The sequence below is a fragment of the Canis lupus genome, chromosome 5 (genome assembly GCF_003254725.2).
Source record: "Canis lupus dingo isolate Sandy chromosome 5, ASM325472v2, whole genome shotgun sequence".
In the NCBI taxonomy this organism is placed as follows: Eukaryota; Metazoa; Chordata; class Mammalia; order Carnivora; family Canidae; genus Canis; species Canis lupus.
Window position 1 is genome coordinate 60,670,967 of NC_064247.1, and position 1,153,433 is coordinate 61,824,399.

Below are 1,153,433 nucleotides of genomic sequence, written 5' to 3' on the forward strand. Positions count from 1 at the left end.
ACGTGATCCCCTTCCCAGTCGTAATACTGCTTGGATCTTGGATGTCCCTTAACCAGCAGAGGGCAGACCTGTGGTCCCAATTGACAGAAGTGGGCAAAGAAAATTGTTCTTGAAGGTTTGGAGCACAAGGGGAAAGGCTTAGGGAAATAAATGGTAGCTGCATCCCTTGCTTGTCCAGAGGTGGGGCCATTTTCATATTTTTGTGGGCGATGTATTTAATTGTCCTGTTATTTTAAAAAAATGCATAACCTCCGTCCATAACGATAACGATAAAGTTGAAAGACCACCCTAACTTTATTTTCCTCTTCCTGACTTACCACTCTTCCCTGAGCTTGGTCTGAATTACAGTGTCATAAGAGTAAGAACTGTCTCCGCTGGGAAATGCCCCTAAGAAGGAGAGGGTTTTCCTCTGCATTCTCCTCTCTGGTAGGTTCTCAGGGGCTCAGCGGGGCCATGTGCTCAGGCCCCAGCCCACGGCCTCCAGCAGGACGCTGAGCCCAGAAGGAGATGGATGCGTTACAAGAGGACAGGCGCACGGGTCCTTATTTTATGAAAAAGGAAATTACCCGCAGAACCCGCAGCCAAAATTCTATCTGGGCTGAAACTCTGATGAATTTACCAAAATCTTCATTTTTACACGCTCACCTGCATGAAAACTGCAGGAAGGGTAAACAAAAACTTCTCCAAGTTTGTGCAGTTTCCCAGAGAAGCAGGCTTTCACCCGCTGCCTGGCCCCTCTTCCAGCTCCTCATGTAACCAGCCCCGGCCTGGCGGAGCCATATTAATCATGATAAGCTGTTCATGCAGAGGCTTTTCCTTTCCTGTCCGTGTTACCACCCGCATTTCTGTTGAGTCGAGTGTTTTCAAAATCTCTTCTGGATCCAAGTGGTGGAACGTGGTATTAGGAGCATTTCCTTCCCCTTCAAACTCTGCTCCTCACTCCCAGATGTGTCTGATTATGTTCAAGGTTGTTGCTAAGCCTAATACAATGGTCGTTTGGGAAAAAATCCAAAGAATGTCACAGACTTGGTTTGTTTGATGAAGGAAGAGGAAGGCCCCCACTCTGAGCACTGAGTTTCCTCCAGAAACAGCCCACGTCTTGGATTCAGGTGCTTCACGTGATTTTAGAGTAATTAGTTCCTGGCAAACAATACGAAAGGACAAAAGTTTCAAGGTGTGGGATCACCATGGCAACGACTCAGATTCCCTGCCTTGCCCGGGTCTCACAAAGATAGCAACTGGTCATGGCATTCCTCTGAAATTGGCCAAAGCCTCAAGACCTGCAGGGATGCCTATTCAGGGCCAAGAATGTGAATTTTTGCATCCCCCAGGGCAAAATGTCCTGTCATGAGGGTGTGGTGGGTAGATTAGTGACCCCCAGGAAGGTATGTCCAAGTCCTAATTCCTGGATCCTGTGAAGGTGACCTTACCCAGAAAAAGGGTCTTTTGTAGATGTAATTAAGGATCTCATGATGAGATTATCTTGGATTTAGGGCCCACCCTAAATTTAAATTTAAATTTAAATCCAAATTTAGGGTGGGCCCTAAATCCAAAGTCAGGTGTTCTTACATGAAAATGCAGAGGAAGATTTGAGGCATGGACACACAGGGGAGAGGGTCCTTGCAAAGCCAGAGCCAGAGGTTGGAGCAATGTGTCTGTAAACCAAGGGATGCCAGTGGCCACGAGAGGCTGGAAAAGGGGTCCTCCGCAAGAGTCATCAGAGGGAGCACGGCTCTGCTAAGAACCAGGTTTGAGATTTCTGGCCTCCAGAACTGTGAGAGAATAGATTTTGGGTTCTTATGGTCCTCCACTTTGTGATACTTTGTTACTATGGCTAATATCGTGGACGACATCTGCTCCTCCCAATCCCATGCTTTTCTGTGTTTGAGTTATAGGGCCAAGAGCCCTTTACTGTTGACTGAAGAGCACACTTTTTGCATAAGAAAAAAGTAAAGCAGATTTTGGGTGGAACATGCAGCCAGCCATGTCATCAGAACCAACTCTGGGTCAGTGGGCTGTGATGGGGGGTTACCAGTGCTCCTCCTGGGCACCCCGAGAGTGCCACTGTCCCTAAAAAAACACTCTAGGTCCGGTTCCTTGTCTTTTCCTGTCCTTCCCTCTGCCACAAGCTCACTTGAAAGCTCATTTCAGTGCTGCTACTCCTTTCTCAACTCTGGTCAGCATCCCCGTTTTGTGGCATCATGAATGGTTTCCATGGAAATGAAAGGTTGAGATAGAATGGTGCCAATGTGCATCTGAACTTCAGAATTCTGCTATTGTTTCTGCCAGCCATGGGGTTTCACTCATTCTGAAGATGTCCCCGGGGATTTCGGAATGTGTGTTCCTAACTTCCTGATTTTATGCCATATTCCAGCCCACCTGGCTGATGAAACATGTCGTGACATGGGAGCACTTCAGATCTTCACATACCTTGCTCTTGAGGATCTCGGCTATTGTTGCACGTGTATGTAAATGTTAACAAGAAAGGTAAGATTTGCTGTAAATAACCAGTTGATCCCCACAGGGTAGGCTGCAAGTGAGGTGGAAATCCTAGCAGGAGACATCACGGCCAAATCATTACCCATCAAAACTCATCTCCGGAGTAGTGCATCAGAACCAACAAACAGAAGGGGATGGCGACCCAGGGCTATGTGCTAGTGCTCATGACCCTGAGGACAGGTGCTGTGAGAACACCTGCTTCCTGCCAGTACTGGAGGCACAGCTTCCATCGTGCACAGACTTCTCCAAGGGTAAGTCACAAGGAGAAGCAGACCGTAACCAGTCCTCTAACTGGCTCATGGTAACTGATGTGCATCTGGTGGAGGAGCCCCGGTATGGATTCTGAATCACTGGAGCTCCTCACCCTTGCTTTAAAGGAGACATTACCTGTAAAGTAACTTACTTCAGAGTAGGTGGGGTGACCATATTATCACTCAAACTGGAATGCTTTTCAGAATGAAAGGAGTTGCTATTTTTTGAGTAGGCTCCATGCCCAGTGTGGAGCCCAACGCAGGGCTTGAACTCAGGACCCTGAGATCCAAACCTGAGCTGAGATCAAGAGTCAGTTGCTTAACTGACTGAACCACCCAGGTGCCCTTGAAAAAGGCTGCTATTAATTATTTCAGGCTAACAAGCACAATCTCGACTGTCCCTGGAAAAGAGGGACATTTGGTTGCTTTACCTTTAGGTCAACCTGTACCCTGCTCCATTAAGATCTCAGTGTTGAAGTGCCCTATGATTCAGTGCTTGGACCTCTTTTTTTTTTTTTTTTTTTTGACTCTTACATATTCCCTACAGCAGCACACTGTCCAGTGGAATTATCTGCAGGGCTAGAAATGCTCTCTATCTGTGCTGTCCATAACAAACAATAACCACTAGTCAAATGTAGCCTTTGAATACTTGAAATGTAGCTCGTGTAACTAAGGAGATAAAACCTAAATTTTATTTAATTTTTTAAAAAGATTTTATTTATTTATTTGAGGGAGAGAGAGAGTGAGAGAGAGCGAGTACAAGCAGGGGGAGGAGCAGAGGAAGAAGGAGAAGCAGACCCTCTGCTGAGCAGGGAGCCCGACATGGGGCTTCATCCCAGGACTTTGGGATCATGACCTGAGCCGAAGGCAGATCCTTAACTGACTGAGCCACCCAGGTACCCCTAAATTTTATTTAATTTTAATTAATATAAATTTAAATGGCCACAGATGGCTAGGGGCTACTATATTGGACAGTGCAGACCTAGATGATTTCAGCCAGTCGCCCTAAGGTTCTGACTCCCAAATTTGTCCAAGTGCCCCAACCTCTCCACTAATATCCAGATCCATGTATCCAAGTTGATGTATTTCCTTGTCTGTCTAATTAGGCATTTCAAACTTAATGTAGACAAAACTAACCTTTCTGATCACATTATGATACCACTTTGAACCCATTAGTATGAGTATTAAAAAACAAACAGAAAGTAGCAGGTGTTGGCAAGGATGTGGAGAAATTGGAATCCCGCGCACCTGCTGTAGGAATGTAAAATGGTGCAGCTGCTGTGGAAAATGATAGGACAGTTCTTCAAAAACTTAAACAAGATTACCATATAACTGAAAGATTCTACTCCCAGGTGTTTATCCCAAAGAACTGGAAGTGGGGACTCAGACAGACATTTGGACACCCATGTTCTTAGCAGTGTCATTCGCGATGGTTGAGAGGTGGCAGCAGCCCAAGTGTCCATCAACAGGTGACTGGGTAAACAAGAAGTGGTCCATGCATATGTGGAATATTATTCAGCATTAAAAAAGGTAGATTTTGACATGCTACCATGTGGATCAACCTTGAAATTCCTCTGTTATGCTAAGTGGAATAAGCCAGTCACAAAAGAACAAATATTGTGAGATTCACTTATGTGAGGTTCCTAGAGTAGTCACGCCCTAGAGACAGAGTAGGACGGTGATTGCCAGGAGCTGGGGGGCAGCACGTGTTCAAGGAGCATGAGCTGGGGAAGATGTTAAAGTTCTGGAGATAGATGGCGGTGATGGTGGCACCACAACAACTGGATTAAGTGCCACAGGGCTGCAGAGTTAAAGATGGTCAAAATAATAAATTCTGTAATGTAAAAAACCCAAATTTCCCGACATTTCCTTCAAGCTTGCTCCTTCTGCAGACTTCTCATTTCAGTTAATACCAACTCGACTTTTCCATTTGTTGAAGCCAAAGACCTCTTCTTTCCCTTGCAGCCCACATTTGGCACAGGCATACATCTTCTCAGCCCTGCCTTCAGGTACATGCGTTCAGAACCTCACCGCATGTCACATCACCCAACACACTAAGCCACGGATCACCCCTTCCCACACACACCCACTGACTTCTCATGTCACCAGAGCGATGGCACGTCTCTGTTCTGACCCGAAGGCCCTGTGTTATCTGTCCTGCTGCAGCCAGGTCTCCTCCTATTCCTCAGACACCCCAAGAATGTCCCTGCCTGCAGTTCTCTCTGCTTGCTGCCCTCCTTGCCCCAAATCTGCTTGGCCTGACTCCCAGTCCCCAACTCCTTAGGTGTGCACCCCCTGTCTCAGTGGGCCCTTCTCAGGTCACTCTGTCAAAACTTTCAGCATACCTCCTCCTCCTCTCACCTTTCCCCTCCCCCCCATCTTTTTTGCTCAGTTTTGTCTTTTTCTCATTCACATTCATCAATAGCTAACATATGTTTTATTCATCTTGTTTACTTTCAGCCTCCCCACTAAAATGTATGATGTTTAAGTCAGGGGTTTTAAAATCTCTTTCATTCTCTGCTTTCCCTACCAGGGCCAGCTCAGCACCCAACATGTAAATGGCACTCAATAAATATTTGTTAAATTAATGAAGGAATGCAGACAGTGAGATGATTGCTCAGGACTTATCTGTCTCTTTTAGGAACTCTTTGTTGATGGACATGAGCCACCCTAATTTCTTCAGCATTCAGTTGACTTGAAGCATCTTTATAAGCTTGGTTTACTTTTTATCTACGTCCATGGTCTCAGGATGGGTTGCCCCCTCAGGGGACATTTGTCAAGAGACATTTTTATTTAATTTATTTTAAATATATATACATATATTTTAAGTAGGCTCCATGCCCAGCATGGAGCCCAGTGCGGGGCTTGAACTCACAACCCTGAGATCATGACCTGGCCTGAGACCAAGAGTCAGATGCTTAACTGACTGAGCAACCCAGACACCCCTGTCATGGGACAGTTTTGGTTGTCACAAGGGGCAGGAGGGGTATATCCCTGTACTTCTAGTTGGTAGAGGCCAGGGATTGTGCTGAACATCCTGCAATATGCAAGACAGTTTCCCACAACAAAGATTTATTCCACCACTATGTCACTTGTGTCAAAGTCAAGAACCCCTAGTTCAACCATACGAGGTATTGTCTAGGCTGTGTGAAATAAGAGGTGAATTCCTTGAGGGCTATTTTAGGCTGAATTGTGTCCTCCAAAAAAGATATATTGAAGTCCAGTCCTCAGTACTCCAAATGTGACTTTGTTTGGAAATAGGGTCTTTAGAGAGGTCATCAAGTGAGATGAGGTCGTTAAGGTGGGTCCTAATCCAATATGACTGGTGTCCTTATAAAAAAAGTAAATCTGGATGTAGACATGCACACAGGGAAGAGCATGTGAAGATGGAGAGAGGGTGGCTGTGCCACTGGAGTCATGTAGCTCCAAGCTCAGGGACACCAGGGCTTCTGTCCACCACTGAAGTTGGAAGCTTCCAGGAAGGATCCTTTCCCCTAGGGTCCTAGGTAGAGCTCAGGCCTGCTGACACCTTGGGCTCCAGACTGCAAGAGAGTACATTTCTCTTGTTTTAAAACATCTAGTGTTTGGCACTTTGTTACGCAACCCCAGGAAACTAATACAAGGACAGAGCCAGTGCTAAATCCAAACTTGATACTAATGAGGTTTATACCCAGTGACAATTAAATTAGTGTCTGGGAAAAATGGGAGATTTCACCAGGATGGTGGTTAGAGTCTCATATGGAAGGAGAGACAAGGAAATTTAGTCTTTTGAGTATTATGAAACTTATGACCTAGAGTTGGCCAAGAGCACTTGGATAATAGATGTTCAAAGCCAACAGTAGCCAAAGCCTTTCATGGGAAATTACCCCAGCACAAAGTGCTCTTTGCTAATATTAACTTTGGTTCTATTTCAGATCAATGGAGGCAAAAAACCAGGAGATCCCATAAATCCTGTCAAGCCTGTCATAGCTGCCAAATTATGCCCTGATAAAGCTTTTGGTGGCTAACGATATGGCCCTTCACCCAGCGTGGATGCAACTGGGAGGGGGCTTTCTGGAGATGATCTGACCTGAGGTGGAGACACTTGTCATGGAGTGTTACCTGAAGGCTCTTTGGCTCTAATGAAGGGTGAAGCTTTGAACATGATTACTTCTAAACAAATAATAATTAGAAAATAAACAAAGATCTGGATTTAAAGTCTACTTATTGTCCCAGGACCAAGATTAACAGTGAATGGCAAGTTTTTGTGAGAGATAATGTCTTTTCACATATAGAAGATCCTATTGATTTCCTGTTGGTATTATTCAGAAAATGTGCAGTGTGTGTATCTATGGAGCAGAGACAATCTTCCATCACTTGCTTTATGGGAGGAGAATGGTTATTGTATCTCTTCCCATAAAATATAATCTCTTTTCCTCTTCCAAAAATCTACCTGTTCCTCTGGGAATTTCCAGTTGTAATCTGGGGGAGTGAATTGATTTTTTTTCTTTTCTTTTGCATGTGCCAGTATTTTTATATTTGGCTTCTTTACATTTTCTCATTGTTCTCTGGAGTCTGGCTTTTCTAGATTGTTATTTGAGCCCTTCTAAAAATTCCTTTAAAATCAGTGCCATTGAAACACACACATGGGGGATCCCTGGGTGGCTCAGTGGTTTAGCGCCTGCCTTTGGCCCAGGGCGTGATCCTGGAGTCCTGGGATCAAGCCCCGCAGTCTCCATGACGGGAGCCTGCTTATTCCTCTGCCTGTGTCACTGCCTCTCTCTCTCTCTCTCTCTCTATGTCTATCATAAATAAATAAATCTTTAAAAAAATATATAAAAAAAAAAGAAACACACACATGATGGTGGATGTCAGGCTCCCTGTGACTTGAGTGCCCCTCCCTTATACTCCACGGGGAGCTAGTGTGAGTGCCTAGGAGCGCTTTGGAGGCAATGAGAGGTTCCTTAGTGTGTTGTAACAGGATAAAAATGCAAAAAAAAAAAAAAAAAAAAAAAAAAAAACCCAAAACAAAATAAAACAAATCACCAAATCACCAAAGGAAGGAAATGTTCTTTCTGAGGATTGGGGTTCTCAGCATTACCTCTGGGCATTTCTTCAGGATCAATGAAGATACAAGGGCAAAGTCCTTCATATTTAAATATTGTGCTCTGAGCAGCAGCTTCCTAAGCTAATGAATTTGGCTAAGAAGAGCCCAGCAATGCAGTCCTGTCCAGGTCTTACAAGTGGAGGTCTGCAAACTGTAGCTCCAAGATGGAAAGCCTGTCCTGTGGCTCTGTCTTCACCTCTTCATTAACACAGAACCTCCCTCAATTCTCCTAGCTCAAACCTACCCACCCTTCCTGGTGCAATCAGTCCACAGCCCCCCACCACACTTTCTGCCCTCCACTCTGGTTTTTCTCTCTTCTCCAAACCCCTGTGGTACTCTGATTGCATCATCCTAGCCAGCATTGGATTCCAACTACCTCCCATTCTCTTCTTGTATGTGTGCTGTTCTACAGCAGTGCCATGGGCCCGCGCTTCATACTTCACTCCCACTTTTTCTCCCTCCACTTCTGTGCTATGCCTGGAGCCAGCCAGTTTATTCTGCACTATTGCTAGATGATTTTTCTAAAGCCCCCCTAAAGTGTATATTTATATATATTATATGTATTATATATATTATATATATTTATATATAATATATTTATGTTTATATATATATATAAATAAATGTGTGTGTTACATTATAAATCTAAATGTTATGGGCTGGGCAGCCCCGATGGCCCAGTGGTTTGGTGCCACCTTCAGCCTGGGGTGTGATCCTGGAGACCCGGGATCAAGTCCCACGTCGGGCTCCCTGAATGGAGCCTGCTTCTCCCTCGGCCTGTGTCTCTGCCTCTCTCTTTCTCTGTCTGTCATGAATAAATAAATAAAATCTTCAAAAAAAAATGTTATGGGCTGAAATGTGTCGCCCAAAATTCATACATTGAACTCTTAACCCCCAGTTCAGCATGTGACTGCATCTGGAGACAAGGTCTGTAAAGAGGTGATTAAGTCAAAATGAGGTCATTAGGGTGGGCCCTGATCCAACATGACTAGTGTCCTCACAAGAAGAGGAGACGAGACACTCACAGATGTATAGAGGGACGACCATGTGAAGACACAGGGAGAAGGTGGCCATCCAGAAGCCAAGGAGAAAGGCCTCAGAAGAAATCAACCTGCCAACACTTTACTCTCAGCCTTCCAGCTTCCAGAACTGTGAGGATATAAATTCCTGTGGTGTAAGGCCCCCAGTCTCTGGCACTTGGTTACGGGAGCCTTAGGGAACTGATCTGATCAGCTAGACACAGAGCCTAGTGACACAGGACAAAGGCCAAATTTCTTAGCTTGGTCTTTAAGACCCTTTATGTCCTTGTCTCATCCTGATCTTCTCTTTCCTTCCTATCGTATGGTATCCCTCAGGGTACCCTATCTGTGTGACTCCCAGGCTCCTCCTACCCCAGATTATCTTCCATCCCTTGCTGCTTTTCCCCAATGCCTTCTCTTTCCAGACAGCTATCTTCTTTCTGCAAATGCAGACCCAAACCAAGGCCAACCCAAGCCCAAATCCTCCTAAAGCTTCAGCCATAGGCCATTAACTAGGAAAGAATCATAGAGGCTTATTGTGGATAATGCAGTGGTTTTCGAACTGTGCTCCATAGTACCCCCTCTAGGGCTACTGTGTGATTGATGTGGGGTTCAGCTACAGAAAAGGGGTAGCCCCTCCTAGCCATTCACCAAGCAGACAGCTGCCGGACTTCTTTCTGTGTGATTTGTTTGCCTTTCCATATGTTATTTAAAAAAGGGGTTCCTTGGGCTGAAAGTGGTGCTGGAAAGCGCCACCGAAAATCCTGTCCTGGATGGAATGACCACAAAGCATCCGAAAAGTCTTATGAAGCTAATGGTCCTTCTCAGGAAACACTTAGGCAAACAAAGCCCGTAACACTTTTTTCTAGATTTCCTAGAACTGTACTCATTGCAAGGGATAAACTCAATTATCAAAACTCATTCATTGACTCCGAAAATGTAACTTCCATATACTACTGCCCATTCCAAATCATCAGATAGGCAGCTGTTGCGCTGTTAATGTAATCATGACTTGCTTGGTTATTAATTTATTTTCTAAGTATGAAAGGATGGCTTTAGATTCCCTGATACAGATGTGGACATTTGCCAGGCCACATCTGGCTGGGGGTTTGTTGAACAGTGACTCCATGAAGAAATCAATTCTTGTCCCCTTTGGGTGACCTTAGGGCTGTCTTCTCAGGCTCGCTTTTCTCTATTGTCATCTAAAAATTAAATTTCAGTCTTTATGATTTATACAGTGCTATTTCTTTCAGATTTTAACAGCACATTTTGTATGTTAGCGAGGTCTCAATGAGGCGAGGAGAGAGAAAATCTGTAATTATGTCCCTGAAAGAATTAAGCGAATGTCCCTCTCCAAAGTTTGGAGTAAATTTCTTTGGACCTTTTTGTTGCAGAGTTCTGGCCAGAGGATTTCCCACCTGTAGGACTCAACGCTTTCTTAAATCAGCCTTTCAATATCAAATATCCACCTGTAGGGATCTCTGGGTGGCTCAGCGGTTTAGTGCCTGCCTTTGGCCCAGGGCGTGATCCTGGAGTCCTGGGTCAAGTCCCGCATCGGGCTCCCTGCATGGAGCCTGTTTCTCCCTCTGCCTCTCTCTCTCTCTCTCTGTGTCTCTCATGAATGAATGAATAAAATCTTTAAAAGAAAAAAAAGTATCCACCTGTGAATGTACAGTGCGGGTACTGAATGCCCATGGGATAGATAAGTGGATAAAGAAAGTGTGGTTAAATCTTTCCTTAGAGGGGCGCCTGGGTGGCTCAGTGGTTGAGCATCTGCCTTTGGCTCAGGTCATGATCCTGGGGTCCTGGGATGGAGTCCCGCATCGGGCTCCCCGCAGGGAGCCTGCTTCTCCTTCTGCCTGTGTCTCTGCCTCTCTCTCTGTGTGTCTCATTAATAAACAAATAAATAGGGATCCCTGGGTGGCGCAGCAATTTGGCGCCTGCCTTTGGCCCAGGACACGATCCTGGAGACCCGGGATCGAATCCCACGTCGGGCTCCCGGTGCATGGAGCCTGCTTCTCCCTCTGCCTGTGTCTCTGCCTCTCTCTCTCTCTCTGTGACTATCATAAATAAAAAAAACAAAAAACAAAAAACAAATAAATAATCTAAAAAAAAAATCTTCCCTTAGAAATATGCAAGTTTGGGGCACCTGGGTAGCTCAGTCGGTTAAGCATCTGACTTTAGCTTGGGTCATGATCCCAGGTCCTGGGATCGAGACTCCCATTGGGCTCTCTGCTCCTTTGGGAGTCTGCTTCTCCTTCTCCCTCTGCCTGCTGCTCCCCCTGCTTGTGCTCTCTATATCAAATAAATAAAATCTTAAAAATAAATTAAAAAAATAAAAATCTTAAAAAAAAAAGAAATATGCAAGTTCTTCATTTCCTGTGGCCTTCCCAACCTACCAACACACGCCCAGCTCTTCAGTCTCAGATCCCTGGGTATTTTCAGAGAGAAAGGCAAGTCCCTTGGAATCAAGGTGAGGTTATTTGTTCTGACGCAGATGGATGTGCTGTTGAGATGTGAACCCTCTTCCTTCTCCCTCCTCTGCTTTTTCTCATAAAATTCCATAACTAGATTCATAAGTCAGTATCATCCATCTGATTACTCTGTTTCATCAGAGATTCCTATGTCATAGATTTCCGATGTTTCTGATCAGTTACCATGGATATGGTTTTTGGTTATCAGAGTTCTCAGTAACTACAAGCTGTACTTTGTGGGTTTTACCCACTGTAAGGACTAATCTGTGCAAAGCTCTCAGGATAAATCTTGGTTATTTGTTTGTTTTTCATTCTTTCTCATGGAGCTGGAAGGATTACAGATCCAGGGGAAACAGTGGGGAGGGGAACTGAAGAATTTGGCCATATGCTTGTTTATTATCCAACATTTGTATCTCATCCTTGCTTAGAGCACACATTCTAAATGTGGTAGAAGCTTTGGGGGACATTTCCCTCAGAGATGGCAGAGTTTGGGGACCTTTTAATCATTTCCTTCCTTTCCCTGTCATGCTCATCACACCACAGCATAACTACTTGTTTACCTGTCTGCCTCCTCCCCTCCCCCAAGGCTACACAGTGAGGTCTTGGAGAGCGTCCCCCCATCCCCCCCTGTCCCACGTTCATTGCAGCATCCCCAAAGCCTGGCAGAGTGGCTCTCCTTCGAGTTCTGAGTTCTGAATTCTGAAGGCTCTTTTCTTGTATGTTTCTCCTCTTAGCTGAAAAGTGCAGTTACATACATCTAAGATCCCTTGTTTGAGACAAGGCTCCCTTCGTTGTGAGAAAAACCCACTGGGAGAACAGGGAAGAATAGCAAAGAGCACCCGTGAAGCTCGTGAAGCTCGCAGACTTAGAGTTCCCCCTGGATGCAGGGCTGCCCTCAGGCTCTAAGGAGCAGGTGTTTGTGGGTTTCACTCTGCCCTTCTTTCGGGAGGCTACTCAGCACCTCGGTTTCCTGACCTCCTGCTTCTCGCCTCTCACTCAACATCTCTGCTCTGTGGCTTCTGCTGATGTCCGTTCCCGCTCATGATTTCAGTTACACGAGACCCACAGTGGCCTCTCTGACTTCTTTTTATGTTGTAATGTTTAAACTTCCAATTTAAACATTAACTGGCCCCCCTTCTCTCGAGCTCCTGTAGTTTCTTCCTTCAAATGCCCAGAGCAACAATCTGGTCCAACCCATCTTTCTATAGGGCAACATGTAGCCAATGGATGGTTGGTCGTCAGGTGTGGGTACCCTTGTCCCCAACAAATATGGCTAGAGGTCAGTGTCATATGCTAGAAAACGTGGCTGCTCATGACAGCTTTCACCAAGCATATGGGCAGGCACTGGTGCGTCGTGTGAGTTTGTCTCTACAATACCCATCGTGGTGCAACAGCAATGTGGTTCAGGGGTGAACCTCAGCAGGGTGGTGAAGGGGCTGCTGAAATCAGTAAAGGTAATTTTACTTCCCCCATTCCTGCTAGTTCTTGGTCTAAGAATCCAAGGTTGGGTCAGCGAACAGCACTGTGGTGAACAGTTGGTAGAGGTCAGATATACAATCCTTCTTGCTTCCACCCTGAGGATGATGTCATTGCCCATGAGGGCAGAACCCAGAGCAAGGTGGGGAAACTGAGCCAGAGCCAGCAGATTAGACAGGTCCCAAAGCCCAAGCTTTCTCTTGGCTTTTAGTCATGTGATCCAATACATTTCCTTGTCGTCGAAGCCAATTTGCTTTGGGTGTTTGTACTTTGCAGCTGAAAGCACCGGTGGAGGGATGAGGGGTAGGAGGTGGAGGGGAAGTTGGAGGAGTCTTGGGGTATTGGAGATAATGGGTAGTACATATGCCTCAAATGGCTAATTCTGAATCTCAGCAGAAGCAGGGCCACTTTCACAGACGGCTGACCTGGGCAATCACACAGGGTCCTGTGCTTGGCTTAATGCTCTGCCGTTGCTGTCGTGAAATTCCTAAAAGTTTTAAAATACGGTTCTGCATTTTCATCTTGCACCAGCCTCAGAAATTATATAGCCAGTCTCAGGCAGGTGATACAATATATGTAAAAGGAGTTGTAAACTGTAAAGCACTATACAAAACATTATTTTTATTATTTACAAGCCTCCTATCTTGCCTCCCAGGGCCCAAAGCTCCTGTGTGGACCTCCTATGTGCCTTCCTGCCAGGAAACCTGTTCACACAATCCAACTGTTTGTGGCCAGACCCCCAATAACCTGCATAGACAATAGATGGATGGGCTCAGACTCTTTGGGCTTCCATGGGAATATGGAGAGAGAGGTGGAGAATCATAGCAGATAGAAATTTCTTTTCCATTTCTAGGAGTTTGGGGGATCATATGGCCAAAGTTAAACTAATTGTTTAACTCCTAAGCAAGCAAGCAAGCAAAGCAAACACACACACACACACACACACACACACACACACACACACTACGAGTTTTGCTGGGCCACATTAAATCCACTGCCCGTGTGCAATCTTCCTCTGCCTTCCAGTGACTTATGTTGGACCCAAGGGCCAAACCGTCCTACCTTTATCCTTTGGTGTGTGCACACGTGTGTGCACTCACGTCTCTCAGATAAAAGGAATGGCTGCCTGGCTCAGCCTGTCCTTTCATCCTGCTGATGTTGTTACTGAGTATTACTTTGGAGATAATTAATGTGTCCCATTTTAGTGCAAAAATATACCTTGTCTCAGGTCACATGACAAATGTAACCATAAAAAGTTTAAAATGCTATTATTTAAAATTTATTTTCTCATAAAAAATGGTTCCTGAAATGATCATAATTTGAATAACTTACTCTATAGTTATGATCCATTATGCCCTGGCCCAGGTCCAGGATTGGTAATCTGGGAGCTGCGTGAGATCCTAGGTGGAGTTAGGGCTGTAGCCACGGTGTGGATCAGCAAGTTCTTCCTATGAGGTTCAGTTCTGTGTCTGCTCCATTTTCCATCAGCCTGAAACTCAGGCTGCACATTATCCATTTTACAATCCTTCCTCCCTGCCCCTAAAATGGCATTTCTTTGTGAAATTACTAGAAAGTGGACTTTAATCCTTAGATAAAGGGAAATTTGTGATGCCAGCTATCATCATCAGGACCAATGTCCCATTTGTGCTTCATCAGTGATTCTAAAGTCTTTGCTTTTTGGGGATCCCCCTCCCCCAAGCCTGTCTGACCTCTAGACATCGTAAGTACTTGGAAACAGGGTGTCTGTGGTCATGATTTAGTAATATCTGGGGCTTGAACCCCTGTGTCACATACCCTGACTTACCCATTTGGGTCCGTGTGTACCCTCTCTGCAGTGACACACTTCCCCTAGTGGTTAGTGGGTGCCACTAACCCCCACACCCACGGGGTTCCTGCGCATTGCCTATACTGAGTAAAATTCTCACATGTGGCAGATACAAAATCATGGGCCATTGGCTCCAGTGCCAGTTGCACAGACAAGCTCAGGATTTAGAAAGCCTTCACCTTCCAAACCAGGAGCTCATCACACCCGAATAGCCCACTGCTATTAGTTTTACTCCCAACCCCACCCCACCCCAAAACGAGTTTGCTGCCTGTGCCTGGTGGGCTTTTGTTTCATGCTTGGTCCCTGGGCCAGCAGCATCAGTGTACCTGGGCACTTGTTAGAAATCAGGGCCTCTGGTCCTACTCAGACCTGTTGAATCAGAAACTACATTTTAGGAATGCCTGGGTGGCTCAGCGGTTGAGCGTCTGCCTTTGGCTCAGGGCATGGTCCCAGGGATCGAGTCCTGCATCAGGTTCCCTGAATGGAGCCTGCTTCTCCCTCTGCCTATGTCTCCGCCTCTCTCTCTGTGTCTCTCATGAATAAATAAATAAAATATTTAAAAATAAAAAACAAACAAAAAAACACTACATTTTATTTTAAGAGTTTATTTATTTATTCATGAGAGACACAGAGAGAGAGGCGGAGACATAGGCAGAGGGAGAAGCAGGCTCCTGGCAGAGAGCCTAATGAGGGACTTGATCCCAGGACCCCGGGATCACGACCTGAGCCCAAGGGAGATGCTCAACCACTGAGCCACCAGGTGCCCCAGAAACCACAGTTTAACCAGCTCCCCTGGCGAACACCTGCACATCAAAGTTTGAGAAGCATGGGTCTGGAGGGCCAGACCCTGTTTGGGCTCCCTCCTCACACCTCTGTCTCCTTCTCTCCCACCCACTCTGCAGGTGTCTGGGGCCTGACTCTAGCAGTTTGGAGGAAGCATCAGGGAAATGTCTATGTTGCTCTTTCTCTCCTAGCTTCTGGGAGCTGGCAAGCAGAAAAGGCACTGCCTGGTAGCACTCAGCGAGCCCTGCCACTGGGTGGGAGTGAGGACTCTGGCCGGCACGCCTGGGGGCTCTTACCAGTCCTCTGTGCCTCCTCTCTCCTGGGCAGTGGTTCTGGACAGCTGGCCGGGGCTGCGCCGGATGCCTGGTCCCTCCTCCTGTGCCCCAGCCGCTCAAGAGTGGAGGAGAAGGTGTGAAATGATTTTGACCTTGGCGTCTAGTCTGATCCCTCTCACTCTGAAAGTGCTTCTGCATGTTGGCCTGGTACGTTCTGAGCGCTGTGGAGTTTTGGCAGAGTGTCCGATAAGTATTTGTAGTTCCTTCCTCCTTAATGTTTGCCAGAAAACCACAGTCATTACTCATGAGCAGAGGGCAAATTTCTTCCTCCCAGTCTCCAGGAGAGTTTGGGTCTGCCCTCAGATGCCCACAGAGGGTCCCCTGCCCTGGCTTCCAAGCCTCCTCTGGAATCAGCACGAAGATAAGCACCTAGCCTAAAGCACAACACTGTGTTACTATTATTATTATTATTATTATTATTATTTATTCATTTTTTATATTATTTTTTTAATAGGATGAGCCCTAACTTTAAAAAAATGTATTTTTTAAAATTGTAGTCAGTATATATCACATAAAATTACCATTTTATTTAAGTGTATACAGTTTGTTAGCATTAAGTCCATTCAGTGTTGTGCACTCATCGCCACCACCTGTCTCTCCAGAATTTTCTCATCTTCCCAAATTGAATCTCTGTCCCTGTGAAACACTCACCTCCCATCTCCGCCACCCAGCCCCTAAGCCCCTACCTTTCTTCCTTCTGTCTTTGTGAGTCTAACTCCCCTAGGGACCTCATGCAGGAGTGGAGTGGAGTCATGCAGGATTTATCTTCTTGTAATGGGCACATTTCAGTGAGCATAATATTTTCAAGGTTCATCCATATCTAGCATCCTAAGCCTTTAAATAAATCACTCATCTAATAATAGTAATGTTAAGCTAAAGCACAACTACATTTTTTTGTTGTTGTTGTTCTTGTTTTAAGCAAGTAGTTTCTGACCGGCCCTACCATATGTTTGCTGACACAGGGCAGCTCTGCTTTCAAAAAAGGGATAGCAAGTGAGGAGGGAACCAAGCATAGACCACCCCTCGGCTTCTTCGTGGGAATGGTCTGGGGAAAGCTGGCTTGGCCCCATCAAAGTCTCCAGGATTAGGGTTTAGATCTCTCCACAAATATCAGGACGCCAATTACCTCTGCCAAGGGGAAAGTGCCTGCATCCTCAGCATCTTCATTTCTGGTTCCCTGTGTGGATCTTATTTTTAATGGCAGTACCTTCCAGACCACAAGGGACAAGGCTCCCTCAGAAAAATCTCACCATTGGTGGAGAGATAATGGCCCTAAGGATCTAGTTCAGTAAACACAGGATTCTTTTGTGATGCACTTTCCAAATGAAGCGCACACTTTGGGATTAATTAAACTCTTTTCTAGCTGCCTGCCAGTGTAACCTTTCTTTTATGCTTCTTAGGGGGGCACACGATGTAAAAAGTCAAATCTATTATGTTCATGACTTGGAGGGGAAGATCTGGGACAAAATTACCTTACATGCTGTTGTTGTTTTTTTTTTTTTTTTTTCCTTCTGAATGTTGGATCAAATGGAGAGCTCTCTGAGCTGTGTGCTAGCTAAACAACAGATCTGACCCAGAAGAAGAGTGGTTTACAATTAAAGTCATACAGACCACTAGTGACAGTGCAAACCCCAATTTCTTGGCACATCCGGTGGGCTGTTCAAGAGGCATGCAAAAGTTGGGTACTGACTGCTTAAACCATGGCCATGCTCTCGTTCCAATCTTGCTGTGATTTTGATGCATGACATTTAATTAATTTTACAGTTAATTCTTTACTGCTTTTTTTTTTTGACAGTGTCACTCTCTGGTATCTCAGCTGGTTGGGAAGAGTCTCTGTTGGTCATTACCCTTGTTGGAGCCCAGACAGGGTCATCTGGCCACAGCGGGAGGCAGCAGTGAGGAGCAGCGGCAGGCATACAGCCGAGACAAGATTTCAGCACTGAGAACAGTTTCCTGGAAGAAGCTTGGTCTAGAAGCTCCATCTCTGTATCCCATAAGTACCTTTGAAAGCTTCCCTTTCTTTGGCCTCAACCTCCAGGAGCTTTGAAAAAAAAATGCTTGCATTTTTAATTTATTTTCCCCATTATGTCAAAATAACACACACATGCACACACATGTAGCAACAAATGAGTAGAACAGAAATAATGTTGAAAAGCAGCTCTTGTCCCTAACATCCCCCAGCCCTCTCCTCAAAATGACTTCACCTGTTCCTTGTTTTAATTCTTCCGGAGCTTCCCCATGCTGCTCTAGGATTACGCCTCTATTGTTAGATTTATCAATTTTGGGCACTTATCTTTTGACTCCTAACTAGAAAGATAGGAGTCATTCACCCTATAGCTCACCCACCCCCAACCTTTCCCCTTTGCCCTCTTCTGACTTCTATGGTTATAACTGCTTTCTTAAGCTAGCATGCCCATACTGAAAAATTCACTCTGTTCAAGTGTACAATTCCGTGTTTTTTTTTTTTTTTAAGATTTTATTTATTTATTCATGAGAGACACACAGAGAGAGAAAGGCAGAGAGAGGGATCCCTGGGTGGCGCAGCGGTTTAGCGCCTGCCTTTAGCCCTCCTTGATCCTGTAGTCCTGGGATCGAGTCCCACGTCGGGCTCCCGGTGCATGGAGCCTGCTTCTCTCTCTGCCTGTGTCTCTGCCTCTCTCTCTCTCTCTCTCTCTCTCTCTGTGACTATCATTAAAAAAAAAAAAAAAAAAAAAAAGGCAGAGAGAGAAGCAGTCTCCACGCAGGAAGCCCCATGCGGGACTCGATCCCGGGACTCCAGAATCATGCCCTGGGCTGAAGGCAGGTGCTGCAGAGCCATCCAGGCATCCCCAATTCAGTAGTTTCTTCAGCATGTTCACAGTTGCGCAACCATGTCTAAAGCCCGCACATTATGCATTTTGGCCCCCACTAAGAAACTCCATCTCCATCAACAGTCAGCCCCTTACTCTTCTCTCCTCCCAGCCCCTGGCAGCTACTCATTTTCCACATGCTCACCAACCCAAGATTTGTCTTTTTTCTCATGGTCATCCTAGTGGATATGAAGTGGTTTATGACTATGGTTTTGACTTGTATTTTCACTAATTACTAGTGATTTTGAGCATTTTTTTTTTCATGAGTTTACTGGCCATTCATAGATCTTCATTGGAGAAATGTCTCTGCAGGTCTTTTGTCTTTATAATTGGATTGCTTGTTTATTGTTGGGGTGTCAGAATTCCTTGTGTATTCTGAGTAATAGATCTTTATCAGATATATGATTTGCAAATATTTTTTTTCCCATTTTATGGGTTGTCTTTTAACTTTCTTGATGGTGTCCTTTTAATCACAAATATTTTAGAATTGACCAAGACCAATGCACCTATTTTTCCTTTTGCTGTTCATGCTTTCAGTGTTATATCTAAGAAATCATTGCCTAATCCAAGGTCATGAAGATATACTTCAATGGTTTCTTCTAAGATTTTTATAGTCTTAGCTCTCACATTTAGACCTCTGGGGGATTATGTTGAATCTGTGGGCCAGTTTAGGGAGTTGCCATCTTAATGATATTAAATCTTCCAGTCCATAAGCATGGATTCCACTTATTTAAGTCTTCCTTAATTTCTTTTAATAATGTTTTGTAGCTTTAATTTTTGATGCAGTTGTAAGTAGAACTGTTTTCTTAATTTCATTTTCAAATTGTTGTTAGTGTACAAAAATATAATTGATTCTTATATATTGATTTTGTATCCTGCAGCCTTGCAGGATATCCTGATCTTGTTTATTGGTTCTAATAGTGTGTGTATGTGTGTATTTCTTAGGATTTCCTATATATAAGAGCATATCATTTGTCATTTGTGAATAGTTCTACTTCTAAATAGTTTTCCTGATCTAGATTTTTTTTTTTTTTTTGAAGAATTGCCCTGGCTAGAACTTCCAGTTCAATGTTGAACAGAAGTGGTGAGAATAGCCATCCTTGTCTTACTCCTAATCATAGAGGGTAAGTGTTCAGTCTTTCACCATGAAGTATGCTGTTAATTGTGGGCTTTCCATGGATGCCTTCACCAGCTTGAGGAATTTCTCTTCTTCTTCTTCTCCTTCTCCTTCTCCTTCTCCTTCTCCTTCTCCTTCTCCTTTCTTCTTCTTCTTCTTCTTCTTCTTCTTCTTCTTCTTCTTCTTCTTCTTCTTCTCTTTTCTCCTTCTTTTTTTAGGACGTTCCCTTCTATTCTTAGTTTGTTAAGTGCTATTAAGAGAAGGAGTGTTGGATTTGGTCAAATGCTTCTTCTGTGTCTATTGAGGTGATTATGTAGTTTTTTCCTTTATTCTATTAATATAGTTGATTTTCACATGTTAAACCAACATAGCATTTCTGGGAGAAATCCCACTTCATCATATAATCCTTTTCATACATTGCTGGATTTTATTTGCTAATATTTTGTTGAGGATTTTTACATCTATCTTCAGCAAGGATATTGGTATTTGATTTTTTGGACTATGTGTTTATCCAGTTTTGGTATTAGGGGATGCTTGTCTCATAGAATGAGTTGAGAAATATCTCCTCTTGCTTTATTTTTGGGAAGACTTTGGGAAGGATTGGTATTAATTCTTGTTTAAACATTTGGTGGAACTCACCAGTGAAGCCATCTAGGCCTGGGCTTTTGTGTGGGAGGGTGAGTTGGTGTATGTGGGGGGCTCTATCCCAGGACCTGGGGATTATGACCCAAGCAGAAGGCAGATGCCCAACCGAGTCACCCAGGCACTCCCGTAGATTTAAAATATGATGTAAATATCAGGAGCACCTGGGTGGCTCAGTCAGTTAAGCATCTGTCTTCTGCTTGGGTCATGATCTCAGGATCCTGAGATTGAGCCCCGTGTCCGACTCTCAGCTAGTGATAAGCCTGCTTCTCCCTCTCCCCCTAACTGCTGCTCTACCTACTTGTGCTCTCTCTGTCACATAAATAAGTAAAAAATCTTTAAATATATGCTTATTAAATCTTCTAAAAGTCATTTTCCTAACTTTAAATAATAGGCTTATGTCTTGATTTCTTGTACATCAATCATCCACAATTTTACTTGATCCTTCACTTTGTCAGACAAGGATATTTATACCCATCCTTTCCTCCCTCCTTCCTTGTTATATCCATTAGCTGCACTTTCACAACAACAGGGTAATATTTGCATTCTAACAACACAACCAAATCTTGGGGGCTGTATCTACAGTTTGAATTGAAAAGCTAAAAAACGAGTGGCTTTACATTATGATGACATCCTCAGGAGTGTTTGATACCAAGAGTGAACTGTGTGCCATTTTTCCAAATATTAAAAAAAATTAGAATTATTATATTCCATCAACTGCTTAAAATTATGACACATTTTGTTTGCTTCTTTTTTGACGATCATTTCTTATATTCTTCCTATTGTTTTGCCTCCAAGGTCTAATGGCCTTTCTTTCTTTCTTTCTTTGTATGTGACTTGCCTTAATCCTATTCTTGAGTCCTTTTCAAGCTCTCAATTACACCATTTATTTTCACCTTCTGGAACTCCCTGCTTTCCTGCTCTAAACTGGATGGTTGCTTGCGAGATCCCCAGCAGCTTTTGTTTTTTTATTTTATTATTTTTTATTTTCCCAGCAGCTTTTGAAAGCAGTTTTCTGCTCCACCTCTAACCACTTGGACTTCCTGCTCTTTGCCAGTAATTTCAGCTGCTTCCAATCTCTGGCTCGTCCCTCGTTCCTAGCTAAACCCTTTCTGAGTAATTTCTTCTTCTGATTTTTCCTCCTGTCACCAAGGAACTTTGCTTTCACTCAATTTTCCCATCTGTAAGAGGAAAAGTCTAGATTTTTCTAGAATATAACTTCAGCAGAATTTAGAAGAAGGAAATGAGTTCATATTGAAAATCTGCCTCAGAATGCCCAGGAGAAAGAGGTGTGACACAAAATCAAGGAATTGATTTCATTGTTAATTTCTTGTGACTTTTCCCTGCTTTTGACTAATTATCCATCCTGCAGGGTAGATTAATTTTTGAATTTAATATCATTGTATAGTGTTCAATCAGAAAAAGGGATAATCAAGGTTAAAATTATTATACAATTAAGTCATAGGTTTCCTGTCCTCCTAAACTGGAAATATTAAGAATTTGCTTCTTTAACATTAAAATTAAGCCAAATATTGATAAGGCTATCAGCAAGTTTTTGAGGAAGATAATTTAATGCATAATCCTTGCTGAGTACTTATTAAACATAAGACAGCCTACTTTAGTGGGCAGAATTTGTATTTGAATCAGGTGCTTCACTGGAAATTTTTTGGCTAACTTCAACACATTTTTTAAAAGGAAAAACAAATTGAATGTGCAAATCTTCTTTGCAAGAAGACAGAAAAATCATTTTATTATGAGCAGTAAATCAAGAATTCAAGCTTTTACACCTATGAGCGTTAGGGATAGGCTGAGTAGATGCTCAGATTGCGACAGAACTCACTGTATCTCACTTCATATTATAAAGCAAAAGGCAGTGATTCAAGTTTTTAAAATTTGCATGAAAAATTCAGGCCAGAAATAAGTTAGGGTAAATTGAAAAACATCAAAATCATATAAAAATTAAGATATTTGTCATCACTTGACTTTTAAGATTGTTAAGAAGTATTTCTGCCTTCATCAACACAAACCTTTGGGCAAATGTTAGATCAGACATGCAAGTAATATGAGAAAAATTGCCAACTCATTAAATGTTTTACTTGTCTGCCAATTCCTCATGTGATAAGTAAGGAAGAAAACCTTATCTTTCCCCACCTTCCCAGCCAAAATAGTTAAAAGTTCTAGGCAGGTGGGCCAGTAGCTGTTTGTGCAGCAGACTTAAACAGATGCCATCCCAAAGATAATGCATATCACTTAGAACTTGGAATTGACACATCATAGGTTCCCCCCTTAATTTATAGTGCAATAAAAGCGGTCATAAATGTAGGTGCACTCCACCCTTGCAAAGAGTTACCATTTTTATGATTTTGACAAGTTCACACTCCTGGTTTTACCCTCACACTGTCCTAGGTTCAAGTATTTAATATTTAACAATCTGTATTCTATAAATAATAGATGTGCCTGTCTTCACAACTGAATATCAGCAGCAGATTTTATTGTTGACAAGAGTGATAATGTTCTTTCACCTTCTTAACTTTTTATGTTACTGTTAATTTTCCCTTTGTGGCAGAGTCAAGGGAGGGGTCTGGGTCATTCTGGAGGAAAATAAGCAGTTATAATCCAATTGGAACTGAGCACCAGGAGAAGCTTGGGTAAATCTATGACCGTTTCAGTGGTTTGAGGTCACAGACTCATGCATGGAACTCATGGAACCAGAAAGCGCCCAAGCCGTCATCTACCTATCATAGGGAGGCAACCCAGAGCTTCATGTAACATATACTGGGCTCAAGCCTATTAGGTGCAAAGGAGATGCTGCAGGACAATTGTTAGTGAAGGAATTTGGTCAAGGTCTTATGGCTAGATTGGGAGAGTGGATGAGATTCAATTTAGTTCAATAAATGGTTGAAAACCATTGAGAAACAAAGTCCTAGCTCCTTAAATGTTTAGATCATATGATTTCCCCTGCTGAAAATCCTACAAATAGACTTCTGCTACATTTATAATAAAATCTGAGCTCTTTATCAGGATCCCAACAAGTATCCTTGAGTTCGAGCTCCTTTCTTCCCTGTCTGGTGTAAATATCAGCTTCTCAGACCAAGCTCATTCTATCCTCAGGGCCATAGTACAGGCTATTCCTTGTGCCTGGTATGCATTGCCTCCAGAAGATAACAGCTCCAGCAAGAACAGCACCTCCACCTGCTATCCCACACGCCCAGTGAGGCATTCCCTGTCCTATTTCCCTGTGTCATTGACTTCAGACCACCTATCACATTGTACACTGTAACTGTTTCTCTTTTTTTTGTCCATCTTCTGCTCTGTAAGGGCAGGGCATTCGAACCATATCATCAAGGCCTGAGCTGGTATAGAAACACAAATATTTGTGGGGTCAATGAATGAATCCAGAGAGGGACAAGCATTCTGAAGGCAATCACAATGTTATGGGATGGTTATGCCATCCAGCCTTCAAGGCTCGTCTTGGGCAACCCTCTCCTGTAAAGCTGCCCTGGTGTCTTCCCATGGAGGCAATCTCTCCTTTGTTCTCCCCAGCACTCAATGTGACATTTCTTGGAGTACTCATAATGTAACTGCTTGGCTACTTTGGTAGTTAATTTTAAGTGTCAACCTGACTGGGCCAGGGGATGCCCCAATTAAACATTATTTCTGGTTGTGTCTGTGGGAGTATTTCCCAGTGACAAGAAGATTTGAATGGGCAGACTCAGTAACATGGATTCACTTCCCAGTGTAGATGGGTGTCATCATCTACAGAAGCTTGGAATGGAATCAAAGGCAGAGGGAGGAGGAATTTGCCCCTTTTTGCTTCTATCTGCCTGCTTCAGTTGGGACATCTTAGCTCATCTTTTCTGTTACTTGCACTGGGACTTAACCCATAGATCCCTGGTTCTCAGGGCTTTGGACTCAGCCTGAATTATACCACTGGCTTTCCTGGGTCACCAGCTTGTGGATGGCAGATTATGGGACTTCTTCATTTTCACAATCACATGAGCCAATTTTAAATTTTATGAGCCCATAATAAATTTTTTTCTCTCTCCCCTTTTCTCTCTCTCTCTCTCTCTCTCTCCTCTCTCTCTCCCCTCCTGGTTCTGTTTCTCTGGACAACCCTAATACAGGTATCCTTCAATTTCCCTCTCTAGAGGGCAGCTTGGAGCTCCTTCCCTAATTCTAATGGCCCACAAAATCTTTGGAGTTTCTGGGAGGTCAGTGAATGAACAAAAAACAGCTGAATGAATGGAGTTTAGTGTTTGGAATTTGTGAAAAACATCTCTTCTCACGAATCATGAGTATATCATTGGTGGCTCTAGTTTGAGCTACCCTTTACTCAAAGGTTACTACATATGAGCCTGTGCTGCCTCTTTGTTTTCTGAGCCCAGAAGGCAGCCAGGCTGGTTCCATTCAGCATGGTGGGCTAAACAGGCTTTGTAAACACCAATAGAAAGTAATATTGAAAAAACAAGTAAAATGTGTTTGAAAGGCTCCATCTGAGTCTCCAGGGATTGCTCCCTAAATTCCTATAACCTCCAATGGGGGTTCTACAGTTTGGAATGAAAATGACTAGCTGGCCAGAGATCTGTAAAAAATTGAGAGCAAATAGCAACCTTTGTGCCTCCCATTTCTATAAAACACCTTGCATTTAAAAAAAAAAAAAGACTCTTTTTTTTTTAAAGATTTATTTATTTATTTATGATAGACAGAGACAGAAAGAGAGGCAGAGATACAGGAGGGAGAAGCAGGCTCCATGCCGGGAGCCTGACGCGGAACTCGATCCCGGGACTCCAGGATCGCGCCCTGGGCCAAAGGCAGGCGCCAAACCGCTGAGCCACCCAGGGATCCCCTAAGACTTGGTTTTTAAGTAATCTCTATACCCAACATGGGGCTCAATATTGCAACCCCAAGGTCAAGAGTTGCACGGTCTACCACCTGAGCTAGCTAGGTGCCCCTGAAATATCTTGCATTTTCAAAATAACTTTAAAAAAATATTTTATTTATTTATTCATGAGAGACACACAGAGAGAGGCAGAGACGTAGGCAGAGGGAGAAGCAGGTTCCCTGCAGGGAACCTGATGTAGGACTCAATTCCAGGACCCCAGGATCATGACCTGAGCTGAAAGCAGATGCTCAACCATTGAACCACCCAGGCATCCCTTTCAAAAGAGCTTTTACAGGTATTCTCTGACACTCACAGCTCATGGGATGCCGCAGTAGTTATCATGCACTTCTTTGGAGTAGGAAACCAAAGATCACAGAAGCTGCATGGCTTGCTGAATGCCCAGTGCCCTTGTGTCATTTTGGCTGAGACAGGCCATTGGTCCAGCCCCTTTCACAGATGTTCCCAAATTACAAAGAAGTACTGGGAACAGTGAGGGAAGCTGAGAACTTCTCTTCATACACAATGCTGATGGTCAAAGAAGAGTTTGGAAGCAAACTCCCTCAAATTTTCTCTCCATTTCCTATCTTGCACATTTACTGCTAACTATGTGATTCAAAGCATTGTGCTTGGTATTGGCTCCAGCCTGTCTTGTCCAATAATCCTCTGTAGTGTTTCATTTGTGTCTTTGGGGAGGCCTGGGTGCAAACTGAGGAGGTGCTTGCTGCCAGGTTATGCAGTGCAGGGGCGGGGCCACCTCTCTTGCCTCCTCCTCATACCGGGTCTGGCATTGGGACCCATACAACTCGCTGCTGGAGGCATGCTGGAGGGGCAGTGTCGTGTTCAGCTGAGCATCACCATTTTAGGCTCCAGGCAGCTCATTGCTCCTCGGCATGGGCACATGCTCCTTTTTATTTATGCTTGAACCACCCTTCCTCATCTTGTGTCCAGATGTAGCCTCAGCTTGCCCCTGGATGAGGGAGAGCTCCAACAGAGGCTTTCCCTCCTTCTTCCCAGAGCCTGTCATAACTCGGGACTATTTTTACTCAGAGAAAGTAGCCTCTGAGGAATGGCATGGGAAATGAGAGAATTTTCTCCTTGCCTTTGACACAGACTCTCTGTGTACACTGGGGCAGGCAGACTGTCTCTCCCATGCAGGGTTTCCGGCTCTGGAAGGTGGGAAATAGTCTGGTGACTTGTCTCATCAGGCCAATAAGAAAATATTATATGCCAAATCAATGCTGACTCAGCACCGACTGCTCATATGAAATTCTTGGCATAGCTGTTTTCCTTCAAAACCTGAGAACGTATTGGTGAATGGCAAGAATGGATGGTGGCCCATCCAATGGTTAGATGGATGGGCCACCAGACTGTGGGGCTGTAAGGAGGGTTAGGTAACTCCTTGTGGTTTTGAGTCCATGTTTGGTAAGCTTGGCAGTGAGTGTCTCATTGAGCGGACAGCTGGATTGCTGTAAGGATTCAAACTTTTATCACACCAAAGAGAAAAGACTGAATTTTTATGCATTTCAGACTGTAAGGTAGGCTAGCTTAGTAGGGTTTCCCCTATGTCCTGTTTAGAAAGAGTGATACATGAGTTGATGCTAGCCAAAAGAACAGTTGGTTTTATCCTGATCACACAAACATTGAAAAAGTGAGCCTCATATTTGACTAGTGTTTAAAAAATAACATCATTTCACATTTTTACCACTGTTTTCCTCTGCAGAGAAACTCTGTAACTGGCACAAGGGAAAAAAGGTCTCAATATTGCTATTCTTACCTTGAGAAATTGTATGCGTCATCCGGTTGTGTTAGGCTTGCCAGAGCAATTGGACATGTATGTGTGTAAGTGGTTGAGTGCCCACTGCAAAATATCTGGATGTGGTCCTCGCTGCTTACACGTGTTCATCTTAAATAAGCAAAGACAATCTACAAATAAACTCCAGAGAGGGAACTTAGAAGATAAAGGCATAAAGAAATGTCTCTTTGCATTCCAATTTCCCATGGTCTATCCCTTCTGAAGGTAGGAATTGGGGTAGGGGGTAGGTGCTGATCATCAGGACAGTGCTTTGCAAGGGTCCATGCTCACCAGAATCACCTGGGGGATTTGTTAAGACACAGAGCACTGGGCTCCTCTTCTCTAGGATTTTTGACTCAGTGGATCTGGAATAACACCCAGGATCTGCGTTTCTCACAATTTCCCAGAAAATGCTGAATGTGGCTAACCCAGGGACCCCACCTTGTGTACCACTGATCCAGAGGTGTGTCCCCCAGAAAAGGGTGTGTGCATTACTCACTTAGGGACACCCCTACTTCTGACACATCTGACTTCTCAATATTCTGAAGGTAGACAGGTATTTACTGTCTACATTAAAAAAGAAAAACTGAAATCAAGCCTTTACTCTCCTGATGCATAAGCCACATCGACATTGACTCTGAAAATCAAGAAATGATAGGGTTCTGGTTGCATTCTGGTTCTCTAAAAAAAGGGACAGGCTGCACAATTATTAACATTTTATTCTTAATTATAAACATTTTACTCTTAAATTATTAACATTGGTAACAGGTTCCTTTTCCACCTACCAGTGGCAGAATAGGCAGAAAGTAAACTCTGGATTATGAGCTTTTTGACATAGTAGAGAAACTCCACATTTACATCTCCTGGGTGGAGCCGTTAGGATGGTGCTGGGAAGGAGCTAGCTCCCCCAGGGAGCTACACATCCTCCCCAACACTTGGTATTCTTCTTTGTTTTTTGGTTTTTAAAAGATTTTATTTATTTATTTGTTTGAGAGAGAGAGAGAGAGAGAGAGAGAGCACTCCCGCACAAGCAGGAGGTGTGGCAGAGGGAGAGGGAGGCAGCAGGCCCCTGGCTGTGCAGGGAGCCCTATATGGGGCTGGATCCCAGGACCTCAGGATCATGGCCTGAGCCCAAGGCAGACGCTTGACCAATGGAGCCACCCAGGCGCCCCTGGTTTGTTTTTTTTTATTTTGGTAATAGTCATCCTGGTGGATGTGAAATTGTTCTAATTTGACTTTTCTGTGGTATTTGACTCTATAAACACTCCTCAAAATTCACTTCCTTCATTTCCTCTACACTTTTTGGGTTTTCTTTTCTGCGTCTCTGGTTATTGTTTTTCTCAGTCTCCAATCCAATCAACCTCATTAATGTTAGCATTGCCCAGGGCTGCATCTAAAGTCTCTCATTCCGTATATTCACATACTTCATATATTTGTTACTCTATATACTTATGTACTCCATATACTCTATGTAACTTGTAGAGTCCATATAACTCATATACCACAAATAACTCATATAGTCCATGTACTCGTATACTCTATATAATCCGTATACTCCATACAACTCATATACTCTATATAAGTCATATAGCTCATATACCTATATACTCCATATAACTCATATAGTCCATGTAATTCATATACTTCATATAAGTCTTATAGCCCATCTACTCATATACTCCATATAACACATATAGTCCATATAACTCATATACTTTATGTAGTGCATACAACTATCATTTGAATAATGATAATAAAATAATTTTATTTTTTTTGTTTTGTTTTCTTTTTTCTTTTTTTTTAAATTTATGATAGCCACAGAGAGAGAGAGAGGCAGAGACTCAGGCAGAGGGAGAAGCAGGCCCCATGCACCGGGAGCCCAACGTGGGATTCGATCCCGGGTCTCCAGGATCGCACCCTGGGCCAAAGGCAGGCGCCAAACCGCTGCGCCACCCAGGGATCCCATAAAATAATTTTAAAATCAGGACTGCGGCTTTTAAAAACAATGCATTTTAAAAACAGGTACTCCATGTGTTTTAAAAAATGAGGTAGGGGCATCGAGTGGGTTAGTCAGTTAGGCACTTAACTCTTGGTTTTGGCTCAGGTCATGATCTCATGGGTTGTGGGATCAAGTTCCACATCAGGCTCTGCACTTAGTGAGGAGTCTGTTTGAGGATTCTCTCCCTCTGCCCCTCCCCCGACTCGTGTGTCTATGCGTGTGCGTGCTCTCTCTCTCTCACACACATAAATAAATAAATCTTTAAAAATTAGGCAATACAGAAAGGTTTTGGTGTGAGGTCTCCTTCCCATCCTTGCCTCCCAGCTCCCCAGGTCTTTATCTTTGAGGTAACCTCCTGTTACGAATTTCCTTGTATTACTCCCAAGTATGCTTGGCATTCACAAGCATTTATAAATACCCACACACCCCCTGCTTTTTTTAAACAAATGGTAACACCTTGTTCTGCACCTGAATTTTTTCACTCTGTAATATATCTTGGCAATTGTTCCATATCAGTACCTGGAGAGCAGCCTCATACATCTTCATGGCATAACCAACATTGCTTCAACTTCCCACCCAAGTATCTGGGATGGCAGAAACACATAGGCTGCAGCAAGGACACATTTTATTTGAAATCTTCAGTTTTATTTGCATTTCATGCCAATTTTTTGTTCTGCTTCCTAATGCATCTGTGCTTATTTTAATATAACAATGATATTTTAAAACAGATTTTCTAAAGGATGGACGTTGTTTATGCGGAGACTTATACACCTCGTTAGGCACAAGTACCTGGTTTGGACATGTAAATACGACATCATGAGATCATCACAGTGATATTGTGAAGCAGGCAGGACAGGGATGAGTAAGCCCCTTCTGAAGGTGAGGTGGCCCTCAGCAATGTCAAGTGATCTGCTCCAGGCAACAATTTGTGGGGGCACCTGATAATATGTCACACTGCCTCTCAGGATACAGAGGAAAGATAGAAACCCGAGATCTATTTTTTTTTCTTGACAATGGTTTATTGAAAATGACACAAAAAGCATAGGCAACAGAAATGAAAATCAACAAGGAGGACTATATCCTGCTATAAAAGCTTCTGCATAGCAATGGAAATCATGAACAAAATGAAAAGACAAACTACCAAATGGGGGATAATATTTTCAGATCATGTACCAGGTAAGTGGTTAATATTTAACATATATAATGAACTCCTACAACAGCATACTAAAAAGGAAAGAAACTATCTGATTTTAAATAAACCAGTATGTCTCCAAAGGTAAGGGAAACAAAAGCAAAAATTAATTATTGGGACTTCATCAAGATAGAAAGCTTCTAGACTGCAAAAGAAACAGTCAACAAAACTCAAAGGAAACCTCAGGAATGAAAAAGATATTTGCAAATTTCTTATGGATAAAGGGCTAGTATCCAAATCCATACAGAAGTTATTAAACTCAACACCCCCCCCCCCCAAAAAAAAGAATCCTGTCAAGAAATGGAAAGAACATGGATTCTTGTCTCACATTTAGATCTTTCATCCATTTTGAGTTTATCTTTGTGTCTGGTGTTAGACAATGGTCTAGTTTCATTTTTCTGCACGTGGCTATCCAGTTTTCCCAGCACCATTTATTGAAGAGACTGTCCTTTTTCCAGTGGATAGTCCTTCCTGCTTTGTTGAATATTAGTTGACCACAGAGTTGAGGGCCCATTTCTAGGTTCTCTATTCTTTTCCATTGATCTATGCGTCTGAAACCTGAGATCTAAAAAACAAAGTGCAACAGGGTTTACATGGAAGGGATACTTCCATAACATGTTTTGCCGAGTATGGAATGAAAGATCTGGAAAATGTAGCCCTAGCTAACATGGCAGAAAATGAGACCAGTGCTCTTTTTTAAAAAAATAAATAAATATAAAAATAAATATTATTCATGAGAGACACAAAGAGAGAGGCAGAGACATAGGCAGATGTCTCCCTCTGGGGAGCCTGATGTGGGACTCGATCCTAGGACCCTGTGATCATGACCTGAGCTAAAGGCAGATGCTCAATCACTGAGCCACCCAAGTGCCCTCACTGTGCTTTTGTTTTAAGAAGCACCAAAGTACTGAGCGCTAGTCTGAGAATAGTCTGGACCAGTTATGGACTGAATTGTGTGCCCCTCAAATTTGTTTGTTGAAGCCCTAACCCCTGGTACCTCAGAGTGTGACTGTATTTGGAGATAGGGCCTTGAAAGAGGTGGTTAGGTTAAAATGAGGTTATTAGGGTGGGTCCCAATCGAATATGACTGGTGTCCTTCTAAGAAGAGGAAATTTGGACTCGCAGAGACACCAAGAATGCTGGTGTGCAGAGAAAGAACCACATGAGGACACAGGGAGAAAGAAGATGGCCATCTCCAACCCAAAGAGAGAGGCCTTAGGAGAAACCAAACCTGCCGACACTGTGCTCTATGACTTCCAGCCTCCAGAACTGTGAGGAAATAAATTTCTGTTGCTTCTGTCCACTCTCCATGACCCCTCCCCCACCCCCCACCCCCACCAAGTCTGTGGCACTTGTTTAGGGCTGCCTAAGCAGATTAGCACAGTATCTGCCCAAGGGCTGTCTTTAATTCCTCTGTATGTGAATTTCCTACCCCTCAAACAATGTGATTCCTTTGGGTAAGGGTGGGCTGAGCATTCATTCATTCGGTATTTACTGCACATGTCCCTGGCCTGGGCCAGTCTGGGCATGAGGCACACAGCAGTGGCTGTGGCCAAGCCCCTGTTACTCTGAGGCTACTATCTCCTCTCCCATCTCCAAAATGATCCTTGCTCCAGCTTCCTCCCTAGATGAGCTACTGCAAACATCTTCCAGGGAAAAAGGGGAAAGAGGTGACATAAAAAGTAAATTTAATGACCCAGATCATGATTTATAGATGGATCCAAATGTTTGTTTGTTTGCTTGTTCTTGCTTTTACACAGAGGCTTCTCTCGTAGATTGCCTTGCTGAACATGGGCGTGCAAGACAAAGTAGCTGAGGTGGATTATAGTTATGCCTCGTCTCATTATGAAAGTGGTTCAAGCACCCAGCTCAGCCAATTTGGAGGCTGGCGGCTCTGACAACGCTCAGAGCTATTAATTTCCTTGTGTGTGTTTGTGTGTCTCCAGAAACCACCCAGATTCAGAGAAGAGCTAGGATGCTCCCGGCACTGGTAATGATCGTCTCCCCTCTTAGTGGGGAAAAGCGATTAGCCACCATGGGGTCAGCCTGTCTTAGGAACGGCAGCCCCACCGGCTTCCCAGGCCCCTCGTGCTATGGAGTGCCAGAAAGAGCTAGCGTCACTATGAAGCCCGGCCGTGACTCATCTGCCTCCCCAACTTCTCTCTCAAAATGTGCTCTCTGGACTTTCTCAGGCAAGCCTGAGTGGCTCATTGCAGACACCCATCATTAACGTGCCTTTCACGCTTCTTAATTCCCTCCAGAGCTTTAACAATCATCGCAAACACGAGCAGGGTATTCTTCCCAGAGAAAGACATTCATCATGACTCTCCCCAACCTCCGTCTCAAAGCGCAGGAATTACTTCAATTGCCAATGGGAAGAGGGAGCCAACAGGTATTTTTAAAGAGGCTCTATCCACTGGAGGATCGAAAAGAAAATATCCCCTTTGAGCATTTAGTCACACACATCAAAGGAAACAACACTTTCAATCTTCATTTGCATCGTACAGGCATTAGATGTGGTCCAGTTACACTGAGCTCCGCTTGAAAAGGCAGAAGTGCCAGTACTTTTCAAGCCTTGACGGAGACAGAGAGAAAATGCAGCCAGGCAAATAATATATCACCCTGCCAAGGCATTTTCCATTTTTAAAAGGACAGAACAATTTTACATTATTTCTGGAGCCTCTTTGCAGCAAATATCCCTTGACATTTATTTTAGCACCCTGGCTGGCCAGCCTAAAAGCCCTGGCTGCTCCCAGCCTGCTGCTCCTGTGTGCCGGCGACCACGTTCTGCCTTTTGGTCTTGAAGCTCCAGACGTGAGAAGGGCAAGTGGCCAAGGCTTTTGAACACAGGCCGGAGGAGGTTGGTTCTGCAGAAGGGGCCGATGAAGAAGACATCACCCTGGTGGAAGGGATAACATAGCATTTCAAGTCACTTGAAGATGGAGAACCATCATTCACGGCTCAGAGCTACCAGGATGAAAACGCAAGGCAGGCTTGGGGTTTTTCAGAGATAAAACAATGAAGTGTGCGTGCTTGCACTTGATGGGGAGGCCTCTTGGGGAAGCGGAAACGGCCACCGGTTCTAGAATAATTAGCACCAAATGACTTCTAGTTAGGGTGACAAATGAACAAGTTTTCCAGATCTGGAGACTCAGGATCGGGCTATTAGGTAAAAATTTCCAAACTGTTCTTTCTAAGGTGGTCTGTGGTTCATTCCTTGCCAAGTGTGAGGTCTTTTGTCAGAGGGCGAACTGTGGTTTTATTGTTACAAGTCCTCAGCCCCGGCTGGCCTGAAAAATCTCAGGGTGCTGAATGATTAATTCCAACCTGCCCTAGAAAACGTTAGTCAGCTGGCAAAAGGAAATAGCCCAACACAGAGGCAAAAAGAGCAAATTGACTTTATCTGTGAGTGATTATGTTTGACAAGATGAGAAAAAAAAGAAATCTTTTGTCACAGAAGAAAATTGTACTTTGAGAAATCTTTGCCCAAGTCTTAAGACTTTGCTTTACACAGTTTGAATTAAAATGGAAATAATCCCAGTCCCCCTCCCACCGCCCCCGCTTCTCTCCCAAATAAAGAGCAGAGAAACAAAACTTCATTTTTATATGTTTACTATAGCAGAGTTTTAGAAATCAGATCAGGAATTCCAGGTCTACTCCAGAGTAGCATTTCCATTAACTAGCAAATTCTCTTTCAAGAAACCTATTTTTGAATTGCTGTTTACTACTAAAAGTTTAATTTTTCCTTTAAGTATTTGTCACACATGCAGTCAAATTCCTTGTGGGTGGGATAGCAGGGCAGATGGGACTCCTCTCCAATAAGAAAGGAGAGCCAATTTTCACTCTGAAAGGGCGAAAAGATCAGGACTGTTAGAATCATTCTTCCGATTTAACATTTATCTTGTATCCACAGCATCACAGTCTGCTTAGGACTGGAAAGAAGGCGTCGCAGGCAGGAAAACAAACTGTTTTGACTCAATCTATGACTCAAATTTTACTGCTTACATTTTTTTCTTTCACTAATTAAAAACAAAATTAACCTTCTCCTGAAAATCCCGAACTCTTATATTTACACAATCTTCTTTCCGGTATCCACAAGACCGACTCTCTTATCTCCTTCAAGTCTTTGCCCAAATGTCGAGTTCTTTCCTTTTAAAAATTATTTAATTAAGTGATCTCTATACCCAACATGGTGCTCAAACCCGCAACTCGGAGATGAAGAGTTTAATGTTCTTCCAACTGAGCCAGCCAGGCACCCCTCCCCCCAATATCAATTTCTTAATGACGTCTTCGCTGTTTCCATTTATCAGCGCCATGCTATAACCCACTGAGCTAACTGGCCTTCAACTTGGCCATTTCTATTTGAAACTGTATCTCCCCAACACTGGTGTTTCTGATCACCTTTGACCACTTTTTATTTTTCCCGTAACACTATGGACTTCCCATATATTATAGATTTTCTTTATTATGTTTATTGCCTTCACTAGAAGGTGAGCATCAAAAGAGCAGAAATCTGTGTTTTTTCATTCAGTGATGTATTTTCATTGCATGGAGTAGTGCCTGTCACTTAGTAGGATGCTCAATAAATGTGGAATCACAGTATCAGAAAAGAAATTGTCCAGGATTTGGAAATGAGCAAGATTGCCCATTCAGCAAAGTGTTGGGCATTGCCTAAGGGACCCTCTGGGGAGGATGTCATTCTATCAGAGTGAACACCTTTAAGTGCATATCTGTGGACTGGGTAGAAGCAGAAAGCTGAGAGGAATGCAGATCATTCTTGCCCATAGATGTGACTGAGTTCTGCCCTCTGGAAAAGAGGATCCCAAACATGTCACTTTATTGCCCTGTAAGATATAAACCACTATTGCATCTTCTAGCTAACATTCTTGCTTGCCTTATAAATGTATCTCTCTTCTTCAAATTCTTCCAGCTGGTGTCAATATATTACTGGTTACTTCATAATCTAAAGAGCTAAAGACAATTCTCGACACATACTCACTTTATATTTGTGTGAGAGTCATGATTTTTATAAGCTTTTTGAAAATTATGAGCAAGTAAAAGAGTGAATTATACTCCCTGCCCCAGGAAACCTTAGCTAGTCCCATGGTTTTAGATGCTGTTGAAGGCTGATTGCTCTCTGATTTGTATCTGTGGCCACAACCTCTCTGTGCCCCACATGAATATATCCTGTTGCATTCTTGATGTCTCCACTTGGCTATCTAACAGGCAATTCAGAATTAAATGGGATTATGGATGCCTCTCCTAAACTTGCTTCTCCCCAGTCTTTAAGTGGCAACACTGACCAACTCAGTTGCTGAGGCCAATATCCTAGGAGTCAAACTTTGGCCCAAATAGCTTCTTTCTTTTATACTTCACATCAACCCTTCAGTAAAAGCTGAGCAATATCTCTTCCTTCAATATGTGTTCTAAATCCACCTCTCAAAAAAAAAAAAAAAAATCCACCTCTCTAAGTCCTCCATCTTGGTCTATGATCTGCCTCCCATTTTTGTAAATAAGGTTTATTTGGAACATAGGCATGGCTATTTGTTTGCACATTGTCCATGGTTGTTTTTGCACTACCATGGCAGTTCTGACAGTTGTTTTTAATTTTTAATTTTTTTTTAATTTTTAAAGATTTTTATTTATGAGAGGGGGGAGAAAGAGAGAGAGAGAGAGACATAGGCAGAGGGAGCTTTCTGCAGGAGCCTGATGTGGGACTCCATTCCGGACCCTGGGATCATGCCCTGAGTCAAAGGCAGATGCTCAACTGCTAAGCCACTCAGGTGTCCCCAGTTCCCCAGTTCTGACAGTTGAGTAGTTGTGATAGATCACAGGGTTTACGAAGCTTAAATATTTACTATCTTGTCCTTTACTGAAAAAAAAAATTACTAACCCTTGTACTGAATAATGGCCTCCAAAGATATCAGGTCATAATTCCTGGAACCTGTAAATGTTACCTTATTTGGAAAAAGGGTCTTTGTCAATGTGATTAAGTTAAAGGTCTTGACATGGATGAGACAGTCTTAGATTATGTGGATGGTCTCTAAATGCTATCATAAATGTTCTTATAAGAGAGAGGCAGAGGGAGATTCTCTCTCTGTCCCTCAGCCTGTCTCTCTCCCTGCCTCTCCCCGCCCCCCCAAAAAAACCAAACAAACAGACATACACACACACACACAGGAGAACAACATGAAGATGGAGCAGAGAGAGTTTTGAAGTTGCTGGCCTTGGAGATTGGAGAGATGTGGCCACCCGCCAATGCCGGCAGCCACTAGAAGCTGGAAGAGGCAAGGAATGGATTTTCCCTAGAGCCTCCAGAGGGAGCACAGCCCTGCCAACACCTTAATTTTGGCCGAATGAAATGGATTTTGGACTTTTAGCCTGCAGAATTGTAAGAGAATAAATTTCTGTTGTTTTAAATCACTAAGGTGATTTGTTACAGCAGCCACAGGAACCTAATACGCTTTGTTTGAGCCACCATCAAATCCTACTGCCATCATCTCCTGGTGAGCCTTTGGGCCTCCTCTCTTACCCTTTTGCAGTCTATTCTCCACTTCATGTCACAATGATTTTTTAAAAACACCACTGAGATATACACCCAGCTCAATACTGTCCATTGACTTTCTAGGACCCTTGGAATAAAATCCAAAGATTTCACCATGGATTCAAAATCCTATGGGATCTGGCCTTAGATTCCTCTTTGGATTCATGTCCCGTACTCTTCCCAAATGGCCTCATTGCAGTTCCTCCAACACACCAAGTATGCATTTGCCTCAGGGCTTTTGCACCTTCTGTTTCTTCTGCCTAGAATGTTCCTCTACCCTATCCATAACTACATGGGTCACTCTCACTTCCTTCAGGCTTCAGAGACCCCTTGCTACCTAAAATATCACCAACTCCCTACCTTCTTGTCCTACTTAATTTTTCTTCAAGCACTTATTCTCTAATCTTTGATCACATATTTCTTTCTTTTAAGATTTTATTTATTTATTCTTGAGAGATGGAGAGAGAGAGAGAGAGAGAGAGACAGGCAGAGACACAGGCAGAGGGAGAAGCAGGCTCCATGCAGGCAGCTCAATGCGGGACTCTATCCCGGGTCTCCAGGATAACGCCCTGGGCTGAAGGCGGCGCTAAACCGCTGAGCCACTGGGGCTGCCCCGATCACATATTTCGTTATCATCTGTCTTTCCTACTTCCATGCCAGTTCCACAAAAGTGGGCATTTTGTCTGTTTTGTTCACTGCTATATCATCAGCACCAAGAGCCAGTACCTGGTACATTGTAAGCACCCGATAAATATTTGTTGGGTGAATGCACATGGTAAAAAAAGATTTAAACCATATCAAATGAAGAGTATGCCTTATTTCTACTTTACACTTTACCCTCAAAAGAAAACTATAGGTAGGTTGCTTGTTGTGTTTCCAGAAACATTTTCTGTATATGCTTGAATATCTATATGTGCAATAGATGTTAGATCTGTGTATGTATGAGAGTAGTATATCATGCCTGGTGCCTTACTTTTTTCCAGTTTAATGGTTAAGCTGGAGAAGCTTCCATAGCAGCGCATGGTGATATACCCCCATCTTTTTAATGGCTGTGTAATATCCCACAGCTTAATACTTAAAGAAAAATAAATTGCTCACTTCATTTGACACATGGAGAATTTAATGACAGTTACATGCTCTGGATCCACACTGTGTTTATGGGCTCTGGCAGACAGGAGCAGGCTGATTTTTCTCGGGTGCTCCTAGGTACCCATCAGAGATGATATGTACTGATGTGTACATCAGCAACTTTTTCCTTCAGGTATTTTGACACGTCATTTTACTTTCAACAACTAAATAAAGGTTCCTTGTAAGACTGAGAGTCAAAATAAATGACACCGGAAAGGGTTGAGGCAAATAAAAAAGCAAATAAAACAAAACTTAGGAGCCCTCCAGATACTCTCTCCAACCTTCAATGGTAACCAGGCAGTGATGAGCAACTACCATATCCATTTGCCTCTGGGAACCACCCAAACAGACAATGAATGTGCAAGGGTGGGTTTGCAGGGCAGATGCTAAGTGCTTTCGCCCCTCCCTCCAATCAGACTGCTGCCTAAGTCCTTGCTCTACAGAGACCCACTAACATCTCTCTGGGTCCCAGGAAGCGGACATAGTGTCCTGGTCTCCTAAATCTTTTAGTTCCAGAAGTCACGAAGCTCTTTGCATAGTGCCCTTCTGAACCAGCAAAACCCATCTCTTTAACCTTTTCCCCTCTTTAAAAAAAAGAAGCCATTTCTTTGATCCTGGGTTCAAATTCAATAAAAAATGATTAGTCTGTAATACCAGAAGGCTCAAGAGGGAGGGAAAAGGCTTTAGTTTTAATTAATTAATTTATTTAAGATTTTATTTTTAAGTAATCTTTACATCCAATGTGGGGCTTGAACCTACAACCCCAGGATCACAAGTCACATACTCTATGGAGCCAGCCAGGCACCCCAAGACTTTTGTTTTAAAGGGATAGTCCAGAAAAAACTGGATTGACTTTTTAAGTAAGGCATGAAGATGAGATATGTCTTATCATAGGCATTTAGCTGTAACTCCAAGGAGGGTCCATGAAGAGCAGGTGCATTCAGGTCTGTTTTATGTAATGGCTGGGTGATATGGAAAGGTTTTACGATTAAAACTGTTGTTTAAACAACATCTCTTGAAGTCCCTATCACAAGGATCATGTTTTGCTTTGGGTTCTAATACTAAAAGGAAAACGAATCCACCAGAAGTGGTGTGGATTGGTCCTCAGACATCCCATCCCCTCTGACTCAGTGAAGGAAATATGGAGCACCTTAATTTTGAAAATGTTCAAAATTTCAACAGATTCCTGGTCCACAAAGCAGGACTTTTATGTTCAAATTACATTTCAAATGAGCTGAAATTCAGCCCTACTAGGCCCAAAGATCTCATTTTGTGTGGACTATCTGATAAGTCTGTACTCTTGCTTACTGGAAGTAACCCCTAGAGATGACAATGGCTGACATACTGTGTATGGAGGCAGGTGGGGTGCGCAACGGAAGAAAGATGGAGGTTTGCAAGATTGGGAAAAATGGGATACTTATCTAACAAAGCTCACAAGTTTTCATTATGTTTTATAAAGGCAAGGAGATTTAGGATTGCCTGTTTTATTTCGTACAACTGCATGAAAATCTACAGTGATTGTGAAATAAAAAAAAATTAAAGAAAAAGCAAGGGGAGAAACCTTTTGGAAGTGGAACTTTTGGACAGTGGTTTTATTTTTTTAAGAGTTTTTTTTTTTTGAAGATTTTATTCATTTATTCACAAGAAACACAGAGAGAATGGCAGAAACATAGGCAGAGGGAGAAGCAGGCTCCCCGTAGAGAACCCAATTTGGGACTCGATCCCAGGACCCTGGGATCATGACCTGAGCCAAAGGCAAACACGCTCAACCACTGAGCCATCCAGGTGCCCCCGGATAGTATCTTCTAACAATGCAATTTTTAACAAGGTATAGGCAGAGCAATTCATTTCTTTCTTGTCCTGTGTCAGGAAAGAGTGAGTAGGAGTCTCTAAGCCCCTGAAGTGGGTTCAGTGCATGCTTTTCTGCCAACTCAGGAACCTGAAGTCCAGTAACTTCCAGTTTAAGGAAGCAAGTCCTAGCACTCTTATTATCCTCATCACTTGTGATAATAAACAATCACTTTAATCACTTCAGAACACTGACCAAGAAAGAGTACTCCTTTACAATTATTTTTGAGGTGAAAAAGTAACAATCTAATATTCCTATTATTTACCTACCTTCATCTGTTCCCTGATGGTAGCATTCTTTCCTTGAAGAACATTGGTGCCAAAAGGGGCAAGGATTCAGACAGTGGAGGGTCCAGTATATTTTCTGACTCCTCCCCTTACAAAATGGGCTTATTTAGCTGGTTTCTAAGTGAGCAGTTCCCATACTGTAAATGCCCACCTCTTGGAAACCTCCTAAGCAAAGACAAACACTAGTTGTTATGGACTGAATATTTCTGTCCTCTCCCTGCCCCCACCCCCCAAATTTACCCCCCACCTGATGGTATTAGGAGGTGGGGCCACGGGGAGATGACCACTGGATGAAGTTGTGAAGATGGGGCCCTGTGATGGGATTAGTGCCCTTTTAGGAGTCATGAGAGGACTTGCTTCCCCCCTCTGCTTTCCACAGTGGAAGGAGGCCCCATGATCTTAGACTTCTAAACTGTGGGAAATAAATTTCTGTTGTTATAAGCCACTCAGTTTTTGGTACCTATAGCAGCTTGAACTGACCAAGACACCAGCATGGCAACCAGCACCCCACCCCTAGCATCTCATCCTTTGGGTTAGTAGTTCTCAAACCCAGGATCCCTCTACACTCTTAAGAATTATTAAGGACTCCAAAGAACTTTTATTTGTGGTATGTTTATTAAAAAAATGAAAAAAAATGATTTATTGATTTATTTTAGAGGGAGAGGGAGAGAGATTCTGAAGCCGACTCAGCACTGAGCACGGATCCCCCTGTGATGTTTGATTTCATGACCCTGATACTATGACCTAGGCTGAAACCAGGAGTTGGACCTTTGACTGACTTTGTCTCCCAGGCACCCTGTGATGTTCATTTTTAGCTTAGGTATATACAGAAATTTAAGAAATATTTATGAGATCACTTAAAAATAATAAACCAGGGATGCCTGGGTGGCTCAGAAGTTGAACGTCTGCCTTCCACTCAGGTCATGATCCCTAGGTCCTGAGATCAAGTCCCGCATGGGGCTCCCCGCAGGGAGCCTGCTTCTCCTTCAGCTTATGTCTCTGCATCTGTGTCTCTCATAAATAAATAAATAAAATCTTAAAAAAATAATAAACTATTACATATTAACATATGTATTTCTTTTTACTAAAAGCTAAATTTTCCAGGGGATCCCTGGGTGGCTCAGTGGTTTATGCCTGCCTTCAGCCCAGGGCATGATCCTGAAGTCCCGGGATCAAGTCCCACGTCAGGCTCCCTGCATGGAGCCTGCTTCTCCTCTGCCTGTGTCTCTGCCTCTCTCTCTCTCCCTCTCTCTCTGTCTCTCATGAAAAAATAAATAAAATCTTACAATAAATAAATAAAAAAAACCACAACTAAATTTTCCAAAACAAAAAAGTTAATGATGAGGGCAGCATTGTTTTACAGTTCTGCAGGTCTCTTTAATCCCTCACTTAATAGAAGACAGCTGGATTCTCCTATCTGCTTCTGCTCTACTTTGATGTCGTACATTATATGGCCTCTGGAAATCCCTACTGTACACCCATGAGAGACTGATACAGTATTATTAGGAAGACGATTTTGACCTTATAGATCCGCAGGGGTCTTAAGGATCCCCCACCTCCCCAGGTATGCAGGCTGCACTTTGAGTACTGCCATTTCTGTTGGGAGTCTAAGGAGCTTCCCATAGGTGCTTTCCACTGTGAGAGTCCTGCTTCTTTTGAAGTTCTGGTGATATTCATGACTTCTGTGTCCCCACTGCACCTTAACCTGCGACTTGCTGTGGTTGATGCTTGTCAACCCCTGCTAGGCTGTGAGCCTGGTGGGGGAGACACTCAACTTTATTCACCTTTATATCCTTAGGACTTAACACAGTGTCTGGCCTCCCCTGGGCATCGGATAAAAATAACCTTTTAATTTAAATGTATGTTTTTTTAAAATTAAAGATTATATTTATTTAGTTGTGAGAGAGAGAGAGAGAGAGAGAGAGAGAGAGAGAGGCAGAGACACAGGCCAAGGGAGAAGCAGCTCCCTGCAGGGAGTCCGATGTGGGCCTCCATCCCAGGACCCCTGGGATCACCACCTGAGCCAAAGGCACACACTCAACCACTAAGCCATCCAGGTGCCCCTTAAATGCATGTTTTAATCATAACAGTTGTATAGTTATGACCATATTATAAAATAGAGACTAAGAAAAAAACACTCCCCATCACCCAAATGTTATTTCTTGGTTGTGTTTTGTATCAGTCTTTTTTACAAAAGCAGTTTTTTTAGAACTAGAACCACATCATATATAATAAACTAGCATCATAATTTTGAATAATTTATTCCCCCTCACCTAGAATGGGTAAGATTTTCTCTCTGTTGTTCTTCCTAAATACCCAACATTAGCCTGTTTAGGCTCCCAAATCGTTGTTGTCATAAATACAGCGATCTTGTGAAGAATACCTTCACACATACGGCTTTTTTGGCATTTTGTGTTATTTCCTTAGAATAGATTCCCAGAAGTAAGATTACGGGGTCAAAAGATGTAGACGTTTTTTATGGCTTTTAATACATACAGTAAAATTGCTTTTCAAAAGGGTTATACTAATTTTCAATGCCACCAGCACTTTCAGGAATGTTTCCCTACTCAAATTGTCAACATAAGTCCTATTAAGAATGCTGATCGATAAACTACTGTACCTTAGTTGTCAAAATTTTGCATTTTTTTTTGAGGCTCATAGATTTAAAGTTTGCTGAAGAAGGAGAGTCTAAGACAAAACATTCTCTTGGGACATCTTTATTTATGGAAAATTATCTTTTTGTAAAAAAGATTTTATTTATTTATTCACGAGAGACAGAGAGGCAGAGACAGAGGCTGAGGGAGAAGCAGGCTCCCTGCGGGGAGCCCGATGGGGGACTCATCCTAGGACCCCGGGATCACAACCTGAGCCGAAGGCAGATGCTCAACCACTGAGCCACCCAGGTGCCCCTATTTCTGAAAAACATAAGAAATTTTTACTTGTGAACACTAGAAAAGGACGCCTGTTTTAAGACTGGCACAGAATTCACTCTGCCAGTCAAATCTTCTCGCCAAGATTCTCCAACAGAGACCTTTCGCGGATTCTGCTAGGCGTCCTCAACAGTCGCAAAGGGGGAAAGTCCAATGTTCCCACCGTAAACGAGACAGGACCCACAGAGAGGGGTTGGAGCTCCGGTGCTCCTTCAACTAACTTTCCTTCCTCCGGCCCCCGCGCCCGCCCTAACTTGGAGGTTTCTACCCTCTCCTTTGTTTGGGCTGCACCTGCCCACGTGCACCAGGGCTGACTTTCTCCGCAGGGTGCAGGGGGCACCTCCCCGCCGCCGGGCCGCGCCTCCCGGCTGCTCCGCGCTCGGCTGTTCGGGGGGCACTTGGGCTTTCCGAGCGGCCGCGGCCGTGCGCCCGCCCCCCGCGGGAGGCTCGGGAACCCGTTTCCAGGCTGGCACCGCCAAGCCGCGCGGCGCGGGCACCGGGGGACGCGCCAGGAGCGCGGCGACCGTGCGCCCAGGACGGAGGGGAACTTGGCCGGCCTCGTCTTCCGGGCCGGCGCGCCGCGGCTCAGCGCTCCTCCAACGTTGCCTCCGGCGGCCTCATCCCGGGACAAGCACTTATGAGTCATCGGCTCTGTGGGTCACATGGCCAACGTGACCAAAATAAAGTTTCAGTATTTTAAGCCGCTAGAAAAGGGGACAACGGAGCACACCGGAGGCGGGCTGCGGAGGGCGGGCGCCGGCGGGGCCGGGCGGGCCGGGCACCCGCGTGAGGGGCCGCGGCGGCGCGGGCGGCCCGGGGAGCGCGGAGCAGGGCGCCGGGCGCCGGGGCCGGGCGGGGGCGGGGGCGGGGGCGGGGGCGCGGGGGAGGGGATGGGGCGGGGCCTGCAAGACGCGCCCCTCCCCCCACGGCCGGCAGCGACGCCCGGACTCCCGGGCCGGCGGGCTCTGAGCGCGGCGCCCGGCCGACCTCCGCCGCGGGGCCCCGGGCCGCGCTGCCGCCGGGCCGCTGCAGGCCGCGGGATTCCGGAGATCCCGCCGCGTCCTCCGCCGCCGCCGGGACCCCACGCGCCGGCAGCGGCTTCCCCGGGAACGTCCTTCAGCCCCGGGAGCACGCGGGAAAAGCCCCAGCGCGCCAATGAGCGAGCGCCTTCCTCCTGACGGTCACGCTCGGGGGCGGGGCTTCCCTTCGCCGCTCCCGAGTTCCGGGAACCCCCTTTGATTGGTCTGGACGGCCTGGGAAACACTGCAGTGACGCCCAATCAAAGAGCCACGTCTCGGCCTCGAGGAAATATTCCGTGTCGGCCCGGTCCTGACTGGGCAGTTCTTCCCGGCTCCGGCCACTGGGAAGCTTTGTTTAGGTCCGGAAGGCGGGCTTTCCTGGGAGTGGGTGGGGCGGGGGCGTTGATTCTTCACCAATCCTTTCATTCCGTTGGGTGGTGACCAGCCAATGGGCCTGGCGGATAGGACGCTCCTCCCGGAGAGTAGTGAGACCCCTGGTGCGTGGCGATTGGTGGCGGGCAGAATGAGTGGCAGGCGTGCGGCCCAACGGGCGCAGTGCGTGGGCCGCGGGGCGGGGCCAGGGCGGGTGCGCGGCGGCGGCGGGGTGGCTGGGCCGGCGGCGGCGGCGGTACGAGGCGCGCGCTCGGGGTCCCGGTCGCGAGGAGGAGGAGGATGTGGCGCGCGGAGGGGAAATGGCTGCCGAAAACAAGCCGGAAGGTAAGAGCCGGCGCGTGAGGGGCCGGGGGCAGCGTGGCGGGCGGCGGGACCCGGCCCCGCCGGACATCCCGGGCATCGGCGGCGCCGGGCGGGAGCGCGGGGGCGCGGCGGCGGCGGCGGCGGCGGCGGCGGCGGCGGCGGGCGGGCGGGCGCCCCGGCCGGGGAGGGGGCGGCGAGTGGGGGGGCGGAGCGCGGCCGGGTCCTGAGGTGACTCGCCGGGCGGCGGAGCGCGGCGCCGCACACCCCCACCCGGGGGCGGGCTGGGGCCGGAGGGGCGGGGGGCCGGCGGGCGGGGGCCGGGCCCAGCGAGGAGGAGGAGCCGGCGGAGGGAGGGCCGGCGCCTCCCCCACCCGGACCGGGCATCCCCGCCGCTCCTGGGCCCGCGACGCGGCCCCCGCCCCCCGCGCCGGGCCCGGTGGGGGCCGCGGGGCGGAAAGTTTATCCGCCTCGGGCCCCCTCCGGCCCCGCGCCCCGCTGCCCCGGGCCGGTCCCGGTCGGGGACACGGTCTGCGCTCAGCCCCGCCGCCGGGGGCTCTCGGGCGGCAGGGCCAGGCGGACTCCGTCCAGCATCACCCTGGAGCCCCGTGGGCGCCTCCCAGAGCCGGCGGGGGGCCCCGTGCTTCTCCCCGCCAGGGGGACCCCCTCCTGCTGAGCGTCCCCGGGCAGAAGGGCCTCGTGTGACCCCTCCCCCTTCCCTTCCTGGGAAGGGGGCCTGCGCAGCATCCCCGCCCCTGGCAGTCGTTCCCATCCTACTCCTGCCCTTGCACCCCTCGCAGCTAGGAGGGTGGGGTCTCCGTTTCTATGGCAAGTGAGGATCTCCATACTCCCTTGCCCTTTACCTTCTGTGACCCTGATCCTTCTTTGGCAGAGGGGTCTGTCTCAGCCTGCCTCTCATCTTCCGTGGAATCTTTTGGGGCCTTTGCACACCATCTATTGACCCTTCTGCCAGGACAAGGGGACTCGGGCTCCCCACGTTCTTCTTCCCTCACCCAGAGGGTAGTGGGGGCCTGTGCAGCCCTGAAGTCATTTCTAAATAGGAAGGCAGATACTTCTTACAGATTATGCATACTCTGTGCTCACTTTCCTGGGTTAGGGTGAGCTCATTTCCTGAATACCCTTTGACTTGGCCTCTTTTTCTTAGGGGAGAAACTGGACATTACGGTGCTCCTTTCCCCATTTGTCCATCTCCCCCAACGTGTTCTCTGTCTTCAGGAGTTTCTTGTCTGGGTGAGGGTGGGGGCCTGGATCAGATGTAGGGCAGGGCTTCCATGGTGCCTAGTACTTGAGTGAGAGGGGGCCACGGTGATTACTCCTCTGTGTCTCAGGAAAACAAGGGTCTGTTTTTGCTTCCATTTCACTCTGGTCTCTGAGGTAGGGGCAGCATTCACCAGTTGACACTACCCTACCAGGAATGTGGTCACGTGTCCTTCTTTTTTGGTGTTCCCATTACTATCTTCTGTGCAGTGAGAACCTGACTTTGTATATCCTACATACAAGAGTTTTTGAACCTTCCCTGGAAATAAACTTCCCATTTCTTTTTTAAGAGAACCCATATCCTCCTTATGGCTTCTGTTTCCCAGTCAGCCATATTTAGTGAGCCTGTTACCTTGACTTTTCCTGATTTTCTTAAATTGTATTCATGTTGGCTGGGTAAGAAGAAGCCATATGCCTTTCCATCTAGAAAAGGGAGTGTAGACACTCATGTCGCCCACGTGCCATTCGGGAAGGGGTTGCTAGCGTGCTTCTTGTTGTACTAGAACCTTCCTTTGGCCTCGTGTTGTCTCTCATGGGATCTTAACTTTTTTGTTGTTGTTTTTTGATCTTTTAGCTTTCAGGTGAAGGGGAAATTTGGATGCTTCCTATTTTTTTTTTTTTTTTTTCTGCTTTGGTTCTCTTTTGGCAAAAGACAAAATGCCATGCATTTGTTTATGGATATACACATGTAGGTTTGCATTCCCAGATAAAGTCACACTTGTCACGTGTACAGCTTAAGTTGGAAGGGTTAGATGGCTAGCTTTGTGTTCTGCATGTTTGTGGGGACCTCAATGTGAACGTATATGGATATATATTGCTGTTGTCAGTAACTCTTCAGGCTTAGAAGAATCAGAAAACTCATTGATAAATGGCCAATTCTTACCATTCTTTCATTTGTCATTTGTACTGTACTGAATAAGCAGAATGACATCCTGAATGCTCACCAAGCCCCCGAATACATGAAGTGTAGAGTCCTGCCAACGCATACCAAAACTTAGGCATTCTGAATTTAGGGGCAGTAGTCTCTGCTTGATTCTTCCTAGGTGAAAAGTTCTCCTCTTGATCTCTTTGCTGCTGGGTAGGGGAAAGAGTTTCATGTATTTGGGGCATCGATAGGAGGGGGTGAGAATATATGTTTCTGTGACAGAACTAGGAATGAACAGCTGTATATATGTCGCTGTTTTATTTTGGCCATTTAAATAATCAAGAGAGGTTTGCACATTAGGAAAAGGTACCTTTGGGAAGGCCTGTGACAGTTCATCAAAGGGTGGGAGGGACTGTTGTCCAGGTTGGTCCTGAGTATCACAAGTCTACAGATTGGCTCTGGGGCACGGCCATGATGGAGCGGCCTCTGGGGCCCTGCTCCGTTCGCTCACGGAGCTTGGAATGGCTGCTGTCACTCAACAGTGAAGTCTTACTTTTTGACAGGCTTTGTGTGGAGACCCATCCTCCCCAACGAGCTCTGTCAGACTCTGAGTGTTTGGACCGTTAAGCATTTTTTGAGTAAGAGTTTCCAGCTGGAGTAGTAAGTAAGGAGGCAAGGTGATCTGGAGGATTGGTCAGCATTAGGCTTTGACTTCAAGAGTTTGCCCTTCAGGTAATATGGAGCTATCCAGTGGGCATAAAACCCACTGCTCCAGAGGATCACTTTTAACCTCAATTTCCTTTTTTTTCCTCAAAGTTTTTATACTATTGTCATTCTGTCTGTATATCTATACTCAGCTTGATGGAATTGTGTATTTTTAGGGTGTGATATTAATGACCTTTGGAAAATGATGGTTGAGTATCTGCTGTAGATGTTGGGGTGTTCCCAGGAGAATGAGTGTTCCCATCTCACTTCCAGTGGTGGATCCTTTCCTGTCTTTTTGCCTGCCATCGACTGCCTTTCCAGGTTTCTTCTGCTAATTGGGGTGCTTTCTCTGTACAGTGGGGCAGTGGAAGGAAAACGGTTAAGGGTTAGAGGAACACACTTGAGCTTAGTGTGTAAAGGTAGGCTCTTTGGGGGATCCCTGGGTGGCGCAGCGGTTTAGCGCCTGCCTTTGGCCCAGGGCGCGATCCTGGAGACCCGGGATCGAATCCCACGTCAGGCTCCCGGTGCATGGAGCCTGCTTCTCCCTCTGCCTGTGTCTCTGCCTCTCTCTCTCTCCCTCTGTGACTATCATAAATAAATAAAAATTAAAAAAAAAATAAGGTAGGCTCTTTGAGTTTAATGTGGTTGTACTTTCTGTGGCACCCGCCCCACAGATGATGGGAATCAGCTTTTCCCTGTTAGTCTTCCAGTGCACAGTGTTCTCTCGCAGTCTTGCTAGATGGGTTCTCTTAAGGACTTTTCTTTTTTACATCTTTTCTGTTAGAACATCACTCTCTCCTCCCCCTCAGCCCTTACCTCCAGCTTTTTGGACAAGGTTGGGTGACTCATGGGACATCTCTTCCCTTGTCTTGTTGAAGACTTGACTTATCCTGCTGTTAAATGTTGGGTTTCTCTATCTCATCATTTAGTGAATTCAGAATGTTGACATGTACATAGCAGCCTCTACTCAAGGTCAGGTTGGTTTGGATTTTCCTTTCTGTAAGAGTAGGATTGCACTTGCTTGTTCTTTGAGCCATATTTATATATCCTGCTTACCCATGTTTTTCCATTTCTTTAGCGTTTAGGCTTTCCCTAAAGTAGCCTATGCTTTAGTGTCAAGTGGCGTTATTTTAGTTCTCTGTTTATGTGTTTATGCTAGCCCATGTGCCTGGCCGGATTTATTTATTATTTATTTATTTATTTATATGTTATTTTCTTTTTCCTGGTGGGGTTTTAATATTTTTTTCAGTGATTTTATTTTATTTATTTATTTATTTATTTATTTATTTATTTATTTATTTATTTTTTCAGTGATTTTAAAGTAGCCCATCTTAAGGTTTAACTTTTCTTTTTTTAACCACTCCTTCATTGCTCTGGGCCATTTTTCATTTCCCATTTTCTAAGGTTTAGGGAAATACCTCCCTGTGTGCAGTTGTACTTCTTTGCGATTTCTTTATGGAAAAAGCAATGGAAGGTGATTCTCGTGTTCTCTTTCTTTCCCCTGATAGTTGTGTCCGTTGCCTTCTTTGCAGGACCTTTGAATTTGTCCTTTTGGAGAGAAGCTGTTTTTGCATCCATATCCTGTCACTGAGCGCATTCATTCTGGAGACATTCACTGAGCTTCTGTTATGTGCAGGGATCTGTGGTGGTTATGGGACTGTGTCTGAGACCTCTTAGCATGAATGACATTTCAGTGTATCTTGTGTTTGTCTTTTTATATATTCTTTTAAGGAATTCTTTTCGGAATTGTGATTGTTTGGAATGTAATCTTGCAAAAAAGATACTCTAATGGTGTACTATCTCAGTGAACTCTTACTCATTCCCTGCAGGATTGGGGGTGTTGGAGAGGGTGGAAGGCAGCGTGAGAGGCACTTAACAGCTTTCCCTCAGACTATGTGTAGAAAAAAGTAAGGTCAATCTTCTTTTTAAATGGCTAGGCTTAACTTTTAAGTCGCTTGCATACATGGTTGGTTGGAATGCTTGTTTAACATTTGAACAGCAGCATACCAGGTATTGTATAGAACATACTAGGTATTGTGTAGAACATAAAATCAAACGCATCCTTTATAGAAGGAAAGGGTAGAAAAATAATTTCCTTTTAGGATTAACTGGTATATTTCATATCCTTAGATAGTAAGAACTGAATGAGATGCTGTAACATTTTTTGCTGCCAGGATGTGTTATATCTAAATTTAATGCCTAATTGTGGTGACCATTCTTTGGCTAGATATCTAATATAAATTATCACTGTGTTTGTTTATTATGTGACTTCTAATACTTTATACTTTTTTAATAGGCTTTTGTGTCCTATCTTTTTTTGGGGTAAATAGCCTCATTATTTTTGGATGTAGGTTTGGTATGCTGAATGATGGTAATAATAATAAAGAATTAATCTGGAATGTATTTTTTTCATTCTATATTAAATCAGATTTCCCCTCCACAATGTCTGTAGAAACCAGTTGTGCTAGTATTTCACTCTTAAGTCTTATTTAGGGTTGTTATAGTCTGTGATTCGGCAGTGTCCTTTATTCACGTGAATATATGACAAGATTTTTTGTGGGGACAGGTGATATGTGTTTTCATTAAAACAGGTGATTTTCTAAATGTTCTGTATCTTCTAGAATCACTTATTCTGCCCTTTTTGATGTTCTAGATGGCCTAAGTCCTACCTCTCTTCTTTCCCATATGAAGAAGTTTCCTTATTGCCTTTGTCATTATAAAAAAGTATGTGTAGGTCTACTGTTTTCAAAGTCTTTCTGTCTCTGGGAAAGTGGGGTGCCTACCATTCCTTTTGTCCTGTAGTAGTAAGAGGCAGTGTCACCTCTGTCCCCCTAAGGATAGAGGGATGAAATGGGGTTTAAGCCACAAGGCCAGGGGTGATAGTATTTGTAAGTGGATAGCATCTCAGGGTGAAACACTGTGTCCTTCTGGCATCTGAGATGCCTCTTGTAGGATTTTGAAAATTTGATTTTGCTGCGTTTAGCCAGCTTCGTTCTGTCTCTTTGGCTTTATAATAGTAAATTTCTTTGGGCAGAGCCAGCAAGTATACTACTTCATTTGGGACCTTCATTCACAAATATGTGGGGGTCTTCTAATAATGTTACTGTCATACTAGTTATAGTCTTTGGTGTATTTGAGGGTGAGAGTAGGAAGTGTTCTTGTACTCTACTTCTTTGTCCACATAATATAAGTAGGGTTGCGTAGTCATTCACTTTCTTTTCCAGGTTATAGTGTGTAATCTGTCTGCTTCTTATTTTTTTTTTCTTTTTCTTTAATTTTGCAAACCTGATCAGGTTCAGGATATAGGTTGACCAGACATTATCCAATCCCTGTATTTTGTGCCATCCTTGGATGTAGTGCCCATCAGTCCTGTCATTAAGATGTGTTGCTGTTCTGTCAAATGTGATGGTCTTCCATCCCATGATATTTGTCATGTGTTGGTAAGGATAGTGTTTCTCTTGTATATATTGATAATAGCAGTTCCTGATTTTTTATATGGTGGGACAAAGGTGTTTTTTTACCCATCAGTATGCTGGCTGTGTATTTCTAAGGTTGTATTGCATCTTTCTGCTTTGAGCGCCATTGCTTGTAGAAGGTCATGGGCCTCCTTGTGTAAAGATTGGTAATGCTTCCTGAGCATTTTTTAGCTCATTACCCTGGACTAAAAAAGAAATATTATGTACCCCACTGCAAAGAAAGGCCAAGTGTCAGCCATATTACTTCCCTTTCCACCTTTTTTTTTTTTTTTTTTAAAGAGGGTTGTTTATTTCTTTTCAACTGATGGATGTGTCATAAGATGGAATGGCCAGAGGTATTTTTTTTTCAGAGATATTTTTTAAATAGTTCTTTTGCATTCACCCCATATTTTGCTCATTCTTAATAGAGTTGCATGTTCTCATATACAAGTCCTTTACTCACTTGGAAAAGTGCAGTCACATTTTATTTACTTTTTTTTCAGATTTAGCCAGGCCTTTCAAGTCATGTACCATATTCCTGCCTGCGACTACCCAGAAAGTGGCTTCGGGGGAGATGGGCTGGTCTGGGGCTGTGTTCCTCAGTTGGTGCTCTGCAGTGTGGTCTTATGGTTACCAGTGTACAAAATGACATGGTTTCAAAGAAACCTATGGATTTGAGTTCTTAATGGTTTTAAACGTGTTATTGCTTGGAGACTAGTTAAGTGGCATTACTCTCACCACTAATTTTACTTCTAGTGTCACCTGAAATATCTCTACCTACCTTCTCAAAAAAAAAAAAAAAAAATCCCCAAACAAAAATCATGATAAAATCCCAAAAAAGGCAAACTGAAGGCCAGCTCTGACTGCCCCTGCCCCTACTGTACGGTTGAGCCACTAGCTTTGGGGAGGACCTGTGAAAGCCTTTGGAACACATAGCATTCAGTCATTTAGCAGAAGATCACACATTGTGTCTTTTATTTTTCCTTATCCGTTGCCACAAGGTAAGCTTGTGTATTTAGTTACTTAAAAATACTTTCAATGTGGATTGTTTTTCTTCCTTTATTTTCACCTAACCATTGGAAAGAAAACTGGGGTTTACTTTTCATGATAGTAGTAAGTTATTGTGTTCCTACTTTTGTGTTCAACATCTGTGAGCAAATGGGGAGCTAACTCCAGTGACGGCAGTGGGACTAGTCCGGACTCAGACTTGTTCTCCGTAGCCGATATGTTATTGTGGAGATGATTTATATTTTAAGCCAAGTCTAGTGTCTGTAACACATGATAAACCAGATGTTTAAGTTTATTTAATCTTTTTTACAGTATGCATTTAACAGGATATATCTATGTGTTTTATTAGAATGATCTGCAGATACAACTGGAGGTACTCCTGCAACTAAAAACAAAGAGAGAAAAAGAAAACCTTTCTTTCTAGTTTTGAAAAACAGGTGTTATCGTTTTTTTTTTTTTTTTTCCCTTTCATCGGGGTGACTTAGATTGCCAGAAAGCATTTCTGAAAGTATAGTAATACAATCAAGAGTTAATCTTTTTGAGACTTAGATTTGATTTTTAATCCTTGTCTGAAAAGTTACTTTTGAGGATGTATGTGCCCCATTGGTTTTCTGGGACACTTGGATATCTAACCATTTGGATAAAAAGAAGTTGGTATAAAGTGTGAAATTATCAAATAGAAAAATGATGCACTAGTGAAGAAATTACCTATTTATCATTGAAGATAATCTACAGTAATGATTGGAAGTGTAAATTCAGATATTCTAAGGAAAAATGGAATGTTGCGGTGGGTACCATGTTGAAATTGGCACACAGAGCTATTATTTGAACAACACTCCCCAACATGGAGATGCTTAGAAGATAAAGAAGCTAATGGGATTGATTATTTTAAAATGTTAAGTCTTTTTTTCTCTTTTTAAAAAAGTAATTGGAATAAAATAACCCTTCTTGGTGAAGAAAATGTAAACTTTAATGGAAGTTCAGAATGATATATTTAAAAAGTGAACATAAAAGATAAGGATTTTTTTATTGCAAATCCACAAGGGGGTAGTGATGTTCTATCAAAGATATTTGTGGTGGAAATGTGAGATGGTCTCTTTTAACATTTTAGATTTACAGATAAAGCTGGTATGTTTGCATTTTAACTTAATAAGATCTTCTTTTAAAATGTTTATTGGCAAAATTGTTTATTGCTTAAATTAAAAAAAAAAATCCCATTTTGGGTGAATGGCTATTTTAAGCCATATGAATGGTAAAGAGAGGATGTCCTTGTAGTGTTGTGCTTTGGAGAGGTTACCAAGGACCTGGGGGTCGCTTATTTTCTAAGAATGTAATAATCTTAAATTTCCTGGGAAGCGTTAGGCATCTAGGAATCAGTGACTTAAGTGTCCTTAGTAAAAGGATTTTAGGAAATTGTGTCTAAACTTTACAGAAGTTTGTATTACTGGTTGTATTTTCAGCCCTGCCAAGAGATGAAAAATGTGAACAGTCCACTCCACTAGCCGCTTTTAATAGTTCTAAGTAAATCAAATTTTTATAATCTTTTTTTATTAGTTTATATTATATCATTAGATAAAAGCGTTTTTTTTTTTTTTTTTTTTCCCCTAGCACAAAAAAAATTCTAGTAGCTTGCCTGAGATTATGGAGTCCCACCCCATTATATTCAGAATTGCTCAAAATTAGGTGTGGTATGGCAATACCAGGTAATTTTCTGAGAAGAACTAAAACTATATTATGCCTTCTTTTCTTTGAATGTGATGGCACGTGGTAGGAGGAAGATTTAAGGTTGGGGATAGGACTGTATTGTACTTATTTAGAGACATGCTAACCATATCTTTACGAAATATTACTTTTAACAAGACTGTGAAGCAGTTGCATAGTTTGGAAGTTATGCTTGTTTGTGGCATACACATTGAGCATTTTTCAATTTTGGTCTAGGGAAAAAGATTAATACAGCTCTTTTTTTCTTTCTCTGTTTTTCACCGTCCTTGTCCTGAGCAAGGGCTTTTTTTCTTTTATCGCCTTTCCTAAATGCCTGGTGATTTAACATCCCAAAAGGTACACTGTTTTTTCACAGACTCCCCTGAGCTCTGCTGAGAGCTGAACTATGACGTCAGCATTTTCATTCATGAATTTGCTCTTCTAACTCTCTCTTCTCGTTTTGTATTCCTGAACTGACTTCTGGCACATGCACAAATCAGTTTACCATTAGTCAGCCCATAAATCAGCGATAAAAGGTAAAACAAAGATAAGATACTGGGGTTGTTTTGATAGAGCTATAGTTGCTCATGCTGATTTGCATCAGTGTAGTTTGGACAGGGTTTTTCACGAAACAGATTGAAACCTAAAACCAGTCAGTTTAATTACCTCATGATTTTGTGGATTGAGCCCTGTTGTGAGCATATTGACACTATATTTTTGTTCTCTCATGAAGTTCAGAGTGCTCTGCTGCAGTTCCTTTGTTCTAAAGTAGCATTTTGGTTATAATTTGGCCAAATTGGAGGATCTACTTTATTTCAGAGAGGTGAGGCCTGGGCCTTAAATTATGTTCTACTCAAACTGCTTTTGGAATGCATTTGGAATTTTGGGGGGCAGGGGAGGGCACTGTGTTGGTCATGAAGTATTTTCAGTAACTCTGTTGCTTGAGACAGATTATGAGCAGCCTGTAGTTGTTACTCTGTAACTGGCATGCTAGCACCTAGTGTCTGAATATGTCCCCTCTCTACCCCCCTGGGGGCGCAGCACACTCCAGGGTATTCCCTGTGGCTGTGGACTCCCATTTCTCCTGCAGGGAGGTCACTGCAGGGAGGTCACTGCTTGTAATTTAGTACTGCGTGAGAGCAGTTCTTGAAGAAATCTTATTTGCAGTTTTCCTCTGCAGGGCCAAGTTTGAGGCTGAGCCTCTGGCGTGTGGCATCTTTCAAGCTTCCTGTAGTTGATGAATGGTGAGCTTTCAAAAAGTTCATTTTCTCCGCTTTCTTGGGGGTTTGTTGACTTTCTAGATATTTAATTGCCAAGAAACATTTAGAAATAAAGTGTGTTATATTTAGAAATCATTTTAGCTCAGTTACAATTTATGGCTAGAGTAGCTGATGCGAACTGCAGCCATTTTGATTGATACCCAGTGTTGCTCCTGAGATGACTTTTTAAACCTCATGGCAACTCAGAAATACTGTCTACTCCCATCCTGAATGAAACGAGAGCTTTGTTTCTTTAGGTTGCACTGAGTTGTCTGACGGGTAACAGAGATGTGTGGTCTGTCATTTAGTCTTGTCCTTTGTCCTTATGTGCTCTAAGAAAAGAAATAAGGGCAAGTAGATGTGAATAAGCGTTTGAAGATGACTTAAATTTTTATAATTTTTCCTAAGAACTAAGATGTTTTAAAATGATTTAAATATAATTTCTACGAAGGAATCTAATTGCAAATACTATGGAAGAAAGGAATATTTAATGGTAGAGGGTCTCTGCAAACATTCTCTAATTTTTAATGCTGTATTCTACTGCAGTATTTATGAAAAGTTACGGGCTTTGATTCTAAATTTCAGAACATGGGGAACACTTGCTTTGGTGTCCGTGTTGGCACAGTTTTGTCATGCCCCAAACCATATAGTGTTAGACGAGTCCTCTGGTCATGAAGGCTTAGGTATCTGTTGTGGCTTTTAATGCAAGACCACTGTGGCTTCCACCTCTTGCTCTTCTCTTTCATAGCCAGGAACCTGGCAAGTAGGACCAAGGACCCCAGCTTGTGGTATATTTTCTACTGTTCTTGCTGCCACTTATGTAGACCACGTACTAGAAGCCTCTTCATTTGGCCTCCACAACCTTCTCTTCTTACCAGATTCTACTTCATCACTCTTGGTTCTGGCACAACTTCTCATCCTGCTTTCCCTAGACTTGAGATCTTGTGTACTGAGTTAGTTGGCAATAATTTTGAGATGATTCATGTGTTGAGTAAAGGGTTGTCTTAGTGATGACCCATAGAGTTCTTTTCCTGTCCTGATTTAGGATGACAGTGAAGTTGGATGTATGGAATTTGCTTTATGGCTAATTTGCTGGAATGCAGCTGTTTTAGTCTGTGTAACTTTCTTCTTTTTGAGGTACTTGCTCTCGATCAAGAATTAATATTTTCAGCTCAAGCTGTGTAGGAGGAATTTGGAGGAATTTGAACTGTAGTCTCTGAAGTGCCTTCTTCCTGGTGTACATAGAAGGCTTAATTTTTTAGGTCTAACACCTGTCACTAATGTTTACTTTAAAAAATGTAAAAAATTATTAAATTTTTAAAGTTGTTAAAGATACATTGCATGGTACAGAAATGTTCATTCTGCTTGGCTGTTCCATTACCATTAGCCCATTAATCAGCTCTTTATTCTAATGTGGATGAGAGTTCACAGTTTTGGAGAAATAGACTTACATATCATATGATTACGGATGAAGAGGTGTCTGCTAACCTCAGGCTTTTTTTGTGTAGGGTAGTCAGTCTTATTTATATTCATTTGATTGTATTTTCTGGGGTTGGTTGATAAAACTTTTATGAAATGAATAGATTCCTGGTAATTCAGTAAACAAGACTCTTCCTATTAAGAAACTCGTAGAGGGGCACCTGGGTGGCTAAGGCGGTTGATCAGCTCAGGTCATGATCTTGGGGTCATGAGATCGAGCCCTCTTCAGGCTCTGCCCTCAGTATGGAGCCTGGTTGTCCTTCTTCCTCTGCTTCTCCCTGCTGCTTTTGCTCTTTCTCTCAGATAAATAAATAAAATCTTAAACCCGAAAACTTGGGGACTTTTGGTGAGTCCACTAAAATGGATTACATAGGATCTTCTCTTGGGCCTACTCCAGATGCTACAAGCCTGGCATTTGGAAAGGCCTTCAACATAATTTGTGTTTCAATATATTTTTTTTTTTTTTCCCATAAGTTAAAGGTACTGAGGGGCAAGTTAAAGTTCCTGGTGTTCTTGTCATCATTCTCTGCTGCATCTTTCCTGTCTCTGCCGTGAGGAAATGTGCCGGTTGGATCATTTGCCTTGACAGAGCTTCTAATGGTGGTTTTTTCCCTTTTTAATTTTATTGATAGAGGCCATTGTGCTTAAAAAGAAAGCTGTAACAAGCAGAAGGCGGTGAGTGGCCACTCAACATTTTTGAAGTACTTGTTTCTCTTCCTAGGGGTCCTCCAGAAATTGATCATAGATGACTTGACCAAATTCGAGGCCTAGAGATTGATTCCAGGCATCCCAGGAGGCAAGGAGTATCAGTCTTCCTCCACTGAATCTGATTATCCTATATGTGACCCATTGCTGCCTGTCCGGGTGTCTTCTGATGCAAATCTGGCGGTAACAGCAACCTTTCTAACTGGCTGATATCCTTGACAGCTGTTATCTGTCCTCTCCAGGGATGTTTAGTCTCGAGCCTCTGTGGCCATGTCTAGAGCAACTGAGGATGGATTTAACTGCTGTGGTGCTGCTCTGAGCGGTTGTGGATGTTCCTGGTTACCTTCTCCACCAGCCTGCCTCAGCCCCACTTCCATGAGCTTCCTTGCCTTTATTGTTGGTGAAGGACCATAAACAGAAATCATTTGTTTAGTAAGAAAGAATGGAAAAGTCATGATTTTCAGAATGCTTTTAAAAATTAACAATGGTGAGTGGCGATCGTATGCAACAATGTGCATGTACATAATGCCACTAAATGGTATACTCAGAGAAGGTTAATTGGTAAACTTTATGTTATGTATATTTTAGCACACACACACACACACACACACACTCACACACACTCTCCAGATGGGTAAGACCTAATGAGAAAAGTAACTATAAGGTCCTAACAGTAAATATTTGACAGTATTTTCATTACCCCAAGGTGAGATGTTGTGCCTTGAATAATGTCTCAGAATCTCTCACACACAGAGACACACAATAAATGATGGTAATCAGGCCCCAAGAAAGTGAATGTTAGAACACTTGGTTTCAGGGAGGGTAACAGGTCCTGTTTCAGTTAGAGCAGTTTATTTTTATTTTATTTTTTTATTTTTATTTTTAGTTAGAGCAGTTTTGATGACAAGGAACACAAACCATTCCAGTTAGGTTCAGTGAGGGTATAAGAAGAGCTAGAAGCACTCTCAGCCTCCTAGGACAGAAACTGAAGTGCAGCTAGACCGTCCAGGAACTGTGCCTGGAGACTCTGAGGTAGTAGGCTTTTCCTCTGGAGACCCCTTGGGCTGAGCTGGGGTCTCTTGGGACGCCACAGCTCATGGCTCTTCTCTTCTCTGTGTTTCTTCTTGAGGATGAGATTTGTATACTTCCATGTAGTTTCTTTGCTCCACCATAGCCTGTCACAGCCCCAGGCATGGCTCCTACATGTCCTCACTCTGGTCCCACTGCTTGTCATCGTCAGGCTCCAGTCTCGTATGCTTGTATTTAGAATACTCAAGACAGAGAATTGCACTGACTCCTCTCAGCCAGTTGCTTTGTTTCCATAGGCCAGGTGTTTGTCCTGGTCTAGTCGACTGTGAAGGAGGGTTGGTTAGGGTCCATGGGCTTGCTGACCGCTTAGAGGAGGCACAGGGGATTGTGTGAGAAGTGTTCTGTAGCATGGGGTCCTTGCATCTCAAACTCTGTCTCCTGTTAGTCTAAGAAGTAAGGATATTGACTCCAAAATGGACTTTTTTATGTTCGCTTGCTATCGGGAGTCAACTTTTTGCAGAGAAAATGTTCATTGTAGCTACAGGTAGGAGGCCAAGCGTCCTCAGCCAGCCAGCCCAGGTTTGTGTGGAATAAGTCAGCAGCGAATGTGGTGACTGTTCCAGGGCTTGTGCTTTGAACGTTGGTGAAGCAGGGAGGATGCACTGGAACGAGATGGTCTGTGCAGTCTTTGCCCTGTGTAGTTCTCAGGTAGAATAAGGCAGTTTGGGGATGTCAGTGTCATCTGAGGTTTTCCACAAGTCAGACACTTGGGTGGGCTTCCTCCCCGTTCTCTTTGCTGTGGACCACTAAACTCGACAGGTTAGAAACACGCATCCTTGGTAAGAAAGGGAGACACTACCTCAGAAGAAGTGGTGTCAGGGAAAGAAAACAGCTTCTGTTATAGTGTGTGTGGCCACCTGGATGCACACTTGTTTGGCTTTTCCTTGCTCTATCCATCAGGCCTCTGGTTTTTCTTGATTTCTCATGGTGGCAGGTAGAAGGCTGTAAAGTGCCAGTAGTCTGTGCCATTGAGCACTCTGCAGATGCTGCTGCTTAGGGATTGATGTTTCATAGTGATGACCCTCAGGTACCTTGAGAAGAGCAATACTTGTTATGTTCTACTTAACAAGAGAGTAATGTATATAATGATTGATTGATTGATTTTTTAAGTAGGCTCCATGGCCTGCGTGGAGCCTGATGCAGGGCTCAATTTTACAACCCTAAGGTCAAGACCTGAGCTGAGATCAAGAGTCAGACTCTTAACTGACTGAGCCACCCAAGTGCCCCAGAGTAAATAATGTTTTATTTATTTTTAAAAATTTTTATTTGTTTTTATTTTTTTTAAGATTTATTTATTCAGGAGAGACAGGGAGAGAGGCAGAGACATAGGCAGAGTGAGAAACAGCCTCTGTGTGGGGAGCCTGATTCAGAACTTGATTCCAGAATCCCGGGATCACGGATTCCAGAATCCCGGGATCACGCCCAGAGCTGAAGGCAGAAGCTCAACCACTGAGCCACCCATGTGCCCCTGTATTTAATGTTTTAAAGAAACATAACCATCAAAGTAGTTTATAGTAGTTAAAGGGATTTGATTTCTTTTTAAATAACAGCTTTATTGAGATATAATTCATATACCATAAAATTCAAAATTCACCCTTTAAAATATACAATTTAGTGGTTTTTATTATATTTACACAGTTGTGCAACTATCACCGCTATCTAATTCTAGAATATCTTCACCACTCCACAAAGAAACCTTTGCCTGTTAGTAGCCACTCTCCATTCCTCCCTCTTACCATCTCTAGGCCATCATTAATCTATTCTGTCTTTACAGATGTGCCTTTTTTGGACATTTTGTATAAACGAAATCCTACAGTGTGTGGCCTTTTATGACTGGCTTCTTTCCCAAAGCATAGTGATTTCGGGGTTTGCGTTGTAGTACATGAGAACTTCATTCCTGGGTCGCCTGGGTGGCTCAATTGGTTGTGTCTGCCTTTAGCTCATGTTGTGTGATCATAAGGGTCCTGGGATGGAGTTCTGTATTGGCTTCCCTACTCCGTGGGGGGCCTGCTTCTCCCTCTCCCTCTGCCTTCCACTCTCCCTGCTTGTGCTCTCTGTCAAATACATTAAAAAATCTTAAAAAAAAAAAAGAACTTCATTCCTCTTAATTCCTTTTATGGGGAATAATACGATACTGTATAGATATGCTGCATTTTATTTATTCATCGGTTGGTGGGCATTTGAGTTATTTCTACTTTTTGACTACTCTGAGTAGTAATTGCACTATGAACATTTGTGTACAAGTTTTTGTGTGGACATATGTTTTCAGTTTCCTTGGGTATATACCTGAGATTGGAATTGGCTGGGTCATGAAGTAACTCTGTGTTTAACTTTTTCAGGAACTTCCAGACTGTTTTCCAAAGTGGCTGCACCATATTACATTCCCGCCAGCAATGTTTGAAGGTTCCAATTTCTTCACATTGTTGCTAACACTTGTTATTATCTGTCTTTTTGATTATAGCCATTCTTGTGGATGTGAAATTGTATCTTACTGTGGTTTTGATTTGCATTTCTGTAGTGACTAATGATGTGAAGTATCTTTTCATGTGCTCAATGGCCACTCATTTGTCTGCTTCAGATATGTGTCTGTTCAAGTCCTCTGTCCATTTATGAATTGTTTGTTGTTTGGCTGTTGGGTTGTAGCTGTTCTTTGTATCAGTCCCTTACCAGATGTAGAATGTACAGATACATATTTTTTCCCATTCTGTGGATTGTTTTCTTCACTTTTATGATGGTGTCCTTTGAAGCACTAAAGTTTTAAGTTTCAAGTTCAGTTGATCTGGTTTTTCTTTTGTTTCTTTGGCGTCATAAGTAAAACTATTGTCTAACCCAAGGTCATGATGATTTGTACTTGTGTTTTCTTGTAAGAGATTTATAGTTTATCATTTACATTTAGGTCTCTGATTCACCTTAATTTTTGTAATTTTGTGAGGTAGGTAGGCTTCCACTTTGATTCTTTTGCATGTGGATATATGGTAGTCCCAGCCCTATTTGTTGAAAAGACCATACTTTCCCCATTGAATTTTCTTGGGGTTCTTGTCAAAAACCATATGTGGCATTTAATTTGGGAGTCTCAATTCTGATCCATTGATGTGTATGTCTGTCCTTATGCCGGTGCCACACTGTCTCGATTCTTGGTTAAGTTACGCTTAAGTTTGTAGCTACATTTTGAAATTGGGGAGTGTCTGTCCTCCAACCCCGTTCTTCTGTTTTGAGATTGTTTTGACTATTCTGGATCTCTTGAATTTCCATATGAATATTAGGATTGGCTTGTCAGTTTCTACAAAAAAGGTACTTTTGATATCAATAGGGATTATGTTAAATCTGTGGATCAACTTGGGGAGTTTAAATCCTTTTTATGAATCCAGATCTGGTGTTTGCTTTGGGAACTACTGGTAACTCAAGCCAAGCATCTTAACTTAAAAAGAATATTGTTTTAATTTATTAATATAGTAGGCTGCCTTGGTTGAAACACTGCAGTTCACTGTTAGGCTGGAATTGGACTTTTCAGGCTTCAGTAGAGCGACTAACTATTCATATAGTCTATAGTTGGGCTTGTATGTGTGTTCTTTTGTTATGAAAGTTTACTGATACCTTACCTGTTTTGAAAAAGAAGTGGTATTTTAGTTAACACTCATTATGATTAATAGAGAATTAACAGATTCCACATATGAGTATTTAGTTATCCAAGAGTGAGAGCATGTTACCATAAGATTGTGACATTAAAATTTATTTCATTGTTATTGTCAGGTGTGTCAGAGGAGAGTTTAGGGTGTTGCTGGCTCGTGGGGGCCATGTAACCGTCAGTTGTGTTACTATTCCTGAGTCAGTTCATTTACTTGACAAGTAATAACAAAGTGCCAGGCACAGAGAAGGACAGACACAGCCCCTGTCCTCACGGACCTGACTGGGAAACTGACAGTAAAGGTGCCCTTTGCCACGAAGAGGTCTGTGCTGTGAAGGCCAGTATATTCTAAAGGGATTTGACTGACCCGAGGGACTGGGGGATGCTTCTTGAGCTGAGCTCTGAAGGAAAATGGGAACTAATTGAAGGAAGAATGAGGAAAATAAGTTTCCACTGATCAAATAAGTCGGTTACTGAGATGTGTTGGGGATGCACTGGTTATGTTCTGGCTTTTTATAGCTTTTGAGAAAGAGTATGTGAAGACTTGACTCAGGTCATCACTCTGCCCCTTAAGTGCCCTGTGTCTTTGCACAAGTAACTTAACCTTTCTGAACTTATTTACTTAATGTTTTTTAATCTTATGGGGCAGTGCATAACCATTTTTATTTAGAGATAATATATGAAAACTTAAATTTAGGCTTTTGATCGTATTTATAGAATCTAAAACTAATTTTTGTTTTTTGGTCTTTTCCATGGTTGGTTACTTAGGAATGCAGTACTGGTAAAATGAATATCTTCCTGAACATTTTTCCTAATCTTTAGATTTGGGATTCACTTCAGTTCATACATACTCCAGAAGCCTCCAGTCTGCAGAGAAGCAGAGATGGATGTGACTGATTCAAGGCAGGTCATAAAGAATGCTGTCTTCAGGCATGGGGCAGGGGGTGGGGGTGGGGGAACCAGGAAGACTTCTGGAAGGAGGTAGAATTTGACCTGGCATCACTGACAGGCAGACATGGTAGTTGGAGGAGGAATTCCAGGCAGAGGGAATGGAACAAAGGCACAGAGCCAGGAGAGTAAGGGGGTGGATGGAATTCTGGGGTGTGTGGGTAGATGAGCCTGGAAAAGTAGGTGTGGGGCAGGTTGTAGGACTTGGAAAGTCAGACTATGGAGTCTGGATTTTATTTTGTCTGCTTTGGAAAAGGCTTTTAGAGGTGAGTGGCCCCCCCCCCCCCCCCCCCCCCGTCCTCCCTTAGCAGAAGAGTGAAATTGACTGGATAAAGTCCATTTTCCTTTAAGGTGCTAAGAAGGGCCTCCTGCTTACCTCTCCAGCTTCCTCTCCACCACTCTCCAGCCATATGAAATTTTTGTAGATTCTGAGTGGCGGGGGCACCATGTTTTCTCTTGGTTTTAGCCTTGTATATTGCCACTGCTTTGACTTCTCCAGAACACAAACACACATATCCATACATGTGTTCTGCTCTGTCAACTCTCCTCATCCACTGGGTTTCAGCTTAAGTGAGATTTGTCCAAGAAGCCTTTTTGACCTTCCCTCTCTTTTCAGATTGAATTGTGTGCCCTTCCCGTGTACATCCACAGCATTCTGTGGTTTTCTCCGTTCAAGCACATTGAAGTTTGTATGGGAGTTGCTTATTTCTCTTTCTCCCTTCATTAGTTATACGGAGACTTAAGTACGTGGCACCGAGAATGGGCTTAGTAAATGTCTGTTGGTTGAGTGAGTGAAGGAATGAAGAGGAAGGGCTGGTGTTGGGAGAGAGTAGCTTCTGACAAGAGTGTAGCACTCTTTTGGGTTGCTGAAAGGAGTGAGTGTGACTGAGTTGTTTGTGTGTGAGAGACACAGTTTTTTTGGCCTTGAAGGGTGAGAATAGTTGAAAGTGACTCCCAGCTTTTGAGCCTCCACAGCTGAGGTTAGGGAACGTCATAAACCGAGATAGGCAGTCCAGGAGGATGTGTTTTGGGGGATTGGATACAAATGAATTGGCACTATTTAGATGTAAGTACCTATACAATATATACAATATGATGTGTCAAATGTGGGTCAAAGATTAGGGAGTCATTCCTGTCACTGTGTTTTTTGTCTTCATTGAACTCTCAGAGGGCAAGGGGGCCCTGGTGATGGAGCCCATAGAGAGTAGCCTTCTTGGCACCGTGCAGGTGGGTAGCACCTGGAAGGGCAAGTTGAGATGCCAGCGCAGCCTCTGGTAGAGTATATAAGCTTCATGAAAGTAGAGATTTGTTTTGTCTTGCTTATTGTTATACCTCTCTGCCCAGAGTAATGCCATCTGGTTGAAAGAATGAATGAATCAGTTCAAAAGAATTGGAAGACATAGTAGTGAGTGAAATCGTCATGGGAGAAGAAGGAACGTGAGAGCAGAAATGTGTCACCAGAGGGGAGAGGACGAGTGGCCATTGAGACAGAATGGTCAGAGGTAATAGAATGAGAGCATAAATGCAGAAGGTTGCAAGGAGGTTATCAGTTGTAATGTTGCAGAGAGTTTGGAGAGAAAGAAAACTGAGGAAAAGGTATTGATTTTGTCAGTTTGGTAGTGAGTTGAAAGAATGAAAAAGAGGTGGTGGGAGGGCAGATAATCCCTTCAAAGGTTGTGGTGGTAAATGTGGAGTGCTAGTGAAAACGATAGTGACATGACAGGTGAAGTCTAAGCTGAGAAGAGAGGTCCCTGGGACCCGGTGGACCGTGGGTGTACACATTATCTGTTGCTACTATAACAATTGCCACGTACTTAGTGGTGTAGAACAGGACACCCTTATTATCTAATCCAGTGAGTCAGGAGTTCAGTTAGGGCTCTGCTAGATTTGCTGCTTCAGGGCTTCACAAACCTGCAGCCAAGGTGTTTGGCCAGGGCTATGGTTTCATTTGAAGGCTCAACTGAGGGAGAATATTTGGAATTCCAAGTTTACACAGCTTGAAGGATTCACTTCTCTGTGGGTGATTAGACTGAGGGCCTCCATTCCTGGCTACATGGGCCTCTCCAGCACGGCAGCTTACCTCTCAGAGCCAGCAAGGGAGAGAGTCTGCTAGCAAGACAGAAAGCACAGTATATCACCTGATCACAGACGTGATAGCTTGTCACCTGTGCCAGGACCGGTGGGGCAGGACCAGGCATTAGGTCCAGTGCACTCAAGGGGTAGGGTTGGTTACACAACGATGTGTGTTAAATGTTAATAACATCAAATGATGGGGTCATGGAGGGTCCACATAGAGTTTGTCCAACACAGTAGGAAGGGATGGTGGCACTAGAAGGCATAGGACTGTTCTTCAGAAAGAGACCCTGTAGGGTACAGATGGCAGAATGGAAAATTTTAGAGAGGGAAGTTTGGAGTGAAGTTCCAAGTGAGGGTTCAACTACAGTTGTTGGCAACATTGCTCTGGAAACCTTCCCTGGCCTCTCTCTTCATCCCTTAACACGGTGGGTGCGTGTTCCTTCCTTTTAAACAGATGAAGAGGCTGTATTATAATTGCCATTGGTAACCCCTTCTGCCTTGCTAAAATTAAATAATTAACCAGCAAATTCTTGGTCAGCAGATGTATCTGCCTTGCTTGCCTTAGGATCTTAGGACCAAATGAGGTAATTCCTATGGAAGTATTTTATTGAATGTAAAGTGGCATGCAAACAAAAGTATTAAACTGTGCGTTCTCTCCTGAGCCCCATGTTTAGTAGGATATGTGGATTTTAATGTACATTTTACTTGTTAACATGGGTTCATTTTGTTATGTTCTACCTAAGTTATTGAACTGGGCTTTATTTAATACTGTGCTATTTTTAAAGCCTTTTGAGTAGTGTTTGCTTTTATGATAAATGACCCCAAACTGCTGTACCTTTCAAGCCCTTGTATCCAGTTTTTATTGTTAGTGAAAGATCTGTCCTTGCTGTCTCTTGTCACTCTTTTGCTTCTACTGATCTGTTAATTTCCAGCTATCCTTTCCCCTTCTCATTTGTTGTTTCTGATCTTCTCTGGGGTTGGCAACCTGATAATTAAGCTTATTAGAACTGTGGGTAATTTAATAATAATCAAGCTAGGAATATGGATCAGAGAGCTCTTCTCACAGTAAGGTGTGGGAGCTTCGGTGAGTGGACTTTGTAAAAATCTCTTTTGGCCTCAGAATGTGTCTTAGCTTCCTTCCTAGCTCTGGCTGTGTGCAGATTAGGTGAGGTGCCCACATAGCTTGAGTTCCATTCAGGGGGAGTGTGGCTGCCTTTTTCTTGGTGTTCGTCTCATTGGTCTGTTATGAGAAAGGGTGTCATTCTCTCCTTTAGTTTTGATGAGGTTTAGTTTTTGGGCAGTAGCAAGTGCTGATAGGTCATGGACCAAAAAAAAAAAGTGTTTGAGGAGCATGGAAGGTCTTTCCAGCAGATGAACATCTAGGAGTATGTAGTACTGTGGTGCGTTCCCTCGTTAGTCTTTCCTTGCAGACGCTGAACTCCAGTTAAGGTGCTGGATATTCTTGGATATCCTTCAGTGTCTACATTTGCTTTAGCTTTTCTGACAGAGTGCCTCGTGTACTTCCTCTGCCCAAACTTCTGCACCGTTTCCTTGTAGAGAAGCATTATTGCATCATTAGGGAGAGAGAGAGCCTTTGTTCTTGTGGAGACAGACTGGAGTGTGTGGGAAGACCCGCTCCTGATTCTTGCTCTGCTCTTCTCTAGCCGGTGGCCTTGGCAAGTGTCTGTGCCCATGCTGTGGTGACTCCTTTTCTAGCATGGGCATCATGTCTGCTCTGCTGCCTGCTGGGGCCAAAATAGGATTTTACATATGAAAATGCTTGGTACTCATGCGTAATATCAGATAGAAGGCCTAATTTATTGGGCTGATTTTGTTGATATTTTATAGTGCTCTATCTTTGAGGAGTTAAAAAAGTTCTTATTATTAGTGTTGGTAATGATAAGTGCTGCTAAAACAGTGTAATTTTAAATTTTATATCTTTTTTTTTTCTGAACATGTTCTAGAATCTGTATAAATGTGGACATTTAATAAGTGCTCTTTGATTATTTTCAGAATATTGAGTGTACTGGCTTCCTAGCCAAATTAAATTTATGAAAATTCTAATGATACAATGATTCATATCTAGAAAGAATAATTTTTTTTTCATTCTGAAATCACTTTAAATACGCTTTACATGAATCTCTGGTAATAGCGAATCAATTAATGTGATTTCTCAGGTCATAAATCAGGCTTTATATATTGTTGTATTAGTTCCTGTATAAGCCTCGTAGGACTTCAGCTGTTTTGTGGTTTGTTTTCTCTAGTTGTTTGCTTTTGAACTCAATTCTAGGTGTTGAACTCCATTTGAGAGCCTAAAATGGCTTGTGCCCCAATTACCTGAGAGTTGACGGCTTCACTTTTTTTATTGAGCCAGCCCTGGTGGTAGGGAGTCTGCCACCTATCAGACGGTTTTCCTTTTAACTTAAGTACATACTTTAATTGTGTCTCTGTCCCACAGGAATGTTCTAAGGGTTATTACAGTAGCACCTGTAGTGTATTTTAAACTTCTTGAAAAGAGGTAATATGTGTGCACAAAATATTTTTGTACTGTACCACCTAATTTTTTTCTCCACTAAGCTTTTGTGGTTCAGAAAGAGGATGAAGTTACTTGAGTTTAGGCGGTACAGTCTCAGAGATCATTACCCTGATTTTATGGAGTGTCTCCTGAGCAGGGCCTTTGCCAGACCTCATGTTCCTTCTTGTTTGGCAGGCCTGTGCTCTCGCCAGAAAAGTGTTGGCTCTCTGGGTGTCTGTGAGCACTGCTGAGGCTTTTCACCCCTTATTTCCTCTTAGTAGGTCTGAAGTAGTTTTTGTCTTTGCTGCTTGCCTCTTAGGGGACCAGAGGAGGGGTGGCAATTCAGGGCAGCAGTAGGGGAAGGAGAACGGGTCTTAAGACCGCTGATGGCTGCAGTAAATCCCACCATCGCCACCACAAGACGTGGGGCCACTCTTTTTCCTTTCCACAGTTTCTGGGAAGGTCATTCATCTGGGAATTCAACCATCATTTGAGCTTCCTTTGTGTGCCAGACATTAAGTATTAAGTACTGGAGATACCGGGACCAAAAGCCAGACATCCCTTTAAGGATGCCCTTGAGATAGTCTTATTTTAAGAATGTTAGAAAAATATTTATCAGAGAAGAAAAACTAGTAAATTGGTTTTAGCTGCTGAATAGCCTTAGGGATTAAAGGTGGGCTTTTTGGTTAACAGAAGACATTTCTGAAAGGAGTGATTGTTCTGTAATTAAAAACAAAACAAAACAAAACAAAACAAAACACAAATGGCATTGTGCAAGAGACTGCTAGCTGATCAAGAAATCCATCTCCTCTTCTGGGCATGTAGCCAGACCACATTTCCCAGCCTGTCTTGCAGTTAGGCGTGGCTTTGTGGCCAAATGCTAGCCAATGGAATGAGAGCAGGGAAGTGTGCCACTTCCAGGCCTGGCCCCGTAGAACCCTCCAGGCATGGTTCCCCCAGCCCTTGCCCTTTGTGCTGGCTGAGGCAGAAGAGCCTAGTGACCAAGGAGGTTACCTGCCGCAAGATGGAAGGAGCACGGGTGCCAGAGCTGCTGCTTGGAGGGGAGCCCTCTACTGATCAAGAACACCTGTTTTGGACTTTACACCAGCAAGAAGTAAATATTTATAGTATTTGAGCCATGATACAGTTGCTCTGAGTAGCATCCCTAACTGGTCTAGGCATAATGCCTAGAACGCTGGGCAACACTGGTGAGTTTAGTCACGGTGCTAGGAATTTCGGACTCAGCTTTAATTTTGATTATTTAGATGTCATGTTATATGGGATGACCAGTGAATTTCAAGAATCAGTTTAAGTCAGGATAAAATATGTGACAAAAGTTTTTTAATGTATTATTTCTAATTGATACAAGTCGCTTATTGGCATTCAGTGTAGGCTCTCTCCATCTTTGATTTGATGAGCTGTGTGGGGCCTCAGTTGACTTTAAAGGGACTCTATGGAGACTTAAACATTCTGAGTCCTTATTTCAAAGAACTGTAAATACAGTTTTCATCATGCAACTTCTCTGTTCAAAAGCCTGAAACCACATCTCATTATATAGCATTTTGTTTCATTTATTTCAGCGTCCCAGAACTGTGTGTCATATCCTGACCTAGGTTCTCTGAAGAGAGTCCACGCCTCCAGAGAATTTGTGCTTGGTACACAGATAGTTAACTGAGTTTCTCTACTGCTACTATCTCTTCCTTTTTGCTATTAGTAAATTATGTATTGTTCCTTCATGACATTTTTTTAGTATTGTCTGCAACTTGGTAGAGTACTTTGTGAAGGCAGGGAATATATTTTATAGAGCTTCTGTATTTCTCCCCTCTTGGATACTTCCAGAGACACTGGACACTGAGTAACCATCCTTGTAGTTTCTTTTAATTATCTTGCTTGGATTTTCTGGTATAGTTTTGTGTCATAATTTGTGTTAACAGACAAATGTGCTTTTTTATAGTCTGTTAGGAATTCATAGAATTATGGAGAGATGTTATGACTGGAAGGATATTTTTAAGTGAATTCCTGATCTTTTAGGCTGTCTAGTTCCTGATACTCAAGATATGGCCCTGAATCCTGGCATGGGCATCACCTGGGGGGGCCTCTTAGAGGGGCCACACTGAGACCTGTGAATCCAAACCTGCATTTTAACCCCTCAAGGGACCCATGTGCATGTTTAAGTTGGGGCTGCTCTGTTGAAGGTCAACCCCCCATTTTACTGTTGAGGAAACTGGTTTAAAGTAGGGGGTTGCCCAGAGTCACACAGCTGTTTATTTTAGTGGTCCTCATCTTTGGATATATCTTGGGATCACTTGAGAACCTTTCAAAATACTGATACCTAGGTCCCAGCCCCACTCATTCTGACTTACCTGGTCAGGATTGCAGCCTGGGCATCAGCATTCAGAAAATATCCTTGGACAACGGACATGCAGTCAAACTGAGAGCCACTCATCTGGTTGATGAGAGAAGCCAGCTTTCTTGATGCTTCAGTCAAAGAGGCATTTTATTCCGCTCGTGGGTATACGTTCAGATATGGTGTGTCTTCCTTACCTGATTTCTGCACCACCCATTGTATATCCATAGCATTTGCCCTGCTTACCACCTGCTTCCCCCACTGGCAGGTACCCCACGAGAGTAGGACCTTTGTCTGTCTTGTTCACTGCTAGGTCCCAGCTCCTAGGGTAGCATCTGGCACATGTCAGATGCTCCTTTAATATTTGTAGAACAACTAGGAGTTATGACGATACAGAGGAAAATGCAGGCTGCTCAGATGGCACCGGTAAGGCGATTGATCATTGGAAGGCTCTCAAAGGATGATCAAGCTGAAGAGTTAGCCCTGGGGGGCCGGGCGGGGAGGGCAGCCTGGAGATGTGCAGCTGAGGGTGGACTTGGCCCCAGACCTGTCTGTCCTGGCACTTGCACTTAGAGTGTTGTCCTGGGGACAGAGAGGCCAGCTGTTTGCTAAGCAGTTAGTAGGACTGGGATGGAGGCTCCGTCTGCAGACCCTCAATCTGGTGCTCCTCCCTCCCAGAGCCACCTCTGGGTTGGTGTTGTGAACAGGTTTAGGAATTGATCTTGAGGCCTTTCCAGAATGAAAGGCCTATCCCAGAGTCTGGCCTGTGGGTCTTCAGTATGGGGTAGCCATTTCTCATGGAAGTTTTCTTGTGTTTTAGATTCTTTCCCTTGAGAATCGGGTGTTTTTGAGGCTGGAATGACTTGATTTCACTCTCAGTTTATGTGAGTGAGTTTCTTTTCTGGTTAACTATTAAGACTTTATTATGTCAGTGTTGAAGAGAAGTCATAGTCCATTGTTCGTGATATTTGTTACTTTTTCTTTTTTTAGTATTTAATTCTTCTGATTTGTGATTTGGTATGTTTTACTGCTTATTTACCTATTGTTGAACTTTGAAGTTAAGTGTAAAAGTCCTTTTTATGAAGCCATTCATTAGTGTGTCCCACTGTATGCTAGTCATTTTTAAATCTTTTGACGTTAAGATTTGTTAAGATGTCTTGTTAAGTGGTAAACTTATACTATCTTTTTTGGGTAATAGGAAGCCAGAAAATGTTAAGCCTTGAATGTAGCACATTCTTTTTAACATCATAAAATTTCAAGTTTCAATTCTGAAATGATGTTAAGATGAGATGTTGCATTCTGTGGTTAGAAGGCTGTTGCCGGCGGCTCTTGCAGATGTTACTCGAAGTCAGACTGTTGTTGGCTTTACATCAGCCACTCTTTATAATGTCCTGTAATTCTATGCTCACAGTTGGAGAAGAGATGAATGTTGATTTTTCCAAAGGATACATGGATACTGAGCATAGTCCATAGTTTATAGGGAGAATTCTTAGGCTCTGATGTTACCACAGGTTGTTTAATCAGTAGGCACCACTATTGATTAAATAAAACAGGAAGTGGGACGCCTGGGTGGCTCAGCAGTTAAGCGCCTGCCTTTGGCTCAGGGCGAGGTCCTGGAGTCCCAGGATCCAGTCCCACATCAGGCTCCCTGCATGGAACCTGCTTCTCCCTCTGCCTGTGTCTCTCCCTCTCTCTCTGTGTCTCTCATGAATAAATAAATAAAATCTTTAAAAAAAAATTAAAACAACAACAAAACAAAACAGGAAGAGACAGTAATAGCCCTGGAACAAGAATTTTCCAGAAACAGTAAATAATTAGGGAACTAATGGTTTATCCTGGTAGCTAGCAGTCACATTGTGGACAAAGACCTAATCTATGGTGAAACACTTGATCATGGATATAAGGAGAGGAAAATGAAAAGTTCATAGGTCAAGTTTAGTCTGATTTCAACACTCTTTGGCACAAAAAAAATCCACGGAATCCTCAGTTCTTAAAAAATGTTAACACTGTTAAGGATTATGCTTCCCAAGCACAGAAACAGTAGCACTTCATAGTTGTGTTGTAGTTTTGAATTTAAAGCACTTTGTATACATCATCCCATGGAATTCTCCCAACACCCTGTGAGATAGGAGAGAGAGGGCACCATCACTACCTTTTTTGATGAGATCATACAGAGAGGGTAGTTTACTTTTTCAAGGGTTAGCTAGTAAGTGAGAGAACTGAGCTTTTCATATTTTAAATATAAAATGTTAAGGGTGGTTGTTGAATTTATAAACTATCCTTGGTTTCCTAAGTATATAAATACGTGGTTTATAATGCAGGATGAATAATCTAAAATTTTTTTTTAATACTGCAACTGAAGAAGGATATTTTTAGGACCGAAATAATGGACTGACAAGACTCACAGAAATTGTTTTCCTTTTTTTAAAGTTACTGTTGTGTAGTGTTTTTTTTTTTTTTTTTTTTTTTTTTTTACATGAAAACTATAATTTTATTTACATGAAGCAGCCTGAGAACAGAGACCTGGTCTTCCAACTTCTTCCTGACTTTACTGCACCTGTTGTACTGTTAGTTGGCACTCATTAGATCCTTTGGAACAAGTTGGGGGTTGGGCTCACTGTTGAGAAATGGTTAGCAATGCTGTTGAATCCTGACTGATCTACAAAATGATGTGGCATTGGTTCTCCTTAGCAAACATTTCCTGTATGTACAGCACATATGGTCCCTATTGAAAAAATGATACACATAATATGTGTTTACCAGCATGTGTCTTTTTTTTTTTTTTTTTTTTTTTACACACATAATATTTTGAAACCCCTCTTATGTCTCCAGAAAAATTGCAGGTGTAGTGCGAAGAGCTCTTTCCCCCCTGAACTGTGTGAGACCGAGTTGCTGGTATGTTTCATTATCCTCACATACTTGCTTACCTATTTCCTGCAAACCAGAGATGAGAACATTCTCTGTAACCACCATACGGTGATCAAAATCAGGAAATTAACACTGAGACATTTCTACCCTCTGATCCTCAGATGCTCCTGCAGCTGTGCCGGGTGACGCCGCGGTGACCTTTGTAGAGAAAGGTCCAGTCAGGACCCTGGGTCACACTGTCTTGTCTCTTCAGACTCCTTTAATACAGAACAGTTCTCAGTCCTTTTTGACTCTCATGACCTTGACACTCTTGAAGATTACAGGCCAGTCATTTTGTGGAATGTTCCTCAATTTGGATTTGTCTGATGTTTCTTCATGATTAGATTCAGGTTTTGCATCTTTGGCAGGAATATCACAGAAGAGCCAGTATATATCTTTTTCAAAGATTAGTTTTACATTTTATTTTCTGTTTCCTTAGAGCGTTTCCCAAAGTGTATTCTGCGGAACTAGCACCTACTGTGTTCTCAACACCGTGCCACCTCTAGAAGGTAGGATTCGAAAAGCTTTTGACTTACAGGAAGGGGTGGGCTTGGCAGTGAGAGTAATTCCATCATCGTAGTGCAGTGGAAATAGCCTGTGACCAGGCCTTAGGGGATCTGGGTTCTGCCTTTAACTTGCTGTGTGATCTTAGATGAGTTACTTAATCCTTCGGCGGGGTAGCAAAATACTACTCCCTTGTCAAGTTTTTGTGAGGGTTCAAAAAGGCAAAGTGTTTAATCACATGGGAAATTCAAAGCACTCTGCAAATTAGTTAGATACTAATACAATAATTCTATAATTCTAGTATCCAATTCCTGGGACTTTGAGTAGGAGCCATGTGGTATTGTGGGAAAAACCACAGGTCATGTTTGAATCCCATTTGAGTCACTAGCTGCGGCTCCTGGGCAAGTTAATCCGAATCTCAGGTTCTTCATCTGTAAAGTGGGGGTAATTATGCCCTGATGGGTAATTGTGAAAATTAAATGAGAGAACGCAATGTAAAATCTCTTTCTGGATGCCTGATGTAGAGTCCCCACAAATGTTTACTTCATAGTAAATAGTAGAAAATAAGTTTACTTGATCACGTGCTGCTCAAATTGAAATTGAATGGAATGAAGCAGGAGAGGATACCCCTAAATCCAAATTGAAGCAATTGATTGCATACCTTCTGTGTTCCCACTTTATCTGCCTCTATTCACATATTTTAAAATTGAAAATGTAAATGAAACTAAATAGTGAGAAGCTTATTGAACCTGAGTTAGGAGTTGACTTAAAGCCGGACTAGAGATTTGGTGGTATGATTGACAGGGAGAGGATAAACGTGGGCCACCTAAAAAGACAGGGTGAGATTTGACGATCACAGACTCTAAGGAGAGGAAAAGGCTTGTTAAGTAGCAGAACTAGTTATGTTTCCTATGGAAAAAAAAAAAAAAACTATTATATTTTAGTTTTTTTCAACTTTAAAAAAGTCTTTTAGATAATTACAATTGAGTAATTCATTTTGGAGAATTTCTTTTAGAGAGATAGCATACTGATGCTTGGCACATAATTAAGCACATTGTTGCTTAATTAATATTTATTTTGGATGCCTAGTGATTTGAAGGTCTTAGGTTACTGATGGCGGTATTTGCTGCTGTGAGTGCTGTGCTGACTTGAATATAACAATATGTGCTTATGTTTTCCTGAATCAGTTCCTATCCTACTAATTAAATCTAAGCACATAATAATTAGAGCTGAACAGAAAAATTGTAGAGCTTCCTTTTAATTTTACCACTCCAAGTTGTTGATCAAATATATTCCTAATAAGATTTGGCAATTGGATACACTGTTATACCAACTTATTTTAAACAGTTTGGTCTAGAGGTTGAGAGATTAATCATAATCGACTTGATTGAATAACAGTGTTCATAATTATTCACGGAGCCCCCAATTTTTTAAAGATTTATTTATTTATTTATTCGAGAGAGACATACACACATAGAGAGGCAGAGACATAGGCAGAGGGAGAGGAGCCTGTTGCAGGACTCGATCTCGGATCCCAGGATTACCCCCTGAGCTGAAGGCAGATACTCATCTGCTGAGCCACCCAGGTCTCCCATTTCACAGAACCAAAATTATTTAATTTTTTAAATTATAAATCAAAATAAAATGGATGTTATCAATTCCAGGTTACAGTTAATATAGTTATAATTTTCCTTATAGGAGTCAGTAGTGTGTTCCAAGGAGAGGGTTTGAACACATTTTTTTGGATTTAAATAAAGGATTTGGTCATGTGAGTTTTCGGAAATAACACATGAAAACAAGAATTTTACTTTTTGCCTAATTAACTAAGCAAATGAGCATTTTTTGCACGTTTTAGAGAGCTTCTGTTAAATTGTACTATGTTTCTAAAATTATTGTTTGGAAAATATTTGAAGGTTGTCTGGAAAGGATGGTACATTCTCTAGAATTATAGCTGTCAGCCAAGCACATCATCTGTCAATTTCAAGAGCTTCACTAGTTATTTTTATTGTGAAGTAGGTTAGAAAACTATTTTGCAAAGTCATATATCATACACGCATATTTTGCCAGATAATGAAATGTTTTACTGTCTTTGGTTGACACTTCCATGTTGTAGTGTCAGAGTTTAACTATTTGGATTAAATGCTGAGATACAGTTGAAACCAGTAGTACATACTTTACTTTCAGTGGCAACTCAAGATACTGTTAATAGTGTTAGTACTGAGACGAACATTTAAAAACTGGCACATGAATTTATCTAATTATTATATCATTTATAGTTATTCTAAAAACAATGAAAAAGCAGCTTTTAATAAAAAAACAGAGTTTTGTAGAGTATGGCCATGTGAGCAGTTCTTTTCCAGTGTGAAGGTAGAGTTGTTTTCCCATCACAACTGTAACTGGAAAAACTGAAATTTGAAAATACAAGTTGTGAGATTCTGCCTGTTTGAGTTCCTAATATTCTTTCTCTGGTATTAAAATCGCCATCTTCATAATGCACAGTGGGAAAACTTACCCATTGTTATGTTTCTAAAAAACATCCAATTTATATTCAGCATGAACCTAAAATTCTAGATATAGCACAGTTTAAAAACTGATTAAGGGGAACCCATTGGCCTGTCATACTCCTCTTCCTTTTGAACCCATGGCTGCACATCCCCATAAAGTACTATATTTGGAATCTTGATTGAGACAGTGCTTACACAGCCATTCTCCTTTCCCTCTTTAAAAGCCTTTGGACCGATTCACCACTGCCTGATTTGGTATCAGAATAGAAGACAGAGCCTTTTCGGTGGCAGTTAGTTGTGCTGTTGAGTACCTTTCTTTATCTCCACGTGCATGCACATGTGGGCGCGTGCACACATGTATGTACATGTACATATATGTACACACAGGCAGGAGTACACATGTCTATCCATGTGTACGTGTGTATACACATATGTAGGAGTATACACACACAACTATGTTTTATAGCCACAGGACACCTGGGTCTCTCAAGGAGGCTTAAAAGAACAGATAATTAATATCAGGTTGTGATCATAAACATAAAAATAGAAGCTGGGGTTTAATCATCTATTCATTATTGTTCAAAATCACACTTTAAATAATAATTTTCTCAGAGCTATGACTAGTCATACATAGTTCATAGTAAGCCTATTGATTGAGCACCTAGTGTAATACTGTTTTCATAAAAGGCATCCTGTAAATGGTAAAAGGCATCCTGTAAATGGTGACTATTTGAATTGAGTATACATTTTAGAATTTCACCTCTACTTTCAGAATTGTACACATCATGGGAGATTTAAAAAAAAAAGAGAAGAGAATAAAACCTCTTTAGGGGAAGAGAGAAGGGAGGTAAAGTCTCATGTGATTTGGTATTCTGCGCTTTAAAGTTTTATGGCCCATGGTGCCTCCCTTGGGAGGATGAAGTGCAGGGAGCATGCATAAGCACATAACATTACACTGGTTTTATAGAGGGTAATTAATACAGAACTTTCTATGAACACTCTCTTAGTTGAACACTTTGTTTTTTGGTTTCACAGCAAGATTTTTAAAAAGTTTAATTTTAGTTTGCTGTTAAAAATTTTAGATTCTTAAAAACAGTTTTTAAGTTTTTATACTGCTTACAGAAATAGAGGATTGGGCATTATAATTCAATTGGTTGTGTAGTTCATGGACCAAAAAAGATTTAGTACACTAAAATTCTCTTAAGTTCCTCCCTTTAAAATATTTCCACATGATGTAGTAAATTTTTTAGGCTTTATTTCTGTGCCCAATATTTTTCTGTTAAGATCTTTTCCTTGAGAAGAAATGTGTTAATCAGATGAAGCATGTTTGGAGAGGATTTTGTTGTGATTGTAGAAAATTTTTTATTATTTTATGTTTTCACATGTTCAAAAAATAGGCTCTGCTAAACAAAATTACAGTAAATGACTAGAAAGATATATTGTTGTATTTCAGTTTTAATATTATTAACTAATTCCTGTATGCCTCTATAAGGTTCTTTAATTGTAAGGCATTTAAATTTATTGAATGGCAGTAAATTTCATAGGGATTTATGCCTGGAGGAGAATTGGTGATTACTTAATTCTCCTTGATTTAGAAAACTGAGAATATTAAGTAACTTACCCAAGGTCACACAATTATAAAGTAGCAGAACTGGGTCAGAATCTTGGATTCTTGATTTGGAGTTCAGTGTTTTGATTATACCTTTTTATATCAGAATAAGTTATTTTAACTATGATTTTCTGGAGCAAATTCAGTCTTTAGTATTTTCTTGCTCCTAGTATCTGGTTATGCATTGCACTCTTTGGATATTGGGGCTTCCTTTTAGCATTTAAAAAAAAAACAAACAAACTTGGACTGGGTAATTCAAAACGTGGACCTAAATGTGCCAAAACTGGCAAGAGATTTTGAGCCAGGCAAAGAGACTTTGTTACGGGAATGAAACAAGAAACAATCTATGAATGAATGAAATAATACATAAAGGAAATGAATGATCTCTTCTACAAGGTGTCTGGGAAACATTATATCAGGGAGACATGCCATCTTGTCTGAAAGTAATGAACTTTTCTTCATTAATTTAGAAGAGTTACATTTTGATGAAAGACATTAATGAAATAGATATGTATATATGTAAATCAAGTTAATTAAAATGATATGTTTTTAGATGTAGGCTAGAAGGACCAGCCTCTCTATTTACCTAGGTAGCTAACTGCAGGTTTAAATTCTTTGTATTTCTAAGATTTGTAATTTGCTTTTGAAGGGTAAGTCTCATTTGTATTCTTGGGGATGTAGTAGTATTAGTTTATGAATAAAATAGTCATTTTATTATAATTCCTCTTCCCTAAAAACCTTTTTCAACTGGTTAATAGAAGATTTCTGGGTTTTGTGAGGTTAAATCCTGTTGCAATTTGGATGTACTTCATGGAAACCTGGTGGGAGAACCTTGAAAAGTAATGTTCTGTTTATGGGCAGCTGCTGGGATATTCCCTGTTCACTCGCTTGTCATGGAGCAAAAGCTCGATCTTACTTTAGAGCCTCTTGACCAGATTCTTGCTGCCACCTGTCTGATCAGTGTGTAAATGAGCTCTGTTGACCAAGAGGAATGGCCCTCTTGGTCTCACCGTGACCAGACTAAGCTGCCGTTTCTGACCTTGCCAGTATACTTAAAAGGAGATTTTCCTCTATTATTTTCTCTGAATCTATTGTTTTCTTCTTTATAGATGATCATGGGAACAGCAATAGTAGTCATGTAAAAATCTTTTTACCGAAAAAGCTGCTTGAATGTCTGCCGAAATGTTCAAGTTTACCCAAAGAGAGGCACCGTTGGAACACTAATGAGGTAGATAAATTTCTATTTTTAGGGGTATAATTATTTTAAGGGCAAAGTTGTGAGGTCATTTAGCACAGTACACTACTTTTTATTAGTTTTAAAATCAAAATATTGCACTAGGGGATTGTAAATGAGAAGAATATTTAATCTGGGTTTAACAGAAACCAACGTTTCTTGAACTATCTCTAATCTGCTTGGCCGGTGTTGGAAAATATAAAATGTGCACGCTGACTTACTAAGATAGCATGAGTTACTATACTTGTATTCTCTTGCATTTTAGCGTCTTGCATTTGGTGGTTAACTCTGCCTGCATCTCAGATAAACGCTAGTTCTTATGTTGTCATGAATTAATAAAGAGACAGCCCCAGTGTTCCACAGAACATGCAGCGTCTTGACAGTGTGAAGTTTCTGTAGAGTTGGTGAGGGTAGGCTTCTTATTAGCAAAACAGCTTTCAGTCTTCTGTGATGATAAGAAATTGCATGGAGAATTGATGGGTTTACCTTAATGATAGGAGTTTTTTAAATTAAGAATGGAGGCTGTATGGTAGATTGTATATTTGGCATCCAATTAGAAGATTGGTAAAGTAGAATGAATGAAAGTATCTTCTTGGATGATGTTTCTTGTTTTTGGTAAATCTTAGTCTGGGAGTCTTAATATTAAGGTGGTTTGCTTTGTCATCTTTTTAATTTTGAATTCTGAATATTTCCATTTAGGGTAATGCTCATTTAGTGTGGTGATGAGAACTCGGTATGCTCCATCAATCTGGGACTTAATATTCCTTGACTTCAATTGATTGTGATTACTGGTTTTCCAGAGTTGGTGTAAGGCAGTTTGTGTTGCTGTTTAAATATAACGCCCTGCTCTAAATCGGGCCCTCAGTTTTGTTGAAAGACACAAGGAGGCAATAGTGCTGCCTGCTTATTACCCTTATCTTTCTAAGGTGATTTTGTTTTAACTTCTTGACCTAGAGTGCTTTTATTTTGAGTTTTAAGAGGTTATATGGGTGAAAGTCTCTCTACTTTAATCCTAGTTTACAGATTTAAATCCTCCTTAGACCCTCATAGCTTTGATATGTTGTCTCAACTGATTTCATATTTCTTTTTAAGGTATGTATATTTTGGTTATTTGCATAAATTATATTGCCCCCTTAGACAGAATATTGTTATGTTGATGAACATTAGCTAGTGTAGAGGCCTGTTGTTCTAATCAGTCATTGATTATTTTAAACATGAAAACAAAGTAAATATGCTGAAAATTAGTTTTAATCATAGACCATTGCTCTATCAGCAAAATAATATGATTTGGGAGCCATTTGGTAGGTCATAACTAGGTCATGAATTACTTAAAAACTCAGTATGTTTCTTAGCATTCTCTGAAATATGGATCTGCTACTTTACTATTATACAGTAGTTCCAGTTTATTTATAAATGAAACAAAACACGTGATTGGTATATATTTTTTTCAATATTATGTTTTCTGTGAAGTTGGCAGTTTATATTTACTTATGACTTGAAATTATATTTGAAACCAGCAAGTGCTTAATTAAAATTTGTGGTCTTTAGGATCTTCTGAGGCTGGAGTCACAGTATCTGAAGCTCAGTTGGTAGACTGTTCAGATCCTTGCACGGGACTTCACCTTTCACGTATTTACCTCTGGTTTTGACATGTTCCACTTATAGTTCAGGTACATTATAAAACACCTAATAAAGAATTTTTCTAGAGGATGAGATTAAAAGGGAAATACGGAGCTGTTTTGTACTTCTAGGACCCTGGGCTGCAGAATTCCTCGGAGATCACTGGTTTAGGTTGCAGTGTTAATGAAAGTCCCTGTCCAGGGAGGAGACTGCAGCCCCCTCTGTCTGGTGAAACATGAAACTGGGGGCTCTGAGACACATGGATTGTTGTGTGCTAGCTGCCACTGCTGCTGGAAACGTCAGTGAACAAAGTATGTTCCTGTGGGTGGTGGGAGGCAGGAGGGGTGGCTCGGCCAGCAGGGGCCAAGGCTCACACCCTTTTCCATGTGACCCGTTCTCTCAGTAATTTGTCAGCTGCACACTGACAAAAACTCTTAGGAGAGAACTGAATTTAAAAGTTGGCCCATATTTCATTTCAATGTAGAGGACATGGGCTTGCTCTCTTGTTTATTTTTGGCTTTAAGAAAAAATAGGGGAATCTTGGTGACAGCTGAAGACTTAGGAGTCCTTAATTCTTTAGAGTATTATGCAGTGATGGTAACCTGTCTTTTTTTTTTTTTTTTTTTTAAACTGGCTTGGATAACAGGAGGAACCAAACAATCAGTGCTTCTGTTGAAGCAGTTCCTCCTTTGATCTAGTGGGTATTGGCATTTCCCCACATTTCCCTGCACACAGACATAAGCCTGAAGGAAGCGAACTTCTGCGGACTCGTCTCACTGGGGCCCTTGGTCCCACTCATGGCAGCGTCATGCTTAGGCAGAATGCCCATGAGGTCTCTTGAATTGCTCAGAAGACTTAAGTGTAGCCATACTGCCATTAGTAAGGGCCTGTCTCCTGCTGGGGTTGGAATAGATTGCTGTGTTTTGGTGGAAGACCAAAATGTAGTCGTTGGCTTGTATTTAGGAGCAGTGTTGTACAAAAACTGCTTTAGATCCCCCTTCCCTGGAACAAGGTGCTCTCCCTGGGAGGGGTGTGAGGTGGGGGAGAGCAACAGAGAGCACATCTGAGTCCCATTTTCCGTGTCACTCTGTAGCATATGTCCACAGAGCAGACTGGTGGCTGGAGTTGCCTCTGTGAGGTGTCTCTGTCTCCCATGCTCACTCTCTGCTGGATGTGTTCAGCTTAGTTCTGGAATATCTATCATGTGACTCCTCCATACTTTTGAGAACTTCCTTTACTGAGACCTGTAGTGTAATATTTGTGATTATTTGAGAAAACCTAGCTTTTTTACAGTGTATTCCTTAAGAGGTGGAGAGTGAGATTGTGCCCATTCAGGTCTTGCCATTTATCGAGCCCCTGTTCCTTGCTAGTGGCTGGGTACTGTGTATAATTACTTCTGAGCCTTTTGATAACGTTACAAGATATGCAGTATTATTTCCTTTTAGTGATGAGGGTGTAGTGGTAAAAAGTAGTTAACTAATTTGGTCAAGATAGCACTCTTGTTAGGGCCTGTCTCTAAGCTTAATTTCTTGTACGTTGTTTACTAATTCTTAGGAACGTTCATTCTGTTGTAACATTGTCTTGGCTTTTAATCAAAGACCCGTAACTCTTTTTTTAAAAATTTTTTTTAAAGATTATTTATTTATTTATTTATTCATAGAGGCACACAGAGAGAGAGGCAGTGGGACTTGATCCAGGGTCTCCAGGATCACACCATAGGCTGCAGGCGGCGCTAAACCGCTGGGCCACCGGGGCTGCCCAGACCCGTAACTCTTAACCACATTAGTGTACTCGGCAAATCCAATCTGTCATTTAATTTTGGATTAAAAAGAGTTAACACAGGGGATCCCTGGGTGGCTCAGCGGTTTGGCGCCTGCCCCTTTGGCCCAGGGCACGATCCTGGAGACCCCGGATCAAATCCCACGTCGGGCTCCCGGTGCATGGAGCCTGCTTCTCCCTCTGCCTATGTCTCTGCCTCTCTCTCTCTGTGTCTATCATGAATAAATAAATAAAATCTTAAAAAAAAAATAAAAAGAGTTAACACAGGATTGGTATTGTGGGTTCATATGCAAATATTTGGTGAAGCTGAAAGTCACTAAAAAGGAAGACTACCGGGAGATAAGGAGGTCTTAGGGCCCAGCTAAGGAACCTTTCTTAATGCATTGGGATAGGTAAAATCTCCTGCCCTTCTTTTTTTTTTTTAAATTTTTATTTATTTATGATAGAGAGAGAGAAAGAGGCAGAGACACAGGCAGAGGGAGAAGCAGGCTCTGTGCACCGGGAGCCCGATGTGGGACTCGATCCCGGGTCTCCAGGATCAGTGCCCTGGGCCAAAGGCAGGCGCCAAACCGCTGCGCCACCCAGAGATCCCCTCTCCTGCCCTTCTTAAATGTTATTTGCAAGTGCAAAATAAATGTATTGTCTAGAAACAAATCCATTTGGATTATGCTTTCTCAGCCACACAAAGCCTTCACCCGTGTTCTTGCAGGTGATAAAGTTGGGTGATGATGATGGTGGCAGTAATTATGGCAGCCAGCATTGACTGAGGATGTACTGTGTGTGAGACACTGGTGGGTCCTTGATGTGAATAATCACATTTACTCCTTAAATTCATCTTATGAGGCAGATGTGATTTTCCTTATGGTATCAATGAGGAGATCTGAGCCACAGAGATGTTAAATAATATGGTAGCCCAAGAGTGGTGGACTTTGGACTCTAACCTTGTAGCCTGATTTCGGAGCCCATTCTCTCTCCAGTTCTGTCCTGAAGAATACTTTCAAATAGACTTTCTCAAGATCTTGTAGCTGTTTAGTGACTTCTCATCCTTTTGTTTTATAGAATTTTTTTGCTTATTTATTTATTTAGATCTTCAGGTATTATACATAAACAATGTATTTTTTTTTAACTTAATGTATTTTTACATGAATTTTTTTTTTTTTTTAAAGTAGCACCTATTTCGGGGTGCCTTGGTGGCTCAGTTAAGTGTTTGACTCTTGATCTCAGCTCAGGTCTTCATCTCAGGGTTGCGAATTCAATCCCCCGCATTGGGCCCCACTACTGGGTGTGGAGCCTACTTACAAAAAGGAAGAAAAAAGCACTCATTTCTTAGGGAAGTAGTTTTGATTCTTTTTTTTTTTTTTAATTTTTATTTATTTATGATAGTCACACACAGAGAGAGAGAGAGAGAGGCAGAGAGATAGGCAGGGGGAGAAGCAGGCTCCATGCACCGGGAGCCCGACGTGAGATTCGATCCCGGGTCTCCAGGATCGCGCCCTGGGCCAAAGGCAGGCGCTAAACCGCTGCGCCACCCAGGGATCCCGTAGTTTTGATTCTTTTTTTTTTTTTTTTTTTCCCCGTAGTTTTGATTCTTAATGAATATTAATATGTAGGCTCTGGATGATGAAAAAAATATTAAAAGTAGAAATTTTGAACCTGTGCATTACTTGAGGGTTGGGCTTGATTTTTATATCCAGTGTAGGGGAGAAACAATGTATTAAACAGAGCAAAAAAAAAAAAAAAATAAAAAAAAAAATAAACAGAGCAAAATTGTTAAAGAACCAGCTCTTATTCCATAATCAGTTTGGCATTCACATCTTTATTAGGTGAACTATTATAAGGTTTCTGCATTTTAAGTTAATATTTTTAAGGCCCAGAGCCAGAAATAATTATGCTAATGCAACTTTCTGATTGCACAAATGACTATTCATAATTACACATATTAGTACTCCATGTATGTTGTCCAGACTGAAATTCTTTTGTTTAGTCATTAATTAGCTGTTTGACTTAAAATACAACTACTGCATTCCCCCAGTTGCTGGATCTGGATTTTAGATGGCATTCTTCCATAGCTGAACTAATACACCAACAAACCTTTTGTAATGAAAATATTCTCCTTAAATGTTCAAATCACTTTTGTGTGCTACTGTTTTTGCACTATTAATGCTCTTTGTTTTTGTTTTTCCTCTAATACAAAGTTTCTCTAGAGTAAATAAACAAAATAGAATTCTAGTTTGTACTGATCTTTAAAAAAGTTGCATCAGACGTTTTCGATTGATAGCTTTAGAGATTTTCATATTAAATGCATCTTTTTTAATGGTAAAAATGTCTGTGTAGAGCACATGTAGCTATCCACTGGTACATTCTAAGTCATGCCAAAGAACCCGGAGGAAAAAACCCTAAGTGTAATGCTTTTTATAGGGAAAGAATTACCTTTTTAAATCTTAAGTACTTTTTTTTCCCTTAATTTTTTTATATTCAGGTAAGAAAAATAGACTTTAAGACTGTGAGATTTATGAAATTAATATTTCAGTTGTTTTAATAAGAAGCCACCTTCTCAAAATTTTAGTCATTTTTTGTGTGTGTATGTGTGTAGGCATATATTCTTTAGTGTTTTTTGTGTTTTTAATTTTTCTCTTGGTAAACCTTAGAGTCATAGTTTTAAGGGCTGTAATTTTTTCAGTGATTGGTTTTTCTAGTATATTTAATAAGTTATCTTTTTGAAATACAGACCAACATTTTGAAGGGGATCATTTAGCACTCTTCAGACTTCCATTATGCAATCTAAACAGAAAAACATTAGCATTATGAAGTGAGTGAGGTATTTGGTCTTGATGACTCAGAAGGCTAGTTAACCCTGAGGTTGGCCTTTGTTCTCTGTAGCTTTTGGCAGTGCTAACAGTTTGGTCTCAAGTTATTCTCTGAGTCCAGGTGGGGCTCTCCTGTTTAATTGCAAATAGGAAAGTGCAGATATGAATAGTACCACAGAGAGTCAAGTTTTAAGAGGAATGCCATTTGATTTTTGAATATGATCTATGGTACCAAATTTCAAATTAAATGTGATCATTTTGTAGCAGTTGGGTTAACTGTAATTCCTCTGTTTAACTTAGTAGTATGAGGTCAGGTGAATGGATATTAAATCCAAATGAGCATACACCTGTCTATCAGACAGCCTGTGGTATCAGTTTAGCATTGGTGGTAGCAGAGGCAGATTGGATGTATTGAAATGCTGGGGGTAGATGTAGTTCCCCACCTGTTGGGGGGAGACAGGTGAGGAGAGGTCGAGACAGGCAGGTTTAGCTCTGAGAAATGGCAGGAGAAGCAGATCTTACTTGCAGAGAGTAGAGTAATGTTTTAACATTTGAATAAGATGTTAAGGAAAATTTTCCTTAAAGGAAGAAAATTCCTGTGGACCTGCCTCAGTTTTGACCCCGGTGATTCTTATTATGTGGTATTATTTCAGAATATAGCACTTAGAAGAATACTTGGCCCATAGTCAGTGTTCAGTAAATATTTGTTGCAAGAATGAAATGTGTAAAAATACAAAAAAAAAAAAAAAGTCCTCAGTATAAATTTCTGAGCTTTTGGAGTTCTTGTTCAGTTATAAAACTCACACACACATATATATGTTACATAAAAACGACTAGAAAACAAATAAAATTTATATTAACAGCATTAGTTCAATGTGATGGATGATGTTTTGCCAAAACCAACTTGTCTCTTGCAACACGAATATGATAGTGACTGTACTCAGGCAGGATCCTTAGAATTTGGCATGTGGCAGTGATCCCACCCCTCTCCCCATTGAACTATTTAGAAACTGATTTTGGCTCAGCAGGCATTTTTCTAAGTCCATTGTTAGGCCTTGGAACAAATATATGATTTAGTCTGAAGTTCACTTCTGAATTTTCTCATTAGCCTGAGAACAACTTAAATGGCTACCCAGGTGTTGTAATCACAGATCACAGACTTGAGCAGTGGATCTGTGTGTTAAAAGAATTGGTTATGGGTTTTATTTTTTCAGGTTATAAATTAAGATGTAAAATGAAAACTTCCATAGTGAACTCAAGGACCACTGATCTCCTGGAAGGGATACACAACTGGCAATCAGGAACTGGTTCTATCTAGTTGTGGCTCTGCCACCAGTCAACTGAGTGCCAGGTGAGCCACAGTCTGGGCCTCTTTGGAGTTTTGGGTGATCGTGCTAAGTGACCCTTAGAGATAGAATGATTGTGCCAAGTGACTCTATGCCGTGAGCCGCGTTCTCCAGTTTTGGAGGCCAAATCTCTGTTGCTTTTGCACTGTTGTTTGCAGTCGGACACTCAGGGCAGGCTTGGGGCCAATTGGTGTATGTGTTTATTTATTTATTTTTTGCCGTTAATCATCCTTTATTTTTAAAGTGTATGATTCAGTGGTTTTTTAGCATAGTCTACACATAGTTGTGCAGCCATCACTACCATGTAATTCTGGAACACTTTTATCACCCCAACAGCTCAGGTTTTCCATCTCTCTGGGCTTGGTTAATAATGTCTTATTATATAGGAAGCCCTTTTAAAGTACAGATGGCGATAGTGGTAGGTGCAGGCTTATTCTAATTTTTGTGACCTTATTTTGAAGAGGTGGCATGAAGGATCATCTCCACCTCCCCCTTTCTTTTTCGTTTCCTTTTTGCCTAAATACCTGAAAATAGCAGAACCCCAAAGCTGAATGTCATAGTGTACCTACTTACCTATGTACTTGCCTGCCCACCTTCCGGTCTTTTTAATACTACCTTCCAAATGTTTCTAATGATAAAAAAGTCTGTTATCTTGGTGATGATGAAGTTCTGTTGAAGATTTTAAGAGAAGTTCCTAAAATATAATCTTAAGTTTTCCAGTGTTAATGCTTTTTAGAAAGCTGGAAAAAAATGAAGAAGAACAAACAAAAGAATCCTTTCTAGATGTCTGAGAAACTACAGATGGGCTGGGGTGGATGTGATGAAGATAAATTTGTGTTTGGGAGAGTGTTTTCTCTGTAAGGGAGAATATTATGGGCAGGACGTATGGATTTCATGAGGCTTTCTCGTATGCTTCCATGCTTGTGTGTTCTCTGGTCTGGTCAAGGGTGTAGAGTTGAAATCAATGTAGAGCCGAAAGAACCTGTTGTTTACATTTGCTGGGGCTCTGGGGAATTGGACAAGATTGAGCAGATGTGTGCGTGTGTACATATACATGTGCATGCAACCAGGTGGGGCAGCTGTAGTAGAACCGGGGTGGAATTCTAAGGCAAGCTTCATTTTGCCTTGAGTTCATTTTTCTGTGATTCCAAAGGAGTTTATGGGAAAAAAGAGAAGGTTCCATGTCTGAGAAAACAGGAAGCTGAAAAGTAGCTTGACCTGGGCTAGAAAGTAGAGTCCTTTGTGCCAGAAGTCAGAGGGAGCGTGTGGCTGAGGGATTGGCCTCCACAGGTGCTGCAATAAGAGCACTTGGGTGTAGGCCACACATTCTACTTTTTGTTTACCTTTTTTTGTTTTTTATTAAGGTTTAATTTTTTTTAGAGCAACTTCAGGTTCTTAGCAAATTGAGAGGAAGGTACAGAGAGTTCCTTTACAACCCCTGCCTCCAAACTTGCATAGCCTCCCCAACTATCAATGCTCCCCCCCCCCCCCCAGAGTGGTACCTCTGTTACAATTGAGGACCTACATTGACACATTATCATCACCCAGAGTCCCTAATTTATATTATGATTCACTCTTGGTGTTAAGATGTCTTTTCATGGCTTGCTAGCTCATCTCTTTTTAGTGATGACTAATACTTTACTGTCTAGATGGACCATGGTGTTTGTCTGTTCATCTACTGAAGGACTTTTGGTAGCTTCCAAGTTTTGGCAATATTAAATAAAGCTGATATAAACATCTGTGTGCAGGAATTTTGTGTGGAGATGTTTTCACCTCTTTAAAATACCAAGGAATGTGATTGCTGGATCATATGGTAAGAGTAGGATTAGTTTTATAAGAAACTATTAAACTGTTCTTTAAGAGTGTCTGTACTGTTGGTACTCCTGCCAGCAACAGTGAGAGTCCCTATTCCTCCACATGCTCCCAGCATTTGGTAATGTTGGTGTTCTAGGTTTTGGCTTGTTCTAATAGGTATGTAGTGGTATTTCATTGTTTTAATTTTCCTGAAGACACATATATGGAGCATCTTTTCATATGCTCGTTTGCCATCTGTATCTCTTTGGTCTGTTAAAGTCTTTGGCCTATTTAATTAGGTTGTTTTCTTATTGTTGAGTGTGAAGAGTTCTTTGTGTACTTTGGACAACAGTCTTTTATGAGATGTGCTTTTGCAAGTATTTTCTCCCAGTCATTCTCTTGACTTTTTTTTTTCATAGGATAGAGGTTTTTAATTTTTATTAAGTCAGTTACTTCTTTCATGGATCCTGCCTTTGCTGTAGTAATGCTACACAGGTTAGCTAGATTTTCTCCTGTGTTATCTTCCAGGGGTTTTATAGTTTTGCATTTTATGTTTAGGTCCGCATCCAATTTTACTTGATTTTTTTGTGAAGATATAGTTCTAGATTCTTTTTTTTCTTTTTTGATCTGTGGATGTGCAGTTCTTCCAACACCATTTGTTGGAAAGACTGTCTTTGCTCCATTGTATTGCCTTTGCTCCTCTGTCAAAGATGAGTTGACTGTATTTATGTGGGTCTATTTCTGGGCTTTTTCTTCTGTTCCATTGATTTATTTGTCTGTTTCGATAGTACCATACTGTCTTCATTATTGTAGCTTTATAGTAAGTCTTGAAGTTTGGTAGTGTCATTCCTCTGACTTTGTTCTTGTCATTCAGTATTGACTCGGCTCTTCTGGGTTTTTTGCCTTTCTGTGTAAACTTTAGAATCATTTTGTTATTTGTGCTACCCACAAAATAACTTGCTGAGATTTAGGTTGGGATTACATTGGATCTATAGATTAAGTTGATAAGAACTGACGTCTTGAGAATAAGTCTCCTTGTCTGTGAACATGGAGTATCTCTCCATTTATTTACATAATTCTTTGATTTCATTCACAGAGTTTTGTAGTTTGTCTCATAAAGATCATGGATCATGTACATATTGTTAGATTTATGCCTAGTTATTTCTTTCTTTTCTTTTCTTTTCTTTTCTTTTCTTTTCTTTTCTTTTCTTTTCTTTTCTTTTCGCTAATACTGTGTTTTACAATTCAAGTTCCACTTGTTCATTACTGGTATATAGGAAGGTGATAGACTTTTCTACAACTGCTTTTTAGCTCTAGGATTTTTCAGAAGGCCTAACATTTGCAGTGCAAACATCTGCTCTGTTTACTGATGCATCCAAAGCACTTAAAAACATTGCTTGGTATGTAGTGGGTCTTCAGTGACCAAAAGCCTTTTGAAAAAAGAGGGACCATCAGTCTGTATATAACTCATGCCTAAAAGTAGTTCCCTTTTAAAGAAAGGGTGGAGAGCATTTCAGGGAAGGGGGAAAGTCCCAACACAGAAGGTCAAGGACAAGGTGGGAAAGGCCACACCTTCTCCGTTTTCTGGGTGTAGGGGACAGAGCCTATTCAGAGAAGCTGGCCAAGAAGAAGGCTATCCTGTTGGAAGCTGAGTTCTTATTTAGAAAGAGCTGCAAAAACCACTTTCTTCAGAAAGAGGAGAGAAAACACTTAAGTATATTTACCTTTTTAAAAAGTTAAAGATTGGAGAGAAAGAGGGACAATGCCATTTGCTTCCCGTTTCTGAGAAAGGATACATTAAAATAGCTTGAAATTAAGCAGAATCTATAAAATTGAGGTCAGAGTAGAGTCATTTCCTATTTTTCCTGTCTTTAAACCATGTAGTGACAGACACCCCTTTCCCGGCATCAGAAGACAGTTGTTAATGTGCATGCTAGGGTTATATTTTATTTTTGTATTGTTGAACATTTAAGCTTCCTAACTCTAATTGTTTTATTTAAGAATCAGTTTTGTTAGATGCTTTCTTCAATCATTATTAATCAAAATTTTTATGTATTTTCCACTAATTTTTAACAGTCCATTCCTCAAGCAATTCAGAGAGCCTGCTGTGGGGTGATTATGTATTTCTTATTTTATAAATGAGGATGGTGAGATGTAAGTGTTTTAGAATTAGCATGTAACATCATCTAATATACTGTATAATTCACTTTGTTTAATGTGTATTGTCTGGCTGCCCCTGTTGGACTGTGAGGTCTGGGTGGACTGGGGTCTTCATCTGCTCTTTTTACTGATAGATCTGAAGAGTTTGCTTGTTTGTTTATTTATTTATTTATTTTTAGATTTTATTTATTTATTCATGAGGGACACAGAGAGAGAGAGAGGCAGAGACACAGGCAGAGAGAGAAGCAGGCTCCATGCAGGGAGCCCGATGTGGGACTTGATCCGGGTCTCCAGGATCAGGCCCTGGGCCAAAGGCAGGTGCTCAACCGCTGAGCCAGCCAGGCATCCCAGATCTGAAGAGTTTAAAACAGTACCTGGCACATAGTGGGTGTTTAGTGACCAATGGATGCGGTTTAGGTTTGCTACTCAAGTGTGCTGCTAATACTTTGTCTCTGAATTCTACAGTCTAGGTTAGTAAAAATCATTAGTAGTGACAAACAGATCCATGGGAGGTACCCCTGAAAAAGTTGTGATGTGGAGAAGAGCAGAGTGTGTGCTCCCCATGAGCACTCGGGTTCCCAAATCCATGAAAACAAGGGTTGAGGCAGGAACTCAGTTCTTACCTCAAACTCAGCAGTCAGATAAGTAAGTCACCCCTGTCCAGGGCAGGAACAGGAAGGAGTGTGAATCAGGAAGCCAAGACTCTCGTTGTGGAGGAGCTCTTGCCATGTGGGAAATGAAACCAGGGAGAGGGAGGACCCTCCCATCGCCACTCCCTTGCCCCTAATTCACACAGTTCGGCATAGGTAGAAAGGTGGCCAAATCACCCCAAAGTCTGCCATGAGAAAGAAACAGTTGACTTTTTGATAGATACCTCTTCAGATGTTTTTCTGTGGTGATGTGTCTGTATATTTTATTAACTCAGAATAGGTTTATTCTGTATGTAGTTTTGTAATCTGTTTTTTTCTTAATATGTTGTATATATCCTAGGGCTTTTTTGACAGTGATCCATAGCATCATGTTTATTGACTGCACATTAGTATTCCATTGTATTTCCTGCTATCAGTTATGCTTACCAGTATTTTTGAGGGCCTAGTATGTGCCAGGTACTGGTTGAGGATAATGAGGATACTAGATAGAAAGTTCCTGTTCTTTTTTTTTTTTTAAATTTTTATTTATTTATGATAGTCACACAGAGAGAGAGAGAGAGAGAGAGGCAGAGACACAGGCCGAGGGAGAAGCAGGCTCCATGCACCGGGAGCCCGACGTGGGATTCGATCCCGGGTCTCCAGGATCGCGCCCTGGGCCAAAGGCAGGCGCCAAACCGCTGCGCCACCCAGGGATCCCGAAAGTTCCTGTTCTCATGGAGTTTATAGTTTAGAAGGAAAGACAAGAATTTCAGAGAGTGCTAAGAAGAAAATAGAACAGGACACTGAGGTGTGAGTCCTTTTGTTGGATGGTTTGACTTTCTTAGGAAGTGAGCTGAGATCTGAATGATGAAAGAGGGATAGCTGCTTGAGGATCTAGGGGAAGAACACTTGAGGCAGAAGGAATAGCAAGTACAAAGGCCCTGAGGTAGGAACGTATTTGGTTTGAGGAACAATAAAAGACATTTTTTTTGCTGGAGCAGAGTGGACATCTGGAAGGTGAGATAGGTAAGGTAGGCAGGGGCTAGCTCTCAAAGTGTCTGGGAGTCATCAAGACTTGCAATTTTATTTTAAGAGTAACAGTAAGTCATTGAAGGATAAGCTCTCAGGAAGTGAGTGACATAATATGGATTTTTTTTATTTTCAAAGTCTTTTTCTGGCCACACCGTGGCCAAAAGGGGAAGCAGAGAGACCAGCAAGGAGGCTGTTGTAATAACTGGCAATCTTCGTAAGAGTGAGGGTGAAAAGTGGGATATGCTTTGGAGTTGGAGGTGTTAGGACTCGTGGGACTGGACATAGGCGGTAGAAAGAAGTTAAGAAGGATTCCTAATTTGTGGCCTTAGCCACAACCTTGGTGCTGGTGCTTATAAAAGACCAAAAAGACTGAGGGAAGGGAGGGTGGGGCTGGATCAAGAGTGCTCTTTTGGGATGTATTGATTTTACCATGTCTGTTAGACACTGAAGTGGCAGCATCGAGTAGGCAGCTGTCTGGGAGTCTGAGAGAGGTCCTGTCTGGAGATCTAAATTGGAGAGCCATTAGAATAGATGAGATCACCCTGGGGGCAAAAGATATTTAAGAGAAGGGATGAGATAAGCCCTGAGTGGAGCAGGAGGAGGCAGCAGAGCGAGGAGTAGTGGTAAACCACACAAGTGTGAGATGGAAGCCCAGAGAAAAAAGTGTTTCAAGGAGGAGGGTGTATCAGTTTTCTTTTTGCTGCTGTAACAAATTACCACAAACTTGGCATCTTAAAACAGCACAGATTTATTGTCTTAGAGTTTGGTAGGTCAGATATCTGACACGGGTCTCACTGGGCTAAAATCATGGTGTGGGCAGGGCTGTGCTCTGTTCTGGAGGTGCTAGAGAAGAATCTGTTTCCTTCCTTGCCTGTTCTACCTTCTAGAGCAATCAACATAGCTCTGTCTTCAGAGCCATCATCAGACCATAGCGTCTCTGACCCCTCTCCCATTGCCACACCCCTTTCTCTGTTTCTGACCTCTCTTTGTATCCTGCTTCCAGTTTTAGGGCTCTTATGATTACATTGGTTCCATTGGATAACTCAGGTCAATCTATTTTAAACTCAGCTGATTAGCAGCCTTAATTCTTAACTCCACCTGCAACTTTGCCATGTAATACAACCTATTTCCAGGTTCTGGGGATTAGGATGTGGCTATCTTTGGGTGGGGGCATTAATTGTCCTATCACAGAGGGGGTAATCAGAGGTTACTGAGAAGTGGAGGAAAACGAGGATGAGGTCACCATTAGATTTGGGCACCTAGAGGCTCTTAGTAACCCAGGTGGGTGGTTTCAGTGGCATGGTGGGCGCAGAGGCCCCTGTTGGAGTAGGGGGAAGGGCAGATGGGTGAGGGTGTAGGGGCTGCAAGTGTTAGTGATTTTTTTTTAATGTATTTTTTTTATTGGATTCGATTTGCCTGCAGTTGTTAGTGATTCTTGATGGGAGATTTCCTGTGAAGGAAAAGGAATTATGGCTCAGTGTGCAAGAGAAGCACAGAGCACGGGTCTAAGAAGGTGCAGAGATTCAGGGAAAACTTCTGAGGAAGAGTCTGAGTCTGGTGTCAGGTGGAGTGGGTTACCTGAGCCAAGAACCTGGAGCAAGACCAACAGTTGGCTTATAGCGTTGGAGACACCTGAAAAAAGAATTAATATGGTTATTTACAATAAAGTAGAACATAACCCATGTCTCATCTGCATGCCCCTGGGTCAGTGGACAGAATGTTTGTCAGCAGCTCCTACAAGGTCCTCACCCCACCACCCTGTCAGAGGCTGTTGTCATTCCTTCCGTGGTTGGCCAGATCTCTGAAGTCTGAGTAGAATACCTGCCTTTTATTCTTCGTGGACCCACTATGGTTTGACCACAGCTCTGTGCCATAGGGGGAAAGTGAGTCTTGCATGCAGCACAGAGCTTAGTCCTTTCCTGCCTTGGTTTTTTTCTTTCACTTCATTGTGTTTTAATAACATTCAGATGCAGTAGTATTTACTGAGCAGTAGGCTCTGGGCAAAATAAGCCTGAACCACCATATCCCTGCCCTGTTGGGCTTGCATTCTAGAGGACCCATCTTATGACTAATAGGTGTGTCCAGAGCTGTCATCTCCAGGAGACAAGGCACCGAGTTTATGTGGGCTGCTCTTATGGGGCTCTTGGATGCTTTAACCAGCTGGTGGACCTTCTCTTCACCTCATCACTTGGCCACCTTCAGCAGCAGGCCAGCGTTTCCTGCTGCTGGCAGAGCTCCTGCTCCTTACCTGCAGCTATCCACAGCTACTCACAGCCCCCCTCACTTCCCTAGAGGATGACCCAGTGCTCCTCACACCCTTCTTGGAGAGCCCTTCCCTGAACCTCCATCCAGAGGTATACTCTCTTCCCTTTTTTTCTCATCCAGCTTAAATTCCAGAGTCCAGAGTATGTAATCACTTTCACACATGCCCTTAACTTTCCTGCCCTTCTCTCCTGCTGTCACACCCAACTGGACAAATCCTGTTCCCAGTGAATCCTCCCTGTCTGCTGGCTTCTGTGTGCCTGCACCCAAGCAGCTCAATGTTGCTGGAGAAAAATGAGGTAAAAAAATCAGGCTTCTGTTTCTGTCAGTTCTTGGTCACCAAATGAGCACTTAGAACCACCCACAGTTTTCTAGGATTCTCCACCCACTAATCCTGTTTTGACTTCATGACCACTTCATACTTTCTGAGTGTTTCTCACCAGACCACCCCCTTTACTGTCACCACCACTGTTGTCTCTTAGCTGTGGAACTTCTTTACTCCACCACCACTTCCCACCAACTGAGTCTTCCTAACTACTGTTGAAGGCCAGTCTGGTCACAAGAGTGCTGGGTGCCAGCCCCTCCCCCTCTCAAGGACTTTAGTCCAGCAGTCATCCTACATTCTCCTGCATCTTCGGTTCCTCCGTTTCTACCAGATTGTCCAGGTTAACATCCACAAAAACAGCGTCCCTTTCCATCAATAACCCCATTTTAAAATCCTCAACATGAAAATTTCTTAAGAAAACAATCCACTTATTTCCTCTGTGTTCTCACTTTCCAGTTACTCTTTAATTCATATATACAGGGATGCCTGGGTGGCTCAGTGGTTAAGTGTCTGCCTTCCGACCCAGGGTGTGATCCTGGAGTCCCAGGATCGAGTCCCACATCGGGCTCCCTGCTTGGAGCCTGCTTCTTCCTCTGTGTCTCTGCCTCTCTCTCTCTCTCTCTCTGTGTCTCTCATAATAAATAAATACAATCTTAAAAAAAAAATTCGTACCTACACCCTCTACCCCTGCCGTAGTGAAACTGCCCATTTTTTTCCAACATCGTATATTTTGCCAAACCCAGCAGACACCCTGTAGCCTTTTGACAGCCCTTCCTTCTCCAGACCTTTCTCTGTGGTTGTGATTGGGCATCTTCTGGGCGCTCCTTCCTCTAGGGCCGCCGCCTCTCTGTTCCCCTAAGCCCATCTTCTCATCCAGTCTTTTTAGGGTCAGGTTCCCCCAGGCTCTGCCCTGCAGTGTCTCTGTTCACATCATGCAGTATCTTGAGTGACACCACTCCTACACAGCTCGGGATACATCTGTATGTCCCCAGTTACAGGCCCTGACTTTTCCACAGATGCTTATGGACACCTCAGGCAGCTCATCCTCAACTGAACTCTGGATCTTTCCCTAACTCTGCTGACTGTACAGTAGTCCCTACTCTCCCTCTTTCCCACCCCCAGATCGAATGCGGCACCAGATCGTACCAGGTCTTTCCCTGCCACCTGCCCAGGGCTTTCTTGGGCTTTTTTGCTGTGGAATGAAGAAGCCTGTGAATACCTTCTTGGAATTATTTCTTAGAGCAAACTATTTATGGGATTACAAAGGAAACCAATTGCATTGAAATGGTTATCAAAATCTTAATAAAACACAGATCTGAAACATGATATGACAACATGTATACTCCTTAAATGTTCTTAAATAACAAGATCTAGTGGTGGGTCTGTAACTACCATAAATTTGAAGAAATAATAAACAGAAATGATACTTCCAGTCACAAGATTGGTAATTGGGATGAAAAACATCCGAGATGTACAAGTCACAGGTACAAGCTGTGTTGTTGAGGTTTGTTGCTTATATTCATAGTTAAACAAAATACTGCATTTCAGTTGGAGTTTAGTGAAATAAGGATATATTCTTTTCTCATCCAAGTTCATAAACCCGGTTCTGTCTTTGCTGTGACCCTTGCACTGTCCCAGTGCCACCATCACCACTGTTCCCCTGGACACCCACAGGAACCTCCCATGACCCACCCTTGCCCCTCCCTTGCCTCTGCTCTAGACCTCCTCTAGTTCATTCCCCCACAGCAGTCAGAGTTACCTTCCTAAAATAGCGAAATGCGAATCAAATCATGTTTTTCCCCAGCTTTACACTCTTCAAGTGCTTTCCACTCTTTCGTGGATAGAAATTTAAACAGATGGCTGACACTCCCTGCTCAGCCTGGCTACCCTCCCTCTCCAGTTTCATCTTAGGCCCTCTTCCCTACATTGGTAGAGCATCAGCCATGTATGTGCTTTCAGCTCTGCAGTTGTGCCTTACTCTTCCCATCATAGGACCATGGACCATGCTATTTCTGCCTTTGTTGCATACTGTAATATATTGCTGCATGACCATATTACCACACACTGAGTTCCTTTACACACTCTATGTTTCCTGTCTCACAGTTTTTGTGAGTCCAACATCTAGTCATAGCCTAGCTGGACCCTCTGCTCTAAGGTCTCCTGAGGCTACATTTAGGGTATCGGCCAGGATTCTCATCTGAGGGCTTGATTGTGGAAGGATCTTCTTCCTAGCTAATGGGGTTGTTGGCAGCATTCAGTTTCTGGTGAGCTGTTGGACTATGGGCCTCAGTCTTTTTTGCTGGTTATTAACTAATGATAGCTGTCAGCTCCTCATTACTTGTGCCTTCAAAGCCAGCAAGGGAGAGTCCTAATGCTGCAGTCTTAAAGTGATATAATCACATATGCAATCACCTGCATCCCATCACATGTCTGTGTTCTCGTTTAGAAGCAACTCAGGTCCACCTGTGGGTCCTCTTGCCCACACTTAAGGGGAAGTGATTTATATTAGAGGCCAAGATGGTGGGAGCTGTCTTAAAGCTGGTTAGCTCCCTCCCACCTTACCCTCCACCCCCAGGCATCTACACTTGGATCCTTAAAAGAGGAAACAATTTCCACATGCCTCTCCAGAGGGCCTCACAGACAGAGTGTGCTGTGGTCACTGTGTGCCAAGCCACACATGACCTACAGGAGTGGAGTCTCTTAACAAATTTGCAGTCTCAGAGATGCCTGTGAGGAGTTATCCAAGTGGTAGATGGAAACAGGAGAAAGAAAATCACTTTGTCAGGTTCCTTCTCACTCCTCTTCTGCTTGTTGGCCAGTCATTTACTAAGTCTCCACTCTGTGCCGAGTGTGGAGGTTGTACCGGCCTTAGGTACAGGAGGAGTACGCCAGGAGCATGCAGTTTGCAGCCTGTGTTTCTCAGTTGAATGCTAGTACTTTTGAACTGGAAGGTCTGCCAGTTTTCAAACTTAAAAGATGTCTTTAGGCAGCTGAACCATTTGTTTTTAAGTATAAACTTATGGGGAACCTAAATCTATAAAACAGACAAAAAGTAAGAGATGCTCTAGTTGAAGCTGGGGAGCAGAGCTATACTCTGCCTGCTTGGCCTTCTGGGTTCCTCCAGTGGCGTCTGCCACAGTGAGGCCTGGGCTTCTGGGGTATCAGAAGCAAGGTTAGTGCATGACAGGCCTGAATGGTGGCTGAGGAGACTGAGGCCTAGAGGCGTGGAGACCAAGTTAGTACAAACCAGACCCATTCATTGTCTGGACCAGTGACTGTGATGTGGGGCTGGTGCTGACCCCTTAAAGGGTATTTAGAAATAAATGGGAACACTCTTGGGTGTCATGGTGAGTGTCTGTGTGGGTCTTCTCTGGTTCTGTACAAAATGGTAAAAATGTCTTCATGGAGAAGCTTAGAGAAATCAGTCCCTGCTCTTGCTCCCAGTGCTCTTTCTTTATGTTAGTGGTTATCAGCTTTGGCTGAATGTTAGAATCATCTGGAAAGCTTTTTAAATATACCAGGGCCTGGGTTTTCTCCCCCACCCCTTAAATTGAGGTCTCTGGGGTGAGCCCCAGGCTTCAGATTTTTAAAAGCTCCCTGGGAGATTCTAAGTGCAACCAGGATTGAGAATCACCACCCTCAACTCTACTGTTGACTGCTTTCAGAAGAAGCCATCATTGTAATTAAGCAGACTGTGGTTAAAAGTAAGCAAAAGGAAATCTGAAGGGGAACATTTGTAATAGTCAAGTGGGCTTTATGAAATGTACAATTACATTATCAGAACACAGATCGCTGGAACCAGCTGACACTTCCGAATTTGGACTAAGATTCAAGCTGTGAATAACATTCAGAGTCTGGTGTCTGTTTGGGCAGAGGTTATTTTTTTCTGTTTTTCATGTTGCCTTCTTTATCCCTTTTTATTTTCTGAATATTTTAGCCTAATTCACTGAAGCACCTGTTCCTAACAAATTATTCTTTCTTTTTTTTCTCCTGTAGCCCATCTCCATCACTTAGCTACTGTTCTCTGTCCATACTCTAAGGCTCTTCAGTATTTGTTCCATTTCCTGTCTAATCCCAAGACACTGTGACAGTGAGCATTCCTGGTAAAGTGTCCATTCAGTTTGGAAAGACCCCATATTTTACAAGATGATCAGTTTCTTTTTTTTTTTTTTTTTTTTTTTTTTTTTTTAGATGATCAGTTTCTGAGAAACTTCAGTTATTAGAAAACTGATGTTGTTGACCTACTGAGGGAAGGATCTGCTGGAAAAAAAGACCAAAAGGTTATGTGAGGAGTTCTCAGAGTAGCTGTTGGCTACCCATGGTCTCTCATAATTGTTCCATTGAGAGCTGTCTTATTGAGAGTAATCATAGCCATCCTCATTGTACATTTACAAATTTCCTTCACTGCACTACTCCTGACAGTGACATAAGCTCACGATGACAACAGATTTAGTATGGTTTTAAAAATACTTCACAAATGTGTAATGAAGATTAATCTCACTTTGCTTTCACCAAAATAGTTGTTTTCCTTTAAACCCACTGATTAATTTTCAGTTTTTTTACTATTTGATTTTTTTTTGAATTATTTATCTGTACCATTAAATTCTCTGCTTGTGCTTCTCTGTGAACTGATGCTGGTGTTAATGGTTTAGCCCTGTATCTTTTCTCTCTTTCATGAGTTTGCATTGGAAACACAATTTAGTATTCAGTCAGGCTGACTTCATTGGTTCTTGACTTCTTTAATTTTTGAAATGTGGGCTGGAAATGTTATGTGTATGTGAGTAAATGTTACACGTTTGTTACATGTATGTATGCATATTCTGTGCATGTGGGTAATGTTGTATATATATGGGTGTGTCCTATGTATTATGGACAAATGTTATATGTACATGCATGTTCCATGCATGTAGGTAAATGTTTTATGTACATCATCTTCTATTTGTGTGGATATTATATGTATCTGTATGTGTTCTGTGTATGTAGGTAAATGTTATTTATGTGTATATACTATATGTAGATAAATATTATATGTGTGATGTACACTGTGTGTGTTCTCTGTATGTGGGTGGGGATTAGGTGTAGTTTGAAGAGCACTCTTAGGAATTGTTCAGTATGGGCAGCCCCGGTGGCCCAGCGGTTTAGTGCCGCCTTCGGCCCGGAGCAGAATCCTGGAGACCCAGGATCGGATCCCACATCGGGCTCCCTGCATGGAGCCTGCTTCTCTCTCTGCCTCTCTCTCCCTCTCCCTCTCTCTCTCTATGCCTCTTATGAATAAATAAAATAAAGTCTTAAAAAAAAAAGTTGTTTAGTGTACAGTGCTAAGGTTATAAGAACCTGTTGGATCTGGCAGCCTCCTCTTCTGTTCAGTGCACCTCCCACACTGTTGGCCTCCAGGATAATCCTACTTACTTTAAAAACATTATTTAACTTATTACATTTTATTTATTTTTGTTTATTTAATTTATTATTTTTAGAGAGAGAGAAAGTATGCATGCAACAGGGAGGGACAGAGGAGACAGGAGAGAGAGAGAATCTTAAACAGCAATGCCCAGCACAGAGCCTTATGTGGGGCTTGATCTCAGGATCCTGAGATCATGACCTGAGCCAAAATCAAGAGTTGGATATTTAATCAACTGAGCCACCCAGGTGCCTTGCTTTTTCAGATGGTTTGGAGGATTCCATGAGTTAACAGATACAATCCTTAATATAAAACATTACAAAACATTAGTTCATTTGCCCATATTTATATTAAATAAATGCTTAAGTAAAACACATAAGCACTAACTTTGTGTAAAATAAAAGGCTGTTATGTTGGATTACACTGGAAGAACTTCTGTTTATCAAGAGGCACCATTAAGTGAATGAAAAGACAGATCAGAGAGTAGGATTGGCCAGCAGAGGTCTATAATCAGGTGGTTTTGAGAAGTCCTGTAAGTCACTAAGGCAAACCCAATAGAAAATGGGCCAGAGACTTGAACAGGCATTTCACAGATGGTCAGTATATATAAGTCCTCATCAGTCATCAGGGAATGTAAACTAAAACCACAGCACCATGCCGTTAACACACCCAAGTGACTTAAAAGGACAGCCGTCAGATGCTGGCAGGGAACCAAGCAGTGGGAGCTCATACACTGCTCAAGGGCGTCCACGTTAGTGCTGGACAACTAGAATTACCTATCAGAGTAGAAGACCTACACACCACAGCATTTCCACTGCTCATGTATATTCCCAACAGAAACATGTGCATATGTATACCAAAGATATGTATAAGAACATTCTCGGGAGTGTGATTCAAATTCTTCAAAACCAGAAATAGCCCAGATGCTTACCAACAACAGAATGGAAAAATTAATTGTGTTTTATTCATATAATGTAAAATTGTGCAGCAATGAAAATGAATGAACTTATGCTATATTCAGGAAACGAATAACTCACAAACATACTGTGGTGTGAAAGAAACCAGACTCACAAATTTATGTGTTGTGTGGTTCTGGATACAAGTTCAAAACAGGTCAGAAGCAGGAAAATTAACCACAGGTTGGATGTCAAGAGTAGGTACCTTTGGAGTGTAGGGGAGGGTCTGTTAGCAGGGCTTCTGGGATGCCTGTCATGTTCTAGTTTTTGATTGTGGGTATGATACCTGTATGTGGACACATACAAATATACTTGTGATTTGTGCTTTTTTCTGTTTGTAAATAATATTTCAATAGAAAGCTTGTTAAAATGGTATATAGTGTAAAATAGATTATTGATGAGAAATGGGTAAAATAGAGCTACATGTAATGACATGGAAGAGTCTTGAAATGCAGTATTTGATTCTGTTTTTGTAAAGTTTAAAAGAGCTCAATGCTCAGCTATCATCAGGAAAAACATAGCTAGTGGGTATCAGGGCGGCAGAACCACTATGAGTGTTATGGAATAAGGGTTTTATTTATTATAAGAATAGCCTATGCAACTGCGAGAGAAGCTGGGCAATGGATGCTGGGAAAGTCCAGCTTCACCAAACTGATTGAGGTAGAAACGGCTATAGCGATGTTTGCACAACCTTGTGAATATCCTAAGATAATCTTTATTGTATGTAAATGATATCTCTGTAAAGCTGATATTTAAACAAAGAGTATCATAGGTTGAGAACTCTAAAGAGAGGCAAGGAAATAATGAGTTCAAAAATCAGGATATTGGTTACCTTCCAAAGGTGGTATGTTAGAAGCTCTATGGGAGGGGCCCCCACAGTGTTTGCCCTGTGGCTGCACAGTCTTCTGTAGATGGCATGAGGCAGCCTACACACACAGTAGCTGTGAATTCACAGCCTCATGTGGTAGGTGGTGTGTCAGTAACTTTATCAAGTTACGGGGGCACAGTGTGCTCTAGTCTGAGATTTCTAGCTTTTTAATGATTAAAAGATGTTAACATGGGTGTTTTCAGTGTTCCATCTTGGGATCTGGAAGTTTCAGGGTAGTAGTTGCTGCTTTTCTGTCTGTGTCTGTGTTTACTGTGAGGCAGCAGGGGCTGTGACCAGGACTTGTGGGTAATGAGGTCTCCAAGAGCTCCTGACACATTTGTGAGTAGTTTTGAAAATAGGTTAATAGGCTATTTCTATCACTTTTTACAGTATATATTTGATTTTAAAATTTCAACTAAGATTTCTATATACTTAAGATTTCTTTATAAGATTCATTAAAGCAGTCATAACAAATCTGTTTTGATAATCTGAGAAATCAAAACATTTTCATCATTTAAAACTTAGTGGAAAATGCCCTTATCCACTCTTCATTTACATGGAGCCACTTTTTATTTGAATGTTTGCTGTGGCTCTTTTTATCCTCTTTGTAATGAGGAAGCAGTTGTCCAAATGAAGAAAGTTATGCAGCTTTCCTGCCTGGGGCGGTACTTGTACCGTAGTTAGGAAATGGGTGCGAAGGTTTTTACAGAAGTTCAAAAACAGAATATCTTGTACGTTTTGTGTGCAAAGGCTAGAAAAATTTTTGCTGTCGTTGTGGAGACTTTTAGCTTTCTGTTCTTTTGGTATAGAACATAAGTAGCAAGGTACTTGAATGAGACAGTTTAACTCCTTAACAGGAGCCTCCAAACCATCATTTCTATATGGGTTAAATTTATAATATAGAGCTTCATTACAGTTACTTCTAGTACCTCTGGACTATTTGCAAAAGTCCAGAGATTCATTTGTTACATAATGAGATTCGTAGGGTTTTATTTTGAGTCAAATGTCACTCTGGTTTTCCAGTAAGAAATACATTTTGGGGCACCTGGTTGGTTCAGGCGGGGGAGCATGCAACTCTTGATCTCAGGGTAGGAGTTCAAGCCCCATGTTGGATATAGAGATTACTCTAAAAAATATTTTAAAAAGAGATGCATTTTTTAAAAAAGGTTTTATTTATTTGAGAGAGAAAGGGAGAGAGCATGAGTTGGGGAGAGGGGTGGAGGAGAGTGAGCAGGTAGCCAGACGTGGGTCTCAATCCCAGGACGCTGAGATCATGACTTGAGTTGAAGTCAGACACTTAAAAGACTAAGCCACCCAGGTGCCCAAGGAACACATTTTTGATAATTTGTAAAGCCAGTTAATTAAGCATTTTGTTTGTTAATATGTTTATCCAGTAATCATTTTGAGCACCTACTGTGGACCCTAAGCCCTGTGCTAAAGCCTAGCCATTCAGAAGGAAGAAAGAGGTGATCACAGTCATGTCAGAAGACATACATAAAAAAGTAATTACAATATGGTACAATAAAGGATATAATGAAATTATGAAGTGTGTATGTACAAGATAAATTTGAGACATATAAATGGTGGCTGTTGTATAAGAAATGACACTCAAGCTGTATTTTGAAGATGATTAGGAATTCGTTAGGCAAAGAGAATCAGCAAGAAAACTTTCCAGGAAGAAGAAACTACTTGTGTTAAGGAGTGGAAGAAGGAATTACTTCCTTGGGTAATCAAGAATGCCTGGCTTAAAGTTTAAGAAGACAGGTGGATAAATTAAACTTAGGTAGCAGCCAGCTCACAGAAAGCTTTATATGCCACACTGGTTTTATATTTTTATCTCATAAGTAATAGGGATCAACTGAAAGATTTTAATCAGAAAAAGTAAAATGATCATATTTTCATTTTATACAGTCATTCTGTGGGCAATTTAGAGAATGGTTTGGAGGGAAGCTGGAAATCTGGGGAGGAATCTATAACAGATAATTAGAACCTGTTTCTAGGCAATGGCAGTAGAGAAGGATCTGACCTGCGTGAGAGCTTAGAATCTTCAGGATTTACCATGGCCTCCCTCTAAGATGTAATGGTGAAGGAGAAGAGAAATACTGAGACTCTGGCTTGAATAATGATGATACTATAGGTAATAATAGAATATAGAAAGAAGAGCAAGTTTCAAGACCTTGAATTTAAGATTTATATAGTTGAGTTTAAAACACCTGTGGAATACTTAGGGATTCTAGAAGGCAATTGGATATAGATCTAGGTCTCAGGAGAGAGCTTGAGGAAACTGATCTTACAGGTGGTATTTTCCAACGAGAGAAGGGAGAATGAGAAAAGAGGGAGGTTAGAGAAAAGGACTGTTTTCCCCATCCTCTCTGGAAAGTAAGAGAGGATGAGGAGAATAGGAAGGAAATTGAGCTTATTATGAGAGAGACTCAGAAGGAATAGTTGGAGAGGAAGAAAACTGGGGGGATCACAGAAACCAAGCGAGAACAGAGTAGTAAGGAGAATGGGCAAGAGGGATCAGCAGTGCCAATTGCAAAGAGAAATTCTATAAATATTAAGAAAATATTTTTCAATTTTTTGTGTGATTAAGGTATAATTTAGAGGAGAAAATGAAGGGTTACTTGTTTAAAAGGATTTGGGACAATTGGCTTACCAATTGAAAAAAATATAAGGTAGGTCTATATGTCATACTTTATATAAAATAAATCCAAAAATTAAATATAAAAAGGAGAAATAATAAAAATACTAGAAGAAAATATGGGCTTATATTTATAAAGTGATCAGTTTTCTAATGGCACCAAAATTAGATAGGAAAGGCTATAATTTGAACTGCATATAAATTCACCATTTCTATGTACTAAATATACTATAAAATTGAAATGTAAATGGCAAACTGGGAGAAATATTTGTCACATTTTTGACAATGGTTTAATATCCTTAATATATAGAAGATCTATTAATAAAATGAGTAACTGGAGATTTCTGGCTAAGCAGTTACTCATTAAAATGGATTTATCTCTACTTCCTTCCAAAATTTTGATAAAATGATAGAAGAGAATTACAAGAGTTCTATATCTACAAAGATAGAAAATATGGGAGTGGGGAAAATTTTTGTTAATGGTTGACTAAGTGGTTGGACCCTCTTTCTTGCAAGTAGAAAAGCTGGACATAATTTAAACCAAAATTTATGTTGACAGTAATGGGGAGCTAGAAGATGGTGAAGATTTGTAGGGCCAAAATCTGTGGGAGGAGGGAAGGTCATAGATATGAGATCAGATTTGAATCTGCTTCTGTCCTACAGGAATCTGCTAATTTAAGAAGAGGCAGGCAAGCAAGAAGCTGGAAAGCTGAATAGAGATCTTGATGGATTCAAGGGATTGGAGGGTGGAGGGACAAAAATTATACTTTGTTATAGATCAAGGAAGAGGGACCCTGGAAAACTTCTTAGGCTTTGAGCAGAAGCCTCAAAGGCCTGTATCCTAGCAATAGTAGTCTCTCAGAAGTGCTTAAGTCCAACTTTAGATCCTCTCATTTTTTATTGGATCAAGGTGATCTTGACAGAAATAAATGTAAATCCTTTCTGGAAGAAGATAACATTACCCAGAGCCTCAAATGATATCAGCATTTACTTACAATGATTGTATGTATGTATATGATATGTACAGTGATTCTCATCACTCATTCAACAGATGAGAATTTAAGACAGTTTGACTGAAACCAAGAAAAACAACAGACTGTGGAAGTGGATAGATTCACAGGGATCCAGAGAATGAAGTTTTAGAAAATGTGATATGTATAAAGAAATAAAAGACAAGATTAAGAATTAGGGAACTGGAACTTTTGAAAAAGAAAAGGAACCAAATGTAAATTCTAGATTGAAGGATTATAACTGAATTGAAATTAAGATCTTAATCCAGGGTCTTAACAGTAGATAATAGTAGCAATAATTAGAAAATATTCAGAATGATGAGAAATGTGGAGAAAAATATATGGGAAATACATAAAAGAATGTATGTATGATGTGAGATTCATTGTTTAATGAGTGTGTAAGCAAAATCCTAGTAGGAGAGGAAGGAGGAATGGTGCAGAAACAGTATTTGGAGAGATAATGACTTAGAATTGCCTATGACAGACAAAAGCATCCAATCACAGATTCAAGCAATACTATAGACCCTAAGCTAGATACATAAATTCAAATAAAGTCTCACTGAACATAACGATTGCTTAAAACCAAACATAACAAGAAAATCTTTAAAGTAGCCAGAGAAAAATTATGTATTACATTCAAAAGAGCAATAGGGGTGCCTGGGTGGCTCAGTCATTTAAGCATCTGACTCTTGATTGAGGCTCAGGTCATGATCTCAGGGTCATAAAATCAAGCCTCACATTGGGCTCCACATTGGGCATAGAGCCTGCTTAAGATTCTTTCTTCCTCTTCCTCTGGACCCCCTTCCTGCTGCCCTGTCCACCTTGTCCCAGCTTTTATTTGTGTGCGCGCTCTCTTTTTTTTTAAAGGGATGGTATCACCTAGGTGGCTTAATTGGTTAAGCGTCTGCCTTTGGCTCAGGTCAGATTCCAGGGTTCTGGTATTGAGCCCCACCCACATCAGGCTCCCTGCTCAGCAGGAAGTCTGTTCCTCCCCTTTCCTGTGCCCCTTCCCTTGCTCATGCTTTCTCTTTCTCTGTCTCTCTCTCAAATAAATAAATACATAAAATCTTAAAAAAGTAGAGCAGTATGACTGACCGCTAATTTTTCAACAAGAAGCAGAAGTCCAAAGACAATTGGATGATATTTTTAAAATGTAAACAAGGAATTAAACTGACAGTCTAGAATTCTATACCCAGCAAAAAACCTTTCAAAAATAAAGACAAAATACCACCTTTTTAGATCAACAAAAAATGGAAAGAAGTAATCTCACCAGACCTGCACTGAAGGGAGTAATATTAGAGATTCTTTTTTAGGCAGAAGGGAAATAATCCTGCACCTTTAAGGTACAGGAAAAGTGAAGAACAAAGCAAGGGTGAATGCAAATGAAGAATATTGATGTATAGGAAAACAATAGTGTCTTGTATGGATTAAAATATACATAAGAATTAAATGTATATTAAAATAGCATTTAAGGTCTGGGGACGTAAACAGAGTTAGCATCCTGTGGTCTTTGCATTGTCCAGGAATTGGTAAAAATAGTAATATACTTAAGACTGATAAATCAGGTTGCATGTTGTAATCTCTAGATATTCATTAAAAGAATAGTAAAAGAATATATACCTACAAACTAATAAAAAGGAAATACAGAGAAGAAGGACTTGTCATCAAGTAAAATTTGGTTAATCCAAAAGGAGGCAGGAAGACAGAAGAAGGAACAGAGAACATTTGGGAAAAGTAGGAAGCAAGCAGATGATAGATTTTAACCATGATATTAGTATTTATATGAAATAAAAATGGACTACATTTTTTCATTTAAAATACAAAGATTAAAAAAAAATAAAATAAAATACAAAGATTGACAGATTAGTTTATAAAACAAAGTGAATTATAACTTCATGCTGCTTACAAGGATGTGGATAAGTATAAAGTGAAATGGTAGAAGAGGATATATCATTCAAACACTAACCAAAAGGAAACTTACGTTCCTATATTAATAGAACAGAACTTAGGGCAGAGAAGCATTACCAGGAATAAAGAGAGACATTCATAATGATAAAAATAGTCAACTCAACAGTTCTATATCTGTATGTACCTAAAAACATAGTCTCAAAATACACAAGTCAAAAATTGACAAAACTAATAAACAATAGACAAATCCACAATCATAGTGGGAAATTTTAATATACTTCATTAACTAATAAAAATCAGAATATAAAAGATGTCAGTTACACAATTAACAAACTCGAGATCTTACTGCGTTTACCAGTTGGACAGAGAACTAGTAAACTGAAATAAACATAAGAATGAAATATAGGGGACACCTGGGTGGCTCAGCAGTTGAGCATCTACCTTTGGCCATGGTGTGATCCTGGGGTGCCGGGATCGAGTCCCACATTGGGCTCCTTGCATGGAGCCTGCTTCTCCCTCTGCCTGTGTCTCTGCACCTCTCTCTGTCTCTCATGAGTAAATAAATAAATAATTTAAAAAGATTAAAAAATGAAATACAGAATAAAATGAAATATGAAATAGAGCACTGTATCCAGTATCTATAGACTGAATGTTTTTTTCATATGAACATGGAACGTTTATCAAAATTGCTGATCTCCAAAGTAATTCTTGACAAATTTCAAAAGGTTGAAATCAGACTTAGAAAGATAGGCTTAACTATTTGAAAAACCACTGTAAATCACTAAGCTGGTAAGGTAAAACAAAAAAGTAATATGATGTCAATAGATACAAAAATTACCATTTAAAATGGATTATGGATAATAATCCCATAACACATTATGACTAAATAGTAACAGTCCTTAATTTGATAGATTACTTAGGAAAGTCCTTTAGCAAACATCGTATTTAATGGTGAAATGCTGAAAAACTTCCTTCTGAGACAGGGGAAGAAATAAGTTGTTTTCACGGTTACCATTTCTCATCATTATTTTACTAGAAGTTCTACTTAGTTTAACAAGATGAGAAAAACAAAAAGTACAAGAATCAGAAAGTATAGAATAAAACCGATTTTGTAGATGACCTGATTGTGTATGAAGAAAATAAAAAATTTTCCTTATAAGATAATCATGATTAATAACAAGATTGCAAGATGTAAGATAACGTAGGATGCAATTGCAATTTTATATGCCAACAACTAACAGAAAATGTAATAAATATCATTTACAATAACATAATCAGATTTTTCAGAATTAATCTAAAGAAATATAAGGCATTTATACAGAAGATGATAAATGTTATTGAAAAACTTAAAGATCTAAATAGATATACCATGTTCATGGATTAGAAGACTCAATATTGTAAGACATTGATTCTTCTCAAATATAATGTCAGTGAAAATGCCAGCATAGTCTTTTCTTTTCTGTGGAACTTGACAAACTTATTAAAGTGTACAAGGAAATGTAAACAGCAAGCAATAGCCAGAATAATTTCGAAGAACAACAAACTGAGCAGGCTTACTGTATTGGATAGCAAGACTTATCAAGCTGTAGTAATGAAGAATGCTATTTAGATAAGTAGACCAATGACCATACTAGTTCAGACACAGACCCACTCTGATTTGGACACTTGATTTATTGCACAAGAGGCACTGCTGAATAGTAGAGAAAGGACAGTCCTTTCAATGAATGGTGTTTGGTTAATTAGATACTCATGTGGGAAATAAGTCACTCCTTACCTTACAAACATAGAATTAATTCCAAATCTGTACCAGGCTAGATCTAATCAGGAAAGAGGAGCCAAACAGTAAATTGAAAGAAAAAATTTAGTATGAAGAATTGTAACTGTAACAGGGAATTGAAGTAATGAGAGATTAGCCAATAAGAAATAACTCTAAATAAGATAAGAGTAGCAGTTATGCAGAGTAGCTGCTACCTCTAGGGTTAAGAGAGAGCCAGCCCCCAAGGACAAGGTCCCCTACCCCCAGGACTGAGACCTTGTGGCTTACGGCAAGGCTGAAACATGGTTGTTGGTGTCGTGCTGGTGGAGCTTGGTAGAGCTTGATGGAAACCTACCTTCTGGAACTTGACAGAAGTTGCTCCTTAGTGCATTATAGGAAAGCTTTTTGTGGGGGAACTTACTAGAGATACCCTGCTCTCAAACTCACCAAGGTGGTGATTCTGGGGGAAGCTGCTGGCTGCCAGGCAATGCTGGCCTCTTGTGTGCTAGTCTCTGGAGACCAGAGAAGCTGCTGCACTCACTACAGGAGCTCGGTGGGTGCTAGGTGAGCTGCAGGAGATAGATGCTAGAGAAGCGACGTGTGGAAGGAGCTGGACGCTTAAATGAAAGCATTCAGAAGGCTTTATAGATCAAGATGCCAAGATGGTGCCAGTGGTTTTTTTTTTTTTTTAACTTAGCAGATAAGATTATGTCTCCCCTTGTTTGTATTCATTCAGCATTTATTTAATACATGTTGTTAAACACTGTGCCAGACAGAAATTTGTTTGTTACAGATACTTGAGTGAACAAAATAGACACTGAACTTACTTTTGCAGAGTTTATAGTCTAGTTGGATAACCAGCCATTCTGTCAGTGAAGCTCCTTCATCAGGCACTGCTCTAGTCCCTGGGGATAGATATATATAGATCTATATCTGTATCGGTGATCAGGACACCCTTTGCCTTCTACTTACAGCCTGTAAGTAGATAGTCATAAGAATGGGGATGTATTTACAGAGTTGAAAGGGTAATGAAGGAGAAACACAGGCTGCTATAAGAGGGGAGGGTCTAGGGTCTAATTTAGATTGGAAGTCAGGGAAAGGCTTTCTTAAAAGCGATATTTTCATGACGAAGAGACAGGATGAGAAGGAGTTAGCTTGATGAGATTAGTGATCAGAGAGGAGGTTCTAGACAGGGAAGAGGAGCTTTGGCACATCTGAAGCAGAAGTGGGAGAAGCAGCAGGGTGTGGCTGGGGCTAGGATGAGATAGAGCATGGCAGGAGAATTGCAAGCTACAGCAGTTCTCAACTTGAAAGAAGCTTGGCTATAAAGTGGAAGGCTGGGATGCGGTATAAAGTAGGCAGCATTGTGTTTCGTTTTATAGGTGGGGAATGCAAGTGACTTCTCTTGGTAGGGAAAGACCATAGAGAGGAGAAGGCAGTTACTAGCCCAACAAATATTTGAGTGGCTTATTATGCTAGGCAGTATTCTACACTGTTGGAATATATAAAACAAAAAAAGAACTCTGTCTTCAAGGAGCTTACATTTCAAAGGAGGAGACTGAATATAAACAAAATAAGGTGCTAAATGTATTGTAAAAGGAAAAAAAACCAGAACCTGTTAACAGGAAGATACAAGAGCTGAGGTAGGGCAGGCAGTGGGATGTAGTTTTTTAAGTGATGAGATGGATTTGATGTCACTAGAATGCGAGATAACCAGGGCAGAGGTTTTTTTTTGTTTTATTCAGTGCTGTATCCCAGAGGCTGGAGAGGTGCCTGGCACACAGTACATGCTCAGTAAATGTTGTATGAATGATGCAGGTTCCCAGGGATGGGAAGTAATGAGTTGTGGGAAAACTCAGTTCACCTGTGTCTCCCTGATGCTCACACCACTACCATACTCAGAGCATTTCTGACACCAGATGTGTGTGTGGGCGTTTCCCCACCAAGCTGTTCTCTCCAGGACCAGCTAGGTGTCCTACAGTTTAATTCAGTTCTGACACTGTGTACCTGGCGATTACATCAAATATCACAGGTAGAGTTCTGTCTCACAAGACGGCCCCCACCCCACTTCAGATGCCAATGGCAAGTCCAGGTTCTTACCTCTGCTTCTGATGAGGTATAAATCTGAGGTTCCTACAGCCCCCTCCTCCGGTTCGTTTAATTGGCTAGAGCGGCTCACAAAACTCGGGAAAACACTTAGGTTTACTAGTTTATTAAAGGATATGAAAAAGGATACAGGTGAACAGCCAGATTGGAGATACATAGGGCAAGAGTTAGGAGGTCCCGAGTATAAGAGTCTGTGTCCTTGAGGGGGTGGGGTATAGCACCTTTCCTGTACAGATGTGTTTGCCATTCCACATGCTCTCTGAACCCCATATTGTTGGGGTTTTATGGAGGCTTCCTCATGATTGGTTGTTAAGTGGGTTGGGGCTGAAAGACCCAAGCTTCTAATCATAGCTTGTTTTTTCTGGTGACTAGCCACTTTTCAGGAGCCCAATGAAGTTGCCTCATGAGAACAAAAGGTGCCCTTATTATTTAGGGATACATAAGGTTTAGGAGCCCTGTGTCAGGGTTAGGGTGGAATACCAAATATTGAAAGAAAGATAATCTTATCACTTAGGAAAATTGTGAAGGTTTTGGGAGCTTTGTGCCATGCATGGGGCCAGAGACTAATGTATCTATTATCTCCACCTGAGGGACCAAAACAAGATTAGTCTTGGATGAAGATCTGTTCTAGGGAGGGTTTGCATATTGTAGGGATACTATTACTGGTATCCCCAATTCAGATTATGGTAATCACCCCTTAACTGTGGTTCGCTTTTTGTAGTATCACTTAACACACAGTCACCTGCGGTCTGGAAGAAGATGATCCTCCTCCTGACATATTGTCAGAAGTGTCAGAAGGTCAGAAACACTGTCACAGTGCCTGTGTCATTGACCTCACTTTATGTCCTCATGTAGGCATTTTATCATTTCACATCATCGCAAGAAGAGGGGTGAATGCAGAACAATGAGATGTTTTGAGAGAAAGGCCAAATTTACATTACTTTTATTACATTTTATTGTTATAATTGTTCTATTCTTAAATTATTGTTAATCTCCTAATTTATAAATTTAGCTTTATCACAGGTATGTATGTATAGGAAGAAACACACCATATATAGAGTTTGGTACTAGCTGTGGTTTCAGGCATCCACTGGGGGTCGTGGAACCTATTCCTTGCAGATGATGGGGGACTATTGTAAATTATATTTGCTTTTAAAGGACTTAACTGTTCAATTATATTTTGAATTCTTGGTTTCATGGCATTAGTTTTGTCCACTGTATGTTTCTCAATTTTATTAATTATAATTTACAGATCTACTTATCCTCTGGGGTATTACGCAATTGAAAGGTGACTGCTTCTAGTAATTTTAAAATCAAATTGGTATTATATATTGATTTATATATTGAAATTCTTTTACCACCTGTCTTGCTGTATTATACTGCCTTAAGATGGTGGTGCTGGTGAGGGGGATGTGCATATGTGGGGTGGTTGCTTTATACCAATTAAACCGTTTAGTTAGAGTTCAACAGTTTAGCAGTAGTTATATATTGAGTTTAAAGTTATACTCCTTGCAGTTATTCTTCTGATCCATTAATTGGACTGACCCTTCAGTGAGTTTTCATGTAGCCTTTGCTGAGTTGAGCCTCATGATGATCTTTTTGTTTGCTTGAAATCATACAGACAGAACATAATTCCTTCTAATTTAGGTGTGCATGAAGATTGCCCTTTATTTGTCAAGTCTTATGCTTTCTGTTTGAGGATTCCAGTGCCATATGTAACATCATAGCTCAAGAATATAGAACTTCTGACTAATAAGTACAGGGCATTCATTTGTTGAAAAGAATTTAATACAGATGTTTTAAGACCAGTCATAGCTGGAAGCTGGCTTATATATGATGGATTTCATCTGTGAATGAGGAATGGGGAGCGCACTAAATTGCCTACATCCTTTTTGCCATAGGTAGTCTACCCCTCCCATAGAAATCACTTTATTATATTTCCGTCATAAAAGTATACAGACAAGGTGTGTAGTTTTTAAAGCTCCCAACTCTTGATTTCAGCTCAGGTCATGCTCTCAGGGTCATGAGATTGAGCCCTGCAGGCTCTGTGCTCAGCGTGGAGCCTGCTAAAATTCTCTTTCCCCGTCTCCCTCTCCCCCTCCTTCTGCTAGCACTCTCTGGAAATAAATAAAATATTTTTAAAAGTATACAGATATATCTATTTTATTATTAAAAATGGTCATCAGAAGCATGCTAACAAAGGAATGTAGAGATTAAAAATTCAACAAAAATTGAAACCTTTTGTTAAAATAGAACACTGTAGGAGATAACCATTGTCAAAAATTTGATTAATATCTTTCCCTGAGCTTTAAAAATGCATATGTAAATCATGTGTGCATGAGTATGTATATATGCATGTTTACATCTATATGTATGTAAACATATATAGACACTCATAAGGAATCATGCATGCCTCTCACCTGACCATTCTTTTCCCAGTGCCGCCATCTACTGTGGTCACTTCCCACACCAATGCCTGGGTGTGGCTATGCATAATTGCAGAGCAGGGAAGTTCTGTACAAATTTTAAATTAATCCCTTATGGATTGTCCCAGCATTTTGCTCATGTAATCAGCAAATTAATATTAATTGATGCACTTAACATTCTTGTTCCCATATTGTTGCACACTTCTCCAGTTATTTCCATACAAGAGAGGCCTACTGGTCCAAGTTGCTCATCTGAGAATGGAAACATTTGTCATGTGCCTTTTAGAAAGGTTGTGCCAATTTGTATCCTCAGTAGCTGAGAGTATCCATTTCCCCAAACCCTAACCAACACTAGGTTTTTAAAATCTTCTCTCAGGTGAAAAATGGTATCTCTGTTAATTTGCATTTCTTTGCATATTCCTATGATTTGGCATGTTTTGGCCACGTGGGTTACTTTTCTGACTTGTCTTGATCATTCTTCTGTCCTTTTTTTTTAAGTAGATTCTGCATCTTTGTGTTTCTGATTTCTGTGTGTTTTTCTGTAAACAATTGTGATTATAATTTTCCCTGGCTAGTCACCTATATTTCATTTTTAATTTTCTTAACTCGTTATACATCCTGTGGCTGTCCTGTGAGTCATGCACTGAGACTTTGAATCTTTCTGGCCTGGTTAGCATGCCTGGGACAGGCTCCCTTATTCGGGATTCTCCCTAGATTTTCTTATCTGTTCCATATTTTTATTCTGAAATGTTTAATACAGATTAACAGTTTTTATAGATGGGAGGGTGAGATTGAGCTCTAATTTCATCCCCTCCATACATGCTAATTATTGAATCACTCATCCCCCCCAATACATGCTAATTATTGAATCATTGATTCTTTCACACTGATTTAAAGTATTGCCTGATTACCTTGTGCTAAAATTCTACAAACACATGGTTCTTTTACCTGATACGCTCTCTTCTTTTATCTCTTTAGTGTGTCTTCATCAGTCCCACATTTTGTGTTCTTTCCTTACACACTCATCCAATTTTTATCAGTCTAAGGTATCATGAAAATTATTCTCCTAGTCTTAAAGATCTTTCAAAAAACGGAGTGTGACTTCATTGGCTTCTCTGAGCTGACACCATTTTCTGTAAGCTGAGGTCACAATTCTTTTTTTCTTTTGGCAGCAGGTGTTGTGGGTTGATGAAGAAAATGAATTAAAGTAACTTTTCTTTGCCACTGAAAATAGAATTAAAATAATCTCTATGCTTTGTTTCTCTGGCTGTTGCTTTCTACCTTTCCTCCCATCTTGGCACACATCAAATATAGAAGTATTTCCAGGGTGTGCTGGGTTAGTGGGTGAGTTCTCTTGAGGTCAGAGCCCGCTGGGCAAGGATCTGGGTGTCGTAGGCTCCTTGCAGAACTTGAGGGGCTCAGCATTTGTAACCTGCGTGTGATGTGCTGTGTGTCATTAGGGAATAGCTGACCTAGGTTAAGGTAGTCTAGCTTTAAGTAGTTTTCACTGTAAGTCATCATAGCTTCATATGGATTTAACATTCTCAGAACCAGCCTTCTTTTTATTTTAATTTGTGGTAAATATGACATCAATTTTGTCATCTTAGCCATTTTTAAGTATAAAGTTCTTTGACATTAAGTACATTCACATCATTGTATAACTGTCACCACCATCCATCTCTTGAATTCTTTTCCTCTTGCAAAACTGAAACTCTGTTCCCATTAAACACTAACTCCTCTTCTCTCCTGCCTGCCGGTCCCTGGCAGCCTCTGTTCTTCTCACTGTTCCTGTGAATTTTGCTGCTCTAAGTTCCTCATATAAGTGGAATCATGCATTATTTGTCCTTTTGTGACTGACTTTTTTCACTTAGTATAATGTTCTCAAGGTTCATCCATGTTGTAGCATGCATCCAAATGTCCTTCCTTTTTATAGGCTGAATGAGGTTCCATTATGTATACACCACACTTTGTCCATCTGTGCATTGATAGACACCTGCCTTGCTTCCACCTTTGGGTGTTGGGACTCATGTTGCTGTGAACATGGGTGTACAAACCTGAGAGCCAGACTTCTTAGAAGGGTTGTATCCCTCCTCCCATTTTTTTGCCTCTTACTCAGATATTCCAGTCTGAATGTAGCTTCCAGTATTCTGCTGAAACTTATTTCTTAGGTCATCAGTAACCTCAGAGTTGTTTAATGTAAGGAGCATTTTTCAGGACTTGATTTGGTTTCTCAGATATAGTCAAGTAAATTGACCACGCCTTTCACCTTGGTTCTGGGATGGTGTATGCCTGTGGTTTTTCTCCCTACTGCTGGTTGTTCTTTTTGATCTATCCCCAGCATCTAAAGGTGGAATTTCCTTAGGGCTTGAAACTAGACCGTCTTTCCTGTGTGACTGTTAAATGTGGATATTTCTGGGAATCTGAGGGCCTATGCTTCTTGATTTCCATTCTTTCTCGCAATGACCACCTCCTCCCCCTGCCCAATTCCACAGTCTCAGCCCATCCAGGGCTCCTCAGTTTTTCTGAACTCAGCGCTCTCAGCTGAGCTCCACACCAGAGCTGCCTACCTGATATCTCTGCTGGAGGGTCTGAAATAGAACTGATTGTCTTCCTCTCTGTCTCTCTTGTCTCAATAAAGGACACCTCCCAGGTGCTCAAGTCAGGCTTGGGGGTCAGTCTAAAATAAACTTCTATAATCAGAATAGGTTTAGATTTACAGAAGAGTTGCAGGAATATTTCAGAGTTTCTGTGTACTCCCCACCCAGTTTCCCCTATTAACATTAAGTTGGTACACTAGTCTCAACCAGTCAACCAATACTGATGGATTATTATAAACTAAACCCCACCCATTATTCAGATTACCTTGGTTTTCCCCTAAAGTCCTTTTCTGTTCCAGGACCCCACCCAGGATGCCACATTACATTTAGTCATCAGGTCTACTTAGGCCCCTCTGGACTGTGACAGCTTCTCAGACTTGCCTTGTTTTTGTCAACCTTGACAGATCAGGTATTTTGTATGATGTCCTTCTGTTTTTCTCATCACTAGGCCAGGGTTATGGGTTTTGGGAAGGAAGACCCCAGGGGTATGCTGCCATCCTCATCACATCATACAAAGGTGCCTGCTGTGAACATGACTGCTCACCGATGACCTTCACCTTGATCACCTGACTGAGGCGGTGGTGGGAATCAGGTTTTTCCACTGTAAAGTTACTCTTTTCCCCTTGGAGTCCATTTTGACTCTTCCTTCTTTTACTCTGCATTGGCTCCAAACCTGCTAGTTCTTTTTGCAAGTAAACTTCCTTTCTGTCCAGATCACTTTTTACAGCGACCACTGCTGTCTAACCACAATTAACCTGTGCCCAGATTGCTTTGAGGGATCTCGTGGCTGCTGTCCCTGCTTGTACTCTGGTCCCCTCCCAAGCAGTCTTCACCTAGGTTCCAGAGTGGTCTTTCACAAATGTGCTTGGGTTGCAGTACCCCTTTTCTCAGTCCTTTGATTGATTTCCCCTTGTACTTAAGATACTGTCCTGACTTGGTCCATGAGGCCTGTGTGATCGTATGTCTGTCACTGTCCAGCCTTTGCCCTAGCCCCAAGCCCTTCCTCCTCCCTGAGTCCCTCTACTCTCAGGTGTGTCCTGCCACATTGCCTTTTACTTGTCACTGCTTGCTCTGCTTAGAAGATGGTCACCACCCACCTTGTGGTCCTTCAGATTGCACCTGTATGGTATTTCCTTAGGGAAAAATTTAAGCCCCCTTGTGAGCCAAGGGGTTCTCCAGGCATGGGTTTCCACAGGGTCTTGCATTCCTCTTTCATTCTGTGCTCAGGGCCCTGTGTGGGAATCCTCACTCCCTGGCTCAGGCCTCTTGCCCTTCACTGTGTGCCCCGGGGATCTCTTGTACTGAGCCTGCCCCAGAGTTTCATGCTCAATAAATATTTATTGAATAAAATAATTTGTCCTTTATTTAAAATAGTGGGTAGAATTGCAGAATGGAAACCAGTTTATCTTCCTTGTTTTAAGCATGCAAATACGAAAAGACTTATTTGCATATTTGCACACTTAATTCTGCCATTCCACTGCTTTAAATCCTACCTATCCTAGGATAGTAGGATAGTAGTGTGTCCTCGTAAATGAATTGTGTGTGGTCCTCTGAAGGGTATAGCAGTGGATCGAGAAGTGTGTATTCACCTCAAGGACCTACCTACTCATTCATTGCCTCATCATCCAAACTTGTTGGGAGCCGCAGTGCACAGAGCCTGTGTGACACTTTTGGGGCCTATGGGACACTTAAAAAAAAAAAATTATTTATTCATGAGAGAGAGAGAGACAGACAGACAGACACAGACACAGGCAGAGGCAGAAGCAGGCTCCATGCAGGGAGCCCGATGTGGGACTCGATACCAGGACTCCAGGATCACACCCTGGGCTGAAGGCAGGCGCTAAACTGCCGAGCCACCCAGGGATCCCCTGTGGGACACCTTCTGTTCCCTCTAGCACTAAGTCAGAGAGTAGCGGGCAAATCTGGACAGAGGTAGTTTGAATTCCAGCTCTGCCATTTTTGAGATTTATGTCTTGAACTTAACCTTTGCCCATCTGCAAAAATAGGGATAACATTATCTCTCTCTCTTGTAAGTCTTGGAAAGAATGAGATAAGAAAAAGAATATAAGATGATCAGTATCATAATCATTACAGTTACACGGCTAATGTTGATTGCTTTTTAGGTCCTAAGCATTATGCCAAGGAGTTGATATTACTTACTGTCATAAATTCTCACAGCAGCCCTATGAAGTAGGGCTGTCATTATCTTCATGTTGTAAATGAAGAGAGTGAGACTCAGATAAAAAATTAAATAATTTGTCCAAGGTCATGGAAGTAGTAAGCGGTAGAACAGTTACTGGAAGCCAGAACCTCATGACCTGATTTCAGAGCCCAGGAAGGACTCCCTGTGTCTTGTGAAGCCACTGACCTTCCAGTGCAGCTTCATTCTTTTGGGTTTTAAAGACTTTTTAGGGATCAATTGGCATTTAAAAAATGTGAATAGTATTGGGAGGGAGGACTGCCTGAAGCTTCTATCAGCTGGAATTTGTTCCTTAACTTTATACTTTGGCTGCTTTGACATCTGTGACCCCATGCCAGCAGGAGGCAGGGTGTGTGTGGGGAGATGGGAAGGTGGGGTTAGACCTACCTGGGCACTTTTTTTTTTTTTTTTTTTTTTACAGTGAGGATTGTGACTCTTGTGGTTAGACTCACCTAGTGGTTTTACCAAAACTACAGTCTTTAATTCCTCTTTTGATATACTAAATTGTAATCTTTTAGTGACAGGACTTGGGAAACAATTTGTATAAATGACTTGATTTAAATAGGGGGTTCTTTCTTATTCAGCTTGAAGTTTGAGAATCAGTGAATAGAGGAGATGGGAAAGGTAGGAGTCTTAAAGATCCTTACTATCGTGCAGAAAGCCACAGAACAGTTAAAGTATGGGCATGCACACTTAGCTTAGAAACAAGTAATGTACAAGTAAAACATACAGTGGAGGAATCTGTTTCCCTTTTGTTTTATTTCTTACAAATTTATATTTGGGGGAATTTGGCACATATTGTATTATTATTTTTCCCTTGTGGGATAGTACCAGAAAGAAATGGGTCTTGGCTACGACAAGTTGACATAATACACATTTCAAATCTGATGGAAAAATGTGAGACTATTTCATGAATTTACATAACATTTGCAAAGCTAGGAGTATGTGTGAAACTGATTTTTGTAGTCTCAGAGAAACTACGTCAGAGTGCCCTGATTTTCAATTTAGAAAATGTGGTTCCAGTGTTGGGGTTCAGTGGCTCAGCAACAGCGTCTGTCCCGCACTTCCCCATGGCTCTGTACTTTCTCTGTGTGGGGACCACAGCGTGGTGGCCGCATGGCTCAAACGGTGCAGGCGAGGGCAAGACCTCTGTCTTGCATCCCTCTTCATTCTGAAGTGGCTTTGTTGAAGTATAATTGGCATATAATAAACGGTACATAGACACTCTGTGTGGCCGGCCCCATTCCACAATAACGAGCGTGTCCATCACTCTGAAAAGTTCCTGGGAGCTCTTCCCTGTCCCTTCCTTCCATTCTCTTCATCCTTTTGTGAAATCTTTGAAGCTGTTAGGAAAAGAAAAAATGGTATTGGTGAGGATAAAATCATAGGTAGAAAGGCCTATGATTTAACCTGTATTTTTTAGCTTTTTTCTTTCTGAGGACTAGTGGAAGTAATGCGATGATTGTAGGTGTAGGTTGCTCTGTCATTGATAGAAAGTTTTGAAAAATAGACAAATATCTTAGAACAGACTGTCTTTGAGAAACTTGGCAGAGTTTTATTTCTAGAGAGGTTGAAGAAATGGTAGAGATGGTGACTGTTGTCGGAAGGGCACAGAGGACCAAATGCTTTTATTTACTTAGTTCTTCAATAGATGGTATTCCTAACAAATTCTATCATGAAAGTATAATAGGAATATAATACCCACTTAACTGAAGGATATACTTAGCTCAAGTGTGTTTTATTCTAGTCTGTTTTATTGAATGACATGGTGGTGATTTATTTATATTTATAGGTAAAAATTTTTTTTTTGCCTCACACTGTAATAAACTTTTGTCTGGACATTTCTCTTTTTTCATCTCTGAATATACTTGCTGAGATTAGTTTCTGTTGAGCATCATATCGTTGAGTAACTAGACATTTTGTAAAGAAGTAGGAAGATAGATAGGATTCTACTGTAATGTTTGTTTCTGGCTGTCTCCTAGCTTTTTGATTCTCTGAATTTTCTCAGTTTATTTTTCATTTCTTTTTGGTTCTCCCACGTATTTTGTTTTGTAAGTAATATGCTTGAGGTAAAAATGGCAGCATTTGTGTCATGATTTAACCTCGTTAGAAATGATGTGTCTGTTTAGTTGAGAAATGAACCAATTCTCTGTGCTTATAAATGCTGGCAGGTCCTTGACAAAAAACAAAAACAAAAACAAATTAACCTAGAATACAAAGTGGGTGTGTTGGAAAACATGTCCTTCTAAAAAGTGGTCCAGATGTTGAGAGCTTAATAAGGGTGAGGATTTCCCTGGAAGAATGTTCTTCACTGTAACTCTGATGACCTGATGGTTTTATGACAGTGAAGCTTGGTTGTGTATTTCTGTGATGGTCTGCACTATGGCAGCATAGTTCTCCAGTTTAGATGGAGGATAGCATGCATGTTAGTCATGCCCCTAAAGTTTTGGGGGGTTATTAGAATTTTTTGATCATTTTTTTGTTGAATTCAGTCACTAGTCATTATTTTGGAAGAGGATTGTCTTGCAGTAGATGAACCTTCTGTATCCCTTGATGTAAAAATGGCATTTATACCAGTGAGGGATTTGTTTTTGGTTGAGGAAGCCCCCCTAGTCTTTACATGCATTGGTATGTATAAATTCAGTCCATTCTTAGTCAACCAGTGCTTGGCCTGGGGGAGAGATGGGGGGCTCCTGGAGGAGACTTGAAGATGGTCATTTGGCTTCTGAGCCACTCTGTCTGGGGCCCAGGAAGAGAGCTAGGAAAATCTTTTGTATACATCAAGTTTCAGCTTGGGCCAGTCCTTTGGAAATAATAAAAAAGCTATGCAGCCCTCATAGCTTCTAGAATTCAGAGCCAACCTGTCGCTTCAACAAATTTCAGGTTAAGTAGACAACTACCAGATTGTTTCTGTGGGAAAATGTATGTATGTTGCAAATGTCTGCCCCAGTGAAGGGGCTCTGGGTGACAATGTGTGGTTGTTGAAGTTGAATTCAGGTGTTCCCCAGGTGAGCCATGTCCTTGAGCCCTCTTTAGGCATTAAATTATATTTTAGGACCCCTGAATATTAGGTATGTACTATTTCCTGGTGGCCTTTAACACTTTTCCTCCACCCCAGTTAGCAAAATTATTTGTAGATTTTCTTGAATCATGTAAAGTGTTCTTTATTGGTACAGATTTATTCAGAGTCACCTGTTTGTCAGAACTTGAAAGTATTTAGTTGGAGAGTTTATTCTGTTTGTGTGTGTTTATTACTTAGATTGTAGTCATTTCCATGGAATTATCAATGGGAATTTGGTTGGTTGTAGTGAGAGCAGTTCCTTACTACTTGGGCTTCTATGATGTTGGAATGGTTTGGAGTCTCTGCAACTTTCGGCAGGGTTTAAACTGGTACAGCATTTGGGCTAGCATATTTTTGTGAGTTGGTGAATTTTAGAAGGGATTTGGAAGACTTTCGAAAAGCCTCTATAAGTACTCATTGTTTTAAGAATAAATTATTTAATAAGTACATGTATTTTGGTAATGAAGGGATCCACGTAGATCCTTGATCTGAGTTGATATGGTTTTTCTTACTTTAATAGGAAATCTTTTAGTAAAACCACCTAACGTTATACTGCTGGCTCCTTACCTCCTACTGCAAACCACCTGGAGTGCTGTGGGCATGAGCACTGCAAGAAGAACATGCACCTTTTTTTGATGGGCTATCGATTCCTGTAGTGTTCCCAATTGCTTGCATGCCTCCCAGCCACAAATACATATGTGACAGGCTTTACGTGAGATGAGCATTCCAGAGAAATGAAATGCTAGTTTACTTTTCAGTAGCTATGGAACTTAAAAAAAGAAATCACGTTTTCAGAATCGTGGCCTTAAGGCACTAACATACTTGTATCTAGTGCATGAAGCTCTGTAAGTTATTTTTAACAAAACCTAATCGGGAGAACAGAAATCTGATTTTATAGAGTTTGTTTATTTATTGATTGCTCTAAGCCATCAGAAAGAATATGCGGTTCCTTCTAATAAAATCCTTTTGGGCAGTTGTCTATATTTTAATATATAAGTATTTTTGGAATTTGATTTTAACAAGGTAAACTCTGATGTTGGGTACTGTGGGATGGAACGCAGATAGGGTCCTGGAAGAAGGATGATACTTAAACCAGGTCCTTTTCTGCTCCCCTTGGTGCCAGCTATGTTCCCATTTACCCTCTCACCCTTGAGCCATCATTTGTGCTGCTGGTTAGAGCCTGCTGTCCAGTAAGTGCTGTGGACTGTGGATCCTGAAATGAGGGAATTCAGCCTGCTTCAGTTTGGTTTTAGAGAGCAGACTAAAGATTACTGTATCATGATCCTGTTCACTTCCTTTAGTAGTAAAAGGAATATGGAAATTATTTGCTGTGACTGTTAATTGTCATGCTTGTTGTTGCAAAGTTAAGTGTGGTTTGTTGTGATGTAGATGGTAGCTTTGTGTTGCCAAACAAAACCTTAGTTCTTTTGGTCCTTTTTAAAGCAAACTATTCTAATTTGTTAATGAGGAAGAGGAGTAAATAATAACAAGAAATTGAAGCCTAACGTGTCAGATACTTTTCATTGTCAGATATTCCTCTTGTCAAGCTTCTCTTAATTTGGTGTAATTCCAGTAGAACTAGCAAGTTATTTTGCTTCAAATGTCTTTTTTTCCCTGTGCAGTGAGAGTTGAATGTGAAACTAGATCTTAATAGATAGAGTTACACAGTTTATTTTATCATGTATCACTTTATTGCTGTCTTCTAGAACATTGTTATACTAAATGTTCCAATAATGGAAATTTTATGCAGCTACTTCAAATGAAACAAATTTGCAAAACCTCAATTTTGGAACTCATTCCTTGAGGAGAAGAAAAAAACTCACCACAGTATGACCAAATTAGATTTCTGATATATTGGCAACTTATCAAACACTGTCATTTCCAGAAACCAGGGTATGGGGTCCAGTGGAAATGTCAGTACTTCTCAGTCACTTAGAATTTGGAGATATTTTGGGTTTCAATATGATTGTGTGGTTAAATTTTTACAAAAATTTTGTTGGTAACAGGTAATTGAAATTTGGTTTTGTGCCTAAATAAAAATGCCTCTACACAGAATCAGGAATGACTTGTGTTCAATTACAGGGGAGTCTTCTTTTCAAGAACTTGATTTTAAATTCTCGGAGATATTAGTTTTACTTACTAGAGCTCCTTTGTTTTGCAGAGATCATGATGCAGCCGTCCTTTTGGATTTCTTTTTAATAATGTGTGACCCTTCACCTTTGATCCCCTGACCTGCATTACCTTGGTAACCATTTCATTTTTTAATTTAATTTCATTTTTTAATTTTGGTGTACAAGCTGTAACATTTCATCTCTCAAAGTGTAACACGCTGATTTCCTCAAATAGAAATACCCCTTTGAGCGATAAATTTGCAAAATGCTGTCTCCATTTTCTGTATTAAAATTCATTTCAGTTTTTAAAATAAAGTGTAATCTGTGTTTTCATCCTTTTAAAATTTAAGTTTAGTGAGTGCATTTCCCCATACAGTAGATCTCCTTTTCTATTCATGTTTTGTAATAGCTAGACTAATTTGCTGATCACACATAACTCACATGCACAACAGCCAGCCACCACCACCTCCTTCCACACACACCCCCTCCCCATCAGCACACACCCCTTCCTATACAGATTACCTCCTCTTTCTTTCAGAAATAGTGGCAATTTGAGCTTAGCAGTCTTAGCTGCCACATACTACAACCTCAGATTACATTTTATATTCTCACGTATTATTAGACAGAAAGTTGAGCCTCTAATTCCATGTATGGACTAGAAGATAAGAAAATTATCTTTTTCTCAGAATGTACATTTTTCCTCCTTTAATATTTATTTCTTTATTTGAGGCATAACTTAAAAAAAAGCAACATTTTTAACACGGTCAGAAATGTGCTTTTGTCTCTGCTGAAGCCTGGGTAGTCAGCTGCATTGGTCTGTATACCTGATTGCTTTATGACATATACTGTTTTGTGACTGTTGTTCAGACATTTTTAACTGTATTCTGCTTTTCAGAAAATTCTTTTTCAAAATCAAAACAAACCAAAGTCTAAAAACAAAAATCAAACTTGAATTGAACCGCTCAGATATTCCTAAGAAATCATGTTCCTTAAAAGAAAATCATGTGAAATTTCTTAGTGTGGCCTGCTGAAGTGCAGATTATTTTTTAAGTGTCTCATTATTTTATTCTCTAACATTTAATGCTGATGCTTTAATTGCACACAGCTGAAGCTGCTAAATGAGCACTGAAATGGATTTAAGTCCTCTCTGAGCTTTGTTGATACCTATAAAAGTTTATGTCATTCATTAGAACCACAAATTAAAATTAGGTGTAGTGAGCTGTTCGTTGGAGATTGGAACTCTCATGAACACTTCTTCAGGCGTACTAGCTTGTTTTTGTCTGTTATATTTACATACCTGGAAAACTGTCTTTGACCTTGGCTATCTTTTCACAGAATCTCAAAATACCAAGAGCTGAGAAATACAAATCCTATTACAAAGACAGAAAGTATATGGAATGAATGTCTCAATAGCTGTGAGCAACTTATTTGTTGCCTTGCATTTAAGGTGTTGTGTGTGTGTGTGTGTGTTTTTTTAATGAGAATGTTTTCAGAGTTGTGTAGGAATGTTTTTCAGATTCCACCCATTATTTGTTCCTCTGATGTGTTATCCTTCCTCCATTGAAGGAGTAGTGTACAGCTTGAGTTTATTGCACAGGATGTGCTCTGCTCCTCTTGCTGAAACAGCCTGTAGCCACCTAATCCCTGAGGGGAGTGGGCTCGTGGTCCCCAGAGAGTCACAAGCTCCCTGTTGACAGAATCAGGGCCTCTTGACATCTTGCCTGTAGGCTCCCATGTGTCCTAGAGATAGTCAGCTACATTATTCCTAAATCCAGTAGGAGCTGAAGAGACAAATAGATGCACAAGAGAAATGTTTTTATTGTGATGTTTTATTTGCAATTAGGTCAGTTAGGTTTTCTTTAAAGTTTTTTGCTTAGCAAATTTTAAAATAACTTAATTTTTCTAAGAGAGCTAGCATTCGGACATACTTATTACTTACTTTTCAATAAGCATTGCTTATTCGGTTAGTATTTAGGGATTCTAGTAAGTTGTAAGCCACCTGGATATAGTTTTTGTACGCATGATTCAGAGAAAACTAATCTGGGAGTCAGAAAAACCTGCTTTTGACTAGCAGGGTATCTGGATGTGCCATTTATATCTTTTGAGGAAGTTCTACAAAACTAAAGAACTGGAATAGAAAGACTTCAGAGGACTTCCATGTTGATGTTATTAAAAACAGTGAAATCAGTTGTTCAGTTTAACAGTAAAGGAGTCTGTAAAACATCTCATGGATCTTCAGTTTTATCCCACGTGAAATGTAGATATTGTTATGTCTCCTTGCTTTTTGGGGTTGTTGGCAGGATAAATGAGACACAGTATGCTGGACACACTGGGAACCCAGAAGGAGGGTACTTTTGAAATTAAACTTTGTCCTGTGGCTTTGCTGTTGGCAGCTGTGACTGTCATGCTGAGAGGTGGTTGTAGTGAAGTCTGTGGTGAATGGCCAGGTTGCCTGGGGTCAAGTGTCACCTCCCACCTTGGCCCCTTGCAAGTGGTTTGACCTCTCTGTGCCTCAGTTTCCTTCCTCTTTAAAATGGAGCTGATAAGAACAGCCCCCTGCACAGAGGGTCATGGTGCATCTTTAGGGGTAGGTGTCTGCAAAGTACTTAGAGCAAGGGGTGGCATGCGGGGAGGCAGTGTCTGTGGCACGCTGGGAGAGACCCAGGCAGGGTGGAGTTTCAGTGACACAGAATTCTGAGGGAGACACAAATGTCACAGGACATGAAGCTTCAGAGAGCTTCCCTGTTAGTCTCCTGATGTTGTCTGGGAGAGCCAGGTGTGCTTGTGGGAAGAGGGTCTGGGATGCTCAGTTATTGGGCACCTCTGAACATATTCAGGTTCAGGTGTGTAAAGGCAAATCTGGGCTTCTAACCTTTTAGGAAGAAAAGGTAGATGAGTAAGAGCACTTAACCCATTCATGTTAGTGGTTTTTGACTGTGGAGATGCAAGAAAAGAAATCCATGGGAGAGGCATGTCTTTCACAGTTTTGGCTCCCAAGGAGGCAGAAAACTGAATGAGGTTTCTGTGCTTCCTCCAAAGTTGAAGAAGGGGAAGGAAGTCACCACTGCAGAGGGCAGGTCACGTATTTTTCCAGGTGCTTTCCATACATTGTAATTATCTAAATTTATCTATGAGGTGTGAGTAGTGTGTCCACCCTATTTTGCACCTGAAAACACTGATTGATCAGGTGGTTAAATCAGCCCTCATAGGGCAATACTCCTAGAAAATAATGGGACTGAGACTTAAATGTAGGTACTGTCCTTCTGGCACCTGTCCCCTTATTTTTACCGGCAAATGTGGCTATACTCCTGACAGAAAATAAATTTGCCATTTGGTTGCAGGAGACTCAGCCATGTGCATTACTGTCTCTTAGCTCTTCGTAACCCCAACTTAGTAAAGCCTCAGTGACCTGCCACCACCATTGCCAGGAAGGCTCCAGCATACATGTGACGCTTACAGGGGCTCCCTAACAGGGCTTTCTCCCTCTTGGCTGCACATCCAGGATCACTTGTACAGGTTTAAAGTATGGAGCCCTGGCCGTGTCCCAGGGTCTGATCTGGCCATTCTAGCAGAATCGGTAGATTCAGAAATACAAGAAATTTATGTTATGAACAGAAAAAAAAAGTTAAATAATTGGACCTCTGCTTCTAGAACATGGGCCAGTGCTATTCTATAGTTAGCTACATTGTGAGTTAAATGGGCCTTTGCGGGCCAATTTAGTAATTCAGCCACCTGTAATCAGCACCCCTTCTGTGGGAAAAGTCCCAGCTGTCCACTCCGTAGAACATAGTCTTCTAAAAAGTGGGCATCTGACCCTCTCCACAACTGGATTTGAAGTTAGTCACAGAGCTGAATACAGTTAGGGGGCTCCAATGCCACCTTCTATCACTTCTCTTTTCTTCTTCCATCTAGTTTGCTTTATTTTTCCCTCCTTTCCTCTAGCTCCCAACTCATCCTGCTCCTGTCCTTCCTCTTTTTCTTCGTCTCTGTCCTGGGGCAGATCCCTCTGGATGTGTCTGTCCTTGGACCTTAAAGCACTTGGAAGCCTCCAGGGGGCCTAACATGAAATAGGTGTTCACATCAACATTTCTTAATTTGCCTTCCTATCGATCTTTTAGAAGTGTTAGTCTGAACATTGTCAGCTTTTGTTGGCGATTCACTGAGTAGGACAGAGTGTGGGGCAGTAGGATGGACTTGATCGTTCTTGAGGCCCTTGGTATCAAGCTTTCCGTGTGTTTGCTGCATGGTGTTTAGAGCTAGACTATGAGGCTGTGTGGGTTGGACTTCTCACTTTGCTCCTGAGAAGGGAAGGCCCTTCCTCGGCGTCCCCCGCCCCCTCACACACACACTTAGTGAGGGTAGCAGAACAGGAACTGTGACACCTGAGGCTGTGTGCCACTCTTCTTATGCCTTGAGATACGGTGGCTGAGCAGCTGGCCCTCCTGTGTCTGTGCCCCTCACGTGAACAGACTCAGCGGGGCCTAGTGCTTTGGGGGCCACCCTGGAGCCTCCTCCCGGCCCCCATCTGGCCACTGTGGGAGCCCTCTGATGGAGGTTCGCCTTTCTTTGGGCATCTCTGGCTCTGGGAAACGCGCTCCGAGGATGAGAAGCTGTTCTGGCCATTCCTCATTGGCACTCAGCTCTTGCCAGAGAGGGAGTTGGAGGAGGAGAGGCGGCAGCCATGTGGCTGCATGGTCAGGAGAGCACGGGAAACCTTTCTTGTTTGTTCTTGTTGGTGCTTCTTGTTTCCCTGGGAAACTGTGGCCGTGGTTACCGTGGACTGTATGACATGCTCCCAAATCCTAGGATTTAGACCAGACTTTCCACTTTGTGCACACGTCTTCACCTAGGTTTGCAGATACACTGCCTGATGACAAATAGCACATGTGCCTACCTCAGAACTTTGGTTATTCTGGTTTGATTGTCCAGTCCCCCCCACCCCCCATGCTGGTCCTTTTGAGTATTTTTACCCCTCTTTGCCCTTCATTTTTCCAAGGAGAAACCTGAGTGTTTTACTTCTCATATGTACAGTGGCAGGAGCACTGATAGGGAGGGTTGAAACCCTGGGCTGGGCTGTTGCCTTGACTTGGTTTTGCCGGCTCCTGTACAAGTTACAGCGTCTGGCACAGGAGCTTGCACATAGTAGACGCTCAGCAAACACTCACTCTTTCCATTCTCATTAGCACAGGTAATTAAGAACAGGAGCTGATAGATTGCACGTATCTGTGCAGAGATATATCTGTAATTAAAGTTTTAATTAAAGAAACACCAGACCAGGCAGATGGTTCTTATGCCTGCATCCTGTAAACCAAACAGCCATGGCTTTTTGGTCTTGCAAACAAGCAAAGCGGAGACTGGCATCTCTCAGGGATGGCACCAGAGGGGAGGGGTACTCGTATTAACTAGCCTAATCTAATTTTGTTAGTACTCTATGTGATGCCACATCCAGGGATAATCACTGTAGTTTGAAATGGAAACACGATACATCAAAGTTATATCCCAACCAAAGCTTTGAAACTTCAGTCAAGGGCATTACCACAGCCCAGCTGGTATATCACAAGGCATGTGGTTTTGTGCTAGATCACAAAAGCTGACAAAGTGTTATTTAGGATCATCAGCTAAATACAGTTTTAAATTAGAGTGCTATCATCCCAATTTTTTCGAGTTTTTGCCACCATATAGCAGTGTAGTATTGAGATAGGGGATATGTGTCTGCCTTGCTTGTATAGGTCCTCTGTGCTGCTTATGTCACAGTGACCTTAATGACCAACCAAGTACAGAATTCAAAAAAAAAAAAAAAACATAACAACCACAGGGGATAACAAAAAGATACCTATCTCAGGTCTTACCCCTTAGAAGAACCTCCACCCAAGGAGCTCCATGAACGTGTTTAGGTCATGCCACTGTTAGCAGGAGGCCAAGGCAGTGCAGAGAAGAGGCTATGGAAGGTCCACGCCAGTTCACCTGGACCTCTTGAGATGCATCCACTCCTTAGCCTCCAGTTTCTTACCCTTCCTTGTAATCGTTTGCTCATCTTTGCTCATGACTTTCTGCAATTACTGCACTGCCGGTGGGTAGATCTATAGCTCAGTTACATGCCAGTTGATGTAGCTATGTTTTTACCACCTATGTCTCACTCATTTGTTTTCTGTTTGTTAGAACCAGCATTGAAGATGTTCATTTTCTATTTCACAGTGAAACATCTTAGTTTAGAGGGTTAAGAGAGTAGTTTCTGCTTTGCTTAATTGTAGGAGACCTTATCCCTGTTTCTTTTATTTTTATTTTATTTTATTTTATTTTTATTCTATTTTATTTTATTTTATTTTATTGTTATTATTTTTTTGTAATACGCCACAATTTTTAGTGCGACATGGCCTTATCCCTGTTTCTTTTAAAGGAAACAGGGCTCTCAACAGAAAAAGCCTGTGTCACACCGGGATGTATATAGGTGTCTTCACATTAAAGACCGTGTCTCTCTCTCTCACACACACACATACACACACACACACACAAGACCGTGTCACAAAGTTGTAGAACCCAGAAGTACTTTAACTCCTCATAATACTGTCGGTAAATCAGAACTCCATCATCTTAGCAGACATGCCAAATCTACAAACTTGTGATGCTCTGTGAGTGACACATCCATGTGATGAGGAGACAGAAATGTTTTCACCGTCTTTTTGCTTGGGGAAGACTTCTGTTATTTGGGGAGATCCTCTTTGGTTTTAGAAGAAGCCAGTTAAATAAATGCAAGCTAATTTGAATAAGTGGTCTTGGATGTGTGTGTCCAGGAAATACTGTCAGACCTTAGAGACAAAGTGCTCCTAAGTAGTGAGTCGCCATTTTATGTGCAGAATTTGAACTTGACCAGCTACGAAGTCTGTTTCTTCTCTCGTTTGGTTGGAGACCTTAGCATGTAACCCTCCTGTGTGTAGCACAGTGTTCGGTTGTAGGAGGTTTCCTAGGAGGTGATGTGTTGCTGCTCAGAGGATGACAGAAGCTCCTCCTTTCAGGGTAGCAAATGTTTCTCCACAGGGAGAAGGAAGCATCAGCAAAGAAACCCACCTGGAATAGGAGGTTTTTAATTTCTTATTCTGTGGTGGGCATGAAGAGAGCTTTTGCTCTCCCCAGTACCTGGGTGTTGATGGGGTTGGGAGTGGTGGTGGTGGAGTGTTGTCCACCCTCAAATGACTTAAATCCAAGCACTTATTCATTGATTGAGTACTTAGTTGAATGCCTAGTAGCAGGCGCTGTCCTAGTTACTGGAAATAAAGCAGTAAACAGAAGAAGGCCATTCTCCTCAAAGAGCTTGTTTTCTGAGTGGGGGAGGAGGAGTCACAACCAATAAACAGAAACTAAGTAACAGTAATTGAAGGATTCTGTGTGCCAGTAGTGTTTATTAACTAGGTACTCCTCAGAGCACTGAGGAGGTAGGTGTTCTTCTCCTTGTTTTGTAGGCAAGGAAACCGGGGTACAGAGAGATAGAAATAAGTGCTCAGTGTCAGATAGCAGGACGCGGTGCTGCTGGTCTTCCAACCCTGTTGACCTGCCATCAGGTTTCATGCTCTTCACACTATGTGATTTTCTCTTTTAAGCAACCGCCTAATCTGTTTATTTCTACACCAACACAGAAATGCTGATGATACTAGGTGTGATGAAGATCAGTGAAAGCAAAGTGAACCCTTGAGAGGGTTCCTGGATGTTAGCCTGGGGGTGTGCAGGTGTGTGCTATGTTAGAGAGCTTGACTTGGGCAGGTGTCTGGTAAAGTGATTTGAAGGAAGTGACACAGTGATCCAGGTGGTATCTGGAGTAAGAGTATTCCAAGCAGAGGGAAAACAGAAGGAACGGTCCCCAGATGGATGTGGGTTTGGCAGTACTGGAGGAGAAGTGAAGAGAACAGCAAGGAGGCCAGTGTGATTGCTCTGAGTGGGTGTGGTGAGAAGAGTAGGATGAGGTAGCCAGGGGCCGTGTCTCACAGGGCTTGATGGGGCACAGTAAAGTCTTCTGATTTTAGCGAATGAGAAAGGAAGCCATATGAGAATTGTTGAGCAGGAAGATAGCATGATTTAAGGGATCATTCTGAATGCAGTGCAGAGTATAGTTTAGGGCAGGGGTCGGCAAGCCCATCAGGTGAAGGCTGGATCCAGCCAGGTACCTGTTTTCGTGCAGCCTGCAAACTAAGATGCTTTTTACATTTTTAAATGGTTGAAAAAAATTAGATGAGTAATAATTTGTACATGGAAATTATACGTAATTCAAATTTCAGTGTCCATTTAAGTTCAAGTTTTATTGGAATAGGGCCACACTCATTCATTTGCATATTGTTGGAGTCTGCTTTTGAGCTGCAACAGCCAAGTTGAGTGGTTGCGACAGAGACCATCTGGCCCACAGAGCCTAAAATATTTACTATCGGGCCCTTTAAGAAAAAGTTTGCTGACCCTAGTTTAGGGCCATAGGGCTGGAAGTAAGGAGACCAGTGAGGAGACCATCGTGAGGTCTGATGGTGGCCTGAACCAGGGTGGTGAGAAGTGGTCAGATACTGGATGTGTTTTTGAGGGAGAGCGGACAGGTTGTGTGCAAATATGAGGAGTTGGGTTGCCAATGAAGTCCAGGAAATACTTGGAACAAGTTGCCAATGTTTTTGCACTGAGCAGCTGGGGGAATGCAGCTTCTCTTTGCTGAGATTGGGAAGCCCGTGGGAGCTGCAGGTTGGGGAGAAAGGGTGAGGAGAAAGCAAGAGTTGTGTTTTGGACGTGTTAACTCTAACATGCCAAGTGGAGGTGTTGACTAGACAGTCACATATATGAGTTGTAATCTAGAGGAGAGGCCTAGGCTCGAGCCAGACTTCTCAGTATTTTGGCATATAGAAGGTTCTTACAGCTGTGGGATGCATGGGATCTGAATGGGGTATGGATAGGGAGAGGTGTTCAAACACGGAGCACTGGGGTGTGAAGAGGAAGGAGAAGGAAGCAAATAAGAATGGTAGGGAACCACCAGAAGAAGGAAAACCAAGAGGGTGAGGTCTGGAAGAATGTGTTTCAAAGCAGAGAGAATGATCCTCTGTGTCAAATGCTGCTAACGGTCGGCTAAGATGCAGACAGAATTGACCATGTACCTGGCAGCATGGAGGTCAGTAGTGACTTTGATATGAGCTGGATGAGTGAAGTGGTGAGGACAAAAGCCCTGTCCCGGCTGGTTCAAGCAAAAATGGGAGGACAGGAAGCAGAGCTGGTGCATTCAAAGAGTTCTGCTTTCTGCTGCCCAAATGCATGCTGTGAGGGGGCAGAGTAGGGTTTAACCGGGGATTGGGATTTTGCTGGGGGAAGGGGCAAAGGAGCTGAGCTGTAATGATGGACTGATACTTTAAGCCAGACAGATAGCAAAAAGGGAAGCATGAGGGAGATGAGGGCAGCAAGAGGCCATGGCATCAGAGTTTTTCAAGGAATAGGATCAGGAATGGTTGGAGTGGAGGGGCAGAGTACCTGGGTGGCTTAGTTAGTTAAGCATCTGATTCAACTCTTGATTTCAGCTCAGATCATGGATCTCAGGGTATAGAATCGAGCCCCGAGTTTGTGCTCTGCTCTGGGCGTGGAGCCTGCTTTGGTATTCTCTCTCTTCTCTCCTCCTGACCACCCACTTCTCTCTTTAAAAAAAAAAAAAAAAAAAAAAAAAATGGTTGGAATAGAGATAGTCAAAGACAGGGATGCTTGAATTTGATTGTGATGGAGTGCAGTTATGGTTAACATCAAGGCCGAGGGCATTGCTGTCCAATAGAAATACAATGTGAGTCACATGTGTAATTTTGACTGTTTTAAAAGCCATGTTTTAAAAAAGTGAAAAATAAATGGAATTAAATTTAATGATACATTAAGCTCAATATCTAAAATATGTGAACATGTAATTAATATAAAAATTTTTGAGATATTTTACATTTATTTTGTACTAAGTCTTTGAAATCCAAAACGGATTTTATACTTTGAGCATCTCTTAATTCAGACCAGGCACAATTTCAGGTGCTCAGTATCCACATGTGGCTCATGGCTACCATCTTGGACAGGTTGAAGATTATCGTGGAAGTATGGTTCAAGTAAGGTTATTAGAGAGGAGTGGGTCAAGGAACAGGCCAGTGTTTAGGAAGGATTGTCTGCATGGATTTGAAAGCACGTATGACCCCTTTTGAGAGTAACAGGGTTGGAGAGGCAGAAGGGGGATGCTGTGGCTGTTGGTATGATTGATGTTTCAGTGCTCACTGCTCTAACCTTCTACCCACCAAAGAGCATTTCCTAACTCTAACCCTGTCCTACTTCTCAGAGCATCTGTGAGGTTCTGAGGGATTGCTCTAGCCTCATTTTAAATCCAGGTGGTACCTCCTTGGAATGATGGGTTTGGGACAAGACTTCTGAGTCACAGTGAAGTGTCAGAACACAAGGCCATAATTTTGACAAGATCTTCCAAAAATGGCAGCTTTTCACTTGGGTTTTTATTTTCATCCAGAAGGCTTTTCATTGCCTCACTAATGAAAATGTTAACTCCATGTGGGCAACTCATTATAGCCATTTCCTCCACCACCACCCCTGCACCAGGAAAAAAATAACCCTTTAGATTTTTATCTTTATTTAGTCCTATCTTTAATTTTGGTCTTTGTTTTGGCATAATCCTCAGATACCTCAAATGTTAGTTATGTTTCACCCTGAAATGTGCTTGAATCCCTACAGAAGTTGGCGTTTAGTAGCTTCGAGGTAGTCCCATGTGATGCAAACGGCTGCCTACAAAACCTGCCTGTCCTCATCTGATGCTTTTGAAAGGGCAGGCATGGTCATGGTCAGCCTTTTACCGCGTAGAGGATTTTTATATAAATATATGGTACACATGCACACCTGGGTGTATATACCTGGGTGTATAGTAAGTTACATAGATAAATACACTTAGTATTTGGCTTTGATCCACAATATGTCTTTAAAGATTAATAAAAGTTGATGATGGGGCCGGAAGCTGTTTTTTTAGCCTTGTAGGCCAGGAAAATTCAAGTGTTTAGAAAGGGTAAATGGGAATGCTGCAGCTGCTCACGTGCTCTTGCTCCTTTCTATACAGCTAATGAGCTCCGGGGAAACAGGTGCATGGATACCTCAATTCTGTACCTTTATCAAGTTTAAATTATTTTAGCTTCTCTCTAGTTTGGTTAGGTTAACCAGTAAGTAAGTAAGACAAAATAAAATGAATAAAATAAAATAAAATAAAATAAATAAAATAATAAAATATAAATAAATAAAATATAAATAAAGTAAAATAAAATAAAATATAAATAAAATAAAATAAAATAAATCTTACCAGCCTTGATATTTAGGAAGAGTCTGTTTTGAGCCATGTATTTGTGAACTTTATATTCTTGGATGACTTCTGTTTTGAAGGAGTAATTGCTTGTTCATTTTGTATGAACTAATGGTGCGAGAATGTGGGGTCTAGGTAATTTGTTTTGTTAGCATCCAGACTTCAGTAATAACCATGAGTGTCACCGAGTCCACCTGGTTGCTAAGTGTGCATCGTCTATAAGTGTAATGTCTTTCTTCTGGCACCATTGTACTCATGCGAAAGAAAACTCAGTAAACACAATTTAGTAATAAGGAAAGCTTACTCATTACATAAGTTTTCTTAAACTCTCTTTATTCTAATTAAAATGTTTCCATCTAATAGGGAAGTGGATGAATACCAAGAAGTGGAAATTAAGCGAGAAGTTAAAAGAACATTGATGGCTTTATTGCAGTTGGTTTTGAGCTTTTTCTCTCTACTAAATGGTGTTTTGCTTATAAAGTCACTCCTTCACACATAAATCTTTATGACGAGTGGACTGGAACTTATTCCAACAAAAGAAGAGTGGGTTTATGATGCTACTTGTAAATGATAACACATGTTATGTAAGAGAACCAAAGCATTAGCTTTTTAAAAGCATTTTTGGAATGATTAACTTAATTTGGTCCACACACAAGTCTAGTTTTCTTGAAAGTGAAGGTCAGTGTGTCTAGGAGACTAGGAAAGTAAGCGCTTTGACACTTGTTCATTATTTTTTATTTAGATCTGGGTCACTAGCATGCTCTTCTTATAATTCTCGCCTCAAAAAAAAAAAAAAAAATCCAAAGCATAACATTTGAACTTGTACTTTTGTTCCTTCAGAAATTTACTGCTGACACTGAAACTTGATCCAGCGTGGCCTTCATAACCCTAACCAAAGTGGATGCTTGTTCTGTAGGGGGCAAGCCCTCGGCTGCCCTTGTCCTAGAACTCATGTGTACACCAGCTCTCTGGATGCTTCTCTGTGTTGTCATCTCAATTGGCGTTTATTAATAAAGCATTTATTAACTCAAAACACCCATCTGTGCATGTAGCTGGGGCTATTCATTTACAGATACAACCTGCCCCACCTGCCCCACCTGCCCCACCACTCCCCCTGTCCTCCTCTGCTCCCACCCTTCCTGGTTTTGTGCCTGGCAGACAGGCTCTTTCTATAGGCCAACCCGGATGTCACTTCTCTGTGCACCCTTTTTGCACAGCCTGTCCTGTTGGCTCACTTTTAATGGGCACTGCTTTCCATGTCCCTGGCCACAGCATATTGTATTTTGTCTCTTTATTGGTTTTATTAGTCCCCTAAACTTTGAGCTCCTTGGAGCAGGTGCTAGACCTCACCAACTTCTCTTTCCCTAGAGCCCAGCCCAGCGTTGTGCATGGCTGTGAGTAAATGAATGTGTATGGATGAACCAGGAAGGAATGGTGGGGTAATGTACCAATATTACCAGTGTAACCAAATGTTACCACTGTTACCAAAGGTAACCAATGTTACCTTTTCAAGCCAAAAAGGTAAACCTAATATTTCAGGGGAAGAGAATGAATACCATTTTCATTTATGTAGTCTTATAATTTGGGTGGCAGAAAGCAAATATTCAGAGAACAAGTCAGAAGCTGCTGTCTGATTCCACAGAGAGTCACATTTTATATTTAAAAAAAATGTAATTTACATTTAATTGCCTAGAAATCTTCAGTTTGTTGTTCTGGTGTCTTAATTAACTAATTATTTAATTGACTAACAACTAGGGGAATAGATCATAAATGTGAGGACTCTCCTTGTAAGAAGCCCACAGCTCTTTTCTTTCCATGACCTGTCCTTTTTAGTACCATCCTTGAGGCTTATGAAACTGACTTGCCTCTGCATTGGATACATGCTTGAATATGATGGTTCTTTCATAAGTACCTGGCTCCATGGGAATTCACTAGTCATGCTTCTGTTCAGTCAATTTGAGGTTTGGTTAGAAATCATTCCCATAGTAGAAAAGCAAATTAGCATTACACATTCCCCCCACCCCACCCCTTCAACCCCCCTCGCAGAGGTTTTCCCAGCTTCTCAAAGACTCATTAGCACGAGTGTTCAGTGTTTTACCCAAAATCACTGACTTTAAAATGGCTCTTCCCCTCCAGTAGCACCCAAGCAAGGGGAGGTAAGTGAGACAGATCAGAATGAGCAGACCTTCTGCTGCTTTCCTCAGCACTAGTGTGCATTTGGTGGTTTAAGGGCCACTGTGGAAAGTCAACCTGTAGCTTATTAGGATCTTACATAATTAAGGAAATGTTATTCCTACTCCTCATTCAATATTCCTTTGGAATACTGCATTCCTCTGACCTGTGAAGCTGCTTGGAAGTACCGAGTGGCAGTGCTGGGGATTTAGTGTGAGCTGTCCACCTTCTCATTCCTGTGCTTCACCTAATGGTGTCTAGCAGGGGAGCCTCTCAAAGCATTGTGTTGTGTTGCATCAATATGTACTTAGACACGCTAATCTGAATTAGAGAGCTGATTGTACATAATGACTCCTTGGGGATGCTGTGGTAGAAAAAAGAAAACAAAAACTTAAGTCATTTACTGAATATGCATAGTCAGTAAAAAATCCTTCTAAAATTAGTATTAATTGAATCTGAACCTTGATCATCTTTGAACCTTTAATTTTTAATTCAACCCCTTTAAAAACTCTTGTGGCCTCTTAAAGATACATCCTACAACTAATAAAAGTTACATTGTAATGATTGTAAAAAGGCTGATTGTAAAACACCCAATTTTGAGTTACTGTAGGGAAGTGATTTATATGTACATACGCACACACACAGACATACATGTGTTCTATACAAACCGTAGTTTGTCTTTATTCAGACGTCTCCTTCTCTCTCTGCCTCTGGAAATGGGGCACATTTTCTTCAGTTAAAAACAGAAATAGAAGCGATGGTCTTGACCCATTTTACACTTATTTATTTCAGGCTTTCACCACACACTTGTTCATGGGTGCAGCAAGAAGAGGGACCCACAGAGCTGGAGCGGTGAGGGCTGGCCCTTTGGACTGAGCACTGGAGGAACTTGTAAGGGGATCTTGACATCCTGCAGCCCCACATCTGGCTCTGAGATAATTCCATTAGTGAAGTGATCACACTTAAAACCCCAAATTAATGTGAGCTGAATGTCACTGAAAATGAAGTCATTTAAAGTGGCCTACTCTTGCTTTACTCACAGTTCTTATGTGGGAGATCCACAGTGTGACCTGGCTGTGGAAGAGCAAGTCTGTCCAATGCTACCTGGTCACAGAGGTCTCAGTGATCATCCTCGGGCCCCTTGGTGAGCCTCTCTTTTCATAAAGTTCTTGTCTCCAGAGCAGTGATAGAATTATGTGCTGGTTGCTGTCTTGTCTCCTACAAGAATGGAAGCCCCACAAGGGCAGGGCCTCTGTCCTGTTCATCTCATATCTTCAGTGTGTAGGGCAGGGCCTGGCGCAGTGTGGAGTCTGAATAAATGCTGTCGAGTGAATAAATGGGTCAACTGGAATGGCATCCTTTTTGAATGTTTGCTTTTAATTTACCTTTTACATATAACTTTTTAAAATGATAAAACAGTGAAATGAGGGTAAATGTAAAAATTTTGTGATTGAAGCAAGTGGCACAAGGTGTTTATGAGTTACCAGAGCAAATTGGAACTTTAGAATATTGGATTACGTGTTTACTCTCCGTCCTGGCATCCATGCCTCCTGATGATAAAGCATAGGAAATAGATGTAGGAGAGACAGGAGTCCTGTGTCTGGAATACAGGCATACCTCAGAGATCTTGGAGTTTTCATCCCAGGCCTCTGCAATAAAGCAAGTATCACAATAAAATGAGTCAAATGAGTGTTTTTGTTTCCAGTGCATATGAAAGTTAGGTTTATACTATACTGTGCTCTATTAAATATGTAATAGCATTATGTCTTAAAAAATGTACAGAACCTTAATTTAAAAACATTGCTGAAAAATGCTAACAATCATCTGAGCTTTCAGTGAGTTGTGACCTTTTCGTTGGTGGTGGGTCTTGCCTTGATGTAGTGGTTGCAAGATGCTCAGGGTGGTGGGTATTGTAGGCCAGAGTGGCCATGGCAATTTCTTACAAGACAACAATGAAATTTGCTGTATAGATCGACTCTTCTTTCATAGATGCTTTTTCTCTAGCCTGTGATGCTGTTTGATAGCATTTCCCCCATAATAGATCTTTTTTCAAAATTGGAGTCAGTCCCCTCAAACCCTGCCACTGCTTTGTCACATAAGTTTATGGAATATTCTAAATCTTTTGTTGTCATTTCAACAGTCTTCACCGGGAACAGATTCCACCTCAAGATGCTTGTCCATAAGAAACAACTCATCATCTGTTCAAGTTTTATCATAAGGTTTCAGCAATTCGGTCCCATCTTCAGGCTCCACTTCTAATTCTAGTTCTCTGGCTATTTTTACCACATCTACAGTGACTTCCTCCCCTGAAGTCCTGACCCCTTCGAAGTCATCCATATGGGTGGGAATCCATTTATTCCAAATTCCTGTTTGTGTTGATATTTTGACCTCTTTCCATGAATCATGAATGTTTTTAATGGCATCTAGATAGTTCTTTCCAGAGGTTTTCAGTTTACTTTGCCCAGATCCATCAGAGGAATTCATATCTATGGTAGCTATTGCCCTATGAAGTATATTTCTTAAATAATAAGACTTGAAAGTCAGAATTACTCCTTGATCCATGGGCTGCAGGATGTATGTTATATTAGTATGCATGGAAACAACATTCTTCGCCTTGTACATCTCCATCAGAGCTCTTGGGTGACCACGTGCATTGTCAATGAACAGTACTATTTTGGAAGGGATCTTTTTTTCCTGAGCAGTAGGTCTCAACAGTGGGCTTAAGACATTCAGCAAACCATGTTGTAAACAGATGTGCTGTCATCCAGGCTTTGTTGTTCCATTTATAGAGCACAGCAGAGTAAATTCAGCATAGTTCTTTAGCATAATTCTAGAATTTGCACAATGGTATATGAGCATTGGCGTCAACATACCAGCTTGCATCAGCCCCTAACAAGAGAGTCAGCCTGTCCTTTGGAGCTTCAAAGCCAGGCACAGACTTCTCCTCTCTAGCTGTGGGAACCCTAGATAACATCTTCCAACAGAAGGTGTTTTGTCTGCATTGAAAATCTATTGTTTCATGTTGCTGCCTTCATGAATCCTCTTAGCTAGATCTTCTGGAGAACTTGCTGCAGCTCCTCTATCAGCAGTTGTTGCTTCACCTTGTGCTCTCATGTTATGGACATGGCTTTCCTTAAACCTCCTGAACTTACCTCTCCTGGCTTTAGACCTTTTTAATGCAGCTTTGTTCCCTCTCTCAGCCTTCAAGAATTGAAGAATTAGAGCCTTGCTCTGGATTACACTTTGGTTTAAGGGAATGTTGTGGCTGTTTGATCTTCTATCTAGACCACTACAACTTTTCCCATATCTGTACTAAGGGTGTTTTGCTTTCTTCTTCATATATTCACTGGAGTAGTACTTTTCATTTCTTTCAAGAACTCTTCCTTTGCTTATACAACTTGGCTGCTTGGCGTGAGAGGCCTAAGCTTTCTGCCTGTCTCGGTTTTCAACATGCCTTCCTCAACTGAGCTTAATTATTTCTAGCTTTTGACTTAAAATGAGAGACATGGACTCTGCCTTTCACTTGAACACTTAGCAGCCATCGTAGAGTTATTAACTGGCCTAATTTCAATATTGTTGTGTCTCAGTGATATAACGAGGCCCAGGCCTGAGGAGGAGGAGTGATGGGGGAACAGCCGTCAGTAGACCAGTAGGACACACTCAACATTTGCCAGTAAAGTTTGCCATCTTCTGTGGATATGGTTTGTGGTGTCCCAAAATGATGACGGTAGCAACATCAAAGATTACTGATCACAGGTCACCAAAAAATATTATAATAATGAAAAAATTTAAAATACTGTGAGAATTACAAAAAATGTGACCTAGATCCAAAGTGAGCAAATGTTGGAAAAATAGTGCTCATAGACATTCTTGACACAGGGTTGCCACAAGCACTCAACTAAAAACTCAATACCTATAAAGCACAGTAAAGCAAGTACAATAAAACAAGCTCTCCTTTATTTTAATATCAAGATATCTAGTGAGGGGTGCCTGGGTAGCTCAGTGGGTTACGTGTCTGTCTTCACTCAGGTCATGATTCCAGGGTCCTGGGATTGAGCCCCATGTCGGGCTCCCTGCTCAGTGGAGAGCCTGCTTCTCTCTCTCCCTTTGCTGCTCTCCCTGCTTGTGTGCGCTCACTTTCTCTCTCTCTCTTTCAAATAAATAAATAAAATCTTAAAGGACGTTTAGTGAAAGTCTAGAAAGAAGCATTGAAAAATAAAAATAGTAGACATTTTAAACTTTTCTTCATATTTAATAATTTAAAATAATAGATTTTGGCATCAAGTAAACAAAATAAACCAAAATATTTCCTAGATCAAGGGGCAGTAACAAAGACATGGGGGGCGCTTGGAGGCAGTTCTTTAGATGTACTAACATAAGTACTTGTCTTCCAGAATACCTATGCATTGCAGCCGCTCCCCTCTTTATTCCTAGTGTGCTGGCATAGGCCACAACACCCACACATTCTTAAGAACCTTTGAGGAGGATTTGCTTGTTTTTAATACAAAGGTCAAAAACCAGGGAAACTGTATCCTGTGACGTAGGCTGTTCTCTCAAGGTGAGTTTATTTGGGGCACCAACTTGTGTCAGGCTGGTTACAGAACTGGAGCTTCTCAGGTATAGCTGCCTGCCTTCATCAGATTCTGTTCATTTCGTCGTGAACTTCAGTTACTTACTGCACACTGAAAGAATCACCTAAAACCAGGAAAACCAAAGGCCTACTTGAGCTTGAATTTTATGTCACGTAGAGAGGTACCCAACATTTCTGATCAAGTCAGTAAGTACGTTTCACTTCCTTTTAAATAAAGTGTGAAAAGCAAAGAGCAGATTTTTATGTACCACAAAGCAAAACAAAACCTTTCGGGGCATAATGCATTTTTCATTAAACTTACCGCTGAACTATTTTGATTATGTAATCTTATCCTCCCGTGAAAGTATAAGAAGTGTGAATTTTCTGGGGTGAAGAAATAATTGCAGAAGGTGGTTAATGAGGCAGAACTCACAAATCTGCATTTATAGTTTTGTGGGCAAATAAATCATCAGTGGAGGATACAGATGTAAAGAAAAATTCTTGATTGCATTCAAGAAATGCAAGGTTGAACTTTTCACTAAAATAGAATTTTACAGCCTCTCCGAGGGATGTTGTGAGTATTAAATAAGTGTAATGTGCTCAGAATAGCAACCCAGGGCGTAGTGAGCACTAGGAAATGTGTGCTCTTTATCTCTTACAAGGATTTTAGCACAAAAGACTAAATCATGTTTTAATCATGCATAATAAACCGAACTGTAATTCAATATGGTGAATGTCCACTTTAACTCAGTCAAGAGTGGCTTTTAAAGCCAGGGAGATACTGAAACGTTTTTCTTTGGGCTCTTATGTGTGACATGTGTAAGATCCTGGGACAGGTTATCCAGATGACAGCCCAGAGCCCAGATATGCAGGAGCAAATGTGTAACTCTTAGTTGTCTTTGGAAATCCATTAAACCTGAAGATTTGGTTGACTTTTTTTTTTTTTTTAGCACACCCCTTCGTTCTATGTGTGTACTTCTAAGTTTTATGGAATAATTCCATAAAACTTAGAGATTTATGACCAGCAGATGCTTAAAGCTGCTATCAAAATTACATACCTAGCACTTCATTGATTTGAAATCTTGTTTTCATTCAACATTCTTGCAGTTTAAAACGGGACAGAAGTTTTTAAGAGTGATTACATGAGTTAGTGCCCTCTGGTGGCACGTAGAGGGCATCAGGCAGAGAGGGACTGACCCATGAACTTCAGATACCCTGAGGAGGAGGAACCATCTTGCAATTGGTTCTTCTCTCAGAGCTTTTCTTTTTGGTGGGTTTTGAAAAGGCCAATGGTGGTTGACTTAATGCCCATCCATAATTTATTTTTCGTGTGTTGGGTGCTCATCAGTGCCCTCGCCCATTAAGCCGTGGCCCTGGAGTTGACTAGTAACAGCCTTATAGGAAGACTTGTTCAGCGGCGTAGGCTATGATGAAATTCCGGGTGAGGGGATTTTCAGGTGAACTTAGTGTAGGAAGGTATTCCAATGTTAAGGTTTTCCAAAAGGGACCAGGATCTCCATTTTTAGATGCATCTCTTAATTTGTCTTTTGAAGAGGGGACCCTGTCACTTCCTGGATGATGGCCTTTGGGTGATTCACTGGTGCCGCTTGAGACAAACCTACCTGCTGGATTGGAAGTAGGTGGGCATTCGTTCATTTAGATCTTTCCTGGAGGACAGCCCTGCCTTTCATGCCTGGGTCCTTTGGCCAGATTCACTTATTAGTCTTTGGGCTTTGGGGTCAGGTAGACCAGGAACAGCATCCCACCCCCACCTCTGAAAAGCTGTGGGACCCTCAGACAGTCGTTCTGCCTTTTATGAGTTTCTTAGCTGTAAGATCGGTCTGCTGCTGCTTCAAACCTACATCAGAAGATAGTTATGTGGTGGAAATTCGAGTTCCTATGTGAGAAGGCCGTAAACTGTGCAGATTGCTGTTACGTATGTGTTACTTTCCTTCTCTTCCCCAAAGCAAGCTCCTCCCTCCTTTTTAATTTAAAAGATTATTTAAAAAATGAACTTTTAATCTTGGAATAATTTTATATTTACAGCCAAGTTGCAAAAGTGGTGCAGAGTTTGCATATATTCCCTTTACCTAGTTTCTCCCACAGGCCTCACTTTGATACTGTTGAGGTTTCCTGATAACTTTTCATTTATAATCCCTGTGAACTTCAATCACATTTGGCTTAAAAGGCCCATTTAGCAGTTGGCTAAGGCTGAAATGTTTGCCTGAATACCTATATTCTGCTGAAGATATGATATTTGCTTCCAGATAGTCCTTCTGTTTTTACCTTGGTCCATGTGTGACCACTTGACAATAGAGTTTTCTTTGATTTGCCACGATCTTAACACCTAAATACTTTACCTGATTATGCAGTTAATGAGCTGTGCACCCACAGAGGAGACGAGGCAGGCAGTTGGTGTCAGCATGTCACCGAGGCACATCAGCACCCTCTGCCGTGTCTCACACTGTCACAGTTTTAAGTCAGAATAGAAGCATGTGCATATTCTGAAAAACCCCTGAAGTCCCAAAAACATTTCTTATATTTGGAAATACAAAAAGAACTGATGCAGCTTCCTAATCAAAAGCCCACCAGCTGGTTTTAATATATAGTCTGTAATTAGTATATAAAAAACAGTAGCAGCTCACATTGTATAAACTTTTACAGTCTAAGAAAATGATTTCACAGACAACATGTCATTTGGTTTCTTAACCCTGAGAGATAGGTGGGGAGAGCTTTGTCACCCCCTTTTCATGCACCTGAATGAAGTGAGAGAGGCCAGGGGGTCACTGGTGGAGGCCAAGTTCATTAGAACCACTCTACACATGACCAAACATCTCTTGCCCAGGCCTCCCCCAGCACTCCTCTAAGAATGTGACCTTTAAAATGGTGTTTTTCAAAAAAAATAAAAAATAAAAAAAATAAATAAAATGGTGTTTTTCCTCTTCCATGTTGGCTGAATTCCATCCCAGGGATCATATTTGTGCTTCTAATATGCACAGTTTTCTTTGGATACCTAATTGACGATTTATATATTTTGTTCAACCTAGATCTTTCCTGAACATTATCAGAACAGCATTATTAGGCTTGATTTAACAGAATCTCACCATCCTGGGCCTTCAGGGGGGAAGTCACAGTCTTTGCTGACCCTGAGCATCTGTAGGCCCTGGTGTACCTGCAGCCTGCTCCGAGTGGCAGCCTGTGATCTTCAGGCTGGGTATTGTGCTGGTGAGAACCTGGGCATTGGAGATACATGGGATGATTTTTTTTTTTTTTTTTTTTTTTACAAGAACCACAGAGATATTTGAGGAAACGATGTAGTTTGAAAAAGTGATAAATGGACCAGGTTCTTGAAAAGCTAGCAGAACATCTTATTTACTTACACATATAGATATAATCAGAAAACAGAAGTGAGTCTCCTCAAAAATTTTTTTGCAAATATGGCAGGTGTAGATGCTTTTATATAAATTATATTATCTGTTTCTGTGGTATAAAATTTAATTTTGTTCTCATTTGTTTATTTTTGGTTAGGTCTCCATTTCTAACAGCATCTCATTTAACTTTTCTGAAACCATGAGTTCAGAGGAACCCATGTGCTGGTGGCTGTAGTGGCACTTACTCCCAGATGGTTAAGTCTCACTGACCACTTTGGGGAGTTGAGTGGATGGTTTTTCTTTTGTTTTGTTTTGGTTTTAATCAGTAACATAGGCCAATCTACAAAGCCAAAGTCAAGTGTAAGAATTAAGATACATTTTAATCTTTTCAAATTTTAAGAGTTTCATTAAAAGGACCATCTTTTTTTTTTTTTTTTTTTAATGCAGACAAAGCCTCCAAGTGCTTGTCTGGTTCCAGCCTGGCACCTCAGAGTCCTGGAGCAGCATCCAGGGTAAATCCCTGGTGGTTTTCCTCATGGCCTCTAGTGGGGGTGGGTGTGCTGCTCCCTTACAACAGTCCCATGGGTCACATGGGAAAATCTGTGCTCTTGTTTTGATTATCCCCTTCATGTTAGTGCCTTTTAGGAAGTTGTAAAACAGATGAGGCTGTCTGGCTGGTCAGAGAGGTTGGGTAACCACTGATCTGAGATCGTCCCTGCCAGTGTTGGCAGAATTCAGAATGAAGTTTTAGCTTCACGGGCACATTGTGGGGGAGTTGCGTGTGATGATAGGCGGTGGTCCCATCCGGGGCAGTTCCGTGGGACGGACCCCGGGAACATGAGACTGGAGGCTGCTGGGCTTCTACCGGCTGGCAGATGTGGCTGTGAGTCACCCATAATAGTTACTGCCTCCCTCTCAGAGCGGTTGGGGAACCTGAATGGCCAGTCTGAGAAGGGATCGTTAGTGTTCACTTGGAGTTTTCTGACATTGACTGGAAGAAAGTCAATGGACTTTGTTGGAGAAGAGTAAGACTTTAGCTGTATAATTTACAGTAATGACCCAAAACCTCATGTCTGCTCCCCACAAACCATCCATTTATCCAAATATTTACACAAATTATAAATTTCTTTCAGCCATGGGGCCCTTTTTTTCTTTTTTTTTTCCTTTCTGTTTTCTTTCCCCACCAGATAGATTCACACTGAAAAATAAGACAGACTCCCAGTATTTGCATGTTGAAAATTAAGATCCGTGCCCAGAGGCACCTTGTGGCAGGCACTGTAAGCACAGAACTGGGGCACTTGTTTATTTGAAGGCTGAGTGTGACATATGATGGAACCTATCTTTTTAATACCCACCCATCTGTCCTGGACTGAAGCAGGCATTTGGAGTAGCTTTTGCATTTTTAAGTTCAGTTTTGAGAACCACTCATTCACCGTGAATGCAAAGTTGCTGGAACTTTGTTTCAGAGATGATGCCACCCTCTACTTCTGTGAACCTAATAAAAATAGCATAGAATAAAATTTAATTATGCTATGCTGAATATTTCATGTGGAATTAAGGGGCAAGAATTAACTTTACAAAGCATTAAGTTTGGAAAGAATAAAGGCTTTGTAGTTTCTTTGGAAGATACTATAATTAAAAGATTTGCTCAAATGTATTTGTCCCATTTTAAAGAGTTTAAAGAAATCCATCCCTCCCTTCCTAAATTGATTGCTCCTCAAACATCAGCCCCGCTTGGCAGTAAATACGGTGAAGCCACTGCTGCTCTGCTGATCTGACGGCTTCTTTCTGTTAAGTGTAAAATAGGTTTTTAATCTTCTGATTTAGATGTTTAATAGAAAGTAAATATTTGACTTGCTTTGGTTTCTGCTGAACCTGTATTTAAATCCACACAAACAGTTTGAATAAAGTGAAAACATCACTGGACTAGCTATTTTAAACATTTCAGAATGTGAGAATGCCAAATGGGGTTCCCTTTTAAAACTAGAAATGGCTGCTTGCATTTACATAATTACTGCTAACTAGCACAACATTTTACATGGTGACAAATGCAGGGTAGGGAAAGTATCTGTTTAAAAAAGCTTGGTAAAAGGAAGCTGAGAAGCTCTGTGAGCAGCTGCTTCAAGTGGAGGGTCTCTTTGCAAAGCCAGGGGAAGGAAGCCTTTCCATAGGGACAATGATGTCACCAGAGGAGGCAGGTAGTTCAGGCAGCTGCTTGGAGTTGCTTGTAAGCTGTCCCTCAGGCTGAGCTTGCAAACTTTTTGTTCACAAGTATTAGTTCCTAAATCTGCTTTTTGGTGTTGGAGTGGGTACAGCATTCTCTGTCTATGGTTAAATGGTGTCTGATGAGGTCAAAGTTCAATTTTGGTGAAAAGAGCCTGGGAGGATATTTGTGAAAATGAAGACGAGTGTCACCAGATTGAGCAGGACTTAGGCCAGAAGCTCAGATGTGGCCTTGATTCTGCCCTTTGTCTCCTGCCAAACATGGAACCCACCTGTGGGTCCCTTTGTTCTCAGCTATGTCCCCCTGTGTGCATCTCTGCTGGCACCTCCAGAGTCCAGGCTGCCTTCATTTTCTTTGTTTGGATGTCCGTCCCCTCTTCCTGTCTCGCTCCCTGTGCAGGGGCCAGAGTGACCAGAGTGAGGTCAGTAGCTTGCTTAAAAACCCTACAGCGACTTTCCACCCATTTGGAGTAGAGTTGGCCCATGTGACCTGGTCCCTGCTATAGCTCTCAGGCCCGACCATTTGCTCTTCCTCTGGGCTCATTGACCCTTCCCACAGCTGGAACACTCCTGGTGTGCTGCTCTTTTGCCATTTCCTCTACATGGAGTGGTGTCCCCTCCTATCCTGTGTTTGTGTGCTGGCTGCTTCATGCCACTCAGGTCTTACTTCAAATGTTGTCTCCTCAGGGAGCCCTTCCCAGGCAACTCATGCTAGCACAGTCTTCCGTCACTCTATCATGTGGCATTTTTGAGTATAATTCATTATTGTCTGAGATTGTCTTTTGTGTTCCTTTCCCTTCTACTCTTCCCCCATCCCCTTAGAATGTGAGCTCTTTTAGGCATGAGCTTTGTCCATCTCAGCTGTCTTCTCAGCAGATACAAGGGCCTGCAAGTGTACAGATTGCCACTGATTAAAATAATGCAGGACAGGAGCCCTGGACAGCACTAGTGTCTGAGGAGGGAGCTGACCTGGTGTAACTGGGCACCTAAAAGGATAGTCATGAAGTCCTCGTGGTCCCCAGATGGTTTTTGGAACCATTTGGGAAACACCACTAAACCTTGCCTTTTGGCATTGAAAGCTGACATGTGGGGATTCTAAGAATGGCTGTGGACATGGGCTCAACTACGGGCTAAACCATGTGGATCATAGTTGAGCCCATGTCCTGAGAAGGTCCGGGACCTTGCTCTCAGGGCTCCCCAGGTGAGATGAAAAGTCAATATTCCCCCTACTCTTGGCTCAGTGGGAGCTCAGCAGTGGGGGTCTCGCCTCCTCGCTGGGGCAGTGGCTGTGCCTGACTTTGCCGGAACTGAATTTGAACTCACCCACACCTAGCTTGAGAGCTAGACCTCATTTTCTGTGATTGCACCTGTGGCATATTTCTTAAGAGCATGACAGGTACACTTTCTATGTTCCACATTCCTTCTGGGGTTAGGGGACAGATCTCCTAAGATACCAGCATTTGCAGAAGTCTAAAATTTGGTGAGTAGCTTTTAGCTTCCCTGTTTCTCCACTTGGCTACATCACAGACTTTTAGGAGGAAAATGTGGTGAGGCTACTGATAGCTGGAACATTGATGAGGATGTTTGGAAGTACTTAAACCAAACCTTTCATGTTCAACTTTCTTAGGGTAGAAAAGAATCACATTTCCAACTCTTGGCCATCTCAAATATGATATGCCGCTGCAGGTTGTCTGTCAAAGCATTTACTTTGGCCTCACATATGTTAGCTGGGGACTGGGTTGTAGAACTCAGGAGACCTCAGCAAAAGTTCCCCTGTGCAACCTTCCATTCTTGCTGCTGTCTTTTTCAGGACGTTGTTATGGTGTTGGGTTGTTTTAGTAAAAACACTAACTTCTCAGTTATTTTATAGTGAAATAGGCCTTCTTAGAACTGAGACCTAGGGACAGAGCCCATGAGCTGGAGTGTTTGCATTGCTTTTGACTGAACATCAGCTCATGAGGCTGGATTTAAGAGAATCTCCCCTTCTCATGTGTGACTGGAGCCTAGTGCCACCCACGGCACAGTGCCTTGACTGCCTGGTCCCTCACTTGCCTGGCTAGAGAGCAGGCTCAAGCTGGGGGGAGCAGACAGGTTGTTAAGAAAGGGCCTGGCCTGCCAGAGACTGAGATGTGTCAAGTGGGGGTGGCTGGATAGGGCTGGAAAACAGGTTTCGATGAGCTTACAGAGGGTCTTGTATGTAAGAAGTGGGCAACCGCAACAGGCATTTCCCCTGGTAACGGAGCTGGTGAACTGGGGTGTGTGTGGGGCCAGTTGGGGGCAGGGAGAAGAGTAGGAGGATGAACCAGTCATTGTGGTTTCCTAGTTACTGGAAACTCCATACACCTGTTTTTGCTGGGAGCTGAGAAGCCGTCTACGGCATACCCCTGAGGTGTATCTCTTTTCTGATTTGGTCCTTTTGGTTGGTTGCTTTTGAGGTTAAGGTGCCGGCTTCGTCAACTGGATATTCTAAACAGACTCATACGTACCTACCTGGCTGGTAAGTATTTGAAGAGCAATGACTTTCCTGCTTGGATGATTGGAAATTAGTTTGTGCAGTACACTTGACAGTGTGGTTGCCACACAGTATACATGGCAGTTATTATTTAATAGTTTGAGTATGACCCAGAGTATAATGGTCCAGCCTGAAGAAGTGAGCCCTCTGGAAGGGCATTCTGATCGTGTCTTATTGGCATTGCGTGTGAGCAAGGGAAAAAGCGCCTACTTACTATTGTTCCCATCTCCTTTCCCAGTCTTAAAAAAGCCAAAATGATTTCCTGCCCGCAAATTGCTTGGTTTTCTTTTTCTGGTCTTTCCTTTCATGGCCAAGATATTTGCAGAGATTTCTGGCTAACCACCCATCCGTAACTTTCCTCTTCATTGCAGATGCTGTGGTTGGTGGTATCATCCAAACAACATCCAACAACTTCCAAAGTTGTTGCCTTAGGAGATCTGAGATTCCAGTGGTTCAGCCACTGAAGTGGTTTTACATTCCTTGTCTTGATAACTGTGTTAATCTTTCAGGTTGATTGAGAAAATATTTGTTAAATTTCAGTGTGTCCTGACTTAGATTAGAGAAAACTAATACTGTGTATATTTTAGGATCCATCTTTTGCCCATTCCTCAACCTGTACTGATGATGAGGCTTAAAGATTCTGTCCTTTAGGATGATGGTGAGAGAATGTGCTATCAATCGGGAGCGGTTCTCTTGGGTGCCATTGGCTTGTGAGTTGGCCCCTCAGGATGGTAGATACGATTTCCAGGGAAGAGTTCAGGGAAGATGCTGGAAAGGGGTTTTCCTGACTCTTTTCTCAAGTGGAATCTCCTTTTTGCTTCAGCTGGCCAAGCTTAGCTGGCTCAGCCTGCCTGATTCCTAGAAGGACTTCCCACCCTCTCATCATAGCAAACCTCCAAACAGGTACCTGGTTGATGTGGATCCCGTGGTTTGCTTTGTTTGAACTATTATCTTTTTAATGGAGAAGTGGATGATCTAGACCAAGCACCAAGGTTCTCCTGCCTTTCATGTTCTTCATGTGCCTGGATGCCCACAGCTTGCTCTTGTGTGGATCTGTAGGGCAGACCAGGTAGTCCTGTAGGGTCCATGAAGTTATCTGTACTTGAGGGCTTCTCCAGAGTGGGGGACGGTTTGCTGCCCCTGACGGTGCTGCTGTCACCATGGAAGTGTGCCCAGCTTGCTTAGCCATCTGAGATGCACCATGGATGATAAATAATAATCATGGCAGTGTGATTGCTGAAAGGCAAGCTCCAGCCAGTGTGTGCTGGGTAGTGTTTTCCTGATGGATGGAGCCTATTCTGGGAAGCAGCTTATTGTCTCACGTGAACAGGCTTTCTAAAATAAATGACTGCTTTCTTAATATTTTGAATCATTTTCTTCAGCACATGTTTTGTAGCCGTGGTTTGAAAGCTTGCCAAATATATGCCTTCGCACAACTCCCTGTAGGGCTGGATATACAACCAGACCAAACAGTGTGATTTAAGGTTGAACATAATTGGGAACTCAGCAATCACTTGCCTTGCATTTGATAGAATGGCAGCAGAGTGCTCTAGAGTTATTTCTCCGTTAAAAAATTATATATATAATTCGCACACACAAACGCACACTCCTATATGGTTTTACTGCCTCATAATAAAGAAGTCGTGTCTGAAACCACTGGCCAGAAACACTAGTGTGAAAATTATTGACTTTTGTGATGGAGGCAGTAATGAGCTTCAAACAGATCCTAGCAGTTGATACCACAGATGTGACTTAGGACCTTAGTCAAGTTGTATCAGGTTACAGGATGGAGAAAAATCAGATGGTGGCGGAAATACATTTTAGACCCAAACCCCCATCAAGATTTTCATCAGGTGATGTGTTCCCTGTTTCTGTGCACTTCAGTAATTGAGCCATAAACTTCGTGAACTTGGTGCTGCCTCCCAGGTAAACAAGGGGCTTTGGTGTTTACATTTCAAGTGCTGCCGTGTGTTTGGGATTGTTGGACTATCGGTCTCCTGTAATTGAGACCTTCTCATGTGCCTCTTGTGTGGTGGGAAAAATGCTATTGACAGCCCCACTTCCTGGAGCTCCTTAAGAGGTGGAATTGAGAGCTCTTTGAAAAGTCACAGCTAGAATCCGAGTTTGTTTACCAGGCTGAGGGAGATCACACCAGCGGGTGTTTATGGTGACTCTCTGGATGACAGAGAGTGGAGGCACGCGAATATGTCTGCCTCACTCCCTGGTGCACTGGCTCCTTCAGGCTCATCGCCAGCTACAGCACTGTGCTGGAGGAGGGGTGTGGGGAGGGAAACCATGCCTGGCATAGCTACCGCAGTTCCCCAATGATGGCATCCCATCGCCACACAATGACATGGCCTACCACCACCCCTTGTAAGAGAAAAATAAAACGGAGTGGAAATGTTGCTATCTTAAAGTGAAATTTTTCCAGGGTGCCCCCTCCCCCACCCCCCCCACCCCCGCCATGAAAGTTTGGATACTTTTCTAGTCATTGAAAAGCTATCTTTTGGAGTTTCAGTCAAATTAACCCAGCTTCAGAATTTAACCTTTATTTGCAAACAACATGATTATGAAAAACCCTAAAGAATATGTATCTATATATTCCACCTCTAAGAATATGTGAATTCAACAAGATACAAGATACAAAGTCAATTGTATTTGTGTATATTAGCAAAAGCTGAAATTAGAAAATCAGTATTATTGGCAATAGCTTTAGAAACATCCAATACAAAATCTCAGAATGTTTATACGACTTCTGCCCTGAAGACTGGAACATGTTCCTGAGAGAGATGGGAGAGACCTCACATAAACGGAGGGCTAGGCTGTGGATTGAAAGACTCAATATTGCTAAGATGTCTGTCTGTTTTCCCTAAATTGATTTAGGAATTCAGCGCCATCCTAGTTAAAATTTAAACAAGCTGATTGTAGTTTAGATGGAAATGCAAAGGACCTGAGAAAACCAAGTCAGTTTTAAAAAAGAACAAAACTAGAAGGTTTCATTGCCTGATTTTCAAGACTTCCTATAAGGCTACAATAGTCAATCTAGTGTGGTATTGCTAAAGGATAGACATGTAGATTGGTGGCGCAGAATAAAGAGGCCAGAAATAGACCCACACATACATGGGCAGTTGATTTTTGACTATGGTGCTAGGCAGTTCAGTGGAGAAAGGATGGTCTTTTAGACAAATGGTAATGGAACAATTGGACATCCTATGCAAATGACAGGAACCTCGACCCATACCCTGTACTATATACACAAATTAACTCAAAATGGATCATAGATCTAAGTTTAGAGTCTAAAACTTTTATAAAACTCCTAGAAGAAGACACAGGATAAAGTTTTTGTAACCTTGGAATAAGAGATTTCTTAGATACCAAAAAACACAATCCATAAGAGAAAAAAATGGATTTTGTACTTCATCCAAAGTAGAAATTCTGTTCTTCCAAAGACAGTGATAAGATAATGAAACTACAGGCCACAGACTGGGAGGAAACATTTGCACAGCATATGTGTAATAAAGAACTGGCATCCAGAATGTATGAACTTTTAAAACTCAGTAACGTGAGTTATTAAAATGGCCAACTTAAAAATGGGTAAGAGATTTGAATAGATGTGTTAAGATATACAGATGGCAGCTGACTACATGAAAGACATTTGGGGTCCTTGGTTATCAGAGAAATGAAGTAGAAACCACGGTGATATACTAGCTAATGTATATCATTATGTATGTATTCTATAGTCTATAGAATGTCTTCAAAACAAAACAGAAGGCTTGGTAATACCAGCTCTCATACCTTGCTGGTGGGCATGCAGAATTATACAGCCATTTGGGAAGAAATTTTGAGTTTTCTATAAACCCGCACCTTAAAAATTCTTAAATCTGTACTTAAAATATGGCCCTGCAGTGTGACTTGTAGGTATTAATGTGAAAGAATAAGAGGCTGTGTTCATACAAAAACTTGTGTGTGGGCTGTGGCTTTATTCATGATTTCCCAAAGCAGAAAACCCAGTGTCATTCCACTGTCGAATGACCCTCTCAGATCAGTAGAATACTACTCAGCAAGGAAAAGAAGCAAACTGATACAACATGGATGACTCTCACATGCATTATGCTTAGTGGAAAGAAACCAGACTCAAAGGCAACATATGGCCTGATTCCATTTCTGTGACATTCTGGAAGAGGTGAAGCTGCATGGAAAAAGATCAGTGGTTGCTGGCGTTGAAGGTGGAGGTGAGTTGACTACAGAAGAGCACAAGGGAACTTTATCTTGGTTATGGTTGTGATTGTACAACTATACATGTTTGTCAGAATATATAGACCTGGATATGTTGAACAGGTACTTCACACAAGAAAGTATATGAATGGGCAATTAACATGTGGAAAGGTCCTCAGTATCTTCCCTCACAAGGGAGGTATGAATTAAGACTGTTGGGTGCCATGTTATACGTTGCTGGTGGGTGCATCACATGACACAGCTTCTTTGGACACTTGTTTGGTGGTTTGTATGAAATTGAACATCTAGATTATAATCCAGCAATTCTACTCTTCTCGTTTACCTTAGAGAAATGAAAATATGGTAGTCCTCCGTTACTCAATGTTTGCTTTCTTCAGTTTCCGTTACTGGTAGCAGTTGATCCTCCCCCTCTGATGGAGCGCCAGGGGGTCAGTAGTAGCCAGTGCTGTGTTACCTGCTCACATCATTCACCTCCTTCATCTCATCACACAGGCATTTTATCATCTCACATCATCCCAGGAAGAAGGGTGAGTACAGTACAATGAGAGAGATACACACACAGTCATCTAACTTTTGTTACAGTATGTTGTTATAATTGTTCTATTTTATTAGTTATTGCTGTTAATCTGTTACTGTGCCTGATTTATAAATTAAACTTCATTACAGGTATGTATGTATAGGGAAAAACATGGCATATGTGTAGGGCCCAGTGCTATCCATGGTTTCAAGCATCCACTGGGGGTCTTGGAAGGAATTTCCTGTGGATAAGGGCATGCTCCTATATTTGTTCACAAAAGGACCTGCACAAGAATGTTTCTATAAGGCCCCAAACTGGAAACAGCCCAAATATCCATCTTCTGAAAAATGGATGAACAAATTGTTACCGCAGTGGAATTCTGCTGAGCAGAAAAGAATGAACTACTAATACAACCATATGGATGGATCTCGAAAACAAAAGACGTACATACTCTATGAAACCCATCTATGGTGATGGAAAATGGTTCTTGAGGACAGAGGGTAGAGTAAGTAACTTGAAAGAGAGCAAGGAAACTTAGGGTGATACAAGTGCACTAAATCCCATTTCAGGTTGTGATTGTGTGGGCATGTGTAATTGTTAAAACAAACACATTCAGATCCGTACATTCGACTGTATGTTCATTATGCCTTAATAAAATGATCTTAACTCAGTTTTATAGACATTTTATTGAATCCTTTTTTAAAAAAACATTTATTCTGTTCGGTCGTCATTACATGCATTTTGCATAAACCCAGGTTTCTTTGTGGTACCTGTTGACATGGTGCAGTGACCAATGGGCAGGAGGAAAGGCTTAGCTTCTGATTCCATGGTTTGACATGGCCCAGAGCTTCAGAATGTCAAAGGGCAGGTAAGTAGCCCTGTGTTTCTTGGCTCTGTGTCCTATAGGATCTGCTTGTGTTTACTGGCTCACCATGTATAGGAGCTCAGTGCCGTGGAGAACTTGAAGACTCCCATGCACCTTATGCATGGGGGCAACCCCTTCTGGAAGCTGATATGGCTGGCATTCAGCCCTGTGGACCGAGCTGGCTGGGTGAGGCAGGTGATTGGAAAAGATCCTCTTGCTCCAGCTCACTGTAAACATCAGGGCTCTGGCTTTGGTCTCTCTTTTCTTGCTATACTCTCTGTAGGTAGTGTCGTCCAAGGGCGTGGTTTCTACCATCACCAGTGTGTTGACAATTCCCAAATGATCTGCAGTTCATGCTCTTCTTCTGAGTCAAAGCTATCTAGGTATCCCCTCTGTATTGCTCTGTCCTCTCTGCTCAGAAATGTGCTATTATTCTCATTTTGTGTGAAGTTGTCCTCAAACTGTTCCTGCAGCTGCGTCATCTCTGCATTTCCTTTCCATCTTCTCCTCAGCAAAGACATTGGACATTGACATCTCTGTCCCTTACAATGGAACCTTCTATTAGGATTCACTGAGTGTTACTCAATCCTGTGGCCTGGTTTCAGCCCTCCTCCTTCCTAGCTTCTGTATAACCTTTGTTAATGTTGGCTTTCCTCTTTTATCTTGGGGGTAAAGAAAATCTTTCTCTCCCTTGGCTGTGGGTCACAATTCTCTCTCCTGCTTTGCTGCCTAGACCCTGCCTTTCTCCTGGCCATCTTTTGAGATTGTAGTGCCTCACATTTGTGTCCCTGGCTGTCTTCCTATGAGAGAACCCTGGCCTGTGTCCTGTTATCTGATGGCTTAAGTTTCTATTCCTACACCCATAGCACCACATCTGGATCTTTAGGCCCTACCCCTCGCCCGAATTTCACATCTTTATTTTGTGTTGCATACTGAACGCTTTAAACTTGCTGCGTTCCAAGCCAGACTTACTGTTTCCCCTCCAGCTGATCCTTTGTCTGTTTCAGAGTGTCCCCTGAGACCGCTGCCCCAGGCTTACAGCTCTGGCACCTTTCTTGATGCCCTTTGGTGCTCCCTGGAGTCTGAATGGCTGTCCACAGGTTCTGCCTGTCTTCTCCATAGACACTACCCAATGTGGGCCCTCACGAGCCTAGATTATTCCTGGGTCTCCCTACTTTGTTCTTCCTTTTCCTATAACCTGCTTCTGCCTTCATCTAAAGGCAGTTACCCCTATTCTGCAGGTTATAGCCTCATCTCCTTAGGATGACCATGAAACCCTCTTTGTAGCACCTGTCCCCTCTGTACCTGGGTGATGGGAACACCTGTGTCAGTTATCCCTCCTCTCTGTATTGTCCTCATCCCCCGGCAGGATGGCTTGTTCCCTGTTCTGAGTTTGTGAGGGCACTTCACATGTTTCCTTCTTAATAATTTGTGAATGTGTCCCTATGCATTGGGGATCATACCCGGATCACTTGTGTTCCAGACCAGACAGCCCCTCCATCCCTGCCCCGTGCCGGTGTTCCCACACACTGTCTCTGCTCCTCCAGATTCCAGATGCCCCAGGGGAAGCCGAGCTGAATGTCGACGCTCTGGCCAAACGAGCCAGCTTGGAACTGTGAGCGGAAATCGCCCACAATTTCTTCAAAGAAGCCAGGAGGGACCACTCTGTGATCTGGAAGCTGTCCAGTGTTGGTGCCAAGAAGAGGGGTTTCCTCTTTCATGTCCTGTCCAAATGGTTCTAGTGGTCTTACTTTCTCAGGGTTCACCTGCTCCTGGGTAGGGGTGGACAGAAGGGTGGGGAAAAAACCCCACCTAGGGGCTTTCTGCAGGTTGTGAAGGTGTGGGATACTAGCAGAGGACTGTCCTAACGGTGGACTATCTGCCGTGCCTAGTACATGCGTTGTGTTGGCCTACTGATGCTGATTCCAGATGGAAAGGGCTCATGTCAGGCCTGCTCCCTCCTCCTCACTCCTGTCAGGGCTGCGGGTGGGCAGCGATCCTGCTCCTAACCTAAAATACAGTGGCCTGTGGACCCAGAGGAGAGGCTTTGTTCTGGACCGGTGCTACCCCACTGACACAGAAAACAAGGGTGGTGACAGGTGCCACAGGCGGGGTGATAGGCATGGTGGGGACCGTGGCCATGGGGACAGCAGAGTTGGGCATTTTTAATTGATGCCTTTAATAATTACTGTTTAAGCAACAGAAGGCAAAGTGAGATTGTTTCAAAGGCAAATCAGAACAGCACGAGTTTGGAAGTTGGCTCAGAAATCCGTGCCTCCCATCCCTGCTCTGTGGCTGTTATTTGAATATATTTTTTAATTTTCCTCCCCCTCATTTTTGAGCGCAGCCGTCTTTTCCCTAGAGGGAGTGGAAGAGGAAGGTGCTATATGAAATATTCTCTTACAGTTATTATTTGCCCAGGGCCAGTGCAAGTTTCTCCGGCAAATCAAAATCCTCATTTTAGCGAAGTTTGCAACCCTGCTGCCTGCGCAGCTGTGGGCACCTGAGGAGAAGCAGTAGTGATCTGCCCGAGAGGCGGCTGCAGGTGCCATCTGTGCCACCGACACAGCCTTGCTGTGCTCAGCAGGGCCCTCTGGGTCCGAAGAGGAAATGGAGATCCATCTTCAAGATAGACATCAATTTCAGGCCTCAATATTTAAATATTTGTGATTTGTCTGTCCTAATTGCTTTTCAGTTTGTTTGCTTTTTCAAAATCCGGTGTGTGGTTTCCACTGTGTCCTTGAGTTGGTGAGATGGGAAGAGTTATAGGATGTCCTGGAGCCTGGGCAGCATCATCAACAATCGCTGTTTGCTGAGTCGCCAGACATCTGGGCTCTGGGACAGATAAAGGGACACGGGCCCTGACCTCTAGGAACTCTCGCCGTAAGGAGACGTGACAGACTGGCTTGCAGCCTCAGCCGCTATCCTCCCTGATGCCCCCCTCGCACCTTCCCGCATCCCCGTGTTTCTAAAAGGGGTGGGGAGATTTTAAAGGGCAGGAGTAAGTCTGGGCAGCTCAGTTGAGGAGCTCCTCCTGAGCAAGGTGTGCCGCAGATGCAGGTGCAGACAGCTGAGGGCTCCTGCTAACAGCTGCTCTGGGCCTGTGTAGGCCCAGGCACCTCTTGGGACTTGTGCCTCCTGCTCTCTGGTGAGCTTGCGCTGTTCCCTGAGTTGATGCTCCCTTCCTGGTGAGACACTGAAGGCTCTGTGCGTCCAGCAGCAGGTACCAGGCCAGCCCAGCAGAGGAGTAGGATTGGCTGTCCCAGGGGCCAGAGCCACCCTTGGCCTGGGCAGAGGGAGCTGGGAGTGCCCTTCCTTCACCCCAGGATGCCCTCGGGCACTTGTGAGAGGCTGTGGCCCTGGCTTCTCAGGGGTGAGCAGCCAGCCCTTCTACTCGGATTGTATCACATGTGTGGTAAAATTCAGAGACACCTGTGATCTCTAGGCCTCAGGTGGTCTGGCTCATAGACCCTCTGTGCCCCACGCCTAGGTACTTACTGTTCCTTCTCCCCAGAACCCCAGGCATTTCTCTCCAACTTTCTCCCCTAGCTGTGCTCAGACGCACCCTTTGGGTGACTTCTGTCACCACCCCCTCTATCATGCACCCTCAGCCCTTTGCCTGGCTTCTTGCGAGGTGCTCCAGCCTTCAGCCATGCAGCATCTCCTTGTCCATGTATCCTCTGTTTGCCTTGTGGCAGGACGAAGGGACATTTGCTGTTAGCTGTCACTGTGGGCACTGTGGCCCCCGGCCTCCCGGGTCTGGTGCCAAGTGAGCGCGTGTGCCTGCCAAAGATGCCCCGCTGCCCTGGGCAACATTCAGGCCAATGACCAGGCCTCTGTCTCGCACTCCCCAGCGAGGCCTTCTACCCACAGCTTCCCTGTTTTCTGGCACAGGAGATGTCGTTCACTGCTCACTGAAGATGCTAAGCTAGAATATTCAAGAAGCATAATTGAAGTAAAAGTTTAGTGTGCTTTTCCATAGAAAAGGTTTTTGTGTGAGCAGTTTGGCAGCTTGCTCACCTCCTGATCCTCCTCCATAAATCTGAGTCTCTTGGGACCGTGGTCCTGTCCCATTCTCCACATTTGGCCCAGAGTTGATAGTTGTGAACTACAGTCCTCATTTATTTTATTTTGTTGGGTGGAGAATCGGAAGGTGGATACAACATTTTAAAAAATACTCTTTGATTCAACTTTGCCAAAATCCTGTTCATGAGGTAGCGGGGGTTGGAATCATAAGCCCAAACTACACCGCTGGCTGGGATGGTGTACGAGATGCCCTTTGCTTTGCCCTACCTGCCCTGCTCAGTGGGACCATCCTCACCTGGCTCCTGAGTGTGCAACTTTTCACAGGAGTTGTTACTGACAGGTAAGTGTGCAACGGTAACTTAGCCAGGTTCTGACATTTTCAGAATCACACATGAGCATTGAGAAATCATTGCTGGAACTGCTTGATCAATTTAAATTTAATTAAAAGGCATTGACTCCAAGAATAACATGGTAAAGTACAATAATAACCACAAGCATCCTGGTCACTTTATATCCTAATCCTTATTTCATTTTTCCAACAGAGGCAGGTAGGATTAAGCAGGCCGACTTGCCACATTCTTTTTTATTTTTTTTTTATTTTTTATTTTTATTTATTTATTTTTGCCACATTCTTTTTTAATCTTCAGGAAAACAAAGATTTCCTTGCCTGAAAAGAAAACTCAATTTATTTGTCTGCTTTGGTCATCTGAAATATTATATGCAGGCTGGAGAATCCTTGAGACCTTTAATAATTTAGAGGAAAGGGCACACGAAGTAAAGTCACCTAATATTCTATATTTGGATAGAGTATTCTGAATTAATTCAAAAATACACGTGAAAGGTCAGTATTGCCTCCCCGTTCCAGCTGCATTTGGAAACAAACTATGGCTGTTCTTTCTAAGCAAAATCATAGTTGGTTTCATTCTTGGGCACTCCCTAAAATGACACACAAAGAAATGCTGCTGACCCCTCGGGGCAGTTTGGGAGCAGGCATCATCTAGAAGTTCATAGCCAGGAAAAGCCCATCTCAGGGCTACTGGGTCTTGAGGCCTCTCCAACAGGAGTGTAGTTCTCAAGTGAATGGGGTCTCCACCCTGAGGTGGGCCCTAGAGCAGACCCTTGGGCCATTAGACATGTCTGAGGGGTGAAGCTCTACCTGGCAGAGGTGGACACATGTGGGAGAGGGAGCGAGTATGTGGGGTGTAGAAGGCTCTAGTCTAAGAAGCTGGTGAGGCTGGGGTCCTGACAGTTTACTATGTGGGTCTCAGTAGAGTGGGCAGAGTTGTCCACCAGAGGCAGCCCTGTACCAGATAAGGCCTGGGTACACTCACCTGCCCTCTCCGGCTTATCTCTGACCAGGTAAACTTAATCCAGGTACACAAGAAGACTTGTGAAAACCACCCCTGAGTGAACTTTCTATGCTCAGCTCTGTGAGAGGTTGGCGTTAACCTAATGCTGAGGAGGATTTCCTGCACCTTCCTCAGCTGCTGGCCTGGAGGGCTGCCCAGCCTATGCGAAGCTCTGCTGCAGCCAACCTTGACCAGTCCTCAGATCTGGCCTTTCTCACAATGTACCATCATGGACTCTGTAGCTGTCCCATGTTGGGTTTTGTTTTTATCTGTGGATTGAGGAGGTCCTGGGGTCCAGCCCAAAGCCCTTGCTGTGGTTGTGCTAAGGCAGCATCACCTGTAAGGAAAGCCCGGGTGGCTGCACAGTGACTGAAGGGGCACTTTGTCTTCCTTCTTCTGGGTCATAATTAAGCTCACAACCCAGATGATTCCAAAGCTACCATGGAATTTTCCAGTAGGTGACCTCTGGGTAGGAAAGAAGAGATGCAGTCTAAAAACTCCAATATGGCAACTTCTTTCCTCCTTTTTCCTCTGGCTATCTTCTAGCTTCCAGCTTCTGCACACATAGTCACCCAGGTGGCCCAGAACCTGTATCTCTTTTGAGCCAGACTGGCACACCCCATTGCAGGGTTAATCCTTTCTACAGAAATGTTTCTGCAACATTTGAAGTTTGCAAGAAAAAGCTAGCTTTTTATTTATTTAATTATTATTATTTAAATAATAATAATGCTGGTCTTGTTTTTTTGAAGGGAAAATGCTAATACGAGTTGATGTGTGTTTGTTGAAACAGCTCTCTGCACACCTGTGTTCCTTTGAAATGTCACAATTTGGGAAGGTCCTCACAGTCCCATCCTGTGCCTTCTCTGTTTACAGAGGCAGCAAACAGGGTCAGGAACCCATGCTGAGTATAGAATGAGGGAATCCTTCAAGGATGGAGTTGTGTTCTTCTGTCAACTGATAGGTCTCTGTGTGAGAAGCTGTGGTTGATGAATCCGAGGTGTTTTGGGCCTGGCCCCTAGGCTGCCAGTCTGCCCTGCATCCTGTAGCTTGGAAGGTTCTGCTGGGAGCACTTTGTAATTGTCCAACAGTGAGGAAATCGAAGTGGCGGGCGAGGCATGGACCTGAAGGGATCTTTGTGTCCCCATTGCTGTCCTCTAGGATGTCATCCTAAATTGCTGTGCATCTGCTAATGAGGAGGCAAGGCATTACCTTCCGTTTGGAGCAGCTGCATTAATTACATCCTCTCAGACATCCCCTGTGCCTACCACTCCTGGCCAGCTTCCTTTGCTTTAAATTAATAGACCAAATTAGAGGGAATTGGGGAGGGTGTCCCTGGAGGCTAGATGCCCTCTGCTCCTGGGATGTGGATGATGACTTTTGCTCAGGACCAGGACCTGTGGGCTGGCTCTGTGAGGCGAGCCTGGGATGTAGTGCAGGAGTCTGGGAGGCCACTTCTCTGAAGGTGGCCCATTTGAGCTGGAGAGGACACTGCCTGTTGTCATTTCCTTTGACTTTTTGTGCCAATCCTCCTATCGACAGTTATTGTCCATCCAGAGAATGAGACATTAGTGACAAGTCTAGAAGCCAGAAACAAAGCCCCAGCACGGTGTCTTCACACGTATCTCCAAATACCCTGGAAGGTTGGCCAGGCCCCTCCCTGTGCCATTCCCCCACCCCCAGGAGCGAGGAAGAGGCAGCTGAGTCTGGCCTGAGCGGCTGAAGGCAATTCACTTCCCTTAGCGCTTTCATCTGAAAAGTGGGAACAATGGTACTGCCTGCCGGTTCTGTCCTGAAGTTAAATCCACAACTTTATTATGTCTCTCTGCTTCCTTGTTTGAGGTCTGCATGCTCCCTGCCCTGAGCCAAGCTTCAAGCTCATCCCTGGCACACACTGGGAGCCTGGTACATATTTGTTGAGCAAATGAATGTGACAACAATTTGCACAATGATAGCTAAGGACACCCAACCCTCATCTTCCTAAATCCCTGCTCCCTCCCACCCCTTCCCTTCCCTCCACTGTTCATGGCCCAGATTTTAGAATGCCCTGGTGGATGGGGGGGCTGTACTGTGCCAGACATGAAGGGGTGAGCAGTATGAACCTGGCATAAGAAGCGTAAGAAAGGTTTTGCCTCCTTCCACTTGATAGCTTGGGTCTCAATCCCGGAGGAGCAGGTTTTGTAGGAGGCACCCAGGAAGTCTTGCACTTTTGAGTTCATTGTCTCAGGTAGCCAGAGCCCTGAAGGTCAAATCCTTTCTGACTGGCTGCCTCGGGCTGCTTAGCAGGCCAGTGGGGTCCCCTGTTTTTTTCTGAATGAGATGTTATTCCCAAGAAGTCACCAAGTGAGAAAATGTGTGTTGTCTTGCTAATGGGACACTAATGAAATATTAAAGTCTGTCTCTCTTCCAGTCTGTCTCCTGGGGGCCACTCTATCCTCTTGACTTTAGTCGTCTTTACATAAAGAGCCCCAGGGAATTAACATTTCTTAGTACTCTTCAAGATAACCTTGTTATTTCTGCTGCCATAGAAGTTCATACTATGTGTTTGGTGGCTGGCTGGCTGGACTGAGGCTCTCTCCCTCTGTGGGGCAGAGGTGTGTGTGGCGTACCTGGGGAGGGTTACTTTGGTTGGTTCTACCAGCAACTTATCCCCCAGGCTGGCACATTTCCCAACTTCCATATGCCCCACCTCTGCCTCCTTTTCAACGGAAGACTTGACCCCAGTTCACAGGGGTTATGCTGTCATAGCTGCTCTGACTCAGGTAGGCCCACTGTTAGTCATCATGCACATGTCAGAGTCCTCCCAACCCCACAGTTGGGCAGCTAGGGAGGTGTTTCTGTTCCCACTTCACAGGGAAGAAGCTTGGGTTTGGTGAGGGTATGTGGCCTGTCCAAAGTTGCAGCTCTGCTAAATCACAGAGGCAGGGTGTGAACCCAGCCCATGTGCCATGCATTCCCGTGCCTGGGCTTAGAGCTGCCATGACGTGTTGCCTTCCCCAGCACCTCCTGTTCCCAGCTGTAGACCTGGCCTCCCAGGGCCACCATCCATGAGCTGTGACTTGGAGTGAGTCACACTCTCTTTGCTTTGGTTGCCCTCCATCAAAGAACCATGCACAGTCCTTCCTCTTACGTGTGAACACTCCAGAGGACAAAGGTCACTGAGGAAAGGGTTGGACTTTAGGGACTAATTTTCTCCCACTGTACTCCAGGCCTGTGCCTGTATCTCTGCTCCGGCTGCCACTGTTTGGAGTGGCTGTGCCGCTCCTCCAGCTGCACTGGAATGCCCTCCTCACAAGAGCACCATCAGAGCAAGAAAGGGAGGCCTTCTGCTTAACCCCCAGGAGCTCTTGGCCAGGCCCTGACCCCTGCCTGGGGCACCTGGCTTCCCCCCACCTCTTCCAACCTCAGCTTCCTCTGCCCTGGACCCCAAATGGGCTTTTTCCTGGAAGCTTCCAACAATGGATTATTTCTTTGCACTGGGTTTTGTGCTCTTCTCTTCCTGAATGTTTTCAGGTTGCTTCATGGCTGAGCATTTCTGTGCTGTGCCAGATTGTGCACTCAGGGCACAGAGGAGAGAAAAGTAGGGAGAGGAGGGTTCATTCCTAGGGGGCTAACAAAGGAGGTGGATGGAACTGGGCTCTGAAGATGGAGGAGGATGTTTGCGATTGAGGATTGGGGGCCTCCCTAGTGGGGGAGAATGTGGGCTCGGGAGCACTGATGGGTGTGGGGGCACACAGAAGGTCCATTTTGTCTGCAGCACAGGGTTTGTCAGCATTCTGAGAGCGGGCAGAGAGGCTGCACTGGGGCGAGGGGCTCTGCTCGCTTGGTCTACTGCCTTTGAGGTTCTAAGTGTCATCACAAGTGATTATTTTGGAGGGGTTTGGTCTGATGCCTGTCTCCCCCAGTTGAAAATAGGTTGCAAAAGGGCAGGCCCATGTCTGAGCTTTTCACTGTGTGCCTCTGGTGTTAGGACATTGCCGGATGTATACACAGGTATTATATAAGCTCTCGGATGAATGGGGACGCACACCAGTTAAGGTGAAGTGAAGTCACACACACAGCTACAGAACACCCCCGCTAGTGACCACTCGTGGCCATTTATCATAGCTTCTGACTAGTGGGTAGGCTGTCTGGGGACTGTCTGCCCCTTCTCAGGTCTGGTCCCAGGCAGACCCTGGGTGAGTGGTGGGTGGTAGGTGTGGATGGTTGGGTCACGGACCTCTCTCTCTCCCTCGGATGCAGCCAGCCTAGACCTGGCTTAAAATGTGAGGGCTTTTAGCTCAGCAGGTCAGGCGAAATGGGGAGCCCATGTTGTTGGCCAGGGCGGTGTCAACAGCCACAAAGTCTGGGGCACGGCTCTGCTCTCTCCCCTCCCCAGGAACACATTCTTGTCTCCACCTCACCAGCTTTTTATCTTAATTTACGAGCCTGCTGGAGTACCAATGAAGACATACTGTACTGCCTGAAAAAAACACAGCGGAATTCTAATTCTGTACGATTCAAAAGCATGCCTTTGGCTGGCGCTGCTGCAGAAATAAGAAAAGCAGGAGATGTATCCCCGCTCCAGCTTCCTGGGCTTGTTGGGGGCTCTGTCCTGGCGGCCTCTTATTGGCCCTGGGCTTAATGAAGCCTTCTGATTTAGTTTTCAATTCATTATTTTTTGAAAAAAGAAAAGCTGCTTTAATGGAAGCTTTTAAAATCCCAGAGCTTTGGATTTCTCTACTTTGTCAGGCAAAAGTGGATTCATTTAAGTAGTTTTATAAAAAAAAAAATGCATATATTTATGAAGATTTCAAAAATTAGATGTTTTACTCCTTCCACTCCGGGAACCTAAAAGCCAAACTTGGAAAATAATTTTTGTAGTGAGGTATGTGCATTCACTCAGCCAAGAAATGCAGCAATTTTATGAGATCTCTGAATTTCTGCATTTCATATTTTCTCTGTCCTGTTCTCTTGGAGACTTGGGCTTGAACTCCTTCCCTGCCCAGGCTCCTGAGTGGGGCTCTAGTTTGAGAAGTTTCACAGGAAGAGGAAGAAGGGCACGCAGTGGGAAGTTTTGGTAGAGCCGAGTAAACATTACTTTTCAAGATGGGAAAGACCAGTGCAGTCTACAAGGAAAGGGAGGGGTCAAAGAGGTGGTCTAAAAGGAGGAGCTTGCTGGAGGAAGGTCTCTGGGGTGGAGGCAGAGCCAGGGTGGCAGGACGAGGTGCACATGCAGGTCGACAGATGAATCGGGGGAGGAAGCGGCTGGCCTCTGGCCTCCAGCTCCTGCAGCTGTGGCCCTGTGAAATGGGCCAGAGCTACGGGTTTGGGAAGAAGCATGAAGTCAGTGATGTTCATGATTGCTAAGAAAGGGAGCAAACAGCCCTGCTGTTGACCAACCTGGGGCCTGGAAGCAGGGCTGGCCCCAGTGACTCTTCCCAGGCCCTCTGCCCTACAACCAAGAGTCTGATCCCACCATCAGGCCGTTGTTTCTAGACTCTGGTACAGGACTGATACCCTGTCTGTGGGTCCCATGCACTGGGCATGGGCAACAGAGCCCCAGAGTCTCCAGGGTACGCCCTGTGAACGCCTTCCTGCCCCAGGTCCAGATGCCTTGGAGAGGTCAGGAGGGGAGTTGGGGTGTGCAGTGTCTATGTTCTTCCTCTGTGCTTCTCCCTGCCCCCTGGGGGGGGGGCGGGGAGGGAATCCTCCCGGCTGGACTGTATCCGGTTCCCCCGCTGTCAGCGCAGAGCCTGGGCCTTTCCCAGGCCTCACAGAGTAGAGAGCCCATATATTTTCCAAGAAAGGACGCTGAGAGAGATGGCCAAATTGAGTTAGGAGTGCCAGGAATTCAGACCCGTGAGCAGAGCGAGCAGAGCGCTGAGTTCCTGTAAGGCCGGCTCCGCCCCTGAATTACAGCTGCTTCAGAGGTCTGTCTGCAGGGAAGCCGGGCAGCTCTCCTCGTGGCTTTGACAACAGCTTGATTTACAGGCCTGCATATTGGCTGTACACTTCACATCAATTCTCTCTGCTTCTTTAAACTTTTAAGCCTTTGCCTTATGAATGAGGCCACTGGTTTTCTGGGTTCCCTGTGCTTTTATGAGTTTTCTTCCTTTCTTCTTTCCTAATATCTCCATAAGCCTGTTCTGAACACCTACTCTGTGGAGAGACCATGGCAGGCTCCCCAGGGGTCCAGAGATGAACTTGGCACGGTTCTGGGCTTCAAGGAGTTTGCATTCTTGGGAGGAATGGGAAGAAGCTGGGTGTGCAGATCAGTTCTTCACCCAGTGCAGCTGCTGGGCAGCTGTGTGACAGACTGTTACTCAGTGCCAACGCAGTGGGAGGTGCTAGGGCCGCTGTGATGACCAAGGCCCAAGTGGGCCCTGAGCTCACCTTATGGGGAAGGGAGAGGTGTGCCAAGAAGTAGGAGGACAGAATCACAGGCTCCTCGCAGAGCCCTAGCAGAGACTGTTTTGGAGGGGTGGGTCAAGGAAGTTTCTCTGAGCAAGTGCAGTTAAAGCTGACACCTGGAGAATGAGTTAGCCGGCTGAAGAGGGCTGGGGAGAGAGAAGATTGCTGTAGGCAGGGAGAGCTGCCCTGCAAAATGTGGTGTCCAGAGAGTATGGCGTGTCCAAAAACTGCAGGAAGTCCAGAAAGTGTGTAGCCTGGGGAGCCAGGGAGAGGTGTGCCCAGGATGGGGCTGGAGCTGTCTGCAGGTGCCAGGTGGTGCAGAGCTCAGTCAGCTGTAGTGGAGCATTTCTATCACGCGCCTTGGAAGACTCTGGAGGGCTCTGGAGAGGGGTGGCTGCCGAGAGTTGTGTTGCTCGGAGGGGAAAGCCAGAACAGACACACAGAGAGCTGCTTAGAGACTGTAAACTTGCTATTATTAGTCTAAGTGACACTTGGGCCAAACTGGGGCAGTGGAACTGGAGTGACAGGGCCAGAGGTCATTCAGGAAAGGAATCTGTAGGAGTTGGTCATCAATCGTAGATGGAGAGTGAGGCCAGAGAGGAGTCCATTGTAGCCCCAGGGCTTCTCTGTTGACCTGCTGAGCCAGAAGAGACCTTATTTTGCCAGAGGACCCAGCGGTGTATGGAAGGCTGCAGTCGGGACCCCAGAGACACCCATGTGTAGTAGGATCCAGGAACATGAATCTCAGAACTGTGATAGGTCTGGAAAACGCAGGTTTGGGAACCATCAGCAGATGAATCCCTGGAGGTAGATGGAAACTCAAGGGAGAAGTGGTTTGAGAAGGAAGAGAGCCTTGGAGAGCCCCAGAAAGCATAGCATTTAAGGGAGGGACAGAGGCAGGACCACAAAGCAGGATCAGGGACATTTGTATGTCCTCTCTGGTATGGAACAATGGCAGTTCCTAGTGGGTGGAGCTCATGAGGGGCTAGGAAGGACAGTCCAGGTTGCTGGACCAGCATGCAAAGCAGAGAGGGAGGGAGGCCCCCAATGCCTGAGGCCTTGGGCCTTGCTCGCTCTCCTGGCTCTAACTTTCCTGCTGTGGCACCCAGTGGTCAAGGCCTTCCTGGCTCTTGTTTGCAAAGTTATGCAGTTATTCTCAGCACCCCTGACGCTGAAGAGCAAAAACTTGTTCCAGAAGAAGAAAGCTTCCACCCAATCCCAAGCTGCTACTGGAGAGTACTGAAGAAGAATAATATTTTTTTAATCTAGAAGAACTTTACATTTATGCTTGACTGAAGCACAGACCACATTTATCCTGAGAGCCAATGGGAATCCGGGATTTGGGTAATCTATGCAAAGGCCCCTTAGCTGCCCTGCATCCATCATCCCAAGTGACAGAATTTACATCATTAATCATTGGCGGTAATAGAAAAGTCATTGGAATAGAATGTTGTCACAGGATAAATGTCTCCCAATTGCATATAAATGTCTGGGCTTTACTGTACTGTTTGTGCTCGAGAAATACTGTGGCTTCAAACGGTGTTTATCAGGCATCGGGAAACCATCAACACTAGCTGGTCCTGCCTGCGGCCTCTCTGGAGGAGGCCCAGGGGCATCCAAGAGTTTGGGGATCCCTGCTGTGTTGACCTAGGTGGTCTCTCTGAGCTCCCTACCTTTTCCTCTGCGGCTGCAGAGGGGACAAGGCCAAGCCCCTGGCCTGCCTTTGCTGGCAGCTGTGGTGGCCTCCCCACAGAGGGGTGGCAGCTCCAGGGCAAACCAGAAACCAGAGGGCAAAACATTGCAGGCTGCTTCACCATTTTAGAAATGAAGTCCACAGCGTTTTTTGGCTGGCTGTCTTTCTGTTCCGTGACCTGAAAACACTCTGTTTTTGGAAAGTGCAGATCTGCTGACACCTTTTTCTGGAGGTTTGTTGTGTTTCTCTCTGTGGCTAGCTGCCCTGCCTTGGATGGCCAGATGCTGCTGGAGGAGGTACTCAGCTCAGAAGCCAGGCGCTTTGTGCCGTGGTTTGGAGGAACTGTTTTTGTTTGAGCCTCCAGCTCTCCACCCACTCGGTGGCCCTGGAGCCTGGGAGGGCCCAATGGGGAGGAGTGAGCCCCAAGAGCAGGGCAGGCAGGCCAGAGGCCACTGCCTTCGGTGGAATGGTTTGCAGGAGCTTGTTAAGGACTCATCACATGACCGACGAGCTGTGTTAGAGCAGAGCCAGGTGTCTGAGCTGATAAGGCAGGGTAGGGCTTTGTAGAGTCTATCTGGTGGGAGAAGAAGTAGCTCCGTCTTTTCTGTAGGAATTTCATAAATCACGGCCTATCAGATGTGGAAGTGATCTGAGGCCATCTAACCAGGTGGCTTCCCTGATGTTGGATGTCACAGGCTGGTCATGTTTTTAAAAACTTTTTAATTTGACCGAGGCTATTAAAAGCCAGTCACCAGCTACTATATCCTCATTCATAAAAGGAAGAATATTTTAACACCAACAATGTAAAAGGGACGTAATTACAAGATAAATATTTTTTCTTCAAATGGAATAAATTTAGCTTAAGGAAGAATTTGATCCACTTTACCTGTTTCTCTTTCTTTCTCCCTTCCTTCCTTCCTTCCTTCCTTCCTTCCTTCCTTCCTTCCTTCCTTCCTTCCTTCCTTCCTTCCTTCCTTTCTTTCTTTCTTTCTTTCTTTCTTTTCTTTCTTTCTCTTTCTTTTTTAAAAGCTGACAAAAGTCTGTTCCTGGTCCCCAATTCCTTCATTTCAGAGGAACAAAAGGAGGGAAGAAGCCTGGCTAGGGCCCCACAGCCAGAGAGGTCTGTGTACTGGTGTAGCTATTTCTGGTTTCATGACAAATCACCACAGACTTAGCAAATTCATTCCTTGTTATTGCTGCTCCTGGTTCTGCAGCCTAGCCAGGCCTCCTGGTTCTGCAGCCTAGCCAGACGTGTCCAGGTGGCTGTCCCTTGGGGTCTAGTGCCATTCCTGTGTTTGGGAAGATGCAAACTGCTAGACCAGCAGGGGCTACTTGGGTTTCACATGCACCCCCCACCCCAGGAGTCTCCATGGCAGCTTCTGGACAGCCAGACTGCATGTGGGCCCCAGAGTTGTGTGTCCTGAGAGAACCAGGTGGACCATGGAAGCACACAGTGTCCCTTCCATGTGCCATTATTCAAGGAGAGGGGACTTAGACTCAACTTTCTGATGGGAGGAATCCAAGGGGTTTGTAGACATGTTTTTTTTTTTAATTTTTATTTATTTATGATAGTCACAGAGAGAGAGAGAGAGAGAGGCAGAGACACAGGCAGAGGGAGAAGCAGGCTCCATGCACCGGGAACCCGACGTGGGATTCGATCCCAGTTCTCCAGGATCACGCCCCGGGTCAAAGGCAGGCGCCAAACCGCTGCGCCACCCAGGGATCCCTGTAGACATGTTTTAAAAGCATTGCATGGCTCCCAAGCTCCCTGGAAAACCAGATTTTAATCTGGGGCACTGAGATCTGAATCCCCCTCCCCTCCTTGTTTCAGGAACAAGTCAGGTGGAGGATAAAGTAGGTGGCTCTCTGGTGATGCACAGCGGGCTTTGCCAGGTCTCCCTGCTTGCACTTCTCTGGAGTAATAAATTTCATAGGTAAGGTAGATTCCATCAACTAAGTATCAATTAAGCTCTTTTATGATCATAGCCAAGATGATGAATTGAAGTCAGTCTAGAGAAATAGCCAGTAAAAGAACAGAGACTTCAGGAGTCTGGTGTGAACTCACAGAATGCCAAGCACTCACTTACTCTTTCTGAGACGGCAGCCTTTAGCTCTGCTTGAGCACCTGCTACATGCAAGGCATTGGGCTGGTATGTGGGGGTCTGGTGGTGTGCAGAGGTGGGACAGGTACAAACCTGTGCTCCTCAAGGTCCATGGTCAGATTGGAGTGTCCCTGTGTGGCCCCATCAGGACCAGAGTGCAGGACGGACTCTGCTTGGGTTGGGCTAGTGGGCTAGGGTGCTAGTGGCTTTTGGTTCTCAGAGGTGCTCTAGAGATTCCTCTCTTTCGGGAGATTTAAGGTAAGGGTCCGTGGAAGGTGAGGAGGAATAACGGACCATCTCCACCAGCCACTGGCCCAGTCCCCAGCATGGTGCTGGCAGCTCTCGCTGGTCTCTTGTCACAAGGCCTGGATATTCAAGGTCTGATGTGTGAAATGGGCTGGGAAATACGTTGCAACCAGCCTGGGAGGTGTCTCGTGTGCAGGAAGTGGCTGACTACACAGAGCTCTTCATGGCGATGAGCTGGCCAGCCGGGGTGTATTTAGGGTCAGCTGGGGTGGGTCGAAGAGTGGGTGTACATGTCAGTTTTTGGCTTCCTGGTGACTGGAAACCAGGTGCCTCCCCTTGGGTCTGACCCAGCTACATTCTCTCCTCTTCTGGCCTCCCAGCTTCTTATTCCCAGCAGCAAAGCCTCCTCAAGGGTCCCTCACCTCCTCCCCACTGGCTGTGTCTGCCCCTTGTGCCTCCCTCCTTGTGTGGCAGACACTCTGGAGACTTCTATGCTCTGAAATGTCAGAGGGAAATTTCTGGTTCCCTCAGGTGACAAGCCCCATCCCTAGAGGACCCTTCAGAGCTGGCCTCTTCTCTATGTGTCCTGCAGTTCCTTGGAAAAATCAAGTGGGAGGCTTTGGATTTCTGCCCTATCTACAACCCCTCTGAGAAGAGTTCTAGGGTAGTTGGTCCTCTACCAGGTCCATGTGAAGCACAACCACATCTCAGGGTCCTCAGGAAGCCGGCCAAACACCCACAAGGGGCTCTGCCAGAGGTGCCCACTCCTGGAAAGTGATCAAACACCTGTGATGTGCCAGGCACACCTCTTGGTTCTAGGGACAGAGTAGTGGACAGACACTCTTACCTTCCCCACGGGATTGCCCAGAAAGTCACATTCTTTCTCCTAGTCAGCCAGACCTGCTGGGTTTGGTGGATAATTGTTTTATACCACAGCTGCTGCCAAAAGGAGGAGGAGAGAAAGAGTTCCCTAGATATAAAATTAATAAAAAACAAGGACTCCCTCCATGGTCATCGGACAGACTGGTCTGCAGTGTCCCAAATAGAGGAGAGGCCCACCCATAATCAGTAACAGAGGTGCTTCAAACACAAGCTATGTCAAGCCTGGCCACACAGACACGAATCCATTCATCTGATCAGTGTTTATGTATCATGTGCCAGGCCCCGTTCCGGGGATTGGGTGTAAATAGTGGGCCCAGAGGGAGCTTCCCTTCTCACTGGGAAGATAGCAGTAGAAACATATGAAATGCTGGAGAAAGATCCAGCTGCTTGGGCTGGGGAGGGGGGGCTGTCGGGGAAAGTCTGGCCAATCTAGATGACATTGGGGCAGTGAGCAGTGGCCTGCAGGGCCTGGAGTCAGGCTTGCCCCCTTCCAGAACTGGGAGAGGGGGCTCCATAGGAGCTACCCCCTACCCTCCCCATCACCCTGGCCCTCTCAAGTGTGGGAAGGTAGCTGGGGGCTGCCCCTCCCTAGCCTGGCTTCTTCCTCCTTCAGCGCCTGGGTGTCAACTCTGTTTTTCTGATCTGGGTGCCTGTGAGGAGGGGATATATATTTAGACTCTTCTGTACTTTCCGTGGTAACAGTCGCTTTATTCCTGGTGAAGAATGAGGAAAATGGGTCAGCTGTATTTACTAAGAAGCGTGTTCCAGCTTCTTTTCCGAGGCTATTTATAAACTTTAAAAAATGTGAGCGAAGTTTTTACATCTTACTGGAAGCCAGAGTGCCTATGAATACCCTTTCTATTACTATACCAGGGAATCTAGCACTTTGGAATTGAAACGATTCGAGTAGGGCAGATAAAAATCTTGCAAATAGTGATTTTGATGAACTCTGGCAGCCAAAGTTTGTCTCTTGGTCTGATTTCTCTGGACATTTTCTTCATGCAACAGTCTAGCTTTGATGGGAAGGAGGGGTGCTGCACTACAGCCACACACGTCAGCCCCAGGCCATGCTGGGCCCTGGTTGGCTGTGGGATGAAGGGCAGGTGGGCTTCCGGAGCCTGGGGACTTGGGGAAGCTATTCTGGAACTTGCTCTTTGCCTTCCTCCATGGAACCGGGCCATGGGACTGCTCAGTCTTGCTGGCTCACCCCTGGCTCACTTCCTCCCACATCTCTCACCCCTGATGCCTTGTCTGCTGTGTCATGGGGTCACACGGTCACTCACTTACATGAGAACATGTAGCTTTTTTCTAAGTGGCCTGAGCTTGCTGGTGAGAGAGAGGAGGGCTAGGGTCCCAGATTTTGGCTCCACTCCGGTGAGTTTGATTTCCGTGGCTCGTTACTCTGTCTCTACCTGGCTATGTTGCACCCATGTTCAGTCTTTTTTCTTTTCTTTTCTTTTCTTTTCTTTTCTTTTCTTTTCTTTTCTTTTCTTTTCTTTTCTTTTCTTTTCTTTCTTTTCTTTTCTTTTCTTTTCTTCTTTTTTTTCTTTTCTTTTTTCCTTTTCTTTCTTTTCTTTTCTTTTCTTTTCTTTTCTTTTCTTTTCTTTTCTTTTCTTTTCTTTTCTTTTCTTTTTTGTTCAGTCTGAGTGCCTCTCAGAGACTCCCTCTGTGCCCTGGGGACAGGGAGGGATGTGTCCTTGGGACCTGGTGGTAGCTGAGGGCCAAGGTCCCTTCTGCAGAGAGCCGCCTTGTTGAAGGTCTGGGAGTACTGACCCCATCTGGACTTTGGGGGAGTAACCCTCAGAGGTGGAGCCTGGTTCCATCTTCATCTTCTCCCAAGAGGCCTTTCCATCTTGACCATCAGAGACCTCAGTATTTCTGTGTCCTCTCAACCAGGCATTAAGCTGCCCTCCACCTATCTGTCCCCCTGGGGACTGTGTGTGGGGTAGGAGGCAGGCTGTGGATGCTGCTCCCCTCACCAGGTGAATAGCTGTGGGGCCCTTCCTTCCCCTCCGTGGCCCCTACCTCCTGCTGGTGTCATGTTAACAAAAGTCATGGTAATATAATAGTGATGATACTCACCACTTACTGATCACTCACTCACTGTGCCAAGCAGTGGTCTATACTTTCACACCAAGTCAGTCACTTAGGATGGCACCTGACATGTTTGCTCTCAGTGAATACTCATTACTGTCCATCCACCTTCCTGTGTTGGGAGGGTCTTTGGGCCAAGAACCCCTCCTCCCCTACCTGCCCCAGAGCAGAAGTTCCCAAACTATTTTGATTCTTGACCTCCCAAGTGCCTCGGTGTGTCCCTAAGCCACAAGAAATACCTCACAGTTCTGTTCATTACGTAGTTAGATTTAAATACCTTAATAAATATTTGTGTCCTAACAATAGCAGTTTAAAAATACTCATAATTTTTTACTTTATTCTTAAGTAACCAAATTATTTACTGATGGGATATGCGTGCCTGTCCGTCTGGACAGCTTTTCAAATCTTAGAATCAGATTGGGTGTCACCCATCCTCATTCCATACTGATTTTTGCAAGGCACTTGATTATCTCAGCAAGCACTGAAAACCCAGCTCCACAATGACATCACCTACTCAGAAGGGATTGTAGGGTGACCTGATGGTCAAACTATACTAGTGGTTCAGGCAGTGTCTGACAGATCCTTAGTATCACTCAATACCTGAAGGTTTTCTGCTGGCTCCTAGGAGTTTACTGAAGCTCCTCAGGGTGCCTTGGTGCAGAGTTTGGAAAGCATGCTCCCAGAGCCTGTGACAGTTTCTTCATTTCCCCGGAAGCTGATCCTCAGTCCTCAGGCTCTTAGAGTCTTATAAACCTGTCTGGGGGTGGGGCAGGAGAGAGGACGAGGATCTCATGTCCCATTTTCTTCCTCTGTCTCCTCCTCTCCCTCATCTCTCATCCCTCGGGACAGGCAGGGGTGGACTCCGCACTCTCACTCCCTCTGCGTCCCATTCACCTGCCGGGAGCATCAGCCATGGAGTGGGGATGGGGATGGAAGGGCATCCTTTCCACATTCATGGAAGAACTTGGTGATCTGAATCCTCCAGGAGATGAATTAAGAAAACCTTCCCTCTCAACAAAATGCTTTCCAATCCATGGCCATGCTGCTGACACTAACAAAAATTCCACTTGCCATTCAGAGCTGAGAATACCCTTTTCCATGGTGGTGAGTACATGGTCTCAGCTGAAAGTCTTGAAATCCATGGCTTCCGTGGGCAGGGAGCTCCCCAAACCACTGGACTTATAAGATAGGGAGTCTGAAAAGGTTTTTAAGATGTGGTGCCCACTGTGTAAATGAGAGGAACCAGATATTCTGTCCTTTCTTGTTCTACAGGTGCCTGTGTCTTAGGTATAGACCAAATATAAACCCAGGTGGGCAGGGCCATGTCTTATTAAACAGGTGCTTCATCCCAAGGCCTTTGCTGCTTCTGTTCTAGCTCTCACAGACTTTCTTTTTACCTTTGCTCCATCTGAGCCCTCCCCAGGGAAGAGTTCATTATCTCTGTCTGCCCTCGGAAGATGCCTCTGGCTGCCTGGTTCCCAGACAGGCCCATACATGCAGTTCCAACTGCCTGCCTCTGCAGTGTCTCTTCCTCACTGGCCCTCTGTCCTTCTAAGATCTCCCCTCAGGACCTTTGCACTTGCCACTCTCCCTCCCACCCCCGCCACTTGGGACCCTCTGTCTTCAGCCATTCCCATGACTGACCTTAGCTCATTTTCCAGGCCTCATTTCACCTGTCACTTCTCAAAGAGGTTGTCTATGAGGACCCTGTCTCAAGAAAACCCCCAGCCCCACGGTTTACTCCTCACAGCCTTTTGAACACAAGCTTCATCCAGGCAGAGGTCATGTCAGCACCTGTATCTGTGCCGTTCACTGCTGTTTTCTCTGTACCTGGCCCCAGGGCTGGCCCATCGTGGGCACCCAGCAGACGCATCCTGCTGAGTGTATGTTTTCACAGAGTTTTTTTTTCAATGAGAGGGACTTATAGGGTCACCAACTTTTAGTTTTGCCAAGGAATACAGAAAATGTCTAGCAACCATGTATCATTAACATTTCACAAAAGAAAGTTGGAAAGATACAATCTCAGAATAAAGGACCATTCTTTAACTGGAATCCGTTTAACTTTATTGAAAATGTACTGTATTACCCCTCTTGTCTCATGTGAAACCCTCACAAAAGGGGTGGCTGGCCAGCAGAATCAGTGAAACATCTGACTCTTGGTTTTGGCTCAGGTCATAATCTCAGGATGATTAGATCGAGACCTGAGTTGGGCTCCACACTCACTGAAGAGTCTGCTTGTCCCTCTCCCTCTACCCTTCTCCTGACTCGTACGTGCACGTGCTCTCTCTCTCTCTCAAATAAATAAATTAATTAAAAAAAGAAAACTCTCACAAAAAATGTAAGTCCATCAGTGAACACTTGGGGGACACCACTTTCACCCTCCAGGGAACTTAGTGTCTTCCCCAACGCCATCCTTGTATAGCTCTTGTGATGTGTGTGTCCTTCACTAAGTTGTAAACTCCTCCTGGGAGAAACCACTTTTAGATTTAAGTTGCCTTTGCACTCGCTTCAAATGCCCTAATCCCTCCCTGGAGACTTCCAAATCCTGCCCAGATGTACTCTGTGGAAGCTCTGCAGGACAGGCCTCGCCTTCCCTTTCTCCTGGTGACCTGCAACCTTGTCATCATTTGTCTGCACGCCTGTCTCCTCTTGGAGATAAGCTGTCAGGACCAGATCCAGGTCTCCCTCCCTTGTGTACATGGTGGCCCAGTGGGCCGCATTCTTCACTGTGCACTTGTGCTGCTTTAATCTGTGGAAGGATGGACTGTCGACTGACAATGTCCATGTACAAGTGTGTAGCAAGGACCAATCTTGGGCCACAATTCAGGGATCTTTGACACAGCTCTCTCTCTCTCTCTCTCTCTCTTTCGATAACTGAATTTAATTTCTATTTCAATCCTTCATTCCACCAGGCCACAGGAACATAATCTCATTTAGTTCTGGGGTTTCTAAGTCAATTTAAAGCTTCTCTTAATCCATTACTGGGCCTATTGGTGCGTGAGGAGGGCATGGAGGTGAGGGGTCTGGTCCTTAGTGACTGCCACTTCTTCACATTCCATACAAGTCACCACTGTGCCCCTCTAACCCCATGTGAGGCCTTTTTAGGGCCAGGTCCTTTTCAGCTGCTTTTGCACCCCTCTTGGGTGGGTGAGGAGCCCTTTGGCTGCTGTGTCTCTAGGAGGGTGAATGCTATCAGCTCCTCTTGAGGAACGAGGCCCCTGCTGGGAGCACAGGCCCCTGTGGGATTTCTCACATCACCCATCACCAGGGCGGGGAGGAGGTGGGATCCGTGTTCTGCATATCAAGCCCCCAGTCTCCCTCCAGCTTGGCTGTGGGCAGGAAGAAGCCCCCAGTGGTGGGGCATCCTCTGCACCTCTTCTGCATACATCCAGGTCTTAGCTTCTGAAACTCATAAGTCATGGCTTTGATTCTTGGGTTGTCTGTCCCACATAGCAGCCCTTCTCCCAGGGGAAAACACCTTTGATTGAGTCAGAATTACAGGCTATGAGAAATGGGGGTGAAGAGAAACTGTAGACCCACCTCCCACATGTTAATCTGCTGCAGGTAAATGTTCTGATCTGGCCTCTTGTTGGGGGGCTTCTAGGGCATCTGAGGAAGGGGAGAGGGTGTAGGCTCAGCACCCATGGGAGCTTGCCTTTAAATTGTGCCAGGTGAATACCATGTTCCAGCTCATTTGTTCATTTGTGTATTTGTATGTACTTTCAGTTTTAGAAGTAATACAGGAGCACTGAGGAAAAGTAAGGAAATACAGAAAAGCAGAGTCTGTCATTTATCTCAGCCCCTGGAGACCTCTTCATATCTTGGTGTAAGTCTCTACAGATAGTTGAGTGATGAAAATAGAGATAATTATAGCACGAGATGTGGCTCACACTGAGTGCTTACAATGTGCCAGGCATCCTTCTAAGAATCTAAGATGATGTTATTTTGTTAAATCATAACAACTCTGTGAGGTGAAGGATACTATTATCCTTCTGTTACAGGCCAAGAAACTGAGGCTCAGAGCATTTATGTAATTTGCCAAAGTGCAGTCAGCTGGGAGTCCGGCTGTGTACTCACCCCATACACCTGCAGGTGGGGGTGCATAGTTAGGGCCAAGATAGAGAACAGTGTTCTTGTCCTAATTTCTTTCAGGAGAGTAACCATATCTTTCTCTGTGTCCTCAGGGCTTGGAACATCCATTTACTGACTGAATGAACGAGCTGGGGCGTTTCAAATTCTAACGCGAGCTTTCTCACCACTAGTCACAGGCAAATCACCGTTCCTTCTGTTGACGTGTTTTCTTTTCTCTCCTGGGGCTCATGGCACCTGCACATTCCTGTGAGCCTCCTTGCACAACCTGCGGGGCACTGCTTACATTCTAGCCTCTGTCTAAAAGCAGCTTCACTGAGGCATGATTGACATACGAGTCACGGTGCAGGTCGAATATGTACAACCTGGTGGGTTTTGGTGCCACCATCGCTAACTCGAGAGAGTGAACAGGTCTGGCTCCAGCTCTGGAAGTGTCCTGGAGCTCCTCTGTAATCCCTTGCTCCAGGCCTGCCCTGCCTCCCTGCCCCCAGTTAACCGCTGTTCTGCTCTCTGTTCACTATAGTTAGTTTGCATTTTCTGGAGTTTTATATAATTGGAAGCGTACAGTCTGTACTCTTTTTTTGGTCTGCCTTCTCTCACTCTGCACGATTATCTTGTGACTCATCCATGTTGTGTGTATCAGTTCACTTCTTTTTATTGCTGAGTAGTGTTCCACGAGGTGGGTAGGAGACAATTTGTTCACTTGTTGGTGGACATTTGGGTGGTTTACAGTTTTTGATTATTACAAGCAAAGCTGCAAGGAACATTTGTGTACAGGTCTTTGTAAGGACATATACTTTCTTTTCTCTTGAGTAAATACCTAAGAGTGGAATGGCCAGATCATATGAAAACTGCTAACCTGCTTTTCAGAGTGGTGGCATCATTGTAGCTTCCTGCCGGCAGGGTCTGAGGGTTCCCCGTCCTTCTTATCCTCCCCAGCGCTTTGTGTGATTATTCATTTTAATTTTAGCCTTCTACCAGGTATGTGGTCACATCTGGTTATGGTTTTAATTTGCATTTCACTTATGACTAACAATGTTCATGTACTTATTGGCCACTCCTGTATTTTCCTGGTGAAATGTCTATTCAAATCTTTTGTCCATGTAAAAAAAAATTGAGTTATACGTGTTCTTCTTCTTGAGTTTTGAGAGTTCTTTATGTATGTAGTTCTTTAGCAGACAAATGTTTTACAGAGATTTCTTCCAGTCTGGGGCTTCTCTGTTCATTCTGTTTGCAGTATCTTCTGAGGAACTGAAGTTAATTTTGATGAAGTACTATTTATTGATATTTTTGCTTTTCAAGATGTGCTTTTGGTATCATGTCTCTGCCTTACCCAGAGTCATAAATATTTTCTCTTATGTTTTTTTTTTCTCAAAAGTATTACAGCTTTCAAACTTAGGTATGCAGCCCATTTTGAGTTAATTTTTGTATATGGTGTAAGGTAAGGGATGAAGCCCACTTTAGTTTTTTTTTTGTTGCATGTAGATGGCTATTCTGGCACTGTTTGTTAAAACGCCTCCCCCTTTCTTCACTGAATTGCCATTTGCTGCTTTGTAAAAATCATTTGTCTGTATATACACACAGGTCTATTTCTGGACTCTGTTCTATTTTGTTGATCTGGTCATGTATCTCTATGCCAGTGCCACAGTCTCTTGACTACTATAGCTTTATAATAAGTCTTAGAAAAAAAACAAACAAACAAGTCTTGAAACCTTTTGAATCAAAGTAGAATTAGCTCTCCAACTGCATTCTTCTCTTTCAGGTCGTTTTGGATACTCTAGGTCCTTTGCATTCCCATATGGATTTTAGAATTGGCTCACCAGTTTCTGAAACAAAGGCCTGCTGGGATTGTTATGAGGATCGAGCCTCAGATTGTATTCTCTGTGGGTTCTCTATTCTGGAGTTGTCACCTGGCAGTGCCCCACACTGGGCAGCTGTGTGGTCAAGTGAGTGGCTGGATAGGCAGGCACTTGTAGTCAGTAGAAGGAGAGGATGTTACTCTTTATAATCAGAGACACTGTGCATTGACCTTAGGGGGTCAGGATTTGATTTTTTTTTTTTTTTGGCCGAGCCCAGGTCCCTGCTGAGGAATGCAGAGCTGACAAATTCAAACATGCTTGTGGAAGTTTCCATTGCTCGTAGTCCTAGATCAAGGCTTGGCAAGGAAACTGCCAGTCCTTTTGGGAAAGTACAAGTGGATCTCCTTTTCTTTAATCTGACCCTGTCATCTGCCTTAAGTGTTAGCACTTGAGGTTCTATAGGTATGAATGCATGTTGACCTTGTGTGGAGCCTCAGGTAACTCTGGTAGTGGGCTAGGCAGGGCTTTCCTTTCCAGAATGTTCCTTTGAGAAGGAAAGAGAAGAAGACTTATGAACTGTGGCCCTGCCTGGGCTGGTCATGTGTCACTGTGTGCTCCTGCCTGTTAGTATGTGCCGTGGAGTTCCTCACTTCCTCCCGGGGCTGGTTTGTGACTGGCAGGGGCTGTCTGAGGCCCCATAGCAGGTGCCTTGGCTTCCCCCACACCTGCTTTCCAGTGAAGGCATTTTGCAGAGGATGTGTTGTTGGAGAGGAAGGAAAGCTCCTGAAGAAGCTCTGATGTGCCATTTCAGTGGGCTTTTCTGAGGACTGTTCACTAGAGCCTGCCCCTGGAGAGAAGGAGCTGTGAAACTGTCAAAATAAAAAGTCAAGCAAACTCCTTAGGCCAGTCGAAAGCACTTAACTCCCAATGACAGGCAGCAAAGGCAACAGCTTTCCCTGCAATGGGTTACAGGGGGTGGCGGTGAGGGGAAAGCTGTTGGGGAATTTCAAGAATGGGAGAAAAGTTTTAAAATACGGGAATATACCTAGTCAATAATACGTTAAATTTGGGATTCATAAAAAGAAATAGTGGTGAAAATCTCCCCAAATAAGTTTTTATTCTAGAATTTGATGACAAATCTCCTGGAGCACTGGTTATCCCGTAGGTGTGGTACTCTGAAATACAACCCGAGGCATATATATTGTCAAATAATAAAGTATTATGAAACCAATCAGCTGTGAGCTCCCCACTTGGCAGTTTGGAAGTAAAACCCTTTCTCCTTTACAAGGCCAAGTGACTCTTAATTTCTCCCGGGAGATTTCACGTTCAAATGTGTTCACTGCCAGCTGACAAAAGAGGCGAGTCCAGATTTATTACCCTGGCACCTGCAGCAAAAAAATGACGGATGATGAAAATATATTTAATTATCATTCCATGCCACATCTCTGCCTGCTCCAGTCGCAGGGCTGCAGCTGTTGGCACACACTTTATTTTAAAGTCAATGTGCTTATCTAGAGCGAAGGCTGCTCTCTCTGAGTAAATTGACTTGTGGGAGGAAGGGAATGGCGATCTCCTGTAGACCCAGCTGAACAAATGCAGATTTGTATTCCGTGTGCCTGCTTTAATTGTCTAATCCGCCCCACATCATATTAGCTTTGGGATTTGGCTTTTGTAAAGAAAACATTTGCAAGAAGTAAACTTTTCCATGGCCTTTCCGAGCCGAAATGAATTATTTTCCTTCCTGGATTGTAAAGTGCCACCTGACGGCGGATGCTCCTGTTTCTGCTCTAGGCGCAGAGATCACTGTTGGTTGCATCTCAGAGAGGAGGAGCCCTAGAGAGCTAGGGAGCCCCTCCCTGGTCCTTCTCTGTCACCACATGGGGATCCCACAGACCTGAGAGGCCCGGCTGGAGGGCTGGTGGGCATGGGATGGAAGCCCCTGTGTTCTTGCGGCCTGTGGCCAGGAGAGGTCTAGTCGCTTGGGGTGATGAGCCTGAGCCTAGAGGGTGACCCCACAGCACTGCCGTCTTGCTTGTCTTGTATTGAAACCTTCTGAAAAGCAAAACCCTGGACAGAGCCGCAGCACTCTGACTTGGTAGAGAGCATTGGATTTCGTGGAGTGAAGGCCATAGAAAGTCTACCTTGGCCGTTGGGAGTCTGTGCCATTAGCCCGTGCCTAAGATGATGCAGTTTTCAACAAAAATAGCCCAGATAATAGTATCTAATGTGGCAATTTTCCTGCTCTATCTCTTCTTATCAGTAGAAGCCACTCAATATTTTGTATATAGTGGGATTTAGTACAAAGTGATGGAATTTCCACTGAAAGTAAAACACAATAACTGGCTTAGCAGTTGGGATAGAAGGAGAGATGATGCTGAGTGTTTCTGAAGGTGCCTGGTGGTGCCGGTGGCCGGAGGCAGATGCTTGTGGATGGGGCAGGAGGGGATGAGGTTTCTGTGAATGTGAGCTGGCACAGGGAGGGGCTCATTTCCTCTGACCTTCTCTTTGATGAATAAGGATGCAAGATTGCATCTGCTGAGCCTGCAGGACCTGAGGCTTGGGGGAGAAAGGAGATCTCTGGCTTATGGCTTGGGGCGGTGAGCAGAGTGCTCCTGCAAGATTCTGCCTGTAAACCAGCGAGAGGAGTCCATCCTCAGCACCCCTGCCATGGCCCCCATGATGGCATGGCCACATTCATCATCACAGCACCACGTGTCATGCACCAGGCCCTTGGCTAAGTCTTACATTCATCCTCTCTTTAAATCCCACGGGGCAGATACTATTATGCCTAGTTTACAGATGAGGAAACTGAAGCTCAGAGAAGTGGTGGAGCTGGGACCTGAAACCAGGCCCTGGAGCTCAATCATACCTTTTCAGTTAGGAAATTTAAATACATATATGACAAACATAAAATGTATAATGGATATATTTAATTTTGTAGGGTAAAGGAAGGGATGAGAAAGCCAACTCTGTTCTTGTCAAGAAAACAGTTTGAGGACGTCAGCAGTCTCGAGTTTGAAGACTAACACCTAAGGATTCCTTTTTCTGAGTAGTTGACTCTCTCAGCTCTGGGAACCAGGGTTCCTGAGACGAGCCAGAGCTGTGTGGGGACCCAGAGGTGGTGCTGTGGGGCCTGGGTCTGTAGGACCAGGGCAGAGTCACAGCTGGCAGTGGGATGGCTCAGGGGAGCTGCGGCCTCTGCTCCATCCTGGCAGCACGGGGGCCTCTGCCGCTGGAGTGTTGGGGTGGGGTCCTTGGAGACCTTGCTGGTGGGCCTTGGGCTCAACCACGGTGTCCTCCCAAGTCTCCTAAGTGATCACTCGCAGCCCCTCACAAGCAGTGCAGCCCTGATCTTTATATTTCTGGTCATTCGTGCCCTCCTCTGGCACCTAGTGGCCCACAGGGGCTCAAGGTTTGATGCTTGACTGTAGTAGTGCAGGCTGGCAGAGTGTGTGTCTTCATATCCATGGCTGAGCTGCGTAGACACACGACAGGGTGCGGCTACCTGCTGTACCCTCCTCTGCTGCCACAGCTCTGCACTCAGAGCAGGAACCCGGGGCTTACCCTGGCTCTCCACGAGCACAGGGCCCACCTGCTCCGAGTCTCTTGGCGAATAGCTTTCAGCAAATAGTTGTTGTGTGTCTCCTGCATGCCAGGGAGCTATGGTGGCTGTCCAACATGTTCCGCGCATGTCATTACCAGACCCTGGGGCCATCAGAACTTGAGGTTACTGTCATAGGAGCAGGTGTCTCCCATGTGCGTCGTATCAAAGGTCGAGGAGACGAGACACATCGTGACTAGCTTATCAGGGTAACCATGGGCAAAGAAATTAATACCGATTTTATTTCTGAGTGAGGCTCATGACTCTCCTTTCCACATTAATTTTTATTAAGCATTTTATGTATTATTCCAAAACCACAGAGTATGCAGAGACAGTTTAGAACACATTATGGGTTGTGCGTTTTGTAATTATCATATGGCCTTAGTCCAGAACGTAGAAGAGAAAATAAACACGATTGTTTTCCAATGGAAGGGAATCACCATGGTGATGTGTGGAGGGGTGTCAGAGCTGACATCCCCGCTCACAGGCTGGGCTCAGGACCTGGCACCGCCCCCTGCATGGAATCCGGAGCTAGCCCCCCTCCTGGGGCAGTGCCTGGCCCCTTTCAGCCCCAGTCCTGGAGGCGAGTCCTAACTGCCTGGCCTTCTGCTGTCCAGGACCCTCTGATTCTCTGTCGCTGGACATACCATAACGGGGCCTTCCCCTCAGGGAAGCCTTTCTTCCCTGCTCCAGACCGAGGTAACCCTGGGCACTCTTGATCACATCACAAGGTTTTCTTTTCAAACCTTGGCCCTCGCTTACTCTCTGAGGGTTTTTCTTAGTACTTGTCTCCTCACTCCCACTTGAGCTCCAGGAGATCAGGGAGTTCATCTGCTCATTCCGGTGTCTTTGGCAGCCAGAATGGTGCATAGCATGTAGCAGGTGTGCAACAAATATTTATTTGATGGATGGATGGATGAAGAAATGTCTGCTCCCCTAAACTGTGAGCTCCTCTAGGGCAAGGAATGGCCCTGCCTTGGCCACTTGGCTAGTGCCAAGCATCCTGGTACATTCACTTATGTTTGTGTGGGACCTTTGACAGTCTAGCCAGAGGGGGGATGGAGGCCTGCTTGGGGCTGGTGCTGGGCTAGGGGCTGCAAATCACTCAGTATAAAGAAGGGAGGGGCTTTCTGGGCAACCAAGGGTCCAAAATGAGTAACAATCCAAGGTCTCCAGAGGCAGTGGAAATCAGGGGTTTGATGGTGTGCTGTGGATCATGGCAGGGAGGACAGAGAAGGGCACAGCAGATCTACTCTGCAAGTGTCACTATGGGCTTTGTTTCCTTGTCAGTCACTGTCCTCAGCCCTGCCTGCCCATGGTGTCTGTGGGGCATCCTGACAAGTGGGCGTGGTTTGTTTTATTCTCCTGTGGCAGGGTCCACAGGGCCAGTAAGTGCAGGGCAGGAGAGTTCCAGAACCTTCTCTTGCCTCCATCTGCCACTGCTTCTCTGAGTACATCCTCCCAGGGGGTGTCTCACAGCTCAATGGGGTCTCCCAGCAGCTCCTCCCAAGCCAGCTTCAGTTATTCATTGGCAGTGCCCAGTGTATATGAAGCCACAGGACACCTTTGGGAGGCTATGGTGTCCCCACAAGAAAGAGGCCTAGCAGCCCCCAGGCCCTCTCGGAGTACATAGCCCTCAGGCCCTCTGGGAGTACATGTGTGCCCAGCTTTCCAGTAGCTCTTTCCTGACCCCAGTCCCTCCAGGACCAGATGCTGGTGTCCATTCCATATGGGGAAGCCATGACCTGGAGAGTGCAGGGATCGGTGTCCTCATGTGGTTCCCCCAGAAGCTGACCCTGAGGCCCAGATATGGTGCCTTTTGGAAGGTGGGGGGGTGTCAGTCAGCAGTTAGCACCATGGGCTCAGAGATGTGGGAGCACAGCGCAGAGGGGGATGACAAAGCAGGGCATCGATGCACTAGCTCCTGTCTCTCATGGGCTGAGAGTCACTCCTATGGTGTTAGTGGCCCAGTGCCTCTGGGCAGCCCTACAGGCCCACAGAGCTCAGGTTGAAAGCAGTGATCAGATGCTCAGAGAGATCTGTGGGTGATCCCTGGATGGTGTGAGCAGCATGGGGGGAATCACACCTCTCTGTAACCTTGCCCAGCCAGGCAGTGCCTAGACCAGAAGCCAGGTGTGGCCACTCCAGGTGTGGCCAGGGCCCTTTCCCAAGACTCCAGGAGAGGTGGGAGGCATGTGTTGTGATTAATTCCTACCACCAAAGAGCCTGAAAAAGCGGGATGCCTGTGAATGAGGGAGGACAGAAGCCGGCCTCCCTGGCCCCAGAGTGTGGGTAGGGCTGTGCTGCCCTCCTGAGGGGCCTCATCCACATGGTTCAGTGTGTGACTCAATGGCTGACAAAAGCCTCCCTCTATGCCCTGATTCTCTGTTCACCTGTTTTGTTTTGACGAAACTCATTTTACAAATGGTCTTCTGCATATTACAGTGCTGTTTGCAGTGCTTACACCCTGTTTCAAAATTGGCCCACACAATCCACCCTGTTCAGAATTTTTAATCAGTTTTGGCAAGTTGCCCCAGCAATTTAAATAAAAAGTATATAAATGAATTTAGTATTTTAATATTACAGTGACATTAGCCTTATATATGTACTTAGCAATTTCATGCGGTATTGCAATTTTGTAAAATATTCCTCTTCATTTGGCTGGTGGATAAACGGCAGCATTGAAACCACGGGCTCTTCGTGGAACCAGCAGAGAAGGGAGTGAGTAACCCAATGGCCACCCTTCTTCACCAGTATGCTCACCTTGTGTGGGGCTGCCCTGGGCAGGGTCTGTGTGTGCTGGGACATGGACTTCAGCTGGGTGGTCTCGAGCACACCCTGACCCAGAGTCATGCCCATGGGCCAGACCACACCAGAGATGCTGCCAGGACACACCTGGGCAGCCTGCTTTGTGCTGGCCGGGTCTGGGATGGTACCTCGCGGTGGGCTGAGAATGTTAATGCAGGGGTACCCAGGCCTCCCATCTTCTGGTCATTTCTGTGGAGGCCCTCAGTGTGCTGGGCAATGTGCTGATCACTCTGCAGGTATTACTCCTTATCAAGGTCACAGTGACTAGCCCATAGCCGTGCAGTGGTTCGTCCTCATGTCATGTGACCCACCAGATTATTGGACACAGCTAATTTCCCTCCTCCTCCCTGGAACAGTCTGCCTGGCTAGCAGGTTTCCTCTCACTGTGGTGGCGGCTGCTTCTCAGTCTCCTCTGGAGGCCTCAGGGCTCAGCTTTGGTTTCCTTCTTTCCTGTGGACTCCCTCTGGGCTGCTATACTCTGAGATGTTGCTGCTCCCGAGTTGGAGAGGGAAGAGGCTAGGGGGCATCAGACACCGGTGACACCTACTTCCGGAGGGCAGGGCAATGGGACCTGTCCTGTGCCAGAAACACGTGTGGACACCACTAATGGCCTTTAGCTCCTGACTCATTTCCCACTTTTGCCTCCCTTCGGACTCCTCTCCACTCAGCAGCCAGACTGATTTTTTCTTTCTTTCTTTTTTTAATTTAAAAGCACTCTGGTAAAATACGTGTAATGTAAAAATTACCATTTTAAGTGTACAGTTCGGTGGCATTAAGCGTGTTCACATTGCTGTGCAACCATCCCACCATCTATCTTCAGAACATTTTCGTCTTGCAGAACTAAAGCTGTGCACCCATTAAACACGAAGTTCCTTTCCCCTCTCCCAGCCCCTGGCGCCCACTGTACTACTTTCTGTCTCTGAGTTTGATTGCTCTCTCCATTCATCATATAAGTAGAATCATATACATAGAATTTGTCTTTTTTGTGACTGGCTTATATCACTGAGCATAATCGTATCCTCAGTGTTCATCCATATCATAGCAGATATCAGCATTTCTTTCCTTTTGAAGCCGAAATACATTCCATTTATGGAGCTACCACATTTTGTTTATCCATTGATGGACACTGGTGGAATAATGCTCTGTGAGCATGGTATACAGATACAGAGCAATTCTTTTTAAACAAATCAGACCATGACAGTCCTCTGCTTACTTGTGGCCTTCCAGTTCTTGCTGAGAAGCCCACGCCCATATGATGGCGCATGAGGACCTGTCCAGCCTGTCTCTTTTCTTGTTCTCAACCCCAGGCTGCTCTGCAGCCACACTGAGCTCTCCTTTCTTCCCCAGAAGAAAGGAGGGCTCACTCCTGCCCTGTGGCCCAGGCACGGGCTGTCCCTCTGTGCCCTCTGCCTGGGACACTCTTTCCTGAGAGCCTTTTGGCTTCCTCTATCATCTCCTTCAAGTCTCTGTTCCAATGATACACCCGCCCTGATCACTTGTTACGTCATATACCCCTCCTCTGTCCTTCATATCCTCCTGGCCTGCATAAAAATAGCACTTATCACCATCTACCATACTATGTAATTTACCTTTTTATTATGTTTCTTATCTTCCTCCTACTGTCAGAGGGCAGAAATCCTTTCTGTTTTGCGCATTGAAGTTTCCTGAGCACTTAGAGCAGAGCTTGGTACATCATAGGTACTCAATAACTACTTGTTGAATGAATACATAATTTTTCTTCTTCTTTTTTTTTTTTTGGTAACAGCTTTATTGTGATATAATTCATATGGCACATGACTCACCCATTGAAGTACATAGTTCTGTAGTTTCTTACCATATTCCCAGAGTTATATAGCCATCAGCATGAGTATTTGGAGACTTTCATTACCCTCCAAAGAAACCCTTTAGCTGTCACTCCCCAACCCCCCAGCCCTATGTTCTATCTGTGTTCTATTCTAACATTTTATATAAATGGAGTCATATACCATATGGACTTCTGTGACTTGCTTCTTTTCTCTTAGTGTAATGTTTTCAAGGTTCATCCATGTTGTGGCATGTATTAGTGCTTCCTTCTTTTCTATTTCTGGATAATATTCCATTGCATGGATAGATCCTATTTTATCTAGACATCAGTTGATGGATGTTTGGGTTGTCTCCACTTTTTGACTATTATGAATAATGCTGCTGTAACCATTCATACAAGTCATTTTTTGTGTGGACATATGTTTTCATTTCTCTTGGATATATAGCTGGGAGTGGAATTGCTGGGTCATGTGGTAACTCTGTGTTTAACCTTTTGGGAAACTTCCAGATTGTTTTACAAAGTGGCTGCACTATTTTACATTCCTGCCAGCTGTATATGAGAATTCCAATTTCTCCACATCCTTACCAGTGTTATCTTTCTTTTTGATTATAGCCATCCTATGGGGTTATAGGTGGTATCTCACTGTGGGTTTTTTATTTTAGATTTTATTTATTTATTCGTGAGAGGCACACACACACACAGAGGCACAGGCAGTGGAAGAAGCAGGCTCCATGCAGGGAGCCCGGTGTGGGACTCGATCCCGGGACTCCAGGATCATGCCCTGAGCTAAAGGCAGATGCTCAACTGCTGAGCCACCCAGGGATCCCTTCACTGTGGTTTTTTATTTGAATTTCCCTGATGACCAATGATTTTGAAAATCTTCCATTTGCGTATTTGTAGAGCATACATTTGATTATCTTTTTTTTTTTTTTTTGGAGAAATGTCTATTGAGATGTTCTGCCCATTTTTGAACTAACTTATCTGTCCTTTATTACATTCAGGTGTTTGATCCATTTTGAGTTATTTTTGTATATGGTGTGAGGTAGGAGTCCAACTTCATTCTTTTGTGGCTATCCATTTGTCTGAGTATTATTTGTTGAAAAGACTATTGTTTCCTCTTTGAATGATCTTGGCACCCTTGTTGAAAGTCAACTGACCATAAATGAGAGGGTTTGTTTCTGCACTCTTTGTTCTATTCCATTGATCTATATATCTATCTTTATGCCAGTACCACACTGCCTCACTTACTATAGCTTTGTAGTAAATTTCCAAATTGGAAAGCATGAGACTTCCAACTTCATTCTTTTTCAAGATCGTCTTGGCTATTCTAGATCCTTTGTATTTCCATATGAATTTTAGAATCAGCTTGTCAATTTCTGCAAAGAAGCCAGTTGGAATTTTGATACAGATTGTGTTGAATTTGTAGATTAGTTTGGGAGAATAGTGTCACCTTAACACTGTTAAGTCTTCTGATCCATAAGCATAGATGTCTTTCTGTTTATTTAAATCTTCTTTAGTTTCTTTCAACAATGTTTTATAGTTTTCAGAGTATAAGTTTTGTGCTACTTTTGTTGAATTTATTCCTAAGTATTTTATCCTTTCTGATACTATTATAAATGGAATTTTTAAAAATTCCATTTTTGGACTTGGTCATTATGAGTGTATAGAAACAAATTAATTCTTGTATACTGATGTTGTATCCTGCAACTTGACAACGTTGTTTATTAGTTCTAATAGCTTTTTTTTCCCTCCCCTGTTTGTGGATTCCTTAGGATTTTCTATATTTAAGATCATCTCATCCTCAGATAGAGATACTTTTACTTCTTACTTTCTAATCTGGATGCCTTTTATTTTCTTGCCTAACTTCTCTGGCTAGAATCTCAAGTACAAAGTTGAATGGAAGGAATAAATGAATTTTATTTTACTTTATTTTACAAAAATGTTTTATTTATTTATTTGAGAGAGAGAAAGCAAGCAAGCTTGGGGGGAGAAGCAGAGGGAGAGAGGCAAGCAGACTCTGTTTTGAGCTCAGAGCTTGATGTAGAGTTCAGTCTCATGACTCTCAGATCATGACCCTGAGATCATGACCAGGCCAAAATCAAGAGTCAGACACTCAACTGACTAAGCCATCCAGGCGCCTCAGGACTAAATGAATTTTAATTAATGCTCACATCATTGGACTATAATATTTAGAAAGTTTATTACCATTTCACAGATAGGCAAACTGAGGCTATAGAGAGATGAAGTAAATTGAGGTTATGCATCTGGCAAGTGATAGAGCTGTGGTCCCAGGCCAGAACTGCTACCTACAGTTTACTTGTTAGAGTCCTTTCTCCTCTCATTGTACTATCTCTATATATGGTGGGCACTTGGAGACAGACCAAAGCCAACTGGGTTGGTGACATTCAGAGGATTTAATAGCAAGCTCTGCAGATCTGACAAGCAGGACTGAGCTTCTCTCTGTGTACTGGGTACCCCATATAGGTGCCTGTATAGGCAAGTCAGCAAAATGGAAGCTGCTATAACATTTGTACATTCTACTGAAGTCTTCCTCTTCCAGTATCTCACTTCATCCTCCCTGGTCTTAGTGTCCCCGTTGTACGAATAAGGAGCTGGTACTCACAGAGCTCGGGTGGCTTGCCTGGCCTCTTGGAAATGTTAGTGTGGGACGGATGGGGTGGGATGTCATGTGGAGTGAATATCTTCTATATGCCAGATGCTATGCTGAACACTTCACATACAATATCCTATTTAATCCTCACTCAGTCTCACTATCCCTTTGCTATTGCTCTGAACACTGATGGTTACTGGGGTTAAGAGAGTGGCTCTGTGCATGCAGCTCGTAAATAGCAGGATATCCCCTCAAACCCAGGGGCTTGACCCTAGAAATTGTACCTGCTGTCCCTGCACCAGTAGACCCGAGATGATTAAGGAAATTCATTAAAGGGAAACAAACATGGAAAAAGCACGATCCCCAGAAGGCCAGCCTTGCCAGGTTTTGTTGCTCCTGGAGATGTGGCGTCTTGCTGTGGGACTCACCCTTGCCCCTGGCCCCTTTGGTTTAGCTGCTGTTGAGAGAGTGGATAATCTTGCAGGAAAAGCAGAGACCTGTTCATACAAACTCCTGCCTTTTCTGAGAGAAGTCTGACTAATCCAGTCTCTGTGACTAATCCACTCCCTGACTATCTTTAGAACTGATGATTAACTGAGATGGGTTAAATCATTCCCATTTCAGCCCCACACCTGGATGTCTGTACCCTGGGGGAGGTGGGCAAGGGTGTTTTGGGGGTCTGTGAACCCACTGGGACCTCTGTGTTTCCAGCAGGCAGGGCTGGGACCAGGTCCCATGTGGCGCTGAGGCCTCTTCTGTAGACATCACAGGTAATCCCATTTGGATGCTCAGGGTAGTGCCTGATGCCACGGGGGCAGGTATATGCAGGGTGGTCCCCTTTGTACAGACCTCGTGGAAGGTGCTGTGGGTGAGAATTCTGGGATAAGGAGGTTGCTTCATTGTGGCTTTCCTTTCCTATTTTATTTCAAGGGCCAACATTTTGCTCCCAGATTACAAAACTCCCTGAAGGCAGGGACAGATTTGCCAAAGCCAATGGCTGCTGTAGTGTGGTGAGGTGCTGCTGGCCAGGAAGCCCACCCAGCCAGCCTGCACCTCAGACCCTGCTATTGGGGTAAGTAGAGCCTGGATGTTGAGTCAGACCCTTGGCTCTCTGTATGACCTTTAGCATATGATTGTTTCTCATCCTCCATTTTCTCATTTTAGAGCTCACTTAGTCTGAGCTCATTTTTCCAAAGGAGGCACTGAATTTTGGAATTATCCCTAAGGCCATGCAAGAAGAAAGTGACAGAGGGAAGGGCAGTGATACGTGGTGATTGCCAGCAGTGTACCATGCATCTCCTCTGGTTCTCATAACCAGCTGCATAGGTGCTGGTGCTCTCCTGCCCCACTCAGTAGCTGAGACCGACAGCAAAAACGTGGCTGAGCTGGACTGGAATCTATGTGTGCCTGACTCCAAGCCCTGTGTTGGTCCCCCAAAGCCCAAAACTGGATGTGTCCTTGGACCTTTCTGCCAGCTGGCTCTCAGCTCAGCCACCAGCCATTGCCTCTTGGATGCTGAGCAGGGGCCTCTTCTGCCCCAGGGCAGGGCTAGTATTGGCTGCGAGAGCCTGGGAAGGAGGCAGTGAGCAAGGAGTGACCTTCTGCTCCTAAACTGCCTCCCATACTCTCCCTTTGCATGTAAGCCTACTTTGCTAAGGGAAGCCTGGGACCCGTGGAGGTTGTCAGCTCCTTTGACATCTTGGCAGCCTCCTATCTTGATGGGGTGTTTCATATTATATATTTAAATTTTAGATGGTGAGGTATTCCCTTGGATTCCAAGGCTGAGAGCTTTGGGACTTTGGTGAGAAAGGAACCCAGTGCCTTCTGAGCCAGGTTTCCTCCAAACTGCATATCAAGATATACTGTGGGAATACTGGTCTCCAAGTCTCAGTGACTTGGAATGGCAGTGGGTGATTTGCCACTCCTGTCTCAGGATCACTGCAGCTGGACAAGGGCTGGGCTCACTGGGTCCACTCAGGGACCTGCTGCTGGAGCAGCCCCCCTTTCAAGCATGTTGGTCACCCTGCAAGAGGGGAAGCCAGAGCCGTGGGTCTTAACCTGGGTATTAAATGTTCCAGCCAGAAGTGATGTACTACCTCAAAGCTCACAGACTGAACTCATCGCCTGGCCCATCCCCTCAACCAGGGCGGGTCAGAGGGGCAGGTCCTGCCACATGCTGTAAGGGGGTCCCAGAAGTCATCACAGTAGAGGAGGAGAAGTAGGATGAGAGCTCTTCTAGGTGGGGGAGGGGTTTCCTGCCATGGCGCTGTCCAGCAAGCAGGGGTGTCCAGTGGTGTCCCTGAGGCCTGTGTTAACCTCCTTCAGGGAGGGTCTGGACTTTGTCGTGGAGCAGAAGGATCAGACTAGAGAACCATCTTCACCTGGTTTTTCCTTATGGCTGTCGGCTGGGAGTTGCAGACATCATTTCTGTAGCTGATTTGGGGTCAGGAATCCTGATGGAGCCCAAGGACAAGGTCAGGGAGGAAGGAAATGTGCTTGTTCCCACTTTTCTGTGTGGTCAAGCAGTGGACGTTCTTGGGAGACACAGTGAAAACAGGAGTGTGACAGCTGCCTGCAGGGCTGGGACCTGGATCAGAGGGGCCTCATCTGCCAATCAGTCCATCCATCCATTATTGAATGCTAGCTTTGCTCATCTTACTGTGTGCCTTTAAGTAAGTCACTTAACCTCTCTGAGCCTTGGCTTTCTCATCTCTCTCTCTCTCTCTCTCTTTTTAAAGATTTTATTCATGAGAAACAGAGAGAGAGAGAAAGAGGCAGAGAAGCAGGCTCCATGCAGGGAGCCCAACGTGGGACTTGATCCCGGGTCTCCAGGATCACGCCCTGGGCTGGAGGTGGTGCTAAACCACTGAGCCACCTGGGCTGCCCGGCTTTCTCATCTCTAAACTTTGGGATCTATCCCCCAAAGTGGCAGGGGGATACCTTGTATCAGTGTTGTGAGGATTGTAGTTGTGAGGATTCAGTGGGATATACATGAAAATCCCTGGTAGGGGCCTGGCACACACACGACACAGTGGATTCCAGTTGAAGGAACAAATCAGTTTTCTGGTCTGTGAAATAGGCACCCTAAGAGGCACCTACCTTTACCTCATGGGACAGTTAGAAAGGCCAAAAGGGACAATTTGTGCAAAGCCCAGGGCTGATGTAAGCACTTGGGGGACCTTAGTGTCCTCCTGGCCTTTAGGGTCTGGGGGCTTTGTAGGGGACTGTTCTCCTTCCTCCTTTCCAGAGCCTTCCTTGGGCCTTCCCAGGCTTGCCCTATCCTGTGGCTGGGGTGGAGATCGCCCTATCCTGGGAAGGGCCTCCTCCCCTGCTGTCAGCCTGAGAGAGTCCAGGGTCCCTGTGATGGGGAAGGGCTGTTTTATTACCTTCGTCTGGGCTGGCTTCCCCCTACCCCTGCCCCTATAGCACCTTGTTGTTCCCTTGAACCACCTGCCTAGCCTCTGTCCAGTGGATCCCCACTGCTGTGTGCACCCTCTGGTGCTTGCCATCTGTGGGGACAACTGTATAGAAAAGGAAAACGTAACATCAGGCTGTTTAGGCATTTCTGGCACCAAATGGGATAAAAGGCTGCATTTTCTTTGGGGAGGAATATTATTTAAATATTTAATTTATTTTACCATAATTGATCTCCATTATAAAAATAATCATTGTAGGGAACTTAGGAAATACAGAAAAGAATTTGGAGGGAAAAGGAGGGTCACCCTGAGAGTTCACCTCCCAGAAGTCGCTACTGTTTCCTTCCAGCCCCCTGCTGTCTAGACATGTGTTTGTTTTGTTTCATAAAGCTGGGATCATATTTTTGGTAGCTTACTTGTTCACTTAACAACATATTGTGAGCTTTTCCCCTCCCTAGTCATTAAATATTCTTTGCAAACATGATTTTTAACGTTTGCCTGAGAGCCCTTCGTGCAGCTCTCCATCGTTTCTCTCTATGTTGTTGTTCTAGCTTCGAGGAATGCAACATAAATTCCCTTTGTGGACCTTGGTCCCATCTGAGGGGGAGAAAGTTTCTAGAGAGAGAATTCTCCCTTTGTCATACCTGTCGCAGGCCCTGATGAGCTGTGCAGACCAGAGGGATGCCAGAGGGCTGGGGTCCAAGCTGGGGGCTTGGCCACAGCAGACTTGGCAGTCGAGTCCTGTTACTGGGTCCTCAGTCCCTGGTCCTGCTCTGGCCCTGCCCTCAGGCAAGCCGCTCTTAGCCTTGAGGGGTTGTGGGCACTGTTGCTATCATGCCTGAGGCTGTGGCTTTGCACACCCCCAGACCTGAGAACCAGACCCCACCCAGAGATGCAGCCTTGCTGTGTCTTAGGGCTGACCACCCCATGATAGACAAGCTTAGGACCTAAGCATGCTGGCCAGTGCCCACAGGGAGCCAGTTTGCTCCAGAATTTCCCATCTCCCTGACCTTGGAATCCACTTTTCTTACCTCCTTGTCACCTCCTTATGCCCAGAGTCTGCTTTGATTGAGGAACTCTCTAATACAAGATGGAAAAAACCCAAGGGTATGAAAGTCACTGCACTTTATAGCCTTTTAAGGGCCTTTTAAAAACAATGTTCATTCAATTTTTTTCCTTTTTTATGAGCTTTTTGGTACACACAGTGCATAATCCCACATAAAATGGCTGAGCATTATACCGGCATAAAAACCCAGCACCAATGTGAAAGTCCGGGAAGGTATGGGCTAGCTTCTGGGGGAGAAGCTGTAGTCCTCCAGTTCTGAGGAGGGTCTGGATTTCAGGGCCAAGGTGTGCACTCACTGACCTGAGGGCAGCACTTGAATGGTTCAGTCCTGGGGGTGGGAGGCTCAGGCCCCTTCCTGGGATTGATGCTGACACGGCTTGAACCCTGACCTCCAGAATCAGCCACATACGCTGTTTTGTACTTGTCCATTTTCTGGAAAGTTGGCTTTGCTTTTGTCAGCTGGCTAGGGAGAGTCAGTCCCATGTTGCACCTTTTTAGATGTCAATATGATGACTGACCTGTGCACAGGCTGGTGAGGGGTGATGGCTGTCTGCAGAAGTGCTGGGTGCTGTGTGCAGATACTGGCACCAGCTTGGTCCCAGGTCCCAGAGGGTTGGGTGTTGGAGGGCATTTGCTTGGTACCCAGTGCAGGGTTGGAGGCACCTCCCAGTCATGTCCAAGGTATGGTGTGAGTGAGGGTAATTTGTCCTCAGACCCTCGACTCCTCTGTGTATTCTCATAAACCCCAGCTCTGTCCTACCAGTCTTACAAGTCCCAGTATTTTGTTATCCAAAGTGCATCTCCCAGGTCACTTCTCGAACCCTCAAACAAGTATTTTGCAGTAGGTATTTTGTGGTGTCCTAAGGTCTGAGTTTTGCTTTGCAGAATGGGAGTGAGAGTTCCTGTTTATAGCATGGTCACTCTGTGCCAGGCTTGAGTCTGGTACAGAGTAACCCAGCGGTGGGTACTCTGCCAATGAGACCATGAGAAACAGAGACGTCGTGTCCCTTGTCCAGTGCCACACAGGAGAGAGGCCCTGAGCTCAGCAGCCCAGGTCCAAGGCCAAGCCTCTAAGGAACATGAGCCTGTTTAAAAGTTTAGTGAGGTCTCCAGGCAGCTGGGAGTTGGAACAGTACCAGCGGGTACCTCTTTCTGAGCACATGGGGTTGGGACTCTGCCACCGCTTTCCCCCTCTATCTGCCTGGGGCGGGCAGTTCCTTGGCCTGAGCAGGCTGCTGTACTCTGGCCCTGCCCCTTCTCAGTCTGTGCCTGCTTTCCTGGTCACTCTTTTGATGCCTCTTCACTTCATGATTCTCCTCTGTTAGAAGGGCTTCATGTTTATTGATTGTTGTCTCCAGACCTTCAATTTTTCTCTGCAGCTCCGGCAATCTGGAAACGAGTCTTCCAGCCTTGTTAGCCCCCGGATTCTGCAGAGCATCCGACCTTTCCCTAATCAGCTCCCACTAATCATGGTCAGTGGCTCTGAGCAAGCTGGGGTGGGGGTGGGGTGGGGTGAATAGTGCTGGGGCTGCAGGGAGAAGGCCCAGGGGACCTCCCCAAAGAATAGATGACACCAGGCGCTGCACCTGCTGCCTATCTTCCCACCTCTTCTGTCACCTCCATGCCTCCTCTGACCTGGGGGTCAAAGACACGTGTCCCTTAACATGCTAGGGGGCTGCCCTGGTTCAGAGTCAGACATGGGGTTGGGGAGAGAAGCTGCTGCTTGTTGGCAACCCCAGGCCAGGTCCAGATGGCATGTGGGATGGAGCCAGGGCTTTGGGGTTCATTAGATCTGGGTGGAGGCTTGGCCTTGTGGCTGCAGATGAGGTAGTTAGCTTCTCTATACACTGGGGAGAATCAGAGCATGGGGAGCTGCTGCTGCTGTGGGAGTGGCCCTCAGGATTACATTATTGTTGCTGTGGTTGTGCGCTGGGAACTGGTTTCTCCAAGGACCCTGCCTGGATTACATCTGTCTCTAACCTTTGTACTACATCTGGGTTGTGGTTTACTGAGCCCTTCCATGCTCTGGTTGGGGCCCGAGGCTCCCCATTTTGCTGCCTGTGAGGAGGAAGCAGTTTGGATTGGGTGGGACTTGGCTGCTGGGGTGGTGAGATCTAACTTTTGTCCTCCCCATGGCCAGTGGGAGAAGACTCAAAGCCCTCCAAGAGATTTGCTCCATTGGGTCTTTCTGTGCCAATAAATAATCCTGCAGGCAACAGCTAAGAGGGAAGCTGTGCATCAGGGGAAGTAAGGTTCAGCGCTGCTTCTATGGTCGCCTCATTTTCTGCCTGAGAAGGTGCTGCAGCAGGCTCTCATTTGGAGACCCACAGCTCATGTGGCTTGAGCATCCATTGTTACACCGAGGCACACCACCTGGAGCTCCCTGCCCCTCAAGTCCAGAACCATCCTGGGTCCTGTCAAGTTCTGCCTCTGGCAGCCCCGTCAGTGCCCCAGGCCCAGGTAGGAATTGGGGAAGCAGGCGGAACCCCACTCCTCGTGTCCGCCAGGGGCTCACTCGGGGGCACACTGCAGTCAAGCTGAGGGCCTGCTGGGTGAGCTGGTCTTCCCGGGGAGCGGGGCAGGGTCCCATGTGTCGTCCCTCCCTCTGCCTTGCTAGGTCCACAGTGTTTTAGCGCTCCCTTTGGCTGGCCCTCCTCGCGCTCCTGTTTACCATTTGCTGTTAACAGCAGTAATTACAGTACAGTTGTGAGATGAAAACATGACTAAATTATGACACTGCTTGTGTAACAATCTCTTAAAACTGACTCAGAAGGCAACAGCTGCACAATCAGGCCATAAATCCTCCTAAATGAACTTGTCGGTGGCAACGGTACCTGTGTGGCAGTGCTGTGCGTGAGATAACTAGGCTTTAATGGGCTTGGAGAGGGAGCACCAAGGATGGCCTCGTAAAGAAGGAAACTTTGTTCTTTGTCATGAACCACTTGTTCTCTTATAAAAACAAAGGGCCCTGTGTTGGCCCATTAACTCCCTCTGTCATGAGGGAGTGGTGGCAGAGCATCCATCTGACAAGCTGACATCAGGAATCCTGTCCTGCCCAAGGTGTGGCCTTCTCTGAGTCCGGGGTGGAGGCAGTGCACCAGGGACCAGAGGGGATGTGGTCCATACTAAGGAGGGCTGGTGAGTGTGGCCTTGGTGGGGCCCAGGGGGGCTTCTGCTGGCCTCCTGGGTTGGCCAGTGCCATATGCCACTCTTTTTTTTTTTTTTTTTTTAAGATTTATTTACTTCTTTGAGAGGGTGGTGGGGGATGTGGGAAGGACAGAAGCAGAGGGAGAGAGAATCTTAAGCAGATGCCATGCTGACTGGGGAGCCTAATGCGGGGCTCCATCTCACGACCCTGAGTTCATGACCCGAGCTGAAATCAAGAGTCAGACACTTAATGGACTATGCCCCCAGGCACCCCATGGTCTGCCACTCTTAAGCTGAACACTTGGAAAGTGGGAATCCGAGGCAGGACATGGGTCTGGGAGCTGTAAAACCACAAGGTTCAGTGGGGACGATGGAGGCTGGCTTCCAACTTGCTTGTTAGAAGAAAACCTTGTGTACCACAAGTCTCAGGAGGACGAAGACTGGTAGGTAGGTTGTTAAGTGTGTTTTTGGTCCTTTACATGCTGTCCCTTCTCCCCCGCACCCCTGCTGTGGGCAGCCTAATGGGGTGACACCTTAAGCTCCAGCAGACCAGCTCTCAGTACCATGCTCATTGCCTATTGCCGCTGCCGAAACAGATGATCACAGACTTATGGCTCAAAACAACATGGATGTATTGTTTTACACTCTGAAGTCAGAAGTCTGAAATTGGTCTCAGTGAGCTAAAATCAAGGTGGGGCAGGGCGGCTTCTAGGGGCCCACCAGCTTCCTGGCCTGGGGATCCTTCCTCCATGATCAAGGCCAGCAGTGGCAGGCGGAGTCCTTCCTAAGGCACAGCTCTGACCCACTCTTCTGCCTTCTTTCTCATTCATTCTTAAGGACTCTGGATTATCCTGAGCACACCCAGATAATCTTTCCATATCAGGATCAACTCTTTAGCAACCTTCCTGGCACCTGCAATCCTACTTGCCCTTTGCCACGTGACATAGCACATTCACAGGTTCTGAGGATTAGGACCTGGGCATCTTTAGGCAGGTGATATTTGATCACCCAGAAACAGGTGGAGAGCAGGGCTGTGTGCCGGCTTGGCCTTTGTAACCTCTCAGCGAGACATAGGCAGGGCTTGGACATGAGGGAGGATCATTGAGCTGGTCCTACAGGAAGTGAGAAAGAGGAAGAAGCATAGTTGGGTCAACAGCATGGCCTGTCCATGCAGGGGACAGGCCTACAGTACTGATGGACTTGTGGTTTCCAGGAGGAAATGGACATGTGTGAAAAAAACCCAGAAGGAGATGTGCCCCACAGCATCACCGACTGCTGGAATCTTCCTGAATGAAAATCACAAGTGGATGGGGTGGGGGCAGTCAGCAGCACCCTTTCCATCCTAGACCACCTTCCTGGAGAAGGTGCAAATCAGAAACTGGCCTTAAAAGATGAAGTTCATGGTTAACAATTTCCTTCCTTCCTTCCTTCCTTCCTTCCTTCCTTTCCTTTCCCTTCCCTTCCCTTCCCTTCCCTTCCCTTCCCTTCCCTTCCCTTCCCTTCCCTTCCCTTCCCTTCCCTTCCCTTCCCTTCCCTTCCCTTCCCTTCCCCTTTCTTTCTTTCTTTCTTTCTTTCTTTCTTTCTTTCTTTCTTTCTTTCTTTCTTTCTTTCTTTCTTTCTTTCTTTCTTCTTTCAAGATTCTATTTATTTATTCATGAGAGACACACAGAGAGAGGCAGAGACAAAGAGAAGCAGACTCCCTGCGGGGAGCCCTATGCGGGACTAGATCCCAGGACCCTGGGATCTCTAGCCAAAGGCAGATGCTCAACCACTGAGCCACCCACGTGCCCCCAGAGTTAACAATTTTCAAAATAAATGAATGACACACAAACCCCAGACATGGCACAGACCCACTGGCAGGGGCTCCATAACTTTCTCCATTCTGGGACCGCAAAGCCTTTCACCCATAGCCCAGCCTGACAGGCTGCCTCCACCCTCTCCCACTGCAGCCTGGATAAAGGAAGCAGTTGGACTCCCTCTCGGACAGCTTTCGTGATGATTTGCAGGCATCTCCCTGGACCTGTCCGCACAACAGATTTCTGGAGCGTGTCCTCAGGGACCTCCAGCTCCAGGCCTATTACTGAAGTCCGTCACCCAGAAAATCTGTTGACGGAACCGTTCTCTCTGAACTGAAAGCAAATTGGGAAATTTGAATGTGATGCAATAAGCCTGCAATAAAACAGAGCCTCCGAGAAGCGCACGAAGCGCATCTCCTCCCAGCCCCAGTCCACCGTGCCTCTGCAGCTTCCTGAGCTTGTCATCCTCGAGGGTGGCCACATACAGTATTTATTTTTTTTAATTAAGCTGTGTTGCTGTGTGGCTCACCCTCCACAGATGCTTTATAAAGCCCAGCCTTATAAGTTGCTGGAAGTTTTTATTTTTTTTAAGCGGATAGTAAAATTAAGCAGTTATTAGTATTCACGAAAAATGCTCGTGGCAGGCTTTGCACACGTAATGAGAAGCCACCTGCAGTTCAAAGCAGTACTTGATAATGCTGTAATTAGATTTGAGATGCAAAAAAGCTCATTAAAATTAAATAACATATTTGTCACTGTTTTAAGAGGTACAGATTGCCTAGAACCATGCTGGTCTCTTGACCTTGAGTATTTTGGTAGAGTCCTTGCTGCCAACAATTGGGAAATAACATCAGCAGTTCTACAGAGAGTCCTGAAAACATGTTCATCCTCGGTTCAGTTTGTGTCGAAAAAATTATATAGATATCCAGGGGAAATTACAGATTTGTACACAGTTTGTTCTGGGAGAAAAGGGTGACCAGAATCCTCTTCAAACAGGCAGTTCAAATAATGCCAGGGAGAGATGAACATGTGGACATGGGGAGGCTGGGGCTGGTCGTTGGGGGTGGGGGGTGGCGCATGGTGACCGGGTCTTCAGGAAGTGGTGTGGGAGCATCCAGCACCACTGCTTACCTGTCCAGCCCTGACCTGCATGAAGCCACTTGCTCAGAGCAGGCCCAGGGCTCTGAGAAACCAGACTGTCAGCAGTACCAGTGAGATGTGGCCCAGACTTCCAGGAGGTTACAATCTGGCTTGGGAGACAAGGCACAGGAAAGTTAGATTCCAGGAAAGAGAATATAGTTAATTAAAGAAGCCAATGTTTACTGAGAGTGTCTCGCACACCAGGTATGAATGAAGCACATGGTGTGTTTTTACCTTAGTAACCTTCTCCATTGTGCCCACTGTTGCGAATTTTGTTCTGAAAACTTCACATCTGTGAATCATTTCATCCCCATGGCAACCCTATTACTCCATTGTACAGATGTGGCAACCGAGGCTTGAGAAATTAAATAGCCTGCCCAAGGTCACGGGATAATTTGTGGCAGAGCTGGGTTTAAGCTCTGCCCTTGACCGGTCCTCTGTATTCCTTGTCTCTTGAAATCTGTAAAGCATTCTACAAAAGTAGGAAGTAATTTAGAGCAATCATGATGATTTTCATTCTTGGGGGAAGAAAATGCAAGTTGCATTCAAGAGGTGGAGACAGGGTGGGGGAGTCCACCTGGAGCAGAGAGCTCTTACCTGGAGGTGAGCTGGATGGTGGGAAAAGACAGCAGTTTGTACACAGACGCCTGGCCAGGCCTCCTGGGAGAGTGTGGGCTCTCACAGCCTGGGGGGGCCGAGGCCCCATCTGTCCTTGTCCTGGGGGCAGGGAGCCTGTGGGAAGTCAGTCTACAGCCCGACTGCCCCTCCCGCGGTGGCTGGATTGATTTCTGAGGCTGACTCTCTTGGCACTGGGTCCAGATTTAGTTCTGTGGAGAGCTCGTCTTTCAAAGTCCAGCTCAAATGTCACCTCCTCTGCAAAGACTCCCCCAACCCCCGAGGCAAAATTAATCACCCCTCCTCTGTGTTCCCACAGCTCTCTGTTGATACCTTCAGAATAGTCTTATCACATAGGACTGGATTTATGTGTTTACAAGTCTCCCTCTCCAGCTGACAGAGACTTCTCGAGGGCAGGTCCCCTGCCACTCTGTGTCCTTGCACCTGGGGCAGCAGTGTGCATGCAGTGGGTGCTCAATAAATGAGTAAATGACAGACTGTCAGGTGATTGAATTTGATTTAATTCAACAGATAGTGACAGAGCCCTTCTGACATGCAGGTCCTGCCCTGAGCCCTTTACATAGATGAATTTACTTACTCTTCATGACAGCCACAGGAGATCCACTCTATTATCTCCACCTTACAGGTGAGGAAACAGGCCCAGAGAGGTTTTATAACTTCTTCATATCATGTAGCTGGCAAGCGGTAGAGCTGGGCTCTTGAATCCCAGGTTGTCTGGGGTGGACACAGCTGCTTAAAGCAGTCTTACCAATAAGTCCATTCTGATTGTGAGCAATGAGTCTTACTATAGAATCTCTGGAATTAATTCTTATTTCACTTTTTTTTTTCTTTTTTCTTAACTTGTCTGAGTTTAATTTCTTTTTTTTTTTAATTTTTATTTATTTATGATAGTCACAGAGAGAGAGAGAGACGCAGAGACACAGGCAGAGGGAGAAGCAGGCTCCATGCACCGGGAGCCCGACGTGGGATTCGATCCCGGGTCTCCAGGATCGCGCCCTGGGCCAAAGGCAGGCGCCAAACCGCTGCGCCACCCAGGGATCCCCTTGTCTGAGTTTAGGAAGGTTTGGAAAAATGTTTGGGCTGCGATGCAGTTAAGACTCCTTTGTTGTAAGCCACAGAAACCAACTGTAGCTAAATTAAGCCGAAGTGGATTCTCCTGTAGCTTGCAGAGTGGACTCACTGGCTGGACAAGCTCTGGGGATCCAGGACCTATGAAGGATGAGCCGAAGGGCAGACCTGTTGGGATGTGCTCCCTCATCTTCAGTCTTCCTGTCACCCACCCCCACAGGCCATCACCATACTGACTGTATGGTAAAGAAGGGGAAAACCCAAACAAAACTAGGGGTCTGCTAAGACTGTCTGTGGGAGTTGCTGGGTGGGCGAGAAGGTTTCTGGAGCTTGCCAGAAGCTGCCTGTCTGTTGCTTTGAGTTCCTGCTCCTCAGGTGCCTTTAGTGGGCCCGTGGCCACAGGGGTGGGGTGGGGGTCATGGGGGCTGCAGAGCATGAGGGCCCAAGGCTCACAGTCATATTTCCTTGAGACACATTTCTGGAGTTGGGGGTGGGGTTGGTCGGATGATTCTTCCTGAAAGGAATATTCACTGACAGTGACCTTTCTCAGGTTTTTAACATTTTGAGGGGATTGATTGAATTGATCCAAGCCCATTCATTGTGGGGCTGGATCCAAGGGACACAAACAACACAGGCCAGCCCAGGTTGGAGGTTTGGAAACAGGCATAAACAGGGGTCAGGGCTGTCTCTTTTCACCAGGGATGGCATCAGGCCCTAGATCAGGAGAAGCGGGGTCTGTCTAGGTGTCCTGGGAGAGCAGGGTGACAGAGGGGGCCTTTCTCAGGGTTATTGAAGGTTGTCGCCCTGGCCCCAGGCAAGGTGGGGGCTCCCTTCTGCACCGGTGGGAGGGCAGGTGGCTGTGCCCCACTCCCTGCAGCCCGTGCAGTCTTCCAGGCCAGGAATCATCTTGTCTGGTTTTGTCAGATCTAAGTCCTCAGCCTCAGTCGCCCTCTCCATTGTCCCATTAATGCACCTTCTCCAGACCTGCCTGGGCGCTGGGCGGTTTCTCTGCAGAGTCTGCTGTGCGGACTGGCCATGCCTCTCCCAGGCGCTTTTTGTATTCATTACACAGTCTGCTCTGTGTGGGGCGCAGGGGCAACAGGGCATAGGGTCTTTACTCAGTTACCACCGTCCTCCGCACTGTATGCCTGGCAGCCCCTCTCCAGACCCACTTGTGAGGCCGCCTCGCTCCGCTGGGTCAAGGTCAGCTCGCCCTGGCTGCTGGTGGCCTGGACGCGCACGTCGCCGAGGCCGAGCGCCCCAGCCCCGGGAGCCCGCACCTGGGGCGCCTGGCCCCGCCCTCCCTCTTTGCCCCGCCCCCTCCCCTCCCTTGCCGGGCCCCGCCCCCCTGGCCCCACCACGCCCGCAGGAGGCCCGGTGATTTATGTGGCCTTCTGAGCCGTGACCTATAAACCCTTTTCTTCAGAGGGTGCCTGTTCTTGGATTAAATGCCTCCGAAAGGAGCCTCTGCCTCACAAGTGTCATGTAGAATGTTTCCGCTGACGGAGAACATGACCTTTAAAACCCCCGGTAAAGGAATCAGAGCTGCCGGGAGAAGAACGGGGCAGGGGGGTGGTGCGCTGAACTGGGCTCCACCTGCCCTCGGGGGTCACGATCCCCCTGACCGGATTGGGGTGGTGAGGACCCCAGGCGGGTGTAGGGGCCCGGGGCGCTGGTGGGCCCTTTTGGGGGACGGGAAATAGCGACTTGTACCCTGACGGTGACCAGTGGGGGGGATGGAGTGAGTGAGTGGAAAGGTTCCCCCCTCCACTGCCCCCCGCGGTCGGGGCCTCAGATGCTTTAGTGGGGAGAGAAGGTCATGGTGAGGATGGCGGGCTGCTCGTGAAGGCGGGCGGCCTGCTTTATTCCTGAGGTTATCCCAGCTTGGCCGGAGCCCGCCCTGAGTAGGGACGCCGCATCCTGGCTGCTCCGTGTTCCTTCTGCACTCACAGAGCCTCAGAGAACCACTGGACCCACATTTCGTCTGAGACTTCAGGTCTTTGTTGCATGGGCAGAAAGTGTGGTGGTGGTGACTGCTTCCTCCCATGTTGGGGTAGGTGTCCTCTTGGCAGTGACCACTCAGTGGGTCCACCAGGCATTTTACGCAAAGGAGGCTACATTTCCCACTTTTCTGCTCCCCTAGGCAAAGGGTCATAAATAGAAAGGTGACTGATTCACTCACTCAGTGAGTGAATCTACCTTTTTTCTTAATTCTTTACTTACATTCAATTTGGGTAACACATACTGTATTATTAGTTACCGAAGTTGAATTTAGTGACTCATCAGTTGCATATCACACCCAATGCTTGTCCCATACATGCCCTCTTTCGTGCCCATCCCCCAGTTACCCCATCCCCCACCCCTCCAGTGACCCTCAGTTTGTTTGCCTAGAGTTCAGCATCTCTTACGGTTTTTGTAAGAAACCTTTGCAGACACTGGCTCACTTTGGTTCCTGTACAGTGGAGGGACGGGTGGCTGGATTCTTCTCTCCAAGGGGCCTCTTGCTGGAAGCAGCCAGTGTGTCTTGCTTGTGGGATGCCACCAGGAATTCTCTGGAAGGAGGATTAGAAGGTTTCTGCAGAGATGAGTCTGTTGTAGGCCTGTGGGCCTTTGTGGCCAAAAGCAGGGGATTGTCTTCCATCATGTCATCTTCTATAGAAGCTCAGGGAGGGGAGGCCAGGTCAGCTGGGGAAAGAGTTGTCTCCTTTGGAGGTTCAAGCCCTCTTCCAAGGATCTCAAAATGGCAGGTGGAGATTTGTGTTCTCATATGGAAAGAGAGGGGCTTGGTTGTGAGATCTGCCCAGTCCTTTCTGACCTGGGTGCATGGTGGTGGGCTGGAAGAGGAGCAGCTTCACCACCGAGGCACAGAGAGGTGGGGTCTAGCTGGGAGGGCCTGGCTGTGCTCTTTGTTGTGGGATGAATGTGAGGTATCCTGCTTTGGGAAAAGTGGCATGGTGTGTGTGTATGTGTGTGTGTGTGTGTGTGTGTTTGTGTCTGTGTGCATGCTTGCGTGTGTGTTCGAGTGCCCTTTTGCACAGGCCCATGTGTACTTTGTGTATGTGTGTTTATATGTCCTCACATGGGTGTGTGTCTGTGTGCATGTGTGTGCCACATGTGTGTGCATGCATGCATGTGTGTAGCACAAAGCCACGTCTAATCCGGCGAACAGAGGTGTTCTTTTGTTATAAATAAGGCTGATTTTTATATTCCCACTTGAGCAGGGAGTGCAACCAGCAGACCAAAGGTAATGCATTTCAGGCGCCCGTTGGGGAAGGTAAATGTGGTTTATAAGCCCCGTTAGCTCTGATGGGGGCTGGGCAGTGGTGGCAGCTGAAGCAAGGCATGCTCCAGATGGAGGGAGGGGACAGGTTGGTGATTGTGTGCCCTGTTTCTCTAAAAGAAAAAAAATGACGTGCCGCCTGTTAGCTAATCAACAGTGAGGAGAAAGTCCTGACAACAAGTAAAGAAAACTTAGCTGGCAATAAAATAAGGGACTTTTTATGGTGGTTTTTATGGGAACATTTTCACTTTGGGAGTTATTAGAGTTAGTGCCGGTTGTGACAAAAGCCGCATTTGCATATCGCCCGTGATGGAGGCTGGATGGAGCCTGAATGCGGCATTAACTGCATATCAGAGATCCTTTCAGAAGCCAAACAGGATGACATTTATTGCAAGCTCGATGCCGCGTGTCTGGCATTAGTTACTGCTTGTTGTGTCCTGTGGAATGTAGATTTTCAGTCTTGGGATCTTTCTGAGACTTGGCACAGCAGCTTCCTGTGTCGATAGCAAGCTAGAACTTTTGGCATGGTGGTGGTGGGGGGTGCCCCAGGTGGGGAATGGGGTGGCCCCCAAAGGGATTTGCAGGATCACGCTTTGCCTGGGTGACTGTTGGGGCTGACCTTGGGGAGACTGCCATTCTGGGATTCAGGCTCCATTGTAGGAGACACAGGAATTTCTCCCAAACTTAAAAAAAAAAAATGAGATGGAATTCACATACCATATACTTCACTCATTTAAAATACATGATTCAATGGTTTTTAGTGTATTTACAAAATTGTGTAACCATCACCACAGTTAAATGTAGATTTGCATTACCCCCAAAGAAGCCCCTGATTCCTTAGCTGTCACCCCAACCCCCTTACGCCTTCCAGCCCTAAAGGACCACTGACCCACCTTCTGTCTCTGTGGATTTGCCTACTCTGGACATTTCGTATCTGTAGAATCATTCACGTGTGTCTGGCTTCTCTCACTCGGCATCCTGTTTTCATGGTTCACCTACATTGTTGTATGTTTCGGTGCGCCCTCCTACTTGTGGCCGAGTGATAGCCCACTATATGGATGGAGCACGTTTTGTTGGTTTTCATCAGTTGATGTCCCCCCTGTATAAAATCTCTTTCCTTTTTCGTTTTAAAAGATATGTGAAAAAATCCTGGTTGGGCCCGTTAGAACAAACTTGAGTTTTCCTGATGAAAAGTGGAGTTCTGGATGCAGCAGAGGTTGTGAGGAGACACTGGGTCCTTTTGAAAAGAGAGAGCTGATTTTTTTTTTTAAAGATTCATTCACTCATTCATTCATTCATGAGAGACACACAGAGAGAGACAGAGACATAGGCAGAGGGAGAAGCAGGCTCCCTGTGGGGAGCCTGATGTGGGATTCAATCCCAGGACCCTGGGATCACGACCTGAGCTGAAGGCAGACGCTCAACCCCTGAGTCACCCTTGTGCCCCGAGAGAGTTGATTCTTTGCAGTTTGGCCTGGTGAGGGGCTCACTCAGCAGGAGGTCAGTGACCTCTGATCAAGGGTTGATGTTGGGGTCCTGGGGGCACTTTGCTGCTCTTATTTCTGTATCAAAAAGGAGCCTTGGCCTCTCTGAGGAATTTCTGGGGGACACCAGTATGGAGAGAGCTCTGGAGCAGCCTGGATTAGGGGCAGGGAATGATTTCGTGTTCTTGCCTTGGCCCCACCTCCCCATAAACTCTAGTCACGCTGTACAAGGTAACCACCAATTTGAAGGTCTGGTCTGAGTCTGCTGAAGAGGGGCAGCGGTTATGCATTTCAGAGATGGTCTGTCTTCTGCTGATGGTAGAGGGTGATTCCAGGGGAGGCACGGTGGGCTTCTGCCTGGCACAGATTTAGAGAGGGTCTTAGGGCAGGGTGTAAAGACAGAATGTCCTATATTTTCCTCTCCCAGAAAATCAGTAGGATTCCTCAGTGACTCAGCTCTGAGTCTTAATTATGCTGCTATGTAAATATTTCTGAGGTCTCTTGGTTTTCTCAGTTGGCATTATATCACCGTTAATAACTAGAGGGCACATTATAAATATGCAAACTCATAATAATGCATTAACTCGAAGAACATCGACGAATTACCAAACAGCCTGAGGCATTGGGCAGCTTGTTCCCTTTGCTGCCGAGACCACCCCTATCTCCTGAATCTTGGAATCTAAGAATTCCCTTGGCTCACCCTGCCCCAGATCCTACCCTCAGGAGCAGTCCATTGCCCCATTTGTGTGCCGGGCAAACTGCTCTCATTGTGGTTCTGGACGTGCTCTCCTGGATCTCAGACTCTCTGGAGCGTGTCCTGGCTTACCTCCTGTTCCTGTCTGTGCTGGGACAAGATCAGCTGAGGGTTTGCCCTTGGCCTTCTCCTACCCTTGGTTAAATTAGAAAAACTGTAGCCACTACCTTAGTTCCTGTCCTGGCTCCCCACTCGTGAATGTGGCCTTGGGAAGTCATATCAACTTCTTTGTCTGAAATTTATTAATTGGACAGGTATTTACTGTGTACCTATTGCATGCCAGATGATGTGCTGGGCAGTGCCTATGGTACTTGCCATCTTGCAGCTGATAGTGTGCTGGGGTAGACAGACAAGCAAGTAGACAGTGATAGGAAAACCATCAATGCGTGTTTTAGAAGCATGGGCATATAATCTAGTCCTGATGGGTCAGTGAAAAGTCTCAGACAAGGTGCTATCTAAGTTTAGACCTGAGGATGAGTTGGAGACACTCTGGCAAGGGGAGGTGGCTGGGTAGAGAGTGGAGGTGGGAGCGGGGCACAGGGAAAAGCATGGGAGGCAGAGGCAGAATGCACAGTGGCTTCGAGGAGAGAATGCAGGGTATGAGTGTGGCCACAGGATGGAGTCCGTCAGGGAGAGATGAGGTGGGCTGCAGAGATAAGCCAAGGTAAGTCTTCAAGGGCCTCAACCATCCAGCCAAGTGGGGGATATATAAAGAAATTGAGTTTTATCTTGAATGAGAGAGGAGCCACTGTGGAGGGCCCCTGTCTTGCCTTAGAGAGCTCCTGGCTGCCTGTCGGCGAATGGATCAAAGAGGGTAAGAGTGGTAGCTGAGATACACGGCGGTGGGGGTGGGGGAGGGGTCCTTGCTTGACCACCCTGAGTATTTGCAGCAACGGCTAAGATAGTGGCTTCATCCACTGCCAAGTGCACTGTCCCACTAACCTGCGCCCTGGTAAATTAGGCAGCTTATGAACAGGATGCAAGTTACGGGCCTGAGTTTGGAGTCTGGGCAGGAAGGAGGTGGTGTCTGTGGTTTGTGGAGGCAGCAGCCACATGCATGTGACCTGAGTGGAGCTGGACTGGTGTCAGGATGCTGCAGAGGCGAGGTGGCCCGACAGGGGGAGTGTCGGGCCTGGCAGCCAGAGTTCTGGACTCCTGTTACTGTGCTGCCACTTCCCCGTAACCTGGCTGGGCTGGGCTCCTCACCTGGAAATAAGGATGATCACACCTGATTTGCTGCTGTGCTGAAGAGAACTGAAGTAGCACCCACCTGAGATGAGCTTTTGAAGGCAGCCTGTGGACAGATGAGCTTGCTCTAGCTCTGTGCACTTTTCCTGCCTCAGCACCCGTGTCTATAATATGGTGACTTTCCATTTGAGTTTCTTGGGGGCTGAACACAAGAAAGTGCATGCATGCTCTTGGTCTTTCTGTTTATAAGGCAGAAGTTGGATGGCTGTTTACTGGCCTTAAAAACCAGTTTAGCCTCACAGTTTCGGCTTCATCTGCATTTCTCCGCATTAGATGTGGACCATAGTTAGATCTATTTTAAACTTTCTATTTTGAAATCATTATAAAATTACAGGAAGTCGCCAAGATGGCACAGAGAGGCCCTGCTTACCTTTCGCGCAGCTCCCCTGGTGGCTGCATCTCAGCCCGCTGTAGTGCCAGGTCACAACCAAGAACCCAGCATTAATACAACGTGCGTATTTTTCTGGCCACTTAATGTCACATGTATAGATTCATGGGACCTCCCCCATTGTCAAGATCTAGCACACGCCCCCCCACTACAAAGGTCTCCCATGCCCTTTCTCTGTCCTTACCCTCCCTTGTCATTATCTCGGACTCCAGGAAACCACTGGTTTGTGCTCCATCTCTGCAAGATTATTTTATATTATGAATGTATCTGTTTGTATTATAATAATATATAATAATATTCCAGGAATTTAAGAACATGTAAAGAAAAGTCTTCCTGCTATTTGGCCATGCCCAGACAGCTACAACCATCGTTTCAGTGTATGTCCTCTTTGTCTTCTTTTACATATATGCAAATATTTAACATATATATAATGTATATATTTAATGTATATATTTATATATTTAGTGTATTTTAATCCTGATGCATGTGGGGTTCCATACCCTGCTTTTCCACCTGATATACCACACACATCCTCCATGCATATTGGACAGAGTGAGGCACAAGCAGCATTCATGGAGTGGGACTGGGTGAGACTGGGTGGCGCAGGGTGGGGACCAGGCATCACGGAGAGGCCAGGGTGCCTTCTGCAGCCCTGTCTGCTGTCTCTGTGAGGGCCTGGAAGCCCCTTGGCTCTTCAGTGAGGCCTGGCTGCCCATCACCCAGCGGCTGGCTTGCTGGTCCCAGGACTGTCACCGAGCATGAAGCAGAGGTGGAGAAAACCTTGAAAGTAATTAATAGAGCAAGAGCACATGAAGTTCCTGAAGAAGGAAAGCACATCATGGGTCTCCTGTCTTTCCTCATCCTCCTCACTTTGTGAGTAATTCCACGTGGGTGTCTGGGAGTGGGAGTATTTATAGCAACACCTCTTGTGCTGGAGTGTTGAAATTTCATCTTTACGGTACTGTGCTTATAAAAAGGTAATCACATAGCAGAATGTGCAATTGTATCCGCGTCTTTCTGCTGCAACTTTAATTAGGATTACAAGTAAATAGAAAATAGAAAATTTGAAATTGTAATATCCCAAAGAGTTTGTAAGCACACCGGTGGTGGATAGGTGGGGCTTCTTCCCCTTCCACCCTTATGGACGAATTTTACAGTTTGTCTCTTAAGCTGCACAGCGGCAAAAGCACCTTCTGGGTAGATTTGTAGCTGATGAAGAGATCCACAGGCAAGCCTTTTATTAAATCGTGTTGAATAAGTTTTTAAATCTTCGTTGCATTAGAGCTGATCTGGTGCACGATAATGGTGTCTATGGCCAGGATAAAAACACCCATGACCATTCTCTATCATTATCAGGTAAGTGACAGGCATAGATTTCCTGCTGTCTGAAGAAGAGAGAAAAGAAAGGAGAGGACAGGGCCATGTTGGAGAAGTAGGCAGGTTAGTCCGCGCCAGCTCCAGGTTCTCCCAGTGGCACCATCCCTGCCACCCAGGTGTGACTCAGGCTACTCTGCCATTGGTGTTGGCTCGCCACCTGCTGTCCCCTCAGCTTCATGCTGGAGCTGCTGGTTGCTGTTTTGAGGGGACACCTTTGTGTGTCCTGGACAGGCCGCGAGCAGGGGGTGGGTCATCCTGGTGAGGTGAGCAGGAGGGCAGGGCTCTGCAGACAGCTCAGATGCTGCATTGTGCCTGGCATTATTGGGGGAAAGACGGGGGTGCACACTGGGGACTCCAAAGGGAACAATTGGTGGGATGTCTTCTGTGTGTTCTCTGGACCCTCCAGTAGAGAGCGTCTACATGGAGAAGTTTTGATGAGGCAGGGTCATATGCAGAGAAGGAGGTGATTGTTCCATGGCTCTGGAGGGGAGAGACTTTGGTTTCTAGAATGTCTAAAGAGTGTAAGCTTCTGTAGGTTGCAGGAAGGACTAGTAAGCAACCTAAAAGTAAATCCCATGTGTACTATTAGTAACACACCTGGGTATCTGTCTTTAATAAGGATAAAAAAGCCTCGTTTGAGACATTTATTCATGCCCTTGAGTAAATTAATATTGATTTGATGTTTGACAAGAGTTTGAATTTTTATTTTTCCTGCATTTGGAGCACTGGTCTGTGGTTAGTAAGCAATTTCTTGCACCAGCATCTACAATGAGCCATTATTCATTCCATCCAATTCCACTGAGGGCCCGCTATATGCCAGACTGCTCTTTTTGGAATTAGGGTGGTGAACCAGGTGGGCTCTGCCTTCACTGAGCTTATGTTCTAAGGAAAATGCTGTCTAGGGGAAGAGGGAAGTCTTACCCAGTTGTCTTAGGGGCTGGTGATTGGCCAGGGAAATCCTGATGAAAGGATCTGCCTTAGTCTATCTGGGCTTCTATGACAAAGTACCATTGACTGAATGACTTATAACCAAAAGAAGTTTGTTTCTCACTGTCCTCAAGGCTGGGAAGTCACTCTCTGGGATCGCCTTAAAAGTGCACTAATCCTGTTCAGAAGAGCACTGCCCTTATGACCTAATCACTCCCAATGCCCCACTTCCTAATAATAATCGCACTGGGGATCAGGATTTCAACATGTGAATTTTGGGGGGACACAAACATTTAGTCTATATCAGGTGCTGAAATTAGAGAGAAGTCAGGGCGAGTGTAGGCTTCATCTCTGTAGCCACAGACAGCCACAACCTAATTTGTTCTGGACATTGGACATGTTTCTTAACCTGTTTGGTCTCCTCCCTTGCCAGACCACAGCTAACTTACAGGGCTGTTGTGGCCTCAGACATTCCGCCAAGTCTAGACTGTGGCACTGCTCATGAGCGTTAGCTGTTCCTGTGGCCGTTGGAGTGGATAAGGATCCCCTTTATCTTACTTGTACTGTGGCTGGTGGGGAACCTAAGCTGGAGCTGGTGCCTGCTCCATCTAGGACATCTGGCTGGGGAGGGACCTTTCCCATCTCCAAATCTCAGAGCCAAAATGAACTCTGTCTGGTCTTGCTTGGGAGTCCCAAATCCAACTTGAAGCTGTGGTCGATTTTTGTGGAGTTCTCATTATTTAAAATTTGGCCTGGAATGGCATCCTGGTCTCAAGAAAGATGGAAGCTGGAGCTAATCGGGCCCCCTGGCACAGCGCACAGAGTAGCTCAGGACCCTACAGCTTGGTTTGGGCTGTTCTGACAGGGAGCTCATTTGTAATATATATTGTTCTTGATGCCAGGAGCTACAAGCATCTCACGTGGGGAGCCAGGAGAAGGAGGAGTGAGGTGGCAGGAGGGGAACACAGGAGCTGAGAATCTAATTTTTCATATAGTAACAAAACAATACAGTTGTGTATTCCCCTAATACCCCTTCAGTTTCTTGGGGTCTGGAGTGGCATCTATTTTTAAAAACATTTGGACCAATAATTCTGCTTTATGCAGACCAACTGGAGGGTCTCTGGCTTGGAGATTTAATGTAAAATAAACCCTAAATGGGGTGGTACACAGCATGGTGGCCAGCCATTGTAGGTAAGCAGTTTTTCTTAAACAAGCTGAGAGAATGATGGAAATGGTCGCTGTATTGGGTTTTGTCCCAGAGTGAAAGCTTTCTGTGAGCTGAGGAGTTGTTTGGTGGCTGGGGAGATGAAAGGGGAAGCTTGTCTGATGTCCTCCTGTCTGTTCTGGACTCAATGCCAGGGTACATCTTGCTGGGGCTCTGGAGGGCAGGAGGCTCCCAAGACAGAGGCTCTGAAGATGCTGGACTCCTTTCAGGAGGCTGGATGTCTTGGAGAATCCTCTAGGCATCAGGACTATGGTTTCTTGCACTTTGGAACTGGTCACAGAAGGCTGAAGTTTGAAAAAGAGTGCTATGTTTTGCAGATTTGCTTGAAGCAGGACTGGGGATGATCTCTGAGCCACATAAAATTGGAATATTTTTCTTTGTCAATCTCTCATGAGTTTAGAGCCTCACTGTTTGCCATCCATAACCTCTGTGTTTTTGGAGAAGTTTCTCTCACTGAGATCCATAGCCATCTTCCTAACCCCTGGCAACTGAAATGATGTGTCCCTGGGACCCCTCCCTGCAGATCTCCCAGGCATAGGCTGTGTCTTCAGGTGCATCTTAACCTTCTAAGATTTCAGTGTCATTAATCAGTAAATAATCATTGGGCGCCTTACCTTTTATTCCAATAGCGCTATAAGAGTAGCAAGGCTCTTGCTCATTCATTGATAATAGGATATCCACTCTCTTCTGTTCTCAACCTTTTTTTCTTGAACATTCTATTAGAATTTGGTCCCAAATTTGGAGTTCTCTGGGTTCTGGAACAACCTTCTAGCTCTCTCCCACTTCAGGGGTCAGCTTAGGATCCAGGGGTATTCCTTCAGGGCAGCCAATTTCTTCCAGCCCGGAAACATAAGAGAATTATTTACTTCCCTGCAGGAGTAAGTGATAATTTAAAAAAATCATCCATTCAGTCAACAAATATTAGGTATGTGTTGGAATAAATAAAAGGTCTACCATCTTCCTGGGAGAAGAGAAAAATACCTTTCTTTCATTTCTGATGAGTGTACAAGATATAGGTTAATTTTACAACAGATTATCCCACTGATATTAAATTCTCAAGAAATCACTCTGCTGCACACAGCTCTTCTTGTGAAGGAGGTGCCATCACTGTTTTCTAGGGAACACTATGAGACCAAGGTGAAGAGTCACACAGTCGATGGAGCCAGAAGCATTTCTGGGTCTTCCAAAGCCAACTCCAGCACTCACTCCACCTACCACATACTGTGTGACCTCTGGAGAAGTGAAGAACATTGTCCCTGCTCTTGGGGGGCGGGGGGCTTGGGGTCTTCTCAAGAGGAAGAAGAGTAAAACCTGAAAAGTTTAGTAAAAAAATTAAGGAGCAAGAGAGCGGTAAGGTTTGCATTACTATACTGTAATCATCCTTTTGCTTGCTTTGCTGTTTGCTATTACTTTTCTTTGTTTTTTTCATTAGGCTGTGGGTGCCTTGGAAGCAGGAACAGTATCTTGTTTGCCCCCAAATGTCCGTTAGTGCATGGATACCATTTGTTGGATGCATACCTGAATGAATGAATGCTATAGGAATTTGAGGAGCTGGACTTTGAAGGGTGGGTATTCTTTGGTTTAGGCTGGTGGTGCACTATGGTGGGTTAAGAGGGAGGGATTCCTGATTGGAGCATAAAGCCAGCTTTATTGATATGCAATTCATATATGGTACAGTTCGCCCATTAGGGGGTACAACTCAGTGGCTTTTAAAGTATTTGCAGAGTTGTAAAGCATCACTACAGTCAACTTTAGAACATTTTCATCCTCCAAGTAGTAATCTATACATTTTACCTGTTATCCCAAAGCCCCCATTTTCTCACAGTTCCTGGCAATTCTGGACATTTCACAGAAGTAGAATTCTACAGTATGTGGCCTTCTGTGCCTACCTTCTTCCACTTAGCACAATGTTTCCAAGGCTGGTCCGTGTTGTAGCACACGTCAGGGCTTCCTTCCTCTGTTGCTGAATGATATTCCCTGACATGGATATAGATTGGATCATCTGGAATACAACTCATGTTAGGCACCAGGAAGCCTAAACTGAAGCTGTTGGAGCAGGAGTTTGACCTAATCAAATGGAAGTTTTGAGAAGCTCAGTCTGACAACAGGGTCAGACGAAACAGAGGTGTCTGGAGGCAGAGATAAGCAAGGAGGCTTTCTTGGGTTTCTTTGTAGGAGGCAAGGACAGTCATAACCAGGGAACAGAAAGAGAAGCATGAACAGGCAAGGTTCTGGGGACCTTGTCTATGCATGTGAGGGACTGAGGAGGGACTGAGAGGGAGATCTACATTTTTGGCCTGAGATGCTGGAGCCTAGGGCATGAATTGTCTGGTGACTGATGACAAAGGGAGAGGTGAGTCTCCACTTGTGCCCACCCTTTGGAGTGATGGCAGGGTACAGAGTTCAGTTGGCTGGAGGGCTCTGGAGGGAGGACCTGATAGACAAAGTCTCCTCTTTTAAGGAAATTGCCTTTGAGAGGGCAGATCTGCCTGAAAATCAGGCCTTCAGGTAGCACATCTGTGAATCAGGAGAGACACTCTCCCTGAATGATGGATGAGCCATACACAGGCAGAGAGGACAGAAGGGAATATTCCAGATACAAGCCAGGCCAATAACAGGAGCAGGGCCACTGGATGGGAGAGAATCATGTGAGTCTGGCCCTAGGTTGGCACCAGCAACTTGCAGAGAACACTGGGGAACAAGCCAGCCAGGCAAGTATCAACACAGCATTTAAATATAGCATATTCTATGCTCCAAAGCACCGGGGTAAGCTTTTTATGTTACTCTTTACAACAATCTACAGGGCAGATTTTATTCTCATTACTACTTTATTAAGATTTAGAGAAGTTAAGAGCTTATCCTCAATCACATATCTAAGAAAGTTTTCATTTGGGTGTAAGCAGAAGGAAGTACAGCATGTTTTAGACTGGATAGACTCTACCACTACTCACTTCTAGCAGTGAGCTTTCAGTTCAACAGTCGCTGATTGTGGGCTGAGCACTTGACTCCAAAGGTGTCAAGTAGGACACACCCCTGATCCTAGTAGCCTCCCTGACATGCTGAGGACACACACACACACACACACACACACACACACACAACCTGCTTGTGTGTCTCCACTGTTTCGCCTTTCTGGAGATGCTTGTTGAACTGGCGCATTAAATGTACAAGCAGGAGTTGGCCTGGAATACTTGTTCCCTCTTCCACTGGGTGGGGTTGGTGTCTGAAATCACGGAGGAGGCCTAGGACCTCGTGGTCTGGTGCAACTGGAGGAGGGTGTATGGAAGGCAGTTTGGGAACAAGCAGATAGGCTGAGCTAAGAGGTTGATGGACGGATGAAGGAGCAGGGCAGCATCTGTCTCCACTGAGGAGGTTCCTGGAAACCACCCTGCCTCCTCTACCATGCCCCAAGCCCAGAAGAGCTGTGCTTCACTGGTAACCTCTTCCCACCTGCTCTGCGCTCTGGGCCACCACCCTAGCTCCCCATGTGCTTTGCAAGGGCAGGGCCATTCAATTCTGCATGGAGACGTTAAATGGGTTTCCAGCAGCTCCAGTGGAAGAGATCCTTTTAAACTGCAGGTCCTGGGGAGGAGGCTCAGAAGAGGAGCCATCATTGAGTTCCTGCATTTTGCAGCCTTCTGGAACGGGAGCAGCTTTTAGAATTTCAAGCCACAATTTGTATTCAAATGAAGGTCATTTGAAAGGTGTAACATAGTAAACAGCCATTATTTCATTTTGATGGTGGCACTAAAATTATAGTGTTGGTTGAATTATTTTAGTGTAGGACCATTACCATCTCCCTAAAACACTTAGAGGGGTTCTTAGAATGCTGCTCCAATCCTAAAATTAGAAGAAAATTAAAAATCACAAAGCTGTGATGGTGGTGGTGGTATAATTTGGGAGAGAGGGCCCCTAAGGTGTGGGGCACTTTCTCTGTCCTGCACACACCCACTGTGCTTTCCTTGCACAGCACAGCTGTGGGAAGGGTCCACTAAGTGCATGTGAAGAAGGGGGTGTTGTAGAGCTTTGAATTGTGAGATGTAAAGGAACAACCCCGCCCTCCACCTGTCCTGCATTCAAGTCCTTAAAAATCCCACCACTGGGGCTTCACTACCTTGGGCGTTTCTTCCAGAGGAGCAACCTTGGTGGGAACCCCTTCCACTGTCCCTTTGCTGGGAGCATTCGCTGGAGAAGAGGGATCCCTTGGCTCACCTGCAGTGGTGCTTTGGGCTTACCCAGGAGGGACCTGCAAGTTCAGGGTGGGATCCAGGGCAGGCGCTCTCTTCCCTGGTGGGCAGTTGCCTTTCAGCCCCCCATTAGGTAGGCTGAAGAGATGGGTCCCATTTAGGAACCTGTTAAATTGCAGTGGCACCAGGAATCAAGAGTGTGTAGAAAGGCAGACCCAGGAGAGGGTTTGGATCTTCCGACTTCATTCTGGATTCTGCACATCCAGAAACTGTGGCCCCAGAGGGATGTGACTCCCCTAAGATCAGATTGCAAGTTGGTAACAGAAACAAGACTTAGCCTGGAATCTTGGGCTTCCTTTACTGTCACTGGCTGTGCATTTCAAATATCCGTTCCCCTCCCTGAAAACCTCCAAGTCAGTTGTTTGCAGGAATCAGAATCCTTTGGGTTTCAGATGAGTAATACAGTGCATAGGCTGGCCCAACCTCAATGGCTTTGGAACAACATCTTCTAAGTAAAACCATCAATATTTCTGCAGCAAAACACATAAATATTCACCCTAAGTGGGGGGTAAACAGGACTAGAAACTGTATCAGTTCAAACTAAGTTTTGCTACATGGTACCAAATTTAAGAAAAAAACTTTGGATTTCCTGTCTTTTGGATTTGAGAATTTCTAAGAGAGGACATGACTGAGTCTGGTAGCAACACATGCTCCTTGAGGGGAAGTTGAAAGGTTCAGAAACGTACCCATTAGAAGGAGGGGGCCATTGCTCCCAATTTTGGTGATTTCTAGACTTAAAAAAGTTTATTTTATGAATATAGAATTGATAAATAACATTACATTAGCTTCAGGTGTACAATGTAATGGTTCGATACTTGCATGTATTGCAAAATGATCACCACAGTAAGTCTGGTTAACATCTGTCACTATACAGAATTGCAAAGGTTTTTTTCTTGTGATGAGGACTTTTAAGATCTCTTAGCAACTTTCAAATATGCACTATAGTAACGTTCACTAGAGTCTCCATGCTGTACCTGATATTACCTGATGACATAGATTTCATTGCTGGAAGTTTGTGCCCTGCGAACCCCTTCACTCGTTTTGCCTACCCCTTACCCCAGACCTGGGGCAGCCACCAGTCTGCTCTTTGTGTCCATGAGCTTGGTTGGGTGGTTGGTTGGTTGGTTGGTTGGTTGGTTTTTTTAGATTCCACACAGAACCAATGTCTAGACTTTTGCCCATGTATTTTTTATATAGCTGGCTTCTTCCTCTGTACAATTTTGTACTTTACTTTTTTCACTTTTTATTACATAACAAACACTTTTGTATGTTTCTGAACACTGAAGCCTTTTCCATGGTTACACGGCTGTGAGGAGCCCGCATCTCACACCTCAGCCTGGAGCTTTTCTCCCTACAACACATGCTGCTTCTCCACCAGTCAGACTGGAGCATCAACAGGCAGCCCCCCCCCCCCCCCCCCCCCCCCCCCCGCCCAGCATCTGGGACCATTGGCATTGGGATGGCCCCCGATGAGGCCTCCAGGAGCTGTGTGCGGTGGGTCTGGGAGGCAGTCTTCTGGGCAGAACTCTGGGGCTGTTTCCAGGTTGTTTCCTCTTCCATGTGGGCCATCCGCAGTGGAGAAGCCTATCAACCTGGAAAATGAAAGCAGGTCCTGGAAAGGTGGCTCTGCATTTGTCTGCACTTGAGGGCAGAAGGAGAGGCAGAGTAGGTGTGTGCATCAGGCCCCTCACATGGTTGGGTGGCACTGCCCTTGAAGGTGAGTATTTCTTGCCTTATTTCACACTTGAGGGCCCCTTCTTTGTTCTCTCAGTGTCCGAAACTCCCATAACCCAATGTCTTTCCTTGGAGTTGCCATCAGCATCACCTTGTCACCGACTCCCCATCCCTAGGGAGGTGGCAGAGGAGTGGCTCCAGGCTCTTGCTCCTTGAGGGTACCTCTGGCCACCCATCTTCACCCACAGAGGTCCTCCTTTAGCTCTCTGGGTAGTGGGTCTGGTGAGTGTGCTGGCCCTGGGAGAGCCTGGGGTGGGGAGAAGCAAGGGTGGCCTGTGTCTCAGTTGTGCTCTGTCTCCCTCTCCTACACAGATTTGCCTGCCTGACTCAGGGCTTGGTGGGAAGCAGGCCATTGGAGATGACTAGTCCTCCTTTCAGGCTTCTTGTCACCCTCCCATGAGATGGGGGCATGGGGATAGAGGTGGGGATTTTGGACTACATGACCTTGAAGTCTTTTCTGGGTGGAGAAGCCTCTGAGCTTCCCTGTTTATGCTTTCCTAGATGGTTCTTGGGGTTTGGGAACACCCACTAGGGCTTCCAGAAGGTCCTGGGTGTGGGTCCTGTTTACTATCTTTCTCCCATGTCACTGTCCCCTGAGGCAGATCGTGCAAGTGTGAATTCCAGGAAGAAGCCCAGAGTGTGTGTGGGGAAAACTGCATTCCTGGAAACTCTTCCTATTTATGCTGTGTCTTTCGAAAAATAATTGTTCTCAGAAAGGACTAGGTTTTAGGGCCTGTATAACCCCTCAGCCTTGTCCCACACTTCCCTCTACTGCATTCCAGCTGCTATACTGGCTGCCTTTCAGATCCAGGGCCTCAGGCACCCACTCTCTGTTCTCCCCACCTCATCTGCTAACTCTTGCTAAGTCTCAGCTTAAATCTCAACCCTCCAAACCTACCAGGCACCTCTGTCACCATGTGTCATCACCTACATACTTTTCCGTGGTAATATTTATCACAACTTGTCTTTATGTATTTATTTTAGTGTTTTATTTTATTTCACATTTATCTTCTCTACAACACTTCATGGAGGTAGGTTCCATAGCTTATTTGTTCACTGCTATAGCCCAGTGCATGGCATATGGTGGGCATTCAGTACATAGATCTATTGGATGGATGGATGAATGGGTGGATGGGTGAGTGGAAGCCTGGATGGATGAGTGGGTAGATGGATAGATGGATGGTGAATGGATGGATGGTTGGATGGTGGATGGTTGGGTGGATGGATGGGTAGATGGGTTAATGGTTGAGTGGAGGGATGGGTGGATGGATAGGTGGTTGGATGGATGCATGGATGGTTAGGAATATGAACTACTTTTGGGGCATTCCATGAAGTCACAAGTACAGAAATGAGTTAAGCCAGCTTGAGAGAAAAGGGAACTTATTGTGAGGCTGTAAGAATGTTTCACAGGGAGAAGCAAGCTCAGGTAGGAACTAGAACAGGGAATGGAAAGGCCATCCAGACTCTCTCTCCAACTTGTGCCTCTCTGCACATTGCATTGTTCTTTCTTGGAGACTGACTTGGTTTTATCCTCAGTCCATGTGAGAGGACACTGGTACTCTCAGTCCTGAGTTTACATGTGATCAGGTCAGCCACGCGAAGAGGTGACTGGCAGGCCCTTGAATCCAATCCCAGATTCCTGGGGAAGAAAGTCTGGAGCCATTTACTCCTGGGGGGACCAGAGTCACACATCTGGACTGTGGGAGCACACCCTTGTGATGTGCGTGTGGGTCACTTCTCAGAGAAAGGGACCGTTGTACGTCGCACCAGTTTTGCTGAGCCTACCCTGGATTGTTTGCAGTTTTGTCCAGCATTCTTACCTCCCATTTGATGACTGCCTAGTGCTCTCTCTGTTAGATCCCAGGCCTAGAAGCCTGCACTGTTTGTAAGGCTGTCCCCTCAGCTACAAGCACGGGAAACCTGCCCATTTGGAGCTATGAGTGCAGAGCAGTGAGGCTCACCTGCAGAGGTGAGATCAGGCCTGCCAGGCCTGCCTGGTTTTGGGGAGATGATGGTAGCTCTAACTGTCATGGCCCCCCAGTAAAAGTTTCATGGGTTTTCCCAAGTGAAATCTGTCGGACTATATCAGACACTCACCGTAAAACAAGAAGGAGCCAGTACCTGGGCTCTTCAGAGGAGCCCCGCTCTTCTCCCCCATCTAGTTCTGCAATAGGCAATGTGCTGCCATTTCAGACTAGAAATTTTCTCCATGAAAAGAAGGAAACCTCTTTATGCACTTTTGTGATGCAGAGTCTAATTTAGGTTTCAATAAGGGAAAGGACCATTATATCACCCTACTTCAGTGCTTCTTGTCATTACGTTATATTTTTAAAAATACTTTCATCGGGGGCCCTATATACACTTACAATCTCTCTGCATTTATTTTCCTTTAAGAACACATATAATAAAACTCAAAGTTAATAGCATGAAAATAATTTCTACAATAACAGTTGTAGCAAATCTTAGAATTGCCAGGGTGAAGGTGGCTAGACAGAGCAAGGCAATTACGTCTATTATTAGCAGTGCACGCGAAGGATTGATGTACAGTGGGCTGCGTGTAAGCAGAAGCCTTCAGACGTGAACTACATTTTAATAGTGAAATTCTCATAGATTATAACTCCCTTCATTAACATTTTCACACATCGCTGACTAACAAATGAGGAGAGAGGCCTTCTGCACGCTCAGATTTATCATGCTCCGGATGCTCTCTGCACCTCTGTGTATGGGCAGGAGCTTCATCTTCTAACCTCTGACTGTGTGAGGATTAACTCTTCCTGGGCTGACCTCTTTCCTTCAGGGATGGGAGAACATTCTGGAAACATAGGCTTTGCACTTTCAGACTTTTAAGAGGTTGGGTCTTGGTCCAGCCCTGGTGGGACTTCCTCTGCATCCCCCTGGCAGCACCTGCAGGTGGCTGTCTGAGGGTGGAGGGTCTGAGGGGAGCAGGGCTTTGCTGCCACAGATCACCTCTTCATAAACAAGCCCTACTCAGGTGCTTGAGTCACTCAGTGGGGTGCGGTGTGCTTTCAGCATCCGCGGATGGCCGATGGGAAGTCTAGATCTCCCTTAGTGAGAGGAGAAAGTTGACCTTCTGTCCCCAGCTGAGGCAAAGGATGCAGCCCAAGATATGACAGAGGGAATCCCAGGAGGGCTCACTGGGCAGAGTAGATCCCAGAGAAAGGGAACTGGACCCCTTGGTCAGGGTCAGGGTGGACCAATAGCCTTGTCCTGGGAGAGGCTGACTGTTTACAGAGGACTTGGACACCACCATGCCTGCCCTGGGGTGTGTTTAAGATCTAAGGAGAGAGAATATGGAGGAAGGTACAGTGCTCCTAGGCCGCTCACCAACAATTCTCCCTGGAAGCATACAAACCAGAGTGAGTGCTGGGGCATGCCAGGAAAGGCTGTCCATGTCACCCCATGAATCCCCAAGAGTCTGTAGAGACAGGGGCCCCAGGAAGGTGGTTCCTGGTACGTTGTTGGTTCCTGGCACCAAGGGGGTTGGAAGAATGCCAAGGATGAGAATGAATCCAGAGAGAATGGTTCCGGCCATCAGAGTGGTGGGGGTGAGTTTTCAGCCCATCTTCCCATTGAAGTACCCCCTGCTGCTTTCTTTTGGGAAGCAAGCCCTTTGGTGTCTGTGGTGCCAATCTTTGTAAACTGGCTCTCCGGCAGATTTTGCAGTTTGATTGGGCCTGTAATGGCATCTGAGACTCCTGGGGTCAGGTGGCTCCAGTGTTCTTTTGTGTGTCTCCTGGGCTGAGTATTTTGATAAACTTTTCAAAGATGATCTGACCCAGATGTTCTTGACCCCGTCCACATATTGTCATCACCTCGGGGAACCTTAGAAAACTACTGGTTTCCAGAGCTCATCCTCAGAGACTTTGTTTTAAATGATCAGGGGAGGGGCCCAGGCTCCCTCAGTGATTCTAATGTGCCACCCAGATTGAGGACCCAGAGACCATTCAGGCAGGTAACCTGGTCTTCAGGTGACTTAGCTGGAAGAACATGGGTCTTATTGGGACAAACAACTCAGCTGTGGACAAAAGGCCATCTGTCTATAAAACCTCTCACCCTTCCTTCCTCTCTTTTGATAACTACAGATATTCACTGCTGTTGATACATTGCTGGGTGCACAGGACCAGACCCTCTAGGTCATCATGAGAAAGGGGTACCTTGCCCTTAGAGCCAGGAGTCAGGTTCCCCTCTTCCCTGTCACTCCTTCCTTCCCTCTTCCGTGTTCAGCCTGTGCCACGTGGTCTCCACCTTAGCCCCGTGGTCCCTGGCTGAGCATCATCTGCAGAGAGAGCTGGCTTCTGTAAGCTTTCATCTCCCCCTGTAACTCTTTGGGGCTCAGCCGGCTCCGTTGGACTCCAGCACTGCACCATCAGCAGGGGCTACTCTACCTCCCATTCCTCCTCCCTGGGAACATTATCCCTTAACTAAAATCAATAGACCCAGGACATACTTGGAATCTAGAAGCTAATCACTCACGAGCTCCATTTTCCTGTCAGGGCTCCCCTAGCGGCGGTCTTGGGCTGTGCAGGTTTGGGGAGGTGGGAGTGAGGTCTGGGCAGAGGCTCTGAGACCCCTCCGGCAGAGGGGCCGGGGTGCTCTGCAAGCTGGTGCTGAGCCTCCTGTGTTGAACGGGGCTCCATCCTGCATCCTGGCACCCCATCAAGTGTTAAGGAGCACAGGAGCCAAACCTAATGAAAACCCAGCCTCATTTTGCATAATCAGGCACTACTGAAATGATCCTTTCAGTGCTGCATGTTGCAAATTAACAATCTGACTTATATACAATAAAAACCCGAGTATTGTACCATGCGATACTTCTTAGGTGGTAGATACACAGATGGAAATTCATTTAATGAACTACAAGTCCCCGAATGGATCCTAAACTTCTTGTAATTACCCTGGAAAAAACCCCAGTAGAAACTGAAAAAAAGCTTTTTGTATTCCTCCACTCCTGCTTCATGGCAGCCAGCGTTCTCCATCTTTAAGACGGTTTTGTAGGAAATGAGTATCTTGATATGAAGAGTTCTCCGGGGCCTGGCCAACAGTACAGTTGGGCCACACGCAAGTTAGCCGACTCCCTCCTCCCACCCAGACTCAGAAAATAGCATGATTTTTAAAGACTCTGGAGCTGAGCACAGTTTGACTTAAATGGTCTTATGAAGAGTTTAACCCACAACCCTGGTGTCAGCCGGTGAATAATCTGGCTGGCTGCCCGAGGGACTGGGGAGACCTGGTCTTTGAAGCACTTAGCCCAGAGGCTCTGCCCATCTAGCCAGGTGACTCAAACCCTGTCCTGCTAGTTTCCTTGAAAGATGTTATCTCAGTGTGGGAGGCCATCAGGAGTGTTCCAGTAGGGCCAGGAGGGTGAGTGAGGGATGCAGCAAGGACCACCGCTCCAGGGAGCCACCTCCCACCTCCTGTAGTCAGGGGCCCTGGGGGTCGCTTCCATGGCAGGGGGCTAGGAGCGGATGTGGCATCCCCTAGGAGTGCCACACTCGATGAGTATCAGAACCTGTTCCATATTTATTATGGGCAACAATTTGACTAACGGAGAATTTAGATTAATAACATTCAGGCCGGAGAAGTAATTTCCTTTGAGAAAGCGATTTACATGCACTCTGCCAGAAAGAGCCGTCACTGCTCTCTTGTCGTGTCAGCTCAAATAATGAAGTTGAAAATAACACGGGAGGTTAATAGGTCCAGCTTATCTCCTTAGAACTGAAAAGCAAGATTTACAGTGTGGAGGCTGTTTTGCATATTTCCACTGGGAATTGAAAGGTTTTCTCCCCAAACAAGATTTATGAGAACCCGTGGTTCAAGGTATCTGCACTGTTATTGCTCCTAAGTGAGGCAGTAAACCTCTTCATTTCGGTGGGTGCCCTCCGGCTTTAGAAGGAGCATCACGCTGGCCCGGCCTGTGTAGCCACTCTGGTGCTGCTGCAGCTTTACTCCGAGAGCACAACCATCTGCTTTTGACTCTGGACAGCCACGTCATTTATTTGCTAAGAGGTTTAAGCATTTAAAAATGTATTTTGTCATCATTTGGTGGCTGGTCCTGGTCTTGGGGAACATGGGGGAACAGAGCTGCATGGGGGGTAGGAGAGTAGAGTCAGAGCAGCCCTGGGGGCTCCTGAACTCCAGGTGGAAAGTGAATGAGGGGAGGGCCGGCCAGCTCTCTGTGGGCTCCCCAAACAGCTTTCCTGGGAGTCTTACCTGGCCACTGAAGTAATACCTCATTGGCCACCCCTCTGCAGGAAGCCCTGGGAGGGGTCATCCTTTTCTCCTCACTTTCCTGCCCTTGGTGCAATTAGGCCGAACTGTGTAGGAAGAAGAGGAGAGTGGATATTGGTCGACCACCAACAGTGTTTAGCACAAACGCTTAGTGCATTTGTTCTTCCATCTTTCTTGTTTGCTGTTAAATGCATTCTAACGATAAAATTCCCCTTAAATACTGCCTATGCTGTATCTCACAATTGTTTTGCTTCCCCCCACGATGCCATGTTATGAAAAATTTCAAGCGAAAAGAAAAGTTGAAGCAATCGTAGCTAACATCCACATATCTGCCACTAGGACGTTTTGCTATATTTGCTTGATCACATATTCAATTCTTCAGTCCATCTTAGTTTTTGGTGATTTTTGTAGCAAATTGCAGGTAACAGTATGTTACCCCTGAATATTGCAGAATGCATATTGTGAACTATTTATTTACTTTTTAAGGGAAAATTTATATATAGTGAAATGCACAATTTTAGGAGTACCATGTGCTAAATTTTGAACAAATGAGTATACCCACGTAATACAAATTCCTATTAAGGTATAGACATTTTAGTCAGTTCAGAACATTCCTTTTTGCCTTTGCTTATTCAATGCCCTGCTCCCATCAGCCACCACTGTTGGAATTTTTTTCATCATAGGTTCTTTCTGCCGGTTCTAGAACTTCACGTAAATGAATTCATATAATATATACTCTTTTGGGTAGTGAGTCCTTCACTCGGCATGTTTTGAAATTCCTCTGTTGTTGAAAGTATTGGTGTTTTTTTTTTCCTTTCTATTGATGAGTAGTATTCTATTGTATGAATGTACCAGAGTTTGTTTATCCATTTGTTAATGGACATCTGGTGTGTTTCCAGTTTTTGGCTGTTATGAATAAAATTCCTGTGAATATTTTGTACAAGTCTTTTTTGGGGATGTGTGTTTTTATATCTCTGGAATAAATGCCTAGGAGAGAATTGTTGGGTGCTATTTTTGTCTCTTAAGAGAAACAGACAGATTTTTTTCCTAAAGTGATCACGCCATTTCATATTTCTGCCAACAATGTCTGATGATTCCAGTTGCTTCACATACTCACCAACATTTAATGTTGTCAGTCTTTTTAATTTTAGCCATTCTAGTGGGCGTGTAGTAGATTTTCCTGTGGTCTTAATTTGCATTTCCCTGATGACTAATGGTATTTTTTTCATATGCTTATTGATCATTCATGTATCTTCCTTGATGAAATGTCTGTTCTAGTCTTTTTCCCATTAAAAAATTTGGATTTCCTTTTTATTATTGGCTAGTAGAAGTACTTTGTATAGTCTGGATACAAGTCCTTTCCCAACTATGTGTTTTAAAAATATTTTCTCCTAGGGCATGGCCTGCTGATTCATTTTTATAATGGCATCTTTTTGCAAGCAGAAGTTTTAAATTTTGCTGAAGTTTAATTCATCACTTTTTCCCCTTCTCTGTTTATTACTTTTCCTGTCCTCTCTAAGAAGCTTCTGCTTACCACCTTGTTGTGAAGATATTCTCCTGTTTCCTTCTGGAAGCTGTATAGTTTTAGCTTTTAAATGTAAGTCTGCTTTTCATCTTAAATTAATTTTTGTGTATGGCGTAAGGCCGGAGACAATACTTATTAATTTCCACATTGATGTCCTGTTGTGCCAGCACCATTGTTTTTTTTTTTAATTTATTTTTTATTGGTGTTCAATTTACTAACATACAGAATAACCCCCAGTGCCCGTCACCCATTCACTCCCACCCCCTGCCCTCCTCCCCTTCTACCACCCCTAGTTCATTTCCCAGAGTTAGCAGTCTTTACGTTCTGTCTCCCTTTCTGATATTTCCCACACATTTCTTCTCCCTTCCCTTATATTCCCTTTCACTATTATTTATATTTATATCCAGCACCATTGTTGAAAAGACTTTTCTTATTGGATTGCTTTGGTAAGTTGCCTAAAATTAATCGACCATATAAGAATGGGTCTAATCTGTCTCTCCTATGTTAGCACTTCACTATCTTGATTGCTGTTGATTTTTAAAAAATTCTTTTTTTTTATTAGTTTCAGAGGTGGAATTTAATGATTGGTCAGTTGCATATAACACACAGTACTCGTTACATCAAGTACTGTCCTTAATGTCCATCACCCAATTATCCCTTCCCCCCCAACCTCCCCTCCAGCAACCCTCAGTCTGTTTCCTAGAATTCAGTGCCCCCTATAGTTTGCCTCACTCTCAATTTTCATCTTATTTTATTTTTCCTACCCCTACCCTATGTTCATCTGTTTTTTTTCTTAAATTCCACGTATGAGTAATCATATGGTATTTGTGTTTCTCTGACTGACTTATTTTGCCTAGTGTAATGCCCTCTAGTTCTATCCATGTTGTTGCAAATGCCAAGATTTCATTCTTTTTGATGACTAATATTCCATTATATCTATAGATCTATATATACATACCTCTATATATACATGTCTCTATCATCTATCTATCTATCTATCTATCTATCTATCTATCTATCTATCTAATACATATTCTTTATCCATTCACCTATCATGGACATCTGAGCTCTTTCCATAGTTTGGCTATTGTGGACATTGCTACTATAAACATTGGGGTGCATGCGCCCTTTTGAATTACTATGTTTCTATCCTTTGGATAAATACCTGGTAGTGCAATTGTTGGGGCATAGGGTAGCTCTGTTTTTAACTTTTTGAGGAAACTCCATACTGTCTTCTTGAGTGACTGTACCAGTTTGCATTTCCACCAACAGTGCAGGAGGGTTCCCCTTTCTCTGCATCTTTGTCAACATTTGTTTCCTGAGTTGTTAATTTTAGCCATTTTGACCCATGTAAGGTGATATCTCACTGTGGTTTTGATTTGCATTTCCCTAATGCCTAGTGATGTTGAGCATTTTTTCATGTGTCTCTTGGCCATTTGTATGTCTTCTTTGGAGAAATGTCTGTTAATGTCTTCTGCTCATTTCTTGACTGGAATTTTTTGTTTTTTTTAGGGTGTTGAATTTAATAAGTTCTTTATAGATTTTGAATACTAGCCTTTATCTGATAAGACTTTTGCAAATATCTTCTCCCATTCCATAGGTTGCCTTTTAGTTTTGTTGGCTATTTCCTTTGTTGTGCAAAAGCTTTATATCTTGATGAAGTCCCAATAGTTCATTTTTGCTTTTGTTTCTCTTGCCTTTGGAGACATGTCTAGCAAGAAGTTGTTGCAGCAGAGGTCAAAGAAGTTGCTGCCTGTGTTCTCCTCTAGGATTTTGATGGATTCCTGTCTCATTTTTAGGTCTTTCATCCATTTTGAGTTTATTTTTGTATTATGGTGTAAAAAAGTGGCCCAGTTTCATTTTGCATGTGGCTATCCAATTTTCCCAAAACCATTTGTTGAAGAGATCATCTTTTTTCCATTGGATACTCTTTCCTGCTTTGTCAAAGATTAGTTGGCCAGAGAGTTGAGGGTCCATTTCTGGGTTCTGTATTCTGTTTCATTGATCTCTGTGTCTGTTTTGGTGCCAGTCCTTCAACTGCATTCTTTTTCGAAATAGCTTTGACTCTTCTGCTTTCTTTGCATTCTCCATTTAAATTGTAGAATCAGCTTGTCAATCTCTACAAAAAAAAAATCCTTCAGGTATTTTAAGTGGAACAGTGTTAAAGATATAGATCAATTTGAAGACAATTGCCATCTTTAAAATATTGAATCTTCCAATCCACAAATATGGAATATCTCTTCAGCTAGTTCTTTTTAAATTTTCCCTCTGTAATATTTTATAGCTTTTAGTGTAGAGGTTTTACACATCATTTATTAAATTTATTCCTAGGTATTTTATGGTTTTTGGACACTATTGTTAAAAATCTTGAATTAAGAGATTTATCAGTTTCTTTCTTTCTGTAAGGTTCTGCTTCTTGTTTTTTAAGCCTTATTATTGAGCATATTCATATTTATGATTGTAATGGACTCCCAGATTAATTATCTCACTTAGCATTATGGAATGTTTCTATTTTTGGTAACACTCTTTATCTCAAAGACTACTTTATAATACTCACTTCAGCTCTCTTATGCTGATGGTTTACATGATTTACATTTCTTTTTTTCACATGTTACTTTCTTTGACTTTATATTTAAAGTATGCTTCTTGTAGAGAGCATATACAACTATCTTGGTTTTTAATTCATTCTGACGATCTGTGCTTTTAAATTGGTGTATTTAGTCTATTTACATTTAATGTAATTGTGGATATGGTTGGTCTACCATGTTGATATTTTATTTTTATTTTTTCATTTTTTGGGGTTAATTAAATATTTTAAAAGAATATCATTTTAATTTCTCTATTGGCTTTTAAGCTTTTCTTTTGCATGTTTGCATTTTTTTGGTGGTTGCACTAGGGAATATAATATATATTCTGAACTTTTTATAGTCTACTTACAGTTAGTATTTGTAGCACTTCATGTAAGTTATAAGAATCTTGTAATTATGTAGTTTAATGTACTTCCACTTCTTCATGCTATACTTGTTTTATGCATTATGTCTATGTATGCTGTAAGCCCCTATAATGTATTTTTTCTTTTTTGCTTTAAGCAGTCATATGTAACTTAGGAAAATAAGAGAACAAAATACCTTTATAGTCATACACATTTCTGAGGATCTTCATTCCTTTCTGAAATGAGAGTTTCCATTTGTATCACTTCCCTTCAGCCTGAAGAATTTCATTTAACTTTTTTTTTCATAGGGAATACTTTCTGGTGGTGAATTTTCTTATATTTTATTTTTCTCAATATGCATTTATTTGCCTTCATTATTTGTGGATCTTTTCATTGTGTATACAATTCTTGGCTGACAGTTTTTCTTTTTAGCATATTAAAGTTGATGTTCTCCTCTCTTCCGATCTATTGCTTTTGATAAGAAGTTATTCAGCATTTATTTATTTACCTCCTTTATGTAATACGTTGTTTGTATCTGGCTGCCTTCAGGATTTTTTCTTAATCTTTGGTGTTATTCACTTTGACCATGATGTGCCTAGATATTTTTGACTATGTTTTGTTTATTTTCTTTAGGGTTTATTGAACTTCTTGAATCTGAAAATCTACATTTTCCAACATATTTGGGAAAATGTCTATTATTTCTTCAAATATTTTTTCCTGCCCTATTCTTATTCTCTTCTTTTGGGACTCCAATTATATGTATACTTGACCTTGCATTATTTCCCACCAAATACTGATGCTTGTTCACTTTTTGAAAACGTTTTTGTTTTTCAGATAGAACAGGATTTATCAATCCCAGTATGATTGACATTTTGGGCCAGATCATTATTTGTGGGAAGGGTTTCCTGTGCATTGTAGGACATTTAGCTGCATCCCTTGTCTTGATCACTAGATGCTGGTAGCATAGCCTCCCATTTGTGATGACCAAAAATATCTTCACACATTTCTAAATGTTCCTGCGGGGGCAAAAATCACCTCCAGTTGAGAATTAGTGAGATAAACCAATAGAAATTATCCAGTTTTCAGGTTCACTAACTCTTTCGTCTGTTCTCTTCAATTCAGTGAATACATTTTCGTATTTTATTTTTCAGTTATAGAAATTTCATTTGGCCCTTTTTTGGATAGTTTTTGCCTTTCTCCTGAGGTGACCCATTTGTTTATTCATTACAAATGTATTTTCTTTCCTCACTTGAGTACATCTATAAATAGCTCCTTTAAACTTTTTGTCTTCTAATTTCAACAGCATCTTAAAATATAGGTCTTACTCTTATTCAGGTATGGTGAGACTAATAGATTGGAGAATGACTGCTATTGAAAATATAATTTGTCACTTATAGTTCTCAAGGGAAAGGGACACAGCATGCTATAGTGGGTGAAACAGGGAAGAACAAGGCTGTTTAGGAGGCAGAGGGAATGAAGGAAAAATGTGGACAAGAGCCTTTGTTGGGGTTTTTGTTTTTGTTTTTTGTTTTTTGTTGTTGGGGTTTTTGAAAGAAGAACAAGGCAAGGCATGGTAATCAGGGATAGGATTGGCTAATTTGGATAATTTCAGTGGGCTCTGCGGTGTAGGGGCTGTTCCTAGTTATCTGGTAGCTGGTGCTGGGGCTTGGGGATCGTGGTCTGTATGGAAGATGCTTGTGAAAGCCCAACAAAAGGGGCAATTGAGGTATGGGCTTCAGGTTGGTTGGCTTGCATATGAAAGATATGCTCCTTGTTAAACTTGTTGTCTCTGTCTAGGAGTGAGCTAGCCCTAGGAGGGGTAGTTTCTTTCAGTGTTACAAGGCCCCAAGATGTTCAAACATCAGAATAAAATGATTTGCTTAATACAAACTTCTGTGTCATCTGAGAGTTAGTCCCCACTGATTGCCTTTCTCTTGAATCTGGATCCCATTTTCCTGCTTGTATTTTTTTGGTAATTTGGGATTATATTCTGGATCTTGTGGATGATATGTTTCAGGGATTGCAGATTCTGTCATGTTTTTCTAAATAACATTGAGCTTTTGTTTTAGTACACTTTGCCAAATTCAAACTCTAAACTATCTCTCTCACAGTGGGCAGCAGCAGAAATCTCTGCCCAGGTCTTTTTTAATTTTTCTATTTTTTTTCAAATTTTTAAAATAAATTTATTTTTTATTGATGTTCAATTTGCCAACATATAGAATAACACCCAATGCTCATCCCGTCAAGTGCCCACCTCAGTGCCCATCACCCAGTCATCCCCTCCCCCCCACCTCCCCTTCCACCACCCCTAGTTCGTTTCTCAGAGTTAGGAGTCTTCATGTTCTGTCTCCTTTTCTGATATTTCCCACTTATTTTTTCTCCTTTCCCCTTTATTCCCTTTCACTATTTTTTATATTCCCCAAATGAATGAGACCATATAATGTTTGTCTTTCTCTGATTGACTTATTTCACTCAGCATAATACCCTCCAGTTCCATCCATGTCGAAGCAAATGGTGGGTTTTGTCGTTTCTAATGGCTGAGTAATATTCCATTGTATACATAAACTACATCTTCTTTATCCATTCATCTTTCGATGGACACCGAGGCTTCTTCCACAGTTTGGCTATTGTGGACATTGCTGCTATAAACATCGGGGTGCAGGTGTCCTGGCGTTTCATTGCATCTGTATCTTTGGGGTAAATCCCCAGCAGTTCTGCCTAGGTCTTATAGCATTAGCAGGCTGCTAAGAGTCAGCTCCATGCACATGTAATTCCAGGATCAGCCAGAGATTTGGGCAGAATTTATACACCAAATTTGGAACTCTTGCTTTGTAGTGCTCTCCTTTTGATTTCCTCCCTCATTTTTTAGCTACTGTAGTCTCCCTGTGCTCTGTCCTCTGATTCTACAACCAATAAGTCTGCAAGTTTCTTGAATAATAGCTGCTTCATGACATTGACAAGGGTTTGTTTCACGCAAAAAGCTTTAAAAACAAAGACACTGAGAAACTTACCCAATGCCATCATCTTCTTCCAGGTGCCCAAATTTCTCCACTTTCTACCTGCTTTTGGTCTCTCTCTGGTGTCTTTAGATTAAAAAAAAATATATATATATATATAATTTTAGAGATTTTATATATTTATTCATGAGAGACATAAAGAGAGAGGGGCAGAGACACAGGCAGAGGGAGAAGCAGGCTCCATGCAGGAAGCCTGATGTAGGACTCGATCCTGGGACTCCTTCTTCACACCTTGAGCCAAAGGCAGACGCTCAACCACTGAGCCACCCAGGCATCCCCCCCAAATATGTATTTTAAATGTAGAGGGTTGATCCAATATGAGCTACTCCTCCATTATTGGAAGCAGGATTTCTTGTATCCCATGGAATTTGACATATTATGGTTTTACTTGGTGTTCCAAGTATTTTAAATTTCCTCTATGATTTTACCTTTAACAAGGATCAATAGAAAGTTTTTTAGTCCCCAGGTATTTGGATTTGCCATCAGTCCTTTTGTTAATATTTTAAAGTTGTATTATGTTACAATCTCAAATGTAGTTTGTATGATATTGATGCTTTGGCCTTTACTGAATCTTCCTTTATGGCCTAGTGCATGTTTAATTTTTGTGAATGATCTATGTGTGCTCAATAAGGACGTGTATTCTCTGTTGGGTGAGTTCTCCATATATTTATTAGTTCAACATTAATAAGCCTCTTTTTCTTTGTATTTTCCTTTTTTGTGTATCTGAGCCATCAATTTCTGAGAGGGGTGTGTTAAAGCCTCCAACCAAATCTCTCAATTTATTTATTTCCTTTTGTAGCTCTGGCAGTTGTTATTCTACATTTTTTTTTAGGCCGTATTCTTAGGTATGTATCTTTTCATGATCATTATATCTTCTTGAGTTATTGTTCCTTTCAGAAGCAGCTACTATTCCTTTATCTCTCTTATCTATCCTTTGGTACTCTGCAGTGTAAGGTATTTACATCTCTCTTTAATTGTGGGAGATTCTTGGTTACTAGTTCTTCATTAGTTTCTCCCTCCATTTATGTCTCTGTCCTTCTGGGGTTCCTAGAATATGGGTGTTGGCAGGTCTACTTCTGTTTGCCATATTTCCTTTCACTTATTTATTTAAAAAATATTTCCCAGCATTTTATCCTTTCTTGGTGCTTTCCAGAAAAGTTTCCTGATGTGATCTTCCATCTCAAAAAACTATTCTTTAGCTAGTTGTTGAATGTTTTATTTTAGGACAAGAATATGATAAGCTTGAAACTCTGACCACTTTCATCCCCTCATTTGACCCAGAGGGAGGTGTATGCTCTTGGCCCTGCCCCCACTTCTCCTGTGCATCATTTGTGCCCTTGCCACCACTATCTGCCCCTTATCAACAGTTGCCACAAGGAGCCCCAACTTCCAGGGCCCCTTCCCAGTGACACCAGTCCTCACCAGTTTGTTCAGAATCCACTCCCATTCTCTTCACCTATCACTGCTTACTATACACTGCATTTCATTTCTTTATCTTATTTATTTTCTGTCTCTTCTGGCAGAATGTAGCATCTTTTGTTTTGTTTTGTGTTCTCATATTTCTCCAGCACCCAGTGCAGTGTCTGGCATATAGTGGATGTTCAATAAGTATTTGCTACATGAACCAATGATTACACTGTATTCTTTATTTCAATTATTATTATTATTATTATTATTATTATTATTTTGTAAGAGCTACCTTTTATTGGATATCTTCTTTGTTCAGAAATAGTGCTTGGGTCTTTACATTCATGGTATTATTTAAATATTCACTTATTCATTTTTTCCTGTATGTTTTTATTGTGGTAAAATGTATAAAATTTGTTATTTTAACCTTTTTTAAGTGGACAGTTCATTGTCATTAAATACATTCAGATTACTGTGCAACCATCTCCACTATCCATCTCCAGACTTTTTTCATCTCCCGGGCAGAAACTCTGTCCCCATTAAATAAAAGTTTTATGTGTTTCATATCCAGTGTTTCCAGTTGAGTCTTCTTTTCTTTTCTTATATTTTATTTAAGTTCAATTTGTCAACATATAGTATAACACCCAGTGCTCATCTCATCACATGCCCTCCTTAATGCCCATCCAGTTGGGTCTTATTTATGACTACCTGTTCCTACCTTATATTCCCAATTATCTTCCCTTATCTCCTTGAGGATATTTATTTGCTTGGTTTGGATTTTTGTTGTGTTTTTTCAACTAATTCTGCTTTATGGACAGATATAGGGTGTCTACTGTCTTTTTCCTAGGGTGGCTGCTCTCCTGAGAGGTCTCATTATTTTTCTCTCAGAGCCACAGTTGCCTTTGGTAATAAGCACCTGGCAGAAAGATCTTGCCCAGGCCCATATTGGGCTTTTTCTGAGGAGTTTTGGAGAATGGTCAGGGGCAGGGGTGCCCTACAAGGTAGAGAACTTAGATGTTAATCTGGGCCTTACCATTCCCTGATTTTAGATCCTCTGCCTGCACCCTGGCCAGTCTGTTTTCTGAGAGCTGCTAGCCTTTGCTGCAAATCCCTTGCCTATGAGGCAGAGTGCTCGGGGGCCACCCTGAGATCCATTCCTATTGTCACCGACTTCTCACCTTTGCCAGGCCCTGTCACCACGGCAGTACTGGGTGAGGGACTGGTGCTTTTGCTCTTTGGCTATTCATCCTCTAATGATAGGGTAGGAAATGACCATCCAGTGCAAGATAGAGTAGAGCCATGGGCCACTGGAAAGCTTCCTTGCACCTGCTCACTATGGAGCAGGTACCTCTCCCACTGCCCAGTCCTGCCAATCCCTGCATGGGACTCTATATCTTTCTATTCCTGAGAACTTCTAAGTTTCTGCTTCTTGTTCAGGGGCATCTTCAAAGCATGGAGAGCCTGCACCCTATGTCAACTCACCTCTTGTGAAGTCTGAAGTGCTCTGAAGGTCACTTGACAGAGAGGTTGACTTCAAATGGCTGTGCTTTGGGGGGCAGTTGCAGAGAAGGAACAGTGATGATTTTGGAGCTTATCTTGTGGGGTGGGACCCAGAGCAGGCCAGGCCTAGTCCTGCTAGAAAGCATTGGGGTGGGCAGGTGCCTATGGCCATTTCCCTGGGGCCTCTGCCCATTGGGACCTGAGGTTCTGGGTTATGTGGCTTCTCTTGGCTATGACCTTGGGTGTCTGACCTGTCACTACATGAGTTTACTTTCAAATTCATTGCTTCTCTTTCCCACTTTTACCTGTTAACCTCCCCTATTCCTGTTCTCTCATTTGCCTAGTGGGCTGCCAAAGACTCCTAGTTCTTTGCTCCGTTATAAAGTGGTGGGGCTTGTTTCAGAAGAGTGTGTGGGAATCACAGACATGTTTTTATAGAATTCCAGTGTCTTTGGGCAGGGAGGGACCTTGGAGGTAACAGATCTCATTGATTTCAGATGATCTTATCTTTGACTCACTAATGACCCATATAAGGGACCCAGATCCCATTCCCATAGGAAAGTTCCCACACTTTCTTTTAGCTGCACACCTATTTAGTTATTTGTTGTTAATTTCTTTAAGTTTTAAGGATCTGAATATTGGAGGAATAGGGTTGGCAAAAAATTTGCCTGGAAGTTCTTATTTCTCTTGAAAGCCCCATGTCTCAGTTGGCATTGCCTAAAACCCTGTAATCACAGATGCCCAACCCCATGAGAATGAAATTTTGTCTTTTGCTCACTGCTGTCTTTTCCAGCTCCTGGGTCAGTGCTCTCAGTGTGTATTTGCTGAGTGAATAAATGATGTAGTTAGTAACCCTACGTGGACCCTTTCTCTTAACTGCCAGCTAAGTTTGAACACTTTCAAAGCTGGAGAGCTATCCATTGGCACAGTGACCTGTCTGCCATTTCTGAGTGGTATGAGTAGTTAGGAAGTTCTGATGTCTGTTGAGATTAGATTATTCCCCCTCAATATACATTATTCCTACTTTTGTCCTCTAGAAGCATAGAGAGTACCTTGCATTCATTCATCTTGTCCATGACGGCCCCTCTGCTGTTGAAGACCGGCATGGTGGTCTCCCTGAGATGCCTCTAGCAAGCATATGTTCCCCATTCTTTCCATCTTCTTCATAAGGCGTAATGTTGATACTCTTCTCCATCTTAATTATCCTCCACTGAGTGAGATCTTGTTTTCAGTCTGCTTGTAAATGTGGTCACCAATCCTTGCCAACCCAGCACCAAACCACAAGCATGGCTGCAGATCAGAGCAGAGAGTAATGGCACTGCTACCTTCCTTTCCTTGACATTTCCTTGCACGAATGCAGCCAAATTAATACCTTTCAAGTTTGCTCAGCTAAAACCCCTTTCCAGTGGATTCTCTCCCTGGTCCTGGACTCTAGCTGGAAGAGGCTTTGAACCTAGGTGCAGGCTCAACCCCTCAGCATGGTAGGGTATAGAAAGGAACTGGGCTGGGACTCAGGAGACCTGCCCACACTATGGACTTGTGATCCAATGGTGATGATCCAATGAAACAGCCCAGTGTGAAAGTGCTTCAAAAGCCATAAAGATGTCTAAGGCCCCCTGTTAATGTGGTATACCTGCCTTACTCTATTGAAAATCCATTGAGGTCTGTTTGAATTGTGCTCAGCCCACAAGAATATCAGCATCCTTCTCAAAGCTATTATTCATGGGATGTCATAAGGCCTTTCTAAGACTTTATTGAACCCGTTGATAGAAGTGTCCCATGTGATAGGGCTGAGGACAAAGCCCATTGGACGCTATTGGAGGCTTCCCCCTGGGGTGACTGACATCTATTATTCTAGACTCTGCAAGTTTGGTTATTCAATCAGTGATGAATCTGCCACCAGCACTACTGTCTAGCCTGTATGGCTTCATTTTTAAGGATAACATGAAGGCCTTTGCTTGTGGCCTTGCTGAAGCTCAGGGACACTGAGGCATGTAGAGCTCCAGTCCTGTTACCAAGGGACACGTGATGGTATGCCATGACTCTCATGGTCCTGGACTGGCTCCCACTCTTCCTAGCTGCTTTCCAGGTGCTTCCCTAACCGATAGTCCCCAGCGTTTCATCATAGAGCATAGAGCACACAAATCACAGTGACTTCTGGAAGACACATAGTAAAGACCATGGTAAATTGCCTGTGATCTGCCTAACTCCATGCTTCTCAATCTCAGCACTGTTGATATTTGGGGCTGGAGAATTCTTTGCTGTGAGGGAGCTATCCTGCACATTGTAGGATGTTTAGCAGCACCCCTGGCCTCTACCCACTAGATGACTCACCTTCAGCTGCGGTGATCACAGAAAATATTTCTAGACATTGCCAAATGTCCCTTGGGTTGGCAGGGCCGGTCGTGGGGTGGGGGTTGGTGCTCCCGTTAAAAACCACTGGTCTAACTAAAGGAGAGAGGGGTAGAAATATTGAAAACGGTGATACCTACTACCACCACATTTTCTGAACTTGGCTTCAGAATACATTTCCTGTTCTAATTGCATTTTGCAAAGATTAGTATTAAAATGAGTTCACATGCTTTGATTTTGCTCTGTCAGCATAGAGTAATATGGCCCAGAAGTGTGTTTAGTGCCAGGGTGAGAGCGGGGGTAGAGCAAAACCAAGTTGAGGTTAATATCTGGGGCCTAGGGGAACCTGGGTGGCTCAGTGGTTGAGGGTCTGCCTTTGGCTCAGGTCACGATCCTGGGGTCCTGGGATCAAATCTCACATCAGGGTCCCTATGGGGAGCCTGCTTCTCCCTCTGCCTATGTCTCTACCTCTCTCTCTGTCTCTCATGAATAAATAAATAAAATCTTTAAAAAAATATCTGGGACCTAGAGAACCGGGGGCGGTGGGTGGTCCATGACAGACAAGTGGAATTAGCCTTGAGTCTTGGGGAAGATGTTGACAGACTCTCAGATCTTGTCTGTGCATAGCAGAGGAGCTTCGGGGCTTCATTATTGTGGTTGGGGGCAGCAAAACCAAATCGAGGGACATGTTCTAAGTTTCTTTGATTATAAGTAATCACTCAAGCAGATAGGTTGGCAGTGAGGGGAAGCCACATAGATACTTTGTTCAGAAGTTATTGTTTCCATTAGAAAGAGTAATAATCTTCATACACCAGTGAGAGCAAACCCATGTCACCACAGGTTGAGGAGGAAAATAATGGAGAACCTCCAGCTTTACAAAAGTATCTCGTTTATGCCCTGGGAGGTAATAGCAGTTGAGAGAGGTGAGGCATAAGCCTGTCATTGCCTGTCCAACAAGAGATTATTCATCATTATTATTTTTATTTTGAAAATTAACTCCCCAAAGGGGCCAGGCTGTGTTATGCCTCTCCAAGGGATACTCCCACTTTACAATATAAGCTATTTTGAGATGATCTGAGCACAAGAATGCATCCAGTTACAGAAAATAATTTCCCTAGCTTTTCCTGAAATAAAAAATAGCTCAACATGCTTAGGAAATGGGAATTATGGTGGACACTACATTATTTTCTAGATGGATCACCTTATAAACTAAAGTCCCGTCATCCAGTTAATGGTGAAAAATTGTCTATTTGAAGAGAGAATAATTGCCAAGGAGCAGAGAGGCCGAGTCTGTTGTTTTCTTCAAAAACAGGGTCTGGCATCAATTGTATTTGGACTTCCATGCGAGGCAGCTGGGAGAGCTCGGATGGGGAAGGGGAGGCAGCTATGCTGCATGGACTTCTAGAATCAGACCTGGGGGCTTGGCCAATCAGCTAGACAGAGCTCATGGGGTCCCATCCTAGTGTTAGAATGTGCTCATCATCTCATGGAGGCTTCAGGAATGTATTTGTTTGTTTTAAAAAATTTTAAGTCTTTCTATTGTGATGTTAAGCATATATGCAAAAAAAGTGTCCCAAACAAAACTGCAGATCGGTGAAAATGTGAAAACCATCCATTTCAAGAACATGCCAGTACCTCAGAAGCCCATTCACCTCATCACCCCATCCTCAAAGACAACCACTGTCCTGACTTCTAACACTATAATTTAGTGTTGCCAATTTTTTCAATTTTTTGAGTTTGAGAAGTTTAAACCTACGTAGAAATTGCAAGAAGAATATCATGAGCTCCTGTCTAACCTTTACTTACATGGACCGACTGTAACCATTTTGCCACGTCTACTTTTTTTTACCTTGAGAAATTGTTAGATGTAAACCTCGGAGGCAGGCTTTTAGGTCATATTCAGGCCGGTTTATATTCAGGCCAGTTTTCCAGACTTCTCTATTACAGATACTCTATTTGCCAAAACCTGACCAATGCTAAATGTCCATTTGAAGGCTCCTGGAAAAATGAAGGGGGTTGGGCTCTTTGGAGCCTCTAAGGGTCCAGGATTAGTTATCTGGGAAAAATGACCAATCACCCATCAATGAGTTAATTCATTAAATTCTTTCTATCTTTCCCTCCCCTTTTCTCTTTCTTCTCCCTCTGAACAAATATTTTCTTTTCTTGGGATGCCTGGGTGGCTCAGCAGTTGAGCACCTGCCTTCGGCCCAGGACATGATCCTGGAGTCCCAGGATCGAATCCTGCATCGGGCTCCCTGCGAAGAGCATGCTTCTCTCTCTGCCTATGTCTCTGCCTCTCTCTCTCTCTCTGTGTGTGTCTCTCATGAATAAATAAATAAAATCTTTAAGAAAAGAAAAAATATTTTTAAAGATTTTATTTATTTATTTTAAAGAGAGAGAGAGAGGGAGGAAGGGAGAGAGAGAGAGAGCAAGCATGAGCAGGGGGAGGGGCAGAGGAGAAGCAGACTCCCCACTGACCAGGGAGCCTGACATGGGGCTTGATCCCAGAACCCTAAGATCACGACCTGAGCCAAAGGCAGACGCTTAACTGACTGAGCCACCCAAGCAGCCCTGAGCAAATATTTTCTGAACACAGTAAGGATCTGTGCCAGGTGCTGGGATACACGGATTGGCAAGGTGGGTCTCTGATCTTTGCCTTCATGGATCATATCTGCTGGGTGTGAGGGAAAGCCTGATCAATGTACAGATAATGACAAAGAGTGGTATATAGGATGTACAGGGTAGAGGAGGAGGGGACTAACTCAGCCTAGGAGGGGCAGGGCAGGGACCTCAGAACGAAAGGAGGAGACCCTGATGTGGACTGAATTGTGCTCCCCCCCCCCCAATTCACATGTCGAAGCCCTAATTGCCAGTGTATTAGGAGGTGGGCCTTTGGGACGTGACTAGGGTTAAGTGGGATGCTGAGGGTAGATCGCCCCTAATGGGGACTTCTAGGAAGGGTAAGGGGCTGGAGTTTATTCTTTCACCACATGAGGACACAGCAAGAAGGCAGTCATCTTCAAGTCAGGAGGAGAGCTTCACCAGACCCTGAAACCTGCTGAACCTTGTGCTTGAACTTTCCAATCTCTAGAAATGTGAGGCAATTAACTTCTGTTGTTTAAGACACTGTCTGTGGTATTTTGTTATAGCAGCCTGAGCAGTCTAAGCCTGATAGCATCATGCAGGAAAGAAAGAGGAAAAGATGTTTCCAGTGAGAGCTACCATGAGTCCTATGTGTACAGAGTCCTATAAACCCACCTAGGTGGGTTAAGCATGCAAATGCACAAGATCATTCACAGAATTTATGCATCCAGAACTCTGGGTCTGGAGGGGCCCTCCTTGTGAGTAGCAGGTCTAAGAGCTGTCCTAGTAGGAGATGGTTGAGGACAGACAAAGGCAGGGGGTGTGATGGAGGAAATGCTCAGAGAGGCCAGGAAGACCGAGAGGAAGAGCGGCAGGTTGGCTGGCAGCATTGGGAAGGATGGGGAGTGGGGGCCATGCCAATGCCACTTTCTGGGCTTAGCTAGACTTGGAGGAGCACTGGGACTTGCTTCTTAGACCAGGCCACAGTATTTGGGCTTGGAAACTCCCTAGATTTCTGTCCAGTCTTGCCTTGGGCAATGGGATGTCTTCTGATCCTCCTAACTCTGTTCTTAAAACCCTGGATGGTGGGGCACCTGGCCTTTGGCTTGGATCGTGATCCTGGGGTCCTGGGATCAAGTGCCACATCTTCCCATGAGGAGCCTGCTTCTCCCTCTGCCTGTGTCTCTGCCTCTCTCTCTGTGTCTCTCATGAATAAATAAATAAATAAATAAATAAAATCTTTAAAAAGAAAACAAACAACCCTGTATGGTAGGGTCTGGTGAGCCAAGAGATTTTTAAGAACAGAGCTTGCTTTTTCTGGTTATAGACTAACATATACTTATTACAGAAAATTCCAAAAGTTACAGAAAAGTAGAAAGGAGAAAGAAAAGATATGATGGTATTTTACCAGAGTGTAGTATCAGTTTTAGAGATTCTATTGAATGGAAGGTGGTAGGCTTTATTACTTTTATTGTTTATCTGATGGACAAAACAACAAAACCCTTTACTTCTTTCAGAATTACCCTGAGGCCCAGGCACAGAAAATTAGTTTAGTGATTATAAGGAAAATGATATAGGAGCTCACCTATTCCTAAAGGCAAGCTTAGGAATGAAGTTGGGGGGGATGAGATGGTGGTGACCTCCTCTGAAGCACTGAACTGGATGAGGCATCCCCTAGGCTGCCACCTGTGCTGGGTACTTGCTGTGAGTGAGCTCCTGTCACCTGTCACAGGACCATCTGCACCTGACATATCTGAGCTTACCTTCACCACTGAGGGCACGATTCTGTCCCCACCTGAGTTACAAGACTTGTCTTTCCTTCATCTCCCATGCGCACATTCTAGGATTTCTCCTTTAACCTCTTTATGAAATCAAACACTGGAAACACTGTATAATTTTCAGGTTTTTTTTTCCTGGTTGGAGGACTTATTTATTTACAGTTGGTCCCCAACTTCCAGTAGCTTGACTTCTGATGATTTGGCTTGACGATGGTGCAAAAGTGGTATGCATTCATTAGAAACTGTACTTCGAAGTTTGAATTTTTAAATTCTTTTTTAAAATGTTTTATTTACTTTTTAAAATTTCAAGTAGGCTCCGTGCCTAACGCATGGCTTGAACTCATGACCCTGAGATTAAGAGTCACATGCTCTACTGACTGAGACAGCCAGATGCCCTTTTTCCTTTTTTATTTTTATTTGTAATTTTTTTTTTTTTAAGTTTGCATTTTGACCTCTCCCTGGGCTAGTGATATGCCTCATCATCCCCCTTGTCATGCTTCTGGGTGGTGGCAGCGAGCTACAGTGATCATAGGGGTGAGGGACCCATACACTGGCAGCAACTACTTGTCACTTTTGGCACAGTATTCAGTAAGTTACGTGGGATAGTCAACACTGTTATAAAAATAGGCTGCATGTTAGGTGATTTTGCCCAATTGTAGGCTGATACGTTTGGAGCATGTTCAAGGGAGGTGAGGCTAAGCCCTGACGTTCAGTAGGTTAGGTGTATTAAATGCATTTTCAACTCACAGTATTTTCAACGTATGATGGGTTTATTAGGCTGTAACCCTGTTGTAAGTCAAGGAAGATCTGTACTTTGGTTTATACCCCATTTACTTCCAGGAAGGATTTGTGATGGCTTATAATAAAATTCACTTTTCCAACCAGGCTGCCAGATAGAAGTAAAAAATTAAAAAAAACCTGTATTCATAACATTATTATAATAGGCTTCACATTTAGCTATAAGTGCCTGGTAGTCAGGGGCAGGAGGGAAAGCTGCTACTGGGGTGCCTGATTATTTGTTCGGAAGGAAAAGACCAACTCTGAGACAAGGGCCACTTTGTCACTAAATCCTTCAAGGGGGGGCACTTGGGTAGATTAGTCAGTTAAACATCTGCCTTTGGCCAAGGTCATGATCTCAGGGTCCTGGAATTGAGTCCCACATTGGGCTCCCTGTTCAGCAGGGAGCCTGCTTCTCCCTCTCCCTCTGCTGCTTCCCCACTTGTGTTCTCTTTCCTTCTCAAATAAATAAATAAATAAATAAATACTTAAAAAAAAAATCCTTCAAGGAGCTGATCACATAGGTTCTTACTTGAGGGATGTGAATCAGGAGAGAGGCCCATTGCTGTCCCAGTGGGTTAGAGCACATGTGCTTAGAGCTCAGGCTTAGACATGTGAACACTTCCAGACTTAATCTAATCCAAGGCCTAACAGAAGAGGACTCAAGAGATGAGGGTCCAAGATAGGGACCCCTGCTGAGGATGCCACTCCCCTGAGTGGCCATGGCGAGTGCTAGGACCTGCTGGCTGAGCTGACTCAGCTTCCCGTCTAGTTGGGGAGATAGAACATCACTCCTGGGTCCTTCCTTTGCCTTGAGTCCCCCCCAAGGGCATTCCCACTTCCCATTGGAAGTAGTTTAAATTGCTTAGGACTCCTTTCATGGTCCTAAAGATGGGGTCTCAGTTTATTATCCTGTGTTGAGCTCCCACTCACCACCTCCGGCCCCACCCCTCCCCCCTCCTTTATCCCACTGGCTGCTTCATGCAATCCTCCTGCTCTGGGTGCTCTGCGTGTTCCTGGGTGCAACCTCTTCACCAAGGCATCTTGGGGCTCCCAGCATTCTGCCTCTGACAGCACTGCTCCCATCCCACCTGCCTACCTGCAGTGCTCTGAGATCATCTGCTCACCGTCTTCGAAGGGAGGCAGACCAGGGGCTCATTCCATTTGCTACCAACCCCCAAGGCCTTTGCACATAAGTACTTAGTGATTGTTAACTGATTTAGGAGCAGCAGAAGGCAGGCCTGTGGTGAGCCCCCTCCCCCAATTCAGGAGCAGGACAGGAGAGACTTCTAAGGGAAGACCCGCAGCAGACTGCCTTCATCTGGGGGGTGGGATTTGGAATGGTGGCGGTCGGTGGGGGGTTGACCTTGTGGTCAGTGCTGTCTCGGGTACTCTGTGGGGGTAGAGGGATGCCAGCCTCGTAAAGAATCTTAATTCCTGCCTAGGGCCTCCAATTTACTCCAGGATATTCTCCTAGAACCCCACCTGGGGATATGCATGTGGGGTGAACAATGCAGAGGAACCGAGTGTGCAGAAGGAGAGGAGGCAAGAACTCTGGGCAGTGACCATCGGTGGCAGTGTAAGTGGCCCTGATGGTGACAGGAGTGTCACGGGGGCAGAGGCAGATGCAGCACCTCACACACAGCATATGCCGCATCAAGGGTGTGTGTGGCTTGTTGGTTTCTTGACTTCATCGACGTGAGCAGGAGCCCAGGTGGGACAATCTGGACAGGGCAACTGTGAGTTCCACTCTGTGTGGGGCAGGAGACCCACTCATCTCAGCCGGAAGCTTCCTGGATAAGGGAGGAGCTGGGTCTGGGTATCTGGTAAGTCAGGGGGGCTGGGCCTCCAAAACCCTCCACAGAGGACCCTGCCCAGGACTGGAGGAGCACATTCTCACCCCATAATCAGGGCCAGATTGGTAAAACTCTAACAAATTCCTGGCTTCATCTCAATTGTTTGAATTTGGGACCCGTCGCGAGCATCTCTAAAGGAATTGGATTGCTAATAAATGCAAACTGTAAAATATTCATTTAAGATGATTATTTCATATTATGAGGTAGAATTAACTTTCTGCTCTCTTACAGTAGAATCCATAACTATCTGAGCTATTTAGTGAGTAAAATATTTAACCTGATATGTTTGCTTTAAGTGACCTAAGGATAAATGTTATGGTTTAGTGCTGGAGAAAAAAAACCCCAGGGAAATAGATGCTTCAGGCCTCCTGCCAGCCTTTCTGGGTGAGGAGCCCCTGGGAGGCTCTGGCACTTTCTGTTCCTCCTGTGGGTCAGTGGGGAGCCTGGGGCATGGCTCCTTCACGTGCCTTCTCCCCAGTGGTGGCCGTTCACGGTGGCAGAGAAGCCAGGAAGCTGGAGGGTTGCTTTGGGCTGCATGACCTTGCTTGAGGTCACGTTCCTGACCAAGTCTCAGCCTCCCCAGCGTGGCCGTGGTGATCCCCAGATACAGACTTGAAAGGGAAGACCCACAGCTCTGCCTCTGTCTAGGCAGTGGGATGGCCCCTGGGGTTTGGACGCACAGCCCTATGTGTAGGGCCTAGAGTTAGCAGTGACCTCTGCCCTTGGCCCTTAGTAGAGCTCGGGGCTGGGGAGGGCGTATCTGTTTGCTTCTCAGTGCACAGCAGGCTGGTACCTTGACTTCTGGGGCTCATTCAACCTCAGCACCGGGGCTGGAAGGCATCTGCTCTGGCTCTGAGGGGCTGGGATTAGGATGGCTGCCTTTCCTTGCCCCCTTCCCTCCCGTAAGAGCAGGCAGGAAACCCGGGATCCAAGTCCTCGTGGGGGCTGTTTGATTCCAAGACCAGGGTCAGCCCAGTGGCCTGAGAAGAACCCCTGCCTGCCCTTCTCTGTGCTTCAGCATCCCTGGCTGAGGGGCTCACCGAGTGCTTTCCCCACCTCTGCATTTCACTTTCTATGCCGTCTGTGTTGGCCAGGCTGCCAGGCACATTTTACTGCTGGGCACCTGTGCCATGGTGGCCCCTGGAGATGATTACCTGCAGCCTCAGAAAGGGGCAAGCTTCAGGCTGTGATTGCCACTCTGGAACTCGCAGCCCTGGGGAGCTGGGGGGTGAGCCTGTCAGCTGCACCTGTCCTCCATGCCACACAGAGCCAGGACCCCATGAGCTCATGAGCTTGCCTCAAGGCCAAGACACAGGCCCCCAATCAGCTGATTGGTGCCGAGCCTCCGAACCACCTCTGACTGATGAGGCCATGGGTTTGGGTCTGCTTTTCACCTAGGGCAGCAGGTTCAAGTGCTGGGTGAGATCTGAGACTTCTGCTCTCTCTGGGTTTGTCCCCAGGGCAGATGTCCTCAGGTATAACTGTGAGCCATTGGTTTGCGGGACATTGCCCCTGGGAGGACATGATGACCTCAGAAGCTACCAGGGAGCGGGAGAACTGGGGCCTGTGTCTGGCTGCCTGGCCTGTGCTTCTTATATTGTATCCAGAGCTCAGGCCTGTCAGGTCTTGTTTGCACGTTGCCTGAGCTCCGCTCTGCTTGGCAACCATGATGAGCCCTGGGCTCAGGCACCACCTCCTCTGGGAGCCTCCTCTGGACACCCCCAGGTTGGATCAGCCTTGAGGGTGCCAAGAAACCTTTTCTGAAAACAGCCTGCCTGTCTCCCAATTTTGTTAGCTTAGCTCTTAACAGCAAATGGACTTTGGAGTGGGAAAGACCCAAGTTCAAATCTTGGCTCTCCTGCTTGCTGTTACTTGTTTCACTGTCTCTAAAATGGAAAATATACGGGGCCCAAGAGTCCACAAGACAGTGCGTAGAAGGCTCGTAAAGGTAGGACCTGGAGCTATTGCTATGTGCTTCCTGGCCCCACACCCACCGGCCTTCCCTTCAGCACATTTGCGAGCAGTCAGATTTGCTGCTAATGGTTTCTTGTACTCCGCCTCCTGATCACCTTCTCTTCCACTTCAGCCAAACCCTCTGGGTGGAGCCAGCAGTGGACAGAGTTCTGGGTGGCACTTGTGACCTGGTCAGTGGCTGGGCTTGGTTGTCACCTGGACATCCAGGTCCAGGTATTGTCTGGTTCTGACTGTTGGGGCAAAAATTTTAGCCTCAAACATCCCAACAGCTGTCCATCCAGACACTGCTGTCATGCGTGGGAGCTCCTTCTCATTTTCTGTCTTGGCCTCATCACTTCAGAAGGAAGCCAGCACAGACTTGTGGCTGGTTGCACCGACAGTGTGGTCTGCTCACGATGGTATGTTCCACTCTGGATTGGTTCATTTGCTGTGAACTCTTCAGCTCCCCCGTTTAGAATAAGCTCCTGGTGCTCCCCTCATGGCCTGCAGGCCCCGGGCCCAGCTTCCCAGCACTCTCTGACCCTTCCCTGTTGCTCTCTGCTCTGCAGGATGTTGGGCCTTCTTCCCTCAATACTGTGCATGCGCTGGGTCCCTTCCCATCACTCAGGTTGCCTCCTCAGGGGGCCACCTGGTCACTGTCTTTAGAGAAGCCCCTCCCCCAGCACAGAGTGTGTCTACTTCCTTCACGACATTTAGTGCAGTTTGAAGCTTTTTATTATTTATCTGTTCCTTCCCTGTCTGGTCTGCTTCCCCATTCCAGAGAGCTGGAATGTCAGTTCTCTGCGGTCCTGTCCTGTGGAGGCTGGCATCTGGAAACACCCATGGACATTGTCCGTGACCCTGTCCTCTCCTGGAGCTACACTCCTCCGAGCGTCCTGGACAGCAGACCCCTGATGCCTGAGGGCCCGTTCCCCTCCTCGTCCTTGTTTCCTGCTCACTAGCTCTTGTCCCCAGTGTCACCAGTCACTTCCAACTTGGCCCCGTTCTCACCTGATTGCACTCCCTTTGGTGAACCTACAGCCCTGCTAAAGTCACGCTCTTGCCTTCTTGCCTGCAACCATGTCATTGGAAAGGGAGCCACCAGCGTGCTAGCTCCACAGTTCTGTGTTGCTGCCCCATGGCCCCTGTGGTACCCTGTCTGTCCTCTCATTCTCCAAGGCTCCCATCTCCCCCTCAACCCCCTAACATTCCTCCTGCCCTCTCTTGCTAAGCAGAGATCGCAGCGGAAAACTTCCTGACGCTCCTCCTGCCAAAGCTGCCGGCTCGTGCACCTGTGCCCGTGAACGACCTTCTCTGTGGCTACCCGGGGGCCCTGGCTCTGTCCTCTGCTGCTGCTCTTGATCCTGCTCCCCTGCCTTCCCAAGCATTGATTTCTTTCCCTTTCCTGGATCTTCCCATCAGCATACAAACATGCCACAATTTCTCCCATCTTAAAAATATCCCTCTCAATGTGGAGAAATTGGAACCCTTGTGCGCTGTTGGTGGGAATGTAAAATGGTGCAGCTGCTATGGAAAACAGTATGACTGTTCCTCGGAAAATTAAAAATAGAACTACCATATGATCCCTCAGTTCCACTCCTGGGTCTGTACCCAAAAGAACTGAATGCACCGTCTTGAAGAGCAATGTGTACACCCATGTTCACAGCAGCCGTGTTCACAATCACCCCAATCACCTGGGAAACAACCCAAGTGTCCTTGGACTGATGGATGGGGAAGCCAAATGTGGCCCATCCACACAGGGAAATATTATTCCGCCTTAAAAAGGAAGGAATTCCCAACACATGCCACAACATGGGTGAACCTCGAGGATATTATGCTAAGTGAGGCAAACCAGTCCCCAAAAGACAAAAACTGCGTGATTTCACCTATATGAGAGGAGCTAGAATCTAAGGCAGAAAGTAAAAGGGAGGGTGCTTGGGGCTGGAGAGAGGGGACAATGGGGGCATTAGTATTTCATGGGGATGGAATTTCCACTGGGGAGGATGAGAAAGTTCTGGAGACGGGTGGTGGGGACAGCTGCACAGCAGTGTGAATGTCCCTAATGTCACTCAAAGGGTTAAGACGGTAAGTGGTATGTTACATGTATTCTACTACAATAGAAGATCTGGCAAGTAATATACAGAAATTTGGGAAGTTTGGAAAGGTGTGAAGGAGGACATGAGAACCACCTCTCTGCTGACCTCACTGCCCTCCAGCTGCCCGCCAGGAGCATTGCTGGTACTGCCGTGCCTGCTGATGCCCCGCCAGCCCTCAGCATCTGGACTGTCAATCCGGCATGCCACCTACCATCAGCCTCTACCTCCTGCCGCCATCTCAGTGCCAGGTTCCCTCCCGACCCCATGGTGGCCTTGCCTGCCTTGCCTGGCATCCGTCTTGCCTGGGCTCCTTCTCTTTCAGTTTCCTTTGCCGACTCTGCTCATCCCGTCACACACACCCCCCCCCCGCCCCCGCCCCAGCTCTGAATTCTGTAGTGTCCCAGCTCTGTCCTTGGATTCCCTGTTTGCCACTCACAGCCAGCTGCGTGCTTCTAAATATAACCTCCACCTAGGAGTCTGTGGCCTGGGCTTCCCTCCTGAACCCCACACTCTCCCGTCCAGCCGCCCCTCTGATGCCTCCACAGGTTGACAGCCCAGACCTAGCTAGCTGCTCTTCCTTCTTCCCAAGCCTGAGCTTCTGACTCTCCTGCCATCTTCATCAACCCAGCATCTTAGGCCAAGAGCCTGGGGATGATCTTTGAGCTGCTCCACTTCTGTCTCCACATATCCTGTCCATCAACACACCCTGTTGGCTCTACCTTCAGAACATCTGGCATCTCACACCCTTGAAGGGCCCACGTCCCCAGTTCCCCCGGGTTGTTGCAGTCTCCGCACCTGCTCTCCAGCCTCTGCCCTGGCCTTTACCCTCTCCTCATGCCTGTGGCCAGGGCGGTTGGGCTGAGATGAAGGCCACTGTGTGCTCAGAACCTCCAGTGGCTCCCATAGCACCAGGAGTAAGAGGACATGCCCTTCCACTGACCCTCCTGCTGCCTCCCTGGGCTTGCGTCGCGGCTGCCCCCGCCTCCCCTCTGCTCCTGAGGGGCTGCAGGGCTTGCTTTTCCTGCAAGGCGGGCACCGCCCCCCCGCCCCCAGCCTCACCGTTTGCACCTGCTGACCTTTCTTTTTCAGCTTCTGGAAATGCTCTTCCTCTCCTCTTGCATTGCCAGCTTCTTTTAGTTGCTTCACTGGAGATGCTGTTTCATTATCTGCAGAATGAGGAAATACAGCCCCATTCCTTGAGATAGTACGTGCAAAACTCATAGGATGGGACCTGACTTGGAATAGATGCTCTTGCCATATGGGCTGCTCGTGATTCTTCCTCCCCAAGTATCACCTCTCCAGTGAGCCCTCAGTGACAGCTTCAGCCCCTCCCCGTCCATGATACACTTTCCTCCCCAGCACTGTTACTGAGAAGCCACAGGTGACATGTGTTTACTTACTACCCCTGCTTACTTTCTGCCTTCACATTGGACTGGAAGTCCCATGGGCACAGTGGTACTCGTCTCTTTTCCCACTGGTGTGTCCCTAGCACCTAGAACGCTGGCTCCCACAGACCAGGTGCTTGATAAATATTTGAATGAGTTTGCTGAGTTGAAGAATGGAAGAGCTTCTTCTCCCCCATCTGGCACAGTGGGCATCTGAGCAAAGGCATGGAAGGAAGGTAAAACAGTGTGTTTCAGGACCCAGCAGACATCCTGGTGGTTCCTGGGGAGGCCAGTCTTGAGGCAAGACTGGAAACACAGTGTTGAATCAAGTTGTCTTTTTAAAAAAAAATGTGGTAAAATATACGTAACATTAAATCTACTATTTACCCATTGTTAAGTATACAGTTCAGTGGCACTAAGTACATTCACCACCATCCTTCTGAAGAACTTCCTGACTCCAAACAGAAACTATCCCCATCGAACACTACTTGCTGGCCCCCCACCTCCCAGCCCTAATAACCACTATTCAACTTTCTGTGTCTGAATTTGTCTATTCTAGGCACCTTGTGTAGGTGGAATCAGATAATCCTTGTCTGTATTTGTCTGGCCCAATTCACTGGGCATCATGTCTTCATATTGTAGCATATGTCAGAATGCCCTTCCTTTCTAAGGCTGAATAATTTTTCATGGTGTATATAGACTACATTTTGTTTATCTGTCCATGGACCATTGGGGTTTTTCCACCTTTTGGCTATTGTGAGTAATGCTGCTCTGAACGTTGTTGTTCTGTAAATACCTATTCGAGTCCCTGCTTTTGGTCCTTTTGGGTTTATACCGAGAAGTGGGATTGCTGGGTCATACTGTAATTCTGTTTAATTTTTCAAGGCAGAATTATATTCTTTTTCAGAGTGGCCATGCCACTTTATATTCCTTCTGACAGTGCACTGGGGTTCCCAGTGACTCCACATCCTCACTGACACTTGTTCTTTTCTGGTTTTTGCTTTGTTTGTTTTGGTCATATCTACCCTAATGCCTGTGAAGTGGGATCTCATTGTGGCTTTGATTTGCATTGCCCTCAGTGATGTTGAGCATCTTTTCATGAGCTTGTTGGCCATCTGTACATCTTCATTGTGGAAACGACTATTCAAGTCCTTGGCCCATTTGTGAATTGAGTTGTTTGTTTTGTTGTTGTTGAGTTGGGTGAAGTTTTGAGTGAGCCTGGTTTGCCTGTGAGGCTTAAGGAGTCGTGTTTTCTCCTGGAGAGCATGGGAAGATCGGGAAGGTTTCTGAGCATGCAAGGGAATGGCAGGCTCCGATCTGTGTTCTAGAATGCTTACCTGGATGGTAACATGCAGACTTGAGGCAGAGATGGTGTTGAGTGGGCAGGAGGTCCCTGGCTGAGGATGTGGCTGTGATGAAGGGAGCACCCCACCCAGGACCAGGACCACTATCTGATCATGTCCCAGATAGCGTCACCAGCCTGGGTGTGGCATGGAGGAGAGGGCCAAGGGGAGGGCTTCCTGAAGCCCCCATGGTCTTCCCCATGATAAAATGATCCCGGAGGCTTCCTGACCATAGTAGCGGGATACCTGCCCTTCAGTAGCCACCAGGACTACAGAGTTCCAGTGCTTCACCTCACTCATGCACAACGACCCTACAAGGTAGGCCTGGCTCTCCTCACCTCAGTGTGGAGGTGAGCCGTGTGGCCCAGAGGTGTTCTACACCTGGCTGCAGGTAACAGAGGTTCTCAGGATGGAATCAGGAGTTGGACTTGGATCTACCTGACTGGCCGCCACCTCAGTGTGGCCAGGGCCCTTCACAGATTGTTGGTTCTTGTATGTTCTTGGTGGTAAGGGCGAGGATGGCTTTGTAGTTCTCAGCTTCCAGGAGCTAGCAGAACTTTCCCTCACATCTCACCTATACTCTTCCAGGCCCAGACCACCTCATAACACTGTCTTCCTCCTCGAGACTCTGCTTATTTAAAGCCCAAACCACAAACAGTCAGCTGAAAGCGACCTCCAAAGTCAAGCACAAGGAGGCCTGGCAGTGCAGCTGCCGCCAGAGTCGAGGCCGCGACCTTGGAACACAGAAACCCGGCGCATTTGCTCATCCTAAAAATACAACTCCTAAAATAGACCCACCCGCGTGGGAGCGGGGAGCCTGCCCATCATGCAGGTTCTATGGGGCCGCCCTGCCGAGGGGACAGGGCCTCTCGGGCAGCTGTGCCCTAAGAGGGCACTTGCGGCTGGCACCCTCGGCCCTGTCTGCATGGGGAAGGGGAGGCGCAGGCTCGGCTCCCGGGGGGGCCCGTCCAGCCTGTGTTCTTGAAACCCCACCTGCAAGCAGTCCTGTGACCTGCTCCTGGTCTGCGCACAGGGAAATCTGAATTGAAGCGGAGCCTGGGGCCTTGGAAAAGCTGCAAACAACAGTTTGTGTTTTGGGTGTGAAGCTATAAATAGCCCAGGAGGCCTGAGGGGGTTGGAGATTGAGTCAACTGTGAAGGAGCTGGAGATAGGCTCCTTTTCTCGGGGATCCCAACGCCCTCTAGAAATGTGAGCTCATCTTGGCTCCCTGTGCCAGCTCGCCCTGTCACACGCTGCAGCGACCAGTCACATGCTGCAGCGCAGGAACGAGTGGCTGCAGGGGCTAAAGCCCAGCCCAGCTGCAGGTAGAGCTATCCCAGCTGCCGTTTGGCTGCAGCAAGACAGGGTGTGAGCTCCATCCCTTGTCTCCAGCCTCCGATTACTTCTTGTCACTCAACATTTGACTCAGTTCCCAAAAGGAACTGTCTTCTGTTTGGCACCATTTCCGGATCCTCAGAATAGATGAGACGAGGCCAGGTCAGGTGTGCTGGACATTTCACGTTCTACATGATTCCCATGATCTGGGGGAGCTGAGGCCTTCCAGGGTCCTGTCTGGGGTCATAATTTGGCACTTGTGGACAGTCTGAAGGCCCTGCTGTGCCCAGGGGTGAGTGTCAGCGAGTTCAGGAATACCTGATAATCACTTACATAACTAGTCTCTGTGTGTCTCCTTCTGGATAAAGAGGATGGAGCTTTTTCTAAGATTCTTGAGGGCTCCCTGACCCCACAACCACACGCTAAGTGATCTGTAAATTTTCTTGCACTGGTGATCACCTCTGATTCTATTATCCCAAGTCCCTCTCGGCACAGATGCCAGGAATTTGAAAGTTTCCATTCCTAGTGTCATGCTGGGTTTTGCTAGATGGATGGGTATCTTGGAATGTTCAAGATTTCTAGTCTTCAGAGAGGCTCTTAGCTCCTGTACTCATGAGCTGTGTTCTCCTCATGGCACAATAACTATTTCTTTGGACGGAGTGAGGCAGTTAAACGCGATGCGCTGATAACTGGGTTTCCCACCGCATCTCGCAGGTCCCCTCCGGCTGCATTCATCACCGCCCCCCCCACCCGACAGAGCCACCCCCTTCCAGCACGTTCCCACCTCAGCACCTTGGCTTGTTCTCTGCTTGAAATCTTCCCCTGCTCCCTGGGTCCCCATCCTGGCAGCGGTCAGGGTCTGATGAGATGTCTTCCTGTGGGGTTGCTGCCTGGTAACACCTGCACATGGTGTTACTTTTTTTCAATTTAAAACATTGTATTTTTTAAATGATCAGATTGTAAACTTGTTTTTTTGTGGGGAGGGGAGTGCATTTCTATGAACTTTAGCTCACATAACCAGCGCTAACTCAGGGTAGATCAGCTCCATCACCCAAAGTACTCCCTGGTGCTGCCCCGGGGCCCCTTCCTGCCCTTGCCTGACCCCTGGTCACTGAGCCGCTCTCCCACACCGTGGTATGGTCTTGAGAATGTCATCTTGAAGTTGGCTTCTTCACTCCACCTAATGTCTCTGACATTCACCCAACCTGTGCGAATCAGGAGCTGCTTCCTTCCAGTTGCTGGTGTGAAATCCATACCCACAGCACTTTATTTGCGCCCCGTCTTGGTGAGCTTTACCTTCTATTGTGCGTGTCCTATGTCCTGTGTCCTGAGCAGGATAGCGGGGCCAGTGCCTGGTTAATTTTTATAACCTCCTGAGTGCTATGCCAAGAGTAGGCATTCGGCCGTCAATGGATGGAGTGAGTCCACTGTAGTGAGTGACACGAGAGCGACATGAATTCTATAGAACTATTTGCTCTGCCTTCAATCTCTGCTAAGCATAACGTTTGGTTTCCTGAATTAAAAGCAAATCAGTGTAACCTATCCCAGGGATTCCTACTACCTGTTCACCTGCTTCTTGTCTCTTCTTGGTGTGCATGCATCCCCTTCTGTGTCATGGCCAGAGAGCATTCTTCCCCTTCCTCTGCCCCATGGCCAATAGCTTTTAGTGGCTTGCAGGTAGAGAGGAAACACTGCATTCCCGGAAGGTCCTGAACAGGCCCGAGGCTTGGCAGTTTGCTGTCTGACCCTGTCTGGGGAACAGGTGCAGCAAAAGTGAGGGGGGTTCAGCCTGGAAGTGGAGAGGCTGTGTTGTTTGACTCTGCTGGCCCCAGCTCTGTGACTTTACTGAAGTTGTCTCCCCTCTCTGGTCTTTAGTTTTTTTACTCTGAACACGTCTGTTCAACAATGAAGCTGAGACAGATGTTGCAAGCTCCGAGACAATCTGGTTTTCTGACCAGATGACCTCAGTGCACCCATTCGTGCAGACGTCCCCACACTAGCAAGGGGGTTTTCTAAGGCAATGGCTTTCACTAATTGTAAAGTATAAATTCCTTGCATCTTAGTGCATATGCTCACTTAGCAAGTATGTATTAGGGCCCGCTGTGTGTCACTTTGACCTTGAGAGTTTTAATGTTTGCAAGATTGGGAAATACTGTCTAAAGTCTTTGTGTGTTTTTTTTTTTTTTTTTAATAAAAAGGGGACATGAAAAGAGCAGGTCTGTGTTATCAGGGCCCTGTCTAACTTCTCTGGGTCATTCGTTTTTCTTCTGCCTCCTTTTCTGGGACTACCAGATTCAGGTTGGTGTCCTACAAATGAGTCTCCTGCAGACTGGATGTCCAAGCGCCCCAGAAACGTGGACTAGCATGGTTGGCGCCCAGGCCCACCCCTACCTGCCCTCTGTGCACCATTCACTCTGCCCCCAACAGAAGAGCAGAGGGAGGAGTTGCTTTTCTCCAAAAGGGGTCCAGTGCAGAACTGAATGCAACTAGGTCCTTCCTGGTCTGGGCGTGCTCCTTGACGTTGGAGGCAGTGTTGGGACTACCCGCCGTGGAGGATTCCTATGACAGCATCTTTGCTCTGCCCTCCATGATTCCCGAGGCTTCAGCACTCACCACTTTCTGGTCCTCCTGGGCTCTCAGGGGTCAAGGGCCTTGTCAGCTCACACAGGTGGTGGGTGGAGCTGGGGGTTTGGACCTATCCCTTCACTCCTACATCAGAAAGCCGCTCCATTGAGCACATATTTTTATAATCTCAAATGAGGCTAACATGAAAAGAGTCATAGAGGTTAATAGATAAGACTCAGCTGAAGGCAACAAGGAGGACCTGCCTTTGGTTAAGGTGCTTGTGGCCTGGCGGATATGGGCATTCCTTGTGTCCCCAGTGGTCTTTCTGAGAGGGGATAGCATTTTACTATTATCTTTATCCTGGAGAGAACAGGTAGGGACAGATTAATTTAGGATTCTATTCTCTCCATCTGGAAACTCCATGGAAATTCTACAAACACTCTCTATCCTTCTAACCCTCCCTCTCCCACCCAAATTTGTGCCGCCAATTATACGTTGCTAGCAAAAGGAAACTCTCTGTGGAAAATGTTGGTTTAATAGGTATCTTTTTGATAGCTAATTATATGTTCCCAATAACAAATAGTAGAATCTGCCTCCCTTCCAGCCATGGAGCTATGGTCATCACAGAGCATGTGTACATGAGGGAGGCTTGGTTTCCAGTCATTGGGGTCAAAACCATTTTTGGAGTCATTTCTTGGTTTTAATGCCCATCCTTTCTCTGCCCAGCTATTATATCTTCTATCCTCTTCTGGCATCATTTTGCCCTGAGAGAAGCCAGTTGTCTGTCTTGACTGGGTGTCCTGGCTCTGTTATCTGTGCTTAGCATCAGAGAAGCAGAAGAGAGGGACCCAGAAGAGAGGGCACTGGGGATGGGTAAGACTGTCCCTCATGGCATCAGAGTGTCTACTCGGCTCTGGCTCTGTGGGCTGCCATCCTGGCATGAGTGCTCTGGTGGGCAGAGCAGATGCTGCACACCTCCAGTGTCCTTGGCAGTGAGGTGGATCTGGGCCAGGAGTGGGGTAGAGGCACAGCTCCCATAATGCTCAGAACTGACATTTCTTGTGGCTTCAGTGTAGTCCTGCTCTGGAATCTATGGACCAGTTAAGTACTCAGGAGTTGGTTTGCTTCAAGACAGAGATGGGCCGGGCAAACCTCCTGAAGGGTCTACCTGGTCCAAGCCTTTGCTGTCAACTTGGATGGTTTCTCTAAAGCCAGTTGGCAACATTTGGGAATGGCCCCCTCTGAGCAACAGCCTAGCTTGTTGGCTAGCAAGACAGTCCAAAGTTTGGGCTGGGGATGGAATTAGGCTTTATGTATGAATTCAGCAAGGTACCCTGTGTGTGTGGAGATGCATGGGTCAGGGGGTGAGGAGGACAAAGCCCCAAACTGAGGACTTTGTGGAGGAAGTATGGGGGCAAGGGGGACAAAGCCCCAAATTGAGGAGTGAAGCCTCTCTTGGCAGAACTCTGGATCTGCACCAGACACACTCTGAGCTTCCCAGAGGGGACATTGTCGCACTGTCAGAGATGCTGTGGGACCATCAGAGTATAAGAAGTCAGCAACATAAATAAATGGTAGATGGTAAGCTGGCACCGGCTTATTCTGCTACCATGTAAACTCAGTAGAAATTTCCATCAAGATAGAATAAGGATGCAGAACACTGTAGGCTCTTTGCCTTTGACCCTGAACCAAGCTATATCCTGGAGAAACCGATTCTGATTCTGTGTCCACACGCCTGCAACCAGCTCCCCACTCTGCCCACTCTGTTTCCCTGGGCCTTCCCTAACTCCACCGTTTTGCAATAGTCTTGAGAATCAATGGCTGCTTTTCCTCTCTTTCCAAAGCATGGGGCTTGTGATTCCAGAAACAGTTTAGGCCCAAACCCCAGAGTGGTAGGCGTTGATGGTTTCTCATTTAGGGGACTCTTTGGAGGTTGATATGACTGGCTGCCAGCTTTTCCAGGAGAGCCAGGATGGCAATATTAGTTGCAGAATGATGCTCTGTCTCTTAAGGAGGCAGTCTGTTCTGAGTTCTGAAAGAATGTGAGTTGGAGCCAATTAGGGCTGGGAATATATTCCAAAATGTATACAGGCAATAAATAAATAGATGAAGAAAGAATTTTTTATCACCCAAGATCCAAGGCTTAGGAGTTAGGACCCTCTGAAGGCAGTGGGATATGTGCTCTGCATCTGTCACAGTGTTGGGGGCTGCAGACTGTGGCCTTGACCTTGAGGTGTGACATGAGGCAGCATGATGACAAGGGTCAGACAGTACCACAGACAGGTGGGGATGGCCCAAGCAGTGGGCAGCAGCCGGAGTGTCCTGCCCTGTCGAGGCCTCAGCTTGGAGCTTGCTCTCGAAGGCTGTCACATAGAGCTGGGTGGGTCTCCTCTTTTGTGCTTAGGGAAACTGTCCCCTATCAGTGCACCAGCCTCTTGGATCCCAGGCTCAGGCCACAGGAGTTGCATTCTACAGAGGCATGGGCTGCCCAGGCCTGGTCACTGCCTACTCTTAACCCTTCTCTGCACTTGGGTCTCAGAAGGAAGCCCACAGACCGCCCAGATACCAGCCGTCTTGTCTGACGCAGACCAGACGGTGTCGGCAATCAGGCCCTTGCCAGGTGGAATCACTCCGTGTTTACAGGGTTAGTTTCCGAACATGGCCGTGATGAATTGTGCTGTAGCAGGGCCTTGACAGTGAAAAATGGGGCCATGCAATGGGGCGCGACGGTGCGGGGTCCCTGCTGAGCTGTAGCCCTGCACCTGAGCAGGGCATCCTAGGCCCTTGGGTGACAGTGGGTACCTCCTCCGGCTCCCAGAGGGGAAGTGGACAGATGTGCATGTCTGTCCTCAGCTTCTCTCTTCTCTCTCTGTTCCTTGCATGCGTATGCTTTTTCTCTGTCTCTCCGGCCATAACGTGGCCATCAAACACCTGTTCTGCTTTCTTGCCTTCCCAGTGTTTCTCTCCCTCTTTTTCTTTCTGTCCCTCTTTCTCCTCCTTTTGTATTAGATTTTTCGTTGTGATCAAACCCGGCCTGTGGGACAGAGTGAGCAGGGGCAGGAGCGAGATTTGGGGATGGCGGATTTGTTCACTGTCTTGATTTGGTGATGGTTTCATGGGTGTAGACATGTGTCAGAACTCATCAGATGCACACCTTAAGTCTGTGTGTCAGTTCTACTTCAATAAAGATGATTTTGAAAATCTCACTCATTTCGAGTGGGAGAGCAATAAGGATATGTTTCCGAATATTTGACTTTTAGAAAAGACTGTATTCTGTTTCCCTGTAAACTAGAGGGAGGCTAAGACCCAGCCTAGGGCAATTTATTTCTGAGGTCTGAGTGCTCTAACATCATTATTAACAGCATCAACAACTCCTGTGTTGGGCAGACAGTTCAGTCTACCTCACGAGCCTATGAAATAGCTCTTGTGCTCAGAGCCTCAGGAAAAGTGTGAAGTGATACACCTGAGGCCACACAGGTCAATTGCAAAGTCCTGCATCACACTCGGGACTCCAGAGTGTGATCTCTCTTCCACCACCAGTCATTGGCTGGGACAAAAGGGCCACTTGGAACAATTGTCAAAGGATGTTGGAAAGTGCCTGCCCCCTACTCATGAGATTTGGCTCGAGGTTGAAGAGAAGATGGTCTGCTTCTCTTGCCCACCTCATTTCCTCTTTCTGCCATGTCCTCGCTTCCGGCAGTGTGCCTTCCGTGCTGTTGGGTAGGCTCTGTATTATCTCTTCTGTCCAGACATTGGCTGGCTGGCTGTGGAGAGAGGTCGATGGGGATCACTCAGTATGTCACTGATGAACATTGGGTGGGGCTGGTGTTGTGTGTCTGGTTATGTAGCCAGGGTACACGGGGAGTGGGCTTTCTACCTTGATTTGGCCTCCTTAATCAGTCCAGGGTGATATACAACAGTCTCTCTTTAAAGAAGTCAGGTTTGGTCAGACCTTGGTTTCCGAGATTCTGGAACATCCAGGCAAAACTGCCTTGGCAGCCTCTGAAATCCTAGATATATAAGTAGGCCCCAAATGCTGGGTGGCATTTTTCTGCCATCATCTTTTCTCTCTCTGATTGGTTGGTATTTGTGGGCCCCATGTCTGAGGTTCTTGAAGGAGGGCAAGCTAATGTCTATGGTTTAGTGTTATCTTGGTGAATATTAGGCAGGAATCTAACCCTTTGGGGTGGGGTGGTGCAGATGAGCCTGCCATCAAGACAGACTGTGCCCCAGTGGGACTCATACCTCTAACTCTATTTTCAGAGAAAGCTTGGGTTAGATACAATTGCAGTGAAACATAACCTAATTTCAAGGAGAATTGGGGAGGTTTGTGGGTGTCAGAAATGAGGAGGAGATGTGAACCTGATGCTGAGTGGCTCTACTTGGGTTTTCCCAGGTCCCAGGGGAGGTGGAGCTAGATCTCCTGCACGAAACTGGGAGCAAGAAGGGGCCATCCTTTCTGTCAGGAAAAACTCGAAGGATCCTGTGCATCATCCCAGGGGCATGGTATGTCCCACCTCCAAGCTGTAGCTGTAAAAGAGTTTCCTACAAGCTAGAGGGAGACCACGCAAGTCAACAATGTGTGTAGACAGGAGGCTGGATCGTGTGCTGTCCACACAACGCAGAAACCCTGAGCTGAGAACCTACCATAACATTTGGTCCAGACCTAGTTCGACCCTTGAGTTTAGTCAAGTGTTAATGTAAAACTGCCCTGTGAGGATTAGTCCTCAGCAGAGGGCACAGGTGGGACTCCCAAGGAAAGAAAACTGGGGAACTCCCAATGTGGTTAAGCTCTTAGACAAGAGTTATAAGGCAGACAAGAATATCTCCTGCCACAAGAGATAACCCACAGATGCCATGAAAGGAGGGCTCATGTGCCAGGAACTATAGATAACAGAACAATATGAGAAATATATTAGACCAAATATGTTTAAAATGTTTGAAGAGATGAAATAAGAAATAAAAGCCATGAGACTTGAACAGGACATAATGGGACAGTTTTTTAAAAAATACTTTATTATTTATTCATGAGAAACACAGAGGAAGAGAGAGAGAGAGGCAGAGACACAGGCGGAGGGAGAAGCAGGCTCTAAGCAGGGAGCCTGACGTGGGACTCGATCCCGGGTCTCCAGGATCATGCCCTGGGCTGAAGGCTGTGCTAAACCACTGAGCCACCCGGGCTGCCTGACAGTTTTTGTTTGTTTGTTTTAAGGATCAAATTAGTCGCTCTAGAAATAAAAATATCTAGTATGTGAGACTAAAAAAAAAAAAAAAAGCCCCCTCCCTAACCAACTCCTAACAGGTGGGGCAAACAAAAGTCAAAAGCATATACACATGGCTAAAGAAAGAGTTAGCAAAGCATCCTGTCCTATCCCGAGGAGGTCATCCAGACGCTGGCTCAGAAAGCACAGATGGCAGCCGTGGGCGAGGAGGTCCAGCGTGTATCTAATGGGGTCTCAGAAGGAGAGGACAGAATGAGAGGCAGGCGTACCTGGGAGAAATATCGCCGAAGGAATAAAGAAAGACAAAAACCCTCCTACTGAAAATGAACATGGGGTCCCGAGCGGAATAAATAAAAGCATAGATCCATGTGTGGATAGGTTGTGGTGGGAAGAGTGAACACCAGGGATTAAGGAGGTATCTTAAAACCCCCAGGAAAACAGTCACAAGAAGACCTCACTGATTTGGGTAAATATAAAATGGGGAAAATGCAGAATAGGGGCTGCTTTCTATATTTTAATATGTCTTGCTAGGGAAATTATAGGAGAAAATGAGCTTTAGCCAGTCTGCCCTAGCAATGGAATGCTGGATTTAAAAGCAGAAGGGTCCTTGTGTGTCTGCCCCTAGTGCTCCGTGAAGTATGGTTGGTCTGACGGTCGCTAGCGCAGTGTCTGCTCCATGAATACCTTTTGGGGATAAACCTTCAAATATGGGCTGTGGGCCTGGGATCCCCTTGACAGGTGCTGCTGAGAACAGAAATGTGATATTTCCAGGGTGCTTACCTCCTATTAATAAAGGAAAAAAAGCAAACTAAATTAATCTTGGGAAGTAAAGTGCCATATGAATCAGCTTTCTTCACTCTGAAAATAACTTGCAAAGAATTTATAGATCCCCTAAGTTCTGCTGATTTTTTATATTGTTTACTTTCCTCTCCAAAATATCAAATAATTCACAGGTGGTAGGTATGGTGGCTATATGGATAATTTGCAATGAGAAATGGACAGCAAGAGAAATTTCCTTCTAGGGGGTCAGTGCTAGGGTGACTCCCTAAGACTAATGGTGCTGGATTAATAACCCGGGTCTGCTTCAATATTCATAGCCTGTTCCCTCTGAAGGCTGGGATATTTCCCACTTTTATGTCCTACACAAAACTGTAAAGCAAAGATGGTTTCATTGCAGCTATGTGCGTAATGAGATGCGCAAGAGCCGCTCCTGGCCATTAATCAGCGTTTGGGGGAGGCTTCTGGAAGCCTGACCTATTGCCGCGGTAGCTGATCTGAATGCAATGACTTTCCCCTGTGGGAGTAGATGCTGCAGGACCCGAGAGCTGGCTCTGGAGGCCCAGGGGGTCCTGGCCATGCTGTTGTGCTGCAATGAAGAAGGGACATTCAAACCTTTGGCATGTATAGACGGATAGCTGGGGTCTCCTAAAGGAAAGAACTGCAGCGTGTTGGAGGGAACTGTAGGATGTAGAGTTTACAGTGTAGTTACCTGTTTCTGGGGTAATCTCCTCAGTCCCTTTGGCCTCAGTAGGGTGAGGGTGGTCGAGGAGGGTGGGCATAGCTGCATTTGTTGGGAATTTGAGCGAGTCTCTGTGCCAGGCTCTGGGCTAGGTCTGGGGAAACATCTAAATAATAAAGACAAGACCTCTGCCTTCCAGGTGCTCCACAGGGAGTAGGAAAAGCAGACACCCAAACAGATGATTTCAGTGACCCAGATTGGTGAAGTGGTAGCGATCTGATTGAGGCACAGATGACCACTGCTTACCTACTGTGGAAGCGGAGGTGGAAGAGGGGGCTGGCTCTGGGAAGGCTTCCCGGACAAGTAGTATCTGAGCCAAATCTAGGAGTCAGTAAGATTTGAGCAAGGGCAGGTGAGCAGGGACCACATGGGCAAAGGCCCAGAGGGGGGACATGCTGTTACAGCAAGGGACCACAAGGATGGGGTTGGTGGTGGCATATTTGTGCTACTCTTAAGTTCGTATTTAGGCAGGCATGTGTGGCTCAGCCCATGTGTGATGCAGGTGGGTGGATTTTGGAGGGCAAGAGGCTGGATGGAGAAAGGATAGCAGTTCGAGGTTTCCTGCTGCTTAGCTGCTCCTCTTGCCAGAATTCACATATAAGCAAAGGCCACAAATGAGTTTTAAAAGGTCTTAGGGACCTTCACGGGTGGTTTTGAATAACAGGGGAGGGGGACATTTCTCCAGCCTTTGGCTCAGGAATTAAAGCTTGTAGGGGGATGGAGAGCTGTCTGTCCACCTTCTTTGGCACAGACTTTCCCTGGCCACCTCAATAGGTCTTATCCTTGTGCTGATGGCCTTCTCCGAGAGGGGTCAGAGCTGGGTTTGGGAGGGGATCCTTGGTCTTGGTCTTTGAACATGGTTGGTGAAGGTTGGTGCTTCAGGAAGTTTCCAGTTTCTAGTGCTTAGAGAAGGGAGTGGGGAAGAAACAGCTGAAGGGTCGATGCTGAAGCATTTTCCTTCCCAGCTCTGGGGGATAAAGTAAAAACCAAACCAACCCCCCAACCTTTCCTGTTTGTATTTGGGGACACACACATGTGTGCGCATGCCCACACACATGCACACACATATATCACTTACTAACTGCTGGGATTCATGATCACATCATGAATATCTGCATTAAGAGGCTTCTTTGAGGATCAATAGCAATACACATGCTGCATTTAAAAACCAACAATTAAGGTTGAAGCCAGAGGCCACCACCCCTGGGAGGCCTACTGGCCCTGGGGGAGGGACCAATGGAGGCTTCCTCATACATTTCAGTGACCTGGGGATCAAGATAGGCCACGTTAGATTTTTGTGTATGTTCAATAAATCTTTCTGTTCGGTGGGGCCCGTATTTTCAATGTACTCAATTGGCCTGGTGTTTTTGGTGGCAGATGTGGTGATGCTGTGACTTTTTATTTATTCCCTTCGGTAGTAAGGCCTACATGTGCATTTACTGTCAACCAGAAATACTCCTTAGCATTTTTCTTCCTGACATTTATCTGGGTCCAAGTTTGTGGCAGAAATGAAGCTGGAGAGGAAAAGTATGTAATGTGGAGCAGTGAGCAGTGACATGGCTGTCAGGCATTGCGTTGTCTTACTTCTGGAGCACTGATATTAGTGCCGGGGAGCCTTGGGTGGTAGGGCTGGGGGTCAGGGAGGGACCTACACAGCCTAAACCAGTAGGAACTGCCAACCACCCTGAGCCCCTTGGTTTTTGCAACCTAAGAGTCTGTTTTAGACACAGGAGGGCTTCTGGTTGCTTCTCTGAAACTTTAGTTTGATTTCTCATACTTTTTCCTTCTTGTTCCTATCCAGGAATCTGAATTCTACTCTGCAGTTTGTCCTTACTCCCAGAATTTTTCTGGTCCTCCTAACCCTTGGCTACCATGCCCAACTCTGGACTGCCTACAGCACTTTTCCATGGGTATCCCTGCAGGGCTTTGAGAGGCACTCTGGTATTGGCATTCCTGTTTTGTGTTCCCACCTGTCTTCCCGCTTTGGGGTCCATGTCTCCTTGCCCTTTTGTCTACCTAGGGCATCATGTGGCAACTTTTGTGTGCTCAGTAAGTGTTTGGGATGTTGGAGATGAATAAACCTGCACTCTTGTTCTTTCTGACCTGGGCCTCAAACTATTCTGAAGTTAGGATTTTTATTTTTATTATTTATTTATTTTTAAAAAGATTTTATTTATTTATTCATGAGAGACAGACAGAGAGAGAGAGAGAGAGAGAGAGAGGCAGAGACACAGGCAGAGGGAGAAGCAGGCTCCATGCAGGGAGCCTGATGTGGGACTCTATCGATCCTCGGTCTTGAGGATCACACCCTGAGCTGAAGGCGGGGCTAAACCACTGGGCCACACAGGCTGCCCCAAGTTAGGATTTTTAATAACTTTAAAGAACCCTCAGACAAATTAAAGACTGAATGCCTAGTTTTCAATTTTCCCCCTTATTTCTTAGGTCCAGGTGAGAACGTACACACCACCCATCTTTCCCCAAGACTTAAAGAAAGGTCTCTGTCCTAAGATCTGGGGACCAAACACTAACCTGAAGCCAGAGAGCTTCTGAAGCCTCAAGACCTGGACCAAACAACACTCTGGAGCTTGACTTATCCTTCCATAAAATGGGAAGATTTATCCCTATCCTTATCCACACTATAGGAATATACGATATGCATAAATTAAGCCCGATAGAATTTTTTATGTAAAAAAATCAATGAGGACTATAACAAATGTCAGTGCAATTGGAGCTCTAAGCACTATAGATTACAGAATTGTTTGTTACCATGATGGTTCATTCATTCACTCATTCAGCAAATATTTATTTGTTGTCTGCCATGATGTCCGAGGTACTCCTATAGATCTTGAGATATAGGAGGATGGACTGAAATCTGCTGAGCTCATGGAGTTACAGTCTAATGGAGTAGAAAGAGACAATATATGAATGCTACTGCACAGTGATGGCATGGCACAGTTTTGGAGCAATTTGAAGGTGGGTGGTGTTATTGGTTTGGAATCAGTTCTGGATCAAAACCTGACCCCTTCAACGTCTAGGGCAACTAATTTAACCTCTCTGGACCTCAGTTCCTTTGTCCATCATATGTGAATGGTATTCATTTTCCACAGCAGTTGTTGCAAAACAAGGATTTCAGTTTGAGAAAATGACTGGCACATAGTAGGGCTTAGTACATGGAAGCCTTTGTTGCTACTCTGATCATCATTACAGTTACTATAAAATCAAGGGCTCCAGTTGTTTCTATGTAGAACAGTCTGTTGTTTAGCTTAGAATCTCCCAGTGATTTTGCAAACATCTAGAAACATCTTTTTTTGTATAGCCTTACAACCGAGCAGTCAACTTCTCTAGAGCAATGGCTCTTGAACTTTTTAGTTTTAGGAACTCTTCACATTCTTAAAAAGTTATTGAGGACTCCAAAGATCTTTTGCTTCTGGATGATAGCTATAATATTTACTGCATTAGAAAATAAAACAAAGGGTTCCTGGGTGGCTTGGTCAGTTAAGCATCTCCCTTCAGCTTGGGTCATGATCTGGAAGTCCTGGGATTGAGTCCTGCATTGGGCTCCCTGCTCAGTGGGGAGTCTATTTTCCTTCTCCCTCTGTTCCTCCCTCCTGCTCTTGCTTTCTCTCTCTCCCTGCTCCAAATAAATAAATAAATAAATAAATAATCTTTTAAAAAAAGAAAAAACAGAAATTATTAAAATCTATATTATTCATTAAAACATAACAGTAATAGGAGCACCTGGGTGGCTCAGTCAGTTCAGGATCTGTCTTCAGCTCAGGTCATGGTCCCAGGATCCCAGCTTAGTGGGGAGTCTGCTTCTCCCTCTGCCCCTTCCCTATCCCCCTCCCCCTGTTTGTGCTCTCTCTCGCTCACTCTCAAATAAAGAAAAATCTTTAAAAAACCCGTAACAGTAGTAAAACTTATTTCAGGTTCATATAAATGCATATTATTTAAAGAAAAGTAACTATATTTTCCAACACCAAACAAAATTTAGTGAGAAGAGTAACATTGTTTTACATTTTTGCACATTTCTTCAATGTCTAGCTTCATAGAAGAACATTGAAATCATATGTCTGCTTCTGCTTTCAATACATTACAATATTTGAAATATATGAAGAAATTTGGTCTCATATAGACATGTAATATAAAAAAGGAAGAAGGATTATAATTGTCTTCTTTGATACTATTCAAAACCTGACAAGTTTTTAGAAGTTAACTGCAATGTGGAATCTGAAAGTCTATCGATGAATGGTTTTTGTATTTTGTTACATTGGCCTATAGTTTTCTTTTTCTTTTGTTGTTGTTGTTTTTTTTTTTTTTTTTTTTTTTTTTTTTTTTTTTTTTGAGGAAGGCTGTCTTTTAATATAGATTTTTGAAAAGATCTACCCAGGCATGGTTTTCTAAAATCACGTTGGTCATTTTGAAAATATTGGTTCATTGAGCTGTGCAGATCTCCCCCAAATTGACATATTTCATTGTATAGTCCAAAAAAACTCATCTTTGTTAATAGCATTACTATGGATGTCATTAGAAAAGTCTTCAAGTTTTGCAAGCTATCAGGTTCATAGTGGTGAATGTAAGTTTTCCCTGATTCTAGTTTTTACTTGAAAATTCCAATTTTGTCATTGCCTGCAAGTATGGTCAATTGAAAAGAATCTGTCAAATTCCTATTTGTTGTTAATTTCTAACTTTATTCCATTGTGGCCAGAGAACATACTTGTATGACTTGAATTCTTTAAATTCTTTTAAATTTATTGAAGTTTATTACATGGCCCAGAATATACACTTGAGAGGAATGTGTATTCTATTGTTGTTAGTTTAAATGTTCTATAACTGTCATTTGGATCAGGTTGGCTGATAGTGTTGTTCAGGTCTTCTAAATACTATGTTTCTGTCTATTTGTTTCACCAATTAAGGGAGACATGGAAATCTCTAACTAGAATTGTCTATTTCTCCTTGTATTTCTAGTAGTTTTTGCTTCACATATGTTGAATATTTTTTATTTGGTGTCTAAACATACATACATATGTTTATTTATGGCTATTGGATGTTTTGATTTTATTTACTTAGAAAGCTTCTATTTGAGTACAGTTGACACACAGTGTTAGAAGATATTTGCAAATGATCTACTCAATCAGGGATTAATATCCAAAATATATGAAGAATTATACAATGTAACACCAGCACACACCCCCCTCCTGCAAACAATTTGATTTAAAAATAGGCTGAGGACCTGAATAGACATTTTCCCAAAGAAGACGTACAAATGGTCAACAAACACATGAAAAGGGGCCTAAACATTTATGACTGTGATGTCCTTTTGATTAAAAATGGACCTTTCTACCCTGGTAGTATTTTTTTGTTCTGAAATCTGCTTTGCATGATATTAATATTGCTACTCCAGATTTCTTTTGATTAGTGCTGGCACCGTATAGCGCCTTACATTTGTTTACTTTCAGTCTATTTTTTGTCTCTATATGCATCTTGTAGACAGCACATAGTTGAATCTTGCTTTTAAATTCAATCTTATAATCTCTTTTATTGGAAGTTTTAGCTTATTTATATTTAATGTGAATATCAGTATGGTTGGGTTTCCGTTTGATTTCTGTTTTTCCCCCATCTGCTCTGTTTCCCTTTTCTCCTTTCTACCTTCTTTTGGATTGACAGAGTTTTTTTTTTTTAATTATTCCATTTTGTCTGCTTTGTTCACTTTTTAGCTATAACTCTTTGTTATTTCAGTGATTGCTTTAGAGTTTCTAGTATACATCTTTAACTCATCATAGTGCACTTTCAAGTGATATTGAACCACAGCATGTATAGTGTAAGAAGCTTATGACAGTATAGTTCCATTTCTCCCTTCTATCCTTTTCCTATATTTCTCATACATTTTACTTTACATATGTTATAAACCCCATAATTCATCATCATCATCATCATCATCATCATCATCATTATTGCTTTAGTTATTATCTTTTAAAGAGATTTAAATAATACAATTAAGTATTATTAAATCTATATATTTCAATATATTTAACTTTGAGAGAGAGAGCGAGTGAGCAGGGGGAAGGGCAAAGGGAGAGGATCCTCCCTGCTGAGCATGGAGCCTGACACAGGGCTTGATCCCAGGACCCTGAGATCATGACCTGAGCTGAAGCCAAGAGTTAGATGATTAACTGACTGAGCCACCTAGGGTCCCCAATAGTCTTTATATTTGCTGACATATTGACCATTTCTGGTGCTCTTCATTTCCTTCTGTGGACCCAGTTTTCCATACAGTATCATTTTTCCTTCTGCCTGGATGACTTCCCTTAACATTTCATGTTGTGTATGTCTGCTGGTCATGGATTCTTTCAGCTTTTGTAGCTCTGAAAAAAGTCTTTGTTTTTGAAAGATAGTGTTATTGGGGGAAGAATTCTAGGTTAACAGTTTCTCCTTTTAGAACTTTATAGAAGATGCTCTGCATCTTCTGCCTTGCTTCTCTTCTTTCTTTTTTTTTTTTATGCATTGCTAATTTTATTTTATTTTATTTTTTTTAATAAAATAATTTTTATTGGTGTTCAATTTACCAACATACAGAATAACACCCAGTGCTCATCCCATCAAGTGTCCCCCTCAGTGCCCGTCACCCACTCACCCCCACCCCCCCGCCCTCCTCCCCTTCCACCACCCCTTGTTTGTTTCCCAGAGTTAGGAGTCTTTATGTTCTGTCTCCCTTTCTGATATTTCCCACACATTTCTTCTTTCTTTTTTTAAAGATTTTATTTATTTATTTGAGAGAGAGAGAAAGAGAGAATGAGTGGGAGGAGAAGCAGAGGGAGATAAGCAGACTCCCCATTGAGCAGGGAGCCCGAAGTGGGTCTTGATCCCAGGACCCTGAGCTGAAGGCAGATGCTTAACTGACTGAGCCACCCAGAAGCCCTATTCCTTATCTTGTTTTTGGTGAGAGATCTGCAGGTCTCCATATCATTGTATCTCTGTACACAGTGTCCTGTTTCTTTTTTTTTTTTTAATTTTTATTTATTTATAATAGTCACACAGAGAGAGAGAGAGAGAGAGAGAGAGAGAGAGAGAGAGATAGGCAGAGACACAGGCAGAGGGAGAAGCAGGCTCCATGCACCGGGAGCCCGACGTGGGATTCGATCCCGGGTCTTCAGGATCACGCCCTGGGCCAAAGGCAGGCGCCAAACCGCTGCGCCACCCAGGGATCCCCAAAGTGTCCTGTTTCTGTGACTGCTTTTACAATTTTCTTTTTGTCACTAGTTTTAAGCATTATGTGCACATGATTATTATGTGCCTTGTGTGTTTGTTTGTTTATTTATTTAGTGCTTGGGTTCATCAAACTTCCTGGATTTGTGGATTTATAATTTCTATCACATTTTGGTATTTTTTGGCCATATTTTTTCAAAATTTCTTCTGTTCTTTCTCCTTTGGGAATTTTATGTGTATTAGACTGCTTGAAGTTGTCACTGATGCTCTGTTTATTTTTTTCCCCCTTCTTTCTCTATCTTTCATTTTGGATAGTTTTTATTGCCATGTCGTTAATTCACTAATATTTTCTTTGGATATGTCCGATTTTCTGTGAATCCTATCCAGTGGGTTTTTTATCTTATATTGCATATTTGGTTTTCATTGCAGTTTTCTTTATTAGAAATTTTGCTAGGGTCTGTTTAAAATTTCCATGTCTCTTCTTTTTTATTTATTTCCTTGAGAGAGAGAGGGAGATAGTAAGAGAGAGCATGAGTGGGGGCAGAGGGAGAAGCACTGCTCCCCACTGAGCAGGGAGCCTGACATTAGACTTAATCTCAGGACCTCAGGATCATGACCTGAGCTGAAGGCAGACACTTAACTGACTGACCTGGGTGCCCCTCCATGTCTCTTAATGTGTTCAATCTTACCTGCTAATATTCTTATTGTATAATTTTTGGTTTGGCTGTGGTTGATTTTTATTTTCATTATGAGTAATATTTTCTTGCCTCTTTATATGCTTGGAAAATTTCTGTTTGCCCCCAGACATACAAATTTCACCTTGTTGGTAGTGTATACATTTTCATTTCTATAAATATTCTTGAGCTTTGCCCTGGAGCTTTGTTAGGTGATCCACAACAGCCTTGAATCTAGGGCTAATTTTCCCCTATGACTAAGGTAAAATTCTACTAAATACTCTACCCTGTGTCCTAGATATTATGAAGTTTTTCACTCTGGTAGGTGGGAATAGGCCATATTCTAGGCCCAAGAGTGGATGATGGTGATTGTTCTTGATAATTCTTTTGGATGATTCATTATATGACCTCAGATAGTTTCCTCACATACATGCACTGTACTTCTCTGAATACTTGAGGGGGGAACGCTCTGTGTAGCTCTGGAGTTCTCTGTGTGGCTTTCTCTGGTACTCTGCCCTATGAGCTCTTCCTGCTTTGGCCTCCTTGGATTCCTAGTCTTTCTCCCCAACTCAGGGAGATTGCTGTGCTCTGCCTGTGTCCCCTTCCTGTGTTATGGCCTACAGACTTTGTCTTGTAAGCAGATAGGTCTCACTTTGTTTATTTCCCATTTCTCTGGGATCACTGTCTTTCATTGCCCAATGTCTAATGTCTAGAAAATCAGTGTCTCCTATATGTTGTCCAGCTTTTTAGTTGTTCTGAGCCAGAGAATACATCAAGCCCATGTTACTCCATCTTGGCCAGAAGAAGTCTTGCCAAATACCCAACTCTGAATTACCATAATTTGTCAGTCATCCTTTCAAGTAAAAATGATGCTCCATGGAACAAGTAGCTAGTTTAGCTTGCAACAATCACACACATGCTTTTCTCCAAGACAACCATCTTATACACTTCAGCTGGCAGCAGAAGTGCTTTAGGCATACTTTCACTGTGTCACACAGAATACTGAAAAGACATGTAACCAAAGATTGACATTTAATAAAACCAATAATTTTTGGAAGAAGACCAAACATTCACTAATAATAGATAAAGAAGGGATGCCTGGAGGGCAGCCTGGGTGGCTCAGTGGTTTAGCGACGCCTGCCACCAAGGGCGTGATCCTGGAGTCCCGGGATCGAGTCCCATGGCGGGCGCCCTGCCTGAAGCCTGCTTCTCCCTCTGCCTGTGTCTCTCCCTCTCCCTCTCTGTCTCTCATGAATAAATAAATAAAATCTTAAAAAAACCCAACAACATTATAAAAAAAAAAAGAAGGGATGCCTGGGTGGCTCAGTGGTTGAGCATCTGCTTTCGGCTCAGAGTGTGATCCTGGGATCTGGGATCGCGTCTGCCTTGGGCTCTCTGAGAGAAGCCTGCTTCTCCCTCTGCCTATGTCTCTGCCTCTCTCTGTGTCTCTCATGAATAAATAAATCAATCTTTAAAAAACTAATAAAGAAGATGTGGGATACATACACACAATATGGAATATTACTTAGCCATAAAAAAGAACAAGATCCTGTCATGTGCAACATGGATGGAGCTAGAGGGTATTATGCTACATGAAAGACAAATATCATATGTATACCATATTCCACTGATATGTAGAATTTAAGAAACAAAGCAACTGAATGAACAAAGGAAAAAAATACAAAAGACCAGACTCTTAAATACAGAGAACAAACTAGTGGTTTCCAGAGGGGAGGAGGTTTGGGGGGCAGGTGACATAGATAAAGGGGATTAAGAGAGGTACAAACTTCTAGTTACAAAATTAGTAAGTCAGAGAGATGAAAAGTACAGCATAGGGAATATAGTGAATAAGATGATAATAACATTATTTGGTGACAGGTGGTGACTATACTTACCGTGGTGAGCACTGAGTAATGTATAGAATTGTTGAATTATTATATTGTACACCTGAAACTAGTATAACACTCTATGTTAATTATACTTCAATAAAAAAGAAACCCATCATTTTTACTGTTTCATTAAGGAATTCTTAAGTCAAGCTAGAGTGTGTTTCAGGAAGTTCATGGTGTTGGGGAATGTGACTGCTAGTAGTTTGTGGCTACTCCCTTAATTTGTACTAGGGCTCCAACAGTTTTACCTACCATTGCTTTTGCTCTAGCAGTGCAAAATAAACACAAAGAAAAAGGCAAATAACTTCTTAGTATTTTAGACAAATAGTTTTGACCTCACAGTTTCCTAAAAGGGTTTTGGGGATGTCCCAAGGGTCCACACACAGACCATACTTTGTGAACTGCTGTCACCACAGACACTCTCATACAGAGATATATGTACAAGAGTGTTTTTTTGTAGCATTGTTTACACTAATACAAATTTGAAAATAGTTACGTGGTCATCAGTGTAATGGAAAAGTGAATTGTAGTATATTTATATAATGAATAATACATGAACCAACTAAAGCTGTATGTATCTATATATATAAAGATCAAAACAGCTGGGTAGAAAAAAGGCACATTGCAGAAAGAGATGTACTGTATGATACCATTTATATAAGCTTAAAATGTCAAAAACTATGTATTCATGGATATCTACATATTTAGTGAATAAAAACTAAATGGCATAGAGAAGCTACCTCTTGGAGGGAGGAGAATGAGATCGGGTAGGTGACAGGAACTCTAGTTATATCTATAATTCTAGTTTTCATTTCCAAAAGATAAATCTGAGGAAATCCAGCAGAATAGGAAAACTTGACAATGTGGTTGGTGGGCAGGTAGGTTCTTATAATATTCTTAGTTTTGATAAAGCTTGAAACTCTTCATATTCATCATCATCAACCTCGGCGTTGAGAAATATACAAAAAGATAAGATGCGTCAACACATGGTAGGTTCCCAATTCTATGGCAACAAGGCTCGGTGAGCACTAGCTGATGAGCTCACCATGGGATTATCTTGGTGCCAGCAGCTGTCATTTACCACGAGACCACAGAACTTGACCAAGCTTCATATTCAACTTCACAATCACCTATGAAATGGGATTATCGTCCTAATTCTACAGCTGAGACCACTCACATTCTGCAATATGTAACTCGCCCAAGGTAATGCAGCTAGACTGTTGTGAAATCACAGTTGGAATCCAGGTCTTTTGGGTTCCAGGTCTGTGCTTTGCCCCCTCTACTAATGTGTGAGATGACTGGCTTTCATATGAAGTTTTCTATTTCTCTTTTAGCTCTTCTTCCACATCCCCCCCTTTTTGTAGTTTGTTATGTTTCTACTAAGTGAGCCAGCTGGATCAATTACATTGTGTTTGTTGCTATAGCAACAATAATGCAGCAGTATTATTAGGTATTATTATTGTTTGGTTGTGTTGTGAGATCTAGCCAGGCTGATGCCCTGCTATTTGCAGAGGGCTCTTTCCAGTGGCTGCAGCTTTCTTGTCTTTGAAGCTAATTGCATCGAGGCTGCGCTTTGTTCAGTGAAGCCTTGAAGTTTGGGGCTGGTACTATAGCCTGCTATAGGAAGACTTCTTGATCAATTTTGCAGTGGGATCATTTATAGTGTTTTAGGTGATAAAACAAAAGAACTTTTTGAGGTTGTTGGTAATAATATCCCACTGACTCATCAAGCATTGTCTAGAGATTAATTTGAGTTAATTGAGTAGATGATGGAAAGAGATGATCTACATACTCGTGTAGTTTTACCCACTTGCAGCTGTCTGATAAAGAAGAATGGAGGCAGTATCCTTGAGATTACATTAATGCATCTAGGAAGATGGGCTGAGGATTTATAGAATTTAAAAATAGAAGTTTGAGAGTTTTGTAGGTATGTTTACCTGCCAGCATTCCTGCAGAAGCCGGAGAGGGTATATGCTATAGAGACGGGGTTACATCAGCTGTACAGAATCCTGCATGGAGGTGGGCTATTACACCTTCCCCTGTGCCACTGCTCTAATTAACAAGGCATTCATTTCCTTTAAAAAAATTATTTATTTATGCGTGAGAGACACACACAGAGAGAGAGAGAGGCAGAGACACAGGCAGAGGGAGAAGTAGGCTCCATGCAGGGAGCCTGACGTGGGACTCGATCCTGGGACTCCAGGATCACCTGTGGGCCAAAGGCAGTGCTAAACCGCTGAGTCACCCAGGGATCCCCAACAAGGCATTCATTTCCTTCTGACCCCACTGTGCCGCTTTCTCTGCATGTTGGGGTCTTCGCATCTGTCTTCATGGCATCTGGAAGTATGGACAGTATTTTCTTTAAGTTTTAGATAAATTTGAGAACAACACAGTCTGGAGAAGCTGTGACTTTTAAACACTGTGGGTGGGAATATATATTAATTCTATCTTTTTGATTTTAATTTATAAGCATGATGGTTAAAAATAACCAGTTCTGGAGTCGACTGCCACTTTCTGGATGTATATCCTTGGGCAAGTCATCTAGTCTCTCTGTGCCTCAGTTTCCTCAACTATGAAATGAGGTTACAAAGTACTTAATTAAGTCGTTGTAAGTACAAGATATAATACATGAAAAGTACTTACCACAGTGTCTGCACAGAGTAAACCTGCAGTAGGTGTTAGCTGCTATTACATAGCAGAAGTTAAGCTGTATATTCTCTTTGAGTCAATAACTTCACATTTAGGGATTTATCCTATAAAAAAGTTGTCATAAGTATTCAAAGACATTTTTAGGTGGATAGTCACTGTGGCATTGGCACTGTGAAGTAACCTAAATGTCCATCCAATGAGGGATTGGTTAACCATGAAATGAAATCTAGTGTAGCTGTTAAAAAGGGTAAAGAGCAGGGCGCCTGGGTGGCTTGATTGGGTGGGTGTCTGACTCTTGGTTTTGGCTCAGGTCATGATCTTGGGATCATGATCTCAGGGTCATGAGATCCAGCCCCATTTCAGGCTCTGCTGGGGATTCTCTCTACCTCCCCCTCCCCCTCTTCCCCTCCCCTGGCTGGAGAGTGTGTGCATACACTCTCCCTCCCTTTCTCTCTCAAATAAATAAAAAAATATTTTTAAAAAAGAATAGAGAGATTTGAATGTATTAACACGTTAAGAGATTGGTGCCATATTATTAATTTTTTTTTGCTATTTCAGGTTGCAAATTTTAAACATAAAATACAGCTGAAAGAATTTTGCAGTGAGACCCATATACTTACAAACTAGTTTCCACCATTAACCTTTTATTTTACTTGCTTTGTCGCATATCCATTCCTCTAGCCAGCTAGCCAGTAGCTTAATATTTTAATTCATTTCAGAGAAAGTTGCAGACATCAGTACACTTCCCCCCAAATACTTCAGCATGCATAAATTGATTAGAGTCCATAACTTGTTTACAGTTCTTTTGTAAAATTAGTTTTACAATAATACGGATATTATATGAACCCATTTATGTCATAAGCGAAGATGTTTATATATGAGGGTCTACATGGACCATAGCAAACCAGTTGGTATCTGTTATGGTACCAGTATGGTAATCTGTTAGGAGTGGTGTTACTGAGCAGTGCACTTTGACTTACAAAATTTGAATTATACCATTTAATATAGTGCTGGAGCATGGCATTGTGGTTCTTCCTCCTTCTCCTTCTTCTTCCCCTGCTCGTCCTCCACCTCCATCATCACCATCACCATCAACAGCAGAGCAGCAGCAAACATAGTTATAGAACCTCTATTGTAAAGGTACAACACACTCAGGCAACCCCTGCATTTCATGTGGCAAAAAGGACAAAAATGGGACACTTTTCTAATCGGAGACGCTTGTTTTGTCCTTAATGAAGTCTGGGGTCCTTTCTGATACCTTTGTATGAGATCTCTGAATTAAAAGTACTAGCACTCCTGTAAACATCTGCACCATCACATAAGAGCCCTATTTTAACGAAATATTGAAAAACAAATGGGAATTTGAGGAAGACATGTGGGTATGTGGGTGATTTATCTCGAGGGGCGTTTTATTCTGTGAAATGCATGAAGCTAATTGGCATGTGTCACCTTGGCTAATGGGACTCGCTTTAAAGTCTGAAACCAAAGTTCTAAAAGGCAGAAAGATGAGGCTCTTAGCTTTGTTGCAATTAGGTATCCAAGTGCTTAAACCCACTTGATAATTTTCTCTTCATTTCTGTGGGCTGTGGAGTGTGGGAGGAAAAATGGGTAACCATAGGGGAGTGGGGGGTGTGAATGTAGACCTATATATAATTTACTTTCCTGGAAAGATATATAGTCAAGTCATTTCAATTGCTTTTTTCCTGGGGGCGTGTATCCTACAGATCCTGCTTGGAGTTGGGTGGCGTCCATTAGAAGTGGCAAAAACATTTTTTTATGGAGGAATTCAGGAATTTTTAGAGCTTTGCAGTGCATATTTTTCAATATGTTAAGTGCTATCAGAAGGTTTGGATACTTCAATCTTCTTTAAATAAATGGATTTTACAATTGCAAAGTGGTGACTTATTCTTTTTTGGGTTGCAACTCACAATAGCTCCACCTTTTAAGTGAAATTTTAGACACGGTGGGTTCCAAAATGCTAACTGTGAATTTTTGGGCTTTTAGCATTTTGGAATAGAGTTTAAAGTTTCAGGAGCAGCCAGCATATTTCAATTTAATCTACTGCTGCTGTGTTGTCTCTTGTTGATAGCATAATGGCAGGGCCACAGAGATGTTTTCACGATGTAAATAATTTGTGTATTATAAGTTGTCTAAACACGGCATGTGTGTGATAGGCTGCAATAAAATTGCCTGGATATGGTTTTACATGACGGACTGTAATAGTTGCTTCAGAGTCATTAGAGCCCAGTATGTAAATAATCCATATTTAAAATTGTCTTAAATGTGCTTAGACAATGGATGTGAATACCTCCTCCAGATTCATTAATTCCATCATGAATTCACAGTTCACAGCTCCTGAGGCATCAGCCTGGTTGGTCTCATGCTGGCCATCAGCAGCAGGTCGGTTTGCCCAACTCCTAGATGTGTCTGTGAATCAGGATTGGCGTCCATCATGTTAGGGTCAGGAACACAGCCAGGTAGAGTGCAGATTACAATCTCGACCAATGACTTTCTGCCTCTCCCTTCCATCTCTGTTTTTGTTTCTTTTTGGTTTTTTAAAATAAAGAGAGGAAAAAAAAATAAAGAGAGGGACAAGTGGGAGCAGGGACATGGAGGGCCCTCACGTGGCACCCCAGTGAATGGAGAAGAAGAGAGGCCAGCAGAGGCTGAAGTATCGTTCCTTAAAAGTTGCCCCTGAGCCAGCACAGGCAATGGCATCTTGGATCCTCTGCTCGTTTCACACACATGGCCCCAGCTGGATTGGGAGCTAGTGCTCTGATCACAGGTTGGCCTGTCTGCTTTCTTCTCCTTCCTTTTTGGACGAGTAGAGACCGAGACCGGCTGGTTAGCCTTGTGAAGGCCTGGGGCGTGGGGGCTGTGGGTTCTCGAGCATCTATTGTTTGGGAGGGCTGGTTAAGCTCTCTCTTTGAAACACACACACAACATAACATAAATCAGAGCCAGAATCTTTTAACATTTACAGTTTTAAATGAAATTCCTGTTGAGAGTCTCTTAAGCTAGATTTATATCTGATTTTGCATTGAACTGTGTCGTTATGTGGGGCTGAGAAACTCTTACGAAATTAAGCATAATGCGAAAACATGCTGAAAAGACAGTTCTGTAGAAATGTGAAACATTATTATGTTATAGAATATTGGAGTGAAGAAATATGCATAAAGGCACGATTACCATGGATATTTTCCTTTTAATGATCCTTGTACGATCCTTGGCAGAAAGGTTTGCTGACGTCTTCTTGCAGATAAAGGAAAATTGAGACAATATTGATATTCTACATCCATTTTGAGTTCCAGAGAATACCAGGATAGCAAACCAGTCTGTTTTCTTGTTCCGAATGGAGGCCCAGCCTGTCGGAGCTGATGCTTGCAGGGACCTTGGGAGAATCTGTCATTTGTGTTTGGGGATTTGGTGGAAGCCTACACACCATAGATGGACCAAGAGGTTGAAATAACAAGTGGAAAAATGCACTTCTGGATGTGCTGAGCTGGAAGCTTCTAGAGGCTACTAGGTTGGATGACTCTGAAGTTGTTGGGTCCTTTCCTCTTAGAGTTTTTAGGATGGCAAAGCATCTGCCAGGGATGATTTGGGGGTGGTTGATAGAGATTCCTAGCTTAGGCTAAGCTTTATTGCTTTCAGCCAGGGACAGGGCTATCTTCCATGTACCCATCATGCTCTACCTCCCAGGGTACCTTTCTCACATAACACTCCTCCTGCTTCATTTCATCCCTTACCTGGGCTACCCTGGCCTCTCGTCAGAAGCCCCTTCCCCTTCTTGTTCCTGGCAGACCCTCTTTTGGCTGGGGATTGTGTTTCTGGTTGGGAACAGGAGTAGCTGTTTCCCCTCCTTCTGGACTCAGCCCCCAGGTCTCTATCTGCTGGCAGGAGGTCCAGGGTGGCAAGAGCAGAAACTGGCTGGCAGCACTGAGATCACAAGCCTTCTAGAAACCCTCCCTCCCCACTGAGCTCCTAGCAGGTCCCCTGGCAGGGATTGAAACTTTTCCAAAAAAAGTTGTGCCCTCTAAGCCTGGCCTTGAGATGCCACTTACTGTGGGGGTGGGGAGCTGAGGCTGAGATGTGCCCCAGGCTGGAGCTCAGAGGCCTCTCGCATTTGCTCTGGGTTACATCCAGAGTCCACTGACAGCCAGCCCATGACTTAAATGGGGCTGGCGGCAGTTCTCCTCTCTCACTCCCCTTTCTTCTGCTTTTCTTGGAAGCTCAAAAAGAACCTCAAGGCGTTTGTTACTTAGAATTGCTTGAAATTAAGCAATTTAATTCTAATTTGGGCCTGCAATGCCTGGTTCTTGGCCACCAGAGGTCACTGTAATAAGGTGGAAAGCAGGTGTTTCAGAGAGTCTTAAGTTGGTAGTTGGCTTGAAAAATTACAATGAAATCAAACAAAATCCCCCCCAGTTTTCTAGCTGGTCTGGGTGTGCTGCAATGTGCTCTGGGGTGTGGACCTGCAGCCCTGACTTCTCCTCACTCGATCTACCCTGATGCAAAGCCTGGCAGAAACGGCAAGTGGCTGCTTGGGGAAGGGTGGATTCCCAGGGCCATTGGCCTCTGGCTGGCGTTCTGTCATGGGCATCAGGGGCCCCACACTCGGCGGGAGGGCTCTCCTTCTGTCCCACCCCACACACACCCTGAGCTGCATTTTCAGAGTCCATTTCTTGCAGCCATCTTGGAGTTAGGCTCTCTCAGGAACGCTTGTGTGTGCATATGCCTGTGTGCGTGCATGCGTGTGTGTGCATGTGTGCATTTCCCCCTTCGTAACATGGAGTCAGTAACACTACTGTCCATTGAGAGCTGTTTGGTGTTAAAAAGAGAAGATACAGAGAGCTCAGTGCTTGGCTCATGGCAAGTGCTTGATAAATGTCAGCCGTTGATAACATTCTTCTGGGGAGGACCATCAGTGGAAGCATCTACACTCCAAAGAGTGGCCTGAACTCTTTTTCAGGGGCTCATGGTGTCCCCCTCCTGCCGTCTTTGGCCATCCTCTCTGTATGTTGATGCTGTCAGTTGAAAGCAAGAAACACCTGCCTTTGTTGGCAGCAACATCTGAATGTGTGTTCCAGGGACAGTGTTTGCATCTTTGGTGGGTGGCTGGCAGGAGAACCTTAGAGCTTTAGGTGGGAGGGTAGGTGGCCTGCATTAAGCAAATACTTCGGTCCTCAGGCTGGAGGCTTTGTGAGGTTTCTCATGCAATCATTTCTTTTCCAGTTCCAAATGCCTGAATTGCCTGAACACAGTGAAATTAGAGATGCATGCGGATCTCTGCAAGTAGCCAGGCAGCATGAGGAGAGGGTGGTTTTGGATGCAGGTGCTCACATTCCTCACTGGGAACATTTGGAGGATATATGGGTCTTGGGGAAGGTGAATGCATTACCTGGGTCCTCTGGAGGGCTGTTTGGGCTGCCAGTGGAGGAGGTCAGGAGCAGTGATCTACAGGACATGCTGTTGCCAGCCGCCTTCAGCAGTAATTTCCCCTGGATGTCTCTGCGGAGGTGCCACACACACATGCACACACACACGGAAAATGACTAGGGCTGCAGAACAGGCAAGCTGGCAATATCAATGGTGGGGCTGCAAATCTGGGCCTGTGAACCCAAGTCCACAGACTGGCCACAGGGTCTGGCCCTGCCTGGCTGGGAGAGCCAGGAGACCTGGGAGACCCAGAGAGACCAAGAGTGCTGTCGGGGGTCTGCAGTTTGCAGGATGAGTGTTGGGGGCTTCAGCTGGTCCAAAGGGATCTAAAGCTGGAAAGGCACAGGCAGGACTGGCACCTGCCGAGGGGCCTCCGTGGCACAGATGTTGTGGCGGGCTCCAAAAGAGGAGAGCACTCTCTGACCTTGAAGGCATGTCCTCCAGAGCCCGAATGAGCTAGAGGCAGGAAGCTCTTGGCCCTCCCGTGGCTCCTCAGGTGACTTTCCAAAGCACCTGCTTCTTGCTTGCTCTGGAGAGGACACTTGTCCCCGGGTATTGTCTTCCTGCATCCCTCCTGGTGCGTCTTCCCTGCCATTGTTCCTTGTCTCCTCTCTCCCTCTCCTTCCTCCTTCCTGTCCCCTTCTTTCCTCTTCCTGTGCGCCAGCTGTACCTCCTATCCCCATGTCATCCCACCATTTGGGCTTGAGAACAAAAGCCCCAATCCTACAGATGAGGGTTTCTACACAGGTTCTGCAGTTCTCTGGAAGCAGCCCTTTTTTTTCAACCCAGTGAATAAATCTCTTCAGTCATTGCTAACTTCTGCATGAAGAGACCTTGCAAAGTAGAGCTTATCCCCCCAAACTCTGCACAGATGAATCTATCCTGTTTTTAACTCTGTGCCAGATGCCAAGCAAATGTTTTATATGCTTATCTCTTTAATCCTCCTAAAACCCCAAGAAGCCAGTACTAATGCTATCCCCATTTTTTAGATGCAAAACAGAAGTTCAGAGCATTTAAAAGATAACTTGTCTGAGGTCACCCAGCTGGAAGGTGGCAGAACACGGAAGCCTGTGCTCACCACCCCCTCTCACATGTTACCTCCAGGGACAGTGGCCAGCCTCTCCTAGGAAGGCCCCCAGCTATCACCAGCCATACCTGCCTGTCTAACTCCTGTCTGCCGTAGTTGGAAGCATCCTTCCTGTTCATTCTGCCCTCTGCTAAATCAGAAAAACCCTGGTTTCCATCTTGCATGAAATCCCCTTCATGTATGTCTGTCTAATCATTAAATTGCCCCCCAGGTCAGGCTGGAACTGTTTAAACTTTTAAATATATCTACATTTGGAAGATTATTTTTTATTCCATTAGAACCATTACATGCTTACCGTAGATACCCTTGAGGGAAGAGGGTTTCTGGAGGGCAGACTGGAATGTGACCAATATTACTGAGTCCTGGTTCTTTCCATTCAAGATATGAAATTGAATGCTTTTAGAGTGCACTGTGTCCATGGAGCCTGAATAAAGCAATGTGAGTGGATTTCAGGAGTCTCCTCTTTGAAGATGTCCTCCAAGATCTGCTCTTGGATTGTGTGACTGATAAGGGCTTGGGGTGACCGCAGCCCTACCTGATACTAGTAATCCTTCTCCCTTAGAAAATGTGCATTCAGAGGCTTCAAATGTGCCCTGAGACTTTTCCGTATGAGAGACAAATGTCCTCAGGTCATTTGGCAGCAATATGGCACTTAAACAAGAATAAAATAAAAGACAAGATTAAATTAATGGCTTAGATGCTTCTATTCCTTCTTAAACTGCCTTTCCAGGTGTCCAGAGCCCAGCTTCTCTGAAAGGCCTGGGTTCTTCCCATGGGGTGCCTTGATAGGGAGGAGACCCCTTTGCGAGCATCTCTGGCCTCTGACCTCTCTTGGCAGAAGTACACAGAAAGCCCAATTTCAGATCTGCTTCTGCATATAAATAGCAGCATTACTTTTAAATTGAAAATTTCATTTTTCCTGCCTGGTATGTAAGCAAATAATTGAGACCTAATTTACTTTATTTAATAAGCCAGCAGCCAGTGTGGGAAAGCCCACACTGGTAAGAACCTGGAAGCATTGTTTACAACCTCCCAGATTTCTCTGGTTGGGTTGTTAGGTCTGAGCATGCCCTGGAGCAACAGGAGGCCAGGACAGCAGGTCCTCCCCACCCCCATCCCCTAAGTCCCCTGATAACTCCTACATGGCCTCCTAGGTGTGTGAAGTATCTGCTTGCAAGGTTACTGACTGCCATCTAGGAGCTTTCCATGAGTGGATCCCATCATGGGTCTCTAGTGGAGCTCCCAGTGCTCATGGGGGAAGGGCCACAGTGTCCTGGGGCTGCACGGGCTTTGCTCACATGTCCCTGGCATGGAGCTGATGTGCTCATTCTGCAGAAACTTTTGAGTGCCCAACACTACTGGTCAGATGGAGAAGGCACCACATTTCTCTTGAAGAACTCATAGTCAAATGGGAGATATGGTGGGAGACAGGAGAGAAAGAATGTGGGATGGGGCAGGACTGTGTGTTTTGGACTCACATAGGACTAGTTTTTGAATACTGCTCTTTTCACTTGATAGACGTGTGACCTCAGTAAATATATTTAGTTTCTTTGGGCCTTGGTTTCTTCATCTGTAAACAAATGCACATAGCAATGCTTTCCCCCCAGGCTTGACATATGAATGAGCTATAAAAGCAAATGCATAAGTGTCATGGGATACTGCCCATCACAGCTACTGGCCTGGTGAGGGCTGCCCATCAGTGTCTGCATTTCTGCTTGGGGGACCCATGGTAGGACTGTGCTTCCCTCTTCTATTTGAAGTCATCTGTGGACCGGCTTTGGCTGGTGACTTGTGTCTCTTCTGGGCAGAAGCTTTAAGTGCTGGTATGTGGTTTGCTATGTGCCCTTCCCCCAAATTGGCAACACAGATGCTCACCAGCCTGGGTTCCTGAGAGACCATGAGGCACAGAGCCTCCTCCCCAACAGCATGCACTGGACCTGTGATATGAATAAGAAACAAATCACTGAAATTCTAAGATTGATTGTTACAATGGCAGAACTTGGCACATCCTGACTAAATGTTTGAGAGGATCCATTTGCTCCTTTCCATGAGAAGGTAAAGGGTAAATTCAAGCCCCCTCTTCCATCAGGACCCAGAATTTTCCAGGTACACAGGGGAATAGGGAACTATGGGTGGAGACACTGGTGCACCGGTGCCTGCAGGACGGCACCCCTGGCTCTCGAGATTAGATTTCTATCTCCTCTGTGTGCCCCTCCTCCTCTTGCCTCCACTCCTCTGTCTCATTCTCTCCACTCCATCCCCATCTCCTCGCCTCCAGGGTCCTACTCTTCTCTTGCCAGGTGTGCTGAGGCTTGGTGATCCTGGTGCTTGTGGCATGACCGGCCTGTGTCCCCAGTGAGGTTGTCCATCTCAGGACTCCACAGCATCATCCCTCCTGCACCCAAGGCTTCCCCCTGCCCCCCTCTCCCTCAGAGGTTACCAGGGTTAGAGAGCGAGGGAGGCTCCCCACTGTCCATGTGGGGACAGCTGTGAAGTGCCAGCAAGCTGGGCAGAAGGGATGTTTGAAGGGCATCTATGCACGTTTGATGCCGCCCTAGGTCCTGAGCTCTTGTGACCTGGTAGATGCTGTATAAACCCCTGAATGTGTGTTACCCAGGTGATTTTTGCTAGTTTTCAGTGAAAAAGAAGAGATTTATGGCTTCAACCACTCTACATATTTTCTGGTTAGCCAGTGGGTGAATTCTAGGTGAAGTGGCCCAGAATTCCCTGCTGCTGGGAAGGGAAGGCTGCTGGTCACAGCTTTACAGTTCGTCCAGGGCCTGGGACACAGAGCTTGGTGGGAGGGAGGGTGGAGTCTTCCCGGCCTAGTGGGGATAAAGACTTTGGCTGGATGGCACTCAGAGCTGTGCTTTATTAGGAAAATAATACAATCACTGTGGGAACAGAGCTTATTAATTATTATGACAAGGAGAAATTTTGGAGTGTGGGGAAAGAAAGAGAGAGAGAGTCACTCTGAGGTAAAATAACACTGCACTTGGAAGGTCCAGGTAATTACGATTGAGGCAAGCGCTAACCAGATAGTCACAGTGGGAGTCGTCTGAAAAACAAAATACAATTAAAAGTTTAATATTTGATGGAATCAGTAAACTAAGAGTTGCCAGAATGAGTCTTCTCGGGGGGAGGGAGAGTCTGCTGTGTGCTTTGGTGTGGCTGGGCAGCTGGGGCGTGGGTAGCCCTGCTCCCGCAGCCCTGGCCTGAAGGGACTCTCTCCATGCCACGGGTGAATTTGTGTCCCCTTTGAGCTCTACAAGGAATGCAGCGGTCCCCCCACATGTGCCCACTTCTGATCATCCCTCAGCAAGCTCTGGCCTTCCTTGTGCCCTCTCAGCTGCTCTGGAGTCAGGAGTCAGCAGGCTCACTTGTCGCTGGGACGATGGCTTGCATTACACACGGATATACAGCCTGCAGGTGTGTGCAGGGCGGTGCTGGAACCGGCCTCTCTGTCTTCCTAGGGTGGTTGGCCAGTTGAAGCTGAGCACTGTGATAAGGTCTTCCCCAAGTGCATTCGAAATTGTTCATAGGACTTTCGAGACTTTAAGATGATCCATCAACCTGTGTTGCAAATCTCCTCCAGCTTTAGGAATTAGCTTGAAATTAAAGTTACAGAGAGGCCAAATCTCCCTAGACCTAAGCTGACTCAGGAACATGCAACGCGTAGTTTCATTTCAACCCGCAGCTCCCTGATATCGTGCATGAGGAATCTGTCATCAAATGTCAGTTGGTTAACTTGACACCGAAATCGGTCGTTCTCTGGGCTGCAAGCACAGCACATTTCAAGTATGGGGTCACATGCTCACTGAGTGTTGTTTTGAGTCCTGGCCTCAGCTGAAGATCCAGATGGGGTCTATGTGAGGAGTCCACGGGAAGGTAGTCTGGTCAGAACGGCCGGCATGACATGAGCTTGGAGCAGAGAAGATTCATTAGGAAGACCCGGAGGGGAAGCAGAGCAGATGGCCACTGGTGCTCTGCTGGGCCCCCCTCAGTGCCTCTACAATTCTGGGGGATGCAGTGACTCGCAGCACACTCATGGTTATGTGCCATCCTTATGTTTTGTCCCTCATTTTCAAAGAAACAATTTTAAAAAAAGATTTTATTAATTTTTTTTTTTTGTGAGAGACACAGAGAGAGGCAGAGACATAGACAGAGGGAGAAGCAGGCTCCCTGTGGGGAGCCTAATGCAGGACTCGATCCCAGGACCCTGGGATCATGACCTGAGCCAAAGGCAGACACTTAATCACTGAGCCACCCTGGCATCCGTCAAAGAAACAATTAACACTCAATAAGATGCGACGATTTTCAAAGTCTTTACTTACCTCATGAATGTTTAAGCACTTAGTGTGTGCTAGGCACTGTCCTGGATGCTGGGATACAGCAGTTAAAACGGTCTCAGACCTTTGCGTTCATGGAGTTTATTTTTGAGCCGGAGAAGCAGTTCAGGCAGTCAACAGGATGAGTAGGTGAACTTGGTGATGTCTCACAGGGTGACCTGTGCCCTGAAAGGAGGGGAAGGGAAGGGAGAGGGGGGTGCAGGGCATGGGAGGAGGGCAGTACGAACTAGGGTGGGCAGGAAGTCTACCTTCCTGTTTGGGTGAAGCCCTAGGAATGGAGGGAGTGAGCCACATGGACATCTGGGGACTGAGAGAGTAGCAAGTGCAGTGTCCCTGAGGGGATTGTGCCTGGCAGCTTCTAAAGGGCAATGGGGATTGTGAGGCTGGAGCTGGGAGATCCAGACGAGATGGGCCTCAGGCCACTGAGAGGGGCTGGGGGCCGCAGTTCCCCACCAGAACCCTGCCTCCATGGCCGTGGAGGAACAGCCTTGGATGGGAGCCTCCGTGTCTGGTATGGCTGGGGAGATGGGGCAGGAGGAGTCTGTAAATCATGAGTCACCCGGACCCTGAGATGCTCCAGGGGCAGCACTAGGGCCAGACCGCTGAATCTAAGCCCTTGTGGATGGCTGGGTCCACATTCCTGCTACTCTTTGCTCCTTTGGATCCTGATGGGGTGGGGGGCTTGGACATCAGCCCTCTCTCAAATAGGCCTTGGCTGTACTGAGCACCATCAGGGGGTGTGGGGGGTGGATAGAGGAGGGGGAAAACTTCAGACTTCTGCAAATGCCAGCCATGGGCTATGACACGGCCACCCAGACTATGGAATGTGTCCTTGCAAGCATGTCCCCCTGACTCTTGGCACCCAGGAAGACGAGTTCAACTTGGGGCCATGGTTCTGTATATGAGGACCTTGGTGACAGAGCAAATTTGGGGAGGAGCTGTGGGCAGGGTGGGTGGAGGAGAGGGTGTGACGGAGATGAGGGGGTACACCCAAAGAAACCCTTGCTCCTTGAGTTTCTGGTTCTGTGGGGTGAGATGAGATGAGAGGCAGGGGCTCCCCCAAGGACAAAGAGAAAGAGAAATCGTGGCATGTTTCTGAGAGCCAGATGCAAGAGCAGCTGGAGAACCAGTTGCACATAGCACAGTTTTGGAAGTGAATCCCAGCAGAGTTTGTCTTCAGCTTGAGGGCATAATAGCCATGCTGACCATTTTGGGAGGGGTGATTTGGGTTGTATGTGCTCGCAGCCTGGCCCCCCAGTCAGCCCTCTCTGTTTTGGTCTTGGCTGGCGAGGTGCTGTGGGGAGGTGCCTGGAGACACCCAGAATCAGGTCAGCATCCAGGTGTGTTGATAAAAGGTTTTGATGGGAAGTGATACCACTCCTCCTCCACCGGGTCTGAAAGTTCTCTCTGGTTGCTTATGGGCTGAAGATCTCAGAACTTGGAAAGGTGACTCTGAATTCATTCCGAATGCTTTGGGCAGATGGGGGAAGGCCACGTGCTCTGGGTGACAGTGATGCTGCAGGCTTGTAGGTGGCCTGGTGACCCTCCCGCACCAGAGAGAAGGGAGATTACCCACTGTCACTGCAGCTCCTGTCCCAGGTGACACTTACCAAACTGGTCCTTCTACTAAGTCCTGTGTCTGTGGGGCTCATGGTGCAGCTGGGGTTTGGCCCGTCCATGTCTGGGGGCTCCAAGCCATGGGCTCACTTGAGGCACCCAGCCTGGTGGGGGAGGTTCAAAGTGTTGGTGATGAGCTTGGGAACTCAGCTGCTGTTTGCTCTTTAGTGAAATGTCCTTTCTGAGGAAAAATATCCCTGTTTGCTGGGACAGACTCAGAACATTCCTGAAACAGAGGCTGCTCCCTTTGGGTCCATATTCATTTTAAGTAAGTGGCTCCTCTGAGCTCCCAAATTGTCTTCTATTCCCAGACTCTGATCCCCATACAGCTCCATGCACCCCCTTTTCTGACCCCATTGTCCCCAAGTCCTGGAGCTTTCTGCTGTGCAAGGCCTCTACATCCCTCCCCCACCCCCAGTGCTGGCTCCCCCTCCTCCCTCTGGCTCTCACCCTGGTCCTGCAGCAGATACGCCTTTGGTCCTTGGAGCTTTTTCCAGATCAGTGTCCCTCCCCCAGTTAGTCCTTATTGGTCCTGCTCCCCAGCACTCTGCAGTCACATGTAGGGTCACTCTGCCCCCACTGGGCAGTGCCAAGCCTCTCCTATTCCACCAGGTTTTCACATTCTCTGCCCACGATGATGTGATGGTATCCACTATCCCAGGTCCCTGACCTCCTCCCCACCACGGCTCCTCCTCCACCTTTCTCCCTGACTCACTTCCTTTGCTGGAATCTAGTACCCTCCAACCTCTGCCATCATGATCTCAGGTTCCAGATGCCCTTCCAAACCCTCCCGTCCTCCTTGCTCTTTCCTCTGGGTGCTTCCAACACCCTCCTCCCCCCCTCTGCCATGACAGCTGTCCCAGAGCCAGGGATCCTGGTCATCCCTGTCATGGTGTCATGGTCTCCCTCATGCTCCTCCTAACTCAGCTCAGATGCCACTCGATTATCATGTGTCCCCATCTGGTCCCTGGGCCTGTCGCATCATCAGACATACTTGCTGGAGCCCCCGGCCTCCCTACACTTAGTCCCCTCCTGCCCTGTGCCTGCCCCATCCCCTGCCTTTGGGGAACCTCAGGGCCTTCGGTTCATTACCTGCGGTGCCCCCTCCCCCATTCTCTCCTGCCCTCTCCTCTCCTCTCCTCTCCTCTCCTCTCCTCTCCTCTCCTCTCCTCTCCTCTCCTCTCCTCTCCTCTCCTCTCCTCTCTTCTCCTCTCCAGCAGCCTCCCTCCCTCCTGCCTGCCCTCTCACCCAGGAGAGGACAGGAGACATTCAGAAGGCCAGCCGGCCTCTTGGCTGCTTCACCCCCCACCTCTGTGCTCTGCTGGCTGGGTTGGCTTGGGGCAGGAGGTGGGCACAGGGCAGGAGGGGACTAGGGATGGGGAGGCCCAGGGTGCCAGCAAACACGTCTGATGACGTGACAGGCCCAGGGATCAGACAGGGACACACGGAGTGACTCCTGGGGCAGGTGGAAGCACAGGCTGGTCATGCTCTTCTCTGAAGACACGTCCCCTTGTAAACTTGATCCTGTTGTGCTGCCCTCTTCTTTCCTCTCTCCTGCACTGGCTGTGCCTTCTCCCACCTTTCTTTCTCTTGCCACCTCCTTTCCTGGGTCTTTCCCATCAGCATCCACATACGCTCCTGTCATTAACAAACACCCTCTAGACTCGTTTCCGCCTGCAAGTCTGACTCCGTTTGTGTGTTGTTCCCTTTACGTCAAACCCACTTGAAGGATGAGTTCTCTACTCACTGCCTCTGATTTTACCGCCACCTCAGGTTCCGACACAAAAGTAAATTGCAGCAGCCTCCCCTCTGCTCCTCTGTAGTGTGTCCCCCTGCTTCACCCCTGCTTTCCTCTAGTACATTCTTGACACAGCTGCACGATAGATCTCTTTAGAACATGCCTCCCTCCTCACAGCCCTCGCATGGGGCCCCCTCTCATTTGAGCTAGACTAGGGTCTTTACTGTGACCAGCAAAGCCCAATGGGACCTTCCCACCCACGTCCCTTAGAGCTCACTCCTCACCTCTTCCCTTGCTCAGCCCAAAGATATAGGCCCCTTCACTGTTTCTGAATCCAGGGCCTTTGCACAGGCTCTTCTTGGCTCAAATGTTCTCTCCCCGAAGTATCAGTGTGGCTCCCTCTCACTCCTGCTGTAAGCTTGCAGTGAGAACAGTGGGACTTCTGTCTGTTTTGCTGTGTCCCTAGCACCTAAACAGAGTCTGACAAGTGGTTGGTGCTCTGTGCACATTTGTGGAACAAAGGAATGAACACTGTTGGCAGAGGCACTGAGTTCTGATGAGACGGCTCTCTTAGCAATGCAGCCTCTGGCGTGATCCCTTCCTGTGGGCCCTGCAGGCCTCTGAACTAATTGGCCTTGGGGATGTCTTCCCCACTGGCCATGTGTTCCCATCCCCTTTGCTGCAGTGAGTGCTTGGGGGAGGGGGTCCATGTGCTCATGGTCTCATCACAAGCCGTCTGCCCTCCTCACCTCTGAGTGGGTCATGGCTGGTGCACAGCTATGTCCTTTCCCACTGTTCTCACTGCAAGCTTACACAGGGACCCGAGGGCTCTCCTGCGGATTCATGGACAGTTCCCGGATGAGCCCCATCCATCCCTGGGGGGAAGGATGGGAAGAGAGACCGCTGTCCAGCATCCCTTGGTTCCCACAACAAAGAGCATGCCCTCCCTGCATTTGTCTGAGTTTGAGGTCTGATGGCAAGACCGATGGGTGAGCCAGGGGCCAGAGAACTTCACCTACTTACTCATCTTCTACTTCTTGCTTTCCCTTTCCTTTCCCCAGGAAAGGCCACTTTGTCAGAGGCCACTTACAGGGCCCGGGGGCATGTTCTCTCCGCCTGAAGATGAGCTGAGCTGGACCTGCCATGGAGGCGGAGGGCAGAGGAGTCGTGGTGCTACCATTTCTTTCAGGCCTCTTGGGGAGCTCACCCTAGGAGCAGGCCCAGCCCCTGCATAGGCCATGTAGGCCAATGTGACAGTGTTGTGCAGATAGCTTGCAGGGCACCATCCTAACCAGGAGCTAAGCACAGCAGCTCACAGTGTGGCCTTTGGGTCAGGCTGACCTAAACTCGAGTTACTCTGCTGCCACTTCAGTGTCCGCACCTGCAGAATGGAGTAGTGGTAGCACCTAGCTCACTGGGTGCTGTGAGATTGAATGAGAATGCACGACTAGTGCAAACATAGGAAGTATTCACCGGTAACTCTTCTTATTTTAGGCAAAGCCCTAGAATTGAGAATCAGAGACTTCCCCTTACAGTAGTGTTAAGAAATCTGCGTGCAGCACCACAGAGCAAGGATGGTCCTTCTCTGCCTCTCGGTGGCTCCAGTGGGACACAGTGTCCCTGAGCACCCCCTTCCTTGGCTGTGAAATGAGGCACACATGAGAGAACATTTGAGAAGGGGCTCTGAACTCAAATACACAATGTACATGTCAGGAACTGTTGGCATCTGTTACTACCTCCCCATGCAGCAAATATTCATTATGCCCTAGTTTCTGGGTGCCATGGGAGGTGGCCAACTGCCCTGGGTGGCTCCATCTTTATCCAGAGGCTGTGGTGGCTTCATGGCAGAAGGCCCCAAAACCCCCCTCAGCAGAACCTAGGCCACTTGCTTAGTCTGTTCCACCCAGGGCTTCACCTGTCGGGGCCAGTGCAGGCACGCAAGGGCTGTGTTCTTTGCTGAGAGTCCCAGCTGGAGGGATGTTGGGGCTGACTCAAACAACCCCAGTAGAGAATAACTTCTGGTCCGAAGGGCCTTTCTGGGGGGCCTTCCAAATTAGGTCCTGTCCCTTGCTCCTCACTTGGCACACGGAATACCATTGCTCTCCCCCCACCCCCCCGAAGTTTCTGTACTTCCCACTAGGCTCTGCACAATCCCACTCCTGAAAGGCTTTGGTAAGGGTTGGAGGTGAGTGCAACATGCAAGGACACAGAGCTGGTTCCCAGGGCCCAGGGGCCTTCAGGATGCGTATCTTTAGGGTTACTCCTTACCTGGAACCAGCCAGGGAATGGCATGCCACAGACATGCATGGTTTGTGCCGTGTCACTGTAGTGCTTTTGAATATCTACCTTTGTGGCTTCAATCTTTTATTTTATTTTATTTTATTTTATTTTATTTTATTTTATTTTATTTTATTTTATTTTATTTTATTTTATTTTATTTTCAATCCTTTATTTTTAACTTCTAAAGTAACTGAGCCTGCAATTAGGACTTACCACCACCAGGTGGGGAGGGTGAGCGTGGTCTCACCTGTTTGCTGGGGCTGTATGTGATTACCCAAAAGGCGTTTTGCAATCATGACTTTCCTGGCAATTTTTACTTTTTAAAATAAAAGAAAAAGTACTCTGTTAAAACAGACAGACACAGACACACACACCCCCCCCCCAAATAGTGCAGAACACCAGATGTAAGTGCTCCTGGGTGGGTGGACCTAGCCCATGTTTACTGAACACCTTTTTTTTTTTTTTTTTTAAGATTTTATTTATTTATTTACTCATGAGACACACACACACACACACACAGAGTCAGAGACACAGGCAAAGGGAGAAGCAGGCTCCATGCAGGGAGCCCGATGTGGGACTCCATCCCAGGACTCCAGAATCACACCCTGGGCCAAAATGAGGCACTTAACTGCTGAGCCACCCAGATGTCCCTACAGAACACCTTTTATACCCAGGTCCTATGGTTGGTGCTGAGGACATAGCAATGGATATGATGGAGTGTTCCTGCTGATGGAGGGGCACAGAATCTGGGGAGGGCGAGGCAGATCTCTGAGGAACACTTGCCAGGCACTGAGAAGGCAGTGTGAGTAAGGGAATGGCTCAGGAGAGGGGCCTGCCATGCCACGAGAGGACTGGGAAACCCGAGCCCTGTGATACTTTAGGGAGTGGACACAGGCAGGTGTGTAGCTTTCACTCCTAAAGCCATGGAGACCAGGAGGTGTGTCAGGGCCGGCATCCCAGGCTCATGTGTTGCTCCATACTGTTCACAGCTTCTCTGGGCCTCACTCTCTCCTGCTCACCCTCATGGCTTGGGGCTGGCACCCCTCTGGGTGGATGGAGACCCCCGCATGGGATGGAAGTAAAGAGATGTAGCCTCCAGCTCTGTGCTCTTTCCCACCAAGCCTGAGACAGGGTCCAGCTCTGGGCTCCCCATGCTCTTCTGTCTCTTCGCAGTTCAAGGCTCTTTTGGAAGTTTGCCTGCTGGGCGATGAAGGTAATCTCCATTTCTGCCCTTGAGTTTCTCAGTTGGGAAATGGAGACATGGGCACGGGGCTCCCTGCCCCAGTTGCCTAGCATCCTGCAAGGCGTGTAAACCTACTCATGCACTGGCTGCTTTAGCAGGAGTGGTCCTGGGGATTGATCTTTGAAAGAGCTTATATCTCTGCCAGAACAAAGTATATAAAAAGGCCAACTTTACAGGTATTTAAACATAGATTTAAAGTGGATTTTACGATACCTCTTTGCAGCGGGCTCGGCAAATCTCAGGTTGGCAGGATGGCTCTTGCTGCATTCAGGCCATACTCTGCTCAGGCTATGGCTCCCCTCCTTCCAGACAAGGGGCCAAGATTCCAGGGGCCTCCTTAGGTGCTTGGGAGGGTGTCCAGCTGCCGCTGGACTAATCTGACCCATGAGGGTGATGTCCCATCCAGGTCAAGTGCAGAGCCGTGGTTTTGTTTACATTTGCATGAGGCCTTTCTGGAAACCATTTTGGCAGTTGGTTCTGATAACATGCCGATTTCGATAGAGATGAGGGTTTAGTGGAGTGGGCACTGCCAGCCTGGTGTAGTTGTGGTTTGTCATGGATCCTGCATCATGGCCTCTACTCTGGCCATAAAGCCTTCCTCTCTGAGCTGGAACAAACCCAATGACTTCTCAGCCTGGACTAGGAGGAAGATTTCCTGTAGGGGGATATTTCTTTCCTGAACCCAGATCCCGGAAGACCAGCCAGGGAAGGCCCTTTGGTCTGGGCAGAATTGGGAAGAGCAGAGGGCTGTTTTCTACTCCAGAGGCAGAGAGGGGACACTTTCAGCAAGATCAGGTTTTCTCAGAGATGGCCCCCCATTGTGGAGGTTGGTATCCCAAGGTGTGGGAGTCCATGAGCTTGGCTTTATTCCCCAGGGGACCGCCTTGGCAGGAGAGTGTCCCCACCCTCCTTCCCCTCACACCAGATGGAAATAGCCCTGCAGACATCCAGCTTTGCCTGCCTGAGGCTCTTCCTTGGACTCCCCAGTGTCATGATACCTCTGTAGTGGCCAGGACAAGGTACCCCCTACCCCAATCTGAAGCTTCCTGCCCTCTTCCCTGGGGCACTGGGAGAGAGAGTTTCTGACCTTGCTGATTTATTTTATACTCAGCCTGTGTTCCTTGGCCAGGGGTAGCTTGGGTTTTCTCATTTCTGTTCCAGGCCTGATCTTTTGTGGGGAAAAGTGGAGGAAGACATCCAGGAACCCCATTGATGGGCCACTGGTCTGCCTGGAACCCTTGCTTCTGGGCTGGCAGAAGCTGAAGGTCATTGCTATGGAGATGCTACTGCCCAGAAGGCTAGGATGGGCATTCACATAGTCCCTCCACTCAGACTGATGCCCAGTAGATGTTTGTGGGATGAAAGAATAGGTGGAAGATGAGTGAGAGGTGATGGGTGGCCCTGTGAGTGTCAGAGTCCTATTGGGGGTGGGACTCCCCTGAAGCTGGGCTCTCCTTTTCAGAGATAACGTCTGGATGGATAGAGTCACCCAAGTTCTAGGGTCTGAACACAGAGACCATGGCTTATGAAAATCCCTTCTTTTCCTTAAACTAGCATAATTTAGATGTCATCTGGCCCCATGGAAGGCTAAAAAATACTTCTGATAAATCAGTTTCCAATGGCTGAAGGGAGCATAGAGAATGGTGGGTGCGTGCACACACGCCCACCCCACCTCTTTCTTTCCTATTGTGTGCTCCAGGCCATGTCTGTAGGCTCTGGAAGCTGTGTTCTTCTAGACTCAGGGTGTGAATTCATGGGCCGGGGAGTTACATACTTGGGTCCTCCCTGGCCTCCCTGGGCATTCAGCATCGCCACTCTATTCCTGAACTCTCCTTTGCATCTGCCCCTCGGTCTCCCCAGGATGTCCCACCACCATCCTCTCCATCTCAGGGTGCCCTCCCTCCCCACCCCACCCCTGCATAGTTCTCTCTAGACTGACTGAGGAGGAGCTCCAGTGAACTCCTTGCTTCTCTACTTACCCCAAGGACTCTAGTCTGGGTCAGTTCAAGATGTCAAGTGGATGGCAGGGTGGATGGGGTGATGCTGACAAACCTGGCAAAGTTAGAAGAATTTAAGAAATCTCTTAGTATGGTTACCATGCTGGTCTGATTATGTTCACTCTTCCTCAAATGGCACCCCATTTTTTTTTACTCTCAAGGGAACTTCTTCCCAGTCCTGATGCCTAAAGCAATCAGAGTGGATTCATGTGTGTTGAGGAGGATTGAAAATAGCATATAATGAGTGGGCTTTATTGAGCTTTCCGTTGTTCTGGGCACTTATGCTTAGTGCTTTAAAAATATAATTGGATCTAAATCTCCCCCAAACACTAAGAAGCAGATGCTGTTATTACCCCTCTTTTAGGTAGGAGTGGTCTAAGGCCCAGGTAGCAGAAAAAGTAAGTGGAAGAAGCAGGACTCCAATCTAAATCCCTAGCCCTTAGCTGTACACCTGCCCCCAGACTGGGCCCCAGGCTGCTGGCATGGTTGGTGTGCCTTCTCCCTGACAGCCTGTGGTGCCCATGCATCTTAGGTGGACACTTGTGAGCAGGGAACCTTATGGTGGGTGTATTCCCTTCCTAAGAGGCTGTGTTAGTCTTCTTGGGTGGCCAGAACAAAGTACTACAGACTGTGTGTGTGGCTTAAATCACAGACATTTATTTTCTGATAGATCTGGAGCCTGGAAACCTGAGATCTGGCATTGGCAGGTTTGGTTTTCTCCCTAGGCCTCTCTCCTTGGCTCGCAGACAGCTGCCCCTTGCTGTGTCCTCACACCATCTTTCCTCCATGTGTGCATCCCTGGTGTGTCTCCCTTCTTGTAAGGACACCAGTCCTGTTGGATTACAGCCAACCTTTAGGACCTCATTTTACCTTAATCACCTCCTTAAAGGCCCCATCTCCAGATGCAGTCACAGGCTGAGGTGCTGGGGGTTAGGAATTCAATGTGTGAATTTGGCAGGGGGACACCATTCATTCCATTACAGGGGCCTTCTGCTCCACGTTGGTGGCTTCTTTTTGAGGTGGCCACTCCTCTACCTATGGTGTACATGGCTTCCGGCCGCCAGGGGAAACCAGTGAGCTGCAGGTCATAGGTACACTGGAAGATGTTATGGCCACGAGCCCTCGCACCCCTGGATTTTATGTGCCATCCAAAGCAGCATACATTTTCTCCAGACTGTGGAAAGTTTTGTGGCCTCTTGTATAATACAAGACAAGCCTTCTGCATCGAAATTGTTCGAGAATTGGGTTCCAATTTCCCAGGAGCACGTAAAGTGTTGCCAGAAAAGCAGAATTGTTGGAGATTTATGTCGGTTTTTCTGACACAAGGAAGATTTCCTTTTGTTTCTTGGAACTGACTGGAGTGTGCTTGCCAGAAGAGCGGCCTCAGAAGGAGCAGATCATTTTCCCTTGTTCTTCCTTCTTCTTTTTTTATTCCCTCTCAATTTATTTTCAGGTCAGAGCTTCATGAGGTCGCTGAAGCTGTGAAATCTGACAGACTCGCCATCTGAGCAAACAGACTGTCCAGGAACAGGTTTTATTTGGCTCACCAAGGCGATGTGACAGTCTGGGAAAATCCCCAGTCTTTCCATTTTGTCTTTGCCTGAAAGAGTTTGGTTCAGTTCAACAAATATTAATTGAGTAACTCCTTTGTGCCAGGTATGATGTCAGGTGCCAAGGCTCTGAAATTGGGTAAAATCCAGTCGTGTCCTGAGCAGGGCAGACATGTAAACATACACGTATTCTCAAGGTGAGTCCCACACAGCCCGGGATATATATTCAGCTGGGCTGCCAGCTGCCTGCGCTCACAGGCTATTAACCTATTGAAACAATTTCATAACTATTGATAAAGATGGTGCCACCCCAAGCTCCCTGAGTGCTCCTTCTGCTCTAGCTTGTGTCCATTCTGGGTAGTGATGTCTATAAAACCATTTATTCTATGGGATGTTACCCCTGTGAAGGGCACATAGATACAAGGGGGCTGGGGTGAGTGTTAGGTACCAGGAAAGGCCTTTTGGAGGAAGTGATGGCTAGGCCAGATTTTTAATAGAGTTGAGCAGACAGACTGGAGAGGGCAGGAGGAAGGCTATTCTAAGTAGGGGACATAGGCTGTGCCAAGGCTCTGAGGCAGTCAGTGTCATGGTGGGCTTGGTGAGGTGGTGACAGAGCAGGGAGGAGGCAGAGGCAGAAGCACTGCGCTGGTAGTGGGGATGGAGTGGGCGCAGCACCAGACGGTGGTAGCTGGGTGGAGGGTAGGGCTGGCAGAGGGAGCTGGGAAAAAGAGCCCGAGCCAGATAACCAGGGATTTGAATGTCATGCAGCAGTGCCAGGGGTCATGAGGATGAATGAATAAAGGGTTTATTGTGATGATTTATATGGTCCAATTACATTTTTAAAGTGTACATATTTTAATATCCCACCTTGTTCCAGAAAGGATTTCGGTTCTATACACATGGCTGATGCTCAATGAATGGCTGTGTATTAGATTATATATTTAAGGTAAATTATAAGGAAACATAATACAGTTAAATGTTTTTGATGCAAAAAGTGATGAAAGGAAGAGAAGATGAGACAGGGTTAAATGGTGGAGTGCGCGACACAGAACTGTCTATCAGATGCCCTCATAAGTTCTTAGCACCCAGTGAGTGACAGGGGAGACACCATCCTTGAGAGTCAAGTGAGGCTGTGCGGGAAGGCCCAACGAAGTCCTCGTGAGGAGTCTTCTTGCCCAGTGGCAGTGCTGCCACCGTGGGGCTCATGCTCAGGCCTGAAGAGCAGGCTCTGGGAGCCCCAGCACCTGTGCTATGAGGGTGGCAGGTGTGCGAGTCTCCCATAGCTGCTGTAACCAGTCCCACAAACCCAGCAGCCTAAAGTGACAAACATTCATTCTCTCACAGTTTCAGAGGCCAGGTGTCTAAAAGCAAGGTGCCAGCAGGGCCAGCAGACACAAACCTGCCTCATCTTCACTTCCGGTGGAGGTGAGTGATGCTTGGCGTTCCTGGGCCTGCAGCTGCATCCCTCTGGTCTCTGCTTCCATGGCCTCCTCCCTGGTGCATCCGTCTGCACATGGCCGGGCACGTGAGACAGCTGTGCCCTCTGTAGGGCCCACCCTACCCCAGTACCACCTCACCTTAGCGTGATCACCTCCACAAAGATTCTATTTCCAAATAAGCTCACATTCCCGGGTACCAAGTTAGGACTCAAGCATATCTGTTTGGGGACGTGATTCAGACCTCAAGAGCAAGCTGGATCCAGTCTCAAAGTGCTGGTGGAAAGTCACGGGGGTATCTGTACCACAAGGCCTTCAAGCATGTGCTGAGGCACAGCCTCCAGGGGCGGTTGTCTGAAGCATTTCACTAACTAGTTTGACCACAAGCACCTTTCTACCTCCTCCCCCTGCTTCCCCATCCTTTTTGCTTTATTTTGGGAGAACATCTGTGGAGAGAACGTTCTGTGGCGCATGCCGTAGGAAAGGCTGGGTTAGCTGCATTGCAGACAGGAGGCAGGGACAGACAGAAGCTTCCCCTTCTTGCAGTGAAAGACTCCTTCTGAAGAAATACCATTGCATGACCCCTTCCTCCCTTTTTGTGGTTTTAAACATGTTTTGGATCTGAAATACGTCCTGGCTCTAATTTGCATTTGGATTTAGATTTAAAGTAGTAGACATTTTCTTCTCATAAAAAACAGCAGGTTGTAGATGCAAAACGGGAGCCAGTGTGACAGTCATACCCTTTGGGTTCCTGTCCCCGTGGGGCATCCTGCTTGCGGGGGAGCAAACATAATGGTGAAAGAGCCAGAGACATTTTCTGCTCTTGCAGTTTACATGCTAGTGAGGGAGCAAGGAAAGTAAATCAGTGCACTAGTCAGCTTGGCTGCTGTAACAAAATACTGTGGGACAGGCAGCTTCAACAAGTCAGTGATTTTCCCACAGTCCTGGGTGCCAGGAAGCCTAAGAGCAAGCTGCTGGCCACTTTGGGTTTTGGTGAGAGCCTGCCTCCTGGCCTTCAGATGGCCACCCTCCCACTGTGTCCTGGCATGGTGGGGAGAGCTCTCTCTGTCTCTCTGTGTCTCTGTTTCTGTCTCTGTCTCTCTCTTCCTTTTATCAAACCACTAATCCCATCATGAGGGAGGTGCCTCACATGGGGAATGAGGACTTCAAGAGGAATTTGATGGGGACGTGGTTCAGCCCAAAGCCATCAGGTAATAGATAGTCATGACCACATCCTTGGTAAGAAGTGCTGTGGAAGGGAGTGGTGGTCTGCGGGGGATGCTCCGGGGGCTAGTCCCTGAGGAGCTGGGATGGGAAGGGAGGGAGGAAGGTGGCCTAGGAAGTGCTAGGAAAGGTATGCATCAGGTGGCAAGAACTGAAGTTACAAAGGGCCTTGGATGGGAAGGGGCTTGTTGTGGTCCAGGGCCAAGGAAGGCCCACTGGCTGCTGAAACCCTGAGGTGGTGGTAAGTGAGGGAGGGCATGGTGGGAGGGGGCGGGGGGGCAGTAGAAGAAAGCCCTGAGATGTGGCAGGGTGTGGTCAGGCACCATTGTCCCTGTTAAGCAGGTGTTGAGCAGGTGTCCAGGTGAGACCGGAGGGGCCTGGCAGTGGTGGTGAGGAGCAGTGCACAGCTCTGAGGTGCCCTTAGACTTAGAACCAAAGAATTTGTGGGTTTTCAACTTCAGTAACCAGGTGATGAGCAGTGCAGTATATCGAGGAGGAGAAACAGGTTTAAGGAGGCAAAACAAGACTATTTACAACATGTTAAATGTGAGATGTTTATTATATGTCCAAGGAGGCAGCTGGGCACAGGAATCAGGAGCTCAGACAAGTAAGTTTCTTTGCCAATGACTAGACTAGGTGCTGTTGCAAGCCATGAGCCAGGCTAAGATGCCTCAGGAGAGTGCAGGTGTGGGAGTGAGGAGGGCAGGCAGGATCCTGCAGGGTTCAAAGTCCTGGGTTAGGGGAAGGGAGGAGGTGGTGATAGCGGTGGTGAGAGGGAGGGTGGGGCAGGCAGGGGGTGTGTGGTCAGTTCTGTGCAAGGCCGCTGGGAAGCTGACGTGGGAAAGAGGCCAGACTGGATTTGGTGGTCTGAAGGTAGACCGGCTGTGGAGAAGTTTAGCAAAAACGGAGGAGACAGGAGCGATAGGAGTGGAATGAATCAACAGAGAGGGCCAGAGAGAGGACGGGGAGAAGAATTTTGGCTAATGGATGACACAGAAGAGAGAAAGCTTGAGAAGGTGAGAGAAGATGAGATGCAGAGCAACACTTGAGGGACCTGACCTGCCTGGGGTGGGGTGCTTCTCTGTGGCCACAGGAGGGAAGACAGTAGGGTTGGAGGGATTCAGAAGAGAGAGCTGGACTGGTGGTGGAAGCTCAAATCTGAATGTAGTAAAGACCAACCAGGGAGATACTTTTTCTTCCAACCTGGAGAAGGATTTTTCTCCTTTCAAGGAGCAGGTGGCCTCAGGTGTGTGTATCAATGTCCACCGCCCTTCTACACTGGGAAGTGTAGCAGTACTTAGATTGAGTAAGAGGAAGTAGAGAAGAACATGGCACTTGTTTGACTCTGTCAAGGGCGTCTGAGTTGGCTGGAGTGGTTCAGCATCACCCATCTTGGCCAAAGAAATGAGGCCTGTCATGCCTATGACAGGACAGACTGACTTCTGTGGGAGAAGCCGAGGCCACCGACCTTGACTTCATGCTGGTTGGTGTCCTAACTGCTGGCTTCCTGTCCAGCCTCTGTTTCTAGGCCCCACTCTTGCCTGGGGTCATCTCTCTCTCTGGCCTTTTGCCACACCCCAAACATGTCCTCCTTCCCTGTTGGCTCCTCTTCTCCTGGGGGTGACAGCCTCACCAGTGTTGTCCTTGGCTCCACCTGCACTGTTTGGTTTTAGGTGGGCTTCTCCACCTGGGCATACTAAGCATGAAAGGTACATCTGTCTGTGTACATACACTGATTATTGAGAAGCAGGGCATGTCATTGAAAATAGTTGGAACAGATTTTTCTCGTCTTGGAACAACACTAGTTAAAGAAGAAGCAAACTAGGGACACCTCGGTGCATCAGTGGTTGAGTGTCTACCTTGGGCTTAGTTGTGATCCTGGGGTCCTGGGATCAAGTCCCACATCGGGGGATCCCTGGGTGGCGCAGCGGTTTGGCGCCTGCCTTTGGCCCAGGGCGCGATCCTGGAGACCCGGGATCGAATCCCACATCAGGCTCCCGGTGCATGGAGCCTGCTTCTCCCTCTGCCTGTGTCTCTGCCTCTCTCTCTCTCTCTCTCTCTCTGTGACTATCATAAATAAATAAAAAAAAAAATTAAAAAAAAAATCTTAGAAAGTCCCACATCGGGCTCCTCGCAGGGACCCTGCTTCTCCCTCTGCCTATGTCTTTGCCTCTCTCTGTGTCTCTCATGAATAAATAAATAAAATCTTACAAAAAAAGAGCAAACGAGCTAAAGATCCATTTGACTACTTGAATAAAAAGGTTGCATCCTTTTGAAAGTCTTGATGCTAACGATATCTGTGCCATGTGATAGCCGCCTTCCTCCCTTAGCCTGGTAATATCTCAGGGGGAGCATCTGGGGCTCATTTCATCTGATTAATAGGTGAAATTGAGAGAAAGAAAGTTTTGCTTCCTTGCTGGACAAAATTGTCATCTGGGAGGTGCCCTGGGTTCATAGTTTAGGAGAACGCATTTGTGTCCTTTACCTCTGTGATCCTATTTGCTGTCCTGATTCCCTGAGACCTGACTGGGGTTTGAATATTCTATATTCTATTTCTAGACAGTCCCTCGATTACTTTTAGCATTCATTCATTCATCAAACATTTGAGTGCCCACTGAATACGGGGCACTGTGCTACTCACAGGGGGTATAGAGAGAACAAAACAGACATGCGCCCTGCTTCTAAGTGTGTATATTTTGGTAGCTTAATGCCAAAGGTCAATTTCTCCAGGCGGGGCAGCTTTTTGATTGTTTGCTCAACAGCAGTCCCCGTCTTCTTTCTTGCTAACAGGTGTCAATGGCCAGATTTTTGGGGAGAGGCCAGGTCTCTTTCTAGCCATGGAGAGTCAAATTGGATCAATCTAACCCATCACGACTAGTGGTTGGTTTAGGGGCAGGCTGTCACTGACTCAGTGCCAGTGGGATGTGCAGGAGAGCTGGGAGAAATTTCCTAGCTCTTTCAAGGGGGTGTGAGAGTTCACTCTTCTGGGCTTTGAGAACCTGATGACTTCAGGGAGCTGTTGTGACCTCCCAGCTGCCACTCAAGTGCTGCCATGTGGGTGCAGCCCGAGGTCAGTGCGTCCGAGCTGAAAGAACAAACACAGGTTCCCGATGATGTCAGTGACATCACCCGTCCCTCCAAACCCCCTGGGACATGAGATAATGCATTTTCCTTCTTGGGTCAGGTTTAGGTTCAATTTTCTGTAATCTCACAGCCAGACATATTCTTGTTGATATAGACGCTTCTCTCTTCAATCCACACACTGTCAACACCAGCCTCCTTTCAACCCTTTCCCATGTTCCTTGTCCTGCACTCAGTTTCATGCAAAAGTGCTTCCTTTTCTAACTTGCCAGTGCTTCAGGAAATCTTTGCTTCTGTCTTGCATCCCCTCTCTCCTGCACAGCGCCTGGGTCGCCTGGTGTTCTGCCTATAGTAAGATATCAGTAAGCACTTACTGAGTTAAATGTGAGTTTTAAGGATAGGACTTTAAATTTAGTGACTACTCACGGGGTTCTGAGAAATTATTGAAAGCCAATCAGTGGCCTGAGGGGAGTTCGGGCTGATCCGGGCAGATACTACTGGACCAGGCTGGTAGTGCCAGGGATGAAAGTGTCTTGAAGGAGGTGCCAAGGAAAATCCATCATATGGCCTAAGCTCTGTTTTTTTTTTTTTTATTGAAAAATCCATTTATAAATAATCTGCACAGATAAAGTAAAATGTACTTTATTGGGATTCAGAAAAATTCATGGCTACAGAACATGGGCCCCATGTAGCTCTCTAGATCCTGATTAGCTGCTGGCAGCTCCCCATCACAGAGGACCCTCTGGCCCTTTCAGAGACTGCCCTGAGACAGACAGAGTTCCTTTCTTATTTCTTAGCATGCTGAACATGAACATTTTCTTCCTCTTCTTTTTACATATTGGCATTTAATTGATATGGGCTGTTTCAGCTGAGTGGAGTTATTGCCCTGTTTTCATGGAGAGGGCGAATGGACCCTCTGCATTGTCCCTCATCATTCTCCTGCTGGAGAGCCCCTGGGGCAGCGGGAGTGGCAGCGGGCCTCACTCCTGCACAGCCATAAGGCAGGAAAGGCAGGTTTCAGACACCCACTGCCCTTGCCCTCATGGGCCTGCTAGGCCCCCAGTGTCCTATGGGGGTTGTCTTCCCATTTCACATAACATCTTTCTTCCCTGATTGTTCCCTTAACCCAAAGAGAACTGGCGAAGGCTGTCTACATTAGCCATGAAGGAGCAGTCATCAATTATTGAGCACCTGCCTTGTTCCATGCACTGTGCAGAGCGCTTTCCTGCTTCATCTCAGGAGACCCTTGGAGGACAGAAAGGAGACTCTGATGTTAAGTGGCTTGCCCAGGGTCACCTAGTTTGGAAGTGGTAGAACCAAGATTAGAATCTGCAATTTCTCTTTTAGAAGTTCACTCCTTTCCACGAGGATCACAGTGATCATATTTTCCAAACCAAAAATTGGATGCGGACTGCCTGGCACAGAGTGAGGAGGCAATAAATAGTTGTTGAAGGTGCAAACAAATGAACCGGATCATGGGCCAGCCAGCAGGATAGATCTTGAGTCAGTGGCTGAGGGGAGCAGCCAAGGAGAGCCTGGCCCACAGCATCATCGCTGTGTGGCTGCAGACTTTGAGAGGTGTGGGGCAGCCAAGGACTTGCACACAGCTGCCTGACCAGGTGCATTTGCCAGGCCAGCCAGGTCTGGAGTTGAGTGAGACTCTAGACGTACTCTAGGCCCAGCTTGGGAAAATATTACACAGTACAAAATAAAATTAAACAGTATTAACCACAGGCCCAAATTGCACCTATATTTTAAAAAGCATTGTGCAGCTGAGACTTATAAAGCCTAGCACCAGCATGAGGCCGTCTTGTTTAATGAGAACCTCTGCCACTTCCTGCTCACTTCCTTGGCCTCCCCCAGCCTGCTCATTCATCCTTTTCTGATGCTCTTGCTCCTTGGGGTCGAAGTGAGGCTCCTGGGTAATATGTACCCTTTGTTCTCTGGAGGAAGAGGGCTCTGCTGCAGGCAGGGCCTGGAAATGCCTGGATTGGCCAACTCCCGGATGTGACAGCTTCGGGGGTCACAGGCACCCCTTCTTCCTGTGTCAGTGGAAAGGAAGATAGCTTAATCAGTGCAGCTCACTTGGGGGCATCTCAAGGAGGCTCCATGGGCTCTCCTGACATCATGGCCATGGAGCCAGGAAGGTTCCAGAAAGGAAATGTATATGTTGCACTAGACTTTCTAGACTTACAAGAAAAGCATAGATATTAAATAGCCACTTATGGCCTTTTCTTTTTAATTTTTCTTTTTTCTTTTTCCTTTTATTACCCCACAGGTGCCCAGAGGGTTCCCACCTTGCCCCGCCCCACACTCCTGGCCTTATTTCAGGTTCCTCATTAGTTCATGTTGGAGCCTGAAGTAAATAATTTTCATTCAGTAATGTGTTTTCCCTTACTTGAAAAGTGGGTGGATTCTGGTGCTAGTGGTCACTGCTGACTCCCTATGACTCTAGAGTGAGCTTCTGGGGTCACATTTCCCTTTCTGCATGCTAATGCTCCTTGGGCTTTGCACAACAAATGCCTTTTGAGAAGCTGGCTTTATCTCTGATATGCAGGTCATGTCATGCCCAGTGAGCCCTAGTGGTGATAACAAAAGGGGCATTTAGCTCAGACCCAGCCCAGGACCAGGACCACTGTCTCCATACATTGGCTCCAGCACATCACTGGGCAATGCCCTTTTCTGTTGGTGGCAGGGAGGGGACAGGCAGACATATCCTCCCCAGTTGCCTCCACCCTCCATCCTTCTATCTCATCAAACTGTCAGTACCTGCCATTTTCCCCAAGCATAGAAATCATCTGTGTGTCTGTGTATGTACGTGTGAATTCTAGAAAAATCACTCAGGCATGCTAAAGACTTGGTAAGTAACTTGCTTTGGTAGAAGGGACTGGGGAGCAGATGTGCTTTCTTTGGCTCTGAGCACCCAGGCAGGATATTCTTCAGAAGGGGAGGACTGCCTGTGTGTATGTTTCTGGGCAAGAGAAAGTTCAGAGAGGGACAGTCTGAGCTCCAAGCTGCCATTGCTGGCAGAAGTGGCTTCTGCTTCTGCACAGAGGTACCTGTGTTGGCTGAGTATAAGAGGGGAGGGCACGTGAGTCAGAGCCCACAGGCCCACGGCTTGTGCGGGAGTATGGTGCCTCCTCCTTCTCTTCCCCTCTTTGAGCAAGGTCACAAATGACAAATGAACAGGAGATGGTGAAGGTGGATTGGGTAGGATCTGGACGTGTTTCTCCTGACCTTGATGGGGCCATGTCCCTCCTATTTGTAATCTTGGGCTAGAACAACTGACAAATGGCCTGATAGGAAACAAAAGCAAACAATAGACTCACTTGAAAGATACAGTGAATAGAATTTAATTGAATTTCTTTTTTTTGTACAGACATTGATTTGACCCTGTAAAATGTAGAGAGTAAATCATTAGGAGAATTAGTATACATTAAAATGTGGTTTATTATCATGGAACTTTTATTGTGCTTGTAGTTGTGTTTTTAATTATTATTTTAATGACTTTATTTCAAATCGTGATAAATCTATTTTATTTAAAAAAATAAATGGACTATAGTTTTACAAGGTGATATGTAGTATAGAGCTGTTGATGAGTATTGCTCCTCCATTAATGAGAATGAACAGATTACAAAGACTGAATATGGACCGATTTACACACTTAAAAAAAGTCAATTAATATCTAACCGTTAAACACAAATGCTGTAGATTAGTCTCACTATCTTATCTATTCTCTGGACTCCTATTGGATCATGCAGAGATTAACTTTTTAAACCAAATAAGTGAAAGAAGCTAAAAATAGAAATGCCTAGGACCAATTAAAGCAAAGGATTTGGGCATAATGTGGTGCAAATACCCTATGCCATGCTGCCTGGGGTCGTCAGGAAATGAGCAGAGAAGATGAAGGTGACTGTCAATCCAGTCTTTGAGGGATGAAGTAGGGGATAGTGGCTTTGTTGGTAGGATCAGGGTTTTGGACTATTTCTCTGATAGTAAAGGTAGATTTGTGTTGGCCTATCTGCCTTGTGTCTTCTGAGCTTTCTTGAGGTCAAGGGTAAATCCTTGTTACATGCTTGCTGGGGTTTTGTGTGCAGTATGGTCTGCATGGAGATCAGCTCCTGGACCACTCTCTCAATACTGAACTCATCCAAGCTGTGTTACATGATGCATGTTATTAGCATCATGATCATATGTCCTAAATTTCCTGGTACAAACCTTGTATTTTAAATATTTGGTTCTATTAGCCACATTGGGCCTCATACCGACTTCTTACCTGGCTGCATACTGGTTGGATATTTCTGATTTTGTAAGGTTGTCAGGCAACATGTCTTGGCAACCAGAGGCAGGAGAATGTAGATAGGATGTGTGTGGGATCTGGAGACACAAGGTCTAGGTCTGAAACCTGCCACCAGAATTTATTAGCCAGATGGCCTTGAACAGGCTTATTTGTTTGTTTGCTTGTTCATTCAATAAATATTTATTGAATCTGGGTCAAACAGTATTCTAGGGACTGTGATCAAAATGGAGAAAATGTCAGTATTTTAGTGGGGACTGTGGTAAGAACAGAGAGGGACAATTAAAAAAAACAGTATAGCAATATGCATAGTATATTGCAGAATATGAGGTGGTAATATATACCATAGGAAAAAGTCATGTGGGTGAGAAGGACAAGGAGTACATAGGGGAATGTTACTATTTTATACAGTGATTAGGGAGGGCCTTACTAATAAGGGAACCTTTGGTTTGAGATCCAGAAGTGAGAAAATGAGCCAAGTGGAATTCTGAGAGAAGAGTCTCTTCTAAGTTTAGAGACATGCAAATGCAAAGGCCCTGGGGCAAGAGCATCCTGTTCTGTCCACTGAGTAGCAAGGGAGCAGCGTGGCTGTAGCAGAGTGGTAGGAAATAGATCATAGAGGGAGTGGGGCCAGATCATACAGGGCTAGTAGACTGCTGTTGAGGACCTTGGCTTTGACTTTGAGTGAGGTAGGAGTCATCTTAAAGGAAGATATGGCATAAGCCAGGAGACCAGCGCAATCCTCTGGGTGAGAGGTGCTGGCAGCTGGAACCAAGAGGGCAGCAAAGAAGGTGGGAAAAATGTTGGGTTTTGAACATATTTTGAAGGTAGAATGAACAGGATTTGCTCATGAATCTCTAAACAGAAGAGACAAGGATGGCTCTCAGGTGTTTTGCTTGAGCCACTGGAAGGGTGGAGGTGTCATTTGCTGAGATAGGGAAACTATAGGGAGAGGATGTTTTGTGTGTGTGTGGGTGGAGAGGTGCATTCAAGGGCTCACATGTGAGGCATATGGATTTTAAGATGCCTAGCAGGTACGCAGGTGGGTATTTAATAGGTAGTTGGATATTTGAGTTTGGAGTTCAGGGTACAAGTCCAGCCTGAAAGTAGAAATTTTGGGGTAATCAGTGTAGAGATGATGTTTGGAGCTGTGAGTTTCCATGAGGTGACAGGGGTTGGGGGGAGATGGAGAAGAGGTCCAAGGACTGAACTTTGGGGCATTCCAGTGTTTAGAGGGCAGGATGAGGAGAAATGAGTGAAAAATATTGAGAAGAGCAGTCAGAGAAGTAGAAGTTAGACCAAGAGAGAGAGATGGAAGTCTGAGAGCCTGAGTGAAGACAGTGTTTCTACAAGCAAGGACAAGCAAGGTAAAGGCTCAGAATTAGTACTGGCTTTGGCAATGTGGAAGCCATTGGTGACTGTGACGAGCACCGTCTTGATGGAATGGTGGGAGTAAAAATGTGACAGGAATGAGCCTAAGAAAGTATGAGAGGAGAGGATTTGAAGGCAGCCAATATGGACACTCTTGAAGGGAGTTTGCCCTGAAGGAGAGCATAGGATAGAACGGTAATGTTACTTAAAAAAATTTTTTTTAAGTTTTTAATTTAAATTCAATTTAATTAACATACAGTGTATTTTTAGTTTCAGAGGTAGAATTTAGTGATTTATTAGTTGCATATAACACCCAGTGCTCATTCCATCAAGTGTTTTTAATGCCCGTGACCCAGTTACCTCATCCCCCCAACTCACATCCTCTCCAGCAACCCTGTTTGTTTCCTTGAGTTAAGAGTCTCTTATGGTTTGCCTCCCTCTCTTTTCCCATCTTATTTTATTTTTCCCTCCCACTATGTTCATCTGTTTTGTTTCTTAAATTCTACATATGAGTGAAATCATATGATATTTGTCTTTCTCTGACTGGCTTATTTCACTTAACTTAATACACTCTAGCTCCATGCATGTCATTGCAAATGGCAAGATTTTATTCTTTTTGATGGCCAAGTAATATTCCATTTTGTCTATCATCCATCTCCCCCACCCTCATATCTTCTTTATCCATTCATCTGTTGGTGGACATCTGGGCTCTTTCCATAGTTCAGCTATTGTGCTTTTTAAATTCTCAGCTTCCTTCTCTGTGAAAAGGGGCAATGATAATGCCTGTATCGTAGAGCTGTTGGGAAAGATTAAATGAGATGCTGTTCCACTCCCAGTGCTTGGCACATAGTAGGGATCCTGCATGTTTGCCAGTACTGTTACCTGACTTCCATGGCTGAGGTGTGGGCAGGAGGATCTGAGCTGGTGTGTCTGTGTCCAGGGTTGTTTCAGGTAATCTCTGATAGTCTGCCCTCCTGAGGCTGGAAGTAAATCAAAAGTTTAGGTAAATTCCCCATTTTCAGCAGTTGTGAAGTGGCACAGAAAGATCAGAAAGTCAGAAATACCATAGTCCTGCTAGGTGGTTGGCTTATCTGCATGACTATGCAAATGAGGTGTGTTGCCGTACCCACTCCTATATTCTGTTTTATTGCCTGCTTTGCAGAATGTCACATTTCAAGATGAAAGCTATTTGGACTTTGAGCTAGAGTCTCTGAAGTATTTTCTTTTTGATTATAAAAACACGTACTAATTGTAGAAAAAAACCTGAAAAGTTGAAGGAAATGTACAAAAGAGAAATTTATCTAAGGTCTCACACCCAAATCCAACTGCGGTTAACATTTCAGTAGATTTTTTCCAATATTTTTATGGACTCTTTTAAAATATAATTGAGATTGATATACTGCTTACATGTGTAAAACGTATTTGAAACTATATAGCTTTGTTTCTGAGTTTTTGTCCCCAATATTGTATATTAGGCATTAAATTCTCATGCATGTTTTTAATGGCTGGGTAATATGAAATCTTTGAGTTTGCCACCTAAACCTATATCAAAGTAAAGTGATAATAATAATAATTAACCCTGGAGGAGGGTGGGGGGATGGGTAACTGGGTGGTGGACACTAAGGAGGGCACTTGATGGAATGAGCGCTGTGTGTTATATGTTGGCAAATGAATTTAAATAAGATCTTAAAAAATACATAAGGAATTTATAAATAAAAAAGTTAACCCTTATATAGCATTTATTGAATTTCAGGCTTTGTTTGAAGTACTTGGTATAAGTTAAGTCTTTTAATCCTCATCATCACCTTCTGACACAGGTATAGTCATTATTCCTAGTTTACAAGTAAAGCCTTTAAGGCTGAGTTAAAGTCCTTCATTGAATGTGAGGACCAAAGAATGAGAGAACTGATAATATAACAGCCAGTGTTCCCTGGGTTTGCCAGGCAACTACTTTCTTTTTGAAATGCCTGTAGTTTTAGGAGTAGATGTGGGAGGCATGCCTCCTACTTCAACTTTGCAGGGTAAAATCCCAGCAATTTAGGTAACGCATATAAAAACATCAAAAGTCTCTCCTCATCCCTTCTCTTACAATCTCTTAGTAGTTGTGGTCTTCTATTTATTTGTTTCTCTTGATTTTCATTCTGTGTTCTCTTCTACCACTGCTTCTTAGTTACAACTTCCATTAGAATTCCTGGGGAGAGGAGTCTTCCTATTCAAGTATGGAAAGAAACAACTGTACCCTAGAGCAGTTATTTCCCAACATCTGTCCTTGACATCTAGAAATACATTTCATGTTCTGACTCAGAACATACACATATATATTTACCTGTGATGAACTATCTGAACAGAAGTTTCAAGGGACAATGCTACCTGTGGTGTACTCTGATATGTTTCATTCCATTCCACTCTACTTTATGCCACCTTATGCCACCTCATGCCACCCAACCCCACCCCACCCCACCCCATTCCATTCTGTTCCATTCCAAAGAAATATCAGTTCCCACCCTAGATTGACTTAAGGATTCACTAATGGGTTAATGGGTTATGGCATGCAGTAAGAAATTGCTGTTTTGAGCCCGGGTGGCTCAGCGGTTTAGTGCCGCCTTCAGCCCAGGGCCTGATCCTGGAGACCTGGGATCAAGTCCCATATTGGACTCCCTGCATGGAGCCTGCTTCTCCCTCTGTCTGTGTCTCTGCTTCTCTCTCTGTGTCTCTCATGAATAAATAAATAAAATCTTTGAAAAAAAGAAAAAGAAAAGAAATTGCTGCCCTGGAACCACAAGTTTGATTCAGAACCAAGGATAGCATCCCCATACACCCTCTCCCCTGGCATTGCATGTTGGTTTCTTATTTTGACTCTACCAGCTTGTGTTCACTTGGCTGTTCCTGGATTTCCCATGGCCCACTTTGGATCTTAGTGGTCTTAGAGTCTCCACCACTTTCTAGTTTAGGTACCTAGTCTTCCAAGACCAAAAGCTGTTTAGAGAGAGGGCCTAGGCCTTCTTCATGGTTTCTATCCCCCATAATGACCAACCCAGATTTCCAAGGAATTAATGGACCTCAAGTGAAGCTAAGAATATTATATCAAGGCTACTCCCTTGGAGGTGCAGCTGGCTGCAGATCCACTGGGAATGACTTCGTAGACTATTATGACATTGGACAGGGAAGGTCTCCCTTTACTGGAATCCTTTTCTTTTTTACGTGACCAGAGAAAAGGCCAGTTCAGTCCTCATCCTATTGATATTGCCATATTGTGACCCTTTGTGAAGCAAGCTCCCTTTTAATAAAAGTTTTGACATTAAGTGCATCATAACATCACAACCTTCTCAGGAAGATAGATTTGATTGACTGTGTTTTCTGCCCTGCAGCCTATACTGCTCTTCAAATGACACAGTATGATGCTTGTGGGCTCCTTATCACTCATCTTACTCCTTGATATTATCAAGAAACAAGAGAAGAGGAAGATCTCTTTTTTCCTTTTAAAGTAATCTGAGATTCTGAGGGTAGGGCCCAGCTTGTCAAAGAGACTGTACAGACTATCAGTGAGCAGGTTTTGGATGCATCTCCCATTTGTAGTTTTAATTAAGGCCTGAGATGGACCTACATTTGTGTCTTTGGGGGTAGGGTATCTGCATGATTGATCAGTATTATCTTCAGGTTGGAGGCGGGTCCTGTACTGCTCTTCCCAAGGGATTCCTGTTGAAACAGCATAGTAGTGGGCCTTTTGAGTTGTGTGTCAGCTAGGAAGGCTGTGTTCATGCATATGTTAAGGCCTTCTGAGACCAAACTCAACTGCTCTTCAAAGCAGAGTAGAACAATTACCTCTAGAAAATTCATGAATTCTTCTCCTGTTTACTCTTCAGTTCCAAAAGCTCAAAGCTGGGGGTACTTGCTTGCCATGTGGGATTCATGATCACAGGTGTTAGCAAATGGAGGTGGTGACTAAGCTTAACTTCTTTTATGAAGGCAGGTTATGAAATCCAAACACTATTGAAATCCAAACACCTTTCATCTATTAATGGCCACCAGTGGCCTATAATCAAGTCACACTCTGTTAGCTACACAATTAACTTGTTTGTTTGAAGTGTGAATTAAAGATTTGAGGCATTTGCTAATTAATCTTACTTGCTCCCTACTTTAGCTAAAATCCTGTATTTTCCAAATTCAGGCGGTTCTGGAATTTAAGGACAGATATTTGTTGACTCAATTTCCTTCCTACATGAAATGAGCTTGTTTTGCTTTTGCACAGATGGAGAAAAGTAGGCTCTCAAGCCTTTCTTCCCCACTGGACTCTTCCTTAATTTCATTCTCAGCTCTGTAACTTATGGCAAGTACCTCCTCCTTGCTGCAGTTCTAATGGCTCTCTCAGCTTGAGTGTTGTACCCCTCCTATGAGAGCAGAGGCGAGTGCTGGTGTCTCCCCCTTTGCCTGCCTCCTTTGATTCTTTCTTTGTTTGTGGCTCTCTTCTGGAACGAGTTTCCTTTGTAGATAATGGGATTCCATTATGGGGTGTTAGGGCTGCTCTGGAACTGTCGGCTGTGAGGGAAGATAGGAGGTTTGATCAATGGTTTCTGCTTGTATCTTGGATGTGTTAATTTTAAGATGGCTTGCTTCTGTTTTTATTAGTTTCATTGGATTTGGGGTAGGGGAGGGGTTAGGATGAGTCTTAGTGTTTGTTCTGCAAGGAAATTTAGTTGTTCAGAGTTAAGTTGCTCTGCTTTGCTGGGAGGCAGGAAGGGCCAAGAGCAAGTCAAAATGCCCACCTTTACTCTGTCCTTATAGAGTTTTGCTCTCAGAACCATCATCTGTTACCTTCAAGTCCTTTTCTGACCTCTTTGAATGATTTAAGACCCATTTCCAAAGGATTCTATTGGTTAATGCTAGAGCAGAGGTAGAGATTTTAGCATTGTAGGTAGGGTTATCTATTGATGGCAAGAGAACACACACACACACAGACACACACACACACACACACACACAGAAATAAATTCCTGATTTTCATAGCTAGGGATTCAGAATTTATTTTACAGGGAGGTAGGTACACAAAGACCAGCAGATGCAGGATATTTTTACATGGCTTGTCCCCTGTCCCTAGTTCTTAATGGGAGTTGGCAGTGTGTGGCTGTCAGTGACACTTTCTCTACAGATAGAATCCTGCCAAGGTTGAAAAAGAAGCCAAATTCTTGCAACACTGCTTCTGTTTTATATTCAGGTTTATATCACTATTCTGGAAGGACTTATAACAACAATCTGTGCTCTTTTAGGCTCTTCTGATTCTTGAACTGAATCTGTCAGATCAGCAAGTCTACATCTTCATCCAAGGGTAGAAGTGAAGGGTGGGTGTTGTTAAGACAGAATCAGTATTCAGTTGTCCCTGGACATTATCTCTTCCTCCCACTTTTTGATACTGGAGAAAGCTTGGATCCCCATAGACTTCAGGGTAACCTCTCTCTAAGGCAGCAATGGTACCCTTGAAATTTTAACCCAGGCCATGTCCTTTATTCACCAGATTGCTGACTTCTCAAAAAAAAATAAAACAAAAATCTAAAAATCTAAAAATTCATGGTAAAGACTTTTGCTGCTGTCTGGTGGAGTAACTGGGACCAGATTTTTCCTCTCGCTATAAACAGTATAAAATTGGACAAAATACGTGGAATATTTTCAGATGTTATGCAATAGTCAGGGTAGGACTTTGGTTCCCCAGAGGATATTGTGAGTCCAAAACCACTTGGTATTTCAGCTTGGAGGCGTTTCAAATGTGGTTTCAAGGAGGTTACCCCAAGCAGAGTACAGTCATCTTGCTGAGTTGAAGAGACAGATATCAGAATTGGAGGAGATTGAGACGCCAGGTATCAGAAGACAGAATGTCAGAGAATAGAAAGCCTCGTGGAGAAGGTGCTCCAGAATTCTACATGGGTCCTCTGGAAATAGCTATTGGATATTGAACTGTTGAAATTTGCCAAGGCTGGGCTAAAACACCTCGGCTGTAAGGTGAAAAATTCCCAGAACTCATGTAGGACTGGGACGTGTTCAAATTCTGAGCAGCCAGATTGGATGAATGGGATATATAATACAGAAGGAAAAAAAATAATAGTTGAGCTAAAACATTTCTTGAATAAGAGGTATGTAAACCCACCTTTACAAAGATTAAGAATAAGTCTTAAGAGGATCAAGTTGATCTACAAGTAATTCAAATGCCTGCCAGAGCAAAGCCTACCACTCTTTATTTAAAGATATAATGGTTGACAGTTTTCCAAATTTGATGAAAATTATAAACCTAGTGATCCAAGAAGCTCAATACACCCCAAGCAAGATAAATATAAAGAAAACCACAGCAAGGCATACCATAATCAAATTGCTTCAAATCAGTTATAAAGAGGAAATCTTAAAGTCAACCAGAGGCTGGGCTGGGGAGAGGGCGGGAAGACACAACACAAGAGACAAAGATAAGAATTTATGCAGATTTCACATTAGAAACCATGCAAACCAGAAGACAGTGGAGTAAAATCTCTTATGTCCTAAAGAGAAAAAACCTGTCAGCCTAGAATTCCATATTCAGTGAAATTATCCTTAAAAAAAAAAGAAAGTAAAGTAAAGATGTTTTCCCATAGACAGACAGACAGACAACACACACATTGACACACACACATCAGAGAATTCATTGCTTGGAGACCTGTGCTGTAAGAAATGTTAAAGGAATTTAATGTGAAGGATAACACCAGATGAAAACTTGGAGCTACACAAAACAGTGAGGAGTGCTAAAAATGGTAAATGTAAGATATTTTACTTCGATTACTTAGGTAAACCTAAGATATTTTCCTTCAGTTTTGATTTCTTTAAAAGATAATCAGTGGTTCAGATCCCTGCTTTGAAGGGTCTAGAACATAATTGAGAAGTAAAGTATATGACAACAGATAATATCAGGAATGAGAGAAGGGGCAAAGTGGAAGTATAGTGTTTAGTCTGCAGTATGCAGGAGTGGTCTAGTATAATTTGAAGGTAGATTCTGCTAAGTTAAAGATGCATAATGTAAATCCTAGAGCAACTACAACTAAAACAGAAGCAAACCTAATAAGCCGAGTGGAGATAAATGGAATACTAAAAATTAAAAAAAAAATCAGTTAATCCAACAGAAGGCCAAGAAAAAAAAGGAACAAAAGAAAATGGAACAAAGAACAAATGAACAAATAGAAAACAAATAGTATGATGGTAAATTTCAACTCAACCACATTGATAATTACACTAAATACAGTCTAAACATTCCCAAAAGAAAGCAGAGAACTTGGAGTAGATGAAGATTTCTTAAATTAAGCTTTTGAGAAAAGAAAAAAATAAATAAATTGAACTTGAGCAAAATTAAAAACTTCTCCTTGGGGCGCCTGGGTGGCTCAGTTGGCTGAGCATAAGACTCTTGATTTTTTGTTCCCATGTTGGGCTCCGTGCTAGGCGTGGAGCCTGCTTAAGATTCTCTCTCTCCCTTTCCCTGTGCCTGCCCCCTTGCCATCTCTCTCTCAAAAGAAAAAACAAGCAACAACAAAGCTTCTGCTTTTTGATTGTATCATTAAGTAAATGAAAAAGTAGGCCAGAGATGGGAAGAAAACACACATAATGTGTAAATGTTATGAGGGACTCATGTCCAAAATACAAAATAAACTATTACAATTCAACAAAAAGGACAAACAACCCCATTAAAAACTGGACACAAATTAAAACAGTCTTTACAAAAGAAAATATGTAAATGGTCAATAAGCACATGAAAAAATGTTATGTCATTATTTATTAGGGAAAAGCAAATTGAAACTGCAATGAGATGGTTACACACCTACTACAAGGGCTGTAATTGAGAAGCTTGATAGTGCCAAGTGTTGACAAAGACATGGAGCAACTTTAATTCATATACATTCCTGATGGAAATATAAAACAGTGAAAACACTTTGGAAAAGTGGTTTGGCAGTTTCATATAAAGTTAAACACATACTTACCCTATGACCAAGTGATTCCATGTACTAGGTTTCTACCAAAGAGAAATGAAAACACATTCCCACACAAAGACTTGTGAATGAATGTTAATTCCTTATGAACTTTTATTCATAACAGCTTACAAGTGGGACAACACAAATGTCAATCAACATTTGAATGAATAGACAAATGATGACAAATCTTTAAAATGGAATAATACTTTGCAATAAAAGGGAATGGATTACTACACAAAAACATGGATTAATCTCTGAAACAGTGAAAGAATGAAAGAAGTCAGATACAAAAAGAATACATTGTATGGCTTCATTTATATAAAATTCTAGAGTAGGCAAAACTGATCTGCAATGACAGAAAGCAGATCAATGGCTGCTTAAGGCTGGAGGTATGACAGAGATGGATGGAAAAGGAGTATGAAGGGACTTTTCATGGTGTTGGAAACAGTTTATGTCCTAAATGTGGTGATAGATACATAATATACTTGTTAACATTCATGGAACTGTGTGTTTAAAATGAATTGAAACAGTCTGGTCATAACTTGGGGAGAGGACCCAAATAGACTTTTTCAAAGAAAACACACCCATGGCCAACAGTCACATGAAAAGAGGTTCAACATCACCAGTCATGAGGGAAATGCAAATCAAAACTGCAATAAGATGTTATCTCACACCGGTCAGAATGGCAAGTATCAAAAAGAAGAGAAATAACAAATGTTGGGTAAGGATGTGGAGAGAAGAGAACACTCCTGCATTGTTGGTGAGAATGAAAATTCATGCAGCCACTGTGGAAAGTGGTGTGGAGGTTCCTTAAAAGGTTAAAAATAGAAGTAACCTATGATCCAGCCATACCACTTCTGGGTATTTACTTGAGGAAGATGAAAAGAGTGATTAAAAAAAGATATGTGCACCCCAATGTTTATTGCAGCACTATTTATATTAGTCAAAATATGGAAACAATCTAAGTGTCCATCAATAGATGAATGAAGAAGAAGTGATATATATACACAATTGAATATTACTCAGCCTAAAAAGAATGAAATATTACCATTTACAACAATATGGATAGACCCAGAGATTACTATGCTAAGTGAAATAAGTCAGGCATAGAGAGACAAATACCATGTGATTACACTTATATGTGAAATCTAAAAAACAAACCCAATGAACAAACAAAAAATCAGAAACATATTCAAATACAGAGAACACACTGATGGCTGCCAGAGGGGAGAGGTGTGGGGAGGATGGACAAAATAGTGAAGGGGATGAAGAAGTACAGACTTCCAGTTATGAAATAAATAAGTCACAAGGATGAAATGTACAGTATAGGGAATATAGTCAATAATACTTGTAATAACTTTACAGATGATAGGTAGTAACTATACTTATTATGGTGAGCATTGTAAACTCACCATATACTAATATATCCTAATATATCACCATATACTAATATAACATTGTATTCATTTTTTAAAAAAGTGCATTGGGGTGCCTGGGTGGTTCAGTTAGCTGAGCATCTGACTCATGATTTTGGCTCAGGTCCTGATCTCAGGGTTGTGAGATTGAGCCCTGTGTCCAAGCTTTGCACTCCTTGGGGCGTCTGCTTGAGATTCCCTCTGCCTTTCCTCCCCCACTCATGTATACACACACTCTCTCTCTTAAATAAATAAATAAATAAATAAATAAATAAATAAATAAATAAATAAAATCTTTAAAAAAAGAATAAAGTACATTGCCATAGAAAAACATCAGAAGGAGTTTCCAGCAAAATGAATGAATGAATGAATGAATGAATAAAGGAGTTTCATTTTTTGTATGTAAATTATACCTCAACAGAACTGATTAAAAACGTTTTAGCCCAACAATCATGTGCCTAGAATCTGCATATATTACCCTATGTAGTAATACAGTGTGTTATCCCAGAGCTCAGGTGAGGAAATGTCAAGTCACTTGACCCAAATTACGAAGGCAGAGGGAGATGGAGTGACATTTTTCTATTCTACAAGAAATGCTTTTTATTTCCCCAAAAAAGGCAGATTAGATCTTCTCACAAATTAAGGGTACACATCATTCCAATACCTTTCAAACAACCTACGGTGTAACTGATTATCTGGGAAACTTGCTGTAGAGTCCTCACTGGGGTAACTTGGATACTCCCCCCAATGCATGCTTCTCCTTGAGGTGTCTTTTCATTATCCTATTCTTTTTAGTATGTTTTCTAGGATGACACAGCAGTGAGTTCACGAGTATCCTCAGAACTGTGGATGATTCTTAACAGTCAGGGTCCAGTCAGGACACAGAAACCATATTGGTTATTTGAACAGAGAAAATTTAGTAAAAGAATTGTTAACTAAAAAAGGGTAGTTGACTACCAATAGGGGTAAAAAGAATCCTGAGGTTTCTAGAAGTACCAGATACTTCTGGAAGAGCAGCTACTACCTGTAGGTTGAGGAAGAGTAGACCATAATTGATCTAAAGACAAGAACAATTCTGTGAACCCCATGGGATGAAATTTAGACCTCTTCAGAGCACCTGTCCAATTCAGGAACATGCTGGCTGCCAAAGGGTATGGGCTGCAGTCGGTCTGTAGAGGTAACCTGTTGTTGCTTGAGCGTATTGGGAGGACCAGAACCACAGCCTACCAGGGAGCGTGCTGTGGGATGTCATGTGTGTGGCCACTGGGCTCCCACTCTGAATAATAATGATGGTCTTAATAATAGTGATAGAGGGATGCCTGGGTGGCTCAGCAGTTGAGCGTCTGTCCTTGGCTCAGGGTGTGATCCCAGAGTTTCGGGGTTGGGTCTCATATCGGGCTCCCTGCATGGAGCCTGCTTCTCCCTCTGCGTATGTCTCTGCCTCTCTCTTTCTGTGTCTCACATGAATAAATAAATAAAATCTAAAAACAATATCACTATGATAGAGGGCGGAAACTGGAAAGAGATGTCTCCTTGCCACTATCATCTTGTAGGGTGACTTCATTGCTCCCTATTGTGAAGTGGTTGGTCCAGGAGAAATGTTTACAGGGCCCATTGTCAGTGTCACAAAACAGTACAAATAAGGGTGAAATTGGAGCTAAAAGATACTCATTGACAACTGGCATAATATTGAAATAGAAGGTGGGGAAATCTTAGGTCCAGATTAATTAGCAAATATTGTATTAAGGCAATGACTGCTCTGGCTAATGTATCTCCTTTTTTTTTTTAAGATTTATTTATTTGAGAAGAATAAGAATAAGAAGGGAGAGAGAGATGGGAGAGAAAGAGGGAAAGGGAGAATCTCAAGTAGATTCATCACTGAGCATGGAGTCTGACACAGGGCCCAGTCCCACAACCCTGAGATCATGACCTGAGCTGAAATCAAGGGTTGAGCACTCAACTGAGCCACCCAGATGCCCCTAGCATATCTCTCTTCAAAAACCTATTGCTCTAAATCCATTTTCTTTCTGAATAGCCTATATGGTTTATGTCTTAAAATACACTTTGTTTTCAATGCTAGAAACATCAGCCACAAAGTCATGTGCCTACAAGGTTCAAGCAGGTGTTGTGAGTAAAGAAAGCCAGCCAGGTGGATGGGCATGAGCTTTCTGAAAGCTCATGCTCATCCAAAAGGGCAGCTGCTCTGCTCTTCAGCTCCAACCAGTGGATATACTCTGCAGGAACATGGGCCCAGAATTACCAGATATTATTTTTCAAGAGAAGCTGGAATCTCTGAAATGTTGGCAAATATGCCGAATGGGAACAAATACTGTGTAGACCAAATCAGCACATCTCTGGGTACATTCAGCACCCTGGGCTTCTTTGCTTTGGAGAGGCCCTCATTGCCTCATTTGCTCAGGCCAATTGGCTTTTAAGCATCTTTACTTCACGTTTGAAAAAATTCAACTTTGCTCCACTTTCTCACATTGTAGTTCAAGATCCCATTCTCACCTTTCTGGGCCGTAGTCCCCTCCCCACCATCACACGATCAGAGTGCTATTTCTAAAGCACAGCTCTTCTTGTATCTCCCCTCCACATGAAAGCTCTCAATGATTCCCCTGGTTCTTGTGGGTAAAACTCCATTCACTGGTCATTTTAATTCTTCCCCAGTCTGTTATCTTCCTAACCTTCCAGTTTTGGGTTGTGTCATTCCCCAGGCCCTGCAGATTCTACCTATACTTCCTATTGCTCAAAGTTCCCCAAACACATTTGCTTCTCCCACCTTCTGCTTTTGCACTCACAGTTTCCTTTCTCTAATGTTTTTACCATTTGTCAGCCTGGCAACTCCTACTCATTCTTCAAGACCCAGTTTAAATGTTAGCTCCTTGGTGAGACCTTCACTTCTCTTCTCAGCATGGACACATGATCCGTGCTGCTAGTTTGGCATCAACAACTGTTGTGGGGTTGATACAATAGCCCTGGATCCTGCAGCCCTGTCTTTCTTCCCAGCTGTATTTCCCAGGACCATTACTCATATGCCTGTATCATTAGGGCCTTGCATAGGGCCTGGTATAGAGTAGGTGCTCAGTAATTCATCACATGATCGAACCAATGAACGGATAATGAAATGAATGAAAGACTGGATATATTGCTTCTTCACCAAATCTTTCTCTGAATGTTTTTATGAGGGTTCATTGTTTCTGCTGGGATTGACACTTTAATGGTCATGACGATGCTTTACCGTATCTAAGTAAGATAGCCAACTGGACCAGGCTTTATTGTGGAAGCTCAGGCTGTCAGGAATTTATCCTGGATTGCTACTTTACCATTTTGTAGAAAGTCCTACAGATGCCCTTGGAACCCTGAGATCTTAATCACCAACAATCTCATAAATTATCAGCATAGAACTATGCTACCATTATTATAAATAAAAAATATAAACCATTATTCTAAATTCTAGCTGTTTACAAGAGCTGGTCATTTTGAAGGCATGATTTGGGGTGATGTTTTTGACCTCTGAGTGGGGACCCAGAACATCCTGTAAAGGATGTTGGCTTGGCCAGCTGGGTGTTTGGGAAGTATGTCAGTGGATGGGGACAGGAATGTATAGAGAAGGGACATTGTGCTATTGGACCTAGGGTTGGAATATTTATCATGGAGGAGGAGACCCATTAGCTTTATGTATGGGGTGCCCTGCAGGTGAGAGATGCCCCTGGGAGAGGGTTATGGAATGGTTATTTATTTAAATTAAGGCCAATTATTTTTTGTAAAGTGCAGTGAGCGGTGGGTTCTGGGAAAATGTGCTTCCACTATAAACATGTTGGTTAGAAGTCATTAATATGACATTCACACATCCCTAATAAAGTACATAACACAGAGATCTGGCACCATTGAAATACCCAGAGGACATTAAGTATGAGTCTTAAAACCAAGAGTATTGGAAACAAGATATTTTTACTTCTCGTTTGGGAGTAATATAATTGCATTTCGTGGCTCCAACAGATGCTGGGGCCAGCTGCTAGGAGAGTCCTGGCTTCCCCTCCCCCCAGCCCCCAGCTTTGGTCCCTTACAGATAAAACCCTTATGCAGAACTCTCATAAAAAATAAACTTTAAAAATTATCCCTTGGTTGAAGATTCATTTTTCTAGTGTGCAAAAATATCTGAGATTGTGTAGACTACAGATATTTTTATTACTTGGACTCAGGAGTATAAAAACAAAACATATCTCTACATAATAGTTTTTTTGTTTTTGTCTATTTAATGTGTCCCAATAAGCTCTAAAGACCCCCTTGAGACTGACCCCACTTTTTCCCTGACATTGAACGCATGCCTTGAAGACAGATCGAAGGTGGACCGTCCCAGGGAGATCTGGGTGGGATTCCCTTCCTTTTTCTGAGGGCTGTTCCAGGCAAAACTGTTGAAGGGGAAGCAGTTTCTCTGGACTGGATGATTCTAGTGGAGTGTCCAAAGTGGGAGACTCCTTCTGGAGACAGAATAGAAGTGACAGCGAGCTTGCGCTGAGAGATGGGGGTGAATTCAGCCTGTCTGAGAATCCTGGATCCTCTCCCAAGCAGATGCAGCTTCCCCATGCATCAGAGGTAGGACTATGGCTCCTCACCCCTGAGGGGGACCAGTGGGGCATGAGCCCTGCTTCTGGGGAAGTTTTTGCTGTGGCTACTTCTGCATTCACATGAGGTTCCCCGTCAGCCCTGTGAATGCAGGCATACTGTTTTTTTTGCGGGTTTCTCTGATGTCTGTATCTAGGGCTGCATGTCCAGTGTGGCAACTGCACATGGCCATTAAGCACTTGCAGTATGATAGTTCCAAACTGAGATGGGCTGTGGTGGAAAGTACACACTGGAGTTTGAGAACTTAGTACAAAAAAGAATGCAAAATAGCTCACGACTGCTTTCTTTAAATTAGCAAAATCATAATAATGATTTTAATGAGTTAATAATAAGCCCAGCCTTACCTGGTAATTACTGGGTTAAAATATAAAATATATTGACAGAATATATCATTAAAATTAATTTCTTGTGTTTGTTTTTACTTTTTTGAAGACATAGCTTCCAGAAATTTAAAAATCAAACCTGTGGCCCTCTTGCATTTGTGGCTCACATTCTGTTTCTACTGGACAGGGCTGCTCTGGTACTGATGGGCTGGCTGGGTGCTGCTTTTGGTTGTGGAGTGCTGAGCAGACATTTCTGTAGCACCTCTGCACACAGGGCACGGATCCTTGATAGCAACCACGCCCTTGTCTGTTTACCTACACAACCCCCAACCTGCAGCAGGAGTAGGCTCAGACGTGGGCTCTTTCTGTTTGTGTCCTTTACAAAGGAACTGGGAGTTCTTTCATTCTACATTGCTAGGTCTGCTGTTATGTCTAGGTACAGAATTGTTTGGGACTCTACAGTGTTGAAACTCAGAGGCTCAGGCCCTCCCCAGATGCTGCAAAACTAGGAAGGGAGAACAGCAGGCACAGAAATGCTAGCAACAGAGGGTACTGTGTTCTGAGAGGCCAGGAATGGTGCAACCATTATTGAGGTTATGGGAAGTGGAGTTCACTGGAGTGAGGCAGCAGAGAAGATTCCCTGGGGGAGGAGGGTTATGAACAGGGCCAGGCAGGTGACATGGGCAGAATCAGCGCTTACGGGCTGAGGTGGGAAGGGGCAAAAAGAGCCAGTCTCAGGGCAGCCCTTGTGGATGACCTCAGTCTGCTTGTCACCAAAAGGGGCTTTGCAGTCCTCCATTAGCCCTCATCAGCCGGAGGGCAAACCAGCCCAGCCTTACTTGGCAATTAGGCAATGATGCTTTTGGATGATGGAGATTCACGACAATGCAGCGTTTAACAAGACAATGATGCCAAGCGTGGAGCCATGCTTCCCCTTGGTTCCTCTGCCTCTATCCTCCTGGATGGGGCTGGGTCAGTACTTTGTGGAGGGGCCCATCCACCTCCCTGGTCTGCAGGGGCTGAACCTGGTGCCAAGCAGATACAGAGGCCTGTGGGACTCACCACAGTTTATTCGCAGAGCCCCTGCCACACACAGATACCATAATTTGGCGGCAGTTTTTCTATTTGAACGTCCAAAGGACAAAGTGAACATTTAAAATCTGCAAGCTGGACAGTCTTTGCTTTGGAGCCTGCAGTGAATTCCTTCATCTTGACAGTCGGGTCATTCTTCTCAGCATTGCTGCAGTATTTAGGGTCCAAGAGGAAAGATACTAAGAGAGCTGGGGAGCTGGAGGAGGCCTGTGGGCATGGGTATAGCCCATTGGGTTCAGGTCCAACTTTGTGGGAAGGAGGGCTGGCATCCCAGTGCCACACCTAGCTGGATGTCTATACTCTTTACTTGTTCTTTTTTTATTACCACCAGTGGCATTTAGTACATTCACAATTTTGGGTAATCTTCACCACAATTTCGTTCTGGACAATTTTATCCCCTTAAAAGGAAAATGCATATCCATCAGCAGTCACTCCCCATTGCCCCCTTCTCCTAGCCCCTGGAAACCACCAGTCTACCTTCCATCTCTATGGATTTGCCTGTTCTGGACATTTCATATCAATGGAATCCTACAATATGTGTTCTTATTTTCTGGCTTCTTTTACTTGGCATGTTTTCAAGGTTCATCCATGTATCAGAACTTTATTCCTTTTTATGGTTGAACAGCCTTCTGCAGTGTGGATATATAGCACATTTTGTGTATCCATTTATATTGTGATGAGCATTGGGGTGCTTCCATCTTTTGGTGACTGTGAATAATGCTGCTGTGAACATTTGTGTACATGATTTTGCTTGAGTTCCTGTTTTCACTTCTTTGGGGGCAAGCTCCCTTTTTGTTTGAGCATTCCATGAATTTCCTGGGCCAGACTTGACTTTGAGAGCCAACAAGATCATGCAGGCACTGTGAGTCAGGAGCCCTGGTTCCCAGCTTGGGGCAGCCACAAATGCTGACCTTGGGAAAGTCTCTTTCCTCCTCTGTGCCTTAGTTTCCTGCTCTATAAAAAATGAGGTCGACCAGATCTCTTTCCATTTGCCTTCCTTGGAGCCCTGGGTTAGTGGAGCTTTGAGGAAAGAGGGAAAGGCCAGACAGTTGGGCTGAAGATCTTTTTTTTTTTTTTTCCCTTCTTTAGCTTGACTGTCTCTCTTTTTGTTTGTTGCTTTTCTTTGCATTGTAAGATATTTTAAGTAAATGATTTCTGAATACAAGGGATTTTCCCTGTCAGTGAAGTGTAGATGGTCTCATGAATCATACAAGGACTTCTGGGTGAAAATGAACATGATCCTGCTGGGAGGAGAGAATCCTACTGATGGATGCTCGGCCTGGCTTCTTCCCTTGGTTCCCTGAGGGTGGCGGGGGAATGAAGTGCCTCCGGGTCAGTGGGGAGCAGGAAGCTCTTAAACTGTGTTGGAGAAAGCATGACTCTCCATGTGCTAGTTTCTTTTCCTCCTTCTGAGCACATCATAAATTCAGAACAGTAGTGGAAAGTGTAGACTCTAGAATCTTTCCACACTTGTTCTGGTTCAGGTTGCACAGAGATTAGCCATATGACCTTGGGCAAGCCACCTAACTGTTGTGTGTTTCAATTTTCCCACTCATAAAACAGGCATGGTTCCTGCTTCATGATTTGTTATGAAGATTAAGTGAGATTATCCCTTATAAAGTCCTAGAGTGGTAGGCCCTAGGCATCATTCTATTAACGTTAACCATTGTGATGATAGCGATGATGACACAAATGATGAAATCTCTCTTCCCTCACAGAACTATCCCCTTTCCTGGCCCAGCTGACTCTTCTTACTCTGAATTTTTACGGTCCTTACTTTGGTCTACACTATTTAACATCTAGTATTCTCTGGTTCTTTGGCATGTGCATATCCATTTTCCCAATATGCTCCTTAGCTTTGGGAGGGTGGGTCTGGCCCATGGTCTGCCCATCTGATGATGAGGTGGACCAAGACCTGCATCAGGGAAATGGGCTGCATGGACTGGGTAGCATGAGTTTGGGAGTAGATAGGTGACTCAGACATGCCAAGTCTAGCTGGAAGCCAGGCAGCCAACTTGAGCACCACAGAGGCAATTACATGGGTCTGGGCACTCAGTTTCCTTTGCTCAGAAAGGCTGCTCTTAAGTGGGATGAATGCCCCACCAAAGGGCATCGTGTGGGAGGTATTGTTACCTTGGAGGTAATAGTGCTCAGTGGTCAGTGCTCAAAGGTTAGATCATAAATCATTGTGACTTCTTGTGGCTTTGTTTGCTCATACAATAGCTCACTAGGCCTGAGATGACCTGCTGGGTGTGGCTACAGACTTGACTTGGACTAGTGACTCTGTAATGGTGCTTATGCTGCTCCATCGTGTTAACTTGTCTCTATTGCCTACTTGACCATGAGTCCTTTAAGAGCAGTGGTCTTGTTCACTGACTGGCACAAAATAGGTACTCAAAAAATATTTTTAGAGTAAATAGTGAAGGCAATAAGTGGTCCAGGGGGTTTATTTATTTGAAAGGCAGTAGTGGCAGGGGTACCTGCTGGGTTGGGGTAAGCACTGGCCGAGGGATGTTCATGAAGGTCTTCTTTGGGTGTTTGGGTCTTCAGAATGCTGTGATTAATCTGGAGGTGGCTGGGATGTACTGTGCCCCCATCATTCTGGGCCAGGAGGGGTCACTTAGCTTGTGGCATAATCCAAGGTAAGGATATGGATCCAAGGGGTTCTAGTTGGCACAGCCTATTTTCTGGATGCCAAGACTTCTGAAATTCAGGTAGATGGGTTGATATACATAAGTGGCTCAATTTATCCACTCACTGACTCCAGCCACAGCCTGCTGTCAGTGTTTTGTGAAGCCAAATGGGCATCAATAGATACATGGAAGAATCAACTCCAACTAACTCTGAACAGCCACTGTGATGTTACCATTCATTGTGAGCATAGAGGGTAGAAAGGGATGGAAGGTGGGGATAGATGGAGTTAAGTCCAGCAGTGGTGGCAGCTTCTGAGCTGCACCAGTTTGGTCCCTGCTATGTCATCAGGGGCCTCCAGACAGGCAGCTCATATCACGTGGACCTCAAAATGAGAATAGTGGTAGCTGTGGTTGTGGGCATTGCTATGTGCCAGTCATTGTCCTAAGAATTGTTGCTCCCTGTAAGTGCCCCATGAGGTGGTGTTATCTCAGTTTCATAGAAAACCGAGGTTTCTACACAGTAAGCAATGTGCTTAAGATCAGACAGCTAACAAGTGGCAGAGCCAGCACCCAAAGCCAAGTCTGTTTGCTTCTGAAGCATGTGCTCTTAACTGTGATACTACATTACCTTGCTACAGTGGCTTGGAGTTAATTAAAGCACTGGTAATGGTTTATTTAGGAACTGCTGCATTTTGCTGCTTTTAAGCTATACCTCACCTAAAAATAAACCTATACAAAGACACAACACACTCAGGACACATGCACACAGACACACAGACTCACTTCTACCTGCATATTTGTTTCTCTCACCCCAACTCTTTCTCCTTCCCTCCCATCTACCCACCCGTCCATCCATCTGCCTAACAAACGCCTGTCAGGATGCTGTTAGGTCCTGGGGATATATCAGTGATGACATATTCCTTGCCTTCGAGGAGCTCATGATCCAGTGGGGGGATGCTACCAAGTAAACAAGCAATTAGGTTGCAAAGTGATAAATCATACACAATGGAGGATGGTGCGGTGCCATGGGAGCACACAGCATGGGCAGGTGACCCCCCCCACCACTGTGGATAGTTAGGGAGGGCCAGCTGAGGTGTGTGTCTATGGCAAGACCTCAGGGAAGGTGTTTTCTAAGGAGAAGAAATAGAATATGGAACATAACAGCTTCAGAAATGAGAGAGAATAGTGTGCTGGTCGATCTGCTTCTTTAGCTGCACTTGGTGACAGGAATCTCTGCAATGAGGGAGCTCTATTTTGGCCACAAGTTTCTGCTTGCCAGGTTCTTTGTGAAAGATCTGGGCTTCCAGAATGAGGCAGCATGGGCTCTGGGTCACCAGTCACTGGCTGCCTGGTGGTAGTGGCTGATTATAGGAGATCCTGATCTCTACTTGAGTCTGTGGCCTTCAGACTGCATGGTGTGGATGGCATTTTCTACTTTCACCTGCTCTGCTAACCTGATTTTGGGAAGCGTCTCTTCTTTTTCTTCAAGGGCAGGTTTAGTGCCTCTGGTCAAAGGTGTCACCTCCCGTTATGTCCAGGCCCAGAGGAGGCTCACTGCAGAGGAAGGCTTTGAGCCTCTAGGCAGATGGGCTGCTGCATCACCATGAAGCCCTCTGGAAACCCCCGCTGCAGAGAGAATTGAGACAGAGGCCCCCTCTCTGCATGTTTTGATGGTCAAGGGCAGCAGCTTTATGTTGTATCATCACCAAGATCAAGGGAAATGTGTACGAGTCCAACCTTAATTTAAGTCCCAATCCGTGCCAATTTCATGTTAGCAGATCCGTTTGGAGCTGGAGGTAATGGGCCATATCATGCCCCAGAGCTGGAGCAATGACTTATGTTGATGTCGCCCACTGGCTTTTTATGGAAATTATTAATAAATCAGTAATTCTATCTGCAGTGATGTTGTTGTGTTTATAAATATTTAATTTACCTTCAGGTGCCCACATTTCCTCCATCTTTGCCTTAAACTCTGCTGACATTGCTCTTGTTTCTGAAGCACCGCTCAATAGATTAAGTTATCAGTAGAGGGAAAGGTTAACTTCTCTCTCTCTCTCTCTCTCTCTCTCTCTCTCTCTCTCTCGCTCTGGAGTATGGCTTTATCTTTTCTTTTTAATCTTTGCATGATTTGGCTCGGGGGGGTGGGAGTCAAGCCGAGGGAATGTGACGTCTCTTGTGAAAATGATGAAAGATGAGTCCAGCTTCAGAAGCAGACAGACAAAACTTTTCCAATGACAACCTTGCACAGGTGCAGACCTGTTGTTGGCATCTGTTTGTCCCTCCTTCAAATTAATGACATTTAGTATCTGAAATTGTGTCTGGTGTTTTCTTCCCACAGAGAAATATCTTTGTCCTTGCCACTGACTCATCTTTTGAAATCCAGCGCTTTGATGATGATTGTATGGCAGGCTGAATGGAAAGAGCTTAACAAAATCAAAATAGAGGCACCATCCAAGTCCGGTGCTTTCTGGCAGAGATGGGGGTCCAGCCTCACCAGGGAGGCAGCAGCTGGGAAGCAACAAGAAGTTTCTTGCGTCTCAGGAGCTGATGTGAGCTAATTGTTATTATTATTTTTTTATTCTTCTGTTTCAGGAAATTGCAGCTTATTTAATAACATTTGAGAAACACGAGGAATGGCTAACCACATCCCCTAAGACAAGGTAATGTCCCAGATCTTGCAGTTCTTCAACTATGTACGGTAAATGGATTGATTTTCATTGATTACCTGGTTTGGCTGATCAGTTCGTGGGCAAGTTGCACATACCGTGTTGCATATGATAGCGTGCGACACTGAGGTCTCATTAATTGACCCAAGACAGTGGCAGTGAACACAATCAGACAGCTTCAAAACAGCATGGAGGCTGTCACACGAAGTTGAAGCTTTTAAACTTGATGGCTTAATGCTGGGTCTCCCAGCCAGCTACTTTGAAAGCCTTGGCGGGTGGGTACATCAGGGGAACTTTATTTTGGGAAAGTACCCCCCTGCACTTTCTAGTGTTTTCTAGAAACTCAGTCTTTAAATGAGAAACTACCTTCACTGTCCACCTTTGTCTCAACATGTTTTACAAACTCAAAGTTGGGTCATTCCTGGTTGTGGTGAGAAGATCTCCCAAATCAGAAGCAGGGACTAAAATTGCAGTTTATTATGCAGCAAATGTGCTGAACCAACAGACTGCCACAGACAGGGTACTTCCCACACTACTTGGGGACAGGGAATGGGTGATGATGACTCGGCCGCGCAAATCATACTGCTGTGTGAAGAGCAGTGAAGCTGGGGCTTGGGGTTTGTTTAAAAGGCAGCTTCTTCTTTCTTCCCCTGCTCTCAGCTTTATTTTTGGTGTGTTATACTTTAGAGCTTCGGAGATACGTGGCCACCAATTGCTACCACGTATCCATTAGTGGTGACAGGTCAGGCATTCGTCAGTGTGATGGGTGTTGGCCAGAGTGCAGCTCACACGGTGGCTGGGCTGTGGGGGTGACTTCAGAGGCAGAAAGCTCAGTCTGTCTCTGGGGGAAGAAGCACCAAATTCTCCAGGTACATTACCTGAGACCAGGGAAAGGGGCGGGGGTGTGTCCTCTGCCCCCTTGCCCAGTTCCTTGACCTCTGTCCTTTCTGAGCCACGGAGGAAAGAGGGTCTTATCCTCTAGAATGCTTGCTCATTCTAGAAGGTACTTTAAATTATTACTTTATTAAACTTAAGTTTTTATTGGTTGGCATCATTTAGACAAGGACAAAAGTGTCCATTTTGGAGGATGTTGGAGGATATTGAGGAGAAAGGTTGATTCTGAGATTCACATCTCCATAGGTGGGGCTAGAGGTTGGCTCTGATTTTTTTTTTTTTTTTTTTTTTGATCTTCCAGCCTGAATGCCTCTGCAGGATGTTCTCATTCCTCAGCCTTCTGGGGCCATGATTTCCTTTGCTAGAAAATCAAATGGTTTGCATTAGTTAGCTTTTGCTGCGATCATGCTATCTAAGAAACAATCTCCAAACTTAGTGACTGTGGAACAGCAGACTTCTTTTCCCCCTGCTCATGGGTCTGCGGGTTGGCTATGGCTTTGGTAGAGTTTAGGACTGCTCCATGTATCTTTTTGTTCTAGGACCTGGGCTGAAGAAGCACCCACAGTCTGGGACAGATGGTCATGGAGCATGGCAGAGGCTTATAAGCCTAAGGCAATCCATGTAGGCACGATGAGAATCCCTGCTGCATGTGGCATCCTGTCACCCTTGCTCCCAAGTCCATTAGCCAAAGCCATTCCTGTGGCCAAGCCCAATAAAAGCAGGTGCAGGAACGACATTCTTCCATGGTGCATGGGTAGGGGTGGAGTGGATGAGGAAATGGTGATGCAATCTACTGTTTGGTGAGCACAGCCGTATTCCTGACTATGGGAAAGCCTGGCATACTCATCTCTTTCTTCTGGGGGCATCTTCTTTCAGGGCAGACATCCCCAGACCTGAGCAGGCACCAGAATCAGCTGGAGGCCTTGCTAAAATACACATGCCGGGGCCCCACCCCCAGAGTTTCTGATTTAGTACTCCTGGTGTGGGGCCTGGGCACCTGTTATTTCTGACAGGTTCCCTGGGGATGGGATGCAGCCAGCCTGGGGCCCCACTCTGAGAACCACTGCCCTGGTTTCTGTGCCGGGGAAGGAAGTCTGTCCAATTTCTTTCTCTGCACTATTCCCTGACTCTACAAAGTGCCCTCATCTTGAGCAGCCTGTGGCTTCTGTGTGCGCCCTTCACTCCTCAGCGAAACACTCCTTGAATCTAAGTGGAAGGAAAGAGCTTCTCTTTAGCCAGAGAGTGAGATTCTCTGGAACGCGTCCCGGGCCAGACATCTGATTTCAGATACGCAGACACGTGCTGTGCTTCAGAACAGCCTCTGACTGCAGATCAGTAGAACATTTCAAGCGGGGATTTTGCCTCGTGTTTCAGCCTTCAGAGTTTGGGTTTCAGTTGAGAAGTGAATGTCACTCACGGTCATGCCTGACTCACTTGACTTTTTGGAGTATAAATAGAGCCAGGAGACTTCCCATCCCGAGGCACAAGGGGCATGCGTGCAGCAGAGAGGGAATGTGGGAATCAGATATTGACAAAGCTGGGTTTGAGGCCTGGCCCTGTCACTCAATCACTTTGTGACTTTTAGAAAGTCATTTTAGTTCCTCATTAAAAGCTCCCCTGTTTTTCCTCACGTATGGAATGGAGTTGATGCTCCTGTCCTCACTGGGCCATTATGAGGGTCGAGTGAGACAGTGTTTGTGAACTTGCTTTGCATGCCATGAGGCTCAGTGTCGATGCCAGCGGATATTCCTGATCCTCTTGTCTGCGAGGAGTGGTCCCCGGGCCTGCTGCAGGCTGCAACTTCAGGAGACATCTGCCAGAATTTCTTCAGGCTTTGGAAAGATGAATTTCTTTCCTGAAGGCAGAGGGTGAAGACAGAACGTTTCCTATTAGTATTATAATATCCACTTCGTGTTTACACTTGAAAGCTTCTCATCCCAGGAGGAGGAAAAGTTGCTGTGGTTGTTCAAGGACCTTCCTAAATTAGTTGTTGAGTTGAGTTTGGATTCCCCACCCCCCTTCCCATCTCTAGTATTGAAATTAATTGGTGCAGTTAACTGCTGAGTTCATACAAACCGGCCTCCTGGTACTAAGGAATTAATGACACCAATACTCTGCTGAATGAGAAGGCAATGCAACTTCTGTGTGCCACCGCCACTGCCACTGCTAATTTCATTTTAGAAAATTAATAAAAATGAATTGCACCACTGACATTTATAGAGTTTCCTAATAAAATGATACATTGTTTGTGTGGAGGAATCCCTATTAAATTAATTGTTGTAATCGGTTCACATATAGATGTTGGTATAGAAGCTGCTCAGGGACCCACTCCTTGTCTCGGTGGCTTGCTGATGGCTGGGGGTTATAAATATAGCCCTTGCTCAGATACTGCCCTAATTACAGAGAAGGTCCCGGGAGCCCCACTCACCTGTTTCATAATGAGGTGTGCTACAAGGAGGCTCCCAGGGTTGGGGGCCTCGGGGGCGGCGGCGGCACCATGGCAGGGTTGAGTGTTGAATGTTTAAACAGCCCATATTATATTATCAGCAACTGGGACCTTCTGGAAATGGCAGTTTGAAAAATCACCCTTCAGGACGTCTTTATTTGGCACTTGCTGTGTGCTCAGCAATATAATAATACCATTTGGAGGCCCCAGGGGAACTACACACACACACACAACACATCCCACCCCACCAGGTGAATTCGGAGTCTTGGAATTAAGAGCCTATTCCCTCAGTCTAGAATGTTCTTCAGGCTCCTCCTTCTGGCCTTGATTTGGTGTCACTTTCTCCGTGAGGTCTTCCCTGAGCACACTATTTAAAACCACACCCCTCCCATTCAGCCAGACCTCCTTTCCTTTTTTCTTGTTTTATGTTTCTCTGGAGCACTTATTGCCATATGACACACAATGTATTTCACCTATTTATTTGTCTAATTCACTTATTCATGATCTGACCTCCTCTCCCCCACAGTGACAATATCACGAGGCATTGGTGTGTTCCTGGGGTGTCCCCAGTACCTGGAACAGCACTGAACATGTGGTGGGCACTCAGTGCACGTTTGTGGCACGAACAAGAGTGAGGCAGAAGACGAGTGTGAGTGTGTGAAGGAAGAGAGCTGGGTTTGCTCCATTCTATTTTTGTCTGTGTGTCTCCCAAGGATCAGCTAATTGACCTAGTCCTGTGCTTTTAAATCCTTTCAACAGTTCTGCCAGGTGGCAAGATGCAGAGAGGGTACACAATCTGTCCAAGACTGCACAGCAAATGTTGGAGCTGGAGCTGGAGCCTAGGGTTATCTTATTGCAAAGCTTGTAATCTTACCTTTTAGGCTGTACCGCTGTGTGGGTGTGGGGTTCAAAGGTGGCCCAATAAATAGTTTTGATATTCCTTCCCACCTCCCACCTCCAAAATTTCTGAGCCACACTGGAGAGTCAGGCACCAGGCAGAGCGTCCTTGTGTTGGTGAGCGTGGCTCAGGTGTGTCTGTCAGGTATGTTCCTGAGTTGGATGCAGCCTCCCAGGCATGGACAGTGCGGGAAACTGCACACTCCCCTGCAGTGCAGAATGTAGAGTGGAGCAGGGCATGGGGTGGGGGTGGGGGAAAGGCTGCAAAATTTAGCAATCGCAATAATTTATTGCTCCTCCCTTGGGAACCATGCAACCTTCCCTGGAAGCCGGGGACAAGCAAAGCTTAAGATGAAATTGGAAGCACTTCTGTCCCAGGAATCCTGTGTACACTAGTTAGAAGAGGCTGGAAGATGCTATTAATTATCTAATTAATTAATTAGATTTATATAGATAGCACCTAACACTGAAGCACTAAAGGTCTAGTAATAGAATTTTCCTATAATGAGCACTAAATGCTTCGTGGTCAATAAACAGTAAACCAGCCAAAGATAGGGAGGGAGTCTGGAAGGAAAGGAAAAGAAAAGTGAGACCTAAGTTTTGAAAAGACCCAAGTGACTCCCAGACACATCCCACTGTCCCTCTCTTATCTCTCTAGACCCCACCTGTGCATTGCTTGTTGTGCTCCCGGTGATGGCCAGGTGGGAGGGTGGACACTGAGTCCTCTGTCCTCTGCTCTTGCTTACCAGTCCCCTACCCAGGACTATTGTCCCTTGGATGGAGTTAGCCAGTGCTTCTGCCAGTGTTTCAGACTGGAGTTCGCAACCTGATTCCCCCAGGTAGGCCTGTACCACCAATGTCACGCTTGGATTAGGGAACCATTCCCGCTGTGCTTCCCTCTCTGGGATGGACTCCCCTCCCTGCATGAGCTGTCCTACAATGCTCCTTTGTGACATCATTGTTCCCCTCCAATGCCTCAGAGATTTCCTATGTGATAAGTCCCACTCTAGCTTCAAGTTCAAGGTCATTCTCCTGCCTCAGCCCAAGGTCATTCTCCTGCCTTAACCCATATTCTTCAGTGTTTCCCTTTGACTCCTACCTCAGAACACCTACTACAGTTAGGGGGCTGCTTCCTGCTCTCCAAACACATCTTCCGTGTCCCCTCCTTTTGCCTTCAGATCTCGAATGCTCCATGCCCAACCCAATCTGCCTGTCCTTTGAATCTCACTTCTTTCTGGGAGCCCCTGCAAACACATCAACCTGTAGTGAGCCCTCTTCCCTGTCAGCTTCTGCAGCCCACATTCTCTGTATCGTCAACTGTTTGACAGTCTCGCTGTCATCAGTATGTAAGTCTTGCCTTCCCAGTGAGATGGTGAGCCCCCTGCCCTTGGGTCATGCTGTCTTTTTTGTCTCTGAATGGCTAGTGTACAGGGAGCTTTGATGGGGCACAGGGTGGTGTGCAGACTCAGGGCAGAGCAGCAGGTGTGCACCAGCATGGGCTGGTAGAGTGGGACCAGTGTGTGGGCACAGGGCTCCACCTAGAGAGCCAACCCAATCAGGCCCCAGGCTGGTCCCCATGCAGTTGGTGCTGCTAGGGCCACAGCCCTCTGCAAGGGGTGCATGGGGGTCATAACCTGCTGGCCCCTTGAAGGGCCTCTGATCCTTGGGACAGCCCTGATTGCTGGGGAGGCTGCTTGAGAGACCAGAATAGAATTTCGAAGATCATGTGGAGCTCCTATTTGGGTGATTAAAGAATTCTCAGAAGGAAACAGGAATGAGGTTCTGACACATGCGGCGGCATGGCTGAAGCTAGACTAGAGGACACTCGCTCACTGGAGTGCGCCCATTACAAGAAGACAAATCCTGTGTGACTCCAGTCTGTGAAGTCCCTAGAAGAGTTGGACTCACAGAGAGACAGAGGAAAGAAAGGTGGGGGCTGGGAGACTGGGGGACGGGATGGGGAGTGAGTGTTTCATGCAGAGAATTTCAGTTTGGGAAGATGAGAAAGTTCTGGGAATGGATGGTGGTCATGGGTGCACCACATTGTGGATGGACTTAATGCCACTAAAATGCACACTTGAAAGTGGTAAAAATGGTAAATTTTATGTTACTTGTATTTGACAACGATTAAAAAAAGATTCCCATAGTGGCTTCTTTCTGTGTCTAGTTGGGCAGAGTGGGTGGTCAGAGATTGGCCCTGCGTGTGCAAGTGTGTGTGGGTGTGTGTACATGTGTGCATGCACGTGTAGGGAGGGGGTTCTGTTGGGGGATGGAGTTAGAGAGGGCAGCCCTTATATCTACATCATTTCAAGGACTCTGTTCTTTGCGGCTGCAAAGAAAAAATAAACTGGGTCAGCAGTCATTTCAATGTGGCGACCTTTGCGTTACGCTGAATTGGGGACCTGCTATCAAATTAACATAACGATGTGTCATGTTACATCCATTTCAGTATTTGCCTAATATATTGAGCGAATCCTCGACGAAGTGCAAACTACCATCATTAACCAAAGAGCAAGTGCAGTGCAAGGAGGTTCGTAGGCTCGGTGTCTGCTGCCTGAGGACTCATGAGCAGCCCGATCCGCTGGGACCTTCCCGGAAGGCATCTGCCTCAGGGTCCTGAGTTTTGAGACCTTTCCCCATGAGGCAGGGAATTAGCTGTGACCTGGATCCTGATAAAGTGTCTGGTGTCTCGACAGTGGTGGGGAAATCCCTAGCCTCCATATCGAAGTGGGTCTGTCCCAGATTCCAGTTCATTATCAGGAATCACAGACTGCAGAGGAGACAAAGCAGGGGCAGCCGGCAGAGGCCACCTCTCCAGGATGCCCTGTGTGTGGGGACAGGGGCTGCCCAGGTCCCGGTGTCCCTGGATCTCCTGGGAGGTTTCCCCTGCTGTCCTCTCTGCAAGTGGGCAGCGGGTAATGGGTCCTCCTCTGGGCTTAGCAGCTTGTTGAAATGGCACCAGCAGCCAGGCCAGCTTTCATTACCTCCCTCCTCAGTTCCAGGAGCCAGGACAGCCAGTCTAGCAAGCCGCCTTCCTGGAGGGAGCTGAGACAGGGAGTGGACCTTTGTGTCTCCGGTCTCCCTGGACTAGACAGTTGCCAGCTCCTGGTTGCCGCTTCTGCTTCCTTTCAGTAGTTTTATTTTTATCAAAAATATCCATGCACATAGTTTAATAAGTCAAACAGTCCTAAAGGGCTTGTAAGAAGGAGCAGCAGATCTCTGCCCCATAGCTCAATCCTACATCCCAGGAGTGACCACTTGTAATTCTCTCAGTTCTGAGATTTACCTCCAGACTTTTCCATGTGTTATTCTGCTATTTCTTGCTGTGTCAAGTTTATTATTATTTTTTTTTTTGCTGTGTCAAGTTTAGATGGTTGTCATTGGACTTCCTCGGAAGCTAACTGAGGATTTAGTTATCTCGCTCTGCCATGCTGTGTTTTCCTTACCTGGGGGAAGGGCTTTGGTTGTGGGATTCTGAGATTCAGCAGCCTGGTTCTCCGGGGTACTGCCAGTGGTCTGGGAACCAGGCAGGGAAGGGGTGTGGAATTTCACCATCAATTAATGAATTCCCCCCCAGTTTATATCTGTGTTTCCTGCCTCTCCTCTGCACAGTCAAGAGTCTTACAGGGATTCTTTCTCCAGAGAATAAGTTTGTCTCCAATAGTGGTGGTTGCTTGGCTGCTCGGGGTAGATGTAAGGCCCTGGGAGGGTCTGACTGTTCCCTGCACAGACTTGCAAACTCTCCCTGTCACCCACCTCATTTCAAACTTCTGCCTTCTCTGGCACCTAATTCTTGCAATTTGCCAGTCTTTTCAGGCTCTGCAGGAAAGTGGGCTTGTTGGTCCCGATGTTCCCTGTGGGGCACGTGGCTTTGGGCTGCTTCTACTCTGCTAGGATGTCTTGACATCTGTCCCACTCCCATTTCTGCTGCTGTTGCCCTATCCTTATGGGTCTGCACCTATTTTCCTTCGTCCACGGCTGGCCCTGCACATTGGCTGGCCCCTTTTCTGCTGTTCACGCTCACACTCACGCTCATGCTCCATCTTACTTGCTGTTTCACTCTCTTGCTATTTTTTCTCTTTATCTCTTTTTCAGGAAGAAAAGCCTCACAATGCACAACCCACTCAGGGCCCTGGAAATCCCATTGCCAAGATGTGCACACCCCTGTGTGCAAGGATGCAGCCCCACAGGCATACTGACCCCCCCACCCCCGCCCACCGCATTTGCCTCCTCACCTTCTTCAATGGACCACCCTTGGTTTAGAGCCTTTCCTGGTGTCAGCACAAGGGGTGTGGCTGGCCTCTCCCTGGGCAGAATTTTGGGGGCTTGGGGGGCTACTGAGGGGCCATCTGGTATGCCTTGCATGTCACCTGACCATGTGCCTTAATGCTTTCTCTCGCTATGTGGCTACAAATGTGTCTTCCTGGGGTTGTAGGAGGCAAGGTGCTCTCATCAGGGCCCCTGTGGTGCAAAGTTGAGGTGCTGGGGCACCTGTGGGGACAGCTTTCTCAGGCGCTCCTGCTGGTGTCTGTGCAGGATGACCTGGCAGCGACGACTGTTTCTGAGAACGAGATATGTTGTTCTTATTGGCATTGTGCTTACACATACCGATGGCATTTACGGTCCTAATCAGTGCCCACGCCCTGAGATCTGGCTTTGTTTCTGCTCATGCCAGTTCATTCTTAATGTCTTCATTCCCCCCCTGGATTTGGAAAATTAGGATTATCTAGTATTTCTGTAATGGGCCCAGGCTGGTGTCTGTGGTATTTCCTGCAGATCAGTTCTGATCTAATAAATTGTTGCTGGCTGCAGGTAAAGGGAGCTGCCCGTGTGCCTGGCGGCAATGTTAGGTGGGAAGGTATGTTCTCGGGAGAGACCATTCTTTGCAATTCATGGTCTTCTGTGTAATGAGTAATTCCCAAATTAGCTTGATATTCTGGCCTAGAGGTTCTCCTACTGTTCTCAGTCTGGTTAGGAGCTATTACTGTCTTTGCTGTTCTGAGATTCCCCACAGTTCTTTATTATGGGGCTTTAAAAAAATTGAAAATAACCAAAAACAAAGGAAGAAAACCTTTCCTGGTTCTCCAGCATATTCCACTTTCCATGTGAGCTTTTACTTTGTGTGGTGTGTTTATATGCATGCACACAAACACACACACATGATACATGCATACACACCTGTAGACACACAGGTGCACCTGCATGCATGTATAATATGCTGACACACATGGACATACATGTCCATAGATAGGTATAGACACATACATGTGCTGACACACATGTTTACACATGCATACCTACAGATACACACATACACTTATGCACATATACACATGTATGTGACATACACAAGTACACAACACCCACCCACACAGGGGTACACATGCACACACACACACACTGTCCTTCTGTCACTGTTCTCTTTTGTAAGAGCAATATTTCTGGGAAAAATTTCCTTCTTTTCATTCAAGAATTTAATAAGATGGGATGAAATAAAATTTCTCCTAAAAGAAAAAATAAATTCTTCCATAGTGGCTGCACTGACCTCACTGGGTAGAAAATTTACTGTTGGTTGAGGTACTTCATTTGAGGGGACTCTGGGAACAGAGGGGCCTCAGGCCCCAGGAGGGGGCGATGTAGAGGGTCGTGACTGAGCCAAGGGTGATGGCCTCACCAAGGTGGCTTCTGGGCTGGCTGCTCTGTGATTTCCATCACTGCTCCAACGAGGTCTCTAGGAATTTGGGAGCAGGCATTTGTGGGGATTCTTGAGGCACAGGCTTTTTTTGCTTATGGAGGAACCGGATTCACTTGCCTCTGCAGGTGTGCCCAGGCTGTGGTGTCAGGGAAGCAACCACTGCCAGGTTTAGGGGGAAAGCTATGGAGAAAGGCAGTGAAATCAGGGAAAGAAAGATTTAGGAGGAGAAAAGAGATGAGGCATGTGTGTTTCTGTCCAGGAGCACAGCCTGCACTGTGAAACGTGCCATTTCCATGCATCTTCCCACACATGCACACCTGTGGCTTCACTGCCTATAGTGTCATGGGCTCCCAGTCATGAATCCCATTTACCAACTTTGGGGGATGCCGTGCCCCACTCCCGATCTGGGGCTTGAAGGGGCTCTGTTGGGGGAAGACCATGTGTTACATGTAAGCCCTTTTACTCTTGAACCACACAGTACCACATTGTCACCTTATGTCATTGTTGCTCTGCTTCCATTCATTTGTTTATTCAGTGAGTACTTTTTGATTGCTCCCCACGTGCCAGGTGCCGTGCTGGGCTTTGGGGAGGTGGCAGTGAATCAGAGAACTTAAAATAATGGCAGTTTGGAGGAGTGCTACAAGGGACAAGTGCAGTGAGAGGCTGCCCCTTCCCAGCGGGGGTGGAGGGAGTGATGGGTGGGTTGCCTTCCTGGAAGGCTCAATATCAGGCAGAGACCTGACAGATGAGTAGGTGAGTGTGCGAGTGTGCATGTGAGTGCCCATGTGTGGGTGTGTGCATATGTATATGTGGGTGTCCCTGTGCATGTGTGCATGAGTATGTGTGCAGGGGGTGTTAGGGGAGTATGAGACTGGATAGAAAGTCATTGCGCTGGAGGTAGTAAGGATGGGGAGAACGGTGAGCTGAGTGGTGGTGTTGGAGGGGCAGTTGAGGCTGAGGTTGGAGAGGGCTGTGTAGACCAGGCAAGGATTTGGAGCTAGTGCTGGACCCATTGGGGACACTGAGGGGAGGGTTTTGAGCAGGTGGAAAGTGAACCAGAAGGACAAGAAGAGAAGTGTGGAGAAACCCAGAGCTCTCACTTGCCTCTGCAGGTATACCTGTTAGTGATGGAAAGACTGTCTATGTGAACGTGCAACATCCTGTTACTTGTTGTCCTCTCAGAAGACATGGTATGATCTAGCCTTGTGAGTTTAGAGAGTCAGAAGAACTCTTGGCTTCCCTGGGTGAACTGGGGGCTCAGTGGCTCAGAGCCTAGAGCTTTGATTCCCCTAGAATATCTATTGCTCCACCTCGGCTGCTGTCACCTCCACCTGTCCCTTGGTCCCCTCGTATTCTGTGCTCCTCCTTGGCTTCCTCTCTCCTCTTCAAATAGGGGTCCTGCCTGAGGCTCCATGGGAGGCAGGGCTCCCCAGGGGCTCTGCTGGGCATGATAGCTTCACGGCATGGGCCCATCTACGTGTTAGAAAAATATTAATGACAATGTGATAGTGATGGATGACAGGAGGAACACACAGGAGAAATATTCTCTTGAAATGATTGCCAAACTTGGAGTTCTTTTTTGGCTGTTGTACAGAATTCCAAGCTGAGAAGGAAATTTATCCCTTTACTTTATGAGTAAGTGGTTTGGTTCTGCTTCCTGTAGAAAACTTCCAACCTTAACTCCTATGTCCCATTAGCTTATGTCTGGAGTCATCCAGGGCTCCACTGTCTTTCTAGTGCCAGAGGGACCACAAGGATACATCAGAGTTTTGCAGTTTGTTAATTTTGTATTAAATAATTAATAGTAAAGTTAATTGATGAATTATTCAATTTTCAGGTAAAATGGGATGATAAATATTCATAACTTATTTTATTAAGGGAATTTCCATTTCATATGCCATTAAATCTAGATTAACAAAGGCTGATTTCAAATGAAGATTGAAAACAATTGTGCTTTGGAATTAATTTACTAAGTTAAGGTCATTGCTTAGTGAGTTTACCCCTTGCCAGAAAGTTAGGGCTTCATCACCTGGATAAGTGTCTGAATTCACAGAAGGAACATTGCCATTAGTTTAGGAACATTCCACAAGTCCGCTGAGGATTCCCCCTGCAGTGTTCCCAGTTTCCGCTGGGCTTGGAGAGGAGCACAGTGACATGGGGGTGCGCAGAGGGCAGGTCTGGAGTCCCTTATAGCCAGCATCTGGTTGTTGCTTTGAGCTATTTGTTGTTTGTTCAGGAACTACATCATAATATTAGCCCAAATCAAATGTGATGAGGGTGTACATTCTGATAAGAGATTGGTATATGCAGGGACACCCAGGTGGCTCAATGGTTGAGCATCTGCCTTTGGTTCAGGACACGATCCTGGGGTCCTGGGATGGAGTCCTGCATCGGCTTCCCCGCAGGGAGCCTGCTTCTCCCTCTGCCTGTGTCTCTGCCTCTCTCTCCGTGTCTCTCATAAATGAATAAATAAAATCTTAAAAAAAAAAAAAGAATGGTATATGCAGGGGCACCCGGGTGGTTCAGTGGTTGAGGTCTACCTTTGGCTCAGGTCGTGATCCCGGGATCCTGGGATCAAGTCCCACATTGGGCTCCCTTGTGGGGAGTCTGTTTCTCCCTCTGCCTATGTCTCTGCTCCCCTCTCTGTGTCTCTCATGAATGAATAAATAAAATCTTAAAAAAAAAAAAAAAAGAATGGTATATGCACACATCTCAAAGTCCATTTTAAAATACCTGGTTTTTCCCATGGAGTTCCAGGAGATATGTGCTGTGACTTCCTGTCCAGCAATGCTCTCAGCCAAGGATTAACTATGGCTTCAGTTTTTATTTGTGTTTTCTAGTTATCTGATTTCTTTGAGGTCTGGTTTATGTTAATTCGTGAAACTGCTGGAGCCCTGACCCACAGACCAGCACTGAAGCTTCATCAGTACCTCATAGGCTGTTGATAACTTGCAAAGCTGCTTTAAATTTGGGATCTCAAGCCTCAGAACAGCCCTGCAAAGTGGAGAGTGCCTGTTGGCAGGGAGAGAGGGGGACAGAGAAAGACAGAGATAAAGGGTAAGGGGTGGGTGTGGTGGGGAGAGAACAGGAGTCCTTCCCTCTCCTGCCTAGCCACTTCCCTCTGCTCAAGGCCTAGGCCACTGAGTCTTAGTGATTGTGTTACTCGCCCAAGGTCACTCAGCTTAATTAGGCACAGACGTGGAGACCATAGCCCAGGTCCTTCTGACTCATATTGGAGTACTTTGTTTCAACTTCAGCATCTTAGTGCTTTAAAATAATTTTTTAACCACCCCGAGTAGTGGGGCACTGGGGAGTATTTATAACCCAATGGAGCAGTTTTCTCTGCATCACCAAGTGTTCATTATAATTTTCTAGCAAAACTTGTTTGCTCTAGAGAAGTTGATCCTACAGTAAGCCTTCATTTCAGAGGAGAGCATTTGATGTTACATCTCATGAACCTGCTCTCCTGAAATTATTCCTAATTGGCTTGGAAAGTAGCTTCCAACAGGCAGATGGCTTAATATCTTGACTTTCTGGTTGTGACTCAGGGAGGCTCCAGGGTTCTTTCTGGTTTGGGATAGTGGTCTTGTTAACTTGGAGGGTTAGATCCTATCACTAACATGCAGATTGAAGTGCTGCCTCAGGGGAGATGGTGTGGAAACCAGCAGGGACAGCCTGTCTCATCAGGGATGTTGGATGGCAGGTGGGGCGAGGACAGGGGTTGTTGAAATGCAATTCTATAATCTCCAGCATTCGTCAACACGCCTTTATTGAGTGCCCGCTGTGTGCATAGGTTTGTACTAGGCAATGTGCGGTTACAAAGGCGGTAGGAAACATGGCCCCTAATCCAATTGGAGAGACAAGTCATGCATATCTGAGATAACTGGAGAGTAATTCCCAGACAGCACACACAGGAGAGCCTGGTGTACGTGTGTACACATGCACGCATGCGCTCGCACACACACGGAGCTGTAGGAAGAATGCAAAATGGGGCCAAGATCAATTGGATTCAATTGATTTCATTGGGAAAAACAGCACAGCAACATTTGTAAGGGTGAATTTCAATCAGAAAATCATGAACTTTGGCTGGGGGGAGGGGATGGTGCGCCCTGATGGGGGACAGGAGGGCGACACTTGGACTTTTCTTGTCCTAAAACCATGGATACAGCAGATTAATTGGTGGCTTTGGCATAAGTGATTAGAAGGCTCTAGAGGCCTTGGAATGCACTAGGATGGAATGAAAGCCCAGAAAGAATAGCTTAGTGGAGGGGAGGGCTGCCACTGGGATGTCTTCATTTGTGTTCAGTCTGTGGGGAGCCTGGCAGAGGCTGAGTAAGGAGACAAAGCTGCTCACGATGCTGAAGAGCTGCCCAGGAGGACACGACTACAGCCCCCTTTTATCGAGTGTCTAGGAAGGTGCAGGGAGGTTAGAAGGCCTTCCCCAGCTGGGATTCATACTCATCTGTCCAATTCTGAAGCCTCTGTAGGTCCTCTGCCCTTGCACACCTCATAGGACCATGAGTGGAACCATTTACAAGGTCACCCTCGTGGGCAGCTGGGATCATGCTGACTTCTTCCTATACTTGAGAGCAGTGCTTATCCACTGGGGACAGTTTTGGCATCTCCCCAAGACTTTTGACAATACCTGAGGACATAAACATATTACATATTGGTGGTCGCAATGGGAAGAGACATGCTACTGACATCTCCTGCTAGAGGCTGCTGACACTGCTAAACCTCCTACAGTGTCCTACAGTGCATGGGCAGCTTGTCACCTCAAAGAATTATCTAACCCTATATGTTGGTAGCTGAGGTGGAGAAACCCTGATGTCAGTGAAGGGAATTCCATGCCGAAGTGCATGGTGGTCATGAGCCAGACTGGATTTGAATCCTAGGTTTGCCACTTATTGGCCGTTAACTACCTCCCTGTGCCTTTGTTTCCTCATCTGAATAATGGGAATAACAACATGCCTGCTGTTGTGAGGAGTAAATGAATGAATGCTGAGCTCCTAGGACACAGCTTTGTTGTATTCACTATGATTATCTCGCCAGGAATCCGTTCGGAAGAGCAGTCCCATATGGCCCTGGGCTCTGTACACACACACACAGACCAATTGTTTTTTGCTTCTGTTTTTGTGGTTGCATGGAATGATGGCCTGAAGACTCATGTCATTCTCAACTACCAAAAACGATCTTTGGGATAAACAAGTTTCTGAGAGGAGAGAGTATTATTGGAATTCATGTCAAAACATTCAGCAGAGAAGGGCCTTTTAGGTGGGAGGTGATTGCCGGAAGAGTCAGAGTTATACAGGAGGTGAGACTCAAAGCCCAAACTCACTGATTATCCATGCAAAAGATATTTATTGATCACTAAGTTATCTATTGCTGTGTAACAAAGGTATTATGCTGAGTGAAGTAAGACAGTCGGAGAAGGACAAACATTATATGTTCTCATTCATTTGGGGAATATAAATAATAGTGAAAGGGAATAGAAGGGAAGGGAGAAGAAATGTGTGGGAAATATCAGAAAGAGAGACAGAACGTAAAGACTGCTAACTCTGGGAAACGAACTAGGGGTGGTAGAAGGAGAGGAGGGCGGGGGGTGGGAGTGAATGGGTGACGGGCACTGGGGGTTATTCTGTATGTTGGTAAATTGAACACCAATAAAAAATAAGTTAAAAAAATTACCTCAAAATTAGGTGGCTTAAAATAATAAATATTTACCATTTCTGTGTGTCAGGAATGTGGGACAGCTTAGCTAGATCCCTCTGCCTCTGAGTGTCTCACACGGTGGCAGCCAGGGTGTCACTTGGGGCCCCAGACTCATCTGAAGACTTGAGTGAGGCAGGATCCTCTTCCAAGCTCATGCATGTGGTTGTTGGAGGATTCAGGTTTTCATCAACTTTGGGCCAGTGGCTCAGTTTCTCACCAGCCATTAGCCAAGGTCACCCTGGTTTCTTGCTACATGGGCCTCTCCAAAATGGCCGCTTGCTTCATTGGTCAGAGCAGGTTAGCAAGATAGTATAGGAAGGTGAGCAAGACCAAAGCCAGAGTCTCTTTAGAATCAGATCTCATAAATGACATCCTATCACTTTTGTTGAACTCTGTTTCTTAGAAGTGAGCCACTAGGTCCATTTTACAGCCAGGGAGGGCATCACACAAGGGCATGAATTGCAGGAGGCAAGGATCACCAGGGACTAAATGAGATGCTCCCCACCATAATCATGTATCACATGGAGACTGGGAAGAAAGGCATAGTGTGACTGGGGAGCTAATCATGGCATTCACACTCACTTTCTGAGTGACCTTGGGCAAAGTGCTTTTGCCTCTCTGTTACTCAGTTTCCTTCTCCTTAAAATGGTTGAATTGGATTTGGACATAGCATATATGTGTGATCCATCAATGCCCAAGGCAGGCATCACTAATCATGACTCCATTTTCTTGAGAGCTGGATTCAGCCTCAGAAGCCTTCTTAACACAGCTCTCGTTTCAGAGGGCCATTACTAGTTGTGTTGACATCCATTTGCCTTTGCTGAGTGATCTGTAAATAGACATTCTGTGGTAGGTCACTGCAGACCATCAATCAAGATGTTGCAGTATTTTATTTTAAAAAGATTTTATTTATGTATTTGACAGAGAGAAAGCACATGTAGGGGGAGCTGCAGGCAGGGGGAGAGGGAAAAGCAGATTTTCTGCTGGGCAGGGAGCCCAATGTGGGACTCGATCTCAGGACCCTGAGATCATGACCTGAGCTGTGAGCCGAAGGCAGATGCTCACCTGACTGAGACACTCAGGAGCCCCTGTTGCAGTATTTTAAATAGGGTAGACAGTCTGTCCTCCTGTCATTGAGAAAGCTGACTGCTTAGTGTTTGGGGACATTGGGTGGCCCCTCTATTGTCCAGTCCCCCCTTCTCATACAACACCTGGATTCCAGGTTAGAGGATGCAGGGGGCACACCAGCTGAGGGGTGTGGGTTCTGAAACTCAGCATGGGGTTGGCATGACCTGGCCTTTTCAATGGTGTGGTAGGCTTCTCTCTGGTTCCTCGTGGAGGCAGATCTGACCTCAGTGACTCTCCTGCCTATGGCAGCATGGAAAGGGAGCATAGGTCATTCTGGAAATGAGCTCAAGGTGGCCCGAGGTGTTTCTGCATTCAATTTATCTGACTTTCAAGTGATTCATTCTATTCCTTCCTGGAACATGCTCCTGGGCTCCAGGTGTTGGCTTAATTTGCTTCTGAGATCTTGCTACCACCCAGTCATTGCTTCCGGTAGCTGCTGGGGCATTCTGTTAACAAGGAGCAGAGCACATTTTCTGGGCCATGTAACCCTTTATCCCAACCCATTAGAATTTCCAGGCCCTCCCCACCCCTTATTTTAAAGTTTCTTTTCCTGAAGGGCTGGAATGTTCAGAGGCAGTTTAATAGACATCGATTTGCAATGATTTTTAGGCACTGTGCTTCAGGAGAGCTGAGAGGCCAATAATTAATCCTTTCAACAGCTCATCCCTTTTGTTTTAAAATGACCTAATAGCTGCATTGCTTGAGCAGGCCAGGCCAGCCTGACCCAGTTCAGCTCCTTGCCTTCTGCTTCATTCAAATAAGCCCGCTATGAATTATTCAGCCCTGCTGCAGGGGCATGTGGGTCCTCTTGTTGTAATATTTAATCGGCAACCTGGAGGCCAGTGCTGTTTTTACCGACAGCTGCTGCTCACTTGGGGGCAGATGAATGGGTGTTCTTAGAAGGGTTGGATTCCTGCCTTTTCGAGGAGGTTGGTTTGCCCTCTGATCTCAGAGGGACGGTGCTGATCCTTGGGCCTCTCCGTGTTCCCTTTGGGGTGGTCTCCTTCCTGTGACAGCAGGAAGTGATTCTGGGCCCCTCCCAACTTAGGGACTCTTAGGTGAGTGCTGTCCCCATGTACATCCCTTCTGTAGTAATGTCCTTTCGCCTCCAGAACACATCGCCATTAACTCGTGGCTTAAAACAACACATTAATCATCTTATAGTTCTGTAGGTCAGATGTGCAACACGGTCTCACTGGGCTTCTGGGGGCCCAAGAGGGGAGTCGGTTTCCTTGCCTCTCCACCACACATCTCTGCTCACTGCCCATTTCTCCATCTCAAGAGCCAGCCTTGCGGCAGGGCTCTATCTCTGTCCCTGGTGGCCTCTTTGCCTCCCTCTTCCACTTTGAAGGACCCTGGTGATCACGTAGGGTCTACCCAGATAATCCAGGCTATTTTCCTCGTGTCATGGTCAGTGAGCCAGGAACTTTAATTCCATCTACAGCCTAACTCCCCCTTGCCACATAGCCCCATGCAGTCACAGGTTCCACGGATGAGGACATGGATGTCTATGAGGAGCTTCGTTCTGCCTCCCTCAGCTACATTGCTCTGGCTCCCTTGTTCCTGGCTTTCTGGAAATTTATATCAAGAAGAAACCCCCAAGAGATTCCCTAAGCAGACAGGCTAGTGTGATTTTAAGAGCATGGGCTTTGGAGACAGAGCTGGGCCATTTTAATTTTGCCACCTGTGTGCTAGAGAATGATGTTGGACGCGTGACAGCTAATGACCAGTGGACAGGATGCTTCATCTCTCTGAGCTCAGGTGTCTGTTGAGGGGTTTGTATCTTGTTAGTACACAACCTGGACGCTGCGTGAGGGTGTCTGTTGGGCTCAGAGCTGGTGCGTTTGTGGTGGGCCTACCTCACAGAGCTGCAGGTTGCTGCTTCCCTTCCTCTGTCTGTCTTTCATTAAGACCTCCTCTCACATTGAGGATATGGAGCCATGTGTCCCTTCGAACGCGGACAGATTGGCCTTTTTCTTTGTTTCTCTCCAGATATCTGTCAATAATCTTAACAGTGTCCATCTTTGGGGTTGTGCTCTTGCTGCCCTCAGGGGGTTTGGCTGGGCCATCTGCTGTCCCCTGAGGTGACCGGCTGGGGTACACATTATGGTCCCTGCTTTGCACAGGGTTGCATGGTGAATGAGGGCCAGAACTGATCACTAACACAAATATTCTGGTCAAGACTGAGTGTCCTTTCTTCCTGTTCCAGCACCTTCTCTCCTCAGATGCCCAGAGGACGTTGGCTGCTCTTGATAAGCTCTCCCCCTCCCCATTTCCCTCTCTCTTCATGGCAGCACATTCTGGGGACCAACAGTGTCCTGTTCACTCATGTCCTTGAGCAGTAAGGGGCGGAGGCACACTGCGGAGCCGCACTGTCCCCTGAGCCACATTCCTTGGGGAGTGCCAATTCTCTGGGTGCTAAGCCACTGCTCTCTTGGAAAGGTGGGGATGTGGTGTTTAACCCCAGGGTCCACTTGTTTACTCCATTCACTCTCGGGGACTCGCCTTCTTCTTTTTATTTTTAAAGATTTATTTATTTATTCATGAGAGACACAGACTGAGAGAGAGAAGCAGAGACACAGGCAAAGGGAGAAGCAGGCTCCTTGCAGGGAGTCCGATGCGGGACTTGATCCCGGATCCTGGGATCACGACCTGAGCTGAAGGCAGATGCTCAACCACTGAGCCACACAGGCGACCCGGGGGACTCACCTCCTTGCACGGGGTGGTGGGGCTCCAGGTATTTCCATGGCCGCCCAGTGAGGCTTGGTTCGCTGTCCTCGCCCTTCTGCCTCTGCCCATCAGTGGAACCTCATGAGCCCCTTTCCGGGTGCACTGGCCCCATCTCTCCTGCTTTTTCCACTGTATTCCCAGCTCACCCCAGGAAGGTGTAGCATCAGCAAGAGAAGCAGCAACTTTCTGAAATGCAGTGTGTGCAAATAAATTATTCAGTGAAACTCAGTCTAACTTTATTAAAGCCAGAACCATCCTTCTCTGTCAGAAGCCACAGATGGGGGCAGGTTCTGCAGGAGGCCCCGGGACACGATGGCTTCTGGAGTGGGGGGATTGTGCTGGTTGTATGCTGAGCCCCAGTGCATGGGCTCTGGCTGGGGTTCCCGTGTGTGCCTGGACCCCGTACTCAAATGTGTCCCATAGCCCCTTTAACTAGATGGGGCTGCCTGGGAGAGAGAGGAGCCAGACATCATTCCCTCTGGAAGAGCAGTCTTGACCTGACTCCCTGGGTCTGGAGAAGAAGCTTTGGTGCAGTAATGTCTTCACAGCATCAGAAGGATGGAGAGAGGAAGGAGGGTTGTAGCCAGACCTCCGACACAGAGACCAGGGCTGTGCATGTGTGCCTATGGTGTTTCACATCATAATAAAGTTACAGCGTCTGTGGCATTTTAAATGCTTTCCAGATTAATTTATATTCTAACATGGTAATGAGGAAGCAGCTTTTGTCCAAGAGGTGAGATATGCAAAAATAACCTTTAAGTTTCTCATAATTAACCTTTAATGATATTCTCTCGCTTTAGCAATATATTTTATGCTTCAAAAATATAACAGACAGAAAGAAATGAGTGCTTCTTGCATCCAAATGCCTGGCCAAAGTGAAGTCACAGTGATGTAGGAGTTTCCACCTCTCAGTACTTTTACTCAGACTATCTGGAAGGTGCCATAACCACAGGAGACCTTTGCCTTATGGCTGCAGGGGCTTTTCTTTTGCTCAGTCCGTGGATCACTGTTTCTGGTTCTTCAAGGCTCGTTCTTGCTGCTCACAGCCTCTTTCACCATGGCTGTAACCAACTAACGTACCTCATGCAGGGAGATTTCCTCTGTCCTCATTCTCCTTGACCTTTGCAGTATTTGACCCCATGGACTGGTGGACTGTCTGTCAAAGTCCTCTCTAGTTAATTCTATGGAGCACCTAACACATGACAAGTGCTATGAATTGGGCTCTTCTCAATCCTCAGATCTCAACCTGTATACATACCCAGACCACAGAGGCATAGGGGCAGGTGAGTGTGGTGATGATGGTGAACGGGGTGTGGGAGGGGAGAGCCCAAGAGGGTTAGTGGTCAGGGAAGTCTTCTCTGCTCTGTCCTGCTTGCCTTCTATATCTGCCAAGGCTCTAGAGAGACACAGAACCAATAGGGTGTGTGTGTGTGTGTGTGTGTGTGTGTGTGTGTGTGTGTGTGTAGATTTATTATAAGGAGTTGGCTTATATGACCATGGAGGCTGACAGGTTCCAAGACCTGTAGTGGGCAAGCTGGAGACCTAGGCAAGCAGACTAGCAGGCCCAAGACCCAGGAAGAACCAGTGTTTCAGTTCCAGACTGAAGACGGAAAAAAGACCAATGTCCCAAGTCAAGGCAGTCAGGCAGGAGCAGTTTACTCCTACTTGCTGGAGGGTCAGCCCTTTTGTTCTATTCAGGCCTTCAACAGATCGGATGAGGCCCATCCACATTAGGAAGAGCACCGCACTTTACTCAGTCTACCATTTCAAATGTTGGTCTCATCCAAACACATCCTCACGGACTCACTCAGAATAATGTTTGACCACTGTTGGGGAATGCTGTGGCCCAAGCAAGTTGGCACGTAAAGTTAAATGTCATAGATCCTGTTTTCAGCTTCCTTTCTTGGTCACATTTGCTGGCTCTTCTCTTTGTATTTTGCTCGTTGGCTTCTGCTCCCAGGTCTTCAACCATCCTTTCTGGCAGGTGACTTCCAGTGCTTGACCCCTGACCCAGCTGGGTGGAGTCATTAATCAGTTAATTTTTAAAAATTACTTAAAGATAGATGTTGACGTACTAATCTTTTGATTTGGGGCCAAGGTGTGTGATTCTCCCTGGCCTGCTAGTTCCAGATGAGTTCCATCTTCGTTCACATATCACCTTGTAATGCTTTGCCTACCATTTCCAGTTTATATTTCTTCAAAATGGAGGGGAGACTTAAGGACACTTGTGAATCAATCTGGGTACAGAATCCTTCCAGAGTTTCCCAGCCACCCCACTGACATTTTATAGTTGAATCAGTCCCCTCTAACTTGGCAGATTCTTCATGCAACTTACTTCCATTGAATCTTCCTAAGTTGACTTACTTTTCACAGAAACAACCATCTTTTTATTCTCACATCTCGTTATTCTGTACATTATTTATTTACATAATTACAATCAAGAATACAGCTGGCACAAACAGGCTTGGAAATAAACATAACTGACTCTTGGTACACATATAAAATTACCTGATGAATCAAGAAATGCACAGCATCCTAGAGCATAATTACTACCTGTGGTAAATGTGCTGATAGATGTTCCTTAATGGGGGTGGTGGTGTTGCTAACCTGTGACTTCTGCAGATTTCCATTGCTGTAAATACTCCCATCATGCTGATTTCAATGTACAGGTGGTTTCACAGCCCACCCAGCTCAAAGTCCCCTGAAAAACTAACAACTGGCTCTCCTTAGTGGGCAATGATTCTGGCACACACTGCCCACCACCCTTCAGTCTTGGGCAGGCAGTGGGCTTCAGGCATGGGTCAGTTTTACTGTATTAAAAAATCAGCCTATCTCAGCCCTCATCATCTTCACTCAGCAACAAGCTTCTCCTCACATTTATAACGCCTGACTGCCCCCTTATGCATGGTGGGTGGCTCTTCAGACACTTTGTGCTGCTGTTGGGCTTTCCATCACCCCCTACTGGGCCTGCCTTCATCACATGGAGCTTTGAGCTTTCCTGGCTCTTTACTCCTCCTACAAAACTTCTCTGTTCTGCGTCCCAGCCCCTGAGGGTCCTATTAGGCAGTTGGCTGATTAATTTAACAGCATTTTCAGCCAAGGTGTTGGCTTAAAAAAGCTTTGTGTACTTCCTGCCTGGACGGTGGGCTGACTCACATAAGTGAGTCAGGCCCCAGGGCATCTCTCAAATCTTCCGATGCCAGTGGGTGTCTCCACTGATGGATACAGCCATCTCTGCTTGGAACTCATTTTCAGAATCTTTCCACCATTCTTCCTGTCCTGGGGGTACTAGGTCCTCCTAGTTCAGGAGTAGGATGGGTCAGAATTAGATTTCAAAATCTTGGCATCCCACTTAGGGCTTTGATGCTTTTTGGAATCAGAAATGTTTATACCAGTGTTTTCATACATTGTTTAAAATTTTTCATTGTGGAAAAATGTGTGTTGCAGTGCGTTAGATAAATGGCACTTTATTCACTTTTGCAAATGTGCAATAAACATCAGAAGTGGGGGATGTGGTTTGGAGGTACCAGAACCATCTGTGTGTCAGGGATGGAGGCAGGAGACCTTGACCGAAGAGCTTACGTTAGGAGGAACTTGCTATTCAGGCTCATTGAATACAGACCCATTCGTATAACAAGCTGTATTTGTTAGAAGATGAGCTGACTTCAGAAGCTGATTTTTATGCTGAAGAGCAGAGAGTGCCACGTGTAATGAACAGGGTTTATCTTTATGTGGAATGAGAAATAATTTGCTAAGCCAGTAACTTCTGTATTTCCCAGATACCTGTGCAGTTCACACATAGCCTAGGGTCTGGAGTGCAAGAAATTACCGTACTTCACAGAGTTCTTAAAGGACCCCTGATGTCAGTTCAAATTTTGGAAATTAAAGGGTTAAGTGCTTTCTGTTTTCTCTGAAGACCAGCTACTACTTGATCTATTTTCATTAAAATGATTCCTTTGGTGTAGTGTCCCCCCCAGAATCAGCTAAGAGCTTCTCAAACCCCATCTTTAGTTCTGGCTGTTTTCTGGGTCCTCAAGCTGGGCCCCAGATGGAGTCCAGTGTGGAAGGTATTGGAAGAGCCACTTAGAAGCAAACACATAAGAACCCACAGCGCTAAATATGAGAGACAAACCACCAGAGCCCTAACCTTCTCACTATTGCTCTCCTTTCCAGACCTACATAATCCTTGGAAAAGCATGGCAATTAACGGAGGCACCATTATTTTTTATTTATGTCCTGTCAAATTAGGGTCCTGGAGAGTTAACACAGTGAACCCCTGAGCCCAAGACAGAGGAGAACATGCTTGTTATTGGCAAGAAATGCTGCTGTCATTACATCACCCTGAGATCTGCTTTCTGGGCTAATCGGTGGCTAGAGTAGACAATGGTTTCTGTAGCAGGAGGAAGGGGACTCTGGAGAGGCCCCTTTATACCAATGCAGACACTGCGAGGGTCCACCCTTGGAGAGTGAGGGCACCGATATCACACAGAACGGTAATGGAAGATAAAGCTGCCATTTACTGAGTACTGGCTGCCTTTCTTACCCAGGGTTCCAGGAGAGGTTTTAAGCCGTGCAGAAAATGATATGTATGGCTTTTACTCAATTCTTTCAAGGATAGTACTAGCTAGTACCATTCTGATGCATTGGGAGGAGGTTAATTCTTTACTGTCCATGGATGCCTGTGGGCACCAGGGCTTGCTCCTTCAGGGAACCATCGTTGAAAACAGCTGATGTAAAGAAGGCTAAACTCTTTGGGTTCTTTGTCTCATCTTTACAGCCACTCGTTGAGATAGGTGTGATGTCATTACCATTTTACAGATGAACAAACCAAGTCTTGAAGATGCTGAGTAATGTTATTATCTGAGATTGCAGATAGTAAATGGCAGGACGAGGACCAGAACCCAGATCCGTATGACTTTGTGTTAGTTATCTGTTGCTGCATAACAAATGACCACACACGTAGTAGCTTAACAGGGCACACATCAGTTTCTGTGGGTCAGGAGTCCAGGCTCCGCTTAGCTGAGTCTCTTACTGGGCCACAGCTCTGTGTCCCCTGGGACTGCAGTCTCACATGGCGGGTCAGCTGGGGCCTGGTCTACTTCCAAGCTTGTCCAGTTGTTTGACACCAATTCCTCACAGGCTCCTGGGCAGAAACCCTCAGTTCCCTGATGCTGGACCCCTCTGACATGGCTGCTTACTTCATCAAAGCATGAAAGTCAGGAAGGAAATAGAGTCTGCTAGCAAGACAGGGTTATAACCTTATGTAAGTTAACTGTAGAAGGGATGTCCTATCACCTTTGCTGTGTTCTGTGGGTTAGAAGTGAAGCACCTCTTCTCCTCACACTTAAGCGGAGGGGATCACACGAGGGTGTGAACACCATGAGGAAGGGGTGATTGAGGACATTGGAGAATCTGTCCACCACAGAGACCAAAATCCAGCTCAGGCCTTGCAGTCCCCTTTGTGGAATGGAGAAGACCTGATTGGTGATAGTTTGGAGATGCCCCACATGGGCCCAGAGATTTAATTGAACTGTCTGCTCTCAGGTGATAAAATTTCCATTGTTTTCTATCAGGAACAGAATTAAAATCTCAGAGCCACACTTTTGATTAATGTATGAGATGCAATATTACATGTTTCATAAAATTATCTTTCAAAGAAAGTGAATCTGTTTCCAGGAGAGATGTCAAGGGCATGGGTTGTTTTGTAGACACTCTCCTGTTTTTGGCAGCTAAGAAAAGCCAGTGGTGTCAAGCATCCAGACGGCTCCTAAGGTCATGGTGTCCACAATTTAAGGGAAAAAAATCTCCCAGGAGAAGAGCCCATCACAGCGTCTGGAGAATTGAGTTCAATGGGAGGCAAAGATCTGTGTGCATTTCTGTGCCACTAAGTCACTCTGGCTTTGTTCCCAAGGCTGGCCCAGGACTGGGTTTAAATGTGAAGAGCAGGTTGAGTGATGTGTGTGAAGAGACTCTCTGGGGAGCCAGTAGGACATCCTGGCAGATACTGTAGAGAGACATAAAAAATAGGCAATGACTTCCAACACAAAGTAGGTGAATAAGGTGGACTAAATAAAGCTCCAACATTGTCAGGAATTTTATGTTTCCATTACTGGAATGTTCTGGTTATCAGAGATCAACCATATTCCCTCCAGAAACAGTCAGTGTTGAATGAATTAGAAAACTCTTAGGGTCATGGGCATAGTTCCTGGGTGAAAATGTACATGAGAACCATGATAATCGACCGTTAATTCACTTTTCTGTGAGATTCATGGACACTGGTGGTTATGTCCTTATAGCTGGGTGATTCCTGAATCTCCCAAAGTGTCCTGCTGGGTCTTGCAGGGGCTGCTAGAAAGAAAAATGGGGCACAATCCTGCTCTTGCACTCTGCTGGCTGGGGTGGGGTTCCCAGCTGAAACAAGTGGGCCCAGCATGTTCGTTTTGGAAGCCCTTCTCAGCTAGACTCCCTGTATTTGGTTGTTGGCACTCAGGCTAGGTGAAGGATCCACGGTGGAGGGAAGGGCATGGTGAAGTGGATACCAGGGCACTTTTCGGGAGTTGCTTTGTGCTCCTGAGTCTTGGGGGGTTTGATGGCTCCATATAGGGAGACACTGCATTTGTCCTTTGATTCCTTGTCTGATGTAGCCTTCTCCTTAGGGACAAGGCTGGTTCTCTGGTTTGTCAGTCTCTTACCTGGCTCCTCAGGATTGCTCCAGGGGAAGGACCCCTGGGGATGCTGGCTGGCAGAGAAGGAAGCTCTAGGAGGCCATTTCAGGAAAGGCTATGGAGATTGTTCTAGGTTCCAGAGTGACCCAGGGGATGTGGAGGGGAGGGGCTTTCTCTTTCTTCCTCTCCACCCAGCTCTCCTAATGGAGACCCCACTCCCTTCCCATGAGGGGTGCAGAAAATTCTCACTAATTTCTGTCCAAGACAGATCTCAAGAAGATGCCTGAAGAGAACGGCTGGTAGAAGATTTGGATTTTTTCCCTCAGGGGCTTTTGTTTGAGAATGGCTTAGAGCCTGATGATGAAAATGAGACCAAGATTGCTCCGAATTCAGCGCCACCACCCTCCCTGTGCTGAAGCCAGAGCTGGGCACCATCCCTGAGTTCCCTCTATCATGCGTGCTGGTGCCCTCGTCCCAGCTGGTCTCTCTTTGACCCTCACCCCGCAGCCACTGTCCCCACAGAAGCCGGGGAGATTCTGTAAAACTGCAAGTCTGACCCTATTACTTTTCTGTCAAGACCCCTTGTGGCTGCCAGCAGTTCCCAGGATGGAACCCAAGACCCTGGATGTGGCCAGTGAGCCCTGGCAGCCCAGCCCCAGACTGTCCCCTCAGCACCATTTACTCGTTAGAGGTTGTGTTAGTTTCCTAGGGCAGCCATAACAAAGCATGGGGACCAAGTGGCTTAAATAATAGAAATTTATTATCTCACAGTTCCAGAGGCCAGAATTCTGGCTCCTTCTGAGGCTGTGAGGGAAAATCCATCCCATGCCTCTTTCCTAGCTTCTCGTACCCTCAGGCACTCCTTGGCTTGCAGATGGCTGTCTTCACCCTATGTGTTCACTTAGTCCTCCCTCTGAGTGTATCTGTGTCCAGATTCCCCCTTCTTATAAGGACACTGGTCATCCTGGGTTAGGATCCACCTTAGTGATGTCATCTTAACATTATCATCTGCAAAGACTTAGTTTCCAAATAAAATCATAGTCACAGGCACTGGGGAGTTAGGAGTTCAACATCTTTTGGAGACACAGTTTAGCTCAGAACAGATGCCACGTGTGCTATGTGCCCTCTGCTCTCTCCACACCTGCTCCCTCTCTGTTCCTTGGCTGTACCAAGCTCTTCCCTGCTGCTTGCCTTCACCCAGGAACATGTGCCATCCCCTTTGCTTTGGATAAGCCCTGGGTACCTGACCTGGGTAGGATCTTTGCCCAGCTGATCCCTGATCACCTCTTGGGTTCCTTCCTCACAGGTGCCTTCTATGGACTCCCGCCTTGCTGGGAGGGCCCTGACATCACTCCCATAGTATCTGGAATCCTCTTCTATGACTCACTTACCTGGCCTGCCTCCCCTATGGGGATGACTTCCCCATAAGGAAAGAGACTGTGTCCAGCCTATTCACTTTGTCCCTTTGGTGGTACAGTGGGAACCCTGGCCTTGCAGTGGGAGAAGTCTGTGATGTTGTGTCCCAGTCCAAGGGCAGCCAAGGGAGTGGCTGTGGGATTTGCTGGGAAGGTATCTCATGAAGTCAGCCTAAGACGGTGAACTCAGGTGTGAGTCATGAGGACATGCCCAGGCCCAGCCACCCCTGTGGTTTCTCATCTGCAGAGGTGTGTCAGTCAGAGGTGTGAGGCGGGCTCTGGGGCATAGACTTCCTCACTGCACAGTTATTGTCTGTTTCCAGTTGGAGACACCTTGCTGGACACATGCAGGATACACTGTTATTCTTTGCATTACTTAGCTGGGCCCCAGTGGGTGACTCCATTGAGCAGGAGAGCCCAGAGCACTGTGTCTGGAGTTTGCAAGTGGCAACATGCTGCTTTGATTCAGGGTCCTGTGTCTCTTTCTGTGTTCTTCTTCCTCCTTTTGGAATGAATCCATTCCGTCTGAGACCTTCATTGTCTGCTGTATCCTTCCTTCCAGCCACAAGGACAAAGTAATGCTTCCTCTTGTTGAAGCAAGTTCCCCACCTAGAACATTCTGTTCATCCTTCTGGGCTCAGATCAAATGCCCCTTCTCTTTTCATATCTGCAGTGCCATTCAGTTGCTCTTTCTTTGTGAGGCAGTTTTATGTGGTATGTAGATGGTACCTGAGCAACCGTAACTCACTCAATAGACGTTTATTCTCGACCTGCCCCTTGCTTGACTATAAACTCCTTGAAGTTGGGGATGATGTGCTTGTTATTCAGTGCTTTATGTTGCACATGGGGGCTACCCAATAGATTCATTGGCCCAATTTTCTGGCTTTGCCATCACTGAGTGTTAAACAGATTCCCTGAAGTTTAGGGTCCTGGGCCTCATTCTAGACCTCTCAACATGGTGAATCATGGTGCTGATGGTGAAAGAGGACCTAGTAGATATGTACAGAATGAATGAAGTTGCTGTCAGAGATTTAATGTCTGCCTTCCCAGGTTTTGTACAATTTAGCAGGGAACTCTTAAGAGAACAAAGACCCTCGGGCTCTAAAGAAGTGACTTTCTATTGGTGGAAGCCCAGAGAGGTGGGGATTAAGACCTGAAAGGAGAGGAGTAGCAGGTGCTTGTGTGGCAGGTTTTCGTGGTGTCCTTAAATTTACTCAGAGTGATGTCTGCACCCTGTCCTCTCGTCTGTGAGCCCTCAGGGAGCTCTGAGCCTGGGTTTCCTTATCAGACTGAATATCTGATTTCAGAGTAGAAAGTCTCCATTTTCTCCATTCTTTATCATAAGCCATACCTGCTCTCCTGAGAAGAGTCCCCAGGAAACAATAAGATTTTAATGATCCTCTGCTTCTATACCATCTTAAGATGGAGGAATGTACCTGTCAAGAAGGTTGAGCCAGATATGGGAGTCAACCTCTGACTACCTACAGGGGCTGCTCTGACTACCTGGGTCACTCTCCTCTAAGTCAGCTTCAGGGACATAAAGAGATCTGCTGGGTCTCAGGGAGCTAACCGTCTATCCATCTGTCCATCCATCCATCTGTTTTTCCATCTGATGCTGATTGAGTCCCTCCTGTGTTCCAGATGCTCAGAGTGGTTAGGATCCGTCCTTATCCTTATAACTTTTCTGTGGCAGAAAAGTTCAGAGTGATTGAAAGCTAGATAGATACTGTATTCAAGGTCAGCATAGAGTACCATGGTGGCATATATGGTGGCCACTTGCCCATCCTACATGCCTTCCTGGAGTCAGTGGCATCTAAGCTGAGATCCCAAGGAGGAGCAGGGAATTGGCCAGGCCAATGGGAGGGTGAGGAACATTTTAGGTGGGAAGCTGTATTGAAAAGTATAGAGGCTAGAGAGCCAGTGTGGAATGACTGAGGGACATGGGGTTCAGTAGGACCAAAACATAAGGATGGAGGTGAGGGTTGAGGGAACAGGCCCTGGAGGCCCTCATATGTCACTCAAGCTAAGGAATTTCAGCTTTGGCCAAAGCCAGGTCACATGGCAGAGGCTTCAGGCAGCGCTTTCTCTCTACCTTCCCTCTCAAAGCCTGGCCAGTCCATAGACACTGGACAAATGCCTTCCTGTCTTGAGGCAACTCAGCCTAAGGTTTCCCCCCAACTCCTCCAGACCCCCCCCAGTATGATCTGCCACTGGCCTCCGTTCAGGCAGGTAATGATATGGAATGGTGTCTAATTCTGAACTCCGCAAACTTAAAAGATTAAATAATGGATTTTGTGATCTGCTGAGCTCTTTCCTGGATAGAATGATAAGATGTCAATTGGAAAAATTTAAATATTGATGAGTTTTAACTTTGTATTGATTGGGCAGTGACATATTTTGAATAATGATTCACATTAAAAATACAAGGATTCATATTGATCATGTAGTATCTGGCCATATTAAAATAATTGAGTAATCCTTAGAACTTGGTATGCCTTAAAAAGTTTGTTTCTTTTAATAGCTGAAGACCCAACCAATGCATACCTTGCAACAAATATTTATCATTTCTATCTCTTCCTTCTGTTGCCTTATAGGATTGCTATTTTTTGAGGCACTGGCAGTCTGGGGTCTTGGACAGCCCAGTGTATAGGAGCCACTACATGTGGGAACCCCAGGGGAATTCCCAGACTGTTCAGCTTTTCCTGGGTGTTTGTAGCCTGGGAGTGAAGGAAAGGCCAGAGGGAGTTTGGAGGTGGTTTTGTTTTTTATTTTTAAACAGCTTGAAACTGTTCCCTTGGGATCTGAGATGGGTCTTCAACCGCTGTGCCCAGGGGCTTTGCTCATATTCCTTGAACTCACCTTTGCCCTTCTTGTTGAGACTTTGGCCATGGTGTCTTAACTTTTCCAGCCTTTTTGTCTTACTCTATTTGCTTGTGGCTGCTGATCTCTCCCTAGAACTCTCACAGAGGCTCAAGAATCAAACATTTAGAAGTGCCTGAGTGGCTCAGTCAGTTAAGCATCTGCGTTTGGCTCAGGTCATGATCCCAGGGTCCTGGGGTGGAGACGTAGGTCAGGTCGGATTCCCTGCTCAGCAGGGAGCCTGCTTCTCCCTCTCCCACTGCTCCTGTGCCCCCCTTTCAAATAAATAAATAAAATATTTTAAAAAAAGAATAAGCTTTTAACAGATGAAAACTACCACATGCTGGTATTGATTATGTGCCAGCCACTCTGCTAGACTCTTCATGTTCATTATTTCTTCATTCATTCATTCATTCATTCATTCAATGCATATTTATTAAACTTGAATTCTGTGCCAAGCATGCACCACGCCTGCCCTTATGGAACTTATGGCCCAGAAGGGGATACGGACATTGAATCAATGATTTACACATGACTCAGTTAAGTCCAGGTGTGACAGTGGCACAAGGGAAACCAGCATGAAGACTTAAGCCTAGTGTGGGGTAGTGTGCAAAAAAAAGCTAGCCTAGTGGGCCCATCAGCTATCCTCAGAAAGGCCTGCTTGCAGTGTTGGTCCTTGGCTGGTGTCTGGGAACTGGACTGGACACAGTTCTCTACTTTGTTATAAAACTTACCTTAAATGGTAAGAATGGCTCACTGTGCCTGAACTGTTTGTATAAATAGTGTAGTTTATGCTGAGCACCTGGTTTCCTTCTTGGAGTCTGGAATTTTGATATGTGTTAAGCAGAGGATGCCTATGGGACCAGCCCCCAATAAAGCCTGGGTGCTGAGACTCTGATGAGCTTCCCTGATCCCTGACAGATGATACTTTGATGTGTTGTCACAACCTATTGCTGGAGTAATTAAGTGTGTCCTAAGTGTGGAATTAAGTGTGGGACTCCACTGGGAGGGCACCCTTGGAAGCTTGCACCTGGTGTCCCCCAGACTTCACCCCCATGCACCTTTCCCTTTGCTGATTTTTCTCTGCATCCTTTTGCTGTAATGAAGCTTAGTTATGAATATGACCATATGTTGGGTCCTGTGAGTCCTTCTAGTCAATCACCAAAACTGGAGTGGTCTTAGAATCCCCTAACACAGGACATAAGGGATGGCCTCTTGAAGTGACATTCAGCTAAGACCTTGAGGAATAGTAGGGGTGAGACAATGTATGGGAAAGCACCATAGGCAAACCCAGGAGCTTGTGCAAAGACCCTGAGGTAGGAACTGAAACAGTTTAGTGTGGATACAGATGTTCCCTGGAGGGTGCCATGTGACATAGGCCCAGAGATGGAGGTATAAACTCCTAGATTATGGTGGGCCTTTTAGCCACATTATGGAATTTGGATTTTACCTTATTTCTGATTCTACAGCAGACCTACAAAATAGAAAAGATTAGTCCCATTTTTAAAGATGGAGAAAATAAGATCATTTGCCTGGCCTCCCACAGCCAGTATGTGACAGAGCTTGCCATTAATTTATTATGTCTGTCTGGCTTCTAGCAATCCTGGGTTCTCTCTGGCAGATCCATGGTACAGACAAGGGCTTGAGCCTTCCTGAGAAAGGTAACTGAGAACAGTTAAGCCAGATTGCTGTTTTCACTCCTTCCCTCTGGGTCTACTGTCTCTCCAGGCCTAACAGCTTTGGAAGAGTACTGTGTATAGTCGCCTTTGGGTTGGAGAAGAGTTTTGTGACCAAGGGTTCTGTCCCTGATGTGATAGGGTGACTGTTCTGGAACCCCAACTGTGTGAGGCTTTTGCTTCACGCGATGTTCTTAATACTTTTGTGCCTCAGTTTCTGTACCTGCAAAATGGAGATAATAGTAGTGCTTAATCAGTAGGCTTGTTCATTTAGTTTTATTGAAGTGTAATAGACAATAAATTATACATGTTTCAAGTGCACAACTGGATAAGTTTTGTCATATGTACATACCATGAAACCATTACCACAGTCAAGATAATGAGCACATTCATCACTCAAAAGTTTTCCTTGTGTCCTTTTATAACCCATCTTTCCTATCTCCAGACAAACATTTATATTTTCTGTTACTATAGATTAGTTTACATTTTAAAGAATTTTATATAAATTATGTCATACAGCATAGCATGTACTCTTTTACATCTGACTTCTTATACTCAACATAATAATTATTTTGACATTTATCTACATTGTTGCATATATCAACGTGCATGTATCCTCGTCACCATATTGCATACCTGAAACTAATAGAATGTTATATGTTAACTATACTGGAATTAAAATAAAAACTTAATAAAAAATTATTGAGTAGTATCCCATTTTATGCACATATCACAGTATTTTTTCCTATCTGTTCACCTATTGTGCAGCTTTTTTTCTCACTTTTGGCTCTTACACGTAAGTTTGCTATGAACATTTACATACAGGTCTTTGTGTGGACATATATTTTTGTTGCTTTGGGGTAAATGAATACATAGAAGTAGAGCAGTTGAATGGTATGGTAGGCATGTGTTTAATATCATAAGAAACCACCAAACTGTTTTCCAAAGTGATTACATTCCCACCAGCAGTGTGTGAGTTCCACTTTGTTCCACATCCTTGCCACCCCTTGGGATGGTCAGCTTTTTACTTAAAACGTGTTTTAACTAATCTGCTGGCTGTGTAGTTTTATCCCTAATGACTAAGGATGTTGATCATCTCACCACGTGCCTATTTGTCATCCAGCCGTCCTCTCTGATGAAGTGTATATTCAAATGCTTTGCCCATTTAAATTAGAATGTTCCTATTACTGAGTTACAGAAGTTCTTTACATATTGTAGATAACAAATTATTTGTTGGATATATGTTTCACAAATATTTTCTCTCAGCCTGTGACTTGCCTTTTTATTTTCATAACAGGATCATTTGGAGATACAAAGTTTTTAATTTTGATGAAGTCAAATTTGTTGATTGTTTCTTTTATGGCCCTTGTTTTTGTATTTAAGAAATCATATGTAAGAAACCTTTGTCAAATCCAAGGTCATTAAGATTTTCCTCTATGTTTTCTTCTAGTAGTTTTATAGTTACATCTTATATTTAGGTCTATCATCTTTTCTGGTTACATTTGTATGTGGTGTGATTGAGGATGAGGGTTCTCTTCTTTTCTTTCCCCTCTGTCGCCCCCTGATTGTTTCAACACTGCTTGTTGAAATGATCATCCTTTGCTGAAAATCAATTAACCATGTATGTGTGGGTCTTTTCCTAAACCTTCTGTCCCATTTTTCTATGTCTGTATTTGCGCTGATGCCATACTTTATTAATACAGCTTTACAAGGTATATTCAAATCAGGTGGCATGAATAATCCAGTTTTGTTCATTTTCTGAATTATTCTGGCTTTTCTATGTAATTTTTATTTCCATATACATTTTAGAATAAGTTTGTCAGTTTCTACAAAAAGCCTGCTATGATTTTGGTTACAATTGCATTGAACGTGTAGTTATATTTTGAGAGAATTGGCATCTTAATAATGCCACATTTTCCTTTCCATGAATATGATACATCTTTATGTTTTATTTAATTCCTTTTCACAGTGTTTTATAGTTTTCACTGTCCACGTTTTGCATGTATTTTGGTTATATTTATCCCAGTATTTAATATTTTTTTGATGCTATTATAAGTGGAATTTAAAAACTTTTTGACTTTCTGTTGTTGGTGCTAGTATGAGGAGATTTCTGCACTTTGCCCTTGTATCCTGAAAACTTACTAGACTCATATTTTAGTTCTGTTCATTCTATTATTAGTTAATTCCATAGGATTTTCTCTGTAAACAGCCATTTTCTTCAGTGAATAAAACCAGTTTTATTTTTTTCCAAATCCATATACCCTTAATTCTTTCCTTTACTTTATTTCAATGGCTAGAAAATAAATGGTGGAGTAGAAATCCCTGCCTCATTCTCGATATTAGTAGGGAAAAGATTCAGTCTTTTATCATTAAGGGTATTAACTACAGGTTTTATATAGATGCCTTCTATCAGGTTGAGGATGTTCCCTTCTATTTTAGTTGGCTGAGAGCATTTTGGGGGAGTAGATTGACTTCTAATTTTGTTCTCCTTGCTTCTCATTTTCATTCTCAGACCACTGTCATCCCATCTTCCCTGCAAACTCTCCTTCAGTGCTTTCACAGCCCCACCATCCAGTATCTTTCCTTCTTACAATGATTACAGATTCCCTTGAGTTGCTCTTTCTCATTCCTTGAAGATTTTGAAGCACCTGGTTCACTGTCTCTTTACAACACCACACGCGTCATATGTCTTGGTGATTTTAATATCCATGTAGCTATCCTTTCAAAACCCAGGAGTATTAGCCATGGTAAGTAATGCCCTGTGCTGTTACAAACAAACCTCAACATCTCAAAGGCTTAATTTAACAAAAGATTCTTTCTTGCTTATGCCACAACCAGACACCCCCCTGGTATTCACCTGTTAAATCCAACTGTGTACCTTCTGAAGGCTTGCATCTAAGCAGCCCAGTGTGGCTGGAGAAGAATACAGACTGAAGCTAAGTGCGTTCATTTTATATCTACAATCCCTCCCCCAAGGCCTTTGTGCTACCCGGAGACACTATACAGAATTCTGTTCATACCTGTGCCAAACTATGTCAGCTTCTCCTCTCTCAAAGAGCACCTCTGCTAGGGCTTCAGTCTTTCTTCTGACTTCACTGGAGAGCAGAATAAATCAGAAGAGAGTCTCAGCATGTGGCCCATCAGTGCGTCTACCTGTGTCCATGCCCAGCCTTCCCTCGCACTCCTGCGGACAGCCTGTCTTTGCTCCTACTCGTGTGGTGGATCCCATTCCTTCTTACTTACTCAAGGGCATTGTTTCTGCACTTGTTCCCTCTCTGTCATTCACCCTGAGATTTTTCCTCTCCTTCAGTTTGTTCCTATCACCATAACCAGTCTATAACATCTCTCTCTCTTTTTTTTAAAGTGCCTCCTTGCAGCTTCTGCCCCATCTCTCCGCTTTCCCATGCAGCAAAACAGCTTGCATTGTTTGTCTCATTCATTCTTTCCAGTTCCTCTCCTCTGCTGCTCTTATTTTTTTTACTTATTTATTTATTTATTTAGAGTAGAGAGGGACAGAGGGTGAGAGGGAGAGAGAGAGAGAGAGAGAGAGAGAGAGAGAGGAGCCTGCACGGGGCTGGATCTTACGACCCTGAGATCATGGCCTGAGCTGAAATTAAGAGTCAGACTGATATACTTAGGCACCTGTGCTCTTTTATACTCAACCAGGCTTTTGTCTACTCTCCTCCAGAATCTCTTGTTAAGGACACCACAACCAGTGGCCCACTCTTTGTCCTCACCTTACTGGCCTCTAAATAGCACCTAACATACCGGTTCACCTCCTTCCACCAGAAACCACTCTCTCCAGGTGCTCCTTTGGCTCTGTTTCTGTCTCCCTTGAGCAACTCTGTATCTCCCCAACCTGTGAGGGCTGGAGTGCCCCAGTGTTCAATTACCATATTCTTTTCTTCTCTACCCAAGCACTCCCTGGTGACTGCCTCCAGGCCCTCAGCTTTACATGCCATCCATGTGCTGATGACCTAAATTTATCATTCCAGCCCTGACCCGATTTGGGTTCCTAAATGTCACCTCCTAAAATGCTCACACCCTGCTACTTCCCATCTCAGGAAATGGTGACTCCAGTGTGCCCTAATGCTGGCAAAGTCATCCTGGACCCTTTATCTTTCTCTTCCCTCATCTGACCCATCAGCGATCCTATTGGCTCTAGATCCAGAACCACGGACATCTTCAGAACCTTCACTCCTTTCCTGGGATGCCTGGGTGGCTCAGTCAGTTAAATGTCTGACTCTTGATTTCTACTCAGGTTGTGATCTCAGGGTCATGGAATTGAGCAGTCTCAATTGGTCTCTGTGCTCAGTGGAGAGTCTGCTTGAGATCCACTCTTCCTTTCTCTCTGTCCCTCCCCCTGGTCGCACACTTGCTTTCTCTCTATCAAATAGATTAAAACCACCACCACCACCACCACCACCACCACCACCACAACCCTCACTCCTTTCCCTGTAATCTACACCACCCTCATCTTTATCCTGCACTATCACTGGAGCTCTCTTTTAGGATTTCCTTTTAACACATTCTCTCATGTCACCCCCAAAACTCAGAAGCCCCCAGCACCTCCTGTGCTACTCAAGGATTACAAAGTCCTGTTGGACCTGGCTTTTCCTACCTTTGTGACCTCATCTTCTGCCTGTCCATTCTACCCCAGCCTCACTGCTTAACTACTCCTTGCATGCTCCTGTCTCTGGGCTTCTACACATTGTTTCCTCTGCTTGAGGTACTTTCTCCCCAGATGTCCTCATAGCAACCTCCCTCATGTCCTCCAGGTGTCTCCATAAGAATCACCTTCTCAGGGAAGTTTTCCTTGAGCACCCTACATATGATAGCACCCTCATCCCTTCTTTCTCTTTTTTTTTTATTTTTTATTGGTGTTCAATTTACTAACATACAGAATAACCCCCAGTGCCCGTCACCCATTCACTCCCACCCCCCGCCCTCCTCCCCTTCCAACACCCCTAGTTCGTTTCCCAGAGTTAGCAGTCTTTACGTTCTGTCTCCCTTTCTGATATTTCCCACACATTTCTTCCCCCTTCCCTTATATTCTCTTTCACTATTATTTATATTCCCCAAATGAATGAGAACATATAATGTTTGTCCTTCTCCGACTGGCTTACTTCACTCAGCATAATACCCTCCAGTTCCAACCACGTTGAAGCAAATGGTGGGTATTTGTCATTTCTAATAGCTGAGTAATATTCCATTGTATACATAAACCACATCTTCTTTATCCATTCATCTTTCGTTGGACATCGAGGCTCCTTCCACAGTTTGGCTATCGTGGCCATTGCTGCTATAAACATCGGGGTGCAGGTATCCCGGCGTTTCACTGCATCTGTATCTTTGGGGTAAATCCCCAGCAGTGCAATTGCTGGGTCGTAGGGCAGGTATATTTTTAACTGTTTGAGGAACCTCCACACAGTTTTCCAGAGTGGCTACACCAGTTCACATTCCCACCAACAGTGTAAGAGGGTTCCCTTTTCTCCACATCCTCTCCAACATTTGTTGTTTCCTGCCTTGTTAATTTTCCCCATTCTCACTGGTGTGAGGTGGTATCTCATTGTGGTTTTGATTTGTATTTCCCTGATGGCAAGTGATGCAGAGCATTTTCTCATGTGCATGTTGGCCATGTCTATGTCTTCCTCTGTGAGATTTCTGTTCATGTCTTTTGCCCATTTCATGATTGGATTGTTTGTTTCTTTGGTGTTGAGTTTAATAAGTTCTCATTCTCCTTCCTGTCCTACTGCCTTGGCTCTGAATTTGTTACATTGCCTCTGGCCCCTTGGAGCATACACGTAGCAGGCATGTTGACTCACTGCTCTATTACTTGGTGCCTAGAGAAGGGCCCAGTTTGCCACAGGGACTCCTTAAATCTTTCTAGAATGAATACATTTCAGCCCATGTCCTCGATTAATAAACAAAAATTCCATGTCTTCCTTTAATATTAATTTAAATTTCGGAAATTAAATATGATGACTGAAAGGGAATAAAATCACTTAAAATTTGAATTGCATTTTATCATTAATAACTATTATAAAAAATTTATGCTAATTTTAAAGATTCAAACTGTACAAAAATGCATAATAAAAAGTGAAAGATGACCCCTTCTACGTTTTCTCCCATTTCTATTTCTTCCCATCACACTGTCCCCAGCTGTTCACCTCCGTTGACAGTTTTGTGTATGTCATTTCTCTGAATAGATAATACACACACACACACACACACACACACGAACTTCTTAAAATGTTATCTTATTCTGTACTATATAGTTCTTTTTTTTCACCTAAATACATACCAAAGATATTTTTTATGCTAATGACTCTAGATTTTCTGTGACTGTCTGACACCTAGAGATCTATTTTGCCCCCTCCCTCTCTCCAGAGGTATGCCCTGCTGGTTCAGATCACTGTTCAAAAGCCCCTCCCTGGAAAGCCTGAATTCTCTGAATTGAGTGTCACATTTTCCATGTCACAACCTTCCTGGCACTTTTCCCCATCTGTCTTCTGCTGCCTCCTTCCTGCCTGCAGTGTGGCTCCTTGCTTCTCTGATGCATTAGATTACAAACTTCTGGGGGACCAGGCAGAAGGTGTGTCTTCTGTAGTTCTGTGTCTGCCATCATTGTGGGTTCAGTGGATGCTTTTGGATGGATGAATGGTTGGGTAAGTGAAAAATGAAAAAAGTAGCTTCTCTTCCATTTTTTTCCTAACTAAAAGACACCTCAAAATGCTTCATAACACAGATCTTGCAGGTTTGCTGGCTGGGACATGAGCTAATTCTTCCCTTGGTCCACCAGGGGAAATTGCTGCCTTGCTCAGTCATGGTGTTGCATTGGCATTTTAAAAAACAAATAAACAGCACTAGCAATAATAACAGTAAAAATTGCTGTTACCACTTAATTGAGTGCTTACTCTGTATGAACACTGCACTTAAATGCTTTATATACATTGTCTTCTTTAATTTTCAACAGTCTCTGTGAATTTGATACTGTTATTATATCTGTTTTGTAGAACAGGGTCAGAAGTAACTTACTCAAGAATGTGCTAGTGACAGAGGCAGGATTCAAACCAGGGCTATCTGATTCACTTTTCTTACCGAGAACCAGGTTTGCAAGGAATTGTTTGCTTCTGTTGGAGCTGGTTGTGTTTTTAATTGCAGAAAGCAACCAACTTATGATTAATAGATTAATATGGCAACTTTTTTTTTCCTGTGAAAGTAGTTCTTTAACTTGCACATAAGACTAGTAGTGAAAAGACTCTCCAGAAAAACTAACGCTACCTCTGCCTCCCGCCCCACTCCCCAAAAAAATTCCTTGCATGGCTTCACCAGTGTCAACCTCAGCTCCCTGACTACTTGATTTCTTTGGCTACTTTTCTGCTTTAGCAAAGAGAAGACATGCTCAGGAGTTAGACCCAGGAGAATAAGCATTTAGGTCCTGAGTGTTTTGTTATATAAGCAGGACACACTTTGGACAGCACCATCAACTAACTGTTTGTCAAACTCTGGGTTCTACAAAACTGAGTTTAAAAGGAAAAAAAAAAAAGCTATCTGCGGAGATTTTGTTAAAGTTCCACTTGGTTAGCATGCTTGCAATGCACACTGTAACAAAGCTTTAATATAATTAAATTTTAAATTCCATGTAGAATCTAGTGGGTAGGCAGATGTACCGGTATGTTAAACTTTATGTCGCTTGAAAATGGTTTTCAAGTACATCAGAGGGAGACCATCCAGCTGTAAAATTATCTGCTTTATGATGCCGCATCGCAGCTCTGATCTGTTTCTTTTAATTAAAAATGTACCTTAAAGTTGAACCATCCCCACTCTCTGCTACCTTTTCGCCTTTTTCTTAAAATTCACTGACAGAAGATGAGGTAGCATGACTGTTCCATGAACCTTTGGGGATGTTTATGCAGGAAATCACTTTTCAATTAAATATTAATTTTTGTGGCTCTTGAGCTGGGCTCAGGCCCTCTCCAGACCAAAGGGCAGCTTTCAGGTATCTGCTGTTGTCCAGGCTGTGGGACCTTTGGCTGACCAAGCCTTCCAACCTCTTGTAGCAGTTCCAGGAACAGAGAGAGTAACAGAACTTCCCGGAGGTAAGGAGCTCTTCCTGAGCTGGCCAAGGTGTGAACAGGCTTAGAAGATGTCTGCCCTCAGTGGCATGCCAGGGTCCCTCCTAGGACCCTTTTCTCATGTTTACCCCTCAAAAGCCTTCCTTGTGACTTTCTGATGTCTGATTTTTTTTTCTGTGAAAAGTTATCTCTTTAATTGCAGAGGTGTTTAATTTCAGAGATGTTAATTACATAGATGTTTCATTCTCTGGTTACTCATCAGCCATTGACCCCTTGATATGGCTGAAGCTCCCAGATCCTTCCCAGAACACCATAAGGACAGTGGATATCAGTACCTGGGTAATGGCCTTTGCAGAGAGAAAAGGACACAGAAGGGCAGGCTGGGTGCTGGAATCCTCCCCAAGCCTGGTTCTGGTGGTAGCTAATTAACAGCTGTAAATACACTCAGTGTTACTTTTTTAAATGAGATCAATCTTATAGCACATCTATGATGGAGCCTGGTATATAGCTAGTCTTGAATAAATATTGGCTATCATTGAGATTATGAATATTTTATTCTTCTAATTATAATCAGATCCTGGTAGGCCCTCTTTAGGATCCTTCTGGAGTCTGCCAACAGGCAGAATGACAGGAAATAAGCCATGCCTTACATGGCCTAGGAGGTCTGTCAGCCATCAGACAAGGCTTCGAATTGAAGGATCATCTTGTTTAATGCCCCAGGCTTTCAGGACAGAGAACAGGGGCTTCTGGAAGAGAAGGTGCTCACTTAGATGCACAGCCAGCTGAGCCAGAGTTGGTTTCCCTGACCCCTCCCCCCATTCTTTCTGATACCTTGGCCACGCCTCCTCCCAGCTTGCTTTCCACTGGGAAGGGTTGAGGCTAAGTGGTAGGATTTGGCTGTTTCTTATAGCTCTCTGTTACTTTGTTGCAATGTCCATCCAGGTGCCCCTGCTGTCCTCAAGAGCCCTATTGACTGCTGCCACCATCTCAGGCTCTAGGCAGAGTGACTGACCATAGAGTATTTCCCTGGATTGTAAAGAACCTTCTAGTTTTCAGTGGCCTCTCTGCTTCCTCATACCTCTACTAGGCATCCAGTACCATCTACACCCCATTGCAGGACATGTGGTTCCTTCCCTCGTGCTGGCATGTAGTTGTGATGATGCTCTCGGAAAGCAGCAGTCCGGGCCCTGCAGCCCTCTAGATACCAGGAGTTTGTGGGAGATTTGCTAAGAAGGGATTGGACACGGGAGAAAGGGATTCTGCTCCAAGCTCACTCTGGAATGACTTGCTCTGAGGGTGCAGGAAAAGCCAGGATCCCCCTTCCTCCTGGACTTGCAGTTTACTGGCCTGGGAAACAACCCCTACACATAAGAATCTGGTGGTGGAGGGTGTGGTGCATCATCCACAACCCAGGCCAAACTGTGTTGCATATGGTTCTAGATACTGCCAGGCTTCCTGAAAGAGTGGGACCTGAGGTTGGGGAAGAGGAGGCCAGTGAGGCCCATATGGAGGGGTGGGGGGCTTGGGCATCATGCTGACTTAGAGTTGTGGGCCAGCCTCATGCAGCGTGCTATGTTTGGTGCTAGGGTGGCCACTGCTGCAGGAGAGATGTTACACAGGTCAGCTGATGTTGGTGACAGGCTCATGTCTCCCTTGAGCTAGAACCATAGCACAGTCAGGATGGAATGTTGTGACCAGGCTACTTGGTGGCTTTCTTCATGCTTGCTGCTATCTCCATTGAGGTGCTGTGTGGCTGCCCTTGTTGGGAGGTAGATGACGATAGGGTACAGTGACAGGAAGAGGGCCAGGCCCAGTATGGCCTACAGCTCTGTGATCATGGGCAGGTGACATCCCCTCCTTGGGGCTCAGGTTCCTTCCATAAAAAATAAAGGGTTCAGGGGTGCCTGGGTAGCTCAGTCAGTTAAGCATCTGCCTTCAGCTCAGGTCATGATCTCAGGGTCCTGGGATCGAGTCCCGTGTCGGGCTCCCTGCTCAGGGGGGAGCCTGCTTCTCTCTCTCTGCCTCTCCCCACTGCTCATGCTCATGCACATGCTCTCTCTCTCTCTCTCACATAAATAAATAAATAAATAAATAAATAAATAAATAAATAAATAAAAAAAATCTTAGAAAAAAATGGATGCATCACTTGCCATCAGGGAAATACAAATCAAAACCACAATGAGATACCACCTCACACCTGTGAGAATGGGGCAAATTAACAAGGCAGGAAACAACAAATGTTGGAGAGGATGCGGTGAAAAGGGAACCCTCTTACACTGTTGGTGGGAATGTGAACTGGTGCAGCCACTCTGGAGAAACTGTGTGGAGGTTCCTCAAACAGTTAAAAATATACCTGCCCTACGACCCAGCAATTGCACTGTTGGGGATTTACCCCAAAGATACAAATGCAATGAAACGCCAGGACACCTGCACCCCGATGTTTCTAGCAGCAATGGCCACGATAGCCAAACTGTGGAAGGAGCCTCGGTGTCCAACGAAAGATGAATGGATAAAGAAGATGTGGTTTATGTATACAATGGAATATTACTCAGCTATTAGAAATGACAAATACCCACCATTTGCTTCAACGTGGATGGAACTGGAGGTATTATGCTGAGTGAAGTAAGTCAGTCGGAGAAGGACAAACATTATATGTTCTCATTCATTTGGGGAATATAAATAATAGTGAAAGGGAATATAAGGGAAGGGAGAAGAAATGTGTGGGAAATATCAGAAAGGGAGACAGAGCGTAAAGACTGCTAACTCTGGGAAACGAACTAGGGGTGGTAGAAGGGGAGGAGGGCGGGGGGTGGGAGTGAATGGGTGACGGGCACTGGGGGTTATTCTGTATGTTAGTAAATTGAACACCAATAAAAAATAAATTAAAAAAAAAAAGAAAAAAATGGATGCAGCCAGCTATTTTCAAGGTGCTCTCAGGCCCCACATGTGAGTTCTGATTTGGTGTTTTCATTTCTGCTCTGGTCTTGGTTTTCCCAGTCTAAGATCCATGTTAGAGGATTGAGTATAGATCCCTCTCCCTCAAGGTGGCCTGGAAGGAAGATGGGCCACTGATCTGACAATGTGCTGGACCCTCCAGGGGCTTTGAAGAGGAAGGTCAGGCCAGAGCAGGTAGGGAACTCAGGGTTTCCATGCTCTGAGGGTCCACATCCCCCTGATGGGAGGGGGTGTCAGTAGCAAGGTGAGATGGGCTGCCACCCGATGTGTTCCAGGGAGTGATGCTGGCGAGAGCCAAGCCCTTGCTCTGCTGGGCAAAAGATGTTGGTCTCCCTTCTAATCACTATCACATATTTTGCATATCAATCTCATCCTCAAGTGTTAGTCTCCATGAGAAGCAAAAACCTTCTTTGAAATATTCCACAGTCAGTGTTGTGCACAGCCACTTCAGATGTGTGAAGCCAGAATTAATTATGCTCTGCTCACCTCATCCAACTCCTGAATGTCAACAGTTGGCTTTCTCCAACTGTTTCTCTGGACGGAGCTGGCTTTTTTGGTCTGATTATTTTGGGTGGTGTGGGATTTCCTACTGGCTTCTTGGGGGACCCTTTCCTGCTACCACCTGTCAGCTCTTTTCTATGGCAACAGCCCACGTCTACAGGCAACAGTGAGATTCTTTTCCCAGAGAAAGCAAGATGCCTGGGGTATCAGTTCACCCAGTGTTCTCACCCTCTCCTGAGGAGTCCTTACAGAGCAAGTACTGCACTTGCCTGAAGAGGGGCGACCTCAGCCATAAGGCAAACACCCCCTTTCTTAAAAATAGGACAAAAATGTGTTTTTGGTCAACTTGAAGTAGTGACTTTGAGGGATTTAGATAGAGTAACTCAGATGTCAACTTATGCTACTTCTGCCGATTTAGTTGTGTGAACATGTAGAAAGTCATATGTATATAAACTATTTGTAGAAATGTGACTTTTCCATTCTTGCATTTTGTGAAATAGTTTTTATTAAAATTCTTCATGTGCATGTTGCCTAATCTCCCTGAATGTGAGCCTTCCCGTATACACAGTCGAGATGGTACATATTTCTATTGTCAAAGGTACACTACTTTTTGAATCTAGAAATAATGCTACACTGGAAATTTTATACCGTATGTCTGAGTCAGCTCAAGGGCCATCACAGAGTTCCATGGAATGGGCAGTACAAACCACAGACATTTATTTCCTCATGGTTCTGGAGGCTGGAAGTCTAGGATCAGGGTCCTGGCAGGGTTGGGTGCTGATGAGGACTCTCCCTGCCTTACAGATAGAGCCTTCTTGCTGTGTCCTTGGGAGAGAGATCTTATAAGGCCACACAGGCCTATTGGATTAGGACCTCACCCGTATGATCTCACTTAACCTTAATCTCTCCTAAAAGCCCTACCTCCAAGCACAGTCACATTGGAGGCTTGGGGACTTCACGATATGAATTTAGGGATAACACAATTTAGTCCACAGAACTAGGCCATGAGGCCCAACATATAGAATATTAGGCAGGATTCTTAAATTTGCCTTGTAGGTGTATGCTGCAGTCTCTGTGTTGCAAGGCAACTTGCAACAAGAGCTCTTTACAAGGCATTAAAGTTTGTAATTGTGAAGTCATACTATTCTGAATAATTACTAAAACTGTGTCAGATTTATTTGCCTCTTTTTACTAGTTTCATCTGGTGACCTCTGTAAGCATCCCAAACTAGTATCGATTGAGGCCTTAGCTACTGTGTCTTCTCCAAATAGTACAATTTTATTCAAAGTATAGCAATTGAGAATGTTCCTGGTACTTTGAAAAACTGTAAGTTGTCAGCTAGAAGTTGGTCATTTTTTGCCTCACAGCAAACCATGATGTGACCTTCCTTATAGGTCCCATTTTGCAAAGGCAGAGCAAGATGAAGGATGGCTGGGTAATGGGTCAGAGCTGCATGGCTAGACTTGAAGCTGGATGGATTCTCTTCCTCCCAGAGTTGTGCCCCTATTGCTGTATCACTGGGCCTCGGGGAGCAAATGATGGGAGGAAGAGGGGGTCAATGACACCAACACCAACACCTTCCAGGGGATGAGTCTCAAAGAGAGCCCTTTGTCAGGACCCTCTGGCTGCATCACATAAAAATCCATATGAGCCACAAGAGGCAGGGATGCCTCCCCTCCACTGGGGCCAGCCCTGGGCTGGGGCAGGGAGAAGACCTTTCTGCTGCTCCTCCATGGCTTATGTGGGGATCCGGGTCCCACTCTATCTTGCTTTAAGTAAGGGTTTTAGTGGCTGCCAGCTTTTTCATCTACTGTATTTATGGAAACCACTAAAGACTTCAAAAAAGGGTTTAATTTAATGTGAGTTTCTATCTTTGAAGAAATTTTGTTTAATAGCGCAGGGAAAACTGAGCTTTCAATACAGAAGGAACAGATCTGCCTGGTAACCCTGAGAGGCAGCGGGGCTGGAGAAGAGAGAGGCCAGGGAAGCCAACGAGCATGGAGGGAGGGCAATGGGCACAGGGCAGGGCCCAAGCAAAGACCTTCCAGGGAAGGCAGGGTTGTAGGATAGCACCTGCTGCTCAGTGTCCAATGACCCTGGGGTGGTGGCGGGAGCTAGACCTGGGCCATCAGGAGGGGGCCGTGTTAATCATGAGTCTGTGAGCCCTCTGGAGGCTGAGGGATTGGAGTCCCCTGGACACCCACAAGCCCTACATCTGCCCACAGCCAGCCATATGATGTTGGCTTTTTGGCTGGGTGTGTGTGATATTTCTGATTGAGTAGAAGAGGCTGTCTTTAAGGGAACTAGAGTGTGGTGGGGTGCTTGTGGTGTAGAGGAAAGCTTTTGATTAGCACAGTCCTGGGTTCAAATCCCCTTCTGCTGTTTGTGAGCTGTATGCCCTAATCTTCCTGAATGTCGGCCTTCTGTTTACACAGCAGAGACAGTAGTACCTTCTAGATCGGTGTGTACAGGACTTGTTGCTTCCATTTATCGAGTGCTTACTATGTGCATGGCGTTATGCCATGTGCTTTAATTGGGTCTTCTTTTTTTTTTTTCTCTTTCTAAAGACTTTTTACTTATTTATTGAGAGAGAGCACTAACAGGGGGAGGGGCAGAGGGAGAAAAAGACTGCCTGCTGAGCAGGGAGTCCAACATGGGACTCAATCCTAGGACCTTGGGATCATGACCTGAGCCAAAGGCAGCTGCTTAACTGACTGAGCTACCAGCCACCCCTGGGTCATCTTCTTTAAATTAGATGTTTCTGAAGGCCCAGCTGAGTATCTCTCTCTGGGGGATGCTCGATAAGGGCAGCTCTTCCTTCTCCACCTTCAGAACTCATGGGCCTCAGATCCTGCCTGCGGAGTCCTGTGCTGAAGAGTTCTGCAGGCCCCCCACAGCCCAGAGTCTGCTCGTGAGCCTGCCTCCCTTGTGGCTATGTGGATTTCCCAGGGCCTTGGAATATTAGATGTTAATTTTCACAGATACTGAAGGGGAAAGGCACATGTGAGAAAGAAGTGGAGAGATAAGAACATGTAGGAAGGTTATCTTTCAATTAAGAAAGGCAGTAATTCTTTCCGCCAGGAGTCTTGTCCAGGAAGATCTGTTTCATTGGTTTGGTAGAAGCGTGCTGCATGAATGCTGCCTGGCAGGATGCTCAGCCTGCATGGCCTTCCTTATCTTCCACACTGGAAACCCACAGCATCCTGAAGCCTCCTAGACTGAGCTCAAAGCAGGGCCTTGGGGGCCTCCCACTGGGTTTGGAGACCTGTCTTACCTCGTGGGGATGGGTCCCCCCTGGGACTGCTGGGTGGAGGGATAGCTTGGAGTGTCAGATGGTGGGAGAAAGGTGAGCATGGGGACCTCTGGCAAGGACACAGAGGGCTTCTTTTGTTCCAAATGTCAGTCCTGCTTCTCTTCCTTCCTTTATAAAAATTAAGACTCTACTTTTTTAAGAGCAGTTTTAGGTTCACATTATATGTGAGGGGAAGGTACAGAGAGTTTCCATATTCCACCCCTTTCCCACTCTGCACAGCCTCCCCCATTGCCAACATCCATCCCCACCAGAGTAGGACATTCGTTACAGCAGATGAACCTGTGTTGACATGCCATCAACGCCAGAGTCCACAGTTTACACTAAGGTCACCCTTGGTTTTGGACATTCTGTGGGTTCTGACAAATGTATAATGACAGGTATCCATCATATAGTGTCATGCAGAGTATTTGCACTGCCCTGAAGTTCCTCTGTGCTTGATCGGTTCATCCCTCTCCTCCACCCCCAAACTCAGGAAACTACTGATCCTTTCACTACCTCCGTAGTTTTGCTTTTTCCAGAATGTCACATAGTTGGAATCATACAGTATTTGGCTTTTTCAGATTGGCTCCTTTCACTTAGTAATATGCACTTAAGATTCTTCTATGTCTTTTTATGGCTTGATAGCCCATTTCTTCTTGGCCCTGAAGAATAGTCCATTGTCTGAATGGATCAGAGTTTATCCTTTTACCTACTGAAGGACATCTTGGTAGCTTCCAAGTTTGGGTAATTATGAATAAAGCTGCTATAAATATCCATGTGCAAGTTTTTATGTGGACATATGTTTTCAACTCCTCTTGAGTAAATGTCAAAGGATGTGGTTGCTGGATTGTATGGTAAGAGCATATTTAATTCTGTAAGAAACCATCAAGTCTTCCAGAGTGGCTGCACCATGTTGCATTCCCACCAGCCATGAGTGAGCATCCCTGTTGCTCTACATCCTCCTAGCATTGGGTGTTGCCAGTGTTCTGGATTTTGGCTGTTCTAGTAGGTGTGTAGTGATATCTCATTGTTGTTTTAATTTGCATTTCCCTGATGACATATGATGTGAAGCATCTTCTCATATGCTTACTTGCCATCTATGTTTCTTCTTTGATGAGGTACGTTTCCTGCCTTGTCCACTCATCCCCTGTAGGCCTGGCATCTGCATTCACTACCAGACATTTTTACCTATCAGAGGGTGGAATGGGTCCAATCCCAGCTTTGCCACCTTCTGAGTGTGCTGTCAGGATTCTCCAGTCTCGGTTTGGAGTGTAGCCAGACTGCCTGTTCAGTCCTGGAACATCCAGAAGTCCAGTGTGTCATCTGCTCACCAGATTCTAGTTCCTCCCTCTGTTATCTAGGGTTGCAGGGGCTTTTGAATGTGGTGGTCACAAGGCAGTCCCTGCATAGCACAGACCTGTAAGCATGGGCAGTACTTCTCTCTTGCCTAGCCCACTGTCAGATGTCTCGTTACTTGCTTTTCTCTGCCCAGCTTGACTGTGGGTCCCCAAGGTTAGAGCTTGGCTTGCTGTTTCCAGGCCCCAGTGTTTGCTCAGGGCCCAGCACAGAGAAGGCACAGAAATGTTTGTTGTCTTGTTCACAGATGTCAGAGGACACATACCCTGTCGGGTACATCTCTGAGGAATAGGATGGAGGGAAGTGGCCTGTGCTCTCGAGCACTTCTTCTGGTGACCTGGTACCTCCACATGATGCCCTCCCTGCCAGCTGCCTAGAGATTCAGAAGGGGGCTGTGAGGCAGGGGCTCCTCTGGGGACCTGTGGTGGAGCAAGGGGAGGCATGAGTCCCTTCTTGCTGTTTTCCAGCCAAGCCACAGCTGTGTTGAGAGGGTCAGCTTTCTCTACTGGAAACTGGGAGTCCCAATTCTGTTCTGGGTTTGGAAGGGGTAATCCCTCCTGGAGGGGAATGTGCTTGTGTCTGAGCACACTGGTCTTTGTTTCTGAGCAGCAGAAGGGCTCCCTGGCAGAGCAAACAGTAGCCAACAAGCTGGAACCAAGAAAGGTCTGATCCTGAAAACAGGCTCCCAGGGCAACCTGCTCAGGGTTGCAAGGCCTGGGGGCTCCCACCAAAGGAACTCTGCTCACTCTCTACTCCTCAATTGTGAGCAAATGTGGCAGGAGAAATGCTTTCTGTCTACAGCCCCCTAGTTGTAGAAATACCATCTGTAGCCCAGTGATCATTTGGTCACTTTACCTCTGTGTGATCTGAGGCCAATTGCTTAACCTCTCTGAGCCCGGGATAATAGGAGCTCTCTCCTAGGGTTGTTTGGAGATCAAATGAGTTAACGCCCATGAGGGTAGAGTGTCAGCAACATGGATTATTTCTTGTTTGGGCTTGAATGCCAGGCTAGATGTCCTAGCTGGCCTCAGACACACTGAACAGGAGATAAGTAGGGGGTGCTTAGTCCTCAAGGGATGGCTGTTTTTGAGCTTTGGGGGAAGGGACATGTCCAGCCTAATTCCCAGAATAACTTGTGCCTGGGCAGGCGGCCAGCAGGTCAGAGCTAGGCCAGGGGTGCTGACAGTGCCCGTGTAAGAGGAGGTGGGAAGGTGGAGAGTAATAGCCACAGCCTTCATGGCAGTAAAAAATCTTGACAACAGTTCATGGAATAATGGTAGTCCTTCATTCCTTTGCTCTTCTCCAGGGCTTGTGGTGCCAGGTGAGCTTTCATATTGTTCATTTCATTGTTGGGAGAGGGATAGCCTAGGATTCAACAGGGAAACAGAGATTTGAGACATTCATTTGAACAAGGAAATGGTGGCATTAGACTCCGGCAGCCAGACTGTTCCTACCCAGCAGTGCAGCAGCCTCTCCAAAGAAGTGCCCCTTTGATGCTCTCAGAGGGACCGCTAACTCTGAGCGCTGTCCAAGGTTCCCGAGGAGTAAGGCAAGTGCAGGAAGAGCACCAGGGCCTCCTCAGTCAGACCCGGTAGCCACCTACCCGCCTCCTCCGCAGCTGACTGCAGTCTTGCCTGGGAGGTCCTGGCTGGCTTCAGAGGTCAGCCCAGACAGGTGGACACAGTGCCCATTGGGACTGGGCAGGAACAGAGATGCTTGTCCACCTGGAGAATGGCAAAGGGAAAGTCAGTCATGCAGCCACAGGGCATAATGAAGAACATCCCTGCTTCCTCCATCATAGGGGACTACATCCTGTCAAGGAGAGAAATGTGGTTCCTTGAAGGTACAAAAGTCTGTACACCTCAGTCTCTTGACCTTGATGCCATGGACAGCTGGGGTGAATAAGTCTTTGCTGTGGGGGCACTACTGGATGTGTAGCAGCAGACTTGGTCCCTGCCCACTAGTTGCCAGTAGCACCCACCTTCACTCCCAGCTGTGACCACCAAAAATGTCCCAGACATTGTCCACTCTCCCTTGGGGGAGCAGAAGCATTGTTCTACACAGTGGAAGATATGGATTCTTAGCACTTTGGGGACCGAAGTGCATTTGCAAAAGGGTAGGACATGAAGCCCAGGTGCTGGGTAGGGGTCATTCCATCTGACTGCTCCCAAGAAGATGGCCTGGCTCTTGGTCGGATGCACAAGTGGGGAGTTTGTTTCCCTTCAGATATCGTCACTGCTGGCTGGTGCTGCAGACAGGCTTAGGACTGTTTCGTTTCACTCGTGCAAAGCAAGCAGGCATTGTGTGCTGTTCGTATATTGATTGACTCATCAAATGATCTGCCTCAGCTGCCTGCATTTGTTTATAGGGTGAAAATTAATGCCACAGATGTTTACTGTATAATAGGATTTGAAATCTGTTGTGGGGAGCAACCGTTGAAACCATTGGGCCAAGAATGAGAAAAACACTTCTGCAGAAAGGAGGATCTGGTTCACTAAGTAACACACGGTGCTTGCTGTCAGATGCTAACGAGAAACACGGGCCTCTTCTCTCCCTTCTGGCCAGTGCTGGCTGGCACGTCTGTCTCCTTGGCTTTCCTCTGCACTGTGCTTTGATGTGGATGTGACACCTTCTAACGTGTTTCCATTATTGAAAGTGCTTCTCCTGCAAGGTAGCACCCAGCCTAATGATTCATCACTAGCACCAACACAGGCCTGGGGCCACCTGTCCTCTTTCCATTCATCTCTTTTCAGGGGGCCTCAGGCAGCTCTCACTGCCCAGCAGGGCTGTCTGGACCTTGCATGTGTGTGGAATCCCCCTGGTGACACCCCTCTTAGCTCTGGCCATTGTTTGGAGCCATTGTTTGGAGTCTGATGTTACTGTCCTCTGAGATATAAGCTCCTCTTTCTTGCCAGAGCATCTAAGCCACCAAACAGAGTCATGGTTGCCACTGATTCCTGGCCATGTTCATGGATCAGGGCAGATGGGGACCCCAGTGCTTTCTTACTGGAATTGTCCCGCTTCTTCCTTGGCTTTTGCGGGAGTTTCCCAGCCAGGAACGTCGTAGGTTGCTGGTGCCATGCTGGTGACTACCGGGGGACCCTGGAGGGAACCTCCTTTCTGGAAAGGCTTCTTCACTTGGGCTCAGGAGCACACACACTGCACTTGTATTTTCCCTTATGCTTTACTCTTCAACTGGCTCTGATTGGATTCACCACAGATTAACATTTTCCATTATACGTTATAATGTGTTTTTTTAAAACCAAATCTCCCTTCACAGATTGCTGTCTTTATAATATAGGAATTATTTCTCAGTCACTTTAAAAGTCCTGCTTCATTAGCTTGGTGACTGTTTGGTAATTTGCAAAGTCACTTTCACAAGTTTTAATACTGCCCGGTTGAGAATCACAGTCATAAATGTATTAGATCTTAATAGTGTTATGATTCTGTCTGAAGTGAAAAAAATTAGAATCAGTAATTAGCTCTGACCTCCACACAAACCTACGCTGTGCAGGAGATGATGTCAATTATGCCATCAAAGCAGCCAGAATCTTCTGGTGAGGCCTTGGAGCCCTTAGTCTGGGCTCTTTGGTAAGATCAGCAGTGACAAAACCTTGCATTTCCCCTTCCTTCTTGTTGTGGCTCAGAGCACTTCCCTCCAGGTAAAGTATTTTGTGTCTAGACTCAGCCTCCAGGGAAGTATGCAGGGTAGGCGTGGTTTCTACCCATTGGCAGACAGACATGTTGAAGCCCCCAAATTCAGGCTCCCAACTCCAGCTTTCATTTTTGACAGGTGATGTTACCCACCAGGAGGATGGGTCTAGAGGCTTCTGTTTGGATTTTTGTGTTTGGTGTTGACACTTTTCTCATCTTCCTGGGCCAAGGCCATATCAGAGTGGTGCTGAGAGAGGGGCAAGTTGACAAGGACAGAGATGTGGGTCCCTGCTCTGAGTGTCCTGAGCTCCCGGCAGAGAAGGGGTGGAATGCCTGGGCTGGTCTTCTCTCTGCTCAGTGATGGGTGTCACCTCTGCCTATCCGGAGGTGTCTCTGGTCCCTGCTGACCGCAAAGCCTGATACCAGCTCCCACTCCAGAGACAGGGTGGGTGGGTGGGTTGGGAGGAACTGGAGCCTCATGCTGCTTTGTCATGTTTCGTTTGCCCTGATTAATTTCTGTGCAAGCCGGAGGGAGTGGTGCTCACCCCCAGCCTCTCACAGATGTTGCAGGCCAAGGTTTTCTGGCCAAATCGATTTTGACATTTTGATAAGAACCCATTCGCCGTGTTCTGTATTTTGAATCTTTGACTCTAAGCTGTTCTGAAAACCAGCTGTGAACCTAAATCTTGTTTGTAAAATCTGCATACTGCATCAGCAGCAGAAACTGCAAGAACCTCGAGGTCATTTCATAGACACTTGAAGCGAGTTAGGCGGGATGGGTGTTATTGAATCGTGGTAGTTTATCAGACTTCTGCCACGGGAGGCACCTGTGAGAGATGCATAATGAATGTCTCGAACCCGCTTCTGTCTCTTGCAGTGTTTGGAATGTAAAAAAAAAAAAAAAAGGTAGAGCTTTAATGGAAATATTTTGTATTCATGAAAAAGACAGAGTCCCTGCTCTTTGGAAACTTGGTTGCAAAGTGAAACTGGACATCGTATCAGAAGCTGGAGACCTTTGTTGCTTGTAGAAGGGGAAAAAAATGAAAAGATTGAAAGCATTTTAGGCCACTATTTGAAAGGCACACACCTTCCATCTGGCTTGAGGTTTCCATTCACAAGTGTTATTTTAGGGGGAGATCCAAGAAGGAGTGATTGGCTGCCACCCCTCCCCCCCATCAGTGGCAGGCTCTGTCTCTCACTCCATTGTAGGTGACCCTCTGAAGAAATCATGAGAACCAAAGAGATAAACAGTGTCCAAGGAGAAAGTCTTGGACCAGGAGGGAGGGGAAGGCGCTGGAGATGGTGAGAGACCAGTGCTCCCATCTTCCCGCTCTTGTGAGGGACATTTCACATGAGGTCTTTTGTGGGTGGAAGGGACTGGAGCCATCTAGCCTCCAACCCCAGCTGACTTCCTGCACAAGGGCACTATTGCTTCTTGGTCCTGAGCTCCATGACCCTCTTCCTTTTCTCTTGGCTTGGGGTTCGTTTGTGTGAGAGGAGAGGAATGCTGTGTCTGGGGTGCATATCATGAATGACAGTGTATGTGCCCCAACAAGGCTGGAGTTAAGTGAAGCACCGAAAAAGTCTGTTTTGTGATGTGGAACAGAGACCAAAGGAACCAGGAGCCACTGGGCCTGAGCTCCTGTCCGGTCCTGCCACTGGCTTCCTGTGTGGTTCTTAGCATAGCAGATCCCTCCTGGGGCCAACAGGGGTCCCAGCTGTACCTGGACATGTTGGGCTAGAAGATTACCAAGGCACTGGAAATCGCAAATGCCTGTGAGTGAGCCCTTGCTTCCTAGCTACACAGACTTGCTTCATCTTTATGCACAGTGAGGTTGGGATTGTTGGAGGGAGGGGGTACTTAATACCCCTCATAGGAGAGAGCAGTGAAAATGCAGGGAGTAGGGCATCCACTCACTTACAAAGTTTAGGGGAACCCTTTACTGGAGTCTGAAGATGCATGGCCTAAACCCAGGAGTAACCCCTTACACGAGATTCTTGTTTGTGACTGTTGGTGGTTCCATGCCTGGCATTGCCAACTCCAGACCATGTGTCTACCAGGTCCAGTTTCCATTTGTTTCTGCATTCATTCAGTTCCAGAGGGTGTTAAGCATCTCTTGTAGGTCTATCTCTGTGCCAAGAAAGAGATGCAAAGATAAATAAGAGATTGTCTCTGTCTTCAAAGAGCTCACAGTCTAGTGGAAGAGGCAGACATTAACTGGCTAGTTATAAGGTAATGCAGGGAGGAAGAAATACGTATGTGGGAGTGGAGAGAAGGGTGCCTAGCCAGCTTGTGAGGGCCACAGAGGGCTTCCCAATAAGGAGATAACATCTGAGCTGAATTCCCTTCAGCATAATCTCCTTTTGACCCACACTGAGCATTTGGCTGAACCACAGATATCACAGGGCACTAGCCTTGTTTGCAAGAGGCTGAACCAGACCCCATAGTGAATACAAAATAGCATAAGCTGTTCTTCACAAGTTGCCTACAGCTTTATGGAGCCCGCTTGGGCTTGCTCATCCCAAGACCAAGAAGATTTCAAAGTATCTGCACTAAGCATAACTGGTACCCTTTGGATGGTTTTATGGCCAGTGTTTAATTTCATGGCAAGCAGAACATTCACGATTTTCAGATTCCTTGGACCAAGTAATATTTTCAACACTTTAAAGACAGTACTACCTTTATTGTGTGCATTATTCTTTCTTGAGGAGACCATGACCACCACTCACTAGTTTTTCTTACTATTGCCATTGGCTTATGAACCAGCAAGAACTCTAAGAGAGGCTTTTAAAGCAAAAAATTCTTGGGACATCTGGCTGGCTCAGTCAGTAGAATATGCAACTCTTGATCTCAGGGTTGTGAGTTCAAGCCCCAAGTCGGGTGTGGAGATTCCTTAAAAATAAATAAAATAAAATAAAATAAAATAAAATAAAATAAAATAAAATAAAATAATAAAAAGAAGTAGGGTGCTGGTGCTCAGTCAATTGAGCATCTACCTTCAGCTCAGATCATGATCCCAGTGGGGAGACGGCTTCTCCCTCTTCCTCTGCTGCTCCTCATGCTTGTGTTCTCTCTCTCTCAAATAAATAAATAAAATCTTAAAAATAAAAAATAAATAAAGCAGCAATTCTCAATCATCTCATTTGTTTCTGAGAAAATCATGAGCCAGAAAAAATTCTTATGCAGAAAAGAAGTATTTGATAAAAATTAACACAAACCAATGATTAAAAACTTCTATCAAGTTGGGGATAGAAGGTCTCCTTGTCAGTGAGATGAAAGGCAAGTATAACTATCAAAAATTTATAGTATAGGGAATGCAAATTAAAACCACAGGTATATAACACACCCAGCCAACTGGTTAATATTTTTAAAAAACTGAGATTACCAAAAGTGGGGAAGTTTGAGGAATAATAGGAAGTGTCATACATTCTTGGTGGGGATACAAAGTAGAATAACCACTTTAGAAAAATATTGGGTATATTCTTATTAACTAAACTAAATATATATCTACCCTATGACACAGCAATTCCTCTCTTAGGTATTTCCCAAGAGAAATGAAAATATATGTTCACAGAAACACTTGTATAAGAATGTGCTTGGCAGTTTTATTTATAATAACTAATAATAGGAAGCAACTCAGGTACTCAGGTATTTACCAACAGGTGAATGGATGGAGCGAGGTCTATTCATGCAGTGAAATAATACCCGGCAATAAACAGGAACAAGTTACTGATATATGTCACAGCAAGGATGAATCTCAGAAGCATCATGCTGAGTGAAGGAAGCCAGACACAAAAGAGTGCATATTTATGTGTTCTTTACATGAAGCTGTAGATTGGGCAAAACTAATCTATGGTGAAAAAATTTCACAGTAGTGGTTGCCTCTATTGTGAGTGATTGTGTCTGTAGTTTTACTGGGAAGGGACATGAGAGAACTTTCTGGGTTATAACAATGTCCTATATCTTGACAGTTATTTGGGTTACAAAGTTATATGCATTTGTCAAAATTCATCCCATGATGCATTGGAGAACCACACATTTATTTTGTTCTGTAAATATTACCTAACCCCCCCCCAAACAAAAAATAGCTGCAAACAAATATTGAGTTCTAGTTACCTGCAAAAGTGTAGTAATGTCTGTAATTTACTTTGAAATGCATCAGAAAATAAAAGGAATCAATGTATGCACAGAAGGATGGCCAGCTGGATAGTTATAAGATAGAGCAAATATAGCAAAAATGTTCATTGTAGGATCTAGGTGATGAGAATGAGTGTTTTCTCTGTGAAATTCTTTCAGCTTTTCTGCATGATAGTTTTCATAATCAAATGGCAGAGGGAAACTAAGCAATATATCTTTCATGGATTCATACATATCTGATCAAAACAGATAAAAAATGAAGGGAATTTTAAGCACAAACCAGAATAGTGTTTGTCTTTCTGGTTGGGCTTTTGAGAATGGGCTCAAAGAAATGCCCACTATGGTTTTGGGTGGAATGTTCTAGTCTCTAAGTAGGGGGTGAGGTGGGGCTGAGTTAATGGGTCTTTTACTTAAGCTTTGTAATTTACATATATCCTTTTATGTATTAAGGATTATATAACAAGATTTTTTAAAAATCTGTAGGGCTCTGAAAAATTTTTTTAAGGAAATAATGAGATCTTAGAGTCAGGAGAGTTCAGTTTTAAATTGGCTTTAAATAGCTTGGGTCCAAGAGGGAATTCAGGGGAAGGGTTGTTTTATCACTAAATAGCAGGAATCCTACATGGGGTAAAAGATGGTATTTCCATAATTTTGGAAAGTGTCTCTTCAAATTTTGACTTTATTTGGTTACAGAAATTCAACGTGATGAATATATTCAGTATGCCCCTATCTATTTTTTAAAAAGATTTTATTTATTTATTTGAGAGAGCACAAGCAGGGTGAGCTGCAGAGGGAGTGGCAGAGGGAGAGGGAGGAGCAGGCTCCTGTTGAGCAGGGAGCCTGGCATGGGGCTCGATACCAGAACCCTGGGATCATGACCTGAGCTGAAGGCAGACACTTACCCCACTGATCCACCCAGGTACCCCCAGTATGCTTATATTTAAATGTTAGTAGAAAAACATAAGAGCTGGTACAGCTGGGAGTCCAACTCTGGTGACCTCAAATTCAATGACCTTTCCTCCTCACTTTCAGCAAATGATCTCACTTCCTACTTCTCCAACCAAAACGGAAGACATGAATTAATATTTTTGTATCCTTTGGATAAATACCTAGTAGTACAGTTGCTGGATTGTAGGGTAGTTAGTTCTATTTTTAACTTTTTGAGGAATCTCCACTGTTTTCCACAGTGGCTGTACCAGTTTGCATTTCTACCAACTGTACAAGAGGGCTCCCCTTTCTCCATATCTTGCCAACACCTGTTGTTTCTTGTATTGTTGATTTTAGTCATTCTGACAGGTGTGAGGTGATATCTCATTATAGTTTTGATTTGTATTTCCCTGATAATCAGTGATGTTGAGCATCTTTTCAAGTATCTGTTGGCCATCTGGATGTCTTCTTTGGAAAAATGTCTATTCAGGTTCTCTGCCCATTTTTAATTGGATTATTTGGGTTTTTTTTTTTTTGAGTGCTGAGTTTTATAAATTCTTTATATATTTTGGATATTAACCCTTTAACAGATATGTCATTTGCAAATATCTTCTCCCATTCTGTAGGCTGCCTTTTAGTTTTGTTGATTATTTCCTTTGTTGTTCTATGGAAGTGTTGTATCACTATATTGTATACCTGAAACTAATATTATACTGTTAACTAAGTGGAATTTAAATCAAAACTTTTTACAAGGAAAAAAAGCAAAACAGAAGAAATGAAACCAGAGTATCCTAGCCATGCCCCACAGCTACCAGCTTCCCAGCTGTGTCTCACTTGGACAGCTGGGAAGGTGGTCCATTCATGCTCCATCTCTCTGAGCTCTACACCCAACCATTGGCTCCCTCCATCTTCTGGATAAATATGGGGATAGCCTTGTCTTTCTGTGCCTACTTCACATGAAAAGATCAGCATACCTAGAGTGCTCAGAATAGTGCCTGGCATATTGCACAAATTGAGTAAACATGAGCTGTTAGCTTTTATTCTTAATGACTTAACTCTGCCCATTATGCCTCCTTTCTGTATCTCACTATAAAATTTAATATAATTTCACCCTCCACTAGTGCCCTTCACCCAAGTGTCTTGAAGTGATCCCCCACTGGCTGTGTCTATCCTATAATCCCTGAAAGTGCTCCCACCAATGACCTCCTGGTTTCTCAGTCCTCATTTCTCTGGATGCCTCTCTGAACCACGTTTATTTATTCATATAGATGTCCTCTGGCATTCCTTCTAACTCCTGCTGCCTTCTCTTTTATCTTTGTGAGCTCCTATCTCTATGCTTTATCCCTTAGGGGCTGGTGACCCTCAAGACCTGGCCAGATTTCATCTGCATCTATGGCTTTGGTTCCTCTGGTGACAGCCAAGTCCCCATTCCCAGTCCACAGCTTTCCTAGCTGTCAGAACACTGGTTGGTCCATGGTACTATGGACACCTCCACCTGGACGCCCCGTGCTCATTCCCCAACCCTGGAATGTGCATACATTCCAGTTCTGTTGTGGGTTACAGTGCCATCCTTGAGTTCTTGTCTCTCAGCTCCCATATTCATCAGTCACCACTCATGTCAACTTCTGCCGATATCTGTCCTTGCTGTACCTATCCTAGTTCTGGCACCCACCATCTCCTTCCTGGACATGCAAAAGCCTTACTCTTCTCCCTGTTGTCTTTCTTGTCCTCCTTTAATCTGTTCTTTCTACTGAGACCACAATAACTTCCCAAACCTCAATTTTGGTGACATCAGTCTCTACATAGAACTTTATAGGACCTCCCAGCTGCTCTTTCACAAGATGTACATTATGGAGCCTAGTCCAGCCCCAGGCTGCTGTGTGGCCCCTTCTTCTACCACCCCTTCCATCCCTCAGGTCCTCAGTGTCCAATCACAGCAGGTCCAACTCTTGCCTGGCAGGCTTTTCCATCTTGTACTCTCTTCCTGGGACACTCCTTCTCCCCTTGTTCACTTGGATGATTCCTCCCCATCCTCTAGCACTCAGCTTAGCTGCCACTTCCCCTAGGAAGCCTCCTCTGATCTCTTTCCTCATTCATGCAACACTACTCATTGAGTGCTTGCTTACTCCATCCAGGCACGGAGCTGGAGTGCTGAGGAAGAGAGGCAAGGCTCTTACCCTCACAGAGCTGATATCTATGGGGGGGGGGGTGCACAATAAGTGAATAAATGATTCATCTGGTAGGTTCCAATATTGTTAATAGCACTTAAGAAAGTAAAACAAGATAACACAGTACCAAGTCAGAAACATCAAATAATCTACTCCTGGTGACATTTGAGCTTTTACCTGAAAGTGCTGAAGAAACCAGCCATGCAAAGATCAGGGGGAAAGACAGCCCAGGAAGAAGAAACAAGTCAAAAGGCCCCGAGGTGGGGCTTCTTGATATGTTTGAGGAATAGGAAGAAGACCAAGGTTTCTGGGGCACAGCGAGCCCCAAGGAGAGCAGTAGGATATCAGGCCTCCATGGCTCACTGGGGGAAGACTCATCACTTGTAGGTCACAGTAAAGAGTTTGGATTTTATTTTTAGTGCGGTTGAAGCCATTGGAGGGTTTTAACCAAGGTGTGATACAGTCTGACTACAGTTTTTAAAAAATATAACAACTTTATTGAGACAATTCACTTACAATATAATTCACCCCTTTAAAGTGTACAATTCAATGATTTTTAGTGTCTTCATAGAGCTGTACAACTTATCACAACAGTCAATTTCATAATCAGGATAAATGTTCATTACTCTAAAAAGAAACCCTTGTACCCATGAGCCTTCACTCCCCATTTCCCCCCAACCCCTCCAGCCCAAGACAATCATGAATATACTTTCTCTATATATAGATTTACCTGTTCTGCACATTTCATATAAATAAAATGATACAATATGTGGTCTCTTGTGACTGGCCTCTTTCACTTAGCATAATGTTCTCAAGGTTGCTAATACTGTAGCAGGTGTCAGTACTTCATTCTTTTTTTTTGGCCAAAAGTATTCCACTATGTGGATGGACCACATTGTGCTGGTCCATTATCAGCTGATGGACATCTGGGTTGCTTCTACTTTTTAGCTTCTGTGAATGTTTGTGTACAAGTTTTTCTGTGGACACACATTTTCAGTCCTCTTAGACATGTAAGTAGGGATGAAATTGCTGGGTCACATGGCAACTCTACATTCAATCTTTTGAGGAACTGTTGGACTGTTTTCTAAAGCAGCTGCACCCTTTTATTTCCACACGAGATTTAGTTTGAAAGGTTTAAAAGTTTCAGTTCTCTCCTGCCATGGAGACTGGGTTAAGGGGGAAAGAGTAGCAGCAGGAAGACCTATTGGGAGACCACTATAGGACCTCTGGGGAGATGAACTGATCCTCTACACTGGGATTTTGCCCTGGAGATGGAGGCAAGGTCAGGGTGCATCTTGGAGGCTTTGCTGACAGAGTTTCTGGGGTGGCATGTACTGTGAAGGAAGGAAGAGTCAGGATGGCTTTCTAAGGTCAGAGAGTGGGTGGTTGTGCCACCTGGTGAGGTAGTGGGGACTGGGAGGTAACTAGGTGCTCTCCTGAGCATAAATTAAGTTTCAGATGCCTACCGCCTATTCTGAGAAGAGACTGGGAGAAGGTGGTGGATACTCGAGTACACAGGTCAGGGCTGGAGAGACACATTTGGTACTACAGCTTAGAGATAACAGTTATAGTCTGAAGATGTTGGTTAACCTGCAGAGGGAGTTAAGGCAGAGAAGTTGGTCTTGGAATGAGTGACGGGGTACTCCAGCACTTAGGGGTTAAGCAGGGAAGACTCCACTGCAGAAGTCTGAAGATGACTTCTAGTGAGGGAGGAGGAAGCTCAGGAGACCATGGGAGGTTTCATGGAAACAGAGAGGAGGGACATGTTTTAAGAAGGATGGTGTCAGGGGATCCCTGGGTGGTTCAGCGGTTTAGCACCTGCCTTCGGCCCAGGGCGTGATCTTGGAGTCCCAGGATTGAGTCCCACATCAGGCTCCCTGCATGGACCCTGCTTCTCCCTCTGCCTGTGTCTCTGCCTCTCTCTCTCTCTCCCTGTGTCTCTCATGAATAAATAAATAAAATCTTAAAAAAAAAAAGAATAGTGTCGCATGCTTCTGGAAGTCTTAGTTGTTTGGAGGCTGAGAAATGACCATTACATGTGGCCACATACATGTGATTTTTGTGGTGTGGAGAGCACGCCGAAGTGATGGGAGTAAAGGAGAGAAAGGGCAGTGAGTCATAACCGTGAAACTTTTTAGTCAGTTTTGACTAGACTGATGATTCAGAAGGGAGAGGATGATCAGGGAAGTCTGAGAGTATGAGGGACCAGACCCAAGCCCAGGGGGACAATGGCCCCTGGTAGGAGCACTGGGCAGGAAGGAATGCGGGGAAGGCAGGTGGTGCTTAGGTGGGACAGCAGGATGTGGAGTGAACGTGGGATTAGTTCATGACCCAGCACTCCTGTTTTCTCAGAGAAATATAAAAATCAATCAAGGGGTGGTGGAAGGGGAGGTGGGCGGGGGTGGGGGTGGGGGTGACTGGGTGATGGGCACTGAGGTGGGCACTTGACGGATGAGCACTGGGTGTTATTCTGTATGTTGGCAAATTGAACACCAATAAAAAATAAATTTATTATTAAAAAACCTAAACTGGGATGCCTGGGTGGCTCAGTGGTTGAGCATCTGCCTTTGGCCCAGGGCGTGATCCTGGAGACCCGGGATCAAGTCCCACATCAGGCTCCCTGCGTGGAGCCTGCTTCTCCCTCTGCCTGTTTCTCTGCTTCTCTCTGTGTGTCTCTCATGAATAAATAAATAAAATCTTTAAAAAAAATAAAAATAAAAAACCTAAACCGTATTATGATGACAGAGACCAGATTGGAGAGGAAAAGAATGATCTGGGGGTAGTAGAGCAGAGTGTGGGGGATGGCCCATAGATTTGTAATGGTAGAGATAAGAAGGAAAGGACAGGCAGTATGATGTAGTGGTATCAGCTCTCAAGGAACTGTGGTTTTGAAGGAGGAAACAGGAAAAATATTTTGGAGCTGGTAACAGTGAATGAGGAGGGCACCAGCTTCAGCTTTAGGTTCTGTGGTACTTGGGGTATGAAAGAGGGCCATTGATGAGGACTCAGAAAGCATCCTTGAGGAACAGCAGACATCATCTGGGCTTGACCTGAAAGCAGATTGGCACCTTTGGTATAACTTTGCCCTCTTTAGACTGTGCATTCTATTTTTCAGGCTTTATTATTCATGTCTGTTTCTCTGATTTCTAGCACAGGGCTTAGTGCCTAGTCAGTGCTCAGCAGTGTTTGTGGACTGAGTAAGAGAAAGAGTCTCCCCCATCATGCCTGCTAGTGTGGGCATAGTGACCAGCTAAGGGCCTAAGAGAAGGGCCTGTGACATTGGAGGCTTGCCTGTCCCTATCTCTTGAGTTCTTCCACATTCTGACCCTTATGGTTGAACCATGTCTTCCCTACATTCTATCTCAGATTTTTTTTTTTTTTTTTTTGGCAAATAACAAGGCATAAGATATTGACTTAGAACTACAAGAATCCCACAGGCCCCAGCTGGCCTCATTACTAGCTATTTGGAAGTTGAGGCAGACAGATTGGATTGGGTTGTTGAAGGAGTTTGCCAGTTTGTGGTGGGAATTGAGTTGGATTTATTGTCATTTTTGCCAGCGGTGCTTTGCCAAATATTTATTTCATCTGAGGATTCTAGAGAAGTGCTAGGGGTTTGATGGGCAGGCGGCTGGCTGCCAGCATGGCCTGTGTTTGAGCTGGCATCCCTCACTCTGCCTGGTGCTTTATTAATTCCAAGGCTTTGGAGCCAGCAACACGTAGCAGCCGGAGTCCCAGGTCCCGTGCCCAGGGCTGGCCCTGTCCTGCCATGTGCTGAGATGGGCTTGAGGTCAGACCCCACAGGAAGTGCTGAACTCATCCTATTTGCACCTTTGGAAGCCAGCGAGAAATGAGCATGGACAGATTGCTTGAAAATTAAGATGATTTTGTTGCTAGTGTTTGCACCATTTCAGCCAGTAAGGTTTACTTCACCTTTATAAAGAATAATCAATTGAGCTAAGAGAAGCTTTATCTAATTGTGTCTGAGTGTATCTAGGGCAAAGTGTCCACCAATATCTGTGATTATTGGAATGCCCAGTGAAATGAGGCAGACAGGTATTTCTGCCCTCTTTGATATTTCAATAGTAAAAATATCATTAATGGTATTGTCCTTTTCAGGAGCATCCTACATTAAAATTGTCCCTCTGTCTCTTTTGGAACTATCACTTTATGAAAAAATTGTTTGCAGAGCTGCTTAAATACAAGACAGTTGAAAAACATTAAAAGCATGACTAATAAAATAGATGTCACTGGCTGAAAAAATAAAAGATCTACTTTTAAAAAAGGAAAGGAAATTTTGTCAAGTCAATTAAAATTGGTTAAGATAGCTAAATTACCCTAGGAGGGACAAAAGTTGTTAACATATAAACTAATGGTTAGAAATCTTTATTCAAAATGGATTATTAACTGCTTTTCATAATAGGGCACCTACAGACAAATACAGAGAAGTAATACAATTACGCCTGTTCATGCACCACACAACTTTATCAAATCACAACCTTTGCCCCATTTCATCTGATATTTTTGAGAAGATGTAAAGCATAACATCCACATCCACATCATAATCCTACTTACCTCCCTCCTGCCTCAGGCTCACTATGTTTTATTCTCATGCACATTTTTCATTCCAATGCATTTTTTATACTTTTATCACATATTTACATACTCCTTAATAATACATAGCATTGTTTTGTAGATTTTAAAACTTTATATAAATGAGACCATCTGATATCTTCTTACAAACACTGTTTAAAGTTTATCCTTACTGATATACATATATATCATTATATTATGTATATATTTCTCACACATATACAATATGTCATCCTAGTTCACTTATTTTAGCTGCTGTATAGAGTTTCATTGCATTGGCATGTGTGTGCTAGTATTTCTCTAAAGCGTATGTGTGTGTTTATTTATTCTTATATTCCTAAGAGTGGGACTCCTTGTTGGTGGAGTATATACATCCTCAGCTTCACCAGATACTGTCAAATTTCTCTCCAAAGTGATGACACTGACTTATGCTCCCAACTACCAGTATGTGAGTTCCTATTTTTCCACATTCTCATTAGACTGTAAAAGTTTTGCCAACTTGTAGCCTGTGAAATACCCCATTATGTCTGAATTTCTATTTCCTTGTTACCAGTGAGGCTGGCCTTCTTCACATGTGTTATCTACTATTTGCTTTTCTTCTGTGAATTTCTCATTCATTTCCTTTGCCCATTTGTTTCCTACTGAATTGTCTTTTAGTTACTGATTGATTTGTCAGTATTCTTTATATTTTCTAGATACTGATCCTTCACCAGCGCTATGTATTACGAATATCTTCTCCATTTTGAGGCTTTTAAGAAAAGTATTCTCAATGATGTCTTTTGTTGGATAGAAATTCTTGATTTTGACTTCAATTTTATCAATCTTACTTTTTATTATTTGTGCTTTTTGTTCTTATTTAATCAATCTTTCCCTATCCCAAACCGTAAATATTATCTTCTAAAAGTTTTGTGCTTTTGGCTTTCATGTTTCAGTTTTAATACAACTGGAATTCATTTTGCATAGGAAAATTCTTATTTTTTTCCATGTTGGAAACCAGTTGTCCCCATACCATTTACTGAGCAGTTCACACTTTCCCAGGGTCTGCCCTGGGAAAGTCACATGAGGTCCCACATGTGACTTTTTTTTTGTATCCTGAGAAAGTAGTCCTGAGTGGGTAGGTGTAATTCTAGACTCTGAGTTCCATTTCAGTGGTCGGTTTGTTACTTCTGCCCTGGTACTTATTGTCTGGATTGTTGAAGTTTACTATAACTTTACAGTAAGTCTTGATGAGCAGAAGATCAAGTTCTCCCTACCTGCTGTGTTCTGTGTGTCTTGCCTCTTCTTAGTCTTTGCTTTTCCATGAGCATTATGGAAGATAATCTTGTCAAGATCATCACATTCCTGTGGATATTTTGATGGGAATTACAGTGAATCTATTTATCAGTCTGGTAAGAACTGATCTTTTCACTATGCTAAGACATTTATTTATTTATTTATTTATTTATTTATTTATTTATTCTCTTTTCAAGTTTTTATTTGAATTCCAGTTAGTTAACATATATGGTAAAATTGGTTTCAGGTATAGAATTTAGTAATTCATCACTTACATATAATACCCAGTGCTCATCATAACAGGTGTCCTCCTTATGGGTGATGGGTATTAAGGAGTCTTATATCTTTGAACACAGTATACCTTTCCACATATGTAGGTCTTCAATGTATTTCTATAAAGTTTTTATTTTATGCATCAATTTATTCTTAAGAACTGTATATTTTTAATTGCAATTATAAATGGTATCTTTTGGGAAGCCCGGGTGCATCAGCGGTTTAGTGCTGCCTTCAGCCCAGGGCATGATCCTGGAGTCCTGGGATCGAGTCCCGTGTCAGGCTCCCTGCATGGAGCCTGCTTCTCCCTCTGCCTGTGTCTCTGCCTCTCTCTCTCTCTCCCTGTGTCTCTCATGAATAAATAAATAAAATCTTAAAAAAATAAATGGTATCTTTTAAATTATATTTTCTGTTTGTTGTTGTTGTATAGAAAAATAATCTTTGTGGTATGTTTGTCTTATATCCAGCCACTCTGGTAAAATCTTTTCCTAACTTAATACCTTGTCTGTAGATTCTTTTGGATTCTATGTAACATCATCTGAATATTGAGTGTTCTTTCTTATTTTCCAAAACTTACAGCTTTTTTTTTCTTGTTCTTGTATTACTGTGTGAATTAGGATTTCTAATATAGTGTGGAATAGAAATGGTAATAGTAGAAACTCCTGCTTCATGTCTGATACTAAAGGAAATTCTGCTAAGATTTCATGGCCAATAGTGGTATTTGCTGTAGTTTACCTTTTATTTTATTTCATTTATTTTCCTATTAAGTTTTTAATTTCAATTTCAGTATAGCTAACATTCAGTGTTATATATTAGTTTCAGATGTACAATATAGTGATTTAACAATTCTATACATTACTCAGTGCTCATCATGAAAGTGCACCCTTTAATCTCCTTCACCTATTTCACCCATCTCCCCATCACCCACCTTCTGGTAACCATCAGTTTGTTCTCCATAGTTAAGAGTCTGATTCTTGGTTTGCCTTTCTCTCCCTTTTTTCCCCGTTATTCATTTGTTTTGTTTGCAAAATTCCACATATGAGTGAAATCATATGGTATTTGTATTCCTTTGACTGACTTATTTCTCTTAACATCATACCCACTAGCTCCACTCACGTTATTGCAAATGCCCATTGTATATATATACACACACACCACATCTTCTTTATCCATTCATCTATTGATGGACAGTTGTGCTGCTTCCATAATTTGGCTTTTGTAAATAATGCTGTAACACTATTAGATCAAGAGTTTTCTTCTATTCCTAGTTTTCTAAGAGTTTTGATCACAAATGTATATTAAAAGTTTTTGGCTGCTTTTAATGCAGCTATTAACAATTGTATAATTCTTCCTACAATCTGTTAATATGATGAGTTATATTTATTTACCTTATAATGCTAAGCTAACTCTGTAAGCCTAGAATAATTCCATCCTGTTCATGATGTATTATCATTTTTACACATTGCTGGATTTGGCTTTTTAAGATTTCATTTAGAAGTTTTGCATTTATGTCATGAGTGATATTGGCCTCTACATTTCTTTTTTTATGATGTCCTTGTCAGGCTGAGTGTCAAGATTGTGTTAGTTTGAGGCTATGGAATAATTACTCTTTGGAAAAATTTGTGTAAGATTGAAATTATTTGTTACCTGAATATGGGACAATTTAAATGCTACAACCATCTGGGCCTGTCTTTTTCTCTATTGCCTCAATTTTTTTGTGTGTTTACAAGAATACTCATGTTTATATCTTCTTGAGGCAGTTTTGATATTTTTTTTGTCTTGTGGTTTGTCCATTTCATTTAAGTTTCCAATTTATTGTCAGTAGAGTGCCATATATCTTCTCAATAACGTTTCAATCTTTAAAGTTCTGCTCTTTCTTCTGATCTCATTGTTCTTTTCCACCAGGATATTGTCAATGAGATTGTTCATTTCAAAGAACCAACTTTTTCCTTTGCTGTTCATATCTATTTCATATATGTGTTTTACTTTATTAATTTTTCTTTTATGTTTATTTCCTACATTCTACATTTTTAAAATGTATTCTACTTTCCTGTTTCTAATGCGTTAGTTTGGAAGCTTGGCATTAATTTTTAGCCTTTCCTCTCTTCTATATGAGCATTCTATATGAGCATGAGAAATATATACATTTCTGTCTAAATATGTTTTAGCTATGTTTCACATATTTATTATTACAATGTAATGTTTTATTTATCACTCAGTTCTAAATATTTTAAAACTTTTATTATGTTTTACTTTTTGAGTTGTTTGAAACTGATTTCTTAATTTCCAAACATACAGGGATATTTCTATCATTTTTTTTTGTTACTGATTTCTAATTGAATTTTTGGTTTCTAGTATAATTAATTATTATTTGGAGAACATGATTTTTTAAAATAATAAATTCATTTTTTATTGGTGTTCAATTTGCCAACATACAGAATAACACCCAATGCTCATCCCGTCAAGTGCCCCACTCAGTGCCTGTCACCCATTCACCCCCAACCCCTGCCCTCCTCCCCTTCCACCACCCCTAGTTCGTTTCCCAGAGTTAGGAGTCTTTATGTTCTGTCTCCTTTTCTGATATTGCTAGTCCTTTTGAAAATTTTCAGACCCAGTATTGGTTCCATTGGATATGGAACATGGAATATGTATTTTCTATTCAATGGATGTAATGTTCTAAATATGTTTTTGGGTCAAGCTTGTTAATTGTTCAAATTTTCTCTGTCCTTAGGATTTTAGTTTTTATTTGATCTACAAATAACTGAGAAAGTGGTGCTAAAAAACTCATATTTATAATGGTGGATTTGTCAGTTTCTCCTTGTCTTTCTGTCAAAGCTTTCCTTTATTGACTACTTCACTTCTTGATAAATTTGTTTTCAACCCGTTCTCCTGGAACTAGAGGAAAATACAGCTTGTTCCTCATTCCATTTGTCCAGTGACCAGTTCAAGGAGGGTTGGAATCAAATCTATCATTTTCAGCAGCACTGAGCTGCTGTGAATACGTTCAGTTGTGGTAATTTAGAAACATGGTCACATGCATTCATGACTCTGTGCCTGTGCTTGTGTTGTTCCCTCTGCCTAGAATGTCTTTAACCACCTTTTTTCTCCACCCTTTGGTCAAGGGTGAACTTTTTATCTTCCAAGCTGTGCTCAACTCTGATTGTTTCCACTCGTGTGTCCTCTGCTATCCCCTGTGCTGGACACAGGGCTGACAGTGAATAAGTGGTCAACAGGTATTGATTGGACTGAAATAATTTCTGCCCTTAGAAACTACTTCCTATGAGTTATTCCATCCTCTCCCAGTCAGATCCATCCCTTTAACATTTTTTTTATTGAAGTAAAATTCATATAACATAAAATTAACCATTTTAAATACAATTCACTATGATTTAGTGGTATTTATCACATTCACAATGTGTGGAACCATGTCTGTCTAGTTCTTTTTTTAAAAAAAGATTTTATTTATTTATTCTTGAGAGACAGAGAGAAAGGCAGAGACATAGGCAGAGGGAGAAGCAGGCTTCCTACAGGGAGCCCAATGTGAAACTCAGTCCCAGGACCCTGGGATCATGACCCGAGCCAAAAGCAGACACTCAATCACTGAGCCATCTAGGTATCCACATATCTGTCTAGTTCTAAAACATTTTCATCACACCAAAGTAAAACCCCAAGCTCATTAACCAGTCACTTCCATTCTGTCTTTCCCCAGCCCCTGGAGACACTCATCTGATCTCTGTCTCCATGGATTTGCCTACTTCAGACATTTCACATAAATGGAATCACAGAGTGTGTGACTTTGGTTTGGTTTCTTACACTCATTGTACCATGTGTCAGAATGCCGCTCCTTTTTGTGGCTGACTACTACTCCATTGTATGGATGTGCCACCTTTTTTTAATCTATCTATCCTCTGATGGGTATTTGGGTTGGTATTTTTTCCTTTCCTCTCACTCTGCCTCCTCACCCAATATTTTGTTTTTCACTGTCACAGGAGAGGTTCAGGTTGAAGCCAATGGATGTGGAACCCTTCTCCATTGTATCTTAATTCGGAAGAGCTTTTGTGGAGGGCGAGGGTATGGGGAACATCAGCCAGTAGTATATCAGGTCTGTAGATGGAGGATGCCACTGGACTCTAAATTATCACAGAGTTTAGCACGGGAGGCCAGAGTATTGGGCAAGTTAATCAGCACACGAGAGCCTGGATTTCTGTGCATGCACCTCTGGTAAGGGGGAACTAGCCTTGGGATTTCTCCTCCTTGGTCTTTGAACAACTGTCTCACCAGGCTGCTGCATCTTTGTCAGCCAGGTGGCTTCATTCTCTCCAGGCCTCCCCTGAGGACGTGGTGGGACACTTGTACTAGGCAACAGGAAGGACATTTGCTTCCTGGGACAGTGCCTGTGAGTGGCTGGCATCCTTGGGGCCCTGGGCAGTGAGGTATGAGGACAGTGATGCAATTATATCAGCTTCTTACATCTTGGGTCTTTGCAGACTCTCCGCTGTAATCCCCTAGGTTGGGAACAGCCAAGTGTTTAATGATCTTCTTCTGCACCAGCAATTTCAGGCTCTGTGAGCTAAAATTAGATTCCTTCCCCAGTGCCTAGGGGAGGACAGGCCAGCTCTATCCATCTATCCTGTGCCAAAGTGTGGTTGGTGACAGCCTGTGTAGGTGTGGGCTCAGGGGTGAGGCTCAGAATCCCCAGCTTCAGGACACTGCTCCTTCATTCCCCTCAGCTTGTGCTGTCTGTACAGGTGGCAGAAACAGCACTTTGCTGCCCTGTGTCCTCCTGAGGGCCTGTGTCTGAATCCCAGTCCCTCCCGTTCCCAGCCCTGTGACCCTAGGCACATTTGCCAAAACTGAGAATTGAAATCCCTACATCATGGATTTGTACAGGCTGAATAAGATAGAAGTTGCCTGGCAATAGGTTCTCAATAAATGTCAGGCCGGTCTTATGTCTTCATGCTGGTGCAGGGCAGCAGAGAATATGTTTTAAAATGTATCTGTTTCTAGATTTCTTTATGTGATCCTTTGGTTGGAGGGAAGGGGTAGGGAGGACCTAAGAGTAGATTTCCCTTCCTGCAAAACCCAGCAGGACCCAGAGGGACTCAGCCTTACCATGGGTCACCGTGGTCACTGAAGCTCCCTTACCCCTACTCTCCAGGGTGCATCTGGGAGCTCTGCTTTGTCCCTGGGTCCCTTTCCTTGTCATTGGGACTGTGAAACCTTCTAGTCGGTTGACATGAGAGTTACTCTGCTTTTTTCCTGGCTCCTCATCTCCTGCTCCTGAGGGAGAATGGCCCATCAAGGAGCCATGGGAAGAAAGCTCTCCAGGCCCTCTATCCCCTGAAGGAGCTTCTCTATGTTGAGTAGAGAAAACAGTAGTATTCTTCTGCAGAACTAACTGGATTAGAAACTTAGTAAAAACAGCCCCAGCTGCAACCACTATACAAAATCACTGTCAACAAGCAAAATTTATGCCTTAAAAATAAAAAGAAACTCAGGTACATTAGTCAGTGTGGAGAAGTGTTCACAAGAAAGGTTTGTTCTCCAAGTAAACAGCTACAATGGAATTGTAATCAAATTTCTTAATGATTTCCATAAATCTTGGGTACATAAAAATACACAAGGCCCTTTTTCAAAAAGTCAGTGTTTACTAGTGCCTTGGGTGAGAGAAGAGGTAACTCAGAGAGCTCTGTTTGTGACTCTAGAAGTTTCCAGAGGAGAAGCCAGGAGACGGGGCCAAGGGCACACTTCTTCCTTCCAGACCGGGAGTGTGAGGGGCATCTGGCCTGAGGCTCGGGCCACCGCTTCTGAGGGGATATTGAGAACTGCATTTAGGGGAAATGAGGAGCAGACCCCTGGACCCCATTTCTGATGATTCCAGCTGCTCCTGTGGGGGCCAAACAGGAGGAAGCTGGTTTTCTGTGGCTCTGTCAGCGGAGTGTCTCCCTGCATGTGGGGAACCCTGAGGATTTGGAGTCCTGGGACCAGGGCAGGAGTGGTTGGGAATGCGGAGCCCAGGAGGGGCAGATGCACCCACCTGGTGTTCTCTGGCAGCAGACTGTGGTGCTGGGGATGCCTCTCCTTGCCGGAGTGGAGTGGTGGGCAGGAACTAGGGGGAAGCATGAAGTGGGAAAGCAAGTGGCTGGTGGCCTGCGGCTCTCTTTAGGCATCCAGCTTGTCTCTCTCCAGGATTAGCATGTGGTGCTTTTCTAATTCTTTTTGAGAATAACTTAGAAAACTAGAAAGAGTTTCAAATATTGTAATTCTGCAATGATTTAGAAAATTAGAAATTTAGGAAATGATTCCATGAATGATGTTGATGCTTCCTGGTGTGCATGCATGTGTGTGCATGTATGCATAAAAGAGAGGCAGGAGAGAGGGGGAAAGAGGCAGATACTCTGCCCTGGGTGACAAAGCACCTGCCTAGATGTTGGCACCTTTCATGTGTCCAGGTGTTGCCTCTTGTCCCTATGGACACCCTGGAAAGACCAATAGGGTCATTGACATCTGGCTGTGATGCTGGTGACAGTTTTAGTGCCACAGATTATGTGATGGGGACATTAGATGCATGTCAGTAAAATAATGGAGATATTTTTGTCAGTGTATAAATGCTCCATACTGGAATCACTATTCCTCAGTTTTCTGTTCTCCCCCCCACTGCTTGGCTCCTCAAGAAAGCCAGATAGAGTGTCTTGTTTGAACAGTTGGCTACACATGTGTGTGATAACCCAATTCCATTAAAATGTTCATACATTCAGCAGAAAGGCAGCAAGCCAAATGGTCTATGTGTCGTATTAAGCCATAATCAGAATTAAAATGTGGAATCCCAGCCTTTCTAAAATGTGCTTTCCTTTAGAAGACTGAATGAGTAGGGTGCACAGAGGGCAGTGGCTGGGCTGCTGGGGTGGGGCCAGCTGGATCGATGCACATGAGTGCTCACAGTCTGGGTGCAAGGCATGGTACACTGGGGGGGCTGCCCACCCTTCTTTGCATCAGAGCCCTGCTGCCAGGCTGTAGGACCCAGCCTGGAAGGTACCCCCTCCTCAGTTCAGACCTATAAGGAGGCACTACTGCCTGGTCCAGGTAGAGGCTGAAGTCAGACATCTAGGATCCAGGTCTGGGATGTGTGCATATGTGTGTGCATGCCTCTGAATTTTCATCCACTGCCCTGAGTCTTCCCTCACTGGCTCCTGCTGTCCCTTGAGGCTTGATGATCTGTCACTCTGGGTTCCTATAGGCCTTTGCTTTCTGACCTCTCATTGTCCTGCATTTAGTGACATTTGCTTGCTTGAGTTGTATTCATCTTGGTATTTGGGGAGCCCTGTCACATGTAAGTGCTTAATAAATGCTAGTTGCTGGATATGTATGTATGAGGCACCATGTCAAGGGTATGGCCATTTTAAAGATGAAAAAACTGAGACTTTACCAAGGTAAAGTGAGTTTATCGAGCTCACGCTGCTATGTGGAAGAACTGATAGGTATCCTTGCCACTAAATCCATGGATCTCCGCAGGCTGGACGGTAGCACCCAAATGTTGCTAGTGTTGCAAAGGGCACGGGTAGGTCGAGGGGTGGTCCTGGACCTGCCTCAGCATCACTCAGTGGCTCCTCTTCTCTCTGGTGAGGCTTCTTTTGCAAAAGCAACTCCACTGTTGAACCCAAATCTCAAAGCCATGTATTGTGATGTATTGTGCAACTGGCCATGTCCTGAGTTGGACTCTGAGTCAAACCACCCATTGCTGGAATGGCACCTTGGTGCAAAGCCCTGTTCTTGACTAGGGTCTCCCACTGCACTCTTCTGGCAGTAGCCAGCTGAGAGGGGCAAACAAGGTCTCCTTGGCCATCACATTCTGGACTGGCAAGCTCTGTTCAATGCTGTTATGGTTTCAGAAAATGTAGTGGCAGGGAGACTTCTTTCTTACCGACAAACACTATGACTTCTAAAAATATTATTTTCCATCTCATTGATTTTGTCAGTCCTTACCCGCACTTTGCGATCAGTTTCTCTGCACCTTTCCTTATGGAATTAATGATCTATAGGCAAACACTGGGATGGATTAAGAAGGCCACTCCCTGGGGGGGCTGCAGTCCCTCTGGGGGCCACCAGGTGGTGGGTGTGCACACCCTCCTTTGTTCTTCCCTCAGAGTCCCCCTCTCTGGACACAGTCTGGGGTGGGAATGGACATCTCTAGCTTTGTGAAAATGATGAAATCTTGTTATAATGTGGTCAGCTACCCCGTGCTGCATTTTGTAAGATGAGATTTTTGCAGCAAGAATTCTCTTTCTTTAAAAACATTTTAATTCCAGTACAGTTAACAGGCAGTGTTACAGTAGTTTCTGGTGTACAGTGTAGTGATTCAACAACTCCAGACTTCACCCAGTGCTCATCATGAGTGTACTCCTAATCCCCATCACCTATCTCACTCCTTCCCCCACCTATCTCCCCTCTAGTGAGCATCTGTGTGTTCTCTGTAGTTAAGAGTCTGTTTCTTGGAGTTAGATGTACCTGGCACCGTGGTCACTGCCAGAGCAGGGGGACAGGTGTGAGGGCAAAACCAAAGGGAAAAAATCCCAAACTCAGGGCATCTGGAATTCTGTGGTAACAGAAGATGATCCTGGGATCACCCAGGGTATCTTGGAAAAAATGAAAGCCCTGGGGCGGAGGCTTGCTAACTCCTGCCCCTTGCTTAGAGTCTAGGTGAGGGGCCTCTTCTGAGGGACTGGTGCTTTTGTGCTCTGGATGAGCTAAGGTGGCTTCAGGAAATGGGATGCGTGTTTCAGAGTGCCTGAGAAACCCTGCACAGTCATGAAGAGGGTGTTCTCTGGCCTCAGGGTCAGGGCGGATTCAGGCTAGAGTCCAAGTGCCCTTTGAACCCCACCAGGAGCTGTGGGCTCCTGTCCCAGCTGCTTCTGACTTGGTAGCTCACTTGCATTTTTTCCTCATTGGCCTGGGTCATGGATAGGGATGTACTGATCATGCGGCCACCTGTCCAGAACCCCTCTCTGGGTGTCTGGATCCTGGTATATCATATTTAATAGAAAGCTTTGGGTGAATGGATGGACTGGGCAGTGGCACAGTGTAGTGATAAAAGGGTGAATTGTAGCAATGGTCAGGCCACCTCAAGTCTCCCTTGAGGTAACTCACCTTGAGGTCTCCTGAACCCTCACCTTTCAGGTGAAAGATCATAAAAATCCCCACCTGAAATTGAAAACGGGAAATCAATAGAGACAATCAAAGAAATAAAAAATTGGTTCTTTGAAAAGATCAATAGAATTGATAAACCTGAGCTAGGCTAAGAAAGAAAGAAAGAAGACACAAATTACTAATACCAGAAGAGAAAGAGGGGACATGACTGCTGACTCCATGGAATTAAAAGGATAATAAAGGAATATTATGAACAACTTTATGACCACAAATTCGATAATCTAGATGAAATGAACCAAATCCTTGAATGACACAATCTGATAAAACTCACACAAGAAGAAATCTGCACTCTGACTAGGCCTATAGCTATTAAAGAAATTGAATAAAAAATTAATAACTTTCCCAAACAGAAAACACCAGGCCCATATGGGCCCATTGGTGAATTCTATCAAACATTTAAAGAAGAAATTATACCAATTCGTTACAGTCTTTGTCAAAAGATAGAAAAGAGGTAATCACTTCCTAACCCATTATTATAAAAATATTCACCTTCATGTTGCTGGGGATTGAGTGAGATATGCATGTCACATATTGAGTGTGACGCTGATGGCTATGGAGGACATAGTAAAACTTTTTAAAACAAGCTTTGTTCTTTAGACCAATTTTAGATTTACTGAAAAATTGTGGGGCTCATTCAGAGTCCCCACATACTCCATTTCCCTGTTGTTAACATCCTACATTAGAATGGTGAGTTCATTACAATTGATGAACTCCTACTGATGATACATTACTATTAGCTAAAGTTCATACTTTATTCAGATTTCCTTAGTAAAAAAACTAGAAAAATATCCTTTCCTGTTCTAAGATCCCATCCAGGACACCACATTGCATTTAGTTGTCATGTCTCCTTAGCTGTGACAGTTTCTCAGATGCTCCTTGATTTTGATGACCTTGACTGTTTTGAGGACTAGTCAGGTATTTTGTTGAATGTCCCTCAATTGAGATTTGTCAGATATTTTTCTCATGGTTAGACTGGGTGACAGGTTCTGGGAGGGACGGCGAGGTACAGTGCCCTCTCCGTCATGTCATATCAAGGGCGCCTGCTGTCAACATGACTCACCACTGTTGATGTAGCCTTGGTCACCTGGCTGAGGTGGTTTTTGCCAGGTGTCTGTGCTGCAACTTCCTTTATGTCCCCCTCCATACTGTTCTCTCAGGGGGAAGTCACTATGCAGCCTGCACTTATGGTCCTGGCTCCCTTTCCTCTGAAGGACTGGGGCTCTGCTCCTTCAGGGAGGAGTATCTACATAAATTATTTGGAATTCTTCTGCACAGGAGATTGGTCTCTTCCTATTTATTTTTTTTTCTTCCTATTTATTTACTTATCCATCCACTCAGTCATTTATCTATATCCATATGAACCTACAGATTTCTGTTTTGTGCTTTGGATATTTAGTATGTAGTGCTACTGTATTTTGTTGCTCAAATTGCTCCATCTTTGGGCCATCTTCCAGTTGTCTCCTGTGTCCACACTGACATATTTCCATTACTGAGTATTTTTCCTAGTACTTCTTTGTTTTCTGGCAGGCTCTAGCTCCTCTTGCATATTTGCTGCCCCTGCCCTAGAATCAGTCATTTTTCCATGAAGCCCTGGTTCCTTTCATTGGAAAATGGTATTAGAAACCATTTTTCTGGTTTCTGGTCACTCAGTTAGCTTCTGCCATTGCAATGACTGTAAGATCATCACAGCCCCTCTGGGTGGACTATTGCATCATGTGTAACTGATTTGAGTGGTTTCCACTCTTTCCAAGACTTTTTTTTAAAGGAAGTTCACATTAATAGATGAATCCAGGTAGGCTAACTGTGGTAGCTACCCTCAAATCTCCAGGGCTAAAAAAAATGTGTAATAAAAAACGTATTTTTTTTTTCTGGACTCCAGAGGCTGACACATTTTTCTATAAAGGGCCAGGTAGTAGATACATTCAGCTTTGTGGGTGATAAGTTCTCTGTCTTTGTAGTGTGGAAGTGGCCATTGAAATACATCAACAAATGCTATGTTCCAATAAAACATGATTTACAAAACAGGTAGTGGGCAGGATCTGGCTTGCAGGCTAGAGTGTACTGACCTCTGTCCTAGTCCAGTGCAATTGTTGGGGTGGGGGCCGCACCATGCAGTCATTTAGGGGCCTAGACTCCTTCCACCTCATGATGTCATTAAGCTCAAGGCTAAGCTCTACCTCACTGCTGGAGGGCAAAGGAAGATAGACAATCTACATGGGAGACGTTATGACGGATCTGGCCTGGAAGTGGCATGCATCATTTATGGCACCTTCTATTGGACAGAGGTCAGTCACATGAGTCCACCACTGCAGAGGGCTGGGAAATACTGTTTTGTAGTGTGCCCAGGAGGGAGAGGAGAAAAATACAGTGGTGAGCACCTGCACAGTGGAGTATCTGGGACAGGCAAGGCAATAGGCTAGGCACTATCCACACACTAAGGCCCCTCTCTCACATACTGAAGCTCTTCCACACAGGCCCCTCCCACACACTGAGGCCCCTCCCACACAAGGGTCCTCCCACATGCCACAGCTCCTCCCCCACACTGAGGCTCCTCCCCCCACACTGAGTCTCCTCCCACCCACTGAGGCCCTTCCCACATGTCGAAGCTCTCTTTCATACAGAGGCCCCTTCCCTACACCGAGGATCCTCTTATACATTGAAGCCCCTCCCACACAGGAAGGCCCCTCTCATATACTGAAGCTCTTCCGCACAGAGGCCTCTCCCACATACCGCAGCTCCTCCCCCAAACTGAGGCTCCTGCTGCATTGACTCACTTGTCTTCCTGTGAAGCCCCACCTGACAACAGGCTTGAATACCTCAAAAAAACAAGAGTCTATTCTCTCTCCAGTGGCTTTGCTCCTCTCTCTGTGTCCAGGCCTGCAGAACTGGTACAGAGTGTGAGTGGACAGGAAAGATCCAACTCTCACTCTTGCCCCTGGGTAGGCTGTGTCTTTGCCGATATATTTTTAAAGGTTCTTTTAAAAGTTATCCTGTTTGTGTCTCTGCCCTGATTTATATTCTAGTGACTATTAATTGCCTACCAAATGAAAGTTCAACTTTTGTAATTAGGCTGGCAAATTCTGCATAACATTTTTGACTGTGTGTTGGGGCAAGGAGGGTGCATGTGTTAATGGCATTGAACTAAGCCACACCTCCTCCCCTAGCCTGCTGATTAACCCCAGGTTCACTTGGGGCTGTCTGGTACTCTGCTAATCAATGAAGTAGCTGGCTCTCTTTGCATTTACATCTTGACTTGACTCTTAGCCAAGGGCTGCTAGCTTTGGTTCCAAAATGCTTTCTGTGCTCAAAGAGGGTGCCTCTCTGCTATGCCACTTCTGTAAAGGGAGCTGGCTACCTGAGTGGGCAGGGAGGGTGTTCCCTAAAGAGGCAAAAGGGAAAGGGTCCTATAGAGTAGCCAAGGTGCAGAGAGCTCCCTACAATTGTTTTGGAGCATGCAGGATGAAGCTCTCGTCAGTTTCTTCACAAGAAATCTTGCCATAATTCAGCTAAATAGATCATGGTGCTGTGTCAAGAATCATAACCTCAGAGATGTCCTTAATTTGTATTGTATTAATCTTTTAAAAACACAACTGGACTGGAAGCATCCATTTTCAGCAGCAGTAGGTTGCTTGGCTCTGACTGTGGAAGTGCTCTCCAGCATACTGGCAGAGTGGACAGGTGTGAATAGCCTAGGAGCCAAGAGTTCTTTCTAGAACAAATAAGGAAAGCTTAAAGAATGGTGCCCTAAGTGAGGAACATTTGTGCTGTAGCCCCAGGGTATCTTCATGACCAAGGCAAGGCATTTCTACATCCCTCTGTGACTACTGCTCCCAGCTACATGGAAGAATAAGTGGTGGTATGGATATTGCCTTGTGCATAGCTGATGCTTAATTCATGCATCTGGAAAAAAGGGGGGTTAATAATCATTCAAAATAGTTATATAACAGTTCCATAACAGTTCCATAACTGACACCTATGCACTAAGTAACACAGAAATCACCTTTATAAAGTAGAAATTACAAAGAAACAAGAAGACTTAGATAGAAACATGCTAATAATGGGAGATTTTAACATAACCACACTCAGCACAATATAATCAAGTGGATAAAAATGTAACAACATAATTAATGAAGCAGATAATTAATATGCATATACAAGTTAATGCCATCATAATATAGGCTATGCTTTCTTCTTAAGTGCATGTGGAACATTTGCAAAAATGCATCATATATTAGGTTACAAAGAAAACTTCAGTCATTCTATAAAGTAGAAATATTACCATACTCTGATCAGGATGCACTAAAACTGAACATTAACAAAACCAAAACCAAAAAGACACTTTGATCTAGAAGTTTTAAAAAGCTCTATTTAACAACTCTTGGATGAAAGAGGAAAAACAAATAAATTGAAAATGAAAAAGAAATGATAGTGAACACACTATCTAGCAGAATTTATGGGACACATTTAGATCAGAAAAATTTATATCCGCAAACACTTTTAGCATTAAAAAGTAAATGAAATGAACTAAATTCTCAACTCAAAAAAGAACCACAAAGTAAACTAAAAGAAAGTACAAGAAAGAAAATAAGGCCTAGAACAGAGGAATAATAGATGTAATTAATAACTCAAAAATCTAGCTTGAAACATTCACAAAATGCTAACAATAAAAAATTGAGGAAAGCACAAATATATAAAATAAGAAATGACAAGGAGGGCATACCATTAAGATAGAAGAAATTAAACACATTATGAGACTATTTTGCAGACCTCTATAAAATATATATCAAAACCTGGATAAAGGGGATCCCTGGGTGGCGCAGCGGTTTGGCGCCTGCCTTTGGCCCAGGGCACGATCCTGGAGACCCGGGATCGAATCCCACATCGGGTTCCCGGTGCATGGAGCCTGCTTCTCCCTCTGCCTGTGTCTCTGCTTCTCTCTCTCTCTGACTGTGTGCCTATCAAGAATAAATAAAAATTTAAAAAAAAAAAAAAAAAAAAAAAAAAAAAAAAAAAAACCTGGATAAAATACAGTACCAAAATTGGCTCCATTCATTATAAGAAGCTTAAATAAACTGATTTCTAGAAAAATCTAGAAAAAATCACTCAGGAAGTACTCCACCAAAAAAGCACCAGGCCTACATGGTTTCACAGGGGAAGCCTATCAAGCTTTCAAGAGTGGATATTCTCCATTCTTTATGAATTGTTTCTGAGTATTGAAAATGAAGGAATACATTATAGTTCTTTTTTGAAAGCAAGTATAACATTGATACCCAAATTTTTAAAAAGCAAGCACAAAAAAATGAAATTATAGAACATTACTTATGAATATTGAAGCAAAGGTGCTAAACTGAGCCCAATATGACATTGAGAAATCAATGCACCATGACAAAATAATTTTTTTAGGAATGCAAGGTTGGTTCAACATGAGAAATCCATTAATATAATACACTTAAGAGGGAAAAAATTGTAGGGTTACTTGCATAGATCCTGAAAAACCTTTTATAGAATTCAACACCCATGACTTATATATCAGTTAAGAAAATAAGAATAGATAGATACTTCTGAATATTATAAAATACTTTAGATGCCTGAATTCTGTAGTTGGCATCTTATTTGATGGAGAAACACTGGAGACTTTTCCACAAAGATAATTTTCAAGGGAAGGATACCCATTATCTCCACAATTATCTCACAATTGTACTGGAGGTATTAGAAATTAGTGGCCTGAGTATTAGAAAAAAAGAGTCAAAACTCCCTTTACTTGCACATCATATGATAATATGCTGAGAAAGTCCTAGAAAGTCAATGATAAAAGCAAATCAAACAATAAAATCACTCCAGTAGCAGGCTAAAAAATTAACATACAGAAATCAATAGCTTTATTATACATAAATAATAATGAGATAGAGGACATGATAGCAACAGAGAAGATAAAATACTTAGAAATCAATCTAGCAAGAAATGGGCAAAACCTATATTAGGAAGACTTTAAAACACTTTTGAAAGACACAAAAATAGTTTGAACAAATAGAAAGGCATCCTTTGAACTTGGATGACATGACTTAACATCATTAAAAAAATGCCAGTTTTTCCAAAGTTAATTTATGACTTGACTCAATCCCAGTGAAAACGAACAATAAGCTTTTTTATGGAGTTAAGACAGTTGATACTCTAGTTCATATGAAAAAGCAAACATGCAATAACCATGAAAATCTTGAGAAATAAAAGCTTTTCAGGGGGAATAGCTCTACTAGACATTAAAATGAACTCTAAAGCCTCTATAATTAAACTAGTATGGTATTGTGGCATGAACAGACAAGAGAGGGGTGAAATTGAATGCAAAGCCCAGAAGTAGAGCCAATGGCATATAGAAATTTAGTATTGATAAAGGTGGCATCTCACATTATGGGAGCAGATTAACTTTTCAGTGCATTTTGCTGGGACTACTGGCTAGTCCTTTGGAAAAAGAGAAAATTAGATGTATTTCTTACACTGTACACAAGAATAAACTCCAAATGGAATCTGAGACCTAAATATAAAAAATGAAATCATAAAAGTGCTGCAGGAAAACCTGATTGAATTTTCCTATGACATGGGCCTAGGGAAAGGTTTTCTGACTATGACTCAAACTCTAGATTTAGTAAAAGAAAGGATTGGATACATTTGATTATGTAAAACAGAACACTTTTGACAGGGCAAAAACCAAAACCAAACCACCATAAGCATAGTCAAAATGTAAATGACAAAGTGGGAGCAAATATTTGCAACATATATCAGATGTGAAGGGTTAATATCTTTTTTTAAGGTTTTGTTTATTTGAGAGAGAGAGAGAGAGAGAGAGAGAGAGCATACAGGCAGGAGCAGAAGGGGAGGGAGAGGGAGAAACAGACTCCCCTCTAAGTAGGGATTCCAGGATCCCAAAATCATGACTGGAGCCCAAGGCAGGCGCTTAATCAACTGAGCCACCCAGGTGCCCTAAGGATTAATATATTGCATATATAAAGAACTATTAAAACTAGGGGAGAGGAGAATCCGATAGAGAAATGGGCAGAAGATATAAAAACATAACTCCTAGATACAGGAAACTGACTGGTAGTTAGTTGGCAGAGGTGGGACATGGGGGGGTGGGAGAAATGGGCAAACTTTTTTTTTGTTGTTATTGTTGTTTTGGTTTAAATAGAATTTTAAAAAATGAGAAGATAATTTGCATAAAAGAAATTCAGGTGGTCTTTAAACATATGACAGGATGTTCAACTTCACTTATAAGCAGAGAAATGCAAATTGAGTGGACTCTGAGATACCATTTTTCACCCATCATGTTGGCTCAACAAGACATCTGTTGCCAAAGCTGTGGGGAAATAGGCTCTCACATACATTGCTGTGGGAATGCAGATGGGCAAAACACTGTCAAAGGGAAATTTGGCAATATTTATCACAACTACCTTTGCATTTGCATTTTGACCTAGACATTGTACTTCTAAGAGTTAACCCTCAAGATATATCTCAAAGGTATGAAAATACTCATGCATAAGATTATTCACTCCAGAATTATTTGTAATTGCAAGATATTGGTAGCAATCTAATGTCCAAACATGTTGGAGTGGTTGAATAATCATTGATATGCACATACAATGGAGACTATGCACTTGTCAAAAGGAAGAAGGAGGTCTCCGTGAATGAGCATGGGGGACTCTTCCAGGATATAGTGGTAAGAGACAAAAGCAAAGCATGGAAGAGTGTCTTCATGGGGATGGGCGGGGGGTGAAAGCAGGAATTGAATGCAGATGAACACAGGGTACTTCTGGGGGGTGATAGAGTGTTATAAAACTGGATGGTGGTGATAGTTGCACACTATATACTTTAATTTATATTCAAGATTGAGCAAATATGTAATTTTATTGGGAGTAAGGGGAGCCAGTTTTCTCCAAATCAGTGAAGGAAGTTACTCACATAGAGAGGTGGATGGGAATTGGAGGTGTCTGCATGAACATGCACACACATACATAGAGCTAGGTAAAGATGTAGATGGAAGTATCGATGTAGCTCTGTCTGCTGACAGAGCCTAAAGGCAGTGACAGCTCAATAGCAAATCCAACCCCCCAGGTCTGATTATCTAAATAACTTCTCCACAAAAAGACACCAGAAATCTTTAGAGATTTGGTTAATTCCAGGGCTGGGGCAAAGATAGTAAAAGATGGACTGGAAAGTAAGGAAGTGCTCAAAGAATGATGGAGATGCGGTAAAAGGACATAAGAACTAGACTCCTGGGGGTCAAATCTGGGTTAGTTGAGCAAATTATCATCAAATTCATATAAATAAATAAGTGGAGAAGAAAGAAAGGTGTTTCTTTTTTTGCAAATTGACAATGTAGAAGGGATTTATGAAGTCCCAACATAAAATTCTTATTAATTTCAAAGGAAATTAGGAAATTTCTAATTTTGGAAAATTAGGAAAATTCTGATTTTGCAGTGGAGAAATGTGGTAGACCCTACCTGAATCAAGTGGCCAAAGTTAACATCACTAATAATGGGATAGTAGCCACCCTGTGCCTCTGGATATGATGCACTAAGGGAGGACACAGAATCATTTCTGTGGTCTGCCTGCCAAAAATGTACATCCTGAATCTTTTGAGGAAACAGCAGACACACCCCAATTGAGGCACTTTTGCAAAATAATTGTACAGTACTCCAAAATGTCAAGGTCATGAAAGAAAAAATCCAGAGGAACTATCCAGATTAAAGAAGCCTAACAGATAAAAGTAGTTGTTAGTGTGATGCTGGACTGGATCCTAAACCAGATGAGGTTTTGTTCTTTTCCTTTGCTCTATAGTACATTATAGGACAATTGGTGACAGTGGAAGGTCTGTAGATGAGATAATGGTTTTGTGTCAATGTTAATGTTCTGATTTTTAGGAAATAACACAATAAAGTATTTGGAAGTAAAGGGGCACCATGGCCTTATCTTACTCTCCTATACTTCAGAAATTGTGTGTGTGTGTGTGTGCGTGTGTGCGTGTGTGTGTACGTGCCTGTCTAGAAAGAGAGGGAGAGGAAAGTGAATGAGGTATATGTTAACATTTAGGGTATGTGGGTAAAGGCTATACAACAATGTCCTATTTTTGCAAATTTTCTGTTAAGTCTTAAAATGTTTCAAAATAAACACCTATAAAAATGTGTTGGTAGTTAGTGATGGAGAATTAAATGAGATAATAAGTATAGGTGCTTACTGCTGGGCCTTAAACATAGAATCACCAAGGAAATGTTAGCTCTTACTATATGACGGCAACACTGCTCAGAGGCTGACCTGTGGGACTTCCTTAGTTGTTGGCAGATGGTGGATGGCAGCCTCACTTATGACTCTGCTCTGATACCCACCCAGTGTGTGACTGCAGGTTGGTTGTGCCTACCTAAGCCATCATTTTTGGGGATCTATCTTCTAGTTAGATCTACTTTAGAATGAGGTTAAGTCATTTATTATTTAATTTATTAACTATAAACATCAATTATTAAAAATGAGGTAGTAGGCACTATTCCTTGCAAGAAGCCAGTTAGAGGGAAAGAAGTATGTAAAACAACACAGTGGAGAAACACACACAACTTGGTACATATTTTTTGGTGGCTATATTGAGAATTTCCCTGTTGGATGTAATTTGGGATTATTCCTAGTGGGTGTATTCAGCGTCTCCTTAGTGGGTGTACTCAGGAGTCTTCCTGCTGGGTGTTTTCAGAGTCTCCCTGGTGTGTATACTCAGAAGTCTCCCTGGTGGATATATTTAGAGACTCCTTGGTGAGTGTATTGAAGGTTCCCTTGTTGGGTATATTCAGAGTCACCCTAGTAGATGTATTTAGAGTCTCCCTGGTGGGTGTATTCAGGAGTCTTCCTGGTGGGTGTACTTGGGAGTCTCCTTGCTGGGTGTTTTCAGAGTCTTTCTGGTGTGTATACTCAGAAGTCTCCCTGGTGGATATATTTAGAGACTTCTTGGTGGATATATTAAAAGTCTCCCTGATGTTGTATTCAGAGTCACCCTGGTGGATATATTTAGAGTTTCTCTGGTGGGTATATTCAGGAGTCTCTCTGGTGAGTGTGTTTAGGAGTCTCCCTGGTGGGTATATTGAGAGTGTCCCTGGTGGGTGTATTCAGGAATCTCCCTGGTGGGTGTATTGAGAGTCTCTCTGGTGGTTGTATTTAGGAGTCTCCCTGGTGGGGGTATTGAGAGTCCTCCTGGTGGTTGTATTCAGGAGTCTCCCTGGTCGGTGTTTTGAGAGTGTCCCTGGTGAGTGTATTCAGGAGTCACCCTGGTGGGTATATTGAGTGTCTCTCTGGTGGGTATATTCAGGAGTCTCCTTGGTGGGTATATTCAGGAGCCTCCCTGGTGGGTGTATTCAGAGTCACCCTGGTGGGTGTATTGAGAGTCTCTCTGGTGAGTGTATTCAGGAGTCTCCCTTGTGGATGTTGAGAGTCTCTCTGGTGAGTGTTTTCAGGAGTCTCCCTGGTGGGTGTTTTGAGAGTGTCCCTGGTGGGTGTATTCAGGAGTTTTCCTGGGTATTTTGAAAGTGTCCCTGGTGTTTGTATTCAGGAGTCTCCGTGGTGGGTATATTGAGTGTCTCTCTGGTGGGTATATTCAGGAGTCTCCTTGCTGGGTGTTTTGAGAGTCTCCCTGGTGAGGGTATTCAGGAGTCTCCCTGGTGGGTGTTTTGAGAGTGTCCCTGGTGGGTGTATTCAGGAATCTCTCTGGTGGGTGTATTGAGACTCTCTCTGGTGGGTGTATTCAGGAGTCTCTCTGGGCAGTTAATTTTAGTGAGTCTGGGAGGAGGAATGGAATGCTCTCCTGGGAGAGAGGAATGTAAGACAGGTGGTGAAGCTCTGCTTGGGACAGTTTGGGAGATGCTGGAGCCCAGGGTGGAGGAATGCACAATGTGAGGAAAGCTGAAGACATTGGAGCTGACACTGGAAATGACTCTGGGTTTGCAGGTGAGGAATGTGGTCTTAGGTGGGGGACCCAAATCCAGGAACCCTGACTAGTCCCAGCCTCTGGAGAAGTTCATGTTGGTCTATGGAGAAATGCAAGAAATTACGGTAATATGGTACCTGAACAATCATGTTGGGAAGTGTTGCCAACTTCCTTTTCTTGGGAAGGACAATCTTTTATGTCCAAGCTCATTTTTTTTAACATCAAATATGCCTTCTTTTATGAATAATATTGAAAGCAGATGGCAAGTTTTTTTAGTGTCCTTATTTGGCAAAAGAAAAAGTTGTCAGTCCTATATTTGTCTCTTCATTACATTTTTAAAAACTGGATCATAAAATTGAAACATCTGGGAACCTGGGCATCTATATTTCCTAAACAGAGTTTCATGGCACTTTCCAGTTTAAAAAAGAATGTATTATTAATAATAAAATTATTAATGTATTAACATCAATGTATTAACATTAATAAAATTATTAATAAAAATTGATTTATTGTTATTATAAGATATTTTAAACATACAGAAAATTATAGAGAATAAGAGGAATATTGGTTTACCTGCCCTCTGGATTTCAGAGAAGCCCACACTCCTCTGTAGTGGCAGTGTTTTTGCCATTTCTATTGTCACTGATGGTTTGTTTACCTACCCCTCCTCCTGCAACCCATTAGTGTGACATACTCAAAGGCAGGGACTAGATATTATCCAGGCACATGCCATTCAATGCAGTTCTTTTCACAGAGTTCTTTGGGAGCCACTTTTTTTGAAGCAACCATTTACCTCTTTTTAAAAAATGTGGTAAAATCTATGTAACATGACATTGCCATCTTAACCATTTTCAGGTGGACCTGAATTTAGTGGCATCAAATATATTCACATTACTGTGCAACCATCACCAACATTCATCTACAGAGCTTTCCATCTTCTTCAAATTAAACTCTCTCCCCATTAAATACTACTGGGTCATTCACCCTCCCCAGACTCTAGCACTCACCCTTCTACTTTTTTGTCTCTGTGAATTTGGCTACTCTGTGTGCCTAATAAATGGGAGCATTTGTCATTGTGTGTCTGCCTTATTTCACTTAACATAATGTCCTCAAAGTTTGTCCATGTTGTAGCATGTGCCAGAATTTTCTTCCTTTTTAAAGCTAATATTCCATTGTATGTACGCATCATATTTTGTTTACTCATTCTCCTGTCTACGGAAATCTGGGTTATCCTTACTTTTTGGCTCTTGTGAATAATGCTGCTATGAACATGGATGCTCAAAAAATTTTTCAAGTGCCTGCTTTTAGTTTTTTTGGGATATAGGCTTAGAAGTAGAATTCCCGGATCATATGATAATTCTGCGTTTAATTTTCTGAGGAACCACCATACTGTTTTCCACAACAGATGCACTGTTTTACATTCCCACCAACAGTGCCCAAGGGTTCCATTTTTTCCACTTATTATTTTCCTCTTTTTTTTTTTATTTTCCTCTTTTAATGATGATAGCCAATGTCATGGGTGTAAAGTAGTATCAAACCATTACACATAAAGCTTTATATTTTTATTACCAAGTAATATGCGAAGCAGACGTCCACCCTTTGTCCCTGACTCCTTGTCCTTTCTTTGGCCCCTACCACCCCTCACTGTGCTTGCATTGTGCTCAAGTCTATACATGAAAGGGACTCTGCTCATGGCATGGTTTTTAATTTTTTTTAAAGATTTTATTTATTTATCCATGAGAGACAGAGAGAGAGAGGCAGAGACACAGGCAGAGGGAGAATCAGGCTCCAGGTAGGGAGCATGGCATGGTTTTTAATAAAGAAGTGCAGAGAAACCCTAAATGCCCATTAGTAAAGGAAAGGTTAGATAATGTACACCACATACAGATCATGAACATCTATGCAGCAGTGAAAAAGAATGAGTTATGTCTGAAAGTCTAAAGTGGAATGAGGTCTATGATACATTGTTAAGTGAAGCAACCAAGCCAGAGAATAACCTGAGAAATGACATGTGTGCATAACTATGTGGAAGTGTATCTGATTGCGTATAATGTATGTAAGATGCATTATATGGCATGTAAGTGATTCTTATATACCTATCCATAACATAAATGACAGAGAATGTAAATATATGTATGTGTGTATGTGTGTGTGTGATACATATATCTTTTATAAACATGCACATGGAAAGTTCTGGGGAAGTATGCATGAGGTTGTGGACCATGATTACTTCTGGGATGAGACTGAAGTTGCTAGGGGAAGGGAGTTTCAGATTTTACTTGTCATACTTCCAATTGTTTGACTTTCTTTTTCTTTCTTTCTTTCTTTCTTTCTTTCTTTCTTTCTTTCTTTCTTTCTTTCTTTCTTTTCTTTCTTTCTTTCTTTCTCTTTCCTTTCTTTCTGTCTTTTTCCTTCCTTCCTTATTTTTTTTTGCAAGAATTTATCACTTCTGTAATTTAAAAATAGAAAGAAAGAAAAAAACCCAAATACAGTGAGCCTGATGTGCCAGTCACGAAGCACAAGCTGTCAGTCATGGTGCTGCATATATTTAGGACCTAAATATCACACACAGCGATTCTGCACTGACATCCCATCAGTGATGGTCAGTATTATTCATGTGCTTACTGAGCCAGGTTCTGTTCAGTGCATTTAAATGCACTCACTCATTTATCCTCCCTGGCCACATGTTGAAGGTTGTCCATATTTTCCAGATGTACAAAGAAGCTCAGAGAGGTGAAGTCACTCACCTAAAGTCACATAGCTAGTGAGTGGCACATAATTCTTTAATGATGAGACAACTGTCTTCTAGACAGGTGCACAGGCGATTTTTAAAAATCTAGATTTGAACTTCTGATTTGTCTTTGAAAGTAATGAGATACCATACATATATTCTTCTTGTAAGATTCAAGAACCATTTGGGTCTGACTTTTTATTATTTTATTTTATTTTGCTCTGGCTTCATTAGAACAGAACTCTGTTCTCTTTTTTAAGATTTTATTTATTTGAAAGATTGCACAAGCAGGGGGAGGGGCAGAGGGAAAGGGAGAAACAGACTCCCCATTGAGCAGAGAGCCCAGTGCTGGGCTCGACCCCAGGACCCTGGAATCACGACCTGAGCCAAAGGCAGATGCTTAACCAACTGATCCACCCAGGTGCCCTCACAGCTCTCTGTTCTTAAGAGCCCTTAGTCATGAGAAGAGTGTCAGGAGCTCATCAGCAGCCTCCATCAGAAATGAAAGGTTCTGTGTTTCTTTTAAGGAAAAAGAATTTTGAGGCAGGACAACTCACAGCTTTGTTCTGAACCCTAATTGTGAGTGGATAGTTGATAGATTATCTTAAAGTTAACAATGAAGTCTCTAATTCTGGATAGAAATATTTCATTGGTACCTCTGCCTGAGCACCATGTATAAATTTTTCCTAATAGCCTAAGTGGTAGGTGTAGCATCCCACCATGTACTATGTTATCAATAATTGTGCGTTTTTGAGAAGCATTATTTTGTTATTTTGCAAGTCATCCCTTCCTTTGAAGGAGGATTTCTTGGATGGTGCCAGACCTTCTGCACCTAAATGAGCAGCTTCCACAACAAAGATTTCCAAGTGCATCATTTTGTTAAACTCTTAAAACTGTTAAATTAATAAAATCAGCTTAACAGAACCCTGATTAGTTTAAAATTGCTTTAAATTTGGTCATTAAGTTTCAGGGAACATGTAATTTTCTCCACATCTGGTACAGCTGCAGGCATGAGGGATGAGGACAGAAGTGGGATAACAAATGCAAAGGATGGCGGGGAAACACTTTGTCATTGACGGTTTCTGCACCACTAGTTTGCACCCCCCAGATATCAGCTTCCTGGTGAAACATTCACCTCTGCTTAATGTCTCCAGGAATGTTCTCTTCCTGTGGTGAGAAGGACGGTATGGAACAGTTGGGCATCAAGGAAGCTGGGCTTCCTTCCTGAGAACCCTGGGAACCTCCTGTGTCACCTTGGACACGTGTTCCTGCTTCTCTGTGCATTGACATCTCCATCTGTGAAGTGGGCTAATGCCCATAATGTCCTGTCCCTTCAACATGTTTCAAGGGCTGGTGGGGGGATAGTGCCATCTTTCATCAGGAGCTATTAGAAAGCTCTGAGACTCGTTATTTGGATAATCACATGTCAAAATGCATTTACTGTCTTCTATTTTACTACCCTCCTGGCTCTTCTGCTCTTCTGATCTGTGTTCAGGATCAGACATGCAGATACAAACAGATGGTGGACTAGTGTTAGCAGCTAGCCCCTTGGTCAGCAGCTTTGTCCACCTTGGGGCTAAGCTTTAACAAGCCCAGGAAGCTCACTTTGTGCTGTGTGGGTGTCTTCCCTGGCCAAGGACTTTGGCATTTGGCCTTCAGCTAAGATGGCATCACTATTCACCATTAGTAGCTGCAACTTTCAGAAGTTGAGAACATGTGAGTACTTTGGGGCAAATCCCAATGCGAGAAGGGGCTGAAACCAGACAGTCTGACGGTGGAAATACAGTCATTGTGGGAAAGAGGGCCTGGGGTTGCATTATTTGGGAATTCTTAAGTTAGATCTAGAACCCAAGGCCATAGGCAGCTTGGGTGGAAGGTCAGTGCTTATGGCTGATGCTAACCACTCAGGCAGGGGGCCCTCCCAGAGCAGTGGTAACTCTAGTAAAGACCAGGTCTTGAGTGCCTGCCCCCTGCCAGGTGTGGTGCTGGGAGCTCTCTAAGCATTATGGCCTCTTAACAACCTTCCAGCTGAGGCACATGACTGCTGCCTACAAAGGAAGAAGCAAGGCTTAGTGGGGTTACATGATATGCCAAAAGCTACACCTTGAATCTCTGGCAGGGCTAGGATCTGAACCCAGAAGTGGAGAGTTGAAGCAGATTCCCCAGCGGGAGCAGGAGCTGAGAATGTGAGGGTGGGTGATCTATATTGGGCAAGCATGTAAGCAAGGTCCTGAATCATACTCTAAGAGCTCCACGCTGAGTCACTCGTTGATTTTGTTATGTGGGGGAGGGCTTGAGTTCAGGTGGCACCAGGGCAGGGCTCCCTACGAAGCCGGAGATCCCCACAGGCACCAGAACTTCTGGAGGAGTCCAGCATCTTCTGCTAGTCCTTTAAAAATAGTTGTTTGCTCTCTCAAGAATGTGTCATTTTTTAAGTCACATGTCATCCATGAAAGCCAAGCGCCTTCTGGAATTTATGGTACTTAAGTAGGTTACTGCAGCCCAGTTGCATCTGTTTCTCGAAAACTGTTGACGTTTCTGATGATAGTAGATAAGTTTCATGGAACGCCAGCTGCCGCAGAAGGGGATGGTCTGGTAGAAGGGACATGGATGGGGACGTGAAGGACACAGACCCTGGAGACATGAATCTCACCCATGGGAGCCCACCTGAGGGATAGTGGGACAGAGCTTGGTCCAAGTGCAGAGAGCCAGGGTAGTGGCTCTTCTGAATGCTGCACCACATGGTGGAATGCAAGCATTTCAAAGCCCAGAATTCTGTAAGCATGCAGTGGGGGAAAAATGTGAGATTTGGAAAATTATTTTCTCTGGCTACCTCTTCAGATATATTTTATAGAAGAGACTCCTGACTTGGAGTTGTCACCAGCTGTCAGATCTCCATTAGTGATTTCCACAATCTCTGATGCGGACTTGACAGGGTCCTTGCAGACAACAACAGAACAAATGGTAACCTGTATTTTACTGAAAATCTTTCATGCCCTTAGCACCAAATCTCATCGATAGATACAGGGATACACATGAACGGAAGCATTATGTACATATACATATGCATATTGTGACCAAAATGTAGGGGATGGGTATTAAATACAGACCTATACCTAATAATAGGAAGTATTTTTAGCTCCTGAAATGTGGTTTTTAGAAGTATGACATGAAATAGAATAAAAAATATTTTTACTAAATTCCCTCCATCTGCAATCACCTTTTGTCCTCAAGAGCTGGTGGAAACACAGCTGCTTTTCTGGAAAGTCAGTTTTAAAGAACAGCCCTGTCTTCCAAACACATGGCAAAGTTTTCTAGCTGATGTTTTTTGATACTTTCTACTATTCTTGGAGTTCACTAGCTTTGAGTGCAGTTGAAAAAGATCTAGATGGAGGATATATTTGGACAGGTATTGAATATAATAAACCATACTTAAATATTTATATATGGAATTATTTTTTTTATGGTGCTGTTCTTTAAATCATTAAATAAGACCCTATCATTTCTCCAAAAGATATATGAGCACTGTCTTTCAGCATATAGATCATTTTTGCCTTCGAATGATATCTCAACTTAAAAGTGATTTCTACAGATGATCTTTTACATACATTTGTTATTGTAGTGAGCATTGTATCCTGCTGTGTTACAGCGATGCTTGGAGGATTTCTTCTGAAAATAGCTCTTTATTTGTGGAAAACCAAAAAAGAGGTGAGGGCAAGGAGGACTCACTGTATTTCATCTGCCCAGAGCCTGGGGAGGAGGGTGGGGAGGAGGGTGGAGCAGCCCAACCTCCATCCTCCCTGAGCTCTTGTGAAGCGTCCCTGGGCTGTGAGGAAGGTCTGGCTTTTCTCCCTTGTCAAGAGTCTTAGAATCCTGGGATTTTTATTTTCCACTTATGCCTCCAAGGCCTCCCTCCCTCCCCCACTCCTTCTTTGTCAATTTTAAGAGCTCTCTTTCTATTCCTAGTAGTTACCTAAATAACAACCATTTGTTTTTAAGATTGATTCTGATAAAGAGTGCATTAGGCATCTCAAGGGCTGCAATGTGGCAAAGTGTCAGGCTTTTCAGAATAGAAAGATGCCTACTGGCCAGACAGAATGTTCCTGGTTTTATGGTGAACATGCACACACATGTGCACACACACACACACACACACACACACCAGAAATGGTCAAGGATTGCCGTGTCTAGCACAGGTGAGGGAAGGGTCAGGTAGCATGATCACAATCAGCACTGTCCACCTTCTGAGCATACATGATGGGCTTCCCCTTCCTCTGGGCTTTTGTTTTTTTTTTTTTTTATTTTTTTTTTTTTTTATTTTTTTTTTTTTGGGCTTTTGATGGTTGGGGTAATCACGCCACTTTCTTTGGCCAGTGAAATGTGAGCAGAAATGATATGTATCACTTCAAGGCACAGATTTGAAGATGTAGGGACGAGCTTCCACCAGCTTATTTCTCTGAGTGAGGACTGCATACACTGTGTGCCGCCAAGGCCCTCACTGAGCCAGAATGGCTGTGTGGTGTGAGCACAAAATAAACCTTCATTGTTATCGCAGCAGAGTCTAACCTCCCTGACTAGCACAGGTGGGAGTAAAGCATACAGTCCCCACAAGGAATGCTCCCATTGCACATAGTGTGCTTACACTCATCTGTACCCTGTGCCTCTTCTAGAGGTAACTCTGATCCCATGAGGAAGCTGGCTTATTAACATGCTGAAATGTAGCCAACCATTGTCCACAAATGGAAGGTGAAGGAGAAGATGATTGTGTGTATGTGTGTGTAGAAAAACGTCAGTTTCTTTAGAGACACATCTGCCACTCTGTGGAGCTTTCCCAGGGGCGGGGTGGTGGTGGTGGTAAAGGATGTGTCTGTCCGAGGGGAGAGGATGTGCTGGTCCTCAGCACTGCTGGAGGAAAGCACTCTGACCAGGCTTCAGTGCACTAGCAGATTTTGGAGTGATTTATATGAAAACAGTTTAAAGCATTTACTAGCTGTAAGAACTAATTTCCAATAAATCAGACAGGATTCCCTTTGGAACCAGAAATAAATGAGGGCAAAAGAAATTGCCAAGGGTTGTTGAGCAATAAAGAGATGGGTTCTAGATATCTTGAAATGATATTTAAATGGACAAAGTTGATTTAACTGTCTTTTTTCATGTCTAGGAGTAAGATTTAAGTCTATAGCATGTCATTATAACCAGGAATTATTCACCAGGAGACTTTCAGCATTTCATGCACATTCCACTGAATGGCAATTTTAATATTCCAGTTTCAGTCCTAAATTGTAATGAAAAGGCATTAATTGCTTGGTTCCCTGCAAAGTCCATTAAAAAAAAAAGTGTTTCTAGAAAAAGTTCAAATTTGGTCCACGAGGCAGACTTTCATTATCAAATTTTAGTCATTTTTTCTAATTAAAAAATTTAAATGAATATATATTTTATTATCTTCAAGTCCACAAGTACCTATTATTCACATACTGGTAGTCTGGCACTGTGCCATAAGCCTTGGAAAATACAGAAAAAATCGAATATGTATGTGGTTCTTGAACTTCCCAGAAGTATGAAATTCATGGGATGATTAACTCGTGAAACCATCTGAGAACCTGGGAGCCGCTCATGGACGCTTACCAAAATGTAGGGACACAAGGTTCACTGGAACTAGTGGGCACTGGCAGAAGCTCAGAAAGAAGCTGAGATGTAGAGTCCAGAAGCACTTGCTAGCCTTGGCCAAGGCAAGGAGGGGTCCATGTTCCAGGATGGGGCATAGCTGTGGTCAGAACTGGACACAGGAAGGAATTTTGGGGGTTCCCAAAGACAGGTAGAGCTCTCCAGTGGTGTGGGCTGGATTCTGGAGATGTCTGATTCCACCAGATGTGGGCATTTATCACGCCAAGATTTAGCATAATTTCCTGAGAAACTGTGGGCTCCCAGCTCCTTGGGACCTGACAGGTGGCTGGTCTTTTTAGGAACTAGAGCATAGAATGTCCTTGGGAGAGAGGAAGATAGGAAAGGACAAAGGATGTTTGTGATATCTGTCCCTCTGTACTAGGCCCTGTGTGTGCTTTTTTCTTTAATCTCCTTGACTTCTCTCAACAACCAGAGTATTTTTTACTCCATTTTCATAGATGAGAAGACAGACTTCCAGAGGTTGGAAATCTTGCTCAAGGTCACTTAGCCAGAAGACTGCGGAGAGGCCTTTGACTCCTGGCCATGCCCCTTTTAAGGGTACAGAAAGTGCTCCAAAGAATAGCAGGCCAAGGCCTAGCTTCTCAGTAAGTTCTAGAATATCGAGCTGGCCCCTAAATTCAAGAATCCAGGCTCTTTTCTTGCATGAAAGGTAGATGTGTTCAAGCTTGTGAACCTCCCCCTCCCCCTAGTGGCCTCTGCTCAGCACATTTAGCTGGGCTGGGACTCTCAGGTACTGACCTGTGTTTGGGGGCCCTGAGAAGACTACCTCCTGATAGTTTGTATCCTAGATACTCTGCCCCTGCACCCACAGTCCTGACTCTAACTCTCATGGGAAGCAACACCATAAGAGGAAAATGTGGAGTCCATTTGCAAAGTCAGGTGCTGACCTAGCATGTACCCCCATTACCCCTCAGCTGTGGTGGCTGCAAACCCTTGAGAAGTCTTCAGAAACCTGTTAGTTTGCTCTGAAGGCTCCAGCGCTCCCCACATCACCCTGAGCAAATCCATAGCCAACCAGGCCCCCAACAACCCAGTGATCTCAATGTCATTCATGCTGGCTGCTGCTTCTGGGATCCACCAAGAGACAGAAGTGCCCTTTGCACTGCTGTTGCCATGGTCTGGCAGTATCTTTTCCCCCATACCCATAGAGTTCCTCATTCCTTCATCATTGCTCCAAGGTCCTCCAGGAAGGAAAGAAGCTCCAATCAGTTTTTTTCCCCTCCTCTCTTTGAGAGCTTAGAAGATTGCATGGCTTGTGGTAGGTGCCCTCTCCATCTTGTTGACAGACTCTGCCCTTGACATGATGGCAGGTGGAGACCTGTCCCCAGCCCTGCTGTGGGGCTTGGGTTCCAGCCAGCACTCTCTCCTCTGCCTGTGCTGGCCTTCCTGCTTGGACAGGTCTCCTACAGCTTGTCAGGGACATCAGTGGTGGTCAGCGGGGCACTCCAGGTCCAGAGGGCCATTAGTAACTCAGGCAGATGCCACTGCCTTTTCTACCACAGTCCAGACACAGTGTGGTGTTCCATTTCAGGGAGGAGAATGCCCTGCTGGCTCAGCTTCTGCAGGCAGCAGTGGGAACCCCATACTGCTTCCCAGATCTGGGTGGCCCCTGCCAGGCTCCTCCCTGAGGCCAGGAAACCATCTGCCCCTGCAGCTCCAAACACCCCCATTCCTGGCACAGAGCCTTCCCCTCTCTTGTCCTGTGCAAAAGTATCCAGCTACTTACTGTCTGGTAAGACTTCGTCTTTTCCGTTAAGGCGAACAAAGTGTATGTGAGACTCTCTATCCCTGGTCTCTTCCTCCAGGGACTCTATCCCCTGTGTGCAGTGAGAATTTCTCAGTGCTATTGAAATACATCTGAGGGCAAGAGGGAACTGGCTGCTCTATTAAGTCCTGCATTGCCGGAGGAAAGGAGTGCTGGATAGATGAAGGGAGAGGAGTGTTTTGTTTTGTTTTTAATAGAAAAATTAGTATTCAATATTTAGATATACAAAAATATAAGTGATAATAAATGCATAGTCCCATACCAGCATTAGCTTGAGAAGCAAAACACAGCTAGTCTATACTCGGTTCCATCTTCCCTAGAGCCGACCACTGTTGTGAATGCTTCTGTATTTTTGCTAGATATGTATGTGTTCTGAATGAGTAATTTCCTTTCACATTTTTAAACTTTATATAAATCATTGCATGTACTGCAAACACTTTTTAAATTAATTGATTTTATTTGAAACTATTTCCAAATTTGAAAAGTTGCAAAAAATAGTACAAATGTCACTTGTGTATCATTTTCCAGATTCCACAGTTGTTAATATTTTAGTACATATGCATAATCATTCCCTCTCTGTGTACACATGCACACACACATATTTACACACAGATATGAAATTGTGTACATACGTAACAGTTTTCTTCGGAAACACTTGAGATAAGTTGGAGATGCTCCTTTACCTCTAAATGCCTCAGGGCAAGTTTCCTAAGACCAAAGGTATCCTTTACAGAAGCATGGTACAAGTATCAAAATCAGGAAATTAGCCTTGTTACTATACTATCATCTAACCCTGGGACCCTATAGAAATTTCAACGGTTGTCTCACTAATGCTCTTTATGGCAGATGCAAAAATGAGTTTTGGGTTTTGGTCTGGAACTCGATGCAGGAGCAACAGGCTGCACCTAGTTGTCCGATCTCTCCTGTCTGTTCTCACCGGCAGCCATTCCTCAGTCTGTTTTCTTTGGTTCTTGAGTGTGGCACGTTTTCAGAGGCTAGGCCGCCACCCCTTCAGTTCTGCTTTGTCTGATGTTTCCTTCTGGGTAGATTAGGATACAGGGTTTTTGTCCAAAATACAGCAGAAGTGATGTGATGGCCTGTTCCGGGCGTCCTCCAGGAGCCATGGGATGCCCGTCTCACTGCCAGTGATGTTGTCTGATCACGTGGTTTAGGTGGATTCTCCAATGTCAAGTGGCTGTTTTCCTTTTTGTAATGAATAAGTGTCTCATGAGGTGACAGTTGGGGATTGTGTGAATATCTAATTTCTCATCAAATTAAAAAAATTCTTAAATGTTTAAAAAAATAATAGATAACAGCTGTTTAAAAACAGCTTTATTATGGTGTAACTCACATACTATGCAATTCACCCATTTAAAGGATACAGTTCGATGGCTTTCAGTAGAGTTATAGGTATGTGCCACCCTCAATGTTAAGCATATTTATTGCCTCAAAAAATTCCCGTATCATTTAGCTATCAGTTCACTGTCTCCCCTCTCCCCACTTCCTAGTCCTTGGCCCCATGAAGCCCATGAATCCACTTTCACTGTCTATACACTTCTCTCTTCTGGACTCTCATGTGAATGAAATCACATAATACATGGACTTTTGTGTCTGGCTTCTTTCACTTAGTATAATATTTCCAGTGTTTGTTCAAGTTGTAGCCTGTGTCAGTTCTTCATTCCTTTTAATGGCCAAATAGTATTCCCCAGAACATTTTGTTTATCCATTTGTCTATTGATGGACATTTGGGTTGTTTCTACCTTTTGGTTATCATGAATAATGATGCTACAACCATTTGTGTACAATTTTTTGTGTAGCTATATTGTTCATTTCTCTTGGGTGTATACCTACTAGTGAAATGTCTGGGTCTTACGATAACTCCAATTTTTTGAGAAACTACCAGAAACAGCCCATTTTCCAAAGTGGCAGCACCATTTTACTTTCCATCTGCAGTGTATGAGGGTTGTAGTTTCTGTGTCAACACTTGCTAACATCTGACTTTTTGATTCTAGACATCATAGTGGATGAGAAGCGGCATCTCATTATGATTTTGATGTGTATATTCCTGATGACTAATGAAGTGTATATTTGAATATCTTACATTAACATATTTTCCATGGAGAAATATTTATTCCGATCCTTTAACTATTTTCAAAAATTGGGCTCCTTGTCTTTTTATTATTAAGTTGTAAGAGTTCTTTTTATATCCTAGATACAAGTCTCTTACCAGATATGTGGTTTGCAAATATTGTTTTTCCTTCTTTCATTCTGTGGGTTGTCTCTTCACTTTTTGGTGGTGTTCTTTGAAACACAAAAGTTTTTAATTTTGACAAAGTCAGTTTGCCTATTTTTTTCTTTTGTTCCTTATGCTTTTGGTGTCATATCTAAAAATGCTTTGCTGAATTCTAGGTTATGAAGATTTACTTCTGTGTTTTCTTCTAAAAGTTTTATGGTTTTAGCTCTTACATTTAGTTCTTTGATTCATCCATTTTGAGTTAATTTTTCTGTGTGTGTGGTATGAGGTAAGGGTCCAATGTCATTCTTTTGCATGTAGCTATCCAGTTGTCCCAGCACCATTTGTTGAAAAGACTATTCTTTCCTGATTGGATGGTCTTGGCATATTTTTTGAAAATCAACTGACCATAGATGTTTGAGTTTATTTCTAACTCTCAATTCTATTCTGTTGATCTGTATGTCTGTCCTTGTACCAGTACCACACTGCCTTGATACTATTGCTTTGTAGCAAAGTATGAATTTGGGAGGTGTGAATCCTGCTACTTCATTCTTTTTAAAAGATTGTTTTGGTTTTTCTGTGTCTCTTGAAATTCCATTAAGAATTGTAGAGTCAGGTTGTCAGTATCTACAAAGAATTCTGTTAGACATTGTGTTGCATCTGTAGAGCAGTTTGGGAGTATTGCTATCTTAACATTAAGTCTTCCAACCCATGAACATTGATGATTTTCCATTTATTTAGGTCTGTTTCTCTTAACAGTGTTTTGTAGTTTTCACAGTGTAGTTTCGTACTCCTCTAATTAAAATTATTCCAGGTATTTTATTCTTTTTCATACTATTGGGAGTGGAATTGCTTTTTAAATTTTATTTTAAAATTATTCATTGCCAATTGTATCTGTATACAGATACAATTGATTTCTGTTTATTGACCTTGTATCCTGCAACTTTGTTGGACTTGTTCATTAGTTCTAATAGGTTTTTGTTTTAGCGGATTCTGTAAGATTTTCTATAGACAAGATCATCTCAACTGTGAATAGAGATATTTTTATTTCTTCCTTTCCAACCTGGATGTCTCTTGTTTCTGTTTCTTGCCTAGCTACCCTGGCTAGAACTTCAGTACAAATGTTGAATGGAAGTGTTGAGAAGTGACATCCTTATTTGTTCATGATTTTAGGGAAAAAAATCCAGTCTTTCATCATTAATTATGATGCTAACTGTGGATTTTTTTTGTATATGTCATTTATCAGGTGAAGGAAATTACCTTCTAGTTTATTGAGTGTTTTTTTTTTTTTAATCATGAAAGAGTGTTGGATTTCAACAAAGGTTTGTTCTGTGTCTATTGAGGTGATCATGTGACTTTTGGTTTTTAGCCTATTTATATGATGTATTACTTAGTTGCTTTTCAGATGCCAAATGAACCTTAATTCCTGCTATAAATCTCACTTGGTTATGATGTATAATTCTTTTTATACAGTACTTCTTACTTATCCATGGTGAATTCATCCCAAGACCCCAGAGATGCCTGAAACCATGGATAGTGTTGAATCCTATATATATATATTATGTTTTTTCATACACATATACCTATTTTGAGTTTAATTTATAAATTAGGCATAGTAAAAGATTAACAACAATAATTAATAGTAGAATAGAACAATTATAATAATATACTGTACTATAAGTTGTAAGAATATGGTCTTTCCCTCTCAAAATATTTTACTGTACTGTATTCATCCTTCTGGTGATGATCTGAGATGATAAAATGCCTATGTGTTGAGATGAAGATAATGCGAGGTGAATAATATAGGCATTATAATGTAGTTTTGGCTGCTATTGACCTTCTGACAACATGTTACAAGGCAGAACATCTGCTTCCATACTGTGGTTGTCCATGGGTAACCAAAACCATGGAAAGCAAACCTGCAGATAAGGGTGGAGGACTTCTGTTATGTTGCTGGATTCAATTTACTAATATGTTGCTGAAGATTTTTGCATGCTCATTCCTAAAAGTTGTTGGTGAGTAGTAGTTGCTTTTCTTGTTATGTCTTGGTCTGGTTTTGGTATCAGGGTAATACTGGTTTTATAAAGTGAATTGAAAATTGTTTTCCTCTTACAGTTTTTGGAAGAGTTTGTAAAGAATTGTAAAGGATTAATTATTCTTTAAGTGTTTAGTAGAATTCAGTGGCAAAGTCATCTCAGCCTGGGATTTTCTTTGTGGGTGATTGTTTGATTACTAATGCAATCTCTTTACTTGTGACAGGTATGTTCAGATCACCCATTTCTTCTTGCATCTGCTTTAGTAGTTTCTATTTTTCTAGAAATTTTCTCATTTCAATCTAAGTTTTCTAATTTGTTGGTTTACAATTGCTTATAGTATTCCTTCAAAATCCTTCTTATTTCTTTAGGGTCATTGTAATGTTCCCCTATTTCATTTCTGGTTCTAGTAATCTGAATCTTCTCTCTTTCATTCTTGGTCAGTGTAGTTAAAGATTTGTCAATTTGTAACTTTTTTTTTCAAAGGGCCTGCCTTTTGTTTTATTGATTTTCTCTATATTTTTCTGTTCTCTATGTCATTAATTTCCACTGTAATGTTTATTATTTCTTTTCTTCTTGTTTTAGGGTTACTTTACTTTTTTTCCAGTCTTAAAGTGGAAGGTTAGGTTATTGACTTGAGATTTTTTTCTTTTATATATTTCCCTCTTAGCACTACTCTTGCTGCCTCTCATGTGTAGGCATCTTGTGTTTCCAATTTCATTTATTTCAATGTATTTTCTGATTTCCCATTAAATTATTTAACCAATTTGTTATTTAGAAGTGCTGTGTAATTTACACAAAGTTATGAGTTTACCCCAATTTTTTGGATTTTGACTTCTAAATTCATTTCATTATGATTAGAAAGCATACTTTGTATTATTTCTATCCTTTTATATTTACTGAGGTTTGTTTTATGACCTAGCATATGGTCTATATTAGAGAATGTGTCATGTCCTCTTGAGTAGAATGTATATTCTGTGGTAAGGTGGAGTATTCTAAAAATATCTGTTTAGTTGGCTTATAGTGTTATTCAGGTCTTCCATTTCCTTGTTGATATTCTCTCTATTTGTTCTATCCATTATTGGAAGTAGGATATGGAAGTCTTCAAATACTAAAGTAGGATTGTCTACTTCTACCTTCATCCGTCAGTCTTTCTTTATGTATTTTCGTGCTCTGTTATTAGGTACATCTGTGTTTATAATTGTTATCTTTCCTGATACATTTACCTTTATAATTATAAAATGTTCCTCTTTATCTTTAGTAAAATTCTTTGTTTAAAGTCTATTTTGTCTGATATTAGTATAATCCAACTTTCTTGTGGTTGTTCGCATGATATATTTTTGCCCATCATTTTATTTTCAATCTATTTGTATATTTGAATCTCAAGTGTGTCTCATATACAAAATTTTTGTATTTTATGTAGTCATATTTATCAATATTTTACTGCATCTGTGTTTTTGAATCATAGTAATAAAATCTCTCCCTACACTCATGCTGTGAAGGAGTTCACCCACATTTTCTTCTAGACTTTTATGGTTTCATTTTTATATTTACATCTTTGATCCATTTGGAAGTTTTTCTGTGTTTGATGTGAGGTGTGGATATAATTTTATCTTTTTCCAAATTGTTAGCCAGTCCCTACAACATTTATGAAAAATTATTTCTTTGCCTCAGCGATTTTAGAGGCCACATTTATCATATACAAAATTTCCAAATATAGCTGCATCTATATCTGAACTTCCTTGTCTACTCCACTTCTGTGTCTATTTATACACCAGTGCTACACTGTTTTAATTATGGAGGCATTGTAGTATTTTTAATGTCTTATAGAGCTTATTTCCCCTTGAGGCTTTTCTTTCTCAATGTTTTCCTGGCTATTCTTGAAAGTTTATTTTTTCATGTGAACTTTAGTATCAATTTGTCTAGCTCCATAAAGTATCATTAAACTTATAAATTAACTTAGGGAGAACTGATGTCTTTATGATATTAATTGTCCCATCCAAGAACAACTTATATCTTCCTTTTGTTCAAGAAGGCTTTTGTGTTTTGTGTTAGTTTTAAAAAGTTTCCTTATAGCTGTTTTGTGTATCTCTTGCTAAGTTTATTCCTACATATTGTATATTGTTGCCATTATGAATAAGATTTTCTCTCTGATATTGATTTCTGAATGCCACATTTATATTCTGCTATTTTATTGAATCCTTTTTTTTTAATTTGAATTATAAATGCGGTGGGTTTTTTTTTCCAGCATATTTTCTTGAGGTTCATCTGTGTGGATGCCTGGAGCTCAGCTTATTTATTTTCACTGCTGTATTCTATTCCATTGTGTGAATATACCACAATATATTTATTTATCTAGTCATATGGGAATAGACATTTAGATTATTTCCTATTTGTCAAAATTGCTAAGTGGTTTTCTAAAGTTGTTTTATCACTTCTCATCTCTCATTCTCATCTGTAGTGTATGAGTCCATTGCTTTATGGTTTTGCTAGAATTAGCCATTGTCAAACCTTAAATTTGGCCTATCTGATGGGCAGCCAATGGTGGAGTAATATGGTTTTGTTTTTTTTTTTAAAGACATATTTATTTATTTGAGAGAGAGAGAGCATGCAAGTCAGGGGAGGACCAAAAAGAGAGGGAGAGAAAGGCAGAGAAACAGACTCCATCTTGCATGTGGAGCCTGAATTGGGGCTTGATCTCAGGATCCTGAGATCATGACCTGAACTGAAACTAAGAGCCAGAGGCATAACTGGCTGAGCCATCCAGGCACCCCTAGAGTAATATGGATTTTAATGACTATTCTTAAGCTCTTGCTTCTAAACTCTGCCCCAAATGCCAAATGATCCCCCCAGCAAGGACAGAGTCTCTGTGGGTTGCAGCTTTAGTATCTCCTTCCTCTCAGCACTCTTGTCTCACTCAGAAGCATTTGGCTTCTGATAGGAATTGGGAACTATGATGACTCTTTCATACCTTTGAGAGAAAGGTACTTCTATAAAAAAAGTTAAATGTACAGTTCATTCGATGAGGACAGCTCAGCCTCAGATCAGGCATCCTAGGGAATTTCTTTGCTGAGTTAATTGTATTTATTAGTGCTATATGATTATCAACAATCATCATTTACTGAATAACAGCTTGAATCTGGCACTTTGCTAGGCTCTGTACAGGGTTTAGTGATGAATTAGGCCCAGTTCCTACTTCAAAGGGCCTTATAACCTAATTGGAAGAGAAGACATGTTTACCTTAGAAGATACCACTAGATAACACCAATGATACCCCATGAGGATCATGTGCCAGTTTGCTGATACAGATACAAAAAGTCTACAAAAAACGAATGTAAAAAGAAAAGGGCATATTTCTTTCTTCATATCATATTACAAATTCAGTGGGAAAAGCTGTCATTGTATTTCTTCTTCTTGCATTAAATAGACTAAATTCATCCTAGTAAAAATGCATACAACATCTAAAATATCTCCCCTGTCTTTCCAACCCATACAATCATTGACAACTTAAATTTTACCTTTGAGTCTGGGTTCACCTAGTGGAACTTCCATGTGAGTTCCATCTAATTCTAAGTGGGCATGTTTCAAGATCCTATGTCATGAGACCTAGCGGCTGGTCTAGTTATGACCTAGCACCAGATGCCTTGCCCTTGTTTCTCATGACCAGATCACTGGTTCTGTGATTTTCCTCATGTAGTTTATGCTGGACTCCTGGTACCTCCAAGATTAGAACTCTCAATCTCTTCAGCCTTTCTGAGAATGCTGCTGTTCCCTTCCTCTTGGTGTTTAAGCCCTGCTACCTCTCCTGGCTTCTCAATTCTGAGTGCCCAAATACCCAGGTTCAGGTATTTCCTTAATTAGCAATTCCCTCATTCTGCAACCAGCCAAAACTGGGTGTATGACTAAGATTTGGTCACACCATATGGGTAAGAAGTTTCCATGCCCAATAAAGTGCCACCTCATCCAATTTACATAAGGGTGACTTGTCCCTTTAGAGTTGGGTGCCTCTTTCACATCGCCTGGTACTGTTGTGGCTAACAGCACACCCTCGAGGCAGCTGGGCAGTATTGCAGATGTAGACAGTTTATGCCAACCAGTGCTCCAGGGGGAAGCCCGTTGGTTTGTACAGACATCTTGTCCATAGCCTTACTAGGTTCACTTGCTAGTCTATTAAGCAAACTGGCCCAGTTCATGCTAGTTGGCTTATTCTTTGGTTTCACTTAGTCATTCATTAATTTGTTAAACACATATTGTGTACTTCACTGAAAGTTCTATAATTATCCTGTCAGTTGAAATACTCACATGTAAAAAAGCCTCTATCTTCCCTTACTTCACAGAGCAGTGGGTGTCTCTGAGCATCCAAGAGCTTGTGGGATTGTTGTCAGAACTTTTCCTGTTTGTCTAGATGTGCTAGGTAATGTGAAGGGTGCATAGGTCAGAGTCATGATTGGTGAAACCCTGTGGTTCTATTGAGGGTGCAAATACAGCCAGCCCACATGGAACAATGAGTTTCTGTGTCCTAGAGTGGCCAATGCTGGGCAGAACTGCTGTGGTTGGGCTGTGGTTGACCTGCTGCCCTGGACAGGGCCATGGAGTTACCATAGCCTAACTCTGATATGGCCATGACACAGAAATAGCCTTCATCCATGAATCAAGCCTCTCATCCTTCTCCTGTGTGACTGCTGTTCAAGCACTCTTATTTTTTTTTGTTGAAGCTGTAGGGTAATTACCCTTGTCCTTAATAATTGCATTAGTTTCCTTGATGAGCAGAGATGCTCTAGAGTCTGTGCTGTTAAAAAGAGGTTAGGATTAAGGTTTTCAACCTGCTGCTGGTGTGAGAAGGATATCTCCATGCCAATTACTGTCTCCTTGATAGGATTAGTCACTGTGTTAATTGCTACTCAGAAAAAAACGCCAAGTTTGTTGTTTTAGACTTTGGCTTTTAAAATATTGCAGATGTCATCTTAAATGCAAATTGTATTTGGTATTAGAGATAACTGTTGATCTATTAACACTTTGGGGTTGATTTGTATCTAGGGCTGTGTGAGATAGAGGAGTCTTGCCCTTGGATTATTAATTGCATCTTTGATGGTGGTTCCAGAAACTGGAAGGGGGAGGCAGCTGTTAAGCTCGTTCCTTGGCACTCTCTCTGAGAGAACTCAGGGCTCTGTCAGCAATAGTCTGTTGAATTGGCCAGAGTAACGTATGAAACAGCCTCACTCTTCAATCTAAGAGCATTGCCTATCTACTCTGCAGGTCACCCTGGTTGATTGGCTTCTGGTTTGTACCTTCAATGTTGTGTCTCTTCAGGCTTTAGAGATTTCTGAATTGGTGGCACCTCTCCATTTTCGACCAGGAGAGACTAGTCAGAACTAGGGAATAACTTAAGTTATATAGCATCTTATTTTTAGTTTACATTTCAAAAACTTTTAATTTTGAAGTAATCTCAAAATTTCAGAATAATTGTAGGAATAGTACAAAGAAATCTGTGCCTTTCACTCAGATTCCTCAATTGTTAACATTTTATCATTTTTGCTTTAACATTCTCTATGTGTGTGCATGTGCATTTTTTTCTGAACTGCTTGAAAGTAAGTTTCAGACATGATGTCTCATTACTCCCTGAACACTTTAATGCATATTTTCTAAGAACCAGGACATTCTCTTGCATGACTCAGTACAATGATTAAAATGGGGAAAACAGCATTGATACAATTTGATTATCTAATCTAGACTTTATTCTTATAACCAGTTATATCCCAGTAGTGTCCTTTATAGCAAATTATAACCATCATCATCATCGTTGTCACCATGATCATCACCATCCTTATCATCACCATCATCATCTGTTCTAAGTTCCCATGTAAAATTTCACATTTATTTCCGTGTCTTTAATCTCCATCAATCTGGAACAGTTCCTCAGTCTTTGTCTTTCATGACTTTGACAGTTTTTGAAGAATACAGGCCAGTTAGTTATTTTGAACAATGTCCTTCAACTTGGGTTTGTCTGATATTTCTTTGTAACTAGATTCAGGACATGCATTTTTGGCAGGAAGATGAGAGATGTGATGCTGGGTCCTTCTCGGTGCATCCTATTAAAAGGCACATGGTACCAACTATCTCATTACTGGAGTTGTTAACTTTGATCATTGGTTAAGATGGTATGTGCTGTATTTCTCCAGTGTGAAGTTATTGTTTTTTTCTTTTGTAATTAATTAGTATTTTGTGAGGAGATAGTTTATGTATATGTAAATATATTGTTCTTCATTAAACTTTTACCCACTTGTTTTAGCATCCACTGATAATTCTTCTCTGAATCAATTATTATTATAATGTTTGCCAGATGGTGTTTTTTCTAAATTTATTTATTGTTTAGTACTTTCTACTGTATTGAAGAGCTTCTGCTTTCTTACATTTATTTATTTACTCATTTATTTATTTATACCCATATGTACTCATGTATTCCCATTTTAGACAATGAATTACATTGACTAAATTATATTAAGTAAGTTCCATTCAGTGGGTAATATACTTGTCCAATGGTTTATAAATTAGTTACTTTGATGGTTAAATTGTCACAGATTTGGCCACTGGGAGCCCCTCCAATTTAGCTGCTATGTCCTTTTGACAAATTCCCATATTTTTCACATTTTACTATGAAAAGTTTCAGATACACAGAAAGTTAAGAGATTTTTTTGGTGAACACCCATACACTTATTACCTACTTTTTTTTAAAAGATTTATTTATTTATTTATTCAGAGAGAGAGAGAGGAGAGAGAGAGAGAGGCAGAGACACAGGCAGAGGGAGAAGCAGGCTCCTTGCAGGTAGCCCGATGTGGGACTCGATTACGGGTCTCCAGGATCATACCTCAGGCTGCAGGCAGCGCTAAACCGCTGTGCCACGGGGGCTGCCCTATTACCTACATTTTTAAATTACATTTTACCATGCTTGTTTTATTACACATCTGACCATCTATCCATCCAGCAATCCATATTATTTTTAAATTGCCTTTCAAAGTAAGTTGTAGACATCACTACTCTTCATTCTTGAACATCTTGGCAGACAGGATATTGTCTGGAGGTCAAAATTTGTTTACAGTTCTTTTATTAAGTAAAATTTACATATAAGGCAATGTAAAAATATTAAGCGGACCATTTGATGAATTTTGAGCAATATAGGCACCAAACTTAAACCCCTATCAAGATGTAGAACACTGCCATCACTCTCAAGGAAGTTATTTCATGTCTCTTTCCAATCATTTCTTGTGCCTATCTTCCTCAGGAGCTATCACTATTCCAGCAACATATATTAGGTTGTATTCTAGAATTTTATGTAAATGGAGCATGTGTGGTATATATTCTCTTGTGTGAGGGCAATTCTCATCATAATGATTTTCAGATTTATTCATGCTGTTGATTACTTCATTCATTCATTCATTCATTCATCCCTCATTTCTTTTTTTTAGCACTTCCTTACTTTCTGGCACAATAAAATGTTCCAAGCTTGCCTTGTACCTTCCTTGCATAAGCCCTGGGATTAGCTTTCTTCAAGGAGCCCTGGCTCTTTTTAGCAGAGAATAGTTTCTGAATTCCAGGTGTATTCATTGGTATGTTATATTTTTATTCATACTGGTATCCCATTGCTTCTAGGTGCTCTCTTCCTTAATAGAAAAAGCTAAGAAACATGTGAGAATATACATTTATAAATACATAAACACATATATGTCTACATCTATTTCTATCATATGTCTTTATACATGTCAGTGTATGTATGTAAAACCATGAGTTCACAGTGATACAAATTCCAATCCATCACCACTGGGTTCATTCTAGTCTTTCATCTTTTCATAAATGGAACTTCCTTCTCCAATGTGGAGACATTTTTCTGAATATATTTATTCATTTTATAAATACTAAAATATATATAAAGTGGTTAAATAATTAACCTGTACCATGGAAGAAAACAAATCTTCAAGGAACTAGAGTTCAATTTGTATATAGCATTTTTTGTTTTTAGTTTGCGTGCATATGGTTGAAATACTGTGTGCAAAAGTTACTTGGATTAATCTCCCTCTCCTTACTTCCATTTATTCTGGGTTATATAATTTTGGGTTCATGTTTCATTTGTGTTCAATTTTAGGGGTCCTCTCCATTCTTTTGATTTTTTTTTTTTTTTAGTATGTAAAACACTAACTCGTTACAAAAGGTAAGACTATGCAAAAAAGCTAAACCCAGAGATATATCACTGCCTCCATCCCTCTGGTCAGGTAGGTAACTAGTCTTTTTTCTCTTTATCTGTCCTATATTTCTTTTGCTAAAACAAGCAAGTAAACATGTATATTTTCTTATTTTCTCCTTTTTTCTTACACAAAAGAGAGATACTGCTTTGCACATTACTTTTTAAAAATTTAGCCTTTTATTTTGAGCTAATCATTGATTCACATAAAATTGTGAGAAATAATAGAGAGATCTATATCTGTGTACCCTTTAAACGGTTTCTCCAACAGTAACATCTTCAAGGCTATAGTTACCTATTACAACAAGGCTGTTGACACTGATGTAGTCAAGACACAGCACATTTCCTGGGATGCCTGGGTGGCTCAGTGGTTGAGCATCTGCCTTCTGCTCAGGGTGTGATCCTGGAGTCCCGGGATCGAGTCCCACATCGGGCTCCCTGCATGGAGCCTGCTTCCCTTCTGCCTTTGTCTCTGCCTTTCTCTCTCTCTGTGTCTCATGAATAAATAGAATCTTAAAAAAAAAAAAAAAAGACAGCACATTTCTATCACCACAGGGTAGGTATCCTGTCTGTTGCCCAATTTGGTCACATCCAATTCCTTCTCCCTCCTGACCCTCTTTATTCCTTTGTAACCACTGATCTGTTTCTTCATCTCTATAATATTATTTCAATGGAATGAATGGGATCACACAGTAAGTAAACTTCTGGAATTGACTATTTTCTCAGCATAATTCTCTGGAGATCCTGTAGTCGTTGTATAGTAGTCTTTGCTTCCTCTTGATTGCTGAATGGTGTTCTGTAGTGTGGCTGGATCATTTCTGTGTAGACACTTAACCATCAAAGGACACCTGCCTGTTTTCAGGTTTTTGGCTATTACATGTAAAGTTGAGACAAATATTCGTGTACAGATTTTTGTGTGACTGTAAGTTTTTGTTCCTCTGGGCTAAAGGCCTAGGAGTCCAGTTTCTGGGTGGCATGGTAGTTATGTTTTTAGCTTTTAAAGAATCTGCCAAAATATTTTTCAGAGTAGGCGAACTTAGCATTCCCAACAGTAGTGGACAAGTGATCCCATTTCTCTATATCCTGTCAACATTTGTCACTAATTTACATTTTACCCATCCTGATAGGTGTGATAGCTCCTTGGAATTTTTTTTTCTCCTTGGAATTTTAATGTGCATGTCTCTAATATCTACTGAGGCTGAACGTCTTTTCATGTGCTTATTTGCTATTTTATATTCTCTTTGGTGAAATATCTGTGTTTGTGTCCTTTGTCCATTTTCTAATTGAATTATTTTATTAAAATGATTTTTTTACTGTTGAGTTTTGAGAGTTTTTAAAAATATATTCTAGATACTAGTCCCTTGTCTGAAATGTGGTTTGCAAAATTTTCTCCTGATCTGTATCTTGTCTTTTTGCCCTCTGAGCAGCATCTTTCATAGAACAAAGATTTTTAATTTTGATGAAGTCCAGTTAGTCAATCTTTCCTTTTATGGATTGTGCTTTTGGTGTTAATTCTTAGAATTCTTTGCCTAGCCTTAGATCCCCAAATTTTCCCTATGTTAAGTCTATTACTTATTCTGAGTTAATTTTTATAGGTGTGGAATGGTCTTAGGTTGAGTGAGCTTGTTTTCTCTCTCTCTCGCTCTCACTCTCACTCTTGCTCTCGCTCTTCTTTATTTTGCCTATGGAGGCTTGTGTCAGGTGCCAAGCTTAGTGGGGAGTCTGCTTGAGATTCTCTCTCTCTCTCTCTCTCCCTTTCCCACATTCTCTCTTTCTTGAATAAATGAATAAAGGGGCACTTGACTGGCTCAGTGGTTGAGCGTCTGCCTTTGGCTCAGCTCATGATCCTGGGGTCCTGGGAAGGAGTCCTGCATTGGGCTCCCCTCAGGGAGCCTGCTTCTCCCTCTGCCTATGTCTCTGCCTCTCTATCTGTGTCTCTCATGAATAAATAAATACATAAAATATTAAAAAAATAAATTTAAAAAATAACATTTTTAATTCCTCCATTTTAATTGAAATAAGTATTGAAGGCTATGAGTTTTTATCTGATTGCTGCTTTAAATATGTCCCATAAACTCTGATATGTCATGTTTTAGTTACATATATATATTTTTTAGAATTCATGTTATTTTAGTTTTAGTTTTTTAAAACTAATTTCTAGTTTTGTTATACTATGATCAGAAAATATTCTTTGTCATTTTCTGCTTTATAAGCATTGGTTATTTGTCACCTAATACATGGTCAATTTTTGTGAATATTCTACATACATTTAAGCACATTCTCTAATGTCAGGTATATAAATATCTTTGTATAACTTGCCTTCTTGATTATGTGCTTAGGACACTGTATCCTTACTTAACTTTTGTGTCTAACTGCTCTCTTTTGTGCTAAAAGTAGTATGTTAAAGTGTACTGTATTAGCATGTTTCCATCTACATTTCCTTTCATTTTCTACAATTTCTATTTATAATTGTAGTCTTGCTTAGTACCTCAACATTCATTACTATTGTATTTTTATTGTGATGTGGGGGGATTTTTAGACACATCAGAAAGTGCCTGTCACAAGCTTTGTTCTTCCAGCCCTATTTATTCTACTTTGTCTGATATCAAGTTTGTAATACCTGTTGTGTTATTATTTCCATTTGCCTAATATATCTTTGCTTACCTCTTTGTTTTTAGCCTTTCTGAATCCCTTTTGAAAAGTGCACCTCAGTGTACAACATGTAGTTGGATTTTGTTTTTTTTTTTTAAGTCAAATTAAAAATTGCCTTCTTTTCGTAGGTGATTTAAGTCCATTCACAATTATTTATATGCCCAATATTTATATGATTGATATACCTGGTCTTAACTATTTAATAATATTTTATATAATAAATACTGTATTATGTTCTGGTGATTGTATTTTTTGCTCTACATGATGCATTTTCTTTGTTCATTTATTGAATTTCTTTTGATATCTAAGAAGTTTTCATTTTCATTTGAATGGTGACCTTTGTCTTTACTGCCTTTTAAAATTCCCTTCACTCCTAGCACACTTCCATGGTCTGACTTTCTGTTGCAGATGGGTCTCTTGACCCTGTACAACCACCATTGTGCACGATGTTGAATAAAGTCATCATGGAGCTTATTCTGTTTTTGTCTTCTTCTCATTGTCTACCATTTTAAGGAATTTATTTATTTATTTATTTGAGAGATTCAGAAAGTGCTCGGATAAGGGTAAAAGGAGAGGGAGAGAGAGAGAATCCTAGGCAGACTCCATGTAGAATGTGAAGCTGGATTCGAGACTCGATCTCACAACCTGGAGATCACCACCTGAGCTGAAGCCAAGAGTCTGTAACTTAACCTACTGAACCACCTAGGTGCCCTTGTCTACTGTTTTCTAGTTGTAGTACTTTTATTTTGATCTAACATGTAGCATCTCTATGTTATTCTTCTACCCTTACTCCCACATTTAACTTAGATCTGTAATTGATATATGTTTCCCACACGTCCCTTTGCCAAGGAGGACCCCCTCAGTCATCTCCCCACGAGATGAAGTTAATTTTCCGGTACATTCCTTGAGGATGGCTGGTGGGTGCATTTCTTCCTCAATTCCTACCTGTTTAAAACTCTTTTTTTTTTTTTTTTAATAGCTCAGATTTTTTGAGGATCTGCTTTGCTGGAACTAATCTCTTCAGTTCACAGCTTCTTTCTTTGACTTTTGTGAACATACTGCTCCATCGCTGCCCTGCCCAGCCCAGGATGCTCTTGAGGGTCTAGCAAGGGTCTACATCTCTTATTCTGGAAAGTTATTTGGTCCCTTAGTTCACAGGCCGTGAGGATATCTTCTCAAATGCATCTTTAGGGTTTTTCATTCCATGCAGTGCTCTGTTTCAGTTTGTACTCCTGCTCTGTGGTTGTATTTTTAGATGACTTTTCATCAGCTGAAATACTTAGTCATGTTTTCATTTTCCTTCCTGTAGTAGCCTTTCTACCGATGAGGACACTCACACCTCTGTGGTCCACAGACTGCCCGGCTGGAGCGCAGATTCTCTGATTTTTGGTTCAAGAGCTCCCTCTCCTGTCAGTGCAGCAGAGTGCAGTCTCTTGAACGGTTGGCTTCTGTGGCAGTGGCTGTGCCAGCAGAAGGGTGCGCCCTTGGATTTATTCCTGGGTGTCCACCTCTTGCTCTCCTCATTTCACTGCAGCTTCCTGGGTGGTGCCCACCCTCTCCCTCGACGTCTCCTTCGCTTCCTGAGCTGCCTCTGGAGGTGGGAGCCCAACGTTAAGCCCTTTCCCCCTGGTCAGTGGTCTGGTCCCTCTGCACTCCTCTTCAGTGTTTCTGTACTTAGGGTGTACTTTCTCTTCTCAGGTAATTTTAATGTACTCCTGGGAACTCTGTTCTCTACTTAGGGGTTGTGTGTGATTTTTTGGGGTGGGACTCTTCTTGTTGACTTGGGTGGTTTTGGGAGCACGTGTTGGGAGATTGGGATTTTTGTGGTCATGGTTACCTTGGCTACCGGGAAGATCCCTATGTAGCATTTAGGAGGTGGTGCAGTTACTCAATTTCAGACAATGAGAACCTGAGCCTATTATTAACATAGTATTTTTTGTTAATTGTACACAAATTAATCTTGAGGACATGCTCGAAAAGGTATGCTTCTTAAGAAGGTTCAGCGTCCCCTCTATAAGCTTATTTACACCCCATCTGTTGAGCCAGCCTGTTCTCACAGATATCGTAGGTGAATTTCAGGGAGCTAGTAGCTCCTGTGCTGTGAGGTCGGACCCAGGGAGGCTTTTACTGGTGGTGTAACAGATTAAAGGAAGCATTGCCATTCTGTTGCCAGAGAAGAGTACTAGTAAGCTAGTGACCATGATGTGCACATGTGTCCAGGTCTCTGTTGAGGAGAGACTGCTCGCCATCCAACCATGTGTTTGCAGACTTTTCAGGCAAGGCCTAAAGCCTAAGTCTGATTCGGCTCTACATGGCTGGGGGAAGCAGCTCAGTGCCTGACAATGTGGAGGCCTGAGAATATTTGTGGAAGGATCATACTGAATATCTTTGTTCTGAAAATAAACCACTTCTGAGTTATTATAGTAGAAAAACCCAGGCCTGTGCATGGAAAAGCTGGGGTACCTGTGTATGTTCTTGGGCCCTAGAGAAGCACTGGAGAGAGCTGGTGTGCTCTGGGAAGTGCCATTCACAAACCTACCCCTGAAGGGAGCTTCCTTGCACTGCCAGGACCAGGCTGGGCCACTGGCTCCTCCTCCCGTGGGCATGTGGATCCTGGCCTGCTCGTTTTCTCTCTGGATCGATACCCTTCTTCCTGGCACAGTTTGTGCTCCCAAGAGCACCCACCTCACTGGCAACTGTTTCTGCCTCTTCAGAAAAGGGTTTGCTGGTGAGTTTGCTCATTTGGGGGCCTCAGGATGCTGCCCCATCTTCTCTCCTTTTTGGTGGTCTCCAGAAAAGGGGGCCACCTCAGCTTCACGGCTTTGGGCCCCTCCATGGGAGGGGGCGGGTGCCTCAGACAGCCTCTCTGAAAGGATATCACTTAAGTCTGAGCTGCCTTTTCAGGATGAGAGGCGATGTGAAACTGAGTCAGACAAGGAAGAAGGAATTCCTCTCCCTGAGGAGGTACCTGTGAATCCAGCATGTGGTCAACAGATAGTGGGTCAGGCTACCAGTTTGTGTTCCAGTGTCCAGATAAACCCTTCCTCTCCCTTGGGTCTGATAGCCCCATTTCCTACTGTGGGCATCAACCCCCCACACTCTCAGACCAGGGGGAGCCAGTCAAGACTATGAAGGCATGTGTGGGGCTGGTCTCTGAGCAGTTGTTTCTATTCTGAAGACCTCCAGCTCAGTTTGCTCCACCCTGGGGACCAGCTCTCCTGTCTCATATTTGCCAGGTGGCATCATGAGCTCCTCCTGGGCCCACCAGGCAGGACAGCAAGAGGCAGGAGGCCCTGAAAGCCCACACGGCACCAGCATGTGGTGGTGGTACAGTTAATTAATGGTATGGCTTCCTCAGAACTGTCGTGGGGAACGTCAGGGGCAGCTCAGGAATGTGTGACACTCTAGGAGAAGCTGTGGGTGATAGAACAGGTGCCATTGTGGCTTTTTCCCCTAGAGCCTTATTTTGCATCTTTAGACAGAACTGTCAGTCATGGCATTTGTTGTTTGTTACTTACTCACTCACTCACTCACTCACTCACTCACTCACATACTGTCTGGCTATTACAGTCTCCTACCTGGTGCCCAGAATGGTGCTAGATACTGAGAATCTACCATAGGCTCCGAGCATTTGCCTTCAGGGGGCTTTGAAAAGCAGTGTGGCTATTGTGACTATTGGGGACTCACAATCTGTTAGCTTTTGAAGGAGGAAGCCCGTCCAGAATCAAACCTGTTCAATTTTGCTAAATTGAAAAATGTATAAATTTCTTTGGGTATGGATTCTGCACCTCCATACAGTGAAACAGGCAGAGCCATGAACACGCTGTGCAGCAGCATCAGGTCTGCTGAATGGGGCGATCCGAGGGTCATGGTTGAGAGCATGGACTTGCATTTAGATACATCTGGGTTCGATCCCAGCTCTGCCGCTCATAGCTATAGGATTGAGATCACATGAACCTCGCTAGACTGTGGTTTTCTCACAAGTAGTTTGGGGATAATGATTCTTGCCTCAGTGGGAGGATTAAATAAGGTAAAGGAATTGATGAGTTTTACCTATGGACAGGAAGGTGTGGTTACAACTTTGTGCCGTCTGGTAGCCCCTGCCTCCTTTTAAAATGTGCATGTGAGCATGTATATGCACACATGCATGCATAGTCACAGGTGCATGCAAGCACAGGACACAGGCTTTCCACAGTCCTGGCCTGGGAGGCAGCAGGGACTTTGCCTTTTAGAAGTTGTCTGAACTGTCGGCTCCCAGACGGGGGTGGTAGGACTCTGACTTGCTGCAGTGGGTTATTGAACTGCCTTGCTGCCAGATGCAATGTGCAGGATTCTTATAATGTCAGTTAGATCTGGGAAATGGACCAAGCATGATTTCCAGCTAAATGAAACACTTCGGGGCCATCAGCTAAATAGATGATGCTTTTGGGAAAGACCCTTGAGTGTTATGTCAGACAGGTAGTGGGACCCTGGGAGGCCTGGGGCATGGCTGGTCAGCTACTTGGGTGCTGCTGGCTGTGAGGGCCTGCACTTCCTGTCTAAAGTACTGCTTGTGGAGAGCAGAGATCCTATGGAACACCTGATCCCCTGCACTGCTGTCTCTTCCTCTCCCTCCCACTCCTGTTCTCCCTCTCTGTTGGCCTGAGACTCTGGCAACTGCATTATATCATAAGTCATATTGCTTCCCTAGCCCACTCCACTCTTTCTGTGAAATGGTGGCTGTGCTTGGTGGGACAGGGAGCTCAGGCTAGAGGGGTTCATGGATCCTGGGTCCTCCCTGGAAAGCCTTGACCCTTTGCTCTTTGCTGTGAGGGGGCCTGGCTGCCATCTCTGTGCTCTCTGTAGAGAAACTTTATAGATAACTTTCTTCATAGCACAGTCCCACGCTTCCAGGATTTGTCCTTTGGTCTTTCTGCATCAGGAGGGAGTTTATGTTAGGCCAGCTACATGATCTCCGATCTTGGCTCCACCATGTGCTGACTTGGTAGTCATGCAGGCTTACCCTGTGGAGCTCAGTTTCCTTCTCTATAAGGGTAAAATACGTTCCTCAGATGTGATGTGAGGATGCATTGTGATGCTTATGAGGTATCCAGTACACTGCCTGGCACAGAAGAAGGGATCAGAATATATCAACTTACTTCCCATGCCAAATCTTTCCTTTTCCTTAAGATCTCGGGACCATTTCCTTTTAGATCTTCTTCCTTTGCTGACAAATGCCCTCATTCCTCCCTGCTCTTGCCAGTCACTCTCTCAATACGTTTTATCATGGGTCACAGCTTCGACCTTTATCTTGTCTTTTCTTACCTATTCATCTATCCATCCACCCACCTACCCTTCTACCCATTCATCTGTCTACCTATCCATCTACTCATCCTTCTACCCACCCACCCATCTACTTATCTACCCATCAGTCTACTCATCCATCTACCCATCCATTCATCTACCTATACACCCATTCACCTATCCATCCACTCATCCATCCATCTATTCTTCCTTCTATCCACTCACCCATCCACTTATCTACACATTTATCCATTTATCCACCCATCCACCTACCCATCTGTCCATTATCTCCTCATCCATCTCTCCACCCACCCACTCATCCACCCATTCACCTCTTCTCTCCTTCCTTCCTTCCTGCCTTCCTTCCTCCCTTCTTTACTTCTAGCCCACCCAACCATTCATCCATCTCCCACTTATCCATCTATCTACCAACTCATCCATCCATTCTCTATCCATCCTCACATACATTTCTTATTTCATTTATCCAGTGATTTATTGGCCTTTCCCTCTATGTAGATGCCAGACTATAGCGAAATGGATCAATCTCCACTCTCACTAAGCTTACAGTCCAGCAGAGGGTAGAGATATGAAATAGGTGTCTGTGCTTGCATGTGCATGTGCATGTGGTGGTAGTGGATACTAGGTAGGGAGAGTAAGGACTGCTTGGGAAATGCATAGAAGGGTCACCCCCCAGGGTCCATTAGGGTCAAGAAGGCTTCATGGAGGAAGTAACTCTCCTTGACCACATATAAGCCACTTAAAGACAGGGGTTGTGCTTTTTAGGGCCTTAGAAAAAATAGTCACATCAATAGGCAATCGATTGAGTGCCTATTATTTATATGAGGTACTAGGGTTACAAAGAGGGATGGAAATGCCAAATAAGTAGTAATGCAAGGTAATGGTTAATAAATGCTTGTTCACTGAATACACCAGTAGATGTGCCTTTGACAGCTTATATTTGCTAAGAAATGCTCCTAGCACATGTTAAATCTCTGACTCCCTGTGAATAAGAAGCTTAAGAATGGCTCATCTGAGTTTTCACTTGATTCATGAATATGTAAGCAAGCTTCCTTTTAATCTCAAATTTTATTTTATTAGATGTATTTTGATTTATTTATTAGATCTAAGTTTTTCATTTGGATCTATGAGAAATTTAATGAAGGCATCTTCCATGTGATGGGTAGAGGGTAGATGAGGTGGTCAAGCAAGAGATGTCCTGGATGCAAGATCCCTCAATAGCTGATGATCTGGGAGCTGCTGGGCTATTATGACCAGAGAATAGTCATAATTACAGTCACTACTGTGAATCATAAGCATCATAAGCATTTCTGTGGTACCTTGACTTGTGCAGCACCTTTATATAAAGCCAAAGAATTCAGACATTCTTGCAGCTCCCCAAGTGGGAGAGAAGCCAGTTCCCTGCAAGGTAGGGCCATAGGTCTTGCCGGCCTCATTTTACAGTAGGAGAGGCTGTGGGTTTGGTTGGAAATGTAATAGCTGCTCAAGGTCAGGCTGCAAGCCAGTGGCTAAGGCGCTTGATGAGTTTTCCGAGGGATGGCCTAAATTTGCACCAGTCTGCAGGCTCTCATTCCAGTTGGCAGGGGCACTGCCTTGGGGTGGCTCAGCTCCCACCCAGTGGGAAGAAGAGAAACCAGCAGCTGGAGAATCCCAGTGTGTTCACACTCCCAGTGAGGCCCACGATAGAAACATTATCTAAAATGATTTCCCACTTGCTAAAATTAAGTTTTTAAAGAAATCTGCTGTATACTGGTTTATCTTTAGACACCATTATCATTTTGGATGGCAGCACAAAATCTCAAGGTCTCCTGCCCTTGGGCAGCCCCGGTGGCTCAGTGGTTTAGTGCTGCCTGCAGCCCAGGGTGTGATCCTGGAGACCTGGGATCGAGTCCCATGTTGGGCTCCCTGCTTGGAGCCTGCTTCTCCCTCTGCCTTGTGTCTCTGCCTCTCTCTCTTTCTGTGTGTCTCTCATGAATAAATAAATAAAATCTTAAAAAAAAAAAAAGGTTTCCTGCTCTCCTCTTCTGCCGCTCAAGTGGGGTCCTGAGTCCTTGTCAGCAGGTTGGGAGCATGGAGGGAAGTGTCCTCTCTTTTGGAGTCAGGTGATTGTCAAGGGTAAGGCTCTAGGGCCAGTGAGGCCCTGGCCAAGGCTCCCTTGAGGCTCTTGCATGGGAGTGTTTGGTGGATGCATGTCTACTGCTGGCCCAGCTGTCCAAGGCCCTGAGTATCAACTATTCCATGTGATTTTTGGACAGACTGATAACACCCTGCTCACCACACTGCAGCTTTATTTGCTGCCTGTCTACAAGGGCTGCTGTGTGAAGAGCCCTGATTCATACTACATGTATCACCATCAGCCTGTAGCCAGTGGAATGGTGTAAAGTGCTTTAACCTGCCACAGTCCATAGGGAGGTTGGAGAGTCTAGAAGTGTCAGAAAGGAGCCCAAGGGTGCCAGGTGGGGATGGGGCACCTCAGACTGGTGCAGTCCTCACCAGGACTCTCTGACCAGGAATGGGAATTTGTTTTCTCTGGCATTGGATTTCTGGAGCTTGGAACTTCCCAGGAAGTCAGGTCATGCAGAGGAGTGGCAAGGTTGGCACCATGTAACATGCCAAGTGGCTGATGACTGTCTAGAGAAATGCAAAGGATCCATAGGACATTCAGCTCCATTTCTGGGGTTCACTTCTCTACTTGGTTCTCTTCTCTGGAGAAGGTTGCAGTCAGACATGAAGACTTTCAGTGAGCTCTGAGTCCTCTCCAGTAGAGAAGTCTGGGGTCCAGGTCCACTCTCCCTGAGGAACTCTGTTCCTCACCTAGTAGGTGGCAGGGGAGCCCCCCACATTTTTTTTAAAGATTTATTCATTTATTCATGAGAGACACAGACTGAGAGAGAGACACACACACACACACAGGCAGAGGGAGAAGCGGGCTCCATGCAGGGAGCCTGATGTGGGACTCGATCCTGGATCCTGGGATCAGGACCTGAGCCAAAGGCAGGTGCCCAAACACTGAGCCACCCAGGCTTCCCGACCCCCACAGGGTGAGTGTGGCCCTGCCACTCACCTCTTGGTGGGCTTTTGGAAATCCACCCCTTACAGTGAGATTGCTTAAATGTGGGACCAGTGTCCCTGGGAACTTTCTCAGCTTCCTAAAATAAGTGTTATAATTCCCTATGACAAGGGACACCTTGGAGAGTGACTGAGAAGACCTAGTAGTTCTCTCTTGCTCCAACAAGATTGTGTGTTGCATGAGGACAGGAACTACTGTTTGTTTCTAACCTGACCCTGACCCTTTGGCCAGGAGTCCTTGCCTAGTGTCCTATGCGCAGCAGGATGAGGACCATGACTGGCTGCCAGGGAAGAAGGGCCTGAGGCAGGAGCCCCCAGATAGAACTTTGTGCCTCAAGCCTACCTTCAGGTCATCGCTGGGCTTTTTACCTCATCCTCTCAGCCACCTAGCTCCCCTGGCAGTAAAACATCGTTTTCTATTAAATGATGTGTCTGACATTTACCAAATTTTTATGTGACAATTTAGAAGGAACTGGTTGCATTAAACAGCCTTATTAATATTGCAGTAACATGATTAGAAGAACATCATGGCTGTTAGACCACAGGGCCAGATTTACGAGCTCTGGAGAGAGGAGGCAAGGAGGTCTCTATTGACCAAAACACCTTCAGCACAATCCATGTTAGAATTAATGAAAGTCAGAGACGAATCCCCCTGATAATGCAGCTCTGCACTGTGAGGGTAGTGCTTGCAGCACCTTGGAAAGTACAGATTATGCATTTCCATCTGGGGAGCACACACAGCAGACTTGTGGCACATAGCACCATGGGGTGTTTAGGCTGTTCAGAAAGCCACTTCCAGTCAGGTTCAAGGTGGACTAGATGGACCTTTTCCAAATACTCTGCTGGTGTCATTGGGTTCTGAGTCTCTGTACATATCATAACCATCTTCTGGGATGGTGTTGGGGGACTGGCAGCATAGGACAGGGGTCAAATGTGTGCCTAGGGTGGGGTGACACTTGCCTGCACAGGATGCTGGTGTCACTCATGACTGCTGTGTAGGCTTGGGAAAATTGTCTAGCCTCTGTGAACCTAGGTGGTCCCCTCTGTGAAGAGGAATGAAAGCATTACCTACTGCTAAGGGTCACTGCACGAATCAAAGGGAATCACACATGTAAGCCCTCAACACAGTGTCCGACACTTACTTCCTGCTCAGTACATGTTGGCTCCTACCAGGGTTTGAGGGAGCCTTTACAGATCACCCCTGCCTCCAGCCCTAGTTAGAAACCCATTGGAGGTATTTTGGGAGGCCCACCATAGTTAATACACCCTTCTAGGTCTATAGGAGACCCTAAGTAAAAGGGTATGTATGGCTCCTGCTCAGGGGTTTCCAGCCTTCTGGGGAGGCAAACATGTGGAAATAACTGGAACCAAACAAGGACCCATGCAGGGAGGGTCCAGACTGAGGGACCCCGTGTTGTGCTATGGAAGGCAGAGCAGGTAATGTTTAATTCCACAGGAGGCAATAATCGTGTAGCATTTGAGGTAAGCCTTGAAGAACCCAACAGGATTTTGGCTTTGGCCAGGAAAGGAAGAAAGGGACTTTTAGGCTAGAGTGATACCCTGCACGGGGACAGAGGCCCGTAGATATATGTGCAGGTGACCCACTGGGGCTGGGTCCCTGGTGCGTTAAGGCCATGTGTGGGAAAGGACAGCAAAGCAGTCTAAGCCCAGTTGGCAGAAGGTCTTGGATGCCAGGCTAGTGAACGCTTCACTCACAGCATATTAGCAGAGTGTGGTTTGAGACTTGGAGGTCACCCTGGAGCAGGTGAAAGGGGAGCTAGTAAGGTTCTGTCCCAGGGTGGGTGACTCTGTGGAGTTGCACATCAAGGCAGGAGGTGAGAGCAGGGGTGGGGCTCGGGGTAGGGGTTGTCAGTGCTAGAGCATCACCTGCCTTGTTTATCATCCCATGGAAGCCCAATGCTTGCAAAAGGGGGACTTTACAAAGGTCTGAAACATGATGTCTGTTCTCAAGGAGCCAGAAGGATAAAACTAGACCTCAAGTGCCAGATAATGAGGCAGGATCTATAGACTCTGGGGTGAGGAACAGGGAGTCTGGGGGGCCTGGTAGATGAGTGAAGCCCAGAAGGGGAGGGGAGAGGGGGCAGGAGTGTGAGCCTAGAGGGGTGCCAAGCCCAGGCACAGATGGCAGGGAACCACTTAAGCATCCCTAAGAATTCAACTTTTCAATGACAGAGAGTTTCCTTTTTTCTTTCACTATAAAACAGTATGGCTCCACTGAGGGGGGCACTTGACGGGGTGAGCACTGGGTGTTATTCTGTATGTTGGCAAATTAAACACCAATAAAAAATAAATTTATTATTAAAAAACAAAAACAAAACAAAACAAAAAACAGTATGGCTCATTGTGGACAAATTGGAAATACAGTTAGGCAAAAGGAAGAAAACAGACCCTTAAAGTCCTTTGGGTACAGCTGACTATTGGTAAAGATGTGGGGCCTGGCATTCATTCTTGCTTTCATCCAAATATTCCTCCTGGGGGCTTTGAGCTGGTTGGGGGCCAGAAGAATGGTGTCATTGGGGGCCACTGAGCCCGAGCAGCCAAGTGAAAGGCACTCAAGGTGTGAGCCCATGGAAGATTCAGGAGCTGGTACTGTGTACCCAGAAGGAGGGTTCCCTCCCCTAACCTGGGGAAAGCATCACCTGGTACTCTTTTGTCCCCAAAACTCTGGTTTGGAGGTAGCAGCTTCAGGATTCACAGCCATGCTTTTGGGACTTTGGTTGCAGAGCCTTGCTAGAAGGCCAGGGGAGCCCTTGCCAATTAAAGGGAGCTTCTGGGAAGCAGGAAAGAGGATTAGGGTCAGGGATAAGGGGTATGTGGAGGGGGAGAAGACATCTTTGAGGGAACCTAGCAGCTTCTGGCTCTGGCCCCGGGCACTTGCAGCCACTTAGCATCCCTGTGTCCTCCCTGACGGCTCCTCTGGGCTGACCCCTCTTCCCTGCAGCCCTCCCCAGACTGGCCGTTGCTCATGGAAAAGCTCCTTCCTTGCCTGTTTTCTGCCATCTGGAACATCCCCCTGAATCTCTCTGCCTCATCACCCCTCCATCTGCACCAAAGGTCATTTCCCGGATTCTGTTATTAATCCCAGCAGCGTTTACTGGGGTTTTTGGTCTTCTGTGTGGGAGAAAATCATTGTTCATGTCAAGATGGAGGTGACAGCTGCAGGTCATGGCCTTGGATGGAGGTATCATTCAGGCTTTTATGCCTGGGAGCCCAAGACTGAGAGACTGGGGAGAAAGTCATCATTTCTCGGCCCAGGTAAAGGGCAGCTGAGATGATTTCCAATGCATCCTGCAGCCCCTGGGCTCCGTGCCAGTTGGGTACAGAGAACTGGCGCCCGTGACTCCTCTAAAAGCCCAGGGCTATACCGATCAGGGCCTGTCCCATGGGCGGACAGCATCTTCCCTTCTCGAAGGTCCCTCTCGGAGCCCAGAACAACCTGGCCCCATGCCTACTTCTGGTGGGAGTCTTCAGTAGCCAGAGGAGGAGGGACCTTTCAGTGCCTGGCCCATGGCAGGTTGTATAGGGGCTGTTCCTGGGCCCCCAGGTACCTGCATTCAAAATGAAGAGGCAGCTTTGGTCATGTGGTAAGAACAGACTCCCAACTCAAGCTGCCCTGGAGTCTCCTGTTGAATGAGAGCTTCCATCGGTGCCCTCCCTGGGGGGTGAGGCAGCCTCAGTTCTGACCCTGTGGGCGTCTGTACAGGCAGCATCTTCGCCCTGCAGTTGTGGGTTTGAAGCTGGGATGTGGCCAAAGCTGTCTGGGCCGGGTCTGAAGATGAAGGACAGGCAGGAGAGAGGAAGGCAGGGGCAGGCTGGCTGGGGGTGGAGGGTCTCAGGCATCATGCCCCACCCCTCCGGCACTCATCACATGTTCAGCTAGCATGACAGTGCTGTGAGGCTTTCGATCAGTCAGTGGTGTGATTGCCAGGTGATGAGGGGGGGAGGGGGCGGCAGCAGGCAGTGGACCAGGGCCAACTTCACCGTCCAGCTGGCAGCTCTGTGACCTTGAGGCATTTGTCCCCTCTGAGACATGGTCTGCTTCTCTGCAAAATGGGGAGCTCGCGGCAGCTACCTAATGGAGTTGTATGGGTAAAAGGAGAGAATTCCTGTGGCTCAAACAAACCCACAGGGCCCAGGGCCTCATAGAGGCTATAGGAGTAGGGACAGCTCAGCCTGCTGAGTGTCACAATGGGTGGCCTGCAGGGGGCTGGCAGAAATATGTTGGGGCTAGCATAGTGGGGAGACACCTCCCCCATGGTGATGGGCCCAGCAGAGAGAACAGGGCCCGTTGAAGGACTCCAGAGCTGAATGCTCTGTCCCTTGGCCCCCCGCCTGCCATGCTGGAGGACACACCATCATTGATCAGCACCTGCAAGGTTGGTCTGTCCATTTCCATCTGTGGTGTCTGAGCCAGGGTCCCCCAGGCCCCCAGGCACAGCTGTGCCTGTGCTGGACAGTTCAGTCAGCCCAGGCAGGGCTGGCCCTGGGCTTCCTGGGTCCTCCTAGCCGGCTCCCACTGGCAGGAGAAACCAGCCTTCGTCCTGGCTATTCTGTTTGCTTAAAGCCAGAAGTGTCATTTACTCTAGAGAGTGTTTTTATGTTTTCCACTGAAGATCAAAAAAAAAAAAAAAAGTTACTAGACAAAACAATTCTATTTTAATGCACAGCATTTCTATCTTGGGTTATTTTCTGTATAGCACTTGTCTATTTTATTAGTTTGCTTATTGATGGATTCCCTTGCTAGACTGTAAGCTCCCTGAGGACCAGGACGTGCCTGCCAGCAGATCCCTAGAGCCGACAGTGGCCTGGCATGGAGGAAGCTCCTGGAAGCGTGTGGAGAGCGAGAGGGACCGTGTGTGCAGTGACCTCTTTGCATCTCCCTGGAAGGTGGCCCTGCCTGATGTTTACACAGCTCCCCCTTGGCGGATCCTCTGTCTGCCCATCTTTCTCTTAATAGTTATGGATTATGGAAAAGAAGAACAAAGCCCATTAAGAGGTTCCCCTACATTTGATTTGAGGAAGTTTTCATCAGAACGGCTCCATTTATTGGCCTTTAGCGTACAGCCTTATTCCCTTCACACAAAATGAATATTGCCTTGTCTCCTTGAGAAAAATTGATTTCACCCAGGAAGGAGAATAGCAAACTCCCTCCTCCTGCTTTTCTTCACTCTCTCTCTCTCTTTTTTTTTTTTCCTCCCACCGAGACAGAATTTATCTCCTAGGTAGGTGGGGGGAAAAACAGGAATAATTGGACCAGAAGCTAATTCCCAGAGATTCATTGTCTCGAACGCTCCCACCAGAATGTGGGACGCTTGCCTTGAATTGCATGCTAATGATAAATGACAACTCTAACAGACCGTCACATTGAGATGTTTAGTCCTTCCTGCTAGGAGATGACACATTAATTTTCCCTCAGATTTACATTGGATTATTAATAAAATATCAGTGTTGGAATGTGACAAGTGAGGGTCTATAGAAGTGCCAGGATCTATTTAGGGGCATGGATTTTAGCCAAATGAGATGTCGGTGGGGTCAAACGTGACCCAGATGCTGGTGGCATTTGAGCAATACTCTTTTCGCTCCACTGGGCTCAGGCTCCCATAACCTGGGCTGTGCCGAGTAGCAGGGATAGAAAGTTCTCTTTCTTTCCAGCAGTGTTTAATCCAAAGAAAGGTGATGCCATATGTTCTTTCTCACTTTTTTCTTCTGCTTTGTCATTGACCAAACACTTTAAATGTAAGTGGTGCTTTCTGTTTATTTTCAAGAAAAAATATAGGACTTTCTTTGTTCCAGCCAGAGTTGCTTGCTTAACTCGCTTATTTGACAAGCATTTACAGAGTGTTGACTGTAAACATGTTTACATGTTACGGTGGCAGGTGGAGGACGCACAGCACACGTGTGTAGTCTGGGTGAGCCGGGCATGCCAAGTCTCATGATCACCCCACTTCTCTGCTCAAAACCCTTCATTGCTTCCCATCCCTGCAAAGGTGAAGTTCAGATCAGAATTCTCAGAGGGGGTGGAGGGCAGTGACCTGAAGGGGAGCAGCCCCACTGCCTCAACCTAGAGGAAGCCTCCCTGTGATGTGTGCCCTATGCTGCTGCTCCATTGTGTTTGCTGCAGGTGCGCTGATAGAGTTCATTTATGTTGTCTTTGCTCTTATGTCACACTTGCATGAACGTCCAGACTCCTCACCACTCTTTCTTTGCCACTCGTGTGGGTTTACTACCTGGTTCATTTGCATCTTTCATCACACGTGGAGCAAAATCCACACTCCTTCAACCCTGGCCTGCCCGGCTGTCTACCCCAGCCTCACCTTTTGCCTGTCCCCCACCTGCTCTCTGCCCTCAAACTTGTTTCTCGGCCACTGATATCTCTGCTCTCTTTCCTGGGAGTCCTGGCCTTCACCTAGGCCTCTGTTCAGATGCTGCGCCCCAGGAGGGGTCTCAGGCTTGTTGTCCCCATGTCACCACCAGCTTTACAGGATGTGCTCCCTTGTCGTTTCCTGTCTCGCCCACTGGAGTGGGGTCTTCTGAAGCCCCTGGGTACTTCCTTCTGCTCCTCCTGTCCCAGCCTGCACAGAGCAGCCTCCACCCCCGCCCCACCTGACGGGACAGCAGGCTGTACACAGACAGGGCTTGGGACACTTCTAGAGCACCATAAACAAATGCCTGGCTTATAATAGCTGCTCAATAAATATTAATTGAATAAATCACTGAATGTCGTAATAGAATTTCAAGCTGAGCGCCCTGGGAGCTTTAGTAAAGGAGCCATTAATGAGTCCCTGCAGACTTACTCTGGAGTGATTCCTGGTCATTACCAGTGACCTCTTCCTATGGGCAGTCTTTCCGGTGACCTCCAGCCTCCATTTAGAGGAACAAAACTGTGGTTAGCAGGCTGCAGTTAGTGCTCCTCTAGAAATGCAGATTGGCTTCTGCTTCTGGGTGCAGGCAGCTTTGAGCTGCCCCTCATCCTGGCCTGTGGATGGGAGGGTCCAGCGCCCACCCTCGGGGGTCTCCCTGGCCGGCCCTGTGGGCTGGGCCAGCCTCGGGTGCAGCGTGGCCTGCAGGACTCAGGGCGTACACAGCACTCATGGCTTGGCAGCGCTGGTACCTGCCTTCCTTCCAGAGAATGAAAACAGGCCCAAGACACCCTGACCAGAGCTCCTCATCTAGAACAGCACCAGCGGGTGCGGGCCCTGCTGGCTCAGGCTACCGGGGCTTTTAGGCATACGAATCTGTGCAATCGTTTGTTTCCTGATAAGAAAGGCTCTTTTACGATTTTCAATTTGCCCTTATTTTAATGAAAAGAAGCTAGGGTTGGACCGCCCAAGAAGGAGCTAATCAAATAAAGCAAATTGGTGTTACCTTCTCCTGGTCCCTATTATTTCTATGGCTCCAGCTGGAATTTATTATGAAAAGCAATTGGTTTTCATATCTGGCAGATAGCAGCCCAGGCCGGGCCTGACAGCCCTTTCCTCCCTATCATTCCATAAATAGCTCGCAGTGGCCAGACTGGGATGGGGGAGGAGAGGACCCCATTTGCTCCCTACCAGTTTTCTTGTTCCCCCAAATAGCGAAGACCCTATAAACAAGTCAGGAGGAAACACCAGATTGAAAGTTAATAAGCCAGCTCCTGACCGTGAGATTCGGGCTGTCGCTGTGGCTTCTTGGGGTTCCGTTTGGCATCCTATCAACCTTGCTGTGCTCCAGCCATCAATTACTACTCTTGCTGGGTCTGTGTGCAAGGGAGATAAGCAGGGAGACATTCCTTTTCCAGATTCCTTTCCTCTCTTTGCAACAAAAGGAAAAACTAAAGGACCAATTTAAATCAGGCTCAAACGATCCTTCCTTTATATACAGTGTTCTGCTGTGAGAGGGACCATGGGCTCTGAAAGTATCCTGGGTTGTTGCTCCTAGAGAAGGAGGGTGCCTGGGGGACATGCCAGGGATTTGTGGCAAGACACCAGAAAGGGGTACAGTGGGCTGGTTCATTTGTTCTGTCCTTACCAGCTGTATGACCTTGAGAAAATTAATTCCCTTCTCTGTGCCCCAAACCTTCTCATCTGTAAAATAAGGATAACAACATCCACAGTTGTCATGGGATTCAAATGAGAAGTAGGTACGAAGGGCTTTGCCTGCATCTGACACATGGTGAACGCTTGATACATGGCCCCTCTTGTCGTCATAGCAATTGTTGTCATGCCAATTATTGACGTTTGGACTAGACCAGGTACTTCTAATGGTACACTGAAATCAGGTCATTCTGTGTTGGAAAGATCAGAAAGAAGGGTGTGGGTACACATGTGTAAGCTGCAGTAGAGAGTGGCATTTCTCATTTTCTACCTACAGGAACAGAGATTTAGCATTGGCCTTAGGAACAGTATCCCCTGCTCTAGGACACTACACTTTGTGCCTTGTCACAGGAGCCTGCTTCACATTTGGGGTCAGGGCCTAGAGGCCATTGGAACTACAAGAAATGCATTTCTCTCTACCCAGGTCCATCTCTGTGCCTCACTGTGTGAGTGATGGGACCGAGGGCAATGAATAAAAGGGAAGGAGATGGGGGAGCCTGCCCAGGTTTGGGTTCTAGCTGGAAAAAGGAACTCTCTGGAGATGCTTGCTGTTCTGAAGCCATCCAGACACTGCTTATGGAGGCTCACTAGGCATGAGGACATTATCTGTTCTCCAGGGGAAGCCACAGGGACATATCATATCGTATTAATTCAGTGGAACAATAGCCAATCAGTCAGATCAGAGCTTGCTGCACAAAGGCTGCTGCATCTGGGCCAGGCCAAGGGAAGGGGCTGACAAGAGATCCCAGGAAGCCCATGGATGCTGGGGTGGTGGGCTGGATTTCAGTTGTCTGCATGGAAATTAAGGTGGTTGTCAAGGTCCTGGAGATGATCTGTATCATCCCTGATGATGATAGGGGAAGGGGATTTCTAGGAGGAAGGGCCATGGACCTGAGCTGTTTGGGGTATACTGATCTCTAAAGTTAGACACGTGCTCAGGAAAGAGTATCCAGACCATTCCTGGATTTGTCTGGATTAACCTTGCCTTGACAGTGTGGCTTCAAAAATTCCTATTTAATATAAAACCTCTCAAGAACACCTTCCTTCTCTGATCTTCAGTTATCAGTTGTCTCCTAGCTACTGATTTTGAAAAATTTGCCTTAAAGTAATGGATGAGTGTGTGTGTGTGCCTCACTGCTTACAGACAGATGGCCTCTCCCATGGGTGGATGTTCTAGCTGCATCCTACAACAAGCCATTTTATCATATCCTAAGTGCCTCCATCATTGTCCCTGGCAGTAGGACCCTACAAAAGGGGGCCAAGTTTGTTATCATTATTAGTTGTGAAGAACGTATTACATGGTGGGCAGCATTCTGGGCACCTCACATGCAGTATGTCTACTACAACAGAGAGATCAAATAATTTGTCCAAGGTCACATAGATTATAAAGAACTGAGCCAAGATTATAACCTAGAGCTCACTTCAAATCTCATGATCATCTTTTTTTTAAAAAAACTTATTATGGAGAATTTCAAACATCTACAAATATAGACAGCCTAATATAATAAACTCCTATATACTTATCATCTACTTTCAACTATGGCCAACACATGGCCAGTCTTGTTTCACTCACATCCCCTACCTACCACCACAAACATTGTTTTGAAACATATCTTAGACACTATACAATTTCATCAGTAAATGTTTCAGTATATATCTCTAAAATATAAGATCTCTTTGGGGCACCTGAGTGGCTCAATCAGTTGGGTGTCTGCCTTCAGCTCAGGTCATGATCCCAGGGTCCTGGGATATATATAATATATATATAATTTTTTTTTTTTTACAGAGAGTTTGTTTACCTCAGTATCCAAGTAAGGCCTACATGTTGTGACTAGTTGATGTATCTTTTGTCTCTTTTAATCTGTATATTTCTACTCTAGCATTTTCTTACTCTCTTTTTCACATGTTGTGACTGGTTGATACATCTTTTGTCTCTTTTAGTCTATATATTTCTACTCTAGCATTCTCTTACTCTCTTTTTCACTTAATTTGTTGAAGAATCCAGGTCATTTGTCTTGTGGAGTTTCCCACAATCTGGGTTTTGCTGATTACATCCCCATGATATCCTTTACCATGTTCTTCTATCCTCTGTGGATCTTATAAAGTGGTAGATCAAGAGATCTGAATAATTTCAAACTCCTAATTTTTTTTTTCCTACAACAACGTATTCTATCAGGGACACATTTTGTCTGGTTGTCTTTCTTTTGTGATGTCAGTCACTGTTGATGATTCATTAATTATCAGGGGTTGAAAATAGTGATTTGTCACTTCTTCATTTATTGGCGGGAATACTTCTACAGAGAAAGTCCTCTTTTTTTGTAATTTGTTAACTCAAAGGAACTGTTGGTGCAGGAAAGGTAAGATAAATGCCTGATTCTTCCTCCTTATTCTTTTTTAGTTTTCAAAACAATGTATTGGGTCACTAGCCTCCAACAATGATCACTTGGGTTTTTTGTTTATGTGCTTTAGTTTCATTATGAACTTATGGATTTAAATATGTTTAATGTGTTTTAACCCAGAGCAATTGCTATTCTTATTGATGCTGAAATGGTCCATTTTTGGAACCTCTTCAAGTTGGTTCTTGAGTCCTTTTTATATGATTTAAAATCTTTGATACAGTTCACATCATACTTAAGTGAAACTGAATGTTTTCCCTCTAAGATGAGGAGCAAGACAGGATGTTTATTCTCACCATTTCTATTCAACTTTGTATTGGAGGTTCTAGCCAGTGCAATAAGGCAAGAAAAAGAAAAGGCATCTATAATGGAAAGGAAGACCTGAAATGCTACTTATTTATAGGTGACTTGATTATAAATGTAAAAGATCCTAAAGAATCTGCAAAAAATTTTGCTAGAACTAATAAGTTTAGCAAAGTCATAGAATACAAGATCAACATACAAAAATTAAATTATATCTATTTATAAGTGGAAACATGGAAAAGCAATACAAAAAGGAAATTTTAAGTAAATAATGACAATGTTTACTTCAGCAGCACATATACTAAAGTTGGAACAATACAGAGAAGATCAGGATGGCCCCTGCACAAGGATCATGCCCAAATTTGTGAAGTATTCAAGTATTTTATTTAAAAAATAAAAAAGAAAAATAATTCCATTCATAGTAGAATCAAAAAGGATATAGTACTTAGATAAATTTAATTTATAAAGCATAAAACCTGTACTCCAAAGTCTTACTTAGAGAAATGAAAGATTTACATAAATGGAGAGGCACTCCATGTTCTGTGATTAGAAGTGATTGGAAGATTCAATATTGTTAAGATGGCAGTTCTTTCCAAATAGATTTTTAGACTCACTGCAACCTCTATCGAAATCCCATCAGGCATTTTTGTTGTTGTTGTTGTTGCAGAAATTGTCAAACTAACCTTAATGGTTTCTATAGGAGTACAAAGGACCTAGGATAGCCAAAATAATTTTGAAAAATAAGAGCAAAGTTTGAGGACATATAGTCTCTGACTTCAGAACTTACTACAGAGCTGTAGCAATCAAGACAGTATAGTATTGGAATAAGGATGGAAAAAAGAGCAAAGTATGAAGTCCAGAAATAGAGTCTTATGTTTATGGTCAATTTATTTTTATCAAACATGCAAGTGCAGTTCAATGGGGGAAAGGATAGCTTTTTTTTTTTTTTTTTTTTAAAGCAGAAACAAAACCAAAAACAAATGGTGCTGGGAATTGGATATCCATGTGCCAAAAATCAACGTAGGCTCTTAGCTCACACCATACACAAAAATTAATTCAAAATGCATCATAGACTTAAATGTAAAAGCTAAAACTATGAAGCTCAGAAGAAAACACAAGAGAAGATTTTTGTGATCTCAGGTTAGGAAAAAAAATCCTAGATATGATACTGAAAGCATGATTCATAAAAGAAAAATATTGATAAATTGGAACTTTACCAAAGCCAAAAACTTGCTCTTTAAAAGAAACCCATAGGGGCACCTGGGTGGCTCAGTCAGTTAAGCATCTGCCTTTGGCTTGGGTCGTGATCCTGTGGTCCTGGGATCAAGCTCTGCATCGCGTTCCCTGCTTGAGGAAGAGAGAGGCTGCTTCTCCCTCTCCCTCTCCCTCTCCCTCTACCACTCCCCCTGCTTATGCTCTTTCTGTCAAGTAAATAAAGTCTTTTTTTTAAAAAGATTTTATTTATTTATTCATGAAAGACACAGAGAGAGAAGCAGAGACACAGGCAGAGAGAGAAGCAGACTCCATCCTGGGAACCCGATGTGGGACTCGATCCCGGGCCTCCAGGATCACGCCTTGAGCCGAAGGCAGATACTCAACCACTGAGCCACCCAGGCGTCCCTAAATAAAATCTTTAAAAAATAAATAATTAAAAGAAACCCATAAGGAAAAGGAAAAGTCATGGACTGGGATGAAACATTTGCAAATCCAATATCGATAAAGGACTTCTATCTAGGTTTTATTGAAGTAGCTCTTACAACACATAAAGAAGAACACAACTCAATTAAAAATGGGCAAAAGATTCAAATAGACATTTCACCAAAGAACTTAGATGAATGGCTAATGAGGACATGGAAAGACGCTCAACATCATTAATCATTAGGGAGATGCAAATGAAAACACTGCCACACACCCAAGAGGATGGCTGTAATCCAAGTGACGAGACAATGCCAAATGCTGGGAAGGATGCGGAGACGTTGGAATCCTCATTCATTTCTAGTCAGAAAGTAAAATGGCACTGCCACTTTGGAACACAGTCTGGCAGTTTTATGTTTATGTTCTCTGATGTACCTATCTTTCACCTCTTGTTGCTGGATTTTTAATCATGCTTAGGAAGTTTTCTCCACTTGGAGGTTATAGAGAAATTCACCTATATTTTCTCCTCTAGTAGTGTGATTTTATTTACCACGTTTAAATCTCTGGTCCATTTTGAATTCATGCTGCTGTACACTATGAGGGGTAGATCCAATTTTATCTTTTTCCAGATGCCAATATCACTCATTAGAAAGTCAGTCCCCTTCTCCCATTGACTTTTGATGTCTCTTTTAGGGCATGCTAAATTTGCGTATGTAAGTGGGGATATTTCTGGATCTCCTATCCCATTCTCTTGGTCTTTCTATGTATTTATATGTTAATTCCATACTTTTGAAAATACAGAGACTTTATGGGACATGTTAATAACTGTTAAGGCTAGTTTCTATACCTCGGGCCTCTTTATTGAAGTTTTTCTATCCCTGGTGTTTTTTTCCTTCCCAATAAATTTTTCAAAAAATTCTTTAGATCCAGCAAAAAATCCTAATGGGATTGTCATTATCTTTTATTTATAAATTATTTGGGGACGATTGACATTTTTATAATCTTTGCTCTTCTTAATCAAGAACATGTTATGTTTTTGTGTTTATTGAACCTGCTTTGTCCTGTAGATTTTTATAGTTTTTCCCCTCAGGTTTTGGGAATTTCTTATTAAATTTATGCCTAAGTATTTAACTTTCTTTTTCTCTATAGCATTTACTGTATTACGAAAGTCATATAGCATATATTCGGTGGAGTCCTCTGTCATTCCTTCTATTTGTGTGTGAGGGTGTGCACATCACATACACAAACTATTGAATATGTATCTTAATTTTATACCTTCTTGTTTACTTTTATAATCTGCAGTAGTTTTTCCATTGATCTCATGATCTTTTACCAGATTGCATGAGTGTTATTGGTTTTGCCAGCCATTAGTTTCTCAGATTAAAAGGTTATTTGGCTTGAAGCCTCCCTCATTAGAATGAAGCTCCCTGTTGTCCATGGTATTTCCCTAGATGTTCCTCTCTCTGCTGCAGTGGAGGTCTTGGATTGTTTCCCTGAGGCTCTCTAAGATTGTCAGCTTAATCAGGGTTTACCCCAGGAAACCCTGAGATGAGGACTTGCATACAAGCCCTTTATTTGAGAGGTAGTCCCGGGAAACACCAGCAGGGGGCAGGAACGTGAGAGAGGAGGGAGAAGGATACAAATGTAGGGCTCTTGTCCAGCAGGTCTCCACTTGGGCAGTTGGAACTTAGGCTCTGGAAGACCATATAGATAGAGCATCCAGAGTTGTCCTACACATGGGGTGAAGAGACCTAGGATTGCTTCAGAGTTATCCCATTTGTGGGGTGAGGAAGTCAGGACTTCACCCCCAAGTTGCCCAATGCTTTCAGGGCCTTAAAAATCACCCAACCAGTAGAGCAAACTGAGACTGGCCCCACAGTCTATGTTAAGCCAGTAGACTTGGGGGAGGCTCTGGAGTCACACTGACTCTGAGTGAATCCTGTTCGGATGCTTTCTGGCCTCAAAGGTTTGGTTTCTTCGTCTATATGTTGGGAATGATAATCTTACCTCACAGAGTTGGTGTGAGGCTGCAAAAACTGGACAAAGATGTAGCTATGGAGGTCGATGTGATGTAGGTGCAGGTGTCAACATCGAGACACACAGGTGGATGCAGATGGAACTAGAGGTATGTAGAGGTGCAGGCATATATAGTTGTAGATGCCGGTGTAGACATACATTTGGAGGTAGACAGGGGCATAGACACACATGTATCCTGCTCCTCCCATGCCAGGCCCTCGCTGGGGCTTGGGATCAATAAGTGGCAGGACTCCTGTGCCTCCTACTTGACTCTCTGTTCTCAACTCCATTACCATTTCCCTGCTTTTCTCAGGTGGGTGCTGTCTTTCATGCTGTGATGAGATGTACTCAAGCCTTTTCTTGCCTGGCCCTTTCCTTTGGGCCCTAGCCCATCCCCCTCACCCCTCCCTCCTTTCCTGGATCCCTTCCCATTAGCTCCGACTTGGTCTTGATTATATTCTGGGACCGCTGTTCAGCCTAGTTTTCTTCAAGCTGTGGGGCCCCTCTGTAGTCTGATTTTCTCTTTGCCATTCTTAGGACCTGAGAACGACAGAGGCAGGGACTTTCCCCATCACACAGCAGAGGCAAGTTCTAATAAAATCAGAGTGCTGGATTAAACACTATTAGGTTGTCATTATTGCAAGTTAAAGAGATGATTCTATTTATTAAGGCCATTTAAGGTGGACACTTCGGTTCCCTGTGGGATTGTGTCCATCTCAAAGTGTCAGGTGATGAGGCTGTTCTCACGTTCTCAGGATGCAACGGGCAGGTCACTGGAGGAAGATGGGTTTCCTTATGTGGGTGTACTTGTGGACTACAACGGACTGTGGACCTGACAGTATTTTGGGAAGTTCACTCTCTCTGAGTCATACCAGTCATGATCTGAAGACAGTTGGCCTGAATACACTGCTGGGGTTTACTGGCCATGTTTAGAAAGGGAGGATAGTGCAAATCTTTATGTAGCCTCTTCACTCACCAGAAGCTAGACTGGATTGATGTTGCCGCAGACGAGTTTCCTGGGACCAAGGGGGTCCCTGCAACACTCTTGTGGATGTCTTCATTCCTGTGCTGAGAGGGGCAAGACAAATGCAGAACCTGTCTATATGATCAAATGTATTCCTTTGTGGGGTGACTAGGTGGCTCAGTGTTTGAGCGTCTGCCTTCAGCTCAGGTCATGATCCTGGGGTCCTGGGATCGAGTACTGCTTTGGACTCCCTGCAGGGAAACTGCTTCTCTCTCTGCCTAAGTCTCTGCTTCTCTCTGTGTGTCTCTCATGAATAAAAAAACAACAACAAAAAAAAAAAAACATGTATTCCCTTGCTTACTCCTGGGACCCTGGCCCTAAGCATAGGAGTTGGATTTTGGGCTCTTCCAATGGTATGAGCCTAGAGCAGGAGTGACATGGAAATAGGCAGGCACAGCTGGCCACACATTTGAGCCTACTTGCCATTTAGAAATGGGAAAATACTGTAAGGTTTTCAGTGCAGACTTGTGAGTACAAGATGGTCAGGTGACAGCGTTGTGACAAGCGCATGAAGCCATTTCCCAATTGTTTCAGTCGGCCAGACTTTAGGAGGAAACCAATACTGACACAAACCAATTGCACCATGATTGGCAAACAATGAAGTGTTGGGAGTTGCTGTTGAAAGTCTATAATTTCCAATGCAATGGAATTGCTGTTCGGTCATCAGCTTGCTGTAGAAGGACACAGTCTGGCTGGGTGGGAACAATAATTAGCCACTGTCACCCCGGTGTGCCTTCCCCCCCACTTCAGACAGTGGAGTAGTAAGACATCACTAGCCTGTGTTGGGTGCCTGCCTGTGAAATGCCCCCTTGTTCAGAGGAAGAGGAGCCCGGGGTGGAGGATCTTGTCCCTGGGGTCATGGGGAAGCCCTGCTGGCCTGCCCTCTCATCTCTGCTGTAGCAGAGACAGGGAAGTCCACTGGCACTAGAAGAAACCACCTCCTTTGCCTTGTTTGTGTAAGGAGCCCTGGTACCATGGCTGGGACTGAGACGTGCCCGTGTTGGTCTCCTGGGCCCACAGACTCATTTGTGACCCTTCTTCTGTGCTGGGATTTCAGTCTCAGGGGGACGCAGAGCTGGCCACGGGGAGTGAGCAGGATGCTGTGATGCTTCAGGGGGTTCTCAGGCTTCCTTGAGGGCTGAGTGTGCCCACCTCTGCTGCCGCTTTCTTCTGGAAGTGGCGTACTGTAGACATGCTGCCAGAGGAGTTTCGTTCTTTCTGTCTTTGGTGTTTCCAAACCAAAGTATGCACCCACTGCAGTTGCGGAGGCACGCGCGAACATCCTCTGCTCTCTGAGGTTGGCGCATGACTTCTTTTTGGAAAATTCAAGGCTCTTTGAATGGCACTGGAGCAACCAGCCACTCTTGGCATTTAGCAAGTGGGCAGCAAACTGTTTTCCTAAGGTTATGGTGGTCATGGACCAACTAGACAAATTTACTTGGCAGTGCCGAGCCTTCCGACAGCCGAAGCCCAAATGTGAAACAATCATGTACTTAGCTTGCTTGAGAAGGGCCGTAGATGTTCCTCTGAATCTTGCAGTGATCTAAACGCGGGCAATGAATCAAGAGCGTTTGGCCTGGACGACTAGTCTTTCCATTGGTCTGTTTTTAACATAGTCATCTAGCGTCTGCGTTAAACTTATTTATTTCCTAATGCTGGGTGATGGATTAAAAGATGTGTAGAAAATCTTTCTACAAGAGATAAGATATTGCAGGCTGCCACAACACCCCCGGCTCTTTTTGCTTTCTCTTGCTGTTTTTTCTACATTTTAGTGCAGAGCTCAGGCCCCCACATCGTATATCTTGATTAGATGGTGGATATTACTAAGGGGATGTTTTTTAAGCCTATCATTGACACATTTAATTCATTAGGTACCAAATCCACAAGCAAATTTTGGCTGGCCATAAAACATGGTTAATCCAGGGAGCTGCAATAAAAGGTGAAAAATTATGTCCCAGCAAATGTGGAATATTGCTTTTCTGTAGAGACTTTTACTGGTCTACGATATCTTTCTTCATAAATTTTTCTTCCACTTGGTTCTCTTGGTAACTTAACCATTTGTTGTTTCCAGACCACAGAATGGCTCAATGATACTCTACAACAGGAAGAAAGTGAAATACAGGAAGGATGGATATTGCTGGAAAAAGAGGAAAGATGGGAAGACGACCAGAGAGGACCACATGAAGCTGAAAGTCCAGGGAGTGGAGGTAAAGAGCAGAAAGGCTCTCTTGTTCCACAAATGTTGTTTCTGGGCTGCAATGACATGGAATCACTTTGGAATAATTTGCTGCCAGTCACCTCTAGTGACTGCCAGTCAAAAGTACTTTTGTTTGCCAAGACCCTGTTTGCTGTTTGTTTTTTTCTTGCTTTCTTACCCAACAATCTCCGTTCAAGTTTTCCATGAAACCAGACTTAGATAAAGTACTCCTGTTTCTCAGGAGTCCTTGGTGTGTAGACTGGGATTTGTAAGTTTCCTGCAGAATCCAGTGTTGTATGTATCATGGAAGAGCCTGCAGGTACGAGGGAGGAGGAGGCTGCCTAAGGTATCTCCCTCTCAATGTGGCCTGGACCTGCCTTTGTTGAGTGGGTCCTTTGGGAGCTGGTGATTTCCAACCAGATCTTGGCTCTACTCCCTCTACCAATGGCTACATCAATGTCTCTCTGGGTGTTGCGACCTCAGGAAGCTTGAAAGTGCTAATGATAATTAGATGGGATCACAAGGTGTGCAGGATTCTTGTGGCTGGGGTGGAGGTAGGTGCTGCAGGACACATCTTGGGATCTGTGCAAACTTCAGTTTGGGTTCTGGGGGAAGATAGGGTGCAGGATGTTTTCTTTGCCATCATTCTGACACCATAGGCTCTCACCCTTGGGCAGTCATGGAGTCGTTCTCCTGGGGTCCTTTCATTGTTTTGAGAGCCCGAGTCATGTGCCATCATGTAGAGGGAGAGGATGTGAACCGCGGTGCATTCGTGGCCTGCTGGTTAGTGAGCACCCACTTCACTGCATTGCTTGCTGATTCTTGTAAAGGATCTTCCCTGTGAATATGATGCTGTGTGGGGCCAGAGCGGGGACGCTGGCCTGTGATTCACCTGGTATTTCATACCAGTGAAAGAGAGGGATCCTGGAGACCTTTGGTGTGTTGGGTCCTCCAGCCTGCCAGGATTGATCACTTGGACCGTAAGCCCACTTGACTTCAACGGCTCACACTCCAGGCTGACATTCTTTGTGATGCACTTTGTCATTATGACTTTTTCTATATTAATCATGTGCTTTTATGGCTGTTAAAAATAGCATCCAGTGGCTTTTATTATATTACCCCACAGAGAGAGATAACTTTTGTTTTATGTTTTTGTGTTTTTTTAAAACACCCAATAACAATGCTTTATGATGATGAACAAAGAGAAGCCGCAACACGAGAAATTCCACTTTCCTACATTCTCTCAGGTTCTGTGTTTGCACAGCATGGTTTAGTCGACTGGTGAGACATTAAAATGCAGATCGCTCTGAACATGATGCCCTGGACCTAGCTCTAGGACAGTGACTGGTGATTATGCCAGCACATCAGCCGTGGCTGTGGGGGCCTTGGGGCGTGGGAACCGAGCAGTGTGGGCAGGACCCATGTGGGACTCTTGCTGGGACTTCCAGGATCTGCAGGAACTCACACCAAAGCCGCACTGCAGGCTTCATACCCTTAGATCTCTGGCAGGGCTCCGTCTTCAGTGATATGTAAATCAGGAACTTCTAATTGTCCGGAACAGCGGGGTGGAAGTCTCCCTCAGCAGCAGCTCGGAAGCCCAGGGCCAAAAAAAGTCACAGTGTTCATTTTCTTCCCCTGTGTTATCAATTTGAATTGTCACTAGATGGAATCAGAATGATTTTCGGTTATTTTTTAGGTCATATTTGTGTCTGGAGTTATTTGCGAATCAGGCTTACAGTCTCCCATGCAGACACCTGTATGGGGGCGGTTGGGACCCTCGGAACATAGGGGAAGGGAATGGGCCAGACGGGGCGGGCGGGGGGGTCTTCCCTTCCACATCCTTCTACTTGCTGTGCCTAAGTCTCAGTGGGGAGTGGGAGATGGGCTTATAGACCCTTAGTCGACAACACAAGGGGCATGCTTTCCAGTTCTCAGAGAGTGAAGCCCCCTCTGGCGGGCCTGTGGCATGGGTGGCCTCTTCCTCTGAGCTCAGGGCATGGTCGATGAGCATTGACTGTGGTCCTACTCTCTGTGGGGCCCTGTAGTATCCATAGGGAAAACAGAAGCCATGTGTTCTGCCTCAGAGACTCGTGATCAAGTTGAAGAGGCAGCTGTGCCCATGCCTGAGAGTCAAGTGACAGTGCTGAGAAATCTGGAAACCTGAGCTTCTAGGACAAGTGTCCAGAGAGTCCAGAGTGGGCTGGGATGCTCAGAGAAGCTGCCTAGTTAGATGGGCTCCAAGCTAAACTCTGGAAGTTGGGTGGGACTGTGTGTGTGACATACATAGTATTTCAGGGCTCCCCTTTCCACTTCGCACTATGGTCTGAGCTACATCTCTGTTGGTATTCATATCCCCTCATCCCTTTTAACTGCTCTGTAGTATTCCACCGTGGAAGCATTTCAGTCACCTCCTAGTCAGTGGACTTTTAGATTCTGTCCAGTTTTTCAACATTACAGTGTTTCAGGAAACATGCTTATACACGTCTGCTTGTACACCTGTGCAACACAGACCTGCTAGGATTGCTAAGTGTGAGCTCTGAGTATCTTTCCTTTTACTAGACTCTGCCAAATGGTTGAGCTAATTGTATGCCCAACAGCACCGAGAATTACCATCTCTTCTGTACCCTCTTGGACACTGATGGATAATAGATGGTACCCTGTTCAATTTGAACCGGATTTTTCTTAATTATTTGTGGGGGTGAGTACATCATGTTAGTGGAAGTCCTTTGTAGTAGATTGTCTGCCACGGGTTGTAATTTAAAACAGCCCCAAAGAAAGACATCTTTGACAAGAGCAGCCCTATGTCTCACTGTGTTTTTCCTGCATTTGCTCTGATCGGGACCAGTGGCCGGGAAGCCCAGAGGTCATGCGGGGACAGTGGACAGGTGTTCCTTTCCACCTGGGAAATTGCCATGCAGACATACATGGAGTTTTGTGTCTCACAGGAGGAGGCTTCCCCATGTGAACCCTGATTCATCCTTCAGTGGATTCAATCGGGCGGTTCCCATTGACTCACTACCTCTATTGCTCCCTCCTCCGGGCATGGTGCCAGCCTCTGCCCCTACTGTGGAGGGTGGCAGATAGTCCTGCACGGGGCCTTGGAGCTGTGATTTTTCTACCACCTGAGATGGTTTCCTCAGTTCAAGGGCATGATAAAGATATTTGGGTCTACCGTTTAACATATTACTTGCTATAAGCCTTCCCTTAGGCCAGGAAAACTTCCAGCCTGTTCATGGAACTGCTCGGCAGTCCAGCTCCTTTTGTTCTCCAAGGCTGGGGCCCTAGGAACACACAGCAGCTCAAAAGCACATTGATTTTCTCAGCCAGGCACAGGATGGGGGCAGCCGCTTTTGAAGCTGACGAGCTGTTAAGTCCACGATTAGTTGTCTTGTCTGTAAGCCACGGAGAAGCTAGCTCGATAAGGTTTCCAGGGACAACAAAGGTTGGCAGGGAGGAAAGAGAAGGTGGTTGTGATGTCAACGTTTCATGAGATGAAATCTCAGCAGGCCTGAGGTTGGCCCTGCTCCCCATGTAGATTCGTGCCTGCTTATCTGGAGCCTTGATGGGGTAGGAGGTCTGGGGATAGGAGACTCCCTGAGAGCAGAGGGGCACATCTAAACCATCCCCATGTCTCCCAGATTGCCACATCCTAGGTTAGGTGAGCTGGGTGAAGTCGTTGGGCCAAGCCAGGAGAGCTCACATACTTTTAAAGTTTACGAAGCTGTTCTCTGGCCCCCAGAAGCCATCTTCACACCACCCTCCTGAGAGAGCCAGGTATCTTAGAACCTAGGCTACCACTTGGCTGTCTACCTCCGGACCCTTTTAGCTGCCAGGTTTCCACAACAGATAGAAGCCATGCATTTAGTACAGCAACGGCCACTGGTTTACGAATCTCCTATATATATACCAGGTCTACCATCTCATTCAACCGTCATAGAAACATCCATGTAAAGTACCTATTATTATACCCATTTCACAGATGAAAAGATTGAGCCTCAGACAGGCTTTCTCCCACCACATATCCTTCAAAAATCAGCATGGAGCTGGGACTTGAGCCAAGATTTGCCTGGTTGTATGGTGAAAGTGCCTGCTCTGACACCAGTTGCTCCTGGGCATCCTGGAGGGATTTGTAGTGTTTTTAGATTGAATCAGGCACATACCTTCCATCCATCAGCCATCTGTCAAATGCTTTCCATCCAGCACCTTGTGATAGATCCTGAAGATGCAGTGATACATCGTTTTGATGTCATGAGGGGGACAGAAAAATCAAGCATGCAACTCCCAACGCCAGGTCATGAGGCGTGTGTTGGAGAAATTGCAAGTCCTACGTGCGGAACACGTAGGAAGCATACCTAAAGCAGACTGGGACATAAAGAAGTGACATAAATACAGGGAAAGAGGCCCTGGTGGAAGCTAGAAAGTAACAGGTAGGGGTAAGACACAGCAGTGGGCAGTGACAGACTCTGTTGAAAAATAGCTAATGTGATTTAAAGCAACAGGTGGCCAGAATTGCACCATGTCAGAATCTCTCCCGGCCCCAAGCAGACCAGATGTTCACCTCCCGGGGATGAGGCCTTCTCTGCTCTGATCATAAGGCACGCCTTGCCACAGACATCCTGCCTTTGGAGCCAGTGGGTGGTCACTGCACAGAGGCTGTTGGCTCAATTGTAGGCAGCGTGGACAAAGAACATCCTTCCCCACTGAGCCCATGCTGTGGTGGACAGGAACCCCCGGCCTGGACCATCTGCCTGGCAGAAATGCCAGGCATCACCTCTGATTGGAATTTTCAGCAGTGAAGAGAAAGTTTAGTTTTGCTGACCTGTTTGTACTGCCTCAAACAATGAAGAGTTGCTTTGACTTCTTGACTAACTGCCGGAGAGCCCGAAGCCTGTTGTGAGCACAGCAGCAGTGGTAACAAGGTTATGTTTTTGGACTCAGCCTCATTAGAAGTGATGTTCTTTATTTGGACACTTAGGCCACATATTAAAAAGAAAAAAAAGCACCTCTTTCAAAAGTAGGAATGATATTGTAGTTACCGCATTAGGAATTAACAGGGCATGAAATAACTGTCTGCCTCGTGGCGACGCCAGATCATTCCAGCTCTGCTTGCAGCCATAAGATAAATAGGTATCTTGCTTGCAGCTGATGGGATATATTTAAAATAGCCAGCCACACACATGTATGGTGCCCAAATCAAGTTTGGAAAACAGCTATGAATAGATTAAGAGGAGGTAAGGTGGCTGAGCAGCTCAAACTCACAGAAGGGCAAGTGAGTCTGCATGTTGTCACCATGTGTTTTTGAATGGAATAAATACTTCTTGGTTTTTGTAGGTGCTAGTGTGCCTTTGGTCTGTGTATTTTGTCTCCCTTTTTTCCCCTCTGGACTTGCCACACTCCTGCTGGTCTCTACCTCGAAGTGCTCCTTGCTCCTAACCTGTGTTCTCTTGTGTCCACATTGAGACTTCTGAAGCTTCCAGGGGCATCTCCCTTGGCGTTCTCCAGCCAGCAGTAATCATTCCCTCTCTTTCATTTCCATGGCCCTCCATCCGTACCTTTCTTTAGGAAGTGTTCTCTCTGACTTGACACTAGCCTGTCCAGTTCAATAAACATATTATATTAAGTACATGGTATTTTCTGAATACAAGAAGGTCCGTATCTGGTATCTAGGCACTAGAGGGCCTGTTAAGGGAAGAATAGAGAGAGGCCGATGAGGTGCAGCATCATGCTCAAAAAACTTACAGAAACACAATATGGGTCATTTTAATGAGATGTGGTAACTGCCACCATCGAGGTTTTGGAGTGTTGGAAGGAGCTTGTTTCCCTTCTCTGAGGACAGGGTCTGGTCACCCATGGGCCCTTGCTCTGAGCAGTGGCATCTGCTGAGTGACCAGCTGCTCTCATAGGCACCCATTATCTGAGCCCTATCCCCAGCCTTGTCATTCAGTCCTGTGAATCAGCTATGTTTATGCCCATGGGAACTTGACTGAGGTTTTTGATTTGTAATCCCCCTTCCTCCTCTCTGGTGTCCAGTGCAGCTAGCTGGGGTGTTCTTGTCTCATGACGCCTCCAGGGAAGCGAACCAGCCTGCTCAGCGGTGACTCGGAGGGTCTCCCAGAGCTCTCTGCTGGCTTTTAATCATCTGAGCTTTTGTGTAGTGTTCCGCTGGTGCGTTAACACGTTAAAACCTAATTTCCTGTTACCTGGATGTGTTTTGGTAGAATCAATTCAGGAACTCGAATCCATAGTCTTTCTTTAATTTCTAATTACTTAGCATCCCTGGTGACGTGTCCCTACCCAGCTCATATAATTAAATTTTAACTAATAAATAACATTAAACTAGCTACGCTTTGAAACAGCAACAGGCTCGGTACACATTCTGCTGAGCTCATGGAGGCCTGGCCCAGATGGCAGTTTTGCTTCTTTTTCTTAAGGCTCTGTCTTCCCTGGCCAAAGGCAGTTAAAACAGTAGTGACAATGATAGCATTTATCGAACACTTCCTACATACCTGTTCCTGCCCCTATCACTTTATGCGCACCATTTTATACAATGACTTGGCAACATTCTCATCGAGTAGGCAATGCTGTTTTCCTCATCCTTGTGGAAAATGGGATTAATTTCCAGGATATTAAGAAATGTATCTAAGAATACCCAGCTGGTCAGTAGCAGAGTTGAGATACTACCCCAGGTCTCTCTGACGGCAAATTCCCAGTTTCCTCATCACCAGACCACCTTGGTTTTCAAGGCACCTTGATACCCTGAAGATGTGTGCTTACACCAGGGAGGTCTGTAAGTGCAGGGGTTTGAAATGCAGCACATGCACCCAAGCATAGGTCTCAAGTGAGATAGGGGATAAGGAAGATCTTCTAGTACAAGTGGGCCTCCCTTCTTTATAACCCCAACCAGTCAAAGGAGAAAGAGTCCCCACCCCCCACCACTGCCCAGCCATTCTTTCAGCCCAGGAACCCAGCTTCCTTGGGCCACCAGAGGCAGCAAGAAGTATGAGAGGCCTCTCACCTTCCATTTCAGTGGGTGAGATTTTGTCTCTGAGCACTCTGAATACCTGCAGGACCTGCCGTCACTCTTTAGCTGGGTCCTATACGAGGTTGTCATATTCCCATGTCAACCTTAATTGAGGAACAGCAAGTTGTGTTTATATATCCCACTATGAATAGTCAGTTCTGTCTGTCCTGAAGCAATAGTTCTCAAGCTTCCAGGACATGCTCACTTTGGCATGGGAGGTCTGTGTGCTCACTCTCTCTGTGCAGGGTTGCCAGATTTAGTGTCTGCACGTGTACGCATGCACACACACATACATGATGCCCGGTGAAATTTGGATTTTAGATAAGCAATAAATAATTTTCAGCACAGGTATGACATATTTACATTACAATATTATTTGTTGCTTATCTGAAATGCACATTGGGCTGGGTGTCTTGTATTTTATCCAGCACCCTCTGACCACAGGGCAGTTTCCTTTGAGTTTTTGCAGACAGAGATTTGGCTGCTTGGGTATTGCTCTCATTGAGGACTTGAGGAAGTGAGTTGGTTTATCTCCAGACACATAATCGATGTAGGAACCATAAAAACCAGGAAGGACGCTGGCCACTGCTAAGGAGAGAAGGCACTCTTGGCAGTTTTCTTGTAAACCCAAGGGCTGCCAAGCCTGGGGACCCTATTAGTCTCTCTAAACAGAGAGTCTGGGGGCTGCAAGGACTGCTGGAGGCCCAGGTCATGCCCTTAGAGGAAGCAGGCCTCTTGCCAGTGGCATTTGGAGAGCTTGTTGGTGAAGAGGTGCCAGGAAGATTTTGAAGGAGATGTGTTTACAGTTTCTGCCTTCCTCATCTCTCCTGTAGATTGCAGTTTGTAAAATATTTTGCAATTTCCTTTTTTAAACTTGATTTGAGCCTTATTGAGCTAGAAACTCCCTGTCGAAGGTAGAGCAGCAAGACACCAACTTGGTATGCTGAACTTGTATTTAATTATTATCATAACAGTCCCTTAACATGATTGCAGATTAGCCCACAAGGACATGAATGGAAATTTTAGCATATTCAATTACAATGGAAGCTCTTGAACACCACTGTCAAAATTCACCCAAGGGCCTTTCCATTTGGGCCCCAATGTACAGCAGGCACAAAGTTAGATGTTACTCAGGACATATAACCTTGATTTTGTAAGCATAATTTATGGCCTCATCCAGAAGCTGGGGATGCCTTTTAAGAATGTGATATATATTCCACCCACCTGGGTAAATGACCAGATACAGCTGCTTGTGTTGGGTAAAGAATACCTCTGGCCTTCACTTGACCGAATAGTAAATTATTGATCTTCTCCACATCTTTCAATGCCCTGACATTGCTGGAGAAATTTACTCCTGTCATCCATGGCTGTGGCTTATCTCCTTGCAGTCCTGTCCATGCTCAGAGGGCACGAATCTCCAGCCCATCCTAGGAGAGATTGCAGCTGACCCCTGTAGCTGACATGGGTTAGTCACCGACCCAGGGAAGGCAGACGCTTTGCAAACTAATCAGGCCCAGGTTTCTGTGTCTGTCTGTTTCCCCCAGACCAGCAAAAATCATGGGGAAGATAGAGGTGTGGTGGAGGGCTTCTGTGTACCCAGGAGGAGTGGCAGAGGAAGGCATTAGTACATAAACAAAAGAAGGGAACAGCTAGTCACCCAGCTGCTCCAGTAGAGGCTGCATTGATGGTGGCTAGATTCTGGTCTCCTTGTTCCTTCTGTGTGCTTGTTCCCCAAAAAAGATGCTAAACCACTCTCTGCTGGGCCTTCCTGGATGGGGGGCTGGCACCATAGGTGGAAAGCTGGCGATTGCGTGACAGACCACCTTTCCAGTTCTTGTTTTCCTCTGAGACAGATGAAGTGACCTTTCATTTCCTTTTTGCAGGTCTTAATTCCAATACATTATATTGCTTTATGCTCTTTGGGTTATGTCTTTACCTCCTGCTGCAAAACACTCATATCTCACTCATGCCATACCTGAGGGGCCACACAGGAACGTATACAGTCACATTGTCACTTGCTACTTATGGTGTGGCCCATTGGTCAGCACTGCCAGCCTCACCTGGGAGCTCACTGGAAGGGCAGAATCTTGGACCCCACCCTGGTTCTACTGAATCAAAATCTGCCTTTTAGTATTTCCCTCCATGATTCATTGGCACATTCATTTGGAAAGGATTGGCACAGCCATTCTCTTGCTGCTGGGATCTTCCCTTGGTGACTCAGCCTTAGGAATATGTTTTTTTTTTTGGTTTGGTTTGGTTTGGTTTTAATCTTAGGTTAAGATAAACGTCCAAATGAAAATTTTACAAGTTGGTCTGGTAATTCATTACTTGACTCTCAGCACCTTTAAAAAACATTTAGCTGAAATCTCTGATCATGCAGTTTGAGCCCAGCATTCCTTATTCTGCCCTTGGCCATGAAGGAGAGGGACTAGTGGGTTTCTGACAGCAAAACACAACAGCTGGCACTGCACTACCGGCTCCTCGATCCTCTTCCCCAGGTCAGCTAGCCCTGTTCCCGCATTGTTTAGCTACAATTTCTGTCCTTGTTCTAGCCTGGCGTTTGGCATGCTACTTGCTACACATTTGATGCACAATAAACATTTTTTTGAGTAAATGGATGAAATGATGGATTTCTTCTATGAAGGGTCAGGCAGTAAATAGTTTCAGTTTTGCCAGCCAGATGGTCTCAGAGTGCATCATAGAGACTTCCCCCTCCTTCTCTGCAGCGCCATGGAACAGGCTTGTGGGAGAAACAGGACACTTCCCAACGCCCTTGCAAGGGACACCACCTAGCTTCTTCAGACTGAGGACAAAGAAACCTATGCCACGTGGACATAATACCACTACAAGGAAAGAGAAAGAAGATATCCTACCTGCCCCCCCACCAGGACAAACATGATGAATAACACTGTCTGATGCCACAGTGTGCCATGAGCAAAAGTGTTAATTCCTTACAGAATTACTAGCCAAGCCTGAATATTGTCAGGCCACTGATGTGGTATGAAAGCAACCATAGTCAATAGTTAAGGAATGAGTGTGACCATGTTCCAATAAAACTTTATTTACAAAGTGAGGCCGAGGACCAGATTTGGATGTAGCTTGTTGACCCCTGTTCTAGATTATGGCAGCAGGTTCTGGAAGGAGCAGTGTGCTTTGGAAACCAGTGAGAGATTGGTGGGGGGTGATTAGGGACTTGCCTCTTATATTGGAGCACTGGTATGTTTTATTTTTTATTTTTATTTTTTTATTTTTTGGTATGTTTTTAGACTCATGTCTATAGCCTGAAAATCAATATTCAGGCTTAGCTAATAATTCTGTAAGGAATTGACATTTTTGCTCATGGCACACTGTGGCATCAGACAGTGTTATTCATCATGTTTGTCCTGGTGGGGGCAGGATGTCTTCTTTCTCTTTCCTTGTAGTGGTATTATGTCCATGTGACATAGGCTTCTTTGTCCTCAGTCTGAAGAAGCTAGGTGGTGTCCCTTGCAAGGGCAGTCGGGAAGTGTCCTGTTTCTCCCACAAGCCTGTTCCATGGCGCTGCAGAGAAGGAGGGGGAAGTCTCTATGATGCACTCTGAGCTCCTGTCCAGGGACAGCTGAGCCAAAGGCATGTGACGTTGCTGTGACTAGGTGGGTCAAAGGATCAGGCTCTCATGGAAGAGGGAAAGGCTGAACCACCTGCATTTTTAAACCTGAAGTGCTTTGAAGGTAGCCTAGCCATGGTTGATGTGACAGTGTCCCCCGTAGAATACAGGCCATAGGGAGGGTACAGATGTTATTTGTCCGTGTTTAAGTATTTACATGACAGCACAAGAAAACTGGGGACTTTCTCTTTCATCTTTGCTGCCACAGTTTACATACAGTTTTATGATGGATGCAGGAGGTAGACATTTATTACAAAAGTGTAAGAGATGTTGACTCTTCACGAATTGATTATTTAGAATTTATTTTATTAAATATTCTAGGTGGCGTGTGATAAACTGAACCTCTGCTGGTTTGCAGCTTAATGATTCATGTATCTGCGGCAGTGATAAGGAAATCAAAGACTGTTTGCCATTTCAGGGGAAGAATATGGATTATTATTAAATCTGGAATGGGCCTCTTGAGAAGCCTTCCTTAAGGGAACACGCGTATCAATAATTTCTTCTCCATACGAGAATCCTAATGTTTCACTTATGGAAACATAAATTCCGAGCAAGTGGCTATGGTTCTTCCCTCCCTTTGGCTCCGTACATCCTGTGCTCGTGTCTGACCCACTCTTATCCTAGCCTTCAGAGTCCTTCAATCTCCATGTCTTTATCCCCCTGTATCTAATTTTTAATGCTCTTAAACAGCTCTGCTGAGGGCTATGCATTTCAGCACCTGAGATGCTGGCAGAGACCAGGATAGTGTTCCTTTTGCTTGAAATGTCCTAAAAGATTTGTTTAAGTCTAGGAGGAAACAAGGAGTGACTGGGAGTTCTCAGAACCCTGATGGAAGTGTGGTCAGCTCATATAGGTTATAGGATGTCCTGAACTCATTCTTGAAGAAGCCAATGGGTAGCAAAGCCAGTCTGGTGGGCTGCATCTGTATCGAGGAGAGTGGATGGGCACACCCTGGAGCTGTGCCCGTTCTCAGGTGACAGAGAACTAGGGAGGCTTAGCAGGTGTGGCCTCAGGACAGAGGGCATGCAGAACTCCTGGGGATGTCTAGTCAGAAGGACAAGTCTGCACACCTCATGGTGACAGTTTGAAGGTATCAGGGTTGTCTGATAGCTTGAGTTTCAGAATATTCCCTGTCTTGTTCTTCTTTCCAAAATATTGGACAGATGGTTAAATGTGGTAATTGTTACTGTAGGAGACTGTGGGAAACTAGCTGGGGGACCCCAAGTCTCCTTTTTAAAAAAATATTTTATTTATTTATTCATGAGAGACACAGAGAGAGAGGCAGAGACATAGGCAGAGGGAGAAGCTGGCTCCCTGAGGGGAACCCAATGCGAGACTCCATCCCAGTACCCCAGATCATGACCTGAGCCAAAGGCAGATACTCAACCACTGAGTCACCCAAGTGCCCTAATCCCAAGACCCCTTATCTCTCCCCCCAGTTTCCTTACTCATCCATGCACAGAGCAACCCTATCACATGCTCAATCCTTCCATGGTGTAACGTCCTGACACTGATATTGTACTTGAACCCCTCACTTTGCTGTGTGCTTTTATACGTGAAATTAGACCTAATTGTCAGTATAATGCCATGGTAAGTTCAGTTTCCCCAAAGAATACACACCGAGGTTTGCAGTACTTTCTTACAAACAGAACCTGCTTGGCTCTCCACAGGACTAATCAGTCCAAGAGGATTGCTGCTACTGACCTTTAATTCTCTAATTGCTGTGAAATAGTTGAAAGAATCTACACTATAGTCCCCATCTAAGGGTGTGCACAGAGTAGCTCCCTGGTTGGTACAGAGGGGTTGTGTGTAGTTGTTCTGCTTTCATGGGATTCATCTTCCCTTTACGCCCAATAATCAGAGCCCCTGAAACAGGAGGTGGGTTGGGCATATTCCCATTTTCTTGTTTGTTTGGTCAGATTCTGTCCCACTAGGGCTGAACATCGGAGGGACTCAGTTTTATATTTGCTGGAGTGGAGAGCTGGTCTTCAGAGTCTGGGGTGCCCAAGGGCAGGCTGGTCCAGGACCCTAGTGGAGGCGTGCATCGTGGGCACTGGGACACCTGCCGGGACTGGGGTGCAGTGGCCTCCTGTGGGCGGAGCCCCCCTCCTTTGCCTTTTCCTGGGAGGCAGTGAAGTAAACCTCATGGAAGCAGCTTCCCTCCCAAATTAATGAACACTTTCAGACATGATATGAAATGTTTGGAAACGAAATGCAGCACAGTATTTTGCCCGTATTTTTTTTTTCCTTTCACAACACCTGGCAATAAAATTCTCGGGCTAAATACCAGATGAGTGTGCGCCTCATTATGTATAGTAACTTCGTCTATAACTTTTTTAAGCCCTCCAGATGGAAGCACGGTATAAATGTGGAGAGCTTGAGAGGGGAAATGAAAATAAATGCACTAAGAAATAAAGAATCTGTTTTTTATACTTTCTTTTGCAAATAGTGTTTGCAATGACATATTGTGAATGGACTGAATTATAACAAAAACGGAAATGAAACAGAGCTCGAGGGTACGAAGAGCAATTGTTACACTTACTTTAACTGATATAATGCAAAGCAACGCTTTTTACACTCAATTAGTTTGCACATTGTGTTGGACACAAACCAGAATGTAGAACATTTTTGGGTTTTGTTTTTACATGATTAAGGGAGATGAGATGAAATAAATTCAGTAAATTACCCTGTGTTCCTTTTCGGTCTGAGATACTTTTGTTTTGTTTTTCCTCACCCCTGGTATTGAATGAATGAGGTTGGCTCCTTCAGAGGTAGACCTCTGTTCTCAAACACGATGCTCCTCCCAGAGATCAATGGACTTTCAATAGAGTTCCTTCCTCTGCCTTAGGGCCATCTTTTGCTGCACAAATAAGGTTACGAATCAGAGCTATTTACATTTGGTATTTGACCATACTTTGTGCTTTGAATATCAGAAAAGGATAGCAAGCATGATAGCAGCTAACAGATGTTTGCAAACGTTTAGGCAACAAAAGTATTTCCAAGGCTGTATATTTCAAGATCCTTGTTTAATTTATTTTGCTTAATTATCCTTTCTTGCATTTTTAATGCTCTTAATATGATAATATTAAGAATTGCAGAGTGTGATAGTGTATCGCTCATTTGAATAGATGCTAGATGTGAGGGGGAACATGGGTTGACGCCCGGCTGGGACCCGGCTCTGTGTCCTGCAGGAGGGGTCTGGGAAGGGACCAGGTCTTCACTGAAAGGATGTAGGAAAGTGTTTCTCAAACTTTACTGTGCATGCCAGCTCCCTGGGGGTTCTGATTCATTTCGTCTGGGGGCCCCAGGGGTGGGGGGGGCCTGAGGTGCTGCATCCAGAGCAAGTTCCCAGGAGATGCTGATGCTGCTTTGAGTAGAGTGAAGCTACTTTGACACACACTTTGAAGAGTGAAGATGGGAAAACATCTTCAAGGGAGGGATCCACGGGGCTGCTGTTCAACTAACTAGTACCCCTCACTAGCTAAAAATAACCAATACCTGCTGACCAAGCCAAGCCCATGGTACCCAGCACATGCGGTTTCCTTTCGGTGCAGAAGTAGTGGTCAGGGGTCCGACTCTGGTCTTTTCAAAAGATTATCCTCATTTTCCTATATGCAGAAGGGAAGCCACACCTGTAGTGCACTCAGAGGTCCTGTGTTTTACGTTCCAAACCACAAATACTAATAAGAAAACAACAGGAGAAACCTGTTAGGTATAATATCCAATTACAATTATTTTTTACTCCAAAAGGCGCGTCAAATAAATAATGCAGTTTATGTTACGTCTAGAAAATGCAGCAGCATTAGTTAATTTACATAAATTATACAACTCATTATCTTTGTTTATAAAAAGCCTTAGCAATATTTTGGCTTATGGATCTAAAATGGAAAAAAAAAAACCCTCAGATTTCGCTTCAGTGTAACTTTCCTTTCCTGCAGTCACCTTTTTATTTATTTACAGAAAGAGCATCTGTTTGACAGATACCCTTAGGATTACTGCCCTTTCCTCATGATGAATGGAATGCGTTAAGTCTGACTTTTGTTTATCAAAAGCCAAATAAATACAAGTGAGGGAATCCAAGCACCTAGAGCTCTGAGCAGCCATGGTGGCTTCTCCTGCCGGCTTTGCCTGCTGCCTGACATCAGTGCCAATGAGGGCAGGGTGAGGAAGGGGCTGTGGGGGCCTGGATGCAGGTTTTCCTTCCTTTTGTCTTCCAAAAGTAAGTTCTTAAGGCAGCTTAGGTAGGTGCCATGGCGCCTCCCCCTGATGAGCGGAGGAAACCTTCCCGTGCTGTTGGAATCCGTGGCCATGAGCCACGTGTCATTATTGAGCACCTGCATTGTGCCTACCCTGAATTGCGATGTGCTGGAAGCATAAAATACACACTGCATTTCATAGACTTACTATGAAAAAAAAAAAACTCTGTTAAATAACCCGTTAATATTTATATTGATTACGTGTTAAAAGATTTTAAATATATTGGCTAAATAAAATATATCATTAAAATTAGTCTCACCTGTTTCTTTTTACTTCTTTACCCTTGCTGCTAGGAAATTTAAAATGTGGCTTGTGCTGTACTTACTGAACAGCACTGGGACTGTAGCACACTAACCAGGAAGCTGCAGACCTGGATTACTTTTAAGCGTGCCCATAATTTAGACTCTGATTCTAATTCTTCCACTGGCCCTGCGTTAGTATCTGACTCATAATCAGAAACTTAAGATGCGATGTCGTGGGAAGGGCAGGTCCTGTTTGATAGTGTGGTTGGAGATTTGAAGGGCCCATAGGAGAACAACATGATATGAGAAAATTGAGCTCTTATCCCTTGATAGTGCTGGGCTGATGCTTCTAGCTTGAATATTAAAGTCTTTGCCTGTGGATGGAGGAGCCCAGCTCCCAGGTTATTTCAGAGTGGAAACTGGTGAATCCTAAATTCTCCTTCATCATGTATGCAGACCCATTTGAATGGCAAGAGAGAAGGGCTGCCCTGAGGCAGGTCTGCAGAGCCGGGGCATGCTTCTTAGAGCAGGGAATGGTGGACATGATTCTGTTTGTGGGGAGACCTATGCTCTGCCATGTGCCAGGGTATCTGGACGTTTGATATCAGTGTGTTCAAATGCCAGGAGGTCTTCTGGATGGGAGGGCATAGTCTGAGACCCCAAGACCCCAGGGTACACCTCTGAAGGGAAGGGCTTAGAGCTCTTTGCCCCCATAGCACTAGGTGGATTAAAGACAAAGTGATTTCTGTCACTCTTTACTTGTTGATTAGTTATTTCTTTACTTCTCCCATCTATCTATTCATTCAAGAAACATTATTATGAGCCCACTGCATGCTAGTCACTTTGCTAGGCATTGGATGTACAGTGACCCACAAAGCATAACCATTGTCCACTCTCTTGAGGCTCTCCACTGAATGGAGTGGGGATAGACAGGACAGAGGTGAGCAGCAAGTACCTCAGGACCCCTGAGCAAAGTGCTAAGGGTGACAAACCAGGCATGCACCCAAGCAGAGAACAATGGACAGGCATTGGGCTTTGGTGGTCCCAGAGGGCCTGGATGAGGCAGGAACGTTCTACCTGTAATGCAAAGGATGAAGAGCTGGCATGGGGCATTCTCAGCAAACAGGACAGCATGAGTCTCAGTGGGAAAGACCTTGTTTTCCTGCTGATGGGATGGGACCAGTGTGCCTGGAGAGCAGTGACAGGATAGGATTGTATGAGATGTGGCTGGTGTGGCCTGGAGCCAGGTTAGGTGGGGGCTCAGATGGTGGAAGGATTTTGGATTCTGTTCTAAGGGATTTTAGGAGGGGTCTCGGGGGTATTGGGGAAAGTTCTGGATGGGTAACTGGGCCCTGGACTGAGTGATACTGGGCATGTCACTTAATCCCTTGAGGTGTTGGTTTCTTTACCTGTGAAGTGGAATGGCTGAGGTAGGAGAAAAGAAGCTAGCCAGAATGATCTTTAAGGTTTTTTCCTGTGATTCAGAGAGAGCTCAGCGTCTTCTATTTTTTGGATTGGGTAGCCTTCATGTCCCCCCAGGGCTGACTGTGGGTGGCTTACAAGGCACTGGCAGTTTGAAGTCTTCAGCCTTGATGTTTGTGAGTTTCTTGGCCTCATAATATATGAGATGACAGAATGATCCTTGGTGGTGCATCAGAATCACTGTAGCTAGTAGGGTTCTAATGCGTAGTCTGGGGTGGGACATGGGCAGTTGTAATTCTTAAAGAGTTTCCTAGGTGGTCAATTCTGTATATTTGGTATATTGGAGATCCTCTCAGGGGACAAAGATAGCCCCTGTAGCCAGAGGCTGTTTGTGTAATAGTATATCAGATGCCTGAGATAGCTGGTAATAGTTGGGCTGAGGGCTTTAGTTCCTACCTGGCGTTTAGCCAGAGGCCACCTTCAGTTCCTTGCCATATGGACCTCTCCAACTTGGCGGCTTGATTCATCAAAGTATAAAAGACAAAAAGACAATAAAGAGAGATTGCTAGCAGAACAGTAGACACAATCTCTTGTAACCTAATCACAGATGTGACATCCCATCACCTTTAATGTATAGTATTGATTAGAAGCACGTCATCAATATGTTCATGAAAAAGAGATGGAGATTATACAAGAGTATGAATAATAGAAGTCAAGATCATTGGGGCTGTCTTAGAGTCTATCACAATGGGTATAATGATCAGTGAAATTGTACCTTTAGCTAGACAAAGATAGATAGATAGATAGATAGATAGATAGATAGACAATAGGTAGATAAGATAGATAGGTGATACATAGACTGATGGAAGACCCAAGTGACTAAAATCAGGAATGAAAAAAAGGATATCACTACTGACTTTATAGAAATAAAAACTTTCATAAAATAATACTATGAACAACCATATGCCAATAAATCAGATAATTTCAATTATTGGACAAATTCCTAGAAAGATACAATTACTGAAATTGACTCAAGAAGAAATTGAGGATCCGAGCAGACCTAAAACAAGATATTAATTTAAAAGTCTTCTGATTGGGGGATCCCTGGGTGGCTCAGCGGTTTAGCGCCTGCCTTCGGCCCAGGGTGTAATCCTGGAGTCCCGGGATCGAGTCCTATGTCGAGCTCCCTGTGTGGAGCCTGCTTCTCCCTCTGCCTGTGTCTTTACCTCTCTCTCTGTGTCTCTCATGAATAAATAAATAAAATCTTTAAAAAAAAATAAAAGTCTTCTGATAAAGAAAAGCCAAGGGTCAGATAGATTCACTAGTGAGTAATACCAAACATTTAAAGAATAGTTAACACAAGTCATTCACAAGATAGTCCAGAATATAGAAGAAGAGAGAACACTTTAGAACACCAATTGTATCTCTATAAACTGGTAATAAATAATTTGAGAATCAAATTAGGGAAAAATCAAATTACGAAAACAATTCCAGTTTATAATAGCATCAAGAAGAATAAAATACTTAGGAATAAATATCTTAAAAGAAGCACAAGACTTGCACTTGTGTAAACTGAATATTGCAAAACATTTGAAAAGAAATTAAAGCATACCTAAATAAATGGAAAGACAATCCATTCTGATACATCAGAAAGCTTACTATTGAGATGCCTGGGTGGCTCAGTGATTGAGTGTCTGCCTTCAGCTTAGGACATGATCCTGGAGTCCTGGGATCAAGGTCCTCATCAGGTTCCCCACAGGGAGCCTACTTCTCCCTCTGCCTATGTCTCTGCCTCTCTCTCTCTGTGTCTCATGAATAAATAAATAAAATCTTAAAAAAAAGAAAACTTACTATTAAGGTAGCAACAGTCCCCAAACTGATGTACAAAATCAAGGCAATCCCTAACAGAACCTCAGCTAGATTTTTTTTTTTTTTTTTAGAAATTGATGAAGTGAACCTAAATGTAAATGCAAAGGACCCAGAGTAGTCAAAACAATATTGAAAGAGATGAACAAAGTTGGGGGACTCAAAATTCTCAATTTGAAAATTTACCATAACTCTACACTAATCAAGTGTGGTTATGGCATAAGGATGGACATATAGATCAATAAAATAAAATTGAGAGTCCAGAAATAAACCTTAACATTTTTGGTCAATTGATTTTCAACAAAGGGACCAAGACAGTTTAATCAAGATAGATTAGTCTTCTTAGCAAATAATTCTGGGAACAACTGGATATACAAACAAAATGAGATATATGGGCCCCATGCTTGTATCATACACAAAAACTAACTCAAAGTAGAGCATAGACTTAAATGTAAGAGCTAAAGATATCAAAATCTTAGAAGAAAACATAGGAATAAATCTTGGTAATTTTAATTTAGGAAATGATTTCTTAGTTATAATACCAAAAGCATAGGTAATTAAAGAGAGGATTGATTGATAGGTTGGACTTCACTGAAATTAAAAACTTCTGTGTTTCAAAAGTTGTCACTAAGAAATCAAAAGGCATCCTACAATCTAGGAGAAAAATTCTACAAATTATAAAGCTGACTTATATATGGAATATGTAAAGAATTCTGACAGCTTAATAATGAAAAGAAAAGTAACTCAAATAAAGTGGGCAAAGAACTTGAATAGACATTTCCTCCAAAGAAGATATATGAATATCCAATAAATCCATGAAAAGATATTCAACAATATCATTAATCATCAGGGAAATCAAAGCCATGATAAAATACCAATTCATATCCACTAGGATAAATATAATGAAAAAAGACAGATAATAACAAGTGTTGACAAAGATGTACAAAATTTGAGCTCTCATACATTGCTGATGGGGATGTAAAATGGTGCTACTGCCGTGGAAAACAGTTCATAATTTCCTTAAATGTTAAACATAGAGTTACCATATGACCTAGCGATTCTACTCTTAAGTATATAATACCCAAGAGAAATGAAAACATATGTTTAAGGAAAAACTTGTACACAAATGTTTGTAACAGCATTATTCATAATAGCCACTTAGTGGAAACAACTCAAACGTCAATTAACTGATGAGTGAATAAACAAAATGTGGTATATCCATACAATGAAATCTTGCTTGATAATAAAAATAAATGAGGTACAAATACATGCTACAACATGGATGAACCACTAAACATTATTCTTAATGAAAGAAGCCAGTCACAAAGGCCATGTATTACATGATAACATTTATATGAAATGCTCAGAATAGGACAACCTATAGAGATAGAAAGTAGATTAGTAATTGCCTAGGGCTGAAGGGGTGTGTGTTGGTTGGGGACGGGGAGTGCCAGCTGATGGATATAAGGTTTCTTTCTGGGTGATAAAAGTGTTCTGAAATTAGATTATGGTGATGATTGTACAAGACTGTAAATATACTAAAAATATTGAGAGACACCTTGAGTGGGTGAACTTTATGGTGCATAATTTACATATCAATGAATTGTTAAAAACAAGATGATTGTCCAAAGCAAAAATAGTAACATATAGAGCAGAATGTATGACAACAATAATACGAAGAAAACCAGTGGGAAGTGGGAATGTATTGTTGAAAGGTTCTTAGAGTACTGATGAAATGCTATAATTATTTGAAGATAGAATACTGTGATTAAAGATACATATTGCAAATCCTATAGCAGCCACTAAAATCTAACAGAAATAGCCAGCAAGCCAATAGTGGAGATGAAGTGGAATACTGAAAACAAAAAAAAAGTGAAGTAAAGAAAAGAGTAAAATGAAACAGGACAAATAGAAAACAAATAGCTAGATAGTAGAGATAAACCCAACTGTATGCATTATTACATCAACTATAAATGGCTTAAACATTCCAATTAAAAGCTAGAGATTATCAGAGTGGACAAAAAAAGCAAGGCCCAATTACATGCTTTCTACAAGAAATTCACTTTAATAATAAAGACACAGGTAGGTCAGAAGTAAAAAGATAGATAAAAGATATAGTGTGTAAACTGTATTTATATAGCTATATATCTGTATCTATAAGACTTAGTGTGCAAACTATAAGAAAGTTAAAGTGACTATTATCAAGCAAACTAGACTTCAGGACAAGGACTGCTACTAAAAATTGAGACATTTCACAGTGATAAAAGGGTCAGTCCATCAGGAAGACATATCAGTCCTAAATGCATGCATACCTAATTACATGGCTTCAAAATACGTGCCAAGTGACAGAACTGAAAGGAGAAACAGAGAAATTCACAATTATAGTGATACATGTCAATATTCCTTTCTCAGTAATGAATAAAATAGACAAGAATTTAGTAAGGACTTCAAAACTTGAATAATACTATCAACCAACTTGATCTAATTGACATTTTTGAAACAAAATACCTAACAATAGAAGAAAATACATTTTTTCAAACGCACATAAAACTTTTAGTAGGCCATGTGCTATACTACAAAACAAGTCTCATTAAATTTAAAAGGATTACTGTTTCTCTGGAAGTAACTGAATTAATTTAGAATTTCAAATGTAAAAAATATATATCTGAAGAACTTCCAAATATCTGGAAATTAAATAACACATTTCTAAGGGTAAAAGGAAAAAAAACATAAAGGAAACTAGAAATTAATTTGAAATAAATTAATTAAAAATTAAAACACAACATATTTGTCTGATGCACCTAAAGCAGGTCTTAGAAGGAAATTTATTCTTATAAACGCTTGTATTAAGGGCTTATATGATATTTACATTTAAAATCAATAAATGTAATTCCTATTAACAAAGGAATTAACAAAATTATTATATTTTGTTATATTTTGTTTTGTTTATTATATTTGTTTTGTTATATTCTATTTGTTTGTATATTTTGTTTTGTTATTAACAAAATTCCTATAAACAAAGCTTTTACATTAAGAAGCTAGAAGATGAGCCAGTGAAAACCAAAGTAGCAAAAAGGTAATCACAAAGATGATTGTGAAATCAATGAAACAGTAAATAGACAAACAAATAATACAAAACTGGCTCTTTACAAAGATCAATAAAATGACAAACCTGTAGCTAGTCTGATCAAGAAACAAATGGGAGAGAATACAAGTTATTAACATTATGAATGAAAAAGGATACATTGCCACCAATGCTACACACATTAAAGGTAAAACCAAGGAATATGATGAATAACTTTACAGTGATAAATTTGGCAACTTCGATGAAATGGACACATTTCTTGAAAGACAAAAATCATTAAAATTGACATGAAAAGAAATGGAAAATCTGAAGAGCTTTATATTTGTTAAAGAAATTAAACTTGTAATTAAAAATCTTCCCATGGAGAAAATTCCTTCAGAGTGAATTCTGTCAGATATTTAAGGGAAGAATAATGTTAATCTTACCAAACATTTTCAGAAAATATAGGATATTGGAACACATTTCAGTTTATTTTATGATACTAAAACCAGACTAAGACATTCCAAGAAAAGAAAACTGTGGACCATTATCTGTCATGAGAATAAATGTACAATTCCTTAATACAATATTTTAGCAAATTGAATGCAGCTATATGTGAAAATGACAATATACCATGATTAGTAGGGTTAATTGCTGGTATGCTATTGCTTTAACATTTGAAGATCAATCAGTGTAATTCACCATAACAAAATAGCAAAGGATATTAACCATATAACTATATAATTATCTCAACAGATAAAAAAGTATTCGATATAATATTACTCATGACTTAAAAAAGGAAAGCTCTTGGCAAAGTAGGAATAGAAGGGAGTTTCCTCAGTCTGATAAAGGGCATCTATAAAAAGCCTACACCTAATATTATATTTAATAGTGTATTATCTCACTCTCCCTTAAGATTGGGAAATGGCCAGTATGTCCACTCTTAACACTTCCATCCAAGGCAGTGCAATAAGGCAAGAAAAAGAAATAAAAAACATACAAGTGGGAAAGGAAGGAGTAAAATTTTTTATTTGCAGATAGCATGCACATATATATAGAAAATGCTAAGGAATTTATGGGAAAAGTTGCCAGAGCTAACAAATAAATTTAAGAAGTCCACAGGGAACAAGTTCGGTATTTAAAGAACAAATGACTTTCCATATATTAGCCATTTCCATATATTAGGAAAATAAATTGAAGTTAAAGAAATGTACAGTTTAAAATAGCATAAAAATTTGAAATATTTTAGGCTAAAATTAGCAAAGTATGTGTAAACAGAAATGTATAAAACATTCCAGCGAGAAATTAGAGAATACTTAAGTAAATGGAGAGATATACTTTATGCATGATTTGGAAGATTTAGTGTTCAGATGGCAGTTTTCTCCAAATTGGTCTATAGCTTCAATGTAATCCCAATCAAAATCCCATCAACCTTTTTTTTTTCATAGAAATTGATAAGATGATTTTAAAACTTATATAAAACACAAAATAGACCTGGCATAGCTAAAAGGACTAATAAAAAACAAAGATTAAAAAGTTACACTACTTGATTTTAATACTTAAATCTATGGTTACAATAAGCAAGACCATATGGTATTGGTATCACTGGGTGGATCGATGTCTCCGACAGGTGGATTTCAGGTCTCTTTCTGGACTTTCCTGGGAGCCAAACTGGAGAATTAATTTAATCTTCCCTGATAATGATGGTGTGTGTGTGTCTGTATGTGTGTGTGTGACAGAGACAGAGAGATGGGGGCTCTATGTTCTTTTATATGGTGGTCAACCTGGAGCTGCCACAAGAAGGGACACAGGAGAGGCTCAGGATGAGAAACTTTATTATACTCAGAGGTCCTAGGAACAGGGGGTATGTCACACCACACAGAGTCACATGAAAAGACACCAGGGTGGTCACAAGACAGAATGGACCATAAATGAAGGGAGGAGAGAAACCTAGGCCACAGTCTCTATTGTAATTTGCATAAGAAAGGCAGGGGAGGGCAGGATAAACGGTTTAGGATTGGGTGGTTTGAATAATTTCAGTGGACTGTGAACAATAGGGATAGTCCTTAGTTGCCTGGTGCTTGGTCCTGGGATGATTAAAGCAGAGGAATATTGCCTTCTGGGATTAAGGGCCAGGCAGAGGTAAGGCCTAAAGTTGGTTAGTTTGCATATCAAAGGCATGCTCCTGGCTGAGCCCTCCGCTATCCCTCAGAATCAGCTAGCCCTCAAGGGCATCTCTCCCTAGCCAGAAAGGTTTTTGAGCTTCAGAAATGCAAGATGACTAAATTCCTGAGATTCACTAAAAAGCATAGTGCTTATAGCTAACAAATACTATATTATAGATTTAAAATTTGCTAACCTCTTAGCTCTTATGTTAGGTGTTCTTACTATGAACACAAAATAATAATGATGATGCTGACAATAAATAATAATAAAAATACTGAGGGTGGGAGGAAGCCTTGAGAAGGGTTGGATATGTTTATGGCTTTGATGGTGGCAATAGTTTCATGGGTGTATATTAATCTCCAAGCTCATTGAGTTGTGTATATTAAATATGTACAGCTTTTTATATGTCAATCATACCTCAATAAAGCGGTTTGAAAGAAGATGTCAGAACATCATAATATGCAGAAAATAAAAAATGTCAACCATACAGACTATTCTCACATTGCCCAATAGATAGACTGACTTTCCCAGGAAGCCCCTCTGTGGCAGAGAGAATGTCATTTTTCTTCTCTCTCCTCCTTCTGAAAATAAAACACCTTCCTCTTTTCTACAGTTTCAAAACAAATATATACCCACTGTAAAAATTCAAAAAGTCAGATGATATAGAAAAGTGAGGAAGAGATTAGATTCACCCTGAAGTCTAAATCCCGTTGACAAAACTGTGCAGGGTGCACACAATTCTGAAGGATTTTCACACACACACACACACACACACACACACACACATACACTTTTACCAAAAAATGTCATCATATCATACACACTATTTTGCATTTGCTTTTTTTTCACTTGAGTCCCTATTAAGTGATTTATGTCGTTTTTAATAGCTCTGTGTGATACTGTATATTCAACTTATTCCCTGCCACTGGACACAGAATATTATTACTGTTTGCTATTAGAAATCACACTGTAGCATCCTTGTATTTATTCAGTATTCCTTCAACAAATATTTGAGGACTTATCACGAGCCAGGCTTTTCATACTTGTCCAATTGCTTTCTTGGGTATATTCCTAGAAATGAAATTGTAATGCTGGGTCAAAGGGCATATCCACCTAAAAATTTGATACATATGGCTAGAGCATCCTTTCGAAAGATGGCATGAACTTGCGATCGCACCAGCAATGATCATGAGGCCCTGCTGCTTAAACAAATGGGCCCACCCCACAGTGTTTGGCACAGGCAGGGCACATGGTTGGTGCCTCATATCATTAACTGAGGTAATAATTATAAACAGGGGGGTGAAATCTTTTGTTTCACAAACGTTACTTGTAGCACATCACTACAGATATGTGTGTCATGCCTTCTTGTAGCTCAGAGATGAAAGAAGAGTCCACCCCTCGTTCAGTGTGTGCACAGCGTCTACAGTGAGTTTTCCAACTCCATTCAGCCTTTCAGTAACAAGGACGTGAATAATAGAAGGCACCGTTGATGCTGCTGAGTGCTTTTCATACCTTGTCTTAATTCCACAGCTCTGGATGTTTTACAGATGAGAAGCTGAGGCCCGCAGGGTTGACCAATCACAGGGCAGCTCAGCTACTGAATGGCCTACCGTGATTCTAGTGTAAGACACCCTCACACCCAAGCTCAGATTCAAACTCCAGTCAGGAATTTGGGGACTTTAACTTGTCTTTCTTTTTCTAAAAGCTTTGGCTTTGGAGTTCATCCATGCCAGAAGTATTTATCAAGCACCTTCCAAGGGCTGAGAGAGAATATAGTGGGTGAGGTCTGGGCCCTCATGGACCTTCCAGCCAGGTAGAGGAGACATAATTTCATCACTTAATTGTGTGAAAAGAACTCTGACTGGTGCCATGAAGGAGAAGTGAAAGACTCTAAGACCTTCCAGCAGAGGGATCTGATCTACTCTGAAGATCCAGGAAGGCAGCTCTGAAGAAGTATGCTCCCCGAAACTGTGAGGGGTGGGTGGGAAGGGCATTACAGAAAAGGAACAAGCATTCCAGTGGAGGGAGAGCCTGTGCAAAGGCCCTGAGGCATGACAAAGGGTGATGTGTTAGAGGAAAGGCATGAAGGCCAGTTAGTGTATGTGGAGCTCAGTCTGAAGAGACAGGGAGGTGAGTGGGAACTGAGCCTTGCAGAGTCTCCTGAGCTGTGCCAAGGCATTTAGAATTTAGCATTAGAGCAATGAGAGCCATTGGAAGGTTTAAACTAGGGGAGTGGTGTCCTTTTATTGTTTTAAAAACATCTGTTTGGGTGATGACATGGAAGATTGGCAGGGGTGGGGCGCAGATTCAAACAGGAGGGACTTCCCTTTCCGCTGTTCCAAGCAGGTGGTCCAGCTCCTCTTCTTTTTTCTTTCTTCCTTCTTCTTCTTTTTTCTGTTTTGATTAGTTTCTTCTCCCTCTTCTGTTTTACCATTCTGGGCCTCAGGCTTCAGAAGTGAGAGGCTACAGATGGCTCGGGTCTTAGAGCAGTGAAGTCAGGGGACCGGCAGCCCCGAAAGCTGTCATATGTCACACAAGTCATCTTTCCAGAGCTGCAGCTACCTTCCCGGCAGAATGTCAAGCAGCTTGGTACGAGGAGCATCTGCTCTGAGCGGCTCCGAGCATTGTCAGAACACCATAAACAAAACGCTCAGGTTTCTGCAGATAGCCTTCTGGCCTCCACCAGCACACTTGGCCGCGCTGTGGGCCGGCTTTCTCTTCCGGCATCTGTCTTCGGTACTTCCAAAGCCCACAGTGCGGGGCTTTGGGACTGAGGCTTTGGGATGTTGTGCAGTCTGCATGCTAACATGCCAAGGCTGAGGCGGGAGCAGGATTCTGAGAGCCGCCCTTGCCACGTCCAATCTTTGGAACGAGAGTCAGGCTCAGTTACTGCTGGGGGCCCCTGGACCAGAGAGGAAGGACTTGCCCAACAGGAACCTTATCCCAGAGTCCCTCAGGTAGGAAGGGAGAGAAGGCAGGCCCAGAGAGGAGGAAGAGCACTGCATCAGGAAAGGAGGCTTTGGTTGCCGTAGAAACCTTGCAGCATCTGTAAAGGCCACTCAGTCCTCGCTGAACACCTTTATTCCTATAAACGTCAGAAACACCTGGCCTCAAAAAACCCAAAAAACAAAAACCAGTGACCATGGTCTTCCCAGCCTGATACATATCTGTGCTTCTCTCCCACCTGGGTGCCTGGCCTCATGCTAATTCCTCCACCCTGTCTGGCTGGCCGGTCATCAGAAGCCCTCTGGTTTTCTGAATTGTAGTCACCAGCCAGAACACTGAGAATTCATCTGGGCAGCCTCATCTTGGCTCATTTGTGGGAACACTGAAATGGTTCCCCAAGCCCCCTGCTTCAATGGTAAGACCTTCCTGACCCAAGGATGAAACTCCTGTGCTTAGCACAAGTGTGGCTCTAAGAAGGGTCTCCTGTGGAGATAGCCTCCTCAGGACTCTTGGTGGCAGCACACTAAGGGTGGGCTCTTGGCACCTGTGGGCATCCAGGAGAGCTACCAAGGGCAGGCTCTTCTTGGGTAGGCAGCGTTCTAATTGCCGTGTGGCCCAGGTTCGCAGAAACGGTTCAGGAAATTGTTTTGTAATTAACTGCATCACCTCCTTCCTGTTTAATAAATAGCACGAATAAAACCAACCTGCATGTGGTGGGATTGTAATTCAAATTCCATGGACTATAGCTGCACATTTTTCATTTAGCATGTAAAGGCAGTTTCTATGTAAATTATTTAGAAAGGTTCTCCATGGAATAATGACATTAGTGTCTAGATGGGTTGAAATTGTCTGAGTAATTGATACAACAATGGTGTGGTGCATCTTGGAGAAAGGAATTGGCACAGTAACTTGTACACTTTTTTTAATTATTAAAGCCAAATTAGAAGAGAGCTGCTGAAAAGCTAAAACAAATATTTCATAAACAAGAATCCAAAATGTGACACATTTGTTTTGACTTAAAGAGCCAAATTCTTTACAAACATAGAATTAATGGTTCCATTGATAAACTTTCCACAGGAAAATGATGAGTGCCAGCAAACATGGAGATGCTCCCTTTTCCCCTCAGCCAGTTGGCCAGGTCCCTCCTGAGCACTGGGCTCCAATGCTTGCAGCCCACCCCACCCCTAGCCCAACTGGCAGTAGAAATTGTAGTAAAGATATCCATTCACTCTTTAAAACACAGACTTGTTAACTTTTTTTATTTATAACTAGATAGAATTTTAATCTTGCAAACCAATTCAGGAATCTCTTTTTAAAAAAATGGCCTTCTGGGCTTGAAGGTTGTAGGTATATATTTAATAAAGTGAAGTGCTTTATGGTTAATTGTCAAAGACCTGGTCTGCCACATGGAGAAAATAATTGTTGTAGAAACAAGAATAAAACCTTGTTCCCAGGTAGGTAAATGTCCTGAAAAATTGGATTCCATCCCCTTGAGTATGAATCCCTTGTGAATTAAACATTCAGGCAAAGAGATGTCAAAGAAGCAAAGTAGAAAAACAATCAAAAACTTAAAACGAGTATGTTCTTAAATGAAAGAATTAATCATGCTAAATTAGAAAAAGTATTAAAGTAGTTTTAGATTAATGCAGACTGAATATCAATATAATTGCAGCAACTTAATTTGGCATAAAAAACATCTAATGAAATATTTTAATATCACTGTCCATTCAATTTACCAGCTTGAATTTCATGGGGCATTAAGTGGTTCTTAAATTATCATTGGAAACCCTTCCAAATCCATGTGGGGTTTTGGTGGTTGTTGTTTACGGAAGGAGTGAGAAATAGGTATGTATGTGTGTGTGTGTGTGCACGTGTGCACATGCGCTTGAGTCTAAACTCCTATTAGTACTTTGTAGAATAGGGGAGAACCAATCCCTCATTCTTGTCAACTGTGCAGAGAATCAGCATTTTCTCCACTTTTCCTCAGGGCCAGAGGTCTCTGTGTTATCCTGAGAAATGCTCAGTTTAATCAGACAAAGAGGGGTCTCACACTCATCCAGATTAGCCCTTCATTTTGCAGTCGTGGGGGACAATCGCCCCATTGATCCTGCAGGAAGGGAGTTTTAAGGGAGCTCATTTCCTGTGGATTCTCTGACTCACAGAGCACAATGGAAACAGCCAGTACACTAGAGAGGAATTCCAGATGGTGATTGCCTAAACATGCTGCAGTCCCAGCACCCTTATGTCTCCTGACACAATGCTTCTCTGGCTCTCTGGGAACTCTGAGACTGGTCTGCTCCACACATCCTGTAGGCTCTTGTCCTTGTGATGGAGTATGGCCATCTCTGTCCCCATGAACATCCTTCTCATTCTCTATGGCTCTCACTTCTCTGAAACCGGCCCCAGATCTGCAAGAACAAGTCCACTGGGGCACTAGTGACCAGTGATCTTCACTTCATTCACCTGGAGAGCGTTCATCCTGCCTCTCAGGAATCGTTGGTAGCATTCGATAACAGCTCATCTTGGCCTCCGTAAAACTCCTCTTTCTTGGTGTTCTTGACCCAGAAATCTGGGTCTTGGTAACCTCTCTCTTGCCACTCCCATCTCATTTGGGCTTTGGTCTGAGGCTTGAAAGCAACTCTACTTGAAGGCTGAGTACAAGAAAGGAAGATTGGGTTGGTATTTAGAGATCACTAGGGTACAGAGCAGTTTGGTTTGGTGGCCTTGGGCCATAGGGAACAAGTGAAGTTTTTGAGCAGGAGAAAAATATGACAAGTGTCCACAAGATTTATGTGTGACGATGCTCATTACAGCAGTATTGATAAGTGTGGGGATTGGAACAACCTAACTTTCCAGCAAGAAGGAACTAGTTATATAAATCATGGTACTCTATAAATATTTGTTGAGTAAATGATTATATAGAAGAGCATAAAGAAGAACAAAAAAGAAAATAAATCACCTCTAATCCTATCCCCTGATCTACCCGCTGTTATGGGTTTTGTGTATTCCCCTCCCCCAACCACCACACAAGATACACAGTATACACTGTATATACTGCTGGCCCAACTCTGTTAGAGATGCCATCTGTACTTTTGCTGCAGCTTCTCTGCTGATGTTATGTTGTAAGCAGATTCTCATGTCCTCCCATATTCCTTGCCGCCCTGATGTTGAATGCACATCTATTGCTCTTGGGGTACAGCACTCCTTGAAGTTCAGGCAGAAACATTTCCTTCCCACTCTCCACTTTCTCCAAGGCGAGTCCATCCATGACTATAGCTCCATCAGCACCTGCCTGCAGGTGACTCGAACTTCTCTCCTTCCCCTGCCCCCCGACCTCTTCTCAGAGCTCCAGATAGGACAGTCAGATACCCATTTGGTCCCTCCTGTCAGAGTCAGCAGGTCCAACCCAAACTCATGACCTTTGTCTTCATGTGTCTCTGTTTTAGTGAAAGGCAATGCCATCTATCCAGTTGTGCCAGCCAAAACCAGGAATGGTTCTTCACATGCTCTCTGTTGGTCCCTCATCCAAGCAACTCAGATCCCTTTACCTCCTGAAGCTCACAAATCTATCCCTTTCCTGCCATCCCTTCGGCCCTCACATAGGCTTAAGCTATCACCTTGTGGACTTAGCATTGTCCTTCCAAGTGGGGCTTCTGGGTCAGCTCTGGCCCCCAGCCATTCTCTGCACCACCACTGAAGGTCTCTCCACCATGCAAACCCATCAGTCCTTTTTCTGTTCTCAGGAGGAGATGTGAGACTGCTACTTGGAAACTGAGACTTTGGGGCCAGACTGCCCAGGTGGAGTCTCCACTCTTCCTCCTGATACCTGTGGGACCTTGTGTTTTATGTACCTTCTCCCATGTTCATTTTCTCATCTTCTGTGAGGATTAGGTGAGTCAGTCACAGTGTTCCTCACTGAGCCCTGGCACACAGAAAGGCTATTTCAGTATTTGCTGTTGTTATTATTCTACTGTTGTTGTTTGTAAGGTAAGGATTATAGTAAGAAACTCCTGAGTTAACATGGATGTGCTGACCATGGAATAAGCCCTTAAATGTTAGTGGCTTTTATTGTCTCTCCACCATCCTGCTGTGTCATATGCTTCTTTTGGCCCTGCACTCCACATGGCTCCTTTAGTTCTTTGTACCTACTCACCACGGGGCATTTGCACACACATTGCCCTGCCTGGACTACTTCCCTCTCATCTTCCCCTAATTAACGTATCCTCAGGTCTTAGCTTAATTGCTGTTTCCTGGCCTCACTGACCAGAAACCACATCTCCCTGATGTTGGATGCCCCTTCCCAGAGGGATGGCATGGTGGACTGGAGCTCTCAGGATCCAGTGCTCTATGTGGGGAAGACACAATTCAAACCACCCTCTTGTGAGCCTATTGCTCCTGCAAGTCTCTCCCAGAATGTTCTGGTGGCCTCTGGTGGTGATTCATCATCCCAAGGCTCCTTCTGGCCAGGTGGCCCCAGAGAGAGTAACTGTCCAATCTGAGCTGGAAAGAGCCGTGTGTGCACCCAGCAGATGAGTTTTTCAGACAGCTCACTCCCACATCCACATTACCCCTACCCCCATAGGCACAGCTGCTGGTCAGAAAATGGATCACGAGGATCAGCAAGAGCCAATTTCCTGTTCTTTGCTTTCTTTTAATTTGAGAGAAGACAGACAGAACCTTGTCAGGTAATTATGTCCCAGAGGGGAAACTGTTGGAGCAACTTTCCAGCCAAGTCCATGATTTATAGTGCATTCCATGGTGGATTATTCTGATACATATCTGGGAAGCTCTGTGATGTGCAGGCTGATCCTGCCCATGGTGTCACCTCTGTGGGAGTTCTTGGCCTCTGGTGTTAGTGACTTCTGACTCAAGGATCACCCGTGGTTCTCTGAAAGCCATTAGATGGGAGTCACCAGTGCTGCCCCTCTCATGGCAGGTCTTCTAAACAGACACCAAAGTCGTCTTTTTTCTTTCTGAAATACAGATCATATACTACAGCTTGGAAACAGTTGAGCTATTTTTTTTTAAGTTTTTATTTATTTATTTGAGAGAGAGAGGGAATGTGCATGAGAGAGAGAGTGAGCACAAGTAAGGGGAGGAGTAGAGGGAGAGGGAGAAGCAGACTGCTCGCTGAGCAGGGGAACCTGGCATGGGGCTCAATCCCAGAAGCCTGGGATCGTGACCTGAGCCAAAGGCAGATGCTTAACCAACTGAGCCAACCAGGCACCCCCAGAAGAGCTATTTTAAAGATGTCGGTACAGAGGACTCCCCAATCTAAACATCACATGAGGGGAAACCAGTGTTTAGGCAACCAACCCCCAGATCTGATCCACTTTCTTTAAAGCCAAAGATTCACAGTCCTCCTTTTCAGGTGAAGGTAGGGTCCCTGGAAGCCCCATCTAAAGCTTGGTGACGGTAGCACCTGGCAACGACTGTAATTATGCTTCACTTGTTCCAAGCTGCCCTAATGGCAGAGATCCTTACAATGCAAAGCTGAGACCAGCAGGAGACTCATGATGCAGGTGGCCATGGACATTTCTAAATCGTTTACAGATTCACAGGCCACATGTGTCCTCTTCTCACAGCGGAAAGGCCAGGAAGGAGACCTGCTCCTCCAGCATATGTTCTCAAAAGTGGCTCTTTCTGATGCTTCCACCACTGTGCTGAGGGAGCCTACTGCATCCCAGGCAGTGTGCCAGGCTCTGAGGATCAAGGCCACGTGGTTTCTGCCCTCAGGGCAGCTACGCCCTGAGTGCCAAGCAGATGGGGGAGTGTGGGGTGGGGTGGGGGCCGAGAAGACCTCACATGGAGATCAGCATTGATTGGAGTCCTGAAGGGTGAGGAGGAGCAGATCAGATAGATCTTGGCATCAGGCAGGGGTGACAATCTGGGTGGAGAGACAAATGTGCCAGAGTGTGCTGCATGCTTTAAAACTACTAGAGCAGTGATTCTAGATCTTGGGTGATTCCTGAAGATAGTCACTGGGGTTTCCACTGTTTGTAGCACTTCAGAAACCCAAAGATCTTCCATGATAAGGTGTGTCTGTGGCAATTGTGTCCAATCTCTTCTCTTTGGCTGGAATTACATCCGTTCAGAGTGGTAATACCATGATCACCACAAGGAGCACTGACAGGTAATGGCAGTGATCACCATATCAATCAGGGTTTTGGTAGCCAACGTTTTTCTACATGGAGTGAAGATTTTTGGAACCACCAGGCTGGAGCGCTAGCTCTCAAATCTCAAAGTATGGTAGGCTAATATTGTGAAGGGTCTTAAGTGACCTTGAATGTTACTGTGTGACAGTCAATAAGTTAGAGATTTGGGGGGGTTATGGAAGCTGAGTGCAAAGAGAAGAATAGGCCTGAGTGAAAATCCCTGCTCCACATTTCCAAGCAGTAAGACCTCAGGCATGTGAATTAACCTTTCCCAGACTCATTTCCCCCTCTGAAAATAAGGACAGAGGAGCTCTAAGGACTCCTAATGGTGTGTGTAGAGTTTTGCTTGTGCCTTTCATTGTCACTACTCCCATCCCTATTACTATAAGCATCAAAAATTGTTGTGATTATCACCAGGAGTCTTATCCGATCAGTAGAAATTAACTCGATTCTTTATGGCTGAGATCAGCCTGCCTGAGCTTTTTCGGGGGAGATCAGAGAATGAGGAAAAGCAAAGTTATTTCTATCAAAAAACACTTGGCAAGGAGAACAGACTTGAAGGTGGAGGGAGGGAGATGCTACGGAGGAACTTTTAGCCATCAGGAGCAGCTTGAGCATGGTGGGAAAAAGTGGGCTCAACACCCACCAAGGGCATTTCTGTGTCTGCAGAGTGCATATTTGAGGGTGCACGATTATCACTGTTCATTCGTTTCAGGACTCAAATTGGGTCTTACCTCATCATAATAGTGCAAACGCGAGCACTGTCATCATCTGAGAGCAAAGATGTCATCACCTGAGGATGTCTGGTCTCATGAGATTGCTAACTTGTATGTACAGACTGTTCTTGGGACTGAACTGGGCTATTCCGAAGAAGGTCCTCCACCTTTTCCTTCATCATCACAGCTAATATTTTTATATGGTGTATTGGTCAGGATAGACTAGGCCAAGCCCCAGTAACAAATAAACCTGCAGCACCTTGGCTTAATACAATATGAGTTGACTTCTTTCATTAGAAACCTGGTAGGGTCAGACAGCTTTCCAGAGTGCCTCTCTTCCAAGCAAGTCTCTTCCAAGACTTAGGGGTTCCAGCTCCTTTCATTGTAGGGCTCTACTATCTTAGAGTCTTTACTTCATATCCCTGAGGACAGAGAAGAAAGGAGGTATTTTAGGAGCCAGGCCCAGAGATGGTATTTATCACTTTTTCCTCATTTTATTGGCCAGAACTCTGTCACATGGCCAACCTAAGTGCAAGGGAGGCTGGGGAATGTAGTCTCTCTTTGCCTGGGAGGAAGAAATGACATCAATGAGCACTGGCCAAGTCTCTACCATGTATATATTATCTCATTTGATTTTCCAGAGAACCCCAAAGATGTTATGCCATTATGATCCCTATTTATATTTGAGGAACCTGAAGAACAGAGTATGCCTGACTTGCCTTGGTTAAGTGGTAGAGCTAGAATTCAGGAATAAGAATGTGAGACTCTAAAGTCTATACTCTTAAAGGAACATTCAACACAATTCAAGCCCACATGAAGAGCTCGACATCTAGAGTGCTTTTCTGACAGAAAGGGGCTGGTTTTTGTCCTAAACCCCCAGAGCACCTTACCTCTATTTTACTTTGCATTGTGGTCATTCAACTTGTCTTCTCTACTAGATTTTAAGTTTCAGAATCAAGGTCAGACATGCATCTCTGCATTGTCCTTCACCTAACAGATTCTTAGCCAGCACTGAAGAGAGTATGACTTAATGACTATGGTGTGGGTCATTAAGTCAATAGAGAGCCTGGAGCCATGGGTATGGAAGGGAAGAGGCAAGAAAGGAAGAATGTGGATTAAGACCCAGAGGAAGGGCAATGTGCTGGATGCAGGAGGTCCAAGGGCAAAGTAAGGGTTGAGAAGGAGGAGCTGGCTCATAATGCTGCATACAGCACAAGCATGAAGAGAGAGAGCACTGGAAGAGAAAAGAAACCAAGGTGTCATTGGCGCCTGTGGAAAGTGCAACAAATGATGGGCCGAAGCCAGAATGCCAAGGATCGAGTAAGAGTGGGACGAGGTGAAGGCGGTGAGTTAGTACAGGGTGCTCTTGTGAAGAGTTTGGTGTTAACAGGACAGATGGGCAGTATGGTCACAGGCAGGCTGAGGTTGGGAGTCTTCCATGTGTGTCTGGGTGAGGAAGAATGAGTAGGAGGGGCAAGAGTGAAAAGGAGAGAGTTGATTTTGAGATCCAGGCCCAGAGGACAGAGGAAGGCAGGAGATTAAGATCACAGGCAAAGGGCTGACCTCATAGAGGAAGGAGCATTCTTCCTTCTGAGACTGGTGAAAAAGAGCAACATGCATCCAGTTTCTTCATCTATAAAATGAGGGTGCTTCTCCTGGTGCCTCTAGCCTTCATAGATATCTTAGGTGTATTGGGTTAAATAGTGTTCCCCAGAAGTTATGTCCGCTCAGAACCCCAGAATGGAAACTCATTTGGAAATACGACCTTCTGTACATAATTAATCAAGCCACGATGAGGTCATCCTAGAATAGGGTGTCCCTATCCGGTGACTGTTGTCTGTATAAGAGGGCAGCTCAGACACAGACACTCAGAGAAGGCCTTGTGGGATAGACCCGGAGACCGGGGGATGTAGCCAAAGGCCAGGGAGTGTCAAGATCTGTGACAGCACCAGAAGTGCAAGAGACAAAGAAGCATCCTTCTCTGGAGCCTTCAGAGGGAACATGGCCCTGCTGACACCTTGGTTTTGGACTTCTGGCCTCTGAAGCTGTGAGGGGATAAATTTCTGTTGTTGAAAACATGCAGTTGTAGTAATTTGTACAGCAGTCCCGGGAAACGAATACAGTGGGGAACATAAAGGCTCATTTGAAAGTAGTGGGAAATGCACAATTACCGTGAGGTGTGTGACATTTTCATCAAAGTCATCATAAAAGGGAAAGTCCTGGACATAGCCTGGTAGAGGTAAGGGGGTGGCTTGGGGGAGAACTCAAAGTTTCCACCTTCGAAAGTGCTTTCCCTTGGCTCAGAGGCTTTCTCCTGCATTATCTGCAGTCTCTCCGGATTTAGGTGATTAAAAAAACATGGTTTCTCCTTCTACTGGTTGCCTGCACTCTCAGTAGAAGCAGTGCATCTGCTTCAGCGTTGGACTGGGAAAGAGTGCCGAAGTTGGGGTGCACGTCGCCTGCCTTCCAACCACTGGGGGAGCGTGATGTTCGGGAGACAGTACCATGCCCCCGGGTCATGTCCAGGCTGGTCCACGTTTCCAAATGGATGTGTTGGAACTCTTGCCGCCCAAGTACTTGCCGCCTTAATCTTCCCGCTCCCATCGAAATAAATCTTACATATTTTCTCCACATTAAAAGTGGCTGTCTTCAGCTTTTCCTTCCTCGAGTCCATATAAATCCTTCTCATCTGTTATATTACCATCACTGTCACCATCGTTGTGTCCGTCATCGCCATCAGTATCACACTGGGAAAGTGAGGCAGCATCTTTCACATGCCCCTCTCTGATGGATGAGAGCAGTGGAGTGACACTCCCAATCCCTGGAAAACCCCCAACAGTTTTCAGTTTGTGCTTTTTACCAACATGTTCTTTGAGGTTCCTTTAGACTTTACTGTTTTGGAATCTCCCCTGATGTAGGAGATGAGGAAGCTGACCCACGGGTGAAGTGACTCTCCCAGGGTCACTCAGCTCTCAGTAGCGGGATGGGAACTGGCCCCTGGCTCTTGGATGCACTGTACAGCTCCCAAGTTCATTTTCATGTTCTTCTGAGTCTGCTATTAACTTTGGGGCCACGGAAGCTGCTGAGCCATGTGCAGGAGGAGTGGAGTGGGGAATGTTCTGCTTTCCCCAGGCTGCACCCACTGACAGCCCCAGGTGGGCCTCCGCTCCAGGAACAGATGTGGTGCCCCAGGGCTGGGGAGGTGGAGACAAGAGCAGGCAGAGAAGTTCAGGGGAGGGACCACCCCTCCTGCTGGGCTGGGATTAGTAGCGCTGTGCCTGACCGGAGGGCACCATGCTGGTGAGGAGAATCCAGACTCTGGGACCAGCACGACCTCTCTCTGCCATGCAGTCATCATGCAGTGACAGTGGGCCTCTCTGAACCTCAGTTTTGTCATCTAAAATAGACTTACTAATGCAGAACTCCTGGCAGTTGCTGAGAGGAGGCGCATGTGAAGTACCTATTCCCAGTGGGCTGACTATTCCTCTAAGTGCATCCTCCCCATCACACCTACCAAATGGCCTGTGGGTCTTCTGGGCTCTGGGTATTTCCTAGCAATGAGTTAGTGGTTGCTGGAGGGATGTTCACTGGGGCTACTTCAGCTGCCCAAAACGCTCTAGCCCATACAAGGCTTTATACGTCCCTTTTCTATGCTAGCAGAAGTGGAGAGGCTATGAACTTAGCCCAGGAATGGGTGGCTGGTGTGGACAGGGCAGCCAGCCTGGCTCCATTCCACTGGCAGCATTACTGTCAGACATTTCTGGTTGTCACCCAAATTTGGCATCTTAGTTGGAGCTCTCGAGGTGCATTCTTCTCTCCAACAACTGTCTGGAAGCAGAAAGTGATGCAGAGAACCAGGGAAGAGAACCAGCCGTGAGCCACCCCCGCTGTTTTGACTGGGCTCCGTGGATGGAAACATCTGAAAACGCCGTCCAAGGGCATACATGCCCATCTCAAAACTGGCGCGTGCGTCGTGGGGAGGACGTATGGCACAAACACACCCTGACGTTTATATTGAATATTTTAGTTTGCAGAAATTTGAAATTAAATATACTTTCCACCTACACTATGAAAAATCCATTTATAGAAACCAAATCAAATTGGAGATCTAAGGACTGGTGGCCAGAAATGAAATATTTTAAAAATAAAATATATGGAGATTGAATTGCCAAAGCGGTGGCTTGCTCCAAGGCTTCCCAGGATGTGAGCTGGAGGAAGGCTTATTGGACAGAGCCTTCTCTGGGGATCAATTCTGAACTACTCTTACATACTGGCCGTTTGAAAAGGGGAAAAAAAGTTCTTTGAAAGAACTTATTTAACAGTAGAGCCGATATTCTGTTTTCTGGAAGCCACCTTGTAGTTCGGCTCTGGCGAATGTGTGTATCTCTTAAGGATCTTTGTGGGAATTGCTTGAACACTCAAGAGAGGCTGGGGGCTGCATTAACATCCTTGCTTCCCCTGCTCCCCACACACACCCCTGCCTCTGCTACCCCAGCCTCACTCATCCTGAGGACTTAATTATCTTCTGAAGCATGGTACAAACTGGTACTGCTTCTTTCTGCTGACCCCCCTTCTCAGTACACAGGAGACAGAAGCTCAAACTCAGCTCTGGCTTACATTTTTGAAATGTTCCCTGATTGAATTCCTTCTGAAAAAACCCCTTCCCTGCCCTTTAAAACTCACAAGGGCTGCCAGTCTCTCTCGCTCCTGTTAGGGGCTCCTGTGACCTCGTGTGCGTTTGTGTGCTAGGCTGCACCCACGGACACAGCCGGGACACTCGGCCACTCTGCCCAAGCCAGTTGATGTCATTGCTCTTTATGGTCCCAGCTCCCTTGGAGAGGAACTCCTAATTCAAAGCCAAGTACTTTCTGCAGCTTTGCTTTCATCTTTAGGAAATACGCATTGGAGATCCTGCAGAGTGCTGCCCACCTCTCCCCCACCTCCCGCCTCCCTACAGACAGACATCTGGAGGGATCTCTTGAAAAGAGATCCCCCCCGCCCCCATTCTCCCAGGGAGCTGAGGGAAGAACCAAGCTAAGAAGCAGCAAGCACTCAGCATGCGGCCCAACTCCCTACTGGGTTGCTGGGACTTGTAAAGCCCCGATAATTTCCATGTAGGTTTTCTGCTGTATCCCACCCATTTATTGCTTTCCAGCAGATAGGGAGGGGACTGCGCTAGAGAAGCTGTGGGGGCTGGTAAAGGAGAGAGAATCCCGCACAGCTTGTCCCAGCAATGAGAGGAGAGACCCGTCTCCAGAAGCTGCAGCCGGAGGCCCGCAGCGCCGGGGATGACGTGTGCTGGCAGGCCACCGGCCACAGAGAGACGTTCCCTCCAGCACCTGGAGGCTGTTCCGGGGCTGGCATTTCTCTGGCGCTCAGTGTGAGCAGAGCCCATTGGGTTGTTTGTCAGCCAAGACAGAAGAGTCACGATGAGCCGATTTATTGAGCATACAGAGTGTTGTGGGGTGAAGGCCCAGATTGTTCTGTGATCCATGTGTGCACCTTCCTGTTTTGGTTTGTTTGTCATTTGCTTTCTGGCCATCCACTGGGAAATGTATTTATCATCACTACTTTTATAATGCGGTGGTCTGTTTTCATCTGCTACAATAAAAATGCTCCTGTTTCAATGCGGTTGAGGCAGGGTGGCAGAAATGGACTGCACTGCACTTAGGATTGTCTGGGGGGGAGTCTAAACTTTATTTTTTTTAATTTTTTATTTATTTATGATAGTCACAGAGAGAGAGAGAGAGAGAGAGAGAGAGAAGCAGAGACACAGGCAGAGGGAGAAGCAGGCTCCATGCACCGGGAGCCTGATGTGGGATTCGATCCCGGGTCTCCAGGATCGTGCCCTGGGCCAAAGGCAGGCGCCAAACCGCTGCGCCACCCAGGGATCCCTGGGGGGGAGTCTAGACATGAATTCTCCCAGCTTAATGCCTCAAGGTGTGCATGTTCCCTTGGGGATGAGGACAAAGAGCATCTTCAGGGCTTCTTATAATATTGCTGCCACCTGATGGCTGCCCAGAGTCCCAAGCTCTGATGTGCCCCCGACTCAGAAGCTCCCCGTCGGGGCTCTTTGGAGCCTGTTGGAGGAGAATTTTCAGTCGTGAGCATTTGGCTTTTATAATTCTTTTTATGCTCCTTGCCAGCAGTCTCATGCTCTCCACCTGGTAAAGTTTACAAAGATAATGTGGGCAGGTAGTTTCCCAGGGGAAACGCAGTTGAGCCCCAAGTCCAGAGTAATCTAGGCTTCCCTCGTTTCTGTGCAGAGGGCATCGGGTCATCTAGAGTGGAGGCACCAGACAAGGTCACTTCAGAACAAATTCCCCTAGAAGTACAAAGGCCTCAGGTAGAGGCAGGAGAGGCAGGCGGAGGTGAGCTCCAGGTGGGAGGAGGCTCCCTCAAGGCTTCATGGATGGGGCTGTTCTGTTCAGCCAAGTCTGACCCCTCTGAGGGTTTATACTGTTCCCAACTTATGCAGGGTCAGTATTGGGGGCTATGCTGAGCTTCTTCCAAACTCATCAGCTCTCAGTAGTTATTAGGCAACTGCAGAGACATGCCATCCTCCTAAAAGGACAGTAGTATTCAGGTTCCCAGGACTGGACCAGACCTGATGTTCCTGGGACAAGGGAGAGTCTCAGAGGCAGCGTTTGGGGAACAGGCAATCTTGGCTAGCAGCCAGCTCATACCTGGTCCTTGGTGAGGCCAGCTCTGGAGGAAGGGCCACCTTGGCCACATCTGCCCAATGCGTTAAACATGGAAACCACCCACCTATTCTCCTGGCTTCCCAGAGAGAATGCTCTAAATCATACAACTTTTTGGTCCCTGGCATAGTGATTTCCTGTCAGACATTAATAAATGGGTATTTTCATTTTATCCCAGTGCCTTACAAACCTGGCTACAGGGAAGATGGACAGTCTCAGACTGCAATCACACGGGGCCTCTGCGTCTGTAGGTGAGGACAAGCCCTGCCTGGGGCACAGTCACCAGGCAGCGACTCTCGCCAAAATCCTTCCCCGACTGGGCTGTGCAGCCACAGCCCCTGATCACAGGCCTGTCTCCCACCTTCCCTCCACACTGGACCTGGTCTCCAAGGTCATTCTGTTGTGGACTTTCCTCCCCTTGTGCCTCTTCCTTGCCTCCTGGCCAATTATCACGTGGAAGTCAAGGGGTACAAGCTTGCAGTCAGATGTCAGGTGTTCAAATACCGGGGCCACCGTTTACCTGTCTTGTGGCCGTGAGCAGTCATTTAACTCCTTTTTGCTTTGGTTGTCTGTCTGTAAGACAGGGATCATGTTGGCACCTATGTCTCCAGGTCGGACACTCCTATGTCTCCAAGCACTCCATGCTTGGAGCGGTGCCCGCACACACATGCACTCAGTGTCCTTGGGACCCAGTCCAGCCCTGTCTCTTCCGCTTGCACCTGCGTGCATGATCTTTCAGTCTGCGCCCCCAGTCTGAGAACTAAAGCACCTGACTCATCCTCACGAACTGACCTTTTTCCTTAGACCAGGTTAGGTTGTAACTCATTGAGGGGAAGGTGTGCTGTGTTTCATTTCAGCCTGAACAGAGGCTCTTAGCAGAGTTCTGGGCACGTGGTAGGAACCCGGGGAATACCGGCTGGCTGATTGAGTGGTTGATGATACCGTGAATCTGGGAGTGTAGATTAAGAAGTCCGTTCCAAATTACTTCCAGGTGCTCATCATTTCAGCATCACACGGCCACTCGGGAGAAGGCCCACTATGTGATATTTATTCATCTATTCAACAAATATTTATTGAGTGCTTGCCATGGACCAGCTCTAGTTCCTGGGGACTCAGAAATGAATAAGACAGATCATATCCATGCTCTCATGTAGCTTACCTGGCAGCCGGGGAGACTGACAAGGGACAGCTACAATCCAGGAGGTGATTAGTGCCACAAAGAAGGCAGGGTGGATTAGTTATCTATCTCTGTGCAATGAATTGCCCCCAAACGTGGTGCCTTATAGCAACACACATATATTATCTAGTCATTTGTGTGGGCTGGGGATCCGGGCACAGCTTAGCTGGGCCCTCCAACTCAGAGTGTGTCACAAGACCAGTTGTGGTGACAGCCAGGCAGTGGCCGTCTCTAGGTCTAACTGGACCAAGACCCTCTCCCAAGCTCCCTTGTGTGGTTGTTGGGAAGAGCCTTGCCATGTGGGCCTCTCCAGGGCTCCCTCACAGCTCAGCAGCCTACATCATCAGAGAGGAGAGAGCAAGCCTGCTAGGGCCCTCAACTCACAGTCTCTGGTGCCAGTCTTCTGAGTGCAGTGGGTGCTATTAGAAACCCCACTTGACAGATGGAACTGGTTATGACAGATGAGCCTAAGGTTATGCACCTAGCAAGTGGCAGGACCAGGTTTGGCTCCAGCATCAGCTCTCCCACCATCGCTCTGCCTATTTATCTTCAAGAGAAGATGGTGCCTCAGTTGCTTTTGCCATAGCGGAGGCAGTGAGACGTGAACTGACTTGAGATGTGTGTTGATGGACTTCTTAACAACTTGGATGTGGGGATATGGGGGAAGAAAGACGTTACAGATGATTGCAAAGATGGGGCCTAAGAAGCTGGGTGGCACTATCTATGGGCTCAGAGAATTACAGGAAGGAGTGGGTGTTGGGGAGTACACCGAGGGTGACGTTTTGGCCATGTTATGAGTGACGCTGGTGTGGATATCCAGGGTGCCACTGAGTGCACAAGCCCAGAGCTCAGGGGAGCAGTCAGGCCAGGGATACAGACTTTTGTATGCACTGGCCATGGATGACTACCCAGGGAGAGAAGAGAAGAGAGAAATTGGCTGAGGCAAAGGCCCCATGGCTCTGTATCACCTGCAACATTTAGCAGTCTGGCGGGAAGGGGAGAGCCAGAAAAGGGGCCCATGAGGCAGCTGGAGAGCCAGCAAAGTGTGGTGATCTGCAAGCTGGGTGGGAGGGACTTGAAGAAAGAGGGAGTGGGGAGCTGTGGCAGGTGCCTCCTGAGTGTGCTTAGGGGGTGGGATGGGAAAGCTGCAAAACTGTAAATTCATAAACATCCTAATTTGGTCAAGATAGTTTCTCCTCCCTGGAAAAAAAAAACAACTCCTTTGTGTTGTGATTGTTAAATCTGTGGACCACTTTTGATCCACAAACATGGTATATTTAGGTATTAGGGAAGATATGTCTGGATTATGTTATTTTCAAACACCAGCAAATGGTGTTCAGTTTGTTCTGACAGGCAGTTAAATTGCTGGCAGCTCCTCTTGGTCTGGTCACACTTGGTTTGAATCTAACAAGGGCTTGTCTGTTTTGGTCTTGCCCTTTGAGGTTTCTGGCCCTAATGTAAGGGCATGGTTCTTACTCTTGAGACCTGGACTTTCTAGAGTCTTAAACAAATGCACCAGGTACTCAGCCAGGCTTCTCCTGTCTGGCTGGGCCAGACCACAAAGGTCCCCCAGCCCTGCATGACCTCTAGCATGTGTGTGTAGCTCTCAGGGCTACAGCAACAGTGAAGACTAGCCCTGCCTAGGGGGAGCTCTGCCCTCAGCCAGGTACTCCCAGGGAACCCCCAGGCTCACTCCTGGGGCCTGCTTCTGTACATGGCCCTTCACTCCAGGATCGAGAACTGCAAGTTCTAGCTGTTCTTTGATTTTTGCCTTCTCCAGCCAAGGAGGCTGTGCCCCACTTGGACCCCTGTGTAATGGTCCAGAAAGCCGGGCAAACGTGGGGCTCATCTTGTGGGTTTTCCTTCTTATAGGATCACAGTCCTGAACTTCCTATTGTCCGGTGCCCAGACAAAGTAGCATCCGACAGTTGTGTCTAGTTGTTCAGCTGTTTTCAGTGGTGGGGAGGTCAAGTGTGTCTGGAAGCCGAGTCACTCCTATTTGAGGTTTCCAGTTTCTTTTTTTGTTTGTTTGTTTGTTTTTTGTTTGTTTTTTTATATTTTATTCATTTACTCATGAGAGAGAGAGAGAGAGAGAGAGGCAGAGACACAGGCAGAGGGAGAAACAGGCTCCATGCAGGGAACCTGATGTGGGACTCTATCCTGGGTCTCCAGGATCATGCCCTGGGCTGAAGGTGGCGCTAAACCGCTGAGCCACCGGGGCTACCCAGAGGTTTCCAGTTTCTTCCCATTTCCAGCACCAGACTATCACCCTTATTGGTGACAGTTTTATGTGATATGGAGCAGTCCTTTTGGTTGAAATAAAATCAAGTGAGACAATTTGTGATCTGAAATGAACAAAGACCATAGTCAAGACTGCTAGTGTCTATTATAGGGAACTCATAGGGAAGGGTTCCCAGGGAAGGCTCAATGGGACATCCTTGGACAGAGGACCATAGGACTGAGTATTAGGGTGGGCTTCCTGGGGGATAGGGACAGGGTGAGAGGACCAGGGGGAACATGGCAGGGGTCCTGGATGCTGCAGTGGGGGATGAATTCTCCCCCAACCTTCCCCAGAGATGCATGGTCCCCTCAGGCTGTCCAAATGTGGGACAGATCCCCTCTTCCTCACATCAAAGATTCTTTTCTGCTCTAGAATAGCCACTGACAGGTTCTGCCCAGGCCCCTGGGTTCCCCAGGAATGTTATTTTCTGCTCGAAGGGACAGTGATTGTCTTTTCTCTGGCAGTGAATTGAAATGGAGCCCTTAGCTCTCTCTGACCTGATACATGTAGCCCTCTCTCTCCTGGGAGCCTGTTCACATAGGTACGTTCCCCATCTACAGGCTTGGAACTCCTGTCACATGCTATAGGAAATTCTAGAGTTTTATGTCTTATTGGCCCTGGGTTACCAAAGTCTGTTGTATCACTTCTATCTGGGGGATTATTTATGTATTTATCAATACATTCTATAACAGATACTTCTAAATTATTTATGCAGCAAATTTTGTTAAGCACCCAAGATGTGCCAGGCATCGTGTTAGGTTCTGGGGTCTCCAAATCTGCAATCCAGGGCCTCAGAAATGCACTGAGGGGCCATTTCAGAGAGATGAGGAGTATAGTCTAATGTGCTGAGATAGTTGTCACCAAAATTCTTAGGACCCAGCACTCCTAAGCAGTCAGCATTTTGGCTTCCCTTGGCCTCTCCTGTACTGCCCACCAGGCACAGGGTTTCTGGATGCCAGGAGGTCACTGGCTTTAATGAATGGGGTTAATGTAATAGTCAGATGTCCTGAGTTTGAACCTTGCCTCTCAGTGACCTGCTATGTGGCCTTAACCAAGTACCTTCCTCCTTTCTGTGCCTGGCTCCTCCTCTCCAGAAAATCTGAAAATTCAGATTCAAAATGTGAGCAGGAGGTGCAGAGACCTGGCCTCCTGGCCTAGCACATCCTGTGTTCATGGACTGGTCATTAGGAAGACCAAGAGTAAAGCTGCTCTTCATAGCAAAACAGCCTATGAAACAGTGACTTGATTTCTTTTTATTAGAGGCACTTTGTACATCTAGAAATATTACTAAGATAATCCTGGCTTCTGGGCCAGAGCTTTGGTCTTGTTCCTGCAACAGCGCCGTCAGCAGGCTCTCCCCTCTTGAGCATCCTGTGTGTGACTCAGTGGGATGGGGCGGGGCGGGGTGGGGGGAGCAGCGGGGGGGTCTGGCCCACCCTACTAATCCACACTTTCTGTGCAGTTCTCCCACTTGTTTATAGTCTGGGCAATTTGCCTCCTGCTGCTGCATGACTCAGACTCGGAGAGCTTCCAACCTTGCCCTGAGCCAGCAGCTCCCCTGAGTCAGAAGCTGGCCATTGTGTCTCAGTCTCCTGGAGCCTTCAGATAAAGTCCTCCATCCCCATCTCCTCTCTAGTCACCTTCAGGCAGCAGCACCCCCCCACCCCCACCCCACAGACATAGAGAACCCTGTGCTAAGGACCTTGAGATGTCCCCACCCCACCCTGGCACAGGATTCCCAGCTCCTCTTATGGGTTCATTGTGTTTTGCTTTGAAATGTGAGTTTATTTCTGATCAGGGGCAGCTTTCAGTGTTATGGGCCGCAGCCGATACGATGGGGGGCCCTATAGAAGAATAAACAACACAAAATGACAAATACAAGATCAGGCCTGTATCTTAGAAGGGGTCCACGCAACTCAAGGGGTCCTGAAGCTTAAACGCTGTTAGCTTCCTGGTAAACCTGCCCATTGTTCTGATTCACTTAAGATTCGAAATAACTGCTCCCTGCACCATAAGCAAATTTTAATTTAGAATAAAAGAAGAGAATTGCTTGCTGTATATTTTAGAATGAAGCCGCCAACTGCGTAATTCAGATTTGAGATAACATTCTTTAAAAAAAAATTTCCTTCACATTAAAGCAACAACAGATTGAATGTCCAATGAGTCACAAATGCCCTTCTGAAAACAGCTGCATTAGATGGGCTTATTCAGAAAACATGATTTTCTTCCTTCCAAGGCTGCCTTGAGCCCTCCAACAGCTCCCTCAGGCCTGGTGCAGAATCACCCCATCCCTCCCCTTCCCTTTTACCCCTCCTGCCCCATCCCTGCTCAAGCTGTCAGCCCTCTAGATACCTTCCACATTTAATATGTCCCATCTAAACAATGCCAGTGTTTTTTTTTTAGTTTTTATTTATTTATGATAGTCACAGAGAGAGAGAGAGAGAGAGAGGCAGAGAAACAGGCAGAGGGAGAAGCAGGCTCCATGCACCGGGAGCCCGATGTGGGATTCGATCCCGGGTCTCCAGGATCGCGCCCTGGGCCAAAGGCAGGCGCCAAACTGCTGCGCCACCCAGGGATCCCAACGCCAGTGTTTTTAACTACAGTAATTGTTTAGAAAATTGTATAGAAATTGATTGAACCAGAAAATTGAAAGGTTGTAAGTAATTGGCGGGCAATAAGGGGAAGCGAATTCAGATCCCAATGTTGGTTGGTGACATTTTCAGACTCTCCTGGTTTAAAGTGATTCCAGAGCAACTTTATTTGAATAGTCTGTGTTGCACTCAAAGTAAATATTAATTCCATTATGCCATAAACTTTTATTTATCATGACAGCAAGTTATAAAGTTCTCTTACTAGAATATAGCTTCTAAATTGCATATCATAGATGAGATACAGCGCGCACATTGGGTGCTCGCAGCAATTACCCACCATGCTTTATGCAAGTCGGTATTAAATGCACTTTCTAAATATGAGTCGCATTCTGAGCTTATGCAGAAAATCTTCCATGGCTATTATCCAGGAGCCCAGAAATACGAAGAGAGGGTGACAGAGAAGTCACAGCGGGCAGGGGCCAGTCACAAGGATCAAAGTGCACCAAGTCACCCGACAGTAATTCATTGGAAGCGTTCTTTGCATATTATGGGTCTGACTTTTTAAATTACATAAATTGCTCATTAGAAGCGTGGTGTAATTGCTTTACTCTGTGGTATTGCGAGAAGTGTAGGTTTTAATTATTCTTTTTTGATTTGTAGTGTGGTTTGACTTGTTCAGGGTGATGGTTTGAAAATATGGATCTGCTTTAATTGTTGCACTAAGTGAGAATAGATGACTATTTATCAAATTCCTTGACTTTGCATTTGGGGAATACAAAGGGGTCTTATGACTTCTCAGCCTTCGTTGGCAACTGTAGGGGGGTTCCCAGATGGGGCCTGGGGAGAATCCCTCGAAGCCTGCAGAGGCAGCACTTTGGGCTCCACCTGCCCCTGTGTGACCTGAGGAGAGCCTGGCAACGCTTCGTCTGTGGATAGATTTCATGACATCTGCCTGCAAGTCCACGTGCCTCTTGCCCACAGTGTTACTAGGATGGGAGAAGCCAAAGCCCTTTTATCATCTTTGGAGAGTGGGGCAGGGACTCCCAGGGTGCCTGTTGCAAAGTTGCCATTCTCTCCATCCCCTTTTGCAAGGGCAGCCAGCACCACTGCGCCCAGCCAGCTCTGTCTTCCACAGCACTGAGGCCTCCCCGTTCCTAGCCCCACCCAGAGCAGACCCATTCTAGCTCCATCACAGGCCTCGGGCATTCCGGCCCCTGGGCCCGGCCCCATGTCATCCAGCGCATGGAATTGATGAGTTGTGAGACCAGAGCTATGGCTTCGGGGGTAAACTTCCAGGACCCGCTCTGGCTCATCTGCAGCCACTGATGAATAAAAACTTGATTAGGACGCTGGTCCTTGAAAGGCAGCTATTTTAGGACTCACTTTTGGAAAGGCAGGGGATTTCTTTTTCCAAGATAAAATTATGCATTTGTCAATACAGCAATAGCATCGACTGCTTTCTCTTGGGGGCCTCTTGCCTTAATTACTCTCTGTCAGAAAGCTTTTCTCTTTGAAGCCTGGCTGGCAGTGGGCTTCCATGTGTCTGGCTCATTGAGAGATACCCACACATCTCCTTTTTGGAGCAGCTCACCCCTCAGCAAGAGCAGAGAGGCCAGCCTTTGTGAGTCTAGGAACGTTTAGTCACCAAACCCCTAGCCCATCTCTTCTCTTTCATCACCTGCTTTGTGTGTGCGCCATTCTGTTCCAGGCCAGACTTCTGTGACATGAAAAACACACTAAATATGGGCTGCCACAGTAACTGTCATTAACCAACCACTAGTTGTACCTTTATAAATTTTTACACACCGCTAAATTATAAATATGCAATGCTGAGAGCAATGAAACATGCACCTATAAATTTGCAGTTATAAGACCTGTAATTCCACATGCACATCGGAATGAGGGGGTGACTTCACCTGTTCCCCAAGTCAAGCCCACAGTGGGCTTCTCCCCCTGGGAGGCCCTCCTGAGGGTCATTCTTCTCCAGGGAAGCCCTTCTAGGAGACACCTCTCAAGTGCTGGGCTCCCCTGCGTGGTGCCTTTCCCTTTGTTTGACACTGATGTGGATTCAGTAAACATAAGTTCAGTAGCATTTGCCGTGTTTCCAAACCGTGCCAGGCTGGAGATCCACACTTGAATTGGTCTTTGAAAATGTGCATCATCTATTGAGGGGACAGATAAATTACCAGGTGATGACAGTCCTGGGTGATGAGGCCCAGAGTGTGGGGTACCCAGGTGCTCTGACGCTAGAATGACTTTGAACAAAGGCTGTAGCTGAGCTTCCTCACCTGTGACTGGGGCATATCCCAGGTTCCCTATTGTGCTGTTGGAGGCATTTTATAGGTTCCTGCGTGTAATAGCAGTTATTTAGAGTGATGCCTGGTGCAAATTAAGCATGCAGGAAATGTTAACTATCATAACCACCTTTGTTATTACTTGATTTCTTGTTGTCTAACACTCAGAATTAGTGGGCGAGATCTCGGCAAGGGCACTTTCTTCCTTGTTAAAGAGCATGGCCTTCAGCATTGTAAGGTTTGAATGAGAGACATTGTATGTTCCCCAGCATGGAAGTATATTTACTGTGTTTCTTTTGATATCAAAAGCAACCTGTTGTAAAAATGCAAACAATATAAAAATGTGTGGAGAGTAAAAGTCCCCCCTAAATCCAACGTACACACACACATTTTTGGCACATATACATTCAAAAGTATCATTTTTCACCAGCACTGTACTATGAACTTTATTTAAATCAATACAAATAAAACAAATCAATACAAATAAATATCTTCTATCACCTGCATGGTAGTCCTCTGGAGGGACCTACTCTATTGTTAAATAGGTTGTTTCTAGATTTTTTTTCTTCCCGTACTTCTAGGAATATCCTTGAACATTTTTTAGTATACTTCTCCGATTATTTTCTCAAAATAAATTTCTAGAAATGGTATCATGAACTAAAGGGCTTTCATATTTTAAAAATTATGCATTTTTAAACTCTATATGAATTTTGAAGAAAAATACATGATGGAGAATTCAAAAGATAGACAAAGCTTTATAGTAAAAAGTAAGTCTACCTCCCATCTTGCCTCCCCCACCTCCCCCAGAGGTCCTCATGTTACCATTTTCTCATTGATCCTTCCAGAGGTGACACTTCTTTTCTTTTCCCTTTGTGCAAATGTAGCATATTTCACATGCGAATTACACCTTGCTTTTTAAATTTAAGACTATAACTTGTAGATTGGTTTCCATCAGTATATATAGAGCTCCCTCATTCTTAGGAGTATTATTGAGCAGCGACTATGTGCCCAGCATTGTTTTAGGTTCCAAAGATGTAGTGGCCCTTGTTGACACACATTTTAGAGAGAGCAGATGGACAGTAAATAATGAAAAAAATATATGGTGGTGGGTATGATTAAGAAAAATAAATCAGAGAAAAGCCATGGGAAACAGGTACAATTATAAATTGAGAGGTCAGAGAAGACTCCATCGAGAAAGAAAGAGGAGAGGAACCCTGGGTGGCTCAGCAGTTTAGCGCCTGCCTTTGGCCCAGGGTGTGATCTTGGAGTTCCGGGATGGAGTCCCACATCAGGCTCCCTGCAGAAGGAGAATTCTGGGCAGAGGGCAGACTCTCCCTCTCTCTGTGTCTTTCTTGAATAAATAAAATCTTTTAAAAAGAAGAAAGAGATAGAAAGAAAGAGGAGAGCAAAGAGCTGAAGGGTCAGGAAGCCCTGGGAAATGTGGGGGAGAAGCTTTCCTGTTACGACAGCAAGGGCAAGGCCTTGAGTTGGGAGCTAGTCTTCAACAGATGAATGTACCAAAATTAATGTAATCAACACCCTGTTGATGGATAAATGCTGAATTAAGTCACATTGCAACCAGTGTTATATGTCTGGTTCCTCCCATCCTTACTAAAACATTGTGTTGTCATGCTGTTTCCTGTGGTTCTGACATGTGCAAGCATTTATCTTGTAGTTGGACTTTACACTTATCATATTATTAAGAATGTGAACATTCTTTCTGTGGATTATGTGTTCACATGTTGTAATATTGTGTATTAGATTATTGATCTTTTCCTTATTGGTATGGAGAAGCTCTTTATATATTACAGAAATTGGCCCTTCTTCCAAAATATGTATTGTAAATATTTCTAAGTTTTTTTATTAAGATTTTTTCTATCTGTTCAAAAAAGTTTTAAGTTGTTCAATTAATCAGTCATTTCTTTCATGGCTTCCAAGATGTGTGGCGTAGTGAAAGAAGGCTTTTCTTACTTTAAAATTACACAAAAAAACCCCACCTTATCCTAGTACTTGAATGGTTTCATTCTGTTCTTAATTTAAATCTTTGATTGATTTGTAATTTATTAAGATAGAAGGGGTAGGGTCAGTGTACAGTACCCCCCAGATAGCTATTCAAGTGTCCCCAAACTATTTATTGAATTAATCTGCTTTTTATCTATTGATTGGCATGCACCTACTCTATGATATACTAAATTCCCAATTATATATAGACCTTTTTTTGGCCTTTCTATACTGTTTCAATGATTAGTCTGCTCATGTTCTACTGCTGCACTCTTTTTATTATTGTAGTTACAGAATACATTTCCATATGAATGGAACGAGTCCACCTTTATTACTCTTTTCCAGAATGTTGTTGGCTACTCTTGCTTGTTCATTTTTCTAACAAACTTCAGAATGAGTGTCCAGACCTAAAAGCAAACCCTGGCTGGTATGTTTATTGTAGTCACACTCTTACCCCATCCTGAAACTGGCAACCACTGATCTGTTCTTCATCTCTGTGGTTTTGTTCTTTCCACAATGTCTTATAAATGGAATCACACAGTGTGGAACCTTTGAGACTGGCTTCTTTCATTCATTTGAATGCCTTTGTGATTCATCCAAGTCGTTATACTCCGTAGTATTCCATTGTGTGAATATACTACCATTTGCCTACCCATTCATTGAATAAACTTGTTTTTGGTGATTATGAATAGAGCTGCTACAAACATTTGTGTATAGGCTTTGGTCTGAAGGTAAGTTTTTATTTCTCCAGGGTAAATACTCAGGACTGGGATTGTTGCATCATATGGTAAATATTTGATTAATTATTATAAGAAACTGAAAAGCCATGTTTTAGAGAACAAGCGAGCAAGAGAGAGAGCGCATGAATGGTGGGGAGGGGCAGAGGGAGAAAGAGAATCTTAAGCAGGCTCCATGCTCAGTGTGGAGCCTGACTCAGGGCTCAATCCCAAGACCCTGAGATCATGACCTGAGCTGAAATAAAGAATCAGACACTTAACTGACTGAACCACCCAGGCATCCCTGAAAAACCATTTTTATTGTTTTGAATTTTTTTAAGTAACTTTTCTGATCCATATATACTGGTATTTCATTGTGCTCTAATTTGCATACCTTTAATGGCCAATGATGTTGAGCAACATTTCATGTGCTTGGTTTCCATTCCCATATTCTCTTTTAAGTGAAGTCTCTAAGGTTTTCTGCCCATTAAGAAAAAAAAATTCTTTTTACCATTGAGTCATAAATGTTATTTGCCAATATTTTTTCCCACTCTGTAGCTTGACTTTTCATTACCCTAAGAAGGCCTGTCACAGAACAAAAGTTCTTAAATGTCCATGAAGTCCAATTTATTGATTTTAATTTAATTTAATTAATTTATTTATTTAAATTTTTTGAGAGAGAACATGTGCAAGTGAGGGGGACGGGGCAGAGAGAAAGGGAGAGAGAGAATCCCAGGCAGGCTCCACACTCAGTGTAGAGCCCCAGGTGGGGCTTAATCCCATGATCCTGAGATCATGACCCCAGCTGAAATCAAGAGTTGGACACTTAATCAACTGGGCCACCCAGTTGCCCCAAATTTATCAATTTTTGAAAAGGATCTTGCATTTAGTGTTAAGGAAATCTTTGCTTAGTTCCAAGTCATGATTATTTTTCCTGTTTCATTCTAAAATTTTATGATTTTATATCTTGCATTTATTTTTTTAAATATTTTATTTATTTACTCATGAGAGACAGAGTGGCAGAGAAGTAGGCAGAGAGAGAAGCAGGCTCTTCATAGGGAGCCCAAAGTGGGACTCAATCCTGGATCCTGCCCTGAGCCAAAGGCAGATGCTCAACCACTGAGCCACTCAGGCATCCCTATATCTTGCATTTAGATATATGATCTATTTTGAGTTAGTTTTTGTATAAAGGTTTAGGTCAAGATTGTTTCTTTTTCTTCTTGTGCATTTGGATGACCAGTTGTTACCCCTCCACACACACACACTTGTTGAAAAAAGAACCCTTTCTTTATTGAATTGCCTGTGTACCTTTGTTAAATCATGAAGGTCTATTTCTGGACTTTATATCCTATCCATTCAGCTGTATGTCTATCATTTCACCAATACCACAGTGTCTTGGTTACGGTAGGGTTTGTAACAAGTCTGAATTGTGTAATAAAATTTCTCCAACTTGATTATCTTTTTCAAAATCATTTTGGCTATTCTAGTTCCTTTGTCTTTTGTTATGAATTTTGATATGAATCAACTTGTCTATAGCTGCAGAGATTATTGCTAGATTTTGATTGATATTGCATTAAGTCTACACATTGCTTTGGGGAGAGCTGAAGTCTTTACTATACTGAATCTCCTAATCCATGACCATGATAGATATCTCCATTTATTGAGGTCTGCTTTGCTTTCTTTCACCAATGTCTTGTAGTTTACAGTATACAGATAATATAAAACTTTTGTTAGATTTATACCTGAGCATTTTAAGTTATTGGATATATTGTAAATTATATTTAAACATTTTATTTCTAAATGTTCATTGCTAGTGTATAGGAATACAACTAATTTTTTTTGTGTTGACCTTGTACCTGTAACCTTGCTAAGCTCACCTGAAGTCTAAGAGGGTTAATTTGGGGGATATATTTCTTAGGATTTTTTATGTAGACAATCATATTGTCTGAAAATAGTGAGTTTTACTTCTTCCTTCCCAATTTATATGACTTTTATTTCTTTTTCTTGCCTTATTGCACTGGCTAGGACTTCCATATTATGTTGAATAGGAGTTTTGGGAGTTTTCAGAGTCCTGGCCTGATCACAATTTTAGAAGGAAAGCTTCCAGTCTTTCAACATTAAAGATAGTGGTAGTTGTGGGGTGTGTGTGTGTGTGTGTGTGTGTGTGTTTTTACAAATGCCGTTCATTTGAAGAAGAAGTTCCCTTCTATTCCATTTTGAAGAGATTGTTTTTGTGAATAGATGTAGAATTTTGTCAAATGTTCTTTCTGCATTGATTGATACAATCATATGGTTTTTCTTCTTTAAACTATTAATAGGGTGGATTACATTGATTCATGGATATTGAATCAACTTGACATTCCCAGAATAAAATCCATTGGCTCGTGACATATTACTCTGTTTACATATTGCTGAATTTCATTTCCTAATATTCTGTTGAGGATTTTTGCGTCCATATTCCAGAGGAATACTGATCTATAGTTTTCTTTTGTTGTCTATCTTTGTCTAGTTTTGGTATCAAAGTAATGCTGGTCTCATAAAATCATTTATTTTTTTATTGGAGTCCAGGGGTATGCTCTCTCCTCTTCTGTTTTCTGGAAGAAATTATATAGAATTTGTTTGTTTGTTTTTTAAATGTTTGGTAGAATTTGCCAGTGAAACCATCTGGGCCTGCAGAATTCTTTTTCAGAAGGTTTTAAATTACAGTTCAACTTATTTAGTGGTGATAGAACTATTCAGGTTACCTGTTTCTTTTTTGGTGAATTTTGGTAGTTTGTAGTTTTTAATAAATTGAGTCATTTAAGTTATTGAATTTATGTATGCAGAGTTGTTCATTGTTTCCTTTATTACTTTTTTCATGTCTGTGGAGTCTGTAGTGATATCTCCTCTCTCATTCCTAATTTTTTGTTGTTTTTGTTAATCACTGATCTTGCTTTTATTTATCTTTCAGTGAACCAGCTTTTACTTTCATTCATTTTCTGTATTGTTTTTGTGCTTTCAATTTTATTTGCAATTCATGATTACATTTATTATCTCCTTCTTTTGGCCTACACTGGGCTTAATTTGCTCTGATTTTGTTAGTTTCTACAGGTAGAGTTTTATATTACTGATTTGAGACCTTTCTTTTTTTTCCCCCTACTATAAGCATTTAATGCTATGAATATTTTAAAGTACTGCTTTAGCTGCACCCTACAAATCTTGATTATAATTGTTTATTTAGTTGAATATATTTTCTAATTCCTCTTGAGACTTTCTCATTCACCTGTGGGTTATTTAAAAGAGTGTTCTTTTTAATTCCCAAGTATTTGCAGATGTTCCTGTTGTCTTTCTGTTATTGATTTCTGGTTTAAGTCCATTGTCATCAGGGAACATGCTTCATATTATTTCAGTTTTTTTTACCTTTTAAAATTTGTTCTATGACACAGTATATGGTCTTTCTTGGTGAATATTCCATGAACACTTAAAAAGAATGTACTCTGCTGTTGATGGGTGGAATGTTCTCTCAATATCAATTTGATTCAGTTGGTTGATGGTGTTATTCAGTTTTTATTAAAGTCCTTCCTGATTTTCTGTCAACTTATTCTATTTTTTTACTGAGAAAAAAGTACTGAGGCCTCCAACTGGAGCTGTGTATTTGTCTATTTTCTCCTACAGTTCCTTCAGGTTTTGCTTCATATATTATAAAGCCTTTGGTTAAGTGCATACACAGTTAGGGTTATTATGTCTTGATTCTCCTTTATATTTTCTATTTATTTTCTGAGACTTTTCATGTTTACATATTTTAAAGTGTGTTTTACTCTTCTTTTTAAAAAAGATTTATTTATGTATGTATGTATTTATTTATTTAAGAGAGAGAGAGAGAATATGAATCAAAGCAGGGGAAGGGGCAGAGGGAAAGGGAGAGAGAGAATCCCAAGCCAACTCTACACTGAGCATGGAACCCAACACAAGGCTTGATCCCATGACCCAAACCAAAACCAAGAGTCAGACGTTTAACTGACTGAGCCACCCAGGTGCCCCACCCCCAACTTTGGAATATTTTTTTTGGAATATTTTTATAATAACTGATTTTAAGTCTTGATCTAGTAACTCCAACATCTATATATTTTTTTCTATGAAAGTTGAGATTTTCCTGGTTCTTAATCTCCCACATCCAGTTTTCTGGGCCAGCATGTGGGTCCTGGCAGTTCTCTGCTACCTGTGAATCTTGTTTCCATTGTTCCAAATACAAACTAGTACGTTTTATGTCCTAAGGCATATGCTCTTTCCTGTGATGAGCTATTCTCTCCAGGCTTTGTCTGATCTTCAGTTGTAGACCTCCTCTTTGAGCATTTTCCCAAAGCCTGGTTGGACCGTGCTGCATTGGGCAGCCCTTCTGCAGACACTGTTGTGAGAGTAGAGAGATTTTATGGCTATCAAGCCAAAGTTTGTATTTCTTTTATTCTCTGTAATGTTTGGGAGTGATCTCCTGGAAAAGAACAGAGTGATACCATATTTGCTCCAACATATTACAACCAGAGTTTGGATAGGGTTATTTTGTTTGCTTTTTTGTTTGTTTGTTTTAGATTTTTTAAAATTTATTTTTTATTGGAGTTCAATTTACCAACATATAGCATATCACCCAGTGTTCACCCCGTCAAGTGCCCCCCTTGGTGCCCATCATCCAGTTACCCCAACCCCTTGCCCACCTCCCTTTCCACTATCCATTGTTCGATTCCCAGAATTAGGAGTCTCTCATGTTCTATCATCCTCACTGATATTTTCACTCATTTTCTCTCCTTTCCCCTTTATTCAGATTGGGTTATTTTGATATGTATTGTCAAAATATGTATCAAAATTTGATACATACTATCAGATTGCCCTCAAGAATCTTAGATATCCTTAAAATTGTCTTTATAAATTTAACTTGATATATACTAGGGAAGAAGTATGTGGGGAGACAATATATGTGAAAAATCAGAAGATGGGCTTGGAGGATGAGCTACTTAGTGTAGCCATTTGTCATCGTCCTTGGGAAGGCAGTTAGGAAGCAGAGCAGAGGGTCACATGAGGGCAGAAAGAGCTGTTGGAGCACTAAAGGGCCACTTAATTTTTTAAATTTTTATTTAAATTCAATTTAGGGCCACTTAATTAAAAAATTCCATGTTATGAAAGCATTTTTGTGTCAGGAATCTGAACTCCTACTCAGGGCAGACTGGGCAGCCCACTGCAGTTTTCCCAAGAGGTGACTATTTGCAATGAATGGAAGTTTATTCCCTCAAGAGGATCCATTCCAGGGCTGAACAGTTCAGTTCCTGGCAAGTTGTCACAGAGACCTGTGACAGCTTCCAGCTACTTGTATCCTTTGGTGCTATTCTCTAGTTAGGATCCCCACGAATCTGTTCCTCTCCACAATTATGTCATCTGTTCCTCTACTGGAAGGCAGAGTTCTTCAACAGAAGATTTTGCCAACAGCAGCTCCTTGTGTGCCAGTTCTGGAGAGAATGGCAGTCTCTGGGGCTGTGTGGAGACAACCCTACCTGGGTCAAAAGACATAACTCCCAGTGCCAGACAGGGATGGAGTTCTGGGGGGCCGGTCTGTGCCCAGCAGAAGTGTGTCTGTGGTGCTGTCCATGGTCCTCAACCACAATCTCCAGATAGGTCATTGTCGCTTCTTTTAATTATGGAACCCCAGTGTCTTATATGCCTGTTGGTTCCCAGTAATTGTCAAATGAATGCATAAATAGGCTGTGATTGGAGAGAAAAGGAGAGCAGAGGAAGAGAGCTATGCTTTTACATCATCATACAACAAATGGAATTGTGACTGATGTTTCACAATTTAGGTACCCAATTCCATGTGCCATTGATGAATCTTTCATGTTTCTGACAGTTATAGATTTCTGCCTCTGGAATATAACTCCCTTGCCCCCAATTCTATATTTATGGGGCTGAGCTCCAGGCATACCCGCAGAAAACCTAAAGTACTTTGCTGTACATCTGAGATCTAATAGTAACAGCCTCTGACCCCCAGGGAACCTGCCCTTCTTCCAACTCTCAGAGAGAATCCCCAAGTTTTAATCATCCTGAAACTCTCTGGCTGAAGGGCAGACACAACCCTGAGACATCCACAAGATGTATGATTAGATTCAGAGAAAGAAAGGCCAGGGGTGAGGATGTTGAAGGAGTTTTGGACCTGCAGGTCAGTGATGGGTGTCAGCAAGCACAAAGAGTGAATGAGAGCATGCTCAAAGGTTCAATTTCATTGCTCCTTCTCCTGGAAAGCAATTGTCAGCTGTTGACTTTCAGAGCAGCACTGGGGCTGAGGTTCATGTTGGATCTACCCACGCACCTTAGGACACTGAGCCGCCAAAAGGAGGACATTCAAGGCTTAGAGCTATAGACACGTTATCACTGTTGTCAGTTCAAGACACTTCTCTGTGTATGAAGTGTAGGGTTTGGCCTGGGTCCATGTGTTGGGGAGGCAGAATTTGGTTCTGTTTTTCTTTTCTGTGTAAAGGAGTTGAGATGTGCAAAACAAGGAGGGGGATGGTTGCCCTCTTTACTATTTTCCCCCAGTGTGGATTGGTTTAACACTTCAGGATGGAGCATGGGAAGCAGACATGGCTTTGACCTTGGTTTATTGCTTATTATCTGGATCAATTTGGAAAACTAGAGAAAACTCTTTTGAACCTTGAATACCTTACCTGCAAGATGTGGGCATTCTACCCCTTAGGATGTGGGCTGAGTAACAAGTTACCATGAACTGGGGGGTTTAGAACAACAGAAATTTATTTTCTCACAGTTATGGAGACTGGAAGTCCACATCAAAGTTCAGTAGGACCATGCAGGTTCTAGGACAGGCTCCTTTTTTGTCTTTTCCAGGTTCTGGTGGCTTCCAGCTATTCCTGGCATTCCTTGGCTTTTAGACACATCATTCCATGCTCTGCCTTTGTTACCACATGGCTTTCTTCCTCTATGTTTCTGTCATCACATTGTATCCTCCTGTGCCTTCTTCTAATGACACTAGTGACTGGACTACCTTAAGCTGACATGACCTCATCTTAACTCATTAATCTACAAGGACCCTATTACTAAATAAGGTCACATTAGAGGTTCAGGGTGGACATAAATTTTGGGGAGATGCTATTCAACCCAGTATATATACTTTAAAAATTAAATGAGATAACACATGTGAAATATTTAGCGTGATGTCTGACACATAGTAAGTGCTCAATACGTGGTATCTATTATTGTTACTTATACCATTTAGAGAGCACTTACTGGGTGGCCTTACTGTTACTCCTAGTATCCATAACAATTCTGTTAATTCATTTAGTCACAGACCTTTATATGCCAGACATTCTTCTTGCTAGGCTGAGGGATACAGAAATGAAAGATACGGCCTGCTGCTTTCAAGAATCTCACATTCTGGGAAGAGGAATATACCTGTAGCAGGATAACTGCAGTGGATATGGGTGTATGTGTTGGGAAAGTAAGAGGGAAGCTGCTCTCAGGCCCCCTGAGGGAATCAGGGAGATCCTCAGAGGTGGTGGCTTTTGGGATGAGACTTAGGGTGAGTAAGGGTTAGCCCAAAACAACTGAGGGAGCAGCAGTGTGCAAAAGTTAAGAGAAGGGAAAGCATCATTTATTCATTTGGCTGTAGCAAGGACCCCCAACTCTGGCAGATTGTGCCCTATCACTGAGAGTAAGAAAGGTGGAAGAGAAACACATGATGGGTATATAGACCCCCATCCTGGGACTGAAGCTGCACCTATCACAGGGAGCATGGTCCTTCCTCTCCTTTCCACCTGGGACGAAGCCATGAGAAGGGAAGGAGCTTCTTGCTAGTGGGGTAGGGGAAGGAAGACTTCAGATTGGGAAGGGATAGAAACAGGCATGCCTGAGTAGAAAGGAGGGCAAGGTGGGCTTCCAAGTTGGCTCTTAGATCAAGGAAGCTGAGCTCAGAACAGCCATTCACCTGTCTCACCCTGCCTCAGCCTGGGGCCTAGAACCTTGGAGCTGCCTATATCAGCCATTAGCTACAGCTGTTGAGAGGATGAATGATCTTGGATAAATCCATGTGAACTTTCAGTGGTTAGTTACTCTCTCTGGAGAAACCTGCCCTCATCTGCAAAATGGGAACGACATGAGTATCAGCATGAAGATTAGATAGATGAGAACATGTAGAGCACTGAGAACAGTGCCTGGCACACACTGAACCTGCTCATGGCTTTGCTTGTATTGCCATCTGGTAGACTGCCCAGTCAAAGGGGCTTTTAAATGAGTTAAAAGAGCTCTTTGTCAGTGTCTCTTAATCTTGCTCAGATGGTTTCAAACCCAGGAGATGGAGAAGACTACAAAATCCTGAAAGCAGTTGAGCTGAATGGCATCCATGTAGCATGTGTCACATCTGAGCCTGTGCTCTTGCTCAGTGGAAGGTTAGTTGGGAGTCTCTCCTGGGTGGTCAACTGGTATATCCTGAATGGAGCTCTATATTGCACAACTTAACCAGGAGGCAGAGGGCAGTGGGGTTCACAACTCTTTTTGGGGATATTTATGAGAGACATTCCACATAGGTTAAAGAAGAACATAATGTGACCAGAGCTAAGTTTTATTGATTTTTCTGTTTCTTCCCAATCTTAGACACATTTCTTGCCCTACGAAGAGGTAAATGCTTTCCTCATAGAGGCCCTTCCTACCACCTACTGGCTGGTATGCCACCTGCCTTGCATAGGGTGGGAGGAAGCTCTGGGAAGTGGGCAGGTGTGTGGAGCTAACATGGTTGAAAGGGAAAGGAAGTATCTGTACAGCTGATGTCAGAGCCCAGTGCTCCCATTCAGTGCCAGGGAGCCCCTTCCCTGCCTTGTAATGTACTGCTGTGCAAAGAACAGGCCATGTTCCTTCTGATAAGGCAGAAATTGCACTGCAGTGACATAGGGAGGCATAACGCCTTTCTCACGTTGAGTGGGCTGGTAAAAGCTTCACTGGAGGATGTGAACTTTGTCAGTGACAACTTCGTTGGGAGCCTCCTGTAGGAGGTCTCTGGTATACTCTGAATGAAACACAATACTGGGCAAACTTAGTGGGGAGGGGGGCAGTGAGTTTCACAACCATTTTAGGGGGATATTTATGAGAGACACTTTGGTTAAAGAAAAATGTAATGTGACCAGAGCTAAGTATTATTGATTTTTCTCCTTCATTTTGGTATTAAATGAATCACAGCTCGTGTGGGCTCTGACCGTGTATTAATGGGGTTTCCTTCGATGACTGCTCAGCCGAGAGAGCTACCAAATTGGAATTCCATGGGAAAGGATTATTGGATGTGACAAATGGCAGAGGAGGAATGTCTTTCCTCAGCTACTTTTGGGGATTACATAAAATGAAAAAAGGAAGAACCCTTCTCTTCTGCAGCCAGATAAGAAGATCTTCCCCGTTGATGTGTAGTGACCACCCCCAGCTACCAATGAAGGCCAGCCCTACTGCTGCATCCCTAGATCCTAGCACAGCACCTGGCATAGGCAGATGTCTCAGAATATACTGGTGGGATGAGTGAGTGAATGAATGGTGACTGGTGAAGATGTACTAGGTGAGTAAACTAGGCAAGAGGAGGCAGGACGGAGTCATGTGTGCTGGATGGGTAGAAATGGACAGCTGAGGAGACTCAAAGACATTATTGAATTGCAGGTAAATGTGACTCATTAATTAGTCAAAGAGTATTTGGGGGGCACCTCCTTGTATCAGTATATTTGTCATGGAATCTACATTCCAGTGGGGAAGGCAGACATGAGCAGTTACACAATTACTTACTTAAGTACAATTGTGGTGGGCACTAGAAAAGAGATGTATGAAAACGTGAAAACCTACTATGGTGCAGGATTGAGGGAAATCCTATCCAAGGAAATGACACGAAAGGAAGGGTGTTAGATAGTAAAGGGGAAAAGTATAATGAGCATCACATACGCATATTCATTCAGTAAATAATTATTGATCACCCATTATGTCCCGGGCATGTTCCAAGTGCTGGGAACATTCACCAGTGAGTAAAATAAGGTCCTTATCCTCAGTGAGCGTAAAACAAACTACAAAGTTTTATATATATTTTGTTAGATTTATTTTTAGGCAGGTGATATTTTTGATGCTGCCCTAAATCTTACCTTTCAAAAATTTTTTTGTATATCCTATGACTGCTGACAGAAATACTATTCATTTTTGTATATTGACTTTGTATCTAGCTAAACTCTTTTATTCAATCTAATATCTGATCTATAGAATCTTTTGTATTTTTTCATATTACATGTACAAAATCATGTCATCTGCAAATAATTAACGTGTTATTCCTTCCTTTCTGATCTTTATACCTTTGTTTTTTTTCCTGCCTTATTATGCTGGCTAGGGCCTCCAGTGTAATATCAAAGAGAAATGGTGATTGCAGACATCCTTGTTTTGCTGATATCAGAAGGAAAACTTTCAATAATTCATCTTTAATTATAATATTTGCTATAAGGTTTTAAAATACATTCCTTACTGAATTGAGGAAGTTCCATACTATTCCTAGTTTGCTTAGAGCTTTTTCTTGTTATAAATGAATATTGTTATCTACTTCATGTAAATGAAAACCTTTCGATCTTTGCTGATTGAGATAGAAAAGAATACAGGCACCAAATCAGTCATCCTATGCCATGTCTCTGAAGCAACAGTAATCTGTTCTAGGAAAGACATCTGTCATGGTAGCTGTGAATTGACTGGGACTGCTACTCAGTTGAGCTTGTAGTAGTCTACAGTCATAGTTCAGGATCTGTCGATTTTCTGTAGGAGTTGCTACTGGTGAATTAAATAACAACATAAATAGGATCACCATACCTGCTTCCTTTAGATCCATAAGGCTGACACTTGTCTCTGCTCTGGCCCCTAGAATATAATATTGCTCTTGGTTTGCTATCTTAGCTAGCATGGTGCGGGGGTAATTTTTAAGACTTCCACTTTGTTTTCCTCTATTGTACCTCACAAACCAAGAGCCCACCGTGGAGCTACATCACCTGCCAAGTAGATTAATCCCAATCACACACTTGAGGATGGGGGAAATGACTATCAGATAGATCACAGACCCAGCAGACCCACTGTAAATGGACTTTGATCAGGAGTCCATTTATTACCAGGCCTCCACATTAATGGGAGAAACATATTGACACTTGGGATCTCTGAGTCTTGATATTAACTCAGACTCTATGTCTAGCAACAGTCCTCCAATTTCTGACTATATACAGTGTGTGCACAGGTAACCCCAAAAATGGCAGTAAGAAGGACTAGGGGAATCATCCCATTGTATATACTTGCTGTGAAATTGTAGAATCTTTTTTCTTGGGCGCATGGTCATGTTTTCTTCCAATGGTTTCAGGATAAAAACTGGCTCAGGTCCAGAGACTAGATAAGGGATTGTGAATTTTTATTGGGGCAATTTCCCTGCCTTTAGCTCCTTGGGCACCATTGCTGATTTCTTCTGTTGAACAAGCTTGCCAGCTTCTCATCTTTCTTGCCCCATGACCTTCTCTGAACTCTCTGAAGATCTTTAACTGTTACTCTGATCTTGCTGCTTATCTCAATAATTGTGACCCCTGGCTTCTAAGTTCTTCATTACCACCTCTATTGCTTTGACATCCTATCACCACATTGCTATCAGCAAGCCAGGTTCTCTATCAGCTTCCCCTTCTTTCAGCCTTCCAGCCCTGGCCTAGGAGCCATGGCCACCACTGAACTTTGTAGTGTTTCTGGGCCCCTCTCACTGGCACATTCCTTTTGATCTTAGAGTATAGTGTGTCCTCTGGTCCTTCCTTCCCATGGAGCATCCTCACCGGCAGATGTTCTGACCGTAGGTGTTAGGACCATTCTAGCATGCTTGCTTCCTGGGCCCTTTCATCCCTTCCTCTGCCATTGACCAGGGCATTCCTGGCATTTAAATTTATCTTTTTTGCATATTTTTAGGGGCCATCTCAGTAGAGAGTTTACACCATCACCAGGGGTCTTCACCAGAGTGTTAGATCTCAGGAGAGAGCCCCGAGGTCCACATGTGCTCTTCACTATTCAAAATTATGGTCAAGCCTCTTTGACCAAGCACCCTCAGAATCCATCCCCCATTTCCTTCCTCCAATACTTCTGGCCAGGACTTGCAGTAACTTTGGGGTGTAATCCCTGACATTCTTTATCAGGCCGGCAATCCTTCCTGGATTATGGTGCTCTTTAACCCAATATTCAGTAGGGGGAGTGGGAACATATCCTGAGTTGAGGGCTCTGCATTGTTTTTCTAGCACTGGAGAGCACTAGGTCTTCCTAGGGAGGGGTGAGCACTTATGTGGGCTCAGAAGATTCCGAATTGTTTGGGGGAATCAAAATCTTTGGGGGCATCTCCCCAGATGCCTTCATCCCATGTGTCCCAGAGTTCCCAATTTTCCTAGCTTGGTCTTTGTCCCTGTCATAACAGACATGCATCGATTGGATATCTAATCTGCTCTGCGGTTCAGCCTTTGGTCTATTTAGATCCTAAACTTGGTCTGCCCTGCAGGCCTCCATACCTGGTTTTCAGTTGCCTACTATTTGCCTTTGCTTTTCATGATCTTCCTATAAATCAAGGGTCAGCATACTTTTTCTGAAAGGGACAGCTAGTAAATATTTTAGGCCTGCAAGCCATGTGATGACTCTGCTGCAGCTACTCAACTCTGCTTTTTTGAAAGCAGCTTGACCACATTGCATAAATGAATGAGTATGGCTGTGTGCCAATAAAACTTTATTTACAAAAACAGGTGGCCGCCTACAGGCAGTTGTTTGCTCACCTCTGTTGCAGAGCATCTGTGGCAATAGCCATGCAATCCCATCATCCCAACTGGAATGCTTAGACACTGCTGGGGGGAATGTAAAATGGTACAGCAACTTTCTATTGCTTTCTGAGTCACATTTAGTTATTTGCACTTTACTAGTGATTCATTCATTCCACCTTAGTTTTCAAACTAGCTGGCTAACGGTGTTTATAACATTCTCTTATCTCTTTAATCCTTGCTTCACTTACACTTATGTGCCTGTTTTCTTCCTAATATTGTTTAAATGTTCTTTCGCTCTTTTTCTCTTGATAATTGCCAGAGGAATTTGTCAATATTAGACTTTTCAAAGAATCAACTTTTGACTTCATTGATCCTCTCTACTATATATTTGTTTCCATGTCATAAGTTCCAGCTGTGATTTGTATTATTTTTTTCTTTCTACTTTCTGTTTGTTGATTTATTACTTTTTGCATTTACTTTCTCCCTCCTATTACTTAATGCATTATTTTCATCCATCTTCTCCTTTGAAAAAATAACCCTTAAAGTATATAATTTTTTCCTCCAAGTGCTATTTCAGGTACACCCACATGTTTTAATCAGTAACATTTCTGCTGGCACTTAGTTCAGTGTGTTTTATAATTTTCACTTTATTTTTTCTGTATGGCCCATGGCTTGTTTGGAGTATTTTAAGGTTTCCAGACACATGGCAAGGGTGAAGATTTCCATGATATTCTACCTGGAAAACTCTTCCTCCAGAAATCCACATGGTTTACTTCCCCACCCCTGTCAGATCTTTGCTCCACCATTACCTTCTCAGAAATTGGTGTATATCCTCTTGAATTGAAGCTTTCATCAATCTGTAGTGACCTTCCTTATCTCTAGTAAATGATTTTGGCCTTAAGGTCTATTTTATCCATTTTATTGATTAGTATTTGGTGGATCTCTTTCCATCTTTTTTGCTTTAAACAGTTCACTTCCTTATGTTTTACTTCTTCGAGATTTAAATAGCATATCACGAGATTTTATTTTTAATCCAGGCCGGCAGTCTCTTGTTTTAATTTGAGATTTGAGTCTGTTTATATTAGCTATAATTATCAATCAATTGAATTCGTGTTTGTCACCTAGAACTTTCCATTGGTTTGAGGGGTTTTGTGTGTGTTTCTTTTTATTCTCCTTTCTTCCCATGTTTTTGATTAATTGAACTTTGTGTTTTTCCCTTTTTCATCTTTTACAAAACTCCTGTGGTTTGAAGTTATATATTTTATTTCTTTAATGGTTATCTTGCAAATGTTAATATGGATTAACATTTAAACTGACTTACCAGAACCTGAAGTTAATCAATAGTTTGGCCATCCTCTTGAACAAGACAAGAAATGTAAGGGACTTAGTTATGACCATCCCCCACCCACACCCTCCTCATCCAACCAATATGTTCTTGCTGTAAAGGCGTTGAGTATATTTTGATCAAGATAGATGTTATTATCATTATCATTTACACAGCTAATATTTTCATTCTTTGCTTTGACAGATGCTTATTGAATACTATGCACCAGGCACTGTTCTAGGTACTTGGGATACACAGTGGGTGGAACAGAGGAAGATTCCCACCCTCATGGGCTTTACAATTCAGCTGGAGGGGTGACAGATTCTAAACCAGAAACATAATCCATGAGTAAATTATAAGAGGTTAGAAAGAGAAAACTACCTGGGAAAATGGAAGAACAGAACAAGGGAGAGAGGAATGCAAAGTGCAGTTGTCTATGGGGTGGGGTGGTCAGGTCTGACCTCAGGGAGGCAGTGAGATCTGAGTGAAGGCTGCAGGGCTGAGGGAGGGAGCCATGTTCACTGGAGGAGGAACATGGATATAAGATAGGAGCATTCCTGGCATATTTAGAGTTAGCAAGGAGACCACCAGGGCCAAGCAGAATGAGTGAGGAGAGCAGAGCAGACAGGAGGCGGGGGGGCGGGGGGTGGGGGGCAGGTCCCAGAGGGCCTTGTAGGCTGTGCATTGTAAGGACTTTAGCTTCTAACCTAAGTGCAGTGGGACATCACTGGAGGGATCTGAGCCTACCAGCAGTGAGATCTGCTTTATATTTTGAAAGGTTCCTTCCCATTGCTGTGTTGACAGTACACTGTGGGAAGAGGAAGAAGGATGGGAATAGGGTGTCTTAGTCAGTTTGGGCTACTATTACAAGAAACCATAGACTGGGTGGATTTTAAATTTTAAATAAATTCCCCTCGGTTGTGGCAGCTGGAAGTCTATGATCAGTATTGCCTCATGGTGGCGTTCTGGTGAGAATCCTCTTGTGGGTTACAGACTACTGACTTTTTACTATATACTCATATGGGGGAATAGTGAGGAGGCTCTCTGAGGTCCCTTTATAAAGGACACTTATCCCATTTGTGGAGGCTCAATTCTTATGACCTAATAACCTCCCAGAAGCCCCATCTCTTACTGCCATCATACTGGGAGTTAGGATCCCAACATATGAATGGGGAGTATAAACGTTCAGTCCACTTCATTGGGGGACCAGTTAGGAGGTTAATGTAATAATCCAGGCAAATGATGCTGGTGACTGGGGCCAGGGTGTAGCCAGATAGATGATGATAAGGGTTCTCATACTAGGTTTAATCTAAAGGTGGCACAAATAGGTTTCTTTACAGGTCCGGTGTGGTGTGGAATCAAGCACACCCCAGAGGGTTTTGTCCTGAGCAGCTAGAAGATAGAGTAGCCGTTCACCGAGATGGGCACGCTGTAGAAGCAGCAGGTTTGAGGGGCAGATGGGAGTTTCACTTCAGATATACTGAACCTGAGATGTCTCAATTCAGCTAGGCGATCAGATACCCAAGTCTGGGGTTTCAAAGGTAGATCCAGGCATTTGTTGTTGGCCTGGAGCTTTTACAATTTTAAAGGCCTTCTTTCAGAATAAAATGAAAAATTGTTTAAAAATCAGATACAAGAGAGACCCAGACACTGGAGCTTACTAAATCTATAGAGAACTGTCTCTTCGGGAGAGGGGGAAGTCCCTGCCAGAAATATGAATGCATATGTCATCAGCACAGAGGGGTTTCTAGCTGTGAGATGCTCATGTCCTAACCCACCAGTACCTGTGACCATGACCTTATTTGAAAATAGGGCCTTGACAGATGTACTGAAGTAAGGTGAGTCCTGGGTCCAGTACAGCTGGGGTCCTTCATAAGAAGAGAGGGGATAGATGGCAGATGCCAAGAAGGGCATGAAATGATGAGGGCAGAGCTTGGAATGATGCTGCCGAGCCATGGGCGACCGAAGTTCACCAGCATACCCCAGACATGGGGAGGAGACAGGAAGCACCCTTCCCCCGAACCTCCGCAGAGAACCTGGGCCTGCCAGCACCTGGAGTCCGGTGCAGCCTCCAGAGCTTGAAGATGATCCATTCCTGTTGGTCTGAGGGGTCCAACTTTGTGGTACGCATTCTTGGCAAACCCAAGGACCCAGTTCACTAAGGGAAGGGGGTATGAGAGAAGCAGCCCAGGATCACCCTGAGGCTCATGGGGGAAAGACCCCACTGCCTCAGGCCACCTTCCAGGACTCAACCCTGAGGAGGGATGAGGAGAGAGATGGAGCAGAGTGAGGATCTGCTGAGGGTTCATCTTTGATGAGTGAGAAAGAAGCTCCTCGAATGTCTCCTCAGTTATACCATGTCCTCCCTTGCTCCTTACTGTCAGCTCTACGGCCTTCCTCCTGGGGTTGTTTTCCCTCTGCCTGAAGTACATCCTTGAGTAGCTTCGTTCATGGAGTCCTCCCAGCAGTCAGGTTTGGTTTGGTTTTTGTTTTCCTGCTGCAAATATCTTCATTCCATCCTCCCTCTTGAAAGACTTTTTTTTTTTCCGGATATACGATTTTAGGTTGACAGTTATTCTCTCTCAGCACTTGAAAATATTAGGTCTGTGTCTCCTGGGACTTACTGTTGCAGCTGAGGAATCAACTGGTCTAATTGTCATTTCTCTTTTTCTGACGTGGCTGCTGAGGCTCCTTCTCTCTGTGGTCTGAGTTCCCCCAGTGGCAAAGCTGGTGAGGGTTTGCATTCGCTTTTCCTGGTGCGGATGCACTGGGCTTCGAGATCTGTGGATGGCTGGTTGCCTCTGGACCTTCAGAGTTCATGGACAGATGCTGGCGGGCAGGCTCAGCCCCTGCGGCCCACCTTTCCTCTCCTCCTTATGAGCCCAGCCCTCATGTGGGGCATCGCCTCTGCACCCTTCATCTCCGCATCATCCTTCCCAATACCTGCCCTCCACATTCGCCTTCTAGTGATATTTTCTCATTTATCTTTCAGTTCACCAATTCTCTCTCTGGCTGTCTAATGTTTCCCACATCAAGTTGTAAATGTTCATCACTGTGTTTTGTTTCAAGAAGTTCTGTTTCCATTTTACCTAAAATCTGCCTCATCCAATCTGAGCTTCTCTTGCTCCCTCATCTTACTTGAGTTCCCTCTGCTTCCCTTTCTGCAAGCAGACCAAACAAGCCAGTTGTAGATTCTGTTTCTGATCATTCCCATATCTGGGTCTTTGCAGTTTTGATTTTTACCTTGATTTTCTTGGTGTTGGTTTTCACTTACAGAGGATTGTTTCCTCCTGTGCTCAGTGGTTTCTTCCTTTGGACCCTCATGTGCCAAAAAACCTGCACCAGCAATAATGTCAAAATGCAGTGATGCCACTTAAGGCATCCTCATCCTTCCTGCACATGCCCTTGCCACCCTAGGAATGTGAGGACCTTCCCTAGATTCTGGGCTACAGGAGAATCAAGTCACAGAAGTTGAAGTAACATTTTGAAAAAACCAAAACAAAATAAAACCATGAGCCCTTAATTAATAACTTAATGTGATTTCTAATTGTGTTGGGGTTTTTAGATCTCTTTCCCTAGATGAACATAAACTGTGACTAAATATTTTCTAAATAATTAAATTTAATATTTTTTAATAATTAGGACATTGCAGTTGAATTCATAATTAATCATTTTTCCCCTTCATGTATGACCTTTTTCATTAGTGGAAAGAGATTCCAAAATTCTAAACCAAACAGAACCAAGAAATGTTTAAATAACTTTTTGAAAATTTTGCCTCTTTATGATGCCCACTTGTCCTGCCTTTAACCAACACGTTTTGTTCTCAGGCTTTAATTTTCTCAGTTGGAAACTCCTTTAATTTTCTCCTGGGGCTGTTCTCTCTGGAATCACAGACTTGAGAGCTGAGGGGGCCTTAGAGGTCCAACCCACCCTAAAGCTGAAGCATCCAGAAAAAGTATCTTTCAACAAATACCTGTTATTTGTTTGTGATAATGCAATGGGGGAGAGAGTCCCTTTGATTACTGAAGTGATGCACCATCTCTTCTCTGTATGAGCCCAAATTCATTGCTACTGAGGTTCTATAATGCCAAGTGTCGCAAAAATGTCACTTTGATAAACAATGAAACAAATTCTCACTTAGTGATGAGTATTCCAGTACGACAACAGGTTTTCCCTTTTTTAATATTATGAAAGTACACATAGATCCAGTTCAAATACATACCATACAAAAAGGTATGCAGTAAAAATCTCTCTCCCAGCGCCTCCTCCAGACCCATGCTCAGAGGGAACAAGAGTCACGCTGTCTCTGGTTTTCAGAAAGTCACATGGTTTTCCAGCCAGTGGTGGGTGTCCCAACCCTCCTGCCCTCCTTCCCCACACTTCCTCCTCTGGCCTCTAGGCAGACAGCAGACATGGAGACAGGACTGGTGGTCGTGAGATTCAGCTCTGGGCCATGTCTGTCAGAAGGAAAGTGGAGGAACTCATATGGACTGAGTAGGCACAAGGCTGAGGCTCCCTTTCCTGTCTAGAACAGTGTGGAGTAGATCTATTGTCTCCATTTCACAGTGAAGAGACTGAAGACCCAAGACAGCAAATGGTCAGCCATAGCCACATGGCCAGTGGTAGTCTGAATAAGTCCCAGGTTCTATATCACAACCACCCCGGGGAGGAGGGGCCTGCAGGTACGGCAAACCCTGGGGAAGAGGTGCGTCCCTTTCCTATTGTGAGCTCCCTTGTCTCTTAGCCCCTCTGTCTTGGCTGAGAGACAAGGGTGAGCTCTTCTGAGGATCCTTCTGGCCCAGACGAGAGTTAGGACCAGAGGTGAAACCAGCATTACCTGTGTGAGCCATGAGTGACCCTAGCAGGATCTGGGTATTTGGCCTCATTAAGTAGACCTTTAACTTCAAATCCAGTCTCACGTGCCTGAATTTTAAATGAACACATTACACAAGACAGTGGATATGCAGTAGAAAATATAAATGTAAATATAAATATAAATAGATACTTTCAATCACACTTACTTGTACTCATTGGCTGTTAAGCTATAAGAGGAAAGTATTAAATGCCAAGAAGTTCCCCTGTGACGATCCTCTCTCTTTAATGTACTGGCTGTACAGACAAGGCTGGTCACGCAGGAGCTATGTTTATCCTCTCCTGCAGCCAGATGTCTGCAGAAAGGGGAGAAGCGTCTCTGGTGCCCACGAACACCCTCCAGGGGCAGGTTGAGCTTGTTGCAGGGATTTGGGAGGCGGAGTTGTGTTTGACTCATCAGGTTAGAGTTAAAACTCAGTGAGGTCCCCACCGCAGGACCTTAAGGGAAGCCTGAGAACATGGGTATAGGTCTCAGGACTCCTTTACTCTTAAAATTCAATGAGGATCTCAAAGAGCTTTAGATTGTGGAATTATATCTCTTGATATTACTATATTTGAGTTAGACCTGAAGGAATTTTGGAGGGCACTTGTGATGAGCACTGGGTGACGTATGGACCTACTGACTCACTATATTGTACACCTGAAACTCATATAACACCATATTTTAACTGTACTGGAATTCAAAATAAAAACTTCATTTAAAAAAAAATGAAGGAATTTTGAAACCCAGGAAAACACAAGCATCGCACGTTCCATGAGCTGTCAGGCCAAGCACATCATCATGTCATAGAGCCTCTGGACAGCACCACTAGAGGCAAATTGTGTCTTAGGGTCATTATGAGGACAGTATGGGTGCTCACCACGCCTTGAGAAGCTCTGCCCATGGTATAGCCCTGGAGAGCTGACCAGAGGGAGCTCTGGTCCAAACCATGAGCCCAGTGCCATCAGAGGTGACGTCATGCTGCAGTCAGCACTGTCTCCTGGTCTTTTGCCTCTTTGGTCCCCTTACCAGCAGTAAGTTGGGAGCAGGAGAAGGTAGGCCTACAAAGGCTGCCAAATTTATTTAAGCAGCTGACCTGACCCCCATCCTTCTTTTCTTGTTTGGGTGGTTTTGTGGGACTCTGGCGATCTCCATATTTAGGCAGCAAGAAGCACATGGCAAACTATTTGGGATTCATGACTTAGAGGACTCCCCCTCCAATTCATCTGTACAGGAAAGACTGGCTTTCCCCATATTGCACATGTCCCTACTGAAATCCTGTTACACGGTTCAAGGAAGACTCCAGAATTATGCTCTGTGATTGCTTTTCGGGCAGCAAATGGAAGTGCAGTGAGAGGACCTGAGTGGGAGCTGCTGGATTGGGGTCTCGGTGGGGAGTGGAGGAGCCCACTCTGTCATCCCTAGTTCACTGTCAGGAGACTCTCATAAAGGAGCCTTGCAAGGACTGGGAACACATGTTTATTTTATGAATGACTTCAGGGAAAGAGGAAAAAAAATCATCCAGAATGTCATCCAGGAGGCTGTGTTCTTTTTATTATGTTTTGTCGGTAAACAAAAAAAATTGCCACATTTAATACTTACACCGGTCCCATGGGATTTCTCTGACTAATGTAAAATGACAGTTGTCGCAACATTCTATATAAATACAAGTCTGTTTGCAGGAGCCTGTTCTATTTTTAATGTAAACCACACCTAACTTGCTCTGAAGAATTGTACCCTTGGAATTTAGAGTCCTGTCTGTCGTCTATTCATGGTACTGCATTGTCTTAGGAGCTGCGTGCGGAAGAAACCAAAGGCGTCCCAAACTTTTTAGTTTAATGTGAGAATTATTCACCTAATTTCCCTGCAGCGATTGTGTTACTTAATTTATTGTTGTGCTGAGCTGCGAGATGATGTAGCTAATGAGTGACACAGTGTACTTGGTGAGCCAATCTATAATTTAGGAGGCTGCTGATGATCTTAGTGCTGTCTGCAGGCTGAGCAGAGCAGGCAGTAAAAATAAAGAATATACTCACAGATTATATAAATATGCACAAATCCACAGATTCACGCATACAATACCTATTAGTAGGCTTGTAGCCCCCATTGGTTGCACAAAACATGAACTTAGCTTCTCATGATGAACAGGGAAAGTTGTGTTTTGTAAGTTTCCAGCAGACTCTTTGGCCAGCCTCTTCAAGGATTGTGAGCTTCTGGAGAGCTGGAGGGACAAGGGCAAGTATGCTGACCTTGATGCTCTGTTCCCGCTCACTTCTCGACCACTTTTTCCTGCTCCACTTCAAGGGTTGCCAGCAGCAGGATTCCCCTTATTCTAGCAGTGTGGCACCCAGCTGCTGATAGGCATGTAGTTGCTGAACTTGTGGGAGACTTGACGATGGCCCCCTTCGCACCTTTCAGACAGGCCTGGGAAACATGTCAGATTTCGACTCTAGCAGTGATGATGAACTTCCCCCACGAGCCCGGACTCTTGGCAGTTACTACCACATGGTGGGCACTGGCACCAGTGGAATCTGTCATTCCTGACAATGAGGAGAAGACCTGTGGATGGCCTCTGATCCAATCCTGGACTCCTGGCAAGAGCAATTGCATTGGTGCACCTTCATTCAAGGCTGCACCTGGAAAAAAGCATCCCGAGGGGGTGCAAGTAGAACATGCCATTCTTTCTGCTCTGAAATTCCCTTTTCATTGGGAGATTTCCGGGCAGAGGTCCCATATTTTGTCAGTGAGACATGCCGTGGGGCTCCTGCCGCGTGCAGCCATGGACATCAGGATCTTTGTGTCTGATTCAGACAGACAGCTGGTAAAGGGAAAAGGCCGAGCCTGCATCTTTGCAGGGGTTCTTGACAGCCCCCCGACACCATGTTGCAGATTTTCCAATAAATACGTAGATTCTCCGCGTGCCCCTTAGAAACAGGGAGCCCGGCGTATTTACATACCATATGTACTAGGTTTAAAAGTCAACTTTAGATTTGGTTTGCCTTTTGCAGTCTCTCGAATAAAGCATTTTTGTAGCCTACTCAAAATCCTCTCTCTGTGTTTACATTTTAATGGGCATTCCAGTGAAATGGAGGATTTTTTTTTATTACTTACATTTATCAGGGGAGGAGGTGGGGATGGAAACAGCCAAATGGTAGGGCTGCCTCTCTTTAGACCACTGGTTTCTCTCTTCATCAGTGGGCTATGGTCTGATGTAAGCTAAGCATGCAATTTAGCCAGGCAAGCAGAAAGGAGAGGAAAGGCTATTTTTATTTGGGTTTAAAATATCTATCCCTGAGAGTTTGTAGAATTTTAAAATAGTGCTTTAGATCTCAAACATCACTGAAAGAAATGAACATATGTAAGGAGACTATTAAATCTCATTGACCTATGTGAAAAGTAAAATCTGTTTCATTTAAGGAGGTACCATTCAAGAATTGTCCTTGCTGAAAAAGGAAAGGAGGGGAAAAATCATCCTCGCTGGCAGGGCAGAGAAGCCCCTTGACTGGTTCCTTGTCGCAAATGCTCTCGGCAAGAGTCCTGACGTGACCTCGACTCCTTGGGGGGCATCTTAGGGGCAGATTTGGTTTCTGTGGCTGCATAAGGGGAACCTCCACTCAGGTCTTGGTGCACAGAAGCTACTTTCTGAAGGCAGTAGGTTCTTCTGAATGAGGAAACAAATTTCTGCTTATGCCAGCAAGTAGCTGGTATTAAGATCCTCTTGTGCAAAGAGCTCCTTTATCACAGTGGATCGTATGGTATAATGAAATTGGGCCAGGGCAGCTTCCGGGACTTTGATTCAGTGGAACTGCCAAAGTCTTAATCTTCCTCTGGGGATGTCTCTCTCTTTCCTCCTCTGACACTCCCAGGAGATCCCTAATTAAAGCTACAGATATGGTTTAAAAGTACGCTCACCAGATGTTAGTTTAAAATGACCTATAACTGGCAGGAGAGAGGGAAGAGGCTAACTGTGTCTGAGGCCTTCCGGTGCCTTTTCTTACACTGTCATTCGATATGCAAATGAAGCCCAGCAGAATCTCCAAGCCAGTCTTGCCAAGCCATAAAACCAACTGCTTTGAAAGCAATGCATCAGTAATTCTTATCACCTGGCATCTGGAGTGCAGGAAAGCTCACTTCCTAACTAGAACATGTCATAGTGTGACTTAGGAGGAAGCTCGGATTTTGCACTCCGCAGACAGTTTAGACTGATGGATCTGCTTGCTGAAGCTCATACTGCTCCCTCTAGGACAAACCATTTTTTAAACCGAATCCAGGCTCTGAGATGCGCCTGTCTTGATTCAACTGTACCCAAACACCACAGAGGAGAAGGATTGTCAGGTGCCTCCTATACAAGAGACCAATACCAAGGCTCAGGCAAGTCAGAGCCAGTGGCCACCCTCTGGGGTTCTGTTTTGATTTTTCTGTGAAAGTTTCTATTTTGGTCTAAGTGAGTTAGATCTTAGACTTTTGGTGTAGTCCTTGTCTGGCCTGCAAAGCCAAGGGATGAGGAATGCAATGTTCGGGAATCAATATCATGGGAACGAAAGGACTCTTTCCCTGAGGACTGAAATTTATAGGCAGCATGCTCCTATCGGCACATTTATCAAAGTAAACATATAGGTTAAATTACAGTTTACCCAGAAGCCACCTGTCAGTTCCTTGGGACACACTCTGTCCCTGAGATGTCCATCAGAACAGCTGAGTGCTTTCAGCTCTGTTCATCGGCAGCTTCCCAGCCTGATGCCCTTGAGCTCAGGCTTCAGCTAGAGGCTTCCTGATGCTCTGGATTAAAAGATGACCCTGCACCTGAGAGTCATATACATCTCGCTCTGGGGAGATAACCAAGGCCAGGCCCTTACACAGATGAGAGCAAGGCCAGGATTTGGGCCCAGAAAGGTTGGGCAAACACCCACATACATTCCTCCTGCCTGAGTGTGCAAGGATGAGTCACAGTTGCAGAAATGGTGCCAGTCAGTAGAGGCAGATGTGTTCATAGATAGTGTCGAAAACAAGACTGCTGCAACCTTCGTAGTGTAGACACAGACCCAGGTTTATGTCATAACTAAAATGTGGTTAATAAGACTAACCTATTAGTGGTGGAAAAGAGAGCCTGTAAAGGCAGACTGGGTGCCTCAAAGGTGTAGTTTATGTATCAGCTAATTAAAACATAACCACTGACTCACTAACTCTGAGAACTGGGCTTTCCTGCCCAAGAAGCAGCACTATGTTGAGCGCCCTGTGAATTTTTTTCCCATTCATTATCCCACAGGGACATACAACACAAGCCCAGATTGGTTATCTGGACTGGCCACTCCCACTCTCTGCGTGGATTTTGCCCCCCTGGACTGGGTGTTGGGCTGGAACACTTGAGATAGCAATCAGGGGTTTGGGGAGAGAAAGGGGGTGCCCAGATGGCCCCCAGTGAAGCTGCATTGAGTTGAGTTAGGTAGCTCTGCTGGCTGGCAGCCTGGGGCTAGGTATACTAGAGGGCACGTGTTCATCAGGGCTGGAGATTGGGGCCATTCACACAGCCCAGAGTTGCCTGGGGGGCTTGGGTATGGGAAGCCAGCCTTATTAGAATGGGCACTGGGACCCAGAAAAAGCTAACTGACTTATGGGCACAGGCTTGTCTCATAAGCTACTTGGGAATGTCGAAGAGGTTCAGAAAGTTTTGCTGAGAAACAAAAGGCAGAGAGACCTGAGGTCAATAAGGCCAGGGCAATGTACCATATAGTTGGCCTCGGTTGATCACATTTCTGTATTTCACATCCTAAGGAGAACGCAGGCTGGATGGGAACATCGCGTTGAGGCTTTAGTGCTGGGTCTGGTTCACGAAGCTCCCAGAGCCAACTGCAGGCCTCAGCCAGGTCTTTCTCTCTTCCTGTCCTCCTGAGTCCCCACGTGTATGCCAGGGGACTGAAGGCCTCCTTTCACATCTTGCTTTGAGGGATAGCTTCCACCTGGGAAGAAGGAACATGGTGGAACCAGGGCCCAGAAGCCCATTTTCCATTTGCCTTATGCTCCTGAGGTCACAGAGGCAACAACCGTGACTAAGGACTTGACCTCTCTGGGGAGTGGCTTATGAGGATGGTGGCAGATCCTTGAGCAAGAAGTTGGTGAGTCCAGTCACCCATCTATCCCAGAAGGCCTGGCCTATAGCTAGTTGATCTGTACCTGTCACCTCATGGCAGGGATGGGCACTGAGGGCCTGGGTCCTCTCTGTAGCTTTTCTCAGGTGTCTGCTCAGTCTGCCCTATTACCCTTTTCCTCCCTTTCCAAGGACTTGGAAAGTGGGGACAGGACATGTGTAGTTCGGAATTGTGATGCTGAATTTCATGTGTCAGCTTGGCTAGGCTATGGTGCCCAGTTTTCAGTCAAACACCAGTTGCTGTGAAGGAATCTGTAGATTTTGAGTGAAGTGGATTAGCCTCCATAGTGTGGGTGGGCCTTGTCCAATCAATTGAAGGCCTTAAGAGAAAATGATTAAGGTTTCCTGCAGATGAAGGAATTCTGTCTCCAGATGGCAATCTACAAACCCTACCTGGGTTTCTGTCCTGCTGCCCTGTGGAATTCAGACTCAAGACTGCAACATCAACTCTTACCTTAATTGCCAGCCTCCATGATGTGAGGCAATTTCTTGAAAGAAATCTCTCTCTCTCTCTCTCTCTCTCTGTATATATCCTACTGGTTCTTTTTCTCACCAGAGGTGAGAATCCTCACCAATACAGGGATGGTGGTGCCACTCCTCCAGAATTGTGGAGGTTCTGCTCTTGACTCCGCTACTCACCCTCTTGTTGGCTGCCCAACTAGCCCCCAGCCCTCTATTAGTTCCCACAAGGAAAGGCTGGGAGCAGTACAAGAGCACACCACCTAGTGTGGAAACAAGTGCCTGCAGATGACCATGCTACTTGCAGATTTCTGCCAGGTAAGAAGCAGTGAAGGATGCCTACAGGGGCCAGGGATGCTACACAAAGACACTGGTGCAATTCTGGTTGATTTGGAGCTGGCTGCCTTCCTGTGGATAGGACTCTGTGCCAGACACATCGCTAAGCCTTTACAGAAATTACACCATGTACACAGTAATGGACTCAGCACATCAGCTCACTAGTCATTCATTTATTTGAATATCTATGGAGCATTTGCTAGGTCCCTAACACTCTTCCAAGTGCTGGAGATAACCAGTGAACGAGAACAAGTCCTGCCCTCATGGAGTTTACAAGGGAAAGACATTAAGTAAATAATAAAACATAAGCAACAATATATTTTCAGGTAGATGTAAGTGGCATGAAGAAAAAATAAAGTAGAACAAACAGATGGATCCATGCGGTGATAGTTCGAAACATGTGAATTTATTTAGTGCCACTAAACTGCACCCTTAAAAATGGGTGAGATGGTACATTTTATGTTAGGTGTATTTTCTTTCAATTTAAAATAGTTTTAAAATGCTCTAAAATTTATTTTGCTGATGACTACACGAGTATATGAATAAACTAAAGCTCTAAATTATGTTTTAAATGGGTGAATGGTACGGCATATGAACTGTATCTCAGTAAAGCTATCTTCTATTTTTTATTTTGTTTCTTTCAAGATTTTATTTAAACTCAAGTTAGTTCACATATAGTGTAGTATTAATTCTAGGGGTAGAATTCAGTGATTTATCACTCACATACAATACTCAGTGCTCATCCTAACAAGTGCCTTCCTTGATCCCTGTCACCTACCTAGCCCCTCCCCCACCCACCTGCCTCCATCAACCCTCAGTCTGTTCTCTATGGCTAAGTGTCTCTTGTGGTTTGCCTCCCTCTCTGTCTTTATCTTATTTTATTTTTCCTTCCCTCCCCCTATGTTCATCTGTTTTTTTTCTTAAATTACACACAAGTGAGATAATATGGTATTTGTCTTTCTCTGATTTATTTCCCATAGCATGTTACACTCTAGTTCCAGCCACATCATTGCAAATGGTGAGATTTCATTCTTTTTGATGGCTGAGTAATATTCTATTGTGTATATAATATACCACATCTTCTTTAACAGTTCATCAGAGGATGAACATCTGAGTTCTCTCCATAGTTTGGCTATTGGACATTGCTGCTATAAACATCAGGGTGCATGTGCCCCTTCGAATCTGTAGTGTTGTATTCTTTGAGATAAATACCTAGTAGTGCAATTGCTGGGTCATAGGGTAGTTCTATTTTTAACTTTTTGAGGAATCTCCATACTGTTTTCTTTTTTTTATTTATTTATTTTTATTTATTTATGATAGTCACAGAGAGAGAGAGAGAGAGAGAGAGAGGCAGAGACATAGGCAGAGGGAGAAGCAGGCTCCATGCACCGGGAGCCCGACGTGGGATTCGATCCCGCGTCTCCAGGATCGCGCCCTGGGCCAAAGGCAGGCGCCAAACCGCTGCGCCACCCAGGGATCCCTCCATACTGTTTTCTAGAGTAGCTACACCAGCTTGCATTCCCACCAGCTGTGTAAGAGGGTAAAGAGAGATAGAACCAGGTGAGGGTGGATCATTTCAAATACAGAAGTCAGGGGAGACTTCTCTGAAAAGGTGACATCTGGTGGGAGCTTTTATCATCATTTTTCAGAGGCATCTCAAGAGGTTGCCCAACTTGTCTAAAGTAGCAGGTCTGTGCAGTAAGCGCAGGCTGGCCTGCCTCCAGAGCTGTCCTTCTCTGTGCTCCCGTTCAGGATTCTGCTTGCTTTTCCCCTTCTCATACTGCTTTCATACTCACCTCTCTTATAGGTGTCCTTAGTTTTTTTCTTTCTTTCTTTTTTTTCCTGCAGACACAGTGAGAAGCAAATGTTCAGGGCCTAACCTAGGGTTCCACAGCCAATGATAGGGCTCTAAACAATACTCCATCCTAAGAGTTAGCAAAGTTGTCTTATAAAGGACCAGTCAGTAAATATTGTAGACTTGGTGGGCCATATGGTCTCTGTTGCAACTCTTCAACTTTGCTGCTATGGCACAAAAGCAGCCATGGATATGTGAACAAATGGATGCGACTGTGCTCCAGCAAAGCTTTACAGAGACAGGCAGCAGGCTGGATTTGGCCCAGAGACCACTGTTGGCCAACTCCTGATCTGGTTGTCATTTTAGGAAGGACTTCCTAAAGAGATTGAGATTGGAGGGAGGCCTAATACTGTCTCCCCCTTCAATGTGTGTCTAGGAAAAGGTATGTGAGATGTTTTACCTGGCTAGATTCCCCCAGAGCAAAAGGATGATGCACAGACACACAGACATACCTCTGTGGAAAGGCCCAGGCAAAGGAAAGTCCCAGGAAGCTGCCTATTCTGCATGGTTGCTTTCTCCCATGGGCCACTAATGACCTATCATCCTTTCATCCATCTGTCCATTTGCAGATACCTGCATACATTCTTCCTTCTATCTATCCATGTATTTGTCCATCTACCTACCCACCCACAAACATTCTCCTTTTTAAAAAAATATTTGATTTATTTATTCATGAGAGACACACACAGAGAGAGGCAAAGACACAGGCAGAGAGAGAACCAGGCTCCATGCAGGGAGCCTGAAGTGGGACTCGATCCCGGGTCTCCAGGATCAAGCCCTGGGCTAAAGGCAGTGCTAAACCATTGAGCCACGTGGGCTGCCCATACATTTTCCTTCTGTTCATCCATCTGTCCATCCCTCTATCCATTCATCTACTCCCCTCCATCCATACATCCATCCACCTAACCACACATACACACACATTGTACATATCTACCTTATTCCTTCTATTCATCCACTCACCCATTCACTCCCCCCAACACACATCTATGCATACATTCATGCATTATTCCATCATCTGTCCATCCATCCATCCATCCATCTATACATCCATTCATGCAGTACCTCATTCATAAACATGTCCTCAGATCCTACTCAGCACAAGGCCATGAAGTAGGCTAAAGGGCTTCAATGGAGAATAGGACACAGTTTCTGCTCTCAAGGCTTACTCCATGGACAAACTCACATAGCCTATAAACTAAGGGAGTGAGTGCTGTGATAAAGATATGACAAGGAGTAACCTACAGTGTTGGCCAGAGCCCTTATTGCCCCGGAAGCCCTTCCTTCTTAGGCCAAACCAAGACTACTTTCTCAGGACACCAGCTCCTTGATTCCAGAGGATCTCTGTGGTCAAGCTTTTTCTATAGGTCTCTTGGCCAGCCTATACCCTGAGCTCTGGATCATGGTCCAGGGCATGCAGAGGCCTGCCTCTCAGCTATGCAGGGCCCTTAGCTACCCTGAGATGTGGAATGGGAAGGAGAGTTAGTTCCCAAGGACACAGGGACAGTGCTGAGGAGTGTCTGGCAGTTGGGGGTAGGGGGCTGGTCATGAGGAAGAGAAGCAAAGTCACCTCTGTCCTCTCACCCATGGAAACAGGTGACCAGCAAATGTCTGCTGAGCAGAACAGGACACCCTCCAGGAGGTGGAGAGCAGCTGTCATTGTGTCCAATGAAATGAAAATATTTCCTTTCTCTTTGTTATCTAGGAGCAAACAAAGTAGGTTGGAGATTGTTTTCGGTAACAAAGAATAGGCCGAGCTCTCTTGTTAGGGGAGTCCATTTCTCCCTCTGAATTGAGCTGTCGCCCAGTATGGAGCTGGCTCCCCTGCAAATGACGGTGAAAGCAGCCCTGGCTGGCATTTGCCAGCCTGGGTTTCCCGCGGCTGCCACCAGCCTAATGTCTGCGTGATTGTTCTGCTGTAAACATCATCTGTGTGTGCGTTATCTTCAGACAGACTGGGCTCGGCAGGCTGGCCAGGGTCCAGTGCTTTCTCTCTACAGAACTCAGAATCGTGACTGTCTCGTCCCCATGGGATAAATGAGATGTGGTGTCTCTGCCCTGAGCTGGAGACAGAATTAAAAGGAAGAATTTGGGAAGGAGCTCTGGGCTGGCCTCCTGGGAGCTGTGAGGGTGAGCTGAGGTAGGCCAGCCTGTGTGTCCTCTGCTCCCTGTAGCCCCAGAGCCCACCATGCTGGAGAGCAGGTAACAGGTGACAATTCTCGATATTGCTGGGAGGCACTTCATTGATTGTGTGTTTGCTCTGTTTTAGGAGCCGTTTCACATGTAATACCTCATTTCATCTTTACACCAACCCTGTGATGGAGGTGCCATCAGCAGCTCTATTTTACAAATAAGGAAATTGAGGCATACAGTGGTTCTTCCCTTGAGAAAATGGACCTGGGGTCCAAGTCTGCCCCCCAAATGCTGTTGGAGCCACATGGGGGCATCTCTTGAGTGGCCACAGATCTCAGATGGCCTGGAGTGGAGGGCAGAGAATTTGAGTTCTTTCCCTATTGAACCCTCACCTCCACAACTCTGACATGGAACCTGCTCAACTGTGCTTGTAGGAATGGGGCTTGAGCCGTGAGGAAGAGGTAGGGCTGGAGAGCTCTGAGGTCTAGGATGGGAAGAAATGACTCCCCATGCTCACGGCAGGGTGCTCATGGTAACCCTGGAAGAACATTCCTCATTTCTTACAATCCTACAACACTTAGAATCCTAGAACATAGGGCCACAGAGCCACATCAGGAACCAAATAATTCAACCCCTATCTTGGAAACAGGTGGAGATTGGGGAAGAAGGAGAGGAAGGGGAGGTGATGTCTGACTCACCCAGCAGGTCACTGGAGTGACTAGATGCTCAGGTGACTTGAAGATGGACCCATCTCGGGGCCAGGGTCCAAACGTTCCCAGCCCTGGTTGGCCAGTGGGCATACTGACCACCTCCCTGGCTGTTTTCCACAAGCCCATGCCTGTCTTTCGAGAAGCATTTCCCACGTTTCCTGGAGCATCTGTCAGACCTGGGTCTCCTTGCTCCTGTGAAGGTCTGAAACCAGTGTCTTCTGTGCTCTGTGGGTGCTGGTTCCACTGCCACGCATCACACGGCTCGGGTCCTCAGCTCCCTCTCCCTGACCCTGCGCACTGCTAAAATATTGTCCTGCCGATAGGAAATGAAAAGGGTACAACCTTATTTCTTCAATGATCGCCCAATCTAGCCCAGAGGTATAATAAAACCCCAAACTTTCCTTTCAGGAATCATCTTTTATAAATAATATCTTTCCACGTTAAGTGGTAGGCACACAATTGTAAAATAAAACACAAGGCTCGATGACTCCAGGTGGCTTGGGGGTTGGGAGGAAAGGCTGCTTTTTATGGTGGTGAGCTTCCAGCCAGCCAGGCTTCTTGGATTGTGGGGTGCATGGCACCTGGCAGTGATTAATAACTTATGCTCTATCGTCCGAAGCTAGAGGCTCCTGCCTGGGCCATCTTGGCCATCTCCCTGGGGTCTTGTAAGACCAGAGCCTTGCTTATCTGTCTAGTGGAGGATTTGCTTTTAAAACAGAGGTAAATTAGAGTAATGGGATTAATTACTATCTTATTTCATGACACTTGTTATTGTTTATTTTAGAGAGTTCCTTTAACCACTATAATAGTGGATGCATCTGCCTTTGTGCTCGGTGGGGGATACCCCATCGCTCCCCCACCTCTCTATCTCCCACAGATCATCATGATCCTGAATTGTACTTATCTTTCCTTATCACTATTGTGATAGTCTCAGTCTTATCACTTATACCTGGATCTCTACATAATATGTGTGATAGTTTTGCCTATTTTTTTGGAGGGGGGTATTTTTAGCTTTGCCTGTTTTTGAATATTGTGACGCCAAGACTTGCTATGTTGGTTTATAGCTATGGTTCATTCATTTTCACAGCTGCGTAATATTTCACCAGGAGTCTCTGCCACAATTCACTTAACTTTTCCCTTGCCTATGGGCATTTGTTGTTTCCAGTTCAGCACTGCCCAGAACCGCTATGTGTGTGTCTGTGTGTCTCCTGGTGTACTTGGATGGGAGTCCCAGGTTGGGTCCCCAGCCATCTACTGTTGTGACACAAACCACCCCACTGTCCCACACAACCACACTGATCAGAATGGTTGGGGCTAGTCTGGCACCTCTCCCTCCTTGGAATCCAGGACCTTCCTCATGGGCTTTTCACCTTGCCTCTCCCAGCATGGCAACTTGGGTCTCCTGGTGCAGGTTTTCCCAGATGCTTCTGATGGTTAACCCTAAAGTCTTAGCCCAGCACTCCCACCATATTCTGTTGGTAGAACAAGTTGCTGGGTCAGCCCAGGTCCCAGGGCCAGAGCAATTAGGTTTCACAGAAGAGGAGAAGCAAAAGTGGTTATCTTTACTGAAGCTCACAGGGTAGGTGAATACTCATCTTTGCTAGTTAACCCAAGTTGTTTTCTGAAAGTGATTGCATCATCAACAGTCCCCCAACAATGCATAAGCGATTCTTAAGATCTCCACTCTCTGCAGATCTTGTCAGATTCTTAGTTGGTATCAGTTGAATGGGTTTTAAATGGGATCTGGCCATGACCTTATCTACATTTCCCTGATCATGAGTGAGGTGAGGCATCTCCCATATGATTATTGGCCATGTGTTTCTCCTCTTTCCTTTTCAAGTCTTTTGCCCACTTTTCTTCTCAGTTGCAGCTTTTTATTATAAGAATTATTTATATTTTCCTGATGTGAATCCTTTTTCCTTACATGTTGCAAATATCTTTTGTTTTCCAGTTTGTAGCTTTTCAGTTTCTTTAAGCTATTTTTTGATAAACAGAAGTTCTCACTTTTTTTCTCTCACTTTTGATATAGGCAAATTTATCAATATTTTATTTTATGGTTAGCACTTTTTAATCTTCTTTGAAAAAGAAATCCTTCCCTCTCTCAAAGTCAGAGAGATGTTCACCACAATCTTCCTTGAAATTTTAAAGTTTTGCTGTTGACAGTATTAATATCTGGGAGCTGTCATCACTAAGCTGACTTTTGAAGCATTGGCTGTAGTCACTCTGGCTGTAATATTATAAGTGACCTCCCTGCCTCCTTCCACATGTGGAGAAGCCCACTGTGCATCTGTGGAAAGATGGGAGAGAGAGAACCATCAGGACTGCAGGATCCTGAGCAGGCATGTTGGGTGTTCTGAAAGGTCCCCTGCTGGAGAACCACAGTGAGTTCCTAAATGTCAGGGAAGCCCAGATGGTGGTTGCATTTGTGAGTTAAGCTGAAGAAGAGCCTGATCTTCTTCAGTGGTAATGTGGGGCTTGCTTTTAGTGAGGTGTATGGTATTAGGGTTTGAAAGCCTTGGGGTGAGTCAGAAGATATTTCCCTGGAAGCCAGGAATTGAGAGGAGACAAGAGCCCTGAAGCCCTAGATTCTGGTCCCAATTGCACCTGTCCTTGCTGTGTGACCTTAGGCCATCCTTCCTCTCTGATAGTCAAGTACTTCTCTTTAAAAGGCAAGGGGCCATCAGTGGTCTAGACAGTCTCTTGGGCCCTCCTCTTGCCAGTGTTCTCCAGATCTATGACAGCAGCAGGTATTTGATGATGCTGTCCTGTCTCAAGCTAAGGACATGGGACTGCAGCAAGAAAAACCCAAGATTTAGCTTGAAATGTAAGCAACTGAAATCTCGCATTTATTTATTTATTTATTTAATATTTAAATTCAATTAATTAACATAGTCTATACCAGTTTCGGAGGTAGAGTTCAGTGATTCATCAGTTACAGATCATACCCAGTGCTCATTCCATCACGTGCCTTCCTTCATGCCCATCCCCTGTGCACCCCATCCTCACCCCCTCCCCTCCAGCAACCCTCATATTGTTTCCTAGAGTTAAGATTCTCTTATGGTTTGTCACCCCCCTGATTTCATCTTATTTTATTTTTCTTTCATCCTATATGATCCTCTGTTTTGTTTCTTAAATTCTGCATATGAGTGAAATCATATGATAATCATTTTTCTCTGATTGACTTATTTCACTTAGCATAATACCCTCTAGTTCTGTCTACGTCATTGCAAATGATGAGATTTTGAGTAATATTCCATTGTATATATACACCACATCTTCTTTATCCATTAATCAATGGACATTTGGGTTCTTTCCATAGTTTGGCTATTGTTGATAATCCTGCTACAAACATTGGGGTGCAGGTGCCCCTTCAGATCACTATGTTTTATTCTTGGAGTAAATATTTAGGTAGTACAATTGCTGGGTTATAGGGTAGCTCTATTTTTAACTTTTTGAGCAAACTCCATACTGTTTTCCAGAATGGCTGTAGCAGTTTGCATTCCCACCATCAGTGTAAGAGAGTCCCCCTATCTCCACATCCTCACCAACATTTGTTGTTTCCTGCCTTGATTTTAGCCATTCTGACTGGTGTGAGGTGGTATCTCATTGTAGTTTTGATTTGTATTTTCCTGATGCTGAATAATGTTGAGCATTTTTTTCATGTGTCTGTTGGCCATGTGTATGTCTTCTTTGGAGAAGTGTCTGTTCATATCTTCTGCCCATTTCTTCACTGGATTATTTGTTTTTTGGATGTGGAGTTTGATAAGTTCTTTGTAGATTTTGGAAACTAGCCCTTTATCTGATAAGATATTTGCAAATATCTTCTCCCATTCTGTAGGTTTTCTTTTGGATTTGTTGACTCTTTCCTTTGTTGTGCAAAGGCTTTTTGTCTTGATGAAGTCCATATAGTTGATTTTTACTTTTGTTTTCCTTGTCTTTGGAGACCTGTCTACAAGAAGTTGATGCAGCCAAGGTCACAGAGGTTGCTGCCTGTGTTTTCCTCTAGGATTTTGATGGATTCCTGTCTCACATTTAGGTCTTTCCTCCATTTTGAGGTTTGTTTTTTTTTGTTTGTTTGTTTGTTTGTGTTTTTTTGCATATGGTGTCAGAAAATGCTCCAATTTCATTCTTCTACATGTGGCTGTCCAGTTTTCTCAACACCATTTGTTGAAGAGACTATCTTTTTTCCACTGGATATTCTTTCCTGCTTTGTTGAAGATTAGTTGACCATAGAGTTGAGGGTCTATTTCTGGGTTCTCTATTCTGTTCCACTGATCTATGTGTCTGTTTTTGTTTTGTTTTGTTTTGTTTTTGTTTCTTTGTTTTTTTTTGCTAGTACTATGCTGTCTTGATGATCATAGCTTTGTAATATAGCCTGAAGTCTGGAATTGTGATGCCCCCAGCTTTGGTTTCCTTTTTTTTTTTTTTTTTTTTGGTTTTCTTTTTCAACGTTCTTTTGGTGATTCAGAGTCTTTTCTGGTTCCATACCAAATTTTGGGATTATTTGTTAGGTATTTTGATAGGGATTGCATTGAATGTGTAGGTTGCTCTGAGTAGCATAGACATTTTAACAATATTTGTTCTTCCAATCCATGAGCATGGAATGTTTTTTTTTTCATTTCTTTGTGTCTTTCTCAATTTCTTTTATAAGTGTTCTATAGTTTTTAGAGTACAGATCCTTAATGCCTTTGTTTAGGTTTATTCCTAGGTATCTTATGGTTTTTGGTATAATTGTAAATGGGGTCGATTCTTTAATTTCTCTGTCTTCTGTCTCACTGTGTGTAGAAATGCAACTGATTTCTGTGCTTTGATTTTGTAGAAAGTTTGCTTCTTAATTGGGTTTTACCTCCATATTGTTTAGAATCACCAGGCTGGCCTGGGAGGGGCTGCCACCTGAGAGGTGGGCTGATGTGCACACGAGCCTTGCCAGTAAGATTTTCTTCCTCAGGAGTTGTCACAATCATCAAATATTGTTTTGAAAATCTGAAGTATTTTGTTTTGTTTTCTATTCTTAAATTTGCTTCCAGCTTTACTGAGGCAATATACAAATGAAAATGGTATATATTTAAGGTGTACAAAGTGATGAGTTGCTCTACATATCTATTGTGGTGATTACAATCAAGTTAATTAACACACCCATCACCTCATGTACGTACCATATGGGACCCTATTAGCCACATTCACGGGCACATAACACAGTGTTATTAACCATAGTCACTGTGCTATCCATCAGATCCTCAGAACTTATATATCTTATGCCTGGAAGTTTGTACCTTTTTACCAGCATCTCCCCACTTTTCCCACCCTGAAATATTTTTTAAGTGGGATTTTCGAGAGAGTGGACAGTGAAGCTAGGGCCTAAGAAATGGAACTGGGCTCACTCCCTGGAGACTGCTTATCTTCCTAGCTCCTGGCCTGGTGGGCGGTGGCTCTCTCTGAGCTCTAACTTCTCGCTGCAGGTAGTTGTTTGCCTGCCCGAGGGCATGTAGCACCTCAGGCAGGTATCCAGACCCAGGTATCTCAGGAGACCCAGAAATTTTCCTGGGTGCAGCCAGGAGCTTGGTGTCCTGGTTGCAATCCTGAGCTGTCATACATAGAAGCATGGAGTCAATGGGGTGGACAGCCCTGGTGCATTCACCCTCTACCTCCAGAGGTGACCTGGCCTGAGCAACTCAGCTGCATGCCTCTGAAAGACTGCATGCACCCCTTTCCAACTCTGAGCTATTGGTGGCAAAGAGATTCTGAGCTATTTATGGCAGGAAACAGTCAGCCACTTCATCTCCATTCTGAGTCTGAGTAACTCTCCCTGGAGAGGAGAGTGGTGATCAGTTAAAAAAAAAAAAAAAAAAAAAAAGCTTGGAATTTGTCCCCTGCATCGCTGGCCCATCTCCATTCAGCCTTTCTCCATAAAAATCTATGGTGGGGCCCGGCCTGTGCATCAGAAAGGGGCTTTGAAGCTCATCCCTCATTTCTCATTTTCTATGGTGGCAGCTGAACCCCACTGAGGGAAAGACCACAGAGTGGCTAGTGCCCAAGGCATATCTGGCCCAGTCACCCCCGACCTCTGCTGTCACACCCACCCTCTGGGTCATGGTCATGAAGTTATGTTTTTAAAAAGTGTTCTTTTGGTTGCAAGGAGCCACAACTTGCTCAAACCGCTTGTATTTGTTCCATAGCAAATCACCACAAACTGGGTGGTTTAAAACAAGAAAGATTTATTTTGTCTCAATTTAGGAGGCCAGAAATCCAAATCAGGGTGGCGGAAGGGCTGGTTCCTCCCAGAAGCTCTGAAGACGAATCTGTTCCCTGCCTCTCTTCTGGCCTCTCTCCTGGTGTCTGCCAGCAATACTTGGTGACCTGGGGCTCACTGGCCCATCACCCCGTCTCTGCCTCCATCTCCCCCCAACTTCTCTGTCTCATATATCCTTTTCTTTCTCTTGTAAGGACATCCTCCTTGTACGAAGTAAGTGACCATCCTATTCCATTGTGTCATCTCAGTGCCTTCCTACATCTGCAAAGACACCATTCCCAAGTGAGATCACAGCCACAGAGTCAGAGTTAGGACACGGCTGCCTTAGAAGTTGCTCATGGCTCCTGGAAGGTGGTGCGGGGGCGGGGTGGGGGTGGGCAGCCAGGGGAGGGTGGCCAGGGGGGTGTGGAGGCACAGGGAGGGCTATGCTTGCTCACTTGGCCTGCCTCGTGGGCACCTTGCTTTCTCAGGGTTCCTGCTTCTCTGCCTTCTCAAGGCCAGCCAGCGTCTCCATTGCTTCTTACACTTCATCCTCCTGCTTCCTGTTTCTCAGACCTTATCCTGATTCCTCCTGGTTCCATGTCACCTCTTCTGGCCTCAGGCTGAGCCACTTCTCTGCCCCAGTTTCTGCTCTTAATTGCTTCCTCTTGTGCCTTTTCCCAGTCTGACCCCAAGGGAGGAAATCCCGTTGGGTGTGCCCATCTCTCACAGCAATGCAGAGGACATGGGCCAGGCCAGACTGCTGATTACTTGTCCCAGGCTGTGTGCTCACTCTTGGGCCGGCAGCAGGAGGGGCTGTGGTCCCAAGTATGATCACCATGGTCTGCCCTCCAAAGGGGCAAGAATGGAGTGGGCACGGGCTGGAGGGCGGGATGCTCACACGGGTGCAGAGTGGCTGTGTGCTTGTGTAGGAGAACTTCAGGGGACTGGGGTCCACACATGGCATCGTCACATTGTCAGTTATCTGGCGTATTTTCAGCTTTACCCCACTCTGACGGAGAGAGAAACAGATAACAGGAACGTGAAAAAGGCAACCGCATGGGAATGTTCTAGTATCAGTCAGGACTTCATTCATTCCTTAGATGCAGAACAGAAACTTCTGGGGATGTCATGATCCTGTAAGTATCTGAGGAAGAGGGAGCCACATTCCCTGCACTGCAGCCCTCATTAGGCAGGAAGGGATGTCTGTGATAGGAAAGGCTCTCCAGCAACTCCCCGGGCGCCCAGCAGTTACCTGCTCCTCATTTCCTGACTCTCAGGTCTTTCTTTGGGCCTTTCCGGAGCTCCCTGTGTTCGCTTGGAGCCGTGTGCAGCCAGGCAGCAGTGAGGCCCTCTTCCTACCTTCTCGGTCCTATCATTGTCTGCAAGAGACGCCGTTCTGGGGAATATCGTGTCCCTGTGCTGTGGGCTTCAGACAGCAAATCCGCGCTGATATAAACGTAAAAGCCATTACCATTCTCCTCGAGTATATGTTAATGACACCACGGAATAGTGATAATTAGATGAAGCATCATTTCACACCATCACCAGTGTGCTTTACATTTATTTATCGTCATTTCTTTCTCCAAAGTCAGCAAAATGGAGACTGGCACAATATCCCAAAGCATCCGATGAGAGGAGTTTCCTGCGACTGTTAATTATTGCCTTATGAGCCCGTCATTCCTGACATTCCCTTCCAGCCTCTCTGGGGATCTAAGGGAAACTCACTCTCCTGCCTGTCTCCTCCATCCCTTCCCATCCCAGGGCCCATTGAGGGCTGACATGTGCCCTCAGAATCGCTGCCAAGGGTATAGACTGTATCAGCCTGCTCGGGCTGCCGGGGCAAAGCATCACAGACCATGGGCTTATGCAACAGATTGGCTTTCCTGCAGTTCTGGAAGCAGGATATCCAAGATCAAGTGTGAGGGTCAGGGAGGGTCCTCCTGGGGCCTCTCTCCCTGGCATTGCAGATGGCTCTCCCCTCCCTGTGTCCTCACTTGTTCATCCCTGTGTGCACCCCTGTGTCCTGGTCTCCTCTTCTTATAAGCACTCCAGGCCTTTTGGATTAGGACTCACCCATATGACCTCATTTTACCCTAATCACCTCTTTATTTTTTAAAATATATATATTTTTACATTTGTGTAGTTGAGAGAGAGAGAGAGAGTGAGCATGCATGTGTCCATACAGAAGGGGAGAAGACAGAAGGAAGGAGAGAGAGAGAATCTCAAGCAGATTCCCCACTGAGCACTGAGCCTGATGCAGAGTTCGATCCCATGACCTGAGCCAAAATCAAGAGCCGGCCACTTAACCGACTGAGCCACTGGGGCGCCCTCGAAAGGAGCTGCTCTTAATTATATCAGGCCTACAGGCCCTTTTACCTCAAAAGTATTTTGTTTGGGCAGGACATCACATGGTCCCACTTCTTCTGGGTGGAGTTGGGCATATTCCTGCTTAGGGAGAATCAGATGGTCTGTAGGCAACTTTTCCCACCCTCAGGGCAGCATTAGCGGCCAACCTATTGGGGGCTGTGATGCTGTCAAGTGTCCGTGCTTTATGTCAGGCACTGGCTGGGTGCTAGATTTAAGTTTTCTTTATCTGAAAAATTGGTCAATTATTATGTGCTGGGCACTATACTACATCTTTATATACATGTTCTTTTATTATCTGCACAGTGATCCTGTAAAGGATATACTATGATTATGCTCAGGTTGTTATTGGTGGGTTGTTTTTTGTTTTTTGTTTTTATTTTTTAATGAATGAATTCAGAGAGGTTAAGTGACATGGTCAACGTCACACAGCAAGTAACTGGTATAGTGGGATTTGAACCTAGGTCTTTTTGATTCTAAAGCCCGTGTCATTTGTCACCAACTCAGAAGTAACTCAGAACAAACCCCTTATCCCTTCTGGGACTAGATTAGTTTCTCTTCCTATGAAATAGAAAAAGATGACAGAATCAGGCTAGGGTGCTTGTCACACTGGTTTTTTTTTTTAAGTTTTTATTTAAATTCCATTTGGTTAATGTACAGTGTACTATTAGTTTCAGGTGTACAATTTAGTGATTCAACACTTCCCTACATCACCCGGTGCTTGTCACAATAAGTGCTCTCCTTCATCCCCATCACCTATTCCCCCAACCCCGCCCCACCCCGTCTTTTGGTGACCATCTGTGTATTCTCTGTAGTTGAGAGTTTCTGTTTCTTAGTTCACTTTTTTCTCTCTCTTCTTCCTTTGCTTGTTTGTATGCTGGTTCTTGTTTTAAAGTCAGAGTCTGAAATTGAGGTGTCTGTAGGGCTGGTTCCTTCTGAGGCCACGGGGAGAATGCCTTCTGAGTTTCTCTCCTAGCACCTGGTGGCCTCAGGCACTTCCAGGCTAGTAGATGATCTTCTCTCTGCCTCCACATCATCTTTTCTCTGTGTCTCAATTTCCCCTTTTTATAAGACATCAGTTGTATTGGAATAAGGCCTAATGGTCTCATTTTAACCTGATGATCTGCAGACTCTGTTTCCAGATAAGGTCACAATCACAGGTACTGGGGTTTAGAACTTCCACACCTGTTGGGGGACGCAGTGGAGCCCATGACAGCGCTGCAGCGAGAGGCACATAAATCCTTATTTTCAAGTCAGCAGTGGTGAGCCATGTGCCTTCCGGGCCTTCCAGCCATGGTCCAGCAGGCCTGCTCTTGGACAGGACCTTCATATGGAGGGAAGTACTGTGGCATCTCAGTGTGGGCTTGCCCTGGAGTCCAACTTGGGGATGGGGAATGCCCTTCTAAGTATGTCCCTCAGGATCCTTCAAGAGCTCCCCCTCCTTGGCTGGACCCATGACCCTTGGCAAGGCCCCTGTGCAGCTCTTTGGGGAGGGGTGCTCCCTCCCTCATGCTCCCTCCCTCGTACTCCCTGAGTACCCACTGCCTTCTGCCCTAGTGCTCATCCTCCCCTCTAGCTTTCTCCCCACACCAAATGCAGCTTAGCACCAGGAACTGTGGGTACACACTCGTCCTGGGCCTGGGAAAGGTGCCTGGGTGGGTGTGAAATGCACCATCCTCTGATTCCCCAACCCCCAGGCCCCGAGCCCCTGCTGTGCCTTGATTCCTTAAGAACACAGTCACATAATCCCTGACCTTGGGGGTACCTGGAATCTTGTCTTTTATTTAATTTGTTTTCCCCTCTTGTGTTCAAGAGGATCTAAGGTGGGCAAAGGGTGGTCTAATTGGCTCTGTGATGTCACCGGTAGGAAGCTGGTGTCTGGCCTTTGTCTGAAAAGCCAAAGGATCTGTGATCTGTTTCCCAGGATACCTGCCTTTGTATGAAACCACTGATATGGAATTGTGTGTGTGTGGGGGGGGGAGTATACAAAGGAAATCCTAATGATGTGTGTATACATGTGTGAATATGTGGAGGTGTGTATAAGCATATCAGTCACACACACTGCACAAGATAGAGGACTTCTTGGAATTGGGTCTCTGTCCCACCAGGCTCTCCCAGGACCTGTTTCTCTTCCTTGGCTTGAGGTGGGAGCCGCTACCATGCAAAGATGCCTGTGTGCTCGGCAGCAGGTAGTCCCTGCACGCCGCCCACACTGCGGCCGTGTCCTCCAGGCCTGTGGAGGGAAGGGCCCCTGCAATCCCTCGGAGCACTCAGGTGGAGGCAAACCTCACCATCTGAGGACACCCAGGAGCTGTGGGGGCTGGGCAGCATGACCTCTGGGACTTGACCCAGACAGGGCCACCTTCCAGGGGGAACATTTTTCTCAGGGAGAGAATCCAAGTGGCCTTATGCCCTTCCTGGGCACTATCCTGATGTCTGAAGGATTACTTTCATTTGGGGAATGTGCAGAGCTGGTGAAGCATTCCGCCTTCTAATCTTAGTGCTACACCAGACGCTCAGGGAGCTGGAAACAGCCAGGTAGGAACTTCTAGCAGAATGAAGGCCAGACATGCCTCCAGGCTCCTGACCCAGCCGAAATGCAGAATGCATGGATGAGGCTGCTGTGTTAAAACGGGCCATAGCACCTCCAAACTGGATGTGGGGCAGCGAGTCCCACCATCCAGAAAAGTTTCCAACATCTCGGGTAGCCTCTGCTTAGTTTGCAGTGGATGGTCCGGCCCCCTGGCTGTGTCACGAACCTGTTTCTGAGGGTCCTCGGGCTGGAGACAGACTGGGGGAATGATCTACCTGGTTAGCACATCACGCCCGTGTGCTTATCTGTCCACTTGGGGCGGGGCTGCCAGGGATGCCCCTGGCCCTCTCAAGGGGCTGCAGTCATTTGGGAAGCCTTATAATTCTGCATTTGGAGCTGCACATAAATCCTGGAGTTTCGGGGATAAGATTTGATTGTAGCATATTATTTGGGCTTGACATTTACAGCAAGTATAAGCAGAGCGTTATTACTACCGAATCATGAGCCTCCGACCAAGGGGGAAGGCAGTGAGCTGAGAGTGCACGCAAGTGAGAGGGAAGTTTTTATACAAAAGAGAACAAAGTGATATGCTCCCGCTTTTAATACTGCTGCTATAAAACAGGGAAGCGAAGACCAGAAAATTGAAACCATTAGGAAAGTGTCAGGTCGGGGCAGCCAAGACGGAAGTCGCCACTGATGAAATTAGGGAGCTGGCATGGCCTCCGAGGGATCACCGGGTCCCCCCTCCCCCCACCGAAGAGAGGGAAGGAGGAAGGAGGAAGGACAGAGGACCTGAGGGCGGAGAAGAAGAGGAGGGGCAGGAGAGAGGAAAAGCAGGGAGGGGGAGAGAGAAACAGGAGAGGCAGGAGGTGCAGGGAACCCTGAGGAGGGAGGAGAGAAAAAGGTTTTGTGCGCTTAGCATTGATTTTTTTTTCTGCAGTCACTGCTGATCCAAGCTACTAGTCCCTTCTAGGGGGAGGGGACATCACTTGTCACCTAGGATGCTCAACCATGTGCATACCTTGACACTTCCTACAAAGGATCATTGCAAAGATTCCTCAGGCTGTAGTCTCCAAAGACCAGGTGCACCAGATGTGGACGTCACCAAGTGTGTCTGTCCTGGTGCCTGCCACCCCCTGGATGCGACCGTCTCCTCGGGACATTAATGGGCAGAAAGGCCAAGGCGATGCCTGTTCCTAACTCCAAGGGGGTGGTATTTATTTCAGAAGCCATCCTACCTAACTTCCTCTGGGAAGGCTCCTCGGCCATTGGCCCACGGTCCCCTTCCCACAAAAGGAATTTTTAAATCAGCCATGATGAGCCATGTGTCTTCTGGGCCCCTTGGCCTTGGTCCTGGGAGGGCCCTTAGCATGCAGGTAGACCTTCTGATATGTTGCCACATGAGGAAGAGAAAGGGAAGTGGTGTGGGGTCTCAGGGTGGCCTTGCCCTGAGGTCCATCTCAGGGATGGGCGGGGGCACCTTTCCAAATGTCTCACCCATGGATCCCTTGGAACGTGCACCTCCCTTCTGGCTGGACCCATGGCCTGTGGCAAAGCCCTGGTCTTGAGAGAAAAAGCAGGAAGCTAATGAGAAGGTCTCTTTTCCTTCTGGTGAGCCAGCCTCTTGGTGGAACAGAGGGAGGTCCAGAGTGACCCCGCCCCACCCCCTGGGGTTATGTTAAGGTAGCCACAGATGTTTGTGGAACATCTGTAGGTTCCAGGCACTGAGGAGACACTCAAGGGCACCGCCTTGCCTACCAGGGGAAAGGGACCCAGGTAGTCAGCTTGGGTCATGGCGTCACCTCAGCCACGTTCCCTAACCTCTTGAAGCTACAGTTTCATCACCTGTTCACCGTTGTTAGCATTGCGCCTGGCCCACATGACACACCAAATATCCCTCTATGCTGGTAACCTCCAACTTACTTCTCTAGCTCTGTCCTCTCTCCTGAAGCCCAGACACCTAGCTCTAGCCCCAGACCCTTCCTCCTCGGGGGTTAGCAGGCATCTCAAACTTAATCCAACCAAATGGAACTCTTCCTAAATTTCCACCAAACTCATTTCTTCCAGATCTTCTGCATCCACCCACCCACGCACCCACCCACCCATTTTCTCCAAAAACCAAGGAGGCATCCTGGATTTTGCCCTTTCCTCTTCTTCCTCATGTCATGGCTCAGCCAACCCCGACAGCCCTATCCCCAGTCCGCCCTGGCTGCAGAGCCCTTTGCTAAGGTTCTTGCCATCCATTCTCCATGATCAAGTCATGATGCTTCCCTGTCAAAATGCTCAAGAGCACTTCTGTGGCTAGAGTAAGATCCACACTCTTCCTATGGCCTACATCCTTCTCTGGCCAGCCCTTCACTCCAGCCTCATCTCCCAGCAGGCTTCCTCTTGCTTTCTGGGCTCCAGCCTTGCTGGTCTCAGGTTGCCACACCTGGACACCCCCCAGCACCTTTCCCTCTGACTTGAACACTCTTCCTCCCGATTTTGCACAAGTAGCTGCACCCATCTAGGGCTAGGAATGAATGTCCCACTGTCTCCCCAAGAAGGATCCCTGGGCAGGTCCTGGGACAGAAAGGTTCCTTCACTATCTGGAAGCTGGGAGAGAGCTCAAGCAGAGACCATGAGATAGTGAAGGCCCCACGGCATGTTCTCCTAGAGCCTCAGAGCCTCTTCCTCCTCAAGATGCATGTGGAATCTACAGATGGTTTGAGGGAATTTGCAAATGTACATGACAGTTTCTACTACCTCCTCCTCAAATCCCCAAATCTAAGTGAAGGGGAATCCCAAACCTATGGGCCACCAGGCAAGCTCCCTGTCCTCAGGGGTCCCCCCACCATGCCAGGGCTCAGCTCTGTAGGAATCCGGGCTACCCCATTCCTGGTGGCTGCTTTTATAGGGTAATGGTAGAACATTGGTTAGGAACAGGACCTTTGGAGTCATGTAGACCCAGGTTCAGATCTTGCCTCTTCCACTCACTGATCAAGGACAAGTTGCTTGACTTCTCTGAGCCTTAGTCTTCTCCTCTGAGATGGGGCCAATGCAGTGCCTGCCTCCCGGACTAGGGTGAGCTCCACGTTCATGTCACCTGCTACTGAGATTTTCAGCCCTCTGTACATCTTCATCTTTGTGATGGCCCTCCCCACTGACATCCCCACCTGGCCCTTCAGCCAGTTCACAGTTGATGCAGGCTCCCTAGAGTCCATCTGTTCTAGCATCTTCTGAGTCCAGGTGAAGGATATTGCTATACACAAACCCTATTAGTGCTTTGGTGGATTTCAGCTCATAAGGGATTTAGGGATAAAATGAATGTCCCTATGATATTATCCAGAGTCATGGAGCATCCAGTCCCAGGACGAGAGAACACATCTATGAATTCTCTACTCTCCATTTCCTTCTACCCCTAATCACTGAGCAGTGATTCTCAAGAGCCCACCCTTTCCCAAGCCTTGTCCCTTTGCTTCATGAGAGGGATCCAGGGCTCCTGGTGAGAAGGAGGGGGTGGTCTGGTGGAGAGGACCAACACAAGAGAGGAACTAAGTTGCCTAGATGCTGAGGTCTCAGGCCTAACATCACCCCTCTCAGCTGGGCAGTTGGGGTGAGTCACTTCCTTATTTGTAAAGTAGGGATCATGATTCCCACCCAGGGGTTGTTCAGTCCTTTCATTTCACAAATATGGGAGGGTAGTGATGAGGCCCAGATAAGGTAGGCTACAGGGCCATCCTGCCATCCTGAAGGCTTCACCTTTTTTCCAGAGGGCTCTAGAAAGCCGTAGAAGTGTTTCAGTTTATTTTCTTTCATGATTTTTATGCATATTGTTAGCCTGTACTTCTAAGAGGTGAATGAGACACATCCACAGCATTTAACAGAGGACCCAGCATACAGAAAATACCCGATAATCCTAACTCCTCCCATTATGTTCCTGGTGATGCTTGTTGTGGGGCTAGCTGCCCATCTTCTGGATCATGTGCACCAACTCAGTCAACTCTACTCCAACTTGGAGGGAATGGCTGGATCTCTAGTGGCAGGCCCTTGGGCCACCCCTGCCCAGGGAACTGAGGTACAAGGAAGTGTTCTGAAACAGTGTTTGGTGGGGGCAGAAAGAGTGAAGGGGCTTCTCTGAGGTTGGGGTTCTGGTGTGTCTGGTGGGGGTGGAGGGTGAGGGTCTCAGAGCCACCCTGGCTCACATGCTGCACCACGGCCGAGGCCTGCCCAAGTGCAGAGACCCGTCTCTGGGCCCAGAAAATGCAACAGTCCTTTGCACTTTTACTGAATTTACATCCAGTGAGTTTACCAGTTTTGTGTAAGCAAGCTTAGAGCATTTTGAACTCAAAGGCAGGGAATTTAAATTTTATTTCTTAGTTCTTGTTTCTGAAATTTTTTAAAAAATTGTTTTTAGTTTGAGGATGTCATTCTGCTTCCACTTCTATGTCGTCCTGTCCATCCTCTACTTGTACTACTTGCCCTTCTAGCTCCTTCTGGTGGGAAGCCTGGCTGGGAAACCTGCCCAAGTTTCTGTCATCTCTGCTCCCTCACTCGCAGGGGTTAAGCACAGTTAGAGCCAAGGAGATGTGAATTTGAATACCAACTCTGCAGCCTCTTGACTCTGTGACCTTGAGCCAGTTACTTAACACTCCTTGGCACTCCTTAACTCCTCCTGCCCAAGTTTCCACACCTGACAATTAGGAGCAATAATACGAATTCTGGCCTGCTGGACTTGTTGGGAGATCCAATGGAAAGCACCTGGCACTAGTACTTGCTCAGTGAACATGAAGGTTATTATTTATAAGTATACCACCTCTATTTGTGGCTGCTTTTGATGGCCAAACCCAGAGTCACACTCCATTTTGGATGACAGTATATTGTGCTCAATGCCACTGCCAAGAGACATGGCTACTGGCTGAGCCATGCAGAGAGCCAGCCAGCCCATAGCCCTGCCTTAGAAGGATGCCTCTCCTTCCCCCCCCTTCCTTCAGAGGTGGCTCTTATTTGAAATTCATGTGTTGCCTCCAGGGTCTTGTGAGTTATGCTTCTGGACCTTTCTAGGGGCATGTTCCCTTTAATTTGGAGAAATCCCCAGGTAGGCTTCCATTTAGTATCTGAGCAGGGTATTGACATGCCTTCCCCACCTCGGTTCCCCTTCCCACCCTGAAACCAGATGGAGACCATCCATCATCTTCCCCGAAAGGCTTTTCTCATCCTTGGTGCAACTTTGGGTGGTGACAAACAGGGCCTGCTGTTTCCTGGGCTGTGCCAAGGCTGTTCATGTGCTGGGAGGATGAGGGAGTTTGTGGGCTCATTCTCAGAATGAAGGTCCGAGCCCAGATCTTTGGGAGGCTGATGGACAGAGAAAACATCCCCTTTTCTAGGCTCCTCCACCTTTCTTTGCCAATAAAGGAGTAACTATAAAGAGCTGTGGTTGGTGGTCATAGGGAACAAGATAGCCCTACTCCTCATGTTTCTGTTCTCTGGTGGAGGAGGTAGGATCTCCAGTTGCTTTTCTGAATCTGTAGCTAAAAACCTTGACTTGATAAATGAGATGTGACCTTGAAGTAAATTTGCCTATTATCTAGAAGTCATGGAAGCAGATATTAAAAATGGACTTCATTTATTTCACGAGGAGTTGGAGCATGTCAAGCTTCTCATAATTAGTAATAAACTCATCTCTGCTTGATGACTTTTTACACTGTTTGTATTTTTTATTGATGTAGTCACGCTCGGGTGGCCATCACTTAAGGCAGGCTGGGATGGGGCTGCTTACACTGCAGAGTTGGATTTACTCCCCCCCCCCACCACCAGGAGACCCCATGGTCTCTCCATGCCTGGTGCCTCCCCTTCCCCACTTTGCCTCCGCTACTGCTTCTTCACCGCACTCAGACTCTCCTCTTCAGGCTTGGCTACCTCTGCGAGCTTGCAGAAATAGATCATAGGTGCTGGATATCAATATGTTTTCCTTCCTGCTTGTGTCAGCTAACCACCCTCATGTGCCACAGTAGGCGCACGGTCAGGGGAAGTACTTGCTGTTTGCAGACCAAATGAGGCCTCGGGGTTTTGTTAATGGGGCTCCTTGCCGTGAAATGTGTTGTTTATGGGTAGGCAGGTCACCCTGGCTTTGTCTCTTTAGCCCTGTGGTGAAAGTGTGTCTCTGACTGGCATTAACAGTTAAGGAAGAGATGGAATAGCTACAAGCCCCAAGGACCTGGAGTCTGGCGGCTTTGATTGTAAAATCTCACTCTTCAGAAACCCAAAAGGCACAGAGGGAAATGGGGACCACCCTAGGATGTTCTGGGAGGGTTGCCCTGTCCACAGAGCCTGGGGTGGGCAGGCTCACCTGTGTGTAAGAGGGGTGCTCTCCTCGGGCTTCTTTGCTTCTGCTCCATCCCTACAGCCCTGTTCCCAGCTGTGGCGTCAGGTGATCTCTTTCCAGTGAGACTCGGGTTGGAAGATGGCCAGCCTTTCCTCTTCCTGGTGCTATGTGCAGGGGTGCCATGTGCAGGGGTCACGGTGCCATGTGCAGGGGTCATGGAAAGTCTGAGAAGGTATGCGTAGTAGGGGCCACAGTAAGTGTTAGGCTTCATGGAGGATAACAGAAGGGGCAGTTTGCTGGCCTCACTGAATTGTGCTCTGAAAGAGGCTGGAGAGCCCTGCATTTCTGATGCCCCCTTGGTGCTCCCATCCCCTGAGATTTGAGGCTCAGAACCATCTTTATCCTTCTGCCTATGGCTCACCTCTCCCTGCAATCTTTGCTACAAGCTCATTCATTCATTTTCTCCCCTGTTCTCCTACAGTTGGTTTTTAGCTCTACTGTGGCAAGAAATGTTCTTGACCATTGTCATTTACAGAGACAGGGCATTCTGCAAATTGACCAGTGGGCCATGCTCAATTGTAGTGGTTCCTTTAGAGCTGGTTTGGGGAATGTGCTCTGTGCTTCTTGAATATAAGCTCTGGAAGGGAAGAGGGCAGGGTATGAGCATGACAAGCAGGCAGGATAAAACACCAACCTTCAGAACTAGGGTCTGGATGGGCTTTTTCAGAGCAGGTGTCTTGGTCAGCTAGGGCTGCTCTAACAAAGCACCACAGACACAGAGGCTCAACCACCCACATTTCTCCTCCCCTAGTTCTGGAGGATGCAAGCCCAAGGTCAAAATGTTGGCAGGGGTGAGTCCTTCGAAGGCCAGGAGGGAGACTCTGTTCCAGGCTTTGCCTCAGCTCCTGGCAGTCTCCTGGCATCTTTGATCTCTGCCTTCATCTTTGTCTCAGGGTGCATGTCTGTGTCCAAACTTCCCATTTTTATAAGGACACCAGTTATATTGGATTAGGGCCCATCCTAATGACCTCATTTTAACTAGATTATGTCTATAAAGACCCTATATCCAAATAAGGTCAGATTCTGAGAAACTGGGGGTCATGGAATCTAACATATGAATTTTAGGAGAGATACAATTTAATTCATAGCAGCTAAAAAAAGAGAAAAGGCACCCTGTTGACATGGAAGCTGGAATTCACCAAAGAAGCAGGTTTAGTAGGTGATTCCCATTAAGAGCAAGCCCAATGGGCCCCCTGTGCTGAGGCAATGGAGTGTGTGGGGCAGGCGAGACGGTCCATGTAAACCACAGTTCAAGCCTCAGGTCTACTGCTTATTGGCCTGTGACCTCCATTGGGTGATTTAGCTTCTCCAAGTGCTCCATTTCCTGCTTGTAAAATGGGGCTAACCATCCCTTTTAAAGGCTCATCTGGGGGCCAGAAAAATAACAGACAAACATCTTTGTGCACCCACTCTGCCAGGAACATGGTTGATGCTCAAGGATTTTGTGTCTGCCCCCCCACCCCATACACATCCCTGAGACCGTATGATCACTGAGGGGCTTCTGTCTATCCCATTCCCCATTAGCCTCATCCTCACCAGGCCTGGCAGTGTGTTCAAGGAATGCTGGCCAGCGCAGGTACAAGGATCTGCAGCAAGGGAAGATGTGTGAGTCCTGCCACGCTGGCCATCTTCTTTCTACCAGATCCGTCCACAGCCACTTGGCAGTCAGGGCACACCACGACTTGGTTGAAGGGAGTTTACTGCTGAACTTAATAGGGTCATTTTCTGCAGCACATAAATCTGTGCTTGGCTGAGGTTCCTGGGCGACTGGTACCCAGCCATTGTTAATGGGACTTACCCCTGGAAAACGGGGCTGTGGGTGTTAGCGCATCACTCTGGAGGTTTCCTCCTTGGGAGGGGATCCAGCTCATGGGGAGATTTAGTGATAGAAGCTCACTCTCTTGTCGCTGCCTGCCAACCTGGTCAAGGGAGTGCCCTCAACAGGAAAAAGAAGGACACTGTGTTTAGAACGTAAGGCCTCTCATTGTAACCATGCTGCCACTGTTAGGTTGAACAAAAGGGGTGGGCGCCATAGCCTCTCTGAACACTCACTCATTTGTTGAACAAAAACTCCCCTGAGTAGCTAGCTTGGGCCAGGCCTGTCACCAGAACTAGGGATACAAAGGTAAAGAGGGCAGATGTGGACTCCATCCCCCATGGGACTTAGAACCAAGCAGAGGAACCTTCAGGTATGGGGGTGGTCGTTGCCTCCCCCACAGAGGAAAAGTTTCTGTGGGGAAGCACCTTCTGGCTGATGCCTGATGGGTGAATCGGAGCTGGCCAGGCCGAGATGGGAGTCTGCAGAACCCAAGACCCCCAAGGAGCTATGTTCTCTTCCTTCAAGGACTTCTGTGATTTTCGTTGTTTACGTGGTCGAAGGAACCAGAATATACAGGTCCTATGTACCCCATCACCAAAGTGACTTTTCCACAGCTCGCCTTCTTAAAAAGTCAAGGTGAATCTCATTTCATGCAATAAATATTAACCTGGAAGGTTGGGGGTACATTAAACTTTTATACATCACAATCAATTTCTTATGCAAGAGAGGACTTGCTACTGGTTAAAGGAGTCTGGCGTGAAAACTCCGCTGGTGGGAGCCATCCACCCCCTCCTCCAGGCAGAGTTCATGTAGATAGTCCATCTTTGATATTCCATTTCCTTTCCTCACTTTCTGCACCTCTGACCTGATTCCCATTGCCCTGGAGTGGCCTTCTTCCTTGGCTCCTCCGAGGAAGAGTCCTCAGTATTCACTCACTCCCTAGAACTCATAGGCCTTAATCCACCTGTCTCAGAAAACCAACTATGAAACTGTTTCTCTCTATTTGGGCAGGACTAGGGGGCCAGTAGTCATACCTCTTCCCCAGTGACCCACAGGGCCATCCACCTGACCCTGGACTGTTTCATGCTCCACTCAGATGACATTGTAGTGTACACTTACTCCATCCTATCAGCCTTCCTCCGACAGTGGGAGGGCACAGGCGGAGTCAGTGGGCTTGGGTACTTGGGGTGGAGGTGATTGGTGGAACATGACAGGGGCAATGTGACTATTTTTGCCAACCCACCTAGACAAGGAAGGCTCTCTATAGAAGTTGGAGCATTTTTAGGAAATTTCTTAATGCAGACATATGCCAAGTTGTAAACTTGCAGGATGTGGGTGGTGTGTACTTTGCTCTTCTCTGACCCAAGGGCTACATCAACATGGATGTGGCTCACTCACTGTACCCCTCATGGACCTGGGCTGGGCTGTTTTTCTTACGTCCATTTTACTTGGTGATTAATATCTTTTTTTAATGTTCAGCTGCAGTGAATTCTTAATTATTTTGTAACACATTGAAATCACTTTGTAAGCTTTTTGTTAACACCTTTAAGAGGCCTCCAGCTATAAAATATTACTTTATCATTTTCCTGTGCCGGACATTTGATGTAATGCTCATGTCTGGGAGGTTGTTAATAAGTAATGAATGGAGGAATGATCTGGGGGGGGGTGACCTTTTGTAGAACATCATCTGTCAGCCGAACTTCACTTAATCCTGTCTTCTGCACTGTCTTCTGGCTTTCAGGGTACGGCAGTTTGCAGGTCAGGTGGTTTGGTGCCTGCCAGTGAGTGATATTTCCATAGGATGGGTGACACAACATCAGACTATTGCCTTGTCCCTGGGACTCTAGGCGGGGTTTGGCCCCTGTGATAGCATATCTATTTCAGGCCCAGCCAGTGTGGGAGGTATGTGGTCTTATGTCTGCCTACTCAAAGCCAGGACAAGGTCCTGTTGACCCCAACAGGGGCTCTCTGTGTGGAGTATGATGGCCCCGGAGCCAGGTAGGCAGGTGTAAGTGTCTCTCAAATGATCTTCTGTAGGCAGGTCCTCTGCTAAAGCTTTTTTTTTTTTTTTTTTTTTTTTTTTTTTTTACACCTTGCTAGCCCTCCCCAAAGGCACAGCAAGCCAGCATCACAAGGACCAGGACACCTGGAGGTAAAGCCCAGGGGAGAGTCACAGAACCATAAAGTCACTGAAGTTTAAAGCCAGAAAAAAAACAAAATGTTTATCTAGTCCAACCCCATCAGCTCACAGAGTGGAGCTGTACTTCAGAAAAGTCAAGGGCCTTTCCCAAGGTTGCATATGGGTGTAACTGATTTTCTACCTGAATCTTGAACTCTGGCCTTCTTGCCCAGCACTCTCCATTATGGGTTGGCTCTAGATTTATTTCATTTGTTCATAAACGTTTTCCAAGTGCTGACTATATGCAGCTGTTATGTGGCATCCTGGGGACCTCGCAAAGAACAAGACAGATGTAGGGGTCCCTGGCCTCCTGGAAGATGCCTAGTAAACCAGGAGTGCATAGCGAGCATCATGGCTCTGGCATGTGCGGTGAAGGAGGAGTGGCGGCTGCTCCGCCGTGGACATCGGGGAGAGGGACAAAGGAGAGGCTTCCCTAAGGATGGGATGTTGAAGGTAAGACCTAAGGGATGAATAGATGTTCTTGGGGTTGTGGGAGGAGGATGTCCAGCTGGGTCACGTACGGAGGCTACAGAATGTCACCTGCCTGTGGTTCTTGGATTACCCAGTGGAAACGTGGCTTTTGACATCTGCCAGAGTCCCCAGCACAAAGCAGAAGCCCCATATGGATCTGTGGAATGAAAGAATGAGTGAATGAGCCACCTATCAAACCATGAGTTCTTCGATCATGGGATGGTGGTGGTGGTGAGATCTGTAGTGACCTCTGGTCTGCGTATGACTGAGGGTGGAGGACTGTGAGTCATCTCAGACAGTGACCTTCTCCAGGGCTCCAAACCAAGGGAGCAACAGTGACATCCAACCAGCCCATTATAGTTGGCTTTGAGGACTGGCTGAGGGAAGGGGGCCTGATCCCCACAGGTGTCAGGGATGAGGGCCTCAGTGGACACTGCCTTCCACACTCTATATGGAGGCCTGACATCAAGCATTTGGCTGTCCCCTCCCGTGAGTGGGTTTAATGGCCTGAACCTGTAACACCAATTCAGGCATCTGAAAATCACCCTAAAAATTATCTCTAGAGTTTTATTTCCTCAAATCCTGAATAGATCACATTTTATTGTTGAATACTGAAATCTCATTACTTTCGGAAGTGCTATTACTAGGCTATTACTTGAAAGGAATTCCTCTCTCCTGTTCTGATTAAAACCTCCTGTTCATATTTAAAAAATAATTTCAGACCTTTCTATTTTTTTGTATGCTCCTGAAAGTCTAAATGTGCAGTGAAGTTTCTCTCCCAGAGTCTAATGCCCGCATATGGGCCTGTCAGGGTAGGTGGCAGAGGAAAGCCCCTCAAGGTCCAGGATGCCAGGCCCACTTGTGATGCCCCTGCCCAGGGAGGAGGGCACCTCTTTACTCCTCTGCCTTGGTTGCTTCATAAGATTGTAATCGTATGCTATAATTAGGCATAGGATTCTCATTTGCAGTCCTGGCCCCAAAGGCAGCTCCCCTTGTCACTGATTTGAGCCAGCTCTGGAGTGATTTGCCAGCAAGACAATGCTGGGAAAGCTAACCATATACCTTGCGATTTGGCCTTTCCATTGACTGATGAGCCCAGGGGAGCTGGCTTAGCCTCCAGGAGAGATGGAGGTAAGGCCCCAGGGCAGGGGAAGCCATGGAAAATGCTCCTTCTTTTCCTTGCACCCCCACCTTGCACTGAGGCATCTGGCTTCCCAGGTCTGACTTTGTGACCTGGGGAAGTCCTCCAGGTTCCATGAGGCTCACACGCCACCCTCACGTGATCAGCTCACTACATGCTTCCTCCTCCAGGCATCTGCTTGTTCGCAGTAACCCTGGTGGACTCTGCACAGCTGCTGGCATGCGGTGCTCAGAAAATGTCTGATAGTTGTCAGAATTAACATCAGCACCCAGAAAGCAGAGTGGGTTTGGAGAGAGGTTCTTCTGAGAGGTGGTGACCTGAGGACTTCTCTAGGGCTGAGGTGATGCTTTTGGCACCTCTGGATCTCCCAGGCCAAACACATCCTGCCAAGTAAATTGCAGCACACCCACTTTCCTCCCTTGGTTCCTTTTGTTCTTGGCTAGCTCCCCTGACCCAAACCTGGAGGTATGCTTCCCTGTGGGTACAAATCCTAGTGTCACAGCCTGGGGTGAGACCTTGTGGCCAAGTCTGCTTGGGGGTTATAGTGGAGGAAAGAAATGCCTATCTGCAGCTGGTGAGAGCCTGGTGGGAAAGCCATCCCCTCCTCTCCAGGGGCTGCTCCTCCAGGGCCTTGGAGAAGGCTCAGAATAGCTCTGTAGCCCCCACGTAGGCACTGCTCGGGTGCACACACGGCTAGAATGCTTTTCTGGACTCTCGGCAGATGGAATTATTTACAGCCACCAGGGCCAAGATTTTCCTGCTCCGCAGATGAGCTGCGGCAGGCAAGTAGATGCTCCCTCCCTGCAGAGAGCTAATGTAATGCTCAGCTCTTCCCTCCCCACCGCCGGTCCTCAGGGCTGTGACTGTGGACACTTGCATCTCCCTGGGATAGCCTGGCATCTGAGCCTTGGTATCTGCAGTGAAGGCACCAGAGGCACCAGTGCCAGCCTCCTGTGCCAACATGAGACCCACCAGCTGGGCTCCCGGTGCAGCCTCCCTCCCTGAGATGGACTACGGGCAGCACCCTATTTCTGATATGACTCATCCATCTGGGTCACTGGATCCAGAAGTTAGTTTTCGATGGAGCTTCACAGTCATCTCGCTTCTGGTTATGCAAACACTGACCTCTGTCCTCATCTCTGGGTCCCTTCTCTTCTCCTCACCCCCATGCCGCCTGCTTCTTCATCTCTGGGCCATTCTTTCCTCTTAAAAAAAAAATCCTGCTGACAGGAGCTTTCTTACTTGTCATTTTGGAGATCATCAACAAATTCTATAGAGAGGTGACCTCCATTATGAGACAGGAACGGGGAGTTGGACGGGACCCAAGCTGAGGAGCTGGAGCTCTCCTGACTGGCAAGGTGACATTGTGTGTCATATCAGCATTCATGGCCAGCGCTCTTCTCCTCGGAGAGTAATTATTTCTTTCAGAGCGAAAGGTCCAATTTGCTGTAAAGAACAGAGCCCCAGGTAAAACGGAAGAGCTAGCTCTAAGCTCCCTTGACATAAAGGGACCCAAGTGCCCCCGTCCCAGCTCCACTTCAGACTCTACATCATAATGACCATTCCGCCAGATTTATTATGTTTATTTGTACTACCTTCCCGTCATAACACATTAGGGTGGCTGCACATTCCTCTGGTGAGGCCAACCTGGCAGCTGGAACTGAGGTCCTAGCCACTGACATGGGGTCCTCAGCCCACCTGGCTCTGGCCAGGCCCGAGATGGCACCTTTGGGGGGACAGTGGGAGGTCTGTGGCACTCTGCACTCTGTACTCTGCTGCTATTTCCTTAATCCCAGGCCAGAACAAGGAGAATAGTTGGACCAAGGGTAGGGCCCTGGGTGCCCATATCACAGCAGACCCTGTTGACAGTGTTCACTCCGAACCAGACCCTCAGCAGATCCTTGTTACATTGGGTCCAGACAGCCAGCCCACAAAGTGCAAAGCAGCCTTCTGTGCCCACTTTATGGCTGAGCTGACAAAGTCTTTGCAGACCCCCAACACCCATGAGGACAGGGGTTCCTGCTGTCACCTTGCCCAACACCTAGCCTGTTGCTCTGTGCACTTCTGTAAATGAGTGGGTGAGCACAAAATGAGACGAGTTTCTCCCCTGGAGGAACAGCTGCCCAGCTGGTCAAACACAAGCCCGGGCTTGGCCTGAACTGTCCCACTGTGAAGCCCATGCCACGACCACTCCATTTCCTTGATTTGCCATCACACCACAACTGTCATAAGGCATTAGGACATGCCACCCCTCCACCTCCTCTATTTTTGGCTCTGCTTTGGAGGGGGAGGTGGTTTGGTCAGAACTGACAGGTTGCTAAAAATTGGAGGGGAGATAATGTGAAGGTAAAGGTCCCAGAGGGGCTCCATCAGGTCCCGGGTTGGGCGAGTTCCTTCCTCTCCCACTCCCCTACCCCCCACTGTCACAAGAACCTAGAGGTGGTAGAGTGGTGTCCTTGGTGGGAAGTATGTGAACTGGATCCTCAGCCTGGGGCTCAGGAGCAGAGGGAGGACTCCCATTCTTCCTACTGGTCTTGGTTGGAAGCCAGGATGCTGTCCAAGTGCAGCGGACCCGAGCCCTGTACACCAGGCTGCCCGGCTGGTGAGGGTCAGAAGGTCAGAGCTGACACTTGAACCTGGGACTCCTGATTGGTGCTCTTCTCACTACCTCCCAGTGTCCGCGTGTGAGAAGTCAGGGGACAGCCACAAGACCACGCTCACTCCTGACAGTACCTACAAATTGGGGTCCCCAGGTTCACCCTAACTTCTGACCCCACCCACAAGTTGTTCTCCTTGTCACATTGTCACCTCTCTCCCTCCCAGGCTCCCAGCAGCGACAGCCCCCACCCAGCCCTCTATGGGGGCAGCGGGGACTGGTCGACACAAGAACCACATCAAGTTCCTCACCTCTGGCTGCAGCAACAACTGTATTTGATTTGATGTATATGAAAGAAATAAAACTCAGAAGCCAATTGACTTAAACATGGAACAAAGGCAGCTTGGTTATTATGGTGTATGCTAAATTTTAATGGCATTTAGAAAGCGTTTTGTGGGGTAGAAAATAGAAGCAAACCCATCAAACCTCAACTATGCTCCAAGTTTTATAGCGCAGAACATTTTTCTGCTACAATCCAAAGACTTTAAAATGTAATAAGGTACATTTGAACCCAAGGGTTTTAAAATATACGTAAGAAACATGCATATCCAGAAATGGAGTAAAATAATCCATTATGATCCAGGTCGGATTCGAGGGAAGACACACATTACTGGAAACGCTTTTAACATTTCATGTTCTGCAGACTGTTATTTATTGACACGTGTTACTGGTGCCGGGATTAACATATTGCCAAGCGAGGAAGCAAAGCATGCCTGGCGAGGGGCTTTCATACTTGACGTTGTTGGGCTTTTTCTATTTATGAATGTGTTTGCTCATGTATGTTTAAAACCACATGCCACATAAATTAATATATCAGTAGAGACATTATGCCAATTTTCCATTCTAACATTTCATCAAAAATTTATTCCGACTTTTCACCTGCATCTTCAACACGTGTCATCCACATTGCCACTCACTTTTCCTTGCTCCAGGTCCTGGGGTCCCGGGCTCAGTGTGTTTCAGTGTCCTGTCCTTTAATCTCCTGGTCAGCCTCACCAAACCCTCTCTGCTCTTTCTGTGGCTAAAAAAGTCTTGAAAATTCTCTAAGGAATGGGCCCTGCCTCTGTTGGATCACCTGCAGAAATTTGCTCGCATCTTCGAACTCCATTTGAAATACCAATCTATGTCCATGGTCTTCAAATTTGAGGGCCGAAAAAAGCCTAGACCCCCTCTGGCTCTGCAGATCTCTTGTGGGGAGAGATTTTGCCCCCACGGACATCTGGTGATGTCTGGAGACACTTCTGGTTGTCATGCCTGGGGTACGGGGGGAGGGTGCTTCTGGCACTAGTAACATCTGACATGTAAGAAGGTTTTGGGTCTTCTTTACTCACACAACCAGCCAGTGGTTGAGACTGGCAAGACACCCCTCTGTCCACCCAGTTCTTTCCACATGTTTGACCAGACCTCAGCTGTCAATCTGGAGAAGCCCTGAGCTGACAGCAAAACTGTCTTCTCAGCTGAGGGCCCCCTGCTCTGGCCTGTCCCTGAACTGTCTGCTGGTGGTGCTGTGGTTTACTGCCACAGCATCAAGAGTCCCAGGTCCACTGGGGCCAAGGCTGCAGGGAGTGGCCATGTCCTATCTTAAATCTTTCCCAGTCTCCCTGCACCTTTAACCACCACCATGGCCAGTTCTTGCCCTAGGCTGGCCAATCCCCTGCTTCACTATCTGCTCTCCCGTGTAATATTGGTGAGGCCACTGCAGGCTCTCAATGGGGACAACAGTCCTCCTGCTTGGTGCCAAGCAACACAAATCCAGGTAAGATCCAAAACTCATTATAAGACAAAGATGTTGATTTTTTTTTTTTTGTGAAGATTCCTGCTGGTGTGTTTATGGTGTTTTGTTTTATGTTATTAGCATTTCATTTCTTCTTCAAAACACAACAAATATCTAGAAGCCTACTTCCTAGCCCACTATCCAGTAGCGGGCACCCATCTTTTCTGGTCGGGGTCTGTCGCAAGCTTGTTCCCAAGGAGCTGGAAATATAACAAGCACGTGATTTGGTGTCTCCTTTTCTTACTTAGCCTGCACATGAGCATGAATCTGTGTTTCTCAGTCAATGCCATCAACGTCAATGTTAATAATTATAACAGCCTACAGTTACTGAGTGCTCACATGTGCCGGCGCTGTTGTAAGTGCTTTGCATGTAAGAGCTAATCCAGTCCACATGGCAGCCCTATGTGGCAGGCGTGTGCGGGTCACCCCAATGTGTGGGAAGGAAGCTCAGGGAGATGCAACAAGCAGCTTCAGGTCATAGAGCTAGTCAACAGCAGGACCAGAGCCTGAACCCAGAAACACTTTCCAGAGCCCATCATCTCAGCCACCACCCTACAAAGCTGTTCAGTGGCTACACCCTCACCCTGGTGGTCACCCTGAAATGGCTTCATCACCAGCCCAGTGTCCCAGATGGACACTTCTTAGGTCCTTGCTGGCTCCCTGCACCCTGCACTTGGACAGCAGGAGCATATGAAAGAGGGACACTCTAATCCCAACTTTTTCAACCTTGGCACTAGTGTTTTGGACTGGATCATTCTTTGCTTTGGGGCCGTCCTGTGCCTTCTAGGATGTTCGAGATCATCCCTGTCTCCATCCGCTGGAGTATTTCTACCCGGTGGCAACTCTGTCACCTCAAGTGGTGACAACCAAGAATGTCTCCAGACTTTGCCAAACATGCCTGGGAGGTGAAATCGCTGGGGTTGAAGAGCCCTGCCAAAGCTGCAATGTACAGAAGACATTTGCTCAAGTGCAAGACTTGACAATCTGGGAATGTTGGTTCCCCTCACTACTCTATCACCCTGAGTTGGCTGCTGTTGAATGAAATGAGGCCCAGGCATGGACACTGCACACATGCAGGCAGGAAGGAATGCTCTGCCTCCATTCACCGCCCCTCCCCAGGCTATAACTTTCCCCTGTGCAGATGGAAGGAAAAGGGTTGCATCCAAACCCAACCAGAACCCAGTAGAGCAGAGGAGCCAAGAGCAGCAGGAAACCCAAAACAACGATCGCCGGCTTCCAGACAACTTTGCCTTTTTGCCTTGTGGGGAAACTTATAAATTATTTGGAGAGCAATATTAGTCTTTTTGCTTCTGAAAAAGGTTCTGCATCTTTAATAGAGCCTAGTTTTGAAACATAACTCACAGAGTTGTACAAATACCCCATCAATAGTGCGGTGGCTCATTTCATTGTTCTCAGCGCATGGAATCTTCATTATTTGCACTGCTGATAAAAGGCAGCATTTTCAGCAGATCTGCACTACTCCATTTAGCGGAGAACAATGATTTATTCCTCCCTCACTATTGGACATCCTCAATTTCCTTGGGTAATAAAGAATGCTCCCACGGATGGGATGAACAGGGACAGCTGGTGGCTCCGAGCCGGGCAAAGGCAAGAAGAGTGGGCAGGGGTCCTGACCGGTGACCCCACCAAGGGAGAAGGCCCCAGAGTCAGCCTCCTGGCCCACACTGACAGCCGCAGCCTCTGGTGGAAGCCCAGACTTAGCACATGGCATTGACAAATTGCCAGGAAGCAGCGTGGTCCCTGATGGAAAACCGCCTATCTCAGCACCGACAGCCAGCGAGTGCCCTGCCCAAACCACTCCTTCCTCCACAGAGATCAACATCTCACTGAGCCTTTATTCGATACCACAACTCAGGGAGGCGCAAAGTTAGAATGTGTGTGCATTTGCCTTGCGCGGTTTTCTCCATATTAGAGAATTCATAGCCTGCTGAGAGAGGGGAAATCAGAGTAATAGCCTCAAACTGGAAATGGAGGTACTTGCACAGTCCACACAAAGGGGATTGTTGCATCCTCCGCCTGGCGGGAAGAGAGCCTGCCACTGGGCAGACAGTGCAGGTATGGGGCCATGGACAGTGACAAAAAGGTCCTGAGTAGCTGCCTCGCCTGAACACAGATGCAATTTGCTGCATGTCAGCCTCGCTTGAGTGGAGGGAAAGAAGTTTTGAGAAGTCTCTTGGTGTTCCCTGATGCACTGTAATGGCTCTCAAGACTTGGATGAACTGGTGGACCAGCTGCTAGATGAACCTTTAGAAGTAGTGGGATGGCAGTGAAGGGAGTGATAGGTATGCATGCTCACTAGATGCCAGGGCGATCGGGGCTTCTAGGAGGGGAAGGGAGGCCTCTGGATCCAGGCACTAGGCCACTATTCTGTTAAAATAACTGGCAGATAGCCACAGCCCTGCCAGGTGGGTTGGAGAGGGAATGATGCTTGCTAGAGCTGTGTGTTCTTAGAAAGTTCTGGAAGCAGGCAACTTAGGAGTTTGTGGTCTGAGTCATTTCCTCTGGGGCACTGAGAAAGCCAAGATGACCTGTGAGAAGGGCACTCAGCCTGGTCCCAGGCCACCTCACAGCCCTCTCCCCACCACTGGCCACACCCCGTGGACTACAGTGGGGGCAGGATTGGTGACCAGAGAAAGCAAAATCCTGCTTCAAAGACTAATTACAGCTGCACCAACCTGGCTTTAACTCCCTGGTCGCCACTGGGGGGTCTGAGGCAGACACACATAATAAGCATGTTGGCAAAGAAAGGAAGAATGCCAGTCATGGGACCTGCATCGGTGGGGACAGGCAATGTATTCAACCATCATGACTCATTTCCCTTCCCCAAACAGCGGTGGACTGGGCCTTTCCCCTATGCAGGCCTGGCCCTATATCACCAGCCTAGATCCTCCTAAATATCTAAATATTGGGAACCTGGTCCCAGGCAAGACACATGAGACACAGGTTTGATTGTGAATTTGTGAATTTCCCACCATAACCACCTTTCCATTGATTAATGCAAAGCTTATGGAGTCAGCTCGAGGCCCCCCCGTTGTTGGCAAAGACAGGAGAGTTGGGGAGTGTCATAGGGAGGGGCACCTGGGGTGGCAGAAGGGAGCGGGCAAAGACAGAGATCACCTTCTGCCATCCCATGTGGGCCCTTCCTGCAGGGAGCAGCCCTACTGAGGCCTCCCAGCTGCCCTACTCCCTTGCCTGCCTTGGACTGGGAGCTCATGAGTCCTCAGCTTTTAAAACACTAGTGGGGAGGTCAAATAAATATTTCAAGGTCACCCAAGGTCTCCCTTGGGTCTTATTTATTTCCAGAATCGTGGCCATCTCTATCTAGAAATGTTTCCAATTGCAGAAGTATGAATAGTAAGAATGCAGCTCTTTATTTATTTATTTGATGATGAATTTATTTATTTTTGCTGCTTATACTACCTGGATGGGTCTGGGCATAACTGGACAGCAAGTGGCTCTGTTCTGGCTGGTCCTGTGCTTGTCTGCTGTTGGCAACTGCCTGCCTGCTCAGGGAGCATCTTAGTGGAAACCCTGCATTGCATTCATTCCTCACCTTCTAGAAGGATAGCTCCAGGGAACTCGGGAGGAGAATGTGCTGCCACCATACCTGAGCATGAGCTGGGATGTGCTGTTGTCTTGGTAGTCCTGACACCAGAACCTAGAACTAGTCTACAAAAACAGTGCCTAATAAAGGCAGGCAGCATGCCCAAGTGACCTGGTCCTTCTGTGCCAGTGAGCTCATGGGGGCCCTTTCTCTCAATGATACTGTCCTCCTAAGAGGTGGAAATTAGTATACCTGCTTTATCGTGCAAGTCAGTGGAGGAAAAAGTTGTAGTCCCAGGCAGGCACCGGGGCATCATGGAACTCAGACTGGACTCAAGGCCCTCCCGACTGCAAACAACCCCTGTGGTCTGAACCTGGGACTGTTGTCGTTCTGAAGATGGAAGCCAATGCACTGTGTGTCTGATATCGATTATCATTTGCCCCACCTCCTGCCCACGTGTGCAAAATCACCTCCCAGATGTGTGCTGCTCCTCAGGGCTGCTTTATCCTGAGCCCATGTCAGAAGGCTCTTGTGAATGAGATCACAGATTGGATCAATCTGGAGGTGTGGCCTCTGCTGTATGGCATTCTAAAGAGGACTCTCTGTGACATAATAGCACTGCTAGCAAGCGCCCACCCCAATCCCAGCACATGGAGAGCACCGGGGTGGCAGGTCCACAAGAGAGTATGAGCTATTCTGGCTCATTCGCGTCTCCTCTCTATACCCACTACCCCAGGAAAGATCTGAAAAAAATCCAAGAGTTCATTCATTTGGCAAATTTTTAAGGACTTAAGTGTGAGGTATTGGGAATATAACAACTAACAAACCCTTGTGACGGAGAGACAGACAAGTAATAAATGTATAAGGTCGATACATAGGTTAGGTATGGAAGTCCAGATGTAGAGGAGACTTCAGGCATGGCCTGATCAAGATTTTGACTTGTTCTCTGTGATGCTTTCTATGATTCCCTCCTCTTTGGGTTTTTCTGATCCTCAGCTGGCTTCCCTCATGTTAATAAAATGGGTGTAGGCATTTCAGACCTTACAGGCACATCGTCTACTGTCCAAAAGAAGACAGAACCTGTCTTTTCTCAACCATTAAGGAAAAATGGGCTTCACTCTGATTGGATCAGTTGAGGTCATCTGACTACTTGGAAACAATCACTTTGGCTGAGAGGATGCAATTAGTTTAGACTAAGGGTTGACAAATCATAGCCTATGGACCAAATTCAGTCTACTGTTTTTGTAAATAAAGTTTTTTTTTTTTTTTTGCAACACAGCCCATTTGTTTACATAGTGTGCATGACTGCAGAATCAAAAAGGTAACAAAGACTTTATTGCCTACAATGCCAGAAATATGTGCTATCTGATGTTTTATAGAAGAAGTTTGCCAACCCTGGCTTAAACACACCTGAGTCTACATTGGAGGTTGATGTTAGAGGAAATTGCCTCAACTTTTATGAGGGTGACATAATGGGGCAGAGGATGGAATAAATGCTGGGACGGGATTCAGTCCATGCTAGCGTATCCTATTCATGGATTCATTCAGCAGATGAAGCTTGGTCAACGTAGGTGGAACTTATCCTCTTTGCCCAACCAGAGAGAACCTGATTCAGAGAAAGAGAGCAAAGCCACGTTAAATAGAACAGCCAGAGGGGGGAGTAACCCAAATGTCCCTCAACTGAAGAATAGATAAACAAACGTGGTATCTCCATAGGGTGGAATATTATTCATTCATAAAGGGAAATGAGGTACTGACATGAACTAAACATAGATGAGCCTCAGAAGCAGGACACTGAGTGAAAGAAGCCAGACAAAAAGGTCATGTTCTGTGTGTGATCCCATATCTGAGAACTATCTGGAATAGATAAATCCATAGAGACAGAATGCAGACTGGTGGTTGCCAAGTGCTGGCGGGGAGGGGTCACAGGGAGTAACTTCCTAATGGATGGGTACGGGATTTCCTTTTGGGATGATGAATGTGTTCTGAAACTTGTTAGTGGTGATGATTTCACAACATCGCCAAAGTGCTAATGCCACTGAATTGTACACTTTAAAATGGTGAGTTTTATGCTGCCTGAATTTTATCTCGATTTAAAAAGATCAAAGCTAAAGAGCCTGCGCTAAACTGCATGGGAAGGCTTGTGGGCTCTATAGGTGTTCAGAGGAGGAGCCCCAGGGCCAAGGCCTGGTTTCCTGGCAGAACTTTATTCCCACATTTTCTGAGCTCGTGTCCCCCATAGGCTTCCCGCCGGCGCCCCAGGTGCCCCAGCGGCCCCTGCTCTCCGCCCCCGCAGAGGTGTTCTGACAGCCGATTGCATGCCTTGGGGTGGCACCACAGGCGACCCCCTCACCTGGCTCTCTTTAGCACCCTGGTGGTGGAAAGCCACATTGCATGACAGAGTCTATAAATTTGCCTCCAGGTTTGGCATTTATGTTTGCCACCTTTGTAAAAATATTATTTCCCATCGCTACCTGGTTTTTATAATGTCAATATACTAAGATCTACCTCTCAGTATTACATTTTATACACAATGCCGCTTTCTTTATACCCTAGAGCACATGTGTTTTTCTAACTTGGCTTTCAAAAATAGTTGGTTTTCAAAGAGATGTCACGGGAGGCTTGCTGTTGGCAGTGAAAAAAAGGTTCTTTTTTTTTTTCTTTATTGTGGTCTGGAGCAAAATATGTGATGGAATCCTTAATTGAAATTCACCTTTAACATTCAAGTTATATTTTTATTACAATTTGAAATCCATTGTGAGGGATCATTATCTTTGGGGATTCATTTCCTTCGGGATGTTTCTTCCCTGGTGTAATTTAAATCCAGGGAGCCCAGAACAAACACCAGTGTCTCATATTTCGAGCTGGTGGCAGAAAAGGCTGCTGGCATCGGTGCCCAGGAAACATAAAACAAAGCGCTGTCTCTGTGGATCTTCTTGTTGGGTTCTCTTCAGGGCATTCTGGGGCACTTCTGTGCCTCTCACCAGTAGAATTCCCCAGCGGCCAGGGCAGTGGCCGCCTGGACCAGCAGGCAGGATTGAAAGGGGATTGAACTTCTTACTCTCTCTGCCTCTGACTCTGTACTTTGATCTTTCAGTCTGCTTGACTGCCTCTCCCCACCTCCTCTTCCTAAGGAAATGTTTCCTTGTGTTTTTATTTTTCAAACTCCACACCTTTGGGGAGCCAAAAAAGCTATCTGTGTCTCTGCACCTGTGTTCTCTAGCACAGACGCGGTGAGGCCTTGGCCAGGCTGACACAGGACTGCCAAAGCAAGCAGGGTGGGAAAGGCAATTCTTAATCAGCAGTCACCACTTTGGGAAATATAACAGCAATTTAATTAATTGCCCAATGCCAGTGTTCAGGACAGTCTGCGAGAGCTTCTCTAGAATTTGAGGAAATTATTACAAATTGTGCATTCAACTCTTAGGATGAATACCAGAATCCAGACATCATATGTTTCGACATGTCTATTATTTATATGCAAATATGGCTCTCACAAAAGGATTTCCCGAGAGACTGCTGGGTTAGTTTTCCTGCAAGCTCAGAAAGTGACTGTCCATCAGCCTGGCATGTCCCTCTCCTTGGGTGTTCTCAAAAAGGTTTTCTGGTTAGATCAGATTTCACTGCTTTTGGCCACCCTTCCACTGGGGCTGCTGAGCTGAAAAAAATTCTCCTTCTTTATAGCGTAATTCCATTTTGGCTAAGTAAGACTCTGGCATAAATACGTGCTTGGTACAAATAGTTTGAAGACTTTCTGGAGACGAAATACTGGTCCTCCTTTCCTGCCAGGCAGGGGTGGGCACTCTAGGCTTTCTGAAAACAGCCTTGCCCGCCCACCTGGTTGATCAGGTCATTCTGAATTGCTAAGCAAAGCTGTCAGAGTCGAACATGTTTGCAGATAGCAGCAGCAGGAGCCACCAAACAATGAAAACAGTGGCTAGTTAGCATTTATTGAGCATTCATCTGGACTAGACTGTGCCAAGGGCTTCATCATAACATCCTAAGGTCTTGGAAGGTTGATGAAGATAAGCTGCTTTCTAAAGAAAGTGTTTTAAGAAAATGTGCTCTGGGCAGCCTGGGTGGTTCAGTGGTTTAGTGCCGCCTTCAGCCCAGGGTGTGATCCTGGAGATCCGGGATTCCCTCGTCGGGCTCCCTGCATGAAGCCTGCTTCTTCCTCTGCCTGTGTCTCTGCCTCTCCCTCTCTCTGTTTCTCATGAATAAATAAATAAAATCTTTAAAGAAAAAAAAAAAAGAAAATGTGCTCTGGAGTCAGACTACATTAGAATAGAATGCAAGTGACCAAAACCTCTGAATGGCAGTGGTTTAACTAGAATAGCTTCATTTCACTGTCTTGGAAAAGATTGGTTAGAGGATCCAGAGCCAGCATGGCAGCTCGTGGCTGATCAGAATCCCAGCTTCCCATAATGCAGCATCACCATTCTCAATACACAGCTTCTACCTCATGGCACAAGATGGGTGCTTGAGCTCAAGCCATACTGTCTGTCTTTTAGCAGCAAGAAAGGGGAGAGAATACTTCTGCCTATATTCCATTGACCACAACTCAGTTACAGCCACATATAACTGCAGAAGATGCTGGGAAACATAGTTTTTCTTCTGGGTGGCCATGGACCCAACTAATTCTCAAAGAAGAGATTGGGTAAAAGGGTGCAGAAGCTCTCTCTGCCATCGAGACCTAGATGCAAGCTGATAGTTTGCCTTAACTGAATTAGGATCTGCCTTCAGAATATCATAAATGTTTATCTATAAAGTCTGTAAAACCAGGTACTTGATAGGACTGTTTTAAAAGATACACGAGACAGTCACTCTGCAACGTGTGGTGTAAGGCCAGATACAGAGAGAGCCTGGGAAATGGTGAGAGTCATCATTGCTCCTCAGTCTGAGGCCAGGCTCCATCACTAAGGAACTGGTAAATCCCTAGGGGGAGCTGGAAAGCCAGATCATTTATTTTACAGCCTGTAGCTTATACATTGTGTCTTTACACCTTGCCACATTTGCATTCCATAATAACCCAGTGTGTAGGTGTTCATGCCCCCACTGTAGGGAGGTTGGTCTCAGAACTTGGACCCATCACTCAGATGTCAAAACCAGTGCTCTTTTCATTTCTCTATACATGTATGCACCTTCCTGCATGTAGGAAAAATAAAAGGAAACATTTGACATAAAGCATTAAGTGCATGCCACTTTGTTACAGTGATTTATTAGCTAAAACACCCAGATACACACACACTCACACACGAACACAGACCTAGGAATTTCTATATATACAAGATACATATATAGGGGTGCCAGGGTGGCTTAGTTGGTTAAGGGTCTGCCTTTAAGTCAGGTCACAGTCCCATGGTCCTGAAATCATGAGCAGGGAGCCTGCTTCTCTCTCTGCCTCTGCCCCCAGCTTGTGCTCTCTCCCCCTCTCTTTCTGTACTCTCTCTCTCAAATAAATAAATAAGATCTTTAAAATATATTATATACATATATATAATAGTCTGACATAGGAATATACATTATATATGTATATTATATATGTATATGTTATGTAATGGTGGAATCTAAGAAATTTGTGGGGGATGCTTCCCTTTCTGTGTTAGTTCATATATTTATACAACCAATATCTATTTACTACGCACCTCCTCTGTGCCAGGCAGTGTGCTGATCACTGGGAATATAGCGATGAGCAAACAGACCATCTCTGTGCTTGTATGGAGCCTCGTGTTCCATGGGGGTCAGAAGCAAGATCATCACATCATCACAAAACAAGGGCACACTTACCTATAAATGGCACAGCAGAAACAGCCTGATGCCTGGAGAGTGTGGGTCCCAACCCCACTTCATTGACAAACAGAGATCTTTGCCACAGGAAATGAAGAAGGAGGGTCAAGATGGATATTGTTGCCAAATACAAATAGTGGAAAATGCCTTTATTCCCCAGGGCTCCTTGGCAGCCACTGAACATTCATTCATCTGTGCACACATTCAACACAGTGTGGTATGGTGATCTGGAACATGGACTCTGAAGACATATTCAAACTGGTTAAAATCCTGATTCTGTCTCTTATGGCTCAGTAACTAATCTCCATGTGCTTCAGTCTTCTCATCTGTAAAATGAGGGCAAATAATTGTATACCTACTTCCTAGGGTTGTTAAAAGCATTGAGGCGAGTTACTATACCTAAAGCACTTAGAGTAACATATGGCACAGGGTAAGCCCTACATAAGTGCTGGCTCAGGAGGATGGTGGTTAGTGACACTGCTGTTGATGGCATTGATAAGGAGGACATTGGTGATGATGAAGATAATGACATTGATGAAGAGGAGGAGGATGGTAATGATGACACTGATGAGGAGGATGAGGATGATGGTGATGAGGATGATGACATTGAGAAGAAGAGAAGGGCAGTGATGATGATGACACTGATGAGGAAGAGGATGATAACACTGATGATGAAGAGGAGGAGGAGTATGACTTTGATGAGGAGGAGGTTGGTGATGATGATGACATTGACAAGGAAGATGGTGATGATGCATTGAAGCTAAGGAGGATGGTGATGAGGATGAGGATGACACTGATGACAATGAGGAGGAAAAGGAGGAGGATGGAGATGCTTATGGTCATAGGGGATTATTAAGTTCCCCCACAACATGCCAGTCACTACCATTGGTGCTGAGTGTGCAGACAGGAACACAGAGAAACTCCCAGCGCAGCAAGGAGCAAATGGGTCCAGAGAGGGCCACAGGGCAGCAGGGGTGTAGGGAACAGCACAAGAGGTCTGCGCTCCAGAGAAAGGCATGGAGCTCTCACCAGAGCTCTTCTCACTCTCCATGGAAAGCCACTCGGGAAGGCAGAGGGGTCATAGGAAAGCTGTAGCTGCCTTTTCGGGAAGGCTCCATGGGGAGGCTTTGATGCAGGGTGTGGGCACATGGGACAACAGATAGAAAGGAGGCCATGGCTCCACTCAGCTGGCTGGAAATGCCACCCACAAAACAATGTGTACTCACTGCTTCTTGGGGAGCTTTGGAAGTGGCCAGGGCTCTAGGACTGTGAACCTTGCCTGGTAGTGATGCTGAGTGCCCGGGACCAGTTGTTCCCCTAAGCTGATCGCTGTGCAGCCCTGCAGGAACCAGCACTGTCTGTGATGATCTCTGGCCTTAGAGAACCTCCTCTGAATCCATTGGTAAATTTTTGGTAAATAAGTAACTGGAATGCCTGATATTTGCTTTTGTATCATTCACAGTTAAAAGGAGTTTGTGTCCATCTGAGCAGCAAGGGCACACATTAGATAAATCAGTAATTCCTTGCCATTTTGTCACTTAATTTTTTGTTAATATAATTAGGATAGAGATAGTTAAGTCTAGGTGTGCTAAATCACAGACCATAAAAAACTCCATAAATCACTTCAGCATGTGACTGGGTTTGAGGCGTGGTTGTTAATCAGGAGGGGCAGGGCGGTGGCTCTCGGGATCAGCTTCTGGCAGGGACCCTCAATGAGCTTGTCCCCCAGTCCTCCCCCGCCCCCCACACACAGACACCTGCCTCCTCCCCAGACTGCAGCCTCCCTAGAGCTGCTTACCCCAAGAAGGTCTAGTACCCCCTACTGTTTAGTGGGGGAGATGCCCCCTTCTGAAGGCCATTCTGAAGACTTGAGATCTGAGGCCACGCTGCCTTTGTGTGGAGTTGGGAGGCTTCCTTCCCAGTGGGGATCACACTCAACAGGACCCCCGCCTACCACTCTTCTCTTGGAGGCTGCAGTCTTAATTTCCAACTCTGTGGGCCTGATGGGACCCCCCGCCCCTGCCCCAGGCTTGGGTGTGAGGCAGGCTGGCCAGAAGGCTGTTCTGTAGCCTGTCAGGACTGGCCAGCCCCTGGACATCTGCAAGTCAGCTCCTTCACCTATGGAGAACGTTTGGTCCAAGGTGAAGTGGTGGTGCTGGCTCACACCCACACATAGCAGCTCCAGGGTAAGAACCAGTAAAAGACTGGTCCTGCCAGCTCCCAGCCTTCACACACTTGTCAGAGCCTGAACCTGTCCCATGACTCCTGATGTTGCATCCAGAGGCTAAATCTTTTCCAGTGAAACATGAGTGGCAAGGGACAGAAGGACTCAGGGACACATCTGACCACCTCCCAGACTTTGGCAGGATTCTGACTCCCCTTACCAGTAGGTGCCTCTGTCTGGGGATGGGGTCAGCCAGGTCTGGCAGGAGATGGATCCAGGACTCACAGGCTTGAGCTCTGGCCACAGGGGACAGTACTCCCCCTGTGGGCTTCAGCTGGTGAAGGAAGTCCTGCCCTCCATCCCCTCTTACTGTCCAGGCCACCCTGCTTGCTATTAGCATGACACTTGATTTTAGCTGTACAGCAGCATGCAATATTTCCAGAACAAATAAAGCTGCATAGACATTTGCTTTAGGTGTTTTACGTTTCAACTTGAATATGTTTAATTAGGCTCTGCTGTTTGAATAGCATCTCTGTGGGGATGTTTGGGGCATTTAAATTTCCTGCCCACATGCCAGTACTTTAAGTGAGGGGAACCAGACAGGCTGGAAAGGGTCCTGAGAGGCCAATCAGCACTCCCTAGTGAGCGAGCCAGCAGGAGAAGCAGCCCCACAAAGAGGAGCAGCAAAGACCAGAAGGAAAGTGTTCTGGTGAAGCCAGGCCAGCCCTGAGCCATTTGGAGAAGCCTTCATGGGGTGCTTGCCCAGCAGTGTCCCGGAGGCATGTTGAGCTCACCCCCCATCTGCCATAGGCACAATGGTCCCCGGTGTTCAAAGTAACTTTGGGGTACCCTCTCTACCCACTTACATCTGCTAGAGCTCAGCTGGGGCCCCACCCTGCCAGCTGCTCCCATCCACATCCAGCCTTCTGGCTCCAGGTGTTTCTGTCTGATTGGAAATCTGGGGCCTATCTAATGGTCCTATTCCATCCACTGTGGTGTAGAGCTACTTTCTATATGCATGAAGCTCTTTCACTCCAAGGTTCTGGGCTGCACACATCTCTGGCACCCCAACATTGCACTGTGCCTCCCTCAGAGTTTACTCTGAAGGGCACCTCCAAAGCCTGTCCTTGCTTCCCACGGCTGTTAAAGGCAGACCCCCTTGGGAAATCCAATTTCAGTGACCATTATCAAGGAGAGACACCAATGCCCCCCACAATGCTCTTGGGGATGCTGCGCTCTGAAAGATGATTTGTTGTCAATAAAGCTGCATTTTTGAGCCTGATTTCCATCTGGGACAAGTATGAATTGAATGGTCCACATTTGTGCCTAGGGCATGGTGTTGAGTGGATGTCACAGACCTCAGATGCTGAGCTCAGATTCTGTGTGTGTGTCCCACTGATGTCCTTGGCCTCCGGAGCCATACTGTCACCCAGCTGAGCTGGTCAGTGCAGAGCAGGACCTGGTATCTGAAGACCCTGACGTGGGCCCTTATCCACTGAGAGATGGCAGGCTCTGAGTCACCCCAGTGATGGCAATGGTGATGCTAACAATACCAAGGGCCCCAGCCCCGACATGTGGTTTTCAGCCATGGCCAGGTCCTCAGCTCTGCACTGGGCAGCTTCTCCTTATATCCTGTGGTTACATCTCATTCCCAGCTCCCTCACCTCTCCTAAAGCCCCCCCCCCCCACCGAGGTGCTCTAGCTCAGTGATGCCCCCCCTTCTGCCTGAGAGGAACATGCTCTGTGACACGACAAAAGGGGTGGGAGGTCTTACCAGCTGTGTGACCTGCAACAAGTAGCTAAATCCCCGCTGACCTCCACCCATGCCTCAGTGGAAGGGAACCCCAACATTCCTCAACATTGCACAGTGTTGAGGAGTCATGAGATAACTGGTGAAAAACACAGGCTCCTTCCTCCCCCTCCAACACCCACACAGGCCACGGAAACGGCTAAGGAAGCCCTACTGCCAAGTCTAGTGGCTCTTTGGTCTTTCCCATGACATTTGGTGGTGCTGCCCACTCCTGTTGCCATGGTTTCTCTGATGCTATTTCTCAGGCCCCTCTTATCTTACTAAACTTTTGGTTCCCAGGCTCCTTTGCTGGCTTCTACTGAAAGTCATAATCCCCTAGAATCCTGCCCTTGGCCTCCTGGCTCCCCAGTGTCCCTGCATTCTGCTCCAGGCAGGGATCTTATCCCTTCTTGAGTTCAGAGCCCTGGCTGGCGCCCCCCTCCCACTCCCCGTGTGTGCTGTAGCCCTCTCTCATTGAACATGCTGGCTGGAACCTCTTACCAGCACCGCCAGCACCACCAAATGTCCAGCTTCAGTCCCTGCTACAGTCACAGCAACATCGGCATCCACCCAGTCCCTGAACCAGGAGGCCTCATGATCCTAATTTCTGCTTGCCGTCCACATCCCCAATCCACCCCCCACCCCCAACTAGGCTCTGGGTTCTCTCCTCCCGTCTGTTCTGTTTTTCCGCCATGTCTCTGAGCTTCCTGGCTGCAGCCACCTCTGCAGCAGGCAGGGTCCAGCTCCCCTGTCCCAGCCGGGGGGCTTCCTCCTCCTGCGAGTCCCTGAGGCCTCATGTGCTTCTCTGCCCGCCTTAAAGCTAGAGGCGCATCCTCAACTAATGCACGTAGAGAGAAAGCTGCAAAATAGATTTTAAATTGTGCATGGTATAAAAATGATAGCGGGAGATTGGACACAGATGGGTAGGAGGTTATGATGGAAAAGAATTTTGCTTAATCTTGGAATGAAAAATACTCTGATCCTGGCAGAGTCCAGTCAGAAGGAATTTCCAGCAAGATCTGTCTTCCTGCCACATTGTCTTCAACACAATTGATCTTTGCTTTTATTGCTTTTCTCCTCCCTTCCCCTCACTTGGCTTTTTTGCAGATGATGCACGGAAAGCCCTTTGTGTTGCTGGAGCCATCCCCAGGTGTGCCCTTGCTCGGAGCTGCCCCTCCTTCCCCTGAGGTCAGGCGGAGGGGGCACCACAGCTTCAAGCCCAGCCTTGGGCAAACTGCCATCCTAGGGATCATTTCTAGCACTGGAAATGGTGGGGGGCTCCCACAGGGCCGCGGGGGGCACTGGGCGCTGGGGCACACGGAAACGCGCAGCTGCAGTGGGCCCCGCTCTCCAGGGGCTGTTCTGTGGTCCCCGCCACTGCGGCCACGGCGGAGGGCGGAGCTGGGCACAAGCCCGTGCTCTGCTTCCCGCGCCCGCGCCACCTCAGCTAGCTGGGGGCCCCCCCAATGCTGTCGGGAGCCGCCACAGGTTGCCCGGGGCCAAGCTGGCGGCCTCAGGTCTCCAGCCGGAAATGGCGCGGATGCTGGTGGGGGTTTGGCAAGGGAGGCCTGGCGGCCAGGTGTCTAGGCTGCTGCCCAGAGAGGAGGCAGGGGCAGCTCTGTCCGTGGTGAGCCGGACAGACAGAGTGTCTCCTTGTGCTTGTCCATGGGACCTTCTGACCTCGAGCCATCGGGGGGCGGGGGGGGCCCATCGAAGCGCCCGGCTGGGGGGCTGGGGCACCAATGCGCCCCCCTCACTGGTATCGGATGTTCATGCAGTCGGTGGGGGCTGTTACCACCCTCTCCTCCTGGAAGGAGCAGCCTCAGAGCCCAGCGCTGGGTGGAGACGCTGTTCTCAGGCCTGGCGAACAGCTGGGCCCCAGGGGGGTTGGCCAACCCCTCTCCCTGCCAAGCCCAAAGAGGATGTGCTTCCCAGGAAGGCCCCTTCCCTCTCCAGACCCAGAGTCAGGTGGAGCCCGTTGCTTCCCGTCAGCAGCTCCCGTTTCCACCCCAGGGAGGCCTGTCCATTCACAGACACAGACACGGAGACCCAGGCTGGGGGCCTCGGCCTCCGCCACCTTCATCCGGGGCAGGGGCTTTGGCCGGCTCTCCCTGCGTCGGAATGGCGTGCCCTTTGCTTGTGCTGCCTTCTTCCTGGGCCTGTCTCCTTGCTGGAGGCCCCTGGCAGGGCGGGGCCCACCACCATCCGCTACTGTATCCCCAGGGCCATGCGGAGCCTGGAAGCCCTAAGTAGGGGCTCCATAAGTGAAAGGAAGGGAGGGAGAGAGGGCGGCAGGAAGTAAGGACCACGGGAGGGAGGGAGGACGGGAGCTCCCGGCACAAGCCTCAACCTGGCCGACTTTCCTTGGAGGGACCTGAGCAGGTCTACTCTGCCGTGGGATGGCCCCCAGACACTCCCCACTTCCACGCGGTCTCTCCTTGGCCTGTGGCTGCCCAGCTCCATCCTTCCTAGCCTATCCCCCTGGGGCTATCGGTGGTTCTGGACTCTACCACTGCTCCCTCCTGCAGCCCTGCTGGCTCTCTGGGTACCAGGAGTCTCAGGTGTCCAGACCTCTCACACATGCCCAGTGAGTTCCCTTAGCGTTGCCTATAGAACAATCTGCTTCCTAACTAGACCCTGAGACAAGCAGAAAGGACTCTACCCATTCCAGGCTTAGCAGGAAGGCAGGAATGTCTCTGGGGGAGCGCAGGCCCACCTTCTCTGCTCATTTGCCCTTAGAGACTGGTCCCTTAGAGACATTGGCAGCCACGAGGCCAAACAAGCCTCCAGTGTGTTGCATGTGGGCAGACTGTGGGTGTCACTGATCTTAGCACCAGGAGTGTGAGAGCGGAACAGGAAAGCCTGTGTCTCTGGGAGCTTACAGAAGCCCCTCATGGTACTCTAGATGGGAAAGAATGGGTGGAAGCAGAGTCCCCAGAGGAACAGGGTGAGGCCAAGGGGGGGGGGCACAGATGGGAGAACCTGGTGGCCTCTGAAGCATTGGGGAAGACAGGAGGTTAACCCTCATGGGCATGGGTGGGCTCAGTCCAGGCTGCATTTGGGGGTCTAATGGCTGCCAGGAGGTTTGCTTTCCAAGCCTAGGGAACTAATTTAGCACACAGGCACTTTTATCAGAATGCACTATTTTAGCATTTGCACAATTACTTTTCATAAACTTACCTGTTGCCTGGCCTGCATTCTGAATTAGTGACTCACCTTTACCTGCTGCTTCCTGGGGGGCTGATCTGGGTGCAGGAGAGGAGGCTGAGCAGAGCCTAGAGCCTGAGCATGTTCAGGGCTGACCCATCCCACTCCTGTCCTGGCAGTCTGAGGACCTGGAGAAACTCGGCTGGGGTCAGGGCCTCAGGAACCTGCCAGATTCCCATGTCTAAAGGTCAGGGTTCACTGGTTTGGGGAGGAGGGTGACACAAGGTGCTGCAAGTGCCTGCTTTCTCCAAGTATCCAGCATAAGGCAGGGACCTGCTGTTCTGGGGTTCACTCTAGGTGGGCATCCTGGCCCCACACTCCAGACCAGCCTCCCCCTAGAACTCCATCTGGACCCAGGGTGGTGGGTGCCATTGCCTGTATGACACCCCGTGTCTGTCCGAGGGGCTGGCTGCAAGTAGCAGTACCAGCTTTGGGAAGCGGACAGACCCGCACTCCAAGAATGGCCCCACCATGTATTAACACTAGGAACCTACCTTTGTTCTCCTCTCTAGGCCTCTTTTACCCAGAGTAAGGTGGGGCTGATAATAATCTCTATTCCTGTGCCCAGGACCTCTTTCAACCAGCTATGGTCGGTCACCAGACATGCAAATGAGTGTCATAGAGAAGCTTATAACTTACAGATCCCTAGAATCAGAATGCCATGCAGGGCCACATGGGGAAGCACCAGAGTCATTCAGGAGGCTGAGAAAGCCAGAAGAAAATGTGGGCAAGAGCCTTTACTGTGGTTTCTGTGGGAAGGAATGGGCAAGGCAGGGTATGCAGGCTTAGGATTGGCCAATCTGAATAACCTCAGTGCACTCTGGGCTGTAGGGACTGTTCCCATGCTGTCTAGTTGTGGTCCCGGGATGATCAGGGCAGAGGAATATTGCTCCCTGGAGTGTAAGAGCCAGCTAGAGCAGGTGATTCTAAGAGTGGGTTCTGGATTGGTTGCATATGAAAGGCATGCTCTGTGGTGAGTCATTTGCTATGTCTCAGAACTAGCTAGCTGGAGGGGAGGGCAGTGCCTCCCAGGTCAGGTGGGCAAGACCCCAGCTGCCAAGGCATAAAGAATACTGAAAATAACAAAATATACTTAGTACAGACATCCCATGTGTGACAATTTCCTGGCAGGACCCGAATGGTAAGCACTCATTACCAAAGAAAGAACGCGGGATGCCCAGGAGTCCCCTCCACCCTGAAGAAAAGGACAAATCTGCCTCATGTCTCCATGAGGAATGAGTAGCCTGCCGCCCGAGGTGTCACACCCTGCAGCTGACAGCAGAGTTCTGCCTGGACCTGAGGCAGGCGGCTCTCCCTACAGTGCCGGAAGTGCTCGGGAGGCACGGCTGTCTCTCCCAAGCTGGTCATTTTTGCACTCACTCACAGGAAGGAGATCACCTCTCTGTCAAAGGTGCTGGGTGACATGTCCAGCTGGTTCCCTGGTTCTGGGATGGTTTCCTGTGTCCAAATATCTAGATGCTTCATGTGACCTTTTACACAGAGCCCATAAGCAGGTCCTTCTGCTGACTCTATACAGTCTGTAAGTCTTTTGTGTCCACTTTTTACAGATCGGGAAACTGCTGCTCAGAAAGACTTGAGCCACCTGCCCCAGGTCCCATGGCTAGAAAGTGCTTGGGTACAATGAACACACAGTAAAATATCCCCTTGTGTGTCTGGTTCTGAGAGCCTTGGCAAAAGCATATAGTCATGTGATCACCACCAAAATCAAGATACAGAATATTTTGGGGGTCTGAAGGTACAATCTCCCAGTTACAAAATAAACGGGTCATGGGTGTGTCATGTGCAGCATGGTGACTGTAGTTAATAATACTGGATTGCATATCTGAAAGTTGCTAGGAGAGTAGATCTTAAATGCCCCTCATCACACACAAAAATTTTTTCCTTTGTAATTATGTACAGTGACAGATGTTAACTAGGGTTTTTTTTTTTTAAAAAAAAAAAAGATAAAGAATGTTTCCATCAGCTCAAAAAATTTCCCTGTGTTCCTTTTGTTGCCAGGTCCTCCCCACATCCCAACCCCTGGCAATCTTGATCCGTTTCCAGTCCCTATAGCTTTGCCCTTTCCAGAATGTCATATAAGTGGATCATACAGTTACCATAACCCTTTGAGTCTGCCTTCTTTCACTGAGCACAATGATTGTGAGGCTCACCCACATCGTCACATGTGTCGAACGTTCACTCCTTTGAATTGGTGAGTTGTATTCTGCTGTGTAGATATACCACGGCTTATGTAACCATTTATCTGCTCAAGGACATCTGGGCTGTTACCAGTTTGCAGCTATTGTAAGTAAAGAACTATAAACATTCACATATAGGTTTTTGTATAGATGTGAGTTTTTATATCTCTGGAATAAAGTCCTAGGAGTGAAATTGCTGGGTCACCTGGTGAGTTTATTTATCAGAAACAGCCAAACTGGTTTCTCAAGAAACTGCACCATTTTGCATTTCTACCAGCAATGTGCAAGAATTCCAATTGCTCCACATCTTTGCCAGCATTTGATATTGTCATTTTTAGGTTATTCTAATGCGTGTTTAGTAGTATTCACTGCACTTTTAATTTGCATTTCCCTAATGACTAATGATGTTGAGCATCTTTTCATGTGCTTATATACCATCTGTAAAATCTTCTTTGGGGAATGTCTGTTCAAATTAATATTGCCTCTTTTCCTTTGGGTTGTTTGTTTTCTTATTATTGAGTTTTGAAAGTTCTTTATATTTTCTAGCTACAAGTCCTTTATCATACATGTGATTTCCAAATATTTTCTCCAGTATTTTCTAAATAAAATGAGAAGCACGTGGCTTCTCATTTTATTCTCTTAATAGCGTCTTTCAAAAAACAGATGTTCTTATTTTTGATGAAATCAGATTTGCCAATTTGTTCTTTGATGAACATGTCATATCTAAGTAGTTTTTGCCTAACTCAAGATCACAAAGACTTTCTGTGCTTTTCCTAGATTTAGATTAATGTCTACAACCTGTTTTGCATGAATATTTGTATGTGGTATGAGGCATGGATTGAAGCTCTTTTTTTTTAACATATGGATATCCAGTTTTTCCAGCACCATTTATTAAAATGACTATCCTTTCCCCCATTGAATGGCCATTGCACTCTTGCTGAATATCGATTGACCATGCATATACGGTTCTATTTCTGGACTCTACTGATATTCACCCCTTTGCCAATTCCATGCTGTCTTGATTACTGTAGCTTTGTGGTAAGTCTCAAAATCAGGTAGTGTAAGACTTCCAACTTTGTCTTTCTCTTTCAAAATTGTTTTGGCGATTCTACTTCCTCGCCTTTCCATATCAGTTTTAGAATTAGTTTGTTGATTTCTCCAATTTTGATTGGAATTGTATTGCATCTACAGCTCAGTCAGGAAGAATTAAAGCTTACTACTACTGAGCCTTCCGGTTGATCAATATGGAACATGCCTGTATTTACATCTTGCTTGATTTCTTTCACCAATGTTTTATAGTTTTTAGCATTCAGATCTACACGTATTTTATTAGATTTATTCCTAACTTTTGTACTTTTTGCTACTACCACAACTGATATTTTTTTTCCATTTCCAATTGTGTGTTGCCATTATAGAGAAATGTGATTGATTTCTCTTGTTGTGTATTGAGCTGAGTTCAGGTCTTTTTGGCTCCACATTCAGCCCTGCACCATGCCCCCAGGCTATCTCCTTGGCACCAGGCACTGGGTCTGGGAACTGGGTTACTGGGTTATTGCCCCAGCACCCGAGTCTGAGTCGCCAGCCTCTGACTGTAGATTTTCTAATACAAGGATTGAGCCACCTGCTCTTCCATCACTCCCAGGACTGTTCAAGATGAGTGACTAATACAGCAAGGGCCTCGGCACTCTGACATGAATAGTTTGACATACTTGAGATCTAGTCATTTTTCTTTTTATTCCAATCCAGGTGTTATCATTTGAATCTTGGGGAAAGTGGATGATGTGGGAGGATGGATGAGTCAGGAGACAGCTGCTCACACTCTGCAGGGCTCCAGTGGCCACCCACCAGTCTCTCACACTGGCTCAGCAGACCTGGGGGGCCTCCCTTGTGTGTGTCCACCCCTGACCTGAGAGCACCTTCTCCCCTCACTTTTTTCTCTCACCCATTGGGGAGACCCAAGTGAGCCTTTTCTCCCTGCTTTCTGCCACAGCACGCCATGGCTGTGCATCTGTCATTATCTCTGAGGCAGTGACTAATGGTACCCTGTCCTCACTGGGGTTGGTTATCCACCCCACGCCCATACTGTGGGCATCAGGGGGGCATCACATTCATTTCTGTGGCCTGTCACAGGGCCCATCAGTGCCCCAGTCACAGTGGGAGTGCCATGTTACTGAGAGACACCATGCCTCTCTCAGGAGTTCCAACTTCTTCCTTTCTTCCTCACGGTTTGCAGTCACTTTACGAGGCGCTTCTGTTGGCTTGGCAGCAAGCACCAGCAGGCAAAGCTAGCAGAGTCACTGGTAAGAAGAGGTGGTGAGCAGAAGCTGGGGGAGGTCAGGAGCCCTGCTTGACGTTACTGTTGAGATTGGAACTGAAGAGAAGTCCAGAATACAGCATATCAGCCTCCTGCATGGCCCCCATCAGAAACACCCTTGCCCAGACCCTGTCAGCAGAGTGTTCTCTTCCACTGTGAGGAAAGAGCAGGCCCACTAACATCCACTCATTACTCTTTCATTCATGAAATAGTCCCTGGTGCCAAGTAAGCACTCATGGAATAGATGATGAATAGATGAATGGATGAATGAATGAATGACCAGGCTTACATACCAGGCACTATACTAGGTATTTGGGATACTCAGACGAGTGGGAAACAATGCTAACCCTCAACAATATCATGGCCTAGTGAGGGAAGTGGACACAAAAATAAAAATAACAGTGTGGGTAAGTCTAATGATAAAGATATATGTAGGGAGGGTAGAGAGGGAGCTCCCAAGAGGGCTTTCTGGAGGAGGTGACACAAGACCTTCAGTGATGAGTAGCAGCAGCTGGTCAGGTGTTGGGGAGAGGGCAAAGGAAGGGGAAGTGGTAGACGGGAGCAGCTCCACCCTGAGCATAGGAGCAGCCTGCTGCTCTGGCCAAGCTACAGGCAGGTGGGTGAGGTCTGTCTGTGCCTCGCCCTTCCGCGGCTGAGGACACTCAGCAGCTGCATGACTGCAGGTAGGCTTTGCAGACTGGGACAGTTAGTAGAAAGTCATTGGTCGGGATGCCTCGGTGGCTCAGTGGTTGAGCGTCTGCCATTGGCTCAGAGCATGATCCTGGGATCGGGAATCGAGTCTCACATCAGACCCCTTGCAGGGAGCCTGCTTCTCCCTCTGCCTGTATCTCTGCCTCTCTCTCTCTCTCTCTGTGTCTCTCATGAATAAATAAATAAAATTAAAAAAGAAAGAAAGAAAGTCATTAGTTATCCATGGAAGAAGTTATAAGAGTCACCACGTCTGGCCTCTTTGCTGGGAGCCCATGGTGGTCTTCACTGAATCCTCCCCACACCCTCTGAGGGAAGCTCTGGGGTTATTCCATTTACAGAGAGGTGGGGTGACTTTCCCAAGGTCCCACTGGCTTCTCAGTGGTGGAGCCGGGCCCCAATCACTGTGTGGTGGCATTATCGATTGCTGTGTACCCCACTGTGCCAGCAGCTAGCATCCCTAATCTCGTTTAGTCCTCACAAACCTAAGATGGATGGTTTATCTACATTTTACAGATGAGAGCACTGAAGCCCAAAAGGTTACCTGTTGTCCTTAAGGTCACAAGGTAGGATTTGTCCTCTTGGTCCTGACCCCAAATCTCTGGTTCTTAAGTCATTGGCCAGCCCTTTATGCCATCAGAGGGAAAGTCCTCTGGGAGAGAGTCACTGCCCATGGTCACACATGGCCTTATGATGATAGCAGGACCAGGGATCCACACTGTCGAGGTGCTTCTGCCAATGGTGATGATGTTGGCTTTTCTGGTTTGGGTAACTGAGGCTCCACACTGGAAGTCCATGATGCTCTTCCTTCCCCATTCATGATGGCCTAGGCACTCTGGGTCCCTCCTCTGCCCTAGGCCATTCCACTATGGACCCCTTCACCCAGGCTTGTGGCCACCCTGCGCCAAACACTGACCTGACCGGCCCAGACCTGACTCCAAAAGTTACTTTGACCATGGCTGCCCCAGCCACATCCACTGGGGGTTCCAACCTCCCCAGCAGGCTGGCCACATTGAATGGCCTTCCCACTGCAACTCTGTAGGCCACACTGGCATTTCCAAAGAGGGTGTGGCAAGGCCCATCCCATGGGCACCTTCTGGGCCTGGCCAGGCTGTGAGTCACTACTGTCCCTGGCTGTCAGCAGGCCCTCCAGGCAGCCTTTCAAAAGCTGCTTGGCTGAAAGAAGTGCCATGTGAAACTCTGAGGCCTATAAACTCACTTTTGGATTAACTCTGGCCCCAGTTGCCAAGTGGCATTAGGCTTTGGGAGCAGTCGATAGGACAAGATTATTTCTGAGGACCATATCCCTGCCAAGGAAACTCCTAGCTAGGGCATCCAGACTCCTCGCTCTCGACCTGGATGGTGAGGTTACGGCATGCCAGCACGCTGTGTGCCTGGTCAGCTTTGATCCAGGAATCTCTTACCACCAGCAATGTCTAAGTCAGACCAGTGGGACAAACTAAAACATGTTTTTCCTGATGTTTTCAATGTAATTTTTAAAAATCAGTAATTGCATTAGTTTTTTACTGCTGCCCCAACAAATTGCCAAAAACCTACTGGCTTAAAGCAACACACATTTCATATTTTACAGACACCTGATGCAGGTCTCGCTGCGCTATGATCAAGGACAGGGCTGCACTCCCTCTGCAGGCTCCAGGAGACCATGCATTCCTTTACCTTCCTCAGCATCTGGAGCACCTAGAGCCGCTGTTCCTTGGCTCATGGCCCCATCTCCCATCTTCAAAGCCAGCAATGTTGCATCTCTGACCCTCCTTCCACTGTTACATCTCCCTCTGACCACAGTCTGGGAAAGGGTCTTTGCTTTTAGAGATGCATGTGGTTCTGCTGGGCCCACCTGGATAGTCCAGAACACCCTTCCTGCCTCACGATATTGAATGTAATCACATCTGTGAAATCTCTTTTATCAGGAAAGGCCACACAGTCACAGGCTCCAGAGATGAAAACATAGACATTATTGGGTGTCTGTTATTTTACCCACCATGTTACTATGGCTCAAAGAACAAGATGGTATTTTTAAAAAGTATACTTTTATACTTCTTTTGTATTTTTCCAGCATTTGTACAAAAGCACATACATGCACATATTCCCCCTTTTCACACTTCTTACCGATTTATTTATTCACAATTATGAACTTTGGCTTTTGTCATTCAGTGATGTATCCTGGAAAGTGTTCCCATTGTATGTCAAAAGTTTCCTTGTTCTTCTTCTCCCTTTCATTTATTTTAATATGCATAGTACTCCACTGGGTAGACGGACCATGATTTATTATTGTTTCCAGTGTATTGCTCTGACATGCATTCTCATGGGAAATAATTCTGTGAGGTCATTTAGCACTTGTGCAAGTGCATCTGTAGGATAAATTCCAGAAATGGGCTCGCTGGGGCAGAGGGTACTTATGCATTTGTAGTTTTTCTATTTGATAATTAAAACATATCTTGCTGAGGTCTTCTATGTCCTTCCGTATTTCAGTCCACTTTATCTGGGGCAGAGAAAGGGAATGAAAGGCACCTGTCACTATTTGTCCATCCATCCTCTTTAACATTTGCTTTAGTAAGGCTGCTGTTTGTTATCTGGTCCCTAACAGTTTACTGCATCCTTTAGCATCATAAAGTATCCTTTTGGACTCATTTTTTGCTTGTTGACCTGAAGTCTACCTTCATGTTGCAGTTTGACCCCTCTTTTAATTTTACCTGTCCCCGTGCCCCCCTATGTTTTTGCCCAACCTATGGACGCCATCACTGGTCCCACCAGTCCACCCTCATGAAATTCCCTTTGACTTTGGTTTTCCTATGTGGATCTCACCCTTCTACCTGTGCCTCTCCAAAACCCCCCTGCAATGGCTCCCACTCTGCTTTGAGGGGTTTAGAGAACTGACTTTTGATGTGCTCTGGAGTTGATAACCCTCTGGTGGGTACCCTAAGGTGGAGGCTGCCCCTCTGTGCTGCTCACCCATGAGATTAGCCTATGGCCAAATACAAGGCTGATGAGAAACATGTGCTCTGGGGTCGGAGGGCTGCCTTCTCTGTGTGCTCTTGTTGGTGGAGACCTCTGTGCTCCAGGATTTCCAGGGACCTCATCCTTAGCTTGAGCTGTAGGCTCAGTGTCACTCCCTGGGCCCTGGGGAGTCTCCCAGGAGTCTTGCTAAGGGGTCCCTGTCAGAAACCAGGCTGAGAGATCTGTAGGGCCACCCTGAGCTGCTAGACGCCTCCTACAAGAAAGAGCAGGCCTCCCATCCTTTGACTGGAAAACAATTTAAAACACATTTTGAAAAAGTCGGTTCCTGCAGAACAAGGAGATTGATATAAGCAATTTCACGTCTCTCTATAACCAAACTGGAGTATGGAGCCTCCCTAGTTAATGATCAGCATAAAATAAAGGTCTTTTTAGTATAACAATAAGTTAACCATTAATTTTACAGTTGAACGGAGGTGAACTACCATGAATATGGGGGCAGCATTAAAGTTTACGCATATTGTATGGGTTATGCTCCGCAGGTGAGAGGTACTGTTGCTGCTGGGGCTGGTCCCAGGGGAGGACTTCCGGGGTCCTCCCCATTCACCTGCAGGTCGGTATAGTGTGCCCTCCATGAAGCTTCTTCATCAGCTGGGACCCTTGCCTGCCTCAACAGTGGATTCAGGTGTCCCCGAATGAGTACCAGACTTGGGGTGCCACATGCTCTGACCTTGGACATGTGAGTTATTTGTGTGGAGTTTCAGTTTCCTAATCTGTAAATGGGGATAACAGCACACTTTGCATGCCTGGCTTCCATGAACAAGAGGACGACACTTAGCCCAGTGCAAGTGCCCAGCAACTAACAAGTTGCAACTCCGTGTTGGATGAGGTGGACAGCACCGTCCCCTGCTATGGAGGGACGGAGGGAGCACCATTCTTACACGGCTGCCCTGTTGTTGCTCTTGGGAGGTTTAACAGTTGACAGTGATCTTTCTCACTCCAGTTCTCATCCAGAACTGCACTAGGAGGTTAGGAGAGCCATCAGGACAAATGTTCCCTCATAAGGATGGAGGGTCCTGCCTGAATGTGGAGCTGGAGCTTCTGCAGCTGCCCAGGATTGGTGGGGCCCATTCCTCCTGTGGAAAGTAAATCCTGCCCAATCTGTGATTCCTTTGGATGAGGAGAATGGAAAAGGAACCACAGGGAGGGGCCAACACAGGGTCCCTGAGTGGTGCAGGGAGAGGGGTAAAGTGGCCCAGCCTTCACAGCATGGAGGCCCCCAGACTCCTGCAAGGAGAGAGGAGGCCCTTTGCACAGCAGCTAACTAGCAGTGAGTGGTCCTGAAAGACATGTGGCCAGATGCCATCGGGCAGGGTGATTATCAAAGTCAGACATACAACCAACAATGGAGAGGATTTTGAAAAGACTCTTGACAATGGGCACTTAGAAGATGTCCTTGAATCACCAGCAATGCCCTTGGCTTTGCCTTTTCCCTCCATCTTAGGTGCTCCCGTGTGCATGCACCATCATCCTCACACAGAGGAACACACACTGAAGGGACCACACCCTAGTGTCCTGCTCTGGCAGCAAGTGACCTTATCCTTATGACCCTGGCAGTCTGCTGCTGCCCAAGCCCTGGGTGAGTTATTTGGGCTTTTTAAGAAATCTCCTTGAGTTTCTGTTTTGTTTCTGATTTGTTGTGCAGAAACAGCCTCCCCCTCCCCAGGCAGGTACACTCTACTGAGTGGACATTTGGGCTGAATTAAATTGGGGGGCCCTTGTAGACCCCATATCTCCATCTCCTACCTCTTTAAACCCAGTGTCCCCAGCCCAGCAGGGCAAGCGAGTGCACTTGGTAAGACAGTTGTTATATGGTTGCTAAACACCTCTTGATTAATAAAAGACAGATTGACTGAGCAAACCCTTCTATAGTGGATTTTGGTGACATGCTGCACAATCCCATGCATAGGTTTTCAATAACATGCCGCTACCTAATTACCTTACAAATGCCTGTCAGCAGGCAGCATTGATGAGGAGGCTGACTCGGGGGGCTTTTGGCTATTGGGGTAGAAACCTAAGGAGAGGTGAACAGATGCCATCAGAGCTGGACTTGGGGGGGGTGGCCACAGGGAGTCAGATGCATGGGCCAAGGCCCAGGACACTGGGGGCAGGGAACCCCCAGAGGGGAGGAAGCCAAAGCTCTCTTGATTGCCTTGAGTCATTGTGATTTTTGTTTTGAGTCACCTCTGCATTCAGGACAGATGGTCATACCTCTCAGAGAAGGACTTGTCTTCATCTGTAGAGAACCCCAGAGTGGGATGTCTGGGTGGCTCAGTCAGTTGAGTGTCTGCCTTTGGCTCAGGTCATGGTCTCAGGATCCTAGGGTCGAGCCCTGCATTGGGCTTACTGCTCAGTGGGGAGTCTACTTCTCCCTCTGCCTCTGCAGCTCTCCCTGCTGTGCTCTCTCAATATCTCTATCAAATAAATAAATAAAATCTTTAAAAAAAGAAAAAGGAAGGAAGGAAGGAAGAGAAAGGAAAAGAAAGGAAGGAAGGAAGGAAGGAAGGAAGGAAGGAAGGAAGGAAGGAAGGACGGACCCAGGAGTTCCTGATACAGTGACGCAGCAAGGAGCAAGCCAGAGATCCTGGCCTCCAAGGCAGGTCAGCCGGCCTGGTGCCCAGGCTGTAGGACTGCTGCTCATAGGGGACACCCCACCACCTGCTCTGCCAGCCCCCGCCCTGTCCCGGAGGCCAGCTGAGGGGGTACAGCTTGCCCTCTCCTGTGGCCCAGCTGGGGTCCCGTTAAGCCAGAAGATGGCAAGTTGCCCACCATCCATCCTCCTTTTTTTGTCTCTCATCCCGGCCTCTGCCTACACTGGCAGTCATCGTGTTGTGTACCCCAGGGCCCCCCATGGGAACATCACAGGAGTGCACGGGGTGATGGGAAGGAGGAAGCCGCCTAGGCAGCACCACAGCCTGGCTAGCCTCCCCTCTGGGAGACAGCACCCCCCCCCCCAAGTCAACTTCAGTGATGGTCCCAGGTGGGTATGTGTAGCCACAGACTTCTGGGCATTAATGTCTGAAGTGAGTTCTGCGCCACAGGTGTCCATCCTGGCTCCTAGTCCTCTGTTACCCCTTTTCCAGCCCAGCATTGGAGCCAGAGGGCTTAGTGACCATCTAGGCTACCTCTTGGAGTTTGCAGATGGGGAGACTGAGGCCCAGACAGGCAATGACTCGCCCCTCATACCTGCCCATGGCCTTCCCTCCAAGGTGTCATGACAGCGGCTTGGGAGAAGGAACTGAGCCTAGTGAATCTACCCTCCCAGCAATGAACCACTGGGAGTAGCAGATCTGCTACCTAGAGGGAAGACAGGGCCTCTTACTGATGGGCTGCAGTCTGGGTTTGGCTCTGCTCACACTGGGCATCCCCAGATAGAGACACAGAGGGAACCGAAGAGAGCTTGGAGGGAAAGACAGGGCAGCTTGCTGTCTGAAGGCTTCTGCTTGGGGCCTGTCATCAATCTGAGACATCTGTAGATGTCCAGCCTTGCTGCCCTTCCTTGGAAAAGGCTGCCAGCCCTGCCCCCATAGCCACCAACCCCCAGTCCCTTCACCCCACAGGCTGGGAGAGGACCCAGTCAGGCTGCCTTGGAGAGAAAGAAGGAACTGAGGAACCTCACCTGCTAAGTCCTCCCCTGGCACCTCACAGGCCATAGTAATGCTAAAGGCTGACACTGAGTGACCGTGACCTGTGCCAGGGACTCTGCTTGGCACCTGTGTGCAAGGGCACTGACCTCTCCCCTTGGGGATGGATGATGGCTGTCTCTGTGGGAAGAAACAGGCTCAGGGAGGAAACCTCACTGCCCGAGGTTGTGTGCTAGTACATGAAGTTGGAAGTTAAATCTTTTAACCAGGACAAGAGACAAACACTTCATTTAGCTTTCAAATGAAAATAAGCCATTTTTGTTCTCAGAGAGAGAACACCCAATTCCCCACCCCACCTTTCATCCAGGGTGCCTTGGGGAGACAGAGTGGCACCCAAGCTCTTTTGTTGGCAGACAAATTAGCACATGGCATTCTGGCATTCTGAGCTCAGGGAGCCTTCCCTGTCTGTCGGAGGGCCCCAGCCTGGATCTGGCCATGAATGAGGGGTCAGGAGATTTACTGAGCAGGAAGAAGCCCCTGCCCTGTGACTGTGGGCTCAGCTGCTGCCTTGGGACAAGCAGTTTTGAGGGGACAGTGTCTAGAAGCTTTGTGTTTCAGCAAAGGGCTGAGGACCTGGCTGGTCCCCTGAGTCCCTCTACTCCATCCTCCTTGAAGGAGAGCAGAAAGCATCTGTGACTGTTGATTTTCAAAAGAATAGGAAATATGATTCTTCTGCAGGACAAGACTAGATGAGGCCAGGACTGGGGTTTTGTTCCATATGGATTGTAGCTGGGCAGCTGAGACAACTTGGAAAGAAAGAACCAAAGTCCTCCAGAAGTGGTCCCTGGAAAAGCCTTTGGATTATGTGGCTCACCAGGGCCTGTAACAGAGGATCACTGACAGTGGCTGCGGGGGAGTCTTGGCCACCACAGTCCCCTGGCTCAAGCCTCTGGATGATTAGGAGCCCACAAGAGGGATGTAAAGTGACTCTCAGAGACAGTCAGATGGCTTTGTGTTAGAACAGGCTAAGCCACAGACCCTGACTCAGAAACACCTTCAAAGAGTGGATAACCATAAAAACCACAACTCTTTGAGAAAAAGCAACAAAAACGTCCCCCAGAGAGGATGAGAAAGTCCTGGCCAATATGTGTGATCAGGGACCACAGGCTTCTGAAGATGCTTACTTCAGCTCAGGTTGAAGAACTGACCATCCACTTGAGGACATCCCCACAGCCCACATGGCAGGGCTGGCAATACTGAGTCCTCAGGTCAAAGCTACTTTGTGTGTCAGAAAGTAGATAGTGTGCACAACCCAGAGAGTTCCAGACGTGGACAATCTGCTGAGAGGGACTTGCTAGCTATGCCATGCACTTAACTCAAGGTAGTATCTCTCCAGGGCCCTGCAAGATCCAGAGTGGACATGTGCTTGTGTGCATGTGCGTGTCACTAACTTTCTGGAGAATGAAACAGATTGTGTCCACAGGTCATATTCCCAACCACAAGCCTGGTTCTAGTGGCAGATCTTGTTCTCTTCTGCAGGACGGGGGCTAGCTGGTTTGGAACACAGCTTCCCATGCCCTGCTGCTCTTGTGACTGGTGAGTGTTGGGAGGGGGCTGTGTTGGGTCTTGGGAGAGCAGTTTCAGCCATTTCAAAGCCCTCCCGTTCCTCTGCGCTCTGACACACAAATGTGGGCTTCCTTTATGACACAGTGTCTTGACTGGGTCTGAAAATTGGTACAGGGATGTGTCTGGATCTTACTGGCCCCAGCCCTGCCTGTTCTGCATTCGGGAGGTCCACCTGAGCATTCTTCCTCAAGTAGGCACACCCTGCTGTGCTCGGTGTCCACGCTCTGGTCAACTGAGGCAGCTCACTGATTTTATGGGAATCACTGCCTTTGAAAGAACTAGAATCAGATTAAATTAAAGACCTAAGGCCACTGACTCCTTCCACTGACTGGAAGAAGACCTTTTTTGGATGGTGATTCAGAAGGCTGAGGCCATCCTTGACAGACCTTTATTGGTCTTTGATTAGTGAAGAGAGAGAATCTTGGCCCATTTTAGATTGAATAAGTGAATGATTTTCGTAGAATCAAGCCAACTTTTGACCATGCTTTCGGTCTGAATATCTAGGCCCTTCTTCCTGTCCTAACCCCCAACCCCAACCTCCTCATTTCTTTTGTTGTTTCTCAGCCAGTTCTGGAAGCCTTGGTCTAGTCCATGGACCACTTCTCTTACCAGCTGCTCTGACATGGTCTCCAGGACACCCCCTGCCTGGCCTTCCACCTACCATTCAGTTTGCTCTTTTTCAAGACCCTCCCTCCCCACTCTGAATGGGGTAGCAAGTGCACAGAGCCCACTTCCTGGTCTTCTTCCTACTCATTGACACTCACTCCCTACTCGTCTCCTGCACTTCCTACTCATCTCCTGCCCCAGGACCTGGAATGCCATCTCCATCCCATTACCTCCAAGATTTTTATCCCCCATTCGGACCTCTCTCCTTAATCTCATATAGGGGCTTCCAGCTACTTACCTCACGTCTGCACGTGGCTGTGAAATAAATGTCTCCCCTGTTGTATGTCCTGATTTCCCCCTCCCCAAACCTGCTCATCTTCAGCCTTTCTGGCTTAGGCAGTGGCAACCCATCCTTCTAAAGCCCCAGGCCAAGCACCTTGGAGCCATCCCTGACTCCTACCTTATGTTCCCCTCTTCCCCTCCATATCAGTAAATCCTGTTGGCTCTTCCCTTCCATTGGAGCCTGGGACTGAGTCACCATCTTCCTATGCTGGGACCCCTGCCGCAGCCTCCCAACTGGTACATGTGCCCTACCCTTGCCCCTCAATGCTCAACCCACAGCCAGACTCATCTTCCAACCGGTCAGGTGGGTCACTGCTCTGCTCAGAGCCCTGCAATGGCTCCCACCTGTGGGTCACTGGCAGCCTCTGTATCACCAGACTCAGAGCTCTGACTCCCTTCTGATCTTTCCTTGTCTGTGATGCTCTACCCAACTGGCACCATCCTCATTCTTGAAATGCCTTCTTTACTTGGTTTCCAGGACTCCACAGTTTCTCGGTTGTCCTCCTGCCCGCTGGCCACCCCTTCTCAGTCTCCATGGCTTGTTTCACCAAATTATTCTTGACTTGTAAATATTAGAGTCCTTCCTGGACCTCTCCTCTGTCTACACACACTTCCTAGGTGAGCTCACTTAGTCTTGTGGTTTTAAATGTCATGTGTAAGCTGATGACTCGTAAGCCCATACTGAGGGCCTTGGTTTCACCACTGAAATCTAGACTCAGGAACCTCCATGTGTACTCAGCCTCCCCACTGGATGCTTATGTATCCAGACTAACATGGCACCCCCTGGGTCCCCGCCCTCACCACCCAATATACTCCCTCCCTCACAGTGGATGCTGAGTCAGGAGTTGGCCACTCTAACCCGTCAGTCATTTGGTCAGAAATTGGGCATCATCCTTGACACCCCCCATCATCTGCAAGCCCTCCACACACCCACCGACTCTGTCTTCACAGCACTCTGCTGCTTCCCGCCACCTGCATGACTCGCATAGCTCCAGATCACTCTGCTGTCATGTTTCTCTGGATTATCATGATAGCAGCAGCTTCCACCTTTGGCCCCCAGTCTATTTGTAATGTGGCAGCCATCAGCTCATGTCACTTCTCTGCTCGGAAGTCACCAGACGGCAGCTAAGGACCATGGCCCACACCTTCACCGTGCCCACAGGGCCCTCCTCCATTCAGCCCCACCCGCCAGCCTGACTCCACAGTCTTCTCCATGACCGCTCCAGGCACACCTGCCCCTGGGGGCTTCACCCATGCCACCCCATCCAGCTGGAACACCTGGCCTGTTCTTTCCCCACCACTTCTTCCCCGTGTCTGCTCAGACATTCCCTGCTTCTGCACCAAACAACTGGCCCGGCCCAGCCATCCAGCACTTCCCACCCCCTTGCCCATCTTACTCTTCTCCATTGCATTGTGTTACCATCTGGAATACTTTGTGTCTAGTCATTTATCTGTGTCTGCCTGTTCAGAAGAGTGGAACTTCATGGGGTCTAGATATGTTTGCTGCTATATCTCCAGGGTCTATCACTGTGCCTGGCCCTTGGGAAATAGTGTCTAACAAATGAAGGAGTGAGAGCATGGATTGAGGAGCCTTCCTTGGCACATGTGCCTGGCTTGCCTGGACCCCAGAGCCCCAGGCCGGCCTGCTTCTCCGTGGATGCTGCATTTGCTCTGTCAACAAGTCTTCGCTCCATGCTCAGTCCCCTGGAAATCCACGCATGTAACCTCACAGTTCAAATATTAGCAGTGTCTTGAGCCAAATCAGCATACTCTTTGAGTCTCCGAATTGGTAGCAAAGCGATCAGAACATTCAAGTACGAATCCATCTGTGCAGCAGGGCCTGTGTGGGCAGAGGGGCCTCAGCCAGATCCTGGGAAGTACAGTCCCAGCCACGGGGCTGTCACCCTGGCCTGGACTGAAGGTTCTCTGGGGCCTCCGGGAGCACTTCCCGGAGATGTCAGGACACCTGTTCAAATGTGCCTCCCTGGGGATCAAGTCTCAACTGTCTCATGCCCTCACCTGAGAAAAGCAGCTTGTTCTCTCACTGCTTTCTGGCCTTCATCTAGGGGACTCTCAGTATTAGGATCAGGGCTGAGGACCCCAAGTGTCATGTGAGTGTTGGCTGAGTGTGTTTCATCAGAAGGCATAGAGCAGAGTGTCTAATGTGAAGACTAGGGCTGTGCCTCACAGGTGAGGTCACCATAGGCAAGTCACTTGATGTCTCTTGGCCTCAGCTTCCCCATATGTGAACTGGAGATAATAGCAGCACCCCCATGGGCTGTGATGATGAATAATTGATGTGAAGTCCCGAAAACAGTGATGGAACATGGCAGGGCCCCAGGTGTCAGTACTTACTGTTGTCACTGGCAGTGACATCAGGTGATGGCATCTTGGGGAATGGGAAGGTAAGGTCCTGCCCCTCCCAGGGCTGGGCATCTGTGGTCACCTGGCACAGTGGGCTCCATGGCTCAGGGCAGGTGAGACATGACCAAGCAGATCTTGCTTAGCATAGGGTGCCTCCTCCCGTGACTTTGTTTACCACCCCACCTCCACATTTAGAGAAGAGCATGGTGAGTCAAGGTGATCCATCAGTGAGTGATGACCATGTGAGTGGATAGGCACCTGGATCTCCAGGCCACACCTATAACCCTCCTCAAGGTCCTCCAGAGATTTACAGTCAGCCTAGGGAGATATATGCCGTGTATCAGAAACCATGGAAGCATAAAGATGCCAAAATCCAAGTGCCACCTGGTGGGTGAGTGAAGCGCCAGGCAGGAGCTGGACAAGTGTCGGTGAGCCCCACTCTGTGCTGTGAGTCCGATACTCAAATGCGGAACCTGCCTTTGAGACACTAAGTTTCAAGGGGCAGCCACAGATATGTGTGCACCTTGGGGTTCAAGGGGGAGAGAGGGCCACACAGGAAAGAGGATCAAGAAGGGGTCCAAAAAGTGCCTGGTGTTTAACCCTGGTGAGGGCAGGACTGCTGCCCTAGAGGAGACATTGCGTCTGGGCCTCTATCTCTGTCAGATCAGGCTGCTGTGACAAATGCCACCAACCAAGTGGCTTCAACAACATACATTTATTCTCTCACAGTCTGGAGGCTGGAAGTCAAGGATCAGGGTGCTGGTGTGGTCTGATTCTGGTGAGAGCCCTCTTCCCAGCTTGCAGACATCTGCCTTCTCACTGGGTGCTCACAGAGCAGAGAGGGAGCAGGAGAATGCGAGTGAGCAAGCATGCTCTCTGGGGTCTCTTCTGTAAGGACGCTGATTGCAGCATGGGGACTCCGCCTCATGACCTCCTCTAGACCTCATTTTCTCCCAAAGGCCACATTTCCATATCACATCAAGGGTTAGGGCTTCAACATACAATTTTTTTTCTTTTAGCTTTGAGCTTTTTAAATGTGGATGGGAATGTTTATTGCTTTGATTGTGATGCAGTAAAATGTATACATGCCTCCAAACTCATCAAATCATATACATTAATTATGTGTGGGTTTTTTTTGTATACAAACCATACTTCAGTAAAGCTGGGGGAGGGGAGAAAGAGGCCCTCCGATCCCTTCCTCCAACTAGCTAGGATGCAGACATCATGGCTATTGCACAAACAGGCTCTTACCTGGAGATCTCCTGTCACATGTAGCTGGGCCTAATACTAGCTGCTGAAACAGCAACTTTGGAATTTGCCCTACACTTCCTGTGGTTCTTTCAGATGCCCAAGCAGGTTCTTCTAACACAATGATGCCCCACCTCTGAGACATATGAATTGTGGAGGGACATAAGTGTTCAGTCCATAACAGCCCCTAAGGATGGTGGTGGTGGTGGGGATGATGCCCCCACCTGTGGGAAGAGGGGCCAGCAGTACAGCCAGCTGACCTCTGCACCTGGGCTCTGCTGCTCTTCCCAGAAACCTGGCAGGGCACAGGATGCCATCATGAAGCTGCATCTTTTGGACAATGGACTAAGAAAATAAAAGTGAGAAAAGCAAGTGTTTTAGGATCCCTCTTTGACAGATAAGGAGAGTCGGGGCTGGAGAGGGTGAGACCACAGCCAGGCAGCTCACTACCAGTAGGGCCGGGCTATCAACTCTGCATGGCCCCCACAGCCCCCACAGTGACACAGCCAGCCCCGGGCTGCCTCGTCCCAAAGCACTGAGCTGAAGACAGACATTCCCTCTGGCTCTGAGGCTGATGGGTAGGCGTAGGCAGCCCTCTGCCAGCCTTCTGTGGACTGTGTCCAAAGGGGCAATGAGCACTTTTCACAGGTTGCCCCACAAGATTAATTTTCAGAACATAGATTAATGGAAGTGCATGTTTAAGTGCTTTGAAAATATTTTCTCTCTTAATCTCAATGGGAAGCTGATTACTACCAATAAGGCTAATGAAGATATAGCACGGGTTAGGCAGTGTCTCAGGGAGAAAGAGCCCCCAGCTGGAGCCTGACCTAAGTAGTTAGAACCCCGGGCGCAGATAGTAGCCACTGCATGCATCCACCCTCTCCTGGCTGGGTTCACTTTGTTGAAAATCATCTGGAAGTGTAGCTACAAGAAGGAAAACAATCCACATACTCTCTCGTAGCTAACCAGCCATCAACACTTTGAGGGAGTTCCTCAATCTGTACCTGTTGTCCTTTTTAGATGAGATCATACTACATATTCAATTTTATTTCCTGTTTTTGTCAATTAGCATGAATTCCATAGTGGTCAGATTGTTTACTCCCTCTGCCTCAGTTTCCTTATCCATAAAATGGGCTACTACCTGCCTTGCCTACCTCTTCGGGCTACTATTTAAGTCAATAATGATAGCAGGGGTGAAGGCTTTATATAGCCAGGTGTTGTGCTTCCGGCATTTTGTGTGGGCATTTTTTTATTCATTCATTTATTCATTGGGCAAATCACTATATACACATGAGGTGGAGAAAGTGCTCTGAAAAAAGGCTTCAGGGAATTCTGTGGGCTGTTTGGTAACAGTCACGGTGTGCCCCAGAACCAGGCTGTGGTTTTCTGGGGTGAGCACTGGGCTCTCCTCACCTCTGCACCCACAGTGGGTTCTTGGCAGGTGCTTGGTGAAGGGAGAATGGATAAAAGTGGACCTTTCATCTGCAATCGTGGCTGCCTTCTCTCAAGCATCTGCTCCCTCCCTGCCACCAGGCAGCCTCTAGGATACAATCATCCTGTGCAGGCAGCTACTTCTCTCTTGTATCAACAAGAAACTTTCAAAAGTCACATATCATATAAACATGAATAGAAATTTTTATAAAAGAAACAAAAATAAAAGCTCCCCCCAAGCCCCCATTTCCTCTGCTCTATAATGAAACTATTTTGATTTTTCTTACTACTGGTCAGCCCTTAAAGACATCATTTTTGCATAGTATGTCATGGTGAGGGGTCTTTCATGAAAAGTATTCCTCCTTTGGAAGGGCTTGAAGACTATATTGTGAGGGGAGGGCAGGTGGGGATCTGCTTGTTTGAGGGGGACACCACATTACGATCTATACCCCACACCTAGAAGTTAGTGGAGCAGCCTCGTCTTGGCCTGAAGCTCAGCCTTTTGGCACAGCTGATGGGCTGAAGGTAAGAAAACAGGCCTAGTCAGCATTGCTCTGACTCTGGTGGCTCCAGAGTCCTCCAGAGTCATGGCCCAGGCTCCTGGGAGGTGGGATGTGCCTTCAAGGACCAGAGAAGTATAGCCTAAAATTGCAGCTCAATATTAAGGCAGGATGGGTGGGGACATGATCAAGTTCTGTGGAGTCCAGGACTTGTAGTGAGAAGATGTCCCCAAGCCTGATAAATTGCTCCCTTTTGAAGTGAAAATAATAATATGTAGGTTCACATGTGGCCATATGCATCATCTGCAGGATGCTGTGTTCCAGCTGGCAGAGGGGATGCAAGAAGAGTGTACCTACCCAGGCAGGGAGATAGAGTGGAGTTGGTTTCAAAGTCACTTCCAGGAGATCTCAGGGAATCGAATCTAAGCGCTTAGACATTTGTGCTTATTTACTTCTGGAAGAACTTGAATGTATTTGAGAACTGGACCAAAGCTGTAAACCTGGTCCTCAGAGAAAAAGAAAGAAAGGCACATCAGCCCACCACACATTGTTTGCAGGGCTTCAGAGGGCCACAGACCCCAAGGTAGAGTCTCTGTCCAGGGACGTGGGCCTTTGCTGCTGCCCGCACATGGGACATCTCATGGAGAAGACACCCCAGGAAGAGAGAAGGAAGTGCTGATTCCTCCTGAAGAAAGGTGCAGACTGAAACCAGGAATTATTGTACCCAACCATTCATGCAGCCAATATCTGCTGAGCAGATTTCTGCATCCAGCCAGGCACCGAGATGGCAGCAGACAAGAATCAGGCAGATCTATGGCTCAGGCAACCACAAGACTAGCCAGAGGTTCAGTTTACTCACTGGATGGCAAATCTGATGGGTTTTCCAGGGATCCTTGAAGAGAGACAGCACAGTCTCCTGGAGGCTCCAAAAGGGGCCCTTGGCGCTGTGGTCTTGTTGCATCTCAACTGTGGGGACAGGCCCTAGCCTCCTTTGATCCTGAGTCACCCGTCTCTATGAATCCCAGCAGGGGGCAGAAGGACAGTCCTCTGGGGGGATTTTCTGGGTGGGGTGTTGTATGGTCAGAGTCCTTGGGAGCCACCCCAGTGGCTGTGTCTTAGTGAAAAAGGACAAACCCTTTGGCTCTTGCAGACAAAGGGAGAGGAGATAGTGGAAATAGGGCTTCCAGGGGCTGTGGGTCAGGGCTGAGGCTTGAAAGCACAAGAGGATAGTCAGAGGGAGGCCAGGTCCCCTTCACCCTCCTCTAGGCTTGGGAACCCCCTCATGCCCAAGGGCCTCCCCTAGGGCCAGCAGGGCCCCTGCACACTTCACTCTGCTGGGAGGACAAGCGAGTAGGCAGGGATCATGCAACCTGCCCACATCCTCGGTGAGGACACGAGGGCCCACCTGCACTCTAGGTTTCCCCTTGCACTCCGGACTCTGGCCTCACTGTACAGTGAGAGGCATACACTGTGGCTCCAGGCTGCTCATCTTCTCTGTCCCAGTAGCCACTGGGTGGAGCAGGCAACCTCGGAGAGTTGTTGGTGGCCACGGTTTAGGCTTTAATTCATCCAACATGCATTTATGTACTGAGTGCCTATCAGGGCCAGGCATGATGCCAGGGACTAGAAAGCAGGCCACAGTGACTATTAACTACTTCCTAACCTCAAGAACGTGGGTGAGCTGTGTCCCTGGGAAAACTTGGCCGGGTGAGGGGGCTCTTGACATCTGTACGATACCTCCCTCCTTCCCCTAGCGCTAACACCCATCCCCATCGCAAGTGGGTACTTTTCTAGCCTGACATCTAAAAGCTGAAAAAAGTGAAGAGTGCCTCCTGCAGGCCTTGCTTTTAATAGTCAGGGACCCAGGGGCCAGGGAGTCTGCACCAGAGCTCTGACATCCTCAGTAGTGTCTCTGTCCCCTCTCTTTCACTTTTCCTGGGTCCTAGCCTTGTGGGTGATGGGGCCAGGAGGGAGCAGCCTGGCTGGGGGCAGCGTTGACTCCTGTCTTGGTGTTAATAGAGGCCCAGAAAAAGCCATCTACTCCAAGAACTGCTGACCTGGGGTTGCCAGCTTGCAGCCCATTATCTGCTAAATAACTGCATCAATTCGATTGATACTATTTGTGAGATAAAGCAGAGGGTCCTGGATGGGGCCGGGCAAGGCCCAATCTGCATGGAGATCATTTAAAAGATTAACTTAGTGAAAACCTCCAAGTTTGGCAAATCCATAATTAATCAGGCTGGCTCGGAGCTTCTGTAATTGGGGGCTAGAGAGAACTCTCCAAAAAGAGCAGGGGGTGGAGGGAATGGGTACAGGAAACTCCTTTGCTGGCCACATTTGGGAAGGAGGAGCCTGAGATGTGGAGAAGTGGGGGTTCTGAATTGGATCATTTTGTGCTTCCTTTCAGCATATTTGCTTCTTGTGACTTATAAATAAGGGCCATCATAAAGTTGCAAAATCAGAAAGACCTGAACAGTTGTCCTCCTGGGAGGCAAGTTGAGATTAAATTTGGTCCTTAAATCTGGCCTGTGTTTTTAGAAATTTGTCAGGGCACCGCTAAAGCCTTCCTCCTCAGCAATGGCCTTTAGAATCGCATTTTCCTTACTCAACACCCCTGAGGGTCATCCCTCTTAAGCTGTCCTGGATGAATCTTCTAGAAACAGCAGCGACTTACAGTTTGAAGAGGTGGTGTACCCACCCCCAGGTACAAGTGAGGGTGCCAGCAGGTGGTGGTCAGGAGGTGTCCAAGTCAAGGAGGGCTGTTTATTACAATCCTGAAAATGAGCTAGGCCGTCTTTGATAAAAAATTCATACCGGGACCATGTCAACCTTTTGACCGCTTCCTGAGTGGCCCACAAATGTCAGAAAAGCTCCATTCCTGTTTGTGCGATGTGAATTCCAGCACATTTAGTCACTAAGCTGAAGGGATTGATGCCCAGCCATTTGGGTGTGAGGAGCATGAATGTAATATTTATAAGTTGATTATGGGCGATCCACACTCAGTATCTCTACAGCAATGGGTTCAGAAAGGTCTTCTTGAGCACTTGGCTGATCATCGTGCTTGCCAGCATTAGCCAACCTCCGGGAAGGTCTGCAGGGTCTAAATTGGAATGTGAAGATTTAGTACTGGCCTACACAATAATTTGCTTTAAGCTGTATAAATAGTATTTTCTTTGGGAATTCATCGAAAGGAAGTTTTGAAGGTCAAACCTTTCCCAACACTGAGTGCATATGTATTTAATGTTCAATCTCTAGACTCTTTTATAATCCTGAGTGGCTTGGCTTCAGATATATTTTTAGCGATGGGAAATTGAATGTCAATTTGAGAAAGCCTTCCCCCAGGATGGCTCTTCAGCCCTTTGCACACATCCCTCAGCCTAGAGAAGAGTTATAATCCCAGCAGTTCCTCAGGGAGGGAGTGGAGTACTAGTGGCCAATCATCCTCTGTGGCATGCTCCAGGATCAGCCATGAGGTAGAGCTAGCTCTGGGTTCCAGAGTTTTCTCCAGGCACCTTGCTGCTCCTCTGTTCTTTGGAATCTGCCTTTCTCAGATATTACAGAGATGACCTAGGAACAAGAGAAAGGCCCCAAAGCAGAGAGAGGGAAGGTGCCATGACTTACTGCAGCCCACCCCCCAATTGCCCACACAGCCTCCCCTTCCAGCTCACACAGACCCAAAACAGTCAACACTGGAGTTGGTATCTGCGGAAAATATGTCTGTAAAAGGCTATGACTAGCACACAGGTGTGCTATCTGGGTGAGAGGTGAGGTCAGTGAGGCCATTAGGCAACTGACAGACCCTGGGGAGTTGTGGGGACATCGGTGTTGCTGGGAAGGATGGATGGGAGCAGGACCCTGGCCAGGTGGTCAGGGCAGCCTGGCCTAGAAATGTGGTCTGTGCAATGGAAGGTGGATCCCTAGAGGGCAGACCTTGAATGGCTTCTTCACCCTTCAACCCCAGTGCCTGGAACAGTGCCTAGCATGGAGGAGGTACAAATAAGGATGTGTTATATTAATGAGTTCTTTAGGGTGAAACTCAGAAGGAAGGAAACAGAAGCATGTTTGAGCCATAGGTTGCTGCCTCTAAGACTTTGCCAAGGGCCAATCACAAATCAGGGACTGGGACTCTCATCCCACTGCCCTGCTCAGTAGCCTTGGTGGTTCTCACATCCCTCATCAGAATCAGGTCCATAGCCCCATTCCCACCCCATGTAGCACAGGTCAGGGCTTTGCAGTGGAGCCCTCAGGGCCTCCCCACACTTCCCCCCGAGAATCTTACTTTGAAATCACTTGGAACTCTTGACTATACCTCTACTTTCCACACTACCTTCTCCATTGGGGTGACTTCATCCTGGCCCATATCCAGCTGGTGAAATTGTATCAGTTTCTTCAAAGTCCTATTCAAGTCCCAACACCTCCACCCCTGTGGCAAATTAGAAGGATTCCCTTTACCCCATATCTTGTGTTGCATGGCCTTTGCATACTGGATTTACATGCTGGAGGTCTCTATGTCTGATTCCTTCAGCCCCAGCGGCTGGTACACTGCAGGGACTCAGTAGGCGTTTACTAAATGGACTTTCCTCTGGTCAGTCCACAGTGATGGGATAAGTCATTTCTGCCCTGAGTTTATATATACCTAACACAAAAAAGATTCCTCGCCACTCTGAGATTGTTGGCATGCTTTTAGGTTTCATGAAAGCTCTTCCATTTGAGACAAGTGTTGTCAGGACTTGGAGCCAGAATAACCTGGGTTCCAATTTGAGCTTCACATAGAGTGTGTGTCTTTGAGTAAAGTCTAAATCTCATTAAACATCGGCTTCCATATTTATCATAAACTTAAGGGTAGTTCACATGATTATTGTAAGGTTAAAATATAGCAATTTATGTAAATCTTATAGCATAGTGCACAGCACATTGTAAGTGTTCAACAAATGGAAACTCTTAGCATGATGACGATGGTAGTAGTGGTGATGATGATGACTGTCACGATGATGGTATAGTGATAGTGGTGTTGGTAACAATGGTGATGATGATGTCATGATGGTGGTGGTGGTGATGGTGATGATGATGGTGGTGATTGTCATGATGATGGGGGATGATAAGCTTATGGGGAAGGTGGTGATGACAGGGATGATGAGGATGGGGATGATGGTGATTATGATGATGGGGTAGTGGTAGTGATGAAGATGATGATAGGGATAATGATGAAGAAGATAATAATTGTGAAGATGGGGATAAAGATGGAGAGGAGAAGGTTGGGCAAGTGAGGATGGAGATGATGAGGATGGGGATGGTAGTGATGATAATGGGAATAATGCAAATGATGGGAATGGTGATGGAGATGGTGATAATGGGTATGATGAAGATGATGATGGGGATGGTGAAGATACTTCTACCCTTTTGAGGCTCTGTGAGCCTCTGTGCCTTAAGGTCTTTGTAAGCCTATCTGATATCTGACCAGTGCCAGGCCCTGATCAGGCACACAGACCATCCGGCCCTCTTCTCTCCCATCTTCTGTGTATTTACCCACAGGAAAGTCTGCTCTAGAAGCCTCTCTTTCTGTCCTGTGGGCTAGTAAATGCACCAAGCAAAATCTTTGCTAAACCCCTGCTCTTCCAGGGCCCATCAGCTGTTTCCTATTAGAGTTTCATGCATCCCTTTGACATATTTTTATTGTCAGGTTAGAAGAAAATATTCCACTCGTTTGCAACATTCTCATTATATTCCCTTTATAACAATTTCTAAAAGAGAATAAATATAAAATATTTCTCTGTATTGTGGCAATATTTCAGCCTGACTTTAATATGCTGCATGGTTTTCCAACTCACAATTCTTCTAACCTTGTGATGACAGTTAAGAAATCTTCAGGCCTGGGAAAACATGTGGATCAATGAGTTAGTGGAAGCACAGGACACTTTATGGGGATTCGGGGAGAGCAGCTTTCTGCCGACTCAGAGGTACCGTTTCAGCCTTATGAGAGGAAGCCACCGGACACCTGGGGTTTCTCCTGGGCCATTTCTGAGAACTCAGGGATGTCTCCTTCAGGACCAATCAGCAGTCAAGGGCCCAACGAGCCCAGTCAGGAAGCTTTGTCTGGAGGGGGGAAGTGGGAAGCCTTTGGCCATGGCTTCTGACTAAATCTGGCTGCCTCCAGGTGGTCATCACAGCCTACCCCAGAGGATCTAGTCACGTGGGCATCCAGATTTCCAGTTTCCACTTGGAGTTCAGCTCCCACTGAGCCTTCAGTCTCAGGCACCTGGTGGGCCTCAATCCCTGCCTGTCCCAGAAGTGGACTCAGTGCCATGCTGGGCAGCCCACAGGGCAAATGGACAAAGGGCTACTTCCAACTACTCACCCTGGACAGAGAGCCACTTTGGGGTAAAGCCTTCTGGTGGCCTCTACTTCATCCTGCCTCAGTATGTCTCTAGCTGGCCCAGCCCATCTGCAGACCAGGACCTCTTGGGTGAATTCCTGCCCCGTACTCTTGTTCCAGGCTTATAAAGCAGCCTGGAGCAAGGCTGAGCGGTGGGGAGCTGAGGGGACCCCAGACAGAGCTGGAGCCACAAGAACCAATGTTGGTTGAGCGTATGCTTCTCTTCTCTTCTCTTTTCAGCCTCACTTTTACTTTGTGACCTTGTAACTAGGTATAACATCCCCATTCAACAGAGGAGAAGGAGGCCCAGAGAGGGAAAGTGACCCCCCCCCCCAAGGTCACACAGCCAGGAAGTATGGAAGCTGTGATTTAGACCCTGACTACCAAGTGGGGTCCCAGGAGTTTGGTCCAGGTAGTTCTGTGAGTGTTTCCAGTATGACCTATAGGGCCAGCAGGGATAGGAGGAGCATGTCCCAGGAGCAGTGAAAGAGATGGGGGACATAGATCCTTCTCCCTACTGGGGAGAATGAGCAAAGGCTCTCATCTGGGTGAGGAAGCCTCGTGGAAGGGTCCATGGCTGGGCCAGGATGGAGGGAGCTGGTGGCATCACTCTGCCTCCACGTGGACAAGGATGCAGGGCCAACGACAGGGCTAGATCTTTGGCACAGTGATAGTCCCTCCTGAGCATGGCTCTGGGGAAGGCAGCTGGCTCCTTCCCATTAGCAGCTGACTTCTGTTGTCCAAGTTCCACACCAACAAAATTTGCTGTCCCCCTTTTGGCTGTCACCTTCGGTTATCCCCGCCCAGGGCCTCCCTATCTCCCAGCTTCACCAGGAGGGAGGTATTTATGGCCTTGTTTATGTCATTCTTTGCTGGAGATGCCTGCGCTGAGCCCCCTTGGGATATAGGTAGCAATGAGGCAGGTGGCCCCAGAAGGGTCTCCAGGTCCAACAGCCCCTCCGAAAGGAAATAGGAGCCTTCCTCCAGTGATTGGGCCCAGTGCTCACCCCTGTGGTCCCTTAGACCTCAGGCTGCCTGCCTCCTGCCCTCCATGTCCCTGAGGGGGTTCACCCCCAGGAATGGATCTGCTTCGGTCTCCAACAGGCTGGTGGTGGTGGGTGTCCCAAAAGGAAGTAGGGGTGCGAGGAAGGGCTGCCCTGCCCACTTCCACCATCCACCTCTGTCTAAGCCTCTCTCCTAACAGCCAGGACCCCTTTCCTCCTGGGTGGGCTGGGGGCTCCGTGACACCTCACTGCCTTTTCTTGGCAGCCCTTCAGATGGGACATTTGCATCTGGGGGCTTCTGAAAGCCACTTGACCTATATGGTTGCCCAGTCCAGCCGACTCCAGCCCTGTACCTGTGGGGTCTCCAAGGACCACTCAGGAGCTTCCTGATGCAGAGTCCCTCCGGGTGCCTGCTTCTCGGGGAAGGGCAGTCCCGGCAAAGCCATTAGCATGCAGGGGCCACTGGTGGTAGCTAACTCACTGGTAGGAGAAAGAAAGAAACAAACTATTAAAACCCACAACCATTCAATGTCTGGATGAATCTCCAGAGGACGTTGCCACGTGCAAAAGGCCAATTCCAAGGGCTGCAGGCTGGATGAGTCCATTTCTATAATATTGTTGAAAAGACAGAATGGCAGAAATGGAGACTGGATTAGTGGCTTCCAGCAGTTAGGCAGGGTGTGGTGGGGGAGGGAGATGGGTGTGGCTAAAGGGGCAGCAAGTAGGGACCCTTGTGGGATGGGAACATTGTGTCTTGACTGGTCAATGTCAACATCCAGGTTGTGAAGGAAAAGAGACCCATGAATCCCAGGACAGCGGGCAGCCCTGCTCTCGGCCCCAAAGACAGGCAAGTGGGATCAGCCCTCCTGGTGCAGGGGACACAGGCTCTGGTGGAAGGGGAAGTGGGGCCCCTGTGGACCAGCCTTGAGTTCTACCCCTGAGTGTACCCCCGCATCCTTGCCCTCAGTTCCCTCTCTCCTCTCCTTTCCAAACCTGCTCTCAGGAAAGAGAAGGCGTGCCCCCGACAGCTCTGAGCATCTACAGCACTTTTTGCTTTTTCCCTAGGGATTGGCTCACTGTGGCAGCCATGACCTTGTCCCCTCCAAGGATTGCCGGAATGCAGGAACTCAGAGAGCAGGGCTAAGCCCAGACACAGGCAGGGACATCTACCTTCTCCACCTCAGCCAGAGCAGCTACTTATGGACCCTGGGCTCTCCCAGCAGGGGATCTGGGAAGAGTGTACCATTTGTTCATATATTCATTCATTCCTTCAGCAAATGCCCCCAGATCCCGGACATGTTCTAGGACTCTCCTAGGTACTAGATGTTCTGAAATGAGCCTGGCATCAGCTTGCTGGCCCCCTGAGCTCAGTCTTGTACAGGGAGCAGGCCCCAGGACTCCTCTATCAGGGGCTAGTTTGGGCCAGGATCCTGTCATGTTGTGGCATGGAGTCCCCAAGCTCCAGATTCCTGTTTGGGGCCACAGTGTGTCTCCACAGGGGCTCTCAGCCTCAGCTCCCAGCTGGGCCCTTGCCCTCCTGACATCTATAGAGTAAAGCAGAACCTTACTGTTTTCCAGGAAAGGAGCCCTCATCACCAGGGAAAGTAGGCAGCAGTACACTCTAGGCCTACAGCATGCCTAGCCTGGCAGAGGTTAGGAGGTCTGTTGTCGGGGCGCATAGTCACATTGGTGCTAAGGCTGAGCTCTGTGGAGGTTGGATGGTCTAGGCAGAGGGCCCTCGAGATGACCTTCCCCAGGGGGCGGCACCCCTCCTCCTGCACCCTTGGCTTCTGGTGGGGCCTGATAAGAACTGTGCTCACAGCACTCTACTGAGGGTCCTGGCCATGCCGCACCCCACCAAAGGTTCCTCCTCAGCTTGCAGAGGCTCCGAGGGAGCAGGAGAGGGAGCTGGGAATCACCCTACCACCCTCCACTGCAGGAGACCAGCCTGATTTGCAAGCAGGAGAGGGAAGCTCTGGGCTTCTTCGCCCAATATTTATCAAGTAGATTCTCAGCTTCCGAGCAGCACAGCCTGGCGTGCATACTGATGAGAGATGTGCCCTCGCCTTGTCCCCTAGGCCTGGGGCTGCCAGGAAGCTCTCCAAGCAGGGAAGTCAAGAGGGGGCCAGGCATGGGAGAAGATGGCCCAGCAGGAGAGGACACTCGAAGCTGGCAAGTCTCCCCCATAGTGCTCTCCTCGGGACCAGATGGCAGGCTGGTTCTGAGACTGATTTCCAGTGCACACTTGTGAGGACCCCCAAATCGGGACCCCCCCGGAGGGATTCTCCCAGGATCCTGCAGTGCCTTTGATGAGCCCTGAAGTCCTGTCTCATGGGCTTAGCACAGGGTTGGGCTACACACACTTCTTGTCAAGCCAGCAGGCTGGCCTCCTTCCGGCCACCCTCACCTGCAGATAATAGGACCTTCCTGGCCAGACCTGGTCCTTTATCCCCTGCTCCCACCCCGGATGTCCAGGTAGTTAATGCTGATTCCCAGGGCTTGTCCCTTCTACCCACAGGCCTGAAGCATCATAATTAACTCCAGGGCAGTTGATCCTGTTGTGATGCAGATTCTCAGGAACTTGCAAGCTCCCCACTTCAGACCTGGGAAGGATTGAGGCTGGGATCCCTATGTGCAGACAGTATGGGGTGGGATGTGGGATTGGCAGAGAGCTGAGGGCCCTGCTATTCCACTGGAGGACATAGAGACACCGGAGGCCTCCATGCCAGGCACAGAGGCAGGGTGCATTCTGACCTGCATGCAAAGCCTGGTCCCTGGCAGGGAAGTGAGAGGACAGATCTCATTTTTGACCTATCTCTCCAATCTGCAATCTCAGTGTCTCTGAGCATAGGTGGAAGCCTTGGCCAGGTAGGGCTAAGAACAGAAAGGGAAGGGAGCAGTTACAGGTAAGCCAAGGGGACTGCCCAAGTGGAAGGGGGCCCTGCAGAGGCCCCTCCACACTCCAGTCTGTCTCCTCACAGGCCTCTGGTCTGAGCCTGTCTCTGGCCATCCAGCCAGCTGGCCCAGCCCCTCCTTGGCCTGCGGCCTCTGGATATCATCCCATAAGGGGATGTATTTGTACAGTGTGCGTAACAGAGGACCACGGATGGGGGTGCTTAAACAGGTCTCATGGACCTCTCCTCACTTTGGAGGCTGGAAGTCCAAGATCAAGGTGTGGGCAGGGTTGGTTCCTTCTGAGGCTATGAAGGAGGATCAGTTGTAGGCTTTGCCCCAGCTCCTGGTACTTTGCTGGTGGTCATTGGTGTCACTGGGCTTATAGACACGCCACCCTGACCCTGACCCCTGCCTTCGTCTTCACATGGGTTCTCCCTGTGTGAGTCTGTCCAGTATTCCCCTTTAGGTAAGGACATCATCCATATTGGATCAGGGGCCTGCCCTTGTGACCTCACCTTAAGGTCCTATTTCCAAATAAGGTCATATTCTCAGGTACCTGGGGTTAGGGCTTAAGCATATGAATTTCGAGAGAATATAATGCAACCTGTTTTCCTAATCTGACTAGCAAAGAAACACACCCTTTTCCTGGGAGAACTGAGAAGACTAGCTGTGGGCGGTTTGGGGGCCCTGACAGGGGTCTCTGTCTCCTCAGGGGACCCCTGTAGGGTAAGTCTGGAGCCGGCAGGCCTCACTCACCCGTTCGTTCATCTGCTCAAGCATTTACTGGCACCTGCTCCATGCGGCACGGTCCTTCTACTTGGGATACAGCAGGGAGGAATGTGGGCAAGGTTCTGCTGCCTGGGTCTAACTTTCTAGGTAGAGTCAGAACAAACAAACAAACAAACAAACAAAAAGGTCAACAAATATAAAAAATTATCCCAAGTGGGCATGAGAGCTACTATGGATGAAATAAAATGGGAACATGATAGAAAATAACAGAGGCCTCACTGAGAGATGGACATTTGAGCTGAAATCTGACTGAGGTTCAGAGAACCACAGGTAAAGAATTACAGGGTCTGGGAGGCAGGAGGAAGCCCAGTGCTGCAGGATTGGGGGAGCAGATGCCAGCTTTTGTGGACTGTGGCTCTTGCGGCCTGTCGCCCCAGGCAGGCGGGTGAGCAGAGTCCAGGCAGGTCAGAGGCCTCCATCCCCGTGTCAGGGGCGGCCCGGACACTTTGTGGCAGTGAGTCATTGTCTGAGGGGCATGTTTGGACAATGGCATCCTGATGGGGAAGGAGTCTGTTCCAGGAAAAAGCCAGCTAGAGCTTTTCTTGAGATCTTTCAAAACCTTCTGGAAAGAAGTAGAAACAACGCACAGGCCGGGTAGCTGGGCAACTAGGAGCTGGGAGGGATGTGAGCTGGAGAGTGTCTTGGTCACTCTGGGCGACCGTCACTATGGAGGTAGAGGGAGCCTCCCAAGGACTGGGGCTCAGTCATGAGTCCCCAGCCTTGCTCCAGGGACTGAAGCCTGGCCCTGTGTCCCAGGAATCAATAAGGAGGCCGTCGGGGAGGTGGCCAGGACCCCCTCCAGGGCTTGTCTTCTCTCTGCTGCACTTAGCTATAGCCAACATACCCCACCTGCAGAAGCAGGGGGATCAGAGACAGGCAGAAGCAGGGGAGTGGCCTCCATTCCTGGCACAGGGTTGCCAAACCCTGAATCAGGTGGACTTTAGAACTAGGAGGGCCTCATATGTCCTGGTGAGGCAGAAAGCACTGGACTTCAGAGCCAGGAAGGCCTGACCTACTATGACAGACCAGGGTCTCATGCTACGATGAGTGCTGGCCAGTCCTCTGCCTCAGTTTCCTCATCTGTGAGCTGCATGGCACTCCTCCCTCTGTATTTCCATAAGGACCCAATGGGGACTTAGCTCAGTGCCTGTGTGGGGCAGGTGTCCCAAAACCCTTTCTGCCTCACCCAGGGCTCCTGAGCCTTGCAGGTTCTGGCAAGAAGGCCTGGGTGCAGAATGTGCAGGGTTTGGCCAGCCAGCCACACAGCCTCCTGAATCCAGAGCCCATTCCTGGACATCTGGAACACGGAGGCCTCCAGGGTGCAGGTGTGGGTGACAGAGGAAGGGAGAGAGCTCAGTACCCCACTCCCCCATTATGGGAGCAAATCCTGATATCTGGTGCTTTCCAAGGTTCAGAGCACCTGACCCACCTGCACTCTGTGATGCATATGGGCAAGTTGCTTGGCCTCTTGGGCCTTGGTTTCCCCATTTGAAAAACCAAGATGCTCTAGGTCCCTTGGTGGGATGACCTCTAGGATTCTGTGAGGCTTTGCAGAAGTGCAGCAGGCCAGTCTCAGTGGCAAAGGAGGGAGGCAGCTTCTGGGAAAACAGGCAGACCCTGCATCGGGCTCCCACACATGCCACACAGACCTGGTGAGTCAGCCCCTGGCACAGACAGCATTGTTCCCACTGCGCAGGTGAAAACAGGGGCTCCAGACCCCTCACACAGGCACTTGGGCTCTCTGTGCCCCCCACCTGGGGGAGAGAGGTTTCCAGTTCAGGGCCCGAGGGCTCGCTGCATCCCCCAGTGCTCTAAGGGGTGGGGAGCCAGGAGCCCAAGTGGCTGCAGTTCTGACTGTCACAGCCGCTCCAGATGAGTAAGCAAATAGGAACTCTGGCCCCCTCGCTGTCCTCACTGGCGCCTGGAGAGGCGGCCTCGGGTTGAGGGGGGTGGCGCAGAGCCAGGACAGCCCCAGGGGAAAGGAGGCCTGGGCAGGGCTGGACTGCGGCCCGGGAAGGAGCGCGTGTTGCCAGGAAGGCCCAGAGCACCGGGTGAATCTGCATCTGGAGAGCCTGATTGATCATGCCGCTCAGAGTGGATATATTTTTTAATAATCTGTTTCCAAAATTAGCCTCTCTCTGTATAGCAGCGATCACAAACAGCACGAGACGCATTTTTTACCTGTCGGCAGCAGATATTTGCTTTCCTTCCAGGGAGAAGCAGACGAAGGTGCTGTCCCCAGGACACCCACACCCTGGGGGCTGGGGAGCATCTGGCCCCGGGCACTCAGAGTCCATGAGGCAGGTGTGGTGCAGGGAGGCCACGCAGGGAGGCCACGGCCGCCTCTCCCGTGGCTTGGAGGCAGGCGCCCTCACCTCTCTGCACCTCTCCACACCCTGGTTCCCTCAGCCACAAGACCGCAATGGTTTGGGTTTCTCATGAAGCTATTCTGAGGTTCAAATAAATGTGGAGTTCAGACATGGTAGATGCTCAGTAAACATTCAGGGATTAGTAGCCTCCTTCTCCTCCATTCTTTGTCCTCCTGGTGGCTTTGGGCCACTGATTCCATCTCAGTTTTACTGGTCCGGTTGGTACCAGATGGTAAATGCTTGTTTTTAACTCCTGTCCCCTTTGCATGGAGGTGTCCAGTGGGTCCTTGTCTGCTCCGGCAGGTGCCAGCCTCAGTGAGCTCCTGGGTTTCTCTACCAGTCAAGACGTTTTGTTGTTGAGAGTTCTGTTTCTGGTTTTTTGCTTTTTGGTTTTGTTTTGTTTTGTTTTGTAATTCCAAACAATAGGGTCTTTCTGCATTCCCCCAAATAAAAATGCTCTAATAGTGAATAAGGTCATCCTGACTTGCTCCCCCAAGGGCACGTACCCTTGACTCCTATTGAAAGATGGTTAGTGAGTGTCAGTGTCTTGATGGCTTGAGCATAAAAGCTGCTGGTGTCACACTAAGTGCCTGGGGTGTGCCCTGCCCCAGGCTGGGCTGATCTGAGTGGTAGAGAACAATGCCAGGGTCCCCCCACTCTTGCCCTCAGAGAGGTGAACACAGGCTGTACCGCAGTGGCTGCTGGTGTGGGGGGGAGGGCAGGCTCTGGGCAGGGGCAGTGGGAGCTCAGAGAAAGAAAGATGTTGCTAGAGTCAGCTCTCTGGAAGATGGGGTCCTGAGCTGAGCCTCAAAAGATGGCAGAGTTGGGTTTGGCTGAGAGGAAGGACAGCTCCACAGGTGGAGCTTGAGGTAGGGCTGAGCCTGGCCGGGGGCAGCCAGTAGGAAACAGCTGTGTGCTGTGGCTTGCCTCGCTTGATAATTGGGCATAAAGTCCTTGAGGTGCTGCAGTGTGGCTGGCAGCTCCCCACACCTCCCCGCCGCTCCCACCTCCGGCCAACCGAGGTGCCGTGGCCTAGTCACACCTGCTTCTCCCAGTTCCTAGACCTGGCCAGGCTCTGAGCTCACCTGCTCCTGTTGGGGTAGACCTGGCTTCCTTCCGGGCAGAATCAGGGCCTAGGGAGGCCTTGATTCCAGAAATTTCAGAGGGTTGCTCTGTGCCTGCACCAGCCAGCAGGGCTGTCTCAAGAGCCCCCACCTCTGGCTCCTGGGGACCCCCAGGACTTCCCCCAAAGCTGCCCTCACCCCTTGTGTTTCCAGGGAGAAGTGCTGACTGGTTGGTTTCGACTCTCATTTCTTTCTGGAATTCATCTACATCAAAGCGAGATCCCTTATGTTCAGCGCTCAACAAGGCTGTGGTGATTAAGCACTTAAATTGATTAATCAAATTTCCTGTGATGAGAACTACTGTCATTCATTAATCTGAGCGGGATTATAAATAAGAGATGGCAGATACAGGAGACGAACGTGTTGACAGATGGAGGCGCCGGCCTGAATCACAAGTAGGCGCCCGCTTCCTGAGGGCTCGAGCTGCAGGCAGCCTGGGGACAGAGCTTCCCTAAAGACAAAATTAGACCGAGATTAAAGTATCCCCATTTTAATAAAGAAATATGCAGAGATGAGCGGTTGGCCCGGGAGGGGAGGGTGCAGGTTTGCATACCAATGGCCAGACTGTGTTCGTGGAGGTGGTGGCGGCAGCTGCCGGAGGGAAGCTGCTCTGCCTAAAGCAGACCCCACAGTGATTTGGCGTCAGAATTGTGCACCAGTTGAGAATATGCGTTTTGGAGTCAGAGCAGCCCTGGGTTCAAATCCCACCTCCGTAGTTCAGTCACCATGTGACTCGGCTGAGGTTCTTACCCTCTCTGGAGCCTCCATCCCCTGCTGGCGAGATGTGGATACCACTGGGACCTCCCTCATCAGGTAGTCATTAGGATTACATAAGGTGACCTCTGTGAGGCACTTTTTAGGCATCCTACAAATATTTATCAAGTGCCGACTATTTGCTAGTACCGTGCCGGCATTCAGAGATTTACAAGGAATAATCTGAGCGTGGTCCCTGCTTAGGGCTGGTGTTCCCGCAGAGAACAGACATGACACACAGACCCCACTTTGCGGCTCCATTCTGGTGGTGGCGAGGGCCATGGAGAGCGCAGCAGGGTCAGGGAGATCGGTAGTAACCGAGGAGCCTGTCCAGTCTGGGGGCAGGGCGACCATCTGGAAGAAGGAACGTTTGGACTGAGCTCCTAGGATTGCCTAGGGCTGCAGTATGAAGAGCTGGCACATGGGAGAGGTCACAGGACTGCTCCCCAGGGAGAGAAAGGCATGAATGGGGCCCCGCCAGAGGAACTGGTAGGCATGGAGGGCTGGCATCCAGGACCAGGGTGGCCAGACACACAGCAAACCAGGGTGGAGGATATTCTGGGAGAGGCTGGAGATGGGCAGCAGCTGGTACCCAGAGCTCCCGGCTGTGTTGAGGATTTGGGTTTTAGGAGTCAGCACTACCCACACGAGGGCTTGGTGTGGTGCTTGGGGAAGCAGCGGGGTCTCCTCACCAAGGCACAGAAGGGAGCGGCTGGCCACCGCCCTGGTCTTCCCAGGCACCGCATTCTCTACTGGCCTTCTGAACTCAGGCATGTGGTGTCTTCCCATTCTCTGATCTTCTCATACTTGCCTCCTATGGTTCTTGCTTCTAGAGACGCTGTCCCTGACTCCTGGCCAGCTCAAGGGTGCTGCTTTCCCAAGAGTTCAAAGCCTCAGTGACAACCCTCCCACCCCCACTCCCACCACTGAGCACTGCAGCCTCTTGTTCATGACTCAGTCCCAGATTTGACCTGCCCCTGATATGTGAGATGTTCTTCCTGAAAACTGTGGCTGTGCTCACATGAGCAGTAGACCCCAGGAGGCAGGGACCGTGTCAACTCCGGTCCCCAGGGCATCCTCAGAGCCTGCACAGGGCCTGGCACATCAGCAGAGGCTTGCTGAGTTCACAGATGCTGGGTTGAGGTGGCCTCTGGAGTGTCACAGAGATGGTGGTGGTGGTGCCAGGGAGAGCAGGCAGGTAGAGAACCACCCAGCCCCGATATGCAGATCAACATCTTCTGGGCATCGAGTCCTGGACCATGTCAGCGAAATAACATTCACTGAGCTCCTGCTTGACGTATGATTCTGCTGAGGCTCAGGGAACCTGTTCTCACCTTCCCGCAGCATTGAGTAGGATAGGGGAGGTGTGTAAGTAGAGAGATCACTGCAGTGCACTGAGGTTAGTGTCCCACAGAGGGAAGCCTGGAGCAGGGGTAGGCGACTTTCTGGATAGGCAGATACCAGGGCTGCTTCCTTTGGAGATGGAAGGAGTTGGGGGAGAAGTGAGAATGGGGGTTCTAGGCAGAAGGGTGGGCACACTCAAACTGCCATGGCCCCTCAGGTCCTGGCACCCTTTTGTCTGTCTGTTTTTGCCTCCTGGCATCTGGGTCAGAGTCTCAAGGCAGCCTCTGGAGGGACTCTGGCTGCAAAGACCACAGGGAGGCCCAGCCTCCCTCCCACCCACACCTCTGCCCAGACACAAGGACCTGGAAGCATCATTCTTCATCCATGGGCTCACACCCTGTGATCAGCCCATGAGCCATGTGAGCCTTCCCTCAGACCCCTGGACAGAGACTGCAAGAGTTTGGGAGGGGGGTGGGGGAAAGAGGGGAGAAGCTAAATTCCTTCACTTGGAGAAACCCACTGGTGCTCAGTGAGATTAAAACTATCACTCCTAGCTGAATTGGCCTCTTCCACTGTTTTGCTAAATAATTAAAGACTCCTTATTAAAAGAGTTACTGTCTTAAAGATGTCAGCCCTTCATCTCTCACTGTCCTGTCTCTGGCACGTGGCCGTGAGGCCGTGTCCAAGCACTCCTGCCAAGGATAACCTTTGCCCTGGAACCTGAGATATCTCAAGTAGTTTTTGAAGACTCACTGTGCGCTCAGCACCGTGCGGTGTACGGACATCCAGCAGCTCAGCCTGGGCCTCTCCTGCCACAGCGCCCCCTCAAGGTGACCCAGGGCTTGTGCCAGCCTGAGCAGATCTCAGAACACACGTGGGGAAGGCAGGGTGGGCTGCACCCATCTTCCAAGGTGGACTCCCTCTGTCCAGCCCACAGCTGTGTGTTGCTTTCCCCCTCCCTGGCACCAGGCTGGTGGGGGCAGGGAAGCTAAGGAGGCCGAGTTCCTGCCACCAAGGAGCTCCCACCTAGGGAGGGAGGGGCAGGGAAGCCGAGGAGGACCACCTAGCTCTCCCTGGGAAAGTCAGAGCCAGCTCAGAGGAGAAGCGAGTGTTTGCACGGCACCTGGAGGGACAAATGCGAGTTCACTGAGCCTAGAAACAGAGCTTTCCCCAACACTTCAAAAACAAAGCAAAACAGATGAAAGACATAGAGTCTGAAAGTATGTGACATGTTCATTCCACAAACAAATGAGTGCCTAATGTCTGCCAACAACCATGCCAGGCACTGAGAATACAGAAATGTGCATGACATGAACCCACCCCATGTACAATTTGCAGTCTGGCAGGGGACACGGGCTAGAAACAGCCTCTGATGCTAAGTGAAATGCGCTCCAGTGAAAGCATCTTCCAGCTACCTCTATGGCACCAAGGAAGGAGCGATTACCTCTATGCCTTCCAGGAGGACATGTGCCTAGGCAGCTTTGGAGGGATACTCAGAATTCACTCAGATGCAGGTGGCCTGAACAGATGGGGCACAGGGCTGGTGTAGATGGAGAAGACCAAGAAAGGGCTGAGGAGCAGAGGGGAAAGGCCTGGGCCTCCCATGTGGGAGATTCAGAGTGCTGGGAAGGAGGGAGCTAGAGCCTCTGGGGTGATCCAAGCAGGGAAGAGAAGATGCTATGAGAAGAGATTGCAGAAGGGCCCACAGAAAGGAGGTGGTGACAGGGTGGGTAAAGAGTGGGGAGCCCATGGGAGCTGTGATCTGAGCTGAGTCTGAAGGGACTCAGCAGAGGGACGCCCCCACGGAGTTGTGAGGCAAAGCTGGGGTAGCCTGCAGTCTGTGAGTGGCCAGCCAGAGCAAAACTGCCCAAGGTGACCCTGGACCTGGGGCAGGGTGGGAGGAGCTCTGCCTGGAGTGATGGGTTTGTCCTAAGACCCCTCACAGGGTGGAAGGAGTTTGTTGACCTCTGAACTGGAAGGCACAGGCTTCCTGATGCCAGAGGAACCCAGGGAGAGGGTGGGGCACGCAGGACAGGGCAAGGACTTGGCTTCCAGCAGGGCTTCATCACCTACCTCTACGCTCATGTTAGAAGAGTCTCACACTTGGTTTGAATTTTCTTCCAAGAAAGTCTATAGTCACCTCTTCTTAAGTGGTGAAAGGCTCAATTTGCTGCACTTAGTAACGGCCAGGGGTGGAGGGCCCCAGACTTGGAGGTGTCTCCTGCTGTGAGCCCCGCTGGGCTGGGGGCCGGGCCTTGACTTGAGCAAACGTCCAGGAGGAAGGTGGTGTCATGGATGGAGCTCCTGACTTCTGGGCAAGGCCATTGACGCCTGGCCCAACCTCAGACAGACAGACAGGCCTTACTTCCCTCATCTGGAAAATAAGGCAGTCGGGCCAGCACGCAAATGAAAGCAAGAGCCCCTTTCTACTCTGAACACTTTCCAACTTGATGCATCTTCCACCCACCCACTCACCTTGCTGTCGGCAAGAGTTAAGTTTTAATGAGAAAAGAATTTCTCTCTGGAATATTGAGTATAATTAAAACTCTGCCGTGAAAAAGAAAAAAAAAAATAAGCCCGGCAAACATGGAGAGTACTAAAGGAAGTGAAAATGTTAAAACACAACCCCCATTTTCCTCTCCCTAAGACATGGATTATTAAGTCAGGTTTGAAAAAGTTCCTATTAAATATTTAAATATTGCATTAAATATTCATCATCTCAAAAATTGCTTCCTAACCGATCCTTAGGTAAATATAACAATATTTGATCACAAAAGCTGCACAGCCTGACAGGCTCAGAGAGGGTGAGAATCTGTCTGAGGCTCAGTTCCCACGGGACACAGGGAATCCCGCTTCGGGAGGCGACCGGCCTCAGGGACCCCAGGTGACAACGTGGCCTCAGAGCTGCTGGGGGTGGGGGGACTCCTGGGATCTGAGCCGGCAGTGGGGGGCTCTCCTCCAGGGCTGCCTCTCCCCCAGGGCTGACTCTGTGGGGCCCTCTGTCCTGCACACCTGGAAGGCCCTCCTGAGGGCTGAGTGAGGGGTATTCTCCAGGGTTCTCCCAAACTGTACACATGGCCTTGCCTTTGCTCCTGTGGGCACCTGGTCTACAGGACTGGAGTATAAGCAGCTCTCTGCGGGCAGCACAGGTGGTGTGCCCCCACCTCCCAGGTATAGAGCTGAGGCTCTACAGCGGTGCTTCTCCACTTGTGTGTTGCTGACTGGGTCATTGCTCGTGGTGGGGGCTGCCTGGCACCCCAGGGTGCACTCCCCAGCACCGCCGCACCATCATGCCTACATGAAGTGGCCCCAGACATTGCCTGGTGTCCTCTGGGGGTGAACCCACCCCAGGTTGAGAACTCTGCTCTCAAGAGAGGCAGTGAACACTTGCTGTGTGTGGATGGCTGGGTGCTGGCTGGAGGGAGGGCAAAATCAAGCCAGTTGGAGTCAGAGCATAGAGCCAGTTATGTGTGGGCATGGGTACAGGCCTGTGAGGCCAGGTGGGGGCTGCTGAGCACGGGACCTGAGTGACCACAGGGCTGGCTCACAGGTGCCACGTGGCATCTTCCCTGAAGTCCTCAGAGCTGGTGGCTTCCACCCTTATCCCTGCCTGTTCTAGACTTCCCCCACCAGGGCCCTTACCCCAAGGCCATGGAGCCATTACTGCATGCCGGCCACACTGAGGATCCCTGACCTCCCAGCCCTGACTTCTCTGGACCCCCTTAACACCCTTCCCACATTCAAGGAGCAGAAGGATGACCAGACCAGCCCATTGATTACCCATGTCACTGTCACCAGCAAGTGCACAGACCTCACCTCTGCCACCAGCTCTTCCCTCCTCACAGCAGCCCTGGGCATTTGCAGAGCAGAAGGTCTGGATGCCCAGGCCTCTCCCACCTCTGTCCTCCTTCCCTGGACAGATTCTGGAGTGAGGAGGAGGCCACAGGTGTTGAGGGGCTCCTCCCCACTGGCAGCAGGTATGGGAGTGAAGGCTCTCCTGGGCAGAGTTCTGATAAGTGACCCCTGCTGCAAGGGCCTCCAGCTCCAGCTCACTGGCTCAGCAGACAGGAGAGGGTGAAATCCCATGCCTCAGGGGGCCTGAGCCTCCAAGGCCTAGAGGAAGGACCACGTGCCAGTGGAGAAGCTGGTGCCTGGCTGGGGGAACTTTGAGGTCTCCTGCAGAGGGGCCCCTTTGTTCTGCGACAGCTATCGGGGATATTTTACGCACAAAGATAGAAAAGCGTTTCGAGGTAGAGAACCAAAATATTTCCCACAATGGCCAGTAACCCGTTGTGAATGGTGTTCCCAACGTGGCCTGTCTAGACCCCTTGAGTTAGAAGGTGGTGAGGGCCATGGCCAGAGGCTCAGGGAACCTGACGGAAACCACTGCTGACACATTCTTAAGGAAGATGGCAGAGGCTGACCCCAGGAGTGTGGGGCATGCTGTGGACAAGTCACAGAACTGATGACACGTTGGGATGCCAGACTGGCTCCCCTCCTTAGGGTGGGCCCAGGGTTTCCTAACTTGAAACTGTGCCCACAGTGGGGTGCAGGGGCCCCATTTTCCTGAGATGAGGCTCCTGACTCTCATCTCATGTCAGGGCACCAGGGGAGACTGACCAGCTCTTACAAGGATGAACGAGGATGTGGCCAGAGCACCCCAAGGACAGGTGCAGCCACTGTTGCACTCTGGTCCTGAATCCCCCTTCATGGCCATGGCCTCAAGGTCTTCTCCCAGAATACAGGCCTAAGTAAATGCTGGTTCCTCCTGTCCTCTCAAAGCTGCTCCCTGGCTGATGAGAAAAGGCCTTGGCTTGGGACTAAGATAGAACGGTGGGTCTGGGTTCCAGTTTTGAACCTGCCATCACATTACCCTTAAGGCTCAGTGTCCTGCATGGGGAGACAGGATGAAGGGTGAAGTCCTGCCAAGTCCAGATGCTCAGGGCCATGGGTTTTGGCTTTAAGTCCACCCTCCAGGCAGCCCTGATCAGAATCCCCAATGAACTTGGAAGAGTCTTGGCCTCTGTAAGGTTTGGGGTCATCCTCCACCAAGCGGGGGTGCTAATTCCCACCCTGATGGGTGGTTGTGAGGCCAGAGGAAGGACGTGTGCCTGTAGCCAGCATGCGGTGGCACGTGCATAGGCGACTTTGACCAGACACGTGCAAAAGCCCAGGGGGATGCCCCAGGTAGCCGAGCTTTCTGCAGAACACGGAAAACGTGGCACCACATGAGGGGGCTTTGTTATCAGCCGCAGCCAGAGGGAAAGCAAGGGGCCTTAGGCTTCAGCCCACCTCTGGTGTGAAGGGGCGAGGAGGGCAGGGAAGGAGCGGCGGCATTCACTGGCCTTGTAAGCGGCATAGATGCAGAACAGAGACAGGTGGGATTGAATTATCCACAGGTGCCCGGGGCTGCAAGCCCGCCACTTCTCCGCTCTGCCTGCAAGATTCAATACCGCCCCTTGCAGGTTAGCAGCATATTGGATTCCAACGAGTCATATTTTAACGCTGCCGAATAGTTGCAGGCGACAGAAAACCTGTTTCTTTCCCATTTTATACACCCAGGAAATTTGTACCACATGCAGCCTGCATGTCATTACACACTTTAAAATATTGCATTCTTTCTTTCTAGAACCTGCAGATCTCTCATAAGGCAGATAAAATGCAGGGCTGTGGGTCAGAGTCCCTCTGACGGGGCCCCGAGAAAGCAGTCAAGTGTAGGATGTCGGCTTCTCACCATTAAGAATCTATCCCACCGCCTCCACCCCCAGGGAGGCTCATCTCCTGGAGGCTGCAGGACAATCTGTTATTTCCCCGGAGAGGCTGGGGAAGGCGCTTGCCCGGGAGATACAGGTGTAATTACAGAGGCCCAGGCAGGGCCTTGGTTTAATGGATGGAGGGTCCGCTGCTAGACTTAAGTACACATTGCTGAGCCTGGAGACCACCCCCACCCCCACTGTGCTTAGGCTTCTGGTCCAGGGAGACCAGTCCTCCCACCCAGCCCCATTCAAGTGTGGGAGCGGCCTCTGCTCCAGTAGAGAGCTATTTGCATTTATGTTCTCCTTTGCAGAGTGCACTTCTCAGAACCTACAGGGGTGGGTTTTGGAAAGTGGGTTTCCAGAGCTTCAGATCTTGGCATGCAGAGAAGCTGCCATTGCCTAGATGAATGAGAGCAGCTCAGGCCTTGGGCCCTGGCCTCATGGGACCTCCTTTCCCGCTGGCATCTGCCTGGCTCTACTAGGGGAGGGAGGAGTCTGCTCTGTGGATGCAGAGATGAGGAACCTTCCTTCCTGCTGGAAGCTCAGGCTCCACCTCTCCTAAGCAACCTTTCCTCCGTCCATCCTTGGCCCAACCAGAACATTCAGTGCCAGGATTAGGGAGACATAGAGGAACGTGAGTCCAAACCACCTTGAGAAGCTTTTCAAGGGGGAGGGACGCCTTCTGTCCTTTCTTCCTCCTCAGCAGAGGCTCCTTACAAGGCCTGGGATAGATGGCTGAGTTTGAACAGAGCGTCTGTCCACAAAGCACTAACAGGGCAAGTCATCCCCAGCCCACCCAGACGGCCTTTTGGCCTCCTTCCCTTTGCAATCCTGTTCCTTCTGAGCTGGGTCCCAACAATGTGCCATTCCCCACTACGTCCTCTGTGCTGGGCCTTGTGAGGACCTGGGGTTGGGGATGGAGGTTGTCAGCAGAAGGAAAAGGTAAGGTCAAGCCCTTGCCCATGAGGAGTAGACAGGTTCACTGAGAAGACAGGACTCAGAAAGTGAAGAGATGGGTTGCCAAGGGGTAGGGCAGCTCTCACTTCAGGGCTGAGACTTAGACAGCAGGTGTACTAGGCAAGAAACCAGGCAAGCAGGGTGGGCCAGCCCCTCCCCCAAGATATGAGCCCCAGACGGCAGGCTCAGCTCTGCCCAGTGCCTTGAGAGGGCCTCCCACAGGATGATGCTCAGCAAGTGTTTGCCAGCTGAATAGGTACGGTGCAGATGGGCCTCTATCTCCTGGGTCCTCTCGAGTTCCTGAAGCCAAGGCAGCGTCTCCAGGGACTGGGTGCAATGGAGTCCCTGACTCTCATTTGTTCCCCGAGCCACAGTTTTGTTTGTTTTGTTTTTAAAGATTTTACTTATTCATTCATGAGAGACACAGAGAGAGGTACAAACACAGGCAGAGAGAGAAGCAGGCTCTGTGCAGGGAGCCCGACGTGGGACTCGATTCCAGGTCTCCAGGATCATACCCTGGGCTGAAAGTGGCGCTAAACTGCTGAGCCACAGGGACTGCCCTGTTTTGTTTTTCATTGAGGTGAGGTTCACATAACATAAAATTGACACATTTAAAGTGAACAATTCAGCAGTATCTAGAACATTCACGGGGTTATGCCACTATCACCTCCCCCTCTCCGTCCCACCTCCCCACCCCGGGCCCCCTGCCCTGGGTCAAACAGTTTTCTGGCTCTGTGCCTTTGCCTACTCGGGATGTTTCCTATGGAGGCATCATACACTATGTGCCTTCCAGGTCCGGTTCTCTCACGCCACACAATGTTTTCAAGGTTCACACACGTCATGGTGTGTGTCAGCACTCCATTCCTTTTCATGGCCGCACAATGTTCCAGTGTGTGGCTGTGCCACATTTTGTCTCTCCTCCCATCCGCTGATGGCCACGTGGGCTGCTTCCATCTCTTGCGAAGAGCTCTGCAGTGAGTGTGTATGCATGTGCTGGTGTGAGGATCCTTTGAATTTTGAATCCTTTGGGAGTGACTGGGTCATATGGTAATTCTGTGTTTCACTTTTTGAGGGATGGCCCACAGCTTCTCTACAAGGGTCAAAAGAGATGTGTGAATCAGCTCCCAGGCTCCAGGAAACGAAGTGCCCACATCATTCAAGGGACTGAAGGTGGCGGAAGACACTGTGTGTCTGTTAGGGAACAAGGAGAGTGAGCAGCCCACTTAGCTAGGGAGCTCGCAGGGCCTGTGGTGGAGAAGGGGTGTCCCTGCTGGGGAGTAGAGGGTACATCTAGGGAAACTGAGGAAGACCTCCTATACCCCCATACAGAAAACATGTTGTCACTAATCTCATTTGACTCAACGAACCTGCAAGATCTGAGTCATCAGTCCCCACCCTCTACTAATAGGGACATTGAGATTCAAGGAGACCAAGCCCCCCACCACCCACCCCTAGGCTTTCTCAGTCCTCTGCGTGATTTAAGAATTGCCCGGGAGTTTCCAACCCAAGTCTAGCTCCAGTGCTTACACCCTGACTCCAGGACAGATCAGGAAGGGCAGGGAAGGGCCTCTGTCCAGCCCCCCTCCCACCCTGTCCTCCTACAGAGGTGCCCCAGGCTGGACAGAGGCTCTCCGTCTGAGGGCCTGGAGCTCCTCAGGGACGTTCCCTCCTCACCCTGCTCTCCCACAAGGACCAGCACTCCTGATCATCCTATCAAAGGATGGAGGGCTCTCCTCTAAGGTCACAACTGTGAAACCACAGGTACCTCCTTGGGTGGCCAGTACTGTTCAAGCCTCACTCCTATTGTTACCATCATTATTATATTTCCATTCTACAGATGAGGAAATTGAGACCAGGGCACCTAGTGACTCAGGTCCATATGGCAGCTGAGTGCCAGCAGGGCCCTGGGGCATCCCATGTGCTTAGATCCTTGGAGGCACTGAGAGTAGGGCCTGGCAAGGGTGGGATGTCCACACGCTTTTTTGACATGTTTGTTTCTTGGGGAAGGGACACAGCTCAGGACTCTTTGAGGGACGCTAAGGGTCCTTAGGACCAGGTTCAGATCCTGCTCAGTACATCCCATAGGTTCCCAGGACAATCAGACTTGCTACCCATCCCGGCATCTCTGGCTGGAGCTGGCTGGTTGGTGTAATCCCATTTGGGTGTGTTTCTGACACAGGCCCTCAGATCAATCGTCCGAAGCCAGGGGTGCTCCCTTTGCAGGAGGGCTCTTCCCTGCCACCCCCCACTTTGTAGTGATGTTTTTGTGAACTTGAGAAAAAATCGGGAAAAGGCCGATTCCCTCTGTCCAGCCCATTAATTCTGCATGCTCAGGCCCAAATTAACCTTGGCAAGGCTTCGAGAGGAGAGAGTAATTCTAACCTTAAAAATCTGCTGATTAAAGCTGGTTTCAGGAATTCGATTCTACTTAATGCCTTGGCAGGGAGCCCAGCCTCACATTAACATGGCCACAGACTTGGGTCCTGGCATTTCCCTCCACCTTCTTAATAAACAAAACCCATTGCCTGTCGTAAGCAAGAATCCCTTTCTTAGACTCCTTGCTGCACGCAGCCGTGTGTGTTGCCGAGCGCCGTGGGTATCTGGATGGTGTCATGGGTACCTGGGTGGGGCGGTGCCAAGAGCCGGGTTCTAGCAGGTCTGGGAGCAGAGCAATAATTACAGCAGGAAAGCCGGGCACTCCAGCCCCGAGAGTACCGAGCAGGGCAGGTGGTAGAGCAAGGGCCGGTTTCTGGGCAACCCTTTGGCCTCTGTGCCACCTATAAAGGCCTCTGGGGGCTTTCAGAGCCAAGTCCTGGTGTGTTCCACATCCATCAAGCCCCTGCACCTTCTGGGAACGGGGACCAAGGGATGGATCATGAGTAAGGACAAGGGCCAGCCACCTGGATCATATACTGAAAACCCCTAGCACCAAGGACTGGCCCCCCCTAGAGAGGCTCAGTGTCCCCCATTAGCATTTGCATTGGCTGAAATGTGCAAAGCTGGCCCTTTGGCAAGGGGGGCACTAGACCAAGAGTTACTTGTGGGAGTCCATTCTCCTCCTCAGAGTCCTCAGTACAGGGGTGCCTGGTTCGCCGCAGGGGACCCCATGGCCGTTAGCACAAGAGGAAGGGAGGGAGGCCCTGATCACTATAAACAACTTTCTAGATCAGTTCCAGCCACTGGCAGGGCACCAAGAAAGAGGTCTCAGCGATACGCTTTGATGAGAGAAAGGAAATTTCACTTTATTTATTTATTATTTATGCCCAGTACTTTTAGGAAGTATTTGAAGTAGAAACAACCCAGATATATATATATATATTGAAATAGGCTCAAAGAGTAAGACTGTGAGTGTAGGCAGGGAGCTGAGTCAGAGGATGTGGGTCTGTACATAGACATAGTGAGGATAGTTTCCCTGCTGGCAGTTCCCGGGCGGGGGGGGCGGGGGCAGAGCTGCCTAGCACTCCCCAGCGAGGGGGAGCAGGGTGGAAGGGACACCCTTGACAGCCTGTGGGGGGCCAGGTGCCCAGAGGGCCTTCTGAGACGTGAGAATGCCCCAGAGCAGCTGGTTCCCACAGCTGTTTGTCGAGGGCAGAGGATGGACAGGAGCCCACACCCATCTGGCTGAAGGTCCCAAGGGCAGGAAAGCGAGCAGGTAAGGACGACCAGGTGTCTGGACCGGACCCCCGGCTGAAGCCCCTCCACTTGGCCATGGAATCCAGAGCAGAGCCCGCAGGCCAGCCAGGAGGACCCGGGTTAAGCTGCCAGCCCCCTCTTCTCTGCTGGAGAGCCATGTCTCAGATCACCTCCTTCCCTAAATCTAAATTTACCTCATTATCAATTTTTAGCTATTACTCCGTTTTATATCCACTAATTTATTAATCCTGGAACCCCCCAAAAAAACAATAAAGCTGAAGCTCCAAGGATTTTATTTATATCTTTAAACATGATTTTTATGCCTTTTTATCTAAAAATTCATTTGATCTTTATCGCCCTTCTCACTCATGTCGCCTGCGGTTAGGCCGACGCGGCCCTGCTCGGGTGTGCTGTCCGGCAGATGCTCAGCCTGTCCCTGGGGAGGCAGCTCAGCGAGCAGAGGCAGGTGGGGGTGCAGGGCTGCCAGGGCAAGGCCCCCGTGGCCTCTGAAGTTTTGCTGTGGCCCTGGGGCAGGACGTCCCCTCCCCCCACCCCTGGAAGGGGCTTCTCGAGCTCACACTGTCCCATGACCTCTGCTGCTCATGTTCCCCTTCAGGTCCCTTTACTGGACACCTGAAGATGCTATAAAGATGATCTAGATGTTTCTGTGGAGATGTTGGGGAGCCTCTAGTGTAAGGCCTCCCTCTCCATGATTCCCCTGGAGCACCTCTCAGCATTTCTCTCTACTCCTTACCCCGACCCAGAAGCCCCAAAGCCTGGGGGTGCGGAGGACAGTGGCTCCTCCTTCCTTGCCTAGAGTCCCCCACCCAGAGGGTCTCTTTGACTCTCTCTGCTTGTCTAAGGTCCTGCTACCCCTGTGCACCCCCTCCGCCAAGCTCCTGCTGATGCCGGTGCCCAGGGACACTCCTGTCCCAGGGTCTGGGGGTCCACAGAACTGTCTACAGGGTGATGGGGTGGGGTACACACATGCCCCAGGCCTGCTGGGCACCCCCTCTTTCTGGCTCTCTCCCTTGTACACTGCCCATCTGGGGGGACGGGGCAGAGAGCCGCCTGCCTTACAAAATTCGCTGCCCAATCCTTTGTGTCTGCCCCTTGATTCCTCCAGTTCTGGGGACCTGACCTCCACAGCCCAGCTGGGCCACCTGGTCCCCAGTGTTCCTCTGGAACGTGCACCAAAACTTCTGCCCGGGAGATGGCAGTGAATTCCCAGGGTTCAGATTTTAGCTTTAACATGTCCCTGTGACCTTGGGTGAGAAACTAGCATCTCTGAGCCCCAGCTCTCACAACTACAGAGAGGGCATCCTACCACCCCCTTCCAGGGTAATGGAGAGGCCCCCAGATCAACTATAGCACCAAGCACAAGAGACTCTCTGTTAGTTGGCAGAATGACTGACTTCATGTCCTGGAAGAGCAAGCCACCAGGATCCCAGTCCTGGAGGTAACCAGTCTCAAGGAGGAGTCCTTTGAGGCCCTGGAAGATGACTCTTTGGGATCCTGCAGGCCCAGAGCCCACCCACCCCCCCCACCCCGCAAGAAGTTATGGGGCTAATGGGCTTCCTCCAGGGAAGGGTCTGGTTCCACTGGGCAACCTAAGGGTGACCACGGCTGGGACCTGCCTGTGTGACCCGCCGGTGTCAGGTTGGGAAACTCGGCCAGTCCCCTTGCTCTCTGACCTCCGTCCCCTGCTGTGGCAGGGCCTCAGCATACTGGGAGATGCCATTGCTGATTGTCTTAGGAGAGAGGCCAAGATGGAGACCGGGTCAATGATGATCTAATATTCCAGATCTCTCCTGTCACCCAACCCGGAGGCCAAATCAGACTGCAATCCATTTAGCTCAAACTAATTTTAAAGCAATTCACTATTTAACAAGTTCTGAGGCCCAGTGCTTTTGCAGGCAGCATGCGAATTGAATCATTTGGTCTAATCTTAAATTAATACGAACCAAATCCTTCAGTGAGGACAGTCCTGGGAGCAGCCCGGGACTTCACCCCTTTGTCTTTGACGCAGGCAGGCCCAGCAGAAGGCCTGACCCTCAGCCATTGGCATGGACGCCTGAGTGAAGCTGGCAGGGGCTGACCCGCTGGGCAGGGTCAGGCAGGCATGGGTCTGAGTCTCCCTCTGCCTCTTCCCAGCTGTGTGACCTTGAACAAACCACTATCCTGCCCAGCCTCAGCCTTCCCCAGGATGTCTCTCTGCCGGACAATGTAGAGCTAGAGAAGAGAGACAGGAGAAAGTCTGTGTCACCCCCCACCCCACCCCCACCAGCACTCTCACACAAGACCTTCTAGTAGTGCCTTCCGGGATCAGCTCCAGCTTTCAGGGCACCAGGGGAGCAGCAGACTATGTAGCTTGCAGCAGCTGCTGCTGGTCCAGGGAGATCTGGGAGGTCCTGGAGGGTTTTCCCTTTACCTGCTCCTTGGAGAGCACCTGTCCCAGGAAGTCAAAGCTTTAGCAACAAAGGAACCATGTTTACCCCCACCTGGGAGCCCTACAGTTCTGCCCTACACCTGCTCGGGTGCCTTCCTGCCCCACTGAGAGTCCCAGGGCCGGCTCACGGCCCAGGCAGGCAAGACACTTTCGTGCTTCTGGGGTCACACTGGAAGGATGGGATTCTTGCTACCTGCCCAGCTGCAGTGAGAGAGAAGAAAGCACCAGGAAGACAAATAGCAAGGAGAGATGGAGACAGAGGGAGGGAGGGAAAGCTGGTAAGGCCAGATCCAAAGTTCTAATCTTGCATCTGCACTTCTTCCATGAATTTGCAGAGCTCCCCACAGTCCTTCCAGGAAACCTGCCTGGGCATGCAGAGCCTGGACCAGTGCAGCAGGGCAGAGCCATAAAAATCCCAGGCCTTAGCATCCATGCAAGGCCATCTGCCAGCCGCTCATCACAGGTCCCATGGGGGGACAGCAGAACAGTCTGCGACTCATAGACTCGGCCATCTATCCCTCCACTTAAGATATTGCTCTTGTGCACCTACCCTGGCTTTTTCCACCAATTATGCCCCAGCCTTCTGCTACTCACCCTTTCTGATTCATCACAAATGTCACTTCCTCTTAGGTAACTTGGCTGACCATCAGCATGAGAAAGAGACTCTTCCCTCCCCCGACCTCCATCACAACCTGTCTTGGGGATCTTGCACTTAGCATCAGGCCTGTTTTGATCTGCTTTTGTTGGTTTGCTCCTGTCTCCCACAGGGGAGCATGGGGGATCGTGGAGGACTGGGCTGGGGAATAGGCCACAACAGGGAAGAGTCCACAAAGTGAGAACTTGTTTTCAGGAGAATCCGGCTCCACGCCCCCCTCTTACAACCGAGCCAAGACCCGGCCCGGCCCTGGGTGCCCTTTCTTGGAGGGTCTGCCTGTCACCCCATCTGCCCTGGCACTGCCTCTCACCTGCCTCAGCCGAGAATATTCTGAACAAATGGCCCCTTACGCCTTCATCACTTCAGAGCAGGATTAAATTGTTATCTTCTGGGCGGATTCCCCCTTCCCTTCTATCACCTCTTTGTCTTCTGTCTCCTTTATACCATGACACATTTTTAAAACTATTCATCTTTGTCATGTGAACATCAGATTCAAGGTAAACCAAGCACCTAAAAATCTATTTTCACTCAGACTGCTGTTGTGCAGACACCTGGGGTGGGGGGGAGACCAGGCCAGGCCACTGGGGGGACTTGGGGCTGCCAACACAAGCCTAATCCAGCTCTTGGGATTATAAATGGCGATATGCCATAAACACCCTAGTCTAAGGACACAGCAGGAATTATGCCTGCATCAGAGAAGGCTTTGGGTGGCGAGAGGCTAGGAGTAAGTTTTTCTGTGGCGGCACAGGGGCTCTAGGAGACACTTGTGGACTGATTCAAGCTGGCCCAGGTAGAATGACATGTACCAACCCGTGGACATTCCAGCTCCCCAAAGTGGAGCCAATATCCAAAATCCCAACCTCGACGTGCCATCTCCCTCCAAACCCTGGATCCCCCACATCCCAGCCATTGGGGTCTCAGGCTCCAAGAGTCTCAGCCAGACATCTCTGCACTGGATCTCCACTCTTGCTCTCTAGAGTTGCAGTGTCCAATGGAGCTCCCTGCGATGACAGACTGTTTCATACCATCCCACACCATAGCCACTAACTACGTGTGCATGTGACCGTTGAGCACTTGAAGTGAGGCTAGTGACTGGGGAGGTGAAGTTTCCATTTTTTTTCATTCTACTGAATGTGAATGTGAATCTGAATAGCTACACATGGCCTATGGCTGCCATGTTGGGTACTGCCACTCTGGAGAGGCCTGGCAAGCAATACTGGGGAGCCATGCAGTGAGATGCTGGGCTCACACTTTCCCAAAGAGGGAGGTCAACAGCCAAACTTGGCTTTGGGGTTTCCCTGCCTCTTGTGGAAGGAGGCCCTCAGGAAACAGAATGAAATGTTTCCTGCAGAGAAGAAATTCCATTGGCAGCTGAGGCCACAGAGATGAAGGGCCAAGTCCCCAATGCTGAGGTAGCTGCAGTCAGATTTCTGTAATTTCTCTCACTCAATTCTGCTTTAGTTAATAAGAAGGTGCTTGACAGGTACAGGAAGCCATGTTTTCATAGGCACCTACTACATGCCAAGAAGTCCTCTGATCCAAGCACCATGCCTGAGTGTCAGCTAATCTCCTATAAGGCATTTAGGGTGATACACAACATTCTCAGGCCCAGAAAACAAACAAACAAACAAAAGCACAATTAAGTGCAGTTTGAAAGACATCCAAGTTCTGTGAAAACTGCCGTGGACGATGGTGAGAGACGTGACCTATCCTGTAGTCTCCCGTGTCATGTGTATTTGTACCTTCCACACATTTAGGTCTTTGCTGCTCCCTCTTTGCCATGCTTACATATTCACATCACATGGAAATGAAGCATAGTGTACTGAGCATCTGCTAGGTGGAAATCACTGTGGAGAATTTTACAAAGGACCATACAATTCACATTCTTCTCTATTTGGTAGGTCAAGGTTAGCAAACCATGGCCCATGGACCAAATGTGGCCTACTACCTATTTTTTTTTCCTACTACCTAGTTTTGTTCAGCCTGAGCTAAGAATGGTTTCTACATTGTAGAATGGTTGGGGAGGGGGAAATCAAAAGAAGAAGAATATTGATGACATGTGAAATTATGCACAATTCGAATTATAATATCCACAAATAAGGTTTTGTTGGGACATAGTCATGCCCCATTTGCGTACCTATTATCCAAAGCTACTTTTGCCCTATGAAGGCAGGATTGAGCAGTTGTAACAGTGACCATCTACTCACAGGCCAAGAATATTTACTATCTGACCTTTACAAAAAGTGCCAGCCCCGCGATACAGGAAGCAGGACTGAAGACCACAGTGGCAGTGTGTATCACACCTGGGGCAGAACCCACATCCTCATGGCTGTCCCTGTCCAGGGACTCCTTCCACTGGCCTGGTCAGGAGGGGCTTCCAAGGGGCTTCCTTGGAGAGGGAGGACCTAGATGTCTCGGGCAGGGTGGGGTTTGCACGGGTAGTGGGACCACAAGAGGAGAAGCACAGGAATGGGAGCCACAAGGTTGGCCTGGGGACAGTGCATCCGTGTCCTGGAATCCCAGCAGATAGTAGGAGGAGATGACAGAGGGTTGGGGTTTCCCTGGGAGGAGGAGAGGAGAGGAGAGAGAGAGAGAGAGAGAGAGAGAGAGGTGGATAATCAGCTGCTCACATGAAGCCACTGAGAGCTGAACAGAAGAGGGGAGCACCTGACGGTGTCCTAGTCTCCCAACCAGTAAAGCCTTGCTCATCACGCAGAGGTGTTACCCTCTTTTGCCCACTGAGACCATTGGGTGTTGAAGCCTGTCAGACTGTCTGGCACCTGGGAGACCCCCAGCAGCTGAGTCTGTTGGGGAGAAATCCAATGGACAAGATTCGCAGCCAGTGTGCCCCTTCTTTATAGGAAGTGTTTGTTTTGAATTAAAGGGAGCTCCTGTTTACTGTTGGTTTCCCTGTAAATGTATCTTTCCTTTTTATTAAAAAGGGGAAAAAAGCCCCACTGTGTCATAAAAGCAATTTTGAGTATTTAAGAAAAAATTCCTCCCTGCTCAGCTGTCACGTTTAAGGGAAGGTGTCAGGCCTTAATTCTGCAAATATAACAAATTTGAAAGTTGCTTCCAGCTAGGGGTGAGGTTCTCCCGAGTTTTCCTATAAATAGCTAGTTGCTTTCTCTTTTTCTTTCATTGTGTGCATGCATAAACAAGGGGCTCACAGTACGCTGTCCTGCACACAGCCCTGCACACGTGTGCACACGCACACACATGCAGTTGTGTCCACCAGCCCTAGGAAGTGACTCTCCCTCCAATCACATCACGGCCCCCAAGCAAAAAACTCAACCCACAGAGCCCCAAGGGGAGCCCCAGGCCTGATCAAAAAGCACCAGGAGTTTGTAAAACACAGATCACTACAGACAAACCTGATTGCTTTTTTGATGAGCAGGTAAAAGAACGGATTTGATATGTTGCCTCACGAAATAGTGTGCAGTTAATCCCCAGGTGGCTTGGTGAGGACGTTGTCATGGACGAAGAGCTGCAGAGTGAAGACCTGGTGACAAAGGGCCCTGGCAAGAGAGTCTGAGGTCAGGGCTGGGGGCCTGGCTGGGGGCGTGCCGTGAACGAAAGTGTAGAGGCCCAGGGTGCCCGGCCCATGGCGAGCCAGGCCAGTTACCTGCCGAGTGTCGGCAAGTTCACGCCTCACCAGCACCAGAGTGGAGAAGCCAGCCTGAACCGACACCCACTCCCCGGCTTCTCTGTTGCCTTCCAACGCTGTCTCTATGCCCGGATTGCTGTGTCCAGCCCAGACTGAGCACTGAATCCCTGCATACTGCTCCACCCTGTGTCTTCACTTGAATGTCTCACAAGCTCCTCAACCTCACCAAGCAGAAATCTGAAATCAGCCTCTCTCCCCCTCCCCCACCCCACGCTGCTGCAGCCCTGGAGTTTCCTGTCCTGGAGCATGGATAGGACCACTTGTCCCCTGCCCGCCACCCCCCCCCCCACACACACACACATCTGTCTGTACAGCCAGAAAGCGAGGCACCGTCCTTATACCTGGCAAGCGTGGCTGCTTCTCCACACCCAAATTCTACTGCTACCACCATCCAGTGCCAGTGGGTCTCCAGGCTCACGTGGCTGGCCTGGGGCCCCTTAGCTTCCTCAGCTCTGTGTCCTGGCCACACCATACCACAGTGAGCTTCTGAAGGGCAGATCTGCTCATGATGTCTCAGGACCAAGTCAAGCTCCTGGCCGTGGCCCCCACAGTTATAGTGACCTGAACTGACCTCCCTGCTTTAAATCTGACCCCCTCTCCCACTGTCCTCTGGGACTGTCCAGAGCATCCCACCTGGGCATCTCCTCTTCACCCTCACAGCCACCTAGGAGACAGGAGGAGGAAGGTGCCCTTCTCACAGCCTAGGAGGACAAGGACTCTCCCAGCAGGTCCCCTTCCCCAAGCAGGACCCATCTCTCCAGAAGCTGGAGTCTTTACCGACTTCAACTCACCAAGGGTGAATTACTGGAAACTTCTTTCACCACAGGGACAATAAGCCAGCTACTCAACATGAGTCAGAGTTCCTTGAAACCGAAGCTTAGCCCTTTAAGCATTAAATGAGGAGCCATTTTTCTAGGATGGTTTTTTAGTCCATGGTTCAGAGACCTGAGCCTTCGGAATACCACAAGCAAAAATGAAACATTTATTGGCTTAGGGTCCTTTCCTGTGACAGGCTGTGGAGACCAGTGGGATGGTCGCTAGTTATTTTCATTCAGAGGGTCTGAGGCTCCCAGTCCCGGGAGTAGAGATGGGCAGTGAACCGTGGGGGTGGTGACCCCGTGTGCTGCACAAGGTGACATGGGGAGAAGGCAATGCCCTTGGGCTCCTAAAGTCCTTGGGGCTCTCTGGGGGGGCTTTCCCTCCCTCCCTGGATGCTATTTGACATGGTTCGCTCTCATCTCATCATGGTCCGCTTTCCCTCTCTCCAGCCTTCCTAGACTGTGCTTCTCATCTGTGGAAACCAGAGCCATCAGATCACCAGGGTGGTTAGAGTAATATCTAAAAATAGAGTAACTAGGTTCTAAGTGAGGCCCCGAGTGTTCCTCTGATTAAAATGCATGAGCCTTGGGATCCCTGGGTGGCGCAGCGGTTTGGCGCCTGCCTTTGGCCCAGGGCACGATCCTGGAGACCCGGGATCGAGTCCCACATCGGGCTCCCGGTGCATGGAGCCTGCTTCTCCCTCTGCCTGTGTCTCTGCCTCTCTCTCTCTCTCTCTCTGTGTGACTATCATAAATAAAAAAAAAAAAAAAAAAAAAATTTAAAATGCATGAGCCTTGATGTAGAAACGGCGGTTTCTTTTTAACATCATCCTGCTTATTGGATGGTTCTGGGCAATTCTGGGCAGGTGAGGTTGCCCACACATGCAGGGGTGGCTCAGGGGAGGGTGGGCGCATGCTTCTTCCTTCCTGTGGACTCTCAGAAGGGACACACAGTAGGTGTTGGGTAAATTCCCAGCGAGTCCTCGTGTGTGGTTCAAAGACGCCGCAGCCCAACCCAGGCTGCTCAGCAGTGAACTGGGGGGAATGGAATGAAGTTGCACATCAGCCACATTCTTTTCAAGTTTGAGAAAAAGCAGTGGGAAGAGAAGGAGACAGGTGAAGGGGGGAAGTCTGCAAACCCTCAAGAGGAACGAACAGTGGGAAAAAGCAGATGTGCAGCCTTTTATTTCAAAGAGACGGGAGAGAGTTCTTCTCTCAACAATTTATGTCTCTCTCCATTTGGCTCATTACATGAGTAAGAGTAATGAAACTGCCCATGAGGATATGCAAATTCCAAAGGAAAAGAGCTGATTAGAGTTGCAGGTGGGTTGCTCATTCGTGGCAAACAAACGGTCACAGGAAACGTCCAAACAGGCATCTCTTTCTGCAAGAAGGAGTGAGTTATCAAAAATAAAAGTGAGAAAAGAAAAACACAGTGTATTAAAAACCAGAAAAGTCAGGAAAGAATATTGCCTTCTTAATAATAAATACATCGTGGGCAAGAATTGCAAGGGAATCGTTTAAATTAATTTCCGCTTTGTTTGGTTGGTTTGTACAGGGTTTAGTCCCAGCTGACAGCAATCTGTAAAAGTTCTAACATATTGGAAATCTGATTTTCTTACAGCCAGAATCCCATAGTCCAGACTGATTTCTCTTCAACTCGGCTAATCAGACAGGCAGGGCTCAGATGGACTCCTAGTAAAAGCAAATTGTACTTGGTCTTTTGGGGGGTGCTTTAAATGCAGAGCTGCTGGCCACTTCTCCCTGCAGCACCGGGGCTGGGAGGGGGTGGCTATGGTGAGGTTCAAATGAGCAATGAGAGGTCAAGGGGAGACTGTGCTCATCCTTGGTCTGCGAGGTTCTGGGGTCCTGCCTGCACTCTCTGCCCCACCGATTCTGGAACGTGTGCTTTGGGAAGCCAGGGAAACTCTGCAGGAGATGGAAACAGAGAGTTTCTGGTTTAGAATTGGAGGCTACAAAAGAAAAGGCAAAATCTTGTCCCCCTAAGACTCTCAGAGTTGGGTTTTGAGAGGTCTGTTCTCACCGATCCCTGATCCCACCTCTGCCTGGACACCTGACCCACAGGGCCCAGTGCTGTGTGCACAACACACCGGGCAGCTCCACCCACCTGAGTCCCCACTGCCCCCCCCCCCACACACACCTACCTGATTCTCCAAAACCAAATCCATCTGCAAAAGATGCAGCTTGAACCTTAGAACAAACAAAAAATATGAATGAAAAACTAAATAAAAGCCTGCACGTGGGTTGTGCATGAGGGGCCTCTCAGCCTCTAGAGGTCAGAGTCCTAGGAAGCCCACCCCCACCAGCCTCAGAGGTCCCACCAGCCAGGGCCACCTCGCCTGCCTGGCACGATGCCCTTGACCAGGAAAGGTCTGGCATGGGCGGTGTGTACATGTGTTTGAATCAATTCCCTATGCCTCCGGTCCCTCCCTGTGCACCAAGGGGTCTTAACCTAGGCTCTGTGGATGAACCTTCAGGGTAACTCCGAGCCCCTAATATTATGGGCAAAACGTATACATATGTGTGTTCCCCTGGTCCCTGGCTTTTCTGGGTTCACACATGCCTGCATGGCCCCCAAAGGGGAAAGCACCCCAGCTGTCCATCAGGGTGTGCACACTAGCGCTTCCCAACTCTGCTTCTTAGATACGGACCCAGGCGTCAGTCCCAGCCCTGGAGCCAGGCCCAGAGGCGCCCGCCCTCAGGCCCCAGGGTGCTGGCAGAGTCCGTGACCCCTTCTGGCTCCTTCTCTGTTGCGCCGTCCTCCTCCCTTCCTTCCCTCTTTCCAACTGAATTCTCGTTTTTCCTCTCTCCCTAGTGCTTGTACGGCTGCTATGTCCATTCCTCCATCATCCCCACCTTCCACCGGAGGTGCTACTGGCTCCTTCAGGTAGGTGGCTGGGACTGGATTCTTCTTCCGTCTCCGGTGCTGGGGAATGTGTGCGGAGGGAGCTGCGCGGGCGTGGGGCTCCTGCGTGCAGCAGCTCGGGGCCGAGGCTCCCTGGCGAGCTAGGGGTGTTGGCGTGTGGTGCTGAGGCCGGGCGTGTGGCTGGCCTGGTGGCTGTCAGGTGCCAGGGAGGGGAGAGGCCTGGTGGGGGGGCTAGTGCTTCCTGCCCCAGGAGAATCAAGCCCCACCAGGTGCTTCCAGGGTGCCTCAGTTTCCTCTTGATGAGGACGGAAACAAGGCTGAGCATCTTGCCCCTGATTGCAAAATGCGTGTTGGCTGAAAGCTGCACATTCGTTTTCCCTTGTGGGTTAGTTAGTCGTCGGCACTTGTGGAAAATCGGCTCTCAGAGGCATGCCGGTGGCAGTTGGATTGATTGGAATGGTTGTTGGGAGAGGAGGAGCCCGTGACTCAGCGGGAAGGAGCCCAGTAATCGATTTGTGATGTCTGCTCTGCAGTGGGACAGAGAAAAGGGTGAAGGAGCCCCCCAGCTACCCTTGCCCCATGAGAGTCTGTGGTGCTGGTGCACAGCCTGGTGGAGTCGGGCCTGGCTCAGCAGCGTGGCTGCCCAGCCTCTTCCCCGTTGGTGGTCGCTGGTGGTCACCTTGCTGAGGAGAGGGTGCTGCCCTGTGGGTGGGAAGGTCCGAGGGATCTATCGGTCAGGCTGGACCTGGGTTCTTTGCAAAGCATGTCCTCTGATCTGTAGCCGCTCTCTGTGGGCCCCACCTCCCTGAGGGCCAGGCGCCGCTGCCCCAGTTTCTTCCTACTTCCTACAGAGGCCAGAGGCTCTCCTTGGCTTGCAGTTGGCAGTGCAATTAGGAGGGGTCTGACAGATTGGAAAATGCCCAAGGTCACAGCATGCATTCAGGGAGCAGAGAGAGCAAAGGGGCCACTGGTACCAGGGAAGGTGGCCTGGAAGGTATCTGCGGGGCCCAGAGCCACCTTGGTGTGGATGTGGAGGCCCTGCCCAGGCCCTGCCTCCAAGCTTCGCCCTTGCCCCTCAGTTCCAGAAATAATTGTTTGTGGTTCAGCAAGTTCATTAGTGGATGACGCCTGAGACTGTCCGAGGATGTGCTGATTTGCAAAGACACGGCTTCCCTGACATCTTGCCCTGTTGTCAGTTTCCGGGGATGTCAGTTCCCTGGGAGGCTGGCCTAGAAGAACCGTCTCCTAATTGCTCGGCCTCGCTTTCCTGTGAAAGGGGCCTTCCGCGTGGTCATGGGCTGATACTTTTGGTCTTGTTAACACGAAAGGTTTTCTCTTCTACCCGGCTGCAGGAGTAGAATGTGGGCCTCCTACCCCAAGAGCAGGGATCTGGTGCAGTTGGAGCAGGTCCTTGTGTCCCCAGAGTCACACGCTGCCTGCCGAGGAATATTTTCACCCGGAGCAGCCTGCACCCGGGTCACCTCCTTCCTGCTCCTCCAAAGGCACCAGGGCCTGTTTTGGCTTTTTTTTCTTTATAGTCTGATGCCCTATTGAAACACCCCTTGGGCACACTCTCGGGATTCCTGGCCGCCACTGCCCCCTGTTGGAGCAGGGCCCCCAGCCAGCTTCCTGCCAGCCAGCCTCTCCTGCAGCCCACTCTCCACTCCTCAGGGGTGCTCCCTCCTCCAGGCCTGCTCTCCCACACCCACGCCTCCGCCTGTCTCCTCTCATTCCATCACGTGCTTGTGGCTTTTTCATTCCACTAAATTTACTTTCCTAGAATCAGACACCATCCGGCAGCCATGGGGTGTGAGCTCATTACCGTCCAAACTGGATTCCACTCAGATTTTGTTTCTGGGGCCAGGGAAGAAGTCAGGCGGTGGGAAGTCAGGGGTCGGGGTTGGAGGGGAGTGTCTGCGGTCCCAGCCCGCCTCTCTCCCGGTGCTTCAGTCCTGGCCACTATGTGCTAGAGACATACCTGGGGTGATGTACATTCATCTGGGTTTGTCACTTCCAGCTGGCAGGGGAGCCCGTGTCCCCAAAGGCCAGTATCACAGGAACTAGTTGGTTTCTTAAAGGTAGATCTGGGCCCCCTTATTTTCTCTTTCCAGCCCCGGGGAGTGGTCACTCTAGAGCATTGCCCTTGTTTCTGTGAGCAGGTGACCGGAAGGGATACACACAGGGGTGGGGGCTTCTGCTTCCCGGTCCATGCTGGGCAGTAGCAGGTTAAGGAGCCAAGGCCAAAGCAATTAGTGGGGTGCCCCTTCCGCATGAGCTTGATAGACACTGCAGCAGTCGGCACGGCTCAGGGCAATTTGTTCCGGTGCTAATTACAACACCAGGATAATGACGGTGTGGCCAGGTTTAATTTCTCTGATATTAAATAGGAAAGAAGCTATGAGACACTGGCCCAGATGGAAATTGGCCCAAGTTTGTCTCTGACACCAATTACCAGGAAAAAAGATTGGGTGGGAGTGAAGGTATCAGGGCAGTGCGTGAGGTAGGAGCCCTTGGCTCCCTGGAAGCCAGCCTGGTCCCCTGAAGCCACCAGCTGCTGACCACACCCCTCATGGCAGTGGTGTGTGAGGGGTTGAGGGACATGGGGAGCTATCCTGAGAGGAAGGGGGTTTGGGGGAGCAGCAAGGGAAAGCGAGCTTCTGGGTAAAGGAGAGTTTGTTCAAGGGGCGCCCCCCCCCCCACTGTCGTGCCAGCCCAGCAGCCAGCGGGGGCTTCTGGGATCCCAAACTGGTACCACTCATCGCAAGGTCACTTAGGGCAGCAGGGCCCTCCACCCATGCAGACTTGATTTTCTTCTGCAGCCAGACCATGAGGTCCCTGAGGGAGGAACCCGCACCCCACCCCCACCCCGTCCCTCCAGAGCCCAGCACAGAGTCCCAGCCGGCCAGGGAGGGGCCGGCCACGTCAGGACCGGGGGTGGGAGCGTGTGTCAGACCCGGGGCCAGAGTCAGCGCCCCTGCCAGAAGCAGGGGGTCAGGGAGAGGAGGGGGACAGGAGCTGACACAACACTTAAAAGTTTCTGAGTGACCTGGTTTTCTGAGGAGGAAGCTACCCTGCCCCCTGTCCATTGCTAATAAATATTTTATTAAGATGTGAGCAGGGAGACAAGTGAGGAACCAGAGCCTTGCCTGAGAGTGGAGGGTTCATAAGGTCATTGTCGCGGCTGGCATGCACCACACGAGGTCATCTGCCCAGCTGGGTCAGGGCCTCTGGGGGATTTGCCCTGGGGCCTCGAGGAGCCACCACCGCTGCCCGGGACACCTGCCTCATCTGTCACATCATTTGCACACTGGGGCTTCCATGTGTCACAGCTGGCAGGTCCCCTAGGCTTCCCTGAGCTCAGCTGCTGCATTTCCTAGATAGACACAGAGGCCCAGAGAGGACAGGGCCAGACCCAGGGTCACCCAGCTGGTCAGCGACAGGGCCAGCTGGGGGCAGGCCTCCTGATTCCTTGCCTCTGCCTCCAACGGCCTGAACACAGTGATCACTGCAGTCATCCCGGCCCTGAGCCTTGCTGGGCGCCAGAGGAGGTGGGCGCTCCTGCCGCTGGGCTGCTCCCAGGGTGAGCCAGACAGTGCACAGGCCTCAGGCTCCATCCCTGCCGCCCACAACCTCTCCTGTTTGGGATCTTCTAGTGCTGGGGCGTGGGGCCTTCCTGCCGCCCCCTGCATCCCCTTCCTGGGCCTCCACATTCCATCCGTTTGGCCATTTCTTCCCCTGTCCACAGCCTCAAGGAGAACAGGCCCTTGTTTCAGGCTAGACTTTCCAGCAGATTCTGTATGGCTCATTTGGAAACTATTTCTGCTTCTAATGAGTGTTTTTCTTTGTGCCCTGTCCTCTAAAATGCTTAATGAATGTTTTCTGTGCTTGAGTGAAGCAGGGGGTGTGTCCCTGTGTCTGCCACTGCCATTTGGGGGGCTGTTAGGCTGCGGAGGCCGGCTCACTGGGGCAGAGGTAGCGAGGAGCTCTCCTGCCTGGCCCACTGCAGTGGCACCCATGGAGGCCTGTGGGCTCACAGCCCTGCTGTGCAAGCGCCGGGACCCGGACTTCGGTGGGACCCCAGGACTGGGGGCTCCTAGATCACTGGAGAATGGCGGGTGTTTGGGTTCCAAGGACGAGCTGGGCTCTAGCTCTGCCCTGACGACCTGCATCGGAAGCTGTGACCATATAGCCAGCCACCACAGGCACCAAGTCCTGTCCAGACAGAGCACCAGATCCTTACCATGCACCCGGAGTCACCCAGAAGAAGCCCAGACTGTCAGACGTTCCATGGTCACCCAGTCCACAGAGGGCACCCCTTGCTGCCCTCTCTGCCTCCCCGGGGCACCAGTGTCACCTTTCTTATAGGGAGGGGCTGCAGACAGCCAGCTTTGGGCACCTGGTCCCGGGTCTTAGGGCCAGAAAGGAGGCATCTCTGGGCCTGTCACCCCATGCTCTCTGCTTCCTGCCTACTCCTGAGCTCAGCCAGCCCAGCCCACCACCACCCCGCCCACTGTAGTAGCAGGTGCAGTGGAGCTGTCTACACCTAGTACCGCGGCATGGGGGCCCACATGGTGCCAGCCTGGAGGAGTGCAGGGGGTGGGGGTACCAGTTCACGGGGTGCTAGCTCCAGGCCACCCCACTAAAGCTCCCAGCCCAGAGGTGGAGGGAGGATAGGACTTCCTGTCTTCTAGAAGAAGGAGACCCACATTCTTGCTTGGGCAGGGCTCTGGGTTCCCCTCATGAGTGCCCTGAGAACCATGTTTCTGCACCTGGTCGGTCAGGCCTGGAGGTGGAGCTGAAGCCCTAAATCCCTTTGTTGGCTTGTGAGTCCACAGCTGGCATTGGATCCTGCAATTTCTCCTGCCTGGAGGAGGAGGCTGAAATGACAGCCGTGAAGAAGAGTCAGGGGCCAGCAGCTCCCCAGGCTGACCCAGGGCTCTGCAGCTTCTCAGACAGGGCCCCAGAGAAGCACCTTTGCTCCCGCTCTGGGGACGTCGCCACGAACAGCTCCATGTCAGCTTCTCCACCAGACACAGGCCTTGATTCCAGCACACTCCAAGGGAGCCCTGCCTCCCTTCCACTGGGGCCTCCCCACTTGCCCTTCAGGTCTGAGGGTGCACTGAGACCCAGGCAGCCCCAGCCAGCAGGGGAGGGAGCAGGCTGTGGGCAGACAGGCCTCCTCGCCAGCATCAGGCTGTGGCACCCCTGTGGGGGTGCAATGTGTCCTGATACATATGTATTTCTCTCTGTACTACCCCTGGCTCCCCAGGAAGGGTCCTCAGAGATCACTGTTACCCAAAAGTGGCAAAGTGATGGCACGGTTGGGTCAGGGGTAGGCATTCTGCAGGGTCACAGAACACCTGCTACTGTCCCTGGCACATCGCCCCCAAGGCTGCCCTTTGGGGCACCCACTTTGCACAGAGTAGAGGGAATGAGCGCCATCGGCCCTCTGTTTGGGATGGTGTTTATTTTAACCCCCTAAAATAGTGGAGGTGGGTCACCCAGGGAAGCACCTATTAGCTGCCTTTGGGCTGTTCACCTAATTTCTCTGCATCTGTTTCCTCATCAGTAAACAGGGACAGTAACATGGTGCTCTTACACACGTTGCCAGCTCCTGGCACACAGCAAGTGCCCAATGGGTCATAGCTCGCTGCCCTCCGCATTGGGTTGGACCTGTAGGCTAGCAACCCAATACCCCTGAGAAAGCTTTAGTGTCCCCCCCAACCCACATCACCCCCTTCCCTGTGCAGTGAGGCTGCAGGGAGCTGGGACCAGTGCGTGAGCTGGGCAGGACAGGCTAGCCAGAGTGTCTCTCTTCCTGTGAGCCCCCCTCCTCTGCAGCAGGACACTGAGGGAGATGCATTCTCAAAGTGGTAGCACTGTTGTCACTATAAATGTCCCTTGCCCTCCCCCAAAAGACTTGACATCCATCTGGGGAATGATCAATTTTTTTATAATTTGTGACCCAGCTACCCCTCTCCCCGACATCCACTCACTCTTTCTGGAAGTGCGGCCCCACCTGGGACCACATCCCCAGCCCTCAGGGGTGCCCTGCAGGTGAGCTAGTTCACAGAAGGGGCCAGAATCCCCAACCAAGCACCTAGAGGAGCGTATCCACACTCACCCCTCAGCCTTCAGGCTCATCCTAGTGGTGGGGACATCTCCACTCAGAGTGAGATGGACCCTACCAGCGGGCCATCCCTAAGATACAGGAGACAGTCCAGCAAAAGAGAGATCTTCCTCCCTCCCTCCCTCCCCCTCCCTCTGTCCTTCCTTCTTTCCCTCCCTCCCTCTTTTCATCCCCTCTCTTTCTTTCATCCTGTTTTCTAATGGAAGATATTATAGCTTCATAAAAAATACTCAAGTCTTCTTGCTCAGTAACCGTTTTTATGTGTCACTGGGGTGGAATAGAAGTGGCTGGGAAATAAAGTGTCCCGGAGCATGCTCTGCATGTGGTCCCTTGAACATGTCGTGCGTTACCCAGACTGAGATTTCGTGGGCCTGGCCATGACATGTGGCTTTGATGGGAATTAGAGCAACAGGAGGCAGTGTCAGCAGGCTGGCTGTCTGTCCTCGTGGGGGGGGGGGGGAAGGGGGGGCATTTTGACCCACATGCTTCAAGGAAGAGAAGTGAGTTGGTGCCTGAGTGGGTCCCTGACCCCCAGGCTTGTGTTGGTGGGGAAGAACGGTGCCCAGGCAAGCCACACCCTCTGGGCTCATCGCACAGATGCTGTCTGGAAAGCCCGGAGCTCAGCACAGCGCTGGTGTCCTCCCATCAGCTGCAGAGAGAGGAGAATGTGGGAGATGCTAGGAGTGGGCTGGGCTAGGCAGAGGGTCTCCTGACGGTGCGCATGACAGATACCACAGCCAGGCCCCGGCTGGCCCTCAACACTTGGTGGGGACTCTAAGTCCAGTGTCTTTTGGTTCTCACAGCTGCCCTGGGGGAATCAAGGCAGAGTGAATTCACCCTGATTTTCACAGATGGAGAAACAGGTTCCAGGAGAATAAAGAACCCCCAAAGACGGGCAGACAGGGCTGAGTCCAGGCTCCTTAAACCAGGGATGGAGCAACACAGGGGAAGAGTCAGCATTTGGAGAGCACTCCTGTGTGGAGTGGCAGCTGAAGGACCCCATGGCATCAAGGTCACTTTCAACCCTGAATTTACATGCCTAGGGGCACCTGGCTGGCCCAGTAGGTGGCATCTGAAGCTGGTTGGTGAGATGAATCCAGAGAAGGAGAAATCAAGTGGGCTGGGTGGTCAGGGGAAGCTTCCTGGAGGAGGAGGAGGTGTGCTCAGGATGGAAGAAGGAGGTGGGATGGTCCTCCGTGCCCTTTCTGACATGTGGCAGGCGTAGGCCGCAGAGCACAGGGACAGGTAGGGCTAGCAAGGCCGTGTGGGGGTCCCAGCTCCACAGGCTGCAGCCCCACAGTCCAAGAAGTCCTCAGGACAAGAGTCTCAGGCCCTGGTGTCAGTCAAGTACTTGGAGGGAGTGTGGGAGAGCCCCGACCCCCCATCTCTGCTTGGGCCCAGGGGAAGAGAGCAGGAGAGGTGGGGCCAAACCACAGGAGGCTGTAGGTTCAGTACCGCCATGGAGTCTTCCCCAGGCTGACGAAGGTTATTGGCATTATCGGCATCGGTAAGAGAAACAGTAGCCATCGTGGGTAGTGGGCTCCCAGGCCCCAGGTGCCAGGCAGCCCTGTGCAGGCCCGTGAGGCCTGGACTTTGTCATCACCCTATGGAAGTGTGGCTGGGGTATGAAGGGAAAGTGCCTTAGGGGGGCCCCGGAGAAAGAGGAGCTCCCAGCAAACGGTTGTGTTGGTAGCTAATGGTAGCAGCAGGCAAGTCCTGGAAAGAAGCTCTGGGTCTATGGGTAACAGGATGGGGCTCCAGGAGGTGTTGGCACCGAAGGAGAGGTGAGTGGAGGGAGCCCCGTGAAGCAGGGGTGGCGTAGGGGGAAGAGAGGAGAGGTGAGGGCATACTGCAGGTGGCAGGAGTCCCGCCTCCCCCGCCCCAGGAGAGAAGGTAGCAAAGCAGATGCTGTGGGACAGGGGAACGGAGCAAAGCATTATCGGCTCTTTCTCGGGGGAGCACAGCACATGCGGCCGGGGAAGGGGCAGGTATGGAGAAGGCAGTTGCGGGCGACACCGCGGGATCCGAGGGCTCATTCCTCAACTGCCTCCTTGTGCTGCTTCTCTTGTAACTAGCAGCTTCCACTCCATTCTCCATTAATGTGCCTTGAATAACGTGACGAGAAGATAAGGTAGACACTAGGAATTTACGGTGCTATGCAAAAAATTGCTCAATTCCATTAAGATTTCAGGATCTTTGCCAGGCTGCACAGCAGAGCGGGTATTATTTCCTTTTTAGACATCTTTGCTTGATTGCAATTTATGATGCCAGGGCCTCTGCTGTACCCACCTAAAGCCTCCAGAAAAATATGGCCATCTCCCCAAAGCAGCCATTATTCTCTCCAAGGAAAGTCACTGGGTATTTTCCAGAAGATTCCCTCATTCTGATCCCCTTCTCTGGGGGCTGGGGCAGCAACCTGCAATCAGGTCCTAGCTACTGGGCCCTTGCCTTGCAAATCTCAGCTGCTTGGGCAGCCGGAGCCCACGTTGGCAGGGGTGTGGGATGGAGAGGGGGAGTGGGACCCTCTGCCCCCACTTCGTGGACCAGGAAGGTGCTCAGCAGGAAGACCTTGAAGCCCCAGGAAAGGCTCCCAGTGGCTACCTTCGGGGATCCCCAGGGCTCAGTTTAAATTCAGCTCTGCACTTCCCTAGCCACCAACTCTGGCCAAGTGAATGACCGTCTTTGAATCTTATTTCTCTGTCTGTGAAATAGGAATGAAGGATGTCTCTCGTGAGGTCACTGGGAGGATGAAATAAGCCAAGGCTTATTTGTGGGTCTTCATGTCATGCTTGGCAGTGGCGACTCTGCTCATCACCCCTCCATGACTATAACTGGCAGCTTTGGCTCTAGGGGACGGTGTGGGTGGCTGTCGTTCCGGAGGTCTGAAAGGTCTCCTCCAGACCACCTTTCATGTGGCAAAATTCTAGGTCCCTCCCATGTGCTTGTGTGGTAGCAGGTCCTGTTTGCTAATTCACCTGTGGTCTCAGGCCGGAGCTTGGTGCTCACTTAGCGAAAGGGAAGCTCCACGCTGTAGCCATCTGTGCGCTGCTCACCCCACGCCCCCACCATGTCCCCTCGGCTCCCTGCCTTGCTGGGAAGGGCCACCCTCTAGCCTGGTCCATCCTGCAAAGCCTCCTCTGTCCTTCAGCCCTCTGAAAACCGAGTTGCCCGGACCAGACTGGAAGACAGAGCAAGAAGGAGGTATCGCTCCTTGGAGATGGAAATTATTAATTAGTCTTATTATCCAGGACTTGTCAGGCTCTTAATCCTTCCGTCTGCAGAGGGGGTTATGCCTCCGCGGTGTGTATTGTCAGCTTGGCTAAGCAATTGCTTTTAATGGAAAGGGAGAACAATGGGCCGTACAGTTTGGTTACTATCTGTATTTATCGAGTCCAACAATCCCTGCTCCCCTTCTACAGAGCATCCTTCAAAGACGGGAAGGAGGCAAAAGCCGCTTAATTTCCCTTCTAGATGTCGTATAATGTGGGGCTTTTGTTTAATTATCCTTTTCATGTAATCTTCAACTGACATTCTGTCCTCAATATCCTAATCTCCTTTGGAGCAAAGGGGAAAGGGTGGTTTCCAAGCGAAAGACAAAAGTTTGCCTAAAGGAAACACTTTCTATTTTGCCTCTGAAAGAACTCAAAGGGCCAAGAGTGAAATTTGGATGTAACTTGATAGACTGAAATGGTAACTGTGAGCCTTCGGTGACAAGCTCCCTGGTGACCGTCAGGCCCCCAGGTGTCCCCCCAGCTGGTGGAGCTGACCTGCCAGGGCAGATGATAGACTCTAGGCTGTGACATGGCATCGTCACTGCTTTTACCACCATAATGGTCCAGTGGTCCTCAGGATGCAGCTATTCCCATGCAAGACACCACACACTCCAGACCCACAGATGTGCAAAGGTGTGCACAGGTGAACACAGGTGTCACTACTCCTCACTCCTCCCCTCTCAGTTCTCTTGCTCTCCTCTCTGTAAAGGGTTCCGGGAAGCTCAAAGGAGACTTCTTACCATCCCCACCACCACTCCCAAACCTGGCAGGACATCCTGAGGACTTTCCCCTCTCCTGTTCCAGACACACCAGAGTCCTCCTGGGTGACGGGGAACCATACCTTCCTGGCCACCTGGTTAGCGGGAGATGACAGCCATGTGACTGCCTTCTCTTGCCTAACACAGGCTTCACTGGGTCCAAAGCAAGAGGCATAGCCCAGCAGAGCAGCCCTTGCAGAAGTCTCTAGAACCTGGTGGCCTCACATGGTCCTCGTCCTTAGCGGTCTTACCTGTGTCTTTCTTTGCTTTTCCTGCAACTCTGCCCTCTTGCTTCTCCCTATCCCCATCAACCACTGGCACATTCCCTGCTTAATAAAATGCTCCCCTTTCCAGCAGGAGTCCTCAGATTATGCGCCCCATTCCTGCTCTCTCCCATCCTATGCCTCAGGCTCTCCTTCCCTCCTTGCTCCCTTCTCTCCATACCACAGGCCACACCAAGGCCAGCTCAGGCTCACCCATGCCCACCAATCTGTGAAATCCAAAGGTCATGTCACTGTATCCCCTTTCCTGACCTCCAGACAGCAATTGCCAAGTCAGCCATTCTCTCCTTCTGGAATATTCTCTTCTCCTGCAGCAGGGACACTACCTGGCTGTCGCCCCTCTGCCTGTTTTTGCTGACTCCTCTCCTTCTCTTCCACCCCTAGATGTTGGCACATCCCTGGGCTTCCTGAGCCTTCTCTTCTCTGTCTATACTGTCTCCCTGAGTCATCTCACTCACCCTCATGGCTTCACTCTCCAGCTCTATGCTGACGATTCCCGCACTGACACCTGCACCCTGACCTCCACACTAAACACCAGGCTATCACATCTAGCCACCCACTCAGCATCCCACCCAAGTGCAGAATCAGCATCTCGGGCTTCCCTCAGCCAAAGCAGAATCTGATCTGTTCCGTGTGCTCACCTTCCCACTGCAGCCACCACAGCACTGCCACCCGGGACCTGAGCCAGCCATTCTTGGTCCCCATCTTTTGCCACTGTCCTCTTCCCCAGCAGAAATGTATCTCAACTGTATTCCCATCTCCCTCTCTTCTGCTGCTACCAAGTTAAAGCCACAGCTTTCTCCTGTACCAACGTGACTCTCCCCTGAACATGTGGTCCATTCTCCACAAAGGATCCAGAGTGGGTCACTCTCATCCCAAATCATACCAAGGCTCATGCTTTCAACAAGTTCAATAAATCTACATAGCACTTAAGCAATCTTTTTTTTAAAAAAATGTTTTATTTATTTATTCATGAGAGACACAGAGAGAAGCAGAGACATGGGCAGAGGGATAGGCAGGCTCCCTGTGGGAAACCCAATGCAGAATTCGATCCCAGGACCCCAGGATCACCACCTGAGCCAAAGGTAGACGCTCAACCACTGCGCCACCCGGGTGCCCCAAAGTCTGAATAGTAGCTAAAGTAACAGTCAAACCCTTACCAGGCCATGGAGGTAACCCTTAGCCCAACCCTGTCCTTCCTCTCCTTAGCACTCTCCAGCCATGCTGACTTCTTCCTGCCCCTCACTTGAGCCAAACGTTCTGGTCTCACGACCTTTGCACCTACTCTTCCTGCTGCCTGGAGGCCAAACTGGGCTTCCATGGTTGACACTAAGATTTGGGTGTCTGTCCAACCCTCAACTCTTCAGCAGAGTCCTCCTGATATCCCATCTAACTTTCCCTCGCTCTCTGGAAAATCACTCTGTTCCCATCATGAACTCAATGAAATATTGAGATATACAGAAAAGTTGAAGGAATTTTACAAGCATCCTGTAACTAAGCACCCAGATTCTACTGTTAACATTTTCTTATGTTGTTTCACCAGTTATAAGTCCTTCCATCCATCTTATTTATTTTTCATGCACTTTAAACTGAGTTTCAGACAGCAGTACACCTCCCCCATGTACGTCAGTGTGGGTATCATTATCATTAACCCCAGCTCAAGGTATGTGCACTTCTGCTTTTGCTCGGTGGTAAAATTGGCACACAATGAAACAATTAGAGGCACAGATGTCAATGTACTAGCTGACAAGTTGTGATCAACATAACCCAAGCCGACAGCAAGATTTAGAAGGTTTCCATTACCCCAGAGATTCCCCTCCCATGTCCCTTCCCAGCTGGCTCCCACGCCATGTGCTAGAAGCCACCACAGCTCTGAATATCCACCCTGGATTCGTATTTCCTGTTCTAGAACTTCATATAAATGGAATCCTACAGCATGTCCTCATCCTCTTAGGGTGAGGTTTCCTTCACTCAGCAAAATCTCCTGCGATTCATGCGGGTTGTTACACCACCACCGTGCTGGTTCATTCTTGTCTCTCCCCCGCCCCTATCCCCAGCCTTCAGAAGTGAGCTCTTAAGAGCAGGGGCATCATGCTGTGTTTGCTGCTACCTCTGCAGTGTCTAGAACTGTGCCTGGCCCATGGGTCTGTATCTGGTGGGTGTGTGTGAAGTGCATTTATCCTCAACCAGAAGGCAGGCTTCCTGAGGAAGCACCTGGCCCAGCTATGCCCAATAAGAACAGGTATCAGATTTGGGTAAAGACAGCAGAGTGGACCAGCTCATCAACAGCCCACCCCGTCCTCCCTTTCAGCCTGCCTCCACCCTCCTCCCAGAGAGGGGGAAGGTTTGCTCTTCAGAGACCTAGTTAAACTGGTCATAATATTGAGAGATGTCGGAGTCTGTGGCACATCCAGGAAAGGGGATTCTGGAGACATGAGGCTTGAGAATTTGTAACGTTATCCTGGAGGATTGAGAAGGAAATCCAGAGCAGAAAGTTTTGTTGATCCTGAATTGCTAAAAGATTGCTTAATTTGGAGACAAAGTTCTCAGAAAAATGCTGTCAGTTGCAAAGACATGAGGTCCTATGGGTCTCTTGGCTTGCTCTCTCTCTCTCTCTCTCTCTCTCTGCTCCTGCTTCTCTGCTGGAGGGAGGAGGGTTCAGGAGGCTCCTATGCGAAGGCCCCAGCCCAGATCCCTGATCTGGTTAAGATCTGAGGATGGGGACGGGACACAAGTGGGGTGATCTGCACCATAAATGTGCTCACCAGCACCTGGGGTCTTCCTCGGGCACCCATGGGCATGGAGCCCCCACTGGCCTCGGGCAGCCTGAGAGGGCCTTATTACTTAGAAACAGGAGATGGAACCTGTTAGTAACAGCCCCATGTTAGTAACAAGGAGCCACCACACTCAGTCACTTGGATGGTGACACTGGGGACAGCCAGTCCTTCCCCCTCGGGACTGCACCTCTGTCAGTGTTAGCCCTGGGTTTCTAACAGTGTGACAATCGTAATAATGATAGCACGACTCTCTGAGCACTTGCCTGTGTCAGACCTGATGCAAAACACTTTAAAACCTCTTTGAGTGTTTACAACAGCACTGCACCATTTTGTAGGTGAGGAAACTGAGCCCCAAGTATGTATTCATTAGCCACAGCTCCAGGCCACTTTGGAAACAGGATTAGAACCCGGATCAGTATAGCCACCCAGACCCCAACAGAGCTGCCTACTCCCACCTGGGCCTCACAGAGCCCCAGCTCTGGGTCCTTCCCGCCCTGACCATCACAAGAGTCTCCTGCTCTGCTTTGGCTAAGCCTCCAGCTTCTGGCATTCACAGCCAAAGACCTTGGCCGGGGCTGGGTCCAGGCTCACCATGGGATGTGCCTGGCCCAGCTAACTCCAAAAAAGTCCCCAGGGCTACCCAGACCCGACTAGCTCTCTCTGTTGTCTCACATAAGCTAGGATTTAGGAACTCTGCCCCACGCTCTCACCCACCTGCCCCTTGAGCTCGAGGCCACCCCCACGGCCCCACCTTCTCCTGGCCAGTGCCCTCCTGCACTCCTGACCTCTCACTGAAACTGCCAGCCCGCATGGGCACATGTCAGGCAGCTGCGGCCTGCCATGTGTCACCCCTGCCTCCATCACACCCCTCTCTCCTGGGTGTCAAGCAGTCAGCTCCACTGCCCCAGGGGAGAGGGGAAGGAGGCCCGTCTCTGCCAGCCCTCCTGACAGGCATCACTGTGCTGACAGCCACCATGATGCTCCCTGACACACCGCTGCTCTCTGCTTCCTGGGAGCAGGTGCCTTTGGTGGCAGGGTGGCTGGGGAAGTGACACAGGATGAGCCAGGCCCAGGCCCAGCCCTAGCCTTGCTTGATTTGGTGACTTTCAACTCCATTGGCAGCAGAGCCTGAAGGGACCTCGAAAATTAGCTGGCCCAACCCCCTGTTTACATAGGAAAGCTGTCACATGGAGCCAGATGACTTCCCTGGGTCCCTGAGTCACAGGAAGAGCTGGGCATGAATGCTGCCTCCTGACAGCCAGGCCAGGTCTCCTTGCAGGACACCCCTTCCAGGGGAGCCCTTAGGGAGGCACAGTGCTTCAGCCAGCCCTCCAGGTGCCCAGAGCACAGCTCAGCCACAGCCCTGGTGTCTGGTCAGAGAGTGAGGCTCACAACTTCAGCCCAAGTCGAGCTTAATTAGATCAAAGATGGTCCTGCTACCAGAGACAGATTGAGCGTTCAGCTCCAGAAATGAGGTCGGAACTTAACCGCTGTTGGGGTGCTAACTGCCTCTTTGTGGAAGAGACACACAGCTGCCCGTCCACTGCTGTGGCCGCCTGAGACATGGCCGGGAGCTGGTAGGTGCAAAGATTCTGTCCTGTGACATCGTGGCATGCTGGGAAATGTTTTAACAACCAGTCTAGAAAAACCAAAGGCCTGATGAGTAGCATTTACCGATTTCCATGGTACAAACCACCATAGCTGGTTTCAAGATATCAATTTGATGTCCGTTGGCTTGCAACATTCATGAATATTTGAGAAGCCAGTATAAGCCACACAGCCCTGCTTTATTATTTCAGTTTAGCACAGACATGGAAACTGAGGCCCGTGTCCCACACTGCAAGAACTGTCTGAGCCTCTCCGCTCTTTGTCTAACACTGAGGCTCCTGCTCCGTGGAAGAAAAGGCAGGGTCTCCCTTTTGAGTCTCCGCTGGCACAAGTGAGCTGGAGATTTCTGAGACAGAATGGGGCCTGTTTGGGCCATCTGAGACCTGGCCTCAGGATGATCTCTGTCACTCAACTGTCCCATAGCAGCTGATGAGCTTCCCATGTCATGCCAACCTAGGCTCTAGCCTCCCCCCTCCACCCCTCCTGTCCCCTCATCCATGCTTGGGATTATGCAGGTGGACTTTCGTTGTGGCAGTGCTGGCACCTGGTCCCACTTTGGTGGTCAAAATTCCACTCTGAGTGAGCCCAGCTCCTCCTCCCAGGACGGCACCTTCACAAGGCGAAGTCTTGCCTCAGAAAATTCCATTGTTCATCTCACCCGAGGCAGGAACAGGGCCTTCCTTCCCCACACCCAAGTTCTGGGCATGAACCTCAGCCCTGCCCTCCCCCTCCCCTCCCCGGGGAGTGACATAACCTCTCCTCACCTGCGCTGGGGAGATGGTAATAGTACCTGTCTCAGGGGATTGTGGAGAAGAACAAAAGCCCTAACTCCCGTGAAACACTCAGCTTGATGTGGCACCTAGTAAGTGCTCAATAAATGGGAGCTCATGATGGAAAAGGTAGAGTGTGACGCATGGCCATTGGCACCTGCCATATTCTTCACTTCCTGTGGCACATATGCCAGGGCACCTCAGCAATCGTTGGTTGCTCTTTGATCTCCTGGTTAACCCATGGAGCAAAGCCGTGTGGCCACCAGAACGGGACTAGGTGGCTAGCACTTGGGGTAGTAAACCACTGCTCAGGATAGAGCTGCTGCCTCCAGCTCCAGGGCCTTGCCAAGCCATATCAGAGCCTTAAAGCAAAAGAGGAAGTCAGTGATGCCAATCCTGTCTTTATTTAAAAGTTTGATATTTGGTTCATCATGGATTTTTGAATTAATTTTTTTTTTCAAAGGTTACATTAAAATAGCATTTGTCTTGATGGCTGAGTGTCTGGGTGCCCCTTAAATTGCCACCCAAGAGGAGTGCTCATCACCTTACCCTAGGCCCCAAGGGCCAGCCCCTGCTCACAAGTATCCCTGACAGGATGATTCAAGAAAACTTCTGGGAAGAATCCACATTCAGATGCCAAAGCTCAGGTGGCCTACAGGACACATGAGGACAGAGCCTTCCAGGTCCAGGGCCTGGCTCAGAGTAGGTTTCCAACCCCTGATTGAGGCTGTTCCAGTGCTCTCAGAGCTATGCTCCCAGAGCAGGGGCCCAGGCCTGGGCTTGTCCTTGGCCCTGACATTTGCCTCCTGTACCCCCCGCCCAACCCCTACCTGGGCTCTCTGCTGTGTTTCAGCTGGAGGGTTCTCAGTTAAGATCTGCACCCAGATCTGGCTCAAGGGCCTCTGAGCCATTCCCTGAGCTGTGATCACTATCTCTTCTTTTCTTTTCTTTTCTTTTCTTTTCTTTTCTTTTCTTTTCTTTTTTTTTTTTTAATTTAAGTTGTAGGTAGTTAAGACACAGTGCAATAACAGATTTTAAGAGTAGAATTCAGTGGTTCATCACTTACATACAACACCCGGTACTCATCACAACAAGTGCCCTCCTGGATCTCCATCACCCTTCTAGCCTCTCCCCCACCCACTTGCCTTCATCAGCGCTCGGTCTGTTCTCTATTGTTGAGAGCCTCTTATGGCTTGTTTCCTTCTCTCTCTCTTGTTTTCCCTCTCCTGAATGGTCGACTCTTTTGTTTCTTAAACTCCACATATGAGTGAAGTTATATGGCATTTGTCTTTCTCTGACTTATTTTGCTTAGCATGATACCCTCTGGCTCCCTCCACATCGTTGCAAATGGCAAGATTTCATTCTTTTTGATGGCTGAGTAGTATTCTGGTGTGTGTGTGTGTGTGTGTGTGTGTGTGTGTGTGTGTGTGTGTGTAATGCATCTTTTTTATCCATTTGTCATGGATGATGGAAATTTGGGCTCTCTCCATAGTTTGGCTATCATGGACATTGCTGCTAGAAATATCAGGGGACCACTTTCTTACATTATACTCAAAAATAAACTCAAAATGGATGAAAGACCTATATGTGAGATAGGAAACCATCAAAATCCTAGAGAAGAACACGGGCAGCAGCCTCTTTGACCTCGGCCTCAGCAATTACTTACTAGACACGTCCCCAAAGGGAATGGAAACAAAAGCAAAAATGAACTATTGGGAATTTATCAAGATAAAAAGCTTCTGCACAGCAAAGGAAACAATCAACAAAACTAGAAGGCAATCTACGGAATGGGAGAAGGTATTTGCAAATGACATATCTGATAAAGGGTTAGTATCCAAAATTACAAAGAACTTACTAAAACAACACCCCCCCAAAAAATAAATAATCCAGTTAAGAAATGGGTAGAAGACATGAATAGACATTTTTCAAGGAAGATATCCATATGGCCAGACACATGAAAAGAGATGCTCAACATCACTCACCATCAGGGAAATACACATCAAAACCACAGTGAAATACTACCTCACACCTGTCAGAGTGGCTAAAATTAACAACACAGGACACAACAGGTGTTGGCAAGGATGTGAAGAAAGGGGAACCTTCCTGCACTGCTGGTGGGAATGCAAACTGGTGCAGCCACTCCGGAAAACAGTGTGGCAGTTCTTCAAAAAGTTAAAAATAGAACTACCCTATGCCCCAGCAATTGCACTGCTAGGTATTTACCCAAAGGATGCAAAAATAAAAAACATACATGTTGTCACTTTCCATGATCTCCACACACCTCCTCCAGGGAGCTAAAACCACAACAGCCTATTCTTACTTATTATTCTTAAATATTCTTACTAGAATATTTTCCCTTTTTCCTGTGACTCTGCCTATCCACCATCTGACTCTCTCCTGATGCTCATCATTCAGCCTGGGGGCCACTCAGGTGACCAGGGCCTTCCCACGGTCAGATCCAGAGGCCAGCAGCTTCCTGCAGGCTGGGCCCAAGTGCTGGCTATGCCCCTGGCAGGAGGTAGGGCTGGATGGGATGGGTAGGCCCAGGGATGGGTCCAGACTCTGGTCCAGCGCCCCACCCTCAAAAGAGCCTATAAACCCTAGTCTTCATTCCTCAAGCCTCTGGGACCAAAGAGACCTGGGGCAGGGTTGGCATCAGAGACGGCACCTCAGCTTTTTGCCCCCAGCATTTGTACCCATGTCATCACGTGTGCACGCACGCACCCACACACGCATACACCCTGCCCCCAGGAGAGCCTGACACCCCTGCAGAAGGCCCCAGCTTCAGGAAGGGAAGAAGGAGGGAGGGAAGAAGAAGCCCAGGGAGGTCCTCCCTCAGAGATGAAAACACTCCACAGAACGAGTGTTTCCATCGCTGAGATGCTTATACATTATTTATTAACACTTAGGCTACATTTTTCTCAGGAACTCACAAGAAAGGCTATGATGAGTGGAGGGGCTGCCAGTTGTGGAGGGGGAGCTGCCGCTGAGGCCCGGCTCCTGCCCGTTGCTGATCATGCCTGCCCGGTGTGGTGTTTCAGCCTGAACTGAGAGACCACTGCGGGCTGCCAGGAGGAAGCCGGGGCGTGGGGGCCGCAAACCGGAGGCAGAGGCTGTGCCCTCGCTGTGGCTTCACTAATCTGACCGCAGGGAGCCAGCAAGTTCACCAGACAGCCGCTAAGACAGAGTCCTCGCTTCCTACAGCGGGAACATGCTTCTAAAGGGTCCCAGTCAGGCCCGGCTCTGCAAAATCAAGCAGAAGGTGTGGGTATTTGTAGTAGACAACAGGCCTGGGGGACCGGGGTGGGGGGGTAGGCTGCCCCAGGGGACGACGGGGGTCCCTTCTGAAACTGCTCTTGGGCTCTGTGACTGGAGTGAAAGATGTGGAAGAGGGGGGTGCGTTGGGCTGGGGGGTCAGCGCCCTGCTTCTGAGCCCTCAGGAGCACTGTACACATCTCACGCAGGAGTCCCAGAGCTGGTGGAGGTGGAGAGAGGTGACTGGGAGGTTGCAGGAAGACACTTCTCCCTCTCCTGCCTCCAGAGCTGAGGAGGGCCCTTCTGCCATGGACGATGGGGGCCCCCAGGTCATGCAGCTTCTCCTCCAGGGTCTGGCAAAGCCTTGAACCAAATGCCTGCCTCCCTGTACAGCGCCCCATCCCCACTGCCGGCCACCTTCACTAGGTCCTGTTCGCTCTCCAATGTCGCTCCTAGTCCCCTGCCTCCTCTCTGAAAGAATACAGGAAAAGAGATAAGCTGCCAAGCCTCCCCGCAGGGCCTGGCCTGGGCCTCGGCCCATGGTCTGTTGCTTTTGTTTTCCTAGGCAGCCTTCTGTTCTGTCCTGCCACAAACGGCTCGGAAGCCGCTCCTGCTGAAGCCTTTGCAGAAACCAGAAAATGTTTCCCAGTCACACGTGTCTTCCACAGCCCACAAACCCGAGAGTTCCCAGTTCCCCCGAAGGGGCCACTCTCAACCACCACCTTTACAGGGCCTCCCATGGCCCTGTGATGCCATGGTCCCCTCCCTGACACTCATAGGCCCGTCAGGAATGATTCCAGGCATGATTCCAGGTGACTACAGGGACACGAGGAAGGCTTGGTCCTGGAGATCTGATCATGCATGTGACCAGCCCTCCCCTCCTGAAGTTGCTGGAAATCAGGCCCAAGTGGACACTTGAGACTTTTCCATGGGCGTGTGAATAGCCTGTATTCAAAGCTCTTGGGGACGCCTGGGCGGCTCAGCGGTTGAGTGCCTGCCTTTGGCCCAGAGCATGATCCTGGAGTCTAGGGATCGGTCCCGTGTCCGGCTCCCTGCAGGGAGCCTGCTTCTCCCTCTGCCTGTGTCTCTGCCTCTCTCTCTCTCTCTCTCTCTCTCTGTCTCTCATGAATGAATAAATAAAATCTTAAAAAAAAAAAACCCTCTGGACTTAAGAAATGAAGTCATGCCATCAGCAGAAGGCCCAGAATGGGCTTCAGCTTTCCTGAGGCTCGGGGCTCACTGACAGAGTGGGGGAGCACATTATCTTTGTTCTGCAGTGACCCCGCCATGCACCTGCCTGTGTTCTGTCCACCCATGCTGGAGATGAGTTCTGTGCCTGCTCTGGGGGGAGGGGAGGGAGGTGTGCAGGATGGTGGTCTCCCAGTGGTCTGTGGGGTGGGGGGCTAAGTGAAATAGCTGCTCTGCATCTCCTGGGTGCCAGGACCCATCCCCCCCCAGTGGAAGGAATGGGGAGGCAGCGTGCTGTCCAGATGCTGTGCCACTTGGTGGCTCCTGACCATCTTCCACCGCCTACCTCCCTCCTGTGCCATCCTGCCACAAGACCTTGGGCGTTTTTCTTAATCTTTCGGATCTTCGGCTTCCCTGTCTATAAAATGGTGACACAGGACCATTTGGTAGGGACCTTGTGATTGGTGATCACTTACATGAAGCTTGGCACACAGTAAATGTGGGTCCCTTTGCTCCTCTGGCCACAAGACCCTGTGGAGGTCCCTCCCCTTCTCGGGGCCTCAGTCCCTGCATCTGAGAAAACAAGCAAAGCAGTGTGAGTCTGACCCCCTCGCTCCTGAGGGTCTACAGGCCTCCCTCCTCTTGCTCTTCCTCGGCACCTCCCTTCCCTTCCCTCCTTCCTGTCTGGTTCTGCCGAGTCTACCTCGGTCCTCAGTGGCTCTGTGTGCTCCAGCCCCTGCAGGAACAGCCTCTAGGCTCCTACGCACACAGGAAACCCTATTAGCTGGGCCTCCTCAGCGGCTGGACTGACCTGGGGGTGGGCAGTGACACCCTGCTGTCCCCAAGGCATTCTCCCATTTGTCCCCTTCGGCTCAGTGGATGGCATGCTACACAGCACCTTCCAGAAGGGTTCAGATAAACACACGAGCAAGAGGTCTTTCGTGAGGCTTTGGTGGGCAAGAGCCGCCCAGACCTGGGCAGGCTGGTTTGAGGCAGCCCTTCAGGACAAAGCTGCACCTAGAAAAGGCACAGATCAGCCCCCCACGTGGTGTTGCAGCGCCGTGCTAGGCTCTGAGATCCTGTCTGAAATGCGTTGGAGGAGGCAGCCTTCAGGCATATACACAGTGCAAATACGAAGGGTCTGGCTCTCCGCCTGGTGCTAGGGATGCAGGGAGAAGCCAGGACGATGGCTCCCCTGCCCTCGGGGAGCTTATAATGCAGGGGATGGCACACGTAGTGCATACACGCTCATGGGCCCAGTGCAGCGCCCTGGATTTATCCGTCCTGCAGATGCAGACATGTATAAAGATTCTGAAGCAGCACTCAGCTTCCTAAGGCAGAGGACGACCCCTCGCCCTGCCAGTCCCGCCCTCCACTCCCCACAGGGAGCCCCTGCCAGGTGGGACAGCTTTCATCCCTGGGGCCCTCAGCTGACATCTATGACCTAGAAGAGGTGGGAACACATCCCTGCACACTGCTCCATTCCTGGTCCCCTGGGCGGGAGGAACGACAGGTACTGGCGTCATCAGCTTGCTTCCGGCTGCTCAGCACATGGGGTGACTTTCAGCAGGCACAGGAGGGCACGTGGGTCCCAGTGGAAATGTTCACACGCTTGCGAGGATGCTGAGCCTCACTGGCCAGCCCCGCCAGGCACTTGAAGGTGAAGCCCGGCCCCAGGTGACCGCGTGCTCCTCTACCAGTGTCCCGGGCATTCTGGGAAATGTCATGGAGTGCCCTGGGGGCAAATCACTCCCCCCCACCCCCGCCCAGAAGCACACTGTCCTCATAGGAAATCTGAAGCCAGGCTTCCCTCGCCGGATTTCCTGGCCTCATGTCTGCTCTTTGGGCAGTTTTGGGGGCTTGTTAAAAGTGGGCAGGCAGTTGCTGTTTCAAGTGATCCCCAGGAGCACAACAGCCAGCCCAAACCATAATTACCAAGAGTGGCATTAAGAAGTGGCATTAAGAGCCGCTCCTTGGCCTGATGGAGGAGTGGCGGGGGTGGGGGATGAAGGGGAGACCAGAGGCATTTGCACCAAAGTCCATCCATTTCCTGTTGGGGTCTTATGGGAAGCTGCTGCTGCCCTCAGGGGACTTCCAATCTGGTTGTGAGGTCGAAGTACCCACAAGTCGGGTCTTAGACATGTCTAAGTTGGGTCCTTAGACATGGAGATGGCCTCCTTGGACACTGCAGACCAGACAAGTGGCCCTTTTCTGGGTGAGAATGTCTTCCCTGGGGAGATCCAGAGCCCTCCAGGTGGAGCTATGACCCAAAAGCAAGTCAGGCCTCCTGGTTTTAGCAGCAAAGGCACTTTGTCCCCTCTCTGCATGTGTCTCTGACCCTACCAAGGGAGAATCCATCAATTCAACCCCATTTCACCAACACAGGCTTCCTTCTGTGACTGTCATTACTTCTTTGTTTGTTTGCAAATAACCTAATGAAAACTCCTTTTTTTTTCTTTCCAAAACAAAAAGGAGACTATAATGTGTGTTCCACCTACACATCTGAAATCCTCCAAGCTCTTTTTTTAATAGCATTTCCATCTACATGGCACCCTGAGAGATTGCTCTGTCCACCCCTGCCCCTGCCTGAGCCCCTTCCACACTTGGCCCACCCCAGGCAGAGGCAGATGGACTCCACTTGCCATCTTTCCTGCTCATAAAGACATCTCAAGGAGGAGACTTTCCCAGTGCTTGTTCGTCTTAAGGGCAAAGGTGAGCTCCCACTCGAACTTGGTGCTTTCACAAACACAAAGCCATAGAGGTGAAGGATGTCTCCAGCACTGTCTGGGCAGCGTGGAACATAGGCCTCAAATCTCCAGTGTTTGGCTCAGAGTGGCCAGGAGAGAAAATGGGCTCGGATGTGTGCGCATGTTCTACTGCTTGAAATAGGACCTGCCTGCGCATTGTTTGGGTCATTAGTTAACATATCTGGGTGGGGAGAAAGGGAGAGACCTAAATAATTATAAACACTTCAGAGGTTGTTTTTTTTTTTTTTTTCCACTGACTAAGGTTAAAATGAATAGTGTTGATCCGTTGCCCAGGCAGTAGGCTTGTTAAAGGAAATGGTATTTAAAATGATTTTTGAGCCAAAGCAATTTGGCTGCTCCAAGGCGTCCTTTATCTTTTGCTTTCAAGAGGATAATAATGTTTAAAAACGAAGTCACTCATACCATTTCCTGTCGGGAAGCCAGCTCAGTGATGGGCAGCTCTTCCTCTGGGTTTGTTTACTTGCTCTGTGATGGAAATGCAAGCTTAAAGGGGCCCCCTTCTGCAGAGCCCTCAGAGCTCCTCAACAAAACACACACACTGATGCTGCGCTCAGGCTGAAGTCTCTTTCACACATTGTCGATGTCCCACTTCCATCCAGCTTGGCTCCCACTTCCATCCAGCTTGGCTTGAGCTTGCGAGCTGGAGGCTCCAGGCAAGCAGCTGGTTCCAGCATGGAGGGCTCCCCTCTGGGATGGGGCACTCTCCCACCTGGCTGAGGGGCTCCCTCCCCAAAGAGAACATGGTGGGTCACCCCCTTTAAAAGGTACTGAGCAAGTCCTCTTGGGGAGGGCTATCTCCTGTGTACTGAGTACAGCTGGAGCAGCCAACTTCCCTTTTAGAGGAAAAGACTCAGACATGGAACTTCCCAGTGAGCCTAGATGAAGAGCCGCCCTGCCCTGCCCTGGCCTGGGCTGGGCTGGGCTGAGCTGATATGGGTAGTGTGCCTTCTGCAAGTCCAGGGATGCTCTGCTCAGGTGTGCACAGGACCAGTTCCAGTCTGCCCGCCCACTTCCCTCTCACAGAAACCTAAAACAGTCTGGAGGCAGCAAAGTGGGATGGAAAGAACTTTCCATGGCAGTAAATGAGGAAGAGAACACCTGCTTCTTAGTGTCACGCAGCGCCTGCACAGAAGAGCAGATCCATTGTGTTAAGTCATTCTCTGACCTTTCTTTCATTACTCAAAAGCATGGCCCCCATCCCCCTGGGGACAGGGGTGGATGGAGTTTATCCTTGGGGCCACTTCCTAATCTAAGTCTGGCCACAGAAGGAACCCATAAAATGTAGGAATGCGAAATAAGGATGTTGTGGGGAGTCTGTGGTCTTGCTATGTGTGCTCTTTGCCCAGTTTTGGGGTCACATGGCACCTAGAGGGGAGGGGTGCTACTGAGGCTGTGGCAGTGACAGATGGGCAAGTGGAGACCCCTGGCTTTGTTCCTATGTCCGCTTCCCTGTCCCCACCCCCCATCCCCACCCCACCCCCACCCCTGTAGCACCTACTGGCCTCTCCTGCTCTGTCTCGTAGGGAATGCTGGCAGCCCCCACCATCCTAGGCTGAGCAGGATAATTTAGGATGGCCGCTGCTCCCTTGGTGCATTTTAAACACACTTCCAAACTCTGTTCATTTTGCCTTTGATGGGGAGGTGGCCTTGTGGGTTTTTCTTTCAAGAGATGCAGATTTAATGGACTGTGATTTTTCTCCAGATCTGCTGTTTAAAAAAAAAAAAAAAAAAAAAGGCAGCATTAAAAAAGCAACTCAGAATTTCTATTTACTCAGGGAAAAAAAAAATCTGCTTGCTATTCAGGCCCTAGATTTTCCTGGGAGATTAGTGTACTTGCCTGCCAAGATGTTAGCTAAAGGAAAACACATTTGCTATAGATCAGAAATATTTATCCTTTTCTGGGCAGGAGATCCGAAGAACTTTATCTGAATGTATAGCACCTGGAAATATGAATGAATTCAATCTCCTGAGCTGTGGACATCCTCCAGAAAGGCCGTTGGTCACTGGCAGGGGTGTTGTGTGTGGGTTGGGGCGGGGGGTGGGCAGGCAGTCTCTGGGAAGTAGAAGCCATGAGGGTGTTTGAGCAAGGCTGCTGCGCTGGGCTGGGGTGGGGGATGGAGGTCAAGGGTCAAGAGACCCTGGTCCCACAGGAGGCAGGGGGTCAGCTGGAAGGACAACAGTGAGGGTCCCACAGCCTGGCAGCCTTGACTGGCAGGCTTGCTTCATCCTGGGATAGAGGACTTTGACCCTGCTCTCCTTGTGTGTTCTTGGAGCAGGGCCAGGGGCCAAGGATGGTGATGACTTGGACCAATGCTGCTCCTGCTTCTTGATGAGAGAGACCTCAGCCTCTGTTGAGCGCCATGCTGTTTCCCCAAAAGAGAGGGCCCCCATCTTTTAAAATCTTCTTTCAAACGTATCAGATTCGTCTTTGGTTGCCCAGAGAGGAGTGACAGAAGCAAGCTCATGAATGATTAAAAATCTAATCACTGTTTCCACCCAGACGGCAAGCCTGCGTCCTGGTGAGAGACGAAGTACGCCCACAAACTGTTAGCTCGTGAGTTTTCTCATCTGGCTCTGTCACGCATTGGTCCTTAGTATTAGGGTTCACTTGTCTCCTGCAGTTGTGCTCTGGGTTCTTTGAGGGAAGGGTCAAATTCAGGACATGGGGGCAAGGGAGCAGTGCATTCTCTGCAATGTCAGGGCCCCTTCTAAGATCATTTATCTTCCGGTCCCAGTGTTTCACCGAGAATTGATTTGCAATGACCACCAACCAGCGTCCACCCGGCTTGAGCACAGTAGGGCTTCAGGGCTGCCGAGCCCTGGACACATGGCCTCTCGCTCCGAGGGCCAATCAGGCCTGGCAGCATGGCAGGAGTGGAACATGGTTCCTGCCGGGTGGAGAAGGACCCACTCTGGAGCCTCCTCGGGTCCCTGGCCAGGTGGCGAGTACAGATTCCAGTGTCTGCCCTGGGGGTTCTGCTAACAAGGATTCTGTTAACCAGAAGCCCATACATACCCTTTCACGTGGAGCCCCTAGATCTCTTTCAAACAAAATTACTCCCGGAGCTTCTCAAGGATAAACCAGTCCAGGAAAGACTGCAAATCCTGGGAATTTATAGGAGGGCTGCATGTTCTCCGTTATCTATTTTGGTCTTGTTCAGAGGTGCCTCCTGGCTATAATTTAATCTCAGGTAGATGAAAGCTTCTTTCCTCTCCCTCCGAACTGAGGAACCACTTCCTCTCTCTCTCCTGGGCCAGGGCCAGCTCTCTGAGCCTCCCCGGGAGCCAGCGGGGCCTGACCCAAGCAGAGCTGGCCGTCTGGACCTGTAGGGACGGCTCAGAGCCATGTGGTGGGCCTCGTCTTTGCTTGAGGTCGGCGCCAGACAGCTCGCCTGAATAGGCTAGGGCTTCTTTGTACTTGAAAAGCAGCCCACATGTGGGAAGGTGTGCAGGAATGAGAGAAAGAGGTGTGTGTGAGCCAGTATCAGGCTCTCCATAGGACAGGGCCATATGTGGGACAACGTAAGCCCGCGTGCACAACTTTCTGAGTGTGTGGAGTGGCCTGCAGACAGGGACTCTGAGTCAGCAGTAAAGGTGTGGGTGTGAATGTGTCAGCCCCCAAGAGTGCATGGAGGGGAGTATATAGTGTACATTGACAGGGCCCATGGGCCCCTCACAGCCTGTGTGGGCTGATGCATTTGGCTACGTATGTGCGCACACATGTGTCCAGGCCTCTCTGCAGCAGACAGGGCAGACGAGAGCTTAGTGGTATAGCATTCATTTGAAACCCTGGTGACGGCCACCGTGCTGAATGTCACAGCCACTGCAATGTTTCCCTGGGAACAGATCACCAGCATCTAAGTCAGGCCTCATTCGTCTGGTATCGGCCGTAATTAAAAAGTAGGTGGCTTGGGAAATAAAGGCAGAGAGAGACTGGCATCCCTGCCCCAACCTGTTGTCTCCTTTAGAGGAAGATGTGTGGGAGATCATGCCATCCATCCTCCTGCCTCCCACACAGCTGTGGGCCAGTTACCCCACAGGCATACTGCTCCTTCTGCCCAGCTATACCTCCCAGGGCTGCTGGTCACCTGCCTGGTCGGGCTGGTGCCCTCGATCTGGATGCAGCCCAGCACCCTCCACCCTAAGGGTCTGCAGAAACACGTTCCCTTCTTGGGTACAGGCTGAGGAGAGAGGCACAGAATTCTCACTGGGCACCACCCCCAGGGCACCTAGGGTCAGGATGCACAGCCAAGGCTGCTAAGACCGCTGTCCTTCATTTCACCAAACAGTAAATCCGTTGTCCCAGATATTCAGAAAGGAGAGTGGCTGCAGATTTGCATGAGGCCACTTGCCAGAAGGGCTTCCCATAGGATTTATCAGGCTGGAGTAGCTGCCAGAGCCCCTGCCCCCCGGACAGTGGGGCCCCCATCAGGGGCTCTCACTCCATCAGTGCCAGTGCTGGTCATGGGCACTGCCCTGTCCCTAAGTGATGTCTGGAGCTAGGAGCCAGCCCCCCACTGCTTGCCAACAGCTCACCCATGGATGAGAGCCCAGCCCATCCCATCCTGATTCTGGACCCTTGCTCTGCCCCCACTCATCACGGAAGGTCGGAGGTCAGAGCCCATCCCTCAGAAAGTGAGAAGGACCTGGCCCTGCATGACCAGCCATGGTGCTGTGTCCACCAACAGCCCTCTGCAGGTTCACCCTGGCACTTTCTTAGTGTGATGCTAGAGCAGTCACCTCCCACATTGTGCAGGCCTTCCACTGATACTTCTAATATTCCATGGACATCATCACTTTCATTTTTCTGCTGCACCTTATCTCAAGGGACTTAATCTCTTTGGGGACACACCACACAGAGTCAGAGCCCAGAAGAGAAATACCCTGAGGATGTGGTTTGACCCTCTGGGCAGGCATCCCAGGCTCTGCCCTTGATCTGCAACCACAGCCACAGCAGCCTCTCGTGGGTCTTCCTTCACCCAACCATTCTCATGCTCAAGGAAGCCCAGAGTCAAATACCATGACTCAGTCAGAGGTCAGGGCTGGCTCCACTCAAGACTGACAGCCCCTGTGGGTTTTCCTTTTCTCTTGGGGTTTGCAGTTGTCTTCTGGGAGAAGGATGTAGATTCCCCGTTTATTTTGTCGGCTTGAAGCAGTGAGTCTGGTGATGCTGCATGCAGCCCAGTGGAGATCCTGCCTCCGCAGACCCTCAAAAGTGTCAGGGTTTCAGACATGATTGGTCAGACCTGTCTGACAAGAGGGGTCCCAGGCAGGGACTCAGAGCCATGGGGGAGAGAGGGTTGTAGAGCCACCAGGAGCCCTCAGGAGCCCTCAGGAAGGCAGGAGCTAGCTATCACCAGGCATCTGTGACAAGTGCTGGCGTCTTTGCCGGCCACTGCCCAAGAGCCAGGAAGTATAGCAAGAGAGAGGATCTCCCTGGAAAACTGCTTCACACCTGCCCTTCCAGCAAGCAGTCATCCCAGAGGCAGGTGTCTGAAGAAATAGTAACAGAGGCCGAGGGCAGGAGGGAGAATTGCTGAGATTAAGTACAAGTGTGGACCATAGGTCTGATGCAAGAGATGAAGGGAGAAGCCTGATAACGGGGATTTGGTACAGGATCCCAAACCAGATGTGCCCTCCCAGCTGCAGGTCTTCTCAGGCTGCCGTGTCAGATTATTGTCTTCGAGAGCCTTGCTGAAGACACCTCTTTATAACGTTGTGCTCAGTGAGGTGTGGGTTTTGGCAGGACAAGGAGACAGAGATTGTGCAGTAAACCCTGGAGGCTGGTGTGTAGGGTGGCCACATTTAGCAAGTGAAATTTGTAGATGCCCAGTTACATTTGAATTTCAGATAAACAACAAGTTAAAAAATAGCGTAAGCATGTTCCACTCAATATTTGGGTTATATTTATAGTAAACATGCATTTATTATCTCTCTGAAATCCCAGTTGAACTGGTATCATCTATCTTATCTGGCAAGCCCTCTGCTGTGGGCTTTTCTCTTGTGCCTCTTTCTGCTTTTCCATCCATTTCAGCACTGAGTAGAGTTTGGTGATTATATGATGGATGAACACCCACTGGAACCGAAATTCTTCCACTGCCTGTAGCACTGCAGGGGTCCCCATTCCCTACAGAGTCTTCCCTGAGCTCCCAGGGCCTCCAGCTAGGAGCGCTGGGGCTCCTGTCCTTGCAGCAAGCCTGTGCCTCTGAAGGTTGTAGGGGGGCGGGGGGGGCCCTCTGTCTTAGTGGTGATCCCAAGCCTCTAAGGGAGGAGAATCCCAAGCAGGGTGGCTGATGGGTTTCTGCTGTGAGTGAGGACATAGGGTACCATGCTACAGAGATTGCAGGTTACTAGGACGAGTCCAAGGTCAACAGAAGCCTTGGATGGGGGCTGGTAGGATTCACAAAGTGGTCCCCATCTTACTCCTTGCCAGATGGAAGGAAAAAGCCTGGCTCCCAAGAGCCTTAGTTCTCAGCTTCCCTCTGGCCCCCAGCCAAGGACAAGCCCAAACCAGCCTCTGTGCAAAGAAGTGGCCTTTGAGAAAGTGTGTCCTCTGCCCTGGGAAGGAACATTTGCAGTCAAGTCTGTGCATGGAATTTTTATTCCTCTAATACAGCCTGGGCAGGATTTAGTACACAAGTTCTCCAGAGGAAATGCATTCAATAAAAATTTGATGGGCTCCGGCAGCTCAGCAGAATCTCCTTACGAATTCCAAGTGTTTGTTGGTCCCTGGCTTAGGCAGGAGCCCGGCTACAGTCTGCAAATGGCCTCTCTTTAGCCGGGGTCCCTTGGAGCCAGACCTGCCCGCAGCCCCCTGCTTCCCCAGGTTGGAGGGTAGGGAGCCTCTTGGAGAAGGAGCAAAGTCCCAGGGCTCTGGGGGCTCTGGAGTTGGGCCGTCATAAGGACGTGGGGGCGCCAGACACTCAGTGGGGACCCGGTGTGTATGGAAACCTAAAGTCAGTTAAGGAATAGAAATGAATTGCTGCGACTAGTGGGGGAAGTATAGTAACTGTTCATTTATTATCTTCTGACAATTCTTGTTGCTCAGCACTCAGGGAAGAGTTCCAGGGCTGAAGACAGGTGTGTGGGCCCTGCTCAGGCATCCCATGGGAAATGTGTGCTAGAAGCTAAGCTTCCTGCAGGTGAGGTAGGGTTCAACTCACCTCTCTATTCTCAGCTTTTAGCCTGGGCCTGGCACAGAGAGTGAGGCCAGCGAGTGCCAGGTGGCACTGGAGAGAGGACAGCCACGCCATGGGCCCTCAGAGATAGGGGAGTCTTCTGTTCACTGTTCACCCTCTGGCTTGTTAGGAATCTCCAAGCACGACCCAATACCCCACCTTCATCCTGGTGAAGCAGTGCCAGGTCATTGGAAAAATGCTCCCAAGCTCAGCAGCTGACACGGCATCAAGGCCCCACGTGCCTAGGCCTCTCCTACAGGAAATGTAGGTGGAAAAGGGAAACTAAAAAGCCAAAGAGCATGTTTGCAGAGTGGCTCTCAGGCCTCAGAGCAGGTGATTCCCCAGCCTTTCATCCGGGAGAACACCACCAGCCCAGGGAGTGGCCAGGAGAGTTGGCCTTCATCTGCCTTGGACCAGCCCTGGCCGCTGCCTTCACCCACGGCTCCCAGAGGCAGATCGTGAGGACGGCTCATAGCAAGGACACAGAAGAGGGTTTCTAATCTCAGATATGGCACCTACTGGGCAGCCTCCAGCAAAAAACTTGGCTTCCCTGAGCCAATTTACACTTCTGTGAGCATCCCATGGGACGGCATTTGCAAAGACTCAGCCCTCAGCCCCATCTATAAGCCGTACTGGGTGGTCAGCAAAACCCAAAGCTGTAAGCTATGCTGGGCTCTCCTTTTGGTTCTGGAGAACTTTGCCGGCTTTCTCTCTTGTGGTGATTTCCCTTTCCACCCGGGTCCACCGTGGCTCCCTGTCGCTTAGGCATGCAGCCGTCAGAGTTGAGGGAGGCTTGCCCATTTGCCATTTGAATTGCCCTGGAAACACCTCCCGACCACATCCCCCGCAGATGTGATGCATCCAGGCCTTCCTAGGCCCCTCCCCTGAGCCACTTCTGTGTGCTCCCCTTTCTGTCTGGGGACACAGAGCCATGGAGGGAGAAGTGGAGGCAGCAGTGGGATGGAGAGCTGGGAAGAAGCAGGACCTAGGGGGCCCATGAAGAAAAAATCCAGGTGATGTGATGGGACTGCCTGACCCTAGAGGGCTTGACGATTTCCAGGCAGCCAGAGGGGGCCTCCTGACAGAAAAGGGCTGCCCCCACAGCCCACGTCAGCCATTACCACCTAATCCTAACCCAGAGGAAAAAGCCCCTGTCCCAAGACTTCAGGTGACAACATATACTGCTGCTGGGGCCCCAAGTGTGGGGACAGACAGGCACAGGCTGAGTGAGGGGCCCCAGCAGTCAGCCTCCTGGGGTCCGTGTGGTTCTGCTGCCCAGGATGCTTCAGATGAAATAGGATCCTGTGGCCACAGCTTCTCTTGGCCCGAGGGACAGCCAGGTGCAGGTCCTGGGTACCTGGGTGTGGGCAGTGTGCTGCTTCCAGCCAGTCCTCCTCCCTTGGTACCTGGGCTTGGCCTCCAACTTGGCCGACCTGGCTCAGGGAAGAAGGGGACCAAGCTCAGACTGCTCAGCCTCAGACTGTATGAGCCCCACAGGCCCCTGCATACAGCTTCCTTCAGAAATTTATCTGGTCTCTCCACTAACTGACTCCAACATACAGAGCTTTTCACAGGGCTGTGAGAGGCTGACCGCCCTTGCTTGACCTGCAGGAGGAAGAAAGGGGGATGCACAAAAGGACAGTCCACATGTCGGCAACAACAGAGGGTGAGGGAAGTCAAGAACTTTCCAGAGCAGTGGTCCTCCATCTTCTTCCTGCTCCAGCATGTAGAATGGAGATATTCCATGCCCAGCAGGAATATGGGTCCTGATCACTTCAGGGAGCAGACGACACTCTCCTAGGGGACATGTAGGTTCCAAGGTGACATGGATATCCTTTCTCAGAGTGGCATGCCCATCTACCCACGCCCAGATTCAGAGTCACCGGGGAAGGCTCAGTATCATTCTGCACAGGCACACAGGACACACACACCTGCATGTACCTCATGGGACATGCATGATTTGCATGATTCACCTGCAGATCAGACATGTGTGAATACACACTCAGGTGCACACACGCTCACCTGACACCCATGCCACACACATGTATGGACACTGCTGACGCTCACACAGGCCCGCTGCACAGACCCAAAGCGGAAGCCTCCTATCCTGCTCATGAGATCCTCATCCTCCTTGAGCTCCTGGAGCTCAGAGACAGCTGGTGGTCCAAGAGGAAGCATTCTGTGGTCCCCTGGCTCATGGGCCACTTCAGTGGGGCCGGGGGCTCCCTCTGGTCTCGAGGCCTGCTGTGAACACTGAGGTTGCCAAGATCCCCTTGGGGCCACACTGAGGGTCTCCCAGGACTCAGGCATTCAGTGCAAAAGCAGGATGACTGGTCACCATGAGGCAGGCACTATACCCCAGAGGAGGTAAGATAGATGGGCAAACCTCCATCCCTGTGTGTCCCTTTGCACATCCCCTGGAGCTGCTCTGTGAGAAGAAAGCAGTAAAGGAAGATGTGCTTCCCAGAAGTGAAAGACCTGGAAGTGTCCAGGTGGTGGCCTTCTGTCCTGGAGCTATAATTACTTGTCAGGGAGGGACTAGGCCAGATGACAACCCACCCAGAGCTGAACAAGCCAATAGTTAGGGGCCTGGGAGAAGGGTGGGAGAAGTCTTGACAGACAATGTGGAACTGTCCTTGGGACAACAGAGGGGGATGTCACAGCCTGCTGAGCTGCCCCTTGTCCTTCTCAGCCTAGAGCCTGTTGCCAGACAGAGCCTGTCTGCCAGGCCACCCCCCACATCCATTCCTGGGGGTCCAAATAGGCTGGAGGCATGTTTCAGTCCCTCTTGAACCTGGCATCCTGCCCCGATGCTGGGGGTCCCCTGGGGTAGCAGAAGGCAAGGGTTTAGGTGGTGACAGGCAGTGAACCCTGACTAAGGTCCCAGCAGGCACACCTGGCCCTGGGGTGCTTCCCCTGCATGACCTCTCCTGACCATTCCTGCCTGGGTAGGAGAACTTCTCAGGTGACAGGGTCCACCAGCTGCCTGCCTGGCCAACGTGCTCCAGAGGAGAGGAGGGGTTGGTGGGCCATGCCATGTCATGTCTGTAGGAAGCAAACAGACCAGACGGGGTGGGGGGGGGGGGGACAGAGAGGAAGGAAATCCACAGACCTCCCAGGCCCCATGGCCTCCCAGGTCCCACTGGCCTTCCTCATCAGGATTTGAGGCAGGAAGGGGATGAATGTTCCTAAAACCAAAGAATACTCCTAAGTGCTTTGAGGGAGATTTGCGGTGGGGGCTGAGTCCCAGGTGAACAGAGCCAGCAACCCCAAGGAGGCAGGTGAGCCCACCGCCCAGCAGCATGAGTGCCCAGCTCCACACTAGGACCCTCAACACACAACACACACCAGCTCACCCTGCATACACACACACTCACAGACACAGGCACACCCACCCTCGTGATCACATACTACTTGCATACTTCATTCATTGCCTTTCACACTCACACACTTGTGTGTTCACACACAGTCTCATGCTTACACACTCACATATCTGTTGCCTTCACTCAGTAGCACACACCCACATGCTCACACTCACACACTTTGCCTTCCTCATACCCTTGCACACACATGCTTACACATCCTCTCCCACCACACTGACACATGCTCTCACGTGCTCATATGCACCCACACTCTGCCTTTCTCCTGCCCTTACGCGCTCGCACACACATGCTCACGCATACTCTCAGGCCACCAGCCGCCACACTCCAGAGCGGCCCCTGCACGGCGCCCGCAGCTCGCAGGGCGGGAGGGGCCCAAGCCCAGCTCTGAGTCTAGCGAAGCCATTTGCTCCTCCAAGCAGCACTTAGCTCCACTTCCTTTTTCTCTCTCCTTTGGCGCCTGGAAAACCCCAAACATTCCCAGGAGGGAAAACAGGCCCTTTATTACCTCGTGGGCTCAGAACACTGCATCGCAGTAATTGAAAGTGGCTTGACTCAAATTGCATTTTCTGAGGAGCCGTGAGAGACAGACGTGCGGGAGGGAGGGAGGTGGGGGTGCGGAGCGGCTTTGAAAGCTGGCACCACACAGGCACACACAGAGTTCTGGGCCCAGAGCAGAGGCCCGGTCCCCAGTCGCCTCCCTGGGACAGCCTACCCCACGCAAGGACACAACCCTGACACAGCCCTCAGAGAGCATCTGAGCCCTGAGCTGGCAGGCCTGCCTGCCACCTGTGCCAGGCTCCTAAAAGCTTCATCCTAGAAAGGCTCTTTATCCTCTCCTGTAGGTCACACAATGGCACACGGCAGCCATTCAACAAGTGTTCATTGACTGAACGCTGGTTCGTGTCTCAGGGCCTTTGCTCGCATGGTTCCCTCCCTCACCGGTTCCTTCAGATCCCACAATACTGTGATCACCCAGCTGTCTTCCAGATAGGTAGCTAAGCTCTGTACGTATTATCTCAGAAAATCTGCCAACAACCTCATGGGGTAGGAGATGGTGGCACCACCACATAGCAGATGGGGAAGCTGGAGCACAGAGCCGCAGCCCCTCACCTCAGAGGAAGCGGGACTGGGCTTGGACTGGGGTCTCTGGCCCAGGTTGGCTCTGAAGCTGGCGGGCCCTCCACATGGCCCACGCTGTGCCAGGCCCATGGCTCCCAGGACGCCCACTGACCCCTGTCCTGGCCATGGTCAACTCCTTGTGGGTGCCAGCAGTGGGGAGAGGGTGCTACGTCTCCATCAGAAGAGGCATTTAAGAGTCCTCAGGAAGCTGGGATGGGGGCTGGTGTGGTTTGAAAAAGCGTCCTCAAAATGGCTGTGACTTTGATTCATTGTTAGTCATGACAGTTATTTTGAAATTACATGTGACACTAAAGAAGAATGGCAAAAAGGGGCCCGGCTTAAAATGGGTGAGAAACGCTGCTTTAGTGCCTCTATTCATCTGCGGGCATGAGCCCCCTGAGTCAACTGCGTGTCCCCGGCAGCCAGCACTGAGCCCAGCTCATAGGGAAGACTCAGAAAATGCTTGTTGAGTGGAATTAATGAATGAGGGAGGAAGGGAGGTTGGTTGGGAGACTCCTGGGATGCAGAGCGGGCGGGAATGTCAGCGGACATCCATCCCTAGCCCTGAGAAAGGAGGAGGTTGTGGTGATCCCCCAGGGCCCTCATCTCTCTCCTGATTTCTGCCACGGGCTCGGCCGATGTAAGAAAGTGAGGGCCTTTCCAAAGGGTCAGCAGACTGCTGGAAAACACACAAACAGATAGCCTTGGCCTGAGATGAGAGCTAAATGCTATCGGGGGGCCAGAGCAGGAGTATCCCTTGCCAGGGCTGACCCAGGCTCCCTCCCGGGCTGTCCTGCTACAGAATCCTCCCAGGTAGAAGAGAGGAGAGGAGTCGTGAATGAGGCCTGTCAGGGGGCTGCCGAGCCCAGCACAACAGGCAACCCCAAAAGCATTTAGTGATAAACTTGTGTCCACGGTGAGTTCACCTTGCCAGTGTTTCGGTTTAAACGAGAGTGCACCGGAACCTTCTTACAAAGACATCTTTTCCAGCAATCCAAATGGGAGGTGCTTTCTCCCCACCCCCTGCTGCCCACTCTACCCAACCCTCACACTAAAACACACTGGAAGACGAACAAAGTGGCATCGGACCCGATGACAGGGCCACAGGCCTCCCCCAGGGCCGGGTGTCACTCGGGGGTGGGGAGGACTGCAGGATTCAGGGTAGGGACCAAACATTGTGACACCAATTTGATTTCTGAACTGCTGGCCTCAACAGACTTTATAGTCTGTGGACACTTGTACCATTTTTTCTCCTCCTGGTTTACTCTGTTTCTGGATTATTGTCTGTAAGTTTCGAAATGGCCCAGGATCCCTGAGTGGTTTATAAATTAGGGCTGTATCCTGGGAGCACCCAGTAGTGCTGATATATTTTAGGTGGTGTCAGAGTTTCCATTATAAACCCCATTTCTCAGAGGTTTACAACTTGGCCATAAAAAGGCACCGAAGCCTGAGGCTCAGGCTGTACCATGCGCAGCCGCCTGATTCCCTGCCCCGTCTCCAGGCAGGGACATCTAGCAGGTGTGCCGCAGAACAAAGGAGACTGCTGTAGGAGGGTCTCACACCTGAGGATGCAAAGACGGGGCCTCCCTCCTGCTGGCCAGCAAGCTGTGCGCTCCAGACGGCTGCCAGTAAAGGACTGTCACAAGCTAGCAAGGCCAGTGCTCTGGGCGGGAGAGCCACTGATGGGGTGAAAATGTATGCCTGCCAGGGAGTCTCCTGGGTTTACTGTCATTCTGCCCCAGAAATGCCTCCTCAAAGCCATTTGGGTCCCCTTTTGGCAAGCCCACTGACCCAGAGACACCTTTCAGACCGACTTCCACCCTAGGACACGTGTCCACGCTGAGTACCATAGGGCTGGATGTCACACTCCGGTTTTCACTAAGGCGCTGATTATAGAGTAGCACATTTTGCAAAGTGAAGGAATGAAGCCCAGCGGTTCTGAGGCCCAGGGAGCTTGTAAAAGAATGCAGTGCCTGCCTCCCTGCCCCCAGGAATTGATTGGATTAGTCTGGGGCTGTCTGAACAATCAACAGTCCTCAGGCGAAGTCCCAGCCCTGGAGTCAGACCTTGAAAGTGATGTTTCCAGGGGCCTCTGTCCCCCAAACACGGCCAGATCCCTTCTTGTCACTGGGGCCCTGGGCACCTGCATATGCTTAAGACCGGGGGGGGGGGGGGGGGGCATGGTGGCTGTCTGGTCCCTGAGCGCCACTTTGCCGAGGGAGGCCCTTCTAAACCTTCTCCCGGGAGCTGTAGGAACAGGTGGCAGAGAGCCCACCTTGTTCTCTCCAATTTCTTCTGAAGCTCTAGGATTTCGGGCCCAGATGTGGGAGTCATGGGTTTGCCTGGATAAACAGAATCACATCCAAGGGTTGCCCATCTCTGAGCCAGGCTGCTACTCAGGGACCCCTGTTTGCAAAGAGCCCAGGCTTTTCCTCGGTGGAGTGCCAGCTGTCAACCCATGAGGGCACTTTCCATCTATTCATACACTCAAAAATGTTCCCTGAGCACCTGCTCCATGCAGTTACTGTCCCTGGGGTCAGGAATGTACCAAAGACCAAAGCGGCCCAAAGTGCACCCATCCTGGGCTCACCCCCAAAAGGGAGACCACATCGAACAACAGACATGATAAGTAAGTTATATAGCACAGAGGAGACTGTCATGCTGTGGGAAAGTGACAGCGAAGTGGAATAAGGAGGCGATTAGGAGATCGTGGAAGGAGGATGCATTTCAAGGTCTGGGGGGTAGTCAGGCCTGCTGCAATGCTCCTGTGTGACAAGCAGCCTGGGAGTCTAGGGGGTTGACAGGAACAGGTATTTCCATTGTAGTGGCTGAGCCGCAGGTTCTGTGGAAGCAGTGGCTGAGGAAGTAGAGAGAGGAGGGAGGAATGCTTGCTGAATGGCAGTGCAGTCTCCCCATTGCAACACAGGGGGCCCCGCAGAAGCAAAGCCTGGGAAGTGGGGGGTAGAGGAGCACAGGAGGCATCAGACAGCAGGAAGAACATGCAGGCAAAGGGAACAGACTGTGCCAAGGCTTCAAGGCAGCCTGGCTTCTTCATGACAGTGAGCAGCCCTGCAGGGTAGGGGGATGGTTCTAGAAAGAAGATGGTGGCAACCCCTTGAGCACCTTTTCTGAGTGAGGTGGGGATACTGTGGGCTTTGAGTGACTTACATTCCAACCCTGCCCACTGATCTCTTCATCAGAGAATCGCTGTGGGGACAAAGAGGTGAAAGCAGAAGGCCAGGGTGGGGGCTTTCAGCAACCCAGGTGTGAAGAAGATAGCAGGTCCGAGGTGCGGCCATGGGGTGGAGAGAAGGGACCGATTCTAGATGGATTCTGAGGCATAGCTGTGGTGTCTGCTGGCTGAGCAGGTGTGGGGTTAGAGAAAGAGAAGCTTCTGGGCTGCCTGCAGGGGTCTTGCCAACCGTGATGGAGGCTGTGGGGATCACAGGTGCTGCGGGGACTTCACATCACAGAAGCCTGTAGACGTGTGCACTAGCTCCCTTGGCCTGCTGTCACAGAGCACCACGGGCTGGGTGACCTGAACAACAGGGAGCTGTCCCCTCCCAGTGCTAGAGGCTGGGAGAGCAAGCTGGGGGTGACAGCAGAGCTGGTCCCACCTGCCGACTCTAAGGGACGAGCTGCTCCGGGCGCCTCTCTAGCTTCTGCTGCTTTGCTGACAATCTTTAGTGTCCCTCGTCTTACGAAGGATCACCTTGACCTCCTCCATCATCTTCACTTGCCTTCTCCCTGTGTGCACCTGTGCCCAAATTTCTCCTTTTTTGTAAGGACACCCATCATATTGGATCGGGGTCCCATCCTGGTCCAGTATGACTTCATCTTAGCCAGTGTCATCGCGGGGACCCTGTTCCCAAGTAAGGTCACCCCACAGATTACATGATGGCATCTCCCCCAAATTCCTGTGTTGAAGCCCTAACACCCAGGGTGATAGTATTTGGAAGGGGAGCCCCTGGGGGGTAATTGGGTTACATGAGGTCAGGAGGGTGGGGCCCCCATGATGGGATTAGTGTCCTTATAAGAAGAGTAAGAGATACAAGATCTCTCTCCACCCTGCAAGGATATAGGAAGAGGGTCTTCATCAGGAACCTAATCTGCCGGCACCCTGGTGGTGGACTTCCTGCCTCCAGAACTGTGAGAAATATGTGTCTATTGTTTAAGGCTCTCACGTTGGTATTTTGTTAGAGCAGCCAGAGCTACCGGGTTAGTCATATCCTGAAGTACTGGTGACTTTGACGTATGGATTTAGGGGGTGGGGCACATCCCAGTTGGCGGACCCCTCACAGGCCTCCCCTATCTGACTCACATCACAGGCCTAGGGGCCTCTTCCCAGCTCCCTGGGTGAGGGAGGGAGCTCAGGATTCTCCTGGGACACCTTGCTCTTCCAGCCAGCCCCTGCCCCCAGAAGGCATACCTGAGGCAGCTGGGCAGGTCCAGAAAGGATGCGCATAAGTGGGGAAAGTCTGCCATCCTCTTGTTGTCTCCATCAGTGCTGAGCACCTACTGTGTGCCATGCACCTCGGAGAATCTGAGAGTGCACCAGAGAGAGCCCTAGGGTCTGGGAAAAGGCTGGAGGGTGGTCCCTGGAAAGACTCTGAAGGACAGATGGAATGTGGGACAGGCAAGGGGGAGAGAGGATGGGGGGAAAAGGGGCTCTTTGCTCAGAAACAAGGGTCTGGGGAGCAGAGGTGGACAGAGCCCTAGTGCCCAGGCTGCAGGGTACAGCCCCAAGCAGGCAGAGAGCTGTCACCAGAGACGGGGCTGTGAAGCGACAGTAGGTGGAAGGGACCCATTGTCCCGCAGGAGCACCTGGGTGCAGATCCAACAGTGATGAGTCCCAGGGCTTCTGAGGCTGTTCTACACCGGACCCTCGGGGTTCCCCCCTGCCCCGTGTTCGCCACAGAACACACCAGTTGAGATTCGTGACCGAGATTCAAGACCTGGAAGAAAAATCAAAGGACAAGAGCTCTGTTGCTTTCTGTTTGACTTGGAGAACCCAGAAGGGTCTTTGCAGAATCGCTCCGCCTGAGACGGTGTCTCCTTATGGCATCACTCCTGGGATATTTTTATCTGGCTCTGGCAGTTCCTTGCTCTCCTGAGGGTGGGTTCCTTAGGACATTAGGGAAAGTAGGTCATGAGGAGCAGCATCTAAATCACAGACTGTGATACCAGATGGCCTGATTCTTACCTGGGCACTGCCACTTTTCTGCTGTGTGACTTTGGGTGAGACACTTAACCTCTCTGTGCTGCTGTGTCCTCCTGGGTTACATATTTGAGCACTGAGCGCGGGACTCAGCGCCTGTCTCAAGTGTGGCTGTGGGAGGTGCTCAGTCAGGGCTTTGCCCTCCAGGGCCCTTGCCGGGACATCACGCTGCCCCTTACCAAGGGTGACCTGTTCCAGCCTAGCCAGCTCATCTTGAAGTGAGAGGCACCAGAGGACAAAAGGGATCTCCCAACGAATTCTTCCTTCGCCCCCTGCCCAGCTACGTCTCGTGTGAACCTCAGACAGACCTGACTCCCCTTTTGCCCGGGATCTGCAGGTCTGCTGAGTGACCCCAGGCTCTTGCTGTTCCTTGAGACTTAACAGGTCCAGAGGAGCAGAAGGTCCCATATGACTGCCTGATTCCAGCCTCTGGCTAGGAACAGCCCGTGCGGAGAGACTGCGGTGGCTCAGACCCAGGGGCTCAGGGGCTCTCTCCCTCCCCAGGAGAGTCTCCCAGGCTAGAGGGGTGGAAAACCCGCTCCCTTCCCGCCGCCGCCTGGATGGGGAATGCATGTTGCCTTGCGAGGCTCTACCACTTAACACAGAGTTGCAGGCTTCACCACAGAGGGGTTTTGTTTGGAACTTAAAACACTTGCTCAAATTAATGACCAAAAATGTCAGATGTGTCCACAGCTAATTATTCATTAGATGCTTAATTAGTGTGGGATGATCATGACATTTTAATGTTATTAATTTTTATACTGTAATAGGATTTAAATTGTTCTGCTGTCCTGAAGCCTCCTGTTAGAGTCACACTGGAATTGGGGGGCTAGGAGGAGGTAGGGGCTGTGGGGGCGGCCAGTGGTGACCAGGCAGCTCCCTGGCCAGGTTCCAGAGCCCACACACACCTCTTCCGGCCTGGGAGAAGCTTTTTTCCAGGCTGCCACACAGCCTCTTCAGAGCTGGACCCTTCCAATGGCCAGGCTGGCAGTAGAGGCTGCTAGAATGGGAGAAAGGGTAAACCAGATGGCTCCCCAAGGCTCCTTCCTGTTCAGATGTTTCTGGAGTCTCTGTTCCTCATTCCCTCATTCCAAGATGGGAGGAAATCCAGGGAACTGTCCTGAGAGCCCCACATGGAGAGACAGAAGTGACCAAGGCTGTCCCAAGGGGCAGCAGAGGACCACCCATCTGCCACAGACCTGCTCCCATTCCCCATAGTCCAGAGAAAGGGGCCCACTTGCAGGAGATGGTGCATATTTTTAGACAAATCCCTTTAGAAAGGAGCCCTATCTGCCAGGGAAGGGCATCCATGTGCAAGATGCTCTGTGGCCTCTTCTCTGTAGAATGGACACAGCTCTATTATTAGTTTCTAATTATGAAAATCATCTGTGCCCGTGCTTTAAGATACAACAATAGGAAAAATGGGAAGCTAGTAGAAATCATATGAAATCCCACCATCCAGATATGAGAACTCTTAATACTTTTAGTGTATCAATTTCCAAGCTATTTTTAGGCACATGACTGTGGACTTTTAAAAAAAATACTCATATTATATAGTGCCATCTTGGCATCTGCTTTCTTCCCCCCACTAAACAACATCTTGTGAGCATCTTTTCAGGCTAATGGATACAGATCTACATGAACCTTTTTAGTGGCCACATTATATTCTATTACACAAATGCGCCATAATTTCTTTAACTGGTCTCCGGTAGTTGGCCATTTGATTATGTGTAATTATTTGTAATTTTTCACAGTTAACTACCAGGGCTCCTCTGATAATGCTTTTTGTGTTGATCTGGCTGTACCCTCGGGACAGATTTCTAGAGATGAATTTGTTGGGTCCCAGGGGGACTTCTTGATGGTAGGAAAAAAATTTGAGTTCACTTCTACTTGCAATGTGGCCAAGTATTTTAATTTCCCTGAAGCTGTGCCCCCAACCTGTGAAATGAGTATGATAAATCTGTTCTTTTGAGTTGTGTCGAAGGTGGCAGGACCTGGCACAGAGCCTGGCACTTAGTAGGTGCTGCTAAAGGTTAGCTTCTAATCTGTGAACATTATGTGCCAATTCTCAGTTTACAAAACATGTAAGTGTATATTACCTCTTCTCATTGTATTATCTTAAGGGAAGAACAAATAAAAAGGATATGCAGGCTTAGGACATGCTTGGCTAAGTTCCAAGTGGGTGAGGACGCCAGTCAAGCTGGAGTGATGTCTGGGGTTTGTCCATAAGCTTTCTAGGTCTGAGGAGCCTAGGACAACCAACACATGTTTCCGTGTGCCCTATATTATCCCTCCCCCATTCAGAGAGAAACATGGTATCCATTCAGTCCTGGGACCTGGGACCTACTTTCTATTGATGAGACCCATCCCAGAGTGGATAAAGGAGTCAGTCCCAGCAGAGGCTTGAGCCAAGATCCTATAAAAAGAAGTCCTGCCATGGAAGGTGGTGTTTCCCCCAGGTGGCCTGGAAGAGCCCTCCTGTACCTGGTCCTGCGTGATACAGGGGCCATTTCTGAGGTTGAGACTCTTTGAAATACTCTTGATGTTCTGTCCTGGAGGAGAGGGCCAGGGTTCAGAGAAGCTTCTCTGGGGGCATGAGAAGGCATGGGGCAGTTACAGGGAGTCAGGTTATATTTAGGAAGAACATGTCAGGAAGAGGGGACCATGGGCAGTTCAAAGGGCTGGTTATAGACTCTCTTTCATATGTAATTTGGAAAAAAAAAAAAAAAGAAAACACCTGGTAAAATGAAGTTGGCACTAAGATATCCAGAGCTCTTAGGCGCCCTCTCCAGAGATGTGGCTGGACCTCCTAGAAGCTGAGTTAGCCCCCTTTCCTAAAATGCTGCTTCTTCTTTTTCCAAGGGCCTCTCTATTCTGGGCCTGACCCTCATCCATATCAGCTGATTAGGAGCCCAAATGACAGCCCCAGTGCAGGTGACAGAGAGGTCCATGTGGGTGGAGTCCCCTTGGGGCAGCTGCCAATAGGAGATGCACCTCCAGCCCACTCTGGAGAGGTCAGCCGAGTAAACAAAGCATGAGGCTGGGCAGCCTGATGGGTAGGGAGCCTGGTCCCTCCCACCTGCCCTCAGGGAGATGAGCTGTCATCCACCCAGAGTTGAGTCTGCATAAGGGGCCAGGCAGACCCTACCCCCCTGCCCCGTGAGGACGGTGTGCTTGACAGCTCCATTCAGTTCACTCTTCCTGAAGAGTGCCCATCACTCACTGCCACCATCTCTCTAAAAGCCAAATGTCCCCACGAAAATTCATGAGGACCCACACATCCTATGGGCACAGGGAGCCTGGTGAATACTAATCTCCCTTCGGAGGTTGAACTTAGCAATACCCCAATTAAGTATTCTGAAAACCGGCCTGTGATGCCTGCATGCCTGCCAGCCCCTGTGCGTGGGGATGGCCCAGGTGCTGAGGGGAGGGGCCCTGGCCCAATGCCAGGGACAAAGCCCAACCCCCGCCCCAGAGACGAAGGTGGGCCCCAAGGAAATCTCTCAGCCTTCCTCCCACCCACTACTGCAGACAGCCTTCCAGAAGAACAGGGAGACAGAAGGAAAAAAAATGTTAATATGCAGTTGTAGTTGAAATAATAAACATGCTCTAATTAGAAGTCTCCTCAAATCATCAAAAGCTCATTTACAAGGGGAGATGGCAGAGGTATTCTGGTGCCAGTGTGGAGCTCTGTGCTGGTGAGGACTCTGGGGGGGATCCTCACCTATCGTCTTGCGGCCTTACCAGGTGGGCAGGGGCCAGGAGAGGCAGGAGCAATCTTCAGAGGTGGGCAGCTCCTGCTCATGACGTTCCACAGGTGGCTTTCCTGCTCGGCCGCCATTCGGGCCTTCTCAGCAGAGAAAGCTTCACACACCTGGAGCCCTTGTGTGCAGGTGGCAACCCAAACAACCCTTTGAGGATCCTGGGATCTAGAGGCAGAGCTTCTACCCTGCTCTGTGAGTGCTCCCTTCAGTGTTCCTCAGCCAGGACCTTCCTCTTCCCCACCGCCCTGTACATCAGTCTGAGTCTCCCATCCCACTTCTGGGACCTGGGCCGCAGATGACAGGTGGTTGTCTCCAGCCTCAAGCCACCCCTGAGCTGCAGATCCGCAGACATTCCCTGGGACAGTCAGGGACCTCCCCTCTGTAGGGGTCCTGCTGAGCTCTCATCAGCCATCCCTCTCCTCCCACTGTGCTCCCCCTCTGCTCCCTCTCTCACCCCACCATGGACAGCTCACACCTGTCCTTCTATCCCAATCTTTCCCCTAGTCTGTTCCCTGCCCCCACACGCTTCTCTACCTGCAGGGCCATGCCCTCCCCAGGTCTTTCACCTCTGCCCTTGACCTTTGTCACCATCTTTGCTCATCTCAGGGACATCAGCTGTCGCTCGTGCTCCATGGGCCACAGCAACACCACATTTGGTGGTCTTTCCAAAAGATGTCATTTCATCACATTTCCCACCCAAGAGTCTTCAAAGGCCCTTGTCCTATAGGAGAAAAAACACCCCCACCCCAAGCTCCATCCACTTTTCATGGACTCCAGCGCCCGGCTCTGCCTCCAGGAGCACCAGACTTTGCTCCTCCTCCTTTTCCCATGCCTCTCTTTTCAAGAAACACCTCAAAACCAACAGACACCCCACTCTAAGGAGGCACTCTGAACCTGCCTCCCCCAGGCTGCTGTGGGGTCTGTGGACCGCTGTATCAGAAGCACTTGGGGGCTCATTAAAAATACAAAGTCCCAAGCCCACTGAGGTGGTAAAGGATCAGAGCCTCTGCTGGTGGAGCCCCGACTCAGCCTTTCCAACAGCTCTCCCTGCTGCGTTCAAACTGCCATCCTCTGCCATCACTAGATGTTAATTGACTATGAATTTGCTTAGGGGCCAGGAAGGGGGTCTTGTCCTCTGTGCCTCAGCATTGAATGCAGGTTGTGTTCATTTGTGCTTAACCTTCTTTGAGGGCTTACCCTTTCCCGCATTGTGGTAAAACTCCTTACCCCAATGAAATCACTACCGTGGGAGATAGTACCGTTGTTATCTCGACTTCATAGATAAGGAAACAAGGCACTGAGAGGCTGAGAGCCTTGCCTACGTTCACAGCAAGTGGGTGTGGAGCTGGGATTCCAACCCCTGCTCTTCATGGCTCTGAGAGATTCCGTCCTGGTGCCGGTACATGGTAAATGCTGAGTGGTGGATGGATGAATTCACAGGGGGCCACTTGCCTGGGTGAAGGAACACGTCTGTGCTCAGGAAATGCACTCACCTCCAGCTTCTGAGCCAAAGCATGGTCACCCCTACAAGATGGTGCATTATATGGGAATCTGGGCAGCAGGCGTCTTGCTAGCCGAGGACAACTCTGTCCCCAACTGCCATCATCCTGCCTGCCGGTCGCTACACCTGAGGATAGTGAGTTCAGGGCCTCGGCCACACAAAAAGTCCACTCAACAAAAGTTCTGGCAAAGGTGTGCCTTATATTCAGGGTGGGGCCGGTTTCTGTCAGCAGACCTCCAGTAGATGCAGGCTGATAGTGGCCTCCTCCAGGGACCCTCCTCTCTAAAGCTCTGCTAACACAGTTTCTGGAGCTGGCTGAGCGACATCTAATTTCTGGCCAAATGGAATAACTTGGAGCTGAAAGTTATTCAATTAGTGGCCAGGCACCGGAGTGAGGCCCTCTCAGAAGTGCTGAGTACAAGCTTCTTGGCAGGGAGGTAGGGGCAAGCCAGGCATAGCATCCTTTCCAGTCTCATGAGCCATCAGTCACTGGTGTCACAGGGCAAATGTGGATCCACCCCAGGGAGGGTCCAGCTAAAAGGGATGCCATTCCCTGCAGCTAAAGAGAAGGACATGGGGACAGGTAGTCTCCCTGCAGGCCTTGCTGGGGCAGCTGCCCGAGGGGACAGAGGGGCATCTCACTGGGCACCATACTGGGCAAGCTGGCTGCTGAGGGCACAACCCCGTCCCAGCCCCCCACCATCGGGCTCCCAGGCTCAGAACGCAGAGAGCTATACACCTTGTGTCACAAGGTGGTGTCTGATCCAGCCTTCCCTGAGCACAGCTAGAGATCCAAAATCCCCTGTACACAGGCAGGCTCGTGTGCGCATGTGTCCAGACACATACACACACACACACACACACACACACACACACACACCACCTTCCCCATAGTATCTAACTGGCTGATACTTAAGTCTAGTGGCTCCCAAATGTTTGTCTTCAATCCTTTGTAGCCTAGGATGAAGTTCTTATCAGTCCACGGAGAATGAGAGAAATATGAAAAATGTGGCAAGCTTTTCATAAGCTAAATGTTCACTTTAGAAGGACTATCTTTTGTTCTGAACTCTGACCTCCTTGCCTTTTTTATGCCTAAAGCATCCTTTCTCCTATGAAAGCACGGTGACAGTGATGCGGCGACTGTTTTCTAAGGACTTACAGGCTACATCTCTGCCAGTTCCCCCATCTTTAATGGAAACTTTTTATTGAGTTAATTGTAGATTCATATGCATTTGTGAGAAATGATACAGAAAGATCCCTTTCCCTTTACCTAGCTTCCTCCAATGTTAACATTTTAGGAAATAAAGGTACAATATCAGAATAGTGACATTGTTACAATCCCCCAATCGTAGTTTTCTAGTTTTACCTGTTCTTACTTGCACGTGTGCGTGCATGTGCACATGTACATGAGAGTGTGCATATGAGTGTTGTGCACGTGTGAGTGTCTGCATGCATGTATATACGTGTGTATGTGTGTGCATACGTGTGAGCGCATGTGAGAATTGTGTGCAAGCGTGTGTACACGTATGAGAGTTCTATGTGTGCACACACGTGTGCGCAAGCACATGTGAGAGTGCACACATGTGTATGTGTGAGTTGTGCGCACGTGTGTGCAACTGTGAGGGTTGTGCTGCATGTGTGCATGTGTGTAATAATGTGCGTGAGAGTTTTGTGCACGTGTGCATGTGCATACATGTGTACATGTGAGTGTATGCACATGCATGCACACGTGTGAGATGATGTGTGTGAGTTGTACAGACGTGTGTGTGCAAGTGTGAGACTTGTGCGTGTGTGAAAGTGTGCGTGTGTGTGCACTGTGTAAGAGAGTCTACGCATGTGTGAGTGTGTGTGCCCATGCGGGTGTGGTTCCATGCAATTTCATCACGTGCACATTAGTAGACCCAGTGCCACAATCAAGATACTGACTGGAAATTCTTTCACGTTGTCACGATATCGTAGTTCACTCCTTGTTGCCAAGTAGTGTTCTGAGGTGCGGAGATACCGCGGTTCATTCAACCATTCTCGCCCTGAAGCACCTCTGGGTGTTTCCAGCTTAGGGCTGCATCTGAAGCTGCCGTGAACATCACGTGCTAGTTTTTATGTGAATGTAAGTATTGCTTTGGGATGAATGCCCAAGTGTGCGACCACCAGGTCACACGGTATCTGTACGTTTAGCTCTACAAACGACAACTGCTGGGCCGTTTTCCAGAGTGGCTGTGCCATCTCGGGTTCCCACCAGCGGTGCAGGAGGGGTCCTGTCTCTCTACTTCTTCATCAGGATTTCATGTTGTCAGTATTTTTTATTTGAGCCACTCTGATAGGTATGTAGTAATGTCTCATTATGGTTTTAATTTACATTTCTTTGAAACTAATGATGGTGAACATCTTTTTATGTGCTTACTTGCCATCTGTATATCATCTTCAGTGAAATGTCTATTCACGTCTTTTGCCCGTTTTCTATTTGGATTGCTTGATGGCTTTTACTGCTGAATTTTGAGAGTGTCTTTACATGTTCTGGATACTACTCCCATGTGGGTTATGTGGTTTGCAAATACTTTATCCCAGTCTGTAGCATCTTTTTATTCTCTTCAAGCAGGCTTTTTGCAGAATAAAAGTTTTTAATTTTGATAAGGTCCACTTTATTTATTTTTCCCTTTTTGAGTCATGCTTTTAATAGCAAGTTGAAGAACTGTTTGCCTAGCTCTCAATCCCTAATATTTTCTCCTGTGTTTTTTCCTAAAAGTTTTATAATTTTATATTTTACAGTTAGGTTCATGCTCTGCTATTGGTTAATTTCCGTTTAAGGAGTGAGACCTTGTTCAAGATTCTTTCTTTTTTTTCTTACCTTTTGCTTTTGGATGTCCAATTGCTCCAGCATCATTTGTTGAAAAGATTATCCTTCCTCTATTTAATTGCTTTTACACTGTTGTCAAAGATCAATGGGCATATCTGTGTGGGGCTATTTCTGAGTTCTATATCATACTCCATGGATCTATGTGTCTATTCCTCCTTCGGAATTACAAAGTCTTGATTGTTTTGTGTGTATTTATAGTATATATATAGTATATATGTGTGGGTGTGTATACATATCTATAGTTAGCTCTCAGTATCAAGTAGAGTGATTCCTCCTACTTTATTCTTCTTTGCCAAGACTGTTTTAGCTATTCTAGGGCCCATGTCTTTCAATGTAAATTATGGAATACATTTGTCTATGACTATCAAAAATATTGCTACGATTTTGATAGGAATCGCATTAATCCTGTTGAGTTTTCCAATCCATGAGCAAGGTATGCTTCTTTATTTAATACATCTTCTTTGATTTTTGTTCATCAGCATTTTGTAATTGTCAACATATAGATCTTGTACATGTTCTGTGAAACATATGCTTAAAATTTTTCTTTGAAGAGATTATACATGGTATTGTGTTTTTAAATTCGGTTTCCCTATGTTCGTTATTAGTATATAGAAATGCAATAGCTTTTTCTGCATTGATTTTGTAGCCTATGACTTTAGTGCGCTCAATTATTAGCTCTAGGAGATCTTTTTGTAGATTTTATAGATTCCTCGGGATTTTCTATACAGACAATCATGTCATCTGCAAATGGAGACAGTTTTTTTTTCCTTCTGGTCAATCTGTATGCCTTTTATTTGTTTCTTGCCTTATACCCATAGAACTTCCTGCACCATGTTGGGTAAGTTCCTAATTAGGATTATTCCTAATCTAGGGGAAAAGCATTCAGTCTAACCATTAAATACCATGCAGGGTGGACTCCTTGTAGATACATTTTACCAAGCTGAGATCACTTCCTTGCATTCCTAACTTGCCAAGAGAGTTCCTTCATCTGTTAAATTTTGCTGTCCTTAAAATCTGAAACGTTGGGAATCTCCAGTCTGTCCCAAACACATGCTGCACCTCCCAGCTGCTATCTCATTCGACCTTCAAGGGCTCACAGTGGCTGGTGAGGGTCCAGGGCTCCCAGCTCCCATTTTGGCTCTAATCCCTATGTCCTACCCACCCATCCCTCTTTGCTCTGCCAAGGCCCCTCCTCAGTGTGGTGTTCCAGCCAGAGGCAGGGCCACTTTCTCACTCATTTACTCACCCACTCATTCATTCAGCAAGCTCTGACCCCTAGGCCTGACCCTGGAGGATACACATTTCATTCTTGAGAAACTTAGTCTAATACATGAAGTCCATTTCTTCCACTTAGCTCCCATCACTTTATATATGATTATCCATCTCCTTGCTCCACTTTTGAGGGTAGCTGGGGCTGCAGCTCCACTCTACCATTTCTTTTTTCCAGGAAGCATATATCCCAAACCATCCCCCAGAGCCCTACCCTCCCACCCCCAGCCACCCCGCAGCTGGGTGGGAACAGCCAGCTGGCCCTTGGCCCTCATTGTACCACCCTCTCCTGCACAACCAGAGCCTCCAGGCCCCAGAAAGCAGAGGATGGACAGGCCTTCTCTTGCCATCCCAGCTCCTGACACTGGAACTTTCTGCAGAGCCATGAACTAACTGCCTTACTCCCCACAGCCAGAGGATGATGTACTATTGATGTTCTTATGGTTTTTTTTTTTAATCAAGAGAACAATTTCTCTATATGCAAATCTCTTCAATAATAATAATAATGTTATTATCAGTGTGGCCTCAGGCAGAGTCTGGCTGAATTGGAGAGCAGCTGAGTTTATGGTTTTTAGCATTATCATGCAGGCTCCTGGGAGGAGAGGGAGGCCTCATTTCCCCTTGAACAGTCCCAGCTGGGAAGATATCAGGTATGAAGAGATACCTGGCTATTATGTTCTCATTTGAATGTCTGAGAAATCACCCCACCCTTCCCTGCCTTCCATACTGCACCTCCTCTGTCTCAGGCTGTGGCCAGAGCCTGGCCCTCCCTCCGTAAGCATTTACTAAGCACCTACTGACTGTGTAAGCCCCAATTACTGGCCAGACCAGGTGGGCAGAGGTAGAGCTGGTCCTGCTCAGTCAGAAAGGGGAAGCTGGCAGGACAATGCAGGATATATGGCCAGTCCCACAGCTCCACAAGCCCAGTGCCAGACTCGGGAGGCCTCCGAAGGCCCGGACAATGGTGAGAGAGCAAGGCACTCATCTTGGGCACAAAATTCAATATTTTTTAAAGTCAAAATTAATGCAAAAGATCCATGATAAACAAAATACCAAAAGTGCAAATAAAGACAGGAAAGCCTATGGGAAGTTTTCCAGAGAAGGGATGTCTTCACTGCAGGCTGAAGTACAAGCAAGAGAAGAGAAAGACAAGGAAAGGGAGCAGCAGGAGGAACCTGGGGCCTGCCATCCCCACCCGGACCCTTGCACGATCAGAGCCTGTGGGCCTATGGAGGCTGGATACCCCACCTGGCCCTACACCAATCCTGAAGCAGAGCCTCTGGCCAACTTCTGCTGCCTCCACTTATTACCTGTTCTTACAGGATCCTCCCTCAGCACAGGTTTCATCATCTGTTAGATGGGGTGAACAACGTCTACTTCCCAAGTTCATGGTGAGGTGACGTGAGCTTTTGTACAAGATGACGTCCAAGGGAGAGGCCTAGCACGCAGTAGGTGTGTTTGGTAAATGGTGATGAATATGAGGATAATATTTTGTACAGTGCCTTCCCTCTTCCTGTTCTTCTACCCTAGCTCCATTCCTGAGTCACCTGAGATGGGAGGTGTTAATCTTTTGAAGACCTATGCCCGCATTGCTCTGACAGACACTTGCTCATTAGAAGTGGCCAGTACCCCCAACGGAAAGGCCCACCATGCAAGTGGGGCTAATCTCATCAGGTTCCTCAGCTTCTGAAGACAGGACGCCTGCAAGAACAGCCTGCATGGGTTTCCTGTGGCTGCTCAAACAAATCACCACAAGTTGCAGGGCCTAGAACAACACACATTTATTATCTTGCAGTTCTGGAGGTCACATGTCCAAAATCGGTCTCTGCGGGCTCAAATCAAGGTGTGGGCAGGGCCTCAGTCCTTCAGGAGGCTCCAGTGGAGAATCTGTTCCCTTGCCTTTACAGCTTCTGGAAACTGCTTACATTATTTTTTTTAAAAGAGTTTATTTATTTGTTCATGAGAAACACAGAGAGAGAGAGAGAGAGAGAGAGAGGCAGAGACACAGGCAGAGGGAGAAGCAGGCTCCATACAGGGAGCCCGACGCGGGACTTGATCCTGGGTCTCCAGGATCATGCCCTGGGCTGAAGTCAGCGCTAAACCTCTGAGCCACCCAGGCTGCCCCTGCTTACATTACTTATCTTGTGGCCTCACATCATTCCAAATTCATTGTCAAACCACCTTTTCCAATTCTGCCCCCTCTACATTGCTCTTACAGGGACCCCCATGGACTCCCTATATTGGGCCCATAGGATGGGCTCACCAAGATAATCCAGGATAATCTCCCCATCTCAAGATCCTTAACGTAATCATATCTGTGATGTCTCTTTTACCATCTAAGGTCACTGTCACAGGAACTAGAGATTAAGACAGGGACGTATGAGGGGGGTATTATTTGATACACCACTCTACATTCTGAGTGGTCACAACCCTGACACTTCTAGCTCCTGGGCCGGGTGCCCTGGGAGCCCAAACCAGTTGTAGGGGGAGGCCAGGAGGGTGGGCTCTGAAATAAAGTACCTTCTCCCCTTAACCAAGTGGGGCATAAAGCTACAGCAGGAGCCTCAGCATCCTGGCTCTGGGTAAAAACACCTTCTAGTGACTTCTAAGAGGAAGTGCCTAGGCTGTACCAGATGAGGTAAGATGAGGCAGGACAAGCCAGAAAGTAACCACTGGGGTATATGTGGGGGCAGGGGCCTTTCCACCTGGGATGACTCTCTGGGCATGATTCACAGCAGTGAGGGCCATGTACTTCCCAACATGCCAGGACAGGATTAGCCACTAGCTTAGAGATCACCAGCCTGGTTCTGGAAGTGGGCCACCGGGGCCTCCCCAGGGCCTCCAGGGCCAGGCCAGGGCCTGCCCAGAGGGGGCCTAGCTGAAATGGGGGACTATGGCTTTCTGGTCCCTGTGCTCCAGCAGCAGATGGGGCTGGACTCCAGCCCCTGCTGAGCCTAGGCTGGCTGCCTCCAGGATCCTGACCATCTCCAGGAACTCTGAATAATCAACCCCATTTGCATCACTGGGCATCAGACCACTTTCCTCTTCGCTCAGCTGCTGGGGCCTGTGTTTCCCAGAAACCAGCCTTTCAAACAGGGGCTCTGAGTGCCAGGAATGTCTGCCCACCCCCAGGGCTGTCATCAGGCTCTGGCAGGCCTGCCTCCTCCTGTCTCTGGCCAGCTGGCTCTTCCCTCCTGCTAGGAGCAGGGTCCCAGACCTGCCGACTCCACATCCCGGATCCCAGCCCTGTGTCAGCTTGATAGATAATGATCTTTGTAAGTCTCACGACATCCCCCTGAAGAAGGTATGACTGTTTTCAGAGAGGGAAACTGAGACTCAGAACATTGGCCAAATTTGCCTGTTACGGAGAGGTCAGGATCTGAATGGGGTCATACTCTTAGCCACTAGTCATCATCCCCTGACCATGCAGGAGGCTCTTCCTCAGGCAGGAAGATGGGCAGCTTGGGGTCAACCTCTGGCCTCAAAACACAGAAAAGCGTCCCAAGTTAGTTCACCAGAACATGGAGACCCTCAAACTCACCCCTGGAACAGGAGGGCTGTATGACGTGCTGGGATGAGAGCCAAGGGCATGGTGTACAGCCTGAAGCCTGACCTTGAAGAGGTGCTCTAGACAGGGGAAGGTCAAAGGAAGTAGCAGGGGAAATAGCACCATTGACTTAAGGCCCTCTTTTTGGATGTAAAAAAGGCTAAGACCTTCATCTGGCCTTCCTCTTGGAAGTCACTAGAAGGTGCTGTCCCAAGAGCCGGATCTGTGAGGGTCCAGCCCTGACCTTTATGCCCCAATCATGAGAGGGGAGAGGGCTCTTCCTGAGAGCCCCATCACTGATGGGGGTCCTCAGGCCCCACAGATTTGCACCTGTGCTTGTCTGTCCCACTCAGACCCCTCTCTCTCTGAAAATAACCAGAGATTAGAACAAACAGCCACACCAAAACTGAACATATGGCTCTTAGAGGATGGGGAAGCTTTGTAGGGCACAGACAGCAGGGGGCCTGGAGGAGGGGTGCCCTCCCCTGCTCCCCCTGCAGCACCGGCCCACACACTGCCGGACCCACACCTCTGCCCCTATTCCAGAAATGCCCCCACTGAGTTCCCTTGGGGGCTGTGGACTCTGCAGCTTGCCGGGCAGAGAGCAAGCCTGCTCCACTTCCGGAGCCAAGGACTTCCTTCCCACTCCAGAGAAGACAGACTTGAGTCTCTGCACCCTCCCTGGGCCTCACTGTGGAGGGTACAGAGCTTGGGGGCCATGGGCAGCACCCACACCTCCTAGCTGCCAAGCCCGCCCCGCAGGGAGGACTGAGCCCGGCCTCACTGGCAGGAGAGCAAGAAGGCCCCCGAGACTTTCTGCAGGAGACTCATCTAGGTCATTAGCAGTTCCATGTGATTCCTCTTCATTTTTGGCAGCAGAAAAAACAGAATTCAGGTCTCAGGGCTCAGCCCTCAAGGAAACTAGCCTGGAGGGGTTACAGCCTCAACCCCTTGATTCTCATTTTCATGACACTAGAAATCCATGTTCACTGATGAAGTTTTACAAACTGCAGATGAAACAGACAGGACTAATTTTAAACTAAAGTAGCTTCAAAGCCCAACCCTCAAAGATAAGCGTGGTTCATATTTCAGTAAAATTTCTTTCTTTGTAAAGAAAAGTACAACCATGGGTCTCCTTTATGGCCCCAGAGAGCTAGCCTCCTTTCCCGGGGCTTTGGCTACTCCCCTCTGAATCAGATTTGTATTGGATATCTTGCCATCGAGTGCCTGCATGGGTCTGCGCACGGAGCTTTCCTATAGGGCAGGGCACGTGCCCGTGCTGTGCTCCTGGACCCCTTCCAGGTCAAAGATCAAACATTCTACAGGAGTCCAGGGTCACTCTTGGGGTGGAGAGGAGCAGGAGCATCATGAGCCAGTGCGCCAGTGGGTGCTGCCCTGTGCTGGGGAGGCATGGTGCAGAGACAGGCATGGGACGGACTTGCCCCAAGTCACTGTGACCTTGGATGTGCCTACACCTGCTTCTCCCTGTGGGATGGGGCACAGTCTGGATCCCTCTTCCTCCTCCTGCATGGGCCAGGGCCCGCAGCCCTCCCCTCCAGCCCTGCGTGGGGATGTGCAGTGATGAGGTACAGAAAGTGTGCAGAAAGATGGGACTCTAGGTAGGACTATAACAGATCACCCTGGCCTGGTGCCAGACCCTGTTAGACACTCTCAACCTAGTCCGTATGAGATACCCTTCAAGGCAGGTGCTATGGTTGCCACCCTCATTTTACAGATGAGGGACTTGGGGCACAGAGTACTTTCAGAACTTACCCGAGGTCACATAGCAAGTCAGTAAAAGGCTGGGATTTGAACCATGCAAACAGGCCTGGAGCCCATACTCCTCACTGTTCTGCGAGACTTCCTCTATGCAAAGGTTATAGACATTCCCTTACTGGTCCTACTGGCTCGGATGTAAGCCTCAGATCTCTAGGTTTGAGCTATTGGCCCTGAAGAAGACACCTTGGTTTCTGTATCTGTGAATTGGGGAAAACAATCCCTTCATACAGACACTGTTAGGTTTTCTAATGAAGTGACATTATGTAAAGCTTAGTACATGGTAGGCATTCACCAAGTGGCAGCTGTGATTAGGATGGGCCCCAGGAGCAAGGCTGTCCTGGGGCACGTCTGGGACTGTGTCCAGAATGGGCTGGGCATGAGGTTCCAAGAACAGGGGGTATCTGCCCAGGTGCACTCTACTGCCCACGGCCACTGCCCACAGGAGGGTCCAGGCTCGCACGGCTCAGCCCACGCAGGACCACCCTGGCCTCTTGGGCCGGGCTCATCCTTCTCTTTCCCTGTTACAAACTGAACCAGAGCTTCATGAAAGGAACCAAAGCTAATAATTTAAGAGGTAATTTGTTATTAGTGTGGCACTGATGCATTGAGCTGACCAAAGTGCCTTTCAGCGGATTATTATTAAATATTAAGTCTATTGATTCGATGTGGAGTGGCGCTCTGGTTGGTCCCTAGCAGCTAGGGACATGCGTTCGTTTTCGTGATTTATGGAAACCAAGCCCACACCAGGGAGCTCTGCAGCCTCACAATGTTACTAACCCAAGTTCCCTCCCAGCAGCACTCAGAGGCATATTATAGATGAGGATCTGAGGGTCTGAGAAGTTGAGGAACTTGCCCAAGGCCACACAACTAGTAGGTGAGAAAACCAAGATTTAAACTTGGATCTGTCTGAGTCTGGGTCTCTGCCACTTTGGGGCTGTGTATCAGGCACACAGTAGGGACTGGTTTAATGTGTGTTAGTATTTCCTCCCAAGATGTAAGCCCTGTATCCATGAGAACAGGACATGGACTTTTTTTATTCACTAAAGTATCTCTAGCACAGAGTCTAAATTCTTAATATGCTCATTAATGTTCAGATGGAAGGATGGATGAGCAGGAATAAAGGAGGAAGGGAGGAGGGGAGAGGAAGAGAGGGAAGGAGGGAAGGAGGAAGGAAGTCCTGGTCAGAGTACCCAGCAGAGTGGCATGCTCTAAGAGAGTCAGTTTTACTAACTTGATGTTACTATGCATCTTCCAAACTCTCCGTCTTTATGTTCCTTTGCATCTCCATGTTTTGCCTTTCTTTTCTGTAAAATGGGATGAATTATTATAGCACCTAATGTATTGGGTTACTGGGAGGATGAAATGAGCTAATGCTGTAGATGCACTTGCTGCAGCCACAGAATGAGCCCCAGTTGTTGTCAGCCATTGTTAACATGCTGCAAATCTGCACAGAGGTTCGAGGTTCCAGGGGCCCCAGAAGAGGAATCCACCAGAGCTCCAGACCAGAAGCAGGCCCAGGAGAGGTGTCCCCGGGTCCCCTGAGCTCAGGGGATGTGAGAAGAGGGGCTCCCTCTGGCCTGGCCCCAGGACACAGACTGATCAGGGTGCCTCTGCCTCTCTGTTCCTGATGGTTTGGGGGCTGAGTTGCCTCTAAGCAAAGGGTCTCTTAGAGCAGCATCCCAGGACAAGCAAAGCATTTCCGTGCCATGCCTACAGTCACCAGGGCCCCAAGACTCAGGGGACTCAGGGGGTAAGTCACCCTATGAGCTGAGTGTCCATCTGGAGCAGCCACAGAAACTCTGAGCTGAACACTGGCTTCAGAGTGGATGAAAAGGTTTTTAATCCACCTACAAAATGCCCCAAACTGCTGGCGCTTCTGTGGCTTCAAATGATGCTAGTCCCTTAGGTGTCTGAGATCGTGAGAGAAATGAAAGCAGTAGAAGAGAAGGAGGGAGGATGAAGTGATCAGAGGAAGAGGGGTCAGGCACCACCACAAGTAGAGGCTCTAGGGCCCTCCCTGAGGTGCCAGAGTGCCAGCTGGTGGGGAGTCCTTCAGCCCCAGGCAGCGGCCCGAGGGGCAGCCCCCTGCATCCCACAGGGCCAGCAAGGATGGCTCCCTCCTTCCTGTGCCACTTCAGTCCCGGTGGAGAGGCTGCTTGCCTCTAGTGCCCCCCCGCCCAGCAACACCGCCGTGACACCCCATTCAGGCGCACCTTCTCAGCGTCTTCCCCACACCATGGCTCAGTAGGCAAGGCTCAGTGGGGTATGGGGCTTGGCGACCTCACCTTCTTTCTGGAGTTCTAGAAGGCAGTACCTTCCGCCACCCCACCCCCACCTCCAGCTCCACCAGCCTAGCATGGACGGAGATGGTGGGTGCCATGGCCAACTGGAGCATGAGGGAGGAGTAAAGAGACATGTAGTACATAGTGGAGAAGGCAGGACAGAATGACGGAAAGAGAAGGTCGCCTGCAGTGTGGAGGTAACAGGTGAAGCTAACCCTGAGACCTCAGTCCTCTGGGGCCAGGATGGGCATTTCTTCAGGAAAGGAGGGATTATGTCTGGAACTCACTTGGGAGGTTGACAACTAGCCCCTTGTTCTCCCCCTCTGAGTTCTGAGCCTATCAAGTGAGACAAGAGTAAGGCAGGTAGAGATGATCACCTGGCTCTATTCCTGACAGAGCTGTCATGCCCAGGTGTGGGGCAGCAATGGGACATGCCCAGGTGTGGGGCAGCAGTGGGTGGGTGAGGTACCCTGCATGCCCCTGTACTGTTCTCAAACTCCTGAGTCAGGAGACTCCCTCCTAGTCTGTGAGTGAGCCAAAGACATGGGGGCGGGGGGACAGGGTGTCTCCCATCCTCTGTGGCTTCCTTTTCAAGGAATGAGCACAAGGAGGGGAGCCAGGGCCCCCTGAGTCCAGCCCTCTGATCCCAGCTGTCCCCCAGTCGGTGGGGCAGAGGCCAGGGGTAGGGGTTCAGGGGAGGTGTGAACAGATGGCGGCAGGGGCCAAGGGCTCCGGGACCTTGCCAACCATCTGAGGTGTTAGAAAAACATTCAGACCCACCTCTTCCCTGAAGCTGGGGAGGGGCCTTTCCAGAAGCCTGGTGGCAAGGCCAGGGGAGCCTCTCTGAGCTGGGCCTACAGCTGTGTGCTGACCCCAGCTCCTTGTCCCTGTCCCCCTCACCTCCTCCCTGCCCTTGGTCAGTGGAGCCCCTGGGAGCCCCCCTCGGCCACACAGAGGCCCTGAGGACCCTGCCCCGCCTTCCATAGCCTTAGATCTGCCAATACAAAGCCATACATCTTGGTGTGTGACAAATCACTTTTTAATTGCCTCAAGGAAGAAACCCATTAGTCTTTTCTTTACGTGAGAATCATCATAATATTGGGCAAAACCCTGCTGGCTGGAGGCCGAGGCTGGGGGCCGTGGGGCTATTTTTAGATCGCAACAACATCCCATTCCAACATTCATTTGGGAGAAGGAGGAATGAAATCTTTCCTGACACCCCAGTGCCTCACTGCCCACATCAGGAGAGCTCGCCACCCACCCGAGAATGGGAGGCTGCCAAGCAAGAGATGCAGCTTAAAATGGTGTATTATTTGTCCAAATAAATTTGTGTCACGTTTCATGCAAAATCCATTTCCCCTTAAACAAGTTCCAGTCACCAGCCTCCCAAGCACTGAGCAGACCTGAGGCAAAGCCCCGTGGGGTGCTAGCTTCTCCTCCCCTGTCCCCTGCAGCCCCTCCCGGCCCCCACCCACGCCCTGCATCTTATTCCTGTGACTGCCAAATGGCAGTGGCAGCGGCCCCAGTGGGGCTTCCTCCCTCCTTCTCCGTGAGACCCTGGAAGGCCACAGGTGGCTGAGCCGGGACCTAGAGGCCTGTCCGGGGCTCCAACAGGCCTCGCTTTGGAGAGAGGGCAGCGGAAATCATTACTTATGGCTCATCCTGAGGGTTGCCTCTGCTTCTTACAAACGACTCTGCCTCAGTCTCAGAAAAGATAAGGAAAGAAAGGTGAGGAGTAGAGAGAGAGAATGGAAGGGGGGAGGGGAGGAAACTCTACCCAAGAATGAGGAGTCAGGTGACAGGAAGGTGGCTGGAGCCCCAGGCCAGCGCCCCTGCCCCAGGCCAACCACCCACAGGCCTTTGAGACACCACAGCTGCCAGTCCCTGCCAGGAACGAGGACTGGGTCCAAATGAATTTTAATGCATTAATTAGCTAATGAGTGTGGTACACGATGCTCTGATTGGCCTGCACAAGTCTTCTGATACAAGGCACCCCAGGCAGGGCCCCAGCCCCTTGTAGGGTGATGCCTACTAAGGGCCGGGGGGAAAGGGGGTCACAGGAAGGGTGCCCCTCATTCTTGAAGCCAGCCTTATCTTTACAGAAGCTTGCTGGTTTGCTGACTTATACCTCGGGGCGGGCTCAGTCACCCAACAGAGGTGGGCAAAACTGCTTGACCTCAGTGCTTTCGCAGTTTCAGGACTGGAAACTAGTCACCATGTGCAAGTTGGAGAAATCCTTGTGATCTATTATGGAGACAGACCAACTCGGTGCCTGGGTCAGCGGACCCAGCAGGTTAGACAAACAACCACTTCCCTCTGGCCACAGCCCTGGTGCCCAGGAGGTGACACCCAGCTAGCCAGTGATTCTTTGAGACCCACAGGCATCATGCAAAAGGGTGCTACCCTACGAGGACCCACATACGTCCACATGATGGAAATGCCATGTCTTGGCAAGGGCAGCTCTCATGTGCTCTGGGCATTATTTTTTTAAAAATCAGAACAAAAATTACTACATGCTTGTTTCTGTGCACTCAATGCAAGGTTGCCGAGTTTAGGTTCCACCTGATGCTAATAACCTTAATTGTAAATCCTTTATTTATAGACTTGGCCTATAACAACCTCCGCCTGGCATTAAACTGAATGCTGACTAAGGCAGAGGTGGGCTGAGCATCCCTGGAGGTCCCAGAGCTCAGATCCCACCCACCAGTGAGGCTATGTATTAAACGACAGGGCTCATAAAACCCCATGGCTCTCTCCCCACCGCTGTCCGGCTCCCATGGGGCAGATAGTTGAAGATTCTTATGCAAAATAAATTGTACTGCATTTTCATTAAAAAATTATTGCGTCTGACTCAGCGTTTTGAGGGTGGGTGGTGAGGAGGGGCGTTGTGCCTCATCCAAGGACAAGCGGAGGCGACAAGACCCCCGGGTTCACTGTGACCCCACCGGCTGGCTCCTGGCCTTTGCTTCAGCTCTGCTCTGCTTCTCTGTAACTCCTCTGTCCAAGGCCTTCAGGGGTCCTGAGAGAGGCAGCTGGAGGTCCCAGAATGAGGATCTGGTTTTGCTGGAGGTGGGCAGGCCTTGGGAGGGCAGAGCCTAGTGTTCCCAGAGGCAGGGTTGTTTCAGGACAGGGGCCAGTGCTGGGATGCAGCTCTTCTCCAGCCAAGCGTGTGAAGGGCTGTCTCTGTGGGACACCAGGGCAGGTTCATGGCTAGATCTCAGGGCAGGTGCTCACAGTGGTGCAGATTTCTGGGCATCAGCCCAGTGTGCTTTCTAAATAGCAGGTCTGCCAAAGGCCTTCGACACCCCCCCACCCCAAGTACTGCCCCTTGGCCTGCAGCTCAAAACCCTAATCCCTAAAGGTCCCTGAACAACTCCCCGGAACCCATGCTGGTCAGAGCTTTGCTCGCTCCTCACCCCCTCCTCAGCCTGTGGAGTCCCTCCTGGTCCCTCTGGCACATCTCAGACTGGGCTCCCTCCTCCACCTCCAGCTGGTACCCTCAGCCCCAGCTTCCCTCCCTGCAGCCTCACAGCTGGGGCACAAGCTCCTTGTCCAGCCGGTGGGTAGTGGCCGCTTAGCAGGTGCCCAGGAACATGCAGGGGGTGACATTCCACAGCAGCTGCAGGCTGTGAGCCACCTCCTCCCCCACAGCTGACAAATGCGGCATTCGGAGAGCCGAGGCATATGGCCTAACCAGGAGGGACGCATTGCCCCACGGTTTATGGGGCGAAGCGTGATTAAGTGGATGACATCAGGCTGTCTTTGAAAGGGACACTGTTCCTGTGACCCTTTGCCTGTTGGGCAGCAGGTCTGAACCAGCAGAGCCCCAACTCCAGCAGCCAGCAGAGCACCCCCTAGCCTCACCTGCAGGATGCTTTGAGCCCCAAACCCCTCTGCCTCTGCTATCTCAGAGGAGCCAGCAGACACATGGAGCCCCTCCAGCTTCTGAGGGGCCCGATGTGGACAAAGAGGCCCCTCCTGGCAGCAAGCAGCACAGCCCTGGCTGCAGAAAGCCCGACAGCCTGTTTCCTGAAGGTGCTGCTGTGCCAGGCCTGCATCTGTGCTCTCCCGCTGCAGAGATGGGTCAGGGCTGAGCCCAGGGGTGGGGCTGTCTCCCAGGAGCCTGGCCTGGGGCAAGTCCCCAGGTGCGGGCCTCCAGCCCAGCTCCCCAGGAGAAGCCCCTCTCTCTGCTGAAGGGCATCAGGATGGGGGAGCTGGAGCAGTATTTTCCCCAGAAGACTCTCAGCCTGTCCCTACTGATGAATCTCTTCCCTGAAAATGAATTTCAATCCTTTAGTCCCAGACAAATAGACACACTCTCCAGCCTCTTGAAAGAAATGAGATTTTAATTTGGGATGATTTTATTCAGCAAATGCCCCAAAACCATGCACTTTTCAAAGGGAAACTCCGGGTTCAGTGGAGCCTTTGGGGAATTGAAAAAAGACTTCTCTCTCACTCTGTCTCTCCTTTTTTTTCCCCCCAGCTCAAACTGAGAAGGGAAAACCTTTTCCTCTCAGAAGGATCTTTTCCTGTTTTCTTCTATTTTAGAAAAAAAAATTCTTCCTCCTTTTTGATAGCACTGTTTTGGATTTTTTCTCTACCCACCTACCCACCCCCCTCCATCCTTCAGTGGATTCCTATCTAATGAATGTATTATGATCAGAGGCAGATTTATCAGGGCCCTGACCAACCTTAAGCCCACCTCTCATTTGGACTTGGTTGTGCTGGTAAATGTTTAACAATTGGCTCTCTTTTGGGGGGGAGGGCTGATTTGTATCACTTGCCGATTTTCCAATTTTCCTTTTTTTTTTAATTTTTTTTTAATTTTTTGATTATTTATTTTTATGATAGGCACACAGTGAGAGAGAGAGGCAGAGACACAGGCAGAGGGAGAAGCAGGCTCCATGCACCGGGAGCCCGACGTGGGACTCGATCCTGGGTCTCCAGGATCGCGCCCTGGGCCAAAGGCAGGCGCTAAACCGCTGCGCCACCCAGGGATCCCTGATTTTCCAATTTTCCGTAGAGTACTCCACCATGGTCCATTTCAGGCTACCAACATGATGTCTCGGAGTGCTGTTGGAAAGAAATACTTATAATTGACCAGCACCAGCAATGCTATTACATACCTTCTCCAGGACATGGCCCCTGATTTTGTGTTCTAAATTATGCATTCTTTTTCCTAACAAAGGCCTCCCAAGTTGTATAAAACTCAGACCCCAACGTACTGAATCTGCCCCTTATTATGATGGAGGGATGGAGTTTCTTAAAAAGGTAGTGTGAGAACCCAGCCGGTCCCCCAGGGACGGCTGCACACCAGGCTGTGCTCAGACCAGACATCACAGAACTGGCAGTGGCTGATGAGCCCCCATATGCTACTCTGACACTGAGAAGGATGGGGTTCCTGAGCCTCCAGTCCTTTGAACCTCCTGAAAATACACTGGAGTTCTGAAGGGCTACATTTCTTAGCAAGTCCCATTTCAAAGGGTCTGGATCCTGAGTCCGCAACCTGCTTTATACCTCTGCCAGCCTCCCCGATGCTCAGAACCCTGTTGTACCCCACACCCTCCAGGGCGAGTATAGCAAACCTGGACTTCTCAGGCCTCCCACTACATTTGGCTTACACAATGTTTTATAAAGATTTGAGCCAACATATGCAAATCAGGAGATTTCACACAAACACTTAGATTTCAGACTTTTCTTGAAAACCCAGAAGACCTAGTCTTGTTGGCCTGAATCCCCTAAGGGCAGCAGTAGACAGGAATTGCTGAGCAGCCACTGCTAACCCCATGAGATGGGATGGGGACCGTCAGCTCCCCAGGTCACGTCCTCCATGCTCCATCCTCCCGCACCATCCACCCACCCACCAATCCCGACGCCTGGGCCAAAAAGTAACTGCCATTTCTCATGGTGCACTGTGGTTTCTCTTAGAGAAATATTTCCCTCGACCCAGGCTTCTCTCAAAAGTGGGAAATGAAAGATAGAGCAAGCTGTCCATATGTTTCAAGAGTAATGTGCATGGCGTATTTCTCTGTGGGAGTGAAGAATATTCCTCCTGGGACCGTTGTACTGCACCATCCAGGGGACACGTTCACATCCATGTTTGCGGGAGCGGCGCCTCCCGGTTGCACACCACACTGCCTGCACTCCCTGGTTCCTGTGTACTTACCGTGCAAAGAGGAATGATGTCAAAATAATTCCGCTCCAGATGCCATTGCTCTGGCACATAGTTGGCCCACTTCACTCATGCGTGTGGGCAGACCCTCCAAGTTCTCATGGAAATTCTGGTGAGGCATGGTGAGAGCAAACAGGGGAGAGTGGGACCCAGAGACTGGCAGCCCCAGTGTGGAAGGTCCTCCACTGGCATCATGAGAAAGGCCTGGAAGGCAAGAGGGTGCTAACTAGATGGCCTCAGAGGTGAGATTCCAGGCAGGGGACCAAGCAGCCCCCTCTGCTGGGTGCATCATTATTACTGCATGGGCTGCCAGGCTGACTTCTGGGCCTCCTACAGAAGCCAGCAAGGATGCTGTCTCCTCTGGGAAGTCTTACCTTCCAGAGAGTTAGTCATGCCCTCCTCTGGGCTTCCTCAGAATCCTGCACCTGCCCAGCAAACATTGTGCGTGCTCCTCTGTGTACTGTATTTCTGTTGACATGATCTGGCCCACTGTGTTGTTCATGTGCCTGGTCCAGGATTATGTCCCCAGTGCCTAGGACGTGGGCTAGTGCGTGGCTAGGAGTCAATGAATAATTAATTGTTAATCAGATGGATAGAGAGATGGATGGAGGGATGGGTGGATGGAGGGTGTATGGGTGGAAGGAAGGATGGGATAATGGATGGATGGAGAGAGAACATAGAGGATGGAGCCCAGCATTAGAACTGGAGTACAGGGATCCCTGGGTGGCGCAGCGGTTTGGCGCCTGCCTTTGGCCCAGGGCGCGATCCTGGAGACCCGGGATCGAATCCCACATCGGGCTCCCGGTGCATGGAGCCTGCTTCTCCCTCTGCCTGTGTCTCTGCCTCTCTCTCTCTCTCTCTGTGACTGTCATGAATAAATAAATAAAATCTTTAAAAAAAAAAAAAAAAGAACTGGAGTACAAGCAGGGCTTAGGGTAGGTTCATTTCTGGAACCAGGTTTCACCAGAAGAACCTTGCCACTAAATCTCTGAGCTCCTGGCTGAGAGTTCTTGTATCCCACCACCCCACCCACCCAAAACAGTGGCCTTAGCTATGGGGAGTAGCAGCTGAAGGGTAGCAGTCCTGCTGCCCAGGTATCTGCTCTGCTCTCTGGCCCCCCTGGGCCATGCTTTCAGTAGATTTCTATTCTCAAGGACGCTTATAATTGGTGCAGGCAGTACCATAGGGCTTCATCTGTGCAGGACAGCTGCATTAGTTCCCCTCCCTCCTACCTCTATTTCTCACGGGCACCACCAGCCCGGACATTCGGGACTAATTGCTGGCCCTTCCTATTTGTGCAGGTGGGAACCCACAGACCAGTTGAAGATGAAAAATGCAGGAAGTTAAAGGCTTCTGAGGGATAGTCATACAGTCCAAGAAAGGTCAAGAAAACTATTGCTAAGATCCAAACACCAAGTGAAACTCTGGTCCTTGATTAATTGACTAAATCATAGAGGCTTTGACCTACCTCTCTGAAGTTTAATGAATTAGTTGATTAGTTGCACAAAGTTGCTTCGCCGCCCAGAGGAGAGAGCAGGTCACTGGTCTTTGGCTAATGGCATGCCCCGTTGAGTTGCTTCCAACTGCCCTACCACATCGACCTGGAGAATGGCGGGGTCCTCCTGTGCACTGCCTCTCACCAGCAGAGATGCAGGGGCTGTGCCGAGCAGGACAAGGTGACCTTCCTTGCTACCCCAGTTGTCTGTGGCCCAGATTTCCTGTTCTCTTCCTTCTCTGACTTCTTAATGTTTGTCCCTCCCGTCACCCCATCCCCACCCCTACCCCTGCCAACTTCCTTGTTCCTTCCCTGTGAAGCTCTGTTCGGAACTTGCTGTCTGACGCCCTGCCTGCTCCTCCCCTGCTCCCTGAAGGGAGAGGGGAGAGTGATACCCCCCAGGAGAGATCTCATCAGTGCTGTCTGGGCTCGGGGGAAAGAATCACCACCTTTGTCATAATTATTGATGGGAACTAGATTCGCTGAGTTAGAGGATGGGAGAAAGGTTGGTATTATGGGCATCGGACTTGCTTTGGTCAATAAAGCAAATTGGTTTAAGTGAAAATAAAGCAGCGTTCGCAAGTATATTAGAAGAATAAAGTAATTGCTGTCCAAGGTGCACAGAATATAAATCTGTGTGCTTGAAATTATTACAATGCGGTATTGATTACCTAGAGCCTGCCATTGCTTTTTAAGTTATAGCTTATTAAAGGGTGATGTGCCCAACGAATAACTTCCCCGGCGTGCACTATTATACACACAGGAGTTCCAGGGGCTCGCTGCCCTCCAGCGTGGCTGTGATCACGGGCTCACCCCTCCAGGCTCAGCCTGCTGGCACCGAGGGTCCCGCTCCCCTTCTGGGACCTTCCTGGATCCCAGGCAGAGGTCTGTGGGAAGCTCCAGAGTGCTTTTTTGTTTTCTCCTCACCAACAAGATGATAAGCCCATGGAGTCAGATACCACCTGTCCTTCTAACACTTCCTCTATGTTCCTTCGGACCCAAGCATCATGCCAGGATGGAGTTTGCATTCCATAAATACCAGTTGAATGTGAATGAATGGCCTTGTTTTAAGCTTTACCCTTTATTGAAATTTTTTAATTACATAAGCACAGAATTATTATAACAAATTAATAAATTATTTTTAAATATTTAAAAATACTTTTCTAACCATTAAAGTTAGATATGCTTGTGGTAGAACAATGTTTTTAAGATTTTATATATTTATTTGAGAGAGGGAGAGAGAGAGAGAGAGTAAGCAGGAGGAGGGGCAGAGGGAGAGGAAGAGAGCGGAGCTCAACATGGGGCTCGATCTCATGACCCTGAGATCAAGACGTGCAATGAAATGAAGAGTAGGATGCTTAACCAACTGAGCCACCTAGGTGCCCCTCATGATAGAACATTTATAAGTTGCAGAAAGCTATTAAAAAGATAATAAAGATCACCTATCGTCCCATCATCCAGGGATAACCCCTGTTCACGTGTTGGCATAGTTCCTGTCAATCATTTTGCCATACTCATGTATGTCAATTGTTTTTATAAAATTTGTAATATGAAATCTATGCAGTTTCATATTTTATATTTTTTCACTTGCCATTATATCAACAGGCTTTTCCCTTGTCATGCAATATTCCTTAAAACATTTTTAATAGCTGCATAAAATTCCATCTCATAGAGATACTATAATTTATTATTCATTCTAATAAATGGCTAGACATTTGTGATTCTTCTGGTGTTCAGCAATGAATAATAGTCTGACGGACATTCTTATTGACAAATCTTTTATCTCATGCCCAAGTATCACAAAAGGGCAAGTTCTTTCTTTTCTTTTTTATTGGAGTTCAATTTGCCAACATATAGCATAACACCCAGTGCTCATCCCGTCAAGTGCCCCCTCAGTGCCCGTCACCCAGTCACCCCCCCACCCCACCCCCGCCCACCTCCCTTTCTACCACCCCTTGTTTGTTTCCCAGAGTTAGGAGTCTCTCATGTTCTGTCTCCCTTTCTGACATTTCCCACTCATTTTTTCTCCTTTCCCCTTTATTCCCTTCCACTATTTTTTATATTCCCCAAATGAATGAGACCATCGAATGTTTGTCCTTCTCCGATTGACTTATTTCACTCAGCATAATACCCTCCAGTTCCATCCACGTCTAAGCAAATGGTGGGTATTTGTCGTTTCTAATGGTTGAGTAATATTCCATTGTATACATAAACCACATCTTCTTTATCCATTCATCTTTCGATGGACACCGAGGCTCCTTCCACAGTTTGGCTATTGTGGACATTGCTGCTATAAACATCGGGGTGCAGGTGTCCCGGCGTTTCACTGCATCTGTATCTTTGGGGTAAATCCCCAGCAGTGCAATTGCTGGGTCGTAGGGCAGGTCTATTTTTACCTCTGAGGAACCTCCACACAGGTTTTCCAGAGTGGCTGCACCAGTTCACATTCCCAACAACAGTGCAAGAGGGTTCCCCATAAAAGGGCAAGTTCTTAATGCAACAGCCGGTGGCAAATATTCCTGAAAGAGCCAGTTTGCATGTGCAACCTACACTAGGTTTAACGTTCTGCTATCACATCTCTGAAATTCTTAATGATTCTTCGGCAAGGGATCTCATGTTTTCATTTTGTACTGGGACCCATAGATCCTGTAGCCAGTAGCGGTTATGGAACATTCTTTCCCCTGGTGTGGAGGCGTCAGGGCCATCTCTGGCCATCCAGGGCCTTGTGCAGGGTCTTGCCTTTTGTTCCCGTGAAAGCACCAAAAAATGCACATATTACTGTGGTCATGTGTGTCTCATTTTATCTTGCTTTTTATTTGAACCATAATTTGCCTACGCAGCATTTTGTTTGTGTTCTTTGGAATTTCTAATTGCCCCCTTAAAAAAACTTTGAAACAATCACAAGCTAACTAAAAGGTTGAAGGGATAATTCAAAGAAATTTGTCCTGAGCTATTTGAAAGCAGTCAATCTGATGCCCCATTACCTGAGAACAATTTTGTGCATATTTCCTGCAGACAAGAGCATTCTCCTACATAACCATAGAACACTCAAAATCAGGAAACTAACGTATATGTTGCTACTGCCTCATCCTCAGTAATTTTACCAATTGTCCCAATAATGTCAGCATCACATGTCACATTAGTGGTCATGTCCTTCAGTGTGGAGCAGTTCTTCTTTCTATCCTTGACATTCAGGATCTTGCCATTTTGCAGATTCCAGACCAGTTATTTGTAGGTTAACTCTCAGTTTGGGTTTGTCTGATGTTTGCTCGTGAGTAGATTCAGGTTGTGCATCTTTGGCAGGAATCTCACAGAAGGGATGCTGAGATCTGCTGGGTGGTCCAGGACTTCTGTTTGCGTACTTCTTCTCATGTTCACTCAGATCACTTGATGAAGGTGGTGTCTCAAGGTTTCCCCACAGTAAAGCTACCCTTTTCCCCTTTATCATAAGTATTTGTGGGGAGGTCCATTAAGCTCATATAAATATACTATTCCTCATCAAACCTTTAGTTTATTTATTTATAATTTTATGGACTCCTAATGTCATTATTCCATGGGTTCTATCATTATTTATTTTGATGGTTGGTGGGTGCTCATTCAAGCTGGCTTCTGTGTCATTTCATAGGACATCATTCTCTGAGAACTTCCTTGCTTTCTGAACAATATCTTTCAGGAACATCTTGACCTCTCTTGGAATCAACATATCTCCCAAGAAGCCTGGTTCCTTCTAGCGGGAGGTGGTATTCAGAAGCCAAGATCTGGGCATAAGTGTGTTCATTGTTGTTGGAATGTCACTACTCCCAAACCCTCTCAATGGATAGAGCCGGGGAATATATGTTATAATACATACAAGCATGTGAATATGTACACATGTTTACATCTATATTTCTGCATGGAGGTAAACATTTTGAAAACCATTAGTTTATTCTGATTTACCTGATTCCAGTACACCACTAGAGAACTCATTCTTACTTTCTCCCTTGTGATATTTGTAACTATCTCCTCCAATAGTAAGAAACCTGTCTCCTATTATCCTTAAATATGCTTACACTTTTGATCAATCTCCCTGTTTACAACCAATCTCACATCTCTGCCACCATCTCCTCCCCAATGTGCACACTCTCCTCACCCACCAATATGCCTTAATGCTATTGTTAGAAGGATTCTGAAGTCTGCAGGCTCAGGGAAAAGAGTGATGTCATCGATTAGCCATGTCTGCCACAGATCAAGGAATAGGATGTATGGAGCAGTCTGCCATGCATAAGCTACCTCTGACTTAGGGTAATCAATAGGAGCATCCATATTATATAGATGACCATATAATTTTCAGAGACATCATTGATAATTACGACGGGCACAATAGGTATCAACCAGGTCATCTGGTCATCCTATGTGTTGGATATACCAGGAAGGCACAGTTCTGAGTATGTTCTTGTGATCTTTGACCTTCTTTGTCAGGGTCACACTTAATCTCTGTAGGTCACAACAAAGTTCCCTCACTGGTTTCTTTCCAGCTCACTGCCCCTCTTATGTAGAATGGGAAGGTCCCTAACAAGACTTTGTCCTAACAAAGTCCTAACAAGTCCCTAACTTTATTAAGAATAAAGTTGACCCTGCCAGGTAACAGTGGCTCATACCCCTTGCACCCAGACCTCTTCTTCCCAGATCCATCAACTGCAGGTGGAGTTCTTGTCTCAACCTGGAGGAGCCCAACCCTTTCTGCCCCCTCCCTATGAGGAGTCTCTTTTGGCTTCCTTCATAGAGTATGGACAAAGGAAAACCTCTTTCCACTAAAGGAGCCCTTGGATGAGCACCTCCAGTTCATTTTAGTAGACTCTTGTCTGATTACTGATTGGAACAGGTACAAGGACTGTCTGTGCCTGGGTGTTTCACTGAATGTTCTGGAAAAGAACCAACTGGCCTGGAATGGCCAGATGTGACTTTCACCCTCACACAGAGAAACATGTCTGAATTCAACTAGTCAGTGCTTCCTGTGGTCTTTCCCGTTTCTCTACCCCAGGCTGTTCTGCCTCCCCCACCCCCCAAAACTCCCACTCTGCTCGGGAAAAGGTGGCCATCACATTCTGAGGCCAAAGCTGAGTTCTGGAGGCTGACCAGAGGCTGCAGGGCAAGTGCACCTGTGTGTGTGTGAGGTGTGTGTGAGTGTGCCCATGTGGAGTGTGTGTGGTATGGTGTATGGCATGTGTTGTGTGTGTGCACACATGTGGGGGTGTGTGGGGGGGTGTATGTGTGTGTGCCCATGTGTGTAGTGTGTGTGCACCCATGTGGGGGGTGTGTATGGAGTATGAGTGGGTGCCCCCGTATGTGGGGGGTGTGGACACCCATATGCGGAAAGTGTGTAGAGGTGTGTGAGTGTTTGTTGGGAGAGGGACATGCCACCCACCCAGCAACCCCCCAGCATCCAGTCTCCCAGGACCTTGTCTACCCCCCTCCTCCTGATGGAGGCCCAGCACCTGCCCTCTAACTGATGGGTGGGACCCTGAGCCCAGGCTCCCAGCAGCCCCTCCCTACTTGGAGACCTCTGGCTGCAGGAGATTCCTGACTCTCCAAGGGAGGGAGCTAGGGCTCTCCCTCAGAGCCTGGGCTCTGTCCCTGGCACAGCCCTGCTGCAGCTTGACTCCCTGATCAGCTGATTCCAGCTGGCAGGGCTCTTCTCAGGGGCTGGGACCACATCTTAGGCTCTCCTGTAGGCCTGTGGCCCCAGCCCAGAGCCCACCTCAGGAAGAGCCCTAAGGAAGGAGATTTACGTGGGCCTGGGACTCCAGTGTAGACCTGGGCAATCCTCACCACAATCCTGGAAGTAGGCATATCCTTCTTCCAGACATGGGGTAAGAGCAGCTCAGAGAGGTTTGGTGACTTGCCAGAGGTTACCCAGCCAGGAGAGAATGGAGCTGAGATTGAAACCCTGAGCCCAGTGCATGCCCTCAGCAGAGCAGGGAGCAGGGCCAGGAGCAGAGACCCAGCTCTCCACAAGTAGCCTTCCCAAGGCCATCCCAGTGCCCCCTGTGCTCTGGTATAGCTTTGGAGCTGAGGAAATGATTCTTCTGCCACATGAGGCAGTGTCTCTGGACTCCTAATCCCTGACCTCACTCAGCCTTCTTCCAAATTTGGTAAAACATGCGGAGGCACATGGTGCCTCCATTGCCTCCACCCTCCGAGGGGCAGTGGCTGGTCTTGTGTACTGGTAACAGTGGCCACACCAGCCCTGGCCACACCCGGGAGGGAAACAGTGCTGGACACCCAACCTCGGTGCCCCAACCCCTGGGTGGGACCGCAACAGAGCACCGGCCAGCAGGAGGGGCGGTGGGGGGAGGCTCAGAGGCTGGCCACCAGGCCTTCCTGGCCCAGCCACTGGGAGTCCCATCCACCCTGGGTTGCCATCCGCATAGTCCTAGCAGGTTCCTCTTTTCACAGAACAGGTGAGGTCTGGCTTTCCTACTCACGTTCAAAGGTTCTGGGTTCTGAAAAAGCCTGACAGCTCCCTGAAGATGCAATGCAGCAAACAGGAGTAAGTGACAGAGCAAGGACTGGTGAGGCCCCCACAGCAGGCCTCCAGCATGGCCTCCCCAGAGCCCGACAGGCGCCAAGAGGGGGCCAGGCCAGTTATGGCAGTGACAGCCCTCGGGGGCTGTGGGCCATAAGCAGGGGCTGAGCAGGAAGCCTTTGTGGAGGCTTGGGGGACGGACGGACCATGTGGGCTGGAGTGGCCACAGTCTGGCCCCTTTGCAAAGCGGTAAACTGCTAGGGAACAGGACGGTGGAGGAGAAGAGCATGGTGGCAGGGAGGGAAGGAGACCGAAGCCATCCGTTCATGGCTGCCATCTGTCCTGGGTACTGTTATGCACAGGCCGGGCTGTAGGACTGGCTGCCCTGGGGGCAGGGGGAGCACCCCCACCAGAGTGGGGCTTGCAGCTGGTCCAGAGAAGGGTGAGGGTGGGAGAGGGCCAAAGCTCTATGCCTGGGCTATGTCTGCTGCCCTCTTAGCCCCCATGTGTCCCCATCCCTTCAGAGAGCCTGGCTCAGAGCTTGAAGCCCAGAAGCTGGGATAAACAGGATAGGTCACTCCCTGGGAGTGCTGAGGGAAAGTGCCAGGACCCCTGGGCCAGCGGCTCCGAGAAGAGATTCTGCAATCAGGAGCTTGGCGTGGGATCCAAGGAGAAGGGAGGGAACTTTCTGCAGTGAGGGGGAGCCAGGTCTGAGCTAGCCCCTCAAGGGTCGAGGATTAGACGACAGGCCTGTGGCGAGCTCCGGGACCAGCATGACCACCCGCCTACCTTCGGGGAACGTGTCCTTAGGTCCTCCAGCCTGGCACACTGTGACCAGTTCTGCACCCTGAATTCCCTGGACAGGTGCTCTCTTCTAGTGCAACTGCAGGGAGGGGTCTGCAAGGAGACAGAGGGAAGTGAACATCGAGGATGACCCGGGTGGTAGGTAGGAGCCCCAAAATGCCTCAACAAAAAAGGCAGGGCCAGGAGGCCTTCCTGGTGCCTTTCAATCTGAGACGGCATCCCCCTGGCTGGCCTGGGCTCAGGAACTCCCCAAACCTGGTCTCCCCTTCTGCTCCACCCTGTGGCACCTGCAACCAGTCATTTGTGAGTGTCTGCAGAGACCTACAGGCACCGGACAGCATCCTAGTTGTAACTCAGGCAGGCCTGGCCTCAGGGAATTTTGGGTGGGGCGAGAAGTCATTAGAGATGAGATCCCAATGTTTCCTTCAGGTAGCTTCCGCCACTTTAGCCCTGCATTCCAGGGGCACCTGGAAGGATGCTCTGGATGGCGACACTGCTGTCTCCCATCTTAGTTCTGAGCCACTTGCCCTAAGCTCAGGGATGAGGAATCCGCTGGCTCCCACCTACCCCTCCCGTGCCCTGGGCAGGCATTACTAATGGATCTCAGCAGTCTTTCCTGCTCAGCCTGCATGCAGTCCCAGAATCCTTCTCAGCCTGGCCCTGCAGCGCTTGGTAGAAGCTGGGAATAAAATAGAAGCATTTGACTCTCCCTGGTCCTACCCCCTCCTGTCACTGTCACCAGACAGCTTGTTGCTGGCCCTGTGCTCTTTCTCCCCTCTCCAACCTCACACAAACGCTGAGCTATCCCTCCCAAGTCTCCTCAGCAGCCCCCTCTGACCATCACTTGGGGTCTCCCCCTCCCCTAGGACATAAGCTTCCATGACCTGCCAGAGTGTCCCCAGCTCCCAGGCCCCCTATCCTTGGCTTGCTCCATCGCCAAGAACAGGATCCAGACCTCTTGGGGGACAGAAACAGAACCCAGCTGATTTCCCAAGCCAGATGGTAGGGACTCACATCTGAGAGCTGAATTTTTCAGATTTTTTGTTCAAGCAATCTGCTAATGGAGGCGAGAACAAGGCTCACACAGTCATCAGCTGCCTCTGTCAACATCGGGTAATGATGTGCGAAAGCTGGCACCTCACAGTAAACTGTGAGCCTCCAGATATTCCCAAGCACCTGCAGCCCCGGTTGCTCTCCAGCCAAGGGGGCGAGCCTCGGCAGCACCCCGGAGGCCTGCGGAGGGGTGGGGCTGCTCCGGGAGCGCGATGGGACCACAGCTTTGGAAATCTATTTATGGGGCCCGCAGAGCTCTCCCTTATTTAGAACCAGAGAAGACCGACAGCTCCGATTGACATAAAACACCACAAAAAGCAAGGGACCGTTTGTTTCCATTTTTAAAGTAGTGACGCTTTTCGAGGAGAGCACGTGGGCAGGACCCTGGAGGGCGGCTGGGACCAGAGCTTCTCCACACCTCTCCACCCCTCCTGCTGCCACCAGGCCAGCGCAGCCCCCTGGCCCCCTGCCCACCTGTGACCCCTGCAGCTCTTCTCTTCTGCCTTCACCTCTTTTCCTTCCTGAAACCCAGGCGATACCTTCCTGCAGGCCGACACTGTCCCCATTTCATAGGGGACGGAGCCATGGCCCCAGCACATCAGCCAAGCACCTGGACATGTCCCCCCACAACGGGCCTAAACCCCAGACATTTGCCACTCCTCTTTCACTTTCTATCCCCAAGTCACCACCAGGTCCATCCATCCATCCTGCTTCCCCCCCACCCCCACCATAAGCTCAAATCCAGCCATTTTCTGCAGCCCACTATCAGCCCCAATCCATACAATCATGATTCTTCTGTTTCCAATTGTAGCTTTTTTAAAAAAAGATTTTAATTATTTATTCATGAGAGACACACACACAGAGAGAGGCAGAGACACAGGCAGAGGGAGAAGCAGGCTCCATGCAGGGAGCTCGATATGGGACTTGATCCTGGGACCCCAGGATCATGCCCTGGGTCAAAGGCAGGCTCTATACCGCTGAGCCACCCAGCAGTAGAGGGAGGAACTAGGAGGAAAAGTTTCTGTTGTTTTGAGCCACGCAGTGTGTGGGACTTTGTTAGGGCAGCTTGAGGTCACTAATACACCTCTAACCAACCTGCAGCATGAAAAAAGCCCCTCCATTGGACCCTTTCACCCCCACCTTCGGATACTGGTTTTTAGGGCCCTACTGGGCTTAAGGCCCACCCTAGTTCAGGATCACCTTGCCTTAATTTATTGATTAGATCTGCAAAGATCCTATTTTCCAAGGCAGTTCACATTCTGAGATCCTAACAGGATCCCCTCCAATTGTTGCTTTTATTGATATTTGGGTATGGTGAGGCCAACAGAGCAGGAGATTATTGCCATTTAAAAGACTTTGTTACTCACAGTTCCCAAGGCAGTTGGGGCATGCCACCAGGCCACGATGGGCCATGGGAGGATGAGGACCAAGGTCAGTCAGGAGGCAGAGGGATTAAGGGAAATGTGAGTGAGAGTCTTCATTGTGGTTTTGTAAGAAGAACAGGAGAGGCAGGATAGGTAGGTTTAGAGTTGGCTGGTTTGAGCATTTTCAGTGGGTTCTGGGGCATAGGGGCCCTTTTGTTGTCTATACCTGGTACTGGATGATTAGGGCAGGGGAGAGTGGCCTGGAATGTGACAGCCTGATAGAAGAGGTTGGGGCTGGGGGGCATTGCTCTCGATCAGCTGGTCTCATATGAATGAAACCTGTGCCCTCAAGTTAGTCATTTACCACTTCTCACAACTGGCTGGCTGGTAGGTTCTCCAGTGTGCTCCATCGAGATGTGCACATGCACGCGTTCCCTGGAATAATCTCCATCAGCCTGGACCTCATGCCACTGCTCAGCCTTCCAATCCCTGCAGAACAGTGCTCATGTAACCAAGCTCCTGTCCCTGGGTGTGAGGCCTCAGCTGGTGTGAGTCCTAGATCCAGATCCCACCAGACTGTGCACCTGCCAGGGCATCCCCAGCAACTATCACAGACTATGGCTCATGGCAGACACTCCCTAGACATTTCTAAACCTGTGGGCAACCCTGAAAGGTAGGTATCCCTGCTTATCCGCATTCTTCAGATGAGCAGTTGAGTCTTGGAAGATTTAATGGCTTCCAGGTCATGTGGTTAGAAAGGAACAAAGCCTGGGTTTCAGATGAGATTGGTGTTACTTCAAAGTCCCTAACCTCTCGGTACTTGGGTGGCTCAGTCGGTTGAGCATCTGACTCTTGGTTTCTGCTCAGGTCATGATCTCATGGCTCGTGGGTTCAAGCTCTGCATCAAGGCCTATACCTGACTGCAGGCTGTGAACTCCAGGCTCCCTGCTCAGCTCAGCGCAGTCTGCTGGCCCTCCTCCCTCCCCCTCTGCTACTTCCCCACCCCACTGGATGGGGCCACCCCCCCCCACTCAAATAAATAAATAAATAAATCTTTTTTTAAAAGTCCATAACCTCTCAATGTGCCCCTTAACAGTCCTTACCCCCAGGGGTTATCCTTTTTGGGGATAGTCAAGGCCCAGCCTCCAGGGAGACTATGCTATACCCTGAACCCACCTTCCAGGCTCTTGTATCCTATTTTGAGCAACAGAAAAACCAGTATCCAAAGGTGGAGGTGGAAGGGTCCGATGGAGGGGCTTTTTTTCATGCTGCAGGTTGGTTGGAGGTATATTAATGACCTCAAGCTGCCCTAACAAAGTCCCACACACTGTGTGGCTCAAAACAACAGAAACTTATTGCCTCCCAGTTCTGGAGGCTGGAAACCCAAGATTGAGGTGTCAGCAGGGCCATGCTCCCTCTGAAGGCTCTAGGAAAGGATGCTTCCTTCCTTCTTTCAGCTTCTGGTGGCCATAGAAGGTCTTTGGCCTATAGACACAACTTTGCCTCCCTCATCACGTGGTCTTCCCCCTGTGTGTCTCTATTTGTATCCAAATCCCCTTCTCCCTGTAAGGACACCAGTCCTACTAGACTTAGGGCCCACCCTAGTTCAGGATCACCTTGCCTTAATTTACTGATTAGATCTGCAAAGATCCTATTTTCCAGGGCAGTTCACATTCTGAGATCCTAAGTGGACATGAATTTGGGGTGGACACAACTCAACCCAGTCCATTGGGGCACCGAGTGGCCTTGACATGGGCCCCATCAGATCCCACAATGTCCAAAATGGACATGTAATAGCACATAAAGGCCTCTGCTGGGGGGTGTCTGGAGCCCTACCCCCAGCTCTCCATCCCTGAGCCTCACTTTCCTGGCAGACAGTGAAGATTAAACTAGGCATTTTCCCCAGCTGTGATGTTCTAGGGTCCAGAATGATCCATAGCCTCTTTCTTCATAGGTCTTTATCTTTTTTCAGCAGAAAAGCCAATGAAAGATGTAATTGCCATTGCTTTTAACAACCACTGGTGCAGTAATACCCATTTCAGGGTAAGATGATAGGAGTCAGTGGGAAGACTCAGTCCATGTCTCCCCACGGCTCCTTTCAGTCATTTGGTTGCCATGTAGTTCTTGAGCACCTGCGTGCCAGCTTCTGGCCTGGACCCGAGGGTCCTGTGAATGAGACGGACTCCGACCCTGCCCTCAGTGCACTTACAGACTCAGCCCCTGAAGTCTAGAGGTGGAAAGTGGTAGCAAGGCCGTGCCGGGCTCTGGGGGAGCCTGCCCTGTCTGTCAGCATCTGAAAGGAGGGAACAGGCCAGGGAAGCTGCCTGGGGCCACAGCCGGGAGAGGCAGGAAGGAGGCAGAGGATGAGCCCGATGAGCTCCTCCTCCAGTGTTGCCCACCCCACCACAGCCAGAGCTCCTGCGGCAGTGCCCCCACCCTCCAGCCTCAGACTCCCTCTCCCTGCCCTTGTAGGGAGTCCTGAGGCAAAGTGATAACCAGGACTCCTGCATGCTTGGCTCCCCGAGCCATCCTACTGAGACTTGGCTTTCCAGGCCCACTGGGTCCCAGCAGCCTCTTATCTCCTGCTTCCCAGAGTCCTGCTCACCCCAGCCCCAGCGCGCCTGGCCTCCATCCCTCCGCCCAGCCCCAGGCCACAGTTCTGGGCAAGGCTGGATTCTCTCCTGGAATAGCTGGAGCTTCTGTTTGGGCCCAGAAGGAAGAGAGGGATCAAAGCTCCAGGGGGTGAAAGGGGAACAGGCAGGAGCCCCTCTGTACTGGGCTCTCCTCACGGAGGCCCTGGGGGCCAGGAGGGAGCACTCTGTCCACCCAGAGCAGGAGAACCTGCAGAGCGCAGGCCTCTGCTCCCCTGACCCCAGCAGAGAGGAGGGAATGCTTTGGGGTGGGGCGAGGAGGCTTATTATTATTATTTTTTTTTTTTTGAGGAGGCTTATTTAAATGCATTTAGGGACTCCCCATTGTCCCTTCCAAAACTGCCTCACATCCACCAGGGCTGACTGGCCATGAGTGCATCCCTAGGATGGAAGAGGCGCCCAGAAGAAAGCAGGGGCTCCCCGGTTAGCCCACACCCAGCCCCACTGTGTCTGCAGGCTATTCCGTCCCCTCTCCAGCAAAACCCATCCCGCAGCTGTGGCAGGAGGCCACCAGAATCAGAGAAGGATTTCGGCAGCTGTAGTCATTAAGATAAAAGTCGCGCTAATGACTCGAGTGTTATTCAGTTCTGATATCTTAATTTAATTGGATTTTTTTAATTAAGAAAAAGACCCATAATCCTGCCAGCACCGGGCTGGTGCTGCCTTTTCAGAAGTTAACCTTGGGGGCTGGGCCCCAGAACCTCCGTCCCCCCTGCTGAGGCCAGGGTGGCTGTGGGAAGAGGGACGAGGGGGTCTGGGGGTCTGGGCCAGGAAGGAAGCAGGAGGCTGCTCAGAGAGAGAGGGCCAAGGTCTACCCCTCACAGTGCAGCTCAGGAGGGAGGTGGCAGCTGGTGTGGATGGCACCGTCTGCGCCCAGGAGGCCAGACATGGGCATTGCTGTCACCCCCCTGACATGGGCCCTGAGTGGTGGCTCTCAGGAGCCCTGGGCCATTCTCTGTCCCCAGACACAGGCCTTCTGCCTCCCATCTGTCGCCCAGCAGCCCTGTCCTTCTCAAGGTCATACTAGCTCTCTGGAGCCCAGGGATGTGCCCGGGAGAGGGGGCTTGCTGGCCTCCCTCAGGCCTCACGCCCCCAATGGCAGTGGCTTCCCCTCCCGGTTGTCCTCCCCCGCTGGGCTGCCCAAGCCAGAGGCTGCTTGCTGACCATGATTGATGGTTTACCAATAGGAGTGGAATGAAGTTTTAATAGTCTCAGATTAAAGGATCAGGGAGCAGAGGGATCAGGGAGCCTGGCTGTGGCATTCCTGTCTTCTCTGGGAGCAGAGCCTGGAACGAAACAGAGGCCCTGTTACAGCCACAGGCCAATCTGGAGAGGTGGGGGGGCCTGCCTCTGCCACACAGGGGGTGTAGGGGTACCCACGGCTCCCTGGGGGTCCAGAGTAGAGCCCCGTGAGTTTGGAACCTTCACTGAAGAAGCTCGCCATGGTCCAGGCTGAACATCCAGCCTTTGAGAGGTAAATGAACACACAGAGACATGGGTCCTGGCTGGAAGAAAGTTCTAGAAGGAAGCACAGGTCAGTGAGTTTCAGAACATGTCTGGCTTCTTGGATGAAAGCTTGGTTCTCTGCTCTTCATAGGAAAATGCAATTTTTTCTAATTTGGAGATTTGGGGTGAAATAAATGCACATTCCTCCAAAATCACTCGTGACTGGAAGACCCTTGGGCCCAGGCTGACAGTAAATCTAAATGGGATTTGATGTCCAGCTGCGGCAGGGCGGTTTCTCCCTTTGACCTTCTGTGGGGTTATGGTGCACACCCAGATGGTCCCTTGACCCCAGGGGAGAGGTGAGGGAGCCAGGCGTAGGTAGTACCTGCATGGGGACCTGCCACCACTTCCTTGCAGCCCCACTGCCCCTGTGTCCCTTCGTGTCCCCTGAGACGGGGACACTGGGCCCACATGCCCAGATACCCTGCAGCCCAGGCCTCTAGCCCTGAGCCCACTGGAGCCCCACAGAGGCTTACTGTGACCCGCAGATCACTCATGTGGTGTTGCAGGGAGCCAGGGCCCAGGACAGGAGCTTTCCTTGTCCCCTCTGGCTTTCGGTCCCCTCTTCTGTGGACAACATGAGCTGTCCATGACTCCATCAGACCCCAAGGAGACCTGCCATCTGAGCTACAGCCGAGGCCCAGCCTGCCCAAAGCCACCATCAGGGCCCTCGGATGCACAGGGCCAGACAGGGCTGGCTGGACCAGCAGCATGAGCCGGAGTGTGACCTGATGATGAGTTTGAAGGTCACGAAGCAGATATGCATTTCAGCTGGTTTAAGACAGTGTCACCCACCATCTGCTCACTAACGAAACCACTAGAGTTGCTCTATCCGATGCGCCTGGCTGTGCCCTCAACAGAGAGCATCGAGAGCCTGGGAAATGGGCTGGGCAGGTGCTGGGAAGAGAGAAACATGGGGGCTGGGAACTGGAGCCTAGAGAAGCAGGGTCAGCAGTGTTGGAGGTTGCCAGCAGGAGGGGTGGCGTGTCAACCTCACAACAGCCACCCCAGAGGCCTAGGGATAGGAGTAGCCACTGCAGTTAATACAAGAGTGAGGGCCAGGGTCTGCACTGAAAATCCCTACCCTTGGGGATCCCCGGATGGCTCAGCGGTTTAGTGCCTGCCTTCGGCCCAGGGCATGGTCCTAGAGTCCCAGGATTGAGTCCCACATCGGGCTCCCTGCATGGACCCTGCTTCTCCCTCTGCCTGTGTCTCTGCCTCTGCGTGTGTGTGTGTGTGTGTGTGTGTGTGTGTGTGTGTGTCTCATGAATAAATTAATAAAATATTTTTAAAAAAAGGAAAGAAAAGAAAATCTCTACCCTTCACTTTCTAGGCCGAGCGACTCATTTCATACATTTCATACTTTGGCAAGCATATCCCAGGCACAGCCAAGTGCTGGTTGGGGGTAACCAGTGGGCAGGTAAAGGGGTCCCATCACACTACCCCCCAGCAGCATATCTGATGGTGGCCCTGGAGAGCCCCTCTGCTCTCTACTCACCCATGGAGGCTGAGGTCAGCACTCTCAAAGGAGCCTCCAGAGGCCCGTGGGGGTGAAGGGGGAACAGAGGGATAGGCAGCCAGGCGGCAGACAGGAGGCCTCCTCTTACCATTCCCAGTCCCCGCAGGGTTGCACACCGCCTGCCTGTGGTAACACACTCTGCATCTTGCAGGATGAGCAGAACCTTCCCTGAGCACTCACCATAGGCCCGGGAGGGATCGGGAGACGACAGGAGACAGTAGGCCCCTCCACAGAGCACTGGGAGGCAGAGCTGGCTGGGCATGAAGGACCCCCTTCCCCGGACCCAGGGGCCACAGTCCTAGAATGACTCCTGCCTAGTTCCCAGAGTCAGAGGGCTTGTGGGTCCAAGAGACTAAGCCCTAAGCTCTGCTTGCACTCTGGCCTGACGAAAGCAGCATCAGTGCAGAGGTCACAAGCATTTGTCCCCAACCACCCCGCTTCTGAGGTTCCATCACTCCTCTCTCTGCCCAGGGCTGTGTCCTGGCTCTGAGAGCCAGTGCAGTGTCTGAAGAGAGCGCCAGGGAAGTGGAACTCAGATTTCCCCCATCAGAAGCTGTGTCCCAGATGGTGGCTCAGAGATGGGGCTCAGAGGAAGCGCTCTGCCCTAGGAGTAACTGCCCAGGGCCCCCTGCCGGCCTCATGCCTGCCTCCAGCCTGCCTGCAGCCTCTGTCTATGCAAGAGGCCAGGTCCCTGCTGCCTCTGCGTCCCGGGCTTCCGCAACCTGCCATTGCAAACACAAAAATAAACTTTAAGGAATGTGCATTAGACAACTGTTACTCAGCATATTTTATGGTGTTTGCCTCGGTTTGAATATGTAAAGGCACTAAGCTGTTTAATTCAGCATTTTCCTGCATAGTTTAGAGGCATAACTCAGTTAGGTGTCAGCGGCTCCTAGCAGCAGACTGGGAAGACCCGGCAGTTTGGGTAATTTAAGCTTTGTTTGCGCCGACGCCTGAAACTTCTGCTTCTTTCTCTGCCTTCATCCCAGTTGGCTGAGTGGCTAAGCCGGCTCCCTCTGCACCCCAGCCCCTCCTGCTCCCCCTCACGGCGACCTAGGCCCCCTGACAGGTTGTCGTAACTCTGCTGTCATGCTACCTGCACTTTCCAGAAATGTTATCTCCTCTTTTTCGGAGGTGTCACCCACTGCCGTTTGAAAAGACACTTGAGTTGTTGCAGGATGTTGCTCTGATGGCTTATCTAACGCAGGCTGGCTCCAGAGAAGGCCTGGTTTCTGCATCTGGCGTTAACCCCTGCAAGGCCGGACAGTTGGCTCCCCAGCCCTGTTTTCTGCTCCCCAGTGATGCCCAAGGGAGACAGCAGCTGGCCCTTGAAGCCCCAGCACCCCTGCAGGCCACAGATGCATACATTGCTGAATCTCCTGGTGCCTCCTGCTCCAGGGTTAGCCAGAGCTCCAGGACCACCCACCCCAGTGGCCTTAAATCTGATGAGGTCTGGGGTTACCAGGCCCATCACAGAAACTTTTTGTGAGTGCCCCCTCCCTGCCTTCCAGAGAGAGCTCTCTCTTGCCCACCCTGCAGAGGCCCCTGGAAACATCCTGTCCCACCCCTATGCCCAGGGTGACCTCAGCCCGGAGCTGGAGTATCCCAATCGTCTGTCCAAGGATGTTGCTACCCTCAGGCACCCAGGCAGCATGTGCCCAGCCCACCTTCCCATTCCCTCCTTCCCTTCTGGATGAGCCTCACAGGTGAGGGCAAGTGGGCAAATGGCCAGAGTCCACACGGGTCCTCGACCCAGCTGACCCCAGCGGCTACTGAGTCCAGGTGAGGGTCTGTTGCAGCACCTTCTGCCTGGCTGCTGGCAGTGAGCCCTTCCCAGCCTGGCCCAACTCTTCTCCAAGGCAGGGGACAGGGGGCAGGTTCTCAGAGCCGGGCTGTGCTTGCAGGTGGCTGTTTCAGGTGGTGGGCAGAGCTGGGGCCTGCAGGGTGGCAGGACCTGACTCTCCCTGTGCCCTCCTATCATCATCATCACCACCGTCACCACCATCACCATCACTGCAGCATCTCGGTGCAGACAATGTGTCCCAGATCACAGCCACAATGGCCAAGTCCCCTTAGTCAGGAGATGCACAGACAACGAGCTCTCCCACTCAGCTAACTGCCCTGCATAATCCTTTTAACTCAGTGGAAAATTTTCTAAAATCATGTGTCCATTTCTCTACCTTTCTTAAAGGCAGTAGAGTGATAAAAAAAAATTACTTTTGCTTTGATAAGTAGGGATCCTGGGAGGCGTCAGGGCCACCATGCTTAATCCCACTAAGACCTCTGGTGGGAGAACAGGGCTCTCCTGGTGGGCACTGTGTGGATCCTGAGGGTCTCTGCAGGACCTGATGTCCCTCACACTACCTCTTTCCTCTGACCCAATCCTAAAATTCATGCAGGAGAACTCCTTTGCCCCAGCTTCTGGCTGTGATTTTTGATGAAATATGATCCTTGACAGGACTCCCATATTCTACTGTGGGTCATTTGCACTGTATGAATTAGGGCCCTTTTAGAGAGAGGTGGGAGAGCTTAGTACTTAGGGGATAGGGAGATGGAGAGAGGAAGCATGGGGGGGGGGGTGCCGGGTGCAGGGGGGGTAGCTAGGGGCACACTCTTGCCAGTCCCTGCATGTACCCACGGCTAGCCCGGGGTGTCCACAGTCAGCAGCAGAGGGGCAGTCTGGCTGCATGTGACCTCAGCCAGGGACCTGGAAACTGTTCTGATATTAGTTTTTAATTAAGGAGATTTGTTTAGTGCTATTAAACTTTGTTCTGAGAGTAGCACCTTGACGATCAGTTAATCTGGTCTGTGCTCTGAGCCTGGCGCTGCCCTGTTTACCAAGGTCAAGGTACTCATGGGCTCTGTGGGGTCAGCACAGGCCCTGCCCAGGACACCCACCTCCCCCTCCCCAGGCCCAGTCACTGGCAGCTGCAATGGGCCATGCTTCTGTTTTCTTTCTTTTTTTTTTTTTTCAGATTTTATTTATTTATTCATGAGAGACCCAAAGAGAGAGGCAGAGACACAGGCAGAGGGAGAAGCAGGCTCCATGCAGGAAGCCCGATGCGGGACTCGATCCCAGGACCCTGGGATCACGACCTGAGCTGAAGGCAGATGCTCAACCACTGAGCCTCCCAGGTGGCCCTCCCCATTTTTAAAAAGATTTTATTTATGTATGCTTGTGTTTTCCACCACCCTCAGCCCTGGAGGGAAAATTGTTGTTGCCAGGGTCCACAGAGTGGAGGGAGCTTGGGGGTCCCAGGGAAAGATTCAACCCAGCTCCCCCATGAACCGGGTAGGTGAAATCAGGGGGCTCCTTTACCTCTCTGGCCCCCCAGTTCCCTCAACTGCAAACAGAGGCCATCATCATAGTCTCAGTAGTGCTGTGGCTTAGTCAGCTCAGAATGCTGCAACAGAGAAACATAAACTGTGGGGGCTTCCACCATAGGTATGTATTTCTTACAGCCCTGGAGCGGGGGAGGGCGTCCACGGCATGCTGTGAGAATTCAGTGGGGTGGGAGACGTCCAGTGTCCCTCCCAGAACCAGGCCTATGAGTGCCCAGCAGCGACCTGCCCCATCCTCACCTCCTCCACCATCTCCAAGGGAAAGGGAATTTGCTGAAGAAGGCAGAGGGAAAGGAAAGACAGAATGAAAGGCCACGGGGGCCGAGGGCTTGTCTGATGAAAAACCAACTCTGTGCCTCAGCTATTGTGCAGATGCCCCCCTCGCTTCCCTCTCGGCCCCAGCTCTTCTGGAGGCTGAACTCATCACGGCCCGACTCCTGGTCCGTGTTCTGCTAGAAAGCATCATCTTCATTTTAAGGTGTACTCACCTTTCTGGTTCTAAGAATCTCTCCCTGGACCAGGCCTCAAATCCTGGGAGCCAATGGAGCGGCATGCAGGAACGGGGGTGAGCGCCCTGCAGGGGGCTGGAAACTGGGCAGGAAGATGGGCCAGGCACCCCGCTGAACCCTGAGAGTTCAGGGATCCCACCGTCCCCATCACAGCATGCTTGCAGCTGGACGGCGTAGTGGACTTGACCAAGAGATTTCACAGGATGTGCAAGGCCCCCTGGAAGAGGAGATTATTCCCATTTTAGGGTCAGAGAAACTGAGGCTTTCAAGAGCGAACTGTCTCATCGGCCGCAGCCCAGGGGTTCCGCCTTTGCTCCAGGGCCATGGCAGCTTCCCTCGCCATCCTGACATGAGCTGTATGGAGTCTCCAATTGGGGGACTTTGACCCCCCAGCTGCCATAACAGAGTACCACAGATGGGGGGTGGTGGTGCTTGAAACTATGCAAACACGTTGTTTCCCAGTTCAGGAGGCCAGAGGTCTGAAGTCAAGATGTTGGCAGGTTGGTTCCTTCTGGAGGCTCTGAGAGAGAACCCCTCCCAGGCTCCCTCCAACTCCTGATGCCTCCGTCAATCCCTGGAGTTCCCTGGCTTATAACGGTATCTCTAATCTCTCCCTCCATCTTCCAAAGGCCTCCTCCCTACGTGTCTCTCCTCTTTACATTAGACACTGGCCACTGGATCTAGGACTCCCCCTAATTGAGTATGACTGCACCTTAACTAATTACTTCTGCAAAGACCCTACTTCCAAATAGGATCACATTCTGAGGTTCCAAGTAGATGCAAATTTTGTGGGGATGCTGTTCAACCCCCACCGGCTAAGTGGCAACATCTGTATGCTTGTTGGTGAGGGCCTGAGGGAAGAAGAAATTGGCCGAAGGGGGCAGGGGCTACCCATAGGCTGGGAACCCAGGTTGTGCCCAGAGCCTTCAGTGCATGAGCCACTGGTGTGGGAACCCACCCAGGCCAGGGCCCCGGTCTGACTGCTGCCAAGACCCAGAGAGGGCCCAGGGCACCCAGCATGGTGCCCACCAAACAGGAGTGAGGCCACCGAGGTCATGACGGGAGAGGACGCGATGTGGCGTGCTGAGCTCCGAGCCTTGGGCTGGGGGCTGCGAGCTGGTCGCCTTAGCCTGTGAAATAGGTCTTCAAAGCAGACATTTCCCAGAGTTATCAATTACTGGAGAACCAGAGCACTGTCTGAAAGGAATGGAATGGCAGCCCCTCCTCCCGGGGTTCAGGCACCTGGTGAGTGAGCCATAGTGTTGGGGACACTCGAGCCTCATTTGCACAGCCCTGGATATGCAGGGGATGCTCCCTGGCCAGCTGAGTGGAAAAATAAATCACCTGAGGGGCTGACTCAAGCCAGTCATTTTGCCAATGAAGCTCTGATAACTCACGCTGGACACGGCCCCCGATCGATATGCCTCTATTTTTAACTCTGGGATCAGCAGGGTCATTTTCCAGAAAGGGAGGGCTGTTTACTCAGCTCCCTCTCCGTGCGGACGAGGCTCCCTGGCCAGCTTTGGCCCTCACCCCAAGCTGCCCCCCTGCCTCACCCTCCCCACCTTCCTGGGAAAGGTCAGATTTCAAGGCTCAGCAGAGCGAGGCAAGGGGTCAGGCTGGCAGAGATGGGGCACGAGTTCCAGCTTCCCCCAGTTTTGCTTTGTCAAGTCCAGCCAACTTGGTGTCCAGCTGCTGGCATCATTCACAGACTCCAGACACCCAGTTTTTGGCTTACTCTGAGGCCTGTGGTTAGGGAGGCCCCTGGAAAGGACCTAAGTGTAGACCCAACTCTTATTAGTAACCCCAGTGGCACTCACACTCACATGTTGCTCTCTGCTCTCATGCTGCTTCATGCCTGTCCCCTGCCTCTCTATGCACACGTTCTCGAGTCATCAAATTCTGTGCCTCTGAGGCCTCAAAGGGGTTCATACGACTGTCTCAGAGGGCAGGGAGGGGCCCATGAAATAAACCACATGGAGGATTTGGCTTTCTGTCCCAGGCCAGTGGTAAATGTCAGCTGACATCTTTTGAGGATACTTTGCTAAGCCTCATAACCTTGGGAGCTGAGGTTTGAACCCAAGGTGAGATTCAAGCTTGACTCAGAGGCTCGGCTATGCCTCTGTCTGTACTTCGCTCCTTCATCCTACACTGCTCTAGTCAGCCTCTCTTGGGATGGGTGCCTTCTTATTTTTAGTGCATTAGGATCACACCCACCAACAGACAAGTAGGGCAGTGGGTTGGGCCTCATTCCAGGGGCATGGGCTCCTTACAGGGCTAAATCTCTCCCACTTGTTCAAGGCAGGATCCTATTTACAGAACAAAGATCTAGAGTTTGCAGATGGCCTGTGGTATGCAGAACACTGGGCCTGGAAGAGGAAAGAGAGCTCTAAGCCTGGCTTTGCCTCAAATGGCCATGTGATCTTGGGCCAGTCACTTCCTCTCCCCAGGCCTCAGTTTCCATCCCAGCAAAACTATGGTAAATAAAATTTTAATAACATTGCTTTTAATAACATTTGTCAAGAGAGAGTCGGAGTTCTGACACAGACAGAAAAGATGCTGTGATCAGTTAGCAATGTCTGGCACAGATACAGGCAGGGGATATGAGGTGTACTTATCATTTATCATGCACTCGGCAGGACCATTCTCCATAATTGCTAAGGGCCCCTCCCATTCCTGCCTCCCTGGATGCTTCAGGAAAGGAGGTGGCAGAGAAGAGTGATCAAGGCAGTGAGGCAAGCACATAGGCCTGACTGCAGGGAGGCCTCACATTGGGGTGCAGGACAGTACGAACGAAGCACCTTAAGATGCAGAATGGGGCCCTATTATTTATGGAGAGCGCTCAGGGCAGGCACCACAGTTTACAGGAGCAACACTAGGGAGCCAGTGACAGTCCCTGAGAAGGGGCAAGACACCATGAAATTCATCTCTTAGAGAGATTAGTCTAGCAGGGGCCTGTAGGGTCCACCAGGGGAGGGAGGTAGAAGGATGGCAGATTATCACCTGCTGCCAAGGGTTTGACTCGGAGCTCTGAAAGCAGTGGAGGGCGAGGGTGGGGGAGGTATATAAGGGCAGTAAGAATGCAGCAGTCCCAGGACTGCCTGACGTGAAGTGTCAACAAGGCCAGCACTGTATGTCCCCTGCTGGGAGATTAGAGGCCCATGGAGATGGTCCTCAGAGCCCTGTCATCTCTCCCTGTCCAGGACCACAGCCTCCCCAGGCACTCCAGAAGCATATCTGGTGTGTGGAGCGCAGCAGGCCCAAAGTCCCAGAAGCTCCAACGCCCCCACCCCGACCGCCCGGTTGTGTTTATTATTTATTTTAAGATTAATGAGCTTTGAGGAGAAGCCCCAGCTTCTCCTAGCTGGTGCTCTAACTTCACCAGGCTGCCGGGCCAGGAGGGACTCAGGGAAGCCAGGCCGGCGGGCATCACAGCTGCGTGTCACCAGCACAGGCCAGCGCGCCCCCTCATGGCTGGCTGTGACAATGCAGGGGCTTCACCCACTGGCCATTCTATCAACCCTCTTTTTTCCCCTCTTTTATAAAATTTAAATTCAATTCATGAACTTATAGTGTATTATTCGTTTCAGAGGTAGAGTTTAGTGATTCATCAGTTGCATATAACACCCCGTGCTCATTCCATCAAGTGTCCTTAATGCCCGTCACCCAATTACCTCACCCCCTCCCCTCCGGCAGCCCTGTTTGTTTCCTAGAGTTAAGAGCCTCTTATGGTTTGTCTCCCTCTCTGATTTTATTTTATTTTAACTTTCCCTCTCTTCCCCTATGATCCTCTGTTTTGTTTCTTAAATTCCACATGAGTGAAATCATATGATAATTGTCTTTCTCTGACTGACTGGTTTCACCTGCATAATACTCTTTAGCTCCATCCACGTCATTACAAATGGTAAAATTTCATTTTTTTGATGGCCTGAGTAATAATCCATTTTGTATATACCACATCCTCTTTATCCATTCATCTGTCAACAGACATCTGGGCTCTTTCCATAGTTTGGCTATTGCTGAAAATGCTGCTATAAACATTGGGGTGCAGGTGCCCGCTTTGGATCACTATGTTTGTATCCTTGGGGTAAATGCCTAGTAGTGCAATTGCTGGGTCCTAGGGTAGCTCTATTTTTAACTTTTTGAGGAACCTCAAATCAGCCCTCTTAGAGGGACACCTGAATCCGGACACAAGCTTGGGATTTTCTTTTGGAATATGAGATGCATTGTTTTTAGCATCAGATTTCCTTCCTAACTGGAAATGCTTCTGGTGGTATAAAAATGCGTTGGTTTTCTTTACACCCACACCAGCCTGTATTTCTTTTAAAATGGTCTCATGAGGCCTTGGTCTAAAGCAAAGGTCAGCAAACTTCTTAAAGGGTGAATTGATCATTCTTTCCTGCCTCGTGGTCTCTCTCACAACTATTCTGCTCTACTTTGTACCAGGAAACAATACAAGTGTGAATGAACAGGTGTGGCTGTGTTCCAATAAAACTTTATTTACAAAAACAGGTGGCAGGCTGGATTTCACCTAGGGGCTAGATATAGCATGCCAACCCCCTGGTTTCAAGCTTCATTTCCAAAACTGTATTGTGAGGGCACTCGTATTTGCTGTCCCATAAAAACAAGGTTCTGTGATCAGCTGGCTTTGGGAAACGCTGGATAAAACAAAGTTTGTCAGGTTTTCCTAAAAATATGTTAATGTTACATTGAGAACCCTCAAGTGGGGTAAAAGACCTGCTCCCCACTCTCATCTGACTGTAGAACCCTTGTTTCCAGAAGGACCTGGTAACTTTGTTTCTTCTTTTCCTACATGTATCTGTTAACATCTCTCTTTTGTTGTTGTTGTTGTTGTTGTTGTTGTTTAAAGACTTTATTTATTGGGGATCCCTGGGTGGCTCAGCAGTTTAGCACCTCCTTCGGCCTGGGGCGTGGTCCTGGAGTCCCAGGATCAAGTCCCACGTCGGGCTCCCTGCATGGAGCCTGCTTCTCCCTCTGCCTGTGTCTCTGCCTCTCTCTCTCTCTCTCATTAATAAATAAATAAAATCTTTAAAAAAAAGACTTTATTTATTTATTCATGAGAAACAAAGAGAGAAGCAGAGACATAGGCAGAGGGAGAACCTTCTTCTCCCTGTAGGGACCCCAATGCAGGACTTGATTCCAGGACCCTGGGATCATGATCTGAGCTGAAGGCAGATGCTCAACCACCTGAGCCACCCAGGTGCCCCTGTTAACATCTCTCTTGATACAATTTAGGAAGGGTGGACACAGGAGCGGAGGTGGGCTCCTCCAAGGGTGGGGATGAGGAGATATGGCCTGTAGCAGAGCTCAGTACACAACAGATCCATGACTCTCCTTTTCACAAAGAGGTAACTAAAGCCTCGGGTCCTCCAAGGAGCTGAGAACACCAAGAACTGAGCCAAGTGTGCCTACCCCCGACCCACACAGCCCCAGCTCCAAGCTCTGCCAGTAACCAGTCTCAGCAGGGCTTCTTGTCCCACAGCTTGGGATCTCAGACCCAGTACTGGGGGAAAACCAGCCCACCTGCTCCTTACATGGACAAGGACAAGTGTACCCAAGTTACTCCTGTTGCCATGGCAACAGATGGCCATGCCCCCACAGAGTGTGGCCCTCAGGGTAGGGGCTCTCCCACCATCCACCTGGCTCCTAGGGGTGCAGCCGGCAGGTGTAGCCCAAACTTCTGCCTTCAGCAAACACAGAGCCTCAGGCCAATGAAGGCAGTGTCAGGGATAAAGGGCCACCCCCTGCCATCAAGGAAGAGGGCACTTGCCTAGGGGCAACTGAGCCTATTCTGGGGGCACCAGGGCTGGCAGAGGACAATCACAGGGCAGCTGGCCCTGATCTTCGGACCCTCAGACCAGTGCATGGTGAATACCCCTCATCGGGCCTGGAGAAACCCTAAAGCTTCTAGAAAGAAAACAGACTCAGACCATCATAATACATAGTCATCAGGCGGTACGTCGATGGGGCCCTGGGCTTCACAGTGTGCGCTGGCATAGCCTCACAACAGCCCTGGAGGAGGTGCAATTATTTCCTGTCGTTGTATACCAGGAGAGCCGGGGTGGAGAGTCAGGAATTTCCCAAGTTCCGGGCACTCCGAAGCAGCCGAGCCAAGATCTCAGTTCTGGTTGGTATTACTCCAGCATCCATTTTCTTAAATATCTGGACAGACCTCTGGAAAAGTACAAATGTCTCGTCATCACTGCTTCCATGCAGTTCTGGGGTCCTGGGACGTGGCACCCAAGCCGTGGCATGTACTATGAGAGGCGGTGACACCATGATCTCTCCACTGCTTAGCTAAATCCACCTGCGTCCAGCCAGCTCGCGGGCCGATTTCTGAGCCAGGCATGGGCTGTGGGCTGGGGCTTCCTGGGCCAGAAGAGGCTGGCTCTGCCCTCAGGGGCTCAAAGTCCAAAGAGGAGACCAGTGTGTGAGTTCAGGCTGCAGGATGAGTTTCTGGCAGAACGATGTCTATTCGGACTGGATGGCCTGCCTGAGTAGCATCAGCAGGAGGTGACATTTGGGCTTTGGGACATTTCGAGGGGGCAAGTGAAGAAGAGGGAGGAGCCTTCCAGACAGAGCATCAAGGCAGTAGGGGAGTCTGGGGAAGACTGGGGTGGCAAGGCAGCTAAGGGACTTACGGGGACCCGCCTCCAGGCGTGGGGGACCATGGTGAGGTCACAGGGGTAGCAGGCACCATGGGAACCACAGAGACTTCTCCCACTGGCCACGTGGCAGACTGGACACCCACACATGGAACAGCCACTAGCAAGCGTGGACCTTGGGAATCACATGGGCTCCCATTGGACTGCAGAGGACCCTGGATGTGAGTGACAAGTGTGACCAGAGGTGGGAATGAGGAGGGGATGGGTTCAGGGGGAGGAAGAGATGGGAAGGGGATGGGAGCCCGGAGTGTCAGGCCGAGGGAGTTGTAGGGTGTCTCTTGACCCTGCTTTTGGCCTCATTCATCATGGACTCAAAAGCCTCCAAAGTGCCTTCCATACACAGTGCACTGATGCCGTGCCTGGGCGGGGTGGGGGACAGGCCAGCTTTAGGACAGTCTTGTCTGGAATGGAGAATATCACTTACCCTCGGTGATGCCAGAGGCTACCATGCCCACAGGTCAAAGGTCCCCAGCTCCTGGAACTGAGGGCTGAGTCTGGGCCAAGCCCTGTACAAAGTCCCTCACATGCTTTGTCTCCCTCCAGTATGCTGTTGGTGGGAGCCCAATTTGGGATTTGGCTCTTTGCCTCCCCAACCAACATCTGCTCCAACTCTGTGTCCCTCGTAAGACTTATACACAGAGACCCTAAAAATGCCATGTTCTGACCATGTAATCTTGGAAAGCCACATAATCTTGCCAGGCCTCAGTTTCCTCATCCATAAAATGGGTACAATAATAGAAACTACCTTTGAAGGTTATTGAGGAAAAGGGATAATGTGCAGGGTTTATACAATGCAGTGATACAGAATGTAGTTCTCGATGTATCAGTGCCCAGCGTACTGGGGAGCCATGGGAGGTGTGGGAGCCGAAGTCAGGGGCCTGATGAAGATAGTTCGCTGTGTTCCCATATGCAGGACTGGGGGTCAAGGCACCTCGGCAGGGCAGGGCAGGACCTGGGGGCTGGGGTTTCTAGGTCCAGGGCGGGCAGGCATCCCCTTTTTACTATAGGGCATCAGGTGGCCCAGAAAGGTCACAGGGGCCTCATCTAAGTACACTGGTGCCAGCAGTGCCGGTGGGGACTCCGCTCGGCCCTGCCTGCCTGTCCCAGCGGCTCCCCGCTCTACTCCGCTGGCGCTATGAGGCGAGACGATGGGTTTGAAGGGATTTCTCCTGGAACCGGCCTCCTTCCGTGGCTCCCACGGTGAGGGGGGGGGGGGCAGGAGAGGTAAGTTTGGTTTTCATTCTAATATGGCTCAAACCCCAGCAACTTTTGTAGCGTTTATGGCCGCCTCCAAGAGCCCGCAGTAATGTTCTTTGAATTGCTAAGCAACGCAACCCCTTCTCTCACATGGAGAAAATTGAAACATTGATTTATCTATTTGTTTTGCAACTAGCACTAGCGGCTTCATTACTCTGTTCCCCGGGGACACCCTCCCACACGCTCGAATTGAAAATTAACTCTTTTTACCTAGGAAGGGGCAGCAATGGGTTTTTAATTTGGAGAAAGGACAGAAACAATGGCTGGGCCAGGCGCCAGAGCAGGAGGCCAGGCCCACCCCAGGCCTGCGCTGGAAGAGCCGCAGAAAGGGCCTCAGCCCCCTGCCAGGCCACGAGCCAGCCCCCCCCCCGCCCCCGGGGGACAGGCCAAGAGCGGCGAGGGCCCCCCTGCACCTCTGCCTCCGTCGTCGCAGCTCCAACACTGGGCGTCTGTCACCCTGCTCTTGCTGGCTCTGTCTGGAATGGAAGGAGAACTTCCTGTCTTTAGCAGGAAGTCTGGTCTCTTCTGCCCATGGCCTGGGGTTCAAGCAACTTAGGTCTGCTTCCCAGCTCCGTACTGGGGGCTTGGAGCGGCTCTGTGAAGCCGTGCCTCAGTTTCCTCTTCTGCCACAAGAGGACAGGAATCCTCCCCCTAAGCTTCTCATGTGGTTGCAGCGGCGGGGGGGGGGGGGGGGGGGGGGGGGCGGAGGATCGAGGGCTGTGGGGGGGCAGCTGAGCAAAGCCGCAGAACCCAGGAGGGGGGGTTGGCGAGTAGAGCAGGTGAGCGGGCTTCCTGTCGGTGTATACTCTGTGTTTCAGCGAGCTTCGGGGAGGCTTGCTCCTGGAGGGCCGAAGGCAACATTTGTTGCTTCTGTAATTCTCAGCAATGGGAACTGGCTCTGATCCCCAAAAGCAGGAGTCTGTCTCTGGATAAAGCAGAGACCTTTGCTAGGAACTGGCTGTCCCCATAAAGGGTAGCCCGGGGCGCAAGGAGCCAGTTCCTGTTCACTCCGTCCCTGTGATAATGCAGTGCTTCAACTGGCCTCCCGAGTTCTTAATTCCCCTCCCCCTGCAACCCTTCACTACCCTGACCTCCACCAGCCTCCTACCTGGCACCCTTGAGTGTGGTCATGAGTGAGCCTCTGTGATTACCTCCAGCTGAAAGATCTGCTCGGGCTCTGAATTGGTTGGGGATGGATTCAGCTTCCATGGGCAGAAAACATAGGCTAACAGAGGCTCAAATGCTAAAGGTTCCTCTCTCTATATATAAACAGTCAAGTCCTCATACGGTAGCCATGGTTTGCAGGCGACCCAGGCCCCTTCTGTCTTGTTGCTTGCCATCTACTCCAGTAGCTTCTCATTCAGTATGGCTGCTCTAACTCCAGCCATCACGTCTGCATCCCAGCCGCCAGGAATAACACTTCCTGGAACTTGCATACATCCCTTTTACTTACACCCGCTTGACCAGAGCTTGGCCACGTGGTCATGCCTAGCTGCAAAGGAAGCTGGGAAATGTCGTTTTAGTCCAGGAGGCCGTGTGCCCAGAAGATTGGGCACTGAGGACGAAGAAGAAAGTGGACATTGGGAAAGCCATGACCCCTGCCATGGGCTCCATGGCTATGTCCCAGACAGAGCCACCCTTAGCTCTGCCCGCCCCTGTGCACTCAGTATCATCTGGCCTTGAGCTCACACTCTTTGGAACCATCTAGTAGAAATTAGCTAAGAGGGAGTCTGAAGGCAAGACTATAAGGATCAGGCATGTCCTCGGTGGAGAATGGCAGGGCTTTGTCTTTGCCAGGAAGTCTGGTCTCTTCTGCCCATGGCCCTGGGGGAACAGGGAATCGATTCCATATTGTCAGGGAATGTGGGGTCTAACTAGAAGCCTCAGATGAAAAGTGAGCTCCACTGGATACTGAAAGGATGCTGTTAGTCCCAGAGACTAAAACTGGGAAAACCCAGAATATTGGTGGCCCTGCATGGATGTGAAATGAGGGAGCCTGAGAATTCCAAAAACATTGTTGTGAGCAGAGAGTATTGTCTTGTGTCCCAGAAGGGGATGAGCTCCCTGCTACTGGGGGTAAGTAAGCAGAGGCTGAACTATCACTAGACAGAGATGTGGGTGGGACCCAGTAACCTTTCCCACCTGAGTACTTTTTATCAGGGCAAAAGCCAGAGACCAATCTTACTCAGGACCCCTATCCCTAACCCTCACTCCCTCCTCAGCCTGTCCGTGATCATACTGGTGATTGGAGGCCCTAACTCTTCACAAGTCATCAAGGCCTGGTCCACAAGGCCTTTCTGTGGCCCCAACCTGTCCCAAGTACACAAAAAGATAAAGGAGGTGTCTCAAGATGTGGGCAAGGGTCATTGTCTCACGCTAGGGATCAGGGGCTTGAGATTAGCAATGGCCAGACTCCTTAGTGCTTGGTGCTCATTAGCAATGGCCAGACTAAGCACAGTGCTTAGTGCTTAGTGCTCCTTAGTGCTTGTGGGGTCAAAGGAAGGAACCAGCCAGCTGCCTGGGGCCCCACACCCTCAGGGGTACTACGGCGTCCCTGGCGATGACCCAAGATGGAGAGCAGGTTGTTCACTGCACTCTGCTCAGGGAGCGGGGTGCACGTCTGCAGGGCACTCTGATAAACCCATGGCATGAGGACCCCAGGTGCCTGCTGGGGAAACCATAGAGTCCTTGTTTCCTACATGTAAAAATTATTAATTAAGGGCCAGCTCTGCAATAATTTCTGCCCCTACAAAATGTATATTTCATACAAGTAAACAAATAGAGAGGGGTCCATGGTCCCTCATCAGAAAGCCCTCGGGCCACATGCACTTCAGCCAGCAGTCCTCAACTAGGGGCAGTCTGGGAATGTCTAGAGAGATTTTTGTTTGTCACAGCTGGGGGGACAGCTAGTGGCATCTAGTGAGTAGAGGCCAGGGATGCTGCTCAAAATCCTCCCGTGCACAGGACAGCCCCGCACAGCAAAGAATTATCAAGCTCCCAAATGCCAGCCGGCAGTGCCGAGCTTTAGAAACCTGTTCTTGGCATTCAGACTTTGCATTTTAGAAACGTAATACGGTGCACAGACCATATATTATGTAACGTCCCCAGCGGGGTGTGGAGTAACACCCCGTAATCAAACGCATTAATATTTCTGCAGCAAAATGTATGAATATTCACACTAAGAGGGATGAACCAAGACTATAAATAGCCTCACGTCAGTTCAGATCACGTTTTGCCACCAAATGAGTTATGAACAAGCTTTTGGTTTTCAGAGCTTTATGGATTTTGGAATTGGATTGTGAGCCTGTAATATAATTTCAGATAGTGATAAATGCTGTAACAAAAACATAGGAGAGCAAGAGAAGGAGTAATGCAGGGCTTTAGATAGAGCGGCCAAGGAGGGGCCTCTGTGGAGGTGACATTTGAGCGCAGAACTGAGCGGAGTAAGGAAATGGGCCATGAGTACGTCCAGGGAAAGTGCTCCCAGCAGAGAGGAGGTGTGTTAAGGTTCTCATGGGGTATGGAGCTTGGCCAGTCTGAGAAGCAGCCAGGAGGCCAGTGCACCCCCAGTGGACGAGCAAGGAGAAGACAAGTGGGCATCGAGGCTGCAGAGCTGACCACAGAGCAGGTGTGCTCAGCCTGCAGCCTTGGAAGGACTTGGGGTTTCACTGTAAGTGAGGAGGGAGAGCAGAGAATGGGAGCAGGCCTCAAAGGACAAGCGGGGCATGACCAGCACCCAGCGAGCCCCAATTCATGCGTCCTGGGTGGGGAGCACATCAGTACTCTCTGAACCTCAGCTCATCAGTCCCGAACCCACCCAGAGCTTCCTGCCTCCCGGCCTCTGCTCCAATCAGCCCCCAGCTAGCCCACCTTCTACCTTCCCTCTGGGTCACTCTCAACCCACATGCTGGGTCTGGGGGTGAAAACGTGTCTGGTTCCCCAGCTGGCTCCATGGCCTGGAGGGCCAGACTGAGGCTTCTATCCCTGTGTCTCCCAGTAAGTACTCCAGGCACAAAGCTCCTCGGGAGAGCTCATAGGGGCGAGGACAGAGTTCACACCAGATATCCATCCCTAGGACATTTGGAAAAGGCAGGGTGGTCAGAGCAGTTCTAGGGAAGGCACTGGAGACCAGGGAGAAGGAGCCAGAATGAGGACAAGTGACGTTTCAAGAGTAAAGGGCAAGTTCAGGAAGAGTCTCCTGTTCCAGCTGAGCCCTCTTCTGCCAGAGGCCTGTTTTGTGTCCATCCCTCAGCCACCTAGGCCCCCACCAGCATGGACAGAGTCTTCCCCTAGTTGAGTCTCAGGGCCGAGTCATGGGTGTCACCAACTGTGTCATAAGTGGTAGTTACAGACACACTCTGAAGATAAACCCCCAGATATTAGGGAAATGTCCTTGGTTCATACCTGAGTCCTCCCCTTTACCGAAAAAGGAGCTTTATCTGGACTCCCCAGGGCACTGTGTAGCCTGCAGGCTGCTGTTCTAACCCTGAAGCCGTGTTAAACCCACCTGGGAGCTTTCAGACAATATCGGCACCAGGGTTTGTCCACTGGCCAGCTGACTACTTGAGAACCCAGGACAGGCCCAGGAGCAGACTAAGTATTTCTCAAAGCCTGAGGCCAGGACTGCAAACCCCTGCTCCAAGCCCCAGCCCTGACTGGCCCATCACCAGTACCCAGTGGCCCCAAAGCCTGCCTCCCATGTGAGCACTCTGCCCTGGGCTCATCAGGCAGAAACACCTGAAAGGGAGAGAAAGATGCCCCTCCTGGGCACACAGGCTGGCACTGCCTCCTTAGGGGGTGTCCCACTCGATCCTTACATCACTGGAGCGGAGGGTATCTAAGCCCCCCAACATTACAGAGAAGACAGCACAGACTCAGAGGGGCTCAGTGCTGGAGCTAGCAGGTGGCTGAGCCAGGAATAAGTGTTCTGACACCAGTGGGCTGGAGCTCCCCCTCCCACCCCCCACCCCCCACCATCCTGTTGTTGGGAACCAGGACTGCATCACTCAGCAGGGGCTTGTTGACCCAAGGTGGCTCAGATAGCTCAGGTAGGGACCTGTGATGTCCCTGAAATCCCCCCATTATGGCCCACCCAGTACACTACCTACACACCGAGCTCCCTGAAGACCCCCATGCACCCCCACCAGCTCCCAGCAGAGGGGTGTAAATGCCAGGAATCATTCCCTTCCCTAGGTCACTCTGCACACTTCCCCACCTCTGCCCACGCCCCCACCCCCAGGAAAAGGGTGAGAACAAAGAGGCTCCCCCTAGAAGGAACAGAGGAGAGGAGTGGGGTTGAGGGAGCAGCAAGGAGGGGTTTCAGAGCCTACAGCACCCAACCTGACTCCTTCAGGCAGCCCTGCTGGGCCTGGCAGAGGTTCCGGGTGGGCCCTGGTCAGGAGGATGCCCCCTACCTAGGTCCCCCTTCTGGAAAGGGTGAGCCTCTCCTCCCTAGAGTGCTGGGCGCAGATCCATCTAAATCCAATTACTCAAAGAGCGGGCTGCGCATCTGCAGGGGACTTTGCTGAACACCCTCCACTCTAACTGCCTGTGATTTCAGAGCTGAATATCTTTCAGAGTTATTTAAGAGGTTCTTCCCTTTTTTCCCATTTTGATGATATGTTTCTAAATTATACATTAAACTTATCAGAGTGAGTAATACCTCACAGCTTCCTCGTGTCAGGCCTAATGTTACTTACTCGTCTGCCGCTCCCTGTTTACATGGTTGAGGGGGAAATGCTCCTTTCGGATCCATTTATCTTCACATTAAGTGTTTAGAGATGAGAACCTCAGACAGGTTCGAGACACCTGGCTCCCCAGGCACTCAGCTTCCGCGAGAACCTTTCCTGGTTCACCGTGCAAGGGCCAGGGTCACATTGCCAGGCTGGCTGGGACCTGGAGGCGCCTCCTCCCCAGGGGAGGGTCCTGGGGGCAGAGAAGCCCCCAAGGGAACAGAGATAGGAGTCAAGCTTAGAGATTTTTCCTGAAAGGGAAGTACAACCAGGGAGCTCATGAGACAACAGCACCTCAAGCCTCCTCCCCTGTCCCAGAGACCTGCGGCGGCTTCTGGGGAGACAGACCTTCTGTCCATGGCTGTCACTCCAGCTCATTCATTCATTCATGCACGCATGCACGCACTCAAGTAGTTGTGGCAGCCTCCACTGTGCTAGGTGGGCACTGGTCTGCTAGATGCTACTCTGGGTACCCGGGCTATTAGAGAACCCCTCGAGGCTGAGGTCCAACAGGAGGGCACAGACTCAGCCCATTCAGGGATCTGCTGGCAAAAGGCCTTCTTGTCCTCCCAGTCAAGGGCAACCCCATTCCTAGGGCCAGCCCCCAGCCAGGAGGCCACGCAGGAAGGGTGGCCCCCACCCTAGTCCTGCTACCCTCCAATACCCATTGATGGCACAGTCCTGCCAGGGGACTCCAGCTCTGCCGGATTTGGGGGTGGGTCCTCTGTAGTCTGGAGCACCCAGCTCTCTGCACAGAAGGCCTGGGCTGAGGACTAGAGCGGGGAATGGCCCCCCAGGGCCAAGGACAGCTTAAGGCTCTGTAATGTTTACAGCTTCCAGAGTTTGCGTGCATAAGCTACACCTGCTGCCTTGCACGGGCCTTTTATGTAACCCTTACCACCAGCTTCACTACCTGGCGTGCCCGAGATCACCTAGCAGAGCAAGGGTGGGGCTGGGATTGGAACCCAGGCCCAGCAGACCGCAGGACGTGGACTCTCACACCCCCCACAGCACAGACAGGGAGACGGAGCACACCCTGGCCCAAATGACCCATAGTTCACTCCCCGCAGGGGAACCCATGGCCTGATGGGCCACATCCCTCTGAGGCCACCACCTGGACACCAACCCCAGCAGCCCCCAGAGTCGGGCCAACAGCCTCCAGGCAGCAGATTCACCCAAAGGGAAGTGATGGGGCCATTTATCATATCAATAAACTTGCTTAAGGCGCTCTGTGTCTTCCCATAATGAAATGGGGATGCGATCCCACCATGTTATTGGGCACCAGGGCAACTCCGCATCAGGCGCTTATTATTTTCTGCCACTATCAGGGAAGACTGATCGTGCTTGGGGAAGTGCAGCTTAAAATTGAAAACCAAGCAATTTACCTTCAATCGCTTCTCAGAATTTTGTGCAGCCAGAGACAGTTAAGGAGAAATAGACTCCCTTTCCATTTTAAGTGTTTCCCATTAACATTTGTTTCCTCCCCAAGATTGGGCTTGGTTGGGGGAGGGTGTTGGCTGTCAGGGCATCTTGTTCCTGCCTCCTTCCGGAGATTGCCTTCAGGCACCTCTCTTTGAGGACTCAGGGGGTTAAGGGTGTTGGGGTCACCTCCCTTCCTCTTGGCAAGGCTGTCTCCTGCGTTATTTCTGCCTGTTCCCGGGTCACTGGGCCGGTCAGTCAGGCGGGCGGGCGCTGGGCTGAGCATTGCGCCTGCAGGGGTGAGGCTCTCAGGTGTGGGAGGGAGAGGGTGCACACACAGGGCTGAGCTGTGCCCTTTGCCTGGGGGCCCTGCGCCTCCCTCCCCTCCAGCCCAGGCTCCCTCTGCTCCTCCCCACAGCCCTGCAGGCTTTCAGGGACAGATATTCTCAAGCCAAACTCCTAGGACCTTCGTGTTTCCTTCCTGATTGAGGAAGAGAGGTTGACTTTGGGATGTTTGGCCTGTAAGAAGCCAGAGCCCCTTGGTGAGTGCAGAGTCCAGGCTTGTGGCTTTGACAGTGGAGAGTGGTCTGTGACGCGTTTGTGTGTTGTTCCGTGGGCCACATGCGGGCCTCTGACTCCTGGCGGACAAGGATTCTCTTCACCAACTCCCAAAGCCTCCCCCACTCCCCTAGCCCCCACCACCGAGCCCCCACCTCTCCTACCCCTCCAGCCCCCTACTGCCTCCTCACCCTCCTCAGTCCCCCGCCCCCGCCCCAGCCTCTGCCACACAGCTCCTACAGAGTGAGTCTTGGAGGTGTGTTCAACGTTCTAAGAAAGAAATCCTTTGCTCTGGTGGCTTGACAGTGGGGAGGCAGGCAAGGCCTTGGGACAGACCCCCAAAGCCCTAGCCTGCCTTCTTTTATTTCAGGGATAAGAAGAGGGGCTTTTGCTGAGATGTAAATTATTCCCCGCTTGTAAATTTAAGTTACCTCCCGAGGCCCCTCCATCAATGTGGCAAGATAAACTATTGTGACAGCCTCAAACCCCAGCTGCCCTCCTGGCTGTGTGGCTTCAGCCCAGGCCTCGTCTTGTTTGATCAGCCTCCCCCATGGCTGGCTGCACAAGGCCAGGCTGTGTGCGGATGGGATTTGCCAGCCCTGCGCACACCTCGGCTTGGCAGGATCACACAAGCATGCTCTGGAAACGGGAACTTGCAGGCCAAGTGCTGAGTTAGCTGCTTGTCCTCTCTCTGAACCCTGAGTACCTATTGGCCTGTGCAGACCATCCTGGGGCTCCCATCTCCCAGGGGTATGAGAGTGGGGTGGGGGAGTCTCTAGGACACAAGCCACCATCACTGTCCTGAAAACTACAACACCTCTGGCAGGATTTGTGCACAGCCCAGCACCATCTGGCCTTGCTGGGTGCCTTGGTGGGGGGCTGCCTTGAGCCGCCCACATAGCAGCAATGAGCTAAGAGGAAGGAAAATTCAAGACACGTTCCACAGGGACAGAGCAGGGACTCAGGAACAAGCTGAGGCCACTTGGATGGATGCTAGGGCTCCCACTCCCCCTTCCCCAGTATTACCAGACCAGTTTGGGTCTCGTTCTTGAGAATGAAGGGCAAGGGAGCCCGGGACCCAGGATATCCTCCCTAGGCTGGCATCTCTGCACACAGGATCATGATGTGGGGCACTCTGGCCTCAACACTCATATCTTGGAGGTGGTTCATGAGGGCTTCAGGAGAAAGTGTCTCCCCCACTATCTGCACTTGGGGTTGGCGGCTGGCTGACAGCCACCCGACGTCCCCTGTCCTCTCCCCCTCAACCAGGCAGGGCTAATTTTGGAGAGGACCCAGAAGAGTCCTGAAGCATGGTTCCGGTTCCTTTATGATGCGGCTTCCAAAATGACCAGCACCTTTGCGCACATCGCAGGGCGATAGGGCACTAGGTACCAGGTCCTTGCGGCATCAGGGAGGAGATGAGGAGACCAGAGCGTGTTTGTCACTGTCCTGACCCCTTAGGGCACATCACAGGCTTCTCCCAAGAAGCAGTCTGGGAATAAGGTCACTAGACTCAGATTCTCCCAGCTTTTTATATAGCTCTACTTTCACATTTGCTCCTGTTTTTCTTGTCATACGTAGTGTACATGTGGAAAAGTGCATGGAACACAAGCAGCTGGAGAAATAATTATAAAGTGAGTGACCACAATGCGGGACAAGAAAAGCAACGTTATTCACATAGGCTGGTTCTCCAAGGCTTGCTCATTCCCCCGTACCAGAAAGAGTAACCAGGAACTAGGAATGCCCTCCCCCAAAGTGCAGTATTTCTGGGCACTTCTGAGGCCATGCAGAAAACCTTGTTCTCACCATGGATTCTGTCCCCTGCTTGATCTCAGAGAGAAAGGACTGCTCTAAAGATGACAGGATTCAAGGGAGATTAATTTGTTATTTTAGACTTTTAGAAAGTGCAGTTGCATAGAAACGGAGTCCCTGGGTCGTAAGGAAGTTCAGATCAATTAAAACAATTTACTTTGCTGCTAATGATTTCAGACCATTGTAATTTATTGGTAAGTAAATGACTTCAAAAGCGCATTCCTTTGGTGGCTGCACAGAGGGAATTTTAACAAGTTCTTGGATAAATTAAGTCTGGAATTTGTTAACAGACCATTATTGTAAAACATTGAAAGTAGGCCTTTCACACCGCTCCAAGGCCTTAAAGTTTCCAGAAACAATTAAAACTTCTAATCAGTTCTTCATTGTTTAAGCAAATCGAATGGCAAGAAAGGGCTCCTGATAACAGGTGGGAAACCCAGACCCTGCAGTGACATCCAAAGGGCTGATGGCCACTCACGTCCCTTCGGTGACCCCTGCTCTCAGAGAAAATCCCAAATTTCTACTCTGGCCAAAGTACACCCTGCACATTTGGGTTTCCACCCACCCCTCCGGTCTCCTGCGTCTCTGCCTTGTCTGGACTCCCAGGGTGGCTGCAGCTGTGGCCTTCTTAGTTTACCTCTCCCTTGCCTGTCTCCCACCCCCACCCCCTGGCCAGCCCAGTCCCCAGCCTCAACATCTGTATCCACCAGCCCCTTGCTATGTAGCACTCTATTCCCAAAAGGAATACAAGTGATTGTGCTGTGAGAGCTCCAGGCACATGACACGAGCTGTGTCTCATTGGGATGGACCCGCACCCCAGAGAGTGTACAAAGCAGGGACTCAAGGGCAGGGTCAATGTGAGAGGCCTGGCTGTCTTTCAAGCTGCCCACTGGTGCAAACGAAGTAGTGGGCACCCAGGGAGTGCGTGCAGATGGCCCATAGGGCTTTGGATCCAGTCAGAAGCATGCTTGTCTGTGCCTTTTATGTAGGGCCCAAATCTTTAGAGGCCAGCTGGGATCTCCTGTGGCCTTTTCTTTGGGAAATGAGGATTCTCCGTGACTTCTTTCCAACCCCCAAACACCACAGTCTCTTGTCCATGGTAATAGGTAGGATGATAACTGAAGCATTTGCAAAGCATTTGGGCAGGATGTGGCACCGTCCACCTCAAGAAAGGGCATATCACCTTTTACCTCATTAAGGCCATGAGGTAGGGATTCCTGTGCCAATGGGCAAGCTGATGCTCAGAAGTTAAGGAACTTGGTCTTCAGATGCCTGCACTGTAAAATCCATTCTGCTCCACTGCTGTCTGTGCCTTTTCATGCTGCTTAATGCCACTCAGCCTGCAGGGCCAGTGACTCCTAAGCCAGGCCTGCTTTCATGAGCAAGCTGCCAGCCACAGCTCAACAAGGGGCTGGGTCCCCCTCGGTGGACATAGGGAACAGGTGGTAGGTAGCCTGGGACGGCTTCTACTTCTCATGTGTTCATTCATCAGGATGCATTTATTGAAGGGTGTGTATTGGGCACAATTCTAGATTCAGGCATTTGGAGTCCTGGGGTCCCCACTCTCATGGAGAGGGCAGTGGGGGGCAGGGATCCTAGTGGAAGGAAGGAAAGACAGTGAGCAAATGAACAAGAAAATGTTGAATGTGTGTAAGGTCTAGGGTCTTACTGATCTGGGATCAGCAGGGAGGTGACACAAGCTCTAACACATAAGAATGTTCTAGGAAAAGGAACCAGACAGTGCAAAGGCCTTGAGGTTGGCAGAACAGGAAAAGAAAGAAAGCATGGGTGGCAAGCAAGTAGGACAGAACAGGAGAACAGGCAGCAGGCAGCCAGGGTCCAGGCCCCGGAGGAAGGGCAGAGTGTGGATCTTATGCCGAATCTAGGGGCAGCCTTGGGGCGTTTTAGGTAGGGCGCCGACATGATCTGGTTGAGGCATTTTAAAAGCTTCCTCTGGCTGCTATGGGCAAAATGGATGTTTGTGAAGAGGCCAGAGTGGAGCTTCCAGACCAGCCAGAAGGCTCTGGCAGGAGCCTCATGAGAGGATGGTGATGTGAACCAGAGAGGAAGCAGTGAAAAGGGAGAGAGGGACACTGGTCTGGGATGGGGAGGCTAACAGAACTCCCTAATGGTTTGGATGTGAGGTTAAGGCAAAGAGAGGAATCAGTGTGATGATGAACTCAGGGCTGGAAGAAGTGTGCAGGCAGCAGTGCCATGTACTCAGAAGAGAAGTCCCTGGTGGGAGCCCAAATGCTGCTCTGGCCATACTGCCATCAAGGTGCCCGTGGACGCCCTGGTAGACTTGTTGTCTTGGTTACTGGGGCTATTATCACAAGGTACCACAGACAAGTACCTCTCACAACTCTGGAGACAAGAAGTCCAAGAGGAAGGTGCTGGCAGATTTGGGGTCTGGTGAAGTCCTGCTTCCTGGCTCACAGAAGCTGTCTCCTGCCTGTGTCTTCATGTAGCAGAGAGAGAGCCCTCTGGTTTCATCATGTTCCTATGCTCATAGAGGGGCACCAATTCTCTCCCCGGGTCCCACGCTCATGAGCTCATGTAACTCTAATCACCTCCGAAAGGCCCCATCTCCTAATACCATCACACTGAAGTTAGGGCTTCCACATGTGGGTTTCGGGAGACCCAGGCATTCAGCCCAGAGCATGTGCCAATGGGCAGTGGGGCTATCGGTTTGGAACTGAGTGGGGAGGTCATGACCCTAGGTCAGGAATTAGCAGTTAGGATGGGAGGCTAGAGACCAAGCCCAGAGACACCCCAGCATTTACAGTTCATGAGAGGAGGAGGAGCAGAGGGTGCCATCAACTAAGAAGAGAGTCCTTTGGGAAGGAGCCCAGTGGGGGCCAAGGTGGATCTGTAAACAAAGATGCCCCTCCATGAGGCTCCAGCTCATCACACTGGGCAAAAAAGGGCCTGTGTGTCAGATCAAATGTGATCAGTTTTTAGATGATTGGAGGCAAATTGGCAAACCTCTTCCAGAGCCAGTGTAGACTACATGTTAGTGATTTTCATTGTATTTTTGGCAACTGCAGAAGACTCCAAAGCAAGGCACAGAACTTTCAATGAAGCACTGAAAAGCAGTTTTTAAAAATACCTTTTAGAAAGCTATTTAAATTCTCCTGTCTGCAGCAAAGTTAATGTATAAACTTAGTGCTTTAATCTGGCTCTTCTTTAAACAAAGGAGTCGGGGAGCTGTCTCTCCCTCAATTCGGCTGAACCCAGAGGCTGGTTCTCATTCAGCATCTCGGCGCCTGGATGCTCCTGGGACGCCCTGGCAGGCAGACTCGGCCTCCAACACCCTACCCCCATCACTGAATCTAATCAACAAGGGGAAACGAGGGATATGAATTCCCCCACCACTCTGTTTAGAGATGGGGAAACTGAGGCTCAAACTGGCAAATAGGAAGCTGAGTAGGTATGGTCTTGTCTTAGAGCTGAGGCAAAGGAAGCTTGCCCAAGATGCCAGGGCTCGGAGGGACCAGGGTGAGACCCTAATGTGCTATACACTGAAAGTTCGTTCTCCTCATCCCCTCAGAGCTTCCCCACCCACTGGGCCTCATAGGCACCTGCCACGTCCCCAGGTCAGCAGCAGGGGCAGGATGCAGCTGGGTTTGGACCCACTGCAGGAGCCTGGCTCCAGCAATTCTCAAAGGGGTTAGGGCCCCCACCAGCCCCTGGGGTGCCTGCTAAGTGTGCAGTTTCCCCAAGTTAACTGGGTTCAGGGGAGCAGATTCTTGGGGTGCTTCCAGGGTGATTCTAACACTGAGTGAAGTTTGAGATGTCCTACCCATGGCCCTCCTGCTCCCCAAATTGTGCATCACAAGTCCAAAGAATCCAGGGATGTTGATGCCATCACCCCTCCCACCACAGCTAAGAAAACAGGCCCCCTACTCAGAGTTCCACAGAACCTGGGCACCTGCCCTCCCGTGGCAGAGTCTTCTTCTCACAGACACCCCCACCCTGGCCCTGGCCAGCCTCCAGTCAGCCTTCCAGAGAGGCAAGCTATCTGCCCCGAAAAGGTGTCATTTGAAGGGAAAAAGGAAATTGGTGTCCAGGTGAACTGTGGCTGAAGGCCCAGCCGCCCTTTGGTCATGGTCTCTCTGGCTATCTGGGTCCCCAGCGACAATGGTTTAGCCTAAACTGTCCTGGCACCTCCCTGTATCCTTGGAGATGGGTAGGAAGTCCTATGGGCCACTGCAGAAGTGACAAGGCCTTGGAGCCTACAGATTGGGTAGAGAAGACAGAGCTGGAGGGTTGTACAGGTGAGGCCTAGCTACCGGGGCAGGGAAGCAGAAGGGCTCTCAGTCCACAAGGCTGGTGGCCTGCTTCTGCCCCCCACACTGCAGTCCAAGATGGGCCTAGAGCAGCATGCTGCATCCCTGCCCTAGCATGGAGGGGCTGGCCTGTCCATTCTCAACCAGGCTGCGCGACCAGAGGTGGATATAAATGGAGGAGGCTTCAGACAGGGTGGATCCATGCCAGGGACTAGCTGGATCTTGGAAACAGGGTTCATCTCTTGAGAGACACAATTTGACTTAGAACAAACCTCATCAGAATTTTAGGGTCCTCAGCTCATTTCCCCAAGCCCCTTGCCTGCTCATACCCACATGTATGTCATGTACCAACCACACACTCCCACCTCCCATCCATAAGACTCATATCCACCCATAGCTCCATGTCATGGCCTGCCCCCTCCTGAGGCCGTGCCCGGGGCTGCTCCCACACAGGCTGACAAGGTCCCGTTCTTCAGATGAGCAGTGGGGCCAGGTTTCTCAGGGTCACTTGCTCCCTGGCCAGTTGACTGCAACTTCTATTTTACTCTGTGGTTGAATTGGCCGTCACCTGCTGAGGACAGTCCGATCTATCAAGCCCACGCCAGTTGCTTTTATAGGTTCTCCTGGCTTTATTGCCTTTCTTGGAGCAGTGAGGGGCAGCCAGCTGCTGAAGAATCATTCAGGATGACACGGCTTTTTAGATTTCATTTCCCCACTGCCCGCCCCCACCCATGTCTCTATCTGCGGAAGAGAGTGACAAGGTGATGGCACTTAGAACTCCCAACATGAACAGGACTAACGTTCTTGAGGATGGGCTGTATTCCCACATTGACCCCAGGAGCCTGCGGACATGGAGGGTCTGGGCGTGGGCATCTCCACTTTCCCTTCCATTTGAGACCCTAGATATTCATCTTTGCTGGCATCTTCCCCCTCTTTGTTGCCCTAAGATAGTAGCCTGCTTGCTCATAACACCACCAACCTGTTCCCTGGGCTCTCTAATAAATACTAGGACCAGAACCCATCACATAGGCAAGGGCCTTAGACAAAGCTGGATTCAAAGCTGGACTCTACCCACTACCAGCTGCACTTAACGTTGGGCAAGATGCTTAACCTCTCTGAGCTTCCTTTTCCTCTGCTTCCAGAGAAGAGTGATGATGGCACCTGCCTCCCAGAGTTGGCATAAGGACATGAGTTGATGTATATGGTGGGTAAGCACAATGTCTGGCACAGAACAAATGCTCAATAAGTATCAGGAAGCACCATGATTTTCTCTTATCATTGACTGGTTGATTGATTGCTTACTCTGGCCCCAAGGTCTGCCCAGGAAGGAAGAGACAGACCAGCAGAGCTGGACAGCCCCTGAGGATCTGATAGGATGGGTGGAGCAGAGCAGGAGATTCCGGGTGAGGGGTTTTCCAGAGAAACATGATCAATAGGATTGTGTGTATGTGTGTACGTGTGTGCATACATACTAGGAAAGAGAGAGATTGATTTAAAGGAATTGGCTTGCCAAATCAGCCCCACCTTGTGGAGCTGGCAAGTCCAAATTCTCTAGAGCACACTAGCAGCCTGGAGACCAGGGAGGAGTTGATGTTGCAGTCCTAAGTCCAAAGTCAGTCTGTAGGCAGAATTTCTTCTTCCTTTCCTTGGGGAACCTGTGTCTTTTTCTTAAGACCTTCAACTGATTGGATGAGGCCTATTCACATTATGCAGGGTAATCTCTTTACCCAAAGTCTACTGACTTAAATGTGAATTTTATCTTTAAAAAAAAAAAAACCTTCATAGCCACATCTAGACTGGTGTTTGACCAAATATCTGGGTACCATGCCCTAGCCAAGTTGACACATGGAATTAACCATCACAGGGAGGAAAAACCAAGTGTCCTTGGCTATCCTCCACCAACACCATGGTCTCTTGGATGTGATGGCCCTACCCCTGCCTGGTCTGCATTTTTCCCACCCCTGACCTCTCATTTTGGGGTGTAGCTTGTGGAAGGGCTTCAGCAAAGGACAGGTACCACATCAGAAGACTAGTGCCCTCTGAGTCATGGGAGCCAGGCCAGGCCCCTTGGCAGAGAATAAGAAAGTTACCCTGGTTGGTTTGAAGAAAAGAAGCTAGTGTTGTCAGTGTAACAGGGCACAGACCCCTGAACCCTCATCCTGAATTAAGATCCTACTCAGGTCCAGAGCCCCAGGAGCCTCCAACCAAGGGATGCCAGGCAACCACAACCTCTGTAGAGGAATATTTGGGGAAGTGCCTGAGACCCAGCAGTTACTTCCCAGGATACAACACAGGCTAGGAAATGGTTCCTTTAAGACAGAACCTGGATGCCAGCAATACGTGACACTTCCACAATAGAGACTCAGATCAATTCTCTTTTATCTTTTCTGGAGGCTCAGCATGATGAAAAGTGGCCTATATCTATGGCTGATAAATAACTAGAAACTTGCTGTATCTACTTTCATATGATTTTCTTGAACAATTACTGCTAGCATGCCTTACATTCAGAGGCTCAAATTTTAAGTGGCCAAAAGAACTTCCCAACTGAGCCTGCCAGGAACTCATTTGAAATGTTCTTTGGTGCACTGAAAAGCGACCAGACATGATCTATGAAGAAGCTTGGAAGAGCGTTTCAGGTTAATGGCACAAACATTTCCTCCTCTCCAGAGGATGGAACATGGGAAGACATTCCCACCCCCAGCCTCAAACCTCAGGAGAGACTGCCCTGTCAGACCTTCTGAGCTGAAGGCCCACCCATGGGCCCAGGCCTGGCCTGCCCACAGCAATGAGAGAGGGCTGGCTCTAGACAAGACAGTTCCTAGCACAGTTGGAACTTTGCTTGAACAGGATGCTGTCTAGACCAGAAGTCATCCAGAGAAAGCTGTTAAGGGTGAGGAGGTCTCTGGAGTCCTCAGGACCATTAAGGGAAGAAACTGGGAGTGTTGGGCTGCAGATGCCTTCCCATGTTTTCATTCCCCTCATCTGTCACTTGAGTTACAGTGTGACTCGGGTTATATGCCTAGCTCAGCCCCAGAAGAATAAGTTCCTGGAGACCAGAGATGGCATCTTCCAATACCCAGAGTGGTATCAGCATTTGACAGGTCTTCAATACATATTATTTTTTTAAAAATATTTTATTTATTTATTCATGAGAGACACGGAGGGAGAGGCAGAGACACAGGCAGAGGCAGAAGCAGGCTCCATGCAGCGAGCTCGATGTGGGACTCGATCCCGGGACTCCAGGATCATGCCCTGGGCCAAAGGCAGACGCTCAACTGCTGAGCCACCCAGGAGCCCCCTCGATACATATTAAATGGAAGGATGGATGGATGGATGGATGGATGGATGGATGGATGGGCAGATGGATGAGTGAATGGGTAAATGGATGGATGACATGAATCTGTCTTCAAATCTTTGAAAAACTATCACATCCTGAAGAGTGAAGTTCTATATTCTGTAGATCCAGAAGATAAAACCATGGCAGATTCTTTAGGGTAGCAGACTTGACTCCAGGTTAAGAAAGAAAGATTGAAATTGCTTTTGGTGCATAGATGGTGTGAGGAGGGAGCAAGCTCCCATCCCTGGAAGTGTTCAAGAGGAGGGACTTGTGGGTATAGTAGAAGGTGTTCTCATGCTGGTGGGAGACAGGGCTAGATGACTTCCAAGGGCCTTTGCAGCTCTGAGCTATGTGAGTGAGTCCTCTTGAGCCTGTGCCCTCAGCCAGGCCAAGGAGCTAATTTCTCTGGGTCAAGCCATGCATCCCGTGGGGGTCCCATACTCGACCTTTGCTGCTGCTGACACGTGGTTAGGACACTCTTTCCTGGCTGCAGACCCAGTGCCCCTACCCGCCCTCCTCTCGTGCCTCAGATGCTGCAGTGGAGCTTGCCTCAGCAGGCCTGGGAGAAGGTGATCGCAGAGAGCAGAAAGTATGTGGTGGTCACAAGACTGGGTGGGCCCTGATAGAGGCGAGGTGTATGAGAGATGGGGGAAGCTTCTGGAAAGGTCCCTGCAAGGATGAGGGAAACAGAGCCAGGGCAGAGCCTTCTAGACCCAGTTCCTGGGAAAGTCTCAGTGTTGGGGGGGACCCTCTTCTGGGGGCAGGTATGTGTCTTTGTCATCCCATTCATAAGAGCCAGGGCCTCCAGGAGTGGGAGAGGGCATGGCGGGGCTCACAACTAGGTGACATGAAGACTTGCCTCAACAGGGAAGGGCAGATGGGCACCGTGAGAGGCTGGTAGAAGAGAAGGGGGCCAGCCCCACCCTGCCAGCAGGATCCCCTTTGGCCCATGCCAGTCCCCTCAGCATCCCTTCCTCTTTAGAAAATCTAATTGCTTGTAGCTTCCACTCTGCCCATCAATTTGATCTGCACTCAAGGGTGCAGCCGAGGTTCACCTTGTTCTGCTTAAATAATGCAGGTAGTGAGGCTATTGACAAGCTGTCATCTGCTAGAAAGTGACTTCAACATGGCCAGGCACGTAGGGGGCCGGGGGCCTCGGCCAGCCACAGGTCCAGCCCAGGGAATGGGAGGGTGGCACGGTCCGAGGTGGATGGACGGGAGCTGGAGGCCTCCGTGGCCTTTTCCAGAAGACAATCTATGGGGAAATTCTAAAAGAAAGCCAGGGCAGGAGCCCCCCGGGCTGAGCAGCCCACCTCAGAGCAGCGGAAAGGAGGCCCGCATGGGGCTGGGGGCAACGCTGAGTCACTTCCTGCCAGAAGATGTCCCTCCTCCCTGCCTCCCTGCCTCCTGGCCCCAACAGCAGATGAGGGATTTATGATGAGTCTGCTGCTCTTCCCTGAGCCAGGGTTGGATTTTTTTTCCAAATGTTTAAAAATTCCCAGCAGCTTGGCAGGTGCCCGGCTGCCGGGTCACCCCATCGGCTGTTGTGTCATCAGACATCATGTTTACCCGTCAGACACTGTTTTCCTGACACTCAACACTCAAAATAATGATCTCGTTGGAGTACCTTCATGAATGATTCATGATACTCCGCTCAACTTTGGGTGTTAACAGCAAATCAAAGCCCCTCTGAGTGGGAGCCTGGCAGCAGCAGGAGGGGAGCCCTGGCCCTGGCCTCCAGCCCCCCAAGGGTTGCCCAGGGGTCTCTGGCCTGCCCTCAAAGCTCCTTTCTTCCGGCCCAGCCCAGCCCTGCAGAAGCCAGAGTGCAAGCAGAGAGAAGAACAGGGTTCTAGGAGCAGGGCGTGGAGTCGGTCCCTGTGGCCACCCTGTGACCCTGTAACCTTGCTGAGAATGTTGAGCTCAACCTGGAGTCCTAGCTGGATCCCTTCCACTGACAGGCTGTGTGACCTTGAGCAGGTCACTTGGTCTCTCTGAGCTTCCCTTTCTTGTCTGTGAAGCCAAGTGGGCATGGTTCTCCCACAGGGCAGCGGGGAACATGAGTGAGTTCCTGGGGCAAAATTCCCGGGGTGTAAATCAAAGCACGGGGCTGTGATTATTCACTACTATGGCCTCACCTCCCCCAGGCTTTCTTCTCTCATCTTCCCATCTGTGCAATGAGAGGGTCGAGTTAGGTGCCCCCGAGCCTGCTAACCTGGAGCACAGCATGGTCCTCTGCTATTCTGAGAGTGGGTTACAGGATGCGGTTGAGTGGCCACAGCCTGGCAAGCAGGTTCCTGGGACATTTCTTAATGAAATACTGGGTTGGAGAACCTCAGGGACACAGACCTAGCACACAGCCCAGTGAGGGACTGTGCACACACACACGCACACACACACACACACACACACATACACATGCACGCACACACACAGGAGCAGCACCAGACAGGCATGAGGACTTCTCAAATACCCACATAGCCAGTTCAGCACACGATGACTCTGAGGAAGGAGATGGCACACCTGGGTTCTCTTCCTTCCCCCCTTGGCTTGTCCGCCCGTCCTCACAGTCAGCTCCCCCCAGCAAGGGCAGGGTCCACCTTGATCATCAGCCCCTCCCCATCCTATTCACGTATACACAGCACGGCACACTGAATTTATGCTTAATAAACATTGGTCAAATGAAGGGAATTTACAAATATGTATTGGGTACCAAGGACACAGCAGTGAACAGGACTGGTTGGGCACGATTAGCCATGACCTTCCACCCCACTCTAGTTTCTCCTGTAGAATTAAGGCAATAGACCAGAGGGTTATATCTCCAACACCTCAAGTGATCTTTTTTTCTGTTGTTCAAAAGTGGTGGAGAGTGCCTCCCCGCCTCAGAGCCTGTCAGCAATGGTTGCCCCAGGGCAGGAGGACAGAGGGGCCCGTACCTGACTCTGGCCCAGAGGAAGGAAGGTACCTGAAGCCACACACAGACCCTGCATGAGCCAGAATGGACCTCTGCCCCTTCTCGAAAGCAAGATCCAGCCCCAGCTGGGAAACCCTACAGGGTTTCATTTTCTCCCTAAATGGCCTGAGAACAGAATGCCAGAAATGTGCATAGTCCCACTGCTGACCTGAGTCTCTGGAGGGAAAAGGAAGTTTCCCCACCACTGAGTCTTGAGCCTGACTAGGGTGATGTGAGAGAGCAGAAGGCAAGCTGTGCCCCACATTAGAACAAGACAAGAGACCCCTGGGGGGCCCAGCCACAGCCGGGCCCAATTCGCTAATGAGAGTCTGACAGTAGCTGCATGTGACTGAAGACTCGTCCTGGCCTCACCTGCCAGACGCCTTTCCCCAGCCGCACTTGTGTACAGAGGCAGAGCGAGGGCTGCTGCTGCCTCAGGCTGCCCCTGGCCTCTCCCCCATCACCTGCCCTGGCATGGCCACTGGTCCTCACCGCTCTGTGCCTTGCCTCACCCTGCCTGGGCCTGTGACCGCGATGGCCCCACCCACTCAGAGCTCACTGGGGGCATGTGGAGAGATGCCTGCCAGGCAGAGCCATTCTGACATTTCAGGAGACTGGGGACTATGCGGAGGCCAGACTCTAAGCAAGGCCAGCGCTCAAAGGGCTGGCGCTGTCCTGCAGGGGCCCTTGGAGGACGTGACTGCCCTTTGCAAGTTAATAAGGCATTTCAAAGAAAAGGTTCAAGTGGAGCAGAAGGCGGTGGAAGTGATACATGGAGCCTGTGAGAGCAGATTTCCAGCCGAGCACCCACTCCTGCAGTAATGCATGCTCCTCAGGAACCCCCACCATTCCGCCCCCCGCCCCAGGCTGCCTCTCTCCACCCAGAGGGCCTGTGTTCTTTGTTAATCATTCTGTGTGTGCCAGTCTTGTCTCACCTCCAAGTGTGTGTTTCCCAAAGGCAGACACCCCATCTTAGAATTCTTTGCACCGCTTACCCCATGGCATCAGCAGATGCCCAACCAGACCCATACCCTGTAGACCTGGGGTAGAGAGAGCAGGAAGACATTGGGCAATTGTGTCTAATCCATGCATGACCCAGGGATGGGCATGAGATTGGAGTCTGGCCACATAGTTATTTTCACCTTGGAATTGGAATGCAGAGCAAAGTCTGGAATCCTATCTGATCCCCCAATGAAGTGCTACTATTTATCTGCTCATCTATTCAAGACCCACTGTGTGCCTGGTGCTGGGCTGGGATGAACAGACAAGGAGGGAGGAGAGTCCTGAGCTGTGGATACAGGCTGCAGTGATGGCTAGCCCAGGCTGGTCCCACAGTCATGCAGGAGGGACCCCAGCCCGGCTGGGGTGGTTCCTGGAGGCGGTCAGCTGTCGCTGAGGCATGGGGAACAGGCAGCGGTCTGCCCTGCCAGGAGGGAGAGGAGGCACAGAGGAGAAGCAGCAGCAGCCAGCCTCTTTGGGAACCACAGAAGCATATATGATATGGTCCTTGCTCACGAGGAGGTGGTGACAAATTGGGGACAAGTTAAATAGAACAAGATTTAAGCCCCGTTGCCAAGTGGGGATGGGAGCCGCGGCAGGGGAAAAGCACGTGATTAAGTGCCAGATGAATCACACCCACCACACCAGCTCTGGGTCAGAGGAGAGTGATTGGTTGGGGGGGGGGCAGCCTAGACTCTGAAGGGTGGGCAGGCAGGGAGGGAACTTGGCAGGAGAAATGACCACGTGAACAAAAGCCTGGAACCCAGAGGTGCAAGCTGCATCTGAGGACTGGTTTAGCTGGAGCAGACAAATTGGGGCCAAAGGTGTGCAAGGGGCTCCTTTAGGGTCCCAAGCTGGCCCCATCTGCCCCCTACTCCCCCAGAGGGTCTTGAGGGCTCTTCCCACATCCCCAGACCCTCTTCTCCTTCATAGCTCTGATGTGGAGTGTCCCATTCCAGCCTGAGCCACCTATTTATGTCCATCTTCTCCTACTCACACAAAACCAGACCCCAGAGACAAACAGAGAGACATAAAAAGGAGAGAAGATGAAGATTCATTGACGCCAGAACCAACTCTATTCTAGAAAATTGAAATATTTTGTACATAATGACAATCGAGTCACCAGGCGACCTTCCCGGAATAACTTTCCAGATATATGACAGCGACAACGGCGGCCCCATTGGCGCTGACATGCTGAAGGCTCCCCAAAGCCACCACTTAAAAAATGTCTCCTGTGTTATTAACATTCCTCACTTGGAGATATTTATGGCTCATCACTGTTATCAACAGTAACAAATTTCAAGAACCTATAAATGACACCACCTCCGAAGACAGAGCCTGGAACAATCCACCCTCAACTTGCCCAGCCCTGACTAGACCATGAACGTCAAATCAGGCTTATCTGATGGACCCTCCTGCCATCCTCAGAGTCTCACACCACCCTCACTCACCTTGAACCCTGGAAGCCCTGGGCCCCGCTGCATCTGCTTCATCATGGCCACCAGGGGCTGTCACCACTGACAGGGCTGTGCAGAGTGGGTACTGCATAGGGCTGAGCCGGGGCAGGTGTTACATGTCCTTCCACTGAACTGCTCCACTCTGCACACATGCAGAGTCAGGTGCTCTCATTCATTCATTCATTCAGCCATTCAGCCATTCAGCCATTCAGCCATCCATGCAGCAGCATGTTTGCTGGGGTGATTGTGACGCTGTGTGAATGATCAGGCCATGCATGGGATGCGGTCCAGTAATGTCTCTTCTTGAAGGGCATGATTCCAAGCAGGGAGCAGCCTCAGGACCTGGTCCTCACTCCAGGAGCAGCCCCACGGAGGGAAAGAACCTGGATACTCACAAGAAGGGCACAGCAGGCCTCACACCTCACCCATGTCACCCCTCCACACCTGCCATGACTGATGCTAAAAACTGCCCTGAGAGACAAATAGGAAGTGCATGGCATGCTAATGGGGAGCTCAGGCTTTGGAGCAGGCTGCCCAAGTGTGGATATGGCCTCAACACTGACTAGCTATAATCTTATGAACACCAGTTTTCTCAGGCATTAAACGAAATGGAAATCATTTTCAGTTGTTAAGAAGATCAGATGAAATAACTCATGTCAGGGATGTAGTATAGCACACTTCTTGGCACAAAGTAAATGCTCTGTAAATGAAGACTCTTGCTAATTTTAAGGATTTTTCTCATTTTGCTTTGAGTTTTAATTCCTCTTAAAAGGCAGAAGCCCCAGTGAAGGGTTCAAGTGGCATCTCCACTTGAGAGAGAGTGGCATCTCCACTTGTGGAGAAACCCTTTGGTGGTCACTTGAAGACAGGGAAAGGACACGAAGCAGGGGGCAGCCTGCTAGGAACAGTGGCTGGCATGGCCGCCACCTGGCCTTGGCCTTCCTTGCATTCCACCTTGGGGTGACCTTAGGTCAATCACTTGCATGCCCTCAGCCTCAGTTTCTCCATTTGCCACGCGGCCTTCCTGAGCTTTGCTATTCATATATAGCACCTACAATAGCTATTTGTGGAACATTCTGAGCAGGATTGCTGTGAAAATCTAACAAGATAATGAATGTGAGCAGGCTTTGAAAATACCCAGTGTTTTGTAAATGTAAGAGATTATTATTCCCATTTACCACCCTTTTAAAAGGATGTTTTCCCTCAATTCAGCCAAATTTAACTTGGATGATGAAGAACCAAGCCCGGGAGTCCCCAGCTATAATTTTCCTGCTTTCTTGTGCCTCTGAATATTAAAACACAAAGGCTCCCATTGCCGAGGGAAACCAAAACAGCAGCACATTAGAGGCGCGACTGCACAAACAGAATTCAAAGTGATATTTCAAGCGGGGCGTTCTGTTTATATAAACCTTGAGAGCCCTCAAATGTCAGCAGAACTTTGAAATTAAAATGGCTTCTTTCTTCATGCACTTCCCAATCTGTTATTGAGCCTGTGTCTTGGAGTAGCAGAAGGTCAGAAACCACTTGGGGTTTACTTTGTAGCGTTAGAAACGCTAAGAGATGAGGCAGGGAGACGGTTTAAGTGGCCTGGGCCAAGGGCGTGGAGGCACTGAGGGGGGCATTTGGCGGGATGAGCACTGGGCGTTATACTATATGTTGGCAAATTGAACTCCAATAAAAAATAAGAAAAAAAAAAAAAAAAAAAAAAAAGGACGTGGAGGGGACAATGCCGCCGCTGCCCAGTGTGCTGAAAAGGAAGCCCAGTCCGGGCGCCTGTCCAGAGTGCTGAAAAGGGCCCCCGCGCTGTCTAGGGTGCTGAAAGGTTTGGGGGTTTTTGTTTTTGTTTTTGTTTTTGTTTTTGTTTTTGTTTTTGTTTTTGTTTTTAAGATCCTGCTGTCCAGGGTGCTTTGGGGGAGGCGGGGGGGGGGGGGGGGCACGGCGGCGACCTGCCCGGTGCTGTCCAGAGTGCTGAAAATGAGGGCTGGTCCTGGTGCTGCCCTAGGTGCTGGAAAGGACGGGGCCTGGGGTTGTCCATGGTGCTGAAACGGAGGGCCAGGCCTAGGGCAGGGACGGGTGGGTGTTTGGGTGAGGGGCCTTCCCCACTGGCACATTCCTGTTGCTCCCTAGAATCCTAGAGAAAGGATGAGGTCCTCTGGGGAGCCCAAGTACCCTGGTGGGGTGGGACACTAGCAGACAGAAGGAAGAGCGTGTAAGGGAGGGGAGACAAGGCCCGCCAGAGTGACAGCTGCAGTGGAAATGAGAGGAGAGAGGTGAGCACGGAAGCGGGAGGAACTGGAAAATAAAGTAATAAAATAGAGAGATATACCGGATGACAGCAGAGAGATAAATGGCACAAGTTATATGAAGGGCTCATTTTTGTGCAAATATTTGGGGCTCTATAAAATAAGGCTGTTTATTATAAATCTGTTGCCTGAATAAGTCTTGCCATTCCACGGGTGTCCCCTGCAGTGAAGTTTTCTCTCTAAGACATGGAGAGTTGAGCTCTTGGGGTAAAGTGTGGCCAAGACTGCTCCTTCTGTTTTATAAACAGCCCTTCCCACGGGAAAAGTGTGGCTGCTGGGAGCTGAGGGAAGGGGCTGGGCATGAGGCCAGGGCCTCCTCTGGTCTCAGCCATGGGCTGCTGTGGTGGCCTTGAGCTTTGTTTCCAGCCAAGAGACTACTGGAGCTATTTGGCCTCCATCCAGGTGACTGAGATTCCTGGGTCATGGAAGGCCCACCCTTGGCTGGGAGTCACTAGATTCCATCTTTAAATATCAGGAGATCCTGTCTGCTGGGACCCTTCCCATCTTCAAAGGGGAAGGATGCACCAGAGCACAAACACGTAGCAGCAAACAATTAGGTGAAACAAGAGGAAAACTTCAGAGGTTTATTGATCCCCCCTGTACAGACTTGTGAAAGTGTACATGTCCTTCTGTCTGAAGGGACTCATATCAATCCTGCCTGGAACCAAGGGGTGAATGGGAAAACTAGGACCTTAGGAAAATTCACAGGACCTGAGTCCTCTACATTCAGTTCTCAGACCAGCATACCAGCAGAGCAAATATGACCTCAGGGCTGATTAGTATTCAAATCTTGGGGTGGACCCTGACTCTGCTAATCAGGCACTCATACTCAGGAAGACACAGGCAGGAGGGGTGAATGTCCCACTGAGAGAATTCATCCAGAAGACGTTGGTTAGCATACACACACATACACGCACACCCTTAAGGTCTAAGGCACTATTTCCCCAGGACTGGATCGATTTCCTCAAAGAAATTTGCTCTCAGATGTCAATTTTTCAATTGTGAAATAATCCAACAAATGGAGAATCAAGAGTCTCAACCATTCATACACTCAGTGTTGGAGCCGAGCTGGTCAGAGTGAGATGAGATTGCTCAGGGTTCCAGCACAGGAACCTCTAACAGGAAGCCATGACCAGACACAGGTTTCCTAACTCCTCAGAGCCCATTTCCTCAGCTCTGAGGTGGAACAGATCATAATAACAGTGCCTGATAAGATTCTCAGGAAGATTCAGTGCAGGAAGCCATGTGAAACTGTAACCTAGGCCTACCTAGCACAGTCAACATTAGCTTTTATTACCATTGCCTGGGCAGAAACTCAGCCCCGCCCCATGCACAGAGTAGCTGCTCCCAAACTACTCAAATGGCCTTGAGTCTGCTTCTGAGATGAGATGCTCCCCTAGCAACCTGGGCAGTGCTCCATCGTGGCCGTCACCATTGTCATTCCTTATTGTCACCTTGGCCGACCTTGATTCTTTCAGACTGTGTGGTTAACACATCACCTGCTTGTACCACCAGGGCTCTGCAGACAGGAACTTGCTCTCCTATAGCCACACCTCCAGTGCATGACATATAGGACCTCAAGAAAATGTTGGCTGAGTGGTGAATGGAAAGAGGGCCTTTCAGCCCAAGTTGGCTCTGGAGCCAGTACCAAGCCTGAGCAGATCCCCAAAGAGTAGGACCATTTTCTAGGAGGGGACGGCCCTCAAATTCTGCAGCCTCCTGTCATCTTGCTTTGTGTATGGCTCCAGACTTGCAACTTTGCACCTTTGGAAGGCGACGTCCTGCTTTCTTCCCTGACCAAGGAGCCTCTACCCCAGTAATAGGCTTAATGCTGTTTTTGTCTCCCCCATTTTCAAGACTTTGGCTGGAAATTTGGCTTCTTGTGGTTGATCCCAGTTGGTTTTGATGATATTTTACAGCGCCTTCCTAATTTACTGCCCTTTTATGACTATAGTAAAAGGCCACACGTCAGGGAACGCCATCAAACAGGAAGAAGCGTCCCCTCTCCTTGTCAGCTCAAGTTGAGCGTTGTAATTTACAGGGAAACCTTGTGGCTTAGGGTGTTTACCTCCCACAGAACCAGTTTCTTCTTCCATTATGAGAATGAGATAATTAAAATACTTCCCTGTTCCTTTGATATGGAATTAGGTTCGCTCAGCCCAATTGCAAATGCCAGTTTGAAAGCTGTTATGTTATTCAGGTTTCAATTTAGAGCCATCCATTTCTTCCAGAAAGGTGTTTTCTCTCTCTCTCTCTTTCTCTCTCTTCACCTGATCTTGGATTAGACATCAGGAAGGGAAGTAAGGGACTTATTTAAATGTATTTAGGAAATTTGCATCTCACACTGGGATGCAGATCTTGGCTGCAGATTTTAGGGAGGCTGGAGCCCAGGGAGCCCCTGAAGCTATGCAGCCTCCCTCCAAAGCAGTGGGCCTTACAGCTTGACCAGCACAAGAGAGCACAAAAAGGTGGACTGAGAGATCTGATTCTTTAGGAGGAAAGCCACAATCTAGCTTCTCTCCTTCCATTGAGACTTTTTCCATATTTACCAAATGATGCCATGGCAAGATATTCCTGCCCCAGGGATATTGCCCTGACTCAAACTGGCCTAAGCAATAAAACATCTGTGACATCACCTACAACGAAAGTTGGAGGGAGTGCAGGCCGAGGTTAGTAAGTTCAGAGGCTTGGTTGTGTCACCAAGGACCCAGGTGTTTTCCAACTCTTTGCTCGGCTATTTTCAATTGTGACTTCATGCTTTTGCTGGGAGCAAGATGGCAGAACCAAGTCCAGGGTCACATCCCATATAACATGTTGGGAGAAAGATGGGAGGTCCTACATCTCTTGCTAGTGGGAAACCCTCCTATCGAAACTTACACTTCAGTCACCTCACTAGCCAGAACTGGATCATAGGTTCATTCTTGAGTAATCCCCATGGGAAGGATAGGAGAACACTTGGCTGGTTGGGCCTCACCTTACCCACTCACCCACTCCACTCTCACCCACTGACCCAGGCTCATGGCTGTACAGGGGGAGTGAGGGATTTTGGTGGAGAATAAATGCTGGTAGACAACCCAGCAGCATCCACCATAAAGCCATGTAGCATTCTTATTAAATGGTGGACATAAAGAAATATATGTGTAAAAAGCCAAAGTAATGATAAAATGAACCCCAGAACAGACCAGAACCAGCCCCAGCACCTTTAAGTTCCCTCTAAAGACAGTCTTATTCTCTCCATCCTTCTGGAACCTTGAAAGTTGAGCAACGTGGTACCTGGAGAATAAGTGGAACCTGGTGTCATTGTGAGGCTCAGTAGTTCTCAACAGCAACAGGTTTGGCTTCCCAGGGGACATTTAGCAATGTCTAGAGAGTGTTACCATTCTAAGATGCTACTGGCTTTTAGTCATAGAGATCACAGATGCTTCTAAATATCCTGCAATGCACAGGACAGCCCTCCATAACAAAAGAATATGCAACCCCAAATGTCTGCAGGTGTGAGATTGAAAAGCTGTGTTTAAGCCTGGCTTGCATCCAGGATATTCCCATGGTGCTTTGCTCCCAGGGGGGGAGGGGAGAGAGGAGGATGACTTCCCAACTAGATGTGACTGGAAGCTGGAAAACACAGGACCAGGTGTCATCTCTCCTTCCCTTCTCCCACAGAACTCTCCTTTGCTTCTGCAGACAAATATTTCACTCTGCCTTGTTCCCCATGAGTGCCCCTGAGGGACTGTAAGCATCTGGGGAGCAGGGTCCTGGTTAGCTGTCCGTGTCTCCATGCCAGGACTCACATAGTAGGTACTCCATAGATATGGGCTGGAAGGAAAGAGGAGGGAGGGGAGATGAGGTAGGAGGAAATATCTGGGGCTGAGGATGGAGGAAAGAATTTAGAGACCAAGATTCTCAAGGCAAACCTTGGCTGGTGCTGAGATCAGTTGGTTTTTAGCTAGGGAAGAAAGACATTCAAGAACTGGTCAGAGAGACTCAAAGGTTTTGCTAGAGAAATTGAACCTAACCATTCTGACCAAGCCAAAGGGTCCCCTGATAAAAGAAGGTAGGAAGGAGAGATGAGGTGGGAAGGTCAGAGGAGGCAGCCCCCAGGGCCAGATGCAAGATGAACGGAGCGGGAGAAGGTGGAGCAAGAGGGAGAGAGAAAGAACCAAGGAGGGTCACCGAGTCAGAAATGGAGCCTGTCAATGTTCCATCTCGTAATGGAAAGAGCAAGGCCAGGAGTGGAGAGAGGCAAAAGTCCAGGAGAGGTCACAGAGCCCTGATTGAAGGCTGGAGAGAGGAGGGAGCAGGGCAGGGACCATCCAAGGGAAAGTAGGCCTTTTGAGAGAGCAGCCAGAGGGAGGTGGCCACAAAGAGAGGGGCCACTGGTCTGAGGAAAGCTAAGGCCCTGGGGACCACCGTGGCAGGCACCAGCGAGCCCCAGGACCCCTCCATTCTCTAGTGGCAGACCATAACAGGAATATCTTGTCATTGCCACCTGTCAGTGCCAGCAGAACTTCCACTGGGGGCTGAGTCTCAGAGGCTGGGAGCTTTCCATTACCTCTGGAGATGTTTGCTAAGCCAGATGCCAGCATGAGAAGGTGGCAAGAGAGGCTGTGGGTCATGCTTTGCTGCCAGTCTCCAATATTAAAATTGCTGGAAGTCCCGGTCAACCCTATTCTGGCAGCATTGCTCAATAGAGATACTCCCCTCAAAGTTAATAAGAAGCTAAGAAATTAATTTCCTGCCAGGTGCCTCCGCCCAGCAGTGACAGCTTAATGCTTTCCATCATCTGGGGTGTATTTAAGTAACAAGGAGAATGGGAGGGGGTGCCAAGTGCTGTTCTGGCCCATCTGGGAGTTTACTGGATAAGGGACGGGAAAGTCTGTGTAACCTGAGCAGGGCAGGGGTGTCCTGCAACACACCCTGACCTATGGAACCATCACTTCTGAGAAGGTGACTTTGATTTTTCACCTACCCTTGGCATGTTGCAAAATTCCAGGTACCCATGCAGCTCCATCCTGGCCCCCCTCTGCCTCCAGAGAGCTATGCTAAGGACAAAGCAAAGCATCTTCTCAGGGATGACCTTGTGTGTTATTGGAGTCACTTCAAACCTTTGGTTTTGCAGAAACCAGAGTCACATGGAGAGTTGCTCGCCTCCGAAGGAACAGTAAAACTGACCTGTTCCAGCTCATGACTCTAGAGGTATGGAAGACAGAGGGCACATGGAAAGACAGAGGGCACACGGAAAGACAGAGGGCACAGGGATTGGTTTGTCTGTGAGGTCACTAACCAGTGACTGAGTGGCTATCACTTGCCAGGAACTGTGTTGGGGGCTCTTTGATGTTTTCCCATTTGACCCCACAATGGCCCTGTTGGGTTGGCGTGATGACCCTTGTTTTAGAGGTGAGGGGAAAGAGAGGGGCTGAGTAACTCGGCCAAGATCACGTTGAGTTTAAAGTAGCCCAGGTGGGCCTGAGCCAAGGTCCAATTCCAAGTCCAAGTTCTTCCCATCATCTGGCTGCCGGCAAGATAACAGATGGGTGCACTGTTTCTATCATCTTTTAGTTCCAAAGTTAGTACCCGCTACTGAACACAGCTGACTTAATTATAACCCATCTTTTATGCCTTCATTCAACAAATGGCCAACAAAACAGATTGTTTTTTCAGAACAAACCTTAAACAAGTTAAACTTTGGTAACTTTCTCACGAATGGGTAAAACTGCATGTTTCACCTCGTACTGAATCTTGGCTGCCAGTGGAAGCCCTCCCCAGGGATTTCTTCATAAAAAGTACAGGTTTTCTTCCACTGAGACACTGAGTCTTTTTTTTTTTTAAGATTTATTTATTCATGAGAGACAGAGAGAGAGAGAGGCAGAGACACAGGCAGAGGGAGGAGAAGAAGCCTGCCTGCAGGGAGCCTGATGCAGGACTCGATCCCAGGACCCCAGGATCATGACCTGAGCCAAAGGCAGATGCTCAACCACTGAGCCACCCAGGTATCCCAAGACACTGAGTCTTGAGTTCAAGGGGGAGCCTCATTTAACAATGTTGTATTCCTGAACTGTTTCACATGTTTGCCATGTGAACATGGCCCAGCTCAGGCCAGGCACTGATGAGCAGACAGATGCACAGCTACTGCCACAGAGGGTGGCCCTCACCAGCCCTAACGCTCTTCTCTTATTTGGAACTTCCATTTCTTCTGGTATGGCTTTTTTCCTGAATGTCCCCGGGGCAGGGTGGGGAGGGCTCAGGCTGCCCTAACCTCTTCCTTCACACCCGCCTGGGTCTGAACCCTTGCTTCCCCCAGATCTTTCCCAGGCTGGATTCTTATTCCAGATTCAACTCAAGGTCTCCTCCTCCAAGGCTTTTCCAGAGTTCCCTGCCTAAACTCCATCTCACACCCCCCTCGGATACCCGTCATTCAGGCTTTTTATACTCATAGCACCAGCCCTTCAAAAATCACCTTCTCCTTTCTCCGAATATGCCTGGCCTATCTTTTCCTTTGGGTTCTTTGAGAATAACTTCGTCTTACTCACTAGACCAGTCCATGGCACGTTGTGGCTCTGGATGGATACCTGTTGAATGAATGAGTGGGTGAATGAATGAAGTGAGTACTACCATTACCCCCCACTCTGCAGAGAAGAAGCTGTTCCTCCGAGAGGCTGGGCATCCTACCCAGGAGCACCCAGCTGGTGAGTGATGAGCTGGGATCCCCCACCCCTCTCTCAAGTCAACTAAGAGAAAAGAAAGCCTTATCTTCTATGGGCTCCGAGCACTTGCACCCTTTCTCCTGCACAGCAAGAGAAGCATACAGAAAGAACTAAGAAAGGCACCTTGCTCAAGTGAGTCTAAAACCCTCAATCAGAAGAGGTATTTTTTCAACTTTTACCTTTCAGCTTCCGTGTACCCATCGGCTTTTTCCAAAAGGAGCTGCTGGCTCATTTTACCGACAGCCACTAGAATTAATTGCCGACCCTGGGTAGCTAACTTCTCTTAACAGCTCCATGGCAACAGTGGTTCGCAAATGCCAGCAAGTGTTTTTCTAAAGGGACTCTGCCCCTTACACAAAATAGAACATTTTGAGTGAAATTTAAACACAGTTTTTGAACGGCCCTGTTCTGATTTCTTCACACTTCACAAATGCTTTCTTTGCAAACATGGGTGTCCCAGTTACCCTGGGCTGGTGCCAAGGCCCTCGGCCCAGCGTCTGTCTTCTCAGCTTCAAGGCAGCCGTGGTAAGACCTAAAAACAAACAAGGAGAGAGAGAGCTGCAGGCCTCACAGCTGAGAGGCGTGTGTGAATTGTGTGTGTGAGTATGTGCGTGTGTGTGTGTGTGTGTGTGTGTGCGTGTGTATACATGGAGAGTCCAATCAGCTCAAATGCAGAAGTACCCAGAATGGCCCATGCAGCTTCATTCACTCTGCCTCAGCAATGGCAGGAGGGAGGAGAGGGTAGTGGGTAGATGGAGGGTATATGAGCCCCCAACTGGCTGACACACTTGTTATCCTCCAAAGGCACAGCCCCCAGCGACTAGTCCATACTGGGTGCGCCACTTCACCGCTCCCCCAAAGGCAGATGTCAACCAGCCGTTGATTCAACCAGTACCTGTTGGCCCCTACTGGGTTATGAATTTCCTTCTGATGTAGACTCTACTATCAGAAGGCTTGGAGTCTAAAGGAGGATGTAGACCTGAGTCCAAATATCAGTGAAAAAATATGGTACAAGTTCAGAAGGCTGCTCTGGGAATCTGGGGAGAATGCAGTTATTTGGTGTTGGGAGTGTCAGAGGAAGCTTCAGGGGAAATGTGGCTTTGGAACTGGGTCTGGACAAGCAGGTGGGATGGGGACTGGCAGAGATGGGGTGAAAGGAGCAGAGTGGGCAGAGGTTTAGTGGTCCCAAGGACTGTGCCAGGGATGTGAGGAGGGTGTGTGGAGGTGTAGATCGAAGGGATCTGGGCCGTCGTGGAAGACTCATATCTTTGTGGGTTGAATTCACAGAAGATGAGGAGTCGTGGACGGCCAGCAGCAAGTGGTGCCAACAGAGCTGAGACTTGGGAAAATGGGTCTGAGAATCCAATGGGGCCCATCAGAAGGCCGGTGCCAGTTGATGGGTGAAAGGATAAGGACCAGACTGGGGCAGTGGCCTCAGGGACAGAGAAAGCCTCACCATGCCCACCTTTCTACCCTCCTTCCATTCTGCTGGCACCAGTCGTGCCTTAGTGAGTGCGGCAAGAGCCACAGCCATATAATCCTTCTGGAATTTCCCAGGTCTATGGCTTGGTTCTGCCCCCACCAGCAAATGTGGGTCTTGCTCTCCAAGCACAAAGCTTGGAGATGCCCCAAGGAGGCTGGAGAATGCCCATCTCTCTGTCGCACCATCTGGGGAGGAGTAGAGCCATCCTTTCCCTGGGGCCACAGCACACACACATACACCCCACTAGGGCCTTTGGCATCTGCCAGGAGAGGGGGACATTTGGAAGAAGACTCAGAGCTGGTGAGCTCACCCTGCTCTGCTGTTTGCAAGGGGCCAGCATGGGGCAGCCCGGCACTCGGCTCCAGCGCTTGTTCGGTCTGCAGCAGCAGAGACCAGGCCTTGTCCGGTGTTGGTATTCAGGATGTCAAGCCCTGCCGGTTTGGGGGACAGGTCGGCATTGCCTGCAAGGGCATGGGCTCTGGGGAAGGGGCGGGCCTGCCGCAGTGGCTCTGCAGAGGAGGCGGCCCCCGGATTTGCCTGTGTCATTAGTACAGCAGATTCCGTTATTACCGAAGGAGGCTTACAGGTTATCAGGCAGCTCCAGGAGCCACTGGAGAAAGGAAGAAGATAAAGAAGGATTTAAAAAGAAAATAACAAAAAGAAAAACTGTAATTTCTAATCCAAACCTCGCCCTGCAGTGGCTTTGTTAACCCTCAGTCACTCTTTCAAGACATAAACTGTTGAGTGCCACAATTACTTCAGTGATTACACTTTATCTTGTCCTACCAAGGTATTAAAGAGGAACTGGGGACCACATTAAAAAAACATACAGCCCAATTTAATCATGATTCCCTCTAAAACAATTGCTAGAATCTCACCGTTACAGTTGCCAGAGCATAAAAATCCTATAGATGCTTGGTGGGCCAGGCACAATTCATCCTCTCCTGCCTCCATACTCTGCCTGTTTGTCATTCAAGGAAGAGCTTTGGGGCTTATGTCTTTAACAGGATTTAGTGGAGGGGCTCCCCAGATGCTCCCCAAGAGCAGAGGGAGGGTGGCCCAGGTTCCAGCCGCCCAGACATCCCTGCTTAGAGCACCTGCCCCACCATGGCTACCACAAGGAAGAAGCTGGCCTGAAAGCATGAGCTCCAAGAGCTAAGCACAGTGCCCTCGTGCAGCTCACTGGGGATCTCGGGGGCGCCCATCCATGGTCAAGGTTGCAAAGAAGGTCATGGGCCAGGAAGCCAGCATCATTGTGAATACCACATGGGGTGGACGTCAGCCAGCTCTGCCCTGCTCTACTTTCTCTCTGCAAAGCAAGGGAAGTGCAGCCATTGCTTTGGGGGTGGTTCTGAACCCCAGGAGGGGTCAAAACCAGGAAGCAAGCAGGGGGTGGGAAGTTGAGTATGGCTCCCTGACCTCACTCTCTCCCTTTCCACTGGGTGACATTAGAAGTCACAGCCTCTCTTGAGTGTGAGAGTCACACTCTCTCCCTTTCCAGGGAAGGGGATGCAGAAGTTGGTCTGGACAACCCATAGGTGTCTTCCCACCTCAATCATCCTCTGTTCCAAGAGGAATACACAGAAGAGTCCCAGAGGCCCATGATTTGCAGGATCCTTAAGGATCTTTCATGTACAAATTAAAGTATATAAAGCATCTGGATGAGGAGGTAAGCAATAATTAATTAGAGAAGAGTTTGAAAGACCTGAGGTCCTGTGACATGGCTTTTACCTGGCTAAGGATTAGAGATGACTCTGGTGGCCAAAGAGAATCCCACACATTCTGACCATGTGACAGGATGTGGCTGGGGTGGGTATCTCTTTGAATTCATGGATACTTAAATCACACAATATTTCTTGAAAAATATAGTTTTGTTTTCTTCCAACACTTAGAAGATAGCCAAAAATTATCTCAGAGATCCTGTTTTTCATGATTGGCCAAGAATGACCCGTGTTTAGCTCATCAAAACCCCTCCAAAGCTTGAGTATGCATTGGTGCTAATGATGCTTCCTCAGTGTCTGAGAAGAATTTCTTAATCTTGCCTCGATGGGCTCCTGTCTTTGAGAATTACACCTCCCAAAAAAGACATGTCTGAATCAATTTGGTTTCACTCCACACATAAGTTCTGTGAAATCTTGGGGAAAGGTGGTCTGTAGCAATACTGAATGATGAAGTCACATGGGTTTGAGAGGTCACTGTGAGAGTCACCTGGCTGCTTCAACATGTCAGGCACCGTTCAAGTGCTTGTCACCCGTACGGGGTAGGTACCAGTATTCTCCCCCCTTTTACAGGTGAGAAAACTGAGGTACAGAGGTGGGCTTGCCCAACGCCCACAGCTAGGAAGTAGCAGAACTCAGATGCAAACCCCAGCATGTGTAACCAAAGCACACCTCACTTTCACTTTAGCATCCCATGGACCTGGGTTCAAGGTGGCACTTTGGTGGACGACCTAATTCTTTTCACTTCATGTTCCTGTGTGTAAAGTAGAGATAATGCAAGGCAGTCCTTACCTCATGGGGTCCTGGTGAGGATTAAATGAGCTAAGGCCTGTGAGGCACCCAGGAACATACCAGTGCTGAATAAATGGTAGCTCTCAGCAATCACAGTAACTGCTGTTGCTGTAGTAACCAGCGGACAGTCTGAACTGTAGAGTGGAGAGAAGAGTGGCTTAGCAAAAGGATGACATATCTGCTTAGGAATTAAGGTTCTTATTTGGTTGATGCAACAGAAAATTCAATTTGAACTAGCTCCAAGGATAAAAGAAAATTTGAGGGTTCAAGTTACTGAAAAGTCTTGAGGTGTTCTGGCTTCAGGCATGACTGGATCAAGGAGCCCAATCAATAACATGGACGTTTGGTGTCTCCTTCCCTCAGTTCTACCTCCACGTCAGCTTCCTTCTTGGACCCCATGCCCTGGATGCAAGAGATGGCTTCCAGGAGCACTAGGCTTCATCATCCCAGGCTCAGGTCCAGCAGGAAAGAACATCCCTACTCCCTAGAGGCTCCAGCCAAGTCCAGGGATTAGCTGTGATTGCCTCTGGCTGGGACTCATGGCCAGTCATCAAGGCCCAGAGAATGTAGGGCTCCAGTTGGCCAGCCTGAGTCACATGCTCCCTCCCTGGACTGAGTCAGAGAGAAGTGGTTTGTTCCCTAAAGTACATTTGGATACTTTTATCACAAAAAAACACCAATCCAGTAGAGTTGTGTTCAGTTCTGCCTCCCATTAGCCATGTATCTCTGACCAGATCCTGTGGCACCTTTCCGTCAGAGAGGGCTCATGTGGCCAGTGGGGACAGCAGCACATGCTCAGCTTCCTCCAGAGCTAATTGTGAAGAGCAGATGGACAGGAAAGGCTCCAGAGCACGTCAGACGCCTGGATGATTGTGTGGTGCCGTTGTCATCTGATGGGGTTGACTCACTGCCTAATGGGGCACGGTTCTAAGCAGAGACACCAGCTCTGGGAGCGAGACTGAGGCACATGTCCTTGGAGAGGAAGGGACAAGAGGGCAGTGGATTTGGTATCCAGTCTTCCAGGAGCACACGGCCAAGTCTCGGCCAGAGGCTGGTGAGAAGGGGATCATGTGGCCCATGGATGTGGCTCCTGGGATGGGAGAGATGTGAGCAGTGGGGACTGCAGCCCTCAAGACAGAGTACCAAGCATCCATGCCACCAGCCCCAGTGCTTCCCCCCTTGGTCCCTTCTGGGCCAAGGCCCAAACCCTGAGCAGGACCCATTCCCCAGTGTCCCAGTGAAAGGTCCAAGGCATCTTACCTCAGGGCTGGCTAGAATGACACTTGCTGCGACTTTTAATAAATCAAAAATGAGTTCGAGGTGATAGCAGGAGAAAAACTAACAATCTCATTCAAGCTCAGGCTCTGCCAACTACAGGGTGACAGCCACGCACATCCCTGGCAGGTGCCTGGCAAGTGGGAAATGACAGGCAGAGGCTGAGCACCCTGGCTGACACTCCCAACCCTGACCCCATGCAGTAGGTGCCCCCCCAGATCTGGGTCCCATAGAGAGATGACTCCCAACGTCTCCCAATATTCTGATATAACCCTTCCATAACCCCTATGGATCAGCCACCCAGGAACTAATATCACCCATTAAAAATATATATGTATTTCTACCTTTCAGCCCGTGTCCCCCTTGGGATAATGAGTCTCATACGTTAACTGCCCATCGCGCAGAGTTTGTTTGTGCTAAAATTACCTTCCTGAGCTCCAAAGGGAACCCTTATTCTTAGCATTTGGGGATCTAGTGAAAAAAAAGCATACATTCACCTTCTCCTCTTTCTAACCTAAAACACGTACATTGCATTTCCTCTTGGCTTTTGTCTTTCTGGCCAGAAAAATCCTTAATCTTAGTTTCCCCGTGGCCAATGCCTTTCTTCCATTGGTAGCCCCTTCCCCTCTGCACTCACTATTCCAGATCATGGTTCGTAATAAAAGAGCCTTTGCTGCTCCGACTCCAGCTCCCGGGTATGCCCAGCTCACCAGGCGTGGTCCCTTGGTCCCAGGGACGACTTGGCGGACACTGGCATCCATGAAGCCCAGAGGTCTTCCTGGGCACTCGAGCCCCCCAGCCTCCATGGCCAATTTGTTTTATTCTTCCCAAGCTCATTGCCTTGCGTTTCACCCACAATGGGCTCCATCTGTCACTCCGCACCCACTAATACAACCCCGAGAGATACTCTCAGGACTGATCACAAACTTTGGGCACTTTATGGGCACTTCGTCACCCATAAAAATTTAGTGTCATCTGCAAATGAGATTTTATTGGGCATTCCTTCCCTCAGACCATTTGTAATGACTTTAAATAAGACAAGGCCTGGCCCCACACCACCGCAAATCTCACGGCTTCCATGTGTGCGTCCAGAAACCTGCCCACACACCCCGCTGGCAGGTGCGGTGGGCAGCCAGGTCTTGCTCCATAATAGAATGTTCTCCACGACAGTCATTGTCCAGGATGGCTTGACCTTCTAGGGAGCCTTTAGGTGGCACCTTCTCAGAGGCTTCAGGAAGGTCGGGACAGGTGGCATCCTTGGCAACTCTCGAAGCCCATGCATTTTTATGTGCGCCTGGAGAACGGTGACTCCTCTTCCCGCCAGCACTGCCCAGTGCCCGGGATGTGACCAGGGCCGTGCCAGGCGCGGGTTCCCGCGTCATCTGTGAGCTGCAGGGGCCGCGCGGGCGGCCGTTCAGTCAGCGCGGCTCCCGGAACTCCGCACCAGGTGGAAACTGTTTAAGTCTATTCCCGAGACTGGAAAACTCTGGTAATTGTGTAATAACAACAGCAGTGGCAGCACTCGGCAATTACCCAGGGTTTTCATCTTCAGACCACTTTACCCACATTAACTAATTAAGCCTCCCAGCCTCCCTCCGAAGCAGGGAAGGGCCCCAGACTCCCTGTGGCGCGCGGTGGCTTAATGAGGGCAGCTCGAAGGCAGGGGCGTGGGGGCTCCCCCAGGGCAGCCGGCCTCTGCCCCCACGTGGAGCAGGAGAGGAGGCCCCCTGTGGGCCCTCCCTGCGGGGCATCACCCCAAGTCCCCCTGCCCTGTGGGGCGCTAGCCAGGGAGCAGGGAGGCCAGTCTGTGTCCCTGGCCATGCAGGGCAGAGGCGAGGCCTGGCTCCCAGGGAGTGCGCCGCCCGCTGGCTTCACTGCTTACTGGGCCCCTCTCTATTCTTTCTCTCCCTTCTTTCTCTTGTTTGGGGTCTTTAGCCACCCCCAACTTTGGGGACCTGGGTCTGGCCCCAGTCACCAAGTGCTCCGCTCCTAGCTGTCCCCTGCCCCACCTCACTCCTCTGCCTGAACACAGAGATGGGGACTCTGCTGCCCGGCCCTGCCCTGAGAAGCTCACAGACCAACGCAGAGGCCAGGACTTACAGCCACACCCCTGTTCCCATCAGCTCCCAGCACCCCGCATGACCTGGCCAGCCTCCCTGGACTAGTTTGTGCTCTGGCGTAGATGCTAACTGGGCAGCTGAACACCCCTCCCCCCACCCAAGCTCTGGCCAGTCCCCTGGGAGACCCTGGGGCCCAGAGGAGAGGAGGCGAGGAGGCATGGGACTCATGGCTGAGGCGAGTTACAGCATCCTGGGCAGTGAGCCTCCATCCCTGGAACGCATAACAATAGCACCTGCATCCGTGTGTTGTTGAAGGGGCTAAGTGAGGGGTGGTCAGCAGGGCCGGATGGTGGGGCTCGGCATGCAGCTGACAGTCAGAAAGCAATCTTTGCAAACAGAGGTGCCCACTGTGAGGTGTGTGCTGGGGGTACAGGCACGTTCCTGCCCCCCTCCCCCAGGAGGAGAGAGGACATAAAATGTGTCCATTCTGTACACGGGAGTTCTCTGCAGCAGGGAAGAGAACCGGAAGGGCCTAGCAGCCCGCAGGAGACCAAGGCAGCCAGGAACTGCCCCCCACCCTACACCCTGTGCCCACCCTGGCCCTCCTCAGGGAGCACAGTTCCTGCATGTCCTCCAACCAGCGTGACCCTCAGCCTGCCTGCTGGCAGCCCTCAGTGGGAAACGGGAGAGAGCTGGAGCCTGCCCAGGGCTCCATGACTGGCCTCCCTTCCGATGGGGACAGGGCGTCATCCAGAGCAGAGGACAGATGCCAGGCTGCCCCGGGCAGCTGGAACACAGGCGAGAGGATTTTTCTCTGCCTTGCAGCATGGTGACACCCACAGCCCTGAGATGCCTGGTATCATCATTTATTCATTCCCTAATAAATCCTGCCCTTCTTTCTGCCGGCTTTGCACTCCTGTTTTATGGGCATCTACCCCGTTTATTAAGCACCCAGGTATGGGGAAGCCTCTGCCTCTTAAGATCAGGCTTGTGGGGCTTTCGGAATCTGCATAAATGGTGCTCACGTGACAGATGCAATAATAGAATGGGCTTTGGCTCACACGGTGGTGATTTACTCTGTCCCCCTCCTGGGCGGGCAGTGCGCAGGCCCACCCCCGCACCCCAGCAGCAAGTGGGGAGGTGTGTGGCACTATTACACGCTATTATGACTTTCTGGGTAATGTATACATTTTCACTATCACACAGCCTCTCTCCTTCATTTTTCATGAGAACTGGCACGAGATTAATGACTGAGCCACAGAAGAAACGGAACGCCATGCCACTCTGATTTATCGACCACTTAGCGTTGATGAAGCTGCAAACAAGAGTCAAACAGATGTTGCAGCTGCATTTTTCTTTATCAAAACCAACAGCTTTTTGCATTTTTAACCACTTCGTGTGCTGCTGCCCCACTTCCTCCACAGAAGGGGTGCTGGCTCTGGGCCTTCTCCTTCCCATAGAGGTGAAGGAGACAAGGCCGGGGCTGGGGGGACCTCCTGGCACCCAGCAGCAGCCAAATCCAGCGGTGGCCAAGAGGAGGACATGGTACCCCCCGAGTGGGGCCTCGGATGGGGAGCTCACTGCTGTACCTGCCGGCCTTGCCAGAGCCTGTTACACACCTGGGGCTGGGCCCTGCATGCAGCAGGCTCAGGCTCAGCTCCTCCCTGCAAACTGGAATGTCCCCCCAACTCTGTCTTGAACCCATAGCAAATTACTGAACCCCCAGTCAAATCAGCAGTGTCGGTGGCCTTGCTTGTGAGCCCTGATCATGGGTCAGGCCCATCCTGAGCTCCTTATGGCCTCACCTCTCTCCCAACCAGGTCAAACCACTCATAGTCCTCCCCTATCCTACAGGGCAGACACAGAGACTCAGCCAGGTCAGGTGCTGGCCCAAGCTAGAGCCAGAAGCCACAGGAGTAATGGGGCTCTGTCTCCAGGTTGGAAGTCGGAGCTCTCTGGGGACCAGGGGGAAGCTTAGCACCCCTCCCCACTGTCTGACCCACTCTCAGCCACCCGTGGCTGCCACTAGCATGGGCTTCCCACATGTCTGCTGAGCCTCCTCGTCTGTTTTTCTCTTTCCTTCCTCCCTTCCTCTGCCTCTCCTTCTTGCTTCCAGCCCCGGTCTGAGGTCCAGTCCCCCATGGAGGGTGAGTCCAGTTCTCCCTGGCGGGGTCTCTGCTAGGGAAGCCCATGGGCACCCTCAGAGAGACATGGCCCACCTCCACCAGCCGCTCTCCCGGTCTGCTGCCCACCCAGCCACCGAGCAGCCACATGATAGTGGCCACCAGCACAGGGGGAGCAGGGATACTCTCTCATCCAACATGGTCTCCCTCTCTCAAATTCCATCACCAGATTAAATGAGCAGTCATGCTTTCTTTCCTGCCTCCCTCTCCCTGCAGGACCCCAGTGGCCCAGGGAGCCCAGGTCAGGAAGAATGCGCCAACATTTGAAGGGGCATACACAATCCCCCCACTTGGCACCCCTCTTCTGCTCATCTTTCCAAAAGGAAGGCCCAGCCCCGGTAGGGGAAGAACTTTGGCCATGGTGACCAGGAAGGGGAGAGAGTGTGGACAGAGCACCAAATCAGGGCAGAGATACCTCAGAAACTTGGTGGTTAGGTGAAAGCAGCTCAAATGCCACCTGAGCCTTGGGCCAGGACAGGATGGTGACCAGGGGAAAGGGGGCAGTTCTTGGGCATCTGAAGCCCTGATGCCCCAGAGGCACAAGGAACTGGGTGGGAGGAGGTGGGATGCTGTTTTCCGGAACTGCTAACCATCATTTCCTTTGGCTTTGCACTCTAACAATGGTTCCCAAACTGTGTTCCCAAGAGGGGCTCAGGCTAATGTTCAAATAAGCTTGGAAAGCCTGTTTATTACAACACCTATGAGGTGTCCTCCTAAGCAGGGTGCTGTAAAGACTGACTGGGCCTGCAGGAAAGGAGCCTGTGTGACTTTGGCAAAGCATGCCCTTTCCAGAACATTCCTAAGCACTCCTGTGCTTTCAGACATAGGTCCTTGGCTTGTTCATCCTGGACTTCCCTTTGTCCCTGAGGGTCAGATGAAATATGCCATTTGGAAAAGGTGTCTTAGGAGATCAACTAGCTCCGGCCCTCAGGGCATACTCTTCCACCACCCTTAACCTATGTTATGAGTCTCTGTCCCACAGAGTCCTGGCAACTGAGCAAATCCAAACGTCACATTTTCAGATAAAAACTAGGGTGGCACTGGGGCAAGGGGTCAGCTTAGCCTCCCACCAAGGGGCCAAGGGCTCCTGGGCCCCCTCAGATGCTGCTGCCCCACTTCCAAGAGGACAGACACCACCCTTTTCTCCTCCTGAGTCTGTGCATCCCTCAGGAAGACACACCTGGAGGTCTTCTGGGTGGGTCCCAAATGCTGAGTCACCAGGGAGGAGACAGCTATCTCTATGCTGCCTCCCAAGGTCAGCTGCCTGGCAGGCTCACTGGCCTGTGCCCCAAGGGCAGCTCAGCTGTCCCACACCCTCAGCACTCGGCACATAGGGGCAGAGCACCTACCACATGCCAGCTCTCCTCTGGGCTTGGGGAGCCAGCCACGAACAAAGGAGCTTGGCTAGCAGAGCTCACACATAAGGTGAGAAAGCAGTCCAAGCAGTAGTTGCTCAGAAATAAGAAATGGAAAGTCTTTTTAAAGGGGGGAAGGCACCTGAGTGGCTCAATGGTTGAGCAACTGCCTTTGGTTCAGGTCATGATCCTGGATCGAGTCCCGCATCAGGTTCCCCGCATGGAGCCTGCTTCTCTCTCTGCCTATGTCTCTGCCTCTCTATCTTTGTGTCTCTCATGAATAAATAAATAAAATCTTAAAAAAGAAAGAAGAAATGGGGGCAAGAGCCAAACAGGAAGTGGTGAAGGGTGCTGGGACTGCAGGAGTGGGGAAATTCATTCGATAGGGTCTTAGACAAGGTGCCCATGAGGAGATTGAGGTCCATGAGGTGTTGAGATTCCAGGACATATGAAATGGAGAAGACAGGCAATCAGGGGAATGGGAATGTCAGGGTGGGTGGGCCAAAGGGAGTGTGAGGCCAGAAGTGGCCCCAGAGAGAAAGGGATGGTTCTCCTATATCCATGTCAGGGATGTGGGCTTTCTTCGCAGGCCAGGGAGGCTGGCCCAATCATGGATCATGGCTGCTGGTCTCAGAGAGTGGGTGGGGAGGGAGGCCAGAGCAGAAGTGAGGAAGCCTGCAGAGGGTCCATGTGGCAGGGATGAGGGCTCAGAGAGGGGAGCAGAGTGGGTGGAAGAAATGACAGGGCTCGCTCGAACTGGCTGTGGAGGAGGAGGGAGTGAGTGAGAAGAAAGAATGACCTTCACAGGTGGGGGCGGGCAGGGTCCAGTGGACCAGGTGGGCCCTGTGGACATTGGGCTCAGCCACATTAACCAGGGGTACTTTGGAAGTCCCGACCAGGGCTGTCAACAGGCAGTTGGACAGGTGAGACTGGAGCCAAGCAGAGAAGTGGGGCTGGGGAGAGATCTAGAATCCTTGCAACTCAACAGTTGTAAGGTCATGAAGCTGCATGAGGTCACCAAGAAAGGAGAAGGACAAGGACCCCACTGGGAGGCATAGAAGAAGGGGAGTCTCCATGCACTAGGGGGGTGGTAGGGAGGAATTAGGATAGAGGGGCTGTCACAGAGAGGGAACGCATTTGAGGTAGAGAAACTGCCTCTACCTTAACTCTGGTCATTCTGTCAGCAAAATGTCAGAGTTCGGTTTGGGGTCTGGCCCAGTGGCACTTGGAAGTCAGAAGAGCAGGACTTCTGTCCAAAGGGGACTTCACACCTCTCAGAAGCCCTGGGTAGGCTCCCTTGAGCAGCTTGGCAAGAAGTGCTTTCCAGAAGGTTCTGGAAATTCTCCAAGATTCTTACTTACTCTCAGCTTTCCTTCAACAGCTACAGCCTGCCCCCACAGGACTCCCTCCCTCAGGCCTTCAGTCCCAGACCAGGCCTCCTGGACATTCAGGGGGCCCATCTTCAAGGGTCATGCTCTCTTTGTGGGGGTTGGGCTCTTGTATGCTCATAGGAGCTCCATTGCCCAGGGAGGAGCCTCTGGATAGGCTGTTGTGTGAGCCCCGACCTGTAAGTCCTGAGCTGAGTGATAAACCCCCAGGAAACATGCAAGCAGCCAAGGGAAGACAAAGGCAAGCTGGCTCCCCAGCCATCCAGAATCCAGAGTCCTGGCGGGTCTGCTGGGGTGTGTCCTTGGCTGGGTACCCCCCAAGCTGGGCATGGGCGAGCACTTGTCCCGCCCACTGTGTGAGGCCAGCAGAGCGGTTCTTGGCCAGGATCTGACACTGTTATGAGCACTCCATGAAGCTGATGCATTGGGACTCTATGGCTAATATATTTTTCTGCCAAAAACACCCAATAAAACGTACAACTAATGAATAAAATTGCAACGTTGCCAAGAAGTGATGTGTGCCCCAAATTTCCAAAAATACTTCAATCACTCTGTGTCTTAAAACCAGCCCAAGCCAAGAAGTCATCGCTTAAAATTCAGCCCAGGAGTTTCAGCCACAGGAACCCCAGGCCTTAGGATGGAATCTGTACTGAAGACACAGACCATGGCGCCATCCACTCCTGCAGTTCCTAACCCCAAACCCACACCCCTTGAACCTTCAGGGGCTAGCACCTTCTCCTCAACTGTATCAAGGCCCCCAAGAAGCACAGATGCAGAGCAAAGGCTCCCCACAAGGGGCCCTGCACATTGAGCATATTCCTCGAATCAACAGAGCAATGGTGAATCTAGAAACCCTGAATCAGTAGTTACAGATGTGGGGTGCACAGACCACTGGATCTGTGAACCCCTTAAATGCAGTGTTGATGTGCCTTGGGTAGCTTTTGAAACTAGAAGTGGAATATCCACAGCCTTCATCAAATTCTCAAAGAGGCCTCAGACCCAGAAAAGGTTAAGGACCAGCCTTGCCTCTTAGCTTCCTAGGAATGCGTATTTTGGAAAGACTGCTCTGCCCACAAAGACCCAGAAAACTGAAGCCAGATGTCCGTGGAACACAAGCTTGGGGAGCCTGAGGATGGGGAGTCCCGAGACAGCCCAATTCAATTCTACAAACACAAAATGAGCACCAATCATTGCCAAACATGGTCCCTGTGGTTGAGGAGTTAAGGGAGGCGGAGGCACACAGACCATGAAGACTCAAACCTCCATCCTGCTGTGGTAGATATACGGAGGGCAAGATATCAGGAAACACTTCCTAGAGGAGGAGGCGATCCCTGTGCCTGTCCTCAGAGACTAAATGGAAGCTGGTTATGCAGAAATGCAGCTAGGCCCTGAAGAAGGAACAGAGCTTCTGAAACTTTGGGTGCATGGAGAATGTGGCCCTTTGCTCCCCAAGCCCCCACCTGCCCTCCCACCACCTTGGCCCCCACAGCCTCCCCACACATCCAGTGGAGCTCAGTGAGGCTGTGGGGCAGGAAGCTTGTGGCCCTTTCATTTCACAGGTGGCTGATATCCTGGCTTTCTCCTGCAGGGCTTGGCTCCTGCTCATGGTCTGGGATCAGAGGATGCCCCCTGTGGCCCGGGGGCCTGCAGCCCTTTGATCCTTCCTCATCTCGCTCAGTGGCTGGTGCTGCCACCTGGCCAGGCACAGGCTCAGGCAGGAGGTCCCAGCTCAGATGCAACCCTGGAGAGGCCACAGTGTCTGTAGGAAGAACACAGGGCAGGGACTTGGGTGTATGACCCCATTTCTTCTTGGCTCCCCCATCTATGTAACGGGCATTACATATCTACCCAACCCACCTACCTCTTGGGCGTATTGCAAGGATAAAGTGAAATATGAGGTGGGAAAGCACTTAGACCAAGCAAAAAGAGGCCACCAGATGTCTTGGCAGGACCTGAATTTGGAGTCTGAACCCTGGCTTCCAGCCCAGGCTCTGTCCCTGGCCAAGCACACAGCTTTGCCGCAGTCGGCTCATTGTAGATGGAGGGCGCCCTGCCCAGCCCTGCCCAGCGCGGCCCGGCGGGCCAGCCTCCCCGGCTAGCACGGGCAACCCATGAGGTAATGGCTGCAAAGTGCTCTGAGAAGAATAAAGTACCGTGCCGATGTCAGGGATTATCAGTATTATTAAGGAGCATGATTACCGCAATCCAGAAAAGCTGCCATTAACGAGAAGGCTCCTGTTCATGTTGATTTAATTTCCTGGTTAACTGAGCGTTGGCAAGAAAAAAAACTCTGTGTTTCAACCCTTATTGAAAATCTTTTTAAATTATACCAGTCTACTTTCTTGCACTGGTCATGGTGTAGTCTTGGGTCTTTATTTATGAAGGCATTGATTGATTCACATAGTCATTTATTACTCTTGCCCTGGCCATATCCAAAAAAGGCAACTGTGGCCTTGTCCTGTGCCGGGGGTCGTCACACCCTCCCGGGACTTGCCGGCGAGTATCACTCAGAAAAAGCAGAGGACACAAGTCCAGGGAAAAGCATGAGATGGGGCCTTCTAAGGGGCTGTATCCGCAGTTCCCTGGGGCATGTTAATATATTGCCATAGGTTTCCTTACGATTTGAGCAGTGCTTTCTGATTGGGGTAGAAGGTGTTTCTGGATTTATCCAGATACACTCTAAAGTGATATGATTGGGTTTTGTTTTGTTTTGTTTTGTTTTGTTTTGTTTTGTTTTTAACAAACTTGTCAGGCCTGTTATGGCCAAATAAATGGCCTTGCATCCTCGAGGGCCACAGAAAGCCATGGAAGGCCCATGCTCTTTGCAGGGAAGCTGCTGCCCCTACCAGATCCCCTTGGCACGTCGCTATCAGAACTGGTGGTGGGCAGAAAGGCTCAGAGGGCATTTTGAATTGATTCTCATGGGAAGAGGCTGACCCATTTCCATAGAACCATCTGGGGACAAAATGAGGTCTTCACACAGAGTTCTCTCTGTTCTAAAGGCTTCCCAGGAGGTGTTTCCAGAGGCTCTGAGTGACAGCTGCCTCCTGGGTGTTGCTCAGAAGTGACAGGCTGATGGGGCTGTTTGTCTGGAGAGAAGCCCACAGACTGAAGTGCAGAGAGATGTCCAGCCCTTAGAAGTGGGGTGCCTTAAACTCTGGGAACTCCAATTCCCTCGGAGAGGAAGGGGGTGATGATGCCTATGTGGGGGGATGTCCAGCAAGCTGTGATGAGGAACTTCGTATAAAGCACGGAAGAGGGGCCAGAGCTCCTGGGCAGCTGTTGGCATAAAATCCCGAATGTTGGACCAGTGATTATGTCTGACCTTGTGTGTGGTCCTTAGTTACACATAAATCAGCCCATGTGGTTCTCAGTTGGGGGCGATTTTGTCCCTCAAGGGACAATGGGTAATGGCTAGAGATACTTCTAGTTGTCACAGCTGGGAAGGGGGCAGGATTTACTAGCATCCAGTGGGGGAAGCCAGCACACAGGGCAGCCCCACACCAGACAATGATCTGGTTCCAACCGTCAGCAGTGCCAAGTTTGAGAAAGCCTGCTGTAGGGACACTCAGCCTGTCTGTACCTGTTGGGGGGTACCCTTTGAATGGGCTCCATGACTCTCTCATGCTGCCAGTCTCTGTACTCTCCCTGCAGAACCCCGACATCGTCCTGGTGCACTATCTGAACGTCCCAGCCATCGAGGACTGCGGTAAGCCATGCGGCCCCATCCTCTGCTCCATCAACACCGACAAGAAGGAGTGGGCAAAATGGACGAAAGAGGAGCTCATCGGGCAGCTGAAACCCATGTGTGAGTACCTGGCCCACCTGGCCCAGGGTCCTGCGCTGGAGGCCAGGCCAGCACGATGCGGGCAGGTCAGAGGTCCTCTGCAGCCATCCTACTTGGATGACAGTGACTGTAGCTTCTATAAGGGCCACCCCTCCCCTATTCTCACTTGATCCTCTAAGCCCCCTGTAACCAGGGCACAGAACATCAGGCCCATGTTGCAGATGACAGCAATGAGGTTCAGAGGCACAAGGCCATGGAAGCGAGGAGCAGAGCCAAGAGAGCCCTGCCCTGCTGTCTCACGGGCTGCAGACAGGAGACCAGTGGCAGTCTGGGGACAGTGAGGCCTGGAAACAGAGGAGGAGCTGGCCAGAGCTGGCCTGCCTCCAACCCCCAGCCCATCTGCTCCTGGACATGGGGCCGGCTCGGGCTTGGGCTCCCAGACTGGGTGGCATGCAGTTGACCAGAATTAGCTAGATTTCATTCTGTCAGCGAAGTGATGTTCTCTGAAGCATCTGTCAGGTGCAGATCACTGAATCGGAACATCAAGTGAGTCTGGAGAGCTGGGCATGGCTGGTGCTCCATTTCCATGGGCAGCCGCTGGGGGCTCTCAGTGGCCTCTCCTGCCACCTGAACTCAAGAAGAACAGGCAGGGGCCTGCCAGACCCAAGAAGACCCATCCAATACTCAGGGCCCAGGGTTCCAGAACATTGATTTCTGAGGCTCAGTGAAAATACATGTCATCATACAGAACCTCTGAGAAGAAGCCACCAGGTCCCTTAGAACCTGTGCTACCCATGGTGGGGCTGCAGGGAAGAAGCCAATGGACACCATATCCAGATAGCAACTAAAATATCCTTTTCTGGGGGACCATAGGTGTCCTGTCACTAGGAGTAGCCAAGCTGAGACCTTGATGGCACCTGCAGTGACCAGTCAATCCTGAGAGTTCCTCAGTGCTCCAATGGGGGGATTACACCCCATTCTCAAGGTTGGGGTTGGGGACAGGAAGGAAAGATGGGTCTGTGTGGGAAAAGAGGCCCAGGGGCTAGACCCCAAAACTGAGCCATCATCCTGAGCTAGGTGCTGGTGGGGAGCTCCAGTCATCTTGGCCTTGCTGCTGCTGCCAGGAATCTAGGACAAGGAGGCCCAGGGGTCTTCCAGGCTCAGGCTATGTCCCGTGGAATCCTCCTTAACTACATATGTGACACACTCATCTTGTTTAAACCTCCTTATGTTCCCAGGGTGGATCACTCTCCCCTGTCTTCATCTTCTTACCCACCTCATCTCTCTGCCCTCAGCATAAACATCACCTCTTCGGCAGGCCCTTCCCTACTACTGGCTGGGCTTCACATTGACCCCCCCCCCCCCGCCAATGCCCTCTACCCTCCCCTGTCCCCACTGCCCAGCTACTTCAGGACCTCCAAGGAGACATCAGACTGAAGTTAGCCTCCCATGCTTAACTGGAGAGGCCTCTCTAGCCTCCTCAACACTCTGCAGAGCACCCAGAAACTGAAGACATTGCAGCTAATCCCCAGGAATCTTTCCTGTACTCTGCCCTCCCTTGGGGCCCTGTACAGTGCTGGGCATGTGGAAAGCCCTCAGTAAATATTTGTGGGATGGTCGAATGGAAAGCATCTGTGCCCAGCTTTGGACAAAAGCCCCCAGTATCCAGACCCCGGGAGCCAGGGCTGCTGGGTCGCACCCTCCAAGGCCAGTCCAGGAGTCTAGGGAGCCAGGGCAATGGTACTGGGCATCCTAGCCTCAGACCGGCCTGCCCTCTCCTTCTAATTCGGTACTGAGGTGGTGTCTAAATGTACAGGACTCATCCACCTGGGCAGGGGAGGACAGTCAGGCTAGGGGACCAGGTGGGCCTGGTTCTGTGACTGCTTCATTATGTGACCTCAGGCCAGTCACTTTCTGCACCCCAAGCCCCTTCTAGAAGGTGAAAGAAAGAATCCAGAGTCTCCCAACCAAGATCCACAGCATTCAGCCAGCTCCACTAGGCCCAGGTCAAGGGCTGGGCCTCTGCAGACCCAGATCCAAAGCACTGGGCATGCAATTTCATCCCACTTCCTAGGAAGTTCTAGAGATCACATTAGCCAAAGGTTAGCCAAGGAGGCATTCCTGAAGGAAAAGATGCCTTCCAGGAGGCTACAATGGTCAGAGCCTCTGGCCTGGGTCCTCCCAAATACCTCTTAAGACGCACAGAGGGCTGTTCTTCTAGAAGCCACCCCATCACCACTGTCCTCACTCCTGTAATCTATCAGCTCCCTTTTTCTCTCCTCATTGCCTCTACCTCCCCACAATACCTGCCCGCCCCCCCACCCAGTGCAGGAGCCTCCCCATGTCAGACAAGGATGCCACCTCCCTCGGGGCAAGGGGATTAAGCTCCATGAGCTCTAGGGGCTGCAAACCAGACCTGAGTCAGCCTCTGGTGCTTACCTGGAGGGAACCATGAATGCCTGCTCAAAAGTCTGCAGTGCATCAAGAAAATTATGTAAAACTACAACAAACTCCCCATAAATCTAATAACACTTGGCTCGCTGGTGTGTCTGGGGGCGGGGAGCAAGCAGCACGCAGTTACTGAGTGTGCATGTGTGTGCATGGCTCTGGTGGTAGATGCATAGCCTGGAAACACAGCCTTGGAACTCAGGCTCCAGTGGAAGCTTTACACGCGATGAGTCTTGGAACACACGTAGGGCACCAGCTAACCATGTTTGGGGAAAGCAGAGGTGTGCGGGGAGCCAAGAAGGCATCAGATTTGGTTCCAAAATCAGGCGTGCCACCCAACACTGGAGCCAAACACATTAGCTTCATCACATTTTCACATAAATCACATTCCTTCAAAGACTTCACAGTTTGATTTGCTGATGTTTCCAAATTTCTCTGCCCTACAGCAGAGTTGTCAGTGGTTTAATCAAAATGTTGTGCTTATCAGTGGTGAAGGGAAACTCTGATCCGCAGCCTCTGCCTCACCTGTTGCAAGATGGGGGGCTTATTATTCTTGAGCCTTGGGAATCCCACAAATGCTCACTTCTAAGCCAAATTGATTCTGAGAATCCTACCTTGATTCTTGTGATTGTGCCATTTGGTCTCATGCCTTCAATCTGCCATCTGAGGGATGCCTCTTACAAAAAAAAAAAAAAAAAAAAAAAAAAAAGGAAGACAGGGGGAAAAATTTAGATATCTGATAGGAATTCTCGATATATTTTCCAAAGATGCTTCCTATCTTTTGCAATCCCTCCTGTGACAGTTAGAAGAAGGGTGCTGCTGTGACAAAGACCGAAAGAACAATGGCTTTAATTTAAAAAAAAGAATTTACATTCACATTCACATTCACATTCACATGGCACTTCAGGGTTGACACGGCAGCCCCAGAGTGCCAGGGATCAATCCGCGGGGCTCCTTGCAGCTGACTGGCCTAACACTCGTAGGGTGCTGCTCTCTTTTTTGTGGTCCAAGATGGCTGCTCCAGCTCCTACCATTGCAACTGCATTCCAACCAGTGGGAAGCACAGAAGACAGAGTGGAGGGCAAGCTTCTTGCTTTCAAGAACAGGGCCCAGAAGTTGCACATAATACTTCCACTCATATGTCATGGATCAGAATTTGGTCATATGTTTACCCTTGATTGCAAAGGAGTCTGGGAAGTATAGTCTCATGCTAAGCACTACCGTCCTAACATACTTTGGGGAATAGGGTTCTGCGTGTGAGTCATGCAGAGCTGAGTGGAGCTGAGCTAGCCTGGGGTGTCCCTGTGGGGCCTCAACTGAGAATTGCTTGTCTTAGGTCAAGACCTGAGAATGATTGCCTCGGGCCCCATCTGAGAGTGGGAGTTTATAGAATTCAAGTGAATGTGATCTGAAGCAGATCAGACATTCTGGGGTATGTTCCAGTGCAGCTGGTCTGAGAGCACCAGCTTTGGACCGGCAAATCCCCAGAGTGTGAGCAAGGGCCTGGCCAGGTGGGGTTCCGTCCTCCGGGGTCAACTTTGAGTGGAGAAGAGTGCGAGGGAGCTCTGTGCCGCCGTCTTTGCTCAGTGATCCTCGGCCGCCCAGAACCACAGTGGCTCCGAACCGCTGTGCCCTGCACCTTCCACCCTCGCTCTACTTGAGCCTGCAGGAAGTCAGATGGGGCCCTGAACATCCGTGGCTTTCTGCCTGGCCCCGTTCCTTGGCAGCCTGGGAGGGCACAGGCATGCCAGCCACTTCCCAGCTAGCAGTAGATGAGGTTATGCCATCCAGAGTGAGGGATGAGGGCGTGAATTTTAAGCTGTGTTCACAGCCTTCCCTGGAAGAGATCGTGCCCCAGCTGTCCCACCCAGGGGCTCCTCCTGGAGCACGCTGGCTGGCTGGTAGCCCTGCATCGCCCAGCAAGTCCTGGGCCTTCCCAAAGACTTCCATGAAGTCACTTCCATCAGCCACGTATGGGCTTGGCTCTACTTGGACTGCTTTCCCAAGGTCCTGAGACCTCTGGGTGGGAAAGCAGGAGGGCTGGCTGGGGAGCCTGCCTAGCCCCGGGGCCTGCACCCCCCCACATGCTTCCATGGCCGAGGTGACTGGAGACAGGGAACCCCACATTGCTGAGAAGTAGCTGTTGTAGCAGAGAGGCTGGAGGGAAGCGGGCTCATCAGCCGGCACCTACCGCCACTTGAAGCCAACGGAACCCTCCGTGTCCAGAGCCCCCAGCCCTTTCTGCACCTGTCCCAGCAGCCCCACCAACGCTGCACCCCAGGCTTGCTTATAGAGTCAATGCATCTGTTGTTTTCTCATAATTTTCCAGACAAAGACCAAAGATCCAGTAAAGGGGGCGGTGTTTATTTGTTTTGCTTTTTTGCTTAGATTGTAATCCTGGTGATTATAGAATATCAAGAAGTAAAATCAACAAAGGCTTTCCTTTCGGGGGCCCTGCATGGACCCTTGTTCCTGGTCGGTTAGCGCCACCTGGTGGCCCTAGCAGCAGAGCGGCTCAGAGATGGGAGCCCTCTGCAGGAGCCGGACTCCCCTCCCTGGCCAGTGTCCACAGCAGCCCGGGGACTGTGGGGCACTGTGCCACCCCTGCCCGTGGACCCGGTGTCTGCGATGCGGTGGGAGGCCATCAGGGGCCTGCTCTGTGATTCTGGAGCCCTGGGCTCGGGCTGGGGCTGGAACAAGCAGAAGGGAGCCCCAGGGAGAGGGACACCCACTGCCTTTCCTCTCTGACTTAGTCTATCCTGATCAGACATTACTCGGCTGGTGCAAGACCAAGAGCCTGGCAGCTCCACCCTGACAAGGGAGGCATCCTCCAAGTCTTGGCCAGAGTCTGTGGGTGGTAAGAGGAAGTTAGCAAAGCAAGTCGCAAGGTGCTGGCCCCATGTAGCTGCAGACAGGGGCACTGAGATGGGTGGGGAAAGGAGAACAGCCAGGGGAAGGGAGTGTGTTGTAAGACAAGGTTGGAAGGTTTCTTTCTGGTGACAAATGTTCACCTGGAAGCACTTTCTAGCCTCCCCTTCTCTGAAGTTACACCCAGGATAGGAGCGAGGGACCAGGAGGCAGGAATGAGCTTGGGCATGGCCGGTGGCCCGCTCCTGGGGCTCAGGGGAGCCAGGGCAGCCGTGGCTCCCCACCCAATGCTCCAAGGCCCACAAAGCCTGGGCAGAGGTGTTGGCTCAGTGCCAGGAGCAGCAGTCGACAATGAAACTACCTGGGCAGACCGATAAAAGGCAGGTTCCTGTCTCACCCTCCACCCACTCAGCCCCTAAGGCTTTCTGATTTCACAGGTCTGGATAAGATTCTTATGCTTTTTGAGAGATCCCAGCCTGAATCAGGCTCCTGCAAGAGCCCCACCAAAGAGCCCTATCGTGGAGATCAGGTCAGCACCGTTCTGGGGCCACAGGCCCCTCTGAGCATCAGATGGTTGTCCAATCCACATGGAACGGAAGCAGGTGCTGGAGGCAGAGCCAATCTCAAACATGCATGAAGAACTGGGTGTGTAATTGGCCTGGTGAAGTCTTCCCATAGACTCTTAAGATATGCTACCCTAGACGTTTCCTTAGGTTGAAAGTTCCATGTGAAAGCCAGGCAGTTGATGGGGTCTTGCAGACTTTTATGCACCCCCACACATGCTTCCATGACTTGAACTCATGAGAAACATTGTGTGCCGTGAATAGAAGCACATCTGTGTCCCCATGGCAGGCTCAAGCCCAGGACTGCAGCTCCGCCCCTAAGAGCAGAGACACTCATCAGTGGATGGAACCTGCGAGACCCTGAAGTTCCCCCCTGCTCCCTGCCTGTGTCCACAGGATTTAGAGTCACTGGGGGAGGTGAAGACAGTACAGAAGGGCCTAGAGAAAATTTTCCTGCCCATTTTGCTTGTCTCTTCAGTTAGGAGCTGCTGGCAAAGGGAACAGGCAGTAGGTCCCCTTATGTCCCCTGCTTCTGTCAGCGAGCCTTCCTGGCACATCCCACCCTGGCACGGAGGAGAGCAGACAGTGGGCATCAGAGACAAGTTGGTTTGGGCTAGCTTCCTTTTCCTGCTCTGCTCAGAGGATCCGGGCTTGTTTTGCAAATGTGCCTCCTTCCCTCAGGCTAAATTGTATTTGGCTGATCTGGCCCCCAAGCAGGAAAACTGAAAGAGAAACACTCCTTTTGATTTCTTGTCTCTCCCTGGCTGCTTGGGCGCCACGCACCCCCTGCTGCTACAGAATCCTGTTTTAGCCATCCGTTAGTCCAGTGAGCCCTGATGGAGTGCGTCCCTGTGCTGGTGTGGAGGACACAGCAGCCCTACCCACCCGTGCCTGACTGCCACCCAGGGCTGACATAGTCTCCCTCAGCGCTGGGAGGTGGTTCTGTTAAACTTAGAATTCGTTGCCAGTATTAAAATCTCCAGATTTTCAGCCTCTATTTGAATATCGATGGTTCTGGTCCACACAGTTAGGAGTCACGAGGCAGGTGTCTCAGTGCTGCCTGCCCCTCAGCATGTAGGTGCCGCCTCCAGACACAAGGAGAGGGCGCCGGATTCCAGAATCCTTACAAGCCCAGAGTCTCGAAAGATGCAAGATGCAACTGTCCAAAATCCCACGTGGTCCCCTGCCCCCACTGCCAGTGGTCTGGGGGCGCTGCTCAGACAGGAGGTCACTCCTGCCATCTCTGCCACTGAGCGGGGCTTTGGGAGATGGTCTACTGTCAAACCCCAATGGGAGAGAAGAAGATTCCAGAACCATGTAGCTCCCCAGATGTGGGACAACTGCTGGAGCTTCTGTCCTGGCCAGCTGAGCTTCCAACATCACTAGACAAGGAGAGCTCCAAGCACATTCACGCCCCCACTAGGGCGCAAAGAATTCCCTGCCTCAGCAACCATGCCACTTAGCAAATCAGGAGGAGATGCCGAGAGCCTCCATCCGACCACCGACCCCGCAATGCCGCAGCAGGGAATCACCCAGCTCAAGCCACTTTCTATGTCTGAGGGCCCCTAGGAGATGTCCCAGGAGGCCACACACTTGGCTCAGGGATCCTGTTCCCATGTGGACGGAACAGCCCGGACAGGCTCCCCACTGGAAAGGTCCCCTCCCTGCCTGTCACCTCTGAGGCCCCTGGCCTCTCCCACCTGGAAGAAGTACTCCGTTCTCAGGCCCTCCACCTCTCTCCTGAGCATGTTTGCCGTGGGAACAAGGTGCCCCCTGCCCCCCCACAGAAGATGAGGCCCCGCATCACCAGACTTCCAGAACTGGGAACTACTTGCATCCCTGCACACGCATGCCATCCTGTCCCCACTCAGCCTCTGCACTCCTTGAAATGAGATTTCTGGAAATGTTGTCCTCAGGACCCATAGGAAAACAGAGTTGAGGGTGAGATGGGGAAATGGAATAGCATGTGGGGGTCTGGATACGAGAAGTCAAATCTAATGAAAATTTTATCCAGTTGAACCCAGAGGTCAGAAGCAGGGCCTTTATTCCCATCAACAAGAACACAGTCAAGATGAAACTAGCGGCTGCCGGTTCCCATTGACCTTGTTGCCATGGAGACAGCCTTAGTGTCAACAACTCGCAGGATCAGAATGGGCTCATTCATGCAAGAGGCATGTGGCAGGCCCCCTCCCGCCTGCCTCCATCACGTGGCTCCTAGGTAGGGTGACCACAGGTCCAGGGCTGCCTGGAAGCGGCTCTTTTCATACCATGGTACAGCCACGTGATCCCAGTGTCCCTGTCAGTCTGCAAGGTGACCTGTCTGGATGGCAGGTCAAATGGCCACCCTATTTATGGGTCATTCGTGAGTGTTGAGTACCTGGGCAGGAGCACTGGAGGAGCCCAGGCTGATGGGGAAGGAGGAAGGGACCCCCTTCCCCACACAGGCCTCGTGTTCCGTGTGAGAGAGGGGAGGGGATTATCTTGGTCACCAACATTCCACTTGTCCCCTGATTGCCACAGCAACAAGAAATCTCTTTCATGCAGAGAAAACCAAACATCAGTTCCAGCAGGCACCGCCTGTGTGGTTACCCAAGCTCCTGCCAGCATGCCCTGTCACACCTCTAGAAGTTTCTGCCCCACAGAGCAAAGAGGGACAGGCAGCTGGCTCTTACCAGCCTTCTAGAGCCGCCATGGGGTAAGGGAGTGCTTTCGAGTTCTTTCTGACTCCCTCCAGCTCCTGTCCGAAGTGTTCCAGGCCTGATGTTTCAGAACAGAAAGGGGGTCTCTTTCTGGGTCCTCAGCCTGGGCATGCCTCAAAGCTCCTATGGACAACATCAAATCAGAATCCTGGGTGTGGGCCCCACCTGTCTCTAACGGTCTTGGGGAACAATGAAGTGCCGTCAGGTGAAGCACACATTTTACACATGAGCCAACTGAGGCTAAGAGAAACCAAAGATCTTCCCAAGATCACATGCACGTGAGGAAAAGAGCTGCCAAGGCTCACCCCTGACCTCAGGCCAGTGCATCCCCACAGCCTGTCCTCCCACCCCTACCCGCCCCAGGATCTTCTTCCCATACAGCTAGCTGGGACACTGAGCTCAGAAATTCGCCCTGCCTTCCCCCTAAGTTCTCCCGCTGCTTAAGGTAGCCACGGTGGAAATGGACATTTGTGGCTTCTGCAGACACCCAAGAGGAGGCCGCCTTTGGGGCCCTGGTCCCTGACTCTGTGGGTCCCCTCCCCACCCCACCTCCAGTGACTGGGAACCCAGGTGAGGAACACAAACACTGGCCCTCACAAATCCCACATTCCCTGGGAGGAGTCTTTCTTTGAGTTCTCTGTCTTTTGTAGCAATTTCCCCTGAACACACCCCAGTCTGCCAAGATAACTGAGGCCAGGCAGGCTTCTGGGGACCCTGAAAGCCCAGGTGTAGACATCGGGATGAGCTCCCAAAGCCTTCCTCCCTCTCTTGCTGGCAGCCAGTCTTCCAACAGCAGGTCCATAGCAAGTCCTGTTTCCCTGGGCTGGTGGCCCTGCCTGGCTGCCCGTCTGGCCCTTCTGAGGCCGCTGACACCCTCCATAGTCAGGATGGGCAGTGGGCTAGAGGACAGCACCTGGCCCAGCCACGGATTCCAGGGTCCCCTGCGTGATCGCCACCCAGGAAATCAGACACTCTGTCCCGAGGAAGTGAAGTGAGTCCAGCTGTAAATGGAAGAAACTTTCAGGCACCTGATGGGGTAGCTCTCCCTCCTCCGCCCACTAAGTAACCTTCCTGCCCTTCCTTGGTCCCTGTAGGGATGCAGCCCCGGAGGCCCTGGGGGGCAGGTGGGGTAGTGGGAAAAGCTAGACTCTGCAGCCCCACTTACCTGCTGTGTGACCTTAAGCAAGTCATGTAACTTTCCTGTCTCAGTCCTCACATTCATGAAATGGGACGATAATTCTTCCTTAAAGGATTGTTGAGGGATTAGAGACATATTCTCTAGACGAGTGGGTCTCAAACTTGAGCCAGCATCAAATCCCCTGGAGGGCTTTTGAGGACCCAGATCTGAGCCCCAGTTGACAGAATTTCTTATTCGGTAGGCCTGGGGCACGGGGATGTGCATTTCTAGCAGGATCCCAGGTGGTTGCACTGCTTCTAGGACCACAGTCTGAGTGGCCCAGCACGCCCAACGCCCTGTCCACAGTAAATGCTCCAGCGGGGAAAGAAAATATTGTTACGTATTTCTTTTTGCGATGTAGTCAACATATAAGGAAACTAGCACAGTGCTGGGGTCTGGAAAGTCCCTGATCTCGGGGCCTCTTGAATGTGCGCACACACGCACACACACCCAGTGTGCAGTGCACAGGGCTGGTGGCTCTCTCCTGGGGCTTCTAGGGCTCCAGTCAGTAAGCCTGGGGAGGAGGGGACACTGAGTCTCCCTGGGCTTCCGAAACAGAATAGCACAGAGCAGGGAATTTCACCCACGGGAATAATCTCATATTTTGGAAGCTGGAAGTCAGAGAGCAAGCTGCCAGCAGGGTTGGTTGGTGGAGAGCTTGCGGACGGCTGTCTCTCACTCTGCCCTCACGTGGCCTCCACTGTGCACACATACTCCCCGTGTCTCTTCCTCTTCCTACAAGGTCAGGAGTCCTGTTGGATCAGGGCCCCACCCTTAGGACCTCATTTAACCTGTCACCTCCTGAAAGGCGCTGTCTCCAAACACAGTCCCATTGGGATTAGGGCTTCAACCTAAGAATTCCTAAGAATTTGGGGGCACGCAATTCCTTCCACCAAGGGGATGACAGGGAGGTCCACCTGGGCTCAGGCCGAGCCCACCTAGCCAAAGCTCCCCCTCACCCCACCCCCACCCCCACCTCCACCACAAGTCTGGAGCCAAGCAACTATAACCCTACGTCAGGTGGCAGCGAACCCCCACCTAGGCCCCTCTCCCAGATCCCAGTGACTGTTCACGGTGGTTGGCCTCCTCTTGGGTAAATTGTTCATCAGAAGATACTCTCCAAGGCATGGCCACATGCTGTTGTCACTGATTTCATTTTGATTATTCATATTAGTGGGATTATAGCTGCCTAGTCGTGGGTGGTAATTAGGGTAAGTGTCGCCTATAGGCCAGGTCACCACTGGAGTGGACTAGGGGTTCCTGTAACAGGCATCTGGCCTGTGCTCTGCTGGCCCATCCTCATGCAGGGCATGATGTGGGCAGCCCAGCCAGAGCAGGTGGCAAGTCTCAGGGTGGCTGTGGAGCTGCTAGGGAAGCCACGGGAGCACCTGCACACCCCAGTTTCTGGGGGAAAGCGGGTCCCTCCTGGTAACTCCTGGCCTGTTCAGGCCTGTGGAGGAGTGGGCCTGGCCCACCCATACCTGCCTTCTCCCCCTGTGGTATCTTCCCCTGACCAGCCTTCCTGGGACTACTGCCCAGGGCTGTGCATAGGTTGCTGTGAGAAGCCCCCCCAACCCCCCGGGATTCAGCACAAGTTGGGCTCCTCCCATCTGAGGGGCTGACTATGGCCTGGGAATTAGGAACCTGATGCCCTCCAGTGAGACCTAGCAAGCAGAGGGGACAAACATGACCCAGAGCCACCAGGATGCTATTTTTCTGGGAATTCCCTTTCCTCTTTCTTCGCATCCACCTTCACCCCAACCCCCTCTCCAACCGACCTCAGGTCATGACCTTACACTTAATCAAATGTATTTTTAATGCAGTTTCCCTTTTGCTGCTTTTGCAAAGAGGGAGGGGCAGGGGACAGGCAGGCAGCGCACGTGTTTATTAACCTTCCCTTCATAAAAAGCTCTTTTCCCATAGAAATCTCCTTTCCCGCTGATTCATTACGTGTCGGGAAGCAGAGCATGACATGTTAAAAGCCGTCTTGATAGTATTTGATATTCAGTACTAACAACTCACCAGCTTGGAGGAGGGGGCTTCTCTCCCCGCCCCCACCAGAGGGGGAGGCACACAATCTGCATATTGAATGTGCCAAGACCGTAGGTAATTTGCATTAAGCATCCAGAAATTCTCTGCTTGCAATCTGTCACCCTTCACTGGGTTTTCATTTTATAACCTTCACAACAGAAAGAGGAGAGCAAGAGGCAGAAAGAATGCAGCAAGCACACCCGCATGGCAGGGCTGGAGAGGAAGCCTGGAATGGTGGGGGGACGAGGGGGGGGCTCTGGTCAGAAATGCCAGAAGACTCCAGTAGAGGTACCTGCCCATCCACCCCAAGACCCAGACCTTTGGGCAAGGAGTGGCCATGCGGCCAGAAACCAGAGGTGGGCTGCCCTGTGCGGAAGCCCACAGGTCCTCTCTCCAGTGAGCCACTTTCAGACCCAGTTGGGGGCTTTCCTGAGAACACCTTGGTCTAGCTTTGCAACGGGCACCCGCTCAGAGTCCCCCTTAGGTAGGACCCGCTATGGTGGGCCTCCGGAGGTTTTTTTGCTCCCAGGCTTGCAGTACCTACAGGATTCAGGCTTAGGACAGAGCTGTGGGTTTGCCATCCTGGGTACCCATGAGGAACTCCTGAGAGCTTTCAAAAAAAACCTGGCACCACCCCGGAGCAGGGACTGGGATACGCCATCTCCGCATGCAGCAGTATAGTGCAAGGGGAGAGGTCCTCAAACCCTGCCCTCCCTCCCCCTGCCCAGCCTCTGCTTCCTCCTCTATAAAACAAGAAGTGTAGAAAAAGGCCTCAGCCAGGAGGTCCCAGGCGTGAGGACAGATAGTGGACCTTGGCCTTCACTCCTGCCTTGACCAGGCCCCTTCTGCTGTTATCGTCTTCCATACTGGATTTCCAAGTAGAGGTTTATTTGAGAAGAGCTCCATAGCTCTAGTGAGATCTGCAAATCCCTGGCCTGGGCCTTCCCTTTTGGCTGCAGAAGACAAGGTGGGGCTTGATGCCACAGGAGCGCAGGTGACCTAGGGCTGCCAGAGAGCTCCCTGAGGGATCCAAGGTGGAAGCAGGTAGACTGGAAATCACCCCACCACCCCCTGGATGTGCCCATCATACAGCCCTCGGAACAGCCAAACACGACTTCACAGGGCAGCTCAGCTAGCTTGGAGACGGAAGCCACTCAGCAGCAACCCTCCCATCCCCGTGCGATGACGCACCAGAAGCCAGGACCCTCAGGGAGCAGGGCCACAGGCCTCATCAGAATGGGCTGGACACCTGGGGCAGATGCACAGAAAAGGGAAAAAGAACCTGCCAGGATTCCCAGCATATCACCACCCACACACGAAGGGTTTTCTTTGAAAAACCACTGAAGTCCTACATAAACGAGTTGACAAGGAACAACAGCCGTGAGCTCTCCCCCTTGGTGTTCTGAAGCAGAGCCATGGGTGGCTGTCACAGCAAGCAACTTTCTCCCCCAAGTCCAGGTCTCACAGCACCGGCCAGGCTGTGGGGTAAGACCAACCCTGTGCCTGGTCATCCCCATCACTACCAGTGACAGTCAGGACCACAGCTGTTCTTGTTGCATACATACGAGGTGCAAGGCAGGTGGGTGGGGTTTCCTCCTGTTCCCATTTCACAGGTTAGGGCACTGAGACTCAGACAGGCTCAGTGACCTGCCCAAATTCACACAACAAAACTGAAACCTGGACTCACATCCAGATGTGGATCTGACTCCTACACTGTGTGGACTGCCTTCTGGAGCCTCACAGAGCCAGGGCAGGCACTGAGCATTGTGATGGTTCTTTCCCTGAAACCTGTGTGAAAGAAGCTCCTCCAGAGGAGAAAGGAAGTAGTCTTTGCGTTGGCAAAGCCCCTGGCCTCTCCCTAGCATGGCCCTGCCTGGCTTCTCTTCCCAGGCCACCTGTTCCCACTGTTCCTGATTCACAGCAAGCTGGGTCCCTCCTGGAGCCCTGGGCACTGGCCCCCAGCCCCAGGGCTATGTCCAGATTCCCTGCCTCTGGAACCTGGCCCTCTAGAGCCACCAGAGAGAGCTGGGCTATGCCATATGCCTGGGGTGCCGGCCGGGTCGGCTTCAGCTGAGGACTGTGGAGCAGGTGGGCATGAAACCCATCAGTCCACAGGCCAAGCAGGAAGCCTACCCTCAGCCATCCTGCGGATCCATCCAGGGTTGGCTGTCCAGGTAGCTGGTCATCAGCAAGCATCCACTGGCCAGGCCATGTGGCCCTTCAGTCCTGCCCTCCCCACCCCCTGCCTAGCCTGCAGCCCTCGGAGGTCTGGTGAGAATGAGAAGCAGACGATCCCCTCCAGGTCTGGGCATCCACCCCAGCACACAGCCTCCATCTCCTCTGCAAATCTCCACTATCTGGGGGGCCCTGCCCATCTCCCTCCTGGACCCTCTGAAGAGCCTCTCTGGGGCACGTGGACTTTAGGAAAACAGAAGTGAATCTCTAGGCGATCCCCTCCCCCAGAGGGCACCATAGGGAGGGGAGGAGGAAAGGCAGAGGAGGAGCACGGAGCTCCCAGTGGGAGTGGGGGGTCTGGTAGGGCAGCCTGGCCCTCCCCCCTCGTCCTCCCTCCTCCCTCCCCCACTCCTCGTGTGCATCAGTTCAGCCCTAGAGCCAGCCTCCCAGTGGCGAGGGGGCTACGCTCTGGGAGGGCCCAGGTGCCATCCCTCCCAGGCGCTGCCCCTGCACCCCGTGACCTCTGTCTGCCCCTCTGCCTCTCTCCCCCATAGTCCACGGCATCAAGTGGACCTTGCAGTAATGGAAACAGCAGCTCAGGCTTCTCCGTGGAGCAGCTGGTGCAGCAGATCCTCGACAGCCACCAGACAAAGCCACAGCCTCGGACTCACAACTGCCTCTGCACTGGCAGCTTGGGTGAGCAGGGCCCCCTGGGGCAGGGGGGATAAGGGGGAGGCTCTCCCAGATAGTGGGTGTGGCTCTCCACCTCAGGGGTAGCCTCGATGTCCAGTGAGCTGAGCAGGGTCAGCCAGGAGCCAGGACCCCGTGCAGGAAGCACCTAGGACACACTCACTCTAGTCCTGCCCCATGGGGCTCGTGGGCAGCCCACTTGAGGCAGGAGAGAGCAATTTCCAGAGAGCCAGCTCCCACTAGGAATGGGGGCAGCAGTGTTGGGAAGTGCATGGGGTTGGAGATCCAGGTCTTGTCTACACACAGCAGGTACCCTCCAGGCCCCATCTTGGGTATCGTCAGCAGGAAGCCCAGGTGCCCGGGCACAGGGTTGACATGGGCTTTTCAGGGAGGTCAGCCCTGAGTCAATGGGACCACTCAAGCTAAACCTCCTTCTTTAACCTCTGTCTCTTCCAAGAATATAAAGTGTCCCGCACTCCCTGTCCTAATGTGTCTATTTTTCTGATAATGATATTTGCTCTTAGAAATGTGCATTCTCCACCTCCTTCTCTACCTTAATTAGATATTTCCATTAGAGGGTCATGTCACTTCTGTGCAAAGTCCATGCATTTAGGAATCATCATGGTGAGGCCATAATAGGCTCAAGGGAGAATTCACCTTTTTATCAAAAGTGAAGTGACCCTCATCAGATGGAATGAAAATAATGGCAGAGGGGAGAGAAAGAAGAGTCGACCTGGCTGCTGTGTGCGGGGGACCTCATTTGTGGAGCCCTGGGGAGACTGGCCAGATTCAGCCTAGGACTTTCTCCCTCTCTGCCACTGAGCTGGGGGTTTAGGGCTCTGTCTTTGCTTGGGTCTTACAGGGATTTTGACCCACAAAGAGTTGAGGACAGGCCTGGGCTGGCCAAATGGGAAAGAGGGGCAGATACCTTTCTGCTTCTGGAGCAGAGTCTAGAACCCTCTTTGGTCCTGGAGCCTGAGAGGTAATCCAGAGAGACAGCATTGCTTTTCAACCCCCCCACCCCCAAAACCCCACTGTGCAGCCTGAATAGGTGTGGAAATTTGGGGGAGGGGAGAGAGACATGACCACCACTCTGGGCTGAGCCCATCTGGCCAGCAAGAGCTGTTTCACTAAATAGTATCTGTCTCTGAAGGTGGAAAAGATTTTCCCGGAAGGTGACAGGCTCTCCATCTTCTTCTTCCCAGCCACCTGTGTACTGGAGCACTAGTAGTGGTAGTAGTAGTAGTAGTAGTAGTAGTAGTAGTAGTATAAACACATCAGGGAGAAAGCCCAACTGGTCTGATTGATGGTTACATTGAGTGTGTGAGAGCCCCGGGGACTGGGGTCCAGAGGCCAGAGATCCTGAGTGTGGGTCACACGCCAGCCCCAGGGGTGAGTGGCCTGTCTGGGCTCCCAGGTTGGGCTTTGCCAGCCCCCAGCTGCTCAGAGACAGGACCTGCTGCAGACCCAGCTCTGATTTTCTCTTTGCGTGTGCGTGTGTGGCCGTGTGTGCATGTGTGCGTGCGCGTGTGTGCATGGTGTGCCTCTGATTTTCACAGGAGCGGGCAGCAGCGTGCACCACAAGTGCAACAGTGCCAAACACCGTATCATCTCGCCGAAGGTCGAGCCGCGGACAGGGGGGTACGGGAGTCACGCAGAGGTGCAACACAACGATGTGTCCGAGGGCAAGCACGAGCACAGCCACAGCAAAGGCTCGAGCCGCGAGAAGAGGAACGGCAAGGTGGCCAAGCCTGTGCTGCTGCACCAGAACAGCACGGAGGTCTCCTCCACCAACCAGGTGGAGGTGCCCGACACCACCCAGAGCTCCCCTGTGTCCATCAGCAGCGGCCTCAACAGCGACCCGGACATGGTGGACAGTCCCGTGGTCACGGGTGTGTCCAGCATGGCCGTGGCCTCCGTGATGGGGAGCCTGTCCCAGAGCGCCACGGTGTTTATGTCTGAGGTCACCAACGAGGCCGTATACACCATGTCCCCTACCACTGGCCCCAACCACCACCTCCTCTCGCCTGACGCCTCTCAGGGCCTCGTCCTGGCCGTGAGCTCCGACGGCCACAAGTTCGCCTTCCCCACCGCGGGCAGCTCGGAGAGCCTGTCGATGCTGCCCACCAACGTGTCCGAAGAGCTGGTCCTCTCCACCACCCTCGATGGTGGCCGGAAGATTCCAGAAACCACCATGAACTTTGACCCCGACTGTTTCCTCAATAACCCAAAGCAGGGCCAGACGTATGGGGGTGGAGGCCTGAAAGCGGAGATGGTCAGCACCAACGTCCGGCACTCGCCACCAGTGGAGAGGGGCTTCAGCTTCACCACCGTCCTCACGAAGGAGATTAAGACCGAGGACACCTCTTTTGAGCAGCAGATGGCCAAAGAAGCGTACTCGTCCTCGGCGGCGGCCGCAGCCTCCAGCTCCCTCACCCTGTCGGCCGGCTCCAGCCTCCTGCCGTCTGGCGGCGGCCTGAGTCCCAGCACCACCCTGGAGCAGATGGACTTCAGTGCAATCGACTCCAACAAAGACTACACGTCCAGCTTCAGCCAGACGGGTCACAGCCCCCACGTCCACCAGACCCCTTCCCCAAGCTTCTTCCTGCAGGATGCCAGCAAGCCTCTCCCCCTCGAGCAGAACGCCCACAGCAGCCTGAATGACTCCGGGGGCACCTTTGTGATGCCCACGGTGAAAACGGAGGCCTCGTCCCAAACCAGCTCCTGCAGCGGCCACGTGGAGACAAGGATAGAGTCCACTTCCTCCCTTCACCTCATGCAGTTCCAGGCCAATTTCCAGGCCATGGCTGCGGAAGGGGAGGTCACCATGGAGACTTCTCAGGTGGCCGAAGGGGGCGAGGGCCTCATCAAGTCTGGGGAGCTACAGGCCTGTAGCTCTGAGCACTACCTGCAGCCCGAGACCACTGGGGTGATCCGCAGTGCCGGCGGTGTCCCCATCCTCCCGGGCAACGTGGTGCAGGGACTCTACCCCGTGGCCCAGCCTGGCCTGGGCAACGCCTCCAACATGGAGCTCAGCCTGGACCACTTTGACATCTCCTTCAGCAACCAGTTCTCCGACCTGATCAATGACTTCATCTCCGTGGAAGGGGGCAGCAGCACCATCTACGGGCACCAGCTGGTGTCGGGGGACAGCACAGCGCTCTCCCAGTCGGAAGATGGGGCCCGCGCCCCCTTCGCGCAGGCGGAGATGTGCATCCCCTGCTGCAGCCCCCAGCAGGGGAGCCTGCAGCTGAGCAGTGCCGAGGGCGGGGCCGGCACCATGGCCTACATGCACGTGGCTGAGGTGGTCTCTGCCACCCCGGCGCAGGGCACCCTGGGGATGCTGCAGCAGAGCGGACGGGTGTTCATGGTGACCGACTACTCCCCGGAGTGGTCTTACCCAGAGGTAAGCTGCTGCTGCCCTGGCCTCCCCAACCTGCCGCCAGCGCGCAGCCGAGGGAGGCTCACTTCCATGTGGCCGCCCTTTGGATGGAGCTCTGGACATACAGACAGAGTTGTCCCCTTCCTCTGTCCCCATGAGCTATGCTTCTCAGACTTCACTGAAGCAAGTAGCTTGACAATCAAGGATCTCCGGGGGGCCAGGTGGCCTCCCCACTGCCCCCGGAGTAACAGTCTGCTGTTACCTGGCTTAAGTATTAACATTCCATCTGAGTTTTGCTCTGCTTCCTTTTTTTTTTTCTTTTTAAAATGTCCTAGGGCTGCTAAAACAAAACAAAACAAATTCAAAACTCACCACCATAGACCATCCATAGCCATTACTCTTGATTTGCTTCACTAAAAACAAAATATAAACCAATTCCCATCAACCTGAGAGGAAGGGTATGGCTTCCAAATAGGCATCCGTGAAAATTTCTCGGATAAATCCAGCCTCTACAAAATCAAAAGTAGGATCTGACCTTTGGTTTTGTAGAGGAGCCTGACCTGATCTCCTGACTCAGGATCCCCCACCTGTGCCCCTTCCCCAACTCTCTGCCACTTCTGGTAGTCTCAGTTCCTGCCAGCTGACCTCTGACATAGAGGATCACTATCCCAAAGCCAGGGTCATTGGAAAACCCAGGTCTCGCCACAGTGGCATGGCGTTTAAAGAAGAAACCTTTGCTTTCTCTCAGAGGTTAAATGGCACAGGAAGGGGACAGCGTGGCCCGAGGTTTCCCTACTGCCCTGCTGCACACTGCAGCTCGCTCATTGACCTCTCCCAGCTCACCTGCCAGGTGCTTGGGGAGCAGAGCAATCACCACACTTTCTTCCAGGGAGGTGGCTGCCCACGGATCTCCTGGTCCCACTGCTGTGTGTCCCGTGGACACTGGGGTTAGGGGTAGCTGTCTCGTAGACCAAGAGAAGGGTGTTCTTGAAGACCATGAATCTCACAGGGTAGCTCAATGCAAGAATACAGATTCCACAAAAGCTCTTCAGGTGCAGGCAGTGCAGGGACTCTGGCCAAAGCCTGTGCATGTTACAGCCCCAGGTGATTGAGGGGCTCCCGAGGATGATGCGGGAGTCTCAGGACTAGACCAACAGGGTGCTCTGAGAAGTGGAGTGCTCCACTGAGCCAGTCTCAGCATTTTTTTTTAAGATTTTATTTATTTATTCATGAGAGACACAGAGAGAGAGAGAGAGAGAGAGAGAGAGAGAGGCAGAGACACAGGCAGAGGGAGAAGCAGGCTCCATGCACCGGGAGCCCAATGCAGAACTCAATCCCAGAACCTGGGATCATGACCTGAGCCAAAGACAGATGCTCAACCACTGAACCACCCAGATGCCCGCTCAGTCTCAGCTTTGTCTCCCCCTCGGGCCCTGGTGAAGGGGACAACATGGCCCATGGGTGGAGCAAATCTTAGAGGATATTCCGAGGTATCAATTGGGCTCTGCAATGATGTCGCTTTTCTGTGACTGGATTTCCTCATCTGTAAAATGGGGGTAACAGACGTACCCTCCTTGGGGCAAAGATGTAGTGCCAGGAATTTTGGTTTAGTACTTGCCCGTAGTAAGTAATCAGTGAATACTTGTTCTGTGGCTGTCACAGCTTGAGGCTTCCTGTGGTCCTTTTGGGGTCCTGCCACCATGACTGTGGCACAGAGGCCACACGAAGCAGTTTCCTGTCCCTCCTACTCACTGGTTGACTGCTTACAACCTTGGGGAAGTCACCGAGATTATGGGCCTCACTGTTAACAATTCTTTCCAGGAGGCTCATTACTTCTTCTCCTTTTATGGCAAAGCACAGATAAAATCAGGCACAGATGTACCCAGCTCTCAGAAAGATGCCACATCAGCTCAGCTAGTGGCCCAGGCTTCATACAAGGGGGTCCCGGAAAGACGGCAGGGGTCTAGACAGAGCAGCTTCTGTCCATGCACCGTGTCTGTGTACAACATGTTGAGAGGTGTCCAGAGGCCACTACCTCGTGTGCTGAGGAGCATGGGGCTGGGGCCAGACAGGATGTGCCCCATACTCACTAGCTGGTAACTTTGGGCAAGGTTGCCACCTTTATTGTTTCTGAAATGGGCAATGATATCTCTTATCTCACTGAGTTGTTATTAAGGACTGAGTAAAGTACTCAGGCAGCACCTGCCTCTTCCATCCACCTCCATGTGCTCCACCTCCAAGACTTCGGAAGATTCTGACCAAGCCTACTCCTGGTATGGCTCAGTTTGACCCTGTCCGTGATGCTGAGCCCAGTGGCATCCTCATAGTCCCCACCACATTTCACTTCCCACCCCAGGTCAGCTCAGCCCAGCAGCCTGCCCACTCCTCCTCCCAACCAGCACAGGGCTAAGAAAGCATCTCAGAGGGACAGAGAGGGGTATGTAGCAAGAGGTCAACTGTGAGACCTGACTCCCTGGGCCTCAGTTTCCTTATCTGTAAATGGCTGAGAGGGGTGGCCTCAAGACCTTGCAGGTCCTAGGCCTGGGAGATTTGTCTGTCAGGACCCTTGGAACTTCCCCCTCACCCCCGCCACCAGAGCCTAAGTCCTGCAGGAACTGGACCAAGGGATAAGGGGGACCTCTCTTTCCCCAGCCTCAGCCTGTGCACACCAGCCCCCGGCATGGGTCCAGGCCCGCAGTCTGGCCACCGTGGGACTGGGGCACTAGCAAGGAGCTATTAACAGACTTGGTCCCCTGTTCTGTACCCAAAAACCGGCAGGTCCCCAAATCGTACCTCAAGGAAAGTCAGTTCAGCAGCCTGCCACGCGAGGGCAGCACGGGAGCAGGAAAGAATGTGGGTCTGGGCACCTCCAAGAGGGAGCCTCCAGCCCTGGTTTTCCAGAAGCCCTTGAGGTTTCCAGGAAACAAAAGCAACTCAAATTCAATTTGATATGGAAAATGCACAGATGCCACCCAGCTGGTCCCTTTGGAGCCAAATGGCCACACGGTGAGGCCTCTGCAGAGAGAGGCCCCAGTGACTCTGACCAGCTACTTCCTCCTCACCATCCTCCCCCTCCCTGGCCACAGTCCCCAGTCCAGCAGCAAGGGCCACCCCCTCCTGGGTTCCCTTACACGAGACACACCTCTCTCTCAACCCTTCTCTCCCCCTCACAGCCTCCTGGCTGGCACATTTGCCCCTGTCTTCCTGGCCAACTGTGCCAGGAGCTCGGTTCTAGCCACACTATGCCAAGCAAGACATGTAGCAACACACATAGCAAGACACCTAGGCTGGGGGACAGACACTTCTGAGGCTGTAAATATGAGCGTGAGCTAAACTGGCCCAGCTCTAAAATCCACTCTGCCAGAAAGCTAAGGCCAGGCCACCCTGCTGTCTCTTCTGGGAGCGTCCCTCCCCACCTCCCAGATGCTCTGTCCCCCTCTTCACCTGCAGCTGCAGCTGGTCACCAGCACACACATACACACACATGCACGCACACACACATCCACGCACATGTGCACACATGTGCCCCAAGATCTACCCTGGTTACATCAGACACCTAGGTCCTTTATATCAGGGCACAGACCTCAGATGGCATGTGTTGCCCCCTCTACTCCCCCAAATTCTCTGCGTCATCTGCCTCCACTGACAGTTCGCTACACCAGGCGGAGGAAGCTGCAATTAGAGCCCGTCAGGTGCCTGCGTCACCGCGGATGGAGCGCAGCCAGGCCAGCGTTGCCATGGGAACCATCCCCTGAACTGATGGATGCTGAGCCCATCCTGCAGCGGTTTCCATGGAGAAGGTCCTGATGTTCTCCAGTCATTTCTACAGTTCTTTGTTTCTCACAGCAGCCCTAGTTTCATGCCAGCAGCTCTTGATTGGGGTTATTGTTTTGTTTTGTTTTCCTTTTTTCTCACATGGAAAATGTGGCTTTTTGAAGCCACTGCTCTTCCACTTCAGAGGATCCAGGGAGGATCGTGCCCTGAACTGGCCTGTGGTTCTACCTATGCCATGAGCACCCCTCCCCGCCCTCACCCAGAATGCTGGCCCCAGTCCTGTCATCCTGACAGAGTTCCAAATGCCCCTATGGAGCCATATAGCAGAACCAAGGAATGTTAAGACCAGAAGGGCTACCAGGGAGGTTGGGTCACTGGGCTGAGGACACAGAGCTCCTGAGGGACAGAAGCAGGGGCCTGGGCTATCTCCACTGTCCCCCACCTTCGGCCTCCTAGTGGCAAACTTCTCCAAAACCATCCCATCCCATCCAAGAGGACACGTGGAATGCCTGCCCACCAGGGGAACCCTCCTGTGCTGGGCTGTAGGAGAATCACCCTCACCTCATCCCTGGGAACACCCTCTCCTGCTGTTGATGCCCAAGGCCAGCCCTGGTCCAGGTCGGGGTTCCGGAAGCATTGTGGGCATCCCAAGGGTAAGCCTTGGGTTGAGGCTGGGGGTCCCTCCACGTCAGGGTACGCCAGTGCCAAGAAGGATCCGTGCAACACCCGGTGACTGGGCAGGAGAGTGTCTCTCTGGCGGGGCCAGTAGTGGGAGAGCTGGGGTCTGGCCTCTCTGGCCTGGAAAGGTGGGGAAAGGGGCCTGCACCCTTCACTCCCTTCCACCCTCTACCCCCACCCCCTACCCTCACCCCCACCCCCAGTCTCCAGTAGATATGCCGGTCAGTGTTCTGAAGCCTGGACACTAGGTGGCGCTCTCCACACTGTCCTGCGCAGGTGTGGGCCCCTTGCCGGGAAAAGTGGCTGGAGCCTGCGGGAGGGGGGTGGGGTGGGGGTGGGGGGTTGAGGGGGCACCCAAGGAAAGCCAGAGAGGCCAGCCTCCCCAGCCCCCAGCTGTAAGTCCCTGTCCCACTCAGGGCCATCTCTGAGCCCAAGCCTTTCTCATCCACGCCCCTTCTCCCACTGCAGAAGCCCAGAAGCCGGCCCATCCCTACTATACCCTGAGGATCCTGCAGTTCTCCCTGTTTCCCCACCAGAACACCCCCATCCCTGGAGTGACACTGACGTGCTCAAGCCTGTTTTCAAAACTCGGAGTTCCTGAAACCTGTCTGCAAGTAAAATGACAGAGAAAGCTCCCTCCCTCCTCTCCCCTTCCCTCCAGGGCTCCTGCCTGGCCAATTCTCAGGAGCACCATGTGCTGAAAAGGAGTGAACAACTCTGTGCCACCTTCTGCCTAGAACCAAAAGTTCCTTTCCGCAGGAGAGGTCAGGGGTCAGAACTGCTGGCTGCCTGTGCAGATGCCAGCAGGGGTTCCCCCCCCCCCCACCAGAGGCTTCCTCCTCCTGCTGCCATCCTGAAACAGCAGTTCTCAAAAGTCAGGGCACATTGTAGTCCAGTAGCGTGCATGTACACCAGGCACGGGGGGTGGGGGCAGCCTGGAAGGCCGGCTTCCCCGTCCCTCGCTCTGTGGCTGATGCTCCTCTCTGCCCCTCTGTCCCTTCCAGGGAGGAGTGAAGGTTCTCATCACAGGCCCATGGCAAGAAGCCAGCAATAACTACAGCTGCCTGTTTGACCAGATCTCAGTGCCTGCGTCCTTGATTCAGCCCGGGGTTCTGCGCTGCTACTGCCCAGGTGAGAAGCCCAGCCCCCACCGTAGGTGTGGGGGCCCCAGGAGCACCGCATGGAGGGTCAGCCTGGGAGCGACCTGGGACCAGGGGCACCATCACTCTGAGCCTCCAGTGTCTTCTGCTGGGGTGGAGGGGTCCCAGGCCAACTAGCACGATGTCATCTGTTTGGGCTCATGGCGCTCCTATCAGATGGGGTTACGAAGCCTGCTCAGCTGGGATTTTGAAGAAAACATGATGAGGGACTATCCAGACAGCCAGGAAGGCAGGCTGACACACCCAGGACTGGGCATAGCAGGAAGCCAGAGACACCCTCCACCTGAAAGGATCCCGGAGCTGGTGGTGGGAGCCAGGCAGGTAGAGGAGCCCCAGAGGAGCCGCATCTAGGGTCAGAGCAGCAACCAGGCAGCCCTCCCTCCTCTGGCCTGTGCCTCCCACAGTTACAGACCAGCAGAAGCCACAGAGGGAGAGACAGCCAAGCTGTTTGGTCCATGAGTCAGTGCCCCCAAGGCACTGAGCAGGTCAGAGAGAGGTGAAGAAGGCCTGGTCGCTGTAGGGTGGGGGCAGGGGGGTCAAAGTGAGAATAATCTGCATAAATTCCCTTGAGGACATGTGTACCCTGCGCCCAGAAAAACTCACATGCACATAATCTGCTTCCAGTTTCAGGGGCAAGAACCCTTCTGCTGTCCCTGTCCTTTGCCCTCACTCACTCATTGCCATCTACTTAGTTTGGCGTCCCTGTCTGGTCACCTCCTTGACCTCTGGCCATCACTACCTCCCCATGGGCCTGCCAGCTCCATGTGGTCAGCCTCTGTGTCTTTCCCAGTCACCAGGTGTCCCCAGGGCTTACAAGTGGCTGGCACATCACAAGACAGAGATCAGTATTTGTGAAGGAATCTGTTTCTAGAGCTCCTTTTCCAATCCCTGTGCTGGTGCTGGGGAAACTCTTCAGCTGACATTAGCTCCAGGGATGGCCCATCCAGCTTGCCCAGGCAATGAGTGGAGAGAGAGCCCTACCCCATGTTATCTGATGCCAGGGGATCTACAAAAGGAGAGAGCGCTCCCTGTGGGGGCTGAGGATTAGTATAGAGAAGTGGGGACAGGGAGCTTAGGCCACCCCAGCTATCTGCCACTCCCCATACCATCCCCCCAGCCTGGGGCTCCTGAATTCACATGGAACAGTTTTCCTTCTGTCTCTCTCCTTTCCCTATGCAGCCCACCAGAGCAGAATGCTCCAGGGCTGGGTTCACATGTTCAGTCTCCACCTGAACTCAGCACCTCCTACACCACAAACATCTCAGGGAGTCAGGGATGGTGCCATTGGTGGCCTCTGCCCTTACTGGTCTGCCGTCACCACTGCCTGGCTGGCCCCAAAGGACCCACTTAGCCCCCTTTGCTCCCGGGAGCCCCGCTTGGTCTGGAACACAGCCATCAGGACGCCAGCCCAGGCTGGGTCAGCCTCTCACAGCTCGGGCTACATGGTTAATGCAGCTACCACTCCCCCACCGCCTCTACCCCGGGGGGTAGGGGGAGAGGGCAGCGTGTTATTACACTGTCCACTCACCACCTGCTGTTGGAATTGGACTGGCCTGGCCTATAAATAGAAGCCACTTCCTGTACCTGGTTCTGGCCTGGCTGAGGACCCAGACCTTGCCTGTCCTAGGTTATCTGACCTCTCCACAAAAAAGACTGGCCTTTGCATGCCCTCTGGACGATGTCCCAGGCCAGGACCTGGCGAGTTCTGGGTGGTGAAGCAGTCACACCACAGCATATCCCAGATCCACCAGTTACCATCTGGTGATGTTAGGTTGGTACTTGACCTTTCTGGGCCTCAATTTCTATATCTTAAAAACCACCTGCCAGATGGGTGAGAGCAGAGGTGAAGGAAGGACACCATGGAGCACTTGGTTCATAGGCTCAGTTCGTGAAGGTACTCTAGGAAGAAAGAGCTCTAGCTCTTTGTTTCGAGGGGGAGAGGGGATCAGCGCTGTTAGGTCTCTCAGCAGGCAGCTGTCCTGGTCCCAGAGCATTCCTGGGTCCCAAGAGCTGGCATCAGAGTCCACCTAGGCTAGCATGTCTCCCAGTGGTTCAGGCTCCTCTAACACAGCACATCTGGAACCGGAGATGGGAAGCCACAGGCTCAGGCAGAGACCAAGAGCCAAGGCCCTGCTGCTAGAGCACCATTTTGTTCTGCAACCAACTGCAAAGAGGGGGTCCCCTTTGGACGTCTCTGCCTTAAGGCCCAAATGAAAACATGTCACTCTGTAAGACAGTGTTGGATGTACACATGCACTCCTTCATTCATCAAATCATTTACCAGGCACTGGTAAGCATCTAAAATGGGGCAGAGCGTAAGGAGGGACAGAAGCCCCCACCCCTCAGCCCCACTCTGACCCCAAGGAGCAATCAGTCTCGGGAGGAAACAGGCAAACAAGCCCCTGCCCTGGGGAATGGTACGGGCTGCTTGGGCGCCTCTTCCAAGGGCTTGGGGACATGAGCTGATCTTGAAGAAGAAACATTTGAAGCCAGAACCCATCTGGCCTTGCCAGAAAGGAGGTGTCAGAGGCCTGTGAGCACAAGCCAAGCCACCTCAGGAGCTGGGAATGACACGGAGGAGGGGCATGGGGAGCACACATGGCCGCCGCTCTCTAGCCTGGCACCCTGACGAGGAGACTGGACCCTGACCAGGAACATAGTCCCCCATTGTCACAGGCCACAGACGACATGCAGCATGGCATCCGCATCCTACAAGGTCTTAGCAGTGCTCCCAGAGCAGGAGAGAGACAACCAAGTCAGGGTGCTGAGCTCGGGGGGAAAGGTGAAGGAAGACTTGAGACTTCAGAAAAGGCTCCCTGGACTCAGGAGGAGACAGAAGAAGCCACCAACCAGAAGACTTGGCCAGCAGGACACCCCACCCTGGATTCCTGGGAGGTTGCCAAAGGCAAAGGGTAAAAGTCAACACAAGGCGGGCAAGTGCACTGCGTTTTGAAGCAATTCATTCACCAAATGATTGAGTGGCCATACCATGCCAGGCACTGAGCTTGGCACTGGGCATGAAGGGGCGACCCATGCCCAACTCTCATGGAGCTTACATTTTACTGCAGGAGGCAGAAAGAAACAAGGAGACAAAATCGCCAAGCAAGTCGGAGGGAGATAAGGTGGGGAGAGCTGAACATGGAAGAGCTGAAGAAGATGGGGGGGGACCTAACCACATCCATCCTTCTGAGTCAGAGGAAGGAGCTTGATCTGGTCTTACTTGCAATGAGAAGCCATTAGTTTTAAGTAGGGAAGTGATGTGATCTAAATTATATCTTTAAAAGATGATTCTGGGTGTGTGGGAGAGCAGATTGTAGGGGGGAAGACCAGAAACAGGGAAGCCGTAGGAAGCAAGCAGAGGAGTGATCTTTCCCAACATAAAGGGGGGGAGTGCTCCCTGGGCAACATATTCTCACCAGTTTCAGGTGAGAACTTTGGAATGTGGCCCCCCAATTCCATCCCAGCAGGAACAGGTAGGTCTCCGGGGGGGCTGAGCTTACCCTTAGCAGGACTCCAGGTGAGAAATGCTGGCAGCTTGGACCAGAAGAGTGGCCAGGGAGATAGAGACAAATAGAGGGACCAGGACTCACTGCCAGACTGGATGACAGGAGGGAAGGAGAACTGAGGAAGTGCCTGGGAGCTATGGCCTGCAAGGGCCAAGCTACTGGTCCAGGACCCAGGATACTATGATAGGTCCTCTCCTCTCCATTCTGTCTCTCTCTGTGGAAAGATGGGATGCTCTGAATCACCCACATTCCAGCATCACTGCAGGTTGTACAAGTGCCAGGAGGTGGTGAAGAAGACAGCAGTTGAGGAGCTCCTTCGGGTCGGAACATCTGTCACAGAGAATCCTTGGGCTCCCCAGCCACCAGCCAAGGCCTGGGAGGCCTGCTAATAGGTGCAGAGCTGAGCGGGCTCAGATGGGGTGCCTTCTTTCTGTTGTCTCAGATGCCCTTCTGAGGTAAACCAGGCAAAACCCCAGGGAGGATGAATGACCATGAACTTGGAAGTCTGCTGGGGACACTGTCAGGGTCTCAGAAGGTTCTGGGCTTGGCTGGGAACCCCAGCCCAGAGAGACACCACAGGAGGGCCTATGGGACCTCCACCCATCATGGAGCCAGTTGATTCAGTTTGTGGTCTAGAGCTAAGAGACCACACCAGGATGGGAAGCAGAGGGGGAAAACCCACTGGTCACCCTTGGGCAGTGATGTCCTAAAGCCATGCTCTGGGGACAGTGGCATGGTATGTATACCTGGGATGAACAGAGTCCACAGGTCAATGAGTTGGTTTTCCCATGGGAAGTCTGCATGAGAGGGAAGCCAGAGCTCTACTCTGCCCTGGGGAACAGCTGACTTGGACAGCTTTCTCAAGTCTGTAAGCTTCTGAAAGCCAAGAGCCCAAACAGTAACATGATCCCTGTGTGCGTCCTCCCTGGAAATCTGTTCTGGGGAGGCCCTGGGCACTGTATCTGGTGTTCCAAAAAAGCAGGGTAGAGAGCACATAACCCTGATGTCTACCAGAGGACGAGGCCTGGTGGGGTGGAGCGGCCTGTGCACCCATCCTGGCCCCCTGGGTCCATCTCTGTGGGTCACAGCCCCCAAGATTTCAACAGGAGCCATGTATCATCTTTAACGCCAGAAATGAAGCAGGTTTCTGCCAGGGGTGGGCTCTCTTCTTGCCAACAGTTAGAATGTCCCAGTTGTTTATTCAAGCAATACAGCCTTCATTGAGCCCTGTGTTGGGGACAGAACAGGTAATGAGACCCTCAAGGGCCTGCCTTCCCAAAGCCCACTGTCTAGGCATTGGAGGGAGCTGTAAGATTCAAGCCAGCACCCCAGCTCGGCACCCGTGGGTCCCAGAGTAACAGGCATGGCAGAGGCTCCTACCTTCATCAGGAAGGCAGAGAAATTTCTGAAAATACATGGAAGGCCATGCTAAGTGCAACAGGACAAGCTTGTAGGATTAAGTGAAACAGAGAAATAAGCACAAAGACCCAAAGCAAATGCTGTACCCAGGCCCCATCTAGGATGGATAGGGTAGGGGAGAAGTCAGGCAGCCATGGGTCAGGCAGGGTTGGGGGTCATTCATTCATTCAGCAAATCCACACTGACTTCCCAGTACCTGCCCTCACCACGGAGCAGAGGAGCAAACAGGTAATATAATACCAGGTGTGGGAGTGATCACAGGGCACCCAGCTGAGTCTGGGGTCCAGAGAAGTTTCCTGGAAGAAGAAGCATTACATTTGGGCCTCTAGGAATGAGTAGACAGAGGTTGGGATCACCCAGTGAAGGGAGGGCACTCCAGGTTCCTGTATGATACATCAAGGTGAAGGGTGCTCACCCCCTGCCCCTCGCTCTGACCTCTCTTTCCTTTGCTTTCAGCCCATGACACTGGTCTTGTGACCCTACAAGTTGCCTTCAACAACCAGATCATCTCCAACTCAGTGGTGTTTGAGTACAAAGCTCGGGCCCTGCCCACACTCCCTTCCTCCCAGCATGACTGGCTGTCATTGGACGGTAAGAACAGCGCTCGGATATCCTTGCCAGGTGCTGAGAAAAAGGGACACTTGGGGACCCTGCACACAGGTGTGAAAAAGAAGGAAACTTCCTAACTTCTACTTAGGGCAAAAGTCTTCACTGTGGAAAGACCAACAGGGTCCCTACTCCTAATCTGGGTTTCTCTCTGGCATGGAATGAAGTATATGAGTTTGGGCCTGTGGCTGTCATTCCTGCCAGGGGATACAGGTGGCCAGACAAGCCCCTGGGTTGCTAAGAGAAGCAGGGTCTGAGCATCCTCTGTTGCCCCCTCCCCAAGCCAATTTCTAGGGTGTCCTTGAACAGAGAGCCCCCAGTGGCCATCACCAAGCCCTGAGTCTCTTAGAGATGAAAGCAATGTGAGCAGCTGAGAGGAGGCATCTCAGGCTCAGCTCCTTTCATGTTCCAAGGCCCAGACAGGGGAGCTGTGTATTAAGTGCTTTTGCCTCATAGGGATAACAAGCCAAACCTCAAGGAAACCCTCAAATACTGGTCCCCCTGCAACTAGGCTGTTTCTACCTTAGCCTCTGCCCTGTGGGGCATCTGAAACAAGTCTAGGATCATCATCATGACTGAGGGTGGAGGGCCGGGGAGCCCCAATGTGCTCAAATGGAGGAGACAGGACCTGCTGTCCAAGGCCAGCTTTCTGAGAGCCAATGGCCTTGAATATAAGTTAGCGTTGGCACCAAAGGCCCTGCAGAGAAAAGCTGCCAAAGACAGGTGGGGGATGCTTAGGTCAGAGGCTGCCCTTCCCAGCTTGTTCATGCCTAGCAGAAGCCCCGGAACTGGCCTGGGGAGCTGGGCTGGTAGTCTGCTCTCCACCCCCTGATGGAGTGGAAGGGATGGCTGCACACATGTCAGTGTCAGGTCAGCCAGCAGAAGGGCTGGTCTGTGGAGTCCTCCCAGGGATCTCATCAGCCTGAGGTGTGGGCCGTGCCTAAGCCGACCCTGGGCCCTCTGCAGGGATCACTTCCCTAAGCACCTCTCCTCTGTGCACAACAGCCCTTTGCCTTATCAACTCTCAGGCTTCCCCTTGCTGCTGGCTGCTGGAGAGTTTCTGGGCTAGGGCACATGCCCTGAGCCACCCAATGTGCAAATCTCAGCCTCATCCCAGGCCGGCTCCAGCAGCGACAGGGTGCCTGGCGGCCACCCCGGCCACTAAATCCTCTGAGCTATTTCCCAGAGGTGGCTTTGGGTCAGCAGGCATCTGCACCCTGGCAGTAGCTGCGCGGGAGCACCAGGCTGGCCTTGGCAGCCACCCTGGGCGAGACCGAAGCCAGCCAGAGCTGTGACGATGACCTGCAGGATGTAACGGAGAAGGGCAGGGTGACCAGGGGCTCCCGTTCAGGAAATCCGGTTTCAGTTTTGCAGAACAAATGGGAAATGGAGCAGGGTACTCTGCAGAGTCCTGGCTCTCCCTGTGTGACCAGGTCACCTCACCAGGATGGACTGAAGGACATTGGGACAAATGGAGGACCTGCCTGGGATGTGGGAGCCCTTCAGAGAGCCAAGCCTCAGCCAGGCAGTAACTGGGAGCACAGGAAACATCAGCCAGCCCCCCCCCCACCCCACCCCAGAAGCCCAGGAGGTTATTGGTACAGCTTGGGGAGGATGCTGTGACCATGGAGAAGGGAAACCATCTCTGCTTCACCACAAAGACACCTCTGAGTCCTAGGCCATACCAGGTCCCTTAGGCAATGAGCAGGCTACCAAGCTGGACACCTGCTCCCCAGCAGCCCCTTCCCAAGGGGACCTGGAGCTCTGACCTCCAGAGGCCTCCAGTTGAAATAACATCCTCCAGCCCCTGACAAAATACACAGGGGAGAAGACAGGAGTCGGGGAAAGGACGTGGGAGGCCCACCGCACTACAGAGAACAGATCGGAGCCCTGCAAGACCTCGCGAATCCCGCTCCCTTCGGTCTTGGCCAGGTGTCCTTTCAAGTAAGGGGAAGGTGGCCAGAGCAGAGCAACCGTGAGACCCCTTCTCTAAAGGAATACAAGTGCCTCATCCAGCCCGAAGGGAAAGTTTCCCAGGATTTCACCAGCCTGATCAATAATAACCGTGCGGGGAGGGGGGAGCCGGAACTGCAGCCGCAGCGCCAAGGCAAAATGCGCCCCGTCAAAGGGGACAGCGGGGACAGCCCTGAGGGTAGGGGTCTCCGGGCCTCCGGGCCAGCCCCGTGGCTTGGCAGCGAACTCCGCGCGGGGGACGCGGCGCAGGGACCAGGCCGCCCGCAGCCTTCCTCTCAGCTCCCCTCCCTTCCCCTCCCGCCCCCACGGCACTGGGCAGGTTCGCCCTGGGCGCCGCCGGGAGGGGGGACGCGCGTGCTGCGGCGGCGAGGGGGAGGAGCGGGGGTGCAAAGGGGAGGGGGCGAGGCACCGCGGCGCCGGGCGAGCAGGGGCGCGGCGGCGGGCGGCGCGCGTGCACACACACAGACACGCGCGCGCCCAGGCCCGCACATGCGCGCACGCAGGCCCCCCGCCCCCCTGCTCTGCAATGCAGGGGCGCCTCGCCGGCCGGCTGGCACCGCCGCACCTCGCGCCCGCCCGCTGCGGCAGGGCCCCGCGCCTCTCCCCAGCCCCGCGGACGGCCAGCGGCGGGGAGCGCGGTGCGCTCCGGCCCCGCGGCCCCGCTCCCCATCGCGGGGGCTCTGTGCCCCTCCCCCAGCCCGGAGGGGCAGAGATGTTTGGGGAAGAGGATTTCTGCCTTCACTTGATCTTTTTGAATGGACGTTTGCCAGACGAAGGGCCGCGTGGGGGCACGAGTGTGGAGCGCGGCGCATCCGCACAGGCGCGCGGCCGTGGTGGCGCAGCCTTTGTCCTCCCGCACGGCCTTTGTCTGAGCCGCAGGGCCAGGTGGGGGGCAATCTCCACCCCCCCCGCGGGGCATCGGTGCCATGGCCCCAAAATCTTAGCTGAGCGCGGCCATCCGGACGGAGACCTAAGGAGGAGATGGGGTGGGGGGAAAGGGGGTGCTCCCGCCGCCACTTAGCTGGGGCCGACCTTGGGAAACGCAGCACATCCAATCCCAGGAGCTGCAGCTCCTCCGCCAGACCTTGGCGGCTTCTCCTGCGTTACCCACCCACCCCCAGCCTGTCTGCCTGGACCCCCACCGCCTAGCCCGGCCTGGCGGGTTGCAGGCCATGGTGCACATTTGTCCTGTGAATGCACGCGTGAGTGAACGAGTGCCCACCAGACGCATCCGTAGAGCTTAATCCCGCCCAGTGGTCAGGAAGGCTTCCCCAACCTGAGACATGGAGCCTGAGCAGGCATCAGCTAAAACAGGAGGGATGAAAAGGAGTATCCCAGGGAGAAGGGGCAGCGAAGGCTGAGGAGATGCAACGGTGGCTACCTTTGGCCAGGGCACTCTGAGAACTACCATTTTCACTATTTCTTACCCAAAGGTGCAAATTCAGAACAGATTCCCGCCCCCCCCCCCCCCCCCCCCCCCGGGGGCCCGACCCCAGAGTGTCTGGGGCAGGCCAGCTGTGCCTTCAGGAAGGAAGCGGGACCTCTTATAGGCTAGAGGCCCTCAGTGAGTTTACCCCAGAGACGTTTGTGGAGGGACTCTGGGAAATGTCTCTTCTTTCTGCCTGTTCTGGGTCCTGCAGACACAGCCGGGGATGTGCTGTCCCTGTGGATGGTCTCCCTGTGCCTGTGTTTGCAGAGAGTAAACCCAGGCCATTTGACACTGCGGATCTGGAGCTGAGGGGGTGGGGCTCACATCTAGCCAAGGGCACTGGGACACCTTTAAGTGACTCCTGTCCCTGGAATAGAAGATGAATGGAACTTCTGGGTGCACTGTTCTTTCTCTTGCAGCCATCTAATTCTTCTCAAAGCCAGATTGAGAAGCCCAGGGGTCCCTCTGGCCCCACCCCCACCCCACTGGCCCCTTTCTTGGAACCCCACTAAGCTGCTTAGACTTAGACTCTATTTTCAATTGCTTCTCAGGCAGCTGGGCCTCTGCCTGAGCAAGAGGATTGGAGTGAGGCCTGGATGCAGCTTTCTTGGGCTCGACAGCTGGCCACCTGGGCAGGCCTCCTGTTGACCCTTAGGGGCAGGAGAGGGACCTTGTCATCTCCAGCAGAGTGGGGAGCAGGGGCTGGAACTGACTTTATCCACTAGGTGCCTGCTTCCTGCATAGGAAGCCTCAGGGCAGGATGGGCACTCAGCAAGGCCAGGGGAAGTTATCCAGTAAGCCAGCCTCCAGGGCAGCCTGCCTTGGGGTTAGACATCTGGAAAGATGGAGAGTAAGGAGAGCTACTCTCTACTAAGGAGGTGGAGAGAAGGAAAAGCAAGATTTGGCCTCCTGATTTGGCCTTCTGCTCTGACCAAACCCTCTATGCTAACAGATGGAAGGTGTGTAGCTGGGGTGGTTCCCAGCTCTGCCCCCCACCTTCATGCTGCTTGCCTTACACACACACACACACACACACACACACACACTGCATGCTCCTGCCAGCCTCTCCCTTAAAGCAGGTTTCTAAAAACAGCCTCCACCCACCAGGAGCCAGAGGCCACACATGACGTAGAGACCATGGGGGTAGTCCAGTAGCAACAGGAGAGGGCATTCCAGCTGTGAGACGGGCCCCCAGAAGCCTCTGGGTGTTTTTTCCCTCCCATAGTGACACTCCAGGGCCTTCTGATGTGTATACTACGCCAGCTGCTCCTGGCCTGGCTCCCTCCCTCCCTCCTGCAGACCCGCAGCCCACCTCCCAGCTACCCACCTCTGCACTTATGGTGTGATGCCCAACTGTCCACATAGGAGAACATGCATGGAGCCGAACAATTTAGTTGTAAATAATTTAAAATATCACTGTTTTATTAAAAATAAGACAGTTTATTTTATGGAACAGGATACAAAATTCACAAGACTTTTTAAGATAAGACATTCAGCAGGAGTGAATTGTCATGACTTTGAAGAGCTGCCTTGAAGTATATCCATAGCCAGTGCCCCAGGGGCCCACCCTTACCTGCCTCTGGGAGGACTTTGGAGGAGAAGCTTGAAGGAGCACTGACAGGGGTCCTCCCCAAAAGTAAAGAAGTGGGTACTGCCAAGAGCCCTCTGGCACTCATCTGGAGTGGATTAGCTCATGGGTCTCTGGGTACTTCTTTGCATAAGCTAACCTGCCTGGATGTGCCCCAGACCTCATTCCAGAGACAAGGTGGCAGCAGAAAAAGCTGATTTGACCTAGTCTTATATGTAGGACTTGAAGCTGAGTGGCAGGAATATCCCCCTGTCTGACCTACAGCCTGTCTGGCCAGTGCTTTACTTCAAAGTGTGGGTTCTCTTCCCATAATCAGTCTTTGTGGGGTCTGCATCATTATAGATTGGGGGTGTCTGTCCTTAGCCCTCCTTAGCCAGAAACCAAGGGGCCTGGTCCTCAGATGCCTCCTAGAGAAGTGATCTCCCGCTGTTGGCAGCTGGGGCCACACCAAATAGATCTGTATAGAGCTCTTCTGTGTGGCAGGGAATGGGTCACCTTGGAGCTCACCCGCCTCCTTACAGCAGTGACAAATGGTGCCCTGCAGAGAAAGAGCACTGAGGAGCAAGCCCAGCATCTGCAGAGGCCAAGGAGGCAGCCTCTGCATCTTCATTCTGGCTGTTAGGGCAGGAAGCAGAGTAAAATCCATGTGGGAGCCCCAGATCTCTGCCAGATGTGGGCGCTCTTGTAGTACTGGCTTCCCAGCTACCTGAGGGTAAGGTGGCTTATTTTGAGGCATCAAGGTAGGGGGCTCAGGCCCTCTGGTGGTCAGTATCAAGCAACTTATACTTGACCATCACATTCATTTCCTGGGCCACCATAACAAATGAGCACAGACTCAGAGGCTTAAAACAGAAATATATTCTCTCTCAGTTCTAGAGGCTGGAAGTCCAAAATCAAGGTGTCAGCAGGGCCATGCTCCCTCTGAAAGCAATAGAGGAATTCATTTGCTTCTTTCAGCCTCTGGTGGCTGGTGACAATCCTTGACGTTCCTTGGCTAGTGACAACATGACTCCCATCTCTGTTTCTATCATCACACAGCACCTTGTCCCTGTGTCCTCATCTTCTCTTCTTATAAGTGTACCAATCATTGGCTTAGGGCCCACCCTATCCAGTATAAACTCATTATAACTACTTATATCTATAATTAACTAATTACAAAAACTTTATTTCCAAATAAGGTTGCATTCTGAGGCAGAGGGAGAAGAGAGTGCCCCAGGAGAAAGCAGGCTACTTGGACATTCACAGAACATTCCAGAAGGAGCCTGTGATAGAAATTGAGAAGGAACAGTCAGGGGAGTTGAGGGACCAGGAGAAGGTGGAGTCACAGAGCCTATGGTCTGGAGAGCCTCACAATGGGGATGGGACACCCAATGGGGTCAGAGGTACTGAAAGCCCACAAATTGAATGGCAGTTAAAAGGCAATAGGGTGCTCTCTCCTGGGCCACTCTCTTCTCCCTGAGGGCTTGCCCTCACCCGGAGCTCCCTTTATGGTATAGGAAGGTGAAGGTGCACTATCTTCTCCCTTGTGCCTCTTCTCAGATCCAGAACCATCCATCTAACGGTCCCCCAGGAACAGCTTGGCTCGGATTTCTCTTGGGCAAAGTCAACATGTCACAAATCTTATTCACTACCATTCTTTTGTTGCCCTCTGCAACCCCCATCTCCTACAACATTCCCCACCTCAGTGGACGGCCTGACCCCCGGAAGCTGGGAGTCACCCCAAAACCCCTTGCCCACCCCTGTCTGCACCCCATTGCCGTCCTAATGCTTTTGTCCCACCAATCTCCCCTGCCTCCCTGCATACCCTGTCCACCACCTTCATGCAGCCCAACGTAACCTCACATGTGCTGACTAGTCCTCTGGCCTTTCATCTTGCCTCCTTTCACCAGGGCCATCAGCTCTTCATCTACTGTGCACTGGACACTGCTCTAGGCTCTGGAAAACCTTTATTCTCATGGAGTTTATATTCCAGTGGGAAGGAGAAACAACAAATAAATCACAAAGGAAAATATCAAGGCACTTAAAATGGTGGCCTAATAAAATAAAATAAAATAAAATAAAATAAAATAAAATGGTGGCCTAGTAGAGGGTGCCAGGGTGGCTACTCGAGGGGGCGGGGGGTGGTCCAAGGAGGCCTCTATGGGAAGACAATATAACAGGAAAAGAGCCAGCCACAGTAAGAACATGGGAAGAATATTACAGGCTGAGGGAATAAGAAGAACAAGGCTGCCAGGGAGAGAAAAAGCTGATGAAGCCCCTGCAGCTGAGCAGAGTAAGGGAAGGTATAGGGGAGTGAGACAAGTCTAAGGAGGTCAGCAGGGGCCAGGCCACGTGCAGCCCATCAGCCAAGGCAGGGAGCTGGAATTTTATCCTGAGGACAAAATTGGGGGCCATGGGAGGGTTTTATGCAGGTAAGTCAACACCCTCAGGTTTATGTTTTTCTGATCCGCAGCCACCTGACACTCTTACATCAGTGCAGGCAAGATATGATGGGGGCCCCCAAGGGGGCCAGTAATGATGAGTCCCAAGAGACACAGTTTGGGGTTTGGAGGTAGAGTCAAGGCTTCTGTGGATGATTTAAACATGGAGAATGAGAGAGACGATGGGTCATACCTAGGCTTGGGGCTTGGTGGGTACGGTGGATAATTCCCTGAGATGGAGGAGTTTGAAGAAGCAACAGGTTTGGGAGATGGGGAGTGAGGAGTTTGGTTTTGCTCATGTTGTGCTCCACTGCCTTATTAGGGTCACCAAGAGTACTTTGGAAGTCTGTAGGCCAAGGACAGTCAAGAATGGAGATCAGTTTTAGGAGTCATCGTCTCATAGATGGAATTTAAAGCCATGGGCTAAATGCCATTGCTCCATGAAAGAGTGTAGATAACAGAGGGTGGGTGGGTACAGGGTCCACCAAATATCTGGCTCCCCCAGATATTTGGATGTCAACAGAAAGGAGCTGGCAAAGAGTCTGGGGAGAAGCAGCCAGCAAGTCAGGAAGAAGATGGGAGGACATGACCCCAGGGAGGCTAGGAAAAGAGGGGCTGTCACCAAAAAGGCTGTGGGCATCTGTGTCACCTGCCAGGTGAAAAGTGAGGCAGAGCATTCTGGGTAGAGGAAGCCACATGGAGGGAGATCCTCAGGCAAGAGAGAGCCATGTGAGTTGAAAGAACCCAGAGAAGTGGCTGAAAGCTCTGGATGAGATGGTGCCAAACCTGTCTCTGAGCTCAGAGCCGTGGCCTTCCCCAGTCCAGGGCAGGACAAGAAGGCCCTCCGCCTCCTACCTGACCCAGGAGGTCTTATGCCTCCAATACCTCTGCCCTTCCTTGTGCAGCAAGAGGAAGGACAAGGCCTGCTTTGCCTGTCTGGCCTTCTGGTATTAGCCCAGAAAGGCAGCTTCCCTGTCCCTGGACCCAGGGAGACATCCTGCAACTGCTCTGAATTCCTGGGACAAGCTCTTTCCCACTTGTTCCCCATTGGGGTTCAGGGACTGGGGGTGAGCCCAAGGCAGGAACCAACTGTGACTTATCACCGAAGGGCATGTGGCTGTCAGACCCCTTCGAGACAGCTGTCAGCCCCAACCCTGATTGTGGCTGGAATACAGGAATTGTGTGGATGGGCTCAAAGACTGCCTGGCAAGCCCACTCAGGCAATTGTACCCCTAGCTCCTCATATGATTGTATCAGACTCCCATTATCCTATCACACAGCATTTGGATGTGGGCAGCTATGCTCCAGAAGCTATAGCCTCAAAGAGAAGCCTCTTGGCAAAGCTGGGACCCCAAGGAGACCAGAAGACCTGGGGTACAGACAGCAAGCCAGTGTTTTGCTGGCTTCCTTATCCTTTCCTGGGATCTGGCTTCCTGACTACCTCCCTGGAAAAGAGTGGAGGTGTTGATCTGTTTATCCAGCACTGAGGAGCAATGATCCTAAGACTTCGACACTCAGAATGTCACCAGCAAGGAGAAGAGGCAGCTGCCCCTGGCCTCCTGGAGGAAGTGAGTCCCGGAGGTCCCAGACAGGGTAAGGGGAGACACCTCTCTGCAGTCCAGCTCCACACAGGACTGAGCAGGCCAGACAGCCTCTGGCTGGGGCTAAGAGTAAGGCCTCTCCCTTTAAAAGCTCCTAAAAATACACACATTTCTGATCCATCTAAGCAGCCTGATGACCTTGTCCCTGCCTGTGACAACAAGCCATTCAAAATAGTCTGACAGGCTGAAGACTGGCTTCCTCTACTGCAGTAACCTGCTGACGCTTTACACTTGTGAACCCAAAGTCCTTTGTTTGAGAACAAAAAGTAGCAGGCAGGTATGTGTCAGATGTTCCATGCTTATTAAGAATAACAGGAGACATTTTAAAAATCAGTGGCAGAGGGGAAATAGTTGACACACCAGAAACAAACAGAATCTTCGGGAGTTAGAACTTGAAGGAAGCTCAGTCAGCAGGTAGTCCAACCTCCTCATCCTTTTGGCAGAAATCTGGGCCCAGAGAAGGGCGGTGACTTGCCCCAAACCATCACTAAATCAGAACAGAAGCCCCTCCTGACCCTTAGCCCAGCGAGCTCCCCTCCCTGCATAGCCAGACTCACCAAAGCTCTGGGAACCAGGATGCAGGTGGGGAGGAGAAATGAGCTGGCTCGAAGCCACGGCTGGTGTGGTGGACTGTGGTTTCTTTCCCTTGGTCCACATTTGCTCAGGTGTCGGGGCTCAATGAGCTGATGCCCTTTCCCATGATTAGCACTGACGAGAGAGTGGGAACCATGGGCAGAGGGACTGGTTCTGACGGCAGAGGGGAGGCTCCCCAAGCGTCCTTTCTCTTGTCCAAGTCCGTGATGTGCTAGTGACGAGAGCAGGGCACTCAGCCCCAGTCTTCATCCCGTTCAGCAGCACCAGCATTGAGAAGAGCTGGTGACAACTTGTGTCATTTCAGTGACATCAAGCTGCATCCGGTGGTCTTGACACACAAGGGAGAGCTGGCATACCTCTGAGCCACCACGACTGTCTCTTTCTGCAGAAGCTGCTTCTTAGAACAGAGCTGCCCACCCAGGGGTTACAGCAGGCTGACATCTGAGTCCCTGCCACCTGCCAGGCCCTTGCCATGAAGCGTTTAGGTGAATCGATGCACTAAACTTCCAGCAGCCTACAAGATCCCCCATCCTCCACATGAGGACATGACTCCACCCACCTGCTCTTGACTTCTACACAGTGGGAATTAGAAGCGTCCCTTGTCCCTGCTCTTCTCTTCCCATTATGCTCTCTCTCCAGCCAAGCAGTTTGCAAATTAGTACCTTCAAGCCCCACAGGGCTTCTTCCCCTTGGGTCTGTTGCTGTCCCATCTTAGGCTTTTCTTTTCCCAGACATGCGCCAGGGCCTCCCAGTTACCCACCACTTTCTTTTCCTTCCCATCCATGCTCTAGGCCACTGATTACATTCAGAAAGGATGGATGGAGCACCCACTGTGTGCCAGGTGCTGTGCAAGGTGCCGTCTGCCAGAAGAGACAGCCAGGAAGACAGGCAAACATAACCTGGGTGTAGCGAGATCTGTTAGGGAAGGAGGGATGGAGCTGCGGGAGCACTGGCTGGGAGGGAGGCAGGGGTCCTCTGTTCCTTGGCAAGGTTTGGATAAACTCACTTTCCAGCGTTGTCGGATATAGACCCTTTGTAAGCTGGCCTCAGCCTGCCTTCTCAGCTCATCATCAGCCCTCCCTGTCCCCTGGGTAATGCTCCACTCTGCTCTCTACTACAATACTCAGATTTCCCCCTATGTACCATGCTGTTTCCCACCTCTAGATCTTCGTAAGGACTTTCCCTCTGATCCCGTGAGTCTCTTCCTTGTGATCAGTTTAGAGAACCTCTGCTCTATTGAAAACATCTACCCTAAGCCCCCTCCCCTATAAAAGCCAATTCTCCACCTCATCCTCTTTCCCTCATATGCAGGGTGCCTTCTTTTTTCCTGGCTTTCCCATCACACTTGATAAATTCCTCCATTAGTGATTATTCTTTGTAATCATTTATTCACTGTTTGGTGCCAGGCACTGGGCCAAGTGCTGGAATCAAAACAAATGAACAAAACCAGAAGAGGTGCCTGTGCTCAACCAGTTTACCATCTAGCGGAAGAAAAATCAGACCTGGCCTCCAAGCCTTCCCACAAACAAGAACTTGGGGAGCTTGTAATGGGATGAATGACTCCTCAGGACATCTGGGAGTAATTTCTTGAAGAAATGACCTGTGAACTGAGATCTGAGGAAGAAGATGTTAGTTCCATGAAGAGAGGATGCAAGAATATTCTAGGCAGAGAGAATAGCATGCACAGAAGCTCTGTGGTGGGAGGGAACCCCATGAGTATAAGGGAGCCTCACCACATGAAGGCTGGTGAGGTGGAGAGGGAAGTGGGGATCAGAGCACAAAAGCTAGTGGAGTGCTCGAGGACAGGACTGTGTGGGTCAAGCTAAGAAGAGATGGCTTTGTCCCCAAGCAGAGGGCAGACACTGAGGGTTTGAGAGGCAGTGACATGGCCAGGTGTGCATTTCAAGCTCTCTTGGCTGCTGTTTTGAGAGTGATGGAAGGGGGTTCAGAGCTGGTGAGGTTAGACCAGTTAATCCTCCAGCCTGAAAATGATGCTGTGCTTGGTGGTTCTAGAGAGAAGGGACAAACTCAAGAGACATTCAGGAGGTGGCATCAATATTAAATGCAGGTGTATTAGTTATGAGAGTTCTGTGTCATTCACCCCGGCGAGGACTAGTCATAGGTTGGGCTAAATTTGAAGGGCCTTTGGGACATCATGTGAAAAATCAATAGTGAGTGAGTGGATGTTGGCTCCAGAGCTCAGAGAAGCATGTGGGCAGAAGAGAGTAATCTGTGACCAGTCTGCATGGAGGTGGCATTGGATGAAATGGGTCAAGGGGTGTGGATGAAGTTGACAAAAGTGAGAATATAGCTGAATCCTAAAGCCAAGGACTTTTGTCTTAATTATCATCATATCTCAAGAGACTGGGAACACAGTAGGTACTCAATAAATATTTCTTCAAGGGATAGATAGATGGACATATGGATAGATGGATAGACGGATGGATGGATGGATGGATGGATGAGCAGATGGATGGACTGATGGACAGCCAGTGGTGTTTGGTGACCATCATTGTCACTGCTGACTGCCTTAGCTTTAGGCTGTAGCATCCCTGATGTCAAGCCAGGCTGGGGAGGGTGTCCAGAACTGATTAGGCACCATGGCCTCCTGAGAGCCACTCTGCTGGACCCATGGCTTTATAAGTCAACTGTGCATGTTCCTGCCTCTGGGAGCTCATGGCCTAGGACCCAAGGCAAACATGTAACACAACTGGTGTGATGAGTGCTCCATAGAGGCAGGTCCTGAGTGTTATGGGAGCAGGTGAAAGAGCCAGGGGTATCCCTCTGTGCCCCCATCAGGAAGGAAATGTGTTTGATAGGGGCTGATCCTACATGAAAACTTAAATGTTTGCTCATAGACGTGGTCTCCATATGTAGAAAGAATGTGAGAGAGTTAACCAACTGTGAGGTTAGAGGGCGCACAATCCATACCAGACCACCCTCAATTCTTATACGAACTGTAAGTTCTGGGGTCCCTAAGTCTTTGCTCAGATTTGCTAATGCACTGAAAGGATTTACAGAACTCACAAAAGTTATACTCAGTTACAGTTTATTACATCAAAAGGATACACATTAAAACCAGCCAAGGAAATAAGTATAAAGGGCAGAGACCAGAAGGCCACCCTGTGGAGTCGTGGAAAGTGTTTGTTTGCCCAGCAACCATATGGGACAGTGTTCCTGGAGTATCATCACCAACTAAGGAGGCTCACAGGAGCCTCGGTGTCCAGGGCTTTTATTGGGGCTCCATTACAGGAGCATGAGCAATTGCCCACCTAGCTGATCTCCAGAGGTGGCCAACACTGTGTGACTAAAAGCCTCCACCCTAAATCACATTGTTGGTCCTTTTAGTGTGGCCAACCCCACCCTACAAATATCCCCTGGGACCAGCCCTTACTTTAAATCATACTGTTAGACAACCAGTCACCCAAGGCCTCCAGGCAAACAAAGACACTCCCATAAACCTTAACATTCCAAGGGCTTAGAAATCATCTCTCAAAGGCGGGGATAAAGGCCAGACTTCTTTTCGGGGCAACGTTACATTTTTTACTGAGGAGGACAGTACCTCCTCCTTCTCTGTTCCCACCTGCTTTCACCTGCCTCCCCTGCTCCTCACCACAACAGACCAATTTCTTTCCCATGTCTTCGTTGAGAGAGGAAATGTGTGTTTTCTGTTGTCTTTGTTTTTTTAAAGATTTTATTTTATTTATTCATAGAGACAGAGAGAGGGAGAGCGAGAGGCAGAGGGAGAAGCAGGCTCCATGCAGGGAGCCTGACGTGGGACTTGATCCAGGGTCTCCAGGATCACGCCCTGGGCTGCAGGCGGCGCTAAACCCCTGAGCCACCGGGGCTGCCCTCTGTTGTCTTTGTTGCTGTTGTTTTTGAAGTGTTGCCCCCACACAGATCTTGTGTAGTCTTCAGCAATTCTCTGGGGCCAAAGAACACATTTTATTAGGAAAAAATGGCTGGGGTGAATACCTTGTCTTCTGCAGAGAGTATTGTCCAAAGCTCAAGATTTCCTAGGCAGAGATGCTAAAATAAGCAGATTACAGATCAGTCTACCAAACTGTGAATTAAGGAAGAAATTCTAGAAGCCTTTGATGGCCAAGCTTATTATTCTAACATATTATTTCAATTACCTCTTTAAATTACTCACCTGTGCCACAGCCTGTGATGGTCTGTAAATGAACCTGCATCCCATCTCCATCCTGCAGAAGGCACCCCAGGCTCTAGCAATGTTCTCTTCTTCCTAAAGTGTTCTCCTGATGGCTCCACTTGCTGCTGCAGGGTTATGAGCAGCTCCATTTGGAGCAGCCTGGCCTCCTCCCTCCTGCCCTCTCTCCCGTCTTCCTCCTGGATACTGGGGACTAGGAGCCTGGAAGAAGCCCTAGAACCAGTTCCCCCTCTCCCAACAGTGCTTCTCTTTCTTCTGCCAATACTGGTGGGAATGGATCAGACCTTGCAAATGGTGACCAGCTGGGTACAGTTGGGGATCTCAGAGCCAGGACAGGGACCGAGGCAAGTAATTCACCTCTAAGAGAAAGGGAAGACATAGAGGCGGCATTCACAGCCACCTTCGAGGATGTTAACAATTCAGTGTGATTCTTCAGACTCAATGCTCTAATTTTATAAGCTCAGTGATGTTTATTATGACATTGAAGGCCTGGCCTGGGTCACGCGGGAGCTGTGAAAACCAGTGGAGCTCCGTTGTGTACCTCCAACAGAGTAGGTCCTGCACAGGGGTGCTCTGGAGCCACCCCAGAACCACTGCAAGCACAGCCTCACGGTGCTGGGCCCGAGGTATACAAAGCCCCCACTTATCTGCAACTTGGAGATGGCTAATGCATTCATCACGAGTCTTTGCGCTCCTCACTTGAAAAGCAGCAGGAGAGAACCAGCTCCCAGCAGAAAGCAAATATGCAGCAGGAAGTCTGACTCCAGGGCCTGATTGCAGTTAAAGACATCATTCCTCCCCTGACATCCCCGTGTTTGATACCTAGGAAGAAAGTGAGTGGGTGCTCATTTTATATTTCCCATGTTACTTAAAAGTGAGTTAAAGCCAGGAGGATCGTTGGGCGGGGCTGCATTTCTTGTCATGGTGCTCAGGGCATTTCTCTTTGGAAATGGATGGATGGTGCTTCTCAGGCCCATGGGTAGCAGAGCCATGCTGGCTTACAGGTCCTGAAGAAGCCAGTGAGCTGCAGGCCTATGCGGGGTTGTGGCCACAACATGAGGGTCCACAGCAGAAACATGACCTGAGGTGTCAAAGAGAGGTGAACTGGGGGTGTGCATGACACATACCTGCTTTTTTTCCCTGGTCCCCTTTTTGTTTTCCTCACTTTAGCGCCAAAGGGATCTAAAACTCCCTGAAGCTAATGTGTCAGCTCTGCTTCTCTGACATGCACAAGAGGGGTACAGGTCTAAATTAGAGACCCGTACAGGTGCACTGGTCTCTAATTGTGCCTTGTCTTTTGACTGCTTTTTTCTTCTTTTGGTAACTCAGAACACGACGTGGTGCGACAGCATTCCCCGGTGCCATTGTGACCTCAGTAATTATTATTCCTAGGCAGCTGCTAGTTGCTTCCTTAAAAGGAGAACTTTCTAACTCTTGCTTTCACTGGCGCATGAGCTTCAGGTTTGGGTAGGCAGCAACCGTCAGGTTGGTGATCTCAAAGCGGTTTTCACCCTAAATACAACATATGGATCTTCGGACTCAATTGTTGCCTATGAGAACACACTCGTTTCTCTTTAATCAGATTTCCATGTTAAGAAAGCGTGGCATCTATTTTATGAAAAAGCACACAATGGCAGTTTTAATAAGTGCATTCTGAGGGTACCTTTCCAGTAAACACCTCCAATCACAAGCATGACTCCACTGGACGTGGGTGCACGGTAGCCTCTTTTGAAGGTTTGCTGGGTTTTCCTGCCTCGAGGAGAGGCCCACAGGTGCCCAGAGGGCACCTGTGGTGCTCTCTCACACCCTAGGCACCCAGGCTTCCTCAGCTCCTTTCCAGAAGGATTCTGGGGTTTGGGCTCTGCTTTGGCAAGAGTGGCATTGAAGGGGGAGCCATAAGAGAAACCCACGAATTCTTGAGTATCTGTAAGCCCTTAGGCAGGCAAAGAGATGCATGGAAGCGGGGGGAGCTGTGCATAGAAGAAAGAGTTTGTATTCATTCACTCGGGCAGCCATAACAAAATACCATAAACTGGCGGGGTTAAACCATAGAATTGTATTTTCTCGCAGTTCTGGAGGCTGGGAGTCTGAGATCAGGGTGTCAGCAGGTTTGGTTTCTTCTGAGGTCTCTCTCCTGGGCGTGCAGATGATCACTTCCTCACCGTGTCCTCGCATGATTGTTCCTGTATATGCTTCCATCTCTGGTGTCCCTCTGGAGGTCTAAATGTCCTCTTATAAGGAGAGGACACCAGTCACACTAGATGAGGGCCCACCCTAACAGCCTCATTTTAACTGAATCACCTCTTCAAAGGCCCTGTCTGCAAATACAGTTACGTTCTGAGGTACTGGGGGTCAGGGCTTCAACACGTGAATTTGAGGGGGACACAGTTCAGCCCAAAACAGAGTTATTGTCCAAAAATGGGAAGTCCTGCTGGAAGGGGATTTCATCACTTCCAGAAGGGCTCTTCTGAGGCCCTAGATGCTCCCTCTGAGGTTTCATGGAGGCCCATCACTCGGACACCAGGGCTTCTGCTACTTTTCTATCTTGGCCAAGGTGTGGGCCAGTTTACCTTGTTCCATTGTTTAGCTAAGACAAAGTGCCAACACCTTTTGGGCACCAGGCTGTGAGCTTCACAAATATTTCACTGAGGCCTTACGATGAGCTTGTGATGCAGCCACTGTTTTCATCCCTGTTTTACAGATGGGCACATCAAGTCCTAGAGAACAGACCCTTTCCAGGTGTCAGAGCTGGAACACATGAGTGCCCAGGCCCTTCTGACTCCTGAATAGAACACTCACTGCATGGATGCTCTGCCTTCTAGGGATTTTAGGCTCCTGGTTCAAATAAAGCACAGGCCGACTGGCCCAGCTGGCCCAGCTTAGTGGGCCCTCAGGCTTCATGACCCTAACTCTTTGACTAGATCTGAGATGCACCTCCAGCCACCAGAGGGTGGCCGTCAAGTTGACTGGAATTCCTTCAGGAAGGGGGCTCGGGGGAGGGAGGGGCAGTAGCCCTGTCAGCCAAGCAGCCAAGCCTGCCCTTGCCTTCTTGTTCACCTGGCTGTGCCTGTCCCTATACCTGTGCTTCTCTAGCTCCCTGTGAAGTTGAACAAAGAAGCAGCTAAGAGCTCCAGCTCCAGAGCATGGGGGCTCATAGTGGTGGGGTCTCTGCTACTCACTAGTGCACAGGCCAGGGCAAGTTACATAAGCCTGCTGTGCCTCGGTTTCTTCTTCTGTAAGCTCTGATAATAGCGGCACCTGCTTCCCAGGCTTGGTGTAAATATGGAAAGAATGGACCTGGGTAAGAAGCACAGTTGGGGCTCAGTGACTGTTGTCCCAATGATGATGATGACTATGATGATGATGATGACAGTGATGATGATGACAATGATGATAACAATGACAATGATGATTATCAGGCCAGTGACGATGACAATGACAATGATGATGACAACAATGATGATGACAAAGACTATGACGATGATGGTGATGATGGCAGCTCCCACCTCAACAGGAAGAGTAAATCTCTCCAGGTGGCATCTGCTCACTGGGTTCTCATCACCCTGCAGACTTACTGCATTGCACCACCTTTTCCGTGAGGACTGTATTGCCCAGATCCCTAGAACAGATGGGACCTTTGGAGAAGTGAAAGGATATGTAGGCTAGGGCTAGCCTGCGTAGGATCCATGAGCTACACTGGCATGTGCTAAGGGGTCTGGGTCTTCTAGTCCCAGTTCCTCCTGAAAGACTAAGAAGTAGGATTGAGGCACAGGCTCTCTCCTCCTGTGTGTGATTACTGGCCACATCTAAGACATCCAGGCCAGCTCCACCACCCAGCTACCATGTGCTAGGGAAGGCAAGCTCATTTTAACAGCAGAGGAAGTAAATTGTAGTAGGAGAGAATCCACCATTCCAAAAGATCCTGGAGTTTATCATGAAGATATTCCTAGTCCCCAAGCTCTCCCTAGGTATCCAACAGGCTCTGTGTTACTCACTTTATTCGTTATCCAGTTTAATCCTGTGTTTCCAGCAGATGTTTCCATCCCCATTTTACTGAAGAGGAACGTGAATCTCAGAGGAGTCAGGTGACTTGTCCTATGGCTCACAGCTAGGGATTCCAACTCAGGGTGTCAGACACTAAAGCCCATCGGGTGCTTTATTACCACACACTACCACTTCCTGAATGCATTTTTGATACTCTGTGCCCCTTAGAGCAGAGCATGTCCTACCCTCACAGAGAGACTAGCCATGTGTTTCATCATCTTGGCCTTCATATAGTATACTGGGGGGAAGTGGGGAGGCAGGGAGGTAACAGATGGGCCTGTATAAGCCTCTGGGAGAAGGAGTTGGTGTATTCACCCAGTTTCTTTGGATTCTTTTTCTGCATTATATCCTTTAAGAGAAATCCCCAAGTTCTCAGGCTGATGGCTAATGATTCCCCTCCACCCTCCAGATCAAATATGATAGACTTCCCAGGCTGATATAAATCACAGCATGGTAGCATGGTTTGCCCTGGTAGCAAACACCTTTCTCCCCACCATCCCCTTTACCAGTGTCTTCCCTATCTGAGAAGTAGTAGTTATCGACTACTGCATAACAAACTACTACAAAGCTTAGTGGCTAAAAACAACAACCATGAATTCATTCTCTTGATGCTGTGGGTTGCCTGGGCTCAAGCATGCAGCTGCATTTGTGGGACTGGTCATTTCAAATCCAGAGTCCCTGCAGCTGAAGCATAGGGCAATTGCTGTGGCAGATCAGGTCATGCTGGACGTATGCCAGCACCCCTTCTACACAGTCTTTGATCTCATTTTGCAAAATAGGAAACTGAGGCACAGTGAGAGTAAGGAGTTTCCCACACAAGCAGTTAGCAGTGGAACTGGAACTAGAGCCCAGACTGCTGACCTCAGGCCTACACCCTTCCCCTTGCCCTCAGTATCTCCCTCATACGGAAGGCTCAGGGGTCCTGATAAGAATATTTACAGCTCAGATAGAATGGTTTGAGGCTCTCTGCAAATCTTACTTTCACATCAGAATCAGCCAACCATTGTGATGGAAAACTTCAACACCCCAGGGAGTTCTTCAAAGGGAACTCCAAGTTCAGGACGCTGTTCTCTCCAGGATCCTGAGCCAGGGAGAAAGCAATCACTGTAAGCAGGGATTTGACAGACCCACCCCTGGCTTTTTTATAGACTTTCATAAGCACAATTAGAAATGACCCCTCTTCTGACCTCCTTTTGCTCCTTGATGTGGCCATCACGGACTCAGTGCCTCTGCTATGTCTATCTTGTCTCAAGAGCAGTCACCTGGCAGGGGCTGTCTACCTGGGTTCTCTACCCATGTATCTCACCCTGGGGTGGACACAAGGGGCTTGGTGAACAAGGCTAGACAGCTGACTCCAAGGATAGGTCATCAGTTCCCTAGACCTTGGTCTTCTTTTTCCTATCCTTCAGTCTATTCCAGAGTTAATCCACTGATCCTTTTCTATATTTCATTCTTTTTCTCCTTATTGTGTGTGTGTTTTACAACTATATTGAGATATGATTAACATACCATATAATTCACCTATTTCAATCCAAAGATTTTTAGTAGACTCATGGGGTTGTGCAGACATCACTACAATCTAATTTTTGAACATTTTCATTCCTCCAAAAACATTAACAGCCATGCCCCAGCACTCTCCCCAGCATTCCTCCTACCAAGCAAAAGACAACACTTCATCTACTTTCAATCTTGATAATTTTGCCTATTCTGGACATTTCATATCAATGGAATCCTATAACGTGTGGCCTCCTGTGGCTGGCTTCTTTCATTTAGCATGTCTTCAAGATTCATCCATGTTATAGCATGTGTTAGTGTTTCATTCCGTTTTTATAGCTAGATGAGTGTCCATATGCATGGACAAATGTTTTCACTTCTCTTGGATATATGGAACTGTGGGGGTCATAGGGCAACTCTATGATTAAGTTTTTGAAAGCAGCTGCATTTTACATTCCAATCACCAGGGGATGAGGGTTTCAATTTCTCCACATCCTCACCAACACTTGTTGTTGTCCATCTTGTTTATTATAGCCTTCCTGGTGGGAGTGAAGTGGTATTTCATTGTGGTTTTGATTTTCATTTCCCCAGTGCCTAATGATGTCGAGCATCCTTCCATATCTATTGGCCATTTGTTTATATTTGGAGAAATACCTATTCAGATCCTTCACCCATTTTTTTTAAGTAGGCTATTTTAAAAAGTTATTTTTAATTATTCTTTTTATGTTCTAGATACAAATCCCTTATCACATACATGAGTAGCGAATATTCTCCTATTCAGTGAACTCTCTTTTTCATTTTCTTGATGCTGTCCTGTGAAGCACAGATGTTTTAAATGTTGATATAGCCAAATTTATCTATTCCACACACACCCCCCCCCCTTGGTTGCTTGTGCTTTTGATGTCAGATCTAAGAAACCATTGCCAAATCCAAGGATATGAAGATTCACCTCTGTGTGTTCTCCTATGCATTTTGTAGTTTTGGCTCTTACATTTAGGTCTTTGATCCATTTTGAGTTCATTTTTATATATGGTGTGAGGTAGGGGTCCGACTTCATTCTTTTGCATGGATATCCAGTTGTCCAGTTTTATTTGTTTAAAAGATTCTTCTTTCTCCATTATTTCTGAGTGCCTTAAAGATACACTGAATATGCATCTTGCACTTATTTTTAAATTGTCATTTCGTAGAGAAGACTCCTATTTGGTTATTCTTTTACTGGAAGTTGAAATATTTAGAAACAGATTTGACTTCTTATGAGTTAGAAGAGGCAATATTATGCTGCACTAACAAACAATCCAGTCTTAGTGCTTTATTTCTCACTTGTGCTCAAATCCAATGTCAGTTTATAGGTAGAGCTCTACTCTTCACAGTCACTCAGGGACCTGGCTGGGGAGAGTCTACCTCTTCCCATAAACAGGCTTTCACAGTTGCCAGGGCTGGGGAAAAGAATGTGGTGGTTCCTAGAAATTTCTCGGACTGCTTTCTTAAACAAATGGTATCTAAATGGTAGCAAGAGTTGGAGAACGACCAGAGAGGCAAAATGAGCACAGTATCAGAACCTAAAACCCTGATCTGCCACTTACCATCTGTTTGCCTTTCGGCAATTTATCTGACTTCTTAAAGCCTTTATTTTTTTCTTCTATACAATGTGCAACTTGCAGGAAAAATAATGGCAGTGTATGTGAGTATTTAGCATAATACCAGGCAGATAACAGGCATCCAACAAACTGTAGTTCCCTTCTTCCACATCTGCACCAGGATGCAGCCCCTTGGTTCATCATGAGACCCTCAGCAGAGGTTAGGGCTAGGATCAGGACTCACCATCCCTGCTTTAAGGGGCAAAAATTGCACTTGTTCTGGGTGCTGCCAAGTGATCACAACACTGAGCAAAATTTCTTTTTCCCTATTTTTAAAAACAACCCAGGCAGACTCAAAGCCCCATAAAAATCTAGTGTAATAATTTGCCCTAAGCACATGCATACCTTACCCTGTCATTTCCTAACCTGCTAGAAAGACCCATAAAGAAAGACAACTTGTGGGTACTTGGTCCTAGCATGCTGTCAGAGTTCTGAACTTACTTCAGAAGCATCTAGTTTACCCCACCCAGTGCCATCCGACTTTCCATGAAAGTGCCCAAAAAGGGCACTTGCTCTTGGGGCCTCCATCCTGAGACAGAGGTGCAGTGGGGAATTAGAGTGGCAGATCTTCCAGGAGAGTTAATGGGCCCAGCAGAGGAACAGTGAAGGGACTACTGCAGAAATGTCACTTCAGGCTGCCTGAGAGGAGAGCTTCAGGCTGCTGACCCCAACTGTATCATCAGGGCACAGCCAATGTGCTGAAGCATCCATGACTACCTTTCTCACATGCCAGGTGTACGTGGAGTTGGTGGAAGAAGGGTGAAGGGTCATGATGCCCCTCCTCAGGCAGCTGGGATGTTCAGGTCTGAACCTCTGCTTTTTAAAAACAAACCCAAGGGGAAAAGAAAAAAACAAACATGCCTGCCTAAAAGAAAAGACTGAAGGTGACTTCTCTTTAGCAGGGGGCCAAGTGCCTGAACCTGGATCCTAATTATCCTGAGCTCACTGACCACTGTAAAGTTGAAAGGCAAGCATTGCCCCTCATGATCCCTCCTCTCCACTTCTCTCTTACAATCCACTCAGAGTAATTCAACAACTGTTAGCTGAGGGCTTATAGTGTGCCCGGCATTGTGTAAGGTGCAAGATGAGTTAAGGCTTTGTTCCTATTCCCAAGATTAGAGCTGTCTCCATCTCAGCTAATAAAACCCCACTTTTTAAAGCACTTTTTATTAATGTACTATATACATATGGAAAAGTGCACATAAGTATGTGAAACTCAGCTCAATGAGTTTTCACAAACTAAAACTAGTGCCTAGGTCAAAAATAGAATATTATCAGAAACCCAGAAGCCCTCCCCTCCCCTTTCCAGTCATCACCCTCAGATACCCTGACTTCTAGTAGCAGCAGGAGCCAACTCGAACTGATTGTGCCTTATGCACCAGGCACTGGTATAAGCACATCTATTGGCTCATTTAATTTTCACCCATAGATATGAAGGCATAAGTGGGGGCACACAGCTAGCAAGTGGGAGAGTCTGACTTTGAACCCAGATGGTTTGTCTCCAGAGCCCTCCGCCTTGACTACCCACCTCTACATTTCCTGCCCTGGAAGCAATAGATCCCAATCAGAAAGTGCGGCAATAGGGATGCACTAACAACGTTCCTGGATCAGTCCTGCTGGGGGTGAGGGGGCTGGAGCCAGGTCTTAAGGAACGGACAGGGGTGCCCCTAGCTCATAAAGGGAAGTTGGGAAGCAGAATTGGGAAATGCAGGGGTCCTGTGTGGTAACAGCAGGATGGATGCAGGTTGGAGCAGGGTTCTGAACAGGTTCGGGTGTTGTGACTTTGCCAGGGCAGGGAGAGAGACTTGCTGCAGACAGGAAGCCAGGGTCAGCCCCCAGAAGTGAGACTGTACATGACCTGCTTGTTTCCCTGGCTCAGATGCGTGGCACAGAATGTGACCCAGCCTCGCCAGGGGCATCCTTGGCTTGGCCTCTAACCAATCATTCATTTTTGGTTGTACAGGCTTAAGGACTGTGCAAAATTCTGTGGTTGTTTACACGTGTGTTCGGGTAGAGTAAAAAAAAAAAAAAAAAAAAGACTCCGTCCCTATCTTTTGAGATTCTTTTAAACCCAGATGGCAGAAACGAGATATAATCAATTTTAAAGATAATTGACAACATGAAGGAAAAAAAGGAAAGATAGCCTCAAGGAAAGTCCGCGTGGGTCAAGCGCTTTGCATGCGCAAGGCCGCAAGGCCCCTGGTGGGTGTGGGGTGGTGGACTGACGAGCAGGAAGGCTACACATGTTAAAGGGAACGGGGAAAGGGTGGTAGTGTCCATTTGGGATGCCTGGGAAGGCTGTTTGGACACGGTGAGCCTTGATGGAGAGGTGTGACTTGGACTTTAGGGCGGAGGCGAGGCGAGGGGTTGTTATGCAGAAGTATCCAAGTGAGAACGCCAAGCCGCAGCCAGGACTTTGGGACACCGGGGTTAGACCCGGGGAACGAGGAGCGGGCGGAGGCCCTGGAACTCCTGCTAAGGAGGTGGGGCCCCGCGCCTCCGGCTAGGGAGCCTTGAGCGCTCCCGAAGTCCCAGGGGCCCGACCTCCCGGCCCCGCCCCCGCCCCCGCCCCGGCCGACGCCCGCGCACCTCTGCACCCCGGCGCAGGACTCGCCCCGCGCCCCGCGCCCCTCCTTCCCGCCCAGCCTTCCGCGCTCCCCCGCTCGCCGCGCAGCGCAGCGCAGCGCCGGCTCCTCCCGCGGCTGCAATGCAGACGCCGCCGCCGCAGGGCGCGCCGGGGCCGCGCCGGGAGCCGAGCCCGGGTACGCGGGGCCCCCTGGGCGCGGGTCTCCAGCGCCGACCCGACGGCGCCGCGGAGCCGGGAGTCGGGCCAACGCGGTCCGAGCGGCCCCGTCGCGCGGCCCCGGAGGAAGCCTCCCGAGGCCGTAAGCCCGGGGGAGCGGGCGCGGCCGTCGGGCTCGGGCCGTCCCTTCCCTCGAGCGGACCGCGGCCGCCCCCGCAGCGGGCCTCGGCGAGCCTGGTCGGGGAGCGGGCGGCGGCGTCGCGAGGGGCCGTGGCCCGCCCGGGCCTCCCGTGCGGGCGCCCGGGGCCGCGGGGCCGCGCTCCGCCCGCACCCTCCGGGCCCGGCCGCCGCCGTCCAGCGCGGCGCCGCGCGGCCCCGGCGCAGTTCCGGCGCAGTCCCCGCGCCGAGCGGCTCCGCGCCCCACACCTGCCTCTGCCCGGCTCCGGCTGACGTCGCGCCCTCCGATTGGCCCCCGCGGCCCGGGGGGCGGGGCCGAGGCCGGTGAGCTCACCGCCGCGCCCCGCGATTGGCCCCGGCGGCGCACTCGGGCTGTGGCGGGGAGACAGCGGTACCCGGAGCCCGAGTCGTTCCAGCTGCGGCGTGTGGAGCTGAGCGGGTCGGGGCCGGGCTAGGCTGTCGGGGCCGGGCCGGGCGGGGCCGCGCGGGAGAGGGGAGGAACGCAGAGGCGGCTCCGCGCCAGCCCGACCGAGCGGCGGCCGTGCTCTCCAAGTCCGAGTGAGTGTGCGTGCGGCCGAGGGGAGAGTCGGCCGGGCGCGTGCGGGGCGAGGGCGGCGGCCGGCGGGGGCGCGCGGGGCGTCTGGGGCGCGCGGGGGCGGGGCCGGGGCCGGGGCCGGGGCCGGGGCCGGGGGCGGGGGCGGGCGCGCGCCGGGCCGGCCGGGCCGGGGCGTGGGGCGTGGGGCGGCGCGCGTGTTCGCGCCCGGGGCCGCGGGGGGTGTCGGGGGAGTGGGCGCGAGGACACGCGCGGCCGTGGGGGGCGTGAGGGGCGCGAGGGGCGCGCGTGCTCCCGCGAGGGAGGGAGTGTTTTGACGCGTGAGTGTGCGTGGGCTCCGGCGTGTGTTTACGGCGCGGGTGTTTGGCCGAGCGTGAGCGGCGCGCGTGGATGGGGAGAGGGGCAGGCGTGCGCTTGGGAGCGGGCGTGCGAACACGCGTGCTTGCGGGCCGTGGGGAGGGAGGGAGGGAGCGCGCGTGGATGGGCAGCGCGACGGGCCGGAGCGTGTTTTGACGCGTGAGTGTGCGCGGGCCCGGCGCGTGGCGGCGGAGCGAGCGAGCGGGTGAGGAGGTGTGCTGGGGGTGGGTGTGAGGTCACGCGTGTTCCCGGGGCGAGTGGGGGAGCGCGGGATCGCGAGGAGCGGGGCGGAGCGCGCGCGCGTCGGTGCGAGGGCGGGAGCGGGTTGCGGCCCCGCGTGTGTGCGCGAGGGAGTGGAGTGTTTGGGTGAGCGGCGGTCTGGGGGCGCGCGCGGGCGCCCACGGAGCCGCCGACTGGGTTTTGTCTGCCGGGCGCTACTCGGCGGCGGCGGCGGCGGCGGCGGCGGCGGCGGGCTCTCCGGGTGCAGCGCCCGCTCCTGCCGCGCGGGGGCGGGGCCGGGGGGCGGGGGGCGCGCGGGGAGAGGGCGGGGGACACGTGGCCCGCGGCGGGGAGAGGGGTGGGGACAGAAGCCCGCCCTGTGGGGCGTGGGGAGAGGGCCCCGGGCGGGTTCCCTTACTTTGGGGAGAAGGGGGAGGGTCTGGTACGGAGGGCGGAGGGAAGATCCGGACCCGCGCCCCCTTCTCCGGGAGAGGAGAGGAGGGGAGAGGAGGGGAGAGGAAGGGAGGAGGCCCGGGCGGGTGCCCCCTCCGCGGGGCGCTGGCAGAGGGGCCGGGACAGCCCCGAGCTGGCCCTGGGCGCGTCTGCGGGACCGGCGGTTGGAGGCTGCCTTTCCTAGCAAGCCAATGGAGTGAATGAACGTTTTATTAACGTGTGCGTAGAACCCGGCCGCGAAAGTTGGTGGAGTTCAGACACTAAGAGGTTTGGACGAACTTGGGAGTTTGGCTTACCTGCAGACCAGAGCAAGAGAGGTGCATCCACCCTTGCTTCCACCGGCCAGGCTCAGGTGGGCTGCAGTAGACAGGCTCCCCGTGGCCTTCTTGCATTTATTTATTCGCAGGATCTCCCGTGATTTCATTTCGGTATTGCACGACTTGGAGAGGTGGCCCTGATTGTGTTCAGATGTTTGAGACTTTTTCAATCTCCGTAGGTTTCTGTGGGCATCAAAACAGATTTCTGAAAGTCTCCTATTGTTGCAAAGTGTCTTTTCATCGACTGGTTCACCAGGGAATGATGATAATTTTAGTCTATTTTGCAGTTTGTTTGCTCTTGATCAGTATGATTTCTACTCATTAATCTGAGGTGTGTGATTAATAAAGCAGATTCGGTGCTCTCAGATATGACAGAACTGCCTCGTGTATGTGTTTGCTTGTGTGCATTATATTTCGTTTACTAATGAAGCCCAAATCTGAAATTTTAGAACTCTGTCCCCCCAAATTTTGTCATATATGATGAAATGGCCAGCTGTTTATAAAGGAGTCGTTTTCTGTTTCTGCCCAAAGGACTTTTTCAGTTTTCCTACAGAAGCGATGTATCATAGAAACTATTGCCTGAGAACCTGAATAAAGAGAAACATGCTCAGCAGTAGCACCTTTCATGGTGTGTGTTTATGGGAAAATATTATTTTAAGACCAGAATTAGATGATAGCAAATAAGCTTGTGTATTTTATTTTCTTTGTATTAGATTTAGGGAGTAATCGTGCTTAATGTTCTAGAAAATAACATTTATTTGCAGGATATGCATTTCCCCAATAAATTTAGCTTAGTGAAAAACAGCAGTGCTGTGAATATTGAAGGGATGTCCATTCAATCCTGATTAATTATATTCCACATAATCAAAGTGGAAACACAGTATTTAATACAGTAATTAATAACAACATTGTATCATTTAAAGATTTTTTTAAATCAACTTTTCTGCTTTTGGGATACACACACATAGAGTTTAAGACTAAAGACTAAAGACTGTTAGTCTTTTAAGACTTTGCTGGGCCTTCCTGTCTATAATAGCAGCTGTCCCTGCTATAGGCTACTCATGTTGGACTTTTTTAGAGAGCATAGACTACAGGTAGAACTAAGGATTTTTTACTTCATGTGAGGAGGATAGTGAAGTTGAAGAATTAGTTGATGTTGAACCTTCTCCTAGCCAAAGCGCTGAAGCTCTTGTTGACAGCTAAGGTGCAAAAAGCCCTAATCTTCTGGCAGTGGGAGAAATGGACATTTTGGGGATCTGGAGTTTCCTCTAGGAACCATCATAATTTTTCTGATGTTTTAATCATTGCCATTGTGAACTTTGCAACCTTCAGAACTGTGCTTGTAAGCTGCTTTTGTTAAATGTCTAAGGGAAAAATTGTTAATACATTTATTTAAAACACAACTTTTGGAATCACCCAGAAAGATCAGTAAAGACCATTTTATTAAACTTGGCACCATTCTTAGCTGGTGCAGTGGTTTCTCGAAGTCCTTTATTCTTAGTGGTGTACACTTTCCCACCCCTTTTCCAACTGTGTGTCTGCCATGTCTTCTCACACTTAAAGGGTTTTGCTTTCTCTGGCTTAAAGTGGCTTAATATTTGTATTCCATCGATCTTTTCAAAAAGAGACTCTCTTAGTGGTGCCAAGTCTTCATTGTTAAATATCAACCATGGCATCCTGTCATAGTATATAAGCTGAATATTTGGGAGGTTATTTCAGTTATATATTCCCTTGCCAAAAAGCATTTGGCATGAACACGTGATGTAATTTGTATATACGCACCTTTTTTTTTTTTTTTTTTTTTGTGATTTAAGGGAGCCTTACAGAGATACCAGTGTGCCTCATTCTATTGTGCTTCACTTTCATGCATTTCACAGATAAGGCATGTTTTACAAATTGGAGCCTTTGTGGCAACCCTGTGTGGGAGGGAGCAAATCTTTCAGTGCCATTTTTCTTTCTTTTTTTTTTTTAAGATTTTATTTATTTATTCATAGACACAGAGAGAGAGAGGCAGAGACACAGGCAGAGGGAGAAGCAGGCTCCATGCAGGGAGCCCGATGTGGGACTCGATCCCGGGTCTCCAGGATCACACCCCAGGCTGCAGGCGGCGCCAAACCGCTGCGCCACCGGGGCTGCCCTCAGTGCCATTTTTCTAACGGCATTTGCTCAGTTCATGTCTCTGCCACATTTTGGTAATTCTTGTAATATTTCAGATTTTTTTAAAAAATCATTAATTTGTTAATGGTGATCTGTGATCAATGATTATGACTTGCTGAAAGCTCAATTGATGGTTAGCATTTTTTGGCAGTATTTTTAACTCAGTTGGTATATATATTTTTAAGACCTAATGCTGTTGCACACTTAATAGACTACAGCATAGTATAAAAATGACTTTTACAGACACTGAGAATCAAAAAAATTTGACTCACTTTATTGTGATGGTCTAAAACCAAATCCACAATATCTCCAAGGTATGGCTGTGTATATTATACAATGAAGTAAGATAAAAATAGATGAAGTAAAGAAGAATAAGGCCAAAGGAAAGTGAGGGTACAGGAAAAGGAAAGGGAAAGTGGGTTCTCATGAAGTTAGTAACATTCATTCCATAAATCTCACATACTTTCTCGAGGCAGGCCATAAACTGCATTCTGGGATTTTGGCAATTATAGATGGGAGGTAGGGTTAATTTTGTCTTTCTTACACCTGACATGAATTTTCTTACATTCTCTTGTAAGGTCTGACAGTCAACCAGGACTTTTCAGTGCTGTTGGGAGAAGCCCAGATGAGATGCACTGAATGATATTGAAGCTGCAGCTCACTATTAGTCACATTTAACATTTGGGAAGTGCTCAAGAGCCTGCTGAGTGTTGGCACTAATAGCATGAAGATCATGTAGCTCATGATCATGGAGACCATCACTGATGATCTTGTCCCCTTCCTAAATAGATTGCCCTGAAGTCAAATGACCATCTTTCCTTTGCTTTTCTCTGACATGTCTAGACATGGGTTAACTTGCAGTAGGCAGGCAAGGAGGTGCCTTGACTGGCAGGAAATAGTTATGCTCCGCCCCCTAAGCAGTGTAGCACAGAGGCTCATTACAGTTATGGCACGATACTTTGTTAATAGCATCTTTGTTTTTTTACCTTTGTGGGTGGGTGCACTGACAAGGCCTGTATGATCTTGCTTGATGCTTTATTTCAATAAAGTTGCTTTTGTGTCCTAACAAATTTTAGTTTTGAAAATACCATGGTACCTATAATTTGTTTCATTTTATATTGTCTTGTAAGCACTGAATGTAGAGCATAGCTTCAGACATATGACGTATAGAAAGATCAGTCAATGCATTTTTATTTTTTTAAAAGATTTTATTTATTTATTCATGAGAGACACAGAGACAGAGAGGCAGAGACACAGGCAGAGGGAGAAGCAGGCTCCATGCAGGGAGCCCAATGTGGGACTCTATCCTGAGTCTCCAGGATCATGCCCTGGGCTGAGGGCGGCGCTAAACCGCTGAGCCAGCCGGGCTGCCCAGTCAATGCATTTTTAAAAGTACCTACTATATGTTACCTGTTCAGCAAATTATAACATCATTGAGGAAGGTAAAATATGGAAGGAATTTAATCAGAGTGGATGTTTATAGGAGTTAAGCTAGTGATGCTAACCTTATATAACATTTTTGTAATATTGAACGTAATGACAAATAATATAAGTTCTTCCAAAGATGTTAAATTAGCATTCATCAACTACCAAAATTAACTTATTTCTATTTTTTCCACCTTTCTTTTCCCCGACTTCTACCCCCTCACACCTGATCCCACTCTTAGCTAGCCTTCCTCTGTCTCTCAACAACTACTCAATATTCTAAATTCTCTGAGCCTAACTCAGGTCTTATTAATGAAGCCTTTTCCCTCATCTCCCAGCTTAGATTAGCAGTTCCTTGTTGGGCAAGGTGGCACCTAAGCTATATGCTCCCCTCCTTCACAAGCATAAAGAAATCTGGGAGTTGGAGTTTCATGACTACGGTTAGTTGACTAGCAGATTACTTAGGGTGTTACTTATTGGATAGCGTGTGAAGAATGTGATGGGAATGTTTCTTCAGGGCAAAAGCACACTTGTCTCTGATCCTACTTCTTGCACTCCGTTCAGTCTTGTCTGCTAGTCATTTAGACACAAATGACCCAGGATTTCCCATGTTCAGCCGTTCAGGGTCCCTAGGGGATTGGGGTTTTCCTGTAAGTGGTTTTGAAGAGTCCTAGCCTATACCAGTGTGAAATAGCTAAGTCTACCACCTGCATCATTCTGGCTCTCTCAGGATTGGCCAGACGCTCACCATCTTGGAATGTGTATGGATAACAGTTGTTTGCTTTGACAGAATACAGTAGGATGAGTATTTGTTTTATTTTTCAGCTGTCCCACTGAGTAAATAAGAATTCTCAGGTAAATCACCTTCTATCTCTGGATCAGTGCCTTACCTGTGTTCTAAACCTATTAGGAGTGGTTCAAGAGATTAGTGGTCAGCATCATTAGTTTCTAAAGTCAGAGTGCCCTCCATATGGTAAGTATGGGTTTGGGACGTTTTTGTTTCAGAACGCACGCACGCCCTTGTGTCGTTCTTTCTGTGGGCCACAATCAAAAGCTGTTGAAAGCCCCTGGACCAGATAATTCCTGCATGCTCTTTAAATTTCAGTGTTCTGTAGTGATTCTCTTCCATGGGGTGTGTGTGTTACGAAAGTTGGTTCACCTAAGGCTGAACAAGATACTTCTGTGGGTACAGAATTCAACAGCAGACGGTCTCCAGATCAGCTGAAGCTCAGTATGCCTTTTTCTGATTTCTTCAGGTAGTCAGAATGTTTCAAATGAACACGACAGCCTATTTCCACAACAATTTATCCCATGTTTCATAAGGAGATTCCAATGATAATTTTGTGCTACCAAGGTATATGTAATTAATATCGAATTGAATATTTTTTTTATTTGTGAGAACAGACTTTCACTATTTAGTGAAAGGAACCACGTTTCAGTTAACAGAGTCACTATAGACTCCTCTCTTAGCTGCAAGTAACAGAACTCCAACTCCAGCTGGCTTTAAATGTATTGACTGTTAATGAAGTCCAGTTTTGGAGTTATCTTCGCTACACTTGTCTATGTTGATTTTATTCCAATTTCCACAGTGGTAGCAAGATGGCCCCCACAAAGCTCCAGGCTTGTATTTTGCCAATTTAGCAAATATCTCCGGGAAGACAGCATATCTTTGCCAGTTGTTCCAGGAAATGTTCTGTTCCTGGCTCAGCTTGACTCATGTGTCCAATCACTGGAATAAGAGGAGGCAGTACTCTCATTAGCAAGACCTACCTCTCCCTCCCTGGAAACAATCGGGGTCGGCATCACCTGAACAACTCATAGGGCAGGAACAGCTCCCAAAGGAGAAACAAGGTGCGGTAGCCAGGGAGGGAAGGAAGAAGGGATGCTGGGCAGGCATAGTGTGAGGAAACCGGTACTTTGTGATGTTCAGCCTGATGGTCATATTCCTAAAGAAAACAGCATTCATTCTGAAACCACAGAAGCTCATAATAAGGCTGAGTCCCTGATTTTATTGTTATGGCCTCATTTTAAATAAGAAGACATCAGAACCTTCACCATTTAATAGGTGCTGGCTAACAATTCCTGACCATTTTCAGAAAATATGATTCAAGTCCTTAGTATATTATACACTCTGGTTGGATTAATCAACAAAGAATTCATTTAAATAGCTTTTTGTCTTGTCTAATGAAAGAAACCATTCATTCTGCTCTAGCCAGAATCCATGCCTCTGGCATTTGTGTGTCTGTGTGAAAGATATTTTATCTAACAATGTAAAAAATAGGAAGGTCCCAGCCTAACACTGATGGTGTTCTAAAAACATAAGTCAATTGAATAATATTTCTTAGATAAACTGTACAACAAATGGTAGGTGTGTTCCCAGGCTAGCCTGAGAAGAAGGGATGGACAGAGAGGTTAACGAAGTGGTTATATGTGTCCGAATTTGTCCAAAATGGAATGGACTAAACCATCAGAGGAAGAAAAGTCTTCTAGGAAGGGAGAAGGGAGAAGGGAGATATCAGACAAAGAGCTTCCCATACTAGTCCCTGGGTGATGTTCACCCTCAACCCACATAACTTTATTGGGACCTATGGCTGGTTGGCATGGCACCTGAGCCTTGCCTGGTGAGTGAAAAAGGGAAATGAGTGTGGAGCAGGCATTTCCTCACCAGACATTGTCTGTATCGGGGTATTCTTTAGGATTAGTTTTAGTTCTTAAACTCTTCTGTGGGAACATTAATTACAAGAAATGCTTATAAGAAGCTCCTCTAACTTCATACAGAAAGGTTCAAATAAGTTTAAGAAATGTTCCTACCAGCAATTTACAGCATATGTTAGCATGTTAAGGTTCAGCAAAGTCACACATTAAAGAAAATCAAATGTATTTAGTTGTGTTTAACCTAGTAAAAACCTCAAAAACATCTCAACACGATTTGTTTTTATGGTCTACTGGGTAACATCTTGTGGGAAATTTTCTGCAGCATGCAGTTTGGGAAATGTTTCAGTGGATCATTCACAACAATATCCTGAGCCTCGAACTCAAGGCCCTCCTGTAGGTCCATGAGTCCCCTGATATTGAATGTACAATTTTGTACAGAGGTACTTTTCTAGGAAAGGGTTTGTAGCTTTTATCACTAATGAATGATGAAGGGTAGGAATCACTGTTCTCGGTTCTTTCTAAAAGGGAAGTCTGGCTTCTCCTGTACCTTTTACATCTGCAGAGGGACATTACTCAGCAGGCAGGGTGTCACTCAGGGGTATTTTATTTTATTTTATTTTATTTTTTAAAATTTTACTCAGGGTTGTTTAGTGGCAAACAGGCAGCTGACTGGTCAATTGTTAGGCTTATTGTCAAATAGATTTAAACACTGGGAGCTGAAAGAAATTGCCTATGTAGGACACTGCCTTGTCGTTAAACTCCAGATATATTTATTCCCCAACGAACAAGATGTGTTATTTCATTGCAGTAAAAAGGTTTGTTTTAAAAGTTGAGAGCCACTGACCCGCAGAAAAGAAATCCATTGAGAGCTCCTTAATGATAAACTACTAAAAACCAACTAAATACAGAAAGCTCTTCTTTCAGGAAATTGAAAACCATCAACTTGCCTACTTTTAGATTTAAAAATCAGGATCATAAAATACTGTTTAGGAAAGAGTGAACAGTAAAAAACAGACATGCATGGAATAGTTCAGTCTCCCCTTGACAAACTAAATCCTCAGAGAGCTCTCAAGTCAGTCCACACCAGATCTTTGTTGAACTGCTTCTGTGAAATAATGTTTGGTGTCTACTAATACTAAAAATGGTGATAAATAGTCCTTGGAAACCCAGTACTGCCTTTATTGCAAGGATGTCAAAGTCTGTGACATCACATGCTATCCAAAACAGCTGACTGTGATCTTGAAACCGCCTGCCGTTTTGCTTCATTTGCCAAGTTCAGCCAGATCTCACATAGCTTTACATGAGCTTTATTTTATTCTTTCATGAGTCTCAATCTTACCTAATCTATTATTAATCATAAGTGTTTGTGTCAGCTGCCTCAAACAGACCTACCAGAATCTAGGACTGGTACCAGTTAGGCAAGAGCAGGGAGGGAAATAAAGAGGTTGAGGAGGGATGGGGTTGGGGGCCGGGAAGGTAAATTGGGAAAATGAGGAAGAGTGGGGAGAAAATGAGATGGTGGGAATGTGTTAGGGGTTTGTGAGGGATGTTCCCCACGGTTAGCACCTGCTGCCCTTTGAGTTGATTATTAACCTTTTGTTCCAGTATTTACTCCATGACTAGCTATGCTCCAAGTGGCGTGATTACAGAAGCCTGCTTTGGGGCTTCCATGAGGATAGCAAGACCAGGGCAGCACCCTCAACTCTATGAAATCAAGTGGCATCCCTGTTTAGTGGCAAGCATGATACTTTATTAGCCTTCCCGCCTAGTCCAAGGGATGTTTGAATACTGGCCTCAATAATATATTCATTCAGGCCTCACTGATTTGGAATTTGCAGAAATTTGAAGATTTCTCTGGTCCAGGCATAGACAACGATGGGAGATGTAGCACACAAGTGTGGGAGTGAGTGGCATGTAGACACAGGAGAGCAGACCATGGTGCGTTCCAATGTGGCAGGTGGGCCAGGAGCCAAACTGCCCTCTCAGGGATCATGATACTTCTAAAAAGGAGCTTAATGGTTAAAATTTTTCTAAAACCCTGGTTTTCTCCCTTGGGAAATATTTTTATTTCTGAATAAAATGTTTAAATGGTATAACTTGGATTTTTAAAAATGTTTATTCTCTATTGTCAGAAAGGCCTATGATAAATTGCAAAATAGTATCCTTAAATCATTTTACCTATCAAGACCTACCTTAAAAAAAAAAGACCTACTTTATCATATACCCAATATTTTAAAATTAATATTTTAAAGTAATATAGCTGCTTTCTTTAAAATATACACATTTCAGTCTATTCATTTGGAAATGGTGTCCTCACCAATATTCATTCCAGATATTTATCCATCTAGCATTCTGAAAAATCTAGCATTCAAAATCTAGCATTCTGAAAAAGTTATTACCATAGTTAATAAACTTTCGAGTTCTAGAACTGAAACCTCTCTATGGAGAATCCAGTGTTTACCAAAAAACACATATTTTTGGAACATCTTGGACTTTAACTCTCATGAGTAGGCAAGACAGTTGGGAATGTCTGTGCAGATGGCATTCCTGCAATTAGTTCTGAGAACAAAGCATTGCCAACAGCAGGCCTCTAAATAATGTATGCAGAATGAGTTGGACACAGAGAAGGACTCTTTCAGCTAGAATCCTGAACGAATGGTTTTTCAGATATTGAAAGTCACCAGGAGCTCAGGGCAAGTAACATCTATTATGATTAGTAGAATTAGCTGAAAGCAGCCAGATTTTTCCCCCCTCAGGTACCAGGTAGCCTATGTTATTAGCCAAGTCTTTCTTTCTTTCTTTTTCTTTCTCTTTCTTTCTTTCTTTCTTTCTTTCTTTCTTTCTTTCTTTCTTTCTTCCTTTCCTTTCCTTTCCTTTCCTTTCTTTTCTTTTCTTTTTTCTTTCCTTCTTTCTCTTTCCTTTTCTTTCTTTCTTTCTTTTCTTTTTCTTTCTTTCTTTCTCTCTTTCTTCTTTCTTTCTATTTCTCTTTCTTTTTTTAAGATTTTTTACTTTTTAAAAGTAATCTCTGCACCCAATATGGGGCTCAGAGAACCTCAAAATCAGCAACTGCAAGCTCTATTGACTGAGTCAGCCAGGTGTCCACAAAATTTTTTTTTCATAGAGTTTTCAGCTCCCTCCCACTTCCTTACCCCCACAATGCCTCCACCCTGACTTTGTTCTGGAATGCTACTTTTAAGGTGGAAACTACCAAATGTAAGAGTTACTGTGTACCAGTCTCAATCAGATGTTTTGTTTGTTTCCAAATGCCTGGTTCCTGGTACCTTCGGATGAGATCAGGTAAAAGGTGGCCCTGTGAGAAGGGAAAGGACCACTTTTAGTAACTTGGCTGGAGAAAAGCTCACAGCAGAAATGACTAATACAAACATATTTTATGGTACAGAATTTCCTTTGCCTTGTCTTCTTTAAAACTCATGTTTTCTATTTCTTTTGTGTGTGTGTGTGTGATATTTTCTATTTCTAACATGAAATGAAATCACTCCTTCAGTAAATCCATATTGAGGGCCTACTATGTGCCAGGCACTCCTCTAGGCCTTGAGAATATCTCAGTGAACAGATTGATCATAGCTGCTGGCTTCACAGAAGCTCATAAGGCTTCTCTTTACCTTTACATCAGACTGAGGTTCTTGAAAAAAAAGGCTGCCATCGTACTGGTAGCTACGATGATGTGGTGCGTTTTCTTGTACACCGTTGGATTGTGAACATCTGCAGGACCTCTGTACACTAGTGCCGAGCAGTCGTGCTTTAGGAGTGGGAGTTGACTAGGCATTTGCAGAATGAACCTGTTCTGGCCCTGATCCTTTGTAGTTCTTCCCAAAGGTTTTTAAGTGTTTGGGAGTTTTTGTTCTTCAAACTGCACACAGTGGATCAACCTGCTGGTGGGTCATTAAAGTATCTTGCCTCCTGACACTTCTATGCAGTTTGTAGCTTCTCTCTGCACTGTCAGTTCTTGGGTGTTAGGATTTTCATTTCCCATTTTCCTGTGTGCACTTACATTTCATTCCACTGTCACACCTTGGCATCCAAGTGAGGGAGATGGTTGCTTGCCCCTGAGTCTCACTGCAGCACTCTTCTTTAAAGACCTCATTAGTCTTAGTAGTGATACGCTCCCCTGCTCTTCATTAGTTTTGCAGGTACTACTTTTGAACATCTCAGTTTGTGCTTGTAACATTTCTTATTTTCATCGGCTACTGAAACTGTTGAGGCAGTGCCCTTCAAATACATTGCTTTTGGAAGTTAGCAAACTTACAATGTTCTACTTTTCTGTAGGCTGTGAAGGTAGGTACGGAATCAGCATCAGAGTTCCTGATTTCCATTGTTCTCCCACCAGTTAGCTGGAGTTTTACTATGCTGACCTCCAGTCGGATTTGCTACTTTATTGACCATGCAGTCGGCTCCTGAATTATTTGGGGGTGCTCTTACATGCTTTACGCCACATGGCAGTATAGTTGAGCTCCTAGGGTGTTCCACCAAGCCTTCGTGTCCTTGGAGAATAGGTTTGAAATTCTTGCCCTTATGCACCCATAGCTCTAGCCTTGAAAGAGTTCAAGGGAGAAATAATCATACATTTGCCTTCCTCCTTGTAATGTTTTGTTTCCTCATGGCTGTGAGTTGTTTTTGCAGCATCCTAACCAATTTTTTCCTTCATGTGTCCAAGACTCTGAATTTGTGATTAGTGTGAAACACAGACCAATGAGAAGAAATATGAATCCAAAGTCACTGCAAGTGAAGACAGTCTAAGAGGAATTGCTAATTTCCATTTGTCTTGGTATATAGAGTTGGGAAGTTTTTAAAAAGTGGAGTATGGCAGTTTTTTTTTCCTGAGGCTAAATTTAGCCATTGCTTTGGAAAATCAGAGTGGTACAGCTTGTGCCTTATCTCTGTCCGGCCCTTACCCTTCCCTCTGCACTTGGACATCTTAAATGGCTTGCTGGAGAGGACAGCTTCATGTGCTCCAGTGGCCCCATTTATTCTGGGAAGGAATTAAGTGACTTCATTTTCCCTGTCTTTCCGAGCTTCCTAAAAAATTTAGGAGACTTCCTAAGCAGCAATTGCAGTCCCTACAGAAATAGTTCAAGTCATGCCTCCTTTTGCTTCATCAGCTCTTCCTGCCAGTGCGGCCAAGGGCTGTAAATGGAATGAGAGATGGCCTCTCATTCCCAATCCAAATAGCAACAGGAGGGCACATGTGCACTTGAGCTACAAATAACGCGTTTTAAAATAGCAGGTGGTATTTGATGATTGCTCCTTCATTCATTTACCTGCCAAGGCAAAACTTTTTCTCCCATTCTGGCAGCAAGACTGGAGGTGGCTCAGATCAAGCAATTGTAGCAACAAGTTCTCGTGATTGTAGATATTCGTGAGCCGATTTTCAGGCATTCAGATGCATGCATACTTAATGAGGCTGTTCTAAAAACTGTTTTTTTTAAGACAATAAAAATTTCATGTTTACACTGATGGGCTTGTGAGGCACTTTTGTAACTAATTGTAGACATTCCTTCCATTAAGATGTGCTGCCAGCTATTTGTGTTCCAGATATTCCATTTTGCCAGGAAAAAGTGGGAATACATAAAAGGTAGGGATCTATATTTTTAACGTGAAGCTCAGTGGATAAAGAAGAGTGGCACTGCTGTGAAACCTCAGTTTGTGTCTCTAAAGAAGTCAGATATTTCTCAGCTCTTTTGCCAGAGTCTTGCACCAATGCACTGGAGGTACATAATTTCCTTACCTGAGCGGAAAGGCAGCCAGCCAAGTGAACTCCTAGAGTTTTCTCACATACTTTCAAGTCCGTTCCATTGGATTTTTGATAATTCCAACCATCATCTTCACTGGAACAAGTGGTAGACTGCTGATTGGTATACAGCCCCCCTGGAGTCCACTGTGGCTAGTGGAGGTCGCTCAGAGACCTTGTCCCAGAGTTTGGATGACCTCATCCATCACTTGGCTTCCAGACAAAGCTTAAATTAGAAAATAATGTTCTTTACCTTTGACTGAGCACCCACTCTGTATCTGGTGCCAGGGTGCAGACAAGTTCCCTACTTTCAAAAAGCTCCCTCTAGTAGAAATGACGCATGTAGGAGAATGACTCTACATTCATTTGCTGAGGACTGTTAGGACACAGGGCAAGACATGAAGGCTCACTGGGCATAGCAGAAAGAACATGGGTCTGTAGTCCAGCTTGTGTTCAAATCCCGACCCTGATACTTAAAAGCAGTATGACCTTGGGCAAGCAGCTTCAATTTCTTCATCTGTCAAATGAAGAGGAAAGGCTTTCTTTTGGTTATTTTGAGGACTAGAAATAATGCATGTGGAATGGCCTGCCATGGATGTTCAGTAATAATACTGAAGTAATGTGTGAGCCATGCTCTGAAGAGCAGCAAAGTTACCAGGTGGGCACAGGAAGAGGTTGACATGACCAAAGGTCCAGAGGCATGTAAAACCCCCAGTGGATTGAAGAACAGCAAGTAATGAGAGAGTCCCTAAAAAGTAGCCTGAGACAGCTGGTCAAGGGCATTCTATGCCATGCCAGAGAACTTCAGTTTTGTCTTGTAGGTCAATGGGTGAAGGAGACTTACGTTTTTAAAACGAGATTATCTAATATAATATCAGAAGCTTTCTCATGTTGTATTGTTCAATATAGCCATGAAAATTAATTAGGTTCCAAGATTTACAGAGAGGTAATCTAGAGGAAACAGGTACAGCTGGGTGCTGAGAGCTTGGAAAGTCTGGCTATTAGTTGGTTTCCTGATGTAGACACTTTCTTACATCAGATCCTTAAATACTTGGGATTATCCACTTTTACAGAAGCCAGCACCAACCTTTCTAAACTTAAAACATACTGTGGGAAGTCTGACTTCATGAAATTTTCTGTCTTTAAAACTTTGATATTGTTTAGGAATTTTAAAATTTTAGGCAAATATTAACCTGGGACATTTTAAAATGAGTCCCTTTGAGGGTTGGAAATCCCTATCAGAGAAGAGATGACCCATGACTGCTGCTATGCCATATGTCACTTTGCATAACAGCACCTAAGGGGAGGCTGGGACACGGTGAACCCAGCAAAAGAAAAGGGGATATGAAGCCCCAATGAACCATCCATTGACCCTCCAGCCAGTGATTGGCTGGAAGTGTTTCTTCATCTTCTTCTTGACCTTTGTAACACTCAAAGCTGTTCTGGGACCATGAGCATTTTTTCTGTATGTTTTCTAATGTTGGGGAACTCTAAGAATTGGAGTATGACAAGGTAGTTGGATAAACTACTATGCTATGTTCGATACCTATACTTTTGAGTGACAGAAATTAGACTTCTAGATTTCTTTTTTTTTTTTAACTTTTTATTTATTTATTCATAGAGTCACAGAGGGAGAGAGATTCAGAGACACAGGCGGAAGGAGAAGCAGGCTCCATGCAGGGAGCCTGACATGGGACTCGATCCCGGGTCTCCAGGATCACGCCCTGGGCTGCAGGCAGCGCCAAACCCCCTGAGCCACCAGGGCTGCCCTAGATTTCTTTTTTGTAGTTTAATACGTCAGTGAGATTTCTTTTCAGCATTTAATATATTGGTTTATTATATCCAGGTAACACATAGTTACTTCCACCATCATCTTATCTACATTTAAAGCACCCCCTGGAAGGCAAGGGTGGACACTGCAATGTTGCATTAGAGGTGTAGATGTCAACATTGGCTCATGTTTATTTCAGTGTGTTACAGATAGATATAGAACAATTATAGATGTGTTAGCTTACATGGGTTACACTTACATGTGTTTCCTTGCTTTATCTGCTGGGAGGGCCTGGAAGCAGTGATGCCCCAGCAGCAATGAGCACACCCGGAGCCCGGTTCTTGGCTTCTAAATTCCATTCTCCAATAAAAGGAACCAGAGTTCCTTAGAGAAATTGCTGATTATAGAGCTGGGACAGGGGAAGTAAAAGATGAATCTGGGCATCTTATAATCCCAGAAAGTAAGGAAGTGCCTGAAAAAGAAGGGAAGAGGGTGAGGGCTTATCAGACAGAGGACACAGGAGCCAGCGTGAAAGAGTTCCCATTGGCCAAAGCTGCGACAGTTTGAGCAATAAACTAATATAGTATTGGATTATGGCCAAAGTGTAAAGTAAATATGCATGAGTTCTTATAGATATAAATAAATGGTTGATCAAATAAATTCAAAAAGACAAGTCTCCCTTATAGGAGAACTCCAAATAACATATGTGTTCCCAGGAATACATGGATGTACTCCCTCATCCATGAAGTAGAGCTTTATTTCCTCTTCCTTGAGTGTGGGCTGGACTTACTGACTTATTTCCAAAGAGTTGAGTATGGAAAGACAAAAATGATAGCCTCATCATAGAGCAGTCTAGCAGACAGCACCTTCACCGAAAAGCAAGGTCCACATCAGCAAGACATCATATACGGCAGATGTTAGGTGATGAGCAGGGTGTTCGACCTCTGTGATATTCTCCCTGAAAACTCATGAGTCCAGTCCAATTGTTAGAAAATGCATCAGACAACTTGAACAGAGGGACATCTACAGAGTTCCTGACTGGTGTTCCTCAAAACTGTGAAGATTGTGGAACTAAGGGCTACAGAGAAGACTGTCACATTAGAGGAGAGAGAGGGTGTGGAACAGCTAAATGCAGCATGGCATCTGCAGTTGGATCTCAGAAGCAAAAAAAGTACCTTAATTCTATCGGTGAATCTAATTCAAGTCTGTTGTTGAGTTAGTAATGAAACTACTGGGTTTTGACAGATGCACCACAGATATGTAAGATGTCACTGTTAGGGCAAGCTAGGCGAAGGGCTTGTGGGGCGTGGGTGCTGAGGGTGAGGCAGGCGCCCCGCTGAGCATGGAGCCTGACGCAGGGCTTGATCCCAGGACCCTGAGATCATGACCTGAGCCAGAGGCAGATGCTTAACTGACTGAGCCACCCAGATGCCCCTAAAATGCATTTTTTCTTAGTAAGAATCTCACTGGTATGACTGGGTAGAAGGTCCTAGTCAAAGAATCGCTAAGACTGAAGAAAGCCTCACCACTTCAAACAACTTTATGTAAGTTTATCTCATCCCCACAAAAACAATAGGATAGTGATATCCCCCCCTTACACATGAGAAAACAGGTGCAAAGTGGTCATTTTTTGAAAGTCACGCAGCAACAGGTTTAGACCTGGAGCTTTCATCTTCACTCCCATGCTCCTTCCACTCCGTTGCAGCTGCCCAGGCTAAAAATGCCATTTCTGCTAAAAGGGGTGCAGTCCATGAAGAGGCTGAATGAATCATGAGCCAGACTCCTGCTGCAGAGCCATCAGGATTATTTACTTTCTGTCTGGGCTGCAGGCACATGTGTGCATGTGTCATGAATGTCATGGGAGGGAATTGCTGTGTATGGTTGAAAGTCCTTCTTCCCTGAAACCATGCAGGTAAACAGACTGCTTTAGAGACAAGCAAGACACAAAGACATGTGGGAAGACACCCCATTTAGTCAGCTGAGAGGTGAAGAAAGCAATGAGGTGAGATTCGATGGGGAGATAAAGTAGTGTCTGCTTCATTATGGAGAGTGGTACAGGTGGGTGGATTTTAAATAGTTTTAAGGTTTTGTCAGATTTTAATTGGCTGTGTATGTGAGAAAAAAGTGTGCAACCCAGTGTTGTTGACAGAGCTAGTGTGGATGGACCTAGCATGGTTTACATGAGGTAATGTCTCGTGTGTCCATGCTGGGCAGCAACCCGTGCATCTGTTGAAGCAGGGGGTCCTCAGACTGCCCTTTAAAGAACACTCAGGTGGAAAGACGATTCATTCTTATGCAGGGAGGTGGTGGAGTCTTAGAGCAGTTGCTCCTGAATGTGACCCCGGACCAGAAGCATCAACATCCCCTGAGAATTAGAAGTGCAACCTCTGGGCCCACCCATACCTACTATGAAAAACTAACTCTGGGATTGGGGCCTGCCCATCTGTCTTAAGAAGCCCTCGTGGTGATTTTGATGCCACCTAACAAAAAAGGAGGGCAGGGACATCTTCGCCAATGTTCGAATGAATCAGTCCCAGTGCTTGGTACGTAGTAGGTACTCGATGAACATTTGTGAATGAATAAATGAATCCTGAAATCTACTTTTTTACTCTAACATCATCAGAACTTTTTGTTTCTCAGTAATTATATTCCCTTTATCCCATGACCACACATAATATACAATTAAGGCAATAGTTCTGTATTTTTCCAGTATTTTACAATACAGTTTCCACATCATCATAAAACTGTAAAACCAAAACAAGCATACAGTTGTTGATTTTGACTTGCCAGTGATGGAGACATAAAGACCATCACTTCATCCATCTGAGTAAGCTCTGTGGACAGGGCGGGGCCCTGGCCCTGCACAGAGGAGAGGAAGTGGGATCAGAAGGCTCTTCTGATTCTCGGTCAACACAGTACAACAGGCCTATACTCTATGGGACGCCAGCTCAATCATTTCCATTTGAGGTTGTTTCGTATTTTAATTATCACTACCTTCCCCCTTTGGAGTTGAGAGGCTCAGAGATGCCATTATGCAAGATATAATTTTGTTAAGAGGCAAATAATTGCTTCTGAGTATCTTCATGAAGTGCTTCTCAGAGCAGCTTAATAACACGAGAGCTAACTGCATGGTTAGCTGTGGGGATGGTGCTGAACAGATAGCCCAGAAAAAGCGCTGAGACTTTGGTGGCAGTCACGGAGTTTTAACTATCAGTGTTTTGATCTGGAGACACCATGGGCGAGGCCCTGTTCCATAATGGGCAGGGGGACCAGCAGGCATGAGAGGCTGACCTCACCGCAGCAGTGCATTTGCCAGAACAGAGCCATCTCCATAGGACCAGGTGGCAAGGCAGGCACCCCACAGCCCTCCACCGGGGTGGAGTGCAGCTGGGCACTGCCCTCTCTGCCCTTCTGCCCCTATGCGTGACACGGAAGGTTAATGTTGGCCACCGGGCTCCAGACAAGTGCTCCAAATAAGCAAAATGGATTCTGAACACTCGTTTAATAGTTGCAGATTTGTAGGCTCACAGAAGAAATCCTCAGTAGGCGGCTCTGAAGCTTACCCCATGTCAGTGGGATGCATGCATATCTGTGAGTAGATAAAGGGCATGAAGGGGAAAAAGCAGGGAGAGTTGGCATAACTGCCATTCTACTTGGAGTCAACTCTAATTGAAAGGGAAGATTCTTAGTCTTCAGTTGGCCCCACAGAAAGGAGTCCTGCATTCTGCAAAGTGTCCCTTTTCTAATGGAGAGGGCATGGAATAAGGATTCTGGTAGCACTCCTGAAGGCATTAGGGTCACAGGATGACAACGACCCTCTGAGTGCATCACACTGACACTCAGGGTACTTCCCGTAGATGACCAGGCTGCAAGATGCTCAGCAGCAGGGGCCTCAGGGTTTGCTGTATCCATGTGTATGTTTGCCATGGGCACACGGACATTATCTTTCACTCTTAAAGGAGGAGGATTTTTCTTTTCATGTTATTCCTGGAAATAGCTTTATTAGAAAATAATATCACAATCTTTGAAAAGTTATCTTCCTCCTCTGGCTTTATGGTTTAGTCAAGTGGAATCAGTTTGACAACCAGTCAAGCAGGTATTTACTGTCATGTTGCTGTAAGAAAAAGGTTCTCTTTCCAGGGGTAGCCCTAATTCTGTGCATCTTCTCTTCCCACAACGTCTTCCTCCTGCTAGTGTCATATAGTGGTTAAGCTCCAGGCTCCGGAGCCGGAGAGATTAATTGTCTTATGCCTCAATTTCCTCCTCTGTAAGAAGCAGGTAGGAACAGTGCCTACCTCACGATAGTTGTGGAGAGTTAGTGGGTTAATACTTGTAAAGTGATCAAAATGGTGACTGGCACATAGGAAGCCTTCCCTAAGTGTTGGTCCTGCCCGGTGTTTTATTTCTTTTAGAATCAGTGAGCATTACTCACTGGTGTTGGGATTTGTAGTCAGGATGGCCAGGTATGCTGATAAAATACTTCGTTCCTGGGTTCTTCCTTTTCATGATTCAGGTAGTTCTGTATCAAAAATAGTCATGCCATTAACAATTTGGGGACCAAATAGGCCTTCACAGCTACTCAGTCAAAATTCCTAGTGACATTTAACTCGTTTGTTGGAAGATGAGGTGGAGGAGGAACTTACATGTTTGCACATTTGCACACACTCAATCCTTACAACCTGAGGTAAGTATAGTTACTTTCTCCAGTTAAGAGTTGAGGAAACTGAGGCACTAAAGGTTTGGTTGAAAGCTGCAGGGCTCTCCTGTGGCACAGCCAGCGTTCCTAACCATGTCCTATCGGGTACTGGCTCCCTTCCCAGCTTCACCCTCTGTTTTCCTCTCTGCTGGGGTTCAGCCATCCACCTTCTGCCCCTCCAGTGCCCTGCCTCAGGGCCTTTGCATTTGCAGTAACTCAGCCCAGCTCTTAGAGACCTGGCTCCTTCTCATTAGTCAAATTCAAGTGTTGCCTTTCCTGACTTACCTAAATCCTAGCCCACCCTATTGTTCCTCATCACATTATCCTTCTTGCTTCCCCTACTGGAGCGGGGAGAGGCCTTTTTAGACCAGGTTACTATTAATATCTGATACAGCATTATTTAAAATTTGTTGAATAAATATAGGTGCTAATGATTTTAATAATGGTCTTACTCCTTTCTTACATATGCATGCAACCAAAATCGTGATATGCATGTATGCATGTGCATGCACACGTATGTGGATATAAATGCATGAATGTGGAGAGAGAGGGAATCTAATCTTGGTAATAATGGTACAGAATCAGACTTTTCTGAGTTACAATCCTAGCTCCAATGGTAATGGCCTGATGTTTTTTCTTATGTAGAGGTGAAAGATTTGGTTGTATTGGTCTCAAAAGACTGTGTTATGTGTCATGTGTTAAAGGAAATGTGTAAGGGTTTCAGCCAGTGAATGATCAGCAAATAAAATCTTTTTTTCCACAGTGTTTGGATAAAACAGTTACTACTCTGATAACCAACTAGCTAGATAACTTTTATATATACACTGGCACACACACACATCTTCCTTTCTTCCATTGATTTAAATTAAATTGTAATCATATCATTTATTTGTTCTAGGGGCTTACGTATCAGATCTCTCTAAGGCTTCAATTGGGGAATTTGGCAAGGAAATCGGGTGCCAGGAACATGAAACTAGGACTTTGACAGAAAGGGATTTTCTGTTCCTTTAGCAGAGAATTCTGATCCACTGTAGATGCTGCAAGTGTTGTGTGAGGCATCAAAACTCACTACTACGCCAGAGAAACCTGGCCTGGACAAACCTCTGTGATTCGGTTAGGCTGACGGCAGTCCTGCAGGCTTGACTAGGCCGCATGTCGACTGCTCTTCTTCTGGAACACGACCTCACTCTTCCCTGTTCTGCCCTAGATAACCAGTTCAGGATGTCCATCCTAGAGCGCCTGGAGCAGATGGAAAGGAGGATGGCTGAGATGACGGGGTCCCAGCAGCACAAGCAGGGGAGCGGAGGAGGCAGCAGTGGAGGGGGCAATGGGACTGGGAATGGAGGAAGCCAAGCTCAGGTATGAACCTGCATTGACCATCACCTTTTGTCTTGTTTATGTCTTACTGATCAGGGAGGCAGTGGGTCTCAAGTCCCTTGTCTGGTAGTGGTATCATTCCTGGACTAGTCCCAGGGAGTATTTCATAGTCTTGTGCCCGAGTATTAAAACCTATGTAATAGTAAAGAAGCCTCGAACTGTGGGGCCTTCCCAATATTGACCTCCCTGGGCCTTAAATCGTTATTATTGATCTCAGAATTCACTGCTACTGCCTGGCTGTGGCAGTTGAGGGATCCAATGAAAAAAAGGCCCGATGGTGACTCAGTTCAGATGGAATCTACTTTGTATTCTGTATTCTTTATCTATTTTAAGTATAAATATGAAACATAATTTAATTCAGTAATTCTGAAGCCTTTTATAAACTCAAGATGACCAATATGAGATGGACCCAGAGAAACTGCTTCTGTAATTATTTGGTGGGGAACAACATTATCCATTCTATCTTGTTTCACATATGCTTCTTCATATATTCCATGAAGATTTTGCCAAATACAGGGAAATTACTAGATTTTTTTAAGGGTCCCATTAGCCTTAGAAACTTTATATAAATTTCATTGAGGATCTTCATTTCGAGAAAATATCCTGGGCAGCAATTATTTTTCAGGGCCCTAAAGACAAATGTAAAGGGATGGAGAGTGTTCCTATCTCTGCCACTGAGTTATTCTCTGCAAGCCTAAAGTCATTCTTCCTTTTTCTTTTCAAAATGAATGATGATTTCCTGTGAGCAGTTATGTTTTTTGGTGAACATTTTGAGTTTTACGATCCTTGTAAATATCAAATGCTAGTAATATTTTAACAATAATCATAGGTAAAAACAAAGCATTTTATAGACCACATCCAAGAAACTAACCCCCTTTACCTCAAGTTTTCTTCTTCTTTCTCGCCTGTCTTTAGAAGTGAAGAAGGACTCGGCACACAGTAAAATATGATTAAGGCTGGAGTAGGCTTCTTTTTCACCTATATTCCTAAACTTTAGGAAAGAAGCAACCATTGTTTAACGAATCTCATGGCTCAAATAACAGATTCCCATGAAAACCTTTTCCTCACACCAACCAAGGTTGCATGAAGGGAATAGAATTTAATGTCATCTTACAGCTCCACCATTCAGTAACGGGCCTCCTATGACCTGATCCCATATTAACTACTATTGAAGACTCTTTCATCAATTTGGGTTGGCTTCAGTACATCTCTGTGTCCGCCTTTTGTGATAAAGATCTGGCAGTTTTTGTTAATGCAAAAAATATATACATATATAAAAATATTCCCTTCTTGTTCACTAACCCGTAACTTCTATGTGCTTGTGAAAGTTCTGTTTGGTACGTGTGGGGCACCTCTGCCTGGGCCTTTTGAGTCAAGGTCATTCTACTGCAGGTTGGGATCACCAGTCTGTGCTCCATTAAGATGTTTTGACAGCCTTACGGAGGACATTATATCTGTCATCCACCTTTTTATTTTTATAGGCATTTTTTTCCATACCTAAAAGTAAAAAAACAATGGAAAGCAACAATATTTCTGTAGTAATTGAGTTTTGTGGGCTTTATTACTGGAAAAAAATACTTTTGAGTAACTCCAGAGATAAGAGTCAAACTGGAAGTATTTATTTGGGGGGAATGTTCAGCAGAGAACTGCCATCACAGAGACTCAGATAAACCTCTGAGGTTACTAAGTTTGATTCTATTCTTCTTGCTTTACAACTGAATCAAGAGAAGAAAACCATAGTTAAAATTGGTGAATTGTTCTTTCCTGTATGCCTCTATGGTTATTAATAACACATCAATTTCAAGATCTCCAATGCTTTCCCCAAAGGATGGGATTGTTATTGGATTTTCAAAAGTGTTTCTGTGGGGGGAAAAGATTCCCCATTTAAGTGACTTAATTCTCCTTAAGGAAGAGTAGGGGAAGCAAAGGTCCAGGTATATCTGCAGATCCAAGAACTGGGATGACTACCCTGCTTTGCTCTCTTACCAGTTCATTCATGGTCTACAGTGTGTACTTCAACTGGAGGAAGTAGCAGTAGCACCCCCCCCTTTTTTTTTAAGCAGTATATGCTTTCCCTGAGATGGGTCAGCATGATGTTCATAATCAGAGTTTCAGCTGTGATTGACTCTGGTGTTCTCAGAGTTATGGGAAATTACCCTGTGCCACAAGTATGGACAAGTTCTGCTGAGCTAAACCAGGCACATCCTAGTCTCTGTTTTATGATGCCTCTTTATGTGCAGTCTGTTGATTCCCATTCTGAGTGGCTAACCGTAAAGCATTTGTTTCTCCTACATGAAAAGGCTGACTTGACGGGCAGTGGGGAGGGGAGGCCATTGGTCCTCAGTCCTTCATACCTGCTTCCTCCTCCCAGTGTGCTTCTGGCCCTGGAACGCTGGGGAGCTGCTTCGAGAACCGTGTGGTTGTTGTGTGTGAGAAGATGATGAGCCGAGCCTGCTGGGCAAAGTCTAAGCACTTGATCCATTCAAAGACTTTCCGTGGAATGACCCTCTTGCACCTGGCTGCTGCACAGGGCTATGCCACCCTCATCCAGACCCTCATCAAATGGCGGTAAGACGGGGGTGTGGATGGCTGGGGCTCATCCTTGCTTATCAGTTTGCTTCTTCTTCTTGAATGTTTCCACTGGGAGAGAGAAATCTGGCCATTCAGGGAACATGACCATGACCTGTGAACAAAGGGCTTTCTCTGAGGATAGTTTGCAAGGGAAACTTATGAATTTCTGCCCAAGAAATGCGGAGTGAGGTACTAACTAAATGTTGTACTTCCTGTTTGCTCTGGACCACTAGGCCAAACCACCCTATGAAGTTAGGGACTCTATTTCCTTGCATTGGGAAGGTACCCAGTCAGGTGCTCCTTTGGTTTCATCTTTGCAGGTTTTATGATATTCTAGTATCTCTCTTGAACATTGGTTAACTGTGCAGTAATTTCTGGTGCTATCCCTTACAGCACAAAGCATGCAGATAGCATTGATTTGGAACTGGAAGTTGACCCCTTGAATGTGGACCACTTCTCCTGTACTCCTCTGGTAAGGAATAGGTCATTTATTCGCTGAACTATTCTTCTAAACTGGCATGGGAATATGGTAATATGGACCCATTGAGATTGCCGGCAAGGACCAATTTGTCAGTTGGCAGCCATAGCAAAAGTAGAATATGTTTTCTTTTTAACTTGTACTGAGAAAGTTTGCTTCATTTTCATGTTTTCTAGATGTGGGCATGTGCTCTAGGGCACTTAGAAGCTGCTGTTGTGCTGTACAAGTGGGACCGTCGGGCCATCTCTATTCCTGACTCTCTAGGAAGGCTGCCTTTGGGAATTGCCAGGTCAAGGGGTCATGTGAAATTAGCAGAGTGTCTGGAGCACCTGCAGAGAGATGAGCAGGCTCAGCTGGGGCAGAACCCCAGAATACACTGTCCTCCAAGTGAAGAGCCTAATACGGATAGCTGGATGACCCAGTGGCATAGTGAAGCCATCAACTCTCCGGAAATACCCAAAGGAGTCACCGTTATTGCAAGTACGAATCCAGGTAAAAATTCAATATTATTACTTCTCAGAACTTGACAGATTTCCCATTTGCTTTCATGCAGCTACCCTCAGAAAAGTCCATAGGATATTCATAGGATATTCACATATATTTAAGGGCTTGGTTTTGTTTTGTTTTTTATACCTCCAATTTTTCTTTTAGCTGTAAGAAAGCCTACTGCTTCCCCCCACCCCTCCCAAAAATATATGCAGAAAGTAGTGGGAAACAAAAAAAAAGAAAGAAAGAAAGTAATCTGTTTCCATTCAAGAAAGAAACACTTATGGAGGAGGACTATCTGAATACAGTATATGCTGCTGGGGAATATTTAAATGTTAGGGACATGTCTTAAGTTCCAGCTTTGCACTTTGTGTCTCTCAGGCATAGGGAAAGTGTTAATTCTTTAGGATTCCTAATTTTATCTCCTGTCCTGACTATCCTTTCTACTGTACTTTTCAGAGCTGAGAAGACCTCGTTCTGAACCCTCTAATTACTACAGCAGTGAGAGCCACAAAGATTATCCAGCTCCCAAAAAGCATAAATTGAACCCTGAGTACTTCCAGGCAAGGCAGGAGAAGCTGCTCTCCACTGCACTGAGTCTGGAACAGCCAAATATCAGGAAGCAGAGCCCTAGTTCTAAGCAGTGTGTCCCCGAGACAATCAGCCCCAGTGAAGGAGTGAGGGACTGCATCCGGGAAACCTCCCCTCCCACTCCAGAGACTGCAGGATTCCAAGCCTCTGGATCTCAGCCTGTAGTAAAGTGGAATTCCAAAGATCTTTACATTGGTGTGTCTACAGTACAGGTGACTGGAAATCCGAAGGGGACCAGTGTAGGAAAGGATGCAGCACCTTCACAGGTGCGACCACGGGAACCAATGAGTGTCCTGATGATGGCTAACAGAGAGGTGGTGAATACAGAGATGGGGTCCTACCGCGATAGTGCAGAGAGCGCGGAATGCTCACAACCTATGGATGAGATACAGGTAAGCGCGGATAAGGTAAGCCTGCAGAGGCCAGGGTGTCCGTCTCACCCCCTCTGTCTTTACAGCCAGCTCCCCCAGGCCACGTGATCTGCTCAACCAGCAAAGGCTTAAACATACGATCTTGGGCATAAGAATGCTGGAGTGCCGCCTTTGTTCGGGCCACGTTTTCATCCTGACTCAAACATTGTGAATAGGGCCTGAACACTCGTGACCTGGGTCTCAGCAAAGCCTTCCCTCTTCACACCAGCTCCTCAAAGCTCACTCAGAGCTCTCCATTGCTCTTCTGCTTCCCTCCTGCATCTGGGGAGATTGACTTCCCATTTAAGTACTAGTTTCATAGAGTCACAGCCTGGTAATCGCTAAAACAGGAGGTCTGTGGATGGAATTTGAATGACCTAAGTGGTTTGATGAGCACAGCTGTCATCTGGCCATTGTAAAGGCATATGTGGTGTGAGGCTCTTAAGGTGCAGTGGAAATATCCCTAAAGCTGATAACTGGCTATCTTATAATAAACCTAGAAACTCCAGCATCCTGTTGGGGCATTAAACTTGCAGTGGATTAAGAGAGTATATGCTGCAGTAAACTTGGAAGCTATTAAGCAAGCAAATTCCATTAAATAAAATATACTATATAGGGGATGACCAAATGAGTAGCCAAAAGAGTATGAGTTTGACTTACTCTCTTTCCAAGTTCCTATATGACCCAAAACAAATGTAATGGGAAAAAATCCCAGGAGAAATTCAGTAGGGCACCAGGCTTATAGAACTGGCACAGGAAGAAGGGGCCTGGAGATCCCCTGTCCTGGCCTGCATTCCCAGAGAGAGGGCCATTGCTAAGCTGCTCCTTTTCATCCTCAGATCCCCTTCCTGCCACCCCTGCTGTTAGCACAGAGTGACAAGCTTGTGTGCCCCATTCCTCATGGGTGGAGTGGGTGTTCCACCACTTGTCTCCCAACCACTGCAATTGTGGGGAGGCCCGCCAGGGAAATCAAAGAATTTGTTAGACAAAGGGTTGGCAAAGTTTTTCTATAAAGGACCAAATGGTAAATATTTCAGGCTTTGTAGGCTATATTGGCTGTCAGGACTGTTTAATCTGCCTTTGTAGCTCAAAGGCAGCCTTAGGTAATAATGAATGAGTGTGGCTATGTGCCAGTATTTACACAAACAGGTAGGTGGCTGGATTTGGCCATATCACATATCAATACTAAGCAACCTAGGACAATATTTATAAACATAAACATAATAAATCACTAGACTGTGAAAATCAGTGCTGTTCACTGGAGTTCTCTGCAGTGATGGAAATGATCTGTGGTTCTGTGTCTGTACTGCTCATTATGGTAGCCACTGGCCACACGTAGTATCCATGGCTGAAGACGAAGCCAGTGTGACTCAGGGACTGGATTTCTGATTTTATGTAAGTTCAATTAATTTAAGTTTAAATAGCCGTTGGATAGCAGAGCTTTGTAGTGGTTGGCCTTTGCTAAGATGGGGTTGATGCAAGAAACACAGAACAACCTGAAAAGTTTTACTTTATATTTTCACTGAGCCTTGAGAAGCAATATTTTGCTAAATTAAGAGCATACATCTATAAAAAACCAACAGTCTCAAGTATTCACCCAAATGAAAAAATAAACATGAAAAATAAGTAATTCAAAAAATAATGAAATAATTCGAGCCAGAGTTCATGGAGGAGTGGACAATAAAACTAGTAAAACTGATACCTCTAAGTACTTATTGACAGTGTAACTATACCTACAAGGCACTTGTTAAGAAGGGATTCTTTAAATAGAGGAAGAATCATATTTTAAAACTAACCTAGAACTAATATCCTTATTATTTTAATAAAATGCGAGTAGTAGGGAAATAAAGAAATAATGAAGGGTATTAAAGCAGCTTTCTTGTTTGGGAAAGATCACAAATTTTTTTCACTTGTATTATTGATAGGTAAGTATAGGCTGAAATAGGCTTGTTAGAAATGTCAGGTTAATAGATTGCATAAAAACAATCTATAGAATTTCTAAGTCATTGAAGGGAAAAAAGGAATTGGGACCCATTTGGGAAAAGTTCAGAAATGGTGAAAAGTAAAAATGCAACAAAATAAATAATAAGCAGAAAACATAGTGTAGGGATATTTTTAAACATGATTTATTCCCACTTTGCTAGTTAGCAATTCTATTAAAAGATGCTCAGGGGGATCCCTGGGTGGCTCAGTGGTTTAGCGCCTGCCTTTGGCCCAGGGCGCGATCCTGGAGTCCCGGGATTGAGTCCCATGTCAGGCTCCCAGCATGGAGCCTGCTTCTCCCTCTGCCTGTGTCTCTGCCTCTCTCTCTCTCTCTATGTCTATCATAAATAAATAAATCTTAAAAAAAAAAGATGCTCAGAGTTGGGTTAAAAAAAAAGAAAGAAAAAGGCGGCAAAACATACTATGTGCTACTTAGCTTAGCACATAGTATGTGCATACTTAAAAGGCGATGACACAGAAAGAATGAAAAGGAAGCCATGGGCAAAGATAGAACAGGCAAATAAGCATAAAAAGAAAAAAAACACAAAGTACAATTCAAGGCAAATAGTATGTATCCTTTGTCAAGAAGATATAACTCATCAACAGTTGTGTAACTCACAACACAGTTCCTGAATACTAAAGCAAAAACCAGTAAACAGGGCAATGTGGAACCACACTTATAATCATATGTGGTACTGACATTTACTCAGAATTTGTCAAAGTAGATATAGGAAGAATGTGAAAACATGTTACGAGGCAATTAGAAAGTTGGCTTTCATGTATATATTTAACATATGTGATAGATTTAATACAGGATATGCTTTTACCATGTAATTATGCAGATGTATGCAGTTCATATGCATAGCAAGTTATAGATATGATTTTCCTTTTTAGATATCCTAGACACATTTGTGAAAATTGTTCATATGCTAGAAGATGAGAATTTAAACAAAAACCCAAAGCTGCACATTTAAAGTTTGTCTTCTCTGAACAACAGTACAAGAAATTTAGAAACAGATGACATGACTTTTTAGGTCCCACTGCTTAGAATGTTGTTATTTTGTTTAAAGTCATTTAAAGGAACACCAGGGTGGCTCAGTGGTTGAACATCTGCCTTAGGCTCAGGGCATGATCCTGGGGTCCTGGGATCAAGTCCTGCATCAGGCTCCCCGCATGGAGCCTGCTTCTCCCTCTGCCTGTGTCTCTGCCTCTCTTTGTGTGTCTCTCCTGAATAAATTAATAAAAGTCTTTTTACAAAAATAAAGTCATTAAAAAAATAAAAATAAAGTCATTTAAATTTCCTTGCTTTTGGCAGCCACCACAATAAAAAGTGTGCTATCCCAGAGTGTGGCACTTGTGATGTTCAGGTGTTCTCACACTAATACATATTTATAAAATGAGGGACTTTGGAGGGTGGCCCTAGAGTTATAACCTTCAGTCTGCAGAAATTTTAATAAAATATGTAAATGATTTCATGGAAAAAGTATCAAGGTAGGATTTCCTGCTGCTCAAGTCACAGATCAAGAGGCTTATATGGAAGGAAAAGAAAGGCTGCACTATTTTTCATTTTTATTCCTATTACAAGAATCATTCTTGTTTATTAAAAGTTTAGAAAATGACCCAAGATAAGTGTTTTTAAGAACTTCATTGAGGTATACCACACACTCCATAGAGCGCAGCCCTCTAAGCGCTCCATGTGATGTCAGTGTGCATAGCTGTGCAGCTGTTCCCCTCAGTGCCCTTTAGAGCAACTCCATCACCTCCAGAAGGTTGTCCATGCCCATTTGCAGTCATCTCCGCTCCCCTCCCAGTCCTAGGCAACCCATCTGATTTCTATACCCAGAGTTTTGCTTTTTCTGGAAATTTCATATAAATGGCATCATAAACTTTGCAGGCTTCTGTGTCTGGCTTCTTGCACTTAGCACACTGTTTTTGAGGTTCATTCATACTGTAAGATAAGCATTTTGTCACTTTTGTATGGATCCTTTCAGAATACTTTCAATTCACTTAAAATCTTTACTATATTTCAATTTCCATTTTCAAGAGACATGCAAGGAAATCTTTAAAAACAAGGCCATACCTCCAAGCCTAATTATATTTGTGGCAATGCAGACTAGCTCTGAAGATTCCTAATTCTATTAGGAATGTACCTGGGGTGCAAATGTCAGCAGCCTAACTGTGGTGGTTTAATAACAAATGATTGATTTTTCTCACATGACAGGAAGTCCAGAGGCTCATTTGCTCAGTGATGCCCAGAGGGGTCCAGATTTTCCCCCTGAGTTTTCTGTTCTTTTTGGTGAAAATTCTTCTTGATTCTTGTTGCTTTATGGTTACAATGTGGGTGCTGGAGTTCATTTGGAGTCAAGGCAGGAAGAAGGGAAGAGCCAAAGGCATCAATCCTGTTCATCATGAAAGCCAAAGCTTTTCCCCAATCCCTGCAGCAGGTGTCTGTAGAGTCTCGTGGTCCAGGTGGTCCAGAAGTGGGTCACAATCCTCATCTCAGTGCACAGGAAGGTGGGAGGTCAAGAGGATTATCTAACTGGGTTATGTCAACCGGGAGCTGGCCTTTCAGATTGGCTCGTTGCTGCCCTCTACAGGACTGGGGGTCTGTAGGCAATGCCAAAGTGGGGGGTGCAGTGGCCATTGCTTAGGTCACCTGTCATGTCACCATGGTAATGTGACAACTGGCTAAAGAACAAGTCACAGTATCATTAAATGGCTGATCCTTGCTGAGAACAGAGACTAGGCACGGGGCAGAAATTCTTTAACACCTGACTAAAGGGTTTTGGCGAGATGATTTGGAGAGAATCAGGTCTCAGCATATTTGGCCGAATTGTAATAAGACCTTTCAGTGATACTGTGGTGCACTGGATTGAGGTGGAAGGCCGCCCTCCCTTCTTTTTTCTTCCCCAGGGAGGGTGGGGTAGATGAGGGGCTGGATAACTTCTAAGATTCCCTCTTAACGAGTGTTTCTGTGAACTCTGGATTCCAGGTGAACATGATGACCTTGGCAGAGCACATCATCGAAGCCACACCTGACCGAATCAAGCAGGAGAGTTTTGTGCCCACGGAGCCCTCGGCATTGGAAAGGACAGACACTGCCACCATTAGCAGTACCATGAGCTGGCTGGCCAGTTACCTAGCCGATGTCGATCGTCTGCCAAGTGCTACCCAGATCAGGTCAGTGCAAGTCTGTGGATCACTGACTGGCGTAAATTCCTGGGCTCAATGGAAGACTTGGGAAGCTAATTAGATCTGATGAATGCTGTGTAATGTGAGACCTCGTGAAGGAAGCAAAGAAACACTGGGACAAGTTCCTTCACTACTTTCAGGTCCCTGCTCACATCCTCACCTCTTCTGTGACTTCTCTCCCCTTGTAGTGCGTGTGAGGTCATGTCCTGTGATATCCCCCCGCCGCCCCCAGTTCAGCTGAAGTTTCATAAAGGCCAGGCAGCGTCTTCAGTGGCTTTAGTATTTAGCATAGTGCTAAATTCATAATAGGTACTCAGTAGGAACTTACTAACTCCAGGACAGTTTAAAGTACAGAATATGTTTACCAACTTTCTGGACTGAACGGAGGTGTATTCTTAATAGCATGCAGTGGCTCTTGTCTCATTACTCAGTATGTAATGGATTGTGCAGATCAATCACCAGTCTTTCTCCCTTGTGTCTCCTCTTGTTTCAGAAGTGCGTATAATGAGCCTCTAACTCCTTCTTCTAATACCAGCTTGAGCCCTGTTGGCTCCCCAGTCAGTGAAATAGCTTTCGAGAAACCCAGCCTTCCCTCAGCAGCAGATTGGTCAGAATTCCTGAGCGCGTCTACCAGTGAGAAGGTGGAGAATGAATTTGCTCAGCTGACTCTGTCCGATCACGAGCAGAGAGAGCTCTATGAAGCTGCCAGGCTTGTCCAAACTGCTTTCCGGAAATATAAGGTAAAGTAGAACAGAGTCCTGATGTTGTGACATTCGTAAGATTGAGGAACACAGGCAGAAGTTAGAATCATCCAGACTAAAACTTAGGCCTTACCCGCCCTCCCCTGCTAAGTCTTTAGAATTGTTATTTGGGAATATTATGTCACAAGAAATTATTAATAATTTTCAGAAGCTTTAGTGGAATAAAATTGACCAGTAGTGTGATAGTTATCACCATCTCAATTTATTCTTTTTTTTTTTTTTTTTTTTAAATATATATATATTTTTTTTTAATTTTTATTTATTTATGATAGTCACAGAGAGAGAGAGAGAGAGAGAGAGAGAGGGGCAGAGAGAGAAGCAGGCTCCATGCACTGGGAGCCCGATGTGGGATTCGATCCCGGGTCTCCAGGATCGCGCCCTGGGCCAAAGGCAGGTGCCAAACCGCTGCGCCACCCAGGGATCCCTCAATTTATTCTTGGTAATGGTAATGGATATTTGTTATCTAGTTAATATAGAGGAAGTTGATACCTCTGCCACAAGGAATTTATAACCTAAAGTAGGGGTTCTTAAGGGACTGGGACTGCCTGTGGGCAGCCCTTGAACTCCTAAAATTTTATGGTAAAGCTTGTGTGTGTATTTTTGGTGGGAGAGGGTCTGTGGCCTTCCACAGATTTTCAAAAGACTCTTTGACCTCCTTAAGAAGGTGTTAAAAGCCAGTAATCATTGATCCCAAAGTAGAGTAGTTGGGGGTTATGTTAGAAAAGACAATGGAGGGACACGTGGGTGGCTCAGTTGTTGAACTGTTCGGCTCAGTTTGTGATCCCAGGGTCTTGGGATCAAGTTCTGTATTGGGCTTCCTTTGGGGAGCCTGCTTCTCCCTCTGCCTATGTCTCTGCCTCTCTGTGTGTCTCTCATAAATAAATGAATAAAATCTGAAGGAAAAAAAAGGAAAGACAGTGGAAATCTGACAATGTGTAAGGACAAATAGTACAATACCTGATTTGTTAAATAGTTGGAAAATGAGTATTTTTAGACCTCCTAACATCCAAATATCAGTTTTATTTAGAAGCAAGAATTAGAGATTTAGTCTATAAATTCATTTTTCCTAATTTCTACTTACAATTCATTATCACTGTATTTTAGTAAACCTGAGGCTTCTGAAAAAGTTATAAATGACTAATAATTCTGTCTAAGTCTTAAGAAAGTTGATATTTCTTACACTAAATCGTTATTTCTTGCACTAAATCATGTTTCTCCCTCTCTTTACCCTAAAGGGCCGACCCTTGCGGGAACAGCAGGAAGTGGCTGCTGCTGTCATTCAGCGTTGTTACAGAAAATATAAACAGGTAAAGCACAGCTTTGGGTCGCAGTAGGAAGTGCACCTCGTCCAAACAGCGACAGGCCCCTGAGGATTCTAGCATGTGGCCTGGCCAGAGAGTGCTAGGTCCAGCACTTGATTCAAAGACTTTGAATTGCATGACCAAAAACCAGAGGAAAATGTTCCAGAGCAGGGAGGTGGGGGTAAAAAACAAACCAAAAAACCATCGGCGCGGTTAAACTTATGCCACAAAATAATTCTTGTGCAGATTGTTGGCCTTTCAGTATTATGACCTACCTGAGATGTTGATCTGACACAAAGAAGGTTATTTGTATCTAAAGTGAGGCTCTGTGTTCCAGTAATTGTACCTGGAGTAATTGAGGCACCCTAGGGACTTTGATGTGGTAATCAGAGAAGAGAAACAGCAGCAGTTCTTTGACCTTGAGTCCGAGAAATTTTCTACTCTTGAGCCACTTTTCCTTTCAGCTTCTTCCTGTCCGTTTTCAAATGAAGACTTGGAAAAAATCTCTGAAAATCTTGAGAAGCCCAGAACATCTTAAACTGCTTTTGCATTCCTTACTTAAGAGATTCAGGAAGAGGGTGCCTGGGTCACTCAGTCAGTTAAGCCTCTGCCTTCAGCTCAGGTCGTGATCCCAGTCCTGGGAATCAAGCCCCGCATTGGGCTCCTTCCTCATCAGGGAGCCTGCCTCTCCCTCTACTTTTGCCTCCCTCTCTCTCTGTCTTTCATGAATAAGTAAATAAAATCTTAAAAATGAGAGAGAGAGAGAGAGAGAGAGAGATAATAGATGCAGAAAGAATACCTAAGTGTTCGTTCATGCAGTATTTCTGTTTCCCAAACACCCTGTAAGGTTACCTAACTGCCACCATGTCGGTTAGGGACCTGATGTGTTTGGGGCCCTAGGATGCACTAGACTTGCAGCCACATCATCTCATCACATCTGCTCCTTACAATTACTGGCAATAAACAATTTTATATTCCTTTTACAATGAAGAAGCTAAGGCTCAGAGAAATTAAGTCACTATTAGATTTTCCTAGCCACCTGGATGGTTAGAAAATATAAAAACTTGCCTAATTGAGTTTTTACTGGCCCATATGATAAAGTTCAGGACTGTCAGTAGATTCTAAAACCTTTTAGTAGATAGTGTCCTAGGTAGATTTTATTAAAGGAATACTACATGCCAAAATGTGTAATAGTTGTGTGGAAGTGTGATATTGTGTTCTCTTGTTATGATGCAGGGCTCATTTTGATTTTTTATATGGGTTGCCATGTTCTTGAGTTTCTCTCCTATTAAGCCCTCTTAGTGAAAGGGGGCGGGCTGGGAGGAGTCTTCAACTTATAGCCAATTGAGTTCATGATCCCAGAAAATGAAGGTTTATTGTGTAAACGCTGGCACCACAGTACCTGTAGCTCCCCAGCAGGGGACCGTCCTTAGCACAAAGGAAACACACAAAGTTTCAAGTCTTTGAACTTTAAACAGGTATTTATTCCAAAAGATGAGTCTTGGTTTGGGTTTTGTTTTTTAAAATCCCCTCCCAAAGAAGTGTTGTCTACAACCAGGAAAACAGAAGGCATTATTTTTGGAAATATCCACAAGTATAAGACAAGTATTTTGGAAGATAGAAGGCATTAATATAGCCAGATTGCCTTTTTTTTTTTTTTTTCCGGTTGGGAGTTTTATTGGTTCTGGTTTTTAATTTCCTTATATTCAGCAATCTAACATTAATCTTGTATTTTCTGTTTCTCCCCAAGCTGACATGGATAGCCTTGAAGGTAATGACACCCAAGTCCCCTCACAAACCATTCCACCAGAGTCACAAACTTCACACCCATTACCAGCTACAAGAAGGGGCCATTAAGATGGCAGGGTCAGGAAACAGGTGTCCTCTCCTTGCCATGCCACCTAACCACAGTGCATCTCTGGGGACCATGTGGTTATTCAGTTGGAGTGGGTTTTGGCATTACCAGTCATTGGACATTTTCCTGGCCATGTCAATCTAAAGAATCCATCTGAGCCAGTTACTGTGAGCCCAGCAAGCCACTAAATGCATCTCCCCTCCTCCCAGTGTGCTTCACTGTGGTCCAGTAATTTCTGAATGTGCAGTGTGCACAGGCCAAGGGGATAAAAGCCACAGGAGCCCTGTAGGATGCAGAGTTGTCTTCAAAGATGTTTGGGCGAAGGAAAATGGAAAACAGATCAGACGAGATAAGAGGATTCTTGCGCAAGGGTCTTGTGTCTTGAACATTCCAAGAAGTCAGTTCCCTTCCCTTATTCCAGCTCGTACAGGCAGAGATGTACTTAGGCACAGGCATTTTCTCAGGAGTATTTTTCCCCATGATGGTAAGTCACCTTCTTGCAAGGAAAATGCGGTTCTTGTGACCTCTTATCCCCAGAGTCCTATTCTACTTCATTAGCAGTTTGGACATCGCATTTTTTAAATATGGAGAGCTCTGTATTTTTAGTGACTAGAGACCAAAATGGAAGAGAACTCATTCTGTTGTGCCTTCATCTTTTACTTGCATAGTGCTGCAGCAGGCTGGGTGGAGGGCTATGGCACTGGCTCCCAAGCAGTACCCCCGCTTCTGGGACACTTTTCCCGGTTTCATGGCTTCACCCCCATGTTGGTCTTATGAGTGTTCATCTTTTGCAGGTTAAATGTCTTAAAGGTGTCAGCGTTTCATGATAAGCCTTGTATTTGGGACCTTGCAACTCAGAAATGTGTCCTTTGGAACAGTAGTTAGGAGTCACATGCTGACTGCTATTAGTGGGCTTGCATATGGTGGTGATTGGGATGCATAAGAAAGGTTATTTTGAAATGTTTCAAAATCAGATAGTAAACATTAATCTTCAAATAATAAATATTAATCTTAAACATTTAAATTGTACTTCCTAAATATGCTTTTATTATTCCTAAATGTCTACACCTGTTGCTTTTAGAAAAAAATTTTTTCAAGGAGGGCAAAATATTTGATACTTCAGGGGAAAAAGCACATTTACAGCAATACATTGTCTGAAGGCAACCCTTAAACTAATATTTTACATTTGGGAAAGGTAGGTGAAAACAGGCTCCTAGGCTGCCTCTTTGATGATTGAACCCAAAACAGAGACTATGATGCTAAAGGAGAAAAGTTGTTTCTCTCCTTCCCTTCCCCGGCACACCCAGAGGACACATGGATTTGTACAGCTCCTGTTGTTACTGTACTGCTTATTCTTGTTTCCCTGCAGTATGCACTTTATAAAAAGATGACACAGGCTGCCATCCTAATCCAGAGTAAATTCCGAAGTTACTACGAACAAAAAAAATTTCAGCAGAGCCGGCGTGCTGCTGTGCTGATCCAGAAATATTACCGGAGTTATAAGAAGTGTGGCAAGAGACGGCAGGCTCGCCGAACAGCCGTAATTGTACAACAGAAACTCAGGTGGGTTGAGCTTTCACGGGGCAAAGCTGTGGAGGGGAGAGAGCCCTGGCTTTAGGGAAAGAACAGCCCTGCCCCGACGTCAGGGGAGACATGCATGTCACAGGGACCTTCTTTACAGATCACTCTAGATGTCGTGACAGTGTGTGGTGATACCCATGCTGCCAGCCCACCTTTGTCTGTTTACCTGTTGTCCTCTCCAAGTCCACCTGGTTATTTTGGTCCCCACCTGCCTTCAGCTGGGGCAGGAATCCGTCAGGACCACAGTTCCTGCTCAGAGAGGGCGCTCCATTAGGGCACTGTGAATTGTAGGGTCCCTGCATGTGAGACCTCGGAAGAATAGCTAGAGGCCAGCCAGTCCAATTTAGAGAGTGTGATGGGGGTTCTGAGCAAGGAGACATGGATAGAAGTTCAGGAAGATATCAAACTCGGGTGAGTCAGCTTCGACACTCAGCCTAAGGCCAGAAGGGTTGTGAAAGCATACTTGAGCATCATCGAATGTTGGACCTGGGCCCCGTGTCCCTCACCACCAGGGGAAGGTGCCGCCACCCCCTCTTTCCTTCCCTGATGGCGCTGCCATGCCCGCCCATGTGTTGGGTTCACTGGCTGAACTGTTTCATTAAAAGTCTTCTGTCACTGCTCACCTGCTTTCAATGTGTGTGCATTAAGCGTTACAATACCCTTCTCGTGACAGTGATGTTCCGGCTTTTTCAGGAGCAGTTTGCTAACCAAAAAGCAGGACCAAGCTGCTCGAAAAATAATGAGGTTCCTCCGCCGCTGCCGCCACAGGTAACCCTACTCCTCATCTAGACAGTTTGCTCGTCGAGAGCAGTAAAGCAGCCCTAACCCTCCTAACCACGCATGACCGCCTCCGCAGAGCGAACCCCCTGACATTCATCAGAGTAAACATCCCGCATTGCAGTAGGAGAGCAGAACTCTAACTAGGGACCAAGTTGCTGCTTCGGGAACCCAGGTGACTGTCTCAGACTCTGTGGTAAATGTCGAACAGTGGAGATTGATTTTTCTGTCTTAGTTTGGGTGTGAGGACAGCTTAGCAGGACGAGCTCTTCATTCCCTTTTCTCTTGAACCTCTTATTTCTATGCCACACTGCAGCATGCTCTTTTCCAAGCCCTCCCTGTGCCAGTGTGTGTCCAAACAGAATAAGTGAGTTTCTATTCTCAAGGAAAGGGTAGCAGACCACTTACTCCATCTGAGCTTTCCAACATAGGACCTGATTAGCGGGTGCCCTCTGCTGGGGATGTGCAGGAAGGAGACTCCATCTGAGTTGAGAGGTGCGTTTTCAGTTAGGAGCAAACAGGCTCTGGTGACCTGAGCCTTCCCTGGAGGCAGGGCAGCTGTCCACGAAGCCAGTTAGAGGGGATTCTCTTTGTTTCCTCAAATTTGATCTTCCTTTGTCAACAGCAGGATCCTTCCTTAGCTCTGGGGGAGCCGGTGAGGTTGTTCTATTTCCTTGGTTAGGTTAGCCCTCTGTCCTCATGGCCCTCTGAGCTGTGTGTAGGTGACCCTGTGTGGTTTCGTTGCTTCCCTGTGCATCAGGAGCCACGCAGTTTATAGAACTGAACTCTGAAGCAAGCTCTTTGACATCTTATTTCCTCTTCCTATTTCATTGTGCCAGAAGCCCAAGTGTCCACATTCAATTCAATTCCACAGAGGTTCCCTCTTCAGTTTTTCGTACTCCTAAACCTGTCTGCTTGCTGACTTTGAAACTATTTTGACTTTGAGACCTTAATAAGGGTCCACTGTCCATTTGTACTTTTACTTCTGTTAACAAAAGGATTCTTATCTATGATGATAAAAGGAAATGTGCACAGAGCCACCCATTTACAGTAATAAAAACTTCAAAGAGAACATTCTCTAGGATATGTTTGATATTCTCTAACTAGAATGCTATTTGAAAGAAGCTAATGTACACTTACTAGGCCTTCACAGCACATTTGCTCTCTACAGACGTAGTGATTGGGGTCTTTTTCTCCATGGTTAGCTAGCCAGTGAGATTTCAGTATCAACACTGAACGAGGAAGTCTTCTTAGGGAGTGCATATGAGACTATGAGGCACCTGTGACATGATCACATTAGTTCTACATGCCTTCATGGGGCTCATCTCTCCTCTCCCCCTCACTCACACCTGCGCCAGCGTGAGAATACTTGCAACCAACTAGAGTGTTTGGTTTTCCTCATTTGGTGGAACATCTGAGATTTCCCTAGACCCTTCTCTGGAGGTTCTCACATGTGCTCTCATTCCCTTCTTCCTTTTTTCCTCTCCTACCTGCAAGATGGAAAAATACAGGGAGATTGATTCCACCCAGCCCTGCTGAGACTGTGGTTAACACTTTCCCAACAGATTTTATTTTCAAGAAAATCAGCTTTACATTGCTCTGCCTTAGGCCACTTTGAGCAAACCCAAACATTGACAAATTATATTTTCCTTGTTTTTCCTATCTTCTCCTCGAGCTTTGGAAACACATATAGATAGTGCCACCTCAGTTGTTATGAGCAAATTTACCTAAAGTCCCACACTTCTTTTCTTTCTCATCCAAAACACCCTGTGTCTACACTGGGTGAATTGAGAGGGTAAGCTATTTAAACAAAACAGACGTGCATAAAGGGCTGCTGGCCCCCAGAGTAGACTGAACAAAGGAATCCCTTCACTCTTGTTTTCAAAGCCCTCTTTTTGTAAACTAGTAGGAAAGAGGCTTGTGAAGATTTTGCCTTTCTCGGGTTCGTATTTTAACTCATAGTAACCCCTTAAGGGTGGCAAGAAGGTTCGTTATGAGAACATCAGATTATGGACTCTGACTTCCTATTCATTGTTTGGGATGAAATAAAGACCCCTACTGCCTCTTTTCCTCACTTGATCTGGAATAGTTCAGATGTCGGGAAAACTGTATAGACAAATTTTAATGGCCTTTGTATACTGACTGTGTCAGACCAGTATTCTCTCCCCATCCCTGTATCCTGAAGATCCACAGAACCAAAAGTCTGAGTTCCTATTTTCCCTAGGATGAACGTAGCCCTGTTTCCATTCTGGGGTACTGCATATTATTTTAAGAGAAACTGTCATTGTCCTGTCCCCGAGAAGCATTAAAATAGAAAACCTCACATGACACCCTCTCATAGGTAGGTAACGGCTTCAGGAATCAATAAGAAGTGTCCCATTTCTGAAGGAGTTTGCGAAGTCATATGACCCCCACATTTTCAGACTTCACGATAAATTGGTGAATTTTGTACCTGCTCATTTCACATACCCCATCACCACTCCTTTTCTTCCTTTCCAAAAAAGGAACCACTTTATACTCTTTTTTTGTTTTGTTATTGAAATAAAGCTATGTATAAGGTTTCTGTTGTGACCCTCACGTGCTAATAGCTCTTTGGTGTTGTTTTACTGTCTAAAGCCCCCTGGTGGACCATAGGCTGTACAAAAGGGTGAGTTTAGCTGCCTGCTAGCCAGTGTTTACCTTTATCTTCCATTTTCAATATTTTGCTTTTTGCTTGCTTGCATGGGGCTGCAGCCTAGGTATGCCAGTAAGTTTCACATCCATTTTGAATGAAATAAGATAAAATGAAAACTAACCCTAATTACTAACACTGCTACCTTATACAACATGAAAATAGTCACATACAGCAGATGTACAGATGCATGAGTAAGAGAAAGGGAGGCCCTTCTGAAACCACCGCAGGGCATGCTTAGAAGTTGGTGGAGTCAAAACAAGGCTACACCTCAGAAAACATCTAGCAGGTGGTTCTTTCTGATTCAGATGATTGGCCACAATGAAATTCTTTCAACTACTGCCAGGTCCAAATTTCTAAAGCAAGAAAACTCAGCAGGTGATACTGCCTTTTTTTTTTTTAATGAATAAATTTCTTATTTAGAGTTACTATGTCCCCGTTACCTTGTTCCTCTAATTTCATTTTCTAAATAAATCTCCCTTTCCCTGGTGCCATGAGGTAAGTCAGCACATTGAAGCTGCCCTTTCAGAAGCAATGCAGAACATTCATTATAACAGAGCAAGCAGACCTGACTGACCTCCAGAATTTAATGGCAACGCTGAATAAAGATAACATGGTGTAAAATGTCTTGAATCTGTATATTCTGTATTGCAGTGAAGATTGGATGTTCCAGTAGAATTTATATTTTAAAGAAATGTTAACGGAGAAGTATCCAGTAGACACTGTCAATGTCCTAGCGATTTTAGAACATGACACTGATTTGTAGGTATACCCAAGGGGCAGAAGTCTCTGCCAGATGTGACTATCACATGCCTGCAGTTACAGTAAAGAATGTAGTGTCTGGAAATTTTTTTTAAAGCCAGGAATATAATTCACCAAAATCAGATTTGAATATAGATTAATTTGACAACTTTTGTCCAATAGACTTAAGAGAAGATATACTTTAAAAAAATAACATGGGAGTTAACTACCAACTCAGCTACATTCAGCGCCCTCCCTTTGTAACACTACAGTAATATTTGAGTCATTTGTAAGATTTCTGAGAAGACATTATAATTCAAAAAAATCTAAAACTTCAAGTGTTTCTGGAGCTAATAGTTTTCATCCAAGTACATTTATGTTGATGCTGGTATTTTACTCATTATATTTCAAGTCAAAGATCAGCTAACTTTTTCTTAAGAGACTTTAGTAAAATAGTAAATATCTTAGGCTCTGTGGGCTGTACAGTCACTGTCACAGCTATTCAGCTCTGCCATTGGAGCATGGAAGCACCCGAAGATAATATGTACATGAATGGTTATGGCTAGTGTTCAGTAAAACTTTATTTACACAGATATTTGTTGGGCTGGGTTTGGCTCATGGACTATAGTTTGCTGACTGATGATGATAGGAGAATTGAGTTTTTATAAATTCTTCCTAACACAAGACCCTATCCCTGTAAAAGACTCAAAGTCTCACCTGGTTAAAACCATGGCTAGTCACTGAAAGAAAACATTTAAAAAAAAATAAAGTCGATACATTGGTCTGTAAATTTAACTAGTTAATCCTTTTGAAAACTAGGCATTTTTTACAGTTGTCCCATATGGTAGAACTGGCTCAGAGATGTCTGTGTTTGAAACATAAAAGAAAAAGTGGACAAAAATCTCCATTTTTTTCTCTTTCCGTTCCTTCTCACTCTCTGCATACATAGATAATATTTCTTTTCACGTGAAAAAACAAACCCCTCCCAAAGAACAGATGCATGCCCTAGGGTTCAATTTACCTAAAAGTTGTAGTATCTTGCATGTGATGTGCAATTAATACAATCGTTGCAAGGAACCAACATTTAGTAAAAGTGGTTGCTTATGCACTTTTGAAACTTGTTAGCTTCTGGAATGTCAATTATCGTTTTCAGAGTACATTTTCCAAAGGTGATCTTCAACACTAGAGTCACAGAGTACATTTTCCAAAGGTGATCTTCAACACTAGAGTCCCTACCTTAACTTCTTTAGCACCTGCCGCATTGTATCTCAAGCTCCTCAAACTCATATCCAGGCATGGAAAGTTGGAATTCCCTGGCACCCCTGTGCCTGCAGTCTTCAGGGAGTTTGAGAGATAGGAGCTGAATAGTTCAGGTTCATTCTAGAGTGGTTCTCTTTCTCTCCCTGTATTATGCATTATCTGTGACCCTAATTACCAGGAAGCTCTTGCTTCCCCTCTTCCCTCAGAGAGTTCACAGTGGCACTTCCTCCAACAATCCCCAAGTTGAAATGACTCTAGGGAGGCAGAGCGTTCTCTGAGGAGAGTTCTTTTTCCTGACTTATGTCAAAGGAGTTAATATGCTGGTTTTATTAATGTATGAAGTATACCATATTTAAGATGTGTAAGGTTGATACATTAAAAAATACTCAAAAACTGAAGGAATTAAATTTTGCGGCACAGCGTTTGTCAGCCACTATTGAACCCCACCTCCCAGATGGGTGGAGCAGAAGGCTATCTAGAAAAGCAGGTGATGTCAGTCATCAGAATTAAGGCACAATAGGGTAATTCCAGGAATATAGCAATCTGAAAATGCCATCATATCTTCCAATTTTTAGTCTTCACTTGGGGAAGGCTAAGAAAAAGCCCCAAATACCCTTCACCACATCAGCTTATTTTCACACAGCCTTTCATCTGGGCTAAGCCCTTACTTTACCCACTTAAAATGGAGTTTCCAAATTCTCGATAACTCTTGGAGGTATTTGTTTTGTCTTGGACACAATAACTGTCCACTTAAGAGAAAACTTCTGTTATGCACAGAGAGATATTTAAATCAACAGTCTTAATTATTATTTCAGTTAATTTAGGTGTTATGCTACTTTAAAAAAAGTGGAGGATTTCTAAGATTGAAGAAGTCTTTGAGGTGCACATTGCTGCAAACACTACTTTCCAGCTGGGTTTGGAGTTTATTGAACAGGGTATTAATGTCCTAGTGGAAAGCCAAGATATCTCATATGTCAAAAAATAAATACCTGAATTATGTGACAGACTCATCTTTCAAGTACTGAGACTCAGCAGGGCAGTGATGCTTTTTCTAGTAAAAAATGGTTTTCTGCTCTTCAAGATACTTTTTTTTTTTTTTTTTTTGTGGGTATTAGGAAGTATTCTCATAGATGAGAGAGACCACTCTCTGAAAAGCAATTCCTAGACAAATTCATTTTTTTCCCTGGGGTAATATTTCTGTGAGAGGGCATTTAGAACAGTCACTATCATACACCGTGAGAATTCTGTTTTTCCAGTAACCTGTTTTTGTAAGTTGCGGACCTAGTACCCACGTTCCGTAAAGGTAGCAAAGCTATCCTACTGGCATAAAAGAACCCCAATTCAAGGAAGAAGAGGTAACACTTTCCAGTCACAAATATTTAAGCAACCGATTTTCTCTATAGTTAACAACTGGGTTTCCAAACACTTAACTTTGCCAGATGGTTCCAGTTATCTGGGTAAGTAGTGATTTCAGCACTGACTCTTGAGAGCAGTCCTGTGAAATCTCTTCAGTGGGTCATTATCAAGTTCTGCAGGTTACACTTAAACTTTTTGCTTTGTTGTATATACTTTAATCCAAGGGATAGTTCTCTCACAAGTGCCCGGAAGTCTGCTGTATAATGGAGAGAAGTAGTGCTCAAGGTCAACCACCATGACCTCATGCTTCCTTTGTTAAATTTGACATGAGGTGTAGTTCCCAAGTGGTCCAATGTATTTGGTGAGGAGTAGGAAATGAATGTGTGGGATGTGTCATCATGGATGTAATTCAAATATCCAGAGTAATTTTGTCTTACTTGCCTCTTTTAGGAAATGAATATTTTTGGAACACAGTGGTGTGTGTTAAATTGCAGACAACATGCTCTGTGTCATTCTTATTGGGCCTCTCTGTCTTTTTTGTTTTGCAATCCAAATGAGATTTCTGGAAAATGGCAAGACCTCTGTTTTCCTAAATTCCCCACGAGCTATTGCAGCTCTCAGAGCAACAGGTAACTAATCAGAAAGCCACATCTGGCTGCCCTGTATATTTTTGACGTCCAGCATTGCAAGAATATACCTGCTGAAATCCACTGACTCATGAAACATTTCTCTGGCTGAGCATTACTTAGTAGATGTAATGAAGCAGCTTTGCCTTATGCTTTACCCATGGAGCCATTGTTTGCTACAAGTTTCAGAAGCAGGCCTACTTCATTTATTCATGAATTATCATTGGACGTCTGACGGAAATAAACCCTGTGGGCTTTTGCTGGCTTTCAGTGCTGTTGCTTACTACATCACTTCAGTACATTAGAATGCAACATTCGTTTTTTTTGTTTTGTTTTGTTTTGGTTTTTTTATTTTTTGGGGGGGTTGGTTTTTTTGTTTTGTTTAGTTTTTTGGGTTTTGTTGTTATTGTTGAGACTGCAGTAGTATCCCAAAGTGGCAATTATTCAGCCTAGAATGCCTGGGCAAATCTTGGGGTTGTTTTCAATTTTAATAGTTGAATGGTCACAGGTCAAAGTCTTGCGACCCTGATTACCCATGAGGCTCAGAGATGTGCTCCTTGCAGCTCTCTTTACAGTAGTGAGAGCCTTGTAGCTGCAGAAGCTTTAGTTTCTGTCTCAGATTAATTATCTGTACAGTCCCATGGAAGACTGCTTTGCCCGTCTTCTGTGTGGTGAAAGTCAGACACAAGCGTAATAACAATGGGGTTTGTTTTTCGATGGCCAGGGTATTCTTAGGTAAGGTTTTTTTCTTGGCCCCAAATGAATCTCACAGGTATAACTCCTTTACAGGACTGAAACCTCAGCAACCATTAGCTGCATGTGGATAGCACATACCACACAACAAAAGTCAGGGAACATCTGTATTCTAAGCTCTAGAAATACAGTGACAAATTTTCTAAGCTCTAGAAATACAATGACAGATTTTCAAGTGTAAGTCCAACTTCAAAAATGCTGGCCTATATTTACCAAATTTGTATACTGAAAAAATAGGCCTACAGTGCAGGTAATATCTACAACACCAGTGAGTTGATGTTGGTTTTGGACTATAAAATTGATTGTTTTCTCTCCACCGAGTTTTTCAGTTAGTTTTGTGTGTTATGTGAATGCATCATTTGTGAGCCATAGTAGTAGTAACAGATGGATAGAAAAACATAAACTCTTTTTTTTTTCTGGAGAATGACAGGCAGGAATAATTTTTACAAAAGAAGCATACTCCTTGTAGCACATTTTGGAAATACAAATAAACAAGGAGAAAAACCTAGAGGTAATAACAGCTAAGCTTTTGTGATACTTCTCATGAGAGATGTATGTTTAGTTAACATGTGCCTTTTAGTGGTTATTCATGTCCGGGCTGAGACAAGGGAATAACAAAATTCTGTAACATTTGAAACATCTGTTTTTTAGGATTTGCTAATACAAATTCTAGTAGCAAATATTCCAAATTGCTTTGGTGATATAGTTCATCATTTTGTATTTCTTTAGAGGCAATATAACATTCAAACATTACTTTTTGTCCAGTTGACGTTTGACTTAAAAAAAAAACAAAATAAAAAATTAGGTACCTCTAGCCTTTCCTAATAATCTGCCTTCAAGGAACTTAGAACTCCATTTATGACTTCAGTAGGGCAGATTGTAAAAGTCTCTCAATTTCATCTAAACTTTGAGAGTTAAATTGACATCCATGTAGTCAGCCAATTGGAAATTGGAAGAGGATAAAAATCTTCCATTTCCTTGATTCTTATTCCCACTATCTTCAGATCTTAGATTCGTTTTATAAATTGATAAGTACATTTTATGTGGAGGAATTTTTGTTCTCCCAAACACCATAGTAAATCAACATGAGGTCTCCTAACAGGCAGCATCTCAGAGTTGAGGAAATGTAGTTGTTAGGAACATAGATGTTAATTGTTACCAGTTTTCAACAATGGACTTCTCTCATGCCATGGAGATTTTCCAAATACCTTTGGAAAAACCAATACAGTAACGGGTTTTTCCCCCCATTGTTTTGTTATCCTGAGGTACATTTGAGGCAGCAGGGTGGAGAGGTAAAGTCAGGCCTGGGCTCATTTAAATTCCCACTCTGCCACTTGTTAACTGTATTATTTGGGGCAGGTTGCTTCACTGCTATAAATCTCAGGTTCTGCATTTACAAATTGGAGAGAATGGGGATCTGTTGGGAGGACTGAACAAGGTAATGAATACTAAGTAGACTGTACAGCTGTTGGAACAGAAGCCTTCTCTTCCTCTTCCCTAATTTCTCCTTGAACATCTTTCTGTTTAAAAAAAAAAAAAACCTATGCCATCAAAGCCACTCGGGTATTGTTTATCATCCTAACATACTGTAAAAACTAAGTTCTCCACCATAGATCCGGAGTGATGAAAGCCTAGAAAATGATTCTGAGATCAGGGCATCTCCTTTTTCCAGCATAGACAATCACAGTCCTCTCTGTGCATGGACATGCATCTCTCCTTAACCTGGAGTCTTGCAAGGCTTCCACTAGTTCATAGCAGAGTATTTACATGGTGACTTTGAAATCTCATGAAAACTTAGTTGACTTTTTAATTGGTTTCAAAAGAAATTGTTAAAAACAAACAAAAAAACCTGCAAAAACAAATGTGACCATTTTAACTAAAAGAAAAACCGTTTATGGTTTATCCACTATGACCAGCTGATTACAGCTTCTTTGGTATGAGACTGTGTAAAACATTTCTGGTTTATAATTCACTCTCCTTTTTCTTTCATCTCAATGATGAACTTAGTATTTTTAAAGCATTCCTCTTCACTCTAGAAAAACTGTGGATGGATATCTGTGTTTACACTGTCAGATTTTGAGTTGAGAATTCTTCAAATTCTAGAAATCTCATCAGTGATGGAGTCACTGTTGCATATTTGTGAATGAGTTCTGTACTAGTGCAGAGATAAAATGTCGAATTTGAAGTAGCATGCACATTTTGCGGTGATTCAGCCACTAGGTCTGCACAAGTACAGATATTTTGCATGCCCAGAAGTAAAGGTGGCATCAGTGCATGCCTTGCATTTTTCCAGCCAAAGGGCTGTTAGTATAGATATTGCATGTTTAAAAATTGAACACACAATATAGCATGTTTCAATTTTTAAAAAGCCATTTATTTATCAAGTATGCATGTCCAAAATTAGGGACCTATAACGATGCACAATTCTGTACTGTAATATGATCCAAATTACCCTAAAACTTAATAATCCATGGTACATTTAATTCTAAAATTTAAAACTAAATAATACCTTAATACCTGGATCCAGTATGAACAGAGCAATGTGTTCTGAGTTGCACCTGTTTTAAGAAAGGAGGATTTAACAGTTTTGAAGATACACTGTTGATCAAGCTGGACCTGGTGTATTTAGTAAATAAATCAGGCAAATAAGCAAGTTTTCAAACATGATCATTCTTTTCAATATTAATGATGATAAAATAATAAAGCTTTTTTTCTGAAAGAGAGCAACTTCTCTTTGAAGAGATTGTATCAACTTTGTAGAATACTCAGAAATGATTCCGCTTGGAGAGGTGGTAAATATATTGTTTTCTTAAATTGTCATAATAGCATATGTGCCAGTCCATTGAATCCGCCTATGTAATATAACGATAACTTCCTGATGCTTTTCAAAATGTTTTCTTCCCCCTGGGTTTTAACGAGAATCTATTTAGAAAGTAAACTAGCATTTACTTTAAAATAGAATTTAAGTTGACTGGTATCACTTAAGATAACAGCAGAAACCTTATCCTTAGAAATCAGAAAACTTTATTTGGGAATTACTGACCTCTGTATAGGCCCACATGAGAAAAACAGATCAGACTTTTTTTCTGTGCTGTTGAGGTGTAGAGTGTACGGGTCCTGAGAAACTGCCCTTCTGTTTGGCTAAACTCGTACTCCCACACACATTTTGGGAAACAAATGTTACTATATGGTACCCTGAGCTGCACACCGCCTATGCCATGTACCACACATACAGCCTTCAGGACTTAGACCCTGAAGTCACACTTGCATTTGATCATTTTGCTAATGAAGGCAAAATTTTAATTATTTGTCAAGAAAAGGAAATAGGCTTCTAGCTCACAACCTCTTCCCTGGCAACCCATCTTCATCAGATAGCCATAATTCAAAACCCAAGGCAAATTTTTGTATTAGAAAGTATAGACTGGAAGTGATAATTAACACATAATTTGCTGACTCTGTTGATAACAATTTCATTTAAATCTGTTAACTACAATATGTTTGATAAATAGAGAAAAGTACCCTATTGGTATGCACCCTGTTGCTGTCCGTCTGGGAGCACTGGGGGAAGTGGCCTGAACATCTTGTAAAGTTACAAAGTGGAATGGGAGGAAGGTAAGGAATAATGAAAATCAGACCCCCACAAGACGTGAGCACAGTAGTAGAGCTGTGCGGGCGTTTGATCAGCTTCGAGATACCTGCAGTCTTGAGTCTGTGAACAAAGCAGATCAATCACTGGGTGTGTCATAAGTGAAGTAAGTCTGTGTGCAGTTTCCCTAACTTGCCTCCTGTGGGATTGCCGGGCATTAATGGTGGTCCCAATAGGCTAAGAGGAAAGTTAGGTGAGGTTAACTCTTAAGATGATCACGTTACTGTCACACGTGCCTTAAATGTAGTAGACTTCGGTTTTGCTTTGTGTTTAGAGCACTCAGTACAGAGCAGAGTTTCAGGAAGGGTCATGTTTTCCTCTCAGGATATTTCCCTGAGCAATTTAGCAGGAGTTTCTTTTGCCATCAATCTTCCAAAGGGTATTTGTCTTGGTTTTTCACTTCAGAGGGAACAGTAATGCCCTTGCCGCATCTGGCCACGGTTTCACTACATAGCTATCACCTGGTGTTCTGTTCTGTTTCTCTTCCAGAGTGAAAGAGTTGAGAAAGGCCAAGGAACTTGAAGACATACAGCAGCATCCCTAAGCAATGTGACATTGCTTTGCAGACTGTTTTCATTTCTGTTTTTAGCAGAGACATGCAACGACACACACACACACACACATGCACACACACGCACGCACACACGCACACACACAATCCCTCTGCAGTTTTGGGGAGATCAGCTGCAGGATTTTAACAGGAATGTGTTGGTCATTTGCATTTGCACTTTCATGGACAACTTTTAATTTGATCAGCAAGACATCTTGGAACTCAATCTTCTGTTGGATCATGGGAAAACAAGACACCACGAGGCATTGAAAGAGGCTTCCTCTTCTTAGGAAGAAGCCGGTTTCCTTCTCATATAGGGCTGTATTCAAACATCGTGTGGAACTGTACAAATATTTATACCAAAAATATAGACAAGCAAAGGTGGGGATGCACAAGCAACAACAACAACAACAAAAAAAAAAGAATGCTGCTCCTGCACCTGTCAGTTACTTCCAAGAAGCTGAATCTTTGGGATTGATTCTCAGTGGAGGGCGTAGATCATACAAATCTTTATTGGGTCCGTGTGTTCTCATTTCCTTCACTGATCTTATTTTATTTTAATTTGTGTTTGTTTTAATCTCTACAGCACACTTAATGCAACTTTTAAAATCTGCAGGTTTTTAATGTCTTGTGGAAATTTGCAGAGGGGCGGGTGCGTGGTAAACGGGTAATGCATGGGAACTAATGAGAAACAGCTTACGGACCTTAAATTTATTTTCTTGTCCCCACCACCTCCCAAGAACCTGCGAATATAGCGATCATCTTGTCCCTTTTGTCATGCTCAGCACTTTAATTTTTGGGCCTTACTTTCATGTGCAATGAGATTTACTTAGAGAATTGGTACAGCATGGAGCTTTTTTTAGTAACCTTGGAAACTGTAGTCATTCTAAGGAATCATAAACCTTGCCTGGACATTTGCCACCTAAAAGATCAGTGTGGTGCTGCGTTCTGGCCAGTAAATTCCATATTTTTGGCTATAATCTCATCCAAACAGAGCAGTTTCTGTGTATATATAGAAGGTAGAAACGGAAAGTGAGAAAATATTTGAAAGGGATTATATTAATTGCTAAATATTTTATTCACAAAGGTCAATAACATGGCAAGATAAAATTATTTGTATAGTTTTGTCTGAACGAGCGAGAAAAATGTGGATGTATTGTTTGTATATATTGTATATATTAAAACAAAGAGATATGTGCATGAAATCAAGAAAAAAGAAATGAACAAAAGCAAAGCATTAGTGGCTATGGTCTGTAAAATGAAACAAAAAAACTTTATTTCACTATAAGAGTACTTTATTTTAAATGTTCTTTAGAAGAACATTTTGCTAAAGCATGACTAAACTGCAAAAAAACAAAAAACAAAAAAAAGAGCTACTGTATTTAGACTTAGGATAAAAGGCAGAGTAACATTACTTAAAAAAAGGATATGTTTACATTTAATTTTGGCTACCAGGAGTTTATTTTCTTTAATTTAAAATTTTTTTGCCAATGGTGCCAAGTAATGTGAATGCTAATATTGCTTAAAAAATTAAGTTACTTTTGCTAAACAGATAATCATAAGATGAATCCGTATATAGCTTAACACCATCCACTCACTCCAACAAAAGAACACTTAGAACGATCAAAATCTGACAAAAGAAATAGTGTGAAAAGTAGGAAAACGTCTGACGTTTTCATATCTCCTGCTGGAAATCAGAAAATGTAACAAAAAATGCACAAAAAATAACTAAAAATTTAAAAGATGCAAACTGGTCTCGTAGGGTTGTCATGGTCTATTACTCTTTCCATATAATGAGGAGCCAAAGAAATCTGATGCTTTTAAAAATTAAACTACTAACGTTAAATTGAGAGAATAAAGCTCGCATTTGCTGATGCCAGTTTAAAATTCCCAGGTTAAGTTTCAGGATCAGTTGGTGTAAAGCTGAGATAAGAGTTTTTTTTCTTGGTTCTGGCTGCCAACTGTAAGTTAAAACTCAAGGCTTGTTGTGAAGCCTAAAAATATTCACAAATAAGCTTTTAAACTGGTGTCTTTAGAAGGAAGGTAGATACAAAAAGATTGTGGTAAAAACTGGGGTCAGTGCTTTTGGTGCCTTTTCTATAATTGTACTTGTTTTTTAATTACTTCCTTTCACTGCCAACCTTGGATTACTGTACAGTATATGTCTTACCGCTTGTGATCAGCTTTGACAACAGTGACAGCCCCACAACTAGTAGCCACCTGTACATTTGTAAACTGACCTGGCTCGATTTTGTTTTTAAATGTGTGGGTTATGTTGCAGCTGTTGCACTCCCCTCAAATACCTATTATTTTACACAATTTGACCTATAGGAGGACATTGAGTAATTTACAAACACCCAACTGTATTCGTAAATGGGAATAGGAAGGTGAAAGCCAGCTCTTTCAGAATATCCCACATTAGTACCGAATTTAGACATGTTTATTCCATTTATGATGGTACAAATAACTGATCTTTTGACAAGAGTAATGACCTCAGTGGATTTGCTTTAACCCTCACATTTATTTCTTCATTTATTTTTTTAATGTCTCCCATGCTACATTATTAGCTGAGTAAGTTAGAAACTTCTGGAAGATAAAGACTCATGTAGAATTAGGAGGGTTCTTAATGGAGGGGATAGAAAGTAGGTTCGAAACCTACCGGTGTAGCCTACCAGTACAACTGTGAATCCTAGGTGAGGTACAAATGCACTTCCACTGAAATGAAGCATTTCTGACCGCTTTTTCTTGGTTGTGAATCTTAATTTTGAATATAAGATGATAGGTAAGCGCAGCTTTCTTGGATAATCTGAATTCCCAAGTGCCAGGAGTAGGATTTCATTATAAAATTAATAGCTAATCTTATTCTGTCTCCTGAAGATTTAATTGCTATTCTTGTTACCCATTTGAAATCAGCTGTACTGTGTGAACGAAATAAAGACAATAACTCGAACCCCTCTCTGGCTGCACGGTCGCTTATGGCAGTTCCACACAGTAGTTGGCGCCCAATGGGGGGTCCCTGAGACTTGCATGTAAAACTAGTCTAGATGTCTTCTTTTTTGTAAGTTTTATTTTTGTAATTGTGCATGTAAAGCATCATTGAATCAATGGATCTGTTGAAGAACTCAGCTGCTGGAAACCATGCAAAATGTTTTGAATTGCCCTTAAAATATGGAAAATGTTTTCTGAATGCTTTATATTCTTTCTGCTGTAAATTAAAAATGAAGAAAATTTCCCCATACTATGTGTGTGCTTTGCTTTAACTTGACCTGACACTGAAATCCAGGGTGACCAGCAGGTTTCAAACCCTTAGGAGATGATTTCACGTATTTCCTTAGATCCAGAGACAGTGTCTTGGCATTGACTGTTACAGAGTTTCAGACATGTCCATGAAAGAAAAACTTAGGAAGCCACTGTCCCCTAGAACACTTGCTTTTAACTGTCTTCTCAGGCACCTCTCAACATACCAGCTACTTGAAACACAAAGACACCAATCTGAATTCACCACTGCTGCTGAAAACCTCTGCTGTTCTCTATTAAGATCCATCTTCTTTTCTGAGAATTCTGTCATTATCTGCTTTCCTTCCACTGCAGAGCATCACCCTTTCTCCCTGGTAGCGGGTGGGAGTGCTACTGCCAAATCTCCTGTAGGGTCTCCCCTAGCTCCCTGCCCTGTGGCTTCCAGAGCCCTTGCATTTAAATGATAGTTTCCTTTCTTGTCTATCCTCACTCCTTACTCTTATTTTCACCTGGGCCCCAGCCTGCCCCTTCTGGTTGGGCGGTTGCAAACCGTGCCCATTTCCACTGTTGCCTTTGTTCATGTTTGTTCATCCCTTGCCTGGAAAGTTCTCTTCTTATCTACTTACCCAACTCAAATCCCACCTCCTCGGTGACACTCTTATTTATTCTAACACACACCGACATTCCCCTTTTCAAATTATTACATTGACAGTCGGAAAAGACAGTTCAGTATTTAAGTTTTTGGTTTTTTGCTTGTCTTTTTTTTCATTTCTCATCTCATCTGCCGGTTGACCTGGCAGTGTTCTGGGTGTTTAAGGTAGGCGTCGTCTACGTTAGGAATACTTCCAGGAACAACTTTCAGTACGTTGCAAAGAACCTCGCTGCATTCGGGTTTGGGCCCCCGCCTACGGCCCCGACCAGAAGCTGAGGACCTGCTCTGCGCGGGCCCGGGAATACAGAAAGGTAGAGAGTAGGGAAGCCCTGGGGGGCCCAGGGCGTGATCCTGGAGTCCCTGGATCGAGTCCCACGTCGGGCTCCCTGCATGGAGCCTGCTTCTCCCTCTGCCTGTGTCTCTCATGAATAAATAAAATCTTAAAAAAAAAAAAGCGTAAACACAGCTAGCTCCTCCCGTGCAGGCTCCCGTCCCCAGATCCTCATACAGTGTGCACGACAACCGAGCACACGAGGCGAGGGTGTCTAACCCCATAACGCCCGCGATAAATACCCCAAAGAGCCTTCCTATCTCGACAAGTTTCCCGGGGGGGGAGGGGAGCGCGGCGTCCCCAGGACCACTCGGTTCGGGCGGGACGGCCGGCAGCAAGCAGGACTGTCACGGCCAGGGGAATGGCCTCCGGGCCCAGGACAAACTACCAGCCCCCGCCCTCTATTCCCTGCACCTCCCTGCACCCTCCCCGCACAGGGCCTAACGCGCCGCGTCCCCCAGAGTCGCAAAGGCGGCTGCGGGCAGAGCGCGTCCGGCACCACCGAGCCAGAGGCGCAGCCCCGCCCCTCGGTGGCCCCGCCCCCAAGAGGCCACGCCCCCGCTGGGCCACGCCCCCTTCCGGCGCGCCCCTCCGCGGCCGCGCCCGGCGACGTCATCGGCCCCGCGCCGCCGCCCCGCCCGGCTCCCGGCCTTCGGTCCCGCTGCGCCGCTCGGCTGACCGTCGCCCGCCGCCGCCAAAATGTGAGTGACGCGGCGAGACGCGGGGCGGCCTCGGACCCCAGGGGGCGGCGGCCCGCGGCTGGGACCCTTCCCCGGCTCGGCTCCCGCCGGCAGCCGCTCGGACGCGGGCCTGCGCAGCGGCTCCCGAGGCCCAGGGGTGGGCGGCGGCCCCGGGGGTGTGCGGGCTGCAGGCGGGCCGACCCAGCCCCGCCGCGCACCCCGCACCCCGCACCCCGCAGCCCTGCGGCCGTGGGGCTGTCGCGGAAGCGGCGGCGGCGGGGAGCCCCAGGGCTTCCCGGAGCTAGGAGACGCCCCACCCCGACCCCGACCCCGACCCCACCCCTTCTCCCCTTTCCCTAACCCCCGGCCCAGGGTCCCCGAGAGGAGCGGTGGCCACTGCCCTAGACCTGGGAGCGCCTGTCCGCCGCCTGGGGCTGGGCTGGGCTCCGGAAGTTGCGAGGGAAAGAACCTCGGCCCTGTGCCTACGGGCTCCAGTGCTCAGAGTGGACTCCGGAGCAGAGCCGTGGATCTTCCCTCTTTAAGCAGAGGCCGCCTCGAAGTGGCCCTTGAAACCCCAAGTTTTCCCGCAGTAACATTCAGAGGAAACTGTCAAGAGTCACGAGGACCGTCTAGCCCCCTCCACACTGTTCTTGCTCGTCTACGGAGGAGGAAGGCATGGGTACTTTCCCGGGTTCCCTCCGGGGACTAGGGTCGCTTCTCCGGAGTGTACCTGCCGCGGCTGCCGTGCCAGTAAATCACAATGGTTAATTAAGGTCTAGATCGGTGGAATTATAGGAGACCTGGTCTAAGACAGGTTCCACTGCAACCAGCACTGTTGACTTTCTAAATCCCACTTTTTGCTTCCAGAAAATGGGGTTGATAGTAGTACACACACACACCCTCAAAGAGTTGAAAGGACTAAATGAGAAAAATGCTAAGTGAGAAAATGTGCCATTGCATGGTTCTTCGCTATTACCTATCAGAGAATAAAAATAAAGTGTAAGGGCAGGCATGGGATCTGCTGCATCTCTGGTCTTTGACATGTGGTAGGTATAAAATAACTTGAATCAGTGGGTGCATCAGTAGCTGTTGTAGTCAAGGCCCAGGCTAGGTGCTGTCTTGGGTACAGGGAAGAGACCTGTAAGACACAGGAGTCTGTGATCTATCAGGGAAGGCAAGACATTACAGATGACCCTTGAACAATATGGGTTTGAACTGTGCAGGTCCACTTACAGGTGGGTTTTTTTCCAATAAATACAATACAGTAATGTAAACGTATTTTCTCTGTCTTACGATTTCCTTTTTTTTTTTTTTTTTTTTTTTAAGATTTTATGTATTTATTCATGAGAGACACAGGCAGAGGGAGAAGCAGGCTCCATGCAGGGAGCCCAACATGGGACTCCATCCCGGGTCTCCAGGATCAGTCCTGGGCTGAAGGTGGCGCTAAACTGCTGAGCCACCTGGCCTGCCCTTGTCTTACGATTTTCTTAACATTTTCTGCTCTAGCTTACTTTACTGTAAGAACACAGTGTATGATACATATAATATACAAAATACTTGTTAATCGACTGTTTATGTTATTGGTAAGGCCTTTGGTCAGCAGTAGGCTATTAGTAGTTAAATTTTGGGAGGAGTCAAAAGTTATATGCAGATTTTCAACCATGGGGAGGGGGAGGGGTCGGCGTCGGCACCCCAAACACCCCACCTTGTTCAAGGGTCAGCTGTGTGTGTATGTGTGTGTGAAAAATGAAAGCATGGCCAGCCAAGAAACGGAAGCGATAAGGACTTCAAAGCCACAGTGGTCAAGAAAGATCTGGCTGGAGAGCAATAGGCCTTCAGTTGAGGATTTGAAAAGAGAAGTACCTTTTAAGAGAGGAAGCACTGCTTCATCTCACCTTTCCCACTCACACCACCCCCTCCTCCTTGCCTCTTGATGTTCCTGACCCTGTTTATATAAATGAATATATTTCTCCAAACTGGAAAAGTGGCATTCTGTAATTGTTCATAACCATGAAAACAGTTCTCGCCACAATGAGAGTTCAGGAGAGTACTGAGTGCATTTAAGTAGATGTGTGCATTTAAATAAAAAACTGGAAGGTAGAGTTTCTCTATCTTAGGATCCCTGATCTTAAGATCAGGTGCCTCAGTGATAGAAAGTGATATTAAACCTTCACTTGAGACCCTGCTCACTTTTAACATATGATGAATCCTGGAAATTATAGAGGAATTAGAAGAAATGTCATTAGAACCTTTGTTCCTTACTGTAGGAAGGGTTTCTTTTTCTGCTTAAGTTCTGAACCTTTAAACAGTGATGCCTTGGGATAATGTCTTCATACTTATAAAAAATGTATCTGGAATCATAGTTTACTCATGCTTGTGCCTTTACCCATTTCAGGTCTGCAGGTGCAACCCCAGGGTCAAGTGCTGCCTCTGGCAGCAACCGAAGACTTCAGCAGACACAAAATCAAGTAGATGAGGTATTGCTCTAAAATGTTGAAAACAGTGAATTTTAAACCAACATGGGAACACTCTGGAAATAAATCTTTTTAGAAAAAGTATCTTAAAAGCATGACTGAAAAGGAAATTTTGGCTGTTTCATAACAAATGAGCTAAGCTTCTGAGAAGTCAGTACCCAAATCACGTATCTAAACCACAAATACTCCTCCCGAGAACATTCTTCCAAGGATCACTTTATAAAATATATTTTGCCACAATTAAAAAAATTGGAAAGAAAAAAAGAACTAGTTTATAAAATAGGGTAATTGAGTTTTAAGGATTAGGTCTAAAGTTTGTTCAAGCCAAGACCAGTCCCTCCGACCAGATTTTTCATCAAAATGCTGCTTAAAGTGTAGCCTGATGTACAGGTTACCAGGCATGAGCAAGCCTCTAGAACTCAGTTCCAGCTGTCGCCCATTCACGTACATAAGGCAGATGCTGGCAAACTGGTCTAGCCCAACAAATCTATACTTGTGGAATTCTTGAACTAGAGAACCCTCACAGCATCTTTTGTTCAGCTCTGTATATGCAGACCCACAATGGAAGACTGTGAGAAATTCAGATTAATGTTTCTATAGCCCGGAGAGCTACCAATGTCCAACAAAGACATGTTGATCTTTCTGGATTTAGCTGCTTTAAAAAGCAGAGTTAAGTTTAGGTTAGACTGCATTATTAAATCATTTGGTAATGTTTTGGTCTTATGGTTTTGTTTATGAACTGAATTCTGAAAATTTTTACGTTTCCACGGTAAGAAACCCATTCTGATTCCATCGGGGATGAAACTTTTGTTTACTTACAAAATCAAATTGGGTCCTTTTTCTTAACCAAAGGAATTTTAAGGAGAGGTTTTGTTTTGTTTCAATTGAGGTAAAATTTACATAGCATACAATTAGCCATTTTAACTTGTACAGTTCAGTGATATTCGGTGTATTTATAATGTTGTGCAATCATTACCTCTGTCTAGTTTCACTGCTTTTGCATCACGCACAAAGAACACCCTGTATACATATAGTTGTCACTTCCCATTCCCGTTTTCTCCCATTCCTGGTAACCTATAATCAGCTTTCTGTTTCTATGGATTTGCCTGTTCTGGATGTATCATATATAGGCGATCATACAGTATGTGGCCTTTTGTGTTTGGCTTCTTTCACTCAGCATGTTTCCAGTGTTCATCGGTGTGGTAGCACCTGTCACTACCTCCTTCCTTTTTATGGCTGAATGGTGTTCCATGGTGTGTGTGTACATAATTTGTTTTTCCATTCATGTGTTGCGGGGTTTTTGAGTTTCCATGTTTCAGCTATTATGAGTAATGCTGCTATAAAAGTTCATAGACAAACTTCTGTGTGGATATATGTTTTTATTTCTCTTGGGATATAGATAGATAGATAGGATAGATAGATAGATAGATAGATAGATAGATAGATAGATAGATAGATATAGGAGTGCTGGATTATATGGTAATTCTGTGTTTTAACTTTTTGAGGAACTATCAGACTTTTCCACAGTGGCTGCTCCAGTCTACATTCCCTCCAGCAGAGTCCAGGGGCTCTTAGGTCTCCACATCCTCATCAACACTTGTTAGTTTCTGTTTCATCTGACTTTAGCTATCCTCATTAGTAAATATGAAGTATTTCATTGTGGTTTTGGTTTATATTTCCTTAATGACCGGTGGTGTCAATATCTATGCATATGTTCGTTGATCGTTTGTATACATTCTTTGTAAAAATGTCTGTTCAAGTCTATTGCCTGGCTTTTCATTGGGTAGTCTCTCACTTTGTTATTGGGATGTAAGAGTTCTTTATATATTCTGGATATTAAAACTTTTTTAGATAAATGGTTTGCAAATATTTTCTTCCATTCTGTAGATTGTCTTTTCATATCCTTGATAATGTCTTTTGATGCCCCCAAAATTTTAATTTTTATCAAGCTCAATTTATTTTTTTTAAGATTTTATTTATTTGAGAGAGAGAGCTAGAGAGAGAGAGCAGGAGCAGGAACAGGGGTAAGGGGTAGAGAGAGGGGGACAAGCATAGTCCCCGCTGAGCAGGGGAGCTCAATCCCAGGACCCTGAGATCATGACCTGAGCTGAAGGCTCAACTGAGCCACCCAGGTGCCCCTATTTTTTCTTTTATTGTTCTTGATTTGGTGTCAAATCCATGGCCAAATATGAAGTTAGAAGGATTTGCTCTTATGTTTTCTGCTAAGAATTTTATAGTTTTTAGCTCTTTTACTCTTTTACTAATAGGTCATTGATCCATGTTGAGTTAATTTTTTTATATAGGGTGTTGTATAAGGGTTCAGCTTCATTCTTTTATATACAGCTGTCCTGTTGTCCTAGCACCATTTGTTGAAGAGACCATCCTTCTCCTCTCAGAATGATCTTAACAGCCTTGTCAAAAATCCATTGGCCATAGATGTTTGGGTTGATTTTTGGATTCTCGATTCTATTCCATTGGTCTGTATGTCTGTCCTTATGCTAGAATCACACTACTATGGTTACTATAGCTTTGTTGTAAGGTTTTGAAATTGAAAAGTCTGAGTCCTCCAACATTTTCTTTTTCAGTATTATTTTGGCTATTCAGGCCTCTTGCAATTCCATAAAAATTTAAGGATTGGCTCTTCTGTTTCTAGGAGGGGACGTTAGAGGGGGGAGGACAGTGGAGTTTTAATAGAGATTGTGTTGAATCTGTATATCTGTACATTGGTTTGAGGCACTTTGCAATCTTAACAACAATCTGTGACCATGGGAATGTCTTCCCATTTAGCTAGGTTTTAATCTCTTGAATTAAATTTCTTCAATTAATTTATTTCTACAAGCAGTGTCTTGTAGTTTTTAGTGTGCAAATCTTTTGCCTTCTTGGTTCAATTATCCCTGAGGTATTCTTTTGGATGCTATTGTATATGGAATTATTCTTTTTAAATTTCCTTTTCATTTCTCATGTGTGGAATTGTTCTGACTTCTGGGTGTTGGTCTTGTGTGCTAAACCTTTACTGAATGTTTTTATTGACCCTAGTAGTTTGTGGATTCTTGGGGATTTTCCATATATGGAATCATCTGAAAATTGAGATCATTTTACTTATTTCTTCCCAATTTGGATGTCTTTTATTATTTTTCTTGCCTAACTGCTCTGGCCAGAATTTCCAGAACAGTTTTGAACAGCACTAGTAAAAGTGGGCATCTTTGCTTGTTCTTGATCTTAGGGAGAAATGCTCCATTCCTTCACTGTTGAGCATGGATGTTAGCTGTGGGTTTTTCCATAAATGCCCTTTATCATGTTAGAGAAGTCCCCTTCTCTTTCTGATTTGCTGACTGTTTTTATCATGAAAGAGTGAGCCACTCCCTGCCCCATCCTTTCTAAATGAAAGTTTGGCTCAAAGTAATAAAGTGTTGGCCTGAAAGAAAATGTGCCCATTTACTTCACTAAAGGTTTTGTTTGTTCTTCCCTTCCTTTATGAGTAACTTGATGTGATCGTGTTCATTCAGGTGGTGGACATCATGAGAGTCAATGTGGATAAGGTGTTGGAAAGAGATCAGAAGCTCTCAGAGTTAGATGATCGTGCAGACGCGCTACAGGCAGGAGCATCCCAATTTGAAACAAGTGCTGCCAAGTTGAAGAGAAAATATTGGTGGAAGAATTGCAAGGTAATTTTCTTTTAACTGGTTTTTACATCATGTCACCCTCTGTATTCTCAGAGGGTCAACCAAGGCTCCAAGTGTTGGACTTCCCTGAATCTTGGAAGTGAGTTTGACGTGCTGCACATGGAAATTTGGATTGACTCGGAGTCAAAAACACTGACTGCATACCTTTTCCTATCTCCTTAGCTAGGAATGCTTCATCTGTGCCTGACCTCAAGAAGTATATAGAACAGCAATGTCCAAAATCAGTCACAGACATAAGCCCCTTCCAGCCCTCTACCCTCTCAAAGCCCTGAACACATACTGGCAGGAGAGGGCTGGGCTTGGTGGTCAGTTGGCATGTGGTTCAGTGAATGGCTCCAGCGTCTCAAGATGGCAGTGCTTGAAAGCCGCATGCTCCACAGAAGTGCAGGGATCAGCCAGGCAAGCAGCTGAGCCCAAAACAGATTTCATACATACACCACAGTCCAAATGTATCTTCCCTCTTCCTGGTATAGAAGTGATACTTTCTGATACACAGGACAAGCTTTTGTAGCCCTTCCTATGTGAAGAACTTACACAAACAAATGCCTTTCTAGGGACCACCAAAAGCAGATAAATAGCTTCATGCCTTAGTTGAGAACAATTTAGGCTTTAAAACTTAAGAATTATTTCCAACTGTAGTGTACCTTAATTTCTCTGTCAGTGACTAGAATATTATACCCTTCAGTGAGCACGCTAATGTCTGTGTTTGGAATTGTGAAATGGTCTATGTTTCGTCACAGATGTGGGCGATAGGGATTGTCGTCGTGGTCATCATCATCATCATCATCATCGGTGAGTTCTCCTGCCTAAACTCATTGTTCAAGTTGTCTGTGTGCTCACAGCTAATGGCATGTACAAAACCTCAGAATAAAAGTTCCTGCAGAACTATTAGTTTACTACACAGATTTTTATTTTTTTCAGTAAATTTTTTTTAAAGATGTATTTATTTATTTATTTATTTATTTATTTATTTATTTATAATAGACATAGAGAAAGAGAGAGGCAGAGACACAGGCAGAGGGAGAAGCAGGCTCCATGCCGGGAGCCCAACGCGGGACTCGATCCTGGCACTCCAGGATCGCACCCTGGGCCAAAGGCAGGCGCAAAACCGCTGAGCCACCCAGGGATCCCCTTTTTCAGCAAATGTTTTAAATAGAGTTATTTCGTTAAAATCGGATGGTTTTTTAAATACAAACATTGATCCTTTGAAGTTAGGGAAAATGTATTCATTTCCACTGACCTCTCTCTGTTTTCATTCTGGGTACATTTTCATCTGATACTTCCTTTTACACGAAACAGTATAGTCTGTTAATTAACAGCATGACTACCTGATACCCACCATAGCGCCACTACCATCCAGGCATGTGCTTGGGCAAGCAAGTTAACATCCCTGGTCCTCCGTTTCTTCACTTGTAAAGTGGGGATGATAATAGTACCTTCCCCATATGTTTGCTATGAGGACACCACTGGCCAGTGTATGAAAAGTGCATAGGATGGCAGCCAGCATATAGTATTAATAATAGCTGGATAAGTAAATAAATACATAACGCACACAGGTTACGTGCACAGAAGTATTATTACTGGTATTATTCCTACTGCTACCATATACGATACTGCAACAGGACGTTGACATCTATAGCCTGGGACATGGGAACCATTTGCAAAAACAGTTCTTCCCATCCCTTCTCTCAACAGTATCCTCAGGCACTCTACAGAATGTAGAGAGAAGCCACCAGTAGGAAGTTGGCCAAATGGAATTTCACATTTAGACTGCGACATTCAATGTTAATTCTGGGAGAGAGACTAAACTGTTGTTTCCTCTGCTTTTTTTGTGTCTCCCCTGCTTCTCAGTGTGGAATGTTTCCCCGTGAACAACCAGTGTGGCCCCAGCCTGCTGTTCAAGAAATCTCTTCAAGACATTTGACTTAGAACCTGCTATATTCTCGAGCTCGCCTACTGTTCTATCTAAACTGATTATTTTCTGTTTGTTACTGTAAAGTTCAATTTCTAGGAAACGTGCCTTTGTTTTTGTAAGCACTCCAAACTTGAAGTGCAGCTGCCCAGCCCATACCCAGCCCAGTGCCTTCCGAGACTGCTGTGTGGCTGGTGATGAGGATCTCTTAAGTTCCCGAGTGTTGTTAACCTAGAAGTCATGTTGTCTCATTAATTGCCATTAATTCCAGTTAAGGGAATTTGTTCCAAGTTAGCTATCCCTATCATAGGACATCTTCAGAACCACATTCTTTTTTTTTTTTTTTAATTTTTTTTTTCAGAACCACATTCTTAAACTTAGGTAATCAGATTTCCAGTTTGTGCCTTCCAGAAAGAACACTACTGCCTAACGCAAATCTGTAACAATAACAGATTGTGCCTTATTTTGCTATTTTTCTGATTCCATAGAAGAGAACTCTCTACTGTTTATAAGCACTACTGAGTCCTGCGCTGTATTTAAAATAAGATGCAGATAAAGAGTTTTTGCTCTTACGTGAGATATGAAGATGTTTACTTTCTTGTTACTGTTTTGTATCACTTGCTAAAAAATATTATTTTAATCAGAAATAATAGCCTCTTTAAAACATTTTTATAGAACTATGGCTATGACCAAAGTTTCTATTTTGCCAAAAAGTTGAATGCCAGTACAGTGTCCTTAAGTCTGATCCCAACAGAGAAATTCAGAAATGTGACAAATGGAATTTAAAGTGCCCTTCACAATTAAAATGATAAGATTGTGAACTTCTATATCCTACCAGGCCTTTCTTGCCTGTGGAATACTGTAGGTGGTGCAGCTTGCCTGTGACTCAGCATCTCTCCCAGGGGTTAGAGAAGGTTTAGGCTAGACTCTGAGCATCTCCTACCTAGAGCCCAAGTACTACGCTATGGTTCACAGACTGTCAACTGTGGACTCCAGGAGGTCTATGAGAATTAATGTGAGCAACAGCTTCTGCAGCCTTTGAGTGAGACCATCCTGAACCCAGTTCCCAGTGACGATAGCCTATTTTTATCCATATTTCTATTTTTGTTTCCTATTTTTATCCGTATTCCACTTTCTAAATCTGTTTTCTAAATTATGCTTTCAATTGGGCATCGGTCAGGGCTGGATGACTCTTCACAGAGGATAGCTAATCAGAAACTCTTCGATGTCATAGATTGCATAAGATGCTGCTTTGGAAATAGCTTTGTCATCTGAGAGACTTGTGTGAGACTTTCATCATCTGGGTGGGTGGCTTAAGGATGGGAATTCAGGTAGGCATGCAGACAGGCAAGGAGATGCTGAAGGAGGAATACAGAGGTGTTACCACTCTGGCCCATTGTTACTGGAGGATTCTAAAATTCTTATTCACATGTTAGCATGTGACTTAGAAAGCAACAACAGTTGGGGGGTACTGGGACACGGGCTTTGTTTAGTATCTGTTTCCCTGGCATCACTGAAACACTGCAATGTTGAAGACATGCCCTGCAGGATGCCCAGCTGTGAGAAGGAAGCAGCAGTCAAATGTGGGGCAGGCCATGAGCCCACCCTTCACTCAGGAGCTCTGGCCAGGTCTGACTGAAATCTTGGTGCTCCCTCCTTGCCTCGTGCCTAGCCCCATGTAACCCGCTGGCTCCTGCGTTAACCCAGGGGTACCTTGCTTGTATCTGTGCATTTAGCTGGGAACTTGCCCACTATAATGAACTGAATAAACTGTTTATAAACATAATTCTGGTAGCTGTCTTGATTATAGGAGGATAGCTGCACATGGTCCAAGTCTTAAAAATGGCATTCCTGGGGATCCCTGGGTGGCTCAGCGGTTTAGCGCCTGCCTTTGGCCCAGAGCGTGATCCTGGAGTCCCAGGATCGAGTCCCACATTGGGCTCCCTGCATGAAGCCTGCTTCTCCCTCTACCTGTGTCTCTGCCTCTCTCTCTCTTTCTGTGTCTCTCATGAATAAATAAATAAAAATTTTAAAAATGGTATTCCTTGCTGCTGCCCTGACCTCTCACTTACAACAAACCCCAAAGCCCACTTTCTCTTCCTTCTCACCAGTTCCCTCCCCAAGTACTCATTTCTTAGTCTCCTACATTTCTCAGTACCCTAGTGAACAGAAGCAGACCTTCCCCTCCTGGAAAGTATAGCAGATGAGTGGGGAGCTATGTTTCTCACAACAACCAAAATGTTCAGGCTTTTGAGTTTCTTGAATATATGTTCTTTAAAGAGTAACGTGCAGAGCTGGCTCTATATGTCATAGAAGAGACAGCTGCCTACGTGGCACCTGGGGAAGATAACGTGGATGGGTGAGAGACTTCTCCAAATACATGGCTCTCTTTTTGATTCTGCATTTCCTTCCCCTTGAATATACTTCCACTCTTAATCTGCCACCCCTAAGGATCAATGTAATATGGGTGGAAATGCCCTTTGCTTATAGTTACAAAAAAAATGTCCGTTTCCTATAGAAGTCCTACTGGGAGAAAGGTTGACTTCTTCCTGTTGCCTTGGCCTTGGATAGATGGTCACCGCTCTTCTTATCTGGAATGCTGTTATGTCCAGGCAAAGTACTCACAGTAGAATTGTGCTGTTCAGTCCTCGTTTCAGGACTTTTTCTATAAAATTTTGGTGCCATTTTTGAGATTTTGAAGGAAAATCTACAATAAATGGGCTCTGTTCTGCCTTTCCCATAAATGTCAGGATTCCTTAGCCAGCTGAGTCCTCAGCCAATTTCTCTTTCCATTCTACTCACTTTTCCTGGTCAAACTTACCTATTCCCACATCTCTATTCATTAATGTACTGCTGATTCCTGGCCTAATGGACATAAGCCTCTCAAATTCAGCGTGGGCCAAAGAGAATTAAGCATTCTCCTGCTGCACATTCCTCTTCCTACAGTTAATAGTGTATGTTCCAGAGAATGGTACCACCAGCCATCCAGTGTCCATGCCAAACAAGTCCACTGGACTTGGTATTTTTATTCACCATATATATCACTCAGAATGTATTGGAGGAGTGCTAGAATAGTAAACGTACTCCAAATCTGAAAAGCTCCAAGTTTGTTTCTCGCTCATGCTACATGTCCAATGCCAGGCAACAGGAAGTTTCTAATCGCACTCCCTCAGGGAGGGACTTACTGTAAACATTTGTTTCAGGTTATCACTGTGGCAGGAAGGGAACATCAGGAATTGTGCGCTGGCTCTTGAAGCTGCCAGCTGCGAGTCTGCTCACATTTTACTGGCCATGGCAAGTCACATGACCATGCCTAACTTCAGAGGTGGCCAGGAACACATGTCATCGGAAAGAGAAATGCAGGGTTTGTGAACATTTGCCTTCCTGCTGACAATTTCAGTGAAAGAATGGGGCAAATTCGCCTTGGTTCATAAGTATTTTCTAATGAATTGTGCATCTTACATGGCAATTCTATATTTGCATCACTAATAAGATGTTTTTGAAAGTATGGTAATTTTTTAAAAACTGGTTTTGAGTGAGGATTATTTGTTTCAGATTGACTAGGCTGCTTAGTACATTTAAAAATAGCATCCTTGGGGGCGCCTGGCTGGCTCAGTCAGTGGAGCATGCAACTCTTGATCTCAGGGTTGTGAGTTTGAGACCTATGTTGTGTATATAGATTACTTAAAAATAAAATCTTAAAAAAAATAACATCCTTATTTACAACTGAGTTGCTTTTCACACTAGCAGAAAATTCAATCTGTAAAACTACAATTTACCACATAAACCAGTTATTGCATAATTATTAGAAAATAAAAATAATGTTTTCTCATCCTCTAAACAGCCAGCTAAGTGCATTTCAAATTCTACTTGTCTGTATACCCTCAAGACCTTAGACAATCCCGTTAACACAAGTGCCTGCCTTAGGCAAAGCTCTGGATCTGGAGCCCAACAGAAGCCTTCCCTCCGGCAATTCACCCCTTGTCTGCAGAAATTCTTCCTGCTTGTCCCCTCTCCCTCCCTGTTGGGTCATCCCATCAGACCCTAATCGTGGTCCCACCTCCTTCCCTTGTGCAAACACTTGTCTCCGGCTCCACACAGCAAAATCCCTCTCCACGGCCTCACATTGTGCTTTTCCTTCCACCAACACTACTGAGACATCTTTAACCAAGGTCATCATCTTGGTGAAGCATAACAGAAAATTCTCTGTCTTACTCTGAGTGTCACCAGCATTTGATACAGTCAATAGCTCTCTCCTTGTAATAGTTTATCTAGATTCCATGATCCAACATTCTGCTTTTCTTTCAACCCCATCTATGGCTCCTTATTCTTTGCTTGGCTCTCTGCTCTTCCTCTGAATCTCCCTGCCCCCCACCCCCACCCCATGTCTCAGTCTTGGCCTTTGGCCCTTTTCTGTCTGCATTCTCTTTTTTTATTTTTTTTAAAGATTTTATTTACTTATTCATGAGAGACAGAGAGAAAGAGAGGCAGAGACACAGGCAGAGGGAGAAGCAGGCTCCATGCAGAGAGCCTGATGTGGGACTCGATCCCACGTCTTCAGGATCACGCCCTGGGCCGAAGGCGGGTGCTAAACTGCTGAGTCACCCAGGGATCCCTCTGTCTGCATTCCCATGTTGACACCATCTCACCCATGTCTATCAATACCATAGGGACTCTGGCCTCCCCCAAATGTCAGGTCTATCTCCATCCCTGGCCTCTCCCCTACATCCCAGACCGGGAGAGCCAATCACCCACCGGACAATCCCACTGGCACATGTAATGCATGTCTCAAACAGTGTGTGGGAAACAAGTCTCCATTCTCCCCTCATCAAAACTTACCATCCCCAGACTTGTCCATCTAAGTTGATGACTCGATGACCCATGACACTCAGCACTGCTTAAACCAAAGATCCAGGAGTCATGCCTGATAACTCTCATTTCACAACATACATTCAACTCATCAGCAAGGGTCTGCGCTCCAGAAGCATCCCACCTCCAGCCTCCTCTCACCATCCTTCCTGGCACCAGCCTAGTCCAAAGGATCCTCAGCCCTCTTCGTGTAACTAACAGCTTCCTGTGTAGAAGTCTGGCTGATACAGATCACTGTCTTACTTTAAATCCTCTTTCCACTACCATTAGAAAAAAAAAAATCAAAATTGCATTCCCTAATTATAATCCAGCACTTCCTAACTTCCTGACCTCCCCTCACACCATTCCGCCTCGCTCTGGGAACTCTCCAACCAAAGCAGACCGTCATTCTCTTTCTTAACAACACACCTGCTCTATCAGCGGCACTGCAGGTGTCCTGCCCCCATCTCCCTCCCCCCACACACTCAGGTTTCAATTCGTCTTCTCAGAGAGGCTTCCGCCATCACCAGGTTGATGTATCTGCCACCTGCTTCACCCTCCATCCCTGTCCAGCCACACTTAATACTGTTTCACGTTCCACACAGCGCTTTCCACTTCTGACCTCTGTGCACTCGTTTGTGTTTTACGTCTTCATAAAAGGTTGACTCCTTGAATGGCAGGGACTTTTGCCACCACTCCGTCTCAGGGACCACAATCCCCTCGGCCTAGATCATCCACTCAATGACTATCTGTTGAATGAACGCAGTTTGACAAAACAAAGCTTGAGAGGCAGCTCTGGTATCAGTGGTTCATCCAATACACGGTATGAACAATTGCCGCACGTCACTCCCCCCTCCCTTCCCTTTCTATACAATTCCTTTCATTCATCCGATAAACACTGAAGATTTTTCACGTTCCAGGCACTGGAAAGGGGCGGAGTTCTGCACTTCGGATGAGCCCACATACAATCTGAAGGCCCTTCAGACTGCTATTTTTAAAAGGACTTCGCTACACCTTCCTTCTCTGAAACCGCGTCTTTTACATACACTCGTCTTCCCCCAGTTGCCAAATCAACCTGTAACTTCAGGAAAGCCCAGGAAAATGTGTATAGAGTCCGTCGTCAGTATTCCGTTTCCGGACTCGGCTGTGATCTCCGTGGGGCTGCTTACTGCCCGGACCCCCGGAGCCTCAAGCATCTCGGAGCCTCAAGCACCAGCGGGCGCCCGAGCAGGAAGGATGAGCAAGACGCAAACAAGGGAACGAGAAGGCGCAGACACGGAGCTCGGACGCGCTTCTTCCCTCTGCCCGGGAGCCGCCCGACCCGCGCCCCAGGTGCGCCCCCATCCGCGAGCTGGCGGCCCCCGCCACCCGCGCTCGCAGCCGCCCGGCTCCCCCCGCCCCTCACCTGGAGGCGGGCCAACCCCGCCCGGGTCCCGGCCCCTCGTGATTGGCGGCTCGAGCGCCCTATCCCCGCCCCGCAGCCGGCTTCCGCCCCTCCCTTTCCCGGCGCCGTGAGGGGGCGGAGCGCTCGGCTGGCCCGGCCCCAGCCCCAGGCCCCTCGGGGCCGCCCAGCCCTCCGCTGCGCGCCGGCCCGCCGGGATTGGCCGCACGCCGCCCTCCGCCGGACCCCCGGCGCTCTGGAACGTGCCCGGGGGCCATCTCCCGCCCACCCGCCTCCGCTTATGTAACCCGGCCCCCCCCCCCCGGCGCGGCCCCGCCCCCTGGCCAATGGGGGCGCGCAGAGCCGGCCGCGGCAGCCAATCGCGTGGCTGAGGGCGGGGCCGCGTCACGTGGCGCGCGGGGGGCGCGGCGGCGGCTCCCCCCAGCACGCGGCGGGCCTCGGGACTGCTCCCGGCGGGCGGGGCGGGGCGCGCGGCGGCGGTGGCTCGGTGGCCGTGGCGGGTGAGTGCTCTCCCGGGGCCGGGAGCGGTCTCCCCGAGCCCGCCCTCCGTACTGGGGCCGGCGGCCGGGTGGCGCCGGGCGGGAACCCGGGGCCCCGGAACTTGGCGCTGGAAGTTCCCCGTGCCCGGGTCCAGTGTTCGGGCGCGGCCACCCCTGCGGAGCCCCGGGGGGCAGGCTGCTGAATGGGAGGGTCTGGCCGCGCGGCCGGCGGGGTCGGGGCGGGGGCGCTGTCACAGCCCGGCTGCAGCCCCACAGGAGCCGTGTGACTGGACATCTGTCCCTCGGCCTCCTGCCCCGCCCCAGGCTGCCCCTGCGAGCGGAGCCACCCAAGACTGCATGCAGATCCTGCAGAGGACGCTTCCTCCAGGTGACAGGGATCAGTGTCTGCTGGCTCCTGATGACAGATCACCTTCCCTAAGGCAATGGCATGGACCAAAATGAGACATTTCTGTCGCTGATTGCAAAGTGAAAAAGAAGCGGGCAACAGACCGAGAGCAGCCGTGCAAAAAAGATGGACCCCCGCGAAGACCTGGGAGTGTCCAAATCTCTGGACTCCAGGGGGTCCGAGCCTCGGGAACCACAGGCCTGTTGCTCTGAGGCCCTGGGGAAAGGACAGGAGGAGGTGTGGAGCGAGAAATCCCAACTGCAGAGCCCACAGGTGGAGAGCACCAACAGGTGACCCCCCTGATCTGTTTGTTCTTGGATGATCAGTACAGGGAAAGGAGAGCTTAAATCGTTTTATTCCTTCGTTGATAAGCCTAGGAGAAAGTTCAGGGGGGATGCTCAGACAACTTGGGACGTAACGCTCTGGGAAACTGAAGGATTATCAAAAAAGAATACCAGAAGCACAGAAAGAGTGGTGAAGGATTTAGCTGAGCGGGGGGCTGAAGTGGGAATGAGAATGGATGGAAAATATTTGATGTTGACCAGTTTCTTTGGCTGAGATCCCACCACCTGTCCAAAGGGGAAAATAAACCTGTGAACTAAATGAGTTGATCCATGGGAAGCATCTAGAAAGTTGCTTGGCACATCATATGCTGTTCATACAGTAGATGTTGATTGCTCCTAAAATTGAAAGTGTGAATTGACAAGCTTTTTTTTTTCTTTTTATCTTACAGTGAACAGCAAGATCGAAATAGAGTTTCTGAAGAACTTGTAATGGTTGTGCAAGAAATGAAAAAATACTTTCCATCAGGCAGACACAGTAAGCCAAGTACCCTAGATGCTCTCAACTATGCCCTTCGCTGTGTACACAGTGTACAAGGTAAATGAGCTGGGGAGGAATTGCAGTCATGCAAGTGCATCAATTTGCTCATAAACATTGGCCAAGCTGGAAGAGTTGTCAGTGTGCTTCTAGTCCCTGAAATGTTTTGAGCTTTTTATGGTGCTTGATGTGAGATGAGCAAATCTACACAGAAACTATGTCTTAGTTTTGCAAATTAGGAACATCAGGAGGATCTTATTTGTATAATAGTTTAGGAACTGCTGCTTAGTGACTGTGCCAGATTTTGATGATTTGTTGCAGGAGAGTAGGGTTTAGCACATTTTAAAGAGTCACTTTTTCACAATCGTTATCTTCTAAGGATATTGGGGAAAAAATACATTTGATTAAATACAGCTCACCTTGCCGTTATCCACATACAATTAGAGTGCATTCATGATATATCAGGAATTTGCCAAATTAAAAATGAACAGTTGCAAACTTTTTTCCTTTTTATCTCTGAGTTTTCTTTTCCAGGGATTTAATAAAGTATACATTTTCTTTAAAACAAATCTCTCTAACTTCATGTATGACACACAGTTCTTGGATACGAAAGTAATGTTTCTGCCATAAACACATCACCTGTGTGTGTTTGGAATTTTGGGTTTCAGTACCTTATGTGGATCTTGCTCCTGGCAATGCAGAACATCAGGAAATGCTAAAATTCAAAAGCTTACATTTGTACAGCTATTCGTGTTATAGGTGAAAGAAGATGATCTGGTTTTGAGGCATACACGCCAAGGTGTCCTCATCTAAAAAATAAGCCAACTTTGATTATGGTAAAAATTATTTCCTAAAGATATTGCTGTCACTGGACTGTCTGTTTATTTTCCTGTGTTTCTTAGCAAGCAGTGAGTTTTTCCAGATTCTCAGTCAGAGTGGAACACTTCAAACAGATGCGACCGTGTACAGTCTTGAGGAGCTGGCCACTCTTGCTTCAGGGTATACTTCCAAAAACACAGTAAGAATTCACAAATTTTGCAGTCTCAACCTGGGTGATATTTCTTAACAACCTTATCAAGACGTAGATTTTTAAGCCTAATAACCTCAGAGTTTTAGTAACCACAGTGCGAGGCAAAGAATAGAAGCACACTGCCCAAGAGGCATTGTATAGATAGTTTCTCCTGCCCTTGCCAGAGCACAGATCTCAACCCAAGAGGCAGCACGTGAGGGGTGGTCTACTGGGCTTCCCTTCCGTGCCGCCCCTGCCTTCTGAGCATCCTTGAGTTCTCTTGAATTAAGAGGAAAACATAAAATGCAGAGTAATTGCCCCCATTTTTATTCTAATCTCCGAATTGTTAATTTGTATTTATATCATTCTTAGTTCCAATACCTACTACTTCAAGTTGTAACAACTGGATTTTATAGAACAGGTGAGTTGAGATGCTGTCATTTTTCTGTAAAATTTTGGAAGAGACATTTAGCGTATCATTTTTTTAATCTCTTCATGTGGACAAAATAATTCAGCCTCATGCCTTACTGATGTGATGGATATCCCTTAGTTTTATGTTTAGACCTCAACAAGATTGTAACTTCAAGATCTTGTAATAGTGGAACAGGAGCTATCCCTGGTATCACAATAGATACTTGTTTTACTGACTTGTGTGTTTATGGGACACTACTGAATATGGCGGAATATAAGAAGGAAAAGTTTAAGAAGATATTTTCCCTTTTTAAGATCTTCAGAATAAAGCTAGAGAGGAAGACATGCCAATGCTAGCAGCCACAAGCCGTGGCCAACTGTAAATGTTATTGATGTCTGATGGGACAGACATGAGAAATGATTCTTACGTAGTGAGGTTGGTCAAAGACAGTGTCATGAAGGAAGAGAATTTTGAGTGTGGTCTTGAAGCTTAGAATCAGGCATTGGTGAAGACAAGACATTCCCCTCAGTTTGCAAAAGAGAAGGAATCAAAAGTGGGTACGTCATACGCACATTTAGTCGATGCAGGAAGAGCTGGTATATTGTTTGGTATAGAAATCAGTCCTTCAGAAGATAAAACACAGGTTTTATGATGATTATTAAGGGATATGTTGGAGAATTATGCTGCCTTTGCAGGATATGTGTTTGTGTGTGTTGATCACATTAGGAGTCTCGAAGAAATTGTTTCAGGGAATATTGTTTGTAAGTATCTCAATCTTTTCATTATTTTAAATGTTTTTCATAGGATACCTTTGTGGCAGTTTTTTCATTTCTGTCTGGAAGGTTAGTGCACGTTTCTGAACAGGCTACTTCGATCCTGAATTGTAAGAAAGATTTCTTGGAGTCCTCTCACTTTATGGAACTGCTTGCTCCTCAAGATGTGAGAGTGTTCTGCGCACACACTGCCCACACTCAGCTTCCCCTCTGGAACAATTGGACCCAAAGAGGTAATGGGACCGAGGCTCAGATGTTTACCTTGCTTCTTAAAGATCAGCTTCATTATTTCAGAAATAGTACCAGAATTAACACATAATTTTGAACCTGTAAGCTATATGGTTTTTCTTATTTCCTTATTTAAAAGTCAGAATGTGGGGTACCTGGCTGGCTCAGTCGGTGGAACGTGCAACTCTCGACCTTGGGGTCCTGAGTTTGAGACCCACGTTGAGTACAGAGATTGCTAAAAATAAATAAAGCTTAAAAAAATAAAGATAAGTAAATAAATAAAAAGATTGTGATAGAAATAGCATTTTAAGTGCTTCTAATAACAAAGTTCCAGTTAATATGCTTTCATGTAGTCAAGTTAATTTTAGAAGTTCTGTTATCATAAATATGGTTTTTTTAAAAATATGATTTGGCAAGCTGCACACCATATAGCAAGTTAGTTGTTATAAAGACTCTGTTTTCTCTAAGTTAATAAAATTAAATGTTTTCTCTCTTACATTGACTTCATTATTTCTTTGCTTTTATTTGGAGATAAACTTCTCATGGTTATTTCCCCTTCTAGTTTCTCTTCTCCCTAAAAGTTCATGAATCTTGTTACTTTGTTTTTTTCTGAAATGCTTAATTTCCTGAACTGAGGAATGCCTAGTCCTAGTTTCCTTTGTGACATTCAGTCCTGTATAATTTTTAAAAATTATTCATTATTTCTTTTAAAGTCACTCTATATTTCTTATTTCATATTCTTTGTGAAGTGTATCTTAAAGAATTGAGTGTAGATGAACCTTTTTCTTCTAATTCCAAGCCCTTTTTTTCTAATTTTTTTAAAATTTAAATTTGATTTATTATGGTAAAAAAATCCCATTAGCAAAATGTACCATCCTAACCATTTTTAAGTGTACAGTTCAATAGTGGTAGGTACATTGGCATGGATGTGAAACACACCTCCAGAACCTTCTCATCTTGCAAGTCTAGGGCCCTCTGCCCATTCTGACTTTCTAAGGCAGGACGTGGTCCAGTGGGCACAGTCTCAGATGCAGCTTTTTTCAGTGGCAGACCTTTGCCCCATCTCTTATGCACAGGTTGTGTACACTTCAGAACACACACCTGTTTTCCTTGCTTGCTTCTAGCTCTTTCCTGTTCCCCTCACTCAAAAACATTGATTTTATTTCGCTTCCTCTTTCTTTAACACATATTTTCAGCCTTTAAGTGTCCATCTTTGTTTCTCTCCTTTTATCGATCGATCGTTCATCCACTCCATAAATGTTTATTCAGCAAGCACTGTGGGCCCGGAGCTGTTCCTGGTGCTGAGATAGAGCTGTGAGCGGGGCAGACACACCATGAGGTTGTCTGCCTACCTCTTGCCCTTCCAGCCACCATCCCTCCAGCGATGCCTCTATGGTCTCTGCTCTTTTTAGCTGTGTTATCTTTGCAAATTAGTTATTGCCATGCTGCTTCCTCTCCATGTAAACATATAATATACCCTGAAATTGCTGTCTTTTGGACCTCAATATTGACATCTTCCTTAAAGAGGAGGTGCCTCTTGTGACTGCTCACCCTGGGCTTCGCCTCGCACATCTCAGCAATTCCAGCTCTTTCTTGCGCCATTTCTGGGCTGGGCCCATGTATCCTCCTGCCCCTTCCTTTGAGCTCATAGAACATTAGGGGAACATAGGAAGCTATAAGCTCAGCAGGGTGTCAGCCTTTGGCCTGGCATTCAGAGCACGTTTCGACTTTGTAGTACCGACCTCACAGAAAGATCTGACTGCTGTTTCTTTATAATGCACTTCCAAAAACAAGGATTCACCTGCTACAGCTGAGGTGTGGAAATGATAAGGGCTAGAATTTACTGTTTGAGATCCCACAATCTGGTACTGCGTCCTACACGACCCCCGGAGAATGCAGTTGAATTCAGGTGCCTGGTGTACTCTACACATAGTTTTCCCAAGTCTATCTTCCGGTAGGGTTGCAGTATTTCCTGTGTGAAGAATTTTAAGCAAGGAGTCTGAAGATCCAAGATTGATTGATTGATTGATTGATGTATATTTTTTTATTGGAGTTCAATTTGCCAACATCTCGTGTAACAGCCAGTGCTCATCCTGTAAAGTGCTCCCTTCAGTGCCCGTCACCCAGTCACCCCATCCCCCCGCCCACCTCCCCTTCCACTACCCCTTGTTCATTTCCCAGTTAGGAGTCTCTGATGTTCTATTACCCTCTCTGATATTTCCCACTCATTTTTTCTCCTTCCTCTATAATCCCTATCACTGTTTTTTATGTTCACCATATGAATAAAATTGTATAACGAAGATCCGAGTTTTAAATTGAGCTTTGTCCCTTCATGAATGATGGAGGCCACTTAGCTTCTCGTCATGAAATAGTGATAGTTCTCCTTCCAGCCTGCTAACACAGGGCTGCTGTGAGAAGCAAGCAGGCTGATGGCGGGGAAAGCACTTGAGGTATTTGGCACATTATGCAACATTAGGGGTCATCTTCATTGCTCCCATCTATTGAATGGTTACCATGTGGCAGGGACTTTTTTTCCAGGTTTCAGTGGGTTGACTAATCTTCACAAAAACCTTTATGAGGCATGGATACTGTCGTCATCCCTGTTGACAGATGAGGTGACTGCGTCAGTAGGTCTGTTGCATAGCCAATGCCAAGATAGGGTTAGCCATTTGAGAGACTGGCTGGGGGGAGGAGGGGAGCGGTGCCCTCGGCCCACTAGGCATGTCTGACACCTGTGGAAGGAGCGGGAACAAGGGGGATGGGGCAGGAGGAGGAGTCTTGGCCGGCCAGTCAAAGGGAAATCCAAGTCATGGTCAGGCCCCAGAACAGCCCTGCATCCCACCTCAGGACTGCTCACGCATAGGCACAGGGCAGTGGCTGGAGCCTATAGTCAGGTATGGCCCTCCAAGCTCGGGCCCTGCCATCACAGAGGCCCAGGGCTAAGGGAACTCACCCCAGGTCACACTGCCAGTCATGAGGTGATGGCAAGTTTCACCCTGGTGGGCAGAGTCCAGGACCCTCACCCCAAGCCATGGCCCCTGGTGAACACAGCTATCCCTGGGAGATTTTTGCCTTCAGATGGGAGACGTGTGGTCAAACTAAGGCAGGATTTTATTTTATTTTATTTTATTTTATTTTATTTTATTTTATTTTATTTTATTTTTTATTTTATTTTATTTTGGGAGATTTTACTTATTCATGAGAGACACACAGAGAGAGAGGCAGAGACACAGGCAGAGGGAGAAGAGGGTCCCTGTAGGGAGCCCAATGCAGGACTCGATCCCAGGACCCCAGGATCACAGCCTGACCTAAAGGCAGACACTCAACCACTGAGCCACCCAGGCACTCTTAAGGCAGGCTTTTGAAAGCCACACCACAGACTGGTTCCTGTTCCTACAAACCATCTCAAAAAATGAATATTTTCGAAATGTCCTTGTCTTGCCATAACTTCTCTGCAAACTCACCTGAGCCTCTCCTGAGGTGGCGTCCCTGTGAGGGCTGCTGAGCAGTGCAGGGAGTTTGGAGAGTCTCCTTTGTCAGCAGCGCCCTCCCTGCTTTCTCACACACAAGCTCTATGAATGGTCTTCCAGGTTCAGAATTTCAGGACCTCCTGTGACTTTCCTAGTTTTCTGAATTCTGATAGTGAGGTTGTTGTCTTTGAAACTGGAGTATTTTGTGGTTTGACTTCTTTTCTTTTTTAATCACGTACAGTTTCCCTGATCATTCAAAAGCCCATTCTCTGACCCCTCCTGTGATCCTCTCCTCAGAAGTGCAAAGAGCAGGATCACATGCAGCATCTTGATTCTTCAGAGCTCTCATTGTTTATGCTCCATCGGTGCATGTTTTAAAAACATCTCCTTGTTTTTAAGCATTTCCTTGGTTCCTGTAACTGGGGATTTTTCACCCCAGTGAGCAAATGCCCAAAATATCAATTCAAGGAGCTCTAGCAGAGGAGAGGTAGTCAACAAACACTTGGGAGAAGGTTCAGCCCCTTGATCAAGGCAAATTGAAAGAGTTCTGAATTACCACCTCACAAATCCATAAAATTAATGCAGAAATCATTAAAACTGATGGAACTATTAGCCTGAGGGTTGTGAGAAAATGTCCTTAGAGACCCTGTGCAAATGGTATGATCTTCTGTAGATCAGTGTGGTGCTATATGGGGAGAATCCTAAGATCGTATTGTTTAACCCTGGACCCCAACTTTGGGGACTTTGTCCAAGGAAAGAAAAAAGTGAAAGACATATATGTATCATATACCTAAATGCTGTAACTTGTCCAAATCAGCAGTTTTTGAGGCCCATCCAGACCATCATGGTGAAATAGCATATTACGACCGAAGTAAATGTGTCCCCAGATTATTGCCTTGCATTGGAAGGAGGAACATGGGCAGTCTGAACAGGAGGATGAGGTCCTGTTCCCACACATCCACATTATCTCCCTGAGGGTCACTGCTACAGTACGAAAGCCCCCTGGAAAGCACTGGTTGTGACTAGATCTCAAAGTGAGAGCAGGAGCCCTGTTTGGAGATCAAAAGTATCTCCTTCTTTGAAAGAGTAATTTCATTTCTTGCTTCCATGGGGAGAGTTGGAGTTTGTCTTGCTGAGGAGGGGCCGCTCTGCCCTGTGGCTCTGGGAGTGGGTGATTAACACTTGTCTCTGTTTCCCACAGCATCTCAGTATGAATTCGCTCCGGTGAAATCCTTTTTCTGCAGGATCCGGTAAGTTTGGGGGCTTATGGGGGACCTGGAATGGGTGGGCTATACTCTGATTTTATTTGGCCCTTTATAGATTCTTTTGTATCCATCTAGTGCTGGGTTCTTGCCACAAGCAATTTGTATTTGGATTGAGGGGAAGAAATGCAGATTTCACTCACAAAATGACTAGATAATAATGCAGTCAGGAGAAAGATCATTCTTAGCCTGGCAGCGCTCGCACTCTCAGTCTTTTGTGTTCTCTCTCTCTCTCTCTCTCTCTCTCTCTCTATCTAAAAGCACCTCTGGATGATGTTAAGTACACTTTCAAATGCCCACTGTTTAGGGAAGCTTTGTTTGCTTTTTGCCCTTTGGTCACATTTAATTTTTGAAATTTTGCTTTATTTTTTTACTTTTTTTTTTAAAGCAAGCTCTGTGCCAAATGTGAACTGGTGACCCAGAGATCAAGAGTCACATGCTCCAACTGAGCCAGCCAGGCGCCCCTAACTTTAAAAAATTTTTAATAACTGTAAAGAAATTTAGATAGATGTGTTTCAGAGAAGGATTTAAAAGGTCAAGATATAGTGAACTGGAAGAAAACAGACCAAAATTGTAATAATAGTTGATTTCTGGTAGGATTTATTAGTGATTTTTTTTCTCTCCTGAATTTATTGTAATGCGTTCACGTTACTTTTGCAATAAGAAAATGTGGTTCAGTGACATCACGATTGCCAGCATGAGTACTGAAGTTACTAACTGCTCCAGATGAGGAAAACTAAAGACAAAACTCCTTGTAATGAATCAGTCAGCACTCCGTGGGGTTAGGGGTTCTTGAGCTAATAGCATTCCAGTGCTCAGGGAGGGAACTCTGGGGAGAGGGGTCCAGGGCAGGAGGGAGGGCTGTGTTTGTGTTCATTCAGTCCCTCACAGAGGAATTGTTACAAAGATCTTAGAACAGTGCTTGCCACCTACTAAGCGCTGTTTGTGTTTGTTTTGCTAGTAAATATATTTGTGTGTCTTCTCTGAGCCAGGCAGGATTACAGGTGTAAAGTTCTTGCCTCATGGGCCTTACATTCTGTGTGTGTGGGGAAACTGCTGATAATAAACAGGTACCTATGTATATGTCAGCTGACAGAAAGTTCTGTGTGGAACAGTGAAGGAGAGTTAGGGAATTCTGGGCAAGGGAGAGATTACTAGTATATTCAGGGTGGTTAAGGAATGTTCTCTGATAAGAAGCCTGATTGCAGCCTGAGCCTGAAGGAGGTGAGGGAGCGAGCCATACCTCTATCTAAAGGAAGAGTGTTCCAGGCAAGTGCAAAGGCCCCGGGGGAGAGGATGCTTGGCCTGTAGGGGAGTAACAAGGAAGCTAATGTGGCTGGAGCAGAGGATGGAAGGAAACGAAGAAACAGGGACCAGAACATGGGGAGCTTTGACATCTGAAGGAAATGTTTTGTTCAGGTTAATCATTTATTTGAAAACTTTACTTTTGGAATTTGCAAAATAATGTGGAAGTAGAGGAGATGGTACAGTGACCTGGTATGTACTTACCATCCAGCTTCAATAACTTTAGCCAGAGACATCTCGTGTCATCTCTGCCACTGCCTGCTCCTCAGCCCCTGCCTGTTATTCTGCAGCAGATCTCAGACTGTGGAGCATTCCCCCCATAAGCATTTCAGAACGTGAGCTAAAAGAGAAGGTTCTTGTTAATCTTCATGATGCTCAAACTGTCCTGTCTGTGACCAGCCGGAGCCGCTTCGGTCAGCTCCAGTGCCATGAGAGGGTACTCCTGTGGTCGGTGACAGCTTCCTTTGCTTCAGACAGTAACCCAGGCTCAACCTGGACACTTCCTACCCCAGACATGAGCCAGTCATTTCTCCGAGGATCCCCCATTCCTTGTGGGGAAACACGGCCTTCACCGTATGGTAACTGGCTCTGGATGGTAGTGGGGAGGTGTTGCTGGGCTTATCCTGGCCTCTGGGACTGCTCAGTGGACAGAAACAGAGCAGCCTTATTTTGACATAAAAGGACCACATTGGACACTGTGCAGGGACGAGAAGACGGGGAAGGTCTGGGAGAGAGAGGCTGTCACACCTGTCACACCAGGAGGTGGTAGCAGGAGGACGTGAGAATATCTTGGGAATTCTGGATATTTCTAAATGGCAGAGCTATTGGGATTCATGAATGGACTGGTTTCAGGTGTGAAACAGGATTGGTCAGGGGTGACATGAGGGTCTCTGGCTCCAGTTGACCTTTACTGGAGCAGAGGACACTGAGAGAGCTGCTTCCTGGAGTGCAGAGGAAAGAGCACAGTGCCTGGTTTTAGACCAGTTGGACTGCCTTACGGTGTTGGAAATCGAACTTGTGGTGCATAGGTATGGAGTTTAGGGAGAAGGCGGGGCAGCAGCAAGTACTGGGTCTTCAGCACATACGGGACAGGATGAGCCTGGGAGACAGTATAGCTGATGGGTCAGGGTCAAGGTCGAGGTCAGATTCAGGCCCTCAGCTGTGGAAGCAGGGTTGTGGTGGAGAGTGGAGGTGCAGGTGGAGGCCCCAGAGTCTGTGGAGAGGCGAGGAAGCCAGGCGGGGGTGGGAGCACGAGTGCATGTGGACGCAGATGTGGACATGAATGCGGAGCTTCCAGGCAGCTGAAGACCACCTGGCATCACTTCAAGCAGTGGTGGGAGAGGCAAGATGTGACTGGTAGAAACGGGGGAGCATGAATTCAGTTGTGGGCATGCTGACACAAAGGGAACCATGGTGTATCCAAGGAGAAGTGGGCAGCTGGGGCTGTTAAACTGGGTAGAAGCCTGGGAGAGGCCCCACAGCTGGGGCTAGGGCTTGGCGAGCAGGTTCCAGCTCTGCCTTTCTGCTCAGCAGGCAAGCAAGGAGAGCCTCACCACACCTGGGGCCCTGTGCCCATCCGGGTTGTGTCTGAAGCTGTGAGGTGCAGTCAGTCCCTTGAGGGAGGGTAGGTAGGGCTGGTGGAGAGCTGGCTTTGGGGAGTATGATCACAGGGAACCCTATTTCTGTCACGGGGTACTTAATTTAGACGCAGGAGGTAAGACTGGGAAGTTATGGTTTCGAAGTCAAAAGAAAAGTTGTAGGACAGCTGGTTCTATCTTCAACTCAGTAAACTGGTTCTCTGTAAAACCTCTCTTCCATTGAATAATCAATGAGTATAATTACCCTTGGGTATTGAAAATATACACTAACATTTCTTTTTAATATAAACAAATTTGAACATTTTCAATTTGGCTACATCTGTCTCAGAAATCACCAAGAAGGCATTTCTCCTGGCCTAGTTTCACATGGGCTCACTGACCCATCATTTCCCTGCTTTTCAGGGGAGGCAAAGATGCAGAGCAAGAGAAGCATTACTACCCATTCAGGATTATCCCCTATTTGATACACGTACACAGAGCTGCCCAGCCAGAACCTGAGCCCTGCTGTCTCACCCTGGTGGAGAAGATTCATTCTGGTTATGAAGGTAACTCAGGAGCGTCTGCTTTTAGGTCACATGTAACCTGACAGTACCTTAGGGAGAAACATGTGAAAGCCTGCTTAATGCAGCCACAGAACCAGGAAAGAATGCTCAGGGCTTCACATTGGCCCTAAGCTCTTGGGCTTTGAGAGCTGATCTTCCCTAAAGTCTCTGTGTACTGACCCTGAACTTCTCAGTGGTTGTCTCCCTCAAGGCTGGCACAGCTTAAGGGTCTAAGCATAGACTTGGCCACCGATACATGGTCCTCTAATCTTTTCTGTACTGGTGACTATCCCGGGGCTTTCTGCTTCTGCCCTGTGTGAAATAAGAGTGTGAAACTTGGGGGCGACTGTGGGCGGGCTCAGTTGGTTAGGCACCTGACTCTTGGTTTCAGCTCAGATCATGATCTCACCACTTGTGGGATCGAACCCCATGTTGGGCTCCATGCCCAGTGGAGAGTCTGCTTAAGATACCCCCTCTCTTCCTCCCCCCACAACATACTCTCTCTCAAGTAAATAAATAAATATTTTTTTAAAAAGAGCATGAAAATTGTAATTTCACAAGAACAAGCTTATATTTTTTAGGTGTTCTAAAAGCCCTTGAATGAAAACTGTAGTTTATGTCCTCTGATGGCAGAGCTACATTTCTAAACTCATATGTTAATACAGGAGCAGCTTCCATTTATTATTTGTTTTTTTGTTTTGTTTTGTTTTAAAGATTTTATTTATTTATTCATGAGAGACACACACACACACAGAGGCAGAGACACAGGCAGAGGGAGAAGCAGGCTCCATGCAGGGAGCCTAATGCGGGACTTGATCCCGGGTCTCCAGGATCAGGCCCTGGGCTGAAGGCGGTGCTAAACCACTGAGCCACCCGGGCTGCCCTCCACTTATTATTTGAAATTAAAGTCAGTTCTGCTGTAATCTGACATATGCTTTCCTAAAAATTATTGTCCTATGCAAACACACAGACACACACACACACATACATACACACACACACACACACAAAATCACAGAGCTTAAGGAAAAAATGGGTTTAGGGGCACAACACTCAAAAACTTAACCACACATTGAAAATAATACAGGGATCTAATAAAAATAGTAACACAGCTTTACACACGTTAAATGGTTAAGAAAGACACAAATGGCACAATAAACACAGTGCCTCGCCTTGGAAAAGGCCCATGGTGGCTTGTAGACTTGGGTGTTGGCAGGGTCACAGCTCCTGAGCTACTGTGGTGCCAGAAGTCAAATGTGGATGGGCATGTCTTGTAATATATGTCTTGCAACATGGGGTGCACAGAGGTGTAGATGTTTGAGGTGTGTGCATGTGCTTGTGTATTCTTGGGTGACTCCATTCACCTCTCGTTTCTTGCAGATGAAATTGTGCATGATTTCAAATCACTACATTTTCAAAGTGAACAACAGTAGAACTGACCATGTCGGGTTTTCTTACACAGACTTAAAATATCCATATCACACACCAAATAAATGTACTTAGTTATACACAATCACCAAATATGACCAGACTTGGGCTAGTCCTGACCTTTAATTTCCTCCAGCTTTGACTGCTGCATTGTGTTGAGTAAGCTTTCCGTGTATACAAACTCTACTTAAAATTAACTTTAATAGGCATTGCGTTTTGACCCAATCAGAACGTAGTAAATAATGACAGGTATTATAATTTCACCACAGCTTTGGCTTCTTGAAGGCCAGGCCCCTAAGTGAGATCTCTACCATTTTGTATAGAGATATTGTTCCCTTTTTAATGTAAGTGTTCGGTAAAGTAGGTGAGTAATTAGATATTTGCCTTTAGGTGAGTCTTTCTGTTTTTCCTAGCTCCTCGAATCCCGGTGGATAAAAGAATTTTTACCACAACACACACCCCTGGGTGTGTCTTTCTTGAAATAGATGAAAGGTAAGCACTTCCTTAAGCCTAAAAGAAATTTTGTTTCTGAGTACAGGTAGATATGTGAGAACATTTACATCATGTTTACATACTTCTACATTATGAAGTAGATATCTGTGCATTTACCAATTTGATGTTAGCTTGAAGTTTATGTTTTAAGTATCTTGTATATTATATGATTTATAAGTTATATATGATTTCACAGTAGTAAGTCAGTAATTACTGTTCTGTGTTACACAAGAGGACAATGTACCTGGCCACATGGTATGTGATTGTACTCAAAAGGAGACCAAAACTCCAACCTTGGCCTCCAGCTTCAGATTTTTTTTTTTTTTTTTTTTGGTAAAGCTAAGTTTATTTAATTTAAAACATTATCAGTGATTTTGAACTTATATGTTTTTTCTACTTTTTTGTTGGTCTTGAAGTGGTCTTCCTTAAAAAATTGGGATAGGAGATGGTAGTCGTTGCTTATTGTTGTTTTTTAATAGTTTTATTTGGAAAAATAAATGTTATCCCCTGATGAGTACCCTCTGCTACCCATGCCCCCCGTTTATTTTTACATTTTACTTATTTGTGACCTCTGAAAATCTGGGGAATCAGTGCACCATGGCACATATACATATAAGGCAACAAAGTCCAGACAGCTGACACAGTTATGATAGCTGTTAATTTTGATTTTTAAAAAATCTTAACATCTGAAAATAGATTTATTTAATAATAGATACTTCCAAACTAAACAGTAATTGGTGACATACTTTGTATCATGTAGTTTGTATAAAGTAAGAATATTTAGCAGCAGATAATAGCCTACTGGTAATGGCTTAAATTTCTTGCATTAGAAAATGTGAATTTGTGCACACAGAAAACATTTATGGAGTCCGTTCTTTCTAAATCATTCTGAAAGCTCTGCATTCACCGCTCTCCCATGAAGCTTCACCCTGCATGTGTCTCTGTGTTCCTTTTGTCTATTTGTTACTACCTTCTGGGAGACACTGTCTCTGGGCAGTTTTAATGGTGCTGTATAAATTTGTAGCCTGCTTTATTTACTTAACACCATAAGCATTCTTCTACATTATGATGTGATCTTTTTAAACTATTTAAATGTAGGGGGACATCAGAGACCCCTAAGGAACTTGCTAAACATATAGATTCCTGGTCTTACCCTAGAAACTCTGATTGAGTTAGCCTGTGGTAAGCCAATGAATCATTTTCTAGCAAGTTCCGTAGGCAGCTTTGATGCACTATGTCTAATGCCCAGCATTTCTTAGATTCTGGAGCCATTTCCCCATGGCATGGGCTCTGAGGTAGTTTGCTCCTTGTATAAAATGCTGGAATGACATCTTTTGCATACCTTCTATTTTTATATTTAGAATTAAGTTTAAAAGTATTTTCTAAAGTGTACAAGTACAGAAATTACTTGCTGCATGTAATGTGCTGTCTGTGCTCTGTCTGTACCCCAGAGCAGTGCCTCTGCTGGGTTACCTGCCTCAGGATCTGATGGGAAGGTCTGTCTTAACATATCTGCATCCAGAAGATCGTTCTCTCATGCTCACTGTACACCAAAAAGGTAAGGATCTGCATCTTTATAGTCAGAGGTTTTTGTGTAGCCACTCATCTGCTCTTTTTCATTTCTTTTTAGACCTTTTCATAAGTTCTAATCACTCAACCTTTAACAGGTGAGCCCTGTGTTGAAGGTGCTAAAAACAATTTTTTTCTCTTCTGGCATTCTGAAAAACTTATAAATGCCTAGAAAAAGACATCTGCAATAAATAGCTGCATTAAATAAATTCTAATCTTGGGGGTCCCTGGGTGGCTTAGCAGTTTAGCGCCTGCCTTTGGCCCAGGGCACGATCCTGGAGTCCTGGGATCGAGTCCCACATCAGGCTCCTGGCATGGAGCCTGCTTCTCCCTCCTCCTGTGTCTCTGCCCCCCTCTCTCTCTCTCTCTCTCTATGTCTATCATGAATAAATAAATAATCTTAAAAAAAATAAAATAAAATAAAATAAATTCTAATCTCGTATTATCTTATATAGTCTTGAAGTATGCAGGCCACCCTCCCTTTGAACACTCACCCATTCGATTTTGTACTCAAAATGGAGATTACATCATCTTGGACTCCAGCTGGTCCAGTTTTGTGAATCCATGGAGCCGAAAGGTGTCTTTCATCATTGGTCGCCATAAAGTTCGAATGTAAGTCAGTCAACGTCCATGTTTTTGAAGACTATTTTTACCAAATAGTATTCTTCCACCCACTGACTCCCTTTGATTCATTTGACACACAAATTAACCACAGATAATTTTTTCTAAATGCTTTTTGAAGACAGTTTGGCAGTATGTGTCAAGAACCTTGGAAGATTTCTGTCTCTGACCCCATGATTTCCTTATAGAAAGAAACAGTCTAAGGAAATATGCCTAAATACAGGCCTATTTAGAATGAGCTTTAGAAAGCAAAGATATATTTTGTACCATTTTTTAATCATAACGGTGGACTTAGAGTAGCTAGCTTATATCAGTCGTTAAGTAAGTTCTAGACTATTTGACATGTTACTGATCAAAAAGAAATTTGAAAATTTCTGAAATTTACTGAAAAATGGAAAGATTAAAAAAGCAGCATACAAAATTATTTATACCGTATGAATATAAATATGTTCAAATGACACACAAACATTGTGAAGTAGGAAAAAGAAGAGGAAACGAAATAAAATATAAATTCTGGCTATGGGTATGGTTAATGGATGAAGGTTTTTTTTTATCTTTTCTGAATTTTAAAGTTCTCTTTAGCGACCACGTAAAACTTTTTATATCAAAAAAAATCTTTTTATATCAGCTTCTTCTGTCAAATTCCACTTATTTGCATCTATTCTATCAAATCTTTATTTTTAAAAATTAGATGCTTTGGTTTTTATATTCCTGCCAACACACCGACTCAAGCCTGTTTGATTACTGCTGCCTATCCATGTAACAGAACCTTGTGAAATGGATCTAGAACAACTTATGCTGCCACTCTTTCTAGCCTAAAATACTCCCAGTCTCTTGACTTTTTGGGTTAAATTTAAAATTGACCTGTAGGTTTCTCACCTGGGCCAGAGGGAACCTGGTGATGTCTATTTTGTTTTGTTTTGTTTTTTTATAATGGAAATTACACCTAACTCTTTAGGATCATGCTGAGTTTGAGAAATAACACCTTTTGTGTTTTATTGTAAAGCTTTGTGCACATGAGCATAAAATGGAGAACAGTAGGTCTTACTGGTAAGACTTATTTTTGTCATGTCTTGATACTATAACAGAGGATACCTAACCATGGTAAGAAATGGTTCCAAGGTCTTCCTAGGTCTTTGTGTTCTGGGATTTGGCCTCTCAAAAGAACAGGTCTGGAACTATACTATAATAATATATTATTACTATACTATATTATAGTATAGTAACTATACTATAGTTATAATAATATAGTAACTATAACTATACTATAATAATGTATTATTACATTATTACTAATGTAATAATCAAGAAATATGACTGCCAAGTAAATATAAGTTATGCGTATTGGTCAGAAAGGACCTTTTCCCTCCAGTAGGGAAATCTGTGGGGAAGTGAAAATAAAGTCAGAGCCTAGACTCTGGTCCCTTCATGAATACCTACTTAGACTTTACCAGCTAGGTGACCTTGAGAAGTTTTCAACTCCGGTGAAGGAGATAAAACTTGCTAGAGCTCTTGGAACAGTGTCTGGCACATCATATGGGTTTAGGAAATGTTATTCTTGCTATATGTTATAAGAGCATTATGGTTCCTGTCACATAGAGGATCCTAAATGAACGTCATTTCCTGTGTGATATTTTCTGTTGGCACATCTGCCTCTGTGTTCAGATAGTAGTTTTGGAACGCTCTAGTGTTAACAGGACTGCAGGTTGTAACAGCCACATTTTCACCAATAGTTGGGTTGCTGAAGTGATTAGGTACATTAAACATTTAATATTTGGTGGATCTAGGGTCTTAAAATTCCTATGATAGGTTGCTCAGTTAATGTTAAATTTTGAGACCAGTAGTTGTTGAAGGTATCTTGGTAGCTACGGTTACTTGTCACTTATTTTAGATTTCTACAAATACAGTGCTGACACAGATGTTAAAAGATTACAGCTTTAGATGATCCAAAGAAGGCTCTTAACGTCTCATTTGTTTTTCAGTTTTTTTCCTGCTTCCACGGATGAGATCTTAAGCTTCATGTTTTCTACTTGGAGCCCCAAGAGTTGCTTTGTATAAATACAGATTTAGTGTTTGAACATTCTGTTTAAAAATCTCTTTAGACTTTATTGTAAATTAATTTTGAATTGCTTGACTCCATCTTTTACTTGACACTTTGTAGGAGTCCACTGAATGAGGATGTTTTTGCTACCAGAATAAAAAAGATGAACAGTAATGACAAAGACGTAACAGAACTACAAGAACAAATTCACAAACTTCTCTTACAGGTAAAGTGAGATTTTAAAAAGCAAACACAAAATATCCATAATTGTGTTTTATGTTAACTTTCGATCTTCATAAAGCCACCTCCCAAAAATACGAAGCGAGGAGAGAGAAATCTGTATCCTCTGAGCTCCAGGGAGTTCTGTCTTCCTGTTTTTGTTTTTAAATTCAGTTTTACTCATCTTGCTTTCCTTTTCCTGAGTGAATGCACAGAACATTCTTGTGAGATCCCACTCTAGGAGGGCAGAGCGGGTCCCAGTGAGCAGGTCGGGCAGGGAGCTGGTTCTCAGCGAGAGCATCCTCCTCGTGTTCCAGACCCTGCCCAGGCGCCCAGTATTTTAAAGGTGGGGGCAGAGGGATGGCAGCTCTCGGTGTCCGGTTATTACCGGGCAAACGTGGCCGAAACCCTCTGTGGGAACAAATGCCAGAAACGATTCCTTGATCCCGCTGGTGAGCGGGTGCAGGCCAGAGCGTTTGCGGAGGGTCCCGCAGGGAACAGCCCGGCGGCTCCCGTCTCCCTCCGCAGCCTCTGCAGGTCCACGGTGGCGGCCACCGACGCACAGGCTGTGTATCTGACTTCTCGTCCCTCCTAAACTCCTCACGGAGCGCCGGAGTCCCCGTGTGGCTCTCCCAGCGCCGGCTGTTCTGGAAGCGCCCGCCCAGGCGAGGCACCGAGCCCTGCCCGAGTTACTGAGAAGGGAGGGCAGGGCCCTGCCGGGCGCCGCGGCCAGCGGAGGCGAGGCGTGTGCCTCAGGATCTCACGGAGGTTCGCGCCCACGCCGGGCGACCGCGCGGGGGCCCTGAGGTGGACGCCGAGCCTCTCCTCTGGGCCGCGTCCACAGACTCTACAGCGGGGCCTCCTCCTTCCTTCAGCCCGTTCCCGCCAGCGCCTCCAGCGGCTTCGGGAGCCTGGGCAGCGGCGACTCGCAGGAGCCACGCGCCAGCCTCGCGTCGTCCAGGGAGTCCGGCGGGCCTCGCGGCGAGGCCGCACGCAGGGCGCCGGTACGTGGCCGACGGCGTGTGCGTGTGCGTGGGCCTGCGCGCTTGCGTGGGGGCGTGCGCGTGCGCGTGCGTGCAGGCTCCTTCCCCCTCCGCCGCGTGGTGCAGAGCGCGTGGGCGCCGCCGCTGCGCCTCGGCACGTGGGCCTTCTTGCGCGTTCGGGGACCTTATTGACTGACAGGCGACCTCATGCATTTTGGTTGGAAACCGTGCCTGGGAAGTGAGAGCATGACCTGTGGACGGCGAGGTCTGGGTTCGTGGCGCGCTCTCCTAATTAGCGGCTAACGAACACTTGTACTAACGCAGCATTTGCGCTTAACCCTGTCGCAGCGCCTTCAGCCTTCAGAGAACCGGAAGTTAAATGTGTTTTATCTTCAATATGTTGATTTCGTCTATTGTTTACCTATCTTTTAATTAATCTTACAGTTTTGAAACGTATCCTATCGCTTTTTTCCCTAAGACGGCCTTGCAGCGGGTCTGTGCCAGCGTAAACAAGATGAAGAAACTGGGTGGGCAGCTCCACATCGAGTCAGCAGCGGCCAGGTCACCAGATAAACACGCGATGGGGACACACCCAGCGCGGCCTGGTGGTAAGTCAGCAGGGCAGCCCCCAACCTCCTCCCCTGGTTCTGCCTCTTCCCCGTTGCTGCCACCTTTCACATTTACCAGCTCAGAGGATGACAGTAATAATGCTAATGGTAGCAGCAAATACTGCGCTGGAAGCCAAATGCTATTAGGGTGTAATTTCTGTACATTTCCGTCGAGGAATTAATGTTTTCGAGAATACCAACAGATGTATAGATTCTCCCATACGAGGCATTTGTCAATCAAAAGAGTTGTTTTTAGAATGAATGTCATAATCCTTCCTGTCACTTAAAACAAATGAAAGATATGTATATCCTAAATTGAATGAAAAACTGGGGACTTTCTTTTTGATACGTGTTTACTTTTCTCAAATAGGAGGTAAGGGAGAGCATTCCATAGGAATTGGATCACTTAGGACAATTGACATTATTTAGAAAAGTCAATCTACTACTGGCCTTAAATAGCAGAGGAAAGGTCTATAATGTAGAGATGAAATTATACTAACTTTTTGGTTTAGCTACCTTTCCTTCGTTTGTTTTTCTGAATGTTAATATGACTTTGGAAGTCTTTACAGGTTTGGTACCCTGGATGTTATTAATGGTTTCTGTCATTGTCAGATGTGGGTGTTTTACACAGTAGGGGTGAAATTTCTTCTCTAAGGTCAATAAATTAAAAAAAAAAATAGCTACACTTTTCAGGGCTTGCCGTGATTTATAAAACAAAAATATCTACGTACTACTCCTACAGGTGATATCACAGGCTAGGCTCCCCTCCTGATAGAGCACATCCTGTCCTTCCTTGAGTTTTTCTTGTCTCCTTAGTAGGAGATTTAACATTCTATGTGTTTCTTTTGTGGTAGAAGGGCACAAGATAGAAACAACACCTTTTTTTGTCCCTTGAAGCCATCAGATTCCTTCATTGCAAAATAATTTGAGTATCTTCCTTGTTGTATATCGTTATCCCGTATCCTAGCATTGGAACTTCTTTAGGAAGATATGAAGCATAAAATTTCTAATTTTTTTTTAATGGTCTGGTCCACTTTGTGCTGCTCACTGCTGCTTGGGCCTAGGACCTCATGTTAGGGCCATGATTTTATATCCTGATCTCTGTATTTCTTGCCAGAGTACAAATTCTTTCTCACGTTCTGCTTTGTTCCATTTTTTATCATCTGCCATTGGTCTGGACTGCCATCAGTACCATGGTTCAGAGGCTGTATTTTAAAGCAGACATCAATATTCTATCATTCACCATTTTATAAAATTCAACCTATAACTAATTCTGTGTATTTATGATGGTAGTCTGGAAATTAACATTATCCTACTAAGATATGTGCTCTATTTGACTCTCAAACACATAGGATGTGACTTTTGGGAAAGGGAAAATCTGCCATTTTGATATTGCTTGCGGGGACATAATGTAACTTGGGCATCCAGATTTTATTAACATCTTAAGACCTACAAGTTTAAAGAGCTAGTAAAAAATCTTTATTACTTTCTAATCAAAGGAAACTAGTATGCAACTTAAAGATAGAAATGTTATAGTGTAAATACTAGAAATAGCACCAATCAAAAGCAAAATACTAAAAAATCACTATATACATGGTTTATATACAGGGTACCAGAGCCAACAGGAGCATAAGGTTTTAAGTTTATATTTTTATCTTTCTTACGAGGGCAGGTTAGGCCTTGAAATAGAGTAAGAAGGAAAATTTTAGAAATGAATATGGAAAGGCAAGGAGTAACAAAGATACAAAGCCTCTTCATCAGCTACAAATACCGGTGCCAGCTGCCAGAAGCAGTTGGGAACTTAGAGAAAATCGACTGTTCCACTCCTGTGGCAGCACCTGAGGGAGAAACATTGATCCATGAACTGAACTTATTTAGGGTGAGTGTGCTTTGGTTTGTGTTCAGGGAGAAGTAGAAGGAGCATCATTCCAAACTGACAAGGAAGAAAGCCACGTGGCAGTGAATTCATGAGCTTTCTTGGACCTATCAGAGCACTGCAGTTATAGGGCAGCCAGCAGGTTTAAAATACAAGGGGGATACATGCTTGCAGGGAGAGGTGAGATCAAGCCCTGGATACTGGTGCCTGACTGATGGAATCAGTACTTGTAAGAGGCAGGCCTCTGAGGCACAGTGCAGAAGGAAGACTAGAGGCTACAAGTGGAGCAAATATTGAAAAAAAAAAAGGAAAGCTCTCTAGCACACCAGCCACCATGAAAGCACAAAGTGTCACTAGAGGAATTTGAAAGCTGTGATACATTGAATGAAACCATAGCAACAACTAACCTGAGACCTGGCCAATAAATTAGTTATGTTAACTCGAACACAGCCCCAGCAGAAGGAAAAACATGCCCAGTCTCCACTGTCTTACACAAGGTGTTCTGTTTCCAACAAATTAAGAAACATACAAAAGGGGGGGAAAAAACCCTCCCAAAAGACAAAGCAGTCATCTGAACAAGAGTCAGGGGACGCCTGGTGGCTCCGCAGTTGAGCATCTGCGTATGGCTCAAGGCGTTAGTTATCCCGGGGGGGGGGGGGGGGGGAGCCTGCTTGTCCCTCTACCTATGTCTCTGCCTCTCTCTGTGTCTCTTGTGAATTAAAAAAAAGAAAAAAAAAAAAAAAACACAAGAGTCAGATACGACAGAGATGTTGGAACTACCTGGCAGAAAATTTAAAATATCTATATATAACATGTTAAAGGCTCTAATGGACAGTAAGCAATATCCAGAACCACATGAGTAGTCACAATGTAGAGATGGAACTTATTTTTTAAAAAAGGATCAAATGGAGATGTTAGAGGTGCACATATGCCTTTGATGGGCACTTGACACAACCAAGAAAAAGAATCCATAAACTTGAATATAGATACATAGAAATTACACAAACTGAAACACAGAGAGAAAGAAACATATAGAATAGAGCTTTTAAGAATGTTGAGACACTGTCAAATGATCTATCATAAGAGTGATTGGAATCCCAGAAGAAATAGTTGAAGAAGGGACTGAGCCTGGGTGGCTCAAGGGTTGAGCATCTGCCTTTAGCTTAGGTTGTAATCTCAGGGTCCTAGGATCGAGTCCTGCATCAGGCTACCTGTGAGGAGCCTGCTTCTTCCTCTGCCTGTGTCTCTGCCTTTCTCTGTGTGTCTCTCATGAATGAATAAGTAAAATCCTTTTTTTAAAAAAAGAAATAATTGAAAAAATAATCAAGAATTTCCCACAGATATGAGAAACATCAACTAGTGTGGATACAAAACAACAAACAAACCAATCACAAAATGAAAACGCCACAAACGTGAAAAAAGAATCCACCACGTACTTGGAAATATCCTATTCGAACTGCTGAAAACAAAAGCAAAAGGATATCTTGAAGGCAGCCAGAGCAACAAAGACTACATACAGAGGAACAAAGAATTACAGTAGACATTCCTTTAGACACCATGTACAGTAGAAGACTAAATGTTAAGACTAAAAACTGTTAAGGAAGAATTCTCTACCAAAGTATCTTTCAGAAATGAAGGAGATATAAAAAGTTCTCAAACAAAAACTGGGAATGGGGATGTATTGCCAGCGATCTGTTGAATGAGAAACACTAAGGGAATTTCTAAAGGTGGAAGTAATATGGTACCAGACGTAAAACTTGGATTTACTCAAAGAAATGAAAAGCACTAGAAACAATGAATGAAGAAATTTTATATTTTGCTTATTTTAAATTGCCCTAGAAGGTAGCTTATTAAAGCAGAAATATTCTTCTACATTTGTAGCCTATGTAAAAAATTGCAAAGGATCAGGAGAGGCACTGGGAACATACTGTGGAGTCCTACACCAGAAGCAATATGTTATTTGGAGGTAAAAACTGATTCCTTAAAGGTGTATGTTGTGAACTTTATAACAATGATTAGAACTAGTTTCTAAAATACAAATAATATCAGTAGAGGAGATAAAGTGGAATTTAAAACATTTAATGCAAAATGAGGCAGAAAGGAAACAAAAATCCAGATGGAACAAATGGAAAACAGCGAAGTGGCATACTTTAATCGAGTTGTTTCAATAATCATATTAAATGTGAATGTTCTTAGTGTACTAGCTGGAAGACTGAAATCATCAGTTGAATGAAAAAAAGAGGTAGCTATATAGTATCTACAAGAATCCATTTTGCAAATAAAAACATAGGTGAAGAGCAAAATATTAGAAAAGATACACATGCTAACGGGAGTCCAGAGAAGGCTGGAGAGCTGTATTAATACCAGGTAGTGTAGACTTTAGGACGAGGAACATTATCAGGGTTTCAGAGGGATACTGCATGACAACAGAGGGGTTGATTCTCTGAGAGCATGTCCTAAAAGGTTATACACCTAACATCAGAGCTTCAAAATACTTTAAACACTGATAAAAACTTTGAGAAATAAATCTGCAGTGGTAGAGACTGTAACACACCTCTCTCTGTAATTGATCAAACAAGTGTACAGAAAATCATTAAAGATGTAGAAGACTTAAAAAGCACTGTCAACAAGATTGGCGTAATGGACATTTATGGAACACTCCAAGCAATAGCAACATGATGCTTAATTTTCTCAATGGCACATGGACCATTCATCAAGATAGACCTTATTCTGGGCCATAATACAAGCCTTTTAACAATTTTTTTAAAATATAAATCATACCAAATATATTCTCTGACCTAATGGATTAAACTAGAAATTATTAATAGGTTTATCTGGAGAATTCCCAAATGTTTGGAAATTAAAGAACACACCTCTGAATGACCCATAGGTCATACCTTAAGGGAATTAAAAACATTTTGAATTGAATGAATTGAAAAACAAAAAATTTGTGGAATACAGGTAAAGTAGTGCTTAAAGGTAAATTTATAGCATTAAATGATACAAGGGAACAATAAAGTTCTTAAATCAATAATCTAAGCTTCCTCCTTAAGAAACAAAAGCAAGAAGAGCAAATTAAATCCAAGGTAAGCAGAAGGAAAGAAATTGTAAAAACCATATGTCAATGGAATTGAGAAGTCAATAAGAGAAAATTAATGAACTCAAAAGCTGATGAAAATAAAGTAACAAACCTTTGGCCATACTGAACAGGAAAAGAAGACAGAAATACCCACCGTTGGAAATGAAAGACCCCACAGATGTTAAAGGGACTGCAAACAACTCTACTCCCAAAACTTTGGTCTATTAATAACTTGAAAGAACCTATTGGAACTCCATGAAAAAGAAACAGCTAGAATAGACATAATTATTACAGATACTGAATTTGAAGTTTAACATCTTCCAAAAAGAAAAGTCTGGGCCCAGATGATTTCACTGAGAAACATTCAAGGAAGATATAATTCCAGTTTCTATGTAATCTTTTTCAGAAAATAGAGGACAGGAGAAAATAGAAGGAGGAAGTTTGGAAAGGAAACTCCCAGGCTCCTTTTATGACCTCATTATTACCCTAATACCCTAATACTGAAACAAGATAAAGACAGTTCAGGAAAACTACAGACCGGGATCCCTTGTCAGTGTATTTGCAAATCATTAAATCCAGTAAGTACAAAAAGGACAAATATATCACAACCAAGTATGATTTATCCTAGGAATGTACAACTGGTTCAATATGTGAAAGTCAGCCACTTTTATTTACCATATTAACAGAATTTTAAAAACCCAGCAGGTTATTTTAATAGAGAAAAAGCATATGATAAATGCTCAAAAATTAGCAGTAGAAATGGGATTTCATTAATCTATCAAAAAAGGCACGCACAGAAACCTATAGCTAACGTGCTTGATGGTGAGAAAATGCTATTACCCTAACCTGGAGAACAAGTTAAAGATACCTTGTCCTAACATCAGACTGGAAGTCCTGTTCAATGCAGGAGGCAAGAGAAATAAAAGACATAATGATTGAAAAGGAAGAAATAAAACTTTCTATTCATAGATGATAGAGTTTGTCTACATAGAAAAATTCTAAAGAATCTACCCCAAAAAGCTCCTACTGATTTTAGCAAGGTTAGAAGATCCATGGCCAGTGTGTAAGATCACTTAAAAGTTCTGTGTACTAACAAGGAACAATTGGAAAAAATTTTTAAAACAACCCAAAACCAAACTACTTAGATATAAAATCCAACAATATGTGAAATAATTGATACTAAGAAAACTTCAAAACAAAGAAAAACTGTAAAATAAAAAATACTAAGTAAATGAAAAGACATCAAGTTCATGGTCTAGAATACTCAATATTGTTGTCAGTTCTCCCCAGGTTGATCTGTACATTCAGTGTCATTCCAATTAAACTCTTAGCAGGATTGTTTTTCTGTATAGATATCATCAAGCAGATCCCCTAACTTCAATGGAAAAAAAAAATGAAAACAGCCAAAACAATTTTGAAAAAATAATCTGTGAAAAAATAGATCAATGGACAGATTAGAGAGTCCCAAAACAGGCCCACACAAATATAGTCAGCTTTTGACAGAGGTGCAAGGTCAAGTCAATGACAAAGCATAGCCTTTCCAAAAAAAAAATGGTGCTGTACAATGAGACATCCACATATGTTAAAAAATGTACCTCAACATATAGCTCACATGTCATATAAAAGCTAGCTTAAAATTGGTTATAGACCTAATATAAAACTTAAAACTGTGGGACACCTGGGTGGCTCAGCAGTTGAGCATCTGCCTTTGGCTCAGGGCATGATCCTGGAGTTCTGGGATCAAGTCCCACATTGGGCTTGATGGGAAGCCTGCTGCTCCCTCTGCCTGTGTCTCTGCCCCTCTCTCTGTGTTTCTCATGATTAAATAAATACAATCTTTAAAAAAAAAAAAACTTAAAACAAACTAGTAGAAAATTTAGGAGAAAACCTTTGTGATCTTGGGTTTGGCAAAAAAGTTTTAGATATGACATCAAAAGCATGATGGATAAAAAAATTTATGAGATAGACTATCAAAATTAAAAACTTGTCTGACATTGGTAAGACAATGAAAAGAAAATGTAAGAGAAATAGATATTTGAGTGGTCTCAAAGTATTCCTTTGAAACCTTTATCGTTTATATTATGTTTTACAAATAAAATCGTCACTTTACACGGAAAAAATCGGGCAGACAGGAACTTAACCAATGATCAAGGCTGACACACCAATAGTAAACACATCAAGATCATGTACCCCTGGTGTGAGGCCTTGAGAAAAGCACAGCACCTCTGCAAGAATCTTCCACAAGATGCACACCCTCAACCTCATCATGATGGAACATCAGGGAAACTCAAGTTCAGCATTCCCATAGAATTCCTGTCTTCACAAGAGTTGAGATTGGGAAAGACCAGGAAAGACAGAGACACTGACAGCTGAAATCAACCATGAGATCCCTGGTTGGATCCTGGGGCAGAAAATGACGTTTCACGGAGATCTAATCTCACGGATAAGATCCACATAGGCCATGCACCACTGTGCATTTCTTAGTGTTGTTCACTCTGTTACAGTTCTGTAGGATGTTACGTTAGTGGAAGCAGCGAGGAGCGTATACAGAAACTCCACTGTTTCTGTAGCCCCCTTCAAGATTCAAATTATTTAGAAATAAAAGTATAAGAGCTCCTGGCTGGCTCAGTAGAGCTTCCAACTCCAGCTCTCAGGGTCATAAATTCAAGGTAGAGATTACTTGCAAAAATGAAATCTTAAAAGTTTTTAAGTGTAAAAGTTACTGAGTGAAAGTTAAGCAAAGCAGGTCTTTTTCTATAATTCCCTCTGGAAATGGAGCATCGTCATCCAGGAAGCTAAGATGCCTCCCAGCAGGGTTTGAAATAACTGGTTCCTCGTTCCTTGAGCCACTTTTACGTCTTGGTTTCCAGAACGCCACATTGGCAGGCTCCGTGCACTTTCTCAGACTCCATTCTTGGCTCATCGTTCTCCACACAAGGTTTAATTCATCAGTGCCCCAACCTGAAGCCTGTACCTCTGCCATCCAGTGTGGCAACCACTGGCCACAATCTAGATTCAAATAAGTCACAAATAATAAAATTTAAAATTTAGTTCCTCAGTTGCTGTAGCCACACTGCACATGCTTAATCACTCCCTGTGGTGTTGGTGGCTATCATGCTGGACAGCACAGACTAAGAGCAGTTCTCTCACTGCAGAAAGTTTTGTTGGGCACAGGTCTGTAGTGCAATGCCTCGCACTTCACACTGTATCTGCTCACCCCACTCCCAGGGATGCCAAAATTGGTCAGTTGCCAGGTAGTGTCAGCTCACTATCGTAAAGTCCCCATCAGCCTTTCACCTGATAGTTTTATTATTAGTCTTTACCTGAAACATTTTTCATTCCTTTTTTGTAAGAAACAAAAAACCAAATGTAATCATTCATGTAGTCATTCCATGTCGATGTTTTTCAGTATTGGTGCATTTTTTTTTTTATATCTGAACTGGTCTTTATTTTTTATTTTTTTTAATAATTTATTTTTTATTGGTGTTCAATTTGCCAACATACAGAATAACACCCAGTGCTCATCCCATCAAGTGCCCCCCTCAGTGCCCGTCACCCATTCACCCCCACCCCCTGCCCTCCTCCCCTTCCACCACCCCTAGTTCGTTTCCCAGAGTTAGGAGTCTTCATGTTCTGTCTCCCTTTCTGATATTTTCTACCCATTTCTTCTCCCTTCCCTTCTATTCCCTTTCACTATTATTTATATTCCCCAAATGAATGAGAACATATAATGTTTGTCCTTCTCCGATTGACTTACTTCACTCAGCATAATACCCTCCAGTTCCATCCACGTTGAAGCAAATGGTGGGTATTGTCGTTTCTAATGGCTGAGTAATATTCCATTGTATACATAAAGCACATCTTCTTTATCCATTCATCTTTCGATGGACACTGAGGCTCCTTCCACAGTTTGGCTATTGTGGACATTGCTGCTATAAACGTTGGGGTGCAGGTGTCCCCGCGTTTCATTGCATCTGTGTCTTTGGGGTAAATCCCCAGCAGTGCAATTGCTGGGTCATAGGGCGGGTCTATTTTTAACCCTTTGAGGAACCTCCACACAGTTTTCCAGAGTGGCTGCACCATTTCACATTCCCACCAACAGGGTAAGAGGGTTCCCTTTTCTCCGCATCCTCTCCAACATTTGTGGTTTCCTGCCTTGTTAATTTTCCCCATTCTCACTGGTGTGAGGTGGTATCTCATTGTGGTTTTGATTTGTATTTCCCTGATGGCAAATGATGCAGAGCATTTTCTCATGTGCGTGTTGTCCATGTCTATGTCTTCCTTGGTGAGATTTCTGTTCATGTCTTTTGCCCATTTCATGATTGGATTGTTTGTTTCTTTGCTGTTGAGTTTAAGAAGTTCTTTATAGATCTTGGAAACTAGCCCTTTATCTGATACGTCATTTGCAAATATCTTCTCCCATTCTGTAGGTTGTCCTTTAGTTTTGTTGACTGTATCCTTTGCTGTGCAAAAGCTTCTTATCTTGATGAAGTCCCAATAGTTCATTTTTGCTTTTGTTTCTTTTGTCTTCGTGGATGTATCTTGCAAGAAGTTACTGTGGCTGAGTTAAAAAAGGGTGTTGCCTGTGCTCTCCCCTAGGATTTTGATGGAATCTTGTCTCACATTTAGATCTTTCATCCATTTTGAGTTTATCTTTGTGTATGGTGAAAGAGAGTGGTCTAGTTTCATTCTTCTGCATGTGGATGTCCAGTTTTCCCAGCACCACTTATTGAAGAGACTGTCTTTCTTCCAGTGGATAGTCTTTCCTCCTTTATCGAATATTAGTTGACCATAAAGTTGAGGGTCCACTTCTGGATTCTCTATTCTGTTCCATTGATCTATGTGTCTGTTTTTGTGCCAGTACCACACTGTGTTGATGACCACAGCTTTGTAGTACAACCTGAAATCTGGCATTGTGATGCCCCCAGCTATGGTTTTCTTTTTTAAAATTCCCCTGGCTATTCGGGGTTTTTTCTGATTCCACACAAATCTTAAAATAATTTGTTCTAACTCTCTGAAGAAAATCCATGGTATTTTGATAGGGATTGCATTAAACATGTAAATTGCCCTGGGTAACATTGACATTTTCACAATATTAATTCTGCCAATCCGTAAACATGGAATATTTTTCCATCTTTTTGTGTCTTCCTCAATTTCTTTCAGAAGTGTTCTATAGTTTTTAGGGTATAGATCCTTTACCTCTTTGGTTAGGTTTATTCCTAGGTATCTTATGCTTTTGGGTGCAATTGTAAATGGGATTGACTCCTTAATTTCTCTTTCTTCAGTCTCATTGTTAGTGTATAGAAATGCCACTGACTTCTGGTCATTGATTTTGTATCCTGCCACACTGCCAAATTGGTGTATGAGTTCTAGCAATCTTGGGGTGGATGAACTCGTCTTTAATACCTATTTAATATTCTATCAAATGGATACACGCTAAGGGACCTGATCTCTTTTTATTGGATAAGTTTTTAGGTATGTGTGATATTTTTAATTACACATCCGTTCATTCTGTTTCAGGTGAGCAGAAGGCCTCTTCTCCCTTACAGACATTGAAAAACAACAGCGTGCACATGGAGTCTTGTGAAGGTTGGAGAAAAGACCAGCATAGCCCATCCTATCAGCAAATAAACTGCATTGACAGTGTTATCAGGTGTGAGACACAAGTTCTGAGAACATGTCAGTTTTTCCAAAAGTATACATCGTCATTGTAAGCACACAACCTACATCATTTTTAATATTGGTTGTCTGGATTTTTCACTCCAAGTCAGTAGATACTATGGAGTGCCTACTTACATTATAGTTTATAATAAATTGAACATTTTAGAGGAGGCAAAAAAATTAGAAGATGGATCCCTTCTTAGAAGGAGCCATGGTTTGGTTGAGAAGATAAGATCTTGATCATAAAAATTAAATGAGGCAAGATTTGGAGATTAAGGTTTCAGTAAAAGAGACAGGCCAGTGATTGAGGCTGGGATACTTAAAGATGAGAGTACAAAGTACCCACACAGAAGTGCTGCAAGAAAAGCAGAAATGTGGGTTGTGCAGAGTGAGGGGACAGGCAGGCATACATGACCTAATATGTTGTTGCAGATACCTGAAGAGCTACAACATTCCAGCTTTGAAAAGAAAGTGCATATCCTGTACCAATACAACTTCTTCATCCTCAGAAGAAGACGGACAGAACCACAAGGCACATCATGCCCAAGCCTTGCAAGGTAACACGAATGCCCTCCTAAGTAGATAGAGGATGATTGCAAAGCCATCCTTTTCTGTTTCTTTTTAAATTTTTGTCTTATTTCATTAATCATAAAAAGCCTAGTTTCATATCGTTCCTTTGTGGCCGGTAGGTTTTAGCTCAACAGCTTCTAACATCTGCAAACTGGGTCTTTAACATAAATTTCTTTGGAGATTTTTCTTTTCATTGTCAATGTCTCTTGTGCCCCCAGCTGTGTCTCAGCTTCCGGCCATAGCTAACTTGGAGATACCGACTGCCTGGCAGTCCACACATGCTACAGAAGGCACTCCAAGGACCCTGGCCCCAGCGGCGCTGAGCCTGGGCTCTGGCATGAGCCAGTGCAGCTACAGCAGCACCATGGTTCTTGCTCCACCACCAGAGTCAGGTGCCACGTTTACCTTCTGCTCTAACATACGCTGGGCATGAGACACACTACTATGAGAAACAGAAGTCCTTCATACAGTTACTTAGCAATGACTTCTAAATTATAATTACATTTTCCTTTCTTTGATTTCAGTGAAAACATTTTTGGAAAAACCACCATGTTTGTATCGATTATATAGTTTGGACTGTATTTCTAAGTCATTGTCATTTGTTGATACATCAGCCGAAGTGTAGGAAGCACTTAGAATGATACCTGGTAACATAGTACTTGATAACATAGCAAAGTTAGCATTAACTGTCACTAATGAAGTCTTTTTTGGGGGCTGTATTAAGACACTTTGTTGCTGCCCTTGAAAGAAGGTGTCCTTGTCAAGCTTTGACTGTGGCTGTGACTAGATTGACGGTATATATGTCCAGATTTTTGTATTGGCCTGATGACAATGAAGAGAGTGTGTTTAAAACTCCCTTCCTTTTAACAGTATATATCTGGTAAATTATTCTAATATCCTCCTTTTGTTCCTTTTTACTGATTCCTATCCTTTGATTTTTGTCCTTGTAATTTGTAATTTGGTGGAAAAGAACTGGGGACAAAGGTATTAAATCTGGTTTGGGGGCTCTTATTTCTCTTTGCTGGGCATCAGTGGCATATTTGTAAACATGTATTGAGCTCTTACTCTGTGCCACCCTCTGTCCTTAGTCATTCATGGGAATTAACTCATTTAATTCTCACACTGACCCTGGGAGATGGAGAGTATTATATAGTATATTATTGACAGGCAGGCTGGGCGTTGATGGGAAGATACCAGAGACACAGCCATTGGGAGATTAGATTATGTGTTTTTTTTTAAGATTATGTTTTTAATGAACTGAAAATAGAGTTTTATCATAGCTGAACTAGTTTCTCAGGAAGGAGTAGATGCATATTTTTTTAGCGTATCTTTTCTTAACACTTTTGATTCCAATATGGACATACAGCTGCCAGCGACACAGCCCACACAAGGTGGGTCTCATCCAATGGGGAAAGATTTTTTTTATTATGCCACTGAACTTTTTGTACTCTGGTATATATTACCATTTTGAAGGATTTCATACTGAAGTCTCTGAGCTTTCATTTAAGGGAATATTTATAATAGTTGTTTCTCCTGATCTTAAACCAGTCTCAGCCTGTGTGGGGCCATGTCTTTATTCCAAGGACAGGAAACAGAATCAAGGGATCTGTAGAGTATCTATGTGTCTTTTGTTTTCTGGAAAGCCTATATTTCTGCAGCTTACACTATAACTCCTCCAATGAGTTGGATCTGAGGACCATGATCACAAACGCATTTCCCTGCCAGTCATGGAGCAGTTAAGGTACAAACAGATTAAGTTCCTTAATCCTTATGTGCCCAAAGTCACATAGCAGATGAATGGCAGAGTAGGGAATCAGACATTAGTAACTAATCTTCAGAAACCATTTCCATTAACACATTTTTAAATCTGTAGTAGGGTCAAAATGGAGTGTGAAATAAAGCCAGGAGATAAAATGTGATTTTAAGAAACACTCAAATAATCCTAGGGCATCTGGGTGGCTGTAGATTAAGCATCTGAATCTTGATTAAGCATCTAACTCTTGGTTTGGGCTCAGGTCATAATCTCAGGGTCATAGGATTGAGCTCTGTGCTGGTATGGGTATGTGCTCTCTCTGTCTATTTCCCTCCCCCACCACCACCACCACTTGAGCAACACAAACTCTCTCTCACACACACAAAAAATAATCATAATAAACACCAATAATCCAAAAGAAGAGCAGAAAGGGAGGAAGAGAACAACAGCTGCCACTACCAGAGGCAACATGTCAGATTAATAATAATCACTCTAAACCCAATTATATTCACTCCATTAAAAGGCAGGAATTGTCAGAACAGATTAAAAAATCAAGACCCATCCATATACTGCCTGAGAAGTACAGTTTAAATATAAATCCACAAATGGATTGAGAACAAATGGAGAAAGAGGCACAATGCAAACGATAAGCATAAGAAAGGTGGCATGCCAGTAGTGATTCAGACTTGAAGATAGGGTCTTCTCAGAGATGCTTTGGGTGGCAAACAGTTCATCAAGGAGACACAGCAATCATAATACGTGTTGAGAAGAATATGCATTCTTCTCAAGCGTATATGGTACGTTCATTGAGATATAAACTATGTTGGGTTGTAACATGTCTCAAATTGAAAATCATTCAATTAGGAACCAGTGAAGCCATCTTGGGTTAGAGTTTTCCTGGCTAAGTGTTTAACTACAGATTCGGTTTCTCTCATAGATACAGGGCTGTTCAGGTTTTCTGCTTGTTGAGTGAACTTTGTGTCTTTCAAAGAATTGGTGTATTTTGTTTATGTTGTTTATGTTTATGTTATTTTGTTATTTGTTTATTGGAATAAAAGTGTTCATGACACTCCTTTATTCTCCCCTTGACCCTTGTACAATCTCTAATGACACTCCCTTTTCTTTCTGAGTTGGCAGCATTCTGAGGTTAGCACCTTCTGTCTGTCTCCTCTCTTTCTCCTCATCAGTCTGACTGGAGTTTGGTCAGTTTGCTTGGTCTTTTCAAAGCACCGGCTTATGCTTGCACTGGCTTTGTGCATTGTGTTCCTGTTTTCTACATCACTGACTTCTGCTCTGGTCTTTGTTATTTCCTCTTTGGCTTGCTTTGATTTTATCTTGCTCTTCTCTGAAGAGTTTTTCAACATGGAAGCTGAGGTAGTTGATTTCAGACATTTTTCTTTCCTAATAGATTTTACTACAAATTTTCTTTTTACCTTTAGCTGCATCCCACGCTTTTTGATGGACGGTGCCCTTTACATCGTGTTCCAATACTGACTTCTGTCCCCTAGCTATCTCCTTTGAAATCATTCATGGTCACATGTCTCTGTGTTCATCATCACACATTAGTCCAGTACCACATATTTGGGCTTTTCCACAGCTCTTTCTGTTACTGATTTCTAATTTAATCCCATCATGGTAAGAGAAAATACAGAACTCAAATTCTCTATTTGTCAAGAACCAGAGTTTTACAGTCTGTGATATGGTCTCTGTGGATGACTATTCTGTGTGTACTAGAAGGAAGGACTGTTTACTCTGCTGCTGTAGGTTTGAATGTTCTCGGTGTAAACCAGGTCAAGGTGTTTGATACTTTTGTTCAGGTCCTGTCACTCCTTAATAGTTTTCTCAGTACTTGTTCTGCTTCAGGAGGAGAACTGAAATCTCTGACCATAATTGTGGATTTGTCTGTTTCTAAAACCAGTGTTACTGGTTTTTTCTTCATGCATTTTGAAAGTACTCCTGTTTTGTGCATAAGTGTTTAGAATTGTCATGTCCTCTTGATGAAGCAGCCATTTTTGCCTTGGGAAATGATCTTTTTCCCTCATATATTCTCTGCTCTGAAATATACTTTGTTTTGTATTAATATATTCACTTCAGCATTTTTTTTAATTGGTACTAGCTTGTTTTGTCTTTTCAACCTTTTTACTTTTAACCTGGGTATGTTAGTATTTAGAGTGGTCTTTATTTTCGTGGGTGCTTTGGGGGGCTCATGGTATACATGTTTAATTTTCCACATTCCACCATTTGGAAATATTATACCACTTCATATATTGTGTGAAAAACCAACAATAGGGTATTTCTGCCTCCTCCTTCTGGCCTTTGTCTGTCGGCTTATGTTTTCCTTCTACATATATTGTAAATCATACCCTATACTGTTCTTCTCATGTAGGTAGTGGTTATCTTTTCAGCTAGTTACTATGTAGTTACCTCTTCCAGTGCTTTCATTTCATCATGTAGACTCATCGGGATCATTCTCCTTCTCCCTGCATGAGTTCCTTGACTTTTTCTTGTCGTATAGATCAACTGGTGGTGAAGCCTTTCTGGTTTTGTGTGTCTGGACTACACATACCTTTACAACAACCTTCATGTTGTAAAGGTATTTTGGCAGAGGATAGAATTCTGGGTGGCAGTCTCATCTTTCAGTACTTTAGAGATGTTGCTCTGCCATCTTCTCAGTGCACTGTTTCTGATGAGAAATCCACTGCCATCCTTGATTTGTTTGCAGCCCAGCTTCTCTCCAGCAGCTTGGAGGATGTTCTCTTTAGCATCCCCCATGATGCACTGGTGTGTACACCAGAACGTTCTCTGGCTGTGTGGAGCCCACTCTATGCAGCTGTCCTCCCTGGTACTCTTCCCTGAAAACTCTAGCCACCAACCAGACTCTCAGCTCTGCCTCTTCAGCTCTGGGGGCTCACAGGCTCCACCTTGTTTCCCCACCCTGCACCTCAGAAACTCTCAAGGCAGTAGGCTGGGACAGCCCTAGGGCTCACCTCATTTGTCTTCCCTCCCCAGGGGTCACTCTCCTTCGTTCACTGATGTTCGGTGTCTTGGAACTTACTGGTTCATATGTTTGGTCCATTTTCTTAGTTGGTTCAGGCAGGAAGGTAAATCCAGTTTCTATTACTCCATCTCAGCTGTGCTGTGTTGATTTAGAGGAATCAGAGCCTACTTCTGGAAGTGGAGTGGGGCCAGGCACACCCACGCTGCCTGGATACTGCACAGAGGGGGGGGGGGGAGCCTGCCACCATGTCCACCATGAAATCTTTTGTACTGGGGAGAAGTAATGTTCAGAAGCAACTCAAAGTCTGTCTGTAGACTCTTAATAAATTATGGTATCCACATAAAATGGAAGGCTGTGATATGTAAAAAGTATAAGATAGTGGTTGCTGTGCTGGTAAAAAGGATATCATTAAATGAAAAAATATGCTGTAGATAGTGTACTTATTACATGCCTCTGGGGTAAAAATCTGTATTCATGCCTATTTATAGGTGCATAAAGAAACGGGACTGTAGATAAGGAAATAGGAGAAAATAAAGAACTAGGCACATAGTAGGAGTGGGGAGAATTTACTGCCTGCCTTTTCATTGTTGATTTTTGAACCACATGAATTTTATTACCAATTTGTAAAATTAATTCAAAGATAAAATTTTTGAAGAATCTAGGATAAAATATTTGCAATAAGATTTTAATAAATATGTATATGCACACTGAGTATTACAACTCTCTAAAATGTATATAACGGGTATACAAAGAGTATAAAGAAAGAAAAAAATACCAATTTATTTGCTAGCTTGAAGTTTTTTATTTTCCAGTTGATGTAATAATGGTTGTAAGAATTTATTGAAAATCAGTTAAATTAGTGAAAAGAAATAAATGCAAATCATTGGTAGCAATTACAATGAAGTCTGTCCCCTTCTACCTCAGCAGAAGTGACTCCAACAGAGGATGCTGCCCCAGTGTGTGAGCCCTGGACCCTGAGCACAAGCCCAGCTCCACTGATGTCAGAGGAATTTAAACACATAGGGCTCACAAAGGCTGTCCTGTCAGCCCACACCCAGAAGGAGGAACAGAACTATGTTGATAAATTACGGGAAAAGATCTTCTTATCGCCCTACAGATCCTGTCTTCAGCAAGAAAGCAGAAGCAGAGCTAAACATTTGTATGTTCAAGGTGATTACATTTTAAAAACTATTTCACTTATCAGTTTTTATAAATAGTGTAAGTAAATACTGGGAGATATGGAGTAAAGAGTTGGGGATTTGCTTTTAAGAAACTGAGAGATGCTGACATAAACTCAAAGCAATTTGTTATGTGGGATCTTTCTTAGATACTGGATCTGAGAAGCTGATTTTATAAGAAAGTGATTGAGAGATACTAAATAAGTTTATTTTATAGCAACAGCTTTTATCCAGGATCTTGTTCATGTTTTCAGTAGCAGTGTTAGTGGACATAGTTACTGTTGACAAGTGTTTCTTCCTTCCTAATCTACTTAGATTTACCTGTAAGTGGCATTCTGTCATCTTTTTTGGTTTTAGTTTTCCACAATATGCCTCCCTCTGTATGCTTTCAGGAGATTGTGCTGGCAAGCAGACCCGATCCACTGGCTGCAAGAAGGGGAAGAGCAAGCAGAAGAAGCTGCCGGTGCTGTCGGACAGCAGAGGCACTCAGGACACCTTCTGTCCCCACTTTGGAGGGGAGAGCGAGTCCAGGCAGCCCTGGGGCCCTGCCCTCTCCTCCTGTCTGCAGGCCCCTGGCCTGTCATTCCCAGCTGCCATGATGGTTCCAAGCCTGGCTCCCTACTTCGTCCCGGCCCTCCGGATCCCAGCCCTGCCCTCTGTCCAAAGAGAGCCTGGAGCATCACTGACCACACTCGATTATCTGCTTAAGCCACCTTTACTGAATGGCCTGCACTCTTTTCCTGCTCTCCCTTCTCCTTCCTCAGATACTGTGATGACCATTTTCCTGCCTGACCCCACTGGCTGTCCCCTGTTGTCACCATCATTCTGTCCTTATGCATTCCTGGGAGCAGCAGGCTCTTCTGGAACACCACCCTTCGTATCAGCGGTGGCTCCACACCTGGAGCAGCTGTCCTCAGTCCTCAGCCAAAGGCAGGCGGAGGGAAGATGGGAGATGCCACATGGAGAGCACCACTGCATTAACTCGAGGAGCAGCTCACCTCTACAGCTCAACTTACTGCAGGAAGACATGCTCAGATCCTGTGAATCGTCAGATCAGGTGAGAGGGGATATTTACCAGAAGTTAAATATGGAAGTGACACTAATCTCCAGCACATGAGCGAGAACATAAATGTGGGTCCTCATTAAAATTAAGGTTCTTGCACTAGGGCTGAACACTGAAGACTTAGCGGGTAATGGACATCACAGCTGGAGCTGATACAGCTCTGTTTTCCAGAAATATGCACGGTCTCTATCTGGCTCCATTGTAAAAGCAAGAATTAAAGAATTTATTATGTCCTGGTTTCTTGCTTTGTGGGGTTTTCTCCCCAAAGTACTATCTTTCACATTTTCTGTGTGCACTGGGTTCCCCACCTTTAAAATTTGATATCCAGGGGCACCTGGATGACTGAGTCGGTTAAGCATCCAACTCATGATTTCAGCTCAGGTCATGATCTCAGAGTCAAGATCAAACCCCATGTCAGGCTCTGCACTGGGCATGGATCGGCTTGAGATTCTCTCTGCCGCTCCCCCAGCTCATACACACATGCTCTCTCTCTGTAAAACAAAAAAAGAAAATCATTTTTAAAAATTTAGTATCTAGTTATTAAACATAACATATCCATTGCCTATAAAATGTATTTTCTTTCTTACAACTTGGATTATGGTTTGGTAAGACAGGAGTAAACCATACTCATAGGACCTGAATTGAGTGAGTGCACTCTTGCAGGCATGGTTGAGGGCCAGTAGGTATGTACAGAGGGAGGAAGAGCCACTTCTGGTCATTACTTCTCAGTAAAGTGGGCAGTAAAGTACGCACCTTTTTAAGCCCAAAAATGGCTTGGTCATTTTCCTTTAATTTTTCATCTCTTTACCTAAAAAAAAAAAAATTCTCAGATGTATTTATCCAGTTGAACTTTGCAATATGATATTACTATATTTAGGTATAGGATTCAAGACAAGTGTGAATCTATATAGTTTTTCTTCAGTTTTCCCTTTAAGGCATAATACCCTTTTTTGACAAATATTCAAAATCTGATGTTCCAAGTCAAGAAAATATGCTCAAATTTGAAAGGCTGATATTAGGGCACTTGCTTGAAGGGTAGTGCAAGGTGGTATATTCCAGTGAGCAAAACCAGGCTGTAGAATAATACACGTGTTCAAAGGCTCTGTCCCTTGTTCAGCCTGTTTGCTGAACCAAGTTAGTCAGCCTTCCTTATTTGTTCCTTATGTGAAAAATGAAGAGATTAATCTTCGATGGCTTTTTCTGAGGAGTATATGAAGTAATATTCCTATAGTCCTTCTTCCCATGCAATATAAGCTCAAAATAGCTGTAACTTTGTTTTGTTCACTATTATATTCCTAGTTTTGGGAATAGTGCTTAAAACATACAAAAACATTCAGTATATATTTTTGGAATGACTCAACAACAACAAAATATAACCGTATGGTACCTGGTGTGTAGTAGGTGCTCAAAAACCAGCAGTATCTTTAGTATTACACAGAAAGGTCAAAACTGCATTCTTGGGGACAGGCTAAACTGTTTGACATATCCCTTATGTATGCAGTTTATCCAGTTTATTCTGTTTAATATGTGGCATCAAAGATCCACCAGTTATTGTATCATATGATGCTCAGGTTGTTAAAATCTGTTTTTGTGTCCTTACTTCCTGCAGGGTGTCTTAGGGAGAAGTGGGAGTAAGAAGAATCCTTTTACTGCCAGTGAACTGTCCATGGCATTACTTCCTGAGGAGTCTCCATCTGGAGCGGGTTCTACAGCATCAGGTAGTGGATCAAAATAAGGAATTCTTCACACTCTGTGGCCAAGAAATCACTGTGTGATAGGCCATTTGGTTTTGGCACTGGTGTGGAAGTATTTTTTTCTTTTTTTTGAAAGCCTCCTTGGTGTATATTTACATACAACAGAATTTACCAGATTTGGTATACAAAATAAGAATTCTGACAAATATATACATTAATGTTACCAGCATCACAGTTATCTTATAGAGCATTTCCATCATCTGGAAAATTTCTTCTGTGATCCTTTATAATCCATTTCTGCCCTGATGCTCCAGCTACTGGCAAGCACTGATTTGCTTTCTATCACTAATTTTATCACTTTCTAACACTAGTTTTAATTTTTCTGTAATATTAATTAATTTGTCCAGTATGTAATTTTTTGTATTAGAATTCTCTCAGTTAACACAGTGCTGCTGAGATTCATTCTTATTGGTGTGTATCAGTAGCTTGGTCCTTATTACTGAGTAGAATTAAATTGTATGGAGATCCATTCACCAGTTGATGACTATTCAGTTGCTTCCAGTTTGGAGCTATAATGAATAATGCCACTATGAACATTTGAGTCTGAGTCTTTTGGTGGACATGTGTTTCCATTTCTAGTCAGTAAATACCTAGGAATGAGATTGCTAGGTTGTGCGGTAAGTGTATAGTTAACTTTATTTATTTTACTTTTATTAGTAAAGTCTTGTTTGTATACAATGTTATATTAGTTTCCAGCGTGCAACATAGTGATTCAACAGTTCTAGGTGATAAGGTGCTCACCGTGATAAGTATAGTTACCATCTGTCACCATACAACAGTATTACAATATCATTGACTATATTCCCAGTGCAGTACTTTTCATCTCCGTGACTTGTTTATAATTGGAAGTTTTTGCGTATCCCCCAACCCCTGCCCCTCCAGAAACCACTAATTCTTTGTATTTATGAGTCTGTTTCTGGTTGCTTTGTTCTTTTGTTTTTTAGATTCTGCATGTGAGTGAAATCATATGGTATTTGTCTTGCTCTGTCTGACTCATTTCACTTAGCATAATACCCTGTAGGTCCTCTATGCTGTCACAGATAACAGGATCTCTTCTTTTTTTAAGGCTGAGTAATACTCTGGTGTGTGTGCGCACGCGTGCACACATGCATGCACACACATCTCATATTTTTTTAAGGTTTTTATTTTAAGTAGAGTTAACATACAGTATTATATTAGTTTCAGGTGTGGAATATAGTGATTTAACACTTTTGTATAACACACGGTGCTCATCACAGCAAGTATACTCTTAATCCCCATCGCCTAGTTCCTTCATCCCCCCACCCAGCTCCCCTTTGGTGACCATCAGTTTGTTCCCTGTAGTTAAGAGTTTGTTTCTTGGTTTGTCTCTCTTTGTTCGTTTCTTTTGTTTCTTAAATTCCACGAGTGAAATCATAGGATACTTCTCTCTGATTGACTTATTTTGCTCAGCATTATACTCTCTAGCTCTATCCACATTGTCACAAATGGCAAGATTTCATTTTTTATGGCTGTGTAATATTCTGTTATATATAAACTACCTCTTCTTTATCCTTTCATCTATTGATGGACACTTAGATTACTTCCATATCTTGATTATTGTAAATAATGATGCTGTGAACATGGAGGTGCATATATCTTTTCAAATTAGTGTTTTGGTGGTTTTTTGAAGAGATTTTATCCATTTATCTGAGAGAGAATAAGCACACAGGAGCAGAGGGAGAGGGAGCCCAACATGAGGCTGGATCCCAGAATCTGGGATCATGACCTGAGCCAAAAGGTAGACACTTAGTCAACTGAGCCACTGAGGCACTGCTAGCGTTTTTGTTTGTTTTTAATATAAATATCCAACATCCAATATTGGATCATATGGTCATTCTATTTTTAATTTTTTTGAGGAACTTTTTCCCCAGTGGTTGTACCAGTTTACATTTCTAGCAATAGTACACAAGGATTCCCTTTTTCTCCACATCCTTGTCAGTACCTGTTGTTTCTTGTGTCATTGATTCTAGCCATTCTGACAGGTGTGAGGTACCATCTCATTGTGGTTTTGATTTGCATTTCCCTGATGGTGAGTGATGTTAAGCATCTTTTCTGTGTTTGTTGGCCATCTGTATGTCTTCCTTAGAAAAATGTCTGTTCAGGTCTTCTTCCCATTTTTTTAATCAGATTTTTTTTTTTTTTTTTTTTTTTTTGGTGTTGAGTTGTAGGAGTTCTTTATATATTTTGGATAGTAGCCCTTTATCAAATATATTATTTGCAAATATTTTCTTGCATTCAGTAGTTTTCCTTTTCATTTTTTGATGGCCTCCTTTGTTGTACACAAACTTTATTTTGATGTGGTCCCAATAGTTTATTATTGCTTCTGTTTCCTTTGCATGAGCAGACATCATTTATTTTTTCTTAAGATTTATTTATTTATTCATGAGAGACAGAGGAGAGAGGCAGAGACATAGGCAGAGGGAGAAGCAGGCTCCTTGCAGGAAACCTAATGTGGGACTCGATCCCAGACCCCAGGATCACACCCTGAGCCAGAGGCAGACAGACGCTCAACCACTGAGCCACCCAGGTGTCCTCAGACATATCATTTCATATGTTGCTAAAGCCAGTGTCCAAGAGATTACCGCCTATGTTTGCTTTTAGAAGTTTTATGGTTTCACGTCTCAGATTTAGGTCTTTAATCAATTTTGAGTTTCTTTTGACATGTAGTATAAGAAAGTGGTCCAATTTCATCCTTTTGCCGTGTAGCTGTCCAGTTTTCCCAACACCATTTATTGAAGAGACTGTCTTTTCCCCATTGTATATTCATGCCTCCTTTGTCATAGAGTAATTGACCATACAAACATGGATTTATTTCTGGACTCTATACTGTTCCATTGGTCTATGTGTCAGTACTATACTGTTTTGATTACTGTAGTTTTGTGGTATATCTTGAAATTTGGGATCGTGATACCTCAAGTGTTGTTCTTTATTTTAAATTTGCTTTGGGTATTTGGAGTCTTTTGTGGTTCCATACAGATTTGAGTATTATATGTTCTAGTTCTATGAAAAAAAACTTTTGATATTTTGGTAGCTCCTGCATTGGATCTATGGATTGCTTTTGGTAATATGGACATTTTAACTATTAATTCTTCCCATCTATGAACATGGTATATCTTTGCATTCGTTTATGTCTTCAGTTTCTCTCATCAGGGTCTTGTAGTTTTTAGAGGCCTTTAATCTCTGGTTAAGTTTATTTCTAAATATTTTCGTGCTGTAGTTATATAAATGTGATTATTTTCTTTTTTAAAGATTTTATTAATCTATTTGAGAGAGAGTGTATGAGCAGGGGCCGAGGGAGAGGCACAAGCAGACTCCCCACTGAGCAGGGAGCCCGACACCAGGCTGGATCCCAGAACCCTGAAATCACCACCTGAGCCAAAGGCAGATGCTCAACTGACTGAGCCACCCAGGCACCCCAGTGGGATTATTTTCTTAACTTTTCTTTCTGCTACTTCATTATTAGTGTAAGAATAGAACAGATTTCTCTAGATTAATTTTGTATCTCACGACTTTACTGAATTGATTTGTTCTAATAGGCTTTTGGTAGTCTTTAAAGTTTTCTATATATAGTATCGTGGCATTTGCAAACAGTGAAGTTTTACTTCTTCCTTACTAATTTGGATGCCTTTGATTTCCTTTTCTTGTCTGATTGCTGAAGCTAGGATTTCCAGTACTATGTTGAAAAGTGGTCAGAATAGGTATCTTTTTCTTGTTTTTGATCTTAGAGTGAAAGCTTTCAGTTTTTCACCATTGAGCATGTTAGCTGTGGGTTTATGGCCTTTATTATATTGAGGTGTGTTCCCTCTAAACCCACTTTGTTGAGAGTTTTTATCATGAATTGATGCTGAATTGTGCCAAATCCTTTTTCTGCAATTAATTGAGAAGGCTTATGTGGTTTTTATCCTTCATTTTGTTAATGTGGTGTATCACATTGATTGATTTGCAGATATTGAACCATCCTTGCATTCCTGGAATAAATCCCACTCTGTCCTGCTGAATGATCCTTTTAACGTGTTGTTGAATTCAGTTTGCTAATATTTTGTTGAGGATTTTTGCATCTGTGTTCATCAGGGGTATGGACCTGTAGTTTTTCTGTTTTGTAGTGTCTTTGGATTTGGTATCAAGGTAATACTATCCTCATAGAATGAATTTGGAAGCTTTTCTTCTTATTTTATTTTTTGCAATAGTTTGAGAAGAATAGGTATTAACTCTTCTTAAAATGTTTGGTAGAGGGATGCCTGGGTGGCTCAGCAGTTGATCATCTGCCTTCAGCTTAGGGTGTAATCCCGGTCCTGGGATCAAGTCCCATATCAGACTCCCTGCAAAGAGCCTGCTTCTCCCTCTGCCTGTGTCTCTACCTCTCTCTTGTGTCTCTCATGAATAAATAAATAAATAAATATTTTTTTTAAATGTTGGGTGGAATTAGGGGCACCTGGTTGGCTCTGTCAGTGGAGCATGTGACTCTTGATCTCAAGGTCATAAGTTCAAGCCCCACGCTGGGTGTAGAGATTACTTAAATAAATAGGACTTAAATTTTTTTTTTAATGAATATTTGGTAGAATTCACCTGTGAAGCCATCTGGTTCTGAGCTTTTGTTGGTTGACAGTTTTTTGATTACTGATTCAATTTCATTACAAGTAATCAGTCTATTCAGATTTTTATTTCATCCTGATTTTGTTTTTAGAAGAATATATGTTGTTAGGAATTTATCCATTTCTTTCAGGTTGTCTGACTTACTGGCATATAATTTATTATAGTAGTCTCTTTTAATCTTCTGCATTTCTGTGGTGTCAGTTGTTACTTCTCTTATTTATGATTTTATTTATTTTAGTCCTCTCTTTTTTCTTGATGAGTGTGGCTAGTTTTATCGATTTGTTTTTTTTTTTTTTCTTTTTGAAGAATCACTTTGTGGTTTCATTGATCTTTTTCTCTGTTTTTTTTCAGTCTTCCTTTCACTTATTTCCACTTTCATCTGTATTTCCTTCTTCCTACTAACTTTGGGCTTTGTTTGCTCTTTATCTGTATCTTTCAGGTGTTAAAGTTATATTATTTTGAGATTTTTCTTGTTTCTTGAGGTAGACCCTTATTGCTATAAACTCCCCTTTTAGAACTGCTTTTGCTGCTTCTCGTTAGTCCATTATGTTTACATTTTCACTTGTCTCCATGTGTTTTTTTCTTCTTTGACTTGATCAATTGGCTGTTTAGTAGCAAGTTGTTTGGCCTCTGTGTATTTGTGTTTTTTCCAGTTTCTTCCTTATAATTAATTTCTAGTTTTATATTATTGTCAGAAAAGATGTTTGATATGATTTCAGTCTTTTAAAGCTTATTGAGACTTGTTTTGTGGGCCAACATGTGATCTATCCCGGAGAATATTCCATATGCACCTGAAAATAATGTGTATTCTGCTGCTTTTGGATGGAACATTAAGTAACTAATAGCTAAATAAATATGAATATTTATATAAGTCCTGTGTGGTCTAATGTGTTTTCCCAAGCCATTGTCTCCTGTCTGATCTGTCCTTTGATGTAATGGGGTGTTAAAGTTTCCCAATATTATTATATTACTGTCAGTACATAGATATTTGCAATTGTTATAGATTCTTGTTGGATTGATCCCCTTAATATTATGTAATGCTCTTCTTTTTTGTCACTGATGGTCTTCTATTTCCTTTTGAAGTTTAATAGGCTTATCTTGTTAAAAAACAAATGTTTAACTGAATATATGTAAAGATCACATTGACTTTGCTCAATGATTTATGAATTGAGCAATATCCCATCCAGCAATAGAGAGGAATTCTGAAGGGCTCTACAAAATGGAAGGGTTTTTTTGGTTTTGATTTTGGTTTGGGGGTTATTTTTGGCAGTTAGGGGGCAGAAAAAGGAAGTTACTAGTAAAGAATGCATTTCAGGCAAAGTCACAGTCCTAAGGGAAATGGAAGGGGTTTATCAGGTGGATTATATCATTAGTCCTGACCAGGTAATTCCATGTTGACTGATTAAAAGTTACATTCCTGGGAAGATGAAACTGCAGTTAGGTTAACGGTGCTAAGTCTTGGTTTGCTGACATAGGACTTAGCACAAGTGATTCCTTTGTGGTATCTTGTTTTTTATTTTTTATTTTTATTTATTTTTTTTTTAGTGAGAGTGCACATGCGCAAACGAATGGGGGTTGGGGCACAGAGAGATGGAGAGAGAGAGAATCCCAAATCTGTGGCTCAGTCTCACAACCCTGAGATCATGACCTGAGCCAAAATCAAGAATCAGACACTTAACTGATTGAGTCACTCAGGTGCTCCTTTTGTATCTTTTTTAACAATCTTTTTTTTAAGGTTTTATTTATTTAAGAGAGAACACAAGGGGAGGAAAAGAGGGAGAGGGACAAGCAGACTCTGTACTGAGCACAGAGCCCAGTGTGGGGCTTGAGCCCACAATCCCGAAGTCACAACCTGAGCCAACACCAGGAGTTCAGTGTTCAACCCGCTGAGCTACCCTGGCACCCCTTTTTTAATATTCTTTTGTAGCTAGATCTGTGATCCATTTTTAGTTAATTTTTATATGTGGTGTGAGGTAAGGATTGATACACTTTCTTTGCATATGGATCTCTAGTTGTTCCTGTCCCATTTGTTGAAAAGATTAGTCTTTTCCCCATTGAATTATCTTGGCACCTTTGTTGAAAATAAATTAGCCATATATGTTGAATCTCTTTGTAGGCTCTCTTTTATGTTTTACTTATCTTTATGGCTAGCTTTAGGGTAATACCATATTCTTTTGAATAATGTAGCTTTTTAAATTTTTTAAAGATATTTTATCTATTTATTCATGAGAGACACAGAGAAGCAGAGACATAGGCAGAGGGAGAAGCAGGCTCCCTGTGAAGAGCCTGATGTGGAACTTAATCCCAGGACCCCAGGATCATTACCCGAATCAAAGGCAGCAGATACTCACCAACTAAGCCACCCAGGTGCCTGAGTAATGTAGCTTTCAGATAAGTTTTAAAATCTAAGGAAGTAAACTCTTCCAACTTTATTCTTATTTTCAAAAAATTTTTGGATATTACAGGTCCTTTGTCCATATAAATTGTAGAATCAGTTTGTTTTTACAAAAAGTCCTGCTGGGATTTTTATTGACATCATGTTGAATCAATAGACCAATTTGGGAAAAATTATCATCCTAATAGTATTGAGTCCTCTGATCTACAAGTATGATGTATTTCTCTATTTATGTAGGTCTTTAATCTTTCTCAGCAGCATTTGGTAGTTTTCTGTACCAGTCTTACACATATTTTGCTATATTTATCCCTAAGGATTTCATTTTGTTATGTTATTGTATGTAAATGGCATTATAAAATTTCAGTTTCCTAGTATTTGTTGTTGGCATATAGAAATCTAATTGAATTTTTATTTTGAATGTATATTCTATCTTACTAAACTCATTTATTAGTTTTAGTAGCTCTTTTGTAGGTTCTGTAGGACTTTTCAATGTAGACAATCTTGTTTGCAAATATAGTTTACTTCTTTTCTGATCTGCATGTCTTTATTTGTCTTCCCTTATTGGAATGGTTACGACCCCTAATGTTGAACAAAAGTGGTGAGACTGATACTCTTGTCTTTTTAGCAGTCTTAGGGGGAAAGCAGACAGAATTTCACCATTAAATGTGATGTTAAATGTAGGTCTTAATAAATGCCTTTTATCAGTACAATTGAGGAATTCTTTTCTGCTAATTTGCTGAGATTATTTTTCTGCATCTATCAAGGTAACCATATGGTTCTTTTCCCTTATTCTGTTAATACAGTGAATTACATTAATTTTCAGACATTAAACAAACCTTGTATTTGGTCATGCTATTTTACCCTTTTTATATTGCTGGATTTTCTTTCCTAAGATTTTGTTAGGGATTATCACACTATTATAGCAAGTATTGGCCCTTTGTTTTCGTTTCTTGTAATATCTCTACCTGATTTTAGTACCAGGGTGATGCTGGCCTAAAAAATAAGTTGGGAAATATTCTCTTCTCTTCTGTTTTCTGGAAGAATTTATAATGAAATAATATTCTGTCTTTATATGTTTGGTAGAAGTCACCAGTGTAGTAGCTCTCTGGGCCTGAAGTTTTCTTTGTGAGAAGGCTTTTGGCAACAAATTCAATTTCTTTTGTAGATATGAACTACTTAGGTCATCTATTTCTTTTTGAGTGATGTTTGGTGATTTATATCTTTCAAGGAGTTTCTCCATTTCATCTAAGTTGTTGAATATATTGGCACAAAATTGCTTATAATATTCCCTTATTCTTTTAAGGTCTGTAGAATCTGTAGTAACATCTTCTCTCTTATTACTGATACTAATTTTTTCCTGATCATTCTGGCTGGATAGGTGCCAATTTTATAATTTTTCAGAGAAGTAACGTTTGATTTCATTGAGTGTTTTTCCTATTGCTTTCTGGTTCTGTATCATCCAATTCTACTCTAATCTTTATTCTTTTCACTTTGAATTTTATTTGCTCTTTTCTAATTTCTTAAGTTCAGAGCATTGTTTTGAGATTGTTTTTTCTTTTCTTTTTTTTTGTTTTTTCTTTTCTAAATATATACAGTTGATGCTTTTAATTTCTTCTAAGCACTACTTTACTACATTACTGAAATTCTGACATGAGTATTTTCATTTTCATTCAGTCCAAAATATAATTTCCTTTGTATTTTCTTTGTTGGCCATAGGTTATTAAAAATGTTTTTAATTTCAGATTTTCTCAGATATCTTACTGGCTTCTAACTTATAGTCAGAAAACATTATATTTTTTTAAAAATGTACTGACTCTTGTTTAATGGTCCAGAATTTGGTCTATTTTGATAAAAGTTTCATGTGTACTTAAAAAGCATGTGTGTTCTGCTATTGTTGAGTAGTTTCTTCTATAATGTAAATCACATCAAGTTGGCTAATAATGTTGATCTAATCTTCTACATTCTGATTTTCTGTTTTATGGTTTACTGAGACATTACATCATCCCACTGTAATTTCAATCTTTGCTTCATATATTTTGATACTCTTTTATTAGGTGCATACACATTTAAGATTGTTAGGCCTTTTGATTAATTGAACTCTTTATAGTGGAAAGTACTTTGCTTTATATCTATTTATGTATCAGTGTATCCACTCCAGCTTTATTTTGGTTAGTGTTTATCTGGCATATTTTTCCTTTTTTTACTTTTAACTTATCTGTATATTTAAAATTGGTTTTTGATAACCAGCATATGATTGGATATTGATATTTTTTAAATTCATATCACAGCCTCTGCCTTTTAATTGGAATACTTAGACCATTTACATTTAGTGTGATTATTTATATGGTCAAGTTTAAATAAAATCTTCCATCTTGCTATATATTTTATGTTTGTCTCATCTTCTCTTTTTTTTCTCCTCCCTTCTTCCTTTTTTGATAATTATGTATTTCTAATTATTTTATTTTCTCTCCATTGATGGTTTCTCAGCTGTACCTCTCTTTGTTTTTCTTTTTTAGTCAATGCTCTAGGATTTACAAGTTCATCTTTTACCTATCACAGTTAACCTTCAAACGTTATATGTATTATATCACTTTATGTCTAAGAACCTTAAAAGAGTACTTCCATTTCCCCTTCATATTCTGTGTTATTTTTGCTTACAAAAAATATTATTTCTACATGTATTATAAACCCCACAATAAAATTACTGTTATAGTTGCTTTAAACAATTACCTTTTAGGGAATTTTTTAAATTTTAAATATTTTTTAATGAGGAAAAACATCTTTTATATCTGCCCGTATACTTTTTAAAAAATTAGGTACTTTTGGAGTTTTTGTTTGTTCTATTGTTTCAGAGTTGATTAGAAGGATCTAGAAAGGTTAAATGCAAGATAGGAAAGGAATGATCTGCAAGGCTCATTCAAAGCAGCCATAAAGGGATGGGCCTTAGGATGAATGGATGGCTTCTCTATTGTAACAGGAAGAGGTGAGGAGAGAGTGTAGATATGAGTAAACTTACATTTAGTATCAAGATAATGAATTCCATTTCTAATAGATGAGAGTGAGGGATCAGAAAAGTAGAAAGTAGTGCTTGCTGGGACAGGCTGGTGTGCTGGCTAGAGATTGTCACAGAATTACGCAGCATTTGGATGATCCTTTTGCTGATGATGAACCAATGTGCCTTATTATATATGACTTTTCTCCATATCTTTGGCTATTTGGATTTACATAAGAACAGAATTGACAGTTGGCTTTATGAGAATTGACATTTGAATAGTTGTGAAAGAGGGAAAAAGAAATCTCAGGTATTGCAAAGTGTGTTACTGAGTGATGGACTCTGGGCTCTGAGCTGAAAGGCTGAGGCACTGTTTGAGCTTCGTAGTTGGTACACTTGAACAAGCAGATGAACAAGTAAAGCTGAGATGTTAGTGATTTGGGAGTTGGAGCTGCAATGAAATAGTTGCTAATGATGAAAAAGTGAGGCATGGACTTTAGTGTGGACAGGTTGGGAAGAGTGAGAGGGAGATCTAGGGAAGATGGAGGAGAAGATAGAAAAATTGGGAAGTGGGGTCACCCAGGGCTTGGCTGGGCTGGGTGGCAACAAAGACTGTCAGCTGGTTGCCAGAGTCTTTGAAGAATAAATTTGGCAAATTGACCCCTAACAGGTTTCTCCTAACCTGTAACTATTGTTGATCTTTGATAGGAAGCAGTGACAGCAGTATATACCTTGCTAGTAGTGATTATTCTTCTGAAATCACCTCAAATGGGCAGCAGTTTCAAGGTGTACAGGGAAAAGAAACATTTCCCGGTTTAGCTGAAGAGTCTATGTGGAGAATAATAAAACAAACACCTGAGTGCATTCTGATGACATATCAGGTACCTGAGAGGTAAGAAAGCACTTTAGAAGACCTACTTTTATATGAGTTTTTTTTTATAGTTTAAGTATGTTGTTTAATACAAAGTGACTTTTAAATTACGTCTTTTATACATGCTTTTAGAGAAATATATTTTCACATTCATTCGAGGTCAAGTGATGAATGATCCTAGAACAGTGGCTATAGTGACTGTACCACACACACACTCAGACCCATGCTCAACCAGCATGCTGTGCATCATGAGACCAGAAAACAAAGAAAAGCAGCCCTTCACAAGATAGCACACAAGTGCCAGAACTTTTCTTTTTGTCCCTTGGTTTTTCCCATTCTAAAAAGAGAGAGGAGCTGAGGGGAATCTGTTTCTTCTGTCAGCGTCCTTCAAGCACTGCACAGATGCTTTGCACCAGAAAAAAATGTTCTGGCTTCACCGACCTGACAAAGTGTGGATTCTGTTATTTAACATGCACATTGTATATTAGCAAGAGATATAAAATATATGGCAAACCCAAAAAGTGCCTTATACAGGACTGAGGTTGCTTGTTTGTCCCCAGAGTTACAGAGGCTGTACTGAGAGAGGACCTGGAGAAGCTGGCCAGCATGCAGGGGCAGCAGCCCTGGTTCTCACGTGGGCAGAGGCAGGAGCTGGCCACTGTGCACTCCTGGATTCAGAGCCAGACTGTCCCTCAAGGAATAGACATCCAGGTAAGCACAGTGACAGCAGCTATCCAGTGTGGATGTTTTTCTGGGCCAGGTGGTGCCCGAGGCACTTCATACACTTCCCACTGATCCCACTGAAAATACAGTCCTTACAGATATTTCCACCGTAGGTGTTAGTCTCCCTACTTTACCTACAAACACCAAAGTAACATGTATAGATATTAAATAATTTATATATGGTTGCACAGTCCCTCTCATTTTGACCACAGGTCTTTTTGACTGAGAGCGTATTTATTGGTTGGAATGTTGCAGGGCACCTGCTTTGATATATGATTGAGGGGAGGAGGGGACTAAGAGATTTGCATTTCAGATACTCAATTTGTGTGTGAATGGAGTAAGATTCATACTAGAGGAAGTGTTCATGCAGGATTTTCCGTGAGACCCAGGTGGTCTTTTGCTGTTATGAGATCTTCTCAATAAGATCATATGCGAACGGCCTGGGCAATGGAGCTTTGATTTGCCAGTGGTCCTCATGGTGGCTCTGTGGAATGGTTGTGACAGTTGTACCAGTAATGAGCCCTTTATTCCCTCAGGAGTCAAGATGTGAATGTGGGATGTGATGATGTGAAGTTAAGAACTCTAGCAAGAGAAGTAAACTAGGTGTTCAGAACAGTGTGATATTAAGGCTTCTGAAATAAATATGTGCTGGAATCCTCCCCACCCTCATTTTTAAAGAACAGAACGAGTTCCTGGAACTTAAGGCTGGTACAGATGGCATTGCTGAAAAGCGGGAGCTGAGCCCATTACTCATTTTAAGCATTTTCATTCTCAAAATACTATTTTGTGGGTTTTGAGAAGAGTGTATGAATGAGCCCCAAAGTAATGTAAGCAAAAGTGTGTAAACAATTATCCTATTCCTTCTAATGATAAGGAATGAACTGTCACATAAGCTCTTCTTAGATGTGAATTGAATAAATTGGGGACTAGAAATAAGGTGTTTGGCCAGCGTATTATGGATTTTAAAACTTTTCAGATGATGGTACATCATGCTGTCTGCTTTTGTTCTTTCTTGGAGGACTGTGTCACTTGTGAAAGCAAGGAATCCGTCCGTGTCTTCGCAGAATCCTGTGGTCACACTCCAGCAGCGAACAGCAGTTGAGGGACTGTGGAGACACACTTGCCGGGACCCCCTGGACAACCAGACCTCTTTGTGCATCTCTTTAAACCCCTGACTCCAAGTGACCATGAAGTTGTCACAGAATGTTATGGTTTTCCCTTCTTGATTTTTTTAATCAGCATCATTTTTCTGAAGCGGATATCGTATATACAGTCTTTTATATCTGTTCCTGGTGCACTGAAGCTGTCAGGTTCTGATTCCGCTGTCCTCTGAGATTGGATGGCCTCTAGAGAACTGTGTACACAGATGGCACCCGAAAACAGTGGTAGCCAGAGGTATAGCCAGAAATAGCCCCAAACCTTGGCTTCCTTTATTTCGTTCTGTTGTTACAGAAATCATTTTCCCCATGAGAGACCTTGAGGACATCCTACCTAAATGGTTCCCATAAATGTAGTACTTTCATCTGGTTCTTGTACAGCTTGGTACAGCTTCTCTCCATGGCTCAGATGAAACATTCTCATTTGCCCACAACACAAGTCTCTTTGGTATTTACCAGTAGTAACAAATACCACCCATCGGTACTGGAAATACCTAGTTGTTAGGGTTGGATTTTGAGCTTTGTTCTTGTAGACGCCTTTTCTTTTAATTTTCCACCTTCAACGGAAATTCCCAAAGTCTTATCCTAATAATCAATCTATTTACCATGAGCTTATTCCTTGGAGAGTTGAAGTTAGCTTTTGGATGTGTGATGTTAAAACAGAAAGAGCTCTTCGCTTAATCAGTGATATTCCCCTTTCTAATGTTTTTGTTTTTAAAATAATGATTGTAAAAAGTTTCAGAAGTTATGTAAAAAATAATTATTGTTCTTTTATGCCTTGGTGTTTAAATGTTGCCTCACCAAAACCAACAGTTAACTCTTTCTTTCCAATCAATTTACACACAAGAGGTCTGGCCATTTTTGCTGGAGATCTGTTAAGTGCTAAGACGGGCTGCACGGTAACAGTGGGTGTCCACAAGAGCACAGCCATCCTCATCTTCGCAGGGGTACAGGCTTGGCCAGAGATCAGTGCACTGCACTGGCCAGCCTTCATTGTATCTTCTAGGAAGTGAGTGGATTGTTTACTTGATAAGTTAGCTCCCTGTTCTTTAGAGAAGTCAGTAATTCCTGCCCAGACTTGGAATGACAGATGACCCACGCAGACCAGAAAGAGGAATAGAAGCAAGTAAAGGAGCAGTAACGTTTTATCTTTATGTAACAGGCTGATTTTTCTTTTTGTTGTTGTTTTGTTTGTTTTAAGAAAATACACTTCCTCCTTTCAAGTTTTAAACCTTTCTATAAAAATACATCCTGATAATAATTAGGAGACTTGTCCTTTTTATCCATGATGACTGTTGGGTCCTGATTCTCAACTCCCATAGCTTGGATCTCCTTTCTAAAGTACATTTTCCTGGAAGGTAATTCTGTGTGTCAGAGCCATTTTCAGATGCTGAGCTGTTCCATGCAAATATTCCAATGTGGTAACTCAGGAGCTCTCATAATCTACTCCACCCTGATCGCTGGGTGATTTCTGAAGCCCTTGTCATGTTGGTTAAGTGGCGCAGTATTTTTGCCACTGGTGAAAAATCAAATTTTAAAAAACTAACCAGCTCAGATATTGTCCATCAGTGGAGTCATCACGACCTTCTGTAGGGGCAAAAATTTTAATTTATATGAATCAGAAATAATGTGTGGCTGTCAGAGGTCATTCTGCTTCATGCAGCACATTTTATACCTTACGCTCTCCAGTCACAGAAGCACCTCTTTTTCATTCTTTCTGGATATTTGTTTGAATTTGCTGATCTCATTGCCTTAGTACACAGTTTATATGTACTAAAAAGTGCGTATTATACCAGACTTCATATGAAACTGGTGCTTGTTGTAGGCAGATCTGTAATATTGTTGATGACTTTCCTATGGTGATAAGTAGACTAGGCATATTTAGAGATTTTGCACCATGATGCTCGCACTGCTGGAGGGGGGAGAGGAGGCTGAGCAGTGACACTGCTGCCCCACAAGGGGGCTGTACCCACTTTTACACTTTGTTGTTTAAAGTTTATTAACTTTTTTTTTAAGATTTTATTTATTTATTCATGAGAGACACAGGTTGGGAGAGAGGCAGAGGCACAGAGGGAGAAGCAGGCTCCATGCAGGGAGCCTGATACAGGACTCAATCCCAGGACATCAGGATCATCACGCCCTGGGCCAAAGGCAGGCGCTAAACTGCTGAGCCACCCAGGGATCCCCCATATTAACTTTTTATATTAATAACTACAGAAATTGGTAATAAAAATATATATTATAGGTTTCCATGTTTACATAAATGTTACCCAAAAGGCTGCATTTCCTTGGGTAAGAGGTCAGGATTTATGAAAAACAGAATGCTCTGTGAATGGAGTTGTTTGGTAATTAAGAAAAACTTCATTATAATTCACAAGGTAAATTTAATCTAAACTGAAATTTTGTTTCAACTGAATTTATAATTAATTATATGAATTTACTTGTTTTTAATGCTTATTAATATTTTCAGTCAGTTATCTTTTTTAAGTAAAAACAAACTGGGTACATGTGGAACTTGAGACGTTTTTGTACTATGTCAATAAACCTTTGCCCTGAATATGGATTTTTTTATCATCATGATAAAATGCATTGCAAGGTGCACAGATCAGCACTGGTTTTCTCAGCAGCACTTTGTGTTTGCCTTGTCACAGCATCTGAGCTCTTGCTATGTTTTCAAATTCCTTATCTCATCAAGCCCTCCCAGCAGCACCGTGTATATTGTTAACACTCATTTCAGTGCCTAGTCCATAAAATTCAGTATCAGAAGCACTCATTCAGATTCCATACAGCAAACCTATACTTCACAAAGTGTGTAACTGGCAGCAACAGAATTTCAGAATTAAAACATGGGACAAGGTCCTGAAGCCGACACTGTACATGTTATCCTCATCACATCGTTTTCACCTTTCTGTAGCAAACCAATAACACCAGGAAGTAAAAATAGCTAGGTGTTTATCAGTGTACATGGCTCTATGAGAGGCTGTTCCAGGCACTTTCCATGAATTGTTCATGCTCACAACCACCTTAGAGAGAAGCATTGTTGGAATCCTCATTTTGCAGACAAGGACGCTGAAGCAGAGGGAGTCCTAATGGGGTCAAGGACTCACCCTGTGCCCTGTATGTAGAGAGCAGGGATTGGAATGCTTGAATCCCACCCCAGAGCCCCATCCATGGAGTAGTTGCCTAATGTCACTGAAACAAGGGCCAGGGTTCACAGTTACCCTGCACTGGGATTCCACAGAAGCTCTTTCTGGCATCATAAATATAAAATAGTTTTGTGGTGCCAGAGTTGTGTGTTAGAGAACTAGTATTAGCTTCTTTTCAACGTGAGATACTACGGTGTCATCATAGCTATTACTGTCAACATGATCTCTGAGACAGTGCATCCATTCTTTGAGTTTGAGACATCTTTCTCTATAGATTTGTCCTTGTCTTAAACCCAGAATGTGAAAGCTTTTTTCTTTTTTAAGATTTTATTTATTTATTTGAGAGAGAGAGGGCAGGCACAGAGGGGTAGGGGAGCCCTGTGAGAGGCTTGATCCCAAGATCCATGAGATCATGACCTGAGCCAACTGAGCTCCCCAGATGCCCCTCAGAAAGTGAAAGTTTTTTTTAAACGTGTGTTGTAGGAGAGATCTTTGATGCTTGACAAGCACAGCAGTGATTATGTGGGGCAGTTTGGTACAGCTCTGAAGCTCCATTCCTTCTGAACTGCTGTGTGGTTGATGGAAGAGACCAGCAGCAGGGCAGTTCGTGTTGGCTGCGCTTTCCCGTGTGTTTGCTTCAGGCTGGGAGCTCACACTCTGGATTCTGTACATGTTGAAGCTGCATCTGTGTGGGCACTTTAACAGAATTTAAGTCAGTGTGTACACACACATAAGTGGGTTTTAACCCGGGGGGCGCCAGAATGGCTCAGTCAGTTGAGCTTCTGACTCTTGATTTCAGCTCAGGTCATGACCTCACGGGTCCTGGGATCGAGCATCACATTGGGTTCCAAGCTCTAAGCATGGAGTCTGCTTCAAGAAGCTCTCCCTGTCTCTCTGCCCCTCCATACCCCCTACCCCACTCTCACTCTCACTCATGCGCTCACTCTCTAAAAATACGTTAATAGGGGATCCCTGGGTAGTTCAGTGGTTTGGCGCCCACTTTGGCCCAGGGCGTGGTCCCGGGGTCCCGGGATCGAGTCCCACATCAGGCTCCCTATGTGGAGCCTGCTTCTTCCTCTGCCTGTGTCCCTGTCTCTCTGTCTCTCTCTGTCTCTCATGAATAAATAAAATCTTTTTTAAAAAATAAATAATAAATTAAAATATAATAATAAAAGTAAAGTGAACAAACCAGGCTCTTCCTTTCATTCCACAATCTGAGCTCCCTCTTCAGCTTTCTTCACTCTGTAGGAGACGATCTAGTGTAAGTGAGCTGTGAGCCCTGAGCTCACAGGAACCGAGATCAAATGGATGTCAGTGTTAAGAGATGAAAGCTTTCAAGTGTTCAGCACTTTGGCAGCTAAGAGGGATCTGAGCATGTGAACTCACCTGCCAAAAACTGAGGAGAAGTCAGACATTTACCAGCTCACATCTTTATATATCCTTCACCTAGGGAATTTTTCCACTCCAAGGTATTGATTTTTTTTTTAAGTAATAATGTTATTTTCAAGGTTAATAGGACATAGAAATAAGATAATATTTAAGCGATTTGTAGTTTGTTTTTTTTATAGAGAGAGAGAGAGGCAGAGACACAGGCAGAGGGAGAAGCAGGCTCCATGCAGAGAGCCCGACGCAGGACTCGATCCCGGGTCTCCAGGATCATGCCCTGGGCTGCAGGCAGCGCTAAACCGCTGCGCCACCAGGGCTGCCCGCGATTTGTAGTTTAACTATTTTAACTAAATTTTATTTTTGTGACTTTTTCTTAATTTTCACTTATTAGCTTTACTTTTAATTTTTCAGAGAATTCTTTTTTATTTTATTTTATTTTATATTTATGAGAGAGGCAGAGACATAGGCTGAGGGAGAAGCAGGCTCCATGTGAGGAGCCCGATGTGGGACTCGATCCTGGGACTCCAGGATCATGCCCTGAGCCAAAGGTGGATGCTCAACCATTGAGCCACTCAGGCATCCCTCAAAGAATTCTTTAAGGATAAATTGATGGAAGGAAAAATTGCAAATTTTCAGGACACATCTATAAGTAAAATAACCACTCATGATATTTGCAAAACATAGAGGATTTATTTTGCTTAGGTTTCTTTTTTTCCTATTTTCAAATCAGGCATTTTTGTTTTTAACTTTCTAAGATGATTGTTTTTGAGTTGACTAGTAGGTAGGTGTTCATTTCACTTCAGACACAGTATTTCCAGAAGCATTCAGAGGAAGGTCCGTGTTTCTTATCTGGTTTCCTGATTCTGCCCAAAAGATGACTCAGGAAAATGTTAGGATCTTGTCCAGAGAAAGCCTGAAATTAAATCCACAAACAAACAAACATAGGTTATCAGTGAATTAAGACCCCTACAAGAAAAAGGAACCATAGCTAAGACTTAGGACCTTTGAAAAGTGTGTGTGCTCTGTTGTGTGGAATGTAATTGTGGTGAGAGCCTGGAGTGTGATGGCTTTGGAAGGACTCCCTGCACCCAGCCAGGGGTCCCCCCGTCCACTGAGCCCTCTGATTGCCATGATGTGTCCCAAGCCCTCATTGACCTATTTCTATTTAAATACTCGACCAGTAGCCTGTTCTCTACATTACTATCTTCTGTGTGAAATAGATCCTATATTTCCCCTGAAATTAACCTTTATTTCTCACAAACTTCCAGTGACAGCAGGGCTGCTGGCCCCTGGACCATAAGTGGGAATGATGAAAGAGAAAGCACAGGGGTGACAGACTGGAGAGGATGGCTTTACCTCTTGTTTGTTCTTTTAAACCTGTTACAATAATATACCCCAAACAGGCACTAGGTGAGTTCTTAGGGTCACATATAGGAATCAGAATTTAGAAAAATTAATGCTTTGAAATAACACTGGCTTGAAGGTACGATTTCAACACATGCTTGAAGGTATGATTTCACCCAGGGCAAACCCCGTTCAAGAATTTAGAACCGTTTGAAGTATAAAATGCCTCACCTAACTGTGATAAATAGAGTCACTTACCTTTCTCATACTTCCTTTATGGTTAGCAATGTCGGTACTGAGACCTGTAAGACAGTATTTGAAAACTATTCATCAAATCTGTGATTTCTGTTTTATGCTTGTTTTACTTAGACTATAAGAGGACTAAGTCATGTCTAGTTTCTAATCTTTCTGTTTTCACTCTGTAGCGATACTTACTTGAAGGCAGCTAGGCAGGGACCCTTATTCTTTCTTGCTGATAGAATTCCCAGAGGGCACTGCATTCTCCCCAAGAAGTTATCAGTTCAGTAGTTTATTAGAAACATTTTAAATGAACGAGTTTTCTTAATATTAAACAGTGTCTATTAAAAGGCTCCATTTCGGGGCGCCTGGGTCACTCAGTCTCTTAAGTGTCCGACTCTTGATTTGGGCTCAGGTCATGATCTCAGGGTCCTGAGATCGAGCCCCCTCAGACTCCATGCTCAGCAGGGAGCCTACTTGAGATTCTCCCTCTCCCTCTGCTCTGCCCTTCCCCCTCAAAAAAAGCCTCCATTTCATTTCCAGAATGTTCTGATCACCTGTGTCAGTGCATAGAGGCATACAGTCAGAAAACAGTAAAAGCTGATGGTTTATTGGGGGCTGGGTGTGACTGTGGTGAGCATTTTCCTTGCATTTTCTCATCAACTTCACAACAGCCCTGAGAGGTAGGTATGTATACAAACCCTGCCTACTGATGAAGAAACTGAGGTAACAGATGATTAAGTAGCTTGCTTAAGATTTTAGCAAGTGGGAGCAGGATTTAAAATGGCACTTATTGGAAACTGCAATAACACCCTCCTTATCCAAATAAATCTATGCATTAAAAAATTTATATTATGCTGAGGTGCCAAGGAGAGCATGATGCATGCAAGGAGTCAATGAGAAAGAAAACAAGATTGCAGAGGAGTCTTCACACCAGAAAGGGAGAATGTTGGGCAATTTATTAGCCTGTATTATAGGTCATCTTTCTATTCTATTTAATTATTATTCTATTTAAACGGGTGTTTAACCTCATCTAGTAGATAGAAATAGAGAGTAATTCAGTAGCAATAAAAATTAGACCACTAGACATGCAAGAATTATTTTACCTGCTTCCCTAAGACCGTCCTCCCTCTCTGCCCCTGGTCTCTCCAGCAGCATTTGCAAGAGGGACACTCTTTCCAGTTCATCCAAGGCCAATCTTGCATCTCCATCATGTGCTACACAGAGTAATAATACAGGTTAGTAACAGTGTTTGCCCTTTAATTACTTCTGTTCCCTATTGTCTTTGGGGGGCACTGGGGCAGGGAGAGAATACTAGAGATGCCTCAAATGCTGTGTTCATGATTTGTCAGTAGTATTTTAACAGAGAGGTGAAGATGCTATGTCTGATTTGCAAGCTGGCAGGACAGAAAATCAGGAGTGGATCTAAGTCTGACTCTTCACTGCCATGTGTGACTTTGCCAAGCTGCTCAGCTGCCTTGAATAGGAGAGCAGAGCTGAGCCACAGGACCAGTTAAAAAATGTTTCCACTCCAAAAGTGGTGCCTTTTGGTTTCTATTTACTGCTGCTCATTACATTTTACTTGTAGATATTTGAGGATAAAATTGGAGAGGGAAAATGAAGGGGTGCCTCTCTGGGAGCCAAGATTGTTTATGTTCCAGTAAACCAAATAAGATGGCACCACTCCTTATCTTCCTAGCCTTCAAGATTTGAATATAATCATTATTAGAAAAACATCAGGAGATCCCTGGGTGGCTCAGCGGTTTAGCTCCTGCCTTTGTCCCAGGGCGTGATCCTGGAGTCCCGGGATCAAGTCCCGCATCGGGCTGCCTGCATGGAGCCTGCTTATTCCTCTGCCTGTGTTTCTGCCTCTGTCTCTCGTTCTCTCGCTCTCTATGTCTATCATAAATAAATAATCTTAAAAAAAAGTCAGCCTTTGAAATACTCTTTCAAGACTTTGATAGTAACATTTTTAATGTGAAATTTGGTCAGCTTAATATAAGATGTATGGTTAAGATGTGTAAGATGAGTATGGGATGCGCATGGACGGTGGAAGGCACACTCAGTGGAGACTTGGCACCAGGATAGCTCTCTTGGCTGGCTGCTGCTGTGCTGAAGTCAGAGGCTCCAGGAGTCCCAGAATACCAGCATGCTTGCAGCTTACAGATCTTTAGCTACAACTTCACTTGGAAGACAATGAATTGAATTCATTATAAAGGCATCTGAGTACATTCACAATATTTCTGAAGAATATTAATGAAAAACCTGTAAAATTTGGCCACACGTAAGTGTGTGTGTAATGAGGCTCATTTATGTTGGAACAAATAAATTTGAAAAATTGAGGCAAGAACTTGAAGGGAGGCTACCACCTGTTAAGGGTTTACATAAAATGCACTCATCTGAGTTTAAAAAAAAAAAGTCATAATAATATGTACATTTTCATTGAAGACAGTGATATAATCAATCTTGATTTCATCTCATGTTTGCTTTGCACTTTTCTTTTTAAATAGCAGAGATTCAACAAAGTTAATGCCTGTTTTTAGCCAGGAACAGGACAGGAGGTCAGGAGCTGTAGCAGTGGGTAGGCAGACATGAGTGGCCAACAGTGCTTGCCTATCATCAAAAAGCCTCTTGGAGAAACTTAGACACTAGGAATGACAAAATCAATGGTATAGAAGAGTTTTTTTTTCCTTAAAAAAAAGTCTAAAAGTACCCAAAGTTAAAGACAAGTTAAAATCCACTTAAAATTTTTATGCATCAGTTGTTTTATGTCTTAAACTAAATTAAGAGGAAATAGCCAAACTATTATTTTTTAATATGATTTTTTTTAATTCAACCTACACTTAAACTGAATGAAACATCAATCAAAAGGACAAGATACTTGACCTGGAAAATGATGTCATCTCTAGCTCCAGATTGTCCCTTTTTAATTCTTCAATAAACATTTTTGTTTCATATAGCACATGTCAGATGATTGCTTTTTAACTAAATATAAAAGAGTTTTAATCTATAATTGGAACAACAAAATTCTACATCTAATCAGTTCATTTAAAATAGAAACTAAAAGTAATGATGTTTAAAATGTAGTACAATTTTTTAATCGAAAAAAAAATTGACCAAAAGTTTGGATTGCAGATATGACATGAAATAAGCAAAGCTACCTTTTATTTCCTCTTACACTTTAGAAAGAAAAAAAAACTAAAATGTGCTCTGTAAGGATCCTCTAGTATTTTTTCCATATCTAGGATTTAATTTAACAAGACTCCTGCAAACAAGAATTCCCATTCTTATCTCTAACTTTGCGTTTGAGACCCTTGAAGACTTTTTCAAGACAAACAGAAGGGGAACAAATTCATCTTACCTGAGAGCTGTAGGACCTCTTCCCTGGGGTCAGGGACAGGCAGAGAGAAATGAGGATGTAAGCATCCGAGGAAAAGCAAACAGGATATCAGCTTATACATGTCGAGCAAGAGATAGGAGTCTCCCTTCTTGGCTTCTGTTGCTCAGAACTTCCAACTTGCTCCTCATTCTGTGATCAGTGATTATATATATGATCCTATGACTCACATCACCCCCTCCAAAAAATTAAATTTATTGGCCATGGAGGCTAAAAGGCAATCACTTTGCATTGATGTAATTTTTCAAGGTAACAACTCATAGACAATAAATTTACTGTCATTGCCTAGTGTCCCAAGTAGGTATTATATAAAGACAGAACAGTTACGTTTATAAATCTGGCAAAAGGAGTAACTGAGAGCAATAAATCATGAGTCAAAGAAAGGGTCATACATGAGTTGAAGTGGCCAAGGGAAAAGACATGGATTTGTGAGTCCTAGCAGGAGTGATGCAGAGCATGACATGGAATGTGTTAGTTTCCCTTTCCTTAATCTTTCAAGAGTGATTGATGAGTTGTCCTGTTGTACTGAGGGCTGCCATACCGGAAGAATGACAATATTTGGATTAAAACTTAAAACCGGTTCTTTACATTAGTGAAGCTAAGTTAAAATGCACAGCAAACACTCAGGATCAGAGCATGTCTTAAATTTCAATATTATTCATTGAGGAGGGATGGAACACAAACCTGAAAACCTCACTGATGAGTATTTCCCAAGCCTAACTGCTGTGTTTTGCTCCTACTCTGCCCGGCCTGGCCCCAGCCTGGACCATCACATGGCCTCCCTGTGGGTGCCCTCAGGTCCACACTCCACCCCACTGGCGTCCACACAGCACAAGGATGCCTCTGACACAGAAGTCGGATCATGTCAGGTCCTTGCTCAGAACTCTGTATGGACCTGAAATAAAAGTTAAAACTACAGAATTATTAGAAAAAAACATGAACCCCTTCACAACCCTGAGGCGAGCAGACATCTCTTAGCTGAGATATCAACCATGTAAGCAAGAAATGGATAAATTGAACTGCACCAGAATTAGAAACATCTGCTCTTTGAGAAAGATACTGGTAAGGAAATGAAAAGACCAGCTATGAGAAAAGTCAGAAAACATGTCTGATGAAAGACTTCTCCATTGATATAAAATATATCTATATCTATATAGAACCATGTCCCAGTAAGCCAACAACCCAATGAAAGGAATGCATACATACTCCACAAGAGACAGTGTGCAAGTCTCTAATAAGGACATGAAGAAATAACATTGTTCTCATCAGAGAAATGCAAATTAAAATCACAGTGAGGGGCTGCAGTCTAAAAGACCAATGATCTCAAATGTTGGCAAAGATGCAGAGCCCCTGGGGGAATCAAAACAGCACAACCTCCCTGGAAAACAGTTTGTAACTTTTTTATAAAGTTAAACATACATTAAAGTATATAACCCAGAAATCCTTCTGCTAGGTCTCCATATACTCAAGTGAAATGAAAACATAGATGCAATAATCACTTGCATGCGAACATTCATAGCAGCTTTATTCATAATAGCAGAGAACTGCGAACAACCCGAGAGGTCCATCCACAGACGAATGGATAAACAAGCCATACTAAGTCTTAGGATGGAGTTCTACTTAACGTACAAAGGAACTGCTGATAAACACAGCGTGATCTGAAAAAATTTTGTGCAGAGTGAAATAAGCCAGACCCAGGAGAGTCATGTGGCATGATTCCATTTAAATGAAATTCTAGAACTTGCAGCACACTTCCACAGGAGGTGGAGGGTTGACTGTGCGGAGACTCGGGGACTTTTGGGGGGGAATGAAAATGTTCTATATCTTGCCCAAGGCAGTGGTTACATGGTTATATATATGCATTGACCAAAACTGTACATGGGTACATTTTATCCTATGTAACTGATACCTAATAAGGTTGATTGTGTCTTAAATCTCCCTTGGCTCCTATTTCATGTTTCTTTTTCTTTTTTTTAAAGATTTATTTATTTATTCATTCAGAGAGAGCGAAGAGAGAGGCAGAGACACAGGCAGAGGGAGAAGCAGGCTCCATGCAGGAAGCCCGATGTGGGACTCGGGCTTCCTGGGTCTCCAGGATCACACCCCAGGCTGCAGGCGGCGCTAAACCGCTGCGCCACCGGGGCTGCCCTCCTATTTCATGTTTCACTTCTTCAATGATGCTCTCCCCTTAGAGCTTAACTCGACGGCTTCCTGAACACATTACTGCCTCAAGATCTTTGTAGTGGCTGCTCCCCTCCTGAAATGTTCTTTGCTCAGATGTGTGCCTGGCTCTCTTCCTTGCCTTCTTTGAGTGTTTGCCAGAATGCTGCTTCCTACATGAGGCCTTCCCTGAGCTGACTACTTAAAAATTGCAACAAATGGGGCGCCTGGGTGGCTCAATGGTTGAGTGTCTGCCTTCAGCTCAGGTTGTGATCCCAGGATCCTGGGATCAAGTCCCGCATCAGGCTCCCCGCAGGGAGCTGCTTCTCCCTCTGCCTGTGTCTCTGCCTCTCTCTGTGTGTGTCTCTCATGAATAAATAAAACCTTTTTTAAAAATTGCAACAAACCTATCCCCAGCATTACTCATACTCTTGCCTCTCTCAATTTATCCCATTGTACTAAGCACCTTCCAGCATGGTTACATATTTCAGGTCATTGTATGTAATAGGCACTCAGTAAATATGTTTAACCAATGAATGAGGTGTCAACCATGTGTCGGGCCTTGTTTCAGGGACAGAATGGTGAACAAAGTAAGTTTTCTCCTCTCATGAACTGTCTCACTGGAGGCAATAGCCAACAAAATAAGTATTTGCTGTGATAGTTTTTTATTGCTATAAGGAGGAATAAAGCAGAGGGAAGAGACGGTGCACAGTGAGGTAGACGGTCAGAGGGCCTGTCAAGTAGCCTCTGGGAAGGGGAAATGTGAGCAGAGACCCAGGTGGAGTTGGGGAGCCATACTTTGGGGGATCTCCCAGAGGAAATAGGGGAATGGCCTGAGCGTCCTATTACTGGTGAGGAAGGAGGGGCATGCTGCTAATGGGCAGGAATGGTCCAGATCCCTGGGATGGGCAGCAAGGGATTGTCAATTCCTGGACAGGGACAGTGACGATGTCAGGGAAATTTCACATGCTCACAGGTCTAGTGGGATGGAGGGTGGATTCGTCTATGCATTCAGTGGACACCTGAGCACCTATAGCACTCTTCCACTGCCAGGTGGTGGACACAGCCTTGGACCAGGAGACTCCCTCTCTCTGGCTCCAAATTTCCTTGCCTTTTAGCTCATCTTTTTGCTCTTTGCAGAACTGGCTTTCTTTTCTTTCCCACATGTATTTGACCAAACATACACCCCACTGCCCAAAATTGGCCTTTCTTCAGTTTAAGAAGATCAGCTCCTACATCTTATCTTTAAATCCAGTTTGCAGATTCCTGGGATAAAGCGTTAAACTGGCCCAGCTTTTGCTGAACGCCCGCAGGGAGGGTGCCTGGGGGCAGCTATTGCCCAAGAGAGGACCGTGGACCCAACAGACATCCAAATGGAATACCATATAGCAGGAGAAGAAGTACACCCAGTAATCCTGCTTTCAGAAATATACCCTAAGGAAATAATACAGCAGAAGCAAAACATTATCTGAAGGCATCCTCTACAGCCTTATCTGTGGAGTCCAAAACATTGAGTCAAAGGATGCAGACTGAACTGCATACAGGACTCAAGAAGTGATCATGTAAATGAGCAAAGCTGGCTTTATGAATGACAATAGTGAGTGGTGAGGAGTGTGGCAAAGTGGAAAGTTTATGTTCTCTCTGAGGGTGGACTCCTACTGCTGGTTGCCAAATCTCAATATTAGAAATCTGAATTTTAAGGGCTATTCATGATTTCTCTTGGCAACTAATTAAAAAAACAAGAATAACAAGAGTCCTTGGGTGGCTCAGTCAGTTAAGCATCCAACTCTTGATTTCTGCTCAGGTCTTGATCTCAAGGATGGAGCCCTGCATCGGGGCTCTGCATTCAGCAGGTAGTCTGCTTGTGATTCTCCCTCTCCCTCTGTCCTTCCCCATGCCGTGCACTCTAACTAAATAAATAAACATAAAATTAAGAAAAAAACAAGAATGATAAAAAGTTCTGTAAGTCCACTATGTCTGTCAAATAGTACACACCCACAGGCACCTGGTTCAGCCCTAAATGCCCAAAATAAATGTATAAGTTAGAAGATCATGGAGCTTAGCAACACATAGTTTTAGTGATCATTCAAATAATAACTGATTATAGAAACTTGGAAAACATGGGCGCCTGAGAGGCTCAATCAGTTGAGCTTCTGACGCTTGGTTTCAGTTCAGGTTGTGATCTCGGGGTCGTGGGATGGAGCCCCACATACAGCTTCATGCTCAGCTCAGAGTCTGCTTGAGATTGCCTCTTCCCACTACATGTTTCTCTCTCTCTCTCTCTCTCATAAATAGATATATTTTTTAAAGATTTTATTTATTTATTCATGAGAGACACAGAGAGAGAGAGAGAGAGAGAGAGGCAGAGACACAGGCAGAGGGAGAAGCAGGCTCCATGCAGGGAGCCTGATGTGGGACTCGATCCTGGGTCTCCAGGATCACACCCCGGGCTGCAGGTGACACTAAACGGCTGCACCACCGGGGCTGCCCTAAATATAAATTTTTTAAAAAAGAAAAGAGACTTGGGGGAGGCAGAGTGCCTGGGTAGCTCAGGCCTTGGGCTCAGGTCATGATCCCGGTGTTCTGGGATTGAGTCCCACATCCGGGTCCCTGCTCAGCGAGGAGTCTTCTTCTTCTCTCTCTCTCTCTCTGCTGCTCCCCTCTGCTTGTGTTCTCTCTCTCTCTCCAATAAAAAAATAAAAAAAATTTTAAAAAGGAAACTTGGAAAACAGAATAATGTTAAAGAAGTAGGATACAAGGAGATTGACCCTATGTAAAAAAAAAAAAAAAAAAAAGAGGACTATGGACAAGAACTAGCATGTAATATTTCAAAAGTAAAAAAGCTGTGTTAGGGTAAAGGGCTGTTCCATTAAAATACTATTTTATTGTATATATTGCATACCTATATATTACATATATGTATGTATGTATGTATGTATGTATTACACGTGTGTGATATTATGACACCCATGAAGCAAAGTCCTGCAGTGAGGTCGGGAAGCAGGCAGACTGAAGTGTGGGGGTTGTTGGTGTCCCTTGAGGACAATTCTGAGAGAGGTGCGGTGAACTTTAGACGCCTCTTCTCTCTGGAAGAGGCTCTCTGCCAAGCTTCGTCATCCTCTGGTGACTCAGGGGTTCCTCTGACAGTTATTAGTGATGATTTTACAGGATGGCCTAATTAAGTTACTACTAAAGGCTTAAGCTCAAAAGAAAATTAGCTTCTTTTCCTTCAACAGACCATCAATGACAATGTCACCTTGTCCCAGAAATGCACAGCACATCATTCGGTCCTAACAGTCCTTGCGTTAAGCAACGCAGCTTTGTGTTTATGGCAGAACAGGTGTGGACGATGACCACCTTTTGGAAGAGATGGAGTCCCTTTTATTTGTTGCAAATTAACTTTTTTTTTTTTTCAGAGACTTTACTTATTTGAGAGAAAGAGAACAAGCAGAGGGTGCGGGAGGGGCAGAGAGAGGAGCAGACTTCCCACTGAGTAGGGAGCCTGATGTGAGACTTGATCCCAAGACCCTGGCATCATGACCCGAGCGGAAGGCGGATGTTTAATGGACTGAGCCACCCAGGCACCCTGTAAATTACCTTTTTAAACCAGAGAGATATCTTTTGTGTCTTGCAGAAGCAAACAGTTAATATGATGTGTTTTGGGTGACTTGTACCCATGGAGCACCAGAGTCTATTGGGTAACATAAAAGTCAAAAATCTCTTTTTGGTCTGTTTTGAAACTGATCTGAGTTCACCATCTCTGCTGCCGTCTCTACCCTTGTGTCCTGTGGGCATAACTTTTTGCGTATGGTCCTCAGTTATGACAGCTCCCTAGAAAGAAGTTGATAAGAGTGACTTTGCCAGGTGTTTTGAACCTTTTCAGCACTTTCTTAGCACTGACCATCAAAATTCAGTGACAATCTATCAGGAACGTATTTGCGCTGTGACACAAACAGTGAACAAACAGTTGCACAGTTGCACCAACAGTGCAGCGCTGACACCAGTCTGGAGGCAGAACTTCGTCCCTGACACATTCCGATGACATTTCAGACATCATGGGGATCCACTCATTTCTATTCATGTAAAATCATAGGTTATACAGATGTAGAGTTAATGTATGTTAATGAAAAATTTAACCTAATCTATATTCGTTATAGGCTTAATTTATATTAATTTATATCTCAGATAACCATCGCATGTAAGTGGCTATTGAATGCCTCCCTTGTTGATTGCACTACAGCGCTAACCCTTGGGAATCACAGCCACCCAGCACCACCCCAGGAGTATCAGGAGCTTCGTGGGAGAGGTGAATGAGGATCGACTGAAAAAACAGCCTGAACCAAGGCGCAGAGGAGGTGCTTAGTGTGTTTGCAGAAAGCTGGACCCAGCTTGCTAAGACTTGGGAGGTAGATGGGACTAGATCACATCACAAAGTTGAGGAATTTGGATTTTTGTCCTTCAATAGCGAAGAGGAGAGGCAAGGAAGGATTTTATTTATTTATTTTTAAGATTTTACTTATTCATGAGAGACACAGAGAGAGAGAGGCAGAGACATAGGCAGAGGGAGAAGCAGGCTCCCTGTGGAGAGTCTGTTGTGGGACTTGGTCCCAGGACCCCGGGATCATGACCTGAACCAAAGGGAGACGCTCAACCACTGAGCCACCTAGGTGCCCCCAAGGGAGGTTTTTTTTTTTTTTAAAGATTTTATTTATTCATGATTGAGAGAGAGAGAGAGGCAGAGACACAGGCAGAGGGAGAAGCAGGCTCCATACAGGGAGCCTGATGTGGGACTTGACCCTGGGTCTCCAGGATCATGCCCTGGGCCGAAGGCGGCACTAAACCGCTGAGCCACCCAGGCTGCCCCAAGAAAGGGTTTTAAATGAGGGAGTTGTGTCGTTCTCATCCAGGTTATCAGGTGATGATAGATGCCATGAAAAAACACCAGGCTTAGGAGGGTGTTGGGATGCAGGGGGGCCCTTTTAGGTAGGAGATCTATATGGAACAAAAGGAGAGTGCCACGTGGCTATCTGAGGAAACAAAAAAAAAAAAAAAAAAAAGCATTCCAGGCAGAAGAAATAGTGATTGCCAAGGCCCTGGGGTAGGACTGGGTGATGCCTTCTTTGAGCAACACCCAGGAGGTCAGTGTGGCTCCAGTAGAGTTGATCAAGGAGGAGAACAGTGAGGCTTTGCCAACAGAAAGGTGGTAGAGGGACAGATACAGATTCCTGATGGCTATTTTAAGGACTTGCAGTTTAAGGTGAGTAGTATAGTAGGAAGCCCATTTGGAGGAAAGATGGCAATACGTGAATTATGTTTTAAAAGACTCATTCCAGGCCCCTGTGTGGGGAGGTCCTCAAGGGGGGCAGGGCAGAAGTGGAGAGACCGCCCTCTGGAGGCTGGAACTGGGGGTGGTGGGAATGGCCAGACTATAGCTACTTTGAAGGACCAACCAGTAGGATTTGCTGGAGAATCAGGTGCGAGAGAAAAACAGACATCAAGGATGACCTCAGTGTTCTTGGCCTGAGAGCCTGGAAGGGCGGTGTCCCCTGTAGACAAAATGTGGACAGCCATGAGTGGAGCAGGTTTGCACAGGATTGTCAAGAGTGCTTTGGACATGTTGGTTTGGGGTGCCTACTAGCCCCTCACCTTGGGCAGAGGTCAAGAAGGAGCTGGAGGCGTGCAGGGTCCAGGAGGAGGACCTGGACCGTAGATAATACCTGGATCAGCAGGTGTGTAAAGCCACAAGGGCCTCATGAGTCCCCAAGAATGTGAGGGCAGACAGGAGGGGCAGATGAGGGCCCAGGAGACCTACCAAGTCTTTGGCAAGAGCAATTTTGATGGCGTCGAGCATTGAGAGACTGATTAGAATGGGCTCAGGAAATAACATGGAAAAGCCTCATAGGCTGAGCACCTCCTCTTCCGGTGGAATAGTAACAATGATGGCAACGCAGGTGTCCCAGCTCTGCGCCGTGCGTGCAGCATGTGCCAGAGTCTCCAGGATGAGGGACAGAGCTACAGCAACGTCTCTGCTCTCCAGATGACTGAAGGGAGGTGGCACAAGGTCCAGAAGCCTGCCAAGTTCCTGCAGCTTATGAGCGCTGGGCCTGCGACAGGGCCCCACGTCTGGCCGGGCTGCTTGTGTCGCCGTACTTGACACTGTTGGAAGGGGGGAGCTCTGTGACCAAGCGCTTTCAAGGGGAGCCCTGGGTGCTCAGGGGTCCTTCCACTGCAGGGATGCCTGAGAGGAGCCACTTTGTGGAACTGGAAGAGTATGGCCCTGCCCAGCCCTCCCTGAAAAGGGAGTGACCACAACGTGTCTAGTGATAACAGCACTACTCGATGGGCCTAGATTCTTATAAACTAAAAGACAAGTCCATCCATTTGTCTTGAAAATGTCACATTTCCATGAGACCTTGTAGGCAGCCACAGATGGGCTGCATCTTCACTTTCAGGCATCATTTTTCTAGCCGACACGTCCATCCCCATCCCTGTGACCTAGAAGGCCACTTTCCAAAGAAGGATGAGCTGCCAAAGCTGTGACACTCCGGGTCTGGACTTAATGCGCCGGGGGATGCGTCACGCATTGCGAATGAGGGCGGGAGAGGAAGGGTGCCAGGTAAATATCCACTCTCTTTATTGATTTGATTCATCCAATTGCATAGGAGCCCCTTTTAGGCAATGTTCAAGGGAATGACTCAAATGTCACCTGAATGAGGCCCAAAAGGCTTCCGCCAACATTTTTTCATATTTCTGATGTCACAGGAGGCTTTTAGTTAGAATATTCCTTGTGTCTGAGGTCTGGGTGTGGAGTTCAACGGAACCGTAGATCTATGAGGAGAATGGGCGCTGAGCCCAGCTGGGATCAAGTACCACATTGGGCTTCCCGCTCAGCAGGGAGTCTGCTTCTCCCTCTCCCTCTGCCCCTCCTCCAGCCTCTGTGTGGGCTCTCTCAAGTCAACAAATTTTTTAGAATCTTAAAAAAAAAAAAAAACTGCACACTGATAGCCAAACAAAGTTGTGTTTTTTGACTCATTTCATAAAACCATATATCACGAGGAACCATGCAGTATCTCAGTAAGGAGGTATTGAAAAGGACCTACGGGATTTGGGGTGGGTGATACGGCGGGGTGGGGGCTCCAAGAAGCAGGGCTGTGCTCTGGATTGGATGAAGAGGTGATTCTTTGCTTGGATATCTCAATAATTCTAATCCAGAAAATAGGACAAACCATCTGAGGCTACTGCTTTGATTGGAAGAGAAGCAGCCATCTCGCATGTAAGCCAGAATAGGGGGTGTTGGATTATTTTTGTGTTTCCAATGAGTTGTTTTTGTCTGAGCAGACCTGCTTTCCGGCGCTGTTGTTTTGTCTTGGTCCAGGACAGACACAAGGTGACCTTGTCTGATGGGGTTCCATGAAATCAGTGTTCAACAGGACCAGCTGTGGGGGCCAGCCCCACTGCCAGGAGCTCTTACCATCCATCTGTGTGCTTATTTCTCAAATACATAACACAGTAAGCTTTCTCCGTGATGGACACTCAGTGATTTGTGAGCACAAATTTCATTTAATCAAATGCTGCCTTACGATCCTCCCTCACCTCCTATGTCCCCTCACCCTGCTCTGGCTTTTCTCCACAGCCTCTGACATGCAGTGGGTCTATCTAGTGTCTCTGTGTTCCATGAGGGCAGGGCCTTCTGCTCTGGTCACTGCTGTATTCTCATGACCTGGAACATAGCAGGTCCTTAAAAATTTGTTGATGCTGAACTTTAATTAAAGAATGTGTTATCTGGGGGCATCTGGGTGGCTCAGCTGGTTAAGTGTTGCCTTTGGCTCAGGTCATGATATCAGGATTGGGCTCTCTGCTCAGCGGAGACTCTGCTGCTTCTCCCTCTGCCCTTTCCACATGGTGGTTCTCCCTCTCTCTCTTTCTCTCAAACAAAGTCTTTAAAGAAAAAAAAATGTGTTATCTGTATGATACATACATGCCTGGCCAAATCACACCTGGTCTTTTCTAGTACAATTACCCAATGTGCTGATTTCCAGGGCCATTATTCTAAAAGATAATTAGCAGCAGTCTCATCCACCCACCCATTATCCACCCATCCATCCACCTGCCACCCACCATCCATCCACCCGCTTACAGCTTTTATTGGTTTATACATAGGTCTCATTCAGAAAGCGAACATCTTTGGAACGTTTCCCAAAGAGTTTTCCTTTCTTGTTTTTCTGTGTCCATGTGTCTATAATCATAGGACTGCTGTATCAGGTGCTTCGCTAACATCTGGGCTGGGCCGGGGGGTCTGGGAGGCAACACTGGTGGCCTGAGCACGAGGTCAGGAAGTGCCTTGGCCCTGGCAGTGCAGTAGTCCCGCGTAGGACCACCACCCGGGGTCAGGGGTACAGGGCGCAGGGAGAGGGGGACTGCGGATCCGCACGGGGGCGCCGCCTCTCGTCCCAGCCGGCCAGAGCGGAGGCGGGCCCTGGGCGTGGCTAAGGGGCGGGGGCGGGGCGAACCGGGCAGGCGGGGCCTGGAGGGGTGATGGGGCGGAGCTGGGGCTGGGTAAGGTGGGGCAAAGCGTGGCGGGCCGCAGCGAGGGGGCGTGGCCTGGCGGAGGGGGCGTGGCCAACGCCCTGAGGGACTGGGCCTTGGGGCGGGGCCGGGCCGGGCCGGACGGGGGCGGGGCCGGCCGGGGCGGGGCCGGCCGGGGCGGGGCCGGCCGGGGCGGGGCCGGGCCGGGTGGGGCGGGGCGGCCTGTGGTCAAGACTGGGCGAGGCCTCCCAGGACTGCGCGGGTGGAGCCTGGTGAGTGAGACGGGGAGGCCCCCAGGAATGTGGGTGGGGGGCGGGTAAGGAGGGGCTTCTGGGGCCGAGCCCCAGGAGGTGGGAGGGATTTGGAGCCCCGGGCCGATTGCTGAGACACAGCTCTGGCAGGGGGGGTGTTGGTACTTGGACTGTTGTGCTTGAAACCCGGGCCCTGTTTCTTGCTGCATCCCTAAAGTCAAGGGCTCTGGTCTCGCGGGCCCTTGGAAGTCGCCTGCACCGCACCTGTTCGAGTTATAAGGCATTCCAGGTGTCCAGGTTTAAGTCTCCGTGGGGACCTGCGTGCCACCCGTCTCCCTGACAACACGGGGGAAGGTCTGGCCGAGTCTGGGGGCTCAGAGGCTTTCAGGGCTCTGGCCCTTTCCCGCAGTGCCGACGGCTCGCTCCAAACCTGTCCCCGCCCAGCTGCGGCAACAGATGACAGTTGGCCCCAAGCGACGCAAATGGTTACTATTTATCTCCAGACACGGAGAATCCATTTTAGCATTGCCAGAGAGTCCTATCCAGCTCAGACAGGGATGCTTAAGACAGTGTTCAAGCTCGTGTGGATTTTAAATAAATATAAAAGAAGTTATTTTTTTCAGACTTTATTTATTCATGAGAGGCAAGACATAGGCAGATGGAGAAGGAGGCTTCCCCTGCAGGGAGCCGGATGTGGGACTCCAGACCGCGACCTGAGCGGAAGGCAGACGCTCAACCACTGAGCTACCCAGGTGACCCTAAAATAAATTATTTTTTATGTTAACCCATAGGACGCAAACCCATGCTACATCAGTCAAGGTAGATCAGATTTAGGGCTGTGAACTGTCCCGTCACTCACTAGAATACTCCAAACAAAAGCAATTGGTTCTAATAGGGTTTCCCTATGTCAGTATTTTTCTTCTAAAGGGAAATATCCTCTGACTTAAAAAAAAAAAAAATCCATTGACAGCTGTTGGCCATATCATTATTTTTATAACATGGTACAGCACATTTATTTCCCGTATTTCCTTATTTCACAAAAATGGATTTCCTCTAATGTCCTTGATTTAGAACACTGCTTTGCAATCCCACACCGGTTTGAACTGGATTTGTTAGTTCAGATTGACTCAGTTAAGGAGTGTGGATTTCGTTGTTTTTTTTAAATTTTTTATTTAATTTTAAGTTATCATGCAGTAAAATGTACCCTTTTTGCCAAACAGTTCTTTGAGACCTGACAAGTTGATAATCATGTAACCACCACCACAATCAAGATACAGAATAGTTCCATTTGCCCCCAGAGTTCCCTCATGCTGACCCTTTGTGGTCTGTGCTTCCTCCTACCCACATCCATAACAGTGCCCCCTCTATCCCTAAAGTTTTGTCTTTGTGTGAATATCATTATCAATGAATCATCCTACGGCACACAACCTTTTGAGACTCACTCTTTCATTTAGCATAATGCATTTGAATTTCATCTGAATCAATACTTTGGTTCTTTTTATTACTTTATATTCCATTTTGATGTGCCGTGATTTATCCATTCACCATTTGAAGGGCAGTCTCTGGCACTTATGAATAACACTGCTATACATGCTGGCATACAGATTCTGTATCACTCTACAATTTTTTTTCACTTGGGAGTAACATTGTGGTTTTTGGTGCTATTAGAAGGATCCTGTCTGTATAATTCCTATTTTTAATTGCTCACAGCTAGTATCTAAAAATACTTTCTATTTTTGTATATTACTTCATATCCTGTGATCTGGCTAAATTTGTAGTTCTAGGAACTACCTTGTAGATTCCTTCTAACCACTAACTTTTAGCTAGAATCCACAAACTCTGATGTTATATTTTTTCATTCAGTTTAAAATATTTTCTGATTTTTTTCTTGTGACTTTTCTATGACTCATAGATTACTTAGAAGTGTACTTTGTAATTTCAAAATGTTTTGGTGTTTCCCAGATATCTTACTGTAATTGATTATTAGTTTAATTTCATTATGACCAGAAAATGTACTTTGCAAAATTTTAATTATTTCAAGTTTGTTAATGTTTGTTTTATGACCCAAAATATGGCCTATTGTGATGAATGTCTCATGTGCACTTGAGAAGAATGTGTATCCTATTGTTTTTGGATAGAATGTTTTATAAATCTAGATTGAGTTGATTTATAGTTCAGGTCTTGTATATTTTGCTGATTTTCTGCACTAAACATTATTAATTATTGAGAGAAGACTGTTGAAATCTCCAGGAATAATTATGAACTTTCTTTTTCATTCTATGATGATTTGTTCCATGAATTTAGAGCAGGCACATTTAGGAATGGTGTGCCTTCTTGGTGGTCTTTTTACTATTATGTAGTGTTCTTTTTGATCCCCTATTCATCATTTTTCTTTTGAAATCTACTTTGTCTATATTAATATAACTGCTCCAGGGTTTTTTTTTTTTTTTTACTAGTATTTTCTTTCTTTTTTTTTTTTTTCTTTCTTTCTTTTTTTTTTTTTGACTAGTGTTTTCATAGTATACTTCTTTTATCCATTTGCTTTTAACCCGTCATTATATTTCTCTAAATATAGCATATATTTGGGTCTTGTGTTTTCAATCCTGACAATCACTCTTTTAGTTGATGTAATGTAGACCATTTACATGTAATGTAGTTATTGATATTGCTGACTTGATAAAATGTTGACCATTTTATAGAATGTATTTTTTTCTCTCAATGTTTTTTGTTCCTCTGTCCCCGATTTTCTACACTATTTTGATTATTTGAATGTTTTTATTTTTAAAAAGATTTATTTATTTATTCATGAGAGAAACAAAGAGAGAGGCAGAAACATAGGCAGAGGGAGAGGCAGGGTCCTCGCAGGGAGCCAGATGTAGGATGCGACCCCAGGACTCTGGGATCACCTCCTGAGCCGAAGGCAGATGCTTAACCACTGAGCAACCCAGGTGTTCCTATTTGAATGTTTTCAGTACTTCATTTTAATTTATCAATTTTATTTGCCCATTTCTCTTCATATTATTTTATAGTGGTTACTCTAGGGATTATGATACGCATACCTAACTTTCACGGTCTATTTAGATCTTATAAGCATCTAAGTCCTTTTATCCTCCCTTTTTAAAAAAAGATTTTATTTATTTATTTATTTAGAAAGCATCAGTTGGGAGGAGTAGAGGGGAGGGAGAGGGAGAGAATCTCCAGTAGACCTTGCGCTAAGTGCAGAATCCATTGCAGGGCTCGGTCTCACAACCCTAAAATCATGACCTGAGCCAAAACCAAGAGTTGTACACTTAACCAACTGAGCCACCCAGATGCCCCTACTCTCTGCTTATATTATAATTGTTTCTACATATTACACTTATATTCACTGAAAATTCTACCAGACAATACTATATTTTTTCTTTCAGCAGTATACATATTTTAGAGAAATTAAGAAAATAGTCCATTATACTGAGTCGGGTATATACCACTTCTATTGTTCTTCCTTCATTCCTAAAGGAATTCCTGAGTACCAAGTTTCCCTATGGTATCACTTCCCCTTGGCCTACAGAATCTCATTTAGTATTTGTTTTTAAGCAAGTGTACTGGCAGCAGATTCTCTTAGTCTTCCTTCATCTCAGAATGTCTTTGTTTTGCTGTCATTCCTAGAGAGTATCTGCACTGAATATAGAATGATACTTTGCTGCCTTTTGTCTTCTGTAAGATCTGGTGAGGAATCTACAGTCATTCCAATTGTTCCCTGTACAAGATGTCACTTTTCTCTGGCTGCTGTCAAGATCTTTCCTTTATCTTTGGTTTTCACCAGTTTATTATATATCTCAGCCTGATGTTCCTTGAGTTTATCCTGTTTGATAGTTCACAGAACTTCTTGGATCTATAGATTTATATCCTTCACCAAATTTGTGAAGTTTTAGTTATTATTTCTTCAAATATTTTTCCATACCAGTCTCTTTCTCTTCCCTTTCTGGACCTTCAGTGGCACAAATATTAGATGTTTTGTTATTATTCCAGAGGTCCCTGAGTCTCTGCTCTGTTCAATTGTTTGTAGTTAATCATTCTCTTCATTTTTCAAATTAAATAATTTCCATTTATTTATCTTTGAATTTACTAACTCCTTCCTCTGTCAACTCCATTCTGTTTTCTTCCAGGCATTGTATTTTTCAGTTCTAAAGTTTCCATTTCTATTTTATGCTTTTTATTTTTCTGCTGAGGGCTTATATCTTTCCATTCATTTGAAGTGTATTTACCTTTACCCCCTGGAGCACAGTTACAATACCCACCTTAAAGCCTCTGGTTAATTCCAATATCGGGGTGAACTCAGGGTTGGTATCTGTTGATTTTCTTTTCTCTTGATAGTTGGTTATATATTCCTGGCCTTTCCTGTGCCAGTGTTTGACATTTTGATTTTGTTATGAGACTCTGTGTCCTGCTAAAGTCCTCTGGAGAACACTGACTTGCTGTTTAGTGGGCAGTTACCTGGCTACATTCCTACCAGAAGGTCTATTTTACCTTCTGTCAATGGTGGTTTCAATGTCACTTAAGTTTTTCAAATCTTTGTTGTGTTCTTTTGTGTCTGTTTCATGCATGTAGCACTTGGAGGTTGGCCTGGGGTGCAGGCAGATGCTATGTTTGCAGTTCAGTTCTCAAAGTCTTTGCTGTGTTGCTCTGGGTCTTTCCTGCATATGCACAGCCCAAGGGCAAGCTGAGGACATGTGCCCATTGATACATAGAATTAAGAGATCCCCTTCACCAGCTCTCCTGTCTCTAATCCCTTGAGCACCCTCTCGCTCTCAGGGGCCCATTTCTCAGTCCTGTGGCCAGCAGTCCAGACTTTCTCTCTCAGTTATCACTATGTTCTCTGCTACCTTATAGATCAGAGACTGGGGTTGATGTCAGGTCAGGGCCTGGAGAGATAAAATAGAGAAAAGAAAGAAAGAAAGAAAGAAAGAAAGAAAAGAAAAGAAAAGAAAGAAAGAAAGAAAGAAAGAAAGAAAGAAAGAAAAGAAAGAAAGAAAGAAAGAAAGAAAGAAGAGAAAGAAAGAGAGAGAGAGAAAGAAAGAAAGAAAGAAAGAAAGAAAGAAAGAAGAAAGAAAGAAAGAAAGAAGAAAGAAAGAAAGAAGAAAGAAAGAAAGAAAGAAAGAAAGAAAGAAAGAAAAGAAAGAAAGAAAGAAAGAAGAAAGAAAGGATTCTTCCATACTCTCTTGTGAGGACCCTTTTTCCTGATTCTCTGGCAAAAAAAAAAAAAAAACAAAGACAAAACAAATAAACAAATCCCAGAGCTACACAGTTCTATGACCAGAGTTGCCCTTAGCCAAACTCAAAGACAGGAAAGAAAAGAGGAGAAACAATCAGAAACTTTCCACTTACCTCCCAAATCTTCAGGTTTGATTTCCCTACCAGTCTACCTTCTTGTTTACCTTTCACAATTATGAAAGAGTTGCTCTTTGTTTTTTCTTCATGATGTCTCTATGTCACATTTTGTGCAAATCCTCAAATAATAACATTTGCATTCAGAACACAAAGGAATAAACTGCACACATACACACCTCGTTTGCCCAGTTTGTAGACCAGTAAGCTTCTGAGCAGGGATGCTCCTAAAAACATGCTCCGCATCACTTGCCATCAGGGAAATACAAATCAAAACCACAATGAGATACCACCTCACACCAGTGAGAATGGGGAAAATTAACAAGGCAGGAAACCACAAATGTTGGAGAGGATGCAGAGAAAAGGGAACCCTCTTGCACTGTTGGTGGGAATGTGAACTGGTGCAGCCACTCTGGAAAACTGTGTGGAGGTTCCTCAAAGGGTTAAAAATAGATCTGCCCTACGACCCAGCAATTGCACTGCTAGGGATTTACCCCAAAGATACAGATGCAATGAAACACCAGGACACCTGCACCCCGATGTTTCTAGCAGCAATGTCCACAATAGCCAAACTGTGGAAGAAGCCTCAGTGTCCATCGAAAGATGAATGGATAAAGAAGATGTGGTTTATGTATACAATGGAATATTACTCAGCCATTAGAAATGACAAATACAAAAAAAAAAAAAAAAAAAACGACAAATACCCACCATTTGCTTAGACGTGGATGGAACTGGAGGGTATTATGCTGAGTGAAGTAAGTCAGTCGGAGAAGGACAAACATTATATGTTCTCATTCATTTGGGGAATATAAATAATAGTGAAAGGGAATAGAAGGGAAGGGAGAAGAAATGGGTAGGAAATATCAGAAAGGGAGACAGAACATGAAGACTCCTAACTCTGGGAAACGAACTAGGGGTGGTGGAAGGGAGGAGGGCGGAGGGTGGGGGTGAGTGGGTGACGGGCACTGAGGGGGGCACTTGATGGGATGAGCACTGGGTGTTATTCTGTATGTTGGCAAATTGAACACCAATAAAAAATAAATTTATTATTAAAAAAAAATGTTCCCTGCATGATTAGTGTTTTAAAAGCCTGGAGAATGCGTCTGTTCTTTTGACCTTTGCAAGGTCAATCTCATGTTCATTCTGCATCCTGTATACCTCACCCCACCGCCATTTTGTTAGCCTGTGTATATGGAGCAGCTAACTTAACCAGTGTGCTTTGAAATGCATTTTAGAGAACAATGGCTGCATTGGAGTATACTTACATTACAGCAGGAGATCCCACTTCCAGGAAATACAACTCCTAAGTTTATGTGAGGTCTCTATTAGTCTTTACAGTGGATTAGGGTTGGAGTCTCATTCCTTTCATTCTCCCTGTATGCAGGCTGATTGTGTTAATTGTTTGGGGGAGCCAAAGTTTTTAGAGGGAAGAATGGAGTCACTGATTTCAAAATGAAAAATGTCAGGATGCAGCTCAAGAATTCGATGGTTTCTTTCCTGGTCATTGAGCCTATAGGTTTCTAAGTGCGAGTGGGTCTTACAGTCTCCCAACTTTACCTATTCCTGCATTTTTTTGTGCACACACTTTATTTAAGATGCATTAAATTTGTTATGAAAATGACTCTGTCATACTTTATTCTCTTTCATCCTCTCTTTTACCACTTAATAGTATGGCACATGGTATATAATTATAGAATATCTAAGAGGCATTACTTATTTAAAGGTTCCTAGCTGTTGAAACTGGTTTTGCTCGGACTGAGAATCTAGATTTCAATGTAGAATTGCAGTAGTGACAGTAGTGCAGACTCTGTGAACAAGATGACTCTTGTGAATGGGTGGGTGGTCCCACTCACCAACTGGGTAACACAATTTCTCAATCTCTCTGTGCTACAGTTTGCTCATTTGCCAAAGGGGAATTGCAGTCAATCTTCTCACTGTGAGGATTAAAAGAGAGGGTGTGAAAATGTGCTTATCATGGCGTATGGTATCAGCTCTTACTGTCGTCCTTTAGGTGTGGAGATCACACCATCATCACTGTTTACTGACAGGCAGTGCTCCCAATGTGCTAGGTGCTGGCACTACTGTGAAAAATAAGACACAATTGATGCAGCACATTCAGATGGGGAAGACAGACACACAAACAGATCTTCATAATACAGAATAGTGAATACGATAAGAGAGAAGTGACACTGGGAGTCCCAGGCAACAGTGGGTTCCTAGGAAGCCTTCTCTCAGTGAGTGTGTTTTTAGATATGGTGAATTCCTGGCTTGAGACATAACGGATGAATAGGAGTTCATTTCCCACTAATGGAAATTGGAGAGGAGAGTAGGGACCAGCATGAGAATAGTGTGATTAAAGGTGAAATCAAGCATAATATGTTCAGGGAAGCTCCTTGAGAGAAATTCTGGAAAAAAGGAATCATATTTTTAATAAAGCCATTGGTGAAAGGCCAGTTTCATCAAGAACTCTTTTTTGACCAAGTAAGTACCCAGGATTCCTAATACATGTTACCGTTTGACATTAAGAAGAACAAATAATAACAGCAGGTCTTATGGTGAAGCTTCCACAGAACACTCGCTATTTTTGTGGGTGAATGGGGAAGAAAATAGTTCTTTATTGTATAAATTAAGGCAGTTTTAAAACATGTCCACATATTACTTTATGCTTTCCCCATTAATAAGTGGAGTGTATGTCACCTTCCCTCAAATGTGTCTTAGCCCTGTGTATTAATCATTTATGGTGGAATAGCAAGTTATCCTAACACTTAGCAACGTAACACTACAGATATTAATTATCTCCGTCTCTGAGCACAGGAATCTGGGAATGGCTTAAGTGGATAGTTCTGGTTTAGGGTTTCAAGTTATAGTCAAGATATTGGCTGAAGGCTCGATCCAGGCTATAGGCTGAATGTTTGTGTCCTCCCAAAACTCATGTTGAAACCTAATCCCAAATGATGGTATTTAGAGGTGGAGCCTGGAGGTGATTTGGTCATGAAGGTAGAGCCCCCCATGAATGGGATTAGTGCCTTAATATAAAAAAAAAAAAAGTCCCAGAAACCTCTCTCACCCTTCTGCTGGGTGAAGACACAGCAAGAAGTTGACCATCTATGAAGAAGCCAGTAAGTGTTCACCAGGCACCAAATCTGTCAACACATTGACCTTGGCCTTCCCATCCTCCCAAACTGTGGGAAATCAGTTTTTGTTGTTTAAGCTCCCCTGGTACAGGGTATTTTGCTTCAGCAGCCCAAACAAACAAAGACAATCCATGTCCACAATAGCTGGCTCACATGACTATTGGCAGGACCTCCTTGGAGGGCCGTTTGAGGGTCATCACGACATCGTAGCTGGCTTCAAGAATAGGGTGGGGGTGGGCATGGAAAGAAGGAGCTGCAGTGGCTTTTATTACCTAGTCCGGGAGGTTGTTTCCTGTCACTTCTGCCATATTCTATTCATGACACAAGAGTCACTAAGTACAGAGTAGGAGAGTTGGGTGCACCCTCGGAAGGCAGAATCAAAGGATTTGTGGACCTTTTAAAAAAGTCCTACACCCTGTGACTTCCAGCAAATATGATGCAGGGAAGTGGCACTGCGTGATTTTTGAGGCTGGGTCATAAAAGGTGATGCAGCTTCTTCATTGTTCATTAAGACACTCACCTTTAGAGGTGTGAGTCACTATGCAGGAAGTTGACCATCCTGAAGTCACCATGTCAGGAAAAATCCTAGGGCACAGGGGAGGCCATGTGTAGGTGTTCTGGCTCACAGCCCAGCTGAACTCCCACTATCAGCTAGCGTCAACTACCAGACATGTGAGTGAAGAAGCCTCCAGATGAGCTCATCTCCCAGATAGCCTATCACTTTCAGCCATGGAATCTCCTAGCTAAAGGCCCAGGCTTGGTGGAGCAGAGACATATCTTCCCTGTCTGAATTCCTGATGCACACAATCCATGAACATATTAAAATAATTGTCTTATGTCACTCCATTTTGGGACTGTTTGTTACACAGCATTAGAACTGGAACGTGGGTCAGTTTTCAATTCACATGGACTCAGCCTCTGCTGTGCTCCTAGAGCTTTCCTTTGCCTATAGATTCTCTCCAGCTCTTTATCTGCTCCTTTGGCACAATTTCTTTTGCCCAGTTCTTGAGAGGTCCCATTATGGGACGCAGTAGCTGGACTGGCCCTTTCTAGCAGGGCCTCTCCCTGCAGACAGCACCTCTTAGTGCCTTCTCTCCCGCTGGCAGGGTGTCTGGATCCAGAGGAGCATCTAAGGCACCTTTGGCCTCGGGCACATTTGTGATCCAAAGACCAAGGCAAAAATCAAGGAAGCAGAAGGATGAATTCTTCTTGCTTTCTTTTTTTTCCCCCCAAATTACTGTTTTTTTCTTAAACACTATTATTCATTTATTTGGAGAGGGAGAGCATGAATGGGGGGACAGGCAGAGGAAAACGGAGAAGCAGACTCCCCGCTGAGTAGGGAGCCTGAAGCAGGGCTCAATCCCAGGACCCCGAGATCATGGCCTGAGCCGAAGGCAGACACTTAACTGACTGAGCCACCCTGGCGCCCCTGAATTCTTCTCTCGAGTAATGAATGTGATCACACACAGAGCAAGTTTAAATCTTTACCTGCAGCAATGATGAATGCATTGTTTTTAAAAAATACCTAAAATATAAAAACAGATTAGAAGTGAACTTGGGATATTCATGAGTTATCATTCTTCAAAAATGAAGATTGATATTTTATAGCATTGACTTTCAGCTACGCTCAAAGGGCAAAAGCCATCTGCCATAGGAGCAGAACCCCACAGGGTTCTCTTTCCAAAGCCTAAGCTACACCGATGGAAGATGTTAAGCCTTCTTGCCTGGTTCTGGCAGAAGTAGGCTGAGATTCTGGGGAATCATTCAAGGAAAGAAGCACATGAAATCAGACATGTCTGCCTCACTGGGTCAGGGGAGCATGCAACTCTTGATCTTGGGGTTGTGCGTTCAAGCCCCATTTTGGGTGTAGAGATTACTTAAAAATAAAATGTCAAAAAAAAAAAAAGAGTTAAGATGTTAAACCTTTGTGTCTCTCCATCAACTGAAGACACAAAAACACCCCCACATCCTGTGTCCAGGCTCTGCTTTTTTGGGTCTCCCTTACAGTTCACCTTTAACCCTTGTGTCTGTGTTTATGACTCACATCTGTCTCTCTGATCCTTTTTCACCTAAACTGTGTTTCCAACTGGAAAACTCCCCACAACTCATTTTCACGTACGTGGCACTTTCCTCTGAAATGTAACGATTCCAAAAGAGCACTCAGCAGCTTCAGCCTTCTTGGTCCCAATACCACTGTCTAACTCACCCCCCCTCCAGCCCCTGGGGACCAGCCTCAACTCCTGATGCATCATCTGCAAGTCACTGTTCTCCTTATGGCCCCTGGTCATTCCATTACAAGGTAGCATTCCTCTTTTGTGCCCTTCATCATCTCCTCTCTGTCTACTTCAAGGTTTCTGTTGTCTACAAGAGCCCACACAGGCATCTGCTGCTGAAAATTCCTGGTCATATCATCCAAGACATGATGTCTGAGACAAAGGAGGTTAAAGTGCTGGCATCTTGCCTCGTCAGACCACATGGAAAACGTGATATTCAGGCCTAACGTTTGATGAACTCAACTGTGTGCAGGCGGTGGCTGGGTGTCTGGAAACCATCCCTCGGACTGAGGAAGAAGTCAAGCAACTGTGCAGGTTGGAGGGACATAGGGACCATTTGCTGACATTGTGAGGGAGGTCCTATGGATGCCAGCTGGGCCCAGGAGGCTCTGGGCAGACTTCCGGGGTGGGAACCTCTCCCTGCCTCAGGCCAGCTGTGGGACCTTGGCCAAATTCCTCTGCTTCTCAGTTCTCTCCTCCTACAGACTGGGGACAAGAACAGTGTTCACCTCCAGGGGCTGTGTGGGGGTGAAAGATGCTAATAAGGCGAGGAGCTCAACATATGTTAATTATGATAATGATGGCAGGCATGATAGGCTTTTCCATCCTAGAGACCTCAGAGAACACAAAGGGGTCCAGTTTGTGGAAGACATAGGACAGAGACTTCAATTCAATATAAGATAGTCCTTTAAATACAGCCTTTAAAAATAGAGCCCCTGGGGTGCTGGATGGCACAGTCATTTGAGCATCTGACTCCTGGTTTCCAATCAGGTCATGATCTCATGGTCATGAGATGGAGCCCCATGTCGCACTCTGTGCTCAGCATGGAGTCTGCTTGGGATTCTTTTTCTCACTGCCGCTCCTGCTCTCTCTCTCTTTCTCTCTCAAGTGAATGGATGAGTAAATCTTTAAAATAAACAAATAAATGAATAAATGAATAAATAAATAAATAAATAAATAAAGCCCCTCTCCCCAGCCTCCCCATGACTGCACTTCATTAAGGTGCAAGAAAAAAGGGGCTCCTAGGTGCTCAGTGGTTGAACGTCTGCCTTTGGCTCAGATCATGATCCCAGGGTTCTGGGATTGAGTCCTGCATCAGGCTCCCCGCATGGAGCCTGCTTCTCCCTCTGCCTATGTCTCTGCCTCTCTCTCTCTCTGTCTCTCATGAATAAATAAACAAAATATTAAAAAAAAAAGATTGCAAGAAAAATACTAATAAAACCAAATGTAAGACGATCTTTTTTAGAAAAATGCTTGAAAATCATTTTCACTCTCCTTTCACTCTCCTGCCTTGACTGAGTCCAGCAGACTAGAACCGGGTTTCCCTCTCCCTCAAAGCCTTTTCAAGTGGACATCTGAATGTCTACCCTCACCCCAAGGGCCACGTAGGCAGAAGGCTTTTCCATCCCAAATCAGGGACTATGGCTCAAAAAATCTCGAAAAGGTAGATCATGTTTGATGTAGTAGCACCACTTAAGGAAATACATCCCAAAGAGATTATCAGAAAATACACAAATGTTTACTTGCAAAGATGCTTCTAGCAGCATACAAATGATGAGGCATGTTAGCTATTGACATCGAAAGACCTCTCACAATATATTGTTAAAAAAAATTATATTATGGGGATGCATGGGTGGCTCACTCATTTAAGCATCCGCCTCTTGGTTTCAACTCAGGTTGTGACCTCAGAGTTGTAGACCAAGCCCTGCATCTGCTTGAGTTTCTCTCTCCCTCTCCTCTATACCTCCCCTCTGCTCTCTTTCTCACTGAAATAGATACGTACATACATACATACATACATACATAGATAAATAAATAAATCTTTAAAAATCATATTATGTATACCTTAAGAAGTTACACATAGGGACGCCTGGGTGGCTTAGCGGTTGAAACGCCTGCCTTTGGCTCAGGGCATAATCCTGGGTCCTGGATCGAGTCCCACGTAGGGCTCCCTGCATGGAGCCTGCTTCTCCCTCTGCCTGTGTCTCTGCCTCTCTCTGTGTGTGTCTCTCATGAATAATAAAAAAAAAAGAAATTATGCATATACCTGCCTCAGTGCAAAGGCCGGGGGTAAGACCGGCCTGCTGGCCCTTCTGCCGGGGTGCTAGAGGACAAGTAGCGTGCAGTTTGCAGGCACGTGTTCATCTGAAACTATTAACAAAGGAAAGACTAGAGTGTGCAAGGACTCCTCAGGACCACTGTCCGAGAATGGATTTGAATTGTAGAGTTCATATCCTTTTATTTTTACCTTTTGAGAATGTTAAAATTATGTGTTTGGTTAATGAACATCGAACCTAGCTCTCACTGTGTCCTGAACCCCTTGCAAACATCAACTCATTCTTCCTCATGACAGGCCCTGAGCCCTTCTGGGTGAGGCCATGACCATAGTGAGGTGAAGCGAGGAGCCTCGTTTTCCCAGGAAGGATGAAGCAGTCGGGCTTCAGAAACTTTTTCTTGACCCACTGCTCTGCTGGCCCCTGAAATGCTGAATCTAGGAATGATGATGGCCAGACTGATGGGAAACAGCTCATTTAGAACATAACACGGAGTGCCAACATGGAAAATTGGGTGTTTGGTGCCATTTTGCTGAGTCTTCCTGTGTGAGTCCAGAAATAAGTGTCTAAGGGACCATGTAGCTGTTCAGTGAACAATGCCCCCAGTTTTGTCCTTCCTGGGCGAGCATGGTACCAGCAAAGCCCTACCTCTCTGTGAGATAAGAATACACATGAGAGAACCCCAAGTCGGGCTGGTCGTGGAAGCAGGAAGCTGACACCATGGGGAAAGTGGTGATTTAAGAGCAGAATCAGCCACAATACAGGTGAGATCCTATTTCAGTGGACACTAGCAGCTTGCCCAGGTTCTTCTGTTCCTAAAAACCATTGATTTTATCAGAAAGTGGGGCTATGGCTGAGATTTATGAATCTTTACTTTCTGCTTAAACTTCTTCATGGTAATGTGTTACAACAAGATCTCACCTGCAGAAAATTATTAAAGAATACTTAGCTAACATTTGCAGTTAAAAAAAATTCTGTGAGGATTGAAGAGCAAATAGGTCTCAAAGCAAAGAGCTAAGATGAGACTTACAAATTAACAATTACCTTTGTTCTGACAACCTTTCTAAAATCGATTCCTAAAAACTTTCAAAAATTCTGAAATTTGTTTAGAAAGATGTTCAAATAGCCAGAAAGCGGAAAGAAACAAAAATGCTGGAAAGAAAAGTTTCCAAGTTCCACCTTCAACAACTAATGTATGAAAAACCAGTAATTGCTTTCTCCAAACATTAACCACATCCACAAAAGTATATCCCAACTTTCATTTCTTCCTCATTCCCAAAAGGATGTGTGTGTTTGGATGCAAATCTTCTTTCGGTAAGTGATACCTCACTCTGCTGCCTTCATTAGGATTAGTGAGTGATGAAGCTCACTGGCCCTTCGATAGGCTTATCTTGCTGGAACATCCTCTCTTGTCTCTACAGGTGGCCCTTACCTGGGGCGCCTGCCCTGTGCCAGGGACTGTGCTGGATGCTGGGGCTCCCTCAGACACAAGCAGGGTGGCTGCTCAAGGGGCTTGAGGTACAGACAGAATCCAGCCAGTTTAGATGACTACTATGTGGATAAGTATTAAGGGATCCTCCTGAAGGAATGGTGGGCCTTACAAAACCAGAGAGGGAGAGTGCTGGTCATGAGGTTTATAGAGATCCTTCTGTGAAAAGAAAGGAAAGAAAAGGGAAGAAAGACGCCGATTATGTTGGTTTGATCAATAACTGACACAGGTAAGGATGAGATGAAAGAGAAACATTGTCTTTAAAATGAATCAAGCAGCCCAATGCCCAGAAGAGCTGAGCTGGTGGTATGCGTCGTAGGTGAAGGCCATGCTGCTAGGGGCATCCTCTCTTCCTGGTCCTCAGACACACCAGAGTGCGGACAGTGCTCCTGACACCTTCTCTCCGAGTCTCAGGGCTCAGACCCTCCCAGGCCAACCTTCCGCGCTCTGGCATCCCAGTGGCAGGAAAGAGGACCCTCCTCTCAGCTTCCCTATCAGGATTTGCTCCTCACCCTGTGCCCCTTAGCCCCAGGGAGTTGTCTGGGACAATGACCTTATTGCCCTTGAATCCATGGCACACACAAGTTGCAATCTGACAGTGGAATTTACCATAACAGATCCAGATGCTTCTATGGGATCTTTGCCACATTCACTGGAGGAAAAAAATCACACAAAAACCCAGAAAGTCAATAGAATATGTGGAAAGTTTACAACAACAAGGAGCTTTTCAGATCACTGAGAAATAGAGGGGAAGAAAGCAAGCCACTGTTCAGACCTAGAAATTGTTTTTAATCTTTAACTGACTTTTTTTGTCTCCTGGTTTTTTTATATCATTATAAATGTCCAGATTTCATCCATTGCATCAGTTCCAATTGGCCCTACCTAGAAGGTCTGAACCGACTATTGTCCTCTTAATGCCATTCCCTTTGCTCTTAAGGAAGACAGTGGCTCCGAGCTAGGTGTTCAGTGCAGGAAATTCACAGCATAGATGCTGGTGGCAAAGGGGAGGTGAGAAACAACACAGAGAAGTTTTATTTTTTTTAAAGATTTTATTTATCTGAAACAGAGAGAGAGCATGAGCAGGGTGAGGAGTAGAGGGAGAAGGAGACTCCCTGCTCAGCAAGGAGCCTGATGCAAGGCTCGGTCTCAGGACTCAGGGATCATGCTCTGAGCTGAAGGCAGATGCCTAACCAACTGAGCCACCCAGGTGCACCTCACATCACTTTTTTAGAATCAATAATTCATCAATTATTTGTGTAAAGATAACTATCATTTGAAAAATAGTCCTTCATACTCAAAGCCAAATAAAAGTTGAATTGTTCAGTCCTCATCAAGACTTGTCAGAGTCTAACAATCAAGAATTGTTAGAGTTCGGGGATTCCTGGGTGGCTCAGCAGTTTAGTGCCTGTCTTCGACCCGGGGCATGATCCTGGAGTCCTGGGATCGGGTCCCATGTCGGGCTCCCTGCATGGAGCCTGCCTCCTCTCTGCCTGTGTCTCTGCTTCTCTCTGTGTGTGTCTCTCTCATCAATAAATAAAATCTTAAAAAAAAAAGAATTGTTAGAGTTCGTTAAAGAATTTCATATTACAACTGGAATAGAAGACCTGAATGTACATTATGGGATGTTCTCTCCATTTTTCAGGTCACTGATAGGCTAAATTTTAGAAGCAACCTTGTCTGCTTGTTTGTTTAAATCAGAGCTTGAGTAAAATTTCTGTGTTTTTGCCGTCTAGACAAGATAATGAGTGTGGGAGACTGAGTGCCACTTCCCCATTTTAGCTCATTCTGAAAACATTTTCTAAGGGAAATGTGTGAAGTGCAGAGCGAATTTTTTCCTAGGCTTTATTTGAACCTTAATGTGTGAATGAAGCCCAAAAGCTGTGTCTTCACTTCATCTATAATTAGATACTTGAGTTTTCTTTCCTTTTTTTTTTTTAAAGATTTTATTTATCCATTCCTGAGAGACATAAAGAGAGAGGCAGAGGGAGAAGCAGGCTCCTTGCAGGGAGCCTGATGCAGGAATCGATCCCAGGACCCCAGGATCACGACCTGAGCCAAAGGCAGACGCTTAACCACTGAGCCACCCAGGTGCCCCCATACTTGAGTTTTCAATGGAGACATTGCAGATGAAGAGGAGACAGGTTGGTTGTCCATGTAGAAGAAATGGAATGGAATCCCTGCCTCACACCAAACATAAAAACCAGTTCCAAATGGATCAATCAAAACAGAGGCTAAAATCTTGATCAAATTAAGCCCTAAACCCATGTGACTTCACTGTTCCTGGTAATCTCTTATTACATGGTGAAGTTCCATCCTACTTAGACCACTTTACCTGCTGTGGAACCTGGATGGGGGGCAGGCTGCTGGGTATCAGCCACAGTGGTCCAGGCAGAAAGTACTGAAGGCATGAATTAGGAGGGTGACAGTGGGATGGAAAGGTGGGACTGGATTCTGGAAATGTACACTGAGACTTGTTGGTTAGTTAGTTGCAGATGGTAAAAGAGATGGTCTAGGGATGCTAATCTGTTTTTGGCCTTGGGAGACGAAGTGAGAAGGGCTGGTTTATGGAGGAAGAAGCTGCTATTCATCAAGATGTTCTACAGATCACATACCATGCCACATGAGAAATACAATCTAATTGAATGTGTTACCTCACCAAAGCCTCAGGAAAAGTTTGTGATGCAGATGTTCTTATCTTCATTTAATAAATGAGGAAACAAACCCAGAGAGGTTAAGTAACCAGTCACCATCACAGTGAGGAGGGTCGGTTCAGTGTCGGTGAACCCCAAGCAACAACCCTTAACCACTTTGGAACGTCTTGAGTTGGAGATGTCTGTGCGAGTCCACACAGGCTCGTCCAGCAGATAATTCAGTGCATGAGACTGAGTCCTGGGAGCTAGGTCGGGGGAAAGCATTTCAGGCAGAAGGAACAGCAAGTTCAAATGCTCAGATGTCCTAAAGCAGGAAAGAGTTTCTCATTCCCTGTCCAAGAGCCTATACTTTCTTTCTTCTGGTGAGTTGTACATCATCATCTGACTGCTGAGTTTTTGGGGAACAGCATCCCTACCTGGGCATCTCCTGTTTCATTCTTTCACTTGGGGGCATGTTAACCTTTGAGGATAGCAGACTCTGGCAGCTAGCTCCACCATCTCAGACAAGCCTCCCAACTTCTACAACCTTCCCTCTTTCCATCCATAGGAAAGGCAGGAATGCCATGGCCTCTCCTTTCCCGCCAGCTCTCCCTCCCTCTGATCCCTGGCCAGCCCTCTGCTGAGTGGTGTTTACTGCCCTCTTGTGGCAGAAGGCTCCTGTTCTTTCCAGGTGATGGACTTGAAAAGCTTCTACTGGAATCTAAAAGATCAAATGTTCCAAGAGTAAAGGCCTACACACATGTGTTACTATGTTTATATTTCAGTGTCATGCTTGCTGATAGCAAGGGAAAGGAAAGGGCAGAAGGGAAGTGAGGAGGAAGGGAGGGAGGGAAGAAAAAGCAAAGAAAACGAAGCCACCACCTTTTAGATTCTGTGCAAGAACCCAAAGGGCAGGGAACCCTGGGTGGCGCAGCGGTTTGACGCCTGCCTTTGGCCTGGGGCGCGATCCTGGAGACACAGGATCGAATCCCACGTCGGGCTCCCGGTGCATGGAGCCTGCTTCTCCCTCTGCCTGTGTCTCTGCCCCCCCTCCCTCTCTCTGTGTGACTATCATAAATAAATAAAAATTAAAAAAAAATCAAAATCATAGAGCTTCAAAAAAAAAAAAGAGAGAGAGAGAACCCAAAGGGCTCCAAACAAATGGTTACCTTATTTCTCCTTGACTAGTACTCTGAATTTGGATCTTGGAAATGAACTTCATGTGTTTCATCACTTTGTGAAAAGTATGTACTTTTCACAATAAAAATTAGGTGAAAGAATTTTTTGACCCTCAACTACCGCAGTTAGAATTTTTAGGTTTTGTGATTTCAAAAATTCAGATCTCAGAATAAACGCTTTCCTAAATTGTATTAGAATTTATTTATTGTCAATTTCAGTATATTTTAATTTGTGTGGTTCTAATATAAATTTGGTGTTTACCGTTGGTTTTTAAGGAATGTGTCAAATAAATATGTCTGTTAGCCAGTGTTAGCATTTTGGGGGATGAAACTGAAACAATGAATGGAAGTCTGTGAAAGGAAGCAGAGCTCTGACTGTCCTGGGTTGTCAGGAAAGCAGGCTGCACAAAAGAGAAGTTCATGTAGGACATCATAGGATAGAAGGATGAGCCTGCAGTTGGCCAGGAACAGCATCCTAGGCTGTATTTGGTTGGAGTCAGGTCAGCAGTGTCCACTCAGCAGTCTCATTCAAGTCAGACCTTGGCCAGGGAAGCAATCCTCTGAAATCAACTTCTACGAATTATGCTGGAAATACTGTGATTGAGATAGTTGTAAAATCTGGAAGGATTATTTTAAATTTTTTTATTAAGTTTTCATTTTAATTCCAGTACAGTTATATTAGTTATATATAGTTACATATTCCAGTGTTACGTTAGGACCAGGTGTACTAAATAGCAATTCAACAGTTGTATGGGTTACTCAGTGCTCATCACCTCATCTCACCCATCTGGTGACCATCAGCGTGTCCTCTACAGTTAAGAGTCCTCTACAGTTTTCTTGGTTTGTCTCTCTCTCTCTCTTTTTTCCCTTTGCTCATTTGTTTGATTTCTTTTTTTTTTTTTAATCTATGATAGTCATACAGAGAGAGAGAGAGAGAGAGAGGCAGAGACACAGGCAGAGGGAGAAGCAGGCTCCATGCACCGGGAGCCCGACGTGGGATTCGATCCCGGGTCTCCAGGATCGCGCCCCAGGCCAAAGGCAGGCGCCAAACCACTGCGCCACCCAGGGATCCCTGTTTGATTTCTTAAATTCCACAAATGAATGAAATCATATGGTATTTGTCTTGCTCTGCTTGATTTTACTTAAACTAATACACTCTGGCTTCATCCATGTTGTTGCAAATGGCAAGATTTCATTCTTTTTATGGCTGAATAATATTCCAGTGGGGTGTGTGTGTGTGTGTGTGACCTCTTCCTTATCGATTCATCTACAGATGGACATTTGAGCTGCTTCCATAGTTAGGCTATTGTAAATAATGCTGCTGTAAACATAAGGGTGCATGTATCCTTTTGAATGAGTGTTTTGGTATTCTTTGGGTCAGTACCCAGTAGCACAATTACTGGATTGTAGGATAGTTCTATGTTTAACTTTTTGAGGAACCTCCATACTGTTTAAATCTGGAAGGTTTTTAAACTTCCTGTGTACCAACTCTAACTAATCCATACATGGATTATATGGGACAGATTGAAAATCCCAGGTGATGAGCCTTGCTCCTTCCTTCCATCTTTTGCTGCATGAGGGTATCCATGGAGAATGTTATATAACAAAAGAGTATAAATGCAAAAGTCAATCAGTTTAAAACCTTAGTCAAACACCTGCCTAGGTCAATTACAATTCAAATATAAACTACTCCATTTTCATACCATTTCTTCTTTCTTTAGTGTAAGTGGTCAAGAACTCACGAACTCCGTAGGAGAAAACTGCTGGTATTTGTCAAGAATCACCAAAAGTTTAGTCAGTCAGATAAGCCTCTCTTTTCCTTGCAGTGTTCCTTAAGGTGATATGTAAGGTTTCCCTGCACCTCTGCTTTATTTAAGATTTTGTTGGTTGGTTGGTTGGTTTATAAAGTGTGAGTAGGGGGCAGGGCAGAGGAAGAGAGAGAGAGAATCTCAAACGGACTACATGTTAAGCTCGCAAAGCCCGATGCAAGGCTCGATCTCACAACCCTGACCTGAGTCAATATCAAGAGTCTGACATTTAACCAACTGAGCCACCCAGGCATCCGTCCCCCATTCAGGTTTAAAGGAGACACTCAATATATTTAGGAGGCATTTATTAAGCACATAAAGTACACTACATAGGAATTGAGGATTCAGAGATGAGTAAGCCACAGTTCCTGCTCTCAAGAGGTTTACAGCCAGGTAAGGGAGACCAACAGATGGACACAGGGCAGACTGCAAGAGGCACAGGGATGGGGTGACATAGGAGGCGCAGGGGAGAACCCAAGAGGGAGAGAGGGCTATATGGAGGGAGGTCAGACTCACAGAAGGAGGCTGCTTTGGCAGATGTTGAAAGAAGAGCAGGATTTTGTCAGGCAGATAAGGGCATTTCAAGCAGAGGGGAAAACCTATGGTCAAACCCAGAGTCATGGAACAGCATGGTGTGTGTGGAGAAGTGATACGCAGTGGAAGACTGGCTCCATGCTGGCTGGGATGCAGACTTGAGATTTTGAACTTCACCCTGGGAATGCTGGGAAGCTCTTGTTTGCTTCCCTTTCTTTGATTGGAACCAGGAGGAAATTTTAATTCAACACTTAGATTATTCTAGAAAAAAAATAACACTGGCAGGAAGGTTCCCTGATCCACATCCCAGTGTCATACGTGGATCATCTTCAACAGACCCTTCCTCTATTACAAAGCCATATGAGCAAATGGTGGTTTTACTATTTTTTAAACTTATCAGTATTTCCTAATTATCTATAAAGGTTATTTGTCTAATAAAAAATTATAAGTTATAAAAATAAAGCTATGATCTTAAGGTGTGGCATATCTAAGCACAGTTACATGAATGATCCTGGGGATTTTTTTGGATGCAGATCCCCGGAAATGTGGCCCTGAGGTCTGGACCAGCAGAGGGCTGAGCTGGAGCTTTCAGGAGAACAGCTGCAGAAAGAGCAGAAAGATGAGAAAATATCTGGCAGGGGAGAAAGGAAGGAGGAAGGGGCCCCCAAAGTGAAAGCAGACAAGTTCTTAGCTGGCATGTGTTTTTCTTTGTATTTGATGTAATATGTCAGGAAGAAAAGATGTATTTTGCCAAGCTGGATAATTTTTAGAAACCTCTCCTGAGCACATAAGTAGAAAGAAAGAAACCCAAGAACAAAAGACTATGTGTGCATATGTGGCCGGTTGACTTGACTTACCCTCTGGCCATCTCTGACTCTTGGATGAATTCAGCCATTCGCTGATTTACTTGTTCATTTTGCCTTTACTGAATACCTCCTACATGCCAGGCACTGTGGGCGGTGTGGGAGACAGAGCAGTCAATAAAACAGCCTGTCTCTGCCTTCGTTGTAGTTTTTAAAGAATTATTTATTTTTTCAAATTGAGGTAAAATATATATAACATGAAATTTACCATTTTAACCATTTTTAGGTGTGCAGGTTATGGACACGAAGCACATTCATACTGTGCAGTCACCACCACCATCTGTTCGCATCAGCTTTTTCATCTTTCACAACTGAAACTCTGTTCCTGTGAAACACTCACACCCCATTTCCCAGAGGAGGCTGCTTTGTAGGGTGCTGCTGCTATCATCAACCTGTGTGTTTGTTTTTGTTAACCTGTCTTCAGGAAGATTGAATAAGGAATTTAAATGGCCCTTATATCAAATACACAATTAATGTGTAAAATCTGAATGTGGAATCCTTTTACTACTCTCTTGCCAGTATCTTCAACTTCGTTGTCCCTCTGACCTTCTGTCACTCCCCCCCTGGAAAACCTCGGCCTGGGGGGCAGTTTGCTCCACCTCTCCTGAGCCTTGGATTGGCAGCAATCCAAGTCTCCCATAAACAAGTCCCGTTCTCCCATCCTCCAGCCTCCCATGCATTATCCTCCACACCCACAGAGGACTCCAGAGAATTTTCTAGCAGGCACCCTTTCTATTCTCCTCCATCAAGATCAGGAGACTATCAGCCTCTGCATTCATCTGGCCCCCATCTTCCTATGAAGCCGGAATCTTCCATCCTCCCTGTTCCCTGCACTCTGGGTCATTAGGCACCAGCTGCTGCAACCCCCATTCTAGACTCTCTGAAGCATCTGCATCTCACCTTGAGTCTCTCTTATTAAAAGAGAATGCAAGAGGGCACCTGGGTGGCTCAGTCCATTAAGCGTTGGACTCTTGATCTCAGGTCAGGTCTTGATATCAGGGTTGTGAGTTCAAACCCTGTGTTGAGCTCCATGTTGGGCATGGAGCCTACTTAGGAGAGAAAGAGAGGTGGGGGGAAGGAAGAGAATGTGGGTTAGAAGAAGAGGAGGAAGATGGCAGGAGAGTAGGAAGACCCTAGGCTTGTCTTGTCCCATGAACACAACTAGATAATTATCAAATCTTCTCAAATACCCCAGAAATCAACCTTAAGACTGGCAGAAAAAAACTCCACATTGACCATATTGAAGAAGGTAGGAAGTGCAGAGATGTGATTTGGAGAAGAAACAGATCATGGCTGCTGTAGAGAGGAAGGGGCCCTGGTCATAGAGAAGGACACGAGAAAGGAACTCACAAAGGAATGCACCAGGAGAATGTTTCCTCAAAGCTGCTGACTTGAAAATGAGAGAGGCTGAATTTTGTGAGTTCCTGCAACCAAGAGGGCTTTTTTTATTTATGATAGACATAGAGAGAGAGAGAGGCAGAGACATAGGCAGAGGGAGAAGCAGGCTCCATACCGGGAGCCCGATGCGGGACTCGATCCTAGAACTCCAGAATCGCACCCTGGGCCAAAGGCAGGCGCTAAACCTCTGAGCCACCCAGGGATCCCCCCAGCAGGGCTTAAAACCTAGAGTTTTAAAGGTCAGTGGCTTGATGGGGGTAGAGCTCAAAGGGCACTGTGTTGCTTTTGGAGAGAAGGCAGGCAAACAACCTGGGAGCATACAGCACAGAAACAGCCATCTGAAAATCTTCTCAGAGCACGTCCCTGAGAGGCAAACCTTCAGTGAGATGCCTCTCTGGGAACAAAGGAGCTGGCTGGCACCATTTCATAACTGCCCCTACCCACCCACCCCTGCCACCTCTCAGCATAAACACAGAGCCACCTTCAGGAGGCAGGCAGCATGGACACTGGCTGCCTAACTTGCTTACACGGTGCCACACCCCCGTACTCTGGTCGGTTTGTGCTTCTCAGGCATGCTTACCTCAGTCCCAGCGAGGAAGGCCCTTTTTCCAGAAGACCAGCACAAAACCCTGCCCACACCATGTATCCTGCCCAGAGAGTTCTGCAGGGCCTTAGTTCTGGTGGAGGTGGTGTCAGGTCTCATTTCACAAGCAGACCAGAGCCCACCTCGTTAAAACTCACCACACTCAGGCCAGGGACCAAACACAGCCTATAGCAGGCAAAGAGAGCCTCTGCAGATGACTAGCTTGAAGGATAGGGGAGCCAGAACACAGTAACAGAGCACATGCAGCATACACCAGAGACACTCCATGAAGCACCAGACCCTGGACAGCATATGACCTCTTCTTCAAAAAAACCATTATTTTCAGGAGCAGGAGACATAACTGTTATTTTAGGAGCAGGAGACATAACAGAAAAGTAGACATTTTCTGACCTGGGGAAGAAGGCAGAAACTTGGACAAAATGCCAAGATGAAGGAATTCATCCCAAATGAAAGAGCAAGATAAGATTATGGCCAGAGGGATCCCTGGGTGGCGCAGCGGTTTGGCGCCTGCCTTTGGCCCAGGGCGCGATCCTGGAGACCCGGGATCGAATCCCACGTCGGGCTCCCGGTGCATGGAGCCTGCTTCTCCCTCTGCCTGTGTCTCTGCCTCTCTCTCTCTCTCTCTCTCTCTCTGTGACTATCATAAATAAATAAAGAAAAAAATTTTAAAAAAAAGATTATGGCCAGAGATCTGAGTGAAACAGATATAAGTAACATACCTGATGGAGAATTTAAAGCAGCAATCATAAGAATACTCACTGGGCTTCAGCAAATAGTGGAAGACATCAGGGAGCCCTTCTGCACAGATTTTTAAAAAGTTAAAAAAGAATCAGAGATGAAGAGCCCAATAAACAAGATTGGAAACAGGCTTGAAGTAATGAACAGCAGCAGGCTGGAAGAAGGAGAAGAATGAACTTGTGACACAGAAGACAAAGTAATGGAAAATAAGGAAGATCAACAACAGAGAGAGAAGAATCATGGATCATGAGAATAGACTTAGGGAACTCAGTGACTCCATCAAATGTAATAACATTCATGTCATAGGAGTCCCAGAAGAAGAAGTGAGGGAAAGGGGACAGAGAATTTATCTGAGGAAATTACAGCTCAAAATTTCCGTAATCTGGGGAAGGAAACAAACATCTAGATCCCGGAGGCACAAAGAAGGCTCATCAAAATCAACAAAAGCACAGTGACACCAAGATATATTGTAAGTAAACTAGTAACATGTAGTGATAAAGAGATCACGGGTTAGAACTCCATAGATCCACTTATATAGGGATTTTTTTTTACAGTACTATAAATGTATATTTCCTTGTAATTTTCTTTTTTTTTAAGATTTTATTTATTTATTCATGAGAGACACAGAGAGAGTGAGAGGCAGGGACACAGGCAGAGGGAGAAGCAGGCTCCATGCAGGGAACCTGATGTGGGACTTGATCCCGGGACTCCAGGATCACGCCCTGGGCTGAAGGCAGGCACTTAACTGCTGAGCTACCCAGGCAAGCCTATTCCTTGTAATTTTCTTGACAGTTTATTTTCTCTGGCTGTTTTTATTATAGGAAAACAGCATGTAATACACATTACACATACATGTGTTAATTGGCTGTTTTGTTAGCCTTAAGTCTTCTGGACAACAGTAGGCTGTTAGTAGTTAAGTTTTGGGGAAGTCCAAAGTTATAGGCAGATTTTTAACTGTGGGGGCAGAGGTGTAGGCACCCCCTAAACCCCCAACTAGGTCCCCTTTTACTAGGTTTGCCAAATTCAGCAAATAGAAATACAGAACTCCAGATAAATTTGAATTTAAGATAATTTTTAGTAAAAGCATGACCCAAATGTTGCCTTGAGCATAAGTCATTGCAGTTTAAGTGAAGATCGGGTTTAACTGGGTATCCCATATTTTATGTGATGTTCTACCCCAAGGCCGCAGGCAGCCCTCAGGTCTCACATCATCTCCTTTCTTTCACTGTCTGAATCTTGAAAAGTGTGAATGCATTTACTGTCACTTCCCATGCCTTTCTCAGTCTCAGGGCTTGGCTTTCACAGTTAATATTCCCCCAAAAGGCCTTCCAAAGTTGCTAAATGTAAGGTATGTTTTATTGTCACCTCCTGGCATCTTGGTGACCTTTGGTGAGCCTGACTCTTCTCTTGTCTACTGGATTCTGGAGACCCTGCCCTGGCCTCTGAAAGCCACTTTCCCCTGTCCCTCTCTCCCACCATCAACATAGCCCTTTGCCGGGCAACCCCCGGGTCTGTGCTGACACTGGACCAGCTCCTTCTTCCAACAGCGCCTCCTGCAGGACCTTGGCTCTGCCTACGCACCATTCCCCGCAGCTGCCTGGGTCAGAAATCAGGCCTCGTGCCTCATCCCAACAGGCTCACCCCGACTCCTGCAGGAGCCCCCTCATCTGGCTTGGAGTCTAGTCTTGCCTCTCTTTGATCCATTTCCTTACTGTAATCAGGGAGATCTTTCCCAAGTGCATATCTGATCAAATCCCTTCCTGGCTTCAAAGTCAGTGTCTACAGTTTAAAATCCAAGCTTCCTAACATAGCGTGTAAGATCTGGGTATCTGGTCCCTGCTGGCCTTGAAGCTGCCTTCATCTGCCCTCAGTCCCCAGCCCTGGCCCTCCCTCCCATTTCTTGAGCCTTTTGCTCCTTCTGGGAAATGCACAGTGGAAGTAGATAGCTCCTCCTCACCCGGAAGCCTTCCCTCCACCCCTTCTTGAGTGAGCTTCCCACCACACAGAGCCCTACCCCCTTACCCCATCACAACAGTTGTCTCCCTACCAGGCTGGAGCACCAGTCAGGCAGCACTCCTTCCAACTTCTATCACAGTGGTATTCCTGGCACACAGTAGGTCTTGGTGTCTCTTCTCTGGTTGTACTGGTTAGTCCCCTGGACTCAAAGCCCTCAGGTGGCCACTGGGTCCTTTATCTCTACGCCTTCACATGGTGCCTGGTGTAGAGCACTGGAGAGATGCTAGTTTAGTGAAGGGATGGCCTGTATTTCAGAGTCAGAGTCAGCCTCTTCAATAAATTTGTAAAAGATCTATTTGAAAGGCTTCAATGATAATTAATTTGAAACACAGCCATCAGAATCAATATTGGTAATATTGTTGGGAGCAAGAAATCCCACACTTTATTTTATTTTATTTTTTTAAGAAATCCCAAACTTTAAATCTGTCACATACCCTGGCACTAAAGCCTGCTTCCCTGGTTTACAAAGAATGGCATGTTATTTCATTATTAGCCTTTACAATTTGATGTTGCAATAGTAATAAGACATTTTTTTAAAATAAGCTTTTCTTATTCTTTTTTTCTGTGAAAATGATAGCTTTGTGTTTTATTCTAGAGTGCTTTTCAAAAAACATCAGTAATGACCAGTCAGTCTCCCCACCCCACCACACACTGACCACAAATAACGCACCCAAGCTGAGGTCCATGGGTACCTCTCACCCACAAATGGAAAGGTCTGGTCTGCACAGAATAAAGACACCCACTTTAGCAGCCATGTGCCCCTCATATCAAAAGTTTCCATCAAAAAATAAAAAAAAAAGTTTCCATCAGAATGATACCTTCCAACAAAAAGAAAATAAAAACGTGTTTCAGAAGTAACTTAAGCTTGTTTTTAAGCATTTAGAAAAATGTTTCCAATATGCACATCCCTAAATATGCTCATTTATTTTTGTAAAAAAGGTACACTCATTTCTATCAAATTTAACTATTGGATTCCTAAACTAACCCCCAAAGGGAATCATAATATTCTGTCTTGATTTTCTTTCTTTGTTAACTGTTATTTAGGGGGAAAATGACTCCTACCCTAAGTTCCTGTGGTTTTCACTTTTAAGTTTTGCATATTATACTAAAATATACTATGACAAAAGTATCGTACAGGCTGTGTAATAAACACAATAAACTATTTGTTTATTTTCTGTATTTCTAATCTGGGACAGATAAGTTTAGTTGAGTTATAGAGGGGGACCCAAGATGGGAGAGCCTGACCAATCCCTTTGTGTATGTGGATAATGGACAACAGAGAGTTATACACCCTGTGTCCAAAGCTGAGAGGGGATGCCACTCTAGAATTTGTACTCCAGCCTTGTTCCTGAAATGGCACTGGTAATCCTCAAGATTCAAAGACAAATGAAGGTACTTTATCTATTTAAAATAAAACAACAAATTTTTTGAGCATATATAATTACATCATGCACCAAAGCATTTTTTAAAAATTCATCTTTTAAAGAAGGGGGAAAAACAGAAATATCTATTATTACATTAAATTTCTTTCAGGTAGTGATTTTCTTGGAATGTGGCTGAAATTCAGATCCAAATCAAAGATGATAGGACAACTGGCTGAGTCATCGGCAAATTATTCTTTTCTCTCCCAGAAAAATCATTTGGTAAAATTCAAAACACATTCATGATTTAAAAATAAAAACTAAAAAATAAATAAATAAATAAATACATAAATAAATAAAATAAAAATAAAAACTAGCCCTCTTCACAAGCCAAGAGCAGAAGGGAACTTAACTTGATCAAGTATATTTACCAAAAAAAGTCCTGAAAATATCCCCCATAAATAAGATGGAAAAGACTAGTACATTGTACTGCAAGATCCAGCACTAAATCAAGCAGAAAAGACATAAAAGACAAAGGATTAGGAAAAGAAGAAACAATTATTATTGCAAATAACATGATTATCTGTACAGAAAACCCAAAAGAATCTACATATGTACTATCAGAAATAATAAGTTTAGAAAGGAAGCTGGCTATAAACTAATATAAGCAAATCAACTACATCTTTATACTCTGACAACAAACAAAACCACCTAAAAAGCAAGGCCTGGTTGGTTGGCTCAGTCAATAGAGTGAGCAACTCTTGATCTCAGGGTTGTGAGTTCAAGCCCCACGTTGAACATGGAGCCTGCATTAAAAAAATAAATAAATAAATAAATAAATAAATAAATAAATAAATAAATTCTAAAATAAGAAGCAAACACAAAGCAAGGTACCTAGAAATAAGTCTGATAAAGGATGTAAAAACAAAGCCTGGAGAAACTTTATAAAACTTTGTTGGACATTAAATACTTGTCTAAATAAATAAATAAATAAATAAATATTTGTCCTATTAGGTATCAAGAGCTTTTATAAAGCTACAGTAACAAAGTGTGGTATTTGCGTGGAGGCAGACTCCTTTACCAACTGAACAGAGTAGAGAACCCAGGAACAGACGCTCAGACATGTGGAAAATCTGTGAAGGACAGAGGTGGTAGTGCAGACCCTTGGGGAAAAGATGGACCATGGAATAAATGGTACTGGGTCTAGTGATGATCCACGCACAGAACTCAAAGTTGAACATGACCTCACAACATACACAATAACCAGTTCTTGATAGCTTAGACTTATATAGACTCTTAAAACTTTCAGAAAAAAAAAAAAAAGATAAGGAAGTATATGATACTGGGGTAGAGAGGGGCTTCTTTAATCAGCACACAAAAAAGTGTTAACTGTATAAGAAATGAGCTGTAGGGGGATCCCTGGGTGGGGCAGCGGTTTGGCGCCTGCCTTTGGCCCAGGGCGCGATCCTGGAGACCCCGGATCGAATCCCACGTCCGGCTCCCTGTGCATGGAGCCTGCTTCTCCCTCTGCCTATGTCTCTGCCTCTCTCTCTCTCTCTCTCTCTCTCTCTCCTCTCTCTGTGAGTGACTATCATAAAAAAAAAAAAGAAAGAAAAAAGAAATGAGCTGTAGGGGCACCTGGATGGCTCAGTGGTTTAGCGTCTGTTTTTGGCTCAGTGATCCCAGGATCCTGGGATCAAGTCCCTGCTTCTGTCTCTGCCTATGTTTCTGCCTCTCTCTCTGTGTCTCTCATGAATAAATAAATAAAATCTTAAAAAAAAAAGAAATGAGCTTTAAACTTAAAGTAAGATTATTTTTTTGCTTATTACTAGAAAGACTGAAAAGCCACAATGTAAATGAGGGAAAAATTACAAACAAAGCAGATATTTATAATACATACAAGTGTCCAAGATTATTATCTAGAATATATGAAGAACTATGAACAATAAGGAAAAGACAACCAAGTTTTTAAAAATGAGCAAAAAATGGAGCACATGGGCAGCTCATTTGGTTAAGTGTCTGGCTTTTGATTTCGGCTCAGGTCATGATCTTGTGGTCTTGAGATGAATGGGCTCTGTACTCGGTGGAGAGTCTTCTTGAGGATTCTCTTTCTCCTTTCCCTCCCTTTTGCCCCTCCATGAATGCCTTCTTTCTTTCAAATAAATAAGTAAATTTTTTTTTTTTTTAATGAGCAAGAACATGAGCAAGCATTTCACAAAAAGAAACACAAATGATATAAAAACATGTAACAAGGGATCCCTGGGTGGGGCAGCGGTTTGGCGCCTGCCTTTGGCCCAGGGCGCGATCCTGGAGACCCCGGATCGAATCCCACGTCGGGCTCCCGGTGCATGGAGCCTGCTTCTCCCTCTGCCTGTGTCTCTGCCTCTCTCTCTGTGTGTGTGACTATCATAAATAAATAAAAATTAAAAAAAAAAGAAAGTGTTCCAATCAAAATGTATGCTGATGGGGATCCCTGGGTGGCGCAGCGGTTTGGCGCCTGCCTTTGGCCCAGGGCGCGATCCTGGAGACCAGGGATCGAATCCCACGTCGGGCTCCCGGTGCATGGAGCCTGCTTCTCCCTCTGCCTGTGTCTCTGCCTCTCTGTCTCTCTGTGTGACTATAATGAATAAATAAATAAAATCTTAAAAAAAAAAAAACATGTAACAAGATGCTCATTAGTAATTCAGGAAATGCAAAATGAAACCACAGTGAGATACCCTCTTATACCCACTAAATGGGCAAAATTAAGGGTCTGACAATCCCAGAGGGTAGCAAGGATGGGATTCAGTGAGGCTGATAGGAGCATGACTTAGAACCACTGCTCTGAAAAGCAGTTCAGCACCAGAGCCGACTTCTTATGGTACAGACATATTTTCTGGTCCTCCCTGTGTGAAGATTATGCCTTCTGCTCTGTTTCTTTTTTTTCCCCTCTGCTCTGTTGATGCACAGCTTCGCTGTATGACTTGCTCTAAAGGCTAGAACCTAACCAATCCTCTCTGAGCAAAGTGGCCAGTACCCTCTTTGCCATCAGATGACCAATATTCCAAGTAGAAGCTTCTCCCTCCACCTATATCTGAGTGAAACAATGTGGGGTGAAGCCATGGCCAGCCTGCCATTAGCCTGTGATGACCAAAAGAAATGCATCTCTGCTGTTTTGCTGTGATCCATTAAGATTTGGGAGTGGAGAAGGTGAGGAGGGTAAGGACGATTGTTTGTTATTTCTGCATAACTTAGATCAAAAGGTTGAACATTCATATGCCCTAAGATCCAGAAATTTCACTCTAAGGAAATTTCCCTAGAGACACTCTTCCACAGAACATACACAAAAGAACCTTCATACCAACATTGTCTATAACTGTAAAAAAAACCTGGAAACAACTCAAATGTCCTTTGGTTCAGAGTGGATTGATAAATTGTGGTATATTTGCAAAATTATACAATCATCAAAAGGATGCATTCTAGTTACTCACAATAACGTGAACAAGTCTTATCAATAGGATTTTGAGTGATCAAAGCAAGTCACATGCAGCACAGTATCATTTTTATAAAGCTCAAAAACAAGCAAAACTAACATAGCTTTGGGATACATAAATATAGCAGCAATGATTTTTTTTTTTTTTTTTTTTGAGCAAAGGAATGGATTGAATTGATGGTCCTGAAAGAGGGTGCGCCCGGGGGCAAGGTGGGGAATTAGGCAGAAGATGAGGGAGGGAAGTAACACACAGATGGACACTCTGACCTTGACTCTGACCCTACAAAGGCTCAGATGTGAAATATTTTAGGCTTTGTGAGATAGAGATACAGTCTCTTGTCTCTACTCAACTCTGCTGTTATAATGCAAAACCACCTGACTGTGGCTGTGTGTTCCAATAAAACTTTATTTACAGACTCTGAAATTTGAATTTGGCATACTTTTTCAAATCGTGGGATATTACTCTTATTTTCATTTGTTTTTAATTATTTAAACATGTAAAAATAATTTTTAGTTCATAAACCCTACAAAGGCACACGACCCCTCAGATTTGGCCCATGGGAATTTAAGCACTCCTGCTTTAGTACTCTGGATGGGCTATGGGTTCATGGGATTGTTCATTCCTACCTGTTCCATTTATCAGAGATTATTTTTAATGTTCTTAAGAATTAAAAACACATAAGCCAATTTTTTTAATGGGCAAAAGAGATGAAGAGGACTAAGAGACACAAACTTCTAATTATAAAATAAATAAGTCACAGAGATGAAAAGTATCATATTGGGAGTACAGTCTATAGTACTGTAATAATATTGTATGGTGACAGATGGGGACAACACTTATCATGGTGAGCACTGGGTAATGTACAGAATTGTGGGGCCACTATGCTATACACCTGAAATTAACACAACACTTTGTGCTAATTATACTTCAATAATAAATAAATAAAATTTTAAACAACAACAAAAAAAAACCAAAACATAAGCCCTGGTTCTAAGAAGAGCAGCATAAAAGTAGAAGACACAAAGATAGAGGGACCACAAAATGTGCAAAGACACAGGAATGCTTTCCAAAACTCTTCCTCAAGGTCTGAGATATTTTTCCCTTGACCTCAAATTTGGGCACTGTCATAACTCCTCCACCCCTCACATCAATAGAGCTCATTGTATTGAATATCTGAACTAATGGAAAATTTCGTTGAGAGTATTTCCTGCATCTTATGGCTTTTTGTTATATGTTAAATTAGCATACACACAAAAAAAACAGAATTGATTTTTGATTATCATTTTAACTGGACCATTGGCCTACATGATGTAATTTTAAGTATCATTTTCTTTGGATTTCAAAAGCAAATTTGCTGAAGCTTATTAAGCATTATCTGGAAAATGCCCCTTTCCCATCTGCTCTGTCCCATTCATGCACTAAAAGGGGTATGTTTTTAAAGGCCAACCTATAAGCATTTCAAGAAAACTTGGGGATAATCCTGAGTCTTATCTAGGATGATGTTTTTCAATTTAGAAAGATATTATGGTGGGATCACTCAAGTTTCTCCCTTGATTCTTCTCAAGACCGTCCCAGTGGAGTTTTGGATTTCTGCTTTACAGGTCACATTCTCCTTCTTCTTCTTCTGGAAATCGGCAACTACAGGCATCTTCCTCTTGGGCAGTTTGTACTGGTCTCATAAATGCTGAAAAATAATTTAAAAGCAACTTATCTTTCATTGTTTGTTTTAACCATTTAATATTCATTTTCCATAAATCACAGTCACAGAACATCTCTAAGTAGCAACCATGCTCAACTCTAATTTGAACAAGTTCATCAGTAAGAGAGATGACAGCAAGTAGGAGGTTTTTCTCAGGATTATTTACAATTTCTTCTTACCAATGACTCTTATTGGTCCTGAAAAATGATTTTCTTTATTTTCTACAATGGCTAAAAACTTGAGCATGAATCACCATAGTACAAAATTAGTCATATCCCGAACATAACCATAGTTTCAATTAAACAGTATATATTTTAGTCTAGAGGGTTACTCAGATTACACACCAGACAGTTTCTTTTAAATGAAATGCATCTGGCACCAAGATATTAAAGATACTCCCACTACTTCCATTGACCAGCAATTAAAGAACTGATTTGTGCATTAGCTTCCTTGTTTTCTTTTACATGTTAGTGTGAAGTATTTATGTTACTGCTGAGCAACTTTCCATCTTTTTTTTAAAGATTGTATTTATTTATGTAAAATAGAGAGAGAGCATCCATGCATCTCTCCATGGATGAGGGAGCAGAAGGAGAGGGACAATTGTGGAGCCCAATGCAGGCCCGATCCCAGCACCCTGAGATCATGACCTGAGCCAAAAACAAGAGTCAGATGCGTAACCAACTGAGCCACCCAACCCTGAGCAACTTTTCATCTTAAACAGATTTTATAAAATAGCCCAACAAAGCAAAAGGGCCTGCCTTGATATTACATGTTTCTTACTATTTAAAAAAAAAAAAAAAAGTAATCAAAGGGAGTGACATCACAAGTTGGCAACACAGTTTGCTCCTGACTGGTCTCCTTCATAAGAAGAACAACTGACAACCATTTAAGAACAAGACTCCACAGATAGATCCTAGAACATGAGGATGAAACTGCAGCATCCCTACCTTTGCAGCACAGAGACCACAACAGATTGTATTAGGAGGGTAAGAGAAGCAGTTATGTTGACCACATTGTCCCTGCTGCAGACCAGCAAGCACTACACCGATAGGTCTCGCTAAGCCTCTGGTTCCTCCAGTGGGAAAAGAGAACCTCAAGGTAACCACCACTTTCTCCCAGTATTGGAGTCACCTTACAGGGGCTCCTATTCTGATCTCACACCACAGGGATGGCAAGGGAATCTGTAGGACCCACCACCAGGATTCTAACTGTGGTGGAGAAGCAAGAGGAGTTTGCAGCAACCAGCACACAGATATTGGCAGACTGAGTACATATTTGCAGAGTCCAAATAGCAATCCCAACCAGTAGCTTTGTTTATCCACAGAACCAAGTGGAAGGCTCAGCTTGACCAGGGAAGTTGAGGAGGTGAAATCTGCCTGATTCAGATCCTCAAACAAGGAGTTTTGCCTGCTATAGAGCTTGATTTGCCCATGCCCAGGCAAAGAGTTAAATTACAACTCCACCTGATGTGGAGAATGTCTTCCAGCCCCATCTAACCAGAAGGCTTGATGACAACTCCTGAAAGCCCAAATTCAATACCTGGTGAAAATATCTTTCAGGAATGAAGAGGAAATCAAGATATTCTCAGATGAAAAGCTAAGAGAATTGTCACCAGAAGGAGACCAGGAGGTCTATTCTAAAACAATAGCTAAAGGAAATTCTCTATATAGAAGAGAAATGATAAAAGAAAGAATCTTGGAACATCAAGAAGGAATAAAGAAAAAAGGAATGAACAAATATATGGGTAGATACAGTAAATTTTCCTTCCCTTGAGTTTTCCAAATTATGTTTGACAGTGAAGCAAAAATTATAACAGTGTCTAATATGATTCTCAAAGTACGTAGTGGTAATATTGAAGGTATGTGTATTATAAATTAGGGGGAGTTAAAGGACGCAAAGGGAGGTAATATTTCATACCTTATTCAAAGTGTTATAATGTTGATACTAGTAGATGGATAAATTATCTATAATAACTAAAGCAGCCATTACAAGAGCTATTCAAAGAGCTACATTAAAAAAAAAAGTATAGTCAAGTCAAAGTGGATTTCTAAAAAAATGTTCAAATAATCCTAGGAATGCAGAGAAATGAAAACCAGAGAAAGCAAACAGAAAGCAAAAAATAAAATAGTATCTTAAGCCTTAACATATAAATAATTACATTAAATAATACATGGTTTAAATACACCAATTAGGGATCCCTGTGTGGCGCAGCGGTTTAGCGCCTGCCTTTGGCCCAGGGCGCGATCCTGGAGACCCAGGATCAAATCCCACGTCAGGCTCCCGGTGCATGGAGCCTGCTTCTCCCTCTGCCTGTGTCTCTGCCTCTCTCTCTCTCTCACTGTTTGCCTATCATAAATAAATAAAAAAAATAAAATAAAATAAAATAATAAAAAAATAAATACACCAATTAAAGGTGGAGATTAGTAGAGTGACCATTATATGTTGTCTATAAGAAATTCACTTCAAATATAAAATGTAGGCACCTGAGTGAGTCAGTTGGTTAAGCACCTGACTCTTGGTTTCACCTCAGGTCATTATCTCATGGTTGCGAGATCAAGCCTTGCATCCAGCTCTGGGCTCAATGTACAGTCTGCCTGAGATTCTCTCTCCTTCACCCTCTGCCCTCCCTCCACTCATGTGCATGCATGCTCTCTCTTTCTCGCTCTCAAATAAATAAATAAAATCACAAAGGCATCATAGTTAAAAACTAGAAACAACCAAAATGTCCCTTATTTGGTGAACAGTGAGGTTCAATGATGCCACGGATGCTGGTCAGCAATTAAAAAAACAAACAGGGATCCCTGCTCAGTGGGTTAGCACCTGCCTTCAGCCCAGGGCGTGATCCCGGAATTCCGGGCTCGAATCCCACATCAGGCTCCCTGCATGGAGCCTGCTTCTCCTTCTGCCTGTGTCTCTGCCTCTCCCTCTCTTTCTGTATCTCTCATGAATAAATAAAATTAAAAAACAAACAAACAAACAAAAACCCCATTGTTGAAGCACATCATGCCTTGGATGGATCTCAGTGGCACTAAGCTGACAATGAAAAAAACAATCTGAAAAGGTCACACCCGTATAATCCTCTTACACATTGCATGCTTCTATCTATATAACATCCTCGAAGTGACAGAAGCGTAGAAGTGGGAAACAGACTTGTGGCTGCTGGGAGGGAGTGGATGTGACCACAAAGGACCAGCAGGAGTGCGATCCCGGTGGTGAGGGAATACATCTGTATTGGTTGTGCTGGAGGTTACACCAATCTATACATGCGATCAAATGACATACAGCTATAGACACACAACATGCCAATGTCAACTGCCTGGTCTTCATACTGTGTAGAAGATGTAACCCCATAAACGACACATGAGACTTTTCTGTGCTGTCTTTACAACTTCCTGTAAACCTATAATTATTTCAAAATAGAAAGTTTTTTTAAATAGCCTAAAAATTTTTTAAATGGATTACATTTTCATTGCAGCTCACTAATTACTCATCATTACTCTTGCAAAGCATTTTCATTGTAGGTGGGGGTGAAGGTGGGAAGTATAATTCTTTAAATCAGAGGTTTTGTGAGAGCTTGGGAGGATAATTGTTTTCCTGTGCATTATAGAATTTTAGCAGCATCTCTGACTCTTTTCTAGATACCTTCCACACCCCCAATGTTGTGACCACCAAAACTGTCTCCAGACATTACCAAATGTCCGCTTCAGGGCAAAATTGCCCCTCCTTGATAACCACTGTGCTATCCTAACCAAAAAAAAAAGAATCTTTTCCTTTGTCCTGTAAAAAGCCTTGCCTCAAAAGAGCTCGCATCAAATATGTTTATATTGATCTTACGTTGTTTGAATAAATACAGGAGTTTCTTTCTGCCATGTTTAATGACAGAGAAACGGAGGATGAGAAAGAACACCAGGAACAGCACGGCAACTGACATCAGTGCGAGAAAGAAGATGATGATCTGGGAGGTATGACCTTTAAAAAAGAGCAAAAGGAGAAATGCATGCAGATATTCAGTTTTGCAAGTATATTTATATTTATAGTTACATTGGTAAACCCCTGATCACAAGGAGAAGCAGTGCCTTGGTCATCTCCAACCAGCTAACTTAATACACTTGCCTGCATATAGGAAAACCTTTTTAGAATAATTTTTCTAGACATCCACAAAAGTTAAGTGGCTTGACCTCTCTAGAATATAGAAAATCTGGGACTCTATAATCCCCTTTATTTCACATTATCAAAGGTATAGTATTTATCTGGGTCAAGTCTCACCTTGCTCTGCTTACAAATGCATGTCTCAGATTTCATGACAAATATTTGGAAAATATTGATGGGTTTCTTGATGCCAGGATAAAAGAAGGAAGGCATGCAGGAGGTGCCTGTTTTAGGCAGAGATGTGAGATGTCACAGTATTGAGGCAAATTAGATTCCAATCAGAATAGCCACAATACATCCACTCTGATTTAATAGCAGTGAACCAGCTACCTGGATCTCTTGCAGGGGCTGGCGTGGTGGCAGAGGCTGTACCTGGAGAGAAGCCAGCCGAGGCTGGTCCACATACTGCATCACTTTCCTTCGTCCCATTCACAAGTACAGACTTGCCATCCAAAGAACAGCTTAGAAAATCCAAGGAAAAGAATTCAAATAATTAATTTAGGTACAGATCATTCTAATAAAAAATATTGACATTTTCCATCCAGTAATGCAGCCTAGTGACAAAGATGTGTGGGTCCGAGTTCATAAAGATATTATGGAAAATATACACTTGACTGGCTGGCTTCCTCCAGCGTTCACAGTTCTCCATAATTCACCCTGTTCTACTGACCTAACTGGGTTCTTCTTTCTTCCCAGCTGGGGAGCCTTGTCCCACAACTGTCCCCAGACTGTTTTACCTGGTTAGTCTCTCACCCTTAATTTCTTAAGCATATTTGACCATCTCTGGCATATATAAGGGGTTAGGAGTTCTTAACCCTATGACATGTTGGCCTCAGACATACTAGGGTTTGAGCCCTGGGTCTGTCCCTGTGCAGAATGACCATGGGAAAGTTAAGAAAATCTCTCTAAGCCTATTTTCTCATCTGTAAAATAAGGTATACATACTGCCAGCACTGTTGTGAAGAGCAGATGAATGATCCCAGAGACACACTTGCAGGGGCTGGATTTTATGAACCCAGACACATACATTCCAATAAATGGTAGCTATCATCATCATCATCATCATCATCATCATCATCACCATCATCATTGTCCTATATCTTTTCCTTCATCCCTTTATCTAATGCAAACCCACTCTTCTTCCAAAACCAATTTAATCCCGCTTTCCATGCAGACTCATTGACTTCTCTAAACTATTTGTGTTGAAAGACCTTAAAAAAATTTACCAATGTGTACCAACCAATATTTTTGTAAAACCTAAGAATGTCAATGTAAAATAATAATAAAAATGATTTTCTAGTAAGAAAATCAAATGAAAAAAAAAGAACAAAGGTATACAAAATACAAGACCTCCATTTTTATTAGAGTTGACAGGCACACCACTGTCAATTGACTTAAACGATTCTAAACACTCACTTTTAGTGTGTGTAGTGTTTTTGCTATGAACACCACAAACTGTCCATGGGCTAGCACCCATCTGCAGACCACACTTTGAGTAGCTCTGATCCTGATTACACAAGTCAACAGACAAATTCCCATGTATGCTGTTGGCTATTTTACTTCTGTGATGGGCTTGTTTGCCCAAGTAGGTGTTATGTTTTTGAGGGTAGGAAACATATTTTACCCTTCTTGTATCATTCTCAGTGCTGTGGCATTGCACTCTTGAAGATGGGCTGATTGATCAGTAAGGAAAGGTAAGAGGCAGCAAAGAGATTGGAAGGAAACAGAACAGAACAGCTGGGGCAGACAGTAACAAAGTTCCAGCCATCTGAGCTAAATGCTCTGGGCATTATTTCTGTAGAAAATGCCTACTTTGTGTATCAAATAATTATTACCTATTTATAGGTAATGCTGCCTATTTGTATGCTCTTCTATGCCTATACTTGATAGGCTTTTTAAGTATGCTGCACGTGCATGTGGGGCTTGAACTCATGATCCTGAGATCAAGACCCTGGATCGTTCCAAAAACTGCACCAGCCAGGTTCCCCAGGATACTTGATAGATTTTTTTTTAAGTTTCAATTATAACATTCTTTGTTTTAAAAGGTTAACTGAGATCCTTTATTTTGAAAGCAAAATGAAATTATACATACTTTGTCCAGGGTTGACAGATGCCATGTTTCTGATCATTAAATGTCCCAAAGCGGCAGTCTTTACAACCTGCATAAAAATTAAAGCAATAATTAAAAAGGGAATATTTAGACCAGAAAGGAGCAGAGACAACATACAGAAACAGTAACTTTATAGTAACTTTACAGGTAATACAATGGCACTAATTCATATCTTTCAATAGCTACTGTGAATGTAAGTGGTCTAAATGCTCCAATCGAAAGACACAAGGTATCAGATTGGATAAAGAAGCAAGACCCATAGATATGCTGTCTGCAAGAGACTCATTTTAGACCCAAAGACACCTCCAGACTGAAAGTAAGGGGGTGGAAAACCATTTATCATGCTAATGGACATTGAAAGAAAGCTGGGGTGCCAATCCTCATATCAGACCTCAGTCACATGTGGAATTTAAGAAACAAAACAGAGGATCATAGGGGAAGAGAGGAAAAAATAAAGACGAAATCAGGGAGGGAGACAAACCATAAGAGACTCTTAATCATAGGAAATAAACTGAGGGTCGCTGGAGGGGAGGTGAATGTGGGGACAAGGTAACTGGGTGATGGACATTAAGGAGGGCAGATGATGTAATGTTGTATAAGACTGATGAATCACTGAACTCTATCTCGGAAACCAATAATACATTATATGTTAATTAATTGAATTTAAATAAAAAAAATTTTTAAAGGGAAGGACTTAGTCACCCAAGTGGAATGTCATATAGCAAATAAATGGTATTTATAAAGAGAATCTATAATGGTTATCAAGGGAAAAAAAGGAATATTTTCATGATTTCATAAGTTTTCCTAAGATGAACATAGTTACCTAATAATAGTCATTAACTGCTGAGTGAAGTCGGAGAAGGACAAACATTATATGTTCTCATTCATGTGGGGAATATAAATAATAGTGAAAGGGAATATAAGGGAAGGGAGAAGAAATGTGTGGGAAATATCAGAAAGGGAGACAGAACGTAAAGACTGCTAACTCTGGGAAACGAACTAGGGGTGGTAGAAGGGGAGGAGGGCGGGGGGTGGGAGTGAATGGGTGACGGCCACTGGGGGTTATTCTGTATGTTGGTAAATTGAACACCAATAAAAAATAAATTAAAAAAATAGTCATTAAGTTAATACAATCTACAGACTGTTCAGTAATGCTTCTTGAAACAAAATCCCAAGACAACTAATATTTTTATTCTAACTGTACATAGACTATTGTGTGTGTGTGTATATATATATATATATACACACGCACTATATATATATATGTATATATATGTAATGTATGCAAATGCATGACCCTGGTGAATAACAAATGTGACTTCAAATTATTTCCACTGACTGAAAAATAATTTTGTAAATATCATATATGTGACTCAGTGGTGATTTTTAAGGTTCTACCCATCTATATTTTACTTTATATTCAAAGGACCAAGACTTAAACTAATGGCATATGTCTAGATAAACAAACTTGATCTGGATTGAAGAAGAACAAACCTACCCTGTTTGGTTAATTCTTGACCTTGTTTACAATCCTGTTCACACATAGTGCATCCTGCCCCCAAGCAGTGGAATCCTGAGATGCACTCACACTCTGCATTGCTGATGGGGGAACACACCTTCTTGGTCCTGAAAACACCTACAAAATTCCCCAAGTTATATTACACTTGACCTCTGAATTCAGGAAGCAAGTTTATATTCTGCAATAAAAATCATAATTTAAAAAACCCCATGAAAACCATGCGCACTCTTATAATGTTCCTAATCACCTTAAAAGTATAAAGCTTATTTTTAAATTTCTATAGAAAGGACGCCTGGGTGGCTCAGTGGTTGGGCATCTGCCTTGGGCTCAGGTCATGATCCTGGGGTCCTGGGATCGAGTCCCATATTGGCCTCCCCTTGAGGAGTCTGCTTCTCCCTCTGTGTCTTTGCCTCTCTCTGTGTTCCTCTCATGAATAAATCAATAAAATCTTTAAAAATAAATAAATAAATCTCTATAGAAGATATTTTTACATTTTCCTAATTAAAAGCTTGTCTCTTGTCAAAATATCTCTGATATTTAAAAGCTCAATCTACAAATTATTGCTTTTATAGCGAATTATTGTACTGGACCTGCCTTTTGACAGAGGAAACAGCATATTTAACACTTAATACTTTCCACAAAGATCAATACACTAGGGAATAAAAACCTGTCTTCCCAATATGTCCAGATCAACATGCATCTTTTAAAGCATACCTTCACACTGCCTGCAAATGTCACAGGCCTTTTGTCCACTGGTGCTGGAGAAACTATTTGGAGGACAAGGAATGCAGATCTGACTCTTGTTTTTCCCACAGAAAGTACCTAAGAAGGTAGATAATAGGCGTATGTGGTTGACAATGCACAGTCATCACCCCAGGTATTATGAAGTTCACACGAAAACTAAAGTATGAAACAATGCTCAGTTTCTAGGTGGCACATTTTACATTTTATTTTGTTTGACTTTTTAAAATTATACATTTGCAAAACTGCCCTTAGCATAGTCACAGAATTACAAAGTATAGATATTACAACAAATAAACTGATAGAAAGAAAACATGGCTACATTCATACAGTTAAGATGTAGCATCTGAGAAATATTTCAAAATGAATGAATAAAAAGATCATTGAAACAGAACTCATTAACCCTGGCTACTAGCTAATGAACCATAATGAAACACACATGTTAATTTGGTTCTTACCAGCTGGGCATTTACTACAGGAATCCTGTATGGATCTTGTCCTCTCAAAATTCATGAGCAACAACACGGTAGCCACTATGTTGTAATAGCCATTGCCCATGGTGAAATCTTGCATAAATAGGATACGTGCAAAGCAGATCCCAAAAGAGTTTTAATCAAAGTAGCTGGTCTCACAAATACCACTCTGCAAAAGGTAAAAATTTCCAAGAATGAGATAGTTTCTCCTTTTTAGGATTATCTATATTTCAACCACTGCCCATGCAATTCTACAAGACCATAACTCAGGGTTTTTCAGAAACAATTAATGATGGAATATTATGGGAAAGGTGGCAAATGCAGAGATACTTCTATGATAGTAAAGCATGACTACACATATAGTTTTGTGCAGATTTGCCAAAGGCTAAGAGTGCACTTTCCAACATGTTTTGCCAAAATGCAGAAATAACAATAACAAGAATTTTTGGGGACTTTCATAGACACTTAGCATCAGCATCCAGATTTCAACAATGCCAGCTGTTTCCTGCCTCTGAGATAGAGTTGTTAAAATGACAACCTGTCCGTCCTTATCCAGCAGTTCAGCTCAGTGGGGAAATAGCTCATTATCACTCTTTCTCGTTTGTCGGAACAATATGTGAAAATTTCAACACCCAATTGCTAAAATGTTGAAGCACCGCTCTACTCAACACATTATCACATTTTCTTAACAGACATACATTTGCCCATTTTGAGATTTAAAGCTCATAAAGTAACAAAACTAAGAAGTAAGAAATGTTTTTTGACCAGGTACTTGAGCTTTATTTAATAGGCTATGGAATAAAAGTTATTAGAAATTGGAAGGCAAAAAAGTCTAGACATGGAGAAAGGGAATAAAGCTTCTATCCTCGCCCCAACTCCATTCCCCCCAGCTGCCCCAGAGGAACAAACCTTAAGATCTCAGGGCTGGTGAAGAACTTTCCACTCCTTGATCTTCAAGAGCAGTGAGGTTCTGCTGCTGAGCTGGGCTGCAGGTCAAACCCAGGGGTTTGGTGACTCAGCCGGGGGCGGGGCCTCGTGGGAAATCCCCGCCAAACTCTGTGAGTTCACTCATTTGATGTTTGCTGACCCTAAAATCCCCTAAAGCCCCCGTCCCCCCTTGATAATGGCACTTCAAACCATTTCTTGGAAGCTGCTATCTACTGTTAGGACTTTGGGAAGAGCGTTGTCACTTAAAGTAGTCCTCCATGTCAAAGCCTTTAATGCATCCTACACATAGAGATTCAAGGGATGATATCCATTTCTAAATAAATATCAGGACTTTTGCCATGCCTGACACCCTACCTGTATAGTAAGTGATGCTCCAGCCATAATTCACTGAGGGCGCGGATGTACCAGGCATCACATAAGCTCTTTAACGAATACCATCCTCAAAAGAACCCCAGGAGTTGATACAATCATTATTATTAGAACAGCATTATGCAAATGAGAGCATTGAGCCTATGAGTGTAGCCAGATAATCAGCAGGATGGGGAGCCAGAATTAGAACCCAGGGCAGGGATCCCTGGGTGGCGCAGCGGTTTGGCGCCTGCCTTTGGCCCAGGGCGTGATCCTGGAGACCCTGGATCGAATCCGACATCGGGCTCCCAGTGCATGGGACCTGCTTCTCCCTCTGCCTGTGTCTCTGCCTCTCTCTCTCTCTCTCTGTGTGACTATCATAAATTAAAAAAAAAAAAAAAAAAAAAAAAACCAGGGCAACCTGATTTTTTTCTGCTGAGTTCCTTGCTGTATGGGTGAGATGGGGGAAGAAGGAGGGAGAAATGAAGAAAAGTGGAGATAAGGAAGGTATAGAACTTATCTGGTGAATGATTTTTGGGTGAAGTTAAAAATCTATAACAGTTTTTTAGAAAACCATTCTTTCAAAAAAATTTTTAAAGGAAGAAAGAGTGCCTGGCTGGCTTAGCCAGAAGAGCATGTGACTCTTTATCTCAAGAGTTCTGAGTTCAAGCCCCATGTTGGGTGTAGAGATTACTTAAATAAATAAATAAAAACTTTTCTAAAAATTAAAAAAAAAGAGGAAGAAGAGAAAGTGCTGGAGGAGAGGAGGAAGATGTGGTGAGGAAGAGGGAGGAAGAGGAAGAAGATGCTCTAGGGTAAACCTGTCCAGCAGCCAGAGGCTAGGAACCCCCAGGAAGTGAACCAGGAGAACTATAGCAAGAGTGGTTTCAACTAAAACAGAAGGTTTTCTGTTAGGATCCAAACAAAAAAGAGCTATTTTCCTCCAGGAGACATGGGGGCTTAGTGTCAAATTGAGGGAGGGAGAAAGGGGAGGAAGGAGCTAATGTTTATTAAACACTTGCTATAGGGATCCCTGGGTGGCGCAGTGGTTTAGCGCCTGCCTTTGGCCCAGGGTGCGATTCTGGAGACCCGGGATCGAATCCCATGTCGGGCTCCCAGTGCATGGAGCCTGCTTCTCCCTCTGCCTGTGTCTCTGCCTCTCTCTGTGTGTCTCTCACAAGTAAATAAATCTTTAAAAAATCTTAAATAAAAAAAAAAAAAAAAAGAAAGAAACTTTCAGCAGCTCCCTGTTGTCTCTAAAGGAGACCCAGATACTTTAGCCTAGTATTCAAGGACCTCTGGGGCCTGAAGTCGCCTTTGAAAAAATTAACATATACCTCACATAACATAAATTTCACTATTTTAAAGTATATATTTCAGTGAATTTTAGTATATTCACTATGTTGTGAAACTATCATTAGTACAGAATTCCAGAACATTTTCATCACTCCCAAAAGATACCCATGAGCAGTCACTCCCCAGAGCACCCCCACTCAGCCCCGGAGAACCACTAATCTGCCTTCTATCTCTATGAATTTGTCACTTCTGGATATTCCATATCCATAGACTCACTTCTGGATATTCCATATCCATAGACTCATAGTGGCTTCTTTCACTTAGAATAATTTCACATGAATGTCCTCGTGTTGTCTATCCATTCATTGGGTGATGGACATATGAATTATTCTGGTGTTTGATTACTATGAATAATGCTGCTTTGAACATTTGTGTGTACACTTTTGAGTAAGCATGTTTTCAGTTCTCTTTAGTGTATACCTTGGAGTGAGATTGCTGCATTGTATGGTAATCTGTTTTGCTCTTTGAGGAATGTTCAGACTATTTTCTATGGCAGCTGCACCATCTTGTATCCCCACCAGCAATGTATAAGGATTCCAACTTCCATGCTAGCACTTGTTATTTTTCCATTTTATTATTTTTTAAAGATTTTATTTATTTATTCATGAGAGACAGAGAGAGAGAGAGAGAGAGAGAGAGAGAAAGGCAGAGACACAGGCAGAAGGAGAAGCAGGCTCCATGCAGGGAACCCGATATGGGACTCGATCCCAGGTCTCCAGGATCAAGCCCTTGGCTGAAGGCAGCGCTAAACCACTGAGCCACCCAGGTTGCCCTTCATTTTATTTTTAATTTTAAAATCTTTTTATTATAGTCATCCTGGTAGGTGTACTTCATTGTGGTTTTCATTTGCTACCCTTAGCCTAATTTTATTATGTTCCTTGCGTGCTCCTATATGCTGGGAGCAATAGAGCATAGCACATGCACAAGAGCCCAAGCTTTGCTGTAAAACTGACTTGGATTGAATCCAGGCTCTGCTATTTGATCTTGAACAAATTTCTTAACCTCCCTGAGTCAATTTTTCCACCCATGTCTTACAAATACAGTAATATTGTGCTTTATCCTCATTTAGCGGGGACTAAATGAAACAATGAATATGAACTACTTAGCTCAATGCCTGGCACTTAGTCCTCAAAAAAAACAGCAACTGTTATTACAAGACTTATTGTTTCAAATTTTCCTTCCCTAGCTTCCCAAGCAGGTCATCAGTAAAGCAACTAGATCAAGTAGCAAGAGAGAAGGAAAATGCATGGGCTGTCCACAGAACTTATTCCCAAATTCTGAAATTTCTCGGAGAGTTGCTTTACCTGTGATAACTGTGGGATCCCCTCCACGGGCTTCAGCAGAGTTGGCCCCATGCAGGAATTTCATACCATATAAAAAATGACACTGCTGATCACCTAACATTATCAAAGTCACCGATCTAACCAAGTCGCCTCCTCATTTACATGTGACACTCTACTTAACAGTGCAGCATGACATTTAACTGGACTACATTTTCGTTTAACTAAATGATACTTACTAATCTACGTTTTGGATAGTCTGTGGGCAGAGATACTACCTCCTCTGAAAATGACGTCTTTCATTTCCCAGCACAGTAATTAGCTCACTTTTTCAAGGTGGGCTAGTGACATAAAAGCCTTTACTGAGAGGAGAGATTCTCAAGATTAGTTTTACCAGCCTATGTTACACAAAGTCAACCGCCGGACAATTAGTCTACTGAAGGCTCTGCATAGCCTCATTCAAGTGTTCAAGGAGTTGTATATTGTTCTTTTGACACATTCTTGTTTGATAAAACCATCACAGGAAGCTAAGGCAAATTCTTTCATTAACCTGATGCACGTACTATCCAAGCTAACCAAAGGTAAACGCTTCCCCACACCTCTTGTCTGCGGCCTGGAAACACATGGTGGCAGTGTCTCTGTGCTGTGCTACTCCCTCGGAGAGGCAGGCACAGTGCGAGCCCCAGAGTACTGTGGCTGGGAAAGACTAATTAGCCAAATCCTTCTCAAATACCTGGGATGTAATAGATTCTCATATAATCTATTATTTGAACAGATTTCTTAACCTCCCTTAACCGAAGTGTCCATCTTCCTGATTCTAATTACGTTCTTGCTTGTGGTTCTGAAAGTCCTTGCAAATTAGCATGGAATTCATAACAGTTATACATTAAGTCTGAGGAACCCTTTGCAATATTAATTCATATTCCTTTAAAATATGCATATGCATAGTAAGAAACATAAGAACTGCAAGGTTGGGGGTGCCTGACTGGCTCAGTGTAGAGCATGCGCCTCTTGATCCTGGGGTTGTGAGTTTGAGCCCCACGTTGGGTGTAGAGGTTATTTAAATAAATAAACAAACAGGGGTGCCTGGGTTGCTCAGTTGGCTGAACATCTGACTCTGGATTTCGTCTCAGGTCACCATCTCAGGGTCATGAGAACGAACGAGCCTTGCATTGGACTCCGTGCTGAGCTAGGAGCCTGCTTGAGATTTTCTCTCCCTCTCCCTCTGCCCCTACCCATTCCCCCTCCACTCCCACATTTTCTCTAAAAAAAAAAGTTAATGAAATTTAGTTACATTTCAAAAATAAAGTCTCAGATATACTGAGATAATTTAGATATTTGATATTTACCAATTATAATTTTATCTTAATAGAAAATTTTAAAGTTTTTAGTAGAGTAACTTTTTAAAAGCAAACATGAAACATAATTTTAATTGAAAAATTATACATATGTACATTTACATTTTACATTACATGCATATAAATTCTGCATGTTTTGAGTATAATTATCTATGTTTTTGTACTCCTTTATCAGCATTGTCAACAAAACACGAATTATGTGAATTCTCAATTACAAAAAATGAAATAAAGGCATAAAAAATAAATTTTATGGAGTAATTACATAGTATTTTATGAATTATGTGTCTTTACCACCCATTTAAATATTTCAAGACCATCAAAGTACATTCAGATATCTGCAATAATCAAATTTGGTTATCATTGATATTTTCTGAACTTTGTGATATAAAAACAATATTTTTATTTTGCTATTTTGAACACATCTCTGTCGGAGTAGAAAAATAGAACACATCTAACACATCTTTGGCTTGATTTGCCACTTTTAAATATTTAGACATATGGTATGTGAGTTCCATTTCTACACCTGTTCCAGACCCCACAAGAGTTAGTGCAAGTGTTGAGAGGCACGTAGCAGGCACTCAAGAAACCTTTATTGAATGAATGAATGAGTAAATGAATGGATGAATTTGTTAACTCCAGTCTCCTAGTCTGCCTATCTCTTCATGACCTAACCTTTTCTTTCTCTCTCTCTCTCCCTTGGGAAATCATTCTGGTGTGTGTACCCCCGAATAAGCTGTATCATTTCCTTCCTTGAGTCTCACTGAAGATGGTTTTCTGTTGATGGCTAACATTTACTGAGGGTTTACTCCCTGCAAGGCACTATTCTATGTGTTTCCATAGTTTCCCCAATGATACCTTCCAACAGCCTTCATCTTTACTTTACAGATGAGAAAACGGGGGCACAGAGAACCCAGTAGCCTGTCCAGTATCACCTGGCTGGTCAGAAGCAGAGGAAGGGTTCACCCCTGGCTGGTTGACTCTGGAGCCCATGCTCTCGACAAAGACTCTTAACCTTTCTGTGCACTATACCCTTCCATCCTGTAGATGCTATATTTACTCCTCAAAGAATAATATTCGTAGTTTTGTAAAATACAACACAAAGGATTACAGAGGAAATGAATTGTTTTGAAATCTACTCACCAAATATTTAAAAAGCCATCTTGCAATGTGGTAATATATGGACTTCATCATTAACACATACCTGTCATAATTTCAAATCAATCATGAGTGTAAATGGTATTTTGGGATGCCTGCAATAACTATAATGTGAACTGATTTCTACTGGTGTGATATCACAGGTATTGTGTCTCTAGCTATGCACTGTGGGTTTTTAAATTCAAGATTGTAGGAGATACTAGATGTCTGCTAGAGGTTAGTGAAAATAAAAGATATCATTTTCCCCAACCAGGTTCACAGACCCCTGATTTTTATTTGTGCCCCTTGGGCTTCTGCAGACCCCAGGATCACAACCCCTGTACTCTAGCCTCCTTGCTGCCTTTCATGTCTTGTGTTGAGACAGATAGACTCATTACTTAGTTTTAGCTCTGGGAATTTGCTCTTAATCTTCAATTCTTTCTTCTTTTGAATCCTTATGTGGATCCTGTCACCGCACTTTATGGTAAAAGCTCTATCGAGGGATCCCTGGGTGGTGCAGCGGTTTAGCGCCTGCCTTTGGCCCAGGGCGCGATCCTGGAGACCCGGGATCGAATCCCACGTTGGGCTCCTGGTGCATAGAGCCTGCTTCTCCCTCTGCCTGTGTCTCTGCCTCTCTCTCTCTCTCTGTTGTGTGACTATCATAAATTAAAAAAAAAAAAAGCTCTATCGATACAATTTGTATCCCTCATCATCCCCATCAAGATGAGACACTTTTTACAGTCTATCACTTTCCATGTTCCTCTCCTATGGGCTCTTCATTGATGAATTTAAACAGATTGCGATATTGACAAATGTTTTCTAATACTTAATAACAGCTAATACTTACTGATTGCTTCCTGCATTGCAGATTTTGTTGGACTCAGCACACTAAATATTTAGCCTTTTAGCAATTCTACAAGGCAAGAAGTATCATTTAGTCTTCTAATGTTAAACAGAAACTGAGAGAATTCAAGTGACCAAGCCAAGTGTTAATGACAGCATCAGTGTCTACTATGGGTCACTATTCTAGCTTCATCTCTGTTAACTCCTTTAAACCTCAGAATAACCCTGCAAAGTTATCCCTGTTGTAGAGACAGGGGCCCCCTGAAGCATGAACGTCAAGTTAATTTGCTCAGGATCATCTAGCTAACATGGGGGCAGAGCTGGGCTTAAGCCCAGCCAGGCTGGAATCAAGACAGTGTATTTTCTCAGCACAATGGACAGCTGCAGTTAGGGAAAGAAGCCAGGGCCGGACTCCTACTGTTCTCACTCCAAGGTTACCTTAACATCATGCCAAGAGTGATGACTAACTCAGGAGCTACTCATTCCTGTGAATGAATAAAAAGATCTGTTGACTCAGCAGCGGAGCCTGAGACTGCCGAAGTAGTGGTTTGAGAGCTGAATCGGAAACCACATTTGAGCTCATCTATGTGAATGATTGCCAATAAACTGACAGTCAATCTCAACTTTGAGAAATGTGATGAAGAGTGCAATCAATAGTAGCCACTTTTTGGAGGAAGTTAGATGGACTTTTTAAAATTTAAGGCCAAGTAAACAAAAATTATTAAGTAAACAAGTGTTTTATACTTTGAAATTCCACTGGAGAGTTGCCATAGGTCAGTTGGGGGGAATGTTCTTTGGACTGCAAGTGACAACTGTGATCAAAGATAAAACTCACCCCAACAAGCAATGTTGTCTTGAAGCTTATGACTTTCTGCTGAAAGTCAGCTTCGGCCTGTGGCCCCTGTCCCTAGCATTCTCCTTAGCCCTGGAGAAATAGTGCTTTTATCATGAACAAATATACAAATTTATCCAATTATTTCACAAACTCAACTTTTGTTGGTTAACGTACAAGTATTTTTCCCTCTAAATCAAAAGAAAGACAACATCAGAAGGAGGATTTCATTTCCTTCTGGACTTTTAAATTCTGATCAATATCTACCAAATGATTCCAATCACACACTAATCCATTTCATCCTCTACAAAATCTGCCTTTCTTCCAGATTTCCATTATAATGGAAGACCACTGCATACACCATCGGTTTTCACTGAAATTTTTTTTGGTTAAATGCCGTCCCACGAAATAAGAGTTCCAATATACACTCATGTAAGTTGCGAATATCTAATATATGCCTGAGGTCTATCCCACTCCAGCAATTTCCAGGTTTGATTGTTACTATCATTAGATTATTCTCAGTCCCTTTTCAATTCAATAAATTTGATTCAGGAGCATTTATTGAATGTCTGATGCGTGTGTGCACATGATCTGACCCATTACTTCTCCCATTTTGCATCCTTCTACTCTACTCCCCTCAAGGCAGCCTTCCTTGCTGTTACTTTGATGGAGGAAACACATGCCTGCTTCAGGGGCCTTCTTTGTGGCTTGTTCATCTAAAATCTCGTCCTCTCATTTTCTAGATGACTTGTCCCGTCATCTCACTCGGGTTTTCTCCTCTCCCTGTTATTCTCCATCTCCTCTCATCGTTCTGCTTTCGTGTATGGTACATATTACCCCCTGGCACATAGAGTCATTCGCATGTATTGCTTATTGTTTGTCTTCTCCCACTCTCACGGACATGAGCTCCATCAGAGGGAACACTGATTTTTTTTTCACTGCTGTATCCGGGAGCACCCGGAGCAGGGCTGTGCACATGACAGGCCCTCAACGCTTCTTGAATGAGTTTGGGTGCCTTGTGCGGCATCTCTAGATAGGACACCATGCCAACAGCCTTCACACCCTAGAAAGGAAGGAAGAAGTTTACACAAGTTAACTTTGATAAGGCCACACAGCCATACGGATTCTATGATAGGAGAACAAAGCGCTGTGGGAATAGACGGTCTCCTGGAGCGCTTTTGCGCCGTAAAAATGGGTTTTGCAAAATGAATACCTCGAAAGGCTGCTGGGTAGGGAAGCAGATGGCACTCCAGTTGGAGGGAACTGCTTCATGCCGAAGCGTGGAAAAAGCAAAGCGCAGGTTGTGTTCAACGAACAAAAAAATAAAATAAAATAAAATGAGTGAGGGAGAGTAAGAGGTAAGAACGTGGAAGACAAGGAAGCACAGTGTTGGGGCCGAACGCCCTAAGCACGGCTTCTAGTGATTGTGACCCCTCCGTAGGAGCGCGCTGCCAAAGCCCTCTGCAGGCTCGCCAAAGGTCGCCACGGTATCTGGGCTTCACTGTGGACGCAGCCCCAGCTCAACGGCACGTGCAGTAAGTGGGCTTGAGAAAACAAAGGGATACAGGACACCAAGGGCGGGAGCAAGGACCCAGAACGCCGGCTGGACCCCAGTGTGCGCTGCGGCCGGGATGCTGATCACCGCCCGGGATGCTGATCACCGCGACGCGGCGACCCAGGTCGTGCACTCTGCAAACACGGCGGCGGACCGAGGCGGCCCCGGCAGGAAGCCGCCGGAAGGGACCCCGCATCTCCAAGCCTCTAGGCTCTCCGCAAGCTCCGGGCAGGCCTGGCTGTCCCCGCTGCACATACGAAAGGTGTTTTGATCGCTTTTGATGACCCCAGATGGACACCGTCGTCCGATCCTACTCCCGGGGCTGGCCACAAAATGGCAGGAGCAGCAGCGCCGGGCGGGGCCTTCCACAAAGCCAGGGACACAGGGCCCCGCAGCTGGTCCTGGAGCCGCCGCCGCCGCCGGAACCAACCTGGGAGGCGGAGGTGGGAAGGGTCGGCTTCCGGCCTCGCCTACGCCGGCCGCAAACTCCCCCAGAAGTTCGCAGGGTCACCGCGCTGCCCCGGCGGCCCCACCGCGGCCAGCACGTCCTCCGGTCCCTCCGGCCGCCCACAGGCGACGCCGACCCACCGCGGCCCCGCCCCAGAGTCGAGCGCAGCCCCGCCCCCGCGCGCAGCCCCGCCCCCCGCGCAGCCCCGCCCCCGCGCAGCCCCGCCCCCTGCGGCACGGCTCGGCCAATCCCGAGCGCCGCCGGGGACCGCCCGCCCCAGGGGCTGGAAGCGGGCCTGACGTCCTGCGGGTCGCGGGCAGCCCGGTGGCCCCGGGCGGGCGGTGGGCGTGGCGCCGGGGGCCCCCGCTGGGGGGGCTTTCACACCCGGCGGCAGCAGAGGCGAGGCGTGCCCGCGGGCCCCTCGCGCACCTCGGCGTCAGAATTTCCCCCTGGCGCCAGCGCTGCCTCAAATGTCAGGGCTCGCCCACTCTGCTCCTGTCTCGCCGACCTAACCTTTCGGGGGCTCGCGGGGGAAATTCGCCGTAGCTGCCGGACCTCTCGGGAGTTTGCCCCGAGCAGCCGGTGGTGGATGGTGAAGGCCGCAAATGCCTTCCTGAACCCAACACCGGCAGTTTAGCCCCTCGCCCTTTTTAGTGAGCCCAGGAAACGGTGAAAATAAAGTCACCCGAGCCGCTGCACAAAATATCTCCCGTTCGCCGCCGGGCGACATGAATTTAACCTGGAAAAGACTAAAATAGGCATGAGACGTCGGTTGGGGCCCCATTGTAAACTGCAGTGCTCTACGCATGTAAAGCATTAATCAATGGCCACAGTCAAAGGAGGGAACATCATCTTTAGGGTGAGACTAAGATCATGCTTAGCAAGTATTTGCTGAGCACCTGCCATGTGCCAGGGACTGTAACAGACGGATGCCAGGGCTCTGGCAGCGACCGGACAGGAAGGTCCTACTGGGTTCACAGGGTTAGAAGGAAACACAGTAAACCAAAGACAAGCTGCCAGATAAATACTATGGACGAGATCCAAGATACATTCACATTCGTAGAAAATGAGTAGTGAGCTGAGATGCAAAATGTGATGCATGGAAGAATAAATAATACAGTACTCCGGCTGCAGATTCTTTGCTATTTATCGTGATCAGACTAATTTGGGGAAGGGTTGTTTTTTGGAACCAGGATCAGAATGGCCGCTGGTGGCTGCTGTTAATGTAGGGCAGGCAAAAAAAATTTTTTTTACCTCCACCTCCTTGGGGTCTCTGGCAGGCAGGGCCCGAGAATTAAATGGACATGAAAAGGTTAACAGAACAAAAGCATACAGTTTAATGTAAGTCTGACGGGACCCAGGAGCCTTTGTAAGAAAATGAGGACCCAAAGAGGTGGCAAAAGCTAAATGTTTACATATTGGGTTGAACACAGAGTGGTGATATAGTAAACCAGGGAGACTGAAGGAAGGTAGGAGTTATTTTAACAAGGTCTCTTATGTGCAAATTCTTCCATTCTCCATGTGCAGATTCAAGTGTCTCTCTGGTGATGCTTCTTTCCTCTTGACACTGGGAGGGCAGTTCTTACCTGAGAGTTTCATCTTCTGCGTTCAGGATGAAAAACTGGGAATCTGAGTGCCTTTCTTGCGCCTGTTGTTTAAAAAATGCCTTTAACTCCAAACGATATGCCAAGGTACCATGTCTTGAACTCCTTCACTCACATTATCAACAGCAGTTGGATTGTGAGTTTCAGCAAAGCAGAACAGTATCTTTCAATTAGATGTTGCAAGTGCCCCAAGAAAAGGAGATGTTAAGATCAGTGAAAATAGCCAGACTTTTAGTTGGCACTTCCTACAGTGCACAAAGACTTGTCAAGTGCTGAATAAAAGAAGTGGTGAATAGGATGAGGTTTTTGTGCCTGGAAATCAGAGACTGAATTATGAGGTGTCTTCACTGCCAGTAATAGAGCAACATTTTTTGGTGAATGGTTTAATTTTTTTGTTTTGTTCTGCAAATGTGTGATAAGAAATAGGTATGAACTAGATAGTTAGGAGAGTGTCATGATTGTTGTGGACTTATTGAGTAATACTGATAGAGTTTATGGTGGGTAGAGTATGAACTTTGGTCTCAGAACACCTGATTTTGACCAAGACTCTACAGGACCTTTTACAGTCATTTTAGCCCTCCAGACTCCAACTTCTGCAACTGTGAAATGAAAAGTATGTTTTCCAGGAAGTTAATATATAATGTCTAAAACCAATAAGGAAAAATAACAGTATGAGCATATTGTTGTAAGGGTTAGGGCCACCAAACACTCCTCACCCTGTGTGATCTGAAATTCACATATAACTTTTGACTCCCCCAGAACTTAACTATTAATAGCCCACTGGTGACCAGAAACCTTACTAATAACACAAAGTGAATAAACATATATTTTTTTCTGTTATATTTTCTATACACTGTATTCTGATAATAAAGTCAGAGAATAGAAAATGTTAAGAAAATCATAAGAGAAAATATATTTAGAATACTGAACTGTGTTCTTCGAAAAAAAAAATCTACATAAGCAGACCCATGCAATTCAGGCCTATGGTGTACTGAGATAAATACAAGAATTTATTTATTTATTTATTTATTTATTTATTTATTTATTTATTACAAGAAATAATTTAAAAAGTTGAAAATATTTGTCTCTGGAAAGCAAGAATAACTAAATCAGAAGACTTCTTCATTATGAGCCTCTTAAGAGCTGTATCACTGAGCTATCAAAGTGTAACAGAAAAAAAAAAACAAAAAAAAACAAAGTGTAACAGAATCTGAGGACAACAGTCTGTCATTTGGCTGTGCTGACTGCCTCGGGCACAGGTCCAGGTTGACCTGGGCAGCTCTGTTCCACAAGTGTTCATTGAAATCCAGGTTGAATGGGAAGCAGCAGCAGCCCCAGGGGCTCTTCTTATGACAATGCAAAAGTACAAGAGAGCAAGCCTGATCATCAGGTCAATGCTTTTCAAGGCTTTGATCGTACCTCACCTGCTAACATTCTATTAGGCCAAACCTGGGGCACTTGGGTGGCTCAGTTGGCTAAGTGTCTGCCTTTAGCTCAGATCATGATCCCCAGGTCCTGGGATGAGCCCCGCATCAGGTTCCCTCATCAGCTGGGCGTCTGCTTCTCCCATTCTTTCTGCCCTCCCCTCTGCTCATATTCTCTCTCTCTCTCAAATACATTAAAAAAAAAAAAAAAACTTAAGAAAAAAAATAAACAAGGCCAAAGTCCAGGGGCAGGGATTATCTGCCACTCATGCAGGTGAGGAAAGAATGAACATTTCTGAAAGATAAGCCAATCTACCATAAGCAATACTTGAGTTGTAAACACTGTATGCTATTCATCTGATAAAAATCAATGATGACCCAGGTCCATTTCAGATCTAGATGGTGATGCAGATGTTTCAGGAATCTTAAGTCAGGTTCATTCTCTCTCTTTTCCTTCTGCTGCTAAGAACTTCTGTTTTGCCATTTTTGTTCTGTGCTGGCTAGCTCATCCTGCAGCAGGACACCAGCATGGTTGTCTCCTTACAAGAGTTTACTAGGGCACTGGACCACAACAGCCCATCTTTTCTTGGTTTTCCTTCAACTAGCTAAATTCCTCCTTGGTTTTTGAAAACACACGTCTGACCACTTGCCTATTTTCCACCATACTTCAAAACTGAAAGGGGATGGCTTTTGCCTGCTTCCTTTGCAAATAACCAGAGATGAAGATATTCCAGAACTCCCAAAATGTTTTCTTAAAATGCCAAATGATTATTTAAAGACACTTAAAAATTTTGCACAATGCAGTGTTGTAATTTGTAAAAATCTGTTTGCAAATCTTAAAGTTAAAGCCACTCTCAACACCATTGTAAGGATCTTATGAAATAACATTAAAGTGCTTTTAAGTTATTTCTTGAAAATAAGGGCGTCTTTAATATCTAAACTGAAACTTCAAAAACATTGACATACTTTAAAATACTGTTCAACCTCACATATTACTGGCGAGAGTGATAAGTGACTCAAGTGGTATGAAGCTGCTCCAGTGCATTTACCACTTCTGGGAATTTACCCTCCAGTTATACCTACACAAGTAGGGCGTATGAATAAGGGTATGCAATGCAGTGCTGTCCACACAAAAGAAAAAAAAAAGTGACCACAGGGGGGCCTGGGTGGCTCAGTCCGTTAAGCATCTGACATGATTTCAGCTCAGAGTCAAGAGTTCAAACTAAGGGTTGGGCTCCATGCTGGGTGTGGAGCCTACTTCAAAAAAAAAAAAAAAAAAAGGGGGGCTGGAAATAACCTAAGTATTATCAGCAGGGCACCGATAAAATAAACTACGGGACATGTCACAATGGCATATTATCTGTCTGAGAAAAAGAAAAAAAAGGAAGTTCCTTTTTATAAGGAAAGATCTCCAACATTCACTTAAGGTGGCAGCAGAGAGAGAAGGACGGAACAATGCATACAGTCTGCTACATTTCTATACAAAAGATGTAAAACAAAGTATTTGCTGGTGCTTGCGTGAGGAAATCCTGGAAAGATGCTCCGGAAACGACTATAAAGTTACCCGCAGGGAGTCAGGGAGCGGGGATTGTGGAAGAGAGTGGGGACAAGGATAGGAAGGAGTCCATCGGTTCAACGTTAACTTTCAGCACTTTGGTTTTTTTTTTGTTTGTTTTTGTTTTTTTAAGATTTATTTATTCCTGAAAGACACACACAGAGAGAGGCAGAGACACAGGCAGAGGGAGAAGCAGGCTCCATGCAGGGAGCCCGACGTGGGACTCGATCCCCGGCCTCCAGGATCAGGCCCTGGGCTGAAGGCGGCGCTGAACCGCTGAGCCGCCCGGGATGCCCGACTTTGGTTTTTGAAATGGGTAAAAGTATCAATATTCAATGCAAACTTTTAAGAACAAAGTGTGGGATTCTGACTTAAATGTCACCAAGTACTTATCAGGTCCGGGTGCTCAGCAGTGCTCTAAGCCTGTGGGTGCAGCAGCAGCAGCAGCGCTGGGATGTTAGGGAAAAAAACAACTTTGAGAAACCATCACACGGGCAATCACCGCACGCAAACCCGTGCTGGGAGCCGCGCAGGATCCCGAGGCCCGGGCGCCCACCGTGGGGACCCAGGATGGGGAAAACCTTGAAGTCCTAACAGGTCGGGGGGAAACGAGAAGGCGCTCCCGGATAGGGACGCCGAGAGTGCGGGAGAAGCGTGAAGGTGCAACTCCACGGAAACGTCTGTTGGCAGCAAAGCGCCGCAGCTCCCGAGGGGACCGCGCGCGGGCAGGCTGCGGTCACAGGCGGGTTAACGCCCGTGGGCGCCAGCGGCGGGCCGGACCGCGCCGACGGGGGACGGGAGCGTTCGTGAGGCTGCGCGAACACGCGGGATTCTCGTGGTGCCGGGTGCACCAAATGGAAACATCCCCAGCTGTCCAGGGAGGATGCTAACCCACGTGGGTCCGGGAGGACGTGACGCACGTGAGCGAGCGCCACCAGCCTCCGCCGTGCGCAGCTGGGGAGGAGGCGGGGCCTGGGCGGCGTGCGTCTGCGCAGTACCGAGGGGGGCGTGGTTAGGGGAACGAAGGAGCAGAAAGAGAAGCCGGGCAATGTGCGTCTGCGCAGTGCAGGGCCTGGGGACGAAGGGAGAACGAGGAGGGGTCTGCGCGACGGGCGTCTGCGCAGTACCGGGGGAGGGGCGGGGCCGAACCAGAAGCCGGGCGGCGTGCGTCTGCGCAGTGCGGCGCCGAGGGCTCGCGCTCGGGGGGCGTGCGTGCGTGCGTGCGTGCGTACACACGTACGTCCCCGTTTAGGCCGGTTTGGGTTCGGTAGTCTCCGGCGCGGAGTTGCTGCCGACGGGGCCGAGGTGCCGGGGCTGTGGGCAGAGGCGAGGTTCGGGTCGCTGCGGGGGGCGCTGCGGGCGGCGCTGCGGGCGGCGAGGGGGCCACGGGCAGCCCGGAGCGGGTTTCGGAAGGGGGCGCCGCAGGTCGCAGTCACGCCGCGCCTGCGGGCGGGCGGCCTCGGGCCCTCCGGGGTTGTGTGCGTGGCGTCCCCCCAGTTTGTAACTCGTCAGGGCTCTGTTTGCTGACGGGGTTTCCTTAGCGTCTGTGTTGCGCGCACAGCGGACTCCCCAGAAAGAACAGGCTGCAAACTGTTGGAGCCGCGCTTGGCAGCTGCCGTTTACCGAAGAGCCAAGAGCAATGAGAGGGTCCCGTTGCGTTGAGTTTACTGGGGGAATTCCCACCTTTCGACATCATTTAAAAATATATATATGGTGAAATATTTAACACTGTTAACTTTCCAGAGGGTTTTGTGCAGTTATTGGAACTTCAAAGAAAATCCCCTCCAAAAATCGCAGACTGTGTGTAGCTTTTTGCCCATGAAATTTAAGTTTGGACGTTTCTCTGAAAATAGTGCTTCCGAGAATAAGGCTTATCTCCCCGCATCGTGTGAAATGCAAGACCCACGTGTGTGTGTTTTAGAAAGTACTGGTTGCAGTAAGTTTTGTATATTGAGTTAAAACAAAACAAAATAAAAAACATGGTCAGAGAAAATCCAAACGGTACTGACACGTGTTAGCAACCCTGCTGTGTTTTCATCTCAAAAATAACAGCAGTTGAAATTCTGTGTAAACCACTGTTAACCTTAAAATGCTTTTTTTCACGTACTGTTTTGTCTCTCAGGATCTTTTCCTTAGGAGGCACTTGGTCACTTTGCTTAAAAATGTTCCTGAACTTGAGATTTTTTTTAAACTTGAGGTTTTTGACTATCTTAGGGTTGCCATGCAAGTGTTTTGAAAATCTTGTTTTTTTTTTTTTTCTTCTCCCAATTAAGTCTTTTAAAAATACAACATAAAAATGGCTTCGAAAAGAGCTCTGGTCATCCTGGCCAAAGGAGCAGAGGAGATGGAGACAGTCATTCCTGTAGATGTCATGAGACGAGCTGGAGTAAGTCCTCCCAACATTTTCCAGCCCTCCCCCTTCTCAAACATTTTTGGGTTTTGAAGGCATTTTTAATAATATTCAGTGTACTTTATAAAATATTTCAAACACAAAAATGCAGAGACTATATAACAATAAATGCCTGTCTATTGTCCGCATTTAATACTTGTTAACATTTTGCCAAATTTCTTGTAAATATTCCTCTTCTTGAGGAACAGATGCTTTAAAAAGAAATAAAGCATTACACAGCCCTCTTTGTAAATTTCCTGGATACTATTCCCCTTCAACGGCAGGGATAACTCTGTTCTCTCATTAATGTGTATCCATCCCATGGATGTCTTCAGAGTAGTGTTACACTACAATTACATTTTACAGTTACAGTTACATCTATTTCTCTCTCTCTCTATATATATATAATATATATATATAATATGTACATATATATCCCTAGTGAACACGAGTAGTATTGACTGATGCTAGATGATGCTCATCTAAGCACCTGAACTTGCTTAAGTCCTATAACAACCTTATGAGTTATTGACCGTCCTCGTTGTACAGTTGAAGAAACTAAGGCACAGGGACACTACATGAAGTGTCCATGTTGTTGTCTTAGTGAGGAGAAGAGCCAGTACTTAGACCCCAGCAGTCTGGCCCCAGAGTCTGTTAGCCCTTCATCTCTCTGGTTCTCGTAAATGAAGACACCTCTAGATCTGGTTTTTTAATTTAAAATTGCTGCTTATTGTTACGTTGCATGAATATGCTGCTGTCTCTCCATTCTTTTGTTAGGGTGTTTCAGGACATTGCAATACTCTAATATTCTTGTACAGGTTTCCTTATGCAAATGTGTGGGAGGTTTTCCTGGTTTTTATGCCCAAAAATGGAATTGCTTGGCCAAAGGACAGCCCATAGTTAGCATTACCAGATTTTGTCCAGTGACTCCCCAGAGTACCAGCGTGTGGGCCCACCAGCAGTGTAGGACAATCCCCATTTTTCCAGGACTAGCTCTTGGTTTTATTAACTTTTTGCAAGCTAAAGTAGTATTTCATTGTTCTAACTTGTCTTTCTATTTTAAGGAAATACCATGAGATTTAAATAGCAACAGTAACTTTGCAAGATGGATTATTAGCAGGATGTTGGCCCAAACCAGAAAGCTTGTGGGAGAAAGGACACTAACCAGGCAGGGGACCAGGATAGTATCTGTAAATCAGGACTGTCCCAGACAAACTGGGACAGACCTAGTTATTAAATATATTTAGCTAACTTAGTAGCATAAAGTCAGCATGGTTTCATTGCAGTATTTCCTGCCAAGTTATTTTAAAACAGCAGTTGTGAAAATGTTACTCTAAATTTATGTTTCAATGTTAAATGTGATGACGTCTTTCTCTTAGATTAAAGTCACCGTTGCGGGTCTGGCTGGGAAAGACCCAGTACAGTGTAGCCGAGACGTCATCATTTGTCCTGATGCCAGTCTGGAAGATGCAAAAAAAGAGGTTTGTTCTCCATACATGGAATTATTCCTTCCTATGGCTTCTCTATCAGGTTCTTGAAATGTCTTTTGATTATATTTCAGGCTGTTAGCACAGACTTATTTTAAGGAAGTTACTTTCCTTGGATGTCTTCCCCACTATAATAAGCCCAGGGAAGTCAAGGACTCTGTATTCAAGGAAGCTGGCAGTTCCTGCTGCCTGTGCTTGGTGGTGGGACACTTTCATCAGTGTTCATCTGGCCTCAAAGGCCCTTTTGCCTCCTGTTATAACTTCATTACCTGATACAAGGAACCAACTGCCACATTTCCTGTTTCTTTATTTGAAAGCTGCTTTTTACCTTTCCATTTTCAGTGATATAGACATAGCTGTGTGATTTATTTTACATGGAACAGCTTGTAGTTGATTAGTGGTGGGATGAAAGGAGGAGTAAGAATTCTAGTTAAATTATGCTACTTTTTCTTTATCTTGACCATTACCTTTGATGGCAACTAACACTTGGGACTCCATCAAGAGCTGAGGTCCCTTCTTCAGGAGCGAGCCCACCCAAACGTGCGTAGGCACTTTTGCACACCCTTTCATGTAGTTCACTGCTTAATGGCCATTGTGATAGTGGGTGTGACTTGTATGCTCTGGGAGTGTCAACATGACAGGAAAACAGGCAGAGCCAGCTCATGGATGCAGATCCATTTGTGCCATGTGAAGGAGCCCAGAGCATGATTCCTATGCTCGCTGTCCTCAAATGCACAGAGAAAAGTTTATTCCTATCTAATAAATTCATGTTATTTCAGTGCCAGATTGTGGAGTATAGGAGTATTGGTATTTACATACAAATTATTGAACCATTCTAAATAGCATGTTAAAAGTGGCTGAGTAGAAGAAAATATTCCCTCTTTGTTCTTTTTCATCTTGTGGTGTCTGGGTATTTTAGAACAGTGGTTACGTTTTGTGTCTGTTTATTCAGATTCTAAAAGGAGTGAAAGAAATTCTGCACTTCACACTTTCTGTGTAGTTTGTAGTTTTGCTTGGTTTTAAAACGACAGGAGGATGTTCATTGTCTTTAAGAGTAATTCTAAGCAGTATGTGTTGCCCTAAGTGTGTACTAAATTTTCACTTTGTGATCTGCTAAATAACTAAATTTTAAAAAATCTTTTTTCACATCTTAAAATATTGTTAAACCAATTTCCATTTCATAATTTCAGCAAGTTTGGCCTCAGTAGGTTTCTGGGGGTGTTGGGTGTTTAGGACAATAAAATACTGCCATCATCTTCTCCCCTAAGTCCTACTTCTCAAAGAGGTAAAAACTTGTCTGTGCCTTTCACTTAAAATTTGTTTTTCTTTTAATTCTTTCTAAGATTGTGTGCATTCTTGTTGAAAAAATAACTCCTATACACTGTAGACCTACAGAAAGTCCAAATGTTAAATGTTCCTTTCTTATGTCCCCTCGCCACCATCCTGTCCTGTACCATACCCTATTAGAACCTGGCTGCCTTTTGTCTGTGAGTATCTATAGACTGTACACATGTATGTCAGGGACATATACACACAACTGCCAACTGCATACTTTTTTTTTTTTTTTTTAAGTAAGCTCTAGACTCAACATGGGACCTGAACTCACAGCCCCTGACGTTGAGTCACATGCTCCCCCGACTGAGCCAGCCACATGCCCCTTTTTTTCTTTTTAGAAGAGTGAGATCATGCTACACCTGTAATTCTGCAACATGGACATCCTTTCACATTACCATATTCTGATTTTTTTGCTAGTTACAACATTGTGTTGTAGGGATATACTTTGATTTATTTAACTGCTCTTCTGTTAACAGTTCTTTGCTCTGACCCACATTTAGGACTGTCACTATAGTGCACCTTTCAAATGAAATGTTTTCACTCTTTTTTTTTTTTTTTTTTTTTTTTTGGTCTTAACTACAGGGACCTTATGACGTAGTGATTCTGCCGGGAGGTAATCTGGGTGCACAGAATTTATGTGAGGTAAAGACCATATAAAGGAAGTATTTCAGTATCTGCCTGTGTTATGTTGGTTTTGTTACTAAAATATTTCGGGAAGGAGGCTGGGAATAAACTAAGAGCAGGTGAAACAAAATGGTGTTCTAGCTTAAAAACATCTCTAGTGATATTTACTACACAAGTAAGTGGAATTGGTGGAACTATTATTTATGAATATATTCTGTGAATCTAATTTTGTGTTTCATGAAGGTTTAAGAGTAGAAAGCTAAAAGACCCTGGGGCTGGGGGCAGGGAGCTGCAGGGGACTGAAACTGCCAGCAGAGGTGAAAAATGGCATCAGAAGAGGCCACTGCTTCTTCATTGAAGTCTTCTGTGAGGGGTCTGCCTGCAGGAATAGCGGGAAAGGAAGAAGGGGCACGGCCAATAGATGTTTACAAAGCAGGTTTAGTCAGATACCTGGCACTCTGCCGGACCTTGTTCCTTGCTCTGCCATCTGAAAACACCACGCACCCTTCTCCTCCTTTCTCCCAGGATCATAAGATGGCAAGGGTCAGTTTGCCCCAGGGAAGTTGCTTTTCTCATCTCGTCTTTAAAAATATTAAAAAAAAAAAAAAAATTTAAAAAAACTATGCCTTTCTCTTGCAATAAATGCCTTGATCAGGTTTAATGATGTAGAAAGAGTATGAATTTGCTAATTTTTCTATTAATGAATTAGAAATATTGTCAGAAAACAGACTGAAGGTCTTGCAGTTTAAATTAAAAGCAGATCCTCCTAAGCTTTCCAGCTGGAGATTGGCTTCATGATAACTTGATGTGTTTGGGGTTTCTTTGAATAGTCTGCTGCCGTGAAGGAGATACTGAAGGAACAAGAAAACAGAAAGGGCCTCATAGCCGCCATCTGTGCAGGTAATGGGCAGAACTGTCCTGGATAAAATGTGCTGTTGGTTTTCTTCAAAAAAAAAAAAAAAATGTGATGGGGTAGTCTCGAATTAGAAGGTTTTGTTCCAAATACCTCTTTCCCTTCAAAGCATGAAGGGTATCCGTCTTGGCATGTTTCATTTGGGTAGCATGAAGTTGGTGTCATTTCAGAAACGAGTACAGTTCTGTTTTCTGCCTCTGTGTGCTTTTGGTCTATGTTCCGTGAAACTTAATGTTTTCCATGTTTGGTTGACCTCTGAGGAAAATAATGCCCTCTGGAATTCAGTAAACAGCTTGTTCCAGCAAATCTCTGTGCCAGAAAGTGTATCTGCCAGCAGCCAGTCAGCAAGAATCGGTCAGACATAAACATAACAGCTCTGTCCTGTTCTTGCCCTACGGATTCAGAGGCCTCGGGTGCTTTCCATCTGATCCTTAGTGTTAAGTGTTAGATTTTAGGCACCGTGATATCTGTCACGTAATTTAGAAGAAGGTTGTTGGTGCTTCAGAGATGTCCCCACATCTTTTAAACTTAGTAATGATTTGATTTCTGATACCGTTGTAAAATTAAGTCTTAATGCTCCAGCATTGTGATATTCTGCAATCTTGCATTTTTTCCAGAGTGTAATTTTAGCCAGTGCCTAGGTCTTTATGAAATGTTTGTCAAAACAACAAATAAAATGAATAAATGGATGGTTCGATCAAATGACATGATGTTTTGTTCAGTACAGTGGACTTGTTAAAGAAGTATAAGCCGGGGATCCTGGGGACTTTGCATTAATTACAGCAGAGATTCTCAGAGTTCTTTCAAAGGTATCATAAGGTGAAAGCAGGTACTAAGACAAGACATTCTTTGCCCTCTCATTCTCACAGGAGTGACCTGGCAGTGGGATGCTGCCATCATTTGGGTGTGGCATGTATGCTCAAGTATTGTTGTAAAAATCTCCGTTTTGATTTCTAACACGGCAGTTGCTGATAACTGTAACCCACATAAGAGCTCAAGGGTCCTAAGACCTGGATGTTTGAGGACCTTAGAGTGACTGTACTGGCAGGCCCGGTCCTTGGGTTCCAGCCAGCACTGGCCTCTTGACCTACCCTCAGGGCACAGGGCTTTCTGGCTGAAGGACACTGCAGTCACTGCAGCCCATGCAGCTCCATCCCTCTGGGTAGGAAGTTTTAGGTCCTGTTAGGTGTGTGAGGACTTAGTTTCATTGCCCCCCAGCACCTGGCCACAGCCTCATCCTTAGTTTCCCTAGTGGAAGGAAGAAAGGAAGGGTTTGTGCTGGATTTGTTCCCTCATGCTCTGCTGAAAGTGAAAACCACATGTCAGTTGGTCCTTCTATGTCGCTAAGGGGGCAGAATTATTAGCTACATCTGGCTCACTGTTTTCATGCTCAAGCAGCTGGAAGGCCATGCTAAGGAGCTTAGACCTTATAATCGTTTAAATCGATGTTAGCCATAAACAGCACGCTAGCCTTCTGTTTGTGTTGAATATCCTGTACTGTCCTCTGGGTACAGCAAAAATAGGAGATGTGATGAAAAACGAGGCGATTCATAAGTGTTGCAGTTAGGGGCTGGGAGCTGCGTACTGAGCTGAAAAAGTGTTTGCTTAGCCCCTGATGTGGAGGGACTGAAACAGAGACTGGAAGGGAGACTGTCTTGATCAGAAAATAAAATGATACTCACTCTGGGTCAGGGAGGGAAAGGAGCCTGGAGGTGAGGGGCCCAGGAGTTGTCAGGTGCCTGGCTGGCTGAGCCCTGGGACCTGGAGGGCCTGGGCTGACTGCGTTGTGTTCTCTCCATAAATCACCGCGTGGTGGCGCTGTTGGCTTCAGTGTAGTGGCGGCCGAGAGGCTCCTGTCTGTGGTGCCCTCTGCTCTCACTCAGCTGGGTCCCTGCTGCAGACTCAGCAACATTTTCATCCGCCAGGGTCTCAAGTAATGGCAGGTAGATATCTCTTCTCGAATTCTCCAAATAGGATTTTTAAGCCCCAGAAGGAGTAATTATGGGCTTACCATGATGAGTAAGGCGTCACTAAAGTCCTACATTCAACCGAAACAGAAATTTATTAACGTTACTGTAGGCAGCAGTTTTATTTGCTGAAGGCAACGGCCTAAAAATTCCTAACTCACTACGATTGCTCTCTCTTCACTGAATGGTTGCTTCTCAAGATTCACTTTTAAATCCAAAATCATGTAGAGAATTATTTCTTATATTTTAAAATCTTACAAAGGAAGAATGAAGGGTAATTGATGAGTCCATTCAAATAAAAATTGAGTGATAATTATTCAGTTTTTACAGACTTAAAATTTGCTACCATGGCTGTCTGGTATGTGGGATAAAATTAAGATGGAGAGAGAGACATCAAATCTATTTGAGGCTTTTGATTTAGGAGATATAAATCGGGACTTGGCCTGATGTCAGGCGGAAGGCTCATGTAATTAAGTATTATTTGTTGATCTTCCTGTGAACAGCAGCTGTGATCTAGCCGGTAGGTATAGTCTACAACTCCTTTTTCCTTGGAACTGTGTTGATAAATGAAAGGTCAGTGAGAGCAGGTGTGTGCGTTGGCTGAAGCTAAAGCATACAGGCTTTGTCCTCGGGTCTTAGCCATGGCACCCTAACCCATTTTTCAAGGTCACATTGCTGTTCTGAAGCATATTTTTCTAGGTGTGACATGAGGCTTAGAGAAAAAAGTTAGAATAGTTACTTTTTTTAAGTTTTAAGGCATCATAACAAATATTCAGATATTTTCAAATATTTTTGGTTCTAGTCCTTATTTGTGGACCATTACTGATATTTGTGCATGGTCTTAAGTGGTTTTTAATAAAGAAATGCTAGTACCCTTACATCTCAGACTTCTAGACAGTTCACAGAGCTGGACAATGTCCTGTTCGTTGTGATAATCCTACCGCCTGGGATGTTTGGGTAGGTAAGTGGAGGGATGACTGCTAATCTTTCATTTTCAAGTAGAAAACCGTAGTCTGAGATAGCAATCAAATCCAGAAGTTCGGAGAGCACTGGCTGCCTTTCATGTGCGACTAGATCATTTGCTAAGAGGAAGGCCTTGGTGGCCTCCCCTCTGACCCCTGGGACCCTTGCCTGCAGTTCCTTGAGGGGGGCCACACTCTTGTTTATCTGGATGCTGCTTGGTAGGATTTATATTTAAATGGGTATTGTTGTGTTTTGAGTTTGTACGCTTTTGCCAGATGTGCCGAGCAGATGGCTTATTATAAACATATTTTACCTCATATGAAAAAGTGTTTAATTTCAAAATCATAAGTATATTTTAGGTAAAAAGCCTCCTGGTTTTGAGGAATACTTCTGCTGCTGCAATTTTTAAACCATTGGTTTTTTTGTATCCACACTGAAGTCTTTTTTATTAATCTTTTTAGGTCCTACAGCTCTTTTGGCTCATGAAATAGGTTTTGGAAGCAAAGTTACAACACACCCACTTGCTAAAGACAAAATGATGAATGGAAGTAAGTATATGCTTCTATTTTCAATATACAGAAAGACCTTCTCAGCTGCTATTTAGTATTGTTTCCCACCCAGGATAACCTTGTGTAGGGGGACTCTAGGAGTTCAGGTGTGGGGTGTTCCTTGCTTTCTTCTCAAGTGTTCCACCTAGAGAGGGAACAGGCAGTGGGACAGAGGTGGTGCGTGCCTGTCTCTGTTTGTGCCCTGATGGGGGTTCAGGGACTAAGTAAAGGCCAGCCAGAGACCCTATTGTCCTCAATGGGAATGATTATGAAATGCCAGGTTAACTAGGATTTTTTTTACTAAACACTGCCAGCAGCCTGAGGGTAAACTTTAAACCTCGACAGCAATTTCAGAAAATGCCCTTTTGCCCACAGTCCAAAGTAAAGTGAATATTACTCTCTTCATGGGTGGCAGGTCTGTTTCCTTGGGTGACAGGGTTTTGTTTTTATTGTTTTTTTTTTTTTTTTCCTTAGATTTATTTACTTTTAGAGAGTGTGAGTGGTGGGGAGGGGCAAAAGGAGGGGAACAAGCAGACTTCCCCGCTGAGCATGGAGCCCAATGGGGGGTTAGATCCCAGGACCCTGAGATTGTGACCTGAGCTGAAGCCAAGAGTCAGTTGCTCAACTGACTGAACCAGCCAGGCACCCTCTTGGATAACTTGTTTCTTTCATAAATACCAGCTAGACAGCTAATTTTTATTAATTTATCTTTATAAGTATAATTTTTATTCCAGGTAGAGTGCAGATGGTATGGGTAGGGGGTGAAGTAAAAACATACATATGCCTTTTCTTACTTCCTCACCCCTTTTTTGCTTTTCAGAGGTAACTTTTGTTAGAAAGTTCTCTGTGTAACCCCAGGATTTTCTGTGCACATACTCTTTATCCTCTGCAGTTTAATATTTTTACTCAAATGAGATCTGCTAAATGTATTGTTCTGCAGCTTGCTTTTTAAACTTAAGATTGTATCTTTTTGGCAGTGGGGGGGGGGTCATCTATTGAATATTTCTTTAAGTAGAGAGCAATGTATAATTCACAGCAAAGCAGTATAACTATCTGAATGTACAACTATGTACTGACTGATCCTCCCTCATAACAGCCAACGCTTCTCAGTGTGACATTCCGAACACCAACCAAATAGTGTCTTTTGTCAGACAGGTGGTGTTTTCCTCTGCCGTCTGTCCGTTGAGTGTCTGTAACAGAGGCAGAGGCCCAGGAACTTGCACAGAGAAAGAAAACTAACACTAGTGTGGGTCATTGCAAGAACATCTAAAATTTCCAGTTAGAAGCCAAAAGTGGTTCAGTTGGCATTTGGCCAGCAAGGAGACTGTGACTGGCTCCAGGTAAAACATCAGCCAGCCTTATTTCAGTGAATAAACAAAAAGACAAAACAGTAACATCAGCACTGCTTTGGAAACATCGGTGCCAGAGATACATTTTCTCCCCTCTTTCAGTCCTGCTGGAGGCTGGTTCTGAACTAAAACAACAAAGAGGGCCGTAGCATCTCTTACACTCTCTCTACAGCCACGTGAAGTTGTACGTTTTCACTGTAGTGCTTTTTCCTTCTAAGTAACAGACCTTGCTTTTTAGAGCAGTGTTAGGTTCACAGCAGAATTAAGCAGAAAATGCTGAGTTCCCACACATGCCCTGCCCACCCCCCCACAGTCTCCCTGCCTTCCTCTCCCATACCAGAGCAGTACCTGTGTTACAGTCCATGAACCTATCCTTACGCGTTGTCAGCTCCCCGAGTCCATCATTTACCTAAGTGTTCGTGCTAACTGTTGCACGTTCTGAATATTTTTTTTCCCAAGGATTTTATTTATTCATGAGAGACATAGACACAGAGTCATAGGCAGAGGGAGAAGCAGGCTCCATGCAGGAAGCCTGATGTGGGACTCAATCCCAGGTCTCCAGGAGCACACCCTGAGCCAAAGGCAGACACAACCACTGAACCACCTAGGTGCCCCAGATTGTGAATATTCTTAAATTTGATCCAAAGTAGTATTTTCTTAAAAGTCTCTAACTTTATTTTAGTTGTTAGAGAGATACTAAGTTGTCAATAAAACCATCTGTGTGAAAAGTTATTTTTTTAATTAAAAGGCCCTGGCTGCTGGGCATTTTTTAATGTAGAAATAGAATTTACTTGGAGCTAATAGGTTCTGGAGAGTCAGATTGGAATCAGGCTTCCTTTTTAGTAGTTACAACATTTGGGGGGAAGGGTCGAATAGTAGGCCACGTTCCTCCTTTATCTGAAGGTGGATCTGTTGTGTCTGTTTCCCTGTAATGCCTCAAGAACACTGAGGTTGATTAGGAATAGAGGAAGATTAGATTGTTAACTCTCAAGGTTTATAAAGTACATTCACAAGCATTATCTCCACTGGTGCCTAGCAAGGCAGGTATTGACTTCACAAATGAGGATACCGGCTCTGAGAGGCCAGGCGACTTGCCCAGAGTCAGGCTGGAACTCTGGCCCCGCCTCTGTCCCAGTGAGGCTCCCACACATGTTTAAGTTACGAGGTATTGAGTTCAGCCAGTAAATCCTACTGTGAGGGGAAAAAAAAATGTTTGAAACATCTGCCCCTTCAGAGCGCTCCGAGAAGTGGAGCTGTCGTCACCTCCTGGGTGTCTCCTCTGGTCCTCCTCCTTGTCCTCATCATGTACTTAGATCAGCGTGACATTTTTGCTCAGATAAGCAATTCAATCTGAAGGACAAGGTCTTCCTGTTTCTCAGTTCTTAAATGAAGAAATAGTGACTTTGATAATCTTTTCATTTCCTACCTGTCCATTGTTCTAGCAAGCATCTGAAGGCCCCATCCTGTAGCTGAGCAGTGAAGAGCTGCGTCCCCTGGGCCAGGCCCTGTGGGTGTGGCTCCTGGCTGTGGGCTGTCTCCTTCCCCCACCCAGCCTCGGTTTCTCACCTGTCCTCTAAGGATCCCAGTGGCCCCCCCCACATGGCACTGTTGACAGGCCCTGTGAGTTACTGTGTGTGTAATGCACACAGAATGTTGCCTGGCACGAGCCTGCACAGGGAAAGGGGGAGCTGGTCCATGCCCAGCTCTGGGCTGAGTACCCTGTTGTAATAACACTACCACTTGGTCCTGGTATCCATGTGACTGGACTCCCATAGCAGTCCTGGGAGGTTGGTATCCTCCTCATTTTACAGAAGAGGAAAGTGAGGCTCAAAGAGATCAGACACCTACTAAACATCAGCCCTCACAGTTGAACCAAGAGCTGCTGTGCTCAGAGGTCAGTGACTTCCTTAAGGGGCTAGATGGTAAATATTTCAGGCTCTCAGGGACTTCAGGTCTGTATAGCAAGTGCTCTGCTGTTGCAGAGCCACTGACCTGGTAGGTGCCCTGTGTGCCGGTAAAAGCAGCTGTTTGGTGCTGACCCCTCACGTCTAGGGTCCCCGGTTGGGTTTCTTTGAAGAGACTTCCCGGCTTTGGGGTGCTTGCTTAAAGTTAACAAGAAATTAATAACTAATGCTTTATGCCAGTGACTGTGGGGTGTAGGTATGCAGAGTTCCCCAGTCTGAATCAGCTGTGTGTATGCACGGGGCTGGTGGGCCTGGTGTGTGTGCGTTGTCTTTGTCTGTCCTTGCCACTAGGTGGAGGTAGTTGGTAAGTGTAGACCTTTTTGCTCTTCCTGGTTGAAATTTTGAACCGTGGAACCTTGAAATGTCTTTAACTAGTCTAAGCTGTGTTTGTAATATTTTGCCCACGAAGAGATTGTCCGGTGAGCCATTTAAAAATTGCCTCACACCGCGGCAGTCTGGGCAGTCCATCTCATAGCTCTGGGAGACTGGACCCAGCCGGTTTTATGGTTTAGCATCTAAAATGGTCTTGGCCCGGTTTAACCATCAGTAAATGACATTAGATTTTGCAAGCCTTTTCCCTTCAAACTAGAGGTCCTCTTCTCTACAGTAGTGTAACTAGTGTACATTTGTGAAGTGCTGTATTTGGGTTTTTCAGTGGGTGACTTGATCTCTGGTGAGGTTAGTAAGATAGCAGCTACTCTAGGTGTTTGTGATCACTGGGAAAGGGCGTGAACAGCAGAAGAGTGGTGTCTGTGTGGCGCTGCCACCCCCTCCATCACCTAGGACAGACAGCTAGAGTCATTCTCCCCACCTTCCCACGTTCAGTCCAGCGCTGAGCTGTGGGCATTTTGTCTCAGAGTTTTCGCAAACCTTCATTTCTTCCCTGTCACCACTGTCCATACCCAGGTCACCAGTAGCTCCTACTGTCTTCTTTGGTTCCTTCCAGTCCAGTCTCTGTGCAGGCCAGACCCAGAGGGGGCCTGCCCAGCAGGATGTGGAGTACAGAGTCACCTTTAGGTGCTGGAGAAAGTTGGCAGAGGCTTCTCCTGGGGACAGAACTGGCTATGTTCTGACGTAAACTTTGGAAAGGTGACATTTTTTATGGGCTGAGCAGGGAGTGGAAAGAAGGGCAGCTGGATCAGAGGGCTGGAACACGGAGATCCTGCATGAAGGCAGCAGATGCAGAGAGGAGAAGACAGGAATGTTCATAGGTTCGCCTGATACTTAGGGGCATCTCCGTGGTACTGTTAGTGTTCTAGGCCACAGGAGGCTGATGGAGGCCCAGCTTTTTCTTTTTTTTTTACTTTTATTTTTTTTTAAAGATTATTTATTTATTCATTAGAGACACAGAGACAGAGACACAGGCAGAGGGAGAAGCAGGCTCCTCACAAGGAGCTTGATGCAGACTCGATCCCCGGACCCCAGGATCACACCCTGAGCCAAAGGCAGATGCTCAACAGCTGAGCCACCCAGGTGTCCCAAGGCCCAGACTTTTAAAGAGCAGACAGCAAATGGGGACTATTTTCATATCGTGTCAGTGCTGCGAGGTACCTGAGGGACCCGATTGAGGGAGTGATCACATATGCTTCCTCTGAGGGGTGGTGGGAGGAGGTGAGAGCTTTCCAGGCAGTGGGAGCAGGGGGGCCAGGAAGTGCCAGGTGGGAGCCCAGTGGGAACAGGTTGGGGAAGGAGGGGGGCCAGGTCATGAGTTCAGGCCTAGTCAGTCCATGCACAGGGTGGGTTTGCTGACGACTTCTATAGAGGGTAAGGCATTGGGGAAGCTGATGCTGAGGAAGCCCAGCTTTGTGGCTGTGATTTGTCCAGATGTCACATCATTCACCGAATTCAAATATAGGAGAAGCACATTCTTGTTTTATGATATTTGTCTCCAAAAAGCCAGTTGGGGAACATGGAAGGGGGTGCCCAAGAAATGAATGGTTGCTCCCTCTGTGATCCGCCTCCTCCCCTCCCTGCGTGTCCTATGTAATTTTTAGAACATTGGTTGTTTTTGAGACAGCAGAGTGTGTGTGATACAGGCAGTCTGTACCAGGGATTCTGTGACAGGTAGTATGTATGACAGGCAGTCTGTGTGACAGGGAGTCTCTGTGATGGGTAGTTTGTGACACAGGGTCTGTATGGTAGGAAGTCTGCTTGGCAGGCATTTCTGTGACAGAGTCTGTATGACAGGAGTCTGTAACAGGCGGTCTGTGACAGTCTGCATGACAGAGTATGATAGAGAATCGGTGTGACAGGGAGTCTGTGTAACAGTTTATATGATAGGTAGTGTGTGACACGGAGTCTGTACAATAGGAAGTCTGCTTGGCAGGCATGTCCACTCTCCTACATGGAGTATGTGTGACACGGAGCCTGCTTGACAAGGGGAAAGGAAGGTGGGCCTCTCAGGAGGGAATAAATGGTTTTCAAGAAAGATGAAAGGGCCCTTGGGAGAACAGATGGGAGGTGTGATTGTTGGTGACAAAGCCTGTGTGTGGCGTGGACTTCTGGTCTCCTCTCCCAGGACATGAGTCCCTCCTCCCCAGTTGATGGACTCCTGAGGGGAGACAGCCAAGGAGGACCTGTCTTCAGGCAGTAGAGGGGGCTCCAGAGGAAGCCTCTCCCAACGAGTGCTGTTTTGCAAGGGCCTTCAGCTCAAAACATTTACTGCTTGGTGGCAAGACAGCACGTTCTGAGGTGGCAGGCGCTGCTTACCTGCCGGCATGCCAGTGTTCGGGCGGACCCCTGAGCATCTGTTGATGATAGAAACGTGAATAATCGGCCTTCACTCCTACTCACCCTCGCATGTACAAGGCCTTTCGCAACTGCTTTTAACCTGGGTGTCCTTATCTATTTCATTTCAACAGCTGTTTGTCCTCGCCTCCCTGCGGCAGGCGGCTGCTTCAGTCTCGGCACCTCCTTGCCAGAGCTCCAAGTGCCTCCCGAAGCTTCTCCTGTGGCTGGCGACAGGGTGGCTTTTGGTTTTTTGAAATTTATATGAGCCTGTTAGGATGTAACCCTTTTTTGTTCTTACTTTGAAGGTCATTACAGCTACTCTGAGAACCGTGTGGAGAAGGACGGCCTGATCCTCACGAGCCGTGGGCCTGGAACCAGCTTTGAGTTTGCGCTTGCAATTGTCGAGGCGCTGAGCGGCAAGGATGTGGCTGACCAAGTGAAGGCCCCGCTTGTTCTTAAAGATTAAAGCAGAAATCTTCGATGATGAAGTAGAGAAATGTGCCGTTTGTCATCCTTCTCATTGTGTTCACTTTAAGCAAAATGGGCAGTTCCCGCGCAGTCTGGCTGCGAAGTGGCAGCCTCACCGAGCTTCCCCACCTGCGCCCAGGTCCTCATGGTCCTGAGCCTTGATGGCAGAGTAAATGGCATTTAGCAAACTACTGGTTGTTACTCCATTTATCTCTCAATTCCTCCTTTTTGTGTGTGAAACCAAATTCACTGTCAGCGTCACTTGCAGCTGTTAAGTGTTGATACAGCGACTGAGATAAAAGAGCAGTGAACATGTTTGACATGGCAAGGAGGAAAAGCATAAAAGCAAAGATTTAAGAAGCTTGTGATTTTCCCCCCATTTGTTAATTGTATATTGTTAATGTGCTATTAAAAATACCAGTGAAGTTGTTAGTCGTAGTGGATTTTTGCGACCGCCTCCTTTTCCCGTTGTGGAAAGGGCCCTCAGAAGGGAAAACGTTTCGAGGTCTGTTTTCCCTTTTTCAGGGAACAGACTCCAGGGGCTGACGTGTGTGGCCTGGGCCCACCAGCCAGAGCCCCCTCTGTCCCTGTCCACAGGACCCTGGGGAGACGCGTCAGCTGGTGGGACTCCATCCTGGGCCCACTGGCAGCCATCCTGGGGTCACTGAGGAGAGCCTGCCCAGACACGCTGAGAACAGTACCTGACCTGGGAGCCAGCTGTAAGCCGAGCAAGAACGGCTCTTGGGTTGTTCACAGAAGCCATCAGATTCCCTTGGCTTTTCTGTCTCACGACGAGCTCCAAAGGGCTGGAGGGGGGAGGTTCAGGCTGCGGACCACGGAGCTGGTAAGTACAACTCTTACCTGAACAGCCTCTTCGGGAGATACCTTCTCTTCCTTCCTCTTTCTTCTACCCCTTCCCGCCTCTGGCAAAGAACAAATGACGGCAAGCTTTCTGGAAAGGCCAGCTGGTGACTATTTTAAACCTGTGGGCCATACAGTCTCTCACAACGACTCGATGGGCCTTGTAGCCCCAAAGCAGCAGACAAGACACGTTGGGCAATAATCCTGGTTGTGTTCCAACAAAATTTACAAAAGCAGGCAGCTGTGGGGATTTGGCCCTCAGGCCATGCTTTGCTGACCCCTGGCCTGGGAGGCAAGGCAGATAATTTTTTTTTAATGCAGACCTGTAACTGTTTATCATATGATAAACTATTGAAGCTATGGAGACTGCTAAGGGAGAGAGAACAGGAGAGACCGTTTTGAGAAGAAAGTAGGGTAAAGGAGGCAGTGGTGGGTTACTCTCTGCAGCTGGTTAGAAGAGGCCTCTCTGGAAAGGGACCTCGGAAGCTCTGGAGACTTGGGTGTGAATGAGGCAGGTTTGGTAGCATTCCAGGAAGGAGAAGCCGGAAGTGCAAAGGGCCTGAGGCAGGAGCACAGGAGGTGTGGAGGGACAGCAAGGGGGCTGGTTGAGGGGGGAACTCGAGGAGGTGAAGTTGGGGAGGCAGCCAGAGCCAAGGCTTGGAACTGACTCAGAGCCATCAAGGAGGAACCCAGTCCTACTTGGCTCAAAGGCCCTGCTGAGAAGGGCTGCTGCGGGTCCCTGGGTGGGAGGCTTGAGGCATGGTGCAGAAGGCAGCAGTGGGGCGCCTGTGCACTCGCGGGGGAAGAGGCGTGTACCTGGGGCATGTGGCTGCATCTCCTACTTGAACACGGTCAAGTGGAGCCTCTGTGTCTGGAGCAGGAGGAGGTGGTTTGTGGTGGGCGGGGTGAATTTAGAGCAGTGTTGGACGAACTTGCGGTGTCTAGAAAATATACTTTGAGGGCAGCCGGGGTGGCTCAGCGGTTTAGCGCCACCTTCAGCCCAGGGCCTGATCTTGGGGATCTTGGGGACCTGGGATCGAGTCCCATGTCGGGCTCCCTGCATGGAGCCTGCTTCTCCCTCTGCCTCTGTCTCTGCCTCTCTCTGTCTCTCTCTGTGTCTCTCATGAATAAATAAAATCTTTAAAAAAAAAATACACTTTCACTAAGGAAAGAGAAACCAGAAAGTCACAAATTACTAACCTGAGAACAGTGAGCATTTGTAAACTCCTGAATTACTTGGGTTTGACCAGCTGCCTGGAGCTCCAAATAAGCCCCCTGGAATTTTAGCCAGATCTACAGGAAGGATCTACAGGAAGGGAACCATCGAAGTAAAGATTTGAATTTTTGTGCCCTTAGGGCAGCCAGGAAAAGTGGTTGCAGAAGGGACAGTGAAGGAGCATTTCTAAGAGGATCCTTTATCAGGGCTCAGGTGTTGTAGGGAAGGGTTTTCCCCTGACAATGTTCGGGCAGGGGCAGCACAGCCGCCTTATCTAAACCTAGGCCCTTTCTGGCTGGGTCGAGAATTACTGGCTTTAGGCACGTTGATAAGAGCCTCCACCCTCTCTAGCTACTGCTTTTCTGTGCTAAACACACCTGCCTCCACCTAGGAATCTGGGGAGAGGGGGACCAACAAAACCTGGGGACATTTGAAAATACCTGGTGTTGGAGCTTAGGAGTGTGGTCTGTCCAGCCTGCCTGGATGACCCCCGCCTAGGCTTGAGGTCACCGAAGGTCAAAGGTGATGGGACTTTGGCCCCCACTTGGTGCGCTCTCCCTTAGGGACACTGGCCGCAGCTTTGAGCACTCCCTCAGACTCCCCTCGTCACCCTGATGGTTATGGAGGAGAGCCGCTCCAGAACTTCAGCTCCAGCCTGGCTCTCAGTCCCCCTGAGAGAGGAGAAGACATCCTGGCGGGACACGTTCCTGGGGCCCATGGGAGGTGACCAGCCACATGGCTCTTCTGAAGGGGACGACTGTAACTGTCCCTCAGTGTGATTTAGGGTACGTGAGAGGCTCTGATGGAGTCCCCAGGTGCTGAATAGCAGGACAGGGAAGGAGCCACAGCTTTCTGAACGTCTACTGTGTACCAGTCACTGAGCTGGGTGACTCAATTCTTTCACACTTTATGCAGGAGTGTCACCTCATTCTGCCCCTTGTCTGGGCTCTGATTATGTTGGAGAGAGAGTGTTGTCTAGCAGTACGGAGACGTTTCGCACGCTACCCCCTTCAGCAGCATCTCCAGCGCCAGCAGCCCTACAGCGCGCCACCGAGGTTGCCATCCCTCCAAGAAAGGAGAAAAACCTCGTCCCTTCAGAGGTCAAGACTCTGTCTGTCCTGTGCTCTATAGGATCAAAGGCGACAGTACAAGGGCAGTCAGTACATTTCTTACACTGTGAAACGTTCAAATGTAGAGTGTTATGTTTACTGTCTCATTTTAGAATCTGGTTACATCTTTTCTATCCTACAGTGTCTGTTCCCCAAGAAATGAGGTGAACATTAAATTTTCCTGCAGGGCATCTGGGTGGCTCAGTGGTTGAGTGTCTGCCTTCAGCTCAGGGTGTATCCCGGGGTCCTGGGATCGAGTCCCACATCGGGCTCCCTGCATGCAGCCTGCTTCTCCCTCTGCCTATGTCTCTGCCTCTCTCTCTGTGTCTCTCATAAATGAATAAATAAAATCTTTTAAAGCAGTTTTTTTTCAATTTTTTATTTTTTTTATTTATGATAGTCACAGAGAGAGAGAGAGAGAGAGAGAGAGGCAGAGACATAGGCAGAGGGAGAAGCAGGCTCCATGCACCGGGAGCCCGATGTGGGACTCGATCCCGGGTCTCCAGGATCGCGCCCTGGGCCAAAGGCAGGCGCTAAACCGCTGCGCCACCCAGGGATCCCCCTGAATAAATAAAATCTTAAAAAATTTTTCTTCCTGCAGAATAATCTAGGTTTTTTTAGGAAATTCCTATCTTTGCTCTTAGGGGACTCTACGAAGTCCCGCCTGCCTGCCGAGTCCTCAGCCTCCTTCATGAGGCCAGCTGTGAGGTGCAGGAAGGCGCAAGAAATCCTAGCGTTTGCTCCTAGGGCGGGGTCCTTCTGGAGCTGGCCCTTGGCACTGTCCCAGTTCTGGCCCCGAGCTCCCCTGGGACCTGGAGGAAGGCTTCACGTGCTCACCATTTCCACCATGGCTATCATCTTCATCATCACCACCCACTCTGCTTCCTGCAGCCCGAAGGGGCTGCTCCAGGTTCCCGAACCACTGCCGGCGGCAGTGATCGAGGAGCCAGATGAGGTTGCCCCGCCAGCCCTCATGGGCTGCTGCTTTATTTTGCTTTTTCAGTTCTGCATCCTCGGGTCTTCTCTTTTTAAAACATAATCTGTTTTTGAGTTTCGGTCTGCTCTTGGAAATTTTTACTAGGCTTAAAAAGAACATGAGAGGGGCACCTGGCAGCCTGTCAGTGGAGCGCAGTACTCTTGATCTTAGGGTCATGAGTTTGAGCCCCATGTTGGGGGTAGAGATGACTTTTTAAAAAAATACAAATAAAATTCTTAAAAAAAAAAAAAAAAAATAGTGGGCAGCCTGGGTGGCCCAGTGGTTTAGCGCCGCCTTCAGCCCAGGGCCTGATCCTGGAGACCCCAGATCGAGTCCTGCATCGGGCTCCCTGCATGGGGCCTGCTTCTCCCTCTGCCTGTGTCTCTGCCTCTCTCTCTCTCTCTCTCTCTCTGTGTTTGTGTGTGTCTTTCATGAATAAATAAATAAAATCTTAAAAAAAAAGTCAAAACGAAAAGTTCATTGTCTTAAAGAACAAAGACAAGAACAAAGTTGTAGGTAGTGCAGGAGCCACACACAGGCACAGCCCCCTGGGTGGGGATGAGAGGATCTGGGGAGCTAGAGCAACCAGGCTCAGGGCGCTGGGCCTCACTGGGTCCACATCTCTGTGTGAGTGTTTTTTTTTTTTTTTTTTTTTTAAGCCAGATAAAGGTGAGCATGCCATAAAAAGCATGCTTGTCTGAGGTTTCTTCTTTCAAAGGGAGAATCATTTCACCACGTTTACCCAAGAGAAAGTCATGCTTTGTTTTTACAACCAGATGGAATGTAGCCGGTGTCTGTTCTAACTTCCTGTGTTCTGAGGGTCTGTCCTTCCAGGCCGGCTATTGTGGGGAGGCCTTGGACCCCGCCTGTCCTGAGCCCCAGGCCCCAATACCACCTGCGGGTCAATTTCACAAAAAGCAGAATTGTCCCCCTGCGTGTTGCCAAATGACGCCCCGGGAACGCAGCCTTGGGAAGGGTGACTCGCCAGGTGGGAGGCAGGTAGAAGATGGTCCACCAGCCTTGGGGCCTGAGACCATCCCTTCCTTCGCACTGAAGCTGCGAATCAGTGAGAGAATAAAATGTGCGGGTTCGAGAGTAGGAATGAGGTCATCGTCTTTTCTAATACCTGGTTATACTTCCACATCCCTTATCCAAGAATGACAGCCACTCAGCACACTTAGGGCCCAGCAAATTACCTCTGGATCGTGGATAATACTAGGTCATTATGCCATGAGCCATCTAGCTCAGTGCCACCTGAGTCTTAAAACGCTTTTTAAAAAATGTAATTATACCATGGATACGTCAATACCTGCTCGTTGGAAAAGACTCAGATGACACATGAATGCACGAAGCAGGACCTGGAAGTGCTCCCTCATGCCCTCCCTCACCCCAGCCTTGCCCCAGAGTCCCACTTGGGTCTCTCTTCCAGCCTGGTTTCTATGAACTTACAAATGTGTGATAATACGCATTTACACCCACACACATTGTATTAGGTTGCACACACACATAGATATGCACGTTAGAGTTTTAAAAATTAAAACTCTGGATGCCCGGGTGGCTTAGCGGTTTAGTGCTGCCTGCAGCCCAGGGCGTGATCCTGGAGACCCAGGATCGAGTCCCACGTCGGGCTTCCTGCATGGAGCCTGCTTCTCCCTCTGCCTCTCTCTGTGTGTCTCTCATTTTTAAAAACTTAGAATGTCTTCGAGATCTGACTGTATCAGATTGACCTTATCTATGTGACCATCGAACAGCACAGATGTATTGTAACCACTCCCCTACGGATGGATTTTTTTCCTCCTATTTTCAGAATTGTGATAAAATATACATAACACGAAATTTGTCATCTCAGCCATTTTAAAAATAATTCTTTCAAATGCCAAAGGAAGTTCTGCAACTTTTCTTTCTTTCTTTTTTTTTTTGAAGATTTTATTTTTTTAAGTACTCTCTATGCTCAACATGGGGCTCGAACTTACAACCCCGAGATTAAGAGTTGCATGTTCTACTGACTGAGCCAACCATGTGCCCCTCATACAAGCCATTTAAAAATAGACAATTGAATGACATTTAGCACATTCACATTGTTGTGCCAACTTCCATCTCCAGAACTCTTCTTCTTGCCAAACTGAAATTCCATCACCATTAAACACTGACTCCCCATTCCTCCCTCTCTGGCAACCATGGTTCCATTTTCTGTTTCTATGAATTTGACTTTCCTTGGTACTTGTTAGGAGTGGAATCATATAGTATTTGTCTTTCTGTGACTGCCTTATATCATTTAGTTCAATGTCCTCAAGGTTTCCCCAGGTTGTAGCACATGTCAAAGTTTCCTTCTTTTTCAAGGCTGAATAATATTCCATTGTGTGGATGTACTATATTTTACTCATCCATCATCTGTCTGTTGATGGACAGACTGCTTTCACATTTTATCAACTGTGAGTAATGCTGCTGTGAACATGGGTGTACAAATACCTCTCTGAGAGGCTGCTTTCAATTCTTTTGGGTATATACCCAGAAGTGGAATTGCTGGATCATATGGTAATTCCATTTTTAATTTTTTGCGGAACCACTAAATTGTTTTCCACAGTGGCTATGCCAGTTTTACATTTCCACCAACAGTGCACAAAGGTTCCAGTTTCTCTACATCCTCCCCAACGCTTAAGCTTTTCTTTGAAAAAAAAAGAAAGAAAAGGAGAGTAGTCATCCTAATGGGTGTGATAGCTCACTGTGGTTTTGATTTATATTTCCCTAATGATTAATGATGTTGAGCACCTTTTCATGTGCTTACTGGATGTTTGTATGTCTGCTTTGGAGAAATGTCTATGTAGTCTTGCCCATTTTTGAATCAGATTGTTTAGTTTTCTTGTTGGTGATATTAAATGCTTTTTAAGTTTTTTTGTTTTTTTTTTGTTTTGCTTTTTAAGTTTTTTAAACAGTTACTCAATATTTAAGAAAATATTTTAGGGGACAAATTTGTGTGTATATCTTTGTGCAAGTATGAATATTTTTAGAAAGTTTTTTACATCAATTTGATAGCTATGGCCAAGTTGTTCTCCAATTTGCCTGCTTCCCTCTGTCCTCAACAATGCTGATTACTATCCACTTTTCTGATTATTATCCATATATTAACATACAGTGTTACATTACTTCCAGGTGCACAATATAGTGAGTCATTCTATATATCACTTAGTGCTCATCATGACAAGTGTAGTCTTGAATCCCCTTCATATATTCCCCTCACCCACCTCCTCTCTGGTGACCATCAGCTTGGTCTCCATAGTTAGGAGTCTGTTTCTTGGTTTGTCTCTTTATTTCTTTGTTTGTTTGTTTTTAATTAAGTAGGTTCCATGCCTAACACAGGACTTAAACTCACAACCCCAAGATGAGGAGTCATAGGCTCTATTGATTGAGCCAACCGGGTGACCTTGTATTTTTGTTCCTTAAATTCTCCATACCAGTGAAATCATATAGTATTTGTCTTTCTCTGACTGACTTATTTCACTTAGCATTATAGATCCACCCATGTTGTTGCAAATGGCGATATTTCATTCTTCTTATGGCTGAGTAATATTCCATTGTATATGCATACCACTTCCTCTTTATCCATTCATCTATTGATGGACATGTGGGTTGGTTCCATATCCATCTTTTTATTTACAAATATTCATTGTGAAATAGCTTACATACTAAGATTGGATGAAGATGCAACTGTACATGGGGTGCGTGGGTGGCTTGTCAGTTGGTTGTCCCACTCTTGATTTCATCTCAGGTCATGATCTCAGGGTCTTGGGATCAAGCCCCACATTGGGCTCTGCATTGAGCATGAATCCTACTTGGGGTTCTCTCTCTCTCTCTCTCTCTCTCTCTCTCTCCCTTTCCCTCACCTCCCCCTCCAAACCCCACCACCACTTGCATGTTCTCTCTCTAAAAAAAAAAATTAATTAAAAAAAAAAATAGGGATCCCTGGGTGGCGCGCAACAGTTTGGCGCCTGCCTTTGGCCCAGGGCGCGATCCGGGAGACCCTGGATCGAATCCCACGTCGGGCTCCCAGTGCATGGAGCCTGCTTCTCCCTCTGCCTGTGTCTCTGCCTCTCTCTCTCTCTGTGTGACTATCATAAATAAATAAAAAATAAAATAAATAAATAATAAGTAATAAAAAAAGAAAAATGCAGTTTTAAATGAATGGTTGTTTCCTCACCACCCAAATTAAGAAAAGGAACTTTACCAATGTTTTACTGGATGGTTCTTCCCAGTCATAGCCCCCAACCTGATACCCAAAGGTAACTACTTTCATGAATTTACTGCATGAATATCCCACAATTTGTCCATTGTACACTGAACTTTTGGGTCACTTCCAATGCTGTGCACATGTCCCCTGAAGTACATGTGCAGGAGCTTCTCCAGGGCAGACACTTTGCTGTGAACCACTCATATTTTATTGTAGGAGTGATGGGTTCTTAGCTGGTTTTTTTTTCATGGGCCCTTTTCTCACACTAGTAAAGCCATTGGACACTTTCCTAGAAAAACATTTAAAAATATATAAAATAGAATACATACGATTACAAAGAAAACCAATTATATTGGAATATAGTTTTCAAAATATTAAGAAAGCAAATTCGTGATAAAATCCATGTCCTCCTATAATTAAATGGTAATATTTAGTAATCAGTCTCACACCTACCCTAATTTTTTTCTTTTTTCTTTTTAAGTAGGTTCCACATCCAGCATGGGACCCAGCACAGGGCTTGAACTCACAACTCTGAGATCAAGACCTGAGCTGAGATCAAGAGTCAAACACTTAACCAATTGAGCCACCCAGGTGCCCCATACCTACCCTAATTTTGAAATCATGATAAACATAAATGATATTTTGAGATATCAGCAACAAGTTTAATGTGATAACCTATATTCTTTTGGTGGAAGTCACAGGCTACTACTAATACTACTTTAGTTTGGTTCCTAATAGAAGAAAATACAAATTTCAGTTACAAATTAGCAAAAATACATAGTTTTCCTTTTTTTTACTCATTGAAGTTCATAGAGCCCCAAGTTCCATCTGCGTACCCCAGGTTAAGAATCCTCTCACTAAGAAATGCTAACCCATCTCCCAAGTGGTTATGGTGCTTTATACTCCATGCATGGTGAATTGACTGACTGCTGTTTCATTTCGTGACAGCACCAGCTATGGTACCAGTTTGGTGTATGTGAAATGGTATCTTCTTGAGACTTTGATTTGCATTTTCCTGATTATTCATGAAGCATCTTTCCATGTGTTTTTTTTTTTTTTTTTTTTTTTTTTTTTATTTTTTTTTATGATAGTCACAGATCGAGAGAGAGAGGCAGAGACATAGGCAGAGGGAGAAACAGGCTCCATGCACCGGGAGCCTGATGTGGGATTCGATCCTGGGTCTCCAGGATCGCGCCCTGAGCCAAAGGCAGGTGCCAAACCTCTGCGCCACCCAGGGATCCCCCATGTGTTTTTTTCCTTCTGTGTAATATCTGTCTTTTGCTCATTTTTCTGTTGGATTTTTGGTTTTTCTTTCTGATTTGTAAGAATTCTTTAAAAATTTTTTTTTAATATTTTTATTTTAAAGGTTTTATTTATTTATTCATAGAGACACAGAGAGAGAGAGAGAGAGAGAGAGAGGCAGAGACACAGGCAGAGGGAGAAGCAGGCTCCATGCAGGGGGCCCGACGTGGGACTCGATCCCGGGTCTCCAGGATCACACCCCAGGCTGCAGGTGGCACTAAACCGCTGTGCCACAGGGGCTGTCCTAAAACAATTTTTTAAAAGATTTTATTTATTTATTGACAGAGAGAGAGAGAGCACAAGCAGGGGGAGCAGCAGGTAGAGGGAGAGGGAGAAGCAGGCTCCTTGCTGAGCAAGGAGCCAGATGCAGGGCTCAATCTCATGACTCTAGGATCATGACCTGAGCCAAAACCAGACACTTACCCCACTGAGCCACCCAGGCACCCCTGTAGGAATTCTTTATATGAGAAGAAATGGGGAGAAATGGATGAAGTGTTTTTAGTTTTGTTCAAATAAATAATAAAAAAAACCCATGTTATTTATATATATTGCAAGTATCTTCTTCTGGATGATGGCTTGTCCTTATTATGGTATCCATGATAAACAGAAATTCTTAATTTTAATATAGTAGAATCTATCAACGTTTTGTCTTTATAGTTTGTGCTAAATTCTTTTCTATCTTAAGATCATGCAGACTTCCACTTTTATTGTTTTCTAAATTATTTACAGGTTTGTATTTCACATATAAGTCTTCAATTCACCTGGAATTAATTTTGTGTATGTTGAGGTAGGGATCTGATTTCATTATTTTCCCACATGGTTAATTAGTTGTCCCGTACCAGTTGGTGAATCTATTTATTCCCCACTAATCTGCAGTTCCAGTTCTGTCCAAAATCAAGCTTCCTTAAGTGCTTATCTTTGTTTCTGGGCTCTACCCTGTTTCAACAATCTATTGTTCCTTGCTGGCATCAATACCACACAGCCAAATTTCTTTCTTTTTATTATTTTTTAAAGATTTTATTTATTTATTCATGAGAAACACAGAGAGAGAGGCAGAGACACAGGCAGAGGGAGAAGCAGGCTCCCTGTGGGGAGCCCAATGTGGGACTCCATCCCTAGACTCCAGGATCATGACCTGAGCCCAAATCAGAAGCTCAAACGCTAAGCCACCCAGGCATCCCCACAGCCAAATTTCTTTACCTGATGGAGGCAAGTCTTCCATTTCTTTCAGGCGTACCCTGGCTATTCACAGCTTCAGCTCTTCTAGAGAAATATTAGAATAAGCTTGCCAAATCTTACAAAAAATACTCATGGAATTCTTACTGGGATTGCATTGAATTTGTAGTACAATTTGTGGAAAGTTGACATCCTTCTGTTATTGAGTCTTATCCAAGAATATAGTCATTCATTCATCTAGATCTTCTTTAACATGTAATGTCTTTTCAATGAAGTTTTGTTAATTTCTCTAGCAAAGGCTTACACATCTTTTGTTAGAATTATTATTAGTTCTTCCTTCCTTCTCACCTTTCATTTCTTTCTTTTTTATTTCTGATATTGTAAGGACCTTTAAAAAATTGTTTTCTCATTGTTGCTGGTATATAAAAATGCAGATATATACTTTTATATATTGATTGTGTATCCAATCTTTAAAAACTCTCCTATTTTAAGATAATGTAGCCATAAATTATTTTAAAGTTTTCACATATCTATTCATATCATCAGCAAAGAATGACAATTTATTTCTCTCTTTCCGATCCTTAAATGTTTTCTCTTTCTTGCTGTTCTATCCTGGTTAGGATCTTCAGTGCAATGCTAAATTCAAGTGATCAAAATGGGCAACATATGTCACATTGGATTTTAAAGGGAGTTAAATATAACATTTATTGTAGAGTTGTCATTTTTGGCATATACTTGTATTCCACCTTTATTGTTATTGTTACAAAATACTACAATTTTAGTGGTTTAACAACACCAATATATTATCTTACAGTTCTGGAGGGTAGGTATCTGACAGGGGTCTCACTGGGCAAAAATCAAGGTGTGGACAGGGTTATGCTTCCTTCTGGAGACACTAGAGAAGTAGCCATTTCTTTGACTTTTTCTGGAGGCACCTACATTCCTTGGCTGTGACCCGACCCTCCAACTTCAAAATCAGGAATGCTGCATCTCTGATCCTTCCATGGTCACATGTCCCTCTGGTCTGACCCACTGCAGCCAGAAAAGGTATTCCCCATTAAAGGATTGGTATGATCAGATTGGACCACCTGGATAATCCAAAATAATCTCCCATTTCAAGGTCCTGAATGGTAATGTATAGGTTTTGGAGATAAGAATGGGACATATTTGGGAGGCAGGTTGCAGGCAGCATTATTCCAACCAGTGTAGGCTGGCTGGGTCCGAGGACCAAGAGAGAGTCCCACAAACACCAGTCAAGAGGGTTCCTGGCCTCACGCAGAATGGAAATCAAATGGGACCCGAGAGGAAATCACAGCAGAGTTTATTGAAGACAGAGAAAGTGCAGATAATGGACAGAGCAATCGGGAGACTTGGAAAGAAAAGGAGAATGAGTCTCATCATTGCTCGGGTTTGGGGGTTTTTATTGAGAATTGTAATCTGGCAATGTGTTTTCTCAGGTGCCCAGGAACTCGTTAAAACAAAGGTGAGTGTTTAGGTGTACTCTACAAGTCACTTATGCCCTGGAGCCAGGGCACTTGGGGACTGGGTGAGCCTGTGGTCTAGGAAACGCCCATGACGACCCTGCCTGGTCACTCCTTGGATGTTATCTATTGTGCTGGAAGCCTGCAAAGAAATTGTTAAATCCTTGACCTCTACTCGGAGGACATACATTATCTATGCTCTAAGGCGTGTATAAGGTGGGGGCAGGTCCTAGCAAGAACAGATGCAGGAAAAGGAGCACACACACACAAAAAAGCAGTTTTTCATGAGATTCCTTTAGTTTCCCTGTCTCACATCTACCATAATATCATTTATTAGGTTAAGGAAATACACTTCCATTCTTTGATTGCTAAGTTTTTGTCATAAATAGATGTTGAAATTTATTAAATGACTGTCCTAAGTTTCTCAGTTAAGATCATATGGTTTTTCTTCTGTAATCTGTTAATGTGATGAATTATATTAGTACATTTTCTAGTGAACTACTCTTTCATGCTTGAGATAGCCAACTTGGTTATCATGTTTTATCTTTTTTATACATTACTAACTTCTGTTTGGTAAGTATTTAATCTAGGATCTTTTGCATCTCATGTGGAAGGTTGATCTGGTATTCTTTCTGGTATGATTTTTGTGTCAAGGTTATGCTAAGGTCATACCTTGAGTAGCAAGGGGCCCTCTTTTTTTTTTTTCTAGATAAACATTTGTGAATGATTAAAATTATGTGCATATATACATGTACATATATATACATGTACATAAGGATGTAATTTTAATCATTCATATATATATACGTTCATTTATTTGAATATTCAGTGCAATTTGCCTTTAAATCCATCTGGGTCTGGTCTTTTTGTTTTAATTGAGCTAAAATTCATATAATATAAAATTATCCACTTTATTTACTTTTTTTATTAAGAGATTTTATTTATTTATTTGAGAGAGAAAGAGAACATGAGGGTGGGGAGGGGCAGAGGGAGAAGAAGACTTCCTGCTGAGCAGGGAGCCTGACAAAATTACCCACTTTAAAGCGTACAATTCAGTGGCATTTAGAACATTCACAATGTTGTGCAACCGTCACCTCTATCCAATTTCAAAACATTTCAGTGCTCCCAAAGGAGACTGTGTCCCCATTAGCAGTCATTCCAACCCTGCCCCCCAGGCCCTAGTAATCTCTCCTCCACATTCTGTCTCTATGGATTTACCTATTTTGGATGTTTCATATAAATGGGATTATGTTGTGTGTGACCTTTTGAGTCTGGCTTCTTTCACTTAGCAGAATGTTTCAAGTTTGTTAATGTTGCATGTGTCAGAATTTCATTTTTAAGCCTGAATGATATTCTATTGTATGGACCTGACATATTTCGTTCATCTCTTCATCCATGGATAGTCATTTGGGTTGTTTCCACGTTCTGGCAGTTGTGAATAGTACTGCTATGAATATTCATGTACAATCATTTGTTTTGAGTACCTATTTCCATTTCTTTTGTGCGCATACCTAGGAGTTGAATTGCTGGGTCATATGGTAATTCTATGTTTAACTTTTTAAGAAACCACCATTCAAATTCTTTTCAAATAGCTTTGGCAGCACACATACTAAAATTGGAATGATACAGAGATGAGCATGGCCCCTGCACAAAGTGACACACAAATTCGTGAAATGTTCCATATTTTTAAAAAAATTCTTTTGGGTAATAGAATTATTCAAGTTTTTTATTTCTTCCTGAGATGGTTTCAGTAAGTTGTGTTTTTTCTAGGAAAGTACCTACTACTTTATCTAAGTTTTCAAATGTATTGGCGAAAATGTCGATATTAACTTTGATAATACTTTTTTTTGGTTTGTTTTTTAGAGATAGGATAGAGGGGTAGGGAGGGGCAGAAGGATAGAGAGAATTTTTTAAAATATCTTATTTATTTATTCATAGAGACACAGAGAGAGAGAGAGAGAGAGGCAGAGACACAGGCAGAGGGAGAAGCAGGCTCCATGCTGAGAGCCCCACGTGGGACTGGATCCAGGGTCTCCAGGATCACGCCCCGGGGTTGCAGGCGGCGCTAAACCACTGCGCCACCGGGGCTGCCCGAGAGAGAGAGAGAGAGAGAGAGAGAGAGAGAGAGAGAGAGAGAGAGAGAGAAAGAATCTTAAACAGGCTCCATGCCCAGCACCGATAGAGCCCAACTCGGGGTTTCAATCTTAGGACCTTGAGATCATGACCTGAGCCGAAGTCAAGAGTTGGATACCTAACTGACTGAGCCACCCAGGCACCTCAATAATACTTTCTATTTTATGTTTTTCCTGCTTTTCAGAAACTTCTACTCTTGTTCTTTCTTTTCCAGAATTTTTAAATTCTAAAATTGAATGTTTAGTTCATTTATTTTGAGATTTTCTTCTTTCCTAACTTACATATCCAGGACTAAACATTGTTTCTATACATTTTTTTAAAGATTTTATTTATTTATTCATGAGAGACACAGAGAGAGAGGCAGAGACACAGTCAGAGGGAGAAGCAGGCTCCATGCAGGAAGCCTGATGCGGGACTTGATCCAGGGGCTCCAGGAAAACGACCTGGGCCAGGGTAGGCACTAAACCACTGAGCCACCCAGGGACTCCCTGTTTCTATATATTGATTTCAGTTTGTGTCAGTGTTCAGTTCTGATTCCTCCCAAGTGTATGCATTTTATCCCAATTTAATTTAGCTGTATTTTGCCACTAATTTCTAACTTAATTGTAGTGTGGTCAGAGAGCCTGGTCTGTGTGGTACCAATCCTGTGAAATATGTGGAACCTAACAGTTGGTCAACTTTTGTAAATATTTCAAGTGTGACTGAAAAGAATGGGTCTTCTCACATTCACCAGAATGGCTTAAATGAAGAGTGGAATACTACCAAGCATTGATGAGGTATGAGCTACTAGAAGGCTCACATACTGCTGGTGGGAATATAAATTGCTACAACCATTTGGAAACCTTTTGGGTAATGTCTGCAAAGGCTAAACGTACCTAACAGAAATACATACACACATGATCAGAAGACATCTACCAGAATGTTCATCCCGGGACACCCACCAGCTGGCTCAGTTGGTACAGCACATGACTCTTGACCTTAAGGTCACGAGTTCAAATGCCTTATTGAGTGTAGAGATTACTAAAAGAAAAATAATAATAAAGGTAAAAAAAAAACAAAAGAATGTTCATCCCAGCACCATTTATGCTACCTGCAAAGAGGCAACAATCTCAATGTCCATCAACAGAACGGATAAATGTAGTTCATTCATACAATGGAATGAGAATGAAAAAGATATTTCCACACACATAAATCTCACAAACATAGTATTGAGCAAAAGGTACACAAAAGAATACTACTCTATGGTTTCATTTATATTAAGTAAATATAGGCAAATTTAATCTATACATTTGAAGTTAGGGTGATGGTTTCTTGTAACATGTACTATGACTGGGGGTGGAGCAGTGGCAGGATAAAGGGTTTGAGGGTACCATGAAGTTCTATTTCCTGATCTAATCCAAGTCTTGAGTCTCTAGTGTGTCAACTTCATGGGAATTCATTAGGTCATATATTTTTGATTTGCATACTTTTCTGTATATATGTTATTGTTCAATAAAAAAGTTCAGTTAAGGGTGACCCGATGGCTCAGTTGTTAAATGTTGGACTCTTGTTTTCAGCTCAGGTCATGATCTTGGGGTCCTGGGATGGAACCCTGTATCAGGCTCCATGCTCAGTGGGGAGTTTGCTTGAGGATTCTCTCTCTCCCTCTCTCTTTCAAATAAATAAATCTTTTAAAATTTTCAGTTAAAAAAAAGAATGTGTGGTGTTTAATTACTAGGTACAATATTTATATATTCATTGAATCAAGTTTGTTAGACGTTCCTGGCTGGCTCAGTTGGTGGAGCCTGTGATGCTTGATCTCTGGGTTGTGGGTTCGAGCCCCACATTGGGTGTAAAGATTATTTAAAAATAAAATAAAATCAATCTCTTTAAATCAAGCTTGTTAATTGTTCTGGTCAAATCTCTATCCTTACTTATTTTTTACACACTTGATCTGTCAAACTAAGAAAAGTTGTGCTAAACTTTCCCACCATAACAGTAGATTCGTCAGTCTCTTTTCATAGATCTGCAAATGTTTGCTTTATATGTCTTGAGGCTGTGTTATTGGATGCTTACAAGTTTAGAATCATTATCTCTTCCTGGTGAATTGGAATTTTTTGTCATTATGTAGTCCTCTTTATCATAGGTGACAATTTTTGCTTTCTTATCTATTTTGTCTGGCGTTTGATAGCTATTGCAGTCTTTTCTTGGCTACTCTTTTCCAGTTTATCTTTATCTGTATTTTCAAATTTTTTTAGTGTCTTTATGTTTTGGAAGGATGTCTTGCAAACAATATGTAGAGGAATTATTTTTTTAAATCTGGCTCAACAATGTTTTCTCTTAACTAGCATCTTCCTTTTGACTTTGTTGTAGTCGAGGAGTTAGTCATCTACTTGTTATTCCTTTGTAGATGATTTGTTTCTTCTCCCTGCTCTGGCTGCCTCCAAAACGTTTTCTTTTCTTTGGTATCTTTCAGTCTCAGTGCAAATCTATGATTTGTGGATCTACTTTCTTCCTTCCTTTTCTCTTTTTCTCTTTTCTTTCTTTTAATGTGTTGGGATTTATTAGATATTTGAATTTGAGCCTTGGTATATTTGAACAATTCTGGCAAATTCTTATCCATTGTCTCTTCAAATATTGCTTTTTTTTTTTTTTCTAATTCTCTCTGGTCTCTCTTTCCAGACAATATAACTTACTTCCTTTCATCCTATATTTTGTTTCAACTTCTCTTTCATGTCTTCTTTCCCTCTGTCTTTTGGTGCTGCATTCTCTGTGATTTTTTTTTTTTTTCAAATCTATCAGCCAGTTCATTCTTCATCTGTGTCCAATCTGGTGACTGGAGCATCCACTGAATTATGAATTGTAATCATTACATATAAAGTTTATTTTTAAATGTTTTATTTTGTTCTTTTTAAAATCTATTCTATGCACATATTTATTTGTTTAAACATCCCAAATACATGTATTCTATGTTCTGTATCTGATAATTCTAAAATTGGAAGTTGTAATTGTGTCTGCTGTCTGTGGTTTCTGCAGTTCTTATTTTATGGCACTTTGTTTCCTTATGTGTCTTGTGATTTTTGCTTGGGAAGTGTTCATTTTCCTCTATTTCATTTTTCATTCTATAGGAATTCTTTGAGGTTTAGATTGAGGTTAACTTCTTCCAGAGAGGGTTTGCATTTGCTTCTGCAACTCATCTGAGGGCCCTATTATCCCAACATGGGTGGTGTGTGGGGTGTGTGTGTGTGTGTGTGTTGCATGTGTACACACTTGGTATTAGTTTTGGAGTTCAGTGCAAAACATAGAAACCACTCAGTATATTTTATGCAGAAAGGAGTTTCAAACAAGAAATTAGATGTTTATACAATCCCTGGGAAAATAGAGGAGTCATAATCAGGAGGCCTCCCTGGAACTGTTCAGTTGAAGACCATATCACCATAGTTTTGATTCAGGCATAAGGAAACCAGGATTATGAAGCCACTAAAGCTACTGAAGCTGTTACCATAACAACCATATCTACCCAGAAAGCTGCTGATAAAACCCTAAAATGCTGGCCACTGCCACAACTGTCTTTCACACTTGCCTCCGTGACCTTAGCTGTGAGCAGAAAGACCGCCTCTGCCTCAGTTCCATCTACCAAATCTCACACAGGTCTGTGCAATTGGCCAGACAGCCTAGTGGCAAGAGCCCCTCAGAAATGAAATTTTTACTTTCTAGCCTCTACAATGTAGGAACAGTAGTGTGTACTGAGTCCTGCTGATCATATTCAGTATAGAACCACCATTTAGCTTCTCATTGCTTCTGTAACAGCTCAGTTTTGTTAGCCTTGGGTCAACATGTGTCTAGTGTATCTTTTCCATCCCCCTATTTTGAACCTATGGGGGACACTATTCACTGGCCACTGAGCACTATTTTCTAATTCTGTTCTCTCTTGTATGCTTTCACTATAAAGTGTAGGGATGACTATCTTCTCTTGTCAGGTGGCAAGTGGTTTGATTAATGAAACACAAGCAGAAATCTGTTGAGAATTCTGGTAAGGTTTTTGCTTTTCCTGAAAAAGGAAACAATGTGACTAGTATTGCTCTTTTCTAGCCTTCACTTCTGTGACCATGAAGAGAAGGTCAAGAGAAATGCTGAGACACCATCCCTACACTACTGAACAAAGACCAGCAGCCACATACTCCCAGACTTCATTTCCATTTACAAGAAAAATAAACCTGCTTTGTCAGCTATTGTTAGGTGGTGTTTCTTTTATTTATACTCAAAAGTAGTTTTTATTTTCAACTTTTAGAAACTGTTTATTTTCAATCAACCTTATTTCCATTTTGTTTGCCTTTGTGGAAGAGCAGCTTAAGACCACTCAGTGATTGTTCCTATCCATTCAGTGGCCTGAGCAGTGGGAACTGCAGACCAGTCTTCAGTGGTCTGCTGAGTGATCCAGTTTTCAGTAGGGAACAGCTGAATAGGCACAGAGGGCACCTGCATGCCTTCAGACCAGTCTGCAACTTCAGGCTAAGCAGGACTTCCCGGGCCAGCATCCACCACATCAGACCCACTCAGTGAACTCCCTTGTTGTTGGGAGGGATGACAATGTCCACATCGTACAGAGGAGAGTGTGTTACACAGAGCAATAGTAGGCAGGTTAACATAAGATGAGAGGCTGGTGGTCAGCCCTGACATCAGAAACCACCAGAAGCCTTGGCTTTTGGAAGGCTGCCTTGAATCTAGTTAGTGGAAGTTCCAGAAGTGAAGCGACTGGCAATAGGAATGGCTCCAATAGCAGCAGCAAATTTCAGCACAGCTTGCTGGCCAGTATTTCTGGATGATAAGACACTAACATCAGCTTGGTTTTCAGTGACAACAATGGCACAAGCTGCTGGTAGATGCTTCTCCCAGGTTCTCTTCAGATTTATGATGTAGATACCATCATTTTTTCCTTTTGTATATGTTCCATTTGGAAGTCAACGTTGGTGCCACCTAAGTGGGTTTCTGCTGCACGGAATTTGAGGACATCCTCCTCCTTCATTTGGAGAACATCAAGGACTCTGGACATTGTTAACATTTCCCTTTAAGTTACGATGGAAATGCAAAACAACACCATATGAATCCTTCCCTGGGTAGTGTGTTCTAACCAATACATAACTTTCTCTTTATGTGTCTTCTGTAAATAATGTATAGATTTTGTTGTTGTTGTTGTTAAATAAATCTAAAAGTCTTTGTATTTTAAAATGGGGATTTAATTCATTCTTCTTTTGTGATTGCCAATTGTTCTGATTTATTCCTGTAAACTTACTTTGCATACTTTTTGGCATGATTTTTTTTTTAAAGATTTTATATTTAAGTAAGCTCTATACCCAATATGGGGCTTGAACTCACAACCTTGAGATCAAGAGTCACATGCTCTACTGACTGAGACAGGCAAATGCCCCTACTATGATTTTTTAATGTTACATTTCCCCCTTTTTCTTTCCATTTGTTGGATTCATCATTTTTTAAAGTTTTAATTTCTTTTTCATTGAATGATTTAGAAGTTGTACATCCAATTTCTAGTATCCTAACAGAGACAATTTTCTGATCATTTTTTCTTTTTGTGTGTTGTAGGTTGAATACTTTCTATTCATATGTCTTTATGTTCATGTTATGATTCTTTCTTTTTATCCAATCTGCTGTTAATCCTCTAAAACAATAAAAATTTTTTTTGATATAGCATTTTTCAGATCTAAGATTTCCATTTGGTTCTTTGTTATATTTTCTGTGTTACTTCTAAAAATTCCCTATATCTTCACCCATTCTATCCACTTTTCCTTGAAATCTTTATATTTATGGTAATTATTTTAGCATCTTTATTAATTAAGCATAAGGTTATCTGTGGGTCTGCTTCTATTGACTGCTTTTTCCTCTTAATTATAAGATGCATTCTCCTGCTTCTTTTCATGCCTTGTGTATTTTTATCATATACTGAACATTGTGGATGATATACAATGGTTTCTGTTATTTTCCTTTGAAAAAGTGATACATTTTGTTTTAGGTGGCAAACAAATTACCATCAGATAACTTTGATCCTGTGGTTGTTTGCTTATAGGCTTTCTTAGGGTGTTTATTTCAGTTTTGCCCTCAGTCTGGGATGTGTTCTTTCTGGGGTTTTAGTAGAAAGCCCAATGGGTTTATCAAGCACCTTGAACTTGACTGGACATGATATCTAAACTCTATCTCCGTAGGTGGACAGCTGTTGAAATTCCTGCTCAGTTCCTTTGGCCTTCTGGTTGCTGCTTTCCACTTGATCCCTTGGAGATGTGACCTGCACATGCATAGTTCAGGATTCAACCAAGGATTTGGGGGGATGTTTGTACACAGATTTTGGGGCTTCCTCCTTTCCAGGATCTACCCTCCCTCAATTCCATCTACTCTGGCAGGAAACCCTGAACTCTAACTTCTGTTTTTTCAGCCCAGTAAAACTGCCACTTTCACTTTGAACTCTATTTCTTGTATGCTGAGAGAATTAAGAAACTGTCTTGGGAGAAAGCTGGTTATACATGGATCTGCACTAGTTTGTTTCCTTTTATCCCAGGGCACTTTTGCTCTCTACTACCTTCACATAGTTGTTTTTTAAAATATTTTACCTTGACTTTATAATTGTCACAGGCAAGATGGTTAATATGATGCAAATTTTTCTGCTATTACCTAAAGTGGAATTTATTCTCTAATTTGTAAATGTACATTTAATAATAATAACAACAATAACCAGAATTAGTCAATTGTATCCTCTCCTTCCAAAGACTAAAACTTTAGTCTGTTTTCATTTTCCTCCTCATTCTCTTCCTCCTGGGATTAACCTGGGATCTTAGTTCTCCATTAGTATTAATTCTTTAGTCATGCATAAAAAATCATGTAAACTTGGCAACTATAAGTTATAATGGCTTTTCTACTTGGCATTGCCCATTGGTTACATCTTCCTCCTCTTTAGATTCTTTTCATCTTGCTGTGTTGCAATCCTTGAGAAATGCTTTCAGAAAGCCCATCTGAGAATGACAGACTTTCTGAGGTTTGTATGCCCAGAGTATTTCATTCTGACCTTTCATTTGAATGCTAACTTGGCTAAGTACAAGACTGTGGGTTCAGAATCCCTGTTTCTTAGAATCTTGATAATGCAGCTCCATTTTCTTCCAGCATCCTGTGCTGCTGGGGCTCATAGAATTCTTGTTCCTTGTGGGTAACTTCCTGCTTGTTTTTTCCCTTTGGAAGGTAGTCCCCCCCAGCGCCCCAAGCTTGATATTCTGCAGTTTGGGAAATGTATCTGGGTGTGTCTTATTTTCTTTTTTCTCTTCCTTCCTTTCTTCCCTCCCTTCCTTCCTTCCTTCCTTCCTTCCTTCCTTCCTTCCTTCCTTCCTTCCTTCCTTCCTTTTTTAAAAATATTTTATTTATTTATTTGAGAGAGAAAGAGAGAGCACAAGCTTGGGGGAGTGAGGCAGAGGGGAAGGCAGGCTCCCCACTGGGCAGGAAACCTGACATGGGGATTGATTCCAGGACCCTGGGATCATGAACTGAGCCAAAGGCAGCTGCTTAACCTACTGAGCCACCCAGGTGCTTCTGCGTGTGTCTTATTTTCAAGTAAATTACTTGTTATCTGAGAGTCCTTTCTGTAAGAAGACCCGGGTCTTCAGATCTGGGAAATTTTTTCTTATTATTATTTTTAAAATTTTTAATTGATGGATAGTTGACATAATATGTTATATTTATAAAATATATATTACATATACATATTATATTTCATGTAATGTTATATCAGTTTCGGGTTTCAGTATGAAACCTAAAATCATTTAGTGATCTGACAATTATATACATTACAAATACATGTTTTAAGTATTTCTTTTCTGCTACTCTCTATTCTTGTCTTTTCAGATACTAAATGCCTCTTAAATTTTCCTCCTATTTTCTGTCCTTGGGCTCTTTTTCACCATAGCCTGTTTTTGTGGATATAATATTCTAATTGCTGAGGATTATTTTAACATCTGTTTGCTTTGTGAAATGTTTGCATGTGTGCTGGTCTCTGTTTATTGAATTGTGCTTCTCTTGACATTAATTTTCCCCAAGTGCTTGGTGATTTTTCATTTTATCCTCATATTTGTGTTTGAAAATCCCCACTCTCCTGTCTGTAGGTCCACCTTCTGATTGCATGGGCTTGGAAGTGGGAAGGCCATGCTTCTAGACAGTGTTGGGATGGGCACTCTCCAGTGGGAGGGCTTCCCATCCTGCCTAGATATCTCTTGCTACCTGGGGCCTTGCTATGTCTCTGTCACCAATGATCCAGCTTGTAGGCACACACTCACTGACACAGCTTCACACAAGGGGAGAGGGGAAGAAGTTGGGCGGTACTCTGGAAGGGGTTCCCCCAGATAATCACCCTGACGCCTGCCCCAGTGTTCCTTTCTGTTCCATGTCCGTAAAGGCAGAGTTTTCTCAGAATTTTCAGAGGGGCTGTCACAGAAGTCATGTCCTATGACTATTTTAGCCTTTCTTTTCCTTTGATCCTATTTCTTCATCATATCACAATTGCTTGCTCTGTATCTTTCATGAATTCCTGAAATGGTTTGATATGCCAATAGACAATTTTGGGTTTTACTTATACCAATAGACAAACGGTCTGGTATGCCAATAGACAGATTGATCCTTTATTTCAGGAGGTTTCAGGAGATGCTTAGGAGGGCAACAGGAGAGGCCCCCACATATTAGGCTATTGACAGACTCTCCATAACTCTATTACTGTGCATTCCTGGCTGTGAGTTATAAAATAGGATGCTGCACCACTCTGAATAATTAGTTCAGCTTGTGTTGGTTGAGATTCAAACTTAAAGAGACCCGCCAACGTCAGGATTGGTAAGCAGAAAAGGAGTTGAACATATGTCCTTAAAATGAAGCTACCAAATTTTAGAAGAAAACCTTTCAGGGAATTTCCCACGTAGAATCAGTAATGGAGAAGTAAAGTGATAAATAATCCCAGAGAGAAATATAAGTGGACTTCTAAGTCAGCCACAGCTGTGTGAGTACACACTGGTGTATAAATAATATGGCCAAGTTTTATGTGCAACTCAGGGTGTGGCACTTAGGTATGATTCAGAAAGAATAATATGAGTTTGTATACATGGAAATGGGCATTTGGGTGGGGATCAAGCAAGGACAGAATTATAATGCATGCTGGTGGGTGGTAACACCTCCTTTTTTTTTTTTTTTTCCTATACCAAGGCTGTTCAGAGAAAACTCAGTATCCAGAAAACTTTTTGTAATTAATGCATGCATACACAGAATCCTGAGGAGTATGATTTAAGAAAAAAAAAAGGAGAGAAGTTGCCTACAGACTGGTAGGGAAGATTTTGGAGAAAAACATTTTAAATAAGCATTTCAGTTCAGTACATCCGTTTCTTTATGGGATCCTTATCAATGACCAGATGACACATGGCGGTTTATCTATCACTGTTAAAAATTTGTGGATTCTTGCAAAAGGAACAATCGGACTGATTCAGCATCCACAGAGCCTGGAAGGAAAAAAAACAAAACGAGTCTTCCAAAACAAAAAACAAAAACAGATCTCTGGCTGCGGTCCTCGGAATCCTCCTACACAGCTGATTACCGACAGGATCGACAACTGTTGGGTTACACGCTCCCACAGCGAGGCTTTCCTCAGTGGGCCACTCACTGGCCCCGACCCCAGGGACTTTCTCATTTGGCTCCGGACAGGTGTGTTTCCTTGCCAGCCAGGCCTCCTGGTTCTAAGGCCGATTCCGATGTGAGCAACTTGCACACTCGGTGCACCCAGCGCAGCGCCGGGCGGTGACAGGTGTCTGAGAACCAGGGGCTGTTGATACGGTGAAGGACAGCTGCGAGCATGTTCCGCTGGCTCGAATGCTGTCACACGAGGCAGTCTGGGGCCAGAGCTCCGTGGCGTGGAGGAAGCACGCGACACGGGGACACGACACTGTGCCCTTCTGCACCCCAGCTCTGCTGCAGTGCCCGGCAGCTGTCTGCTGTCCCGGGGTCGGGGAGCAGGAGGAAGGGGGCAGACGGAACAGCCGCAAAGGTCGAGGGGAAACACTGTGGCAATGCTTTGGGCAGAAGGAACAGCCCCGGTTAAAAGGACTCTTGTTGTCTTTGGAATGCAGTTATTCTAATTTGTATTGAAATGACGCACGGGACTCCGAGGTGCCTCCCCCACCTGGCTGCGCAGGCAGTGAGAACCCGGCCCGCGCTATCTTCACAGTTCTGGGATCATGTGAGCCCGGCCACCTGGGCTCCTGCAAGCCCCAGACGTGTAATTAGAGGCTCCCGGGCCGGGATGATGCGCAGACAAGTCTTATCATGTGTCTGGGCCGCTGTGGGTGCGGGAGTTCTCTCTGCAGCTCGGAGCTGCTGAGCCGGCGCCTGGGCCTCTCTGAGCCTCCGGAACTGTCCAAGCGTCTGCTCAGCCCCGAACTTTGACCCATCCCTCCGTGGAAGTGGGGTACGAGGCCGCCAGCTTGGGCAAGGACACCGGGGCGCCTGCGGACCAGACACAGCCCCAAACACAGCTTCCCGGGAGCGCTGGCTCCCGGCCCAGGCCCGGACGCCAGACTCCTCCTGCCTTACACAAGAGGGGAGGGTGCAAAAGTCAGGCAGTCCCGGGGGGAGGCACCGGGCTAAGCCCTCATGACTGTAAAATGAAGAAATATGCAGGAAGCATGTGATTAAGATGTTTATTTGACATGGATCCAGAGTTATTTCCAAGGAATGAAGTTGCTGCCTTTCTCCAGGAGGCCACAAAGTCAAGTCAAGGGACACACAAACACTCCCCAAGGCTGGTCCCCTGGTTAGGACAAATTGCCTCCTCTTGGGGGGCGGGGTGGGGGTGCTTTTTACTTCGTGGCCAGGGGGAGTGGGGAGAAACAGATTTATGCACGGTCACGGACGCTGTGTTAGTGAACTTGAAGCAGGTTTACCAGCTGGGGGTTCCGGGCAGTTTTCTGGAAGCATCGAGAGGCACCTGTAAGCGCCGCAGCCTGATAGCCACGCTCCTAGATCTAGCAGGTGAAGGTAGAGCCCCGAAGAGTCCTTTCTGACCAGCTTTTGCTCGCTCCCCATCCGGGTGGCAGGTGACCCCGAGGGACAGCTTACAGGGCAGCTCTGTTGGGAAGGCTTTCCCCGGACACTAGAGTCAGACACGCCACGTAGGTTTGCCACTCTGACTTCTGCGCAGGTGACATGAAAGCAGGGGCCAGCTTGCTTCGACTCGCTCCAGGGACAGATTCTCGGGGGCTTAGGCAGAATGTTCTTGAAGTTTGATACATTTGAGTGAAAAGCAAGCACGAAAATTCACACCCTCCAGTTGCCTTAGACATGCCGAGATGTGGTCACTTCACTCCGCCACGAGGAGTAAAAGGCAAGGCTAATCAGGTTCGGGCACATTCGGGCCTTCTTCCCTGTTCTCCTCCCCTCTCCCCTTTTCCCTAAACAAGACCCCAAAACGTCTCTTAACAGGGGTAGGATTCGCATGTGGGGGGAAGAGGACCGGAACATTTGTCAGATGGTCTAGTCTGCAGAGAAAACTTGTCTCTGCATCGTAGTCTGAGCCCGACTTACTTCCTCCAGACGAGGATACCTCAAAGCTTTTGGACCACCTTGGAAATTCAGTTCATCTCCTGCTTTGCTTACAACGTTTCAAAGTTGTGGCACCTCAAGGCTCTGGGAAACCGTTCGTGAATCCTCAAGGTTGGAAATCGTAGCTTACTGGAGCTCAGGCAAAGTAATCTTGCAGAAAATCTTGGCCGATCCAAGTTAACACACATCAGCTTTAGCTCCTCAATTACCATGAGCATAATGGATAAATATTTACACGGCAATGTATTTTTAAGGCTTTATTAGCTCTTCACATAATGCCTAGCAGAATGCCAGAATTGATTTCTAAGTTACTTTTTAAAAGTGGGACCCAAGTCCCTTCTGATAGGAACTCTTTCTAAACCAACTACTGAATACGAGTATTGTGACAATGTCCATTTCCTGGTTTTGACACTGGACTATAATTTTGTAAGATGCTATCTTTGGGGGAATCTGGGTAATGGGCTCAGGGCATCTTTCTGTACTAGTTTGAAACTTCTTGTGAGGGATGCCTGGGTGGCTCAGCAGTTGAGCGTCTGCCTTTGGCTCAGATCATGATCCCAGGGTCCCAGGATGGAGTCTCACATCGGGCTCCCTGCAGGGAGCCTGCTTCTCCCTCTGCCTGTGTCTCTGCCTCTCTCTCTCTCTGTGTCTCTCATGAATAAATAAATAAAATCTTTAAAAAAAGAAAAAGAAACTTCTTGTGAGTCCATAATTACTATAAAATAAAGTCAATAAACTATGTATGAAATAATCATGCCAAGAGTTCATTTTTAAGAAAAAGTTTCCATGTACCTCAAAAGCTACAAATTAGGTGATGAAATTGAAAACTACCATAGAGAATAGCTTAATATATATTCTGATCCTCAAGGCAACACACAGAGGGATGTAGACCTCTTTTCTCCAACTATGAAATTCTCTGGAAGAATCTGTTGGCCTTTTTTTTTTTTTCGAACAGGGCCCCTAGCAGTGAAGAGACAGTCTCTTTTCATTACTTGTCGAGACATCTTCAAGTTCATTACTTAGTTGAGACATCCCTAGAGATGTAGAGAGAAATAAGCAACATATAAATAAGCATGTGGCCTTTAAACAAGATAGGCAACACATGATCAATTATTGCAGCCTGGGAAGACTTCAAGTTTAATGTTATCTGCATTTCGAGTTGACTGACAAGTGGTCCTCCTGACCTTAGCATCTGCTGTCTGCCATGACACAGTCCCTAATAATAAATCCCTGTGGTTTGTGTGGTATTGGGCCTGCTGGGGCCTGGTCTCACGTTGAGGGGACAGTGGGGCTCAGGGAAGCTAGGGGAATCCTTCGCATCGAATGTAGGAGGTTGACTGGAGCCTATATTTCCTGACTTGAGGACAGAGCTTTGTCACTATATAGGACCTGCCTAGTAACAGTGCATCCAGTGGCGGCCAATAGCTGATTCCCCCTGCTGCTGGTCTCTGCAACAGCTGAGAGTGCAGGCCTGGGCTGGCCTGTGCCAGAGAACTCTCCAGAGCTCCACTGGCTCTGTGTGTTGCCGGAGGACTGAGCTGGTGCTCCGGACAGCGTTCTAGTTGTAGAGGATTAGCGCTGCGGCGAGGCACATTTAGCCATGAAAAGATAGGGGAAAAGGCGTGTTCTTGTGAAATCAAGGAACAACATCAAGATTCAGAGGGAAGCAAATATGAGCTAATTAAAGATGGTCTTGGGGCACCTGGGTGACTTAGTGGATTAAGCGTCCAGCTCTTGATTTCGGTTCAGGTCATGATCTCAGGATGGTAAGATCGAGCCCCACGCACCTTGGGCTCTGTGCTCAGTGGGGAATCTGCTTGAGATTCTCTCTCTCCCTCTGTCCCTCCCCTAGCACTCCCCACACTCTAAAATAAAATAAAGAAATGATTAAAAAAAAAGAAAAGATGGTCTTAACCACAATACAAGTAGAGACAATAGAGGAGGGAAAGAAAAGAGGCAAAAGATGTGAGATGCAGATACAGGTCAGTGGGAGTGCTCCATTCACCTCTCCTGGACCTTGTCTGCTCCCCTGGAACTCACACAGGGGTGAGGGTGGGGGTGGGGGCGTCACAGCCACAGGCTCCTGGGCTCATCCCACCCCTGAGGTATCCAAGCTGCTGCTTCTACCTCAAAGGTTCTCTCTAAGCCAGTTTTCTCCATCTCCGGTCCCGACCCCTCCCCTGTGTCCCCTTGTCTCTCCAGGTCCTGACATCCCGGCGTTGCTGTGCCCCCTGCATCATCGATCCCCTCGGCTTCTCTTCATGCTGTTCCCCCTGCAACAGCCACTGTCATCTTTTTAAGATAAATCCGATCCCGTCGCTCCCCTGCCTGGATCTCTGAGTGGTCACTACCTTGCTCAGCGTCCATCCTCCTGCTGCCACAACGTCTGGCTTATAGAAAACACCGGCCTCTTCTTTCCAGCCTCAGGGGCTCCCACATAACTTGTTCCCTCAGTCTTTTTCCTCCCTATTCATTCCACTTCCTTCAGCTTAGAGTCTGACCCTTTACATCATATCACCTTAGAGAGTACAGCCCCCTTGCTACCTACCAGCACTGTTCACCCCATGCTGGCGCTCTCCGCAAGACATAAAGAGGGACTGCTTGAATTCTAGAGGGCAGGGCCACCAGAGTGGCTCAGCGGTTGTCTGCCTTCAGCTCATACGGGGACCCAGGATCGAGTCCCACATCAGGCTCCTTGTGGGGAGCCTGCTTCTCCCTCTGCCTAGGTCTCTGCCTCTCTCATGAATAAATAAATCTTTAAATAAATAAATAAATTCTAGAGGGCAGAGGTTATGCCCATGTCCCAGGATCTAGCATGTGGCTGGCATTCCCCAACAAGTGTCTGTTGAACCAACTCCCTGAGCCCATTTCTCATCTATAAAGTGTCAGAAATAATACCTGTCAGGGCAACTGCAAGTAAACTAGGACTACAAAATCCACGCACATACCAGGCCTTCACCACACACCAACTGCCATGGTTTATATGCAGTTGCCACAGATAATTCCCTATAGTAGGTATCACGACACCCCCACTCCAATTCTACCCAAGGACAGAGATGTTAAAGAATCTGCCCAACACATAGAGGTGGAGGTGGTCTACTCATTGACCTCTGAGCCCTCACTCTTGACTCTGGAGGATACCAAGCACATTCAAGGTCTCCATCAAGCTCACAGAGAACTTCACCATTGTCCAGGAGCTCGTGGAGTGGAGAGAGCAGCTGGGTTTTGGCTACAGGGCCCAGGAGAGGGGACAGCTGGGCATAGGGCACGGCAGCGCTGGAGAGTTGCCCTCACGTTCGGCCACCGGCTTACTCCTGCGTCCAGAAGCTGCGAGAAGCATGGCTGTCTTCTCCATGAGAAGCCAGGGCAGGCTAGGGTTCCTCTGGTGGCCTCATGTCTGGCAAGAAGCAGAGCCACCCAAAGGGCCCACAATAATCTGGACCTAGTCCTGAAACTCAGTGTGGGCCACATCGGGTGTGTACAAAAGCCCATTTCTTCCGTATGTTCCTCTCTCCAGGCAGTAGCTGTGTTGACAGCAACACCCTGGCATCAGTTCCAGTCCCCTCTCTGAACTGTTGAAGGTAAAAACAAACAGCCCGTTTTCACTGTGCGTGTGTATCAATCGTTCACATTTCTTTTAGGGATGACAGTGTATTTCAAGCATTTAGGAAGCTGTAAAAAAAAAATCTTCCCTCGTGCTTAAAGATGGTAATACTTGTCGACGTACTTGAGACATAAACTTTTATAAGAGTTTAGGCAAGAAACATTGTTAACGGTGTCATAAATAGTATTATAACTTTATTAAAATGAAAAGACAATATTCAAAATAATGCAACAAAAATGAATAACATCCTTTGTCCAATACTGTACACATAATGCAGAAATCAGTGCATTTTTCTAAAGCATGTCTTAACCTTCATTTAGTTCATACTAAAATATAAGCTTTAAATAGCTCAAATAGTATTCAGCAGTTGAAACTGTAAACAGCTTGTTTAACTGTTAAGAGAACATTGTAGTAATGTACCTCTGTTAGTGAGCACCTTCTCTTTTGTGCTTATCTATACAAGATACATCGCAGCACGTGGAAACCCAAGCACAGGCTACGGGTCTCCCTGAATCCAGGTGAAGCAGCCAGCCGAGAGAGTCTCAAAAGCAGAAAGATGCTGATGTGACCTGTGCCATTAAGACATACTGTACTATTGGTCAGAAGTGTTTTACTTAAAGAAGCAAACAATCCCCAGGAAATACTGAACAGGAACCAGCAACACAAGGCCAGCTTGTGCTGTACGTGTTTCTTAATACAGTCTAAAAAAACAAAACAAAACAAAACAAAAAAAAAAACCCAAAAAACAACAAAAAAAAAACACAACCAGTACAAAAACACAACACATGCTCCCTGGTGACGCTGTCATGCAGCAAACTGTTTCACGACTGTGTGACTGACATCCCAAACACTGATGAACGGTTTGCTTTCGACATGAGTCTAACAGGCCCCCTGTGGCTGTGAGGCCCACGCTACAAACAGGCCACGTTAGTGGATAGAACAGAGCAGGAAGTTCTGGGGGAGAAATGATTAATGAATTGTCATCTTCTCATTTCTCGAGATGCGAGACATGCATGCACAGGTGAAAGCATGGCTGCCCGGCACACCGCCATCCTCCCCTCCACGAGCAGAGAGTGAGGAGCTGTGGGGAGCCAGGTCTTGGGACGATTTTGAACCTGGGCAGGGAGAGCCACGGGACGGACGCGCGCCCTGCCCTGGGTGGCACAGGCTGCTTGCAGACAGAAAGGAGACAGAGCTTCTCGGGCCCAAGAGCTGGGCAGTTTCAAATGGACTAGGTGAAAATTGTTTTTTTTTGTTTTATGTTTTTTTGTTTTTTTTTGCATTTTTTTTTTTTTAATGATTCTGATCTAAGGAATACTGTGTTTTCTTCCATTTGCTCAATTCTCAGTCAGGAGCCATCCTCTGGCTTGTTTTATCATTCTGAATATATGTGACTCTAAGGTAGCAACTAATTGGTTAACCTGCAACTATAGCCTGTGCTTCCACCACAGGCTTCTATGGGTCACTAACGTGCTCACAAAGCCTTCTCTCTCTGCCTGCACATCTTTACACTCCGGGTCGGAACAGCAAAATCAGGGATTCCCAGCCTGAGCATGCGTCCCGGCCGCTCTAACCCTGTCTCTTTCAGATGGTGGGTTCGAATATTTCATTCTGGGATCTGAAAACCTTTCCCTGTGAACCTCAACTAAACCAGAAAGTGGCTTAAGGACCATCTGCTCCCAGGGAGCCCCTGTCAAGCCACCACCCCAAAGCCTATGGAGAAACCACATAGGACAAATGTTTGCGCTTCACGTGGCCACCAAGGTCCAGTTTTGTCTTTGAGTCCAGCTTCTCTGTGGTGGAGATGACACTGCAGTCAGCAGACAGGGGTTGGGTCGAGGGGCCTGCATTTGTTTCCTCTGCTTCCCGAAAAAACTTTTCATATTTGTCCAGGTACGGGGGTCTCTCAGGTAGTAGGTAATAATGTGTTGAGCTAACCTTCTTCCCATTTTCAATAATGGGCAGGATGCAAGGGACCTTATTGGCAGACCCTTCGCTGTTCTGTCTTTGCAGAGCTTTGCTGCTGACGTACTTGGGGTCAGGGGCGAAGCTCTGAGTAGGGGGCATGACCCCATTGAGGTAAGACGGGAGGCTTTTGGGGCTGGGTGTGCGGGAGTTACTCCGGGATAAAGGTTCTCTTGGTGGCACTTTGGGAGGCCTGTCTTCATCACTGTAGGTGCTAGAAGTAACTTCCGCTGACCACCTTCTGTAATCTGGCTTCACTGGCCTAGGAGGTATGGGAACCCTGGGGGGAACCTCAGGTTTGTCTTCATCGGAGTTTGGAGAAGCTCTGTGTATGTAGCTGGACACCCTTATGGCTGGCTTGTTAAAGGATCCAGCTGGTCCCGAATGGGACCTTCTTAATCTTCGGTGGGTCTGAGGTGGAGGAGGATTTGAACTTTGCACCCCTCCATTTTGGTCAGGAGCCTGACTGAGATCCGCTGCAGAGACAGCTGGGGTATCAAAATATGCGTAGTTGATCTGTCCGCACCCACGGAAGCTTCGCCTGCCCGGAACATCGTATTTGAAGCTGGACAGCGTACAGTCTTCTAAGAGGAAGTCCGTGTCCGAGCTGGTGAGGAATTCGACCTCGCAGTCTGTCTCATCCAGAGAGAGGTCTTCGGAGATGGGCAGCGGCGGGAGGGGCCTGGAACCCCGATCACAGAGGGCAGTGCAGGGGAAGGGGGACGGGGGGTTCTTTATGGGTGTGAGCGGAGGAGGAGAAGCACAGACCCCGTTCACTGAGAGTTTCTTAAAGCCACACACGACTCGCTCCTCTTCGCGCTGCCCCAAGTCTTCGCCTGGGGGAATAAGAAGAGGGGCGAGGCTGGGCTTCTGAGTAGGGCCGTTCCTTGGACCAGACGTCGCAGCGTGCCCTAGAAGGAACGAGAGAGGTCAGGGAAAGGCCCGCATGCGCAGTACCCTCCCCAACCGCTCGAGGCCTAGCCCAGCTACCTGTGTGCCCACGGCTCCCTGCGAAGGCAGCACACACCTGACGGCTGCCACCCTGAGAACACCCATGGGAGAGCCACAGGTGTTAATTAGGGGCCAGGAGATTGTTCCTGCACATGATTGGGTTCAAAGAACAAGCTATCTCTTCTATCTCCCTTGGACATGTGCATGGTGCACACCCACACACCTTGGCAGGTTTTGTGACGTGTGCAAAACTCGCAGATGATGAGCAGCATATAATTTACGTGAAGACCACACCACAGTAGCCCGCCACTTAAGAGACGCGGTGACACGAGGCAGGCAGGGTGTGAGTAAAGCGAGACTGGGTCTGCACTGTTAGTGCCATCATGACCTTAGGAAGAGTGCAGACCTGCTGGCAATGTGCTAAATGCTCCTGACAAAATCTAAGGAACACAGTGCCCACGTCAGAAGTCCTAGACTGCACATCACACTCTCTCCTAAGTGTTTATCCACGTGGACACTACTCGATCGCCCTGGGACGCGCATCCGAAACTCGTGAGAGGAGAGATCTTGTCCAAGGTCTCTAGAAGTTAAGTGTGGATCAGAGCAGGGATCAGAATTCACTGACTGTGAAAGATCACACTTCCACAAAAAGGTGTGGTCAGGGCATCGGTGACTCAGAGTAAAGGCAGGGTGGCTCGAAAGCCAAGCACACGGCTCTCTCCAGAACCTGCTGCCACCAGGGGTCAGGCTGCTGCTGGAAACAGTTCAGGTGGCTTCCTCACTCGAACATCAGGCTGGAGGACCAGCCAGTACTATCCCGACTGTGGACTTCCTGCTCAAGCACTAGCCTTGCTTTAGTTTCCAGGACACGTACCAAGAGAAGTTAGGCGCTCCTGAGCAGTAGAGTCGAGGCTGTAAGCCATGGTGATTGGGTCGATGCTCAAAAAGTGACTGAAATGAAAGCAAAGACATCTTGGGTCACAAATAAGGAGCTGTCATGTCCCCGATCTCAGATCTCATTTTGACAGTACCGGCTTAGAGGTTTCAGGGCCATTCCATCCTGCGCTTACTTTTCAAATTCACTGCGGCCACCCCAGCAGGTCCTGACGGTCCTCATGGCTTGGCCATCATGCAGATATCCGGTTTTTAATGGGACTCTAATCTCCTGAGCAGCAACTCCTGCCGTGGACATGGTGCCTTACTCTGGGAGGTCTCCACACCCTTGAGGCCTGGGGATCTGCAGTTAACCAGCAGCTTGCATTCCCTAGGTGGGGGGCGAGACAGAAGAGACAAGAGAATAAACAATTCGGAAATACCCACGCACAGCTAATATCAGAGAATTGGTGGGGGTGTGGGGGACGTGGGACAGAAAAATTTAGTTACAGATGTTCACTTCATCCTCACATTTTTGCATGAACCAATTCTTACTTCTCATGATGGTACTTAAACGGAGACATTGAGAACAATTTTTTTTTGGAAATACTAATCAAAGCTCTGAAATGTTTTCAGCAAAGTGAGAAACGATCCACAGCAAGCAGAGGCAGACCTCCTACTGCAGCCCGACAGCTGCACAACAGATCCTGCTTGCTGGCCAAAGCGCGCACACAGTTCTCTAACCAACTATGACCCGACCTTCCAGAGCGTGCGCATAGTGAGCTCACAGTCTCCCAGGCCACCAGGGCCATCTCAGAAATGACTGTATTCAATATTGCAGAATCAACATTCACTAAAACCCAATGCTCTGAACAAGAGAGTCCACAGTGGCACCGGATTACTCCATGGCCAAGCATTTGTTTGGATTCTCTATTTCAGGGTTGACCCTGGGAGGACAAATTCTCCAGTTACTACCTACTTGAGAATAAAGAAATAGATATGAAGATCCTAATTTCCATTATCCTGTAAAAATCAAGTTCTGCAAGGTCACCAGCTTCAGCAGAGGCCTGGGACAGTTTCCTCCTCCCTCTCAAAGACAAACTTAAAGGCACATTCTTCACATTCTCCTGTATGAAGTGCCTCGTGATTCCTGTCTTGCCTCGCTCCAAGGCAAGATTACAGGGCCTAAGTAAATGCCCTTTTCTTAATCTAGTAGTTCCCCAGCGTGAGGACCCCCCTCTCCCCATCAGATGGTCTATGTCTGCAGTCAACCAGTAGCTCGCCCCGTGCCTTCTTTCTAGAAGTGTTCGTTAGCATCCATCCCTGTTCTCTTCAGATACATGCTTCTTTAGAGAAAGTGCAGGCTTTTTTTTTTTTTTTCTTTTAGACACCAGAACACAATCTGTTAACTCTCTGTGTAACACTGACCCCTTCTGGGACATGCAAAGACACTCTGTGACGCTCTATCTTGTGCTCACCAAGCATGTGTGCAGCCACCCAGAGCTGGGTGGTGTGCTGGGGACTGGTGGTGACACAGATGAGTGAGGCGAGCATGCAGTGGGGGTGGGGAAGGGGGTACACAGGTCATTTGTTTTATGGACACATCTGTCACCCACTAGACTGTGAGTCCAGGAAAGAGGCTAGGTTCTAATCATAAATCATCCCTACCTGGCACATCAGCAAGTGCTCAAGAAGCAAATGCTCACTGAATGAAGTACTACACTCTGCCATCTAATTATTACCATCACCAGTATCAACTGGATGTACACGATGAATAGAGCACGGGGTCTTTTCTTTTTTAGCTACAGATCTAACAAATACTCTGCAAGTGCTTGTGCTTCATGCAAAAAGAAATGGAGAGACAGTCATGTTTCGGTGACAAAGCGAACATGGGGCTGTTCTTCAGCTTTTTATTATCCCAAAGCCAGCTGCTCTGATACATTAGGCAGAGACTTAAATAGGTTTCAAACAGGATTTCAAACAGTCAAGCGCTCTTTTCCTGTGAGCAGTCTCTCCAAGGCATAGGATTAAGAACAGGGAAAAGAAAACCCCACCATCTAAGAAATCTAAGTTATTGGGGGATCTTTTAAATTTTTGGTCTTCAGAGGCTTGAAATGAACACACGTGTTTTTACTTTACGTGGATTAAGGAAAGCTACGCAAAATTAAACAAAACAAAACAAAACAAAACAAAAAACAACCAACAACCCATTTTTAGAACACACTGCTTGGCGCCCCCTCCGGGCACTTGGCCTGGTGGTATGTGGCGCTTTCCCGGAGCACCCTACAAGCACGGGCATGAGCACAGGGAAAGTATCTGTGGTGATGTAAAAACGAAAGGCCAAGATAGGAAGAAGAATATGGTATTTAAGTAGTTTGAAAGCACACGTTTAGAGATCGCTCATCCAGATTACAGGAAAATGCTGCGGGGGATTCTGGAGGCCCAACCCCCACCTGTCTGCAGGCCAGCAAGTGCTCCTCGTAATTACTGTGTGTCAGCCTCCTAATGCCATCTAAATCTTAGCTTTCAACAGAATGATTGTGTAACTATCGCCTCTGCTGGAATGGCCTCGGAATTCTAAACTCACATTTCAGTGGCCCCTTAAAATTATGTATATGTTCTAGAAAGTTATTTTTTATTCATTGTTTCTATCACCTACTTGTTAGCTTTCTTAAGAAAAAAATTTTTTTAGTATAAAAAGAATTGTGTTCACTAAGCCAGCTCACTTCTGACCACAATAGTGTCTTTGTGTATTCATAGAAGGTGACCTGCCTCTACATTTCAATGGGGAATTGTGAATGGGACGTGTTATGAAACTGTCCGAACTTCCTACTAGCTTGCATGGGAGAAGCGAGGAGGGAGACATAACTGCATGTTCTCTTTTGGGAAGTAACTTCCAACCATAGACTCAGGAAGGGTGACCTACCCGTAGGTTTGGAAGCAAATGTTTTCAGCATGGTCCTAGGAATGCCAGCAGAGGCAGGAGGCGACCTGCGATTCTTCCCCGCCTCCCCACATCTGCAGTACGTACACTCCTCGGGAAAAATCAGCCCGGGCAACCTCAAGTTAAAAAGAAACACAATGGTCCAGGGAAATTTCACTAGTGCTGTAGGGTTTCTCTTACTTTTCTTTTTAAGATTTTATTTATTTATTCATGAGAGACACAGAGAGAGAGAGAGGCAGAGACACAGGCAGAGGGAGAAGCAGACTCCATGCAGGGAGCCCGATGTAGGACTCAATCCTGAGACCCTGGGATCAGGCCCTGAGCTGAAGGCAGACGCTCAGCCACTGAGCCACCAGGGCATCCCAGTGCTGCAGTGTTTCAAGTTCTGTTTCTGGAACTGTTAAGCCAGTTCTACCTGACAATTCATTAGAAAAGCAACTGCAAAAATACTCCTATGTGGGGAAATCAGGACCTCTAAGCATAAGATGGCATTCTGTTAGGAAATGCAAAATGTGAGAGCGAATGTGAACCCAGGCAGCGTGGTGTAGAACAGGATCGGAATGACCTTGGGCAAAAGAATGTCCCTAAAATTTGTGAACTGATCTTTACCCTTTTTAGTGTCAAAACTGCAGTTAAATACCAATCCCAAATGTGGACTACTCTTTCCTATTAACATCACTTTTTCAAAAAGACAAGAAACAGTATCTCGTAAAACGATCTGTTTCTTGCGGCTGCACTTTGATTTGCTCTCCTTGCACGCCCCCTCCCCCACCCTGCGTCTTTTGAGTTTTGATCCACTTCTGTGGCTTCAACCCTGCATAGACAGCTTCTCAATCTCCTGCATCTCCACTCCAGGCCGGGCTCAAGCTTCCACTTTGCATTTCCTATTGTCTGGTGATTATCTTTCCACTCGGCTGGGCTTCTGGCATCTGCAACTCTACAGACCCAACTCCTGTCACTTACTTCACACCCCCTCCCCCTTTCCAAACCAGTTCAGGGTCTGCGAGGACCCCACTTCTCCCACAGGCACCATTTTTCATAACCTGAGTCCCAACAGACGTATGTTCAATCATCCAGTCCCAGAGCCTATTTCCACACTGCCTCTCAGACCTACCTTCCTTCTGTTCACGGGCATCGCTCTGCCTTGGGTCTGAAAATAACCTAATCCGCCTAACACACCAGTACCAGATCTATATTCCTGAATTGGAGCTCAAATTTGGATCTTCCACTGCTCAAAAGTCTCCAAAGCCTCTAAATAAAAGCTCTTGCAGGCTGGCCCTAAGGCCTCTGCAACAAGGCAGGCCCTGAACCACCTTTTTTCAAGATCTTGCTTCTCTTTTCCCCAATCTCTGTTAGAATTCACCTTTTCCTTGGAAGCCACTTGTCCCACCACCTTGTACACTAACTGGCTCCCTTCTGAAGGCCAGGGCAGGGTCTCTATGTCCTTGAGTTACTTTGTGTCCCAATTCTTTGATCATCCTCCAAATCTTTTGGGATGGGACTCTGTTCCCCTCTCCTGTGTGGATCCTGCTATCATTCATTTCTGAAAAATATTTATTAAATGGATATTGAGAAAATATTCATCTCATTTTTAAAAGAAGTAATGACATGACAGGTTTACATTTAGTGTAAATCAGTGAAGAACTGAGGGATCAACCTAACATGGGCAGACGCCCCCCAATAATAATGTAGCCAGTTTAGGTAAGCAGCAGGCAAGGAATTTTCATTAAATTTATTTCCAAAATCTAAAATGGACAGCTTGCAGGCTGGGTAAAAACCCTAAACTTAAGTGGTTAACAGTGTAAATTTCTCAATTGGTTTCTATTACTGTACATTCACTTAAGCAACCAGGGGGAAGGTTTCTGAAAATAATGAATTTCACCTTTTCTTCCACATGATTCCTTCGGCACCTACTGTTGTTGTTGTTAAATTTAAGGTCACTTTCCTTAAGGAAAACAAACCAAAAACGGCCACACTGAAAAGCATATCATATATGCTTTATTAAGGTGAAATCACATGCCTTTAGCTTGACAAAGTCACTTTGAAACGTTTTTGTTTTTTAAACCAGGCTACCTTAAGACAGTAACCTAGATGTGCTTACCTTGCCACCAGATCTCATTAATAAATCTCAAAAGCAATCCACAGGAGGAGGAGGGGCACATTTTTGTCATACAACTCATCCAGTTCTGCCCAGCGCTTCCTTATTTAAAAGTGTGATGTAATTTCCTTCTTTCAATCTGGTTTTAGAACCTGATTTCTGTTTATTCAGGGTGATAAATGGTCTTTTCAACCTTATTTAACAACTACCTACAAGACTATTTCCTTACAGAGAGAGATAGAAGATAATCCTATTCGGAGCCAAGATTTGTAAAAAGAAACTGATTACAGAACATGACAAATTCCATGATTTTATTTTTTATTTAAAAAGAATTTTGTTTTAATTCCATGATTTTAGATCCTCCCCAAATAAACTACCATCTGCATGCTTATCTTCAGTCTGAAAATGCTTAAAATAATCACCTTTGAGAAAATTAAAAACAGAACAAAATCCCATCGTTTTTATTGTGATTAGTGTCTACAGCACTAGCAGCTGAGCTATCGGACACACTGAACATTAGTGCAGCTGTTTTACAGACTTTGACTTTTATTAATAATATGAGAAAGTTACTGATTTAACAGTCATCTAACACATGCAGTGTCTATGACAGTTCCAGTGTTGCATGACCTGAGTTTACTCACTGAGCAAAGGACTCTCAAAATCAAAGGCCCTAATTCAGGGTTTTTCTCAGATTTCACTGCAACAGACGTTGATCTGGGGGAAGAGAGTGGAGGGGGAGGCAGGCAGGAATGTCCTCTGTGGCCCCCTGCTACCACAGGAAGCATAAATGCCTTCGTGTTAAAAGCACAGAGGACTTAACACCTTTTATGTTAATAAATAAAATGTAAGTAAAATGCTCTTGCATGAAATCAAGGTAAATGTGATGGTTTCAGGACCTGTGGCGACGTAGTTCTGCGGGGTGAGGATAGACATTTTGTCCCCTGTGGCTCCCATCCTCCCTTGAGCAGGCGAGCACATAACAACCCACTTGTAGGTGGTAAAAACTGAGGCAACAAGGAAAATAATTTATCTTCAGACTGTCAAAATCAAAGCCGAGTGACATAATTTCTCGAATAATTCAGAGTATTTTCTAGCTGAGTATTTTAAGAAACAGCAAACTAACAAAAAACCTATTCGTTCTACAGCCATCGTCATCAATAGCCTTTTGATTCACTTTGTGTCTACACAGTCTTCAGGCAGTGGCAGAAATGTGCGTCAGCGGGGATGTAGTCTCTTGTCCTTTGTACTCTTCCTACAGATGCTACGATGAGTAGCAACACACACACAGGATGGAAAAATATTATTCCTTTTAGACATACACATAATAGATTTCCAAATGGAAAAAATACGTGGGTTCTATTCTAATCTTAATGACAAGGAGCACAATAGCCCAATTTTACAAACTTTAAATTTGCTTAATGAGCACTGGAGTCACCCAATGGCTAACTCCAGACTGTTACAATGGACATAAAACCAGTACAAATAATAAACTAATTCTTGGAAACTTATTTGACAGGCATTGTTCTAAGTGATTTATACATATAAGTTATTTAATCCTCTCAACAAGCCTGAAGGGTGAGTTACTATTATGACCCCGGTTTACAGATGAGGGATGAGATGGCTCCAGGTCACATCTGGTGAATGGTGGGGCCTAGAGACTTAGGCCAGGCTCTCACCACACCACCTGGCCTCTCCAAACCCCTCATGATCTTCAACCGGTAATAAGATCTGACCCACTACAAGGCCTATGTGAAGGGTGGCTCACATGGCTTTTCTAGGGATTTGCTGCTTGGTAAGTTTTTCTTGGGTAACCCTTAGACTATGAAAGTTCCTGATTTACTTCGACTTCCTCAAATCCTCCTGTGAAAGTTATTTTATTAACTTCAGATTTGGCCTATGTATCCTCTGGAAGGGTGGGTTAAGGTATCAATTTTATACTCTGTGACCATTTCAAGCAATTCTTTCAAAGCTCTCAATCGGAGCATATGCTGATGCCAGCTGATGCCTCCCCGTGCCGGTCTGTCTTTACCCATAAGAAGGGGTCCCTACATAAACCCCATGGGTCTCCTTTCAATACACTCTCGCAGCATGGTTCCCAGCAGTGGTCCTACAATCAGGCTCCATTTTAAAGTCTGGGATTTAATACCAGAATATCTTGTACTTGGAAAGCACTCGACAAGTTACAAAGCACTTTCTGACACATCATCTCACCTGATCCCCACAACATCCCTGTGAGAGGTGGCAGGGATTACTCTGTGTTTTGCAGATGAGGAAGTGAGGCCAAACATCTTCCTGTTAGCAGAAAGGCCAGTGAGGCTCTTCTGTCCTCTGATGCAGCACACCCCTGCTACACTTTCACTCCTTTCCTCTCCACGGTCTCTTCATTTTAGATAACCACCTCACTTTTTCTTTTAAAGATTTTATTTTAGAGAGAGAGTGTGAGCGAGCATGTGCAAGGAGGGGGAGGGAATCTCAAGCAGACTCCCCAATGAGTGCAGAGCATGACTGGGCTGGGGGTGGGGGTGGGAGTGGGGCTCCATTTCACAGCCCTGAGATCATGACCTGAGTTGAAATCAGGAGTCAGACGCTTAATTGACTGAGCCACCCAGGTACCCCCAACCTCACTTCTCTTTCTAATGTTCTTATTTATCAGTGGGGAAACTGATGAGGGGATGGCTAAGCTCAAGACCTAAGTGAGTGTCAATCACAGAGATAGGACCTGGAGCTCCACGCACAGGGTTTTGCTCACAAATTCTTAGAGGGCAAGGATGAGTTATTTCCACAAATGGTTCTCAAGTGCTTATTCTGGAGTAGATACTATGCTAGTGAAAGAGATGTGGCTGCTGCCTGAGAAAGCCTCAATCTAATGAGGAGACAACCAGCAATTTCAGATTGTGATGACTTCCCTGGGACGACAGGGAGGGGAGGTTGGAGTCATGAGGGCCAACTGGGCAGACCTCCCTGAGGTGATTTTTTAAATTAAAATTTAAGGATGAAAAAGAGGCAGCCATGAGAAGAGTTGGAAGGGCATTCCACGTAGAGGGAATACTATTTGAAGTAATCTGTACCTGGCCAGCTTTCATATTCTTGTGGGTCTTCAAGAAGAGCTTTGGACAATGTCTTCTCATCCTTACCTTCCTATTGCTTCCCTTGAAATGTTGAATCATGGCACTCTGGAGTGGGACAGGACTAAAGCTCATGTAGCCAAGCCCCATATTTTACAAATATATTCCCTGAGGTCTAGCAGATTTTACCTTTTAGTAATACTGCCCCATTTTACAGTATGAGGAACTGGGCTGAAGCATCAACAATGACTTCAAATTGCAGAATCCATTTCTCCTTTTGAAATCTGAATCCCACACTAACTTTTCCCTACCTTAAATCAAATTTCTCTATTAGGCTAGTAACTAACATTCAGCACCCTGAAACTCAGCAGTTTTACCCACCTTTACAGAGCATACACTAATGCCATGCCCATAATGCCAGAATGCCACAACCGGATCTTGTTTATCTAGTAGGTTATTTGTTAGCTTTTATAAAGCATGGCCAAACACCAGCACCAAAAGGTGCAAAAGGAATCCTCACGAAGAGGTACCAATTCAAATTTATTTAGATTAAAAGGAGAGCTGTTTCTCTGGCAGAGGGAGCTGATGACATTCAAACTCCTGGAATTACCCTTGGCACCACCTTTCCCTCCTCTGCTCACCTTTCTAAAGCAACCTGATGGTATGCAGACATTCAGGTCAGTTTCAAGCATGTTAGATTGTACCTGTAATTTAGGCAACTTGCTTTTAAAAGCTACCATTAGTATTAGCTGAAAGGGAGTATTATCTGGTTCAACTTCTGAGAAGCATCAGTGAAGAGTTATTTTCACACAAAAACTCAAGTCTATAATATAATTAAACCTCAAGAAAGAGTGGCCAGTAGCTATTGTGAGCTGAAAGGAGGAGAAACAATTTACTGAAACCGTAATTTCACCTGTCGAAAATATGAATAATTCAGGCATTTCATAACAGCCATAAAAAAAGATTTGCTTTGCACCCTTATCAGTGACTGGTCCAATCCTGCTGAGCTTTAAAGATGTACAATATGCTTTCAAGCAATTATTTATCAACCATCAACTATGTGCAAGGCTGCACAAGATAGAAGCTGTACAAGGAAGAGTTCCTGCCCTTAAGGAGTTTACAATCGAATATATGTCAGGTTATAAATGGTTAGACCAGGACCTCTATCACCGATTAGCCAGACTCCACTGAAACACCCAGCTGAAAATAAACCTGTGAGTGAAGTGAAGAAGCTGACAATTAGTGTCTGAAGCTCAGGCTAAAAAGCTCTATGCATTTCTTTTCAGATCTGCTCATATCTGGAAAAGAGAGCAGTATGTGACTTGATAACATACTGGTAACCAATCATAGCATAATTCGCAAGAAGCCAACTTTTTGTCTTGGCAAAATTTGGTCATTTCTTCAAATGGATACCCGGCCTCCTGTTTTTGATCTGTTTACGTAAAACTTTGCTGAAAACTGTATAATTACAGAAATGCAAAAAAAAAAAAGCAAGACTCGGCATGGTGAGTGTTTCAGTAGCCTCAACAAACACATACCCTTTGCGTTCTTACAAGATTTATAAAAGCTGACAACCGTGCAGAATACTGTCCTTCAGAAGGGGGGGGGGGGGGGGAAGGCATTTTAACCTCACCTTTCTTCACCTCTGACAGTTGCTTAGGAACCAGTCCGGCCCTACCTGTGTTGCAGGTGTACCTAAAGTCACCAACACATCTCTTTTAAAGCTACAGTCTATTCTGACTGCACTTAAGTTTATGACTAACAATCTATTCATATATATACACACATATGTATAATTTTTTTTTATATCAGGTAAGAGACTGGTTCCTTTCAAGCAATGACGAAATCCTAATAAAGACTCAGCAAGCACCAATCCAGCACCAATCGCGGAGAAGTCATCTCATGTGTACGAGGCTGTGACATATACACAGAAATACACACGAGAAAACACCCAATGAGCAGTCACGTTCCCAACACACGGCTCCGCGCTGCGGCTCCCTCGGAAGCGGCGCTGCGGGCGCTCGGGGCCAAGGACCGCGCAGCCGAGCCGGGAGCCAGGCGGCGGGGGCCGGGACTCCTCCGCCCGGGGACGACCGCGGTCGCCGCGAGGCCGCCCCCCGCGCAGCCCTCGGACGGCTGGCGGGCACCGAGCGCGCCGGGCAGCGCAGCCCCATTGTGGAGCGCCGCCGCCGAGGCCGCCGCCAGCCCCGCGGGCGCAGGACCCCGGCCCCCCGCGCCCGAAGCCCCGGCCCCGCGCCGCGCTCCCGGCCCCCGCCCCGGCCCCGGCCCCCGCCCCGGCCCTCCGTCCGTCAGTCCCGGGAGACTCCGCGTCGCCCCGGGGACCCGCCCAGCGTCGGGAGCCGCCCGCAGCCCGGCGCAGGGGCCCGGCGGGGGCGCGGGGCAGCGCCGCCCTCCCCACACTACCCGGCCCGCAGGCCCCTTACCCCCGCGGAGCCGCGGCTGCCCCACGGCGCCCTCCCGCGCATGTCCGTCCCGGCTGGCTCAGCGCCGCGGGCTCAGGGGCCCGGACACCGCGCAGGCGCCTCGCCGCTCGCTGGCCGCCGCTCCCCACTCGCCTTCCCCGCTCGACTCGGCCGCCGTCGGCGCGGCAGCCGACGCCGCCTTATATAGCGAGTGGCGGGGCCGTGACGTCGACGCTCGGCGCCCCACCTCCCCCGCTCGACCAATCCGGGCCGCGCGCCGCTTAAAGGGGCGATGCCGCGACCCAGGCGCTGGCGTGGGGTCCACCGGCGTCGCGCGGCCCAGCGAGGATGCCGCCTTTGTCTCGGAGCGAGCCCTTTCCCGGCCTCGGCGGCCTCCGCGCCTCCCCCTGCCCCGTCCGAGCGGCAGCGGCCGACCCCCCACAATCCTCACGCTGAACTCTTCTCCCAGGTGTGCGGGCAGCTCGACTTCGGCCCGCGTTCCGCCAAAGGGAACCCCCGGCGGGGTTCGGCGGCCGTTGCTGCGTCCACGGGCCGCAGCCCCCGCGAGGGTGGCCGAGGACCCCCGGGGCCGAGGCTGGGGGAGCCTCTGCGTCCTGGAGGCCCCGCACCCCCGGGGGCCGGCGGGCCGGGCGGGGGAGGGACAGCAGGGGACAGCGTGGACAGAGTGGGGCACTGGTGGGCAGGGAGGGGCACTGGTGGGCAGGGAGGGGCACTGATGGGCAGAGTGGGGCATTGATGGGCAGCCCGGGGCACTGGTGGACAGTGAGGGGCACTGATGGGCAGAGTGGGGCATTGATGGACAGTGAGGGGCACTGATGGACAGTGAGGGGCAGCGTGGACATAGAGCTGCACAGTGTGGGGCAGAGGAGGACAGCGTGGACAGTGTGGGACATTGATGGACACTGAGGGCATTGATGGACAGTGTGGGGCAGCGTGGACGTGGAGGGACAGAGTTGCATGGTGTGGGGCAGAGGGGGACAGTGTGGACAGAGTGTGGCATTGATGGACAGTGTGAGGCAGTGAGGGACATAGAGCTGCACAGTGTGGGGCAGAGGGGGACAGAGTGGGACAGGGTGGAGCACCGATGGACAGTGTGGGACAGCACGGACATGAACAGAGCTCATCTGCGGGGCAGAGTGGAGCACTGATGGACAGTGTGGACGTGGACAAAGCTGCACGGTGTCGGGCGGAGGGGACTGCCTGGGACAGGATGAGACCTCGAGGGGCAGCGAGGCCACCCTGCTGAAGGCCTTTCATGAGACCGCTTACCGCAGGTCTGCCAGCCACCTCTCCTCTTACCACGTGTTTGAAAATCAGTGCCAGGCGCTGGTGGCGGTTGCCCTGCCCAGGGTAGCCCCTGGGCTTCCATAAGGAACACCCCCAACCCCAGGCAGGCCTCTTTCCGGCTCCAATCTTGCCCTTTTTTAAAAAATTTTTAAAGATTTTATTTATTTATTCATGAGAGACACACACAGAGGGAGGCAGGCTCCATGCAGGGAGCCTGATGTGGAACTTGATCCTGAGTGTCCGGGATCGCGACCTGAGCCGAAGGCAGATGCTCAACCGCCGAGCCACCCAGGTGTCCCTCCAGTCTTGCCTTTACTTAGGAGACTCACGCTGCTCTCAGCATCTCTGGGCACCTGGGCAGCCAGTGATGCCCAAGGACAAAACTCCCGCAAGCCCAAGGGAGGAGGCTTCTCCTCAGGATGGTGATGCAACTTAGGCTTATAGTTTAACCATAAAATAAATAATACAAATGATAACAAACCAAGAGTAACTAAAGTAAGAAAAAAAGCAAACAGACAGAAACCCTCCAGTTTTAACTACAACAGTCCCCTCAATGGTACTGTCTCTTTAAGTGGAGGCCACAGACCTTCGGCTGACCTCCTTAGTCTCCTAGAGCCCCTTCTGGGGTTCAGCAATTGTGCCTGAGAGTTACACATTTAGCACTCCCTAATTGGGGTGGTTTAACATATAGAATGAGATTCTGACCTCATTATCGGGTTAATTATTAACTCACGCACTCCATGAAATGATTTGCCTTTTCTCCTGTATTGTTTACTTACATTCTTTTAAATTTAATTCCAAGGCCTAATTTTGAATTGGAAGCCTTCACACACACACACACACACACACACACACACACACACACACTCCCCTGAAGGATCCCTTTGCCCCCTTTCAGCTGCAGGATAAATAAATGTTTAGCAGAGCTCTACTCTTCTTTTGGATGGGCTCCTTTTGGCCTGCAGGGGCTTTTGGGTCATTTTCATGCCTGTGCTGCTTATCCAACAATTCAGTTAGTCCGACTATCAACTTACGATCTTATTGCCCTTTGTTTAATATTATTTTAGGATGATGGAAATCAGTCACAACTACTTGCTGGTTTTCTTACTGAATTAGGTTTTTTGATTCACAGAAAATCTATTCAGATCATTTCCTCCCAATTTGGTCTCATTTATGTTTCAGACTTACCCAAATGCTGTTATCAGTGTACCAAAAGGACCTGCCTGAGAACTTGCCAGAGAACATCTTTTCAGACCTCACAGTGCGGCATTTACTGAATGGGGACCTAGATGAGCTCAAGTTCCATCCAAAAGGAACCCTCGTTACGCTATTTCAAGCCACTACAATACAGTTGTAATTTGTGCTTTGGCCTTATTGGCATGCTGTTACATTCCCCTATTCATTAACAGTGATAATTACCAGAGCAACCATCAAACACACCTCTTCTTTAGAGAAAAAAGATCAACAGGATACTTGCTATATGGTTATGAGCTGTATGGTGTACTGTTTTGGTAAATTATCAAAATTCATAAAATCACATGAGTAATATACAATTAATACATTTTTTTCTTCTGATCTATTTTTAAAGAGATTTTATTTATTCACGAGAGACAAAGAGGTAGAGATGTAGGCAGAGAGGCAGAGACATGGGGAGGCTGATGTGGGACTCGATCCCAGGACCCTGGGATCATGACCTGAGCCAAAGGCAGATGCTCAACCATTGAGCCACTGAGGTGCCCCACTTCTGATCTATTTTAAACCAGCAAAATCAACATCTTGGTTTATTCATTTTTGGAGAAAAAAAACAGTTATAGCTGATAACTTACTGAATTTTGTTTACAATTATGTACATGTAAATATTGCTCTTTCAGCTGTGGCTGAATTGCATGAGTAGACTTACATCCCACAGATCTTTTAGTAGTGATATTTTGTAACAACACAGTCATGTCAGTAATATTGTAGAATATTTTGGGAAGAGTTTAAAAAGAAAATGCTAAGCGACTTGAAATAATAGCATATTGTGTTTATCAAGTGAGCATCCATGGACTTTTAACAGATTAGAACACTAGACTAACTAGAGGTTTAGGATAAAAATACTCCCTTTGTACTGAACCTAACTTGTTTTAAATTGTCTCTGGTAAGAGAGAAGTTTAAAGTCAGACATTTTTTTTTTTTTTTACATTTCTTACAGTCCATTTAATTTTGAAGCACTTCCCAAGGAATTTATATTAGCCGATTGTTTTTTAATATAAAAACCTAAAGATAACATCTAAAATGTTAGACTTACATTACATTGACCCAAATTGTCCCTCTGCACTTGCCCATTTTTGGTGTAAGAAGAAGCTGTCCTTGGAGTGAGAGCAAGGAGCAGTTCTGGCTCAGAAACCACAGAATCACAGACACTGCTTTTCTAAAGACATTGTTCTTTTTCCTCCTGTTTAGCAATACCACGAGACATGTGTAAGCAGGAACATGCTGGACAGAGGCCTTACAACCCTCCCAAATTTATGTCTGAATATTATTGAATCCTGCAGAAAAGGATACACATTTTGGTGTTTATTCTTCTTGATTATAGATAGTTTTGTGTTTCCATGTTGTTTATGAAGAAGTATTTTAAAGTAAGACATTTTCTGATTTACCCTCTTAGTTCTAGAGCATTTGCTTTTGTCTATTCATGATATAAATGTGACTATGCACCTTTATTTTTTATTAATTTATAGCTAAGTGTACAAAAAAATACACGATAATGGAAAAATTGCATTTCCTATAGGTCATTTGTTAATATGCCACATTATGATTTGGAGACATCCAGGTACAGATATATATTTATATATCCAATAACCTTTGTGGGTTACTGCAAAACATCCACCCTGGTAAGAGCTGAGATTCATTCATGAAAAAAACATATGTGCAGTATAAGCCTGTGAGAAGACTGAGCAGGCTGATTTTAATGTATCATTCTATTGTTTAAATGTCAGGGTCATGGTTTAACTACTTTTTTCTTAGTATGAGTTTTAGGGAGCCTATTTCTATAGTTGCTTGTTTTTAAATTGAACCACTTTTCATTGACCTGATTCTTCCTTAAGAAACCTGTGATGCTATTGGTGATTATTGTATTTCCAGTTCTAGCCCATTTCTGGAACTTATAACTAGAAACATTTTAGTGTCCAATAGGTGCATTAACTGAATACGTGGATGTTTGCAAGACAGTGCTTTTCAGGTTTTTTAAAACGTGAATCTGATTTTATCTTCAAATTTTAACGTTTTACATTTTCCTCCAAGTAAATGCTGTATTTCCTATTAGCTGGCCAGTAGGGTGCGCTCTAGTCCCTTGCCAGATAAATAAATTAATAAATTGATAAATTAATTAAAAATATTAATGTAAACCCTTCATGAAGAGATTTTAGAAATCTATTTCACTCCTTCATTGCCACCAACAAAGGTGAGGTATGTCTATATAGACACAGGCGAATTACTCAGCATGCTCAACATAAATGGAGAGCAAAACTATTACATTAAAAAAAGAAAGTTTTGAGATGTTTACTTCTTTGGATTTAGTTCCGAAATTATTTGCTGTTATTTTACCAGATTGATCTGTCAGTGACACATATTTTCTTTTATTCTGGGTAAAAGGAAAATAAGAAATCTGGTGCAGTGAAGAAGAGCCCAGGCTCTGGGCTTACATCCTTTCTCACCAGCTAAGTGATTCAAACACTTACTAGATAATAGTGGTTCCTACTCCACAGGGTTCCCGGCCAGAGAAATGAGATTGTACGTGGGAAAGTGTTTAGAACACAACCAGGCACCAGGCAGGGTTCAATAAAAATACCTGTTTTTATCATTATTGCTATATTCTCATTGTGATGGCTGGTAACATACTTGTTGAGGGATTTTTAAATACCTTTCTTTGCAAGATTCCAAAATTCTCTATTGCTTATTAGTATACATGATCTAATTTGTCTGGTAAGTTGTTTCGTTAAATACCAGGAGCATAACCGATTTATAAGATAAAATGTCTTACTTGATCTGCATTATTTCCACTTAAGAGGCTATAAAATTTTAAGCCAAAGAAGAGGATCCGCCATAGTGAAATTTCAGACACCAGCAATCCTTGGGCAGATCCACTTGGGGTGGTGGGAAGAATCTTAGCATCTCTGAAGGGAAGGTAACAAGTAGCCACAAATCTGTGAGCATCATCTTGTAAAACCATACTCATAAATATCCATAGACATGTGTCCTTTAGAAAAACAGATTTCATTTGTACATAAAACCCCTGCAGAACTTTTAAACACGAACAGATTTATCGTTTTCTCGTATCATTTATCATGCAAGGACAAGGGGATATACCCAGTGACTAGGTACAGTAGCATTTTGAGAACTCAGTGAATGCCAACACTTCCAGGGGTTCTACCTTTATTCATTCATACAATCATCAATAAATATTTATTGAACTCTTTTTTTTAATTTATTGAACTCAATATGTGCCAGTCCATGCTAGGTACTGGGCAGAGAGCTAGAGAAATGTTCAGAGAATGTTGGGTGGTAGGGATTATAAACAAGCACACAGGAAACCTAATTGATATAAAAATGCAAAAGAGTCTTTATAACAAGACTGTAGATTCCGCCTTCTTAAAAAACTTTGAGACTCAAATAGATTCTTTGAACCAGTATTTTCACTAGCTCTACACTAAAGAAATAATCATAAACAAAGCTTTCCACCCAAAGTTGTCTGATGCAGTGTCGTTCATAATAGTGAAAAACTGGCCTGTGAGTAGGACAATTGGCACATAAAATATTGACTATGTACTTGGCTATTAAAATTATGCTTATGCAGATTTTATAATTAAGAATAATAATAACTAATAAGAACTAACACTTTTATAGCATTTACTAGGAAGTGGGCTCTGTTCTCAGGCTTTACCTATATGAGTTAATTAAACCTTCACACAACCCTGTGAAGTCCATGCTGTTACTATACCCAGTTTATGACTGAGTGAAGTAATATGCCCAAGATTACAAAACTGGTAACTGTGGGTTTAAGCCGAGACAGTTACTTTCAAGCACTACAAATTCTTCCATTATCAAGCTTGGTGTAAAAAGTGGAATATGAAATTGAATATGTGGAATATCTATCCTCACATTTTCAGGACTTTTTTAGTGTGCTAGTGATAGAAAAATCCAACTCAGATTCATTAAAAAAAAAGAAAAAAGGGGGATCCCTGGGTGGCACAGTGGTTTAGCGCCTGCCTTTGGGCCAGGGCACGATCCTGGAGACCCCGGATCAAATCCCATGTCGGGCTCCCGGTGCATGGAGCCTGCTTCTCCCTCTGCCTATGTCTCTGCCTCTCTCTCTCTCTCTCTCTCTCTGTGTGTGTGTGACTATCATAAATAAATAAATAAATAATTTTAAAAAAGAAAAAAAAGGGAATTCAGTGCTTCTGTTATGGATAAGTCTAAGGGTGTGTGGCTGCATGCATTGCTTTATTCAGGTGCTCAGTTAATGTCACCCAGATCAGGGCTTTCTCCAACTTTTGGCTCTGTCCTATTCTGCAGTGACTTCATGTCCTATTCTTCACTTACTTCTAATGTACATTCCTTGTTCTTTTGAGGTTCCTTGGGAAGCATGATGGCTGTCAGCAGCTCTGAGGTAAGATGGCAGCCAGCAAACTCTGGGTCATTTAATTAAAAACAAAAAACCAGCAAAAACCCCAAAAACTTATTTAATAGTTTGAGAAAAACCCTGGGCCTGATTCTCATTACTTCAAACAGTGAAGCAGGGAATGAGTGTTCTGATAGGCCAAGCCTGAGCATGAACCCACCCTTGGAACCATGGGTAGAATCAGCTACACCTGAAGCACATCACCTAAAAGCAGAGGAGGTGGTAATCTCCTCCAGTCAAATTGGACATTGGACTAAGAGAAAAGGGAAATGGATGTTTTTGGTATATGTCAAGTAGCTACAACAACAATTTTCTTGTCCATAGGATAAACATTTAACACTGCAACTTACAAAGACCTTAAAGTTTTCTAATCTTTGACCTTGATGACACTACACTGTCACACATTTTTGACATTCCTCCTTGGTCCTCCTCAGCCTTCTGGTCTTCTCTTCCTAGGATGCTTAACTGCAGGCATCCTCTGGAACAATCTTTGTTCGTAGCTTAGCCATCTCATTCAATTCCTAAACTTTTATTATCGCCTGTATATGAATTACACCAAAATCTAATTGTAGCCCTATCTTCTTTCCTGACTTCTAATTCCGTGATTTTGGATGCTTCTAGTGCTTATCCCTTGGATATCTGTTGCAGATTGGCCTCCTTGAGAAGCAAGCTTTGGGATGGAGGATAGTTTATTAGAATGTGCTTTTGGAATCTATTAAAGGGAGGAGGAAGGAGTAGATTTGGGCAGAAGGAGAAGTTGAGCTGTGTTGCAGGCCCAAGGTAGGCCTTAGCTGATCATATGGAAAGCTTTGGAGTTGGATTGGCCCTCCAGAGTTGTCCTAGCGTGGGCAAGGGAGCTGGGTCTTTATTCCTTCCACCCCCATTGGCCAGTCATTGGATGTGGGCTGTCCTTGGGAGGAAGAGTAATCTTGCGCAAAGCAGTTTAGTTCGGCTGAGACATTCTCTAAAGAGTGTTGACAGCTAAGGGTTATTTTCTGGCAGCAATCATAGAAGTATGGGGCCTAATCCCAGAGGTAAGACTTTCAGCCCTCAGGGGATCTAGGTAGCTCATTATAGTAGCTACCTTTTGTTCTCCCTGGCTTTTGTTGGTCTATTCTCCCTCATTCTATTCTGGTAATGTAGTTGACATTTTTACTTAGATATTCTGAGGCTATGTTATTAGGTGCATATAAGTTTAGAATTGTTAAACTTGTCTCTGGTAAATTGAATATTCTCTTAATATATAATGAGCCTCTACTAGTAATAACTTCTGCCTTAAAGTTTGTTTTGTTTGGTATTACTATAGTCACACTAGTGACTTCTAGTTTGTACTCTGGTGAATCTTCTCCCAAAATTTCTTTTTAATCTTTAGGTTTTCTTAAGTTTTAGGTGTGTCTTGTAAAAAGCACAGAGCTAGTTTTTTAAAAACAAAGTTGTCTTCTAACTGGATAGTTTAGTTCACTTATATATATTGTGATTATTGATATATTTACTAAAAATCATTATTTACTTTTATCATGTAATTCTGTACCTTCTATTTATCTTGCGCTAGGGAGTTTCTTTTTACTTCTTTCTTGTTTTTTGGGTAGTTGTTATATTTTTTTCACATCCCATCCCCCAATTTAGAAATTATACTCTCTAGTTCTCTTTTTAATAGTTATCTAGAAATTATGAAATGCATACTTAACAGTAGTCTAAAGGTAATATCTTTATCCTGAAAAATATAAAGAACACATTAAGACCATGTGAACTCATATCACTGCCTCCCAATTTTTATTTTCTCATCTATAGTTCTAATCTCTCTTTCTTTAACACCACTGATTGGACATTATTATTATTATTATTATTACTATTTATATAGTCAATATAGTTTACTCTTGAACAACAGAGGTTTGGAAATATAAGTGCACAGGTCCATTTACACATGAATTTTTTTGATAAATACAGTACTATACTGTAAATGTATTTTCTCTTCCTTATGATTTTTTTAAAAAGATTTTATTTATTTATTTGAGAGAAAGAGAGAGGGAACAAGCGGTGGGAAGGGACAGAGAGAAAGGGAGAGGGAGAAGCAGACTCCCTGCTGAGCAGAAAGCCCAGTGTGGGGCTCAATCCCAGAATCCTGATATCATGACCCGAGCCAAAGGCAGACATTTAACTGACTGAGCCACCCAGGTGCTCCTAAAGCCTTTCTTTTTGTTGGTGCATTGCAGTTATAATTAGTCTATGGAAATTATTTCATTTATATTTGAGGATCACTATATTTCATTAGTTCTAGAAAATTGTTAGGTATTATTTCTCTTACTTCTATTGTACATTCCTTGTTCTTTTTTCTCCTTCTATAACTTTGACTAGATGAGTAAGAGACCTTCTTACTTTGTCCTTTGTGTCTCTTAACTCTTCTGTACTTTTTATTTTTGTCTTTCTGTGTTGAGTTTTGTGTATTTTTTTTCAAATCTGCCTTCCAGTTTACTATTTTCTATCTGTATCTGCTACTTTAACATTCATTGACTTTATGATATCAATTATTATATTTATCATTTTTGGTGTTTTATTTGTTTCAATCTTAAATGTGCTGGTCATTTTTGATAATATCTTTTCCTTTGGTTATATCTTCTTTTATTTCTTATAGTAAACATAACATTTTATATTGGAGTCTAATAATTCTAATATCTATGATTTTATGGGTCTACTCCTGATGTTTGCTTTTTTCTGCTTTTGTTTTACTAACCTTTTTAACTCCTGCATTTTCTGCTTTTTGATTTGAAGCTTCTATTTTTTGGAACTTTATTCGTGAGAATTCAAAGATTGGTTTTTGTTGATGCTAGACACCAAGAGGCCTACAGAACCAGGATTAATTGAATAAACTAAATTTTTGGCTGAGGGTTTTTTGGACACCCCCTCCCCCCAACACACACACAGATAATGTAGGATCTGAGGATGGGTTAATAATAAGAAATTTTAAGGGGAATTTTTTTCCTTTCCACCACAGCCAAGATAGGCAAGAAGTATCCTCTCTGTCTCTCTCTTGAATAAATATCTTCCTAATTCATCTACTAAAAGTGTCACCTTTTAGGGTTCCAACTTTTTGTAGTCTTTTCTATGGCATCCCACTCTATGCAGATTCCTGGCGTTGTCTCCCAAATCCCACAAACTCAACCCACTAAAACTCAAGGCCAGGAATCAGCAAACATTTTCTATACAAATAATTTAGGCTTTGCAGGCCTAAAATACATAGTCTCTGTTCTAACTACTTATGTCTGTCATTATAGCATGAAATCAGCCATCGACAATACATAAATGAATGGGTGTGGCTGAGTTCCAGTAAAACTTTATTTACAAAAGCAGGTGCCTGGCTAGATGTAGCCCACGGGCTATAGTTTGCTGACCCCCTGCTCTTGGCCATTAGGAGTTGGCAGATGCTAACTTTCTCATTTTCTTACCCATTTGGAGTCATACTTTTTTCCTATGTCAGATCTCTGAGGATTTCATCTACTATTTTGCCAGTCCAGTCCAGTCATGTACTTCAAAGATGCCAGTCCAGTCATGTACTTCAAAGATGTTTTCAAATATTGTGCTTGTAGTTGAGTTGCTCTGCAACCAGGAGGGCTTCTCTGGATACCTAGTCCACCTTTTTCCTGGCAATGAAAGTCAGATTTGTCTTATCAGTACACATTTTCTCAGATTTGAAACTGCTCAGAGACCTTTAATAACCAAGTTTGCCTAACATAGTAAGTGCAGACTTCTCAGATGGGCGTTTAAGGTTTTTTGGTCTTTGTCTTTAGCCTATCTTTCCAGTTCTTAGCTCACGCTACTTCACATTTTCAGCCAAATTAGAAAACTCACACTTTCCTAAATAAACCTTCCATTGATCACTTCTCCTCCATGATCATACTGTTCCTTGCACTATCCTTACACGTTTCATTCCTGGCCTTCCCCATAGCAATAGCAACCAGTTAAAAGATGGCTCCATTTAATCTCAGATACCATTTTCTCCCATGTCATCTCAATTGGTCACATTCCTTCCCTCCTCCAGCATTCCGCTTTATGTTACAGTTATTTGCAAAACTGTTTTGAGCATCCTTGCTACATTGTAAATTCATGGAGGACAGAGAGAGTCCCATATCCAACTTGGTAGGCTTCTCTTCTTTCCTTGCAGAGCACCTAGCATAATATTTTGAATATGGCAGGCACTTAAATATTTGCAAAATGAATAAACACATAGCATCTCTTTAAGTTGGGAAAACTCAATATTTTACTGTAAAGTCCATGTCATTTTTCAAAGGTGGATCCTTAGGCTTGTTATTTACTTATTGCAGCCATTGTGTTCCCTCAGAAATAGAATTACCTTACTTATGTCTTACAACCCATACAGAATCTCTTTTCATGGTCTGAGATTATTGCCAGTACAGTAATGACATCACCCAAAGATAACTAGTGTTAGCAGTGTATATATTAACATTTCCTGCTGTCAATAAGCACTCTTTCACAATATGATATTCTTATGGCTACTTAGTAATCCATCATATGGATATAGCATGATTTATGCCTGACCAGTTCCAATGGTTAAGCTTTTTACATAATATTATAAATAATGTTATAATGAACTGCCTTGTATATAATTTTTCTACCCCTCTGCTTATTTCCTCGGGATAAATGCTATCAAGTAAAGGAAATACTGAATCAAAGGGATTGAACATCTTTCAAAACTTTTTTGATTCCCAAATTACAACCAGATTATTGGACCAGTTGGGACACCCACTAGCAGTACAGTGCTCATTTAATGATACATTCTCCAACTTTGGATTTTCTTGATTAGTTTTAGGTTTTTTCTTTATTTGTTTTTGAGAGTCAATTTATTAAGTAAAATTTTATTTTAGGAAAATATATATCACCCTTATTGATACTAAAGTTGAGTAGATATGTGTGTGCATGTATGCATACATATATATGTATATACATTCATACATACGTACACATGTTGATTGGCCCTTATACTTCTTTTGTGACTTGTTTATTTATCTTTTCTATTGTGGTATTGCCTTATTCTTATGACTTCTATATGAACTAATTAATTCATTGTCTATCACATATGTTACAAATATTTTCCCTTTTTAGGATATGTCTTTTTTTTTGTTGTGGTGGTTTACGGCAATTCTTTACCCTAAATTTTTAAAAAAATTTTTGTATAGTTTCAGATTTTCATCAAAGTTTCAAGATTAGTATAAAGAATTCTCAGATACCTTTGCCCAGTGTCCTCAGATTTAACATTTTATTACATTTGTCTTAATCTTCTTTTTCTCTGTCTATATAATTTTTATTTGAACCATTTACAGATAACTTACAGACATGAAGCTGACATTTTAAACGATAGCCATAAAAATTTTTTAAATAGTTCTTATTTTTTAGGACAGTTCTAGACTTAAAGAAAAATTGAGAAAGCAGTCTATAGTTCTCATGTCCTCTGCACCCAGTTTCTCCCATGGGTTGACATTACTTACAATTAATAAACCCATATTGATACATTATTATCAGCTAAAGTCCATTGTTCTTTTTTTTTTTTTTTTGGATTTCCTTAATTTTTTTTCCTGATGTCCTTTTTCTGATGTCCACTTTTCCTGATGTCCTTTTTCTGTTTAAGGAGTCCATCCACAGCATCATATAACAGTAGTCATCATGTCTCCTTTAGGCTCCTCTTGGCTGTGACAATTTAAGGCTTTTCTTGTTTTTGATGACCTTGACAGTTTGGAGGAAGACTGGTCAGGTATTTGGTCAAATGTCCCTCTATTGGAATTCATCTGATGTTTTTCTCATGATGTTTTTGGCTTAAAAGAGGAAGACCGTAGAGAGGTAAAATGCCATTTTTATCACATCATATCAAGGGTATATGGTATTAACATGATTTGTCACTGTTGATGTTGACCTTGACCGAGGAATACAGAATTATTTAAGGCCTCTATAAACATAATCAGTGGCATTTAGGTTGGGTCAACTATTCTGAAAAAAATTTGGATGTTCTATTATTTTTCATCATGAAAATTGTACAATAGCTGGAAAGTTCATTGCAATTCATGGAGCTGGCTATGTTGATGGGAATTCCCTAATTGGAAGGTTAATTTTATACAATGTGTTTTTGGTGAATAGTTTGAACTAGGAGTTAATGTTACATTAGTCTTAAGATCAATTCTTTAAACATTTAGCATATTTGAATGGCAGATATTTTTGCATGCATCCATATGAAGCTAAGAGCATCTGTATGTCTGTATCCGAGATATAGCCTTGGATTTTTCTAGAATTGTTTTTGCAAAGGAACATGTGTTATCTAAAAAACGATTTAGTTGTCTTGTTTCCAATATTCTTGTGTCCTTTCACTGAATAAACCTTTGAAATATTTGAGCAGTTAAATTTCCCACATCCTACATTTGATCATTTCCAGGAGCCAATAAGAAAGTTTAGTAAAGTGAATATGAATGATTTATTTGTACAGAAAGGATGAATTTCCTCTTAGCTGTACATCCGACACCCACACGGTACCTCATCTATGATGCTGGGAAGGAACATTTTCAGGAGAAATTTGATGCCCAATTAGTCTGTTTTAATTTGGTCAGTGGAATTTCCATCTGGCTCTCATGTGTATTCTGGAGGGCAGACTAGCATGGAGTTAGACAGTTTATTAGTTTGTGAGACAGGATCAGTAGGTACAAAGAACATTTCACAGAAGCAGGATTTTATAGATTCTGCGTTGCCACCCCCACCCCTCACCCCCTGTGTTTGGTAGTTACAGGATGAATGGGGACAGAGAAAGCACATACTACTCATTTTGGATTAAAAATACAAAAATAGATTGTAGATAGATGTCTTCTAAGGAAATTAGAAATGTACAGATACAGTGGTATCTAGGAAAGAGGTAAATGTTTCCTTGTTCTAGGATATAAGGCACAGAAGTTTAGATAAACGTGTTTTGTGAAAATAACAAGTTTTTTTTTTTAAAGATTTTATTTATTTGTTCATGAGAGACACAGAGAGATAGGCAGAGACATAGGCAAAGGGAGAAGCAGGCTCCCTGAAGGGAGCCTGATGTGGGACTCCATCCCAGGACCCCGGGATCACAACCTGAGCCGAAGGCAGAAGCTCAACCACTGAGCCACCCACATGCCCAACAAGTATGTTTTTAAAGTTTTATTGTTCCATAAATTTAAGGGCAGGAAGAGAGAGAGAGAACAAACTTACCTCTCACTCCTTCCCTATGTTGGGTGCATTCACACGCTAACACTGACATGAACAACAAACTCAATCTCTACAAAAAAGTCTAAGATAAAACACACCTGTTTTAAAAGTCAAGTTTTCACTAAAGGTTTTGATTCCTTTTATGCTGGAAAACAGAGGAGATTCCAGATGGAAAGGATCCTGGCCAAAAAACTCTATTTTCTGTTTTTGGAATGTATCTTTTTAGTTCACATCAAGCCGGCACGTAGGGTTTTCTGTCCTTGTTCCATCTTCTACATGTGAGAACACTCTCAGCTGATAGTGTTCACATCCTTTATTCCTCCAAGAATTAAAAGCCCTTCCTGGGCCATGTCTCTCCAGTTGGGTCACACTGTGGAGTGAGGTCCACACCAGGGTTATCTCTCAACGTTGTCTCCATTCTTTATTTAGGCAGCAAGTTAGCACTTACTCTTTAGATTCCCTGTTTCTGGTGAAGGCGTAATAATTCAATCTCAAATGACTGTGGAATGTGACATTTGGATAGGAAGTCCTGGATGTGATTCTAAGGACAGTTCTTGATTTCAGGTGACGAGGAATTCATTGCCTTTAGGAGAGAGGGCTGACTGTGTGTCCATCAATTTAATCTTGACTTTTGCTCATGCCCAATGCCGATTGTATTTAATCACGACTACTGAGATACAATCGAACAAGCCCCAGGCAGAGAGGTTTACTGTGAAAACATTCAGTCCTTCCAGGAACAGGACCAGAAATTTCTCCATATGTCTGAAGACTCTGAACCTCAGGATGTCTGTGAACATTTTACTGTGTTCCACTGTACCCTCAAGTTTGTTTCCCAGCCATGGAAAATGCCCATGAGAAAGAATTGTGCAATGCTAACTGTTAGTCACTTTATATTTCCTGAATATTCCCTATTTAATTTCCCTGGTAGCTGGCAATAACATCTCAGATTTAAATTGCTGAAGGGAATTCGGGAAAACCCACATAAATGTTGAAGATGAGGTTTGGCAAGCTCTGTGTCTTGGTGACATAACAATGTCATAACTAGAGATTTCATCCAACAGAAGAGGCAGGAAATCCCTGCTGCTGCCAGACACCCACTTACACTCTTGAGTCTGAGGATCATCGTTTGTTAAAAATGGATTCTACACAGTTTTTAATTTGATGATCAGGCTGCTGGAATAAAAATTTGGACCTGGAGTTTAGATGCAATGAGATTTCTTTAAAAATGGGCATCTGTTAGATTTCTTTAAAAATGGGCATATGTTAGAAAAACATAGCAGAAAGTTAGAAAGAAAACAGTAGAATTTCTGTAAGGGTGGGGGGAGGTACAGCTTCTCCACAAAAAGCGTAGCCTGCTCCCTCTGGGTGGGGCCTGACCTATCCACCAAGCTGACCCCGGCAATCAGACGGATGACGCCATTACCACACAGACTTTTCTCATACCCTAGAACCCAATGGACATGATTTTTTAACTTAAGAGAGCATCTTACAAATTGAGGTATTATCTTGATCACCGTGAAAATGGTCTGACAAGTTCTGAATTTTATCCCATCCTCCATGTTGTTCCATGCTTTATTAAGTTTTGATTACCTCAAGGTACCTTTTCCTTTTGTTCATTTTTTTGTTCTTATTGTGGTTTGGATCTAAGAATGTGGCCAATGTCTGCTCTAAAATTTGGTGACTTTTTATTGGAGATACCTGTATACTTGCAAAGGAAGCATAGGGAAAAAAATAAGTTCTCTTCCTCACTGTTCTCCACTTATACCTGATAATTCTGTTGTACTTGCTATATCATCCTGGGCTACCTCTTTGTCTGTTCTCTGATACTTAATTCTGTCACTTTGGTAATTGTTGAGGTCACCAGTTACCAATATATAGGTGTATTGGTAGCATTTCACCATTTAAGGTGAAATATATTTATTATGTTTATTGGATCATGAATTGTGTGTTATGGTTTTATCATTTAATGGTCTACATCATATGGTGATTTTTATCTGCTGATGATTATTGCTGTGGCATTGATTGAATCCAACACTATGGCCCCACTTGGCTCTTCTTATATTTGTACAAGCATGTTAGAATGTAAGCCATCTGGTTCCTTCAAAAGCTGGCATCTGCTCATGGTCATGTAGTTCCTGTGAATGACAGACTATTGGATTTTGCTGTCGACTGAAGTCTAGCCTCTTTGCTCATCTTATTACAATTATATCTCCTAATGAATGTCTTGACCCCAAACTCTCCCTTCACCTCCAGAACTTGGATGTCTAAAAGTTATCTATTTGTTTCCCAGGGCTACCATCAACTGTACCACAAACCAGAAAGTTTCAAACAACAGAAATCTGTTGTCACACAGCTTTGGAGGCCAGAAGTCCAAAATTAAGGTGTCAGCAGAGCCACACTCCTGAGACTCTAGGGGGAATCCTCCTCATGTTGGTGGTGATGGCCACCCATCCTGGGCATTCCTGGACGTGAAGCTGCACGTCTCTTCAATCTCTGCAAATTACCTTCTTGTAAGGGACACTGGTCATATTGGATTCAGCATGTAAATGTACGCAGTAGAACCCTGCAAGACCCTTTCCCCAAGTAAGATCACATTGTAAAGTATTGGGGGCTGGGACTTCAACATATCTTTTGAGGGGGACACAAAATTTTAATATAGTTTCCACATCATTTTTTAACATCCTTGTTGAGATCTCTTCTTGTGGATTTTTGAGACAGTTTCTGCCTTAGGACTTTTGCATTTGTTGTATCTTTGTTCTAGTCTTCTCATGGCTTACTTAGAGCGTTTGGCTCTCTGCTCAAAACTTCTTCAAAGAGGCCTCTTCTGGGATCCCTGGGTGGCGCAGCGGTTTGGCGCCTGCCTTTGGCCCAGGGCGCGATCCTGGAGACCCGGGATCGAGTCCCACGTCGGGCTCCCGGTGCATGGAGCCTGCTTCTTCCTCTGCCTGTGTCTCTGCCTCTCTCTCTCTCTCTGTGACTATCATAAATAAATAAAAATTAAAAAAAATAAAGCTATTATTTAAAAAAAAAAACAAAACAAAGAGGCCTCTTCTGATCACCCTCTCTAAAATAGAATCCCTCGTCCACTTACATGGATCATTGTCTGACATTTTATGTTTGGCTCTTGCCCCAAGTACAGTGTAGGACCTGCAACAGCAAGAAATTCACCGTGCATCTAACCAGATATCCCCAGGGCCTAGAACAGTAAGAGTTCAACCAAAATGCACTGAATTAATGTGAGAATGAATACAGTTCTAGCATCATCCATTTCCCTATCACTTTACTGGGCAGAGATCTGAATCAGAGTGAATAAGGAGATATATGGGAATGTTTAAGTGGAGCATAAGTTGGCAGTATATGCAAAGGGCCTGAGGCAAGAGTGTGCATGGCATGTTCAAGTAACAGCAGAGTTGGCTAGTGAGTAAAAGAGAGCAACAGGAGAAAGGATCAGAGAAAGGAACCATATCAAGCCCCTCTCCCCTTTCCCATAATGTTCTGATCACCTCATGTTCTTTCCCTGGCTATTCTAATAGTTGTCTTCTCATTCTTGGGTGGTGGCTTAAATATCACCTCCCTCTCGTTATTCTGTTACCACAGCATCTCATAACATTTATCACCAGCAGTACATCTATTTATTCCTTTATTGTCTTGCCCCACTGTCCCAACTGGCACAGAAGTGCTGTGTGGGTCAAGATCATGTTCATTTGATAACTGTTGTGCTCTGAGGATCCAAGATGGTGCATGTTCCCCGCAAGTGTTTGATTTGTTGGTAGAGTGAATAAATGAAGATGAACTTCCATTGTTAAATGAGTTCTGCTGAGTTGTTAAATTCAGTTTATAAGAACATGTTTCTCTTTTCCTGGGAGGAGAGGAAGAGGAGAAGAAAAAGAAAAAGCAACCATATCTAAATATGTTCCCACCTCCCATATTTATCATGAAATAATACAATTATATTCCTGGCATTCTCCTGTGTGACATTTTTCTATTCCCATGACCTTAAAGCATATCCCTGATGAATTCTAAGGCTCTGTTTTCTCTCTTGCCACACATATTAAGTTTTTACTCGACATATTTTCCCAGTGTTTCTTGATTTTTTCTTTTCACATATTCTTCATAACATTAACCTTATAAGGCATATAAATATTTCTAGTCTGAGTTTAAACAAGAAAAAAGTGAAGTTAATTGTGTATAGTTAGTAAGTCTAACAATAAGCTTTTATGAAGGGATTTGTTTACCAATTCCACATATATTTATTGTGTACTTACCGGTTACGAGGCTTTGGGCTAGATTCTGGGGATCCTGGGACAAACAGAGCAGAAGAGACATGGTTCTTGCCTTCCCCAAGCTTATGTTCTGGTATGAAGCAAATACTAAACATTATTTTCATCAGAAGTTATTGAATTACAATTTACATGTAAGTGACACACAAAGAAGGAGTATATGATGCTATGGAAGTATCTTACAGCAGGACCCAAGCTGGTCTTAGGGGTCAAGGAAAGCTTTGCTAGTTGCCTCTCCATTAAACGTTCTTCTCCTTTTTGCTATGAACAGAACCCTGATTTTGTTTGGATCAGCAAGGTATTCATCTTTGTACTTCCCTTGCAATTAGAGATGGCTACCTGACATCACATTGATTGCTCACATAGTGGGAGTGAAGTAGATGGCACCAGCTGAGTATGGCTTTCCTGGTATGGGTCCCACCTCTTCACCCTCAGTGCTTCCTTCTGCTTTTTCCATGGAGTGATATGAAGATTGAAGTCACGGGATGAAGATGGTAGAACTAAAACAGCCTGGGGTACAGATGCTATGTGGGATCTGCTGCCCACTGGTGTCTATCTCCTGAATTCTTGTGAGGTGCTCACCATGAGCCCTTATTTGATTAAACCACAGGAGATGGGTTTCTACTATATGCAGTTCCTAATTAATACAGCTTGAGGGTGTGGCATTTGAACTGGCCTTTGAAGGATATGAGTAGCCACTATCTGAGAAGCGAAAGCAAAGCAGGAGCACTTCCCATGTGCTCTGCTTAGACCTCAGGCTTTTGAATACCAGGGCTTCATCATCTGAGTTAAAGGGTACCAGACCACAGTTTCCTAAATACCTCTAGAGTTGGCCTTGAGGATGAACCTGCTGGAGGAGAAAAGTCTAACAGCAGCAGCTGGTGCTGGCAGTGTGTGAGGCACTGTTCTTCTTTTTTTAAAGATTTATTTATTTGTGAGAGAGGAGAGTGAGCAAGCACAAGTGCGAGGGGCAGAGGGAGAGGGAGAGAGAGTCTCAAGCAGACTCCCTGCTGAGCATGGAGCCTGACATGGGGCTCCATCCCATGACCCTGAGATCAAGACCCAAGCTGAAATCATGAGTTGAATTCTTAACTGACTGAGTCCCCCAGGTGGCCCATCAAAGTGCTGTTCTAAGGGGTTTACACCCATGACCTCATTCAGGTCTTATGACAACCTTTTGAGGGAGGCATGGTTGTTGTCACCACTTAGTTGAGGAAGCTGAACCAGAGAGCTATCAAGCCAGTTGGCCAAGATTACATAGCTAGTAAATGGAAGAGCCAGGATTTGAGGCCTAGGAGCGTGGCTTGAGAGCCTGAGCTCATTAGCTCATGACAGGCAGGGCTTGACCCAAGCTTTGGACTCATTCCTGTCTCCTTACCTTTGATGCCTAAGAGGAATCCTAAGATGTGTGTGCAAACAAAGATGTTGACTGTTCTTACCAAAGAGTGCACTTCTGGAGTCTGTTCCTCAATAGCTGATAAGCCAATTAGGCGATGGTTTTGGAATGCCTTCATGTAGATCCTCTCCTTTATATTGTCTTTGGGAGCCGTACTGCATGTACTGTTTCCTTGAATAATGAGATACAGAAGTTCTTGATATTCTTTTTTAGACCCTGACCCAAAATCTATTGATTTGTTCCAAGCTGTGATAAAAAATATTTATCCCAAGCACATACAGGGCTTATTCTAGCTTCTGGGTGCTTGCTTTATCTGTTCTCCACTGCTCCTTCTGGGATGCCCCTGGAAAAATAGGAATCCTACCCCGTTAGGTCCAGCTCAGGATGACTCAGAAAAAAGTCCACAGATTACTAGTTCAAAACTATTTCAAAAACTATTACTGGTCTGCGACAAGATGAGTAGGGAAATTGAGAGACTTTGGGCAATTTAGCATTACCACAACATCCAAGGATGTGGTCCGTGAGTTAGTCTTGTTGACAGGGCACAATCCATTCTGGGTGCTGTCAGACTCACATGATGAGTTGGATGTAGCATGAGCTATGTTACAGGGATGGGCAATAGGACCACTTGTTGGTTCATGATGGGTTGGAAATTAAAACAAAAATGGTTCTTCACCACAGATAGTTCGAGAATTCCACTTGTGACTCACCATGGCAAGTCAGTGTGTATCATAAAATCTGGCACTGAATCTTTTTTTTTTTTTTTTAAGCTCTATTCTAGTTGTTTCATCTTTGGAGGTCTCACCTCCTTGCTTGTGTCCTAAGACCTAGGATGGCACAGCTTGTCCCTTCTTTTCTGTCAAATCTACCATAGCATTTAGTAAGATAATGGTTGCACACAGAAAAAAAAAAAAAAAAAAGCAAGTGTTTAGTTGTGTTTTTTCCATGATTCAAATCATGAGCTGAGGCAGGTTGGGTAGGCAGGAAGAGAAGAGCCAACTTTGCCTCTACTTGGTGCAAAAGGGGGAAAAAATCTCTCATAACTTATTTTTTAGAAATACAATGTTATTTTTTAAAGTTTTTATTTATTTATTTATTCATGAAAGACACACAGAGAGAGACAGAGACATAGGCAGAAGGAGAAGCAGGCTCCATGCAGGGAGCCCAATGTGGGACTTGATCCTGGGACTCCAGGATCACACCCTGGGCCGAAGGCAGGCGCTCAACCGCTGAGCCACCCAGACATCCCTAGAAATACAAAGTTAAGGAAGAAGCTCCAGGCATACTATTGTAATAATCATTCATAGGAAACTGTCACATAGCAGGCACTGTGCTAGAGGCTGTATTTATTTACACATATTATTTCATTTAATCTTTATGCCATCTTGTGAAAGTAGATATACTTACCACCATTTTGCAGATGAAAGAAATGAGGTATCAGAGAGGTTGAGTAACTTGCATGAGGTCACACAACTACTCAGCGGTGGTGGTCCTATCTGACCTCAAAGCCGATGTACTTTTCTTATTCTTGTTATTACTTAGTGACAGCATTTATTGCTAAGAGGGAATGTTACTAGGTTTAGAAAATACTTCAAATGGACTTTAAATGTCATTTGTCCAAAATAGCTTTTTTGGGGGGTAATTGTTGCAATGTCTCATATTTCCATTAAAGCTTTTCCCTTCTATACTTTGCTTATACTTCAGAGGGTGGTGCAAAAGCTGCGCTTGGTCTGGGCCATCCAGCAAATTACAATTCCAGCTTTACCTTTGCACCTCCTGGGAGAAGAAAGACAAAGCCTTCTTTTTTAGGGCCTAATTAGGCTGTCATTTAGCATCCCAGCCACGGAGGTCGGGACATGCAGCTTTAGCAGAGATCTGGGTCCCGTCTTTGGGGACAGCAGAGCTGTTTCATGCCTCTGTGATGTGTCATCCCAACTGTGTCCAGTATGGGCTTTTCAGATGCAGCTTTCTGGTTCTTTGGGGAGAATTGTTTTCTAGTGCTTTTAGTCATTTTCAAAGGCTTTTATTATTTAATTTAAATGTATAATTCTCAGCTCATAATTTAATCGGCCTCTGAAAATGGTTTCAACAACTTGCTATCCTGGTTAGACTGAATTGCAGTTTAGACAAGACAAGGGCACATTTACTGTGGGCTGAGATACTCCGCCTGGTTATTTAATTATCCTTCAGGACATAGATTTATAATTATATTCCTTTAGATGTATGTTAGGAAATGGAACTGACTATTTTCGGGGTAAGGTTTGAGCGAGGTAAAGTGGAGATTTTTATGGTATTGAATTTCTAAAGCAGAATCAGGTCTATACTTTAAAACTATTTTTATGCTTTAAAAAAACAAGGATATGAGGAAATGCCTGCATTAACTGTGAGTTCGTGGGTCCCTAACGAAATCAAAGGAAATTTGATTATGGAAAGGTGGCTGAGAAACTAACTCTGTTTATGTTTTGTTTATTTTGAGATAATCCAGTCATTCAAAGAGAAAACAGAATGATGGTGATTCATGATGCTAATATAAAGATGGGAGATCTAATAAGGAAGGAAGAAAGTAAATTCCCCTTCCAGAACTCAAGTGGTCTGCTGAAAAGTAATCTACCGAGCATGGTTTCTCTAAAATATATTGCATGGGCTTAAGTAATTTTTCCTTAGCCAATTATCTCTGTCACATCACTGTTCCTTTAATTCCTCACATCTAATTGGTGATCAAAGCCTGAATTCCATCTGCTAAATGACGCTCTTAATCTGTGCCTTCCTCTACAATTCAGCTGCCCTGCGGCTACTCTACCTCTTGTTCTTGAACTGGTCTTCTTGACCTCAGGATCTTCCGATCTCTGATCTGACTTTTGCCCTGCTGCCATGGTGGTGGCTTTTAGAGAAATATGTTCCTGATCATATCACTGTACCACTGAGAATCCTTCATTTCTCACAGGGAGAAGAAGAAGGAGGAGGAGCAAAAGAAGAGGAGGAAGGAGAAAAAGATGACATAGAACATAGAGACAAAGAAAGACAAAGACAAGATGAAGCACAGATCTCTTGTTTCATAAACCTTGTCCACCTCGCTGTCATCATCCCTGGTATTCTAGCCTCAGGGACAAGCCAGTGACTCCTAGGTCTGTCTTTTGATCCAGAATGTTCTTCACTAGACTGCCTCCCATCCCCAAGCTGAGTGAAGGTTTTGGCATCATCACCTCCTCAACAAGCCTTCCCTGACCATCTCTTCCCTCTCTCCTCTGCTTCTGTTTAACAAAAATCCCAATGTATTTCCAATATTAATCTAGGTGCCATATATTTTAATTATTACATTTTTATCTAATTATTGTATTTTAAAACCAGTGTGTGTGGTGGTTGAGACCTTGGGCTCTGAATGCTGACCGCCTGAATTTGGATTCCAATTTTGCATTTCCTAGTGGGTTATGTGGTCAAATTACTTAAGCTCTCTGTACTTCAGTTTACTCATCTGTGAAATGGGGATAATGGTAGCCCCTACTTCCTGGGACTATAGTGGAGATTCAGTGAATTAGCGTGTGCAAAGTGCTTGGAACATTGGCTGTGACAACCTTAGTGCTTCACTCATTCCATAAAGAAGCTGTTATGTGAGTTGTATAGATTTTATTTGAGAAAATACAGTAAAAACATTTTATTTTTGTTGTTGTTGTGTTTATTTGTAAAATAGATAATCAGATAATGTTAAAAATCTATTGCAACAGATTGTTCTTTGTTGGTAGATTTCTTAGAAAACTAAAAATCTTTTAAAATAAAGGAGCGTTGTACTCTTGGGCAGAGAAGTTTACTGCAGTTGTTGGATTTTAGTAATCTTAGTCAGAGCCTTGGCTGATTGGTAGCTTATCTGTAATTTACTCAGGTCATTTACTGGGTTTCTGAAGAATCCAGTGGGTAGATTAAGCGCCTCATGTGGTGTTACCTTAACCACACAGCAGAACCGTGAGTAAGAAGTAAAGACATCTGGTGTTGGTTCCTTGACTGCGTGAATCAGGGAACGGTCATATGGTTCCTCAGTTCGCCATGGATGACTCCACTTTTCACCATTATAAATGATGCTGAAATGAACATCCTTTACCCCCAAACTCTTGTGCATCTTTAATTATTTCCTTAGTACAAATTGATCAAAGTAGAATGATTGAGTCAAAGGAAATAAATGAGTCTTTGGATAGTAATTGCTAGCTTACCTTCCAAACAGGTTTTATTCATTCATACTCCTACCAACAGTACTTGGAAGTGTCCATTGCCTCCACACTTTTGCTATCACTGAGTATTTATCTTGTTTTTCATCTATCCTACCTTCATAAGCCAAAGGAAAGAAAAGACAAATGAAGAAGGTCTTGCTTGTGTAGGGGGAAATCTTCACCCTCATTTGCTCTAATTTATCCTTTTTTAAAAATTTTTTTAGATTTGTTTGAGAGAAAGAGTATATGTGCACTCAAGCAGTGGGCAGGGGAGGGAGGAAGACGGAGAGGGAGGACCTCAAGCAGACTCTGAAGTGAGTGCAGAGCCCCACATAAGGGTCCTGAAATCTAGCTCAGTTGTTCCCTGAGAATATGACCTGAACCAAAACCAAGAGTTGGGCACTTAACCAACTGGGCCATCCAGGTGCCTCAGAATTATTTGTTTCTAACAAAAGATTTATGCTTCAGAGTCCATTATTTTTATGATCACAGGATTATTTATTTATTTATTTATTTTTCAAAGATTTTATTTATTTCTTCATGATAGATACACAGAGAAAGGCAGAGACATAGGCAGAGGGAGAAGCAGGCTCCCCACAGTGAGTCCAATGCAGGATTTGATCCCAGGACCCCAGGTCTATGCCCTGAGCCAAGGCAGAGGCTCAATCACTGAGCTACCCAGGCATCCTTCACAGAATTTTTTAATTTTATTTTATTTTTTAAAAGATTTTATTTTTTTATTCATGAGAGACACAGAGAGAAAGAGAGGCAGAGACACAGACAGAGGGAGAAGCAGGCTCCTCACAGGGAGCCCAATGTGGGACTTGGGCCAAAGGTGGTGCTAAACCACTGAGCCACCCGGGCTGCCCTCACAGAATTTTTTAAAAAAAGATTTTATTTACTTATTTGAGAGAGAGAGAGAGAGAGAGAGAGCACACACAAACACAAGCAGGGGGAGGGGCAGAGGCAGAGGGAGAAGCTGAGCCCTGCTGAGCAGGAAACCTGATGCTGGGCTCAATCCCCAGACCCTGAGATCATGACCTGAGCCAAAGGGAGATGTTTAACTGACTGAGCCACCCAGGCACCCTGATCACAGGATTTTTAATAATCAAAAATTTTCATATCCAGTAAGTTTCTTTTAAATCTTCATAAATTAAATGCAAGAGATCAAAAAGCCTGCTAATATTGCCATTACATGTATTAATTATGATTGAGAGGAATCACAAAGACTTTAAACTCCAGAATTCAAAGACTGACTTTTAAAAAGGACAACAGGAATACCAACAATTAGAATCAAAGAAACTCAGTCTGGAATGAGACTGTGTAGAGTTTAATTAGTAACAGAGAGACATTAGATAATTTAAGAGACATCTGGCATATATTGCTTGCGACCTACTCAAGATCTCTTGGTGACATTGTTTTAAAAATGATCAGAACTGTTAATTCCATTCTCTTTTTATCCAAAAAATTATATGAATTAGAAAGATTGATACCTGACTTTGTGATAATTGATGGTACTGTTTATTAACCTCCTACAGTTTTCTTGTTAGGTACTCTTTGGAATGATTATGTATGTATGTATACAGGAATGTTAATTCAAGTTTATAGCTAAAAAGTAGTTAGACATGAGGATTTTCACTGTATTTTATTATTATTATTTAAAAATCAAGTAACCTTCATGATATTTAAAGTAAAATTCTAAAAACAAACAAACAAACAAAAAAAGAAAGTAAAATTCTAGGAACCTGCAGGAGGGAAGGAAGGGGTTAAGCATGGCAGGAGGTTCCTGGGACAGGCCTCTGGGCTGACTTCTCATTAGGAAATCTGGTATTTCAGGTTGGACTGGGCTTGGGAATGGCTGTTCCTTTGTTCAAGAGAAAAAGTGCATTAGATCTGGCTGCTATCTCAGACTTGTAGAAAATGAATTCCAGAACTTTCTCGCACAGTGAGGTGATCCTGCAGTACCCCCTTGAACAGCATTTACCCCATGAATGTGAGACAGTGTCCCTGATTGCCTCAGGTTTGCACCCCAGCCACGGTAACAGATCCTGCAGGGCCTGGCACCACAGGACACCCGTGGTGGTGATTAACTCTACAAATCCTTGTTCAGAGCCCTTGATTCCTTTCACATTTATTGTGAGATTAGCTCTTCAGTAAAAACGACCTTGATGCTGCCCTTTGATTCTAGGTGACTTTGTTTTCATCGTTCAGGATGCATTTATTTCCATTTCTCTGATGACCAGTGTCTGTGCGTGGATTCCCTCTTGCGCCATTTTTTCAAAAAGTTGCTTCATCTAACCGGTGACTAATTGGTTAAATAAAACCAACACGTACTCCTGGAATTTAGGAGTACTTTTCGTTCCAGGCCCGATAAAGGGGAGTAAATTGCACCGTTCATTCCTGTCATCCTTTATCTCTCCCTTTCCTGCAAAATTATCATCACAAGTTGTGTTGGAAAGTTCTTCATTAATCTAGCGTGAGCTCTTTCATTCATTGCACATGATTCTGGAAATTTCCCCTCCCCAGCCACCTCCCGGACATCCTGCGTCCTCTTGTCCATGCATGGTGCAAGAATGGAAGCCTTTGATAGGAGAAGAAACTGGTCAGAAAGAAGAGAAAGAGTGGAGGTTAGAATGTAAACTAAACGAGAAATTTACGGCCAGAAGAGCTATGACTGGATCTTAACTCTTGGGCTCTAGGCTTAGCTCCCTTCTTATCAGTTGTGTGAAACTGCACCATTTCATGGAATCTCCTGAGTCCCCACTTCCTTCGAGTGTGACGTGAGAATTCTAACATCCATAGGGCCAGCTTCCCGAGGCGGCTGTGGGAATCACATGAGATTCTGTGCACAAAGCCACTCCATGAACGCTCAAGCTCGTCCTGAAAACACTCTGCCATTATTATTTTGGAAGGAAAACATGACACAGGCAAAAAAGGGCATCTGTGTTGGGAATTCACTCTGGAGCGAGGTTACTGCGGTGGTCATTGGGAAGAGTCTTCCTTGGGTAATTTACTATTTATTTCTTTAAGGAATCTCTACACTTTAATGTGGGGCTTGAACTTATGATCCCAAGATCAAGAGTCTCATGCTCTTCCAGCACCCCATTCCTTGGGTAATTTAAATGACAATTCCTCAAAGAAGTTTTGCCTGGCCCTATCCTCTCCAAAACCAGGTCCTTGCCCCTGACATATGCCCCTAACACTCTGTGCTTTTGGTCCTGTAGCATTTTGCAGGTAGCGTTATCATTGTCCGTTTACAAGACCGTAAGCCCGATGAAGTCAGGGCCTGGTCTCATCTGTGACAGTGTCCACAGAGCCTGGCGTTGTGTACATAGGGACACTAGGTAGACAGGTGGAAGTATTTCTCATGAGCAAAGTCCTGAATGAAGCATTTAGTCAGACAGGGTCACACATCAAAGGATTCTACTGGACGCTTACACTGTATGGGACAGTCAGAGGATTGAAGCCAGGTTTGGTGTCCCAAAGGCTGGGTGTAAGTCCCCGGGCTATCACTGCTTGGCTATGTGATCAGTACATCCCTGGGACTCCTCTAACTGTGCTATCATTTCTCAGCTTGGGGGAGTAACTTAACCTCTCTGCGCTTTAATTTCCTCCTTCGTAAAATGGAATAAAAACACTTTTGAGTGCATCTTCTTCAGCGCTATCCTTGAGATATGGTTTCTGTTCTTTGCTAATGGCACATTTAATCTGGCAAATGCTCTCCAATGCTTTGTTTTGATAATTCCTGAAAAATGATAATATTAAGTTGCTTTGCAAGGTTTCTAAAATGATTGGTAAAATTGTAATAATGGAAGTGGTTTTGCCCAATACAACGCCAGCCTTTCTGTTTGTTCAGGCTGTCAGGTGATTTTGAGTCATGGAGATCTGAGGGAAGCAGAGTACCTGAATTAGGCTGAGGGTTTTATATGAACCCACACTCCATTCCTAGTACACAGTTCCCACTACCACTAGCTTTGTTCAAGCTCTCGTCGGCTCTGGCCTCCTAACGTACCTCCCTGAGCCCCTTCTTGCCTCCTCCAATTCACTTTTCACAGCACAGAGAAAATGTTAAAAGGACGTGGGTCTGACACATCCCTATGACCAAGAGCCCCTCAGGATGCTGCCCTGCCTGTCTGAGGCTGTTTCTCAGTATTCTCTTCTCTTTGTCTCCCTCTCTCTCTGCCACTGTCTTCTTTTGGAGTTCCTTCAACTAGCCAGGCTCAGTTCTCTCAATCCCAGACCTAGTTCTGCTCTTCCCTCTGCCTAGAAAATTCTCTTCTCTCTTTGCCTGGCCAACTGTACTGTCCTTTAGGTCTCAGTTTGAATGTTACTTCTCGGCAGTGGGCCTTTCCTGATTTCCCCTAAACTAGACTGAGCATCCTTGTGATGGGCTTCCTGAACATCTCTGTTCCTGACTCTTCCACTATTCTTTAGACTTGTCTGGGAGCTCCCTGAAGGCAGGGGCGTGCCTCTCCTATTCACCTCTGCACCCCCCGGAGCCTGCCGAGTGCTGTGTGCTGCACATAGGAGTGTGGCTGTTCTATGTTCATTTTAATAGAAAAAAGAGTGACACCTAGTCAAAGATATCCCATTTACTTTCCTATTATTGTACTCATTCATTCAGTTGTTGATGCCCTACTCTGTGCCCGGCGAGAGACACAGGACTGAACAACACAGCCATAGATTCTTGCCTTCGTGGGGTTTACATCCTAGGAGGGAGAGATCGATAATAAATTAAGTAAAATATGTAGTATGCTAGATGATGGAGAATAAGAAAGCAGGAGAGGAGGATGGGGCACACCGGGTGAGGTGGTGGGGGTGTAGGTAGTAGGGAAGGCTTTATGGAGTTGGCATTTGAGCAAAAGCCTGCAGGAAGTGAGGGAGTGAGCTGGAGGGACATTTGGGGAAGAACATTTCAGGCAGAGGGAAAGCCTGCAGAGCAGGTGTTTTCAAGGAACAGCCTGGAGGCCAGCAGGCTGGAGCAGGGTGATCTGGGAGAGGGGCGGGGGCGAGGACTTTGAACTTTACTCTGCAGGCAAAGGGGGTCTGAGCAGAGGAGGTGGGGGGAAATCCGACTTAGGACTTGCAGTTTAAAAGGATCCCTCTGACGTCTGTATAGGTAATGGACTCAGAGGGAGGTAAGGCAGGAAGCCAGGACGCTAGTTAAGAAGCTTTGCAAAAATCCAGGCGGAAGGACTGTGGTGACTTGACCTAGTAGCTAGCAGTGGGGGTGGTGAGAAATGGTTAGATTCTAGATCTGTTTTGAAGGAAGGGCCAAGAGGATTTGCTGATGGGCCCAATGTGGGATGTGAGGGAAAGTAGGGAGTCAAGAATGATGCCCAGGGCTCTGGCCTGGGTGACCGGAGGATGGAGCTGCCAGTAAAGGGATGGACAGGTGGCTGGTAGAGCAGGTTTTGGGGGACAGATGGGGAGCTCAGCTTCCATATACTTGAGATGCCTATTAATTACCCAGCATGTGCTTGAGTTCTAAAGTAATGACTCTAAGAGAGCAATTTTCTTTAATCTGTACATGGGAGCAAAGAAATATCAAAAGTTGCCCCCAAAGAATGGAAACTAACATGGCCCTTTTGTATAGAATTCGACACCTGGCCATTTCCTGTGGGGGCGCACCACGATTCCATTTCCCTTAGAGTAGACATCAACCCATATCCTGTCTTAGAACCAGCAGAACTGTTTCCATAAGCTTATGCTTGCTTCATTATATAAAGAAATTGATTTCTATTATTAAAAAAAAAAGAAAATAAATTTATTTCTATAATAAGCTTGTTGGGAAAAAAAGTAAAATGTCACTCTACTTCTGGCCACACGTGAGTAAAATTACATTAAGTATGATTTATCTTAATCTTAATGACGGAGGTCTTGGATCAGCACAGAATCATCAGCTGTCCATCATCCTCAGTGTGTGCACACTGAGGGCCTACTGGGTGCTGGTGGCTTGTCTGTCCCATTACCATGACCGATGTGCATGTGCGAGGGCTCTGGAGCGTGTTGGGGTTTTTGCCATGACACTGGCTCATTCTGCCTTTCTGCTTGTTTTCCTTGTGTCCACTCCTCCCCATAGATGATACTCAGAGCACCTGCTTTGTCCCTTCTGTTCTGACTGTTGAAATACTTTTTCTTTTCCTTTTCTTTCTCCTGTTTTTCCTAGCAGGGTTCCAACCAGTTGAGGTTGCTGTGTAGGTGATTCTCAGATAAGTGAGCTCCTATTAATTTTGCCTTTTCCCGTCTGCAACTTTAAACTACTCTTTGCATAAGATCCTGCATACTTACAGGCCCAGAAAGCTGAAGGGCCAGGCTGATGCGGAAAAGCTACTAGTCGGTCAGATCTGACTGGATACAGATAATCAAAAGCATATGCATTACTATTTCTATGCATCTAGTTTGTATCCTTTACTTCAACTAGATAGTTTTACATACTCTCCCCAAGAATAGCCTTTTTTACATAGGATGTCCCAGTTCCTGCTGCTGATAACTCATACCTAGCAGGAAGAGCTAGGTAGAAGGAAGTGTTAATTGAAACTATGCCATGAAAATTAATGTTAACATAGTAAGATATGTTGTGAGGCACCTGGATGGCTCAGTCGAATAGCATCTGACTCTTGGTTTTGGGCCAGATCATGATCTCCAGATCATGGAATCAAGCCTCGAGATGGTCTCTGGGCTCTGAGCTCTGTGGGGAGTCTGCTTCAGATTCTCTATCCCTCTTCTTTCTGCTCTCTCTCTCTCTCAAATAAATAAATAAAATCTTTTTAAAAACTAAGCTATGTTGCCAGATATTTGTATCCAGAAAAATGGATTTATCACCGAGTTAACTTTAAAAAAAAGAGTGCCTGATTAAAAAAATTACTTTTAATTCTAAGCATTGAATGATAAACCATAGTTCCTAAAATGGATGGATTTTTCCAGCAGTGGATTTACTCTGATTATATGGTTTTTTGTTGGAATCTAAGTGGTTTTTCAAGAGAACTGTTTTCTGATGAAGCTGTTCACATGTTTTTAAAGCCAAGAGAAGGGGTGATTATTTGCAATCTCTTAGGGGTGCCTGGGTGGTTCAGTTGGTTAATTGGCTGCCTTTGGCTCAGGCCATGATCTCAAGGTCCTGGGATCCAGCTCAAGGGGGAGCCTGCTTCTCCCTCTCCCTCTGTCCCTCCTCCCACTTGTGCTTTGCTCTCTTTCTCTCTTAAATAAATAAATAAATAAAAATCCTTTAAAAAAATTGCATTCTCTTAGGCCATAGAATTTTCTCTTAGGCCAGTAGTGTTTGATGAAGTCTGAATTTTCATTTCTACTGTCCAGACAATAAGACTGTATGAAGTTAGGAAACTGTCTTGGTAGGACGAGGTAAAATCATGCCACCATAAAGCAAACACCAACATAGTGTGTATCCATAATCACAAAGTTGCCGAATATGCAGTGTTTGAAAGGATAAAATACATTAAAAAAAATATATATATATATATTTTTTTTTTTACCATGACATGTTTTTGCTATCCTTTGTGTTATAAAATAGGGTTGTAGCTCAGTATCATTTTAAGCTTGGTATGTAAAGTGATACGTGAAGCTGGGGGAAAGGCAAAAGACATGAATTTGAGGGTCAAAAAATATAAAAGCACACATCCCTCGAAGACCTCCCCTGTCTCGAAGATAGAACATGCCTTGGCAGTAGCGATTTTTGTGCAGTCAGAGGGGAATTGGTTTCCCAGCTGTTCTGGTGCATTTTCCTTGTTAGTCTTTGCTCCCACGGTCTAAAAGCAAATACCGGATCTTAGCGCCTACAGCACTGGTCAAGAACTGCAGCTTCCCTTGTGTGTGACTCACAGGCGGGAGCAAGCCACCTACTGTAACAGCTGGCCGCAGACCCTGGCCCGGACGCGGCTCGGCAGCTGCTTGGCCTGACCCCATGTGTTGTGCTATTGACCATTGCTCTCACCTTTGCGGGACAGTTAAAGCAGGGTTCAGATACCTAGATGCTATTATTCGTTTTCCCCAAGTTGTATTTCTCGATTGCTACTACAAGATCTTGGAGGTCATCCTGAAGCCTAACTTCAGTTGAGGATTGCTAAGAAGACCAAGCATCATTGAAAATTCCACTGCATGTGCTCTGGTGCATAAGTGACCACTTTCTTGAAAAATCAAGGTTGGGTTCAGTTTGAGGCCCAGTCATGGAATCAAGCCTCGAGATGCCTATTAATACTCATGGTCATTATTCGCTACTATTACGATCCGTAGGAGGTGAGCCACCTTTATAAGAATGTGTTCCTTAAACAGATGACCTCTGGCTGCATTTCCTCTGCTCTCCGGCATGCCTCTCCTCTGCTCAGAGGCCAGTTCTAGAGGCTTCACTAGAGCCAGGGAGAGTAGGCACCTGCCCTCAGAGAGCTTCCAGACCAGTTGTGGCTACAGATTAACATGTTCAACTCACAGATTCACGAGGGAGATGCAATTTCAGGGAGAGTGGAGATTATATTTTTGCATCATTCTGAACCCCAATGCCTGTGTCTCCCAGCCTCGTGTTTTACTTGCTGTTAGCATTGTTTCACAGAGCTTGTCCTGCCGAGTATCTCCTCCTTGTTCTAGTACATTCTGGCCTCTGCATGGTACACGGCACTTTATACAGAATGCATGCCAGGGAAGCATTTGCTGACATAACTGCATAGGAGAAGGCTTTGTGGAAGAGGCCGAGCTCGGGCTTTAGATAGAGAGGGGAGGCTGGGCGGTGACAGGCTGCCCATATATGAGTCATTTGTTCTGGGCCTGAGGAAATACTTGCAAAGTCAAAACAGAGCAGAGACACATGCCAGGTTGAAGGAATGGGCTACAGCAGAGCCGAGTGTTAGTTTGACGAAATATGGGGTCAGGGAGGAGGCCGGCCAAGGCGTTGTTGTGGAGCATAACTGGGGTGTTGGTGTGGCTAGATATAACAGCAGGGCCTGACAGGGGTGCTGTGGGTGACGTTCACCAAAGTGAGAGCATTTCTTTCCCTCCCTATTTCTTGCTAAGGACGCACTCTTCATTTGTACCTTAGCACATTGATTATATTCTTGATGGTGCTGAGGGGCAGGCAGGGTCTGTTCAGGTGACTTCATAGTTCCTTTCTTTACATGCATATGTTTTATTTGTTAATTAGTTTGTTCTGGAATTGGCTTGTTTTCAGGAAAAAGGTTGAAGGCATTTTGAAAACCTTTTTGAAAACTAGATGGAGAAAATGGGTTTCTTTTTTCTTTTCCTGCTTTTCTGTTTCTCCTGGGACCCTGGATGACTTTATAGAGATGCCACAGATGAAGTAAAGGAATTCTATTTTTTTAAAATAGATTTTATTTATTTATTCATGAGACACACACACACACACACACACACACACACACACACACAGAGGCAGAGACACAGGCAGAAGGAGAAGCAGTCTCCCTGCAGGGAACCCGATGCAGGACTTGATCTCAGGACCCTGGGATCATGACCTGAGCCGAAAGCAGATGCTCAACCACTGAGCCACTCAACCACCACCAAAAGGAATTCTTTAAAACCAGAAAGATATCTAGCTTGGGGCAACTGCTTGAGACAGGGAAAGCAGGAAGAAATAGCAGGTTTGGAGAAATAAGTGAGTTTCTGTGCTAGCAGTACTTGTGGGCCATCAAGGAAGAGCTGAAAATTGCCATTTGGAATCAGGGCTTTGAGTTGGAGAGAAGTCAGAGCTGGAAAGAGATTTAGCAACAAAAGTGGTAGTTAGAAGTGGGGGACAGCACCTGGGGAGAACAGGTGGAATGGGGTCCTTCGCTGGGATCCATGGTGGCTCCAGTGACTGGATTTCAAGGCTCTATAACCACTGGAAATTGTGAGCAGGATTTTCTGTGAGCTTCCACCTGGCATGCTGGGATGGAGCATATCTGTAACTTTGGTCAGATTCTTAGAGGTAATCAAAGGTTAAGAAATCACTGCTGTAGAATGGGAAGATGAAAACAAGAAGGTCAGAACTCTGAGGAGAAATCAGCATTTAAGGAGTTAGCAGAGAGGAGCCAAAGAGGCCAAAGAGATTAGCAGGGCAGAACTCTATCCCGGAAGTCAGGAGGATGCAGAAGGCAATGGAACGCGTGGGAGCATTGGCAGCAAGGTCCAACGGTATCTTCAAGTCAGATGGGATTAAAAGAACGCATTCGATTGACCACTAGGAAATCACCGGTGACTTTCAGGAGAGCAGTGTGAATGGAAGACACATGTGATAAGTGGAGAATGGGAAGTGGGGAGGGGAAGTAAGTCTAGCTTTCTCTTTCTGAAAGGTTAACATTTGACAAGAGTGAATATTTACTGAGTTCCTGAGAAAGGTTGGAACTTGTGCCATTCATTGTAGACATAAACCTGAGCCAGGTGATGTAAGCTTTGCTCTCATGGATCTTAGGGTCTCATGGGAGAGCTAGATGCTAATCAAATGACACACAGTAAGTCTATCGTCACAAACTGGGTCAGGGCTTTGTGTGTGTGTGTGTGTGTGCGTATTTTTTTTAATTGGAGTTCGATTTGCCAACATATAGCATAACACCCAGTGCTCATCCCATCAAGTGCCCCCCTCAGTGCCTATCACCCAGTCTCCCCATTCCCCTGCCCACCTCCTTTTCCACTACCCCTTGGGTCAGGGCTTTGATGGAAGAAAACATGGTGCCCAGCACTGAAGCATGATCCAATCTGGGTTCAACAAAGTACCGCTGCAGGCACGATCTTTGAGCTCATTCCTGAAGGGTGAACAGGAGTGAAATGGTTGGGGGTGGGGGCAGAGAGCAGAATATTCTAGGCAATGAAGAAAGCCAGAGCAAAGTGTAGAGAGAGGAAGCCCAGTGACCCGAGCCCATATTGGCTCTTTTAAGTGACAATAAGGATCTAAGAACATTTAGGAAACAGCTAACTTGTGGATGGTCGAACATAGTTTTGTGTTTCAAAATAAAGTAGAAGAATCCAGGTGAGAAATAATGGGAGTTTGGACCAGCATTCTGGCAACGAGGGTGAAGAGAAGTGGAGGGATTCGGGAATCATGCAGGAGCTGACACAGCACCAGAAGGCAGGAGAGAGAACACTGCGATTTAGGGAGGACCTGCAAAAGGGAAAGTTTTTCTTCAGGGAAGGACACTGAAGCTCACTTGTTGGCAAAAAGAAAGAGCAACTGAGAGAGAGGACTTGAAGGAATACAAACCAGGAGGGGAGACACGGGAACTAGAATCAGAAACACTGTTCCCTAGATGGAGAAGACGGGGCTGGTGAATGTGGAGGTGTGGTTACAGTAGAAAGGGGGCGAATTGAGGATTGAAGACTCGATCCACAAAATGGGGCTTGCATGTGTTTTGGGGTGAGCCTGTGACCCGAAATAATAGGGTAACCCCAGGCTGTGGAGGATGAACAGCAAGAAGCTCTGGGATGGTTCACAGAAGGGACACAGTTGCCATCTGTGTCTGTACACGAACACTGTCTGACCCTCCTAGCACCTCGCCGAGTCAGTACTTTGGTTTTATAATTGGAAACAGTCAGGGAGTCTTCGCATGTCCTAACGTCAAAGAGATATCTTGAGCTGTGTTAAGAAATCTTTTTTTTTTTAAAGATTTTATTTATTTATTCAGGAGAGAGAGAGACAGAGAGACAGAGAGACCGAGAGACCGAGAGACAGAGAGACAGAGGCGGAGGGAGAAGCAGGCCCCATGCAGGGAGCCCGATGCAGGACTTGATACCAGGACCCCGGGATCATGACCTGAGCCGAAGGCAGGTGCTTAACCGCTGAGCCACCCAGGCGTCCCAGAAATCTTCTTTCCCCCAAATCCATGAAGTGGTTTGCTCGACAGCTGGGATGAGGGGTGGGTGGGTGGGTGTGGTCCATGAGCAAGAGCACAAATCTCAGACACTCGAATTATTACTCAGGAGAACTGGATCTTTGTGTTTCGGACCAGGCATCCGCACAAGCCTGAATTTCAAACGGCACGTTAATGTGCATTTCTCACTGACAATAAAGTCCAGCTATAGGAGCAGCAGTGGAATCAATCGATCTTTAAAAACCAACGCTGATTTTCAGTTCACTCAAAAGGACGCAGTGAGAAGTCGTGTGTCAGGGCTCGCCAAACCAATGTGCTCGTTTAATGCCTTAGCTCAGAAAAAGAATTAGAGTTTTTCGTTGACCTTTAAAATAATACTGAGGGGTTCATGCGCATCTCCCCCCACCGACTTTCTTTTTTTTTTTTTAACATTTTTTATTATTATTTATTTATGATAGTCATACAGAGAGAGAGAGAGAGGCAGAGACACAGGCAGAGGGAGAAGCAGGCTCCATGCAGGGAGCCTGATGTGGGATTCGATCCCGGGTCTCCAGGATCGCGCCCTGGGCCAAAGGCAGGCGCCAAACCGCTGCGCCACCTAGGGATCCCCCCCCCCACCGACTTTCGATACAGTTGTGGTAGAGTTGGACTCTTCTCAACACATCAGACCCTTGTTGCAGAATCTCTGAGTGGATCTATGTGTTTTTGGTGACTTGTAGTCTTTTCCAGGCACCCTGAGCGCAGCTTTGTCACAAAATGGATTTTCACTCTAAGACATGGCTTCTTTGAAGATCAGAGGGAGAAGCGTGGTACAAGTGTGCCACGTGGACTTAGAAATGAACAGTGCAGTACCGGCCGCAGCAGTGGTTCCCCCACCCCCCACTTGGCAGTCTTGAAGTAAATGCAGCTGGAATAATTTTCGATTCAACCCTTGGCAATCCTGCAGTGTGTACAACCCCCACCCACCCCACACCTGGGGAGGAGGCTCAAGCGCTGGATGTACTCAGTGGTCATCACTCTGTCTCTTGGAATTGCCAGTAAACAATAGGTCAGCTCTGCATCCTTTTGAGGTTCAGTTAGCACTCTGGGAAGAAATTACTGTTCCGAAGTGAATTAATACGCATGATTGCTGATTGTAGCACATTGTAGTATTTAATGAATATTAACCATTATTTTTAAACATGATGATTGGGATTATTCACTTCCTAGGACTCAATTTGTGCCCCCAAAGGGTCACGATTATGGACTACATTTCCTTCTCCATGCATGTGGTCTCTCAGGTCTACACTGACATACCCAGGTTTTATACCGCCCGTTCCAAGGAGACCATTCGCCTCTGCGAAAGCGCTTTTCAGTTCTACTGCGACTCTGACACTGGCTTCTGTGTTATGAGGCTCCAAGCACTCACAATTGGCTGGTCGAAACAGAAAAGTTTAGCAGCCGACGAAATCTCCCCCTCCTGAGTCAATTCCTTTCTGAGGTCCCAGGAGAACTAGGTTTTGAAATTTTCCCTAAATGTCTATCCTGCTCGGGCTGAATCGAACCTTTGGCGTTTCCTGTTCTATACTGGGAACCAGAAGCTTTCTGAATTATCTCATAGGACATTTCCTGATCTGTGAATCTGTAAAGCATGAAGATCATGTTTTTCCCCTCATCATCTCCTGATCTCAGTCTCCAAGGAGCATGTGTGTGTTTCTTTACAACTCCACCATTTCCCGCGTTTGGTGATAAATATGTGGGTTACAGTGTGTACATTCATACGCGACACCAAAGGTTACCAGTGCAGATTTATTGCTCGTTACATCATTTTACTGCGGGGCTGATTCACTCGATCAGTTTATTTAGCAATTAAAGAATATTAAATAAGGCAACTGTACCAACTTACACCAGCCCTGGCTTCGCTGGGTCCACCGCCTCTGCCCTCTCCTAATCAGTGGCTTGATAAGGTTGAGCCGCACTCACAGGGATGGGCCTGCTGGGGAGACGGAGCAGGAGCTTCCCAACAGGGCCTGTCTCCACTCAGGACTTTGAGAATAAGAGGGCGTCGTGAATCTAAACACACAGGCAGTCTTCTCATTAATGATTTCATTTTTACTTTTAAGGTCTTGAGTGTTCTTCTCTTGCTATTGCTCACTTGACCCTTCATTGTTTAGATAACATTGTTCTGACTGCCAAGTCTGGTATGAGGTTCTCCTGTCCTATGTCATCCTGATCAGAGTCTTTTTATTCCACTCTGCTGGTGTCAAATTACTGGTCACAAAGCTCTTGATGTTCCCTTAGGAAGAAATAAGTTACTACGAGAACCGAAGTTAAGTGGAATTTATTAAAAATTGGATATTCCTAGCTGGGGAGATGGGGGAAATTGGTGATGGGAATTAAAGACTGCACTTGTCATGATGAGCACAGGGTAATGTATAGAACTGTTCTATACATCATGTTTGGATGCATCGTACATCCGAAACTAACATAACTCTATGTTACACTGGAATTAAAATTTAAAAAACCTAATTAAAAAATGTTTCCAACATTTTATTTTTAAAAGCTTCAAATATACAGAAATGTTGAAAGAACTGTAGAGTGAACAACCTTGTACCGGTCGCTCAGAGTCTACAATGATCATTTTCATATATGCATATTATATAACCATCTAGCCATCCATCAACCCATCTCATCTTTTTAGCTTCTTATTTTGAAATAATTTTAGATTTACAGAAAAGTTGCAAGAATGATACATAGAGTTCCCAAATATCCTTCATCAGCTTCCCCTGAGATTAGCATCTACAAAACCACAGTACAATGATCGAGTCATCATTGAAATTAATTAACAAAATATTAACATTACTACAACACTGCTTTTTTTAACCTTTCTAATAAATAGCGAGGGTTTGGTTGTTTTTTGTTTTGTTTTGTATTGTTTTGTTTTGTTTTGTTTTGTTTTAGTTTTACTTATTTATTTGAGAGAGAGAGAAGAAGGAGCAGAGAGAGAGGGACAAGCAGACTTTGTGCCGAGTTTGAAGCCTGAAGCAGGGCTCAATCCCTCGACCCTGAGATCATGACCTGAGCTGAAACCAAGAGTTGGATGCTTAACCAACCAACTGAGCCACCCAGGTGCCCCATTTTTTATTTTAAAAATTGTTTTTCCAACTGGAATTTAAATAAAAACTTGGGGAAAAACACTACAACACTATCAATGAATCTGCAGATCTTATTTGAAGTTCCTCAATCTTCCCACTAAGGTCTTTTTTCTGGTGCAGAATGCAATTCTGGATCCCACCCTGCATACAGTTGCTGTGTGTCCTTCGCCTCCAATCTAGGACAGCTCCTCTGTCTTTATTTTTCTTATGATGTATTTCTTTTGAGGTAAACTAGCCACTTCTTTTGTAGAAGTTCCTTCAATTTGGGTCTGTCTGAAGTTTTCTCATGATTAAATTGAGACTATGCATTTTTTTTGCAGGTAGACCACAGAAATGAGATTACGCCCTTCTCTGTTCATCACATGGTGGGGAATGGGCATCATGGCACTCTGTGTAATTGCTACAGATGTATCTTTTATCACTTGGTTACGGGGCTATGTGCCAGCTTTTCCACTATAAATTTATTATTTTTCACTTTGTAAATAAATAATAAGTGTTTTGGAGGAGACGTTTTGAGGCTATGTAGATCTTCTGCTTCTCCTTAAACTTTACCTACAAATTATAGCTGGCATTGAGGAGTTGTGCCCGTGCTCTCTAATGGTGATTTCCTATGTCCCTGGTTCTTTCTACATTGATTGGCTACATTGATAAAAGGCATCCCCTCTTTGTCTATCTGTCTATTGAATTGTTTATTTATATCAAGATGGAGCCAAAGATCTTTCTTTCATTCTTTGGGTTATAATCCAGTATTATCACAATTTATTTTGTTGCGCCAATTGTCTGTTGGATCATTCAAAGCTCCCTTCAGATTAACTCCTACATCTTTTTGACCTACCCCGACATTTTTAGAGCACTTTCTTACTTTCTGGCAACACAAGATGTTGTAGGCTTATTTTGCATTTTCCCTACTTTCTTCAAGGAGCAGTGGGTTCTTTTATGAGAGAATGGTGTTTAGAAATCAAGATCTAGGCCCTAAATGTGCTTACTGCTACTGGAGTACTGTACCCGTGGATGGAGATAGGAAGTGTATTGTGTTATTAATGTGTAACATCTGTATTTCCATATTTATCCATCTGTGTGAGTAGATGTGTGCACATATATATTTGCATACATATATTGCCATATATATGAAATCATGAGTTCATGCTGATGCCTCTGGGTCCAATTCAATAGCAGGGCTTCCTTCCGGATTTCTCTTTTTCTTAACAAATAATTTCTAGCTCCACAGTGGAAGACATGGCTTCTCATTACCCACAGTATACTTACTTATTTATCTAGTCCTCATACACACATAAAGTGATTTCAGAATTGCTAATCCATAGCCTCCCTCTTTACTAACTCGAGTCTAATGTTTATACACCAATCTTTTTATCTTTAGCATTATAGTTTGTAGCCAAAAATTGCTTAGCTTAGTTCTTCTCTTCCCTACCCTCTTCAGTGTGGTTGTGTTATTCTTTTGTAATACAGTTAGGTTCATTTGTTACTGCTTGTAATTTATTTTCAGTTACCTCCACATCTTGGTTGATTCAAAATAATAATACTCTTTTGGTGTGTATGGGGAATGACAATATTGCCATGATTCTGAAGTTGGAGTGATAAAGAAATGTCCATCCAGAGAAGTGTTGCCTTTTTGCTATTCTTTCTGCCACATTCCCATCTACTCCTCACAGGTGACCAATCTCATTTATGTCTGATTTATCCTTCCTATATTTCTTTCGGACACATTAGCAGATTCATGAACACCTCCACATATCCCTTTCTCTCCTACATGGATCCAGCTTATTTGTGATGAATTTCATAGTAAGTGGTGGCTGTTGGTACATTTTTACCCTAAACACTTTGGCATGCCTGTCATTCACTAGGCTTCAACTTATATACATTTTTCTCCCTTTTTATTCATTTTAAGGTAAAATGCACGAATGATAAAACTCACGAATCTTCAGTATACCATCAGATACGTTTTGACAAGTGTATATGCTTGTGTAAAAGCAAACCTCTAACAAAATGTGGAGCGTTCCCATAACCTCATAAGGTTACATCGTGCTCCTTCCCAGTTACTTCCTGCTCTGGCTTCGAGACAGCTGGCATTCTAATTTTTCCTAAAATCAATTGGCTTGGCCTGTCTTAGACTTTGTATAAATGGAATTATACAATGTGTGAAGATTCTTTCACTCTGCCTGTCTTTGAAATACATCCACGTTGTGGTGTGTATCCCTAGTTCATTCCTTTTACTGCATTAGCACGTTACTGTGTAAACATACCAGCGTACGCAGGATGAACAGTGAAGATGTTCTGTTTATATGGAGTTAGCCTTTTAGCACCTGATGCATCAGATTCTTTTAGTGTTACAGTGCCATGCTACATATATTTTAAATTATTTTATATAATTCAGCTTTAAACGTATTGCCTTGTGCACATATGCATAGTGCTTTTCTTTCAAAAAGCTCAGTGTTGAAACATGATTAGAGGCTTTCTGTGTAGACAGATAAATGTCTTATAAGACATTTAACATTGAAAAATTCATCCAACTAAAGCCTTTATTCAGTAACTATTTCTTGAACATTTATTATATGCGAGTTACTGCCTTAGATGTTTGGGGATACAGGCATGAGGACGGCAGAGGCCTGTTAATGGATGTTTTGAAGCATTCAAGAAACACTGGGACACCGGCAGAAAGAGGATTTCCTGTGAAGAGTCCCAATCACCATCCCATGTGTTTGCTCCAAATCGTGTGAGAAATGCGGCAGTCTTCAAAACCAGTGGTCCTTGGAGAGAAGCTGTGCCGTGGTTTCTGCAGCTGTCGTGTGCACGCTCAGGGTCATGGAGAGGGATCAGCAGGAGTGGGGACTCTGTGAGAAGAAAATCAGAGCTCCCACAGGCCCCGAGCTCTAGTGCCAAATGGCACCAGGAGGCATTTCTGGAACATGTGGTGCCAGCTCTCACCTCTAGCAGCAGCCCCTGAGATGCATGTGAGAGCAGGGCATCGTGCTGCACCAGGCCACCAAGCACCGCACGGGCCTCTATCCCTACACCCCAAGAAGGCATGGTAAGGAGGGGACACCTACAGTCAGCATCCACAGGAGGCCACAGACCCCTTTGCCCCTTATCACGCACAAAACGAAGAAAAGCGTGGCTCGATGATTTGCTCTAGGACACACCTCAGAAGGCACTCGATGAATGCTAATGTGGTTGAAAAGATGTGTCCACGTGAAATCTCTCTCTCACAACAAATAAATAAATCATTAAAAAAATAAAGTCTCTCTCTTGCTCTCTTTTTAAAGTCTTATGGAGTAACCTATAAGAAAGTTTTTGGTATAAATTCAGTAACTTCTAGACTTAGAAATGATAAATGCTTTTTTTTTTTAAATAAAAATATGAACTGGAATGGAAATGACTTTCTTTCAAAACACTTTAAAGAAACAAATTATCGTGTGGAATCTCATTTTGAATGAATCAGAGTACAGTAAATCTCAAAATATCCACCAAACTGCCTGCTGTGGTTTACTAAACAGGAAAATGACTTCAGCAGGATGGTCTTTTCCACTAGATCCACAGCAGGCAGCCTTTTGTGCTGTTCTGAAAACATCTTAATTCTTCCCCAAGTACCATGTTTCTTGGAATTATTCACCGGAAATTAATAGTATTCCGAGTTTTAAAGTAATTCAAACCACAAGTGACTTTGTAATAGTGCTTAGGAGTAGTATAAAGAGCAACAAGTGAGCACAGTTTATGACAGCATTAGTCACAATTGCACATAGTATCCCTCACACAAAGATGTGTGTTTCTGGCACAACTATGTTCACTACGCTGTTGTACTGGGTAGTGACAACAAATAAGATAAATGAGTAAAATATGTTGGATAATGTCAAGTACTAGGGGAAAAAACCGGGCAAAGGCAGATCTTGAACATGCTGGGATAGAGGCAGAAGAGTGGTTGAAATGATAGATCAGACAGCCAGGAAAGGCGTCACTGAGGAGGTGATATTTGTGTAAAGCCTTCAATAGTATCTGAGTCATCTGGGGAAGAACATTCTAGGCAAAGGGAAGAGCATGTGCAAAGGCCCTGAGGCAGGAATGTGCCTGAGGAATGCAAGAGCATAGCTGGAATGTAGTGAATGAGGGGGAGAGGAGTTAGGGATGAGGATAGAGAGTGAACAGGGGCCACATCCTGAAAGGCCTCACAGTAAGGACTTTGGCTTTTACTCTGAAAGCTGAGGGAAACCATTGGCAGGCTTTGAGCTGAGAAGCGACCTGATCTGAACTGTGTCTTAGCACTCAAAGCAGAAAGAGCAGTTGAGAGGCTTTGTTGAACCAGGGACTGCAGAACAGAAGGTCTTGTGAAGAAGGGAAAGACGATTTCCAGTGTTTACAGACAGGGCAGGTCTCACCAGACAAGGAAAAATAAGAGCACAGAGCACTTGTTCAGATAACTGAGCAGTTGGGGATTAAATGTGTCATGCTATTTTTAGAAGATAGCATTTTTTTTTTAATGCCTTGCTACTGGTTTCTTGTATCTTTTAGAGCACACCATGGGGAAAAGATAAGAAAGCCTGACCTTCCAAGTATAGCACCAAATTAGAAGGCCTTCTTTCCAGTTTGGGCCTTGATTTTGACCTTGTGATCCTGGGGTTGGTTACGTAAATCATCCTGAGCTTGAGTTTCCTCAGTGGGGAGCATAATTGTTAATTACTTCATGGAATTATTTTGTCAATTAATAACATGTTAATAATCTGACGGTCATAAAGTACTCAGAGTGTCTTTGAAATAGGCATGACACAGAACCGTGGTGGTGACCAATTAGTGTCACTATTAGAGGGAACACAGGGCATTTTAGCACCAAAAAGGCTCATGGACAGGAAAAACTGTGGGCGATGGGGAGTGACTAGTGTGAAGCTGGAAAGAGATGAGTGGTGAGGAGAATGACATTTAATTTCAGGACCTTTTGATGTATTCGGTCCGGGATTTTGCAATGCTGCTATAAAGGGATGGACACTTAGCAGGATGCAGGACAGAGAGAGTGTGTGTTAAGGTGAATCACCTCCTGGACCTGGGGTCTGACACCCAGTGCATGTGTCATCTTTCTACCTTATTCATACTCAGTTGTTGTTTGACTTGAATAATTTGTATTTTTTAGCAATGTGTTACACAGGCTGGCAGGGTTGACCTCTAATGGATGTGCCAGTGGATAATCCTAAGATTTTGAAATATTGAAATATGGTATTTATTTTCCTTATTACACATTAATTTATCAAACAAAACTGTGACATCACAAATAATTTGGCACAACTTTTGTTGAAGAATGAGGTGACCACGGTGGATCCTCCTTAAAGACGCAAGATGATTAGTATGATGTTGCCTAAAAGACGGGACTAAAGGACTTCTGTCAATTAGGGTCAAGATGTCTGTTGCTCTGAAAAGGTCCTTTATTTAGATGCTTTCTTTATTCATTCAACAGATGTTTCTTGATAATATACTCTATTGGGTGCTACAAGGCATAAAAGGATGAGTAAGACATGGTGCCTTTTGCCAATGAGCTTATAATCTAACAGGGAAATAACTATAAAATCAGGCAGTTTGTGACATGTGTCATGAGCAGTCATGAGGGTGCTGTGGAGGTGGCAGTGGGGAGAATCCTTCTGACTTGGAGATCAGGAATGCTTTGTGGAGGAGCTGATGCCTCGGGGTGGGTGGCGGGGCGCGGAGGAGAGAGGGAGGGAGAGCAGCAATGCATTCAAGTAGCAGAAATAAAAAAGCCAAGTGATGGCTGGGTAAGGCTTCTCAGAGGGGGTACGCCTGCCAGGGAGGGCTCCACCGGCACAGGGGAGGCAAGAGGAGGGTGTTCTGGGGCCAAGGGCCCCAGCTGAAACCCGCTGAGGGTGTTACAGAAAGGTGGCCATTCAGGTGCAAGGGAGCTCCGGGTGAAAACCCTGGGGAAATAGATTTGGGCCAGATTTTATATCTGAAAGTCAGGCTGAGAAGCTTGCAGGCAGGGGAGGGGTGATCTCTGAGCTTAGGTGTGACATCTGCAAAGGGCATTTTAGGGACCCAAATCTGGCAGTGATGTATGGGATGAACTGAAGGGTGGAGGAAGTTAGAGGTGAGAGGAGAGGATCCACGTAAATAGGAAATAACAGGAGAGAAGGGCGAGGATGAGATTTTTTTTTTAAGATTTTATTTATTTATTCATGAGAGACACACAGAGAGAGGCAGAGACACAGGCAGAGGGAGAAGCAGGCTCCATGCAGGGAGCCCGACGTGGGACTCGATCCCAGGACCCCAGGATCATACCCTGAGATGAAGGCAGACCTCAACCCCTGAGCCACCCAGGTGCCCCAAGGATGAGATTTTAAGGGCAAAGACTAACACGACTCGGGGACAGGGGACTGCGAACCATGAAGAAGAATCCAAGCATCAGGGATTATTGAAGGGAAGGAAGAGGCAGTTTCCTCTAAAGGGTTGAACGTGCGAGAAGCTGGAAGCTGGTGACAGGAATAGGGAAGTTCAGAGATGCAGTGTCAGTCTGGAGAACTATTATCAACCCAAGCCAGCACAGTGGTGGAGACCAGCCGCCGTCAGTTGGGCACCTTGACCTCTCGAGGTGTGTGATTAATGTACGCGTGGTATTTCTCAACGCCTCATCCGCTCAGCGCCATCTAATCTCCTGGAACGTGATCAGATGTCGGGCTCCTGCTGTTTGAATTTCTTTCCATTGGTTGTCTGTGTCAGCATGGAAGCGGACGTTTGTGCAGCTTTGGTGGAGAATAAAGGTCATGTACATACGTGCTTATTTCTAAATGAGCTGTAATTATATGCACAACTCAGGACTCCATGAGTCACCTCTGCCCTCATTAACTCCACCCAATGAACTGCCTCTTTCATTCAAACATGAAGTCACTACATCCACTTCACTTTTTAAATCTTGGCAGAGATTTAATAATGACTTTTTTTTTTTTTAAAGGAACCCAAAAGTTTGAATGCCGTACTCTCATGAGAGCCACAAGGCCTCGTAGGAAGACACATCCATTCTCCAAGCACCAGCCGGTTCTGTATTTCTCACTGAGATGTGGTGACCTTCTCCGCACCATCCACTGGAAGTGAGAGCAGGGCAAGGTGTCCGTAGCCAGTGAGCGTGTTTCACACGTTACACTTCCACTAAAGATCAAAAAGCGTGCTGGACATTTTGGACATTTCTTGACCTGAGTTGATTCAAATGCCTGGTGAGAGGGGAGAAGTAAAACAAATATGAACGTAACATCCTCTTTTAGCTCTGAGGAAAGCAATTCTCAGGAAAAGCTGTAAATCAGGAGAGGCTGGCAGCTGGTCCTGTGGTCCGGCACCAGGGACGCTTTCCACAGGGCAATGAACTGAAGGGCAGAAGAAAACACTGGAATCTTTTCAAATTTCTGTGTACACTCATCTCAACATGTGCTTGTTGAGTATTGCCTATGGTGAGAAGATTTCTCCAACACGAAAGAGAGTTTCTGTTCGTTACTGTAATCAATTTATTTATTGGCCTAGAATAGTTTCTCAGGCAATTAGAGGGATTTGCAGGAGAGAATTTAGAATCCTTTGTTGGTGTGCGATGCAGCCTTCACAAATACAGTCTTTGAAACCTGTATCCTTGGCGGTAATGACACTGAAAGTACTCTGCACACCCCACCTCCCGCCCCCGCCAGATAATTGCGATTCTTAAGATACTTCTAACTAGGAAATACTACAAACATAAAAGAGGACTCCCATTAGCTTTAAGATTTACTCTGGCTCTACATTCATGGGGTGCCCACATCACGCTGTCACACATACCTTCTCTAATTCAGTGACCACAACATTATGAGGCAGTTTTATCAGCCCATTTTAGAGATGAGGACCCCGAGGCTCCGACAGGTTGAGTAACTTCCCCAACCTCATTCTAGTGAGTGACAGACGGGAACTGAAGCCCGGGTGCCCAGGTTGTAAATTCTCCTCTCTGTTACTCCACCAAGGGCGCCCCATGAGAAAAAATGCCAGAAACAGACCCATCTGGGCCCATGGAAACAAGTTTACCTACACCCTGAAGGGAATTAAAAATCCTCTTGATAAACAGACTTCAGAGCTGAGGGCTGTTTGGTTTGAGGATCCCTTGTCATCTATCTCCCCTCTCCATTTTGGGGTTTAATGTTCAACGAGGTTATCACATGGAAATCCAGCAAGTAAATCTTAGGAGATTTTCAGGCCAAATTGTAAAACCCATAATGTTTACATGGTCTAGATAAATTTTTATTGTCTATTTATATTTCAATTTCCTAAATGCTGATAGTAAAACTGCCCTTATATAAACACGAGAAGAATTCCCAACACTCAAATATTATTTTTATCTACCTTCACTATCTCGAAGCTTCCAGTCAGTTAGCAAATATGTCATCTTTCTGACCACCGTCCTGTACTTGCTCCTGAACCTGGACGTGAGTCTGATGTTGCTCTGAAGTTAATGATTAAAATCTTCGCGTTGACATTATTCATCATTTCTTGGGAGCATTCCTGGCCCATCCATTAGTTTGCAGTTCTGAAACAGCATAAAGTGGATTCTTAAACGTCACAGTATGCATTCTGACCTCGAGAGAATTCCACCTATTGTTAATGGTTTTTATATAAAGAACCACTTGTAGATTTCCACTTTAAAACATTTCCCCTCTTAACTGGTAGTCATGATCGCCAAGGTCACTTCCTCCTTTATCAGGTTGTTATTCAACCAGAATCCTTTTTCAAGGGAACAGTCTTCTGAAGAAGGGTTCAAAAATACATAGATTTCTACCAAAAGAAATTTCTATATATTTTTATCCAATGTTTCTGTTTCTAATACATTTTTCTAAACATAATTCTTTTTATCATCCAGACTCTTATGATTCATTCAAAAGAAATCCAGAGCCAGATCAAGGTTTTTAAACAAATATTTCTAAGGAATGTGTTGTACAAGTTGACCTATTTTAGCATCACTGAGAGGTTATTTCAGGTCGGTGAATAAGGATATGTTCATGAACAGCAGAGGGTACATTTGTTGATTCTTAAAAGAAAACTCAGATTTGGTGAGATCTTAAGTTTTTCTTCGGTGATTCATAATCAGTTTTGCAACTTGAAAGCAACTGATGAATCATTCAGTTTGTGAATCTGCTGTCACTTCCTTAGAGAGAAGGGCCGTCTTTTTCTTATGGCTTTCTAAAGTTTGATTCGGTTATCTGAAAGCTGTCATGTTAGCCTCCTGTTTCCTACTTCTCAAAGAAAGAGGATGTTATATACCAATCTCACCTTTATTGCCAGGTAAGAGGCCGGGGGCTAAATTGTACGAGATGTCACTGCTCTGGGCTTCTTAGTCACTGCAGAATGGAGAGTTGTATTGAAACAAAACAAAACAAAACAAAACCCTATGGAAATACCAGTCCTGGTTTTCCAAGTTCTAAACGTGAAATCTCTTTTCAGTTATCTTGTTTCCTCTTCCCAGTGCAATAAACTTGAGCCACCTGGATGACTTTCCACTAGGATGGAATAGCAGCTTTAACTGTAACTCTTCAAAACAAGACAAAACATCTTTAGCTAGTGAAGGAATAAATGTGATACATTGACATTGACAAGGCTTCCGGGTAGAGAAAATTCACCTGCATTCAGGCCCAGACGGATCATTTACTGTTTCTGGATTCCTTTTTTTGATCAGGAAATCAGATCAATATCCTTATAGGGAAAGGTTCATTTGGGTCACAGGTGGGGCGCTTTAGTTAAAGTATCTGCTTCTTAGCCCATATTAGGCAACAGGAACTGCCTGAAAGTCATTTATTTTTCATTCTGTGTCATTCAACCATAAATGACTCAGTTCTGATATTATTTACCAAGCTCTACTGGACTGCTAGGAGAGGCAGCTGTACAACACATGTAATGCTAATCTTATACACTCAGCAGGGAAGGCAAATGAGTGAGTAGTAAAAGGGATGCTTTTTCCTTAAGATCATAATTAATTTAATAGCTGACTCACATCCCAGGGACTTGATGGAGTCCTCAAAATGCTTCATTTCTAAAATAATATAGCTTAATCTAAGTAATTTTACTGTCAACTGGTCAAGTTATTAAAGTTTAAGGGGGATTTTTAAAAAGTCACACTTGAAACCGTATGGGATTCGAGAACCTAATTTAGTGGCAGTAACAAATGTGAAAATATTATAAAACATTAATCTAATATTCAGAATATCATAAGATCTTATGACTACTTTAAAAAATAGGCTTTATTTTTATTCAAAAACAGTTTTAGGTTCATGGCCACACTGAGTCGGAAGTACAGAATTCCCATATGGCCCTGCCCCCCTGCCCCCCACCGCAACATGCATAGACTCCTTCACTATCAATGGCCTGCACCAGAGTGATACCTTGGTCACAACCGATGAACCCACACTGACACATCATAATCACCCAAAGTCCATAGTTTATGTTCAGGTTCATTCTTGGCGTTGTATATTCTGTGGGTTTCAATGAATGTATAAAGACATGTATCCATCAGTATAGTAGCATATAGGGTAGTTTTCACTGCCCTAAAAAAACCTCTGTGTCCTGCCTATTTAGACATCTTATTTTCTAGTTTCAAATTAAGTGATCTAAATATGAGTGAAAATCCAGAAGTTAAAAAAAGTACAAGAACTCAAGTGTTAACTTAAAATTAATATTTGTTTAAAATCAGTAATACTTTTTGCTTAAAGTATACAATATCAAATATTAAATGTCAACATTAAGATTTCATTAATTCAGAACGTGTGTCTGAAATTTACCTTTTCAGGGGCCATGGGAAAAAACTGTTGGCTAAGTAAATTATTATTAAAGATTTTATTTATTTATTCATGAGAGACACAGAGAGAGAGGCAGAGACACTGGAAGAGGGAGAAGCAGGCTCCCCACAAGGAGCCTGATGTGGGACTCGATCTCACATCCCAGGATCACACCTTGAGCTGAAGGCAGACACTCAACCGCTGAGCCACCCAGGCATCCTGGCTAAGTAAATTAAATGGTTTAAGTGTTTGAGAAGCTTTCAGCCAAGGGACAGCACCTCACCAATCCCTTGCCACCCGGAACTTGGCTAAAGTTAAGGAATTAAACAACGAAGGACAGAAAAATCTCTGAAAACTCTTCAAATAATTAAGAAAATAAACAACACCTTTCTAAATAACCGATGAGTCTAAGAAGAAATCACAGTGGAAATTAGGAAATATTTTGAACCGAAGGAAAGTAAAAACACAATATTTCATGATTTAATATTCAACTACAGTAATTAAGGCATTGTAGTATAGTAGAAAGATAGACTTATAGATCAATAAAATAATTTAGAGGGTACTAGAAATAGACCCATTATATATATATATATATATATATATATATATATATATAGTCAATTGATTTTTGACAAAAGGCCAGGATAATTCAGCTGGGGAAAAGGAGAATCTTTACAACAAATTTGCAGTAAAAATTGGATATCCACATGAAAAATAGGAACCTTGTATTTACTTTACACTCTAAACGAAACTAACTTGAAATGAACTATATTTTGTAATATAAACTAAAGACACAAAAAATATGAATGATACAAAATTGAAAAATGTACTTCAAAGTTAAAAACATTAGCTCTTGGCAAGATGCTATTAAGAAAAAAAAAAAGGTGAGTCCCATTTCTCCCAGGAGACAGTACTTGCGATACAATAAGTACATGAACAGAAACATCATTAGGCATGGGGAAATACAAACTAAATCCACACATGTCCACTAGAATGGCTAAAATTCAAGATGACAATACCAAGTGTTGGTAAGTATGTGGAACAACTGTAATTCTCACACATTACTGATAGTAATATAAAATGGTACAACCATCTTGAAAAATAGTTTGGCAGTTTCTTATAAAGTAACACATATGATTCAATTCCACTACAAGGTATTCATCTGGGATAAATGAAAACACAGGTCTACATAAAAACTTGTGCACGAATGTTCATGGTACCGTTATTCATAATTACCAAAGAGCTAGAAACAACCAAAATATCCATCCACAGGTGAATGCGCAAATAAACTGTGATACACCTATGCAATGAAATATTATTTTGCAACTCAAGGGAACAAATTGGTGATTCACACGGATAAACTTTAAAAACACGCTGAGTGACAGATGCCAGATACAAGAGTACGTATTATATGAGTTCAAATCTCCAGAACTCTTTTTATCTAGCTAAACTGAAACTCAATACCCACTAACATCTTCCCATTCCCTCCTCCCCCATGGACTCTGGAAACCGCCATTCTACTTTCTGTCTCTACGAATTTTGACTATTCTAGGTACCTGATGGAAATGGAATCATACAGTATTTCCCTTTTTGTGACTGGTTCATTTCACTTAGTATAACGTCCTCAAGGTTCATCCATTTAAATATAATTTCTGAGGTGCTATTAGAGTGATTTTTTAGAGCACACAGTAGCCTTCCTCTTTGCCCCTTTGCCCCATCTCTCACCCCACATATCCCAGTTTCTGCATTGACATCACTCTTCATGATACTTACCATCACTCCTGTTACTTCTTGGTTGTCACCATCACAGCTCTACCAATGCCATCTTGCAGTGGGGATGTTTTCTTACCACCCCCCATCTCACTGGTTTTAAAACTGAAAGCAGAATAATGAAGTGCACAGGCTGGGAGGAAGGGACCTATTAGGTAAGAATTTCTATCAGAAAGGGGAAGTGAAAGTCCTTTCACTCAGGGAAGAGAGTAAGTCAAAGGGAATGAGACTAGGATCAGGACATCCCCTGAGGCCCCAGGGACACTGACTTCCTGTGCCGGTAGATCTGCCTTTACAGACATACCTCGAAATGCCTGAACTCACAGCTTGACATGCAGCTAGGACATGTGTTCCAAATCATCCAGTTTCCTATTGTCATTGGCAGATAGATTTCATAGCAGCAAATAATTACAGTTTGTATTGAATATATTGAGGTACAAAAGCAACTGCCTCATTAGTTTTGTGAAGTCAGTAGTTATCAAGGATGGAATCTGTTATTATTTCCATGTTTATTGGGGACCCTAAGGTGCTACACACTTATTATGATAAAGGAACAGCACAGAGAGACCGTGTGGCCACAGCTACTTAAAATTTCAAAGTAATGAAAAAAAAAAAAAATTTTCAAAGTAATGGAGACCAGTTGCATGGGCCACGTGAGTGATTGGACGAATAGTAAATAAGCATCATGTGGATAAGTATGCCGTACAGACACTTAAGGAAACATAAGCTAAACTATATTTAGGAGGAAGATGCAGCTCATGGCGTTGATTATATTCCAGGAAGGACATCTATAAATCATAGTTATCAAGTCAAACAGAGTGCTAGGGATCATTTGTAGGGATGTTGGAGACAAACACATTATATTACCACACCATCAAATGAATACATGGTGAACAGATGGATGAATGAATGAATGAATGAACAAATTTAGTGAATTATTTGTTTTCCTGGCTCTCAGGACAAACCCCCCTAAATAGCTTTTCTACTTATAATGTACCTTTTCTTATTCTTTGAAGCAAGATTCTCCTTGAAGCAAGATACCTTCTTAATTTTGGTTTCAAATGTGAGGCCTCTTGATTGGAAAACCATAATTGACTAATAAATGGATTATTTAGTCCAGCCGTGACTGTGTGAGGACAAATCAGGGAAAAGGAAAGTGTTTGGGGGGATTTTCCCCCGCATTCAAAATCAAAATAGATTTGCGATCCATAGAATATATGTAGACTTTTAAAATTTAGATTATCTTCTTAGTATTTAGTAGTACTTGGTATTACTTACTAATACTTAGTATTTAGTAATACATTTATTCAGTAATTGTAAAAAAGGGAATTGCATCATTGAGATCCAGTCAAAGTTGGTATGTAGTAAAAGGAAAAATTTTTTTAGTCTTTTAACCAGAAATTAGATCTTGGCTGGTGTGGTGACAAGAATTGGTCTGCAGGCTCTGTATCATTGATATGGTCCTTTATTGGTAAGATTATTGGCTTTGACCATCACCAGGGAGATGTGCCGATCCTATCTCCCTTCTACCTTCTGCCCAAATGGCAGTGTAGCTTAACAACTGATATAAGATATAATATACATTAGCCATATTGCATATAACATAGCTAACCATAACGTACACACATGCTGTAATAGGAGAATCATTCATCATTTGTTCCAAGCACTGTCCATGCCCTGTGCCAAGCACACACCCCAATAAAATTGATCAGAGCAAATAGAACCAAGGCTGAATTAGGACACATAAATACAGATAGGGCAA

At 45.8% G+C, this 1,153,433-nt stretch overlaps 7 protein-coding genes, 10 long non-coding RNA genes, 1 other non-coding gene and 1 pseudogene across 32 annotated transcripts; 11 read left to right on the top strand and 8 right to left on the bottom strand.

The window, feature by feature from the left end:
- The first annotated feature begins 2,031 nt into the window (after positions 1-2,031).
- Positions 2,032-6,941, top strand: LOC112646916 (uncharacterized). The gene is made up of 2 exons (XR_003127988.3): positions 2,032-2,487; positions 6,665-6,941. It is a non-coding gene; the product is annotated as an uncharacterized LOC112646916 (long non-coding RNA).
- Positions 6,942-29,098: 22,157 nt separating this feature from the next.
- Positions 29,099-34,173, top strand: LOC112646913 (uncharacterized). The gene is made up of 3 exons (XR_007410890.1): positions 29,099-30,205; positions 31,347-31,492; positions 31,982-34,173. It is a non-coding gene; the product is annotated as an uncharacterized LOC112646913 (long non-coding RNA).
- A 10,384-nt stretch (positions 34,174-44,557) lies between these two features.
- Positions 44,558-893,695, top strand: CAMTA1 (calmodulin binding transcription activator 1). Its single transcript, XM_025427290.3, is given in 28 exon segments — positions 44,558-44,695; positions 54,864-54,927; positions 60,555-60,618; positions 73,073-73,142; positions 78,360-78,478; positions 328,677-328,744; positions 465,468-465,603; positions 648,879-648,950; positions 787,959-788,112; positions 802,607-802,623; positions 802,625-802,748; positions 804,302-806,148; positions 811,581-811,707; positions 817,118-817,252; positions 862,699-862,850; positions 865,240-865,436; positions 865,833-865,911; positions 866,094-866,409; positions 866,863-867,386; positions 872,380-872,567; positions 873,073-873,319; positions 874,576-874,647; positions 876,392-876,412; positions 877,866-878,059; positions 878,771-878,845; positions 881,471-881,501; positions 885,333-885,511; positions 890,397-893,695. Coding segments are annotated over 28 exon segments (5,352 nt in total). The 5' UTR covers positions 44,558-44,670; the 3' UTR covers positions 890,452-893,695.
- Positions 103,327-123,591, top strand: LOC125755148 (uncharacterized). Of its 2 annotated transcripts, none has more exons than XR_007410892.1 (2): positions 103,327-103,597; positions 123,327-123,591. It is a non-coding gene; the product is annotated as an uncharacterized LOC125755148 (long non-coding RNA). The 2 variants fall into 2 exon arrangements; XR_007410891.1 differs by lacking the exon at positions 103,327-103,597 and adding an exon at positions 103,610-104,135.
- Positions 127,057-135,640, top strand: LOC112646907 (uncharacterized). The gene is made up of 2 exons (XR_004816005.2): positions 127,057-129,346; positions 135,446-135,640. It is a non-coding gene; the product is annotated as an uncharacterized LOC112646907 (long non-coding RNA).
- LOC112646909 (uncharacterized) lies at positions 198,333-201,992 on the bottom strand. Its single transcript, XR_004816003.2, has 3 exons — positions 201,365-201,992; positions 201,122-201,236; positions 198,333-199,306 (listed from the first exon to the last, which is right to left on the bottom strand). It is a non-coding gene; the product is annotated as an uncharacterized LOC112646909 (long non-coding RNA).
- Positions 329,891-333,898, bottom strand: LOC112646911 (uncharacterized). Its single transcript, XR_003127985.3, has 3 exons — positions 333,653-333,898; positions 332,073-332,204; positions 329,891-331,499 (listed from the first exon to the last, which is right to left on the bottom strand). It is a non-coding gene; the product is annotated as an uncharacterized LOC112646911 (long non-coding RNA).
- LOC112647656 (U6 spliceosomal RNA) lies at positions 458,999-459,105 on the top strand. Its single transcript, XR_003128408.3, has one exon. It is a non-coding gene; the product is annotated as a U6 spliceosomal RNA (small nuclear RNA).
- LOC112646910 (uncharacterized) lies at positions 595,416-597,699 on the bottom strand. Its single transcript, XR_003127984.3, has 2 exons — positions 597,267-597,699; positions 595,416-596,071 (listed from the first exon to the last, which is right to left on the bottom strand). It is a non-coding gene; the product is annotated as an uncharacterized LOC112646910 (long non-coding RNA).
- Positions 771,217-796,464, bottom strand: LOC112646908 (uncharacterized). The gene is made up of 6 exons (XR_003127981.3): positions 796,348-796,464; positions 791,154-791,215; positions 776,044-776,177; positions 773,844-774,143; positions 772,230-772,582; positions 771,217-771,915 (listed from the first exon to the last, which is right to left on the bottom strand). It is a non-coding gene; the product is annotated as an uncharacterized LOC112646908 (long non-coding RNA).
- Positions 893,696-895,253: 1,558 nt separating the features above from the next.
- On the top strand, positions 895,254-905,212 carry VAMP3 (vesicle associated membrane protein 3). The gene is made up of 5 exons (XM_025427289.3): positions 895,254-895,378; positions 897,753-897,834; positions 901,338-901,496; positions 902,255-902,306; positions 903,366-905,212. Coding segments are annotated over exons 1-5 (315 nt in total). The 5' UTR covers positions 895,254-895,376; the 3' UTR covers positions 903,386-905,212.
- Positions 905,213-910,082: 4,870 nt separating this feature from the next.
- On the top strand, positions 910,083-965,181 carry PER3 (period circadian regulator 3). 11 transcript variants are annotated; one of them, XM_025427279.3, is made up of 22 exons: positions 910,083-910,176; positions 910,596-910,851; positions 911,295-911,440; positions 912,283-912,398; positions 913,606-913,807; positions 918,474-918,522; positions 921,840-921,982; positions 923,821-923,899; positions 925,351-925,457; positions 925,924-926,080; positions 928,251-928,356; positions 929,225-929,353; positions 929,811-929,940; positions 940,416-940,548; positions 940,989-941,113; positions 941,345-941,518; positions 946,805-947,047; positions 947,448-948,112; positions 949,728-949,836; positions 960,582-960,765; positions 961,305-961,455; positions 962,486-965,181. In XM_025427279.3, the coding sequence occupies exons 2-22, from the start codon at positions 910,688-910,690 to the stop codon at positions 962,567-962,569; spliced, it is 3,396 nt and encodes a 1,131-aa protein (XP_025283064.3). In that variant the 5' UTR covers positions 910,083-910,176; positions 910,596-910,687; the 3' UTR covers positions 962,570-965,181. The 11 variants fall into 11 exon arrangements, with proteins under 11 accessions (XP_025283064.3, XP_025283063.3, XP_035572558.2 ...); XM_025427278.3 differs by having other exon boundaries at positions 910,090-910,176; positions 910,544-910,851; XM_035716665.2 differs by having other exon boundaries at positions 910,110-910,176; positions 910,480-910,851.
- Positions 965,182-967,891: 2,710 nt separating this feature from the next.
- On the bottom strand, positions 967,892-979,910 carry UTS2 (urotensin 2). The gene is given in 7 exon segments (XM_035716120.2): positions 967,892-968,077; positions 968,761-968,802; positions 969,844-969,954; positions 971,271-971,385; positions 972,462-972,547; positions 972,550-972,625; positions 979,788-979,910. Coding segments are annotated over 7 exon segments (675 nt in total). The 3' UTR covers positions 967,892-967,955.
- A 3,151-nt stretch (positions 979,911-983,061) lies between these two features.
- On the top strand, positions 983,062-1,056,536 carry PARK7 (Parkinsonism associated deglycase). 3 transcript variants are annotated; one of them, XM_049110560.1, is made up of 8 exons: positions 983,062-983,092; positions 1,019,544-1,019,652; positions 1,041,641-1,041,753; positions 1,043,136-1,043,237; positions 1,045,161-1,045,220; positions 1,046,033-1,046,102; positions 1,049,507-1,049,593; positions 1,055,942-1,056,536. In XM_049110560.1, exons 3-8 carry the CDS (start codon positions 1,041,664-1,041,666, stop codon positions 1,056,100-1,056,102), a joined length of 570 nt encoding a protein of 189 aa, XP_048966517.1. In that variant the 5' UTR covers positions 983,062-983,092; positions 1,019,544-1,019,652; positions 1,041,641-1,041,663; the 3' UTR covers positions 1,056,103-1,056,536. The 3 variants fall into 3 exon arrangements, with proteins under 3 accessions (XP_048966517.1, XP_025283057.1, XP_025283056.1); XM_025427272.3 differs by lacking the exons at positions 983,062-983,092; positions 1,019,544-1,019,652 and adding an exon at positions 1,040,518-1,040,672; XM_025427271.2 differs by lacking the exons at positions 983,062-983,092; positions 1,019,544-1,019,652 and adding an exon at positions 1,040,541-1,040,698.
- TNFRSF9 (TNF receptor superfamily member 9) lies at positions 1,012,121-1,026,362 on the bottom strand. Of its 2 annotated transcripts, none has more exons than XM_025427275.3 (8): positions 1,025,592-1,026,362; positions 1,024,668-1,024,851; positions 1,024,183-1,024,290; positions 1,023,448-1,023,585; positions 1,021,932-1,021,998; positions 1,020,170-1,020,300; positions 1,019,525-1,019,659; positions 1,012,121-1,015,675 (listed from the first exon to the last, which is right to left on the bottom strand). In XM_025427275.3, exons 2-8 carry the CDS (start codon positions 1,024,780-1,024,782, stop codon positions 1,015,587-1,015,589), a joined length of 783 nt encoding a protein of 260 aa, XP_025283060.3. In that variant the 5' UTR covers positions 1,024,783-1,024,851; positions 1,025,592-1,026,362; the 3' UTR covers positions 1,012,121-1,015,586. The 2 variants fall into 2 exon arrangements, with proteins under 2 accessions (XP_025283060.3, XP_025283061.3); XM_025427276.3 differs by having other exon boundaries at positions 1,012,122-1,015,675; positions 1,020,212-1,020,300.
- Positions 1,030,349-1,034,930, bottom strand: LOC112646900 (uncharacterized). The gene is made up of 2 exons (XR_003127976.3): positions 1,033,995-1,034,930; positions 1,030,349-1,033,844 (listed from the first exon to the last, which is right to left on the bottom strand). It is a non-coding gene; the product is annotated as an uncharacterized LOC112646900 (long non-coding RNA).
- A 13,503-nt stretch (positions 1,056,537-1,070,039) lies between the features above and the next one.
- Positions 1,070,040-1,070,138, top strand: LOC112647660 (U6 spliceosomal RNA; annotated as a pseudogene).
- Positions 1,070,139-1,085,953: 15,815 nt separating this feature from the next.
- On the bottom strand, positions 1,085,954-1,100,286 carry ERRFI1 (ERBB receptor feedback inhibitor 1). The gene is made up of 4 exons (XM_025427270.3): positions 1,100,132-1,100,286; positions 1,089,778-1,089,971; positions 1,089,582-1,089,658; positions 1,085,954-1,088,667 (listed from the first exon to the last, which is right to left on the bottom strand). Exons 2-4 carry the CDS (start codon positions 1,089,897-1,089,899, stop codon positions 1,087,505-1,087,507), a joined length of 1,362 nt encoding a protein of 453 aa, XP_025283055.1. The 5' UTR covers positions 1,089,900-1,089,971; positions 1,100,132-1,100,286; the 3' UTR covers positions 1,085,954-1,087,504.
- A 21,416-nt stretch (positions 1,100,287-1,121,702) lies between these two features.
- Positions 1,121,703-1,123,635, top strand: LOC125755149 (uncharacterized). Its single transcript, XR_007410893.1, has 2 exons — positions 1,121,703-1,122,582; positions 1,122,925-1,123,635. It is a non-coding gene; the product is annotated as an uncharacterized LOC125755149 (long non-coding RNA).
- The last annotated feature ends 29,798 nt before the right edge of the window (positions 1,123,636-1,153,433 follow it).

What these genes read in the sequence shown, in the direction of transcription:
- VAMP3 (XM_025427289.3), top strand. An exon ending in ATTGGTGGAAGAATTGCAAG is followed by an intron (nt 901,497 to 902,254) that starts GTAATTTTCTTT and finishes GTTTCGTCACAG; the next exon opens with ATGTGGGCGATAGGGATTGT. An exon ending in CATCATCATCATCATCATCG is followed by an intron (nt 902,307 to 903,365) that starts GTGAGTTCTCCT and finishes CCTGCTTCTCAG; the next exon opens with TGTGGAATGTTTCCCCGTGA.
- PER3 (XM_025427279.3), top strand. Translation starts at nt 910,688, where the DNA reads ATGGACCCCCGCGAAGACCTGGGAGTGTCCAAATCTCTGGACTCCAGG. An exon ending in GAACAATTGGACCCAAAGAG is followed by an intron (nt 913,808 to 918,473) that starts GTAATGGGACCG and finishes TGTTTCCCACAG; the next exon opens with CATCTCAGTATGAATTCGCT. An exon ending in CTCAAGGAATAGACATCCAG is followed by an intron (nt 961,456 to 962,485) that starts GTAAGCACAGTG and finishes TCTTTCTTGGAG; the next exon opens with GACTGTGTCACTTGTGAAAG.
- PARK7 (XM_049110560.1), top strand. Translation starts at nt 1,041,664, where the DNA reads ATGGCTTCGAAAAGAGCTCTGGTCATCCTGGCCAAAGGAGCAGAGGAG. An exon ending in TGGAAGATGCAAAAAAAGAG is followed by an intron (nt 1,043,238 to 1,045,160) that starts GTTTGTTCTCCA and finishes TCTTAACTACAG; the next exon opens with GGACCTTATGACGTAGTGAT. An exon ending in GTGCACAGAATTTATGTGAG is followed by an intron (nt 1,045,221 to 1,046,032) that starts GTAAAGACCATA and finishes TTCTTTGAATAG; the next exon opens with TCTGCTGCCGTGAAGGAGAT.
- ERRFI1 (XM_025427270.3), bottom strand. Translation starts at nt 1,089,899, where the DNA reads ATGTCCACGGCAGGAGTTGCTGCTCAGGAGATTAGAGTCCCATTAAAA. An exon ending in GGCCGCAGTGAATTTGAAAA is followed by an intron (nt 1,089,659 to 1,089,777) that starts GTAAGCGCAGGA and finishes CTTTCATTTCAG; the next exon opens with TCACTTTTTGAGCATCGACC. An exon ending in GGAGCGCCTAACTTCTCTTG is followed by an intron (nt 1,088,668 to 1,089,581) that starts GTACGTGTCCTG and finishes CGTTCCTTCTAG; the next exon opens with GGCACGCTGCGACGTCTGGT.
- TNFRSF9 (XM_025427275.3), bottom strand. Translation starts at nt 1,024,782, where the DNA reads ATGCAAGATTTCACCATGGGCAATGGCTATTACAACATAGTGGCTACC. An exon ending in AGCCCCTGCAAGAGATCCAG is followed by an intron (nt 1,019,660 to 1,020,169) that starts GTAGCTGGTTCA and finishes TCTTTTTTAAAG; the next exon opens with GTCATACCTCCCAGATCATC. An exon ending in CCTGTATTTATTCAAACAAC is followed by an intron (nt 1,015,676 to 1,019,524) that starts GTAAGATCAATA and finishes ATTATTTTTCAG; the next exon opens with CATTTATGAGACCAGTACAA.